The sequence below is a fragment of the Canis lupus genome, chromosome X (genome assembly GCF_048164855.1).
Source record: "Canis lupus baileyi chromosome X, mCanLup2.hap1, whole genome shotgun sequence".
Classification (NCBI taxonomy): Eukaryota; Metazoa; Chordata; class Mammalia; order Carnivora; family Canidae; genus Canis; species Canis lupus.
Genome location: NC_132876.1, coordinates 93,643,832 through 94,797,264, shown reverse-complemented (window position 1 = coordinate 94,797,264; position 1,153,433 = coordinate 93,643,832). Strand labels below are relative to the sequence as shown.

At 36.7% G+C, this 1,153,433-nt stretch overlaps 2 protein-coding genes, 3 long non-coding RNA genes, 1 other non-coding gene and 4 pseudogenes across 10 annotated transcripts; 5 read left to right on the top strand and 5 right to left on the bottom strand.

The window, feature by feature from the left end:
- Positions 1 to 119,357: 119,357 nt before the first annotated feature.
- LOC140627665 (uncharacterized) lies at positions 119,358 to 147,943 on the bottom strand. The gene is made up of 3 exons (XR_012026316.1): positions 147,878 to 147,943; positions 146,200 to 146,277; positions 119,358 to 119,558 (listed from the first exon to the last, which is right to left on the bottom strand). It is a non-coding gene; the product is annotated as an uncharacterized lncRNA (long non-coding RNA).
- A 42,699-nt stretch (positions 147,944 to 190,642) lies between these two features.
- LOC140627173 (uncharacterized) lies at positions 190,643 to 340,839 on the bottom strand. Its single transcript, XR_012026050.1, has 4 exons — positions 340,396 to 340,839; positions 209,019 to 209,203; positions 191,923 to 192,038; positions 190,643 to 190,757 (listed from the first exon to the last, which is right to left on the bottom strand). It is a non-coding gene; the product is annotated as an uncharacterized lncRNA (long non-coding RNA).
- LOC140628910 (U6 spliceosomal RNA) lies at positions 243,974 to 244,076 on the bottom strand. Its single transcript, XR_012026834.1, has one exon. It is a non-coding gene; the product is annotated as a U6 spliceosomal RNA (small nuclear RNA).
- LOC140627171 (malate dehydrogenase, mitochondrial-like) lies at positions 263,238 to 264,364 on the top strand (annotated as a pseudogene).
- On the bottom strand, positions 294,718 to 295,474 carry LOC140628076 (eukaryotic translation initiation factor 4E type 2 pseudogene; annotated as a pseudogene).
- On the top strand, positions 340,403 to 425,600 carry LOC140627172 (uncharacterized). Its single transcript, XR_012026049.1, has 3 exons — positions 340,403 to 340,578; positions 422,750 to 422,814; positions 425,263 to 425,600. It is a non-coding gene; the product is annotated as an uncharacterized lncRNA (long non-coding RNA).
- A 65,169-nt stretch (positions 425,601 to 490,769) lies between these two features.
- MAGEB16 (MAGE family member B16) lies at positions 490,770 to 493,036 on the top strand. Its single transcript, XM_072816459.1, is given in 1 exon segment — positions 490,770 to 493,036. A coding segment is annotated over 1 exon segment (999 nt). The 5' UTR covers positions 490,770 to 491,405; the 3' UTR covers positions 492,405 to 493,036.
- Positions 493,037 to 620,764: 127,728 nt separating this feature from the next.
- On the top strand, positions 620,765 to 1,123,294 carry CFAP47 (cilia and flagella associated protein 47). Of its 5 annotated transcripts, XM_072815365.1 has the most exons (64): positions 620,776 to 621,052; positions 625,404 to 625,555; positions 632,125 to 632,240; positions 639,062 to 639,200; positions 641,440 to 641,668; positions 642,164 to 642,324; positions 643,912 to 644,039; positions 646,993 to 647,228; positions 655,211 to 655,400; positions 656,150 to 656,363; positions 663,375 to 663,527; positions 664,193 to 664,376; positions 664,474 to 664,570; positions 678,663 to 678,879; positions 679,176 to 679,417; positions 683,723 to 683,853; positions 686,588 to 686,710; positions 688,286 to 688,417; positions 691,158 to 691,235; positions 694,320 to 694,464; positions 698,799 to 698,893; positions 721,056 to 721,197; positions 729,317 to 729,411; positions 734,695 to 734,854; positions 742,903 to 743,098; positions 751,637 to 751,846; positions 777,540 to 777,640; positions 781,469 to 781,594; positions 782,733 to 782,964; positions 792,278 to 792,499; positions 807,639 to 807,720; positions 809,505 to 809,591; positions 818,952 to 819,144; positions 836,444 to 836,541; positions 837,521 to 837,637; positions 845,519 to 845,653; positions 850,395 to 850,510; positions 859,733 to 859,883; positions 861,605 to 861,693; positions 873,750 to 873,836; positions 883,016 to 883,071; positions 884,413 to 884,558; positions 895,135 to 895,246; positions 895,999 to 896,225; positions 902,983 to 903,157; positions 929,598 to 929,794; positions 930,705 to 930,848; positions 931,454 to 931,627; positions 936,804 to 936,915; positions 962,122 to 962,256; positions 971,959 to 972,056; positions 986,209 to 986,384; positions 987,002 to 987,109; positions 994,306 to 994,414; positions 997,305 to 997,409; positions 1,000,977 to 1,001,133; positions 1,013,196 to 1,013,294; positions 1,058,029 to 1,058,188; positions 1,059,846 to 1,059,940; positions 1,063,743 to 1,063,895; positions 1,074,581 to 1,074,752; positions 1,077,679 to 1,077,840; positions 1,117,321 to 1,117,489; positions 1,123,064 to 1,123,294. In XM_072815365.1, the coding sequence occupies exons 1-64, from the start codon at positions 620,858 to 620,860 to the stop codon at positions 1,123,274 to 1,123,276; spliced, it is 9,450 nt and encodes a 3,149-aa protein (XP_072671466.1). In that variant the 5' UTR covers positions 620,776 to 620,857; the 3' UTR covers positions 1,123,277 to 1,123,294. The 5 variants fall into 5 exon arrangements, 3 of the variants coding, with proteins under 3 accessions (XP_072671466.1, XP_072671467.1, XP_072671468.1); XM_072815366.1 differs by lacking the exon at positions 845,519 to 845,653; XM_072815367.1 differs by lacking the exons at positions 895,135 to 895,246; positions 895,999 to 896,225.
- Positions 716,935 to 718,614, bottom strand: LOC140627558 (procathepsin L-like; annotated as a pseudogene).
- On the top strand, positions 815,674 to 816,517 carry LOC140627194 (cytochrome c pseudogene; annotated as a pseudogene).
- Positions 1,123,295 to 1,153,433: the final 30,139 nt, after the last annotated feature.

The following is a 1,153,433-nucleotide window of genomic DNA, read 5'->3' as shown; positions in this document are numbered from 1 at the left end:
CAGTGCACTTGTAAAAGAGAAAAATGATCTTTGTCTTGATGAAATACTTCTAGGGTGGTGGTTCCAGAGTTCTACACGGGTCATAAAATGACGGAATTACACACAAATATTTTACCGATGTCAATTTCCTGTCTTTGATATTGTACTCTAGTTCTGAAATATATAACAATTTGGAAAAACTGATTGAAGTGTACATTGGACCTCTCTCTGCTCTTTTGTTACTTTCTGTGAATCTATAATTGTTTCAAAAATGTTTAAAATGGAAATAATACAGATAGTCTAAATACTTAGATTAAAAACCAAAAATTGTCAGTTTGGATTAAAAAGCAAGATACAAGTATATGCTGCCAATCAGAAATGCGATTCAGCTCCAAAGATAGATACAAATTGATAAAAAGTAAAAGACAAGAAAAGTTATATGATGGTAACACTAGTCAAAAGGAAGTTTGAGGGGCACCTGAGTGGCTCCATTAATTAAATTTCAGACTCTTGATTTCAGCTCAGGTCATGATCTTAGGGTTGTGAGATTGAGTCCAGTATTGGGCTTTGCACACAGTAAGGAGTCTGCCTAGGATTCTCTCTCTCCCTCTGCCCCTCCTCCTGTTCATGCACTCTCACTCACATTCTCACTCTCTCTCAAATAAATAAATAAAATCTTTAAATAAAAGGAAGTTTGAGTAGTGATATAATATCACACAAGATATCAGAGCAAAGATATTACCAGGAAGAAAGAAGGTGCTTTCACAACAATAAAGGGTTCAATTTATCAAAATGACAACAATCTTAATGTGTTCATGCATCCATCTAATAACAGAGCTTCAAAATACGTGGTACAAGAACTGAATAGGGCTACAAAGAGAATTAGATAATCCAAAATAATAGCAATTCCAGTTCCCCCTTTTCAATAGCTGATAGAGCAAATCTGGCAGAAAACCAGTAAAAATATAGAAAAAAAAATAGTACTATCAACAAATTTTATTTCACTGACATTTATAGCATATTCTACTCAACAACAGCAGAATACATTCTTTTCAAATGTATGGTGAGCATTTACACAGATTGGTAATATTCCAGGCCATAAAACAAATCTTGATATATTTGCAAGTATTCAGGTAATAGAAAGTATGTTCTCTGACCACACCACCTGAATTCAAGATTTATAGCAAGCTACAGTAATCAACCTAGAGTGAGACTGGCAATGAATGGAGCTTCTAGAAATATACTCACATGTATTTCAAAAGATGATTTATACTACAGGTGCAAAGGAAATGTAGTAGAGGAAAAAAACCTATTCAATACATGGTGTTAGCACAAATGGATATCCATATGCCCTTCTCCCCCCAAAATGGAATTTGATCCATAGTTTGTGCCCCACACATGCGTGAGCGCACTCACACACACACACACACACACACACGCACACACAACCTCAAAATGTGTCCTAGGCTTAAATATAAAACCTACAAAACTTCTACATGAAAATCATTGTGAACCTGGGTTCAGGAAAGGTTTTTTTTTAGATATCACTCCAGAGACATGATCCACAAAACAACAAATTGACAAATTGTGTATCATCAAAATGAAAATCTTGTGCTCTGTGAAATATTCCATCAAAGGGACGAAAAGGAAACTACAGACTAGGAGAAATTATTTGCAAATCACCCATCTGACAAAGGACTTGTGTCTATAGTATATACATAACTCTTGAAAGTAATTGATAGCAAATTAAACAATCCAGTAACAAATGGGCACAGATTTGCACAGATACCTAACTAAGGAAGATGCAGAAGGCAAATAAGCACAGGAAAACATTTTTGTCTTCAGTAGTTATTCTAGAAATGCAAAGTCAAGCCATGGCAGAGTAACATTACACATCTATCAGAATAGCTAAAACATTTATTTCAGAAATGATAATGCCAAATGTCAGTAAGTATGTGCAAGAAGCACAACTGTAACATACTACAATCACTTCAGAGAACAGACTGGCAATTAAAAGTTAAATAAATATCTATCCTATCTGTTCCATTCCTAGGTATTCACACCAAAGGAACAAAAGCGTACTCCATATTAATACTGGTACATGAGTGTTTATAGTTGCTTTATTTATAAAAGCTCCAAAATTGAAACATTTGTGGGGTCCATCAATAGGTGAAAGAATAAACAAATTGCTGTGTCTTTTATTGATACAATGGAGTAGTTCTTGACAATAAAATGGATTATCTTTAAATTTTACAATAGTTTTAGATTTCTTTTCATTTTATTTTTTAAGATTTTATTTATTTACTTATTCATGAGACAGGGAGAAACATAGGCAGAGGGAGAAGTAGGCTTCCTACAAGGGAGCCTGATGTGGAAGTCGATCCCAAGACCCCAGGATCATGCCTGAGCCAAAGGCAGATGCTCAACCACTGAGTCACCCAGGTGCCCTAGATTTATTTTTAAAAGTTGCAAAGATAGTTCCCATATAGCCCACACCCAGTCTCCTCTAATGTTTTTTTAAACATATCTACTGAGATATAATTGGCGTTTCAAAAAGTGGACATATTTAATACATAAAATTAGGTTTAGAGATATGAACACACCCATGAAAACATCACCACTGCCATCAAGATAAAGGACATACCCATCACCTCCATCCATAGGTAAAGAGGCATAAACAAATTGCCATAGATCTATACAATGGAATACTACATGATCATAAAATGAATAAATTATTGATACATTCTTCAACATGGATGAATCTCAAAATAATAATGATGAGTGAAATAAGCCAGGCAAAAACGACTGCATACTGTATGATTCCATTTACATAATATGGTAGAAATTGCAAACTAATACATAATGACAGAAAGGTCAGTGGTTACCTGGCAACAGGAGTGGGGTAGGGAAAGGAATGAGGGAAGGATTACAAAAGGGAATGAGGAAACTTTTAGGGGTGGGTGATGGATATGTTCTTTATCTGGATTGTGTTTGATGTTTTCAGAGATGTATGTCAAAATTTATCAAAATGTACAGTTTAAATATATGCAGTCTATGGTATGCCAATTACATTTTAATGAAGCTGCTTAAAAATTCATATTAAAAAGTTAAACCAATACCACAATTTGGATGGGCTTGGCCAGCAAAAATTGGCAATGCAGAGATTTCTGAAAATGCAACAGTGACTAAACAGAAACTGTGAATCTAGGGGCTAACTCTACTTTTCTGCCCCCAGGAAACAGAAATGATAATTAGCCCAATTAGCCTTAGCAGGTAATTAGACATACAGACTCCTCATTGCCAATTAATTTCATTTGAGAAGTAAACTACAAAGACACCCTTATGATTTTAAACTTGCAGTATATAAAATGTTAATTTACTGAAAACATGGATTTTAGCAAGAGCAAAGTAATGCTTATATTTGGAATAATCACGGAATCTAAAAAGATGAGACCATGCCAAAAACAGAGACGCTGCATATTAAAGTTGTCATATTCATTCACAAAACAGTGTTTCCTAAATGGAAATTCTCTGGGCAGAAGAGTGTGAAATAAGAAAAAAAGAAGGCGTTTATATAAGTGTAAGAGATTGGGGAAAAAGAGGAGAAAGAAAAATATATGCAAAAGCTAGCATTCTGGGTTTTAGAAAATGTATTTGCTTTTTAATTCTGGTATAGTTAACATGCAGTGTTATATAGTTTCAGGTGTAGGATATAGTGATTCAACAGTTCTATACATTACTCAATGCTCATCATGATAAGTGAACTCTTAATTCTCATCACCTATTTCGTCCATCCCCCCACCCACCTCCCTGCTGGTAACCACCAGTTCTCTATATTTAAGAGTTTTTTTTTTTTTTTTTTGCTTGTCTTTTTTTGTTTCTTTCTTTTGTCTCATAAATTCCACATGAGTGAAATCTTATGGTATTTCTCTTTCTTTGACTTATTTCTACTTAGCATTATATCTTCTACTTCCATTCATGTTTTTGCAAATGGCAAGATTTCATTCTTTTTATGGCTGAATACTATTCCATTGTGTATATATATATACCACTTCTTTATCCTTTCATCTATTAATAAACAATTGGGTTGCCCCCATACTTTGGCTATCGTAAATAATGTTGCAATAAACAACAGTAGTGCATTTATCTTTTTAAATTAGTGTTTTCATATTCTTTGGGTAAGTATCCAGTAGGGGAATTACTGAATTATATGGTAATTCTATTTTTAATTTTTTGAGGAATCTTCATACTGGTTTCCAGAGTGGCTGCACCAGTTTGCATTCCCACCAACAGTGCATGAGGGTTTCTTTTTCTCCACATCCCTGCCAACATTTCTTGTTTCCCGTGTTTTAAGTTTTAGCCATTTTGAACAGTGTAAGATGATATCTTATTATGGTTCTGATTTATCTATCTCTGATGATCAGTGATGTTGAGCATCTTTTCATGTGTCTGTTGACTACTCATATCTCTTCTTTGAAGAAACATCTGTCCATGTCTTCTGTCCAGTTTTTAATTGGGTTATTTGTGGGTTGTTATTTGTGGGCTGTTGAGTTGTATAAGTTCTTTATGTATTTTAGAAACAAATCCTTTATTGAATATGTCATTTGCAAATTTCTTCTTTCATTCAGTAGGTTATCTTTTTGTTTTGTTCATGATGTCCTTTGCTGTGCAAAAGCTTTTAATATTGATGTACTCACAAAAGTTTACTTTTTTTTTTTCTGTTCCTTCAGGAGACACATCTAGAAAAATGTTATGGCCGATGTCCGAAAAATTACTGCCTGTACTCTCCCCTAGGATTTTTATGTTTTCAGGTCTCACATTTAGGTCTTTCATCCATTTTGAGCTTATTTTTGTGTATGATGTAAGAAAAAGGTCAAGTTTCCTTCTTTGGCATATAGCTGTCCAGTTTTGCCAACACCATTTGTTGAAAAGACTTTCCCATTGCATATTCTTGCCTTCTTGTCATAGATTAATTGACTATATAGTTGTGGGTTTGTCTCTAGGCTCTCTACTCTATTCTACTGATCTATGTGTGTATTTTTTTTGCCAGTACCACACTATTTTGATTACTAAAGCTTTGTAGTATATCTTGAAATCTGAGATTGTCATACCTCAGTATTCTTTTCAAAGAGGCTATTCAGGGTCTTTTGTGGTTCCATACAAATTTTAGGATTATTCTAGTTCTGTGAAAAATGCTGTTAGTATGTTGATAGGGATTCCATTAAATCTATAGATTGCTTTGGGTAGTGTGGACTTTATAAAATTATTTGCTCTCCCAATTCATGAGTGTGGAATATCTTCCCATTTGTGTCATCTTTAATTTCTTTCATCAATGTTTTATATTTAATTTTATTTTTTTAATTTTAATTTTAATCCAGGTCTTTCAAAATCTCCTTGGTGAAGTTAATTCCTAGGGATTTTATTATTTTTGGTGCAATAAGAAATGATATTCTTAATTTCTCTTTCTGCCATTTCATCATTCATGTACAGAAATGCAATGGATTTCTGTGTATTGATTTTGTATCCTGCCACTCTACTGACTTCATTTATCAGTTCTAGATAAATATGTCAAAATTTACATTTAATTTACATTTAATTTTTCCATAATATTCTCTTAAAATCCTTTGTGTTTCCGAGATGTTGGTTGTTATTTATCTTTTTTTTATTTTTTATTTTGTTTGAGTCCCATCCATCTCTCTTTTTTTTTAAGTCTAGCCAACAGTTTATCGATTTTATTGATCCTTTCAAAGAACCAACTCCTAGTTTCATTGATCTGTTTTATTGTTGTTGTTTTTTTTTTTTTTTTTAGTTTCTATTTCATTTACTTCTACTCTAATCTTTACTATTTTCTTCCTTCTGGCTTTGTGTTTTGTTTATTGCTCATTTAGGTATAAGGTTAAGTGTTTATTTGAGATTTTTTTTTCTTGCTTCTAAGCCTGTATTGCTATAAACTGCCATCTTATAACAGGTTTTACTGTATCCTAAAAATTTTGGCCCATTGTGCTTTCATTTTTAATTGTCTCCATGTATTTTTTGACTTCCTCTTTGATTTCTTGGTTGACATACTCATTGTTCAGTAGTATGTTACTTAACTTCCATGTATTTATGTTCTTTCCAGATTTTTTCTTGTGATTGATTTCTAGTTTCATAGTGTTGTGATTAGAAAAGATGCTGGTATGATTTCAGTCTTTTTTTTAAATATTTTTTTCTTTATTTATTTATGATAGTCACACAGAGAGAGAGAGAGAGGCAGAGACACAGGCAGAGGGAGAAGCAGGCTCCATGCACCGGGAGCCCGACGTGGGATTCGATCCCGGGTCTCCAGGATCCCGCCCTGGGCCAAAGGCAGGCGCCAAACCACTGCGCCACCCAGGGATCCCTGATTTCAGTCTTTTTGAATTTGTTGAGACTTGTTTTGTGACCTAACATGTGATATATACTGGAGAATGTTCTGTGTGCATTTGAAAAGAATGTGTGTTCAACTGTCTTGGGGTAGAGTGTTCTAAATATATCTGTTAGATCCATCTGGTTCAATATGTCATTCAAAGCCACTGTTTCCTTCCTACTTGTCTACTTGAAAGGTCTATCCATTAATGTAAGTGGGGTGCTAAAGTCCCTTACTATTAATGTATTACTACCAATTAACTTTCTTTATGTTTATTAGCTACTTTATGTATTTGGGTGCTCCAATGTTGGATGCATAAATATTTACAATTGTTATATCTTCTTGTTGGGTTTTTCCTCTTATGATTATTTAGTGTCCTTCTTTGTCTCTTGTTACCATCTTCACTTAAGTGTCTCTTTTGTCTAAGTACTGCTTCCCTGGTTTTCTTTCCACTCCTATTTGTATGATAAATGCTTTTCCATGCCTTCACTTTCAATCTTAGGTGGAATGAGTCTGTAGTAGGCAGCATATAGATAGGTCTTGTTTTTATACCCATTCCATCACCCTGTGTCTTTTGATTGGAGCATTTAGTCTACTTATATTCAAAGTAATTATTGATAGATATGTACTTATTGCCATTTTGTTACTTGCCTTATGGTTGTTTTGGTAGTTCTGCTCTGTTCCTTTCTTCTCTTGTTCTCTTACAGTTTTCTGGCTTGCTTAGATTCCTTTCTCTTTAATTTTTGCATATCTATTACTGGTTTTTGATTTGTCATGACCATTAGGTTTATATATAACACCTTATGCATAGTAATCTATATTAAGTTCATGGTCACTTAAGTTTGAACTCATTCTTTACTCCTCTCCCCCCTCCCAATGTTTTAGGTAGATGATGCTATACTTTACTTTTATTTTGGGTAGCCCTTGACTGATTTTTATAGTTATACCTAATTTTACTGCTTTTGTGCTTCCTGCTTTTCTTATTCCTGTTTATGGTCTTTCCTTTCCACTCAAAGAGTTCCCTTTAGCACTTCTTACAAGAAGCACTTCTTACAAGGCTGGTTTAGTGATGGTAAGTTCCTTAACTTTTGTTTATCTGGGAAATGCTTTATCTTTCCTTCTATTCTGAATAATAACCTTGCTGGATAGAGTGTTCTTGGTTGTAGGTTTTTTTTTTTTTTTCTTTCAGTGCTTTGATTGCATCATGCCACTTTCTTCTGGCCTGAAAAGTTTCTGCTGAAAAACCTGCTGATATGCTTATGGGGATTCTTTTGTATATCACCATTTTTTTTTCTCTTGCTGCTTTCTTAAAAAGGTTTTTATTTATTTGAGAGAGAGAGAGAGAGCACAAGCAGGGAGAGAGAGGGCGAAGCAGGATCCCAACATGGGGCTCAATCTCAGGACCCTGGGATCATGATCTGAGCCAAAGGCAAGGCTTAATGGACTGAGCCACATAGGCGCTCTTCTCTTGCTGCTTTTAAAGTTCTCTCCTTATCATTACTTTCTGCCATTTTGATTACTGTGTGTCTTCATGTGGACCTCTTTGGGTTGATTTTGTTGGGGGTTCTTTGTGTCTCCTAGATCTGGATTTCTGTTTCCTTTCCCAGGTTAGAGAAGTTTTTGGCTATTATTTCTTCACATATATTTTCTGCCCCCTTTTCTCTCTCTTCTCTTTCTGGAAACCCTATAATTGTTAGGACTGAGATGTTACTCAGTTCCCTTAAACTATTCTCATTTTTTATTAGTCTTTTTTCTTTTTCCTCTTCGGCTTGACTGCTTTACATTATTCTGTCCTCCAGGTCACTGATCAGTTCTTCTGGTTCTTCTATTCTACTATTTATTCCCTCTAGTGTGTTTTTAATTTCAGTTTTTGAGGTCTTCATCTATGATTAGTTCCTTTTAATGTTTTCTATTTTTTTATTGAGGATCTCAGTGAGGTTCTCCACTTTTTATTGAGGATCTCAGTGAGATTCTCCACTCCACTCCATTCTCAAATCCAGTGAGTATCTTTATGACCATTACTTTAAATTCTCTATCAGGCATATTACTTATCTCTGTTACATTTGTCTCTCTTCATGTGATTTTGTCCCCTTCTTTCACATGGGGCATATTCCTCTGTCTTCTAATTTTATCTGACCCTCTCTGTCTGTGTCTGTGTTATGAAAGGCAGCTATGTCTCCTGCTCTTGAAAGTAGTAGTCTTATGAAGAAGTCCTCGAGTGTCCTGTAGTGCTATGTCCTCTGCTCAGTAGGACCGGGCACCTTAGCAGTGTCTCTTTGTGTGTTGCATGTGCCCTACGGTTGTGGCTGAGCTGCACTGGCCTTCAGTCTAGTTTTTTGCAATGGCTCTCTTTGCCTGTTGTGGGCAGAGTTTGGTCTCCCTATGTTGTTAATGGGCCAGTCTGAGGCCACCTTGGGTTTGAGTTGAGTCAGATCAGGTGTTTGCCTGAGCTGCTGTCTCACTGAACTATAGACTCTTCTCCCTGTGTTGTCCTCTTGGTGGCTTTTGTTGGTGGGCAGGGTCCACAGTCAGACTAGATGTCTGCCCCAGGCCTGCTGCTGGGGCCACAGATGAACTGGTGTCTGTGGTTATCTTCCACTTTCCTCAGGGCAGGTGTCACATTGGAGTGGGGTTGGCCCTTGCCAAAGCTGCTTGCCCAATGCCACACTTATGACATCACTTTGGATGTACACCCCAGTTGGAAAGGGTGAGTCTGCAGAAGAGCAGGGCATGCTTTTAGCAAGCTAAGTAGAGAATGCTCATGCTACACTCATTCCTACAGGTGTCTGTATATCTAGGCTGGGGGGTAAGGTAGGGAAATGGTGCCTATCACCTCTTTTATTGGAGAAGTCTCCCAAACATCCCTGTCCCTCCAGCACATGTTCTGATATTAGTAAACAAATCTTCTAATTTGTTTAGAATTATATATTCTATATACCTGTATACCCCAGGCATTTTTCAAACTACTGCTTCTCTGATGCATCTAAACAGAGCTGTTTGTCATGCTGACTCTTTAAGGGTGGGGACTCAGTTTCAACTCACCCTGTGGCTCTCTCAGAGCCAAGCTGCTGATTTGTAAAGTTCTAGCTGTTAAGCCCCACTGATTGTAAAAACTTGAGAAGCTAAGCCCCTCTGGTTTTCAAAGCCAAATATTATGCAAATTCATCTTCCCAGTGCAGGCCCCCCTTGTCTGGGGTGTGGTGTGTACTCCTCTCCCTTACATTTGTTTGTGGTGGCCCTCCCTCCTGTGGACAGTCTTATAGGTAGCTTGGTTCCTGACCACATCTCTGCCCTCCCTATGGTTTTTGATGTGACCTCTTCTCTATGTTTAGCTATGGAGAATGTGTTCTGCCAGTGATAGGGTCATTTTCTGGATTATCTGCCCTGATGTGGTTGTTCTTTAGTTGGATCTGTGGGACAAAGTGAGTTGAGGATCCTCCTAGTCCACCATCTTCCCCAGAAGTCCTGCATTTTAGATTTTTTAATACCAGAGTTACCCAGAATAAATGCATTGTTTGAGGTGTTGACAAAGATAAATATACTTGTACCAAGCTAAAGATTTGTATAACCTAAAAGTAGTCCATTGAAAAGTTTTTTATGCATAACCATAATATCAAGTCCTAAAGATATATTAACCTAATAAAAAAAACTAGTTAAAGTTTCATATTGCTTCATGAGGTTGGCTAAATGTACCTTATGATATTTCAATGCTATTAATATTTAAAGGTTATACTAAATATCCTTTCTTTGCATATTCAGATGCTTACTGAAAGTGGACATTCTATCATAAGGAGTGAATATGTTTCTCTTTCAATTATGATCACAGAGGAATTATTCCAGTTAGCTGAACTGACCACAAATTGATATCCCCAAATTAATTTGGGCACAAACAAGAACTTATCTATAAGTTTGTCAGGCATTTTATAGGAATTCTTGCAGCATATAATCTATAATTGATACAAGAGACAGAATTGAAACACAAAAGTGTGCAAAATCTCCACAAATTAGAGATAAAAGTGGTGTACCTTTCCCCTTTTCACAGATGAGAGGCTCTTAAACCATTTGAACTGTGTTTCCCATAGTACTTATAAACCATATCCCTGTCAAAATCATCAGTATTCCATCTTCATATAAAGAAAGGCCAACAATGAACAGAAGGAATAGAACAAAGCAAAGAGATGTGAAGTTCAGGGAAGGCTATAGGCTAATGTTCAAACCAATATTCATTGTTTTATCCAAATAAAAGAATCTTCCTATGTGTCTTTCAAAAAGGCATATTGCTTTCATATATATATATATATATATATATATATACACATATATACATATGTCTGCTTTGTCTGACACATATGCTCACTTCTCAGTTCTCCTTTATGTATTTCCCTTCTAGACATTGAGTCATTATTTAGTTTTAAAAAACCCGGATCATTTAAGAAAAGGTGAAAAGGTAAGCAACCAATGGAACTTAATAAGAACAGTAAGACTACCGAATTCTTGGCTGGTCAGATTCCATTGATCACAGGAAGTCACACTGTGCAAATGACCCCTCAAAGAAACCAAAAATATAACCTCAGAATTCACTCTTTAATGTTGCTTTCCTTCAACTGTCCTTTAGTGGCATAATTTCCTCTGCCTGCTTATTATCCCTGAAGGCAGCACCTACTGCACAAATATAAAAGGTGGATCTGTTACTACCACATTCCTCCTTCGTTTGATTTTTCAATCATGCACACAACTTAACAGTCATGTACTGCATGTCTATTATGAACCAGGCCCCAGCGTCATGTTAAGTAATGGGGATATAAAGATGAAAGAAATACAGATCCACGTCCCATCCCTCTGAGAGTGCACAGTCTATCAGAAATGATAATTGTGGGTCACAAAATCGGGTCAGTAAGTGAATAATAAACAAAGCTAACTTTTATTGAGCACTTCAAATGTACTGCTTACCATGTTAAATGATTTCTGCACTCGGTTAATACAGCCAATAGACCTTGCAGTAGGTACTATCTGTGGTCTCATATTATAAGTTAAAAAAAATTGAGATGTAAAGAAAGGAATTTGTTCAAAGAGCAGATAAACTGTGGCACTCGCACCACAACCTGGGCACTCTGGCTCCAGAACCCATGTTCCCAGCCCCTGGTCTGGAGGACAGAACATTTGACGTGTGAAATCCTAGTGTTTCCTAGAACTTTACTAGGAGAATCCTTCAAGTCGGGTCTAGAAGAAAGAAGAGACATTTATAAGGGGGTCAGAGGGCCACAAAGGTGGCTGAAAGTGTCTTCCTTGGCAAAGGGAGAAATTGAGGTAAAACAAATGGAAGTGGTACTGGGATGGGGAGTGGTGTTGCCTGGGGAAAATGCAAAAGGAAGGGGAGATTTGACAGCCAACAGGGTCCTAGGCCACTGAACTATCATCCTGTCCTTACCTGTCCTCCCGTGAGGCCCCTTCAGAGGCTGGGGTGGGCACTGCTGCTGTGTAATTCCTGCTTCCATGACTTGGCACTTTTGCCCCTCTTCTGGGCACCATGAATGAATAGGAGTCCATCCTGCTAAATCTCTATGAAAAATGTAGGGAGAAGTTCCCTTCCCTTCTGGGTTATATATACACTGTTAGGTAGGGTAGGAACACTTCCAGTTAGGTAATGCAAAGACCCACTGCATTCTGCTTTTTTTCATAAAAAGGTTTTAGTGTAATTAGCTCTTTGAGAGTTTACTTACATTTTTTCCCTCAAACTTAGTCTTAAATTCATAAAGGGCTGCTCTTCAGACACATCTGAATATCATCCTGCATTGGAATTAGAATTATTCCTCTGCTAACAAATTCGGAGTTAGTTTATCCACTTGGTGAAAGCTTCCTTTAAAAAGAACAATCTCTTCTTATAATCAGAACACTGGTGGCCTACATGGCTAGTTCATTAGACTGCCTGGATAGGTACAAATTTTGTAATACACAAAGCATAGGCTTAAGCCTTTCCGGCCACTCCTGCAATCCACACATTGAATGTGAAACAGCCCAGTTAAGTGGCCCATCCCCATAGGTCTCATCTCCCACTATTCCTCCATCAAATATCCCCAATTTCCCAGCACTTTCTGCTCAGCACTGAAAATACAAAAATACAGTCTTTGAGAGCAAAGACCGTACAAATACAAGAGGACCAAAACCAACTGTAATAAAATATGAAGCCCTAGGTATGCACTCAGTAAAGCATTAGCACCGAGGAAGGAATAATCAACTATCTGGAGAGAGGGGCATGAGTGGGTAGGAAAAGTAAAGGTAGTATCTAACCAAATTCTTGAAGGATGAGTTGGAGATAATCAGGGCACAGAGGTGGGAGTGGTTGGTGTAGGTTGGATCAGGGAGGGAAGAGGGTTTGTCAGTGACCTGAGAAACAAAAAGAAAGGTCCAGAGGCAGAAAGTGGATGCTTAATAAATACTGAATGGGTGAGGAATGAATAAATGGGTAATAATAAAGCGTATTTTTATAACATTTTACTGCTTCTAAAGTGTGTTTGCATAATTACTCCATTTACTCTTCACAATACTCATGTAAAAAGGCAGGGCTTTTAGGTCATATTTACACGTGATGAATTTGAGGCCCTAAGTGGTGTAAATGATTTATTCAATGTCACAGGAGTGACACAACTAAAATGCTACCAAGGTCCCATAACACACCATTGCCCCATCAATTATCATAGAAAATCAGTAATGGCATCTGTCAGAAGCAGCAATGAGGGGCACAAGTGCTCTCCTGACTCCTCTATCTCTGGATATTAGTGCTTTGGCTTCCATTTTAGCTTTTAGTTTAGATACAAAATGGCAAAAGCTTTGCTCGGAATGTCCTTTGCTGTTAAGATTCCTGACATCACACTCAGCCACCTGAGAGGCCAAAACTTGTCTCTAGCTTTGAGAGAATCCTTACAGCCACATCAGAGTTCCGAAATGTTTCTATGAAGCCAACAAGCTATAATCTTTTTTAAAAAGATTTTATTTATTTATTCATGAGACACAGAGAAAGAGGCAGAGACATAAGCAGAGGGAGAAGTAGGTTCTTCACAGAGGCCGGATGCAGGACTCCATCCCCGGACCGGGATCATACCTGAGCCGAAGGCACTCAACCACTGAGCCACCCAGGCACCCCAACAAACTGTAATCTTAAACCAATTTCCAAAACTGAAATGTGACATGATGAAACAGATTACTACCCTCTTCATAAATTGATAATGTGGAACACCGATTATTCTATTGGGAGGTAGTAACATTAAGGTCTGCCCTCTGAGTGAGAACAATCCCTTCTGTTCTCTAATAGGTACCACTTTCTTCCCACTGGATATTGGCATTGCCACCCATTGTTAAATTAAATCTTGCAGAAATCACCAAGGATTATCATGAATGTCAGCATTAATGTCAGCCTCCGTTAGCAACAAAGCCAACATCTGGGAGTTTGTTTGCAGAAAAGGAGCAGCCCACTCAGGAAAATCTGGCAGAGTAGTTTGATGTGCCTGTCAAACTTCACATCAAAACTGATGCAATACAATATGAAATGAATGAAACCTGGGCGGGGCGGGGGGAACATCTTTAATCAGAAGAGTTAACAGATTGCCTCTCCAAACCCTCATTGTCAGCTTTGCCAGAAAAAATACACATATCATAGAGGAAACACTGATAAAAACATTGCATGGCCCTTGTTTCAATACGCTTAGGATATTTCATGAGGCCAGAAAATGTGAAAAGTTTACCAAAAAGTCAGTGCAGGGAAAATACTCAGACTACTAAGTAGAATGGCAAAATGATCTATGTGACAATGAAACAGAAAGGACCAACCTTAGGGGAGAAGATTGATGACAGGATTACTTTGAAATATGTCTATCTCTCTTATACAAATCAATGGCTGCAGTTTTATAAAGTGTTTTACTTATCCTGAGTATATGAATTACAAAATTGTATTCTTCTTTTTAGTTTTTCTGATGTTACCATAATAGCATTTATCCCATATCAATCAAAAAGAACAGGTTACCAGCCTTCTAGAACTGAACATATTTCCAGACCCATACAAAGCAATCTTAAAGGAAGCCTCACTTTTTAAAAAATATTTTATTTATTCACTTAAGAAAGAGAGAGAGCATGAGTTGAGGGGAGAGGCAGAAGGAGAGGGAGAAGCAGACTCCTCGCTGAGCCAGGAACCTGAAATCTCACCTTTTAAATTAGCTAACATAGGGGCACCTGGGTGGCTCTGTCAACTAAGCACCTGCATTCCACTCAGGTCATGATCTCAGGGTACTGGGATAAAGCCCCATGTGGGGGGTGGTCCCTGCTCATCAGGAAGTCTACTTCTCCCTCTGCTGCTCCCCATACTTGTACACTTTCTCTCTCCCTCTCTCTTCCACGCTCTTGCTCTGTCAAATAAGTAAATAAAATCTTAAAAAAATAAATTGGCTAACATAGAATCAAGGAATTACTTTTGATAGATAGCGCTTTCACGATGCTCTTCAAATTTCACTACGTCAGCAACCACAATCATTTATCTACAGAAGACTATATCTAATTAATTTGAAGTTGATGATGACGACAATAGCAATGGCAATGAAGTGATGAGTCAGGCTAGTCTTTCAAATGAGGAATTTAAGACAATGGCAATTCATTTACTCAAGAAGCATTCACCCAACATTTTACCTTTCCCAGGTCCTGGGGAAAAAAAGAAATAAAGCACATCTCACTCTAGCAAGAACTGAGTGGGACTGAGAAAAATGGGTACCCTGTAGTCTTCAAATATTAGCATCATTTCACTGGAAGTGGGTAAAGCCAATTTTTTGGCTATAAGCTTTTATTCTCCTATCTTTATATTTAAAATGAGAGATTTAATATTGCATGCATACATTTTTATTTATTTGGGATTATCTTCTATTCCTAATACTTATAACTGGATAGTATTATTTTCACTGAGGAGAAAATTACCTTACATGGATATAGTTGCAAAATCTTGATCAAAGTGGCTTAAAATTTTTTCACCCTGATTTTCAATCTGGCAATATATTTCAGAGTTTTACATAGGCTTTCCAACCTCTGATTCTCTGATTCTATTTTCCAATTTTATGTTTCAATTTTCTGAACTAGACCTCTTAACAATACATTAAAATATTTTTAAAGAATGAAAGAAAATAAATCACTCATTCCCAGAAAAAAAAAAAAAACTTTTTATTACTTGATTCCAGAATTTCAGTGGTTGCAGCTGTTGACTGCACTCAACTACTAACTGATCAATATCACAGGCAGTAAAAGGTCATGCAGCTACAGCATGAAATCACATGTGAATGACTGACACTAAAGAATTACAAACTGACACAGGGTTTCTCTTTCCCTCTCTCTTCACTTCTTCCTTCCCTCCCTGTCTTCCTTACTTTCTTCCCTCCCTCCTTGCCTTCTCCCACCTCCCTCCTTTCATTTCTTCCTTTCATCCTTCATTTGTAATCTCCACTCTGGAAGTATAGGCTCTACTGGTTTATGTCCTATCATTTGTGCAAGTGGTTTGGGGCAAGTATGAATGAACTTGCAAGCCATTTCTAATTTTTTTACAGTGATATTTTATCATGCCCTCATAGCTTGACAAAAATGTGCTTGGATTGCCCACCCCTTGATCAAATTCTGAGAAGTGAGATGCACATAAATAAATATAAGACTATAAGGAAGAATGTGAGTGCTCTAAAGGAGCTGTATGCAACATGCTATGAAGTGATAGAGGGGCACCTGGGTGGCTCAGTTCGTTAAGCACCTGACTCTTGATTTCAGCTCAGGTCATGATCTCAAGGTCGTGATATCAAGCCTCATATCAGGCTCATGCACTAGGCATCAAGCCTGCTTAAGATTCTCTTCCTCTCTCTTTCTTTCTAATAAAAGGAGGGGGGGGGAGAGAGAGAGAAGCAACAAATAGGAAATGATAGGAAAAAAGGCAACTGATCCTGAGGAAATTTGGGAGACCTCCAGTAAGAGGTAACATTCGATTTTGTATGGAATAGTGAAGAAGAATTTGCCAGACAGACAAAATAGGGAGGTAGGGTATTCCATTCAGAAGAAGATAAGGAGAAATGTGGTTAATTCAATCAATATCAACAAAACAAATTAGCTGAATAAGTGAATATTTTGTGAGATCTTATTTTTAATCATGTATTTCTATAGCCAAAGTCTAGTCCTACTTAGTCCCTGATAGAGCGAAGTGAGACATATAAAAGTTCATGTTGAGACCACATTGAAAGGATGCCATACTTAGTCTGAAAGGAAAAGAAAGTGCTGTTGACAATCTCATAATGTTGCCAGAGTGGCCTGGATTACTTTCAAGGTGAACAAAGGAGATCCTGGAAATGCCAGTAGGTCAGAATGGCAAGATGTTGAGAAAGCATTCTGAAAATTGGCATTCACAGATATGTGTACTCAGATTTGTGAGATTTCTCAGAAATCTGAAACTGCTTTATCTCTATTGTAATATCAAATGGCTTGTGTTGGCTATTATTTGAGACATTCAAATATTTTGTTATGCCTCACATAATATTGATGAAAACCCTCAACTGTATGTGGTATTTTCTTTTAGTAGTACAGAAAGAGTATTCTTCATGTTTATATCAGATGCTTTCTTTTCCAGACTCTTGGTATCCATATCTAAATATTTAACATATCTTCTAGTTTTCATACATTATGAGTTAATTTTTTTGTATAAGTTCAGTTTTATATACTATTTGTTACCTACTTTTTATATTTCTATAAATACAGACTGAAACTCTACTCATAGAACAGGTGTGTAGGTACATAAAATTGTGAAAAAATGGTTATTTATTGCTATATTTCCTTTATGTTATTGACATGGAAATTGAAAATCATAAAGAGGAGTACAGTGATCCAAAACCATCTGAATGCAATGAGATCCAAATGTGTTCAAGTTGTAGAATTTTATAGCTGAATGTCTTCTTAGAAATGCATTACCCCAGCCCCCTAATATTGAAACTAAGTAAGTGAGGTTAAGTGACACTATAAAACATCCTCCAGATTCTTCAGTTATTATAAAAATCCTGGGATTAGAATATTAGTTTCCCAACTCCGAGCTTCATATATATCTTCACCAGATCTATTTTTTTTAAAGATTTTATTTATTTATTCATGAGAGACTCACACAGAGAGAGGCAGAGGGAGAAGCAGGCTCTATGCAGGGAGCGCGATGTGGGACTCCATCCTAGGTCTCCAGGATCATGCTCTGGGCTGAACCCGGAGCTAAACTGCTGAGCTACCCAGGCTGCCCCAGATCTATTGTTGATACTGATATATAACTTCTTTCTTTGAATATCATTACAGAATAGACTTTTTAAAATATTTTACTTATTTATTAGAGATTGAGAGAGAGAGAAAGCAAGCACAAGGAGGTGCAGAGGAAGAAGGCGAAGCAGACTCCCAGCTGAGCAGGGAGCCCTATGTGGAGCTCGATCCCAGGACTCTGGGATCATGACCTGAGCTGAAGCAGATGCTTAACTGACCGGGCCACTCAGGCACCCTCAAAATAGAAATTTAGAAGGGCCTTCAAAAATCACTTAGTACTCTCGTTTTTCCAATGGGTAGAACTCTTATTTTCTGTACAAAGTTCAAGCTATTAACTTCTAAAAACATGCATATATTATAAATTAATTGTCATCTAATTGTCGTAAACTGTCATAAATTAATTGTCAATTAATTAAATGACATTAATTGTCATTGTAATTCAAATTGTCAGCTTTCCCGTTAAATAAATGAGAGAGGTTCAGGGGCACCTAGGTGACATAGTTGGTTGAGCATCCCACTCTTGGTTTCAGCTCAGGTCGTGACCTTAGGGTTGTGGGATTGAGCCCCACTACTGGCTCCACTCCTACTACTGGCTCCATGCACAGTGCAGAGTCTGCTGGGGTTTCTCTCTCCCTCTGCCCCTTTTCCCTGTGAGCTCTCTCTCTCTAAAATAATAAATAAATAAATCTTCAAAAAAAAAAAAAAGAGGTTCATGAGTGTTAGTCTGATATCGTATTAAAATTCAATTTAAAAATGGGGTATAATGTACAGAAATGATACAGGGCAGTCTGTCAGCAACATAATCATTCTAAACTAAATTCATTTATTACTCATTGCTATCCTGGAAAGAGTAGTATCATTAAAGGATGCATATAAATTGTCTCAATTGCCAAGGATTATCTAATCCAAATGAATATGTAGAAGCTTTTTTCTAGATATGTTTCTGCAAAAAAAAAAAAAAAAAAAATGTGGTGCCATCAGTTCCTTACAGTTTGTAAGTCAACTCACAGAATCACCAGGCATAATTTCACCTATAAAATCAGACATTCTCCAAACAACCTAAAAGTCTGCTAGAATAGAACTGGTTCAATGCATATAGCTAACATTGCTACATTATTCAATAAGTATCTAATGAGACCTCCTACAAAAGTGCAATGATTGCACTTTTACACATTGGGCTTCAGTCCCTATTGGGTTTCATGCTGTCTTGCTTGAGCCACTCCCCCCTCCACATCTTAAAGGGAGAACTTGGGAGACAGGATATATGGGTTCCAGTCCCTGCTCTGGCACATGCTGGCTGAATAACTCCTCTGTAATCCTCAGGGTCTTTATCTGTCAAAGAGAAATAAGTTTATCTCATACGGTTAGGAAGGGTAAAATAAGGTAACCCTTGTAAAATACCTAACCATAGTAACTACAAGGTAATGTGGAATTGGAAATAATAGGGACGCCTGGGTGGCTCAGTGATTGAGCATCTGCCTTTTTGGCTCAGGTTGTGACCCCGGGGTTCTGGGATTGAGTCCTGGGAGCCTGCTTCTCCCTCTGCCTGTGTCTCTGCCTCTCTCTTTCTATTGTCTCTCATGAATAAATGAATTTTTAAAAATATTTTTAAAAGGAAATATTAAAGCACCAAACACTGTGATTCACTTTGGTTAAAATAAAACCAAAAGTCAAATATTTTAATAGTACTTAATGAGAAAACTTTAAGAGGGATAACTTTTTTTGACACAGTGCTTTTGAATATCCAGGATACAGAGCTCTTAATTAATCCTTATTGGAAAGATAGTAGAGAAAGTTGGAAAATATTTAGGCATTGATTATCATGGAGGCACAAAGTATAAAGAACATAGTATAAACTGATAACTAAATCTATACCTACTCTTTATTTTGTCGTCATAAAATTGATTTTTGGGCAAGTCTGCTGCAAATGAAAAAAATTCTTCTGTAACGCTCTGTTTGCATTTTCAGAGTTTTATTTTTCTTTTCAGTGCAATGTATTCCATAACCTCAAGACTATAATTACTAAGAACTTGTTGTATGTGCTTTGTTATAGACGATGTTATTTGTTAGAATATTTATTACAAGAAATTGAATTTACTCACCAAAATTGTAAAATGCACACTAGCCCTCTGATGTTTCTTTCGCTCAATATCTATGTCTGTACTTACTAAATGTTGTAATGCATCTACTATAATGTGGAATTGATTTACTTGTCCATCAGAAAGCTTTCTAATTTAAAATTTTCCTTTGGAACTCTTTGCAAAGATAAATTTTTGACACATGAATTAATACATTCATCTCTAAACAAAACAGAGATTCTTCTACAATGAATGGTAAGTACAAAACCAATATTGACTTTAACTAGTGAGATTAATATTTTCATTACTTATGCTCTGTTCCACCATTTGACAACTACTCTAAGACTATTAGAATAACAGAAGTAAAGTCATTTTGCCTTCTCTTAGGGGAAAACAAAATTTAACACGCCAGGGCTCAGAAGCAAGTTAACTGTCCTGCGGCCCCCTGGGCTTATCTTAATCCTTGCCTCTACCTAACTGTAACAACTGCCTAGGAATACTGAGGCCCCTCCTGGAATTTGGAGCTCTTGCTAGTTCCCTTACTAAATACTGGTGTCCTGGCCAGAAACCCAGGCTTAGGGCCACCTGCTGAGAGTTTTCCCTCAAGTCCCATGGCCTGTTGGTCTGCCTGAAACTCTTTTCTTTTTTAAAAAGATTTTATGTCTTTATTCATGAGAGACAGAGAGAGAGAGGCAGAGATACAGGCAGAGGGAGAAAAGCAGGCTCCATGCAGGGAGAAATAAAGAAATAAAAAGCATTCAAATTGGCAAAGAAGAAGTCAAACTCTCCCTCTTCGCAGATGACATGATACTATACATAGAAAACCCAAAAGACTCCACTCCAAGATTGTTAGAACTCATACAGCAATTTGGCACTGTGGCAGGATACAAAATCAATGCCCGGAAGTCAGTGGCATTTCTATACACTAACAATGAGACTGAAGAAAGAGAAATGAAGGAGTCAATCCCATTTACAATTGCACCCAAAAGCATAAGATACCTAGGAATAAACCTAACCAAAGAGGTAAAGTACCTATACTCTGAAAACTATAGAACACTTCAGAAAGAAATTGAGGAAGACACAAAGAGATGGAAAAATATTCCATGCTCATGGATTGGAAGAATTAATATTGTGAAAATGTCAATGCTACCCAGGGCAATTTACACATTTAATGCAATCCCTATCAAAATACCATGGACTTTCTTCAGAGAGTTGGAACAAATCATCTTAAGATTTGTGTGGAATCAGAAAAGACCCCGAATAGCCAGGGGAATTTTAAAAAAGAAAACCAGAGCTGGGGGCATCACAATGCCAGAATTCAGGTTGTACTACAAAGCTGTGGTCATCAAGACAGTGTGGTACTGGCACAAAAACAGACACATAGATCAATGGAATAGAATAGAGAATCCAGAAGTGGACCCTCAGCTTTATGGTCAACTAATATTCGACAAAGGAGGAAAGACTATCCACTGGAAAAAAGACAGTCTCTTCAATAAATGGTGCTGGGAAAATTGGACAGCCACGTGCAGAAGAATGAAACTAGACCATTCTCTTACACCATACGCAAAGGTAAACTCAAAATGGATGAAAGATTTAAATGTGAGCCAAGAATCCATCAAAATCCTAGAGGAGAACACAGGCAACACCCTTTTTGAACTTGGCCACAGCAACTTCTGCAAGATACATCTATGAAGGCAAGAGAAACAAAAGCAAAAATGAACTACTGGGACTTCATCAAGATAAGAAGCTTCTGCACAGCAAAGGAAACAGTCAACAAAACTCAAAGACAACCTACAGAATGGGAGAAGATATTTGCAAATGACCTATCAGATCAGATGTCCAAGATCTATAAAGAACTTATTAAGCACTTTCTTTTGCTTGTGGTTTTGGCACTCTTGGACTTTATGGGAACCCTTGCTCCTGGAAAATAGCGATGGTTAAACAAACGCCTCCCCACCCCTATTCAGAGAATGGCTTGTTACAAAGAAACGTCCTTCCCCATATGAGTTAGATGAGCCTCAAAGATGCTTCCATTATCAACCTAAGACAAAATAAGACGCATACCCTCCAAATCCCCATTCTTCATCTCATAAATAATTAGCTCACCTGCTTGTTCCTACTGACCCATAGGAGTAAAGTGCTTGCCAGTCAAACTTAGGTTAGGCTTCTTTCCTTTCCCTGGGCTCCTGATATTTGACCCTCCTCAACCTATACAGCAGTCCTCTCCCATATGCTAGTAGACTTTTTCTTCCCTCTTGCGATAACTCTTTGAATAAAGAAAACTTCTCTTTATCTAAGTCTTTTTTATTCAGCAATTTATTGGTTTGCTTTTTGGAAAGGGAATTGGGCATGAAGGGTAGATGGGGAGTGGTTGGAAAACTATCAGTAGATAGAAGCAGTGAAGAAAATCTGTAGCTATTGTGTGTTTGTTTTCATAGACAATCTTCTCCTGATGGAAATAGGAGGCGGAGTGGGTGCAGAGTTGGGAAGGCATTCCCAGAAGGCTGTGAGGTAGAAGCAGGCTCTGGATCTCTGAGTCTCAAATTGGGTTTTGCACTCAGATCTGTAAGTGCAGCAATCTGCCTCCTGGAAGTAAGGGATGCCTGCTAACACTGCCCCTCCTTACCCTTTATCCCCTGGGAGCCTGAGTACAAATCTCTTTATCTTTCCCGATTGTTGTCTATGCTGCATCCCCCTAACCTGTGCTGTCCTAGAGCTGGGGACATGCTCTGTATTTAATATGCCTCTACAACAAACAGATCCTTTTGCTACTGTTGATCTGACTGACTTTCCTCGAATTTCCATTTTCCTGGGGGATCTCCTTGGAAAAACAAAGGAGAAAAATGAGGAGGATTAAAGAAAAGTGTTTGTTTGTTTGTTTGTTTAAAAGAACATTTGAAATATAAATCCTCATTTCTTCCAGACTTGGTTAACCCTATGTTTTAGTCCCTTCAGGCAGCTATAACAAAATGCCAGGGACTGGATGGCTTATAAGCGACAGAAATTTATTGCTCACAGTTCTAGCAGCTGGCAGTACAAGATCAGAGTGCCAGGATGGTCTGGTGAGCACCCTTTCCTGAGGCTGCTGATTCTCCTTGTATCCTCACATTGTAGAAGGAGCATTCAAGCTCTCTGGGGCATCTTTTATAAAAACACTAATCCTATTAAGGAGGGCTTTGCCCTTATTACCTAATCATCTCCCAAAGGCCCCACCTTGAAGATTAGATTTCAACATATGAAATTTTGGGGAGGGGGACAAACATTCAGATAGCACCCTGGAGTTGCTGAATCAAACTCTGCATTTCACAAAATCCCTACAGGAATCATATGTGCATTCAGGTTTTATAAGCACTGACTTATAGCATTAGCATATTAATATTATGTTCTTTACGACTGAACCGTGTATAAAAGTTCAACATTTCATGGAAATAGGGAAGCTGAAAGATGGTAGCTTGCACTCACTCAAGGCCAGCATGTGAATTCAAGACCACAGGGTCCCCGTATGATCCCTTCTTCAGTCACTACAGGACATCAGCCTCTTGTGTTGCCACAGGACGGTCTTGTGTATGGGAATGAAAGGAAGGCCTTGGATCTTGCTGGTAGTGAAACCAGAAAGGTGGTAGTCTATTCCCTGCATTCTTACTGTGGAGAAGAAGCTGAATCCTTGGGCAAGAGTGTTTCCTGTCAAGTCAGAAAGAGCTGGCGTGACCAGAGGAAATAAACTGCAGACCAAGCTGATTAGCCAAATTTCAGAATATGCCAGAGGTATGCCTCAGGGAGCGTTAAAAAAAAAAAAAATGCCCAAGGACCCCCAGGGGGTTTACAGCTGTATTCTTTTGAAATTTAGTCTTATCAGTTCCTTCTCACATCAAGGGCAGAATCCCATCTGAAAAGATCATTTTTTAAGCTTTTATTTATTTATTCATGAGAGAGAGAGAGGCAGAGACATAGGCAGAGGGAGAAGCAGGCTCCCTCTGGGGAGCCCGATGCAGGACTCGATCCCAGGACTGCGGGATCATGACCTGAGCCAAAGGCAGACCCTCAACCACTGAGCCACCCAGGTGTCCCTGAAGAGACCATTTTCTATGAACACCATCATCAGATGCTCTTCTCAGCATTCTTTGTACTGAATGTGCACTGTAGAGACTAACACAGAAGGCTCACTTACCACTCCCCAGGCGCTACAGACAAAATGTCCCATTTGATCTTCACAGTACCTGAGGCATCAATAAAACATCATTACTGCATTTTACAGATGAGGAAACAGAGACTCAGAAAAGTTGACCTGCAAAAGATTCTAGAGCTAGCAGGCAGTGGAGCAGAAACGTTAATTATTACAATTATATCTGACCCTCCCCCCCAAAAAAAATCCTATTGTTTTTATTATGCCATAATGCTTTACCCCATATCTAAATATGGCCTCATGTTCAGTTTACACAAAATATTTACTGTTCATTTTCTTCTCCGTATCTACATAAATAATACTAGTTTAAAGTCATATGTTATTTAATCAGTTTACAAAGCCTATATGAATAGGCTATGTGATAGGCCTATATGATTTTGGCTTCATTAGTACTTCTCAACATTTCTATGAAATGGGCAAAAATGGTACTAAGTCCTCCATTATATTTTTTAAAAGATTTCATTTATTTGAGAGAGAGCATTTGGGGGGAGGAACGAAGGGGCAGAGGGAGAGGGAGAAGCAGACTCCCCGCTGAGCAGGGATCCTGATGCCAGGCTCATTCCCAGGACCCTGAGGTCATGACCTGAGCCGAAGGCAGACACTTAACGGTCTGAACCACCCAGGTGCCCTGACATCCCTCATTTTAAAGATGAATTATTGGGAATTTTAGATAAGGAATTTTTGTAAATTAAGACAGCTGCAAAAAAGGCTATATCCAGATCTGAACCTTAAACTTTCATATTCCAAATCCATGACCCTCCAAAAATATCACATTAACTTGATCAATTCTGCATGTCTCTTTGGATTTTGTGGTTTCTAAGGAAAGCATCACTATTTATTTTATAAATGTATTATTGTTAGACGACATACGGGGGGGGGAGGGGAGACAACAGTGAAATATGTGCTATATGTAGTGTTTAAATGTGGTGTCTCTCCCGATCGGATGGGGACCCCTACATTGTGGGGTGATGGTCAGGTGGAAGCCGGCTGCACAGGCAGTGACAAGAATGCACCAGAGACAGAACAAAGGAGATGGAAGTTTACTAAATACACCGCAAGGGGGCTGTGGGAAGGACAGCAGAGAAGAGGCGGTCTTCAAGGAGGCAGTGGGTGGGAGCTGTTTTTAAAGATGGAAGGTGAGGAGGTATGGGAGGTTTGGAGTTTCCCCCTTTGTTGGTAACTGTGCCAGGTTGTAAGTAGCCCATTAGTCAGTTGGGGCCTATGAATATCTTGAGGTGGGGCACCCAATGGGCCTGTATTCAGACCAGGAGGTGGCTGTGGGCCCTCCCTACATTCCACTGCTGCCTAAAAGTGGCCTCCACATATATTTAGCCAACAGTGGGATGAGAATAAGCTAGTATATCCGAAACATATTTAAAATAAAATCTAAGGGGATCCCTGGGTGGCTCAGCGGCTTAGTGCCTGCCTTTGGCCTGGGGCGTGATCCTGGAGTCCTGGAATCAAGTCCTGCGTTGTGCTCCCTGAATGGAGCCTGCTTCTCCCTCCACCTGTGTCTCTGCCTCTCTCTCTCTCTGTGTGTCTCTCATGAATAAATAAATAAAATCCTTAAAAAAAGGAAAATAAAATCTAAGGTTATTATTTTTTTTACCTTCTCTGAATTTATTGCTATATTCCATATAGTAATGTAGATAAAACATACATGTATTGTGTAATAAATGATCACAATGTAAACATCTAGTCAAGAACTAGAAATTGTGAGAACATTCAAACTATAGATACACCTCTTTAGAAGAAAAAAAAAAAAGATTCCAGATGGAAGGTCCCAGATAAAGGAAAGGAATAAGAACAAAACCCAGTAAATACATAGGTAGATGCACATTGACTGCAATAAAATATTAATAATGTGTCGTGGATTTATATGTAGCATTAAATGCATGGTAATGATAATTCGTTAAACTGACGTGGGATAAATTAAAGTGCATTAAGTTCTTTGCGTTATCTGAGAAGAAAATAAAGCATTGATTATTCTTTTTTTAATCAACTTTATTGTGAAATGTAATGCACATCTAGAGAGTCCATAAAACATAAATGCATAGTTTAACTGAAAAGTGAATACCTGTGTATTCCTTCCATTTCCTTATCCAGCACAACCTCCTGCCCCTCCCATACCAGAGTAAAGCCTATTCTGGGTAGTGTAAATGCCTAACAATTAGCTTTCTTGATTGTAATGTAAGTACCTGACATTAAGCTTTTGATTGCTGAGGCATCCGCTTCAAAGACATTCATCTCAGGTAAACACACTACCAGCTCTGCAACTAGGCAACTAGTTGAAGAGCCAAGCAAACCCTACTCATGAAATTCCCCTTTTAGAAAGCTTGATAGAAAGGGACAATAAAGGAAGTGGGAAATTGAGTGGTGAAAAATTAGAGAGGGAGACGCACCCTGAGAGACTCCTGACTCAGGAAAACAAACAAAGGGTTTCACAAGGGCAGGGGGGGGGGGGATGGGGTAACTGGGTGATGGGCACTATGATGAGATGAGCACTGGGTGTTATTTTTTTTTTTTAGATTTTATTTATTTATTCATGAGAGACACAGAAGGAGAGAGGCAGAGACACAGGCAGAGGGAGAAGCAGGCTCCCTGCAGGGAGCCTGATGTGGGACTTGATCTCCAGGATCACGCCCTGAGCCTTAGGCAGTGGCTCAACCACTGCGCCACCCAGGTGTCCCAGCACTGGGTGTTATACTATATGTTAGCAAATTGAACTTAAATATAATAAAAATAAAAAAATAAAAAGTCCTGGATAACTAACCTTTTGAGTGACTCTGCTTTTCCGTTCCCACTTTTTAATTCCCACTGTTATGTTTTAAAGAGTGTACCAATAAAGAGTGTACCTGTAGAAACCTAGGCATCCCCTTCTCAACCCAGTTCATGCAGAAGCTCAGGCCTGCGCTCTCCCCCTCCTCATCTGCCCTGCAACCTCGCAGTATGGCTCGCCTCGCTGTGCACGCTCCGGGACATGTGAGTAATAAACTGTATTTTTGCAAAGTTTCCCTGATGACTGTTGCTGAGATGCATCTTGCAATCAGAGTAAGATCCACAAGTACTGGTCCAGCTACAACACCGGGGAAATGTCTTCTGGGACTCACAGGCGGTATATGCCCAGATGAGAGCCCCCAGGCATTCCTAGCTTATGGCATCACTATTGAGACCAGCACAAAACATCCTATTTGATAATCGCTTCCTTTTTTTTGTTACAACAATGAAGTACATCAACTTTATGATCAATATTTATGAATATTCTATGTTAATGAAAATAATGTGTACTGTACAGTTGTTGGGTGAAGTGATTTACAAACACACAAGCACACACACATCCATTAGGCCATATTTGCTCATGGTGTTCAAATCTTTATCCTGACTGGGTTTTTTATGTGATTGTTACCCAAATAAGGACTATGTTAAAATCTCCCATGATGACTCTGGGGCTTATCCCTTGCCCATTGTAGTTTTGAATATTTTGCCTGTGTGTGTGTGTGTGTGTGTGTGTGTGTGTTGAGGCTATGACATTATTAAATCTTCCTGACGGAATGAATCTTCTATCTTTACGAACTAACTATCTCTCATAATGCTTTTTTGCCTTAGCAAATCTACAGTAGGGCTGTTTATGGCCATGTGTAACTGTTTTTCTTTTTCTTTTTTCTCCCAGTCTGCTCAGCACCATAATGATTCTCCTGCATCCTCTGGGGATGAGTTTAGTTCTGGTTTTCTCCAAAACAAAGAGTGTAGCCTTTTTGAATCACAGACTACTCCCCTCCCTAGGCTGACCTTGAGTCCTGACTTTTGTACTCTGCACTTTCCTCTTTCCCTCAACTTAAACCAGAGAATCTAATTCTCCAAATGAAAGGAGCACAAAATCTCTCAGGGTTGAGAAGGCAGTGAGGCAGGACTAAGCTCCCCAGGTTCTCACTTTACAGTAAAACCTTGGCCTGGAATTTTTCCATCATCTTACTTACTCTTTAGTGTTTTTAAAGTGGTGTTTTATAAATTTTATCTGTGTGGCACCTGGGCGGCTCAGTGGTTGAGCATCTGCCTTGGGCTCAGGTTGTGGTCCTGGGGTCCCCTCAGGGAGCCTGCTTCTCCCTCTGTCTATGCCTCTGCCTCTCTCTCTGTGTGTCTCTCATGAATAAATAAATACAATCTTTATAAATAAATAAATAAATAAATAAATAAATAAATAAATAAAATCTTACGTTTTGAGTTATTTTGAGTGGGAGAGTGCATCTAAATAATTTAGCCCACCTTAACCTGAAATCAAAATTCGACAAATCAGCATTTTAGCACAAAACAAAAAAGTTAATTGCATGTCCAAAGACTTCAGACCTCTAATGTCCTATTCTTGATATCCAAAGCTTTTGACTGTAAGAGTTGAGCTGCTTGAAAAATATTTATTGAGTCCCAGAAGCTCTGCTTTGAACACTAAGAGGTGAGACCTAAAGCAATGAGTCATAGGTTTGAAGAAACCATAATAATGAAAGGTCTTTCCTGTTCCTAGGAATGCAGCTCCGCAGAAAAGGAGAACTGGGAGAGCAGAGAAATAGTAATTGATGTAGGTCATGGAGAAAAGGATGCTGCTAAGCAGAGCCAAAGAGTTCCCAATTTATGATAAGACAGGATCATAGGCATGATTTACTCCCCACTTTCCATCTGGAACTCTAAGAGCCCAACATGCCAACATCTGTAGCCTCATGGTAGAAATGGCCACAGAGAAGGTATAATTGTAAAGAAATTCTGACTGACCCAGGTTGCTTGCATCTCCAAATTTCTTGCATTACAGTTGGCTGTCTGAGAATCAGGCAGATTTTGAACATCCAGTGATTCCTAGAGTCCAAGAAAGGCATAGTTTGAGGAAGGCTCAGTGGATTTGAAGGGATTCAGTGTTTTAGATGAGGAGGATGACATATATCTCTTGCAATTCTGGCATCAGAGATCAGGTCAGAGAGCGGACATCAGCAGATGGGATTGATGACAAAGTCAGAGGCAGCTCAGCAGAGGCAGAAAGTGGCTGTGGACCAAACACCAACCCAAACGTGACAATATAAAATACCCCACCATCCACAATATATGTCACCCAAGAAAACAGATGGTGAAGGTGATAATCCAGAATTTCCTCCCCCCAAATACTGAGAAAAATCTGGAAGTTGCTGAGTTTTCTGGAAATGTTCACATTTATGTGTCTTTGCTCTGCAGTTTTGAAAAGAGACAGTAAGATCTGGTACTTTAACTGGTAGCACAAGTTCCATCTCTGCACATCAAGTATTATGATTGTGTTAGTTGTAGCACCCTAAGTGAGGGCTGGCCTGAGATTGTAAGGATTTTTCATTTTCATTGAGGTGAGATTTACATGCCCTACAATTAATCATTTAAAATGAACAATTAAGTGATACTTAATATATTCACAGTGTTGTACAACTGCATCAAGTTTCAAGACCTTTTAATCATCCCAAAAGAAACTCTGTAGCAAGCACTTAACATTTCCTTCACTCACCAGTTCCTGGCAAACACCAATCTGCTTTCTATGTCTATGAATATGCCTATACTGAATTTTTCATGTAAATAGAATCACACAATATATGTGACCTTTTCATTTAACACAATGTTTTTGAGGTTCATCTGTGTTGCGGCAGGTATTGTACCAATACTTTTTTATGGCTGAATAAGTTTCCATTGTAGGTACATATGTTACTCCATTCACCCACTGATACATATTTGGGCTGTCCATACATTTGGTTATTGTGACTAGCGCTGCTATGATCATGTAAATACATCTATTTGTTTGAGTACTTGCTTTCAATTCTTTTGAGTATATAAATACTTCAGAGTGGACTTGTTAGATATGTGGCAATCCTACATTTAACTTTTTGAAGGACTGTTTTCCACAGTTACAGAACTATTTTACATTCTCACCCAGTGGTATATGAAAGGGTTCCAATTTCTCCACATATATGTCAACACTTGTTATTTTCCTTTTTGTTGATTATAGCTGTCCTAGTGCATGTGAAGTGGTACCTCACTGTCATGTAGTTTGCATTGCTCTAGTGACTAATAATGTTGAACATCTTTCCATGTGTTTTTTGCCCATTTGTATACCTTTGGAGAAATGTCTACTCAGCCTCAGCTACTTTTTAACTAGATTGTTTGAGTTTTTGTTATTGAGTTTTAAGAACTCCAATTTTTTTAAGTAGGCTCCGTGCCCATTGTGGAGCCCAGTGCAAGGCCTGAACTCACAACCCTGAGATCAAGACCTGGGCTGAGTTCAAGAGTGCAGTGCTTAACCAACTGAGCCACCCAAGCACCCTAAGAATTCTTGGTATATGCTGAATACTAGACTCTTATCAGAGTTGACCCTTGAACAACACAAACTGTTTGCATCCAGTTATATGAAGATATTTTTTGATAAATGCAGTACAGCACTATAAATGTATTTTTTCCTCCTTATGATTTTCTTAATAACATTTGCTTTTCTCTAGCTTACTTTATTGTAGTAATACATTATATAATGCATATAACACGCAAAGTATGTGTTAATCGACTGTTTATGTCATTGGTAAAGCTTCCAGTTAACCGTAAGCTAATAGTAATTAAGCTTGGGGGGTCAAATGTTTATAGCAGCAGTATCCACAATAGCCAAACTGTGGAAGGAGCCTCAGTGTCCATCGAAAGATGAATGGATAAAGAAGATGTGGTCTATGTATACAATGGAATATTACTCAGCCATTAGAAAGAACAAATAGCCACCATTTGCTTTGATGTGGATGGAACTGGAGGGTATTATGCTGAGTGAAATAAGTCAATCGGAGAAGGACAAACATTATATGGTCTCATTCATTTGGAGAATATAAAAAATAGTGAAAGGGAATAAAGGGGAAAGGAGAGAAAATGAATGGGAAACATCAGTGAGGGTGACAACACATGAGAGACTCCTAACCCTGGGAAATGAACAAGGGGTAGTGGAAAGGGAGGTGGGTGGGGAGTTGGGGTGACTGGGTGATGGTCACTGAGGGGGGCACTTGATGGGATGATCACTGGGTGTTATGCTATATGTTGGCAAACTGAACTCCAATAAAAAATATACAAAAAAAGTTTGGGGGGTCAAAGGTTATACACAGATTTTTTGACTGCATGGGGGTTAGTGCTCCTAAACCCTGTGCTATTCAAGGGTCAATTGTATAATCTGCAACTATTCTCTTCCATTCTGTAGATGTCTTTTCACCTTCTTGATAATGTAAGTTTTACTCTTTGATAAAGTCCAGTTTATTTTTTATTGTATTGGTCATTCTTTTGCTATCTTATCTAAGAGTCCACCAGCAAATTCCAGGTTATGAAATTTAGTCCTTTGTAATGACTTCATAGTTCTAGCGGTTTCATTCACATTCAATCAAAATTTTTTATTAATTTTTGTACCTGGGGTGAGGTAAGGGTCCAATTTCACTTGATATTGATATCCAGTTATCCCAGCAGCATTTGTTAAAGAGAATCATCTACTTTGGATGGTGTTATGGACTGAATGGTATTCCTCTCAAATTTATATGTTGAAGTCCTAACCCCACTTTAACTGCATTTGAAGATAGGGCTTTAAAGAAGGTAACTAAGGATAAATAAGGTCATAAATGTGAGGCCCTAATCCAATATGTCTGGTGTCATATTCCTTTATAAGAAAATGAAGAGACATTAAAGATTCATGCAAACAAAGACAAGGCCACATTAGGACACAGGGAGAAGACAGCCATCTGCAAGCCAAAGAGAATGGCCTAAGAAGAAATCAACCCTCTGGTACATTGCTCATGGACACCCTTCCTCTAGAACTAAGAGAAAAAAATTTGTTTTTTAAGCACCTAGTATATAATATTTTGTTTTGGTGTCCCTAACAGAGAGATGGTCTTGGCATTATTGTCAAAAATCAATTGACCTTAGATGTATAGGTATATTTCTGGACTCTGAGTTGTATTTCATTGATTTATATGCTGCTTTTTGGGCCAGTGGTACACCATTTGAGTTGCTGTATCTTTTTAACAAGTTTTGAAATCAGGAAGTATGAGTCTTCCAACTTTGTTCTTTTTTTTCAAGATTGTTTTCCCCCATTGTTTGGAGCCCCATGAAATTTTATATGAGTTTGAGGATTGGCTTCTTCATTTCTGCAAAAAAAAAAAGCCATTGGAATTTTTTTGGTAAGTACATTAAATTTGGAGATTGCTTTGGGTAATATTATCATTTAAACAATATAAAATTTTCCAAACCATGAACATAGGATATTTTTCTAGTTCTTTAGATCTTTATTAATTTCTTCAGCTCTTCTTGATGAATCAACCCATTTGTCACAATATAAAATCCTTCTTTGTCACCTGTAACAATTTTTTTTTTTAATTTTCATTCTATTTTGTCTGATATTAGTGCATCTACTCCAACTCCCTTTTGGTTACTATTTGCATGTAATATCTTTTGCCATCCATTCAAAAGATTTTATGTACTTATTTGGGAAAGAGAGAGACAGCATGCATGAGCAGGGGAGGAGGAAGAATCAGACTCCCTGCTGAGCAGGGAGCCTGATGCAGGGATAGATTCCAAGACCCTGAGGTCATGACCTGAGCCAAAGGCAGCCATTTAGCCAACTGAGCCACTTAGGCACCCCTCCATCCTTTCAATTTCAATCTTTTGTATCTTTGGACTTAAAATCACATGCAGAGAGCAGATACATGGATTATGGTGTGCTTTTCTTTAATTCATTGTACAAATCTCTGTTTATTGCTTGTGGAGTTTAACTCACTCACATGTAAAGTAATTACTGATGAGGAAGAATTTACTAGTGCCATTTTGTTAACTTTTATGGATTTCTTATTCCATTTCCCCCCGATTTCCTTCATTTCTGCCTTGTTTTGTATTTAAGTTTTGAAGCATATCACGTTGGTTTTTCTCTCATTTCTTTTTGTATATATTTATAAAATATTTTCTTAGTGGTTACCGTGAAAACTACAATTAGCATACTAAATTTATAGCCATCTATTTTGAATTAATACCAATTTAGCTTCAGTGGCATCCACAGACTCTTCTATTATACAAATCTTCCCATTGTTATGTTATTGTCACAAATTATACCTTTAAAAATTATGTATGCATTAATATAGATGTATAGTTATTATTTTATAAATATGCATTTTAAATCATGTAGGAAACAAAAAGAGGAGTTACAAACAAATAATTTATACTGAATGAGCTATCTTGCATAAAATAGACACTATTTGGGTATACTAAATTCTGGACAGAATTAACATATTAATTAAATTCTGGACAAATTAACATATTCATTAAAGGGTAGAGACATCAGATAAAAAGTAAATAATATTTCTTTAATCAGGAAAGCAAAATTGTCCTGAGAGAAATATTTATTGAATATAGTCACCAACCACAAAAGGGCAAATATGTCCCTATCTTCTTGCGTCTATAACTGAACTTAAATTAGATATTGAACTTTCACTTCAGCTCAGTATTGAAAAATTTAATTGTTCAAATAGAAGGTGAATTCTAGTTTGAAACTCAACCTCTTGGGATACCTGGGTGGCACAGCGGTTTGGTGCCTGCCTTTGGCCCAGGGCACGATCCTGGAGACCCGGGATCAGATCCCACGTCAGACTCCCGGTGCATGGAGCCTGCTTCTCCCTCTGCCTGTGTCTCTGCCTCTCTCTCTCTGTGTGTGACTATCATAAATAAATAAAAATTAAAAAAAAAAAAAAAAGAAACTCAACCTCTTTTAGGGTAGTACTCTCTGGCACTCTCCTTAGTTCAGGAATTTCTTGTCTCCCCTTTCCTTCTATTTGCCCTGGAGATGATGTATATTCCAGGGGGATTTATAAATAAGCCAGTACTTGGTGATATATGCAACTTATTGTATATAACTTAACACTGGAGCCTACTAAAAACTGCTTTGGCTGAAATGAATAATTTTATTTATTTATTTATTTATTTTTTAATAAAATAATTTTTATTGGTGTTCAATTTACCAACATACAGAACAACACCCAGTGCTCATCCCGTCAAGTGTCCCCCTCAGTGCCCGTCACCAACTCACCCTCACCCCCCGCCCTCCTCCCCTTCCACCACCCCCAGTTCGTTTCCCAGAGTTAGGAGTCTTTATGTTCTGTCTCCCTATCTGATATTTCCCACACATTTCTTCTCCCTTCCCCTATATTCCCTTTCACTATTATTTATATTCCCCAAATGAATGAGAACATATAATGTTTGTCCTTCTCCGATTGACTTACTTCACTCAGCATAATACCCTCCAGTTCCATCCACGTCGAAGCAAATGGTGGGTATTTGTCATTTCTAATAGCTGAGTAATATTCCATTGTATACATAAACCACATCTTTTTTATCCATTCATCTTTCGATGGACACTGAGGCTCCTTCCACAGTTTGGCTATTGTGGACATTGCTGCTAGAAACATCGCAGTGCAGGTGTCCCGGCGTTTCATTGCACCTGAATCTTTGGGGTAAATCCCCAGCAGTGCAATTGCTGGGTCGTAGGGCAGGTCTATTTTTAACTCTTTGAGGAACCTCCACACAGTTTTCCAGAGTGGCTGCACCAGTTCACATTCCCACCAACAGTGTAAGAGGGTTCCCCTTTCTCCACATCCTCTCCAACATTTGTTGTTTCCTGACTTGTTAATTTTCCCCATTCTCACTGGTGTGAGGTGGTATCTCATTGTGGTTTTGATTTGTATTTCCCTGATGGCAAGTGATGCAGAGCATTTTCTCATGTGCATGTTGGCCATGTCTATGTCTTCCTCTGTGAGATTTCTCTTCATGTCTTTTGCCCATTTCATGATTGGATTGTTTGTTTCTTTGGTGTTGAGTTTAAGAAGTTCTTTATAGATCTTGGAAACTAGCCCTTTATCTGATATGTCATTTGCAAATATCTTCTCCCATTCTGTAGGTGAAATGAATAATTTTAAAAGGTATTGTTGGCTGACATCTATCCACTGCCCTTAGGACTTAAACATTCATGCCCCTCTGCTCTGCAGTGCTGAGTTTATTGCAAATCAATATATATCCCCATTTCTCCTCATTTTGAGGTTCTCTTAGTCTTCAGCACACTTTTAGCCATTTTTTTGTCTTTTTGAAGGATGTAAGCCACTTTCAGATTCACCATCCCTCCCCAACAACTTATCATACTGAGGAGTATACTTACTCACAACTTGCTACTCTAAACTCAGACACAAAAGTCGCCTTGGGACTTCTCCAGGGACCTTTCACCCCTCTTTGTGTTTGGGTCCCAATAAAGCTATCTGAATTTCTATCAAACAACAAACCCTAGGAAATAGGGCAGGGATATTTAATCCACAGTTTAACTTCCTTGATCACTTCTGCCAATTATTTTTCTTTCCCTACAGCAAATGCATGGATTCTGTATCAGGATTGGGGCAGGAAATGCTTCTCACATCCGTGTAGAACCTTTTGAGTAGAATGCATATAGCATAAATTCTAGGTCTGTTTCTTTCAATGCTGAGTTTAGTGAAATTTCAGGTTTCATAACTCATTTGTGTTCTATATAAAAAATTACTCAGAAACTCACTTGACTTCTTTATTGTCAGTTGGATTAGCCCTCCTCTGACTTAAATAACACCAATGATCCAATGAGTGAAGGATTCCAGATTATAAAAAAAAAATGGGAAAAAGAAAAGCCTTCATTATTATCAAAATGTTGTCTCCCACCACACCTATAACAAAGACTTGCAACTAATTGGATAACCGGTGTTGGGATAACATTTTATGAGCATATCTGTATTGGCTTATGTTTAAAGTGACTTCTTATGAGAAAACTGAAGTTGTGATATATTAAATGACTTGCCTGAGAAACCAGTGCTAATTAACAACTCTAGGTAGAGAGATGCACAATATTTTTCTGTTGCTGGAAGCTCTAGAACTGGAGCAGGAGAAACAGAAAGTGGCATTTGGCTAGCTCAGTATCTGTGATTCACAAACATGACTGTGCATTGGAACTGAACATAGAGCTTTTGAAAAACATATGACTCTCCCATAGCAAGCATGAAGATTCAGTATGTTTGGGGTAGGTCCCATACCTATGTATTTAAGAATAATCTCCCCAGGTAATGTTTATGCTTTATTAAAAAACACTTAATAAAATGTGTAATGCATATCCAATCTGCCTCAAATGTTATCTTTCCTGGGCATCCTTCCATCAGTTCTTTCTTGATCTCTTCCAGTCCTTAAAGACCAAATGGGAGGCAGCTAAAGCAGTCATCAACTCTGATATATGCTTGTGGTCATAGTTTTAACAGTTTTGTATGCTTCAGGATCATCTTGTTTAAAAATGTAATTATCAGGTGTCAATTCCAAGTTGCATGAACTACTTATGGACCCTTGATAATGGGTAATCGGTAAATAGAGACATGTTAGAATTTGATCTGAAGCTGGCATGTTTAATAACCTGAAAGTGAGGCTTTGGACCCTATTCAACCCTTATCCATGTCGAACTTCTTGGCAGCTCTTGCTGAGTATGCACAAAAAGAACTCGATAGATGTGGGTGCCCAAGTTGGTTTAGGTCATAGGGCTTATTTACCCCAGCATTTGTCTCTAGTAGTTGAATCTTCCTTCCTTTGGAGGCTGGAAACAGTCTGTCTCCTGGTCCTGGGTTTGGAACATAGCCTGGCAGTGAGTAGGAAATGAGCATACTTGTCTACTGGGGGATTTGGCAGGACAGCATGTAAAAACATTTCCCAAAGTATTTCTGAGTCGGCTCCTGGAAATGTGAACTGTCTTCCAAGCCTGCCAAATGAGCCGTGATGTTTGCTCAGTGGAGAATTTGAAATCACTGAATTTGCTGATTGATAAATGCCTGTTTGGAGAATGAAGAATGCTTTCCAAGCACAATCTGCTTCTCAGTAATTCTCAGAGTATACAGATGGCAAGAAAGTTTGGGTCTCAAAAGCTCTGGTATACCAGGATTTTGTATAGAGTTTAATTACTTTGCAGGTAAAACAGGGGACAGATGTATAACACCAGGTCCAACAGTAGGGTGAACCTTGCTATCAGCCCAGACCATTATTTCTTGGCTTCTTGTATGAATCTCTGTGAATACAGAGACAGGAGGCCAAAAATCTGTGTGGTGAGTTCCACTGCTTTTACTGCCAGATGAGGCAGGTGAGAATCATTAGAAAAAATACCCTGTCAGGAAAATCACTAGGCAGCCTCCTGAGATCCAGCAATCTATATGTGTGTGTGTATGTGTGTGTGTGTGCGTGTGTGTTCAGGAATCTTAGGAACTATTTTTATTTAAGTTTGGAAGTAAGAATTTTTTATTTTTTATTTTTTAAAAATATTTTATTTATGTATTCATGAAAGACACAGAGAGAGGCAGAGACAGAGGCAGAGGAAAAAGCAGGCTCCATGCCGGGAGCCTGATACGGGACTCGATCCCTGGACCGCAGGATCATGACCCGAGCTGAAGGCAGATGCTCAACCACTAAGCCACCCAGGCATCCCAAGAATTTTTTAAGTAAAATCTTATTATGGAACAATTTTAGATTTACTACAAAGAGTTTCTATGCATCCCACTACCTAGTTTCTCCTGTTGTTAACATCTTAAAAACCATGGTACATTTGTCAAAACTAAGAAACCAACACTGGCCAAGCTTCTCCAGTGAAAAGTTACTCTACCTCTCATCCATACCCTTTTCTTTGGAATCAATTCATTAAGACTAGTCCATATTCAAGGAAAGTGGGGGTGAATTTAGATCCACTTCCTGGGAAGTTTTTACATGAATTACTTGGAACTATTCTATAAGGAAAATTTGTCTTCTTCTCCATATTTACTTATTCATTCATTCACTCATTCAATCACTTGTTTCTTGTATCAGTATATATTACATAACAGTATAATCACATTTTATGTTTACATATATGATTCCTTTTGACTTAAACTTTCGATAAGTATGAGATATATTTCAAAGTTTGTGTTTTCAAGCATATGGACGCTAATTGTGCATGCACCATTGGTTGAAAAGATTTGCCTTTTTCTACTGGATTGTCTTTACACTTTTGTCAAAAATCTATTGACTTAAAAAAAATCTATTGACTTGTATTTGTGTGAGTCTATTTCTTTTTTTTTTTAAAGATTTATTTATTTATTCATTCAGAGAGAGCGAAGAGAGAGGCAGAGACAGGCAGAGGGAGAAGCAGGCTCCATGCAGGAAGCCTGATGTGGGACTCGATCCTGGGTCTCTAGGATCACACCCCAGGATGCAGGCAGCGCTAAACCGCTGCGCCACCGGGGCTGCCCTTGTGTGAGTCTATTTCTAAGCTCTCTTTTGTCTTCTGTTAGTCTACATATCTATTATTTCACCAATATTACACTGTCTTGTTTACTATAGCATTATAGTAAATTCCTAAAATTGGGTATTGTGACTCATCTGACTGTTCTTTTTTCAGAATTGTTGGGGTTATTCTAGTACCTTTTTCTTATGGTATATATTTTAGAATCAGTTTGTCAATATCTAGAAACAATCTTGCAGTGATTTGGTTAGAATTCTGTTGATTTTACATATCAAACTAAGGATAATTGACTTAACAGTATTAAGTCTTCCAATACATAAACACAATGTAGCTTTCAATTTGCTTAGAATTTCTTTGATTCTTTTGTCAGTGTTTTATAGTTTTACACATAGAGATAGAGATCCAGCATGTATTTTGTTAGAACCAGCAGTCATGGGGATGCCTGGGTGGCTCAGCGGTTGGGTGTCTGCCTTCGGCTCAGGGTGTGATCCTGGAGTTCTGGGATCAAGTCCCATGTCAGGTTCCCTGCATGGAGCCTGCTTCTCCCTCTGCCTATGTCTCTGCCTCTCTCTGTGTGTCTCTCATGAATAAATAAATAAAATCTAAAAAAAAAAAAAAAAAGAACCAGCAATCATTTTGGATGTGTAATTGTAAATGATATTACCTTTTTTAAAATTTTAAATTCCAATAATTCTTTGCTGTCATATAGAAATACAATTTACTTTTGTATATCAACCCTGTATAATGCAGTCTTGCTAAACTCACTTATTAGTTGTAGGAGTTTTGTAGTAGTTTTTTTTTTTTATTTTCTACATAGAAAATCATGTTATTTGAGAAAAAGAAAGGTTTTTATTACTTCCTTCTCAATCTATATGTCTTGTATTTCTTTTTCTTGCCTTATTAATGTAGATAGTACTTCTAATAAAATGTTGAATAGTAGTGGTCAGAGAAGGCAACCTTACATTATTCCTAACCTTTAGGTAAAGACATTCAATCTTATACCTTTTAGTATAATGTAAGTTGCAGGGTTTTTTTTTTGTTTGTTTTTGTACATAGCTTCATTTAGGCTAAAGAAGGTTCTTTCTGTTAGTAGATTTTGAGTGTATCTTAATCATGAATGGGTGCAAAAATTTGTCAAATGATTTTCTGCATCTATTCATATATTTTTACTTAGCGTGCTAACATGCTGAGTTATATTAATTGGGTTTTGTACATTGAAACGGCCTTGGATTCATATGATGAACTCCATTGGTTGTGATGTATTTTTATTTTATATGTTGTTGGGTTTGACTTGCTATTATCTCCTTACAGATTTTTGCATCTATGTCAATTAGGGAAATTACCATATAGTTGCACTTAATTTTAATGCCTGTGTTTGGTATGAGTATTAAGGTAATGGTGGCTTTATAAAATGAGTTAAGAAGTGTCCTCTTCTCTTCTGTTTTCTGGAAAAGGTTGCATATAAATGTCTTATTTCTTCCTTAAACTTTGGTAATAATTCTACAATTAAACCAGTTGGGACTGCAGTTTTCTTTTTTGGAAGGATTTTAACTATATGTTCATATTTTAAAATATATTTGGGGGTATTCAGGCTACCTCTTTCTCCTTGAGTTGTTTTGGTATCTTGTGTCTTCCAGGGAATTGGTCTATTTCATCTAATTTATTGAATTTATAGACGTAGAGTTAATAGCATTCTCTTATTATCACTTTAATGCCAGTGGAATCAGTAGTGTTAATATTGTTGATTTTCATTTTTGATACTGTTGATTTGTGTTTTATCTCTTTTATTCTTATTATTCTGGCTAAGTGGTTATTAATTTTGTTGATCTTTTCAAAGAATCAAGTTTTGGTTTTATCAATTTTCTCCATTTTCTATTGATTTCTGCTTATTACTTTCTTTCCTCTTGTTACTTTAGATTTACTGCACTTTTTTTCACTAGTTGCCTAGGACAGAGCTTGCATTCTGTATTGAAACAAGCTCTGACACATGCTGAAATGTTAGAATGGCTGGTTAGTGTGATCGCATTCCTGTTTTCCTGCTGGGATATCCTGTGAAGATTGATCTTCCTCTAAAATTTGATTCCATATTAATGTTATTTAAGCAATCATAGATGAGACAAACTCTTCTACTTGTACATAATACCACTTTACTCACTTGCCTTAAACCTCATATGCACAAGATAGTCTAATGAAAAGCAATCCATTACTGAATTATTGAGTTAGTTGCTACAGACTCTAGTTTTTTCTAAGAGAATATCTGGGTGCTTCCTCCTTCCTTAATTTTCTCCCTTTCTTTGTCTATTTCTCATAGCTCTATCCTTCAAAAAATGTTTTTCTATTCATCTTCCTAATTCTTTGCCCCTTACCCTGAATGCCTCACTCTTGCAACAGAAGAAAATCTCAGTGCCTATTTCCCCCATTCCTCCAAGTCATGCCATGGGTGTTGGAAAGGTTATGACCTCAGGGGACCTGGGTAGCTCAGTAAGTTAAAGTGTTCAACTCTTGATTTCTGCTCAGGTCATGATCTCAGGGTAGTGGGATCCAGCCCTGCTCAGCGGGGACTCTGCTTTCTTTTTCCCTCTGCTCCCTGCCCTCCGCTTACACACTCTCTCTTTAAAATAAAATAAAATCATTAAAAAAAAGATTCTCTCTCTCTCCTACTCCCTAGCCCCACTCGAGCATTCTCTCTTTCTCTCTCTCTAAAATAAGAAAGGTTATCTCACATAGCTGCTGAGTTTCGGTGATACTCTCCTTGTTATAATTACTCCTAGCTTTGCAAGAAGAGGACTTCATACTTCTTAGTATCCGTGCTCCTTGACTAGAGGATGGGAATACTGCAGGGGTGGAAGATAAGCTCTGGGGTCTTCAAAGTCACTGGTGTTAAGGGGGGAAGGGTAAAGATGGAGACTTACACTTTTAGTCTGCACCTAGCCTTCTTAGGTATTCGAAATCAAATGCACAAATGCATTCCTCATAGAAATATGTATCCCTTCTACAAATGTAATTTTATTCTACACCTTTTTGAATAATAATAAACGTAGTACGTAGCAGCTAGTGCTGCTTTATGGAAACTTGTCTCCTGCTCCAGGTTATACCACACATTTCCTCCACATTAATCAACAAGGAATGGCCCCACATTCCTTTCTACTCCCCAGGCTCCTTGGTCATAGAAGGCATCAGAGTTTTCCCTTATCTTACCACAATCTATTTTTCTCTTACTGCATTGCATCTGTGAACTTTCCCTCTCCTACTGATTCTTCTGTTATAATCAATAACAGTTCTTAACTGTTACCTACTAAACTATGAGATAAAATTTGAAAATGATAAGAAAACACCATCTACATTTGTCTGTATGTGTGGGTATACATATATAGTGATTTATTTACCTACTCCACTTTCGAAGGACATCTAGCTTCTCTTTTCTTTTTCTTTTTTTGCCATTACAAATAATCCAGCAATGATCATCATAGTACTTATATCGCTGTATATATGTGTATTTTTAGAGAAATTAGGATAATTGCTGGGACAAAACTATGTGTATTTAACATTTTGATACATATTGCAAAAATTGCCCTTTAAAAATTCTCCAATCACACACTTATAGCAGTGTGCAAGAGTGCCTTTTTCCTTTCAGCTTCAAAAATAGATGGATGATAACATGATATTACATTATTGCTTTATTTTGAATCTCCCTGATTATCAATGAGGTTGAATATATTTCATTTGGAAATCTATCATTTATATTTGCTTTTTTTGAATTTCATGTATATAACCTTTGTCACTTTTTTATTGGATTGTTTGGCTTTTCCACTTGATTTGTAATTAGTTATTGTGTATTCTGGATATCCATTCCTGTACACTGAATATAATAAAAATATTGTTTCCCAGTCTTCTATCTTCAAAATTCATAAATTATTTTGTCATAAAAATGTTTATTTTAATAAGGCAAAGTCTGTCAATCTTTTTTATAGATTTTAGATACTGCTTTAAAAATACGTAGGTGCTTAATGCATATATTCACATGAAGGTACGATAAACAAAACAGAAGGTTATGCATCAACTTGTTGACAATGGCTGCATGTGAGGAGGGAAATATACACAGATACACAAAAAGACTTTTAAGTTTGCTTTGTATATAATTGTGATTCAACACATATATATTTTATAAAATATGATCTATAGATTAGTTGAAGTTTTAAAAACTTTTTTAAAGATTTATTTATTTGTTTATTTATTTGAGAGAGACTATGTATGAGTGGGGAGAGGGGCAGAAGGAGAGGAAGAGAGAGAATTTTAAGCAGGCTCCACATACAACATGGAGTTCGATGCAGAGCTTGATCTCCTGATCCTGAGATACTCATCCAAGCTAAAATCAAGAGTCAGATGCTTAATGAAGCCACCCAGGTGCCCCCTGAAGATTAGCTGTACGATAAAAACCTTTAAAAGCTAGGTGTAAAAATGAATCTTTCATCTTCCCATTTTCTTTATTCTCACTGTAATTATTTTTCCCTTCATCCCTCCATTGATACTACTCTTGTCAATATTATCAATGATCTCCTAATTCTCAATGCAGTGGACACTGTCATCATATTTCCTCACCTTACTCTGTATTTGACACTAGAATACACTCCCTTCTCCAATGTTAGTGAACTTGACTTTTTGTAGTACCATTTTATTCCAGTTCTTTTCCAGCTTTTGTAATCACCGTTGATTTTTCACTGTTTTTTTTTTTTAGGATTAGATTTATTTATTTGCGAGAGAGAGAGAGAGAGAGAGCATGAGTGGGGCCAGGTGGAGTGGGGGAGAAGCAGGCTCCCCACTGAGCAGGGACCCCGATGCAAAGCTTGATCCCAGGACCCCGAGATCATGACCTGGGCCGAAGGCAGACACTTAGCTGACTGAGCCACCCAGGTGTCCCGATTTTTCACTGTTTATAACTGAAGAGTTGATTTCCACAGAATTCATGGGATAACCCTCTACTCATTCTTACAGTATAACTTCTCATTCAGTGACTTTGTCTACAATGATGTTATTAGTAGCCAGTTATAACTTGATATATCTAAATCTAAATCTCTACTACAGATAGGGCTCCTGGCTCCTTGACCCATCACTCCCATTGCCAGGGCAAAGATGTCTACCTGGTTACACTATAAGTGCCTTAAACACATGTCTAAGCCTGAGTTCATTTGTGCCATCAATAATCCACTATAAAACAATATCCTTTATTCTAGTTTAGGGTATTCTGTATACCTCCTTCTTTCTATTATGTATCCGATTCTAAATTTAGTCCGTTTTCTTTCTTTCTACCCTTTATATCCCTACTCTTCCCTCAGTCATGCTGATCTTGCCCTAACGCAGGCCCCATTTCTCCTTTGGCCTCTATACTTTCTTACTGTGTCCACCTTTTTTCATTTCTTCTCTGTACTATTTCATCCTCCATACTTTCTTGCTAAGATAAAAATCTAATCATAGCATTTCTTTGGTCAATATTTTTACTTTTCCATCATTGCCTGGAAGAAAATTCAAATTTCTAGGATGGCAAAACAGCCTATTTATGAGTAGATTTCCACCTCATCTCATTACATGCTTTCTTTTGAATACAAGGATCTGCCTTCTATTGAACTACCTAAAATTCTATATATTCCTCTCTTCTATATTTTGTACATGTTCTTTCTCAGAGGATCACCATTTCCTCAGCTCCTTTGTGGGTGAAATTTTACTACCCTTACTGATCCAATTCAATAATTCTCTTATCAATAGTGTTTATTCCCTGTCTCCAAACTTCAAACACAATTGATTTCTCTTCTTTCTAAGCTACAACTGTACTTAGAGCATAACACTTTACAGTAATGATCATTTTACCTATCACTCTACCTATACTCTGAAAACTTTGAGAGGAAGTGCGATTTCACATTTATTATGTTATTCCCAGCAGAAAGCATGCCTCTTGATATATAATAGGGGTTTAACACTTGCTGAACCAATGAAGAGATCGAACATATCTTGTTTTTGTTTCAGGGAAGATATTGAGTAAAGCAGAAAATAATATATAGCTTTTACATGTTGTTATGGGATCAACTGTGTCCTGCCAAATTTATATGCAGAAGCCCTAACCTTTAGTACCTCAGAACATGACTATATTTGATGATAGGCCTTTTTAAGAGACGATTAAGTTGAAATAAGGTGGTTAGTGTGGGCCCTAATCCAACATGACTGGTACCCTTATAAGAAGAGGAAATTTGGACACAAAGAAACGCCAGGGATTTGCCATGCACACCAAGGAGTGATCATGTGAGGGCACGGGGAGAAGGCAGCCATTTGCAAGCCAAGGAGAAGAGCCTCAGGAGAAATCAAGTCTATTCACACCTTGATCTTGGACTTCTGGCCTCCAGAACTATGAGAAAATAAATGTTTGTTGTTTAAGCCAAGCAGACAATAGTATTTTGTTATGGTAGCCCTAGCAAACTAATAATACATAACAATACTAATATTTGTATTTTTGCTCAGCTTCTCGTATTAGCTTTCTATGGCTATTGTAATAAATTAGCACAAATTCTATAGCTTAAATCAATAGAAATTTATCTCCTCACTCTTCTGGAGGCTGCAAGTCCAAAATCAGCATCCCTGGGCCAAAATCAAGGTGTCCACAGAGTTATAAACTTTTCAAAGGCTCTAGAGGAAAAAACTGCTTCTTGTTTCTTCTAGTTTCTGGTAGCTGCTGGAATTCCTTGGCCATTACTCCAATCTCTGCCTTCGTGGTCACACTGCTTACTCTTCTGTGTAAAATGTCCCTCTGCCTCTGTCAATAAGGTCACTTGGCACTGCATTTAGGCCTGTCTGCATAATCCAAAATAATCTGCCCATATCAAGATTCTAAATTGAATCCCACCTCCAAAGTCTATTCTGTCATATAAAATAACATATACAGGCTTGGGGGATTTGATATTGATATCTTTGGGGGCCATTATTCAGCTAACTACACTTATTTCTTCTTTTTTCTTTCCTCCCTTTTGTATTTTATTATTTCCTCCCCTTCCCTTTGAATTTTTCCTCCCTTCCCTCCCTTCCTTTCTTTTTGAGCTTCTTTTCCAAGAGGCTGAAAGGGGCTAAATGATTCTTTGTCACATTCCTCCACTAAGATGATAACACAGCTGTGACAAGACCTCCCAAGCCAGGTTTCTTTTTCACTGCATTATATACAATGTCTCCAGTGTAGAGTTATGTAAAACCAAAGAGAGCCATGCTGTCACCATGACACCAAATGAAGATCCTCAGTACTCTCTGTGCATTGCTGCAAGTGTTACATCTTAAGAAATTAGTGCATTTCACACTGTGCTGTATCTCAGGCAGAGGAAATGCTTGATTGTGATGATCATTAAAAGTACAGCCAAGAATGAGAGGAAACAGGTTTTGTTAATAAGTGTGTGTCCAAAAGTACAATATGTATGGATTACCAACATAATGAGTGTTTTTCAAAATTGGCTACTCTCAATTTTTTTTAAGGATTTTATTTATTTATTCTCAAGAGAGAGAGTGCATGTGCACAGGATGGGGGAGGGAAGAGTAGAGGGAGAAGGAGAAGCAGACTCCATGCTGACTGCAGAGCCCGATATAGGCTCTATCTTGGGACCCTGAGATCATCACCTGAGCTGAAACCAAGAGTCAGACGCTTAACCAACTGAGCCACCCAGGCAACCCTACTCTGAATTTCAATTATTAACTTAGTCTTTGTCATATTTCAGCTATAATCTCACAGCATACAAATGAAAATGAAAAAATTAGAAAAATGTCAGTTTATACATTCGACTATACAGTGCCATAAATGTGCATATGCTTTTTCCCCAGCTGAATCAATCTGCCACTTTGACATAACGTAGACACATCTATAGTTAAAATTTTATCTTTGTATTGTCAAGTAAATATTTTGAGAGGCAGAAGACTTGAATACCCTTAGGACTTTGGCAGACTATAACCTGGAGACAGTTACTTAGCTATAGCTCTAACTCACTAACAATAAGATTAATAAGAGACATCCTTACATTCAATAAATAGAGGAAATTTTCCGAGAAAGTCACGTATTAATTTTCCTTTTTTTTTTTTTTTAATTTTCCTTTTTAAGTGAATTAAATTGTAACAACTGCCGAGGGAACAGAAAACAATGTAAGCAACTGACCAACTTGATTCTCCCTCATGCATATTCTTGTTTTTCATCTAATAATGTCTGACTCTGCTCAGACATTGTGATTGAATATTCACAAGTAGACTCTCTGCTGAGTGGAGCCCACCGTGGGGCTCAGTCTCACAACCCTGAGATCATGGCCTGAACCAAAACCAAGAGTCAGATGCTTAACCGACTGAGCCACTCAGGCACCCTAAGTCTGAGAACTAAGATGGGGTGTTTAGAACAAGAGTTATATCTAATGAAGATGCCCGCCCAGTGTCTATCAACTTTCTCCTCCATTTTATAGGAAGTCCGAGACTGCAACGACAAAAAGTGAGACTATAAAATGAATAATAAAAAAGTAGGTGATTGAAGAGAATTTTCCAACATAATCTGCCTTAGAAATTGTTCCCACAACTTGAAATAATTAGAGAATATAGCAAAGTTGAGTTGAGTCTGGGAAGATAGAACTCCTCAAGTCATTGGGAACCATTAGAAAGTTGAATGCGCTTCAAGTTGAGTGCAGAGGTGATAGAACCACTCACAGTGTTTCGCTGGTTTGGAGGGATCCAACATGAAGTTATCCTGGAAGGAGCTCATGTGCCATACCACTCTACATCTGATCGGGTTGGAAAATTATCTCTGAGTATGCACAGAGGTTTCCATTGGCTAAGCAGATATACAGCTTGCTAATAACACTTTAATCAAGCCTTTCCTAATGTGCATTCATGATTACTGTAGGAGACAAACTATGATCGTATGCAGAAATTAGTACAAATCCATTTCTTTTTTTTCATTTCTTTTTGAATTGTACACCTACCAGATTTAAGTCAACTTTAAGTTAAACAGCTTTCCTTCCCCATAGTTTAAGAACTTCTGAAAATGACATTTAATATGTATTATAATATTGTGTTATTTGATGATTCATTATTTGTTACTTGATGTTAAAGTAATAAAATTCACATTGACCTCACTTAACTAAATCGCCTTCTAGTTTTTGTTTTTGCTTGTTTTTTTTTTGTTTGTTTGTTTTTTGTTTTGGCTTTTATCTAACCCTATAGCTTCTAATACCATAGACTTTGAAGCAATTTGTAAAATCCTGTAAGCTGGGCAGCCCCCGTGGTGCAGCGGTTTAGCACCACCTGCAGCCTGGGGTGTGATCCTGGAGGCCCGGGATCGAGTCCCACGTCAGGTTCCCTGCGTGGAGCCTGCTTCTCCCTCTGCCTGTGTCTCTGCCTCTCTCTCTCTCTCTCTCTCTCTCTCTCTCTCTCTCTCGGTGTCTCTATGAATAAGTAAATAAAATATTAAAAAACATAAAATCCACAAGCCATGGACTTTGATCTTTTTTTTTTTTAATTTATTTATGATAGTCACAGAGAGAGAGAGAGAGAGAGAGGCAGAGACACAGGCAGAGGGAGAAGCAGGCCCCACGCACCGGGAGCCCGACGTGGGATTCGATCCTGGGTCTCCAGATCGCACCCTGGGCCAAAGGCAGGCGCCAAACCGCTGCGCCACCCAGGGATCCCTGGACTTTGATTACTATATGGTAACCCATTCCCACCACTGACTAGAAAGGCACCCTTATGCTACCTTGTTAAATGTTCTCTTTCAGTTTTCTTGTTTGTTGTACCAGGGGGAAGAAATTACTATTTAGAATCCTGATTAATAGGACTGTGAAAAATGTCATTATATACCTTGTGTTGTGTTATATACAGTAAGCATTCAGAAAAGGTTAGCTGTTACAATATTCGATATATAAAACTTATTTCTCTTCTCCTAGTGACTTGATTCTTATCATAAAACAGAATGTCCACATCCTGACACAAGTTCTCTGTCTGGATTTGTTTTATTTTTTTTAACCAATTGCCTCCTCTGCCTCTTTGAAACCTATCTTGAAGACTTCCTTCATCATATACAAAAGCTTGCAGAGAGAGGAAAGAATGTAGCCTGACTTTCCTTTATAAAGTAAAATTTCTCCATTTCCATTTCGAAGTAATTGTTTTCCTCAGATTATTAGTGTATTTAGCATATTAATTTATCTTGAATATTCATTCAAGAAAAAGGAAGCTAGGGTCAGTTAGTATTCTAGGCTACATTTTCTTTTTTATGTTTTTATTTTGAGTTTCTACTCCATGGAAACACCATATAGAAGACTAAAACAAGAACAAAAATAAACTAAAATCCACAGTTGTTCCCTTTAAAGATCCCAGTTAGGGACTATACTAGAAGCTCAACTTGGCCAAATCTGGGCACAAGGAGGACTTTATCAGTTCCATCAGCCAAAGAGAAAGTGAGCAGTGTTGCAGCCAGGCCTCAGAGATGCTGGGAACAGTGGCACTCTTTTTGCCAGTCCCTGTTACTCGGGGTGGGGGGTGGCTCTCCGTTTTCTCCTGTAAGCCAGCTTCTTCCACAGGCTCTTCATTCTGGCTCCGATGGATGGCTCTTGTCCTCACAGCTTCACTGCAGAGGGGCTGAGCAGAGCTGAAGTCCCAGAGAAGCACTTCGGCTGTCTGGTATAGCAGGGTCAACACCCATCACTGTGTCTAGGAAGGTGACCACTGTGATTGGCAGCCACCACTAGAATCACTTTGTTCTAGTGAAAGAGGAAAGATGATTGTACCAGAAAATTAGAGGTGATGCTTCCAGATAATGGGAGCAGGGATGAGGGCTGCTGGGGAAAATACATAACATCTGTGTGGAAGTAGCTTTGGTGTTTGCCTGCCTGAATTTTTGTACTGAATTTCCAGTTTTCAGTCCATGTGACCTTGGAGGAGCAACACGTCTTCCCTAAGCCTGTCTCTTTATCTGAAAAATAGAGATATATAGTAAGTGTCTCATGTTCATTGTCTGGCATTCTGTAATCATCCAGTAAGTGAATTTTCTTTTTCTTTTTTTTTAAGTGAATAGATTCTTTTGGGAGTTAGTCGGGAAATTTTATTTATTTTATTTTTTCTAAGTAAGCTCTATGCCCAATGTGGGCCTTGAACTCATGACCCCAAGATCAAGAGCCACATGTTCTACTGACTGAGCCAGACAGGCACCCCAATAAGTAAATTTTCTTATTCTAATTATCACATCCTCTGCATTGGCTAAATGATCTTAATCTCTCTTTTAAATGAAGCTAATATAACTTTTCATTCTGAAACAGAGAGCTAGATCAAATTCCCATTGGGGTTCCTGCTACCAACCTGATGACAGGAGCTGAAATAAGATCTATGATTGGTGGCCTTGTTTCCCAGAAGTTACGTTACCTCCAGAGGGAGGATGCCATTTCCAGATTCCTGTCAGGAGTTGTCACCATGAACACAGTCTGTTGAACTCAAATTGGAAAAACTTGTAGAGTTATCCAGTTTTATCATAAACCCTTAGACCATATGATATGGTAGGGTCTGGGGACATGAGAAAGCTTTTAAGCTATTCTCATGTTGACTTTTTCCTGATGACGGTCTTGAATGGCTGCTTAGGGCAAGGGCTTGGGGGCAACATAAGTCTTCTCCAGAGAAGTTCTCTTACTTGGGAATGGGAAGCTAGTGAGCTAGGAAGAGTAGGATTTTGCCACTGCACACATCCCATGCAAGATAACCAAAAAAAGGTATATTTTCAAAGTCCTTAAACACTTTAAGTGCTCCTGAATTCTTAGGAATAGCTTTAGATATTTCTAGGCTTGTGAAGACTAGCAGGTTCATTCATGTTCCGCAGAATGCATCCTGTGCTGCCATACACACCTTTTCTAATGCCTGGGATACTCAGAAGCATGGGCACCTCACTCTATTGATAAGTGCAGCATACCTTCACTACTTGCATCATCTTGAAGGGAAAGGGTGTTTTCTTTATTCTAAATGCAACAGACTGACTGTGTCTTATGCTTTGAATGTTGATAACAAGTATTTTGTAAAATAAAAATAGATTTGGAGGCAAATCCCCAAGTCCACTGGCCATATGTTTACTTGAAGCAGAAAGGTATGGATAGATTGTATTGTTATCCAGTGGAGGCAGTTCTCAAAATCATTTTTTACCCATATATTATTCCACTTCAAGGAGAAAGTTTAAAACAGACTCATTTTGAGTTAAATATGTAGTTTTCTATCTGGACATAATCATTTTTTCTTTGAGTGATCATTCACCTGTAAGTCCTTGGTTTAAAATTACTGCTTGGATCCTGTAGTTTTCTCCTCCTATCTTCCATCCAATACATGGCTGAATATTGCCTGTGATGTTTTCCATTTAGGCATCTATTCAGGTCATTTTGGTCAAGTTATTCCTCACAAGAAAGACAAAACCATTTTCTAGAATGTTGTATGCAGCATTCATTCTAATTTCCCTTCCTATGATTGATTGCATATTTTTCTTATGTAACATCAGTTTGGTGCTAAAGTGAAACGTGGAGATTTACATATCTCTTTCCAAAAAAATATATATTATCCATGAATCTAAAGCAATTAAAAACAACAGCAACAACACTGGAGAGTGTAGCAGAATGTGGGAGAAATCTTGATTTCCTCCTCCCCCTCCCCTAAATCTCAGACACAGCATGTTCGTTTGTTAGACCAGAGGGGTACCATCTGAAATGGTGAGCAGCACAGTGTGCAGAGGGATTTGCATGACAACACTGCACTCAGAAGTAAACCTCCGCATGACAGGTGTTTGACCCAGGTCATAAAGGGCTGATGTAACGTGAGATACTGATTTCTGCCTCCTGGAAACATCCTCAAGGAGCTTGTGCTGAGAAACCATGCCATACTGGCTGAATCTGCAAATCCCTTAAGATTCCCAACTCTACCCTCTCGAAGTATAATCTCCTGCAGCCAAGGGACCTCCTTCTTCTCCCTGGTTACCCTAAGTGGCTTTACCAGTGAGGTTGTTACTTTACCCTTGATTTGCTACACTGGGTTGTGAGTTGATGAGTCATTTGTGAATGCCGCGAGGGTATAAAGCTCAAGACTTCAGTGCCTGGTTTACTGATCACCACACACCAGGTACAGCAGCCCCGGTGGGCAGCAAACGTCCAGGCGGCCTTACTGGGAAACAGAGAAAGCCCATTTCCTTCTCAGACTTGTAGATGTGACCCTACAACCACCAGGCTGTTGATGCCTGGTCAGGGTGGGAATTGCTTGCTCATAAGAAGCAACTGATAAATGATAAATCATAAGAACATCTCTGCAAAAACCTACCATAAATATGACCAGCAGATAAGGCTCCCCACTGCTTTTCTCACAAAGAAATTTAACACTCTATTCCTGGGGAATAAAATGGGATGTGGGCCCATCAATTCTAGCAATTTATGCTTTTGAGTAATCAAGCCCCCTTTTTTTTTTTTTCCTGAAAACTGTGTGGAAATTTAGTGGACTATCCCAAGCACATTTATTAGTTTCCTGCTGGCTTTTTTCTTCTTTACTTTCTGTGCCTCATTCCAGGAGCACTTTGAAAATTTTTCTTACCCTTCAACCATAGCCTCTCCTGCTTCAGCATCACCAGGTCACATGCTCATTTAGTAAATAGGAAAGACCAGGCACCAAGCAGCTCTGACCTTCAAGATGCCCAGCAGAGGGAAGAGGACATGTGGAAGAAAACCAGAATTGCAGCGCTCTACCATGGGATGAAAACTGAGCAGCTCTGAGTCAGCCTGAGGATGATGAGGATGCCTATGAGGAAGGGTTAGCATCAAGCTAGCTGATTCTTGAGTAACAGATAAGGGTTTGCCAGAAAGATCGGCCTATGGGAGGAAAAGAAATCCTAACAGGTGAAAGGGCATGGTCAAATACTCAGAAGATTGAGGGATCTTAGCACACAGAAAGAACTGAATATAGATGGTGGATATGAAGCAAGTGATGTGTGTGTATGTGTGTGTGTGTGCATGTGTGCACTCATGTGCACGTTCACACACATGCGGTAGAGGTGGTGAGGATGACACAGTGGAAGGTAAGCCTGTGACTTTATAGGTCACCTGGCTTAATACAGCGTTCAAATGTTTTTTAGGGCATAGGGGATAATTTCACTACAAACAAAGAACATTAAATCATTTCTTTCTCTCATGAATATGAGCATCGAACATAAAAAAGCAAAACTGAAACAAACATGTGATGGCCTTTATATAGGCATAAATCCAGAAAGAGATGAAGAGATTGAAAGAAGGTAAGGACTGAGGTAGAGGGGCAGTTTCTTTTTTTTTTACTTTTTTTTTTTTTTTTTTTTTGGAGGGTCAGTTTCTAAGCTCCTCTTGTTCAGAATCTTTGCAGTGTGATTTTATTACTATTATTATTTGAAGTGCTGCACATATATACTGCTTTCAATGTCGACCCTAACAGTTGACTAAAGATTCAAATGTTGACTGACTCCAATTTATGCATTATGTCCCCAAATCCCATTTGTAAGTCTGTGGTTTGCTCATAATGTGTTCGCCCATAGAAACAGCATAACAAAACCCACACCCACATCCCAAGCCCATTTTCCTACTGTATACTTGGGGAACAGAGCTCCTGAGTCCCTACTACTATGTATGTCTAGTTGGAACTAAGCTATCTCACCTCCTGCATGACCCAAAGTCACCTCAGTCAATATACATATGACTACGTCATCATCTCCCCTTAGGCTCCTGACCTCACACTTGCTCTTCCCTCTCTGCCTCTACCCTGACTCACTGCACCTCCATCATCTAGATACCTGGGTTGGAATACTTGCAGTCATTCCTCCTTTATATTCCACATTCCATCAGTCACTAAATCCACTAATCTAAGGGCCACTCTGACCTATTCCTTCCCAGCACCCAACTGCGCTAACCGAGGCCGTCATCTTTCTCCCCGGATCAGTGACTACAATAGCCAAGCTTTCTTGAATTAGGCCTAGAGTGACCTCACTAAGCTGTACTATCTTCACATCCTAAATCCTTCCAGTGGCTCCATATTACCTTCCAGATGGGGTCCAATACTAACACCATGCACAAGGCATCTTAGTGCACACCAACTTGTGTCCTACATTCCAGTCCCGTGAAACAATTGGTTGCCTCTCAGATAGGCCGGATATGCTATACCTCCTCTATGCCTTTCAGTATTCCTCTCACCTTATCTCCTATCATTTCCTTGTCCTCTTTCAGAAATCAGGCCAGATATTACATCTCAAAGTCTTCATTATCTATTTAACAATTATTAAACACCTAGGTATTAAACACATGATGTCTGGCACTGTGAGAGAACTCAGAGATACAACAATAAACAAGAAAACAGTCTCTGCCCTCAGGAGCTTTGATGGGATAGAATTGAGCAAATAGATACTTATATACAGGTAATTAGATCAGGGAAAGAGAGACTGTATTGGAGCACTTGAGAGTATTTAATCAAAACTAGAGAGAAAGATGCTGAGAAGAAGTGACTTCTAAGCCAAGACCTGAAGAATAAATAGAAGTGACCACCAGGCAAATGTGGAAGGAAGTAGGAGGAAAAGTGTTAGCCAAGGTCTAAAGACAGACACAGTAACATAATTTACAGGGCCTGGTACAAAATGAAAATGTGGGGCCTTTCAGTCAAAAGAGAAGGGGAAAAAAGTGCTCTTAATGGTATGAAAATATAAAATTGTTTCCTTCCATGGTCTCTCTCAACCCATCATGATGCTGCTGTTGCCTCCTTTTTTTCTTTTTTCTTTCTTTCTTTTTTTTTTTTTTTTCTATGTCACATTTCCTTCTGTAAGGGAATACTGGCAGTACAAATACAAACTCTCATAGGTTCCTGGGAGCCTGGCCTGAGACTGGGGGCACATGTGGCCCACTGGCAGCATGTTCCATCTCCCACAAGCAGCCAAACGAATGAGACTTCTGAAAGTAGGGAAGCTACGTTAGGCACTTCATTTCCCATGGATCACAGATGAGCAACTCCAAAGAGATTTCAACCTTCATGCTGAGAGAGTCAGTTCTTATTTGAATCGAGGTGACTGAAAGGCTTGGCCTTTCCAAGTTGACTCTGAATACACTGTGGCACTGATAGCCTGGAGCATGGACAGGCATTGCCATATCCTGTCCTAGAATGCCATGGGCACAGTCACCTGACTCCAACTTTGTGCCTCTCCAAGCTCCACAGGGTGGAAGGCAGCACTGGTTGCTGAATGGGTAAGAAGAGGGAGAGGCTTTATAGAGCAAAGAGCACCAGGGGTAGAGATTTGGTTCTCCCAGGGAGGCCAGGAAGTGACAAAAGGTGGGGATGTCTGAGTGAAGGCTTCAAGCCCTATCGCATCCTCCATTGACCCACGAGTCTTCAAATAAAAACACAAATTCAAACATAAGTTTATTAAGAATTTCAAGATGACTTATGGAAAATTGGCATAAGGAGATGAGTTTTGTGGATCATTTCTCCACTAAAACAACCATAACTGGTGAAAATTATATATACATACATACACACAGCATGTTTGTTTGTGGCAAACATTTAAAGTCCCCAGAAACTGTTGTAAGGACATGTATCAAATTATATATATTTTTTTTTCAGGAAAACTACCAAATCTCAATCAGTAGAGTGAGAGTCTATGGCATTTGAACCACAGCTTCTTCCCTATATCTCCCTCCCCAGTTCAGTGTGATGGAAGCTCCACTCTGATAGGATGTAGTCAAAAACACAGAGCTTTCACTCCTCCCAAGCCCTAGTTCAGGACGATGTTATCACCCCAAAAGAGAGAGGATAGCAGCATTTCTCAATCTCAATAGGTTGCAGTTGCAGAGACTCTATTCCATGAAAGACCTGACTGAGATCTGGGGGATCTCCTTCTCCATCCAGCTCCCACTTATAGGGCAGAGCCTCACTCTAGCCTTGGCAGGCTACAATATTGGGGCTCTAATCACCATCACCCCAGCTCACTCATTGGGTGGAGGTTCTATGCTGGAAGGAGTAATCAAGAAGACCAGAAGATGGTGTCTTAGCCTAGTACTCTGCTCGTTAAGCAGAGGTGTCACTCTGAGAGAACTGGGCCACATTTTATACCCTTAGCTCTGGATCAGTAATGGTTTTGCTCAGGGTAAGAGAAAGGCTGTAAGAAGAGAGAGCTCTAAAGCTCTCCCCAAAGGAAACTGTTTCATTTTGAATGGAATGTGGATAGTTCAAGGCTAAGGGTGCTACCCAAGCCATAGTGGTAATCAATTATTATTATTATTTTTAAAGCTTTTATTTATTCATGAGAGACACACAGAGAGAGGCAGAGACACAGGCAGAGGGAGAAGCAGGCTCCCTGCAAGGAGCCCAGTGAAGGACTCAATCCCAGATCCCAGGATCATGCCCTGAGCCGAAGGCAGATGCTCAGCTGATGAGCCACCCAGGCATCCCAGTGGTAATCAATTACAAAGAAGCTGGTTGCTGAAAGAGAATAGCAAGCTAAACTCTAAATCAGCTAGATATATATCAGACAATCAAGGAAGGAGATGGCTAAGAAGAGACTGATCATAGGGTTGGAACAAATTTCAAAAGCTAGCCTCAAAGATTACCTCTGCAGGGGTGCCTGGGTGATCAGTCAGTTAAGCACGGGACTCACTCTTGATTTCAACTCAGCTCATGATCTCAAGGTTGTGAGATCCAGCCCCATGTTGGACTCCTCACTAGGTGTGGGGCCTGCTTAAGATTTTCTCTTTCCCTCTTCCTCTGTCCTTCTCCCCCACCTTTGGCACACACATGCTCTCCCTCTCTCTTAAAACAACCAAAACAAAAAAGAAAAGAAAGATCACCTCTGCAGAAGAGACAGACTGTAATGGGATCAGACTGTGGAGCAATTTATGCCTCAGGGCAATACTGAAACCAACAGCAAAATCAGCCAGTAATTAATGAAGCCTAACAGCTGCATGTGAATCCAACTGAAGCAGAGAGCTTAGAGAGACCAGGAAAAGAAACAAGAGTCCTGCTGAAGCCACTATCATCCCACGGTGAATGTGTGCATGCCGAAGGCTGTGCCCTCTGAAGAATTACATCACAAGGTACATCCTGCTGGGGAAACAGACTTCACTAAAATAGTCCTGCCAAGCCACTAAACAAATTAGCAAACAACAATGAGCCCAAGAGGAGCGTATTAGTATGCGGAATTGCTACATTATCTAAAATGCTAAGTATCCAAGAAAAAAAAAACAAGAAAATATGACCCATGCATAAAAAACTCACATCAAATGTTGCAACTAATGATAAATCACTAAATGTATTTGCCCTACGGATGTTCACTCTCACCACTTCTATTTAACATTGCATTGCTCCTATCTAGGACAATTAAGCAAGAAAACTAAATAAAAGATATCCAGATTGGAAAGGAAGAAGTAAAGCTATGTTTCTTTGTAGATAACATGACATCTTATACAGGAACTTATAAGGAATCCATTCATAAAAAACAACTAAAGCTAATATATGATCGATTTTAGCCAAGTTGTGGGATACAAGATCAATATACGAAATCTATTTGATTCCTATACACTAGCAACAAAAAAATCTGAAAATTAAATTAAGAACACAATTCCATTTATAAGAGCATGTTAAAAAGGATGACACTTAGAATAAACTTCACAAGAGAATTATAAAACTGATATTCTGAAAACTGCAAATATTGTTTTAAAAGAAATTAAAGAAGGTCTAAATGAATGGAAAGACAGCCCATGTTCATGAAGCAAAAAACTCAATATTCTTAAAGTGGTAATTTTCCATAATTTGATTTATAGAGTAAATCCAATCTTTGTTAAAATCTCAGTTGGATTTTTTGCAAAAATTGACAAGTTGATAATAAAATTAATATGGAAATTCAAGGAGCACAGAATGGCTAAAATGATCTTGAAAAAGAAAAAAGCAAAGTTGGAGGATTCACACTTCTCAACTGCAAAACTTACTATAAAGCTCAAGTAACAGATCTTGGCATAGTCAGAAATACAGAACAGTGAAACAGAATTGATAATCCTGAATAAACTTTTACATTTATGGTGACAATTATGCTAAGACAATTCAATAGGAAAAGAACAGTCTTTTCAACAAACGGTACTTGAGCAACTGGATATCTGCATGCAAAGCAATGAAATTATATCTCTTTTCTTACACCATTCACAAAATTAACTCAAAATAGGTCATAAACCAAATGTAAGAACAAAAATTCTAATCTTAGAAGAAAAAATAAGAGTAAATCTTTATGACCTTGGATTAAGCAAAGCCTTTTTAGACATGACACTAAAAGCACAAGGAACAAAAGAAAAAAATAGATAAATCAGACTTCATCAAAATTAAAACATTTGTACTTCAAAAGGCACCATAATGAAAGTGAAAAGAAACCCAAGAATGGGAGAAAATATTTGCAATTCATAATTCTGATAAAGTGCTTACATCCATAATATATGAAGAACTCTTACAAATCAACCATAAATGAGAGATAATCTAGTTAGATTACTGCAAGGACTTTCCTTTTATTGTCGATTAGAACAAATGTCCAAAATTAGAACATTTTGAAAAATGATTGATGTGATTTGTTTTATGTTCTTGAAGATCACCTTGTCTGTAGTATGGATAATTAACTGTATAGCAGCAAAAGTGGATGTAGTGAGGCCATTCAGGGAGCTAGTGCAGAAAACTAAGGGGGAGATGGTGGTAGCTTAGACTTACCATGAGAGCTGTGGAGGTGCTGAGAAGTGGTCAGATTGAAGATGCATTTGAATATGCTGCTACACAGTTAAGACCGAAATTTGCTTATTACATGTTTTAGTGTTAGTCGCCTACATAATTGCTCTATGTTAATGTGAGTGAGTGGGTGTATTTATAAAACTTTTTTTGTAATTGTATGTTGCCGGATCTTGCTAACTAAGTCCAGGGTGCTATCTGTATAAAACATTTCACAATGCCCCAGAATGTTGGATAGACTACTCGAGAAAGGAGAAATTATTTCTAAAACAGCATCTTGCATCGTTGTAATACAACTGAGGATTGATTACCTAGGGAACTAGCTTTCTAAGAAGTGGCTCAGGGGATTGGATTTTGGAACCAAATCTGAGCTTTATCCCTTGCTTGCTGTGTTATCATGGCTAAGTTATTAATATTTCAAAACTTAAAGGTATCTTGTATAGAATGGATAAAATTACAACTTTTTGCAGGTTTGCTGAGAAAATCATATGTTTTGGTATATTTAAAAAGCCCGGGGGGTGAGTTGAGCATCTGACTCTTGATCTCAGCTTAGCTTTTGATCTCAGGATCATGAGTTCAAGCCCCACATTGGACTCCATGCTGGGCATAGAAGCTACTTTAGATAGATAGATGATAGATAGATAGATAGATAGATAGATAGATAGATAATAAATAGCCTGATATAGAACAGAAAGTTCATAAGCAATAACCAATATAAGTCATTCTAATACAATTCTATATCAAGGATCTTTGGGTTTTCAATAATTCTCTTTGTAAACAAACAAATCTGTAGATATTGTGACATGATATTACTATTCAGGTCAGAGACCTTTGTTTTAAAATTTTTCACTTTAGCGGTCCTTTTGTTTTATTTCGTTCTGATCTTTCTTTTCAACTTCTGGTCTCTGACCTCAGCAGAATCATCTAGGGTGAAATTTACTTAGGTGGTGGTTGATATTCTTGACACAGCCTGCTCATACAGCCACTCTGCACTGAGCAAAATGACTAGAAGGAAGAACTCACGGCAAGAGAAAGAATCATAAACAGTACTCTCTCCCACAGAGCTACAGAATTTGGATTACAATTTGATGTCAGAAAGCCAATTCAGAAGCACAACTATAAAGTTACTGGTGGCTCTGGAAAAAAGCTTAAAGTATTCAAGAGACTTCATGACTGCAGAATTTAGATCTAATCAGGGCAAAATTAAAAATCAATTAAATGAGTTGCAATCCAAATGGGAGGTCCTAATGACAAGGGTTAATAAGGTAGAAGAAAGAGTGAGTGACAGAAGACAAGTTGATGGCAAAGAAGGAAGCTGAGGAAAAAAAGAGAAAAACAAAAGACCATGAGGAAAGGTTAAGGGAAATAATTGACAGCCTCAGAAGGAAAAATCTGTGTAGAATTGGGGTTCCAGAGGGTGCTGAAAGGGACAGAGGACCAGAAAGTGTATTTGAACAAATCATAGCTGAGAACTTCCCTAACCTGGGGAAGGAAACAGGCATAAAGATCCAGGAGATAGAGAGATCCCCCCCTAAAATCAATAAAAACTGTTCAACACCTCGACATTTAATAGTGAAACTTGCAAATTCCAAAGATAAAGAGAAGATCCTTAAAGCACTGAGAGACAAGAGATCCCTAACTTATATGGAGAGAAATATCAGATTAACAGCAGACCTCTCCACAGAGACCTGGCAGGCCAGAAAAGGCTGGCAGGATATATTCAGGGTCCTAAATGAGAAGAACATGCAGCCAAGAATACTTTATCCAACAAGGCTGTCATTCAGAATAGGAGAGATAAAGAGCTTCCAAGATAGGTAGAAACTGAAAGAATATGTGACCACCAAACCAGCTTTGCAAGAAATATTAACGGGGACTCTTGTAAAAGAAAGAGGAAGCCCAAAGAAATAAGCCACAAAAACAGGGACTGAATAGTTATTATGATGACACTAAATTCATAATTTTCAATAGTAACTCTGAACGTGAATAGGCTTAATGATCTCATTAAAGACGCAGGGTTTCAGACTAGATAAAAAAGCAAGACCCACCTATTTGCTGTCTACAAGACACTCTTTTTAGACCTAAGGACACCTACAGCCTGAAAATGAAAGATTGGAGAACGATTTACCATTCAAATGATCCTCAAAAGAAAGCAGGGGTAGCAATCCTCATATCAGATAAATTAAAGTTTATGCCAAACACTGTAGTAAAAGATGAAGAGGAACACTGTATCATAGTTAAAGGATCTATCCAACAAGAAGATCTAGCAATCATGAATATTTATGCCCCTAATTTGGGAGCTGCCAAGTATATCAATCAATTAATAACCAAAGTAAAGACATACTTAGATAATAATACACTAATACTAGGAGACTTCAACATGGTGCTTTCTGCAAATGACAGATATTCTAAGCACAACATCTCCAAAGAAACAAAAGCTTTAAATGATACACTGGACCAGATGGATTTCACAGATATATACAGAACTTTGCATCCAAACGCAACTGAATACACATTCTTCTCAAGTGCACATGGAACTTTCTCCAGAATAGATCACATACTGGGTCACAAATCAGGTCTCAACCAATACCAAAGGATTGGGATTATCCCCTGCCTATTTTCAGACCATAATGCTTTGAAACTTGAACTCAATCACAAGAAGAAATTTGGAAGAAACTCAGACACATGGAGGTTAAAGAGCATCTTGCTAAAAGATGAAAGGGTCAACCAGGAAATTAGAGAAGAATTAAAAAGATTCATGGAAATTAATGAAAATGAAGATACAACTGTTCAAAATCTTTGGGATACAGCAAAAGCAGTCCTGAGAGGGAAATACATCGCAACACAAGCATCCCTCAAAAAATTGTAAAAAACTCAAATACACAAGCTAACCTCGCACCTAAAGGAACTGGAGAAAGAACAGCAAATAAAACCTACAACAAGCAGAAGAGAGTTAATAAAGACTCGAGCAGAACTGAAAGAAATAGAGACCAGAAGGACTGTAGAACAGATCAACAAAACCAGGAGTAGGTTCTTTGAAAGAATTAATAAAATAGATAAACCATTAGCCAGCCTTATTAAAAACAAAAGAGAGGGGATCCCTGGGTGACTCAGCGGTTTAGCGCCTGCCTTCGACCCAGGGCATGATCTTGGAGTCCCAGGATCGAGTCCCGCGTCGGGCTCCTTGCATGGAGCCTGCTTCTCCCTCTTCCTGTGTCTATGCCTCTCTCTCTCTGTGTCTTTCATGAATAAATAAATAAAATCTTAAAAAAAAAACAAAAAAAGAGAAAAGACTCAAATTAATAAAATCATGAATGAAAAAGGAGAGATCACAACCAAATACCAAAGAAATACAAATGATTTAAAAAACATATTATGAGCAGCTATCTGCTAATAAATTAAGCAATCTAGAAGAAATGGACGCATTTCTGGAAAACCACGAACTACCAAAACTGGAACAGGAAGAAATAGAAAACCTGGACAGGCCAATAACCAGGGAGGAAATTGAAGCAGTCATCAAAATCCTCCCAAGACACAAAAGTCCAGGGCCAGGTGGCTTCCCAGGGGAATGCTATCAAACGTCTAAAGAAGAAACAATACCCAGTCTACTAAATCCATTCCAAAAGATAGAAAGGGATGGAATACTTTCAAACTCATTCTATAAGGCCAGCATCACCTTAATTCCAAAACCATACAAAGACCCCACCAAAAAGGAGAATTATAGACCAATATCCCTGATGAACACAGATGCAAAAATTCTCAACAAGATACTAGCCAATAGGATCCAACAGTACATTAAGAAGATGATTCTCCATAACCAAGTGGGATTTATCCCTGGGTTGCAAGGCTGGTTCAACACTCATAAAACAATCAATATGATAGATCCTATCAACAAGAGAAAAAACAAGAACCATATGATCCTCTCAATAGATGCAGAGAAAGCATTTGACAAAATACAGCATCCATTCCTGATCAAAACTCTTCAGAATGTAGGGATAGAGGGAATATTCCTCAGCATCTTAAAGCCATCTACAAAAAGCCCACAGCAAATATCATTCTCAATGGGGAAGCACTGGGAGCCTTTCCCCTAAGATCAGGAACACGACAGGGATATTCACTCTCACCACTGCTACTCAATATAGTACTAGAAGTCCTTGCCTCAGCTATCAGACAACAAAAGGAAATAAAAGGCATTCAAACTGGCAAAGAAGAAGTCAAACTCTCCATCTTCACAGATGACATGATACTGTACATAGAAAACCCAAAAGACTCCATCCACCCCAAGATTGCTAGAACTCAGCAATTCGGCAGTGTGGCAGGATAGAAAATCAATGCCCAGAAATCAGTGACATTTCTATATACCAACAATGAGACTGAAGAAGGAGAAATTAAGGAATCAATCCCATTTACAATTACACCCAAAAGCATAAAATACCTAGGAAAAAAACTAACCAAGGAGGTAAAGGATCTAAACCCTAAAAACTACAGAACACTTCTGAAAGAAATGGAGGAAGACACAAAGAGATGGAAAAATATTCCATGCTCATGGATTGGAAGAGCTAATATTGTGAAAATGTCTATGCTACCCAGGGCAATTTACATGTTCAATGCAATTTCTATCAAAATACCATGGACTTTATTCAGAGAGTTGGAAAAATCATCTTAAGATTTGTGTGGAATCAGAAAAGACCCTGAATAGCCAGGGGAATATTAAAAAATAAAACCAGAGCTGGGGGCATCACAATGCCAGATTTCAGGTTGTACTACAAAGCTGTGGTCATCAAGACAGTGTGGTACTGGCACAAAAACAGACACATAGATCAATGGAACAGAATAGAGAACCCAGAAATGGGCCCTCAACTCTATGGTCAACTAATATTTGACAAAGCAGGAAAGACTATCCCCTGGAAAAAAGACAGTCTCTTCAATAAATGGTGCTGGGAAAATTGGACATCCACATGCAGAAGAATTAAACTAGACCATTCTCTTACAGTGTACACAAAGATAAACTCAAAATGGATGAAAGATCTAAATGTGAGACAAGAATCCATCAAAATTCTAGAGAAGAACACAGGCAACACCCTTTTTGAACTTGGCCACAGCAACTTTTTACAATATACATCTATAAAGGCAAGGGAAGCAAAAGCAAAAATGAATTATTGGGACTTCATCAAGATAAAAAGCTTCTGCACAGCAAAAGAAACAGTCAACAAAACTAAAAGACAACCTATACAATGGGAGAAGATATTTGCAAATGACATATCAGATAAAGGGCTAGTATCCAAGACCTATAAAGAACTTATTAAACTCAACAGCAAAGAAACAAACAATCCAATCAGGAAATGAGCAAAAGACATGAAGAGAAATCTCACAGAGGAAGACATACACATGGCCAACAAACACATGAGAAAATGCTCCACATCCCTTGCCATCAGGGAAATACAAATCAAAACCACAATGAGATCCCACCTCACACCAGTGAGAATGGTGAAAATTAACAAGAGAGGAAACAACAAATGTTGGAGAGGATGTAGAGAAAGGGGGACCCTCTTGCACTGTTGGTGGGAATGTGAACTGGTGCAGCCACTCTGGAAAACTGTGTGGAGGTTCCTCAAAGAGTTAAAAATAGACCTGCCCTACGACCCAGCAATTGCACTGCTGGGGATTTACCCCAAAGATGCAGATGCAGTGAAACGGCGGGACACCTGCACCCCGATGTTTCTAGCAGCAATGTCCACAATAGCCAAACTGTGGAAGGAGCCTCGGTGTCCATCGAAAGATGAATGGATAAAGAAGATGTGGTTTATGTATACAATGGAATATTACTCAGCCATTAGAAACGACAAATACCCACCTTTTGCTTCGACGTGGATGGAACTGGAAGGTATTATGCTGAGTGAAGTCAGTCAATCGGAGAAGGACAAACATTGTATGTTCTCATTCATTTGGGGAATATAAATAATAGTGAAAGGGAATATAAAGGAAGGGAGAAGAAATGTGTGGGAAATATCAGAAAGGGAGACAGAACATAAAGACTCCTAACTCTGGGAAACGAACTAGTGGTGATGGAAGGGGAGGAGGGTGAGGGGTGGGGGTGAATGGGTGACGGGCACTGAGGGGGGCACTTGACGGGATGAGCACTGGGTGTTATTCTGTATGTTGGTAAATTGAACACCAATAAAAATAAATTTATTATTAAAAAAAAAAGAAACGACAAATACCCACCATTTGCTTCAACGTGGATAGAACTGGAGGTATTATACTGAGTAAAGTAAGTCAATCGGAGAAGGACAAACATTACATGGTCTCATTCATTTGGGGAATATAAAAAATAGTGAAAGGGAATAAAAGGGAAAGGAGAAAATGAGTGGGAAATATCAGTGAGGGTGACAGAACATGAGAGACTCCTAACTCTGGGAAACGAGCAAGGGGCAGTAGAAAGGGAGGTGGGCAGGGGCTTGGGGTGACTGGGTGATGGACGCTGAGGGGGGCACTTGACGGGATGAGCACTGGGTGGGTGTTATATGTTGGCAAATCGAACTCCAATAAAACATAAACAAAAAAATATACAAAATAAATAAATAAATTTCTGTTTACTGAAAAAGAAAAAATAAGAAATGCGGGATATTGCTAAAATAGTATGTATACATGTTCACATACACACCAAAATGGAAACCTAAGAAGTCTAATATGTCTTCTATTCTAAAACATTTGGTGATTAATCAGAGGCCATGCAACACCAAATCTAGTATTGGGGAATCAACAAATCTAAACTGGGGAATTAATTTGGGTCACTTATCCTTTCAGTGATCTTAAGACCCAGTGAAAGAGGACTAAGAAGTTCCATCAGTTTACTTATTAAGCTGCCTTGAGGATTCATTCAGATAATCATATGACTCTCGCCAAATACTTAATAACTAACTGATACTTTTACTTACAATGATGTTTTCTAAATTTTGTTCTTGGATTTGTAATTAATATTAGTTTGAAGGCTCTGAGATGCAGCAAATAAATATATTCAATGTAAAATAAAATAAGACAAAAAAAATATATATTCAATGTGTTCTAAAAAAATAAAAATAAAAAAATAAAAAGAGGGAGACAAGAAGACACAAAGACACACATGAAAAAAGCTATGTGAAGACAGAGGCAAAGATTGTCATTATGCTGCCACAAGTCAAGGAACATGAGTAGCCACCAGAAGCTAAAAGAAGCAAGGAAAATTCTCCCCTGGAGCCTTTGTAAGGAGTGTAGGTAGCCCTGCTGACATCTTGATTTCAGACCTGGCTTCCAGAAGTATGAGAGAACAGATTTCTGTTGTTTCAAGCCATCTAATTTCTGGTAATTTGCTATTGAAGCCCTAGGAAACCAACTTACCAGGCGAACATATCTCCAGAAACAAAAGCTCAGAGAATATTATTTTCACAAACCCTTCCTGAAGAATCAAATGAAGAAATAAGTCCACACAATTAAAATGACTAGAACAGTGTTAACATAAATATTAATTACATTTTAACCTATAAACATAAATCAAAATGATGGTTATAAGGAAAAGATGATAGTAATGATGATACTTTCTGACACTACAGGTAGAGAGTATAAATATACAAAATAGTAGAGAAATGAGGAAAATGTAAATAAAATAGAGTAAGTTCCTAGGTTGCCTTATGGCTATGAACAGTGAATAAAAATATATTACTTCATATTAGATGATGGGGAGCAGATAATTTTAGGTAATCTCAATATTGCTCATAATGCAAAGTCAAAGACAATAACTAAAAATTAGATGGAATAAACATAATAAAAAATAGTAGTTTAATGATACCAATTAGAGCAAAAGATGTTAACTTTTTTATACATCAAAATACAAAATGTGTGTGTGAGACAGAGACACAGAAAGAAACAGAGAATGAAACAAATGGCAACTTGCAAAACCATATATATGCATGTGCATATAAATAAACAATTTTAAGAATGTCAAATAGGTTTAACATCCTACTTAAAGGAGAAAAATAAGATTTGTTTACAAAATAAAACATAACACTGTGATGTATAATGAAAAGACAGCTAATATATTTTTTTTTAATGTAGGCATGGATAAACATGTAAATGCAAATAAAAAGAAAGTAAAGGTCCTAAACCTAATAACTGAAAAAGTAGATGTCAAACAAAACATTAAAACAGACAGATAAGAGTACTTTATAATGCTAAAGGTGACATTCTCAATGAATATAAAACAGGCATTAATATTTATGCACCTAATAATTTAACAAAGCTAAATTTATTGTAAAAACCTGAAAATATGAGGAGAAATAGAGTGAAACTGAGTATTGCTAGGAGATTTTCAAAAAGTTGATCAAGTAAACCAAAAAATGTTATGCCTATAGAAGACTTCAACAACATAATAAATCAGGTATATCTTATTGATATAAATATTAAACTCTGAGAATCACAAACTCATATTTTCAATTGCACACAGAAAGTTTATGAAAATTAACCATGGTTTGCTTAAGACACACAGATACATATACACACGCACTCCATTCTTGTAAGTCATGAATAGCTTTCAGAATCCATAATATGATAAAACCAGAAAATTTCACCAGCATACCTACCCTAAAATAGTATGCAAAACAAGTTTTCTAAAAAGAAGAAACTGATCAAAGAAGAAACCCTGGAGTATCAGGAAGTTTGAAAGTACGTGATAAGCAAAAATGTGAGTAAAAACAATAAATCTTCCTTCACCTCTTGCATTTTCTAATTTATGAATGACAATGGAATCAAAAGTTGTTAACACAATGGAGCATGTAGGTGTCTCAGTCAGTTAAGCCTCTGGCTCTTGATTTCAGTTTAGGTCATGATCTCAGGGACATGAGATCAAGCCCCATGTCAGGCCCCATGCTCAGTGGGAAGTCTGTTGGAGATTTTCTCTCTCCCTCTCCATCTGCCCCTCTCCCCACTCATGCTATCTCCCTCAAATAAATAACTAAATCTTTTTTTTTAAAGTTATAACACTGTTTCATGTGGTTCTTGAGTGCATGTAGGGGAAATACTTGATAATCATATTATAAATGGGGAAGCATAAAGGGCAGAAAAGTGAGGTAAGATTTCTATATTACATTCAAACTGGTAAAACAACACCACCAGTAGACTGTGATAAGTAATACATATATAATATGATTCTTAGGACAACAACTAAAGAAACCAAAGATAAACACTCAGAACTCAAAGTGGAAATCTAATAAATAATCAAGTAACCCACAGGAATGCAGGAAAACAGAGAAATGGAAAATGAAATGAACAAAGACAAATTTTAAAAATAAAATGGTACATTTAAACGCTCACATAGAAATAATTGCATTAAATGTAAATGATCTAAATATGCCAATTGAAGGAAGTAAATTGATATGGTAGATTAAAAAATATGACCCAACTATAGACTACAAGAAACTCACTCCAAATATAAAACAGATTGATACAGTCAGGTTGAAACTAAAAGGGTGGGAAAAGGTATATCATGCAAACATAACTAAAAGAAGCAAGGAATGATTTTATTAATATTAGGTAAATGAAATGTCAGAGATAAGAAAATTACCAGAAAGAGATGTACATTAAATAATGATAAAGGAATCAGTCCACTAAGAGAAAAAAAATCTTACATGTGTATGTACCAAACAATGGAGCTTCAAAAATGTGTAGTAAACGGGGTGCCTGGGTGGCTCAGTTGGTTAGGCATCTGCCTTTAGCTTAGGTCATGATCTCTGGGTCTTGGGATCGAGCCCCACATCAGGCTCCCTGATCAGTGAGGAGTCTGCTTCTCCCTCTGTCTCTCCCCCTGCTCATGCTCTCTTTGTGTGTGTCTCAAATGAATAAATAAAATAATTAAACTTTTTAAAAACTGTGTAGTAAACACTGATAAACCTGAAGGCAGAAATAAACAAATACACAATTACAGTTTAAGATTTCAACATCCCTCTCTTAATCACTGATGAACAATTAGGCAGAACATCATCAAATCGATAGAACTCAACAATGCTATCAAACAAGAGAAAGTTATCAACATTTATAGAACACATCAGCTAACTAGAAGAGAATACAGATTTAAGTGCCCATGAAACATATATCAATATAGGCTGCATCATAGGTCATAAAGTGAAAGTCAACAATTTTAAAAGAATTGAAGTCATACAGAAAGTGTTCTCTAGCCTGAATGGAATTAAAGTAGAAATAACTAATAAATAACAGGAAAATATCCAAATACTGGGACACTAAATAGCATGCTTCCAAATAATCAAAGGTCAAAGAAGAAAATCCAAAAAAAAGAAGAAGAAGAAGAAGAAGAAGAAGAAGAAGAAGAAGAAGAAGAAGAAATTCCAAAAGAAAGTTAAGAAATAAAGAATGATGGTTACCAGAGGGGAAGGTGGTGAGGGAATGGATGAAATAGGTGATGGGGATTAAGGAGGGCACTTGTCATGATGAGCATATGGTGATGTATGGAAGTGCTGAATTACTATACTGTATACATGAAACTAATAGATTTTTTAAAGATTTTATTTATTTATTCATGAGACACAGAGAGAGAGAGGCAGAGACACAGGCAGAGGGAGAAGCAGACTCCCTGTGCTCAACCACTGAGCCACCCAGATGTCCCTGTCTGAAACTAATATTACACTGTATGTGTTAACTAGCTGGAATTAAAATAAAAACTTAAAAAAATAAAAAGAAATAAAAATGAAAATGCAACATATCAAAGCTTGTAAGACACAACTAAAGCAGGGATGAGACAAAAATTGATAGTACAAAATGCATACATTACAGCCCAGAACAATAATCTCCAATTCCCACTTAAAAGAATGTAGAAAAGGGAGAATAAAATAAGCCCGAAGCAAGCATAAGTTAGTAAATAATTAAGAGAAGAAATCAATGAAGTTGAAAACAGAAAAATGATAGAGAATATGAGTGAAATGAAGTACTGGTTCTTTGAAAAAATTAATACAATTGATGAATCTCTAGCAAAAATGATACAAAAAACAGAAGACACAAATTAGCAATATCAAGAATGAAACAGGGGCTATCACTAAAGACCTGCAGGCATCTGAAAGATAAGGGGATATGTGAACAATCTCACACACATAATTTTTATGACTTAGACAAAATTAACCAATTCCTCAATATAGGGCTTGTCCCCTGGAGACCATGGGACTTTGGAAAATGCCAGGGACATATGTTAGGAGGAATTCTGCACATAAATCGCATCGGCAGCAGTATTAATCCCCATTTCCCTAATCAGCTTACTGAAAATTATCTCTGATATCATATCTACATTTACTCTATCTTCTTTTCAAGGGACCTTTCTGGCCAGTTATGACAGTAATACATATATTTAAATCAAAAGAAAGGTACATTAAATTTGAGGTAGTATAGCCTTAAATGGTAGAGAAAGAAAGAAAGAAAGAAAGAAAGAAAGAAAGAAAGAAAGAAAGAAAGAAGGAAGGAAGGAAGGAAGGAAGGAAGGAAGGAAGGAAGGAAGAAAGAAAGAAAGAAAGAGAAAGAAATAGTAATATTATGTGTGTATCTTTGAACAACAAAATGCAACACATAGTTTCAGAAAACAGAAAGGCACTCTGCAAAGAATTAGTCACCTGACGAGCATCAGGACATGCATTGCTTAGCAACCTTCTGTGATTTGCATTAAACCAGCAGGCTCTTTGATACCAAGGCACAAACAGGTATCTGTAGTATTCCTTAAACCAACTATTTGTTTGTTTGGCTTCCAAACCTTGTACTCAATTCTTTTAACCTTCATGTTGCCCTCCTGACTGCCCAGAATGATATGCCATTTTGACAAAACATATATACCATCTATTTTCAACAAATATTACAAATTTGAGCTTTCTCTGAGGACATTGAATGTTACTATTTCCATTACTATTCCCATGCCTCTATTTTAATTTTCCTTTTCTCACAGCTTCACCTTCCCAAATAATATTTGCCTCACTTATAAACCACACCAGGTACTGATTTTCCTTGCTAACCAATACTGGTGCCTCTTGTTTTTGTTTTTGTTTTTGTTGTTTTTTGTTTTTTACTAAGAGGTCATTCATCTATAGATCTATAAACCATTTGCTAAGGAAGACTCCAGCTTGAAAGAAAACACTCAAGTGCTTTCATCACCGAAAGTGAAGGCACATCTTCTTACTTCCTTTTTAGAGAACCAGCATTTGTTCTTCTTAGTTGGGTCAAAATACAAGACAGTCAGATATATCCCTAAGTGGACAATTTAGCAAAATCCTCTTCAGAGAACAGCAGTGATATCCCCACCTTAGCACGCATGTTAAAGCCTGTGGCCGATTTAGCAATGTCCCTTTCCAGCTCCTTTCATACTGCTGTCTCATGAAGGCTGTGGCAAGATTCTTAGAATTCCTAGCACACTCTGTGCTACTCTCTCCAGATGTTTGTTGTCTTAAATCACCTTTAAATTCTAAATTCTGCAGCATGGGGCAGCCCGGGTGACTCAGAGGTTTAGTGCAACCTTCAGCACAGGGCGAGATCCTAGAGACCCAGGATCGAATCCCACATCAGGCACCCTGCATGGAGCCTGCTTCTCCTGCCTGTGTCTCTGCCTGTCTCTCTGTGTTTCGCATGAATAAATAAATAAAATCTTTAAAACAAAAATAAATTCTGCAGCATGAAAGCCATTGGGATTTCATCGTGAAGGTACTGGCCGGCCAGCCAGTGTAGTTAGAACAGGGCTCAGTGCTGGCCTTGGTGACACGCAGTGTTCAAGGCTATCAAGCCTCAGCTCAGTCTCTCCCTCCACCCACACTGGACACACTAAAGGATTAGAAAGTAATTCTTCACTTGTCAAGTTCAGTAGAAGGATAGTTCTCAGTTATCTAGTTTCAGATACAAGTTTCTTGTGTATCTAGTAGAAGTTTTTTAAAGCTGTGAAATTCAGTCTTTTAGTCATAAACACATCTTATTTTACTAGAAGCTTGGCAGAAATCCAAGCTATAGATGAGCAAATCAGAGCCATAAAGAAGAGAGCACATTTAGTAGAAAGGGATGCTTATATGTTTATGTGAAACTAAAGAAGTTCTCTTTATTTTTTATAAATATTTAAATAATTTTAATAGCTTATTAAATTTCTTCTTACTTAGGTCATTGATAATGGTAAGAAGAAAATGCCTCAAACAAGGACAAATGAGACCTCTTTCTTACTACATCCTTTTTTCACTTCAATTATTTAGAAAATTGAAGGCATACCAGCATTCAAGCATATTAGGATTTACTACCTGAATGCAGTGGACAATTGCCACTCTTTCACTACAGTCTGAGTTACAAAGATCCGGCATAAGACAGAATGAAATACAACTTGACAACTCTCTAGTGAAAATGGGGCCTGTCTTAACATCCAACTGCTTTGGTTTGAGCTCCCTTGCAGAATTCACATCCTTAAAAAGCACAGCTGTCAGCAGTCTATGTATCATTTTTTAAATTCATCTTTCCTGGTCCTGGATTTGCTGATCTTTGACCGCAAACTGCATTGCTTTCAGGGCCTCTTCATCTAATCCCTAAAGTTGAAGAATGTGCCCAGAAGAGCACAAAAACAAAACAAACAGGAAAAAACAAAATAAGAGAAAAACCCAAGATAAAGAAATGCCATCTGTCTTCCCAGTCTTACTTATCTATGTGTCTCCATCATTTTTTGATAGCACATAGTTTGTCCCATATTCTGAACTCTAAAATCTGGTGCTACTTTTTAAAAGTATCAGCCTTTGGCCTGCCCATTTTATCAACAGTCAGGTTAACCAGTTTGTTTCCCAAGTCTTAGGAATCACAGTCCCTCTTGGCCTGATCTGATATTCAATACCTTAACAAATTTGTTTCATATATTTTAACCATCTTTTTTTAGAGAGGGAGAGAGAGAATCTTAAGCAGGCTCCATGCCCAATAGAGCCCCATGCAGGGCTCCATCTCATGACCCTGAGATTATGACCTGAGCCAAAAATCAAGAATTGGACCCTTAACTGATTGAGCCACCCAGGATACCCCTGGCCAGTGTTTTTAGTTCATTTATGTAGGAGGGTAAATCCAGTCCATTTATAGATGTTAGAGGTGGAAGTCTTTTGCCCTTTTTAAAAATTATTATCATCCTATACCCATCTCATCAAGAGTAAGATGCACCTAACCAGTTCTCTTCAGTGTTCTTCAGTGATCATCCCTCCTTTCTGCAGCCCTTTAGCTCTGTCTTGGATTTGCCAGAAGAGTAACTAGATTCCTTTGACTTGCTCTCACACCTTTGACCTTATGCCTTTATTCCATGAGATGTGACATTAACACTCCCAATGGAAAACATAGAAAACATTAATAAATGAGAACTTGCCCTTTAAAATGTTCATTGTTTTATGAGTTTCCCATCTGACAATAAGATCCAGGGCTGCACTGTTACTAGCTATGAAATATATTTGGATTTTCAACTTTACCTCAATTCACACTGTCAACCATCATAGATAATTTGGCTCTGCTTCTGAAAATGTTGCCTACAGAATATTAATTCTTGGATGACTTAGCTTAAAGATTAATTATACAAGAGCCTCAGGCAATATCCCCATTCTCCTAAAACACATTATAATAAATACAAACGTATGTCCTATGTTCCCAAGCTTCAAGAATTACACTAGACCTCAAAAAAGGTTGGTAATGGAGAAAATAATATTGTGGCTTCATATAGTTTCACTGCTAGAATTACAAATTATCATCTTATAGCCCTAAGATTAACCATCATATTTCTATCTCCTGATATTTATCATTAATTTTAAGCTGCTTAATTATAGAATTCATGATCACTGTAGAGAATTTGGAAAATCCAGAAAATTACAGAGAAGAAATAAAATACCTAAATAGTTTCATACTTTAAAGTTAACTTCAGTTATTATTGGTGGGTTTTCTGGAAATATTTTGTATCTTTGTTTTTACTATAATATCATGGCCATCTTTTCAATCCTTAAAAATTTCTAGAAAAAAATTTGGAGACAAATGTATAATGTTTCAATGTATGCACACAATAATTTATTCAACTTTACCACTAACTTAGGCATATGTTTTTTGTTTTTATTTTTCTACCATTTTTAGTATTATATTGTAACACATCCCCTTGAACATAATCCTCTAACTCACAGTAGACATACGATTTTTCATGCATTTGTTTTTAAACTTCAGGCATTCTTGTCTTGGCTTACCAATATTTCATCCAACTTTCTCCTGGAAACTCCCCTTGATAGTCAAAAGGAGTTCTCAAGATTTAAGTAGGTCAACCCAATACCTTTTGTGGTCTCAGAGATGCTAATAGGGAAAAAAAGACTATTTTACCTCTGGAGTTGCTGCTAAAGCAGAGAGGATGGGAATCTGTAGCTGTTGGGGACCATATTTTCTCCCTCAAGAGGAAACCCACTTGAAGAAAGAAGTCAAGTAAAACCAGCAGAGAGGAAAGATAGATGGTAGGTAGTCCTAGACAGTTCTGGAAGATACTGCTGCTTACTGCCTGATATTGGGTCCTTAGTGCTGCAACTCTTCCCTCAACGTTGTGACCTTCTCCGGTACTCTTTCAAACCCTAGCAACAGCCCGTTTCCACTTTTTAACATTGTTTTGGCTTAGTATCTATCACTTACAACTGGAAAAAATTCTTCTAAACATCTTTGATTCCCTTTTGGTAACTGATCTCTAGAAGTAAATTTTCTGGCTCGAAGAATAAGAATGTTTTAAGATTCCTGATGCATATTTTCAAACTGCATTCCATAACACTATTAATTTGTTCTCCATTGGTAATGAATTAGGGTTTGCTACAAATAGGTTTCTGAAAAATCTCCAAATGATGATCCATATTTGGGTTTGAGATTTTTATAATTCTGTGTCTTTATTTCTCATATTTATGGAGCAGCTACAAATTGTTGGAAATTGTCTGCAACCTAGAGTACAAAGATGAAGGAGATACTGGGCCTATCTTAATGGAGGTCATATCCAGTAGAGGAAGCAAATGGAAGCCCATATAAATATATTAGGATGAGATTAGTGATGTGATGATATTATGAATAAAAGACCCTGGAAATATGGAAGAATTATCAATAGTCTCAGATTAGGAGGAAAGGCTATGAAAAGGTTAAAATTGACCTTAAGTAAAATTTCAACCACTATAGGGGCACCTGGGTGGCTCAGTCAGTTAAGCGTCTTCCTTTGGCTCAGGCCATGATCTCAGGGTCCTGAGATGGAGCCCCACATTGGGCTCCCTGCTCAGCGGGGAATCTGATTCTCTCTCTCCCTCTGCCCCTCCCCCTGCACTCACTCACGAGTGTGCTCTCTCTCTTTCTCAAATAAATAAAATCTTAAAAATAAATTTCAACCACCATAGAAGTGAGAAATGTAGAAGAACTGCAGGTAATATATTATAGAGGCATGAAAAGGACTAGTCTATTATGGATGAATAATTTAGTGGATAAGGAATGATGTCAGGAGATCACACTCAGGTTGGAGTCCAGCATCAAGGGTCAAGAGAAAGTGAGGCTCTAAGATTGGTTCCTTATGCTATAGATATGGGATCTATGAATGATGGCTGGAAGTTAAAGGTTTTAAGTACAAATGCAACAATATCATATTTGTATTTTAGCAAACATAATCTAGCAACCATATGGAGAAGATATTGAAGATGACAAGATCACACACATGAAGATCATTGCAATTGCTTAGGGGACTAAGGATAAAGGTCTAAAATATTTTTTTAACTGTTAGGGGAAAATGGAGTAATATGTTCAGTATTACATCTGCATTGATTTGTTATTTATTTATGATTAATTTATTTGAACATTCATCTAAACACCTTTTTTTCTAGACTATGTCCTGTTTGGATAGGCTGGAATATCATAACATCAAGCTAGGGCAAAGGGGGAAGAAATCAAAGCAGTCTTAACGGTAGACCATGATGGGCTGGCTGGATGTCCAGCTGGAAGTATGGCTTATAGTAGTTTTCTGGTACTTCAGAACAGTCAGGGGTGGGTATAAAAAACAGACTTGGAAGGAGGGATGGAAAGAGCACAATAATACCCTGGGTTCTCCTAGCCTTCCGTTGGTATTAAGTTAAGGGATATGAGGCATGGTTATCAGGAAAAATTACATAAAAGATACTTAAGCCCGTGTCCAGTCGTAAGCAAAGAGAAATGTGGGCATCAAGGGGAAAGAGTATAAGACCTCATACTGGGGATCAACGTGGATACTCAGGCTCACCCTGCCTTACAAAGTCCTGGGCATGTGCAGCTGTCCTGCTCTGAGGGAACCTAGCCATCATAGCTTTTATGCATGTTTGAGCCCATCAAGTGATGGAGATACACAGGGGATGGGACTCCTGAATGCATCCAATCTAGAGGCCTCAAGAAGTGGAAACCAGGCGAATACTGAGCATATGCTTAATTTATTGCCCCGTCTTGGGTATGAGATAAAGTGCCCAGATTAAAGGCAGATTTCTCTAAGAGATTATAATTAGAACCTATGGGCAAGAGCCTTCAAAGCCAGCGCACCTCAGGAACACTAAACATAAACATGAAACATAAACATTCCTAAATTATTTTGCATTTCCTCAGTGTACTTGACCACGACTCTCCACTCGAGATAAAAATCAAAAATCACACTTCCCATGTTCCCACACACAGAGGTACATGCTATTCTTTGCTAAAATCACTGCTACAAGGTTATAGTTTCCCAAACTATTAGGGTTAAATATGCAGCTGAATCCCTGAAGGCCAATGATGAGTTGAAAATAAACTGTTTCTTAACCTTCCTGTCTTCTGTGCAGTAACTCGGTGTTCAAGGATCTGACTTTCCACTTATATTCCTTTTCCTTGAGAGTGTCACAAAAGAATTAGTCATGGTCACTTTGTGCAATTACTTATGAAGGCAGTGTTTCACTCAAATAATAGAAAATAAGTATAAAAATGATGTGTGTGGAACTGCAAGAAAGGGAGATGGAAAATGTACTCCTTAGTTAGATGTGCTTGGGAAGTAGGCTTGCTGCTTTGTCCCTGACCCATATGGCCAGGAAAGAAGAGAACTGAAGATAGAGAGCTGCAGTGTGAAGAGAGTGTGCAGTTGTAAGTTCACCTGCACTCTCAACATCAGTTGTAGTGAGCATATATGAGGCTCTACTGGGCTCAGTGAACACTATGGGTGGTAGGTGATCTTTCATCATCTTGTTCACATATCTTACCTCAGAGAAAACCCATAGCAAGAGAAGACCCCAATCGCAAAAAACTGCTGGTATGGGAGCTTATGGGTGGTGAATTGATGTGGAGATGAGTTTGTGTCAGATCTTTCATATCTCAGAGATTTGTGCATTGGGGAACCCCCGCAGATCCCTTCCAATAATTCCCCCGCCCCGAACAAACAAATAACTCAAAAAAGGACCACAAAGAGGTCACTGAGGTCCAGTTGGACTCAGCAAAACAAAACAAAAACAAAAACAAGACAGCAAATAAAGTAAACTACAAATGTAGACAAGTTGGAGATGGAACCCCTTGCCCTACTCTACCACTGTCCACCTTGACCCCGACAACTACAAGAGCTAGAATCTGGAAGACCAGGCTGTCAGGGGAAAATTTAATGGAGTACAAGATTGGTGGTTTTGTGCTGCATTAGTCTTCTTTAATAAATAATAGTGACCACAAATGATGGGAACGTCCCAAGATAACATTAAAGAAGAGAAAAGGGAATGCAAGAGATTATGTTTAGGAGCAGAGATTAAAAAGGTAATTTAAAAAGAACAAAAGCCTTTTTTCTATGTACAATTCCAATATGTTGAGCCTCCTCAATAAACCAGCTACATATTCCAGTCACAGGATACAATTGTATAATCAACATGTTTTCATATCCACTAACTGGTTTATCCCCTCATCACATCTATGACTTATTTAGGAATGATGTTGTGACATCCAGTTTTCAGATGAAATGACAAGCTTATAGGTGCTAAGTGAGTTGACTAAAGACACAGAGCTGTAAAGGATGGCACTCGGACCCAAATTAACTCCAAGTCTATGGCTAATTTGACAGTATCAATATGACCAGATACCCAAAAGTTCCTATAGTTTTAAATCAAAAGGAACCTTCATTAGCCCTCCCCTGAGCAATCTCAACAGAACAGATGAAGGCAGGGTCTCTCCTTGGCCCATCTATCCCACTACAGCTGATGCTCATAGTATAAAGCTGATGCTTGGTATCTAGGACAGATAATTCTCTTCTCAGAGTAGAACCAAACCACAGAGATTTACTTTGCACTCAACCTAGAAACCTGGCCATGCACTTCATAAAACTGGCTGGTGACTTCGAATAGAAAGGAAAAAGGGTAAGAAAACATTCTTAAATTGTCATCTAAATAGAGACACTCCATAGGGCCTTTTCCAGAGTTGTTTTCAGGTAGTCAGAGAGTGCACTAGTGATTCTGTGGAGGACACTGCAGAGTTTCTGAGACAGACAGAAATCACAGATCTATCTGACCTCTATTTTTCAAAGTTATTTTACATGACTTTAAGAGTTGCTTCTCCCTCCAAAAGAGATGCTTTTTCCCCATGAATCCTGGTTTCTGGATTTGTGAAACAAATGCAATAATATATCCCTTGCCTGTCACACAACATAGTTGTTGTAGAAAGAAAAAAAAATTTCTTTTTTATTCTATTAATTGACATAGAATATATCTGTATATTTTGTGAATTGCAAAAATTCATATAATTTCCATAGATCTTTCTGCTGTATCCAGCCTTTTTCAGTAGTCTCTTTTAAACAGTGCTATTTGGGAGAATGGGCATATGCTTATTGTCCCATTTCCTTTTCCTTGGCACACTGGGAAACTACATTTCCCAGCCTCCTTTGCACTTAGGTTATGGTCAGAAAAATATGTTCTGGATAATAACATGTGGGTAGAAGTGCTGTGCTCCACATCCAGACTCAGACATGAGAAAAATCTCATTCTTTATCTAGTTGGAGGCACTAGATGCATCAGAATATGCTGAGGAACTCTAGGAGACACTGGCATTATAAGATGGAAATCGTCATGGTCCTGGTCCTTAAATATTATAATCAGCCTACAAATTGAGCTTAAAATAAATCTTCAATTTGGCTAAGCTACTGATATTTTTGCAACACCTAGTGCTAATTTGATAAGCTCACTACTCATTTTTCATCACCCATTATTTGGTAGTATTAATGCATCAAATCAACTACTAAAATATCATAGTAGTCTAGCACCCAAGAATAAAGTTCCTGCCTTCTCCACAGGATTCCATTGTTGGGTATATCTGCTAGTGTGTGGTACAAGCTTAGATTAAAATTCAGAAGTTTAGAAATATTGCATCATCAAAACTAAAATGTGCTGCTCTCACTACTAATTTCCTAGGATTTGCTAAAATGATTGTAATTGATTATATATTCTTTTTTATCTTTTAAAGTAACACAATATGCACAAAGCTCCATGTCCTGTTAATTTCTATTTAACTTCCCTTAACCACACTCTCTGGCTAAGTATGTTAATCTAAGTGTATGATAATATGAGGTATCATGAGCACAGTGGAATATCAATATCAATTGTTTTCATTTGCTTAAGGGAAGGAATAACTTAAATATGTTTACTGAAATGCTAGAAAGTTAAGCTACAGGACCCCTGACATTTTTGCTTGATATGTTTTCTTGGGAAAAGCATGTTCTAGTAAAGCTGTTGGCAAGCCCCTCTTGAAATATATCATTTGATGTCAGAAATATCTACCTCATATGTTGTTCTCAGTTTAAATAACACTTAATTAGAAAATGAAAAAAAATACACGCTTATTTAAAAAAAGAAGTTTTGGGGGTACCTGTGTAGTTCAGTCAGTTAAGTGTCTGCCTTCAGCTCAGGCCATGAGTCCTAGTATCAAGCCCTGTGTCAGGCTCCTTGCTCAGCAGGAGAGTCTGCTTCTCCCTGCCCCGCCCCCTGCTGGTGCTCTCTCCTGCTCACACAGTCTCTCAAATAAATAAATAAAATCTTTAAAAAATAAATAAAAATAAAAAAGAGTTTTTTGGGGGAAAAATTTAATTTTGCTGACCTAGTTATTACTTTTATTCTCCACTTCATTTACTCCTACACTGAATACCTCATCATCTCATTGCATACTTCATCATAAACTATAATTTTCAGTCATTCTCTGGGTAATAGGTCTCACTCTTCATTTCATTTCATTTTTTTAAAAGATTTTATTTATTTATTCATGAGAGACATGGAGAGAGAGAGAGGCAGAGGCACAGGCAGAGGGAGAAGCAGGCTCCATGTAGGGAGCCTGATGTGGGACTCAATCCTAGGACCCCAGGATCACACCCTAGGCTGAAGGCAGGCGCTAAACCACTGAGCCAGCCAGGCGTCCCTTTTGATTTCATTTCAAATCTCTTAATTTATATTTAATTTTACTGAAGTTTTTTGAATTTCCAAAAGAATTCCATTTCATAATTACCTATGTCTATACATTGTTTTTCAAGGTGATGGAATAAAGGATAATTTACATATACTTTTATTTTTCAACAATTTTGTGCTGCTTGACCTCAATAAAGAATGGGACAGGGCAGCCCCGGGTGGCTCAGTGGTTTAGCGCCGCCTTCAGCCCAGGGTGTGATCCTGGAGACCCGGGATTGAGTCCCATGTTGGGCTCCCTGCATGGAGCCTGCTTCTCCCTCTGCCTGTGTCTCTGCCTCTCTCTCTCTCTCTCTCTCTCTCTCTCTTTCTCTCTCTCTCTCTCTCTCTCTTTCTCTTTCTCTCTCTTTGTCTCAGGAATAAATAAATAAAATCTTAAAAAAAAAAGAATGGGACATTCTTTGAAAGATAAAAGAGGAGGTCACCAATAAAGTAGAGTGACCTACATCAACCACATTCCTGGGCAAGGATCCAAAAATTCTAGGGGCATTCCATCTAATGAAACAATACTAGCCTGATCAAACAGATCCATCTATGAAAAGGAAATACTATTTAGTACCTAGTTAACAGATATTCAATTAATCCCATCAATTTTCAGTGTGAGAACAAATAACTTGGCAGGAGAAGAGCTGAGTTAGGGGGACAGACTAGATATGTACAGAGGTCACCTTGCAACAAGGCCATCTTTACTCTGATCTGTCTGCATTCAAGAGCAATGAGGAGAAGGCAGAGACAGGTACAGAATATTCTGATACATATAGTGAACATTCACTATAAACCAGCTCAGGAGCAGGCTATAAATTGTCAACAGGAAAAACAACTGAAAAAAAAATGAATTGTTTCATCCATCTTCTCTAAGCAGAGATTTTCAGTATAGAAAATACTTAAGTCAAATTGATTGTGTGATTTCTTACCAAATGACAAAAATATCAGTTATAAATTTTGGTTTATATAGTTTTCAAATACGGGGGCATAGTTCTCCAAAATAAAAGCATTCCATTTATAAAACATTTTTAGTCTTGAGAGTAAAAGTTGGAGAAGTATGATAGTTTCCATGGTCAGGGACCACCATGAATAACTTCTAAAACCAAATGCCATTTCTTATCCTGGTGATTTACCTAGGGACAGCTGTGGGAAAAACCTGTCTACAGCACTAAGAGGATATATCACCTGTGAAGATTTTACAAACAATAGAAAAATTAACTAAAAGTCAGTTGGCTTTGTATTATATATGATGGGCAACTGTAAATTTTATCTGGGATAAAATACTCCTATCTTAAGAAATCTTCTGTTGGTTGATGTGAGTCCTAAACTCTGTGGTCATTGCTGGGTTTTAATACTCTGGATGGAATCTTCAAATAAGCATATTTTTTATTATTTGCCCTATATAAACCTTGTAAGTTAATTTGGAAGCCCCATTATATAAGAAATACTAACACGCACAGTACCCAGCTACATGTGTTTTTAAAGAAAGTTCCTAATGTCTTCAGTAATGTTAAAATTTAAAGAGTAGATTCAAATTAAACAATGCTATAAGTGATTAATCAAGCAAAAAAAAAGTTACATTAATCCTGAGATTTTTTTGACTAATTAAATTTTTCATTTGTGTTTAAAATTTAATATAGTGAAAGAGTGTTCATAGTAGCATTATTCATAATAGCCAAAAGGGAGAAACAACCCAAATGTCTATTGATGGATGAATGGATAAACAAAATGTGGTTTATATATACAATGGAATATTATCCATCTTTAAAAAGGAAGAAGGAAACTGTTACATGTGCTACAACATGGACGAGCCTAGAACACGTTATACTAAGTGAACCGAGTCACTCACAAAAAGACAAATATTGTATGATTCCACTTAGATGAAGCATGTAAAGTAGTCAAATTCATGGAAATAGAAATTAAAGTGGTAGTTGCCAGAGGCTGGCAGGAGGGAGAAATGGGGAGTTCTTGTTTAATGGGTACAGAGTTTCCATTTGGGAAGATGGAAAAGCTATAGAAAGACATGAAGGCTATGGTTACATTACAATGTAAATGTACTTAATGGGGCTTGTTCACAACCTGGCCCCAATACACAGAGCATAAGGAGAGCTAGATGACAGGTACACCACTCTGGCTTGGTAAGTGGAAGATTTAATCAGCGAGGTAACTTACACATAATGCTTGTTTTGCAGCACATGAGTAGATCTCTGCACCCACCAGAATCTTCTACAGAGGCCTTAAACAGCTGAGTTATGTACACAATCCAGGTGGTCTCAACAACATCTTACTCCCTCCAGGCTATGTCCTTGAAACAGCTCCAAGAGCAGAAATGGTGGGCAGGATGGACTTTCCAAAGACAGGGGAGGGAGTAAGGAACCTCTGATTGCGCCTGGGTCCGGTTCACGGGCCAACCAGTGGTCACGTGCTCCTCTAACAATGTTAATGAACTATGCACTAAAAAATGTTTAAAAGGGTACATTTTATGTGGTGTATACATTATCACAATAAAATAAAGACTTCAGATCTTTTACATGCTGACAAAATACACATTATGTTTAAAATTTATCATAGCATGATTCTGGGGGGTCAACATGATTAGTATTCCCTGCCAATCTTAAGTATCAAATAATAAATGGATCACCTGAAATAATACAGGAATAAAACTTGTCCATTTTCTTGTAATATAAACTCCCTCCACAACTTGTCCTAATAGTCACTTATGACTGACCACTTGCTCATTCTTAAAGGCAGATTCGGTTACTCCAGGAGACATGACCACAGCTGCCCCCACAATCTGCCTTCTGCTCCTTTGCCTTTCCTCATAACAAGCTGAGTCAGCACAGCATCATTTCAATGTCCTTCCAGGTTACATATAGCCATTTTGCTCATTTCCCCACTCCTTGGTAATTTTTTTCTCCTTTAGTGAAGTGAAAAGTAAGTTTTCTTTTGGAAAAAAAAAAATCTTGGTGACACTGGTTTTATATAAGTTTGATGGTTCTTACAAATAACTTTTATTTAGAAAAAATGGCTCCCTAAACATGTTGTGCACAATACATATATTTAGGAGTATTAATCTCTTTAATTTCTACTTTTTCCAGCCCTTCTCTAACAAAACCATGTTTTCCTTTGGGAAGCCATACCCGCCATCTATGTGCATGAGGCACACAAGGGTTCTAAGACTATCTTTTGCGGGGAGGATGGGGGGATAGATGAAATAGGCAAAGGTGATTAAGAGGTACAAACTTCCAGTTATAAAATAAATAGATCACAGGGATAAAAAGTACAGCATAGGGAATATTGTCAATAATACTTTAATAACTTGGCATGGTGACAGATGGTAATTACACTTAGTGTTGGTAAGCATTGAGCAATGCATAGAATTTTTTAATCAGGGGCACCTCAGTGGCTCAGTCAGTGAAGCATCCAGACTCTTGATTTCAGCTCAGGTCATGATTTCCAGGTCTTGATATCTGGGCTCCGTGCTCAGTGGGGAGTCTGATTCTTTCCCTCTCCCTCTGCCCCTCCTCTGGCCCACATACACTCTCTTTCTTTCACTCTAAAATCAATCAGCCAATCAAACAATCAATCTTCAAAAAAATTGTTGAGTCACTATGTTGTACACCTGAAACTAACATAATATTATATGTCAGCTATACTTCAATAAAAAAATAAGAGATGAAAAATAAATAAATAAATAAATAAATAAATAAATAAATAAATAAATAAATAAGGGATGCCTGGGTGACTCACTGGTTGAATGTCTGCCTTCAGCTCAGGGTGTGATCCCAGGATCCGGGATCAAGTTCCATACTGGGCTCCCTGCGAGGAGCCTGCTTCTGCCTCTACCTATGTCTCTGCCTCTCTCTCTCCGTGTCTCTCATGAATAAATAAATTGAAACTTTAAAAATAAATAAAAAATAAATAAATAAATTTCCAATAAAAAATAGGTGGATGGATGGATAGATGGAAAGATATGTGATAAAGCAAATACAGCAAAATGTCAATGGTAGAATCTAGGTGGTGAATATATAGGAGTTCATCATCCACTCCTTTCAGCTTCTCTGTGTGTCTGATATTTTCATAATAAAATTCTGGGAAAAAAATTTTAAACCCCCCCCAAAAAAATTTAAAAAACCCAATACCTCCTGCGGCTCCATTTATGCTTCCTGGCATTGGGCACCACAAATCAGGATCCTAATTAGTGAACAAATCTCTTATCTGACTGCCAAGCTGGTTATGCGATCTCAGAGCAATCCAAGTAATAGGAACACTCCTGAGGACCTGGTCCCTGACTGATGGCTTCTTCCTTCTAAGCCTGAGTCCCCAGTCAATTGCTTCTTGGCTTTTCCTCGAAGGTAACTACTACACTGAGAAATGCTTCCTCTCTCCCTTCATTGTCACTCTCTTCTTGTAGGAATTTCTGGGAATCTACACACTAAATCATCCTACAAGGATGTAAGACCCTTTCTTTTTATGGTATTTTGTATATTGTGACATTTAAAAATAAAGACTGGAACTAGTCCTAGTAGTTGGGACCACCATAAAAGAGCAGATAGCCTGTGTTTACTAAAATGATGGACTTACTGAAGAGGTTTTACACCAATTTGCAAAGGACAAAAAGATGCTTTTATTTTGATTTGCGTTTTTGTTCTTGCTAAGTAAAATGAGAAATGACTCACAAAATATTCATGGTCATTGCACTTAAGAAAAGGGTAGTGTGTGAGCAATATTTCCATGGATATATGAATAAGCAAAGAGAATTTATAAAGAAAAGTATGTAGTATTGTAATAATAATTACTGTTATTCCCATTGCCCTGTCACATAACTCTCAATTGTAGTGTTTATGTACATTTTCAGATAAATTTTTAAACTCCTCAATGGGATGAGCACTGGTGTTATACTGTATGTTAACAAATTGAATTTAAATTAAAAAATGAAAAAAAATAAAAAAAATTAAACTCCTCTAACAAAGATAATCTTCATTCTGTGTTTTATTTTTATCCAAGACACCTAGCAGAGGTGTGTGTATATTTACATACAAGTAGATCTATATATGATATATATGTCATAAATATACATATATCTTATATACGTTCCATGTATATATACTTTGTATAGTTTATAAGATATGTATGCATACATCTCATATATATAATTAATATTTTCTTTTTTTTAATTAAAAAAATAATTTATGATAGTCACACAGAGAGAATGAGAGAGAGAGAGGCAGAGACATAGGCAGAGGGAGAAGCAGGCTCCATGCACCGGGAGCCCGATGTGGGATTCGATCCCTGGTCTCCAGGATCACACCCTGGGCCAAAGGCAGGGGCCAAGACCACTGTGCCACCCAGGGATCCCTATAATTAATATTTTCATACTTGATGTGATTCTCATTTTAACAGATTAAATTATTATTTTAATTAATTTAGCATGGGTTTTCTTTTTAAGTAGTCTCCACACCCAGCATCAAGCCCAATAAGTGGCTTGAACTCATGACCCTGAGATCAATACCTAAGCTGAGATCAAGGGTTGAACACTTAACTGACTGAGCCACCCAGGCACCCCAATTTAGTATGATAACCACTAAACTAATATACTAATATACAAATATATTATAATACAATAATATATATAGTTCAACTGATATACTAGATTAATATTTTCATAATTGTGATACCTCTGTGTGCTTTCATAAATGCATATATACTAAATATATCACCTATATCAACTATATATCTACTGTATATCATGTATACATACAATATATCACATTTATATATCACTAATCTTATAGTAGATACCTTACATGTATGCATATGTTGTATAGCTTAGATTATATGATACATATGCATGTTGTATCTCACATATTTTATAATTTATATTTTCATACTTGTGATTCTTACTTTAATAGTTTTGTTTCACTAGGGAGAGGAAGCCAAAGAAAAAGATTTAGAATCTTAAAGAGAGAGAAAAAAAAAAGAATCTTAAAGAGAGCCACGTTAGACCTTGAAAGGTTAACGCTCTGGGGGCTCCTGAGCTGTGCGCTAACCGGGACCGCTGAATGGGTGAGGGCGAAACAGGGTGGCGTCGGCGGGAGCGCCCCCCCCGCCCCCCGCCCCCCGCCCCCCTCCCTCTCCCCCTCCCCCCCACCCCTCCCCCCCGCCCCCGAGTCCCTGCGCCGCGGCCCGCGGAGACCTGCCTGGGCGCCCGCCTGTCCGTGCGCGCTCGCACCTCTCGGCTGGGCCTGTCCGCGCGTCACCCCCGGCGGTCGGTCGGTCCTCACCGCTCTTCCAGCTCTTTCTCTGGTCCGCAGCTCAGGCCGTGGCAATCGGCTTCCTCGGGCGCGCCCTCCACTGACCTCTCGCTGACCCCGGGACCCGGGACCCGGGGCGCTAGGCACCCTTAGAGCGCGCCACTTCGTTCTCGAGGCTTCCGAAGCGGGTTCTCCTCGTTGCCTCTCCCTTCCCGCCTCCCTTCTCACTTCGGGGGCTTCATCCATGCAAGTAGGGTCCGCCTGAGACCCGAAACTGCATTGCACCGGACACATTCTGGCCCCTTCAGCATCAAAAGTGAATTATTTTTGCCTTAATTTCCCTCCCCTCACCCTCTGGTAATAAGAGGTAGGATGATTAGCAGAATCAAATCTTGCCATTCGCAATGACACGGATGGAGCCAGAGAGTGTAATGCTAACTGAAATAAGTCAGAGAAAGACAAATGCCATATGATCTCACTCATATGTGGAATTTAAGAAACAACAACAAAAAAAATGAGCAAAGGAAACAAAAGAGAGAGAGAGAGAGAGAGAAAGAAACCAAGAAAAATAGACTCAACTATAGAGAACAAACAGATGGTTACCAGAGAGGAAGTGGGTGCTGGAATGGGTGAAATAGGACCTGTCCTGATGAGCTCTGGGTGATATACGGAATTGTTGGATCACTATATCATACACCTGAAATTGATATAATACTGGATGTTAACTATATTGGAATTAAAATAAAAACTTAGCAGAAAAAGAATATTAGGGAAAAAAACAGATAGGATTATTACAGGGAAGCCAGACTGAACAATAAACCAAACTCCTCCACATTCCACATTTTCCTAAACAGATTACTAAGTGCATATTGCTAATCACATCATTTTGTGTACCTAAAACAAACACTGAAAGTAAGAGAGAGAATCGAGATGTTGTTATCCACTGCTAATTACAGATTAGAGGATTAAGTTGGAAAGAATCTCACTGCAGAGAAATGGCAAAGGAAAAAAATCAAGAAGCCTAATATTCTTATTATTCAACAGAGACAACAAATATAGAAAACAGAGTTTAAAACTTTCTTCAAAGGATTGTAGAAGCAATTTGTTGGATTTTTACAATCCAATTAGCTGGTCTTTTTTTTTTTTTTTAAACTATCAAAAGTTTAAACTCTACCATCAGTACATTTCTAAAACAAAAGAACTCAGGGAATGGAGAATCCCCCCGGCACAGACAGAAAAGGGGCTCACTAATTTCATAGCAATGGGTTCCCTACCATGGAATTCCCCATTTCGGTCCCAGTTGTGCCACCTTCTGCAGACTATCCTCTCTTCCCTCGTAATATTATCAGCTTTATATCCACACCATCTAGGCAGGTGCACTTTCCCAATATGACTTTGAAACCTTATTGGTCATGCTAAATTAATCTTAGCCTACAAAATAGAATACATGTTCTTGTGCCTCAGAAATGTATTTGTTCACTTTTAGGTGTTTTGAGGAATAAATTACAACCCTGCGTAATGCAACATAACAATTCCATGCCTCATTGTGCTCGTTATACTGATTGAACTTGTCTGCTAAGAGAGAGGTTTTGAAAAGTTAATCGCTTCAAATCTCTAAACCCAGTGAATTGGTATTATCAAACAAACATGTTGTGGCCTGGAGAAGTGACAGGAAAAAACAGGTTTTTTTTTGTTTTGTTTTGTTTTTTTAAACAGGGGCTTTTTGCTGAAAATAAGTAGCATTTAAATTTCTGTAAGTCTCCATCATTAAGGAATAAAATGATTCTTCTTTTAATTTAAACTAACAGATTTAAGTAGGATAGTAGAAAATAAAATTTTCTGACCATTTTTGAAATTACATTGGCATACCTCATGATTTCCTTGATTCGTGTCCTATAACATCTAATGTAGCTAGACTGTCTAAAATTTCCACTCTCTCAATAAATATAGAAATATAGCTAAGTATGATTATTTACAAAAATGAGAATAACACTTCTTTAGAAAACTGATGATGCGGGTGCCTGGGTGACTCAGTTGGTAAAGCATCTGCCTTTGGCTTGGGTCACAATCCTGGGGTCTTGGGATCAAGCCCCACATCAGGTTCCCTGCTGAGCAGGGAGTCTGCTTCTCCCTCTCCCTCTGCCTGCCACTCCCCAGTTTGTGCTCTCTGTCAAATAAATAAATAAAATCTATATTAAAAAAAGAAAACTTATGATTAACTGAGTTTTGTGGGAAAACAAGCAGAGTAAACTAAAAGCTTAATGTGATGTTTTTTTGTCTGCATCAACAGACAAAATGCCCCTAAAAAGAGCTAGAGTTTTATCGCTAAATGCAGTTACAGAAAAAAAAAAGTTGATTATAATATAAACGATATAATTTTAGCTCAGAATGGAAGCACAGGTAATTGAAATCTTTAGATCACCTCCATACTTTATTTTACATACTCATCTCTCCCCTTTTCCAAAATAAATGTTGTATCACATCAATGGTGTTGTAAGTTTTGACATAAATTTAATAGTAAAAGAGCCACGTGGGTTTAATTTTTAGAATTGGCAAGTCATTCAATCATCTGTTTGAAAACTAATCATGGAGAATCTTCTATATGCCGCCTGGGGTTGGAAGTGTAAGACTAGAGCCCTAACAAAGGTTACAGCTTAGCAGTTTTGAGTTTGCACTATTCCTCTATTTTTCCAAGTCCGACAGCCTCCCCACTCTCCTTTGACTAACATACTAAAGGTGTGACCTGTGGCTGTGGCACAGGATTTTTTCCCTTTGACAGGAGACCTCATGGAGTGGCAGGGAGAACCTGCCAGTGCTGCCAGCATCTCTACCCCCAAAGGGTGTGCCAACGGTACCCATGTCACCACCTGAAGGGAGTCGAACTTTTTATCAACAGCTGACATCACAGGATAGAGATTCGCAAAATTTGGTGGGCAAAGAAAACACAATCCGACAGAATGCAAAGTGGAGGGGGATACGTAACACCCAAGAGGAAGCTATGTTTACCTGAGTTGACTTCTGGAAAGACAGTTTACACATTTTGCTTTTCTGGTAAAGCATCTCTTCTGATTGTAAAGAAAAGGCACATGAGCATGTCCCGTGGCAGTCACGCTCATTCACAGCTGTATGCCTGCCCTTGCATTACTTTTTGCAGTTCTTGAAAGGATATCTGCTCATGTTTGGTTTTTCTAGACTTTTTAAAGGTACTGTTGTTGACCTCGATTTCTATTTCCATTGAGTGACATGTCCTATTTATGGCGTTATCAGGAAGCTAGAGTTGTCCAGGAAGCTTGTTAAATGCAGATTGCTGGGCCCTGTCCCAGACGTACTAGGACTGGGAACAAGGACTTGCTACTTTTAACAAACTCACTGAGTAAATACTATACACGTAAATGTTGAGACTATGTTATATTCCTTTTAAATGTTTTCCTAAATTAAAGTTTATAGCTATTCAATGTGGTACATTTAAAAGTAATCTTAAGAGGAGAAACTAAAATTCAGCAAGATTGAGGAATTCAGCAAAATCAGACAGCTACAAAGTGCAGACTGGTTCCCAAATAATTTATCCACCATGTTTCAGTGTGTCTGGATTTTGTGAAAGGTTGAGCTCTTTGCATGCCTATTAGTTTTCACCCTCATGTAAGCTATCCTACATTAGTCAAATCGAAGGGCAGTAGCTCTGGTTTATATATTCTTTTTTTTCTTTTCTTTTTTTCTTTTTTAGAGAGAGAGAGAGAGAGGAGGCACACAGGAGCAAGGTGAAAGGGAGAGGGACAAAGAGAATTTTTTGAAAGATTTTATTGATTTATTTGAGAGAGACAGCGCATGCATGAGTGGGGGGAGGGGCAGAGGGAGAAGCAGATTCCCCGCTGAGCAGGGAGCCTAATGTGGGGCTCCATCCCAAGACCCTGAGATCATGACCTGAGCCGAAGGCAGATGCTTAACCAACTGAGCCACCCAGGCGCCCCTCTGCTTTATGTATTAAAGCTGAGAAAAACATTGGCTGCCTGATAAGAACAGCTGTGACCTGGGTAAGCAGATGTGGTTGGTCATTCTAAGGATGGGGCAAAAGGACTATAGTCAGAAGTCATCCAAAAGAACATAAAGAGAGCCATTTGGACAATCTTCTTCACTTTGGTACTTTGTTAGGCATCCACTGATGTTAGGACAACTGTAAGTCCTCTGTTACTGAAGGCTGAACACCTGAAGGCTGAAACCTGAATACAGGTTTACTGATACATGATTTAGTGGACTCGAATTTTATAAGGAAGCATTTGCTTCTGTAAGTCGGAGAGCCATGAGAGTCCGTTGCCCTTCCTCGGAGGCCATGGCACTGCTACCCACATCACTGATTCACATGAGAAACATCATGCCATGGTTCCCCCAGTGACACCAGCTGCTGCTCTGGGAACAGCAAGGCTTCTGCTGCAGCTACTGAACTGGAAAATCCTTGTTGTCCTTGTTGAATTGCACCTAAGTGAAGGCTCATTTTCCCCTCAGGATCTTGAATACCATCGTGGGAGAGAGCTCTTGTTTAAGATGTATGTCCTCATTGATGACACTCAGCTGCTGCGGGGGAAAACCTCCAAGATCCAGCATGCCGAGAAATAAGCAGCACATCAGACAAAACTGACTTGGCAATGATGAAAACCCTCAGGGAGAATGTATGTCTGCTGTGAAGTAGTCCCACCAGATATCATTAAATTGCACAACACAAAACCTCATTTTATGAGTTTGGCAATCGGAAATCTACTCTAACATTGCATTAGATTACAATATTTTTTGAATGTTGAATATAGCTTGGAACAACCAGGATACAGGCATTTAACGTAGAGAGGGGACAGGGGCAGGGCTTCAAGAGAAAAAATAGATATCAGAGAGAATGTTTTAAATTTTGAAGGTTTAAACTGTGGTTACTGTATTGATGCCCACACCTCTGCTTTGTGGCTGTGATACAACTTCATCTTATTTCACTGCAGACTTTGAACAATGATTTATAGATCACAAATGTTGTCTTGCAAACACCCAGTGTCGGTTTTACCAATCACTGCCCAACTTCAGTAAGTCATTCGATCTCTTTGAACCTTATCTTCTGTGGTATATTGCATTTGCAACAGCGTCCCATATCCACGTGCCCTTCTAGAACACTGCCACACCCTTTTCAATATGTGGACTCTAATCATCCTCCTATTTAATCTGGGTGGGCTTGTGACTCACTTGTAATGAACAGAATGGGTCAGGAGTGATGCTGCTTGACTTTTAAGGCTCAATCATGAAAGGCAATGCTCCTTCTGCCTTTTCACTAGGACACTAGCTCTTGAATCCTTGGGCCAGCATGTAAATGTCCAATTACCCTGAGGCTCTCATGCTGTAAGGATGCCAAGTCGTGCGGGAGGCCATGTATAGATGCATTTTTTTTTTCCTGTTGGCAGCCTTAGTTTTCAAGTCCTGCCAGCCCAGATGAATGAGCCTCACATAATAATAGCCCCTGCCATCACTTCACCCTCAGCCTCCAAGTCTCCCAGTTGAGTGTCTAAATGTTATGGAAAATAAACAAGTATTCCCCATTGTGCTTTTTCCAAGTTTCTGACCCACATAATCTGTGGGCATAATAAAATGACTCTTTTACAACACTAAACTTGTAGTATTTGTTGTGTTATGTTTATAACTGGATACAATTATAAATGGGACAGTCTTCATGTAATATTAAGGGAGTCAAATGAGTTTATGCATGGAAAAACTTCCTAGGGTTGTAAAGTGCATCTGTCATATATGAAGGTCATTTTCTCTTTCCTGCCTTGCAACTCAAAGCCTACAGGTATCACAGGTACCTACTCCAAAATAATTCCCACATTCAAAGACAACTTTTTTGGGCACCTGAGTAGCTCAGTGGTTGAGTGTCTGTCTTCGGCTCAGATGGTGACCTGGGGTCCTGGGACTCCCCACAAGGAGCCTGCCTCTCTCTCTCTGCCTATGTCTGCCTCTCTCTGTGTCTCTCATGAATAAATAAATAAAACCTTTAAAAGAAAAAAAAAAGACCATATTTTCCTTCATCCTATAGAAACCTTAGCTCCTTGGAAGAGCTTGTCATCAATCTAAAATAGCAATTTCTGCATAAATATCAAGTCATATATAAATACATTCTTATGTACATACATAATGTATATATAATATACATATAGACACATACATATACACAGACACCTGTACACACATGAAATATTGTCATTTTTTACTGACTAATTAGGAAATATAATGACTAGAGAAACATTTTTGCACATAGAGGTAGTAATAATCTAATATATATATTTAGATAGATTGATTGAACATTAAAAAATTAGGCATTTTCGTTTGGATAGCTTCCAAAGAAAAAGAACTTAGATTGATTTCATTTTTTTTTAAAGATTTTATTTATTTATTTATTTGAGAGAGAGTGAGAAAGAGAGAAATCTTGAGCAGGGTGGAAGGGCAGAGGGAGAAGCAGACTCCCCACTGAGCAAGGAGCCCAATGTGGGACTCAATCCCAGGACCCTGGGATTATGACCTGAAGCAAAGGCAGACACTTATCAACTGAGTCGCCCAGATGCCCCAATTTCAGTTCTGCTAAGATTTTTTTTTTCACTAAAACCACCAAACATGTTTATAATTTTATTAAAAATTATATTCCCCCTAAGATATATCCTAAATGAATAACCCTCCTTTTTTTCATTGCTTCTCTGGCCTTGTTTAAGCCCCTAAAGCATGTAAGACCTCAGAAATAACTAGAATACAAGTTCTTTTTTTTTTCTTTAAAGATTTTATTTATTTATTCATGAGAGAGACACAGGCAGAGGGAGAAGCAGGCTCCATGCAGGGAGCCGATATGGGACTCAATCCTGGGTCTCCAGGATCCCACACTGGGCTGAAGGCGGCACTAAACTGCTGAGCCACCCAGGCTGCCCTGGAGTATAAGTTCTTGAACAGCTTCAGGATCCTTCTTCTGTTTTTGTCTGTGATTTAATTTTCTTTCTGAGTTAGTCTCATTCTTTCCTCTCCCTAAAGATGAAACTTTTCCACATACAGAAACCTGAGTCATAAGTATACCCAAGAAGTATGTCTTATAGCTCTAGTCATTACATGTCCAAAAGTCCTGGGGAAGTTTGTGATAGTGATGGTGGATGGCTGAGCAAGCATAATATGGGGCCAACAAACAAGATATTAAAATGGTATAGAGGAAGAGGAAACAATTTATAACAACTAAAACCAGAACTTGATATTTTACATAATGAAAACTAGTCTTCCTCTGTGCATTATTTTTAAAATATGAATATTTTTCTTATTTTAATGCATTTTTACTTATTACATAAGAAAATTAAGAGCCTTAAAAAATATCCAAGGAAGGGGTGCCTGCGTGGCTCAGTTGGTTAAATGCCCAACTGTTGATTTTGGCTCAGGTCATGATCTCAGGGTCATGAGATTGAACCCCATGTCAGGCTTCAGCGTGGAGCCTGCTTAAGATTCTCTCTCTCTCTCTCCCCTTCTCTCTCTCTCTCTCTCTTTCGGCCCCTTCCCCCTCCATGCACGTGCAGTCTCTCAAAAAAAATTTAAATTTAAAAAATTAAAAAAATATATCTAAGGCATTCAGAATTTGGTGTTTTATAAGGCTATCCCTGGAAAGACTTGCTGTAATCATTTAAGCGACCCAAGGGGAGGTATTTTTCTCACTGTACATCAAGTTGATGAGAAAATATTTAAACATCTAAACAGTCATTTTCTACCACTTCAAGGGTATGAAATTTAGCCCAAGCTCTGAGTAGGTTAAAAATAATAGTTACAGGAAAAGAAAGAATAGTTTTTTCCCATATGTAGAATTACCATTTTCTTAAAGGCACCCATACTTTTCCTTGCATTTTAAGTTACTTGGGTTCAGAATGGTACAAGCATGTCACCTGTCATATACCTACATGAAGGTTATTTGCAAATAACACGTATTTGATTGCTAAACCTCTACAGGCATACTGTTAGAAACAGTCTTCCATATATTCTTTTTTTTTAATTTTTATTTATTTATGATAGTCACAGAGAGAGAGAGAGAGAGAGAGGCAGAGACATAGGCAGAGAGAGAATCAGGCTCCATGCACCGGAAGCCTGACGTGGGATTCGATCCCGGGTCTCCAGGATCGCGCCCTGGGCGAAAGGCAGGCGCCAAACCACTGCGCCACCCAGGGATCCCCCATATATTCTTTGAGTTTATTTTTCTGTGTTATTCAGCTCTTCCAATTCTGCCAGTGGGCTCCGCTCCATGTGCATTTTTAACTGCATCCCGTCTTAGTGCTCATCTATACGATATCATGTCTCCTCTATAAAGCCTACGCACAAACCTTGGCCTCATTATTAACTAATAGATCAAGATTCTCTGTACTTTTAGTTTAAGTTGAAATGCGAGGCATTTAGCATAATAATATCAAAGACAGCTCAATCAGTTGTAGGTTATTTTTGCCATAGGTTGCAAAGTACAGCATTTTTAACAACATTTGCATGTTAGATATGCCTTGACAATAGGTAAGCAGTTGTTCTCCCAGGCCCACAGCAAACTTGTCACAATTTTTACTTCATGGTTTTATGATATGCAGTAAAAGGGTTGGTCTGATTAGTGAAATACAAAGGAGAGATGGGGAATAGGATCCAAAAAAGGAAAAGGAGGCAGAGCTAAATATTATCTTAAGCTCTTTGGGTAGACATCACATTTTCACCTAAAGTCTTTCCACCCAAATTTGCAAGAACACCTGATTGCCCAAAGCAATAGTTTTAGATAGATTTAACTTGAAGATTTAAAATAGAAACATCCTGTAGGCCCCCTTTCTTCTGCTTATTTTATTGCTTGCAGTCATTATTCTGCATCTCTTATAACCATTTCACAGATGCTATAGAAACCTAATTATTAGTGTATTTCCATTTCTCCCTTTATGGCCATTGTGCTATTGTTTGTATGCATTTTATTCTTACACACATAATAAAACCTACAATACATTATTATTCTTGTTTAGAAAGTGAGATTCTATAGACAAACTTGGTGGAAACACAGAATAGCCCTTAATCTCAAGACTTCATCTTTATTCCATTAATGTACCACTTTTGGGTATTCCAAGTTTTCATAAGAAATATTCTCAGAAAAAAGAAAGAAATGTTCTCATATTCCAAATGTCATTGAAGGGGAGGAAGAGGAGGAGAAGGACTGCTAGATTTAGGGATTTGTGCTCTTGCATTCAGGAATTAGGCAGGGAGAACACATGGGTGTGTTCAGATTGTGAAATTCTTGGCACTATGCATTTATAATTTGTGGACATTTCTGTATGTGTTTGATAGTTCTACAAAGAGTTTCAAATTTTCAAAAGCTATATTTGGAAAAAGTTCAAAGAGAAAAGAAAGAAGAGAATTTTGTTTTTATCAACTGAGGTGTCAGACTTAGCAATTTATGATGTATGTTAACAACTTGTAAATTAACTTGTTGCATGGATTTGTGTAATGGAAAATTCATTTCACAAAAAGAAAAAAGAGTTTCATATCAGATCTCAACACGAAATTGGTTATAGGTGTTCACATTCTGACTGAATGATCACATGATGAAGCAAATGGGAATTTGGGAATCAGATACTAAGATAACCTAAATTAACTGGGACAGAGAGAAAATATGAAGACACAATATAGTGAGAACCAAAGTCAATGAGACTTAGTAGAAGGAAAGTTTAAAAAAAAGAAAGCAGATAGCTTCTTTCAATATAAAATTCAAGGCCCTTGGCATCCTTCATAGTTGTTGTGTGTGGGAAAGTGAAAGACTTCAGTGGTGGGAAACGTGTCTATATCCACTGACTTAGAAGGCAGAATGTAATCTAGATGAGTTGCAGAGAGAAGATACTTGCATTTTAATCACTTCGGACCTGGTAGTCATTTGAGTAGATAATCTGTCATAATACCTCTAACTTATTGAGCTTATTATATACAAAGTGTTGGGCTGCACATCATCTCATTTAATCTTGCCAATGCTTCTTCAAGAAAAGAAATAGTATTCCATACTGCAGAAGCAGAACGAGCAGAAGTGGACTAGAGGCAGCCCAGTGAAGAAAGCAATGGGTCCTAGTGCTGAAATGAGAAAAAGGACAGAGGAAGGAATAGAAGCCAGAGATCAGAAACTGAGAGTCAAGAACTGAGAGCAAAAAGACAATATCCACTGCAGACCACAGTTGGTGTTGGCCCAATAACTCTCTGGACCATGTTAATGCATGCACACTCCCCATGGTCTGCCTTGTGGGATAAGATGAAGGAGATAAAAGTCTGAGGTACAGCGAGAAGAGTTGTCACAACCATAGGACAAAATCATGGTGTGAAACACACTTCTTCCTTCTACCTTCTTATTTCACTTCTAAAAAGTCCCAGGCTCAGGGGAGCCACATATGTAAATGGCCCCCAATTTGATAGTATTTTTATTATCACCAGTCACCACAAGTGCTGAGTGTACATGTTTAAATTATTGTTAAAAATATCATATCAAAATAGTCACAAAATCAGTTGATTATAAGTGCTTTCTACTATTTAATTTTAAAAAACACAGCAAATTGGTTTAAAGGAGATCATTTGAAAAATGATCTTCCTTAAAGCTTTTAAATGGCTTTTTCATTTCTGTAAGAGAATGGTTATGACAAGGTTTTCTATTATTTCTATTATGGGACACTGGGAAATATAATGAAGGCATATATTCAAAACAATAAATTATATGCCATTTTTTATAGTTCTCACTTTTGGATATTTAAAACTAGATAAGCATTTCCAAGTTAAATTCTGCATTGGTCAATTAAAAGTGAAATCTTTCTCTACTTTTCTTTAAGGCATAGTCAAGGCCTGTGGCATCCTTTTGGTTGTCATGTGTGAGAAAGTGAAAGACATTAGTTGTGAGAAACTCATGTCTATGTTTGCTGACTAGAAAAGCAGAATGCAATCTGGATAAGTTGCAGAGAGAAGATAAGACGAGGCCATAGACATGTTAGCTCTCTGCACCGCATTCTTGGCAGTTTTGTTTTGATTTGATGGTTTTGAAATTCAGAAGCTAAACATTATAGAACCACAGCCAGACTAAGTAATGTTACAGATAAAACTAATGTTAATGGATTTTCAAAGAAGTTATTGATCTTTCATTTAACAAAAGCTAAACCCTAAAATCCCAATAATGCTTTATATGTAGTTCTACGTATTTTTTTAAATGGCACTACATATATTATCCTGTTTCATTGTTCCAGCGTCTGCATAATGTTGGCATTGTTCAGCCTGGTGTAACAGAGGAGGGAATTCAAGTTCTAAAGTATATTGTGATTTACCAGCATCTCCATGGTTAATCTCCAAAGAACTAGAACAAGAACTGAGGGCTGCCTCCTGCAGAATTCTGTGCTAGTTTTTCTACCCTTTTGCCTCCCTTGAAACAGTGTTGGAGGCATCAAAACAATCTGAAATGAAAAACGTTTGGTAATTGTTTTAAGTATAGAATTACTATGATGTAAATGGCCATGGTGAGATATTATTGCAGACCAGCCTCTGGCTGGGCACTCTGCGTGCTTTGCTTCATATCTTCTTCACTATCTCTCAAGAAAGGACTCTGCTTATCATCTCTAATTTATGGTTAGGAGGATGTTTTAGGCAGTTGATGAGTGGACCCACTGTGAATGTCTCTGGCTTCAGTCATATCTGAGGAAACGGTGAGCATGAAATATTGATCACATGTAAATAAATTCATCATTTTCCAGGCTGACTTGTCTACAGACTAATCTTGGAGGTTCTTGTGGGAGAACACATGACCTAAATCTACTGTCATCCTTCACTTTGGGAAGAAAGTGTCAAGGTGCTATTTTCAAATGTGGACAATCGTGGCCTACCACAATGAAGGTAGGTACCTATGTGTGACCGGTTAGGAACCTTCTTCAGCTTTGAGGGAAATAGAGCCTGACATTTGCATACTCACAAATCCCTGCACATCCCTGGGTTAACACTCCCAAGGAAATAGGTAGATAGAAAGTTAATAGAGGTTAACTGGCAAGGAAAAACTATAAAAGTCTGAACAAATCTCTTAGTCTCAGGACAGCATCCCCCAAGAGTTGAAAACAAGACTAATTTATTATAGTCTTATCACACAGACATGGTAGGTGGCCCTTGAGCATCAATTAGAAGAAAGTGTTATTAGTTTTATTTACCCAGAGTGATTTTATCCTATTAACAATGGAGTTTATGGAATGAACATTCCATTTATGTGGGGTTCACCGTTATCAGAAAAGCTCCTGGTTCATCAATTCTTGCATGAGGATGGAAGCTGGGCTAGAATCTTTAATGTATGGTGGCTTTTAGAACCCCAAATGGCAACAGAATTAGTCTAGCCTGCAGTGCTACATGCCACCATTGTTATGCAGGGGAGACATTTCCAAGATGGATACCTGACTAGTAACAAGTTAGTATCTTAAGTTAATACCTCAAGCAGGATTAATAATCCCACTGGCAACAACTCCCCTTGGTTGTACACTTGACATAAATTTTACTTTTAGAAAATACCATTCGAATGTTTTGGATTTCCTGTTTGCTTTGGAATGGCATGACCCATTTTGACTTTAGAAATTATCATTTCATTGGCTTCCTCTGACTGTCAATGATCACAGTTATCACTTATGTCCACTAAAAACACGGCATTAGGGGCTGTCAAATTCAGCGTGGAATAGAGTAATGCCTATTAATAAGGCTTAAAAATGATTTTTAAAAGTTACCTCCTGGGATCCCTAGGTGGCTCAGTGGTTTAGCGCCTGCCTTTGGCCCAGGGCGTGATCGTGGAGTCCTGGGATCGAGTCCCGCGTCAGGCTCCCTGCGTGGAGCCTGCTTCTCCCTCCTCCTGTGTCTCTGCCTCTCTCTCTCTCTCTCTCTCTATCATGAAAAAATAAATCTTTTTTAAAAAATAAAAAATAAAAGTTACCTCCTGAAGATTTATTTTCCCAGCCTGCCTTAATTTTTCAACTGATATCCTTTGGGTTAAAGTACTACTTTCTAGAAGACTTTGTGAGAATGAATATATGGTAGAGAAGATAGCATAGAGCCTGGCATACAGCAGGACCCCAATGGACATTTGCTGAATAAAATGTTCATTAAATGGCATCACTCTAAAGCATATCAGTTTGGATTAAGTCCAGAGTTCAAAATCATATACATACACTCCTATGTTTATGGCAGCATTATTTACCATAGCCAAGATATATGGAAGCAGCCCAAGTGTCCATTGATCTACGAATGGATAAAGAAGATGTGGGGGGGGGGGTGTGCGCGCACACACACGCATGTGTACTAGACTATTATTTAGCCATAAAAAAGAATGAAATCTTGCCATTTCCAATGACATGGGTGAAGCTACAGAGTATAATGCTAAGTGAAATAAGTCAGTCGGAGAAAGACAATACCATATGATCTCACTTAAATATATGGAATTTAAGAAACAAAACAAATGAGCAAAGGGGCAGGGAAAGAGAGGGAAGCAAACCAAGAAACAGACTCTTCACTATAGAGAACAAACTGATGATTACCAGAGGGGAAGGGATGGAAGGATAGGTTAAATAGGTGAGTGGGATTAAGGAGGGGACTTTTTGTGATGAGCATCGGGCATTGTATGGAAGTGTTGAATTGCTATATTGCACACCTGAAACCGATATTACACTGTACGTTAACTACACTGGAATTTAAAAAAAGATCATAAAGAAAAATCCAATGAGAATGGGACACAAGGCAGAGAGACGTCAGTACACTGGGGCAAGATAGAAAGCAGGAAGTAGGTGAGCACTCAGGGCTGCAAGCATCTACTAGAATTAATCTTGAAAAAATGGAGGAATCTTGACTGATTTTCTCCTCAAAGATATGTGGTGCCAGGAACAGTGTGTGGCAATCTATAAGGTGTTTAGTAAATATTTTTGGAGTAACAGAAGGCAAAATTCATGCACTTCAAAGTTTTGCACGTGTGCGCGCAGTGGTACTGATGTTGCAATAGGGGGGATTATTGCAGAGAATGAGAATTAAAAAACAAGCCAAAACTCAACAGGATAGAAGGTTCTTTCTGTAAAGAAAAACTAGGAAGGACAGAAATGGGTCAAATCATTTCTAAGTGAAAACGAAAATACGAGGTGAGTAGTGGGAAAAGGCTACTAAGATCTTCTTTCTCCTGAGGCTTCAGGTGTTCCTCCTGTGGGAAGTATTTGCCAGCCATGATGTGGAGCACCTTCAAGCATTATCTCATTTAGTCCTAGCAACAATTATGAATTTATGTCTATTCTCCTCTGCATTTCAGAGATGAAAAAAACAAGCACTGAAGTCACACAGCTAATAAGGAACAGAACTGGGATGCTAGCTTTTAGAGGCTGAACACAGAGCAGGGGGCAATCAATACTTCAATACTTGTGTGTCTAAATAAGTTTTGGGCATGGTGATTCTGAGTCCAGTGCAAGTATGCTATATAGACCCTTGAGCTTCAGGTGATGTTTTGGCTCTGAGGCATGGAGACACTCTATGTAATTAGCACTGACAATGCAGGGAGGCAAAGGGCTTTGAAAAGATGGTCATTTGGAGAAGCCAAGATCACGGGGAGAGTTTTAGCTTTCATATATTAATACTGTCTTCCCACTGGTTATATAATTTCTGATAATTAAACATTTCAAGTGTACCTCTAAAATGCACATTGGGGGTGGTGGTATCTAGTGGATGGCAAAGCCAGAATTTGCCTACTGAGAAGTAAACACCAGAATAGACAACAAGGAGTTTGTGTTGGGTTGGGTGATTATGAATTTTCTTTTTGTTTTCCTTTGTAAGTTTTCTATAATGTGGTTAACTTTCAAAATGAGAAGGAGAAAAGTGTCAGATATAGGTCTAAATAGAACCATCAGCACTGGCGACAGCCGCATCATAACAAGTTACCAGATTTGTTCCCAGCTAAAACTAGGGAGAAGGGATTATCACTCCACAGGAAATGAGTTTGTGAGCAGCTGCTCTCTGTTACTATGGCAACCCATAGAGCCTGACTTCCCTGAAATGCAGCACCAAATCAAATCTACCAAATCCATGCTAGAGAAAACATCTTCTATCTCTCAAATGTCCTTGTAACAGAATCACAGTCCACAGCCTGTTCTCCCTGGAAGACAAGGCTTCACTCCTCTGATAAAGCCGAGGACAATGAGAAGCTTGAGGTGAGACATGCTTTTGATTGAATGAGCTGGATCATTGCGGCGCTGGGGACCCTTGAACATTATCTTGGCCCAGCACTGACCAGCTGTGTGACCTTGAGCAAGTTACCTGACTTCTCTGAACCTTAGTGTCCTTCCTTGTTACCCCTGGCTCAGTTGTCATGAGGACTCAGGGCCTCTGTAGTATATGCAAAGTGCTTAGCTCTGTGCCAAGCTCCTAAGGAGTGCTTACTAAATGGAGCTGGTTAATAATTATGGACTTTTAGCAAAAAAAAAAAAAAAAATTATGGACTTTTATCATTTCTTCCATTCCTTTGATAAACATGCATGGATCGCCAACTCTGTGCCGGGCACTGTTCTAAACACTGGGAACACAGCAGGAAACAAAACAGATAAAAATTATGTTGCTTACATGCTGGTGGGGATGTACACAGATAGGATTTTAGAATACTACCTGTGGTATATTAAGGACCGCCTGGGTGGCTCGGTTGGTTGAGCATCTGACTTGATCTCAGCTCAGGTCTTGACCTCAGGGTTGAGAGTTCAACCCCTGCATTGGAGTCAGGGAGCCTACTTAAGAAAAAAGAAAAAAAAATATATGTAGTATGTTAAGTAGTGATAAATACTAAAGAGAAAAAATTAAAGGGAGGATATTAAGTGTCAGTATGGAGAGCTGAGTGGCCAGGGGAGGCTTCACGGAGATGGGCCTTTTGGTCGCGACATGGAGGAAGCGATGCCGGAGCCAGGCGGGTTTCCGGCGGACACTTGAGGTGAAGTCAACAGCAGAAGCGAAGGCCCCGAGTTGGGAGTCTGCTCGGCCTGCGCGCGGAATGGCCAGGAAGCTGCCTTGTTGAAATCCGACTGAAGGGCACGAGGAGGAAGCGGAGAGCTCTGCTCGGGACAGGAATCCAGACCAGAGATGAGCTCGAGCAGCTGCCGAGGGTGCACGTGCTGAGCAGCGCTCAGATGCTGGCTATCTCCCCAAGGGGACACTGCGGGGGGGGGGGGGGGGCACTGGCGGGATGGCTAAGGGCCAAGGCCCTATGCAGGTTTGACTCCACTACAAGGCTGGAAACAATGACCCACTCTTGGAAGGCACTTCAGAAATACTTAACATTCTCAGAGTAAGAAGATATGTTAAAGCTCGGTAATTAAGACATATTATTAGTTCTTGATTTTTCTTCTGACCGCTCTGTGGCTTTAACTAAATTACACTCCGACAAATGCCAGAGGAAAACACTATTTCTCAGGACAATCGATTCTATACTTCAATAGTTTTTATCATGCCTGTAAGCCATCTCTCTGTAGCATTAAAAATAAATAAATACAAATATGATGTGGTCCATTTCACCTTTTCAACTTCCAAGGTTTTTGAATTTCTAGTCTGATACTGAACATAGTCTATGTCACACCAATTACTGTGATCTACCTACAGAAGGAACCTTTAAAGCTTCATTCAAAGCACTGATATAAATAGAAGGGAGCACAGAGGACAGAGGCATATGGAAATGCCTCCATGGTGGATTTTTATCACAATGCCAACTCATTTGTCAGCACTGATTTAGTCAAGATTAATCAACCTGGTAGAAAATCCCCTACATTTAACCAATAGTTTTCCTATTTTCCCCCACTAGGAGGATAAGGACTTTTAATAGTTTTCAGAAATCCAGACATATTTTGTAGTCTTCATTTCATTAGTTATTCTTAAAAAAAAAAACAAATAAATTTGACTTTTCATATTTTTTTGTGAAATATTCTGGCATTGGAGTAATAAGAAAGCAATTTTTTCCAACTTCCACAAAGTTATAATTTATACACACTGAAATGAAGTGTAGAGTTCTGCAGGTTTTGATAAACATACAGTTGTGTAACCAAAACCAGAGGAAGGTATAGATCAGTTTCTATCAACCCCCAAATTCTCTCAAATTATTTTATATTCAAACTTACACACCCTACATTTCTTTGGAATTAATCAATTTTTTTAATGATCCCATTTTATCTCCATTACTGGTTCATTGCTTATATTCTTATTTTTTAGTGATTATCTTAGAGTTTATAATATACACCTGTTATTAGAATCTACCTTCAAACAACAGTGTATGGCTTCAAGTACACTATAAATGTCTTATTAACAATATATTTTCAACTATATTCTTCTTTTTAAAAAGATTTTATTTATTTATTTGACAGAGAGAGAGAGGGAGCAGAGGGAGGGGTCGACAGAGGCAGAGGGAGAAGCAGGTTCCTCCCTGAGCAGAGAGCCCGATGCAGGGCTCAATCCTAGGGTCCTGGGATCATGACCTGATCAAAGGCAGATGCCTGTTTGAGTCACCCAGGCACCTCTCAACTATATTCTTTATGCTATAGTTGTCATTCAACACTCACATATGCTTTAAACAGAATTCATTGCAGCTATTTTTGCTTTAGAAATTCATTTATCTGTTAGAGAAATAGAAATAATAAATTAATTTATATTTAACTTTCACTTATTCTATTGGCAGCACTCATTTCTTTGTTTCTCTTCATATCCAAGTTTCTGTCTGCATCATATTCCTTCTTCCTGAAGAGCTTCTGTTAACATACTGTTTGTAGTTCATGTCTGAAGGCAACAATTTCTTTCAGTTTTCCTTTTTCTGAACAAGTCTTGTCTCTCATTCTTTTTGAAAGATATTTTGCTTGATTATGGAAACCGAGGTTGATTTTTCTTTTTAGCGATTTAAAGATAACTCTATTATCTTCTGGCTTGGTAAGTCTCAGATGAGAAGTCTAACATTTTCTTATCTTTACTCTTCTATAAGTAATATATCTTTATTTTTTCTCCTCCGCTGGCCTTTTTGATTGTCTTTTTGGGTTTTGCTCTTCAATAGTTTGAATATGAAATAACAAGGTATGTATGTGTGTGTGCACATAGCTACCTTTGCTTGATATTAAAGTTTTTTATTGAAATGTATTTGATATATAACATTGTACAAATTTAAGATGTACAACATGTTAATTTAATACATTGATATATTATAATATGATTGCCATTGTAGCAACAATTAGGAACTCAATCAATTACATAAGGACCCTTCCTTTTTAGTGTTTGAAATCATTAAGTTCTAGTTTTGTAGCAAATTTGATGATTATAATACAACATTGTTGTTTATAGTCACTATACTGTACATTAGATTCCTAGGGCTTATTTACTACTTGTTGCAAGTTCGTACCCTTAGAACATCTCTGCCATCCCACCATCCCCATCCCCAAGTAGATATCACTTTAATATCTGTTTTATAAGTTTGGTTTTTTTTAGATTCTACATATAATTGATATCCCACATATTTGTCATTTGCTGTCTGACTTATCTTAGTATAATATGCTCAAGGTCCTGTTTTTATTACAATAGCTTTGTAGTATAGTTTGAAATTAGGGAGTTGTGATCCCTCCAGCTTTGTTCTTTTTTCTCAGAATTTCTTTGGCTATTTGGGATTTTTTTTGGTTCCATATGAACTTTAGGGTTGTTTTTGTCTATTTCTGTAAAGAATGTCATTAATATTTTGATGAGGACTGCATTGAATTTATATATGGCTTTGGGTAGTATGGACACTTGAACAATATTCTGATCCATGAATATGGGATGTCTATTTGTGTCTTCTTTGAGTTTTTTTTTTCAGCAAAGTCCTGAAGTTTTCATTGTACAGATCTTTCACTTTCTTGTTCAATTTATTCCCGAGTGTTTTATTATGTTTGATGTTACTGTGAATGGGATAGTTTTATTTCTTTTCATACGTTTCATTATTAGTATATAGAAATGTGACTGATTTATGCATGTTGATTTTATATCCTGCAACTTTACTGAAATCGTTGGTTAGTTACAACAGTTTTTTTGGTTGAGTCTTTGGGATTTTCTATATACAAAATCGTATCATCTTCAAATAGTGACAATTTTACTCCTTCCTTTCTGATTTTGATGCCTTTTATTTCTTTGTCTGGCCTAATTGCTCTGGTTGGGGTTTCCAGTACTATCTTGAATAAAAGTGGTGAGAGTGGTCACTCTTGTATTTTTCCTGATCTTAGAGGAAAAACTTTCAGTTTTTCTCCATTGAGTATAATGTTAGCTGTGGGTTTGTCATATGTGGCCTTTATTATGCTGAGGTACATTCCTTCTTTACCCAATTTGTCAAGGATTTTTATCATAAAGAGACACTGTTTTGTCAACTGCTTTTTCTGCATCTATTGCAATGACCATTTGACTTTTATCTTTCATTCTATTAATATGATGTATTATATTTATTGATTTGTGTATGTTGAACCAGCCTTGTATACCAGGGATAAATCCCTTTATCATGGTGTATAATCATTTTAATGTGTTTTTTAAATTTATTTATTTGAGAGAGTATGAGAGTGCAGAGGGAGGGAACAGAGACAAGCCAACTCTGCACTGAGCCTGGACCCTGATGTGGGACTTGATCTTACAACCCTGAGATCATGACCTGAGCTGAAATCAAGAGTCAGATACTTAACCAACTAAGCCAGTCAGGCACCCCCATTTTAATGTGTTCTTGAATGAAGTTTGCTAATATTGTGTTGAGAATTTTTGCATCTATATTCATCAGGGATATTGGTCTATAGTTTTCTTGTAGTGTCCTTATCAGCTTTGGTATCATGATAATGCTGGCCTTGTAGAATACATTTGAATGTGTTCTTTTCCTCAATTTTTTGGAATATTTTGAGAAGGATTGGTGTTTTTCTTTAAATGTTTGATAGAATTCACCACTGAAGCCATCTGGTCCTGGTCTTTTCTGTGTTGGGAGGTTTTTGATTACTGATTCAATCTCTTTGCTTGTCATTGGTATGTTCAGCTTTTCTTTCTTCCTGATTCAGTCTTGGTGGAGTAGATGTTTTTAAGAATTTAAATTTAAGAATTTAATTTAATTTTAAGAATTTAAGAATTTAATTTTTAAGAATTTATCCATATCTTCTAGGTTATCCAATTTGCTGACATATAATTGTTTATAATGGTCTCCTATTATCCTTTGTATTTGAGCAGTATCTCATATCTCCTCTTTCATTTCTGATTTTATTTACTTGAAAGTTCTTTTTTCTTATTTAGTCTAGTTAAAGGTTTATCAGTTGTATCTTTTCAAAAAGCCATCTTTAAGTTTTGTTGATCTTTTCTATTATTTTTCTGGTGTCTATTTCATTTCTTTCCATTCTGATCTTTGTCACTTCTGATAACTTTGGGCTTAGTTTACTCCTCTTTTTTCTACTTCTTTGAAGTATAAGGTTAAGTTGCTTATTTGAGTTCTTTCTGTTTTTCTGAATATACACGTTTATCACTATAAACTTCCCTCACAGAACTGCCTTTGCAGCATCCAATAGGTTTTGGTGTGTTGTGTTTCCCATTTGTATTTGTTTTGAGATATTTTTAAATTCCCATTTTATTTTCTTCTTTGACCCACTGATTGTTCAGGAGTATGCTGTTTCATTTCCATATACTTGTAAATTTTCTAGCTTTCCTCTTGCTTTTGATTTCTAGTTCCACAGTATTTTGGTCAGAAAAAAATATCTGGTATGATTTCTATCTTCTTAAATTTTCTAAGATTGTTTTTGGGGGCCTATCATATAATCTATCTCAGAGAATGTTTCATGTTCACTTGAGAAGAATGTGTGTTCTGCTGCTCTTAGATGGAGTATTCTAGAAAGTTTGTTAGGTCCAGTTGGTCTAATGCATGGTTCAAGTCCAACATTACCTTGTTGATTTTCTGTCTGGATGATCTATCTATTGATAAAAGGGGTATTGATGTCCCCTATAATTATTGTATTGTTATCTATTTCTCTCTTTAGATATATTAGTATTTGCTTAACGTATTTAGATGCATATATATATATAGTATATTGTATAATATAATAAAATAAATTGTATTTATATGTCTTATAATAATTCCCATCTTCTTGACTGTGGTTGGGACCTATGAATATGATGGGATATGACTCCTATTATTAAGTTACATTATATGGAGAGAATGAAGATATTTTACAAATGTAATCAAGTCCTTAGCAAGTTGATTTTAAATTAATAAATAAGGAGATTACCCTGAGTTGGCTTCACTTAATCATGTAAGACCTTTTAATTAGGATCTATAGATCAGATACAGAACAAGTTAGAGAAATTAAAGTAGCATATAGGCTGCTCTGTTGGTTTTGAAGAAGCAAAATTCCATTTTGTGGAAAGGAGCACAGGGCAGGGAATGGTAGCTGGCCTCTGAGAGCTGAGAATCTCAGTCCAACAACCACACAGAACTGAATTATTCCTACAATTGTTGAGCTTGGAAGAGGACTCTGAGCCTCAGATGAAATCATAACTCAGGATGGTATATTGATTTCAGCCTGGTGAGGCCCTGATCAGGGAACACAATTAACCTGACCCATAGGAAACTACAATATAATGTATTTATGTTGTTTTCAGACTCTAGGTTTGTGGTAATTCATTATGCAGCAAATATAAAACCAATGTACACTCCCAGAGTGATTTAATTAATATGGAATGAAGCATGGGAATCATGTTTATTAAAAGTTCCCATGTTATTCTAGTATGCAGCCAAGGTCAAGATCACTGGCCTAAAATTTCTTTTACATACATCTTTTTGAATCATGGGAAGGAAGAGTTATTTTTCTTATATCATGCCCCTTGCAGCTTGAATTTTAAAATAAACTCTACCTGATGGTACAACTGCTATCACCATGGTTAATCATTTGAGACAGCAACTTTTCAATGTCTCTTCAATTTCTGACGGATAGAGTGATACTTAAGGGCATCAGTCTTATTGTAAGAAAAAATGTAATAGGTATATTCATGTGTCAGTAATTCTTTTCCAGTATTGAAAGGGAGAGAGAGAGAGAGAGAGAGAGAGAATGTCAAAAGGGATCTCAGCAAAGTCACCCAGATGGTTTTCCATAAAGATTTTCTTCATGCCTATATAATAGAAAAAAAATTTCATAGGACTCTTTTATAAGCAGAATGGCAATAGCGATGCTAGCTGTTTATGGCCTTCTTTAAAACTTCTTTCCAACACTCAAATAAACTAAGTGTGAATAGATTTTTTGCATTAAAATGTAAAACTCTATAGGACATGATTTATCCTAAATTTCAAATTTGTTCTTTTGTCAGCCTCCATGGAGATTTTTTTTTTTTTAAGATTTTTTTTTATTCACAAGAGACTCAGAGAGAGAGGCAGAAACATAGGCAGAGAGGAGAAGCAGGCTCCATGCAGGGAGCCTGATGTGGGACTCGATCCCAGGACTCTAGGATCACACCCTGAGCCGAAGGCAGGAGCTTAACTGCTGTGCCACCCAGATGTCCCCCCTCCATGAAGATTTAGCAACAGAATGTGTTACTTCTGTATAATCATCAGAGTCTTAACATTACATCTTGACTAGGCTATAACATCACTCCTCCAAGTAACATAGAACAGTGGTCCTCAAATTTTGTTCCTGTGATCAGCAACATCTGTATCACCGAGGAACTTGGTAGATATGCAAAATCTGCAAGTCTAGCTTTGACCTTGTGAATCAGAAGCTCGGGTTCGGGGAGGCCACAGTGTGTTATAATAAAGCCTCCACCTGATTCTGATTCATATAAAAGCTTGAGAAAAAAATAGCATAGAAGACAAAGACATTGACTTATGTATTTACACTCTCACCACAGAAAATTTTTGGCTTGATTAGGTTACAAATACAATTTTGGAAATTGGTCTCTCTATTGCTGTCCCTAAACCAGAACTCAACCGACTTGTAAAGAAAACCGCTAAAGGAGTAAGGACCATAAAACCATTGCATGATGCTTTTAATATTCTTTGACTTTCGTTATTTTCTTTGCTTCTTGTTCATTTCACAAGTAACTAGCCAAGGTCACACACCATGCTTTTTCTTTATCTCAACTTATAATAATGTCAGCCTTGATATAAAAATCTGCATGAAATTCTAAAGAAATCTGTCAAGGTAAAAAAGAAGACAGATTCCCGACAGCCTGCTGTCTTCTGGGAGTTCATTTGTTCTCTTTCTGTCAACAACACTCTTGATTTCATATTCCAAATTTGTTACTCTTCCTTGTCCCTGAAAAAAATTTCAAGGGAAGCCTAATGCTTAAATCTGGTGAGTAATTTCCCATCTTCATGCTACTCAGGTTTCTGTTTTTTTTCTTCTTCTGTTTCATGCATCTCACATCACCTCATTTCTCTTTGTGATTTTCCTTACAATTGACCTCCTGTTCCTTTTCATGACAAGAAGTCTCCCTCATCTTCCCAGGATTCCCTCTTATAGACAGTCTACTGAATACATGTACAGAATCATTAAATGTCCTTATTTCAGCCTAAGTTTCTTAGAAAACAGAGCCTGTAGCAAAGATTAATACTACCATTTTATTCGTGTGGGGTGAGTGTTTCAGAAAATGTGAAATTTCAGGGAGAAATAAGTAAAAAAAAAAAAAAGAACTAAAGCAAGAAAAAAATACAATATAGAACAGTATCAAACTGGCCACAGCTTCATAAGAAAGTGTAGCCATTTAGGGCACTCGGGTGGCTCAGTCAGTTGAGGGTCTGATTCTTGGTTTTGGCTCAGGGTCATGAGATCAAGCCCAACGTTGGGCTCTGCACTCAGAGGGGAGTCCATTTGAATATTCTTACCCTCTTCCCCTGCTCCTTCCCCACCTCATACATGCACACATACATCTTTCTCTCTAAAAGAAATATTTTTTTAAGAAAAGAAAGAAAGAAAGCAGAGCCATTTGATCAGTCACATTGACCATCTTCTGAGGGGCTATATGGAACCATTGTACCTCAGAAAATATGTGGGAAGAAGAAAAGGAGTAGGATTTGCCTAAGAAAATCTTCCTGCTTACTATATCACACTAGTTACTGAGCTTCTCCAGGAGACTACTAGGTCAGTTAAATTCCCCATTCATGATGCAAGATATCATTTAAAGCCAGAAGGGATAGAAGTAGCAATAGCTTTTATGGATTGTAGGACTGGGGTGTCTGAGCTGTGGCAGCTTCTTCTCTGAGACATGTGGAAGCCTTTTGTTACCCTGGAGGCTAAGACAGACAGCAGTGTGAGGAGATGTGTTCATGACAGTGATGGATGGGAATTTCCATTAGTAGGTGGTCAAGTCTTCAGGTGGTGTGAGTAAGAGGGTGGCCTATGCCAAGAGGATCTGAGGAGATGCATAAACTGGATCAACCAATTTAACACCTCCAGTATACACCCTGAGAGTGGAAGTGAAAATCCAATCTTTGTCACCTGTAGTCTCCTAAAAAGTTAAAAATACTTTTATGACTGTATCTGATCCTGAGGCCATAATAGACATCTTCTTCACCGGCATTCTGGATTACTGTCACCCTCTGCAAGTACTCAGTCTAATTTGGGTTGCTTGCATGGTGGGGTGAGCCAAAATTCATCCCCAAGGGTCAAACCCTTAGGAGTCCTGCCCTTGCTGAGCTGGTGTTGTTCAAATTTCCAATTTATATTAACCTCTTTATGCCCTCAGGACACTACTGAATGTGAGATATACTTCTCTCGGTTCCCATTGTTCAGTAGCACCCTTTCTTTTCATAGTGTTTCCTCCTCTGGAAACCATGGCCTCAATCTAATCAGAGCCTAAAATTGTGAGTCAGGACTCATAAGCTGCACAACTGGGTCAGTTAGATGTTGAGACAGACTTATCCTGTATTCCGTTTTTATTTCTAAACTGCTGTGTTCTAGCTACTAGGGATACAATACCATATACTGCTGTGTTCTAGCTACTAGGGATACAATACCATATACTGATATGTATGTGCTGCCCTTCATGGTACTGCTATCCACCTGTCTGGTGACTCAGAAGCCTGTCAATTTTGAGTGACATCCAATGCAAGAGAAGGCTCTGACTAGGTGCAGAGTACAATACAAGCTATCCTACCATTTTGGAAATATGACTCAGCATATTCATTTGTGCTGAAGGTTCCAGTATGTCAAGCATACTCTAGAGGCTCTGGAAGGCCTTGAAAGGAGAATCACGCAGTGAACTCCCAATTCTAGGGAAAAGCCATCCTCTATACGCTGTGCTATCTAATATGGAAACCATAGGTCACCCACGGATACTTAAATTTAAACAAATTAAAATTAAATAAAACTAAAAATTCAATTCCTCAGTTTCACTACCCATAGTTTGAATACTCAATAGCCACATGTGACTAATGGCTACCATATTGAGTGGTGTAGACTGAGAGTATCTCCCTTATTACAGAAAGTTCTATTGGACAGCCCTGCTCTACACAATAAAAAATTATTCTCCTTTAAGAAAGATGTTACTGTCTGGGAAACGAACTAGGGGTGGTGGAAGGGGAGGTGGGCGGGTGGTGGGGTGACTGGGTGACGGACACTGAGGGGAGCACTTGATGGGATGAGCACTGGGTGTTATTCTATATGTTTGCAAATTGAGCACCAATAAAAAATAAATTTATAAAAAAAAAAAGATAGATGTTACTGGTATGCTGAAAAATTGACCACAGACATCAACTCACCATGCAATGAGAGCTGCTTACCATGAACTTGGTGTTATCAAATCCACTGAATTGTAAATTGGGGCTGGATAAAAACAGTGGGAGGCTTATCAGTAGGTTCAGGAGAAAAATGTTGAAGAGACAAAAAGCTTACAGATATAAAAATATAGAAAACTAACAATGGAAAGGATCTTGAGAACTCCTCAGTTAATTTTATATGTAACTTGCAAAGCTCTTCAAAATCTGCAAAAATTAAGAGGAAAAGAAAATCCATGAAATCCCAAAGCTAGCTAATATTTTAATGTGGCTAACTCAAGGTCATCCCCTCCTTCTATTAAAGCACATGGCTGCATTTAAAAGTACAGAATGTGAATCAGAATCTAGAAAGCTCCATTTCACAAAACTGGCTACTGGGAGGATAGCATTCATGATTCAATTTAACAAACTCTCCAATCTCCCTTAGAATGTTACCGAGAAAGTTTCTAATGAGGTCACAAAGGATAAATTTTATATCAAAACCATGTTTTCAACTTTATTTTCTTGAGACTGTACAAAGTAGTTTCTTTTAGTTATTTTTACTTTTTTTGTATCAAAATTATTTCTTTTCTTTTTTTTTATTTATTTATGATAGGCACACAGTGAGAGAGAGAGAGAGAGGCAGAGACACAGGCAGAGGGAGAAGCAGGCTCCATGCACCGGGAGCCCGACGTGGGATTCGATCCCGGGTCTCCAGGATCGCTCCCTGAGCCAAAGGCAGGCGCCAAACCGCTGCGCCACCCAGGGATCTCAATTATTTCTATTCACATATAGTTCGTGCTTTCTTCTTCTTTCCTGTTTAAATTAGCTCATAGATTATTTTTCCCCAAATCACTAAACTTTACAAAGTACCAAAGTTTTGATTTAGTAATTTCATCTCTTTTTTCTGTTCTCATTAATTTCGCTCTTATGTTAATTCTCTACTGGCGCTTTCTTGTGATTTACCATGTTATACCTTATCTAGCCTTTCGATTTGGCAATTTAATTAATTTATTTTATTCTTTTATTTTTATTGATGTAAATGGTTAGGGTTTTGGAACTTCCTCTGATCACTGCTTTTTTTTAATTGAGATATAACATTTTGTAAGTTTAAGGTATACAACATGTTGATTTGATACACTGATACATTACAAAATGATTAACACTGTAGAATCAGCTAACACCTCCATCACCTCACATAATTATTATTTTTATTTTGTGTTGAAAGAATTTAAGATCTACTTTCTTAGCAACTTGCAGGTATAGAATACAGTACTATTAACTATAATTATCAGGCTGTATGTTAGATCTCCAAGATGTATTCATCTTATAACTGGAATTTCATATTCTTTGACCAGCATCTCCCCATTTCCCCTACTCCTCAGCCCCTTGTAACCATCATTCGACTATTTCTTCAAACAGCATTTTTAGATTTCACATATAAGTGATATCATACAGTATCTGTCTCTCTTTATCTTACTTATTTAGCATAACGTCCTCAAGGTCCACCCACACTGTTACAAACGCAGGATTTCCATCTTTCTCATGGTTGAATTTCATATATATATATATATATGAAATCTATTCACATTTTCTTTATCCATTTATATGTGGATGGACATGTAAGTCATTTACAGGTCTTAGCTATTGTATATAATGCTACAATAAAAATAAGAATGCAGATATCTCTTCGAGATAGTGATTTCAATTCCGTTGGATATGTACCCAAAAGCAACATTGCTGGATCATGATAGTTCTATTTTTAACTTGTTAACATCTATGATGTTTTCCATTGTGGCAGCACCAATTTGCATTACCACCAACAATGTATGAGAGAGGGGTCCCTTTTTTCCACGTGTGTGACAACACTTGTTATCTTTTGTGTTTTTGATGATAGCCATTCTAACAGATGTGAAGTGATATCTTGTTGCAGTTTTGATTTGCACTTCCCTGATGATGAGTGATGTTGAGCATCCTTTCATGTACCTGCTAGACATCTGAATATTTTCTTTAGAAAAATATCTATTCAATTCCTCTGCCCATTTTTTTATTGATTTGCTTGGTTTTTTTCCTCTCTCTCTCTCTCTCTCTCTCTCCCCTATTAAGTTGTATGAGTCCTTTAAATATTTTGGATATTAACACCTTGTCAGGAATATGACTTGCAAATATTTTATTTTACTCCATGGGTTGCCTTTTCATTTTGTTGACTGTTTCTTTTATTATGTAGAAGCTTTTCAGTATGATATTTTTGTTTTTGTTTTTTTTCAGTATGATATTTTTGAATATGACACTAAAAGCAAAAGCAACAAAAGCAAAAGTTAGTATGTAGAACTACTCTGTACTTTTGATATGTAACTATCATTACTGATGACTGTATCTATCTTTTTTTTTTAGAAATTCTGTAATTTCTCTTTGTATATTCCCTTTAATCCAAAAGCTTTACAATAGCATTTTTTTCCAACTGAGGTAAGCCTTTCTTATTCTGTTTTTTTTTAATTCATTTTCCTTTACGGTTTCTATTTTGATTTCTGTTTGTTGGCATTGGAATCAGAGAATGTTGTTTTAATAGTTTTACTTTATATGGGTAGCCTGGGTGGCTCACTGGTTTAGCGCTGCCTTCGGCCAGGGCATGATCCTGGAGTCCCGGGATCAAGTCCCACGTCGGGCTCCCTGCATGGAGCCTGCTTCTCCCTCGGTCTGTGTCTCTGCCTCTCTCTCTCTGTCTCTGTCTCTCTCTCTCTCCCTATGTCTCTCATGAATAAATAAGTAAAATCTTTAAAAAAATAGTTTTACTTTCTAGAATTCATTGTTTTCCTGTGCTATACTAGCCATTCTGTTTTTGTGAATGTAATGTGTACTTAAAATGGTATAGTGTTTATTGTTAGGGTGTAGAGCTCAATATATAACCAAAATATCTAACTTATCATGTTGTTTATGTGTTTATATGCTTACTTTTTCTCCTAGTTCACATTTTTATATGAATAATGGTATAATAAGATCTTCTGTTAATATGGTATTTATATCCATTTTTCTGTGCATCACCTGTACATCTGTTTTACACGTTTACCGTGTTATTTAGTGCATAGATATTCATAATTATTATAGCTTTATTATTAAATAAAACTTTTAGCATTATAGAGTGTCCCTTTTTCTTGAAAATTAATTCATTTTTTTACTTAAATTCTGCTATGTCTGTTACCAAGGTAACAATTTCTGCTTTTATTTTTTTTTTAAGATTTTATTTATTTATTTGAGACAGAGTGAGTGAGCACAAGTAGGGAAAGAGGCAGAAAAAGAGGGAGAAGCAGACTCCCCACCAAGCAGGGTGCCTAATGCAGAACTCGATCCCAGAACCCTGAGATCATGACCCGACCCGAAGGCAGATGCTTAATCAACTGAGCCACCCAGGCACCCTGAATTTCTGCTTTTTATTATCTCTATTTACCTAGTAAATATTGGTTCATCTCTTTATTTTTAGTGTTTCTGAGTCACTGCGTTTTAGGTGTGTCACTCTTTTTGTCTCTTGGATTTTTAAGAACTTACTTGAAAATATTTTTCTTTTTAATCAATTAAACTCATTACATGTATTGATAGGCATATGGTTGGTCTGAATTCTGTCTTATGTTTTCTTTTCATTACGTGTTTTATTTTATATACTGCTTCTTACTATTTGGTATTTCTTACTGGCTTATTTCAAATAACATTGCTTTTGCTTTTGTTTTTTTAAGTGTCTATTTCTTTTGGTATTAAGGAAGGATGTTTTACAAAAAAAAAAAAAAAAGTAAATACCATTGTATTAATACATTTTTAAATGCCCTTAATCCGGGATCCCTGGGTGGCTCAGTGGTTTAGCGCCTGCCTTGGGCCCAGGGCATGATCCTGGAGTCCCGGGATCAAGTCCCACATCGGGCTCCCTGCATGGAGCCTGCTTCTCCCTCTGCCTGTATCTCTGCCCCTGTCTTTATGTCTCTCATGAATAAATAAATAAAATCTTGGGCAGCCCCGGTGGCTCATCAGTTTAGCGCCACCTTCAGCCCAGGGCGTGATCCTGGAGACCCGGGATCCAGTCCCACGTCGGGCTCCTTGCATGGAGCCTGCTTCTCCCTCTGCCTGTGTCTCTGCCTCTCTCTCTCTCTCTCTCTCTCTGTCTCTCATGAATAAATAAATAAAAATCTTAAAAACATAAATAAAAAATAAATAAATAAAATCTTTAAAAAAATAAAATAAATGCCCTTAATCTCTCTTTTCTTATTAAATGTTTATTAACCAATATTTCAGTTTTAAATTGTTTGACTCCCGCCTTTAACCTGCACAACAATCGATGATCTTATTCTGTTTTCCCTTTTTCTATCCTGTCTACTTCCATATTTCAGTTGAATTTCTTTTCTATTTTTAAGAACACAAGTTTAAATACTATCCTTCTACGCAGCTACTAACCTTTTAGTCTTAGAGCTACAATTAAATATATGTGATTCTCACCATATGTCTTTTGCGAAAGTTTCCTCAGTCATGTCTTGGTTGGCTGAATCTTATCCTTTAGTACATTCTCCAATTTTGAGTACAAAATTCTCTGTGTTCCTATATATTCGGAATCAACTTCTTACAGGATTTTTACTTAACAAGAAGCTTGACTCCATGTTAAATTCTTAGTCTGTATTTTCATTACTTAAATTTTTGAAATGTCATTTCACTCTTGCCTTCATTTGTATGTTGTGAGAATTTTGACACCAAGCTAATTGTCTTTTCCTTGAAACTTTCTTCATTTTCTGCCTGAAGGCCCAGGGAATTTTTATTTATCTTTAAAATTGAATAGTGGTACTAGGATATTTTTCTTGATGTGATCATTCCAGCTCAATTTTACACACTTCACTACACTCCAAATTTTTTCTTTTTTTCTTTTTTTCTTTTTTTTTTTTTTTGGTGAAGGTGGGGGTAGGGAGGAGTTTGGGTAGTTCCATTCTATCATATTTGATTTCTTTTTTTGTTGTTGTTTAAAGATTTTATTTATTATTCATGAGAGACACAGAAAGAAAGAGGCAGAGACATAGGCAGAAGGAGAAGCAGGCTCCTCACAGGGAGCCTGATGTGGGACTTGATCCCGGAACCCCGAAATCACGCCCCAAGCCGAAGGCAGACACTCAGCCACTGAGCCACCTAGGTGTCTCCCATATTGGATTTCTTCTTGGGAACCCAATTATAATATTTTAGAGCTTCTATTTCTGTATTCGATTTCTATCACCTTCTCTCTGTTACTTTTTCCTTGTTTCTTCCTCCTAATTTATTTTATTGGATTTTTTTTCTTGGTTTACTTCAATGACTTTTATTAAATTTTCATTCAAACCTATTATTCCTTGGGTAATTTAATCATCCCATCTAATGTAATTTTATCTTTTACTTCTATATCTTTCCTTTGTTCAAAGAACTTTTGTTTTATCCTTGTTTTGTTTTATTTTTTTCTGTAACTAGATTTTGTATTTCTGGCTCAAGACCTCTCGATGTTTGCATGAGGATATTTAATTCAATTTAGAGGGCAGGGCTACAGTTTTCTTAAGCTTCGTGAGCTTCTATTTTGGGAGGCAGGGGTTGTTATCAGTGGAGATGTCTTGCATTGAATTTTCTGTTTCTTACTATATTTTTGCTGTGTGATTTTTTTTCCCATTTCATGGACACAATTAGTGATTTTAGACTCCTTTTTGTTCAGTTATTGTTTTTTATGAATGACGTTAGGTCAGTTGACATGTCTTATCTCCCTTTTTTTCTGCAGGATTTTAAATATTCTGCTCTTACTACCTACTTGCCCTTCATGAAGACATCTTCAAGGGATAGCACTTTCTCTATATATCTATTCTTCTCCTGAAGCAATGTTTCTCAAAGCTTCTACTTCTAATTCTACTTAAATTCAAACACCTTCCATGTAGCCAATTCTATAGAGCACCAAATCCTTATTCATGCTTAGTATTTCATCATTTGGTATTAAATTTTTTTCTTTTGGGGGGTGATTTTAACTATGCTTTGTCTAAATCCTGTGGGTCTTACTATTTTTCTATAGAGTTCCTTAAATATCCCTCTCCCTAATCTCCATACCACAGCCTTTAGTGACTAGTAATGGAAACTCTACTGGAAGTTGTTTTATTATTCCACCTAGAGATAATTCATAATGTATGGTATCTTCTGTCTTCTAATAATGATGAAGGTATGCATTATGTGAAGTATTATTTGTTCTCCCTGATGATGTTTTATATATATATTTGGGGTTTATTTTTTGTGTGGAGAATCTGTGGAGAGAATAAACACCATACAACTGTCATTAAACTCTGGACCCATATACCACATCAGAATATTTTCCTATTGACTCACTGAATTCAACCTGAATTTAAAACCAAACTCTCTATACTCCAGATCTGCTTCTTATACAATATACACCATCTCCATAAATGGGTCTCTATTTTTCGAGTTATTCAGGCCAAAAGAATATGGAGAAGCCTTTGACCACTTTTCTCTAAAAATTAACCCATAAAATCAAACTCACAGAATATATACCAAACCCAACCACATTATTATTATTATTATTATTATTATTATTATTATTATTGTCAAATCCACTATACTGCCTCAATCCAAGCCACCAACATGTCTTATCCAAATGTCAGCAGTAGCTTATGACTCCCATTTTCTGCTCTTGTTCCCCCCAGGTATGGTTACCAAATAGTTGTCAAATAAGGCCTTATTAAATGTTCATTAGAACTTAGAATAAATTACTCAAAATAAAATTTAAATCACCTGCTGTGCTCAATACAGATCCATTTCCTATTAATCTCCCATAGTTTTTGCCCACCCTCTCACTTGCCCATGTGCTCCAGCCACACAGGTCTTAGTACTATACATATAATGGAATGTTTTCCAGCCTTTAAAAAGAAGGAAGCTCTGTAATATGCAACAGCATGATGGACCTTGAGGACATTATGCTAAGTGAAAAAGGCCTGACACAGAAAGATAATACTGCATAACTATACTTACATGAGTTATCTAAAATAGTCAAATTCATAAAATCAAAAATAGGAATGGTGGTTATCAGGGACTGGGGGCAGGAGGAAATGGAGAGTTATTAATCAACAAGCATAAAGTTTAAGTTAAATAAGATGAATTAGCTCTAGAGATCTGCTGTACGACATCGTATCTATACTCAACAATAATGTGTTTATACCCTTAAGCTTTGTTAGGAGGATAGATCTCATGTTAAGTGTTCTTACAGGGCAGCCCGAGTAGTTCAGCCGTTTATCGCCACCTTCAGCTGAGGGCGTGATCCTGGAGACCCCGGATCCAGTCCGGCTTTGGGCTCCCTGCGTGGGGCCCGCTTCTCCCTCTGCCTGTGTCTCTGCCTCTCTCTCTGTGTCTCTCATGAATAAATAAATAACATCTTCAAAAAAAAATGTTCTTACAACAATAAAATAAAAAGTAATAAGAAAGATAAGATGCATATTACTAAAATCAAGAATGAAACAAGGAAAATTACTATGAACCCTGCTAACACCAAAAGAGAATAATAGAATACCATGAACAACACTACACGCATAAATTTGGCAATTTAGATGATGGAGACCAATTACTCAAAATGTACAAACTATAATACCACACTGAGTCTAAAACAGGTAATTTGAATAGTTGTATAACTACTACAGAAATTCAATTTTTAATTTTAAAAACTCCCTCAAAAAAAAAAACCACAAAAAAACAAAACAAAAAAACCTTCATATTCGGGTGGTTGAACTTGACCAAATGTTGAAAGAAGAATTAATAACAATTATACCCTATCTCTACCAGGAAAAAAAAAAGGTGTTAACACTTTAAACTCATTTTTTAAAAGATTTTATTTATTTATTCATGAGACACACACACACACACACACACACACACACACACACACACACAGAAGCAGAGACATAGGCAGAGGGAGAAGCAGGCTCCATGAAGGGAACCTGATGTGAGACTCCATCCGGGGACTCCAGGATCACGCCCGGAGCCGAAGGCAGACGCTCAATCGCTGAGCCACCCAGGTGTCCCTTTAAACTCATTTTTAAGCCAGTATTCCCTAATATAAAAAAACAAATGAAGAACAAAAAAGGAAAAATATAGAGCAGTATTCATCATAAATATAGACAAAAAAGATTACTAACAAAATATTAGCAAATAGAATTTGGCAATATATAAAAATAATTTTAGAGCATGGCCAATTTGTGTTTATTCCAGGAATGCAAGGTTATATTAATATTCAAAATTCAATCAATATAGTACATCATATTAATAGGGAAAGAAGAAAAATTACACGATTTTTGTAATACAGAGAAAAACATAATATTCAACACCCATTCAGATTAAAAATTCTAGAAAACTAGAAATAGAGGGGAACTTCCTCAACTTGATAGAGTATCTGCAAAATCAATTACAGCTAACATATCTATTGTCTTCACTTAGGGCAGGGGGTAATCAAGACAATTTGTGAAGAGGTTTGAGAACTGTATACCCTAGCACGGTGATTCTAGAAAATATAGAATTTTTTATGGGATAGAAACTATTTGGGGATTATTAAATCTGATTCATTTTCACAGGCTATCCTGAAAGATACAATTCAAAAATTTCAAAATTAATATAGCTCAGCAAAATTATCTCCAGTGTCACTCCCCAATCCCTTAAAAGTGTTTCCCAGGATTAACTTCCATAAGATATATAAATAATAAGAGAGAGGCGCCTGGGTGGCTCAGCAGCCTAAGCCTCTGACTCTTGATTTGACTCAGGTGGTGATCTCAGGGTTGTGGGTTTGAGCCCTATGTTGGGCTCTGCACTGAGTGTGGAGCCTGTTTAAGATTGTCTCTCTTCCCCTACTAAAAAAAAAAAAAAATTTCTCTCTCTCCCTCTCTTAAAAAAAAAAAAAAAATATATATATATATAAAATAAGAATAAGAAAGGTAGTATTCTTTTCATAACACACTTAACTGTTCTCTGTTTATAATGCAATGCTACAATAAAACTCATGTTTCTAGTAGCCAAATTATAGTGAAACTGTTGCAAAAATGTGAGTTTTTTTTGAAGTCCTCAAATTGCAGAGAAATTTTATTTATACATTTCTTAGGTACCAAATTTCCATCAATAAGAATAAAAATAAGTATTTGGTCTGAGCTGAGCTTTCTAATATCACTACTAAGATTCACTTCTTGGAGGAAAAAAAACCCCTATTTTTCTTAAAGTTGTAACCTTGATGGAAAATCAACTTACAAAGACAATAATGATAATATTAGAAAAGTTTCTCATCTGGGAGACCTAGTAGGGGAGAAAACTATCCTACTAGCTATTGGCAGATTGAGTTAAGCAGTGGACCATGATACAGAATAATAATCTTCTACTATGCACTAAGCATATGGCTGAATAATTGCCACACACTGGAAATTTCCAGTGACTCTGAGATGTCAGGGATAAACTTAACAAGCAACATATTTCCTAAATGGATATGTATCTGTTGTACAGTAGAGAAATGCCAATATATTTTGCACAAATTGTAACTGACTTCCATCTTCATTCTGTGTGATATTGGCCACAGAGAAATCCACTTGGCAAATATAATGGTCTTAAAATCTTTTTTTAAAAAAGATTTTGTTTATTTGAGAGACAGTGTGTGTGTGCAAGTGAGAGACAAGCAGGGGAAGTAGCAGAGGGAGAGGAAGAAGCAGACTCCCTACTGAGCAGGGAACCCAATGCAGGGCTCAATCCCAGGACCCTGGGATCATGACCTGAGCTGAAGGCAGCTGCTTAACCAACTGAGCCACTCAGGTACCCCAGTAAATAAAATCTAAAAAAAAAAAAAAAAAAAAAAAAAAAAGATGTGATATATATGACGGAATATTACTCAGCCATCAAAAAGAATGAAATCTTGCCATTTGAAACGACATGGATAGAACAAGAGGTTTTTATGCTAAGTGAAATAAGTCAGTCAGAAAAAGACAAATACTATATGATCTCATTCATATGTGGAATTTAAGAAACAAAACAGATGAACAAAGGCAGAAGGGAAGGAAAAATAAAATAAGATGAAAACTGAGAGGGAGGCAAACCATAAGACATGCTGAACTCTAAGAAACAAACTGATGGTTGCTGGAGGGGAGGTGGGTAGGGGGATGGGGTAACTGAGTGATGGGCATTAAGGAGGGCACTTGATGTAATGAGCACAGGGTGTTATATGCAGCAGAGGAATCACTAAATTCTACCTCTGAAACTAATTTTTTTAAAAATCTTAGGCTTTGGGATCCCTGGGTGGCGCAGCGGTTTGGCGCCTGCCTTCGCCCCAGGGTGTGATCCTGGAGACCCGGGATCGAATCCCACATCGGGCTCCCGGTGCATGGAGCCTGCTTCTCCCTCTGCCTGTGTCTCTGCCTCTCTCTCTCTCTCTGTATCTGTCATAAATAAATAAAATATTAAAAAAAAATCTTAGGCCTTGATTTTAAGGTTTGTTAAAGATGGAGCAGATGAGTGTTTAGTCGATGGCTAATTTTTAACCACAACTAGGGTAAGACACTTTGCAATACTCTATTCTATGTCCCCTGAGTTATAAGGTTTTCCACTCTAGCTGGTGGAAATGGAAATTCTTGCTCATCATTTGTGAGCCCCATGATCGCTACCTCTAATAACTTTAGGTATTTCTCTCTCTAGTCTTAAGGAGTTAACTCACATGCTAATCAATAACTGCTAATCAATATTCACCTGATTATTTAATGAGGACTCTCAGCAGATCTCCAGAAATCTCTCTGTACAACACCCTCCTCTCTAGTACTCTATCCTGTGAACTCCAGCTGTTTGGGCCTCCTTTGTCTTCCAGCTATGTCTCTTTAATTCAGAGTTATGATAGGCTCCACATTGCTTCCTGAGTATGTCTTTCCCCAAAATTGTAGCATGATCTTGCACTTATTTGGTTAAATTATTGCCCCAAGGGTTTGCAAGCCTACCATTCCTTCTCTCTAATGTTGGTTTAGAGAACAGATTAAATGGAAAACCAACTACATAATATGTCCAAACAAAGCGAGCCACCATTATTACCCAACGACAAGAAAAACGATACGAAAGTATAGGGCCCTGCCATTGCTACTCTTCAATTTAATTCCCTTCATGATTACCCATCCAAAGTTGGAAAGTTATAGGATTTTATTCTGTACATTCTAGAATGGAAACAAATGATGTTCTCTGGCTAGTTTAGGATCTGGTTAAGAGTATAGAAGATCAAAAAGTGATAGCAAAGCCATATGGTTAATGGACATTAGAAACCTACTGGGATTTTCCATTCAGTAAGTGGGATTTACTCAACATCCTTCATCAATGCACTAACTGCTGAGGTTCACAAGAACCCTGTGGAGAACATTCTGTCAAAGCTGACACTTTGGAGAGTGTGACTTCAAACAGATGGGATTGGTGCTGGGCTCATATGTTGGTTATTACATTTCCTGGTTTTAACTATATCACTGAACATATTAGGTGAAAGGGGTAAAGCTATACAAAGACTAGAGAAAACAAACAGAGAACTACTTTAGCAAGTTCCTGGCAACATATTTAACTGTTGACTGGGATTTCAGTAAGATCCTTAAGCCAGTTTCTATTTACAGGTATGCAAGCTTTGGCACTAGGTAATTTGAATAGCTGTATAACTTCATCACTGCTGACAAGAACAAGACATCTTCATTGCATGTGATCTTATTTTATGTGGCACAGCACTTGTAGGCACTTGTAGGCACGAGAGCAGCACTGCCCAGAGAGAGGGTGGTGGTTGTTAGTTCAGGCCAGGTCCCAACACAAAAACTCATGATAGAAGAAAACACACTTGGAACTACACAGTGTGGGACAGAACATTGCTTATATTTGTTTCAGCAAAATTCTGAATTCTACAAGTGAGCAGATTATGAAAGATTAATAAAGTTATTTTTATTTTTTTATAAATTTATTTTTTATTGATGTTCAATTTGCCAACATATAGAATAACACCCAGTGCTCATCCCATCAAGTGCCCTCCTCAGTGCCCATCATATAGTTATTTTTAAACTTGTATTCTTAAGTAGAATGGGATGTTTAGCTAAGTGAGATGATCCATCAGAATAACTCCTAAACTTATCAAAAAAATTTTTTTAACTCAACTTGGCTTCTCTGTTCATTTCATGTACTGCTGCTTTGATATTTTTGGAGACAGTTCTTTTAGGAGCTAGCAAAATATTTTGGTATAATACTCTAGAGTTTAAAAACAAACAAACAAAAAACCTCTGTTTAAATTTTGGCTCTAGGGGCACCTGGATGTCTCAGTGGTTGAGGGTCTGCCTTTGGCTCAGGGCATGATCCCAGAGTTCTGGGATGGAGTCCTGCATTGGGCTCCCCACAGGGAGCCTGCTTCTCCCTCTGCCTATCTCTACTGCCTCTCTTGGTGTGTGTCTCATGAATAAATAAATAAAATCTTAAGATTCAGTAAGTATGTGGCTTTGGGTCTCAGTTCCTTTATCTGCAATATGGGAATAAAAGTAATACTTCCCTTATGAGCTTCTCCTAAGGGTTAAATGGTGGCTATAAACTGCTATTTTAACTCTGATTGATATATTCATCACTCCCTCTCATTGAATTGCGTTGCATACAAAATTACTCAAGTTATTTTACTTTTCTTGAGCTTTTGAATTACTAGTGTATTCCATATATTTCTCATACATTATATAATTCCTACATCATAAGTATTTGTATCACAAATTTTCCAGTCTTCCAAACAGATACATTTGACATTTAATCAATGGAAATTCTTTAAAAATATATCTTTGAGCATTGAGAGATTAAAAACAAAGGAGGTAAGGATAGACAAATGAGATGTTATGTGTCAGCCCAATGATCTTAGAATGTACTGGGAAAGATGGGATTATATGAGATTGAGGCGCAGAGAGGGAAGGCTAACTCCCTTGGGATAAGGACATTTAGATAAGCTTTCACAGAGATGATGATGTTTAATCTGAGTGCAGATGTCCCAGGTCATTAGGAAGATAAAAGTAAGAAATACTTCTGTCAGAGGGGTGAGAATTTAGAACATCATGGCATTGTATAAAGGCATGGAGGTTTGAAAGAACTAAAAGTAGAGTAGGACTTATAGAGCAGAAGATATGTGAAGGCGTGTGAGGGAGCTGAGGCAAGAAAAGTGGTGATAAATCACAATATTTTGGGGTGCCCAGGTGGTTTAGTCAGTTAAGTATCTGCCTTTGGCTCACATCATGATCTCAGGGGCCTGGGATTGGGTCCTGGGATCGAGCCCTGCATCGGGCTCCCTGCTCAGTGGGAAGTCTGCTTCTCCTTCTCCCTCTGCCTCTCTCCTGGCTTGTGCTCTCTCACTCTCTCTCTAGCTCTCTCTCAAATAAATAAATAAAATCTTTAAAATATATATATAAATAAAAATAAGTATTTTACCACCATTTGCTTTGACGTGGATGGAACTGGAGGGTATTATGCTGAGTGAAATAAGTCAATCGGAGAAGGACAAACATTATATGTTCTCATTCATTTGGGGAATATAAATAACAGTGAAAGGGAATATAAGGGAAGGGAGAAGAAATGTGTGGGAAATATCAGAAAGGGAGACAGAACATAAAGACTCCTAACTCTGGGAAATGAACTAGGGGTGGTGGAAGGGGAGGAGGGTGGGGGGTGGGGGTGAATGGGTGACGGGCACTGAGGGGGGCACTTGACGGGATGAGCACTGGGTGTTATTCTGTATGTTGGTAAATTGAACACCAATAAAAAATATATTTATTATAAAAAAAATTTAAAAAAAAGAAAGGGAGACAGAACATGAAAGACTCCTAACTCTGGGAGACGAACAAGGGGTGGTGGAAAGGGAGGTGGACGAGGGGTGGGGGTGACTGGGTGATGGGCACTGAGGGGGGCACTTGATGGGATGAGCACTGGGTGTTATGCTATATGTTGGCAAATTGAACTCCAATAAAAAAATAAGTATTTTAAAAATCACAATATTTTAAGCACAAATGAAAAACATTCACCTTTATCAATCATCCTCAGTATAAACAAAAATGATTCATGACATTAGGCTGAGTATTCAATGGCAAAAATCTGAAAGTACATAAGGAACACATACCAAGCACTTATTATGTCAATCTCAGGACTAAGGAGTTTTAACATATAATCATATTTAAGTCATAGAATTTTTGAATAATTCCATTCTCATCCATACTGCCACAGGTCAAATTCCATGCAAAGGTTCTGGGAGAAACACTGGAAATGGAGAGCTGTGCCCATTGGCTGGTGTTCCTTTGTCACCGATGCTGGGTGAGCTGTTTAAGAATATCAGTTCTCCTGGGACACTTGGCTGGCTCAGTTGGTTAAGTGTCCGACTCTTGATTTTGGCTGAGGTCATGATCTCAGGATCATGAGACGGAGCCCACACTCAGCGTGGAGACTGCTTAAGAGTCTCTCTCTCTCTCTCTCCCTCTCCCTCTGCCCCTCCCCCTTGCCCCACTTGCCATGCACACACTTCAACATGCCTTCATTTCCTACCTTCACCTGAAAGTAGATGACTCCCCAATGTTGTCTCTAATGTACATGCCTTTTCAGAGTTAAAAGCCTAAATATCTAGTTGTTGAGTGTCACCTCCCTCTTAATGCCACCACAGGAACCTCATATTCCCCATGTTCAATACTAAAATTATATGAGCACACATGCACGTGCACACAATCCACACCCACATGCACCACGATATATTCTGTAAGGGCATCACAATAGCAGGAATGGCCACAGAATAGAAGATAATGAAATCGTGGGTGCCTGAGCGTCTCAGTCAGTTAAGTGTTCAATTCTAGGTTTCAGCTCAGATCATGATCTCAGGGTTGTGAGACGGAGCACCGAGTTGGGCTGTACACTCAGCTCAGAGTCTGCTCGATATTCTCTCTCCCTCCCCTCTGCCCTCCCTGCCCTAAATTAATTAATTAATTAATTAAATTTTTAAAAAGAAGATAATGAATTTGAAAATGGGAGGAAAAGGAAGATTATAATTAAATTTATAGGAAAGATGCCTTTCACAGATAGGGGAGGTCAATGCATTTAAGCTGAGGAGTTTAATAAACTCTTTGTGCCTGAGATTTTACCCAGTGAAAATAGCTATCAAATAATCTCCATAAAATGGTCAAATGTCCATTGTTGCTTAAGAAAACATGAATATCAACAAGGCTACGTTATGGGTCCAGAACTGGCACAGCCAGACTCATGATAAGATAAAGTGATACAAGAATCCTAATGTTTGACTCAGTAACTGCTAGGCACTCCCATGTATCCTCTTAGTCCCTGGGGAATCAAATCCAAGACAAATGTATATATTTATACTATTAAACTTATATGTATATTTATAAAAATATATTTATACTATCATATATATTATAGTAATATAAATCCTCTTTTCCATAGAAATTGTTGATAGAATTTTACAATTATCATGTAATTAAAATAAAATCAACCGCATTACCAAGTCAGTGTTTTCATGGCAAATTTAAGAGTGACAAGAATATGCAGGGGCTGGGATTACGTGTTCACTGTTTGGTGAACACAGTGTCCATGCTGTCTGTCTTCTTCCAGCTCAGGACGTGCCTAAATAAACCTTGAACTTTCAGGAATCTTTGTCTCTCTTACCCTGGCTGTTCTCAGTTTTGTTGGGGAAAATGATTTTATTAGATCCTGTTACACAAAAATCCATTTAAAGGGTTTTCTGAATATTAAAGAGATATACCTTTTTTTCCATTGTAAATCATTTTTCCTTCTTTTCTCTTCCTTAGTTTTTTTTTCATAGTTCAAAATGGAAATGGAAATGTCTAAAATACATGTAGGATGAAAAATGGGCATTGTTCTGCTCAGTGACTTTTAACGTTTATTGAGGTTTTCTGTCTTGGTTTCTGCTTTCCTGACAAACTCAAGTATAGTCTCTTTGTCTTAGGGAGAAAAAATATTATGAATAAAATATCGCTGGTCTAAATAGATTTTTAAGGAATTTGATGACTCATTCTTTACATAGTATTCATTTTTAAAGCAGCAAACCAATCATGCAAACTTTCATCAATGTTCTGTGTGAAATCAACGTGTCTGTCTATTATGTTTCTAATACATAGAGAAAACTGTAGGACTTTCTTTCAAACAATGGTAAAAAGAGTCCTAATAATAAAGGCTATTTCTACATGATAGAAGAGCTTCCAACTGTCATCTAAAGAAGGTTCAGCGAGGGCAGCCCAGGTGGCTCAGCAGTTTAGTGCCACCTTCGGCTCAGGGTGTGATCCTGGAGTCCCAGGATCGAGTCCTGGGATCGAGTCCCACATCGGGCTTCCTGCATGGAGCCTGCTTCTCCCCCTGCCTGTGTCTCTGCCTCTCTCTCTCTCTCTCATGAATAAATAAATAAAATCTTTAAAAAAATAAAGGAAGAAGGTTTAGCAACCTATGGCACATGGACCAAATCCAGTACACTGCCTATTTTTGTAAATTAAGTTTTATTGGCACACATCCATGCCTGTTTGTTTGCATGCTACTAGAGTATACATGAGGAGTTGCAAGAGAGACCGTCATATGGCTTACAAAGCTTAAAATATCACTATTTTTATCATTGTGTACTTTTAAATCTATCCTACATATAGAATTATACTTAAGGAAAATCATCAGTATGTATGTAGCTAGTATCCTTAATTATAACTTAGAATATGATTTATAATAAGTAATATTCCAGTTTATGGATCTACCGTGAGTTTAAAAGTCTCAATTTTTTTCCAATGATTTTGTTATTGAAAGTGATGAGATGAATATTCTTGAACATAAATATGTGTTCTCTTCTTCAATTACATTCCTTAGCATTCTTTAAGTTCAGAAACATTCTTTACATTAACTTTATTGAAGTATAATTTACTCAGAATAGGGATGCCTGATTGGCTCAGCGGTTGAGCACCTGCCTTCAGCCCAGGGCATGATCTTGGAGTCACAGGATCGAGTCCCACATCAGGCTCCCTGCATGGATCCTGCTTCTCTCTCTCTGCCTATGTCTCTGCCTCTCTCTCTCTCTCTGTGTGTGTCTCTCATGAATAAATAAATAAAATCTTTAAAAAATAATAATAATTTACTCAGATTAAAATGCCCCCATTAACTTTCTACGATTCCATCAATTCAACGAGTTTAACTAATCTTTATTGAGGTATAATTTACATTTAAAAATGTGCCTATTTTAAAGGTATAGTTTGATGAGTTCTGCCAAATACATTTATGTGTATTTGGTTACTTATGTACCCATGATTCCAAACAAGATATTGGACATTTCTCCAGAAAATTGTCTCATGTCCCCTTTGTTATCAATCCTCCAACTCATACTCCTCCCTGAGCAACTGCTCATCTAATTATAATGCCATAAATTATTTTTATCCATTCTAAAACTAAATATAGACTATAGTCTATTGTGTCCTTCTTCTTTTACTTGACACAATGGTTTTGAGATTTATGTATTTTGTTGCTTATATTAGTTCATTCTTTTTGTTGCTGTGTAGTATTCCATTGGATAAATACACCACAGGTTGTTGAACTACTGCCCTGTTGAGGAACATTGGGGTGTTTCCTGTCGTTAACTTTCATGAATGAAAGTACTAAGAATAGGAATGGACAAGTCTTTTTGTGGACATATGTTTTCATTTCTCATGGGTAAATACCTATGAGTGAAATTGCTTGTTCATATGGTAGGTATAGATTTAACTTGATAGGAAACTTCCAAACTGATCACAAAGGTCACTGCATCACTATGCATTACAACCAGCAGTGTATGGAAATTTCACTTGTCATACATTCTGAACAAAATGTGGTATTGTTAGGGATTTTTTTTTTTTACATTTTTTACTTTTTAATTATTTTAAAGATTTTATTTATTTATTCATGAGAGACACAGAGAAAGGCAAAGACATAGGCAGAGGGAGAAGCAGGATCCCTGCAGGGAGCCTGATGCAGAACTCTATCCCAGGACCTGGGGATCACGACCGGGGCCAGATGCTCAACCACTGAGCCACCCACGTGCCCATCAGGTTTTTGGGTTTTTTGTTTTGTTTTGTTTTTTAAGATTTTATTTATTTATCCATGAGAGACACAGAGAGAGGCAGAGACATAGGCAGAAGGAGAAACAGGCTTCAAGCAGGGAGCCCGATGTGGGACTTGACCCCAGGACTCCAAGATCATGCCCTGGGCTGAAGGCAAACGTTTAAACCACTGAGCCACCCAGGAGTCCCTGTTTTTTGTTTTTGGGGGGGGTGGGAGGGGGTGTTTTTTTTTTTACTTCAGCAATTCTAGAGGGTAGAATTTTGTTTTGATTTTATTTTGTATTTCCCTGACAGTTCAAGATATCAAGGACATTTTAATGTGTATTTTGGCCATTCTGTTTTGAGTGAGTGACTTTTCATATCTTTTGCCCACTTTTTGTTAGATTGTTGTCCTATTATTGAATTGTAAGAGTTTTACTATATCCTAAAAATCAATCCTTTGTCAAACATATGTATTACATATATTATCTCCCATCTATAGTTTGCCCAATAACTTAATTTTGCTAAAGATTTGTTTACCTTTTTTTTAATTTTGTGTTTTCTATGTTCTTTAAAACATATTTTCCTAAACCAAGATCATGAATGTTTTATTCTCTGTTTTCTCTTACAGGTTTTATAATTTTGACTTTTACTTTTTATTGTTTGTTCATGAGCCTTCAGGAATTAATTTTTGTGTAAGGTATGAATTTGGAGTTAAGGTTCATTTATTTCCCCATGGAGATATCCAGTTATTCCAAAACCATTTATGTGAAGGACTTTCTTCCCCCATTGAGTTATATTAGCAACACTGGAAAGTCAGTTGATTGTATGTGTAGGTTTATTTCTAAATATTCTGTTACGTTCCATTTATCTATATGCCTATCCTCACATCGGTACAACGCTGCATGGAATATTGTAACTTGCTAGTAAATTTTGAATCAAGTGGTATAAGTACTCCAACTTTGTTCTTTTTTCAAAATGTCATAGATATTCTGTGCCCTTTGCAATTTCATATAAATTTTAAGATCAGCTTGTCAATTTCTGCTCCCAACAATGATTCCCTCCTGAGCTTTTGATTGGGATTATATTAAGTCTATAGATAAAATTGGGGAAAAAACAGACCTCTTCAATTTATTACCTCTTCTACTCATGAAAATGTTGTGATTCTCCATTAGTTTTGATTTCTTAATTTTTTCAGCGTTGTTTAGTATTCTGCATAAAGTAGGCTTGCCACTAAGGCAATTAAAAATATTTTGTAGAAATCAAACTGTGGGCTTGAAAAGTGAAGTTACAAGTCTTGGTTAATCAATGGAAGGGACATAACAATCACTGCATTTTTTTTTTTTTTTAATTAAGGGTATGGGACACCTGGGTGGCTCAGTGGTTAAGTGTCTGCCTTTGGCTCAGGGTGTGATCCTGATCTGGGGATCAAGTTCCGCATCAGGCTCCCTGTGAAGAGCATGCTTCTCTCTCTGCCTATGTCTCTGCCTCTCTCTCTGTGTCTCTCATGAATAAATAAATACAATCTTTTTAAAAAATTAAGTGTAGAAATGATGGCCTAATTGAGGTTAGAGAGCATGGCTTTGGTTTGGAACTAATTCCCTTTTGTGACATTTTTCATCAATAAATGGTGTCTTGGAAGTAAAAAGTAGATAAAATATATTACGGAGGTAAGCTAGAATTAGAAATTTATCAGCAGAAATTCTAGAGGGTAAGGAATTCCTAGTGGCTACCACACTAAAATGGGTGAAGTCAGGGTCCACAATTCTTTTTGTGGTCATATATCAGAAGATTTAGAAAACAAAGTGGGGAGACACAATAATTTTACAGACTAACTTTATAGACTAAGAGCAGAAAGGAGAGATGAGAAAGGAAATAAGCAAAATGAGGGGAAAAAGTTGTGTTTCATTTATGTAGATGAAAGATGCAACCTACGTCAAATAAATAGCTCAGTGAATATTTATCACTGGGTTCTTCATCAGACTTTGACACCAATGACATTTGTCTTTTAAGGATTTCTTTTGGCTACAGGGATGATAGTCTTCTCTTTTATTATTGAAATATAGTTTCAGGTGTACAACATAGTAATATATTTTCACACATTACAAAACGATCCCCCACAATAAGTCTAGTTACCATCTGTCACCACACAAAGTTATTACAATATTATTGCCTATATTCCCTATGCTGTACATTATGTCCCCATGATACATTTGTTTTATAACTGGAAGTTTATACCTATCCATCCTTTTCACCTATTTGCCCACCCATGCAACCCCTACCCCTTCTGGTAACCAACAGTTTATTTCCTGTATGAGTCAGTTTCTGTTTTGTCTTGTTTGTTCATTTGTTTCATTTTTTTAGATTCCACATATAACTGAAATCATGTATTTGTCTTTGTCTGACTTATTTCACTTAAGCCCTGTAGGTTCATCTTTGTTGCAGAGAGCAAAATTTCATTCTTTTTTTATGATTAATATTCCATTACAGAGAGAGAGAAAGAGAGAGAGAGAGAGAGAGAGAGAGAGAAATCATACCACATCGTCTTTATCCATTTATCTATCAGTGGGTACTTAGATTGCTTCCAAATTTTAGCTATTGTAAAGAATGCTGCAATAGAACATAGGGATGCTTATATCTCTTCAAATTATTATTTTTGTTTTCTTCCGATAGATACATAGAAGTAGGGGTACCTGTGTGGCTCAGTCAGTTGAGCCTCCTACTCTAGATTTCAGCTCAGTTCATGATCTCAGGGTCATGAGATCAAATCCCATGTTGGGCTCCCCACTCAGCGGGAAGTCTCATTGGCATTTTATCTCCCTCTGCCTCTGCTCCTTCTCCCACTTGTGTGTGCACATGTGCATGTGCACTCTCTCTCTCTCTCAAGATAAATAAATAAAATCTAAAAAAAAAAAAAAATACCCAAAGGTAGAATAGCTGGATCCTGTGGCAGTTCTATTTTTAATTTTTTTGAGGAAACACCATTGTGTTTTCTATAGTGACTGCACCAATTTACATCCCCCTCAACAGTGTATGAGGGTTCCCTTTTCTTCACATCCTTGCCAACACCTGTTATTTTTGTCTTTTTGACAATAGCCATTCTGACAGGTATGAGGTGATATCTCATTGTGGTTTTGATCTGTACTTCCCTGATGAATAGTGATGTTGAGTATCTTTTCATATGCAGGGGATGTTATTCTTTGTTCCTTTTATACATCACCCATAATTCCCTTTTATAGCAATGATAAGAATTTTTATGTCATTGTCAAATGTGACTGTTTCCCAGATTAAATGCCAATATTCTTCCTTTGAAAATAATGTGTTTATAGATAGCTTGTTGAGTGTGACTGTTTTATTAGTATTCAAAGAGCTAGTACGGTTTTTTTAAAACCAAAAAAGGGGGTGCAGCTTGTTGCTTGCCTTACAAAGGAAAGGGAGACTTGATCTGTGCTTATGGATTTGCCAAAGCACCTGAGGGTAATTCAAGCACATGCATTGTGGAAGTATCATTTAGATTTTGCTCTTCAAATATAGATGCTGCTACACTGACAATGCTGTTCTCCCCCAGGCCATCCACTGTTGCAGGATGCTATAGGCAATTTGAGACTAACGTTCCCAATTAATATTTCTGGCATGGTCTTTACATTGTTTACAAATGTCCTTAGGCAGAAATGGAATGTACCACTAAATGTGGCAACATATTTCTCGGGACTTTCTGCTTCTCTCATCCTCCTGAGAATTCAGTGGAAAGACTAAACAACTCTAAAACAGCAATCAGGAAGACAAAAAAAGCCATCTGATATATTTGGTAAACATCCTTTTGGTTCCCGCTCCTATCAGTTATTCTCCTAATTCAATATTCCAACTTCAACCTATTTTCAACACCAAAACTCAACAAACCAGTGCTCGCTTATGAAATCAGTGATGTGGAAAAGCCTTTATTTCATTTTCATCAGTTTAATTATCACAAACCTGCTCAGATACGCAGGCTCAGAGATTGGTAAAGAATGTGTAGTAGAATCTTCAATATGCCATTAAACTAGTACAATGCTTAATTCTTTCGGTGGAGAAATGAATCACCATAAATCAGAGGCCTTGGGCATATAATTAACAACTCTATTTGAGACTATGTCTGATTAACTGATTAATAAGGAACTTGAGTACTGCCAAAATAAAATCAGAGTTTTTCTTGCAAGCTATGGCAATGATCAAAACAATAAGATCACAATATCTAAAGTAAAAAAAAATTGTTTCAAGATAAAAAATAAAATACGACTTAGTTCAAACTCTTCTAAAAATGCCAGTGTTCAGACTATGTATTGAATTTTCTTCTAGAGAGATTCAACAGCAAACTAGGAGGCACATTAATTATGAAAGTTCAAAATGAGGTCACCAAAAATGTGCCAGCGTGGGCTGAGTGTGAGACATATAACTTAGAGGATAGAAGCATGCACTTTGAAATCAAAATGCCTGGGTTTTAATCTGACTCCATCAGAATGTAGCTGCGTGACCTCTGATAACTGACTTAACCACTATGCCTTAGTTTCCCTGTGTGTAAAATGAGGGTAACTTAGTACCTACCTCCTCAGGGTGTTATGAGGATGAAATGAATCCATGTGTGTAAATAATTCACAGTAGTTTAAATGCCATGGAATTGCTGGATACTAATATTCTTAAAAACATTTTTGGCAATATCAATATCATACTGATTAAAATGTGTCTATTTTGAGACAAGTTTCTGAATTTCAATATGAGGAAGCCAGAAAACACTATGTGATCCAGGCATTTGAACTGGGATAGAATGATCTGCCTATACAATCACAGGGGGGATTTTTTTTCTTTTTTTAATAATAAATTTATTTTTTATTGGTGTTCAATTTGCCAACATACAGAATAACATCCAGTGCTCATCCCGTCAAGTGCCCCCCTCACAGAGGGGATTTTGTCTGCTGCTTATTTCTTGGGAACTGGTGAGGTATAAATGGAAAAGAATATGCAAATATTTTTCACAGCTTTTTATATCTGATAGAGACAGAGCTTTATAGAAATAATATGAACAATAACATAGGTTTGAGGAGACCCAAGCATGAAGAAAAGGCTTTTCCTGACTAACTCTCCATTTACCTTCCGTAAGTCATAATTTCTCAGTTTTTCTACTGATTACTCCCACTTCTGAGTATCCAACCTGCCAACAGCAGAGACAAATGCCAAGAATCCAACATAGCACCACTGTGAGGAAGAGGGTAACAACCTAGTAGGTAGCAAGTTGATGGTAATTAATTCCTTACGTCACTAGACAGAAGTAATTTGTCCTACCATTACCACCATCTTGCAGAACCCCTCATTCATTTACATGGTAAGCACATGCACACTGTAAAATTGATTTCACAAAAAAATAAAGGAATTTTGTCCTGCTCATTCACTGATTTTACCATGTGTCACAACACACAGGAATAGGCTAAATGCTGGAAGAGCCTATTGAAGGCTTAACCCTTTGGATGACAACACATTATGAGTTTTGTATCTGTATTTACAGGTTCAGTATGTGCCCTGAACTAATGATCAATATACGATATGTCATTTGTTTCATAGCCTTCTCCCTTCCCCTCTATTCCCTTTCACTATTATTTATATTCCGTACTGGCTTCTCTTAAAGAGAGGCTCATCTCTATTCAGAAAGAATGAGAACCTTCAGCACAGAGACTCAAAGTCTTGAATTATTTTACTTCTTAGTTTGCATTTCCACCAACAGTGTAAGAGGGTTCTCCTCTCTCTGCATCCTCACCAACATCTATTGTTGCCTGAGTTGTTAATTTTAGCCATTCAGACTGGTGTGAGATGGTGTCTCATTGTGGTTTTGACTTGTACTTCCCTGATGTCAAGTGATGTTGAGCATTTTTATAGCCAGAACACAAGCAATATATTAAGGGGTACAAACGGACGTGCCCCTCTAACTATTACCAATGATAACACATAAATAAAAATCTGGGTTCCAGTTCCAGTTACTCTGTGCTTTCCTAGTTGAGAGTGTTAGTTCACCCCTCAAAAAGGAATACTTCTACTATGCACACAAGAATTCTTCCAATTCTTCAGGTGAAAGCTGAAATTACCAGCTGTCCGATTCAGGATTCAACATTCTAGTTAATGGAAAGACAAAAAGATTGCTCTATTGGTTGTGTTCATTGATCCTGATTATTAAGAGAAAACAGGGTGGCTTCTTTACAGTTGGATCAAGGTGGATATGTATTAAATATGGAATTCAAGCAATTCGCTGAAGAACTTCTTTGTAATTCTGAATCTAGTGGTAAAAGATGATGGAAGGTGGGGCAACACAATGCAGACAGAACTCTTCAGAAATAAAGGTTCTGGTCACATCTCTAGTTAAACAACTGTGATCAACTGTGATTTTGCTGTGAGAGCAAAAGAAATACTAAGTAGGGAAGAATAAAGTTACAAATGCCAGCTATGACATTGTGACCAATTATAGAAATCAAGACTTTAGAATCTAAGCAAGTTTCATTATGCTTACTTTGTTAAGTATATATACATTAACCAATTTATAGTCATTACCTGTTGGTGGCCTATTTTCTTTTCGATTTAATTTAATTTTATTTTAATTCCAGTATAGTTAACATATAGTGTTATATTAGTTTCAGGTATATGATATAGTAATTCAACAATTCTATACATTACTCAGGGCTCATCATGATAAGTGTACTCTTAATCCCCTTCACCTATTCCATCCATCCCCATGCCCACGTCTCCATGGTTAACCATCAGTTTGATCTCTATGTTAAGAGGCTGTTTTTTGGTATGATGTTTTTCTCTTTGTTAATTTGTTTTGTTTCTCAAATTCTACATATGAGTGAAACCACATGGTATTTGTCTTTCTCTGCTTGACTTATTCCACTTAGCATTATATCCTCTAGATCCATCCATGTTGTTGCAGATAGCAAGATTACATTCTTTTATATGGCTGAATAATATTCCATTATATACATGTACCACTCCTTTCTTTCATCATCTATCAATGGACACCTGAATTGCTTCCATAATTTGGCTATTGTAAATAATACTGTCATACACATAGGGGTGCATATATCTGTTCAAATAGTGCTTTCGTGTTCTTTGGGTAAATAGTAGTGGAATTACTGAACCAAATGGTAGTTCCATTTTTAATTTTTTTAAAAACCTCCATGCTGTTTTCCACAGTGGCTATACCAGTTTGCATTCCCAACAATAGTGCATGCACATTTCTCTTTCTCCACATCCTCATTAAAACTTGTAGTTTCTTGTGTAACTGATTTTAGCCATGCTGACAGGTGTGAGGTAGTATCTCAGTGTGGTTTTGATTTGCATTTTCCTAATGATGAGTGCTGTTGAGCATCTTTTCATGTGTCTGTTGGCCATCTGGATGTCTTCTTTGGAGAAATGTCTGTTCAGGACTTTTGCCCATTTTCTAATTGGATTATTTGGGGGATTTTTTTGGTGCTGAGTTGTATAAATTCTTTATATATTTTGGATACTAACCCTTAATTGGATATGTCATTTGCAAATATCTTCTCCCATTCAGTAGGTTGTCTTTTAATTTTGTTGATGGTGTCCTTTGCTGCGCAGAAGCTTTTTTTTTTTTTTAAAGATTTATTTATTCATGCTAGACATAGAGAGAGAGGCAGAGACACAGGAGGAGAGGTAAGCAGGCCCATGCCGGGAGCCTGACGTGGGACTCGATCCCGGGACTCCAGGATCACGCCCTGGGCCAAAGGCAGACGCGAAACCGCTGAGCCACCCAGGGATCCCCAATTAGCTTATTTTTTGTTTTGGTTCCCTTGTCTTAAGAGACATATTTAGAAAAATGTTGCTGTAGCCAATGTGAGAGAAATTACTACTTGTACTCTCTTCTAGGATTTTTATGGTTTTAGGTATCACATTTAGGTCTTTAATTTTGCATTTAGTTTTGTATATGATGTATGAGCGAAGTCCAATTTCATTCTTTTGCATGTAGCTGGCCAGTTTTTCCAACACTCTTTGTTGAAGAGACTGTCTTTTATCAATTGCATATTCTTGCATTCTTTGCCAAAGATTAATTGACCATATAATCATGGTTTTATCTCTGGAATCTCTATTTTGTTACATTTATCTATGTGTCTATTTTTGTGCCAGTACAATACTGTTTTGATTACTACAGCTTTGCAATATATCTTGAAATCTGAGATTGTGATACGTCCATTTTTGTTCTTCTTTTTCAAGATTTCTTTGGGTATTTGAGATCCTTTGTGGTTCCATACAATTGTTAGGATTGTTTGTTCTAGTTCTGTGAAAATGCTGTTGGTATTTTGACAGAGATTGCATTAAATCTGTAGGCTGCTTTGGGTAGTATGGACATTTTAGCAATATTTACTCTTCCAATCCATGAGGATGAAATATTTTTCCATTTTTTGTTGTGTGTTGTCTTCAAGTTCTTTCATCAATGTTTTATAGTTTTCAGAATGCATTACTTTTTTGTAGGTAGACTTATAATTTCACTTAAAATTAAAAATATCAAAAGGAATTTGTGACTGAGGTAGAAGAGGAAAAAACATCGTCTAGTAACGGATAAAGTCTACAGGGAATTATTATTTCATTTTGAGGGTAGAGGAAGGCGTTTTCTTGACATTGGTGATAGTCATTTCACATTAAGTGAAAGCCAGATCTATTGCTATTTTTGTCATTTGAAAGTCAAATACGGGCAAAAGGGTCTTTATGGATATTGAACTGTCGAAGGGGTAGCCTATGTCAGACTGCCTGTGTTGAATCCAACAAGATCCACACCCTGATTTACACTTGCTTCTGCACCACAGGAGGAAGCTTTAAAACTATTATTTCTGAGACTCCACTGACAACAGAGTTCAGGATTAAATTTTTCCAGTAAGAAGGATCCACATGTTATTTGAAAGGCAAAAGAGAAGTAGAAGCTGTCATTATCCAGAAGCATTGAAAAGAGACTCTTGGGAAATTGCTAACATGAGTTTGCATTTGATTTAGAGTGAGCTCCTGTGAATCACTTGCTTTAGTCCTACTGGAAGCTGAGATCATCAGTGGCTTCCACATGATTCCTGAATTTCCAGGCTACCCAAAAGCCAAGAGAGTCAAACACATGATTTTCCCAACACATGGGAGTAGAGTGCTACTTCTTTAATTTAGCACCAGATGAAATAAATGGCTTGCTTTTAAAAGATACATCATATGAAAAACACATCTTTACACGTTAGAATCTCACTCAACACAGATAGATGCTCACATTATGGGAGGCATGCTGTAACTGGGACCAGCCAAAGTAACAGCAAGAGCCAAAGTAGGTTTCTCTCACCTTATATTCTCTGTAGGCTATGTTTACTGATTTGAATGGTGGACTGAATTGCTCATATTATTTGAACTTTTTTTCCCATGTTCATTCTCTCTTTCTTTCCCCCTCTCTCTCATCCTCACTATCCCTCTTATTATCACTCTCTCCTAAAAACATAAAATTGAACTTACCTAAGTGAAATGTATATATTATTTATGTTCACTGAATTTCCTTTTGTTAATTGCCTTTCTATGTATGCTCTTGAATCATTCATTTCTAGATATCAATATGAATATATTATAACCTAGATATTGAATAATTCAAGTTTTCCTAGAAAATTTTTTGCTCAAATTACAACTTATCCTTTATTTTCAGCTTAATAATTTGAATGAGGTAATTCCATTCAACACTGTCATACATAAACTGTTAACAGCATTACATATTAGACATAGATTTCTGAGATTTTGGGTAGTAATAAAAATCTCTTAGTACCACAGGAGGAGTGCCCAAGATGAAAGTGATTTAGAATGACAAATATGCTGAGATATGAGATTTGGACTATATTTCCCCCCTGCAGCTGTGTCAATAACTGCAAAGGGTCTCAGATTTACCTTGTGAGTAAGCTAATAAGCTAGCCTATTACTGTTTCATAGATACTGGCATAAAACCTAAGACACCTGGTCAGAGATAAAGCTCTTTATTACTCCTAGCACAAGCCCCAAGTTCCACAAGGACGACACAGATTAGCTCAGATAGTTCTCTGAACATACAGTGGGCTGAATTTCAGAAGAGCAACCTTGAGCTTACTTACTGAATCTGAATCTCTTTTTTTTTTAAGATTTTATTTATTTATTCATGAGAGATACAGAGAGAGAGGCAAAGACACAGGCAGAGAGAATCAGGCTTCTCGCAGGGAAACTGACCTGGGACTTGATCCTGGGACCAGGATCATGCCTTGAGCCAAAGGCAAACGCTCAACCACTGAGCCACCCAGGCATCCCATGAAGCCCTTTATAATGAGCATTAGGCATGCTTTCTTTCCCTTTGATACAGATGAGGACATTGTCATTATTATAGTGGAAAGTAAGTGAACCTCCCCTTTAATCCAATGAAAGACACTATACCTATTTTCCAAGGCCAGTCTTTGTACAGCATCCTTGAAGAAATAATTTTAATAAACATATAATGCCTTTCTTCATAAGATGTCCAGACACATAAGAGTGCCAGGGAAAATTGTCTCCTAACAGAATGACTTAACAGCTTACGGTTGATCTGTGACTTGCTTCCCACGACTTGGGAAATGAATTATCAATTCATTGTCTCCTGGAATATTTTTGACTTGAAGTCTTTATGCTTAATCAAAGGACTAGAACAAAATGTGTCCCATGATTTTAAATAATATGAATTCTCAGAAGTCAAGTCAATAAAGAACCAATAGCTCTGATATTCACTTCCTCAATGCAAAAAGCAAAATGGAGGAAACAAAAGAGCTCAGCCAAGATTCGCTTGATCCTGAGAGGAAAAATATTCTATTCAACAATAACTAGATATACAAAATGCCCTTCTCCCAGAACCAAGGGCTTTCTTTTTCTTCCAGAACATCAAATTATATAGTGTACAACAGTCGAATCTTAGAGCAAATCTCTATTTCTTGGTCAAAAAAAAAAAAAAAAAAAAAAAGATGAGTTGGGAAGGGAGAATACACTACTCTCTTTTCTTTGGAAATTAAATAAAAGAGGTAAATTTTCATTTTGTCCCAAAACTAAGAGAGAAAGAGAGACAGAAAGAGAGACAGCAGAGAGGCAGAGAAAGAGACAGAAAGAGATAGAAACAGAGACAGAGACCAAAGAGTATGAAATCTTGAGAAAAAAAAAAAACATGCAAGGGCTTTATACAAAGATATACCTGGGTTTCAGTCATAGTTCTGTCCTTTACTAGTCATGTGCCTTTTATAAACAGCTTATCTGAGCCTCAGTTTTCTTACTGTTTATATACAGTTCAGTCAATAAATTAGAAATAGTTTATATGAAATACATAGCCCATATTTGGTATTCAATCAGAGTTAGCTACCCATTACAGAGTTGATAATATATCACTGGGTAAGAAGTCTGGTGAAAGAACAGAGATTTATCCCCATGAGGGATAGATAAGTCATGGAAATGAATGAACTATCCAAAGAAGAGAATATAAATGAGTCAGCTATGCCCAATGCCAGAGATTAAATAAGGACCTAAGACGTAGTCCGTGATATTAGCTGCCCCCAGTGAATTCCCATCCATGCTAGTTCTCTTCCTTTGAATCAGGGATAGATCAGTTTCTTCCTTCCAACAGTAGAATGTAGCAAAAGTGATGCTATTCTAGTTCCAGGCCTGACCTGAAAGCTACCGGAAGCTTCTGCTTTTGTGGTTGTGGATATACTGGGCAGGAGTCCTGCTGGAGAGATCACATGAAGAGAGACTAAGGAGAAGACATATGGAGAGGGAGATGTCCTGGAATGAGAGACAGAAAGACAGACAGAGACAGAGAGATACCTAGTCATCCTGTACTTCAGGTGAGCCCAGCCTTCCAGGAGTAGACCTATGAGCAAAACATTTTGGATGTTCCACAATCTTGCTGAAATGATATGAAAGGTTTCAAGTGAGGCTAGCAAAAGAACTGTCTGGCTAAGTTCTAGTCATCCACAAAATGGTGAGAAATATTAAAGTATTTGGTTTTTAAGCCACTAAGTTTTGGAGTGGTTGGTTACACAGCAACAAATATCAAAGCAGACATTAAAATGTTACATTAAATTTGTCTGTAGGGCAGCCCAGGTGGCTCAGCGGTTTAGCGCTGCCTTCAGCCAGGGGCGAGATCCTGGAGACCCGGGATCAAGTCCCACGTTGGGATCCCCCCATGGAGCCGGCTTCTCCCTCTGCCTGTGTCTCTGCCTCTCTCTCTCTTTAATGAATAAATAAATAAAATCTTTTTTAAAAAATTTGTCTGTAGTTCATCTGGCCTCAGTGTTTCTCTGCAGCAAGGGACATTTTTTTTAGGAGTATGATATCCCTGTCCGTATTATTGTCAAAATAAATGATAGAGTAGCATCCTTAATTTCCTCACCATGGATCTGTGATTTGCAATTCATCTAAACCATGTTTGAATGTATAATCTTTCATATGCATAACTTTGGGTTATAAACGTGACATACATTTATAATCATGTCAATTGTCCATTCTACCAATTGTTCTCAAAGAAATTATTTTAAATGTCAAGCAATAATTCCATTTTGCCTTTTAAGCCAACATTCTCCAAAGAAAAAACAAAGGAGAGAGATTGAAGGAAAATTAGATAATGTATCTGTAACATTTCACTAAAATAGCTCATGATTTATACATCTGAATTTAACTTGATTCCTTATTGACCTTCCGGAAGTCACATAATAATATTCAGGATGAACGGGGTTTGCCTTGTCTTTGATGAACTGCTCAATGTGTTTATTTAGCATGCTGTTATTGGTAAATCCCATCTAAAATTATTTTAAGATATACACATTTAATCAGTTCTTAATCCTTTTGCCCTAACTTCAGGGAAGGGAAGCCTCTCCCCATTTATAGGCATCCATGGTATTGCAGGGATGTGGGTTGTCATTCTGTGATTTCTTTGTCTCTCTTTAAAAAAAAAAAAAAAAAAAAAAAAAACCTCTATAAATATGTGGTGGGAGATTGGGAGGACCAATGTAGAACGAGGGAAGAAAAGGTTAGAAAAGACAAGGATATTAAGGGCCGTTAATTTTGTCCTGAGCATTACTGAAAATGGCCTAGGCTGAGAAGTTAGGGCAGTGTGGGGCAGTGAAACACAAAAGCTGGAACTTCCATGATCCAGACACACATGTGGACCAAACAGAGGATGGAGGAAGAGGCCAGAAGTCTTGTGGAGAGTCACACAGTGGGTGCATATCTGATGTCAAGGAAGAAGGCAGGCAGCAAGGCAAAGCCCAAATTCACTTGTTCAGATGTCAATGGGCAAGTGTACCAAAGAATGAGAAAGACATTGGGTCATTGCTGGAGACAGGAGATTCTTGGAAACTGATATGAAGAAGGAAGGCAAAAGGAAACGTAGATAAAATTAAACTTCCTTATACCTTGCTGCCCATTGACAAATATTTGAGGCAGGCAGAGTATGACATTCCTCCAGAAATTCCCAACTGTCTTAATGTTAGTGCCTTGCTCGAGTTAAAAACAACCTTAGCTTGACAATAGCTAGGTCTCCAGGATCCCCTAAATCTTCTTTAGCATATGAAAAAATCCTTTTGGAAAATTCCTTTGTCTTTACATCCCCCAATTCCAAAATATATCATCGACTGCACCTCACAACCCATGGGCAGAAAGAGCTGCTGTGCTTTAATAAAACCACCCCTTTGGCACCAAAAACATCTCAAGAATTCTTAACTGGTCGCTCCAGACACACATCAAGTTACATCAGAGACCAAAAGAGTTAATAAAATAAAATGAAATGAAGTTAACTAGGGAAGATCAAGCAAGAAGAAAAGGCTCCCCTCCTACACTTTCCGACTCTCACTCTGATCTCTTTTGTTAGTTGTGGACCCAAGAGCAATTCGCATTTTTAACAGACTTAATTTTATAAAGGGAGTGAGGCAGGACTCAGATTTTCACATACTTTGTTCAGCTTTCATTGTAATAGACACTGAGAATTGGAATGCCCTGCCAAATACCTATTTTTACAGGCACTAGAGAGCACTGCTGGTGGACAAAGCCGTGTCATGGAGGCACCTGCTCTCCCTGCTCAGCCTCAGCATAAGAAATTATCTTTTGTTCTTTGCAAAACCAGGATGGATAGTTTGTTGTAGTGGAGAGAATTTTTTTAAAAAAAATCATACTTTATATTCTATCCAAAGAGGAAGTTAAATCACAACAGAAAGGTATCGCACTATCAGCTAGAGGTGCAATCTAAAATTAGGTCTCAAGACTTGCTCCTTTTAATAAGTGAGAAAAACTACATTTTCACCAGCTATTACAGTCCCAGTGACCCAAGCATGACAAATGTCGGGGAGAAAGTCATTTCTCAGTCTTTAACACATGGCTTGGCCAAAAGGCTGGCCTCCTTCAAGAAGCTGCACATATGGAAGAAGCGACTGTGCATATCACGTGTCGTATGTTGAAGTGTGCTTGGACTCAATTTAGATGATCACCATGACAACTGTCAGCCAAGGAGAATTTTTGGTAGTGGGGGTACAGAAATCGTTAAAAACCATGAGAATGGGGTCCTGTTGTTCATATGGCCAAGTGGACCGAAAGCAACTCAACTTCATTTATTCCCACCGTGAAGCTTTTTTTAAATCTCCATCTAACAATAAATGTCAAAAGCAAAGAGTTCAATGGCAGTTACTACGCAAATATCTTTGCAGATAATCTTGCTTCTATTCTTTTCCCAGCTTCAGACAAACATGTCAAGCGCAGCTTTGCAGAAGTCAGCATAATTAAGAAAAACACATAACTCATTAGTGCAAAACTGTTTTGCAGTTCTGCCTTCAAGTCTTTTTGTCCACCACTCTGTCATCTACTACTTGTTAGGTATGCTTTGAGTATAATGTTTAAGAGTGGCTGGCTTGCTTGACAAAAGATAGATGCTAAGAGAGTTTAGGCACTTGCTGATCAAGCTGCAGGAGAGAGAGAAACAGACAGAAGAGGATGGGTGATATTGAGACTCCTAACAATTTCATTAAAAGCTCTTGCACTCATCTTCCGAAGTAAAAATCCATATAGAAAATTCGCCTGATAGGATTTAATTCTGAATGCTATATGTCTAATTCCCAAACACTGGAGAATCATTATCATCTTCCTCCAAGAATGATACTGATTGATATAGGATTCCCAAAGCTCTAAATGCCATGCTACTATAAGTTGCATATATACCACATGCACTTCTGTAATTTTTCCATAAAGGATACTCCACAAGCTCCTCTAAGTTATTCTTGGTTAACCCCCAGTCTTTACTGAGTGGAACAATAACTAGGCATGCCGTTTGATGAATGGATTCCGCACATGATTCCAGCCATCTCCATGTCCCGTTCCTCCTGCACCAGCCCCTGATCTCTGCTATGGAATGGACTATGGAAAATACATGAAAAAATAAAAAAACAATAAAAAATAAATTTAAAAAGAGGAATGGACTATGGAATTACATATTCTCAGATGTCTATAATGACCCTACATTACTGTCTTATGTTTATGCCAGAAAAGAAGCTTTGTACTGTAAGTATTGAAGGAGGGATCGCAATCAGGGTCATGTCCCAAATGAGATGCTGAGAATCTCCAGATGGGAGACTGGATGGGAGGCTAGTATTGAGGCTTAGAATAGGAATAGGGGCCAAAACGGAGCCTTTATGGACTCTATAATCAGTTGACTACAGGGGGAGTGATGAAGTTAGTCAGAAGGATATTTGCGCATGGAGGCTGGATCCGACTGAGGACTCACATGCCCAGACAGAAGGACAGGACCGTTCAGAAGCCTATCATCTGGGTCTAGTAGTCAAAATCCCTTTTAGTAAAAGTCAAAATCAAATGGTTACAGCCCACACAGGAAGTACCTGTATTTTCCAGTGACTACAAAGGCTGAAGAACACCTCTCTGTATTAGACTGACTGGTTATTATAAAGATAGGACCATCCTCATTAAAGGACTGGATTATTGGCAGGGTGCTGCCCCTTCAGATGAGAAGTCCTGGAAAGATAGGGTATTCTCTTAAATTAGTTATTTGAATAATATGAGACAACTACAGTTACGTACCCATTCTGTGAATTGCAAAATTCTTAGTGTTCTTTGCTGTTATGAATTACACATTTTAAGTGGCTCTCTGTGATGAATTGTAATGGCAATTACAAGGAGGGAGATTCACTGACAATCAGTTGATTATGAAAGCATGAAGCCCCACTGTTGCTTCAGTGTTACTTCTATTATTATATTATCTATATTACTGACAGCATCCATGGCACTCATTGGCCAGGCCATGATTCATCTTTCTCATTTCCCATTGTTGCTCATGGTGCTATCTTCTCCTGGACTTGAAATATCAAAGTGACTTTATGTGTTTCTGTCTCCAATATCTAACTGCACATTATATCTAGATAAAACCTATTAGTCTGAACTCCCTGGCCCTTCTTGATGTGACATCAGCTTCCCCTCACAGTAATTATCATCATTATCATCATCATTGCTAACGGTTATTTAGCATTTATTATGCACCAGACTCCTTTACATATCTTTATTCATCATAACAATGCTATAAGGTAGGCTACGTTATTGTTCTTAGCTTACCAATAGGAGCTTGGTGACATTAAAAACCTTTCCCCAGGCTGCACAGACAGCGTATAGTGGAGCTGTCGGCTTTGAAACCTAGAGAAATGCATTAAAAACATAAGAATAACCTTTATAATACACTTATGTACCCAGCCAATTTCTAAAACAACAGCAACTAAGGAAGGTTATAGAAAATTAATCTTAAAAATTATAAACAAAGATATGCATAAATCAGAATATTCTAATATAGAATAATGCACAAAGATGGAAGAAGACAGACAAGGAAAGACTTGTTGTCAGGGACTATGTCAGCAAAAAAATTGTTTTACGGTGTAGGTAGTTCCAACTAAAATTCTAGGAATCTCAACTGTTTCCAACCTGCAAACTAGTTTTTGAAATAAATAGATTTATTTTGGACCTCATTTCCCTATGGTATCTAGACAAATTCTCTTCATCAGTTAATAGTAGATATGCCTGAGAGCTCCTACCCTCACATCCTCTCCTCTTCCACCCTTTCCTTTTAGGAACCCAGCCGAGATCTTTCACTTGAACTTCTCTTGGGGCTGATTCCCTGAGTGCACACACGCAGGGCGCCCCTCATCCTTACTTCTTAGGAATGTAGGTTATGATCCCCTTCATTTGGCCTTTTTTGATCTTTCTTCCTAAGAGAACACATGTAGGCACCTTCTTACCCTCAAATCTTAGGAATCCTGCAGAAGATGTCCTTCCTCCATCCCTTTTCTTGTCTGTGATTCCTTGAGTGCAGATGAGCTGGCCCTTCCTATACACTCACTCCTCCTAGGGAATCAGCACAAGATTTCCTTTCATTTGGTCTTTTCTGGGGCCAATCCCCTAAAGCGTACACATGCAGGCCCATTCAATCACTTTTCTCTTATGAATCCTGCATAAGACTCCCTTTTACTTGGCCCTCACTTGGGGTGACTGAATTATTCCGCCCCATCTCCATGGCACAGAGAAGAAAGAACTTGGAATACAATCAGTGCTTTCTCGTTTTATAGTAAACTAAAATTGTTTACATAGTAAATCTTGGCGGCTTTTTCCATAGAAAGGAGCTCCAAGACTTGTTTGGATTTGTGATAGAATTTATGTTCCTTATTAAAAACAACTTTTCTACCCTTGGGGACTTGGAACTCAGACAGTAGAGAGCAATTAATTCTCTGTTATTATAATGTAGCACCCATTGACATCTCATTCGGAAAATTTGAGATCTGGCTCTCCCTTGCTTGCCTAAGAATCCACCTCGTTCCTTTCCTTGCATTAGGAACACTTCCAAAATTCAGTGCAGGATGTCCAGATCTCAAATTATAGACCTCCATTTCCAGTTCTCCATGATATACCATGTCAACTAATGTCAACAAGTCTCAGAGGTCAGAGACAAGGAATGATTCATTATAATAAACAGAGCCATCTTTTGAACATCTATCAAGTTACAAGTAGTTTAGTGAGTTATGAGAGGTTTGATTCCATGGAAATAGAGTTCCTTATCTCCCGAGGTCAAGGATTTACAACATGGTCTATATGACAAAATTTGCAACATGAGGCATGTGCATCAGAGTTGAAGGACCTCCTGTGAATCAAGCTCATATTTAGTCACACTGAGCATAAATAGAATATCCTAGAATTGCTGTGGAAGCTCTGAGAAAAGCAAAAGTAGGATATACAAATAAAAACTGACCTTGGTCAAGTTTATTCCAGAAGACCACTGGCTCACCATCCTTCTGCCATGTGGTCCTGAAAGCCTGTGAGACAAAACAAGAAGGCTTGGCATGAAACAGGGCCTCTAACGAACGTGCAAGGTATAAACCATGCCATTTTAAACTCAAGCCTTCTTGATTCAGGGCCTCTTTACCTTTTGTTCTCCTCTTCTTCAAATGACATTTTTCAAGCAAATGGATAGTTTGTTTCAACAAGAAATGGGATCATTATTTTGCTAGCTGGTGACAATGTGCAAGGTCAGTTTCTCTCTGAGTAGAAGAAAGTCAGCTCTGCAGACATCTATGCGCTGCTTCAGAGGACTTGGAAGTTATGAGGAAATCACGACCCTGCCAAGCAGACATGCAAACTGTGGAAGCGCACTGCTTTATCAGTCTGGGGAGAAAACTGTGATATATTCTGTGATGATCAATTTCCTTCTCTACATAACAAGCAGCATCTTTTTTTTTTCTAATTTTAACTATAACAGAAAAATTCCTCTTCACATGGTAGAGATGCAAAGAAAGTCGCAATAGTTTTAATAATCAATCCAACATTTCTGCGAGGTTCCATATAAGCACTGCAAGACTGTCCGCCTTTCCTCCCACAGGTTCATCACCAGAGATCACTTTCTGGAATATTGTATTCTGTAGGAACTACCTCATGTCTGGAGTTGAAACCTAGCTAGAAGTTAAGCAATTCTGCATCCACCACTGGCAGCAGGTGACAGGTGACAGCTCACAGTGAAGCCAGAGACTAATCCTCAAGCACAGAAATCCAGAGAGACTCTTCTCTTCCAAGGTGACCCACCATAAGCATAACCCAGAGAGCTGAATTTGACTCCACCCAACCCCTACCTCACAGTGTCACTGTTAAAAACCAGCTAGTTTCAATAGTCCATGTCATTCCTGAGCACTGATACAGTAATATCTTTGCAGGTACAGATTTTCTTTTGGTTCCTGTTGTCATCTAGGGGTTGAGAGGTGAGGAGGGTTATGAGAAAGTAGAAACAAAATGCTCTCTCTGCTCCCATCGTCACAGTCAGTTGTGGCTGCCACATACCACCATAGATCATTGTAGACTATAACTACATTACAACCTGTTCTTCTACCATTCATATGCAATCATTAATCTCAAAGCCATACAATAGTGTTTGAGCTATTTAGTCCTGGGAAGTTTTCAGGTTCAGCCTGTGATGCTTATAACCCCATGCATCATGAGCCCTGGATTGTTGTTTACCAAACTCATTTTCTTTTATTCATACATACCCCGTCTGACCTGCATTGCAGCAGAATGGGGCCATGTGAATGGAAGTGATGGCAATATGGACACCACTTCCATGTCCACCCTAACAAAATATCTCTTAAACTACCCTCCACTTTCTTATGGCAGACAGAAGGAAAATATCCAGCAGGAGAACCTGTAGTCTTATGGGGTAGTAGTACTATAAGGAGGAGGCTGGTCTCAACATCTTTCCATGGAAGGCCACCCACCAAACAACTGAACAAGCCAGCACTAGATTTGTATTACATCAGGCCATTAAGATATAGGGATTGGTCACTATAGTGGTTAATCTTCCTGGTCTAATACATCATCCTGGTAGTTGAAGGCCTGATTTAGGCTTTAGTTGCACCCTGAATTCCTTCCTACTGCTCTCTGACCAGTTCATTTATAAGAGGTTTTCTAAGAATGTAGGACCCCAAATGGGAAAGAAGCCAGATACTATACAGACCTTCTCTCAGAAGAATATTTGGTTCCTTTGAAAATCTGTCTGCTAATAGGTCTTCCCTGACAAACTGCCTCTTTCTTCAAAAAAATATGGGAATTGGAATCCACACAACTTCTCTTACTGAATCAATTGCTTAGCAGAAATAAAGGAAACTATATCTTAAAGACTACACTTTAAAGTCCAAAAATCATACCAGTTAAATCTACACAGTGTATAAAACCACAATAATACACACATACACACACACACACTCAGAGAAAGCACCATACCATAAATGGTGATAAAAACATTAAACTAGGGCAGCCCGGGTGGCTCAGCAGTTTAGTGCCACCTTCAGTCCAGGGCGTGATCCTGGAGATTGGGATCGAGTCCCACATCAGGCTCCCTGCATGGAACCTGCTTCTCCCTCCTCCCTCTGCCTGTCTCTGCCTGTCTCTCTCTCTCTCTCTCTCTCTCTCTCTCTGTGTGTGTCTCTAATGAATAAGTAAATAAAATCTTAAAAAAAAACATTAAACTATGGTATCAGATCCACAAGGACTGCAGATATTATAATTAGCAGGTGCTTGCTTATTCAATATGATTACAGAAATAACATGAGTATGACTATGACATATTATTTATCAAATATTAATACTACATTATTGCTTAGCAAATATTTATCTCCCACTCCTATATGCGAATGTATATGTGGATGTTTGTTGTATCTGAGCTAGGCAACTGTAATATGACTGCCTACTGAGTCCTCCTTGAGAAGAATACTTTTACATCCCCACCCCATGAATGCTGGAGTTGGTCATCCAGCTTGCTTTGGCTGATAGAAAATAGGTAGAAGTGACAATATGCCAATTTTAAACTTATTTCAGACAAGGTATTGTGTGTTTCCATCCAACCTTTGGGGAAGTTACATTTCTACCATGAGAAGTGTATGTACTAGGTAGTCATTGTTCTTTCTACCTGTGTCTAAAAATGAAGCACATGGAAAGAGCTAAATTTGGCACACAGCTTGAAGCAGAGATTTTTCTAATCACGCAAAAGCATTATATTGACTGGCAATTTATTATACACTTCATTATTCTTTAAATGTGCTTATGTAATTTTATATGTATAAGGTATGATGATGATGCCAGAAGCGAACATCCTTATATATTTCTATTATTTTTTAAGATTTTATTTATTTATTCATGAGAGACACACACACACAGAGAGAGAGAGAGAGAGAGAGAGAGGCAGAGACACAGGCAGAGGGAGAAGCAGGCTCCATGCAGGGAGCCCGATGTGGGACTCAATTCCAGGACCCCAGGATCACGCCCTGGGCCGAAGGCAGGCGCTAAACCGCTGAGCCACCCAGGGATCCCCTCCTTATATGTTTCAACTGCAAAGTAATTCATATTCTTTCATTGATGCAAAGAATTTGAGGCATTTTAGGCTGACCAGCCTGAGAAATCAGTCAATCAGTGTACAGAGGAAAACTCTATTTCTGTGCTGGTCTTCTTCAAGGAAAGGATGAAAGTGACTTATCACCATGTCAGCACAAACCTCTGACTTTACGAATGAAAGTCATCTATCCCATTGGCAAGACTATTTTAGCCAGCTATGGTTTTAGAATGTACACTTCAAAAACAATGTAAATAAAGTGTCTGTGAAACTGTTGGATTAGGGTTCTAAGAATGAAAATACATAAGTATATTTCCAATACTTGCCTAAAATAAATAGAAAGTATGTGTATGTATGTGTTCCTATGTGCATGCGAATGCACATGCGCATTGTCTCTGAACTAGGCTTCTGGAATATGGCTGACACTGCTGACTGGCTCCTCCCTGAAACAGTTTCAACTGAGTCTGGTTAGAAGCTGAAAAGTCAGGTTACACTCTGAAAATAAATAGTCTTCTGGAACACTTTCAGGAAAAGGAGGAAATCTGATGACCCAATATTTGCCTACACAGCATTGCTGGGTAGTGACTGTTCCCTGAAAGTGCAAGTCAGCCAAACCCTAATTGCACTGCACTGTTCACACTGGGGGTCCTTGGGTCGCTGGTTCTCATTTCTTCTCATACCAGTCCTTATACCAGATTCCAAATTAGAAAAATTTATCTTTTTCTACTTAAAAGTTGATTTCCTTAACTTGACACAGCAACAGTCATGGCTATAAGACTGATTTGAAAAATCTAGGTTACAAGTAAGTGACAAACTGCATTTATTGTCCAGGTCTCTGACCACACAATGTATATATTTACCTTTGTACTTGGCAACAACGTGTTTGCCTTTACCGCCATCTGTCTTCTGAGTGTACAGAAAAGTTAGCTTTGCAACTGCTAATGGGTTTTTATAATCACAAGTACAAATTGCAGAAAGAAACCTAACTCTTCAAGATCAAAACTTAATGAGAATTGTGTAATTAAAATCAGTTTATGGGGGGGCACCTGGATGGCTCAGTCGGGTGAACATCTGACTCCCAGTTTTGGCTCAGGTCATGATCTCAGGATGGTGGGATGGAGCCCACATCCAACTCCACACTCAGTCAGGAGTCTGCTTCAGAGATTGTCTCTCTCCCTTTCCTTCCTCTCCAGCCCTTCCCTCAACTCATGCATGCTCTCGCTCTCTCGTTCTCTCTCTCTCTTAAATAAATAAATAAATAAATAAATAAATAAATAAATAAATAAATAATTTTTTTTAAAGAACCGATTTATAGGATAATCCTGAAATAAACAAAAAAAGCTATAATTGATACATACATGGTATGACCTTGGAGAGCTAGATCACTTGTGATTTGTCTCTTTAAGCATCAATTTGAACATAATTCAGTTTTTGTAATGTAACTTTTTATTGTAAAATAAACCCAATGAAATTTATCATTTTAATCATTTTTAAGTGTACACTTCAAAGGCATTCACACTGTTGTACAACCACTACTGCATTTTCATATTTCTAAACTGAAACTTTGTATCCACAATGAGTCCTCCCCACAGACTTTGGCAACTGTAGTTCTACCTTCTATCTCTGAATTCCATGACTTTAGGTATCTTATGTAAGTGCAATCATACAATATTTGCCTTTTTGTGACATGTCTTTAAGATTCTCCTAAGTTATAGCATGTGTCAGAATTTAATTGCTTTTTGAGGCCAAGTGATATTCCATTGTATGTCTAGAACACATTTCATCCATCCATTCATCTGCTGACATGAACATAGGTATACAAATACTGTTTGAGTCACTGCTTTCAATTCTTTTGGGTATTTACCCAGAAGTGAAGCTACTGGATCATATAGTAATTTTATGTTTAATTTTTCCAGGGACTGCCAAACTGTTTTCCACAATGGCTGCACAATTTTTATATTTTATATAATCCATCAATGCATCAGGATTCCAATTTCTCTATATCTTCACCAATATTTGTTTTTTTCTTTCATTGTCAAATCCATTGTCTTGAAGCTTTCCTCTTATTTTTTTCCTACAAAAATATTATAGTTTCAGCTCATGTTTAGGTCTCTTATACATTCTGAGTTAATTTTTGTATATGGTATAAAGTAAGGCTCCAACTTCATTCTTTGCATGTGAGTGTCCAGTTTTTCCAACACTCTTTGTTGAAGACTCTCCTTTTCCTGTTGAATGGTCTTGAATCCTTGAGGAAAATCATTTGAGCATAGATGCAAAAGTTTATTTCTAGGCTCTCTGTTCAATTTCACTGGTCTATATGCCTGTCTTTATGGCAGTACCACATGGTTTTAATTACACTAGCTTTGCAGTAAGTTTAGAAAAACGGCACATCTGAGTCCTCCAACTTTGTTATTTTTAAAAGTTGTTTTGGCTATTATGCAACCCTGAGGTTCCATATCAATTTTAGAATGGATTTTTCTATTTCTTCACAAAAATGTCATTGCAATTTTGACAGAGATTACATTGAATCTATAGATCACTTTGATTGTATCAACATCTTAACAATACTAATTCTTCCAATCCATAAATACAAGCTACCTTTCCATTTATTTATGTCCTCATTTTTTTTTTTTTTAGTGTGTAAGTCTTTTGCCTCCTCAGTTAAATTTATTCCTAGGCATTTTAATCTTCTTAATGCTATTATAAACGGATTTTTTCTTAATTTCCTCTTTATATTGTTCATTATAAGTGTAGAGAAACACAATTAATTCTTTTGTGTTGATTTTGTACCCTGAAACTGCTAAATTCATTTATTAGTCTTACTAATCATGCACACACGTGTGTGTGTGTGTAGCCATAGAGTTTTCTATATATAAGATCATATCATCTATGAACAGAGATAATCTTACCTCTCTCTATCCAATTTTAATGTCTTTTATTTCTTTTTCTTCCCTAATGGCTCTGTCTAGAATTTTCAATATTATTTTGAATAAAAGTGACAAAAAACAGGCCATAATATAGTTTTTAACACAGACCAAGATCTATTTTCACTAAAGATTAAATCTATAGTTCCAGTTTACATCAATTCTCACTGATGGATGAAAAAGAAAATAATTTGGGAACATTTACCTTACTTCCAGTAATTAGAAGTTGGGAGACCAACAGAAATTAAGTTGGATGGATGGGATAGAGAAAGGGTCAGAAAACAAATAGTAGAAATCAGAACAAAAGCTAAGAGGTTAGTAGCAATGGCAGCTCCAAATTTCGTGGGATCTAAAGTTTTAACAATTTAGGGGTGTTCCTTTAAGGAAACAATACAAAATTTTGAATACAAAGTTATGCAAGACATTGAATATTTATTTAATATTAGATAAGAAATTACAACAAATATATGTAGTCTTAGAAATTCTGGTCCCCTTCTCTGAGAAACTTAATGAAATTTGTCAGCAATGATTATTTAGACAGGTTTCCTGATTGCAATCTGGCTTCCTCTCCTGATCAAGCACATTCCACAACTCCCAGAAATCCCTAGCATTCCCAGGAGCCCATGCAATTGAGAAGCCCTGGTGATGCTGAAGCATTACTTGATTCCCAAGGAGTCCACCATCTGATCAGTAGAAAGACTAAAAGTATACCTGTTTCACAAGCATTAGCCCTGAGGACTAGGACTTAAAAAGTTACATTGCATCATTTTGTATGGTTGATAAACATTTACCAATATTTCAAGTTCTTGAAAATTTGAATTAACTGTATTGCATCTGTATTGGATTTTTTAGTTGAAGTGGACATAATTTGTAGTCTTATTATAACATCAGGCAATAAAAATCATGATTTCTTCAACCAATATGTCTTGAAAATTCATATCAAGGACACTTGATTACTGAAAATTCTAGAAGGATTTGCTGACCACTCTGACACATCCATAATGTAATCTCCAGAATCATATAACTCAAGATTATCTGTGACAAATTTTTACTGTTCTTAAAATCTGTGTGTGTGTCAGTGTGTGTATGAACTCTTGCTAAAGACTCTGAGTTTTAGTTTCTTAAAAGTATCAGAAATTCTTCACTAGTGTTTTCACAACCTCAAGGATGTGATGTATTCAGTAATAATAAGGACAGAAAACACTGATATTGTGGTAATTGAGTACCAAGTCATATTCTTTTATTTACCTATTTGATTCTCACAATGACCCCGTGGAGAAAATTCTATTATTGCCATTTTATATATGAGAAAGCTAAGGCACAGAGAGGATTATTAACTTTCCCCAGGTAACAAATCTAATAAGATGTGTGTTAACTCTGGAGACTGTGTGCCTAACAGCAACATTTTACTACCTCACCAAGCTTCAACAACTACTGATGAATAGGTGGTACTGATTTGTGATGTGGGGATCCTTGGCTATAAATGGCTATTCTGTCACCCCTAGCGGAAGACCAATTATTTCATATCTATCGTGATAGTCATAAGAGCATGTGGCTGGAAGGGTATTTGCTTTTTGACCTCTTGCTAATCTGTTTTTGGGAAATCTTCTCCAGCTTGTGTATTAGCACTCAACTCTGTCTTTTTTAGTTTGATTTTGCTTTCCCAGTTAGAGTTTGTGCTTCATGAGGTCAGGAACAGTGTTTTGTACTTCTGAATCTCCCAGAATCATGGCATGATGTTAGACTCATAGGAAGGTAAGGACGAACACTGATGTATTCACTGATATTTTTCTAACAACTAGCCACTGCTAAAAGTCAGTTATCTGTAATTTGCATTTAAAAATCATATGAACCAGGATGCCCGGGTGGCCCAGCAATTTAGCGCCGCCTTCAGCCCAGGGCGTGATCCTGGAGACCCAGGATCGAGTCCCGCGTCAGGCTCCCTGCATGGAGCCTGCTTCTCTCTCTCCCTGTGTCTCTGCCCCTCTCCCTGTGTCTCTGATGAACAAATAAAATCTTAAAAAAAAAAAAACATATGAACCATGCATTTCTTCAAACAAGATTTATGCAGGGTACATATGTGATAGGACTACAACAAGAACAAAATACAGTCTGCTGCCATTGAGGGCCTGGTGGTATAATGGAAAGACACAAATCTAAACAAATACTGTGGTGATGTGTTATAGAGACATTGTTAAGATTCAATAAATATGAGTGAATCAGCTTCAGTGAGGATGGAGTAATCTAATTCCACTCTTGGTAAGAGATATCTGATCCATATACTATTAGAACTGAAATAAACTTTGGGAGATCATTTTTGTCTAAGCCCTCATTTTTTCAAAGATTTATTTAGGGCAGCCTGGGTGACTCAGCTGTTTGGCACTGCCCTCAGCCTGGGGCGTGATCCTGGAGACCCGGGATAGAGTCCCATGTCGGGCTCCCTGCATGGAGCCTGCTTCTCCTTCTGCCTGTGTCTCTGCCTCTCTCTCTCTCTCTCTCTCTCTCTGCATCTCATGGATAAATAAATTTAAAAATATGTTTTTAAAAGATTTATTTATTTATTTTAGCAGGGGGCAATGACAGAGGGAGAGAAAGAGAGAGAATCTCAAGCAGACTCCCCACTAAGCAGCGAGTCCCACAACTCAGGGTTGGATCTCACAACCCTGAGATCATGACCGGAGCTGAAATCAAGAGTTGGATGCTCGGGACACCTGGGTGGCTCAGTTGGTTAAGCATCTGACTCTTGATTTCGGCTCAGGTCATGATCTCAGGGTCATGGGATCAAGCTCCAAGTCGGGCCCCCAGCTCAGTGCAGGGTCTGCTTGTCCTTCTCCCTATGCTTCCCCCATTACCACCACTCAGTCTCTTTCTTGCTTTCTCTCAAATGAATAAATAAATAAATAAAATCTTTAAAAAAAAAAAAAAAAGAAGAGTTTGACAATCCACTGACTGAGCCACCCAGGCTTCCCTCCTTCATTTTTTAAAAGGTTTTATTTTTAAGTAATCTCTATACCCAACATGAGGCTCAAACTCACAACCCCAAGGTGAAGAGTTGCATGTTCTACTGACTGAGTCAACCAGGTGCTCCTAATCCCCCATTTTATAGGTAAGAAACCGGAGTGATAAGATGTTAAGTGGGATTTTCCCTGTTAGTCTAGGCTTGGCTATTAGGAAAAACAACTCGTAATGAAAGGCCCTACAAATCCACTTAATCTAAAGAGGGCTTTGTATGAATACCATCTTCTTAGGAACTTACAGGCAAGAGAATGAGCTACAGTACCATCATAAACCCTCTCATCCCAGAACTGGCAGAAACCCAGAGACAAGAAGAAGAGTTATGCTTGACAGCTTTTAAGTATGCAGGGTGCTCAAAGAAAGGCTCCTTCCTTCCCGTTACAATTTGTTTCTCCTAAATCCAAATGTTGACAGTGATAGGTTTAAGAGAATCAATCATATATTTTGGCTGAGTCTGTAGGAAGAGGAAAATGAGATCTTATTCCCTATTTCTTCATCTGGATATCCTGTTTCAACAACCCAAGGGAAATCATTAAGAAAGCTTTGAGAATAGTTTGTTAGGTGTTCTTTGGAGGCTGGAGGCCTAGAGAGTAGGAAACTGATGTCAATTTGTGATCTAGAGATTTTGAAGAACAGTGTTCCACAGCAGCAGTCGAAGCCAGCAAGATTTCAAAAAGCACAGTGTCATAAGGCTGGAAAAAATATGGAAACAACTTTAGACTATCCCAGTTTTCTATAGTCCTTGCAGTAGAGAACAACAGTAGTTCCCATGGCTCCAAGAGGAGCTCTTGAGGTTTCTCAAGCCACTGACTGGCCAAATATTGGAACACTCAACCGAGAGAAGAGATTAGGGTATGGAGTATCAGAAAGTCAGAGGATATACTACATTCCTTCTGTGTAGGGGGTCCTCAGTGATGGAGTGATCCTGGGTAAAGGTGATCCTTCCCTGAGTGTCATCCACATCACCTACCTGCCAGTAATGAACAAAATTAGACCCAATCAAAGTGAGATATGGGGCTCCAAATGGCAGTGGTTATATACAAGCATTGCTATATCCTTGACTCTCATCCCTGTTTCTAAACCTAGAAGACTTTCATCTGTAAGAGAGAGAATATCCCAAACTCTGACACCACCACCAACACATACACACACACACACAAAGTGCTATACTGATGGGGAAAAGGTATGAGGAGTTCTCTTTAGACACAAACTCAGCATTAACTGTAAGAGCTATAATAAATAAATGTGATGTTAGAGTTTTAAACAGGACTAGACAAAATTGTAATATCCATAAATAAAGGATTTGCCCAATATCTTACTAAAGGATCAGAAAAGGGAGACTTTGAAATTTCATGGTTGAAAACAGTTAAAATACAGACCATTTCATATTTAAAATTTAAACAGTTCACAAGTACATATCGAGGTCGAAGTGGGGGGTAGGGGAACATTTCACCTTGACACGGAAAACTATTTTATTACTGACATTTTTTAAAATTACTGGGTCCATTCTACTAATTAAAAAAATATATATACAAACTTTTAGTTGATTTCGTTGTTTTTTTTTTTTTTAACTTCTCCAGAGACCATGCTTTTTGACTGCTTGCATTGGAGGCACTCTACTAAGTCTCCCTTGTTACAGGATGCTAGTTGAGACTCCCTCCAAAGACATTTACACTGGCTGAGTGACCTGCCCAAAGAAACAAAACTTCTCCCAGGGAAGGAAAATTTATTAGGGGTAGAGAATTTTGCAGCCGTTCTACAATCCCTGGCTTTGATTTAAAATCATTTCTATTTTCCTTGAAATTAGTTACAGGTGTAGGCAGATACAATGGGTTACTGGGGTCCTCTGGCAAGCCGATACAGAGACAGAGTCATGAGCACAAGAAGATTACTGTGGAATAATGCTGGAGAAAGGTGGGGCGCCTGGGTGGCTCAGCGGTTGGGCATACGCCTTTGGCTCAAGGCGTGGTCATGCAGTCCCGGGATCGAGTCCCACATCAGGGTCTCCTCGAGGAGCCCACTTCTCCATCTGCCTATGTCTCTGCCTCTCTCCCTGTGTCTCTCATGAATAAATAAATAGAATCTTAAAAAAAAAAAAAAAAGAATGCTGGAGAAAGGTAAATGGGGAAGGAGGAAGACTGGGCACAGAGAACCTCTGTCCATGATGCAGATCTGACAAAGTCTCAGCCAGCTCAGTAGGGAGCTGGGAACAAGGATTGCTTGTTAGATTTTCCTTGTTTTGGTCAGGAGTGGCCGGGCCTTAGTAATCCCACTCCACACAGCCACTGACTGGGGGCTGCCAGGAGGAGCATGGTATCAACTAACAAGCTGAGGTGGATCCTGCCAGTGATGCAGCTGGAGGCTGTCAGGCAACTGCACCTCTTGCAGCTAACAGCGCATTCTTTCTTGACAGATCTAAGCCTCACACGTCCCTGGCTCCCACACCTGATCACACACTACCTTTCTGTATCCCCAGCTTTTCTATTAATTTTAAAAGCGTAATAAGTGTTTTTGTGATGCTTCATTAGATACCCACCAACCACTTCTGTACAGCCAAATAATGTTTAGCTACCCAGGAAGTTCAGCTGTTAGGAAGAGTCAATTTAGTAAACATGGAGCTGGAGTCATTGTGTGACTTGACTCAATTCTGTATCACACTTCAGCTTCTTTTTGATCAAATAAAGTGGAGATTCTCTGACAAAGAGGAATATCTTTTATTCATATTTATATCTTCTCAGCCACGACAGACACAAAAAGCACAGAACCTGGCAGGGCATCTGCTGTCTTGGGAGGGTCAGAGTAAATGTTGTGTTTAATAGAATGACCGATTAGAGAATGTCTTACCGTCTTCTCTTCACTTCATATCCACATAAACAGCCTTTGTGCCACTTGCTATTGCTGGCGGTTGTGAAATCAATATATTTTGTCTATTTTCTTCTTTATGAAAGAAGCAATAAAATCCCCAGCGGTAAGAGATAATACAAATAAAACAGTGCTAAGAAGAAATGCTATATTTTAAAAAGTTGACTGAAGAAAATTTTCTGGTACCCGCCATTCCAATGATATCTCCAGGAAGGTAGCTTTCTTTCCAGCACACCTGTTAACAAGGATGGGAGCAAGATGTATTCTATAATGAGGGAGCCAAGCATTCATATGTCGACACAAATTTAGGAAGGAGGGAAGAGGGTTATGGAAAATATGACCGCTAGGAGGCTCCTCTGTGTAAATTTAATAACAACTTTCATTTTGTCAGTGGACTGAGGATAATTTTATGATTGTGGGAGGTTTACTTCCAGGATCAGGACATGTACATACAATACTGAAGCCCAGCTGGTAGCTGGGATGAAACATAAATGTCAAGAACTCTTAGTAGCTGCCAAAGGAGGACCTGTCCTTTGTGAGCTTTGGAAAAGGGAGTCAATGGTCACTGTCAGTCTGTAGCATCCCCTGGTGGCCATCCAACAGGGTAAGTCTGGCAAGCCATGAGGCTGACATTAAACCTAAGTAAGAACCCTGACTTCCAAAGGATGAGGCCTCATTTGCAAAGTCACCTTCTGAAGGATACTTTTCAGTGCTAGGAAACAGCCATGGACTCCTGACTTCCCGAAGGTACCTGGGGAGAGCTGCAAATGGGGAAGCTAAAACAAAGCCACATGAGGGCTTCCTGAAGGCTCTTTGATGCAACTGATTATGATGTTCTGCTGGATAATTTGCTTGTTTCAAGTGCATGATTAATGGAATTATTATTCATAATTAGGAAATGCCCAGAGAGCAAAGAACACAAACTGTTCTGACTAGCTGTCAGTAATTGCCAGGCTCACACTAATAATGCCCAGGAAATGAAAAGGCTCTAGCACTTTCCTTTAATTTTATTTAGGAATGTGATGTCCTAACAGCAATCAAGTGCTGTAGGAAATGTTTATCCTTCAGATTATGTCACCTCGAAGTGCCATTCCTCATGACATCCCTTGCAGGGTACAGAGGAAGCCTGTGAGATAGTATTGCTTAATGAATTAGGGCCTTTCTAATAAGAGTCTGTGTAGACAATACCCTCTCTTTTCTCTTCCGCCTCCTATTTCTTCCTGAAATCACATGTGCTGCTGGTTCCTTAAGGAGACATGATCCTGAAAGAACAGAATCTGTCAGGTACCAGCTTGACCTTTAACGAAAAGCTTTGTACGGCTAATCAACTCTGTCTTTAATGAAATGTCCTTTCTTCTTATAGTGGTGGGAAAAACATCTTAGCAGCTTTCCTACTATAGGAATTGTTCCAGTATTTATTTTGTTTGTTTGAAGGGGGCTGGATTTGGTCTTCTTTTCTATAACTAACTGAAATACTGCCATGCTCAACAGCGCAGAGTACTGCAAGCTGCAATGAGCTATAGAAAGACCCTGGTCAGAGTGAAGGACCATTTGTAGAGGCAGTTGCCAATTTCTCCTGTGGAATATTTTTTGTATGGTCAAAAAAGCGTGGGCTCCCCTGGGCAAAGGTTCAAAGAAATTAAACATAGATGAAAAGAAGGCAGACAACAGGGCTCAACTACATTTTGCAGTTTGCATCTCCCTTTGCATGTGCTCTACAGGATTTTCAACAGAATGTAGGGCTGCCATGTTGGATGCAGGTGTCAGGGTTCTTTGCTGGACCGAGAGCAAGAGAGGGAGGAGGCTAAAAGAGCACTGGTGTGGATCAACTGAAAGCAAATTAAAAGCAAAAAGCTAAATGTGGCAATTTAGGCTGGAGGAAAAAAATAGCCAAAACTCTCTGCAAAGTTCACAGGCATGCGCACATGCACGTGTGTATACACACACACACACACACACACACACAGATTATCTTTGGTTCCACCTCAGACTAACTAAAGCCATAGTTGACCTCCACAAGTTTATCACAAAGTGGGTCACTCTGTGCTCATGCCAAGCTAAAACACAAAATGGAAAGGGATAAGGGTTCAGGTCATTTACTCCTACCAGGGCTTTGGGCAGAATAAATTTGTCACTTCAGTGTGTCTAATCCGTCACTACTCAAAGCATGGTGCGTGGTCCAGCATCAGCCGGGAGCTTGTTAGAGATGCAGAATCTCAGGCTCCACCCCAGACACACTGAATAGGGGTCTGCATGTTACCAAGATAGCCAGGGGATTTCTACACACATTGCAGTTTGGAAAGCCCTGGTCTAGAGCACTTGCTGAAGTGCTCTGCAGTTTAGAAGGGATGAAGGTGATACTGGGTTTCATGAAAAGAACAGAACAAACTTATTTAATATCTTATTCAACTTTCATTTTATAGGAACTCGATTCCCTTTTTAAAACAACTCAATTCCCAACTTTTACAAAGATAAGTTAATATGTTGTACTGTGGGAATGACACAGTAGAGTTCTGGAGGGAAGAGGTATCTGGAAGTTCTTGCTAGAGGGGATGAAAATGACCAACCCTACCACAGCAAATATTAATATGTATTTCCATAGCTGCCTTCCCTATTAGATGGCAATCTTCTCAAAGTGCATACTTAAATCTGTGTCCCCATACCTTGCACAGTCTATAACGTGTAGCCAATACTAAAAATGTTAAATTAAAAAGGTTTAATAAATATGAATGTCTCTTTCTCTCAGGGACGCCTTTTCTTGTCACTAAAAACAGAGACCCTTCTCTGGACCTGGGAAATGTGAGAAGGAGCATGAGAACTGTGGAAAGGATATATTCATTCATTCATTCATTCATCCATTCATTCATCCATTCATTCATAAATGACTTATTGAGTATCTGCAATGTGCCAAGCACTCTATTAGGCAAAAATTAGAGTAATGCAGAACACAGATGGTGCCTATACTCAAAGAGTACCCACAGACTTGGAGCTGTGCTTTTAACTCTTGTTACAAAGTCTGGAACAATGCCTCTCAAATCTGAATGTGCATCCTGACTACCCAGGAATTTAACAAATTCTCATTCAGCAGGCCTGGGGTGGGGCCAAAGAGTCTACATTTCTCAAAGCTCACAAGTGTTGCTGATTATGCTGGTTCCAGTTTCACCCTTTGAGTAATAAGGACCAAGATTATAGAATTTTATTCTCTTGAAATATTACCTTGTATTATCTCCCCACAAAGATTCCCCAATGTTATTTGTCCTCATTTGTGTATGCATTTAGTTCTATGCAGTTCCGTGCCATATGTACATTTGTATATCCAACATCACATAAAGATACAAAGAAGTTCCATTACTCCTAATCCCTGTCCCCACAACACTGCTACCTTCTGATAACCACGAATCTGTTATCCATCCCTATAATTTTGTTATTTCAAGAATGTTATATAATATGTAACCTTTTGATATTGGTGCTATTACTTCATATAATGATCTAGAGAGTCATCCAGGTTTTTGCCTGTATCAATAGATTATCCCTTGTAATTGGAGAGTATTCTATGGTATGAAAAGTACCAGTATGTTTAACCATTCACCAGTTGAAGAAAATTGGGTTGTTTCTATTTTCAATTATTACAAATATAGCTGCTATTAATTTTTGTCTGCAGATTTTTTTGTGCGAACATAAGTTTTCAGTTCTTTGTGATGAATAACCAAGATTGCAGTCGCACGACAATATGGTAGTTTCATGTTTACTCTTATAAGAAACTGCCAAATTGTTGCCCAGAGTGGCTGTACAATCTTACATTCCCACTAGCAAAGTTTGAGTGTTCCAGTTTCTCTGCATTTGGTGTTGTCACTTTTTTTTTTTTTTAATTTTAGGAATTCTAACAGTTATGTAGTGATAACTCAATATGATTTTAATCTGCACTTCCGTAATGGCTAATGATGTCAAACATCCTTTTTGTGCTTCTTTGCTACCTGAATATCTCTTTGGTGAAATGTATGTTTATGTTTCTACCTTATTTCTACTTTTTTTTTTTTAAGATTTTATTTATTTGAGAGAGACAGAGAGTACAAGCTGGGGTGGCTGGGGGGATAGGCAGAGGGAGAGGGAGAAGCAGACTCCTCACTGAGCAGGGAGCCTGATGTGGAGCCCCATCCCAGGACCCTGCAATCATGACCTGAGCCCAAGGCAGACACTTAACTGACTGACCAACCCAGGCATCCTCAACCTAATTTCTAATTGGATTTTTTCTTTGTCATTTCTGCTGAATTTTAAGAGCTCTTCATATATACTAGATACTGCTTTGTTATATATGTTCTTTAAAAAAAAAAAAAAAATACCGTCTCCCCATCTTAAGCTTACCTTTAATCTATTTCACAGGGTCTCTTGCAGAGGCAAAGTTTTTAATTTTTGTGAAGTCCAATTTATCATTTTTTCCTTTTATGAATTATGTTTTGGCTATCAAGTTTAAAAACTGCTCACCTAGACCTGATCCTGAAGATTTACTCCTCTTTGTTTTCTTTTCTCATAAAGATTTTATAGTTGTAAGTTTTACATTTAAATCTGTCATTGGGGCACCTGGGTGGCTCAGGTGGTTAAACGTCTGCCTTCAGCTTGGGCCATGGTCCCAGGGTCCTGGGATCCAGCCCCATGTCCGGCTCCTTGCTCAGTGGGAAGCCTGCTTCTTCCTCTCCAGCTGCCTGCTGCTCCCCCTGCTTGTGCTCTCTCTCTGCATCAAATAAATAAAGTCTTTAAATTAAATAAATCTGTGACCATTTCCAGGGTGTCTGGCTGGCTCAGTTGGTGGAACATGCAACTCTTGTTCTTGGGGTTGTGAGTTTGAGCCTTACATTGGGTGTTGAAATTACTTAAAAATAAAATATTTTTTAAAATAAAAAATAAATCCATGACCATTTTCAACTATTTTTTGTATAGCATGTGACCTTTAGATTGGAATTTATTACACCTGCTGAGGTGTAGCATGAGGTCCAGGTGGGTGTTGTGTTCAGTTTCCCCCTAGAACCCAGTGACATCACCCCTCCAAAGTGGAGCAGAGCACTCACACCTCTTCATTGCATTTAAGGTGGAACTTCAGCTAGCCTTTCCCTCTGCTGATGTCTTCTCAACAAACGTGAACTTTACTTTCACTGCCTGGTTGATGCTGAGTGAATATGTAAGCTCTTCACTGGGCCCCTCTGCCACCAGGAAAGAAGAAAGTAGAGGGCTGACCTACCAGATTTCGTTACTACAGGGTGAGTGGCAGGGAAGCTCAGCCCCCTGATGCTATAGGAGAAGGAAGCAGAGTACCAACATGCTCCACGCCTCACCATCTCATTCTACCTCATTGCTAGTGGGTGGAGGTTGGAGCTCTGCTCCCCACTATGCCGCAGGGAAACGAGGAGAGGTCTGTGAAGCCTAGGGGAGACTAGCTCTGCCTTGTACCACCTCATTAAGAGTTATTTCTTCCAGGAAGATGTAGAGAGTCTGTTCACTGCTCATCTCACTAATACTATCCTGGGTGAGAGAGAGAATGGTGATACCACCTGCTTCTGGCTGGTGGGGAAATGAAAGATAAGATCTCCACTCAGGGTTGCCAGTACTATTGCTGCAGGGGAATCACCACACGGCCTGCATATGCAGGGCAGGGGCATTGAGATGACTAGCTCCCGGTTTAACCCTGCCAACAACACTGGACAGGGGGATCAGAGGGTTACCACCTGTTTCCATGGTGTGCTAGGGAGTGGGAGAGTGGAAAATTAGCCTGCACTGGGCCCCACTGGAGCTGTGGGGAAGGGGTACAATTTTTCCACTGTTTCTTTTGTTTTGGGCTGGAGTAAAGTACCTATAGCCAAAAACAGTTTCTGCTGTTAAGCTACCCATTTTTCTAGGCCTTTACCTAGGGGAAACAGGCTCTTTTTTGTCTATGCTTGTTAGTGGTTCTGGGTTGGAGGCTTTTGTAGCATTCTACATGGGATACATGGAGGCGATAAGAAAACCCAGGGAACTCACTGCCAAGTTGTTTCTCAAACCCCATGCATTTTTGTTCTTGTTGTTGAAAACTTATGTCCACAGAAAAACCTGCACACTGATGTTTGTAGCAGTTTTTTTTTTCATTTAAATTCTATTAATTGACATATAATACATTATTGGTTTTAGAGATAGAGATCAGTGATTCATCAAGCCTTATATAACAGTGCTCATTACATCACGTGCCTTTCTTAATGACCATCACCCAGTTACCCCATCCCCTACCCCCTCCCCTCCAGTGACCCTTAGTTTGTTTCCTGATTGAGAGTCTCTTATGGTTTGACTCCCTGATTTCGTGTTGTCTTATTTTTTCCTCTCTTCCCCATCACTCTGTTTTGTTTCTTAAATTCCACATATGAGTGAGTTATTTGTCTTTCTATAATTGACTTATTTCGATAAGCATAAAATATTCTAATCCCCTACACGTTGTTGCAAATGGCAAGATTTCTTTTCTTTCTCTCTTTCTTTCTTTTTTTTTTTTTTTTTTTGATGGCTGAGTAGTAGTCCAAGGCCCCATGCAATTTAAACCTGCAAATAATAGAGCACTATAGGATGACATTGGCTTCCTGGGAATTGTTACTGAGGACAGACCCTTTTCCTCAGTCCTAGATATTGCAGTCTCTTAACACTGAGGGCCCAGCAGCATGACGCTTTCCTTGCTGTCCATTAAATTGCTCTTTAATAATGATGGAAAGGAGTAAGCTTTACCTCTGAGAGGCACCCTGATGGCGTCTAGGCTCAAGAAGTACTATCAGCACCTTGGGGATGGGGGGGGTAGTCACATGGAATGATGGCAAAGGAAGCTCTGGCCTATGTCCTTATAGCTTAATCACATCTGAGAAGCTAATGAGCTCCTGGCTTCTCCTTCTGCTTCCAAATGTCGCCTTTCTTTACACTCTTCAGAGTCCAACATGCCTTATGTTTCTTAGCTAGTATTTTCAAATGCTCGGCTCCAGAAACATCCTGGCAATTGATGGTGCAGCTTCATAGAAATTATTCTTAACCTCTACCTCTCAGTGGTTTACCAGCTTCCATATTACAATGTAGGAAATGGAGGCTCAAATAGTTATTAAGTGATTCACCCAGGATGCACACTGAAGCCTGACTCCAGAACTCACTTTGTCAATCACTATCATTCAATTGCTTCAGTTAAAGCCAAATTCATCTGATTTAAGGCAAAAGCACTCTCTTACTCTGCTTGGGCTTTGAGAACAGAATATCATACACAGGGTGGCTTAAACAACATTTATTTCTCACAGTTCTGGAGACTGGTAAGTCCAAGATCCAGGATCTAGCAGATTCAGTATCTGGTAAGAACTCACTTCTTGGCTCCTAGACAGCCATCTTCGGGCTATGTTCTCAGATGAAAGGAGGATGAGGAATCCTTCTGCAATCTCTTTCATAAAGGCACGAATCCCACTCATGGGGGTTCTCCTCTCATGACCTAATCACCTCCCAAAGGCCCCATCTCCAAATACCATCACATTGGGGATTAAGATTTCAACAAGTGAATTTTGGGGAGACACAAGCATTTGGTCTATAGCAAGCACATTACTGGCTACACTTACTTCTATAAATGTAGCCAGTGATAGTGACACAATCTTAGCACTTACAGGCAAATAAAGGGTTAGTGGCCCGGGAAGATTCAGACCTCCTGGTGGAGAGGAAGTGGCTGCATCTTCAGTCAAACTCCCAGTGTGATTACTTACTACCAGGATTTAAACACCACCACCTCACTCAGTGTTCATTCCAGAATACGAAGTTCATCCCTCATTTAGAACTTGAGTTTCACTGAAACTGTCTCTTGCTTTCAGAACTCTGAATAGCTTTTGCCATTTATGTGCCTACAACAAATTTTGAAGCTTAATGAACTATCAAGATCTTTTAGATGATTGTTCATTTATAGTAGCGTGTGTCTCTAAATAGTTCTCTGTATTACACATACATATTCATATACATTATAAGTACTTCATATGCAGTTATGATCCAATACTCAGAAATATAGAAGTACAAAGTACCTGTGTATGTCAAATAAAATGCCCCTCAACATGTCTTACGAAATCTTACCCTAAACTCCTAACCCTAACATTGCTTTAACAGGTTATCATTTTTGAGACACAATTGATTTACTTGGTGAGATAATGTGTCTCTCTCATTATTTGTGACAGACAATATACTCTGGACTTTCTATGATTAGCACAGAATAAAAAGCAAAAAGTCAAGAAGAACTACCTGAGGTAAAACTGAGCAGTTACGGTACTATCTTTACCACTGACTTTTGGCTTTTTAAAATGTGAACCTGATTTACCTTCTTCAAGTTTATTAGTTTGGGATAATTATGAATGGTTTTAGGAAATTTTGTGAGCTGACAGCTGTTTTTAATCTAAAATATATGAGGAAAAATAGAAATACCTACTTTATGATGCTTTTTATGTTAAAAAATTACATCCAACCGGACTGTTAGTGTATGAAAAGGTGCTCAACATTACTGGTCATAAGATTCTAGGTACAAGCTTCAATGAGATATCACTAGACTGCCACCAGAATAGTTAAAATTAAAAGGATTGGCAAAACCAAGTATGGGCAAGGATGTAGAGTAACTGGAACTCTTGTACATTGTTGGTTGGAGTAAATTGGTAAAACCACTCTGGAAAACTGTTTAACAGCAGTAACTGGTAAAGCTAAAATACAAATGCCCTAGGACCTGGTAATTCCAAACCTGGCTACATACACAACAGAAATGTGTACACATGTATACCAAAATGCATGGACAAAAATGACTTTCCCAGCCCAAACCTGAGAACAACACAAATGTCCATCCACAGGTAAGTGGACAGATGCATGTGACATATTCATACGATGGGATATAACTCAGCAATGGAAAGAATAAATATATGATGTATGCAAATATATGCATGAAACACACATACATAATATTGAGCAAAAGAAAGCCAAACACAAGGATTACAAACTATATAATTCCTTTTATATCAAGCTTTAAAAAGGTCAAAATTTGGGGAATTTTTAACTAGGAGAGGGCATAAGGGAGCTTCCTGGAGTACTGAATATGTTCTATATCTCAATGTCAGTGCCAAGCATCACGAGTATAAAAATTCATGTTGCTTTACACTTATGATCTGTTTACTTACTAAAATAGATTTTGTTAAGAGAAAGAAAAAGACATATCCAAAACTGTCAAAATGCCCTGTCGAACTGACACTTTTGGACAGGCTGATTTCAATGTGCAAACTTGATCCCAGCAAATGAAAGCTTTGCTAAGTTACCAGGTCATATTTCTGGAGGTTCTACATGGGCAATGTATTTTTTATGTTGCATTCAGGAGCAAGTATGCTTAAATGTAGATTGAGTATCATCTCTTTTTATTATAAAATGCCATTTGGGATGGCAACATCTCATGACCCACATTTTGGGTTCAACAGTCATACAACTCATAATTTTCTATTCTTAAACACACAGGTTAACAACTTAAAAACAGCAGCCTAATATATCTATTGTTGCCATCATAACTTACACAACTCCTTAAAAGCAATCATTTAAGTAACTACTAGATTTTTTCATTATTAGAAAAATTTGGCTTAATAAAATAGTCATTTTTTTCCTGAGATTTAGGAAAATAAATGTCTATACATGTCTTATTTCATATTTTTTTTCAGACAATTGTCTTTTTTTTCACACATACTCTATCACTGTGTCAAAGAATTATATGCAGACTCAGAAAAAAGAGGTACAGCCTCCATTTCCAAGCCATACCCTGGATGGGACTATTTCCTACCTGGAATGGACTATCCTACAAAGGCACACAAGATAGGAGGGTGCTCTAGACTCCCAAGAGAGTCCAACCAGGGAGATAACGCTCAGACGTCATATTTTGCTTTTGCTAAAGTTTTGCACTGTCCTCTGTTGTCCCAAATGCAAAACGACACAGAGAAATAATTGCCAGGAATGAAACTTAAGCCAAGGGTTTTGTTTTTCTTTGGAAATCTAAGAATGCTTTTTTCAGCACTGCCTTTCTGATTTTTGAAAAGGAGCAAACCCTTGTTTCCTGGAGATAATTTTTACACCAGAAGACATTCTTAAGTATCATTTTTCTTTTGAGAAGTGTCTGCCCTTCACATTGCATCCCTGACATATTATTAAATGTGTCATCTCTCCCATTAAAAGGTACTATTACAAACCAGATGCCACTCTCAGCATTGCAATGGCTGCAACAAGGTAGAACACAGAAGATGTTTCATGTCCATAGAAATGGTAGAGGCAGAAAATGAATTAGATTCCTTTAAAGAAGAATCTTTTATGGACCAACAGATTTATTCAGAGTTATTTATAAAGGAGTTATCATTTCATTAGCAACTAACTTTGATCTGTGTGAGCAATCAGACATTCTTCAGTCATTTATTTCAGTACAAGAAGCAGAAGAAATTGTTATTGACTAAGAGGGAAATAAATATTGGGTCAAAACTAAAGACTTTTAAAAATAGAATTACAGATATTACACTTGATTCTAAGCTTTATTTAATCAAAGCATTTGGGTACTTTGGTGAGTAAATATGATCACGAAAGGTGAAATAATTATTTCTTAAGGAGAACTGAATATAACATATTTTTGCAAACTTTTTAGCAACAATCTAAGTACAATTGGTGGGAGCTGTTGTACAAAGAAGTATGAGAGACGCTGGTTGCTTAGCTAATGTTTGACAAAGAAGCAAAAGCAATAAAACAGAGAAAAAATTAGCTTTTCAACAAATGATGCTGAAGCAATTAGACATCCAGAGGCAAAGATAAAAAATGAACTTCAGCCTCAGTCTCATACCATATATAAAAAATCAACTCAAAATCGATCACAGATTTAAATGTAAAATTTTAAACAATAAAACTTTTAGAAGAAACAAAGGAGGGGGCATATGGGTGGCTCAGTCAGTTAAGCATCTGCCTTCAGCTTAGGTCATGATCCCGGGGTCCTGGGATTGAGCACCTCTTCGGGCTCCCTGCTCAGTGGGGAATCTGCTTCTCCTTCTCCCTCTGCCTGCTGCTGCCCCTACTTGTGCTCTCTCTCTCTCTCTCTGCCAAATAAATAAATAAAATCTTTTAAAAAGAAAAGATAAAGGAGAAAATCTTTGGGATTTAGGGCTAGACAAAGAATTCCTAGACTTGACATGGTCAAGCACAATTGATTAAAAGTACAAACTATTAAAGAAATCCACTAAAGAAAATACCTGTAACTCAGACTTCAATTCAGAAACTTTTGTTTTGTGAAGTACTGTGTTAAGTGGATGAAAACACAAGCTTTGACTGAAAGAACATAATTGCAATCAAACCATTCATCTGCCCAGAGGACTACTATCTGCAATGTATTAAAACTCTCAAAACTCAATAATAAAAAAAAAAAAAACGAAAAGAAAAAAGTCAATCTGATTAGAAAATGTTAAAAGACATGAAGAGACACTTCAATGAAGAGGATACACAGAGAGAAAACAACCATATGAAAAGATGTTCATCATTAGACATTATGGAAATGCAAATTACAACCACAATGAGATACCACTCTACCCCTATCAGAATGGTACAACTAAAAATAGTGTCTATTAAAATGCTGATGAAGATGTGGAGAAACTGGATCACACATACATTGCTGGTCGAAATGTAAAATGGCATAGTGTCTGGAAACAATTTGGCAGTTCCTCGTAAAATTAAACCTACAACTATCATACAACCCAGTATTTGAACTTTTGGACATTCACTCTAGAGAAATGAAAATTTTTGTTCCCACAAAAACCTGTACAGGAAAGTTCACAGTAGCTTTATCTGTAATAGTCAAAACTGGAAACAAATCAGATGTCCTTCGACGGGAGAATGGATACACAAACTATGGCATTCCCATACCATGGAATACCACTCAGCAATAAAAAGGTACAAACTACTGATATAGGAGCCAGGATGAATCTTCAGAGAATTGATCTGAGTGAAAAAAGCTAATCCCCAAAGGTCACATACTATGATTCCTTTGATATAACATTTTTGAGATGATATAATTATAGAGATGGAGAATAAACTAGTGGTTGTCAGAGTTTAAAAATAGGCTAAGAATGGGAATAAAGTAAGCTTGGCCATTAAAGGGCAAAGTGTGATATTTTGTGGCAATCGAAATGTTCTGTATTTTTACTGTATCAATGTCAATATCCTGGTTGTGATGTTGTACTATAATTTTTTAAAGAATTTATTTATTTATTTATTTATTTATTTATTTATTTATTGACACACAGAGAGAGCACAAGCAGGGGGAATGGTAGGCAGAGGGAGAGGTAGAAGCAGGCTTCTTGCCAAGTGGGGAGCCTGACACAGGGCTCAATCCCAGGACCCTGGGATCACCCTGAGCTGAAGGCAGACGCCTAACTGACTGACCCACTCAGGCACCCCTGTTGTACTATAATTTTGCAAGATGTTAGTGGTGTGGAGAACATATGCAAAAGAAATGTAGAAAAAAAATTAAATTTCCTTTGCTGCCCATTGACTAGTACTTAAGACAAGCAGGGTGACCTTCCTCCAGGAACTCAACTGCCTCGATGTTAATACTTTGCTACAGGCAAAAGGCAATGTTAGCTTGACATTAGCCTGACCTCTAGGACCCTGTAAGTCTTCTTTAACATATAAAAATTGCTTTGGAAATTCCCTTTATCTCTAACCACCACCCCCTCAGATACGTGAGCAGTCATCCTCCAAGCACATGGCCCACTGATATACATCTAAAGGGTCTCAGGTTTTACTAGACAGCAGCAAATGAGCTTATCTTAATAGCAGCTAGCCCAAGGTCCTGGAATTCTTGCTTCAAAATTCCTTAGAGACTTCTTCCCTCCTAACTTGAAAGTTTATAATCAATCACTCCTCACAACCCCAGTGCAGCTTTTCCTGTCCACAGGCCCTATCCTCGGGCTTTAGTAAAACCACCTTTTCTGCACTGAGAATATCTCAATAATTCTTTCTTGGCTGTTCACTCCTGGACCCCAATATTTCACATCAATTACACTGGCAAAACTGGGCAAAGGGTATAAGGACTCTATTTTTCATTTTCACCACTGCATGTGAATCTACAGTTGCCTTAAAACGTTTTTTACGTTTATTTAAAAAAATAATCGTCACAATGTATTTATAATTATAATACAAACTGTGGACAGAAATATTATAAACGGGTGATATTGAGATCCTCTTGGCTGAAAATACCATAAATCTCTACTAAATAGCACTTCTCTCAGATATGTATAAAGGACACCACATAGGTATCTGTTCTCTCTATATCTAGTTACATCTTTCAACATCTCAACCTGACTTAGTCTGACCTTGAGGCTATGAACCGTTTATATCCCTTACCCATATACCAGTATTCTTGTGCTTCCTCTTTAAACAGATCCACAAGAAAATCTGTCCGGTAAATTCATTCAGAGTAAAGAATAAGTGCCTGAAGTTTAACTGTCAAGCAGAAATCTGCCAGAAGGATCCAGATATAATACATGAAACCCACAGATAAGCAATATGGACAGACCTCTCCACAATAAGAACAAGCCACTGGAATGATATTAGTAAGCGAGACACACCATAGCATCTCCAGTTTGTTTCTTTCGTACATTTGCCTTATTTCCCTCTCTGAAGTAGGGCCTTATTAGTGTTTTTCATCATTCATTGATGCCTACATTGCCATCTCACAGCCCCAAATTTAAGTAACTTAATAGTTGATACCAAAATAGATTCTCCTGTCCTGATGCCCAACTCCTAGAGAAAGAATATGTTTTTTCGCAAAGTCAGTTCCCTGCTCTTTATCCAATTGAATGTTGGGCTATGCAGGAGGATGAACATCCATATTGAGGACTCCGATCTAGAGCTCAGTGATATTTACCCTTTGAAAACTATGATGCACTACCTAAACAAATTGGCAAGGAGAGAATTATAAGCATGAATGAGGCAGATGACTTTAGATGGATCCTCTCTTAGTGTCTGAAAAATACCACTGCCTACATAGCTTACACAAGGAGTGAGGATGGCCTTATCGCTTTGTTATACAGATGTCAAGTTTCTCTATTGGTAATAGGGGATGAGAGTGTTTCACCAGTTCTGTTAGTATCTCTCCCATATTCCTTTCAACACTCAATCTCCTGTCCCTGACAACGATGCCCACTGCAAATTCTGTAGTGGAAAAGAATCTTTAGAGGAGAGAGGTTAAGGTCCTCAGCTAGATCATGGAGTAAGATCAATAAACAGACAAGCTGAGTAAGACTCATTCCCTTGAAATCTTAGCAGATGGGAAGACAAAGGGAATAGGGCCCTGCAGCTGCCTAGAGACATGGGATTCCCAACCTACAGTCAGTGACCTGAGGTTTATTAGGGGAACTTCTTAGCTGAGGTTCAGAGGTTAATTGATCCATCAATACAGTCTTAATTCATTTGACTAATTGCTCACCTATGTAAACATATGGATGTAGCCTTACTCTCAACTTAGATCATTTGTTGTTTTGCCTTAGATTAAAGAAGTGCTTCTTTTGTAGAAATATCTCCTTGTAGATACAATTTTAAAATAAGGCCCCAGTTTAAAAGCTTTATAAAACACAATATATTAAGTCTTCACAACAGAATTTTACTCTGGAACATGTTAATTTAAAAGCAAAGATATAAAGACCAACAATTTAATATTCAGTGAGAATAGGTTAGCTCTGGCAAAAAAGAACATAGCAAATTACTTAACTAATTCTAAAATGGAGACCAAGGCTCTTCTCAGTGATAGCTGATGGGAAACAGTTTCCATATCCTTAACTAGTTGACTAGTTGACTGAATTGGAATTCTGTAAAGGACTCTTTAAAAAAAAAAAAAGATTTTATTTATTTATTCATGAGAGACAGAGAGAGAGAGAGAGAGAGAGGCAGAGACACAGGCAGAGGGAGAAGTAGGCTCCACCCAGGGAGCCCAACGTGGCACTGGATCCCAGGTCTCCAGGACCAGGCCCTGGACTGAAGGTGAAGCTAAACTGCTGAGCCACCCGGACTGCCCTATATATGACTCTTTAAATGCTAAGTGCAGAGGCTGCTTTTAGACAACAGGTTTGAGCAATGGAAACCTGACCAAGGCAGAAAGGCCTAAAGTGACCCCAAACCCCTAGCGAAATACAGACAGGCCCATCAGGCGACCCACTTCAAAATATCCATAAGCCCTAACTAACCAATGGGCTACTTAGAACCAGGCATAGTTACTCAAAAGGAGAAAATCCTCTAAGTCCCCATACCTCCTCACTTCCCTTCTTTGAATACAGCTCCAACTACCTGATGGTAGACTCTCTCCTCTGTTGTCTTGCCCCCAGTTCCCTTGCAGTGTATTCAAGAAACTTCTATCTCCTTTGTTCTGCCTCTGGTGAAGTCTTTTCCCCACTCGCCTGGGCCATGGCTTCCACCCCATTGATCAACTGGTGCCCCACATTTTGGGGTCCTCATCCAATCAGGAGAGACACCATATTCAGACACCACATTAAACATCTCCTACACAGAACAAAAATAAATTTAGCAACTGATTATCATTTATATGCCAATCTCTGGAAACTCTATAGCCATTTCCACTTGAAAGTGGTTGGATTTCCTTTATTAATTAATTTGGCAACACTTTAATGGGATATGTAGTTAAAAATTTACCCAGAGACACCTGTAAAAATGGCACACTATGTTCCTTCTTTGATGTACCCTCTTCTGAACAACAAACTTGGCAATGATGGATATATTATAAAAAGAAAGAATCCAAAAAACTTAGATGAGATAAACAGAGACAAAACAGAAAGCTAGAATTATAAATGGGGTTGAAGACGCATAATCCAAAGCTGGCAGTGGGAGATATAAATTCAACTCCTTTGGGAAAAGAAGGACAAGAGGCTTCGTCGATGTGAAATGGAAAAATGGAGTCGGCCACAGTGATTAATTCCAGGGGCTATGAGTCATAAAAGTAGGGTGGAAAACACTGACAACTGCTGCCTAGGGCTACAACTTCTATGGAGCTGCCAGGTGATGTAAGCCTGAGGATATGGACTTGGCCTCAGGACAGAGCTGCCTGAGGCTCACTAAGCAATTCTGTATATCCTTCATATCTCCACCAGAGAGGAGGCCCACGCCTTCATTAGGAGAGCAGCTTCTCAACTGAGGGCCCTAGGACATCCACAGAAGTAGCCTCAAGAATTCTTGTTAGGGAGGAAGGAAACCTGGCCAGTGGAAAAAGAGAAAACAATGTAAAGCAAAAACTAGGTTCGCCTTAGATAAGCTTGTGATCTGCAATTCTAAAATGCAGGGAGAAATCTGATGCTAAGGAGAAGCCAAAAAATTCACATCAGGAAAGAAGTTACTTTCTAATGATATAAATGTTATGGAATAATTAGACAGACCTATTAAAATAAGCATGGCTGGGATACTCAAAGGCATGAGAGCATAACATTTGTAAAAAAAAAAATAGCAATAAGATACTGAACAAGAAATTATGTACATAAAACAAGGTACATATAATAAAAGAATCAAATTGAAATATGGAAAGCAAAAATATAATTAAAAGTAAAATTAAAACACTAGATATGTTCCAAACAGAACCTCACTGAATAGATTCTTACTGATAGCACTGAATTCTTCACCTTCCACAGCAAAATGATAAAAAGAAACAAAATACATGTAGGAGCAGTTAAGATTCCCACAAGATCTATTGAGATACTTTACACTTAAACTTCAGTAATCTCTTTGAAAACATGTTCTAGTATATAGAGAATAGAGGCAGTGGCAGGGAAACAATATATGATCAGGTATTAGCTAAGAGTTCTCTCATTTTAAAGAGAGATCTAAGTATTCAAATTAATAGTGCACTTTGAGTAACAAGCAGAACACTAATGATAAAATAATAATAACATAACAGATCCATAACTAGATACCTAATAGACAAATCTCAGGAAATCGAGGAGAAAAGGAAACAGTTTATTTTTGTTTTTAGAGGTGGGGAGGGAGGGGCAGAAAGAGAGGGGAGAGAGAGAATCCTAAGCTCCTAAGCAGGCTCTACAACCAGCATGAAGCCAAATGTGGGGATGGATCCCAGGACCCTGAGATCATACCTGAGGCAAAATCAAGAGTCAGACGCTTAACCAACTGAGCCACCCAGGCAGTCCTTAAAGAAAACAATTTTTTTTTTTTTAAGAAAACAATTTTAAACCTAGAATAAAGTCAGTTTATCTAAATGGTTTTTTAAAAGATTTTATTTATTTATTTTAGAGAGAGACATAGTGTAAGAGGGGATGGGGAGGGAGGGAGGCACAGAGGGAGAGAGAAAATCCTAAGTGGGCTCCCCACTGAGCAGGGAGCCTGATGCAGTGTGATTCACAACCCTTAGATCATGACTTGAGCCAAAATCAACCTGCAGAAGCTTAACTGACTGAGCTACCAGGCACCTCAGTTTATCTAAATGTAAATGGCAATTTGATAAATATTTATTTCTCATTGTCAACAAGAAAGGGCAGAGAAAATGGGATAATACCTTCAAAGTACCAAGAGGAAAAACAATTATGAACCCAGAATTCTATACCCAGCAAAATGTAATTCAGAAGGGCAAAATGAAGACATGTTTAGAAATAAAAAGAGTAACAAAGTTACCTCAAACCTTATAATATTGACTTGTTAAAAGAAAGACCCTAAATAAATGTCAGGTTTTTCTTACTGCAAGTAAATGTCAATAAAGTGTTTATAGGGGAATTAGAAGAGTCTCAGAACCTTCCTCAGACTCCTTACAGTCTCCCCTTAACCATTTCCTTCCCACAGGTGAGTACTCCACCAGGTCCAGTATGTTCAGCACCTATGCCTTGCTGTGGTTGGCTCAGTAGAGGCAGCACTCCTGACTGGTACACCATTACCTCAGGAGCAGGATCTAGATATTTCTCATTCTCACCAGTTTCTTCTCAGTTTATACCACTGCCTCTCCTCTCTGCTCACTGCTCTTTATATGCTTCTGTTTTTCAGAGCTATATCGATGCCCTTCTCTTATTCAATATTTTGTCTTAACATGTGAATCTCTGAGTCACCTGGAACACTTGTTAAAATGTAGACTCTTACATCCAACCCCAAATACTTTTGACTCAAAAAAACTCACCAATAAGTCACGGAATTTATATCAGAGTCAAACTCATATTCTACATTCCATATGAATGTATCTGTCTCTGAGTTAAGAATGTCAACTACCTTAAGCTCCTCTCTTCCCACCTATATTTGTTTCCATTTTTTCAGTCACTCTTCAATCCAATGAGCTCTACCCATTGCTTCCTGGTTGCTGGGCATGCTGATCTAAGAGGTCATTCTTTCCTTCCATACCTGGAAGATTCTAACTCCATTAATATCCTGGTCAAATGTAATGGCTTCCTTGAAGCTTTTCCTTGCTCCCCAGCCAGGTCCCTACCTCTGTGTTTCCACATTAAGGTCTCAGTCATAGCATCTTCCAGGTGGTCTGAAAAAACCTGTTTACACTTGTCTTCCCTACCAGGCAGGATGCACTTGCAGGAAAGATCTGACCAGGGATCATTTGTCTTTATATCTCAAGGTTGGGTACAGTAGCTATCTCAGAGCAGTACTTAACACCTATTTATTAAGTAAAAGGCATAAACATGTGAGTAAAACAATAAATACTTGACCACTGTTCAAAGGATCTACAAATTCCAAATCATCGCAAAAAGAAAAAAGTTCAAAGCAGCATGTGTATTTTTTTTTTAAAGGATAGTGTAAGTTTCATGTGAAATTTCCAGATTTCCAGAAAACTTTTATCTTCCATTCTGAGGGAAGCTCACATGCTAATGAGCAAATTGTGGTCCTCAAATAAGAAACTCCAAGTAAATTTTTTATTGCTTTTTCAGATTCCTTTCAGATACAAAGCTACAAACATCAACACAATATACCTGGTTCTTTGTCCTCTAGAGATAAGGAAGAAGTTTGTGGACATTGTTAGACCTCTTTCTGGTTACCCCCCACCTCCTCACATAACTGCTCTAGTCTCTGAAGTGATTTCATGCCCTTTGGTTTTATAAGCCACTAATATTCACAAGTGCTAGACTAAGAAAACAGTGGAACGTATACAATGCAGTAGCTTCCTCTCCCTGAATCCTTTTCCAACACTGTTGGATTCTTTAAGTAAAACAAAATAAAACAGAGACTGGTTGTGTTTGGAGAATCTTCAAGGATTTGTTGCTGTTTTTCCACAGGTTAAGAACCAGGAGCATAGCTATATAAGATAGACATTCTGAACAATGTTTCTATAAGAAATTGAAAAAAAAAAAAAAGGAACTGTCAAAGGAAAATTTAAAACTCTGGATCAAATTTCAAATCCCCTCTCCCATTAAAATAATCCACAAATGATGGGGGAAGCAGAGAGCATTTGACACTATGACCCTGCCCCTATGTCTTCTTGATACCTTTGGTACCTTGTGTCATAAGTCTGTAAGTGTTGAGGATTCAGATATTTCTTGATATCTGGCTACACTGGGGACCATTTAGACAGATTAATATCAAATTTATAAACTGGGGACATATAAAGCCCAAATATTCTAAAACAAATAAACATTGAAAGTTATTTACAAATGGTTCTAATAATGAATAGAGCTTTGGGAGAGCATTTGAGAATAAATATTAATTAGAATAGCTTGTACTTCAAATACCTGGCAGTGGAGAGAGGAATCTAGAATCATCCTCAAAGTGAAACAGAGTTCCCACTTTTTAAAAATTATTATATTGATTTATGTCTCTCCCTTACTGTCAGCTGCTATTTACATTGAAGTTGGCCAAATTTCCCCATATCTGTCATCTCAGTGGACTGTTCTGGAATCCAAGAATGACCTTTGCATATTACCTTTAGAAAACAGCAAAGAAGTTTTAAAATATTGTATATTGAATCTGTAGCAACAATGTGTACTGTTTATTCATCTTCTTGATGAATATCTTACAAATCTCATGTACACATATTATGAAATCACTTTTACAAGATATACATCACAACCAATTAACCTATCCTACTGTCCTGTGTTCTCAATACAACATGACTGAAAATTGATTGATCATCTCTTGTCTATATAATAATCACTCCCTAGTGTATGCATAGAAAGGCTCATTAGTGTCAGATCAAAATGCAAAGACCACCAGTGCTAATAAAAATAAGCAGAATTTATCGCTCTGCAGACCTGTGTCTGGAGACCCAGGAATATCACTCAAGAGATAAGGTCACAAGGTCTCATCAAGTTAAAAGCAAGAATGGATATGGTATAGAAAGAGAAAAATTTTCCCAAACTAAGTTTCTGAAGGTCATAATTTGGATGAATAGGGAGAGAATTGTAAAGTCTCTTTAGGATTGGTTACTGCACAGGTTAACATCACAGAAGTGTGGGCAAAGAGATCATACATTTACATTAGCAAAGATAATCATTTTCCACTTGCAGAGCAGAAGGCAAGTTCATGAGCCAGAACTTTGCTTCAATTGGCTCAGTATACCAACACCATACACCTTGTGTCATGCTGGGTACATAAAGATTGAAAAATAATTTTTGAGTAAACGAATGCACACAGGCTATGCAGAATAATAAAACAGCCAGAACATTGCATGATCCTCAGAAATCTTTGCTTCTGTGAATGATTATTTCTCTGTTCAGCATAGTGCTGTGCTTTTCCATGTCAACGCTTTATCTCCAGGAGATTTTCTACTTTGCTATGGGTCTTTGCATGGTTTATAGCTGATTCTTTGTCTTCAATTTATTTTCACACTCTGTTCTCTCTGGACCCATATATAAATCCAGTACAAAAAGGCCTTTTAAATGAAAATGATGTCAAATGCCGACAAATGTCCCTGGAGGACATACCTTCTAGTCCACTGGATTAAGGCTAGAATTTCACTTTGTTTCCATCCTTTTGTCTCAATCCCCAACTTTGTTTCTGTTTTAGTCAAGGATGTTAAGGTTTCTTCATCTTTCTCTCACATGTTCATACATAAAATTAAATACCCACTGTTCAACCTTTTGTCTCAGCAGTTTATCAAAAAGTTGCTACTGACAAATACTTTTAGGGTACAGGGACTAAGTACAGGTATAACTGATGCTGTTTGGCTTAATAAGCATCTCTGATCCATCAATAATTCTTAACTAGGTCTCTAATAATCAAATCATCCCTGTGTGCATGATAAGAAGTTTAGATGCCTCCCTCTTCCTAATGTGTCATCGATCCTCTTAAAGGAGTATGGATGTGCTGGGAGTAAACTAGTGTAGTATAAAGGAACAATGAAAACTGGGGGATGATATCAAAAGGAGAAATAAAATCAAGAGCCAGGCGGATTATCAAGGTGTCAGTTGGAAGAGGCTATTTAGAGCACAGAAAGAGAGAGGACTGACAGCAACAAAGGCATCAGAGAATCCAGACAAGAGTGCCTATTTGAATTCCTTGCACGCATGAGTGTGGGAGTGGCTGGCAGTTGGATAAAAGAGGTCATTCTCAGAGAATTGCCTGAACCACTGAGGCAGAACTGGGACGAGGGAGCTTACTTCATACTGTGATCGTAGCCCAACTGAGGAAAAGTGGGGTATGACGAAGAATCAAAATAGGCCGGGCACTGTTCTTAGCTGTATTATGAGTGGTACTTGTGATAAACATATTTAAATCTGTGGTAATGTCCTGGAAACTGCTTTTACTAGTCCCAACTGTATGGTAGGTAGAAAGAGCATTGAACTACTAATAAGGAGACATATTCCAGGACTGCCTCTCCTACTCCCCTAGGGCTTTTGACGCAAATGTTAAATGCACTTCAAATAAAAAGACACTTACTGAACAGTAGGCATAAGGAACAACACTAGGGGATGTGGTGGATGCAAAGGTGATTAAGTTCCTGCTTTCTAAGGGCTCAGAAATGAAGTGAGGGAAACATTCATTCCCAAGTGATAATGAGCCATAGTGTGACAAGAACTACAATGGTATGAAGTGCAAAGAACTGGGAAAGAAGAAGTTAATTCAGATGTAAAATATCCGACATCTAAAACACTTTCAGCTGGAAGCAGACTTTGAGCAGAGTTTTGAAAGATGGAATGTCTGTGGCTAGACAGGTGTGAGACACAAACTGTGTCCTTGAGGCAAACTCAACCGCACAAGTGAAGGTACTGGGCAGGACATTCACTCTGACCTAAGCTCTGGTTTTGAGGCTGACCAGGACGAAAACTGTGGAGACAAGATGGTGCCTGGAAGGGATGGAGACTGTTGAATGATTTGGATTTCAAGCTGAGGAAGTGATGACCTCCACTGCAAGTGAGGAGAGAACCCTCACAAGTCTGTGAATCTGATAGGAAGAAAAACTGTGAATGCCCTGGCAGGTAACAAGGCACAGCAATCTAGGCATGCTGTGTCTGACCAGGGCAGGTGCAATGGGCCTAAAAAGGAAGGGGTGGTTGCACCTAACTCTACAGAGGATGAATCAGCAAGATTTGGGGGGTTAAAAAATCAGAAGGGAGAAATAAGTACTTTGGGGACGACTTCTTAAGTCTGTGGCCCTTACATCCACTCTCACCACTGCTATTCAACATAGTACTAGAAGTCCTAGTCTAAGCAATCAGACAACAAAAAGAATTAAAAAGCATTCAAATTGGCAAAGAAGAAGTCAAACTCTCTCTCTTTGCAGATGACATGATACTCTACATAGAAAACCCAAAAGACTCCACCACAAGATTGCTAGAACTCAGACAGCAATTCACAGTGTGGCAGGACACAAAATCAATGTCCAGAAATCAGTGGCATTTCTATACACTAACAATGAGCCTGAAGAAAGAGAAATTAAGGAGTCAATCCCATTTACAATTGCACCCAAAAGCATAAGATACCTACGAATAAACCTCACCAAAGAGGTAAAGGATGTATACCCTAAAAACTACAGAACACTTCTGAAAGAAATTGAGGAAGACACAAAGAGATGGAAAAACATTCCATGCTCATGGATTCAAAGAATTAATATTGTGAAAATGTCTCTGCTACCCAGAGCAATTTAGACAAACCATGGGAGACTCCTAACTCTGGGAAACAAAGGGTTGCGGAGGTGGGTGGGGGGAGAGGTAACGAGGTGACAGGTATTAAGCAGAGCACAGGAGGAGATGAGCACTGGTTGGTATGCTCTATGCTGGCAAATTGAATTACATAAAATATTAAAAAAATAAATTCAAACACTAAAAAAAAAAAAGTCTGTGGCCCTTAAACTCTGCGTTGGGCTTGGTTCCATCACGTGTCTCAGGAAGCACGTGGGACTGAAGAAGGGGCTCATGGCGGGCAGCAGGACCCGCGTGCCCTTCATGCTCTGATACTTTTCACCTGCCACTCTGGGCGCCGCAGGAGGGAAACAGGTTTCTCCAGCAGCTCCACCCGCAGCTGGGGAGGCTGGGCACCCCTCCCCACCAGGAATGCCCCCCCCCCCAGGGCCAGGACGCCCAGCCACCTTGCGGGAGGGGCAGCGCTGGCAAAGTGCCTCTTAGGCCCTCGGTGCATCCCAAGGCCTTCTTGCCCTGCCCAACGGAGTGGGGTATCTCTCTCCTCAGGAGACCAGGGTAAGTAGGGTGAAAGGATTTGTATCTACAATGGTGGTGGGGGGGCTATGAAACAAGTGAATTGCCTGATTTTTAGAAGGCCCTGACTTAGCTCCTGACCAATGAACATCCATATAGACCCAATTTCTGGCAATTAGAGCTCACCTCAGTTTAGCTCTTTTATTTAGGTTGACAGTACCTTACATTCCCTTGATCAAGGTTCTTTATTAAGCAGTGGGCATCTGTTTAAAGTTTAAAAAAAAAATGGAGTTAATTTTAAGATTTTTGTAGGAAATGCTAGGGAAAAAATGTTCTCTTTGTGTGTTACTCATGGTTTGTTGTTGTTGTAAAGTGTTTTCTACTTTCTGTATTTTATCATGTTTTGACATCTTCAGAATCTTACTGGCCGGAGAGTGACTCCTCCTCCCAGTGCTAAATAAACCCTTTCTCAGGGGTAGCAAAGCACTTCAGCCAGAAGCATGTCTTCCGTGTACAAATCAAATAATCCTGGCCTATAGCCTCAACCACCTCCTTATCTGACTCTCACACACAAGCCAGTGTTTTTTCTGCCCTAAATCATCCCAGAGCCACATACCAGATAACTAGAGATCACCCTTATAGCCCAAACCCTCCCAGAGTTATTCAAACTAGCCAGTCCTAAACTATTTTCCATGCCTTGCCTTGCTTTTCCTGCAGAAACCCCGATAAAGGATCTAACCTTTACTTTTCTCGTGTTCCTGTCTTTTGCCACCTGATCCAAAACGTGGAGCTTCAGGGGGATAATCCCTGAAAAAAAAAAAAAAAAAAAAAAAAACCCTGGAGATTCCTCTCTGGCCCTGCATGGCATGTGGTGACATCCTCTCTAGGATCTGTGAATATAGTAAGCTTTCTCTTTTTGAGCCTCAAAGTCTCCTGTGGCCACATTCACTTTATCACACCGTATCCAACATTTACATTCTTTCTTTTTTTTTTTTAAGATTTTATTTATTTATTCATGAGAGACAGAGAGAGAGAGAGAGAGAGAGAGAGGCAGTGACACAGGCAGAGGGAGAAGCAGGCTCCATGCAGGGAGCCCGACGTGGGACTCCAGGATCACATCCTGGGCTGAAGGCGGCGCTATACCACTGAGCCACCCGGGCTGCCCACATTCTTTCTTTTTAAAAATATTTATTTATTTCAGGGGAGGCAGAGGCAGAGGCAGAGGGAGAAGGAGAGAGAATCTCAAGCAGACTCCCCACTGAGTGTGGAGCTGGCCAGGGATGGATCCCAGGACCCTGAGATCATGACCTGAGCCAAAATCAAGAGCCAGCAGCTTAACAGACTGAACCACCCAGGGCCCCACCAACATTAAAACATTAAAACATTTTACTTGTCTACTTGAAACTCAAGGATGGAATAGGTATAGCAATATGCCCTAGGAAGGAATTGGAGCTGCTGGGCAAAGGTGAGTAACATTCAAATGGAGCTTACACACAGCAAGCAAGGGATGAAAAGAAATTCAGGCTTGATGACTTTGTTTTTATTCTAAATCTAACCATAGCTTAAACTGCTTCTTGTGTTTACAGTAACAGGAGCTAAAAATATACTTTTTTACTTATTCCAGTCTGATTTGGGTCTGTTGCCAATTGCAACAGAAACTAACTTACCTCATTCCAAAATTAATATCAATATATGAATGTGATGATTCTAAATTATTCAGTTATCTGAGTAGAAATTAGAAATTAAGTGGAAACCATGAGGAACTGATATTTTGGCCTTAGGATTGGGTAAAGTTTTTTAGAATAGTAGTAAAACCATAGATTAACATGTTGCCTGCACCTTGAAAAATGTTGTCTTTTTTTAAAATCAGTTTTACCTACCATGTACAATAGAGATTCAAGCTATGACATCTAGGTGTGTGTATATATATATATGTTTACCCCAATGTAAATCTTTAGTTGTCACCTGTAGACTGAGCCCAAGCTACCAGATCTATTCTTCTGAATGTCTCACCAGAAATAAAGTGAGCATACTCTAGATAAACAAAAATAAAATCATTACCTGCTTCTCTGTTTCTGATCTTTATTAATGGCACCAACATTTACAACTCATGTGGCTCAAAAATGTGGAGACAGGTTTGATTGTACTTCCATCAGTCTGCATGTATACATGGTGTCTCTTATCACTGCAGCCTCTTCATTCCCAAAGCTCTCCTCTGGTTAATGCCTCATTATTGATTGCTTCTAATAATCTAGAAGATGAAATCTCTATCTTTCTTACCTTGATAACATCCTCACATCATAGCCATGTTAAACTTCCCTAATACACAAGTTGCTGAGCACAGTGCCTGACGCGAGGCTTGATCTCACAACCCTGAGATCATGTTGGTTTTTTTTGTTGTTGCTAGTGAAATAAGAAAGTAATGCTCTCCCATTCAAACATCTTTAATATCTCCCCACAGCCAACAACACCAAAAAAAATCACACATACATTACAGTCTGCCAGTTGAGCTTATGCATAATATGCCTGCAACTGAACTAGATTGTCTCCTACTGCTTTCAAATACAAATTCCCAAAGAGAAATATTCACATTTTGACACAGTCACCGCATAATTTTCCTGCCTCTGTGTATGCTGTTTCTGACTCATGTGTCTGTTTTTATCAATCTCTTATCCTTCGATGTCTAATTTGTGTTTTATCTCCTCGAGGAAGCCTATTCCATTTCTATCCCCACTATCAATGGCAATTTGTACCTCTGTCAATGTTGGTTATCATATTCTCATTTGTAATTAATGTTATTTTTTATTACCCCTCAAACTATAAATATCTGTAGCATAGGAACTGTAAGAACTATGCCTTTAGGGGCAGCCTGGGTGGCTTAGCGGTTTAGTGCCACCTTCAGCCCAGGGCCTGATCTTGGAGTCCTGGGATCGAGTCCCACGTTGGGCTCCCTGCATGGAGCCTGCTTCTCCCTCTGCCTGTGTCTCTGCCTCTCTCTCTCTCTGTGTCTCTCATGAATAAATACATAAAATCTTAAAAAAAAAAAGAACTTGTCTTTAGATCTGCTTCCCAACTGCAAATTAATGCTTTATAAAAATTTTAATAAGTTGTTTTCATATTTTATAGATGTATTTAAGTAAAGTAGACTCTTGGTAATTTCAAAAATAAGTTAGGACTATAAAATAATCTGTCTCATTTGTGTGTGTATGTTCACCTATGCATGTGTGTCATAAACTGATTCTGAATGTCAGTTCCAAAAGTGAAGTTACATATACTGCTTTGAACAATAGAAATATTACTATATATATTACTGAGTATATAGCAAATGCAACGTCAGAGAAGATAATGATTTCCATTAAAGCTTCAGAATGAGAGTGTTCAACAGAGTCTTCATTATGGAGACAAGCCTTGAAAAATGAGTAGACTTTGGATAGGCAGAGAGGAAACCAGAGAAAAAGGGAGGTAAAAAAGAGAGACATGAGCAAAAATGCAAGAATGAAAATAAGTGAGTATAGGGGTGCCTGGGTGGTTCAGTTAGTTGAGCATCCGACTCTTTGATTTTGGCTCAGGTCATGATCTCAAGGTTGTGAGATGGAGCCCAGCTTGGGCTCTGTGCTCAGCAGGGAGTCTGCTTGAAATTCTCCCTCTCCCTCTGTCCCTCCTCTCCTCTCTCTCTCTCTTTCTCAAAAATAAATAAATCTTAAAAAGAAGAAGAAGAAGAAGAAGAAGAAGAAGAAGAAGAAGAAGAAGAAGAAGAAGAAGAAGAAGAAGGTGATCCCTGGTTGGCTCAGCAATTTAGTGCCTGCCTTCAGCCCAGGGCGTGATTCTGGAGTCCCAGGATCGAGTCCCACATCAGGCTCCCTGCATGGAGCCTGCTTCTCCCTCTGCCTGTGTCTCTGCCTCTCTCTCTCTTTGTGTCTTTCATGAATAAATAAATAAAACCTTTAAAAAAAATAAAAAGGAAACAAATGACTACGGTGATTTCGTAAAGGAATAGGAATAACTGTCAGCTGACAACAGAAACTGTATGAAGGAGGAGGAGGAAGAGTCAATTATGCCAGATAATTAGTGTGAGGTCAAATTTTCGAAGGCTCTGAAAAACCGTAGAGAGGTTTGGACTTGCTGTGAACAATGGGAGGGAACACAAGGATATTAGAGGTTGCATGAATAAGATTTTTGTGGGAAGTGTCATTGGGAAATAGGAAACTGTCTCTTACACTGGCTGCTTTAATGATGATAAGAAAACAACATTCCTCTGCATTTCATAGTTGGAAAGTGTAACTACATTTTTTTCTAGAATAGTAATTAACATCAAAAGATTATACCCTAATCAGTTACGAAAGCAGGTATTAGCACCTAGGAGAGGAAGGCATTACAGAAAAACCCTAAAGACAGATTTCAGTATGGATCCAATATATCATTGATTTAAAAAATAAAATAAAATAAAACAGAATCTTCCCAAAAAAGTTTGCAAGACATTTGCTGGGGTAAAATGTGTTTCTCTATTTTGGAAAAGACAAATTAAGTCTTCTGGAAAACACTGAATCAAATGTGGGTAATGAGCAGATGGAATATGAAGAGAGGACAAAAAGGGGACAGGGTGCTCTAGCAATCACAGATGAGTAAACTGTTGCACAGCAATAATATTGCTATCACTGACAATAAACAGAATGCAACAGGGGACTGAAATGCCAGCCCTATAATAACAGTCCTTGTTAGACAGTTACAAAATGGGCTAAATAAACAAAACTAAACAAGACAAAAAGATATTTTAGTGCCTCAAGAATCACTGAGTGAGTTTGTTTATTTTTGCTTGGTTAATTTGAGTTTTTCTTTTTTTACTTAGTGGTTTTTATGTACATATTTTTTATGTACATATTTTTAATGAAAATATACATCTAAAGAATAAAACCAGTAAATATTAAGATCATTATAGGAACAGGGGATTCAAAGTTACTATTATAAGCCAATTTTTAAAGGACAAAGAACATAATAATGTTCACTGTGTGCTTGTATTCAGACCAGTAATTTTATTTTCTAATTTCTTATTTAAAAGATGGGAATGACATAAAATGCCAGTAGTTAAAACCTTCTGAGGCTATTTTCTAAAGTGACACCAGTACTAAAGTTACTTCTGATACATTTTAATAGACAGAAGAAAAATCACAGTTTGAAAAACTGTCAGTGAATTCTGAGATCCTGCTCTTTAAAGTGTAAACATTGACATGAAATTCTGCAGATTATCTACTTTTCAACTGCTATGCACCAAGTTGCTATGCATGTAAAGCATATTGCACAATCAATTTCTCTGAAAATCAGATTTCTCAATAGCCTTGCTTACTTGATTATTTTGACTAAAAATGAATAGAAGCAGTGATAATATGAAGAAAGATAAGTTTGGACATTTGAAATAAATGTCAAAAGGCATGAATAGCAACAGACTTTCAGTTCACGTACTTTTTTTCCTTTCTAGATCCTGAAGTGCAAGTTAAGATAATCAGTTCTCTAATTACATTTTTTTTTATCCTAGATACTAGACATTGGCAATTTAGAAAGGGCAGACCTAAAAGTGTTGAATCAATGATCTTTGACATGGCGTTTTATTTGTCTCAAGATACATACTATCTCTAAATAGGGCTACTAAATTTTGTTATTATGAGGAATATCTCTGATATGCATTTCAGAAGTCAGTATCAGCATGTAAGAATAAAGGTAGGATACAGTTCCTAACCTAACATCTTATAAAGTAGTTTTCCGGGATGCCCGGGTGACTTAGAGGTTAAGCACCTGCCCTCGGCCCAGGGCGTGATCCTGGAGTCCCAGGATTGAGTCCCACGTCAGGCTCCCTGCATGGAGCCTGCTTCTTCCTCTGCCTGTGTCTCCACTTCTCTTTTCTCATGAATAAATAAATAAAATCTTTAAATAAAATAAAGTAGTTTTTCTTTTTTTAATATTTTATTCATTTATTCATGAGAGACACACACACAGAGAGAGGCAGAGACACAGGCAGAGGGAGAAGCAGGCTCCATGCAGGGAGCCCATCGTGGGACTGGATCCCGGGTCTCCAGGATCATGCCCGGGCAGAAGGCGGCGCTAAACCGCTGAGCCACCTGGGCTGCCCAAAAGTAGTTTTTGATAAATTACGTTGGGGCGGGGGCGGGGGGGGGAATGGATGCATTCAGAAACAATTACATAAAAACTAGTAGAAGCTTATATCTGAGTAAAGACTTACCTCCTCTAAGATTGCATCCCTTTCCAGAAGGATCTACACATCAAATATCAGGTCAATATAGATGTGTAAATTCCTGGCCATATCAGCCCTACTCTAGGCAACTCTAAAGATACTTAGTAGTACATATTCTAGCAATATATGTACTCGTGGCTTGGTCAGAGCTGTCTTTGGGGGCCGCCTGGGTGGCTTGAGCCTCTGATTCTTGGTTTCGGCTCAGGTGATGATCCTGGGGTCCTGGGATCCAGCTGCTCTCCAGTTCTGCTCGGCAGGAGTCTGCTTGTCCCTCTCCCTCTGCTCTGCCCCCTGCTCGTGCTCAGTCTTGTGTGTGCGAGTGCACACTCCCTCTCTCTCTAAAGTGAATAAATAAAATCTCAAAAAAAAAAAAAAAAAAAGGCTGTCTTTGGGACTGCCTTGCAGCCTCACTTCCATCTCTCCAATCCTGCCTCCTTCCCTTTCCTTCTACATGTGTTGGTCTAAAGGTAGCCCTCACTAAACTCCTACCTGGTAAACATCATCTCAGGGTCTGCTTTCCACAGAACTCAACTCAGAGCAGTTGTCATTAAAAAAAATAAATAAATCTTATCTTCCTCGGGAGTTACCTCATAACTCAAGCACAAACTGAAATATGTTTTTCTTTCTTCTATATGTGAGAATAAAATTATTTGGTTAAAAGTTTAAGCCCAGGGTTAAATTTAGAATATGATTCATTGAAGACATCAAAATGAAAGAATCATCTGATGCTCTGGATGACTCATAATTTTAACAGATATTTGAAAATGCTAAGAAATCGCTTGTTGGAATGTATTTATTTTGTTATGTGTTGAGATATACCACCCTGGTGTACTTACAAAAGTATTGGCTTTATGGAGAAGACACCAGCCTTAAAATTTATTAGCTTGTATATTAGTTTTCTATTGCTGTGTAACAACTCACCACAAATTTACCGGTTAAAACATTATATATTTTTTTCTTTTTTTTCCCCCCCAGTTTTATGTAGGTCAGACGTACAGATCTACTTTACCTGGTCCTCTGCTCAGGGTTTCACAAGACTGAAATCAAGGTGTTGTCTGGAATGCAGTCTTATCTGGAAACATGACGAAGGATGAATCCATTTCCAAACTTTACTCAAGCTGTTGGCAGAATTTGGTTCCATGTGGTTAGAGGACAGAGTCTCCATTTTCTTGCTGTCAGCCAGGGGCCATGCTCAGTTGCTGGAGATTGCCCTCAACTCTTTGCCCTATGGCCATCTCCATAGTCAGCTCACAATATGGCATTTGCTTCTTTAAGACCAGCAGAAGACTCTCATTTGAATCTCTCTTGCTCTAAATTCCTCTCTTCAGGAAAGACCTGAATCCTCTTTGAAAGGACTTTCTTGATTAAGTCAAGCTCAGTCAGGATAATCTCACTTTTGATTAAATCAAAGACAGTGTATTCAGAACCTTGATTACATATGCAAAATCTCTTCACCTTTGTGATACCAGGTAATCAAGGAGAGAAATCTCATCATATTTACAAATCCTACACATATTTAAAGGGAAGGGATAAAACAGAGCATGTACACATATGGGGAGGAGGGGAATTGCAGAGTCCGTATTAGAATTCCGCCTACCACATATTGGTTTTGTGTTTATAAAAACCACATTTTCATATAAATTAAATAACTTCACATTTCTACTTATTTCGATTTGCGCTTTAAAGCTTTGCAAAATACTTGGCATACCTCTTATCTGGGGTTTGTGTGTGTATTATCCAATATTAGAGAAAAATAAATGGAAGGGGTGGTTAATGTCCTTCCAGTATCATAGAGTCACAGGTCCACCTAAAGGCTATTTAGGAGAGTAAACTGTATTTGACTTACTGTTTACTATTGATTAATGTTCCCAGACATGATGTTACATGTTAAATTATGGATTTTCATTTAGTATAGGTGCCAATAATTGGCAGAAAGGATAACCCAGATGTTATAGATTATATGACCTTGTAAGTCAATAACCAATTGTCTATATACTCTAGGAATTGTATCCATTCCTTTTAATATGACTTCTGCGTAGCTCCTCAATTTTACTTTTAAATTAATCTCAACATTGTACTGGCTCCCTTCATAATAAATTATTTAGATAAATATTTGACCTCACATATTTGCATGAAGTTCATCCCAATTACATGAGTTATTTATATGGGTGACAGGCACTGAGGGGGGCACTTGACGGGATGAGCTCTGGGTGTTATTCTGTATGTTGGCAAATTGAACACCAATAAAAAATAAATTTATTATTAAAAAAACGCAATACTTACCTGACATGTTTTGTACACTCTTGCTGCCAAAGCCAACCTAAGTTTGAACATTAGCAGTGGCAAAATCTCTATATCCCCAGGCATCCTTTCAATTTTAAGTTGACAAAAGGTCTTTCCTATAATAAGAGATAAATAAGATAATAAAACATACCACGTTTTCCAAGCTATATATATCATATATGTAATATAAGATCACATTAATTCTGGCAGGAAGTACTCAGTGAATACTTTTGAATCAATGACAAAATTAATGAAATGAGAGCAAGAATAGTTAATTGAGGTGAAGATTGTTAAAGAATATTTCATAGTAGTCTTATGAAAGTTTTATAAAAAGATAATTTCAAAGGTTAAAACTCAATTAGAAGTCTAGTTCAGTGGGCTTACTTAGCAGTAAGCCATCTCTGAAACCAGGTGTTCTATATGAAAATGTCAACACAGGGGCTCATGGGTGGCTTAGTCAGTTAAGCATCTGCCTTTGGCTCAGGTCATGATCTCAGTGGGGAATCTGCTTCTCCTACTCGCCCCCCTACATACCCTTTGGGTGCTTGCTCTCTCAAATAAATAAATAAGATCTTAAAAAAAATAAAAAGAAAATGTCAGCACAAACACATTCACAATTATTTTATTGTTCCACAGATCCTTGAGTTGTTTTTTCCCGTTGTTTTTCTATCCTTCAGGTTATATGATTTCTACTGTTGTCTTTACATTCACACTTTCCTCTGTCATCTTTATCTTTAATATATTATTGAGCACATTTAATGATTTCTTTTTAATTTCACATGTTTTTCAGTTCTGGAATTGCCATCAAAGTCTTTTTTAGAGTTCTAAGCTTTCTACCAATAATGTATATCTTTATTTTCATTTCAAGTATGTTCACCACTACCTCATGGAACATTGAACGTGGTTATGATAATCTGTTTTAAATCTTTGATAATCCCAGTGTCTGTGTCATCGCACAGCTGGCATCTGTCAATGGTCTTTCCCCTTAAATTTAATCAGATTTTTCTAGTTCTTTGCATGCCAAGTGTAAGAGTGCTGACAACACTGACTCCATCTTTGGCTCTGCATCTTGTTCATGCCCCAGCAATGACCTCCCTCAGAGCTATTTGTTTTAGGTCCCATGGAGGTTAGGGTGTGCTCTGCCTGGAATGTGGTAAGGCTTGTTCTAATTTTCCCCTAAAGTGGCACACAGAAGGCTCCATGTTACACAGCTAGTAGAGATAACTGGCACACAGACAGTGTCACTTTAGATAGCTACCCCATGACCTCCCCACCATGCCCCTCACTCTATAAAAGCTGGAGATTAAGAGCTGCACTTGGCAGAGAATAGGGGCGGAGATTACCTGTGTTTTGGCTAAACGGTCTGCAAAGTTCTCCTTGTCAGAAAGTTACCCTGGGTTAAATTGTGTACATGGTATGTAGTGGCTTGCTGAGTAGCTTGCTTCGTTTTGGGTCACAAAGGGCCTTCTCAGTCTGGAGTGATGTAGGAAACAAAGGCAAAAAGAAAGTAGATGAAATTAAATGTCTATATAACCTGCAGCCCATTGACAAATACTTGAGGCAGGCACAATATAATATTCCTGAGGAAGCTCCTAAGTGTCTTAATGTTACTGCTTTGCTAGGGAGAAAGACAGCCTTGGATTGACAATAACAAGGCTTCTGGTATTCCTGTGTCTTTTTTAGCATATGAAGATCCTCTTGGAACTTCCCTTATCTTTACTTCCCCCCAGCCCCAATGTATATAATCATTTGCTCCTAATAATGCCAGGGCAGCAGGAGCAGCAGCCAGCAGCAGTGCTTTCTGCCCATGGGTCCTGTTCCCTGTGCTTTAATAAAACCACCATTTTGCACTGAAGACATCTCAAGAATTCTTTCTTGGTCATTGGCTCTAAAACCCAACCAAACCTCACTGATATATTCAAAAAACAACATTATGGAGGACACTTTACTGACCCTGCTCTACCTTCTAACAATTGGTGAGGCAACCCAGAAACTAAAAATGAACCGAGCATGGGTAAAGGAACCCTCCTGGGGTAAGGCTCATTGTCCCCGGAGGGGGAAGGGAAGCTAGCTGTTGGGGAAATCCCAAGTTGGCCAGCCACATGGGGAGTTGGTCATGTTTTTTGAGTGTTTCAGGCCAGTGTGCAAGTACAGGGACAACCTGAAAACCCGCAAGGTATTGTTAGATATTTCATGTGAAACTAGGGGATGGAGAAGGGAAAGTGAACCAACTCTTGCAATGATGCTTAGCCATTGATTTCTGTGCTGCACCGTTACTGGAAGGGGGTTGTGAGTAGGGAGAGCATTGGAGCACACTCCAGAAGCACTGGATTGGGAGAGGGGATTGAGGGAGTGTAATGCTCCTCTAATGCAAACATTGTGTCTGGGAGAATCCAACAGCAGGAGGAAAACTTACAGACTGGGATGTGGGATGGCAAAGATGCATGGGTGCAGACTGCCATCTCCTAGGGTGAGAGCTGTTCTGTTCCAAGGGAGATGGGACCCTGGGGCATGGGATCCCTGGGATGGTGACTCTGATGGAGAAGATGTTGTCCTGGAGGAGGAGAATGATTTACTTACAGGCATGCCCTTTAATTCAGACAGAGACCCAGATCACATGTGAATCTGTCGATGTTAGAGAAGAGGTTCTCACTGGTCAGAAAATGATTATGAGGACGTAGTCTGCCACCGAATTGGTGGAACTAACCAGCCACTTTGAGCAAAGGGGCCTAGAAGGGGTGGCAGCTTGGGTATTGTGACTGTGGGATTGTGGAAGAGATGGCATTATGTTAAATGAGTTTGAGATGTCGAAGATGGCCTCAGACACTGCTTGATGTGCCTTGCGGCAGGAGTTCTGTGCCACAGGCATTGGTGAGAATCACAAGTACTTGGCTATTTTGAATGGATAAATGTTAGTTAGCATCGGGCTAATCTGGTCTGGCAGGGGGACGTTTCCTCCCTTCCATTGCACTGGACCTCTATGCAAGAACTCTAGGAAATTACACGTGAACTGGGAATGAGGGCCATTTGCAGACAGCATTTAGGAAGCCCAAACTAAGAATTATCTTTCTCTGGTATGAAAGACTATATCTTACAGTGAGCTCCAGGGGCATGGTTGAGGTTTTAGTGTTTGCCCTTGCTCCTAATGGTTAATTGGCCCACTGCTACAGTAGCAGCTATGGTGGCTGACTCAAGTGAAACCGAATCTGTCATAAAGGAAATAGATGGGTAGAAAAACAAAGGATCCTGCTGACAGTAAAATGGCAGAAAGGGGGCCTGTTAAGGTCTGTCATAAACAATTGTGGCAAGATCTAATATTAACTGGGACCTGAGAGAAAATAAGAGACAAACAACCCAATTTGACTCTCCCTCTCTGTGTGTCTCTCATTAACAAATAAATAAAATCTTAAAAAAAAAAGGAAAAAAAGTTACAGGGAACAAATTACCAAAGTCAGACAAACTATAGATCAGCAGGCTCCCTCCCTGCATATTTCCTCCATACCTGAGTGTATTTTGGGCCTCTATATTTTATTTTATTTATTTATTTGTTTAAAAGATCATTTATGTATTTATTCATGACAGACACAGAGAGAGAGAGAGAGAGGCAGAGACACAGGCAGAGGGAGAAGCAGGCTCCACGCAGGGAGCCCGACGACATGGGACTCAATCCCAGGTCTCCAGGATCACACCACCGGCTGAAGGCGGTGCTAAACCGCTGAGACACCGGGGCTGCCCGGGCCTCTATATTTTATAGGACCTGGATCTAAGTACAACAACAGGTAAATTCAGGTTGCATACCCAAGTAGTGAAACCCATCATTGTGAGTCATGCAAAGTGGGAACCTATACAGCCACTGGTTCCCCGAGAGTAATAAACCTCAAACAAGGTAAGCTACCTGTGGGACATAATGAGATTATTGCCACCTTTGGAGAATTAGAAAAGATAGGAGTAACCATGCCTGCTCAGAGCTCCAATAGTCCAGTTTTGCCTATAAAGAAATGTAATGGAACCTGGCCAATGACAATAGAGTATAGGGAACTCTATAAAGTTACTCTGTCCATCTGTGCCATGGTGCTCAGTATAGTTTTATTGTTAGAAAAAAACATGGCATCTATTAAGACATCATTATATACTGGACCTTCTAACACTTTTTTCAGCATTTTATTAGGATGTGCATCCCAAGACCAATTCACCTTCACATGGAGTTGAAGACTGTGGGTCTTCCAGAAGTTACCCCAAGGGTACTTTCATGGTCCTACCATTGGTCATGGAATGGTAGCTAGAGAGGATCCTTGGGTGGCTCAGGGGTCCAGTGCCTGCCTTCGGCCCAGGTTGTGATCCTAGAGTCCCAGGATCAAGTCCCACATTGGGCTCCCTGCATGGAGCCTGCTTCTCCCTCTGCCTGTGTCTCTGCCTCTCTCTCTCTCTCTCTATGTCTATCATGAATAAATAAATAAAATCTTAAAAAAAAAAAAAAAGGAATGGTAGCTAGAGATTTGGAAAAATGGGTATTACCAGAGGAGATGGTGCTTCATCATTGTTTAGATGACGTTATGTTAACTTGTGATAATTTATCCTCCTTATCTGTAGCAGTCACATTATTACAGGCATATTTAAAGTCATGAGGATGGGAGGTAAATACGAGAAGATTCAAGGGCCGGCTCAATAATGATAGCTCCTAGGCATCATCTGATTGGGTAAGACAAATGTGATGCTGGAGGCAGTCACATAAACTACAAGCTTTGCCAATCCGTAAAATGGTGAAGGAATTACAGGCTTTTGTTTATTGGGCTACAGGAGACCTTTTATATTCCCCATCTTACGAAGACATTAAGCCCTTTATATGCCTTGGTTAAAAAGAGAAGCCAGTGGGATTAGGGTTCTTACCAACCAGACTTTTGTTTAAAAAAGAAAAAAGATTGTATTTATTTGACAGTGATAGAGCGAGCATGAGCAGGGGAGAAAGGCAGAGGGAGCGAGAGGAGCAGACTCCCCTGCTTGAGCAAGGAGCCCAACATGGGGCTTGATCCCAGGACCCTAGGATCATGACCTGAGCCGAAGGCAGACATTTAGCCAACTGAGCCACCCAGGGTCCTCAACCAGAGACTTTCTTAAAGGCTCCAGTGCTATGGTTGCAGGTCTTGTCAGGTTTGAGGCTTATCATTTGGGAGGGATTTGTTTTGCAGTTGCCACAAAACCTCCCACCTGGTAAGACTTGAGTTCATTGGAAATTAGCTTGGAGAACCGCCCCTTCCCCCCCCCCCCCCCCCCCCCGCCAAGTAGCTTGATATTCTTATCCCTTGGAGCCAAGGTCTCACCTCCAGTATTATTCTAAACCCCTATTTCTACATGGGTCAGTGCCCAACACACGCAAATATCTGCTTCTGAACCTCTGACACTTGGTACTGAGGTAGGACTGTTAGTTTGGGTGCCAACTGAGATGCCTGTGTACAATATAGACATACCTAAGGTATAGGTATAGAAAATACCTAAGCTGGGATGGGTATTGGCTCACTGGGACTTCCTGTGAAACATTTATCACCCCTAGCCTTACACTGTTGTTCTTCCCCACTGTTGTATCAGAAAACTTCTTAACGTCAAGGGCTACCACTCATGTTGTAGTTCACAATCACTGAGGAACAATACAGTTCTAAGCATTTTCTTTGGTCTTATATTATTGCAGCTGTGGCATGGGGATGCTTTTGCTGATAGCTGGCTCTAGGGTTATAGTGGAAGAATGGCATGTAAGGGTGGTACAGGCCACAGAGGTCAGGGGCAGAGTGTAGGAGGCTGACAGCACTGACTCCATCTTTGACCTTACATCTTGTTCATGCCCACACAGTGACTTCCCTTGGGGCCACATGTTCCAGGCCCCATGGGGGCTAATACATACCATGACCAGAACATGGGAATGTTTGTCCTCATCTTCCCTAAAGTGGCATGCAGAAGGCATCACTTGGGGTGATCAGTAGAGATCCTCCAGTGTACAGAAGGCACCACTTTAGAAAACTACTTCGTGACCTCACCATCATGCACATCACTCTACAAAAGCTGGAGATGGAGGTCCAGACTTGAGAATAAAGATAGCAAATAGCTACATATCACCTGGAACATCAGTCTGCCCCGAATCCCATCATTAAGTTACCCTCAATGAAACTCCATAAATGGTATGGAGTGGCTTGCTTCATTTTTCAGTCTTTTTTTTAAAAAAATATTCATTTATTCATGAGAGACATAGAGAGGCAGAGACATAGGCAGAGGGAGAAGCAAGCTCCCCATGGGGAGCCCCACACGAGACACCATTCCAGGACCCCAGGATCATGACCCAAGCCAAAGGCAGATGCTCAACCACTGAGCCACCCAGGTGGCCCCATTTTTCAGTCTTAAAGTGCTTTGTCAGTCTGGAGGATATTATTTACTGGCACTTCTACAACTTATAACACCATGCAAACTTGGACCATGTCTTGGATATTGTTAACACTATGCTATGAAATTCTCTTTGAAGAATGTTGCTTTTCTGTGTTTTTAGTTGGAAGTCAACCCAGTTAGTTTTAGAGCGCAAGTTCTGTGTCACCTTCTGTATGAGGTGGTCCTCATATCCATGAAGTTTTCCAACTTCTTTTCAAGTGTTTCTTGGGTCTGCCACATTTGCTACTCAGAGGCTAGTCAAGTACTTAGGCAGTTGTTGATACGGTAAACTTCTTGAAGCCTTTGCTACACTTCTCTGGGTCTGTTCTGCTTATTAACAGCTTAAGACTCAGCCTGGAATTTATGTTGTTTCAATCTGTTGATTTAGGAGCTTCTCTTTTCCAGGTTCTTCTCTGGAACATTTCCCACATACCCCAACTTTAAGCACCCTCCCACCTCGTTTTTGGATTTGCCTGGCTGGAAAATGAAGTTCTTTTAGAGTTCTAACCTTTTACACTGTTGTACAATTCCATGTGACTGAAATCTCCTTTAGGGCAGAGTGGTGAGAAAAAATTAATTTCCATTCAGGTTTTCATTTTCATCCTCAATCTACCTGCTCTACTTGACACTTGAGATTCCTTAAGTGCTTTTTCTGTCCAGTTTTTAGTTGTAATCAGTGACATATACAGACCAATTTGGTTGGCCTCCAATTACTTTATTTCTTTAGGCCTCCAGTTATTTTATTTATTCATTTATTTGGCCTCCTGTTAGTTTAAATGGGCAAAATAGAAAACATTTCACATCTAACCCAAACTCAGTTTTAGAAAATGTAATGAGGGATGCCTGGGTAGCTCAGCAGTTGAGCATCTATGTGCCTTTGGCTCAGGGCGTGATCCCGGGTCTGGGGATTGAGTCCCACATCAAGCTCCCTGTGAGGAGCCTGCTTCTCCCTCTGTCTGTGTCTCTGCCTCTCTCTCTCTGTGTCTCATATGAATAAATAAATAGAATCTTTAAAAAAAAAAAAGTAAGAAAGAAAATGTAATGAAACCATACCAAGCTGGACATATAATTATATTGGTATGTCAAATCCTCCATTTTTTTTGTAATCATCAACTAATACAGTTAATGTGGTGAACAGTTAACATATATATAGTATTTTCTTCTCTTCCTTTGTAATGCCTCTCTCCCTTTCCTTCCTTACTTACAGTTTTGTTCAGTTAAGCAAAAACATCTAAATATGACAGGTTCTGTGGAAATTCTGTCATAGCAAATGAATAATAGAGAGTGGGTCACACTGAGTTTGAGACTATGATTCCACTCTTAATACCATGAATATCTGAGTTTGAGACTATGATTCCACTCTTAATACCATGAATATCTAAGGGACAGATCCTCTTCACTGCAATCTTTTTTAAAGATTTTTTTGGGGGGGGGGATCCCTGGGTGGCGCAGCGGTTTGGCACCTGCCTTTGGCCGGGGGCGCAATCCTGGAGACCCGGGATCGAATCCCACGTCGGGCTCCCTGCATGGAGCCTGCTTCTCCCTCTGCCTGTGTCTCTGCCTCTCTGTTTCTCTCTGTGTGACTATCATGAATAAATAAATAAAATCTTTAAAAAGAAAAGATTTTTTTTTTTAATTTGAGAGAGAAAGAACATGTGGAGTGAAGAGGGGCAGAGTGAGAGGCAGAAGCAAACTCCCCACTGAACAGGGAGCCAGACTGGGTGGGGCTTGATCCCAGGTCCCTGGTATCATGACTTGGGCTGAAGGCAGACACTTAACCAACTAAACTACCCAGGCACCCATCTTCATTGCAATTTAGAATACCTTTTACTTATTATTCAAGATTTAAGCACCTCCTTTTTACTAAATGTATTAAATCTTAGGGATAGAAATATAAAAATTTGCCGAAAAATGTTACATTGAGAGTTCTACAAATTTGATATTAAGCACTAAGAGGTATTCTGGAAACATGTTAATTGAGAGAGATGATTTGTAAGTAGGCTTATATAACAATTCTGACTTTTCCCCCATAATTGCACAATAGTTAATATGGTGAGAGTTATAGAACACTTTATTGTGCATAGGTCAGAATTCTAGTATTAAATTGAGAGAAACTGCAGATGTGGCTATGAAGAATGTCCTTGCTTGTAAAAAATATAAACTGACCTCAAGTTTCAGAGAATATTTTGATTAAATTTGAATTTCAGTTTGAATGCCAGGATCCATGTTGAATTAACTCCAGGATAAGCAACTCTACCAATAAACATGAAATGGAGCAAGGGAAGTTCAAAGACTCACTAATGGGAAGAGCAAGAGGAAGAAATACAGGAAAGGTGAACCGAAAAAAAAAAAAATTAGAGAGTTACAGTCTCAGATCAATACATCCATTCTATGTTTTGAACATGAGGAAACCTAAGTTCTAATTTGGTAAAAAAAAAAAAAAAAAAATTAGCTATAGTCCACAGGGGCACTGAGAGATAGAGTTCAGCAAGAAGAGGGGTCAGCAAACTTGATAAAAGGGCCAGATAATATTTTAGGCTTTGTGGGCTGCATGGACTCTGCTACAACTCTATCCCTGAAGTGCAAGAGCAGCTATAAACAATAGGTCAATAGGTAAATGGGGGTGGCTAAATTCCTTTTTTTAGAAAAAGATTTTATTTATTTATTCATGAAAGACACACAGAGAGAGGCAGAGGGAGGAGCAGGCTCTCTGGGAGGAGCCTGATGCGGGAGTCAATCCCAGGACCCAGGGATCATGACCTGAGCCAGAGGCAGATACTCAACCACTGAGCCACCCAGGTGCCCCGGGCGGGGGGGATTAATTCCAATAGAAATTTAGTAACACAGATAGTGATCCAGATTTAGCACATGGGTTGTGGTTTGCTGAACCCTAGCCTACAGCACAAACTGCTTGATTCCCCATTGAATATCAACTGCCTATCCCTGTGCAGGCGATCGGGACTTTACTTTTATAGAAGAGTACAAGGGACTAAAATTTAACATTAGGGGTGAGTTTTTCTGATCTCTGCAACTTAAAGTACATTTAAAAATAAGATGGATTAATGGGAAAAGGATGGATTAATGGATAGATGAATGTGATAAGCAACTATGGTAAATGTTAATTATGGAATCTAGATAACAGGTATATGTGTATTCCCTGTGTAATTATTTGAATTTGTTTGCACTTGAAAATGTTAATATAGAATATTTTAATATGGGATCAAATTCAAATTTCTTAAAATATGTAAGGTTACCTATAAAAATTCTTACTAAAATTAAATACAATAGTCTTATGACACATTAGAAATAACCAGTTTAAAATGAAATATTTTCAAATAATTATATATGCATCACTTCTACCTAAATTAGTTGTAGAATTTGTACACTTTCTCCATTCAACTTTTTATAACAGAGCTTAAAGCTGTTTGCTGGAAAAACCAACAAATGGTTAAGTTAAATGACATAAATTTCATTACCGATCCAGTTTTTAGGGTTTGCTTTATTTAGACAGTCATATAAATATTCATTTATTTTATTTTTTTTATTTTATTTATTTTTTTTTAATTTTTATTTATTTATGATAGAGAGAGAGAGAGAGAGAGGCAGAGACACAGGCAGAGGGAGAAGCAGGCTCCATGCACGGCAGCCCGACATGGGATTCGATCCCGGGTCTCCAGGATCGCGCCCTGGGCCAAAGGCAGGTGCCAAACCGCTGCGCCACCCAGGGATCCCTAAATATTCATTTTTGTCTAGGGTTTAAAGGCAAATCATATTGTGATTTTTACTCAAAGTTCTGTTAAGATTATTGGAAAAGGGAGGATCCCTGGGTGGCTCAGCGGTTTAGTGCCTGCCTTTGGCCCGGGGCATGATCCTGGAGTCCCAGGATTGAGTCCCATGTCGGGCTCCCTGCATGGAGACTGCTTCTCCCTCTTCTTGTCTCTGCCTCTCTCTCTCTCTCTCTGTCTCTCATGAATAAATAAATAAAATCTTCAAAAAAAAATTACTGGAAAAGGTGACATGACCCAGTACATATATAATGAGAAGTCAAGACAGGCTGGCCTGTGAGTGGTTAACTATAGTGCACATTTTTTTCCCCCTGAACTGTATATAACTTTTTTCTCAGCAGAGAAAGCTAAATGAAAATAGAAAATGCCCTCTTGCCACTCTGTTGTAATAGTATGCCTAATTTGAAAGTTATTATTGTTGTTCAGGTCTAATCCCATTAGAGGCAAATGTACATTATTTACCATTTTCAATAAAACATTATCTTTAATGATACCAACCATTAGAATCTATAAGATTTTTATAGCATTTGCCTTTAAGTATATGAATCCTAAAGAAGTTGTAATCAATGGATTATGTTAAATATTTTGATCAGCCTGTCAAATATGAAAACAGTTTACTAATGGTTCTGATTTTTGTATTGTGCCATCTCAGTCATTAAGGAAGACAGCCATGGAGTAGCAAAATGTATTAACCAATCATGAAGATAAACCTTCCATCTCTACTCTTTTTTTTTTTTTTTTAAGATTTCATTTATTTATTCATGAGAGACTCACAGAGAGAGGCAGAGACATAGGCAGAGGGAGAAGCGGGCTCCCTGAAGGGACTCCATCCCATAATCCTGGGATCACGACCAGAGCCAAATGCAGATGCTCAACTGCTGAGCCACCCAGGTGCCCTCTACTTCTTGATATAATGTTGACATTATTATTGACTGGTGTACTCTGATGCAAGTATTGTGGAGGCCAAGAAAAATTAAGGCCATTCCACCTAAAGTTTAGCATTAGCACAAGTACAGCCATCTTAGGCCCCTGTGAATAAGAGCTGAACTTTACAGGAAAAACTGCAGAATGTCCTCAGCAGGGAATCCCATATCAGAAAGACAACAGAGCTCAGAATTGCCCTCGGCAGAGAATCCCATATCAGAAAGACAAGCGAGCCCACCCCCGTGGTAGAAAGTCCCATATTAGAATGAGAACAGAGCTCAATGCCCTTGAAAGCCCCATATCAGAATGTAAACAGAACTTGAGAAATTCCTCTGCCCCTTCTGAAAATCCCCTAAACCAGCCTATAAAAAACCCAGCTGTAACCCACTTCGGGTTCCAAGTCCCTGCTCCACTGTGTCGGGTATACTTGGACCCAAGCTCCAGCTTGCTAATAAACCCTCGTGCGCTTGCATCGGTGTCGGCTCCTTGATGGTTTCTCGGATTCGAAATCTTGGGCACAACAGTATGAGAAAGTAGTTCCAAAGCTATGTACACACATAGAAATCACCCTAAGTCACAAGCTGCATAAATACGAAGAGTAGCAATCAATCACAAAATTCCTAATTCCACCAAAATCAGGCCAAAAGCATCTTCATTTTGCCTTGGATGGGCAAATAGTTTCAGGGAGGAAGAACTTCCCCTGCCCTATGCTTCTTCTGCCTGGACTTAGAATCAAATGGACATCAGACAGATTAACAGGAGAAAATCAAATTTAATAGGCATACATACAGGGAATTGACACAGACAGAAGTTCCAAAGACAGTGAGGCAATGTCAAGCTCATATGGGCTAAGGAGAGAGGTAGGGGACTGAGGACACAAAAGGAAGAAAGACAAGGAGGCCAAAGGAAATGTTTTCAAAAACAAAGCAGATAAGGTGAAGGGGAGTCTGTTAATAGCTCTCTTTCCTGGAACAGTCTGTCCTTTCCAATGCAAATATAGGCATTGGAGGGGGAGGCAGAGGGCTTTTCTACAACTGCTGGGTTTTGATTACTTTTAACTCGAAATATTCTTTATGCAAAATGGCCCACCTTGAGGCATCCTGGCATGGGCCCCTACAGTTGTCAACACTTCACATTTAAATTAATAGCTCAGGGTTTTCAGCCTTCTTTTTTTCCTTCTTCTTCTTCTTCTTTTTTTTTTCTCTCTCTCTCTCTCTTAATGACAAGATAACAAGTACAAAGAACAAATCAGCTGAAATTGTGTTCAGTCATAAACAGTTCAAGGAAATAAAAAATGAACAAACTAACGGACAGGCCACTTTTAAACCATTGAGTTAATAGAGACCAGAGCTGCATTTGATCAAAACCTAGCACAAATCAGTAGTGCATGTTAAAATCAGATTTCCACTGTTGGGTATTCTCTAAATAGTTACTTAGCCACTTCATAATGAATAATAAGACAAGTATAGTTCAAGTATACTTGTAAAAGTATGCTCAATGACACTGTCAGACCAAAGCTTTTAAATAACCCACAAGCAAAAAATCTGATTGCACATATGCTACCATAAGCCCAGAACTATGCAGTTGGAAGGCGTGCAAAAGAAGTTTAAAGACTAGGCCTGATTTTTGCATCCTAGTTAAGAGAAATTAAAAGTGACAGCATAAACATGACACTGTTTAATATTGATACAACTGTGGTAGAATTTGTGTTTAATATAGCCCCCCAGTTAAATGGGCTCTTAAACACATGATACAAGTGATAGAGTTTCTGTTTAAAATTCTTTTAAAATTTTATTTTCTATTTGAATCAATTTATAGTTCTAGTTGGTTCTCTCATGTAGTAGTTGACTGTAACAAGCAGATGACAGAATAAGGAGGCAGGAGAGCACCAAAACGGACTTTAAAAAAATCACATCCATGCTCCTTGCATGGTGTTTGTGAAGCAGTAGCGGTTTTGGATCTACTACACCTTCTGGCCTTTGAGCTTAGGTTGATGAATGCTCCATATGTTGTAATAAACTGACTCAGCCGTCTGCCACTCACAGCTGTGTGATGGTGGAAAACCTACTACTTTGACTCCACTCTTTCCCTCAGGGCAAATCCCATCTACTTTCCCAGTAAATAAATGAGGACACATGTATGTCCTAGAACAATTCAAGTACTCTTTCAATGGAAGTTCTTTTCCTTACGCTGGCTTCATCAGAATTAGATTTAAAATACACTTAATGTTTTTCCTAGGGGGAAAAAATTGTATCTAAGCATCTGGCAATACTTGGTTAAAAAAAGATAACAAATACAGAGATGAACATGTTTAATGGAGTGATAAACTCCTAGGGAATGAAAGAAATAAAAAGAAAAATGGAAGTTGGGGGCAGTTAGAGGTAAGCTACGTCATTTTATTTATTTATTTGAGAGAGAGAGTGAGAGATCATGAGCAGGGTGGAAGGGTGGAGGGAGAAGCAGACTCCCAGCTGAACAGGGATCCTGGTGCAGGGGATCTAATCCGGGACCTTGGGATCATGACCTGAGCCAAAGGTAGATGCCTAACTTTAATAGACTGAGCCACCCAGGTGCTCCGAGGCTGTAATTTAAAGCCACGTGCCTTAAAGGCACCACCTTCAATGAAGGGGTTAAACTAAATAAAACTTGAGGTCAAAAAATAAGATTAGGAAAATCGAAAATTTATAACCATACACAATCTTCACCTTGGGCTGGTGTTTGAACGTATAGTATCAAAATGATTTGAGAAATCCCCAAAGAAAGATAGTTCTGTAAATTTGACTCAGGTGGACAGTGCCAAAAGCAAATCCCTTCTAACAGGATACCTCTTCAAACCAAGGTCATGCAGTATCCCTACACGTACAGCCCTACTAAACAGGAGATTTTCACAAATTATAAATACATGAGAAAACAAGCTATGTGAGAAAAAGAAAAACTTTAAATAGAAATAGAATTTCAAGAGCCACAATTAATGGAATCAGTTGATTGAAAGCTGGAATAATTTTTGTGTTTTTCATAAGCAAAGAATGAGCAAAGCTCAAAGTAGATAAACAGGATGTTCAGTTTTGCTAGAAATAAAAGGTATGCCATGGGTTAATTATCATCAACCCACCCTGATAGTGTTATACAAGACTCTACACGTTGGGACTGTGCATGGAGTCCTGGCTCTGGCAAGAACTAACTCTATGGCCCTAGGAAAGCTACTTTTACTATCTGTGTCAGTTTTCTCACTTATAAAATGAGGATAATATCTGAGTTTAGTGTTTTTATTAGGATAAGATAAGATTATAAAAGCCCGTAGTTAAATACATACCAATAGATATTCAATAGGAATAGTTAAATGTATTCATATTAAAGTGCGCATTCAAAACATTTTACTATCTAATGAATAAAGTGTTAAGCATTGGTAAACAAAGCTGGTTAAAACAAAAGAAATGGTCAGGTGGTGAAAGACTTATAAATAAGCAATTATAATACAATGGGGGTTTTTTTGGTCTTAATGTTGATGCATATAGATTGAAACTGAAATCTGTAAGGGTGAGTGGTTCAAATTTCATCATGATGTAGTTATTGAATGCTTTACACGAAAGGAAGTATTCAATCTGGGGCACCTGGGTGGCTCAGTGGTTGAGCATCTGCCCTTGGCTTGGGTCATGATCCCAGGGTTCTGGGATCGAGTCCCACATCGGGCTCCCCATGGGGAGCCTGCTTCTCCTTCTGCCTATGTCTCTGCCTCTCTGTGTGTGTCTCATAAATAAATAAATAAAATCTTTAAAAAAGAAGTATTCAATCTCAATAAAAAATGGTTAATAAGAATTTCTTGGCAGAAAAGGGAAGTGGAAAGAACCCTATGGCAAAGTCAAAGAGGCACAAGATTATATCCCAAAAATGACAAGTAGTGCATTGCAGATTAAGTTTACTATATTAAAGGCTATATGGAAGAAAGCAATGTTGACTGTAACAAAATTGACATGGCCTTGTACGTGAAGTTTAAGAGACTGGAACCAATATTAAGTGTTAGAGAATTCCACTTTTTTAATTATTTTTCATAGGGAATTTAATTTTTAGAGTTCAAAGTCATATGGAAGATAGTTTCCATAAATAATGCATTTCATATTTTCTTCAATCATACGTGGATGGACACTTAAGGTGTTTCCATGTCCTAGATATTGTAAATAATAATGCAATAAGCACCAGAATACAGATAGCTCTTGAACATAGTGATTATAATTTGTTCAGATATATAGCCAAAATTGGGATTGATGGATCATATGAGTGTTTTACTTCTAAATTTTTTTTTTGAGAAACCTCAGTTTATCGCAGTGGCTGTTTGCACTCCCACCAACAGTGCACAGGCCTTCCCCTTTCTCCACATCTTCACCAACTCTTATCTCTTGTCTTTTTGATGATAGCCATTCTGATTAATGTGAGGTGATATTTCACTGTGGTTTTGTTTTGAAATTCCCTGATGATGAGTGAAGTTGAACATTTTCTTTTGTACCTGTTGGCCATCTATATGCCTTCCTTGAAAAAAAAAATGCCCATTCAAGACTTCTGCACATTTTGTTGTTGTTGTTTTAGAGAGAAAGAGCTAGCACACACTAATGGGGTAGCAGGAATACAGAGGGAGAGGGAGACAGAGAATCTTAAGCAGGCTCCAAGCCCAGCATGAAGCCCTACATGAGGCTCTATCTCACAACCCTGAGATCATGACCTGAGCAGAAATTAAGAGTCAAATGCTTAACCTACTGAGACACCCAGGAAACCCTTCTGCTTGTGTTTTTTAATTGGATTGTTTTTGCTTTGTTTTGTTTTGTTTTTGGCTTTTTTGTTTTTTTGGTTTTTTTTTTTTGCTATGTGTTGTAGGAGTTTCTTACCTGCTTTGGATTCACTCCCTATCAGGTATAGTGTTTGCAAATATTTTTTTCCCAGTCTGTAGATATCCTTTTTATTTTATTGATTTTTTATTTTGCTGTGCAGAAGTATTTTAGTTTAACATAAACCCTCTCATAGGTTTTTTTTCTTTTTGTTGCTTACGCTTTGGATGTCATATTCAAAAAAATTATTACCAAGACCAGTATCCAGAAACTTTTTCCTTATATTTTCTGTTAGGAATTTATAGTTTCAGGTTTAATGTTAAAGTCCTTAATCCAGTTAAATTTTTTTATTAGAATTAATTTTTGTAAGTGTTATAAGATAGAGATCCAATGTCATTCTTTTATATGTGATTATCCAGTTTTCCCAACACCATTTATTTAAGAGACTATCCTTTACCCACAGAGTATTCTTGGCTCTCTTGTCCTATGTTGGTTAATCAAATATGCTCAGTATATTTTTGCATTCTCAATTCTGTTCCATTGGTCTACATGTGTGTTTGCTAATTCTTTTGTTTGAAGTTTCAAATTTGCTCCTGAATGCCTATAACAAATTTTTTATTTACTGTTTTTTTCAACTCTCCAATTTATTTACCTTATCTCTTTCTTTCCTCTATTTGTTGAAACATAGTCATCATAACTTCCTTTACTTCTATAATCACGATTTTCTTTAACATATAATTGTTCCTTTCAAGTCTTTATTAAATACAACACCTAGTTGCTCTCTTGGTTTATATTGCATACTTTTTTCCCCCAGTGAGTGAGTTACACTTTCCATTTTCTTTGCATGGTCTTATGTTTTTTTTGAAACTTAACATTTCTGATAATATGGCCTTTGTTCAATGAGTGGAGTGTGGCAGAAGGGAGCCCCCACCTCTTAGTCACACATGCTGCAATCCTAGCCTCAGCTATAGGCGCCAGTGACCTGGAGGACAAATGTTGATACCCTGCTCCTTTTGGGAAGAAAACCTTTTGATGTGGAACTGGGAAGAGAGGAAACTGTTTTCTTTCCCTTCATGGACTAGAGTGTCCATCTCATTGAACTTGACCAGGGGAGGGAGGATATGGATGTTGGTTCACATACAAAGACTCTTATAATTCTTACCTTGTTTTAATAGATTTTCTTGAATAAAGGATCTTCATTTGAAGTATTCCTTGAGGTCGATTTTCAGAGAATTAAATGTTTGTCTTTTTAAGTAATTTTTACCACTTACAATAATGGCAGGTAGGTCTGTGGAGCTCCTCACACTGTCAGTCCAGATGTAGAACCTCAGCTTTTTTTAACATGACCTAATTTAAGAATATATTTTACATCATGACCCGGTAAGTACATGCATGTCTGTACACTCTTAATAGTAACCAGATTTTACAGAATGATACTTTTCCTTACTAAGTGTGACTCATTCCACTATCTTCCTATTCTATTTTGCCTAATTAAAAAAAGTACTAGTTGGCAATATCTGTATTGATTTTTCTATCCACTAATAGATTGTGACTAACAAATTGAAAAACACTGTTCAAGTTGATTTGCAATCTTGGTTTATTTGCCCACTCATTTATTCTTTTATTAATTGAATCTGTAATTATTTAGCACATTAGTTCAATTTTCATTTTTGAAAGTACACATATGAGCGAAATATAATTGTTACTCATAGGAGCTTAAAATCTACTTGGGGAACATATTAAATATGGAAATGCTATTGACAATAGACCTAATCTTGGATCATGTTAAGCAGAGGAGTAATGCAATCATATCTGTGTTTCAGGAAGTCAAATTCGGATGTGGTATAGAGGTTGGATGAGTGATGGGGAGAAGCCAAAGTCTGGTATATCAATTCAGAAGCTTTTGCATTAAGTCAGCAATGTGGTGTGAATTCTAATTTAAATGTAGTAGAATCAGATACAAGAGTTGACAAATGGGAATCTAAAAGACATGTAGCAGATCGGGTCAGTAAAATACAATGATAGGTGAATTTTAAGATGAAGACTTTTTTTGTGCAGTGGAGGATGCCTGTGGCATTATTTACTTGAGGGAGAATAGGAGGAAGAAGGGATAGGTTTAGGGAAAAAATTGGCAAGAAAATGTCTCTTTTTGTGAGTGTTGATGATTTGTTCTTAATTGAAAAAATATGAACTTTGAGAAAAGCATTAATTTAAAAGTGTGGTAGAAATTGGAGGAATTGAACAGAAAGTGATACACCATTGAGTGAAAATAAAAAGTATTCAGCAACTCTGTTATTTGTGAAATTATATTTGACTTAATATGTATTATGTAAATGTTTGGTACTATTACTTTTGTGTTTTTAAGTGTAATGCATATAGTCACTTCCATTTTAGTGAAAAGTCGTAGTTACAAAAGAAAGCAATTTAAAGAGTTAAGGTATAATAAAGTACAACAATTATATCTGAAATCAATTATGAACTAAAACATTTGCAAGAGACCATGTTATTTTGACTGTAGAGTAACAGTGAACTATTTGAAAGTAAATGACTGAGTTTAGACTTTTGTGAGTGATTTTGATGCTTCCAGGTTTTAAAAGCAGCAAAAAATAATATTTATTTGCACTTGCATACTGTAGCTGAAATACCATCCGCTCCTGTTGATCACAAACATAAGAACCAGTTTTAAATTCCAACACAACCACTTATTAACTATGTAAAAATGAAGTAATTTTTGTCTTTAAACCTTGTTTCTTCATCACAAAGTATGAAGTAACACCAATTCCTTCCCAGAGTTGTCAGGATTCAACACAGAAGCTAAATGAAGGGATGAGCATCCATACTTGGCATGTAGTGGATACAAATGAATGAGATATAGGAAAAGACCTGCATCTACACATTAAATAGTAAAAATGAGTGAGCTGCTCAATCTGACATTCATAGTATTGCTGGAAGGAATACAGGCAAGCATTCTTCTTCTACTTTAGTAGCCATGTTATCATGGAGCAGAGTGACTGTAATCTTTGTTGTAAAGAATATTATTGCTCAAGTCATGTCATTTTTAGTCAATAGTAAAGGCCGTAATCCCCCAAATTTGAGGATAAAGATAAATACATTAGAAACTACTGCCTAGGGGCACCTGGGTAGCTCTGATGGTTAAACATCTGACTCTTGGTTTTGGCTCAGGTCATGATCTTGGGTTGTGAGATTGAACCTCAGTCAGTCTCCACACTGAACACAGTCAGCTTGAGATTCTCTCCCTTTCTCTCTCCCTCCCCCACTGCTCCTATCCCCTCTTGACCTTTAAATGCTCTCTCTTTCTCTAAAACAAATAAAATCTTAAAAAAAAAAAAAGAAACTACTGCCCAATTGAATGTTTCCCTATTAAAGTGGTTTATATTCTCCCATAATTTCAGTGATTCTAACCATTCCCAAGGTCATATCACTAGGAAGTGTTTTGTAATTAGCAATTACCAAAAGTCAATTTTTATGATAATTTGTGATGGCACTAATATCTATAGAACAAATTCTCAAATGCAAATTTCTATTATGTTTATATAGTTTTAAAATGAGACTATAGGTGCCTTTCAGCTAGTTGTCAGAGAGGTTCACCTTCCCCAACACTTAACCTATAGGGATTTTATTATTTTTTTAAGATTTTATTTATTTATTCATGAGATACACAGAAAGAGAGAGGCAGAGACACAGGCAGAGAAAGAAGCAGGCTCCATGCAGAGAGTCCGACGTGGGACTCGATCCCAGAACTCCAGGATCATCCCCTGAGCTGAAGGCAGATGATCAACCGCTGAGCCACCCAGGCATCCCAATCTATAGGGGTTTTAAGTGTAATCACATTTACTCATAAATGCTTCTCCAAGCCCTCTGAAATCTCAGCTGGATAGCCAAATGCTGGTAGTGATGGTCAGGCAGCCTGTTGCCAGAGGAGCAGGGGCAGAATGATATTCCAGCTCTAAGGGTTCTTGATTTAGTGTCCTTGGAGCAGTATCAACATGTAATTTCCATTTGCATTACCCCTAGTCCTAGAGTTTAAGGACTATGGGAGAAGGAAGGGGCCAAGGAATATATAAATAAATGTATCATAGGGAAGTGTGGTAAACAAACACATTTACTTCTTTTGTCTCCATTAGCCCTCTTTTTGTCTCTGCTTTTGGAGGAGGGAGCTGTGGGACAGAAGATAACAATGTATCACTTGGGATTTTCAGACATGCCTGTGGCAGGCAGCAGAAATTTAGCAGAGTTTCAGGCCCTCCGGCCTGCCACTACTCTGGGGCCTACTCAATCACACTGTGATCAATCTCTCACACATACACATGCACACATGTGTGTAAAAAACAAAGAAAATGTTATAAGGCTGTACTCTAGTTAACAATATTTTAACAATGTAAACTTACTTCTTTTGCTATTCAATTATATGTCACCATTGGGGAAAACATTAGAGTAAGAGTTCATTGGACTCTATTTTTACCAATTCCTAGGAGTCTATATTTTATTTTAAAGATTTTATTTATTTATTCATGAGAGACATAGAGAAAGAGAGCGGCAGAGACACAGGCAGAGGGAGAAGCAGGCTCCATGCAGGAAGCCTGATGCGGGACTCGATGGGACCCCAGGATCACGCCCTGAGCCAAAGGCAGAAGCTCAACCACTGAGCCACCCAGGTGTCCCAGGAGTCTATATTTTAAAATAAAAATTAAGAGCATGATAATTATGAAACTATCAGAAATTTGAACACTAAATGGTTGATATTTGCTGATATTAAGGAATTGTTCATTTTTAGATGTGACAGTGGTACCCTGGTTGTTTTTCACTCTTAGAGATTAACTGTAAATATTTGCAGATGATAGAATGTCTGGGATTTTCTTTTTTTTCAACACAATATGGGAGGTGAGGAAAGAAGTGGGCATATATCTGAAGTAGAATGGGCCATGGTTTTCTAAATATTCATACTGGATAATAAGTGCATGGAGATTAATTTTATTTCTGTGTATATTTGAAGTTGTCCATAATAAAAATAGAATCAACAAAACAGTGATTTCCCATGTAAGCTTTTTCAAACTGTACCACTTGAGACTAACTGTAAATGTCAGGTTCTCAGTCAATACCATAGACCACCTTATTCTCTCACATAAAACCTTTAATTCTGCTGCCGGTGATTTGATTGTCAAATCAATATGGGGAAACCAGGCACAGACTCTATTAATAAAGTCTCCTAAGTAGTTAATTTTAGAAACTTCCACTGTAAGATAGATAAAATGAACACCATTTAAATTTGCAAATCTATTTTTAAAGAGGTCATTTAAGCCCTTTAGAACAAAAGTATATCCTCATTCCTTAACAGGCAAGTTCAACAACATGATCACTTTAAAAGAATAACAACACATTTTTCTGCCCATGGCGCTAATTAGTCTCTGATTTAAAAAGCTAGAAATCACTTTGGCAGCAAGAAGTGTGTCTTGAAACTTGTCCTTTGTGCCTGTACTACTGAAACTAGACACTGGCAATCTTTTTCAGAGATAATTTGAAAGTTGTCTTTAACCTAAAAATCATTAGTAAGATATGTGTGAAATTTTATTTTTTTAATTTAGAAAACTTTATTTATTCATAAGAGACAGAGAGAGAGAGAGGCAGAGACACATACTAAGGGAGAAGCAGGCTCCTAGCAGGGAACCCAATGTGGGACTCCATCCCTGGACGGGGATCATGCCCTGAGCCAAAGGCAGACACTCAACCGCTCAGCCACCCAGGCGTCCCTGTATGAAATTGTATGGAGAAATTTTGCCAACCTATGAAATTTGCAAATTGTATTTACCTTTGCTATTAGTAAAATGATGGTTTTAACCAGCTCTTAATGCTTTACTTTACATTTTATTATAATTCAAAACGATTTTAATGTATTTAATTGTCAACATTTCAGACTTAGTTTTTTGTTTATGATAGCCTATGCATTAATAAAAGTTTAAAAAATTTCTATTAAATCACCTATACTTAATAAAGTCCTTAAAGGTATATTAGAGAAAATATTTTATTTATTTATTTTTAAAGATTTTATTTATTCATTCATGAGAGACAGAGAGAGAGAGAGGCAGAGACACAGGCAGACGGAGAAGCAGGCTCCATGCAGGGAGCCCGACGCAGGACTCGATCCGGGGACTGCAGGATCACACCCTGGGCTGCAGGCGGCGCTAAACCGGGGCTGCCCGAGAAAATATTTTAATATCAAAATCACCTTATGGTCATTATTTGTGCCATATTAACTTAACATGGGAGAAAAGTAATTTCTTACTTTTCACTGGTGTTGACACCTTTTTCATTACATTCTATAATTATAATTTCTTTGCTGATGTTGGGGAGGAAGACTTTCCTCTGCCCTAAACTCCTTCTAGCTGGATTTAGAATCAAATCGACATGAGACAGATTAACAGGAGAAAATCAAATTTAATACTGTACTTGTGGGGAATCCACAAAGACATGGAAATTCCAAAGACAATGAGTCAACAGGAAGCTCAGATGCACTAAAGAGAGGCTAGAGTCTGAGGATACAAAGGGAAGAAAGACCACTCAACAATAACACCAAAGGAGATGTTTTCAAAAACAAAAGTAGCCCTCTTAGGCAAATAAGTTTCTTAGGTGCAGGGGTGTCTCTGTAAATAGCTCTCTTCCTGCTACAGGCTCTCCTTTCCAATGTAAATTTAGGTAGTTGATGGGGAGACAGAGAGTTTTTCCTGCATCTGCCAAGTTTTGATTACTTTTAATTCAAAATAATCTTTATGCCAAAGTGGCCCATCGAGGGCCCTTGGCCCCTACACTGAATAAAAGTAAAACAGAAGATAAAAGAAATGAAATAAGTTGACTTGTGCAAGGTAATATTGTTATTATTTATCTGTGATCACTGGGTGAAACCTTTTCTCTCTAATTCATTTAATGCTTTTAGTGATGAGAAACATCAACTATTGCCTTTAAGTACTTCAACTGGATTAATGTTGCTTTATATTTCTTGCCGTATAGTTTAAATTGCAGAGTGATGAGAGTTTCATTAGGCTCAAATGGAAGAAGTTCTACAACCTCAGTTTTTTTTTTTTTAATTTTTTTTTAAATATTTTTTTATTTATTTATGATAGTCATAGTCACAGAGAGACAGAGAGAGAGGCAGAGACACAGGCAGAGGGAGAAGCAGGCTCCATGCACCGGGAGCCCGACGTGGGATTCGATCCCGGGTCTCCAGGATCGCGCCCTGGGCCAAAGGCAGGCGCCAAACCGCTGCGCCACCCAGGGATCCCTACAACCTCAGTTTTTACCAAAAATTCACAATCATTGCCAGGTAGGAAGTTCGTGGTGAATGGTTCAACATTTCTGATTAAATTTGAGTATTACCCCACTCTCTCATGACTAGAGATGTATCTGGCTGCACTAACGCTGCAGTTAAGCATTCATACTGCCACGCAGCTGTCAGCTTGATACTTGTGACTTTATGGAATCCTTACAGAATAAGAATCAGGAGGCATCTTTAAAATTTACTGAAAAGTGTCACTCTTCCCAGGATGACAAAATGGAATCCTAAGGATTTTTTCAGTGAATTTTGTTTTTATGGTATACTAAGAAATAATGCAGTCACTACAAAAATGGGAAGAGCTCAACAGCCCAAATGAAAATTCAGTCATTTGTTTTTTTGTTTTTTTGTTTTTTTTTTAATTCAGTCATTTGTAAATTCATATGTAAAATAACTGACCACAACAGCTACCACAAAGTCTTTTGTTTCAACATCTATTCCATTGTGACATTTACTCCCCTTAGCTTTCCACTTACTGAGATGAAAGTGCTTTACAGGCTTTTTGAGTATTCTTGGGCCTGAAGATGGGTTGCTATGATCTGAAGTTAACTGAGTGACATTTAAGACTCAAGTGGCTGTCTTCCTGCCAAGGTTGATTACATTTGAGATGAAGACTGTGAAAGAAGTTGAGGAACTCGTCGGTATAATAAAGCAGGGAAGGAGAACACTGAGTGGGATATTGTACATGAGGAATTTAAAATCCAAACCGATAGGAGATGCAGGTAGAAGGTAAAGTGCCAACTCCAAAAACAGGTCCAGTGGTGAAACAGAAAACGAGACAGGGTACATTTAGATGGGGGCTCATTGATCTGTTCAGCCAATGTATACCAAGTCTGGTGATAGAGGATTTGAAAGTGGACTGTGGATGTGGACAGCCTGGATTAGGATGGCGGTTCTATACAGGTGCATGACTTCAGACAATTTACTTAGCCTTTCCATACCTTAGTTTTCTGATCTGTTGAATGAAATTAATCCCTGTCAAGCCATCAGATCAGTGCTTTATAGTGGAAAGTGCCCACGACCAATACTACTACGGTCATTATCTTTGCTGTTATCGTTTTAACATTTTATTACCAGTGTTAGGCAGTGATGCATAATCAAACAGATGAAAGCTGAATAAGACAGAGTGTCCATTCTGAAGAAGCTGAGCCTGGTGCAGTGTTTTTTTTTAAATTATGGATTTAAAGGCACTTGATCATTAAAATTAGCTTACATATGGGGTGCCTGGGTGGCTCTGTCAGTTAAGTGTCTGCCTTTGGCTCACGTCTTGATCCCAGGGTCCTGGAATCAAGCCCTGCATCGGGTTTCCTGCTCAGCAAGAAGTGTGCTTCTCTCTCTCCCTCTATGTGCTCACTCTCTCTCCTAAATAAATAAAATAAAATTGTAATAGGAAGCCAATCAGGATACATTGTGCTGTTGTAAAGTTTATTATTTGGTTTCTAATTATCTAGTCATGAGGAAATGAGTTTGTGTCTTCCTTCAGGTAACCCAGTGCCTCTTAGTATTTTGCTGGGATGTTTTCATAATTAGCGTAGAAGGTTTTCTGTCTCTGAACCAACTTCATATCTGTGATTTCCAATCTTTTTTACAATCTAACAGAAAAATGTACAAGATATCCAAGAAACTTAAGAAAATAAAATTGTAACTACAAAAAAACAGGAACTGAAAAATCCCATAGATCTAGAATGTAAGTACTGGTGCCATCAGAATTACAGCTATCGGAACTTTATCCAGCTACCCATGGGCTATGTATAGTACAACTCTATAATGAGTTCATGAATAATAAGACTTCTTTATTACAAATTTTAAAAATTAACATGTTAATAAGGAAGCTTTGCGTTACTTATAGAAAAAGTTTCAAATTTGGTATAATTCTGAAGAGCAATTGTTTTTAGAAAACTATAACCTGCTCTTGTATATTTCTTAAAGTTGAGACATGGAAACCAAGTCTGGGATCCTCATGACTAGATAATTAGAAACCAAATAATAAGCATTATAACAGCACAATATATCCTGATTGGCTTCCTATTACAATGTTTATGGATATCCATGAGCTATGTGCCTTGTTCTTTTTTATTACATTCTGCTTTTTTTTTTTTTTTTTTTTTTTTAAACAAAGCTAAGCAGAACATTAGGGCTTATGCCTGAAACGGAGAAAAAAAAAATTATCATTGATGAATGGCTTTATGCATGGATAATAAAAGTAATAGCCATAATTTATTAAACTTCTGTCACATCAGATTTCAGTCAAATCTCCTAAATGAACTTGGGAGAAAACTTTAACTAGAAACAGGGAGGATTTAGACTAGTTTCCAGGAGGGAGGAGGTCAGACAGGAGTCTGGCGTGTAGAACTGTATTTCCTGGGAAAGAAAACAGAGAAGAGGCATCTTCTGAGGAGGAAGAAGCTGCAAACACTGCTCTCTTGATGGGAGCGAGAGGAAGGCTGATGAGGGACTTGGTCCCAGGTCAGACATGGCTGTTGTCTACCCTTGACACACGACAACACCTGCTGGCTGTGAAAGCAGTAATCACTACCTAACAACAGTAAGTGTCCCACTGCTGTCTCCTTTGTGACTTTGCACATACACAAGCTTCTCTAGCCTGTGCGGCAATCCTTGGCCCCTGTCAAATGAGGAGAAAGCCTGAAGATGGAAACATGAGGAGACAAAGGACTCCTCAGGAAGCTAATGGAGACAAGGGTAGAGCCATGTCAGTCAGGCAAAGACAGCATGGCAAAGGGAAGAGGATGGCAAATATCAGACACCTCAGAAATCCTTCTCTTTAGAGCTACAGTGAAGAAACAGGAGCCCAGACTCATGTCTTATAAATGTATATCCAACCTATTATCTTAAATTCAGGTTTTGCAGATCCCTGTCAAGCAGACAGCTACCAGTTCACTAGTTATTATAGTTTTGCCATTAAATGATGTTCAGACACAATTACTTAATGTTAAGATCTAGATTTCCTTTGTGAAGTAAAGCGTTTTAAAGCCTGATTTTATTCATTTTTCATTTTTAAAAAATTTTTAATGGAAGTATAGTTGACATATTAGTTACAGGTGTACAACATAGTGATTCAATTATATACATTACGAAGTGCTCATTGTAAGTGTACTTACCATCTGTCACCATACAAAGTTATTAGAATAATGATTATACTCCCTATGCTGTCATTTTATCCCCGTGACAACTTTATTTTATTAACTGGAAATTTGTAACTCTTAATTCCCTTCACTTATTTCACCTACCACCCCATCTACCTCCCCTCTGACAAGCACTACTTTGTTCTCTATATTTGAGTCTGTTTCTCTTTTATTGTTTGTTTTTTGAAATTCCACATGTAGGGGCATGTGAGTGGCTCAGTTGGTTAAGCATCCGCCTTCGGCTCAGGTCATGATCTCAGGGTCCTGGGAAGGAGCCCTGCATCTGGTTCCTGCTTAGTGGGGAATCTGCTTCTCCCTCTGACCCTCCCCTTGCTCATGCTCTCTTTCTCAACTTCTCTCTCAAATAAATAATTAAAATAATAATAATTAATAATAATAAAATTCCACATGTAAATGAAATCACATGGTATTTGTCTTTCTCTGCTTCCTCACTTAGCAATAGTATCCTCTAGGTCCATGCATGTTGTCACAAATGGCAAGATTTCATTCTTTTTATGGCTGAGTAGTATTCTTTTTCATATACATGTACCAAATCTTTATCCACTAACCTATTGATGGACACCTACATTGCTTCTGTATCGTGGCTATTGTAAATAATGCTGCAATAAACACAGGGGAGAGTATACCTTTTCAAATTTCTCTTTTCATTTTCCTGAAGTAATATCCAAAAGTGGAAGTACTGAATTTCATGGTACTTCTATATTTAGTTTTTTGAGGAACTTCCATACTGTCTTCCATATAGGTTGCACCAATTTACATTCCCACCAACAGGGCCTGAGATTTCCCTTTTCTTTACATCCTCACCAACATTTGTTATTTCTTGTGCTTTTGATATCTGTCATTCTGACTGATGGGAGTGGTATCTCATTGTGGTTTTGATTTGCCTTTCCCTGATCGTAAGTGATGGTGAGCATCTTTGAATGTGTGTTACTAAATTCCTGCTTTTAAACTGACACCCAATTATACACCTTTGTTCCCCGATGCTGACAGATGTAGCTTGAGTAGTCTCCAGCATTCTTTAGAAGCATAGACTAGCAGAGTGATTTGTAATTGCCAGTGGCACAAAATTACACCAACTGGGGGAGAAGTATCGAGTCACTGAGCCTGGCCTATCCTTGAGCATCCTTAGCAAAACATTGTTCTGTCTTAGTCATCACTATGCAATTGTAAATCAGTGTTTTATTTTGAAAACTAGATCAAAAATTAAAGATGTCAGCTATTGCTGATGATGACAGAGGATAAAAATTGAAGCAATCAGTAAGATTTAGGACTTTTAGAAGAAAAACAAAATTGCTGGTTACATTAGAGGATGCAGTGTTGAAGTGATAGTTTCAACTCGTGATTTATGATGTGAATGGGCCTCCTATATGTTATATGAGGAAACAAGAAAAAGGGTTTTCAGAAATGACTTCCATGGATGCTCTGATCTACAAGATGTGCTTATCCAACTTAAACAAATTAGAGAAAATTGGAGTCATTTTAAAGATGATTCAAGAAATGTGTAACTTCCAAGAGAAACACAATTAAAGGGACATTCAGCAGGTATTCCTTCATCATCATTACTTCCACTTTGTTGGAATCAGCTCAGCTCAGCTTTAGCCCTACTAGAGTTACATGCGGTAAGATTGGATATGGTGGTGGTAGAATTAATTTCCATAGATTTACAGAAAATGTATTCTGTATTTATAGGATCATTGAGAGATTTTAAGAATAGATCTTATTTTTTCTTATATGTTACTATCCTTTATGGGAGAAATGATATGCTAGAGCTATATTTACAATATTGGAAATCCAGGAGCTTAAGACATGTTCATATAGGGGAGCCTGGGTGGTTCAGTCAATAAGGATCTGCCTTCAGCTCAAATCATGACCTCAGGTCCCTGGCATAGAGCCCCATGTCGGGTGGCTCCATGCTCAATGAGGAGTCTGCTTCTCCCTCTGCCTCTCTCCCTCTTCCTCCCCCTACTAGTGTGCATGCACTCGCTCTCTCTCTTTCTCTCTCTCTCTCTCAAATAAACAGTCTTTTCCAAAAAAAATGACATGTCCATCCAGAATATCAAGGGCATATTTGAACTTCAGTTATTTCACTTAATTGGCAAATACACAGGCTCCCTACATTTTGTTACATAACCCTAATAGAGGACACAAGTGTAACAAGTGGTTCCTGCTTTCAGGTAGCATGTAATCTACTTGGGAAAATGAACCACCTAGACTAATACCTGTAAAAACAAATCCACTTAAAATTTGAAAAATAGCTGTCAACAACTAAATAAATGGTACAGAAAAGAAAGGGAGCTCACAGAGGGAAGGAACTCAAGCTGGACTGGTCAAATAAATGGTAGAATCTTCCCCTTTATGAGAATCACTCTGGTTATTCTGAGTATAGACTGTAGATAGACTAGAGACCAGTAAAGAGACTTGGCAGCAATCCAGGAGAAAGATGTTGGTTGCTTAGATCAAGATTGCAGTAGCAGTAATGGTGAAAAGTATTTGGATTTTTGTTTATGTTTTGTATATTGCATTGATACATCTGCTAATGGATTGGATGGCAAATGGAACAGAAACAGAAATCCGAGTTTGCTTGAAGCTTCTCGGCCTGAAAGAATGCAAGAACAAAATCACCTTTTACTGAGATGGGAGGACTTTAAAAAGAACTAGCTTGGGGAAAATTCAAGAATCTGATTTTGGACATGCTATGATAAAGATGAATATTGGCATGCAAATAGTGATGTTAAATACATAATTGGTTATATGAGTCTGACATTCAAAGAAGAAGCCTAGACTAGAAATAACAATGTTTAATTTCTTCAGAGCACAGATGGTAAAGTCAGTAGACTGGTAAAAGCACCTAGAAAGGGAGTGTGGATAGAAGAAAAAAATCTCAGTTTAAGCCCTGAGCATAGGATATTTAAAGATTAGGGAGATGAGAAAGGATAAGTGAAGGAATCAGAGAAAGAGCAGTCAGTAACAGAAGAGAAAAATCCAAGAAAGTGTGATGCTTTCAGGTTGGTAAGTGCAATGGTTCAAGAGTGGTGAACTGTGCCAGATGATGGACTCACATTCGCTGAGATAGATGAGTAAGAATTGACCTTTTATTAAAAGTATGGATAGAATACAACCCAAGAGGCGATGCTTACTGGATGCTTCATCTTAAGGGATGTTGAAGTCATGGAGAACCATGTCAGCATGGGTAAGGTATAGGGAAGAGTGATGTTGAACTAGTAGCTAAGGGGAAGTTACTACAGAGTCTATAAAATGACTGTATTAAGGAAGAGTAGAGGCGGGAGATTCTGATGACATGAACTTCAAAGCTAGCATTCGGCAATGAGCAATGTAGAATGCCAATAGTGAAGAAGTAACTGTCCAACACCAGGCCCAGTGATGTCCTGGGGAAGTCAGGAGGGTGAGTATCCCTTCTCTAAGGCTTTCAATGTCTGTAATACTCAACAAACAATCCTCCACAAATTTTTACATACTTCCTAAAAGAAGTATTATGGTCCATGGTTGAAAACCACTGGACCTACCTCCAAAGCTCATTTTCTTGTTTTTTGTTGGTACTGCCTCAGCACCGTGACCTATTCAAACTTATAAAGCTCTATACACATCTACATAGGATTGTTTTGACAGAACCCCAGCGGTCCATTTTAATTGGAGTTGGCATGGCTTCCAGGAGATTTTCTTCATTTCATGATTTGCAAGACGTCTATTTTATTGATTTACTTTTTTGTCCATGGACTCCTTTGTTCAAACAAGTTATATAGAAACACAAATGAATAATACAGATGAAATAGTATTTCTTTTTAAATACTAAGGGTTTGTATGTATTTTGGATCAGAGGATGGTTGGGGGAGAGAATAGAGAAGCAGATTTCTTAAAATAACCTTAATATAAAAGGATGTCACTCTGATAGAATTCCAGACCCCAGTGTGTGGTGACAGGTATATATAGAAAGTACGCCTTCCTCTATGTGGTATATCTTAAATTATATGCCCAGTGGGATACCCATTCTGCCAACATCTACCCAATCTAATGTTGGAGATAAACCTAATGGAACAGGGATATTTAATAGCTTCCTCAATGCTTTTAGTTTTGAGAATATAGCCAGCAGATGTCCTGTGTTCTTTAGTCTATGACAGATCAGACTGGCCTGGATCTGAAATTCATAGAACACCAAGCCAAGGTAAGAATATGAACAGGGGTGTATCTGTTGAAATGGAGTCGAGGGAAGAATCTCTCCTTGATGAAACTTCATTCACATCTCTTTGCTGAGTCCATTCCTAATAAGAATCCTGCTGCTTTGATCTAGAGAGAGTCCCCTACCCTTGATATCTGATCACATTGGCATGCCTTCAGTAAGAATCCTATTAAGTCAATTTAGCAAGAATCCCCCTACCCTTGATGCCTCCTCTTAGTAATTTTCCATCCGCTGACCTCTCCCCCTTGCTCTTTGTCTATAAATTCCCACTTGTCCTTATATTTGGAATTGCACTCAATTCGATAACTGAAGTCTCTTTATCTCTGTTACAATGGTTTCTGAATAAAAGCTTTCTTTACCACTTTAACTAGTGTCTAGCTCTGGTTCTCTTTAACAAATTTCCTGGTATTGTGACTCAGATCTGAATTAAAACCACCATCAGTCCTTCAGACATGACAGCTAGACCTCTCAGCATGCACCAAGACCTTTTGTCTTCAGGCTGCTTGCTTATTTGGGTATCCAGTGGTGAGTCTGATTTCAAATTCCAATGTTCTATATAAATATCCATTTGAAGCATGGTGAGAATAGATTTTGATTCTTAAAAAATCAAATATACTCTAGAAGTTGAGTGAGAGTCACAGGCAAACAGAAGCTAAATTAGAGTCCCAGGCCTATCCATTCATATGTGTAAAGATTATCATTAGACAAGAACAAGAGATCTTGATTGAAAACTACTGTCTTCCTCAAACTCCTGCTGAGTCTGTGGTTAACCACTATAGCCTTAATACTATCTGCTTTCTTTCTCCTTGGCAAAAGTTTACTATACTCTCCTGAGCTGTAATGACCGTTCTGCAATTCCTAGGATATCCTCAAATTAGTCCACCTAAAAGGAGCCTTAGAATAAAAGAACAAAAATCTTGTACACAAAATAGTCTGCTTATTTTGCTTGATTCAAAGGTGAAAAATGACTAAATAATTCAAGCCTCTCTCAAACTATTGAGGCTCTTAAACAGTGTTTTCAGAAAACAATTCTTTTTTTTTTTTTAAAAAAAAGATTTTATTCATTTATTCATGAGAGACACATATGCACACACAGAGGCAGAGACATAGGCAGAGGGAAAAGTAGGCTCCTCAAGGGGAGCCCAATGTGGGACACTATACTGGGACCCCGGGATTAACCCCTGAGCCAAAGGCAGATACCTAACCAGTGAACCACCCACATGTCCCTCAGAAAAAAATTTTCTGACCCAGTAAGCTATGCAGAGCCTCTCACCCACATTCACATATTCCCCTCCTAGCTCTCTCTAGCCTTCCCCCCCAGAATATCCTTCATCAGTTGTGCTCCTAGCCCATAAACTCCCCTTAATCATAACCAGGACCCCATCTTTTGCAGATGAAACTTAGGGTACAGCCCCTACCCATTCCAAGTGAGGCTGACAGAAGAGATATTTAAACCTTGGTATTGGTCCAAATTACATGCCATCACTAGTGACTTTTCTGACCTCCAGAAGGAAAGGTGAAGGTTTAATGAACAAGTTTAGAATTGTTCTAGGAGCATATTCTCTAGGATTCCTGAATTTATATCAATTTATCCACCTATTGGTTGAGCTTTGAGATGCTTCCCTTTGCCTTACAAAGTCAAATGAATAGCATTTTTTTGAAGGCCTTCAAGAGCCTCAGACTACTTGATTCCCACTAAAAACTAAAAGAATTAAGAGAAAATTAATTAGGGGACATCCCTCAGGTCTATCCCATAAAAATTGGTCATATATTAAAAATTGTAATCAACAAAGAGTTGAAACTGTAGCTATCACCGCTAATTGGAGATAACATAGAAGGACATTCAGAGCCAGAACTGACTTCCCAGTCTCTGCTCTGACCATAAGCTTTGTAAATGGTCTCAGACCAGAGCTCCATGATAAGACATGGAGGAATAAGACAATATTAACTGGCAAAACACAATCATGTCTGTGGTCCAAATATTAGCCTAGCATTATAAAGATAGTATTTCCAAAAACTTGGAAAATACACAATGCAATCTTAGGGCATTGCAATTAAAACAAAAATCTGAAAATTTTAATCTATGGCAAGCTCCAGAATTAGAGGTTCTCCTTGATAAAAAAAAAAAAAAAAACTTGCCAGAATTGTAAGGGAAAAGGAAAATAAAGGAAAATGGATCTAGAATTGTCTGGACCTCAAGAGGAGGGAAAAAGCCCAAGTGCCTTCCACATCAGAACATTATTGACTCCCATCCATCCTACTGCCCTCAACTGCCACTAAACTCAGAAGAAAAAATAACCATCTAAATTAAAGGGCACCTTACTAAATTTCTCAGTCATGCAGAGGCAACACATTTCACTTTTAGCCTCTTAATTTCTTGTCACCCTTCCTTGGGGTCACCAAAGTTTAACGTTGGAGGGTTTTGATAATTTGCCTCATGATTTCTTCTGCCTCAACCTCTTAACATTTCTGTGGGACCTCTAAAAGCTCAAAAGAACTTCCTATTCAATTCTACCACCCAAATAAATCTGTTGGGGGGAATCTTATTATGAATTAAGATATCAAAATTTACTGTGCCATTTAAGGACTACTTCTACAGGTCTCCAAATCCTCCCCTTTATGTATATGTCCCCTAGGGCTTTGTCCAACTTGCCTGAGTTCGTCTCCCCCTTCAACTTACCATTCTTTTAACTGAAGATCTATATCAACCATTTGATAAAATTTCTTATTTGGGGGCAAATATTTCCATCAATAGTGGGTACATACAGGTACATACAGGGTACAGAACCCTTCAAAGTAGAAATAGATTCTTTCATGCCCCTCCCCAGGATTCTTTAATAGTCTCTAAAACCAGAAAGACTTGAGAGGTTCTGCCCAATATTCCAAAGTTTATTAGACAAAAAAAACATAGCCCATGCAATACTCTCATTTGGGCCACTAAGAAAACAAATGGGAGGCACCTGGGTGGCTCCGTGGTTGAACATCTGCCTTTGGCTCAGGTCATGATCCTGGGGTCCTGCCATCGAGTCCTGCATGGGGCCCCCCGTGGGGAGTCTACTTTTCCCTCTGCCTATGTCTCTGCCTCTTTCTGTGTGTCTCTCATGAATAAATAGATGAAATATTTTTTAAAAAAGACAACAAATGGGAAAGGATATTGGTTAGTTCAAGATTTCTCAATAAAATTGTCAAATCTAGACTTTCTTTGATGTGAAATCCTGACAGTATCTTATCTGCTATCCTTCCAACACTCAGTATTTCACAGTCATCAATATATGTTGAGCTTTTTTAGTATTCCCCTTCATAAGGAATCCTGACATTTGTTTGCTTTCACCTGAGAAAATAAACAATATACCTGCACTTTTATGCCCCAAGAATTTACTGAGGTCCCTACTTATTCTTCTGTACCCTAATTGCCAAGTCGAAAAACATTGAAAATCCCAGGAAGCTCCACTATAATCCTATACGTAGATGATCTCCTTATATGTTCCAACAATTATGACAGCTCCCTACTGGACACTCAAAAACCTTAAAACATTAGCAAGAAAGGGGCAGAAGGTGGATAGAGACAAAATTCATTTATGCTATATGTGTCTAAGATCTTGGTGATGACGTCTCAACCACGGGAAAAACTATCTTTGCAAACCAAAAATCTAGTATCCAACAATGTTCTTTCCCTGAAAAAGAGTTGCAAAAGAGAAGTTTTTGGGGTCTTGTGGGATACTATGAGATGTAGACATCTATTTTTTTATGATTGCTTTATTTCTCTATGCTATGACTAGGGGGGCATCGCCAGACCTAGTAATCTAGAACCCCTATCTAAAGATGCTTTGGAGAATCTTAAGGGCTCTCTGCTTTCACCTCCCACCCATGGACTTCTCAACTATTCTGCCATTTTCCTTATTTATGCATGAATGAGAGAACCATGCCCTTGGAGTATTACCCCAATAGCATGATGGATACCAGAGAGACCTGCACAGTCTTCTAGCCTGGCCTTAGACCCAGTAGCTAAGGCATACCCCCTTTGCCTGGGAGCTGTGGCTGCAACTGCCAAAATTGTCTGCACTGCCTCTGATTAGGATCAGGGCATCTGCTTGACATAAATGCTCCTCGTGTTCTCTAGACCCAATTGCATAATGAATACGCACAGCACTTTTAAGCATCTTGACTTATGCAATTTTACCACTCTTGTATCACCCTACACTGCTGTCAGAAACTTAATCCTGCTACCCTGCTTCGTTTACCCACTGACAGGATTCCCCCATGATTGCTTCACTAACACTCGATCATTATTTTGTCCTAGGTTAGATTTATCAGAAAACTCGCTCCCCCAAGTTGATCTCATCATTTATGTTGATGGCTTCCACCTCCAGAGGGAGTATGGGACCTGCCAGGTTGGATATGCCATCACTGATCAACACAAACCTCTTGAATATCAAGCCGAGCTAAATGTTAAATCAGCTCGGATGGCTGAATTAATTGCTCTCACTCAAGCTTGCACAAGAGCAGAGAATGAGGGTTAACATTTATACCGACAGCCGCTGTGCCTTTGGGGTAGCACATGATTTTGGTATGTTATGGAAACAGAAGATTCATGACACCAGCTGGTATTCCCATTAAAAACGGCCCCAAAATACCAACTTTTACAGGCATTGTTATCATCCCCAGCAGATTGCTATAGTTAAAATGGAGGGGAATGGAATAAAAAACAAAACAAAACCCAAACAGTGACCACAAAAATAAGTTGGTTGAGAAATATGTTAAATTAGCAGCTTCTTCCCAAATCATCAAATCATGCAAGAAATCCAAGGGGTCCACAAGCCTTAGGACTGTGCCCCCCATCATGTGGCTTCAAGGACCCAGACTCCTGATGGAATTATTCACTCTCCCTTGAGGGAAACAACTTCTTTAGAATGATTCCCAGGGAAATAATAGAAGATGTCTATATGGCCCATATAATAACTTCAGATTCAGAAGGCACTGGATGGGGAACTGGTTGTCCAATCCACTTAGACTTCAGATACACCAAGATGGCCACTCAATGGCTCTTATGTCTATTACTCATGTCATTGTGTATAGTTTAAATGATGTGACTCATCATGGAAGGGATAAAATGCCAGATATATCAGACAAACAATAGTTTGTACCTTTTAGCTTTTATTTGGACTCAGCAGTTGCCACTTGCTTCATATGCTAAAAACATAATCCTAGGAAAACTGTGGCCACTTTGTGGGGCAAGAAAAAGAAGTGGATACTAACTCCCAACACTGAACCTTCCTTCACTCACAAATATATTTTATCAAACTACCAAAATCACATGGTTCCCCATATATACTCACCGTAATCTGCAAGTTTTCTAAATGATTAGAGGTTTTCCGTTGCCAAAATGCCTCAGCAACATGAGTTGCCAAAGATTTCCTAGAATGAATCATCCCCACTCAAGGTATCCCCTCTATTGTATCTAGTGTCAGAAGATCACATTTCATTGGGAGAATTATACAAGAAATTGAAAAGTCAACACATTAGTCAAAGTCTTCACTGCTCTTACCATTCTCTTTCATCAGATACCACAGAAAGAGCCAACATTACCTTCAAGAACAAATTATCTCTATTTTGAAGAATTAAACTTACCATGGCCATGAGAGCACCCCATTGCTCTAACAACTCAGAATTTTCACTGTTATTTCCACATTTTGAAATTCTCATGGGTGGCCCATGAGGATGCCTTATTCATCTTGGCTTGCAGAAGATTCTAACTTGACACAATCTGACATCCTTAGATATACTCAAGGGTTGTAAAACATACTCAGTCCTATAATCAGTAAAACAAAGCCTTCCCTTTAGAACTTCCTGATCATTCTTTATGTGACTTACAAGTACATAATTGCTATAGTGGAAATGCCACCCCAGATGGAGGGGACCTTATGCCAATTTGCTCTGCTAAACCTCCTGTCAAGTTATAAATTGTTGGGTTCATGTTTCACAACTAGAGAAGTACAAGAGCTACTCTGATTGGAGAATTATTCTAACCAGAGACCTCAAATTAAGACTGTGTCAACATTTCCAGAACCAAACAATAGCCAGAAGCAGACAGCCATCCCAAGAACCTCTAAATAAGTAAAGGACATCACTAGGTAGTCAGCTCCTGCCCAAGATCAGATAATATGACTCACTTGGATTCCCCTGCTTCTTTATCCCCTGCTTCTTTATTCTAGCCATTTGCCTAGACACTCTTGCTCTTTCCAACCATTTTATCTAGATGTTTTTCTATTCACAAGTCCCTACTTTCCACATGACCTTTCTTCACCTAACATTAGTCTTCAATTCCATTTTCATGCACCTAAATTTAGGATTTCCTGCTTCTCCATCTATGTCCTTCCCATCTTCCTGCCTCTCAGCAAGACCTTTTCATCCCCAGAAACTTTGGCAATCCTGGGGCTCTACATTACTCAAGTAAGCTTAGTCCATTGTAGCATGCCTACTCCTTACTTAACACTTTTCTTGTTGAAAGATGGGCCTTATATTCCCTTTCTTAATTGTAACCAATAGAATGTGGCTGAAGTGATGCTGCTTATTTCTAAATCAGAAAATGTCTTGCATCTTGTGCCTGGTTCTCTTGGGATACATGTTCTATGTGAAACCAGTTGTCAGGTAGAAAGTCCAACTACCTGGGAAATACATAATAGACTACATGTAGGCACTTCTGATGATGGCTTAGTTAAGGTGCCAGTCAACAACCAGCATAAACTGCCAGTTGTGAGAGTCACCCTTCTTTGAAATTAAAAATAGGGGGTGGGAGAGGGGGTGGGGGAGGTGATGTACAAAGGAAGAGGGAGAGAGAGAATCTTAAGAATCTGAAGAGATGGGCACCCAGATGGCTCAGTGGTTGAGCATCAGCCTTTAGCTCAGGTCATGATCCTGGGTTCCTGGGATCAAGTCCTGCATCAGGCTCCTCACAGGGAACCTGCTTGTCCCTCTGCCTATCTCTACCTCTCTTTGTGTCTGTCATTAATAAATAAATAAAATATTTTTTAAAAAGGAATCTTAAGAGAGACGAGGCTCGATCTCAGAACCTTAAGATAATGACCTGAGCCAAAATTAAGAATTGGACACTTAGCTGACTGAGCCACTCCCGTACCCTGAAAGTTAGCCATTTTGGTCATCCAGTTCAGTCAGACAAACTGTGGACATGACCAATATGTGGTTGCAACTGTATGAGAACCTGAATCATTAAAATATATCAAAAATGCACTCCAAACTTATACATCAAATGTAATTATTGAGGAAAATTTAAAAAAAAAATTTAAAAAAATTATTGAGGAAAATTCCATTTGCTTTTGAATATATTTTATAAAATCTACCAGTATCAATGTAAGGCTTACAATATTTTGCATTTTCAGAGGCAAATTATATAAAATCAAAGTCTTAAGAGATACTCTGTTGCATTTTTGGATTACATAGTAATTCTAAGTAACTCAGTCAGTATAAGAGGATCATAAGAGTTCAAGGGAGAAGAGCCAAATTTTATTTCATATTTTGAATTCATTTGACATATGATATATAATTTTCTTTTTTTTTAAAGATTTTATTTATTTATTCATGAGAGACACACACACAGAGGCAGAGACACAGGTAGAGGGAGAAGTAGGCTCCATGCAGAGAGTCTGACGTGGGACTGATCCCAGGTCTCCAGGATCATGCCCTGGGCTGAAGGCAGCGCTAAACCACTGAGCCACCCTGGCTGTCCATATATCATATAATTTTCGATAAATACATTCATTCTCTAGGAAAATATTTATTGAAAATTAATGGAGCAGGTCTATTTTATATTTCCTTTGACACTTTTTAAAATTAACACAGAAACACTAGAATAAATGATAAAAGCTGCTTTTAATTTCAAACACCTAATAGTCCATTAGTGGTATTAATTTTTTTTAAGACTTTTTTTATTTATTCATGAGAGAAAGAGAGAGAGAGAGAGAGAGAAGCAGAGACATAAGCAGAGGGAGAAGCAGGTTCCTCACAAGGAACCCAATGTGGGACTCTATCCTGGATCCCAGGATCACCCCTTGAGTGAAGGCAGATGCTCAACTGCTGAGCCACCCAGGTATCCCTAGGGGTATTAATTAAAAATGAACTTAGCCATTATGTATGAAAACAAAATTATTGCTTCCTTTTTGTTTTTCCATACAAATATTTTGCCATACTTGCCTCTTTTATTTTTTTTTTGAAGAGGCATGAGGAAGCAGACCATGTTAAATTTAGAAACTGAATGTTGTATCATATTTTCCAGTAGTATCCAAATTACCACAAAGATACTAAAAACATCAAGATGCTCCATTAAAATACAAAATTAAACTAAATATCAATTCGAAGTGCTTAGTGTTCTCTAAAGGCCTAGAGAATGTAGAAAGATAGTCTGGAAGTCAACTTGTAATTGGACAGAGAAGCCAAAATCAAGAATCAGATGCTTAACTGACTGAGCCACCTAGGCACCCCAGTATTGTTAAGTTTTATTGTAAGAGATATATTGAGTATATCTATAAAATATTAACTTAAGTATTACTACTACTACTACTACAGTAGAATCTACTGAAATTAAGATGATACTCCCCCTCAAACTGAAGGAATGTCTTATATCTGAATTAAATCGCATGCTCGGTAGGCTGGGACATACCCCTCTTCTTTCTTACCCTTTCTGACTCTACATATGGCCTGTGTTCTTCATCTCCAATTAACAAACTGCATGGAGAGTTTCCAATCCGATTGAAAGACAAATTAGAGTAATGAATTTTTTCAACTGCAACAGAAATAATCATGACAGCATCTTGCAGAAAACTCATATATTTCATTTTAAATCTTTATTGGGTGTTTTCCTTTGTAAGTGTCATCCGGAATTTTGAGACTTTTGTGTTGATTGTAATCTCTTATAACTCATGATTGAATTACTTAATTGTATCTGTCAAAAGGAATCATAAGGAGGCAATAGAAGATAGAACTTGTGTTATTTTAATAGAAATTATTTGGTTGCTCTATTTTCATCAAATTATATGCAGGATAATATTACAGGATGATTAACAAGGACACAATGTTATAGCTTGATTACTCTGAACTCAGTAAGTTATTTTCTACAACCAGGAAAGAATAAAGAAAGTTTTGTTAAAGGCCTAGAGAAGTTACGAAATCAGTTTTAGGTGGAATATATCTGGCATGTTTCGTTCATTTTCACCTATACTAGAAACTGTGATGATGAACATCTAAAATAAAATCCTAGTAGCAAAGGCTCTGGGCAATCCCCAAGTGTTATGTAGGCCAGATGAACATACAGAACTGAATGAAGGAAAATCGATATTCTACCCCAGAGGCAAATTTCTCAGAGTAAACAACTAGGATAGCACAATGTAATGCCTACCAAATAGGTAGAAATTCATTTTTATACTCCTGATTTCAAAGGGAATATTTTCAAGCTGACCAAACTGGGTAAGTTGTGCAAAACACTTCATCAATTAGTGGAAGAGCAGAGCTCTCATTCATGCCCATAACTCTGTTTCTTGGGAGCTGATTAACCCATTAAAAAAATATCCATTTCTTCACAATAAACAGTTTACCTTGAAAATACTCCATATAAAGAGAGGTAATGGCTTTATCGATTAAAGAGGGTGAAGGGATTGCCACATTAACCTAAGACTGCTCTTTTTAAGATTTTTCTTAAATAACTTTTGCAAAACCTGTGATTAAAAATAGTAATTCATTATATGTACCAGTATTCCCCCAGAAGCCCAAGAAATATACCAAGGTTTTTTTTCCAAGTGTACTTCAAAGCACATTTATATTCAGCGATAAGTGAGGCCATCACCAACTTGTTACTTATTGTGGAAACTGAAGTGCTTGGGGATTTTCATTCTTTCTCAGTATACTTATTAAGCATCTCTTTAATGCATGGCATCATGCTGGTTGTTGGGATTCAGTGATTGAACTAGATGACCATAGTTCCTACCTCACTGAACTCAGGCCCATGGTGATAGCGGACACTGCGCAACTAAGGTCGACATGGATCACTACTAAAGTGAGTGATGACATGGCATTACAGGAACATATTTCTAGCTTTCTAGTATGCTTCCGGAAAGAAATGACATTTAGGTTAGGACCTGAAGAATCAGTGAAAATCAATAGGTGCAGATGCACTGGGATGTTCTGCCCAGATCACCTTTCATGAATGAAGGACTTACTCCCCCAGCTGGTGAGAGTGCAGCTGGCTGACAGCACTGGGCTCCCTGTCAGGCCACTGCAGGAATTGCCCTTACCTATAAAGAGCCTCTTTACCCAAAGATGCCCTTGCTTCCCTGCATTCCATGACTCGGCAATGCAGAGAGAGAAGTTGTAGGTTTTCTTACTCCAAATAGGGATAAATCAGATGAGTTAAGAGCTTGGATGAATCTGCTGGATCTGCATCACCGATCAGTTTCTTTCTGCTAAACTCTGTATGTTTCTATATGTATATACACTTTCCTAAATTCAAATATGTCATTTACTCTGCCAGATGTTGGGTCTTCTGCCCTAGGAGCTCATATTCTTCTCAATGAGTGAAATAAATATGATAAGCAAATATTTTCTGTAAATGTAATTGAGCTTTTATGGGAACAGAGGACTGGAACAAGGAATTGGCATAGTAATTCTTTATTGAATAAATGAATGATGAATATTGCCAAAATCAGTTGTCTTAACTGGGCCAAAGTGAGCTAAATCATAGACTCTAGGGATCCATATAGTCTTCTTATTAAGGACTTGTCATTGAAAACCATCCAGCTTCATAAGCTCCCAGTTTTATTGTGGCCCAATACCTTTCAATAATTATAACTCTTCGTGGTTCTTCAAATAGTACATACTGTTTCATGTATACTATGCCATTATACAGTTTTCTCATCCTGGAATTCCTTTATCCTCCTCCTTATATCCCTTTCAAACAACTGTTTAGCCTTCAAAACTGAGTTTAAAATATCTGTTATTGAAATATTCTGTCCATATTGAAATATTGAAAATATAGGTGATGAGTTTGGAAATATAAATGATACATAAATCCTGTGGTCCTTACATTCTCTGGAGTTGTGGCAGATTATTTTTCCCAAAGATGGCTGTAAAAATCTCTCAAAATGTGGATGCTCTTGCACAATATGATCTTGGAATTTCATCCTTTGAGAGGAAGACTTAAGTCTCTACCCCTTGAATCTGAGCAAGCTTTTGACCATTTTAACAAATAAGTAGGGCAAAATGATCCTCCATGATTTTTGAGGCTGAGTAATAAGAGGAAATTCAGTTCAGAGACTCCTTGAATTCTGACACACTATGTAAGAAGTTTACTTCAACCACCAAATATGTCAGTAAACAAACATTCAGATAGACTTCAACCTCAATCTTCAAGTTACTGGCAGCCTTTCAGTCTTCCCAATTGAAACCCTAGACATGGAGGATGAGAGACAAACCATTTGCCAAACATTCAATTCTTGATGGACAGAATAAATAAACATAATAAAGTAATTGTTTTAAGGTACAATGTTTTGGAGTGGTTTTGTTATGTGACAATGGTAACAACATAAAGAATGAAATATAAAGATTATTCTCCCTTCTTGTCCAATTTTCACAAAGCTCCATTTTCTTTGTATTTGCTTTTAGGAGCTAGCATAGTGCCTCAACTTAATAAATATCTATTGATTACCACCATAAGTCAATAAATAACAGAATTAAAAATTGTATAGCTCTTTAAACCCATGACCATATCATTGTTTTGATTTTCTTTTTACTTTTTTATATAAAAGGTGACTGTCATCTTCTGTCTCTTGTTCATAAATACAGAAATTTTTTCAAAGATTAAATTACATCTTGCTTGACTAACTAGAAAATTTATCTTGGACAATTTTGTTATATAGACAAAAGAACTGAGTTATTTCTAAATTATTCTTCAAATATTGATTTCAGGTACTAGATGATCTGAGATTCCACAAGACACTGATTAAATTACAAAGAGAAATCATGTCTGTTGCCTAAGAAACGTGTCTCTAACTGTCTGGGTATCGAAGTTATATTCATTAAAAGTGAAGAAAACATCTTGGTTTCAGTATTAAGTACACTCAAACCTGTCCTTCAACTGCATGCAACTAAAAACCCTGAGTTCATGAAGAAGTTATTGAAATGCTTTATAAAGTAATTGTAGCAGGTAGATTGGGGTAAGTAATATGATTTAGTGGTACTTATCCTCTTTGTTTTTTTTCCTCCGTTAGGCCCAGGCTTGGAATCAGAGCCAACCACAAACCCAGAACTGAATGCCGCTTCTCAATAGAAATCGCATCAAAGGAATCTCTTTTTCTTGTTTGAGAAATGAGCAAGAGTACCATTAATGGTTAGAGAACATAGAAAAGATGTTAAGTTTTATTTAGTTTTTCTTCCAACTCTTTCCTACCACCCATGCAATCCCAAGGCAGCAAAGGAAGTGGCAATGATGAAATTAGCGGCACTAGACAGGCCTTAAAACTTAGAAGAAAGGAAACTTTCTTTGTCCCCAGAGAAAATATGGTACCAAAATTGTGGGGAATATCACCATTGCTTTTTCCTCACTCTACTCTCCCATTTCATGGAAACTGAGGTATACACAACCATCAGAAATGTATGAGAGAGGGATCCCTGGGTGGCGCAGCGGTTTGGCGCCTGCCTTTGGCCCAGGGCGCAATCCTGGAGACCCGGGATCGAATCCCACATCAGGCTCCGGGTGCATGGAGCCTGCTTCTCCCTCTGCCTGTGTCTCTGCCTCTCTCTCTCTCTCTGTGACTATCATAAATAAAAAAAAAAAAAAAAAATTAAAAAAAAAAAAAAAAAAAGAAATGTATGAGAGAGCCCCAGTTTCTAACAAGACAGCCAAAGATGGTGGACACTTTGAGCTGTGAAATGACAGTGAGGAGCAAGCTCAACAAAGCAATCACATGAAGTTTGGTATGAACTCAAGGATTTGGTTACAGTCCAGTGCCCCTAAACATGTGATTTATATAAAAATAAAAGCATGGAAGAAGAGGAATGGAGCTATAAGAAGAAATGTTTTTGTATGACATTGAAATTAAAGTGGTATTGGGGCAGCCCCAATAGCTTAGCGATTTGGTGCTGCCTTCAGCCCAGGGTGTGAACCTGGAGACCCAGAATCGAGTCCCATGTCGGCTCCCTGAATGGAGACTGCTTCTCCCTCTGCCTGTGTCTCTGCCTCTCTCTCTCTCTCTCTCTCTGTTTCTAATAAATAAATAAAATCTTTAAAAAAAAAAAAAAAGAAATTAAAGAGGTATTAATTCTTGGAGCACCTGGGTAGCTTAGTTGGTTAAACATCTGCCTTAAGCTCAGGTCATATTCCCACATTGGGCTCTCTGCTTAGCAGGCAGTGGGGAGTCTACTTCTCTCTCTGCCCCTAACCCCACTTGTTTTCATTCTCTCTCTGTCTCTCAAATAAATAAACAAAATCTTTAAAATAAGTAAATAAATAAATTGTATTAATCTAAAATAGATTGATAAAGGTTGTTAATAGGTTTATAATATGTTGATAATAATCCCTAGGGCAACCAATAAGAAAAGAGCTCAAAAATATGTAGAGAAACACAAGTATATTTAAGTGATAAACTAGAAAATACATATTTAACTGAAAAGAAAGCAGTATGGAATAATGGAGGATAAAAAGATAATCTACAAAAAACAAATAGCAAAATGACACATGAAGTCCAACTTAAGAAGAATTAAAATAAATATGAAAGGATTAAACAAACCAATTAAAAGGAAAAGATTGGAAGAATTCATTTTTAAGAAAGATTTTCTTTATTTGACAGAGAGAGAGCACAAGCATGGGGGGCAGCAGGCAGAGGGAGAGAGAGAAGCAGGCTCCCCGCAGAGCAGGGAGCCCAATGTGGGGCTGGACCCCAGGACCTTGGGTCATGACCTGAGCTGAAGGCAGACACTTAACAGACTGAGACACCCAGGTATCCCAGAATTGATTTTTAAAAACATGATCCAAAAGAACAGAATAGAGGACCCTAAAATAAATACACTGATGTGCAGTCAACTGATCTTCAACAAGGATGCTAAGAACACAGTTGGTAAAGAATATTCTCTTCAGGGACGCCTGGGTGGCTCCAGTAATTGAGTGTCTGCCTTCAGCTCAGGGCAGATTCCAGGGTCCTGGGATTAAGTCCCACATCAGGCTCCCCACAGGGAGCCTGCTTCTCCCTCTGCCTATGTCTCTGCCTCTCTCTCTGTCTCTCGTGAATAAATAAATAAAATCTTAAAAAAAAAAAAAAGGATACTCTTCAATAAATGGTACTGGGAAAATTAGATGTCCACATTCAAAAGAATAAAATTGAACCCTTTATCTATTACAGCCATTACATTTGTACTTAAAAACAATTCTTCCAAAAAAGAACATTCTGGGCCAGATAGTTTTACTAGTGAATTTGTCAGTCAAAAAGGAAATAACACCAATTCTATAGTTTCTTCCAGAAAACAGAAGAGAAAGGAACACTTCATCGCTCATTTTATGAACCCATAATTATCTTGATACTAAAACCAGACAAAAACATTATAAGTAAAATTCCAGTATCATTTATGAACACACAGAAATCATCAGAAATACACTACCAATGAAGGTATATGGATGATAAGCAGTCAACTGAAGTTCAATATCATTAGCAATTAGGGAAAATACAAATTAAAACCACAAAGAAAAACCCCTACATACTATTAAGCTGTCTAAAACCACCATTGTCCTCATCCTAATCAACATCATCAACATATCAATACCTGACAATACCAAGTATTAGGAATGCTGTAGAGCCACTGGAATTCTCACACATTAATGGTGAGAATACGGAATGGTAAAGCCACTCTGGATAACAACAGTTTCACATACAGTTAAACATAAACTTACCCTGAAATAGGGTCAAAACTGGAGTGAAGCAAGAAAATATGTATTTAACAGAAAAGAAAGCACTATGAAAGAATGGAGGATACAAAGATAATCACACAAAAAACAAATAGCAAAAAGACACATAAAGTCCAACTTATGTGTCACCTCAAGAACAAAATTTAAGGTCATGTCAAAAAACAATCAAATTATACTTTCAACGTAATATTTTAAAACACCAAAATTAATGCAAAAATCCATGAAATATAAAATATCAAAAGTTGGATTAGAGACTCAATGTTACTGATTTTTCCTTGTGCCTCTGGCTCTGGTATATCTCATCATAGTCCTACCTAGCAGTTTCACTTCTGGTTACCTATCCCCCCAAAATGGGAACATGTTTACACATAACCCTGTATACAAATGTTTACACCAAAAGTTTTTTAAGGAGTGAATTGATAAAGCATACTAAATCCCTGTAATGAGATAGTATTTATAATTAAAAATCAACAAACCACTGATGAACACAATAACGTAGATGAATCCTTAAGGCATCATGGTGACTGAAAGAAAATAGTCTCAAAAAGTTACATGCTACATAATTCCATTATAGGACATTCTAAACAAAGCAAAACTATAGGCAATGAGAACAAATCCATGACTACCAAGGATTAAGGGTGAGAAGAATGTTTACTACAAAATTGCAATGAGAAGGAGTTTTTAACAGGGTTGGGATTTTACTGTATCTTTATTGTTGTGGTGGTTACAGGAATCTATAGCTGTATTAAAACTCAGAACTAAAAAACAAAACAAAACCTCAGAACTATCCACCGAATAGTAAGAAAGTAAGTTATTCAATAATTAATTGGCACAAGTCAATACTATGCAGGCATCATAAAATAGATGTGAAAGTTGAAAACAGAATTTAAGTAGATGGAGAGGAGCTAAGAAGGGTATTTTAGGAGCCTAGAGGAAATGAAAGCAGCTGAGAGGGAGGGATCATAAGAAAGGCTCTGGAAATAGTCACTCTTTGCATAGACTGAGGCAGTGGATGTGTTCTACTTTTTATTTTATTTTATTTTTAAGATTTTATTTATCTGAGAGAGATAAATGAGCAGGGGATAGAGGGAGAAGCAGGGTCCCTGCTGATTAGGGAACCCAGTGTGGGGCTGGATCCCAGGACCATCATGACCTGAGCTGAAGGCAAGGGTTCAACCCACTGAACCACCAGGTACCCCAGAGGATGTGTTTTAAACATAGAGGAATCCTGGAAAGTCTGAGTAGGCTAGTCCTATGGACAGCATTTATAATTGAAACACTGCCCTGCATAAGCAACATGAAAACTTTGGATGCTTTTCATAAGAGAAGTGACATGTTATAACAAAGTATAAGGGAGATTAGTTTTATGGCACTTTGCAAGGTGGTTTGGAAATGAGACTAATGAAGAGCTAATTGGATTAGCTCAAACATGAAGAGAAAGGCAGCCAAGCTAAAGTGATAGGAGTGTGATTGAAATATTTCTTTAAAAAGGAAGAAGAAAGGTTTCAACACTGGATAAAGTAAAATATATATATTTTATATATATTATATAATATATATATAATATATAATTATATATTATATATTATACATATATATGTATAATTTCTTGTGACCGATTTTTGACTGTTCTGTGTTAATATTTCAAAGTGAGCAAAGCGTTTCTAGCATTTGTTCTGAGGATCGTATTGATTATTGGTGAAACCATTTGAAAACATTACCCTAAACCTGAAGTACTGATTTGACGGCATTAAATGTATTTAGATTTGTTAAAAGAATCTAATAACTCACAATATTTGCAGTTAATTGGCAGAAAATAGTTTAATGATAGTATTATAACATAATCAAAATGATCAGTTGAGAGCCTGTGCTAGCAAAGGTGAGAAGTCCAATTGCAATACGTAATCAGACATCTTAATGTTCATGAATTTTGACCTAAGTCCATAGAATGCATTCAGGTACTGTACGCAGTACTTTTGTACAGTCCATTTCTATGGTAAGTATATGGACCACTTTGAGCCACCACAAAGCTCAGACAGGCAAATCATGATGAAACATTCTTCTGGCAGTTGTAAAATGAGGAAAATCTGTAAGATTTGCCTTTCCAAATTTGTACTTCTCACATCTTGTCTAGCACCAGTGGGAGAAGTATTTATATGACCTCAGGACGTGAACCTCTCTCATTTCTCCACTCAGCAAAGTTTAGCAGTCTTGTTGAGTAGACAATTAAGTCTCATTATGGAAGAATCTGGTCTAGTCAAATAAAAATGTATCATTTTTCTAGCATATGACAAAGAAAAAAATAATACTAGTTTCTAGTTAGCATTTAAAGTATGAAATAACAGAGAGCATTTGTATTTGAGTAGAGTGTACTCACAGAATATTGCACATGTGCAAATAAGAGGCTAAAATGTCATCGTGTCGCATCTCATATCACAAGTGCAATAAAGACAGTTATGGTAGAGTAGGAAAATAAGACAGGAATTGGAAGTAATGTGTCACCCAGTTGTCTCTACTTAACATTTTCATAAGAAAGAACCTTTAAATCTTAATGAGGAAAACAAATCCCACATGTTAAAAAATAAAATGCATTGGGATGCCCATTGAAAATCAATAGAAACAGTTTCCTAAACAATACTGAGTTATTTCTGCTTGCATCCAACTTTCTTTGGTTTTCACTTTGCAGGCACTATATTTTAATGAATATTAAATGCATGAAGTTTGAGCATAACACCAGTGCAGCTCAGGCTTAAGGAGCAAATGAGGACCTAATAGGATTTTCCATCTTAAATTTCGTGTCACAGTTGAACATAAATTGCATTAGCAAAACTGAGCCACGTACTTTTGCTTGATATATTACCTTCTCTGACGTGTCAGCCTAAAGCCAAGTAATAGATGACTTAAAGAAACTGGGCCTCTTTCAATGTCAATGACACCTTCCACTTCAAGCTCAGTAATGGCCAGCATTATGGGAAACTTCCAGATTCTGTCAGGCACTCTATTATTAATGCGACTTGAGACACTGAATAAAATGAGAGATGTTTAAAAATACTCATTAGGAAAACAAAAAGAACTCAAACATGCTAAAAACATCCAAAGTGAAAATGAAAGCCTTAACATTTTGGCAAAATCATTGCGTGTTTTCTTTAAAAAGTGCAGATGGTTATAGGGGTGTCTGGGTGGCTCAGTCAGTGAGGTGGCTGACTGTTGGTTTTGGCACAGGTCAAGAACTCGGGGTCCTGGAATCCCACTCAGAGGTAAGTCCACTTGAGGATTTCTCTCCCTTTCCTCTGCCCCTCCCCCACTATTGGCAGGTGGGTGGGCTTTCTCCCTCTCTCAAATAAATAAATCTTTGGTCTCCTGTGTGCCTCAGTGGTTGGCTCAGGTTGTGATCCTAGGGTCCTCGGATGGAGTCCTGCATCAGGCTCCCTGCATGGAGCCTGATTCTCTCTCTGCCTAGGTCTCTGCCTCTCTCTGTGTCGCTCATGAATAAGTAAGTAAATAAATAAATACATACATCTTTTTTAAAAATTAAAAATGCAGGTGGCTATAAATTATATTACAGAATACGTTTTATGCTAAAGTTTGCATATTCCTTTTGGGGTAATCATTTTTTTAAAAGATTTTATTTATTTATTCATTAGATAAGTGTGTGTGTGTGTGTGTGTTTCACACAGCAGGAAATGTTTGAGATTCATTCATGTTGATCTACATATCACTAGGTTGTTGCTTTTAATTGGAGAGTGGTACTCAATTGTATAAATATATTTGAGTTTATTTATCCATTCCTCTCCATTTTTGCATTTTTGTTAGTGTTTCAGTTTGGAATGTACTAGTGATCATGTTGAACAGATAAAAAGTTAAAGGAATCATTAAGATAATTAGTATTTGAGAATATACTCCAAGATAAATAATATGTATGGGTCAGTTCCAGGCCACCATCTGATTTTGTAAATAAAGTTTTACTGGATGACAGTAAGCCCATTCACTTCTAAATTGTTTATACCTGCTTTCATGCTATCATGGCAGAGTTGAGTAGTTGCGACAAAGAACATATGACCCACAAAGTCTAAAATATTTTGATGCGATTCTTTGTAGAGAAAGCTTGCTAATTCCTATTCTAAAATGATTATCAGACTGATTAATGCTGGATGAGCTCTGCACCCAGTCAAAACGTCTTCACTGGATTAAGTTGTAATATTAGGACTTTGATTTTTCTTTAAATAAATACAAAATGGCGAAAGGCCATGGAAATAATATTTCTCCATCTTTTATTTAAAAAACACAATTTTAGGTCATTGACCATTATTATGTAATACAATGTATCTTAAAATATTAAAAATGAAAAATTACCTGAAATTTCTCAAAAGGATATGGTGTTACAAAGCAATGTGCATTTTCCTTTACTAAACCACAAAACTATGTAATGCATAGTATTTCCCTTTCTACCCTGGTATCCGGAAGAGTTGAATTTAATATTCTGTGCTAAAGTTTTGTTGTAATTATTTTTATTTTTTCATAATTTTGAACAATTGCCTTTATATTTACTGGCATTATTTATAAATGTCTCCTCCAGCGAAGCAAATCAAATATATCTGGAACAAGGAATGACTGAAGACAATTAATATGCACATATAGGCAGAGAGTAGAATTGTTAAAATACTTAAGACCATCACACAACACGCATAGAAATTTATGATTCTCATGCCTACCAACTGTCCTAAACTGGTTTTCAGCTACTTAGCAAAAAGTTCTAAATCCACAAAACTTTGAGTGTAAATGTGGGGATTGGCTCTGCCCACATTTAAGAATATTATCTCTTCCCCTTCTAGTTGTTCCTGATATTTTTCATTATCATTAAATTAACACAATAAAAAGTTAAATGTGAACGGATACTAAAACTTAAAGCCAGAAACATATGACGATCAAAGAAAAGATAAAAGGGGGTGATATTGATGCTCTTACAACAATGTAAACATCAATAGCTTGAAGCTTTATTACTGCTTCCTAAATATTATTCCAGTATCCTTTATTAATTAGGCATAAATATCCAAGGCCATTTTAAATACAGTCATGACCACGTTAATAGATACTTTATAGTAATAGTCAAAATAGAGTCACAATTGAAAAACACAATTGGTAATTTTGATTATTTGATGGGAAAGGAAAACTCTTGGCCACCAGTACTGTCACTTCTTGAAAGAAAGATTCAAATACAATTGCACAGGTGAGAATGAGTTCCCCTCTAAAGAGCAGATGGCCAGGAGGGGTTACACATCCCTGGGGCCGGGGGACAAGGCTTCCAGAAATGCTTCTACAAGGGGAGGAAGGGGGTTCTGAGAAGAAAGGATGTATACATAAATGTTAATTTTGTACTAAAAAAGAAGGCCACATGCTTCTCTGGATCTTTTCATGAGGCCTAAGGTGATAGAGTAGCTTAGCAATGGAGGGCAGATTGCCACATGCTGCGGCACTCAGTAGGAAAGGCAAAGGAAAACTGGTTAAGTATCATCCTTAACAAGCAGTTCCATAGTCATATTGTCTGCGGTGATTAAATGTTCACGGTATATCAATGGCCACATTAAATTAGCATTGTTAATTTAAACATTTTAGTTTGATTGTTCTGTTATTATTTAATTTATACACTGATTACTTCATTTTTTATAGCTGCATAGAAGATGTTAGCTACAGATATGCTTTTTAAAATATATTCGTTTGAATCTATTTTAAGTAACTGCCTAGTAAAATTAATCAAAACCCACAGAGGGAGACCAAAATAACTTTTGTCCTTTCCTTAAATTGTCTAAACAATTACCAAGTTCGAGAAGCAGGACTTTAAAGAAGTAACAAATGCTGTTAAAGCAGTCCCCTTGACAACAGAATAAGTAAAAAATTGTCCTGTCAAAATAAGTTTGAATCTACAAAACAAATCAACACAGAGGCATTTTCCCCCACCTATCAATTTGGCAGAAAAAATCAGGGTTTGACCATTCACCTTTCTGTGTCACTATGAAGCATCATCAGGCACTGTTCTACATCCCCTTGATCTAGCAATCCTTCTCCTCAAAAATCTGCCAAATACACCTGTATATGCACAAATTGCCAAGCTTTTAGCTACATCAATGATTCCCAAACAGTGAGAGGGAATGATTTTGCCTTCTTCCCCTCAGGGATATTTGGCAAAGAGTGGAGACATTTTTGGTTGTCACAAACTGGGGAGGATGTGTAGTACTGGTATCTAGTGGTTAGAGGCCAGGGATTCTGCAAAACACCCCACAATGCACAAGATTGTCACCCAACAAAAAATGAGTTGTTCAAATAGCGCAGGAGTTGAGAAACTTGGATGGAGATAAATTCTTTTATTTTTGTGATAAGCTATGCTACTTTCGATAGTTCCTATCTTCTGTTTTGCTTTCAGATTTTAGGGATATCTTTTTGTGATTCTCGTCAGCATTTATGGTTTTAGGTCCACGTTGCTTTTTGTGTCATCCTTGTTCAGGGGCTATGTAATCTCTGTATCGTTCCAATTTTAGTAAATGTGCTGCCGAATCTAGGACAGGTCTGTTTGCTTTGATTCCTATGTGATATATGAACTGAGAAATACCTATTAAGTTAAAATATCTTAATGATTAGATAACCTCAAGGAAAAAGGTCTAAGTACCAGAACAAAAGAAATTGTAAGCATTTATTTGCTGTCCTTAACTTAGATTTTGTGTATCCTGGCACCGAAAATCTAACTTAGAGCTTTGAAACAAGCAAAAGACAATTAGATTTTCACCAGATACACCAAAACACTAAAGGGTACTTTGTTTTATCGTTTCCTTCTGTGAATATTCTGTTTCTAGAGGGTTCTTTGACACAAATGCTGCCTAAACAAAGTGACCACTGCTTAAGTCCAAGAGGTTGTGCAACCTCAATGCAAATTGTGAGCCATTGACTCATCCTTTACCCACATGTATGATCACTGCACATGAAGTCCCCAAATTTTTCAAATGTTGATTAAAGAGAGCTAACATATAGGTCAGAAAAATACAGCTACCTTATGAAAAGTATTGTACTGTGATACCACAAAGTTTACACCTACTTAGCAAAGAAGGTATATATATTTTGTACTTGAAAACAACTTTTAAGATCTTTTATCTTCCTGATTCTCCAAAACTTGATTGTATAAAAGCCTATTTTTAGGAGCTGACTTTCCCTCTCTCTCTTTCCATATAAAAAAAATACTGTGAAGGGACGCCTGGGTGGCTCAGCGGTTGAACGCCTTCAGCTCAGGGTGCCGGGATCAAGTCCCACATCGGGCTCCCTGCATGGAGCCTGCTTCTCCTTCTGCCTGTGTCTCTGCCTCTCTCTGTGTGTCTCTCATGAATAAATAAATAAAATCTTAAAAAAAAAATACTGTGAAAATGAGGAAAGCCTCCACCAAAAAAATTTTTTTTAAAAAGAATCAACCATTCCCTCATGTTCTTCCTCCCTCCCACTTTCATTGTATATACTAATTGACCTCCATAGATGCAAATATTGTATGTAGTTGATATCCAAAAGTATTTCCATTTAATTACTGAAGCCTTTATGGGAATGGCAGAATCAAAATGAAGCTAAGAAATGAGAAACTAAAAAAAAAAAAAAAAAAAAAGAAAGAAAGAAATGAGAAACTAATTTTAGCTTCTGAAGCATTGAAACTCCTGTGCGGATATGTCTCTATAGTTGTAATAATTCTGATTATAAGAATCTCCATCAGTAAAAATAGAGATGTAATTATCAGCTGGGGACAGAAGGTGAGGCAAGTAATAATGATGTGACCATATTTTTTTCATGCTACGTATATATATCCCCCTTGTCAAGAACCTAAATACATTGGATATAAGCCCCTAAGGGAGAGGGAAAGAATTATCATTGACAAAAATCCTGATTAAAGTAATCATGATTCTACATTATGTTTTAAAGCTGGTCTGTTAGAGTGTCAGTATTTTATTAGAAAAGTCATATTCTCAATTAAGAAATGGCCTTTTGCCATGTTCCCAATTTGGACAGGATCCGTAGTCATTTTATGTGGATTGAGTTGTTAACAACTAAGTCAATGAATTATTTGGTTGTTGGATAAAATCAGTTTCATGACAAAAATAGCTGGTAATTTTAAAAGGATAAATGCAGGCTTCTAAAATAACTATTTTAAAAATTCAAAATTGCAAGTCAACAGTCCTTAGTACTACTGTAATAATCTTTTTTTAATATTGGGAAATTTTCTACACTTTTTAAACTTCAAAAAGACACTTCATGAAAACAGTATTCAGAACAAGTATCTATTTAACTTCAATTATATTTGAACAAATATGTAACTCCTCCCTTCTGTTGTTTTTACTATCTTACAATATATAATGGTTAGCACAGGCTCTCCTTCTAGAAAACCTCCCATTGTCAGTCGTGCCCCCTGCTGAGAAAATATTCATGAAACTAAGACCTATAGAGTCCCAGTCAGTTAAACTTTCTAGCTATGGCTAAATTCATGAATATGGGACAGATAATATTGTCTCTGAGGCCAATGCTTAACCATACTTTAAAAAGAACCTTTTTCTTTTTTTTTTCTTTTTTTAAATTTTTTTATTGGAGTTCAATTTGCCAACATTTAGCATAACACCCAGTGCTCATCCTGCCAAGTGCCCCCCTCAGTGCCATCACCCAGTCACCCCAACCCCCCACCCACCTCCCTTTCCACTACCTCTTGAAGAAACTTTTTCTGGGGCACCTGGGTGGCTGAGTCAGTTAAGCATCCCACTCTTGATTTCTGTTCAGGTCATGATTGCAGGGTTGTGAGATTGAGCCCCCAGCTGGGCTCTAAACTCAGCAAGGAATCTGCTGGACCATCTTCCTCAAATAAATAAAGTCTTTATTTTTGAAGATTTTATTTATTTATTCATGAGGGACACACAGAGAGAGACAGAGACATAGGCAGAGGGAGAAGCAGGGTCCTTATGGGGAGCCTGATGCGGAACTCGATCCCGGGACCCTGGGATCACGAACTGAGTCAAAGGCTCAACCACTGAGCCATCCAGGTGCCCCATAAATAAAGTCTTTAAAAAGAACCTTTTTCTTATGGTTTATATTTTCATTCCTTTATTCATTCAGCAAATAATAATTGAGGGCTTTCACTGAAATGAAAAGTATATATATTTTTTCCCTCATTGAGCTTGTGATCAATAGAATATAACTGACAATAAACTGCCAAAGACACAACTAGTTTTAAAATTATTACAAGGATAACTGCTACCATGAAAAAGTAAAGGAGGCTAGGAGAGCTCAGGTGCTGGGACTCTGACTGAAGGATTCGCTAAAAGGAGATCAATACATCAGGGTGAGTAAGAGTTAGCTGGATATAGAGGGACAAATGGCCTTCAGTGTGTATCAGAGCAGCATGTAGGAATTCTCCATGGCAGAAACCATCTTGGCCCATGTAAGGAAGAACTTTTGTCTATGGGACACAGGGGGTGGGAGAAACTTCTCAAGAGATGAAGAGGGCAGGGATGCTTGGGTGGCTCAGTGGTTGAGCATCTGCCCTCAACTCAGATCATGATCCCAGGGTTCTGGGATCGAGTCCTGCATCCGGCTCCCCGCAGGAAGCCTGCTTCTCCCTCTGCCTATGTCTCTGCCTCTCCTTCTGTGTCTCTCATGAATAAATAAATAAAATCTTCAAAAGAGAGAGAGAGAGAGAGAGAAAGAGAGAGAGATGAAGAGAGCAAAATAGGCAAGATCATGCAGGGTATGGTGAATATTTGGGATAAGAATAATTGGAGGCCACTGAATGTTTCTATGTGCTAACAGAAGTAATGTGCTCTTTTAATGGTAAAGTGAGCAAAAGGGGATTAGGAGAGAAGTCAATGAAAGTTTCCCAGTAGTTCAAGGCAAGTAGTAGCTTGCAATAGGGTGAGAGGAAGATATAGATTAAGATCAAGAAATGCCCTGCTATGTATAAATTGAGAAAAGGGACGCGTGGGTGGCTCAGCCGTTGAGTGTCTACCTTTGGCTCAGGGTGTGATCCTGGGGTCCAGGATTGAGTCTCACATCAGGCTCCTTGCGGGGAGCCTGCCTCTCCCTTTTCCTGGGTCTCTGCCTCTCTCTGTGTGTCTCTCATGAATAAATAAAATCTTAAAACAAATGTATAAAGTGAGAGAAACATGAGCACTGACAACTAGAATCACAAGCTTATCATTTCTATCCTATATTTATCCTATATTTATACTCTTAACATTTATCCAAAATATTTAATCCAAAAGATCACAGAGCATTGCACAATATTATATATGTATATCGTGTCATAATACAATAATGATAATAATTGGTTGTGCCAGCAGTCATTATATTGAATAAAAAGCAGCAAGTCTCCCATCCCGATAGTATCCCTGTGTAATTACTATCCAATCTAATACCTGTCCGATAGTTCCAAAAGATCACATAGCGGGAGGTATGCTATGCTAAGGGTGCCAGTTATTTGGGTGAATTTTCTCAGGACAATGATTGAGTTTTAATCAACGCGGTAGAACCTGAATTTTTTAAAAACAGAATACTTGATTAAATGTGATGAATAATTTAAAACTATTGAATTGTAACACATTTATTTACAAAATCAATAACCATTTTAATCTTACCTTAAATGAATTTTATGGCAAACTCAACAAAAGTATCTCCATGATGGAGAAATGAATATCAAAGTATAATGGAAATTGTTCACCATGTTACTTCCCTTATTTTCTGTAGTTTCCTGTGCTTTAATAATAAGCATGTATATTTGTTTCACAAAAGGACAAAACAAGCATATAAGAAATGAAGGTAATTACTGAAGGCAAATTTGAAATAGCCTAGATTACAAGGTATTCAAAGAAAATAGAGGATGATGGATAAATTACCAGGAACTACTTTCTTTGAACATATAATTAAGAAATGCCATCCACATACTCTTATTATTTTTATAAAATTGCATCTTTTTGAAGGGGTATTTCATTTACATGTTTTTACTTCACTTTCCTAAGGTCATTTCAAAGACCAGACATTTTGATTATCTTAAAATGACTGCATTTTCCTCTGTTATGGCAGAGGAAACATTTTCCTCTGTTACTGAAGCAACGAAATGAAAATTGGCCACACATCTGATTCTCTTCTTACATGTTTTGTTCCGAAAAACAGATATCAGAAATGAAAGACAAAGGGACTTCCTGAAACACAAATATTTTATCTGAGCTTTTAGCAATTACATCCAATTTCAGACGCTATCCACAATTTAGGGATCATATTTTTTTACTTGCTTTTCATATTCTTTTGTGTGATTCTGAAAAAATTCACTTGAAGATGGAAGGTGGACACATTAGTATAGTGCTTTCACAGAATACCCAGCTCGAGCTTTATATAATAATAAAGGTAAGATCTAACACTTACAGAACACTCACTGATAACCATGCACTTTCTAAGGATTCCATGTGTATTTGTACACTGAATTATCCAAAATAACTTGTGTAAGTTACTATTATCATCTCCGCATTGCAGTTGAAGAATCTGAGTTTAGAGTGAGAAAATTTTTGCAAGGTCCCACAGAGACCAAATGGAAGAAGGAATGAACACTGTCCGTCCGACTTCACACTTCACAGCCTAGGATATCAGAACTGTCATGTGGCACAATTGCTGAGAACATGCTATCGTATCATAATCTAGAAGTGTGCAGGGCATAACCAAAAAATTGTACAAGAGACTGTGCTGGCCCTTAGGGTCAGAGATCAGAGGAAGACAAGGCAGCAAGAGAGATGGAGAATGGACAGTCAGGGAGATCATAAATTAAGAATGCTGGTCATAAGAACCAGAAAGAGCAGAAAGAACTTCAACTGGTCAAATGGTAAATTCTGCTGATGGGTTAAGTTCAGAGCACATATCTGACTACTGGATTAAAGGCATGAAAGACAAAGTTAGCGATCTAGTCAAGGACAATGCTACTAAAATGAGAAGGACAGAAGCCTTAATGAAATGAACTGACCAGAGAAAATAAAGTGAGGAGAAGCAAAACAAAGGGTCAAGATAAAGCCAATGTGAGGTCATGCGAGAACCAATGATAGGCTTTTCAGGGCTGTTTGTAATTACAAACCAAAACTCATAAGAGAGTGTACATACAACATACAAACCAAACACAGCACCCTGACTGGCCTTGGATGAAAGGAGACCAGCCAGACACATAAATCAAAAAATATGACACAGAAAAGACAAGGTAGCCAAAGAACAATGCCCCTGAGCTACAAAGCACCTGGCAAATAGAAGAGCCATGAATCTGATGTACAGCTAAACAGTTAAACCACTCCCTACAGAGAACATCCCACAGAGAAAAGTCACTGACCCAATCTCCAGAGAAGTACAAAGAACAGCTAGACCAAGAGTTACTTAGCAAGAAGAAATACAAGTATAGGGGAGCTTCTGCCTGCAGAGTATGATTTGTAATCTTCTAAAAGTGACATGGTGAAACAAGTCTAAATATTTAAGAATAGTATCCCAGTAGGACAACACCAAGTGACTTAAATAGAAAGATTCATAAATAAAATATGTTGGATGAATGTTCATTGAACCTCTTGACAACAGAGTCTGTGTTTTGTTCATTTTGGCATCTGAGATGAAACATAGTATCTGACAGCAAAACTGCTCACTTGACTATTGTTCAATGATAAAAGTATTAAAGTGATCACAATCCTGGTGATCAGGATTTTTTGCCTGGTGATGCAGGCAAATGGTGCATATGAGGAATGGGGTTGGAGAGAGAGCAGAGGGCTTCTGGCATTTTCACTTAATGAGGCTCGATAGTTTTGCTGGACAGGTGGAAAGAAAATGAAAATAAATGGAGGCTGATAGGAAGGGAATGGTGGGGATTCTTACCTCCTACTTATTAAGTTTACATAAAGGGGCCTATTCATTCACAAGATAAAGTATGGGGGAAAAAATTCCATCTTCAACCTGCCTTCTCTATCATGACTTGTCACCAGAGGAAAAGCAACATACTGAATCGGTGAATGTGGGTGAACAGACCATAAGCAGATAAGCAGACCCTTCTCTTTCTGTCTCAGTAATTTGAATCTAGGAATCCATTCTCTCTCCTCCTCCTTCATGTGTAAGTTCCTTATCCTCAACAGGAAATCTCCTACTGGCCAATTTGATGTGCATACATTCAATTTTGGAAAGTCGTAATAAACCCAATGTGTCCAAAATTCCAAGCCACGTTCCAGTACATCTTTACAAATGTATATCTTTAAAACTGATATTTTCATCTTTGTCTGCCTTATTTCTACAGCCACTTCACAGTTGGTTATAAACTCGCTTGAGGGTATAATTAATATTCTCTCCTAAAACCCCTTCACAGTTCAAGCCACAAAGTGAAGTACTTTAATTTCCACCATAAGGAATCTAAGAGACCACAGGAAATACAAAATGGCAGGGACAGCATGTGTCTTTGGACACTAAATGTTCTGGGTAAACTGTATTTAAATTACATTTGAGGGGAAAGTAGCTGGTTTCCCTCTGCATATACTGAAGAGTCAAATCATATTTAGAGTTGTGGCCAGATTTGTCCCTTAATAAAGAAATGGGGGGACGCCTGGGTGGCTCAGTGGTTGAGTGTCTGCCTTTGGCTCAGGGTGTGATCCTGGGATCGAGTTCTTCATCAGGCTTCCTGCATGGAGCCTCCTTCTCTCTCTGCCTATGTCTCTGCCTCTCTCTGTGTCTCTCATGAATAAATAAATAAAATCTTTTTAAAATTAAATCAATAAAAATAAAGAAATAAGGGAGAAGGTAAGAGCAAGCAGGGACACTTAGAGAGAGTGCGGGCAAGTTAGTCACACTCTTGAAATAATGACAGGAGAAGGAATCAAATTATTACCAGGTATCATTAAAAAGACCAGACAAGAGAGAAGTCAGCGTAAAGGCAGAGAAAATATTAAAATTGAGAGGGAACTGATCAAATCTGCTTCCATATAGAAAGACTGTCTTGGGGCACTTGGGTGGGTCAGATGGTTAAAGTGTCTGCGTTCTGCTCAGGTCATGATCTCAGGGTCATGGGATAGAGCCTGCATCAGGCTCCCTGCTCAGTGAGGAGCCTGCTTTTCCCTCTCCCTCTGTCCCTCAGTCCACTCTCCAACCACTGCTTGTGCTCTCATGCTTGCTCTCTCTCTCTCAAACAAATAAATAAAAATCCTAAAAAAAAAAACAAAGAAAAAAAAAGACATGCTTCAGAGTGCCTGCGTGGTACAGTGGGTTGGGCCTCTGACTCTTGGTTTTGGCTTGGGTCCTGATCTCAGGGTCCTGAGATTCAGCCCCATGGGAGCTTCATGATGAGTTCAGAGCCAGTTGAAGGTTCTCTCTCTCTCTACCACTCCCTCCTCTCTAAAATAAATAAATAAATAATTTTTAAAAAAGCAAAGACATGCTCCAAGAGAACAAAAAGAACATTCACAGATTAAAGTGTCTTTAGCCAAAAAATAAGCTAGTTAAATTTGGTAGCACTAAGCAGAGAAAAAAAGTATTTCAGAGGGAATATGGCTGAAGATAATAAACCTGCAATCTTTCCATATAGTTATTTTCAACATCAAATATTATTTTTCATTATGAAAAGTAATGAAGCAATTAAATTAGAATCATATCAAATATTATATTTTCAAGAACTTTTTGAGAGGGATTATTATCCTAACATGCCTTTCAAATTTCCCAAAATGTGTTGGCAGCTTTCTTAGAAATCTTGCTCATCTAGGAGAAAGTATGCAGTTTTTAGGTAGTAACTTTAATTTTTTTTTCAGTTTTATAGATATATAATTGACATACGGTATTGTATAAACTTGAAGTGTATAGCATAATACCTTTATTTACATATGTTGGGAAATGATTACCACAGTAAGTTTTGTTAACATCTATCACCTCATGTAGTTCCAAAAAACACATGTTTTCTTTCCTGTGGTAAAAACTTTTAGGACCTACCTTGTTAGTAAATTTCAGATATTTTAGGTAGTAACATTTGATCAGTTCCTATTATCAGATTTATAATTTCTTTAGTTAAATTTTTAAAAAATATTTTATTTATGTATTTGACAGGGAGAGAGCACAAGCAGGGAGAATGGCAGGCAGAGGGAGAGGGAGAAGCAGACTACCCACCCAGCAGGGAGCCTGATGCAGGGGTTCAATCTCAGGACCCTGGGATCATGACCTCCAACTGAGCCACTCAAGTGCCCCCAGTTTCTACAATGAAACTTATCAGCCACTAGATTTCACTTAAGTGTAGCAGAATGACACAATCTTTTCACATCTGAATGGCCATTCCTAAAGTACTATAAATATCATTTGCCTGGTGCACCTGGGTGGCTCAGTGGTTGAGCATCTGTCTTTGGCTCAGGGCATGATCCTGGGATTGAATCCTGCATCAGGCTCCCTGTCTGCCTATGTCTCTGACTCTCTTTCTGTGTCTTTCATGAGTAAATAGATAAAATCTTTAGAAAAAAAATATCATTTGCTTGTTTTAAAATTTTTGTTCCAGGGGCACCTGGGTGGCTCAGTCAGTTAAACATCTGCTTTGGGCTCAGGTCATGATTCCAGGATCCTGAGACTGAGCCCCATATCAGTCTCTGTGCTCAGTGGGGAGTCGGCTTCTCCCTCTCCCTCTGCCACTTCTCCCTGCTTGTGCTCTCTTTGTCAAATAAATAAAATCTTTTAAAAATAAAATTTTGTTCCATTTTAATCATGAAATACTTAAAAATTTATTTGAGCCCTGAAACTTGGCAGTTAAGTGTTACACATTTGAACTCTTAGGCTAATCCACTCTAATATCTGCTTCTCATGGGACACCTGGGTGGCTCAGCAGTTGGTGTTTGCCTTCGGCCCAGGGCATGATCCTGGAGTCCCAGGATCAAGTCCCACATCAGGCTCCCTGCATGGAGCCTGCTTCTCCCTCTGCCTGTGTGTCTGCCTCTCTGTGTGTGTGTCTCTCATGAATAAACAAATAAAGTCTTTTAAAAAAATCTGCTTCCCTTATTTGCTTGTTAGTCAGTTTTTACTATTATTTGAAGAAAGGAAAGCTTATAGGGTTTCATATATTAAAAATTGAATTTCCAAGGATGCCTGGGTGGCTCAGTCTATTAAGAATCCAACTTTTGATGTTGGCTCAGTCATGATCTCAGGATCCTAGGCTCAAGCCCTATGTTGGGCTTGGCACTCAGTGAGGAGTCTGCTTGAAATTCTTCCCTCTCCCTCTGCCCCTCCCCTGGCTCTCTCTCTCTCAAACAAATAAACAAATAAAAATCTTTAAAAAATATTAAATTTCCAAAATTCCTCTAAGTATTTTACTGAGGGAAATTCTGGTTCCAGGTTATAATAATATTTCCAAGATAAATGGGATTGGTTTCCATCTGTCCAATTTTAATTTGAAGAAATAATTCCATAAAAAATAATTGGGAATGTTGCCAATAGAATAGTCTGTACTTTCCTTGTGGTTATATTCCAGTGTTGTTTATAAATTTATGACTTCTGTGATTAATTTGAACTCATTTGCAATTACAAAATTAAAATTTACTCAGATTAAAGAAAATAGCAACTATTAAAAATAGCATTATTAAAATTTAATGGTATGACTTAATAATACTGTCTCCTTTATTTTGCAAAATGAGTATTCCTTATATCTAGCTGGTAAATAAAAAGAATGCAATTCTCTGAGATATCACTTTTTCTGTAATTCCTAAGAACCTATGGGATATAGTCGGGTATGTGGGAAGAAAATTTTTCTGGGAATGTTTTTTTGTGTGTTTGTTTGTTAAGAAACATTTAGGGAGGAGAAGTTAAGATGGCAGAGTAGAGGAGGACCCTCTGCCTTAAGGTAAGATGGCGGAGTAGCAGGAGGACCATTTGATAATCATATTATCAAATGATTTTGAACACCCAGGAAATCAATATGAGGACCGAGAGAACAAACTACACATAACTATAGAGAGAAAAGAGGCCATAACATGGAAGGTAGGAGGTGCAAAGATGTGATTTGGGGGAGAAAAGAATCATGGGTGCTGCTGAGTGGAGGGAGCCCTAATTAGGGAGAGAGGAGAAAGAAAAAGTGAGAACAAGAGATAAAAGCAGCAGGCAGTGGGTTGCACAAGAAAAACACTTCCCCAAAACCACTGACTGGGAAAATCTGGGGCAGATTACTGCAGGAAATATTTAATAGTCCCTGTACTCTTCCATGTATATTGTCAAGACTACACTTTGGAAGTAGCACTAAGGAACAGCACTCACTGAAAGTTCTGTGTCCTGGGAAATGTTTTAGTCACAGGGAACAGGGATTGTTAGTCCTAGTCCAGTGTAGTGGAGCTCAGAGAAGATTTTTCTAGTCTGAGTAAGGGATTTGACATACTGCCGAGAAACTGCCCACGACTCTATCCTAAAGCCTGGAGACAGCACTCCTTGCTGTAAGAGATGGTGTATATGAGGGCAAGCTTCTCACACCATGGTGTTTCCAGGCACAGAAAAGTATTTCATGTATTGCAGGTGCTCAATGAGTACTTTTCGATGGATAGATGAATAGATGAATAGATTTCATAAATCCAAAGTAAATAAAATATGGCAGAGACTGCCAATTGTCTCCCCAATATTTATTTCCTTCTTTTTCCTTTGTTAGTAATAAAAAGTCACCCAATTTTATCTTGATCTGTCAAGAGACAACACTTCCCAGCCTCAACTGCAGCTAGTCGTGTCCATATGACTGACTTCTGACCAATGGCATACAAATATAAATATTGTGTGCATCTTTGGGTCATGGCTTTCAAGGAAACCAGCTTGCTCTCCACTGCAGATGTGACAGCACAATTGACATGCAGAGGAGGACAACACAGGGGATGGTGAAGCAACAACAGAAAAGGAACTTGGGTCCCTGGATGATCTAAAAGGCATAGACACCAACTCCCTGGACCTCCTATAAGTCCAGGCTTTCCTGTGAAACAGAAATAAAAAAATTGTCATCGTCATTTGGTCACTGTTAAAACAACTGAAGTATATTCCGCATTAATATGTAGAATGACTCGGGGCACCTGGGTGGCTCAGTCGATTAAGCGTCTGACTCTTGATCTGAGCTCAGGTCATGATCTCAGGGTAAGTTCAGGCCTACGTTGAGCTCCACAACGGACGTGGGAATGTACTTAAAAAAATAAAGAAAAATGTAAAGATGACTCATTGGTTTTCTATTTAAAAAATTGTTTGTCCCCAAGTATGTATAGAAGCATGGAAGATCGTATGTCTGATAACGGTATAACGTCATCTAAGTGGGATTGGATTAAATGGCCAGGGGCTATCCATATTACCTCAGGAATTTCATGAATTGTTAATAATGAATGTTTTTTAGTTAAGTAATAGAAACAGCCATTATTATATAATATTAAAACTACAGTTGACCCTGAACAACATGGGTTTGAACTGTGTGAATCCACTCATACATGGCTCTTTAAAGAAAAATACAGTACTGTAAATATCTTATGATTTTTTATTTTATTTTATTTATGGGGATCCTGGAAGGCTCAGTTGGTTGAGCACTGGACTCTTGATTTCAGCTCAGGTCATGATCTCTGGGTCATGGGAACAAGCCCCATGCTTTGGGCTCAGTGCTCAGCATGGAGTCAGTTTGAGATTCTCTGTCTCCCTTTCTCTCTGTCCCTCCCCCTGCTCATGTGCACACATTCTCTCTCTCTCTAAAATAAATAATCTTTTAAAAAAAAATCTTTTGAGAGAGAGAGAGATGCCTAACCAACTGTCCCACCCAGGCACCCCAGTCTCTTATGACTTTCTTTCTTTTTTAAAGATTGTATTTATTTATTCACCAGAGACACAGAAAAGGGCAGAGACATAGGCAGAGGGAGAAGCAGGCTCCCTGTGAGGAGTCTGATGCGGGCCTCAATTTCAGGACCCTGGGATCACGACCTGAGCTCAACCACTGAGCCACCCGGGTGCCCCTCTTATGATTTTCTTAAATAAAATCTTCCCTATCTTCCCTGTCTTAGTTTCCTGTAAGAATACAGTATATAATACATATAACAATCAAAATATCTGTTTATCGCCTGTGTATTTTGTTGATAAGGCTTCTGGTAAACAGTAAGTTATCAGTAGTTAAGATTGTGGGCAATCAAAAGTTATGTGCAGATTTTCTATGCAAAAGGTTAGGGCTCTTATCCCCTGCATTGTTCAAGAATCAACTGTTCTTTACCCTCTCTAACTCCTTCAGTTATATTTCATTTATATTCTTTTATCATTGAAATAATTAGATCAGAGACACAGCAGATAAAACTGGAATCAAAGTAAAACAAATAGATTTGTATGAAGCAAACTAGGTGTGTTGGAGGGCCTGTCACTGGTTTAAGTTAAAATTATTCAGATTATGACGTGCTTAATGAGGAGGCCCAGAGCCACCTATAAGGGATTGGCAGGCAGCTCCTTCAGCATCCCAGCTCCCACTCTGGAGAAATGAAAACCCCAGGATCATTTGGATTGAAAATGCACTCTCATTATACCCACACAAAGGAAGTAAAGATTTACTACTTACAAGCCCCGGAAACAAGAGTAGGGTGGGGACACAGTGAGGATGGGGAAGGGCATTTCCTCCTCCTGAGTCACCAGTCATCAGGAAGGAGATAGAGGGCAGAGGAGCAAGCACCTATTAAATAGGTGGTTGGGGCAGAGGTCATTAACTTTTCGTGGGTTTAACTCCAAGTAGTTACTTTAAAAGGTGCCCTGATAAAAGCAAAGCAGAAGCACGTGGTAAGAATTCTAAGCTCCAGTCCTTATCTCAAGGTCCAGACCAGGGGTGGTGAGCAGGGTTGTGATATTGTCAATGCCTAGGCAGCAACTCATAATAGCTATGTTCTCATCACACTAGGGAAGATATTTTTGTTCCTGCAAGGAACTGAATGTTCAATTTTGTGGTCAACTTGCTTTCTGAATAATACATAAACATAGATTTCTTTTACCCTTGAATTTAATGATACAGTGCTACAGGAATTTCCCTTTCCATAAGGATTAGACTCGTTCCCAATTAGTTCATCTGGAATTCAATTAAAAAATAAAGATTGCATCATTGGTATTTGATTTTGCCGGATCATCATATTGACTTTTTGAGAAATTGTAAGACTAAATGTCAGAAGGATTACAAGGGCCCAAGTTCACTGTCAGAAATTCAAGTCAGGATGACTTTGTCCTTCTGTACCTGTGGGCACTTTTCACTCCTTACTAAACTCAGGTTCAGACAACTTTGACCAAAATACTTGAATCCTAAAGCTGAACTTATTTAAAACAGATCTTCCTCTAATTATTATAATCATCTATTTGCAGCTAAACAACAAATACTGCTTGAGGAACACTACAGATCTCAGAAGAATCATCACTTTAGGGAAGAGGGCGAAGGAGATTGCCTTGCCATTGTGGAAGCACTTGACAGATTATTTCCCTTTTTACCAGTATTATACAAAACACAAACATTATAGCAGTAAACTTGACTTCCTAGCAGGCATCGGATAGATCTAAAAATAATGACTGGCCCAAAAATAAATCATTATACTACCGGGGTTAAAACATTTCATTACCAAAATGCTTGCCTTAAGAGATGAACTGCTCCAAATCAGTATCTTCATATATATTCAAAAGTACAAAACTTTTAAGAGCAATCCACAGCTTGCTCAAAATGTACTTTTCATTTTGCTGGTGGCGTATTTATTTATTACAAGTGGAAAAAATGTTAGGGCATTAAAGCTAATTTATGTGAATCCTTCCATTTCTTTAAAAAGGAGGCATTTTATCTAAGCTTGTATTTCTAAAATTAAGGCTGTAACACATGGTCTCAGTCATAGTCCTTAAAATGAAAAGGAAATTGTAAAAAGAAAGGAAAAATTAAATTAGGTCGGCTGGCTGGAAGTGGAAAATTCAGTTATTACAGATTTTTCTGTTTACTGTTGACAGAATCATAATCTCTGTCTTGTTAATCTATTACTAATTTTAATTATTGCCATTTGGGGGTATGACAACTAAGTGAAGACAACAAATGTAAGAACTGAGCACTCTGCAAGCACTGCTCAAATGATGTATAAGTAAACGGATGTTATGTCTTACAAAATCTTTCCCCAGGGTGCCTGGGTGGCTCAGCCATTAAGTGTCTGCCTTCAGCTCAGGTCATGATCCCAGGGTCCTGGGATAGAGCCCAGGATCAGGCTTCCTGCTCAGCCGGAAATCTGCTTCTCCCTCTCCCTCTGCTCTTTCCCTGAGCTCGTGCTCTCTCTCTCTCTCACATTCTCTCTCTCTCAAATAAATAAATGAAATTCTTAAAAAACAAATTTCTCCATTATACTTCAAAGTGGCTATCTGAAACACCACTGAATCTTGTTAGTTAAAGCAATCAAGAAGTATGCATATTACCATATCAAAAGTTTAATATTTTGATAACTGTTTTCCAATATAAGTAGCTCCCTTTAAAATCCTGGGACTTTTATTTTCTGTATTGAGAAAATTTGGGGGGGGGGTTGGGGGATGGGTCCATAGACTTCACCAGACTACTAAAGGTGAAGAACCCCTGCTTTAAAATGCTCTAGCCTGGCACCGGGGTGGCTCAGTCAGTTAAGCATCTGCCTTTAGCTCAAGCATCTGCCTTCAGCTTGGATCGTAATCCTGTGGTCCTAGGATAGAGTCCCACAGTGGGCTCCCTGTTCAGCAGGGAGTCTGCTTCTGCCTCTCCCCTCTGCTCACTCTCTCTTGTGCTCTCTCTTTGTCAAATAAATAAAATCTTTAAAAAAATAAAATGCTCTAGCTTATGGATTAACTTTATTATGGTGATAAATTCACAATCTAAACATATATCAATCCATTATGCTGTATACCTTAAATTTACACAAAAGTTATATATCAATTATAGCTCAATGAAGCAAAGAAAAAAACAAGGAAGTGGACAATCAGCACTCTTCGACTCAAGCACACTGTAATGTTTTTAAAAATATGCATGATTGTGGTTCTCTTACCTTGACATCTTTCTTACTATTATCTGAACTTCTTTTTAAAATCACTGCACTGAAAAACTGAGACACCTGCATCCCAATGCTTATAGCAGCAACGTCCACAGTAGCCAAACTGTGGAAGGAGCCTTGGCGTCCATCGAAAGATGAATGGATAAAGAAGCTGTGGTTTATGTATACAATGGAATATTCCTCAGCCATTAGATACGACGAATACCCACCATTTGCTTCAATGTGGATGGAATCGGAAGGTATTATGCTGAGTGAAGTTAAGTCAATCGAAGAAGGACAAACATTATATGGTTTCACTCATACAGGGAATATAAAAAATAGTGAAAGGGATTATAGGTAAAGGAGAGAAAATAAGTGGGAAAAATCAGAGAGGGTGACAAAACATGAGAGACTCCTAACTCTGGGAAATGAACAAGGGGTAGTGGAAGGGGAGGTGGGCGGGGGGATAGGGTGACTAGGTGGCGGGCAATGAGGGTGGCACTTGATGGGATGAGCACTGGGTGTTATACTATATGTTGGCAAATGGAACTCCAATAAAAAAATATACAAAAAAAATAAAAACACTGCACAATTAATCAGTTCTGAGGTAGGGGTGTTCCAACAATTCACCAGTCAGTATGACAAATATGTTATTCTCTACCTGATTGCCACAGAGAAATATCTGCAGGTACTTTGACTCTTAATTTATATGATCATACTTGAGATAGCAGAAAATAAACTATGTCAGACTATGTCAGCTATGAAATATAAAACTTCCTTGGTATGCATTATCCTGTCATTTTTCTGGTATTTATACATAAACAAACAAATAACTGATATAAAATGAGTATCGATAAATACATGGATGCACACACACATACCTCTTCTCCCCAAAACAGATGACTGCTAACGGGCAAAAAACATACAAGATGACAGTAATGACTACTAAATACACAAAGAGATACTACTACACAAACTGTAGCTAAAAGATACAGACTATATTAAAGAAGACTAGGTTACTAGGTTAGTACACAGGGAATCTGTTCCATGAATAGAACTATATGACTAATTCAGCTGGTCACCATGGACCAATGAATTTGCCCATTGGGACAATAACAATCTCTATAATTTTGCAAAAATTAGTGTGACACTATAACAAATGTTCTGTTTGTTTTTATGCTTTAAATATTTTTCCTATTCAAACAATTCCTTACTCAAACTACTTATTCAAATACCCCTTACTAATGTATATTTAAACTAACAATTAAATATTTTAAATTTTCATTTTCTGAATTCCTTGTCCATTTATAAACTAAACAGGTTAGTAAGTCTTTAATTGTGGAAGATAAATATAATTGTAACTATCTCAAAAATAAGCTTAAGTATTAAATTAAGCATTTATAGAATATATGTATATTTTTCTATGTAGATGAAGGAAAAGCTATCAGTGATCTTGCAAAAATAAAATATAATTTATCCATACAGAAAGTAATTACACTAAACCATAGTATTAATATTTTTCCTCATGAGCTCTAGAATATTCTAGGGCCATGTGCACTAGAGTCCAAATAAATAGGAAAATTTATATTCCTCATAAATATGCCAAAGATTATACTTTTTTAAGTCAGATACACAGAAAATATAAATCGATTTCTGTGGGGAAAGAGAACTTATAATATAGATAAGAGCTCTTGAAATTTATTATGCTGTTTTTATGATATGAATAATTGTATATTCACCTAAACTGCAAAATTGTAAGCATGCTGAAATCTATGTGTATTTGCAATATGTAGCACATTTGTAATATAATATCAAATAAATTTATTTTTATTTCTAAAATTTACAGGTGGATATTGAACACTCTGGACCAACAAAAGTATGTGAAATAAAAAACATACAGTTAGATGTAATTTCAGAGGGTTAGAGTGGCTGAGGAAAATATATAAGCTCTTCTCATTATACTTAACTTTAGTGTCTTAAAGTATTAAATTGGAAATTAGTTCGATAAAAGTGATAACATCATGTCACTGATCTTGTCCTATCAGTCCTTAAGAAATTAATGCCCTGACATCGCATGCATCACTCCATCACATTGAATTCACATTCCATTGTATTTCCAGTATAACGGGTAATGGAGTCCTTTTCTAATTATCTGTCGCAGTGGATAGGAGAAAACAGAATGTACAAAGAGAAAAAGTGGCTCACAGGACAACAACGATAAAGGGACCCTTGGTTTGAATGGAACGTTGATGAGGTACAGAAAAATAAAAATATGTAAGTAAAATTAAAATATCAACAGATGATTCCACTTGAAAGGGAAAATCCTACAGATAATCTCCAGTGATCTACTAAGTAAATAATGGCCACTAAGCTATATAAAATTTATGTAATACATAGCTGTACAGTTATATCAATTTTCTTAAGGACATTTGTAGATAAAAATTTCTCACTGTGTTTGAATTCTTCATAAAATGATTCAATTCCTACTACACAATCTCTTTCAGAACATCGCCATTACTGTTTCTAGTACTATAATCCAACATAGTCTAGATAAAGACTTCACATTTAACTAAATAAGTAATCATGAAGCTAAATGAATAAAGGGTGTAGAACATGTCTACCATCATCTACAACATCCTAGACCTTGTGCCAAAACATTTGTGAAAAAAAGGTGTGCAAGAAATTTATACATTTTTGTTCTCAATGGCCTCATTTTAGACTGAAATTCTTTGCTTTACATTTTTAATTTGGAAAAAAGAGGAGTACAGAAAATAAAAGCAACATTACTGTTCAGACTCCAACAGAGCAATATCTAGGCTTTATTATATCACTTTGATCAGATGACTGGGTATTATAAATTTTAAATTTCATCTCTATGGAAACTATACAATCACTTATCTTCTAGAAATAAAAAGAAAACATTTTGAAATGTTTCTGAAACATCCTGAAAATAATTTAGTAGTTATGAAATATTTATACAAGCTGTATTTTTTAACCCAAGTAAGAATACTGTAAGTATAAAAACAAGTGACATCATTGTCAAAGGCACTGTTAGAAATGTAGATTTTTCACTCCACTTGCTAAAATAATTAAAACTATATAAATAATGGTTTTGGCTTCCATCTGTCCTGGGTTTTAGTGTGTTGAAAGGAGTGCTGCTTTCCCCCCAACAATAAAAAAAAAAAAAAAAAAAGAGTTACACCAAGTTTAAATTATATGGCTTTTCTTGAACTACCAGAGTTGAGGTCAATGGCCCCAAATCTAAAGGAAGATCATGACACTGCAGGGAGAATGAAAGAACATGCACTCGCCTGGGTTAGACATAGACACTGCTAAGAAGAATTGAGGTGGAATCAATGGCAATTGGTGAAGATCAAACATGGCCTGGTGAGACAATGCAAAACCCCTGAAACTGACATCGGAAATTGGAGGAGTCCGTATACTCTTACATGTCCTTTTCCAACAAAACCCAAAAGGCTCTCACGGAAAGACTGGACAGACCCTAGAGAAATATCCACTGTGATGCAGGCCTGTGGGAGGGAAGCCACAGCCACAAGGGGAGGACAAGAAAGTCTACCAACATACTCCTCTAGATCCAGCACAGAACAATAGCCTCAATCTGTAGGGAGAAGGTTGGTGTCACCTGCCTGCCGCTGGCTCCTGCGCCTGCTCTTCGGTTCCCGCGGGCTCCAACCAACCATGCCCTCCGCGCTCGCCCGCCCCACCGGCGCCGCTCGCCGCCGCAGCTTCAGCACCTCGGCCCAGAGCAATGCTAAAGCAGCTGTGCTTGGGGCTTCCAGAGGAATTGGGCGGCCCCTGGCTTCTTCTCAGGTACAGCCCCTTAGTGAGCCGCCTGACCCTCTGCGATGTTGCTCATACACCCGAGTGGCCGCAGATCTGAGCCACGCCGAGACCAGAGCAACCGTGAAAGGCCACCTCGGACCTGAGCAGCTGCCGGGGTGCCTCAAAGGCTGCCATGTGGTGGTTACTCCAGCCGGAGTCCCGAGAGAACCAGGCATGACCCGGGATGACCTGTTCAACCCCACTGCCTCATTGGGGCCACCCTGACGGCTGCCTGCGCCCAGCATTGCCCCGAGGCCATGATCTGTGTCATTTCAAATCCGGTCAACTCCACCATCCCAACTGCAACGGAGGTTTTCAAGAAACACGGAGCTTAGGACCCCAATAAAATCTTCGGGGTCACGACCCTGGACATTGTCAGGGCCAACACTTTCATTGCAGAACTAAAGGGTTTGGATCCCGCACGAGTCAGTGTTCCTGTCATTGGCGGTCATGCCGGGAAGACCACCATCCCCCTGATCCCTCAGTGCGCTCCCAAGGCGGACCTTCCCCAGGACCAGCTGACAGCCGTCACTGGGCAGATCCCGGAGGCCCGCACGGAGGTGGTGAAGGCCAAAGCTGGAGCAGGCTCTGCCACCCTGTCCACGGCGTCCGCTGGAGCCCTGTTTGTCTTCTCCCTTGTGGATGCAATGAACGGCAAGGAAGGGGCTGTCGAATATTCCTTTGTTAAATCCCAGGAAGCAGACTGTGCCTATTTCTCCACACCGTTACTGCTGGGGAAAAAGGGCATCGAGAAGAATCTAGGCATTGGCAAGATCTCCCCTTTTGAAGAGATGATAGCAGAAGCCATCCCCGAGCTGAAGGCCTTCATCAAAAAGAGAGAGGAGATTGTGAAGAACATGAAATGAAAGGGCAGCCAGCAAGCAGTCCGTTTCCCTAACCTATGAAGGCATCGTGTCCCTGCAAAGCCATCTCCTGCCCTCATGTTTCCGTTGCGTTAACCACGAGTGTCATGTTAACGTCACCGCCCTTTCCAATCGCAGGTCCAACGATGCATGCATCAATAAAAGCAGGCTTCCATTTTCTTAAAAAAAAAAATCTGTAGGGAGAAGAAAACAGCCATTGTGGATCTTAGCGAATGGTGAACAGTCACTGCATTTGGGATGATAAATATAAAAACTCCTCCTAGAGAAGAGGAATGATTATGCATGGAGGCTACAACTACAATTTGGAGAAGCAAGATAACTAACAAGCCACATCCGTACTGCTCAGGTCAATGGTACATGCCGTGCTGTGCTCACTGTGAAGGTAAGAAGTTTTGAATAAGGTGCCCCTAAATGCTGCCTTTTTATACAGCAGATTAGAACTGGAACAGAATAGGAGAGTTATAAAAGTGTACAAAGAAACATTCTGAGTCACATTAAAAGTGACACAGTATCACCCAGTCATGGCATTGTTTCATTAGGATTTCCATCACTTGGTAAATGCCAGCATCTTAAGTCCTATACTTTTCCCAGACCCACCTGTTTGAGGTTGCCCTCTGGATACTAATTGTCTTAGTAGTCATTAACATCTCAATTTAAAAGGAGTCTCCTTGCGTGTCTGTGACTATGATTTATTATTAATGATACTGATGATTAAACTTGTTTATCTCTTTGAACTTCAAATTAGCAATCATATATACTCTACTCATATAAGACATATATTTTTCCCCGTCTGAGAATATAAATTCCATCATTTAAGACATCATGAAATAAATTCATCGCCACAAAAACATCATGAATCTTATATTGTATGTGCATAGCATGCAAAAGTAACCAAATCAGTTAGTCAAAGCAATTTCCCTGGAGCGCCTGGGTGGCTCAGTCTACTAAGCATCTGCCTTCAGCTCAGGTCATGATCTAAGGGTTCTGGGATCAAGTCCTGCATTAGGCTGCTCGCTCAGTGGGGAGTCCCCTTCTTCCTCTCCCTCTGCCCCTCCCCTCCGCTTGTGTTCTTTCACTCTCTCAAATAAATAAATAAATAAAATCTTAAAAAACACAATTTCCCTTCAATGTTCTTATTGAAATGTTGCCTTTTTTGAGAGAGAGAGCAAGAGAGGGAGGGTGGGGGGTGGGGGGCAGAGAGAGAATCTTAAGCAGGCTCCATGACCAACAAGGAGCATGACCTGGGGCTTGATGTCACAACCCTAAGATCATGACCTGGGCCCAAATCAAGAGTCTCCCACTTAACTGACTGAGCTGCCAAGGTGCCCCTAAATGCTGCCTTTTTATATCCAATTCATCAAAATTGCCATTTGCACTATCATCTGAATAACCACCAGTATTGTGTAAATTTCATAAAGTTGGAGCTAAATCACAATAGAATATATGTATTTTCTTCTGGAGATAATATGATATCTGTAAAACAAAAATTAATATGATAAATATTTGTGGAACACCAATATAGCAGCATTAATAAATAATCCAAATCCTTTAGTGATATCAATTTATCAACATCTCTTCTAAATCAAGTGATTTCACTTGTGGATATTTATCCAAAAGAATAAAAATCAGAATTTTAAAGAGATGTGTACACTCCTATGTTCATTGCGGCACTATTCACTATTAAGTTGGAAACAACTTAAATGCCCATTGATGATGCATGGATAAAAATGATGTAGTATATACAACAATGGACTATAATAAAGCCTTTTAAAAGAAGGAAATTCCATAATATGTGACAACGTGGATGAACCTGAAAAATATATGCTAAATGAAATCAGCCAGTCATAGGAAGACAAATATTGCATAATTCTACTTATATGAGGTCTCTAAAATATATTCATAGAATCAGAGAGGAATGTCCCAGGGGCTGGAGAAAGGGGGAAATGAGAAGTTACTAATAAATGGACATAAAATTTCAGTTAAGTAAGATGAAAAAGCTCTAGAGATCTGCTGTACCACATTGTACCTATATATATATATTTTTAAGATTTTATTTATTTATTCATGAGAGACACAGAGAGAGAGGCAGCGACATAGGCAGGGGGAGAAGCAGGGTCCTCACAGGGAGCCCAATGTGGGACTCGATTCCTGGACCCCGGGATCATGCCCTGAGCCAAAGGCAGACACTCAACTGCTGAGCCACCCAGGGATCCCCATTGTACCTATATTCAGTGATAATAATGTATTGTACATTTAAAACTTTGTTTAAAAGGTGGATTATGTTAAATATTCTTACAACAATAACATTTTTTAATCACTTTTTTTGCAAAAATTATAGTATGATGGTTTACAAGTGCATGATTACCATTTTATCTCAAAAAATATCAATCAGCCACGGGGCACCTGGGTGGCTGAGGCAGTTAAGTGCCTAACTTAGGCTCAAAGGTGACCTCAGGTTCCTGGGATCGAGCCCCACCTCAGGTCCCCTTCGCCCTCTGTCCCTCCCTGCTTGTGCTCTCTCTCTCTCTCTCTCAGATAAGTAAATAAAATATTTAAGAAAAAAAAGAAGGTATCAGCCCTATTAAAAATCAATCTGGAAGAGCCTGACTGAGTCCATAGAACATGCAACTCTTGATCTCGGGTTGTGAGTTCCAGCCCCACATTGGCATGGAGCCTACTTAAAAAAAATATCAGTGTCCCACGGTTTCTTTGGAAATGTCATAAGGGATAATGGTGTTTCTTAGATAAGGAACCATAAAACCCATGAAGTCTATCACACTTTACAAAGAGAAATTACATCAAAACCCTTTAGTTTTATTTTAAAAAGAAAGAGAAACTTTGATTTCTGGTATTTATTTCCAGTCTACAACAGGTCTGGATCTCCATTTGAAGCTTCAAAATTGCTGCCAGTAATCACTGTTCATTTTCTTCACTGATCCAAGTTGGAAATCAAAAACTATTTGTAAAATAAAGAATAAAAATCCTCATTCTTGTGAAAGCCAAGAGGCAAAATGATTGATAGCAGTTCCTTATGTTGTACTAGATTAGAATTTCTCAAACTTTACTATGTGTAAAGATCACCTATGGAGCTAGCTAAAAAGAGAGTCTGGTTAGATCTACCTCCTGAGAGTCGGATTCATTCAATTTGGCTGGTGTTCAGGAAGCTATTTTAACCAGAAGCTTTAATTAGCAGCTAAGGGATTCGGAATCAAATGATCATGGGGCCATACTTTGAAAAACAATGTATTTATGACAGCTACTTAGAGATTGCAGAAGTTATGAGTTTTTACTCTCTGTAACTGTGGCAAATTCAAAAAGAATGACATCTGCCTTTTGATACCAAGTGTTGTTGTCCATATTCTTTTCTTATTCTTTGCAATGAGACATACAGTATTCAAAGACATTTCATGAAAAAAAAAACCCAGACATTTTACGAAAGCTGAGACTTGTGAAACCATTAATAAAGTAAAAGAAAGAAAAAGAAAAATTCCCTTTCTTCAATATGCTCCAGTAGTATAAGATTCTTATAATTCCACAAAATGTTAACTTTATTCCTTAATAAATGCAAATTTATCAAGCTTGCTATTACTAAATGTACCACACATAGTAATTAATAGTAACTAACTATTGAGTACTTAATATATACTAGTCTCTGTTGTGGGTATTAGGCTTGTATCATCTCATTTAATGATCAGAAAAATCCCTATGAGTTAAGTGCTATAATTTTCCAATCTTATAATTAGGGCAATTGAAATACCAGGATAAAAAAATTGCACAAGGCCACAAACCTTGTCAGTTATAGTAACAACATATTTTTTCAGAAATATCCATAAAAGAATGCGGTTAACTAGGGTAAGGTTTTTTATCTTCAAATTTGTCTTTGTAAGCTCTACAGTTTTCATTAATCATTGTTTTGTGATATACCATACAGTTAGCCAAAGAAATGTATTTCTAAAAAATAAATACAATATAAAATATTAGGTATGTGATTAAATTATACATACACTAAAATCTTCATATATACTTGAAAGAATCATTTGACTCTAAAACTCCCTTTTTTCTTTTTTTGAAAATAAGCTATAGGCCCAATGTGGGGCTTGAACTTACCCAAGATCAAGAGTCACATGCTCTATGGACTGAGCCAGCCAGGCACCCATTTTCCATATTTCTCCACATTTTTTTTTTAAGATTTAATTTATTTATTCATGAGACACACACACACACACACACACACACACAGAGGCAGAGACATAGGCAGAGGGAGAAGCAGGCTCCCTGTGGGGACCCCGATGTAGGACTTGATCCCAGGATCCCAGCTCACAACCTGAGCCAAAGGCAGACAGACACTCAACCACTGAGCCACCCAGGTGCCCTGTAATTCACTTTTTAAAATGCAAAATAACTAAAATAATCATGGATATACACTTAGATATAGCTAGAAGGATACTTACTGCAAAGTTGCTTAAAATAGTAAAACTGGAAATAAAACCTGTCCCGAAACAGGGGACTGGTTCAGTTGGGATGCAGCCATGTAATAGAAAATATAAAAGCTGCTGTATAAGAGTATTTTAGTGATAAAGATATCCATATTTGGATGAAAAAACAAGTTAGAAAACTGTGTAGGGAACAAAGTCAGTTCCCACTTTCCATTTTTATTAACATTTTACTTATGATTCTTGATCATTCATAGCAAAATTAAAAAGACCTCATATTACAAATTTAACCTCTATGAATTTCCTTGCAAAGTTTTGAAAGAGTAATGTAGTTGACTTCATATTTTTAAGGTCACAAGTACAAATCTGATTAAGTATATATAGTTCATGAAAATTCACCTCTTTTTTTATTATGCTACAATAAAAGATTGGTTCATTGCAAACAATTTTGGAACACAAAACAGTAAGAATTGATTCAAGTATACCATGCATCTTTAAATAATCAAGTTTAGAAGATACCATTTAAACTTACAAAAGCGATTTTATTACTAAAAACACATTTTGACATTTATGCAATCTAAGGAGACAAGATAGAGGTAAGGTTATCTATACTTTATACCATGTTTGCTTATAATATTTGAATATAAAAGGATCTTGCCAAGACAACTAGACCCAAAATTTACCATAGGATTTCATTACTTTTAGTTATACTTTTGAATAGTAAGAATCAATGTTCTTGGTGATGCGTGAAATTTTAGTTCAATATTCATAACTTCCAAGAAATAATGAAATCTTGAAATTGAAAATAACTGAGATTTTATCAAGTTTACTTAATGTCTCACTAATAACAATAAATATTACATAACATTTCTGTGTTGTTTTTTTTTTAATTCTTCTTGGCAACATTCTGAGCAGAAAGTGGAGATGGATATTAAATATTGTAAACCAATGAGGTTATACACCTTAAGAAAGAATTAAATAATCTAAGAGGTGTTTTAATTTTTTTAAAGTAACACATGCTTTTTCTTTTTTTTTTTTCACATGCTTTTTCAAAGGAAAGCATGTCCTTGTAGCTATTTTAAAGTCCTCTGTCCATTCATTACATAGTATGCCCTAATGAATAAATGTAGGAACGAAATCATGAGACCTCTGCCTGTGAGCTCAATCTGATATTGGCAGAGTTTGGAGAAAAAAAAAATTGGGATACTATTTGGAAATTTCCAAATGTTTTGGGATGTTTCAGTTGTCATCTTCATCATTATGAACATCATTCAGTATTGTGTTTTTAAGCAGACAGATGTCATAAAAACCAATTAAGAGCTGATAAATAGCCAACAAACTTTCTGAACTTATGTATATAAGCAGGTCTATGAGTTTATTCTTATAGTGTGGCTAGGAATGGAGAATGGAGACAACCACACAATAATACAAAATTTCTCATAATAAGCAATGTTTACATTCAACCTGGCTTGGAATTCACCCTCAAAGAAATGAAGACACTCACTGTCAAGTATGGTTATCTCCAGAAAACCAGAGTCACAATGGGCATCATAGAAGTGAATGAAGATCCACTTTTTCATAATATCATTCTCTTAGTTTCTTTTTTTTTTTTAAGATTTTATTTATTTATTCGTGAGAGACGGGGAGAGAGAGAAAGAGAGGCAGAGACAGAGGAGAAGCAGGCTCCATGCAGGGAGCCTGACATGGGACTCGATCCTCGGTCTCCAGGATCATGCCCTGGACTGAAGGTGGCGCTAAACCGCTGAGCCACCGGGGCTGCCCTCCTAGTTTATTTCTTTTCCATGGTTTCTTTTACCTCAGATATGTTTAAGAAGAGCTGATTCAAAGCTTTGTCTAGTCAGTCCATTGTCTGTGCTTTTCAGGGACCATTTCTGTTTATTTACTTTTTTCTATGGATGGACCACAATGTCTTGTTTCTTTGCATGACCTTTAACAAAACAGTTTTTAATATTACAGTGATGTACTATGAAAATCAGATTCTTCCTCCTCCTTGGGATTTGTTGTCGTTTAATATGGGTTCTGGTTGCTTAGGTAATGACTCTTCAAAACTATGTTTTAAATATTTTATTCTTGTAATGCCTGGGTGGTTCAGTTGGTCAAGCTTCGGCCTTCAGCTTAGCTCATGGTCCCAGGGTTCTGGGATCGAGCCGCATGTCAGGCTCTGGCTTGGCAAAGAGTCTGCTTCTCCCTCTCCCCCTGCTTGTGCTTCTCTCTCTCTCTCTCTCTTTTCTCTCAAATAAATAAATAAATAAAATCTTTAAAAAAAGATGATTTTATTCATTTCATGTGTGACCTCTGTTCTTTTAGTGTTTGGTCAGCCAGTGGTTTTACAGAGAAATTCCTAAAGGCCTGGACAACCCTCCCCCCTAAATTCTCCCAGTCTTTGCAGATTGACCACATTGGGGCAATTCTTTAGCATTCAGCCAGGCCATTCATAACACTTAGGGTTCATCCTTTTTGTCCTAAGTGTGAAGATCAGCCTAGGTGAAAGCTTATATCATCTTAATTTTTCTGATTGTGAAACTTGACCTGGGCATCAAGATGTCTTTCTAGATTCCACCATTATACATGGGAGCTTTCTTAAAGCGCTTATTAAGCATAGTAATTCTCTCTCCAGTTTTTCTGTTTAGGCTTTCAGCATGTTTATTGTTTAACTAAACTTTAATTTTTTTTCCTAGCAGGCAACAGAGTGTTCCTTTACTTTTCAAGGTTTCCAAAGAACAGATTTTCTGCTCTAATGATGTTCCCAATTAGGTGAAGCAAAGGTGAGCAGTGCATCCATCCTTCAGGGAACCTCAAGATAGGTCAAAACAGACATATAAAAATTCCCTGGTAACAAAGTCCCCTCTCTTTCCCCCAAGAACCAGATAATCACACTTTGAGCATGAGGGGCCATCTTTAAGACAGCTACCATCCCAGGAAGGGGAGATGTGGCAGGGTTACATTAAAACACCACAAAGCTCTCCTATCATATTTGAATTGGCTTTTTCTTCAGCATTTCCTTGGTTGCTCTAAATCTTTGACTGTTTTTCCAGAGTTCTGGCAATACTGATTTTTATAATTTTTGCTTGTTCTTTCCATGTTTCTGTGGAAGAATGAGCTCCATTTTCTGCCATTTTTGCTAATGTCACTGATGAAAGTCTATATACTGATTTTATTCTATACTTTGTTATTATTTTACCCATTCAGCAAATATTTATCAAGTACTTACCATGTGCTATTCACTATAAAAAGCACTAGGGATAAAATAAGGATGAAATAAGGATGAAAACAAATCCCCTGCTTTACTGGAGCAGATTGTGTTGGTGAGGCAGGGCAGGTTTAAGTCAAACAAGAAATAAAGTGTTTATGGTTATGGCATTGTTAAATAAAACAATGAGTTAGAAAAAAATGTGGGTATTATTTAATACAAGGTAGCCTAGGAAGATTTATCCAATAGTGTCAGTTGAGCAGATCACCAAAGGAAGTTTGAAAAGCCTTGTAGTCATCCATGGGAGGAATACTGAGATAAGCAGGTGCCTCTATGAGTCTGGTTTTATGGAGAGGTCAAGGCTGGGGCTATCAATTTAGAATTCACTGGTATTTGTGTGACTCTATGGGACTGTATCAGGAATGAGGGTGGATTTAAAAAAAAAAAAGTGAGGACAGAAGAATGAGCCCTTAGAAATCAGGAGGACAAAAAAAAAAAAAAAAGAAATCAGGAGGACAGGAACTGGGAGAAAAACATGCAAAAAAGAATGAGGAGGGCTTACTAGAGAGATAAGAGAAGAATCAAAGGAAAATTGACTTCTAGATGCCAAGGCTTTCAGAAGCAGTGACAGATTCACTTTGTCAAATGGAGCTCACGGGTTGAGCAAAATGAGAACTGAGTATAGATGTTTCGATCTGACAGTGTTGGGAGCCTGGGTGGCTCAGCGGTTGAGTGTCTGCCTTCGGCTCAGGGCGTGATCCTGGAGTCCCAGGATTGAGTCCCACATCGGGCTCCTTGCAAGGAGCCTGCTTCTCCCTCTGCCTGTGTCTCTGTCTCTCTCTCTCTGTCTCTCTCTGTCTCTCTCTCTCTCTCTCTCTCTCTGTCTCTCATGAATAAATAAATAAAATTAAAAAAAATATATCTGACAGTGTTAGGCGTTGTTGAACGTAAAGAACAGTCTCAATAGACTGAAGAAGAATAAAATTGGATAAGCCAGGGTTAAAAAAAAAATGGTACAAGTGAGCCAGTATGTATACGTGACTTTTCAAGTTGCTAGGCTATGAAGAGTGCTCAGAGAAATGTGATGATAGCTGGCAGGAATAAAAGGTAAAGGGAGGCATGCCCTTTGACATGGCGAGCAATTAGAACATGTATATGTTGATAGAAATAATCCCAGAAGGAGGAAGTAATTTATTATATAGAAAACAAAGAGAACTCCTGGAAGGCTCTATGTCAATGAGAAAGTGTGAGATTCAGTGAATTAGTGAGGGCCTAGCTATAAGAGCAAAGAGAACTGCTTATTTGTTTTCATAGAAATGGAGGAAAGGCAAAGCACATAAATACAGATAAAATTAGGATGGTGGATGTAATGAAAGGACCAGACAATCTGACTCATTTCCCACTACATTCTTAGTGAAATAAGGTACCATGTCTGCTCAGATTGAGAAGTAAATGGGGTGATGGGTTTCACTAGTAGTGATCTCAATTTACTGTAAGAAATTTTACTATAGCAACTTTTACTAAAGGAAAACCATCTGCCCTAAAAGGTCATCAAGCACTCACAATTGGGCTATGTATATATATTTCCCTTTCTCTCACCCTAGTCTACTCATCTATGCATGCATCTATCAATCTACCTCTTGTAAACCTGAGAATTCTATAATCTCCTAAGCAAGTATTAGTCCACTGTTACAGTATATTTACCTGCATTTCTGAAGCTAAGCAAAGTGCATGAAATAATATAAAGGAGAAACTATACTGTGGCTTAGGATGCATTTCATAAACGTAGATGTTACTTATAAACTTTTAAAAGTCTCAATTCCTGTACTCTTCATAAAAAATATTCTACTGATATAAGTAGATCTAAATTTCAGAGTATAGGTTTTTCTGAAGGGCAGGCATACATCTCTGCATAACAAACGCTATAGCTTTGTGCTTTACAATAAAATCAGCAGCTTCACTTATTAGCTAGGAAACACAACTGCTTTATGCTGTAAATCATAATTAGAAATCTGTATGATTGGAACCTGAACTCAGTTGGGTGGAAAATTGTTCATTAGATATAATGGGAAGGAAAATTTTATAAAACATCCGAAATCCACGCTCAGATGCCAACAGTGTTTAATAAACTTTCATGGCAATTATCCGAAAGACCTTCCTGTGCTTTATATCAGGCCAGTAACACACAATATTAAATGACCACTGGGTTAATGGTGTAGGAATTTGGAGGTCATTTTGGGGTGTACTCAAGAATGAGATGGGAAGTCATGAGAGGGCATAAGGCACAGAAGAGATCTGATTTGATCTGAGTTTCTTATATTTCCCTCTGATTGCAGTTGGTAGAATATAGTTTGGAAGAAAAGCAGAAGGAGCAGTTGGGAAGCTATTGGTGAGCCATGAAATGGTAGCTCACATGAGGGTGGTTGGTAGGAGGAGATGTGGTGGTATGAAAAGGGTGATTTTGGATCTATTTTGAAAATATGAGTCATCAGGATTTGTTGACAGATTAGTCAAGGGAAAGGAAAAGAGTTGCCACTAATAAGCTAGGGAAGAATATAGGAGGAGGAGGCAGTTTATAGACAGAGCAGGAGTTTGGTTTGGTACAAGTTACCTTTTTAGATTCTTATTAGATATACAAAGAGATCATGTGTAGGCGATTTTTTTTTAATTCCAAATTTAAAAAATGTGTGTAGGCTGAGAAAAAATAATTTGAGAATCACTAGTATATGGGTGATATAAGCCTCAAGTCTTGATGAGATCACCAAAGACAGGGCCTAGTGTAAAGTAGAAAACTTCAGGTTTTTCCTACTGTGTGTGTTTCTTTCCTGTGAGTCTTTCTTTGCTCTCACACAGGACACTTCACTTCTGACAGATCTGGAAGTGCCACAGATGTAGGACCTTTCTGTCCCTGTAGAGTTGGGGTACACCACCTTCCCTGTGTGGATGTGTTCACCCACCTGGGAGTTCCCCAAGCCTCCTATATCTGGATTTTAAGGAGGCTTCCCCATGTAGGCATGATCAATTATTAACTCTGTTTCCATCATCTCTGGAAGATTGGGGAGCATGAGGCTGAAAATTCTAAGCTTCTAATCATGGCTTGTTTGGTCTTTCAGGTGACCAGCCCCCATCCAGGAGCCCACCCAGAGTCACCACATTAGAAAGAGTTATGCCCTGGGTGCTCTAATCACTTAGGAAATCACAAGGGATTTGGGACCCCTGCGTCAGAGATGGAGTCAAAGACAAATATTACAAGAGATGTTCCTAGTGTTCTTATCACTTAGGAATTTACAAGGTTTAGGGGCTCTGTTCCAGGAACGTAGGCAGAGACCACTACATATATTTCTTATTATTTCACACCAAGTATATTCCAACATTTAGAGGATGTAAGAAGAGGAGGAATAAGAAAAACAAAACAAAACAAAACAAAACAGCACCTTGTGGGACACAGGCTGCAATACAACCAGGACAATATTGTCTTGGAAAGCCAGTGACAAACTGCTTCAGAGAGGGAGAGGTAATCATCTGTTAAGTGAGGAAAGATGAGAAATGGGATTTAATCATTGAAATTGGCAACATAGGGATCATAGTGACCTTGATGATGATGGTTGCTTTGGTGAAATGCAATGATAAATCTGACTAAACGGGCTAAAAGGAAATGAGAAATTAGAAATCGGAGCTCTGAACTCTTTGAGGTCTCAACTCTTTTTGAGGAGCTTTGTTATAAATGAGGGGGCTTGGAAATGGGGAGGTATCTTGAAATGATATAGGTGTAATAGTTTCTCTTAAAGATTGGAGAATGTATAGCATTTTCTATGCAAATGAGAATGATTTAGAAGGGGTAAAATTGTTGAGGATAGCTATAAAGAATTGCTTAAGCCAGTAGGAATGGTATCTAGTGGCCAGCCAGAGAGAATGACCTGAACGAGAATTCTGAAAATTTCTCCACAATAAAAGGAAGGAAGTCATACCATATGGTTGAACGAACATGTTTCTGGCTCACTGAGATAGTGAAAGCTTTTGGAAGTTCTCATTTGATTGTCTTCTTGGTAAATCAGAACTATCCATTATTAGTTGAGACTGAAGATGTAGGAGAAAGTTTTGGCTGTATGAGAAGAGAAAAAGGTGTGAAACTGTTAGGATGAGAAAGCTCAGGAAATGTGATATGATTGCAAGGTGTCATGTGGGACCCATTTGAGATTAATGGTCATAGATTTAAAATGAGACCTTCCAGCATGATTGCATGATTTTTTTTTTCCCCAGCCACATTCATCAGAACAGAGGCAGGCTTGAATTAGTTTACCATTAGTAAGTACATTAAGCAAGTCAGGGAGGCAAGCAGTGAAGATGAGAGTATATGCAAGAAAGTTATTGTAATTATGGACCATGAAATTCGTTATATGATGTAAGGTCATCAGGAGGGAAGAGATTTAAAGAATTTCTGGAACTGGGGTAATAGAGGGTACTAGTAAGAGAATGAGACACTTGAAATTGACATCATCATGGAGGGATTGCAGTTATTGAGAATGATTCACTCTAGGATATGAACTCAGGAGTGAGTGGCTGTGATTGGATGGAGAGCAAGATGATTGGGGACAGTTATAGACAGGATGTTGAAATCCCCAGGGATTATAAGAGCAATATTTGAGCTGGAATTTAAAAACCATTGAAAAATGAAAGACTGATATAGAGTTAATAGTTAATTTTAAAATGTGATTTTGTTTTATGGCCTAAGATTCAAAGCAGGGGAATTTTAGGAGAAGGAAGGTATAGGAGAAAAAAGAGTCATCATATGAAATGGCTGGGCTGGGGGAAGCACTGTCCTCACAGGGGTTTCAGGTAGATCAAGAAGGTACAGAGAACATTACAGAAGTTGATCCAAGGGGATAAGTGATTTTCCTGATGAGGGACTAAAATTTCCAGAAGACAGTGTGGCACAGTTTTAAGATTTGGGAATGGAGGAGAATTATAATCAGAAAAGAAATGTACACTGACCTTGGTGATTAGAGTTCAGAGAATGAGGGATGTCATGGAAGAACTGCCCTTTGTGGTGATAGATACAACAGAGATAAATCTACAATGAGACATTTTCTGATGGAAAAACAATAAATGGTGGAAGTAAGATCTCACACCCCCACTGTTTTAGGGGATGAGTCATTGGAAATGGGAAAGAATGGAGAGCTCTGTAAACATATATCTCATATAAGAAATTCAATGGGGGATCCCTGGGTGGCGCAGCGGTTTAGCGCCTGCCTTTGGCCCAGGGCGCGATCCTGGAGACCCGGGATCGAATCCCACATCGGGCTCCCGGTGCATGGAGCCTGCTTCTCCCTCTGCCTATGTCTTTGCCTCTCTCTCTCACTGTGTGCCTATCATAAATAAATAAAAATAAAAAAATAAAGGAAAAAAAGAAATTCAATGGTTAGAAAGTAATCTACCAATTATTCAACACTCTTTACCCAAATGTGTCTATGTCCATATATACATATATAACATATACATATTGTATTATATATAAATATATACAGCATAGAATTCTTTATTATACATAAATTCTATATTCTCTATATAATTTATGTGTATTATAATTTTATATACTACATGTCATATAATTATTAATATGTAGAATTTTTTATATATGAGCATATTTGCATGCTCAAAATCCCATTCTCATAAATAAACCAGTATCATATATGGAATTTGCTAACGTACCCAGGAATTGTATGCTTGGATACAAGATGAATATGCCATTTGCTCTTTTCCTCCTATCACTTTTCCTCATGTTAGAATTTATGGTTAATATTGGAGCAGCATTTACATGTGATAAAAAGATAAATATAACTCAGTAAAGCTCTGTCTACTTCTGTCAAGGAGGAAGAGTTCCCAGTACCTCAGCTGCTATACCCAGTTGCTATAGGAAAGGACATCCATTTTAGGTACCACAATTCAGGAAGAATAAACAAGTTAAGTCTTGAGTGGTTGCATCTGGCCCAAAAAGGGAAATCTTAGGACAGAATTTTTTTTTAGTTTCATAAAATGCATTCATTACTTCCCTTACATGAAATAACTAGAAAAGTATGAAACATCCATTCTGTAATATTAAATGTTGACTTGAGTTTTTTATTTCTATGGATTCTCAGGACACAAAAAGCCAAACCTTGGGCAACCCGGGTGGCTCAGCGGTTTGGTGCCTGCCTTTGGCCCAGCATGTGATCCTGGAGACCCGGGATCGAGTCCCACGTCGGACTCCCTGCACGGAGCCTGCTTCTCCCTCTGCCTGTGTCTCTGCCTCTCTCTCTCTCTCTCTCTGTGTATCTCTCATGAATAAATAAAATCTTTGAAAAAAAAAAAAAAAGCCAAACCTTGATCATCGAAAGCCCAGGTAACCTACACATGTTAGGTTATGTAATGTGGGTTAGTGTACTCTTGTTTCAAATCACAGTTTTAGGTGGTTTTGCAGCATATTTGTAGCAATAGCTGGTTATGACCTTACTATTGAGATGCTTACAATTTCCCACACACAGTGCTCTTCATAGAGGTCTAATGACTAACTGAATGATCAAAAAGTAAAACTTTGCTTTCCCATTTAATTAATACTAATTATGATTCCATGAATCACATCTCTAAAAAAAATGATGCCCTTGAATTGCACCCCAGATATTCCTTAATTAAATATGATCCAGGTCATTTACATAAATGTCTGAATTATAAAATGTCACTCCTTTGTATCTAATAATTTCATACACAACGTTGCTGGCTAACTTTATTTTTGCTTGCTTGTTAAATAAACATATATATTGCATTTAAGTGTTACTCTTCTAAGCATCATAAATATATTGATTCCATCCTCACAGAACTGTCTGCAGTAGGTATTATTATTTTTAAAGACAGTGAAACTGAGACTCATAAGTTTAAGCAGTTTGTCTTAAGTAATCAGGTAGTAAGTAGTGAAGCTGGACTTGAATGCATTGTCTGGCCTCAGGATCTGGGCCCTTACCCAATAAACAATACTGTCATAAATAAAATATAGCTGTAAAACACTGATAAATAACTAATAAAATAAATTTTAGACAAATACCATATGATTTTACTTATGTGTGGTATTTAAAAAACAAAACATGTGAATAAACAAAAAACAGAAATAGACATGTAAATAGAGAAATGATGGCTTGCAGAGGGGAGGGGAAGGGGGGATGGGCAAAATGGGTGAAGGGGAGTGGGATGTCCAGGCTTCCAGTTAGGGAATGAATAAGTCATAGGAATAAAAGGTAATAGCAGAGGGAATATAGTCAATATTTTAAGAGCCCTGTATGGTGACAGTTTGTAGCTACACTTGTGGTGAGCACAGCATAACATAGAGTTGCTGAATCAATATTCTGTACACCTGAACTAATATAACATTGTCAACAAATCCCTTCCCCCCAAAAAATGAAAAATAATAAAAATATTTTTCTCTGCCACTCAGAATTAGTTTAACCAACACTGCTAAATGTCAGGGAGCATATATTGAAAAGGAGATTAATTCCCAGGAAGTTTATTAAGGAGTACTTTCAGGAGCAACACCTGTGGGGAAAAAGAATGAAGCAAGATTAAGCAGAGGATGGGCTGTGATTCAATCACAAAAAAAAAAAAAAAAAGTCTTAGTGGACCTCATATGATGGTCTGAAACAAGAAAGGCTCTTCAAAGTAGTCCTAAATTCAAGTGTTGTAATCAAGACTTTATATCCCTGCATCAACCAGACAGTGGATACGGTCTGCCTATGGAAAAAACGTCCCAGCCTTGAGCAAGCGTGCTCTCTTTGCTTGGGCCAAGGATAATTCTCCAAAAGGGCAGACAGCTGTGAGCTCTCATGAGGCAGTACTTCCACTAGCTGGGATTCAGTTTTGAAGGGTTATTTGGGAGGTGCCTAAGTGCCTCCACAGAACTTCAGAGCTCCTGGAAAGGAAAGACAACCATGGGTAGCATTAGCCTAAGTCATGACTTTTAGAATACTTTCTATGGCACCAGATCAGGAGCAACCCGTATGTAATAACCACCCTGTTTACACCTTGCAGTGAGCTTGAAGGATTTCAAGGCTCATCAAGGAGACAGATATGATCACTAGGGGGCATAGCGACCAGTGGGGTTTATTTGGGCAGAAATGGGATAGGTTGCATTGAAGGAGAAAGTCTCTCACAGCAAGAAAACCACCTGAAGCAACAGAACAGAGCTACCTTCAGGAGGAAAGAACTCCCAGGGGAAGAGAGGAATCAGGTTTGTGTGTCTGGGTGATACTGCTCAGTAGCACAGTAGGAGGGTCTCTCAGAGAACTCTGAAAGGCAGCAATGACTTGGAGTCTTTAATGGCCACAATTTATCTCCTCTCTATATAGCAGATGTTGGGTGTGGTTTTGTGGAGGTATGTAAAATAGGAAAGCTCTAAGTAGCTAAAAATCTGCTATTTGTGCTATATTTAAACAGCTAGATGCATAAACATTTAAGTTTGGTGCTTATGGGCTTTTGAGCTAATGATCTTTGCCTGCTGTGAAGAAGTGAACAACATACAGCCAAGGTTTGTGGGCCATCTTTGGCTTGTTTATGTATCACCTGCTATAGAGGCCTTCTCCAAGTCCTAAAGCCTATATGCCAAGACCAACCGTATTTACAGTGTCCATTTTAATGGCATACAAACCCCATATTTTAAATTTAATATGAAAATATGACTAGTGTAGTGATATCATGAGCATATTTTTTAAAACCTTCAAATGCTGCCAAACTAAAAAGTAAATATTCCATGACTTAAGAAGTCAATATTCTTTACTTTGGCATGTCAAGTTTGCTATACATCAATATGTGTTTCATCTACTACATCCTTAGTGAAGTATTGAAGTAGTCTAATATTACTGTATTTTTATCTATTATATTCTCTTGCATTTCCTGTAATTGCAATGTTTTTTAATTCATACTTTTTACTATATATGCATATATAGTAATTCTGACTTTAGCACTTTTATACCTTCCCATGTATAATGCTTATAGGCTCAAGTTCTATATTATTTGATAACAGGTATTAAATTCTTGATTTCTTATTGTTTCCTTTTGCCTGATCCACCTTGACCTGTCCCTTTATTTTAGCCTTTATGAATCAAAATGTTTAATACAGATTATGCTTGTATCTTGAATTATAAGCCAAATTGGATATTATATGTAATAGACGTGTTAAGCCTATTTTGTTTGTGACAGAGCTAAAATTTGAACAAAATGCTGTTGACTCCTAGTCAAGTGCTTCTTGTACTAGAAGCTTCCATCCCTGGAAACTCAGAACCCTAGATCCCTAGGGATAGTTGAAGGAAGCAAAAAGGGCATTATATTTAAAGCTCAAATAAAAATCAATCACCCATTTCCCCGTAAAAAGGCCATGCAAGTAAATGAGAAGGTGAAGTGTATTAGCTGAAATTACAGGAGCTCAGTGAGGAAATTGACTGTTCCCTTACCTCTACAGAAACTGTGTTGAGCAATTTTAAAGCTTAATTAGAAAATGGGAGGGGGGGGGAAATGTGAGTGATTAATCATTACTTAATAAACCCAACTTGTTTGAAAGCCAGCTCTGGGATCCCTGGGTGGCTCAGCGTTTTAGCCCCTGCCTTCAGCCCAGGGCGTGATCCTGGAGTCCTGGGATCGAGTCCCACATTGGGCTCCCTGCATGGAGCCTGCTTCTCCTTCTGCCTGTGTCTCTGCTTCTCTCTTTCTCATGAATAAATAAATAAAATCTTTAGGGGAAAAAAAAAAGCCAGCTCTTTCAGAACACCAAGCTGGTGGGAGGAAAATTCAAAATGAAGGTAGACTCCATGGGAAGGTGATTGTGCACTGTTACATTAATGTGTGCAGATTTTATACAGTTTGGTTTTTTTTTATCATTATGTTTATATAACATAAAATTTGAAATTTTACCCATTATTTAAGGTACAATTCAGTGGTATTGATAACATTCAGTGTTGCAGATCTATCATTTCTTGTCACTACCTCCAAATGTTTTTCTTTACCTCAAACATAAACCATGTAGCCGTTCCTCAATAATTCTGATGCCCACCTCTCCACCTAACCCCTGGTAACCTCTATCTACATTAAAGTTATATGTTTTTTCTTTTCCTGTTATTTCACATAAGTAGAATCATATATATCGTTTTGAGTCTGGCTTATTTGACTTAGCATATTGTCAATATTTATCCATGTAATAGTATCAACATGTCATTTCTTTTAGAGCTGAATAATATTCCATTCTATGTATGTACATTTGTGTATCCTGTAATCGGTGGACAGACACTTCGTTTTCTTTTTCTACCTTTGGCTATTTTGAGTAATGATGAAATGAATAATGGTGCACAGTGTCTGCATTTTTTTAGTTATTTTGTGTATATACCTAAAAGTGTAATTTATGGATCATAGTAGTAATACTATGTTTAACTTTTAAGTATTCAAATCCTTTGTACATTTGAGTTCTTTGTCAGTTTGTTATGGAATTGTACCATTTTATATGTATATATACACACACAAACACTATATGCATATATATATATATATATATATTCTAGATATTAAAACTTTATCCAGAGACTCCTGGATAGCTCAGTGGTTGAGTGTCTGCTTTGGCTCAGGGCATGGTCCTAGGGTCCCAGGATCAAGTCCCACATCGGGCTTCCCTTGAGGAGCCTGCTTCTCCCTCTGCCTATGTCTCCTCTCTTTCTGTGTCTTTCATGAATAAATAAATTAAATATTTAAAAATAAATAAATAAAACTTTATCCAATACATGATTTACGAAAATTTTCTCTAATTTTGTAGGTGATATTTTCACTTCCTTGATAATGTCTTTTGAGGGACAAAGCTTTTAATTTTAATGAAGTCCAATTATCACTTTTTCTCCTGTGCCTCATGCAAATTTCAAAAATAATTCAGCAGATGCAATAACAGAACTTTAGTTACCAATGCTATTGGAATTCTGAAGTTGCACAGAACCAATAATGCTATCTTATGCTTTTAATTGATGTTCAAATCATGACTTTTTCAGTGCCAGATTATTTCTTTGGGCCCTAAGGGCCTATGTCACTGTGAATCAGCATGATTGGCATACCATAATTAAGCACAAAATATGACAAATAACTGTCATTCAGCATTGCAAGAAATTATTTTCCTGTATACTCCTGACCTGGAGATACAATTAAAAAAAAAAAAGGTAAGGCAATTACAGAGAAAAGTTATGTTGAAAGTATTAGCCTAGTTCAAAAGTAATATCCTGTACTCTGATTGGCATCCTGTGCATTACATCTGCTAAAACCAGACTAGCAGTCAGAATTGAAGAAAATGGGTGTGACAGCACAGCCAAATGAGTCATCTCTTACACAGATGACTCAATGCGTAACTTCCTGGCATTTTGTTGATTGTTGAGGTTAATAAAGCACGTCAATGATCACCAGAAATAACATAAGTAGAAGAAATGCATTTTGAGGACTTACTGCTAGATTGTTGAAAATTATTGTACTTCCTATGAACAAAATTCTATGCTGTCTATGCAGTCTCTATCCTGGCCCACAATAAGTACACACTTATAATTTAATGAATCCACTTGCCCCCACTAATAACATACTTGAATAACCTAAGATAAAATGGGTTTCATGCACTTAAGTGATTACAGCTACTAATCTTCCAAGAACGAGAAATTTTGAGTGCATTCTGTTATGCTTCACTGCTAAACCCAGCATGGAAGTGAAATTCCCCAAATGAATAATCAGGGAAGTATGCATTTGGTTATGGCTTTGTTGATGCATCCTTGAGTCTCCATCCAACCATTCCATCCCATCCGCCTTTAGAAGTTCATAGGCAATAAGAGATATATGGACCCCTGAAACATAATCTTTACTATACATTGCCTTACATAATACTCAACTGAAAGTCTATGTTCCTATTGTTATACTTTCTACATATCCTTGCCTAGTCTTCTGTTCCTAAACTGGGTTCCTATGCTGGGTAAGGCATGAGAAATCTAAATGAAGATGAGAGCTACAGTTTAGTCCAATTCATGTATCATGTCATGAGTAGGTAATTTCTGAAGCAATCAAAAGCTTTAAAATAAACTATGGTGCTCGTGGCTCATTAAGGGCATTTATTTATGCCCTCATTTGTTATGAAAACTTTTAGAGGTTGTCACAAAGATATTAAACACAAGAAAAGATGAATTACAAGTAAATTTTTTAGGAAGTTGAAACAACATTAGGGACATCACCTGCCATCAGGGAGGAGATATAGTCCTGTCATTTGCTCTGGATAAGTCAAAATATTTTTCTAGTTACTAGTGTATGGAGGAAAAATGAAGAGTGGCACAGTCATGCTCCATAGGTCAAAAACCAACCAATTGTTTGTGTTATCCACTATTCCTGCTGCTAACATCTGAAAGCCATTTCTCCCAAATATTTCATTTAAAAAAAAAGAGATTGGAATGGATCGAGGAAACCTTTGATAATATTACTACCCACACATTACAATGAATCCCTTAGAATATTTCTATGTCATCTGATGTTGTTGATAGATGACATTGCAACACGAAAACTCATTGAATGCAGTCTTTGCATGGTTGTGGGGAGATATGATAGATTTCAGGTACAGGGCTTTGGGATTATTCAGTTTAATCACAGAGTAGATTTTAGAGCCCCTAAAGGAATAGACAGATTGCAAGACTTTCCTCTAATCATATACTAGTATTCTTTATTCAGTAGAGATTTTAGGTCTTGGGAGCAGTTAGTAAGATACTGTTCTGCCTGTTTTTCCTAAGAGGCCATTTGCAAAATGATGGAGAGATCCAGCTTTTCAGTCTTGGATTTTTATCGTAGCAACATCACTTCCTAGCTCTGTCACCTTGAGCAAATTGCTAAGCCTCTGTACACCCCAGTTTTTCTCATCTTTAAAAATGGAAATGATGCCTATTTCAGAGGATTCCTGTCTTTGTCAGAGTTCTCTCAGAAGCCACTGTTGGGAAGTAATCTCAAGAACCAGGTAGGGCAGTGGAGAAGTGAGACAGACTATGGAAGGGATCCAATAAAGCAATACCTGCATTATCAGCTAAGTTACTACCATGGTTGATGAGGCTACAGGCTGCTCAAGAACTGTGGAACCACTGCAGAACACACACCTTAGAGGGCATGGGAAGTATGGTATTTATCTACCAATTCCTGCCCTGCCTTGGTTGAGGTTAATTTAGTGGTACCTCCAGGCTAACCCCAGTGGACTGAGCAAGCTCTGGCATCCAAAGAAGGACTCTAGGAAAAAGAGTTGTGGCTACTGCTGATTGGAAGGTGGACCAGATAAATTCCATATGGGAAACCTACAATGTCCTGGGATAAAAATGAAGTGCTCTGTAAAGTACAAGTCATAAGTCAACCTTAAATAGTAAGTATTGTATACCATGTAAATCCATTTAGTTGCAAGTTAAACAATAAGCCACAACTATCAGTTGAGTTAAAGACTGGGTTCACATCTTCATGTGGAAATTGAGAAGCATAACAAGGATTTTTGCCTGAGTTGAAGGCAACCCACCCAACTTGGGATGTTCCTGTGAATGGGGCCAACATTCTCCTTAAGAAATAATTGTGAGTTTGCTTTAGTAAACAGGCCAGTGTGTGACCAAGGCCTCCAATTTCTGCTCCAATTAGCACAGCCATGAAGATTTTTAGCTTGGGATTTTTTTTTCTTAGTTGAGCAGCAATCAAGATAATATAAAATGAGTGATTTTTAATGTGTACATTTGGCTGGTACCTAGTACATTCACAGTGTTGTGCAGTCAGCATCTCTCTATCTCCAAAACCATATTTCTGCAAAAGAAAACCTTGTACACATGAAGCAATCACTCCCCAAGGCCCATTCTTCCAGCCTCCGGCAAGCACAAATATGCTTTCTATATTGTGGATTTACCCATACTGGATACTTCATATAAATGAAATCATACAATATATCTGACCTTTTATGTGTGGCTCCTTTCACTTACTGTTTTCAAAGTTTGTTTACATTGTAGCAAGTCTTAGTCCATTCCTTTTATGGCTGTAGAGTAACCACATGCTTTGTTGATCCATTAAGGGCATTTGGGCTGTTTCTACCTTTTGACTATTGTAAACTGTGCTATAATGAACATTTGTGTCAAGTATTTGAGTATCCTTTTTCAATTCTTTTGTATTTAAACCTAGAAGGGAGATTGCTGGGTCATATGGTTTTTCTGTGTTTATCTTTATGTAAGAGGAACAGCTGAAAGATTCTCCCAAGTGACCGCTCCATTTTACACTTCCACCATCTATTTAACAAGAGATCCAGTCTTTCCACATCCTCACCAATACTTATGTTTTTCCTTTTTAATTATGTGAAGTGGTTTCTCATTGTGGTATCTCACTGCCCCAATGACAGTTGATACCAATCGTCCTTTCATGTACTTGTTGGCCATTGTGTGTCTTATCAGATACAGGATTTGCAAGTAATTTCTTCCATTCTGTATTTGGCCTTTTTTACTCTCTTGATAATATTCTGTGATACACAATTTTAAATTTTGTTGAAGTCCAATTTACCTATTATTTTCTTTTACTGTTCATGCTTTTGATATTATATCTAAGACTCTATTACCAAATCTGTAGTCAGGTTTTCATCTAAGAGTTATACTTTTAGCTCCAATAGGTAGGTTATTTGGTCCATTTTGAGTTATTTTTTGTATATGCTAAGAGCTAGGGTTCCAAACTCATTCTCTTGCATGAAAATAACCTTTTATCCCAGCACCATTTATTGCAAAAACTATCCATTTCCCAGAGAATGGCAAATTTTCATGCTCTCTTTTTCCCACATGACATGTGCATCATTCTCCTATATGTACTCATCATCTCCTTCTGCCTTCATTGCTTTTCCCCACATTTTCTATCTGCCAAACTTTAGTCATGGTACCAGCACAAATGCCATCTCTCTCCAGATCTTTTCTGCATCTGCTAAGCCTGGAATGATTACTTCCCATACTAGAATTGTGTGGCTGCTTGTTCACACCTTTATTGCAGTATTTCCCCCACTTACTCTAGTTACTGTTGTCTTTCCCCCTGCATTGTGACATCTTTGCAGGCAGGGTTGGTGTATTAGGCACTTATATGCAAAGAGAACACAGCAGTTCTTCAATGTTTGTCTGTTGGAAAACTAGACAATGAATAAAATATTGTAAATATCTAGACCTTTAATTAACAAAATAGAAATAAAGTGGAAAAGAGTCCTTGAATTTTAAATAGCAATATTTCTGGGACACATGAAAAAAGTGCAAATAGCCAAGATGTCAGGAGGAAAAAAGATGTTAGGAAACAAACAACCTGCGTATTTGATAACAATTTTGCCAATCCAAAAATTTTGTCTTCTTGGAAAAATAGTAGTATAGTGTGTCATGTCTGTCTATTTGTGTATAGAGGGGAACAGAAGGGCAAGATGCAGGATCTGAAATGCTGTGAGCTCATACACACCCAATGTCCCTCTTGGTAATATATTATGAATCTTGAATCTCCCAGTAACAGATTCTGTGAATTCTGTAGCATCGTAAGGTACATTCACATGGTGCATTGAATGATAGACAGAACATGGTCTTATCATGAAATAATAGCAAGACATTTTCAGATATTTAAATGAGAAATTATTAATTTAGTACCTTTTCTAATGAGTACCTTTGGCATATACATTTTTACCGTTCGAGTCAATCATGTTTCCCTGTAGCCCTTCAACAAATGCAGGCCAAATTATGAGATTTTGTTACCAAGGAAAATGAGTACAAGAATATAAATAGAAAAAACAAGAGAGAAAGAGAAAGTTATTACAGAGAGGGAGATTTCCTCACAAAGAAAAGGGAGGAGGATCCTTTGCATTCAAGAGAGGGAGACAGAGAAAGAGAGAGGAGACACCAGAGGTTGGTGTCTGATCCTTATATTGAATTTCAGAGGGGAAGGGGGATGAGCAAATTAGTAAAACAAGATAATTGTTCCCAAACAAACCAACCTCAAAGACAATCTTGTGCCGCACTGAGTTTGGGAATCTGAGTGAGAAGCACCTCACAGTGAGCATTGTGTAAACACATCACAGCCAAATCAGAGTATAAAATTAGAAGCATGAAGAGTAGAAGTTCAGGCAGAAGGAATTAGAACCACAGGGTCCCCTATGGCAGCTGTGTGAGATTGATCCACGATTTCCTAACTACCACATATTGAGGTCATATAAAATAGCAGATGGTATAGGTTGTAGATATTGCAAGGGGAACAACAAAGTGGGTCAAAGAGCCCATCTGGTTGAATACTACTGGGCCAGGTTATCTCTGTTCTGTGATTCCAATGGAGTTATAGTCAACTTCATGGGAATCTTCATGCTGAAGTAAAGCCTTACCAATACTTATAGCTCATCTATGACAAGAGAACAAGCCATGCCTTTCATCAGACTTGATTTAAATAAAGAAGACTACCAAGGACCAAGAGGATAGCAACAAAATTCACCTATTGATCTAAAGACACCTTTCCCATCCCTGGAAAACACTCCAGCTGTCTACTGTTCATTCCCACCCACACCATTCTCTGAAGGAAAAGAGGGAAGAAACTCTGAGGGTTGAATTATTTATCTAAGAAAGAGCGAGTTTACTTAAAAAAAAAAAAAAAAAACTATTAGAACTAGAAAGAGACCGGTATACCTTTGATTGACAAGTTTATAGTTTTTTCTAGATACGTATTAGAAGATTTCAACCACTTGTAGCAAATAGTTGGAAGACATAAATTATTTCATGATGTCTTCTTAATGTTAAAATATTGATCCAACTGTATTTTATAACACTTTCATATCTAAGGCTTTATTATTTGATCTCTGTTAAAAGTTTCACAAGAACATCTAAAACATTTAATATAGTAAGTCATTTTTGTTTACTATCAGCTTATGTGTAAATGGGCTAAGCACACATTTATAGAGTAATATATAAAAATGAAAGGTCTACCATCAAAAGGATAAGGAAGGAGTTGGCATGCTAGTGCCCATAGGTTGAATCTGGCCCACTGCTTGTTTTTTATGAATAGAATCTTATTGGAATGCAGTTGCGATCATTTACTTAAATATTGTCTATGACTTATTTTGCACTACAACGATGAAGTTGAGGAGTTGCAGCAGAGACCATATGGGCTGCAAAGCTCAGAATATTTGCTATCTGCCCCTTTACAGATAAAGTTTGTTGAGCCCCGGCATGAGGAGTCAGTCATTGCAGATATTTGGCATATTTTTACTTTTTTGCAATTGCAACAATCTGTCTCTGAAGCCTCTATCTGTTAAGGGACTTAAATTACAAATATGTTAAGATATTTTTAGAAGAGCACCGAGTATCTCCATAATTATGTAAAGGCTTAGGTTTAATTAGCTAACGAATGATTGTTTACTTTTTGGCTATTTTATAAAATAAATCCTGGATGACAGAAATCAGGTAACTTGAAACCATTGCAATAAGACAAGCTATAGAAAGAAGAAAATCATGTTTTCTTGTTTCCCCAAGTGTCCTAAAATAATGAAGTTCTTCTGTGCTTCTCTCCTAAGATGCATTCTGCTATTATTGAATACAGTAAGCAGTAGAACACTAATATCTACTAATACCCTAGATATTGCTTAAATTATCCACTTGGGTACATAGAGGAAAATTAAAAAGTAACCCAGTGAGCTTGTACATTTTTAAAATACAAGTAATATATTTAGTCCATCTTAATTGCAGAGTTATTCTAAAGGAGAGGCAGTAAAATCTTTAAAGTTCCAATTCCAATGTTTCTAAAAGATTAAAAAAAAAAAAAAGTAAAGGGAGAAAGAGCAAATCTAGTTTGCACACTGAGCAGAGCTCCAGATATCAAAACTTACTGAAAATCAACAGAGCTTTCCATAGACACAGGCTGCAAGGATCTTAGAATCATGCTGGATTATTAAAACATTCTGATTTTATATCTTTCTTCATTTTTTCCAATTCTGACCTTTAGGTAAAGGGAGTCAAACAATCAGAACCAAATAAATAAGGCCAAGTCTTTCAAAATTAAAAATAGAGAACCCGAAAACCAGAAAAGAAAATATCAGAATATAATGTTTGAGACCAAAGGGAGCCACTAATTCCCACATTTGCTGTTTACTACTGTTCTTTTAATTCTCTTATGCAACAGCAAGGCAATCTCATTTAGAACCTCTGGTAGCATAATAGGAGTTCATGATATTTGCACTTGTGAGGTCTTAACCAAATTAATTTCAAGGTTCAAAATCTGCACAAAAAAAAAAAACTCTAGCCTGAAGATTTTTGCAATGCAGGGCTCTTGAGATGAAAGTAAACTACAAACAAGTAAAGCAGATAATCCACAGCCATTTCCCACAGTTCAGGAAAGAGACATGATCGGAAGTAGTTAAAGTTTATGCTATTGCACTGCCATTAGATGATTTTCTGTTCTTTAGTGACTCAGTTGTGTGTGTCAGTCCAGATACATTTAAGCAGTGAAATGAAGAGAAGAAATAAAATCTTGAGTTTTTTTTTATAATGGTTAAAAATTATTTCAAACTCTTAGACCTAGAAAAATAAGCCCTAAAGTTTTATTTTAAAAAACTCCTTGAGATGCCTGCACTTACAAGATATATTCACAAGTTCATTCAATTAACACTGCAAGAACTATTTTTTTTTTTTGTTCAAAAAGGATGCCAACTGTATGAATTTAATAAATGAAGAAGACCCAAATGATTCAAGTATGAAAAGGGCAGGAAAAATTGCAAAGGTTAGAGCAATATATTGAAAAGGTTGAAAGAGTCTGGAGCCAGCAGCTGAAAGGATGAGTTATTGATTCAAGTCCAGCTTCAGATGAATCCTTGGAGATTTGTTACAACGTGGAAGAAGATGCTCAGAATGAAATCAAGCACCAGTACTCAAGTGGCCCACAAAAGATTGGAGTTAATTATTTACTTGTTTCATTTCTCTTTTGTTTGGGAAAGAATTCCACTTTCAACTTTCAGACTAGGATTTTTGAAGGTTATTAAGATTCAGAACTGATTATCACCATGCTGATCTATTTATATAAAAGAAACAAATCTCTATATTTTCCCTTCTGTACAAGGATTACTGGGGTTCTGTTTTTGTTTTTTTAATTTTTGGACAATCAAGAATATTTCCAAAATATTTGGTTCAGGCCATATGTAAGCCAGAGATCTGTTACTCTCAGAACAATTCTTCTAAAAATAAATTATTTATTTTTGGAAAAGAATACACTTCAGTCACCCACAAGCCCTGAACTGATTTCAGGACTCCTGTGTTACATTTGATTCCGCTGCCTCTAGGATGGCAACTTTTAGAGCTCTTTGGTGTTCTCCAAGATACAAGTATATTTCTCCACTGAATTTCTTCCTAATCAAGACTTAAAGGTGAAAATGAATAACAGTAACATTAAAATGCGATCCAAAATTTTCATTGGCATTATCAGTGTTACAATCGCTTGGCGAACTATAGATACTTGTAAAAATTATCATGAAGACAAGTTGAAGTCCCATATCCTGGTTTAGTTGTCAACTCAAACTCTTACTAGCTACCTCATATCGATTTCTCTGTCTCAGTTTCCTAACCCACAAAATGGGATTGAAAGCAACACTTCCACGATAGGATTGTGGTGAGAACACATGGAGATGATGCTCAGGCTGGCATGCGGCACATTTAGCGATGCTCAGGAAATGATTAACCATTGCTGTTTTTCAAAATATATTACTCAGGAGTACCGTGCAGATGCAATGGGAGTGAAAAATAACACAGTATGTGCAAAAATCACACGTTCTACATTTTTATAATTACGTTCGTGAAAAGAGTAGTAAAACCCAAGCCAGAAAATTAATATAAATGCCAGTAAGTTGACATTTATATTATAATACCTATGTTTGGCATCTGGGTATAGGTTCTACTTGATTCAAGCAATCTTTTCATTCAAATATTTATTGGTTTTGAAATTTAATTAAGTTGACTTGTTCTAAGACTATACTATCATATCTTAGCACAGTGGAAGTTGACTGAAGTTTGATGAACAACCTTCGTAAGTGCCCAAGGATGATAGTGAAAAAAATACCCCAGGGATCCCTGGTGGCGCAGCGGTTTGGCGCCTGCCTTTGGCCCAGGGGCGATCCTGGAGACCCGGGATCGAATCCCACATCGGGTTCCCGGTGCATGGAGCCTGCTTCTCCCTCTGCCTGTGTCTCTGCCTTTCTTTCTCTCTGTGTGTGACTATCATAAAAAAAAAAAAAAAAAAAAAAAAATACCCCAGTGGTGAAGTGAAGAGATAGGATCAGTTGTGCAAATATGGAAAGAAGCAAAAGAGAAGCAACAATCAGTACTTTTGTTTCAGTCAGCATCTTTGTGTACTGGGTATAGGTAAGGTTGATGTTCATGAGCTGGATGTCTTGCCCTGTATATATCCTTCATTCTCAGCATATGCCTACTTGATGAATACTGATAAAGCAGCCCCTGGTAAACAGTGTTTAGTGGTGTTCACAGCACACTAAGCACATAGAACCACTGGATGTATATAGGGGAAACAGGATGAATGTTTTAAGATGATTTACAACCTCTCCTGCTAATAATGTGCCTTTTATTTTAAAGTTCATAATGTATTGTCCGTCCCATGATACCTATCAAAGTATTAGGCGCCAAATGTGGATTTGATGGAGTCATAAGAAATGAAGGAATTCAAAAAAAAAAAGAAGAAGAAAAAAAATGAAATGAAGGAATTCTAAGCATAGATGCAATGAAGTTTTTCCTTATCCTTCTATCACATACCATGCAGGGTGCTAATATGATCAGCTGGAATAATTTGACACTCATTTCAATATTTCAATATTGATTTCACCAATATTGATTTCCACCAATATTTCAATATTGATTTCAATAATTTGAAACTTACTAGGTTAAGTTTCCACTTTAGGAATTGTGAAAGGAGCCAGCAACTCCATCACAACATAAGGAGAGCTAGAATATCTCTTTTAATCAAACTGCAGTGGGATTAATACAATATTAAATATCAACATTTACAGAATGAGTGATATATATTTGAAAAGTCAATTATTTTCACTAATGTATTTTTCCAGATAACTTTTCAAAAAATAAAATTACAAGTTATCAGTATAATTTGATCTTTATAGCACTTGATACCAAAGAAACTTTGATAATTATCATGAAATACAAAGAAAACTAGATTTTACATTAATAGCAGGGTCACCTTCCTTGTTATATGAATAGTTGATCTACAGCAAATATTTTCATTACACACAGGTTCCCCCTCTGACACCTCAAAGCTATAGTATACTTTACTTGGGTGTAAATGAACTTCACTGTCAGCTTTAGCAAAAAAAAAAAAAAAAAATTTTAAACATAAATAAGAAAAATTGCATTCTATATATTCTTGTAATTTAGTAAATATGAAAATAATTCTTGGTGTGTGTGTGTATTTCTCTTTTATCTCTGACTCTATCTCTCTTAGTCTCTCTATGTTGTAAATATAGAGACCCATCTACTTCATTGGAAAGAAGATAAATCACTACATAAACTCATATTTTATTCTAGTTCCACCACTTACCAACCATCTGGTTTAAGTATTTTGGCCTCCTGGCCTCAATTTCCTCTTCTATAGCTATATGAATGGTCTATGTTGACAATTAACTAAAGTAGCATATATATAACCAATCCGTAATTCAATCTAAAATCCCTCATTTTTGCCAAAAGTTCATTGAAATTCACTGAAAATATGTCTTCCACGGTTCCAAAGGAAAACAAATATCATTGGCAAGAATTTAAATGCAGCAACCTACTAGATTAGAGAAATGCGATATATTTAAGATGTTGAATTTAGGCAGCATCTGAACCTTTAAAAACATTTCAATAAAAACAAGTATCTGTTCATGTCTTCTGCCCATTTCTTACTAGATTGTTGGTTTTTGGGGTGTTGATTTTGATCAGATATTTCCCCAAAGAAGACCTACACATGGCCAACAGGTACATGAAAAAATGCTCCACATCACTTGTCATCAGGGAAATACAAATCAAAACCACAATGAGATACCACTTTACACCAGTGAGAACAGCTGACATTAAAAAGACAGGAAACAACAAATGTTGGAGAGGATGTAGAGAAAGGGGGACCATATGATAATTGGAATATTAGCCATCAGAAGAGGTGAATACCTACCATGATATTGATATGGATAGAACTGGAGGGTATCATACTGAGTGAAATAAGCCAGAGAAAGACAATTATCACATAATTTCACTCATACGTGGAGTATAAGAAATAGTGAAGGGACCATAAGGGAAGGAGGGGAAACTTGAGTGGGGAAAAATTAGAGAGGAAGACAAACTATGAGAGATTCCCGACTCTGGAAAGCAAACAAAGGGTTGCAGAAGCGGAGGTGGGTGGGGGGATGGGGTAACTGGTGATGGGCATTCAGGAGGGCATATGATGTGATGAACCCTGACTGAGTGTTATACTATATGTTGGTAAATTGAATTTAAATTTAAAAAAATAAGGAAAAAAAACCTCAACAACAAAACTTTTTTTTTTTTTTTTTTTTTTTTTTTAGTTTAGCACTATTTATTAAGTGATCTCAGCTGTTGTAGCTGCTGTGTGTCAGCCTGTTCTTAAAACATAAAATGCTCTTCTAACTCCTCTTGTCCAGGACAGAAGGATCTTACAGGTAGCACACCAACAGAACAAACGACTCTGATGATGCCAGCTTCAATGATGGTCCCATCCAGAGAAGGAGAAGGTCATGGCATATCCAACCATGGCTTCCAGAGGTTTTGAAAAAGGAGCCTTTGGGGGCCCAGCCTGGCTGGCATTTTGATGCTGTTGGTGTGGGGTTTGTACTCCATAATGGTGTTGGGAAGGAGGTTAAGCACTTGCCGAAGCATATCCTGGATGTGGGCTATGGTTGCTTGGTCACTGGCAGTCTTATTCCATATTGAAATAATGTCCTCCTGAAACCAGACCACAGCCCCACAGATCTCCTCCCCAACCATGAACTGTTCCCCTAACATGGCCAGGATAAGATTCTCCCAGCAACGGGATGCCAAGCCCTTCCGCAGTTGAATAATCCACTTGCCACCATTTTTATTTGCATCATCCTCCCACATGGGCTTAATTCCTTTGAAGAGATGGAAGTCACTGTGGCCTGTCAGGTCCCGGGGATGTACCATGTGGCTATAAAACCTCCAGAACTGCTCCACAGAGGCAAAGGTGCCGATCTGTTTGATATTCTGTTCATAGCTCTGTGAGCTGGTGGGATGGCCGGGATTCTTCTGGAGTTCCAGAAAGTATAGTTGTTCTGCATGGGATGCTCTGCTGGGACAACACCCTTCCTCTTACTGCTGCCCTGACTTTTGTCTCATTCTGTTTTTTCCTTCTCACCATCTTTCTGTGTGCTATTTTCTTCATTCTGATCATGGTCCCCACTGTCATCATCTTTCAATGCATCGAACTTGTTGTTCATCCTCTCACCACCGCCGTCGCCACTGCCTCACAGAGTGACTTAATAACAAAACATTCTTGATCACACTCTGGTCTCCTGAACTCTTGCTTTCTCTCTACAGTAATTTTTTTTAATTGTCTAAACTTGTCTCCTCTCACCTTTTTTCCAAATCTCTTTTGTAGTAATGTACTTTTTCAAACGATATATAGACTGGAACAAAAATCAAAATAATAAAAACAATAAAACTTCCAAATATGTGGGGAAATAGTGAAATAAAATTGGCAAAATATTGATATTGTTGAAGCTGCATAACAAGTCCCTGCAAGCTTATTATACTATTCTTTTTATTTTTATATATGTTTGAAAATTTTCCATAACAAAATGTTCAAGGAGAAAAAGTGTCAAGAGGTGATGTCAATTAGATGGTAGAGTAGTAAGTCCTAGACCCTCCTTCGTGCCATAAACACACCAGTTCCACAGCAATTCATGGGAATATTTCCTTTCCGAGAAATTCAGAAGCTATTTGAAATGCTCCTGCATCCCAGGTGAATGTAAAACCAGAATCTCAAAAGCAGGTAGGAAGATTCTGGACAGCCACTTGCTAGAGTCCCTTCTCCAGGTGCAGCACCAATCAGGGAGAGACTCCCTATCTCCCAGCTCCACCCAGGGGAAGAAAGTGGTTGGCTTACAAGTCCAACACCCCAATCTTTGCCAGAAGACTCCACACAGGACTGGCTTCTGTCTTGCCACTCTTGGAGCTCTCATGGATCCAGCTGTTTAGCCAACTGAGGTGGCTGGGGCTGGTAGATGCCATAGATTATCCCTTCTGCTCAGTAAAGAGTGAGTGGATTAAAAAAATCCCAATCAGCTTCCTCTAGGAGAGAAAGAGTTGTTGCGGGTGTCTTGTGACCCAGTATCTTCAGGGCTGTGCAAAGAACTGGCATCAGATTTGCATCTTAGATATGGCATCTGAACTGGCATCTACAAAGCTGTTAGGCATGGCCTAGTCTAGCCATGTGGGAAGAACACAGGTGTTAGGCATGGCCTAGTCTAGCCATGTGGGAAGAACACAGGTGGGATTTTAGGGACAACATAAATGGGTGTTTTAGACAGGTAGATGCCATAGGATCCCAACCTATGGATGAGCACAAGTGAACAGATGAAACCACAGCTCCTGCTTCTTCCTTGGGAAGGAAAGAGCTCAGAGAAACCCTTAGAATCTTAGATTCTTAGAAACCCTTAGAATCTGTCAGAGCTGATTGGTGGAGATCTTCTGTACAGGCCAGACCATAATTGCTGACAGAGATGCCTGCTTGGTCTAAGGTACAGACACCAACACAGAAAGTCAAGGAAATTGAAGAGTCAGGTAAAGATGTTACAAATCAAGGAACAGAATCTGCAGAAACCAACCCTAATGAAACAGAGTTACATGATTAACCTGACAGGAATCTTGGCATTTTCCCAAAGAAGACATAGAGATGGCCAACGGACACCTGTGAGGTGTTCAACATCACTTACCATCAGGAAAAGGCAAATCCAAATCACAGTGAGAGATCACCTCACACCAGTTCTAGTCCAAGAAGGCAAGATAAGAGTATTCTAAAATCACCTTCTGACATGAACATACAGAATCTAGTCACAGAGCAATTCCCTCTGAAAGAAATCCAGAAACTACCTGAAGCAACAATTACACATCTGACAAATGAGGAAATACCCACCCACATCGAAATGGGTAGGAAAAACCGAGACGCTCACCAATAAACCTCACTGCCAGCACATGCCATATAATTGAAAGTGAACTCCCAACTCCAAGCTTCTCCCTGAGGAGTTTGGATCCCACATCTAGTGCCCCAAGTTTTAAAAAAAACCATCTGAGGAACAGGACCCCAAAACACCTAGCTCTGAATGTCAGCTGGTCTTGCATCTGGGAGACCCATAATATTACAGCAAACAAATTAACAGTTCTTAAAGGGCTCTCTGTGGCTGTAGCCCCAAAGCTCAGAGGTAGCAGGCAAAAAACACCCATTCCCCAGTGCTTTCCTGAACAGAATTTATTTGCATCCCTTAAAAAGTGCTGCCTGACTGGCAGGCTTCTCATATAGCAGACACTGAGAGGCTGGGTGTGATACTCCCCAGACACCAGGGAAGCCTGTGAACACCTTCCCTGCCCTCTTCATCTAGCCCATTCCAAGTCACCAGTATCTCCACAGAATGAGCTTATACACACACCTGATGCCTTAGCTTTTTTTTTTTTTTTTAAGTTTTTATTTGTTTATTCATGAGAGAGAGAGGCAGAGACACAAGCAGAGGGAGAAGCAGGCCCCCTGCGGGGAGCCGGATGTGGAACTGGATCCTGGCACTCTGAGGTCTCAACCTGAGCCAAATGATGCCCCAGCTTTGTGGATATATACCCAGAAGCAGGATTGTTGAATCATTATGCTCAACGAAATAGGTCAATGACAGACAAATACTGAGGGATTCCATTTATATGAGGTATCTAAAATAATCAAATTTGTAGAACCTGAGAGGGGAATGGTGTCTGCTCAGGGCTGAGAGGAGGGGGAAATAGGAAGTTGCTGTTCAAAGTATATAAAGTTTCAGTTACATGAGTAAATTCTAGAACTCTGTGTACAACGTTGTAACTATACTTAGCAATAATGTATGTGCACTTAAAATTTTGCCAAAGGGGGACCCCTGGGTGGCTCAGTACATTGAGCGACTGACTTGACTGACTTTTGGTTTCGACTCAGTACAAGATATCATGGGTTTTGAGGTAGAGCCCGGCATCCCACTTGGTGCCCAGCAGGGAGTATGCCTGAAGATTCTCTCCCTCTGCCCTTCTCCCTACTCATGTGGGGGACACACACAGGCTCTCGCTCAATAAATAAATCTTTTTTAAAAAATTTCTAAAAGGATAGGGGCAGCTGGCTGGCTCAGTCAGAAGAGCATGCAACTCTTGAACCCGGTGTCATGAGTTCGAGCCCTACATTGGGTGTAGAGATTATTTAAAAACTTAAAAAAAAAAAAAGGAAAAGAAATGTGACTAAAGAAATAACAGCCAATTATTTAAGACATTTTTTCGTTCAGGTTTTTATTTATCCTGCAAGTACCATCTGGGGGGCTAACGTTCAGTGTGACTTATAGTCTGGAGAAGAGAGGGGGCATGGGAATGGATTTCAGGGTCAATCATGGAGGATGAGTCCTGGAAAAGACCCTAGACTTTCCACTGGAACCATGAAGTAACCTACTCTGAGATTAAGTGTATAAACCTCAAAGCTTCTCAATTCCTGATTGGATTAATGTGATTTGAACTGCTGGCTCACTTCACTTAACTGACTGCTCTAATGCATTATTTTTTTCCTGGCATAAAAACAAACTATTTCCAAGTCACAACTTATTTCTGGTATTGTGGTTGGTTGTGTATTTCAATAGCCAATCTCAGGAAATATCTCAAATTTTAACATGTTAGACTATAAACAAAAACTAAAGGAGACATATGTGTACAATCTTGTGATTACATTTAGTTTTCATAGTAAACTTGATAGAAAAATGTACAAAACTGTTAGAATTCCAATATTTAAAGTGCACTCTTGATAACTACACTGTGATATTCAGTGCTCATGGTGGTGTATTTTGTTTTGACATTTTTTATTTTGGTGAGATTATTTCATCTTTCTTGTTCAAGGCAAATTTAGCATTAACACTTATTCAACTTAATGAATTTATTTTTGCGTGTTTTAATTAATTTATTTGAGAGAGAGAGAAAGTGGAGCAGGGAAGGGGCACAGGGAGAGGGAGAGAGAGAATCTCCAGCAGATTCCCCACTGAGCCAGGAGCCTGCCGTGAGTCTCCATCCCACAACCTTGAGCCAAAATCAAGACTTGGATGCTCATCCAACTCAGACACCCAGGTGCCCCTCAACTTATTTTAAATCTATTGCCTGAACTGACACAGGAAATGTAATCAAGTCAAATTTGGTTTGTTGAATTGAATGCATGTGTACTTTCACATAAATGTTATCAAGTGACATGCATCTCTGGAGGGCTCCATTTATAATCAACATGTGTTCAGCTCCAATGGAGAAAGCTGATGGCACTCTAAAAGCATAACTGTACTAGTTTCCTGGCTCTGTCACCATTCATTTGTGCAAATTTGAACAAGTAAATTAAGATCTACAAGCCTCAGGCAGCACCTGGGTGGCTAGTCGGTTGAGCATCAGACTTATTTCAGCTTAGATCATGATCTCAGGGTTGTGGGATGGAGAGCAATCTCAAGCTCCGCACTCAGTGCCAGGTCTGATTATCTTTTTCCCCCTGCCCTTCTCCCACCTGGCACATGCTCTCTCTCTAAAATAAGTAAATAAATAAATAAACAAACAAACAAACAAAATCTTTTAAAAAATATCTGTAAGCCTCAGTTCCATCTTCTATAAAATGATAAGATGCATTCCTACCTATTATAAGTGTTGTGGGAACTTTGTGTGTGTATATGTGTAAATATCTGCCACAATAAAGATAATGGACTAGACAAGAAGTGTTAGCCAAGATTAATGTACACTGATGAAGAAAACACAAGATTTGGTCTCTGCTCACAAAGTTCAAACAATCATACAGGGAAGGTACAGTGGGCTGAAAGATGGCCCTCCAAATGATATATCCATGTCAAATTCCTGGAACCTGTGCATTTTACCTTATTTCGAAAAAGAATAATTTGTAGATGCAATTAGTTTAAGGCCTGGAGATAAGGAGATCATCCTGAATTATTCCTGTGGGCCTTTAATACTATGAGAGTCTTTATAAACACAGCAGAGGGATATTTGAGGTAGAGAAGAAAACACAGAAGTGGCAGAGGCAGGATGACCACGAGACAACCAATGGGGCGCAATGGAGACACGAGCCAAGAAATGCCTGCAGCTAACAGAAGCTTGAATTGGCAAGAAATTCTTCCACAGAGCCTCCGGAGGGGCTATGACCCAGCTGATACCTTGAATTAAGACAGCTGGCCTCTAGAATGGTAAGACAATAAATTTCAGTTGTTTTGAGCCACCCAGTTTGTGGTAATTTGTTATGGCAGCTCTAGGAAACTAATACAGGAGATGAGAGAAGGCTACATTTCTAGTGGCAATTTATCAAAGAATACCCATTATAGTAAGTTATATCCTTATTTTCTTGCTTCAAATTGCAAAATAGTTTCACCCTTTAAAATTTCACAAATTAAGTCATTTATTCATGCATTTAGATGGTAATTACTTGGTTCTGATTATATGACAGATCAGTTCTAGGGGAACAGATATGAATTATTATGATCCTGAAAGAGCTTATAAAATAGCAAAGGGCATTTTCATGGAATAAAATTAAATGCAATACACAAACCATACCTAGGCCACTTGTAGACTTTGAAGTAGCAATAAATAATTGGGAAGTTAATTTCAAACACATAAAGTTGATTATTTTACTACAGTAATTGAATTCCTCATGTGTATATACAGACATACACATACATATGTCTGTGTCTTTTCAATAATAAATTTTTCAAAAATAAATGCTAAAAGTGCACCTGTCAGCATTTTTAAAAAGATTTTATTTATTTGTTCATGAGAGAGCAGAGATAGGCAGAGACACAGGCAGAGAGAGAAGCCGGTTTCATGCAGGGAGTCCGATGTGGAACTCAATCCCAGGACTCCAGGATCACACCCTAGGCCAAAGGCAGGCACTCAACCGCTGAGCCACCCAGGCATCCACTTGTCAGCATTTCTTTCTTTTTTTTTTTTTTTTTTTTAATTTTTACTTATTTATGATAGTCAGAGAGAGAGTGAGAGAGGCAGAGACACAGGCAGATGGAGAAGCAGGCTCCATGCACCGGAAGCCCAACGTGGGATTCGATCCCAGGTCTCCAGGATCGTGCCCTGGGCCAAAGGCAGGCGCCAAACTGCTGCGCCACCCAGGGATCCCAGCATTTCTAATTTAAATTCCTTCTTGCTCTAGCACAAATGGGTGCTATGTGATTTTTGGAGAATTTAAGTGAAAATTAATTTTCATTAAGGGAATTGGGAAGTTCAATCCTCTTGGTATAAATCTCATTTGGTTCTATTTTTTATTCTCAGAAAGTGAAATGAAAAAAAGGTGAGAGCAAAAACAAAAATTAAGAATTATTTAGTTCAATATTCAATAAGGTGATTATTAGGCAGGATTCATTTTAATTTTTAACAAGGACCAGTTGCAAATAACATTAACAATAAATGAAGAATGGCCGTTTCAGGTATAAATCGGAAGTGGTAATGGATGCAATTTCAAGCAAGAAGCTATTTGGACAATTATCAAGTCACATTACAGAGGTAATAATACAACTTTCACACTAAGGTGGTGACAAGAGAGATGTTCAGAAAACATATCTTTAAAATGGCCATTACAGCTTGGTCTGTGTCCAGAAAATATGATTATTCTTGCACATAAATGAACAAATGGTCCATTTTCAAATAGAGACAACATTTAGGGCAATGAATAGCATCTGGGCAGAAAAGATGGAAGTGAAGGATTATATACACACATTTACAATTCAACATGAGCAAACATAATTTATTATAATGAAGTTTTACTTGAAAAAATAATCAAAAATGACTGCAATAGTTGCAGGAGATATTAGAAGCATGGATTCATAAGACAAATGGACATTTAAAAAACTATAGTAAAATATTCAATGCTCTGATTATAAATAAAGAAAATTCAAAATGTAAGATGTGAAATACTGAACAATGGCTAATTTCCTACCCAGTCTAGTGTACTTTATAAAAACTAGTGTGGGACTCAGCCTCCAAGGAAGTTGCCAATGATCACACAAATCAACAACCAAAAAACAAAGGATTATGCCAGGATGACAATTTATTGCCCTAGCCATTAGTTCTAATCTAATACTTTTACCACAAATCAGAGTAATTTATTCTATATCATGATCCAGTCCATATACACACACCTTTGAGAAAGTATCACTAAACAATTCCTAACCTTACTACATGTGATGTTCTCTGATATTTTTTATTCAGGCGCCCCCACCTCTTTAGCATTCTTGCCACATACATGGGAAATATCACTAACTGATCACTTCACTCTTATCAGTAGGACTGGGCATCCCTTCAAAATCCTTCATGGGATAGCCCTTCAGACAGCAAGGGTTATTAAGAGCCACCAGCACAGCAATCACTTGGAAGTCCCTGAAATTTAATTCTTTGGGAGGTCTCTAAAATAAGACATTCATTAGAATCCTAGAGAGGTATTTTCATTACAGTTAAAAGTTTAAGCTTCTAATCAGAGTGGTCTGCATGGTAGTGAAATAGGAAGCCCCAGACTATTTTTCCCCCACAGAAACAACTTAACAATAACAATTGCCTTCATGAGAAACCCAGAAACCCATTAGGAAGTTCTTATACCTCAGATGAGACATCAACAAGAGGAACAATATTGAGTCCAGTACGAAAATGTGTGGCCTTTACTCTCCATAGACCCTCTCCACAGGGCAGCACTATAACATTGGGAAAAACTTCAGTTCCCAGCTTCTGACTGGGGAGGAAAAGAAAAGAGTGAAACATATAGCCAACATTCACTCTTCTGACTTCCCCAGAGGCTGCCTAAAAGACTAGTTTGTCTTGCCTGGATCTAAATGTGACAGGAATGTGAAACAGGTTGGGGACCTCTGAGAAAGAAGAGAGACCAGATGAAACAGTGCAAAAAAAAAAAAAAAAAAAAAAAAAAAAAAAAAAAATAGAAGAAGAAGAAGAAGAAGAAGAAGAAGATCGAAGCCTCACACTTCCGGCTTTCAAAACATATGACAAAGTTAACAGGCACCAAGATGGTGTGCTACTGGCATAAAGACAGACATACAACCACTGGAACAGAATTGAGTTCAGAATAGTTTGAGATACTATTTTACTTGGGGCACCTGGGTGGCTTAGTTAAGTGTCTGCCTTCAGCTCAGGTCATAATCCCAGGATCCTGGCATCAAGCCCCACATTCAGCTCCCTGTTCAGTGGGAAGTCTCCTACTCCCTCTTACTCTGACCCCACACGTGCTCTCTCTCACTCACTCTCTCTGTATCTCTCAAATAAATTAATAAAATATTAACAACAACAAACCCATAATGAGCTATCACTCCATTCTCATTAAGATGCTCACTATCGAAAGAGACAATAACAAAAGTTGGCAAAGATGTAGAAAAATTGGGACTCTTGTGCACTAATACTGACAATGTAAAATGGTGCAGCCACTATGAAAAAAGTTGAGGCTCCTCAGAAAATTAAAACTAGAATTACCATATAAACCAATAACCCTGGGGCACCTGGGTGGCTCAGCGGTTGAGCATCTGCCTTTGGCTCAGGTCATGATCGCAGGGTCCTGGAATCAAATCCCAAATCAGGCTCCCCAGAGGAAGCCTGCTTCTCCCTCTGCCTATGTCTCTTCCTCTCTCTCTCTCTCTCTTTCATGAGTAAATAAAATCTTAAAAAAAAATAAACCAACAATCCTATTTCTGGACATATATCCAAAAGAATTTGAAAGAGGATCTCAAAGGGATAGTTGCACACCCATTTCATTCTACCATTATTCACAATGGCAAAGAGGTGGAAGCAGCCATATGTCCATCCAGAGATGGATGAATGAATAATGTGGTATATGCAGACAATGGAATTTTATGCAGCCTTGAAAAAGATGAAAATCCTGTCCTATGCTACATGAGTAAGCCACAAGGACATTATTACTGAGTGAAATAAGCCAGTCACAAAAGGATATATACCGTTATGACTCCACTCATAGAAGTACCTAAAGTAGTCAAAATCATGGAAACTAAATAGAAAGGTACATTGCCAAGGGCTAGAGGAAGAGAATATTTAATAAATGTAGAGTTTCAGTTTCATAAGATGAAAAATTCTAGAGTTGTGTTGCACAACAATGTAAATATACTTAACACTACTGAACTGTGTACTTGAAAATGGTTAAGATAGTTGTTAGGAATTTGTCAAACTAACAATTATGTGGAGCACAGGGTGCCAGATGGTGAGCTTGTGGTTCAACAACGGACTACAAGAATTGAAAGAGATCTTTATTACTCACAGGTCCTGCAGGAACTAACTGGCACACTCAAAAGGCTACACAAGGTAGTCCAGGCAGACTGCCAACAGAGATAACACTGGAAGTGAATGGGGCACAGGCCTGAAATATGGGTTCATGGGTGTAGAGCTTTGAGGTTTCCCAACTAAGCCTGAATTGGCCAACTCAAACCAAAGAATGGTGTTTTGGTAAGCCCCACGGGAATCTTATACATGGGGCACATAAGAGGAAGACACTTGATCACAAGGACTGTTGGGAAAGTCTTATTAAGAACCTCCATTTCCTCAAACTCTGCCAGCAGTTATCTAGGGCATGCACTTGCACGAGGGGCTATTGGCTATTGGCAGTTCGGCCAAAGAGAATGGACGCTGCTTGGCCAAAGAGAATGGACGCTGAGAAAGCAAAGGCATGGAGTAACTTAGCTAACTGCTCAACAATGGCAATTATAATGTTGTGTTGTTTATCACACACACACACACACACACACACACACACACACAAACCAAAACCCACTTTGAACTTTTAATTAAGTAAAATGAATCTCTACAAAGTTAAAGAAATGTCAGACAGGGGCACCTAGCTGGCTCAGTCGAAAAGCATGTGAAACTTGATCTTGGGGTTGTGAGTTCAAGCCCCACATTGGGATTACTTAAATAAAACTTTTTTAAAAAACCTTATTTAAAAAAAAACAAAAAACAAAAAACAAAAAAAAGGGATCCCTGGGTGGTGCAGCGGTTTGGCGCCTGCCTTTGGCCCAGGGCGTGATCCTGGAGACCCGGGATCGAATCCCACATCGGGCTTCCGGTGCATGGAGCCTGCTTCTCCCCCTGCCTATGTCTCTGCCTCTCTCTCTTTCTCTCTCTGTGACTATCATAAATAAATAAAAATTAAAAAAAAATAAAAATAAAAATAAAAAACCTTGCAAAGTAAATAACTCAAACATACTTGTAAGAATAATTTCTAAATTATATAGTTTCAATATAATCTTCTTCCAAGTTTAAATATGAGTATCTAAATCATCTCTCTCTCTCTCTTTTTTTTTTTTTTTTTTTTGCAGAGCCCAACACAGGGCTTGATCTCATAGCCCTGAGATATCGACCTGAGCCTAAATCAAGAGTCGGACACTTAACTGACTAAGCCACCCAGAGGCCCCTCAAAATCATATATTTAGACTGTTTTTATATGAATAACTTCTATAATAAATATCCATCTGCCAAAATATTGTTACTTCAAAACTAATTACAATATTAGTTTCTTAACAGTATTTTTAATGCTAGCAAAATAATCCTTTTTAAAAAAAATATTAAATTCAGGGCACCTGGTGGCTCAGTGATTGAGTATTTGCCTTCCACTCAGGGTGGAGCCTGCTCCTCCCACTGCCTATGTCTCTGCCTTTCTCTGTGTGTCTCACATGAATAAATAAACAAAAATCTTTTAAAAAATTAGACTCATTAAGTAAATAAACATTTTGTTATTGTTTTATGAGATGGCCAAAAATCGGTAAATTCATTCTCAGACCATCTCCCTTATGTTAACTATATCATTCCAGAAATGCCTAAGTATTTTGAGCAAACAACGTGCAAGATAAAATTTACAAACAAAAATCGTGTGTGAAAAGTTTATCTTGTCTAAGGTATCCTTCCCCAATTCTATTTTATGACAAATGGCTCTAATACAGGAAATACAAATATGAAACCTTTTGAATTTCTGTGACTAGTTTATATATAGTATGTTTGAGTATTTGGCTAGTATATGGCTCACCTATGGATCATTCCTCCACTTTTGTGGATGGACTTTTTAATTCATGTTTATTGTTATTTATGTCAACTTTTTCCCGAAACACAAGTAAAATAATGACTGCACACAGTGACACCACAAAGTGTCTTTCATTTTCACATGGAGTCTTTTTGGTTCAATGAGAGAGAACATTCCTTTATAAGCTGTCCAACATGTTCCTCTTGCTTATAACAAAGAATAGCTTAACCAGCAAAGTATTCCAACAGTCTATGTGGAAGAATTTCTGCCTATTTAAAGAAATTGCTTCCATCTCTCATAATATTTTGTGAAAAGACTGTACCATGTATATTTAATCTTGTGGAATAGGAGTACAGATTTTAAAATAAGGATATTTTTAAAATAAGGACATTGAAAAAATGCTGAAATTTAGAAAACTGAAAAAAATTAAGTTTGAGATACTATTTTAAAATATGAACAAACAGGGGCTCCTGGGTGGGTAAGTGCTTGAGCATCTGCCTTTGGCTTGGGTCATGATCCCAGGGCTCTGGGATGGAGTCCCGTATCAGCCTCCCCACAGGAAGCCTGCTTCTCCCTCTGCCTATGTCTCCACCTCTCTCAGTGTCTCTCATGAATGGATGAATAAAATCTTAAAAAAAAAAATACATAAACAAACAGATATATTGAATTTTACAAGCTACAGAAGAAATTTTAAGACCTATACATTTTCAAACAAATGTAAGGTATTTGTGACAAATATAAAATTTTTATGTTCATCACCTTCTTATAATAGGAGAAAGATTTGTGAGGTAGCAGACTCCAGACACATATTAAATTACTCAGCTGCAATTCCAGGGAACGGTTTAGGAATTTGTGTGTTAGTATACTTTTTAGAAAAAAGAAAATTCATTTTCATGCAGAGAACTTTCGAGAAAATGATGTAATTTTAGTTCTTTCATATTGGGATTATGACACACACAACTCCAACTAGTTAATGATTTTATGTTTTCCAAATACCAGAAACACTGGTTTCTGGGCTCGCAGGGCTAGATGTAGGTACTATGTGGAGTTTTATTCCTCCTTTTTCTAGAACAAGTTTTACCAATTAGAAGTAAAATTTTACTTCCCGTTGGAACAGTAGAATTAGGACATGTTTTAACTGAGCTTCATGTTGCCTCTGTTCAGATAATGAAGTCTTCCTTTTAACTTTTTTAAAAAGATTTATTTATTTTAGAGAGTGAGCGCGCGCAAGCACAGGGTGGAGGTGCAGATGGAGAACATGTCTCAAGCAGGCTCTGTGTTGAGTGCAGAGCCCAACATGGCTTGATTCCACAACCCGAGATCACGGCCTGAGCCAAAACCAAGAGTCAAAACCAAGACTCGGTTGCTCAGTTGACTGTGACACCGGGGAGCCCCTGAAGTCTTCCTTTTAAAAGTTGGCCAAGAGTATATATCATATAAATCAGGAATGATACAGAAAATGAATCATCAGTAACACAAAATAAAGGAAGTTCTAAAAACTAAAGCAAAAGTTTGGAGACAAATGAAAGAATTAACCTGCACAGGAATCTCTTCATATACTAGACATGGACGTTAATCAGATATATTTGAAATAAGTCTCTTTAGCCTTCATTTAGAGATCTGATAGAAAGATATGATATAGACTTTCATATAATAACCACATAATTTAACTTCTTAAACTACCCCTCTCTCCAATTTTTACATAGCATATGTGCAATTTAACCAATCTTCCATTCACCAAGTTCATTCTCCAGGGGAAAATATCCTTTAAGTCCTTTAAGACACTGATCATGACAATCTATAGTGTGAAATTTGGTGAATTCTTTTCGAGCTCTACTTGACTGTAGACATTCTAAGTCCTTTAGTTAACCTTAAGTATTCATGACTTTTTTAATGAATTTGCTTATGGTGATTTATATATGGGTAACCATGGTTTCATATATTATTCATTTGTTGAGTACATTCAAACATTCACACTTGACATCCCTAAGATCATATCATACACATTTTTGTCATGGAAACCCAATTTATTTTTTGCTTGTTTTTAGTTATTAATCTTCTCCATACCAAAAATAAAAATTCATACCTTAACAGAGTACTCTTATTTTTTAAAAGATTTTATTTATTTATTCATGAGAGACACAGAGAGAGAGGCAGAGACATAGGCAGAGAGAGAAGCAGACTCCCTGCAGGGACTCGATCCCAGGACCTGAGATCACAACCTGAGCCAAAGGCAGATGCTCAATCTCTGAGCCACCCAGGTGCCCCAACAGAGTACTCTTAATTCTCTTTTTTACAGAGTGTTTTTAGTTCCATACCATAAGCAATGATAAAACCTAATATATACTTCCTGTCTTTTTTCTCTCCTTCACTACACAATTTGTCAACACTAGAATACTTTCTAATTAAACTTTTGAGAAATTGTAGATTGGCATGAAGTTATAGAAACAGATCTAGATAATCTTTTACCAGTTTTTCCTCAATAGTAACATCTTGCAAAACTATAATGCATTTTTATAACCAGGCATTTACACTAATATAATATTCAATAAGCTTATTATTCAGATTTCCTTTTTGCTTGCAGGTGTGTGTGTTGCCATTTCAAAAAGAAACCCACATCCTTCCCGCCCCCAACCTCACCATCCTTGACCCCTGGCAGCTTAATCAGTTCTTTATTTCTAAAATTCTTTATTTTCAAAAATGTTAGATAAGTGTAATTATGTAGTATGTAACCTGTTGGAATTGGCTTTATATACTCAGCATAAGTCCCTTGATATTCATCCATTTTGTTGCTTGTATAAATAGCTCATTATTTTATTCCTGAGTAGTAATAAAATGGTATGGATTTATCATAATTTGTTTACCCATTCACCAGCCAAGGACACTGGATTGTTTCCACCTTTAGGCAATTACAAATAAAGCTGCTATGAACATTCATGTACAAGTATTTGTGTGTTTATACATTTCAGCTATTAAAGATAAGTGCCAAAGGGTACAATTACTAGACTCTGTGATAATTGCATTTTTAGTTTTTAAGAAATTACCAAACTTTTTCAGAAAGGTTTAATAATATTTTGCATTCCTACCAGCAATGTATGAGTGGTCTGGTTTTTTCACATCATCACCAGCATCAGGTGCTGACACAATTTATCTTTTAATTTAGTGATTTTAGTTCTTGTAGATGTAGAGTGAGATCTCATTATGGCTTTAATTTGCACGTCCCTAATGGATAACAGGTTAAATATATTTCCATGTGCTTATTTACCATTTGTAGATCTCATTCAGTGAAATATCTGTTCAAATTTTTCAGATTTTTGACTGTTTTCTAATTGTATTGTCTGCTTTTTCACTGTTAACTTTCAAGAGTTATTTATATATTCCAGATATGTGGTTTATTATTATTTTCTCCAAGTCTTTTTTTTTTTTTTAAGATTTTATTTACTTATTCATGAGAGACAGAGAGAGAGAAGGGCAGGCTCCATGCAGGGAGCTTGATGTGGGACTCGATCCCGGGACTCCAGGATCACGTCCTGGCCCGAAGCAGACACTTAACTGCTGAGCCACCCAGGTATCCCTTCTCCCAGTCTTTTTATACACTCAACAGGGTCTTTCTCAGAACAACTTTTAAAATTTTGATGAGGTGCAATTTATCAAATCATGCTTTTTGTGTCAGATCTAGAACTCTGTCTACACACAGGTCCTGAAGATTTTATTCCTTTTTTTTTTCTGTTTTGTTTTGTTTTTTATTTTATTTTTTATTTTTTTTTATTTTTTATTATTTTTTTTTGTGTTTTGTTTTTTAATCAAGAATTTTATCATTTGGGGTTTAACATTAAAGTTGGTGATCTGTTGATTTAATTTTTGTGGAAATTGTAACACCTAGGTAGAGATACTCTTCTTTTTGTTTATGAATTTCCAATTGCCCCAAGCATCATTTTTTTTAAAAAGTAGCTTTCTTCCATTAAATTGGTTTCGCGCCTTTGTCAAAAATCATTTGAGCACATTTGTACAATCATTTATTAATGTTTATATTTGTCTTATAATCCAATCCGTGACAAGATCTATAGTAAACTCATCATGGAACTTTAAGTCCCCAGATGTTAGAGCATCTTGGTAAACACCTTGGGCTTTCCAAAGATGCACTGTAAGTAAAGTATAAAACTATGTGCACACAGGTTCATAGAGAGCAGCCTACCAGAGTGCCTACTGGAACAAGAGCTAGTATGTTTCCCATGAAGACAAGGGAATGAGTTCCCTATTAGATATTATTCAATCAGGGGCACCTGGGTGGCTCAGTGGTTGAGCATCTGCCTTTGGCTCAGGTGGTGATCCCAGGGTCCTGGGATCAAGTTCCACATCAGGCTCCCCCTCTCGCAAGCCTGCTTCTCCCTCTGCCTGTGTCTCTGCCTTTCTCTGTGTGTCTCTCATGAATAAACAAATAAAATCTTAAAAATAAACAACAACAGGAACTCCTGGGTGGCTCACTGGTTGAGCATCTGCCTTTGGCTCAGGTAGTGATCCCAGGGTCTTGGGATCAAGTCCCACATTGGGCTCCCCGCAGGGACCCTGCTTCTCTCTCTGCCTGTGTCTCTGCCTCTCAATTTGTGTCTCTCATAAATAAATAAATAAATAAAATCTTAAAAAAAAAGAAAGAAAACTGTTCTCTACAATTAAGATGAAAACAGTAAGCAGCAGTATCTACACCCCAAATGGTGCCGATGTTAGAACTTGAAGGAAAAGTATTTTTGGAAATATTCTCAATGAACTAATAAGACAGAAAGTTTGTAAAGGTTGGGACAGGCAAAGGAAATGACACTTATATAAGGTTATTAAATTTAAGAAGTAATTTGTCCAATGACAATTGTTAAGTGGGGATTGGTAAGAGATGCAATAATGACTAAATAGTGAAAAATTGAAAATGCTCCCTAAGATTAGAAATAAAATAAGAATACCCAAACCCAACATTTCTATTCAGTTTTATAGCTGAGGTCCTACTCAATACAATAGGACAAAAAAGAATGATAGAGGTACGCCTGCGTGGCTCAATTGGTTAAGCATCTGGTCAGGTCATCATATCATGGGTGGTGAGATCAAGCCTGTAGTCCCGCTCCATGCTCTGCAGGGAGCCAGCTTCAGAATTCTCTCTCTCTCTCTCAGAAAAATAAATCTTAGAATAAAAGAAAGAGACAGAGAGGGAGGGAGGGAGGAAAGAAGGAAGGGAGGAAGAAAAGCCTTAAAGATTGAAAAAAGAACAAAAACTTTTCTTACATATTAATGCCATGATTGCCTTAAAGATCCTAAGAAATCTATAAGAGAAATGCTAGAAAATATAAGTGAATTTAGCAACATCACTAGCTAAGTAGAAGGTCAATGTATAAAAATCCATTCCCCCCCCCAAAAAAAATACATTCCATTCCTGTATTTTAGCAACAAAGAGCTTAAAATGAAATTAAAAATGCTCTTCATGGGCAGCCTGGTTGGCTCAGTGGTTTGGCACCTGCCTTCGGCCCAGGGCGTGATCCTGGAGACCCGGGATTGAGGCCCACATCGGGCTCCCTGCATGGAGCCTGCTTCTCTGCCTGTGGCTCTGCCTCTCTCTCTCTCTCTCTCTCTCTGTCCCATGAATAAATAAATAAAATATTTTTTAAAATGCTCTTCATAATGGTCTCTAAAATTCTAAAACACTTGTAAAGAATTATAAAAAATATGCAATGTCTCTAAACTCAAAATTGCTGAGAGATTGCTGAGAGAAATCTAAGATGTATGGAGATTGAAAAATACACCATGTTCTGAGAGTGGGAGATAATATTCTTAAGATGCTTATTCTCCCCATTTGATGTATATATTCGAAGTATCCCAGTTACATTATCAACAAATATTATTTTGTGGAAATTGATAAGCTGAAACTAAAACTTATATTAAAATGAAAAATATCCAAACAATTTTAAAACAACTAAGTAGCTGGAGAAGTTACACTATCTGACTGTGGTATATTAATTGAGAAAATGCAGTTACATGTACAAATTAATGGCATACCAGAAGCTATAGAATTAGACATATTTACAGCCAATTGATTTTTGACAAAGATCAAACATAATTTAACTGAGAAAAGGCAGTCCTTCTGGACACATATTAGAATAGCTGTGATAGAGAAAGACATAGCCATGGCCAACATGCATATGAGAAAGTGCTCTGCATCACTTGCCATCAGGGAAATACAAATCAAAACCACAATGAGATACCACCTCACACCAGTGAGAATGGGGAAAATTAACAAGGCAGGAAACCACAAATGTTGGAGAGGATGCGGAGAAAAGGGAACCCTCTTGCACTGTTGGTGGGAATGTGAACTGGTGCAGCCACTCTGGAAAACTGTGCGGAGGTTCCTCAAAGAGTTAAAAATAGACCTGCCCTACGACCCAGGAATTGCACTGTTGGGGATTTACCCCAAAGATACAGATGCAATGAAACGCAGGGACACCTGCACCCCGATGTTTCTAGCAGCAATGTCCACAATAGCCAAGCTGTGGAAGGAGCCTCGGTGTCCATTGAAAGATGAATGGATAAAGAAGATGTGGTTTATGTATACAATGGAATATTACTCAGCTATTAGAAATGACAAATACCCACCATTTGCTTCGACGTGGATGGAACTGGAGGGTATTATGCTGAGTGAAGTAAGTCAATCGGAGAAGGACAAACATTATATGTTCTCATTCATTTGGGGAATATAAATAATAGTGAAAGGGAATGGAAGGGAAGGGAGAAGAAATGTGTGGGAAATATCAGAAAGGGAGACAGAACGTAAAGACTGCTAACTCTGGGAAACGAACTAGGGGTGGTAGAAGGGGAGGAGGGTGGGGGGTGGGAGTGAATGGGTGACGGGCACTGGGGGTTATTCTGTATGTTGGTAAATTGAACACCAATAAAAATAAATTAAAAAAAAAAAGAATAGCTGTGATATAAATAAGCATGCAAAACCAACAACACAAAAACCTCAATAACTAACTTAAACCACACACACAAAGCCAACATGGATTATAGACAAATGAAAAAGCTAAAATTATAGAATACCTAAATGAAATCAGGAGAATACTTTCCTGGCCCTCCAGGTGGCAAAGATTTCTTTGAAAGGACCCCAAAAGCATTAACAATAAAATAATTATATCAAAAATTGGCCTTCATCAAAATTGATAAAGTGGACTTTTACTAACCTTAAAAACATTTACTCTTTGAGAAGCATAATTAAGAAAACAAAAGTACATGCATAACATGTGAGAAAGCATTCACAATTTATGCAGTTTACAACGATAAACATACATGCAGATTACAAAAAGGATGTGTAGCTGTCATTTCTCACTTGATATTCACAAGGGAAATTTTTGTCTTTGTTAGGATCAAGATAAGAAAGTGTCTGGGCCCAACATTTCCACTGCAATGTGTATACTTAGAAAAACTCTTGAAGAACATATAAGAGCCAGAAAGTGGAAACAATCCAAATGTGCAGCAACAGTAGAGTGGATAAACAAACATCATATTCTTAAAAGTGATTATTATACTGCACTGAAAATCAAAAAACTACAGCTGCGTATAATAACATGGTTGAGTCTTGACAACATAGTGCTGATATAAAGATTCCAATTAAATGAATTAAGAAAACATACACTAGTAAACTATACTACTTAGATATATATCATTTGGTTCTAAAATTATCTGAAAAGTAGGTATCTGGTTAACATAAAAGGCAGAATCAAGGTGATAGGGGTTTATGCATGAGAAAGACACCTGGGTAATGTTCTACTTCTTAGGGTCATGGTTAAATTACACATTTCTGTTTCAGGTATGTTTTTTGTTTTTTTCAGGTATGTTCTGTTTCAGGTAAAGTTTATCTTTAACTATTTTGAAAAAAATTAAGAGTCTAGGATTTTCCTAGCCAGACAAATTTGACTCTTCCTCTTTAACACTCCCATTGCACTCCAGTTGTACAAGTAATACATGTAGCTTTTGCTATGATTTAGTCTTGTCATTATTTTGCATTTCTGTTTTCCTCCATGTATTTTGAGCACTAGTGAAAAGGGCTGAGGTCTCTTGTTTCTCTGCATTGTAAAGAGTTAAATACAAGAATTTTTTATTGAAGTGAGCCAAATCAATAAAAGTAAGAAAAATAGATGAAGCTGTACCTGTGCTGTTTTCTCATTTTGCAGATTAGAAGACCTAATTCCAGAAGTCCTAAGTGCCATGTTAAAGTTAGAGTCAAGGGTGCCTGGGTGGCTCAGTGGGGTAAGCATCTGTCTTTGACTCAGGTCAGGTCATAATCCCGGGGTCCTGGGATCAAGCTCCCTGCCGGGCTCCCTGCTCATGTTTGCACTTTCTCTGAAATAAATAAAATCTTCAAAAACAACAACAAAGTTAGAGTCACGTAGTAACACATTCACCTCAGGACAGGATGCCAGGCCTTGGGGGTCTGTTTCTCCCTTTCCACTACTTCATGTCAACTGGAAACAGGGCAATACCCACTTGGGCACGCTCTGATCAGTCATAATCTTAAAACTGCTATGTATGGGGCAGCTCTGGTGGCTCAGCAGTTTAGTGCTGCCTGCAGCCTGGGGTGGGATCCCGGAGTCCTGGGATCGAGTCCTGTGTCAGGCTTCCTGCATGGAGCCTGCTTCTCCCTCTGCCTGTGTCTCTGCCTCTCTCTCTCTCTATGTCTCTCATGAATAAATAAATAAAATCTTTAAAAAAAAAAAAACTGTTATGTATGAAAATCATTTAAGTGATAAACTACCAGCTAGAAGGTCCAAATTGGCCCTCAAATGGATTTTAATTATGTTGCCCCCCCCCCCCCCCCCCGCCAGGGGGGTTATTTTGAATGACACTGGACCAGCCTGGTCCTCTAGAGGTCCGGGAAGTCACCACCACTGCTTGGTTTACTCTCAGCTAGAAGGCACATTTACACTGCCTGCCTTAACACTTGCACCCTCCTTTAATCCCTTTCTTGGTTAAATGAGGTAAATCCCAGCCAATTAGTGTGACTTAATGTTCACACAGGTTGTTTGTGCCCCTGCCAGATTAAAACCCAAGTCCCTTTATTCCCAGGCTAGAAATCTTTATGCTACTCCACCTTGTTTAAAACTTTTTAACAAAGAATTCTAAATCGCTAGAAAAGCAGATTGGAATTTTCACCTATGACAAAACTGCTTTTGGTGTTTCACATTTATTTCCTGCTAGTTTACCACTTTGCTAATTACATGTAAATTGCACTCTGATAGGATGATAAATGTTACATAACCATGCTGTGGACATGTAATAAATTATAATTAAGTATTATTTTAAATATATTTCACTTATTTGTTTCTTCAGTAAATATTTACTGAATGTGTAACCGTGTAAGGTGTTGCAATAGACATTCAGAATAGGGCAAATCGAATGGATAGGCATGATCTTCCCTACATTAGTGAAGTTTGCATATTACCAAAAGAAACACAATGATTAACTTAACTATAATTGTAATTATTTAACCATAGCAGTAGTAAATTACAACAAAGAGCCCGCTGGCATGAGAGCATACAACAGGGAACATTTGACATAAGAAGCTGGGAATTAGTTAGAAATGGCCTACACTTGGGGAATGGACTTCTGAAAAATAGTAGACAAAAAAATAGCAGGGAGCAGGGAAAGGTAGAGCAGAGAGAGAAAGAACATTCGTTCCTAAGAGGAACTCAAAAATGGCCCTTGTGGCTGGAGTGTAGACACTAAAGATTTTATGTTCAGGACCTTCTAGGGTATATGAAAGAGTTTGATGATTACCCCAAAAGCGATGCAAAACCACTGCAATATTTTAAGAGACCCTCATCATCAGATGGATTATTTTGAAAGAATATAATGAATGCTGAATGGAAGAGGGGTCGAGTACAAGACCCTGACTATGAGAATGTGAAATTAGGTAATGGCAGCATAGACAAAAGTAGATGAATTCCAGAGACAGTGTTTCAATTGGATACAGATGGTCAGGACACGAGCTGTATTCAGAATAATGACAGGTCGGTGGACACTGACACAGAAACCTGTTGCCACTGATAAACAACAATAATAATTAATAGCAGTTATCAGCATGGACCACCTGAATATCACACCTAGGTGGCAAATGTCAGAGAGAGTGCCACCTCTCATTGGGATATGTAATAGTGAGAACAATTTTGGGAAAACAGGTAAAGGCTTTAAAATAATGACTGTTTTAAAAGCAAGCTACAGAGACAAATTAAAGATATAACTGATTTCCCTTTATTCATTTGCTATGAAAATTCCAATCAAGGAGCATATTGTAAGGCTGAATAAACTATATTCCATAATAATCTTATTTTTGAAAAGAGAATCTTTCTTTGAAATTTTCTGCTTGCTTAATATTCACTTCAACTAATTAAACTAAGGGGGGATTTTTTTTTCTAAAGAAGAACCTAATCATTTTTGCACTAAAAATATTATGTCTATTATTGTTATGAAATTAAACAAAGCTATATGAAACCCTGTTACCCTCTGATAATTTAACAATGACTTTAGAGGTCACTAGAAAAGTCATTTCTAATTAAAAATTACATGTTTAAAAAATTATGGCATATAACACAAAGGAAAATTACAATAACTTTTCAAAATATTTTGGTTTAAAAAAGGAATATCCCAATATTTTATCACTTAGAGTTCCATAAAGATTTTCTTCCCTTTCTAAACCTTTATTTTCCTTAAAATTCTAGTGTATATTCAGAAAAATGTATCTTATCCCTAAAATAGCCAGAAAGTGCCCTATGAATATTGGATAAATAAATCAAATGTGTTTTTATACTTAGCTTTTTCTCCTAATAAAACAACAATATAGAACTCAGTCAGAAAGCCTGAATAAACCAGTTTCCTGATTTGAACAGAATACCTATCTTTCAGGGATATTAAAATATACAGATCTTGGGGCACCTGGGTGGCTCAGTTGGTTAAGCGTCTGCCTTCGGCTCAGGTCATGATCCCAGGGCTCGCCCCATCGAGCCCTGGCTTTGAGCCCTGATGGCATCATTGATCCCCCTGCTCACCAGGGAGTCTGCTTCTCCCTCTGCCCTTCCCTCTGCTCTCTCTCAATGAATAAATAAAATCTCTAAAAAAAAAAAAAAGTACAGATCTTTACAAAACATTCAATTGTATTATCCATCCAGATGATTGAAAGGAATTGAACTCACTTGACTGGCATTAGTACTAAATGATCAAAGAGCCATTATTTGCATTCTAAATTATTATCAGCAACTTGCATAGCCATCAAGAAAAGTAATTATAGGTTCAAGTTGAGCAAGGCAGGAGAATCCCTTTGAATTTTGCATGTGGGCCTTAGTACAGAAACTGGAAACAATACGCTGACTCTAAAAAACTAAACGGGTCCCCTGGGTGGCTCAGTGGTTGAGCGGCTGCCTTTGGCTCAGGTCATGATCCCAGAGTCCCTGGATCGAGTCCCACATTAGGCTCTCTCTGCTTCTCCTTCTGCCTATGTCTCTGCCTCTCTCTCTGTCTCCCATGAATAAATAAATAAAATCTTTGAATAAAATAAAATTAAAATTAAAAAATAAACAGAAGACTTACATTTAGGAACTCTTTTGTCTTTGTAATTGATAAAGATCAATAGTAAGGACATGGTATCCAACACTGTAGCCATGTGCTCTGCTGAAAACAAGACAAGAGGCCCACTGCAATCCTTATATGAAAACCCCACGTCCCCGAAGCGAAACTCATTTATGGTTTTGGCTCTTACAGAAATGGAATCTTAGACCAGTCAATCATGAACTGCCTGATGGGACTAGTTAGGTAACCTGCCTGATAGGCCCCTGCCATCCCCTAAAGGAAAGAAAGTAACCTCACAGTAACTCACCTGACTTTTTTCCCTGCTGTAACTTCTTTGGTTCCCTTCTGCCTGTAAGTCTCGTTTTGTACAACTCCTCGGAGCTTCTTTCTATCTGCTAGATTGGCTGCTGCCTGATTCAAATCAATTTTTGCTCAAATAAACTTAGAAATTTTAATATGCCTGTTTATTTCATAGCAGTTCTTAGCACTTGAAATATTTACAGTCTAAATTGAGGTGTAAGTCTAAATACACACTGAATTACAGACATAATATGAAATAGGAATGCAAAACATCTCAAGAATAATTTTTTAGAATTGGTTACACACGGAAATAATATCTTTTTATGGCGGGTTAAATAAAATATTCTTGAATTCAATTTCACTGGTTAATTTTTACTTCTAAATGTAGCTACTAGAAAATTTGAACTTACAGATATGACTGCCATTATATTTTTCCTGAATACTGTTCTAGAGGACACCAAGAACAACAAAATGAGGCCCATACTTTACTTCAAGTCTGTGTCTTATACATTGTGCCCAATTCAGTGTTTGCCCTAACACTCTTGGGGAGTTTATATTCATATATTCTAACACTCTTAGAAGCACAATAGATGCTTATGTGAATTATGTTAATACCTAGAGATCTTTTTTATGAAAATGTTCTCTTCAACTTTATGTTTTAATCCTGATAACAATCCCAACAGTTCAACATTTTATCTTTAAATATCCCCTTGATAGGAGATGGGAAGAAATGTCAAACCTACTTTTTTTTTTTTTTTTTTTTTTTAAGATTTACTTTGAGAAGAGGAGGGACAAAGGGAGGGACAGAGACTGACAGAAACTCAAACTGACTCTCTGCTGAGTCTGGGGCTTGATCTCGTGACTCTGAGATCATGACCTGAGCTGAAACCAAACCAAAAGTGGGATGATTAACCAACTGAGCCACGCAGGGGACCCAAGCCTACTTTCTATTTACCTATCAAAGTCTTACATATTAACAATTCAAGATAACCAGAAAGAATAGGACCAAATAAGAATTTTGGAATATGAAGAAGACAAAGAGTTTAGTTAATAAATTGCTTGCATGAATATTCTAAATTAGGAGCCTTTATTATAGCTTTTCCAGTGCTGAAGACTTTATTTACTTTAATTTCTGACTGTAGGGTAAATAAATACTTGAACAAAAAATGTGATAGTAGAAACCTATCTGAAATCTTATTTGTATTTATTTTATAACAGACATTCATATTTTGAAAAAGATAAAAATCCATACTGGTTTTGTTAACTAGAATATCCACAGGGACTAGCACTGTATTAACTGACTAATTACATGTTATTTTCTCCTAGCAAGCTGCTCACTAAAGGAGTGGGATGTTACTAAAGGATATTATTGAGGGGTAGAGTCCACCCACTGGCATCACCTCCATAAAAATCATTGCTCCAATTTCCCATGACTTCATGTCTCTCTGAAGTTACTGTTTTAACCATTGGATCTTGATACTGTCCTCTTCTCTTTGTTGCTGCCCTAACAGCCCAGTCAAAACCACTATCAGCTCTCATCCTGGTGACTGTCTCTACTGGGTCACCATTTTTCTATTCATGCCTCCTATAATTTATTCTCCACACAACAGCCAGAAGCATGTTTTAAAAATATAAACTAGATCAAGTCATTACCCTCTTTCCACTCTCTAGTGGCTTCTAGTTGCACATGGAATAAAATCTCTTATCTTGCCCTCTGAGGTCCTGCAAGATGTGGCCCTACCAATGCATCTGATTGAAAGTATCCCCCACTTGCCACCATTCCTGTCCAAGTTCCAGCCTCACAAACATCTTTTCTGTTCCTGGAATGGGTTCCTTCCTACTACACCTCCCTTCACACCAAGCTTATTTTGACCCAAGGGCTAGTACATTTGTTAGTTGCACTACCTGGGTGCATTTCCCCAGTCCTCATGCCTCTCTCAACAAAACTCTGGACTACCTTTATTTGCAAAATTGTCAATTTATCTCAGCGATTTATTGTCATAGTAATGAATACAGTGCATGGACTAAACTTGGTGGACAATAGTCTGAAAACATTTTCTCTCTCCTACTACTGCTCTCCCAACCAGGCAGCACAATTTCCAGCGATGTGATTCTAGTGATGGAACAAGATGAGCAAGATGGAAAGAGCCTGATGCTCTGGATCCCAACATGAAGGACACTATCCATCGACCAGAAACAAATGCACTAGACTGCTAAAATTATCACAAACTTTTATTGTGTTAAGCCATTGAAAATCTTCTGCTATAGCAGCTATAAATATCCTAAATAATATATTTGATGAGTCCTAAATAAGTGGCATAGCAATGCCTTTCATAACAGAGAGAATTATTTATACTGGTCAGGTTTGTGACTTTATGGGGGAAATCCAGGACACCAGAACAAGTTTCCATGAAATAGCTCATTTCAATCATTTGTTTTAGAGCTCTGCTAGAATGTTACCTCCACACAAAGAGGGTTTATTACTGTTCCTCAGCATCCAGAACACTGTGAGGACTATCAGAGATCCTCAATAATATTTGTTAAAAGAATAATATGTGCAATTTATGAGGCTTTAGTGTTTGTATACAAATCTAACTATTGAAGGGCATGAGGGCTCAGTAAGAATCACACTTGATTTCGGCTCAGGTCTTGAGATCTAGCCCCATGTAGGGCTCTGTGTTCAGCAAGGTGTCTTCTTGAAATTCTCTCTCTCTCTCTCTCCCTCCTTCTATCGCTCCCCTCACTTGTGTTCTCTCTAAAATAAATAAGTCCTTTTAAAAAAATTTAAAAAATAAAATCTAATTATTGATAGACCTGATATTCTGGATAGCTGTTTAATTAAATAATAAAAGAAGTATTTTGATAGAAATTTGACTCAGGAGAAATTTAAAAATCTCAACCCAGGTTCCCTCCTGCTTGAAATTTTTTGGGTAAGGATAGCTTCTTCAGGCAAAGCAAGACAGTGGGTTAACTTTATCACTTGGTTGCCAGTTCACACCTTCTGCAAGCAGTAACAATTTAATTCATTAAATATTTGAGCTGAAAAACTTACCACTTCCTGCTCTCCCAGGATCAGAGTAAATAAAGATTATGTTTTTATCTATACAGAGCTTAATTTAGTCAATGGCAATTCAATATACACTAGCAGGAAATATTTTTCACTGTATCATCTCTCAGAAGATCATCGTGAGTTCACTCCAAAAGGATTATTTCTGAGATCCAAAACACACAATAATATTAGTTTAAGTAAGACCCGTAATTGTGAAAATCTTCTATTTTAATTTTATTCAGTTTGAAAACATTATCAAGTCAATAAAACAAACTGTACCAAAGGGTATTTTGTAAAGTATCATGTAATTTGGAAGAAATAACTATAATCTGTCTCAATGTCAGTGCCAGCAGTTCAGATCTCAGAAGAATCAGGTTTATAATTGTAAATTAGAAACACCATTGTCATTTCTCTCCTACTGCCACCTGCATGTCACTGTCATCTACACCTACAGAAGTCGTGCCTCACACGATCCCTGTCTCCAATCCTGTGCCATCCAACCTGAGACATACAGAGTGCAGTGATGCAATCAAGGTGGGTTGCTAACACCAGACTGGGGGGATGTGGGGAGAGATGATGTGTTGATAGGCAATGAAGAGTTGTGAAAGAGCTAGAAACTCCTGCAGGGTCACTAGGTTTGTTATGTGTATTCAGCCCTTTGCCATAACCTTGGGGGCAGGGGGTGGTGGGTTGGCTGTAATAAAAAGCAGTGACAAATCCAAACAGATCTAATGGGAGGGATTTATCCCTAGGAAATGCCTTCCTGCTTTAGCTGTTTCTGGCAAGGAGCTGTTGAGACAGAAAAGCTCAAAATAGTCCTAACTCCTCCCTTAAAAAATTCACATAGCAGAGTGTGGATTTTTAAAAGTTTCCTTTAAAAAAATTAAAACATAAATAAAAATAAAAAGCCTCCTTTATTCACTGTGTAAATAGTGATGTCCAGTTTCCTTCAAGTATGAAAGCATAATAATTTGTCATATTAAACCAGGGCTCCCGGGATCCCTGGGTAGCTCAGTCGTTAAGCATCTGCCTTCAGCTCAGGTCAGGATGCCAGGGTCCTGGGATCAAACCCTGTGTGGGGCTCCCTGCTCAGAGGGCAGTCTGCTTCTCCCTCTCCTTCTGCCCCTGCTCCTACTCTCTTGCTCTCAAATAAGTAAATGGAATCTTCCTAAATAAATAAATAATAATAATAAACCAGAACTCCCTCTTCCTATTGCCTAGTGCCCTCTGCTACCATCCCAAACTCTCCCTCTCCTCCTTATTGTCACACCACACACACACACACACACCACTAATTTCAAATTGCAGCCAAAGTTTTCTAAGCCCATTGTCCTGGGCGGTTTTGCTACAGCCTAAATTGAAGAGAACTGTTCCAAAATACTTTTTGTTGATATGTTGTTTTACTTTGCATCAATTCTAATATTCTGAGATAAACTTTGGTTTTTGAAGGACTTTACTGGGCAGCCCAGGTGGCTCTGCGGTTTACAGCCGCCTTTGGACCAGGGCATGATCCTGGAGACCCAGGACCAAGTCCCACATCAGGCTCCCTGCATGGAGCCTGCTTCTCTTCTCCCTCTGCCTGTGTCTCTGTACCTCTCTCTCTGTCTTTCATGAATAAACAAATAAATACTTAAAAAAAAAAAAGACTTATACTTAATACAAAAGAAATTAAGTTCCCTTCAGCTGAGGATAGTAAAAAGAGAAGACAAACTTTTTCTGAGACTTCAACTGCCTCATGAAGAAAAGATCCCTCTCAGCTACTTCAGTGACTTTTTTCAGAGGCATTTGAGAAGCTTTGTGGATCCCCGGAGCCTCTGTAGAATATAGGAAATCAATGGGAAGAGTCCAGGCTATTCTCTAATAGAAGAAAGGGTTGAATAACTATGCTAAGGGAAGTACAGTGTGTCATTTGGACTCCAGGAACACTTGGGATCAGAGAATCAAAGGCCAATAGGACGCTGTCTCATAGTTTTGTTCCTTTATATCTGTTTTCCTCCATATATTCCTCCTCCCTCTAATTCTCCTTCAACTTTATTCTTTCTAAAATCAGCTCAGCTTTGGGGTACCTGGGTAGCTTAGGGGGTTAAGCAGCTCACTCTGGATCATAGCGGCTCAAGCTATGATCTCAGGGTTGTGGGATCGAGCCCTCCATCAGGCTCCACACTGGACATGGAGCCTAAGATTCTCTCTCCCTCTATCTCTCCCTCTCTAAAACAAAAAAAATTCAGTCCACCTTCCATCATAGGGTAGAGAACATGGTAGTCAACAAATTCAACATTTTACATCCATGGTCAATGAAGAACCAATTTTCTTTCTCAATATTCAGTATTGCAAATGCCAGAAATGATGCTTATTGACTTAACTTTGGTCCCATATCTACCACTAAAACTAAATCAATAGAGAGGGATGAGGACATGTTAGGAAAAAAACATGATAGACACATTGCACTGACAAAGTAAAATTAGCCATGATACAAAGGGAATCATACATATGTTAGAAATTTAGGGACTGTATAATTATGTGAAGCAGAATTGCAGATGATCTACTACTCAAATACTGTTAAGAATTAACAATATCAAGGCACCTGGGTGGCTCAGTGTTGAGCATCTGCTTTCAGCTCAGGTCGTGATCCCGGGGTCTTAGGATGAGTCCCGCATGGGGCTCCCTGCTCAGCGGGGAGCCTGCTTCTCCCTCTGCCTGTCTCTGCCTCTCTCTCTATGTCTTTCATGAATAAATAAAATCTTAAAAAAAAAAAAAAAGAATTGACATCATCAAAGACATGTTCTTTCCAATTTTCTGTCCTTATATCCTCAGCGCGTTGGCAACTTCCTGTGGCCTCAATAGGGCTGTAGCAGCTCCAGACACCAGGGACTCACATATCATCCACAGGCCAGAAGACAGTGATCTTTGTCTTACACCACATGCTCGTTACTAGAATCATCAGTTGCAAGGGGAATAAAATTGTCATTTGGTGTTATAATAATCTAAATTCACCCGAGTCTGCCTGAAGCACAAGTTTCTGTTAGCAGGAAAAGATGGCTGAGATTGAGATTGGCTGTGGAAAGGGGGGGAGAGGAAGGAGTGGAAGGGTAGAATCATGGGGATTAGGAGACTGATGACCAGAGCATATGCATGTGCCCAATAGTAGTAGCCTGATAAAAAGTTTTTTTCGACTTTGAGAACCGAATAGTTTTTGTAGTAACCTTAGTGAGTAGCTCTACTATGGAAAGCAATAAAAAAAGCAAGGAAAGCTGTGGGGATGGGGATCATCTGGACAATCTGCAGACAATGGTGGCTAGAGGCGGAGAGACGTCTCATCAGGAAACACATCTTACTTGTTTTCTCCAAATACATCTCTCCACAAAAAGATATTAACTGTGGATCATTTAAAGAAGTGTCCCCCACCAGGATTACCAGCTTTCAAGTCAACTCTGTCAACTTCTAGATATTCCTCCAGTAAATTCTTGTGGTCTTAATTTAACCAATTAGTTTCCATTATTCTCAACCAATAACCCTGATTGAGATGTTTGTCCTTTGTGGTGGTGGTTGTTTTTAAAAAGGCCGATCTGCACCACGAATTCAGTTGCAACTATATTCAAATATCAGACATGCTGAAAAGGGGGAAAGGAGGGTCTCTTCAGTAAATGGTGTTGGGAAAGCTGCCAGCCAAATGCAAAAGAGTGAAATTGGACAAAAACCAACTCAAAATGGATTAAAGACTTGGAACGTTAGACCTGACACAATAACATTTCTAGAAGAAGATACAGGTGGTAAACTCCTTGACATGGTCTTAACGATGATTTTTTTAATCTGATTTTTTTTTAATCTAACACCAAAAGCAAAAGCAGCAAAAGTAAAAACAAACAAGTTGGATGACATCAAACTAAAGCTACAGAGCAAAGAAAATCATCAACAAAATGAATAGGCAGTCTACGGAATGGAAGGAAAAATTGGCAAACTATATATAGATGAGGGGTTAATATCCAAAATGCAGAGGGAACTCATGAAACTCAGTAGCAACAAAACAATTTGATTAAAAATGGGCAAATGACTTAAACAGACATTTTCCCAAAGACCTATAAATGTCCAACAGATATATGAAATAATACTTGACATCACTGATCATTATAAAAATGCAAATCAAAAGCACAAGATTATCGGGAAGCCTGAGTGGCTCAGCAGTTGAGCATCTGCCTTAGGCTCAGAGCATGATCTCAGGGTCCGGGATGCAGGGAGCCTGCTTCTCCCTCTTCCTGTGTCTCTGCCTTTCTCTCTGTGTCTCTCATGAATAAATGAATGAAATCTTAAAAAAAAAAAAAAAAGTCAAAAATAAGTATTGACCAGGCTATGCAGAAAAGGGAATCCTTGTGCACTACCGGTGGTACAATAAATTGGTACAGTCATGGAAAACAGTATGAGGTTTGCTCAAAAAATTAAAAATGGTTGTACCATATGATTCAGCAACCTCAGCTCTGGGTACATATTCAAAGGAAATGAAGTCACTATCCTGAAATGCTATCTGCACCCCATGTTCATTACGGCATTATTCACAGTAGACAGAATATGGAAACAACCTTAGTGTCTGTCAACAGATAAATGAATTTTAAAAATGTGATACACACACACACATACACACAAGTAGTATTAAGCCTTTATAAAGAGAGAGACCTTACCATTCATTACAACATGGATGAATCTAGAGGGCATCATGCTAAGTGAAATAAGCCAGACACAGAACAGCAAATACATGAATCTCCCTTACATGCAAAATCTTAAAAAAAAAAAAAAAAAAAAAGTCAAACTCATAGAAACAGAGAGTAGTTCCAATATTTCAACAAAAATCTATGTTATAGGGATCCCTGGGTGGCACAGCGGTTTGGCGCCTGCCTTTGGCCCAGGGCGCGATCCTGGAGACCCGGGATCGAATCCCACGTCGGGCTCCCGGTGCATGGAGCCTGCTTCTCCCTCTGCCTGTGTCTCTGCCTCTCTCTCTCTCTCTCTGTGTGACTATCATAAATAAATTTAAAAAAAAAATCTATGTTATAGGTTACATAGTAAGGAACTGCTTTACAGAACAATCTGTGCACCTTTCTGATTATTTTCTCCCCCAAAATGCCATAGAGTAAAATGGGTTCAAAGGGACTTAGGAATTTTAAGAACTTGAAACTTGCTGGAAGCCAATAACTAACATTTTAAACAAAAGAGAAATGGCAAATTGTTATTAATACTATACACACGTATGTAAATCACATGCATATGATTATATGCTTGTGAACTTATTCCGGGTATAGATCTTTTTTATATAAATATCTTATATCTTTATCAATGTTGCTGCGACGATAAAGAAGAGAGTCTGACCCTAGAGTCAGAACTTTGAGATAAGTACAACTCTACCACATATTAATTATATGATCTAGGTCAATTTATTTGACCTACTGGACACATGTTTCTGTTACTGAACGGAGTTACTGTCTTTACCTTTGAGTGTATGTGGCCCACTCCCATGGAGAAATCAAGGAGTGTTTCATGTAGGTAATGTTATCTGGGGGTCTCAATTTTCATCATGGAATGTCCACTGTACATCTGGCATAAAAATCTTCAAAAAGCAAGTCCCTATCAGGAAGTACAATCTCAAATTCTGTATTCAGCTTCCATTGAAAGCTTGATGAAAGGTAAAACTTTGAGAACTTTATCTAAATAAGCACTATTTTTCAACTGCATATATGAAGAGAAATGATCATTCACTGATAATAACATGCTTCGATATTATTGCTATCTGTTGCTAGAATTATTAAACAAAAAATGCATGTTGTTCCCAGGGAAGTTTTTAACAGAATCCAGAGCCTGTAGTTTTACTTTTATCTACTACAGAAGGTTATTGCTAATATGCCAAAATGCATCATGGTAGGAAAGACCAGCAGGAATTAGAATATTGTTTCTTTCTAACAATGCTGAACTTTTTTCTAATAATGAAGAATTTGGTGATTCATTATTTTCTTTTTTTTTTTTTAATTTCATCCATTTATTCATGAGAGACACAGAGAGAGAGAGAGTGAGAGAAAGAGAGAGAGGCAGAGACACAGGCAGAGGGAGAAGCAGGCTCCATGCAAGGAGCCCGATGTGGGACTCAATCCCAAGAATCCAGGATCACGGCCTGAGCCAAAGGCAAAGGCCCAACCGCTGAGCCACCTAGGCTTCTTGGTGATTCATTATTTCTAATAACTATAGAATTGATTATGATTCTGTTTGCTTTGTCAGAAACACCAACACGAATTTGAAATTTATAACTAAGTTTACTCTTAGGTTTGGTGTATGTTCTAAGTACTTCTTCCTGCAAAACAAAGCACCCAAATACTTAGTGGCTTAAATATTATTTTTCAATACTCTGTGAGTTAATTTAGGATTGTACATGCACTTGCAGTCAAAAGGCTGGGCTGGAGCACTCAGAAGGTACCATATGGCTGGATATCAAAGATGGCTTGACACATCTGGCAGCTGAGCTGGGATGGCTAGACCAACTTTGAGCAAGGCAAGTACAGCTCTTTCCCCTCTCTTACTTCCAGCCACCAAGCCCCTGCCCCTTGCAGCCTCTCCACATGGCTTCCTCTCAGTATGATGGAACTTCTTACAGGACTGCTGGCTTCAGCTAGAGCAAATATCCCACAGAAACATGGGCAGCCACAAGGTGTTTTCTGACTTAGCCTCACAACTTAGGCTGTATCAATTCCACTGCACTTTATTGGTTCAAAGCAATTTGCTGATTCAGTACCAATTCCGGGAATGGGGAAGACGAAAGCACATGTATACTAGAAGGTGTGGTTTATTGTGGACTACCTTTAGGGATTATTATCACAGTATAATTAGATTTTCCTTTATTGGGTGCACCGGGGTGGCTCGGGAGGTTAAGCGTCTGCCTTTGCTCAGGTCATGGTCTTGTGATCCCAGAATAGGGCTTTCTGCTCAGTGGGGAGTCAACTTCTCTCTCTTCCTCTGCCTCTCAAATAATTTTTTTTTAATTTTCCTTTTTATTATAGTAGGTTCTCTGTTTTATTACTTTCTTATACATATTTTTGATTAGAAGGTGCTTTTGATTTTTATTAAGGTTTGTACAAATGGAATAATACTATAGAATACTGGATATGTTATGAGAATTGCTTGAGTTAAAAAATGTGTGAACAATTTAGTTAGTAAGATCATACTATAGTAATGGTTAAGTATAATTTGTCATGGAAATTCCTGTTTTTGTTGGAATTCTAAGGATTTGTGTTTGAAAAAATGCTTTCAAGTCAGTCAAATGCTCCATAAATGAGGCAAGAGAGAGACTCGGTGAACTGAACGCAGGTAAAGGGAATTATGTCACAGTAAAATTTCTGAAAACTCTACATAGTTCTATAAAATCTCAATCTGCTAAACCTATATATTAACATGTTGTTAGAAATATCTCCTAATTAATACAACATGTGTGTATTTCATTTGCACAGTTACAATTTGATGAAGAGTGAGAGTGAACTAAATAATCAACAAGTTGTCTTTTATGACTGATTCTAAGATTGTTCTCTCAAGATTTGATTCTTCATTCCCACTGGAACCCAATGCACAAAACTGTCACCAAAGAATTAACAGAGGTCTTTTCCTCTGTATTTCTATGTCTCCCTCTATCATCCAAGTTTTGCCACATGATGTAGTAAGGACTTTACTGTGGTGTCCTTTTGATCATTTCCCTTAAAATTATTTTAGCTGTATCTATTGCCAGAAACCCTTCCCTTAACCAAAGAGCCTTTAATTCTACTTGATTTTGGACTATCCAGCCCTTGGCTATATCTGGCAAGCCACGATGCAACCCTCACATAAATTGTGCTCTCTCTGGCCTTTATATCATTAAATATACCATTGAATCTGCCCAGAATGTCATCCACACTTTGCAATGTCAAACTCTGCCTCACTCATTAAAAACCTTTCCAAGGTCAACGATCCTAATTACACGATGCAACCTCTTTATCTAGCCTTTTTACCAGTCTAAACACTTAGGCGCTTATTGGGAACATCTATAATTGGCTTTATAAATGCATTCTACATATGAATAATTTTCTTTAGTTCTTTTTTTCGCTCATTAAATCAAACAACAGACTTCAGGAAACTTGTCTTTCATTCCCTTCAAAACTCATTCACTGCACCCAGCAAAGGGATCAGCATTTAGTAGATCTCCAACAAATATGTTGACTAAGAAAATCAGCACCAGACCTTGGTAAACTGTTGCTTCCTATGCTTCAATTTTTTTGCAGTTTACAGAAAGGAATATTGTGAAGGTAATTTACCATTAGAGAAGTGTTTTGAAATCCTTGAACAGAGAATACTCCAACAATTGCATGAAATACTGCCACAATTACAATGATTTCTGGATGCCACTCTGCTACAAATCTGCCATCTAGAAACAAAAGAAATTGCCACTTGAAGAAAACTGGTTAACAAAGTGCTGTGCAAGGCAAAGGTGCCACCTATTCCACCCGACATCAAATGGTGGACTTTGCTTTAATCTCCTGAAACTAGAAAAAATACTTTTACGGTGATTTCAGCTAAGGAAAACTGAGAAAACAAAGATGCTCTCCAAAGAGCAGCTAGCATGCCCATTTGCTTTCCAGCCTAGTGGGCCCATTTGCTTTTTTTCTGGTTAACCTGATAGAATTAGGTTCTAGGAGATGGACCTCTGCTATAAATCCCTTTAAATAAATGATCATTTAACACTATAAAATTATGTTAAATCTTTTGAACTCCTAGCTAGGAAAACATTCCAATCTAATGACATGGATATAATTAGATGATTTCAATATTAAATGCTCATAACTCAAAACTGAACAAATGATACAAAGAATCCATTTGAATAAGAAAGGCTGAATCTTGAAAGATTTTATGAAGAATACTTCAGAAAATTAGTGGGATGGTTTAATAATCAAATTTGACATCTCTTGGAAAAACTCTTGATTTGCATTATTTAAAACAATTTTAATGACCTAAAATGCAAAATATGTCTGGGTAATACCAATGAATTGCTCCTATTATCAAATTGCTGGTTTGTTTTTTTGTTTGTTTGTTTGTTTGTTTTCCTTTTTGGACTGCTCCATACCTTTCAATCTTCCCCTGATCAACCCTTTCTCATCTTTCAGATCTGAGCCTCATTGACACTTCCTCAAAATGGCATTTTTCTGAACCCCCAAATAGGACTATTTTCTCACTGATATTCTCTCTCATTGAATATTTGTATATTCTTTCAAAGTACTTATCACAATTTGTAACTGTTTTATTTTATAGATTTGTATTTATTTCCTTAATGACTCCTCCTCCCTCTGCAACTCAACTTTAACGTCTGTGAAAGTAAGGCATCTGTTCCCTTTTTAATTTTCTATATCTAGCATCTGGCACAGTGCCCAGTGCTTAGTATGTGATCAATAAATAATTGTTAAATAAACAAAAGAATAAAAAAGTGATAAAGCCTCATCACGTTATTAGCTATGACCAGAACACTAATTCATCTTGACAGGCAAAAATGCATAATGTGAAGGTTTGTTTCTGACTCAGATAGAATTATTTGGTTTCAAGACACTTTCCAGTGACTGGTATGCATTAGATGGGCTGCTTTTTTCCCTTTTCATTCTGTTGAAACCTACCATAAATGGTTTGTAGGAGGACACTTTTACTATGGATTTCTGAATATAACACCTTTAGGCATTGGAGTTTATCATAAAAACTCTTTCTCTGGGACCAGATAATGCAATATTCTTACTATTTTTTCCACCTTCCTCCTAAGCATAGAGGCTGCTTTTAGGCAAATAAGCTTGAGAAATGGAATGGGGAAATGGCCCACAGAGACCCCCTGGCTGCATTCAGACAGGCCCATCGGGTGACCCACTTCAGAATAGCCATAGGCCCTAAATAACCAATGGGCTACTTACAACCAGACACAGCTACCAAAAAAAAGGGAAAATACCCTATGTCCCCATACCTCCTTACCTGTACAAACCTGTGGAAACAAAACACTTGAGAAAATGGCTGGGATTTACCCTCTATAAATGCACACATTGTTGTTTAACATGCAGAAGGCAAGATTGTTTTGTTTTGTCTTGTTTTAAGATTTGTTCACTTGAAGGAGAAAGCATGAATGAGGGTGGGAGACAGAGGGAGAGGGAGAAGTAGACTCCTCATTGAGCAGGGAGCCCAATGTGGGACTCGATCCCAGGACTCTAGGATCATGACTCATGCCAAAGACAGATGCTTAACCAACTGAGCCACCCAGGAACCCCAACAATTCTTTAAAATCATCAGAATTGGGACACATGGCTGGCTTAGTTGAGTTGGTAAAGCATGTGACTAAATCTGGGGTCATGAATTAGAGCCCCATATTGGATGTAGAGCTTACTTAAAATGATAAATAAATAATCATCATAATTATACCATATATATAGTATAATAGAGAGATTGTTCCTTATTAAGTTATGTTGGACATCTGGAATCCCTTTCACTTAATATAACTATTAATAATTGTAAGGGCCAAGGGTAGGCAGGCTGCCCCAAGACGAGCCCCTTTGGCATATTACTTTAAATAAATTACTTAAGAGAGTCTGTACAAGGACACTCAGACCCTTCTCTGTTCCCCTGAAAGCAGGAAATAAATCTCCCTTGGGAAAGGTACCCTCCCTATACTAAGAAGACATCCTTCTCACCAGAGAGAGGAACATGAAATCTGTAGAAACACCTTGTTATTTTTCTAATCTACTAACTCATTAGCCAGATTCTGTTTAGAATTCCTTACTAAATGAAGTTCCCAAAGTTAAGTATCTTTGTCCTGGTGGTCTCTCACAGATTACGTCTTTGTTTAAAAAAGTATAAAAACTCTCCCTTGGTCATTTCTTCGGGTCTCCGTTTCATAATTGGGCCTCTGTGCACTTGTAGTAAAACATTATTTTTTTCTCCTGTTAATGTTTTATGTAAATTTAATTCTTGGTCCATCTGGGAGAACTTGAAAGGTAGAAAAGAATTTTTCCTTCCTTTCAATATTAGCTTTTCAAAATAAAAGAACAAAAAAGTAAGGTATTTACAATATTCAACTCTAAGATAGTTTCAATCAATTTAAAAAGCATAAGGTTTGACAGGATTTCACTCAGTTGTTTACAAATGTGTTAGTTCTAATTTGCTCATATTTTTACCTTAAAATTAATCAGTGCATTTATAAGAAAAAACTGTAAGCTCTCTCTACTACTATAGACCTGTGCTAATACAGTAGCCCCTAGACACCTAGGACTATTTAAATTTACTTCTGATACAAGGTACCAGGAGATAGTATCAGATTCTACAGTTTAAGGGTTCAGTTCTCCAAACCCCAACCCCCAGGGCCCCTTCAGATGCAACTTACAAGTTCAAATTGTTACTTGTACCTCTGACAAACTGGTTTTAAGTCAGAGGTACCCAAAACTCGCTCCTTGCTTTGATTAATTTGCTACAGTGGTTTATAGAACTCAGATAAGCATTTTATTAACTAGATCACCAGATTATTATAAAAGGATAGAACTCAGGAACAGCCAGATGGAAGTGATGGCATAAGGCGAGGTAGGGGAAAAGACTGAGGAGCTTCCAAGCCATCTCCAGGTGCGCCATGATCCACAAACCTCCATGTGTCCACCAACCCAGAAGCTCTCCAAGCCCTACCCTTTGGAGTTTTTATGGAGGCTGCATTAAAGTGGCACAATCGATTAAATGATTGGCCATTGGTGGTTGATTCAACATCCAGTCCATCTCCCCTCACCTGAGGTCTGGGGGTGAGACTGAAAATTCTAACCTTCAATTCTTGGTGGGTTCTTTTGGCAACCAGCCCCCATCACAGTCACCCAATTAACATAAACCCACTTGTGGTGGAAAGGGGTTTGTTGCCAATACTAAGACATCAATTTCACCTTTATGACTCTGCAGTGATTCAGGAAATGAGGACAAGAGACCAAATATAATGACAAAAGATACTCCCATTGCTCTTACTGTTCAGGAGATTCCAGGGTTTTGAGAGCTGTGAGCCAGGAACCAAACTGGACAAAGACCAAATATGTATTTCTTATAAGTGACAATATCGCAATGGCAAAGTAAAACATGCACAAATTTCCATTACTTAGGAAGTATAATTTAATTTTATAAGTAAAGTTTTACACAAGCCCCTAATTAGTCATTAGATTTTATTATAAATACTCTGGGAGTCTGGAAAAAATATATTCATTCTTATGAATGTATTAATTCCGTCTGACCTCTCTAAGATGTTTAGGAAATGAGTTGTGCTCTCTCAAAAAAGTTATATCCATTTTTAGAACCTGTATCTACATTCCAAGGACAACAACATCTCAGTTAAGCAGAACCTTCAAGATACTAGTAAATCTCAAATCTTGAATTTTGCAAAAGCTTTACTACAGTACAACAGTCCAAAGCTTCAACTAAAAGTAACCTAGTGTCATACATTAATTTGGATGATTTTACAGAATTACAGCCGTAAAACTGATGAGGGAGCAGAAGGCAAGCTAAGGACAGAGCACAATCTGTCATGCTACAAACCGCTCCCCTTCCACTCCCAGGGTGAGATCTGTGTGACATTCCTCAGGCACTCCCGGCTGCCCTAAAACGAAGAGAAGGAAAAACAAACGTAGAGATCTAGAGTCTTGTAAGATCTTAGTCTCCTTCAGTTTTTAAATGTTTTAGTGATTTACAAGAAAAAAGCATTCTTATCAATAACCTAACTTCCAGAAGGAAACTCCCTATTTAATGTTAATGTAAGTTTAATGTTAATGCTTTACTAGAGGGAAAAACAACCTTAACTTGACAACGGCAAGGCCTCCAGTATCTCTTAGATCCTCTTTAGCATATGAAAGTTCTTTTGAAAACCTCCTTTTTTCCTTAACCCCAACTCCCCAGTATATAATCAGCCTCCCCTCACAATCCTGGGGCAGCCACTCTTCCTGCTTGCAGGTCCTAACCTCATGCCTTAATAAAACCACCATTTTGCACCCAAGATGTCTCAAGAATTCTTTCTTGGACGTCACCAACCTCACCTACATTCCAAAAACTACATCAAAATCATAGTGATAAATATACTGGTGGTGTACTTGTGAATTAGTTATGTGGATCTGGAAAACAACAACAACAAAAATAGAATAAATATTTATTTCAGAAGCCTCAAAGCAAAATAGTTGGAAAGATTCCATCCTCAAAGCACAAAGCTAGATGGCCAGTTTCCAAAATGTCTCATGAAATGTCTTCAACTTGGTGAACTAACCACAATATGATCTATACCTCTTGGTTTTACAGCATATAAATGTTTAGATTCATTATAGATACATTTAAAATCATGAAGACTATAAAAAAAAAAAAAAAAGAACAACAGGCCCAAAATAATCCCTAGCTCCCACAACAGCATACAAAAGACTTAATTGCAGTTTTAGCCACTCCCAGGAATGTGACTTAACCTGTGGATCAGGACTAGCCTGATCAGCAACAGGGAGGTAAACTGCAGATAGATCCCCGCCTCTCCCCCAAAGAAGGTTATCTTGCCCAATATAATCCTTGCTTTGGTTTATGACTGCCTTATCCCACCTCCTTTCTGTCTTTAAAAACCTTCCATTTTGTTAAAAAACAAACAAACAAAAAACACCAAAAAACCCTTCCATTTTGTACAGCTCCTCAAGACCCCGTCATATTTGTTAGATGGGATGCTGCCCAATTCATGAATCATTGCAGAAAGCTAGTTAGATATTTAAATGTACTCAGCTGAATTTTGTTTTTTAACAAAACTAAATTTGCTAAGTCCACTCGCAAGAGAATGATAACATATTATGAGAGAGAAAAAAATTATCTAGTGAAACAGAATGGCACTAAACAATCAAATCAAGGACGCCTGAGTGGCTCAGAGGTTTAGCCCCTGCCTTTGGCCCAGGATGTGATCCTGCAGTCCTGGGATGGAGTCCCACATCGGGCTCCCTGCATGGAGCCTGCTTCTCCCTCTGCCTGTGCCTCTCTCTCTCTCTCTCTCTCTGTGTGTTTCTCATGAATTAAAAAAAAATAAAATAAAATCTTTAAAACACACACACACACACACACACAGTGTCAAATCAGCACATTCCCTTTCTGTAGATGGAAAAGAGAGTTGTGATCAGACAGGATCAAGTTCAAGAGAAGATAGTGGCTTGACACAGACATTTAATTACATCAGACTCATAGATTAATACACACACATTTTTTTTTTAAGATTTTATTTATTTACTCATGAGAGACACAGAGAAAGAGGCAGAGACATAGGCAAAGGGAGAAGCAGGCTCCCTGTGGGGAGCCAGATGTGGGGCTCAATCCCAGGACTCCAGGATCACGACCTGAGCAAAGGCAGATGCTCAACCACTGAGCCACCCAGGTGCCCCAATACATATATCTTAAGCCAGACCACTTGGGATTCTGTATCCACTCACTGGTGAGGGCACCTTCTCCCTGTGCCTTGATGAACACTTAAACTTGGACCATCTGACTCATGTCAGACTTCTCTGCCTTTTGAATGGCAAGTCTTTTCTGAATGCATATGAGCACTTTCTGTTATCTTGGTTTTCACTAGAAACACCTTTTCTTTCTTTTGCAGAACTTTTTCTGTCTCTAATTTGCTTTAATTATATGTTGACTTGATGCTACCTTTCAGAATAAACAAACATGCGGTTGCTTATAAAACCTCACTTGTGCTCTGCGTACACATACATCTAAATAAATTCTACAAAGAAGATTATAATAAAGAAGTATAAATCCTACTCAAAAGAGAGTTGTATATATAGAATCAATATCAAATTATAAAATAGACACTTCCAAAAAACTTCCTTGAGATCTAGTAAACTAAACTGAACAACCAGTGTTTTCTTAATAAGTCAAATATAAAAGTACATTACTGACGTTTACTCTATCACCATCATGATTAATTAACATTTGTGAATATTTTACTTAAGCATATATTTTTAAAACATCACATTTCATTTAACCAATGAGCTTATGTTTGCAGAGAAACAACATATCAAGATCAACGAGAGAAGATGTTTATTGGACAGAGTACTGGATTTTTTTTCTTTTAAGATCTTATTTATTCATGAGAGACACAGAGAGAGAGAGAGGCAGAGCCACAGGCAGAGAGAGAGCGGGGTCCATGCAGGGAGCCGGATGTGGAACTTGATCCCGGGTCTCCAGGATCAGGCCCTGGGCTGAAGCCACTCGGGCTGCCCCAGAGTACTGTATTGGAAGCAAGGAAACACAATAACTTAAACTCTAGGAGCTTCTTTTTTGTTAGATGTAAAATGAGAAAGTCGGGATTTATTATTTTTGTCACAGCTTCCAACATTATGATGTTATAACCCTAATAAGAAAATGAGGCAACCACAAAACACAGGGTTAGAAAATCAAATCAAAGTCAAATCAATAAAATAAGTGTTATTTTGTACCATTAAATAATGTTCCATCTTGGGGATTTTAGTCTTTGTAGTATCTTCCAAGTAAATCCCAATAAGTAAATAATATGACTTCCTTACAAGCTAAGTGTTCTTTCTGTTCAGTATGTTAATCTTTTTTCAGAACTTGAGAGAATCATTTATTAAGGAAAATAATGTTCTAGGAGGACAAATGCTATTCTAGTGGCCTTAATTACAATCAAATTTCTTTAATCTAGCCTAAATGTGGAGAAGTGTCATTGAGGCTTAGGAAAACAATTAGAGAAAGAATATCTAAGGGGGAAAGCAATTTTTTTTTTCTTAAAAGAATATATAGAAAAGCTGTTGATAGAACAATAAAATAGCTGGATAGTTTGTTTTAGAAAATCTAAGTGCTTTGATAAGAATTTTGTGCAAATAAGAACGATTATATGTGAAGAGGAGCAGAATATGCCACCTCACAATATGTCAGTTTGGCATAAGGATTGTTTTGAGCTGAAAGCAATTAAGACCCAGCCGACTCTGGAAAAGCTTTTTCCCTCTCCCTAACTGCCTGAAAGAATTTCGATGGAGAGCCTGACCAGCAAGAGAGCTATTACCAGAGAAAACTTTTTTCTGTCAGAAAGACTTGGCGTGGCATAGCAAATGCTGGTTTAGCAAACATCTGCTCTTCTTATCTTCCTGTGAATTGTCTTTCTCCCCTTTGAAGCCCAGACCCCTAGGTAGGCCCCTTCTCCTTACCTCAGGATTTTATATAAGCCTAAACTGTCTGACTGCCTGGGATTCTTGTGTTTGCAAGGCTCCTTATGTTTGGAATTAAGTTTTTTTTTTTTTCTCCTGTTAATCTGTTTTATGTCAATTTAATTAGACCAGCCAAAGAACCTTGAAGCTTCGAAGGGAAAATTTTTCCTCCTCAACACACGTTATAAAAATCCTCAAAATCATTTTGGGGCAAGGGGAGTTAGTCTGGAAAATAATTCCCTTTCACAGTTGGACAATTAGTCTGGTTCAGCACTAGAAACAATTGCAAGATTGTACTCGATCTGTCCTGAGTCTGGTGGAGAATGTGGCTAAACTATGAATTGGCCTAATATTTACGCATTCTTTGGATGGGCAAATGACTAATAGTCATTGTGGTGTCTCTCCGATCAGATGGGGCCCCCCAAATGTGGGGTGATATGAGGTGGAAGAGGGTGGCACAGGTGGTCAGAAAATTCACCAGAGGCAGAACAAAGGAGACAGAAAAGTTTACTGTCTGCCACCAGGCAGTGGGTGGGGGCTGTTCTTAAAGAGGAAAGGTGAGGAGTTATGGGGGCGTATGGGATTTTCCTGGTTCTGGTAACTGCCTGGTTGTAAGTAGCCCTCTGGTCAGTGAGGCCCTATGGCTCTTTTGGGGGTGGGAGGGGCACCGGATGAGCCTGTCTGTGTGCAGCCCCGGCTGGCTCTGGGCCCTTTCCACTTGTCAACGCTCAAGCCCACTGCCTAAAAGCCTTCTCTACAATTATTATCTGCTGCCTTTCCCTTCCTTTGTGATTGAACTTTCAGATGAAGAGCACGTACTCCAAAACCTCTTATTTCTCATCGGTTCTCTTTGTTGTTTACAAAAGCCCTTCTCGGTCACAATGTCTCCTCCTGAAAGGACTGTGACAGGGGCTTAAAAAGACTTAAAAGGTTCATGAAAGCATTTAGAGGCAACTGGGACCTAACTACTTAAGTATTCGTGGAGAATTAGGAATGAAAGACAACCCTGAAAAGCATATTTTGCAACCCTCATCTTCAGTCTTTATTCCTTTTGTTTTAAATTTATTTTTTTATTGGTGTTCAATTTGCCAACATACAGAATAACACCCAGTGCTCATCCCGTCAAGTGCCCCCCTCAGTGCCCATCACCCAGTCACCCCCACCCCCCGCCCTCCTCCCCTTCCACCACCCCTAGTTCGTTTCCCAGAGTTAAGAGTCTTCCATGTTCTGTCTCCCTTTCTGATATTTCCCACTCATTTTTCCCCCTTTCCCCTTTATTCCCTTTCACTATTATTTATATTCCCCAAATGAATGAGACCATACACTGTTTGTCCTTCTCCGACTGACTTACTTCACTCAGCATAATACCCTCCAGTTCCATCCACGTCTAAGCAAATGGTGGGTATTTGTCGTTTCTAATCAGCCTTTATTCCTAATGACTTTCCCAGTTGTTCAGGGCATTATTAGCAGATAAGAACGCTAACTTCTGACTTCAGAGCCAAGTTTCCAAGTTCAAATCCAGGCTTAGCCCTTTCCCAGCTGTGTTACACTGATCAAATCACTCATCTCCCTATACCTCAGTTTTCTCATCTGTAAAATCAGGCTAACAGTATTACCTCAGAGGAATACTGCGAGAATTCAATGAAATACTATTGGTGAAACATTTAGAATAGAGTTTGGTGTACAGTTAGCCCTGTATAGGTGCCTATTAAATAAAAATGGAAAAAGTACATGAATATTTCCTTCTCCAAATATAACTTGAAGTGCGGCAGAGCTTGATTTCATGATGCCAAAAGTCATTGTGAGAACCAGAAAGTATCCTAAAATTGAGTGTGCCTAATGTTCTTTGCCTTTTATTGGATACTATAGAACATTAAAGGATAATGGCTGGAGAAAACCTAAGGTGGGGATTGAGGAAATGATTTGGTCTCATTAAAAATGTATATTTGAGATTAGATAATATTTTTACAGAGAAAATAAATTTCATTCCTACATTTACAAGTTATCACAAAGCATATATTGAGTCCAAATTAATGAGGTTTAGCTGAAAGGTTTAAGCCAGCAAGATCTGACACATTAAATTGAAATTATACATGGAATTAAAGCACACAGAACTCATTTGGGAAATGATTCATTCTTTTTTTGTGTGTTGCCAAGGTTCTATTTAGCACATCAAAGAAGACTTTGCCACTTATTAGCTGTGTGACTTTGGGAGAATCACTCAGATTATCTAAAGACTTTTCCTCATTAGTAAAATGGAGTTGACAACAACTCCAGAACCTGTCCCCCATTCCCCACAGCATCCCACTTTCCTCTGGGCCAACTGGGAATATAAAATGGTTTCGTATTCAGTAGAGCTATCTGGATAAAACTGAGTGTGTATTTTAGTTTGGGTTTTCCTAACAGCAGAGTGCATGGCAAGTGTTTGGAAATGGGTTCTTTATTTGACAGATTATCCATGGAAGGATAAAGGAGAGAGGGGGGATGTCCGATGACACTGAGAATGAAAAGCTGGTTTTCCTTCTGAGCAAATAGGCTCAGCCTCTATGAACCCTATGAGGAATTGTATAGAATTCCCCGTCAAATTGGCCTCCCCCACCAAAGGACAGGAGGCTGGAGCATTTCACTACAGACCTCCATCCTCCACCGGTTGATGTTTTTCTTTTGTACATGAAAACCCTGATTGGACAGAGCAGCAGGCAGGAGAAAGCCTTGAGACAGAAAAGCTTATAGTACCCTTAAGCTATAGTGTGCCATGGGAGTGTGCAAGGTACGGCCCACTTGTACAGTGAGGTGAGGTCAGAGGTGAGCAGAGGAGGTGCGGGATAGACAGTAATGCTCTCTGCTACAATGTGGCTTCCTCTGTCCTTGTGAGTAGAATTAAATTTGAGATATTGTATAAGGAGTAATAATTCACTCTGGTCCTTCAGTGCCCTTTTGTTTGCTGAGTTGTGCTACAAAAAAGTACTTACTCACTCCATTCTGCAGAGCAAAGCCAGGCTTCTCTCATCAGCTGTCTGTAATCCTTTAATTCTCCTGTTTTCCCAACACAGATTCTCCCACCTTCACTGTAGGAGGCAGAACTGAACAAGTCCGTGTTGTCCACCATCTGGCTCGCCCTGGCCACCATCATTAAAATTGGCAGTCTGCATTAGGTATGTATCTGGCTTCCCTCCCTTTTCATATTTATCATATTCTGCTGTAGAGATTTGAATTTCTACCTTTTCTCTTCCTACCACGATTTATATCACACTGTGAACTACAAGAAAGTAGTACCAATTAATTTTAAATGCAAATGATTTAATTTTCTACCACCTTCAGAATATTTTAAAAGTCTACGTGGTGGTTAATTGTAACTGTCGACTAACTGTCAAGTGCCCAGATATTGAGTTAAACATTATTTATTTGTGTGTGTTTTGGGGAGGTGTGCAGTGTTTCTGGATGGGATTATCATTTAGATCCGTAGACTGAGCAACACAGTGTGCCTTCCCCAATGTGGATAAGCTTTATCCAATCCACTGAAGGCCTGAAGAAAATAAAAAGCTGAGTCAAAAAGAATTCTCTCTCTCTGCCTGACTGTTTTTGAGCTGGGACATGGATCTTCTCCTGCCTTGGGAATCAGATGGGAAGTTACACCATCAGATCTCCAGGGGCCGGACTTCTCAGCCTCCATAATCAAGTTAGCCAGTTCCTTAAAAAAAAAAAAAAAAAAAGAAAAAGAATGCAGACATACACACACACAAACACATACACAGTTGGTTCTGTTTCTCTGGAGAATATGACAAATACAGTCTATTTTAATTTCCAATGAGATTTAATGAATTCCTCATTGACCTATAATCTTCTACAGTTCTGGTTTCATTTGTTGAAAAAAAAAAAAAAAACAAATCCAAGGGGACTCTAAGTAACTCTGCTTACATCAAAAGAAAAAAAAAAAAAGAGACTATCCTTTGATTTTGTATTCTTTTTTCCCCCCTAAAAATAGCCAATTCAAAATAAATAGAGTATTATGGTTGCTCTTATACATTGCCTTAAACTCCCAGCTCACAACTTCACTTCTTTAAATAAATAAATACCTGTGGGACCTTTAGTAGGAAGATGTAGAATGTGTTCCTTCTTTTAATATTTTCTTTTTTTTTTTTTAAGATTTTATTTATTGGGGATCCCTGGGTGGCTCAGCGGTTTCGCGCCTGCTTTGTGACTGTGTAATTCCAAGATCACATTCACCTTTGTGAAGCCTAAGAATTTTTTTTTAAGATTTTATTTATTTATTCATGAGAGAGACATAGAGAGAGAGAGAGTGAGAGAGAGAGGCAGAGATATAGGCAGAGGGAGGAGCAGGCACCATGCTGGGAGCCCGATGCGGGACTAGATCCCGAGACTCCAGGATCGCGCCCTGGGCCAAAGGCAGGCGCGAAACCGCTGAGCCACCCAGGGATCCCCTTTCTTTTAATATTTTCCTATCCCAACAATTTATTTAAAAGGCATGATAAACAAATACTCAAATATTTGGAAGTTTTAAAACTCATGATATAAGTATAGATAGAATTAAAATTTGGAGAATTACTAAATAAAATACAGTTATTAGTTGAAACTATTAATGGACATCTAAGTAAAGTAGGGGTACTATTTCATATATTCATAAATACAAGAAATTCCTGGATGGTGACTAAAGTGAACTGAAGGAGAATTATGGATGATCAATGTCTTCTTTGTCTAATTTCAATATTCATATTACACATTTCAAAGTATTACAGAGGAGGGTAAGACATTAGGACCAAAACTGTAAATATTTTCCTGGAAATTAAATATCAATTTCTCTTAAACAACAAATGTCATATTTTAAAAGTATCTTCAAGACATATGTTAATGATGAAGATCACAATGTTAGCTGCACCCAGTTAGTAATTTTTCCTTTGAAAAATTGTCAGATATTTTATAAAGATTCATCATCAAAATATAAAAAAATTCATCATCAAAATATACTTAAACGTAGAACACCTATCTTTCTAAGATCTTTTTTTAACAGCCAACAGTTATGTAAAATTTATAAACACTATAAAGTTTAAACTTATTACTCTTACCTTACCATAAACTCTGAAAATTTTAATAATTTTAAGCATACAAACATGACTGAAGAGATAGATTATAAAATCATTAAAATACTATTATCATGGATGGTGAGGCAAGTAGAATAATCTCTGCAAAGACGTCTATGGCCTAATTCCCAAAACCTATGAATACGCTCCTTTACTTGGCAACCAGACTCTTCAGGTATGATTAAGGAAAAGATCTTGAGATTATCTAACTGGCCCCAATGTTATCATAAGTGTCCTTAAAAGAGAGAAGTAGACAGGACGCCTGGGTGGCTCAGTGGTTGAGCGTCTGCCTTTGGCTCAGGTTGTGATCTCGGGGTCCTGAGATTGAGTCCCCAAACAGGCTCCCCACAGGAAGCCTGCTTCTCCTTCTGCCTATGTCTTGGCCTGTCTCTCTGTCTCTCATGAATAAATAAATAAAATTAAAAAAAAAAAAAAAAGAGGGAAGTGGAGGGTACCTGGTTGGCTCAGTCAGTAGAACATGCCACTCTTTCGTTGATCTCAGAGTTGTGAGTCCAAGGCCCATGCTGGGCATAGAGCCTGTTTTTAAAAAAAAAAAGAAGGAAGGGGAAAAGTCAGAGTTTGAGAAGGGGATGTAATGATGGAAGGAGAGATTGAAATGATGTTGCCAAGGCCCAAGAATTGGAGGCAGTCTTAAAGTTAGGAGAGGCAAGGGAAGGGATTCTCCCATAGGGTCTTCACAATCAATGCTACCCTGCTGCCACCCTAATCTTAGCCCCGTGAGACCCATTTTGAATTCTGACCTCGAGTAGAATAATATATTTCTATTGTTTTAAGTAACAAAATGTGTGACCATTTGTTACAGCAGCAACATGAAACTGATACAGATGGATAAATTAGACCTCTCATGCTATTGTAGCACTTTTGCATATTTCTACAGTTGTCTTGCTTAGCTTCATTCAGACTCTGTGCAGATATGAAATATATAACTGGTATAATTCTAAGAAACAATCACATGGTATAAGAAACAGAGACTCACTCAAACTAGTTCAACTAAGTAAAGAATTTATTTTACTCTCTAGTAGGAGGAGAATCTGACAGGGCCCAGCATTTGGAAGTATAGCTGAATCTTACAGAAACTAGAAAACTATCAGGCATATGGTCTCTCAATCTCAATCTTTCTGGCTCTTGTTCTGCTCTCATGCCCTCCTTATCTTCCCTCTCTCATTCACAGGGTTTACTACATTTGTTTTTATTCTGCAAGCCTACCCCAGTTTCCTTTCTGAATACTAACTTCCTCTGAAGATACTTAGGAGTTACTACCCCATAATTTTGGTTTGTATAGAGCTTTAAACTTCTAGAGTGTCAAGTCTAGCATTGATACATCAGATTTCAGGTCAGCTATCTACAAATACAGCTTAACATGTTCTTATTCCAAATTCTTGAGAGAAGGATTCTGGTGGTCAAGTGTCCACTCCTGGTCCAATCAGCCATAGCCATAGGAATAAAATCTCTGCCCCAAAGATGGCTACCTAGGCCCAAAGCAGAATCTCTTATACTAAAGAATGAAAGCTGAGCCAATGGCAGAAATTTGACCTACAGACATTTTATAAATATATTTACAAGGTGACTATATTTTTATATGTCAGTGTGTACTGTGTTACTCAGCAACAGCTAATTCAGTGAATCTTAATTATGTGAATTGATGCTAAGGTGTTGTGAAGAGCACCATGCACTGGCCTGCCAAAAATAAGAGAGTAATGCTATAAATCTTTTACCACAGAAGCTAAACACAAAAACAATGGAGGAATTTTAATTGCTTATCACAGTACAAGCCATTCTAATTAGATGATCTTGTCAAAATGTCTTCAGTAGTATGACATAAAACTATTTTCTAGGATAGAGTTAAAAGAATTATTTGATAGATTACAAAAAGCAGTCTTTGCGTCTACCTAGAAGTAGAGACATTCTGCTCGACAGATATGGAGTTATCGTAAAATGACCCAATAATTCTCCTCCTCAATGGAAAGGATCTCTGATAATAATAACACACAGAATGCACCACTTCACTGACCATAATGGCTCAGAGCCAAATATTGGAATCACCTATAAAATCTCTCTTAAAATTTTCCATCATTCTTCAAGATAACTATTTTTAATCCTTATTTTATAGAGAAGAAAACAAAGGCTCAGGGGTAAAACAATTTGCTCAGAGTCAAATAAGGAAGAAGAATCAGAGTTTGAACCAGATCTGCCTGATACAATGTTAATAATATTCTATCCTCTATATTAAACTACACCATGTTTGTCACTGTAGTGATGACAGCATACTAGATTTTTCTTGTCAGTTATAAACAATATACACAGCTTAAAATGTATACATTGTCATTCAATGCTACTATAAACATATTACAAAATGGATGAAAAGAAAAAGTAAGAGCAAGGTCAATATTTTTACAAGCTGTACTACAGTATATTCACATTCTTCATAAGTCACTTACTTGAATCAGAAATTTAACTACACCATCTCTCATTGCTTTCAGCCTAGGTCCATCCTCATACCGGCAGGGTTGATGAAATAGGTACTGAATGAAAAGCACTGTATATATCTGGATAAACTGTCAGTTCTGTTTAAAAGGATTAAGTAGCAGATGTTTCAACAAAGGCAAGAATGTTCTCCCACTTGTGATATGGTGAGCTTGCTCCGGAGTGTGTGTGTGGGGGGGGCTTGAAGGTTGCTTGATTCATGCAGCCTCTTTAAGAGAAGAGAATATTAAATTAAAATTAAAAAATTAAAGGAGTGCCTGTGTGGCTCAGTCAGTTGAGCATCTGACTCTTTATTTTGGCTAGGTCATGATCTCTGGGTCCCCACTCAGCGGGGAGTCTGCTTGTCTCTCCCTCTGCCCCTCTCTCTGCTCTTGCACACATGCACACTCTTTCTTTCAAATAAATAAAGAAGAGTCTTTAAAATAAATACATAAATAATACAATTTTAAAATTAGGTTTGAAAAGGACTATTTATTGGGGGTGCCGGGCTGGCTCAGTTGGTGGGACATGCAACTTTTGAGTTCAGGGTCATGAGTTTGAGCCCCACATTGGGTGTAGAGCCTGTTTAAGAAAAAGATTAAATGAAAGAAAAAGACTATTGAAATGGGAAAAGAGGGATCCCTGGGTGGCGCAGGGGTTTGGCACCTGCCTTTGGCCCAGGGCGCGATCCTGGAGACCCGGGATCGAATCCCACATCGGGCTTCCGGTGCATGGAGCCTGCTTCTCCCTCTGCCTGTGTCTCTGCCTCTCTCTCTTTCTCTCTCTGTGACTATCATAAATAAATAAACATTTAAAAAAAAAAGAAAATGGGAAAAGAATAACAAATTATAAATTTTGAAAGCTGATATATACTGTAAGCACCAAAAAAAAAAAAAACACAGAAAAAATATATATAACTTAATTAATTGCTTGAGACATCTGTGAAACATTTTTATCCCTGGTTTTTCTTGTCTACATACTTTTTGATTCCCTTTACATGTTGTAGGAATTTTATAATATCATTTTCTATACATAATCCACTTATGATGATTAATTTTATGTGTCAACTTGATTGGACTAAGGGGTGCCCAGATAGCTAGTAAAACATTATTTCTGGATATATCTGTAAGGCGTTTCCAGAAGAGATGAGTATTTGAATCAGTAAACTGAATGAAGGAAATCTCTTTCACCAGTCTGAGTGGGCATGATCACCACTGAGGGCCTGAAGAAACTAAAAAGTGGAGGAAGAAATGGCCCCTGGGTAGCTCAGTTGGTTAAGCATCTGACTTGATTTCCACTCAGGTCATGATCTCAGGGTCATGATCTCAGGTATTACAAGATCAAGCCTGCTTAATATTCTCCTTCCTTCTCCATCTGCTTCCTCCACTTCTTTCTCAAAAAAAAAAAAAAAAAAAAAAAAAAAAAAAGTGGAGGAAAAATGGATTTGCTCTGTGCTTGAGCTGGGATGTTTATCTCTCCTGCTGTCCAATATCAGTGTGCCTGGGTTTCTGGCCTCCTCGAACTAAGACTTGCACCTTTGTTTCCTCTGGTTCTCAGGCATTCAGGTTTGGACTGAAACTCATCACCAGCTTTCCTGAGTCTCCATCCTGCAAATGGCATGAGCAATTGTGTTCATCTACTTGGATCCACTGCACTGTGGTAGTGGGTTTCTAAGCTTCTATGGAAAGCCTTCAGTTTTAAAGTTTCAGAATTGCTCAAGAATCTTCTCATCCTACTAATTCTGATAGGCTATGTTTAATTACTCACACAGTAGGAAAGAATTTTTGAAGGGTGCTTTGAATTTGAAAGAGTTTCTTAAAAATGCAATGATGTATAAATAAAGTAGCTTAATAAACTCCTATATCTGAGTTTCTTTTTTTTATTTTTTTAAATTTTATTTAAATTCAATTTGCCAACATATAGTATAACATTCAGTGCTCATCTCATCATGTGCCTTCCTTAATGCCCGTCACCTAGCTATCCCATCACCCCACCCACCTCTCCTTCTGAAACCCTTTGTTTGTTTCCCAGAGTCAGGAGTCTCTCATGGTTTGTCTTCTTTAATTTTTTCCCACTCAATTTCCCTCTTTTCCCTTATGGTCCCTTTCACTATTTCTTATATCCCATTTATTAGTGAAACCATATGATAATTGTCTTTCTCCAATTGACTTATTTCACTCAGCATAATACTGTCCAGTTCCATCCATGTCAATGCAAATGGTAGGTATTCATCCTTCCTAATGGCTAAGTAATATATATATAATATATTATATATATTAAGCACAGGGAGATGCTCAACCTCTGAGCCATCCGGTGCCCCCATGTGTAGGTCTTCTTTGGAGAAATGTTTGTTCGTGTCTTCTGCCCATTTCATGACTAGATTGTTTGTCTCTTGGGTGTTGATTTTGATACGTTCTTTATAGATCTTGGATACTAGCCGTTTATCTAATACATCATTTGCAAATTTCTTCTCCCATTCTGTAGGTTGTCTTTGAGTTTTGTTGATTATTTCCTTTCCTGTGCAGAAGCTTTTTATCTTGGGACACCTGGGTGGCTCAGTGGTTGAGCATTTGCCTTTGGCTCAAGGCATGATCCTAGGGTCCTGGGATTGAGTCCTACATCGGGCTCCCTGCAGAGAGCCTGCTTCTCCCTCTGCCTATGTCTCTCATGAATAAATAAAATATTTTTTAAAAAAGAAACTTTTTATCTTGATGAAGTCCCAATAGTTCATTTTTGCTTTTGTTTCCCTTGCCTTCATAGATGTGTCTCTCAAGAAGTTGTGACTAAGTTCAAAAAGGTTGTTGCCTGTGTTCTCCTCTAGGATTTTGATGGATTCTTGTCTCACATTTAGATCTTTCAAGCATTTTGGGTTTATCTTTACGTATGGTATAAGAGAATGGTCCAGTTTCATTCTTCTGCATATGGCTGTCCAATTTTCCCAGCACCATTTATTAAAGAAACTGTCTTTTTTCCATTGGATATTCTTCCTGCTTTGTCAAAGATGAGTTGACCATAGAGTTGAGGGTCCATTTCTGGATTCTTTATTCTGTTCCAATGATCTATGTGTCTATTTTTGTGCCAGTACCATGCTGCCTTGATGATCACAGCTTTATAATAAAACTTGAAGTCAGGCATTGTGATACCCCCCATTTTGGTTTTCTTTTTCAACATTCCCTTGGCTATTCGGGGTTTTTTCTGGTTCCTGAGCTTCTCATATAAATGCCTTACATGAGAAAAGCTTGCCAAATCACCTTTTCATTTGACTATAAATAACCAATCACAACATATACAAATTCTTTTTGATTGGCCAAATGGGACACACACATGCCCGCACACATGCATGCACATACACAAAGAATTTTATCTTCTCCGTATAAGTGCAAAATGCATCCTGGTTGTTCAAAATTCAGATATAAAGACTTTAAACAAAATATCAAGAGTGGATTAATCAGCCACTAGAGCCTTCTTCCTAAAGCAATCTCAATTTATATTCAATAGAGCATCTACAGCCTGTCTTGCACTCCTAGGAAGAACTGTGTCTCTAGCACATAATCGAGAATGTAAATTAATGTTGTGCCAATTTAATGAGGGCTTCATGGTAAACAGTGGAGTTACAAGAGTGTCTTTCTTTCAGCCTGACAAGGTAGATACAGTTGTCAAATTCATACTTTTCTTCAGTTTGTATATCTTCCTTGATAGTGTTCTTGTATTTAATTGTGCTCCTATTATTGCAATAGAATACAATTTTAGTTTTGAAATGTCTTTCTTCTTCCACTCACTGTTGACAGGATTCCTGCTGCCAAATGCCAGGTATTCATCTGGAGGTCAATGCTGCCCTGGTAGGTAAAGGACAGATCATCTCATGTAAAAACAGAAAGTGCAGAATATGTCATCACTCACTGATTTATTAACATGAATGAATTTATCCCTAAGCCAATCATCTGGACCTACAATTAAAACATTTCCTGATTTGAAGGATGGGAACAGAAAGAATAAGTCAAGTGCTCACTAGCACTGGAACATGACACCATGAAGGTGGTTGAAGCTATCATGAAACATCAGAGCCACCTGGGGAAGGAGAGATAGAAAAATAAAAGCAAAAAGGAGAGTCCAAAGGACCATGATGGGATCTAAGCAAATCTACTCTTCTTTCTCTGAAGTATCCCAAGGCACTGATTCTGATTTTGCAATTCATTCCTGTCCTCTAAAACAACAATAAAATGGTTTGTAGCAACCAACACTTGAAAAACCAGAGGCACCTTATTGGTTTTTATGCTTCTACATCTATGCGACAGACCACACTGATCATGGGAACAAGACAGCAAAATACAAATGCGATCTCAGCCAAACTTTGACATTATGCTTCCTGGCTTTCTCAGTGAGACAAACTAGTAGAAGGTAGAAGCCAAATGGAGTCCAAAATCCACCATATACATGTATCATGTTAGAGAGTTTTCAAAAAAGAGATGTATAACTATCTGGCCATAGCTTTTTAGGCATTTTCCTGTAAGAGAATAGTGAGAGGAAAGAGAAGACAGAAAAAGCAAAAGCTTACACTAGATAATATCTTAGCATTTTCTGTCGTGTTATAGTCCCTAAATTTAGTTTCTTTCTTTCTTTCTTTTCTTCTTTCTTTTTTCCTTCTTTCTTTCCTTCCTTCCTTCCTTCCTTCCTTCCTTTCTTTTGTTTGTTTGTTTGTTTGTTTGTTTTCCTTTTTTAATGATAGCACTAGGATTTATTAAGTTGTGTCTTAGTACAGACTCTGGGGCTTGCCCATGATGCTCTTGATGTATAAAGCTCCGCCATTCTTCCAATTCTTCTTGAACAATGACACGAGGAAATTGACAGTTAAGTGGATGCTTACACAAGCTCATCATCTGTCATTTTTATGTGGCCAATAGCTAGTGCCAGACACTGCACCTTCTTCATCTGGAATTTGATATGGGCTTTACTTCATCTACTTTGGCCACCATGTTCTCATTGTGGGTCAGCAAGGAAGGGAAATTCCCAGCTTTATGTAGGTCTGGGTCCTAGGATTCGTAGGATCTCCTTGATTAGTGATTCTTTTTTTTTTTCCCCTTTTTAAATTTCATTTATTTATTCATGAGAGACACAGGGAGAAAGCAGAGACATAGGCAGAGGGAGAAGCAGGCTCCCTGCAGGGAGTCCAATGGAGCACTCAGCCAAAGGCAGATGCTCAACCACTGAGGCACCCAGGTGCCCCTTGATCAGAGATTCTGAAGCCAAAAAGGCATCATAGCTCTTGTATTATTTTTTTCAATTCTTGTTGAGTGTCTGCAGCGCTTCAATGTCCATGTGGGGAATATCCACAGCCTTGGACTCATCATAGTGTTGCTAGTTCCCCACAATACATATGGAGAACTTGAGGTGAGGACTGGATGTAAGCCTGATTGTGCCCAAGGAGAAGCATCTGTCTTTCTGAGGGTCAGAGTTCTTCAAGTCAATCTGCTGCTCCACCATCTCCAAAAGCTTCCAGCACTTGCACTGGTTCCTGTGCAGGACTTCCCACACAGCCTCCTACAGGGTGTCAGGGGAAACTTTGCTGCTCAGCGTGCTCTGCTGCAATAACCGGAAAAGAGCCTCACTATGTTTCTTTCAACATTAAAGAGAGATAGTATGGCACAGAAATACTAAGCAAAGATTCTAGAAACAAATTGCCATAATTCAAATCTCTGCTTTGCCACTGACAAGTTATGTGAATGTCAACAACTTACTTAAACTCTTTTGTGCCTCAGTTTCTTCCTTTGTAGAATAGTAGAAATAATTGTACCTTTACCAAATGTTCTTAGGGATTAGAAAAGAATATATATACATATACATACATAAATATATACATACATACAGGCATATATACATATACATATATACGTTGTTAGTATTTACTTTAAAAAAAAGATTTTATTTATTTATTTGAGAGACAGAAAAACAGCTAGAGTTAGGAGATGGGGAGAGGGAAGGGAGAGGGATAAGCAGACTCCCCACTGAGCATGGAGGCCAATGGCAGGACTCCATCCCAAGACACTGAGATCATGACCTGAGCCTAAGTCAGACACTTAAGTGGCTGAAGCATCCAGGCACCCCAGTGTTAGTACTTTTTAAAAAGGAGTGCTGGGTTGTTCAGCAGTTATTAGATGATATAGAAAAATGAAACTGATTACCATTTTACATTTGTGCCTTGCATCTTCTAGGCCAGCTGTATAACAGATTTTCTCTGGGGCATGTTTTATTTGAAGATTAAAAGGTAAATGTCAGGGGTGTCTGGCTGGCTCATTCCGTTAAGTGTCTGCCTTCAGCTCAAGTCATGATCCCAGGATCCTGTGTCAGGCTCCCTGCTCTGCACAGAATCTTCTTCTCCTCTCCCTCTGCCCCTCCTCCTGCTTGTGCATTCTCTCTATCTCTCAAATAAATATTTTTTAAATCTTTTTTAAAAAAAGGTAAATTTCTATTAACACAGTGCTAACATGCAAAATATGCCCCCTACATTACTTTTCCTATGTTGAAAACTCTGTTTTACAAAATGTGAGGGTCAGGGATAAGGTAGAGATGAAAATTACCATATTAAATAAGAGTGATAAACATTAATTGAGCCCCTACTAGATTAGCACATTTCATTTATTCTCATTTACTGCCTATAACCATCCTGAAAGGTTAAATATTATCTGTCTTTTCCAAATAAGAAACCTGACATTCAGTGAGGTTAAGTCAATAACTCAATGTGACACAACCAGAGAATAACATAATTGGGAGTTGAAGTCATGTTTATCCAATTGCATAAAATGATGGGGAGACCTAACATTTATTGAGTGCCTTCTGCATGTTCTATGCTAGGGGCTTCACAGCACCATCACCCATTGATGGCCTAACAGTTCATTATGTAAGGAGTATTTATATTATCATTCCATGGATGAGGAAATTGAGGATCAGAGTTGAATAACCTGGCTCAGGTCTCGGAGACAATAAGTGATAGGTAGATTCAGAGTCTGTTTTCCATGTAACATGGGAATATAAAAAGCAATCATATTTTGATGATGAACTTTGATTTTTAAAAAATCATTTTTGAAAAAATATTACATATTCTTAGGATACATAAAATAAATCGAAACCAGATTTTATGTAAGGTGATTCTTAGTTATTAAAATATTGTTGGAAGCCCTGAAATAGCTGCACATCATTTAAATGACAAAAATTAAAGGATGGCTTACTCAGGATATAAGAAGTAGTTTGGCTTATATTCAAGAAGGAAGAGAAATCTCAAAGATCTCTCAATTAAAAGAAAGAAAAGGGAGTGTTTTGGGGCTTAGTCAGTTAACAGCCAACTCTTGATTTTGGCTCTAGTCATGATCTCAGAGTCCTGGGATGAAGCCCAGCCTCACCTCTGCTCTTGACACAGAGTCTGCTTGTTCCTTTCCTTCTGCTTCTCCCTCCCCGTCTGCTTCTCCTCCCTCTCACGCTCTCTCTCCTTTCTCTCTCAAATAAATTAATAAATAAAATCTGTAAAAATAGATGTTTTTTTCAGGTCAACTGTTATGATTATGGGATATTGTCTTAAGAACAAGAATAATGCTAAAAATCAATTGAAATATAACCTTCACTTTACCTTGAAACGTTTTCAAAGGGATATTTTAAGAAAGCATTGAAAACCAAATTGTTTGGCTTCTGAATATGTTCTTTTCGCAATAATAGTTAAATAGGAAATTGCAAAGTATGAGACATGCCATTTTGCCATTACAATGTGGTAGATAACATAAATATTCTTCCCAAAGTTAAATGAAAATACAAAAATAAATGGTAATACTTGTGTTTGGCATCACTTTTTAAAAATGCACAGGGCAAGTGGTGCTTCTCATTACACATAATATTAGAAATCAAATTTTGAATTGAATTTGTCACTTTAAAGATGGCAGCTGGTAATAAATATCTTTCTGGAAAGTGTATCATTTCAGAGAGTGGCAGAATGTTGACTATAAAAACTATTTCTATCTTGCTTTAATGTAGGCCTAACATAAGAACAACTTTATTGTGCTCACATTAAACATTTTATTTAGACATTAAACAGAAGTTTTCTGATGTCAAGTCTTTACCAAAGCTGAATAAAAACTTGTTTGCAATTGTTTGGATGAGGCTTTCTTGTGCCAATGTCATAATAGATCTCTTTCCAGTGTTCTAACTTCTGAATTGCAAATTTTTAGAAATGTGTTTTAGCTATAATTCACACTTTTGAGAACTAAATGAATACAATCACTTTTCAAGCAAGTAAAAAAACACTTTTACAGCTCCTATTGAACAAAAATATAAGGTATTTGTTAATTATGTTAAAATTGATCATTGTTACTTATCTTCTGGAGCTACAAACTTAACTGACTATTTGTTACTATTAAAGGTCATGAGTAATAGGACTGAATTTCAGACTACTATATTATGAATGTTCAGTGTAGGGGCACCTGGGTGGCTCAGTGGTTGAGCCTCTCTGTCTTTAGCTCGGGTCGTGATCTTGAGGTCCTGGAATTAAGTCTCGCATCAGGCTCACTGCATGGATCCTGCTTCTCCCTCTGCCTATGTTTCTGGCTCTCTCTGTCTGTGTTTCTCATGAATAAATAAAATCCTTAAAATAAAAAAAAAAAGAATGTTCAGGATAGAGATTAAACTTACTAAATATAACTGGAAATCACCTTAATTATGAGTTCTCAGGATTTAATTCTCTAACATAAACAGAGTTAAAGCAGCTTGTGGACAGCTTGAACTGTGTCCATGTAGTGTGCTAGAACATTTAAAGACTTGGTACTGTAAGTAAATGCTATATGAAAATATTCTTGTTGTTTAATGTTTGGAAATATTTTGGTCTATCAGTCAAGGTCAACATACTAAATTTTTAACAGCAAAATCTTTCCAAATAATGTACAGATTCAGTACAATCCCAATCAAACCCAATCAAGTTTTTTTTGTAGTTATTGATTAACTTATTCTAAAGTTTATACAGAAGAGCAAAAGAGGGATGCATGCATGGATGGCTCAGTGGGTAGAGCACACAACTCTTGATCTCAGAGTCATGAGTTCAAGTTCCAGTTGGGCCTAGTGCTTACTTAAAAAAAGAAAAAAAAGTGAAAGATACAGAATAGCCAACACACTATTGAAGGAGAAGAACAAATCTGAAAGACCAACACTACCCAACTTCAAGTCTTACTATCAAGCTATAGTAATTAAGACAGTGTGGTTTTGGTGAAAGAAAAGACAAATAAGTGGATAGGACAGAATGTAAAGATCAGAAATAGACTCACACGAGTATCAACTGATATCTGACAAAGGAGCAAAAGAAATACAAAGCAGCAAAAGTAATTTTTTCAAAAAATGGTGTGGGAACAACTGGACATCCATATGGGAAAAAATAATCTAGACACAGAACTTAACACTCTTTACAAAACTGAACTCAAAATGAATCACAGACCAAAATATAAAATCCAAAACTATAAATCTCTTAGAAAATAACACAGAAGAAAGCCTAGATGATCTTGGTTACAGCAGTGACTTTTTTGACATAACATCAAAGGCCTGATCCATGAAAGAAATCATTGATAAACTGGATTTCATTAAGATGAGAAACTCTGGCTTGTGGAAGACATTGTCAAGAGAATGAGAAGACAAGCCAAAGGCTGGGAGAAAATATTTGCAAAATCACATCAGATAAAGAACTATTGTATAAAAATAACTCTTAAAACTCAACAATAACAAAACAAACAACTACATTAAAAAATGAACCAAAGACCATAATAGACACCTGACTAGAGAAAATATTTTGATGGCAAATAAACATATGAAAAGATGCCCCACATCAAATGCCATCAGGGAAATGAATATTAAAACATCAGTGAGAGGGACTCCTGGGTGGCCCAGTGGTTGAAAATCTGCCTTTGGTTTTGGAGTCCTGGGGTTGAGTCCTGCATCAGGCTCCCCAGAGGGAGTCTGCTTCTTTTTCTGCCTATGTTTTTTGCCTCTCTCTGTGAATAAATAAATAAAATCTTTTAAAAACTAGAAAACATCAGTGAGATATCATTACACACCTATTAGAATGGCCCAAATTCAGAACACTAACAACACCAAAATACTGGCAAGCATGTGGAGCAAGGGAAGCTCTCATGCATAGGTGGTGGGACAGCAGAGTGTTATGGTCACTTCAGAAGACAGTTTGGCAAATTCTTTCTCTTTTTTCCCAGCTTTATTGGGATAAAATTGATATATAACATTGTATATATTAGAGGGTACAATGTGATGATTTGATATATGTGTGTGTTGCAAAATGATCACCACAGCAAGGTCAGTTAACACATCAGTCACCTCCCATAGTTATCATTATTTATTTTTGTGGTAAGAATCTTTGAGATTTACTCTCTAGTAACTTTCACATATATAGTACAGTGTGGTTAACTATAGTCGCCATGCTGTACCTTTGGCCCCAGAATCTGTTCACCTTATAACTGCTTACCTTATGCAATACTGTTCTATTACTTTGTCTTCTGTGTCTGAGGGTCTTCTTTCACAAATTCTCCACTTCCCCTTCATGTAGCATCCCCCAAAGTTTTGTTTTACCCCTCTGCTCTTCTCTTGTCCTGTACCTCGTTCCTCAGATATCTTACCATACTCACAAATCCATATAGCATCTTTTTTTAAAAGATCTTTATTTTTTTCTTAATGAGAGACATAGAGTGGCAGAGACATAAGCAGAGGGAGAAGCAGGCTTCCTGCAGGGAGCCTGATGTAGGACTCAATCCCAGGACCCCAGGATCACGACTTGAGCCAAAGACAGATGCTCAACCATTGAATCACCCAGCACCCATCCATACAGCATCTTGTTCCATATGACTCCCAAACTAGATCTTAGATCAGTCTCCCCCAGAACTTCAGTTCAAGATTAACAAATGCCCATTGGACATTTCCTCAGCCATTAAATGATACAAATAACCTTGCTTCCCCAGACATATTTTAACTTCTCATTTCTCTGCTTTTGTATTGTAACAACTTTCCTATTTACTTGGCCAGGAAATACTATCAGTGAGAGCTTTGCCACTTTATTACAATTCCACATTCATCAGGTCCTAATAATTCATCACCCTGCCTACTAATTCATTCTTCATTCTTAAGATCAGGATAGAGCCGATGATAGATCAACTCAACTCCTATTTCCTCTTTATGCTTTGCTCAACACTGGCCTCTGTTGCAAGCCATTTTGTTCACCACTAACAGAGTTACAAGGATAAATCCCTGCTTGCATCACACCGGTGTACTATCAGAAGAGTATCAAAGGCTGAAAAATGTCTATGAATTAAAGTTTAAACCTCTTGTTCAGGAATGTACATTCCTTCACCATCTGGCATCATTTACATCAAAGGAATGCCCTCAGAAGAGGATTTCATTGAAGTAGATGGTGCAGAGGGACCACTGGACTGACTTGTCAATACTCAATTCACCATAAATGTGGCCCTGGCAGAGGGCAATAGAGCAGGACCTATCATGGGTTTCCAACCTAGCATCCATGGAGTCTGTCCCCCCAAGATGCCCAAGTATAGGATTCAGAGGATTGAAAAGTGTTGAAGAATCAGAGGAAAAAATAACATTTATGTTTTCACTAACATCTCACTGAAATGTATCGTTTCCTTCAAGTATGAATGTGGACAACCTAATGAGGAAGAAGTACCTATGACTAGGTCACCAGTAAAACTCCCAGGTATTTGGAAATCATGTAATGGTTGTGATATACATCTTGGAATTATAAAAATTATGGGACCACTCCCTATATTGTGTTGTTCACTATGCTAAGGAGCACATATCCTACATCACAAATGCATTTCATTTTTATTTTGACAGCACTATTTCCAAATTATTGCTTTCCTTTGCTATACATATATTTTTATTTATATACAAGTAGTATTCTGGGTATATATTTTTTAGACTGCCAAAGGAATCTGTGTCAAAAAATGGGCTCAAAACAGCTATACTGTACATAGTAGGTTCTGGAAGTAGGGAACTGGTAGCACAGAAAAGTGGTCCTGAAGGTGGCCCTGTAAGTTTAAGCACTTACCTGTTTATTGTTATGGAAGTTTTCCTTTTAAACGTATATTATTGTCCTGATATTCATAAGCTGGCGAGCATCAAGCTGATAAGGGTAACATCCTCATAAGAAATTCAGACCTGTCATGCCTGAGACACACACCTCAGAAGTATGAGTTCTATGTAGATTATTAAAGAGCAACTGGAGAAAATTATCAGAAAAACGATGTGCAGGTTATACCACATTATACAACCTCTAATTGTGCAAGTTAATTTTCATAATACCGCATTAGAAGTGAGATCTCTCTATCTTATGAACATGCATCTTTTATAACCATCTTTAAATTACGTTTGTGAATCATATTATGTCATTGCAATCAAAATAAATTTAAGGATGCTGTTACTAAAGCACAAGTTAACCACTTAGGCCCAATCATATTCACTTAAATTTGTCTTGTGCAAAACAAACTTCTTCCTGACAAAAATGGAAATCTACTTGCATATTTCACTACTTCAAGTAAATAACAGGCCATACTACTACATTTCTACAACTTGTTCTGTAGCAATTCTGCAATAATAGACAGTAAAATTGGCTTTTCTAATTATAATTTATATCCACACCAGAGAGGTCATTTTATTGTTATTCAAAAAAGAATCTTAACTTTCATCATGTCTTAAAGTGTGATATCATTAATATTATTTCTGCCACGGTCTTAAGAAAAATGAACTTCACACATAGTGTGTTTGCTTGCTTGCTTTGTTTTGCTTCTTTTTCTCTCACTGAGATGATGTGGTATTTGTGAAACTAGCTTTCATATTTTCACGTGTAGGACAACTTGTTTAATATATTTTCATTTCCTGATAATCTGTTGGCAAAAAAAGGTAATTTTGACCTCAAAATTTAACTGGGATTTTATCCGCTGAATTTTCCCCTCTCTTTAAATTACTGGCATCACCTGCTCTAGGGTCTCTCAGTGCCATTACCATATTTGCCTATTTTTTTCTCCCTAGTCTCTCTCTATCCAATCATCATCAAATGTACCTGTGGTGGAAATTATCAAGCGCCAACCAGGAATTACTCCCTCAGTTGTTGGGGTCCCGTAGGGTCCTTTTGGCTACTAGCCTTCTGTCAGGTTTTCCTCAGCTGAAGAAAACGGCTTCATCCAAGATCATGCTTCTTTCCAAAGCAAACCAACTTCCAATGACTGACCAACACAGGGCTATAAAGACCTGGCCCATTTGCCCTGACTGGTGGCAATTCTGGAGGGTGAGCTCAGTTGTTGCATGCCCCATGAGGCTGACAGAGGCCTCCATTGGGACTGCATCCCAGCTCAACATGTACCTACCTTTCTCCATTTCTGTTTTATACTCTCTCCGCCCCCACCAACACACACACACACACACACACGATGGCATCAGCAGTTCCTAATAAACATCTTGCATCTTCAAAACTGCTTCCTTTGGAACCCAACCTGTGACAGACTCTTTTACTGTTTATTTCTCTTAAAACTATCTTCCTGTTCCTCATGGACCTATATCCATTTACCATTAACTTTGATTTCAAGTGGCCATTCTACTTTTAGTCCACATCATGTTGGCTTTTTTTAAATTATTTTTAAAAGATTTTATTTATTTATTCATGATAGACATAGAGAGAGAGAGAGAGGCAGAGACACAGGCAGAGGGAGAAGCAGGCTCCATGCAAGGAGCCGGATGTGGGACTCCATCCCCAGTCTCCAGGATCACACCCTGGGCTGCAGGTGGCGCTAAACTGCTGCGCCACCAGGGCTGCCTTCATGTTGGCTTTAAAATAAATGTTCCTCCCACAGACTTGTGGGTCTTGATTGGAGGTCAGTAAAGGGACACATTTCAACTTCACCTTCTCTTAAAAATGTTTCCTATTCACCTATATGCCGTGATGCCCATTGAAGCACATACTGTTCCTAGCTCACCTACTCTCCACAATGGTTCTCATATCCACTAATGTTTTCCTGCATCTCTCTGCCTGAAGGCATTCTTTGTCATGGGAGCATATGTAGCCTGTTTATGTCAGAAATATTTAGGGGATAATATCTCAAGGGTGTCCCTCAAATAATGGGATATGATGAATACATATCCAGCTTCTTCATTGCATATTGTGCAATTCTGAGGGGTATTCCACATTGTCTCTAATAAGGTCCCCAGTGAGGTACTCCAGATTTTGGTAGTAATCTGTTTCTAATTCTACCTATTATTGGCTTTCACTCTTTGGGCTCCTACTTTCCCACTTCAGGTGTTTCCTAAGATAACAGGTGTTTCCAAATAAATTATGTGCATTCAAATCCCTGTTTCAGAGTTTGCTTTGTGAGAAACTCAAAATAAGGTACTTAACGCTAATAACTGATGATCTAGAAAAGGAATGAACAGGCCTGTGTGCCAAAACTGGCTTGCCATCTGTTTTCGTAAGTAAAGTTTTATTGGAACACAGTCACTCACATTCATTTAGATATTGTCTAAGGCTGCTTTCATGCTGTAACAGTGGATTCCAGTAGTTACAACAGAGACCAGATGACCTGCAAGCATAAAACCTTTACTCTCTGAACATTTACAGAAAAGATTATTGTTACATGATCTAAATTATTACCAAAAGCTTCTAGACGATCTCCCAGATTTAGGTGCTCTATCTCTCCCTCACCATTTGTTTAATATAGTACCTCCAGATTTCTAAATTTATTGACTCATGCCTCTTGACTCCTCCTGAATCTTCAATGGCTCCCACTTCAATAAGAAGTAAAACAAAAACTCCACCCTACAAATTCTGCCCATATGTCATTCTGCATTCAAATCACACACACCTTCCAAACATACCTCTTTATTCACTATTTATAGAAATTGCCTCCTCTGTGTTTAAATTAAGGTTGTTTCATCTGCTGAAATGCCCTCCTGCATCCATATTGGCTGATAAATCCCAGTTCATCCTTCAAGATTCAGGTAAATCCCTATATCTCCTAAGAAGACTTCTCACATCCTCACTGTTGTGATTAATCTCTTTCCACCATGCTCCCCAGCACTTTGTTTAAATTTTCGATATATCAGAGTATACCTTGTACTGAGATGATTTATGACTATCTATTTCTACCACCAGATATAAATTCCTGGGAGGCAGAAGCCATATCATATCCATCTTTCTATCCAGTACTAATATTAAATATAATTAAAAAGCATAGATTAGAGTCTTTACCAATCTGAAAGGACACCTGAGCAAGATTCTGAGGCCCCCTAATACACTATGTATTAACTCCTTAGTTGTTACCAGATTACTGGGAGATCCAGAGGGTTCTGAGGGAGGGCCTGTGGTGGTTAGAATGGCAAGGGTTACACTATAATAAAAGCAACTATTGCAATATTTTAACAAGCAGAACATAACTGGTTGAAGGTCAGCCTTGTTCAGAACTACTGTGCTTATCAAGGGTTTCTTAATTATAGATCCTTGGTGAATAATTGCTTTATACTTAAGAACAATTGAAAATGAATGCAACTTTTTTTTAAAGACTGCTGCATGCACACACACACACACACACACACACGTTAATACACATCTTTGGCCAGAACAAATAGGGAGATTTTCATATATGTGTGAAAATTTATAGTCTACTTTTCTTATGTTATTTCATATTAGTTAACAGCTGTTCAAAAAACAATTGTACTTAGTGTTTAAAAGCATGTACAAGTCTTCCAATAGTAATATCAATAAAAATGAAATTAGCCTTTCCTTGACTGCTCAATTTTTTTCAGAGCATAATGGCAACATTAATTCAACTGTAAGGGAAAACTCTGAGCAGAGCTATCATAATCATGTTTCACAAATATTTTTCAAAATAATAAGACCTGCAAATCTCTTATGTAACCAGCAACATTTACAGTAATCCACCCTCACTTTGCATTTTACACCCTGACTTGCCTTTACTTCCCTAAATTCCTTCTGAAATTTTCTATGCAAATATGTCAGAAGAGCACATATTTGTTAAGCATGTCTTGAAATGTACAGCCTTACAAATGATAATTAGACCAATACAAAAAAGCTTATATAAAGGAAAAGCATATCAAGTGTAATTATTTAATTATTCTGTTCATTTCAATAACTACTGGCCCAGAAGCTTCTTTCACTGTTGTCACAAATATTCTTAATTCAACAATGCACAGTTCATGATCCCTCACGTGTTCCTTCTCATAAGTAGCAGACTTTGCTGCCTTATATACAACAGGACACTGAGGTTCATTATGTTTTGTCTAAAAATAATCATGCCAATTCTGAGGGAGTTGTTGCTCTTCACAAAAAGAATAGTTCAATTGTAGAGCTGTCATTTGATGATTAAAAGTGAAATTCATTAAGTCAGTTTACATCCCTGGATTACATGCAAAAAAATGATAAAAGATACTACTTCACTGAAAGTTTTAAAATAGATTTATACTACTCTCTTGTGAAATTTTCCCCCTAATGTTATAAAGGAAAAGAAACGTAAAGCAATAGACTGGAAGTAGAACAAGTGAGCCAGAATTCCAGACGAGGACACATTAAAGTGAAACTCAGGTAGTGTTCATAAAACAATCCTACCAGCCACTGTTGTTACTTTATCTCATAGAAGCCATATACGAATTTTTTGAGATGAATATTTCTATTGTCATGACCCTGAGATCATGACCTGAGCCAAAATAAACAGTTGGACATTTATGGACTATGCCACCCCTTTTTCATGAATTCTTAATGGACTTTGTAAAACAAAATTCTTGAAAGTTATGAGAAGATTTCAGAAGATGTTAAGGACTACTGTGGTGGTGACATTTGATGTGAAGTACACCCAAAGTTGAGGAGTGAGCCAGTGGACGCCTCCATTACAGTATGTTCTGTTACAGTGGCAAAGGATGATGGAGTGAAACAGAACTAAAAGTTTATGCCATGTTTATGCCTTTTAAAAATTTCCCTCCTGCTCACTAATAGCATTTGAATTCAGTCTACTATTTATCCAATATCTTCTTTGCTCCAGTTCTCTACACCTTCTGTGTTAGGTATGGACCCTCCCATCAAACAATCTTTGATTCTACCTTTCTTACCTGGTTCAGTTCCTTAGTTTTCTGTGATCTTTCTGCCCATCCTACCCACTCTACCCCTAACTGGGTTCAAATTTATCCATATCTTCCTACCTAAGCTTGAACTGCTATTTCCTTAAATATTTGCTTAGTCATCTCCAAATCTATTCCCCCAGACTCAAAAGAAGGCAAATGGAACACGGATAGAACATCATAGATAAATTCAGACCATTATTCTTCAACAGTCATTCATCATAAGTTTATAACCTAAACTGGTCTCTCTGCATCATTTACTTACTTCTCTACTATCATTTTTGAAAAAGATTTTATCTATTTATTTGAGACAGAGGAGAGAGAGCATGTACAAGTGGGTGGAGGGGTGGAGGAAGAGGGAAGGGTAGAGGGAGAGGGAGAGGGAAGGGCAGACTACCCTCTGAGAAGGGAACCTGATGTGGGGCTTGATTCCAGGACCATGGGATCATGAGATGAGCTGAAGTCAGACACTAAACTGACTGAGCCACCCAGAGGACCCTACTTTCATTTTTTAAAATATGCTATCTAATCCCAGAATCAAGGTTTTCCTTTATTTGTCTCTTGCCATTATCTTTGGAAATGTAAGGTGATGTCATAAAAATGTCTGACAGCATCTTGGTAATTAGCATAGAGCTCATGGTCAGTTATTTCAAATGTGCCCTTGAATCTCTTACTTATTTGATGTTTCTCGATGTTACAGAAGTTTATCTATCGTAGATTAACCTTACCCCTACTATTATGCGAATTCCTGCAAAATGGTAAGGAAAGCACAAATATGGGTTATTCCTAAAATTTTGTGCACTCTCACTGTCTTTTCCACCCCTGCTTTGCCATATTTTCATCAATTTTATGTTTTCCTAACATGGTAGTTTCCAAAGGACTCTTCAGATCTTTCCCTGAGCACTTTAATTACCAAGACTCATCTCTTCTCATGTTGAGTAGACGGTCTCATTTCCTAGTCTCTGTGGTAATCACAGATACATAAGATTTTGTATGTGAATGTTTACCTGGCCCCAGCTCTGTATGATTAACTTAAAGAGCAGAACATACACATACACAAACTTTTCCACAGGCTACACCTGATCTCACTCAGTATGGGTTGCATTGATCTCTAAGCTGGAGAAACTATGGAAATCCTGAGAACTTTTTGCATTCATATTTATATCCTCAGTCCAGTCAAAGTCATTTGAACTATTTAACCTATGTGAAAGCAAAACAAACTTGGTTTGACTAACCATTTTGAGAATCTTTGTAATTGGAGTAGTAGTAGTGTTTGTAGGCTGGCTTGGCATACAAGTCCTACAAAACATACTTTGATTTTTCTTTTGCCTCTGCCCTTATTTGTCCATATCCATTCTTACCACTTTAGTTCATGACTTTGTGACTTAACGGCTAGATTACTGCAAATATCTACCAAATTGATTTCATAAACCTAAAATATTTTCTCTAATCTTAGACTGCCATAGTAATTTTCCAAAGAACTATTTTATGTTATACTTCCACATAAAAATTTCTCATGACTCCCCAGTACTCAGTGAGTGCTGCAAACAATCACTGACATGAATATACCTTTGCAGCCTCAAGTCCCCAAATTTCCCAAAGGTGCAGTGTCTCAGTCAATTTGGAAAATTCCATATTCTGAGAATTTATTCTTGTCATCCACTTTCCCTGGATTTACAACCACCTCTAAGTTTACATATAAATGTGCTAGTCATTCTCCAAGCCTCAATTACAGTGCTAGCTCCTATAGATTGCCTTTCCTTAATACCTTAGCTTAAAGGGATCCATCATTTTATGGATTCTTTTTTTTAACGATTTTATTTATTTATTTGAGAGAAAGATCACAAGCAGGGGAGAGTGGCGGAGGGAGAAGCAGACTCCCCACTGAGAAAAGAGCCTGATGTGGGGCTCAATCCCAGGACCGTAGGACCAAGACCTGAGCTGAAGGCAGATGCCCAACTGACTGAGCCACCCAGGTGCCCCATTTTATGGATTCTTAACGTTTATCAGTCATATGGCACTCACTTTCCTCTAGGGAGGAGATTTCTGAGCTTGAAGAGTATTCTTGATGACCATTTATTCTGGTGCATAAAAACAATATTTGGATCTTAACAGATGTTCAGGCAAGTGGGAATAAAGAGAGAGAGCACTCATCAGGATCCTGGAATTGCTGCTAGCTGTGTGCTTCTCACATGACAAGTTTGACTCTATTAACTTGTACCAGCCTTTGATCACAATTCCTAAGGCTCTTTCTAGATTATATGTTTGTTCATTGCATTACTCAGATCAGCTAACCAACTTGCTTTCCTCTGAAGCCATCATTGCTTTAGATCCAAAGGAAAGATGGACCTTTTAAAGTCTATTGAAGCCTGGTGAAAAAATAGATTTGTACAAAGACATTTTGGCACCACTGATGTCACACCATCTAAGCAGATACCTACTTAAAGTCAGCTGTACAGAGGTTGATGGGCAGGAAAAAACTCAGGAAAGTTTGGCACTTGAACTTTCTGTTTAGAAATTTAGTGATAACTGTTTTCTGGAGCATTAGCATCCCTGAGAGACATGTTACATTTCTTCATTTAACATAAGATAAAAATCTGCACCTACTATTGAAATATTCTGAGTCACCTCAACCACTGAAGCCTGTGGAAAAAGGAACCTGTGAAACTGAGGCTGAGAGAGGTTAAGTAGAGGTGTCATAATTTCATGGTTCCTGAGACCCAGCCCTGTGCGGAACTCTATGCTCAGTGAGGAGTCTGCTTGAGTTTCTCTCTCCCTCTCCCTCTGCTCCTGACCCCCCCCCCCCACACTGTCTCTCTTTTTCTAAGTAAATAAATCCTTAAAAAAATATGTTTTTATTTTTAAGTAATCTCTACACCCAACATGGGGCTCAAATTCACAACTGGGAGATCATGAGTCTTATGCTCCACCGACTGAGCCAGTCAAGTGCCCCTAGATCATTTCTGTTTACCTGATGAATTAATAATAACAACAAAAACAATTAATAACATTTAATTAGTATCTATCATGTTCTACACATTGGCTTAAGTGAATTAAATATAGCATCATATGTTCTTCATTGAACCATCTCTGTCCCAAAATGAGACAGAGCAGTTATAGAGCAGTTCAGTGACTTGTCCTGAGGATAGTAAGAGCTGATTCTAGGGTTTTAAACTTTGCCTATTTATGCTGTACTTTACTGTCTGTCGAGGAAAGGGAAACTTCTTGCTGTTTGTTTTCATGAAGTTAATATTCTCCTTGTTTGCTCTCTCATTACATTATAAACTTGACCCAAATTTAAAATGAGAACAATTACATTACTAATATCACAACTTTATTAGGTTTCACATATTAGGTTCAATTATTTTTGAAACAAATTACTTTGTTCTTTCATAAGGTCAAGATTAATGACCTGTTAATTTGAGAATTATTATTTTCTCTGGTTTTTGTCGAGCAAAATGTTATACCTACTGGGGGATAGTATTTTAAGTATGTCATTTCTTTTGCATATAATTAATCTTAATTAAACAATTTACCTTTAAACAAAATTCATGAGTATATTTTCAGTATACTTGCCTATAGTCAATTTCATCCAGTTAGAGAAATATAGGAAACACTGTACATGAGCACTATACTTGCATTCTTTTTTTTTTAAGATTTTATTTATTTATTTGAAAAAGAGAGGGAGGACAGATGAGCAGAGGAGAGGGGCAGAGGGAGAGGGAGAAGCAGACTCCCCACTGAGCAGGGAGCCCAACATGGAGCTTGATCCTAGGACCCTGAAATCATGACTTGAGCAGAAGGCAGACACTTAACTGACCGAGACACCAGGCATCCCTGTGCTCAAATTCTACTTTAATATGTGCATTTTATCTTAAAGAAAAAATTTATGACATTATGAGTTTCACCATGCTATATTGCCCTGTGTTTAAAAATAAGCATAAAGTTAAATGTAGACAAATATGATAAAGAAAACATTTTTCTGTAAAAAAGGAAAAATAAAAAGTATTATTAAGTAGGTACACTGAAAGAGGTTTTTGAAAACTCCAAATGACATTCCTCCCTCCCCAAATATGATCTTTCCTTTTCATAGTCACACTCTTGAGTTTCTTTGTATTTTACCTAGATTGCAGGAGGCCCATCTCTCACCTGGCTCTCCTCAGTCTTCAGTATTTCTTCTCATATTATTGAGAATCACTTCTGACTTTTACTGCTCCTGGATTAAGCTCAAAATTACGTAATTTAGTTTCTTGAAAACACTTGAATTTCAATATGCCTAATTTTTTAAAAAGATTTATTTATTTGAGAGAGAGAGAGAGAGAACAGGGGCAAAAGGAGAAAGAGAGAGAGAATCTCCAGCATAGTCTCCACTGACTCAAAGCCAAGGCAGGGCTCCATCTCACAACCCTGAGATCATGATTTGAGCCGAAATCAAGTTCACTTAACCGACTGAACCCCTTAGGAACCTCAGGTCTCTATTTTTTTAGTCTCCCATCTGGTGAACATTTTTTTCTCAAACACAATTTCTAACTCTCATTATTTGTTTTCATTGTTCAGACCGTCATATCTACTACTAAACACAGATTCTGTCACATATAAGAGCCCACCAGCATTACCTGAATGAATGAATAAATAATTGATTTTCAGTATTTTAGCATGACATTCAGAGATTTCCGCCTGCTGGTCTGAACTTCATTATATAATTTTCTTTCTTTCTTTCTTTCTTTCTTTCTTTCTTTCTTTCTTTCCTTTCTTTTTTTTCATCAGCACCTACAAGATAAAACTTTTCTGTAATTCCCTAGTAACTTCAGCATTGTTTCCTCCCTTAATTGTCCTGTTTTATCCTCACCATAATATCTTAGGAGATTTTACTTTTCCTTCACTCCAGACTCTTGTTTTCCTTCTTAAATCTGTGCAAATTATATTATTGAGGATAGCAGGTAAATAATTTAAGATGCTTGATTTATCCAACAGAGAGAAAGAGGCAAGAACAATTTAATGATCTTTTATTTTTTAAATGAAAATGTGGTATTAATTGGGGCGCCTGGGTGGCTCAGTTGGTTAAGCATCGGATTCTTGATTTCTACTTAGGTCATGATCTCAGGACTGTGGAATTGAGCCCCATGTCAAGGTCTATGCTGGGCATGGAGCCTGCTTAAGATTCTCTCTCTCTCTCTATCTCTCTCTCTCTCTCCTTCTGCCCCTCCCCTCAGCTCTCTCCAAATAAACAAAGAAATGATAAGGTATGCTATTAATTTTTTAAGAAGAAACTGTATCTTCAAATCTCACTTCTAGACCTTCACAGGATATTCAGTCTACTACTCAAATACCATTAAGAATTGACAACATCAAGGCACCTGGATGGCTCAGTGGTTGAGTGTCTGCTTTTGGTTCAGGGCATGACCCGGAGTCCCGAGATGGAGTCCCACATTGGGCTCCCCACGGGGAGCTTGCTCCCCTTTCTGCCTATGTCTCTGCCTCTCTCTCTCTCTGTCTCTCATGAGTCATAAATGAAATCTTTAAGAAAAAGAAAAAGTAAAAAGAAGGTAGAAGGCAGACAGCTGGACAACATAAGCATAATAATTACTCTTACTTTGTTGAAGACATTCTCATTACCTTGCTGTTTAGCCAGGGAAAGCTTTGCTATTTCTTCAAGGCCTCACACTGGCTAGGCAGGCTATCCTTTGTTTCACTTATCTATGCTGATTTTCCCTTTGAGCAATGTCACTTTGTCTCTAAGGTTACCATTTTTGTAATCCTAGTGAGATCCTAACATCATTCGGAGTATCTTTTCAACCCTAAGGTAGGACACAGTATAAAAAACATAATACAAATGTATGAATTCGTTGAATCACATGTTGTACACCTGAAACATGGGATATCAACTATAACTCAATAATAAATTTGAAAAATAATAATAAAAATTTAACCATTTTACTTTTATTTCCATTTACTGCCAATATATGTAAGTAATCGATAAACAACAAGTGATAAAAACTGTCCTGAGGCCTAACTCCATATGAGGAAATTCTCTGGAAAACTAGAAAGAAAGTCAAGCACATCAATCAGACAAGTATCCATGACAATGAGACTGATTGGCTAGAATTTTAATTCACTATGAGAAACATTTAACACATCAAATGTTAAAGATGGAAACTTTATTTTCAAATGCACTGAAATCTATATGTCAAGAAAATCAGTTCCTCTTGCAAGAATATTAACTACTTCAAATCCTTTGTAAAACAAATCTAGCTATTGTATGTGTTTATGTTATATGTATGAACTATATTTTATATCACAAATTAATTATACATATTAACTGTAAATTATACAGCACATATTATATGCTGCTATGTGCATATACCATATTATAATTTAATATTATACAGTAACACACATTGGCAATGAACCACTGTTGGAATCCATACTATGTCTAACAGAAGCCCCAGCATTCTCAGCTGGTCTATGGGGGAAACAGGTAGTCTCAAAGATTGTCAAAATATTGCTATTTTAATTCCATCCTACTCAAACACAAATATATAATTTTAGAATGTAATTTTCTCTTGGCAAAAAAGGACTCCAGGCACATTTTATCACCTTTGTTCATTGATTACTTTCATTCTGAGAGAAGTATTTGGGTTGTGGCAATCTCATTAAAGCAAATCAGGAGAAAGAATTGTTTGATCAAAGTGTGTTGTTTTATTAACAGAAATCGCCCAAAAATATGCCTGATTTTGCTCACACAGAAACAGATTGAGATGAAAACCTTTAGAATAGGAAATTTAAGTAAAAAGAAATGTTTAGAATAGGAAATTTAAACATCTCAATAGTATTATAATGTCATCAAAGATAAAGAATCACTAGCTATTTTATAGTCTACAAAAGTGGAAATGCACAAGTTAAAGTATGAAGCTTGTGTCAAAAGCTTTATGTTATACACCATTCGTTTTTCCTAAAAATATTTACTTTTTAATGATACTGAGCCTGAAAGTGGAAGCCAAGGACATTCTTAAGTGTACATTTTGCAATTCATGAAATGTTCATGAGTAAAGACCCGAAGGAATGCATAGGGCCAGTCTCTCTCCTTCCAAAAAGGAATTCATCGTAACAGTGAAGCTCATGGTAACATAGTTCTGTTTTTGAAGATGTACTGTTAAAATAATATGTATCTTTTCTTAAACATGCAAAGTAATTTGATTTGTGTAATAAACATAAATAGAAGTATTATCAAATATTATAAATAAGAAGCCACTCTGGATCAAGAGATTCATCCTTCTGTATTCATGCCCCTTCAGATGTAAAATAGCAGAGGTAGAAACCATTTTGCTCTTTAGAAATTTGGAAATTTTACCGGCCACATTATGCCATCATACCATCATTCTCTTTAAGGGACATGTTTTCACAAAGACTCGTCCAATTCTGCACTGTAGCAGATGCCATCCATGCTCTGCCAGGTCCTCTGGGCATTTAAATCGTCCCTGTAGGTCAATGGCTTGAATGGAAAGCTTCTTTCTTCTTGAGGGCTTTCTCTGGCTATAGGGGAGTGCTCTGCCCTTGGAGCACTCCTGATCCATGGATCAGGCCAGAAGTGGCAGTGAATGCCCGCAGGAGCAGTTCTCAACGGATGATGGATGGGGATTAGCAGAGAAATAACCCAGCTTCCTCACCCTTTGGTTAGAATAACCCTGAGCTGAATTCTTCCAGAGGTCCTCAACAGGATTAAGCCCCAATTGCCCACAGTGGTACCCTGCTCATTTAAAAAAAATGTTTCTTTAAAGGTTTAAAATTTTTAATTGAAGTATAGTTTGACATAAATATTAAATTAGTTTCAGGCATACAATATAGTGATTCAACAATAATACATGTTACAAAATGCTCACCATAAGGGTATTACAGTATTTTTGACTGTATTCCCTGTGCTGTTCTTTTTAAACCTGGTGGCATTTATTTTATAAGTGGAAGTTTGTACTTTTTAATTCCCTGTATTAAAATCACCTGAATTGATCTCCTCTCTTCACTGTCTCCCACTCCTCTATCTATGCTTCTTGAGATCACCTATTAAATAAACTATTTGTAGGGGTGCCTGGGTGGCTTAGTTGGTTAAGCATCTGCCTTCAGCTTAGGTCATGATCTCAGGGTTCTGGGATGGAGCCCTGCTCCATCTGCTCAGTGCTCTGTTCAGTGGGGAGTCTGCTTCTCCTCCTCCCTTTGCTCCCCTCCATCCCCCACCCCCAACCCCGCTTATTCTTTCTTTCTCTTAAATAAATAAATAAATAAAATCTTAAAAAAAAAAAAAAACCTATTTGTTCTCAATGTGTAGTCTCAATATCTGCTTCTGGGAGTATACAACCTAAAACCTCCTTTCACACCAATCAACTGAGGTCCATGCCCTAGGCCTCATGCTTGTCAGAGCCTCACTTTACCCTTTTTCTGTCTTTGCCACTCCTCACAGGGCAAGGAGGGGCTGAGGATCCAATGGAACGTGTCCATCCCCCCTCACATTCCAGGCACCTGTAAAGCCAAGATTCCTTACTAGTTAGCCTGACTCTACTTCTAGCACTTGCACAGGACTTCTCTCTGAATCAGTCCTCCTGAAGGTAGACTCTTAGGCCCAAGAGCAAATGAAGTGGTGCCTGTTAGAGGAAAGGTGTGAACTGAGTTAGAGCATGCTGGCTAAGGCATCTATATAATTCAAAACGAGGTCCCCCACAATATGGGTTAGAGTCCATAGTATCCTTCATGTGTCAGAATGTCTCTTGTAGTTTTCACTTATGTCTTCCTATGCAGAATTCTGGATTCTGAATTAGTTTACTCAAAACTTTGTTGCAGTTCTCTATTTCTGTCATCATCTGCAAATATTTGCAACTTAGTACACCAATTGAATATATATATATTTTTAAAAAGTCAGTGCCTATATTTTTCACTCAGAAATTTCCAGTTCTTTTCTGTTATTTTTTTAAAAGTCTCATTGTTCTAAAGATTTTATTTATTTATTTTATTTTTAGAGAGAGAGAGAGCGCGCCCAGGTATGCATGCAAGCAGGGGAGGGACAGAGAAGGAGAGAGAGGGATAGAGAACACTGAGCCTGGAGTCCTACACAGGGCTCCATCCCATGACCTTGAGGTCATGACCTGAGCTGAAACCAAGAGTCAGACACTTAACCAACTGATCCACCCAGCCAGCCCCTTCCTGTTATTTTTAAAAGGATCATTTTTCATTACTATTTCTTTCTTTTGTTAAATTACTATTTGAATTTCATTTTTTTATGTCTTCGCCATTTAAAAAATGCTTATATTTTATCTCACATTTGTGCAGTATTTGCTTATGTTATTTGGGCTCTACTCTTTCTGACCATTGGACTCTCATGATTCTTTCTTTTGATAGACTGCTTCTTTATGTGCTTTTGTGTTCATCCCCACACACCCCTTTGCCCCTCTGTGCAGCCTGAATTGTATGAATTCCTTTCTTGAATTACTTTATGTTTGCTTTTACCAGTAATCCTAGGGGATATAACAGTCCCTAGACTAATTTCTATGTAAAGTTCTTGGTTTGGGGTTCCTGATCCATTCAAGTGGAATAATACAAACCAAGAGTGCACTGGATGAACAGACTGCCCATGTTACCTCTTGGGAAATGCTTTTTCTCATCTAGCAGTCAGACAAAGACATACAAAATAGAGTGTTTGTAAACTTTTGCTGGATTTGATCTAATCACTTATTTCAACAAAGGTACACCTATTTTAAAGTTCCCATTTTATGCAGAGTTTTCAGTTACAACTTTAATTTTCACATGAAACCCAAAACCTTATCTCATGTTCTCTCTTGTCACAATATAAGCCATTTTGACTGAAAAAACAACCACCACTTTTTCCTGAATCTCTGCCCTGCCTTTCACATGCTTTTCTTGTTTCTATCATCTCTATTTTATAAATTTTGTTTCAAATCCAATCAAATATCCATAATGACAGTTTTAATTATTTCATGTGAATAATGTCTTATCCTTATAACAATACATGTTATATTTATTGAGTGCTACAGTGCCTCAAGTATTCCAAGAATGTTAGTAACTCATCATTATTGTGGAGCAACTTTCTAGCATTATTTTCTTCACAATAGCCTGTAATATAGTTAACATAATTATTTTCTCTATTTTATAAATAGAGAATATAAGGTCTGCATATATCTTGTTTCAATTTTCAGATCAATAAAGCACATTAGGATATATTGTTAAAGATGGTTACTCCATTAAGTTTGCAGTCCACGCTGAAAGTAGAGACCACAATTCTGTTCTCATGTCTTTGTTCCTCTCACCACAGGAGCACATGTCATGTCAAAGGGAGGAGAGTAGAGCTCTGGGCTTGAGGTCCCTTTCTCTCCCAGGTAAAGAGTATATATAGAACAGATGAGCTCTCTGATCAAATTGGACTTAACTTCTGCCAAAACATGAAGCAGAGCTTGTTTGCATATCATTTCATAAGTGCTGTTTAAATAAAGCATATGTTTCAATTAGTGACGAACATTTTGGGATCAATAAAACTATTCAAAGCATTAGCACACAAGATTAGAAGATGATACATTTGTTAATGAATGTATGGGTGACCCCAGCTCAACCTTGATATTAAAAAATGCATAATTGCTACCCTCTATTAAAGAATTTCACTACAAAGGGAACTCCAGTACTGTTAAAAATTAACCTGTATATACATAGCAAAGGAGTCACCCCTGAATCTTCAATTTTTTTTATAGTCTATGTAACAGTTCACAACACAAGGTGTGAGGGAAATTTTGAACTGGGAAGTAAAGGACTGTTTTATTTACTCCATAAACTCCTCTTTCTGGTGGCTTGAAAATATGGCCACAAATTGTTTGACACTGCCTGGAATGTGGTGATACAGTGGGCCCGGTTTAGTGACTTCATTCTAGCCTAGTATGCTAAAATGCAGAAGAAATGAAGTGATGTAATTTCTGACACTAGATCAGGAAATTTTATGAAACTTCTTGCCTAATTCTCTGTCTTTTTGACTCACTCTCCATTAGAACCAAACTACCATCCTGTGAATTAGACTGAGTTGCACGCACAGGCATGTACAGGCCAACAACCCCTGCTAAAGTCTTGGCCAAAAGGCAGCATTGACCAACAGACATGTGAGTGAGAAAAACCTTTGGATGATTCAAGCTCCAACCTCCGTCTGACTGGAACTACAGGAGAGACTCTGATCAAGAGGCACCAAGCTTAGCTTAGTCACCCCAGAAGTGTGAGAGAAAATAATCATAATTGATTTTCTTTGTTTAAGCTGCTACATTTGGGGCGGTTTCTTTTGTAGCTAGAGATAACCAGAACATTCCTATATCCATTGTCCTATCTATCATTCTATCCATCTTTTCTAAAGCTTCAGTTATTTCATAAAACAAAAAAAAAATCTGTGTTCTCCTTATAATTTTAAACATGGTGATATCCATCACCTAAATAGGTTTAAACCATTCAGAAAAGCCAAAAGAAACATAAAAGTCATTGATCTAAATACATTCATTGTATGGGTAAGGAAACTAGGATTTGCAGTTATCAACATAATAGTAGGATATTTTAGCATTTATAAGAAAGATCATACAGAAAGTGGACAGAACATAAAAAAGAATAGAGATATTTTCATATACGTACCCAAGTGGCTATCTAAAGGGTAGTAAAAATGGGATGTTTGCTACATTTCATACCCCTTTGCATCTGGGAAATTGAGTTATCTGAAGCAGCTCTAACCTGGGGCCCAAGAACAGTCGATATGCAAAATCCCATCTTTATTTTCACTGACTTTTTAACTGCAATACAGCATTCCCAAACCACAACAATATTAGTCGTATCTATAACTTGGTCATCACAGAACTACAGACATGTTTATATTACATTTCAGTTGTTAAAGATATCTTGAAATATTATTTATATTTATCTCTACTTTTAAAGTATGACAGTTATAATAGCCCCACCATTAGATCTTATTATGCATTGTGTTAATGAAGAAGTACACATTTTAATGTATTATAATATTTTTTACTTTTTGATAACCTATTGGGATGTTATTATTTTTTTCTATAATCATTGTAACTTTTTTTTTTTTTTTAAGTAGGCTCCTCTCCCACCATGGAGCCCATTGTGGGGCTTTAGCTCACAACCCTGAGTTCAAGAACTGAGCTGAGATCAAGAGTCAGATGCTTAACTAACTGAGCCATCCAGGCAGCTCTGTAATTCTTGCATCATATTTTATGTATTTATGTATGAACTCCTTGTTCTGTGAAGAGGCATAGGCTTCACCAAACTGCCAAAGAGGCTGATGGCATAAAAAAAGGTTAAGAAACTCTGAACTAGAACAAGAGGGTCAAAACACATTATTACAATCTCCTCTTAAAAAAAAAAAAAAGATTTTATTTATTTATTTGAGAGAGAGAGATGGCAAGCACAGGGAGGAACATAGCAAGAAGGACAAGCAGACTTCGCACTGAGTGCGGGGCCGGAGGAGAAGGAGCTGGCCCACAACCTTGAGATCAGGACCTGAGCTGAAACCAAGAGTAGGAGGTTCAATCAACTGAGCTACCCAGGTGCCCCTCCAATCCCCTCTTATTCAGTTTCACTTTATGCAGTTTCGGGTCTGCAGTTTTGTGTCTGTGGTTTCAGTTATACCTGCAGTCAACCTGGAAGCCGATGATCGTTTCTGACGAATTATCAGAAGTCAATAGTAGCCTACGCTACATCCCCATGCCTGTGTCATTCACCTCACTTTAGCTCATCACATAGGCATCTTGTCAGATCATTACAAGAAGGCTGAGTACATATAATAAGATATTTTGAGAGAGAAAGACCACATTCACATTACTTTTATTATGGCGTTTTGTTAAAATTGTTTGATTTTATTATTGTTGTTGTTAATCTCTTACTGTGCCTAATTTATAAATTAAACTTTATCACAGGCATATTTGTATAGGAAAAAATATAGTAAAGGGGATGGTGGGATAGGTGAAATAGATGAAGGGATTGGAAGAGGTAAAACTTACAGCTATAAAATAATTAAGTCTCAGGGCACCTGGGTGGCTCAGTGGTTGAGTGTCTGCGTTCACCTCAGGTTGTGATCCCGGGGTCCTGGGATCGAGTCCTACATTTGGCTCCCAGTAGGGAGCCTGCTTCTCCCTCTGCCTGTGTCTCTGCCTCTCTCTCTGTGTCTCTCATGAATAAATAAATAAAAATCTTTTAAAAATAAAATAAAATAATTAAGTCTTTGGAATGAAAAGTACAGCATAGGAAATATAATTAATAATATTGTTAATAACCTTATATGGTGACAGATGTTAACTACACTAGCTGTGGTGAGCATTTTGTAGTGTATATAATTGTAAAACCACTATGTGTTATACCTGAAACTAATATAATTTTGTATGTCAACTATTCTTCAATTTAAAAAAAACATAAAAAAGTAAGAAAAAAAAACATATAGTTTTGGTACTATCCGTGGTTTCAGGCATCCATGGGGTATCTTGGGATTTATCCCTGGTGGTTAGGGGGAGACTCCTGTACTTAGTATGTACACTTGGCTTGTGATCTGCTCTGTTTCTTTAGAGACATGCCTAATTCTAATCGCTAATTCAGTGCAGTAGAATGAAATATTTTAAAATCATGGCTCTCTAGAATCCAGCTTTTGGTGAGCTTTTAGTAAGATCAGGACACACATAGAAATCTCCACTCCAGCATTCTTTCACTTGGCTGACTATTGTGGGTCAAGCTACTCTGGGACATAGGATGAGTGATGAAGCCCCTAAGCTCATGTACCATTTCTTCCACAAAACACAGACCTATAAGAAATAATTACAATGCAGAACAGTAAACAGTTCAGCATCTTTTCAGCCTTTATTCACACTCTTCTATGCCAACCTTGTGGTCCATAGGCACAAGCATATGGCTTGTGCTATCCCTTTGTTGTTCCCCCATTACATCTGTTATTCTTTCTTTGACTCCTTTTTTTTTTTTTTTTTTAGGGAGGGACCCTCATTTTTTTTTTGAGATTTATTTATTTATTTATGATAGAGAGAGAGAGAGAGAGAGAGAGAGAGGCAGAGACACAGGAGGAGGGAGAAGCAGGCTCCATACTGGGAGCCCGACGCGGGACTCGATCCCGGGACTCCAGGATTGTGCCCTGGGCCAAAGGCAGGCGCTAAACCGCTGAGCCACCCAGGGATCCCCTCTTTGTCTCCTTTTCTTGAAGGGAACATCTTCCCCTTCTTTCGACTCTGGCCATCAAGATCTTATTCATTTTTCAAGGTCTCATTTGTACATGATAAATAAAAGCACCAGAGTACAGTATATACATGACTATAATATCTAGTGATATTCTTCTTTTATCAACTCATATATCATTTTTTTCATATATATAATACTGGAAGCATCCTGCCTTGAGCAACTGCAAACATTTGTGTAGTTTTTGTACTTGATGATGGGCTCCTCGAGGACCAGAAATAACTGACTCATCATTGTATTCTTTAGTACTAAAGAGTACTTGAGATACCACCCAGTATGTATTGTTGAATGAGTACATAAGTCAATATTGCTGGAAAGAAAAGCAAATCATATTAGAGTAGAATATTATTTTCAAAGGGGTCATTTTTGAGCATAGAAGATCTATCGATCAATTTTAAATTGTGTCTAAAACTGGTCCTTGCCAGCCTATTCTTTTGGGATTGATTAGAATAAGAATTTGTAAACTGTTCTTGCTTATGTTAACACCTCATATTTTCATAAAATAAAATGTGTGATGTTTATAAAGTCTACCTCCCACACCATTTAAATGTTTTAGGGTTTATTTTTTAGTAATCTCTACACCCACCACGGGGCTTGAACTCACAACCCGAGACTAAGAGTTGCATACTCTTTCAATTGAACCAGACAGGTGGCTCTAAATTTTTTAAATATTTATCTATTGCTTATAAAGAACAGTTTGTAAAAATATTTTTTTTAAAGATTTTATTTATTTATTCATGAGAGACACACAGAGATAGAGGCAGAGACACAGTCAGAGGGAGAAGCAGGCCCCCTGCAGGGAGCCCGATGCGGGGACTCGATCCCAGGACTCCAGGATCATGCCCTGGGCCAAAGGCAGGCGCCAAACCGCTGAGCCACACTGGTGTCCCTGTTTTAATTTTTTAAATAACATTTTCTATTATATTTTTAACACCTGAAAGATAATTTCAGTACCATAAAGCTCATTTGAGAAGAGAAAATACATCCTTTTGGACACATCATACAAAATCAGTGGATTTACATAATAGTTTAATTCTTGCTCATAATACGTGTTCATCATAGATGGAAAGGATATACTCAGAGGTACACTGAGAAGGTACACCCATGCTGAGTGAGGATCAGTTTCTACATGTGGCAGGGAAGGGGAGCTTGAAAAATCATCCAATGACATTCAATTTGGAAATAACATACAGCACTTTTTCTCACACATTTTTGGCCAAAGAAGTTATACGTTTATATTTAACCTCAATATTTGTAAGGAAGTGTAGTACTACCATGTGCCTCAAAAGAGAAGAAACATGAATTTTTTTAAAAAGTTCAATAGCAATTCAGTCAGTTTATGGGAATTTTTTTTGAACCTTTTCTTATTTCCCAGTGTTACCTTTCTGATTAAAACTAGAGACCAGACTAAGGGTTTTTTAGACAATGTAATGTTGTTACATTTTAGATTACATAAAAAAGTTAACCGTAGAGATACTCTACAGGATTTCTAGTTCTAGCTATGATCTTAAATGTCCATTCTTTTTATTTTTTAAGATTTTATTAATGTATTCATGATACACATAAAGAGAGAGAGAGAAAGAGAGGCAGAGACACAGGCAGAGGGAGAAGCAGGCTCCATGCCAGGAGCCCGATGCAGGACTTGATTCCGGGACTCCAGGATCACGCCCTGGGCTGAAGGCAGGCGCTAAACCACTGAGCCACCCAGGGATCCCCTTAAATGTCCATTCTTACATTTTATTTGTGTCTGGAATTTTTTTCAAAGTCAAATAATAATAACTTTAAGAAAAATGTTATCTTGCAACATTACTACACATTATTTATTAAGAAATATTTAAACATCAAAAGGCCTCATTATGCCAATGAAAGCAGATTGATGAGATATTATTATTATTTATTTTTTTAAAACATTTTATTTATTTGGGATGCCTGAGTGGCTCAGCAGTTGAGCGTCTGCCTCGCCTTGGGGCATGATCCTGGAGTCCTGGGATTGAGTCCCACACTGGGCTCCCTGAATGGAGCCTGATTCTCCCTCTGCCTGTGTTTCTGCCTCTCTCTCTGTGTGTCTCTCATGAATGAATAAATAAAATCTTTAAAAAAAGAGATTTTATTTACTTATTTGAGAGAAAGAGAGAGTGAGCATGAATGGGGGGGCAAGGGGTACAGGCAGAGGGAGAAGGAGACCCCCTGCTGAGCAGGGAGCCCAACACGGGACTGGATCCCAGGACTCTGAGATCATGACCTGAGCCAAAGGTAGAGGCTTAACCAACTGAGCCACCCAAGTGCCCCAGATCAATGACATATTAGATAACTTTGTGCTATTTGTGATTAAAAAAACTCTTTTTGTGAGCTTTTGTGGAGGAGACTGTTGATTGTTTACCCCAATAACCATTTGTCTTTTCCTCCTCACTGATAAGACTTTGATTTTATTTAGTCATGTAAGGAGGAGAGAGAGGATTCTCAGTCTTCATTCTAGCTAGTTTCAGTAATCTGGTTAAGATTTGGCCAGTGGGCTATAAGCAGAAGTGCTGTGTTGAATTTTTAGGAAGCTTTTCAAAATGGAGAGGTCATACTCTTTCCATCGTCCTTCCTCTTTTTCTGCTCCTGTCTAGAATGTGGATATGATAGTTGGAGTTCATACTGACTTGGTAATTATTTTAGATGAGTACTTCTAAGGTTTCCTTTCCTGCCAAAATTACATTATAAATATTTTTATACTCGTGGATTCCATTTTATTTTTGGCTTGGCAAATATACCATAACAAGGAAAATACCTTTACCTATAACTTTAGTGTCTATGGCTTCAATAACTTTGGAACTTTGGATCTAGGAATGTGTTTGGGCATTCCAGAACATTATATAAAGAAAGTAGGGACGCCTGGGTGGCTCAGCGATTGAGCATCTGCCTTCAGCCCAGGGCATGATCCTGGAGTCCCCGGATCAAGTCCCACGTCGGGCTCCCTGCATGGAGCCTGCTTCTCCCTCTGCCTGTGTCTCTGCCTCTCTCTCTCTTTGTGTGTCTCTCATGAATAAATAAATAAAATCTTAAAAAAAAAAAAGAAACAAACATGGTAAAGTTTATAAGACAGAAAGAATTCTTATATTGCATCCCAAATTGTGAAAGTAGACTTAAATTTGCTGTTCATTAAACCGAGTCAATTTTTTGTTACGTATGCTCAGAGATACCTACTCCACTGCTTTGAAGTTTGACCGTAGTTTAATATGTGATACTGTAAATTATTCAAAATTACAAGTAAAGAAAATTTATTGAGACTACTTAGGTGAAATCTACATCACAAAGGAAGCATTTAGTTAAGAAGATGCAAGGGACTGAAATTTAGATTTCTAGACGAATTGTTTACTAAAGTGTTTGGCAATGATAATATTTGCTATCTACAAATAAGTTAACATAAGATATCTAAAATTTCCTGGTATGATATGTTATAGCATGATATGTAGCATGGTATGGTACGGTATAGTATTAAAGCTCAACTTATTAATTCATGTTGTATTGTTTATGGAAGCCAAATGAGAAAGCAAATGGTATCTTAACATCTTTTCTCGCAGAACAATCAATAGAGAAATCATACATCCTATAGAACCTTTAGTAATTCTTAAAATTATTGGCTTAAGTACAATTCACTTTTGAAAATTAAAATACACTAATTTTAACCTTGGTGAGCTTACACTAAGCATTGTAATAATTTCAGATGACTTTAACATTAGGAAGTCCCTTTAACCAAAACTACCCCAGCTTTTACCTGTTGAACCATTTTTACATCTAAGAGGATCACACAGACAGAGACAAAGGTATAAAATACGTTAATGGCATAGCAGTAAAGGCTAATATATCAATCCATTTCATTAGTAAAAATCTACATTATTTTCCTTTGCCTTGACATTCTATAATTATCATAACAATACTTCTTAATCGATTTTGCCCTTGAGAGTTTTCTGTAGTTTAAAAGATATTAGAATTATAAAGCAATTTAAGTTTTAAAAACTACTTCTATATTCAGAATTCAGACTCTTTTTAAACTGTAAACACTGACTTCACAAACCTGATGGAGGAAGCTTAAATAGTAATGCTATCAGGTGCATATTTATTCAGTTACCATGCACATAAACCTAGTAACACATAACCAGATATATTTGAATAAAAGTGTGAATAATATAAATTGTTTGATTGAATTAAAATCAATATGTAAATTTATTTTTTCTGGGGATTCAATATGTAAATTTAGATAAATGATAAAATGAGATGATACTGAATTCCCTTTGATAATTAACGGTTATAAAATAAAAATATCAGTGGTTCAAGTAGTTAGCTAATTGTCCAGATTTAGTTCATTGTTATGGTAAAGATACAATTAGTCAGGAGTCCACCAAAATGGCACTGGAATAAATGAAACAAGAATTATTTAGAAATCTACTGCACCAAAATCCACATGATCACAAAGAATTCTTCCCCTTTTCCCACCATTCAAGAAAAATCATTATAATTAGAATGAAAAAATTTGAAAAGTCTAAGTCTTCTTACTCTGCCATTCAAAATATGTATGCTTGAAGAGAAAACAGATTCCCAGGTCCTTGGAGAATCTGATTCAGTTGATGTGGAAGGGGGACCAGAAATCTATGTATTAAAGTAAATATCCCAGAGTAGCCTTATCAGAGAAATTGAGAGGAAATGAACTAGCCTAAGGAGATTTTGGGAAAGCCCATAATCTACCAAAGGCCACTTCTGTGCCTCTGTCAATCACTCTTCATATTGCCCTGCCCATTCCTATCAGCAGAAAGATCTTAGGGTAAGTGAAGAAGGTTTATTCTTCTAGCCAACTTTTTCATAATCATTTTGGCGTTCCTCAAACCAATATTCAAAGAAAAAGAAAAAAAGGAGGAGGAGGAAGAAGCCATAACATGTATACACATGATGCTGTCCTGTACATATCTTCTGTTTATCATCTTTATGCCAAATCTTAATTTAAATACTTTATTCCTTATATCAACATTTGGGTACTCTTCTTTAATAGCTGTACTAGCAAAAATTTAGAATAAGTAATATAGGACAACTTCTGAATGCAGAAAAATTGAATCAATAAAAAACAGGCCAGCAATAAGATTAATGAAAGTTTGTTTACATTTTTGCATACATAGGTGCACACCTACCCACACACACCCACAGTCACACAACTGTAATATTTTTGACATTTGAAAACTAACATCAAATTCTCTCCTCTTTTTTTTTAAGTATGTATGTAGGTAGGTATATATGTATGTATGTATGTATTTATTTATTTATTAGAGAGAGGAAGTGGGAGGAAAGGACAGAAGGAGAGGGAGAGAGAGAATCTTAAGCAGGCTCCACACCTAGTGCAGAGCCCAACATGGGGCATGATCTCACAACCCTGAGATCATGACCTCAGCTGAAATCAAGAGTCACCCACTTAAGTTTTTATTTTAATCACCTACTTCTCATAATGATGAATGTACTCTTTATTCACTGTTACCCATTTCACCCATCCCCCCACCACCTCCCCTCTGGTAACCATCAGTTTGTTCTCTATAGTTAAGAGTCTGTTTCTTGGCTTGTCTCTCTTTCTTTTTTTCCCTCTGCTCATTTGTTTTGTTTTGTAAATACCACATATAAATGAAATGGTATCTGTCATTCTGTCCTTTCATGTTCTGCACATTTTTTATTTTTATTTTTCTGCCCATTTTATAATTGGATTATTTGTTTTTTGAGTGTTGAGTTGTATAAGTTCTTTATATATTTTGGATACTAACATTTTATTGGCTATGTCATTTGCAAATATCTTTTCCCGTTCCATAGGTTGCCCTTTAGTTTTTTTTATTGTTTCTTTAGCTGTGCAGAAGCTTTTTATTTTGGTGAAGTCCCTATAGTTTATTTTTTGCTTTTGTTTCCCTTGCCTCAGGGGACCTATATATAGAAAAAAAATGCTATAGCCTATGTTGGAGAATTCATTGCCTGTGTTCTCTTCCAGGATTTTTATGTTTTCAGGTCTCACATTTAGGTCTTTAATCCATTTTGAATTTACTTTTGTGCATAGTGTAAAAAACTGGTCCAGTTTCAATCTTTTGTGTGTTGTGTGTTGCTGTCCAGTTTTCCCAACACCTTTGTTGAAGAGATCTCCTTTTGTTCTAACCTGAAATATATCTATCTATATAGATATAGATAGATATAGATATAGATATAGATATAGATATAGATATGGATATAGATATAGATATAGATTTTTTTTTAAGTAGACTCCACATCCAGCATGGAGCCAAATTTATGGCTTGAACTCATAACCCTGAGATCAAGACCTGAACTGAGATCAAGAGCACTTAATTATGCTAATTAAGTGCTTAACTAAACTAAGCCACCCAGGCACCCCTTTAACCTGATATTTCTAATGCTTTCCTATTTTTTTAAAAGATTTTGTTTATTTATTTGAGAGAGAGAAATCAGAAACAGGAGGGGCAAAAAAAAAAAAAAAAAAAAAAAAGAAAGAAAGAAACAGGAGGGGCAACAGGCAGAGGCAGAGGGAAAGGAGACTCCCTGCTGAGCAGGGATTCCAATGCAAGGCTCAATCCTGGGACCATGGGATTATGACCTGAGCTGAAGACAGATGCTTAACTGACTGAGCCACCCAATTGCTCCTAGTGCTTTCCTATTTGAGTTGCAAGGTATACCATTATTATTTACTACAAAATTTTCACTCTATAAAATTAATTATAGTAAAGGCAGTGTATGAATTATGCAAGACATATGACAGACTTTCAGATGTACCTATATCACTATGAAGTTATAGTTAGACAAATATGTAAGGAAGTGTTCCTCTCCAGATAGTAATTTAAATTTAAAATCAGGCACCGCATTCTCATTTAAATTTCATAAAATTATGAAGCCAAAAAAAAATAAAAAACCCAAACAAACCTCCAATGCTTCTTAATATTTCTGTGAATCTAAGGTGAATCATTGGTGCAATTTATTTGGGTAATAATCTATTGTGGCTATTACACAGGCACAATGATAAGACATTTTGACACACAGATCAAAAGATTAAGCCAATATAATAAATATTTAATCTTGTATATGCTGTAATGTACTATTTAGAGATAAAATAGCATTCCTGTTGCTTCTGTTTGATTAGCCTTAATTATGGTAAACACATTGTCCTTAAAATAAATGGAAAAATTAATTGTAAAAGTGAGATACAAATTGCTTGATAAAAAATGTACTTGATGATTGCAATTTTTAAAGTAGTAGTTCTCACATTTCAGTGTACATTATAATCACTTGGGGTGCTTGTTTAAAATTCAGATTCCCAAGGTTTTACCGGCTGAGACTCTGATTAGGTGAATCTGACATGGATCCCAGGACCTTTCATTTAAAGCTGTATTTATTTGAGGGGGAGGGAGAGGGGTCCAGGAGAAGGGTACAGGGAGAGGGAGAGAGTCTTAAGCAGACTCCATGCTGAGTGTGAGCTGGACACAGGGCTAGATCTCACGACCCGGAGATCACGACCTGAGCCAAAACCAAGCATTGGACACTTAAGAGACTATGCCACCAAGCTCTGCCCAGGACCCTGCATTTAAAACAAACTCTCCAGGTGCTTTTGATGTAGGTTGTCCATGGATTTACCTCTGATAAATCCTGTCCTAGACCTACCCTTCTCTAACTTTATTCTGTATAGGAATCCCTTGGGGATTGTGTTAAAATTCAAATTCTGATTCAATAGTTCTAGGGGAGGGTTCTGAAGATTCTAGCTTGTTTCTGTAGTGAGATCAATGCTTATTATCCATGGACCACACTTTTTTGAGAGTCAAGTTTCTAAAACCTAATCATTTGATAAACTTACACCTAGATCCTCAGAGATAAAATAACTTACGACAAAGTCAATACTTACCAGTAAGTTAACTGAGTAGAGATGGGAAATGAGGGGTAGGATTCAGGGATTTTTAGCTAGGGGGTTATTTAGTGATCATGCTAATTAAGGATTGAAAATGATCAATTTAGAGAGTTTCTGAATAGCCCATTGGTCTGTATCTATTGGGTAAAAAATTAGTGCTACTGTTCATTGGACAAAAGAGCCTTTAGTCAGGTCCAGTGAGATTCATTCAAAGATAATAGCACTTTTTCAGCTTTAAGTGTTGGTTATAGCAGTTATGATGGAGTTTTATGCCACCTAGACAAATGCTGCTACAGATGGGAAGTTTTCCCCTTTACTGCAGAGAATTTGCCCAGCAAAACAGGACAGATGATTATTAAGTCATAAAAGCTTGGTTAGCAGAGTTTTTTCCTTAAGTTTTCTTAAGTACCTTTTTTCCGACTTTATTATATTTTTTCATTTTATGTTAAGAAATGAATTCAACAATTAGGAGAACTCAGTCTCCTGATTTATGTATTTATTTTTAAAATATTGTATTTATTTATTCATGAGACACACACACACACACACAGAGGCAGGGACATAGGCAGAGGGAGAAGCAGACTCCCTGTGAGGAGCCCAATGTGGGACTAGATCCCAGGATCCCAGGATCACGACCTGAGCCAAAGGCAGATGCTCAACCACTGAGCCACCCACCCAGGTACCCCACTCCCCTGATTTAAACAACAAACAGATTTAATGCTTCCTATATTATGTGTAGAGTGGAGAAGGAACTCCCAGCTTATGGTCTATTTCTTTGAGTTGCCTCAGGTAGACTTAAGGATCTCAAATATGTTCAGGTGGCTGGGTATAAAAAAAATCTGTGATTTTCTTTGGCAATACATGAAATACAGATGCTAAGTTTAGCTAATGACATAATTTTATGCAATACTAAATACTTTGGCAAATGTTAGTATACATAAGTTTTATGAACAGTCATAATTTATAAGAAAAATGTTCTTGCTAACTCCTTCAGGCAACATCAAACCTGCAAAAGCTGTAAGGTGAGAAGCAACTTACACAACAACCACAATGAACCTGGAGAGAGGGAAGGTTGTTTAGGACTGTTTGGGGACTGAGGATCATGTGAACAGCTGAAGGAGACAAGAAGGAAGCCATGAGAGGAGATACTGGACAAGCATGTGAGGTTCTTTTCCCTGGGCTATCTAGGTACAACCACCACCCTCCCTACATTACAGAAAAAAGTGTCAACAAGCTAGACCTCTGGATGCCTGAGTCCAAAGTTGGAGTGAGGAAGTAATGCAAAGCCGGGCACATGGACTTTTCAGATAGTCCCTCATCACCCACTCCTTCCAGGTCCCCAAGGGTTAGTGAACTGGTGGATTATACCTTTAGATATAATTAGCACTACTGCTAATCTCTGAGGAGTTCAAGAAAAGCTCTGAAAAGAGGAGTTGCCTGGGAAGTGGGTAGAAACTGGAGTGACTGACAGCCATTCATGTCATGCCTAGGGGTTTGCATTTAAATTTCCTGGGATTGACACAGACCATGCCTCAGCTTGGGTGCTTTTCCAGTGCAGCAGGCCAGACAAGATGGCTGACCTCCCTTATCTATACTCACATGAGTTCACAAACCACAATAACTAGCCATCTGAGAGGTATAACCACGTTAAGGAAGTCTCCCAAAAAGCATCATGCAAGCATCATGCAAGGAACTCTCCCAAAAAACATCATACAGATCAAACAATATTTCAAGGAGAATTGATTTACTGTTATTATTTATTTATTTTTATCTGATGATGCTTATACATTTATAGGATTATAAATACATATAATTTCTTTTCAAAACAGTTCTTGTTGAAAAGATGCAGACAATTATGTATTTTTCCTGAGTGGAAAATGCTAATTGCAGTGAATACATACAAAGACAATAACTTATGTAAGTCCTCAGTTCTTTGGAAGGAGTTTGACATTCATGGTGATTTCTTTCTATTGTGGGGTTTTGTAGTTTATGACTTTCCAAGATAAAAAACAAATAAATTATAATATCTGATAATAACAAAAAATGTATCTTAGATTAGAAACTATAAACTTAAAAATATGCAAAGATTTTCATTATAAATATTACATTGAAATTAATCTATGTAATTCTCCTTTTCCTAGACATAGTCTGCTCTAAAGTCTGGGTGTAAAAAGTATTGTCTCTAACATCTTATTTATATTCTTTAAGTCCAAGCATTATTTCTAGTAATGGGCTAAATAAATCAAGAAAGTATGTTTTCAGTTAAATGTTTTAATTTTATTTTTACATCATAATTAAATTTGTGTTTAAATATTAACTAACATAACTTCTTATGCTTCTGAAACTTTATCCTGAAGTAAAAAATACTGCAATGTAATTACAGCACTTGGCCTGTTAGCCTCTATAGCCCTTGCACGTCATTGCAGTTGGTGATACATCTTAGTAAATACTGCTGAAGAGATTTTCTTATAAGGTTTGAATCTCTTCTTTGGACAAAAACAGAAAGAAATAAAGCCAAAAGAAAAGAACACATCTCAATATTTTTTAGCAGAAAATGGCAAAGGAGATGCTTTTCTTTCTTTAATCTGGGCCCTGTACACTTTGAGACAAGAATTTTTTTTAAGTTTTTATTTTAATTATAGTACAGTGTTATCTTAGTTTCAGATGTACAATATAGTGATTCAATAATTCCATACAATACCTAGTGCTCACAACAAGTGCCCTCCTTAATCCTCTTCACCTGTTTCACCCATCCCCCTACCACCTCCCCTCTGGTAACCATCAGTTTGTTCTCTATAGTTGAAAGTCTGTTTCTTGGTTTGTCTCTCTCTCTCTCTTTTCTCCTCTGCTCATTTGTTTTGTTTCTTAAATACCACATATGAGTGAAATGGTATTTGTCTTTCTGTGATGGACTTATTTCGCTTAGTATCATACTCCCTAGCTCCATTCATGTCCTTGTGAACAGCAAGACATCGTTCCTTTTCATGGCTGGATAATATTCCGTTGTATACTTATACCACCTCTTTATCTGTTCATCAATTGATGGACACTTGGGCTGTTTCCATATCTTGGCTATTTTAAATAATGCTGCTCTAAACATAAGAGTGCATGCATCCCTTTGCATTAGTGATTTTGTATTCTTTGGTTAAATACCTAATACATACCCAATTGCTGGATCACAGCGTAGTACTATTTTAAACTTTTTGAGGAACCTCCATACTGTTTTCCACAGTAGCTGCACCAGTTTCCATTCCTACCCACAGTGCAAGAGGGTCCCCCTTTCTCCACATCCTTGCCAACACGTGTTGTTTCTTGTGTTGTTGATTTTAGCCATTCTGACAAGTGTTAGGTGATATCTCACTGTGTTTTGACTTGCATTTCCCTGATGATGAGTGATGGTGAGCATCTTTTCATGTGTCTCTTGGCCATCTGGATGTCTTCTTTGGAGAAATGTCTGGTCATGTTCTGCACATTTTGTTTCCCTTGCCTCAGGGGACCTATATAGAAAAAAGTTACTATAGATGATGTCAGAGAAGTTACTGCCTGTGTTCTCTTCTAGGATTTTTATGATTTCAGGTCTCACATTTAGATAAGACAAGAATTTGGTTTTTTTTCCCAATTTATAACTGAATCTTTATAAAGCATCACTCACACTCTTTTGCAGGCTGCACCATTATTTTCTCAAGGAGATTACAGTTATAAATTAAAGATCACCAGAACACACTTTTGAAGATCAATATGGATAAGTTTTCAACATAAGAATATTTTTATCCTAATAAAAGTTTGAATAAGAATACATAGAACAGTTTAAAGAAAAAGAATTGAAAAAAAGAAAAAGAATAAACATGAATCAGATCAAAGCTGTAAAATATTTATACAAAATAAGGTTATATCAGTCCATTATGTGCTGAGAAAAAAAGCATGGGGAAACAGATAAATCTGGTTAATGATTTTATGAAAACTAGTAGTAGGGAAAATCTTAGATAAATATAAACAATTTAAAATTGTATGCTAGACAATATTTCCAAAGTGGTAATACAGAACAAATAATTCGAAGAAAAATGGGTTTAATGTAGCCTGACAAGATATAGACAAGAATAGAGAAGTATTTCCACCACAAAGATGACAGTTGCAAACACTGATGTAATTCTATATAAATGTTATCAGCACCAGACTCAAGTTTCATTTTCAATTTCTTCTGCAAATTGATAAATATATAATTACACTTTCAGCAATTCTAGTGTATATAGAACCAATTACTGGGAATAAGATGATCCTGTTCAGGAGAATTTTCATCTTTGCTCCTCTTTTTGTGTCCACATTTGAAAAAAAACTTAACTGTAAATGACTAAAGAAAAGTTGAACATATTCAGATCACTAGATTCCCCTTAAAGTGTCAGTCCTTTCATGCATGAAATGAGTCTCAAGTAGCCTGAAGGGGTAGGATTTTTAAAAGTAGTTAACTTTCATTTTCCACCTCCTCAAGCTCAATTAATTTCATAAATAAGAAAGGACTCTGATTCATTGAAAGTGGTTATTATTAAGTATAAAATATCTCTTTTAGTCATAAATCCTGGGCCTAAAAGGGGCACATTTGCTAAGTCATTCAATTTTAATAAAATTATATAGAAAATTGCTGTTATTTGGGGCTTATAAAAGAAATATAAAAACCTCAAGATAGGTGCTTAACTAACATTTATTTTGATACCAAAGATATCCATGTCTGTCTCAGCATAGTGTCATATACAGTACAGTGAAAAGATATCACCTTCTTGGAGACATGCATTAGGAATAATTCATACATGTAGTCAGAAAGTATGAACATTGGGGTTGGATTTGGGTCACAAATGTCAGTGACCCACTTTCAAAGAAGAAATATATAAATTAGAAGATATACAGATTATTACAATACATAAAATGAGTTAAAACGGTACAGCAATCATTGCATTATTTTTTAAGAAGTTACTGATTGCCAATAGCACTGACATGTAGAAACAGCAAACAGGAAAATGAAAGCAAATCAGAAGAGCTTGCCCTATGTGCTGAAAGATTAATTAGAATTGCTAAAAGATAAATGAATCGTGTTCTAAGTAGAACATTGACCTCATGGCTTCAAAGACTCTATAATAACCATTCAGAGCCCAGGAGAATTACTATAGTCTAGAAATGACTGAAATGGCTAAAATATTATCACTCTGTTACAGAACCATATAATGCAGGAAAATTCAAACAGCAAGTAGACATGAAAAAAGGATGGCAAAAGATTCTGAGTGAAAAACCCATTGGGGGAGGTTGCATTTGAGATGGGCCTTAAAGAGTATATGATATTGAATAGGTTGTGTTTGAGGCAAGGATAATGGTGTATTCTATTGGAAGGGAAAAGCTGTATAAGACACGATATAAAGATATATGAGTCTGTATAAGCTATATAAAGCACTTTATGGAAGGGGAGAAGTAACATAGTGCCATTCAAGAAAGAAAAAGAAGTACAACTTGGATCATGCCTAAGATAAGAGCAGACAAGTAGTGAGTGAAAAGATTGTCTTGTCAGGGCCGCATTGTGGAGATATTAGATATCAGAGTACAGGACTTGGTATATGAACAAGAAATGATGCAACAGTCAGGTAGATCAAACAGAAATGGTTAGGAAAAATACTTTTCCCAGGAAAGACATATTATAATAAAGCAGAAATGATAATTGTGTTGATTAACAAGATAACTTAAGGATGGAGTTTGGAATAAATTTGAGAAATCCTAAACTATAGAGGAATAACAAGCAGCAGGGCCAATAAATATAACCAAAATGTAAGTAGGAATCAAAAATAGGCTCCAACTTATTGGAGGACCAGGATGAGGAAAAGGAAGGGTTCTTTCTGTCAGTGTATATAGTGCCTAAGATCTAGAAAAGGATGGAGGTAGTGGGGAAGAATTATTCAGAGCAAAAGAGTGTTGAGGTTGGTGTGAGGCAGAGATTAAAAGACGCACTGACACCAAGTGAGCTGTAATCTTTCTGCACTTCCATGAAATGAAAATTTCCTGTGTTTTAATGGCACATATTCAAGTTAGCAACTTAAAGTGATCTGGGCCTGCCCTAGAAACACAAGTGGTTAAATGTTACAAGGGACTTAAAGTGTCATGTGGAAGTAGGAAGATGATATTTGGTAGCAGTTATTGGAGAATAACACTGTCCTCTGTAATAATCCAAAGTCAAGGAAAGGGTTTTTTGTTGTGGTGGTTGTTTCGGATTTTTTTTGTCAACAAGCAGTAAGATTTACCAATAAAGGTGCCTTGGAAAAGGATTGTTAATAAAAAGAATAAGACAGCTGGTTTGCCTCCATAGGAAATTTGCCTGTGATTATTATTCGAGGAAGATTAAGAAATATATCAGGACCCCAAAGTTTCTCATCAGTATGTGAGATGTGATCTCACATTTCTTCAGTAGAGAAAACATTAGACAATAGACATAGGGAAATGATTTCAGAGATTAATAGAATAAAAACAAAATTAAAGAATTTGATTTTCAGGTTCACTTTTGTAGCCTGAGGAGGTAAATTTCAAAATGAAAAATATGTCCCTTCACGGCCTTATGTGTGAAGGACCAGCTTATGGGTGTGATGCAAAAAGCGCTGTTGAGGGTGATGGGAAATGTGTTTTTTGGGAAATCGGGGAAACTGGTAGCAGAACACTCAAGGTTAAAATCTGGGGTTAATATAATTTTTTGAACCCTTTCTTAGTATACATGACTTAAAATAGCAATATAAAATTTATTTCAAAAACTAATCTTTGAAAAAATATATTATGAGCATGTAATAATTTATTTGGTAAATGAAAATAATGTTTATCTTAAAGGAAAATATACTTGATAATTAAGACAGTACAGTGGGGAACCAGATAAGACTCTAAATGAAAGAACTTTCATAACTTTCCTTGTGATATATTTCAATGAGAAAAGCAAGAGAAATTACACTTTGCCATTCTTGTATTTAAAAAGTGTTCAAATAAATATCAAGTTTTTTTAAAACAAGATTCACATATGAAATATATTTCTTTTTTTTTTTAAAGATTTTAGCTACTTATCTATTTGACAGAAAGAGCACAAGTAGGGGGAGCAGCAGAGGGAGAGGGAGAAGCAGGCTCTCTGAAGAGCAGAGAGCCGATATAGGCTCAATCCCAGGACTGCTGGATCATGACCTGAGCCGAAGGCAGACAAGTAACCAACTGAGCCACCCAGGCACTCTGAAATATATTTCAAAACATAGCAATTTCTTTGTATTTATCTAACCAAAAAGAATTTCAATTGTTTAGATCTTTGATATCTCTCTTCTGAGGATCATGTTACACTACTTGACTCGCAAAAACCAGAGAATTAAACCAACAAATTGGGGGGAATCTTATCATAGAAAAGATACTGGAGCGGAAATCAGGTAAACTAGGTGCAAGTCCTGCTACTACATAGAACTATGACCTCGGATTGGATGGTGTTGAATTGGATTACCTGGGTCTCCCTTTCCTTGACAGTAACTAGAAGAGGAAAGATGATCCGGAGCTTAATGGTGGAGTTAATATGCTATAATTTCATGATTTCCCCAGTTTTCACGCTAGACTCCAACTATAAGTAGCAGTACCATTGATATACTGTAACCCTAGAGAACACTGTTGCTTGCCTTCCTAGCAGTTATTTTTCCTTTCTTCTTCACTAATTATCCCAATTTTTGTGAATATACCATGCCTTTTACCAAAGACTAGTTTATCCACAAGCATGGTATACATTTCTCAAAATGAAATGCAAGGGGAACTCTGCTGTGTGGGACTGGAAAAGTTTTGCCTCCTGGAAAAATAGAAGTGCAAAGAGAATTGACATTTGTCTTCCACCAGGAATAGCTGAATGAAAGTGTTATATAAGATCTTCTGTAGCTTTTTTGGGTTTATTAGTGTATATACCTAAAATGAAGCCAGCAGGGTAGCTGAGCAAATGATAGAATCTTCAGCACACTCCCCACTGAGTATAGAGCCTGACGTAGGGTTTGAGCTCACAAATCTGAGATCATGACCTGAGCTGAAATCAAGAGTCAGATGCTTAATGAACTGAGCCACCCAAGTGCCCCTGAATTTTCTTATCTTTAAACCACTTGGACTCATGTGTTCAGTTATTTGTGGCTGAAAAACCCTAAGTGACAAAAACAAAAATAAAAAATTATTTAAGGGGATCCCTGCCTTTGGCCCAGGGCATGATCCTGGAGTCCCAGGATCAAGTCCCACATTGGGCTCCCTGCATGGAGCCTGCTTCTCCCTCTGCCTGTGTCTCTGCCTCTCTCTCTCTCTGTGTCTTTCATGAATAAATAAATAAAAATCCTTAAAAAAAATTATTTAAGAACAAAGTAAGAGTATTTATTCACCTTTAAGTCCCCTCACTGCTCAGTATATACTGCATAGTAAAATCTACATAAATGTTTATTAATTTCATTTTATTTTATTTATTTTGGGGGGGGATGCCTGGGTGGCTCCGTCGGTTAAGCATCTGGGTCTTGGTTCATCATTTCAGGTATGTGAGATAAGTCCCACATGGGCTCTGTGTTCAGCATGGAGTCTGCTTGAGAAATTCTCTCTCTCCCTCACCCTCCCTCCCGTCCTTCTTTCTGCTCATGCTCTCTCTCTAAAATAAATAAATAAAATAAAATCTTATTTTAAAAAATAAGATTTATAAATAAATCTAACAAAATCTTAAAATTTCTAAATCTAACAAAAGAAATACCTGAAGAAAATGCTAAATTCTAACAAAAGAAATGCCTGAGGAAAATTCTAAAACTCATCAAAGAAAGAAGTGGAGAGATGTTCCATGTTTATGGATAAGAAAACTTAATATTGTCATGATGTCACTTCTCAACTTACTCTGTAGAGTCATTGCAATCCCAATCAAAATCCCAGCAATTTATTTTTTGACATCAACAAACTCATTCTAAAATTTATATGGAGAAGCAAAAGATACCGAATAGCTAACACAATATTGAAGGAGAAGGACAAAGTCAGAGGACTGACACTACCTGACCTCAAGACTTACTATGAGGCTACAGTAATCAAGACATTGTGGTACTCATCAAAGAATAGACAGGCCAATGGAAGAAAATAGAAATTCTAGAAATAAATACACATAAGTTTAGCCAACTGATCTTTAACAGAGGACTAAAGGTAGTACAATGGAGCAAAGATAGTCTTCTCAATAAATGGTTCTGAAGAAAACTAGACATCCAGGGCACCTGGGTAGCTCAGTGGGTTAAGTGTCTGCCTTTAGCTCAGGTTGTGATCCAGGGGTCCTGGGATGGAGCCCGGTCTTGGGTTCCCTGCTCTGAGGGGAGTCTGCTTCTCCCTCTACCACTCCCCCTGCTTGTGCTCTCTCTGTCAAATAAATACATAAAATCTTAAAAAAAAAAAAAAAGAAAACTGAACATCCACATGCAAAAAAAAAAAAAATAAATAACCTAGATGCAGACCTTATACTCTTCACAAAACTTACCTTGTAATGAATAAATATAAAATACAAAACTATAAAACTCTGAAAAGATAATATAAAATAAAAATCTAGATGATCTTGAGTAGGGCAAAAAAATAGATACAACAGCAAAGGCATGATCCATGAAAAAAATAAATGATAAGCAGAACTTGTTAAAATATTAAAAATATTTGCAAAAGATAAATGTGATAAAAGACTATAATCAAAATATACAAAGAACTTTTAAAGCTCAATAAGTAAACAAAAACTCCACTAAAAAATGGACCAAAGATCTGAAGAGACACCTCACGAGAAATGATAGTCAGAAAATAAGGATATGAAAAAATGCTCCATATCCTATGTCATCAGAGAAATGCAAATTAAAACAACAGTGAGATCCCACCACACATCTATCTGAATGGCCAAAATCCCCCACACTGACATCAAATGCTGACGAGGATGTGGAATGTGTAACTTCCATACATTGCTAATGGGAATGCAGAATGTTATAACCACTTTGGAAGACAGTTTGTCAGATTCTTACAAAACTAAACACACTATACTATATGATATAGCAGTCACGCTTTTTGCTATTTTCTCAAGTGAGTTGAAAATTTATCTTTTCTTTAAGGTTTTTGTTTGTTTGTTTGCTTTTTGCTTTTTAAGTAAGCTCTACACCCAATATGGGACTTGAACTCACAACCTTGACATCAAGAGTCACATACTCTGCTGACTGAGCCAGCCAGATACCCTGAAAACTTATTTTAACAAAAAAACCTGCACACAAATGTTTATAGCAACTTTATTTGCAATTGCCAAAACTTGAAGGACACCAAAATATAAATGCATATAACTAAGTGAAAGAATCAATATGAAAAAAAAAAAAAAAAGAATCAATATGAAAAGGCCTCATACCATATGATTCCAACTATATTACATTCTGGAAAAGGAAAAATCATGGAGATAGTAGAAAGATTAGTGATTGCTAGGGGTTGGGTGGGATAAGGAAGGAATAGGGAGAGCACAGAGGATTTTTTAGGTCAGTGACACTGTCCTGTATGATACTATAATGGTGGATTACATGTCATTACACATTTGTCCAAACCCAGAGAATACTTGACACTAAGAGTGGACCCTAATGTAAACTATCTACTTTGGGTGATAATGATGTGTCAATTTAGGTTCATCATTTGTAATAAACATATCAGTTTAGCATAGGGTGCTGAGAGTGGGGAGGCTGTGCATGTGTTGGGGCAGAGCGTACACAAGAACCCTGTGCTTTCTGCTCAGCTTTGCTGTGAATCTGAAACCATTTTAAGAATTTTTTTTTTATTAATTTTTTTTATTTATTTATGATAGTCACAGAGAGAGAGGGAGAGAGAGGCAGAGACACAGGCAGAGGGAGAAGCAGGCTCCATGCACCAGGAGCCCGATGTGGGATTCGATCCCGGGTCTCCAGGATCACGCCCTGGGCCAAAGGCAGGTGCCAAACCACTGCGCCACCCAGGGATCCCCCCCATTTTAAGAATTAAAGTATATTTTACTGGGGAAAAATGACAGGAAAAGAAGAATATATAATGACGATATATTCCTACTGGCAGTATTCTACAACGGGACATATCATTGGCGCAGCAACTCATCCAGCTGCCCTTCCATTTGCCCAACAGGACATAAGAAAAAAATTAAACATTAATAAACAAGCACAATGCTGAATCACACAGTATTTTGTTGTGGTACAGTGCTAAACATTAGTAATAATTACCAGTGGAGACATCAATTTAATATTGACATTTTAAAATTTAACTCTCTCTACCATGTAATGTGGTCAATAAATTTGACTGATAAAAAATTAGTGTATTGGGACTGACTGGTGGAAGCTGGATTATTATTTGCTAAGTTAACTGACTGTTTCTCCATTCAGCAAATCTTAGACATCTGTATGCTTTTGCTGAAAATATGCTCAAACTTGCAAATTTAAATTTTTGGCTATGCAATAAAACAAACATGTCTTGAGTCAACATATCTGTGGAAATTTTATAAAAAAGCAAAACACTGGATCACAATATATGGTACTTACAATGAGTTTTATATTCCTCCAAGCTTATATCACTGCATTCAACCAAACTTTAAAAAAGGTTTAAAATACAGTAAGTATGCAAAATATTTTAGATAGTTGCAATTATGGACTGGATGTGAAAGCCCAAATAGAATTACAACTCAGGGGATCCCTGGGTGGCGCAGCGGTTTGGCGCCTGCCTTTGGCCCAGGGCGCGGTCCTGGAGACCCGGGATCGAATCCCACGTCGGGCTCCCGGTGCATGGAGCCTGCTTCTGCCTCTGCCTGTGTCTCTGCCTCTCTGTCTCTCTCTGTGTGACTATCATGAATAAATAAATAAAATCTTTAAAAAAAAAAAAAAAAAAAAAAAAAGAATTACAACTCAGAGGTCCAAATAAAATGAAATACAGTATTACTATAGAGTTCTTCACACATATAACTTACTTAAAAATAAAAGTGAGAAAAATGATATTTTAATATTTGCTACCAAATTAGAAAATGATAAAAACGGGACACCTAGGTGGCTCAGTGGTTGAGCACCTGCCTTCAGCTCAGGGAGTGATCTTGGAGTCCCGGGATCGAGTCCCACATTGGGCTCCCTACAGGGAGCCTGCTTCTCCCTCTGCCTATGTCTCTGCCTCTCTCTGTGTGTGTCTCTCATGAATAAAGAAATAAAATCTTTAAAACAAAAGAAAATGATTTAAAAAAAAACCCACCTCTATGCATATAATTCTACTCCTTAAATTCATTCATGAGTTCTGGTAATGTGTTTTGTTGTTGTCGTTTTTTTAACAAGAGGAAAAACCCAAGTTTTATTACATGTACTCTGAGGACTAATGATGAAATTGAGATGCAAAGAACGACTGAGGCAGGAAGCTTTTATACATTTCGTGGACAAAGAAGCATAAATCTGTGAAGAATGTGCAGGACAATTATCTTCTTTTGTTTTGGAGCTATAATTAGTAAGGGATTCTAAACAGGATTTGGACTGGGTAGTAAATTAGTGAAAGTAACAAGATTTGTTTATGCAGGATTCTTGGCCCTGAGTTCCATATCACTGACGATGAGGTTGTCTCTCTACTTCCTGGCGTGTGAGGGAATAGCATTCACATGCAGAATTTATTTCCTCCTTTCTGGAGACAAAGGAAAGTCTTAGGTGTTCTTGCATTGGCCATTTCTTAAGTAGCTTTATTATTATTATTTTTTAAGATTTTATTTCTTTATTCATGAGAGACACAAAAAGAGAGGCAGAGACATAGGCAGAGGGAGAAGCAGGTTCCCTGTGGGGAGCCCAGTATGGGACTCAATCCAAGGCCCTCCGGACCATGACCTGAGCTGAAGGCAGATGCTCAACCATTGAGCCATCCAGGTGTCCCTCTTAAGTAACTTTATTTCAAAATAAGCAGCACATTACTGTGGAACATTTTGTGGTTGGACAGCCCTAGGTCCCTAGGGTTCTGTCCCCTGAAACTTCCCTGGAAGCTTCACATACTAAGACCTGAAGTGGTAGCTTGTTCTAATGAATGGCCAATGATTCAATCAATCATGCCAATGTAATGAAGCCCCCATAAAACCCCAAAAGAACAGGGTTTAAGAGCTTCCAGATTGGAGAACCAGAATGCTTTCATAGACAACCATGCTGGGTCCCAAACTCCATGAGGACAAAATTCCTTCATCCAGGACCTCACTCAGCTCTTTAATCTGGCTGTTGATTTGTATCCTTTAATATCTTTTGTAACAAATTGATAATCCACTGGGTAAATGGGTTTCTCTGAGTTCTCTGAGCCCCTCTAGCAAATTAATCAAACCTGAGTAGGGGATGGTGGGACATTCCAGTTTGTAGCCAGTGGGTCAGAAGCACAGGTAACAACCCGCACTTGCCATTTCATCTGAAGTGGAGGGCAATCTTTGGGACTGAGCCTATAGGATCTGACACTATCTTCAGGTAGGCAGTGTCAAATTGAGTTGAATTTTAGGACATCCAGCTGGTGTGTCTGAGAATTGTTGGTACGGGGAAATATCTCCCACACATTGGAAATTGGGTGATCAGAGCCCTTACATGTGTAATCACTTCACAAACCAGGATTGTTTTACACCTGAAATTTGAAGACTTAGATTTCTCTGGAACCACAAATGTCTCAGATGCTTCATAGTAATAGTGCCTGGTACTTTTTCATCTGAGGTGCCATACCCTTGAGTATTTTCATAACATGCCATTGCAAAATCAGTCTATCAAAATATCACTAGAAGTTTGTAGCTAATATAAAATTAGTTGAAACTCTACAATTTTTGGATTTTTAAAATATTTTCCCTACTAGAAACCTATTAATATTTTTAAGTGTCAAATGCAATTCAACCCAGTAGATGGATTTTAACATCATTATTTCTTCCTGGCCTAATGTCTATAAACGAAGTATGTTTCTTTTAATGTGCGATCAACATCCATAGCTTTTAATAATAATTAAGATTCTCACTGTGTACCCATCATTCATTTTCTCTCTATGGAAAACAAAGATGCCTTTCGATTTGAAAATAGTTTACTAGCTTTTTAAGCCCTTTACATAGTACACTCTTCTTTCAAAGGAGTAATAGCAAATCAGTCAGTTAACAGTGAATATATAATGTGTCCCCCAAACATATATAATGTGCCCAAAAAATATACCAATCCCGGAGCTCTTGAGTGGCTCAGCGGTTCAGCACCTGCCTTTGGCTCAGGTAGTGATTCTGGAGTCCTGGGATCAAATCTTGCATCAGGCTCCCCGTGAGGGGCCTGCTTCTCCCTCTGCCTATGTCTCTGCCTCTCTCTCTCTCTTATGAATAAATAAATAAAATCTTATTAAAAAATATACCATCCCTGCTTGCTGTCATCATTGTGTGAATCTAAGTAATACTGAACCCACTTCTGTTAAGGTGAGATGTAAGTCAGTAGGTATTAAGCAATCTGTCCTCTCTCTCTCTTTATCTCTGTGTTTCTTTTCTGAAAAATTGTTCTGTAGTCCCATGCAGTTGTTCTCACCTCACAGTTTATTGTGAAGATCTATATATTTATTTGCCTCCACTCTTCTCACCTCAGGGGAATACTGGAAACTTGATTATAAAGCAATGAATCTAGTTTTCAGTTGTGATTAAATGGTTACTCATTGTTTCGACGTCACATGTAGCATATTAACGACATGACAACATGTCATGTTTTGACATGTTTTGACGTCACATGTAGCATATTAACGACATGACGACAACATGTAGCATGTTGGGTTTTTTTCAACCTGTGAAGTCCGAATTTCAAAGATAGCACCTGGTGATCTAACCACTCTTTCAAGAACCAAATTTTATCCCTTTTGCAGAGTTTTTCCTAACATCTTCCTATCACTTCACTGTCATGATGGCCTCATTAATATTCCTAATTTACCCCACCATAGTGATTAATATTTGACAATAAACATTTTTTGAGTGCCTACTATGTGTCAGTCACTGTATGGGTCTCTAGAATTATATATAACAATCTCAGTCCTTAAATTGCATATAGACTAGGGAGGAAGGCAGATGAGCGAAGAGTTTTGAATAAATTCTAAATGATTACGTAGAATGTCCCATGGAAGCAAAGTGGAGACATGCCTGATCTTACCTTGAACTTATCTGTGTTAGTTATCTATAGCTGTGTAAGAAATTAACACAAATTTAGGAGCTTAAAACAATACACTTTTATTATCTCACAGTTTCCTTGGGTTAGGAGTCCAGACAAGACTTAGATCAGTCATGTGCTTAGGGGCTCATACATGTTCAGTTAAAGCATCGGCCAGACTTACCTTACACAGAATCACTTACATATGAATAAAAATAGAGCATATTAAACATGTAAAATACAGTTTAATTTTACACATAAAATTACACGTATAATGATGTTGTATGGTAATAGTAAATTTTGTTTCTCTTTTTCAATAAGGGAGCTTCTGATTTAACCAAATTCTCCTATATAAAAAATTGTGAAAAATATGAACTGCAATATGATCAGTGATTTAATGAAAGGCTCTAAGTCCCCGTGTACTAATTCATAATATAGCCTTAGAAAACTGCTAATGTTAATTTATAATAGCATAGTAACAAAGTCAATTTTATTCTTTGAATTAGACAATGGGAATATTAATATTTTACTCCATAATTTTATATTAGTTAATCAAAATATAATTGCTCTTAATTTGGCATCTCAGCTTACTAAAACATCACTTTTGATTGCATGTAGTTTGTCTTCTTACAGAAAATATCAGGAAAAAACAACAATCATGAAATTATATTGCTGTCAAATGAATACTGCTCTCAATATAATAGATTATATTGAATTACAAACACTTATGTAGAAATGGATCTATTAATTCATACATTCAATTATATTGGTAAGTATATTGAAAAATGGAAGTATACGCTTAAATATGTAATCAATCTCTAAGCCCAACTAGTTGGCTCTTGTTCTAATTAAATGTGCATTAACTTCTGTGCCATTAAGAACCACATGTTGAAACCTATGAAGTAATTAGGCCTCTGTTTGATGGCTTTATCCATGTACAATAAAAACATTTCTACAAACACTGCTATCAAGGAAAAGCCATTTGTTTCTTTTTATTCAACTTGAACTTCCAAATAAAAATGAAATGATTTATGTAAAAGCTCTGTGAAAGTAGAAAGAGTTCTACAAAACTCCCACTGAGATTTGTAAAGATTCTAAGATTAGGGTCAATCCTACAAAAGCCCTGAAAATTCATGCTGTCAAATATTAGAAATCCAAAGAAATTTCTCTTTTTGTGTAGACAGGGCAGATTAAGTCATAACCCAGTACATCAGAACACGTACCTTCTGGGAAGAGCAGTTGACAGACCCCTACACAAAGCACACAAACAATGCAAAGTACAAAACAATGTCTTGACATAACCCTTGGGCTCTGTTTTTACTGTGGTGCCCTGCAGGTGAGCACCTGCTCTGCATAGTCCTGGATTCCCAGGTAGGAAACCACCAGGCATTGCCGGGCTTATCTGTATGAGAGAGGGTCAAATCCATGTGGGCATCAATTATTAGGGTATTAGGGTGCGGGGGAAGCAGGGAATCCTTGAGCTTCGGGCTGGGTTAAAAGAAGGTTCCAATTTCAGCCACTTGCTTGGTCAGAATCGTCCCTCTCAACCAAACCTTATGCCATTTTTTGAGATTCCTCCTTCCCCCAAATAGATTTACTTCCAAGCCTTTTTTGGTCCTTTGTAAAAAAAATTGTTTATTTATTTATTTATTATTTATTTATTTATTTATTTGAGAGTGCATATGCATGTGAGGTAAGGGAGAGGCATAGGGAGAGAGAGGGAGAAAGAGAGAGAGAGAGAGAATCTCAAGCAGACACCCCATTGAGCATGGAGCCTACCCAGGGCTATATCTCATGACCCTGAGATTATGACCTGAGTCAAAATCAGGAGTTGGGGGATCCCTGGGTGGCTCAGTGGTTTAGCGCCTGCCTTTGGAGGCATGATCCTGGAGTCCCAGGATCGAGTCCCATGTTGGGCTCTTGGCATGGAGCCTGCTTCTCCCTCTGCCTGTGTTTCTGCTCCTCTCTCTCCCTCCATTTCTATCATGAATGAATAAATAAAATCTTTAAAAAAAAATCAGGAATTGGATGCTTAAGTGACTGAGCCACCCAGGCACCCCTTTTTTGTCCTTTTCTGTCTACACATCTTGGTCAGAAACAATAGAGACCAAAATCTAGGTATTGCTGTGTTAAGGAAGCTGGGAAGGGAGTCTGAATTCCTGACAGTTTATGTAAATTATTTCAGGCCCACACTAGTGCTCCACATACCAAGGAGTTTCAACTTTGGCACTGCAAACAAAAGGTTGACAGGGCATGGCTCCTCATTTCCAGGTAGAAGACCCTGTGAGGCCTTTTTGATGATTTGTGTTCTACAACAATTTGATGTAGGCTGTACCATACAGGTTGTTAAATAGAGTGAATGTCACCCTGGCCTCTCTTATGTTCATCCATGTTATAGCATGTATCAGTACTTCATTTCTTTTTATGGCTGAATAATATTCAATTTTATGAATATACCCCATTTTGCTATCCATTCATCAATTGATGATCACATGAGCTATTTCTAACTTTTTGTGATTAGCGCTGCTATAAACAATTGTGTACAAGATTCTAATATTTGTTTTTAGTTTCTTTGAGAATATAACTAGGAGTAAATTGATAGGTCAATGATAAATCTATGTTTTGGCTACTCAAGCTCCCTTGTATTTTTTTTAAAGATTTATTTATTTATTTATTTATGATAGACAGAGAGAGAGAGAGAGAGGCAGAGACACAAGCAGAGGGAGAAGCAGACTCCATGCAGGGAGCCCGACGTGGGACTCGATCCCAGGACTCCAGGATCACGCCCTGGGCCGAAGGCAGGTGCTAAACCGCTGAGCCACCCAGGGATCCCCCTGTATTTTTTTTTTTAAGATTTAATTTATTCACAAGAGACACAGAGAGCAAGGCAGAGATATAGACGAGGGAGAAGCAGGCTCCCTGCAGAGGGCCTGATGCAGGACTCGATCCCAGGACTGCAGAATCACAACCTGAGCTGAAAGCAGATGCTCAACCACTGACCCACCCAGGTGTCCCCTCCCTTGAAATTTTATATGAATTTTAGGATCAGCTTTTCCATTTCTGCATAATAGGGATTCTGCATATTGGGATTTTGATAAAGATTGCCTTGAATATATGGATTGTTTTGAGTAGTATTGTCATCTTAAGAATATTAAGTGTTCCAATTAATGATCACAGAATGTCTTTCTTTTATTGGACCTTATTTAATTCCTTCAGCAATGTTTGCAGTTTTTAGTGTACCACTTTTGTTAAATTTATTCCTATTTTGTTCTTTTTCATGTAATTGTAAATGGAATTGTTTTCTTAATTTCCTTCTTAATTGTTCATTATTAATTGATAGAATATAACTGATATTTGAGTTGATTTTGTCTCCTGCAACTTTGCTGAATTCATCATTCACTCTAGATTTCCGTATGAATTCTTTAGGATTTTCTATACATTACATGATGTTATCTAAGCTTATAATTAGTTTTACTTCTTCCTTTCAAATTCGGGTATTTTTAATTTATTTTTCTTGCCTACTTGCTCTAATGCTCTAAATCCAATGTTGAATAGAAGTGGCAGAAGTCACTGATCTTATGGGGAAAGCTTTCACTCTTTCATTATTGACTCAAACGTTAGATACAGCTTTTTCTTAAATGCCCTTTATGAGGTTCAGAATGTTTCATTCCATTTCTAGTAGTTTGAATGTTTTTATTAAAGGCTGGTGGATTTTTTCACATGCATTTTTTTTTCACTAATTGAGATGATCATGTAGTTTTTCCTTCATTCTGTTAATATAGTAGATTACATTGATTTTCTGATGTTGAACAACTCATGAGTTCCTGAGATAAATTCCAGTTGGTCATGATACATAATTCTTTTAATCTGCTGCTGGATTTGGTTTGCTAGTATTTTGTTTAGGAGTTGTGCATCCAGGGACACCTGGGTGGCTCAGTGGTTTAAGTACCTGCCTTGGGCCCAGGGCATGATCCTGGAGTCTGGGATCGAGTCCCACATTGGGCTCCCTGCATGGAGCCTGCTTCTCCCTCTGCCTGTGTCTCTGCCTCTCTCTGTGTCTCTTGTGAATAAATAAATAAAATATTTTTTAAAAAAAGGAGTTGTGCATCCATTTGTAGTTTTATTTTCATATGATGTCTTGGGTTTTGGTATTAGAGTAATAATACTGGTCTCATAGAAAGAGTTAGGAAATGTTCCCACCTTTTCTGTTTTTTAAAAATCTGTTTTTTTTTTAAGATTTATTTATTTATTTTAGAAGGAGATAGAGAATGTGTGAGTGTGCGAAGGGGCAGAAGGAGAGAGAGAGAGAGAAGCAGACTCCCCACTGAGCAGTGAGCCTGAAGCAGGGCTCAATCCGAGAACCTGAGATCATGACTGGAGCTGAAATCAAAAGTTGGTTGCCTATTTGACTGAGCCACCCAGCACCCCAACTTTTTTGTTTTTAGAAGAGTTTGAGAATCACTGATGTAAATTTTGTAAAATCTATATTCTTTGTCATGTGTGGTTACTAATTATTTATTCCTCTATTCCTCTAGTTTAGAGGTCAGCTATTTTTCTGAAACAGCAGTAGCAAAAAAAAAAAAAAAGAAAGAAAGAAAGAAAAAGAAAAAAAGCAAACACCCCTCTATCTATCCATCCATCCTCTTATCTATTATCTATACCTTCCATTCTTTGCAGGTTGGGTCTGTCTTGGAACACTCATTCAGAGTTTAACCATGTTTTTTACAACTCTACCATAGCATTCAATTTCTTCCTGCATGGAACTAAAATATCAGCCAGTAGTGGAAGATCATGATCTTCTTAGGCATTTTCTGAGTATGCCTCTGGCCCTGGACATATACATAGCCTTCTAGATTTCCCAGTACATGTAGGAACTTTTCAAAGTGTTCTTTTTTTAAAAAGATTTTATTTATTTATTCATGAGGGACACAGAGACGGAGAGAGAGGCAGAGACACAGGCAGAGGGAGAAGCAGGCTCCATGCAGGGAGCCTGATGCGGTACTCGATCCTGGGTCTCCAGGATCATGCCCTGGTCTGAAGGCAGCACTAAACCGCTGAGCCACCAGGGCTGCCCTTTTAAAAGTTTTAATTTCTCCAAACATCTTCTTCACTAGCTTCTTCCTTATCATTCAGTATATTGTTTGTACAGATTTTTTGTCCTTTACCCAGGTGACTTATTATTATTATTATTATTATTATTATTATTATTATTACATTTGCACTTGATTGGTTTTCAACAATGCTCAGAAAGCAAAATAAGCCCTGGGAATACTGTATGCAGGTGAAACAAATGCAAGTGCTTCAGTTGAACCTTCAGGGATCTACCACAGTTCAAAACACACAACCACTTTTCTTTGAGAATGAGGTTTGTATTAGTCTCTCCGGTGCCAGAAACTTTTACCAGAAATATGGGCTTTTGTTTTCATGGCTGCTGCCAAGCTGGGGAGTAGGTTATGGTAAACAGTTAAAACATCAGAGCTTTTTTTTTTAACCAAAACTCAGCAGCTTCTTTTTCCATTGAGTTTCCCTGGGTTTTGTTTTGTTTTAGTTTTTTTTTATTAGATTCTAGAATTTTAAAGAACTTGATTTTGGAAGTTCAGATCAGCCTATCCATTCCTTTTGTGAGGGGGCAAAATTTTGAAGTGTCCTATTCTGCCCTTTTTGATTATTTATGAGTTATTTTTATTTTTTATTTTATTTATTTTTTAAGATGTATTTATTTACTTTTGAGAGAGAGAGAGAGAGCAGGGGAAGGGACTGAGGGAGAGGGAATCTCAAGCAGATTCCCCACTGAATACAAAGCCAGACATGGGGCTCAATCTCACAACCCTGAGATCATGACCCAAACCAAAATCAAGAGTCACTTGACACTTAACTGACTGTGCCACCCAGGTGCCCCTATAGACATTATTTTTATATCTAAAAGAACTAAGTATTATTTGAGGGTGGTTTCTCTTTTTTCCATAATTTGATGACAAGTTCCAAATCTGTATGCTCTTTGATATTGATTCAATTTATGATCATTGCTCCTTTTTTTTTTGTAGCTATACTCCTCTCCCCATATCCAAATCAGTGAATTATGAATTATCTGGGTAAAAGAGAGATGAAATCTCATCTATCAAACATCTGAAAGCAATTGTTGATTTCATTGTGACTGTTGGAATTTGGGAGGAGGCTACATGAAAGCTAAAGTCTTAATCAAAGCAGTAAATATTCATAAAATTACACATAATACAAATCCCCTCTCCATGTGGTAGCCTCTCCCACTTCAGCCATCCTCCTTTCCCTTTTACCATAACTTGTCATCCCACAGTAAGCTACTGCATGCTTTTTAAAGAACAATGTGAGGAGAAAATCTGGAAATGAGAAACTTGTACTCAATTGGTATTTAATTATTATTGGAGATTGCATCTGAGTTCCTATCAATGGCACTATTATTTTCTCTGTAAGATGCCACATGTTTTGAGGGTACTAATATTATAGTACAAAGGGACATCTCCTCAAGTGCCTTTTGCCAGATGAAGAAAGTGTTGATGATGTTAAAAAACAAACAAAATCAAACCACAGGCCCAAAATGGAGTTATTTATGCTAGGCCATGTCACTAAACATTGCCTTACTACCTAACTTAATTGCAGGTTTTTTCTTTTAACTTTTTTTTTTTTTTTAAAGTAGGCTCCATTCCCAACACAATGCTTGAACCCGTAACCCTGAGATCAAGACCTGACCTGCAATCAAGAGTCAGATGCTTAACTGACTGAGCCACCCTGGTGCCCCTAACCTAATTGCAGTTTTTGACCTCTCCCAGAAATGGAGCTCTGTCCGGTCAGGAATTTTCTAATCAGCACCAATTAGGGAATCTGTCACACGGACCCTCTCCATCCTTTAAAGGAAGATGAGGTAATCCACTTAATAAGATCCTTTTGACCCCAAAAGAAGGGGACCTCACCCTAAACAATCCTTTTTTTTTTTCTTATTTATGATTTGTTGTCCTGCCTTTAGAAATCTTTCCCTTTCTGTAACCCATTGGAGCATCTTTCTACTTGCTAGATGGGATGATGCCCAACTCATGAATTAATTGATACAGTCAATTAGATCTTTAAAATTAACACAGTTGAATTATTGTTTTTTAACAATGTTAATTGTATGGATCTACTTACTATTTCTTTTGAACTCACTTATTCTCAAAGTAAACTGTAGGATATGGAGAAAGACTATAACAAATTTTAATGTTTGCCACTTTCAAGCCTGAATGAGTGGATGAGAATAGCTTGCTGAGCATATGTCACATTCATAAGAATTAGAGAATACATTTCTTGCTTCAGTGAATGCAGCCAGCCTTGTGGTAGAACAACTTTGCCCTCAATAAGATGCCCCTTGCAAAGCATAATTTTTGCTAGTGTACATGGTGTCCTAGAGCATAGTCACTAATTTCCATAATACAGTTAGACACACACTAACAATTTCTAGAGTAAAGAATACATTTTTATATGATGATAGAGACAGGAATAATTGGTTAACAAAAAAGCTTGATCAAAGAAGATGAGTAGAAACTTGCCAGTAAAATAATGAGATGGCAAGGGACAGATGTGCTTCGGAGAAGACTGCAAAAAGAGCAGCTAAGCATGAAATTTCATGGATACTTGAGTGGCCAATTTTGAGAATGGTTTGTAAGAAATGGCAATAAATTAGTTGCATGGATAAGACAAAATGATATTGAGGAGGCCAGTAAATTTTATGCTGAATGACTTAGGTTTTATTTTATTGAAAGCAGGAACTCAATGGAAGATATCGATCACTGGTAAAATCTGATTTCATCTTTGTTTTAGAAAGAGTCTCTGGAGAGTGCATTAAGAGTTGGAGATAGACACCAGAGTCAGGCACACTGGCTAATTAGCTCTGGCAATTTATCTCTACTGCTTTCTGGTTTTCCTTACATGATTCTGGCAAGGAATACCCTAGGGCAAATATTTGATTACTAGTATAGAAACAGAAAGAAGGATGTGAGAAGTAATAGTGAAAAAAGAGGTGACAATATTGCACTTGAGGGAAGGAATAGGAAGGAGGGGAGGGGAAGGGGAAAACAGTTAAGATGAATCTGCTTGTAAAGATCAATTTTGATGATGGTTTTGGTGATAATCACACTTGAAGGAAAGCAAATTTCAATTTACTTGCAGAGCAAAGCGATGGCAAAGTTTTGAACAGAAACTCTTTTCCAAGAAACATAGTAATAGTGGGGAGGAAAAGTGTTAATTTCGTTGCCACAGTTCTAGAGTTTAGGCACAGCTTCCTGGTATTTGCTGAGATAATGTCATATAGCACACTATGTTGGTTAAGCAATCCACTTATATGTTATTCTATTTAAATATGTATTACCTTTTTAAAATGTCTATGGAATAATCTCTCAAGCATACAGATAAGATTATGTTAAAATGACTGAAATTTTCAGTGCAGGCATACAAATCTTTGAGTTTTTAACCCTCATTGAGTCTACCGGAGTATCTCTCTGACTTATTACCAGTTATTCAACTGAAAATTATTTTTTTTCAAAATAACAGCAATTAATCTGCCCTGGTCAGGTTATCGTATAATTTTAAAAGTCAAGTAATCATCTTGAATGATTAATGACTTCTTTCTAGGCTATACTATTTAACATTTTATAATTTCAGTTTAGCTCTCATTTGGCCTATCTAGCCTTCAAACTCATATAATTTGTCTATACAGTTCAAGCAAATAACTTACAAAACCCAACATGATCTAGACTCAAGATAAGAAAATAAGTTGAATTTAGGATCTAAAAGACAATACAGATATTATCTAGGTCAAAATCTTTTTAAAAGATTGAGGTTATTTGTATCTGGAGGGCATCCGTGACATGTCCAAGGTTTCTCAGCTAATTAGTCACAGAGCTGGGATTAGACCTTTTCTGCCAATTCAGTTTTGTGTCCTTCCTTTCTGGGTCATTTGTAGTTGGTCTTTTTGCAAAGTTGCATGCAACTGTGCTATTTGAGGAATACAATTATCCAGATAGACAGAATGAAGAAAATATTTTTTGTGACTGTTCTTAGCTTTTCCCAGGAAAGTATAATTACAATTAATCATGTGTACTGAAAATCTGGAATTAAAACCAGGAAGGAACTGGTTCAGGTGACTATAAGAACAGCTTGCAATGACCAGCATCTGTTATCTTTCAGAGAATTTCATTTCTCTGGTCACAACCTCTCGACTTCAAAATTAAGAATTTCTCTTTTTTTTCCAGCTTTACTGGTGTATAATTGGCATAACATTAAAGTATACAATATAATGATTTGCTATACGTATATGTTGCAAAATGATTACACTGAGGATAACACCTCTATCATCTTACATTATAATTACATGTATGTGTGTGTAGAGAGCTTTTAAGGTCTATTCTCTTAGCAATTTTTAGAGGTACAACACGGTATAAACTATAGTCACAATGCTGTACATTACTTTTCCAGGACTTATTCATCTCATAATCTACAACATTCCTTATTGTATTTGCACTCTTTTATTGGTCTGATTTTATTTCAAGAAAAGTAGAGAAAAATTATTACATTAGACTGTATTATACTCAGATTATAGTCTCCTGAATAAATTCTCTGACATAAGCAAAATAATAATTATTTTAAATAATTATTTAATTATTAATAATTATTGTTACGTAATAAATAAGAGAACATATTCAAAGTGAACAAGTTGGATAAAATAATTTTTAGGCAAATGGTAATACACTGTTAGGGAGGAATAATTTCCTCTGTCCTTCAAGGTCCTTCTAGTTGGACTAAAAATTAAATTGATATGAGACAGATTAAAAAGAGAAAATCAAACTTAATAGCGTACATACTGATGGGACTCCACACAGACATGGAAATTGCAAAGACTGCAAGGCAACATGAAGCTCACAGGAGGTAAGGGTCTGAGGATAGTGAGGAGAAAGACCTGTAGCAAGAAAGTGAGAGGAGACCATTGGAAAACAAAGTTTGCCCTGCATAATGCAGACAGGGTTCTTAGATAAAAAAGAATCTCTGTTAATAGCTCTCTTCCTGGTAAAAGAAGGCAGTTGAGGGGAGGTAAATCTCCTTGGTTTGGATTGTTTTTAACTCAAAATAACATTCTTGCCAAACTGGCCCATCTTGGGGCAGTCTGTCCTTGGTCACTACAACACCATCTGTGTAAGATGTAGAAATAAATGGAATTGAATGGGGAGTGATTTCTTGACATCTTAATAAAAATTGGCTAATCAATAGATGGGACACTGTAATTTATTTTAGAGAAAGATATCTGGGCAAACAGTTTTCTCTTTTTAAATAGACTCTCATGGCTTAATACTCAAACTTCAGCTCAGGTTTCCTTCAGCCACACACAAAAACATTGAAAATTGTGACAATGTTATAATCACTCAGTCTAATTGCTTATGAATACTATATTTGGGAGTGAAGATAACAGAATTTTAAATTAAAATAAGGATGCCAAGACAATTTGGATAAAACTAAGAAACTGATTTCTTGTTTTCTCAAGCCTCTGCTTTGTTGAGTTGATGCATTTTTGTCCTCTAATTACTACTGAAAATTTTCCATCGTTGGCATTGATCACTCAGCTGAATTAGTACTAAAAAATTGTTTTTTGTTCCCTCAAAATGCATGGCTGCTTAGAAAATATACTGTATGCTTATTCTATAAAATATTATTTATTTCCTGGAGTAAGTGAACTGCAGACAATTGTATATCTTAATTAATGATATTCTAAGAGGCTTTATCCTATGGAAGCAGACTATCAAATGAATTATATTATAAACAAATATCAATTTGAGAAGAAGGTAATGAAGCTAAGAACAGCATGACCTTGCAAACAAATGATTTATTTCTACATTGTTTTCCTATTTAATTTTCTCTTTCCACCATTTCACTTCTTATCTGAGATATTTATATTCTTTGGAACATTTTACACATGATCCATTTAAAAATTGGTTGCCTATTTAAATATATCTGTCTTAATAATCTCTCAGGCATGCAGTTAATATTGTTTTAAAGTTGTGGGGCACTTAAACACCTTACATTTCTTCTTCAAAGCTAAATCTGATACCCTTTGGTTTTCTAGTAGTTATCTGCATGCCTGTTACAAACCCACTCAGTTGCAAGATTCTCCACTGTGGAGCCAAACCCACGTTTTCTAGCTTTGGTTTTCATTGGTTCTCTCAAGTCTTGATCTCTCTAGATCTTTTGTGTCAGAAGTTGAGTCACAAGATCCTCGGATAATGTGTATGCTCATGATAATTTGAGAAGCCCTGCTCTCAAAGAATGGTCCCACTGCATTTAGATGGATCTGGTGTCAAGGAGCAAGAATTCCTGTCTCCTCAAAGGTCCCTCTAGCCAGAATAAGATTTTTTTTTAAATATTTTATTTATTCATGAGAGACACACAGAGAGAGGCAGAGGGAGAAGTAGGATCCCTGCGGTGAGCCTGATGTGGGACTCTATCCCCCAGGACCCCAGGATCATGACCTGAGTCAAAGGCAGATGCTCAACCACTGAGCCACCAAGGTGCTCCTCAGAATAAGAATTAAATTGACATGAGACAGAATAATAGGAGAAAAACAGATTTAATAGCATAGCTACCAAGAGAGAATCTGTTACAAACTTAAACTTGTCTGTACACTTGATGCACAGTAAGCCAATGTCTGAGACATCACTTTTATTTATTTGTTTTAAAAATATTTATTTATTTATTTTAGAGAGAGAGAAAGAGAGAGAGTGCTTGCACATGCACGCACATGGTGGGAAGAGAGGCAGAGGGAGAAGGAGAGAGAGTCTTTAGCAGAGTCGGTGCTGAGCACACAGAGCCTGATGCAGGACTCAATCTCAGGATCATGATCGGAGCCGAAACCAAGAATCGGTCGCTCAACTGACTGCAGCACCCTGAGACACCACTTATAAAGCAAAGAAAACTTCATTATCAGAAATGCAGCCTAACAAAAAGGCAGAGGATCATTCTCAAAACTCTCTTGCTCTGTTGAGCCTAGAGACAGCTTATTTCAAGAAATACTTAGTAAAGTATTTCTTGAAAACTTGAAGCAGGGGTGGGGGCCAGGGGGTGGAGGGCTTGGGACTCTCTGGAGGTTAACATTCTTTCAGATGTTGAAGCACTGTTTGGGACCTGGTATGATCAGATACCTTGAGACAAAAGTTACCATCCAGTCTGCATTAGGTTTTTATAATCAATGAGTAAACAGAGCATAGAGGTAAAAAGGCAAAGTTAATGACTGATCATGCACGAGGTTAGGAGGTGCATAAAACATAATTAAGTAAGGAACAAACTTTAAAACAGGTCCAGGGGATGCTTGGGTGGCTTAGTCAGTTGAGCATCTGCCTTGGGCTCTCAGGTCATGATCTCTGGGTCCTGGGATCAAGCCTTTTGGGCTCCCTGTTCCTCCCCTCCCCTGCTCCTGCTCTCTCTCTCTCTCTCTTAAATAAATAAATAAAATCTTAAAAAAAAAAAAAAAACATAGATCCAGGAACCAAGCATCTGACCTCAAATCCACATAGACATGGAAATTCCAAAGATGGTCAGGCAGAATGAGATATATATGTTATCTTGAACTAAGGAGAAAGATGTAGGGGTCTGGGACATTAGAGGAAAAAAATATACTTCACAGGGTGATAGGAGGAGCAGATGTTTGCTAATTAGATGTTTACCCTATTGCCCAGATAAAATTTAACTCTGCTAATAACACTTATTCTGGGAAAGACTCCCAATTTAGATTCTTCTGTGTAGTTAAGGGAGGGGCAGAAGTTTCTCTTCAGCCCACAGGGTCTGGATTGCCTTAAGTAGCTCAAAATAATCCACATGCTAGAGTGGTACATTCTGGGGAGTCCTTAACCCCTTCACTGGTAACTGCTAGGCAAAGGGTTAGGTTTTTGATATGTGTTGCCTCATGTAGTCTACACCACATCCTTTCCATCCTTCTGCTTCTTAAGATATAGGAATTAAAAACATTTTTTTATTAAGGAAAATATAAAATATATATGATTACAGAGATAAAACTAAAAATAAATCCCTCTATCTTCTTCTCCCAGGTTCACTAGTACATGGCCAAACATTTTCATGATTATTTCAAATCAAATCCCAATCATCACATCATTTTATCCTTAAATAGTTCAGTTTTTCTAAAACAAGCAGACTCTCTCTCTTTTTTTTGACACAGCCATTACTAATAATATTTTTAAAATTTTTCCTTAATATCATCAAACATCCAGGCAGTGTTCATATTTCCCTAATTGTCTCCTAACTGTGTTTGTGTGTTTGCTGCCATTTCCAAGTACCTATGTTTCAATTAGCATATAAATAAGGTTCATCCATTATTATTGTATGATATATCTTTTGACTATCTCTCTGTGTAATATTGTGATTTATAAGTGTTAAAAAACAAAATTTAACTGAGTAAATGTAAAGATCTAATTGGCATTATTCAATGATTTATGACTCGGACGGCATCCCAATAGTAAATAGGCACCTAGAGTAGCTGTACAAAATGGAGGGATTTTATAGACAGAAACAAGATGGAACAAGGAGCTTATTAGCAAAAGAAAAGATAGAATTATTTCAGTTAAGTTTACCTTCCCAAAAGGGAAGGCAGGGGGTTTTATCAGGCAGATTACCTCAGTAGTGTTGACCAGGGCTGACTGGTTTAAAATTGCACTGAGAGAGACTAAAACTGCACTTATTTTTTGGTTTGCTGTCCTAGGCGGCAAGCGACTCCATCTTCAGTCTGTTATTTCTTTTTTTCTTAACGTAAGAAATATATATATTTGGTCATTGGGATGATCAAAATGTATTTCTCATATATATTTGGTCTTTGCCCACCATTTCTGAATCACAGCTCCCAATACCTTTGGAACTTTTGGATCTGTAAGAGCAGCAAAAGCATCTTTTGTCAATAATATTTGGTCCTTTGTCTTTAGTTCTGGAAATTACTTCAGAGCCGTAAAGGTGAATAGGTGTCTTCTTATTCATGACAAGCCCTTTTCCACCACAACTGGGTTTATGTTAATGAGGTGGTTTTAGAAAAGCACCTAAGGATGGAGTCTTTTTGCCAAGAGAATCAACCACTTATTAAAGGTTTGAAACTTTTGGTCCCCTCCTCGACCCTTGACCTCAGGGGAAGGGAGAGGGACTGGAAGTTGAAAGATCTTGCCTATGTACTGTAACCTCCATAAAAAAAAAAAAAAAAGAATGGGGTTTGGAGAACTGGATTGGTGGACACATAGAGATTTTGGGAGCGTGTTATGGAAGCTCCCCACCCTTTCCCCCTACCTCGCCCTATACAACTCTTCCATCTGGCTGTTCCTGAGGTCTATCCTTTTATAATAAACAGTGATCTAGTAAGCAAACTGTTCCTCTGAGTTCTGTGAGCTGCTCTCATATGGAGTATGGAAACAATTTTGTTTTATGACAACACAATTTTTATGAACTTAAGTTTTTGTCACTATGTTATATATTGCAGAATTAATATACATTGTGTGAAGAACAAGTATGATTCCCTTACCTTCCATCTTCCTTCCAATAAATTCTTTAAATCTACTTAACTAATCAGTATTCCAGAAGAAGTTAGAAATATATATATGTTACATTTCATTTATAATGCTATTCTTCAGATAGTCACCTAACTATCCTCACAGTAAACTATTACAGTAAACAATTGGATTTTGGAAAGCACACTTTCCACTTTATTATATCAGCATGTATGTAATAGAGCAACATATTACCAACTAAAAATGTTGATTATGGTGCTCTTTTAAAAGTTTAATTTTCAATCTTGAAATTAATATCAAAATTTGATATGTAAAACATTTACTCAGCAGAACATTCTATTTCTCAAATGATTTGGAAACCACTATACTTTCATAATCTATGTATTACAATATGACCTGGAAGTCTGTGTTCTATTTTCTTCATCAATAATCACTAAAGAATCAAGTATTAAGTGGTAAAGTTGTGACCAAGTATTCACTATTGCCCACTATATACACTTCCCTTAGCTCAACTAACCTTTAGTCAGGATTTTCTCTGCCCCACAGACTCCTTAATTTTGGCTTGCCCTCAAGTTTGATTAAACATTAAAATGCAGAACATCCTCCCACAACTTAGCATGTCATCCTGACAGTTAGCTGACCACACTGAGAAACAGCTCTGATCTTGTAGTCTGCTCACTCTCTCATTTGCCCAATTTCCCTTCAAGAGTTCCTACTAGCCCTGCTTATCTCTTCATTTAAAAGAAAAGTGTTTTTATTTATTTATTTATTTATTTATTTATTTATTTATTTATTTATTTTTAAAGATTTTATTTATTCATGAGAGACACATAAAGAGAGGCAGAGATTCAACCACTGAGCCACCCAGATGCCCAAGAAAAGTGCTTTTAAATTTGATTTTGAGATATGTTCAAATCCTAAGATCAGAGCATTCTCCCTATTTCAATACTGGTTTTTGGTTTGTTTGTTTTTTAATTTATTTGTGAGAGATCCAGAGACAGAGGAAGACACATAGGCAGAGGGGGAAGCAGGCTCCCTGTGGGGAGCCTGATACGGGATCATGGCTTGAGCTGAAGGCAGATGCTCAACCACTGAGCCATCCAGGTGCCCTTAATACTGTTTTTTTTTTTTTCCTTAATACTGTTTTGAATAAAGTTTCTCCTTACCTTCTTTTTTTTTTTTTAAGATTGTATTTATTTATTCATGAGAGACACAGAGAGAGAGGCAGAGACACAAGCAGAGGGAGAAGCAGGCTCCCTGAGGGGAGGCCAATGCAGGACTCAATCCCAGGACTCTGGGATCATGCCCTGAGCAGAAAGCAGACACGCAACCACTGAGCCACCCAGGTGCCCCAAGTCTCTCCTTATCTAAGTCCAGATTTGTTTTTATTGACTTGTTAGTTTCTTTGACATGGTACGTTTCAGTTCATTTGTTTCTATTTCCTGTGCCTTCTAATGCATAAGCATAATGGTCACTAATGTTTTGAGCGTGTTAATGTTTCTTTGAGAGAACCATTTGATCAGAAGACATATTTGATATTATCAGTAAAATGCCTTTTCTTTAATTCTTCTTCAATCACTGAATTAGAGCAAACAGATATGTTACCCATTTATTTTACCCTGCTTAATGAAGTTTATAACTGCAGTTTCATGTTGCATATCTCCCAGGGCCATCCTGGATAACAAGGACAAGAACATAAATGATCATCACAGTCATGAATGTTTTTGCTTCCCCTAGTGTTTAGTAAGGAAAACCCAGTTCTGTATTTGGAATGCAAGTTCCTTTAAATACTGAATGTGGAGCTCAAATTGCCACTGACTAATGGAGCCAAGGAGAAGACTTTGGCTTTTGCAGCAAGGCAACAGATGTCTGATATGAAGTATGAGCAAAGGTCGGTGACAGGCCCGCGGAGAGCAGTAGTGTTAGAATAGTCGTTGCCTTTCTGAGGGTGACCAAGGTCCTGGTGGGAATGGAGGACAGATGATGTGCTTAAATTGCTTTCTTTTGAAATGTGTACACAGCTGTCACTACTTACTCAGTATCAATATTTGTCATAGAAAAAGTTGAGGTTTGCACTGAAGGCTTTTTTTCCCCCTGGAAAGATAGATCAGGTGTTTTTTGTCTTTGTTTTTTTTTTCTTACTAAATAATATATTTGAAACAAAGTATTCTGCTGTGTAATCTTAGGCATTGCATGTAGCCGTTATTGCACAGTAACCCTCAATTGTGGCTGCAAGTTAGAGTGCCCTGGAGAACTTAAAATAATGTATCCAGGCCCTAGCCCCAAACAATTAAATATGAATCTCTGCAAAGGGGTAGGTGGGGACATGTTTTGAAAGTTGCCCAGGAGGGGCTCCACGGTGGCTCAGGTGGTTAAGCATCTGCCCTTGGCTTAGGTCATGACCTCAGGGTCCTGGGATCCTGCTCAGTGGGGAGCCTGCTTCTCCTTCCCCCTCCCCCAGCTCATGCTCTCTCTCTCTCTCAAATAAATAAATGAAATCTTTATTTATTTATTTATTTATTTATTTATTTATTTATTTATTATTTTTAAAGAGATTTTATTTATTTATTCATGAGAGGCAAAGAGAGAGAGAGGCAGAGACACAGGCAGAAGGAGAAGCAGGCTCCGCAGGGAGCCTGATGTGGGACTGGATCCTGGGTGTCTAGGATCACACCCTGGGCTGAAGGTGGCGCTAAACCGCTGAGCCACCAGGGCTGCCCATGAAATATTTATTTATTTATTTATTTATTTATTTATTTATTTATTTTTTTATTTATTTTAAATTTATTTATGATAGTCACACACACACAGAGAGAGAGAGAGGCAGAGACATAGGCAGAAGGAGAAGCAGGCTCCATGCACCGGGAGCCCGACGTGGGATTCGATTCCCGGTCTCCAGGATCGCTCCCTGGGCCAAAGGCAGGCGCCAAACCGCTGCGCCACCCAGGGATCCCGAAATCTTTTTTTAAAAATAAAAGTTGCCCAAGATGTTCTGTGCATCCAGAGAGAATTGTCTCTGGGATCAGGTCACCAGTCTGAAAATCCAGACTCTAATAAGCTGGCTGACTGTAGCTGGTTACCTAAAACACCTGAAGCCTCAATTTGTTTTATAAGATACATAGCATTAATGAAAACTAAGTGAAATAATTATGTAAAATGTTAGCATATGAGCTGGTATATACTAAGTGCTCTCTATATGTATGGCATCATTATTGTTATTACTATTACTATAGACTCTATTATAGCTTGAACTCTATTTTATAATTTAAATAAGGCCAATCTACTTTCCAAAGCTGCCAAAGTGATTCTTCTAAAATGTAAACCTACTCATGTTGCACTTCTACTGGCAAAATAAAAAATAACATTCTCAGGATGGTCTTCATGACTTTCCTGGTCAGTTTTGTCCCCTTCCCTGGTTTGCAACATCTCCACTGAAGCCCATTCACTCATGTCTCTCCTTTAGCACAGGCCTCTTTGCTCTTTTGCAAATATGGCAGACATACACCCCAATGGCCTATGTGCTTTCTTTGTTGCTTTTCTTTAGATATTAGAGGCTGCCTCCCTTAATTACTTCAGGTCTGCTAGACTGGTACCAAGGAGGTTCTGCTTTATCAACTTAATTTTTTTATTATTTTTTATTTTTTTACCTCTCATACTTCTATCAGTCATGCTCCAAATCTTAAGTTTTCTTCAACTTTCTTGGTAGATAGCATTTACCTCCTGAAAGTAATATATTTCTTTGTTTACTCTTTGTCTCCAACAGGGCGATTTGTGAGAAGATATTTGTTTAGTGAACTGTTGTATACCACAACTGCCCAGAAAAGTGTGCTATGTCACTGGCAGTCACTAAATTTGTGTTCTGTAGAGGAATAAAAAACATTTTTTTTCATCCTGCTTGTTTAATTTTAACTTTAATTTACATATATTACAACAAAACCCTTGGCATTGTGGGGATAATTTCTTTTGTATTTGTGGGAATGCTAGAATCGATATAGAAGGAAAAACAAAAGGCTTCTCAACAATTAGTGATGGCTTTTTAAGGATGTCCTGAAGTTTTAAGTTTGTTTTGGCACCAAAACATCAAGATCTGAGGTTTTGATGCCCTCTTGATCCATCCATACTGTACTAAGACGTTGGTGGCTCTTTGCAGCTCATCTCAAAAGGTCTATTTCTACTACAGAACAGTGAATTTGGGAAGGTTTGTGTCAACTTTTGGTACACCTTTAAAATAAAAATGTTCATTGATGGGCCATTTCAAACTTTAAACCTATCTTAAGGTGGTGTTCTCTTTCATTTTAAATTCATTTTCTTCATTCTTATGTATTTCAAGAGATTTTCTTGACATGAAAAATGGTTGTAGAAGGTAGATTCTGTAGAAGAACCAACTTTCTATGATGAAAGCACTTAGTGCAAATTTTTCTTCTTTTCCCTTTGGCTCTTTCCTTGGAATCTGGTACATGTACTGTGTTAATTAGTACATTTATTACATTTACAAAATTATATTTTGTATTTATTTACTTTTACATTTACCTGTATTTCCCACTAGATTGTAAATTCTTAGAAATCTGAAGTTTTTTTTTGTCTGTCTCCCAATGTTTTATGCATGATATGTGCTCTGTCATTGTTTAATTGAATTGAACAAACAACTGAACAAAAAATAGCACTTTTAACCTCCCCAACTCACACTTGGAGGGATGAATTTATCTCCAGCGTGCCATTTTTGATAGAACTGCTTTGTACTAGATTATGTCTAGAGAAGCATATGCATGGAGGTATAATATGAGTAATGACTAAAGAAAATGAAAATGTCTAACCTACATAAGAAAGATTTTGGACAGCTGTGGAGAGGTGAGAACTAGTTGTTTTTATATATTCACAAAATTGTCATTAGTAAAAGAAAGGGAACTCACTCTGTACTGCTAATAAGAAAATATCTGATGGGTAGATGTTAAGGAGTATAAGTTTCAAATCAAGGAAGGAATCCTTTAATCAAAGGTGTTCATCAGTACAATGATTTCCTCCAAGGCAATGATTATATACTTCAACATTGAAAACATTAGAGCAGGGGACATTAAGCATCTCTCATGTCGATAAAGGTGATTCCACTGGTTATATGAACAGCTTTGTGTTATCCTTGACTAATTAAGTAAAAATTTGACTAAAGAAAAAATCAAACTCAATCTCTTGGTGGATCTTTCCCCAAATATAAAGTCTAAATACATGATGTTCTCTTTCACATTTTGGAACTCAAAATTAAGATAATTACCTTTTATTTTACTCTATTTATTTGCAGTCTTTTATGCTCTTTAATATCTCAGAATTGAAGAAGATTAGGGCACCTGGCTGGCTCAGTCAGTAGAACATGTGACTCTTGATCTCAGGGCTGTGAGCTTAAGCCCCACCTTGGGTGCAGAGATTACTTAAAAATAAAATCTTAAAAAAAAAAGTTGAAGAAGCCTACGTTTATTTTATACATAACAGAACTGAGCCTTCTAGGATATTTTGATATCTGCAAGAAAATCTACACTCCTCAGATTCTGGAAATTCAAGATACATTGACTCAATCTCAGGAAGATAAACTTAAAAAAAAAAAAGATTATCAGTAATACGTGTACTGCACTATCTAACACTGTCCCAAGTACTGCAAAGTACTAAAAGGAGAGTATCCTTACTAATAAGGTATTTATAATACAATTGAGGAGAGGTTCAGCTACATGTATATCAATTATTGGATGATATTTTACACTGTAAATAAGCAACGTATTACATCACATTAATCTAAATTGTGTACTGAATTTGGGTGCTAAACACTGGTACTGAAATTTGCAGACCTGTCTTTTTTTTTTTTTTTTTTCTTTTTAAAGACTTTTATTTATTTATTCGTGAGAGACACACAGAGAGACGCAGAGGCAGAGGGAGAAGCAGGCTCCATTCAGGGAGCCTGACTTGGGGCTTGATCCGGAGTCTCCAGGATAATGCTCTGGGCTGAAGGCGGTGCTAAACCACTGAGCCACCAGGGCTGCCCAAGACCTGTCTTTGTTAAAGAGTATATATCATAAAGACAATAAGTGTACTTTGAGAAAGGTGAGCTCTTGCTTTGACAGTGAACTTGGTTATAGAATTTGTGCTAGACTTAAGGCTCAGGGTGGCTGTAAAGGAAAGGAGGAATATTGATGGCAAAAACATATCAGAGGAGAACAATATATAATTTATGAGTAATTTATTTATGATCTAGACCAAGCCTGTATTTTTTGAGTACTTACTCAAGAGACTCCTGGTGCTTTGTTGTTTTATTTTTGTGATCAAGAAGAAATAAGCCAGATTTAATATAAATATTGATACACTAATATTATTACATACAAGTGATAACATATAAACAATGTGACTAATGATTTTGAACTATTCAAAATTACCTTTCTTTATTCTTATAGTTCCTTCCAAATTGCTGCATAATAATAAGAATGTAATGTCTTCTCTAGGGCTATTCCTAGAATGTACACTATAGCCAGTATATATGGATTCTAAGGGTTTTTTTGTGCTAAATTTGCTTTTGTTAAATTTTCATTGATGATTTATGTTAACCATAATATAATTTTTAAGTATGAAAGAGTGAGGGCTACAAATTTTAAGTTACAGGGTACTCTGTTCACATGATTTTCCTAGAGTCGTGGGATCACAGATTCAAATGCTAAGTGGCCAAATAGACAAGAAAGATGTTAGAATTAGATCTAGCATAAGCAAAAGAGGTGATTTATGGGGAAATGGCAAATTAGAAAGTAGATGCTCTGACTGAATACTCAAATTAAATGAAAATTTCAATGTTTGAGCCAGCCAAACAAATATGAGCCAAACTCAGCTTACCAGCTGCCAATTTGGGATTCCTCATCTTCAGGTGGTTTTTGCTTGTTTTGTTTTTATTTTTGTCTTGATCCTTGTTACCTGAAGCTTTTTAAATGTGCTTTTAACATTTTTTTCTTTTTTAAGTTTTTATTAAAATTCTAGTTAGTTAACATACTATGTTATATTGATTTTAGGTATGTAATATAGTGATTCAATGATTACATATATCAGTCAGTGCTCATCACAAGTTCACTCCTTAATTCCCATCACTTGTTTCACCTGTCACTCCACCCACCTCCCCTCTGGAAAGCATCAATTTGTTCTCTATAGTTAACAAGTCTGTTTCTTGGTTTGCTTCTCTCTCTCTCCCTCTCTTTTTTTTTCCTTTTGCTCATTTGTTTTGTTTCTTAAGTTCCACATATGAATGAATCATATGGTGTTTTTTTCTCTGACAGACTTATTTCACTTAGCATAATACTCTCTAGCTCCATCCATGTCCTTGCAAATGGCAAGATTTCATTCTTTGTTATGACTGAGTAATATTCCATTATCTATCTATCTATCTATCTATCTATCATCTATCTATAATCTATATCTTCTTTATCTATTCAATCAACATGATACATCACATTAACAAAAGACAGGATAAGAACTATATGATTATTTCAATAGATGCAGAAAAAGCATTTGACAAAGCACAACATCCATGCATAATAAAAACCCTCAACAAAGTAGATGTAGAGGGAATATACCTCAACGTAATAAAGGCCATATATGAAAAACCCACAGCTAGTATCATCCTCAATGGGGAAATACTAAGAGCTTGTCCATGGTCAGGAATAAGACAGAGATGTCCACCCTCAGCACTTTTATTCAACATAATACTAGAATTACTAACCACAGTAATCAGACAACAAAAAGAAATAAAAGGCATCCAAATGAGTAAGAAGGAAGAAGTAAAACTTTCACTATTTGCAGATGACATGATACTATATATAGAAATCCCTAAAGACTACCAAAAACCTGCTAGAACTGGTAAACAAATTCAAAAGTCCTACGACACAAAATCAATGTACAGAAATCTGTTGCATTTTTATATACCAATAATGAAGCAGCAGAAAAAGAAATTAAGGAAGCAATCTCATTTACAATTGCACCAAAAACAATAAGATACCTAAGAATAAACTTAATCAAAGAGGTGAAAGACCTGTACTCTGAAAATATCAAACACTAATGAAAGAAATTGAAGATGACACAAACAAAGGGAAAGATATTCCATGCTCATGGATTGGAAGAACAAATATTGTTAAAATTGTCTATACTGCCCAAAGCAATCTATATATTTAATGTAATCCTTATCAAAATACCACCAGCATTTTTCACAGAGCTAGAACAGACAATCCTAACATTTTTATGGAACACCAAAAGACTCAGAATAGCCAAAGCAATCTTAAAAAGGCAAAGCAAAACTGGAGCCATCACAACTGCAGGCTTCATGTTATATTACAAGGCTATAGTAATCAAAAACAGTCTGATACTGACACAAAAATAGATACATAGATCAATGGAATAGAACAGAAAACCCAGAAATGTACTCACAATTATATGCTCAACTAATCTTCAACAAAGCAGGAAAGAATATCCAGTGGGGGGAGGGGGAGGAATACCAGTCTCTACAACTGAACAGCAAATGCAAAAGAAAGAAACTGAACCATTCCCTCACCATATACAAAAATAAACATAAAATGGGTTAAGGACCTGAAGGTGAGACCCGAAACTATAAATGTGTTATTAAAATTTTAAGTGAATTTTTTGGGACTTTATTTCTCTATTTTTTTAAGACTATTTGAGAGCGAATGAGAGAGCACAAACAGGAAGAGCAGCAGAATGAGAAGCAGTCTCCCCGGTGAGTAGAAAGCCTGATGATACAGGGCTCAATCTGAGGACACTGGAACCATGACCTGAGTGAAAGGCGGATGCTTAACCTACGGAGCCACCCAAGCAACTTTGTAATCCCATTTGAAGTAAATGGAGAAAGATTTGTATGTTTTAAACTCAGAGAATTAATTGACAGTCCAAGCCATTCACTTATTCAGCCATTCATTTAACAACATTATTGAAGATCAATTCCCTTGGCCAAAAGATGAAATGGCAATAGTTTTCTTTTTGGAGGTCTCACAGATAAGTATTATGGAATATATGCTGTTAAGAGAGAGTCATTTATATAGAATTGTTTATAAATAAAACTAAGAATTAATATAGCTGACTATATAGAACAACTCAAATTTTAATGAACTGTTATTTTGAGAAGTTAAAATATTTCTAAAGGGGCATCTGGGTTGCCAGTTGAGGATCTGACTCTTGATTTTGGCTAGGGTCATGATCTCAGAGTCCTGGGATCAAGCCCCATGTGGGGCTCCCAGCTCAGCGAGGAGTCTGCTTGTCTCCCTCTCCGTCTGGCCCCCACACTGCTCATATGCACGCACACACTATTTCAATCTCTCTTTCTCTCTAAAATAAATAAATAAAACTTTAAAAAGATATTACTAAAGATAGATATAATTGACTTGACATGAAACTTAAAGTATAAACTTGCTAAACACTAATGAAATCTGTGACATATTAAGATAGTTTTGAATTTTAAATTAAGGTGAAATTATTATATTGTTGTCTAAGGAAAAGTAGAATTGATTTATAAATACAAAAAGAAAGAAACTATTTATTATTGTGATAATGAGTTTTAGGTCACTCTGTTCCATAATGGTAGGCAAAATCCCTTCTTCTGTATAGCTATGAGACGACAATGAGACTTGCCCTTAAAAGACTGCCATGTATATCTTCTATTCAGAACACACTAAGAAATCTAGTAAAGCTTATGCTCAACTCTGCCTATAGATGATCTATGTCTCATTTGAAGGAAACTCTTTTGAATACCATGAATTTTTTGCCTGAGAATGATCCACACCTGACAACTGCCTGCCCCTTCCTGTTCTACTGGGATTCTGTGGAACTGGCACATGCTTAGGGTTCTAGTTTTTACTTTTTTTTTTTTTTTTAAGATTTTATTTATTGTTCATGAGAGACACAGAGAGAGAGGCAGAGACACAGGCCGAGGGAGAAGTAGGCTCCCTGCGGGCAGCCTGATGTGGGACTTGATCCCAGGACCCCAGGATCACACCCTGAGCTGAAAGCAGACACTCAACCACTGAGCCACCCAGGCATCCCTGTAGACCCTTTTAATGTCAGGGATGCTGACTGAGTATATTTGGTGATGTCCCCTTTGCCCCCCTTGTCCCAATGCTGCCACCATAGAAAGCATTTTGCACCTGCTGGCAGCCCCCATCTGTGAGATAGTGTTTGACATTTCCACTATGTTTCTGTGAAAAAAACTGAGCTTGGACAGGTTAGGTTAAGAAATGGGCCTGGATCTCCCAACCAGGAAATACTGACTCTAGGCTGAATCCCAGCATGCCCGCAGGATTCTTGGCCAATAGTCCTACAATTCATTCATTCACCCAGTATTTTCCAAGTGCCTGCTCTATTCTAGGCACTGAGGATGCTGTGGGAAACTGGGAAGGCTCCTGCTCTCCTGCAAGTTACTGTCAGGAAGCACAGCCATCATTGAAAACATGGACCTTGAATGTTGACCTGTCCTGGTGTCCCCTCTTCAATAAGCCAGGCCCTGTGTGAGTCACATAGCTGAAATTGCTTGGGTTAATACAATTTGGAAGCTCATTTTGAGCCCTCTGTCTCTTTTTTAAAAGATTTATTTATTTAGTTAGTTAGTTATTTAGTTATTTATTTTAGAGAGAGAAAAAAAGAGTAGGGGGAGGGGCAGAGGGAGACGGATAATTCAAGAAGACTCCCTGCCAAGTGCAGAGTCCAATATGGGGCTCAATCCCACAACCCTGAGATCATGATATGAGCCAAAATCAGGAGTCAGACATTCAACCAACTGAGCCACTCAGCTGCCCCTCATTCTGGGTCTCTGAGACATCATTCAAACACTGTTCACCCTTGTTATAATCCCTGTTGTCACATTTGCAAGTGTCTGGCACCTTTAGGACCGTTCCAGGGAACTTAAAGTAGATTAAGCAGGGAAGCTCACAGTTGAGAAGGTTGAGGATACATTAAGAGTTTAGAGGTCTTATTCTTCTCAGCCCACTAATTTGGATTTATTCCATAGTCTTATCATCATTGTGGTATATTAAAACCATACTCACTGTATACTGTGATATGGGGAGAACTGCAACTATAGGTTGCAGGACATCTTAGTTCCTGCATGCATGACTTTTGGTGCAAGTCTATGTGTAATCTCATATGGCTGAAGCAAAGCACATATTCATCCTTACAGAGCTCTGAAGAACAAAGGGCATCAAAAGATTACAGTGCTAAATGTCCACAATAGCCAAAATGTGGAAGGAGCCTCGGTGTCCATCGAAAGACGAATAAATAAAGAAGATATGGTCTATGTATACAATGGAATATTACTCAGCCATTAGAAATGACAAATACCCACCATTTGCTTCAACGTGGATGGAACTGGAGGGTATTATGCTGAGTGAAATAAGTCAATTGGAGAAGGACAAACATTGTATGGTCTCATTTATTTGGGGAATATAAAGGATAGTGAAAGAGAATAAAGGGTAAAGGAGAAAAGATGAGTGGGAAATATCAGAAAGTGAGACAGAACATGAGAGACTCCTAACTCTGGGAAACGAACTAGGGGGTGGTGGAAGGGGAGGTGGGCGGGGGGTGGGGGTGACTGGGTGACGGGCTCTGAGGGGGGCACTTGATGGGATGAGCACTGGGTGTTATTCTATATGTTGGCAAATTGAACACCAATAAAAAATAAATTTAAAAAAAGATTATAGTGCTAAGAATCTAACTGAGGAGCAACTGGAATGTACTAGGCTTAGAGATTGCTCATCTTCATGGATGCTCAACAAGGAGAACCCAGAACAGGCAACACAGTGGTTTATTTTGAACATTGCCATCCATTGTACATTTCCTGGAACCATAGTTTCGTTGAACTTTCTGTGAGAAATTTTACTTCTATGGATTTCATAACAAAAGATCAGGCATTTCACTGCTATAGACAGGTTGAAGAACTCAATGAGTAGGCAGCCTTTTATTTCTGGGAGCTTGATGTCAAAGCCCCCTTCTACTCTCTGAAAGGAAGAATATGAAAAAAAAAAAATGGAGCATAGTCCCAGCAACCCAACTATTCCAATAACAGAAGCACTTTAATTTTCTCTTTGGGAACAAGTTCAATATGGTACACTCTCTCACAAATAGTAGCTTAATGATCACATCATAGGTAATCTCTATTAAATATAGTCTTTATAAACCAACTGCAATCTTAGATGATTTTTGATAATGACTGTCGGAATTACTTTAGTAAAAGGTAATATATTGTCATAGGCTTTTTGTAGAATATGCACAATTTTATTTTTCAGTCTATTTTTATGTAGGATAGATTGAAGTTTTTCTAGAACCCTAGCCAATTTCCTCTTTGCTTTCTCATTTTCTGTTAGAGTGGATAGGGAACTGGTCTTTAAGTTGTACCTAAGACAGAAACTGCCATCCTGAATATACAAGGAATAGCTCTGAGCACATATAACAACTAAAGGTAGGACAGAGCTCATCAAAAAATCTTTATCTCTAAGGTATAAGATTGGTTCACAACAAAGTCAGGCTGGGTAGATTTGCCTTCGGGCAAATAATACAAAAATCGTGTACCAATACATGAGCATTTGCCATTCTCTCTCCACTGGTATGTTCTGGACCTTGATGTGTACTTTGTAGAATGTTCTTATAACTTTCTGTATGTCTACTTCAAGAGGTGTCTGGGAATGCATATGGTGCAGGAGAGCTTGGTTCTTTACTCATGGAGTCAAAGAATGAATCTTGCAGACGAAGGAGAATGAGTAAAGCAATAGAAGTTTATTAAGCAGAGATACAGAGAAAGTTCTCAGAAGTGAGAGGGGTCCCAGCAGGGTTGCCACTGAGGGCTTTTTTGGCTGGCCTTTTATAGAAAACCTGAGTAGGGAGTTGATGGACTTGAGATTTTTTGTGCCATCTTGAGTGAATGATATATGACTGTTTTGAGTCTCAGTGATTACTTGATAGCCATCAAAGGAAGATACTCCCTAGCATTTTGGAGCCAGATTTACTTCCTTATCTCTGTTTTTGTTGCATCTCAGTGTCCTTGGGATTTATGGGAGCCTGACCTTGGGGCCTCTCAGGGTCCTCGAGTTTTATGGGAGCCTGGAGATTTGTGGGAGCCTGACTCTGGGCCTTTTCCTTATCTCTCCCTGCCTAGCCCTATGTGTCCCTAACTCACAGAGGTTGGACAGACCTTGGGAGCACTCTCTTTGCAGAATGCATGGCATGTGAATGAGCAAATCTCCAAGCCATAGCCTTGTTGCATTAGTCCAACCATAGTGAGGTGCAATGACCATAGTGGGTAAGATTGGAAAATGACGGGATGTTAAATCAATGAGCTTTTGACTTTGATCCAGCTAGCAAGAGAACCTGTGTGGTGTCAATGGCACAGCAGTTGGTCTTTGCTGCAGCTGAGACCTGCCTTGTTCTTCTCAGAACACTTCTGGATTTGGAGTTTATGTTTCTTACAAGCTGAACTAGTTCTATACTTGGAAAATCTTGAAAATCTAGAATTTTGAGCTCTGCATGTATTTTAAATTCTTCTCCAAGTCAGCTAATCTCTATTTCTTGTTTCAAAATCCCTTAGCTTATTTCCATAAAAGAGATTTGTATCTTTGACTTTTCTCAGTTAATTTTGCACAAGTTGCCTGGCCTGGTAGCCTGCCACAAGAGCAGATGGCATGGCAAACCCTGCAGACATGCCCAGCTTCTAACTATCCTAACCTTTACAAAGCGGATCCAGCAGCGTTCTTGATCTCAGACTAGAACTTTCCTGTCTTGCACTTTTTGATCATCTTAGAAACAAGAGCTTGAAAATACTCCTGGACATTTCTTATTGTTGATCCAATGCATGATTCTGCAATCTAAGCTTGCCTCCAGGCAACCTTCTCTTATGCCAAATCCTTAAGCTCACTTTCACATGGTTTATTTTGAGCTGTTAGATTATCCACAATAGATCAAAGCCTTTCATTTTCACCCATTAATTTCTTGTTTTCTTCACACCTCATTGCACTTTCTTTTTCAAATATGTACCTTTTACCATGTCTTCTGCCTTTTCCATTTTATCATGATAGTCTTGTTTTGACTTTTATAATTTCTCTTCTAACTTTAATATTTCTTTCTGCAGGATAAGCTGTTGAATCACACACCTCATATTTTGCATTTTTCTTTTTTGCTTCTAAGACACTGGAGGCTTCACATCCAACATATTGCTCTTCATAAAACAAGACTTTCTTTTCAAGTTCAGATTTTATTTTTAAAATCTCTTGCTGATGTTCTAAAGTGACACCTGGATCTTAACCTCCTTGCTTCATCATGAGGACTTCAAGCTCACTTCCTATTTGTCTTGAAGAAGTTCTGTCTGCATTGATAAGGCCTCTGTTCCTTTCAAGCCTTGGCAAAAGTATCTGTGCACTAAATGAGTTCTTTCCTGAACATCTTGGAGTCAGAGATTTCCTGTTTCATGGAGTCACTTTTTTGCAAGTCTATTTCCACCTCTTCTTCTTACGGAAAGTAGCTTCTATAAGCCAGGTATTTATTCTTTTATTTCTGAGAATTCCTGCAGGGCCAGCTTTTACTACTGAGAGGTATCTTTGTGGTTTTTATTTTTTATTTTTTTTGCTGGGATTTGGGGCTATCTGAAGGTTCAACCAGTTGTTTATGAAAATCTTACTTTTCCTGGCTCGTGATTCAGTTCTGTTTTTTTTTTTTTAAAGATTTTTATTATTATTACTACTACTACTACTACTACTACTACTACTACTACTATTACTATTTTAAGTAATCTCCACATCAAACATAAGGCTTGAACTCAACGACCGAGAGGTCAAAAGTTGGATGCTCTCTGTACTGAGTCAGCTAGGCACTCCACAGTCCTGGTTTTCTAGTCCTTTCAATATAAGTGTGGATCTTCACGTTCTTGGTAAATTGTCACTGTATTCTCAAGTTTCTTGAGACTATTTGAATCAGCTATTTATTCTTCAAATATACACATTTTTTCATTTAATTTTTTAATTTCTTTTTCTGGTTTTGAGTTTCTATAGCATTAAGTGAACAATGAAAGGAATGTAGAGTCTGTACATTCTGGTAACTTCCTACTCAGTTCCAGTTTCTCTTGTTCTAATCTACATATTCTTTCAAAAGCTTCAGTTTGCAAGCTTTTTTTTCTAAATTTTGCTGCACATCCTCATATGTGGTTAATGTATTTATTGGATTGCATCGTGCAGTTCGGAGATCCTATGCTATTGTTATTTATAGTATGACACGCACACACACACACATATTTGATCTACATCCAGTTTCTGGCCCAGAGCTCCCAAAACCCTTGGAATTTCCTAAGTGATAAGAATGACAATGGTATCTTTTATTGTTAATGTATTTATTGGATTGCATCGTGGTTAATGTATTTATTGGATTGCATTGTGCAGTTCGGAGATCCTATGCTATTGTTATTTATAGTATGACACGCACACACACACACATATTTGATCTACATCCAGTTTCTGGCCCAGAGCTCCCAAAACCCTTGGAATTTCCTAAGTGATAAGAATGACAATGGTATCTTTTGTTATGTTAATAGTGACTTTGAGATTGCATCTTTGGCTGGTTGCCAGTGGAACCAATCACAGAGAGTTGGATTTTTTATTTCTACATATTGACTTTAGAGAAGGGGAGAGGGACTGGAGGTTGAATTCATGAGCAATGGCCAATGATTTATTCAATTGTGCCTATGCCATGAAGCCTTCATAAAAAAACTAAAAGGACAGGATTCAGAGAGCTTTCAGATTGGTTGAACACATGGCCATTTGGGAGGAGTGGAGCACCTGGAGACGGCATAAGAAGTGCCTTGTCCTCTCTAGAGCTGTTGTTTTCAACTTTGGGCACTGGAATCACCTGGAGAGTTTTAGAAACTGCACATGTGTTCTTGCCACCCCAAAATTGATATTATCTATTTGAAGGGTGATGGGGCCTTTGAAAGTATTAAATGCTCCCCAGGCAATTCTAATGGGATGCCAAAGTTGAGAACCCTTGCTCTAGAACACTGATTTTCAAACTTTACCCTGCATATGACTCACCTGGAAGACTTATTAAAATAGATTCTGAGCCAGAGCTCCTGGTTAAGTAAGTCTTTGGTGGGACCTGAAAATTTCCATGCTAAGGTTGATAGTAGAGGACAGACTTAGAGCTTGTTTTTAAGGCAGAATTTTAGGTCCCACTCCAGATCTAAAGAATCAGCAGCATTTGTATTTTTAAAATATTCCCAGGTGACTCAGGTGCTCAGGAAAGTTTGTGGAGCATGGGATCTAGAAAGACTGAATAAGGGGGAAAAATGCCATCAAGAACGATTATATTAAACACTGGTAAACGCTTTGGCAGGAAATAACATTAGTGCTAGCAATGATGTGGGAATTTTTAGGGTAGAAACATATCTTTCTGACATTAGAGCAGATTTGGTTTCTCCTACTAATAATTCTCTTTATATATAACCTAATGAAGTACAAAAACAAATATTAACTTTATCTTACTAATAGCTCCACATCATACAGTATGTAGTCTCCAAATGACAGCAGAGAAACAGAAACATTACTAGGCTACTTAGTTTTTGTATTTTCAACCAGTTCTTAGATGAAAGAAGCTAGATTTGAGATCAAGTGTTATTATACCTAGTGTAATATTTTGCCTTCTTCTAACTTAACATTTTTTTTTAATAACAGTTTTAGATTTACAGAAAAGCTTTGGAAATAGTACAGTTTCTATATCACTCACACCTAGTTTCCCTTCTTGTTAGCATTTTACCTTAGTATGGCACCTTTGTCACAACTAATAAATGTATATTGATACATTATTATTAAAGTTTACACTTTTATCACATTTCCTTAGATTTGCCCTAATGGTTTACTCATCGAGGAGCCTATCTAGCACAACACATCACATCTAGTTATCCTGTCTTCTTAGGTTCCACTTGGCTGTGACAGTTTCTCAGACTCAACTTGTGTTTGAGTATTTGTCAGGTATTTTATACAGTGTTCCTCATTTTGGTTTTGTCTGAGGTGTTTCTCACGATTAGACTTGACTTAGATAGGCTTGGAGGCAAAAAAAAAAAAAAAAAAAAAACAGTGAGGTAAAATACCACTCTCATCACCTCATGTCTAGGGAACTTGCTATCAGCAGGATTTATCACCATTAATGTTAACCTTGGTCACCTACCTGAGGTTAACCGTCAGATTTCTCCACGTAAGTTACACTTTCTTCCTCCTAACTATACTGCACCCTTTGGAATGAAATCATTATGCTGTTTCTCCATTTAAGGAGTTGGAAGTTACATTCCACCTCTTTGAGGAGCCTGAGTATTCACATACATGAATTACTTGGAATTGTTCTTCAAAGGAGATTTGTCTGCTTTCTTCCATTTATTTTTATTTATTCAATCATTTATTTATATTATTATGGATTCTTAGATAATAATTTTAAACACTAGATTATAATCTTATCCTATTTTATGTATCTTGTTGCTCAAATTGTTCTAGTTTTGGCTATTGAGAACTTGTTCTGTTGGCTTCTTTGTCCCTTTGACACTTCCTTATCTTTGTGGTTATTTTTGAGACTACTCATACTTTTGGGGCACCTGGGTGGTTAAATGTCTTCCTTCAGCTGAAGTCATGATCCTGAGGTCCTGGGATCTAGCCCTGGATTGGGCTTTCTGCTCAGCGGAGAGCTTGCTTCTCCCTCTCCCTTTGCCCTGCCCCCTTGTTCATGCTCTCTCAAATAAATAATTAATTAATTTTTTAAAAAAGAAAGAGAGAGAATATTCATACTCTCAGTCTGAGATGCTTCACAGCCATTATGTATATTCCTGTCCCAACCTTGGAATTGGCCATTTCTTTCATTCTGGTTCCTTTTATTGGAATATGGTATTATGTATTGGAGAATGGGTGCCAAGTGTCAATACTTCTAGGCCATCTCAGCTGACAGAGGAAGGAAATACATGTGGGTGTACTAACTCCAACCCATACACATACGTACAAATATTTCTCTTTTTTTAAAGATTTTATTTATTTATTCATGAGAGACACAGAGAGAGGGGCAGAGACATAGGCAGAGGGAGAAGCAGGCTCCCTGTGGGGAGCCCAATGCAGGACTTGATTCTGCGACCCTGGGATCACACCCTGAGCCAAAGAGATGCTCAATCACTGAGCCACCCAGGCATCCCCCTATAAATATTTCTATATGTATTCATCCATATCTATATTAAACTAAAACATGAGTTCTTTCTGCTATCTCCAATTCTAATTCAATACCACATGGATCATTTTAACTTTTCCCCATTATTTTTCTGTAACTTCCCAATCCAATAGTGAGGGACCTGTATCCATCATCCTCCATGTATTTAATTGTTAAATTTGGTTTACATGTGTAGTGCTTTTGGTATTGTGACCTGCAACACCATGGGAACCAGCTTTATCAACCATGTTTTTAATGCTAATACATCATCAGCTTACTAAGAAACTTGTATAAAATTATTTTCAAGTTGCACAAATCCATTACTTATATAGCAAAACTTTGATTTAGTGAATGTTAATCTACATATTATGTCCTAAATGAGAGGCCAATTCAAGATGCACAGTAAGAATACTACAGAGTATATTTGGTAGATGAGTTTGAACTAAACTCAAGGCTGTTTGGTGTTCCACTGGCACACAGTTGGCATATGTTTGTGATTGGATAAAGTCTTGAGCTACTTCTTCGCTAGATGATAACTGGCCACTGTCTTCACTGCCCATGCCTGATGTCTGGGCAGTCTACCCATGCTCTCTAGACCTCATAACCTATTCAAGAACTAGTAAACAAAAGGTTAATGCCTGACAGAGTTGGGATTCTCCAGGATCCTGTGCTATTTATCTGTAGTTCCCCTTTTACTTGTAGGATTCATTATGGAAGCTAATTCTTCTGAATATTGCCTTTTCTCCATATAAAACATGATGGTGTTTCCAAAAAACATTGTTATTATATTTTAATAGCATCAGGAGCAGTGGTCCTGCACATTTGGGACTGGCTGGTGTTCAAAAGCTTCAATGACATTTACAGCAAAGCTGTCACTGAAATGTCTCCTCTATGAATTTATTGGCACACAAACTCCCTCATCGTGTCTGATTTATTTACCCACTCTAAACTAATATTAATTAGTGCTTTTCTAGTTATGAGCAAGATATATTTTAGCAGAATTCTTGAGCTTTTCTTAAAAACAATTGGACATAATCTTGTTTATTTTGATATATGCTAGGTTTAAAGTACTAGATTATATAATTTTTTCAGACTTTAAAACACATATAAATGGGTTCTTGCACACACATTTAAATATGTTAAGTTAATAAGGAGGTTGAATGATAATTAAATTATAATTTATACCTCATTTGTTAATATGATAATTAAGCATTCTACTCTAAATTTATTTTAATTTTTAAAAAAGATATTATTTTAAAAAATTAATTTAATTTGTTGATTCATTTTTTTAAATTTAAGTTCAATTAACATATAGAGTATTATTGGTTTCAGAAGTAGAGTTCAGTGATTCATCAATCTTATATAACATCCAGTGCTCATTATATCATAAGCCCTCCTTAATGTCTATCACCTAGTTACCCCATCCCCCAAAGATTTCATTTATTTCATTGAGAGAGAGGGGGAGAGAGAGAGCATGTGTACTAGCAGGTGGGGAAGAGCAGAGAGAGAGGAAGAAGCAGACTCACCACTGAGCAGGAAGCCGGACACCTGACTCTATTCTAGGACCCTGAGACAAATGACCTGAGCCTAAGGTAGACGCTCAACCAACTTAGCCACCCAGGTCCCCCTCTACTCTAACTTTAAAGCTAAAATAATGCTGAATCTTTATCATAAAAAAATGAAATATTATGCTGATGGGCAATATATTTTAAAATGTGTACATCCAATATTAAAACTGAGCATGTAAAACTCTTAATTATATTTACTGTTTTCTTATATGGCAGTAACATATTGTCAGCCTTGTTATGGGATCCTAAAACTTTGATATGAATAATAAACCTTCTTATGCTCATTTCATTAACAAGACATTGCCATTCAAATGAAAATTATGCTTTTAAAATCTTTCAATGCATATTATGGTATTTGGGAAGGGTGCATCTGGGCATGTTTGTTCAGATTCTAGTGTTTATTAAAGTATTTTAAGCATGCCTCTTCTAAATATCTTTGTTTTTGAAAGAGATAGGAACCCACATGACATAGAGGAGACCAGCAGAAAAATGAATCAGATCCAGAGTAAAACCATTTGGAATGCACTCAAGTTGGCAACAGCATAGTAACTGTAATGTAGATAAATCTGATCCTTATGTGGTTTTCTAGGATGAATGCTATATATATATTTTTTTTTCCCACAACAAGGAAAATGTGATTTAATTCTACAAATTTACAAGCCAAGATAAAATAAAAATGAAACGTGGAAAAGCAAACAGAACAGGCAGTCTGAGACGTGAGGTGGAGATCCAGAGCCGTCCTGGCCTGTGGCAGCTGAGTACACACAAAGCAGGGCTTGGGTCTGGACCTGCATGCTGCCTCCAGCACCGACCCCCGCCGAGTGATCCTGAGCGGCCCCCCGTGGGGCTGCGGTGGGCTCCGTGCAGAACCTCAGAACTTGAGGCCGAAGCCAGGGCCTACAGCTGAGGCCCCCTGGTTTGTGGTTGTGAGGTGGAAATCCGTCTCCTTCTGGTCGTCGTCGCCCAGCTGGCTGTAGCCCAGACCTCCTTCCAGCGGCCACGGGCTCGTGCCACGCTTCACCCTTTGCTGCTCACTCTTGGCAGGCCACGTGGGGAAGACCGACGGGTCGATGGGGAGGGGCGTCTCTTGGAAGTACTCATGCTTGAGGCCACTCTCTGCACTGACTCTCCGCCCAGGGAAGTAGGTCAGGAACTTGTTCATGAGGTCAAAACCCTGGTCTGAGAGCAGTATTTTATATATATATATATATATATATATATATATATATATATATATATATATATATATAATTAGTTAAGTACATCTAAGGACCAATACCATATAGCTAGAAGCAACTTTTGAGGTACTCAAAGCTCCCTTAAGGATTAAGAAGAGTAGTACTCTAGGATATTTTCATCTTTTGGAAACCTCATACTTAGTGTGAACTAAGAATGTGCTGAATGTTTATATTTGCTTTTAAACATACACTAGCTTCTATGTTTGTCTACTCTGAATTTCAAATTCCTCCAGACACATTATCTGATATTGTTGTTCTATTATTTAAAAAAAAGAGTTTTGTTCAGATACATTAGGTAGAGTATGTTGGGTTTTTTCCCACTGACTAGTAAGATTAGCTTCATGTTGTCTATGGCTTTTGATTATAATCTTGGTTTGGGGACAATGTAGGGGTATATTTTAAAATGTCCAAATTCTGAACCCCCAGCAACAATTTCATATTTGCAGAGAAATTTCCAATCACTTCAAAATTGCAGTCAGTGGAAACCATACCAAATTTAATTTTCTGTAACAGGGGAGTGTGAATTAAGGGCATTTTGATTTATTGTTAGTTTATTAAATAATTTTTTGCTTATTTTTAAAAGTTTTTTTCCTTGAAACAACAAAGAGGAAATGACTTAAAACTTATTTTGTATATTTAAAAATTAAGTAAATGCTCCTGTATCTATAACTCTTGTCAAGAAATAAAACACTACTGGGACACCTGGCTGGTTCAGTCGGTCAAGTGTCTGCCTTTGGCTCAGGTCATGATCTCAGGGTCCTGGGATCAAGCCTCATGTTGGGCTCCCTGCTCAGCAGGGAGTCTGCATCTCCCTCTCCCTCTGCTCTCCCCCTCACCTCCACTTGTGCTTGCTCTCTCTCTCTCACTCTCTCTTTCTCCCTCAAGTAAATACATAGAATCATTTTAAAAATACATTTTTTAAAAAACAGAACAATATTGGGACTGTGGAGGTTTAATGTATAGATATCCTTTCCCAATAAAAGCATGTTATAAATTCTGTAGTTATTGGTTATTTTCAACTATTGCTTTCTATAATTTTGGGCATTTTGTGTAACAGAGGTGATGTATTAATCAGGGTTTTCCAGAAACACAGAATCAGTAGGATGTGTGTATACAAAATAGGATGTGGTTATATATCTATATATGTATCTATACACACACATAAAGAAATTGGCTTACACAATTATGGAGTATTTGGAGTTCCAGGGTACTATAATGATGGATACATAGCAAATATTTGTCTAAACTCATACAATATATAACACCAAGAGTGAATCCCAAGATAAACTATGGACTTTGGGTAACTATATAGTCAATATAGGTTTATCAAGTGCAATAAATGTACTTTCTGGTGTGAGATATTGATAATGGGGGAGGTGATACATGTGAAGAGGCAGTGGATATATGGGAGATCTCTGTACTTTCCTTTTAATTTTTTTTTTTTTTTTAGTTTCTACTAAAAAGTAGAAAAGTGCATGGAGCCTGACACAGGGCTAGATTTCATAACCCTGAGATCATGACCTGAGCCAAAACCAAGAGTTGGTTAATTGACTGTGCCACCCAGACACCCCACCCCCCAAAAAAGAGAGGTTTTGATGTGGATGTAGAGAAACTGGAATCCTCGTGCACTGTTGGTAGGATTGTAAAATGGTGTAGCCACTATGGAAAACAATATGTAGTTTCCTCAAAAAATAAAACTACTGTATAATTCAGTAATCTCACTTGTGGCTATATATCCAAAAAACCAAAAACAGGATCCTGAAGAGGTATTTGCACAATAGTATTCATTCATTATTCACAACAGACAAGATGTGGAAACAACTCAAAAGTCCATTAATAGGTATGCTGGGTGCCACTGCACCCAGCCATTGTCACATACCATGCCCAACCTTTGGCAGCCCTGGCACACAGCCCCCAGCTGCCAGAGTAATTCAGGTGATCTAACATAGTATGAGTGGCCCAGCACAAAGTTCACTAATACTCCTGCCCTGTGACCAAGTTCCCCAGTGGGCACAGACCCTCAGAGTTAGCCTGCCTGGGTCCCACTAACACCGCAGAGAACAAGCATAGCTCACAACAGGCAGAGTCAGTAGCAGATATCTGAACCAAAAAGAAGTGACTCACACATAACACCAGGGAGTAAGTAACACAGATAGGATACTTTCCTGAAGTGCTAGGTTCTGGTGAACAGGGGACGTTGCACTCTAGGGCACCCCAGGACTTCTTCATAAAATCACTACTTTCAAGAGCAGAAGACACAGCTGACTTTCTTAACACATAGAAACAGACACAGAGAGGCAGACAAAATGAGACAGATAATTTTTTTAAAAAGAGTCTATTTATTTATTCATGAGAGACACACAGAGAGAGGCAGAGATATAGGCAGAGGAGAGAAGCAGGTTTCGTGCAGGGAACCTGATGCAGGACTCAATCTCAGGATCTCAGGATCACGACCTGAGCCAAAGGCAGATGGTCAACCATTGAGACACTCAGGTGCCCTGAGACAGAGAAATTTATCCCAAATGAAAGAACAGGCCACAAGGCCACAGCCAGAGATCTAAGCAAAACAGATGCAAGTAACATGCTTAATAGAGAATTTAAAGCAATGATCATAAGGATGCTCACTGGACTTGAGAAAAGAGTAGAAGACATGAGTGAGACCCTTAATATAGAGATAAGAAATAACATAGCAGACACAAAGGGCTCAATAAATAAATTGAGAAACACGTTGATGGAAATAAACAGCAGGATGGGAGAAACAAAGGAACAAATTAGTGACCTAGAATACAGAGTAAAGGTAAGTAATCAAGTGAAACAAAAGAGACAGAAAAGAATTATATAAAATGAGAATAGACTTAGGGAACTCAATGACTCCACCAAATGTAATAAATAACATTTATATTCTAGGAGTTTGAGAAGAAAAGAAAGAAAAGTTGGCAGAAAATTTAGCCAAAAACTTCCTTAATCCAGGGAAGGAAACAGAGAACACACACAGAGAACTCTCACCAAAATCAACAAAAACAGACCCACCAAGAAATATTATAATTAAATTAGCAAAATATAGTGATAAAGAAAAAATCTTAAAAGCAGCAAGACAAACATGTCAGTAACTTACAAGAGGATACCTATAAGACTAGCAGGAGATTTTTCAACAGAAATTTTGCAAACTAGAGAGAGTGGCATGATATATTTAATATGCTGAATGGGAAAAATCTGCAACCAAGAAAACTCTATCCAGCAGGCTATCATTCAGAATAGAAGGAGAGGTAAAAAGTTTCCCAAACAAAAATGAAAGGAGTTCATGAGCATTATACTAGCTGTGTAAGAAATATGAAAAATGACACTGAATAGAAAGGAGAGACCAAAAGTGACAGTATAGGAGTAGGAAACACAAAAGCAGTAAAAAATGAATATTAATATAAAAATTATTCAAGGAACTCAAACACAAAAAAAGGATATAAAATATAATAACATGTGGAGAGGAGGAGAAAAGAATAGGTTCTAACTTAAATGACCATCAGCTTAATAGAGACTGCTATATACAGAAGAGATTATATATAAAACTGATGGTAACCATATATCAAAAGCCAGTAATAAATATGCAAATAATAAAGAGAAAGAAATCCAAATATAGCACTAAAGAAAATCACAAAACATGAAAGACTAAAAAAATCAGAATCAGAAATGATCACAAAATAAATAATAAAATGGTAATAAATACATATCTTTTGATAGTTACTTTTTTATTTATTCATGAGAGACACAGAGAGAGAGGCAGAGGGATCCCTGGGTGGCACAGCTGTTTAGCGCCTGCCTTGGGCCCAGGGCGCGATCCTGGAGACCCGGGATCGAATCCCATGTCGGGCTCCCGGTGCATGGAGCCTGCTTCTCCCTCTGCCTGTGTCTCTGCCTCTCTCTCTCTCTCTCTCTCTGTGACTATCATAAATAAATAAAAATTAAAAAAAAAAAAAAAGAGAGAGGCAGAGACATAGGTAGAGGGAGAAGCAGGCTACCTACGGGGAGCCCAATGAGGGACTTGATCCTAGGACCCTGGGATCACGACCTGAGCCAAAAGCAGACACTCAACCACGGATCCACCCAGACATCCCTCAATAGTTACTTTGAATGTAAATAAATGGTCTAAATGCTTCAATCAAAACACATAGAGTGACAGAATGAACTTTAAAAATTATCTATCTTTATGTTGCTTACAAGAGACCCATTTTAAACTTAAAGAAATATGCATTTTGGAAGTGAGGGGATGGTGAAACATCTCTCAAGCAAATGGATGTCAAAAGAAAGCCATATTAGCAGAATTCATATTGAACAAACTAGACTTTAAAACAAAGACTGTAACAGAAGACAAAGAAGGGCACTATATAATCATAAAGGGAAAATCCAACTAGGAGATATAGTAATTGTAAATAATTATGGACCCAACATGGCAATACACCAGTATTTAAAACAATTAATTAGAAACATAAAGGAACTAATTGATAATACAATAGTAGTAGGGAACTTTAACAGCCCACTTACATCAGTGGACCGATTACCTAAACAGAACATCAACAAGGAGATAATGCCTTTGAATGACACACTGGAATGGATGGATTTAACAGATATATTCAGAACATTGCATCCTAAAACAGCAGAATGCATATTCTTTTCAAGTGCACATGGAACATTATCCAGAATGGGTCACATATTAGCCTACAAAGCAAACCTCAACAAATTCAAGATCAAAATCATACCATAGATATTTTCTGACCACAATTCTATGAAACTAGAAGTCATCCACAAGAAAAAAGTCTGGAAAGACCACAAATACATGCAGGTTAAATAATGTGATACTAAACAATGAGTAGGTCAACCAGGAAATCAAAGAAGAAATAAAAAATTACATGGAAATAAATGAATATGGAAACGCAATTGTCCAAAACCTCTGAGATGCAGCAAAAGTGGTTCTAAGAAGAGAGTATATAACAATGCAGACCTATTTTAGGAAGTAAGAAAAATCTAGAATAAACAACTTAATCTTGCACCTAAAAGAATAAGAAAAAGAAAAACAAACAAAACCTAAAACCAGCAGAGGAAAGGAAATAATAAAGATCATAGCAAAAATAAATGATAAAGAAACTAAAAAACAATGAAAACTGAAAAACCCAACCATAGCACAGATCAATGAAACCAGAAGCTGGTTCTTTGAAAAAAAAAATCAATAAAATTGATAAATGTCTAGCCAGATTTCTGAAGAAAAAAAGAGAAAAGACTGAAATAAAATCACAAATGAGAGAAGTAACCACCACTGCAGAAATACAATCATGAGAAAATATGAAAAACTATATGCCAACAAAATTGGACAACCTAGAAGAAATGGATAAATTCCCAGAAACCCCAAACTACCAAAACTAAGGGCACCTATGTGGCTTAGTTAAGTGTCTTCCTTCAGCTCAGATAATGACCCCAGGGTGCTGGGATCATGCCCTGCATCAGGCTCTCTGCTCAGCAGGGAGTCTGCTTCTACTTCTCCTTCTGCTACTTCCCCAACTTATGGGCTTTCTCTCCCAAATAAATAAATAAAATCTTTTTAAAAAACTACCAAAACTGGAACATAAATAAACAGAAAATTTGAGCATACCAATAACCAGCAAAGAAATTGAGTCAGTAATCAAAAAACTCCCCAAAAATAAAAGTCCAGGACCAGATGGCTTTAGAGGCAAATTCCACCAAACACTTAAAGAAAAAAATTAATACCTATTCATCTTAAACTATTCCAAAAAATAGGAAAGGCAGGAAAAGTTCCAAATTCATTCTATAAGGTCAGCATGACCCTGATACCAAAGCCAGATAAAGATATAACTAAAAAAAGAGAGACATTGGCCAATATTCCTGATGAACATAGATGCAAAAATCTCAACAAAATACTAGCAATATGTTAAAAAAAATCATTCGCCACAGACAAGTGGGATTTATTCCTAGGTTGCAAGTGTAGTTTAATATTCAGAAATCAATAAATGTGATATATCACATCAATAAGATAAAGGATAAGAACCATATAATTTCAATAGATGCAGAAAAAGCACTTGACAAAGCACAATATTGATTCATGATGAAAACCCTCAAAAAGTAGAACTAGAGGGAACATATTTCAACATAATAAAGACCATATATGAAAAATCCACAGCTAATATCATCTCCTATGGGGAAAATGTAAGGGCTTTTCCTATATGGTCAGGAATAAGACAAGATGTCCACTCTCATTACTTTTTTTTTTTTTTTTTCACTCTCATTACTTTTATTCAACATAGTACTGCAAGTCCTAGGAACAGCAATCAGACAACAAAAAGAATTAAAATGCATTCAAGTCAGTAATGAAAAAGTAAAACTTTCACTATTTGCAGATGACATAATACTATACATAGAAAACCTGTAAGTCTTCACCAAAAAACTGCTAAGTGAACAAATAAATTCAGTAAAGTGTAAGATACAAAATCAATGTACAGAAATCTGTTTCATGTCTATACACTAATAATGAAGCAGCAGAAACAGAAATTAAGAAAGCAATCCCATTTACAATTGCACCCAAAATAATAATATACCTAAGAATAAATCTAACCAAAGAGGTGAAAGAACTGTACTCTGAAAACTATCAAACATTGATGAAAGAAATTGAAAATGATGCAAAGAAATGGAAAGACATTCCACGTTCATGGACTGGAAGAACAAACATTGTTAAAATGTCTATACTACCTAAAGCAATCTACATATTTAGTGCAACCCCTGTCAAAATATCAACACCTTTTTCTAGAGCTAGAAAAAATAATCCAAAAATTTGTATGGAACCATGAAAGACTCTGAATAGCTAAAGCAATCTTTTTTTTTTGAATCTTATTTATTTGTTCATGAGAGACACAGAGAAGCAGAGACATAGGCAGAGAGAGAAGCAGGCTCTTCACAGGGAACCCGATGTGGGACTCCATCCCCTGAGCTGAAGGCAGACTGTCAACTGTTGAGCCACCCAGGCATCCTACCAAAGCAATCTTGAAAAAGAAAAGCAAAGCTGGAGACATCAGAATTCCAGACTTCAACTGACATTACAAAGCTAGTAATCAAAACAGTCTGGTACTGGCACAAAAATAGATCAATGGAACAAAATAGAAAACCCACAATTATATAGTCAATTAATCTTTAACCAGGCAGGAAAAAATGCCCAATGGAAAAAGACAGTCTTTTCAACGGTGTTGGGAAAACCGGACAGCTATAGGTAAAAGAAAGAAACTGGACCACTTTCTTATTTCATACACAAAAACAAATTCAAAATGGATTAAAGACCTAAATGTGAGACTTGACAGCATAAAAATCCTAGAAGAGAACACAGGCAGTAACTTCCTGAAATCAGCCATAACAATGCCTTTCTTGATATGTTTTCTGAGGCAAGGGAAACAAAAGAAAAATTAACTATTGGGATTACATCAAAATAAAAATCTTCTGCACAGTGAAGGAAATAATCAACAAAACTAAAAGACAACCTACAGAATGGGAGAAGGTACTTGTTAATGACATATCTGATAAAGGGTTAGTATGCAAAATATATAAAGAACTTATAAAAATATCTAAAAAACAAATAACCCCATTAAATAATGGGCAGAAGACGTGAACTGACATTTCTCCAAAGAGAACATACAGATGGCTAACAGACAAACAAAAAGATGCTCAACATAACATCACTGATCATCAGAGAAATGCAAATCAAAAGTACAGTGAGCTATCACGTGACCCTTCTCAATGGCTAAAATTGACAGTACAAGAAGTAACAGGTGTTGGTGGGGATGTGGAGAAAAAGGAACACTGATACACTGTTTATGGGAATGCAAACTGATGGAGCCACTGTGGAAAACAGTATGGAGGTACCTTAAAAAGTTAAAAATAGGACTACCCTGTCATCTAGCAATTGTACTCTTGGGTATTTACCCAAAAATACAAAAACACTAATTCAAAGGGATACATACAGCATTATTTACAATTACCAAGATATAGAAGCAGCTCAAATGTCATTTAATTGATGAATGGTCAAAGAAGATGTGGTATATACATGATGGAATATTATTCATCCATAAAAAAGAATGAAATCTTGCCATTTGCAATGATATGGTTGGAGCCAGGGCAACATAAATACTATACGAATATGCTCATGTGGAATTTAAGAAATAAAACAAACAAGCAAAGGGAAAAAATAAGAGAGAGAGAGATAAAAGAGAGATTAATTATAGAGAGCAAACTGATGGTTACCAGAGGGGAGGTGGGTGAAGGGATGGGTGGAATAGTGTGGATGGGGATTGAGGAGTGCATGTGTGATGAGCACTGGGTGATATATGGAAGTGTTGAATCACTATATTGTACACTTGAAACTAATATAACACTGTATATATATATTTATTTTAAAAGATTTTATTTATTTATTCATGAGAGACAGAGAGAGAGAGAGAGAGAGGGAGGCACAGGCAGAGGGAGAAGCAGGCTCCATGCAGGGAACCCGATGTGGGACTTGATCCCAGGTTTCCAGGATCATGCCCTGGGCCAAAGGCAGATGCTAAACCACTGAGCCACCCGGGCTGCCCCATAACACTGTATATTAAGTAACTGAAATTCAAATGAGAACTTTTTTTAAAAGTCCATTGATAGATGAATGTATAAAGAAAATGAAGTATATACATATAATAGAATATTATTCAGCCTTAAAAAAGAAGAAATTCTATATCATGAGTGAATCTTGAGGACATTATGCTAAAGAAAATAAACCAATTACAAAAAAGACAAATACTGCATGAATCCGCTTCTGTGAGATATCGAAAATAATTACACTTGTAGTAACAGAAAATAGAATAGTGATTGCCACGGAATGGTGGTGAGGGATTCAGGGAGTTGTTCAAATGGGTATATAATTTAAGTCATGTGAGATACAAATATTCTAGGGATCTATTGTGCGATATTGTGCACAAAGTTAAAAACACTGTAGTGTATATGTGAAAATTGTTGGGGGGTAAATTGAAAGTATGTGCTTTTATCACAATATTTAAAAAGTGGATTGATGAGTACACCTCTTAGTGCTTCTTCAAGGTGTGGGACATGCTGCCCAGTCATATGGAGTGTCATCAGCTGACTGCCTCTATTTATCACCTCCTACAACATCTTGGCCGCCTGGCTTGAGGTTAATCCTACTCACGCAACCTCTTGTCACAATTAGGGATTGAATGTGGCACTTTTGGAATTCATGCTGATGACTGCAAAGCAGTCTTTTCTGGTAGTTCAAATATGTCTTGAATTGGGGATATCACCCTTTCTCCATCCACCCATCTATCCATCTAATTTCATATATACAGTCAAAACTTCAAAGTATCTTTTACATACTGTGTGCTGGTCTTTTCCTTTAAGGCACTTCTAACCAGATGAAAGTGGCAAGATATTTATGTGCAAGTGGCTGTGGAAAGAGAAAGGGCAAAAGTTCAGAGCAGTAAATAAACTCCCAGACAGATGTGTGGAGGTGAGATCTACAGTGGCGGGAGTTGGAAAGAGTAAAAAGGAGTAATTTTTGATAGAATAAACAACAGGATATGCAGACTGATGGCAATGTGTGGGGCCTCTAAAATCTTTTGAAAGGAGGGGCGCCTAGGTGGCTCAGTCTGTTGAGCATCTGACTCTTGGTTTCTGCTCAGGTTGTGATCTTGGGGTCATGGGATGGAGTCAGGTTCCCTCCTTAGCAAGGAGTCTGCTTCTCTCCCTCTTGCTCTTCCACTTGCACATGCTCTCTCTCTCTCTCTCTAAAATAAATAAATAAATCTTTAAAAAACTAAAATCTTTTGGAAGGAAATAGTACTGAAAGGCACCATGTATACATGTGAATAGGGCCCTGTGCAATCATAGACCAATCTCTGTAGCTTGCTCTAAACACCTAGAAAACTTAGTCATTAAAACAAAGTTTAAGCCTTGATAACAGAAGTCATGTTCTGATTGTAACTAGTACACGGTTTCAAAATGGCTGGATTTTTTTCTTGTTTGTTTGTTGTGATTAATAAAGTATTTTTAAAATTTTATTTGTCAATAACATGCCCTCTATGCTACTCAACTCCCAGATAGAACTGTTACAGTAGCTAGTAAAACCTCAAATCTAATCACTCGATTTATTGATACGAAATGCAAATTGATTTGGTTTTATATCCTTTTTGATGCCTCTCATTTCTTCCCCCTACACTCTGCTTTTTTTTTTTTTTTGATAACTGCTAAATTCAATGTCTATTGTATTTTAAGGGATTATTTTCCAGTTTCCCAGTCCAGCAGTAAATTTTAGCTCCACAAGTTTAATAATCTAGTCCCTAACCATGAGAGTCAGTCTCCAACTGGATTTTGTAGCCATAACATAGGTGTTAGTAAACGCTCAGATGTGACCTTTTCCAGTGAATTGTTAGCCATACTGCTTTCTTATTACTATGGGGAAAGTCTACATAAAGAAGCATTAACATCAGGAAGTTAAATTCATTTCTCCCCTGCTGAAGTACAAAAAGTAGTTCAGAATTCTACTTTTAGGCTTAAAGCTACACCTGTTTTCAATGCACTTTAAATGATCTTCATTTCAGTCTTGCATAAACTAATGGGATCCTGGTGTGCTCTATTCTAGACTACTTTCAAGCTGAAGGGCAGTGGTTTCATAGTTTTCTAGTACTGCAAACTCTTTTAACAGCAAACCAATTACTAGATCCTCTACTTGAGCATATTTTACTGGTTTGTGTGTGTGTGTGTGTGTGTGTGTGTGTGTGTGTGTGTGTGAAAATCTGACCAGAGTTTACTCTAAATTCAGCAACTCTTTGAAGTAGAAACTTCATTAACTATTAGAGCATTCATTGATACCCATAAGATCATGTTTAAAAACATATGTTAGGCAAATTATTTGCCAAACTATTTCATGTACATAAGACAATAGAAAACCTAAGCTGTTTCCCAGGTTTCTGCTGCCCCTTAGCTCTCTGTAGCCCAGAGATTAGGAACTATTTTCAAAGATGACAGAAATCTGCTGGTAATATTGTCATCACAAGTCTTTAACTGAGATTCAACACAGATGTTTTGGATGCATTTCACTGACCTTGTATTAGAAAGGAACAAAACAATGCAGTACAAACATAGTTTGTCTGTTTTCCTATCACTGGACATACATCCAATGGGAATATTCTGAAAAATCTCATCTATCTTCAAAAAATTACATGAGGAGACTGTCTTATGCTATATTTTGTACACTATAGTTCCTGGTTAATTTTATTGTTTGCTTCCCTTCTGAGCCACTCCTAGAATGTCAGGAGTCCCCAGGTGATACCACCCTCTACAACCATATTTCTTCTGAAAGTGATGTGACTACCTGCTGGCTTCCCAAGCTGCTGTACTGATTTCATAATAGCCTAGTTCATCTCTAATATATGTTCTCTTACTTAGGCATCAATATTTTACCTTTAAGTTACAAATTTATAATCAATTTTTCTCCTTCAGCATCTCTGATCAATGACAGCACACATTTCATGGTGGGATTTCAGGCATTGGATTGCATTGTTAGGGAAATACATTTTAATAAGAGTTTCTATCAGAGATTTCTATCATGATACAGAATTGATGACCTTTATTTATTTATTATTTTTTAAATTTATTTATGATAGTCACAGAGAGAGAGAGAGAGAGAGAGAGAGGAAGAGACATAGGCAGAGGGAGAAGCAGACTCCATGCACCGGGAGCCCGACATGGGATTCGATTCCGGGTCTCCAGGATCGTGCCCTGGGCCAAAGGCAGGCGCCAAACCACTGTGCCACCCAGGGATCCCCGATGACCTTTAATAACTCAGCTCTGACCTTAGTTTCTGTCTGTTTATAAAAGCCTCTTCAATGGAAGTTCAATGGACTAGTTTAGGTCCAAGTATTTCAAGCAGAACTATACCTTCTTTTTGTTATGCTCGTCGAAAAAAATTCCTAAAATTTTCCAAGAGATAAAATGGGAATAACCTATAAATATTACCTACTCTATGTTTTAGCTAGATTGTGGCTGCCTTAAAATAAAATGCATTAACAAATTTGAAGGAACAATTTAATGAAAATGAGCTTACTGTGCTCATATGAGTTTATGTCATCACAGTGGGAGTTTTAGCTTTTGGTTACCAGCAGGATGCAGATGTTGATTCACATAATATATTTAATGGCTTTTGCCTCTTCTCAAAATTCATTGAAATTAACTATTAAAGATATAAGGATGAAAAGAGAAGAAAAGCTATTGTATCATAGAGTTTACAAATAATTTTTAGATTCAGCTTTATTAGGCATTTTAAGGCTGATCACATTACCAGAGCAATCTACCATATATCACATTCCTACTTCTTGGGCATTAAGACAATGTTATTTAGTACTGCGTTAAAGTACTATATATATCTTTCTGAATACTTAAAGTTTAAATTTTACCTTTGTGTCTCTTTGTATTGATAGTTATTTACATATGTCTTTTGTAAAGACAAAAATTTGTAAGATTTATAAATTTAGAGTATACATATTTATATAATTTTGCTGAAACAGAAATATGTTTAGGGATTGACAATTTTTCTTTTTTGTCACAATTCATTCCTAAAAGGACATTTCGGAATTTGTTAACAATAGACTATAGTGTTTTCCTCTAGGAATACTCTTGAAAATTTATATTGGTAGATACTAATCAGAGGTAATATTTTAAAATACTGAAGATACCCCCATGAGAGATATTCAGATTTCTCAAATGTTTTATAGAAAATGCAGTTTCTGCTTATTTTACCAGATTATTTGGTATCTAGCAAGTAAGATGATTCATGTGAAAATAATATAAATTTAAGTTGTTGCTAAAGGGACATATGTTTCTATACTTGTTGAATATCTACAAATCTCTTATGTGACCTAAAGAATTATCTGCCCTTATTCTTCTGTTGATGTCAATCAATGGAAAACATTCACCCATGCAATGTATTCCCATGGATTTAGGAAATTTTAGATTAAACCAAAAAATCTCTTTTAGGGCACTAAATTAGTTATAGTTGCTAGAATTATTAATTTTCCTATATAACAGTGACTTGATGAACTGCAGATAACATAATTTCTGAGTTATTATAATACCTAAAAGAGTAGCTGTAACATTCTATTTCCTCTTCTAAAGAAAGGATTTTTTTTTTTTTTTAAAGAAAGGATATTGAAAGACAAATAAGTGGGGCTCCTGGGTGAAATAGTCAGTTAGGGGACCGAGTCTTGATTTCAGCTCAGATCATGATCTCTGGATCCTGGGATTGAGCCCTGGGTCCAGCTCCACAATCAGTGGGGAGTCAGCTTCAGGATTCTCTCTCTTCCTGTGTCCCTTCCCCTGCTTTCTCTCTTTCTGAAATAAATAAATAAATCTTAAAAAAAAAAAGACGAATAAATGAGAGTCACATTCTTACCAGGAATATTTGAGTCTGCTTTGTATTTGAAAATAAATGAAAACAAGAACTTTATTCCTCATTAACAAAAAGATAGAAATATTCTTATGTTCTACAACACCATGGATGAACTCTATCATTACAAATATATTACTGCATACGAATTAAAATTTACTTATCCTGTCAATTGTCCTAACATAAATAGGCTATTCATAGTTCATATTACATATTTAAATAAACATTCATTAACCCTTTTGTGCATAAGTGAATTTATATGTGAATATTTTTGTTACCATTATTTAATTGATAAATATATATATTTTAAAGATTTTATTTAGTTTTTTGAGAGAGAGAAAGAGTGGAAAGAAGAGGAGGAGGGAGAGGGACAAAGCAGGCTCCATGCTGAGGGTGAAGCCCAACATGGGGCTCAATCTCAGGACCCTGAGATCATGATCTGAGCTGAAGCCAAGAGTTGGTGGCTTAACTGACTGAACTACCCAGGCACCCTGAAAAATATTTTGAATAGATAGATACTAGTAGTTAAAATTAGCTTTAGAAACCTTGCTGAATGAAGTTTGCTGTCTGTAATAACGTTCTCTGCAGCAAGCACAGGCATTCAAAATCAATTTTATTGATTTTGTTTTCACTTAACTAATAGATGGATAGTAATAAGCATTTCTTTTGGATGGCAGTAGTGGTAGTAGTGGGTTTTATAATATAAAGCACTTTCAAAGGGTTGACCCAGCATGGGTTTTTCTGAGTTTATTTAGCCCTATTAAAAGACTTGTGGTGTGTCAGTCTAAAGCAGTGTTAGCAGTAAACTCTTCATTAATTGTAGGCACTGCCCATTTTGTCAACATGTAATTTTCAGCTTAGCTGCCTTGTGGAGAAAGTTTAGATAACACAACCATATTAAGACTAGAGAGACCTGCTCCTAAAAACCACATACTGGAGTCTTGTTGCCTCCTCTTGCTCCGACCCTATTTCTATGAATTAAAGCTGTATTTAATTAAATTCCTTTGTGGACCCAAGGTCTGTCTTTCATCAGTACAAATAGGAATGGAACCTTAGCTAAGAGCAGAAAGATATAAATAATTTCGCAATTTTATAGTACATAGCATATTTTCAATACGCCTTCACTGTAGTTCATATGCTATTGGAAAGCAATAAAATACTGTAATTACAGAGCCCTTTATCACAGATATTTACAATGAGGACTCAAAGTTTCAACTCCACCATAATTTGGAAAGAGAAGGATAAGGGTTGTTTATCTTCACTAATGATGGGGAAAGTCAGATATGTGATTTGAGTGTTTCGATTACCCAGTTAATGACCAAGGTGATGAATGGCGAGACTTTGCACACCTTCTCTAATGTGTTATACATACTCATCATGTCATTCAACCTCAAAATCATGGTGCTCAAAACCATCATTTGCATTGTATTGGTTATTCTTGACTGTGAATTTAAAACTTTTTGAGTGAGTTACACTGATGTTTTTGTTTATTAAAAGATATTTTTGTTTGTTTGCTTTCCCCTTTGATAGGAGAGTGACTTTTCCCTACAATTTGGCAATGGGGAGAAATGGAAAATTTAATTAAGATAGTAATGCGTACCTAGACATGGGGAGAGGGATATGGTATTTATAGGTGCGTGCAAATCTGTGTGCGTGTGTGTATGCGTGTGTGTGTGTGTACAACATATTTGGGAGATAGATATATTAAATGAATCAAATCAGATTGTCATTTTTATACTTGGCAGTTTCATATGGTTCAACCCAATATTTAAAAATTCTTCTGATGCAACCAGCTTTAGTAATGACTTAATAATAAGTGCCACTACAGCTTCAGGCATATACCATAATTATACTCACACTATCCATAAGTTATCTTTTTTTTTAACTAAGAGGAAATAGAAGCCCAAAATAACATCATGAAGGTATCAATATACGAGTGAGAGTTACATCATTATCAGGAAACCTTTGAGTCTACTTTAATTCAATAAAAGTCAATATATATCTCAAAAACTCTGTTTTATTAACAACTAAAAATATGATGCTGTCATAAGAGATTGAGACATGCTTGAGTGTTCCAGCATCAAAAACTACTTATCGCTCTTCCTTGGCACTGCCTGCGGAGGTGGCGGCCATCAATTGCTGGGCATCATGGCTGCCCTCAACCTCTGGTGAAGCCTCAGATTGTTAAAAAGAGGACCAAGAAGTTCATCCGGCACCAGTCAGACCAATATGTCAAAATTAAGCACAATTGGCGGAAACCCAGAGGCTTTGACAATAGGGTACGCAGAAGATTCAAGGGTCAGATCTTGATGCCCAACATTGGTTATGGGAGCAACAAGAAAACAAAGCACATTGCTGCCCAGTGGCTTCTGGAAGTTCCTAGTCCACAATATCAAGGAGCTTGAAGTGCAGATGTGCTACAAATCTTACTGTGCAGAGATTGCTCACAATGTATGCTCCAAGAACCACAAAGCCATTGTGGAAAGAGCAGCCCAGCTGGCCATCAGAGTCACCAATCCCAATGCCAGGCTGCATAGTGAAGAAAATGAATAGACAGCTTATGTGCATGCCATATTTGTGTTAATAAAACCATAAAACTACAAAAACAAAAACAAAAAAACACTGTCTAGGATGAAACTATAAACTCACTGAAAGAAAATATTAGTATCTCTATATTAGGTTTGTTTAAAATCTACAGACATTAGAATGATACATTAAATAAACAAATGAAATTTGTACAAATAAAATTGAAGTAAATACATTCTCATTTCCATAATAATAGTTTTAAATAATTTACTAATTTACATAGCTCTTAAATTTGATTCAGAAACTGTGTTAATGAAGTTTTCTGATCTGAAACAAATCTGAATTATCATTCTTTAATTACTTCTCTGATTATTTATATAAAAGAAACAATGGAATCTTCTAAGATACATGGAAATTGTAAAGGCAGTGTCCATTATCCTAGTTTTCTGTATTTAATAAGCTATTATTGAAAGCATCCATGCTGTGAAAACATAGTCATTATAAATGTTCATTTTGATAATCATGGTATTAGAACTAACATTCCAACTGTGAATCTGTGATATCTATTGTATAGTGATTTATACCAGAGATCAACAGATTTTTGTCATAGAATCTTTAGCTAAACTTAGACAAATTATTTTATTGAATAAGCTAACTTAAATCCTACAAAATGTGGACCAAGATTAATCCACTGTGTTTAGAAATTAAGTTATACAAAAAGTGTACATCATATTAAAAGTATTATCATAAGAATAATTGATTTGTAATGAATTAGATCAACTATCTTCCTAATTCTTAGTTTCTTGTGGCTCTGAAAGACTTGCTATTATTAATTCCTTGGAGGAATGCCAAAAAGTTTATTTCCTATAGATCTCAATTGGAGAACTGCATGCATGGCCCGAAGTTTGTACAGAGGGACAATAATTTCTGACTGTGTTACTTGAAAGGAGATGCACTGATTCTATAAATTTGTACCTATAGGATATAAAACAAATTTATGTACTTATTTCCTCATACTGTTACAAGAGGCATCTGGTTTCTTTCTCATTTTCTGTTGCTGCTGTCCTGTGCTGCACTTTTCAGTTTGGGAATCTGGCTCAGTAGTTTTTAGTCCTGAGAACTACTGACCTAACTGCTTGGAGTGAGCCCTTCCAGAAGGCTTTACACAGCCCACATGCAGGACCACTGAGGGCAAGGTTGATAAAGAAATGGGTGTTGGGACGCCTGGATGGCTCAGCGGTTGAGCACCTGCCTTCAGCCCAGGGCATGATCCTGGAGTCCCAGGATTGAGTCCAACATCGGGCTCCCTGCATGGAGCCTGCTTCTCCCTCTGCCTATGTCTCTGCCTCTCTGTATCTCTCATGAATAAATAAATAAAAACCTTAAAAAAAAAAGAAATGGGTGTTTACATGGTCTCAAAGTCTCATCTATGGTTTACTTATTAATTACCAGAGGAGAAGGATAGAGTTAACATGAGAACATTTGATGCATACCACAATAAGCAAATGAGCAAACTCAGCATTACTAATGACTTGGCACTCTTGGCCTTCTGTGCTTTTTTTTTTTAAGATTTTATTTATTTTAAAAAAAGATTTTATTTATTTATTCATAAGAGACACATTGAGAGATAGAGAGAGGCACAGACACAGGGAGAAACAGGCTCCATGCAAAAAGCCTGATGTGGGACTTGATCCCGGGTCTCCAGGATCACACCCTAGGCTGAAAGCAGCGCTAAACCACTGAGCCACCCGGGCTGCCCCCTTTTGTGCTTCTTGATGGTTCTTTTCCTGAGAACTATACTTCAGTACATAGAAATTTTTCTTGCAGAAAAAATGTAAACTCCTCCAGTCGTGAAAGGACAGCCAGAGATTTCAGATAGCTGGCCTTGACCCTTAAAATATGTCAACACCATGAAGGACCAAAGAAGGCTGTCCTAGATTAAAGGAGACTATATTCAATGGGTGGTCCCAGTTCGGACTCTGACACTACTGGGATTCTTGAGTATCTAATTTCTACAAACTAGATAATGTTGTTATAGAATTGTTAAATTTCTTGGCTGTAGTGATGGAATTGCTGTTATATAGGAGAATTTTTTCTTAGAAGATGCATGCTAGACATTTAGAGGTGTGCATGTGTGTGCATGTGTATTCGCACACAAGCATATACCTTAAGAAAGTACATTGTAAATAAAAGAGGAAGGTATTATTGTAGGGGCCAAGGGCAGGCTGCCCCAAGATGGGCCACTTTGCATGAAGAATATTCTGAGATAAAGGCAATCAAGATCCTAGGGGCTCAAGAGAAACTATTGTCCCTGCCTTTACTACATAAAAGAATCTATGGTGGAGGGAGGGTTAATTGAGAGGTCATTTCCAGAATAAAGGCTATTAGCAGAGGCAAATTTTATCTGAGTAGCCCAATTGTATGGCAGGGCAAACATCTAATTACCAAACATCTGCTTTTCTTCTTATTGCCCTGTGAGGTACATTCCTCTTTTCTGAAGTCCCAAACCCTTACCCCCTTCCTTCTCCTTAATTCAAGATGACATATATACCTCATTATGCCTGTGTTTGGAATTTCCATGCCAGTGTGGATTCCCTATATGTACACTATTTAATCTTCTCTTGTTAATCTTGACCTTGAAAGACCTCAAAGGGAACAAGGCATTCTTTTTCCCCAACAGTAGAAAGCAGCTATGTCACAATGTTAATTGGTGAACTAATGTGCGATGCTTATGTGTTTATTGTCCTAGTCTTCAATCCTTGTGCAAGTTTAGAATATTTTAAAGTAGAGAGTTAGGGGTGCCTTGGTAGCTCAGTTGGTTAAGCATCTACCTTCAACTCAGGTCACGGTCCCAGGGTCCTGGGATCGAGCCTGGAGTGAGGCTCTCTGCTTCAGCGGGGAGTCTACTTCTCCATCTCCCTCTGCCCCCTGTTCATGTTCTCTCTCTCTCTTGCTCTCAAAAAAAAAAAAAAAAAGAAAGGATAAAAACTAAACTGTATATTCCAGATTTGTCTTTCAATGCATTACTGTATTTTTTGTTTGATTTATTGCACTGATAGATCAAGAGTTTGTACATGAGAATGACATGTGAATCAGCATTAGACAGAAATTGCCTAGAATTTCTTTTCTATCGTTTCACTTTATGGTGTTCCTTAGAATTCAAGAGTACCTTTTTTCTGTACAAAACTTCAAACTTTCTGCCATTGTAAGAACTTCTGTGCTCCATAAAAGTATTCGGTCAAGTCAATTTTGTAAGTAGGGTTTGCTGTTTCCCCTGGAGAGTATTTAAATCAAATGGTTTCTTCCTGAGAACCAGGAGAATATTTATAGCTTCTAAAAAGACTACTATTTAAACTACTTTTTACTATGAATATATGCAATTGCACATTTGTAGAACAGCTAGAAATGACCAAAGTGTGTGTTAATTATATAAGTGAGAAAATAAGCTAGTGGAAAAAGGTTCTAAGTGCCTACACTTATCATTGTCTATATGGTTTTACCCAGATTTCCTAAATTTAAGCATTTGTGCAGCAATATAGATCTGGAAACTGTTTTCATTCAGTGACTAAGAATATAGCTTTGTTTCAGTCAAGTTGAACTTGGCCCCACTCTTTTCTAATTGTGTGACTCTAAACAATTAATGACTATTCCAGGGCCTTGTTATAAACAAAGTCTGAGAAAGATAATAACATCTACCCTATAAGAATATTGAGAGGATTTATAAAAATGAGATAATGTACATTAAGTATTCACCAGAGTACCTGACACAAATAGAGAAGCCCATTACCATCACTTTCATCAAAATCCACACCAGATCATCCTCCCTGTTGTCACTAAGAATGTCCATCCTCATTTATGCCCAGTAGAAACATTCTAAATCACTAATGTCAGAAGACTATAATTTAAATCCCAGAATGGAGTTGAAATTCATGGTTTCCTGTGCCTTTTCATTTTGCTGCCACTCTAATATTGACTATTTTTAGAATAAAATCCTTACCACTAACTATTCATCTCTGTAGATTGCCATAGGGAATCCATAAATATTACCATTGTTTCCTGATAAAGTATCACAAATTGTCCTATATTTCAGGAAATATTTTTACCAAAATAAACTATTTTACTTAAATTTAATTTTAAAAACTTTAATAGTATTTATTATCATTTATAATATATTAATATATTATGGTATTATATACAAAATCACTATAAATGTATTAATATCAGGGGCACCTGGGTGGTTCAATCAGTTAAGTGTCTGACTCTTGATTTCAGCTCAGGTCATGATCTTGGGTTTATGAGAAGGAGCCCTGAGTTGTACTCCATGCTGGGTGTGGAGCCTGCTTGAGATTCTCTCTCCCTCTGCCCCTCCTGCTCCCTGCTTGCACACACTCTCTCTCTCTCAAAAAAAAAAAAAGAAGAAGAAGAAGAAGAAGTAGTAATATCAAATTATACTTTATTTAAAATTAAAATATTGTCAGGGAGCAAGAATTTACTGTCCCTTACAAAAGTCCTAACTGGACTAAGAATCAAATTAACATGATACAGATTAATAAGAGAAAATAAAATTTAATTTCATATGTATGGAGAATCCACACAGACATCGAAATTCCAAAGACAGTCCCGTAAACTGAGGTGTATATGTCATCTTGAACTAAGGAGAAGGAGGAGGGTAAAGTTTTGGAACTTGAGAGGAAAAGAATGCAATTGACAGGGCACTAAGAAGAGCAGATGATTGGTAATTAGCTGTTTGCCCTGCCATACAGATGGACCACTCAGATAAAACTTATCTGTGATAATAGCCATTATTTTGGAAAAGACCCCTCCCTCAGGTGGACCCCCTCATAGATTCTTTTATGTAATTAGGGAGGAGCAAAGGGCTTCTTTTGAGCCCACAGGGTCTCAGTTGCCTTCAGCTCAAAGTAATCTTCATGCCAGCATAGCCATCTTTTTTTTTTTTTTAAGATTTTATTTATTTATTCATGAGAGACACAGAAAGAGAGAGAGGCAGAGACACAGGCAGAGGGAGAAGCAGGCCCCATGCAGGGAGCCCGACATGGGACTCGATCCCGGGACTCCAGGATCACACCCTCGGCCGAAGGCAGGTGCTAAACCCCTGAGCCACCCAGGGATCCCCCCAGCATAGCCATCTTAGGGTAGCCTGCCCTCAGCTCCTCTAGTTCCCTCTTCTGAAACTTTCCTAAAGTTTTACACATTAAAAGTTGAGCTGGTAGGTTGTTTATCTTGTTGTACCAGTCTCTTAGTCCTGAGAATAGGTCAGTTTAGCCAAACTCATTTCCGGAGACAATGATGCAGGTGTAATCTCAAAGTCAGACCTATTACCGAATCCCAAATTCGACTTCCTGTTGCTTGAAAGAGACAAGTGTTGGTGGGAAAAGGAAGGAATATGAACTTTATTCAGGAGGCCAGCCACCTGGGGGGAACGTAGACTCTTTTCCAAAAGCTACCTCTGAGGTTTCTGCCTAGCCAAGAGGATTTTAAAGAGACAGGGGGTCTTTAATCCAATGGGGCGGGGGGTGCTGTGGCCTCTAACATTTCCTGACTGCATGTAAATTTAATGGTGTCTGTTTATAGCTTTTAGATGTTATTTCAGTGCTTGAAGGTCATGCAAGAGATCTAATTCCTGTTCTGTGACATGTGAGGGCTTTCTGTTCTCTTTCTAGAAAAGAATATAAGATTTATAGATCCACAGGGAAGGTTAGTAAATCAATCATATGAACTTAAGAACATCTTTGAAGATCACCATGCTGGTTATGAAGATCAAGGTGGCCTCAGTTCTCCACTGTTAATTTTACCATTCCATATCTGTGGGATTAAGGATGAAGGCCAATCCTCTATAGCTTCTTCATGCTGAAATAATGCATAGTCAGGACCTTGGAATGGAATATGTTAACCTGGGTTTGGAGCATTTCTTTAGGCACAACGATGTGGCTTGCTTGCACAGTTTTGTTATATACCTTGTAATGAGCTTAATTCCTATGTAAACACATAGTGCCCCTAGCATGAGGATGAATCCTAATTTTAGAATGCCTTCTAATATGGACCCAAGTCCTGATGGTATCCAGGATCATAAGTTCGTAAACCAATCCCATACTCCCTGGAACATGGGGTATGATGATCTAGGGTTTGCTGTTTGGTTTTATCAATACTGGTTTCCACCACCAAGGAGGTATTTATAAAAATGCAGCAAGATGAATTAGCAACTTGCAACAAACTCCCCCTTGCTCTAGGGGCATACGCTTATCTAGGACAACTTTAGGAAGGGAATCTAATGGTTTTTGTAAGTTAGGCAAAGATTTGGCAGTTTCATTAGTCAGGATGGTTAAAGTTTGGGACAAGTTGCAAAGCATATGCTGGTGGACAGCAAGCCCTCACCATGGCAATAAAGTATAACCAAAGAAATATTTATCCGCATCAGGGATATTGCTCGAAAGGTCACAAGTTGGCAAATAATTTCAGGGAGCTAGCCCAATGTTTCTAATTGGGGAATATATGTCTGAGTATATGTCCTTTGAAAATAGCCTCTTTAGTACAGTAATTAGAGGGACTATTAGATATAGAGGTGCCTAATGATCATTTTGAGAGAACCTAGCTGTTCTAACGCTATACATTAACATTTGGGCCTCAGAAACCAATTGCCTTTGGGGATTTCTGAGGTATTATAAACTGAATGAATCAAGGGATCGCTATGGTCCAGTACTGATTGGGCTTTTGGATGACATGTCCAACAACCGACAGCACATGTAGCTGTAGCCGTAGTCTGTTACCTGTACTAGTGCATTGTCTTTCTGACCTAGGGAGAGAGAAGACATGGTTAATATGGATCATAGAATGAATATTATTGTCATGGGTTTCTTTCCTAAATAGGTATTTTAAATCCAGAATAGGATAGCTTTCCCAGCGGTGGGTTTTATTGGCTTCTTTGTCATCAGTAGGTTGAGCCCTCGTCTCTCTGGTGTGGTGTAGCCATGGCTTTATGCCCGTTAGTTTTAGAGAGGTACGAGTGGTTAATAAGATGTCATAAAGCCCCAGCCATTTCTCAGCCAACTGATGATTGGGTCCTTGATTTTTCCAGATCTTTAACAATACTGTCTCCCAGCCTGAAAAGATGAAGTGGCTCATCTGAACACTGCATAGACCTGGAGAGAACAAACCTGTGCTACACAGTTAATATTTGACTCAAATGTTGTATATACTGTCTAATCCTGTTATCATTTTCTAAGTCTAAAGGTGGTATCCCTAGAGCCAAGGCCAGAAAGGGTCTCCCGTATATAATCTTAAAAGGGCTTAATTTTAGCTCACTTTTGGGAGCAACCCTAATGTGGAATAGGGCAATAGGTAGATCCTTACCTCGTTTGGGGTTTGATTTTGGTCAAAGTCTTTTTCAATATGGCATTCATTTTTTTTTTTTTTGTCTTTCCTATTGATTGAGATCTCCATGAAGCATGTAATTTCCAGTTGATATGTAAAGCAGAGCTTACTTTTACCCTACACCTGATACAAAACCTGGTCTGTTATCACTCTGAATGATGTTGGATAAACCAACCCTAGGAGTAATTTCCTTTAGCAAGAGTCTTACAATGGCTGAAGTTTTTTCTATTTGGGTGGGGAAAGCTTCAACCCATTCCCAAAAGATGTATATAAACACTTGTAAATATTTAAAATTCCCAGTAGTTCTAGGCCTTTGGGGAAAGTCTATCTGCCAGCCTCAAAAGGACATTCTCCTTTATATTGTATCCTTTGGCCTGTGGGTGTCTCTCATTTGTGTGTGTGTATGTGTATATGTGTGTGTGTTATTCTTTCCACATATCAGACATCTCTGGAGGACTTTATGGACCATTTTCTTTTTTTTTTAATTTATAAATTTATTTTTTATTGGTGTTCAATTTGCCAACATATAGAATAACACCCAGTGCTCATCCCATCAAGTACCCCCTTCAGTGCCCATCACCCAGTCATCCCCACCCCCCGCCCACCTCCCCTTCCACCACTCCTTGTTCGTTTCCCAGAGTTAGGAGTCTCTCACGTTCTGTCTCCCTCCCTGATATTTCCCACTCATTTTTTCTCCTTTCCCCTTTATTCCCTTTCACTACTATTTATATTCCCCAAATGAATGAGACCATATAATGTTTGTCCTTCTCCAATTGACTTATTTCACTCAGCATAATACCCTCCAGTTCCATCCACGTCGAAGCAAGTGGTGGGTATTTGTCGTTTCTAATGACTGAGGAATATTCCATTGTATACATAAACCACATCTTCTTTATCCATTCATCTTTCTATGGACACCGAGGCTCCTTCCACAGTTTGGCTATTGTGGACATTGCTGCTATAAACATCGGGGTGCAGGTGTATGGACCATTTTCTGTGGCTCCTTTGTTGTGTTTCACCCCAACTATAGAGACTACCTTCTGGGCATTCCATGTCAATTTTAGTATTCAAGACACTGTATGTAGCCCCTAAGTCTACTAAAAAGTCTATCAGTTGAATCCCCACTCTCAGCTGTACCCAGGGCTCCTGTGGGGAAATGGTCAGTGAGGTGGTAGGGAGTCCCAGGGTCTCCTCATTCATTTTTATTGTTTCTTTCTACTTTTGGACCTTTGTCCTTATATCAGGGGTGCTCTGTCCAATGAATGTCATGTTTATCATGTGAATTTTTTCTGGAACCTCTGGGTTTATATCTGTATATTTCCAATAGGCTTGATAAATTCTTTCTAACCAGGTTGCTGGGTTTTCCATTGTTTCTTGCCTCAACTCCTGAATTTGTTGAAACTATATTGCTTAGGTACCCCCTTATTCAACCTGCCAAGACATACCACTGCTAATGCTCAAACCTGGGTAAACCTCCTTGGTGTAGGTCCCAGTTGGGTTCAAACAATGGGATGGCAGTAGCTGGGTCCACGGTCTCATGATGCAGGTGCTGGGCTTCTTCATATGCTTTGGCCAATATTTGCCATCTTTCATTGGTGGCTAACATCATATTCATTAAAGCTTGTATGTCCACCCAAGTCAGTTGATGGATCACAAAAATGCTCAAAAAGAGTTCCATCATTTCTTGGGGGTTGTCTCAATAAGAGGAATTGGCATTTTTCTATTTCATCAAGTCTGAAGTTGAAATAGGAGTGCGTATAGATCCAATAATCCAATAATATCCAAGAAACTGTCCTTGAGCACCAATGCCCCCTACCCTACTAGGTATTATCTTAAAGGACGTTGCCCAGCACCTGCAGTGGGTACTCCTTGTCCAAATTGGGAGCCCTGTCAGGTTTTGAAGGGAGAGACCATTCCAGGATTGCTTGGAAACATATCCCATGGGATGATGAGGCCAAAACCCCAAAAGAGGGATGAGGTGGTAGAGGTCAAAGCCCTGGAGGAGGGAATGGTAGAGCTAGATTTACCATATATCTTTCTCCTCCTTCTCTCTTTGTTTTTCATTTGCATCATCAGGACAAATTTTTGGTTTTTCTCCTTGTCTCTGCACCATTAACTTTCTGTTTTCCCCGGCAGCATCATCTTTGTGTAAGGACATGTAGGCCTGAATATAAGGTATTTCATCATTCTTTCCTGCCATTTGACAAAACAACTCAAATTACAAAATGGTGTAATAGTTTAAAGATCCATCAAGGAAAAAAAAAAAAAAAAAGATCCATCAAGGACTATCTCATCTGATTCTAGATGGTACATTAGGCAGACAGTATTGCAATAGAAAATCATCTTTTTCTTAGTTAGAGGTTCCTGGCTATATTCTTTACATATATTCAAAATTTGAACCAATGAGTTAGTTGGTCGGTGGGATAGAGATAGAACCTCCCATTATACTAAAGATGATAAACACAAACACATACACCAGAGACAGATCTGCCCTTGACTTAGTTTCTCCCAAATGTGCCTCTTCCAGAAGGGAAAAGCACAGACAACAAAAACAAAAACACCTAACACTTCACAAAAGAGAAACTGTCAATGTGCACTTCTGACAAACATCTGTACCCAGTACAGACACTCTTGCCCCAAATGCTCTTTTCCTTTCCATTCAAGTCAAAAGGTGAAACTGGCAGTGTCAGTAGGGAATCAACAAGGAATTTCCTCTAGACAAAAGAAACCTCAGCCGCTGAAGAGACAGATCCCTCAGATTCCCTCCTCAAGACCAACTAGCCCTGAGGAGCTAACCTTCATCCAAGTTAATAGCCTGGGAAGCAAATTTATACTGCCAAGGCTAACTACTTCCTCTGCCCAAATATGGGTGAGCCCTAGTGAGCAGCCATAGCCAACTGCTCCACTTTGCAATTCCCAGGGTAATCAGACCCCACAGGGGCATTGGTTTCTGGCTAGCTGGCCAAAATTTGTTACCAAATTCCAAGTTTGGCTGCCCTTCACTCAAAGGTCAATACTCAAGAGACAAGTGCTCATTGGAAAGGATTTTGAGTTTTATTTAGAAGGCAGGCCACCCGGAGAGAGGGCAGGATCTTTTCCAAAGCCAACTCTGACATTTCTGCCTAGCCAAGAGGGTTTTAAAGGAACAAGGGGTCATTAATCAGTGAGGGGGTGCAGTGGCCTGTAACATTTCCTGACTCCATGTAGATTTAATGATACCTATTTACAGCTTTTAGATGTTATCTCAGTGTTTGAGGGTTGTACAAGAGACCTAATTCCTGTTCTGTGACTTGCAGGGACTTTCTGTTCTTCTAGAAAGAAGTGTGAGATTTATACATCTACAAGAAGGGTTAGTAAATCAATCATATGAATTTAAGAACATCTTTAAAGATCACCAGGCTAGTTATGAAGATGATGGCAGACTCGGGATTGTGGTTTAAGTACTCAGGTATTCAATAAGAAGTATTTCTATCAAAACAAAAGAAAAAACAGTGGGTTAATGATTGGTTCAAATGTTAAGCCATTTTCTGAGTTCTGGGGGTAACCAGCTGAGAAGACTTCTAGATGTTAGACTCAAAGCATCTTCAGATAGAGTGAGGGCAGGTAGTGGCAATCTCAAGATCTTCCTGGTTTGTAGTTCAAATGTCTCTGGTGATATCTGAGTGGCCTACAGAGCAATAGGCATGAAGATTGTCTATTTATGAGCTATTGTGGGGATTTCTCTGAAGTTTACATCAAGTCATTTATATTTAGTTTGCTGGGCTTCAGGAAAAAAGGAAGTTTTAGTTCTCAAATGATTCCAGGTTAGAATGGTGGTGGAAAAATCAGAGTGTTACTTTGGAGAGTTGTAGCCAGATATTGGAGGACACTAGAAGGAATCAGGATCTAGTCCAGTTTATAATGAATACTATTACAATTGAATATCTACAAAAACATATTATTGAAATGTATTTTCTCTCTATAAATCACCCTCTATCTTACTAAAGATAGCCAAATTAATATTGTTTGCAAAATAAGATGAGTTAAAAAAAAAAAAAAAACTTGGCCTGATTATTTACACAAGTGCAGCAAGAATATAGTCTTTTTAAAAGACTATATGGAACTTTTTCAAGAAAAAGTTTTGCTGGAACTTTTTATAAGCAATCTCTAGATTGAACTTTTAACAGCTTCTCGAGGCCAAAAGCCAAGCCAAATACTTGCCATCAGACTTTGTTTGCAATATACTTACAGACTTAGGTCAGTTCCTCTCTTCTTGATGTCCTGAAAATATCCTGAGATTCCTGCACCTGCCTGGAAGTGAGCTTCTTTACTCACCTGGTAAGGCTGCTGGGAACTCTGTAAGCAAGGTATCAGGCTAAGAGATGCTTTATTGGCTCCATAAAGTCAACCTTAGTTCCTTAAAGCTGTCTGGTCATATTTGAGCCTATACATGTTTTTCCCAGATAAGATATTCCAGTCAAACCCTTGGTAATATAACCAGTTTCCAACTGTGGTCTGTCCTAAGGAGAACAGAGTCTTATAGAATTTATACAAATAAATATATTGCCACAAAAATATAAGAATAGTCACTGAGAGTTTCTGAATTCTGGAAGGTTCAAGTAGGGAGCAAAGATAAATGTTTCAATTTGTTCATAAAAGTATATTTTATCAAACTGCTGTAAGCCAATTAGCTTAAGAGAAACAATGTTATTGAATTTGGAAAAAAATAAAACATTTTTTAAAAGTCAGCAATGTTTTAAGCAAAAAGTCATAAACAGTATAATTATCTTCCTCAGTTCATTCAATGCCATGCTATTAATTCTCGTTCTGCTTGAATCTGATTTTTCCATTAGTTCTGGAAATTTTATGTAGTTCAGTTTTATGATCTAAAGTTATCAGAAACCTGTACTCAAGAGTTTTTTCCATGAGTCTCATTGAAGATGAAGCAAACTTGCAGGGAGTTTTTATGAAGGCATCTGAGTAGAAGTATAACTGTAAATAATAAAAGACTTAAAAATGGACATGGTTACAGATCTGATTAGAATGCAGTTGACAAGGAAATTTGTTATTTCTGTGACACACAAAACTGCAAGATAATAACATAGTAGGTAGGACATCAGATTTCTAGGAGTTCCATTTAATTTTTAGAACACTTACTTGAATAACATACCTACTAATCTACGAGGGTTTAATATCATTTATTTGACAGGGCTTTTGTAGGGCCTTAGGGCGGGTTGCCCCATGATCAGCCACTTTGGCATGAATATTATTTTGAGTTAAAAGCAATTCAAAGCCAACAGATTCAGGAAAAGCTCTTTGTCTTACCCTCAATTGCCTTCTTATACCAGGAAGAGAGCTATTAACATTTTCTTCTTTATCTAAGAAACTTATCCAAATAATACAGAAATTGTTTTCCAAACATCATTCACCTTCCTGCTAATGGTCTTTCTCCCCTTTATATCCTCAGACCCCTACACCTCTCCTTAGCTCATATAAGCAACATGTTACGTCCCTGTCTTTGGAATTTCCATGTCTGTGTGAATTCCCTGTAAGTACATGCACTATTAAATTTGATTTTCTTCTGGTAATCCATCTCATGTCAACTTGATTCTTAGTCCAACTAGAAGGACTTTGAAGGACAGAGGAAATTCTTCTTCCACAACACTGTCATACAAAATTAACAGAAACTCAATGTCTTAAAATAATACCACTTACTTCAGTTCTGTACATCAAATTTCAACCTGATATGGCAGGGCTCTCTGCTCAGGTCCCACAGGCTGAAATCGAGGTATCATCTAGACTACAGTGCTCATCTAAGTCTTGGTTAGCTCCTTTTCCAAATAGAATGATTCTTACAAGAATTTGTGTCCTTTTGGTTTTAAGACTAAGGCCCTATTTTCTTGCTGGTTGTCAAGCAGGGGTGGCTGTCAGTTTGTAAAGGCCTCACACTCAGAAGTCATCCCACAATATGGTGCAACCAAACTTAAGTGAGTTTGCTCTTTGGTGAGTTATAGATACAACCTACACCATGTGGAGTTGTCACACAAAGGAAACTTTATCTCCACAAATAAGGAGATCATGGGGATTAATTTTCAAAACTGTGACTCCTGAAGCAGAGGTGAGCAGTTTGTATGAATGTATGTATGTATGTATGTATGTATTTATATTTAGGATTAGGGTGGAATATCCAGAAAGGAAAGCTTTTCATTGCATGTATAGGTAGGTATAAGGTCACACGTGCCTACTTAGGAAACATGCTTGCACATGCATTATATATTCCATTAATGAGATGTATGCTTCCCTGGGCAGAGATTTTAACTTTATAATAAGGTAGAGGTAGCTGGCACTCCATGGTTCATCTGTGCAGGAGTGAGGAGGGGGCCAAGCTCAAACTGGTCTAGGCCAGCCAGAACTCTTCTTGATGTTTACCTATAAAAGATAAGGTTAGAAGTGCCTGGATGGTGAAGCTGGTTAATTATCCAACTCTTGGTTTTAACTCAGATCTTGATCTCAGATCAGGTCTTGATTTCAGAGTCCTGAGATCAAGCCCCGAGTCGGACTCCACTCTCCATGGAGTCTGCTTGGAATTCTCCTCCCTCTCCCTCTGTAATTCCCTTCTCTCTCTCTCTCAATCTCAAATAAATAAATCTTTAAAACCCCCAAAAGATAAGGTTAACCTTCCTGTGAAGAACAAAGCGGTCAGTGAGGGTCTTGCTGGTGACATTTTTAACCTCATTACGTGTATGGGGCATTGTTTCAATGGTACTTCATTCCTTCTTCCTTTAGGCCAGCAGGAGCAGATGCCTCTGATTTCTGCATATCTGGAGAAACAACTGTTTAGCTTCTCACCTGATTGAGTCAGGCCCACCATAATTTAAGGTAAACTGATTTGGAACTTTTGATTACATCTGTAAAACTTCTTAGCAGGACATAGATCAGTGTTTGAGTGAACAACTTGGGGGCTGGAATCTTGGGGAACTATTTATAGAATTCTGCCTATGAGAGCATATAAATGCAAATTAACACTCAACAAGGAAATCCAATATATGTGTGTAGGCTACAGTTAATAGAATGATTGGTTTAGAAAAATGCTTTGAAAAGAACACCTAGTATGTGTATTTTGCATAAAATTTTGAAGATTTTTTAAGTGTTTAATATGAATGAATAATGTACTCTGCAAGGAAAAAATAACATATGTAGGACCATGAAATAAATAACAATTTAGATACATAGAGAAGATATGTGGGCTTAATGTTGTTGAGAACTTCTTATATTTGAACTGAAATATTTTTCTTGATTCTGTGATAAGTGAGTTAGCGTAGAGGTCAGAAACAAGTGAGATGAATTTAGTCTTAAGATTAATTAATAAAATAAGTTTACATCATTTTCCTTCTGCATTATGTGTGCTGACTTCCTTCCTCTTTTCTGCAACAAACATACACCATTCATATGTACATGTGCACACATGCATACATACACATGCACTAAGTAGAACACAAAAGAAGCTTCTTAATCCATCAATTACACAGCTATAGCATGGCATCCAGTTGTAAGGTCATTCAGTGAACTATTTCAATAAATATAGTTGCTTCTCTGCTCAGTTACAAAATCCATCAACCAGTGCTTGGCATAATCCAGGCCTGGAAAAATAGACTATGCTCATGTAAGGAAAAAGAGGAATAATAGAAATCAAAGAAATGTTCTGGAGGAGCAATGTGAACAGAATTTGAAATTTTTTGTCATGGCAACAACAACGTTGAAAATGGTTGAAAGTCCAATGATGCTTTTGAAGGGGAGCAGAATATGCCACTCCAAAATATGCCTCTTTGGCATAAGGATTAATCTGAGCTGATGGCTTTGAGAAACAGCAGATGTAGGAGAAGCTCTAAACAGAGAAGTTACCTCTTTGTAGGAAAACCTGCATTTATAAAGGAAATTTATATTGGAAAGGGGTCCTTACCAAACAGACAGACAGCTATTACCAGAGATAACTTTTTTCATGTGAGAGATTGATCTGCAAGGCAACCTTTGTGTAGCAAATATTTCCATAATTTACCCACACCCCCAGCATCTCTTTTGTCTTAGGCTGAAGATGGTATTTAAGGTGGTGACTAGGGTCATTTTGGGAAGTTACTCAATTTTTCTGGGTCTCTGTGTATGGGAGGTATACATGTTACTAAACTTTTGTTTTTTTACTCCTGTTACTTCGTCTTTCATGGGAGGGGGGCTCTCACCCAAGAACCTAGAAAGATAGAAAATTATTCAGCAGATACTTCATTCACCAAAGAACTTATCAGCTTTGTAAGGGAGGGATAAATTATCCCTCCTACCCCTCTTGAGTTATTTTGGTTCTTCTAATAATTAAACTTACACAAAACAAATTAATAGGAGAAAAAAAACTTTAATTAGTATGTATGGAGGTCTTATAGATATGGGATCTAAGAAAGGACCAAAGCAGGCAGCTTTTATAACTTTTAGACAAATAAATGATAAATTTTTGAGGAATTAATAAAACAAAGAAAGGTAGATTTGGTTATTCATTCGTGAAGAATCTAAGCAGGAATCGTTTATATAGTTTTCTCAGCCCTGAATTCCCTATCTCAGATGATAAGGATGTCTCTCTACCTCCTGGTGCAGAGAGGGGTACCTTTCACATTGGGGATTTATTTCCTGCTATCAGGCAGACAAAAAGAAAGGTCAGAATATTCTTTTTGCATGGGCTGTTCCTCAGGTAATTTTAATTCAAAATAATCAACAAGCCAGAGTGGCATATTCTTCGGCAGCCTGCCCTAAACCCCATTATCTATCATGCAAAGAGTATGAAGACTGGAACAGAATCTCACTCCAAATCAAGGACAAATAAATGACAGGGGAAGTAGCCATCAGTTAATTGGAGGAGGGCAATGATAATCGCTAAAATTTTAGTGAAATGTTGTGATCACATAATTACAATGGTAAGAAATCGACTAATCTATCTGTTTCATAATGTAAATTAGCTAATAGACTACTGTAAAATTTGATGAACTGGTAGTAGTTAGACGGGGAGACTAGAGGACAACTAGTAAATCAAGGATCCGAGAAAAACTTCTAAAATTCAGGAAAGCAATGGAAGAGAGTTGGAATTGGTTTGCTAAAGAAAGAGAAGGCCCTAGAAAAGAAATGACTGGTTTGATCTGCTGTGGTAAGTCTCTGTTTCCATGATCCATCATATTAATTACATTTTCCTAACCAAATTATATTATCTCATAAAATAAAATTTAAAGTTCTCATACATTATAGCTTCCTTAAGCAATCTAAAGGAAAGGTAAAGCAAGGGTGGGTTGGATAAATTTAGTTGACACAAAAACAAAAAATTAGATGTCATACATGAAAAAGAAATAGACACTTTGTGATATAATAGTATCCAGATATTATGATAGCAAAGGTCAGGAATAATAAGTTTTCAATTTCTGCAGGAATAATAAGTTTTAATCCTGAAATAAGCAATGTTGATGAGTACTCAATATCCTGCAGGCAATTAAACCACCGAGACTGAGTGCAAATGAATGGGTTTCAATGATTAGAGCGTCTCGATATTCATCCCAATGATCATTAAGAAAGAAAAATGCTTTTATGAAGTGCATGAGGTTGACTGGTCATGTTTGTTATCTGATGGATGACTTAGACTATTTAAATCATCAGGATCTTTGGAAATTAGAAGTATGCAAAGAAAAATCAATTAGGTTAACCAAATGATGCAAATAATTTATGATTTATTTTGTAATTAGAAATACAAAATATAATTAATTCTCTGTGTAATTTAAAAGCTCATATAGACTTTTTCCATTTAGATGGGATTTATCATAAATCTCCATGTAGTTAACATTTGTTAAGTTCATGGATTCCCATTGTTGCAAGTCTCCATTGCATGTTCCCAGTTCATGGCTTCATTCTCAGTTCCGGATACCCTTCCCTCTACGTCCGTGGCACACTTGGTGGGAATCAGTCTGTTGGATTCACATAACTGATCTGTTCTTACAAACTAGCTCTGCAAAAAATATGATTAAGGTTTTTTTCCCATAAATTACATATCAAAGACCATGGACCTTCACAACTTCCTACAGATAGTTAAGTCAATAATTCTGTTAAATTAATGCCAAGTTTTCTGGGATATATTCAGATGTATGTCTGTATATGTGTGTATTTATGATGGTTACATGTCTACTGTATGACAGATAGGCTAATGGTAGTGCCATTCTGAAACTGTACTGCAACACTTAGTAACTTAATGTGGATACTGGAAATTTTTAAAAAATCTTTCTTTGTTTCAGGTTTTTTAAACATGTGAAGGCAAATAAGTTTATAATGAGAATTAAATATGAAAATGTACATAAAGTACCTGTTCTTAACACATGGTATGTAGCAAACATTAAGGAATAGTTATTAATGTGTATATGTAGCTTCTCATATATATATACACACATGTATAATAAACACAGACATGTACATATTAAAAGATGAGAGAGAAATTGACCAATTGTTAATTAAACACTGGTCATTGTAAACTGCAATTGTAAATGGGATTGACTCCTTCATTTCTCTTTCTTCAGTCTCATTGTTAGTGTATAGAAATGCCACTGATTTCTGGGCATTGATTTTGTATCCTGCCACACTGCTGAATTGCTGTATGAGTTCTAGCAATCTTGGGGTGGAGTCTTTTGGATTTTCTATGTACAGTATCATGCCATCTGCAAAGAGGGACAGTTTGACTTGTTCTCTGCCAATTTGAATGCCTTTTATTTCTTTTTGTTGCCTGATTGCTGAGGCTAGGACTTCTAGTACTATGTTGAATAGCAGTGGTGAGAGTGGACATCCCTGTCATGTTCCTGATCTTCGGGGAAAGGCTCCCAGTGTTTCCCCACTGAGAATGATATTTACTGTGGGGTTTTCATAGATGGCTTTTAAGATGCTGAGGAATGTTCCCTTTATCCCTACACTCTGAGGAGTTTGATCAGGAATGGATGCTGTATTTTGTCAAATGCTTTCTCTGCATCTATTGAGAGGATCATATGGTTCTTGGTTTTTCTCTTGCTGATATGATCAATCACATTGATTGTTTTACGAGTGTTGAACCAGCCTTGCATCCCGGGCATAAATCCCACTTGGTCATGGTGAATAATCTTTTAATGTATTGCTGGATCCTATTGGCTAGTATCTTGTTGAGAATTTTTGCATCCAAGTTCATTAGGGATATCGGTCTATAATTCTCCTTTTTGGTGGTATCTTTGTCTGGTTTTGGAATCAAGGTAATGCTGGCCTCATAAAATGAGTTTGGAAGTAATCCCTCCCTTTCTATCCTTTGAAACAGCTTTAGTAGAATAGGTATCATTTCTTCTTTAAACGTTTGATTGAATTCCTCTGAGAAGCCATCTGGCCCTGGACTTCTGTGTCTGAGGAGGTTTTTGATGACTGCTTCAATTTCCTTGGTGGTTATTAGCCTGTTTAGATTTTCTATTTCTTCCTGTTCCAGTTTTGGTAATTTGTGGTTTTCCAGAAATGCATCCATTTCTTCTAGATTACCTAATTTATTGGTGTATTGCTCATAATACATTTTAAAAATCATTTGTATTTCCTTGGTATTGGTTGTGATCTCTCCTCTTTCATTCGTGATTTTATTAATTTGAGTCTTTTCTCTTTTCTTTTTAATAAGGCTGGCTAGGAGTTTATCTATCTTATTAATTCTTTCAAAGAAACATCTCCTGGTTTTGTTTATCTGTTCTACAGCTCTTCTGGTCTCTATTTCATTGAGTTCTGCTCGAATCTTTTTTTTTTTTTAAGATTTATTTATTTATTTATTTATTTATTTATTTATTTATTTATTTATGAGAGACACAGACTGAGAGAGAGAGAGGCAGAGACATAGGCAGAGTGAGAAACAGGCTCCCTGCAGAGAGCCTGATGCGAGACTCAATCCTGGATTCCAGAATCACAACCTGAGCTGAAGGCAGGTGCCCAACTGCTGAGCCACCCAGGTATCCCTCAAATCTCTATTATCTCTTTCTTCTGCATGGTGTAGGTTTTATTTGCTTTTCTGACTTCAGTTCCCTGAGGTGTGAGGTTAGCTTGCATATTTGAGGTTTTCCAATTTTTTGAGGGATGGTTGTTTTGCGGTGTATTTGTCTCTTAGGACTGCTTTTGCTGTATCTCAAAGATTTTGAATGGTTGTATCCTCATTTTCATTAGTTTCCATGAATATTTTTAGCTCTTCTTGAATTTCCTGCTTGACCCTTTCATCTTTTAATTGGCTGCTCTTTAACTTCCATGTGTTTGAGTTTCTTCCAAATTTCTCCTTGTGATTGAGTTCTAATTTCAAAGCATTATGGTCTGAAAATATGCAGGGGACAATCCCAATCTTTTAGTATCGGTTAAGACCTGATCTGTGACCCAGTATATGGTCTATTTTGAAAAAAGCTCCATGTGTACTTGAGAAGAATGTGTATTCAGTTGCATTCAAGGGGAATGCAGGATCCCCGGCCTGTCCCAGGGGGATGCAGGATCCCCGGCTTTGTCTGCTTCGGTGCCCTGGGATCTGGGGCCCTGTGCCGCTGGATCTCATGAAGGGAACTGGGTACAGCCACCTCCATCCGGAGTCGGCTCGCCTAACGGATTGGCTTCTCCTAAATGCCCTAGAGGGCTGCGGCGCTCCAGCCCTTTACCAGTATGGGACCACGGTTTGCAGTGAGCTTTCGCCCTGCATCTTCTGAGCTTTTGCCCGGAGCCTTATAGTGACTCTGGGAAACTGGAGGCTTCACTGCCCCTCCTGCAATTTGGCCTGATTTCCCTGCTAAGCATCAGGGAAAACTCTGGCACAGATTTTTAAAGTTCTCACTTCTCCAGGCCTGGGCTTTCCTGCCCCAGAGACTTTCACTGCTCTGCTTTAGCCTGGCTTCTCACGGTTCCCCTCTCCCAACTTGTTCTTTTTTATTTTATTTTTTCCACCTTCCTACCTTGTTAGAAGTGAAGACTTTTCTCTCTGTACATTCCAGCTGTTCTCTCTTTAAATCTCAGGTCAAATTCACAGGTGTTAAGGATGTTTTGAAAGTTATCTAGATAAGTTTGTGGGGCCAGGTGAGTTGAGGACCCCTACTCTTCCCCCATCTTGCCCCTCCCCACTCTGTATTTTTCTTTATACTTAGCTGCACATTTCAAATTTTCAGTTTCAAATTTGCAGTTATCACATTTACAGTGTGCAAAAAATATATATATATATATATATATATATATATATATATATATATATATTTACTTTGGAAAAGGTGATCCTAAGCTGACACATCAGAGAGTATGGTTACCAGGAATAATTTTTTCATAATCAGAGTTTTTAAATAATGCAATAGGCTACCGTGAACAATTATGTATAGGCTTTCTTTGTGGACATAAGATTTCATTTTCTGGGATAAATACTCAGTTGTGCAATTTCTAGTTTATATGGCGAATATATATTTAGTGTTTTGTTTTGTTTGTTTGTTTGTTTTTACTTTTCACCTATATTCAGAGTTGCTGTACCATTTTACATTCTCACCAGCAATGTATGTGTGATCCAGTTTCTCTGCATCATTACCAATATTTGATATTGTTACCTTTTTTAAAAATTTTTTAGCTGTTCTGATAAATATATAGAGGTATCTCAACATGATCCTTATTTTACATTTTCCTGAAGTGTAGTGAAGTTGAATTTCTTTTCATGTGCTTATTTGCTATCTGTATATCCTCTTCAGGGAAATGTCCCTTCATGTCTGTATAGGAAAAAAGTCCATTTTCCACCTTCCTCTGTAAGGAAAAATCCAGTTCTTCTCTACTGTGTATTTCTGTCCTGTGTGTCTCGTTTACTAGATACACAGAATACTCATACATCTTACAGTTCTGGTCACCAAATATATGGAGATTTTTTTTTTCTCCATAACAAGTAATTCTCTGTGACACCAGCTGGGTATCCTACAATTTAATTCAATTCTGACACTATCTACTGAAAGATAGTGTCTGGCCCCACAGGTTAAAGGCTCAAGCCTCCAAGACTATCACTGTCTCCCCCCTTACCCCCTGACAGCACACACAAAGTTCAGACACCAGTTTAGGCCCAGGTTGTCATCTATGCTTCTGGCCAACTTCAGAGGTGCCAAAGACCCCCTCCTTGGCTTTGATTAATTTGCTAGAACATTTCACAGACTTTATTAAAGGATATGATGAATGACACAGTTGAACAGCCAATGAAGAGGTACTTAGGGTGAGGTCTGGTGTTTTCCCACCTGGAAGTTCCCCAAGTCCACTAATGGGATTTTATGGGGGCTCCCTCATGTAGGCATGATCAATTATTAACTCCTTTTCTAGCCCCCCTCCCCTCTCTGGAGGGATGAGACTGAAATTTCCAAGCTTCTAATCATGGCTTGCTTGGTCTTTCTAGTGACCAGCCCCCATCTAGAAGCCATCTAGGAGCCCACCTAGAGTCATCTCATTAGAAAAATTATGCAACTAGTACCCTCATCACTTAGGAAATCACAAGGGTTTTAGGATCCTTATGTCAGGAATGAGGTTAAAGACAAATATTACAACAAGAGATGTAAAACGTTCCTAGTGTTCTTATCATTTAGGAAATTATAAAGATTTTAGGAGCTCTGTTCTAGGAATGGGAGAAGAGACCACTATATGTATTTTTTAAATTTCACAATGTCTTATCCATTTTCTTTTTTTTTGTTGTTGTTTGAAGGTTTACTTATTTTTCTTTTAGAGAGAGAAAGAGCAAGCATGAGCAGGGGTAGGGACAGAGGAAGAAGAAAAAGGAGAATCCTGAAGCAGACTCCCCATTGAGCACAGAGCCTGATGTGGGACTCAATCTCATAACCCTGAGATCATGAACTGACCCAAAATAAAGAGTCAGACGCTTAACCAACTGAGCCACCCAGGCACCTATTTTCTAATTAAATTATTTCCTTTTTAAAATATGCTTTCAGAGGTCTTTAGATATTCCATTTATGAATTTTTTTTACATAGATGGATGCTCAGCCAACTGAGCCACCCAGGCACCCCGCTCCAACATCTCTTCAAAAATTTTATAGCTTGGGAACCCTGGGCGGCACAGCGGTTTAGCACCTGCCTTTGGCCCAGGGCACGATCCTGGAGACCCGGGATCGAGTCCCACGTTGGGCTCCCGGTGCATGGAGCCTGCTTCTCCCTCTGCCTGTGTCTCTGCCTCTCTCTCTCTCTCTGTGTGACTGTCATAAATTAAAAAAAAATTAAAAAAAAATTTTATAGCTTTACATTTTACATTTAAATATGTTATGTTAGGATGCCTGGGTGGCTCAATGGATGAGCATCTGCCTTTGGCTCAGGGCATGATCCCAGGGTCTAGGGATCAAGTCCCACATTGGGCTATTTGTAGGGAGCCTGCTTCTCCCTCTGCCTATGTCTCTGCTTCTGTGTGTGTGTCTCTCATGAATAAATAAATAAAATCTTAAAAAATAAAATAAATCTGTTATATTTGAATTTATTTTCATGTAAGATGTGAGGTTTATGTCAAAATTTATTTTTTCCTAATGGATATTCAATCGCTCCAGCATCAGTTTTTATAAAATCTATCCATCCTCCATCTAGTTGCTTTTGCAACTTTGTTGAAAATCAGTTGTACATATTTAATGTGGTGTTATTCCTATGCTCTATATTCTGATCCAGTCATCTATATGTCCATCCAGCCATCACTATCAAAAAATCATTACTACAGTGAAAGAATAAGTCTTGAAATCTGGTAAAGCAGTTCTTCCCATTTCATTTTTCTTTTAAAAAATTGTTTTAGCTATTCTAGTTCCTTTGTCCTTCCATAGAAATTTTTAGATAAGATTAGCTATATATAGAAAAATATTGCTGAAATTTTGATAGAAATTGTGTTAAAACCTGTTTATTAATTTGATAAGAATTGGTATCATTATTATGTTGATTCTTTTAATCTGTTAACACACTATATCACTCATTTATTTAGATATTATTTGATCTTTGGGTTTTGCTCTTTTCAACAAATAAGGCCTGTACATGTTTTGTTAGATTTATACCTTTGCATCTGTAGTTTCTATGTGTTTGTTGGTAGTGTATTGAAATACAACAGATGTTTGCATGTTGATCTTATAGCCATGCTGCACTCACTTATTAGACCTAGGAGATGTCCTATAGATTTCTAGGAATTTTTTTTTTATATGACATATCATCTTCAAAGTCATGACATCTTCAAAGAGGCATGGGATTATCTACTCATACATGATCTTTATGACTTTTATTTCCTTTCTTGCCTTAATGGGTTGTCTAGACATTTTAACACTATCGCAGTGATAAGACTGGATATTCTTGACCTTATTCCTCATCTTAAGGGAAAGTCATTCAGTCTTTCACCATTAAGTATAATGTCATAATGGGGATTTTTATAGATGTTCATTATTAAGTTAAGGGAACCCCCCTTGATTATTTCCTAAGACTTTTGTCACCAACAGGTGCTGAATTATGTCAATGATAAGAACTATTATTATTATTATTATTATTATTATTATTATTATTATTTTCTGTCAGTATGATGTTCTTTTTTTGTTTGTTTTGTTTTGTTTTGTTTTTGTTTTGGGATACATTAAGTTGTTTAATTCTTATAACAATTTAAGACCGGTCCTAATATCATCCCATGTTACCAATGAAGAAACAGAGGCACAGAATGTTGAATAACTTGCCAAGCTCATAGGTCTAATGACTTGAGAAGCTTGCATTCAAACCAGGTCGTCTGTCTCCAAAAGCCTGTAGCTTTAACCATATGTTGGTTTGCACGTGGCAGCCCTCTTGAGAGCTTCCCTGGATATAATCTGGAACCAGCTCCCATATGCAAGAGGTCAGGGAGCAACCGAAGAAAGAGGCAGGCCACTCAGTTCCTTCCAGACTTTGGTAACTTTTTTCTTTTTTAATTCTTTCTCTGTCAGTCTTCCTAGAGGTTTATCAATGTTATTGATTCTTCCTTAAACACACACACACACACACACACACACACACACACACAAAAACCCACCAGCTTTTTGTTTCATTAGTTGTCCCCATCTTTTTGTTGCTTGCTTACAATTTCATTAAGTTCTGCTCTTTACCATTTTTTCCTTTCCCATGCTCTTGTGTTTATTTTGCTCTTCCTTGTCCAGGTTCTTGTGGTATGAGTTTACTGATTTGAGTATTTTCCACCTTTTCCCCCTTACTTTTTAAATGTACTATCTTAGTACTATAAATTTCACTCAACGCTGGTTTAGCTGTGCCCCCACAAATTCTGAAATATTATATATTTTATTTTTACTCAGTTTATGGATTTTTAAATTTCTTTATAGACTTCCTCTTTGACCTATGGCTTATTTAAAAGTATGTTTTTTAGTTTCCAAATATTTGGTGTCTTCTTGTTCTTCTGTTAATTGATTTTAATATTGATTACATTTTGATCAGAGAGCACACACTGTATAATTGTAGTTATTTTCAATTGGTTGAGGTTTCTTTTATTAATTAGGGTATGGTCTATCTTGGTATATGTTGCATAGGGTCTTGAAAAGAATGTGCACTCTCCTTTTTTTTGTGTAGAATGTTCTATAAATGTTTATTAGATTCAACTGGCTGATAGTTCTTTTATATCCATGTTGATTTGTATCTTGTATCTGGTGTTCAATCATTTGTTGAGAAACGAGTATTGAACACTCCTGTTATGTCTTTATTAAATGAACATTTATTAAGTGGAGCAAAAGGTAGTAGATGTTGAGCTGCACAGTTCTACAATAGACCACAAGAGAAATTGAAATCGAATTTATTACTTACACATCTTGGAGGAAGTACATAGCATGCCTTGAGGAGCCAAATGGGGAAATCAAAGCAGAATGCAGAAGGAGGCAGGACATGGAGAACATGTCTTTATTAGGGTTCCTGGGTGAATCCTAGGCTAAGGCTGGGTTGGTCAATTCAAAACAAAGGAGCAGAATTTTGGTAAGTTACACAGGGATATTATTTAAGGGGTGCATCAAAGAGAGGAAACTGGGAGGCAGGGGAGAGACTTGATCAAAGAGCCATTGGGGGATGCCTGGGTGGCTCCACGTTTGAGCAATGGCTTTGGGCTCAGGGCATGATCCTGGAGTGAGGGGATCGAGTCCCACACCGGGCTCCCTGCATGGAGTCTGCTTCTCCCTCTGCCTATGTCTCTGCCTCTCTCTCTGCGTATCTCTCATGAATAAATAAAATCTTAGAAAAAAAAGGGGCCATTGGCGAAGTCATAACAGGAACTTATATTTGCTTGTGAGTCTGCAGGATGCTACCTAGGGCATGTACTTGCATGAGAGGTTACTGTCAGTTTAAGGTCCCTGCAGGCTGCTTGTCCAAACAAAATGGATGTCAAAGCAACAATACCATGGAGTAGCTTAGCTAAACTCTTAGCGCCTCTAAACATAATTAGAGATTTATCTGTATTTCTTTTCAATTCTATCAGTTTTTGTTTTACATATTTTTCAGCTCTGTTGTTTGATGAATCTACAGTAAACATTGCATTATTTTCTTGGTAGAGTGACCCTAGAACTTGTAGAAAGTAGTACAGTCCTGTCAACACAGTGATTGTTGCCTGATGAGACTCATGTCAGACTTTGGACATATGGAACTGTAAAACAATACATTTGTGTTGTTTTAAGCTGCTATGTATGTGGTAATTTGTTAAGGCAGGAAGAGAAAACTAATATGCTAGTATAAGCAATTCGTGCTATAAATTCTTTTTTTTTTTTGAAGAAAAAGATTTTTATTTATTTATTCACGAGAGACACACAGAGAAGCAGAGACACAGGCAGAGGGAGAAGCAGGCTCCATGCAGGGAGCCTGATGTGGGACTAGATCCCGGGACTCCGGAATCACACCCTGAGCGGAAGTCAAACACTCAACCACTGAGCCGCCTGGGCATCCCTTGAACACAATTTTAAATTGACCTTGAGAAATCCTCTTTGCCTCATATATTTTTTAGAGGTATGCTGTTTAATTTCCAATGGTTTATAGATTTCCCTGTAATATCTCTGTTTTTGATTTCTAGTTTTATTCCATTATGTTCACAAAACATACTGTATGATTTCATTCTTTTACATTTGTTAAGGTTTTTTTGTTTTTTTTTGTTTTTTTTGTTTTTTTTGTTTTTTTTTACTACTCAAGATATGGTCTAACTTGTTGAATATTCTATGTGTTCTGTTGTTAGGTTGTGTTCTATAAACATTAATTGTATCCCGTTGGATTGTGCACTATTCAGTTCTATACCTTTATCTTGTATTTATATCCTATAAATCCTTGATGAGTTCCTTTATATTACTACTGTTGATCCCTTAGAGAGAGGCATTTAAATCTCCAACTATAAATATGGATTTGTCTATGAGTCCATTCAGTTCTCTCAGATTTTATTTTATTTTTTTAAATTTTATTTATTTATTATAGAGACACACACAGAGAGAGGGGCAGAGGAACAGGCAGAGGGAGAAGCAGGCTCCATGCAGGGAGCCCGACGTGGGACTTGATCCAGGGTCCCCAGGATCACACCCCAGGCTGCAGGCGGCGCTAAACCGCTGCGCCACCAGGGCTGCCCAAGTTCTCTCAGATTTTAGATTATGTTTTTGAAACTCTTCTATTTGAACATATATATTAAGGTTGTTTTGTTTTCTTGGTGGATCAACCTTTTTATCATATAATAGTCTCCTTTGTCACTAATAATTTTATTTGTTCTGAACACTTAGTTTGCCTGATTTTTTTAATTTATCAAAATAAATTTGCCTGATATTATATGCTTAACCCAGTTTTTTTATTAGAATAATAGTTTTTTTTATTGCTGCAATAACAAGTTACCACAAATTTAGTAGCTTAAAACAACACACAATTATTATCTTACAATTTCTTTGATCAGCCCTTGAAGACCCTGAGCCAGACTGTCAGTCTGAGGGTCCTATTCACTTCTTTATATCAGGTCTAAAGGGCATAAGATCCTTGGTTTAAAGATGTAGCCACTGGTTACCAAAGGGAGCAAGTATTTCCAGATCCCATCTGGAGAAAAGGTGAGAACCCTCCTTGATTTCTGACCATAAGTATCCCAGAATGGAGAGGACTTCATAGAACAACCAACACTAGGTACCCCATGGTAAGGGTGGTAGCTGAGGCACCAGGGAAGTAAGTGCCTTTGTTTAAAGTGTCAAATTTGGAGCAGTAGAGGAGAGGGGACCCAACCCAGCTAAGAGTTGATATGATAATCCTGAATGTGAACTGAGAGGACAACCCACTCCAGAATAGGGAGGGTTCCACTGCCAATGCCTGCTGCCACCCCAGCACGCCTCAGGCAAAGATGGAAAACCTCACCCTAAGGCTCACTGTAAATTCCTTCTCTGGTGTATTAGCTTCTAGGACTACCATAACAAACTACCACAATTTGTTGGCTAAAATAATCAGAAATTTATTTAATCACAGTTCTTTAGCTAGAGATTTGAAATCAAGTTATCGGCAGTGTTGGTTCCTTCTGCAGGCTCTGAGAGAAAACCTGTTCCATGCTTCTCTCCTCACCGTTGATGGTTTGGCAACATTTTTGGCATTCCTGGCTTGTGGATACACCACTCCAACCTCTACCACTGCTATCACATGGCCTTCTTACCTTTGTCTCTTTTCTGTGTCTCTTGCATATATCCAAATTTCTCTCTCTTTTCTCTTATAAAGATACCGATCACTAAATTTAAGGTCCATCCTATTGCAGTATGACCTCATCTTAATTTCATTACATTTGCAAAGATCCTATTTCCAGATATAGTCACATTTATAGGTACTGGAGGATAGGGCTTGAACACCTTTTGGGGGCACACACAATTCAATCCACTATATCAGAGTTCTCAGGGGATAGGTTGATCAGAACAGAAAATTCTTGTGGGTTCCTAGGAAAGCAACTTCAAAGAAACCTTCAGAGGAGGAACTTATTATAGCCAGGGAAGTATTTCCCTTTTGAAGATGAGCACATCTTCTCATCCTCATTCCTCCAGTGGGCTGGCATTACCTGTTCTCCTGCCCACAGTTCTGCCTGAAGCCCTTACCAGTGTTACCATGCCTTGAGGTCAAGAAGTAAGCAATGTGCTTGTGAGAAACATAAGATCCAAAGTGAAACACCCCCTCCCTATCCTGAGACTTTTAATTTGGGGAATATTCTCCAGAGCTTCCCTGCTGCTAGTATTCCCCTGGAACTTCAGAAAGCCACATCTACTACCACTGCTCTTGCAAGTGTTTCATGTATGATATCAGATGAAGGTGCCAAGAGCCAAGATGAAGAAAGACCAAACACTGTAAGGCCCCACTCTTTTTTTTATTTAAGGCCCCACTCTCAATTAAGAACTCACACTAAGGCCTTCTAACAAGAAAGAATAATGCAGTTGGTGGTGCACTTCCTGCTGTACAAGTATAAAATGAAAGATCCATTACAAAAGCAGACATGCTAAAAATTGTCAAAACAAAGTACAAGGACCAGTACCCTGAGATCTTCATGAAAACTTCTAAGTACGTGGAGCTATCTTTGGCATTAATGTGAAAGAAATTGACTCCAGAAGTCACTCCTGTGCCCTTGTCAGCAAGGTGGGCATTGTCAGCAGAGGGAGTTTGAGTGTTGGCAGGGGGTTGCATGAGATTGGGCTCATGATCCCTCTCCTGGGTGTGATCTCCGTGAATGGCAATTATACCACTGAGGAAGAGATCTTGGAATTCCTGAACATTGTTGGGATAAATGCTGGGAGGAAGTCGTTCATTTGGAAGGAGCCCATAGAAGTCATCACCAGAGATTTGATGTAGGCAAAGTACCTGGAGTAGGGGCAGGTGCCTAACAGTGATCCTCCATGCTAGGATTTTCTGTGGGATCCAAGAACCCAGGCTGAAACCTGCAAGAGGAAAATCAAGGAAATTTGGGCCAAAGTCAACAATACTGTCCCAGTGTCTTCCCGTCCTGGTATGAAGAGGCTTTGAGAGATGAGGAAGAGAGAACCTGAACCAGAGTTGCAGCCAGTGCTCACACTATTTCCATTGTCAGGGAAAATTACAAAGTGATGTCCAGTTGCTTTTCCTGCCCCTAGTGAAGTCTGAGACAGATTATTCACATTGTGGATGAAGGGAGCAGTAATATTCCAAGTAGTGAAGTCGAAGTAGGGCTGGAGGGGATACAGTGTATATAGTCTTTGTGTTCCTGTTCTATATGAATAATCTTTTTTGTATTTTGCAAATGTCCATTATACAGAAGGTTTATGTAGCATCAGAATCAATGTTTATGAATGACATGTATCACACATCTATTGCTGTTTATCAGGTTTAAGAATAATAGTTTTGGTATTTTCTTGGAAATAGGAAAGAATCACACAGTAAAATAGGATCACAAAATAGAAGAAATGTTTAACTATTGGTTCCCTTTATATTTTAGTCTTTCTTTCAGTAAAATTAAAGACATGTAGATTTGTTTAACAAGGATGTAGGAAAAATAAAACTGTCGTAAATTAACCCTAGCCCTTTCATTATTCAAACATTGAGAATCTGCTCTTCAGAAGGTTCCTTCTTAGACTGGGTATGCTAAAATAAAGAAGATTCAGCCCTTGCCCACAGAATTTGAGCGTCTAGGAACAGCAATCCTATAAGGAAGACAGTGAGATACTCTGTAAGACCTAAAGAATAAGGGATCCCTGGGTGGTGCAGCGGTTTGGCTCCTGCCTTTGGCCCAGGGTGCGATCCTGGAGACCCGGGATCGAGTCCCACGTCGGGCTCCTGGTGCATGGAGCCTGCTTCTCCCTCTGCCTGTGTCTCTGCCTCTCTCTCTCTCTCTCTCTCTGTGTGTGACTATCATAAATAAATAAAAATTAAAAAAAAAAGACCTAAAGAATAAATAGGTTAGGGGAGATGGGTTTCAGATGAGAACAGTTAAGTGTAAATATGAAACAAGGAAATTTGAGGTTTTGGACACTGCCATTTCTTCATTGGGAGGTAATTTTAAGTTAAGTTGGGTGACAAGCCATCTTAGGCGGTCAGAGTGGTAAGCCAAGGCCAAACACTCAGATGATGTATCTTAGACTTAAGAGGGTAGGCCTGAAATGAAAAACTGCTCACTGCAGTTACTTTGGTATCTTAGGTAAACCAGAAAGAATCTCCCGCTGCAGCAGTAACGAGGCAGTCGTGTGCTCTTGTCCCAGGCAGTGGAGCTCAATACACAAACTAGGTGTTTTATGAATTTTGTGTCCAAGAGTTTCTGAGGAATAAGTTTGATACTCCATTGAGGAGGATGTGAAGAAGACCCTGGGCTGGCACTCTTTGTCCTGCACTGAGAGAGCCAGAGCCTGCTCCATTAAAAAGGTCACTTGAATTAGGTTATCTTGAATGTAATTGTGTAAATCTACACACAAGGGATAGAGTTCTGTTTGCAGCAGAATGAGTGAGAACAGAGGTGGTTTGGATGGAAAGGCAGCTGGGAGGGACAGAAGAACATGGCCCTTAACAAAAAATTTTAGGAGTTTGGAGTTGCATCCATTTATAGAAGACTCCCCAAAGCTCAAATGATATATCTTCGAATGGAGAAGATTGGTGGACTTTGACTCACAAAGCAGCATTTTGATGGATCTGTTATTCCATGTCCTACAGCATGTCAGGTTCTCTGAGATATGCATCCATAAACTAAATATTCATTAATGATCTAAGATATGCCAGGCCCTAATATGTTCTTTGTGTATGTTACATATATTCTGACAGTCCTAGAGGACAGAGCTTCTCAAACCTATTTAATAGATGAAGAGCCTGAGGAATATAAAGTTTGGTTATATGTCCAAATTCATAAGGCTACACTATGACAAATGTGGGATTATACCCCGATCTGAATTCTTCTACAGCCAACTGTTCCACTGTCGTTTCTTCATAAAAATGCTGCTCTTTCTCCACTTACTTTTATTTTTATTTTTCAAGAGAATATTAGGTATTTGGGGCCCTTTGTGAATCAATTTAAATTTTATAATTAGCTCATCAAGTCTCAAACACACCTACACATAGACACAGACATTCACACACAAACTTTTGGGGTTTTATTTATAGAGAAGGATGACAGTCATCTGTAGATTAAATTGGGGGAGACATAGTATGGTCATAGTATTGACTTTTTTATCTACAAACATATTTCTCTCTTTAGTTAGGCCTTCATTAATTTCTCTAGATAATATCAGTGTATTTTTTCACTGAGTTGATTGGAGTTATATTTACTTGTAAGTACTAGGTATTTTGTTATGGTAATTTACAAGTTGTATTTAATTTATTTTTTATTAAAAAGTTATTTTTATGTAATCTCTACCCACAATGTGGGACTTGAACTCACAGCCATGAGTTCAAGAGTGGTGTGCTCCACAGGCTGAGCCAGCCAGGTGCCCCTATTTTGTTTAATTTTATTTTCATACCTTTTGTTGCCACAGATACAAGCATATTTTTGCATACTAATATTATAAGCCGGCAGTCTTTATAAGTACTTTTGTTGATTTGATAATTTATCATTAGATTTTCTTCATCTACATTCTAATCACCTGTTCATGATACTAGCTTTGTTTCTTATTTTCCAATCCAAATCTCGTTGATTTATTATATTTCCATTACTTCCCTATGTAGTATCTTCATTAAAATATTGAACAGAAATGGTGATAGAAGGCATCTTCATCTTCCCAGTTTTAAAGTAAAAGCTCTCAGTGATTTGATATGTAATATATTTATTATGGGTTTTTTCTAGATATCCTTTATCTAGTGCGATAACAAATCTTTTCATTATGAATGAATACTGATTTTTTTATAAACCAGTCTAGCGATTTAGGTATTATTTTTTTCATTTAATCTGTTTTAATGTGGTGTTCCCTTCACTTATGTGAGTTTGAAAACTTTCAGAATAAAAAGTTTTAAAGTAGGTTCTTAATCTGCTTGGAACTAGAATTCCTATTAAATGTAAGGGAGGATTTTAGTTACATTTGTTTTTAATATGAATATCAAAATGTACCAATGTATTTTCTTATTAAAAAACAATGTTTTTTCCGCTACTTCTCTGAGTAGCTAACTTTTTTTTTTTTTTTAGTAGCTAACTTTTAATAAATCAGGACAAGATATAGTGGGTCTGTTTTGGAACATGCTATTCAGTTCTCTTAGTCTATTTGTCTACACCTGCATCTATACCACAAACTCTTATTACTATAGTATTTTTGTAATCCTTAATATTACATCTTTCTTTGTCAAAAGTATATTAGCTATTCATAACCATTTGCAAGTAGATTTAAATTTTAGAATCATCTTGTCAACATTCACACAGAATGCACATGTATATAAATATTTACATGTAAAAATCATGTGGCCTTATTAAGGATGAGAGATTACAGTCATTAATAGATTAAATTTGAGGAGAATTAACACGTTTACGTAATTAAATCTCCATCTAAAAGCATATTTCGCCATTAAGTCTTTAGTAATTTCAATAAATAATAGCTATGTAATTTTCCCATAGAGTTCTTATACTTTTTATTATATAAATATATATACACATATATGTATATTTAGGAATCAGGTATTTATTATAGTAATTTACAAGATATACTTTGTTTAATTTTGTCTTTATACTGTGTTGCTACAAAAAATGTGTCTTTGTTTATTGATGTCATACCCAGCAATTTTATTTAAAAACATTTTTATTTATTTAATAGTTTTTCTTTAGTATATTTTCTTTATATATACTTTATCATATTTAATTATACTGGCATTGTTTCTTATTTTCTGGTTTCTGTCTCTATGATTACTGTGGAGGCCGAGAAAAATCAAGGCCATTCCACCTCAAGTTTAGCATTAGCACAAGTACAGCCATCTTAGGCCCCTGTGAATAAGAGCTGAACTTTACAGGAAAAACTGCAGAATGTCCTCAGCAGAGAATCCCGTATCAGAAAGACAACAGAGCCCAAGCCAGTGGCAGAAAGTCCCATATTAGAATGAGAACAGAGCTCAATGCCCTTGAAAGCCCCATATCAGAATGTAAACAGAACTTGAGAAATTCCTCCCCCCCTTCTGAAAATCCCCTAGACCAGCCCATAAAAAACCCAGCTGTAATCCACTTCGGGGTCCAAGTCCCTGCTCTGCTGTGTCGGGTATACTTGGACCCAAGTATGAGCTTGCTAATAAACCCTCGTGTGTTTGCATCGGTGTCGGCTCCTTGGTGGTTTCTCGGATTTGCAATCTTGGGCACAACAATTACTTCTGTTTCCCATTACTTTCTTATGTAGTGTCTTTATTAAAATGTAGAATAGAAATGGTGATAGCAGGCATTTTTGTCTTCTCAATATTAAAATAAAAGATTTCAAGTTTTCCACATGAGGTAAGATTTTTACTCTAGGGATTTTTTTTGTAGATACCCTTTATCTACTTTGAGAACACATGTTTCATCATGAATTAATAGTGATTATTTTTATGCAACGCTTTTCTCTATGAATTTAAATATGATTTTTTGAATTGACCTGTTGATGTGGTATGCCAGTCTTTGACCTATTTGTCTTCATTCTTCACTTTTGCTCTGTTCTATACACAATTTTTAGGCGTTCCAACATTAAGATGCCAATTCAGTTGAGCCAACAGGAGAACCCAGAGGAGATTAGAGCCCAAGATGAAGGGAATGCCTCCAAACTTTTCTTTTCCCTTTGCATCAGGTAGCTTCTGCTTTAATTGCTACATCTCGATTTCAACCTTTATCATGTTAGCCCACCAAGGTCGCAGATCCTGTTGATTCTAACCATCTATGCTCCAATAATAGTATCTTCTATATTTGTACCTCCAAGCTAAATATGAGAGTGACTTCCACAAGTTACTAAGCATTGGTCTCCTTGACTACCCTGTTTGACTTCTACATCATTTATATAACCATTTTTCTGCATTAAATGCCCCCTGATTTATATATTTAGACTCACTGGAGTTGATTGTTAGAGTTAGCTGATTTTATTTATTTTTTTAGCTTTTCAATCTTTAATTTTGGGGACGGTTTTCTTCCGAAGCTATTAAATCTAATCACATTTAGATTTGAATGGCGCTGCTACACAAGCAGAAATCCAAAATTCCCTAAAATGCGCCCGTTCCTATGTAACCATTGTAAGAATCTGGTCAAACCCCAAAACATGCCCTCCATTCTCCGTGAAAGGGTGATCCATGCGGAGGCCGGGGCGGAGGCCTGGGCGGAGGCCCGGGTGGAGGCCGGGGCAGAGGCCGGGGCAGAGGGACAACCGGAGGCCGTGGGCACCGCCAGCGGGCTGCCCCTCCTCCTGCCTGGGGCACACCCAGCGTTCCCGGCCGCTCCCTCCGTGAGGGGCCTGCGGCCCATCCCCTCCCAGAGCTCAGCAGAAGCAAGAACCCGATCGCTCGATCGCTTGGTGACCTGCCCGACCCTCCACCTGGCCAGCGTCCAAAAGAGGTCTCTTCCAGGCGCTCCAGCCACTCCTGTTAACTGCTTTTTTATTTTATTTTATTATTTTATTTTATTTTTAATTTTTTTATTTATTTATGATAGTCACAGAGAGAGAAAGAGAGAGAGGCAGAGACATAGGCAGAGGGAGAAGCAGGCTCCATGCACCGGGAGCCCCACGTGGGATTCGATCCCGGGTCTCCAGGATCGCGCCCTGGGCCAAAGGCAGGTGCCAAACCGCTGCGCCACCCAGGGATCCCTATTAACTGCTTTTAAATCAAGTTGTCCTTAAATTTCTCAAGAAAATTCAACTCTGTCCTAGCATTCCTTTTTACAAGTTTTAATGGCTCCTCTATTATTAATACACAAAACAAAATAAAGATGAGATGAAATTTCATCTAAATCCAGCGCTGTCTTTCCCATCCTCTTACAGCTTTCTCAAGAAAATTTTCTCCACTCACTAGTGTTTACATGCAATGTAAAAATTTTCGGATTGTAAGTTATATGTTCCATTGGACCGATTACCTGAGGCAGATTGCATGGTATTAAGGTATATTTATAGACTAAAACAGGTTTTTTTTTTTTTTTTTTTAAGGCACATATTATATATCTAAATAGTTTGGGGTACCTCGATGAGGCAGTTGGCTGAGTAACCAACTTTTTTTTTTTTAAGATTTTATTTATTTACTTGAGAGAAAAGCAAGCAAGAGAGAGAGAGAGAGAGAGAGAGCACAAGCAGGGGGAGGGGTAGAGGGAGAAGCACACTCTCCATTGAGAGGGAGCCTGCCCAGTGCAGGGCTCAATTCCAGGACCCCACGATCATGACCTGAGCCAAAGGCAGTTGCTTAACCAACTGAGCCATCCAGGCACCCTGAATGTCTGACTCCTGATTTCAGCTTAGGTCATGATCTTAGGGCCATGAGATCGAGCCCTGCTCCAGCTCCACACTTAACAGAGTCTGCTTAAGATTCTCTCCCTCTCCTGCCACTCCTCATCCTCCCCATTCAGGCATGGGTGTGTTCTTTCTCTAAAAATATTAAAACAAACAAACATATATTTCAAAATGCTAGAGGAAAAAACTAAACTTAAAGTTTAAAGAAGAAGGTGGGGCACCTGGGTGGCTCAGTTGGTTGAGTGACTGACTCTTGATTTTGACTCATGTCATAATCTCAGTGTCATGGGATCAAGCTCATGTTGAGCTCCATGCCAAGCTCAGAGTCGGCTTGTTCCTCTCCCTCTGCTCCTCCACACCTCCCCGTTCTCTCTCTCAAATAAATAAAATCTTCAAAGAAGATTAAAGAACAATGAAGATAAATATAAAACCAATAAACCAATAATTTAGAAGATAGTAGAGCCAACTGACAGATGATTTTTTTAAAAGATTTTTTTATTTACTTGAGAAAGAGAGAGAGCATGAGTGGACAGAGGGGCAGAGGGAGAGAGAGAGAAGCAGACACCTGCTGAGCATGGAGCCCAGCATGGGGCTGGATCTCACACCGCAAAACCACAACCTGATCTGAAATCACAAGCTGTATGTTTAACCCACTGAGCCATCCAGGCACCCCAACAAATGTCATTCTTAAAAGAAAGATCTTTATGACAGATAATTTTATAAGTATTATCAGTTATAAAAGAAAGAAATAGAAATAAGTGGTATTTGTTAAATAATATTATGTAAAATATAGGTGCAGAGGTGACTTAAATATTATAAGTGAACACTAGAAATATGCTATAAGAATATCTCAGGATAAACAAAGGGCAGACAAGGAAAGATTTCTACCTGAAGAATTTCAAGCAATAAATTTTTTTTAAAAAATGAGAGAATGAGAGAATTATCATTCTATAGTCCATAATGGGGAACAGGTAACCATGGTAAGTAGCAGAGTGTCAGGATACAAAAAGGAAGATACACATACATTACATATCTCCTAATGGAAGTCTAAAGCATCACCTCTGGAGTGGTCTTGCCAAACAACAAACATTTTGATCAAAAAAACCACAAATCTGGGGCAGCCCAGGTGGCTCAGTGGTTTAGCACTGCCTTCAGCCCAGGCCGTGATCCTGGAGACCCGGGATCGAGTCCCATGTCAGGCTCCCTGCATGGAGCCTGCTTTTCCCTCTACTTGTGTCTCTGCCTCTCTCTCTCTCTCTCTCTCTCTGTCTTTCATGAATAAATAAAATCTTAAAAAAAAAAAACCCACAAATCTGATCAAGCTTCTAATTGAAATTATTGATGATTGCTATGCTGCCAGGTAAACAGGGTACATTGTACTGTTTTGTGCACTATACTATATCCTTGAGAATTTCTGTGAAAAATGATTTATTTTCAATGTCATACTTTAAAAATCAAATACTCGGGGGCACCTGGGTGGCTCAGTCGGTTAAGCATTTGCCTTCAGCTCAGGTCATGATCCCAGGGTTCTGGGATCAAGCCCCACACTGGGCCCCTTGCTCAATGAGAAGCCTGCTTCTCTCTCTTCCTGTGCCTGCCACTCCTCCTGTGCTCTCTCTCTCTGTTAATAAATAAATAAAGTATTAAAAAAATAAAAATCAAATACTCAAGTGAAAATGCTACCTTTTAGCAAAATGTAAATTACAAAATAGTTCAATAGAAATTGAACATTTTATCAACAAATACAGATTGGAACTATTCCAAAGACACCCTCAAAATGAAAGGAATAGAAAAATAGACAAGAAGTAGGAAAAATGTGAAGAGAAATAATATTCAGTGAAAATATGATCATCTGCAAATGCAATTTCTCATGACGTCAGAAAATCAGGGGCTTTCAAAATCATTCATCGCAATCCTTTCCATGCAGAAAGTAAATTTTTAGAACAGAATTTATGTAAAAGGCCAAGTCTGACTGGTGAAGAAAAAGAACAGATAGTGTGATTTTTCTGAAACAGCCCACCACCGGTCCTGGTCCCTGCTTGTCTTATGCTGCATCTTTCCCATTTCACATTAAGTCTGGGGCATGACCAAATCCAAACTGTGTAAGGGTTTCAGTAAGTACACTCAAAGAGTTTGCTGGGATGTGACATTTCTCATGAAGCCTTAAATGAAAGAGAAAGAAGCCAAGAAGAGAATTCCATGAATGAAGACAGATAAATATGGAAACAACCGAAATGCACATTAAGAGATGAATGCGGGTGCCTGGGTGGCTCATTCGGTTAAGTGTTTACCTTTGGCTCAGGTCATGATCCCGAGGTCCTGGGATGGAGCCCCATCTCCCTCTCCCTCTATTGCTCCCTTTGCTTGTGCTAACTTGCTCTCTCTCTCTGTCAAATAAATGAATAAAATCTTTAAAATTAAAAAAAAATGAATGAATAAAAAAGATGTGGTATATATACACAATAGAATATTATTCATCCATGAGAAATGATATCCTGCCATTAGCAACAACATGGATGGACCGTGAGCACATTAAGCAAAGTAAGATAAGTCAGAATGAGAAAGAATAAAACAATATGACAACACTTGTATGCAGAATCTAAAAAAGTCAAACCTGTAAAACACAGAGTAAAATGATGTTTATCAAGGGATGGAGGCAGAGGGAAAAAAGATTAAGGGTATAAAGTTGCAGCCAGGAATAAATAAGCCATAGAGCTCTAATGCACAGTATAATGGAGATACTAATACTGTACCATGACTATGCTGGGTAATAAGTAAAACACAGCAATCGTTTTACAACATATAAAACAGCAATCATATTACAACATATAAATATATCAAAGTAATATATTGCACACCAGAAATTTCCACAATGTTATGTATTTTGAATTTATTCAATAAAAATATTTTTTAAAGTTTTTAAGTGAGGCCGGAGGAGACAAACAACAAAGATAAAGGGAGATCACACAGATGGGCCAGTGCCTACTTTCAGCTCTAAATATCTTCTGAGAGATTTCCTCAGTTCCTCTTCAGGGTTCTAGGGGCATGAGGACATTGGCATGAGAGGCATGACCTGGATTCAACATAAGAATTAATTCCAGGACTGACAAAAGTCAATAGGAGGACGATGAAGAAGGACCGGGAGCAACCTCTACTTCCAAACGCCCTAGTGCCCACAGCCCTGCACCTGCTGTTGACCCGGAAGAACCTAGGCTGGGGTAACCGGATATCGCGCTCCCTGACTTCCTCCTCAAGACTGTGGGCCTAGGCCGGATTCCGGCCAAGGCCTGCAGGATTCGATTTGAGGGGCACAACCAAGTCAGCAGAGGGAGGGGTCCCGGGTACTGCTTGGAATCAAGTAAGATAAGGGCTGAGAGGCAGCCCCACTGGCGCAAGGGTTTAGCACCACTTGCAGCCAGGGGTGTGATCCTGAAGACCCGGGATAGAGTCCCATGTTGGGCTCCCTGCATGGAGCCTGCTTCTCCCTCTGCCACTCTCTCTGCCTCTCTCTCTGTGTCTTTCATGAATAAATAAATAAAATCTTTAAAAAAAAAAGAGATAAGGACTGAGGAGACTTCCTACCACAGAAATGAGAGGACTCATTAGACGAGAGCCCCAGTCCAGCTCAGGGAGTCCCCAGACCAGTATGTCAAGCTGACCTGCTATGCACTTCCTCTTTGGCATCTGATTGAGGCAACAGTATTTCTGTGGGAGGCTAAGAGTACCCTGACCATAAACGGCCGCGAGTGAGTCCTGAGGGGACCATTCACCCCAAACAGTGGTGTACTCACTGAGCCTTGGCCAGTCTGGCAGCTCTGGGAGGTCTTGGGCAGGGGCAGCGGGAAGTGGTGCTGATGGACTTCTGCCTTCAGAGTCTGAGGGAGATGAGAGCTTAGTCTGCAGTAGGCAGTGTCCTGTCGACAAAGAAAAGAGTCTCAGACCCTGCGGGAGACTCCCACAGGAATCCCTGCAAGGACCCCTAGTGAGTTCTCATGTTTCCACTGACCCTGGACAGAGGTTGTGGCACAGCATCAAGCACCTGTGGTCAGCTCTCAATGTCTAGCAGATGAGGTGTCTCCTCACTTCCTTTCTGGGTGTCTCAAACACATGGTACCTTGACTGGAAGGTGGAAAGTCAGATAATAGATGACTGCAGGCACATCAACCAGTATTTGATTAGCACTTGTGAGGAGTGTGGGACTGACCACTTGATGGCAGAGGGGGTCCACAGACCCTTTCCCCTGTTGTCAGCCCTTGGTGCCCCATCAGCCCTTCTGGATGGCAGGCAGAGGCAACATTTCCTATCCTTTGAGGCTCAGGAAGTTAAAGGATTTATTAAGTCAACAGGAGTCCCAGGACCTGGTAGTTGTCATTGTGTTATGTCTGAAGGACAAAGTCACTGCATACAAGTGTAGTCCCACAGCTCACAGGGAACCCTTGGGAGTTCAGCAGCTGAGGCCACTCACATCTTCTTCCTCTTAGGTCGTGATTCCCCGTTGCCCCCTTTCCTATCCTCACTCCTATCTATAGCCACTCATAAAAGTCATCATGCCTCAGTGCCAAAAGAATCCACAATGCTTATGAGATCAGCGCTTTCAGACCTGTAGTGAGATCCAGGATATGGAAGTTGTACAGGTCTCCAAGGCTCTGGAAGAGACTGGTCTCTCCTCTCATCCTCTGATGCCTGGCAATTCAAAGGAGGCTTCTGATGCTGGTGTACCCAGTACCACTGAGAGTCCTCAGAGTGTCTGCTCATCTCCCATTGCCGTCACAACCACTTCATCAAATGAATTAAATGAGGGCTCCAGTAGCCAAGAAGAGGAGGATACCACCTCGTGGGCTGGGCCAGACCCCAAGAATGTGCCCATAGATGCTCTAGATAAGAAAGTGAATTCATTGGTCAATTTTATGCTATTCGAGTATCAAATAAAAGAGCCAATGACAAAGGCAGATATGAAGATTGTCATCAAAGAGCAGGAGGACCACTTCACTGAGATCTTCCTGAGAGCCTCTGAGCATATGGAGATGGTCTTTGGCCTTGATGTGAAGAGAGTGGATACCACCAACCACTGCTATAGCCTCTTCATCAAATTGGGCCTCACCTATGATGGGGTGATGAAAGGTGAAGAGGGCATGCCCAAGACCAGCATCCTGATACTTATCCTGGGTGTGATCTTCATGAAGGGCAACATTGCCACTGAAGAGGAAGTCTAGGAAGTTCTGAACTTGACGGGGATATTGTCTGGGAGGAAGCACATCATCTTTGGGGAGCCCAAGAAACTCATGACCATAGAGTTGGTGAAGGAAAAGTACCTGGAGTACCGGCAGTTGGCCAACAGTGATCCTGTACAGTTTGAATTCCTGTGGGGTCCGAGAGCCCACGCTGAAACCACCAAGATGAAAGTCCTGGAGTTTCTGGCCAAGGTTCATAGGACTGACCCGAGTTCTTTCCCATCTCAGTATGAGGAGGCTTTACAAGATGAAGAAGAAAGAAAGAGCCCAGGTCAGGATTTCTGCATGATCTGTCTCTACTTCAGTGGCCACTGAAATTCTAGTGCCAAATCCAGCGATTTCTCTTGCTCCTAGTGAAGACTGAGGCAGGTTCTTCACTTTGTGTTTGAAAAAGGTCAGTTAGTGTTCATAGAATTTAGGTCTGAGGTTGGGCTGAAAGGAATACAGTATATATGTCTATGTGTTCCTATGTTCTACGTGTAACTTGAAAATTTATTCTTTTTTAATATATGTATTTGTCGAAATATTGTTTCTTTTGATATAGATTCAGTTAGCTTCAAAATCTCCAAGTTTATTAAAGATAATAGTCATACATTTAATGTTATAATGAGATTTAATAGTAAGAGCTTTTTTTATTTTGTTAAAATGTGAAACCATCTTATTTTGTCATCTGAAATAACATAACATGGAATTCCTATAGATATTTACTGGAAATGTGAGAGTGGTCAGCTTTAAGGTGGTTGGGTTCAGGATGCCTGGGTGGCTCAGTGGTTGAGCGTCTGCTTTTGGCTCAGGGTGTGATCCTGGGATCTGGGATGAGTTCCGCATTGGGCTCCCTGCAGGGGGGCCTGCTTCTCCCTCTGCCTCTGTCTCTGTCTCTCTCTCTCTGTGTCTCTCATGAATAAATAAATAAATATTTAAAAGAAAAAAAGATGGTTGGATTCAAGAAATACAGAACAAAAGATTGTCAATCTTATGGCTATCTTATACCTTTTACATATTTGTTTTATAAAATTCAATTATATATGCTTAACTTGCTTATGGATATATTAAAAATAAACCTCAATAAAATTAGACCCCATCCTCATTGTTCCTTTTATTCCCCACACCTTCATTGAACATTTGCTCTTTAGTAATTACCGCATTAGTCTTGGAGATTATAGCATTAACAATACCTACAAACTGCACTTATAATTTTTACTTCTAGGATCAGGAATCCTATAATTATAGTGGGATACCTTCTAATATCTAACAGGCAAGTAAAAGAAGGAGTTAGCAGATATGTGGAGGTGTTCCATATGAGACTGTCAAACCTAAATGCCCTGGGACAATGAGGTTTGGGGTTGAGGAAGCTGGAATTCCTGTAGTGAGTGTTAATCTTTAACTTAATTTTAGATTTAGGGCAAGCTGAGCCTGAGGGGGTGGTGATCAGCCATCAGACCTTCAGATAGTGTGTCTCAGAGTTCAGACCCAAAAACTTGGAGTGGAAAACTGTTCTTTGTAGTAACTTAGGGGGCATGGTCTAAAAAGAGAGAAATCTCCATTGGAACAGGAATGGAAATTGTTTTGTGACATTATCCCTGTGCCATTGAACATAATTCATAAATAAATTCTTATACACATAGTCTTTAAAGAGTTTTCAGAGATAACAGTGATACTTTATTGAGAAGAGATGCCAAGAAGCCATTGGTTTGACTTTTGCTGCCTTGGCCTGGGAAAGCCAGAGACTACTCCACTTGAGGCATATTTTAAATAAGCTACTTTCAATGTAATTTGGCATAGTCTAAGAAATACTTATATTTTTATGAGTGTGGAAATTAATGAGAGTAGCGGTGATTTGAATGGAACAGAAGCTAAGGAGGCAAGTAATGGTCCTTGTCACAAATTCTAAAAATTTTGAATTGCATCCAGGTGGAGAAGAAATTCCCTATTTCTTTTTAAGACTTTATTTATTTATTTATTTATTTATTTATTTATTTATTTATTTAAGGGGGAGGGGAGGAGCAGGAGGGAAGGGAAGAAGGGAAAGAATCCCAAGCAGACTCCATGCTGAGCAAAGAGCCTGACCTGGAGCTCAACCCTACGACCTGTGCCAAAACCAAGAGTTGGACACTCAACTGACTGAGCCATGCAGGTGCCCCAGAAATTCCCTCTTATTAAAGAACACAACCTCAGAGGGGATATATTTACTGAGATTTACTTGCTAAGCAGCATTTTGGTTGATCTGATATTCCATGGCCGTTGTACTTTGTCTTCTTTGAGACATACTGTATTTTTAGATATCATGTAGGTGAGGTTGGTTGGGTCAGTGGTCAAAATAATGACAGTAACAACTGTCATTCATTAAAGACGTAAGTTATGCCAGGCACTGTAACAGGTGCCTTACATTTATTATACTTTTTTTCTTTTAGAAATATCCTGTTGGTACTTTATTTATTTAAGTCATCTCTACACCCAATGTGGGGCTCAAACTCATAACTCTGAGATCAAGTCACACGCACCACCGATTGAGCCAGCTAGGCGCCCCTATTGCACTTTTTTAAACAGTCCAATATGACAAGGCTTATCAGACTCACCCTTTAGATGAAGAGCCTAAGACTCACAAATCTTGACAATGTGTCCAAGTCCACAGGTCTGGTACATGACAGAGCTGAGGCTAAACTTGTGGTCTGAATTCTTTTAGAGCCTATGTTGTTTCATTCCTCCAGCCGGAGGCCCATATTTTGTCTCTAGATTCATTTCTTTTCTCACTACTCCATGTTGCCTGTTAGGATAAAAAGACCTTGAATCCAAAGTACTAAAAACATATATAAAGAAGAAAGATGAAAATGATAATCAAATACAATTTGGGAATTGTCTGTGGGCTTCATTTACCTAGGGTCCGGTCCTGCTGCCTTTGATCCCAGGGTTCCTTAAGAGCTGACTGCCCAGGGGCTAGACTTTTTGTCCAGTTTCATCTCTTTTGTGTATGGGGCTTCAAGATACACCACCCCAGAATATACCACTTGGGCATACTGGTTATTTTGAATTAAAAGTACTTGAGAAACAGCTGGTGCAGGAGGTACACTCCAACCTTCCTTCATTTCCTTAAAAATAAGAGATAACTATCCCACGTGAAAGATGCCCTCACTGTACCAGGAGGGTAGAAGGCATCTTTATCACCAGAGACAGGAAATTTGGGGCCAAGAAGGCTGTATAAATAAACCTTGTTAATTCTTTACCATTTACTATCCTTAGCCCAAACCCCTTTGCCCTGTCAATTCTTCACAGAGTTAGTATTTGTCTAAAAGGTATAAAAGCTTTCTGCTTTGGTCACCTCTTTGAGTCTCACATCTTTATGGGGCTCCCATATATGTATATGTATGTAATTATATTTTTCTCCTTTTAATATGTCTTTTTATTACAGGGGGGTTCTCAGACAAGCACCTGAGGTGTAGAAGATAAATTATTTTTCCTTCCATACTTGTGCATTATAGTACCATTCCCTGGGTGTTCTCCAGGGTATTGTCTTGGCCAAATTGGAACCTGAATCTGTTGACCAGCTCTTTACTGGATCCTCCTCTGATGTCTGCAGCCCACTTCCAGTTGCATAGCCCAGAATCATTTGCCCTTTCCCTGGCCTAGAGTATTTGAGCTTCCTGGCAATCTCATCTCTCACCATGGAACCCAGCAATATTCCATTCTATGTAAAGGGTCATTTTAACAATGAAATTGTCATCATCATTTCACATTCTCAAAATGATTTCCAAATGATCTGATGAGCATAGTCTGATTTGGCAAAGAATCTACTAGTTGGGGTGCTGTATGTGCAAGAAATGGGATTTTGATATTTGTAGTAGAATTTTAATGGGATTTATTATTTGAGAATAAGGAAAAAAACTCCCATTTCTTCAATGATAGTTTTCAATTAAATTTGGATGTAGGGCAAGATGGGGCTAAAGGGTGATGGTAAGGGGGTTGAAAGGGCTCCTTGATTCATAAACCAAAGAGTGAGCTTAACTTGGTTGTTAAAAACCAAAGTGTTCAGCAGCCCCAATGGTGCAGCGGTTCAGCGCCGCCTGCAGCCCAGGGTGTGATCCTGGGGACCCTGCATCGAGTCCCGCATCAGGCTTCCGCCATGGAGCCTCCTTCTCCCCCTCTGCCTCTCTCTCTCTGAATAAATAAATTTTAAAAATCTTAAAAAAAAACAAACAACCAAAGTGTTTTCTATAAGTGATAGGAGGAGGAAAGACTATTGAAATAACTAAGTAAGCAAACACCTACAGTGTCTCAGTTTCTGTAAATTCTGGAGAACTTCTAGGAGGTAGAATATAGGTTCCTTGGAATTACCTTTAGATAATAGATAATAGAGATAAATAGATGATAGATAAATAGATAGATCATAGGGATAGATAGCTAAGAGATAGAAACTTTGGTTTTCAGTGTACACAATTGCATTTGTGCTGATGTCTAGACATACTCATTCAGGCGATAAATAGCAGAGAATCATAAGGTAAAGTTTTGGCAACGCACCAAGAATGAGAAAACTCAGTGTACTGTGATCATATTTGTTATTGAAAAGGACAGTGTGTAATAGTTATTTTGCAAAAGTGAAAGATGGCAAACACTTCCTGCAAAGATTGACAAGGTCCTTTTGAAAAATATATGTGACTCTGTATTGGGAAGCACCTGTTACTTAGTAAGATCTCACAAAGTTGGAGAAATGCCAGGAACACTTGGCCTCCTAAGAAACTCTATTAGGAAATGAAGAGGGTAGTTGATGTAACAAATTCTAATGGTTGCTCTTTGCTAGGCCCCTACTATGTAAGAGTTTATGGTCGAGACTACAAATGCTCATCTGCAACTTGTCTTCTTTCCTGGGTACACGGGAAGACTACATTGTTCAGTTCACTTATAGTTAGAAAGGATCTTATGACCAGCCCTTGCAACTGAAATATGAAGGGAAATGATGTTTGTCACAGGCCAAGGCATTTGAGAGCCAGGATGCCACCATAATGTCTTTTCTTCCATTCAGCAGCAAACATGGGGACCCTATGTTGAGTTATGGAAGCAGGATGGAAGCAGCTTAGATCTCTGTGTGACCTGGTAGCAAACATTTCCTGCCAAGTCAATCAGATTTTATGTGCACAAGAAATATACTTTTGTTATGGTAAGCCATTCGGATTCCAGGTATTGTCTCTTCCATCAGCTAGCATAAACTTTAATCCATACACAGCTGCTATTTCTCTTGCTATGTTTAGTTAAATGTTTCAATGACAAAGCTGAGAGTGAGCATATTCTTGGTGCAAAAATGTTAACAATACCGACAAATCACAATCTCCATATTTATAATAGTCTTCATAATTCAGCCACATTCTCAGAGATAGCCATGATTAATGTAGTATATTATTTTGAAGTTAATTGTAGGCTTTCTCATACATAGCTGTGTTATAAAATTATCTATGATTTTAAAATATAATGGGTTGTGATATACATATTATTCTACCATACGTCTTTCACTCTTAACATGAAGGCAAGATCTTTCCATGACAACACATATAGATCAACTTTACTTTTATAACTGCCCCCATAGCATGTATGTGCCATGACTAATTTAACCATGTCTTTCTTTTTAAAAAATATTCACTTATTTGAGAGAGAGACAAAGAGAACACAAGCAGGAGGAAGGGTAGAGAGAGTGAGAAAAGCAGACTTGCTGCTGAGCAGGAAGCCTGATGATGGCTCAACCCAAGACTATGATCTAAGCCAAAATCAGAGGCTTAACTGACTGAACCACCCAGGTGCTCCCAACCATGTCCTTCCAATGGGCACATAATTTGTTTCCCATTTCTTGCTACGACTTTTAGAACTGAGATACTTTGAACATGATTTATTGGGCTAAAGTTTATTGGTGTGGTAGAAGGTGGAAATTAGGTTAAAGTGGAGAGTACCAGGAGATTGTAAATTTTTATAAATATTGCCAAAATTTCATCCCAAAATACTCTGCCAATTCATATTCTCACAAATCAATGTATGTTAATAAACATACATGTATTATTTTATATGTCAAAAGTACTTAATTTGAAAAGCAAAGATTGAAAATGACCAGTTGACAGGAAATGGAGCCAGACAAGATACTTACCTTTAATGAGGGATGAAGATCCAGAGAAAGAGCAATGTCCAGGGTTCATGAGAGAGACTACATGGAAATCCAAGTCCAGAGATCCCAGAGCAGGCTGGTAGTCAAAATTCTGAATCAAGAGTTCAGTGTAGGATGGATAAAAGACCAGAAGAAGAGATAATGGGAAATCTGCATGGAGAATCCAGGACAATATGCATGGATAGGCTTGGGAAATCTCTGAATCACCACTAACAGCTAGAAATTATATGGTTATCTGAGTGGGGAGGTTACTGGTTTAAAGGAGCAAAAACACCCACCCTTCTGTAGAATTCATGCACGTACTGTTGTTAGAGCAGATATAGCTAGCTGTCTCTCCTGCATCCTCCAATAATGTTACTAGTGGATCCTGGGAAAACTACATGTCTTGACTACTCTGGTGATCCACTGAACTTTTGCCTGTGTATCAGGGCTGGGATCTGTCTTGATTCCTGCTGGCAATAGATATTTCATCCTCTGATACAGGCCATCCTCTCTATTGAGGTCTAGGCTACACAAATGTTAATGAATTATGATAGAACAGCTGAGACAGGCCAGAAGTACCAATAAGCAGTGGAAGGCAGCATGCAAGAACAACAAGGAAACTACCCTAGTACTAATTTCCTCAGTTGCTCTTTAGATAAAGGATTAGCTGTGGACGTGTCTCCTAAAATCATCTAGATGGTATCCCCAACACAGACATGTTTCTCATGTTTTCTTAGTTTGTGGCATCCACCAGAGAGTGACTGTGATCACTAGCCTACATTGCCAACAGATACTGGCTGACAGAGAGGGTTAGCCTATGGTACAGAGATTTGTGGATTAGATTCAGAACCTAAGGAGATTGTACCATTCTTTTTTTTTTTTTTTAAGATTTTATTTATTTATTCATGAGAGACACAGAAAGAGAGGCAGAGACACAGGCAGAGGGAGGAGAAGCAGGCTCCATGCAAGGAGGCCGATGTGAGATTCCATCCCAGGAATCCAGGATCACGGCCTGAGCCAAAGGCAGATGCTCAACCACTGAGCCACCCAGTCATCCTTGTACTCTTCCTTTTTGAACTGACTTGGTGATGGGGATGTGAGCACCCCAATGCAGGAAGTATCACATACCACCCTGTTGTGACTGTTCCAACTTCAAGACAGTGTTTGAGCTTGCAACCACCACAGGTTGCTCAAATACCTATAAATATCACTTATAGTGGGGGCAGGACTTTTCCTTTTAGTTAATTAATTAATTTCTAATATTCATTATGATATCAGATCATTTTGATTTGCATATTTATCAGTAATAACAAGACTTAGTTGCTGATTTCCATTTTTAGGAGGGAAATTAAAAAAATCATAGTAGACTCAACATGAATTATTAGTTGATAGCCCTGGAACTTCCCTAACCAGGACCTTAAGGAAGCCACCGGTCTGATTATGTGTAATGACACAAAGACATTGAACATACCTGTTCCACCAAAGTTCAGTATTTCATGGAGTGGGTGGGGGGTAGATAGGGAGAAGGGAAACTGTTCAAGAGAAGGAGGTAAAAAAAAAGTAGTCTCCATTCCTATTTTGCAGTGAAAGATATTTTTATTTTATTTTTTAAGATTTTATTTATGTATTCATGAGAGACATAGAGAGAGGCAGAGACACAGGCAGAGGAAGAAGCAGGGTCCATGCAGGAAGCCCGATGTGGCACTCGATCCCGGGATTCCAGAATCACGCCCTGGGCCGAAGGCAGGTGCTAAACCACTGAGCCACACAGGGATTCCCCGACATTTTTATTTTAATGACCGGGCTTCTGTGTAAATTTTGTTTTAAAAAGAAAAAAATACATATATAAAGTTCAGTTTTTAGAAAACCAGTATCAAAAGCACTGAACAACATGATCACTATATTTTTTCTGGGGCCAATATTTTATATTTCCTTTAGTAATACATGTGTACAGAAATACTTTTGTCAATTATAATAGCTACTTTTTGAGATTATTCTATATGTTAGAGGGTTGAAACATTTGGTAATAATGACATTCTATGACTTAGGCACTGTCATTTCATTGTGCTGGTTCACAGGGGCAAACTGCATCTAACACTTCAGTTAGCAATTTCCAAAAAGGCTATTTTTTTAAATGGAATTTAAAGTTAAAAGGTGCTATAATTGATTTACTTATAGTACATTTATTTTTATAAATTTTATACTACATTTATTTTTAATTTTTAAATTTTTTCAAAGAAACCTACTCTACATTTGTAAAAAATAAAAGCCGTATCTGTATAATCTCATCTATAATCTTTATTTCTTTTTAAAAATGTTTTAATTTTTAAAAATATTTTATTTATTTATTCATGAGAGACACACAGAGTGAGTCAGAGACATAGGCAGAGGGAGAAGCAGGCTCCCTGTAGGGAGCCTGATGTGGGATTCGATCCCAAGAGCCCCAGATCACAACCTGAGCAGAAGGCAGATGCTCAACCACTGAGCCACCCAGGTGCTCCCTGAAGTTTTTATTTTAATTCCAGTTAGTTAACATACAGTGTTATGTCAGTTTCAGGAGTACAATATAGTGATTCAACAATTCGTACATCACCCAGTGCTGTCACAGATAGTCTTGAAGCCTAAACATTATTTCTAGTAAAAAGGTAAATGGGAAAAGAAAGCATGTTTCCATTTAAATGTGTTTTAATTTGATTTTTAACATCACAGTTAAACATTAGCTAGCATTAGTGTTAAATACTTTAATGATAAAAAGAAATGCAAATATGCAGATAGCTATAGAGAACTTGTAATAAATTAACTGTAATAACAATTTCTTAATCTGATCAGTCTCTCCAGTCATTCCTACATTTAAGAATACTTCTAATTCTTCTGACTCATTTGCTTCAAGTCGAAAGCCCTCTGCAATGTAATTGCAGCTCTAGGTCAGTTAGCCTGAGGACCCAAAGCCTTTAAATAGCACATCATTTGAAGAATTATCCTAAGAAATGCAGCTGAAAAAAAAAATTTGTTTAATTTTTTTTTATTGGAGTTCAATTTGCCAACATACAGCATAACACCCAGTGCTCATCCCGCCAAGTGCCCCCCTCAGTGCCCATCACCCCATCACCCCACCCCCCCGCCCACCTCCCCTGCCACTACCCCTTGTTCATTTCCCAGAGTTAGGTGTCTCTCATGTTTTATCACCCTCACTGATATTTTCACTCATTTTCTGAAAAAAAAAAATTCTAGTGAATATTATATCTTTCCTTCTAACCAAAGTGGGAAAAAATTCAATAAAATAAAATATATTTTAATGTTTGCTAGCAGAAAATCAGAAGGTGGTTGCTTTCTTTTCCTAAACCAAGCCCTTTTGAGACAATGTCTTTTTTTCCAAGTTATAACTTAAAACTTATAAACCCTCACTCCCCACCCCACAGAGGCTGCATAATTATTTTTGAAGAAGATGACAAATCCAAATCAAAGATCATCAGAAAAAATACTGACAAGTTTTGCAAGAAAGGTGGGAAATTATTTTCTTCACTAGAAAATATAAGAATACACAACACAGCCTGAAGGAAAGGAATAAACATGGATTGCACTAATGTGGTTAATTAATTATTACACAGAATAAGGCTATTCTGTCATAAGAAAGCAGTACGAAGAGACTTATACATCTGGTCGATGATTTTATGAAAACTAGTGAAGAGACATAGATAAACAACTTAAAAATTATGCTAGGAAATATTTCATAAGTATTAATAAGATACAAATGGTTGGGAAAAAATTGAGATCAGTGTTCCTTGACAAAATATTTTCTGACCCGAGAGGACATCTATAATCATGAGTATATTTATGTAGAAATGTTATTACCACTGGGCTCACAAATTGTACTTTCAATTTCTTCTGTGAATTGAAAAGTATATTTCTACACAGTTAGCAGCTCCAGCACATATAAAAATCTTTAGTGGTTAATTAGCCCAGTTTAGGAGCACTTCCATTATTATTCCCCTTTTATAGCCTCAGTTGAATCAATCCAATTGGATGTATAAACTGCTCCCCAAAGGAAAGTTCAGATCACATGTTTCTACTTACAATGTCAGCCCTCTAGTGCATGAAATGGATCTTGAGTGGTCTTGAAGGACGGAACTTTCAAAACTGCTGAACTTTGATCCTCCGTTTCCCCAAACCCATCCATTTCATGCAGGTGGTGATTCTTATTAAGTGAGACATTTTCTTTTAGTGCCCCTTTATTTTGTAGTAAGAACACTTAACATGCGATCTACCATATTGTTATTTATAGGTACTGTGCTGGACAGCAGATCTTTAGAAGTTACTCATCTAACACAACTGAAACTTTATATCCACTGGATGTTGGATATGTCCGTTATCTTGAATACAGTGATAGTATCACAGGTATTTGCATATGTCAAAACTCCTCAAATAATACACACTATGTACAGTTCTTTGTATATCAATTATACCTCAATAAAGCTTTTTAAAAGAAAAAAGAAAAAAGTTTCTTTCACACTTCTAAACCTTTCATCTAGAGGAAGCATCATTTGGTCCTTACAGTGAATTGGGCTTATTAAAAAAAAAAACTAAAACAGCATGTGTCCTTAGGGCCATACAGGTATACCTGTATCAACACAAAGGTGAAAAAGTAAAAGAAAAAGGATTTCCCTTCTTGGGAAGGTGTATAGGGAAACTTTCAAAAATGGAGACAAAAAGCATGAGCATCAGAATTCGATTTGGGTCACAGGTATCAGTGGCATAGTTTCAAAAAAGAAAAATATAAACTAAGAAGCTATACAGATTAATTAAAATATATTGAAAGAGTTGAAATGGGGGCACTTGACTGGCTCAGTAAGTTAAACATTCAACTCTTAATTTTGGCGCAGGTCATGATCTCAGGATCATGGGATGGAGCCTTGCCATGGGGTCTGCACTCAGCGAGAAGTCTGCTTGTCTCCTCCCTCTGCCCCACCCTCTGCTCATGCTCTCTTTCTCTCTCTAAAGTAAATAAATAAATCTTAAAAAAAAAATAAGAGTTGAAACATTGCATTACTTTAAAAAGTCACTAACTGGCAATGATGGTGAAATGTAGACACAGCAAACAGTATAGTTAGATCAGTCACAAGACCTTAGCCTCAGTTTTAAAAGCTAAATCAGAGGAGTTAAAACATGAATTAAGGGGGTCCTAAAAATAACACTGATCTCAAAGTCTCAAAGACCCCATAAAAGCCAGTCGGATGTCAGAAAGAATACTGTGCACTATAAATAATGATTAAAGTGACTAAGACATCATTTCTGCTTTGAAGAAATATGTAATTAAATAAAAGGACACTGACAAGTAGACAAACTACTGTGTTATTAGGTAAAAGACGACAAGGTCATTTAAGCAAAAGCCCAAGGGAGGAGGTGGCCTTTGAGATGGGCACTGAAGAATGCTAGAATTTTGAGTAATCTTTATGCCCAACCTGGGGTTTGAACTCATGACTCCAAGATCAAGAGTTGCATGCTCTACCAACTGAACCAGGTGCCCAGAATACGAATGCCAGAAGTTTGAAATGGTTGTGCTTGGGGCAAGGGAAAAGGTGTATTCTATCAGAAAGGGAATGCAGTATAAGGCAAAGAGATAGTGTTTGTTCAGGGAAGAAGTACCCTTTGACTCATGCAGAAGAAACTAGGAGACAAGCGGGGGATGAGACTGAGGTCACTTTGTGGATGGCTCAGATGCCAGCACAAAGGGACTTTGTTTCTGAACAAGGGATAATATGACAAGAGCAACAATTCAGGCAGATTAGACAGGAGTGTTTGGGGAGGTATTTTTCCCAGGAGAGATATTATAATAAGGCAGAAAAGGTAATTATACTGATAAGCAAGATAAATTATGAAGGGGATTGGATTTGAGATAAAATTCAAAAAACGCAGAGGAATAACATCAGGCACAATAAATAGCCAGAATGTAAGTTGCAGTTTAAAAGAGAGCCAGCTTCAGAAAAAGGAGGTGTTCTTTCCATCTGTTTATAAAGTGACTAGGATCTCCTAAGAAAGGGTGGAACCGGTAGAGAGTAATTATTTATAGCAAAGAGGCTTTGGGATTGATGTGAAGCACTGATTCAAAGACATGCACTTCATCAACCCTGTCATTGTCAACATACAGGTAGCTCTCTGCACTTCCATGAAACGAAGATCTGTTATGTCTTAATGACACATAGTCAAGTTACCAACTGAAAATAATCTAGGCCTAGCTTTGGAAACACAAATGGTACAAGAGCTGAGGAGGTCTAAAGTGTCATGTCATGTGTAATTTTCTTTTTTTTTTTTTTTTAAGATTTTATTTATTCATTCATGAGAGACACAGAGAGAGACAGAAGCAGAGACACAGGCAGAGGGAGAAGCAAACTCCACGCAGGGAACACGACGCGGGACTCGATCCCAGGTCTCCAGGATCACGCCCTGGGCTGAAGGCCACTCCAAACTGCTCAGCCACCCGGGCTGCCCATACGTAATTTTCTAATCCCAAACTTTAACTACAACAACCTATCCACACAATTTCTTAAATGCATATCATTTGTGCACTCTCTATATTCTGGCTACACCATTCCCTCCTAGCAAACATCTTCTCTCTCTACTTCTTTTAGGTTTTTTGTTTTGTTTTTAAATTTTTTCTTTCTTTTTTTTTTTTTTTCAATCCAAACAAAGTCCTCTTGCCTGCTAACACATGTGAATCATTATTGGAAAACTTGCCTCCTACATTTTAGAAAGCAGCTAGATCTCGGATGAACTAAATACATTATTTTTTTTCATGTTGTATACTAGGCACTGAAAGGGAAAAACCTATCATAATTTATAAATATTGCTTTTTAAAAAGCATTTTAAAATTATTTTTACACAGAGTCAGTAAAAAAAATTAAGTGAGTGGATGGTGGTCCAAGAGATAAGAAATTCAGCCTTTCTCATGCCTACATTTGTAACAACTACCACAGAGGATTGAATGAGTTAACATTCATAAAGTACCGATAACAGTCTTTTGCCATAGTAAGTGTATAGATGACAGACATAGCAATAGTTTGATTTGTGTTGGTAGAAATGTGCCCAGGGGGAAATAGATAAAAGAAAAAAGAAAACAAAACACAACAAAACACTACATGTTCCAGCGTGGTTTATGTCAATATAGTCTCCAATATCACTCTTCCTATCTAATTATTTTATTTTATTTTATTTTATTTTAATATTATTTTTAGAGAGAGTATGAGGAGAGGGGCAGGGTTGCTGGTTGTGCAGAGAGAGATGGAGAAAGAGAACTTTCAGCAGGCTCCATGCCCAGCATGGAGACCAGTGCAAAGCTGGATCTCACAACCTTGAGATCATGACTTGAGCTGAATTCAAGAGTCTGACACTTAACTGACTGAACCACTCAGGTGGCCCCTGATCTAAGGATTTTGAAGTTGCTCCATTACATTCAGTCTCATGGCTCAGATTCAGGCTTACAAGAGTTGCATCAGAACAATATACAGAACATTGTTTATGCAGCTACAAGTCACTTAGTTGTTTCTTTCAGTTTATCTTCTTATTCCAATAATGACATTTTGCCTCTGAGGTCTTTCATAAGTCTAGCGTTAGGTGGCAGATGTCAACCATGTGCTGCTATTTGTTTTGGTTTGGTTTTCAAAACATTCTATTTCTGCTCCAGTGTCTGACTTCAAGGAGGTAATCTGAGTTACAAACAAGGATTTTTTAAGGAAACTTATATTTAAGAAAAACTTTTAAAAGTTTATGTTTTCACAGCAGTTGCTCCAGTTTACAATTCCACAAGCTACGCAAGAGATTTCCAGTTGATCTGCATTTTCTATATGGACAATTTAATTTCATATTTTTAATTTTTGATTTTCTTTTAATCACACAATTATATAGTTCCGATCATTGTTGAGAGTTTTCAGCAGATGTGGAAACTCACATTTTAATTTGAGCAAAAGACAAGTTTATAAATGCAGGTTGAAAAGAGTTACTTTTATGTTGAATGATATTTTACTAATAAACTATACAATTTCTTTCTCTCTCTACTTCTGATCCAAATCTAATACATTCTTTAAGAACCTAAATAATTCCTGCCTCATCAAAAAGTCTTTGTTGATAAATTTAGGTTATATTGATCTTTTCCCTTATCTTAATTCTCCTCTTTCTTCTGCATGTCTCCCAATCAGTCTGTATATACTTCGAACCATTTTTATAACATCAAATTTTCCCCAAAGAGCAAAGGGCTCAAAATAGCATAAAAAAACATTTTTGATAATTGCTCTTAACAACTTGACGTGAAAGATCAAGTAGAATTATAACAAGGAGGCCCCAATACAAGGATATATTCTATTACTATAAAGACTAACACACATATACTTAATTAAAAACTGACAAAAATGAAAAACTTTCTTTTACTACTAAAATAGGAAATGATAATACAGCATCTATATGAATGCCATTGTGCTTTTTAAATTTATTCTTACAGCATGAGTTATATTAATAAAGTGTTCAACCTTCATTCTCTTGGCTTATGAAACCTGGACCTCTCACTAAGACTACTTTCTAATTATGCATACTTGGGTGTATATACTTCTACATATTTTTAGAAATGCAGTAGATTTATATGGAGTCATATTTTAGTTTCTGCTCTGTAATAATATCCCATGAAAATTCTTTTTCAATTCAGACATTAAAAATGTATGAACAAAGCAATAATACAAAGAAGTAAAGGAACAAAGATTATTCATCAGATGGTTATAGAATGCATGTTATAAAGGCACTCAATGGTATATGGCCATGCCACGTACAATTTCATGGAGAACTTTCATAATAGCTTGTCAATTATGCAGAATTGTTCAGGATTGTTCAGTCATGTACACACACACACACAGAAAATGAGAATAAAACTTGCTATTTTGCTTTTAATAATCATCTTTATTAATTTCATCCTGAATGCTCACATGATATATTCTGGATCAAACACAGACTTATCATTCATTTAAAATACAAATTCACTTAAAGGCAAATAATAATCATGTTGCTTGTCATGCCCTGATTCTTACTCCTCAGATGACCTGCTGAAAGCCAAATGAAATGTCTTATACTCATAAATTCGAAGTTATTATAAACTGTGAGGAATGGAGAAAGATTGACTTTTTTTTCCTGCTTATATACAGGAGCAAGAGGCAGCTACCTTCTTTTCCCCTCTTGACATTATGGAGAACAACCTTTGCTCTCTGGAGATGGGATAGAAACAAAACCAAATTCCCAAGTCCTCACTCTAATTTTTGAATATAAATAAATCTTTCCCAGGGCCCACAAGCCCTGATGCCCCAAGAGTCTACAACCTAGAGATGTCTACAAGGTCTCATTTTCTGTTGAAATGCAAGTACATAGCTCTGAATTTAGCTAAATCTTTCTGGAGTTCTAACTTCCCAAGGCTTGCTCTTATGCTAGGATTCCAAAAGCAAGTGATTTTTTTTTCTTCTTAAGTATCCAACTCTAGCAGAAACACATCTTTTTTTTACATACTATACTTACAGTATATAGTATTAAAAGTAGTCAGTACTCATGGGATACACAAACTTAAAAAAGAATAATATAGCATAGACTATTTGGATAAAAATGGTGTGTCTTAAAAGGAGACATGTAAATACTGAAACTGCAGCCAACATTTCTGGGGGTCAAACATGAACAATTCTCTGCACAAAGTGGCAGTTGGGAAGTAAAGTGGGCTCTAATGCTTTGACCCTGGGATAATATTTTCACAATGGCCACTTCACCTTTACTTCCACCAAAGATGTTACTGTCCTCTCTGGAGAGGGGATGAGAAACACAAACACACAAACAAACATGTAAATAAAAACTTTGAAGGTAAGAACTTGAATTACTAAAATTCAAGTTTCATGGAGACCTATCATACTGAAACCCAGGAAATATTTTTTAGCAATGATACTTAACTGAAATCTGGCTTTTTGCCAGAGATACCATTTTCCCCACACCTCTCCTGAGTATGGAGAGAGACAAATACTGTATAATCTCACTTATATGTGAAATCTAAAACAGAAAGTCAAACTCATAGAAACAGGGCAGAATGGCAGTTTCCAGGGGCTGGGAGGTTGGGGAAATGGGAAGATGTTGGTCAAAGGGTACAAACTTCCAGTTATAAGATGAAGAAATCCTGCAGATCTAATATACAGCATGGTGACTAGAGTTAAGAATGCCGTGTTATATTCTTAACAATTGCTAAGAGATTAGATCTCAAATGGTCTCACCACATACACACACGTACACATAATTGTACTTATGTGGTGATAGATGGGTTAACTGACCTCATTATGGCGATCATTTCACAATATATATGTGTAACAAATCATCATGCTCTACACTTTAAACTTACATAATGTTATATATCAATTCTTTCTCAGTAAAGCTAGAAAAAGGAAAATAAAAGAAAAAAATTCTAGGTTTCCATCCATCCACTCATCCATTTGTATGTAAGCAGAGGAAAAGCCTGTAAGGTTGTTCACTCAATATTAAAAGTTGACGAATCATGCATGGTGAGATTTTTTTTTTTTACTTTTATGCCATCATTGAATTGCAAATATTGAGTATACATTATATGTTCAAAGTTATTCTTCCAACTTTTAAAATTACCCCCCAAATTTTGTTCCAAGTGGAAACAGAAGAATTGTTGTAGGACCTTACATAAATAGCTGGTGAATAGTGAAGACTATTCAACTTCAAAGGGAAGAGGAGATTGTTTTGGGCTGCCTTGATGGATATATAATTTAACCCAAATTAAAACAAATACTTAGGCCTGTGTACATCATAGGAAATTAATTGCAAGATAAATGATAAGAAGTATATCACAAGTATAAAAGATATAAACTATGTAATTTATTGCACGCATAATTTTATAAGGCAACCAGAGAATTACTATTTAATTTATCTCTAATTCTATATTCACACAAGTCAGTGGTTTGCAACCCTCACTGTGCATTAGAATCACCTGGACAGCTGTTACAAACTAGAATGCTAAGGATACACCCTACCAAGCTCAGTTGCTTTGGAATGGGTCCCAGGCACCTGTAATTATTTAATCTCTCCGGGTGATTTTTATATGCATCCAGGTTTGACAAAACATTTCAGTAGCTGCAACAGGAAGAGACTTTGTGAGAACTTTAGAGGTCTAAGTAAAAGAAGTCTAATGTTGATTATTACAAAGAAGCAGTAGCCCACAATGAAGAAAATCATGGGCTCTGGAGTTGAACTCACTGAATTTAAACCCAGGTATACTTTTTACTAATTAATATGTTTCCAGGAAAGTAACAAACTATTTGTGCTTCATTTTCTCCATATGTTTTATAACAGTAGTGATAATATTTAATCATGTTGTTCGTTGAGAGGAGTAAAGGTTAAATTCAATTTGCCAACATACAGTTAACACCCAGTGCTCATCTCATCATGCGCCCTCCTTAGTGCCCGTCACCCAGTTACTCCATCCCCTCACCCACCTCCCCTTCCACAACCCTTTGTTTCCCAGAGTTAGGAGTCTCTAATGGTTTGTCTTCCTCTCTAATTTCTTCCTACTCAGTTCCCCTCCTTAAAAAGGAAAGGTTTTTAAAGGTATCCAGGAGTGGGGTGAAAAAAAGAAAATTATTAGCAAGGAATTCATTATTTTAGGCAAGGTTGTCATCCTAAGGGGAACACAAGAGGTTTATTCATAAATTTCCTAGTGCTGACCAGGAAATCTCATGTTGACTGGTAAATATTACATTCTTGGAAGAGGGGGTTGAAACTGCAATCAGGCTCCCTGCATGGAGCCTGCTTCTCCCTCTTCCCGTGTCTCTGCCTCTCTCTCTCTGTCTCTCATGAATAAATAAATAAAATCTTAAGGAAAAAAAATTTCTCTTATATCAACATGGAAGTTATTTTGTTTTCTTAAGGTAGTATTGGTCGATATCTATTAAGCTTGTTCTGGTTATTTTTCTATGTTTTTTCTATTGAAGTAATAATTTTTATTAAATTGTTTATTGCTGGCATATAGGAGAGCTATTGATTTTTGCCATTTTGTTTAACAAATGGCAATTTCACTAATCTCTAAGTTCTTACAGGTTTTCAATGAATAATTCTGAGTTTCCCAGGTAGGCAAGCAAATAATATGCAAACCATTATAATTTTGACTTATATTTTCCATTATTTATGCACTTTAGTTCTTAAATTTTAAAATATTTTTATATCTTAACATTATTAAATGTGTTAAAGAAGGCTTTTGAAGACTTCATTATATAACCAAACATAAATTTGATATTGAGGTCATTGTACTTAAAATTATGGATGAAAGGGAAACATAAAATCTATAATTTCCATATATGTTTTATTATAATCAATATCAATTTCCAATAATATATTAGGCACACTGCAGGTCCTAAATAAATATTAATGGAATTGAATTATATGGCTATTATTTCTGAAGTAAACAGAGGGCTTTTTTTCTATTGATGACTAAAAGACTTGCTTACAGCATAATGACCGGTGCTGCTACTTAAAATAGTGTGTTGTATCATTTGTAAATAAGTTCTTAGAATTTAAAAACCAGAAAATTCAGAAAGGGTCAGAATTCACCTGAGACAAAAATGAGCTAGGCAATATTAGTCACTGATGTCTCCACTAATCTTTCTTCATCGTCACGGTCACATCATCATGAGTTATATTGAATGGGTTATACTTCCCAGAGTAAAAATCAGAAAATATTTTTTTTCACTGCCCTTTCAAACCCACTCTGTGTACTGGTTATTTCTCTGTCTTTTGATAAAACTTCTGAAAGTCGCCTAAAAGTTATTGGTAATTCCTAAATAATAGAATGTCCTTCAAGCACTCTCAGTTCCTGGAAAATCCCACTTTAGTAATTAAATGTCCATGCTAACATGATAAACACACAAACCATAATTATCTAATGGAAATATTTCTGTTTTAATAGAAATATTTCTCCTCCCCCAGCGCAGTTCTGCTTTGATTCTTAAAGCCTGCAATGTAGCAGGATGTCCCCTTGATCTTTCATGACTCTTTTATTTCCCCATTCACCCCACCCCATCTCAATACCACCTCCTACTAGAGCGACTTATTCTAGCTCTCCAGAGTCAGAATAAAGAGGAGAGACCAAAACCAAAACAGAAACAAAAACCAAAAGTCATTTCTTGAGTAGTCTAGAGAGAATCTCAGGGTTATCCACAACGGCTATTTAACACTGTTAGGTTTGCTTTCCTATGAGAGTTCTGTGGATTCCTCAGATACACCCATTAGAGACTTCCAGTTATATTTTTCAAAGTATGGGCAATGCCTCTTCTCCACTTGATCTTATAGCCCTTCAAGGCGTAGCCCCTGCACATTTCGTGGTCTATGGTATACTGTCTTTGCATTGGGGACCCCTTGCTTCTCCAGGCAGTTCTCTTGGGAGGGATCCACACAGCATTACACCAGTTTTCTCCAACATTTTCCCACATCTGCAAACCCACTCAGGAATCCTGGCCCTACCATCACTGGAATGTTGCTGCCTCTCAAAGCAGCCCTCCCTTCTCTCCCTTTACTAAATCCTTTCAGACCTTCTACCCATTTTTTTCTAATACCAATATCCAGGTTCTGGGGACTATCACAGGTAAAATTCCCTATATGGTCTCTCAAAGCCTCTTCTCTCATTTGGCTTAAGGTAAGATGAATGCACCCTCTCCCTCCCTCCATGAGAGATGGGCACAAACGACAGCACATGGATAATTCTCCAAGCAAATAGTCAGCCCCGCTCATTAGCTACAACCTTTATATACCTTTGGAATATATGGCACAATTGCTTGGTTCTTGACCTTTGGATACTCAGACAAAACTTAGAAAGCATACCATTTCAGTAATTTGGTTACATTATCATTATATTATTATGCCTTTCCCCTACTCTGTCCTTGGGGAAAGAGTTAAGATGCAAACTGCAATTAGTGACAAAATTTAATGTTGGTCATTTAATCTTAATAAATAATTCTGATAATGTTTTTAATAATAGTAGAAGCTCTCACCTATTTTAAAACTTTATTTCTTTCAAGCAATTTTAGATTTCTAGTAAAATTAAGGGGAAGGTACAGAATTTTCCCATTTATCTCCTGTCCTCTCATTTATTTAAAAATTTTTAGTGTTAATGCCAGATTTCAGATTGTACTACAAAGCTGTGGTCATCAAGACAGTGTGGTACTGGCACAAAAACAGACACATAGATCAATGGAACAGAATAGAGAATCCAGAAGTGGACCCTCAACTTTATGGTCAACTAATATTCGACAAAGGAGAAAAGACTATCCACTGGAAGAAAGACAGTCTCTTCTTTTTTTTTTTTTTTTTTTTTTAAATTTTTATTTATTTATGATAGTTACAGAGAGAGAGAGAGGCAGAGACACAGGCAGAGAGAGAAGCAGGCTCCATGCACCAGGAGCCCGACGTGGGATTCGATCCCGGGTCTCCAGGATCGCGCCCTGGGCCAAAGGCAGGCGCCAAACCGCTGCGCCACCCAGGGATCCCGACAGTCTCTTCAATAAATGGTGCTGGGAAAATTGGACATCCACATGCAGAAGAATGAAACTAGACCACTCTCTTTCACCATACACAAAGATAAACTCAAAATGGATGAAGGATCTAAATGTGAGACAAGATTCCATCAAAATCCTAGAGGAGAACACAAGCAACACCCTTTTTGAACTTGGCCACAGTAACTTCTTGCAAGATACATCCATGAAGGCAAGAGAAACAAAAGCAAAAATGAACTATTGGGACTTCATCAAGATAAGAAGCTTCTGCCCAGCCAAAGAAACAGTCAACAAAACTAAAAGACAACCTACAGAATGGGAGAAGATATTTGCAAATGACATATTAGATAAAGGGCTAGTATCCAAGATCTATAAAGAACTTATTAAACTCAACAGCAAAGAAACAAACAATCCAATCATGAAATGGGCAAAAGACATGAAGAGAAATCTCACAGAGGAAGACATAGACATGGCCAACATGCATATGAGAAAATGCTCTGCATCACTTGCCCTCAGGGAAATACAAATCAAAACCACAATGAGATACCACCTCACACCAGTGAGAATGGGGAAAATTAACAAGGCAGGAAACCACAAATGTTGGAGAGGATGTGGAGAAAGGGGGACCCTCTTGCACTGTTGGTGGGAATGTGAACTGGTGCAGTCACTCTGGAAAACTGTGTGGAGGTTCCTCAAAGAGTTAAAAATAGAGCTGCCCTATGACCCAGCAATTGCACTGCTGGGGATTTACCCCCAAGATACAGATGCAGTGAAACACTGGGACACCTGCACCCCGATGTTTCTAGCAGCAATGTCCACAATAGCCAAACTGTTGAAGGAGCCTCGGTGTCCATCGAAACATGAATGGATAAAGAAGCTGTGGTCTATGTATACAATGGAATATTCCTCAGCCATTAGAAATGACAAATACCCACCATTTGCTTCGACGTGAATGGAACTGGAGGGTATTATGCTGAGTGAAGTAAGTCAATCGGAGAAGGACAAACATTTTATGGTCTCATTCATTTGGGGAATATAAAAAATAGTGAAAGGGAATAAAGGGGAAAGGAGAAAAAATGAGTGGGAAATATCAGAAAGGGAGACAGGACATGAGAGACTCCTAACTCTGGGAAACGAACAAGGGGTGGTGGAAAGGGAGGTGGGCGGGGGGTGGGGATGACTGGGTGACGGGCACTGAGGGGGGCACTTGATGGGATGAGCACTGGGTATTATTCTATATGTTGGCAAATTGAACACCAATAAAAAATAAAAAATAAAACATAAAATGTTTAGTGTTTATTAATTCAGGCAGATGGAGTCCTAGTTAGAGTCCTTGATTCATTCTACTTGGTAATAACAGGTAGGTATGAATATAAGAGATTGATGTCTGGCAGTTGGTCTATTTTACACCCTACATTTTCCAGGACATATGATTACTGCCTTGTTCATCAGGGCTTATGGCACCAAGTTGCTAGTCCACAGGAGATGGTTTGCCTTTCTATTTTGACATTCATTTTGTTTCCTTGGCACTTCACTGAATGTAGTGCTGAGCTTCACATGAATCACAGCATCCATCTATTGACAGATGGTCACACTACTGAAATACAAATGTAAACAAATATCAGATTACCCTATTTCTATTGTCCATGTGAATTTCATTTTTTAAAAAAAAAGATTTTATTTATTTATTCATGAGAGTCAGAGAGAGAGAAAGAGAGGCAGAGACACAGGCAGAGGGAGAAGCAGGCTCCATGCAGGGAGCCTGATGTGGGACTCAATCCCGGGACTCCAGGATCACGCCCTGGGCCAAAGGCAGGTGCCAAACCACTGAGCCCATGTGAATTTCAATCTTGCAACATCGATGATAAATATTTAATGCTGAAATTTAAAGAAATGATTTGTGGCATCTGAAAGAAACACACACTTCTTTGTAAATAATGATTCCTTGCTGATTCGATGAAATTGAAAATCAGAGACACTGAAGAACTCAGTGCATACAGATTTAAGACTTGAGCACCACATTAATTTTAAGAATACATAAAATTACTAAGAGGCCAACACAATGTCCCAAACACTTATTGAATATTCTTTACCGTAGCAAACTATTACAAAATCAGCAGTTAAATTTCATTCAAAAATGAAGGGCATCTTTAGATGGTATGTAAAATTAAGCATAAATGTTACCGAATATACTGAAAGCTGTGCTCCTCTAAAAAAATATCAAAACAGCAGCATCTTGCATGAATAAGAACTGAAGTTATTATTTCATCGTAAACATCTAAATAAGCATAAGGTAAATGGTAATACTTCATTCTGTAGAACAGTAGTTCTTTGAACAGACAGTTCAAAATACCCCAGTTGCCAGATTTTGCTAAAAGTGTAGCCAAGTGGAAATATTTAGTTCTGTTCGAAATTCCACTTAATGTTACAAAATGATCTTGTGTTGCTCTCAGAACCACTAGGTGATTACATGATGACAAAATTTCCATTAGCAGTCCAATATAGCAATTGAAGCAAAGGGTCCCAAGAAATCACGTAGAAGACACTTTCACAGCCATGATCTGTTGAAAAAGATACTGTCACTAATATGTGAGAAAATGTTAACCAGTGAAAAATGTTAACTATAGAGCTAATGCTAAAAAGGTTTAAGCATACACAATACAACAAGATACTGGGAACAGAAGGATGAGTATTTAAGAGCAAGCACTGGCAAGGATTACAAAGGCCCCTTAGTCACATGAGCAGGTGTCTATTTATTAAATGGATTTTTTTTTTTTTACTTTCACCACATTTAAAACAAATCATCACCTGTTATGAATTTTCAAATACAGACTACAGTTTTTGCTTTTTTGTTTTGTTTTGTTTTGTTTTGTTTTTTTTTAACATGGCTCTCTGCAACCCATCTGTGGTTAGGAAAAGAAATTTCTCCAAACTGTGATGGACTGTCTAGTACCTTGTGTTCTTGGATGAGTTCACAGAAAGCTCAGGGCAAAGACATTTCAGTCATTTCTCAGTTCTGCTGCCAGATAAAACATTGATGTTATGCAGTCCCCACCTCATCCATCTCTCATGACTATTTGAGGCTGACATTTTAACAATTGGTTTTCCTTATATGCAAGTAAACAGTGTGCTTAAAATAACTGTAGGTCTAGGAGTTACTGTTTGACATTCCAAACTATCTTTCATTCTTTCTTTTTTTTTGGAACCACTCCCCAACCCTTTTGTTTAAGAGACATCCTCTGAGCTTTCTCATCCCCCATGGACCATCTCCATTCTCTAGATTTTTCTAGTGTTTTCCATTTCTGCCACTTGCTTTAAAGACTTAGCAAATCTATAGCCCTAAATGATCACTTAGCTGTTTACAGTGTATAGTTACGTCCCTGACCAGATTGCAGACAGCAGACTATAAATTAAGGCATTTTGTATCCATCTCCACAATTTGCAATATTATTCAAAATAAATCTGAGGTCAGGATTTTTGATGCAGTTGTTTTTAATAGTCACCTTCCTCAGCCTGTATTCTTCTTCTTCTTCTTCTTTGACATATTATGTCTTTATTTATAGTCTGTAAGACTACTTTCTCATTTCCTCCCTAGTTTTACCACTTCATCTTTTCTTGTTTATTTATGGAATTTTCCTTTCCAAGTTCTCACTCTGTATATTCATACAAGAGTCTTTCGTCAGCCTTCATCAAATGACTCCCAAACCCATCTCAGTAACTTCAACCTCATTCCCACTTTTCAAAATGTCACTACATGAGTCACTTGGGTAGCTCAGTGGGTTAAGTATCTGCCTTTGGCTCAGGCTATGGTCTCAGGGTCTTGGGATCAAGCCCCATGTCGGGCTCCCTGCTCAGTGGGGAGCCTGTTTCTCCCTCTGCCTCTGTCTGCTGCTCCCCCTACTTGTGTGCAGTCTCTTTCTCTCTCTCTCTGTCAAATAAATAAAAAAATAATAAATAAATAAATAAATAAATAAATAAATAAATAAAATCTTAAAAAAAAAAAACCCACAAAATGTCACTGGATGGTTCCACCTCCAATTTAACATGATCAAAATGGAGTTCATCATCTTCACTCCCAAGTCAATTCCTTTCTTTCGCTATTTACAGGGACTCAATTCAGATACCTTAAACATATCTTTGTCCTTCATAGTCTGCATCCAATCAGTGGTGATGCTTCAAGGTCTGGACTTAAAACCGCACCCAAATTTGTTCTCTGTTATCCATCTCCAATGCCACCATGAGCCCCACATCAGTCTATGTTCACTTATTCGATAATTTCTCCTTCATAAAGCCAATGGACTAGTTATTCTAAAATGTGACTGATCCTGTGCCTTCCTAAATAAATAGTTGAAAAAAAATACTTTTCAGTGATTTCTATAACATTTAAAATCTTATCTTTCACTATTTCCCATATTGTGAAATATCCTCATCTGTTTTCCAAGCTGCCACTTAATATACATTGCAAGTTTACTCACCTTCTGCTCTTTGATTATATTGATTTCTCTATCTCACATGATTTCTGTGCAATCTGCTCATGTCAAAATCCCACCAAGGCTCCTTCCAGGCAGCTCTCCTTTGATTCTCTAGTTCTTTGTCCCCTCCCTTTCAGCATTCATTATATTTTCTCTATATTAGATTTTTCAGGTAAATATTTTGTCCTGGGTTTTACTTTTTCTGATAGAGATGCTTGGGGACAGGGACAGACTTACTTATTTTTCTAGACCCTGAAGGACCTTGCATAGTTCCTCATATTGGAAAATTTTATTATGTTGAAATAGAGGATCCTGAAAATATACTAGAAAGATGGATGATAAATATCCTGTACTTCAAAAGGGAAAAATGAAAGTCTTTTTCTCAGAAGGAAGAGTTGGAGGGGAAAACCAGAAGGCATAGGGGCATCACTTGGCCTGCCAAACCGGAAGTGCAGCTAAAATAGTTATACCACTGTGTGTGTGTAAGGCAAGTGAGACACCGTGAGAGATGATGTAGCAACAATAGGTTTGCTAGATGTGGATAATGCTTGGCTCTTGAGAACCCACTTGTGAGCAAGAGTCCCTGAGTTTTTAATCATTACAACTAGTCCTTCTAAGCAATCACATCTTGCTTGGCACACAGCTCTCATCCTGGCTGTTTCTCAGCAAAAATAGATTCCAGTCTAAAAAGTTTCTGCTGAAAAGTGTACCTCTGTAGTGTTTTGTCCCCTATGACCTTTAGAGAATTACAATAATGCCTTCAAGCATCCATTCTTCTTCTTCTTGAGAACTGCATTAAACTTCATTTAATAAGAGTATCAATGAACACCTTATTTCAAAGGAACAATTAAACTCTTTCTTCTACATTATGCTGATAAGGAAAAGTTATAATATTTCCCCTCCTGCTATGATTTTTTCCCTCCAGATATTACCATGCATTTTGAAACATGACCACAGGTTAAGATAGATTATCAGCAGCAAAACCACTGGTAATATTTTAGTGGCTGACTGAGAACAAGGAGGAAGTGCTGGGAGACACACAGAGAGGTAGAGGGGAGAGAGAAAGAGAACAAATGCTGCCACATCTAAGCAAATACGGTTCTCAATGTGCAAAGTAGGGGCACCTGATGGTGCAGTTGGTTAAGTGTCTGACTCTTGATTTCAGCTGGGGCCGTGATCTCAGGGTTGCAAAATTGAGCCCCACATTGGGCTCTATGCTCAGCTTGCCATCTGCTTGAGTCTTTCCCTTCCCTCCCCCTGCTCATCTTCTCTCTCTCTAAAATAAATAAGTGTATAAAATCTTTAAAAATGTGCAAAGTAATGCACTGGTAAGTTTGTTAAAGAGGAGATTACCAGGTAATAAGTAAGCCCAGGAATTCTAATTTAGGTCATTGTGGGCAAAGCCTCAAATTCCATTTTAATAGGCATTCTTAGGTGATTCTATGCCTAAGGTTTGGGTTCATATTTTTTTAAAGATATTTATTCTATCATCTATCTATCTATCTATCTATCTATTATCTATCTATCTATCTATCTATCCATCTATCTATCCATCTATTAATGAGTGGGATAGGGAGAGCACAAGCATGGGAAGGGACAGAGAGAAAGGGGGAGAGAGAGAGAGAGAGAGAATCTTAAGCAGGCTCCATGTCTAGCACAGAGCCTGATGTGAGGCATTTTGCCACTCTGAGATTATGACCTGAGCCAAAATCAAGAGTCAGATGCTTAATGGACTGAGCCATCTAGGTACCCCTAGGTTTATATTTTGAGTTAAATTACGGCTTCTGGCCTTGCACTAATCTCATGTCAGCACCTAATAAGGCCAATGAAACATATGTATATAACAGAAATGATTCTATTTACATGAAGATACATCTTAGGTTTAATTTTTTAAGCTGGACTCCACTGAATATGCTGATATTAAAAATTCCCAAACTTCTAGGTTGGTAAACATATACAAAACTGGGGAGAGTGGAAGCCTCAAAAATAGTGCAGAAACTGTGCCCTGTCCCATATATCTCTCCCTGTGCTTTTCTTCATCTGGCTGCTCCTGAGTTATATCCTTTTATAATAAACTGGTGATCTAGTAAAAAATTTCCCTTCATTTGTGTATGCCCAAACACCATCAGTGATTTTTCTAAAAGTTCTATGTAGTTACACTCTAAAACAAGCAACAGATATAGCTGGTATTGGCCACAGACCTGATTTGGGGTCTTTTACTTTGTCATTAGGATTATATTTGGCTTTTGGTTATGGAGAAATATTTATAAAGAACCAATATGAATGTCATTCCACAACATTTTTAAGTGTCCACTGAACAAAAATTTTGAGCTATCTAATAATTTTATTTTGTAATGTGAGTGAGAGTGTCTCCAGCTGACATCTTGCCAACATACCTGGGGTCTTTAATTAGTACATAGGTAAATATATTTTAATGATGCATGTATTGAAATTAATATTACAAAATGTAACTGTGACAATTTGGGCCATGAACAAATTTTATCTAATAGATACTACATGACCTTTGTCAAAATAAAGCATTTGACAACAGAGAGATTAGAAAGAAATGAAGAGAAATAGAGACAGAGAGATTAAGATTTGTTCAAACTCTAAATGAAAGGCCAGAGAATTATTTTATTTCTATCTCTAGATGGCAATGTATAGGTTTATCTCTTATTACATGTACTTACTTTCCTTCAAAATCTGTAATGAATCCATTTTCGTGAGGACAGTCATATTGTAAATATATAGAGAGATGCTATCAATGGCTCCGGTAAAGATTATAATCTTTTATGTTATGTTAGCTCTTTTTATATATAAATCCACATTTTTAATACCAACAAGCTAAGCTTGTTTGCAATATTATCTTGTATTTCCTGCCATTTATAGATATTTTTAACAGTGATGAACCATAATTTCATCATGGTGATGCCACCTTCCAAATTTACCTAATGGAATTGCACTAATCTGTATTCACTCTCTATGAATTTGCCTCTTATGGCCATTTCATATAAATGAAATCATAAACATCCTTTGATGTTATAGATTCTTTCATTCAGCATAAGATTTCCAAGGTTGACCCATGCTGTAGCACGTATCAGTACTTCATTCCTTTTTTTACAGTTAAATAATATTCTGCTATATGAATATGTCATGTCTTATTTATCCATTTAGCAGTTGTCTCTTTCTACTATTTGGCTATCATGAATAATGCTGCTCTGAACATTCATGTACAACTTTTTGGCTGAACTCTTGTTTTCAATTCTCTTAGGTATATACCTAAGAGTGACATTTCTCAGTCCTCTGGTAATTCTATGGTTAACTTTTTGAGGAAATCCCAAAATTTACAGAGTACTTCACCATGTTACATTCACACTAGCAATGTATGAGGGTTCCAACTTTTCTATACCCTCACCAATACTTGTTCCTTTTCGTTTTCAATCATTGGAGCCATTTTAATGGGTGTGAAGTAGGATCTCATTGTGGTTTTGATTATTTGCTTTTCCCCAATGACAAGTGCTGCTGAGCATCTTTTTTTATGTAGGCTTTTTTTTTTCTTTTTGGCAATTTGTATATTTTCTTTGGAGAAATGTCTATTCAAGTCCTTTCCTCATTTTTAATTAGTATTTTTGTCTTTAAAAACAGATTTATTGGGATCCCTGGGTGGCGCAGCGGTTTGGCGCCTGCCTTTGGCCCAGGGTGCGATCTCGGAGACCCGGGATTGAATCCCATGTCGGGCTCCCGGTGCATGGAGCCTGCTTCTCCCTCTGCCTGTGTCTCTGCCTCTCTCTCTCTCTCTCTCTCTCTCTGTGACTATCATAAATAAAAAAAAATTAAAAAAAAAACAGCTTTATTGAGGTATAACTGGTATATGAAACCCATACTATTTAATGTATACAATTTAATGAATTTCAGCATATGCATATGCCCATGACACCATCACCACAATCAAGGAAATAGACACATCCATTACATCCAAAAGTGTTCCTTTGTTTTTGGGGGGGCTTTGGGGGGAAGTTTTGTCATAAGAATACTTAACATGACATCCACCCTCTTAATAAAATTTTAAGTGCACAGTACAGTATTGTTGACTGTAGGACTGTGCTGTACAGATACCTAGAACTAATTTATCTTGCATAACTGAAACCTTTCACAGGCATACTTTGGAGATATTGTGGATTTGGTTTCAGACCCCTGCAATAAAGTAAATATCAAAATAAAGTGAGTCAAATGAATCTTTTTGGTTTTTCAGGGTATATAAAAGTTATGTTCATACTGTGCTATGTAATCTGTTAAGTGTACAATAGCTTTATGTTTAAAAAGATATTGTACATATCTTAATTAAAAACTACTTTAGGGACACCTGGATGGCACTCAAAGTGGTTGAGTGTCTGCCTTTGGCTCAGAGTGTGATCCCGGAGTCTTGGGATCGAGCCCCACATCAGGCTCCCTGCATGGAACCTGCTTCTCCTTCTGCTTGTGTCTCTACCTCTCTGTGTTGTCTCTCATGAATAAATAAATAAGATCCTTTTAAAAAAAATTACCTTATTGCTAAAAATGCTATCATCTGAGCTTTCAGTGAATTGTAATCATGGATCGCAGATCACCACAACAAATATAAAAATAAGTAAGAAGTTTGAAATATTGTGAGAACTATCAAGTATGATATGGAGGCACAAAGTTAGCAAATCTGTTGGAAAATGAAAATGATAGACTTGCTCTATGCACGGTTGCCACAAACCGTCAATTTGTAAAAGCACAGTATCTACAAAGTACAATAAAACAAAGTATTCCCGTACAAATCAAAGAATAGTCATCTATTTCTCCCTCAATTCTTCTCTACCCCAGCCCCTGATAATCACTATTCTAATTTCTACTTGGATAGATTTGACTATTTTAGGAACTTCATATAAGTGGATTCATGTAGTATTTGTCCCTCTGTGACTGGCCTGTATTGTTGAATTGGAAATGTTCTTTATATATTCTGAATACTAGATCATTATCAAATATAATACTTGCAAATATTTTCTGCCATTCTGTAGATTGTCTTTTCATTATCTTAATAACATCTTTTAATACATAAAAATGTTTGATTTTGATGGAATTCATTTTATCTATTTTTCTTTAGTTGTGCTTTTTAAATTTTTTAAAAGATTTTGTTTATTTATTTCTGAGAGAGAGAGAGCACAAGCAGGAGGTAGAGAGAGGGAGAAGCAGAAACTATTAGTAAAGAATATATTGTTTTAGACAAAGTTGTCTTCCTATGGGAAATAAAAAGGGGTCCATCATTAAATTTTACCTAGTGCTGACCAAGAAGGGAGTCCAATATGGGGCTCAATCCCAGGACCCTAGGATCATGGCCCAAGCCAAAGGCAGATGTTTAACTGACTAGGCACCCAGGGGTCCTTAGCCCCTAGTTGACTGTGCTTTTAGTATGATACCTAAGTTATCATGAATGTTAACTTCTGTTCTTTAAGAGTTTAATAAGAGTTTTAGCTATTACATTTAGATCTTTATTTTTCTATATGGTGTGAGGTAAAGATCGAACTTCATTTTTCTCCATGTGAATATAAGTTGTCTCAGCAATGCTTATTAAAAAGATTATTCTCTCCTCAATGAATTTTCTTGTCACTCTTGTTGAAAGTTTTGATTATTGCAGCTTTGTGGTAGGTTTTCAAATTAAGAAGTATGTGTCCTCCAACATTGTTCTTCTTTTTAAAGATGTTGGCTATTCGGAATCCCTGGTATTTCCATTCAAATTTTAGGATCAGCTTGTCCATTTCTGATAAAAAAGCAGTTGGAATTTTGGTAGAGATTGCATTGAATCTGCAAATCAGTTTTGGAGTATATTACAATTTTAACAATATTGTCTTCTAATCCATGAAGATCTATGGGATGTCTTTCCATTTATTTAATTCATATCTTTCAACAATATTTAGTGCTTTTCAGTATATTAATCTTACATCTTCATTATAAACTTATTCCTAAGCATTGTATTCTTTTTGATGTTATTTTAAATGGAGCATTTTTCTTAATTTCATTTTCAGATTGTTAATTATTAATGTATAGAAATAAAACTGACTATTGTATGTTGGTTTTATATATGTCAGCTATGTGTGTTTATTCATTATCTTGAATAATTTTTTATTATCTCTAATTTCCTTTTAGTGGACTCTTTCATGATTTTCTCCTTTTTAAAAGATTTTATTTACTTGAGAGAGAGAGTAAGCAAGTGAGAGAGAGAGAGAGAGCATAAGTGGGAGAGGGGTGGAGGAAGAGGGAGGAAACAGGAAGAGAAAGAGGAAACAGATGCCCCACTAATCAGGGAGCCCAACATAGGGTTCCTTTCCAGGATCTGAGATCATGACCTGAGCCAAGGGGAAATGCTTAATGGATTGAACCACCCAGCTGCCCCAGATTTTCTTTATATAAGATCATGTCATTTGCAAATAGAGATAATTTCACTTTTTACTTTCCAATTTGTATGCCTTTTATTTCTTTTTCCTGGCTCATTTTCCTGCTGAGAACTTTTAGTACAACGCTGAATAGAAATGGCAAGAATGGGTGTCATTGTCTTGATTCTAATATTACAGGGAAAACTTTCCATTTTCACCATTTAATATGTTGTTAGCTTTGGAGTTTTTATAGATACCTTTTATCCAGTTGAGAATGTTCCCTTTGTTAAACAACAAAATTCATCCAAGTAAATTTGAAGATTTAATTGGCTTTATTAAATGATTCATGAATTGGGCAGCATCCCATCTAGCAAATAGAAAGCAGCTCCATCAAACTGCAGAAAAGGAAAGGTTTTGAAAGTAGAGAGGGGAGAGAAACGCAGAAACTATTAGTAAAGAATATATTGTTTTAGGCAAAGTCGCCTTCCTATGGGAAATTAAAAGGGGTCCATCATTAAATTTCCTAGTGCTGACCAAGAAATTCCAAGTTGACTGGTTAAGGGTTACATTTGGAGGTAGGGGTTTAAAACTGCAGTTATGTTTGATGTTAAGTCTTGGTTTGCTGAGATGGAGTTCTTTTTTTTTTTTTTTTAAGATTTTATTTATTATTTATTCATGAGCGACACAGAGAGAGAGAGAGAGAGAGAGAGAGAGAGAGGGGCAAAGACACAGACAGAGGGAGAAGCAGGCTCCATGCCCGGAGCCCGATGTAGGGCTCGATCCCGAGTCTTCAGGATCACGCCCTGGGCTGAAGGCGGCGCTAGACCACTGAGCCCCCCGCCGCCCCCCCCCCCCGGGGGGGGGACTGCCTGAGATGGAGTTCTTAACAGGAGTGACTCCGTTTTGGACCTGTGGTTTTCTTTTTAATGTCTTCTATCCCAATTGTTTTGTTTTCTTATCAGTGAAGCATGTTGAATTTTGTCAAATGTGTCTTCTACATCAATTGAAATAATATCTTTTCCTTTATTGTAGCAATAAAGAATATTAAATTAATTGATTTTGTTCTGTCGGCTCATCTTTATGTTATAGGAACAAATCTTGCTTTGTCCTGGCATATAATCCTCTTAATATTCTGCCACATTCAATCCACTGGTATTATGTGGAGGAGGTTTGCATCTATATTCTTAAGGGATTTGGAGTTGTTTTTTTAATGATTCTTTGGCTTTTGTAACAGGGTATTACTAGCCTCTTAGGTTAATGAAGTAAATATTTCACTATTTTTTGGAAGAATTTGAAAAGGATTACTGTTAATTATTCTTTAAATTCTTGATAGAATTGACTAGTAAAACCACCTATCTGGTCCTGGGCTTTTTTTAGATGGAAATTATTTGAATGCTGATTTAATCTCTTTGCTTGTTAAAGGTTTATTTATATTCAGTTAGTTCTGGTGATAGATCTTCTGAGAGGAGAAATAGATACTTGATCTTCCTACTCCTCCATATTTGGTGACATAATTCAATTGCAAGTCTTTAAAGTTACTTTAAAAATCCATTTTGGGGCACCTGAGTGGCTCAGTGGTTGAGTGCCTGCCTTCAGCTCAGGTCATGATCCCGGAGTTCTGGGATCAAGTCCCACATTGGGCTCCCTGCAGGAGCCTGCTTCTCCCTCTGCCTGTGTCTCTGCCTCTCTCTCTCTCTGTGTCTCTCATGAATAAATCAATAAAATCTTTAAAAAATAATAAAATAAAATAAAATAAATAAAAATCCGTTTTGTAAATAGGCAAAGGAAAAAGATTATTTTAATCTTTGTATCATCAGTAAAAAGCTCCATCTTTATTTAGACTATTTAGATATGTTGAAGAACAAAAGTTCAACTGGGTGAATTTGAATATCTAATTGGCTTTATCTAATAATTCATGAATTAGGCCATACCTTCTAGTAAATAGACAGGCATTCTGAGAAGCTATGCAAAATGGAAGGTCTTTCTAGGCAAAAGGAGGATGGGGCAAAGAAGTTATTACCAAAAGAAAAGAAAGGATTATGAAACTGGCCAAATCACCTTCTTTTGGGGGGAAGCAAACAATAGGGGTCTTACTATGCAAATTACCTCACTAGTGCTGATTAGGAAATTTCAAATAGGCTGTTTGAAGGTCACATTTCTGAGATTGAAACTAAAATGAGTCTTGGCTTGCTGTCACGGGAGCTAATGACTCCATTTTAGGTCCATCGTTTCTTTTCTAACAAATATTTGGCTTGATTCTGTGGTGTTATCTTGAATAGTCTTACTTTGAGCAGAAGAAAATGATTAATAGTTTGTGACCTTTCTTTCAGACTTAGGGATGCCTGAGGGCTTGACATTTGGTTGGAATCTCTTTACACCATTAACTCAAGGAATTTATGGTAGTATGCCAAATCCAAGTTAATTGAGAATCCAATTGAGGATTACATGCTGGACCAAAGTACCCATACCTCATTGTCAAGATTGCTTACTAAGTAATGGATAATTACTCATTACTATGAGAGTGATGCTTGACTTTATAAGAATAAAAACTGAAAAGATCTAAGACTTGGAGGCTTTCCTAAGTTGAAATGATCCCTGCCCACTCAGTCCCATCTCTTATGATCTTTTCTGACTTAAGTGTGGAATGAGTGAGACAATGGAAATTATGCCTTGAGTTGTATACTTTCCATTTTTCATTTGTGCATTCTGCATGGTTTCCTATTCCAAATTTGAGCACCATAGGTCACTTAATATGCATTCAATAGCCACAAAGATTGTTCATTTTCGTAATTAAAACAAGAGTCAGTATCATTTTAAATAGTAAGAAAAAGCACTTTTATATAAACAGTGATGACAATAATAATGGATTCATATCAACGGGAGGAATACCATTAGTCTTTAAATAATATATATTTATTTCTAAATATATAGTGAATACATTGAGTTTATAGAGCACTCTACATTTTCTTTTCTTTTAAAAGATTTATTTATTTATCTGATTTAGAGAGGAGGTGGGGAGGGGCAGAGGGAGAGGGAGTCTTAAGCAGACTCCACACTGAGTGCAGAGCCTTATGCAGGGCTCAATCACATGACCCTGAGATCATGACCTGCGCTGAAATCAAGAGTTGGACACTTAACTAGATGAGCCACCCAAGTGACCCAGGCACTCTACATTTTCAATTCTTAATTTTTACATACTCTGTTTCTACTTATCATGAAAAAATACAATTTCACAATTATGGGTCAACAAGAATGGTGATTCTATAAGCTAGTTCTAGATATTCAAATGAAAGATGAAGTGAGACATTCTATTGAGGTTTCTCATGGAAATCTATTGTCGAAACTCTCAGATGCTAAGCTGTCCTGACAAACTTATTACACTTAATAGCAGAAGGTAAAATGGCTTAACTTGAGATAGAGTGGCAAAGATAAGAAAAATTTGCAGTGTTATGAAAAGTTTCTTCAGATTCTATTACAAGAACTTCACTAACCTGTACCAAGCCTTTGTATTAATTAAAAAAATACGTCTTCCTCTCATCAGAAAGGACATAGGTCTAGATGTATATGGTTTTAGCTGATGGAATCTGTGCAAAGAAAATTCCATCCGTTCCTCTAGGCAGGTACAGTTTTGAATATGTTTATTGACTTAGCAAGTAGTATGTAGGCTACATATCAACATTTATAATCTTACTTGTGACTGCATGACATACTAATAAATAATAGTTATTTCATTCAACGTTTGGAACTTAGAGCTTCTATCTTCACAGAGAAAATAAAAATAGGTAAATCAGTGGCCATCACTTAATAGTATTTGCAATTTTATTATTTCCTTAACATTGAATGGAGAGATAGAACTGTCCATATTTCCTTGTTAATAATGTTTCATTTGCAACTTCCCTTATTCACAAATCCCCTCTTCCTTACTATCCCCATGGCTAATGCTCTATCATATTTACCCCAAAGTCTTGTTTGTATCATGAATTAATTCTTAACTTAATGACAAAATTTATTCCTTTCTGTCATGGGCATTTGGTAATAAACAGAATGAAATGTCAGTAGATAACTCCCTCACATATATGTACCACACACAGGTAAAGTTATTGATTCATTCCCATTTTGATGTTTTATCCAGTGAAATGATTGAGTAATTACTCTTCCACATCATGGGTCATCCTAGAGAGACATTCAAGAAAATGCTTTCACCAATTTTGCTTCTATACAATCATATTTTGGAAATACTATTGTAAGCTCTTCTCCAATATGAAATCCATGTATTAATATTATTTTGTTTCATTTTATTTTTGCTGCATTTTCATATACCTCTCAATATGCTTCTGTAGTTTTGGTCTCATTCCCCTATGTTTAGCAACAAAAAGCATCAATTTAATTTTATAAAGCATAATTTAATACTACTCTGAGGAAACCTCATTGGTTTACCAGAGGGATCCCTGTTTTTGAAAATGTCAAACTTTGTGATGGAATTGTGACAATATTTGACAAAACTTTATAACAGACAATACTTGGAAGAAATTGATTACCAATCCAATTAAACCTATTTTTCAGATATTTATTACTATATTCCTTGTCACATTTTTCTTTTCTAGCTTCTTCTGTAAAATCATTATAAACAAAAATCTTCTTGTTTAATCAGACACAAATTTATCCTTTCAATTCATGTGATAGCTCTATTTATATTAACAGTCTGAGTTGGAGTGTTTATGTTATCCTTTTTTTTTTAATCTCTCTTGTGTTTCAAAAAACAATTTTTCAGCCATCAATATATTTTGTGTGTGAATTTTGGAATATAATGCAAGACGATAGCTACAACTGAACAACCAAATTTAACAAGCAAAAATAACCAAATAACACAAAATCAAATTGGGTGAGATAAGCTATATCCTGTTATCTAAACTATTAGCCAAGAACAGACTAAAGCAGTCCTGGAGTGCATGCATGATCTCTGGGAATGAGGCAATTAGAACCTAAAAGGATTTGTATGAAACACCATTCTATTTCATTTTCTTAAAACCACTTTATTGAGGTATGATTGCTATGCAAAAAAACTGACATATTTAATGTATACAACTTGATGATTTTGAAGATAGGTATACATCCATGAAATCATCACTGCAATCTACGCCATATATGTCTCCATCACCTCCAAAAGTTTCTTCCTGTCCTCATTATTATTTTTGTGTGATAAAAACATTTAACATAAATCTTACACTCTAGCAAACCTGTAACTATGCAATACAATATTATTAATGATAAGCACTATATTGTACACAGAATAAGTACTCTAGGACTTTTTCATCTTGCATTACAAACTTTGTATCCTTTGCTTCTCCCCATTTTCCCCTCCTCCAGGCCCTGGCAACCACCATTCTACTCTCCGCTTCTATGAGTTTACTATTTTAGATTCCTTGTATAAATTATTCATGGTGGGATGCCCGGGTGGCTCAGGGGTTGAGCGTCTGCCTTTGGCTCAGAGTGTGATCCTGGAATCTGGAATCTGGGATTGAGTCCCTCATTGGGCTCCTCCCAGGGAGCCTGCCTCTCCCTCTGCCTATGTCTCTGCCGATCTCTCTGTGTCTCTCATGAATAAATAAATAAAATCTTTAAAAACAAACAAAAGGCTAACTTTAAAAAAAAAATTCTTAATGGAGTATCTGTCTTTCTTTATCTGGCTTATTTCACTTAGCATAATGTCCTCAAGATTCATCCAAGTTGTCATGAATGTCAGGATTTCCCTTTCTTTGGGTGAATAGTATTCCATTGTGTGTATATACACCACATTTCTTTATCCATTCATCTGTCAATGGACACTTGGGCTGCTCTCATGTTGGTTGGCTATTGTAAATTATACTGCAATGAACATGAGGATGCAGCTGTATTTTCGAGTTAGTGATTTTGCTTCCCTCAGATAGGTACCCAGAAGTGGAATTTCTGGATCATATGCTAGTTCTATCTTTAATTTTTCGAGGACTTCATATTGTTTTCCATAGTGGCTGCACCAACTTATATTCTCACTAACAGTGCACAAAGGTTCTCTTTTCTCTGCATCCTTACTGACACTTGTTATGTCTTGTCTTTTTGATAATAACCATTCTAACAAGTGTGAGGTAACCTTTTATGGTTTCAGTTAAGCATTTTATTTAAAAACTTTTTTTAAAAAGATTCATTCATTTATTTAGAAAGTGAGCAGAGCAGAGGGACAGAGGGAGAGGGAGAGAGAGAATCTCAAATAGACTCCCTGCTGAGCATAGAGTTCAACACAAGGCTGGATCCCAGGACCCTGAGATAATGACCTGAGCTAAAACCAAAAGTCAGACATTCAACTGACTGAACTACCCTGGTGCCCCTTAATTAAGCATTTTTTAAAAAAGATTTTATTTATTTATTCATGAGAGACACAGAGGGAGAGAGAGAGGCAGAGACACAAGGCAGAGGGAGAAGCAGGCTCCATGCAGGGTGCCTGATGTGGGACTCAATCCTGGAGCGTCTCCAGGATCAGGCCCTGGGTGGAAGGCGGTGCTAAACCTCTGAGCCACCCGGGCTGCCCTTAATTAAGAATTTTATATGATTGCTTTTTCTCTCCTTTCTTAGCACATCAATTATATTTATTGTGTTTTTTTTTTACTTTTTAAAGTGGTTGTCCTAGAGTTTATAATACACATTTACAACTAACCTAAGTCCACTTTCAAATAACACTATACTGCTTCATAGTTAGTACAAGTACATTATAATAATAAAATATTTCTAATTCCTCCCTGTCATTCCCTGTATTAGATTTAAAAAAAAAACATAACTGCACAAAGAATAATTTTTAAAATGAGACACTAAGTCACAACTGTTGAATAATGAATTTTGAATGCCCAATGAATTATTTCTCCCCAAATAAAAGAAATTCATTAACATTTACTTAAAATAGGTAAAATTTTTGATAAATCAAACATAAAATTGAAGTTAGAATTAATTGTTGAAAAATTATCAGGCTAAGGTAATTTTATAATGAAGTCTTTAAATTTTTAAGATATCTTCTATATTAAATTTCTCACTATATAGAAATCTCAAATATTAACTAATGAATTCTATGGAATTAGGTTTGGCTTATTAAAAAACTGAAAAGATTAATAGGAAACATAAAATCAGCTCAGTATAGCTTGCTCCTAAACATAGATGTAGAAATTCTGAATATAGCTTTTCCATTTACAGTGATCAAGACTCACCTCTGTTGTGCCAGGAAATTACCCTAGAGGTGAAGATGATGGTAGAAAATTTCTGACAAAATACCATACCTGCTATGTTGTAACTATCAATGCACCTAAATTCCTAGTTGAATTAACAACAAATATACATGACTTGATAAGACCAATGCAATTTAATTATTTTTGACATGCTGAGTAATAAAACAACATCCGAATGAAGGTAGGTGAATGTGTCATGACAGAGGAGACAGTGTCAAAAAAAAGCAAAGTCTCCCTGTTCATTAATACTATGTGTCTACTTGACACATATGCACATATCTAAGATTGATATTTTATTAATATAGAAATGCATAGCTTCTAAATTTTACATATATAAATGGACTTTTAGCTATAGTTCAACTTTTTCATTTCACAAGTGAGGAAACTGAAGCTTAGAGTTTTTCAGTGCTTACCTAAATCATCAGATGTTCAGAAAAAATAAAAAGTGCTTGTACTCAACAATTTATATTTGCAGATTTTTGCTCTTATTAACAACCCTCTCATAATTTATAGTTTAGAATAAAATATTTAATGTATTTCTTTTAATTCTAAAGAATGCATTATATTTTATTATGACACAGGGCAAGTGATTTGGTGAAAGATCTAATATTCACCTTCTTATTGTCTCTGGAATACAAAGAGAATGAAATCTATGGGGCCAAAGTGACTAAAGCAGGACTGAGCTGCATTTAAAAGCTTCTGAAAGAAACTGTATACCTTTTTTTTTTTTCTTCACCCATTCCATGGATCCAAGAACTTCTTGCTTTGATGATATATTTTCCTTCAAATTCATATTTTCATTTAATATATCCACACCAAGTATTCATAAATGTAGGTCACATAAAGCTCCTTGAATATTGTAAAACATTCTTGTGTTAAGGCAAGTAGATCCCATTCTACCTCTTCTGTTCGCTAAGAAGAAATTCTGGGTCAATTAACTGTATTTTGAGAGAAATATATTTCTTTTCAAAGCTATTATAGAAATGCCCAGAAAGCAGGTGAATCTCCACAAACAAAGCAGCTTAATTTTTCTTATCATCTGAATAGTATGTAGAAGCATTCCCTTTGAAATACGTTTTTATTTACAACTACATTTAAAACATCTTGAAAATTCTTAGCATTCCTAAATAGCCTCAATAAAACTTTAGCTGCAGACATGACAGAAGCAAAAACGGCTTCAGATTCAAAATAATTTTATATCCAAATTAAGCACTTCAGTTGAAACAGAGCATTTCTCAGTTAACAATATTTTCAAGACCAAAGTATGATTTCATCCCAAAGTATACACACCCATGCAGAGCCATCTCTTCACAAGACAGGCAATCTTGTATCCATCCAGATCATGGTAGCTGTAAGTATAACCTTCTCGATCTTTCTAGAATACGTTTTCTTAATCTGTAAGGTGGGCTTAGTGAGGTTATCCAATTCAGAGTTATTGGGAGGATGAAGTGAAACAATGGGTGTAAGTCACATAGCATAGCACCATTACCAGGAAAACACTAAATATATATTAGTGATTACTCTTACACATATTTCTAAAGATATCTCGAAGTATTTAAAAGTCATGATGTACATCTTTAGAAATAGTTCCCAAATGGATGTTATTTTTAACCCATAGGCTTCTTGCCCAATAATCCAAGAAAAACACAGATTTTATTCATATTTTAATGCTATTTATTGTATTGCAATTCTTCATTTGCTTTTGTAGAAAGATCTTATGAAAAAGGGAAAATAGTAAAAAAGCAATAACATTTATAATAGCAATAATAATGAGAATAATAATAACATCTTCCAGGTGTTTATAGTCTACATGTTCTCACAAAATAAATAAAGCAGACATTATTAATATCCTCTTGTCCTCCCTACCAATGCACACATATTTTTTTAATGGCAGATAAGAAATTTGAGGCTCTGAGAGATAAAGATAAAGTTATGTTGCAAATTTGTGAGGTTAACACATGAAATAGAATTTTTATCCAGATTCTGTAACTTTTCATCTGCTCTGCCACTATATTATACTATCTGAACTCTTCCTTCCTAGTATATTAGAATATATTAGGGTTTTTTAGGAAATCCTTTTAATTTTGATAATGTTTGTAAAATTGTGATATATATAGATATAGGTATATAGACATAGGTATACTATATACTATATATATATATATAACTTCATCTCATCCTGAAGAAATAGAAAATTTGAACACGCTGATTGCCGTTAATAAAATTGAATCAGTAATCAAAAAACTCCCAACAAACAAAACCCCAGGACTAGATGGCTTCATAGGTGAATTCTATAAAACATTTAAAGAAGAGTTAATACCTATTCTTCTCAAACTATCCAAAAAATAGGAGAGGAAGGAAAGCTTCCAAATTTGTTCTATGAAGTCAGAATCACTCTGATAACAAAACCAGTTAAAGACACTAAAAAAAAAAAAAAAAAAAAAAAAAAAAAAGAACTACAGGTCAATATCTCTGATGAACATAGATGCAAAAGTCCTCAAGAAAATATTAGCAAACCAAATCCAACAATACTTAAAAAAAAAACATTCACAATAATCAAGTGGGATTTACTCCTGGGATATAAAGTAGTTCAGTAGTCACAAATCAATCAACATGATTCATGATATCAACCAGAGAAAGGATAAGAACCATATGATCATTTCAATAGATGTAGAAAAAGCATTTGACAGAATATAATATCCAGTCATGATAAAAACTCTCAACAAAGTAGCTTTAGAGAGATCATACTTCAATATAATAAAGGCCATCTATGAAAAACACAGCTAACATCAACCTTAATGGTGAAACACAGGGCTTTTCCTGAAATATTAGGAATAAGACAAGGATGACCACTCTCATCACTTTATTCAACATAGTACTAGAAGTTGTAGCCACAGTAATCAGACAACAGAAAGAAATAAAATGCATCCACATTGGCAAGGAAGAAGTAAAACTTTCAATTTGCAGATGACTTGATACTATATATAGAAAACCCAAAAGACTCCAACAAAAAACTGCTAGAACTGATAAATACATTTAGTAAGGTCACAGGATACAAAGTTGATATGCAGAAATCTGTTGCATTTCTATACACTAAAAATGAAGTTGCAGAAAGAGAATTCAAAAAAGAATAACATTTACAATTGCACCAAAATTAACAAAATACCCAGGAATAAACCTATCCAAAAAGGTGAAAGACCTGTACTCTGAAAACTGTAAAACATCAATGAAAGGAATTGAAGCTGACACAAAGAAATGGAAAGACATTCCATGCATGGATTGGGAGAACAAATATTGTTAAAATGTCCATATTACCCAAAGCAATCTATGGATTTAATGCAATGCTTATCAAAGTACCAATATCATTGTTGACAAAACTAAAACAAATAATCCTAAAATTTGTATGGAATAAGAAAAGACCCCAAATAGCCAAAGCAATCTTGAAAAGGAAGAACGAAAGTGTAGATATCACAATCCAAGATTTTAAGATATACTACAAAGCTATAGTAATCAAAAGAGTATGGTACTGGCACAAAAAATAGACACATAGATCAATGGAACAGAATAGCACCCAGAAATAAACCCACAATTATATGGTTAATTTATCTTCTACAAAGGAGGCAAGAATATATGATGGGAAAAAGGGAAAACTGGACAGCAACATGCAAAAGAATGAAACTGGACCAATTTCTTGTATCATACACAAAAAATAAACTCAAAATGGCTTAAGGACTTAAATGTGAGACCTAAAATCAAAATATCCTAGAATAAAGCAGAGACAGTAATTTCTCTGGCTATAATTGGTTATAGGAATATTTTTCTTGATTTGCCTCCTAAAGCAAAGGGAACAAAAATAAAAATAAACTACTGGGAATACATCAAAATAAAAAGCTTCTGCACAGCAAAAGAAACCATCCACAAAACAAAAAAACTACCTACTGAATGGCAGAAGGTATTGGCAAATGTTATATTTGATAAGGGGTTAGTATTCAAAATATATCAAGAATTTATACAACCCACAGCCAAAAAACCCAAATAATCCAATTTTAAATGGACAGAAGATATGAACAGAAAATTTCCCCAGAGAAGACCTACAGATTGTCAATAGACACATGAAAAGATGCTCAAAATCACTCTTCATCAGGAAAATGCAAATCAAAACTATAATGAGATATCAACTCACATCTCTCAGTATGGCTAAAATCGACAACACAAGAAATAACAAATGTTGGTAAAGATGTGGAGAAAAAGGAACCCTTGTGCACTGTTGGTGGGAATACAAACTGGTACAGCTACTGTAGAAAAGAGTATGGAGACTCCTCAAAAAATTAAAAATAGAATTACCATAGGATCCAATAATTCCACTACTGGAAATTTTCCCAAGGAATGCAAAAGCACTGTTTTGAAAAGATATATCCACTCCTATGTTTACTACAACTTTATTTACAATAGCCAAATTATGGAAGCAATCCAGTGTCTATTGACAGACAAATGGATAAAGAAAAAAATATATATATAGGAATGTGACTCAGCCATAAAAAAGAATGAGATCTTGCCATTTGCAACAATATAGATGGGCCTAGAGAACATACTGCTAAGAAAAATGAGTCACGGAAAGACAAATACCATATGATTTCACTCATATGTGGAATTTAAGAAATAAACAAAGGAGAAAAGTGTCCAAAACAAGACTCTTTACTATAAAGAACAAACTGTTGGTTTCCAGAGAAGAGGTGGGTGGGGGGATGCATGAAATAGATGAAGCAGATTAATAGTACACTTATTGTGATGAACACTAAGAAATACAAAGAATTGTTGAATCACTATATTATGCATCTGAAACACATACATCACTATACATTAATTATACTGAAATGTTTAAAAGCAAAAATGGAAATAAATTAACCTCTTATCTTAAAAAATAAAAATAGACTTCCTATCCTGTCAACAGGATTTTTCAATAAATTACTTTAAAATCAACTTTTCATCGCTCAAAATACACTATTCTACATAAAATCTACTCCCTTATAAATTGTATTTCTCTAATATACCTTCCTGATGGTTCATAATTCAGACTATCCATTCTATAGTATTGATTGAGAACCTTTTATATGCCAGGCACTGTGCTAAGCACTGTGGATTCAAGGGCATAGAGGATAGATATGATTCCTGTTCTCACTGACCTTATAAATATTAATAGTTAAAATTGATATGGATAATAGGAAAGCTAAATCACAGTGTGGCTAAGGGCCATGACAGCGGAATTGCAGAACTATGAGGGTACACCGGAGAAACATAAAACCCCTACATGAGGGACGCCTGGGTGGCTCAGCGGTTGGGCGCCTGTCTGGTTCAGGTTGTGATCCTGGGATCTCAGGATCTGGGATCGAGTCCCACATTGGGCTCCCCGCATGGAGCCTGCTTCTCCCTCTCCCTATGTGTCTGCCTCTGTCTCTCACTCTGTGTCTTTCATGAATAAATAAATAAAACTTTAAAAATCAATCAATCAATCAATCAATCAATCCCCTACATGCAAAGGAATGGATCTCCTATGTGAGTGTGGGTTGTGGTTGGTGAAAATGCCCCAGTTATAAGAAAGACCATTAGCAAAAATATAAATGCTAGAAGAATTCAAGGAAGTGTAATGTGGCATTGATATAGAGTGAAAGATATCCAAAAATGAGAATGAAGCCATTGGCTGGGACCATGACACTGGATATTGGGGCCTCTTAGACTTCCTCTTAATGTCAGTGGAGTTCTATGGATGCATTTTAGGCTTGTAAAGGACAAGACTAGATTTTCAATTTAAAAAGACCACTATGGCCAGTGTGAAGGATCGTTTGGGAAAGGGAGGAACGTTGTAGATGACAAAATAATAGTTTAGAGACCTTTGTGATAATCCTGGGAAGTTATTAGGGTTGTCTGAATGTGGGAAGTTGCAGTAGAGAGGGAGGGAAGTTAATGGATTTGACAGATATTTAGGAGACAAAAGGGATGAGACTTGGGCGACTGGAAGTGGAATGGAGAAGAGACAATTTTGTTCAGGATGGAACTTAGTTTTCTTGTTGGATACCAGGATAGATAGTATCTATCTGACAGAGCATTTGGAGGGAGAGGATGATTTCAGAAACAGGAGTTCAGTTTGTGCCATGTTGCTGTTGAAGTACCTGTGGGAGTCCAATGAAAGATATACAGAAAGCAGTTGAATATAGTTTCTGAAACTCTGGATAGGGTCTAGGTTGGAGATATAGCCCACAGATTATAGTTGAAACTATGAAAGGGAGAAGAGAAAAGGAGCTAGAAGAGAATTCACTTTGACATAAAGAATTTTAGAGGACAGGTAGGGGGAGTGAATCTCATGAAGGATGCTCAGAAGGAACAGTCAGAGATGAGACCTAGGGTATGTGGAAGAGACCTATAGTATGTGGAAGCCCAGAGAGAGCCTGAAGAGAGAATAGTCACACTATCAAATGCTGCTCAGCAGTCAAGTTACAAAAATATAATGAAGAAATGCTTCTTTCTCACTTCTGACATTTCTTTCCAGTTAGAGGGAGCTAATGTACTCTGTCTAGTTCCTTCTGCTAGTTTTGTTTTTTTTTTTCTCTCTTCTTTGGAAGTGGAGTGATTTATCTTATCTGATTGATAAATTTGGAGAGTAGATTGGGCATGTATAGCCTGAATCATCCCATTTTCCTGACTGGGAATGAGCCCGTCCACTGACAGAATAAGGTCACCTCTTTCCTGTCTACTGCCATATCTGGATACTCTCCCAAAGAAGCCTAAAGGGAAGCAGAAGTTGAAAATCAAGGGTAAGAAAGGATATTTGAAATGAGTTCCTTGGATAAAGGTATTCATTCCATTAGGGGAAGGAGTACCCTGAGGTAACAGTCTCCTACTTTGTGACAGGTACCAAAGGACAGATCATGGGTTCCAGTTCAAGTTTGGTACTTGGAAGTTGAGAGTCTTCCTGCCCCATGGTCTCTATTTGTTCTAAAATTTGGAGAAAAGGACATCTCCCCTGAGATTGTGGCAGAGGGTGGAAAATATTTAATAAGAGTGGTAAAATTTGAAGAAGCAAGTGTAAGACAATCAAAGAAACCTGGATAAGAATACGGAGACCTTCCATCAACACTGAACATTAAGATCTTGACAATCTAGGGACGCCTAGGTGGTTCAGCGGTTGAACATCAGCCTTTGGCTCAGGTCCTGAGATCAAGTCCCACATTGGACTCCCTGAGAGGAGCCTGCTTCTCCCTCTGGCTATGTCTCTGCCTCTCTCTGTGTGTCTCTCATGAATAGATACAATCTTTATTTAAGAAAAAAAAAAAGACCTTGACAATCTATACATAGGGAATTTTCCCTCATTCTCAGCAGCTGGGGAAAGGTCTAGATTTGCAAAAATCCATGGGTGGGGCTTTTCCGGACAATTAATGAATAAAAACTGTGAAGCAAGGGGTCTCAGGTACTATCTATCAAGAGAGACAGTGACAGATAACTGTGTCTAACTTGGAAAGAAATGAAGTTAGAAGCAAAAGACTCATAGGTCAAAGGGTAGGTAAAATGGGAATTCTCCAGTGTGAGAGAGAGGACAAGTGTTTGGGGTCATGGCATAGAAGTATGAATGTGTGATGTCAGAAGTAGAGCAGTTTGGGTGGAGACAGAGCTTATGATACAGCCATGGAATTAGTGGTTAAGTAGAACATAGATAAGAGACATTTACACTTAAGAGTTTGAAGAAATGTGTTTATTTAATGTCCTGAAGGGACACCTGGGTGGCTCACTGGTTGAGCGTCTGCCTTCAGCCCAGGGCATGATCCTGGAGTCCCAGGATGGGGTCCCACATCGGGCTCCCTGCAAGGAGCCTGCTTCTCCCTCTGCCTGTGTCTCTGCCTCTGTGTGTGTGTGTCTCTCATGAATAAATAAATAAAATCTTTAAAAAAAAATAAAGTCCTGAAAATTGTAGCCATTTAGGGTATGGTAGGAATCAGCATGAACATAACAAAAGTGAATATGGAGCTAGGCATTCAATGAATGGAACAAAGAGATGAAGTTGGTTGATTCCAGGAATGAAGTTTGTAGAGAGCAATGGAACCAGATGACTTGAGAGCAAATGCAACAGGAGAATTTAGATAAAAATGGAGGTGGGATAGTGGAATTTTTTAAAAAGCTTACTTCACCTCTTGACCTAAGGTATCTGGGGTGTAGGAGACAAAATACCTCCTTAGAGAGTGGCATATATTCTTGTAGAGGATCCTGGGGGGAATGAGAATGAGTGGAAGGAACTTTCCATAAAAATTTGAAGAGCAAATTGGCTTACATACACATATATATTTTTATATTCAATATCTGCATGTACCCACAGGCACCATACAGATAGATAAGCATGTACAGAGGATAAATACTAAAATATTAAAATATTAATAGTAGATATCTCAGAAAAGCAGCATTATGATGAACTAATCCTCTTTCATTTTTCGGAATCTTCAAATTGTCTACAATGATTATATACTACTTTTAAAACCAGAAAAGTAATGCCAGTTTTTTTTAAGTTTATATTTGAGTGTCTATAACAATACTTGAACTTTGTTTTAACTAAATCAAAAGTAATTGATTTGCATGTAAACCACATAAGGGTATATGATAAGTACTGTCCAAATAGAACATATTTGTATGTGCTTGTAAGTTACTCAGGGAATGTATTACATTTAGTATTTATAATTGCAAAATAACTAAAATTATTAGCATTTTTTGGTTAACCTATTCTTTTTCTTTGCATACTTCTAGTTTCCAGAACCCTTGATTATTTGAATATGTTAAGCCATCCTTCAGATAATAAACATGACCAGTCTGCTTTAGGTGCTTTGTCAAAACATTCTTCATTTTTAATAACCATCAAGATGGAGATGGGGATGCTCTCTAATTAGTGAAACCCATTCATTTAAACTCAATCTAGATTAAGTGTCTGCTGAGTATTAAGTGCTAATGAACATAGCTTATTACAGAATTAACCCAGAAATGGAAAACTTGTTATTCCTGACCTTTGCTATCATGGCATCTGGATCCTAGCTATTGTATCACAAATTCCCTATTCTCTTTTTCATGTATGACATCTATTTTTTTTTTTTCTTTTTGGATCAACTGAATTATATCACCCAGGGTTTACTTTTCCATTAAAGTTTTTTTTTAAGGAAGCCATATGCATTAAAATTTTAGTTTATATTTTATAGTATAATATCCCTTAGTAAGAAAAATATAATTAATAGTTCACAGACACAGGGGCTTAATCACAACAGATCAAAATAGTCAATTATTTTCTAAGGCTTCCTCTTATCAACCAAATTCTGAATTTTAACCCTTGCACTTGTATCCTTGATTCAATATTGTCCTCGAATCCTCTCCAATTACTACCAGTCCATTGAATTTTACAAGAATTATTCTATTAACTAATTGACATTAAGATATAGAATTGTACATTAGCCAGGTTTTACACCATCATAATTATTTGAAGGATGCAGTGCACTGAGATTTTAGTGATTTCATGGCCCTCCTCTTATTAATTGAAGATTACTTTCTCTGCCATTTGATTGTCCTTTATTTGGAGGCAGGTTCTATTCCATTCCTCATATTTCTTTGGATGACAGCTAATAAAAGTTTTTCTTGTTGAAGAAAGCATCATTAAACTTTCAAATATTTTAGGAGACATAGATGCTGTCATGATGAAAAATGTTAAATTCTGTTCACATCTAGAACATATTATTAAGGACTTAATTTCCTCTTTCTCCTCATATAAGCATAATCTATTTTGCCAGTTTGGGAGTATATCAAACACTGGCTGATGGATATTGTAATTAAACAGAGAAATGATGTATTTATTAAAATGATTCACTGAGTGATTTCACAACTAGATGAATGGTGTAGCTGTATAATTGATGGGCTAGGAAATTTTTTTGTGTTCCAGTTAGTGTAGCATATGTATGTGCAGATGTATGCATGTGTCTACCTATAGGTGTACATGCACACACAAATGGTTTATGTCTGTGAAAACAAGAGAAAAAGTGAGATCAATATATATAATACAGAAGGAAAGTTATTTAAATGTATTTTATCCAGGCACCTGGGTGTTTCAGTGGTTAAGCATCTGCCTTTGGCTCAGGTCATGATCCAAAGGTCCTGGGATCGAGTCCTGCATCAGGCTCCCCGCAGGAAGCCTGCTTCTCCCTCTGCCTATGTCTCTGCCTCTTTCTCTGTGTCTCTCATGAATAAATAAATAAAATCTTTTAAAAAAATAAATACATGTATTTTATCAATTAATTTTAAGACTAAATTAATCTCACGAACTTCCTACCGTTACACTAATTCACCTATCACAGAATTAAGAAAAATATTTTAGCTCAAATATAAATAGTTCTCAAAGATATTAAAAATGCATATGTCCCATATAATTGCATTGTTATTTCTTCCTTGCCCTTGCATAAATTCCTTCCTTGTAGAATTCATTATCCATTTTTTTCAGCCTTTCAAATTCTTCAGACTCTTTGCAAAATCCACATACTTGGTTTTCTTTTTTAGCCATCTCTCCAAACCAGTCATTCTATTCGCTGCAGCCTAAACACATGCATCAGATTGCCTCACTGAGTGTTAATTTGCATTTGTATGCTGTCTTAGGCAGAATTCTAAAGATGGTGCCTCAGGATTCCAGCCGCCTAGTTGTTCAAACCCTGGAAAAAGATTTTACAAATGTAAAGTCACAAGTCAGCTTAATTTAAAGTAAGATTATCTGGGTGGACCTGCCTCACTCAGGTGAGAAGCTAATCAGTTGAGTTTCTCTGGATGTCCAGAAGTCAGAAGGATAGGCTCCTGCTGGCCTGAAGGAAGAAAGAATAAAATACCATGTTGTGAGGGTGGTTTATGAGTGTGAAGCCTGTAACAGCTGACAGCCTCCCCTGCCTGACAGCTAGCAAGACAATGGGCCTCAGTCCTATACCCAAGAGAAAACAAATTCTGTGGTGGTTCTGGCAACAATCTCTGTGTTTGGAAAAAGACCCAAGCCTCAGATGAGCACTGTACAGACTAATGCCTTGATTTCAGCCTGTTGGAACAGAGCAGAGAACATTGCCTACCACATTGGACTTCTGATATACAGAACTGTGAGACAATATGTGGTATTGTTTTAAGATATTGAATTTGAGCTAATTGCTATGGCAGCAAAAGAAAAATAACACATATGTACAATAATTTAATGTTCTCTCTTATTTACAAATGAAACTTACAATACCTAGAGAGCAGGAATTATTAACTAAATTTATGTACATGTTAAGCAGAATAATAGATCAAAAATACTATTAACTGACCAACTGTGTTTAAACAATAATTGCCTTGATTATATGCAACATTTTATTCACAGACACCATCATCATTGCTATCATAGAATCAAAAGTGTTATTTTGGTTTTAACAATGCTTCCAGGAGGAGGGGAAGAAAAGAAAAAAAAATAAGAAAGACTATTTTAACAAATTTTTTGATGCTCTCCTCTTAGACCCTCATTTCCTAGCATTTTGTTTATTTGTGGTGGGCTCCCATTTCTGGGTCAGCATGTGGGATACATGTAACTTTCTTTAGAGACTTACAGTTAGGGCACTGGGGCTGCTCAAAACCAGAAGAGGTGGGAACTATTGTCCCCTGGGTCAGGCCCAGAGTCAACTGCTGTGTTGGGTGGGACTTTAAAAGCTCAGCCCTATTGCCTCAGAAAAAATAAACAAACAAAAACAAATGAAAAACATTGGTGTCATTTCAGCTCCAGAGAATACAATGGAATCAGGCTGAGGTCAATAACATTTCCTAAAATGCCACACTTATTTAGGGTGATTGGTCCCTTCTTCTGCTTTCACTACTCCTTTACTTATTTTTCCTGGAAGCATTTCTTCAGTTAATCACATATCATTGAATCCTCACCTAAAAGATCAGCTTATGGACTATCCCACTCAAGAAAAATACAAAATAAGGAAACAAAACAAGCCTCATCCATTCAATTACTTATAAATAGGTAAGGGATTGATGATAATAAAGATAAAAATAAAATTTTATTTCACAGGATCAGATGGAAATAAATATACTAAAATGTCGGGATTTTGTTTTGCTTTTTATGAAATCATTTTTTGACTGATCACATTTGATTTCAGATTCTTCTCAGAGTAAAGAATAATTGACATAGACAAAATCGCTCACATTCTTCTATGAAGCACATGATATAGGAATCATAAATTATACAGCATGGCTATATGGGCACTTCATATATTGATGTCATTAGCATTAAAAATATTTTTTTAAAAAGAGACAAATATCATATGATTTCACTTTAATGTGAAATGTAAAAAACAAAACAAATAAACAAAAAGTTGAACTAGGCCTATAAATACAGAGCACATACTGATAGTTGCCAGAGGGGAGGGAGGTAGGCCAATGGGAAAAATGGTTGAAGGGGAGTGGGAGATACAGGCTTCTAGTTATGGAATGAGTAAGTAGTAGGAATAAAAGGTACAGCGTAAGGAATATAGTCAATGGTATTGCAATAGTGCTGCATGGTGACAGATGGCAGTTATACTTGTGGTGAGCATAGCATGACTATAAGGTTATTGAAACACTATGTGTATACCTGAAACTAATATAACACCATATGTCAACTCTACTAAAAGACAGAAGATAGATAGATAGATAGATAGATAGATAGATAGATAGATAGATGATAGATAGATATAGAAAAGAGAGAGAGAGAGAGAGAGAGAGAGAGAGATGGATATAGATAAACAGAAAGATAGCCAGTAATTGATAATACTAATACTCTGTATTTTCATAAAAAGATTTCCTGGAAAATATGATACCTATTTCAGAAAACAGTGGTAATATTAATGGATTCTCTATGCTAATCCAAACAGAATAGGACATTTGCAGTAGGATCTTTAGTCAATTTAGAGCAACAGTTAAATAAGAACACATTCTAATATGGATTTCAATGTCATTCTGGAATTTAAATCTCAATCTCAAGCATTAATGATTTAGAATGATTTCACTGGCATAAAGCAAAATGGACATTCCTGATGACAAGAGGGTTAATGATATGACACAGATGTTAATGAAATTGATAGAAATGGGCTTGTGTGATTCATGCCAGATTCTGTGCTGGTTCTTAGGGTGGCTGGTTCTTAGGGTCAAGAAATGCAGAATCAAGCTCTAAAACTGAAAAGCATAATGTGGAACAGTTGCATAACAAGATGAAAAATAATCCAAATATCTTCTGCAGTATTAGGATGAAGTACATGTGTGAACTTGTAAAACAGTCAGAAATTATTATTGCTTTTTTTCACAAACTTGAGGCCATGCAGGCAGACCTCTGCAACTTCTCTATCTTCCTTCAAGGAATTGTCTAAGAATAGCAGACTTTTAGAACCATATAAGGCTAAGAATTGTAATAATTGATCTATTTCTATGCAAATCAATTATTCTTATGTTAATACCTTTACTGTGATGCATCCTTTCTGTATAACTTCACGTCCTAATATATTAATCTTTTGCTGGTTTGTATTTTGTAGGATTCAAGGTAGTTCATCCAACCAAATCACTTAGCTAATAGTCGGCTAAGACTCTAATGAAAGAATCTGTTGGTTTCTGGTGTAAATCAGTATACAATAAATGCCATTGATGCACAGCTGGGATGATAGTTCTAATATCATGATTCCAAAAAATTTACTTTTATAAAGTCTATGTTTTCACAGCATAGATGCTCTCAATATCCTATGAAATTTGGAAAGCTATAATTAAAGGATGCTGCCTTTAGAGCTCCCATGCCTTAGATTTTTTTAATGTAAATAATGTAAGAAGAAATTAAAGTATAAAAATCCAAATATATTTCAAATTACATCAGTAACACATGGTTTCTGAATGAAATTCAAGAGCTATGTAAATCAGTAACTCATTTTACACTGCTATTTGAAATTCTGATTTGTTTGTTTTATTTTTATCTTATAGAACTTATCATTTTTAACATATGGTTCTAACGTCTATGTAAATCTTAACCAAAAATTTTGCATTGGTAAAAACAAGACAACAATCTTTAGAAAACCCTGAAGACTCCATCAAAAACTTAAAACTAGGGACGCCTAGGTGGCTCAGTTGGTTAAGTGTCTGCCTTCAGCAAAGGTCATGATCCCAAGGTCCTGGGATGGAGCCCCATATCCAGCTCCCTGCTCAGCAGGGAGCCTATTTATCCCTCTCCTGCTCCCCCTGCTTGTGCTCTCTTGCGCGAGCTCTCTCTCTCTCTCTGTCAAATTAATAAATAAAACCTTTTAAAAAAACTAGAATAAATTAATTTAGTAAAGTTGCAGGATACAAAATTAATATACAGAAATATAGCACATTTCTGTGCACTAATGAACTATCAGAAAGAGAACTTAGGAAAAAAATTCCATTTACAATTGGATCAAGAAGAGTAAAATGCCTAGGAATAAATTTAATTAAGGAGCTGAAAAACCTATACTCTGAAAACTATATAAGACTGATGAAAAGAAATTGACAATGACACAAATAAATGGAAAGATATACTGTGCTCATGGATTGGAAGAATTAATATTGTTAAAAGTCCATACTACTCAAAGCAATCTACACATTCAGTGCAGTCCCTTTTAAAATATCAATGCATTTTTCATGGAATTGGAACAAATAATCTTAAAATTTGTATGGAATCAAAAAGACTCCAAATAGCCAAAGCGATCTTGAGAAAGAATGAAGCTGAAGTCATCATGATCCTGTCAGTGGTATGTCCCATCCTTGTCCCCCGCCCCCAGCTCAGTTCTTCAGTTCAGCCAGGAGAGAATTCAGAGTCAAACTCTCAAGAAAGCAAGAGTTGAATAGCAGTTAAAGCAAAAGTACACTCTCAGGATGGGAGAGTGAGCAGGAACAGAGATGACAACCGCACAGGTGCAGTGAGGGGTGGGAGAGGTTCCAGAGTGGTCTTTCCTTTTTATGCTTGCAAGGTCTATGGATCATAGCTAGGGTGGTCTCTGACCGGGATTGCCTGAAATCATCTAAGAATCTCCTCTTACAGGTTAGGAGGGAAAGTTTATGGCCCTATATGGTTCTTATTGGAACTATCATGGCAGCCACTCCCCACAAAGGGGTGTCAAAACTGCAATGTAAATGTATTATAATGAACCTATAAGTTACTGTAGGTTGGAGGTTATAGGGAAGAGACCATGTGTGTTCCCTGGGGTTTTTCCCAGCTGTTTGAAACTTGGTTTCCACTCTTCTTAACAGTCAGAAAACAAATGTTCCCTGCTCATGTCTGGCTGTCTATTCTATCAATTCCTGATTTTAAGCTATACTCCAAGTTGTAGCAATCAAAACAGTATGACAGTGGCACAAAAATAAACACATAGATGAATAGAATAGAATGAAATAGAATGGAATGGAATAGAAGAATAGAATAGAGAATAGAATAAATAGAGAGTCCAAAAATATACCCACACTTGTACAGTCAATTAGTCTTTGGCAAAGAAGCAAGTACATCAATGGAGGAAAGGCTATCTTTTCAATAAATGGTATTGGAAAAACTGTACCACTTCTTACACCATACACAAAAATAAACTCTACGTGGATTAAAGACTTAGATGTAAAACTGGAAAACATAAAATTCCTGAAAGAAAACGTAAGTATTAAACTTTTGGACATTGGTCTTAACAATATATTTTGGGATTTGTCTTCTTAAGCAAGGACAACAAAAGCAAAAATGAACTAATGGGACTACATCAAACTAAAAAGCTTCTGCACAATGAAGGAAACTGCAAAACAAAAAGTCAATCTACTGAGTGGGAGAAGATATTTGTAAATGATATGTGCAATAAAGGGTCAAAATCCAATATATACAAAGAATTTATGCAACTCAACACCAAAACCCATAAATAATATCATTAAAATGGGCAGAAGACCTAAATAGACATTTCTCCAAAGAAGACATACAAAAGGCCAACAGACATATGAAAAGATACTCAACAGCACTAATCATCAGTAAAATACAAATCAAAACTATGCTGAAATACATCTCACACCTGTCAGAATGGCTATTATCAAGATAACGAGTGTTGGTGAAGATGTGGAAAAAGGGAACTCTTGCTCATTCTTTGTTGGTAAGAATGCAAAATTGCACAGCCACTGCAGAAATCAGTATGGAGATTCCTCAAAAAATTAAAAATAGAACTATCATATGGTCCACTGATTCCTTCTAGGTATTTATCTGAGGAAAATGAAAACACTAATTTGAAAAGATATATGAACCCCTATGTTCATTGCAGCATTATTTATAATAGCCAAGATAAGGAAGCAACCCAAAAGCGCATGTGTAGATGAACGGATAAAGAAGTGGTATGTGTGTATATGTATATATACATATATATGAATATTACTCAGCCATAAAGAAAGAATGAAATCTTGCTATTCACAATAACATGGATGGACCTAGGTGATATCATGGTAATTGAAATAATTTAGAGAATGACATATACTGTATGATTTCACTTATATGTGGAATCTGAAAAATAAAACCATCAAACAAACAAAACAGAAACACATACAATGATATAGAGAACAATTTGATGGTGGCCAGAAAGAAGAATGAGATGATGGGCAAAATAGAGGAAGGGGATTAAGAAGGTACAAACAGTAACAGCAAAAAGAAAACAAACCCCAAGTGGAATTGCTTGGGCTAAACTCTACACCACCAAACTGATACTTAATTACAATTTTGGCTTTCCCAGAAATTAAATATTAGACCTGTCAATCAGAAATCACTTGATCTGCACTAGTTAGATAATCTGCCTATTAGACTCCTGCCATCCCCTAAAGTAAAGTAACCTTGCGATAACCAATCTACCTTTTTGCCTAGTGCAAATCTCTTGTTCCTTCTCCCTGCTGCCTATAAAAATCTTTCATTTTGTACAGCATCTTAGAGCTCCTTTCCATCTGCTAGATTAGATGTTGCCTGATGCATGAATCATTGAATAAAGCCAATAATATCTTTAAAATTTATTCACTTGAATTTTGTTCTTTAACAGTATAGAGATATTAATATTGACTTTCAATGACCGTATTGGGCAATTAATAGGTAATTGGTGGATAAAACATTGTGAATGTGTGAACATCTCTTTCCTCATTAACCTTTCACTAAATGGCAATGAACATTGTTTATCCTTTACATCCATTACTTTCTCAATTCTATATTCCGTTTTCCTCACTGCTGGATTGTAGAGAAGTCACTGTCTACTATAGAAGGGAAAGCAAACAAAAATATCTAAGTATTTTGGTATTACCTTACCAAAATAAGGTAATTTGATTAAGAACTTTTAACTACACCATAGAGGATAACCAACAAAATACAAGTGATAGTTTTAATAACCACAACTTTCAAACTGAGTGACATGATGACTATTGAAGAGCAGCAGAGTATGCTACCCCAAAATATGCCTCTTTGGCCTAAGGGTTATTTTGAGATGATTATTTTTGAGAAAAATCAGACACAGTAGAATTTCTAAAAACAGAATAAAATTTACTGTCTTGTAAGAGACATTTACACTTACAAAGGAAATCTCCATTTGTAAAGGTATCTCCCTCTCTGTAGCAGGAAGAAAAGGATGACTCTAATAAATACCTTGCAACTCATTATTTGAAAAAGCACAGCCTCATATCTGCATTTTAAATCCTATTCTTGTTTATTGTGCTTTGCCTGAAAACCTCCCATAACTGCTATACCAAATATCTGTCATTTGTCTTTAGGCTGGAAATGGTATTTAAGGTGGTGGCTCAGGCCATTTAGGGAGATACTCATTTTTCCTGTGTACTCCTACCGTAGACTGGTGGTTTAAATATTATTATACTTCTATTTGTGTTAATCTGTCATTTATTCCAGGGGATCTCAGTCAAGAACAATGAAAAGTAGAAGGAAAATTGTTTTTCTTCCTGTATACTGTATCTAAAACACTACAGAAAGCATCGAAAGTCTCCTTATTCATCACTCCATTCATTACCAGAGGAATGTGACACTCAAATTTCAAATGTTTGGGCCTTTTGGGGTGCCTGAATGGCTCAGTTGGTTAAGCATCTGACTCTTGATTTCAGCTCAGGTCATGATCTCAGGGTCTTGAGATTGAGCTCCATGTCAGGCTCCATGCTAAGTGTGAAGCTGCTTGAGATCATCTGTCTCCCTCTCCTTCTGCCCCGCCCCCCAACCTATAAATAAATAAATACATACATACATACATACATACATACATAAATAAATAAATAAATAAATAAATAAATAAATAAATAGTCTAGGTCCTTCTCCATCATTATTGAAAATAAAAGACATTTATCCTTGTCTTCACAAATTATTTTAGGGATGGAATTTTGAAGACTTACACTAAATTTCTTCAATAAATGGCATTTTCAATGCCATATGAAATACTGTGATGTCATGTTACCAATATGCCTAGTACCATAATATTATTTTGTTATGTATCTTTTTCTGATTGTAACCAAGTTCATGTGCCTACATATGTTATTGGAAAACAGACTTTGTGTTCAGAACGCAGTTCTGTTGAAAATGGCTCTAATTCATAGAAACTGACATAGTGGGGGAGAGGGGCAGGGTGTTATGGTGTGGATTCTAGGAGCAAATTCCTCTGGTCTTAATACAGTTACCTACCTTAACCTTCCTCTTAAACTCGGCTAAACCAAAATTTACATATTGGCAGAACTGGCTGTGTTTGAAGGGTTAAAGAAAGAGTTCACTGCTAACACTGCTTTGGATTAAAGATCTATAGCTCTATTTGTAGAGCTGAATAAAATGAAAAATAGGAGAAAAAGAAGAAAAGATGCGGGTCAGTCCTTTGAAATTGCTCCTCATTGTGAAACCTAGTACTGTCAGCATAACCATTTAAAACAAGTGCTTTTTACTCTACATCTAGTTTTAAGTAAAGACTTATAATCAATGTAATGATTTTGAATGACTTGTACTTGCTTCAGAGAAAGCTATTACAGAAAACAAACTTCATTCAGCAAACTTTCTAAAGCAGCTTGCCCTATTTATACCTATCCATATTTCTTAATTTAATAACTGGCAACAAGATAATTTGTATCTAGCCTTATTGACACAAAAGATTTCATTATTGTGTTTATTTAATATCTAATGTTTACTATACCTAGTATATTTTTGTTGATTAGGTCAATCTATGGGACAAGTGAATTTTAAAGCTGTTACTGTATATATTTATGACAATACAACTTGTCAGGAAACAAGAATTCCCATCCCCTTCAAAGGGGACTATCTGGACTAAGAATCAAATTGACATGAGATAGAGTAACAGGAGAAAATCACATTTAATATTATGTGTATGTATAGGGAATCCCTACAAACATGGAAATTCCAAAGATAGTCAGGCAAAATGAGGTCTATATGTCATCCTGAACTAAGGAGAAAAGGTAAGGGTCTAGAACTTCAGAGGAAAGGAATGCAATTCACCAGACAATAGGAAGAATAGATGTTTGGTAATTAGATGTTTGCCCTGCCATACAAATGGGTCACTCAGATAAAATTTATCTCTGCTAGTAACTGTTATCCTGGGAAACACCTCCAATTTAGATTCTTCTATGTAGTTAAGGGAGAGGCAAAAGTTTGTCTTGTGCTGATGGGACCTGGATTGCCTTGAGCTCAGAATGATCTTCAGTTCAAAGTGGTCCATCTTGGAGCAGCCCTTGACCAGGCTCATCCATCATGTTGCTACATGCAACATGAAGTCTCAATCACATGTGAAGACATCAAAAGTTTCTGTTTTTAATCAGTGATAAAATTCTAGAGCTTTCATTTATTATTTATTTATTTATTTATTTATTTATTTATTTATTTATTCATTCATTCATTTATTCATTTATTTCTAATGCATTAAAGATCCAAGGTTTCCTATCATAATGTACTGTTGCTCATTGTGTTCCAATCATTGAGAGAGGGGAAAGGAGTGTAGTTGCAGCTACTCTTCTGGGCACTGCAATAACCCAGATTATGTGTTATCTCAAGCCCAAAATGTCACTGTATTTATGAATGTGAACTAGACTAAATGTTGTTATTGAATTAATTTAGTACCTAAAATGGTTTTTAAGTTTGAATAGTATGCCTAAGTCCATGCAAATGAATATCTTCCAGTGATTTTATTTTTTTTCATGATCAAAATATTTATTTTTTTAATAATAAATTTATTTTTTATTGGTGTTCAATTTGCCAACATACAGAATAACACCCAGTGCTCATCCCGTCAAGTGCCCCCCTCAGTGCCTGTCACCCATTCACCCCCACCCCCCACCCTCCTCCCCTTCCACCACCCCTAGTTCGTTTCCCAGAGTTAGGAGTCTTTATGTTCTGTCTCCCTTTCTGACATTTACCACCCATTTCCTCTCCCTTCTCTTCTATTCCCTTTCACTATTATTTATATTCCCCAAATGAATGAGAACATATCATGTTTGTCCTTCTCCGATTGACTTACTTCACTCAGCATAATACCCTCCAGTTCCATCCACGTTGAAGCAAATGGTGGGTATTTGTCATTTCTGATGGCTGAGTAATATTCCATTGTATATATAGACCACATCTTCTTTATCCACTCATCTTTCGATGGACACCGAGGCTCCTTCAACAGTTTGGATATTGTGGACATTGCTGCTAGAAACATCGGGGTGCAGGCGTTTCATTGCATCTGTATCTTTGGGGTAAATCCCCAACAGTGCAATTGCTGGGTTGTAGGGCAGGTATATTTTTAATTCTTTGAGGAACCTCCACACAGTTTTCCAGAGTGGCTGCACCAGTTCACATTCCCACCAACAGTGTAGGAGGGTTCCCTTTTCTCCCCATCCTCTCCAACATTTGTGGTTTCCTGCCTTGTTAATTTTCCCCATTCTCACTGGTGTGAGGTGGTATCTTATTGTGGTTTTGATTTGTATTTCCCTGATGAACAGGGATGTGGAGCATTTTCTCATGTGAGTGTTGGCCATGTCTATGTCTTCCTCTGTGAGATTTCTGTTCATGTCTTTTGCCCATTTCATGATTGGATTATTTGTTTCCTTGCTGTTGAGTTTAATAAGTTCTTTATAGATCTTGGACACTAGCCCTTTATCTGATAGGTCATTTGCAAATATCTTCTCCCATTCTGTAGGTTGTCTTTTAGTTTTGTTGACTGTTTCCTTTGCTGTGCAGAAGCTTTTTATCTTGATGAAGTCCCAATAGTTCTTTTTTTTTATTTTATTTATTTATTCATAGATACACACAGAGAGAGGGAGAGACACAGGCAGAGAGAGAAGCAGGCTCCACGCCGGCAGCCCGACGCGGGACTCGATCCCACGTCTCTAGGATCAGACCCCGGACTGCAGGCGGCGCTAAACCGCTGCACCACCGGGGCTGCCAACCAATAGTTCATTTTTGCTTTTGTTTCCCTTGCCTTCATAGATGTATCTTGCAAGAAGTTGCTGTGGCCAAGTTCAAAAAGGGTGTTGTCTGTGTTCTCCTCTAGGATTTTGATGGATTCTTGGCTCACATTTAGATCTTTCATCCATTTTGAGTTTATCTTTGTGTATGATGTAAGAGAATGGTCCAGTTTCATTCTTCTGCATGTGGCTGTCCAATTTTCCCAGCACCATTTATTGAAGAGATTGTCTTTTTTCCAGTGGATAGTCTTTCCTGCTTTGTCAAATATTAGTTGACCATAGAGTTGATGGCCCATTTCTGGATTCTCTATTCTGTTCCATTGATCTATGTGTCTGTTTTTGTGCCAGTACCACACTGTCTTGATGACCACAGCTTTGTAGTACAACCTGAAATCTGGCATTGTGATGCCCCCAGCTCTGGTTTTCTTTTCTAATATTCCCCTGGCTATTCAGGGTCTTTTCTGATTCCATACAAATCTTAAGATGATTTGTTCCAACTCTCTGAAGAAAGTCTATGGTATTTTGATAGGGATTGCATTAAATGTGTAAATTGCCCTGGGTAGCATTGACATTTTCACAATATTAATTCTTCCAATCCATGAGCATGAAATATTTATTTTTCCATCTCTTTGTGTCTTCCTCCATTTCTTTCAGAAGCGTTCTGTAGTTTTTAGGGTATAGATCCTTTACCTCTTTGGTTAGGTTGATTCCTAGGTATCTTATGCTTTTGGGTTACTGTCATAATTTTAAATCATACCTTTGAGGGACACCTGGATGACTCAGTCATTTAAAAGTCTGACTCTTGATTTTGGCTCAGGTCATGATCTCAGGGATGTGAGATCGAGCCCCTTATAGGGCTCTGTGTTCAGCGCAGAGTCTGGTTGAGATTCTTTCTCTTCCTCTCTCTCAGCCCCTCTCCCTCTTTGTGTTGTCTCTAAATAAATAAAATCTTTAAAAAAATAAATCATTAAATTTTATTAATATCTATTAATGTATATTTTCTTTTCAGGAAAGTATACCTATAGAAAAAATATGTAATCTATTAAGCACAGTTTTTAAAATACTGTTTCTAGAAATGAATTGTGGCAAAAACTGAAAAATAAGCATTCCCTAAATATACTTAAGTTTGGTCAATATCCCATACATAAATGTATGTGTATGGGGAATCCCTGGGTGGCTCAGCGGTTTAGCGCCTGCCTTTGGCCCAGGGAGTGATCCTGGAGTCCCGGGATCAAGTACCACGTCGGGCTCCCTGCATGGAGCCTGCTTCTCCCTCTGCCTGTGTCTCTGCCTCTCTCTCTGTGTCTCTCATGAATAAATAATCAAAATCTTTAATAAATAAATAAATAAATGTATGTGTATGTATGTACAACTTAAATTTATAAACTTTTTGTTTAATGAATGTATATATATATATATATAACTATGATTACAAAAATATACAAATACAAAACATGAATATTCAGAAAGGTATACAGATTACAAAATAGTAAATTACAAAATAGTAAAAAGCACCACTAACAACCAAAGGATAAAACTTTTATATATGGCAAATTACTCTGGTAATGCGATTAGCCTTATCATGCCTAATAAAACCGAGTCAAAAAATTATTTGTAAACCATAGGAACCATTAGCTGTTCTGCTGTTTACCTCTTTAGTGGTTAATTCCAAAGAATCCTGAGCAGAAGCAATAGTCATTAAATATATTATGTGAATCAACATCCGCAACCTGCTGATAACCAAAAACTAAAACTCCCACAGTGATGGCATGAACTCATATAAACACAGCAAGTTCATTCTCATTAAACCATTCTTTAGAAATATGTAATGTACTTATTTTAGAAGATATCTACAAACTAGCTAAAACATAGACTAGGTAATTTTCTTAGGTTGTTTTCATTTTATCTCTTAGAAGATTTCAGGTTGTTTTTAATGAGCATAAAAAACGAAGAGATAGATCAGTTTTTAAATACCTGGCATCAATCTATTGTATTCAGGGATTCTTATAAACAGTAACATGGAATAAGGTCAAAGCTGGTCATACAAGTTATTAAAGGAAGCAATTGATACCGTGTAAAGATGAAATTGCCCCTGATGGAATTCCTTGTTAAAATATATTTATTTAATCATCTGGTCAAATTGTCACAAACTGTGCATTTTCAGTGATTAGAGCAATGCTAAAGAAAAAATTCTGATGGACTATAAATTATTAGATTGAAGGTTAGATATCGATGCCTAAGCAAGGAAACGACTAAGCCATGATGAAATGACCACAGAGGTTTGGGAAACCAGAACGTAGTCTGGCCTCACTTTCACACAAAACATGGTTGCAGAGGGTGGGGTCATCTGGGGACCCCTGATGAGAGAGGAATGACTCAGAAGGCAAGGGAAAAAGTAAATTAGCCAGAAACTATGATATACCAAGTACAGCATAAGACAGCCTTAACTTATGTAATACTTCAAAGTTACATGCTCTCTTTCAAAATATTCCCATTGTATGTAAGTCCAATGATAGGAAAATAGACAAATTTTATTTGTATTACATTGTTTTGCACATTTTAAATATGATGTCAGTGAAATCTCTCCAAAACATTCCTGCTCAATATCAATAATAGACTTGTAATGGTAAAATTACTCACAGGTTTCCATAATTTATAAATACAGATCCTTAATTCTAGGCTGAGAGGACACAGGAGGGACAGCAGAAACAAGCAGTTGAGGCTCTATGTCCTTATTCAAAACAAACAGAAAAACAATTTGCCAAATACATGTTTTATTTTTTTAAAGATTTTATTTATTTATTCATGAGAGACACACACACAGAAGCAGAGACATAGGCAGAGGGAGAAGCAGGCTCCCTGCCGGGAGCCCAATGCGGGACTTGATCCTGGGACCCCAGGAACATGACCTGAGCCAAAGGCAGATGCCCAACCACTGAGCCACCCAGATGCCCCCAAATACATATTTTAAAACATGATCTTACAAATGTCAGTGCCTGCTCTAATAGTTAATAAAGTGAAATTTTATTTTGAAGCATTGATGAATTTAGAGTAACATTTGGTCATGTTTTCTCAAGCAACAAAGAGTAAAGCAAAGGTACTCTCATGCAGAAGATCTAGTAAATGGTTTGAGGTTAAAAACTCTTGCAGATTTTGAAAAACATGGAACCATTGCTCTTTAGCTTCAATACAACCTAAAATAGAGCACAGTAGGATTCCACTAGTTTGTGGAATATTGAAAAAAGACCATTTAGAACGGAATACAGACAGGTATCATTGGAAGCATTGCAGTAGAATTCTGAACTACTTTTTGCATTTTAGTAGGGGAGAAAGGAATTCAACTTCCTTTTGTTAGTACTTATTTCTTTTTTTTTTATTTATTTTTTATTGGTGTTCAATTTACCAACATACAGAATAACCCCCAGTGCCCGTCACCCATTCACTCCCACCCCCCGCCCTCCTCCCCTTCCACCACCCCTAGTTCGTTTCCCAGAGTTAGCAGTCTTTACGTTCTGTCTCCCTTTCTGATATTTCCCACACATTTCTTCTCCCTTCCCTTATATTCCCTTTCACTATTATTTATATTCCCCAAATGAATGAGAACATATAATGTTTGTCCTTCTCCAACTGACTTACTTCACTCAGCATAATACCCTCCAGTTCCATCCACGTTGAAGCAAATGGTGGGTATTTGTCATTTCTAATGGCTGAGTAATGTTCCATTGTATACATAAACCACATCTTTTTTATCCATTCATCTGTCAATGGACACCGAGGCTCCTTCCACAGTTTGGCTATTGTGGACATTGCTGCTATAAACATTGGGGTGCAGGTGTCCCTGCGTTTCAATGCATCTGTATCTTGGGGGTAAATCCCCAACAGTGCAATTGCTGGGTCGTAGGGCAGGTCTATTTTTAACTATTTGAGGAACCTCCACACAGTTTTCCAGAGTGGCTGCACCAGTTCACATTCCCACCAACAGTGTAGGAGGGTTCCCTTTTCTCTGTACCCTCTCCAACATTTGTGGTTTCCTGCCTTGTTAATTTTCCCCATTCTCACTAGTGTGAGGTGGTATCTCATTGTGGTTTTGATTTGTATTTCCCTGATGGCAAGTGATGCAGAGCATTTTCTCATGTGCAAGTTGGCCATGGCTATGTCTTCCTCTGTGAGATTTCTCTTCATGTCTTTTGCCCATTTCATGATTGGATTGTTTGTTTCTTTGGTGTTGAGTTTAATAAGTTCTTTATAGATCTTGGAAACTAGCCCTTTATCTGATATGTCATTTGCAAATATCTTCTCCCATTCTGTAGGTTGTCTTTGAGTCTTGTTGACTGTATCCTTTGCTGTGCAAGAACTTCTTATCTTGATGAAGTCCCAATAGTTCATTTTTGCTTTTGTTTCTTTTGCTTTCGTGGATGTATCTTGCAAGAAGTTACTGTGGCTGAGTTCAAAAAGGGTGTTGCCTGTATTCTTCTCTAGGATTTTGATGGAATCTTGTCTCACATTTAGATCTTTCATCCATTTTGAGTTTATCTTTGTGTATGGTGAAAGAGAGTGGTCTAGTTTCATTCTTCTGCATGTGGATGTCCAATTTTCCCAGCACCATTTATTGAAAGACTGACTGTCTTTCTTCCAATGGATAGTCTTTCCTCCTTTATCAAATATTAGTTGACCATAAAATTCAGGGTCCACTTCTGGGTTCTCTATTCTGTTCCATTGATCTATGTGTCTGTTTTTGTGCCAGTACCACACTGTCTTGATGACCACAGCTTTGTAGTACAACCTGAAATCTGGCATTGTGATGCCCCCAGATATGGTTTTCTTTTTTAAAATTCCCCTGGCTATTCGGGGTCTTTTCTGATTTCACACAAATCTTAAAATAATTTGTTCTAACTCTCTGAAGAAAGTTCATGGTATTTTGATAGGGATTGCATTAAACGTGTATATTGCCCTGGGTAACATTGACATTTTCACAATATTAATTCTTCCAATCCATGAGCATGGATTATTTTTCCATCTCTTTGTGTCTTCCTCAATTTCTTTCAGAAGTATTCTATAGTTTTGAGGGTATAGATCCTTTACATCTTTGGTGAGGTTTATTCCTAGGTATCTTATGCTTTTGGGTGCAATTGTAAATGGGATTGACTCCTTAATTTCTCTTTCTTCAGTCTCATTGTTAGTGTATAGAAATGCCACTGATTTTGTATGGCATTGATTTTGTATCATGCCACACTGCTGAATTGCTGTATGAGTTCTAGCAATCTTGGGGTGGAGACTTTTGGGTTTTCTATGTAGAGTATCATGTCATCGGCGAAGAGGGAGAGTTTGACTTCTTCTTTGCCAATTTGAATGCCTTTAATGTCTTTTTGTTGTCTGATTGCTGAGGCTAGGACTTCCAGTACTATGTTGAATAGCAGTGGTGAGAGTGGACATCTCTGTCTTGTTCCTGATCTTAGGGGAAAGGCTCCCAGTGCTTCCCCATTGAGAATGATATTTGCTGTGGGCTTTTCATAGATGGCTTTTAAGATGTTGAGGAATGTTCCCTCTATCCCTACACTCTGAAGAGTTTTGATCAGAAATGGATGCTGTATTTTGTCAAATGCTTTCTCTGCATCTAATGAGAGGATCATATGGTTCTTGGTTTTTCTCTTGCTGATATGATGAATCACATTGATTGTTTTACGAATGTTGAACCAGCCTTGTGTCCCGGGAATAAATCTTACTTGGTCGTGGTGAATACTTATTTCTGTAGACATATCTAGTAGTGGGAAAGCAGTATGTCTAGCAAAGCACTGAAAAAGGTCAGATTCCAATATCTATAAACAGCCACGTGCTGGCTCTAAAATGCAGTTGAAGACTGTCACAGTTATAGGGGATATGTTTTTAAGATCATGGAGCTAACATTTGCTGCATAACTTAAATATTAGAAGATAAATCCCTTAAAATATAATTAAACCTGCGGTAAACCACTACCACTATAGTTCTATATCTCCTTACAGTATCAATTTGGTTTATTTGCCATCATTCTGGTCTATTTATTTACAGATCTTTCTACTACTGCTGTTTCCCCTTTTAGAGTCAACTTGCATGTTAGTATCTTATCTCCTCCATCAGACTGGAAGCTCCTTAAAATCAAAGACCAGCACACAAGACATAAAAGATACTTAACACTTTTGAATGCATACGTGGATCAAAGATGGATGGATGGAAGGATGGATGGATGGATGGAGTCTGACACCATCATTCAAGATAAATTTGAACCACCAGAAAAGCTTACTTTTTGCATGCTTACTTATTGTAACTATCAATAGGGACCCCAAAAGTATAATATCCAATCCCTAATTGTCACAAATTGAGTTTGCTACAAGCAGATATTGTGAGGTATAGGAGATTTATTAGAGATCAATTTCTGTGTAAGGAATGGAGAGGAAACAGATTTGGACAGAGTAAGAAGTAAAACAGCTACACAGGCCCTATGGGGCCTTGGTCAACATGACAAGGAGCTTTGAATTGCCCTTCAGAATTTTTGGCATCAGTCTAGAATGTCTGAGCCTCTGACACTCAATGAGGGTCAGAGCCTCAGTAAGTCAGAGGATGCAGGTTTGCCTGGTGAGGTGCAACTCAGGGCCAGGTTGCTGAAAAAGACACCATGTAGGAGTTGACAAATGAAAGCAGTCACTTGACCATACACCACTGGTCGGACAGTGGCAGGGCAGTATCTTCTGACTCAAAGGGGTACTGGAAAATACAGTTTCATGTCTTCTACACTAATCAACACATTTGTATCTTGATTTGCAAATCAGAAAAATCTAACAAGTGAGAATGGTTATCCACTACTGTGTTAGGGAGGAAGAATTTCTTCTGCCCTTCAAGATCCCTCTAGCTGGACTAAGAATCAAATTGACATGAGATACATTAACAGGAGAAAATAAAATTTAATCGTATGCCTATGGGGAATCCTGATAGACATGGAAATTCCAAAGACAGTGAGGCAACATGATGTTTGTATGAGGTAAGGAGAGGGTTAGGAGTCTGAGGGTAGGAGTCTGAGACTTGGTCAAATAGTCTCCTGTTTAGCTCTTACTTATAAGTTAACCTCACTGCGTATGTCACATATTACTCAGCTATTACAGTAAGTATTATTTGGATACCTAATGACTGACATGATCTAGTATGGTATTTAAAATTATGATTTTGGGATGCCTGGGTGGCTCAGCGGTTAAGTGTCTGCCTTTGGCTCAGGTTGTGATCCTGGAGTCCTAGGATCAAGTCCCACATGGGGCTCCCTGCAGGGAGCCTGCTTCTCCCTCTGTCTGTGTCTCTGCCATTCTCTCTGTGTCTCTCATGAATAAATAAATAAAATCTTTAAAAAATAAAATAAGATTATGATTTTATTAAATGGGAAAAAACAATGCAAATAGATAATAATTCTATTTTGAAGAGAAGGGTATATAAGTCCTCAAAGATTCTTTAAAATGACATCTATAAGTAAAATCTGAGCATTTAAACAATGAATTTTAAGTAGTCTATTGAAATTCTAAAACTCTTTTTAAAGATGTTATTTATTTGTTTGAGAGAGAGAGAGCATGAGCAGGAGAGGCAGAGGGAGAGGGAGAGAATCTCAAGCAGACTCCATGATGAGTGCAGAGCCCAATGGGGGGTCCCTGAGATCATAGATGTTTGCCTTGCCATATAGAGGGTCACTTAGATAAAATTTATCTCTGCTAATAATGCTTATTCTGAAAAAGACCACCAATTTAGGTTCTTCTATGTAGTTAAGAGAGAGGCAAGAGTTTGTTTTGTGCTGGTAGGGCCTTGATTGCCTTCAGCCCAGAATGATCTTCAGGCCAAAGTGGTCCATCTTTGGACAAACTGCCCTTCACCCCTACAGCATCTATTTGATTCAAATATTGAAAATATTCAGGCTATAAGTAAAGATGAAACGAAATTAAATATTGTTTTAAAATAAAATGAAAGATATTAAGATAGTTCAATATATTTAATAAAAGTAATTGAAAGAAGAATGGAAAAATACACTTAGTTTTATATTGAATAGAAATTTATAAATAGAGCAAAATATTTCCTTTAGTTGTGTCATATTTTACCTATATTTTTAACTTGAGGGAAGTAAATGCATTTTGATCTCCTTTTACACCCTTAATAAGCATAAAAGTGTAGGGATGAGAGGAAAAATAATTTTCCCACTACTCTTTTATGTTCTTGGTTAATACTCACTTTATTAAAAGACAGCCTAGCAGGAGAAAAACAAACAGAAGTTTGGTAACATATGTACCTCCTGTGTACATGGGAAAGACTAAGGAAAATTGAATAATTCTCCCCAAATGGCCCAAACCACCACCTTAAATATTTCCAGCTAAAGACAAAAGAAGATGCTGAGTGAAGTAAAGCAGACAAACCAGGGTAAGCTTTGTTCGCAGATCCAAGTTGGTGCCTTCTCCATTGATAAAATTCTCTTTGATTTAGAGCCTTCTCTTCCTGGTACAGAGAAGTAAACACCCTTACAGTCAGAAATTTCCTTTGTAAATGTAAATATCCCTTATGAAAAGTTAACTTTTCCTTGGTTTGCAGAACTTCTGCTGTGTCTTCTGTTTCTCAAAATAATCAGCTCAAAATAATCCTTGTGCCAAAGAAGGATATTTGGGGGTGGCATGTTCTACTACTCTTCAAATGTAAAAGACCAACAATGGAAATTTGATGGGCTCAACGAGCATATGAAAGAGATAGCAATCCATATTTCTCTTCATAAGTAAGCCTAACTATGAAGAATAACAAACAAGTTATTATACCACTCCTTTAATTAGAGGAAATAGTTTGAAAATGGCAGTTAATTTGCTTATTTCTAGTATGGGCTATAACCTATTAAAGAACTTAGGCAAATGCTTTAAATCAATGACCCATACCAGTATATATGTTCTCAAAAAGAGAAAAAAAAATCCTCCTAGATGTTTTTCCCAGCTCCTTCCTATTACTTCGTCTCTCTGGTTTGCTTAAAGAAGCTAGCTGTCAATGTCTTCATTGCCTGAAGTCCATTACAAGGAAAATTCTCTATCTTTATGTAGCAGGGGTTCTCAGCTTGAGAATTTTCAAAGCTTATGCACCATGGTTGTTTGGCTTGCCAAACATTGGGGCTATTTACATTAGAATTATGAAGTTCTTTTTTTTTTTAGATCAAATTTCCTTTATTTTATTTTTTTAAGACTTTATTCATGAGAGACACGGAAAGAGAGGCAAAGACATGGGCAAAGGGAGAAGCAGACTCCCTGTGGGGAGCCCGATGCAGGACTCGATCCCAGGACCCCAGGATCACGACCTAAGCTAAAGGCAGACACTCAACCACTGAGCCACCTGGGTGTCACAGAACTAAGAAGTTCTGAGAAAAGCTTTCCAAGGAGAGAAAGTGAAAGTCTAGCCACAGAAATGTAATTCAAGAACAATAGTTCAGAGTCAGGAGTGCAGATTTGAATAGAACTCAATGTGCATCACATATACTATCCCAGACCCAGTGTTCTAATCCCTGTGGGAATCCAGTGAAGGGACAAGAAAGGGGGAGTGAAAAGTAAAGCTCACCTCACTTAAACCCTGAAAGCCCCAACAATATAAGCAGCCTGCTCAGTGGCCAGTATAAAGGTCAAGCCATACTGGAGATAAATTATATCTACCCTATTTAGGGTAATGTTAATTGCAAGGGTTGAATCTACATAGCAAAGGAAATGGAAAGGAACATCAAAGCCCTGATCATTGTAACAAAATAGAACAAAAGTTTGTCTTCCTAATGTGTAGTAAGCCAATAAAAAAAATTGATATCAAGCTTTTGCAGTAAAGAAAGATAGACCATTTATAAGTGTGGTACCACCCTGGAGAATAGGGAGCTAATGCTCAAAAGTCTCAAATTCCTCAATGGCTTGCAAGTGAGGGATTTTAAAAAATTAATTGATTTATTTTAGAGAGAGAGAGAGAGAGGGTGTGCACACGTGAGTGGGGGGAAGGACAGAGGGAGAGAATCTTAAAACAGATTTCCCACTGAATTCATACCCAAGGGGCTTGATCCCAGGACCCATGAGATCATGACCTGAGTGGAAACCAAGAGTTGGATGCTTAACCAACTGAGTCACTTAGGCACTTCCAAGTGAGGATTTTAAGGGCAAAATTTAGGGCATGGATCTCTTAAGAAGTTAGGCACTGTTGATTGGGGGCCCATGAGGTCATGTTAGCAGATGTTACTTAATAATTTTACTTAATAATTTCTGATGCTGTTTTGTCTGGATTCTCAGAGGTCTATTTCATCTCAAGAGACTGTAATCTGAAAAACTGTCTTTATTCTTTATTTTAGATATTTCATTAGGTACATCTGGTGATTATATCTTTAGGGTAGTGCTGATGAACAACTTTTAAGCTAGTGGGATTGCCTTACTACATGTTCCTATGAATGATAAGCAAGCATTCCTATATCTTGAGCCTAGGCCCATGTGTTCCCTGGTTGGTCTGGCCATGCCTGTAGATAAAATGAACTATCAGACGGATGGTGGCTTCATCATGGGTGGAACAGGAAATTCACATCACAGCCAGATTACAAGAAGAAAAAATGGCAGAACAGAAGTGTAGTTATCAGTACTTGTCAGAAGAAAATAGCAGATACTATGGGGAAAGCCCAAAGTAAAAGGGTAAGACCCCACCAAATATAAATGGAAGGAATTTTAAGTCAAGAAACCCACACTCTTGGATTACAACAGAAAGGGAGAAAGTAAACAAGCTATTTTCTGTGTTATTTATGATGCTATTTTTACCACCCTTATTTCTTGTGACCTGGAGGTAAAAAAGCAAAGTTATAATATTTGTGGTATCATGATTGGAATATAAGTGGGATGTCATATAAAGGGGCTGAGGATGAATAGGATTTAAAGGAACTAGAAAACCAGATTTTTATTTTAAAAAGCAAAATGGTACCGTTGAAGGTTGTTAAGTAGAGAACTAGTTTGGTCTAAGAGCTTTGATTCAACTGAAGTGTACAGAGGCAAAGAAATATTTCTGGTTGCTATACTTTTTGTTTGTTTGTTTCTGTAGTGTAAAAAAGTATCTTAGAAGGAAATGATTCCTGGGCTTCTGGGTGGCTAAGTCATTTGAGCACCTGCCTCTTGATTGCTGCTTGGGTCATGACCTCAGGGTCATGGGATCTAGCCCTGCAATGCACTCTGCACTGAGCAAGGAGCCTGCTTGGGATTTTCTCTCTCATCCTCTTCCTCTGCCCCTCACCCACCCCTGCTCACAGGTGCTCTCTCTCTCTGAAAAAAAAAAAAAAAAAGGAAATGATTGGTGTGTTCTTTTTTCAAAGATTTTATTTATTTATTCATGAGAAACAGAGAGAGGGACAGAGACAGAGAGAGGAGGCAGAGACACAGATAGAGGGAGAAGCAGGCTCCATGCAGGGAGCCTGATGTGGGACTTGATGCAGGGACTCTGGGATCACACCCTGAGCTGAAGGCAGGCACTCAACTGCTGAGCCACCCAGGTGTCCCTGATTGGTGTGGTTTTTAATGTGAAAGGTGATGGATCCATTTTTCAAAATCCTGAAGTGACTATAAGTATATACTAAAAATAAAATTAATGTCCAGATTGTTCATCTATGGCAATACTACTGTGATTGTCAAGGAAGGGGCTCACACAGGTCACCCCATCCTGACTCTAGAATGTATTCTTGCACTGCCATCACTATGGTAACCAGTATGAGAGCCAAGACAGGCTACCCCAAGATGGGCTACTTTGCCATGAAGATTATTTTGAGTTAAAAACAAGCAAAACCCAGCATTCAGAAAAAACTCTTTACCTCTTCCCCTCAACTGCCTAAATTTACATCGGAAAGGAGAGTCTATACCAAGAAGAGCTAATAACAGAGATTCCTCTTTACCTAAAAAATATATCTGCATAACAGAGAAACCTTTGTTTTCCAAGCATCTCCTCTCATGTTCCTGGTAAGGCTCTTCCTCCACTTTGTATCCTGTACCCCTCTTCTTAGTTCAGGATATCATATAAGCCTCATGTTGCCTCGCTACTATCTTTGGAATTTCCACGTTTGTGTGCATTTCCCATATATATGAGAACAAATTTTATTTTCTCCTGTCAATTTTTCTCATGTCAGTTTGATTATTAGCCCAACTAGAAGGATCTTGGAGAGCAGAGATTTTTTTCCTCCCCAACACCAACATAGTTTATTATAACAGCTTCCACCAGTGCCCCCGCCATCTTGTTCTCTTCTGTCCTATTTCTCCAGCATTTTACTACCAGATTAATTTCCTGTAAACATACCATAAATCATTCAGTCTTTTTCTCAAGATTTTGAAATGACTCCCTAGTGCTTACTAATCAATTATGGCAATTAAATGGCTCAATAATTCCTAATTAAATTTATTTCCCATTTCCCAGACCATAATATTTATTACCACAAGTCCATTGCCAAGTTGCTTCTACCTATTCCATTTTTAGGACTTCTTAAAAACTTCCCTGACTTATTTTCTCCATCTTCCACATCCTGCACAAACTCCAAACTTTTTGGTAGGTTATCTCTGATAAACTGCACTCTTTCTTCCCTGCATTCCCTCTGTTGTTATGAGAAAATGCCACACCCATAGCAACTAAGTATGCTGCATGTTTCAAGTTATTTAGTTATAACCAATTTATTTAAAAACAATTGAAGTGGGGCACTTGAGTGACTCAGTGGTTTAGCATCTGCCTTTGGCTCAGGTGGTGATCCGAGGGTTCTAGGATGGAGTCCTGCATTGGGCTCCCCTTGGGGAGCCTGCTTCTCCCTCTGCCTATGTCTCTGCCTCTCTCTGTGTCTCTCATGAATAAATAAATAAAATCTTAAAAAAAAAATAATTGAGATGCCCGGGTGGCTCAGTGGTTGAGTGTCTGCCTTCGGCCCAGGGTGTGATCTTGGAGCCCCGGGATCGAGTCCCACGTCGGGCTACCTGCATGGAGCCTGCTTCTCCCTCTGCCTGTGTCTCTGCCTCTCTCTGTCTCTCATGAATAAATAAATAAAATATTTTTAAAAATAATTGAAGGAAAAGGGCAAGAACTGTATCTTATACATTTGTGGCAATCTATAGAAAATCCAATACAGTGCAAACTCTAATAGATTGAAGGGGAACAGAATATGTTACCCAAATATGTCTCTTTGGCATAAGGAGTATCATGACCTGATTATTTTTATGAAACAGATGACATAGGAGTAGCTCAGAAAACTGAGAAGATATCCTCCTGAAGGATACATTTACATTTATAAGGGAAATCTCCATCTGTAAGAGTGTCTTCCTCTGTGTACCAGGAAGAAAAGGATGACTAAATCTTTAGAGACTCTTTATCAATAGAGAAAGCATGGACTTAAATCTGCAAATCCACCACACCTTGTTTACTGTGCTTTCCTGGTAACCTCCCTTAACTGGTCTTCATCCACCCCCTGCCCTGAACCTCACTTCCCCCCAACATCTTGCTTTGTTTTTAGGTGGAAATGGTTTTTAAGGTGCTAGATTTGGTCCTGTGCGGATGTGGGGAGTTACTCTGTTTCTCTGTCTCTCCCATGCATATAAGATGTGTAGTGTACATGTTATTAAACTTTTGTTTGTTTTCTCCTGTTAATCTGTATATTATTCTAGGGGGGGGGTGGGGAGGTCTCAGCCAAAAATGTAGAAGGATATAAGAGAAATTGTTTTTTCCTCCCCTACACACAGGAAATAGTCATTTTTCTGGGCTGACAGACCTGGCACTGAATCTTAGCTTCTTTCCTTTTAGTTGTGTTATGTCTCTAAGTTACAGCTTCCTCATGATTAAAAATGGGCAGAAGAACTATTCTCATCTGAGGTTATAATGTGACACTGTAAGCCTGACAAATGGTGAGCAATCAATAAATATGCTGTTATTGGTCTATAAAAACACAACCAAAAGCATTTTTTAAAAAAACGTTTGGTTCAATAGGAGGCAAGAAGAGACTTTTACCGTATCCTATCAACAACATGCAATATATGCCAACTGAATTGCTGGAAGATACTATAGGGAAAGAATTTGATAGATGTAAGAAGAATGAAGGTGATCTTATGGATATAATCAGGTAACAGTCAACCCACTCCACTGAAAAATTTTGGTTCTCACACCCAACCCCAGCTTGCCTTCCAAAGTTAGAGTCACTAATTAATAGTAACTGGGGAAAAGATTTAGAAGGAATTTGCCCTGGTTTAGGTCAAAGTTGTCAAGAACTGAAACTGCATACAGGAGGTAACATTAGGAATACACAAAGGAATGGAACCAAGAATGTCAATGACGGAAGTAAGGACAGGATTTTCTATTCCAGAAATACTGGTTAGCATAGCTAACAGATTAGTACTAAGCAAATGGAAATATTTCTTCTCTTGATTAGAAAATTCAAAAAGTTTCCCAGAATATTGTGACTTTCAAGTATTCTGGAAATAAACAACAGGGTTTACAGCAGTCACATAATGGTAATAAAAATAAGTATTGTTGAGCTATTGCTCTGTTGCAATTTAAAAAAAAATCACTGTAAAGTGTCTCTGAGTCCTTGCAACAGCTCTAATATGGGGTCACTACTATTACTCTATTACAAATGAAGAAACAAGGCACAATTTAGAGAGATTTCTGACTTCTTAAAGTCACATAGCTGGTAAATATCAGTCAGGACTTGATTCTGAGTCAGTCCTACTCCAAAGCCCATGCAATTATTACACTTCCCACATTGCATCAGGTGATTGGCTCAAATGGATATGGTAATGCCCCACCCCTTATGGTTTCGAGGACAGATGCTTGGTTGCTGCATCTGTTTTGAAAGCATAAGCAGCCCTAGAGTTGCATTAGCAACTTAGTTCCACGTTCTGATTTGTTCTCTACTCAATTATGTTTTATGCACCTCTTAACTTCATGCACAATCAATCATTAACTTTGCCTTTTTTACTCCTACACCCTGTTTACCTACACACTGTAAAAACTTAATGAGCATCGGATGGTAACATTTGTCTTGAAATGATCTGATGCACCTGATTGTACCAGGTCCCAAACAGTATCTTGTTGTCCAAAAGAATGCGTACCACCGATTGTTTCAAGCTCCTCACCTCAAGGTTTCAAGAAACCCCTCACCCTCTTCTCATGCATTCACCTCCTTCCCTAAACATACATAAGCGGTCACTAGACTCACCAGGGCAAGGCAGCTTTGGAAACAATCCTCTGCCTTCTTGTTGGGCTGTCCTTCTGATAATAACCTTTCTTTACTTCAAAACCAGTGTCTCAGACATTGGCTTACTGTACTTTAGGGGCCAGACAAGCCTGAGTTCAGTAATAGTTTCTTCATTTCTTTCAACTTTATCTGTATGTGACTTTAAAGGCTTTACTTTTATGCAAACTTTTCACACAGTGAAAACAACAAAGAATATTTATCGAGAATGATTGTGTGCTAGAGAGAGTGATAGGTGCTTTTTCAGGGTTAGTTTGTTTCATCTTCACAATCATCCTCCAATGTAGGCACTGTCAAACATGGCCATGGTCATTAGCATTCACGCTTAATGTATGAGGAAATTGATGCACAGAGAGGTAAGTGTCATTGCCAAGGACTCACTTATTGGTAGCACTAGGACTCTAACCCTGGCAGGCCAATCACGAAGCCTGTACTGGAACACAGAAGGCAAAGATTATCTTCCCAGGATTTAGTCTGGTTTTCTGTAGTGTTTTTTTGTTTTGTTTTTTTAATTAAATTTTGCCTTGTTAGTTTCAGTCCATTATTACTGTCAGAAGATTTGAATTTTGATTCTCTCATCCATCCATTCTATTAGGTAGCCTGACCAGGTTTCTGGGATCTGAGGTTTGTAGTGGCAAACAGCCGGCAGCCCCAAGACAGGCCACATTGGCATGAACAGTATTTTGAGTTAAAAACAATCCAAACCACCGAGATTCAGAAAAAAGCTCTTTACCTCCCTCTCAACTGCCTGCTTGTATCAGGAAGAGAACTATTAACAGAGATTTCTCTTTACCCGAGAAACTTATCTGTGTCATAGGGCAACTTTTGTTTTCCAAATATCTCCAGTCACCTTTCTGCTAATGATCGTTCTCCCCTTTTTATCTTCACACCCCATCCCTCTCCTTAGCTCATGTCAGCATCATACTGCCTGACTGATTTTGAAATTTTCATGTTTGTGTGGATTCCCTGTATATATGCTGTTAAATTTTATTTTCTCCTGTTAATCTGTCTCATGCCAATTTGATTCAGAATCTAGCTAAAAGGATGTTGAAAGATACAGTAAATTCTTCCTCTCCAACAGATTAAAATTATATTTCATTTTTTTCTGGATTTATTGAGGTATAATTGGCAGTTTAAAATTGTATATATTTGAGATGCCTGGGTGGCTCAGTGGTTGAGCGTCTGCTTTTGACTCAGGGCATGATCCCAGAGTTCTGAGATCGAGTCCCATATCAGGCTCCTTGCATGGAGCCTGCTTCTCCTATCTCTGCCTCTCTCTGTGTCTCTCATGAATAAATAAATAAAATCTTTAAAAATAAAATAAAATAAAATAAAATTGTATATATTTAAGGTGTATAGTGTGATAATTTCAAATACATATGTAACCTGACTGGCTGGCTGGCTCCTTTGGTAGAGCATACTATATTTGATCTTGGGTGCTTGAGTTCAAGCCCCGTACTGGGGGTAGAGGTTACTTAAAAAAAAATAAAGACCACTTCCAAGTAAAATGCTCCATATATATATATACATATATATATAATATTTATTTATAATAATATATATTGATATACTATATATTCTATAATATGTATTATATAATTATTACATATATTATATTTATAATATAAATATATTACATTTATTTATATATATTCTATATATATATATATTTTTTTTAAATGTATGTGACGGGCACCTGGGTGGCTCAGTCAGTTAAGCATCTGCCTTCAGCTCAAATCATGGTTCTAGGGTCCTGGGATTGAGCCCCACATCAGGCTCCCTACTCAGTGGGAAGTCTGCTTCTGCCTCTCTCCTCTGCTTCTGTTTTCGCTCTCTCTTTTTAAAGATTTTATTTATTTATTCATGAGAGACAGAGACATAGGCAGATGGAGAAGTAGGCTCCCAGCCCAATGTGGGACTCGATCCCAGGACCCCCAGATTACAACCTGGGCTGAAAGCAGATGCTCAACCACTGAGCCACACAGGTGCCCTCTGTCTCTCTCTCTCTCTCTCTCTCTCTCTCTCTCAAATAGATAATTAAAATATTTTTTAAAAATAAAATAAAAAAAATATGTAATTTGAGCTTTTTACTAAATAAATAAATAAATAAATAAATAAATAAAATACATATGTGGTATAAAGCAACTACCACAATTAAGTTAATACATCCTTCACCTCACATAATTAACATTTTGTATGTGTGTGTGATAAGAACACTTAAGATTTACTGTCCAAGGAAATTTCAAGCATATAACACAATATTACTAATTATGGTCATCATAAGCCCTCCTGCCCAGGCCATTTCCCTTTCCCCGTAGTCCCCAGCAACCACTGTTCTACTCTTTCTTTCTATGAGTTTGACATTTTTAGATAAAATAATATTTGTCTTTCTCTGACTGGCTTATTTCACTTAGTGTAATGTCCCCCAGGTTTATCCATGCTGTCACATGTGGCAGGATTTTTTATGGCTTAATAATATTCCACTGTGTATATATAATACATACCAATGTTTTCTTTATTTATTCATCCATAGATGAACCCCTAGGTTGAGTTGTATTTTCTATGCCTTGTGACAGAAATGATTTATGAACATTGTTAAAGCCAAGATAAAAATTCTCTCTTTCTTCCCTCTTTCTCTACAGACCCACCCCCTATACACACACACACACACACACACACACACACACACACACACCACTCAGACACTTATAGGAATGTATACATAAACTAAACAAGTTACTGGGACACTATATGATAAAAATGATTAAGATATTGGATGATTTATCATTAACAATAATCACAAATTATTTTTACTCTATATTTATATCTGAAAAAATATGTATTGGAATCTAACAAACTAATTTGCTAATAGGTTCCAAAATTACTCAAGTATCAAGCTACTATGACATCTTATTTTCTGAAGCTAAAAACATATATCATATTTGACTTTTCCAGACCAAAACACCTTCATTGCATCTCCACATATGTCATTAGGTTATTTCTAGTATCTCTATGATTTGGGTATTTGCTAGAGTATCTTAAAATAGATAGAATCAAAATTGGTAATGGTTAGTGTTGAACATATAATGATGTTCAAGTGGGAATTGCTATGACCTGAATATGTGAACAAGCAGTATGTTTTTATTTTTAAAATCTTTATTTTGAAATAATTATAGATACAAAGGAAGTTGCAAAAATAATACAAAGATCGGTGTACCCTTCCTCCAGCTCTACACAACAATATCTTACATAATTAAAACACAACATCAGAACCAAAAAGTTGACATTGGTAAAATGCAATTAACAACACTACAGATTTATTAAGATTCCACCAGTATTTACATGCATTCCTTTGTGGTGTGTGTGTGTGTGTGTGTGTGTGTGTGTATGTGTAGTCCCATGCATTTTTCCAAATATATGGATTCATGTAATCACCTTAACAATCAAGACACACAACAGCTCCATCATCACAAAGATGCTACCCCTTCATAGTCCTATTCCTGCATATGCCCCCAACCCTTGGCAACCATTAACAAATCCTTCATCTTGGGATGCCTGGGTGGCTCAGCGGTTGAGTGTCTGTCTTTGGCTCAGAGCATGATCCAGGGGTTTTGGGATCGAGTCCCCCATCGGGCTCCCCGCAGTGAGCCTGCATCTCCCTCTGCCTATGTCTGTGCCTCTCTCTCTGACTCTCATGAATAAATAAATAAGATTTTTTTTAAAAGTCCTTCATCTGCAAAACTATGTCATTTCAAGAATGTTATATAACATAGTCACACAGTATTTAACATTTCTCTGTGCCTGTTGGCATTTCTGAGCTGTGAACTTCTTTAGCATCCAATTTGGGATACATAGGAATGAAAAGAAAACCTAAACCCAAAGAACTCACTGCCATGCTATTAGTCAAGTCCCAGGGACCCTAGCAAATTTACCTCATTCTCAACATTTTGGAAGGTCTTTGCTTTATGTATTTTATTTGGGGTTTTAGCTGTATTTAGTAGGAATAATGGAGTGAAATCCATCCATTTTAACTTTTCCAGAATTGGAAGTCCAAATATGTTTTTATAGAACAAAATTATATTTGCCCTTTGCTGACAGCTCACACACATCCACAGATGCACACAGGGAGAGCTTTTAACAGAGCTTGTGTTAGAGTGGTAAGAAAATTCTCTTATTTTATCAGTATGCAGCCATGGCATTTATATTACTCTTTGAAGATGCAATTAAGTTTCTTTTTTAACTACTTTATTGAAGTACAATTGATGTACAGAAAATTGCACATATTTTACTGTATGCATTGTCATGAGTTTGGACATATGCGTAATGTGCTTTAAAAGTGTGTTTTACATGAGAGACTCCTAACTGGGAAACGAACAAGGGATAGTGGAAGGGGAGGTGGGTGGGGGGATAGGGTGACTGGGTGATAGGCACTGAGGGGGGCGTTTGACCGGATGAGCACTGTGTGTTATACTATATGTTGGCAAATCAACCTCCAATTAAAAAATATACATAAAAAATAAAATAAAAAATAAAAGTGTGTTTTATTGTTTTTATTTATCTAAATAATCTTTTGCTAGACACAGATTTATTTACTTTCCTACCACTGTAAGTGACAACTTCTCTATTTAGTACATTACACCTGACTTTTCTTTTGAGAAGGTAGATATTTTATTTATTTTATTTTTAAAAAGATTTTTAGTTATTTATTTGAGAGAGAGCAAAAGAGAGCATGAGTGGGGTGGGTAGGGGCAGAGGGAGAGGGAGACACAGACTCCCCGCTGAGCAGGGAGCCAGATGCCGACTCAATCCCAGGACTCTGAGATCATGACCAGAGCTGAAGGCAGATGCTCAACCAACTGAGCCATCCAGACACCCCGAGAAGGTAGATATTTTTAAAGAAGTAAAACACTCTATCTTTTGCTGGGTGTATCAGTCAAGGTCTGATTAGGAAGGCAGAACCAGTAGGAGTTAATGTTAAGAGATTTATTGCTTTCCTGATTATAGGAGCTGGCTACACAAGTTCAAAATCAATACGGCTGGCCTTTGGGAAGGGCGGATTGGAACTTTGGAAATGAACTGAATCTGCTGCACACAGTCAGGATCTATTTTTTGTTTTAAAGATTTATTTATTTATAGTAGAGAGAGAGTGTGTGCATGAGTAGGGGGAGGGCAAGAGGAAGAGAGTATCTCCAGCAGACTCTCTGATGAGTGAGGAGCCCAATGTGGGGCTGGATTTCACCACTCTGAGATCATGCCCTGAGCTGAAACCAAGAGTTGGAGGCTTAACTGACTGAGCCACCTAGGTGCCCAGTGGATCTCTTTTTCAAGGAAGCTGCAGCTATGCTTTTATGGGCATTGAGTTGATTGAATCAGGCCCATCTCAGTTGTCTTTGATAATCTACTTTATTTAAAGCCAACTGATTGTGGACTTAAATCACATCTACAAAATACCTTTATAATGATACCCAGATTAGTGTTTAAATAATGGGGGACATAACCCTAGACAAGCTGACATATCCAAAAGACAACACACTGAGTAATCCAATATAAAAATTTAAGCTATGGCTAATAATATATTTCAAAGCAAAATATCAACATTATATCAGAGAATAGATTATGCCCAAACTGTTAGTGGATAATTATGTTATTTAATCATTTTAGAGTATATGATAGGACAAGAATCTATTAGAATTCTGGGGTAACATATTATCTTACAGTTTTAAGCTATCTCTCTCGCTTTTTTTTTTTAAAGATTTTATTTATTTATTCATGAGAGACACAGAGAGAGAGAGAGAGAGGCAGAGACACAGGTGGAGGAAGAAGCAGGCTCCATGCAGGGAGCCCAATGTAGGACTTGATCCGGGGACTCCAGGATCATGCCCTGAGCCAAAGGCATGTGCCAAACCTCTGAGCCACCAGGAGTCCCTTGAGCTATCTCTTAAAAACAAAAATGATATTTCCTTAGCTATCTTTTTATCAAAATTAATTTAGATATATCAGGTAATCTATGAAAATCAAAATACCTTTTAAAAGTTAATTTTAAAAGCTAAATGAAACAATTACATTGAGGAAACATTTTTATAATAAGGTGATTTTGAGTGAAAAATACAAGATGCAAAATTATGTCATTATGTTATAAAGTCAATGATGATAATGTTAACAATTGCTATAATACAATATAATCAGTAGTATATACTAGACCCCTAATATGTACCAAATATTCTAATAAGTGTTTTAGATAAAATATACCTAATTCTGATAACAATCCTCTTAGGTAAGTATTATCATTCCACTATTACAGATGAGGAAATTGAAACTCCAAGAGTTTAGATAGCTTGCCGGGGCTAAATCTAATATGTGTAGGATAACAAATATCACTACAGTTAGGTTTAAAATACAGAGAAAGGAGTTTGGAGAATAATTATGTAATCTTTAGATAAGATAATCCTTTTTTAAACATTAAAACTTCCATAAATCATAAAGAAAAAGCACATAATCCTGACAGTCTACAAATTTAACTTTTTCAAGGTGAAATCCTCTAAACAATGTTGTAGAACATGAAACACACTGGAGGAAATGCTTTGCATGTTAATATATTCGGATACTGATTAACACTTTATTGCCTCACAGTTCCAAATGCACCATTTTAGGCTGCTCTATGAAAATAAATCTAGGCTCTTCAAATAGTATTCCTTTGCTCCCTGACACAGAGTCTTTGGTCAATAGAGGGCATGGAGATATATTGCAGGTGGAAGCGTTTTGCTTCCTGGTTCAAGTGTGCTTCCTGGACTGACTCCTACAGTTCTCATGGCTCTCTCCAACATCAGGCTTGGAAGCGAGGCAGTTTCTTCAGTTCCCAGCTCTTATAGTATGTGGTGGCCAACAGCAGCCAGCAATAAGTAACTTCCCCTGTCACCCATTCTCAAGCAGTTTTGTAGCAGAGTGTCTCTGATGAGACCCTTCCCATGAGTTATTTTTCTCCCCCCCACTCCAGAGGGGAAGATTTCCAGCAAGTTCTGCTGGTGTGGTATCACATGTAGATACTCTGCCATCAATTGAACAGTGCACCTGTCCTCTCTAAGAAGTCTGGGTTACAGCCCTTTGGGTAGAGGGAGCTAACTGGTGTGCTCTACATTAGCATCAGCATAGTGGCTACTCCTTGTATCAGTTATTTCTACATTCCTTATTTAGTTAGCTTTCCTTCTTCCTAGCCAATCCATCATCATGCCCATCTCATTATTGTTAATGATTCTTTATATTAATCTTTCCCTGTTCAAATTACCATATTGTTTCTCTCTCTTGGTTGGACCAAGACTGGTATACAATTGGTACTAGTAGTGATACCAGAAAATAGACTCTCAAAGATAGAATTTTGGTCTGGGCATGACTGTGGGCTTGGGAACAGTGCTGAGCTCCTTGCCAGTGGGAAATGGGGTGCTAGTAAAACAGCATATGATGACCTCATAATTAATCAATTTGATTCTGATGAAGGGCCAAATGAAACTTGTGTTTTGGGAGCCTAGGTGACTGTTGCACTTGATTATTATGGCAGTAATGACAACTGAAAGGACCATGATAATGGACAGATTTTTCCCAGTTCAATTGAATGCTTACAAAGAGACAATGACAAGCTGAAGATTGTTAAATTCCAGCTCAAGTTATTTTCCAAGAATCAAAGTTTCCCTGTCAGTCATAAAAGAAATTATTTCTTGTAGTCAGAGGGCTGATGCTGCTGTAAATCAAATGCAAAATTTAAATGTGTGGGTTATGAATTCCAATGATAGTTAAAGTCACAGCCTTGCCCAGTTTCTCATGTTAAAGTTTGAGCACTAATTAGGAAAGCATGAGATCTTGAAACTTGGAATGAAACCAATTGGTTGGATCCATTTAAAACAGACCATTTCAAACCCTATTCTTGGGCTTTCTAAAGCATTCATCATCAAAGCTTTGGACAAGAGCCAAGAGGCCAGACTTGGAGATACCTATGATGAAAGGGACCATGAGCTGTAGACTTTATTTACCTGTAGTGCTCTTAAACACATTCAGAGATGTAAACGATCACCTTCTAGGGTCAGTTCTAGAAACCTGTCAATGGAAAAGAAAACTCAGAGAGAATATCTCTTGTGAAGAGAAAGGAGGCCTGTCTCTTCTGTAGGATGAATGGAGGAAAAGCCTTGAGGAGAATGGAGAAATGGGAGAAAGGAATATTGGGGGACCCCAGGTAGGAGGGTATTTATAAATCACTGAAAGGATCAGTGGTGTCAAATAATGCAGTAAATTCCATTAGCAAAAAAGACTGAAAAGTATCTGCTGGATTTGCCCTTGGTGACTTTGCAAGAGTGGTTTGAGTAGAGTGGAGTAAAGGGTGGAATGGGAGATGAGGAAGTAAGAATAGACTGTAGTAAATTAACTCAGCTGTAATAAATTACTCCCTATGTGTCTGCAAAGTATTTCCTCAATTGCCAAGTAAACACAATAAGCATTTACTTACAGGCAGGAACAAGGTCAGGATGCCTAACATTAGCATAAAGATTCAACATAATTCTGATGTTCTAACCATAAAAAAGGAGATGATGATGATGATGATGATGAGTAAATGCTTGACATAAGGTAAACATTTATCAGTTACCATTATATGAGACTGATAAACTAGTTATTTAGAAAACCTTGAAGAACAAATGAAAATACACAAGAACCAATCAGAGAAGTTGAGTAAGAGAACCAAATGCAAGACAACGTGGAAATAAATAATATTAGGCTTTTATACTAGTAATAACAATTTTTTAAAAATTTATTTGAGAGAGACAGAAAGAGCAAGGGGAGGAAAAGAGGGAGAGGGAAAAGTAGACTCTGAGCATGAAGCCTGATGTGGAGCTCCATCCCACAACTGAGACTATGACCTGAGCCAAAATCAAGAGTTGAATGCCTAAACAACCAAGTCATCTGGGTGCCCCTTAAAAGAATAATGGAAAAATATTCCCACAGTACATATGCATAAGGTAAACTTAAACAAATGGGAAAACATCATATTTCTTGAATCAAAAAGCTCAATATCTTAAATATATCAGTTTCTCCAAAATTATATATATATAAGGTCATCCTAGTTTAAAATCATAGACTTTTTCTTTTTTTTTTTTAAGATTTTATTTTATTTATTCATGAGAGACACAGAGAGAGAGAGGCAGAGACACAGGCAGAGGGAGAAGCAGGCTCCATAAGGGAGCCTGATGTGGGACTCGATCCCAGGACTCCAGGATCACGACCTGAGCCAAAGCCGGATGCTTAACCACTGAGCCACCCAGGCATCCCTATAGACTTTTTCTTGACGCAGGAAAAATTATTCTATAGTTTATCTATTTCACCTAGATGAGTAAGTGGGTTGAGAAGAGTCAAGAGATCTGTGTAATGGATGTCTTTGAAGTAAGACTTTTTGTACCAAATAGCAAAGAGTATTATAAAGCTGTTGTAATTCGAAATGAAAAAATTGAAACTCCAGTATTTAAGTGGAGTGATAGATCAAAAGCTCATAATTAATTCAGATAAAGGAGTCATTTTAAATCACTGCAGACAATGAATGTTTTTCAATAAATAGTGTTGGAGTATCAGGGAAAATTGAAGAAGCAAATGTTGCTAGGTCCCCACCCCACAGCCTCCATGAGAATAGATTTAAATATTTCTCACCAGTATAAATGTACATGCATATGATTTCCTCTAAGCACTAAGAATTAATCATAAAAAACACATAGACAAGTATGAAAATAAATGTCAGTAAAAAGCTACTGGGGGAGGGCGCCTGGGGGGGATTAATTAGTAAGTGTATGTCTTGGCTCAGGTTGTGGTCTCAGGGTCCTGGGACCAAGTCCTATATCAGGCTCCCTGCTAAGTGGAGGTCTGCTTCTCTTTCTCCCTCTGTGCTTGTTCTCTGTCTCTCTCTTTCAAGTAAATAAATAAAATCCCTAAGGAGAATTTTTTTTTAATTAAAAAAATATATAAAAAGCTACTGACTATGGTACTAGTATAATACTAAATAGGTGGAAACAATCTAAATGTGCAAAGAGAGAACTGATAAAATATACTAAGGTTTATCTATAAAACTGGATAATACAGAGCCATCAAACATGATGATTTAGACATATATGTATAGTCCAAAGATGACCATTATGTATTGTTAAGGAAAAATAATTTAAAACAGTATTAGAGTATGTTCACATTTTTATAAAAACGTGCATACTAATGTATCTTTACAAAAAGTTCAGAATGATGATAGTGATTATATTCAGGTCTGATGTATAATGTCTGTGATATTTGTTTGCTTTCTCCCTTATATTTTTTTGACATAACTTTGCACCCAGATGAAGTTACATCTATTTTATAGGAGACAGTAATATATTGTCTAGAAATGATTTTGGGGGCAGCCCGGGTGGCTCAGCGGTCTAGCGCCACCTTCAGCCCAGGGTGTGATCCTGGAGACCGAGGATCGAGTCCCACATCGGGCACCCTGCATGGAGCCTGCTTCTCCCTCTGCCTGTGTCTCTGCCTCTTCGTCTCTCTCTCTCTCTCTCTCTCTGTGCCTCTCATGAATAAATAAATAAAATCTTAAAAAAAAAAAAGAAACTATTTTTGTCCATGAACCAAAGTGGCACTTCAGATGATTTATAATTGAAATAATCATATAAGGTATTGCTGCATAACAAATTATCCCAGAACTTAATAGCTTAAAAAACAATCAATTACTAACTAACTATCACAGTTATTACAGGTCAAATACTTGGGAGTGATCCAAATGGTTGCTTCTGGCTTTGGGTCTCCTTTAAGGTCTCATTCAGGACTCCAACTGCAGAGCTGCAGCCATCTGAAGGCTTGACCTGGACTGAAAGATCAGATTCTAAAGTGATTCACCCACATGGCTGGGCAGATAGTGCTCGGTCCTGGAAAAAGACTGAAGTTCCTCTCCTCATGGGGATCTTCACAGGGTCACGTGCATGTTTTCAGTTTGTGCCTGCTAGCCTGTCCCACAATGAGCAATCCAAGAGCACAAGGAAGATGCTGCCGTGCTTTTTGTTACGTAGCTTTGAAAGCCACCCACTATCGTATCTACAGTGTTCCATGGGTCACAGGTTTGCCCTGGTCACTTGGCGAGGACTACACAAGGGTATAAATATTGGGAGGTAAGGATTATTGGAGGCCATCTTAGAAGCTAACAATTATTTTAAGAAAAAGTAAAAGAAAAAATGTATAAAAATCATAAGATGTAGAATATTTAGGTTATATTAGCATAGCAGACTGATGGACTTTATGCATAAAGTGATAGAGAAGATATTTTAAAACATATTAGGTAAACAAAGATGTATATAAACGTGTATGTATTTTTAAAAATAAAAAAAATAAAATGATCAGTGGCTAAAGATTGAGGTAATTTGAAGAAATCCAAATAATTATAATAAGGGATAGAATTATGGGGCTATTAAACATTTTGCCTTTTTTTAAAGATTTTATTTATTTATTCATGAAAGACACAGAGAGAGAGAGGCAGAGACACAGGCAGAGGGAGAAGCAGGCTCCATGCAGGGAGCCCGATGTGGGACTTGATCCCTGGTCTCCAGGATCATGCCCTGGGCTGAAGGCGGCGCTAAACCACTGAATCACCCGGGCTGCCTTTTTTTTTTTTTTTAACATTTTGCTTTTTAAATTTCCTTTAATGTTTTCCTTTTTTTAGCAAGACATATTTAAAACAGAGAAAATTAATATGCATTACACTATGTCACTGGATAGTAATTGTGTTACTCTATAATTGAAATAATGGATGAATTTTAAAAATAAAAAAATCTTAAAAATACAAAATCTTAAAAATTAATGACATCTAATTTATAATAAACATCTAAGAGCAATCATAACCCAATGATGCATGTGAAAGGAATATTGAAATATGGTTCTGTGAAATTTAAGGATTCATTTCTAAATGACAAATAGTATATTTAAAATATGAGGTTCTCTAAATCCACAGATGCAACTAGAAATTTCCTCCCTCACTCCAGGATCCTTACAAGGATCAATAAAGAATTGAAAAATTGGGCAGTCAGAGTTTAAAAAAAAAACAAAAAACAAAAAAAAAACAACCTACTACTCTGCCTTGACACTGGGGACGAAGATGAAGATAAATGTCCTTTCCCCTTCTCTGACTCCTATGTGATGACACCATAGGACACCATAGTCCTAGTCCCAAATTTCAACTTTGGAAAGTAAATATTTACTACACCCAGGGTTCTAATGACCCTCTTAATTATGTACGTTCTAATTTTATTTAAATGTAACAGTGTTAAAGCATTTTAAAAATAAGTTTAAAAAAATCAACTCTGTAACTTTTCCTCAGTGGTTTGGTCAGTGTCTAAAAGTAAGAGGAGAACAATAAGAAAAGATGACAAATATTTCAAGAGTGGGAAAAGGAAGAATAATAGTACCACTGACACACTTAAGCCTCCAAGATTATGATAAGCATTGATGGTTTCGAAGATATGTACCTAGTGTTATGCTATACTCATAAATTCCATACTAACAGTCTGAAAGTTTTTAAAATAAGATGAAGAGTTAAATAATAAAAAGAGAATACTTTCAGCTCCAGTTATATATATCGCCTTACTGAGCAAAGCATTTGAATTTTCAATTTGTTTTTTATTTTACATAAACTATATACCACTGTCAGTTTCTTCTCTTGTCATAGAATCTTCTGGAAATAGCTTATTCTTATAACAATTATAGAAGCAAAAAATATCAGAGCATTTATTACTGGTTATGTAGACCTTAAAATATGGCTACTGTGATGGCAGGACTACATTTTTTTAATTTCACTTAATTGTAATTAATTTAAGTTTTAATTTAAATAGTCACATGCTGCTGGTGGCTACCATACAGGGAAGCACAGTTGCATACAGTGGCCTAGAAGACATGTGAGTGGCCCACAAGGGAAGGAGGGGTCTGAATGACTTAGTGTAAACAAACCAGTCCAGCCATGATACCAAATATAACTGCAGTTGCCCACAAGCACTTTTGATTGTGCCCAAACCTGATACAGCATTGGAATGGAAGGGTTACAACTAGAAATAAATCAAGCCCTTTATTGCTGATTTCACATTTTCCTGCTACACAGGTCAACCGAAAGAGCACCCACTGGCTATTTACATTTCCACAAAAAAACAACAGACAACTTGCAGCTAGCTATAAATATAGTGGAGGACATTTGAAATGACTAGAAAGCAGATAATCAATCTGCCTCGCTGGCACAAATTTAGTGAGCAAATTCTCACAGGGTGCGCTGTCTCTGCAGGATTTTATATGTTCTTTTCAGTGTCTGACTGAATTACTCTCCTATACACGAAGTAAATCTCACTTTAAGTGCACAACAAAAATGGAATGATTTAGGATTTTGAATAAAAGTGTGACGCGCGCCATACAGAGTATGGTAAACAAATACAATGAGGTTTTTGTGGGTTTATTACTATTTTTTTAATTTTTATTCTTAGATCTCGTGTATACTTTGTCCTGGTATCATAATGGTAACACTTTGGGGAGTAGGAAATCTCATAAAAATTGTATTTACTTGAGTTTTTAGTAATTTCATTTTGTTTAAAATTTAAATTTTGTATTAAGATCATTGTAGGTTTACATGCGATTGTAAGAAACAATACAGAGCTGTCTCATGTAATATTCTCCCTGTTCCTCAAAGGTAACATTTTGCAAAACTATAGTATCATAATCAGCCTGTTGACATTGATATAATGCACCGATATTATTCAGACTGCCACTTTCACTGATACTCCTGTGTCATATTTGTATGTGTGTGTGTGTTCAGCTCTGTATTATTCTATCATCTGTGCAGGCTCATGTGTCTATCACTACAGCCAAGATCTTGAACAGTTCCTGGGGCTCCTGGGTGGCTCTGTTGGTAAGTGTGTGACTTTGGCTCAGGTCATGATCTCAGGGTCCTGGGATCAAGCCCCGCACTGGGCTCCACACTCAGCAGGGAATCTGCTTCTCCCTCTCCCTCTACCCCTCCCCAACTCATGCTCTCTCTCTCTCTCTCTCTATCTCTCAAATAAATAAATAAAATCTTTAAAAAATCTTCAACAATTCCAGAACCATAAAGATCCCTCCTCATGCCCTTTTAGAACCACACTCAACTTTCTTCTGCCTCACTCTGTACTTAACCATTGATATGCCCTCCATTTCTAAAATGTTATCACTTTAAACCGGTTATATAAAGGAATCATACACTATGTAACCTTTTGGGATAAGCTTATTTCACACACCATTATCCTCTGGATATTTGCCCAAGTTGTGTGCATCAGGAGTTTGTTCCTTTCATTACTGAGGGGTATTCCAGGGTATGGATGTATCACAGTTTAACTGCCTGTTGAAAGGCATCTGGAGTGTTTCCAGTTTTTGGCTATTATGAACAAAGCTGTTTTGAATATTTATTTTTTGTGTAAACATAAGTTTGCATTTCTCTAGGATGAATGTCTGTGAGTGTAATTGTTTAGTCATATTTGTTAGTTATGCATTTAGTTAAATAAGGAAGAGCCGGGTGCCTAGGGGACTCAGTTTAGTGGCTGACTTGGTTTCAGCTCAGGGAATGACCTCAGGGTCATGAAATTGAACTCTATGTAAAGCTCTGTAGTCACCATGGAGTCTGCTTGTCCCTCTCCCTCCCCCTCAGCCCTTCTCCCTTCTCTCTCACTCTCTCTCTAAAATAAGTGAATAAAATCTTCAAAAAGAAAAGAAAATGCCAAACTGTTTTCCAGAGTGGCTGTACTATTTTACACTCCCACCAGAAATTTATGAATTTCCAGTTTTTCCACATCTTCATCAGCATTTTGTATTGTCATTGCTTATTTTAGAAGATGATGCTTTAATGATCTCTCACCAACAGCTCACCACCAAATAACATACATCATCTTCCTGATACAGTTATAACATAATTTGGGATCAATATTCTGCTTTTATATTATTATATCTTAATAAATGGTATCCACCTTTAATCCAAGTAATAATTTATATTTTCATGCATAGGTTGTCATTTTTTTAAGTTAATATTTTTTATGCTTTTAATTTTTTATGTTTTTACCTTGCTTCTGTGTATTTATCACTAATATATTCTTCCTAAAACTCCTCCAATTTTCTAAATCATTTCTCAACATATTCAAACTCATCAAGCACTCAATCCACTTAATCTTCTTGGAGACCTCTCTCCTAACCTGTTCCAGGCTTCACTCGTTGTTTGTCAAGTCGGTTACATATCTGTTATCCCTTCACCATCATCCTGGGGTTTTCCATCACCACTCTTGAGTTGGGTATCCTACTATTTTTCTTTCTCTTGGCCTCATTTAAGTAGAACACATTCTCTCAGGTATTTTCCTGGGAAAGGGCCTGTGAGTTAAAGGTTGAGGACTTGATTATCAGAAAATGCCATTAATTTACCCACACAAAACAAACAAAAAACAATAGTTTAACTTGACATAGGTTAAATAATTTTCTCTTAAATCTTGAAGCCATAGCTTCAACGTTTTCTACCATCCAATATTCTGCTGAGGAAGACCAAAGCCATCTTGATTTCTTGTGTTCTGCATGTGTTCTTTTCTTTTCTTTTCTTTTCTTTTTTTCTTTTCTTTTCTTTTCTTTTCTTTTCTTTTCTTTTCTTTTCTTTTCTTTTCTTCTTTTCTTTCTTTTCTTTCTTTTCTTTTCTTTCTTTCTTTTCTTTTCTTTTCTCTTCTTTTCTTTTTTCTTTTCTTTTCTTTTCCTCTTTGGAAGCTCTTCGAATTTTCTCTTTACCCCTTCTCTTTGATATTTCCATATTTTTACCTTAACATAGATGTATTTGGATCCTTGATATTGAGAAGTAAGGCGACCTTTAAATCAGGAAAATCATATCCTTAAATTATATAAAATTATCTTTAATATTTATTTCCTTTTTATTCTGTTTTTCTCTTTCTGGAACACTTATTATTTGGCAATTGGACACCTGGATATCTTCTAATCGTTTTATGTTTTTCTGCCTGTTTTTCTATCCCCTAAACATATTTTTTCATCCCCTAAACTTTTTTTTAAGATTTTATTTATTTATTAATGAGAGACACACAGAGAGAGGCAGAGGCATAGGCCAGAGGGAGAAGCAGGCTTCCTGCAGGGAGCCTGATGGGGACTTGATCCTAGGACACTGGGATCACAACCCAAGCCAAAGGCAGACACTCAACCACTGAGCCACCCAGTGCCCCTCATCCCCTAAACTTTTAAGGGTATCTTCTAGGTTGGGGATTAGCACACTATGGCCCATGGGATAGCCACCCATTTTTCTAAATAAAGCTTAATGGGAACATAGCTATATCCATTCAGTTATAACTGGAGTTTAGTAGTTGTAACAAAGACCGTATGCCCTGTGGGCCTAAAACATTTAATATCTGGTAATTTAATCACAGGTTTGTGGACATTTCTTCTAAGAGGTTTTTTCTTTTTCAATTTTTTCTTCTAAATTCTCTATTGAATTTCTCATATCTGTGTTCATAGTTTGTTCATAGTTTCAACTTCCATTAATTCCATTTACAATATCCTGTTCTTAATTTGTGGCCATAAAATTGCTGTTATTTTTCTGAATGTAATTTTTACACAGTGGCATAATGGGGTAGAAGGAAATGTATATGTGGGAATAATAATATTCACTTCACTTCTCATCTTTCTCTGAATCAACAATTATAGATGGACATTTTTATGCTTCTTTGCCAATAATTGATAAAACAGGTAGGCAGAAAACTAGTAAGGATATAGAAGACTTGGAGAATGTTATCAAATAGCTTGTACTAATTGACATTTATAGAGCACTGCACCCAGCAGACTGCTCAGTTTTTTTCACATGCACATGGAATATTTACCAAGATAGGCCATGCTATGGATCATAAAACACATCTAATTTAGTTTAAAGTATTCCACTCAAATAAAGTATGTCTTCTGACCATGATGAAATTCAACTAGGAATCAATAACAAAAAAGTCTTGAAAAATCTCCAAATATTTGAAAACTAGGTAATATACTTCTACATAAATGTCTCAAAATTAGATCCTCATGCAAAAATTGTATTATACTTGTGTAATGCAGTTAAAGTAGAATTTAGTGAGAAATTTATTGTGTCAAATTCCTGTATCAGAAAAGATAAAATGTTTCAAATCAAAGTCTTCAGGTTCCACTTTAAGAAGCCAGAAAAATAAAAACCAATCAATCACAAAATAAGCAGAAGAAAAGAAATAATGACTATCAGAACAAAAATAAATGAAATTTAAAAGAAAAAAATAGAGAAAATGAGTGAAACTAAAAGCTGATTATTTGAGATACTCAATAAAATGGATAAATTTTTATCCGGGCTGATCAGAAAAACAATGACACAAATTTCCAATGTCAAGAATGGGAAAGGTGGCAAATCTACAGATATTACAGATATCAAAATAAAGGGTTATTATAATCAACTTCATGCTAGTAAATTCAATAACTTACATGATTGTGTAAATTTCTGAAAGATAGATACTTACAAAGCTCATGCAAGAGAAATGTAACCTGGATAATTATCTATTTTAAAAATGGAATTTGTAGTTTAAAAACTTCCCACAATGAAAATCCCAAGTTAATGTGCCGTCCCTGGCAAATTCAAACAAACACTTAAAGAAGAAATAAGACTAATATCAATAATACCAATTATACAAAATTTATTTTGGCAAATTGAAAAAGAAGGAATATTTCTCAACTAATTGTTTGAGGTCAGTATTAATCTGATACCAAACACCAGACAAAGGCACTATAAGAAAAGAACACTATAGACCAATATCTCTTAGGAAGTTATTCATTCTTTAGCTTTCAGAAAAACATGAGTCACCTCTTCAGAATAGCCTTTGCTGACTTCTTTGACTAGTTAAATCTTAATTTATACTCTTGTAGCAACACATACCTCTTCTTCATTAGACTTATATCAAATGCATTTGTCATATGTTTATGTAATTAGTACCTTCTTCCACACAAGATTATAAATTCTGTTAAGATGAGAATGTTCCTAGCCTACTTCTGAACATTTTCCCCACAACTATTTAGCAGAGTATCAGGCATGTAGAAAAGGGTCAATAATAATCCATATATATTTTTGAGTTAATAAATGACATGTTGCTGATGGGATACTATATAGCCTGGTATTATGCATGTTGGTGATCTTGGGACGTGGCTAGAATGAGATGAATGTGGTGAGTAAGCTAGGGACATAGCTGATTGGTTAACATTTTACTAGTTGAATAATTAAAATCAGTATTTGAGTGCCTGGGATTTCTTTGGTGTCATTGATTGGATATGTTTTCTGATACAAGTAACAGAAATCCAAACTAACAGGGGCTTAACCAAGTAAGTGTTTTCTCACATTGTGTGAACTCTGAAGGTAGGCCATGTTCACATGGATTGATTGATTGATTGATTGATTGATTTTTAATTGACTTATTCATGAGAGACACAGAAAGAGTAGTAGAGACACAGGCACAGGCAGAGGGAGAAGCAGGCTCCACGGAGGGACCCCGACGTGGGACTCGATCCCAGGTCTCCAGGATCACACCCTGGGCCCAAGGCGGCGCTAAACCTCTGGGCCACCCGGGCTGCCCTGTTCACATGGATTTAGATGCTAAATGATACCATCAATGATTCATGTAATTTCTGTCTTTCTACTCCCCCATACTTAGGGTGTTCATCCATTGTCCTCGTGCTTGTGGAATCATGGCTGAAAGATGGCTATGGTATCTTTAGCCATTGCATCTCATCTCAAGGCAGGAAGGATAAAGAAGGGTGGTGCCATTCAAATTTGGCCTTTTCATAAGCAAAACCTTCCCAGAGGCCTCTTTACTTCTTCCAGACTTAGATGGTATTGACCCAAATACTTATTTAATAGGTCAAGCTTAGATGCAAGGTATTTTGGAAAATTGGTGATCTAAAGAACAAATTTGTCATATCTTCATACCCCACGAAAAATCATTAGTCATTCCATAGGTCTGGGAACTTTATCCCCAAGCAACTCTTCATCTGATTCTTTAAAAAAAAAAAAAAAAGCAAATAAAAAATTAGCAAGGAAGAAGTTTATTATCAACTAATTACTATTGAGTAAGCAAATAATAATGTTGGCTACTTTTGCTCAGGTATTACGTGGGGTAAATTCCAAGGGCTTGCATAACTTTCACTTTGGTTGAGTCATGGTACCTGGCAGACAAATATTTTATTCAAAAGTGGTTAGGGAAGGGAAGAAACATTCTTAGCCTGGATTTCTGTGTATACAATAAAAAACGGCTTAGGTTACTCATGCTAATAAGTCATTTTGTAAGTATATGGTATATGTCTACCTTTATTACAATACGATCTTAAGCATCAAGTAAGCCTGATGTGTATCATAAATAGTGGTCAAAAATTACATGCAATACATTTTATGACCTCTGCCCAACACAAGAAGACATGACATACATAACATGTAATGGAAGATAAGGATATGTAAAAAAATATCAGTAATATTTGAACACTACAAGCCCATGTTTGGTAGGCTTGAGCTTTAATATATTACAACCTTAAAATACCTGAGTAGGAATAAGGCGCTTATATTTTATTTTTATTTTTTTAAAAGATTTTATTTATTCATGAGAGACACACAGAGAGAGGCAGAGACATAGACAGAGGGAGAAGTAGGCTCCTCACAGGGAGCCTGATGTGGGACTCAATTCCCAGACCTGGGATCATGCCCTGAGCCAAAGGCAGACACTCAACCACTGAGCTACCCAGGTGTCCCGGTAGTATATATTTTAATGCATAAAAATATATATTAAGAATATATATTGATACATGCATTAAGAATATATTTAAGAGGGCAGCCCTGGTGGCGCAGCGGTTTAGTGCTGCCTGCAGCCCAGGGTATGATCCTGGAGACCTGGGATCGAGTCCCACGTCAGGCTCCCTGCATGGAGCCTGCCTCTCCCTCTGCCTATGTCTCTGCCTCTCTCTCTCTCTCTCTCTCTCTGAATAAATAAATTAAAAAATCTTTAAAAAAAAAGAATATACTTAAGAACGTATATATGAATGCATATTACACTGTGTATATATACATGTGTGTGTGTATTTATAATGTATTAGACCATACTGACCTATCCAACTGGTTTCCTTCATATGCTAAAGAGTTAGCCACCTACATAGCATGATTATGAGATTCTAATAGAATGCTTTTTCTCTGCTCTGGCATAGTGGTTATCCTATTGTAAGTAGCATAATGCGGTGATTATAGAGGACAAACTCTGGAGCCATATCATTGAGCTACAAATCCTGGCTTTGCTACTTATTAGCAGTGTAACCGAAGCAATGTATTTAGCCTTTTTGTGCTTCAGTTTCCTCTTCTATAATATAAGTATAATAACAGTACCTCTATAGGGGTTTATGGAAGATTAAAAGGATTATTTTTCATAAAGCACTTAAATAAGCACCTTACTGTGTAGTAAGCACCATATAAATATTTGTTAAATGAGAAGAAAATTTAAAAGATCTTTAACTGGTAACTATTATTAAGGTATACAGTCAGTAATTGGGACCTCTCAGTTGAGTGCTTTTTCCATTACTTACCTGCAATTTGGGATCAAATTCCAAATGAGAAAGCTAGCTTTTACAGGGTCCTAGCCTTAGTAAGATATAGTATATATTTCCCATTTATGTAGATTGCTTTTAGAATATATTTCTAATTGAATTGCCAAAAGCACTGATTTCATCAACTGATTGCTTCCATCTGCAACATCTCATTAAAGAAGAACCAAAAGAATATAGTGAACTCTTTTCTATGTCCTTCTAATACAGTGCATTTAAGTGGAATAAGAACTATTTTAGTCCCTTGGAATCACACTTAGTAAACTGTTGTGGATAATCACCGAACTTATTACCAAGATGTGAATTTGGGGTCCCAGAAGATCCTTTTAAATTTATTTTGGGGGCTGAAAAATTCCATAAGGGAATAGAGTGGGTGAGGGAAGAGAGATCTGGGAATCTCAGCAGAATCATTAGCCAAAGACATTTGGCGTGACATATATATTCTTCTTAAAGAATAATGGAACCAATGGAAATTTATATTAAAATTATTATAGCACACATGCATTCATGTGTACACACACACACACACACATACACACAAAAGAACCCAATTCTCAAAACATAGCCACATGTTGGACATAAAGTGAGAACCTAACCTAAAACGATCTCCTGTAAAAACACCACCTCTTCAGATGTTTGGCAATACTGTCAAGTATAATACCACCTATGCTCCAAAACATGCTCTTAGTTTTTTCTCCTAAAGTCTTGTTTGCATTCTTCCTGTCAAGGTTGAGGACAGTCTTCAAGAGAAAATAGCGCGCCTCTGCCGTCCTGCTCTGAAGACCTTAAGGAAGAATACTGCCATAGGTGATATTTGGAATATTTAACTTTTGGTGCAGCAAGGGAGCCGACCAATCAGAATGCATGCCAGTTAGAATGAAACCCCTATGGGTACAGGAAGGCTTAAGTTCAGCTCCAGATGAATTAATTCTCAGCAGCACAAAGGAGATCTAGGCTTTGGTTTTTAACTAGACTCTATTGAAGACTCACTGTTATAGGAGATTGCTTTCTGTTTTCTGGACAAAAATAAACAAAACACTTTTAGGGCCCAAAGACACGGTTAGGGGGCGAGGACTCTTGTCCCCTTTAAGGGTCATTCTAGCTGGACTAAGAATCTAATTGCCACGAGACAGATCAACAAGAGAAAAAACAATTTAAAAGCATATGTATGGGGAATCCATATAGATGTGGAAGTTCCAAAGACAATCAGGCAAAGTGAAGTGTATACATCATCCAGAACTAAGGAGAAGGGGATAGGAATCTGGGATTTCTCAGGAAAAGAATTCAATTCTCAGGACAATAAGAAAAGCCAATGTTTGATAATTAGATGTTTGTCCTGCCATGGGATAAAGTTTCTCTCTCCTAATAATACTTATTTTGGGAAAGATCCCCAATTTAGATTCTTCTAGGAGAAGAATTAAAGGAGGAGTAAAACCTTCTCTTGAGCCCACAGAATCTCCATTGCCTTCAGCTCAGAATAATCATACCATAGTAGTGCATTTTAGAGTGGCCTTTCCCTGGCCTTCCCCTGGCCCCTTTCTCCTATGACACTTCCCTGAAGTTTCACACATTAAAAGTTGATCTGGGGGCCACCTGGCTGGCTCAGTCAGTTAAGCAGCTGCCTTCAGCTCAGATCATGATACCAGGGTCCTGAGATCAAGTCCCAAGCCGGGTTCCCTCCTCAATAGGGAGCCTGCTTCTCTCTCTCCCCACTGTTCATGCTTTCTCTCTCACTATCTCTCTCTCTTTCTCTCAAATAAATAAATAAAATCTTTAAAAATAAAAGTTGAACTAGTAGGTTGTTTCATCTCACTGAACCATCTCTTTACTTTTAAGATTTCTCTATCCATTCTGGGGGGGGGGGGTGGGCAGAGGACAAGGGAGAGAGAGAATCTCAAGCAGACTCCCCACTCAGAACAAAGCCAAAGCAGGGCTTGATTTCATGACCCCGAGATCACCACCATAGCTGAAATCAAGAGTCAGATGCTTAACCAACTGAGCCACCTAGGCACCCCTCACTGTATCATCTCTTAGTCCTGATAATGGGTCAATTTACTCAGACTCATTTCAGGGGGGCAGTGATGCAGTTGTATTTTCAAAGGCTTATGGTTCAAGTAGTCAGGTATTCAATAAGAGGCATTTCTGTGTAAATACAAGAAAAACAATGCTTAATGATTGGATCAAATATTAAGCAAGTTTCTTGGTTTTGAGGATAGCCTGTTGAGAAGACTTCTAGATATCAGACTCAAAGTATCTTCAGGTAAAGTTAGGGCAGGTAGTGGCAATCTCACAGATCTTCCTGGTTTGTAGTTCAGATCTTTCTGATGATCTTTGAGTGGCCCCCTGAGCAACAGGCATGAAGATTGTCTATGTATGAGGTATTGCGGCAATTTCTTTACATTAAGTCACTTATATTTAGTTTGTAGGGCTTCAGAAAAAAAGGGAAACTTTAGTTCTCAAATGATTCCAAGTCAGAAAGGTGGGATAAAAAAAATCAAAATGTTAGTCTGGAGAGTTCTAGGCATTAGAGAGCACACTAGAAGAAATCAAGATCTGGTCCAGGTCATGGGACACCTGGGTGGCTCAGTGGTTTAGCGTCTGTCTTTGGCTCAGGTCATGATCCCGGAGTCCCGGAATCAAGTCCCACATCGGGCTTCCTGCATGGAGCCTGCTTCTCCCTCTGCCTGTGTCTCTGCCTCTCTCTCTCTGTATCCCTCATGAATAAATAAATAAAATCTTTAAAAATTAAAAATTAAAAAAAAAGATCTGGTAGTATTAAAATCTAATTATCTACAAGGTGTGTTATTGAAACACATTTTCTCTCTATAATCACCCTCAGTTTTACCAAAGATAGCCAAATCAACAGTAATTTGTTTGTAAAATAAGTCTAGTTTCAAAAAACTTGGCTTATTTTCATAAGTGCAGTAAGAATAGCAGTTGACCATATAGACTCTTTAAAACCTGCTTTGCTGGAACTTTTCATAAGGAATCTCTAGATTGAAATTTTAACAGCCTCTTAAGGCCAGAGGCCATGCCAAATACTTGCATTAAGACTTTGCCTGCAATACTGATAGATTTGGATGAATTCCTCTCTTCTCAAGATACCCAAAATATTCTGAGCCTCTTTCATCTGCCAGGAAGTGACCTTCTTTATTCACCTGGGAAAGCTGCTGGGAGCTCTGTAAGCAAGGTATCAATCAGGCTCAGATTTCCAAAGGGATTTATTGGCTTCATAAAGTCAACCTTAGTTCTTTGAAGCAGTCTGGTCATATCTGAGTCTGTACATATCTTTCTTAGATATGACATTCTAGTCAAAGCCTTGGGAAATAACCTGTGTTTCCAATTGTGTCCTGTCATAAGGAGAACAGATTCTTATTGAACTTATGCAAATAAATATATTGCCATAAAAATATGAGAGTACTCTCTGAGAGTTTCTGAATTCTGGAGGGTTCAGGTAGGAAGAAAAGGTAAATGTTCCAATTTGTTCACAAAGATATGTTTCAACAAATTACTGTAAGTCAATTAGCTTAAGAGGAAAAGTTTTATTAAATCTGGAAAAAATGGGGCACCTGGGTGGCTCAGTGGTTGAGCGTCTGCCTTTGGCTCAGGTCGTGATCCTGGGGTCCTGGGATTGAGTTCCACATCAGGCTCCCTGCAGGAAGCCTGCTTCTCCCTCTGCCTGTGTCTCTGCCTCTTTCTGTGTGTCTCTCATGAATAAATTTTTAAAAATTTAAAAATCTGGAAAAAATAAAACATTTTTTTAAAAGTCAGCCATGTTTCAAACAAGAGGTCATAAAAAGTACAATTATCTTCATTTCACTCAATCCCATGTTTTTAATTCTTGTTCTGCTTGAATCTGTTGTTTTTTCACTAGTTCCAGAAATTTTTATATAGTTGTTTTATGATCTTAAGATTATCAGAAACTGTATTCAGAGTTTTTTTCCTTGAGTCTCACTGAAGATGAAGCACATTTGCAGGAAACTTTTATAGAGGCATCTGGGTAAAAGTCTGTCTATAAATGATAAAAGACTTAAAAATGGCCATGGTTACAGATTTGATTAGAGTTCATTGTAATGTAACTGACAAGGAAATTTGGTCATGTTGTTACACACAACACGTCAAGATAATAACATACCAGACATGCTAGGAATTTCATATGATCCTAGAACACTTATTTTAGTAAAATATCTACACAAACATAATCTATGTAAGGAATTTAACATCACTTATTAGACAGTGTTTCTTATGTAATTTAACATACTCTAATAAGCCTAATTAGGTTAATTTCTCACAAAATGTTTTTCTTGAAATGTTCCAGGGGCCACTGGAAAATTTCTGGTAGATTGTGGTCAGAAGGCTTAATGTTAGAATTTGACTTCGGGAAGTACATGAAAAAATATCAGTAAGTTTGAACATTTAATTGAATAGGATCACAAATCATTATGGAACAGTATTTAATTATCCATTTAATCACAATGACAAAAAAAAATAATTATCACAGGCAAATATAGGAGGTTTGATTAAATTTGGTAGAGTATTCTTTGGTTACTGATCCATTTCTTCCCAGAGGTAGACTTTGTTTTCCTTTGTCTGTTTTTTTACATTGTCATCGGTTGCTAACGGACATCTTGGAACCCAAAGCTGCAAAATTGGTGGGCACGAGTCAAGCATTTAAAAGCTATTAGAGTGCTCACCACCTCAAGAAGATGCTTGTGATAGGATAAGTTGGTCAGCAAGTGGATTAGAATGAGACTAGGTTACCCACTAGAATATTCTGTGCAGCAAGGTGCACTGTAAAACAACACAGTCTCCAGCACCATGGCACATACCTCTTTAGTATTAGCTCCAAGAGACCCAAGGCTTATACTTAATGGAGTGCACCTTGGTGGCCAATTTAACAGACTGGGGATCTGACTCTGACTCTCTCAGTCTTTCCCCTGCTTCCCCTATCCCCGTTGTGCCAACTCTCTGGGGTATTTAGCATAAGGTTCCAGCCCATGGGAACCTTTGTCATCTCAACCTTCATTGCCTGATTAGTATTGGAAAGTCTCATTCTAATACTGCCTACCCAGCCACAGATTAGCATGTTTATGACTGGAGGTGTCTCACATTTTTGTGGAAGACTGGAAACACCATTTTTACTACACCATCCTTACCGCCTATGCAACCAAGTTTTTTGCTTTCTTAGACTAATTTTGGATCGAGGGGCTACATCATTTTTGCCCCCTTTGGATGCCTCTTGTGTTTTTGGTTAAGCCGTTAAAGTTTAGATCCTACTTGTCAATGGCCTTTAAATTGCCATTTGGTCCTGTTTAAAGGATGGATCCTTTAAATTGCCTGTAAGTAAAAGAAAAATTTTCTTTAAAAAAAAAAGATTTTATTTATTTGAGAGAGAGCACACTAGAGAGAGAGAATGCAGGTGAGCTTGAGCAGGGGGAGAGGCAGAGGCAGAAGGAGAAGCAAACTCCTCACTGAGCAGGGAAACTGACAACATGGGACTCGATCCCAGGACTCTGGGATTACGACCCGAGCTGAAGGCAGATGCTCAACTGGCTGAGCCCCCCAGGCACCCCCAAAATATTCTTTATAGAGAGTTCTTGATTGTCTTAGTGTAATGGCTAGCCTTAGGGAGTCCCTTCACAAGATAAAATCACAGAAATTAGACTTAAAAAATAAATATCCCAGATTCAATGAAAATTCCCCTTAAAATCTGCTTTATTTGATTGTTTTTTTTTTAAGGCACTTTTTAAAAAAAGATTTACTTATTTATTTTAGGAGGAGTAGAGCAGGAGTGGAGAGGGGCAGAAGAAGAGAGAGAATCCTGAAGCAGCCTCCTCAGTAAGCAGGGAGCCTGACTCTGGGCTTGATGCGGGGCTCAACCCTAGGACCCTGAGACCCTTAACCAACTGAGATGAGGTGCCCCTCATCTAACTGTTTTAAATTACCTTTCCCTACAAGATTTACAGGGAGCACTCAGACCTATTCTGTAGTTCTCTACCTTCATAGTATACTGATTGCTCATGTAAATGCTGATAAAAAAAAGCACTTGAGACTGGCATAAGGCTTGCTTTGCTCATATCTTGCAGGGATCTATAGTCAGGCTCTGCCAGCTTCAGACATTCTTATATGATGTCCTTTGCAGGTGTATCCTAGACACCAGTTCCCCACTGCAAAAGAATTTGGAGACTCCTGGATATTAACTTTTTTTTTTTTTTTTAATTACAAAGCCCCTTTACTTTCACTCTGAAAACATCCTAACAAATTTAGAGAGAAATTTGAAATGTTAATGACTACTCACTAACTCATCTTCACAGAGGAAACAGGACCAAAATTTCTTCTAGGTCTTCCTATAGAAGATCTGCAAAAGGCCAATATTCAGGGCTTAATAGAAGCCAAGGTTCAATTGTGTATCTAGAAAGAAGGCTTTTGTTAAAATGCTTTATACAGACTTCACAAAGATAAAAATCTTTTGATTCCCATTTTAGTTAAAAATATCCCTAATATAAAGTAGTACAGTTTATTTATTTATTTTTTTTTAGTACAGTTAGTTTAAAAGGCAGGCCAGTCCCTTGATATTTAGACTATAATCTAGTTCTTTGGGGAATCAGAAATAACCCTTTGTTTTACAAATCTCGACAAAACCAGAAATGCAACTCTAGAAACAAGTCGAGGCCACCTATCTTTTCCAATCCCACAAGCATGCCTATTCCTCTTAAATAATGTTTGTGTATATTATGAAAAATCAAAATATTGGAACAAAATTTTCCATACTTATGGAAACATGGTAAACTTTTAAAATTTAATTTGCTTATTTGACAGAAAGAGAGAGCAAGCACAAGCAGGGGGCAGGCAGAGGGAAAGGGTGAAGCAGGCTCCCCACTAAGCAGGGATCCTGACATGGGGATCAATCTTAGGACCCTAGGACCATGACCTGAGCCAAAGGCAGAAGCTTAACCTACTGAGGCACCCGGGTGCCCCAAGAATGTAGATAATTTTAAATTGTAATTACCCTGAAACTCTAAGAAAAAAAATTATACTTTGTTCCTTAAAATTATAAATTTAATATCTTTGAAATATAAACATACTCCACCATTGTCTGAGACTGAAAAAAAAAAAGAGGGGAGAAGAGGCCTTTTAGAAACATAAACTGCTAAAAGGGCTTTTATGCCCAGACAGGTAATTAACACCTCTCATAAGAGACAGATATGCACCAAATCTCCACCTTAGAGAAAGCATGGATATTTGTGAAATTGTGATGTAAATCTCCTACCCCCATCTTCTCTGGGACCTAAGAGCCATTCTTTGAAATACCAAGAATTAGGGAGAACTTAAAGATTTTCAGAATTAAAAAAAAAAAACAAAACAGAGGTGTTGGAATTTGGGCCTTTCCTGTCTTTCCCACAAATATTATAAGAACAAAAGCTATAAAATTGCTTGTGTCTTGTCTGTGTATGTATCCATATATATTATAAATGTGAGATATTTTCTCTGCCTCTAGATGGTATTACTAAAATTCATTTGTAAAAGAGCCCTATTTAGTTGGTTTGAAGACAAATGCTTTTAAGGGTATTCTAAAACTCAGAAAGATAGAAACTAACCCAAATGTTTTTTCAAGTTTGCATGATCTGGGAAAATATTTGGTACTAGTGCTACCTTAAGGTTGTTAGTTTAAGTTAGTTAGTTTAAGTTTGTTAGTTTAAGTTAGTTAGTTAGTAGTTAGTTAGTAGTTAGTTTAAGGTTGTTAGTAGTTAGTTCAAGGTTGTTAGTTTAAGTTAGTTTAAGTTTAAATAAAAGTTAGTTAGTTTAAGTTAGTTAGTTAGTAGTTAGTTAGTAGTTAGTTTAAGGTTGTTAGTTAGTAGTTAGTTTAAGGTTGTTAGTTTAAGTTAGTTAGTTTAAGTTTAAATAAAAGTGTCCCTAGAATTATGCATTAAATGCAAGACCTTCATTCTACTTATGTCTAATGAGAAGTCACATAAGTTCATGGTATCTCTGTTGCAAATTTGTCAAAAAAAAAAAGATTAATACTTGATTTTGTCTAATGCTTCATGAAGTTTTGTGGGTAATCTAAACATAATTATAAACAAGTTTATAAATGTAAATAAGATTAAAAAAAAAAGGTTTGTTAGGTAAACATTTAAATAGCTACCAAAATCTTTGGCATCTTGAAATTTTAAGTTTTGCTAAATTAACTGATGAATTAACTTAAATTTATTGAATATCTAGATCATTCCAAAGAAGATAACATAATGAAACACTAAATACTAAACTTAGGTTTATCTACTTTTGTCTTATTACAAAGACACTAAATCTAAATATGTCTCTATTAATAAACTTGGCTTGTGCTTTGTTTATAAAATTGTACTATGGGGGCATCTGGGTGGCTTGGTGGTTGAGCATCTGCCTTTGGCTCAGGTTGTCATCCCATGGTCCTGGGATTGAGTCCCGCATCGGGCTTCCCACAGGGAGCCTGCTTCTCCCTCTGCCTGTGTCTCTGCCTCTCTCTCCGTGTCTCATGAATAAATAAAAAAATCTTTAAAAAAATTGTACTATGAAAAAACATGTTTCTAGAAAGTATGATATGTATTCATAAATTTACTAAGCTAAAGAATACTGGTGTAAGGAAAGAGTTCACAACAGCTTACTACTTAGTTTTCAGTAGAAACCAAGATTTCTAAGAGTTAAGAACTGTAATAAATATAATTAAGACTATTAGAAATATTAAGGGAAACAACTCTGTATACAAGACAAGTAAGATGCAGTTGTTGCAGAAAAAAAAGATGAGGAATGAGAATACCTTTTTGTTGAGAGAAAAGAATGATTTTGTCCTAAAGTGCGGCTGGTTATTTAAGGAGAGAAATCTTAGGACAAAACCTGAATGTAAAAAGGCAAAGTTGCAGAAGGCTCATGAAGAGAATCTTTAGAAGGGAATTTTGTGTGTGGTCAGTACTGACTAGGATTAGAATAACTTTAAGTAAGTAAATGAGTTTTAATATCAAAAGCAGACTGGGTAAAAATTAAATCTTTTCTTTTTGTTAAAAAGACAAAGATATTTTAAATGATCGATCTTCTTTCAATAAGAAATTATAAATGTTTTTAACTTTAAAGTTATTGTCTTAGCAAACAATGATTCCATGTTTTGCCAAAGTAGTTTTCTATGTTTATCCGGTCTTTGTTTTACTGTAGAAAAACAACTAGTCTTAATATTTTTTAAAAAGCTAAATTTGGAGGCACCAATGTGACACAGTTTGTTAAGCATCCAACTCTTAGTTTTGGCTCAGGTCATGATCTCAGGGTCATGAGACTGAGCCTTGAGTCTGGCTCTGCACTCAGTTTGGAGTATGCTTAAGCTTCTCTTTCCCTCTTCCTCTGTCCCTCTCCCCCATCTAAAATAAAATTTAAAAAAATAAATTAAAAAAGGTAAATTTTGCTTATAGCTATGTAACTTTCTATATTTGCCTTTGATAGTTTTTTTTTTTAATTAATTTACTTATTCATGAGAGACACAGAGGGAGAGGCAGAGACACAGGAAGAGGGAGAGGGAACCCGATGCAGGACTTGATCCCGGGACTCTGGGATCACATCTGAGCCAAAGGCAGAGGCTCAACCACTGAGTCACCCAGGCATCCTGATAAATATTATTTTATAATGATCTGTGATTCTATTTAGTGAAATGTTCAAACTTTTTGATATTTTTCTATGTATTTCCCCAAATCAAATTCTAAAATGAGATCTTTGACCACAATCTGAGGTGTTTCATAGAGCTTTTGGTATATTTCAAAAATTTTGTTAGAAATTAAACTAATTAGGAGTTCCTGGGTGGCTCGATTGGTTAAGTGTCTGCCTTTGGCTCAGGTCATGATCCCAGGGTCCTGGGATCAAACCCTGCATCAGGCTCCTTGCTCATCAGGGAGCATGCTTCTCCTTCTCCCTCTGCCACTCCCTCTGCTTGTGTTCTCTTGCTCGCTTTCTCTCTCTCTCAAATAAATTTTTTAAAAAAGAAATCAAACTAATTAGACTTATTTGGTATGTTAAATTAATGGGAAGCAGTCAAATGATACTAAACCCTGTTAGATTGTATTTTAAATAAAATTTGAGGTTACCTGGGTGGCTTAGTTGGTTAAGCATCTGCCTTCTGCTCAGGTCATGATCTCAGTGTCCTGGGATAGAGCCCCACATCAGGCTCCCTGCTCAGTGGGCAGTCTGCTTCTCCCTGTCCCTCTTTCCCTCTGCCCTGCTTGTGCTCAATTGCTCTCAAATAAATAAATAAAATCTTAAAAAACAGATAAATAAATAAAAACTTGAAACAAAATAAGCAGAATCATATCTTAAAAAAGGTTATATTTGGGGCATCCAGGTGGCTCAGTCAGTTGATCGTCTGACTTAATTTCAGCTGAAGTCATGATTTCAGGGTCACGAGATTGAGCCCCATATTGGGCTTACACTGGGACTGGAGCCTACTTAAGATTTTCTCTCTCCCCCTGCCCCTCCCCCACCATGCCTGCATGTGTGTGCTCTCTGTCTCTCAAAAAAAGATATTTTTGTAGATATATCATTAAAATAACTGTCCTAGAAATTGTATGACATTCCTAGAAATATATGTCCTGATATAATCTTGAAGTGTTGTATGTCACATAAATAACCAAATATCCTTGCCAATTGCATCATAATGAACTCTAATCAGCTCTTTAAATTTTATTTATTTATTTATTTATTTATTTATTTATTTATTTATTTGAGAGAAAGAGAGAGAGAAAGCACAAGCGAGGAGAGTGGCAGATGGAGAGGGAGAGAGAGAGAATCTCAAGCAGACTCCGGCAGATGGAGAGGGAGAGAGAGAGAATCTCAAGCAGACTCCATGCTGAGTGCAGAGCCCAACAGGGGGCCCAATCTCAAGACCGTGAGACCATAACCTGAGCCAAAATCAAAAATCAGTTGCTTAACCAACTGAGCTACACAGGTGCCCCTAAATGAGTTTCTTGACATAACTTTGGAATGGTCTTTTTTGAAGTATGTTCAGTTTCTGTTCTTCCCATTGACTGTGGTCTCCTGAAGCATAGAGTCTCCATTTTATCTGTACTATTTTACTCACTTCTTGAGTGACTTCAGAAACGTATAAGAGAGGGTCAGCTGGGTGGTTGAACAGTGGTTGAACATCTGCCTTTGGCTTGGGTCGTGGTGCTAAGATTCTGGGATCGAGTCCCGTATCAGGATCCCTGCAGGGAGCCTGCTTCTCTCTCTGCCTCTCTTGAATAAATAATCTTTAAAAAATGTGGGGACACCCGGGTGGCTCAGTGGTTGGGTGCCTACCTTCAGCCCAGAGTGTGATCCTGGAGTCCTGGGATTGAGTCCCACATCGGGCTCCCTGCATGGAGCCTGCTTCTCCCTCTGCCTGTGTCTCTGCCTTTCTCTGTGTGTCTCTCATGAATAAATGAGTAAAATCTTTAAAAAAAATGTATAAGACAATTATCACTCCGAATAGAGGTTGGTAGGACATAGGTGGATATCAAATCCTTCAAGAGAACTAGGGCTACTTCAGATGCTCTTTGCATTTGTGTGGGGAAAGCCTCAACCCTCCTGGGGAAAGTATCCACAAACACAAGTAAGTACTTAAAATTTCTTGGGACTCTAGGCATCTGCCAGTCTTCAAAAGGATATTCACCTGAATAGTGTCTTAGGGATTGTTCCTGACATACAAGGGCCAATTCAAAGTTATTTACTGCTTCATCTTTGGAGACATGGTCCACTATATCCAGTAGGGCATCTTGTCCATAGTGGATGCTCTTATGCAAATGTTTAAGGACTCGTAAAAGAACACTTCTGGTAAGAGAATCAGAACATGTATATTGAGTCTCCAAGTAGAAGTGTCATTCCATTTAGTAAAACCCCCACTGGGGGCATGCTTTTCATCAGCCTCACTGTAGCAGGGTTTAAATTCACCTAAGTTGGGCAGACTGGGTGGCTCAGCGGTTTAGCGCCGCCTTCAGCCCAGGGCCTGATCCTGGAGACCCAGGATCAAGTCCCACATCAGGCTCCCTGCATGGAGCCTGCTTCTTCCTCTGCCTGCATCTCTGCCTCTCTCTCTCTCTCTCTCTCTCTCTCTCATGAATGAATAAATAAATAAAATCTTTAAAAAAAAATAAATTCACCCAAGTCAAAACTAGGAATCAATGCTGCAAAGAATGGTCAAGTTCTGATGCTGCTGTCTTGACTGCTTTATCTGCAGCTTGGTTCCCTTTTGCTTCATAAGAATTAGTCTGTTGATGGCCTGGGCAATGCATAATAGCCACCTCAGATGGTAATGCCACTGCTTCTAACAAAGCCAAGATTTCCAGGGAATACTTAAAATCCTTGTTCCTTTAAGTAAGGAGGCTCCTTTTTTTTTTTTTTTTTTTTTTCCAGTTAGTGTCATGGACTTGAACTATTATAAAGGTATATTTCGAAACTATATAAACATTCACCTTTTTTTCCCTGAAGATAGCTACAAGGCCTGGGTCAGTGCAATCCAGCTTGGCCTTTGGGACACAAGTCCCCAGGGAGAGGGCCTTAGCTTCTATTACTTGTTCCATGGTGGCTATGGCATATCTGGCTTTTCATTGGCCATTTTCCATGAAGGTAGTACTATCAGTGAACAGGTTCCAATCCATATCCTGTAGAGGCTGATCTGTTAAATCCATCCTGCCTGAGAAAACAGCCTTGAGAATTTTCAGTCATGTTCTGCCTTTGAGTCCTCTACTACTGGAAGCAAAGTGGCAGGATTACATTGGAATTATTCAATAGAATCACGTGATATTTGCCTAGGTGCCCTGCAATAATCCAATAACTGCTCTTTTGCTCCGATAATGTTAAAACTTGATATAGTACAAACACAGTAACAGGCTGTCTCCAAGTAAACTTCTCAGCTTGGGTATGTCACAGGTAGCAGTCACTGCTTGAAGACATGGGGGTCAACCTTTTTTTTTTTTTTTAAGATTTTATCTATTTATTTATTTAGGTGGGAGGTGGAGGAGCAGAGGGAGAGAGAATCCCTGATGCAGGGCTTAATCTCACATCCCAACTTCATGACTCCAGCTGAAATTAAGAGTCAGATGCTCAACTGACTGAGCCACCTATGGGGAGCAGTCACTAATCTTTTGTAGGTGCATCCGATTACTCAGAAAAATAGGCAATGAGTTCAGAGTATTCCCCAACATCTAAAACAACATGCCTAGTCCTAGACTCTGTCTTTCATGAACATATAGCTTAAAAGGTTTATTTGGATTTGGCGGGCCCAGGGCAGGTGCTGTCATCAGTTTTTCTATTAATGAATTTAAAAATTTTTGGCACCCAGATATCCAAATCGAGGGTCTGAGTCTGTTTCTTTAAGAGATTTATAAAGGGGCCTAAATATTAAGCCAAAATTAGGTATCTAAATATGACAAAAACCTACCATTACTGAAAATCCACAGAGTTGCCTCCAATCTGGGGGCATTTTGATGTTCACAATGGCTTGTTTCTGATCCATCATTCAGCTTTGAATCCCTTGACTTATCTGGAAGCCCAAGTAGGACACCTGTTGTTTAAGTGTCTGGGCCTTTTGAAGAGATACTTTATACCCACATATATAACATCTGGATTGTATTTGAGAGACATTATTCAAAATCTGGGTTGATGATCATCAAATCATCTGTGTACTGGAGGAGTAAACTTGATCTACTTGTGTTCTTAAATCTTTGGCTAGTACCTTGCCAAATAAAGTGCATGAATTCTTCAACCCTTGAGGTAATATAGTCCAACAGTATTGGAAAATTGTTTTAGATTCTGGATCCTATTATTCAAAGGCAAACAATAGCTGAGATTCAGAATCCAATGGAACCCCAAAAAAGGCATTCTTTAAGTCTATAACAGAAAACTAGCCATAATTTTCCAGTATGATGGTCAAGAGGGTATATGGATTTAGTACAGTAGGGTGAATATCCTGCACAATGTCATCAATTGTCCTAAGGTCCTGAACAAAAACACGTTTGGTGGTATGAGACTTTTAAACCGGAAGTATGTGTATATTAATGGGTACCAGCAGGGTCCGATGAGTCCATGTTTTAAAAATTTAGTTAAAACAGGCTGGATACTCTCAGTGCTTCCTTCTTTTTTTTTTTTTTTTAAGATTTTATTTATTTATTCATGAGCGACACAGATAGAGAGAGAGGCAGAGACACAGGCAGAGGGAGAAGCAGGCTCCACGCAGGGAGCCCGATGTGGGATTCGCTCTCGGGTCTCCAGGATCATGCCTTGGGCCAAAGGCAGGCACCAAACCGCTGAGCCACCCAGGGATCCCCAGTGCTTCCTTTTTTAAAGTATATTGTCTCTTATGGACTGTTTTTGCATGTTGTTTTAATTGTACATGGATAGGGATAGCATTCTTTGCTTTTCCTGGGATTCCATTGGCCCATGTGGCATTACTTACACTTTCATGGATTTTAGGTGGAAATGACTCTTCTTCATTTCTGTCCTGTTGAGTGAGAAGCAACTGGAAATGAAGAGCTTGCTCAGGAGGCACCTATAAATGGAACTGCTGCTGTTTGGGCAAGAATATTATCTGGGCATTTAATTTGCATAGCAGGCTTCTCCCCAACAGTGGGATGGGTCAATCAGGTGTATACAAGAAACTATGTTTTAATGTCTTTCCCCCACTTTGACATTCTAAGGATTGCAACAACAGATGACACTGGGGCTGCCTGGTTATAACTACAACAGGTACAGAACTGCCACTTTCCTTTGTCACCTTTCAATTTAAAACTGAATTGGTGATGCCTATATTGACTAGGAAGTCAACCCACTGATTCTCCATGTCAATTGTACCCAGGGCTCCTGTGGGAAAATGGAGATCAGAACTGTTCTAGCCAGCGGAGGCTCTGCGTGACCTCAGTCCTCATCCTTGTCCAGGATTTTCTTCTGAGGTCAGCTTTTATCTGTCTTTACCTCCTTAAGTTTGGGATACTCTTTTTAAAAAATTTTATGTATTTATTTGAGAGAGAGTGTGTGCACAAGCAGGGGAACTGGCGGAGGGAGAAGGAGAGGGAGAAGCTGACTCCCTACTGAGCAGGGAGCCCTGATGTGGGGCTCGATCCCAGGACACTGGGACCAGGGCCCCAACCATAGGCAGACACTCAACTGACTGAGCCAACCAGATGCCCCTGGGATCCTTTTCCAGTACGTTTCCTTGTTCCCTGCAGTAGGCACACTGATCAACAGGTGGGGGTTTTCTTCTATTCCTCTGGGCTTGGCCCTTCTGGGGTGGTAGGTCTGTGAGAAACAGAGTAGCTTGTTTCATATGATTTTTATTCCTATAATTAAATACTTTTTTAAAAAAGTAAGCTCCAAGCACATTGTGGAGCCCAATACTGGTCTTGAACTCATCACCCTGAGATCAAGACCTGAGCTGAGATCAAGAGTCAAATGCTTCACTGACCGAGCCACTCAGGTGCCCCTAATTGGGTAATTTAAAAGCAATGTCTACCAACTGAGAAGAGTTCATACCTACTGCTCCCTTGACCTTCTGCACCTTCTTTCTTGTATCAGGGGCCTTTTGTCCAAGAAAGGTCATATTAACCATCCTCAGATTTTTGGGAGCCTCAGGATCCTCATCAGTATATTTTCAATAGGCTTGATATATCTTCTTCAGACACTCAGAGGGAACGTCATTTAATTTTTGTTGAACTTTCAGAACTTCATTAGGCTTTTTTGCTTTGGGATCCTTTGCCTCAATCCCACTAACATATACCTTTGATAATGATTCAAATGAACCAGTCCTTCAGCAACATTTGGATCCCAACCAGGTTTGACCACTGGAATTGCCCCTGTCAATAATGGAGTATTACCTGGATTTTTCCCATACAGATGCTGACCTCCTCACATGCTTTATCAATCACCAGGCATTGATCATGTACTACAAGGAGAAAGCAGTCTACACATCTGCCCAAGTAAGCTTATGAGTGGCAACAGTAATTGTGAACAATTCAGACATTTTCTGAAGATCCCTCTGTAAGTAGGGTTTGAATTTTTCCAATTTAAAAGGTCTCAGTTAGAGAAAGGACTGTATGTCCAATAATATCTGGCCTGGTATCCCTGGGGATTCCTCCCTAAAGGATACTGTTGCAAAGGAAATTGCCCTGTTCTAAATCAGGTGTCTGCTGCCCAAATTGGGTGCTCTGGTGGGTCTCAGAAAGGGAGACCATTCCTGTCTCTAGGGTATAATTAGGTGGGGGAGAAACTGGGGCAGATGGGGCTCTATGATCATCTGTGGTTGGGACCAGTAGATTTCACAGGGCAGGGTGGTTCAAAGATTGTAACAAGCTGAGTTCCTCATTTCATTTTTCCTCAGTAGGCCTACTATCCTCACACATTTTAACCTCGGGCTTTCTTTGTATTATGAGCTTAAAGACTTTATGTGCCAAATCTTTATTATGTGACATCACAAAAGTCTGAATATATGGAATTTTATCCCATTTACCAGATATTTGACAGAATAATTCTAATTGGAGGGTAGGATGGCAATTTACAGACCCATTCAAAGACCATTTTTCTTCTGATTCTAGTACAGCCATGGGCCATGCTGTGTTGCAGTAAAAAATCGTTTTCTTAGGCATAGGCTTATAGCTATATGTAGACCATGCTGCCAAAATGTGCCCCAAGGGGCTGTTGGAGGGTATAGAAGTAGAGTTTCCATCCTAGAAAGAGAAGAACAGAATGAGGAGGAAATAAAAGAAACCAAACCAGAGTACTCTTCCAAATTTTGGGAAAGAGAAGCCAAATGCCTCAGTCTTATATCATTATTTCACCTTGCTTGGTACCAAGAGTTATAAAGTAGCCCCAAAGGGGAGATCAGAGGGTTCTGGCAAGCACACTAATACTACTTCCCCTGAAGAAGGAAGCTGGATGCTTCCCAAATCTGTTTCTCTTTTCAAATAGTATGTGAAGTGGCAGCTGCATCAGCAAGTGTTACGGATTTCTTTTCCTACGGTGCCCATGGTTCTTGGTCATGCTATTTCAAAGAATGAAGCGGTAGACCAGACAAAACGTGGTGGGCAGCAAAGAAAGTTTATCAAGTGATAGTAAAGTTTATTGAGCAATAGTACAAAGCTCCCAAAGAGGGAGGAGACCCAAGAGGGTTGCCAACAGTTTCTAAGTCTAGGGGTTTTTATGGGCTTGTAGGTGGGCTGTTTTAATATGATTAACCCTCCCTGCACTTGTCACCCAATCGGGTGTCATCTACGTATCACACAGGAAAGGATGGAGGGGTCTTTTCAGGGACACATAAAATCCTTTTAAGAGTGGTTTCCTCTTGGGGCAGGGCCCCTTGTCCCTGCCTGCCTTTCTTCCAACTATCCTTCATTACAAGTGAAGGATAGGGAGCTTCCCTGAGGAAAATGGTCCCTGCTGCTGCCAGGACTACCTCCCAGCCACCCCGGTGAGGCAATTGCTGGGAGGTGTTGAGGCACTTACCTGATCATGGTGACTTTTAAGATATCCTTTCTGGCTGGCTTGCCAAAAACTATTACCAATCAATCTGTCATAGTCACTAACTCAGGATATGAATGGGTCATATAATATGGCCACTGCCATGGCCAACTGCTCCAATCTGGGAAATTCTGAGGGGGTTGAACAAATCAAAAGCATGGCTTCTGGCTGAGTTTCCCAAGTCTGTTGCCGAACAAACTCAGTTAAAACTCACTGGGAGACAAGCCAGTAATTCAAGAGATGGAGGTTTGGAAAAGAAAAAGGGAGAAATTTATTTTGGGTGCCAATAGCCAGAAGAAGTTGCAGGCTGAAGCCTTAACAATGGAACTCTCCACCAGCCGGATGGACACCTAGAGTTTTATAAGAAGAGGTGGGTGGTGGGGTATGTGCAAGAGAGCACATGATCACACATGAAGTCGTATATCTTCAGTGTTGATCATAAGCAGGGGAGAGGACATATGGGGTGTGGTCTTCTAGCCATTCTGATGCCATCAGGGCATTTCTGATAGCAGTCTGAATATTCTGGTCATTGCAAAACATCTTCAATGCCTCAAGGAAGTGCAATAAGAAATAATAACAATGGATTTTAGTGAGAGCATGAGTTAAGTGGTCTCATCCATTTCTGGTTTTAATTGTTGGTGTCTACAGCTGAGCAAGAGGACCCACTGACAAACTGACCTATAGCAATTTGATAAATTACATTGTAAGCAGAACTGAAACATTGATCTGTCTTGCTACCAGAACCCTCCAGAATTAAAAAATTCTCAGTGAGTATTCTCATACTTTTTATGGCAATATATTTATTTGCATAAATTAAATAAGAATCAGTTCTTGTAACAGGATACAATTGGAAACACTGGTTATATTATCAAGGCTTTGACTGGAATATCATATCTGGGAAAGACATGTATAGACTCAGATATGACCAGACAGCTTTGAAGAACTAAGGTTGATTTGATGGAGCCAATAGAGCCCCTTAATATTCTCAGCCTGATACCTTGCTTGCAAAGCTTTCAGCAGCCTTACCAGATAAATAAAGAAGGTCACTTCTTGCCAGATGCAAGAAGCTTGGAGTATTTTGGAGACCTCGAGAAGAGTGGAATTCATTCAAATCTATCAATATTGCAGGCAAAATCTTAATGCAAGTATTTGGGTTGGCCTCTGACCTCAGGAGGCTGTTAAAATTTCAGTCTAGAGATTTCTTATGAAATGTTCCAGCAAAGCAGGTTTTATTTATTTTTTTTGAAGATTTTATTTATTTATTTGAGAGAGAGAAAGAGAGAGAACATGGGTGGGTGGAAGGGTAGAGGAGGAGAGAAAGAGAGAAGCAGACTCCCCACTGAGCAGGAAGCCTGATGCAGGGCTGGTCCCAGGACTCTAAGATCAAGACCTGAACCAAAGTCAGAAGCTCAATGGATAAGCCACTCAGGTGCCCCAAAAAGCAGGTTTTAAAGAGCCTGGTGAACCACTATTCTTGCTGCACTTGTGTAAATAAGCAGGCTGAGTTTTTTTTTTTTTTTAACTAGACACGTTTTGCAAACAAATTAGTAATAATTTGGCAATCTTTGGTAGAAAGGAGGGTGATTATAGAGAGAGAAAAATGTTTTAGTAACTCACCTGTGTAAATATTAGATTTGAATAGTGTTTATTACAAACTGGACTAGATCTTGATTTCTTCTAGTGTCCTCCAATGTCTGACTACAACTCTGCAAACATTTTAATTTTTCTCTTACCTTTCTGAGGTGGATACATTTGAGAACTACAACTGCCCTTTTTCCTGAAGCCCTGAAAACTAAATATGAACAATTTGATATCAACTTCAGGGCAATTACTACAATAGCTCATATATAAGACAATCTTCAGGCCTGCTGCTCTGTGGGCCACTCTGAGATCACCAGATGCTTTTGAACTGGAAACCAGGAAGAGCTGTCAGATTCCATTGCCTGCTCTCACTCTATCTGAATATGCTTCGAATTTGACATCTAGAAGTCTCCACTGGCTATACTCAGAACTCAGAAATTGATTTATGTTTTGATTCGATCATCATCCACTGTTTTTCTTTTGTTTCCATAGAAATGTCTTTTCAATACCTGATTTCTCGAATCATAGACCTCACTTTGAGAACACACCTGCATCACTGCCTCCTGACATGAGTTAAACTGAACTTATGTAGAAGAAGTGGGAGCTGGAATGCTGGAGATGAGGAGGAAGAGACAAAATAAGAAATCTTTCAAAGCCTCCTACAAGGAGGCAGGCATAGAAGAGAGTTCCTGCTATATTCTTAGAGGGTTCAAAAAGGCATTTTATGCAATATTGACTTATATAATGGAATTGGATATACAACCAATTATATTTTCTCCAACAATTAAAGAGGAACAGAGCTTTTACTTTTCCCACCCCCCACTTCCCCAGGCTTGCCCTGAAAGCAGGAATTGCTGGAAATCCTGGCACTTTAGTTTCAAAAAGTCATTGTCCTTTTAAAGACTTGCTCTTTATAATGAAAAATCAGCTACTTACAAACTTATAGATAAGGAAAGCCTATGGAAAATGAATATATCAAATTGTATATACATAGGTATATATTTCTTTTAGAATCTGTAATTGGAAAGATTTTTTTCATTACCTGTTTTACAGGTTTTTCCTCCCCTTTGGTTACAGAATGGGTTTTTTAATTGTCTCATTTATTTTGCAGTCTCAGAAGTCCTTTGGAAACAGATTTTTTATTCTATTTCAAATAAGTAATACAAAAGAGTTTCCGGGATTCACTGGGGTCAAACACGAAATAGAGTACAGATAGCAAGATAAATGAATTGAGGATTGAAAGAGTCTTGAATCATTTGATGAACAATAGCTTTCATAATCACCGCTTTGGGACTTTCTTTCACATTGATTTCAGCCATCAACTAGTCACATTTATCAGGTCCCGATTTGATGGTGGTTGCATTTTATAACTCAATAGACATCAATATCTTATAGCCTCATAAAATTTGATACAGAGCCTTTACTATGAAACTAGCCCTGTCTAAAACACTGGTGTTTGCGGTTCACCAATCAAATACTGAACGCTTAAATAAATGCTAGAAAGAAATGGCATTTTTTACTTCGGCCAAAGCATAAATTTAAAGAGACAAACGAGGAGGATAGAATTGAAAGGTAGGACAAAGGCAAAGAGCAAAAACGCAGGGCATGTTGAAACAGAAGAACCAGAGTAAAAAATAATATAATAAAAATTTGGAGCGATCCCCAATATATTAATCATTAACAGAAAAATGCGATTATGGATACAAATGGAAGACTGAACTCTGTGAAGGCCTCTATATACACTAAGATTCTGGAGGGCAATTGCTGAGATCTACTCATCTTGTAGCTGCCCAAGACAAACCTCAGAAGTCTTCCTTTCTTGTTAAACCTGCCCCCTACTGGTCTGGAGTAGCCTGCCTCTTCGTTCCCTCTCTCCTTGCCCTTTCTGTGAGGGGTGGCAGGGGAGCAATTTCAAATTTCAGGCAGCAAACCAACACCATTCCTCACTGACTGTTCATCCAGGACGTCTCTCTGAGCCCCATAAGGCCTTCCATTCCTCCTCGTGTAGACCCTTCCATCTTCAAAACAGCCAGAGTGCTTTGAATTCTTCTTGTTCCTTAAATTCATTGTTTCACTCAGGAAACTAATTACTCAACAACCCGAGGTATTACTTGCCACTGAGTATTTGTGTCCAGTGAGCAGGAGGGGCAAAACCAGAGTGGCCACAGCAGTTTGAGGGGGTGGGAAGGGTTGGCAGGAGTTTCAGATGGCTGAAACAAGGTTTTGCAGGGACACCTGGGTGGCTCAGTAGTTGAGCATCTGCCTTTGGCTCAGGTTGTGATCACAGGGTCCTGGGATGTAGTCCTGCATCAGGCTTCCTGCAGGGATCCTGCTTCTCCCTCTGCCTATGTCTTTGCCTCTCCCTGTGTGTCTCTTATCTCCCTGTGTGTCTCCCATAAATAAATAAATAAATAAATAAATAAATAAATAAATAAATAAATAAATCTCTAAACAGAATTAAAAAAATAAAATAAAACAAGGTTTTGCAAAAGTTACGATGCTCAGGCTATTGAAGTGGTGTTATTGCAGCTTGTCCCTTTCATGGGAACATGCTCATCTCAGTTCCTGGCCTGTGTTGTTGTCTATATTGACCAGGTTCGGCTTTTCTAGAGGGACTCAAACCAACAGTGGATTAAATAAGATTTAGTTTTAAGTCTCAAAAATCCCAGCAGGGCTGGTGGCTTTACTATGCAGTTTTGCCAGGGCTCAGTCTTCTTCTACATTCTTATTTGATCTTTAAGTGATCACATGGCCCACTACAATATTTGCAGTGAGCCAGAAAAGTAGGATAAGAGGGAGGAGGAGCTATCTTTCATCATCTTAAGACACCACTTCAAGGGTACAATTCAGAAGTGGCACACATCATTTCCATTAATAGAACTTATTTACATGGCCATGTCCAGCAGCAAAGGAGGCAGTAAAATGTAAAAAATGTATAGCCATATGCATATTGAAAATTTCTACCATGATAGAAGGGGAAAATGGATTCCAGAGCACTATTAGCAATCTCTGAATAGATGTCTGCATGTAGTAAGACACACTTGTTACTAACAATTGAGAAGCTTGTATCCTTTGGCCAGGGTCAGTGGTGGCTTTCTGTCATTCACTATATGCGTGTGAAAATAATGGATTGTTTTTCTCTTAGTTCATGTTATTGCTGTTGGGGAACAAGAATTCCTGTCCCTTCCAAGGGTCCTTCCGGCTGGACTAAGAATCAAATTGACGTTGAGACAGATTCATAGGAGAAAAACAAATGTAATAGCATACATATGGGGAATCCACACAGGCATGGAAATTCCCAGTACATACACTATTAAATTTGATTTTCTGCTGTTAACTCTGTCTCATGTCAATTTAATTCTTAGTCCAGCTGGAAGGAGCCTTGCAGAGGACAGAAATTCTTGCTCTCCAACAGTTGGCACAGGTGGTAAGATACTTTAACTCACTGAACACTGCTCACCTGGGACACTGCTGCAGCTGAGAGATCCTTCAGACACCTGACACACAATAGGCAGAAAGTGAGATTTCTTACTGTATCAGCCTCCCGGAATTGGTATCTGGGTATCTGCAGAGTCTGATATAGCTACATGGTAGGCGTCTTTTTTCTCTCTTTCTAAATTTAGATTAGCAGGAGAAAATACTTGTGGAACTAGTTCCTTGGGCTAAGCAACTCTTTGGCTAAAATTTGGTAGAATACTCTGGTTATTGACCCATTTCCTACTGGAGATAGATTTTGTTTTCCTTTGTGTCTTTTCTGTTGTTTGTCACCTGTTGCTGCAGGACATCTTGGCACCCAAAGCCACAGAATTGGTGCGCATGAGTCGAACACTTCATTAGAGTACTGGCCAGCTCAAGAAGATGTCTGTGATAAGATAAATTGGTTTCAGAACAAGTTGGATTGACACTCGGTCACCTACCAGCTGTTTCTAAACTTAAACTTGTCTATGCACCTGATGTGCAGTAAGCCAGTGTCTGAGATACCTGTTTTGAAGCAAAGAAAGCTTTATTATCAGAAAGACAGCCCAGCAAGAAGTCAGGGCATCATTCCCAAAGCTGCCTTGCCCTCATGAGCCTAGGGACAGCTTATATATGCTTGGGGAAGGAGGTGAATATATGAGAGGAAGCATCTTTTGAAACCTTTGGAGAGGGAGCCCTTGAAACAATTAGAGCCCGGATCCCTGGGTGGCTCAGTGGTTTGGCGCCTGCCTTTGGCCCAGGGTGCGATCCTGGAGTCCTGGGATTGAGTCCCGCGACGGGCTCCCAGCGTGGAGCCTGCTTCTCCCTCCTCCTATGTCTCTGCCTCTCTCTCTCTCTCTCTACATCTATCATAAATAAATAAATCTTAAAAAAAAAAAAGAAACAACTAGAACTGTGTGTGCTTCTGAACAATGAGGTGACTTTTGGAACTTGGTATAATCAGGTATATCAGATAATTTTAAGAGAAATGTTACTGTCCAGTCCCCATTAAGTTTCTACAATCAGTGGGTAAACAGGGAGTAGGGCTAAAAAAGGCAAAGTTAATGATAGATGGTGCATGAGGTTAAGAGGTGCATAAAACTTAAATAGGGAATAAGACAACATGGAGCTAAATTAATAATTCAACTAATACAACTATAGTTCTGCTTATGCTTTCCAAATAGGCCCAGACACCAAGCATCCAGCCTCACCAACCTCAAGAAAACCTCTGTATAATGAGGTACATCGTAAAACAACAGAGTCCCCAGCCTGGCAGCACATCCCTCCTAGGTATTAGTGTGGCTTCACGAGACCTAAGGCTTAGATAAAGATGCTAGATTTTTCCTTTTGCTTTGGTCTGTGTCCAGAGTTTGGCTATGTGACCAGTGAGGATATTCTCTTTGGTCTCCACCATCCATAGGGTGCACTTACTGGAGTGCACATCGGTGGCCAGTCAAATAGACTAGGGATCCAACTGTCTCCTCTCTGTCTGGCTGTGCCAGCTCTCAGAGGTATTTGTCATGAGAGGTTCCAGCCCATAGGAAGCTTTGTTATTTCAACATTTGTTGCTTGTTAGTGTTTGAATGTCCCATTCCAGAAGTGTCTGCCTTGTGTCACAGATTAGCAGGTCTGAGACTGGAGGCATCTCATGTTTTCGTGGGAGAACGAGAGGTGCCAATTTCACTATACCATCCTTACCACCTTTGCAACAAAGGCTTTTGCTTTCTTAGACTAATTTTGGGAGTAAACTATTGGATCAGGGTGACTGCATCATCTATGCCCATGGGCATCTCTAGCATTTTGGGTTAAGCCATTAAAAGGCTTATTGGTTTGAGCCACTATTAATAGACCCTACTCATCAATGACCAGATGATGAATACTTTATATTGGCCATATATATATAAAATATAGAACTCTCAATTGCCTTACTAGTATAATGGTTGGCCTTAGGGACTCCCTTGACAAGATAAAAGAACAATATAAACATAAGACACAAAGAAATGTCCCCATCCAATATAAATTCCCCTTCTTAAAATCTGGCCACATAGGCCTATTTTAACTTCCTTTTCCTTACAATACTGAGAGATCACTTTAACCAAATCTCTAGGTTCAAAGTATACAGGTTGCTCATGTAAATGCTGAAAGCCAGAAAATGAATTTAATAAAAGCACCCAAGACTGGCCATAAGGTTCACTGTGCTTCTATTTTCCAGGACTCTGTAATCAAGCTCAGTCAGACACAGGTTTTCCTTTGCAGGAATATCCTAGAACCCTCCCACTGCAAAAAAAAAAAAAAAAAAAAATTCTTGTCCTCTGGATAGCAGCAGAGCTTTTAAATTATAAAGACTTTTTACCTCTCCTTTCAGAAGATCCTACTGAATTTAGAGAGTAATTAGATTATTTGACTATATTTACAATCTTCCCTTCACAGAGGATATAGATGATCAGAATTTTTCCTGAGCCTTCCTACACGTGATTTGCAAAAGGCCAATATTCAGAGGCTAACAGAAGTCAAGGTTAAGTTATGTACTCAGGAAAAAGGCTTTTGTTAAAATGATTTACAGACTTTACAAAAGCATAAAGCTTTCAGTTCCCCCTTTTAGTTAAAAATTTTCCCTATATAAAGAAGCAAATTTCATTAAAAAGATGAGCCAGTCTCTTGATATTCATGTTGCAACCCAGATCTTTGGGGAATTAGGAACAACTTCTTTACCTCACAAATCTCTACAAAACCAGAACTACATCTCTAAAAACAAGTTAAAGCCCATCTACCTTGACCAATAGCCAAACTTTACCTATTCCAGTCCAAATGTTTGTGAATATTATAAAAGATCAGGATATTGGAACAAAATTGTTCTGTACTTTTAAAAATAAAGAGGGGAGAAACACGAAGATGGCAGTGGAATAGGAGGACCCTAGGCTCCCTTCATCCTACGAATATAACTATCAAGTCATCCTAAATACCCTAGAAATAGACCTGACAACTGACAGAACAAACTCTACAACTAAAGGGAGACAAGACGCCACATTGAAGAAGGTAGGAAGTGCCAAGATGTGGTTGAAGGGAGAAACAGATTCTGGTTGCTGCAGAGGGGAGGAAGCCCTGGTCACAGAGAAGGGAGAAAGAGGAGCCCAAGAACATTTCCCTAGAGCCACTGGCTTGGAAAATAAGATGGACTGAATTTCATGAGTTCTTGCAACCAGCAGGGCTTAAAGCCTGGAGTTTGTTTTATTTTTAAAGTTTTTATTTATTTATTTGAGAGACAGAGAGAGAGAGAGAGACCATGGGGACAGGGAGGGGCAGAGGGAGAAGCAGACTGCCCGCTGAGCAGGGAGTCAGATGTTGGGCTTGATCCCAGGACCCCAGGATCATGACCTAAGTCACAGGCAGACACGTAACTCACTGAGCTACCCAGGTGCTCCTAAAAAGTAGAGTTTTAAAGGTCAACAGACTTGGCTAGGATAGAGGCTGGAGGGCAATGCCAAATTATGGAAATAGCCCAAGTGTCCACCCACTGATGAATGGATAAAGAAACACACACACACACACACACACACACACACACCCTGGAATATTACCCAGCCATTAAAAAGGATGAAATCTTGCCATTTGCAACAACATGGATGGAGTTAGTATTATGCCGAGCAAAATATGTCAGTCAGAGAAAGACAAATACCACATGATTTCACTCATAGGTGAAATTTAAGAAACAAATGAGAAAAAGTGAAAAAAGAGAGAGGGAGAGAAAGAATGATAAGATAAATTTAAATAAGTAAATGTGGGGACACCTGGGTGGTTCAGTGGTTAAGTGTCTGCCTTCGGCTCCGGGCATGATCCCGGGGTCCTGGGATTGAGTCTTGCATCTGGCTCCCTGCAAGGAGTCTGCTTCTCCCTCTGCCTATGTCTCTGCATCCCTCTGTGTGTCTCAAGAATACATAAATAAAACTTAAAGAAAAAATAATAAATAAATGTGTTTTAATTTCAAAAGTACATTGATTCAAAGTTTTTGTTTTCTTGTTCTTAAAAGTATGAAGTTCTTTGAAATATTGATCTGCTCTTACTAGGGGCCAAGGATAGGCAGCCTCAAGATCGGCCACTTTGGCATGAACATTATTTTAGATTAAAAGTAATGAAAACCTAGCCGATTCAGGAAAAGCTCTTTACCTTCCCCTCAACTGCTTGTATCAGGAAGGGAGCTATTAACAGAGATTCTTATTTACCTAAGAAATGTATTTGCATAATAGGGGAAACTTTGTTTTCCATGTGTCTTCTTTCACCTTCTTGCTACTGGTCTCTCCATTTGTATCCTCAGACCCCTATCCCACTCCTTCGTTTATATAAGCATTATGTTGCCTGTTTTTTTTTTTTTTTTTTTGCATTTCCATGTTTATGTGGATTCCCTGTACATATGTACACAGTATTAAATTTGGTTTTCTCCTGCTCATCTGTCTCATGACAATTTGATTTTTAGTCCAACTAGAGGGACCTTAAAAGGCAGAGTAAATTCTTCCTCCCTAACACCTTCATAAGAAATTATAAATAAAAGTTTTTCTTTAATTTTTAAGTTATCTGCCTAAAACACAATGATTCTGTTTGTTAAAATAATTTCCTATATTTTTCAGGTCTTCGTTTAACAAAACTGAGTCTGAATGTTAAAAGAGCAAAATTTTGCTCACAACTATGTAACCTCTCTTTGCCTTTGATATATTTTATTGTGTCTTTGATTAAATGGATAATTAAATACTGTTTCATAATGATTTGTGATCCTATTCAATCAAATGTTCAAAACTTTTTATATTTTTTCACATACTTCCGAAAATCAGATTTTAACATGAAGTCTTTTGAGCACAATCTAGCCAAAAATGTCCAGCGGACTACTGGAACATAAAAAAAAAAAAATGTGAGAGACGCCTGGGTGGTTAAGTGGCTGAGTGTCTGCCTTTGGCTTAGGGCATGATCCCTGAGATCTGGGATTGAGTCCTGCATCGGGCTTTCTGCATGGAGCCTTTCTCCCTCTGCCTGTGTCTGCACCTCTCTCTCTGTGTGTCTCTCATGAATAAATAAATAAAATCTAAAAAAAATTAAAAATTTAAAAAATGTGAGAAATTAAATAGGCTTATTGGGTATGTTAAATTACAAGGCAACATTGTTCAAGAAGTTATAGTAAACCCTCTTATATTTATGAAGATATATTAAAATAAATCTTCTAAGAATTATATGAAACTCCTAGCAATCTGATATCTTGGGATATCATTATCTTGAAGTGATATGTCAGAAAAATAGCCAAATTTGTCAATTTCATTGTAATGATCTCTAATCATATATGTAACCATGGCTTTATTTAAGTCTTTTATCATTTACAGACAGTTATACTTTTACTCAAGTGCCTTTACAAAAACTCCCTGCAGTTTGCTTCACCTTCAATGAAACTCATGGAAAAAAACTCGGAGTACAGGTTTCTGATAATCTTAAGATCATAAACTGAACTAAGTAAAAATTTCTGAAGCTCATAGATAGAGTGAAGCAGAACAATAATTAATAACACGGATTGAATGAACTGAAGAAGATAACTAAACTTTTTAAGACCTCTTGTTTGAAACATTGCTGACTTTTAAAAAATGTTTTATTTTTTCCAGATTTAAGTAAACTTTTTCTCTTAAGCAGACTTACAGCAATTTGATAAAATATACCTTTGTGAACAAATTGGAACATTTACTTTTTCTCCCTACGTGAACCCTACAGAGTTCAGAAATTCTCAGAGAGAACTCTCATATTTTTATGGCAATATATTTATTTGCATAAGTTCAATAAGAATCTGTTCTCCTTATGACAGGACACAATCGGAAACACCAGGTTATTTCACCAAGGCTTTGACTGGTGAATGACATGTACAATCTCAGATATGACCGGACAGCTTTAAAGAACTAAGGTTGACTTTATGGAGCCAATAAAGACCCTTGGAAATCTCAGCCTGATACCTTGCTTACAGAGGTCCCAGCAGCCTTACCAGGTGAGCAAAGAAGGTCTTTTCCTGGGGCAGCTGGGTGGCTCAGTGGTTGAGTGGTGCTTTTGGCTCAGGTCGTGATCTGGGGGTCTTGGGATAGAGTCCCACATCAGGCTCCCTACAGGGAGCCTGTTCCTCCCTCTGCCTATGTCTCTGTTTCTCTCTGTGTGTCTCTCATGAATAAATAAATAAAACCTTAAAAAAAATAGAAGTCCACTTCCTGGCAGGTGCAGGAACCTCAGGATATTTTGGGGACCTCCAAAAAGAGGAATTCATCCAAATCTAAATGTATTACAGGCAAAGTCTGATGGCAAATATTTGGCTTGGCTTTTGGTGTTGAGAGGCTATTAAAATCTCAATCTAGCGATTCTTTATGAAAAATTCCAGCAAAGCAGGTTTTTAAAAGCTTATATAATGAACCACTGTTTTTGTTGCACTTATGCAAATAATCAGGCCATGGGATTTTTTTGAGTGTGTGTTTTTATCTATTTTTTAAATTTTTAAAAAGATTATATTTACTTGAGAGAGAAAGGCTACGGTTTTTTGAAATGACTTATTTTGCAAACAAATTTGTGTTAATTTGGCTGTCTTTGTTAAAAATGAGGGTAATTTATAGAGAGAATGTATATTTCAATAATATATCTTTGGGGGGGATATTAGATTTTAATATTATTCATTCTAAACTGGACTAGATTCTGATTTCTTCTACTGTGCCCCAATGACTGGCCAGAACTCTTCAAACTAACATTCTGATTTTTCTCCCATTTTTCTGACTTGGAATCATTTGAGAATTAAAACTGCCTTTTCCCCTGAAGTCCTGCAAACTAAATACATATGACTTGGTGTTAACTTCAGAGAAATCCCCACAATAGCTCATAAATAATCTTCATGCCTATTGCTCAATAGACCACTCAGAGATCGCCAGACATTTGAACTACAAACCAGGAAGATCTGTGGGATTGCCACTACTTGCCCTCACTCTATCTGGAGGCTTTAAGTCAAGACATCTAGAAGTCTTCTCAATTGGCTACCCTCAGAACTCAGAAACTGACTTAATGTTTGAAGCAATCAATAACCATTATTTTTCTTTTGTCTCCATAGACCTATCTTTTATTTAATCCCTGATTACTTGAACCATAGGCCTACCTTTAGGAATACACCTGCATCACTGCCTCCTGAAATAAGTTTGACTGAATTGACCTACTGTGAGGACTAAGAGATGGTTCAATGAAATAATACAACCTACTAGCTCAACTTTCAGTATGTGAAACTTCCGGAAAGTTTCAGAAGAAGGAACGGTAGGGGCTGAAGGTCGGCTGCCCCTATGATGGCTATTTTGACATGAAGATTATTCTGGGCTGAAGGCAATTGAGACCAGTGGACTCAAGAGAAGCTTTTGCCCCTCCCTTAGCCACATAGAGGAATCTAAATGAGAGTTTTTCACAGAATAATGGTTATTAGCAGAGATAAATTTTATTTGGGTGATCCATCTGTATGGCAGGAGAAACATCTAATTTCCAAACATCTGCTCTTCTTACCACCCTGTGAGGTACATTCCTTCCCTTTGAAGTCTCAGAGCCCTACCCCTACTCCTCAGTTCAGGATGACATATATACCTCATTTTGCCTGACTGTCTTTGGAATTTCCATGTCCAGTGGGTTCCCTGTATGTATGCTTTAAATTTGATTGTCTCATGTTAATCTGTCTCTTGTCAATTTGATTCTTAATCCAGCTAGGTGTACCTTGAATGGGACAAGAATTCTTGGTCCTTGTCACTGTTATCCAAGTCATGCTATTCTACTCTATCTGGGCATTAGTGTCATCAGTTTATTCTCATTGGCATGGCTTTTCATTATCTGGATGAAACTTTAATCATATGTAACCTTAGTGAATTTCATTATGACTATCCACCATCAAATTATTTTTTAAACACATCAATTACCAAATTTTTAATAGTCTTGTGTTCAAGGAAGATCTGTTTATCTTCTCTCAATAGCTCTTGTTTCTCAGTCACTACTCTAACCACTATAATAGATTTTCCTGGATTGTATTCAGACTCCTCTTTCAAAAAAACTTTCAAAGTCTTTCCCATAAGGGTTTTCCAAGATTCCCACAGTACCAATAGGATAAATAAGTTACCCCTTATTATAATGAATGATGAACTATACAGTTATGGAGACTTGGAAGTTCAGGAGAGACCTTCTAAATGCCCACTGCAGACTTGACCATTCTTCTAATCTGAATTTAAGAGAAAATGTAACTGCTATCTATGGAGTCTACATTTTGCCATGTGAACTAGAAATCAGACATTTTACTTCATATTTAGCTAGTGGAAACTCTCATGGTGGATAGAGTTTCTAAATACCAAGGAAAGGATAACAATGAGGAAATAAGCAGAATGATCCCTAGTAGAATTTTTCAGTATCTACTTTGAGAGCTGTTTAAAGGGCTGCAACAGTTGGTGAGAAAAGGAAAACGGTGGTTTTGAGGGATAAATAACTGGCCAGCAGATGAAAGGCCAGTCCTCTCAGAATGAAAATTATGTACAATAGCAAGGAGGAAATGAAAACAGCAAATATATATATATACATATATATATGTGTATATATATATATTTATATGTACAAATACATTTATATATCTATATATTTTGTAAATATAAATATATGTGTAATTACACAGTATATAAATATATCTGCAGAGCTTGACTCCAAATTAGTAAAGGTTCATAGAAGCAGCATGTTGTAATGTCATGATAAGAGGGAGATTTAAAGCAGGGAAATACCACTCATGTAATGTTTTAAAACCCTAAAGCCGGGATCCCTGGGTGGCGCAGCGGTTTGGCGCCTGCCTTTGGCCCAGGGCGCGATCCTGGAGACCCGGGATCGAATCCCACGTCGGGCTCCCGGTGCATGGAGCCTGCTTCTCCCTCTGCCTGTGTTTCTGCCTCTCTCTCTCTCTGTGACTATCATAAATAGATAAAAATTAAAAAAAAAAAACCCTAAAACCATCACAGCAGATAAAGAATGAAGAAAGAGTAGGTACTGGGCAGTGTGAATCTGGACTTGCTGGAAAGGTGCTCATCTAACTAGAGATGAAGAGTTTTGATCTCTGTCTTCTGAGCAGCATCTTGGTTTCACAAATGAAGAAATTTAAAACCTAGAGTGGTTAGAGACGCCTAACCTGAGTTAGGCCTGAGTGGCTCAGCGGCTGAGCCTCTCTGCCTTTGACTCAGGGCCTGATTCTGGGGTTCTGGGATCCAGCCCCGCTTGGGGCTCCCCACAGGGAGCCTGCTTCTCCCTCTGCCAATGTCTCGGCCTCTCTGCGTGGGTCTCTCATGAATGAATAAATAAAATCTTTTAAAAGTCCCCCCAAACCTAGAGTGGTTAACAAAACTTGTAAAGCTTCTGTACTCAGTATGTGTTCCCTGGACCTGCCGCGTTGGAATCACCTGGAACCTTGTTACAAATAGAGATTCTTAGGTCCTGCCCCAGATCTGCTGAAACAAAATCTGCATTTTAACAAAACACCCAGAGGACTGCTCTTAGAGTTTGAGTTACGATAGCCTAAAGGCCGAGGAGCGGGACACCCAGGGGGCCTGACTCTGCTTCCATTGAATTCCTCTGTTCCTGTTACATTTTGCCGCTTTAAGAGACTCGGTGGGCACATCACTTCCACTGCTCTTCAAGCGTTGTCCTGAGAGAGGTCCAGGAAAACGCCCACCCCCAGGGCCGTCTTAAAATCCTGTCAGGCCCTGAGAAAGTGAGATGGCTCTGGGATTTGGGCTGTCCTAGAACGTTTCCAGCTTCTCTGGTGACAGCTGCATCCCCGCGTTCTCTCCCCGACGCCCGCGTTCTCCTTTCGCGAAAGCGACTCGCAAAGTTGAGGCGGCACCGGGGGTGGGGGTGGAGCTGGGCGAGCGCGCGGCGTCCGTCGGTTGCCTAGCGACGGCGTCCGCGCGGGCCCTCGGTAGGTCGAGTCAGCTGCCGTTTGCGGGTCACCCAGGGGGCCACCATGGAGGCCGAGAGGGGCTCCCTGGTCCCCCAGGACGGGGAGGCTCTAAAGAAGGAGGTGCAGCTGCGGGTGACCCCCTCGGAGGTGAAGTTCCTGGACGCGCTGGCCGGGAGGGTGTACCGCCTCCCAGTTACTGTGCACAATCTCGGCGGTTCCAACCAGAAAATCCGGTTTCAGGAGCCCCTCAAGCCGCAGGTAACACACTGGGGGGTGCTGGAGCAGGACCTCAGGAGAGTGGGGGCTCCGAGAACGCCTCCCCACCTGGGCCGGGGGGGCGCCGCTTTGTCCGAGAGAGGCCGTCCGGCTGCTGCGGGAGTGGGGGCAGGATTGACCTTCCCCGGAGCGAGCGGCGATCTAGGTCTCGGTGCTGACGTGTGCTATAGCCTTTTTGTTTTGCTTTGCCTTGTTTTGTGAGTGTTGTGGTTTGGGGAGACAGGGCGAGGAAAAGTCGACCTGGAACCTCCCAAGTTCATCCTTCTGGGTTTGGAAAGAAGGGAGGGGGGTCCCGTGTCTGGGTCCCAACAGCGCAGAATTCATGCTTACACACTGCAGAGTCACATCCACAAAATGCTCTATTAACCACCCTTTGAACCATGAAGCGCCTGAGATACTCTAGGAGAGTGGAAAGGTTTATTATTCCGTAGTCTAACAAACATTTGTTGAACACCTACTATGTAATAGGCAGTAGGTGTGAGGAATATAACATGAACACAGCCCTACCCTCAGAGGACTTAGAAACTGGGGGAGGGGGGTGTCAGTACAGGTCATCAGCAAAATTAATGTTCTGAGACGCTGTCCCCATCTTCTGATTTCATAGTGGACAGAATTCCATCTTGGGGCGCCTGCGTGGCCGAGTCAGTTAAGGTTCTGCCTTCGGCTCGAGTTAGGATCCCGGGATCCTGGGATAGAGCCCCCTCTGCCCTCCTTCCCCCACCCCCCACGCTCTTTCCCTCTCTATCTCAAATAAATAAATAAAATCTTAAATCATTAAATCAGTACAGTGGTCACTCCCATGGTGTGATTATTCCAGGTACTTAAGGGAACATTCTAGAGTGGTGGAAATATTCTACGATTTGACACAAATGGTGGCTACATGGGTGTGTTTATATAAAAATTCATCAAACTTTACCTTCGAGATTTGTGTATTAGGTAAATCGTACGTCAAATTTTTTAAGTGTAGAAAGTAGAACATGAAAGGCCTTTTTCTTGCTGTTCTAATCACTACTATACATTTTCCTATGTGTATACAAACAAATATGTCATTTTAACCAAAAAATCATAGATACCTTTCTATTTCTGTACCTATAAGTCCAGCTGCATTCAATACTATTTATCATTAGGAATGTTCCACTAAAAAATCAACATATTTATCACTTACATGTCAAAAATTCTTATCCTTTCCTATATCAAGTCTCCTGATAACAGGTGATCATAGTAAACATTCACTCATATACATGATCTAAAATAAGAGTGAGATTGAGATACGATTTTTTTTTATTATTATCTATTTGAGAAAGCACACGCAGGGAGGAGAGGTAGAAGCTGGCTCCCCGCAGAGCAGGGAGCCCCACGCTGATCAGGGAGCTACACTGCAGAATTGGGTCTCGGATCCCACAATCATGATCTGAACTGAAGGCAGATGCTTAACTGACTGAACCCCCCAGGCGCCCCTAGACTCCTTTTTCTTTTGACCCATGTTTTCATTCCCACCTCCTGCAAGAATCACCCTTTTCCAAAGCTCACCCATCTTTGAGGGTCTAAGTGAGTTCTCTTTTACTCTCTAAATCTTATCATATTATCTCCAAATTATTTCTTCTTTACTGGATACCAGTTGAATTAATAAACATTTATTATAGTTTGGACTTGGGTCCCCATGACGTCTAGTAATGTTAGTTTTACCTCAGTGGTGCCTCCTACCATTAGCTCCTAGGTAGGGATGGTGCCTTATACACCTTTGTGTTCAGCTCAGAGGACTCAGCAACTTGTAGTTTGACCAGGAGCACATGCTGCTGAAGCCCTGGTTTTCCCTTTTTTTTTTTTTTTAATTTTTAAAAATTATTTATTTGAAACGATTTTATTTTAGAGTGAGCATGAGCAGGGGAGGGGCAGAGGGCAAAGAAGAAGCAGACTCCCCACTGAGCAGGAAGCCCCACATGGGGCTCCATCCCAGCACCCCAGGATCATGACCCAAGCTGAAAGCAGACAGTTAATGGGCCTAGCAACCCAGGCTCCCCGTCCTGGTTTTTCTTCTTGAAGATACAGCTTCTTTAAAGATAGTCACACCCGATTTGTGTACTTCTAACACTCCAAGGCTTATGCAGGGAATAATTGATCGCTTGTCTTCTTGCTGTTATGTAATTGCAGGGGGTTTGAGAGTTGGACTGTGATGGTTTTAAGGTATCAGAAGTTTGCTGGAAATATGAAGCTTTCAGACTGTTCAACAAAATCACTCCACTGCCCTATGTCCTTCATTGCTGGAAAGTACTCCTTAGACTCAGCCTGGCATTTTGAAAAGCTCTGAATAATTAATTTCAACAGACCTCCCTTGTTACTGATTGAAGCTCTTTGCCCAGCAAGGGTAGCTTATTAGTTGCCTGCTGGGAGACTATTTTGCTTGTTCTTTTTTTTTTTTTTTTTAAGATTCTATTTATTTGAGAGAGAGAAAGCATGAGCAGGGGAATGGGCAGAGTGAGAGGGAAAGCAGACTCCCCGCTGAGCAGGGAGCCTTACTGAGCCAGCCAGGTGCCCCTATTTTGCTTATTTTTTTCTCTGTTTGCATCTGAGATATTCTTGCCCCCATAGGGAGCACCTTACTTGCTCATCTTTCACAACCATTCTCTAAACCTAGGCCAAGTACACTCCTTTCTGGCCCATAATAATCATGTTTTTTTCATGGATTTCCATTACTTATGTCTCATTTACCCATAAGACACTTAATTAGTCCTTGGCTTGTATTATTTAACTTTCTAGGGGTATATAGTCTACTTCCTTAAGGAGATTATATATTCAGGAGAGGGACTCTTTCTAGTTGTGGGGAAAGAGCTTACACTTTAGAGTCAGATAGATGTGTGATTTGAATCTTCACTATCAGAGTGACATTAGACATTAATTAACTTCTACAAGTCCCAGTTTCCTCCTCTATATTCTGGGACCCTTAACATCAGCCTTATAGGACTGCAGAACTATATGGTGTGAGATATGAGATGGAGAATGCTTGACCTTGGGCAGCCCTGGTGGCTCAGCGGTTTAGCGTCGCCTTCAGTCAGGGCCTGATCCTGGAGACCGGGGATCGAGTCCCACGTCAGGCTCCCTGCATGGAGCCTGCTTCTCCCTCTGCCTGTGCCTCTGCCTCTCTGTCTCTCATGAATAAGTAAATAAATTTAAAAAAAAAATGCTTGACTTATTGAGAGTCCAACACATAGTAGTTCTTCTCTTTCTCCCTTCATATTTTTCCTAGAGTCTAGCAAATGGTTTACAAGAATGAAAGTGTTGGAGAAAATAAGGAATAAAACCTTCTTATTCTATTCAGTTTTTGTTTTTGTTTTTGTTTTTGTTTTTAATGCATGAGAGACACAGAGAGAGGCAGAGACATAGGCAGAGAGAGAAGCAAGACCCTGGGATCATGACCTGAGCCAAAGGCATATGCTCAACCACTGAGCCACCTAGGTGCCCTATTCATTTTTTATATTTCCTCCAGATTATGGATTCTAAATCCCCATGGAAAAACTATATAAAATGCTATATGGGGGTGTCTGGGAGGCTCAGTTGGTTAACTGTCTGCCTTCAGCTCAGGTCGTGATCCTGGAGTTGCAGGACTGAGCACTCCCCATGGGACTCCCTGCTCAGCAGGGAGTCTGCTTCTCCCTCCCCCTCTGCCTTTACCCCTAGTCCTGCTCTCTCTCTCAAATAAATAAAATCTTTAAAAATGCTATATGTATATGTGTATACATACATATGTATATATGTAAGCATGTGTGTGTTATGTATATATAGATGTTTGAGCAACATTTTTGTTAGATTGCTCTCCCTTTTTTCTCTATTTAAGTACCTCAGACTTCGAAAGGAGTCTATATGAGCATTTACATGATTCTCATCTGACTGCATTGTCAGTTTCAGTCCATGTACTGCTTTTTTTTTTTTTTAAGAGTTTTTATTTATTTATTCATGAGACAGAGAGAGAGGCAGAGAAATAGGCAGAGGGAGAAGCAGGCTTCTTGCAGGGAGCCCAATACGGGACTAGATTCCCGGACTGGGATCATGCCTTGAGCCAAAGGCAGACACTCAACCGCTGAGCCACCCAGGTGTCCCTCAGTCCATGTTCTGTTAAAAGCATATCTGCAGGATCTAGAATCTGACACATTCATATATGGTAATTAAGTCTTTGCCTTTAGGGAAGGAATATTGTCTATGTATTGACCTAACTCTTGACCTAACTTATTGACCTAACTCTTGAAATAATGTATACTTCTAACTGCTGTTGCTCACATTATTTCCGTATTAGGAGTTAAGATGTTTCATTTGATTTTTTTTTTTCCTTCCACTAAAGTTCAAATTGATGTTGACCAATCTGGATAAAGCACTTGCTTCTGGACTTCAGATGACAGCGATGGTGGAATACCATCCAGATAAAGATGAAGACACTTTTGACCAGCTACTTATTTCAATAGGAAATAAAACAATAGAGATCCCTCTAATTGGGTAGGTATTCTCCATATTTTATGCTGACGTTTTCAGCATTCTTCAAATGAAAATAAGGGTCAAAGTAATATTTTGTATTTTCTCTGGACAATAGGGCTTGTTGTGTCCATAGTTTCCTTACAGCCAAACTTAAAGGACAAATTTTTAAGAAACTGTGGTGTTTAAAACAAATGGAGGACTGGTTTTCTGGTATTTTTAATTTTTAAAAAATTTTTATTTAAAGATTTATTTATTTTACAGAGAGAGAGAGTGAGTGAGCGAGCACGGGGGTGGAGAAAGGCATAGGGAGAAGGAGAGAGAGAATCTCCAGCAGACTCTCTGCTGAGCCCACAACTGGGCTCAATACCATGACTCTGATATAACCTGAGCCAAAATCAAGAGCCACTCAACCAATTGAGCCACCCAGGCACCTCTATTTACTTATTTAGTTTAGAGAGCTATTTACTTATTTAGTTTAGAGAGAGAGAGCTAGGGCACATGAAAGCAGGGTAGGGGCAGAGGGAGAGAGAGGGAGAGAATATCCAGCAGACTTCCTGCTGAGCATGGAGCCTTTCCTGCGAGGCTCAATACCATGACCCTGAGATCATGACCTGAGCCTAAATCAAGATTCCAACAACACATGGAGACACCCAGGTACCCCAAGCTTTCTGGTATTTTTAAATAAAAACATTCAATAATTGCATGTATTCTGTTTTTTCCCCTTGGCTCACATCCTATTTTATTTCTACCATGTTTTTTGGTACCTTTGATGGCAAAACTTATTAAATAAAGCTCTATTACTGTCTTTACAGTCTCACATTCTACTCTCACTTCAAAACCCCAGACAGGTTGTCTTCCTGAGCTTTCCAGTGAATTACCTCTTGCGTGTTGCCAATCTGTTGGTAATTCCTGTCTTTACCTTACTCCATTTCTCAGCAGCATTTGACACTATTAACCATTATTGCCTTCTTGTGCCACTTTATTCTCTTGACTTCCCTGATACTATACTTTTTCAATGGCTGCTCCTTCTCATCTTACTTTTCTTTGTTTTATTGAAATGCAATTGACACAAAGCATTGTACAAGTTTAAGTTAGCATGTTGGTGTGATATATTTATATATTGCAATATGATTACCAATCTAAGGAGAGCTAATACCCCTATCACATTACATAGTCACCATTTCTTTTTTGTGGTGGGAGCAATTAAGATCTAATCTCCTTGTAACATTGAAGTTTATAATACGATGTTGTTGACTATAATCACTATGTTGCACATTAGCTCTCCAGGACTTATTTATCTACTAGTTCCCTATTTGTATCCTTGCCCAACATCTCCCCAATTTCCCCACGCCCTAGGCTCTGGTAACCACCATTCTACTCTCTATTTTTATGATGACTATATTCTTAAATGGATTGTGAACTTGTATCCATAATTTAATTTAATTATTGCCATGATTACTTCACTAAATTTTAAATAATGCAGATGTTTGACTTAAAAAAATCTAAATTGTGCTCTTTTGAGATTGGTTGAAAAATGTGGACTGATATAATGAATATAACACAGAAGTAAGTACAGTTGACCCTTAAGCAATGTAGGAGTTAGATCTGCCAACCCTCGTGCAGTTGAAAATCCGTGTATTAACATTTGACTCTCCCTACTAATATCCTACTGTTGACTAGAAGTCTTATTGATAACAGTCAGTTAACACATATTGTGTATGTTATATGTCTTATATACTGTAATTTTACAATAAAATAAGCTAGAGAAAAGAAAATTTTAAGAAAATCATAAGGAAGAGAAAATGCATTTATAGTACTGTATTATAAAAAAAATCTGCATGTAAGTGCACTGAGTTCAAACCTGTGTTGTCTGAGGATCAACTGTAACTGATTTGGAGATTAACTTTGATACAAATTATTTATTTGACCAGGAAATTGCCATTTTCATTTTACGTTGAAAAAAGTGTACTTTTGTTCATCATAAAATTACCTGTTAAGACTAGTGTGAAAAATTGTATTTTTTATTCATATTCATACACATATGAAGCCACCTCTCCCTTAGCAAAATGTGATTCCATAGATATTCTTCTTTTGTGTCTATTTGTCTAACACCAGCAGAATTAATATTGGAATATTAGTATTAATATTTCTATTAGACATGCCTTTTTATCATTTCCCTTGCATTTTAAAAATTTTTATAAAGTAAATTTAGACCTGCAGTTATGTGGTTCTCCATGTTTTTGAGAAGTTCTGATTAAGCACAGCACTGCATTCTATAAAGAAATCAAACAGTTGACACATGATAGTAAATGGATAAGCTATTAGCCTATTACAAATACTCAATTTACTTTATAAAAAAAGATTTTATTAGAGAGAGATACAGAGATAGTGACAGAGATAGCAAGAGAGACCACAAGCGGCTTGATCCCAGGACCCTGGGAACATGTCCTGAGCCGAAGGCAGACACTTAACTGACTGAGCCATCCAGGCACCCCCTTAATTTACCTTTTACAATTTATTTTAACTATTGCCATTTTTGGTTCATTCTGCACATTGATATAACTATGAGTTGCACTTAGATTTGTTTTTGTACTGTATATAGAGAGAAGAGTTGAAGATACTTCTTCCTTTGAAAACAGGAATTTTGTCTTATCCCCATAATGTATGCCCTCTCTTATCAGAGGTCAGCTGCTTATCACATTTGCAAAATAAAGACAACGCTGCTCTCTTAAAGTATGATGGAAGGGGCTGAAGGAAGATGTGTATGTGTGTATGTATCTGTGCGTGTTAACTTTTTAAGTTCTGTACAATTCTATTACGTGTTTAGGGTTTTGTATCCACCACCATAGTCAAGATATTCAGCTGTTCCAATACCATAAAGATCTCTCCTGTTAACTTTTTAATAACCACATCCACCTCCATTCTGCTTCACACCTATCCCCACACTGTGGAAACCACTGTTCTGTCTTCCATCTCTAAAATTTTGTCATGCAAAATTGTTATTTATTTTTTTAGAAGATGTTATTTATTTATTCATGAGAGACACAGGGAGAGAGGCAGAGACATAAGCAGAAGGAAAAGCAGGCTCCCTGCGGGGAGTCCGATGTGGGGCTCCATCCCACAGGACCGTGGGATCATGACCTGAGCCAAAGGCAGATGCTTAACCACTGAGCCACCCAGATGCCCCACGAAATATGTTATATAGCCTTTTGAGATTGATTTTTTTTCACTCAGCAAAATTCCCTGGAGATTCAACAAAGTTTTTGTTTATATCAATAGTTTGCTTCTTTTTATTGTTGAGTATTATTCCATGGTATGTGTATACCACAGTTTGTTGAACCATTGACCTGTTAAAGAATGTCAGGCTGATTCCAGTTTCTGGCTATTATAAATAAGGCTGATATGAACATTCTTTGCTTGCCTCTTGCACCATTTCTAGAGTTTATAGTTCTGTACAACTCAGTACAAGGAAACCAGAAGTTTGTATTATCTGTACTTTAGCAGAAATGATGTAATCAATGATTTTGAGCACTTTTTTAGAATGTATCCCTAAAAACTACATCCCTCTTGCATATTTAAAAATGTCTAAAGCTTTCTGGTATGAGCTTGAATAGTTGCAAAGATGTAATTGCTTGTACATAATAAATGTTACTATAAGATAATTATATGCTTTTTTCAAATATATCCAGTAAAGTGGAAATACCATAATAATTTGTTAACAGTTGAAAAATTTACCTCATTTTCCCCCTCAGTTTTGTACTTCCATTGCATCTCTACCATAGCATCATATCCTAATGTGTTACATTTTTATACTTAAAAGATTTTTGCTGATCACCAATAAACTATGTTTTAAATTTGTATATAATATATGCATATGTATATTTGTATATGTACATATGAATATGTGTAGCCAGTATGTATACAGATATGTATATAAATAGATTTACTGTAATCATAAATCTATACTTTTTTGTAAAAAATTCTTATGAATTATATTAATGTAAATTTATTTTTTATTTATTTTATAAAGATTTATTTATTTATTTGAGAGTGTAAGAGAGGGAGGGGGAACACAAGCCAGGGGGAGAGGAAGAGGGAGAGGGAGAAGCAGACTCGCTGCTGAGCAGGGAGCCTGACATGGGACTATCCCAGGACCCTGGGATCATGACTTGAACTGAAAGCAGATGCTTAACCTACTGAGCTATCCAGACATGCAATATAAATTTAACTTACCAAGTTTGATACTTAATTTTTTTCCTTTTTTAAAATTGAGATATAATTGATATATAACATTGTATAAGTTTAAGCTGTATCTACTGTTGATTTCATACATTTATATGTTGCAATGTCATTACTAGTGTGGAGTTAGCTAACACCTCCACCACATCACATATTTATCATTTCATTTTGTAGTGAGAATGTTTAAGATCTCGTCTCTTAGCAACTTTCAAATACATAATGCAGTGTTGTTAACTGTAACCACAAAGCTGGGCATTGGATCCTCAAAACCAATTCATCTTCTAGTTTGTATTTTTTGACCAACATCTCACCAATTTTCTCACCCCCAGGCCCTAGTAACTACTATTCTCCTGTCTCTTAACATAAATTCTCTGTTAACATAAGAAGAAAATATTATTGAAAATACTTTTTTTTAATCAAATCGAAGAGAAACCAAGAGGAAAGCCAGAATAACTGTTACATATTACAATCTCTGACTAGTGTGTGTGTGTTTGTGTGTGTGTATATGTATACATATGTATATATATGTATATGCGTGTGTGTGTGTGTGTGTGAGAGTAGACTCTTAAGAAAATATTCTTAAGGGTGCCTGGGTGGCTCAGTTGGTTAAGCATCTGCCTTCCGCTCAGGTTATGATCCCAGGGTCCTAGGACTGATCCCCACATCTGGCTCCCTGCTCTGTGGGGAGTCTGCTTCTCTCCTTCTGCCTCTTCCCGGGCTTGTGCCCTCACTTGCTCTCTCTCTCTCTTTCTCTCTCTCTCTCTGTCTCAAATAACTAAATAAAATCTTAAAAAGAACTGTTCTTTTTTTAAAAGATTTTATTTATTTATTCATGAGAGACAGAGAGAGAGAGAGAGAAAGAGAGAGGAAAGGAGAGAGAGAGAGAGAGAGGCAGAGGGGCAGAGGGAGAAGCAGGCTCCAGGCAGGGAGCCTGACGTGGGACTCGATCCCAGGTCTCCAGGATCAGGCCCTGGGCTGAAGGCGGCCCTAAACCGCTGAGCCACCCGGGCAGCCCCCCAGAATTATTTTTAAGACACTTCTCTGTATCCAACTAGAGAAATAGTTTGAAAAAATGTTCAGCTTCATATATTGTTTGTGTAATGAGTTCCTCCTTTAGATCCTGTAAACTCTTTATTAATGCAATTAAGTACACTAGGGTCATTGATCTTTCCTTTTCCTATTACAAAATTACAATGTCTTTATGAGAAGAACATGGTATCCCTTAAAGAAGCAGCATATGCAGGACAGTCCTGGCTGATCTCTGGAATGTCTGTACATATTTAATAATACACAAGCACTCACATATAAACATATATGCCAGAAGGAAGACCCAGTGCATAAAGCAGCATTTGTAAATATTTTGTTCAGGTATTTTCATTTATATATTGTGTGTGTATGTGTGTCTGTATTTATATCTTGGAGGTTGTATCCTATGTGGAGTAAATTACTTAAATCATGTGTCTGGTATGTAAGGACTCAGTAAAGATCAGTTATTACTCTATTAATTATTGGTGCTGTTATCCTTAGGTTTGTAAGGGTAATGCATTCCAAATCTAATAGAATAGATTCATGGCTAAGGTCACCAATATTATATCTAAATAATTTCTTGGGTAAGTCATTGAGACTTTTGAAGTCTTTGGCTTTTCATCTGTAACATAGCCATAATAATATTTACTACCCTTTCACAAAACTTTTAGTATCAAACAGGATAATATATTTAATGATGTTTATAAATTATGAATTAGCCATATACAAAAAATATATATCCTTATGAGACATGCATATAGGATTATAATGGATTTTTAAAAGGTGTATGAAATATATGGTATAGATGTGCTACAGTGAGCCCTTTAAGTTAGAGACACAGGTGAATAATCAATCGTATCTCTTTGTGCTTAAACCTTGCTTTAGTCTCCAAATGGCATTTTATAGCATAGTGCCTTCTTTTATTTCATCAGATTTGGCATCATCCAAACTGCTTTGTTAAGATCAATTCCATCCTTTTTGAGGAGGGCCTAAAGAGTGTATTATAGGTTTAGGTGGAGATTCCAAGAATGCTTGGAGCAACAAAACTACTGAGATATGTGGGTAGCCTATCAAGGTGAGTACTTAAGAGGGTAACCATGTTCTTAGATGCATAAAGTCTGATTTCTTTGTTAAAATGCATCTCATTATCTTGTTTTCATGTCTATTTACAGTTCTCTTTACTGATAAATATGCCATCAACAGACGTGTAAGGAAACATAAGTGTCTTACAAGGAATTAATAAAGGTGTCTATGTATGTCCCCCTGTGGATTTAAGTATGAGGGTATAATTGTTAATTATAGTGTCCACTTTTCTCTTCCTCTAGGTTGATTCCATCCTGTCAATTGGAAATCGAGTCAGAAGTTAATTTTGGCACATTGGTTGCTGATAGTAAAGTATATTGTAAAGAGATTAATATCGTTAACCATGGCAGAGTTCCAGGTATATCTTTCTGTTATATAAATTAACTTCCACTTTTGGAAGAAAGTTGGTATTATTTAAAATGTATACTTTGTATAATTAATGGGCTCTCTGATTCATTCCTCACTCCCCACCAAAAGTTGTCTGTCATTTGAAATAGCTCAAAACTGAAGGCCCTTAAATAGAATGGCTGTAAAAGACTGATAGATAATAATGCAGGAAAGATGAATCTGTCTCCTTATGATTCTGATTAATAGCCTGACTCCCAGGTGACTGGTGATTTCCCTGCAGACAGAAGGCAGGATATGTGTTATGGAATGACATAGTTCTCAGAGTGAGCCATCAGAGATAGAATCAGGGCACAGTGCCTTACTAGCTGTGTGATCTGGGGCAAGTTATCTTTTAGGATGTTGAACTTGATATTTCTCATTTATATACTGTGGTTAATAAAATTAACTCTTTTTAATTATGTATGAACTTATGGTTGTAATATGGTACTTGACTCATCAGCACTCAATAAATATTTGTTCTTTTTCTCTATCATATTCAACTTTGAATTTACATGATGGTCTCTAGAAAGATCTTGCTAACTTTTTGTTGAAAGAGTAAATGCTTTTTTCCAGACTGGATTGTTTCTAGAGATTTTTACTGTGACCTAAGAGTTTCCATAAAGGTGTGTATGTCTGTATGTGTGTGTGTTCATGCATACTCTTCATTGATGATATACAGTATATAATAAAATTGCTTATACCTTCATTGACCTAATTGGATGGTCAGCATCTGGGCTGGCAAGGCTTCCATTTCTGCTGAGCTGACATGAGGACTAGATCCACATAGGGAGGGCATTTTTTTCTGAGACTGTTTCTCAGATACATAAAACTGGTCTTAATTCTAAGCCTGTTACACTAAGTGGGGATATTCTTTGGGGCTGTTTGATTGAGCAGTGGGAATTATTAAGACAAAGACAGTTTGTCACTGTATTGATTTCTTCCTGAGGTTAAACAAATAAAACTGATAATTGTTCTTCCCTGAATGTTGCTCATTTCAACTTTCCATGCTTTGTTTTTTAAATGATTAAATTTCTGATGCCTGTGGAATTGTAGAATATTAGACTCGTTTGTGGTCTGACTCCAGTGTTAAGGATGGGATGTCTCATGTTTAGTAATTATGGACTGTATGGTCCTTTAGACTCTCTGTTTTTAGAGCAGTGGTATGTAATTGAGAGAATTTTATTTTTATTATTTATTTTCCAAAAAACTCTCTTAACTGTTGTGCATTCTAAACCCTTCAAAGTTTTGATCATATCCTCTCCTTATTGTAAAATGTCACCAAACTGTACAGCTTTATTACATATAAAAGCTCTCTGTAAGTAACAAGTATATGTGATTTTAATTTTAAATGAATATTCAGTATTATTGTACTTAATAAAATAAAGTAAATAAAATTAAGCCTCAGATCTAGACCCATACATTTTAGGAAAAGTAACCACACTGGCTTTTAGTGTTATATTAATATTTTGTGTGTTCACAGGATTTGTAGTAAATACTACAGTTTGTAAATTGTAATTGAGTACCAAGAAATGTTAATTATTACCTTACAAAGTAAACCAAATTATTATCAATGGAATATATTTTCTTAGTGTTGACTTTGTTTCTCCTTCTTTGAATTGAACAATATTATTTTTTTCCACCATAAGCAAAATTGATATTATGTTTTATATTCACAGTAGCAAGTGTCTGTAAGGTGTCATAAAGTCCTTATTATCTACAAGCACAGTATATAAATATTCATGAGAATAATAATGTATTTTCATGAGGAAAAACACTTATGCAGAAAATAGATTTAGCACCCAAAGATGATTTTAATAAAAATTTTTAAAAAGATTTTATGTGACAAATATTTTATAGTTTTAGAGTCAAAGATCAAATGTTTATAAATTTATATGCATGCTTAAGAGGACATTAAAAAGCCACACTCAGCAGATTCATGGTATGTATAGCTTTGTTTTTCTCTCTGGTGGTGACAGAAGGGTTGTTAGTTGATCTATGTAACAGCTTCATGATTTTTTATTTTAATAGCCCATTATGGAGTAATTATCCATGGATTTAGCCAAATATTGTTGAATACATTTTGCTTTCTCACCCTCTATGTTTCCTGAATTTACTCCTTACTGTGCAAAGTAGTGCTTGTCTTTTCATTTTGAAGACATGGTTTTGTCTTTAAGATAAGTCTCTACTCTTAGTACCTTCTGAGCTGGTGAACTCCATGTTCTGTTTTATGATTTTATTGTTTCTCAGTTTTTATCTTTTAAAGAACATCACGGAAAAAGCATTATTATTTTAGCATGCCTGGAACTGCAATCATTTCCCTTTTTCCCTCGGTAACCTTGAATATCTGAGACGACTTTTTCTACTACAGCGTTATAATGTAGAACAGTCTTTAAAGTCTCTCGTGAGATCTTCACACACCATTTCTGTGTTTGAACAGCTACCTTAGAACTCATCAACCTTTAGGTTTTCTTGGGTTATTTTGTCCAAGATAATATGTCCTTTCTCTTGCTCTTAATGCCTACTCTCCCCCTTTCCCTGATCATCAGCATCATCTCACTACTTCACAGTCTAGAAAAGCCTATCATCATCTATAAACCAGGAAGTTTGCTAAATTGGACCAAGTCCTGGGACTGGTGCTTGGGATCCTCCTTAACTACTCAGAGAAACACTCATTACTTATTCTCAATGTGTATTTTTTGTTTTCTTAGAAACTGATGTCATGGAATCTCAATACACATTTCTTGCATAATACAATCCTGGGCAACAGTAGACATTCAATAAACCTTTGTGTAATTGATTTGGTTCAGTGATCTCTCAGAGTTTCAGTAAAGAATCATTAGTTGAATAAAAAAAATTCTAAAAATAATTTGACCAGGATATTACAAAATAAAAAAAATGATTTGTCATTTTAGTACATAACAATAAAAGCATTAAGCTTTCAATGAAAGCTGATTGAACTTAGAAGTAACCTGTTTAATCCCATATGGACATTCTGAAGAGTCTCCAAAGCAGTTGTCTGGAGACATATGAAGACTGGTATATCCTCAGAATGCTTAGACCCAAGGAAACTTGAAAAAAAAATAACCTTGGGTTTGTGACTCTTGATTTTTCAGTAGCAGCTTATAAAACTACAGACTGTTTGCCTTGGCTTGGTATTACAAATGCTTTTATTTGTTGTTTTGTTCTGTTTTATTTTTGTTTTTAGTTTCAGAGGTAGAGTTTAGTGATTCATCAGTTGCAAAGAACACTCAGTGCTCATTACATCAAGTGCCCTCCTTAATGCCCATCACCCAATTACCCCTTCCCCCCACCTCCCCTCGAGCGAACCTCAGTTTGTTTCCTAAAGTTCGGCGTCCATTATGGTCTGCATGGAATTTAAGAAACAAAACAGATGAACATAGGGGAAGGGAAGGACAAAATAAAATATTACAAATACTTTTACATGAATACTTCATAGTTTCTAAAAGAATTTTGGAAGAATAAAGACAAGGTAACAATGTATATACTTCATCACCCAATGCCTGAGCTGCTTCTCTAGGGAAAGTAGAGCAACTCAGACACAAAAAACATAGAGGTTTGTGTAGAGGACCTATCATCCCATCCACAACTATGTGTAGACTCACATACCATGTGCTCTCCTAAGTCTCATTAGTGAACAAGACTAAGCATTTATTTTACATGACTTAATGAGCAACATTTGACACAGGTGGTCACTGGTGTTGTCTTGAAAAAAAAAAAAAAAAAAGCCAAAAGTTCGACTTCTTTGACTCCTCAATGGCTTATATAAAATAGTGGCTCAGGTTCCAGAGTGAGGTCTTCCAGGACTCAAATCCTTATATTTACTGGCTGGGAAGCCCCAGGCAAGGAATTTACACTTCTCGAACATCTATTGTAGAGATAAACATAGTGCCTGCCTCTTCTAATTGTAATGATGATTAATAAGATGCTTAGCACACTCTCTGATACATATTAAGTGTTCAGTAAATATTTAGTATTGATGTGAGAATTATTCATTTCTACCACCTTCCTCCTCTTCAATTCTCTTTTGTGGATTGTTATCCCTTTTTGAGGGGTTGCTTAAATGTGAGCATTTCTTAGAATCTGCATGGATGTGCATGGACACAAACACACACATGCACGTTTCCTGAGTCAGCACATTCCCCCTAGGTAATCACTGCCATTCCTGTTCCTTCACTGAGGTCTATACAATCCTCTTCATTTCCTTCAGGTTTCTCAAACTTCACATGTCTAAAACTAAGCTCCTCACCTTTTCCCCAAAACTTTTCCTTTTCTCTTTTTCATTAAACATCACTACCATGTATTTGGGCAAGTCAGAAACTGGGCAAAATCCTTGACCTCTTCCTTTTTTACACCTCCTACCCCCTTAGTCAGTTATTAAATCCTGTCTATTCAATTTCCTAATTATGTCAGTAATCCTCTTTCCTCTGTCCTGTTGCCACTTTTCTACAACGGGCCAACATCTTCTTTTGCTTAGTAAGTATACTAACTGAAATTATTTCTCTGAAGTCCCTTATCTCCTAGTTCATTCTCCAAACATCAGCCAGTGTCATATCTAAAAAGAAATGAAAATTTGATGACAAAAATTCCTTCTGTAACATCCTTCCTTCAATGACACTCTTCCCTTAGTATGATGTCCTTGCTTCTGTTGTTAGTGATTTAAAAATAAAAGTCAAATATTTCACTATTACTAGTGGCAATAAAGTTGTATAAGACACAGTAATATTTGTTTAGCCACTGTTTTAATATATTTGGAAGATTGAACTATGTTCTTTTGGTTTGAGGGTTGTTCCTAAATAAATTTTTGAAATATTCCCTTAAATTCTTTTGTCAAATTATATCAAAATGATTACAATATAGGAACTATCTCACTGACTCAGCCTTAACTGTGACTCACATAATTTTCCTTTTCTGAAGAACTGAGTCAGTAACATTTATTTGAATTTTTGTTTTATAACAGGAAAAAAACTTTTTTTTTTTTTTAGGAAAAAACTCTTAAATATGTTCTTAGTACTTCCCTAAAATGATCAGAAGAACGAATTTCGTTACTGTTTGACTTTTCCATCAGATCATCTCTGTACTTTAAAAAGTTTTTTGCCTTTTTATACTTTCAACACTTTTATTATGCTAATATTTTATTTTCCAGAATGAAATTCGTAATTTTGGAAAATTTCATCAAATGTGATTTAGAATTGGTGAGCTAGAATTTGCAAAGTTTATGTTGGCAGGATGCTCATTTGTATTTATTTCGCATAATGATATTAAGGAAATTTGTGGCTGGCTACTTCCATTTGTTGGACACATCTTGAGCACCACATGGTGCTAGGCACTGTGTAGGGTGCTAGGACCACAGAGATGAGGAAGACATAATGTGTGAGCTCAAGGATTTCATGCAGTGACTAAACATGACCATAAATTGTGAACCATATCTGCTTTCAGAATAAGACATTTTCTAAGGCTCCTTCTCATATGCTCTTTGATTCTATTTTTTAAAAAAAGACTAATTTAGAGATCTAGAGAGAGAGAGAGAGAGCAAATATGGAGGAAGGGGTAGAGGGAGAGGGGAAGATAGTCTTTAGGCAGACTTTATGCTGACTGAGGAGTCTAGTGCGGGGTTCAATCTCAAGATCTGAGCTGAAATCAAGAGTCAAACACTTAACTGACTGTGGCACCCATGTGCCCCATGCTATTTGATTCTAGAAACCCATTCCTTTTGCCCTTTCCCTATGTGAACTGCATTAATTCATTTATCAGTAAGTGACAGGGCTCCTGACTGGCTCAGTTGGTAGAGCAGGTGACTCTTGATCTTGAGGTTGAGTTCTAGCCCTACATTGGATGTAGAGATTACTTAAATAAATAAATAAATAAATAAATAAATAAATAAATCTTTTAAAAAGTGGCAATGTCCATAAGTGTGAGCTCTTTGGTCAGAAACATCCAAGTGAAAGTCCTAGCTCTATTAATTTCTAACTGTGGCAGTCAGCTATTGCTATGTAACAAACCACCCCACAATTTTGTGTCTTAGAAAGGCAATTGTATTTTGATTGTTCATTTGTATGCAGATTGGCTGGAACTTGACTGATCTAAACTGGGGTCAGCTGGGTATCTCTGCTTCAAATTTAGGCAGCTGAGGATTTTCTGTTACTCACTGCAGGTCTTGTGACTCAGGTGGAGGCTGTGTTCTACATGTGCTCATTCTGAACCACAGGCCAAAGGGGCATCAGTTATTCAAGCACCTTACATGATAGTAGTGTCAGAGAACATCTGGGATTGGAGCTGGCATGTTTTCAGTTCTACCCATATGCTATTGGTCAAAGCAAATCACATGTTCAGGCCCGAAGTCATGGAGTAGGAAAAGATACTTTGCCCACAGTAGCATAATGGTAAGATGCAGAGAAGGGTGAAGAATTGAAGTCAACTGTGTAATCTACCACAAATCACTCTACCATTGTAAGCTTCTTTTCCTTATTTATGAAATGGAGGTAATGATTGAACCTATATCAGAGAATCACTCTGAGGATTACATAGATTAACATATACAAAGCTCTTAGCATACGTGTCTGAACATTGTAAGCAGATAGTATATTTTAATGATCAATGAAGCTTGAGTCCTAACAATCAGCTCACATTTGTTGGGTAACCCCAGAGGCTAAACTTATAATCAAAGCTGTGATTCTTGGTCCACAATTGACTATATACTCTGTCTCCTATTAAGAGTGTGAATATAACACTGTAAGGATCCAGATGTAAACCATCTGTTCTTGTTCTCCTTAGGTACATTTAAAACAGAATACCAGGGCCAATTACCCATTGTCATTTTTCCGAGTAATGGTATTGTGGAGCCCAAGTCATCCATGATTGTTAAAGTGGATTTCTGTGCTGATGAGCCCAGAATTGTAAATGAAGTGGCAATGTAAGTATATACTATGGTTCTTAATTCTAATGTAGTACTTAATATGTTCCAGTTTTACTTTTCAGATATGCTTATTGTCTTGAATGTATATTAGCTTCTTTATTCTTTCATTCAGAATTCATTCACCGAGTTTCTACTATTTGCCAAGCACCAGAGACTCAAAAATGGGAAGAACTAGAGGATGGCCTATAGGTACATATAACAGGAGTTCCTAGTTTGGATTTTGTGGGGGTGAGGGAGTGGATCAGGAAAGGGCTCCAGTAAGGAGGTGATAGTGTACTCAAATATTTATTGGTTAGTAGGAAGTAGCCAGACAAAGAGCAGTGGTGTGATTTGAGCTGAGTGCATGTGTGTGTGTGTATGTGTGTGTGTGTGCACATGTGCACAGGAGAGGTGGGTGTTGGTGAGGGTAAATTAGAAGAACAATTTCAGGCAGAGCACATAGAAGACTTGAAATCTTGGAGGTAAATAGACAATGTTAACACACCGAGAGAGCTGAGGCAATGTAGAGGCAAAGAGATGGAGGTGTGGAGTGACAGGAGATGAGACCAGAAACCCAGAATGGCGCAGGGGCCAGTAAAGGACTTCATAGGACAGTGTTTTTTTAATGTTGTATGTCTCAGTCCATTAGTGGAATGTGCATTCACTATAATAGATCACCACCAGCATCAAAATAGTGAAATAGATAATATCAGAATGTATCTCACATAGTAAGGGCAAATATTTTTGCAAAACTTGTTTCATGAATGTGTATGTGTGCATGCATGTGTGCCTGTGTATTTCTCTATGCATGTGTGTGCATGTGTGTGTGTTTGCAATGTAAATACATTTCTTACTGAAGGTCAGAGCCAGAAAAATGTTTGATAAACAGTTGTGAGCCCTGATAGAAGCTTAGGTTTTATTGTGAAGTCTGTGGAATCTCGGGAAGGTTTTAAGATGGGAGTGTCTTGATTAGTTTGCAATTTAGAAAGGTCGTGCTGATAACAGTGGGCACAACAAATCAGGGAGTACATATGTGGAGAGATAGCCTGACTACTAACTATAATAGTAAAATAGAAAAGAAATGATGAAGGTTTCAGCTAAGGTACAGATTGGAAAGTATAGAGAGAAGTGTGCTGATTGAAGAAATGTTATGGAGGCAGATTTAACTAGATGTAGGGACTGGTTATAGAGAGGGAAGGTAAGAAGAAGGACAGGTCTGTGGGAGAGGATCTTGAGTTCAGTTTTAAACTGCTGGAATTGATTTGCTTTGCAGAATCCTGTGGAGCCTATTAGATTTACTTATCTTGAGGCACAGAAAAAGAATTTGGTCGAGGTGTATTGGCTTGAGGAGTGTCAGTGGATAAGTTGTATTGAAGCATGAAGTGTTGAAAATAACTTTGACAAGGAGGGCTGAGTATAAAAGAGTAGGAGAGAGACATTATTATTCATGCAGTTTATAAAATATCCAAGCCTTAGAAGAACGAGAAGGTAACGTCTGAATAAGTTAGAAGGAAACCATCAAAGTATGGCATCAAGAAAGCTAAAGGAGGAGAGATATGCTTAGATGGTGCCAGACTTGCCCACTGTGACACAGATGTAGTGTAAGATAAGGACTTACGTGATTTTTGTGGAGTGGTGAGTTATTTGTGGTATTTGATGGGGTGAGAGTCAAAAGGATTGCATTTATGCCACAGAGGGAGGCATGTGCATATATGGGCAGTTGCAAAAGGGATTTGAAATTAGTCTAGGAAGTGAAGCTTTATGGGGAGATCTTCATTTCAACAAACAAGTGGAATTTTGCTGAGATTTTACTTCATAGGGAATAGGGTTATTAGGATTGAGATGAGATTGGCTATTGGACTTGGGGGAGTGGGATGAGTTAGAAAAGAATCTCAGAATTCTAGAACTACAGGCGACCATCTAAATCATCCTATCCAGTTCTAATGTTTACAAAATAGTTGGTGAGATGGACCTAGCAATAAGTCCTTTTTGAAGTCAATTCATGTGATTGTTTTCCAACTTTGTTGTTTCTTGGGGACAATGAATTAGGTTGTACATATGCCATTCCACTGTGCAGATTCAGACAGTCAGAAGGTCATGGCATTCTCTGGCATGTATGAAAAAGGAATTGCTCTCAGGCCTTTGAATTTTAATTATAATGAGATTTTATAAAATTTCTGCTTATCCAAATATTTAGGAGAAAACTTAAGTATATAGAATTCTAATTTAAAAATATATATAATTTATTATCTTGTAGGGTGAGTTTGCAAGGTCGTCCAGATATACTCTTGAGTGTCAAAGCTCATGTGGTTGAGCAGATTATTGAATTGTTAAACATGAGTAATGACAAAAAGTTGGAATGCATACACTTTGGTTCTGTTTTCTTCGGAACTTCAAAAATTGAACGTGCTCTTCTATACAATAACAGCCCAGAACCTATAAATTGGGTGGCCATAATGCAAAGTGACTCAGTTGGAGAAGAACTGGTAAGTAAATAATGCAACAGGGGAAGATCAGGTATTATGTTTTGAAACAGATTGTTTTGAACTTGCATATAACCAAAAAAAGCTGTTAAATTATTCTAAGTATGTTTATTTTATTTATTTAATTTAATTTAATTTAATTTTTTTCTAAGTATGTTTTAACATGCGGACGGATTTGATTCCCTTTCATTTGTCTTCAACCTCAAAAAATTCTGTAAATTAAATTAACACTGATAGGGATCTGTATCTGAAATAAACCAGACAAGTGCTTCTTATGGATTAGTAGCTAGTTGTGGGGATTTCTGTTCTCATCAATTTTTCAACAGTTCCTTTAGTTTTATGATGTCCCTTGGTCAAATTTATGTATGTTACTTTAAAGACATTCATATTCTCTATCTTCTAGACTAAAATTTCAACAATCATGTTATGATCTCCTCTTAAAATATTTTATTTGCATTCTGCCATAATATTCTTTTTATTTCTGATTTTATATTACAGGGCACAAATATACACCAAAAAACAGATGTTGCTTTAAATAATCTCACCTACTTAAGAAAATCAAAGAACATAGATATTACCACTTTTATCTCATGTGTTCCTAATGAAGGGAGGTTACTGCCTTATCAAAAGACTACAATTACATTTTGTTTCAGCCCAAAGTAAGCAAAAATTCAATTATTGTGTTTTTTATTCATTGAAAGCATATCAATCATACATTCATCAAATTGACTTTAATAGTAAAACTTGTCAGAAGGTACCAATCAGCTTTTTCTTATTATGGCTCTTAAAGTTTCCAACATGGTTAACATTATTTCGAATACTGAAAAATTTTGTTCTAAATATTTCATGTCAGATTACAGATCTCTTTAGACCTGGTAGAAGTGGAAGTTCTGTGTTGTTTTGGATTGTGGTCTCAGATGACTCTGTGCAGCAAGACCCCGTTGTCCCTGCAGAAATAGGTGATGGCCAGTGGCATGCAGTATGTTTAGGTGCCTCCAGAGAGGATGCAGTGCTCTTGCCACAGCAAAATACTTGCTAAGTAGCATGAATATGAAGCCTATAGCAGCTGCTGGGATCAACCACCTCTGCTTGCTGAAATTGACACAGACTTTTAGGACCTTTGCCAATGTATATTTTTCCTAATTCTGTGTACTTGGTTTGGTTATTTAGTTTGAAAATATATTTGGAAATGCTGTTTTAAATATATAGTAGCAATTTCAGCTCTACTGGAGAGGTGGCCATGTGGGGGCGGCAACAATTGATCCAATTGGATGTTTACCTTTGCGAGGAGGCAGTGTTCAAGGTACTTCTCTCTGGGGCAACTGGGTGTCACTTGATGATGATACCAATTGTTGGAGACCGAATTGTATTTTAATTTAAGGAGGGTAATAAATCAAGTAATTGTTCTATTTGTACATTTTGTAATTGCCTCATGAATCATATTTTCCTGCAGGAAATTTCCTTGGCCAATGTATAAGATTCTGTTTAACACAGAATCTTTGAATTCTAAATATTCTTTTTCATGGCAGCATGTTACCTTTATTTGAGAGTCTAGCATAAACTCATAGGTCTGATTATGACTGGAAGTCTTAGTTAAATATGTTTTTAACATGCGACTTGCATTCCTATGTAGTATTTCACATCTATCTGTGTGTGTGTGTGTGTGTGTGTGTGTGTGTGTGTGATGAGAGGTAACTCATCTCTGGCTTTGGTCTTTCTTCCCCTCTTTCCTCTCCTTTTCTCCTCTGGTAAGATTTGACTGTTATCAAATCTTGTTCTCCAAATTGCTTGTTCTGCTAAGAATATGGAGTATGTGGCTAGCAATATGTGCTTAGTCCACAGGAGGAGACAGATATGGAATGGAGGTTTGCAGTTTCATCCAGAGGTAACAAAGACTATTGTAGGAATTGAACAGAGCCCTTAGCTAGCCATGAACTCGGCCTGGAAAGAAAAACCTTTGCATAGAAAGTGACATTGAAGCTGGACCTTAACAATTTAGTATATTTAAATTACTTTTGGCTTGCAGATGTTGTCATGAGCTCGTTTTTGGAATCTTTACGTTTTGTGGCCTTCTTTTGGCAAGTCTCTACATCTGGGCAGTAATTTTAGAGAATGGATCACAATTTTATTTTTATTCCTGAACTTTCATCTGTTTGCATAGATTTAAGGATTGAGTTGATCCTTATTGAGATGTAGTAGAGTGTATCATCTTTGCTTTAAAAATAATTGATTGTAATTTTTTATAGGCTAATGATTGATGGTAAAAAGAATAATGATCCTTCGCACAGGCAGGACTATGCTGTCTTTTTGAGATTTGACTCTGTGGGAAGTAAAGATGGATTTTTGAGGGACGATAACAGTAAAACCATCAAAAGTAAGTATGAAATGAGTATACGCATCAAATATATAGCAGTTTAAATTATTCAGAAGTGTGGATATCATATTTTAGAGGCAATTTAATAAAAATGTATACTTATTGAATAGAACAAAAATGCAGACATGCGAGAGACCTTAAAAAGTCTTTTGTGGCATGTTAAGAAAGAAGTCAACCACAGAATCATTTACATAATAATTTTTCAAGTTAGAATTTAGACGACTTCATTATTTTTAAATGACATTAGATAAACATGATGATCTAGAGTTAAGGAATGAAAAAAGAAAATGCATGAACCAACCTGGCTTCTTTTTCCATTTAAGCCTATGTTTTCTCTTAGAGATTAATATAGAACAAACAACCCATTCCCATCTCTACCAGAACTTCAGCTCTTAGAATCTACATATGGTAACAGTCAAAGGATAAGACCTAGAACCAGAGCTCTAGGAATAGGGTACAATATCTTATTATAGGGTATTGATAAGTACATTTACCTTGCAGGCCACATGTCAAGATGCACTGCCCTTTTTAATATTCTCAGGTAGTATTAGATGGGCTATAGTGAGAAAAAATGTAATCAGACTTGGAATTCAGCTTAGCCAGACAGATCAAAGAGAAAATAAAGATAGAGACAGGTGAGGGATTGGATCTAGAAAGATGAGCCATGGCAAGTCAGGAGTTGAGAAGAATTGTGTGTCAGGATGAGTAATACCATTGAGCAGGGTTGAACTGTTTTCCGAGGACAGAAATTGAGTGCTTTGCTATGATTTGTGTCATGGTTTGTGATTTGAGCTCTGCCTGTCTATCATAGAAGATTTGTTTGAGTCTTGCAAGTTAACCTAGTTTGGAACGGTGAGTGATGGAGATGGTAAGTTTGCCTTAAAGGTAATTTAGAGTCTAGAGATGGCTAGTAAGAGCTTCAGTGAAGAAAAATTCACAGTCGTCTTTTAGATTCTAGTTACAGTGCTCTCCGTGCAAAGCTGTTCATTCACTTAATTAAACCCTATGGTTTATAGTTATTGCCTTCTCTCCTGTGTCTCCAAAACTTCATGCTTATGTTATTGCCCAGCTTATATTCCTCTGTTCATTATTTTAATCACTCTTTTCCATGTACAGTTAAGTTTCTTGGCCCATATCCCATAGCGACTGAGTGGCAAATTTCTAATCTGATTAAATTCCAATCTTAGCCTACCCTGGGTCTGCACCTGGGAAGCTAATTGTGTTGGGAAAAACCCCCAAACCATGCTGTGATGGTTCACTTTTTAATCTATAATCACTAACCCCAAGTGGATCCTTTAAGATGGTTAACATTCCTGCTGCATTCCTCCTTTCATTTGCTTGCTCACGATAGATCAGATAGATCAGTATCACACACCTTCTCTTCTCATCTCAAACATCCAAGACTTCTTCCTTTGTCTTTACTCTGAACTTCTAAATACATTAAGTGACTTAGCAGACATTTCCACTTGGATATCTGTTAGGCATCTCAAACTTAACATGTCCAAAAAACCCTCTTGGTTTCTCCATAACCTGTCTTTTCTACAGTCTTTCCTGTCTCAAGAAATGGCAATTCTATCACTTCAGTTGCTCAGGCTCAAGACCTTAGCATCCTCGTTCATCCTGTGTTCAATTTTCTATTTTATTTTATTTTATTTTATTTTATTTTATTTTATTTTATTTTATTTTATTTTATTTTATTTTATTTATTTTTTATTTATTTATGATAGAGAGAGAAGGAGAGAGGCAGAGACATAGGCAGAGGGAGAAGCAGGCTCCATGCACCGGGAGCCCGACGTGGGATTCGATCCCGGGTCTCCAGGATCGCGCCCTGGGCCAAAGGCAGGCGCTAAACCGCTGCACCACCCAGGGACCCCCTCAATTTTCTATTTTATATCCAGTCCATCAGCAAATTTTGTTAACTCTCCCCTTAAAACTGTATGTTAAATATGACCATGTCTCACCCTTCTTCTGCTACTCTTACCCAGCCATATTTGGTTCTTTAACGGTTTTGGAATGTGCCAAGGAAATTCCTATCTCAGAGTCTTTGTATTTGCTCTTCTGTCTGTCTGGAATGTACTTTTCCTGGATTTTCTTCCTGAGTTCCTTTATATTTTTTTGCTTAAATGTCTCCCTATTAAGAGATGCCTTTTTGGACTTTCTCATATAAAGGAGCAGCCCTCAGACATTGTGTTCTGTCTTACCCTTGTAGGAGAAGGAAAATAATTTTCCCGGTACCTCTCTAGGTTCTTGACTGAGGCCTCCCTTAATAAAAGACAGATTAAGAGGGGGGAAAAAAACAAACAAATAGAAGTTTAATGACAAGTATGCCTCCTCTATAGGTGGGAAAGACCTGAGTAATTCTCCAAAATGACCCAAGCCATTACTTTAAATACTATCTCCAGCTAAAGACAAAAGTTGTTGTAGTGGGTCAGGCAGTTATGGGAGGTTTTCAGGCAAATCACAGTAAAGGAGGGTATAGTTGTTATGCAGATTTAAGTGTCTGCATTCTTTGATAAGAGTTTCTTCTTTGTAGTTTTCAGAGCTTTTCTTGTGTCTGCTGTTACATAACAATAATCAGCTTAAAATAATCCTTATGCCAAAGAGGCATATTTTTGGGTGACAAATGGTGCACCCCTTCACCCTACATTACTTTTCCCCATAGCACTTATCCTCTCTGAAATGCTACATATTTCCTTATTTTATTGCCAGTGTCACCTCACTAGATTATAAAGTCCACCAGAGCAGGAACAGTGTCTGTTTCATTCACTGCTGTATCCCCACAGCCTAGAAGAGTCTTTGGCATAGAGAACGCACTTAATAATTTTGTTGAATGAAAGATTGAATGAACTACCCATGTATCCTCAGGTCTTTCAGATGACACCTTTTGGACCAAGCAAATATATTCTGGATTCCCAACACTTTTTATGTTAAAAAGCTATTATTGCTTTTCCAGGTGATCGATTTCAGAAAGTGGAATTAGCACTGACAGGCTCAGGATTTCCTGTCTTATTACACTTTGATCCAGGAAAGGTCCTTAATTTTGCACCATGTTTCATGGGTGAACATTCAGAGACTCTGTGTATCATGCAAAATCGATCCAACTCACTTCCTGTGATGTACCGCTTTCAAAAGACTGCACATTTTAAAATTGATCCTGAGAAGGGCAGGATTGATGAAGGATGTGTCCAGGTAAGCTAATTATTCGAGGCTTTCACATGCTTCAGATATTTTAAGATTTGCTAAAATGACATGCAAGAATTAAAAATTTCATTTTGTTCCAGTATTATAAATTGTATCTCTTTGTGGCCTAGTTATGAATACTTTTGTGTTGGCACTTATACCGTATCCATAATTATTTGTTAAGTCCCTTTCATGTGGCAGGAAAAGCATTTGACACCGTAGGGAATGCTTAGAAGTAGAAAACATAGTTATTGCTTCTCAGGATTTTTTTTTTTTTTTTCTGAGAGAGTATTTATTTATCAATGTCTCAGGAGGCAAGCCCCTAAACTTAAATATTCATCATGGAGCCTTAGTCCCCCCTTCCTTTGGTGGGTACAGAAACAAGTCCTGAAGCCTTTGTCTAGGACAGTGGAACCCAGTGACCAGAAGGATGATGCCCCTGAGCTAGTAGCTGCCAATAGCTGCAAAAAGTGAAAAGGAGGTAGGAACCAGGCACTTGTCCCAATCTCAGAGATGCTGAAAGGGGGTGCAAGATACTTTGGGCCTCACCTCTAGACTGAAGGTTGCCCCAGCTGGTATGCACACATGTGGGACAAATGGAAGTCTAGTGCCTCAAGGGCAGGGGCTATAGCCTCATGCTATAGTTATAACCCACCACAGGAGGGAGGGGGTTGGCAGTTTTGCCTCTGAGGGCTCCCAGCCTTGCCAAGCTGAGGTGGTTTGGGGGAAACTAGCCACTATATATAGTCCTACGACTTGCTGAGGGGTGAGTTTCTCAACCTTTTGCATGAGTGCATGCTCCTTGTCCCCCCCAGCTAGCTCTTCAGCAGCTGATGTGAAAGGCATCCTGCCGCCACTGGTCATGGGCATTCTGTGTCACCAGCACAGTGAGGGGTAGTGGGTGTGGGGTAGGCTCACATCAGGAGGCTTGTCATCATTAGGCCAGCATCAGGTGAGTTATGAGCTATCTGAGCGTAGGGAGTCAACAGATCCTGGCACAGGCTTGGGTCTTGGCACAGGTGCTTGTAATCTTGGAGTGACTCGTACTATCTCACAGCTGGTATAGCAGAGAAATAGCCTGCCACCGCAACCCCACCATCCCCTTGCACAATCAGTATGGGGGTTCCACATGGGCGGTGCTGGGGGCATAGCAGGGCCACCCAGGGACACAGGTGGCACAGCTCAGCTCCTTATGGCTGTGGCTGCACCTGTGGTAGACTCACTTCCGTGCCCTCCTAGAGCCCCACTGATGATCCTTAACTGGCCTAGGTGTGGAGCAACTGCTGGTGTGGAGCAGACAAGCTTAACTCTGAGGAACACCTGTGAGTACCAGGCCAGCTTCTTTCTCGCTACTCAGAGAACTCTTGCCTTTGTCCTCTAAACCAGGAGGTTTAGACTATCAAATCTGGCCTGCCACCTGTCTTTTTAAGTAAACTGTTGTTGGAACATAGCTGCTCTTATTGTCTGTTGCCTATGGCTGCTTTCACACTACAAAGGCAAAGTTGAATAGGTGTGAGAGAGTTGTGTTGACTTTAAAAATATGATAGTTATTTTGCCAGCAAACTGGATTTACTTGGGAATAGCAAAGAACTGTAATTTGGGCAAACAAGCTATGACAAAAACCACAGGCTAGTCCAACAACCAAAGAGAGGAACGTTGTTTTATGGAGGAGGAGGAAGTTGGCAGTGGTTATTTTGAAGGAAAGTCCATGGAAGAAAAGCAGTTCAGGGTGACAACAGTTTTCTGTTGGCTGAGTTGCTGGGGTAGTTGATTTCTTATAGGAGAAGCAATGTACATCTTTTTCGGTTGGGACCAGTAGCTCATGATTCTTTCCAATCCATGATTCTTCCTGTAATTGAAGTCTAGTGGCAGGGCATGAGAGCTCCTCCTTCTGGCCTCCTGATTCCATTTTAGTGAAGTTTACCTTTATTAATTTTTACAGTTCTATGGCCCATAAAGCCTACAATATTTACTGTCTGGCCATTTACAGAAAAAGTTTGGAGCCTTGCTCTAAACAGTAGCAAGCATGAATGCTACCAGTTTCACCTCGGATTCTTGTGTTACCATCTTTTCTCCACCGCTTTGTGATACGGCTCATAAAATTATTGATGGAAGCTTTCTCCCAGTTGCAATCAGGAACTATTGTATACATGTTTAAATGCATGCAGATTATATTTATAACTCTTCCTACTTCATTAGAATGACTCACTTCCGTCCCCCCCAAAGTTGGATAGATTTAATCCGTCTTTATAGAATAATAACTGATGTTAACCACTATGTAAAACGTTTGCTTTTTAACTGCTTCTTAGCCTTTCTTTAGGTCAGTTTGCTTAAATCTACCAACTCTATTTTCTCCAGGACACGCACATCTTTCAAAACGTGTCTGATAGCCAAGTTCCTAATACAATTTTTAACTCTCTGCGTTTCTGGGTTTCTCAAGCACTAATAACTTTCAAATTAATAAAAAGTTAATCTAGGAAACGGAATTGCTGGATGACTGTGGTGTGCACAGGTTGGTCACGGTCAGATAGTCTTTGATTATTTAGAAGTGACCTAAATTATTCTTTTTAATACTAGCTTATTGAAATATAATTGACATACCATGAAATTCATACATTTAAAGTGTATAATTCAGATGTGCCTGGGTGGCTCATTTGGTTAAGCAAATGCCTTTGGCTCAGGTCATAATCTTGCGGTCCTGGGATGGAGTCCCTCAACAGGCTCCCTGCTTATATTTATAACTCTTCCTGCTTCATTAGAATGACTTCCATCCCTCCAAAGTTGGATAGATTTAATCTGTCTTTATAGAATAACAAATTTGCAGATTTCTAAGAATTTGTCCATATCATCTAGGTTATCTAATTTGTTGGCATACACTTGTTCATCATATTACCTCATACTGTTTTTGTGTCTGTGTGTGTCAAGTTTTGGTTTTCTATTTATTGAAATCAACTACTTTGTTCAAATGAACTTATTTTATTTAAATACGTTTTATAAATTGTTTTTTAATTCCAGTATAATTAACATTCATTGTTATATTAGTTTCAGGTGTACAATATAGTGATTCAGCACTTCCATACATCCATTACTCGGTGCTTATCATGATAAGTGCACTCCTTACTCCCATTCCTCCCACTACCTCCCCTCTGGTAACCATCAGTTTGTTCTCTCAGTTAAATGTTTCTTTGGGGGTGCTTGGCTAGCTCAGTAGTTGAGGCATTTGCCTTTGGCTTGGGTCGTGATCTCAGGGTCCTGGGTCAAGTCCCATGTGCTTGTGCTCTGTCTACTTGTGCTCTCTCTGTCAAACAAATCTTAGAAAAAATGTGTTTCTTCATTTGTGTCTCTCTTTTTTTCCTTTGTTCATTTGTTTCTTAAATTCCACATATGAGTGAAATCATATGGTATTTGTCTTTCTCTGACTGACTTTGCTAAGCATTATATTTTCTAGCTCTATCCATGTTGCTGCAAATGGTGAGATTTCATTCTTTATATGCCCGAATAATATTCTAATATATGTATATGTATACATATGCATATACATATATTAGAATATATATTTAAAAATATATATTTGTGCCACATCTTTATCCATTCACATATTGATGGACACTTATGCTACTTCCATAATTTGGCTATTATAAATAATACTGCAATAAACATAGGCATGTATATATACTTTTGAGTTAGTGTTTTTGTATTCTTTGGGTAAATACCTAGTAGTGCAATTGCTGGATCACTGGGTAGTTCTCTTTCTAACTTTTTGAGGAACCTCTATACTGTTTTCCATAGTGGCTGCACCAGTTTGCGTTCCCACCAACAGTGCAAGAGGGTTCCTTTTCCTTTACATCCTCACCAATACTTGTTGTTTCTTGTGTTGTTGATTTTAGACATTCTGACAGATGTGAGGTGATGTCTCATTGTGGTTTTGGTTTATATTTCCCTGATGATGAGTGATTTTGCATATCTTTTCATATATCTGTTGGCCATCTGTATGTTTTCTTTGGAGAAAGAATGTCTTCTCGTTTTTAATTGGATTTTTTTTTTTTTTGAGTGTTGAATTGTATAAGTTTTTTATATATTTTAGATACTAACCCTTTATCAGGTATGTCATTTGTACATAGCTTCACTCATTTAGTAGGTTGCCTTTTAGTTTTGTTAATTGTTTCCTTCACTGTGCAGAAGCTTTTTACTTTGATGTTCCCTCACTTTTTATTGATGTAAAGTTGATAGTGGTATTCTCTCTTTCATTTTCAATTGTAGCAAATTGAGTTTTTGTCTTTTATTGTTTTTGCTTGGTGAGTCTAGCTAATGATTTTTCATTGTTGGTCATTTCAAAGTTATAGTTTCAGATTTGTTGATTGTCTCTATTGCTTTTAGTTCTTTATTTCATGTATTACTGCTTTTTTCTTTACCATTCCTTTTCTTCTCTTCACTTTGGCTTACTTTGTTGTTCATTTTTCTATTTCCTAAAGTGGAAATTTAGGTTATTGATTAAAGGCTTTTTAAAAGCCTTTTTAAAGATCTTATCCATTTATTTGAAAGAGAGAGAGAGTGAGAGAGAAGACAGAGATAGTGAGAGAGAGCACAAGCAGGGAGGAGAGGGAGAAGCAGGCTCCCCACTGAGCAGGCAGCCCAATGCGGGGCTTGGTCCAGGACCCTGGAATCACAAACCAAGCAGAAGGCAGATGCCCAATGGACTGAGCAATCTAGGTACCCTGATTGAAGGCTATTTATTTATTTATTTATTTATTTAGATTTCATTTATTTATTCATGAGAGACACACACAGAAAGAGAGAAAGAGAGAGAGAGAGAGAGGGAGAGACAGGCAGAGGGAGAAGCAGGCTCCATGCCGGGAGCCTGATGTGGGACTTGATTCCGGGTCTCCAGGATCTCGCCCTGGGCCAAAGGCAGGCGCTAAACCACTGCGCCACTCAGGGATCCCCTAGGCCTTTTAAATTTACTTCTGATCACTGCTTTTACTGCATTTCATAAGTTTTGGTATGTTGTGTTACAGTTTTCCTTTATCTCAAGGTATTCTCTAATTTCCCCTGAGATTTCTTTGACCCATTGGTTTTGTAGGAGTGTACCATTTAATTTTAACATATTTGTGAGTTTTCCATATATCCTTCTCATTATTTTTTTTTAACAATTTCTCTACTTTATTGATAGTCTCTATTTTGTGGGATGTTTTCATACCTTTTCTAATTCTTTTTTTAATCAGGAAATATTTGACATGTAACATTAGTTTCAGGTGTACAGTGTAATGATATTTGTATATATTGGAAAATGATCACCATAATAAGTCTATTTAATATCTATCTCTATACATAATTATATTTTTTCAATTGTGATAATAACTCTTAAGATTTATTCTTGTCAAAACTTTCAAATATGTGATACAGTATTATGAACTGTAGTCACTATGCTGTATGTTATATTCTCATGACTTATTTATTTTATAGCTGGAAATTTGTACCTTTTGACTCCCTTCATCTATTTTGCCCATCTACCTCCCCTTGCCCCGACTACCACCAGTCTCTACTGTGTATCTATGAGCTTGTTTTTTTTGTTTGTGTTTTGGTTTTAGATCCCACATTGAAGTGAGTTCATATGGTATTTCTATTTCTGTGTCTGACTTATTTCACTTAGCATAATGCCCTCAAAGTACATCTAGGTTGTCAAAAAATGGCAATGTTTTGTTCTTATTTTATTGCTAAACACTTAGTATTTATTGTGTTTTTTGATAATAGCCGCTCTGACAGGTGTTCCATGATACCACATTGTGGTTTTGATTTGCATCTATGATGACTAGTGATGTTGATGTGATGATAATTAATGAGTGATATTTTTTTCCCATCTCATTGGTTACCTTTTCATTTTGTTAATGGTTTCCTTTGCTGTGCAGAAGCTTTTAAGTTTGATGAAGCCCCACTTTATTTATTGTTTATTTTTATTTTTGTTGCCTTTGCTTTTGGTGTCTTCCTTTAATTCTTTAGACATATTTTCCATTAGTCTTTTGAGGGTATTTATAATAGTCAACTTATCATCTTTGTCTAGTAAGTTCAACATCTGAGTTTCTTCAAGCACAGTTTCTATTTATTGCATTTTTTTCTGTGTATTGGCCACATTTTTCTCTTTCTTTTCATGTCCCATGATTTTTTGTTGAAAACTGGGCATGTTAAATGATATAATTTGGCAATTCTGAAATCCGATAGTTCCCAAGATTTATTGTTATCACTATTTGTTTTTGTTGTTCTTTTTCTTTAGTGACTTTCTACACGAGTCTGTAAAGGTTGTTATCTTTGTTATGTGTAGCCAAACAAGAATCTGCTCAGTTAATTTATGGGTTAGCTAATGATTGGGCAGAGCTTCTCTTAAATTCCTTGAATTAATAAGTCTCAAAGCCGTTGCCAAGAACCTTTGTGTAGGTGTATTGGGTAAAGCATATCTTCATTGTTCTGTCAGGTAGTTTATAGCTCTTTTTGGTCTTTAATTTCACCTTGTACAGAGTCTCAAAGTCAGCCAGAAGTCAGAAATCAGAGCTTTCTCAAATATTTCCTGGGCATATACGTTGTTCTACACATGTGTATGGTGATCTAGGTTCCCAAGAATATGTCAGAGCTTTTCAAATATCATCTGAATGTTTTGGGTTCCTTTCTTTTTCCTTTTTCCTTTTTTTTTTTTTTTTTTGTTTTGTTTTGGTTTGTTTTGCCTCTTATTGGCCTTAAGTAGTAATGCGACCTCAAGTAGCTGTGATGTTTAACAATTGCTGCTGAATTTTTGATGGGGCAAGGGTAGGGGAAGAGGGCATAAAACTAGGGGGAGAGAGAGTTGTTTACAAAGAATGATCCCTGAACCAGGCCAATTAAATATGAGTAGGCTTTTTAGCTAGCTTCTAGACAGGACAAATAGGGACAATCTCTGGGGATAGGATTTTTGGAGACCTGCAAACCCAATCTTTGCCTTCCCTGAGTTAGGCTAATAGTTTTTACAGCTGCCACAGTTACAAGGCTGTTGTTTTTTAAGGAGATCTCAAAACAGGGACTAGGAGGATGGGATTACAGTGTACAAAAGTGCCACAAAACCTGTTATTCTTTCAGGGATTCAGCTGTTTTATTCTTAAATAGTCTTTGGATTTTTATAAGCTTTTGGGTAATTTTTAAATACGTGTAAAGTTGATTTTGACGATTATTCCAGTGGTCTCTTTCTCTTTGTGGAGGAGTAGATATTTGGATATCCTTGATTTGCTGTTCTGGACATGCTTCGATACCATTGTTTTTAATTTTTTTCTTAAATACTTTTCCAATAATATATATCTTAAGGGTTTGTCAATACTGTGTATGGTATTTCTAAGCCACTTTTATATTACAGTGATGGACTAGCTCTCCTTAAATATTTTATAAACAGTATTTTATTTGCTTTTTATTTTTTCCAACAATATAATATTATTTTTGTAATTCATTTGGACTGCTATAACAAAATACCATAGATTGCATGGTTCATAAACAACAGAAATTTATTCCTTATAGTACTGTAGGCTAGAAGTCCTAGATTAAGGTGCCAGCATGGTCAGGGAAGGGCCCTCTTCCTGGTTGTAGTCTTCTCTCTCTTTTTTTTTTTTTTTAAGATTTTATTTATTTGTTTATTCATGAGACACAGAGAGAGAGAGAGAGAGAGAGAGAGGCAGAGACACAGGCAGAGGGAGAAGCAGGCTCCACGCAGGGAGCCCGCCATGGGACTCGATCCTGGGTTGAAGGAGGCGCTAAACCACCGAGCCATGCGGGCTACCCCTGGTTGTAGTCTTCTCATGCTAGACGAGTCTAGGGAGCTCTGTGAGGCCTCTTTTATAAGACCACTAATCCCATGATCTAACCACATCCCAAAGGCCCTTTCTCCTAATTCCATCACATTGGGCATTAGGTTTAAACATGAGTTTTTGGGGTTTGCAAACATTCAGCCTATAGCAATTGGTTACTTTTTCTTTTTTTAGAATGTGACATGTTCATTCATTCCACATCAAGTAGGAGTCTTTAAAGTAAAGCAGTTGATAGAGGTTATTGGCACAGTGGCAGATGAAAATTTGCAGTCTTCATCTCTGAAACCTTTTCATCAAATATATTTATATTTCAAAAGCACCTGTAAACCTTCCACCAAGAAAGTTGTGATGAAGATTAATCCTGGTAAGCTAATGTGGATACCTTTTTTAAAAAAATTAAGGTTATATAGGATTATTTTAACACACCAATTGCTTAGCTATGTATATCAAATGTGGTCTGATCTTGTGGTTCTTACCTTTTGAATGCATCAAAATCACCTAGAAGGCTAGTTAAAATAAATCTCACTGGTCTATATCCCATAATTGATTGTTAATTAGGTCTTTGTTAGAACCTAAAGATTTGAATTTCTAGCTTGTCCCTGATAGTTGCTGATGCTGCCATTTTGAGGATTATAATTTAAAAGCACTGGTTTAGTGATCTATAAAATTTATTCAATATTTTAATGGTTTTTATACTTTGTTCTTCTACATTTTGTTTGAGTCTATAATATAAACTAGTTTTGACCATTCCATGGGTTTTCTTATTGCTGCTATTTCATTTAATACTCAATTATTTAAAAAAAACCTCAATTATTTTTTATACATGGAGCCACATGAAATTGCTGATATTCTTTGATCGATAAAAAATTGTGTCATATAGGCTAACCCATTCCTTCAAGTTAGTATGTTTTATTTTTTATGCATGCAGTATTTTGCTAAACTGTTTTGTGTAGGTCCATTTATTAGATAAATTACTTATATTTTCTGAATATGTTTGGTTAGGGATTTAGTTTTGGGTTAGAACCAATGGTGTAGTATATTAATACACGGATATTATTTGGAAAGCTGAAATTCTAAAAACTGTATTTAACTTAATATTCAATTCTATAAAAGGTATATCCCCTTTGGTTACTAATCCTGCGGGACAGTTTGTGGTCAGAGACTTGCCAAAATACAAAGACCGCGCACCTGTTGCAATGCTTCAATCAACCATGACACGCCTTCACAATCATCGCTTATGTAAAGAGTCAATGAAGGATGCATTGATAGCCTTTCCCAATGACCGAGCTACAAGTATCAGGTCTGAAGACCAGGATAAAATTTTCAGGTAACATGTTATATTAAAAACCAGAAAATTTGAAAGGCACACTTACCAACATGATATGAGCAGGTCCTGCTGTAACAAATTAATGATGATGATAATAATAATAGTAATAACATTTTATTTTCTCTCTCTTAATTTGTTTTACATTGGAGGTGATGGTTATTTAATTCTACTGTATTTGCTTTGTCTGACCTCTCATCACCTGTACTGTGTACTTGAGAGGAAATGGTTTATCAGATGATTATTAAAATATGCTGTTGAAAAGTATGGAATGATAGAAATATATCAAGTTCTCAGAATAGTCATGTTCATTAGGTATGGCTGATAGTTTTAATTTATTTAAGATAAAAATAAACATTAGCAATTGTGAAAAACCAGTCATTGTCATCATCATCATCATTATGTTTGTCATCATTGTTCTCCTCAAAGTCACATTTCTTATGACCTTTTCCAAACTGAACTAAAACCTTACCAATTAGGATCAAAAGTGATGTTAGACCTCAATTTAAATCGATGTAAACCTCAAAGAAATTGCTACCTTACAAGTGCTTAGTGAGAAGAAACCTAGACATCCTGATTTTTACACATTTGAGATGGAAATGAGTTTCTTTTCTGCCTGCTTATGCACTGCTTTAGACATTATACTATCTAAACTTGATGATGTCTCTGGATTTTCTCTACTTCTCTCTTTACCTTTGGTGAGTTATTGAGCTCACTTAATTTTACAGACATGTTTTTGCACTATTATTTGATTTTAGGCTGTAATTATTTCATTATCCACAATTGGAAAATTCTGGGTTTTTGAATAGTCAGTCTTATTATTTTATTTTACAAATTTTATTCATACCAGCCTTTCTATCTCTCTTCGTTTGACAAGTACCATGAAACATAGGAGTGCAAAAATCACTCAGACTCCATTTTAAATAGTTTTAGAGTATAAAGAAAGAAAACTCATCTCTCCCTCTGACTCATTGCACTCCCTCCCATACAGAAGTATCTATTGGAAGCAATTTTTAAATGTATCCTTTTCTGTTCTTTCCTTTTTTAAAAAAGATTTTTAAAAATCTATTTGAGAAAGAGAAAGAGTGAGAGAGAGAGAAAGAGATCACAAGCAGGGGGGAGGGGCAGGGAGAGAAGCAGACTCCCCACTGAGCAGGGAGCCCAATGCAGGACTTGATCCCAGGACCCCCGGGGTTCATGACCTGAGCTGAAGGCAGATGCTTATCTGACTGAGCCACCCAGGTGCCCTTTAGTTCTTTCCTATGCTTATATAAATATGCTTGTATAGACATATGTTAATTTGATATTAATATTTTTCTGTCTAAATCAGTCTTAATTATATGATCTAAAAATGCCAGATTTTAAAAAAAATCATTTAAATTCAATTTAGGTAACTTATATTGTATTACTAGTTCCACTAGATTTTTTTAAAATTTTATTTTATTTAAATTCAATTAATTAACATATAGTACATTATTAATTTCAGAGGTAGAGTTCAGTGATTCATCAGTTTCATATACCCAGTGCTCATTATATCTCATGCACTCCTTAATGCCTATCACCCAGTTATCCCATCCCCCCATCCACTTCCCCTCCAGCAACCTTCAGATTGTTTCCTATAGTTATGAGTCTCTTAAAGTTTGTCTCTCTTTCTGATTTCATCTTATTTTATTTTTCCCTCCCTTCTCCTATGACCCTGTTTTGTTTCTTAAATTCCTCCTATGAGTGAAATCATATAATTGTCTTTCTCTGATTGACTTATTTCACTTAGCATAATATCCTCTAGTTCCATCCATATCGTTACAAATGGTACGATTTTATTTTTTATCGTTAAGTAGTATTCCAGTGTGTGTGTGTGTGTGTGTGTGTGTGTGTGTGTATACACATATATGTACCATATCTTCTTTATCCATTCATCTGTTGATGGAAATCTGGGCTCTTTCCATAGTTTGGCTATTTTGAACATTGCTGCTATACACATTGGAGTGCAAGTGCCCTTTTGGATCACTATGTTTGTATCTTTTGAGTAAATACTTAGTAGTGCCATTGCTAGGTCATAGGGTAGCTCTATTGTTAACTTTTTTGGGAACCTCCATACTGTTTTCCAGAGTGGCTATACCAGCTTGCATTCCCACCAGCAGTGTAAGAGGGTTCCCTTTTCTCTACATCCTCATCAACATTTGTTTCCTGACTTATTAATTTTAGCTATTCTGACTGGTATGGGGGGTATCTCATTGCAGTTTTGATTTGTATTTTCCTGATACAGAGTGATGTTGAACATTTTTTCATGTATCTATTAGACATTTGTATGTCTTCCTTGGAGAAATGTCTGTTCATGTTTTCTGCCCATTTCTTGACTGGATTATTTGTTTTTGGTTGTTGAATTTGATAAGTTTTTTATGATTTTTTTTGAAGAAAACTGAACATTTTCTATTTACCACATGGCCAAAACTATTTTTCTCAATTTACTTTTTTCCATATTAATAGACTAAATTAATAAAATTTAGGTACTTTCTGGTTAGTATTAGTTAGTAATGAAATTTTATGATGTAGTAAATCGTTAACCATAATTGCTTTTTTATTTCCTAATGTATTTCATTAATTATTTTGACAAAAAATAAAACAAGTTAGGAATTTTTGTCTAATTTTTGTTTACTACAGTATGTCCTGTGTTTTCAAGTGTCAGGCATACAATAGGTACTAAGTAAATATTTTTTAACAAATAAATAAGGAAAAATGTTTTAGTAGCATAATAAACTTTGTCCTCTGTATTTTGCACATTACAAAAAGCACCTACTCAAAGCTGAAGAGGTGTTTCATGAAGTTTATTCTTTTTCTAAAATTTTTAATTCCAGTTAGTTAATATACAATGTAATATTAGTTTCAGGTGTACAATATAGTGATTCAATACTTCCATAGATCACCTGGTGCTCATCACACCAAGTATACTCTTAATCCCCATCACCTGTTGTACTCTGTCCCCCCACCAACCTCCCCTCTGGTAACCATCAATTTGTTCTCTATAATGAAGAGTCTGTTTCTTGATTTGTCTATCTTTTTTCCCTTTGCTCATTTGTTTCTTAAATTCCACATATGTAAAATGATGTGATATTTGTCTTTCTTTGACTGATTTACTTCCCTTAGCATTATACTCTCTAGCTCTATCTGTGTTGTTGCAAATGGCAAGATTTCATTCTTTTTTATGACTGAGTAATATTCCATACTACATATATACCACATCTTCTTTATCTGTTCATCAGTTGATGGACTATTGGGCTGCTTCCATATCTTCACTGTAAATAATGCTGCAGTAAACATAGGGGTACATGTATCCCTTTGAATTCGTGTTTTTATGTTCTTTGAGTAAATACCCAGTAGAACAATTGCTAGATCTTAGGGTAGTTCTATTTTTAATTTTTTAAGGAACCTCCATACTGTTCTCCAGAGTGGTTGCACCAGTTTGCATTCCCACTAAGTGCAATAGGATTCCCCTTTCTCCACATCCCCACCAATACCTGTTGTTTCTTGTGTTATTGATTCTAGCCATTCTGACAGATGTGGGTTGATCTTTTATTGTAGTGTTAATTCACATTTCCCTGATAGTGATGATGAATGTTTTTTCATGTATCTGTTGGCCACCTGGATGTCTTCTTTGGAATAATGTCTGTTTATGTCTTCTGCACATTTTTTAATTGAATTATTTATTTTTTGGGTGTTGAGTTGTATAAGTTCTTTATATATTTTGGATATTAACCCTTGTTGGGGTTTCAGATATCTTCTACCATTCCGTAGGTTGCCTTTTAGTTTTGTTGATTGTTTCTTTTGCTGAACAGAAGCTTTTTATTTTGAAGTAGTCCCAATAGTTTTTTTCCCCCCTTTTGTTTCCCTTGCCTCTGGACACATATCTAGAAAAAAGTTGCTATGGCCAATGTCAATGAGCTTACTTGCCTGTATTCTCTTCTAGGATTTTTTAAAAATATTTTATTTATTTATTCATGAGAGACACAGAGAAAGAGAAAGAGAGGCAGAGACACAGAGGAAGAAACAGGCTCCATTCAGGGAGCCCGATGCGGGACTTGATTCTGGGACTCCAGGATCATGCCCTGGGCCAAAAGCAGGTGCTAAACCACGGAGCCACCCAGGGATCCCCTCTTGTAGGATTTTTATGGGGGTTTCAAGTTTCACATTTAGGTCTTTATTCCATTTTTAATTTATTTTTGTGTATGATGTAAGAAAATGGTCCACTTTTCATTCGTTTGCATATCGCTGTCTACTTTTTCCAGCACCATTTTTTTAAAAAGACATTCTTTTTCCTATTGTATATTTTTTTCTACTTTGTTGAAGATTAATATACCATGTAATTGTGGGTTTATTTCTGGGTTTTCACTTCTGCTCTGTTGATCTATATGTCTGTCTTTGTTCCAATACCATACTCTTGATCACCACAGCTTTGTAATATAGCTTCAAGTCAAGAATTGTGATACTTCCAGCTTTGCTTTTCTTTTTCAAGATTGCTTTGGCTATTCAGGGTCTTTTTTTGGTTCCATACAAAGTTTAGAATTATTTGTTCTAGTTCTGTGAAAAATGCTCTTGGTATTTTGCTAGGGATTGCATTAAATGTGTTGATTGCTTTGGGTAGTATAAGCATTTTAACAATATTTGTTCTCCCAATCCTTGAGCATAGAATGTCTTTACATTTCTTAGTGTCATCTTCAATTTCTTTCATCAGTGTTTTATAGTTTTCAGACTACAAGTCTTTCACCTCTTTGATTAGACTTATTCCTAGGTATCTTATTATTTTGGGTATAATTGCAAATGGAATTGTTTTCTTATTTCTCTTTCTGCTGCTTCATTATTGGTTTATAAAAATGCAACAGATTTCCGTACATTGATTTTGTGTCCTGTGATTTTGCTCAATATATGTATCAATTCTAGCAATTTTTTGGTGAAGTCTTTCAGGTTTTCTATATTTAATATCGTGTCACCTACAAGTAGTGAAAGTTTTACTTCTTCCTTACCGATTTGAATGTTTTTTTATTTCTTCTTATTGTCTGTCTGCTGTGTGTATTTCTGTTTTTAATTTGTTAAGGAACTTCCATACCATTTTCCACAGTGGTTGTACTAATCTACATTCACACCAACACTGAAGGACTGTTCCCTTTTTTCCACATCCTCATTAACACTTGTTATTTCTTGTCTTTTTAATACTAGTATCCCGAAATATCTAAGATGACACCTCATTGTGGTTTTGACTTTTATTTCCCTCATGATTAGTGATGTTGAACACATTTTTCATGAGTCTGTTGGCCATCTCTATGTCTTTTTCTGGAAAAATGTCTATTCCAGTCATCTGCCCATTTTTAAATTGGATTATTATTATTTTTTTGTGTGTTGAGTTGTTTAAGTTCTTTATATATTTTGGATATTAACCTTTCATTGGAAATACCATTTGCAAATATCTTCTCCCATTCAATAGGTTGCCTTTTCATTTTGTTGATGGTTTCCTTCACTGTGCAAAAGCTTTTTAGTTTGGTGCAATCAAATAGTTTATTTTTACTTTTCTTTCCCTTACCTGAGGAGATATATCTTGAAAAATATTGCTAAGACTGATGTCAAAGAGATTATTGCCTATGTTTTCGTTTAGGAGTTTTATGGTTTCAAGTGTCACGTTTAAATTTTAAATCCATTTTGAGTTTTTTTTTTGTGTATGGTCTAAGAAAGTGGTCCAATTTCATTCTTTTGCATGTAGCTGTCCTGTTTTCCCAGTACCATTTATTGAAGAGACTATCTTTTCCTCATCGAATGTTCTTGCCTCCTTTGAGGAAGATTAATTGACTGTATGAGCATGGATTTATTTCTCGGCCCTCTATTTTTTTTTTGCCAGTACCATATTGTCTTGATTATTGTAGCTTTGTAGTATATCTTGAAATCTGAAATTGTGATACCTCCAGGTTTGTTCTTCTCAAGATTTGCTTTGGTTCTTGGGGGTCTTTTCAACAACTCTCTTTGAATAGCAAATCATTTATTTCTTTTATTGCCTAACTCTCTCTCTTTTTAAAAAGATTTTATTATTTATTCATGAGAGATACACAGAGAGAGGTAGAGACGTAGGCAGAGGGAGAAACAGGTTCCCTTCAGGGAGCCTGATGTGGGACTCCATCCCAGGATCCCAGGATCATGCCCTGAGCCAAAGGCAGACCACTGAGTCACCCAGGTGCCTCATTGCCTAACTCTCTTAAAGACTGTTGTTCAGTTAAAATTATGTTACTGTTATCATTGAGGGCTTGTTAAGAACAGGGGGAAATATATTTCATTTGACTGTGTGACTAATAGGTTTATACTTGAGTTAATTATTGAGGGTGAGAATCTTAATGATTGATAACATTTGATGAGAATTGAGACAGACCATGGTCAGGAGATGTGAATAATTATTATACATTTTGTTTTTATGGAAAATATATGGTGAGTGAAAGGAAGAGTATGAATTTAGATGAGTGAACATGAGATATAAAGCAGTTGTAATTCATTTATGGATTGATTTCTCTCTATGGATTTACCATTGATGGTTAATTGCATAAGCTCTGAGATATTAAAAAATTAATATGCTTAATAAAAGGATTTATGATTATATACATTTTCCTAATTTTGATCACAATAATCTAAAAGTAATTAACTCTTAGGAAACACTAATCAGATTCAGATCTAGTCCCACATGTAAATCTAGAACTCTCCAAATTGCTTACTTGACTCATTCCTCAAGAGTAGTTTTAGGGTAGGCACCATTGAAGTCCTGTGACCTTAAGAATTTTCTCTAATTAGGTTAAGAAGAAAATTAGGTATTATTCTAGTTCTATATGTAATGATGTTTCACTATGTAAGAGAATTTGAGGGTAAGGACTATGACCTGCCCTATTCACCATTCTGTGCTTAGCCCCTTGCATAGGAGACACTCAATAGAGACTGATTGAATAAATGCAAATATATAAATATTAATGTAACTTGCTCATCTTGTAGGACGATTTTCACAAAGATTCCAAGATATAACTATGTGGATCCTGATTTTGCGTATACTAAATTTGAAAGAATTAAAAAGCAAAGTCATGGAAACTATTACGCAGGATACATTAAGCATCTAAGAAGTGTGCGCCTGCAGAAACAAGCAGAGAGGTAAAGTTCACTTCCTCAAACAGTATGAAACAGATCATGGTGCCTGGAGAGCAATATTTTTTTCTTTACTCCTTAGTTTCTTTTTAGTGGTTTAAATGACCTTTTCATATAGGAAAATGGCAAAACCTTGTACTATTTTAACTGCAGTTATTTCCTCCTTACTTTTGGTTTGGGAATGTCTTATACTGGGTTTCCCCAGAAGCAATTATTGAGACAGGGATTCTAGCACAGTGTTCTTTTAGGAGAACCAAGAGGAGGAAAGCAGGATAGGGCAGGGGAGGGAACTGAGAAATGACGTGTTTCAGATAAGGCTTACACTCAGCCTGATGCTTAGGGTCTCTTGAAGCATAAATTATCCCACATAGATGTTCCTGCATTGAGCCAAAGGGGCTTGTCCTTTTTTTTTTTTTTTTAAAGGGGCTTGTCTTTTGTGTTCTCTATCAGCCATTGATTGTGAACTGTCCTTGGGTGTGGTGGGGCGGGAATGACTTCCTTGGTGAGGTCTTTGAGAATGAGGTCTTCTCAGCAGAAGGCAGTTTTATGCAGATTAGTGCATCATTCTTGTAAGTGGTAGCACAGCATCACGTGCTATGAGCAATGTTGGGATTTGCCTGTGTATTTTCTAAAACTCTTGGCCTCAATTCGTTATTATTATGATTTCATAGGGAATGCATGTATTCATATAATGATACAGACATAGGATTACAGCCAGCATCAGGTCTAAAGTCACCCTCACTCTCACAAACGGAAATAGAAGAGGAATTACCTTCACAGTGTCGGATCAAACCTAACCAGTTGCTAAATACCAGAAATATAGAATCCAAGGAGTCAAAGGCTCTGAGAAGAAAGGCATGTGCAATATTTTACATTTCATTAAGCTATAAGAATTCTTAAAATATCTTTTGCTAATATTAAAAATTAATTTTGGAGTAATATTTTCCCACAGGTTCTCAAAGGACTTAAATCAGATCCATTCACACCCCATGAAAAACATGATTGCAGCTTGATTCTGACACCAAAGCAAATTCATCAAGTAATTGTTGGTAAGCATCTATAAAAAGCTATTAAAGCCTTTGTTTTTTAACGGATTTATTGAAGTATAGTTTCTATTCCATAAAATTGACCTGTTTAAAGTATAGAAGTCACTGAACTTTAGTAAACTTAAGGGATTATGCAACCATAATCATAATTCAATTTTAGAATGTTGCCATCACCCTCAGGACCATATGCATTTACTCTCAAATCCCACCCTTAGCCCCAGGCAACCATTAATGAATGTTCTCTCACTTTGGATTTGCCTCTTCTGAATAAAAGGAATCATATAATATGTAGTCTTTCTTATATTGAGGCTTTTACTTAGCATAATGTTTTTGAGGTTTATCCAATAGGTATAAATATTTTGTTCCTTTTTATGTCTAAATAGCACTTCATTTTATGGGAATACCACATTTTGTTTATCCATTTACCAGTTGATGGACATGAGCTGTTTTCAGTTTGAGGCTATTGTGAATAATGTTGCTATAAATGTTCATATACAATTCTTTGAGTGAACATATGTTTTCATTTCTTTTGGTTAGATTGCTAGGAGTGGAATTGCTGAGTTGTATGTTAGATTTCTAACATTTAAAGAAGGTGCCAAAAACTTTCCAAAGTGCACCAAGTTACAATCCCACCAATAGTGCACCAGGGTTAAAGTTACTCCACATTCTCACCAACAGATGTTATTTTCTCTCTTTTTTGATCATAGCCATCTTGGTGGTGTGAAATGTTCTCACTGTGGTTTTTATTTGCATTTTCCTTGTGACTAGGATGTAGAATATATTTTCATGCATTTTAAAAAAGATTTTATTTATTTATTTGAGAGAGAGAGAGAGAAGGGGAGAGAGAGAACACAAGCAGGGGGAGGAGCAGAGGGAGAAGCATACTCCCTGCTGAGCAGGGGAGTCCTGACATGGGGCTCTATCCTAGGACCCTGGGGTCACAACCTGAGCAGATGCTTAACTGACTGAGACATCCAGGCACCCCTATTTTCATTCATTTAAATAGATGTACATCTCCTTTGGAGAAGTGTTTTTCAAATTCTTAGCCCAATTTTTAATTTGAATATTTGCCTTCTTATTGTAGAGTTGTAAGTATTGTTTATATATCTTGGATACAAGTCTTTCTATCAGATATATGATTTCCAAAGCCTGTGGCTTTTTTTTTTTTTTTTAGTTTTTAAATAGTGTTGTTTAAAGCACAGAAGTTTTTACTTTAAGCAAAATTTAATTTGGGCTACCTGGTTGGCTCAGTCGGTTAAGCATCTACCTTTGGCTCAGGTCATGATCTCAGGTCCTGGGATCAAGCCCCACATTGGGCTCTCTGCTCCATGGAGTCTGCTTCTCCCTTTCCTTCTGCTGCTACCCACCGCTTATGCTTTTTCTCTCTCCCTTTTTCTCCCTCTTTCAGATAAATAAATGAAATCTTTAAAAGAAATAAATTGAATTTATCAATTAAAAATTTTTTATTATAATTTTTTTCTTTTATAGATCATGCTTTTGATTTCATACCCAAGAAATCTGTAGCTAACTCAATGTCACAAATATTTTCTCTTGTTTTCTTCTAAAATGTTTATAATTTTATATTTAGGACTACAACTCCTTTTGGGTTAATTTTTATATTGTGAGTTAAGAGCCTAAATTCATATTGTTTTATGGGGATATTCAATTGTTCTAGCACCATTTGTTGAAAATACTATCATTCCTCATTGAATTGTCTTAGCACCCTTGCTGAAAATCAATCAACTATATGTAGCAGCATTTATTTCTAGAGTCTCACTTCTGTTCCATTGATCTGTATGTCTATCCTTATGACAGGTCTGTAACTGTCTTTGATACTGTACCTTTAGAGTAAGTTTTGAAATTGGTTAAGTGTAAATCCTCCAAATTTGCCTTTTTCAAGATTGCTTTGGCTATTATGGATATGAATCAGATCTTTTTTTTTAAGATTTTATTTATTTACTCATGAGACACAGAGAGAGAGAGAGGCAGAGACACAGGCAGAGAGAGAGAGAGAGAGAAGCAGGCTCCATGCAGGGACCCCAATGTGGGACTTGATCCTGGGACTCCAGGATCATGCCATGGGTGGAAGGCAGATGCCAAACCACTGAGCCACCCAGGCATCCCTGAATCAGATCTTATTAAGACCCACTTTGTGTGTTTTGCTTCTGGAGCTCTTGCTTGCCCTAATCAGTATTGAAAGCTCAGGTCATGATGTTGACCTTCTCTAAATGTTTGCCATCGAAGTAATTATTATTTTGACAACATCCCTAGGCAAGAGTTAAGAAACAAGTGACAATTCCCTTTGGAGAGGTTTTGAACAGTGTCCCTTCCTAGGTCATTTTCACCAAGCCTATTTAAAGAATGATTATGGTTAAATAATAGTCTATAATAGTCTGAAGAAGAAGTTTGCATTTCATTGTAGGTAGGGTTAGAGTGGCCCTGAGGGAGATCTGGGTAGACCAAGATTAATTGGTATGAATGTGCTGATTCTCCATCTAGGAAGAACCCAGTACACAAAACATCAAATACCATTTCTTTTATTATCCAGGCTAAAGGTGATAGCCAAAGAGGTGCAAGGTCAGAGGCAACAAATAAGAAGTACTTAAATTTCTGGTTGGTGATGGCTTATTATGACCGGTTAGTGGTCAAATTTCAGATCAGTGAGTTCCGTGGGAAATGCCCAAAACAAGATCTGACCCTGAGAAAAGCAGGTGACATGGACTGGTAAAAAGAGTTGGAATTTCCTATAATTCACAGAGGGTTCTGAATGGGAAATAGAACTCAGTGCTGTAAGAGCACTGGAGCCAAACCTCCCTGCTACATAGTGACAGTGAGGCCCTTGGGCGTGCCAGACTGGGAACTCATTAGTTCCTTGCCTGTCTGGGGTTGTGTATGCAGTTCATTTCATGTTAAACATGATTTACTGTGCCTTTCTTTAGTGCCAGGCACATGACAGGTATTGGACTTTATAGACCCAGGGACTTACCCTTCATTATTGGGTGGTAAATGCTTTGTGTCTTCCAAAGTGGTAACTGATTAACCAGATAAGCAAATCTATAGACATTCAAAAGGAACAAAGTTAGAAGACAGTGTGTCCAGTGTCTCCTCTGCAACTCCTCCACCAGCTTCTCTCTCTTCTTCACCTGGTGTCCTGATTTTGTTAATAACGACCCTTTCTCTGGGAAAAGGGCCCTTGGGTGAGTTTACAAAGTCAGCAACTCTGATGGTGGGAATTTTGTAACACTCTTATTTTTATACCTTGAAAGTGTTTTTTGAGCCTCTGCACGGAGCAGGGACTGGTACTGTCAAGATTTCAGTTTCAGAAAATTTTGCTCTGTATTTATATTTTAAAAAATTAAGGTGGGTCCCTCTGGGTGGCTCAGTTGGTTCAGCATCCAACTCTTGATTTGGGCTCAGGTCATGATCTCAGGGTTGTGAGATTGAGCACCATATTAGGCTCCACGCTGGGCTTGGAGCCTCCTTCAGATTCTTTCTCTCCTTTTCTCTCTGCCCTTCCCCCCACTCCCTCTCTTTCTTTCTCTCTCTCTCTCTCAAAAAAAAAGGTAATTGTCAAGAGACACAATAGAGGAATTGAATCAATTTGTGAAAACTGTTAGAGTCTAGGTTACATTGGAGGTTGTGCAAAGAGTATTGTTTGCTTCATCAGCAAATACCCAATCACTTTGGTTTTAGTTACCACTTATAAGCCAAGCATTATGTTGAACAATGTATAAACATGATCTTATTTAATCATGATGTAAGCAACTTCAAATGATGTAAGCAACTTATAAGGAAATTGCTATTATTGTCATTTTAGAGATGAGTAAAAAGAAGCCTAGAGAAGTGATAAGCCTTGATCACATTGCTCAATATTTCGTGGAAAGGAGTAGATTTGAAATTAGATTTGAATCTAATCATACTTTTTAAAAAAGATTTTATTTATTTATTTATTCATTCGTTCGTTCATTCGTTCATTTGGAGAGTATGGGCAGGAGGAGGGGCACAGGGAGAGAGAGAGAGGGAATCTCAAACAGATTCCACACTGAGCACGGAGCCTAACTTGGGGCTCCATCTCATGACCCTGAGATCAACACCTGAGCTGAAAGCAGGAGTCAGATGCTTGACCTACTGAGCCACCCAGGCGCCCCCTACCTACAATTTCTATCTCAATTTCTCTTTCTATTACTCTTTTACAACCTGTATTTTTCCCTACAGTATTTGTCTCAGCTTTTTGCCCAACTTCCTTTATGTCAACCTCACAGTATTATTGTTAAATCAGAATCTGGAATTATATATCAGTTTTCATAAAACATACTAGTCTGCATTTTTGCTTTTTTAAAGTTTGTTTTTACTATATTTGTTTTGGCTTTAGAGTAATGTTGGCCTTATAAACTGAGTTCAGAGACTTAGGAAGTTTTCATTCCTTTACTATATTCTGAAAGAAATTATGTAGAATTATATTGTTTTTGAATTGTTAAGAGTTCTTTGGAGAAAACATCTGGGAAAGGAGAGTTCATTTTTTAGAGGATTTTTATTATTTTTATTTTATCGTTTTTTAAAAAAGATTTTATTTATTTATTCATGAGAAACACAGAGGGAGAGAGAGAGAAATGCAGAGACACAGGCAGAGGGAGAAGCAGGCTCCATGCAGGGAGCCCGATGTGGGACTCGATCCCGGGTCTCCAGGATGAGGCCCTGGGCTGAAGGTGGCGCTAAACCGCTGAGCCACTGGGGCTGCCCTCAGAGGATTTTTTAAAAAGATTTTATTTATTTATTTGAGAGAGAGAGAGAGAGAGAGAGCATAAACAGGGGGGTGGCAGAGGAAGAGGGAGAAGCAGGTTCCCCGCTGAGCAGGGAGCCCTACACCGGGGTTGATCCTAGGACCCTGGGATAATGACCTGAGTTGGAGGCAGATGGTTAACTGATGGAGCCACCCAGGTGCCCCTCAGAGGATATTTACTTACAAATTCAAATTCTTTAATAATTTTAGAACTATTCAAATGATCTACACCATTTTGGTAGAATTTTGGTAGTTTGTGGTTTTTCTGGAATTCATCACCTCCATAAGGACATCCCATTTATGTGTATAGAATTGTTTGCAGAATTCTCAAATTATCCCTTAAATGTCTGGATCAGAAACATCTTTAGTGATAGAGCCTCTTTTTTTTTCAATATTGAGAATTTTTATTTTTCTTGTTATTTTCCTTTCTCAGTCTCAGTAGAGGTTTATCAATTTTGTTGGTCATTTCAAAGAACCAGCATTTGGTTTAATTTATTTTTCTCCATAGTTTTTCTATTTTTAATTTTAATCACTTCTTATATTTGTCATTTCCTTCTATTTGCTTTGGATTTTTATTGGGATTTATCTTTTTTCTACTTTCTTGAGATAGAAGCTTAAATTATTGATTTATACCCTTCTTTTTTTCTAATATAATCATTTAGAGCTATATATTTCTCACTAAACAGTACCTTAGCTATATCTCATATATTCTTATATATTTTCATTTTCTTTTAGCTCAATATACAGTTGACTCTTGAATAACATGGAGATTAGTGGTACCAACACTCTTCACCATGTGGATGAAAATCTGTGTATAACTTTTGACTCCCTCAGAAGTTAACTACTAATAGCCTACTGTTAACCAGAAGACTTACTGATAATATAAATAATGGGTTAACATATAGTTTGTATGTTATATGTACTATATACTGTATTCTTAAATAAAGTAAGCTAGAGAAAAGAAAACATTATTAAGAAAATCATGGGGTACTGGGGCACCTGGGTGGCTCAGTAGTTGAGCATCTGCCTTTGGCTCAGGTTGTGATCCTGGGGTCCTGGGATTGAGTCCCACATCAGGCTCCCTCTTCTGCCTATGTCTCTGCCTCTTTCTGTGTCTCTCATGAATAAATAAATAATCTTTAAAAAATCAGGGGCAGCCTGGGTGGCTCAGTGGTTTAGCTCCACCTTTGGCCCAGAGTGTGATCCTGGAGTCCCCGGATCGAGTCCCACATTAGGCTCCCTGCATGGAGCCTGCTTCTCCCTCTGCCTGTGTCTCTGCCTCTCTCTCTCTCTCTCTCTCTCTCTCTGCCTCTCATGAATAAATAAAATCTTTTTAAAAAGTCAGGGGGTACCTGGGTGGCTCAGTTGGTTGAGCATCTGTCCTCAACTCAGGTCATGATCCCAGGGTCCTGGGATCGAGCCCTGCATCAGGTTCCTTGCTCAGCAGAGAGTTTGCTTCTCCCTTTCTCTCTTTCTCCTTGACTCTTGCTCTCTCTTGAATAAATAAATAAAATCTTAAAAAAACAGAAAAATCACAAGAAAGGGAAAATACATTTACTGTACAAGACAGTAGTAGAATGAGGCACTCCACATCTCCTTGTCCCCACTTGAAGTTAGCAAAGCTGCATCCTGGAGTGACACCTGCTTCTTACTCCTCTACTCAGGAATGTGGGAAGCCTTCTTCCAAGTGGAGTCTGGGGGAATGCAGTGAACCAGGGAAGGCAGAGCACTTTTATCCATTTCTGCAGGTCACTTACTCTTCCTGACCCCTTTTATGGGGTTCTAACACAGTTTCTGCTTTCAGGAAATGCTGGCAAATGTTGAGGGGCCAGTTACCTGATAGTATTAACTTCTTACCTAGAAGAACTTTCAGCACCATGTACAGTGCCGCCTCTATTATACACTTTGGACTTCACCCTGGTGCTATCCTGACCTGCCGCCATCCCCCCTGCCAACACACGTCCATGTTCCCCCAGACCCCTTGATCCAGGGGAAGGGATGGGTTATCATTCAGTCCTTGATCAACTACTGCTAGTGAAGGGCCCTGCTGCTTTGGTGAGAATCCCTCCTCGGAGCCAGTTCCTTTGTGCTCCTCATTTCAAGACCTCAATGAACAGGTAGTGGGGTGAGGAATGTCTCGATCAGGCAAGAGACTTGCTATTCTATCTTACTTTTAAATCACAATATAAAATACATGTTTATTGGTGGGGTTGGGGGGAGGTGCGTATAAGTGTATCCATGCATCTCAAACTCCTATTGTCTAAGGGTCAAGGGTTACTATTTCCTTGAAACATTCTCCTTGGCTCATGAGTTATTTAGAAGTGTGTTACTTAAATTCCAGGATTTTTCTGTTTTCTTTCTTCTATTGTTTTCTAGTTTGATTCCATTTGGTCAGAGCACACACATGTATGTATTCAAGTCTTTATAAAAATTTTAAAGATTTGTTAAGTGTGATTTTGGATGTGGTCTCTTTCGTTGAAGGTTCATATGACTTGAGAAGATGTATTCTGCTATTGTTGGATGGAGTGTTCTTTAAATGTTAATTATATTCCAATTAGTTAATGGTATTTATTTCCACTAAATCCTTACTGCTTTTTTTTCTTTCTTTTTTTTTTTTTTTGTCTAGACAGTCTGTCAGTTATTGACAAAGGTGATTGAATTCCCAAAGTGTAATTGTAGATTTTTTTATTTCTCCTTTTAATTTTGTCAGTTTTGCTTCATGTATTTTGAAGCTCCCTTGTTTGGTACATACACATTAAAGACTGTTATGTCTTTTTGGTCTCTTTTATCATTATATAATATCCCTCTTTGTCCCATGTAATTTTATTTGCTCTGAAATGTAGTTTGATTGATCTAGCTATCAAACCTTTCTTTTGTTTAGTCTTTGCACATTATATCTTTTTACTTGTTTCTACTTTTGACTTCTCTATGTCATTGCATTTGAAGTAAGTTTCCTGTGGGCAGCATATAGTACTTTTTCATCCATTCTTACAATCTCTGTTTTTAATTGGTACATTTGTATCATTTACATTTGATAATAATGTTATTACACCAAGACTATGGAATGTTATTTTACATTCTTTATTTTTACTTTCAAAAGTTTATGTTTAGTTCTCAAAAGTTTTCAAAAATCTGGGCATGGTTTTCTTTGGATTTGTTCTGTTTGAGTTTCACTGAGCTTCTAGAATGTGAAAGTTTACTCTTTTTTTTTTGCTACATTTGGGCATATTTTAGCTATTATTTATTTCCAAATATTTTTCCAGTCCCCACCACATACACCTGTGTACACACACACACACACTCACACACTTTCTTATGCTGGAGCTCCATTTACATGAATTTTAGACAGTTTGTTTTTGTTCCATGGGTCTCTGAGACTTTTAATTTTTTTAATCTGTTTTATTTTTGTTTTTCAGATTGGATAAATTCTATTGATATTTCTTCAGGTTCACCAGCTTTTTCTTCTGTCCTTTCATTCTGTTAATGAGCATACCCAAGAGGTTTCTATTTTGTTTACTATATTTTTTAATCTTAGAGTTTCTATTTAGTTCTCCATTGGATATTCTCTTTCTTTGCTGAAACACTTTTTCTACTTATTTCAAGAGTATTCATAATTGCTTATTTGGTTGTTTTTATAATAGCTTCTTTAAAACCCTGTCAAGCAATTTCAGCATCTCTGTCATCTCAGTCTTGGTATGATGAGTAATTTTGGTTTATGGGCATTTTGAGTACTATGTTTTAAGGCTTTTGTTTGTTTGTTTTAAGGCTTTGTTTACTATTTAAATAATCTATTTTAGGATGCAGATGATCCATTTGGCTCTGGAACATACATTGTAGTCCACATTTGTGTGCTGTGTAACAAATGTCAGTTTAATTTTCAAAGCATTTATGGTACTATTCTGGTTTTCCCTTTTTGTGTGCTATCCAGAAGACTATATGAAACCCAGGCATTATTTCATACTATATTTCTGTTTTTTAAGCCATTTGATGTGTTGGTTCCGATAGATTTCACACATGGACTGTTCAATAGATGATCATAACTTCATTCACATTTTTTTTTCATATTTTTAAAATATATCCTTCTCTAACTCCCACCTCTCTGTATTAGTCCCCCTATTCTTTAGGTGGGAGGAGGAGTGGTGTCAATTATTTGCCTGCTTTAGTTTAGTGAAGTGTGTGTGGAGTGGTTACTGTGATAGTAAGAAGATAGGGGCAGCATCTCTTTGCTTATATTTGTTTAATACAGGGCAGCTTTGGGCAGCAGTTATTTATTTCACAGACCATGCAGTGCCAAGTGAGGAGGGGAGGGATGTTACTACTGCTTCTCTTAGTGAGAGTGGTTGTAGTCAATGGGACTCTATCCTCCAGTCTCTTGGGAGCATGGTCAAGAGGGAGAGGAGCACTGCCTCTGTCAGCCTTATTGAAAGGCAGACATGGTTTGACAGGCCCCAACTCCAGCAACTTCACAGAGACTCCCGCTTTAGTGGAGAAGGGAAGGAATGATGTCTCTCTTTGTCCTAGAGCATAGCAGGGATGGTTGACAGGGGTCGACTGCAGTCTTCTTAGAACCTAGTGTTGTGCAGATCAACTTCTTTCATGATGTTTGCCTGAAATAGGGCAGGTATAGTTAAAAGGGTATGGCCCTACAGGGCCACCCTCTTCTCAGTTCTTTGGGTAGTGAGAATGGGCTTTAGGCTACTCTAGCACTCAGGCCAAGATAATAACTGAGGAAAATTCACTACAGATTTATCTTTCTATTCATAAAATCCCTAGATAATCCTTTTCTCATTACTTTTCAAAAGTTTCTGATAGTTATTTCATAGATTTTGTCAACATTTTAATCTATAATTAGCAGAGGAATACAGTGGATTGTATTTACTTAATTTTGTCTAGAAATAAATTCTTGAAATATGAAGGGGAAGTATTGCTCTAAAATATGCTATACTTATTGAACATATTGCTATTTCTCTTTTGTGAGGGACTGGAAAACATTAGCACAGAGAATGGCAGTTTAATAGCCTTACCATGATTAAAAAAGCATAAAATTAAAATCCAGTGGATAAGATTTCATCATGGATAATGGTCAGAGCCATTGGAGCAGGCAGGAAAAGAATGCCAGGAGCTCTGAGAACTGTTATTATTTAAACCACATTGTCTGCTCTTCAGATCCTATCCTTCTTATTGAGGTTACCAACATCTTTAGGCAGCCCTTTGGCCGGGGATACAGAATGTCAGGACATCTTATTATGCTTTGAGTTTCCTCATACATTGTTCCCGCTTTATTGCCCTATGTCTGTCTGAATTTACCCTCTGGAGACCCAGAATGCATGTTTGAGCCTGACACGGACTTTTTCCCTTAACACTGGTTTTTGAGTCATCATGCTGTGTAACATGTTCATCAATCACATCCTATTGTCATGTCTGGCCCTATATCCAGATCCTCAATCTGAAGTCTCCATTTTTCAGATAGGGATAAAAGACCCTTTTTAAATATGCAGAAATTAATATTCATTAAAACAGATCCTAACATATTTATAAAGTTTAACTTATCAATTCAGTTTTAGAAGGAAGGGAAACTTCACCTTCTATCCACATTGGAATGACAGGAACTACATTTACTCATCTGTCTGAAACAACCAAAACAACAGACAAAAAAAATATAAAGCAAGAATTTTTAAGACACTGGATATGAGGCACTGAAAGTGAGTGATGTCTGGCAGGAAAAAATATATGTGAGTCCTACCCAAGCTTACCACTGTGGGAGAATTTCCAGTCCATTGCCCAGAGAGAAGGAACCCAGAAGAGCCTGATGGAATCCTTGAGATGAGGAAACCTGGCTATGAGACTAGAGTCACCAAAGCCAGAACTCACAGGACAGAATACAAGGCAGGAGAGAACTGCACAAAATGAGGGCCTCAATATTCTGCTGTGGGTTCCCCTCAATTATTCTAAAAAATACCAGTCAGCTCATAGGTATGAGGCAAACTATCTAAAACTAGGGAAAAAACCCACTAGAAATGATTATGGAATTATCCACTACTCATAGAGTCCAGGGAATAGTAACTGAAATTTCCCACCTGGTAGACCAGGAAAAAAAAACAAACAACTTCATGATATATGGACATTGGGCCAGAGCTCAGGAAGTTCTTGCCTCAGTAGTGGAGAATAATTATTATTATTCAGAGCACTATACTGGATCCAGGTAACTTTCATAAAAGCAAGACTTGGAAGGATCAATCTGTTTGAAAGTAACAAAATCAATCTGTCCTCCCAGAACAAAACTCAAGAAAATTTATAGGAATTTATAGAATTTATAGGAATACAAAAAATACCTAGTGAAGTACATCTGTGCAAAAATTACTAGGCATGAAAAGCAGCAGCAAAACACAACCCATAATGAGGAGAATAATCAATTAAACCTACCCAATAAGGATACATATGGTAGAATTATCAGACAAAGATATGAAAAGGGAATATAACCATATCCCATATATTTAAAAAGTTATGCAGAGACATAGAAGATTTGAAAAATTATCCATGTGATCCGTGGATTCAATAGGATTCCAGTCAAAATTCCATCTAGATCTTTTGTAGAAATTGACAAGCTCATTTTAAAATTCAGGTAGAAATGAAAGTAGTTAGAATAATCAAATCAATTTTGAGGAAAAAAAACAAGTTGGAGATAAATAACTGATTTCAAGATTTAGAAAGCTATAGTAATTAAAACAGCATAGTATTGGTGTAAACATAGACCCAGATCAATGAATCGTAAGTGAGAGTTCAGACATAGATCTACACATATTGGACAAGTAAACTTTGACACGAAGACAATGCAAAAAGGATAATCTTTTCAAGAAGTAGTTCTGTGACACATGAGCCACTCATTTAAAAAAAAAGAGTTTATATCCTTGTATCATATACCAAACCTAAGTCAAACTAGATTTTAAACCTTTTGCTTCCTTATAGAAGGAAGCATAGGAGGGGCACCTGGGTGCCTCAGTTGGTTAGGCATCTGACTCTTGATTTTGGCTCAGATCATTATCTCAGGGTCATGAGATGGAGCCCCACCATTGGGCTCCTTAGCAGGGAGTTTGATGGAGATTCTCTCTCCCTCTGTCCCTCCCCCTCTCCGCATGCACGCATGTGCACTCTTTCTTTCTAAATAAATCTTTTAAAAGAAGCATAGGAAAAAAAAAATCTGTGATGATGAAGAGAGAAAAAAATCTCTTAGATATGATATTTAGAAAACCCCACAATCCATAAAAGAACAAATGGACAAAAAAAGAAAAGAATGAATGGATAATTTGGAATTGATCACATTTAAATACTTCTCCTCAAAGCAACTGATGAGAGGATAAAAACAAGACATAGACTGAGAGAAAATATTTGCAAATTATGTATGTCATGAAAGAACTGCAACCAGAATGCTTATACAATTTTTGAGACTCAATATTAGGAAAACAAATAACCCAATTAAAAATGGGCAAAGGGATTTGAACAGATATTTCATCAACAAAGATATACAAATGAGAAATAAGTACATGAAAAGATACACAGCATTGTTAGCTGTTAGGGAAACCCAATAAAACCACAATGAGATACTACTATAAATCTATTAGAATGGCTAAAGTTAAAACAAACAAACCCAAACTCACCATTTCAATTGTTGCTAAAGACGTGAAGGAGCTGGAACTCTTATACATTGCTAGTAGAATGGGAAATCACACAACCACTTGAACACAGGAAGTTTCTTTTACATTTATACATACATTTACCATATGACCCATGCATTCCACTCCTAGATATTTATCCAAAAGAAATGAAATGATGTATTCAAACAAATACTTGTGCACAAATATTTTAGTAGCTTTATTTGTAATACCCAGTACCTAGAAACAATCCAACTGTCATTCAACAGGTGAAGAGACAAACATTCACCTGTAATGGACTAGCACTTTGTAATATAAAAGAATGGACTGACACATGAAAGAACTTGAATTAATCTCCAGGGAATTTGTAGAGTGAAAGAGATCAGAGAAAAACTGCACATGATACATTATTCTACTCATAAAAATCTCTAGAATGTGTAAACTGATCTACAGTGACATAAAGCATTTGAGTGGGTGTCTGGAAAGGAGAAGTAGTGAGGATGATGGGAAGGAGAGAATATAAAGGGGGATGAGAGAACTTTGGAGTGAGGAATGTTCACTCTCTTCATTGTGGTGATGGTTCCATAGGTGTTACATATGCCAACACAGGAAATTCTACACTTTATGTAAAAAAAAAAAAATTAAAGATTTTATTTATGTATTTGGAAGAGAGGGAGAGAGAGAGAAAGAGAGTACAAGCAAGAGGAGGGGCAGAGGGAGAGGGACAAGAAGACTCCCCACTGAGCACGGAGCCCCAGGTGGGACTCCATCCCAGAACCCTGAGATCATGACCTGAGCTGAAGGCAGATGCTTAACCAACTGATCCACCCAGGCAGTGCTTGCTTCGGCAGCACATATACTAAAATTGATCCACCCAGGCACCCCAGAAATTCTACACTTTAACACAGCTTATTGTATATCAGTTACCATTAAATCAAGCTGTTAAGAAATGTAGAAGACTTATAATTATTAAAATTATATGATATAGGGTCAACTGGGTAGCTCAGTGATTGAGTGTCTGTCTGCCTTCGGCTCAAGTCATGATCCTGGGGTCCTGGGATCGAGTCCTGCATCAGGCTTCCCGCAGGGAGTCTGCTTCTCCCTCTGCCTCTGTCTCTGCCTCTCTTTCTGTATCTCTCATGAATAAATAAATAAAATTTAAAAAAATTATATGATATAAAAACTTTTGTCATTTAAAAGGGAAAACTCGCCCCACTCACACTCACACTTGTACTCTCTGTCTCTCTCTCTAAATAAATAAATCTTAAAAAAAATAAAAGGGAAAAATTAAGTCCTGAGCAATGGGAAAAATCACCAATTTCTGTAAATTCTGGTTAAATGAACATAAATGTATTGATGGAAGTGGAGAAGATATTGGAGTATGCAAATTTGTATACTAAAACGAGTTATAATGAGGGCTAATAATTTTTCAATGTAATTTTCCATATAATTAAGATATATTTATGTTGAATTTTAGCCAATAATCTCTAAATACCACATTATGGGAATTTAGATAAAAATTTTGGTTAATAACTTCTGATACTATAAGAAATATTTCTCTAAGTGCCGTTTTTTATAAATTAATTTGTGAAAATATAGTATGGAAACTTAAAATTACTGAATACATTTGCCGACATAAAACTTAATTATTTTTCTTTTTTTTCAGGGCCCTCTATCCTTAACTTTGGTGATGTTTGTGTGAACTCCACAAATACTCGTCTACTGCATGTTGTTAATATGCTATCCATGCATATTTTGATCCAGTTACATATTAATTTGGAAGAACTTCAAAAAACCAAGCAATTTTCATATGTGATTCCGCCTACATCTAGTACTTATATTTCGATGATATTTGAATCTCCCACCATTGGAAAATTTTGGAAGTAGGATTTATTTTTGAACTTCTATATGTTGGAATCAAAGTATCCTTTTGTAGAATATGTATTTATTTAACTCAATAATTGTAGAATATATTTGGTCCTCAAACATAGAAACTATATGTGCATCAATTTGTAGATTTATATTTCAGTGTGGTCTGTCATAAATATTTTGATGTATTGCTTATAAAGGATTAATTGTGGGTATTAATCAGTAATACATGCATTTTTACATGTAACTGAATTCTGTAATTGCAAAAAGCTATTGTCAATTAAGTTTGACTGCTTTTGCTGTATTACAGGTCTTTCACCTTCACAGTGAACAATGTACCTGGTGGCCATATCCTAGTGATGGCAGTTGTCATGCCAGTAAATCTCGAGCTGTCTTCTAGTGAGCTAGTATTGAGACCACAAGGCTTCTCGGTGAAAACATGTTTTATGGGGACAGTTGGGTTGTATAATCATCAGAATTACTTTGCAAAATTTGAATGGCAACCTGTAAACACAGAAAGAGGAATGGCGTTTTCCATGCGTCCAGCTAAAGGTAATAGTTTATTCTATTTGTTTGATTTAGACACTGATTTATACATGTATTCAGGCAGTATTTCTTGAGTATGAACTGCATAGTGGTGCTAAAAATAGAAACAAATCAGCTATGGTCATTGGGACATTTATATTTCATTTTTTAAAAAGATTTTATTTATTTATTTGAGAGAGAGAGAGCATAGGGAGGGGGAAGGGCAGAGGGAAAAGCAGACTCCTGCTAAATAGGGAGCCCAGTTGGGACTTGATCCCAGGACCCTGGGATCATGACCTGAGCTGAAGGCAGATGCTTAAATGACTGAGCCACCCAGGTGCCCGGGGGCATTTATTTTTACATACATAAATATGTAAATTTGATTTGAAAATACAGATCCTGTATTAGAGTTCTCCAGAGAAATAGAAGCAAAAGGAAATATATAGAGAGAGAGGGAGGGAGGAGATTGATTTTAAGGAATTGGCTCATACAATTGTGTGGGTACTCCAGTAGGCTTGGCAGGCTGGAAACCCAGGAAGAAATTAATTTTGCAGTCTTGAATCCAAAGGGACTTCAGTTTTTTTCTCTTCAGGACTTCAGTTTATTGGATGAGACCCTTTCACATTGTGGAAGATAATCTTTACTCAAAGTGTACTGATTTAAATGTTCAGCACATCTGAAAAATACCTTTACAGCAATAGCTAGACTGACCAGACAACTGGGCACAATAGCTTGGCCAAGTATGGCCAAGTTGACAAAATAAATCATCATAAATTCTTTATAATCCATAAATTCTTTATAATCAATATTTAATACAGGTAATAAAATCAGAAACTTAAAATTGACATTTAAGCAAGTAATTTTTTAAATAATAGAAAATAATCTCCAATTTACTGTTTTGGGTGGTTCTATATATTTGTTAAGTGTCTTGTTAACCTTGTTTCTGCCATTCCCCAGAATCTGTAATTCCATATAATGTGCCCGTTACAAAACTAAGCCCTTGTAACTGTTAAAGTGTTATCTAAGTAGCCTGTCAAATTCAGCAGACATCACTGTGATATACTATGAGGACCTCATGAAGATACAAGCTATCATTTAAAGAAATAAGATGGCAAGTTAGAAGTTAAATGATGAAGGGGCGCCTGGGTGGCACAGTGGGTTAGGCAACCTGCAATTGATTTTTGGCTTGGGTCATGATCTCAGAGTCATGAGATTGAGCCCCACATCATTCTCCATGCTGAGCATGGAGCCTGCTTGAGATGGTCTCTCTCTGCCTCTGCCCCTACTCCACCCCTCCACCCCTCCACCCCTGCTTGTATGCATGTTTGTTCTCTCCCTAAAAAAAAAAAAAAAATTGAATGATTGATACAGCATCTTCATTGTATGTACATGTTATGCCTTTTCAGCTAGCTGGAAGGATCTGGATTTTTGTACTTGCAGTGACTCATGTGGTGTTTTATAACTAGCTGAAGTCTGTTTCTGCATGAATGGGAAATAAAACAAACTTTGGGGTTAGATAAACCTGATTTCAAAACTAGTCTTAGCTTCTTGCTATGTTTGTGATTGTTGAGGAGTACTCTATAAGCACTAGTTTTCTTATTTGTAAAATGGAGAGACTAACATATCTCATAAAGATTAAATATATGGAAAACTCCTTCTGTAAAGACTGGCAAAGTGTGGTTGTCAAGGAAATATAGTTATTTGATTATGAAAATTTGCTAATTCTTTTTTTACTTCTTTTTTCCCTGAAAATATCCTCAGAATAGTAATAGTTGATCATGCATCTAGCCAGCCATCCTCATTACCAATTACTTGTTCCCTGCTTACTTCCCTCTCTTTTTCCTTCCCTACACCCTTCCCTTCTTCCTTGTAATCCTTCCTTATTTTTAATTTAGGAATATTCATCATTTGGGATCTAAGTAGACTATATTTTAGATCATAGAGAAGTACTGGTTTGTAGAAATCTTGCCATAGGTGTATATTCTTGTGAGTGTCCGTCATTTCCAAATCATGGTTTTTATATTAGTTTACCAGTGTTTGTAACAGTGAGTGTTATAAACAAGCTTCAGTATTAATTTCAATTTGCCTAATTTTAGTATGGATATATTTATGGATCTATGCATTGGAAAAGTAGTACTGTACCTTCAGTAAGGTTGGAAATCATTGATATAGCCATATTTAATCTTTTTATTAACATGTATTGATTTAATAAATCCCAGATTATATGTATTAAGCATTCAAGTTATACTTCCATCATTACTTGGCAGATTCATTTGACCAAGCTCTTTTTTTAAATTATTAATACTGGTAAGCCTGAGTCCTGCCTCAGTACTAGAGAAAAGCTGAGTGAATAATCAGAGAAGAGAGAGAAAATACTTCTGCACATTTCAGAGATTCTGGATAAACCTTCTCTAGTTGTTTTGAACAGGCATCACATTGCAGTAGTTATAGGTTCGATTAAGCACATTTGAAGGCACTGAGTGTGTACAGAAAGCACAGTGCGTGGCACTTTTCCTTGTATTTCAGGTGTCTTTATAGACCATGTCCAATCTGCTTTGTCAAAGTTACTTCTTATCAGTCTTCTTGACACACAGCTCTCTTCCAGTGTGGTCACTTGACTTTTATACTTCCCCAGGCTTTGTCCTGCAGAGTTCCTGCTCATTTTTCACAATTCAAATGCCATCTTCTTATTATGAAGTTTCGTCTATATCCTTGGGCTAATTTAAGCTCCCTCTACCTGCTCCCACTCTGTATTTGTTATGTCATCTATAATTATTTATTCCCATCTATATTCTATTGTAATAAATATTGCTATGCTCATATCTGATATCCATTCCCCTTTCTAGGAGGAACCTCATTTTGTTGGAGGAAGCAATGTTCATATCTAGAAATTTCTTTTCCTCAGCCTTTCTTGGGTCCCCAGTCTTTCTTGCCAATGAGATATAGATAGAAGTTTCTTTTAGCTCCATCTTCCTTCTTCATGCCAGGCACCATTTGAAGCACTTTTACATATACTTGCTTCTTTAATCCCTACAACAATTCTCTGAGTTACCTACAACTGTGATCCCCATTTATGTCTGAGGAGGCTGTGTGATATATATGTTAAGTAAATTGTCCCAAGTTTTCAACTAGAAAATGGCAGAGCTGAAATTGGAACCAGGGATTCCAACCCTAGAATTTGTGCTTTTTAAACCACTATGCTATGACACTTTTCTACACTGAGAAGACCTCATGTTAAGGAATGGTAGTATAGCAAGCTAGAGGAATCATTGCTACCTGAAGACATTGTCAGCCTGCTAAGGTACCCCTGAAATACCTATCGATGGACTTCTGATTGCATAAAATAAGTAAACTCCTATCTACCTAACCCACTGTAGCGGGACTTTTTGTTACTTACAAACAAATATAATCCTGATGGACCACCACTAGACCGTTAGCTTTTCCATGAGCAGTTTCTTTTCTTTTTATAAATTACTGTGCCTACCATAGTACTGGCATTCCAGAGTATTAATAATAAAATTTGACACTGGGTGGATTCTGGGCATCACACACTATGTTGATTGCTTTACGTGTATTATATCCTTACATGGCCACTGCAAATTTAAGAGGTAGGTACTGTGTCTTCTTTTTTAAGATTACAGAAACTGCCATCACATGCAAGTCAACCTAACCTTAAGGCAAAGTATATTTGTGATGGTCACTCATCTTTCTGTTCAATGCCCTGTGCATTTGAATCTTCGATGATCCTCTCTTTGAAGAAAGAACTTCTAAGTCATTCTTTCTATCAAGTATTATTTTCTTACTCCAAAGGAAATGATGAATTAAAACAGATAAAGCAGCTCATACCAAATGTGCTTGCTACCTCCTAGGTTCTCAGTACATTTGAATTATAGAAATGTGTTAATTACTCTATAGCTACATCAGAAGTTATACCTCTAGGGATGTGGACATTTAAAAACAAAAAGCCTCTGGTAATTGTAATTCCTTCCTCTGAAAACTGAATGAGTGTCTGATGTTAATAACTATTTCAGAGTGTTGGGAAACATGTGAAGGGGATGTTTTGCTAAATATTGGCATACTTTTATCAAATATTTTGATCTGCCTAATAAAATTGGAAAATAAAGTATGCATTTTAGATTTGAATCAAACCTGTAAGTCTGTACTCATTTGATAATCTCTCATGTAGCATTTCTATATATTTTGAGTTTACTTTAAATAATTTGTTATATAATGTCAATATGTTATATATTTTTATGCCAGCTCTTATTTTGTATATTAAAATGAATATAATTAAAATGTGGTAAATGTCTGTTCTTTCTAAATTCTCTGTAGGCACAGTTGAACCACACTCTTCATTGGAATGTGAAGTAACATGGCAGCCAGGTTTCAGTTCTCCGGAAAGAGGAGAATTTGTTCTTCATGTCAATGAAGGAAACACGCTGACACTAAAATGTGTTGCACGTGTAATGATTTCCTTTGGATATGATTTTTATTTGGGGGACTCTAAATTGGTTGGATATATATATGTTTATACAATTGGGTATATATATACTATGTTCACAAAACTGATTTTGCTTGCAATATTTAGTTAACTGAATTACCATCTCCTTGGCGCCACTTCTCTACCATAAATGAAGACTTTGCTAAAAAAAAAAAATGTGTTGTGTTACCTAGAATCAATTTACAAATCCAATACCTTTGTGCCATAATACTAGATTGCCGTTAGTGCCTCTATAAACATACAATACCATGAGGGCCACTTGAAATTAAATTATTTCATTGACAGAAACCAAAGAAAAATAGAGGAAATTGTATTTTTGTCCTGCTATATTGCATTTTTAGAATTCTGGTAGTAATTAATAATTCAGTTTGAAATGGATCACATAATTTACATAACAAGGAGATATGGAAAATTCTAATTTTACACAATATACTCTTATAATAAAAATGAGTTAAGTTAAAGCTTCAATATGTAATTTTGACTTTCTTTTTGTGGTAGAGCCCAGAAGACCTCAACTTCATGTCTCATAATCACCAAGAATCCACTTTACTTGTGTACCAAATTTTTTCCCCAATATTCTCAGTAATTTAACTCAAGCCAGTGCTCTCTTACTGATTCTCATCTCTCTCTCCAGGCCATGATCATGGTTTTAAATATTTCAGCTATGAAGAAACTCATAGCCTTAAGAGATGAGACATTCATTCACTTTAATGATGACAAGTGACCGTCAGAAATCAGTAGGGTCTTTCCTCTGTTCTAGCCTTGAAATAAGCTGGACCCTACTGCTTTACCTATGTTTAAATTACTTGCTATTCTTTTTAAAAGTTTCTATTGAAGTACAGGATATATACAGAAAAGTATACATATTATGACTTCTGTATCATTCAGTCTTTATAAACTGATAGCACCTTTGTAACTCACACCCAGATCAACCAGATCAAGAAGCAGACTATGACTAGCATTGCAAAAGAACCATCTTCCCCATCCACGTTTCTAGTCCCTCTGTGTCCCTCCCAGAGTTATCACTATCCTTACTTCTAAGGGTATGGATTAATTTTGGTTTCAAATGTTATATAAATGTAATCAAAACATTTGTACTCTTTTACATCTAGCTTCTTTTGTTCATCATTAGGTTTGGGGGCTTTGTTGTATTCTGATACATTTGGTGACAGAGTATTCATTCTCATTCCTGAATAGTATTCCATTGTGTGACTATACCATCATTTTTCCATTACACAGCTGGTGGGGATGTGTATTGTTTCAGATTATTCGCTACTATAATAGTGCTTCTCTTAACATTCTTATAGCTGTATTTTGGTGAACATATGCACACAATTCTTTAGCTATTACTTACAAAACTGTGTTTGATAAAGTTAGCAATATAAATTTGCCCACATACTCACCTCATGTGTACTTTTTCTAACAATTAGAAGATGAGCAATTTAGTAATTTAAACTTTGTATTAATAATAGATATCATTTATTAATTACTATGTGACAAGCAGGATGTTAAATACTTTTCATGTATTACCTAATTTAAGCCTTCTAACAACTATACCGATAACTCAGTTAGTTGATGGATGAGAAAATGGAGGATTAGAGTGGGTGTTTAATACAAATTCACACATGCAGTAAATGCCCTAGGTGGAATTCATATCCAGATCTGTTTGCCTCCACCGTCTTTGCTATTACCCTTTGATTAAATTTACTTTCTGCTTTCCCTACACTAGGATTGGTTAAGAATTAAAGTCTGAGATATGAGAATAATGAATTCGATGATTTTATGGTAAATTTTTGAGATCCTTTAAGTTAAATGAACTATGAAGTGTTTCTCTTAAGAAAAGTACAAATGGAGAAACGTTAAGTGACTGAATAAAATGTTCATTTAATGTTTGTCATTAATTTATGAAGAACTTACTTGACCATTTTCTCATGTGTTAGCTTTGTTCAGAAATTTATTGTTCAAATTACCCAAGTCATTTTCCTCAAATAATTATAAGAATGTATTAAAACCTCCCAAAACAATAATTTATCATAGATAAACAGAGTTGGGTGTAAAGAGCACTGTATAAGCAAGTGGAAAACTTGGGTTAGTTCCCCTTGGCTATTGTTTGCTTTCCTGTGAAATGGGAAAGGTGGATAACGTCAGCATTTTCAAAAACTGTACTATGATACAGTAGTTCTGTGAAGTGATTTGTGCAGGGAGTAAGGAGAAGTGTTGCACCTAAGTAACTCTGTGAATCACAGTGAACTACCTCCCCATTCTCAGATAAGCAAAGTGTGCATTATCAGCATATAAAGCTCTAGAAGAAGACTAATAGTTAAAACACGTCTAGATGATTTCATTTGGCACATTTTACCATGCTAGGGCACTCTTGAACTCTTTCCTTTTGCACAGCACACAGTAACACCCTGTACATAGTTGGATAGATATCTCTATGATTTCCAACATGACTTTCAGTCCTGGATTTACTTCCTTCATTGTGTTGTCTAATTCCCCCTGCCTTCCTCAGTTTAGGAGTGTACTTTAGATATTCCATTCTATTTTCCTTTCCTTTAAGTACATCATAACATCTGATAACAGTTTATGTTTTAGAAATTTCCATGAAGCTGAAATAATTTGAGTCATTTGGAAGGGGCAAAAAAAAATTTACTACTATTTTTATTGCATCTTCTCTCTTCTCCTTTTGTTACTAGCTTGGTCATACCAAGGTCATGCTTTTGGAGCCACGAATCTTCTTCAGTAATAGTCCTCAAGGTTTAACAACTTGGAGGAAAGCCATTCTTCACAATGTAGGACAAAACCATGCTTATTTCAAGGTAATGTAGAATCTTGGAATCTTATTTGGATCAGATCACATTATAATTTGAATTAATTTTTTCCATGAACACTGTGGTGTTAATACTGTAGTCTTTATAAATTGACTAATGCTAATATTTCGATATTTTATGTGAGACTTATCTGAGTACATTTCAGCTACTTTGTCCTTTTAATTTCCCACAAAAATAATTTCTCCTTTCTTCCGCCATTAGGCTCTCCTCTTCTTAGGCCTTTTTTCCCTTCCTGTCATTTTGTCTTGTTGAGAAAAAGATAATTTGGAAAAAAAAGAGCACTTTAAAAAATATCCATTGTTGGGCACCTGGGTGGGTGGCTCAGTGGTTGAGCATCTGCCTTCAGCTCAGGGCATGATCCCGGGGTCCTGGGATCGAGTCTCCTATCAGGCTCCTCGCAGGGAGCCTGCTTCTCCCTCTGCCTCTCATGAATAAATAAATAAAATCTTTTAAAAAATTATCTATTGTTGCTATTACAACTTCATATTTAATTACATACTTTTCTTCTTCTCCTCATTTTCACTCTCATCAAGACTGTTATGGTAGAAACTGGAACCTAAAGCAAGTTCCTTCTAAAGATACTGTATTTATAGTTGTTGCTCCTGATTTAAATTACAGGGTGAGGGGTGTTTAAAGTGGTGATAGAATATTTTTTTGCTGAAAAACATATTAATATTTTCCAATAGTGACAGTAGATAGAGGTCAGTGTTTGAGATATTTCTTTTTTTAAATTTTTTAACATATAGCATAACACTCAGTGCTCATCCTGCCAAGTGCCTCAGTGCTCATCACCCAGTCACCCCAACTCCCCACCCACCTCCCTTTCCACTACCACTTGTTCGTTTCTCAGAGTTAGGTGTCTGTTTGAGATATTTCATTCAAGCTTTATATCTACATGTCATCTGCCCAAACAAATGCAGATACCTTTTTCTACTCTTGCTTCAAAATTAGTTCTGAAGTCTGTTTGTTCCCTCATCCCCAAAATACCTTAACCAATTTTCCTTTAAATTATTCTGGCTTATAGCATGGTAGATGGTCCTAAATTAGCCCCTGAGAAACCATACCATAAATGCTTTGGTAAGCTACTTATAACTTTTTTGAAGGTCAAAATTATATCTTAGATATTAGGCTATTAAGGAAATAATAAAAAACAGGAAGAGGTTACTTTATCATCTGCCTCCCCACTAACTTTGCTTTCAGTGTTTACTGTCAGGGTAAAAGCAAACTATCAAAGTACTATCCAGAATTTTATCATCTTCTCTAACAGATATATCTCTTCCTGTAAGTTTTGCAAAATTTTAATAATGCTCAGACAGTAAACTTCATCATCCTATTTGAACTGGATGCCACCACTACTAAAAGTTCCATTTGCTGGGTTAGGGGTACAAATCCTTGTTGAAGTTTATTTGTACGTCTGGTATTGGAAAACTTATTACAAAATCATCTCATGTCCTGTGCCCAGGAGTTCTCTCTCTGGGTAGTAGTTTGGAAGCTTTCCTATGAAAGCTTCAGAACAGCAACTCTAAAGGATAATGTAGCAGTTCTGCAAATTTTCAATTACAGGTTTGTGACCAGAGTCTTTTGTCTACCATTAATATTGTTCCATCACAAGGAATCATTCCATTTGGAGGTATAACTGTTCTCAATATCTCCTGTACACCTACTGTAGCAGAAAAATTTGATACAAGAGCAAAGGTATGTGAGTGTGTGAGTGTGTGTGTGTATATATTCATACTTTTTATGTATATACATATATATTCATATGTTATATATGTCTATGTGGATTTGTTTCAGAGATTTATAATAGTAAGTATAATGCTATAAAATGTTGTGTGTGTTTATTCTTAGAAAACTTGTTTTAAGGATTTCTTCTAATGGGAATAGGTTTGAATGTTATGATACTAATGAGTAATTTTTAAAATTTCGGTTACTTTGTTAGCAATTTAGTTATTTCTAAAGAAATGCAGTTTTTAGACATCTATAGGATAAGCAACCTTACCTATACAATCTTGTAGAAATAGCAGAACCTGGCAAGAGGTTTTGTAGAAAATTTTTGGTAAAAATTAGTAATGGAAATTTCTGCTAAGTTGAAATGGATACTTTTCATTAACATGAGGCATTTTTCACATGAAATTAGAATGATATTTGGCATCTCTGAGTTGTGATAAGTCCTCACTAGTCACAGAGGGAAGGATAACTTTTTTCATGGTATTAGTTAGATATTTGATTTAATTAGATACCTTAGGAAAAATTAATCAATTTTGGGATGTTAATTCTAAATAGCTTCAAAGACTATATGAATTATGTGCAAATTATATATGGTGTTAACATCTATATTTTATAGCATACATAAAATATTTTACTAATTTATATTCTGGGAATTATGTAATTGAAAAGATATTACTTTGATTTTAGGGGCTTCTCTAATTGTTTATTAAATAGAGTAAATAAAACATAGAAGACTAGTCTCTGATAAAATTTATTATAAACACAAGGAATGAAATACTCTTAATTTTTTTTAAAGATTTTATTTATTTATTCATGATAGACATAGAGGGAGAAAGAGGCAGAGACACAGGCAGAGGGAGAAGCAGGCTCCATGCAGGGAGCCTGATGTGGGACTTGATCCCGGGACTCCAGGATCGCGACCTGGGCCAAAGGCAGGCGCTAAACTGCTGAGCCACCCAGGGATCCCCCTACTCTTGATTTTTTAATCTGATGATCAACTATGTACATTTACTCATATTAAAAATAATATGTATACTGTTATCAAGTCAAAATGAATAGTTTCAGATATATCCCCATTTTATCCTTAATTTCCCATAACAACCCTTTTTTTCATAACAATCTTTAAATAATATGTAGTTTAACTTGATAAATACCAATTTGCCCTAAATAAGCAACCTACTGATTATATCTTTTATGAAGAAATATGTATTGAAAGATGATTGTAAATGATATATTATGGTACATGGTCTGAGATTTGGGCAGTATTTTTTTATCTAATATTCTGGAAAAAATAAAAAATATGGCCACTAAAAATAGATTTCACTAGAAGATTAATTTCTACTATATTTTAGATGAGTATGCTGTTTTTACAAAGCTTACCTTTTTAACATTATATAATAAGATTAGTTTATTCTTCCATTCAACACATATTTACTGAGCACACATTTTATGTTAGTTTCTGTTGTAGAGTCAGTATAATGAATAATGGGGAGGTGGGTAAAGCCAGCTATGGGGTGTTGAGACTTAATTATGGGGTTCATCAATGAAGAGCATGTCGATTTGTAATTTCCTCTGAATCATAAATTATCCTTTTTATGATTTTAGTCAAGTATTTTGTTTATGCACTATATATTCTTTATCTTTTTTAAATAAAAAATTAAATTCAATTAGCCAACATATACTATATGTTTTTTAAATAAGATGTGGAAATCATATAATATTATGAATATAGTGATTTAGTTAATAAAATTAAATGACATGTCACTCTCCCCAATAATTTAGAAAATATGACAGTTTGGAGGTTTTTTTGCCTATGAATGGTGTCAGTGTCTTTCTATGGAAAGAGTAAGATATAGTCCTATCTCTTTCTCAGATATATATTTAGATTTAAATCCAGAATTGATGCTCCCTGTTCTTATACAGGTAGGGCTTTCAGTGAATGCTGTTTTTGTGCTTCTGAGACTTTGCTTAGACATTTACATGTTCAGATAATCTACAGTTCTAATTTTATAGGAATTATACAACTAGATTCTTAGTTCACTCTGTTAATTTTCTCAGAGGCAATGGAGTGTTTAGGCAGTCGTTGGTTGAAATTTAGCCACTGCTGTTTTGAAACATCAAGAAAAAGACAAAATACTCTGCCTCTCTGACCCTTAGTTTTCCTCACTCAGAAATTAGGATATTAATATTACTGACCTCACAGGATACTGAGAATTAAAAAGGAGACAATGTATTTAGCACTATACTTGGCTCATTTACTTAGCAATATTTTAGCTACTTTCATTATTATTATTATGGTCATTGTGGGTATTAGTATCTCTCTATAGGAAGAAGTATGTTTGTACTCAGTTCCCTATCTGTTTTAATTTTGAATAATCCATTGAAATTAGGTAAGTACAAAAGGCATACAGAGAGTGGCAATAATGTATAGTTAAATGGGTAGAACTCTGCAGTTAAATTCACAAGCTATGAACTGGTCCCATTTGTGGTGGAGGTTTTTAAGAGCTGAACACTCATTCCTCTTAGGAATATCAATTCTGCATAACAAGAAATGTGATGACAACCACCAGAATAAATCTTGTAATATTTATAATATGTTGTGGTTATTTACATTTTTAAAAATTGCCAGATGCCAGGTAATACTATAGTAGTATATGAGTAGATTTTAATGTGGTTTCTACAAGGCTTTGTATTTCTCTCAAATAAGGTTGCTATTCACCATGCAAATGTCATAGACCTTAGTATTGGTGGATCTGTTGAGATTGCTGACGTGGAAATTAATCCGGTGAGTATGTTAGTATGTTAACCATTTGTGTAATCATTTTCTGAGTGTGGTGACTCTTATTATGTATCCCTAGTCAGCCTATTTATGTTTAAAAATATCTCATTATATAGTACTTTGACATGTAGAAATTAATATATGTAGTATAAATATGTGATGAAGCTGAATATTAAATGGAGGTTTCAGAATTCATCACTGAACTTAACTTTCAGAATACTATTAACACCATTAAAGTCATCTGTAGGCTTCATCATGATTCTACCCCTCTTTAAGAGATAACCACTCTAAAAAAAAAAAAAAGAGAGAGAGAGAGAGATAACCGCTTTACTGAATTTTCTGATTATTCTCCCTTTACTTTTTCTAATTGACTCACCACATATGTATGAATTCCTTAACAATTCATTAGTTTAGTTTGTTCACTTTTGAGCTTGATGATAAAGATGTGCTGTGTGTAGTCTTTGGTGAGTTACTTTTAACTGTATATTGCATTTCCAAAATGCATCTAAGTTGCGTGTAGCTGTATTTTCTCACTACTGCTTAATAGTCCATTATATAGGCCTGTTTTAATTTGTAGACTCATTCTGTTGTCCATTCAATTAGATGTTTCTTTTTTTGTTATTGCAAACACTACAGCTGGAAATATTCATGTATATATCTTGTGAGGTACAGATGCCAGAGTTTCCCTAGGAGTGGAGTTGCTAAGTCATAGAATGTGTGCATTTTTGGCTTCACAAGATAGTTTCCATATTTTCTTCTCAAGTTTCCATTGCTCCACATGCCATTGCTCCATAAGTTGTATTTTAAGACTTAATGTTTACCAGTCTACTAGGTATAAAATGATATCTCACTGTGGTCTTGATTTGTATTTTCTGAACTATAGTTATATTTATTTTTTTAAATTATTGTTGTGTACCCTGATAAAATTTTGTTCTACAATTGTTAGAGTATACACGCATACTTTTTTTTTTTTCTGGCAAGTCTTTCAGGAATTAAATCTGGTCTTGTCTATCTAAAAACTTTACCCTGGTCCTTCAAAGCAGGCCCATGTGCCCCTCCATTGTGACATTCTTAAGGTGTTACAAACATCTTAAACTCTAGAAACATCTTCATCAAGGCAATTGCCATATTATTTTCAGGTTATCTGCACTTTTGTCCTTCTTTCCTACTAGTACTACAGCACCTTGCACCATTCTGGTACTGAATTAAACTGAGCAAAAATGGATGAGGCTGCCAGTGCCTCAGGTAGGGCCTCGTTACTAGTCTGTACTTTAATGGCATCACCACAATTCTAGTGTCTGACTTTGAGTTATAATTTTCTAACCTATATTTTATTTGATACTGAAGGCGTGATAGGTATAGATAGATTGAGAGACACTAGGCTAGCTTGTCCAAGACTATGGTGATTCTTGGAGGTTAAACCCTGTGGTATCCAGAGTGCTTTCTCCATTGCCATGGTGTTTCTCCTTGAACATTATTAGAAGTGTATTGAGACTTTGACTACTTTATTTCCATATTCTGAAGGCATTTGTGGCATGCTTTGCATGTTATGGTACAATTGAGTAATTTTTGAGACTTTATATTAAGATATATCAATATTCTCTGATTATGTTAAGTTTTAAACATGGCTGCCTAGCTGCCTTTTAAAAAATAATATTCTGGCATCATCAGTAAGACATTTAATAATTGTATGGCATTGACTATGTATCTTAATAACAATTAGGACATTTTATCCAAATGAGCATATGTACAAGGCCAGAATAGTGTAAGAGAAGTAATTTTTTTTTTTTTTGCATATACAAAGCATCAAGCTTTTATTACCTGTATTGGATTTTACAGATTTTACCTCTAGAACCGGGTTGATATTTTAGGTGAAACAAATAGTGGCCGGTTGACCTTAATGCAATAATTTCCTTAACATTAGGATACTGTTGCCACTTTCTCTTTAATGTTGTATGTAATTATTTTACTAAGTAACTAAGGCTATATATATATATATATATATATATATATATATATATATATATATAGCCATATCTGCCATAAGAAGAGTTCTACAGAGCTTTGTGATGTAGGCACATACCTGGAAGGTAAGCTAAAGTTAAGATACATTCAATAAGCATTCCTTACCTATATTAAAGCTAGGCATTAGGTGCTAGGAATACAAAAATGAATCAGGCCTATGGTCCACTAGGAGAGACAGATTGGTAAACAAATAAACATGTTTTCTGATGTTGTAATGGTGAGGGAAAAGAAGGAACAGAAGTAGTTCCAAGCACAGTATAATAAAATATAATTTATCTAACTGGGATTTGAAGGATACATAATATTTTATCAGGCAATTCTGAGTTAGAGAAAAGCCTTCCTAACAGAAGGGACACACTGATAAAGACACAGAACGGTGAAACATCAGGTATTGATTGGAAATGGCAGTGCATATAGCTTGCTGAAGTATGAATGACAGGATAGGAGTGGAGAAAGGTGAGGCAGAGGAAGGTCAAGGTGAACTTTAGAGCCTGCTGAGGCACTTGGACATTGTCTGGTAGTTGGAGGAGAATCATCACATTTTAAGATAGGAAGTGCACATTTTTGATTAATTTAATTGTGACTTATCTGTGGAGAGGAGAATCGGAGAAAGTACAAATCTAGAAATGAAATGGTAAGTGATGAATTATTAATTTCATACAATTACGTTAAGGATAAGAGGTGAAGGAGGCAGGATAAATGGGATTTGGTAGCTGATTACATAGAGGAGGTAGGGGAGAGGAAGGAAAATGTGACCAGTTTTGCTAGAGAACAGGAGTTTTAATATCCTTGATGAAAAATAACAGTATACATTTTTCATTGAGGTATAATTGACCTATAACATTATGTTAGTTTTATGTGTACCACATAGTGATTCAATATTTGTATGTATTGCAAAATGATCACCATAATGAGTCTATTTAACATCTATCACCAAATATAGTTACATTCTTTCTCTTGTGATAAGAACTTTAAGGTCTACTCTCAAAGTGTAATTTTTGATTTACATTATTTTCATAAAATATTATTCTGCTTTCTAATTATTTCTCTCTTTTTAAATTTTAGGATGTATTCAACTTCAGTGGTACCTATGTTGGTACTACTCAGATTATCCCATTTATAATAAAAAACAAAGGCATAACACGTGCCAGAGTGGAATTTAATCTACAAGACTTTGAATATTTTTCTTTGGATTTTAAAGATAAATCAAGTATGGCTTCTATACTATAATGATACTCTTATAAGATAGTTTTAAGTTGCTTTACGGTATAATGCTAAAAATACTGTAAGTCAAGGGCAATTGTTCTTAAATATTTTTAATTACTTAATGCATGCTTTTCTTATTTCTGTAACCCACCATGGTTTTATTTCTAGAAATATATCAATGTTAATATCAGAATGCTTTGGTGATTTATAACATATAACTATGCTTAGTTGATTTAATATAGTTAGTTAAGAATGTTACATATAAGTAAAAGAAAATAAGGTTAAGCATATACTGTAAATGAAAATGAAATAATTAATTGCTAATTTTAATTGCCCAAGAATTTCAGGTAAATGTCTTTAGAGAGTTCTTTATATATGTTTACTCATGTATTAAGTAACTTTATGTCACATTAAGTTTAAAAGATAGGCACTTCTACAAAGACATTTCATTTGTTTGCTCCAAGGGTTGGCACAGTAAGGCTTGTGGGCTAATCTGGCATGATACATGTTTTTATAAATAAAATTTTATTAGAGTACAGACACATTTGTTTGTGTACTGTTTATGGCTGCTTGCATACTATTATGGCAGAGTTTAATAGTTGAGAAAGAAACCATATGGCTTGCAGAGCCTACAGTACTTCATATCTGGACCCTTATAGAAAGTTTGCCAACCATTAGTTTGGTCATTTCTTCTTCAATAAATGTTTGTTGCATACCAATCATATGCTAGATACTAGACTTTGAGTGTGTAAAGATAATAAGATATTTTACATGTTCTCAAGAAGTATACAGCAAGTGTATCAGTCAGGATTTTAGTAGTTAACAGATGACTCACTCAAAGGGTTTAACTGAAGAGAGTTTAATGAAGGAATTATCTATGGAGGTGGTTGCTGGATTAAAAGAAATCAACCAGGAATGGATGCTGCTACTACCTCTGCACCTGAAGGACTAACAGGAGGCAAGGTATTACTGCAACCCCGTGACCGGTGAAACTATGAAAGAGGAGCCAATTGATAAGAGCTTTAGCTGTAAGGGAATTGCAGCTATGCCAGAACCGTAGACAAGGCAGTGAAGACATGAAGGCATAAATACCTCCTACCTTCTGATAGCCTACTGGTGTGTCTGTGAGGTTGAACCAAGTCAGAGGCAGAAGAGCAAGAGGGCCTAGATGAGTTGACCTATAGAAGTCAGGACAGAGCAGAACAGAGAAAGGTGGCTATTGAATCTAAGTGACAAATGAAGAACATCTGTAACAGTAGGTGAAGTGGTCAAAGGATCAGCTTATTACCATCAAGCATGGCAGGTTCTGTGAGACAAGTAGATTCATGGTACTAAGGGACCGTATGTTAGGGAAGACCAGCAATCAGCCTAAGGAAAGATTTCTTGGAGAAGTTCATGCCTAATCCTAGTCTTGCAGATACACAAGAAAAGGGGGAATATGTAAAAGAATGCAAGCAAGGGTCTAGAAATGAGTCAATATGGTAAGTAGTTCAAGATGTCCAGAGTGTGTGGGAACCCTGGGTGGCGCAGCGGTTTGGCACCTGCCTTTGGCCCAGGGCGCGATCCTGGAGACCCGGGATCGAATCCCACGTCGGGCTCCCGGTGCATGGAGCCTGCTTCTCCCTCTGCCTGTGTCTCTGCCTCTCCCTCTCTCTCTCTCTCTCTCTCTCTCTCTGTGACTATCATAAATAAATTTTAAAAATTTAAATTAAAAAAAAAAAAAGATGTCCAGAGTGTGGAAGAACAGGACTGGAAGGGCAAGTGAGATCCAGGTCATGAAGGATCTTTTCTGGACTTTTCTTCTGGAGAATAGGCAGCACCATCAGAGGACATATATCTAGGCAGTGATATGATCAGAACTCACATTTTGCTAATTTTTCTTTTGGAGCAAAGTTGAAAATGGGCTGGAGGAACATGTGGAAATGGGAAAAGGTAAGACCAGAGAGAAGGAGGTCAGCTAGGGGTTGTGGCCATCTAGGTGAGAAGTGATGAAAGCCCGAACACAGGGAGTGGTGCTAGAGATGGGAAGCAAGGGAGTATGAAGGTGTCGAGACAGAAGTGCTCTGACTTGGTTACCAAGAGGACATGGGTATTAGGGAGGAGGAGCCAGGCTCAAATCTCTCTCAGGTTTTGATTATAAGAGGTAAATGACTGGAGGTAAAATTCATGGTTGATGTAATACAGGAGGAGGATCAGGTTTAGGTGAGCGTGGTATATAATAAGACTGTGCGCTAGCCCAGGAATGATAGCAGCAGGCAACTGGAAATACATATGAAGTCCATATTCTTCTTCTTCTTCTTTTTTTATTCTGGATGCTGAAACTTTAGTTGCTTAATACTTTACTCTCACTGACTGCCTCATATACAGTCATGCACCTTGTTCATTGGATCACAGACTCTTGTTAATCTGCAAAACTAGTCTGCAAAGTACATTCGTTTCCACAATTTTGCCTTATCCCTCACTTAAGCCTCCTTTGAGGCCACTGCATCATCTTTTCAAATGCTTCCCCTGCCTCTAAGCTTTTCTCCTCAGACCTCTTCTGGGAGTGAGCTCCCTAAAGCAAGAATCTTATCACATCTATCCTCTACTCAAAAACTTTTGCTGGTTTCTTATTACCAATAGCAGGGTTCTTAGCAGCAGGCTACTCACACAGTCTAGGAGATACTTCCCTTGATCTTAATAATTATTAACAATTTGCAGTAAAGTTTATACTTAAAATGTTCTGAAAATGTGTTTCATTATTACAAGTATTTTAACACATAAATACCCTCCTGTGACAAATTAGACTTGGTTTTCCTCATGATCATTTCAAGATTATTGGATAGAGGAGTTATGGGAGAGGAAATGTTGAGGACCATTTGGGTATGACTCCACCTTGTCTTTCCTGTCACCTTTCCCATTGCAGGCTCCTCTGTCTGTCTCTGCTGCAGCCAGATTGTGTTCCATGTTTCCTTCCAATGGCACTGGGCTCCCCTTCTCCTAGCATGATTCTTCCTCTTTTGTTCCTGATGTCTGCGATCCCACCCTCTTTTATAAAATAGCTTAAAACTCATGAGTTCCTATGAGTATTTAGCCCCATACCCATGCCTGTCCAGTTGGTTGAAATTATTTTTTTTAATCTTTACTCCCCTAGGACATTGTGTAAGTCTCATTTTAGCACTAACAATGTCTGCCTTATATCAAAGAGAGTTGTGTACCTGTTTGACTGCCCAACTACACTGTGAGATCCACGAGGTCAAGGACTATGTTTATAATTGTTGTTTTCTGCTAGACTTGTCCAATATAGTGCTGTGTGCATTATAGGCACTCAAGAAATATTTACTGAAGCTGTCTTGGATTATTGCATGTCACCAACTATATGTTTATATATATTCCAAATATATTTGAGTATTTATCCATCTGTTTTTATTATATTTTCTATGTTCCAGATACATACCCATTCTAGGTGGGCATTCTTTGCTGTATAATATGTGTATCTTTTCCCACACTACAAACTGTGCTGGTGTTAATATACACTGTATGAATTTTTTGGTCATGTAATAGTTTTTTCATCATAGTGAGTGAAATTGAGTAAGTTAAAGGCGGGTGCAATGAGTTATTGAAGTTCATTTCCACCTAGGGGTGATTGAAATGATCATCATTCCTTGGATTAATCAGAAAACTTGAGGGAGAAAATAAGAGTTTTTAGAATTGTTTAGATGAGGACAGAGGTTCTACTATAACAAACATTTGATCTTTCAGGAACTGGTAGAAGTTTCTGTAAGTGGTTATAATTTTTTACCCTGAAGTTTGCATTATTTTTTGACAATTGTTTCTGTATCTCCATCTAATGCTTTTATGTCTGGACTGATTCTATTTTGTCAAAAAGTGACCTTGGATAAAATTGTCTTTATCTTCACTGTAGCCTCTTGGAGGCATCAGAGAAGATCTGGGTCTTCCCTGCTATCTTTGCTGGAGAGGGAGTCTCTCACTTTCTTGGGCCTAAGATTCAGTCCCTTACTTGACTTTGACCTTCATTCCTTTCTATATCCTTGTGAATATGGCTGTGATATGCTCCTTGACCTTTGGAGATTTTAAAAGATGGGTTTACTGTTTGCTTTGCTAATTGAATCTATGTTTGATGCATGTTTGAATATCAGTTTTGCTGATTGGAACCTTGGTATTGAGTCATTCTTTAACCAACAGCAACCATATGCAGTCCTGCACAGTAACTGGTTTTTTACTATTATAAACATGTTAATGAGGTTTCTCAAAATTTCATTTCTACATTTAATAGTGGTATTATAGATATGTATCTGGCTTTTAAAATATATATGTTCTTTTTTTTATGTCTTATAGAGGAATTCAAAGACCGTGCATTTCCTGACATATATTCTTTGGAGTTAGAGGAAGGCACATCCCTGGAATGTGGCATAGCATTTTCTCCCAAAGAGGTATGTTCAGCTTTCTATTACTCATATGACTGGAGAGTAGAGGAGTTAAGATAATCCTAACTCAGAAGCTATCAAAGATCACCTAAGCTCCTTTTGCTCTGGGTCTTTTTCTAACTTGTACGCATGGCTGAGTATATCTTTTAATTCAGTAAGATGGTTGCTAGAAGTGCCTGGCTCATGCTTGCAGAGTATCTCAGGAGGTACAGAGAGCATAAACAAGGAAACTATGGTCTCAGTTCTGCTCTCTAGAGAACTCAAGATATGACATGTTATGAAGGACACTCGAGGCTAACTCAAAATCACTTATATTTGAGCCAGCATGTACTTTGTACTTATATTTAATGCTCTTGGAATCATGACCTGAAATTACCAGAGGATTTAAGAGGGGTTGCTGTGATACTGTTTTTTTTTTTAAATAGTGTCCCTCGATGTTTAATAATTTAAAAACAACAAACAAAAGAAAAGAAAACACCTTTCCTGGAATATGCCCAAGAGTGAGACGTACCATTGGCAAAGTTTCAGGGGCCATTTCTCATATGTTTTTCCTTCAGAGATTTTGCTACAAAAGTGCCAAGGAGAAAGCTTCTTGCTACCCATGATGTGGAAAGTCATGTTGCTGCATCCTCCTAAATAGGAATCAAATTTCTCCTTGACAATTAGAGTATAACATTCTTTTTAAAAACTTTTTTAAAGATTTTATTTATTTATTCATGAGAGACACAGAGAGAGAGAGAGAGGGAGAGAGAGAAGGGCAGAGACACAGGCAGAGGGAGAAGCAGGCTCCATACAGGGAGCCCAATGTGGGACTTGATCCCAGGACCCCAGGATCATGACCTGAGCCAAAGGTAGATGCTCAACCACTGAGCTACCCAGGCATCCCTAGAGTATAATATTCTTACACCAAAACACTTTATATATTCCAACATAACTAGCATGAAGCCTTGTACCCAATAGGTAGAATAGAAAGAACTAAGTGAAAATAATAACACAGTAAGAGAGCTTATTGAATGCAAGGTACTGTCTATCCATTCTTAGTTATGTCACTGAAATACAGTTTCCTGAGATTTAAATCTTATTTTAGGAACAACGATAGCTGTTACTTACCTTTCAGGAGGAAAAGGTAAAAGAAATGTGAGGACATCTTTAGATTTAAGAAAATGCTTAAGAGCATTTTGCTTTTTTAAGTACATTGGTTGGGGTATGTTTTATGGATATTGTGCACATGTGATTCACATGGAACGATATCGTCTACAGAGTTCACTGGTGTCTCTTCTAGCTGTAGGCAAACGTAGTGCATGAGGTAGCAAAAGCTACTTTTCTGACATTAGAGAACATGAAAATTCTCATCTTATACACAATATTAAGTATACACAGTTGTATACTATATTATATTTGATTTCCATAGGTTTCATCTACATTAATGAACAATCATATTTAGATACTTTTAATTTTATTTATTTTGGAAAAAAATCTATTTTTTTTAATTGAAGTACAATTAGCATACAGTGTTATATTAGTCTCAGGTGTACAAAATAATGATTCAGTAATTCTTTACATTACTCAGTGTTCATCACTGTAAGTGTACTCTTAATCCCCATCACCTGTTTCATCCATCCACCCACTCACTTCCCCTCTGGTAACCATCTCTTCTCTAGATAAATACTTTTTACCAAGGTTATCAAGAAGAGAGAGAAAATTATTTCTTTTTTTTTTTGAAAATTATCTTGCAAATATTTTACTTTGGCCTAATTTAGGCTATCAGATAATATCAGAGTACAAATATTATTTAGGTCTTCCTTTTATCTTTTCAGCAAAGGACTTTGAAGTGCATGAAATATTGTCAGAATATTTTTAATTTGTCTTTCTAATTCAGACAAAAAGCATAATCAACAAGTTACTTGAAGAGATTCAGGAGATGTTTTTCTTTTTACTTTTTACAGTAGTTTTTTCCAATTTTTATTTATTTATTTGACAGAGAGAGAGAGCAAGCATAAGCAGGGGGAGTGGCAGGCAGAGGGAAAGGGAGAAGCAGGCTCCCCAGCAAGCAGGGAGCCCAATGTGGGGCTGGATCCCAGGACCCTGGGATCATGACCCAAGCCAGAAGAAGACACTCAACTGACTGAGCCACCCAGATGCCCCTAATTTTTACAGTATTCTAAAGTCTTCTCAACTCTCACATACCCTGACCATTTGCAAGTTTCGTCAGCATCAACTTATATTTTAATCGAACATGTCACTGATACTCTCTTCCTGCTTCTTAAAATGGGAGTTTAGAAGAGCAGAAAGAAAAAAATAAGTAGTAATAATCCCAATACTTAACAATGACCCCTGGTTATATTTAGGACTCTCTGCTTTTCTCCCTCTCCCTCTGTCTCTCTCCATACTTATATTTCTATAATTGCAATGAGATAATACTTTATGAATTATCTTTAACCAGCATTTTATTACTCAATGTATCAATTAAAATGTTATGGTTAACTTTTTGTGTCATTAAGTATTCTAAATACAATCTAACTTTTTAGGGATGATCTATCCTATTATTTAGTGGCTATATCATGTTATACTCCCTTCACTAATCCTTCTTACTATACACTTAAGATATTTCCATTTTGGGGGCTTTATAAATGATACTGTGGGAAACATCCTTGTAGGTAAATGTTTGATTTTGTATTATTTATTTTCATTATATCTTTCTAGAAGGAGAATAGTTGGGTCAAACTCTATGTACATATTTTAGGCTGTTGGTATGTTTTGCCAAATTGCTCTCCAAAAAAGTTATACTAGTTATACTAAATGCCAGTAACAGTGTAAAATGTTGCTCATTGTCTTTGTATAACTAGGCTGAATCAATTATATATGCATGCATGTATAATATTCTGACAATCTTATAGGTGAAAGATCATTTTAAATTGCATATCTTGAATTCCTCTTGCATAACAAACTACCCTACAACAGTAGTGATTTATTTGCTAACAATTTGGCCAGGTTGGTACTGTTAAAATTCTTTGAATTCTCTGGTAGGATAAGTGGCCTCTATTATTTTCTTTTTACACTATTATTGGCCAGTTTTCTGTTTTATTTTTCCTGATAAACTTTGGAAACATTTTCTCAAGTTTATAGCTAGCTATAAGTTCTATGGGGATTTTGATTTGCATTGCATTAAACTAATAAAATTACAAGGAAGTGATTTCTGTATAAAACTGAGCTTCCTATTCAGAAATAAGATAAGCCTTTTATTTTATTTATTATTTTTTAAAGATAAGTTTTTTTTTGAGAGAGAAAGAAAGAAGGAGCATGAGCTAGAGAAGGAGCAGAGGGAGAGCATCTTCAAGCAGACTCCCCACTGAGCACGGAGGCTGAGGAGGGGCTGAATCTCATGACCCATGAGATCATGACCTGAGCTGAAGGAAACCAAGAGTCAGATGCTCAAAGAACTGAGCCACCCAGGGACCCCAAGCCTTTTATTTTATTAAAATGTTTTATACTACTCAGCAAATTTTGAAACATTTTGAAGTAATTTTTCTGTTTTGTGCTGTGTAAATGGTTTGGGTTTTATGTATTTTATGCTCTTAAATTTCAAAAATAATGTTCGTGAGGTACATATAGTACTGTCTCTCTTGGGGTGCTTGGGTGGTTCAGTCAGTTAAGTGTCCAACTCTTGATCTCAGCCCAGGTCTTGACCTCAGGAATCGTGAGTTCCAGCCCCACATCAGGCTCCACACCAGGTATGGGGTCTGCTTAAAAAAACAACAAAAAACTCCAACTGTCCTTCCTACTTTAAACTTCAATTATTTTATTATTTATTTTTAAAAAAGATTTTATTTATTTATTCATGAGAGACATAGAGAGAGAGAGAGGCAGAGACATAGGCAGAGGGAGAAGCAGGCTCTATGCAAGGAGCCTGATATGGGACTTGATCCCAGGACTCTGGGATCACACCCTGAGCTGAAGACAGATGCTCAACTGCTGAGCCACCCAGGTGTCCCAACTTCAATTAGTTTAAATTATCCTTCAATTTATTTTAGATTTTTCAGGAATACCGTAATAGACTGCAAATATTGTTGTCTCTTCCATAAATAATTATAATTTTTACCTGTTTTTCTTATATTATGTTGTTTAGAACTTCCAGAACAAAGTCACATTATTTTCTTGGCTTATCTTATTCCTACTTTTCTGTGAAGCAACATGTTTTAAGCTCATGTTCAAAATATTTTTCTAGTACTAATTTAATACAAATTTAATCAAAATAGATACAGATTTTTTTACTTAGTTAAATATTTTTATGCCATCAATCAAATTATTATTCAAGGAGGAAAGCAGTTTGATATAGTTCTACATTATATTTGTAGCATTAGTATATTTTTTTGGTACCCATCAAATAATCACTAAGTATCTATTCTATAAGTAAATTAAAATGTAGTGCATAAATCTGCACATTCACTTTTGAGAACTTGTTCTGTTTTTTCTTTTGGATACTTAGAATTGAAATTAATGAGGAAAGGGTATGTGTATTTTAATTATTGTCACATATATCCACATTGCCACCATAAAACTTATATCAATTTATATTTCCATTGATAATTATCATTCAACAAATATTTATTGAGCACCTACTAGCAACCCAGCAGTCTTCTGGACCTTGGGGTTATAGTAGAAAGCTTACATCCTAGTGTGGTACCATGCTGTCTTTTCTTCATATCTTCTTCTTTACACTGGGTATTATCATTTACCATTGTAAAGGACACATGCGACAGAAGTCCAATGTAACTGTTTTGTTTTGTTTTTTGTCACTTGTGCTTTCTGGTGTCATATCTAAGAAGCTATTTCCTAGCTCAAATCATAAAGATTTCTGTTTGCTTTTAAGAGTTTTATAGCATTACCTCTTATGTTTAGATCTATGATCCATTTTGAATTATTGCATGCTATAAGAATCTAATTTCATTCTTTTGCATGCAATGTCCATTTGTTCCAGGAGAATTTATTGAAAATATTATTTTACCACATTAAACTGCCTTGGCACCCTTGTCTATAGTCAGTTAAACATAAATATATGTGTTTATCTCTGGAGTTTCAATTCTGTTCCATTGACCTAGATGTCTTCACTCATTCCAATAACACAATGTCTTGATTAGTATAGTAAATTTTGTAGTAATTTTTGAAATTGGAAAATGTGAGTACATCAATTTTGTTCTTCTTCAGTAATATTTTTGGCTAATTTGTGGTCCAGGCACTTCCATATGAATTTTAGGATTACCTTGCCAATTACTGCAAAAAAAAAAAAAAAAATCCAGCTGGGATTTTTTTTAAACAAAGATTTTATGTATTTATTTGAGTGAGAGAGAGAGAGAGCATGACAGAGAGAGCATAAATGAAGAGGAGGGACAGAGGGAGTGGGAGAAGCAGACTCTGAACTGAGCAGGGAGCCTGATGCAGGGTGATCCCAGAACCCTGGCATCATGAGCTGAGCTGAAGGCAGGTGCTTAACCAACTGAGCCACCCAGATCCCCCCCCCCCCCCACAGCTGGGATTTTGATAAGGATTGTGAAGAATCTATAGATCAATTTGAGGGGGTATTACCATCTTAACAATATTAAGTCTTCTAAGCCATGAACATGTGATGTTTTTGCATTGATTTAGGTTTTTAATTTCTTTCAACAATGTTTTGTAGTCTTCAGTGTACAAAGTTCCTACTTCTTTATTAATTTTATTTATAACATTTTAATGCTATTGTAAATGAGATTGTTTTCTTAATTTCATTTGCAAATTATTCATGTTAAGTGTATAGAAAAAATTGATTTTAAACATTGATCTAGTATTTTGTAACCTTATTGAACTTATTCATTAGTTCTAGTAGTTTGTTAGTAAATTCCTTAGAATTTTCTATAAGAATATGCCTTCTGCAAATAGAGAAAATTTTACTTCCAATCTGAAAAATTGTTTTACTCTCTGAGTTTTCAATCTGAAAAGTTTTTTGTCCAATCTGGAAAAATTTCCCCCGGATTTCCAGAACAATGTGGTTTAGAAGTGGTGGAGCAAATGTATTAACTTGTTCCTGTTATTAGAAGGAAAGCATCAATCTTTCATCTTTAAATATGATGTTAACAATTTTTTTTTTGTAGATTCCTTTCTTCAGGTTAAGGAAGTTCTCTTCTATTCCTGGATATTTTGATCATGGAAGAAATTTGGATTTTGTCAAACATTTTTGGCATCTATTTTAATGATCTTGATTTGTCCTCTATTGATATGCATTATTTTGATTGATTTCTATGTGTTAAACCAACTTTACATTTCTGGGATAAATCCTACTTGATCATTATACTTGGAGTATAATCTTTTTTACATATTACTGCATCCAATTTCCTTTGTATTTTCTTTTTTTTTTTTTAATTTTTATTTATTTATGATAGTCACAGAGAGAGAGAGAGAGAGAGAGAGAGGCAGAGACACAGGCAGAGGGAGAAGCAGGCTCCATGCACCGGGAGCCCGATGTGGGACTCGATCCTGGGTCTCCAGGATCGCGCCCTGGGCCAAAGGCAGGCGCCAAACCACTGCGCCACCCAGGGATCCCTCCTTTGTATTTTCTTGAGGGGTTTTGCATCTATGCTCATAAGGAATATTGATCTGTAGTTTCCTTCCTTCAAATGTCTTTGTTTGGTTTTGGTATCAGGGTAATATTGACTTAGAATGAGGTGATAAGTGTCCTCTCTTCTATTTTTGAAAGAATTTATGAAGGATTGTATTGTAAATCTTTTTAAATTTTGTGCTATATTTCACCATTGAAATCATCTGGTCTTTGGCTTTCTTTTGTCATATTTATTTTAAACTACTAAGTCAATCTATTTGCTTGTTATGGATCTATTCAAATTTTTTTCTTTTAAAAATTATAATCCTTTAATTGATAATTATATAGTACTTAGACTTTATAAAGTACTCATATATCTAATATCACTTTAGTTCCATGTGAATCCAATAAGACCAGCATTAATACCTTAGATTTTTCTCCCCTTTTCTTTCTTTCTTTTTGTTTTTTTTTTTTTTAAGATTTTATTTATTTATTCATGACAGACACAAAGAAGCAGAGAGAAGCAGAAACATGGACAGAGGGAGAAGCAGGCTTCTTGTAGGGAGTCCCGCTGCAGGACTCAATCCCATGACCCCAGGATCATGCCCTAAGCCGAGGCAGATGCTCAACCACTGAGCCACCCAGGCGCCTCCTCCCCCTTTTTCCAGTCATAGAAGTCGATGCACAATGAAGCTAACTGACTTGTCAAGGCTACCTGCTGGTGAATTGTACAGCTTGAATAATACAATGTTACGTCCTCAACCTCCTGAACCACTGGACCCTAATGATACCATGTTAGGAATCCATACATGATGAAGAATAGTACATATTCCTTTAGCCAATAGACACAAAACTTTTGTATCTATTCTTTAGGTTTATTAACTTTTTTCCTAGTCATAAGCACTCAAAATCTTCAATTTCATAAAGTTACACTCATCTGAATTTCAATTACCACTTTACATGGTCTCTCTTCTGTTCCATTTTCCATATTCATAGGAAGAAATTACTTCCTTCTGGGATTAAATTTATTTGGAAGATAATTTCTAGATGCTTAACTCATTATATCTACAAGGGTATCTATAGAAGCAAATAAAGTAAGAACCCATAATACAATGGAAAAAAAGAAAAGAAATTGACGTTTGTCAGGAATTTGTAGAATGTTGGGAAATGCTATCTTAAATATACATGTGTACAAGACAACTCAAAAAATTAATATCATGTCATTAGAGGTGGCATTATTTGATACAAAATATCTGTCATCCCAGTTGTTAAGCATGAGTAGCAATTCTGTGTCAGATCAAATCATGGACAGACTTTAAAAAGTTTTTTGCATATATTCCTCTTCCTAAAAATATATAGCATCCAGAGCAAAAGGAGAGTTTCTCTTGTTTCTCATTCTTAAATTCTTTATTAGTATTACCTCTTAGACTTCATTTACAGATTTCATGAGTTTCCTCTGACTTATGTTCCACTTTGGATGGAGCCCATTTAATGTTGTTTCATTTCCTATTGTTCATTCTAAAATGACATGATGTTTCTTTAGTATTTATGTTTTCTCTCGGGAACTTTCTGTTTTGCTGTAATCAGTTCTCTGGCTTCCCTTAGAAAACTAAGGTCAATGGGTCTCTCCTACTTTCCCTGCTCCCTTTTATCTATATCTTAATAGTGGTTTCTAATACTTCTTCCAGGCAAGCTTCCCTGTTTTTTTTTTTAAATTGAGATATAATTGACATATAACTTATATTAGTTTCAGGTGTACAACATAATGATTTAATATGTGTGTATATTGTGAAATGATTACCACAATAGGTTTAGTTAACATCTGTGACCTCATGTAGTTGTTTTTTTCTTGTGATAAGATCTACTATCTTAAAAAAAAAAAAAGATCTATCTTAGCAACTTTGAAGGATAACAATATAGTATTATTAACTATAGTCACCATCTGTACATTGTATCCCCAGGACTTATAACTGGAAGTTTGTATTTTTTGAACAATTTCACTCATTTAATGGTTGAAAGTGGTCAAATTTTCTGTTTCTTCTTTAGAAATTTTATCAAAGTTATCTAATTTGTTGGCATACAGTTATTCATGGTGTTCTTTTATTATTTTTATTTCTGAAGGATAGGAAATAATGTTCTTTCTTTCTGACTTTATTTTATTTTAAAATTGAGTCATCTCTCTTTTCATCTTGGTCAGCCTATCTAACTGTTTTGCCGTTTTATTGATATTTTTAAGATTTAATTTTTGGTATAGTTGATTTTCTATACTGTTTTTGATTATTTCATATATTTCCCCTTTGTTGTTTATTGTTTACTTCCTTCTGCTTACTTTGAGTTTAGTTTGCTTTGCTTTTTATTTTACCTTGTCTTTTTTTAAGGTGGAAGGTAAGGCTATTGAATTGAGATCTTATTTTTTTATATAGGTTTTAAAGCTATACTTTTCCCTTTAAGCATTGTTTTACCTGTATTCAAAAGTTTTGGTCTGTTGTGTTTAATTTCTGTTCAGCAAAGAGTTTTGCAATTTCTTTTTTTTTTTTAATTTTATATATTTATTCATGAGAGACACAGAGAGAGGCAGAGACACAGGCCAAGGGAGAAGAAGGCTCCCTGCAAGGAGCCCAACACGGGACTTGATCCTGGATCCCAGGATCACGCCCTGGGCCAAAGGCAGATGCTCAACCACTGAGCCACCCAGGCATCCCAAGTTTTGCAATTTCTTACATAAGTTTTTTCTTTGATCCATTTGTTATTTAGGATGTGTTGTTTAATTGCTACCTATTTGTGAATTTGCCAAATTTCCTTCTTTTATTGATTTCTAATATAATCCCATTGCAATTGGAGGCTATATTTTATATTATTTAAATAAATTTAAATTTATTGAAGCTTGTTTTATTACAATCTATATAGATTATTTAGCTATGTTGAGGTAAATCTAAAACTACTACTGAGTTGAAAATGATTGCATCTGGATTTGTATGTGTGTTTGTGCATGTATGTGTATTTGTATGTGTGTAAGTATATGATAGTGGAGGGAACAGAATGCTAATTTCTAAAATAAGCTATGTGGGATTATTTTGGTTTTATTTTTGCAAATCTGTACTCTTGTCATTTTGATAAAGACAATAACTCACAATAAAAAATAATCCTTTTGTGACAGGTTAATATTTTGAAGGATTATGTCTTTCTCCTAGTCAATGCCTGCAATTTGTATGTACATAGAAGCAAACACACACATACACACACAGAGATATTCTTCAATAAGAAACTAAGGGAAAGAAGAGAAAGAAGCAAATAATTTTGTATAGTAATTCAATCTATACATTTTCAAGTATGTTAAGATTAGTTTGTAAGCTTTCTTAATTAGTCTATGTTGTGATTTTATATTTTTATATAGTGGAAATATATAATTTGGTTTTTCTAAATCTTTTTAAAATTTTATTTATTTATTTATTTATTTATTTATTTATTTATTTATTTATGATAGACATAGAGAGAGAGAGAGGCAGAGACACAGGAGGAGGGAGAGAAGCAGGCTCCATGCCGGGATCCCGACTGGGACTCGATCCCGGGACTCCAGGATCGTGCCCTGGGCCAAAGGCAGGCGCCAAACTGCCGAGCCATCCAGGGATCCCCTATAATTTGGTTTTTATGTTATCATTCATCCACAGAATTTTAACTTGAGGGTCACTAAAAATTAGAAAAAGTACGTAATCCAATTTAAATTTGTTATATGACTTTTTTAAGAGGATTCATATGTAATTTGGTATTTTCATCTTTTGAGTTCAATTCCTGTTTAACATTGTCAACAATTAAAAACTTCTTAATCTCTTTTTTAATGTTTAGATTGTGGCTCTCCTAGGATTCTAAAAATTTGTTATAAAATTAAAATAAGTTGTTATATATTTAGTTCTCTAGAGTGCCACAAATTCTTAAGATTCTGAGTTGTTCTGCATTTACTAGATATTTTAAAGGGAGATTTACTTAGAATATTGGAATATAATTTAGTCCAACAATGAGATGAACATTTTAAAAAACCTTCAGCGATACTATACCCTGTGAGGCTTTGTTCTATAAATTTGTGCCTATGAGGCAGATTTTTTATTTGGTTTCTAGTCATTTCACATATCCTCCACTATGTTTATAACTAGCTGTAAATTATCTTTCTGTGTGTGTGTGTGTGTGTGTGTGTGTGTAGATAGATGTAAATAGTCAGTGGATACTCTCTTGATTGACCCATATAGCAGGCAAATGTATAATCAGCAATAAAGAGCATGATTTTTTTTAAAGATTTTATTTATTTATTCATGAGAGACACACACACAGAGAGAGAGAGGCAGAGACACAGGCAGAGGGAGAAGCAGGCTCCATGCAGGGAGCCCGATGTGGGACTCCATCCCCAGACTCCAGGATCATGCCCTGGGCCGAAGGTGGCGCTAAACCACTGAGCCACCCGGGCTGCCCTGATTTTTTTTTTAATTTAAATTTAGTTTGCCAACATATAGTATAACACCCAGTGCTCATCATATCACGTGCCCTCCTTACTGCCCATTACCCAGTTACCCCATCACCCCCTTCTCTCCCACACCTCTTTGTTTCTCAGAGTCCAGAGTCTCTCATGGTTTGTCTTCCTCTCTAATTTTTCCCCATTCAGTTTTCCCCCACTTCCCTTATGGTCCCTTTCACTATTTTTTATATTCCACATATGAATGAAACCATATGATAATTGTCTTTCTTTGATTGATTTATTTCACTCAGCATAATACCCTCCAGTTCCATCCACGTCGATATAAATGGAAGATATTCATCCTTTCTAATGGCTGAGTAAAATATACTGTAGTGTGTGTGTGTGTGTGTGTGTGTGTGTGTGTGTGTGTGTGTATTCTTTATCCATTTCTCTGTTGAAGGACATCATAGCTCCTTCCACAATTTGGCTATTGTGAACATTACTGCTAAGAACATTGGGGTGCTGGTGTCCTGTCATTTCACTACATCTGTATCTCTGGGGTAAATAACCCAGTACTGAATTGCTGGGTCATAGGGTAGCTCTATTTTTAACTTCTTGAGGAATCTTCACATGTTTTCCAGAGTGGCTGTACCAGAATGTATTCCCACCAATGGTGCGAGAGGTTTCCCCTTTCTCTACATCCTCGCCAGCATTTGTTGTTTCCTGTCTTATTAATTTTAGCCATTCTCACTGGTGTAAAGTAGTATTTCATTGTGGTTTTGATTTGTATTTCCCTGATGACAAGTGATGTGGAACATTTTTTCATATGCTTGTTGACCATGTGTAGGTCTTCTTTGGAGAAATGTCTGTTCATGTCTTCTGCCCATTTCTTGACTAGATTGTTTTTTGGGTGTTGATTTTGATAAGTTCTTTACAGATCTTGGATACTAGCCCTTTATCTGTTATATCATTTATAAATATCTTCTCCCATTCTGCAGGTTGTCTTTTAGTTTTGTCGACTGTTTCCTTTGCTGTGTAGAGCTTTTTATTTTGATGAAGTCCTAATAGTTCATTTTTGCTTTTGTTTCCCTTGCCTTTCTAGATGTGTTTTACAAGAGTTAAAAAAGGTTGCTTCCTGTGTTCTACTCTAGGATTTTCATGGATTCTTGTCTTACATTTAGATCTTCCAACCATTTTGAGGTTATGTTTGTGTATGGTGTAAGAGAATGGTCCAGTTTCATTCTTCTGCATGTGGCTGTCCAATTTTCCTAACACCATTTATTGAAGAGACTTTTTTCCAGTGGATATTCTTCCCTGATTTGTCGGAGATGAGTTGACCATAGAGTTGAGGGTCCATTTCTGGGTTCTCTATTCTGTTCTATTGATCTATGTGTCTATTTTTGTGCCAGTACCATGGTGTCTTGATGATCACAGCTTTGTAATATAGCTTGAAATCAGGCATTGTGATGCCCCTAGTTTTGGTTTTCTTTTTCAACATTCTTCTGGTTATTTGAGGTCTTTTCTGGTTCCATACAAATCTTAGGATTATTTGTTCCAAGTCTGTGAAGAAAGTCCATGGTATTTTGATAGAGATTCCATTGAATGTGTAAATTGCTCTGGATTGTACAAGGTTTGGATGCAATTAAAAATGCTAGTGGGCAATTATAGTTGTGTTTGGCATCCCTGACTAGAATGGTTTGTATACACTGTCATTCAAGTTTCTCCTTTCCTTGTGGTCTACTCATAATGTCTTTTGTCTTCTGAGTCAGTATATAGAGTTGTACTTCCTTATATGATAGCCACTAGCTATGTTTGGATATTTAAACTTTAAAGTTAAACAAAATAAAAAATGCATTTCCTTTGTCAAAATAGCCACATTTCAAGTTCTCAGGATCCACACATGGCTGTTGGAAAGTGTAGAACATTTTGTCATCACGGAAGGTTGTATATGACAGAAGGTTGTATATGATATAAGTATTTCCTGGTTTTTACCCTTAGTTTTCCTGCCTCTATGGCCCAGATTCGGCTCTGTGGCACAGGCTAATCTACAGTGGGTTGGTTGCTTTGAGGTTCTCATCTATCCTCCTCTATATTTGCCCTAAAGCTCTTAAAAATGAGGGAGAATTGTTAAATTTTTTCACTTTTTTCCTTTTTCTATCAACCTTTATCTTTTAAGGATATGCCACCTCTGAGTAAACTTTTTGCTGTGGTTATTCTGGATTTATAATCATTCTTACAGGAAGCTAGTATGATCCTTGAAGGACTAAAAGAGAGGACATTTGAGTGACACCTGCACCATAAAAATTTTTGTCTATCAGTACTGGCTGGGGGACTGAAATCTTCATCAGAATATAATTTTTCAATTTGAGGTATTCCTCTGTTTGAATGACACCAACTAGGAAAGTAATTAGTGTAGCACATATCACAAAACTTTCCAAGATTTCCCTCTTCATTAGATAGCTCAGGGTTTCACAGTGATAGTCCTCATTTCCTTTTCTCTCTCTGTGTCACTGAGTTTCTGTATAAGTGTTAAATCTTATATTCTTTCAGTTCTGTTGAGAGGATAAGATGTGGGTGGAGAAATCATGAACCTCTGAATTTTGCATTCTGAATAATTACAGGGCTACTTTAGGTACAAACTCATTTTATGTAAATTGTCTGTGAAGATGTGAGTTATGAGAAAGCAAGTCTAGTATAATTTCCCACATACACGCAATTGGCAATTAGAGAAGGCAGAGAATGAATCTCTGCTCTGTGAATTCAGCACACAGTTTTAGAAAATATATATGTTTTTAGAGGAAAGAAGGTCTCACACTTAAAATCAAAGAGATAGTTAAGGGCTGAGATAAGTATATCAAATTATCTTGAGAATTACCAACGTTATCATCTACAACATCAGACATTCTCAAATGAAGCCCACAGTCATGCTTTGTGTTAAGCCTCTCTCACCACTCCCATCTTCTGCTCCTATCATCCCTGACTTTGGGACCAAGTGCTAGATCCAGTGGCAGTCAAGATTCAGTACTCAGTGACTGTCAGAATTTTAACCCATCATGAACACACTTTACCTCAATCATCCCTCCAAGTGGATCTCTCTGTGAATAGATTCTCACCCCCACTAGCTCTGAGCTCCCTCACATTTGGCTTTTTTCCCCTTCCTATTTGCCCTCTAGGATCCCTATATTTACATGTCTTCAGTGGTTTTTCGAGCTTCCTTTCCCTTCATAGTTTCTTCATATGATGAACATGGCTCTCTTTAGGGCACTGCTTCTTATGTAGCCTTTCCTTTGGATCTGGGTGTGGCTCTAGAGGTGATGTTTTCTGGAAGTCTTGCTCCCTGGGTGGATTTTTCTAGATGGTCTTTATCTGTTAAAAATGGCTGCTTCTTTGAACTTCATATTATAGGAGTTTACCATTTTCCCTTACTCAGAGTAGTAATCTCTGGACATTGCTACCAGCCAGTCTCATTGTATAGTCTATACTCTACTCCTCTAATTTTCTGAGTGATTTCAGTATTCATATGGAGATCCATCCAGAACCCTGGCCTCCCATTTCCTTGTCTTCAGGTTTCCATTGGTCCCTTCTTCCATTCCCCTCAGCTTCTTCCATTGGGAATCCACTTCCATCCATTCCAGTCAGATGAGGATGATGGTTTGGGAAATATATTTGACTTTAAAATATATATTTATATTATATGAAAAAAACCTAGAACTTAAAGAATAAGATAGTAACCTAAAGATAATATAAATACCATTAAAATACATATGATAGTAAGTATTGATTTATATTAATATTCAAAGAAAAAAAACATAAACCAGAAGAGGAAACAAAGAAATGGGACAAAAATATAACTAGTTACTGATGATTAATAATGACAAATTCTAGGGGAAATAAAGTCAAGCAAAATTGTTTTAAGGACTGATATATGAAACCAGGTAGTATTTATACACGAAATATATCTTTATTCAATTTACTCCTTGACATCTGTGTATTGGTGTCATTGCAGAAATAGAATATCATGGGAATGAGTTGCTTGCTCTGATTTGTCAAAATAAATGAAACATTCATGAAAATAAAACAGGCTATAGTATTTTCTTGCTTCTATAATTCTGTTAGGAGAACAGTCTATTTTAAAAAGATTCTGTGACCAGAGATGGAATTCTCAGTGGTATGGCCAGTGTCTCAGTCTATTCAGGTGCTATAACAAGGTACCACAGACTGAGTAGTTTGTAAACAACAAAAATTTATTTATCACAGTTTTGGAGTCTGGAAGTCCAGGATCATGGCACCAGCATGGTAGAGGAAGGTCCTCTTCTGGATTATAGAATCTTTGACATGTGCTCACATGGTGGAAGGAGTTAGGGATTTCCAGCGGTCTCTTTTATAAGGCACTAATCCCAATCATGCGGGCTCCGCACTCATGGCTAAGGACCTCGTGAAGGCCCTACCTCCCAATACTATTATCTTTGGGGGTTAGGATTTTTACCTTTGATTGACTTCTCCCTCCTTTATTTTTAAGAAATAATTTATTGAGAGGAAATTTATATAACAAAATTAACCATTTTTAAATAAACAATTCAGTGGCATTTAGTGCCTTTACAGTATGGTATAACCATTCCTTCTGTCCCATTTCAAAACATTTCAAACACTACAAAGCACAACCCTTAACTTATTAAAGCAGTTTCTCCTCACCTCTCTTTCCACTAGCCACTGACAGCCACCAATCTGTATTCAATCTCTCTGGATCTATCTCTTCTGGATTATTTCATATGAAAGGAATTATACAATATGTGGCCATTTGCATGTGGGTTTTTTCACTTAGCACAATGTTTTGGGTTTTCATTTTTATTGTGGTAGAAAAAAACATGTAACATAAAATTTGACGACTATCTTAAGTGCTAAATTGTATCCATGTTGTGAAAGATCTCTAGAACTTTTTCATCTTGCAGATCTGAAACTCTATACCCATTTAAAAATACCTCCCTTTTGCCGTTTTCCTCCAAACCTGGGCAACCACCATTCTACTTTATGTTTCTATAAAATTGACTACTTTAGATGCCTCATATATGTGAGAGAGTAGTATTCGTCTTTTGGTGACTGAATTATTTCACTTAGCATAATGTCCTCAAAAGATCAGGGGCAGCCCGGGTGGCTCAGCGGTTTAGCGCCACCTTCAGCCCAGGGCCTGATCCTGGAGACCCAGGATCGAGTCCCGCGTCGGGCTTCCTGCATGGAGCCTGCTTTTCCCTCTGCCTGTGCCTCTGCCTCTCTCTCTCTCTCTCTCTCCCTCTCTGTGTCTCTCATGAATAAATAAATAAGACCTTAAAAGAAAAACAAGATCATTCACATAGCATATGACAGGATTTCCTTTATTCTTAAGCCAAAGCAATATTTATACTAGATTTTGTTTATCCATTCATCTGTCTATGGACATTTGTTTTGCATCTACCTCTCAGCTATTTTAAATAGTGCTATTATGGAAATGGATCTACAAATATCTCTTCAAGACCCTGCTTTCAGATCTTTTAAATATATACCTACAAGTGAGATTGATAGATTAAATGGTAACTCTATTTTTAATTTCTTAAAGAACCTCCATACTGTTTTCCATATGGCTAGCACTGTTTTACTCTCCCACCAATACTGTACAGTTGTTCCAGTTTCTCCACATTTACACCAACACTTACTATTTTCTGGATTTTTGATCACAGCCATGATAATGGGTGTGAGGTGATATCTTATTGTGATTTTGATTTGCATTCCTCTGATAATTAGTGTTATAAAGTATCTTTTCATATACTTGTTGGCCATCTGTATATCATCTTTGGGGAAATACCCACTCAAGTCCTTTGCCCTTTTTAAAATCAAATGATTATTTTCTTGTTGTTGAGCTATAGTTCTTTATATATTCTGGTCATCAGTCCTTTATCAAATGTATGGTTCGCAAATACTTTCATTTCACAGGTTGCCTTTTCACTCTGTTGATTGTTTACTTTGATGAACAGATATTTTGTGTTGGATATAGTCTCTTTCGTCTATTTTTCTTTTGTTGCCTGTACTTTCATGTCATATATAAGAAATAATTGCCAATTCTAATGTTATAAATTTTTCCCCTAGGTTTTCTTCTTCAAGTTTTATAGTTTTAGGTCTATGTTTAGGTTTTTAATCCATTTTGAGTCAATTTGGTGTGTGGAATGAGATAAGGGCCTGGTGCCCTTATAAAAAATTAATTGCCTGTAGATGTATGTCTTGTTTCTGGACACTCTATTCCAGTTGTCTACATGTTTACTCTTATGCCAGTATCATACTGTTTTGATTACTGTAGCTTTATAATAAGTTTTGAAATTGAGAAGTATGAGTTTTCCACCTTCATCCTTTTTCCAGGTTGTTTCGGCTATTTGGAGCCTTACTATTATGAATTAAATGGTTAGCCTAGAAAAGAAAAAAAAAAAAAATAAATGGTTAGCCTATCCAGTTTTGCAAAAATGGCCATCGGAATTCTGATAGGGATTGCTATGAATTGTAGATTGTTTAGTACTGACATCTGAACAATACTAAATTTTTCAATCAATGAACATTGGATGTCTTTCCATTTTTGTAGAACTTCTTTTCTTTCAACAATATTTTGCAGTTTTCATTGTACAAGTTTGTCAGAACTTGGACACATTTCTAGAAATTTTCTTCTTTTGGATTTTATTTTTAAAATTAATTTATTAGAGAGAAAATGAGAGAGAGAGTGAGCAAACATGTATGAACAGGGGGAGGGGCAGAGGGAAAAGGGGAGAAGTAGGCTTATGTGTTGAGTGTGGAGCCCCAGATGGGACTTGATCTGATGACTCTGAGATCATGACCTAAGCCAAAATCCAAAATCAGATGCCTAACTGACTGAGCCACCAAGGCACCTCTTGCATCTTATTTTATTTTATTTTATTTCTTTACATATTGAATTAAAATTTATTTCAAAAGGTAAAGTTTTATATATCCTTTGAAAAAATGAGAAGTCCAAAGTCTTAGAATTAAGTAATGAGCCTTCAACATTATAAAGCCATATATAACAGTAACTAAAGTAGTGGTAATGTTTTACCCTGATAAAAATGTCACAGAATTCGAATCACAACTTGGATCCTCAATGATTCAAGTGTCTTATCCTACACAATAAGGGTTTGGTCAGTTTTAAGATAAAATTCCTCCCGATATGCTGTCCTCAAGTCCTCTAATCTTGTGGTCCATCAGCTCACACAGTGGGATAGCTGGCTGCTGTGGCAATTCCACAGTGGTTGTTCTGGCCTTTGGCCGTTTTTACGTAGCCATTCCAGCCCCATTCTGTACCCCAACTGTTCTTGACAATCCAAAGTTTATTATTTGAATCTGTTCCTTCAAAGCCATAGCCAACCACACCATAACACCATGATCTAGATCTTTGCTGCTGCAGTCTGAATCAAAATAAATGCCTGATTTGTAGAACTGGAAAGACTGATGGCCTGCATCAATAACAATGGAGATGGGCCCTAGAGTTGCCACTGCCTTCATTAGGACCTTCTCCCGTTTAGGGATGTCCAAGAAGCCAGTGTCATTGCAGCAGAACACTCAGGCTTGTAGTTATAGGTATCTGTGTCCCTTCCAAGATACAGATAACATTCCTCTGAGTCCAGGCCTCCGTTGTCCTTAACATACTGGAAGGCGTTATCCATGAGGCCACCATTGCAGCCCTTGTTGCCTTGAGCCTGATAGCAGTCCACCAGGTTCTGCTCACTCAGTGGCACAAGTTTTTTTTTTTTTTTTAATTCTTTTTTTTTAATTTATTTTTTATTGGTGTTCAATTTGCCAACATATAGAATAACACCCAGTGCTCATCCCATCAAGTGCCCCCCTCAGTGCCCGTCACCCAGTCACCCCCACCCCCCGCCCACCTCCCTTTCTACCACCCATTGTTCGTTTCCCAGAGTTAGGAGTCTCTCATGTTCTGTCTCCCTTTCTGATATTTCCCACTCATTTTTTCTCCTTTCCCCTTTATTCCCTTTCACTATTTTTAATATTCCCCAAATGAATGAGACCATATAATGTTTGTCCTTCTCCGATTGACTTACTTCACTCAGCATAATATCCTCTGAGTCCATCCACATCAAAGTAAATGGTGGGTATTTGTCATTTCTAATGGCTGAGTAATATTCCATTGTATACATAGACCACATCTTCTTTATCCATTCATCTTTCAATGGACACCGAGGTTCCTTCTCAGTGGCACAAGTTTGCCTGTTTTCTGGAACATCTGTCCTTTGAGGTCACCAGTTGCACTAAAAGCCCAACAAGAACCACAGTGACCTTGATTCTTCACAGGAGTTACGTAGCCTTTCTCTCTCCAGTCCACAGATTTGGGGATCTCAGCAAAGAGAGGTTCTTGGAACACTTTCCCTTTCTTGTGCTTCTGGTTTTGAAAGCCATTCATCACCTGCCTGAATTCTTCATTGGTCATGTAACCAAAGGCATTCATTGCCATTGTGAAGCCATGTTTCCCTTGGCTATATTCCCGATTATGCAGTTCAATCATTTTCATATTCTTCTCCCACACTGCTCTCCTCCATCCTTCTTCATTCATGGCATATAATCTGTGCATTGCCTTCCACTGGTACCATTGTGCATTTAAGCTTTGATCAAGTTTTGGAGCTGCTGAGACTATTCCCTGCAAAGGGCAGTCAAGAAGAGTGAAGGATTCATGTTTCAAAAACGTGCGGCGTCCACAACTGTACAGGCGCACCCCACCAATCGCCGAGGCCCAGAAGTCTGTTGCATCTTATTTTAAATGAAACTGTCTACTTATTTTATTTTTCAGAATTAATTGATGGTGTGTAGGAACATTTGATTTTTGTTTGTTGACCTTGTATGTTGCAATTTTCCTAAATTCATTTATTAGCTCTAGCACTTTCTTTGGGATTCTTTGTGAATTTCTCTATGCAGGATCATTTCATTTATAAATAGATACAGTCCTAATGCCTTTTCCAGTCCAAATGCCTTGTATCCTACCCAAAGGTAAGGAATTAGCATTAACTTCTTTTCATTTCATTTGTTTTAAAAATTATAGAGAACACATATCACCTTCCCTAAATTTTTATTTTACCAGTTTGCAGTCAGCCTTTACCCCAGTTCCAGTTCATGACAAACACTGATCTCATTTTGTTTGTATAACTTTGCCTTTTCACTCATACATCATATTAAATGAAGTATTAAGATAGGTTGCCTTTTCAGCCTGGCTTCTCTTACTTAGAATAATGCATTTGATATTCATCCATATTATTATGTGGAACACTGGTACATTACATTTCATTGTTGAAAAGTATTCTTTTGTGTGGATTTACCAAAGTCTGTTGTCCATTCACTGTTTGGAGGGAATTTGAGTTGTTTTCAGGTTTTTGTAATTATGCATAAGACCACTATAAATATTTACATGCAAGTGTTTATTTCTCTTTGGTAACCTAGAATTAGGAATTGTGGGCCTTATGTTCAGTCCATATCTAATTTTCTAAGAAAGTGGAAAACTATTTTCCATAATTACTATGAAATTGTGCATCCTATCAACAATGTATAAATGGTTGAGGTGCTCACATCTTTATCACATCTTGGTAATGCCATTTTCGTTTAAGCCATTGTGATAGGTATAAAGTATTCTCTCCTGTGAATCAATTTACATATCCCTAATGTGTGATGATATTAAACATTTTTTTCTTGTGGTAATGTGTCATATGTATATTTTCTCAGTTGTTTTTTCATATCTTTTACTTAGTTTTTCATTAGAAACTTTGCTTTTTACTGATCCCTGTGTGTTCTTTTAAATATTTTGGATATAAGTTGGATTTTTTTTATCAAAAATGTCTTTTTGGCTTCTATTTATTAAGCATTATATTTAACAGAAAAGATATTTTTAACTTTGACAAAATATAATTTAATCATTTTTTCTTTTGTGGATGATTTAGTAGTGTATTTAAGAAATCTTTGCCAGGATCCCTGGGTGGCGCAGCGGTTTAGCGCCTGCCCTTGGCCCAGGGCGCGATCCTGGAGACCCGGGATCGAATCCCACATCGGGCTCCCGGTGCATGGAGCTTGCTTCTCCCTCTGCCTATGTCTCTGCCTCTCTCTCTCTCTCTCTGTGACTATCATAAAAAAAAATAAAAAAAATAAAAATTTTAAAAGAAATCTTTGCCTAACCAATGATTACAAAGATTTTTCACCTAAATGGTTTATAGTTTTAGGTTTTATATTTAGGTCTTTGGACCATTTTGAATCAATAGGAACTATTTTAAAATTTGTTTTTATTTTTAAGAATTATTTTTAAACTCATGAAAAATAAAACAGGTCTTGGTTTTTTTGAAAAAAAAAAAGTACTTTAACCATCACAAGATAATTTTCTTTTTGAAAATGTCTTTTTTTAAACTGCTGTTTTGCTAGATCCATAGTATTTCATTAGATCTCCAGAACTTATTCATCTTGTATAATTGAAACTTTGTACCTCTTGACCAACATCTCCCCAATCTCCCTCTCTAGTCCCTAGTAACCACCATTCTGTTTTCTGCTTCTATGAGTTGACAATTTTAGATTCTACAAAGAGATCATATATCATTTGACTTTCTGTGTCAGATTTAATTCACTTAGCATAATGTCCTGCAGGCTCATCCATATTGTTGCAAATGGCAAAATTTCCTTCTATTTGTAAAGCTGAAAGATACTCCATTGTATGCATATACCACATTTTCTTTAACCATTTATCCTTTGATGGACTTTTAGGTTATTTCCATGTCTTGACTATTGTAAATAATGCTGCAGTGAACATAGGAGTGAAGGAATATCTTCAAAATCCTGATTTCAGTTCCTTTGGGTAAATACCCAGGGGTGAGATTGCTGGGTCATATAGTAATTCTGGTAACAATACTACATTTTACACTTGAAATTTATTAAGAGGGTAGATTCTATGTGTTCTCACAATGAGGTGAGGGGTAACTATGCGAGATGATGGATATGTTAATTAGCTTGATTATGGTGTTACTTCATTTGATATGTGTACCGAATCTTCATGTTGTACATTTTATATTCAATAAAAATAGTATCACAAATTTCTTATAGCAAAAACAATCACAGGTGTAATGTATTTCTTTTTTGTCTGTCAGGTGGCAACATATGACTTTAGCATTCAAGTTCAAATTAATTTCTTCAAGGCTTCAGAACTTTACACTCAGTATTGTTCGTCAAATTCTCCTATGATTCCAAAGAAAACACCACTTATTCGACCGTGTTATGTTCAAGCTACTGGTATGTAATGTGAAGCATTCACTTGGTGTGCATATGCCAAATATTTATCCTTAAGCAGCTAAAAGTTTAAAAATTCAGAATATGATTATTTACTTTTTAAAAATAGAAGTATTAGAAAGTAAAACTCTGATATGATTCCTGTGTGTGTGACTTAAATAGTACCTGTGAGAATGAATTTTGAGAAATAGTGTAACCAAATCCATGTGAAGTTCACTCCTTATTGAGTTACAGAAAGTGCACCAGGTGAAGTTGTTGCACAAGAAAACTTTATTAAGGAGATCATGGGCAAAACTTTATTAAGGAGATCACTTCCAAAGCTGTGACTCCCTAACATCAGATGAAGGGATACCTTTTGCTTAGAGTTAGATGAATATTTATGTATTTATGTATGTATGTATTTATTTATTTATGTGCATTTTTTTGAGAGAGTGTGAATAGTGGGGGAGGCCAGAGGGAGAATCTTAAACAGGTTCCTTGCTCAGCAGGGAGCCCAATGCAGGGCTCGGTATCATGACCTTGAGTTCATGATCTGAGCCAGGGTTAAGAGTTAGTCACTTAACTGACTGAGCCACCCAGGTGCCCCTAGGATGAATATTTATATAGGGAAACATTCTCATAGTATGTAGAGGTGGCCATAAAGTCACAGATGAGCCTTAAGGAAACATATCTATAAATGAACTGTATGTTATATAAATGAGGCTGAAGCTCCTCCTTAGGTGGAGATTTTAGTATTATAATGAGGCAAAGGTAATGGTATATCATTCCAGAGGTTACTCCATGGTCTCTCTGCACAGGTGTGAGTTGGGGGTTTAGCTCAAAATGTCGGGGTAGCCTGGGATGGGTGGGAGGTCTTGTCAGGTGGTCACCATCACCTGCAGGGTGGTTTCCAGTTTCATTTGCCTGAGTTAAGAGGTAAGCTGTAAAGAAGAGCTTAAGGAAGAATGTAAGACAAAATTTAATGAGTTCAAGCAGGTGGGCAGTAAAGGTCAGGTCTTGGAGTCTATCTAACTGGTGACAGTACCCTGTATATAATCTCAGATCAATGACTCTTGCTTAAAAACATAGGTTATAATTAAAAACAAAGGTCAGTTTAGTTATTTATTGTGTGGGTAGCTTTAAATGATTAAATCAAAATATAAATTATTAAAATAAAGTACATTAAATATATAATGAAATGATGAAAATTTTGTTTAAAAAAATTTCTCCCCAAAGGAATGGGTTACTAAAGAACTAAGTACACGTAAAGAAGGGTAAGTAAAAACAGACAAAAGAAGGGTAAATATATTAAATTTTTGAGTGTTTTTTACTCATTTTCTCCAGATATTCAAATCTAAAACCAATGCAATCTGTGAACCCTACTTTTGATAATCTTTGGTTTTGTGTTTTATTATGTTTAAGTATTTTTCATGAAAAGTTTATGCTATATTATGCGGTATTTTGTTTTTATAATTCTGACATTAAGTTGTTCTTAGTAATAAAAGAGTGCTCAGTTGATAACTGCACTTGGCACCTAGTAAGAGAGGCTTCATTAATATAGCATATACAATATACAGACTTATTTCCCTCCTGTTTAAAATATAGAATTAAGAATTCTGAAGCTTATAGGGAGGCTCCATGGAGTTTTCTCCCTTGTTTTAAGATATCTGTTTAGGGAAAAAAATCATTGTCTAATTTTGTTTTCTGAATGAGGCAAATTACTTACATGAAAAATAAAATTTACCTACTTGACAAATAAAAATTAATGTATTGTCATTATGAAAAATTGGAAAATGTTAGAAACACAGATATGACATCTGGAATGTAAATATGTAGAACATACTATTAATATCTTGGTACCGTATTATTTTGTTCTATGCCATTATTTATTTTTAGCATAGTTTTGATCTTATTGCCTGTGTTCAGTTGAAATCTCTTCACTCTAAAAAATAAAAAAGAAATCTCTTCACTCTATAGAAACTTTTACTTGGATGTTATAGACTCTTAATTGTATAAATTAACACTGATAACTATTATAGAATATTTCATCCAGTGTCTCTTATAGATTATTTACGCATTTAGGTTGTTTCTTTTATTTTCTTATTCATATAGATCTTGTGCTAGTGAACATTTTTGTGTATAATACTTTTTACCTGTTTAGATTTCTTTTCAAAGTGAGATTCTCTGAATTGGCTGCTTTCCTTCTGAAGCATATATATGTCAGCAACACTTAGGTGGCTCAGCCATTAAGCATCCAACTCTTGATTTCTGCTCAGGTTATGATCTCAGGATCATGGAGCCTGCTTAAGGTTCTCTCTCTTTCCCTCTGCCTCTCCACCCTTCCTCCAGTGAGCACACACTCAGGCTTTCTCTCTCTCAAAAAAGAAAAAGTAGATACATGTTAAAGCTCTAGATATGTTTTGCAAAATGGCTTTTGTAAAGATTTATGCTGTTTTACCTCTCCTTCAGTATAAACTCTAACCAGCATTGAATTAAAGAAATTGGATCTCTTTCTATGTGATTAAAAGTACATCATTTCAATTTTCATTTAAATTTCTTTAATTACTTATGAGGATTAAAATTTTCTATCTTTGCTATTAATAATATATTTCATATGTAAATTATTCATGAACTTTACCTTTATCATTGTGGTGATGTATTTGTGTGATAGATGTCAGTGATTTCCTCATCTATATTAATTTTTTTCATTTTTACTGTGAATTTTTTCTAAGATTCATTGTTTGCCTTTTGTTGTGTTTTTCAATAGATTCTTTTAGCAATTTTATAGTGAAATTTAGCTATCATTTCCTCTGTGATTTCTAACATTGTTTAAAGATTAGAACATCTACCCATCTTCAGATTTGGTATATATGTAATTCTGTTTTTTTTTTCTATTTTTAATGTTTTAAAATTCATTTAACAATTTCTATACTTAATTTGTAAAACATATATATATATATTGCTGTATTTCCAAAAAGGATTGGAATGTCAAAGCAAATTGGTTATATTATATAACTTGTGAACCCCAAAGGTTACTACTGATTCAAATGATATGATACAAATATAATCAGGCAGAGATGTAACATTTCTTCCTATAGAAGTTGGTATCTATCAGATGCAGCTTCCAGATTGTCCTTTTCTCCCTCCTTAAGATGCTTTTTGCTTTTGAATTAACATATGACTTTTGAATATCATTTGTAGAAACCTTGTTCCCAAAGGAAGCTGGGTTGGTTTTTTTTTTTTTTTTTAGCTTCCTGTTTTTGTACTCTTGATAGAGGAAATGTCTACATGAGCAATTCTCATTCTCCTACCCTCAATGTCTCATAAATCCATAAATTCCAGATATTTTTGATTGGCCATTGGACAGGTAATATATGTTGAGGTGGTTTTTATTCATTTTATTATTATTTTTTTGAATAGTCCACTAGTCAATTCCATTTTTATGTCTGCAAGGAAGCTTAGTCAATAGTCTATTATCCCCTGAGCTACCCCCTCAATAGAAGGATGATTACTATAGGAGGGTCACAAACTTGCTGTTATCTCTTTACTCTCAAATTACATGTATTCATTTTAAAATCAAAATAGTGCTAAACCAGAATTGCAATCCATTATCTTCTTCTCAAGGCTTATCCTGCACCCCAGAGACAGTAACTTTTTTTTCATTAATTATCTAATGAAAACACTTATTTAATGACAAGCATCTTCACTCACTTGAAACACTAACTCCTGTTACCATTTTGTAATGTAATTATAGTCTAAATTTCAATTAAAATTTTTATCAGAAATGTAATTGTTATGATGATATGTTGTTGTTAAGCCAAGTAGTGTAACTGCATAATTATTTTATTTACTTTCTTTCAACTTTTTGTTTATCCCTACAGTTACTAAGTGCTCAATTGTCCTTAGATATTTGACTAAATCCTCTCATGCCAAGAGCTCTATATTATGTTTGTCTGGACAATGTTCCATATAGTCTAGTCTGTCACATAATATGTCATGTCTACTTATTCTCTTGAAGCAACCTTCCTAGAACACAACAACCTCCTGCTTCAACATGGACTAGATACTTTCCCTGTGGCAGAACTTTTGTCTAAGATTTCCTTTCACTATAATTGTGGGGATTTAAAATAAAAAAAAAGGGGGGGGGGGCAGCCCAGGTAGCTCAGCGGTTTAGCGCCGCCTTCTGCCCAGGGCCTGATCCTGGAGACCAGAGATCAAGTTCCACATCGAGCTCCCTGCATGGGGCCTGCTTCTCCCTCTGCCTGTGTCTCTGCCTCTCTCTCTCTCTCTCTCTCTTTCTCTCTCTCTCTAATGAATAAAGAAATAAAATCTTTAAAAATAAATAAATAAAATAAAATCTTTTTTAAAAATTAAAAAAATTAAAGAAAAACCCTTATCTGTCTTGAATCTCCTGTTTTTTCAATCCCTTGCCTTCCTATTTCTTGGTTTACTTCACTGTTTAGATAGATTACATCTTCCAGGAGCTTATAAAGAAAGAGTGTAAGGGAGCTAATTTTTGAGAATTTCCATGTCTGAAAATATCTTTGCTTTTCCTTCTACATTTAAATGATAATTTGATTTCATATAAAATACTAGTTTGAAAATAATTTTTCCTCAAAATTATCATTATCTTCTAATTTCCACTATGGCATTTAAAGTCTGATGCCATTCTTCTTCTTCTCTATCCATTATATGACCTAGTGTTTCCCCTTGAGAAGCTTTTAGAAGCTACTTTTTATCCCTGGTATTCCATTATTTCACACTGATAACCTTAGTATGAATCTTTGGTCTTATGTTCTTGTGGACCTTTTGCAATCTGGATATTCATGTCCTCCAGTTCTATAAAGGTTTCATAGATTATTTCATTGAAAAGTTGTTCCCACCATTTTCTATATTTCTTTCTTTAAGACTTTATTGGCTATATTTTGTACTTCTTAGATTATGTTATATATTTTAATTATCTTATATCTTCTCTCTTATTGTCCTTTTTCTTATCTTTTTTGTTGTACTTAGGATATTTTTCTGACTTCATTATGTCTTAAGAAATTATTTTGGCAATTTTAAACTAATGGGAGTTAACTTTTTTCTGATTATTTCTTTACTTACAGAATTCTGAAAAATAAAAACAACATTCTTTATCTCTACTTTTATTATGATGATTTCTTTGAAATTTTCTGCTGTTGACTACATTGTCTCAATTTTTGCTAAGTTATTTCTCCTTCATGTTGCAGAGTTCCTTAAATGTCTGTTGATTTTTGCCTATTCTCTCATGATTATTAGTGCGTCCCACAATGCTGGCTTCATTACCAACAATTATATCACTTTCTGACAATCTGGATCTCAGTGAATATTTAAGGAGATCAAAGGCTATAAGACTTTAATCTTGAGCAGTTCAGTTTTTCCAGAAAATACTTCTTCAAATTAAAAGGATGATAGGATCATATATCAACAACAATATGCATGCACATTTGATGACCTAGACAAAATGGAGCAATTTCTTGAAAGGCACAATCTGCCAAAACTCACACAAGAAGAAATAGACAGTCTGGATAGGCCTCAATCTATTAAACAAATTGAATTAATACTTAGTAACCTTCAAAAACAGAAAGCACCAGGCCCAGATGGGTGGACTCTTGATAGATAATAGATGATAGATAGATAAATGCTTGATAGCATTTAGAGAAGAAATCTTACCAGTTCTCTATTATCAATTCTCTACAATCTCTTTCAGAAGATAGAAACACAAAGAATGCTTTCTAACTCATTTTGAGGTCAATATTACCCTAGTACCAAACCAGACAAAGGCATTACAAGAATAGAAGACAGCAAACCAATATCCCTTATCAGCATAGATACAAAAGTCCTTAACAGGGGATCCCTGGGTGGCTCAGCAGTTTAGCCCCTGCCTTCAGCCCAGGGTGTGATCCTGGAGTCCCAGGATCAAGCCCCACATCTGGCTCCCAGCATGGAACCTGCTTCTACCTCTGCCTGTGTCTCTGCCTCTCTCTCTCTATGTCTCTCATGAACAAATAAATAAAATCTTTTTTTTAAAAAAAGTCCTTAACAAAATATTAGCAAATTAAATCCAACAATGTATAACAAGAATTATGCACCATGACCAAGTGAGATTTATCTCATGTATGCAAGGTTGGTTCACATTCAGAAATCAGTTAGTGTATTTCATTATATGACTAGGATAGAGAAAAAATATCACATAATTATATCAATAGATTCAGGAGGAAAAAACATTTTATAAAATCTAATACCCATTCATGAAAACAACTTAGTAAATGAGGGCTGGTTAGAACTTTCTCAGCTTGATAAAAAAAAATATCTGCAAACACCCACAGCTATCATAATTCTTAATGATGAGAAACTCAAAGCTTTCTCATTAAAATCAGGAACCAGACTAGGTTGTCCCTTCTCACCACGTTTCAACATTGTACTAGAAGTCCTAGCTAATGCAGTAGGACATGAAAAGGAATCAAAAGACACGCAGCTTGGGAAGGAAGAACTACAACTCTGCATTCATTGATGACATGATTGTTTATGTAGAAAATCTGAAAGAATCAGTTAAAAACAATTCTGGAACAAATAAGTTAATATAACAAGGTTGCAGGATACAAACAATGTACAAAAGTCAATTGCTTTCCTATATACAAGCAATCAACAAATGGGATTTGAAATTAAATACAAAATAGCATTTATATTAGCACCCAACAAAAATGAAATACTTAGGCATAAATAACACAAGGTATTTACAAGGTTTATACAAGAAAAATTATCAAATGATGACATTTATCTGATGAAAGTTATAAAAGAATGAAATAAATGGGAGTGATATTCCATGTTTATGCATAGAAAGTCTCAATATTGTTAAGATGGCACTTCCTCCCAACTTGATCCAGAGATTCAGTGCAATCTCAAAGTCCCAGCAAGTTATTTTGTGGGTATTACCAGATTTATTAAAACTTTATATGGAGGGCAGCCCGCCGTGGCACAGCGGTTTTAGCGCTGCCAGCAGCCTGGGGCGTGATCCTGGAGACCCTGGATCAAGTCCCATGTCAGGCTCTCTGTATGATGCCTGCTTCTCCCTCTGCCTGTGTCTCTGCCTCTCTCTCTCTCTCTCTCTCTCTCTGTCTCTATGAATAAATAAGTAAAATCTTTAAAAAATAACTTTATATGGAAAGGAAAAAGACCCACAATAGCCAACACACTACTGAAGAAGAATAAAATTGGAGGACTGACACTATTCAACTTTAAGACTTTCTACGAAGGTGCAGTGATCACAAGACTTTGGTATTGGCAAAAATATTGACCAGTAGGTTAGTGGAATAGAAAGGAGAGCCCAGAAATAGACTAACAAAAATGTAGTCAACTGATCTTTGACATACAAGTAGAGGCAAATACAGCTCAGAAAAGATAGTCTTTCTAAAAAAAATAGTGCTGAACAACTGTACATCACAAGCAAACAAAACAAAACAAAACAAAACAAAACAAAAAACAAAAAGAATCTAGATACAGGCTTTACACCCTTCACAAAAATTAACTTAAAATGTATCACAGACCTAAATGTAAAATGCAAAATTACAAAACTTTTAGGAGATAATAAAACAAAAAATCTACATGACCTTAAGTTTGGCAATGACATTTTAGATACAGCAACAGAGGCAAGATCTGTGAAGGAAGAATTGAAAGCTGGAGTTCACTAAAATTAAAAATTTCTGCTCTGCAAAAACACTGCCAAAAGGCCAAAAAGACAAACCACTGACTGGGACAAAATATTTGCAAAAGACATGTTTCTTTTCACTTCTGTACTTCTTTATTGGTCAAACTCTATTATAGTGATCATTTTAACTATGTTTACTTTATTCTCAGCTCAATATTTAGTATATTTATACTCTTACTATCACGAGTGATCTTTATATTGTACTTGTAATTAATTACCGTTAATATACAAAATTAGAATTTTATAGATGTGATAAACCATCATATTCTATAAATGTCTTAAAGTATGACTTTGTTTTCTCTCTGGGTACATAAAAATAAAAAAAATTCTTTATTGTTTTGTGTTGAAAAGTATAATTGTCTATAACCTAATATCTCTTAATATTTTACCAGTATATTTACTTTCTTCTCATAGTATTGCAAGCACCATTGAGATTATCCAGCACTGATTTTATATTTGAAATCCCATTGCATGCTTTGGATCCTAATAATAAGGTCACAAAAACTGAGGTATGTATAGAGAATTATTGCAGCTTACAACTTTTTTTCATATGGCTTGTGGTTTATTGAATTGATTATTATGAAGCATGTGTTATAAGAATACTTTCATTTTTAGAAAACTTGCATATATATCCTATTTCTCAGAAGTAATTATCAAGTATACAAATACATATAAAACCATATATATATATATATATATATATATATATTTAATAGGACTATTCAAAATATTTTAAATAGAATTAAGTTACTAGTCTCTCCTTATATAAATGGAAGCCAGGATTAAATTAATGTGAAACATGTTCCATACAAGTAAGGAAATGTGGTGAAAGGTAATAATAAAAATTGGAAAAGTCCAGGTATATAATAAAGTGACTTCTATGACAATCTACTTTTTTCTTACTATATATCTCTGTGTGTCTCCTAATAATGAATCCATCTAGAACGAAAAAAAAGAGACATGCATAAGAAGGAAGCTCATGCATATATAGTAGAAATTTGTATTTGTAGTACTCCTTTATTATATATATTGCCTTTCCAACAATTAATTTTGAACTCTGTAGCTTTGAAGAAAAATTATATGGAGAAAATATTTAACATTGCATGTGTCAAATAATAGCACAGTACTATATGAAATTAGAGAAGAATAAAGGATCTCTTCTGAAATTAAAATGTGACTGTTGCAAGTATTAATTATCAGTAAGATTTCTAATTCTACCATAACTTCAAGGATGCAAAAGACTTTGTATGTGGGGCTAGAAAGGAAGCTTTAGTGAACTGAATTGGATTGAATTCCAAAGGAAAAGCAATCCCTTTATAAATGTGAGCTTATTTTATATAATTAAAATTTTGTTCAATTGGCATGATAAAAGAGGATCTAGACAAGAGCCTTCTCTCTTGAGTGGCAAAAGAGTCACATTGGCCCCATGGAGAAAGAAATGTGACTCTAATGAACTGCTTGAATTTGCCATGAATGTTATTTACATAGTCATAATCAAATATATAATACAGAGAAGTCTTAATATGTTATGGAGCAGAATTAAAACTTGATCATAAATAGTGTATTGCATGTAAAATGGCAAGTGTGTGATATGTGCAACGTGTATATGAAGATTAAATTGATAGAACAGTTGGGAATGGAAGAAGAAAGAGGAGTGAAACTCATTTTACATAGTGGGTAAGTAAAGGGAATTGTTTAGACTTGACAGAAGAACTCGAATTTTAAATATATCGCTTATTGTTACCAGGTAACTAATGAAAGAATTAATATAAATATCCAAAATTGGGAGATTGAAGGAGGAGTGAAGATTTATATGAACTAAATCCTCATCTTTACTAGTGGGCACTGAGACAATATCTGGGTCTGATAAATCACAAAATAGCTGTGTGATAGGGGAGTGGCCCTCAAAGTTATCCAATTCCAATCCCTAGAATGTGCGAGTATCTTTTCTCTTATATTGCAGAAGATCCTTTACTGATGTGTAATGTGATGGAGATGAAAGACTCTGAGCAAGGGAGATTATGCTGGGTTATCTGGGTGATCCCAGTTGAATCACATGAGTGGTTAAAATCAGAGAAGTTTTCCTGGCTGTACTCAGAGGGAAATGTGATGACAGACGAAGGGTAGAGAAATTAATGTTACTGGATTTGAAGATAGTGGAAGGAGGCCATCTGCCAAAGAATTTGTTTGCCCTCTAGAAACTGGGAATGGCGAGGAAACAGTCTTCCTTAGAGCCCTCCAAAAGTATCATAGTTCCTTCTAACACCTTGATCTTAGCCTAGCAACATGCCTGTTGAACTTCTAGCCTACAATACTGTAATTTAATAAATTTGTATTGATTTAAACCACTAAGTTGGTGGTAATTTGTTATAGCAGCAATACAAAAAACCCTAAAGTATACACATTGATACACATTGATACAATTGATGCATATCAATACACATTGATATGTTGTATTTAGAATAAGGCTAAAAAAATAGAATAAGGCTGTAACTATTAGAGAAAATCCAAAATTTAGCTGAAATTTGTTGCTTCTTAAAAGCAGAACTATTGATAAGGAGGAGTTGAGTGGGACAACTGTTTTTTCTTTTCTTTTTTTTTTTTAATTTTTTTATTTATTTATGATAGTCACAGAGAGAGAGAGAGAGAGGCAGAGACACAGGCAGAGGGAGAAGCAGGCTCCATGCACCGGGAGCCCGACGTGGGATTCGATCCCGGGTCTCCAGGATCACGCCCTGGGCCAAAGGCAGGCGCCAAACCGCTGTGCCACCCAGGGATCCCTGTTTTTTTCTTTTTAATTTGTTTGGGACAACTGTTTTTTATAAGCATTTTTGAATTATTTGTGTAAATGGACATGTATCATTTTGATAAAATTATTCATAAAAAATAACACAATACTACACATACTAAACAATGTTTCTTTATGGATGACTGTATTAGTTCCATTCTTGGGATAGGATTGTAAAGTGGATAGTATTTTGATTTACCTACCATTCCCTCATTTCAGAATGAGAAAAATGAAGCATTCAAATGACTAGTACAATTTCATGTCTGCCTTGTGTTTTAAAAGATGTTGTTTTCTTTATAACGTGCAAATATTAGACCTAAATAGATGTTTAAGTACTGAGAGGCATTGGAAATAAAATTGCCTAATTTTTAAATCCTGGATATTTTAAATCAACCATACTTTAGAAAAAGATGAAGTACATCATTTTGTTGTGGTGCCAATTGTATGAATCATTCTATTCTTTTCAAATCTTGAAGAGTAAAGTTGAAAGAATACCTAATTGATATTTTTATTTTGATAGTATGTTGCACTGGAAAGACAAGTCTACACATAAGTCCTGCATACAGCTCCCAGATTTACCAGAACATTACAAAGAGAGTGCAAAGAGTTTATGTATACTCTTCACACATCATTATTATTAACACCTTATACAACCATAGAACATTTTTCAAATCTAAGAAATTAACATTAGTACAAGTTATTAATTAAACAACAGATTCTATTTGGGTTTCACCAGTTTTTCGGTAATGTCCTTTTACTGTCTCAGGGTCCAGTCCAGGGTACCATATTTCATTTCGTTTCCTCTGATATGGGGCAGGCTCTCAATCTTGCTAATTTTTTTATGACTTTGTCAATTTTTAAGAGTACTGGTTTGGTATTGTTTCAGCATGCTCTTTAATTTTGGTTTGTCTGATTTTTTCCATCTGACTCAGCTGCATTATTATTTTTCATGGGTTTTAGGGAAAAATGTAACAGTGGTGAAATGTCTTTTTTGTCACATCATGTGAAGGGAGTTCATGATATCAGCATGACTTATCACTGGTGATATATGTCAGGAGAATTGAAAAAAAGTTGGACAAACTATTTTTCTTTTTTCATACTCTACATTTTGGAAGTGAATCATCGATTTCAGCGCACCACTCAAAATTTTGGGAATCGAGCTGTACCTGGAGGGGGATATTTACATATATTATTTGGAATTGTTTTGTAAGAAAAAATATTTTAGTAGTTATTTTATTACTTAACATATCAGTGCAACCTCACAAATATTTATGCTTTTAGTTATAATCCAATATTACATTATTTATTTTGTTATTGAAATTGTTCCAGCTCTGGCCATTTAGAGTTCTTTTAAGCTGGCTCTTTGACATGCTTTCATCATCATTAAGCATTCTCATACTTTCTGGCACTACAAAATGGTCCAGGCTTATATTTCATTTTACCTTTTCCATCTTTAGAATCATTATTTTCTCCAACAAACCCCAGTACCGTTTATGGAAGAATGATATTTAGAAACCAAGATCTGTACACTAGGTATCCTAGCTGCTACTAGGGTATCACATGTTCTAAGCCCTTTTGGCAAATAGAATCTGGAAATACTTTTACGTATAGTAACTTGAAATATACATATATCTAAAAAAATAAATATACATATATCTATAATTTATATGTTTATCATTCTATCTCTATCATCTATCTGTCTATCTATCTAAAGATGAGTTCAAACTGCTATCTCTGACTCTAATCTAGCACTACAAGATTTATTCCAGTCTTTCTTCCTTGCTCATTTTTAACTACTTTTTCTGACAATGAGAAATCTGGCTCTCTTATTTGTAATTTATTTGCTTGTTTTTTTTTAACTGTACTGTACTAGTAAAGAAGTTTCAGAATCTTTAAAGTGTAGGTAGAATTGCTAACACATTTACCAACTAGACCACAGTGTTTATTTTTTTGTCTTTAGCTTTATAGTTTCCAGTCAAAACACAGTTTTTCAGTTACTTAGGCCATTCCTCCTTGCCCCCATTAACTTCAGTGAGATTATTTCATACATTTGTAATATAGCATGTTGTAATCTACAATCCATCCTGGTATCCTCAACATCTTGATTGGTTGTTTTAAATTTACATACATATAAGTTGACTCTTAGTAGTATACAGTTCTTTGGGTTTTGAAAAATATGTTGAATAATTTGTCTACCACTTCAATACATTACAGAACAGTTCACGATACTAAAAATTCTCAGTGTAACCCGTTTGCAGTCAACTACTCCTTTCACCAACACTTCGCAACCACTGATTCCATCTACATAATTTTGCATTTCCAGATTGATAGGTAATTTAATTATATAAAATGTAGCCATTTGGGTCTGGCATCTTTCACTTAGCAAAATATATTAATATTCATTTTTGATTTTGTATGAATTAATACTTCACTTATTTTATCACTGAATTTTATTCCATTGTATGGAATGTTTATCCAGTCATTATTTGAAGGAAATCTCTTTTTTTCTTCCATTGTTTGGTAATGAACAAAGCTATTATAAACATTAACATACACATTTTTATGTGAACATAAATTTTCACTTCACTTACATAAATACTTAGGAGTGGGATTACTGGGTTATATGGTAGTTGTATGTTTAACAAAAGAAACTGCCAAGCTGTCTTCCAAAGTGACTGTATCATTTTACAGTCTCACAATCGTGAATGAAGGTTGTAGCTATTCTGCATCCTTGCTAGCTAGGTAGCTATTTTGACATTTTTATTTTACCCAGTCTTTATCTTTTGTGTATTTTTCATAATTGTTAATAGGCTATGAACATACTTGCATACCTTCTTTTTTTAATCTAAAATCACTTTTAAAATAATCTGCCCGTGAATTCCACTTTTAATCATTTGACTTTGTACATAAGTTCTTCAAGTCGGCATGGTAAAACAGTTATATTTTATATTGTATATTTTAATTTTTATAAATGTCTTCTTTTATTTATTTTGTGTGTGAATAGAATCTTGTCTTATACAATACTTCAAAACAAGATGTGGAATGGACTTTGGATATTGGTGACTCTAGGAAACTCTTCAAAGATGGCACATTCAAGATTAGTGTGTTGAGTGGGATTCTGCAATCACATGAAGAATGTAATATTTCCATAAGTTTCTGTCCAAGTAAGTACCTTTTTCTTATATTTGTTATTTATATTTCAATTCATCCCTCAATATTATTTAATTTTATCACATACACAAAAGTTTAGGTTACTTTTTATGTGTTCTTAAAACAGTTTTAAGGAGTTTTGTATTAGAATCTTGTGGTCACTGTCCCCAAAAATGATCTGCAATGATCCTTACCTCTTGGTATTCATGCCCTTGTAGAGTCCTCTCCCTTATCAGATAGGACTGATATATCACCCATGGGATATTATGGATGTGATGGTGTGTGATTTCCAAGGTTAGATCAGAAAAGGCATTGCTACATCTAGCTTGTACTCTTGGATTACTTGCTTTAGGGGAAGCTGGCAAGCATGTCTATTTATCTCTATGTCCACTTCTTTATTGGTATTTTTTATTACAACACCTTTATTGTACCTTTTTATAATTGGTGTGACAAATTTTCCATCATTACAAATCTATTACAAAAATTCTTGGCAGTTCTTACCCATTTATTTTTATAAGTGAACTTTAGATTATTTTTTTCCTGTTTTTAGAAAAAGGCATGTCATTGAGTTTTTCCCTTCAAAGAATAGCATGTTTTTTTTTGTAATTAAAGTTTAGTTTATATGCATTATTATTGTGAATGAGATTTTTAAATTATTCCTTTAAAAAAAAAGATTTTATTTATTTATTTATTTGAGGGAGAGAGAAAGCACACAGAGAAAGAGAGAGAGCACACGGAGAAAGAGAGAGAGAGAAGCAGGTTCCCCTCTGAGCAGGGAGCCTGATGGTGGACTTGATCCCAGAACCTAAGCCAAAGGCAGACGCTTAACTGACTGAGCCACCCAGGTGCCCCTCAATTATTCTTTTTAATTAGCTATCACTTTATAAAAAAGAATATATTTATAGTTTATTTGGCACTTGGCTCCTATACTGAACTTCTCTGGTTAGATCTGGAGATTTTTCAAAGATTATTCTGCATTGTTTTCTAAATAAATAGTTTTATAATCTAAATCATTGTAACTAATGATTTTGTTTCTTCATTTATAATATATCTTCCTCTGCCTTATTCTTCTCCTGAATCTGTTAATACAATGTTACTACATTACAATTACATTATATTACAATTGCATTACAAATATTATTATAATCTGTCTGAATTGTTACTATATCAGCAGTTTGTTAAAACTTTTTTGATTCCAATAGTTTTGCTTTGTATATTTGAATGTTATAAAAAGTTTATATCTTATACATCTTTTATAAATAAGTATACGCATCTAAGATAATGTTTTTTTTTTTCTACTAAATGCTGTTTGCTTGAATGCTGTTTATGTGATACATTGCCACTTTGTCTTCCTTTTGACAGCCTTTGGTTGGTATATCATTTTATTTTCAGTCTGTTTCTTAAATTTAATACAAGTATTGTAAAGCAAAGGACCTTGCTTTTCTTCCTGAGTAAGACCGAAATGTGATTTTTAGGAGGGGATTTTAACTTATTCATATTTTGTGTTATAATATATATTCATTTTCAGGCAGTTTCATTTTATATTTCCATTGTATTCCTTATTAATTTTCATAAATTTTATGCATTGATCAAATTTTTGTTTTATTTATTTTCTATCTGTCATCACTAAACCTTTGAAAACACCTTTTTTGGGCATATATTTTCCAATCAGTTATACAATGGAACAGTATCAGTGAACTTACCCACAGACAAAATTATAGTATGGGTTTATTTCTTACTCAAGAAGTTGTTGAAATACTTTGGAATTTTATTTCCAGTAACTGCATCATTCCATTCCTCCCATTGCTTGATCAGTGGGCTAGAGTCTTCTCCATCTTTAAGGCATTGAGGTAGCAGGAGGCAAGACTCTAGTAGATCAAAAGCAACAGGTTGGATGAGAGTTCTGGGTTCTTCAATTCAAACAGCTGGATGGAGAATGGAATTTTCAAGGAATTGGAATTGAGTTACAGGGGCCTTTTGATTTGGAACCAGGATGCATCTCCTTGATCTTTTGGTCACCTTCATCTATTTTCTTCTAGTGCAGATCATATTTACTTTTCCTGGCTCATATGGCACTGACTACAGCCCTCACAATTTTTCCTTAGTAGTTCTTTCCATATCAAGAATGCCTTTATTTTCTGGTTTTCTAAGTTGTTTTTATTGTTCATTAAAGTGTAGATACTACTAGAAGAAGAAGATGCCTTCTATTTTGCTTAAAAGCTTATATTTTAAAATTAGATACCATAAAGATAAAATTCATACTCAGATGTGATTATTTTTGAGTATGGTTTCTTTTTTTAAGATTTTTAAATTTATTTATTTGAGAGAGAGAGAGACAGAGATAGCAACAGAGAGCATGAGTGGGGAGAAGAAGGAGAAGCAGACTCCCTGCTGAGCAGGGAGGCTGCTACGGGGCTCGATTCCAGGACCCTGAGATCATGACCTGAGCCGAAGGCAGACACTTAACCAACTGAGACACCCAGGTGCCCTTTGAGTATGATTTCTTAATTACAACTTTGTTAAAATTTGATTCATACACCATAAAATACATTTTTTTAAAGTGTACAATGTACTGGTTTTTAGGATAGTCACACCATCACCACAACCTAAATTTAGAACATATTCATTGCCTGCGAAGAAAAGCCCATGCCCACTAGTAGTCACTCCCCATCTCCCCCTCCATTCAGCCACTGCTCACCACTATTTGCTATCTCTAGGAAAAGGTTACTGTGGACATTTCATATGAATAGAATCATACAATGAGTGTCGTCTTGTGATTGGCTTCTTTCACATTGCATAATAATGTCAAGGGTCTTCCATGTTGTAGCATCAATCAGTATTTAATTCCTTTCTATTACCAGTAATTGTAAGGATATATCACATGTTGTCTGTGCATAGACATTCATTGTCTATTCAGTTGACAGACATTTGGATCATTTTTACTTTTTGACTGTTAGGAATAAAATAGCTATGAACATTCATGTATAGTTCTGTGAGGACACATGTTTTCATTTATTTGGTTATATTTCTTGGAATGGAATTGTTGGGTCATAGGATAATTGAATGTTTAACATTTTAAGAACCTACCAAACTTAGAAAGCAACTGTAACAATTTAAAATCTTACCAGCAAGAAAGAGGGTTCCAGTTTCTTCACATCCCTGCTAACTCTTCTTGTGATCTTTTTTATTACTACTATCCTATTGAGTGTAATATGTCATTTTAGTTATTATTTGTATTTCCCTGGTGACTAATGATATTGAGTACCTTTACATATACTTGTCAGTTTGTATATCATCTTTAGAGAAAGGTCTGTTCATATCCTTTGTTGATATTAAAATTTGGCTGTCTTTAATTTTTGAATTTTCACTGTTCTTTATATATTCTGAATAAAATGATTTTATTAGATATGCAATTTGAAAATATTGTATTTCATTCTGAGATTTCTCTTTCAGTTTCTGATGATAACTAATGGAAAATAGCTCTTAATTTTGATGAAGTCTAATTTATCCAAATTTTCCTTCGTCACTTTGGCTTTTCAGTGTCGTATCTATGAAGACATTACATAACCCGAGGTTATGCTGACTTATTCTTATGTTTTCTCCTAAAGCCACATAATTTTACCTTTTATATTTAAGTCTATGGCTTATTTTGAGTTATTTTCATAATATGGTATAAGGTAGGGCTCCAATCCTCATTCATTTTCATGGCATATTCACTTGTCCCAGCACCATTTGTTGAAAGGAATATTGTTTTCACATTGAATTGTCTTGGTACCCTAGTTCAAAATCAATTGACCATGAACAGAAGTGTTCATTTCTGTTACCATGGTCTTAGAGAATGGCTTGGGACATACTCATATACATATACATTAATATATATATTAATATAAAGATATTTATATAGAGATAGATATTAATTCCTCATGAAATGTTTAGTAGATTTCACCAATGAATGCATTTGGGTTTTGACTGTTCCATGTGAGAAGTTTTTTGATTGCTCCTTCAGTTTACTGAAATTCTTACGTTTAGATTAATATTTTCTTAATTAAAATTTTTTAAACTAAATTTTGGATGTTTTGGGCCATTCTTTCTTTTTTTTCCACATTATTTCTTCCAACAATGTTTCTCCCTCTCCGTCTCCTTTCCATCCCAGGGATTCTTATTTTGCATATATTGGTGTTCCTGATGGTACCCGGTAGATCTCTGGGGCTCTATTCATTTTTCATTCTTTCTTCTTTTTTGGAAAAAAAACCCAAGTTTATTAACATGTATTTTCATGTATACATAGGAGATAACTCAGGGGAAAATGAGTAAGTCTCAGAGGTAGCTTAGAATTCAGGCTTAAATATCATTTTCAGCTAAAGACCAAAAAAAGCGCCTTTTTTCTTTCTGTTCCTCAGAATCAATAAATTCAACTGACCTTTTTTCATGTTGGCTGATTCTCCATTTAGCTAGTTCAAATCTACTGTTGAATTTCTCTAGTGAATTTTTCATTTCAGACATTGTATTTTTCAATTCCACAACTTATATATATATTTATGTATATTCATATGTATATATGTCCAATGCTTGAAGTTTCTCAGGGAGTTTCTGTTGACAGCCTTTGTGTGTGTGTGTATATGGATCATTCATTATTGATTTAGGATTTTTCGGTTCTACCTGGTGAGATCTCAGCCTTGTTCTTTGGGCTATCCTGTAACATCTGCCATTTTCTTCTAGCAGGCATTGGGAATGGATTATACTTTGCTTCTGCCATTTTCTTTTCTTATAATCTGACTGGGATAAGCTTCTTATCCTGAGCCATGGTCAGGGCCTTTATGTCTCATTCTGTTTCCATTGCCTTTTAAATGCATTCTTTGTGGTCAATATCACCTAAAGTGGAGTAGATCTACCTAACTCCACTTTGGCTAGACCTGTCTTACTGGCCACCAAGCAGGACTGCCTTATACTGTCAGGGCTTTCAAAAGTTTTAGCGAGGTGGTTTTTACTTTTCACTCCCCCTTTCTTATCTCTTCCTTGGACTGCCACAGGGACAGAGACTGGGGCTGTGATAGAATATGTGACCCATACTGGTCTCTAAGCAGATCTCCAATCCCTTCTGAAACCAAACCATTGTTCTTGAATCTAATTTGGGTGGTTAGATAACATTGTTCTGAGTTCTCATGTAAATAGCCTCAATGTTTCACAACCCAGGAGCACATAATTTAGAAAATGCCCAACAGGAGAATCCCTATTGCATAAAAATACAGAATTCTTTCCGGTAATGAGCTTCAGGAAATGAGGGTATTGATAACTAGATTCTTTAAGCAGGCCGAAGCAAAGAAACAGCAGTATGATGCTTGAAAAGACATCTATGAATATTTTTTTTTTCCCTTTTTGAAGAACTCTATACTGGTATTTGTCTTTAATTTAAAGCATCTGCTTCAATACCCTTATAGTTTATATGCCATAACTAAATAAGCACACTAAATGCCATTTCAGATGATTTTTCTATTTAAAAGGGTGTTGTAGTAATTCACCTGTTATTCTCAATTATTCTTACTTGTAAAGCAGCATTAGGTCTGCAGTCTCTGGTATATGCTGTTTGGGCCCATCCAGATTCCCATTACTGGGTTTTCCCATCCATCTCTCAGTTGTGGTATTGGCTCCTGACAGGTTATATCTGTCCCTTTCTCTAGAAGGTTGCCCTTGGCTGAAGGAAGATGCTACATGCAGAGATGCCTAGGAGGGTAAGCCTCACCACTAGCCCAACTAACTCTCCCTCAGGTAGAACAACATCTCTGGTGAATTCACATCCCATAGCTGCCTATGGGATCAGTTTGAATCTGGATTATAAAATCACAAGTTTCATAACTGCTTGACATCCTCGGTTTTGCTTCTCTCTCTTTACCTGTCACAGGTTCCTTCTGAGAGCATACCCTCAGTAAATCACTTGCATCAGAATCCTTGGGACAGTACAGTTTTATACGTTTAAAAAAATGTAGCAATCTAAATAAAATACCAAGAACTAGCTATGTTATCAACAGAAAAGGCAGGATAAGAACCTCTTATAGCTTTTAAGCTTTTTGTAGTTCATTTAGCTGTGTGTTTTCTCATAGTATGCTATTAGCACTGTGTTGCCTTGACTCAGTGTCCTGGTACATCTACTAGCATGACATTTTGTTGTTTGTTTGTTTTCTTCTGTGTGGCATTTTATAATCACTTTAGTTTCATGTGTGGGAAACAGTACATGGAGTACTGTGATTAATAAGTTTGAAAAATGTTTCATCTTTTATTATCTCTGTTTAGAACTATGAAAATATAATAAAGAACATTACACACTCTCCCCATTCTGAAGTTTATTTTCTAAAAGTAATTACTTTTTCATTATGTATTTCTTCTCAGTTTCTACTATGCCTGATCCTGAAAGAAATTACAGTAAAGCCAATCCAGCTAAAGCCACCATCTGTATTTCTGTATAGAGCTTCTCCTTTATGTCTGTGTCAACATTTTTATCCAGATGAAATGAAATACACAATCTAGAAGGAAATAAGAGACATTTCAATTTGACTTTTCCTTTAGTATGAGGCTAAGCCTAAGCAGTCAAATCTATGAGTTGCCTTCTTAGGATTTCAACCTCACTCTTAAGAAAATTAAACATGCCTCTAACACATTTATATAACTTACATCTCAGATGAGAGAGAAGGCCCGCCTGAGTTTAGAAAAATGTGTTACTGAATATCCAGTAATTTTAGGTTACACAGGGAACCCACTTTTTCTATGACCTCAGAAACATTTAACAGGTATGAAACCCAGAAATAATCTCAAAACAACCCATTTGAAATTCGGAATTCAGTAAGTCTTAATTAAAACCTTGCTTAACTCTGGAAGTAATGAAATTGATTTTCTTTCTCCCCAAAATAATTTTTACAATATCAGATTTGTTAAAAGAAACCACCATTTCTCTATAGATTTACAATGCTTTAAATACATAAATTCTATTATAATTCATTCTCCAGCTCAAGGTATAGATATAGTTTCTCATGTTTTCACATAGTCTTTCCTGTGCTCATCTGTCATTATTAGTAGGAAGTCACTAATTCACTTCCCTCTCCAGCCATATCTTATTTTCCAAGGTTCTCAGACTATATGAACAAGTAAAAGACTGATTTGACCAAGTGAAGGCACCCAGTACAAAGAGATCTAGTGGGTATGATCAGTTCAATGATTCCATTTTTTGTGTGTATGGTTCACAGTGTGTCACCTTTGGACATGCATCATCTGGAACACTCATCATTTGCTCTGGTAATACTCTTGATGGCCCTGATCTATGCCAGGCCATTTCAGTGTTCTGTTTTTGAATTCTAAGATAATACCTTGAATTCATGCTCACCAGATCACTTTTTTCTCTCTCTGAGACACTGTGTTAGGGCATTTGGGTCTAAAAGGGAATTAGCAGCTTGCTGAGATGGATCCTGTTGTCTGGGACTAGCCTGCAGCCTCAGATGCTGAGCTCTTTTCTCCAACACAAAATGCCTCCTCATAGTGAGTTGCCATATGGGAATTTCCTATCTTTTCCTACAAAGTGAAATTGGCCAGTCAACCCTGGCAGCTTTCCGTAAACTTAGAAATCTGGGAGGAACAATATTCCTTTCTTTGCAGCATACCCATTTCTCAATACTGGTCCCCTTTGACCTTTATAGCAACTATCTGACCTCATCTTCATACTGCAAATGCTAAAGGGATGGGCAACTCCTGTTAAGGCACGGAAAACAAACCCAAAAAGAAGTCCCGTTGCACTGTTTCCTTCAGGTATAGGTATTTTCCAATAATAATGATAATCTGCTTTAAGGAGACCTGCTCTATTTCTAGACATAGTGCACTTCAGAATACTTTTGAGTCAATGACCTTTCATTACATGTTTCAAGTTCCTTGGCAGGGTAATTCCAGTTTCTGGGTAATCTTTTTCCCATTGAGCTATAACCTCATAGTACATTTTAATATTCTATAAGGTTTAAACTATATAAATTTTTTTATGTATATGAACAAATCTAAGATACTTTTAAAAATTGTTCTTCATTAGATCATCCTAGAAAATACACAGCTGATATTCCCATTCGTCTAAATGATAATCCGGTTTGCTATCAAATGCTATGCTTGGTTGGAGAGGTGAAGTCACCCAAGTTATTATTTGACCCTCCATTCATATTTTTCACTCCCGTTCCTCTGGATATTACAACTGTGATGGATATCAAAATTTTACCTCAAAACTATTTCAGGTAAATGCTTAATGTGAATCAACCACATTTTCATAATGTGCTTTTTTTGTTTGTGTCTGTGTTATGTGAGTCATGAGCAATGTCTGACTTGTTTCTACAGTTATAATGAAGCATTAAAATATTTAGCTTCATTTAACTTAAAAAATTTAAAAAGCCCACTTAATTAGTTCATAATCTGTCATTTGATTTTCTTGTAAAAATGTTTGATATGAAAAAAAGTGTTTGATACGTTTCTCTTCATGGTCTGGGAAGCAACCTATCTATTGCTATGTGACAATTACCACAAACTTAGTGCCTTAAAACATGAATTTATTATCTCACAGTTTCTTTGCGTTAGGAGTCCAGCTTAGTTTAGCTACATCCACTGCTTATAATCTCAGTAGGCAGAAATCAAGGTGCAAACTATAGCAGCTGTCTTATCTGAGGCTCAGTCCTCCTCCAAGCTTTCTGGTTGTAGGCAGAATTGATCCATTTCATTGTAGAACTAAGATATCATTTTCTTGCTGGCTGTTGGCTGGGACCTACTCTCAGCAATTAGAGGTTACCCTCAAATCCCAGCCATGTGGTTCCTCCCCCAATCATGGTACTTTACTCACTGAAAGTCAGAAGTAGACCATCTCTCTGACTTCTCAGTCCCTGACTTCCCAACCTTCTTTTAAGATCTCACCTAATTAGCTCTGATCCACCCATGATAATCTCCCTTTTGCTTTATTTGAATTCATTTAACTAGGGATGTCAATTACATATGGAAAGTCCCTTTACCACTGCTGTATAACACAACTTAATCATCAAAGTGATACTGTATTTACAGATTCTGGCACCCAAGGGTGGGAATTATGTAGAGTTTGTATGTACACTAAGAGACAGGACTCTTGGCAGGCATCTCAAAATTCTGCCTATCACATGTACATACTATAGCAGAGTGCGATCTGTTTTCATTTTTTTTTAATTTGTCAGCAACCCAAACCCTAATACTGTATTGCCCTAGATACATTTTGTACCCTTGCTCTACAAAACAAGTGGATTCTGTTTTTTATGTTTTTTATGTTTTTTAAATTGATTAATTAATTAATTGCTGGCTTCTGAAAAATGCGAGAGGTCTCCAAAGGGCTCCAATCAAACCAAACCAAACTAATACATACTTATAAGCTGAAACCAGAGTAGAAGTGGTGAGCTGTAATAATCTGCCAAATGCAGGCTTATTCTTAAAACTTGAGACAACTTCTTCAAGGTAGGAAAACAATCTCAAATTCCTGGGTTAATCCAGGGACACTGGAAGAGACTAAAATAGGTCACATGAGTAAATCCTTCTACCTTTCAGTGGAAGCCAGCAAATCTTCCCTAGATCAGTCGTTCTTAAATGTTGGTGTCTATTAGCATCTCCTGAGACACTTTTTAAAACAGAGATTTTTGCTTCCCATCCCCAGAACTTATGACTTAGGAAGCCTGGAATGGTATGTAACAATTTGTATTTTTAGTAAGTTTTCAAATGAAACTGATGCTGCTGATACATGGACCACACTTTGTGAACCGCTGTTCTACATGAAGGCACCCTCAGTTTTGGCTCATATTTCAGTTTCCATAATTGCTATCAACCAGACATGAGTGCATTAGCCAGTATCGCAAAACTTACAGGAAGGGAAGATGCCATCATTTAGAGTCAGCACAACCAACCATCTTGAAACTTAGACTCTTTAGCCATTCAGGTATTGGAATTATCAGACACAGAATATAGATAAATTTTATAAAGAGATAGCATTACAAAAATTAGTAATTAACATGGAATTATACTATATAGACTTAAAAATGAACCAAATATAACTTTTAGGAATTTCATTTTATTTCATTATTATTTTTAAAGATTTTATTTATTTACTCATGAGAGACACAAAGAGAGGCAGAGACATAGGCAGAGGGAGAAGCAGGCTCCCTGTGGGGAGCCCAATGCGGGACTCAATCCCAGGATGCCAGGATCATGAGCTGAGCCAAAAGCAGTTGCTCAACCACTGAGCTACCCGGGTGCCCCCACTTTTAGGAATTTCAAAACAAAGTGTGTAGGATAAATTTTTAAGGGCATCCACTAAATCTAAGATTGTATATACCTATACAAACAGTATAGAAATCAACAAAATCTTAAATGTAATTAAGTTTCTCTTATTAAAGAGAAAGTTAAAGTAATTTTAAAAATCCAACTATCTATTTAAAAAGGTATATGTGAAACATAAGGACAACAAAGATTAAAGTAAAGCAGAATTTCTCAACTTCAGGAACTGTTGACATTTTGAGGAAGATGCTTCCCCCCCCCCCCCCCCACTGGAGGCTATTTTGTATATAGTAGGATATTTAGCAGCCTCCTTGGTCTTTAACCAGTGGCATCCTTCTATAGTTATGATAGAAAAAAATTGTCTCCACACATTGCTACATGTCCCCTGGGATGCATAACCACTCCCAGTTAAGAATCAACAAACCAAAATCTTAGGAAAAGGTATAACAGAATCACCATAAGAAAGCTGGATAGCAGTATTAATTTTACATGTGATAACCTTATTTAAGAGGTAAAGATAAAGTTTTAATATTAAAAATGCATTAATTATAAAAGATGCAGCTCACTTGGAATTCTAAAATTGCATGCACAACTAAAATACTCTTAAAATATATAAACCCCAGATTAAAATAATAGGGAGAGGGCAGCCCGGGTGGCTCAGCGGTTTAGTGCCGCCTTCAGCCCAGGGCGATCCGGAGACCCCGCATCGAGTCGCACGCACATCAGGCTCCCTACATGGAGCCTGCTTCTCCCTCTGCCTGTGTCTCTGCCTCTTTCTGTCTCTGTCTCTCATGAATAAATAAATAAAATCTTAAAAAAATAATAGGGAGAAAGTGTCTAGTCCTTCATCACTGTAGGGTGTTTTAACACATATCTCAATTATTGGTGAGTCCAAAAGACAAAAACACTTGCATAGATAAAGAAAATTTGAAAAGGTATTTTAAAAGCCTCATTAATTTAATACTAACATTATTAAAAATACTAAAAGTAGTATTAAAACTAATACTATAAAATACTGCATCCTACAGTTAGAGAATACACATTTTTCACAATCATATAGAAGATATTAAAAAAAAAACAAAGTACATCATTCTATAGTTCAATTTAACAGTTAAAAAAAAGATTTATTTGTTTTAGAGAGAGAGAGAGAGAGAGAGACAGTGAGAGCATGAGCTCTCATGAGGAAGGAAGGGACAGAGGGAAAGGGAAAGAGAGAATCCCAAGCAGACCCCACTGAGTGCAGAGCCTGACTCTGGGCTCAATCTCACAATCCTGAGATCATGAGCTGAACCAAAACTAAGAGTCAAATGCTTAACCAACTGTGCCACCCAAGCACCCTTTCAAATTTAATACATTTTAGAGAGTTAACATTATATACACTGTAGTTTCTGATAATAATCATAATGTTGAAATCATTAAAGAAAAATTAACAGGTTTGTCCTAGATTTGGAACTATTTTTTTTAAAAAAAAAATCTTGTTTTTTTAAAAAATTTATTTTAGAGAGAAAGTGAGCATATGTGAGCAGGAGGAGGGGCAGAGAGAGGGAGAGGGAAAAATCTCATGAGGGGCTTGATCTCATGACTCTGAGATCATGACCTGAGCCAAAATTAAGACTTGGACGCTCAATTCAATTGAGCCATCCAGGGGCCCCTAAAAATATCTTCTGCAGAGAGTCAAAGAAGATATATTGAATTCTGAAATAAATAGTAATTAAAATATCATGTATCAAAACATGAAAACAACATTCACTGATATAAACAGTGTTTGAGTATTAAAGTTGAAGACTAAACTTGAAATATGTACTGTCACATCTATTGCTTTCTTTAGACAATTAGACTTGCATCTGTGTTAACTGCATCTGTTATATTCCAATGGTTAAGCAATAAACAAATACATACACTTAAGGAATGCAGCAAAAATGATACTTAGATGGAAATGTGTGATCTTAAATGCTGATAGTAGATAAAAAAATGATTAAAAGCATGATGATTCAAGCATTCAACTTAATAAATAAGAATAATAGATTAAACCTAAGGAATACAGAATGTAAAATGAAAAAGAGTAGAAATTATAGGAATAGAAAGCAAATATATAGAAGATAGGCTCAGTGAGCCCACAAGTTGATTCTTTGAAAATACAATGGATACTGATACAGTGACACTCATGAGGAACAAAAAAGAGAAAAGGTACAACTAAATAATATTAAGAATAATGGAGCATTTTACATCTCCAATGGAGAAAAATGAGATAATTAAAACACTATGAAGAAATTTTTTCCAACAGATTTGAAAACTTAAATGAAATGAGAAGTTTGTAGAAAAAAATAGAATTTACTAAAACCATACTGGGAATATATAGATAGTCTTTGAATATTGATTCAAAGATTTAAAATCTTAAAAGGAAAATACCATCTTCTGATGTTTTTACAGGCAAGTTTTACTAAACTTGCAAGAAACTAGTATCTCAAACTTTATAGAAATTCTTCCAGACAGTAGAAAAAGAGACAATGTGCTCTAATTTGTTTTATGAAATCAAAAATTTTTATTATAAAATCAAACAATGACAGTATGAGAAAGATAAATTATAGGCCAGTCTCTCTTATGACTATAGATGTAATGATCCTTAATTAAATTGTATATACATATTAATGTAATACATATTAATTATATAATATAAATACATTAATAAATCATGACCAACTTGGTTGTATCCCAGGATTTTAAGATTTGCCTAATGTTAGAAAATCTAAAATACCTTTGTGTTTCATCTCCCAGATTTACAAATTAAAGAGAATAATGATATGATCATTTCCATAGAAGCAGTAGAAAAGCATTTGATAAAATTCCAAAACCAATCATGATAAAACTCTTAAACAGGAATAAATGAGATACCCTTTAAATTGTTAAAATTTTCTATCATGAATCTAAAAAAGACATTATCATGGATACTGGAACATAAATTAATTCCCTTTAAATAAAAAAGAAAAGGCAAGGATGCCTATTATCACTGCCTTTCTAAAACATTTTCCTGAAAAACGGTCCATACATGAAGTTAAGAAAAATAAAATAAGTAAGGATAGGAAAATAAACACTGTCATCTGTAGATTACAGATGACTTTTATATAGGAAATTAAAAGAATCTGGTAAATTTTTTAAGCTATGAAGGTCATTTATCAAAATAGGCAAATATAAGTTCACTATTTAAAATACATAGCATTGAGGTGCCTGGGTGACTGTCTGTTAAACGGCCTACTCTTGATCTTAGCTCAAGTCTTCATCTCAGTTCCAGCCTCATGTTGGGCTCTGCACTCAATGCAGAGTCTGCTGAGGACTTACTTTCCCTCTGCTCCCCTTCCACTCTCCCTCTCTTTCTCCCTCTCTCTCTCTGTCTCTTTCAAATAAATAAATAAATCTTTGAGAAAGAAAAAAAAAGAAAAAGAATAGCCAAGTCATTCTTGAAGAAGAGTAAGATAAGAAGGGCTTGCCTTACCAAATATCAAAACTAAACCAATATGGTAGTGGTATAGTGGTAGATAAAATGACCAAAGGAATAGAATAAAGAGACAACCCATATATGAATGGATAGTGAATATTTGACAAAAAAAATATATGAATGGATAGTGAATATTTGACAAAAAATGGTGTTGTAGATCTTTGGAGAAGACAGGTTACTAGCCAATAAATGGCACTGGAACAATTGATTATCTGTGGGGAATATTTCAAACTGGATTCCTGTCTCATAATACACAAAGATCCATTACAAATGGCTTAAAGTTTTAAATGTGAAAGGAAAATTTTTTAAAAAATATTTTGGGAAACAATTTTAACGTCTGTGGGTAGAGAATTTCTTAAGACTTAAAATCATGCTAACAAGAAAATAAATGATAAAAATTAGAAAAATATCAATCACTCAACAGAAACGTTGACAAAGAACTTGGATAAGTACTTCACAGAATAGGATTCATAAGTGAATAATGAACATTTGAAAACATGTAATTGACCTTTTTGTAAATTTGGAAATGAAAATTAGAGACTACAATAAGATAAGCATTTTGCCTGTTATAGGCAGGTAAACGTTAAGAAGTCAGGTCCTAGTTACAATGTCAATGAGTTAGGACCACATTGAATAATAAAATGCAAAGTGTAATATTTGTATATCTCACAGCCCAGTAATTCCACTTCGCAGGATATGCAAGAAAAACCCTTGCATGTGTGTACTATAAGATATGTTTGAAATTATTTCATAGTACCATTATTCAGAACAGCAAAACCTGGGAACTGCACAAATATTCTATGACGATGAAAGGATAATAATTTGTGATATGTGTACACAAATATAGCTGTGATGTAGATGAACTAATGAGACAACTCTGTTAGAAATCTTAGAAACAAAGTAATGAGATAAAATTTATTTTGAAAATAAAGCAAGACTATGTATATTGATATCCTTATATAAAACAAAAAAGAAAAGCCAAACAAATTTTTTTTATTTAGAAATATACACATATCTATAAAGAAATATATATAAAGAGTGGCTAGTTGACATGTTAAAATTATACAATTTGGGCAGCCCCGGTGGCGCAGCGGTTAAGCGCCGCCTGCAGCCCAGGGCGTGATCCTGGAGACCTGGGATCGAGTCCCACGTCAGGCTCCCTGCATGGAGCCTGCTTCTCCCTCTAACTGTGTCTCTGCCTCTCTCTCTCTAGCTTTGTCTCTATGAATAAATAAATAAAATCTTTTAAAAAAATTCTAAAATTATACAATTTGTGAGGATTTGTGCACCATTGTGAATTGCCTGTACGCATTATTTTCACAAACTTCCAGATCTTGTAGCTACCTCAGAGCCTCTCTATCTCTAGTTCAATCTCTTATTTTACAGTTCAGCATTTTGAGATCCAGATAAAAGAGTTCCATATGTGTTGTGATGGTTGAAAATAAATGGGTATTATTCAAGCTGTAGAGCCCAGAGCAACCTTTAGTTTCTAACCTTTGGCCTGCAAGATACAATGAGTGCTTTCTTACACCATATAGCTTTCTCTGAATACCATTTGGTGACAAGAGTGTAGGTGTTCAACATTAACTGGACAACTTTGGGATTCCTGGTTCTTTTAAGACCCTTTCTTTTAACTAGACATTAGTCTCTGTAGGTTAAACAGAAAATATAAGTGGCTTGAATTATATTGTGCTAAAGTTTTTTTTTAATCAAGAAACATAGTCTAATATATGGATTAATGTTTTACTCTTTCAACTTTTGAATTAATGTATCAAGGTATCAACTTAAAGATGATCTCAAGTCAAAAGTTGAATTTTGAAAAATACAGTATAATGAAATGAACATGTAACAGGGACTGTAGACATGATATAACATGGTCTCCTATTGTATGTACAATAAGATCGTCAGCATTAATGACTTATCCAATGACACTTACCTAATTAATGACAGAATTGGATTCAAACCTAATTTATAAATTATCTTTTTAATTTTTTATGCAATGAACCATATAAGTTAAAGTAATTCAAGTTGAGATCCTCTTTACTTTCTTTAGTGAATTAGCTGAATGATCTTCATTCTAATTAACATACTAGGGAAATATGATTCCCATTTGATAACACTTCTTATTTGCTATAAGAACCTACATATATAATACAATTTTAAAGTACTATGGCTAAATATTTACTGACCACTAAAAGTTATCAAGTGTTAGATTTAAAAGTGAATACTAAGTACCGTGTTATTAGAAATCATAAACATTTTAGATTGGTTAAATAAACTATAGGTATGTAATGAAATACGTGAACATTAAGTGTAATTTTTTAGTAGTAATGATTAGAAACTCTTCACGATATGTATACAAGTGCTTAATAGTATCCATGGTAAAAATTTTTTGTGTGTATATGCATCTGTTAGTGTCATATTTAGTTTATATGCATTAAAGCTTTAGCTATCAATTGGAAAGTTTTGGTAATTTTTTATAAGGATACGTTTAAGGACCGTACTATTTATAATATGGCTATCCATAAAAACATGTATTTAATCAGGGATTTTAATATCTTATTTTTATTTTTTAATTTAATTTTTTTAAAGATTTTATTTATCCGTTAGAGACACAGAGAAATAGGCAGAGACACAGGCAGAGGGAGAAGAAGGCTCCCTGCAGGGAGCCCCAATGTAGAACTCAATCCTAGGATTCTGGGATCATGCCCTGAGCCAAAGGCAGATGCTCAACCACTAAGCCACCCAGGCATCCCTAATCTCCTTTTTTAATTCATAGAAGACAGAAGGAACTTTGGATTATCTTATGTGGTCAAATTAATAATTATCAATCTTATATTGTGAACAGAAAATAATAGATGATGTAAAAATATATTTAATAATTGAGCACATTATTGTAAATATCTAAGTTTTTCTAATGATTCAAAAATCAGAGGAAGACATATTTAAATCTGATTACTTGCATGTATTTTGAACCTTTTTTGTTTTTAATTTTAAACAGAGATTCAAAGATAAATGTCCAGATTCCCACAGCAAGACTTCTTGATGATGAAGAGGCTCACCCTCTTGGTGTGACGTTTCCAAAAGGCATAGTCATCAAAGGCTCTCCCAGTGGAATAAATGCAGAGCTCAGTTGCCACCTCAGCTTCAGATCATCTAAACCTGTGTCATTTCTCACCAATATTCTTTTCTGTGATAACAGAGATAACTGGTAAGATATTCTTTGTATCTGATAGCAGAGAATAATAAGTTTATGTTTTACACTATTGTAGAATGTTAAAAGGAAAGACATCTATAATAATGACTTTGGACATAAAGATCTATTTTAAAGTTCCAAATGTAGCATTGCTCCCATGAGCAATAGCTTGATAGTGGTTACCAGTGTATTCTGCAGCTAGGCTGTGTGGGTTTGAATCCTGACTCTGCTAACTGTGGTGAAGTGATTTAACCTTCAGAGAGCCTCTCCGTTTTCTCGTCCATAAAAATGGGGTAATAGCAGAACCTATCTCCTCTGGAATCATGAGAAATTCCCTGAGTTAGTAGTTATTGAGTAATTGGACAGGAACTGGCACAAAGGAAATGCTAAATGAGTAGTAAATGAAAATGAGAAATATCAACATAACAATTTTCTGAACGATATGATCTTGCTACATAATGCTTTAGCAGACTCAGGGAAATTCAGATACACCTTGGTGAAAACGTGTTTCTGGATTTCTTACCTTGTAGGGCCAGAAATTCTACTTTTACGTTACACCCTGGGATGATTTGATTCACCAAGTTATAGGAGGCTATTGGGTAGAGCAGTATAGTTTGTTAAAAATGTTTAGAGTAAGAAGTAGCCTTGGAGGGAATTGTACACTAAAGATTTAGTGTCAGTATATGTACTCAGTGTGATCATTGATTAACTTGTAGCGGAGTTATTGCTGTTTGGTATATTCATAGTCAAAGGATTGATTTCTGTGTTAGGAATTGAAAGGGAGAGAGACAGATGGTATTGGGATTTTGGATCCAGAGCAAAGTGTGGCCGTATCCAGGACACAGTTCATAGAGTTCTGAACTCCACCTTCCATGTCTCTTGCATATGTTGATGGATAAAATCATCTAAGTCACACTACTCAGATTCCTGTTTTTCTATTTTGATGCTAACAGTTTGTCTTTTGTTGATATTTAAAAACAAATTTTAGTGGTTTTGCTTTAGGCTCCTATCAAGCACTGAAGTCTGTGCTTCTGTCCTGGGAGACCTTCTTTCTTTTTGTACATTACCGACCTTGTTTGTAAAAGATTACTTCACTCCAGTCCACAAGTTCACAGTTTGCCCAAAGCACTATGTAAAGTAGACCTGTGAACTCACAAATAAAAATAATGAATAATTTATCCGTGTCTTAAAGCTAACAAAGTTTCAGACCATATTAACAGGGCGAGGAACGACATAGTTTCACTAAATAGTGGGTGGACCAAGTTTCTGTGACAATGGTACAAGCGCCTCTAACAGGGGCATGGACAGACTCCATTGTGCCAGTGTGCTGACTTCTGGTCAGAAAATAGGACAGTAAGGAGTCCTGAAAACAGTCTCTAGAAGGGGGTGGGGGGTGCTATATTTGATGATGTTTTCTTTTCTTTTCTTGCCGTGTTTCCTCTTGGCCTTGAGACTTGTTTGCTCTTCCTGGATTTCCCCACACTTCTTACCTTACATTCCACTAAACTCCATTTCAACCTTCAGCAACTTTGGGGTAAAGTAGAGCTTTTAGAAGTAATTTAGAAATTTTCAAAATCATAGATGGGCTACAAAAGACTTTCCCATGCAACCAGATGAACAAGAATCATAAGCACTCTGTGGAACCTTAATGCTGGCAAATCCTTCTACTGCTGCATTCATTGTTAACTCCTTATCTAGTTTCCCATAGTGCATATGGCCAGTCTTCTGTCTCTTCTCAATTCCAAAGCTGTCTTTGCCTTTCTCTCTGTAGACTTTCTACCTTTGATCTCATTAAGATAAATGAGGTCTTCCACCAGAAATTCCTCAAGAGTTTCCTTCTCACCACAGAACTTCTCTCTGGAATAAATTCTATTCTTTTATTTATTTTCATCTATTCTATTTATTGTGGTAATTCAAGTGTGCCCTGCCCAATCTCTTGGGTAAGAAAAGATTAATTAGAAAGGGGCCCTTCCTTGATAGAGGTCAGTGTAGTAAAGGTAGACTTTAAATAAGTGTTTTTTATATACTCTTTGGTGCCAAGAGGTGAATACAAAAGACAGTACAATAGGAGCTACTAATAAATGTCTTGTGGCAGTGGTGAAATCAAGGATGGCTACCTAGGTTTCTGAGTAAAATCTCAAAGGACAAATTATACTTGCTGCTGTTTGTCCTAAATTGAAACTTTTTTTTTTTTTTTTGCATCCAATTTGTCCATATTGGAACACATGGGTTCAATACAAAATAAAACACTCATTCCTTCGTACTTTGCTTTCTTTTACTCACATAAGACCATTTCATACTGTGGTTCCCTTTGTGGTCTAACATGAATGGGTTCTTATTTGCTTCCTTTTTTAGACTTTGTCACAGTTGGATTAGCTCAGCTGGTCCAAGAGCTATAAATTATAGCCACTATTATTCTTTCTAACAGACCTGCTGCCACTAATTATGGTCCCCTCCACACTCGTATACCTTCAGTTCAGAGGTTGCATACCCTACTTGCCTTTTCTCCAAATTCCCCCAAAAATTTGGGAACAGAGATTGTATATCTATGGGAAGAAAGGATGGCGATGTGGTCAAAGAGTATTATAAGTGTCTAAAAAAATGCACTAGGTATAGAAGCTGAAGCAGTATTGTATGTGGGGGGATATTTTTGGTGTTTTGGGTTTGATGGATATTGGCAAGGCAGAACTAAGAGATAAAGCTGAAAGAGCAGCAGGAGCAGATTGTGGGAGTCTTGCGAGCTCTGTTTTGGTATCAATGAGTAAGACATAGGAGAGCTAGGAGAGGTCATGTTCTAGAAATCAAAGCCTGGCTACATAAGGAAGCATGAGGTCAACAGCTATTAATTAACACAGCTCAGGTCCTGGTTCATAGGCTAGATATCATAGAATTCACACAACAGCCCTGGGAAATGGATGTTTTTAGATTTTCATTTCTACTTTACATAAGATATATCTAAGGACCATAGCATGATAAAAGCTATTCAAGCTCACTCAGATGTTAAGTGGAAGTGCCAGGAATTTGAACCAAATTTCTGTTTCCAAAGATTATGCACCTAGTCACCTTGTTTGAACACTACTTAGATTGTATAGAGTCATACAAAAATCTTTATTATAGTTACACTTTTTTATATGCACTGTGATGTATTTTTTACAAACATAAAGAAATGGTGTAATTTCTTTCTTTCCTGTTGTTTTGCATCTCTCTCTCACACAAAAACACACATTAATGAAGATTTCGTGTTTGACATGTAGTAATGATAGTAATTAAAGTTTACTCAATAAGCACTGAGATATTCAGTTATTTTTATTGATACATTAATTTATTGATGAGGCAAAAACTCATAGTGTCCATGGTTATAGCATAAAGTAAATGTTTATACTTTCACCGAAAAAGTCTGGGTTACAACTATCATTAGTAAACTACAGAAGATGATTTTTACTTACAGTTAAGCTTATGGAGAGCCTGGATGACTCAGTAGGTAAAGCATGCAACTCTTGATCTTGGGCTTTTGAATTCAAGCCCAAAGTTGGGTATAGAAATTACTTAAAAATAAAGTCTTAAAAATAAGCTTATTATATATGAGTACTTATGAAATACACTATAACTTTTTCAGATATTTTAAAATTTATAGTGTTTATAAGTCTTTGAATAAATGTATAAAACTGAAATCCAGTATCAAAGTGACTGCTAAAATGCTCTTTTGAAACTATTTCACATCAATAAAATCTCAAAATGGAAAACATATATTCCTTGTAAAAATTAAAATATTTTCTTTTCCTACAAAATAATAAAAGAAGCATGTTTATTGAAACAAAATTCATTGTATTTTAGAAGTATATGTTTTATGAGTAATTTTTGCATCTGTTTATAAAATAGTTTAAATGGTATTATGAATGGTTTTTGAGGGAGTCAAGGAATGTGATAGTAACAGATTTTATTGCTGCTTTACGAATCAACTTCTATTCTAGGTTAACTTATTATCTTCCTTATATACTAATCAATTCAATCTTTTTCTTCTTGTTTCCTTACTTTTACTTTTGGCATATGAGGTCCCAATGCAGGGGTATATGGAGGGGAGAGGAAGAGAAAGAGGGAAGGAATAAATGTGTATGTGTATTTATGTGTGTATATTAGTTTTTATATTGCCTTTATGCACCAAGGAGTATAGTTTATAATTATATTAAGTACATTTATAGGTCTTAAATAAGTTATACTCTTTAGAATTAGGGAATGGATCAAGAAATATTCCCTGAATAGAATAACATGAATTCCCTTACATAGGTAAAGATTTATGGAAAGCATCCTAAGAAGTAATCTACCTTGAAGAAAAAGTGTTAACTGATTATTGATAAAAATTAGTGAATCTAAAATGTCTGCAGGTGGTCCCTAATCAACAAATCATCAATACAAAATAATTAAGGAGAAGATACATTTTGAAGTTTATAATAGGTACATAAATATCTCTGCTTTAGTTGAGTGATAAACATTCACGTTGGAGCTGGGAAATAAGAATGTTCAGGTGTGGGTGCCTGGGTGGCTCAGTTGGTTAAGCATCTGCCTTTGGCTGGGGTCATGATCCTGGGGTCCTGAGATTGAGTCCCGTATTGGGCTCCTTGCTCAGTGTGGAGCCCACTTCTCCCTCTCCCTCTGCTTGCAGCTCCCCCTGCTTGTTCTCTCTCTCTCTCTCTCTCTCTCTCTCTCAAATAGATAAATAAAATCTAAAAAAAAAAAAAAAAAAAAAAAAGAATGTCCAGGTGTTCAATTCAGTGCAGCTCACAGTCAAGGGTAACCTTGAATAACCAAAGCAAGGTTCTGATTCAGTCACCCAAATACTTTTTTTTTTTTTTTAGATTTCATTTATTTATTCATGAAAGACACAGAGAGAGAGGCAGAGACACAGGCAGAGGGAGAAGCAGGCTCCATGCAGGGAGCCTGATGTGGGACTCGATCCCAGGTCTCCAGGATCATGCCCTGGGCTGAAGGCAACGCTAAACCGCTGAGCCACCGGGCTGCCCCACCCAAATACTTTTAACACTATTATCAGTTAGCAATCTGACATTGTGAGTAACAATTGAGGCATTTATTCATTCATTCCATTATTCAACAGATATTTATTGAATGTTCTCCATGTACCAGACACCATTCTCAGCACTAGGGGTAACCTCCAAGATCACAACATGAGCCCTGCCCAGTAGAGCTTAGAGTCTAGCAGAGGGGAAAGAGACAATAAACAGTACACATAATAAGGTGTAAGTCTGGTATGTGATTATTGATGAAGGCTATAAGGACAAAGTAAAAGAGCAGGGTCAGGTCCTGGGGAGTACCAGAATGGAAATGACTAGGTCTCAGTGGAATATAGGATGATAAGGAGTGTTTCTCTTAAGAGGATAGGATCTGAGTGATGTGAAACAGACGGTCGAGTTAGAAAGATATCTGGGAATATTCTTTCAGACCAAGGGAATAGCTGATGCAAGGTCATCAGGGGATGCTTACAGAGAGGCCTGTGCAACCTAAATGAAATGAGCCAATGGAGGAATTTAGGAGAAAGGATTGGAGACATCACAGTAGCACTGTGGACCCAGTGGGGCCTTTGAGGTTATTGTAAGGATTTGGACTTTTACCTTGAATGATTTGAGAAGCCATTGCTTGATTCTGAACCAGTAAGAAAATGTAGTAGCCATGGCTTTTGTGTGATAATGAGGTCAGCCAGGGATTCCCCACCACAAAAATCTTGTGCTTCCAAAATTATCCCTTTTGTTCATGAAAAGGCTTCTTGGTTCTCAAATAGATTTTTTCTCATTCATTCATTCATTCAATATTTACAAAGTGGCAATAATAAACCTGTTTTTTTTTCTTTTTTTTTTTTTTTTTCTGACTCTGAGGTCAGAATGAACTCCTGGCCTCATGGAGCTTCCATTATAATGGAGGAGACAAAAACTGTTAAATAATATTATGTCACAAGTTAACAAGGAAATTATATGAGTTTAATGAGATAGAAAGTAAGGGATATCTCCATCTACCAGACAGATAAAGCATTTCTGAGGATGTGATATTTGAGCAGATGGTGATTATGAGGATTTAACAAGAAAATACATATAAAGTGCTTAGAACGGTCCCTGTGCTGGTATGTTGCAGTAACTGAGTAAATATTCTAGAATTGGCATTAGTTTTAAAATTAGTATTCTAGATTTCCAGAATGATCTCAGTGGCTACTATAGATATAGGGGCTTTCTTCTATTAAGAACAATTAGATACACCCTGGGGTAGGGGGAAGAAGGGACAGGGGCAGGACAGTTGTCATAGGGTTAAGGATTGCTCCGGAGAATCTCCCAATTATTTCTATTGTGTTTCAATATTGATGTTTATTTTTATGTTTGAAAATGTATCTGATCTGGGAATTCACACAGTGAACAAGTTGATTAAGAGTTGCCAGAATGGGGAATCCCTGGGTGGCTCAGCAGTTTAGCACCTGCCTTTGGCCCAGGGTGTGATCCTGGAGTCCTGGAATCAAGTCCCACATCAGGCTCCCTGCATGGAGCCTGCTTCTCCCTCTGCCTGTGTCTCTGCCTCTCTCTCTGTGTCTTTCATGAATAAATAAATAAATAAATAAATAAATAAAATCCTTAAAAAAAAAAAAAAAAAGAGTTGCCAGAATGTTGTAATCCCTTATTTTGCACAACAGATTGAGGAGAAGGGAACATTACATCCTGCAGGAGCTGGCTCCATGCGGGGAGCCTGACGTGGGTCTTAATCCCAGGTCTCCAGGATCAGGCCCTGGGCTGAAGGCGGTGCTAAACCGCTGAGCCACCGGGGCTGCTTGAATAGGAAGATTTTGATGTTGTTAGGCAAATTGAACCACATGTTATGTTCTGAATAAGACGCTGATTAGAAATGTACAGGAAGAATAATAATGCCAAGCAGGTTGTTTGGTGCATGTGGTTAAACTAAAATCAAGGCTGCTGAGTAGCTAGCACACAGTGGTAGATTTTTGCCAGTGAAATAAGTGCCAAAGAAACATTTCTCTGCTGGTTGGTAACCAGCCACTGTCCTAGGTCCTTACACTGGTGCCTGGCTTGCCTCAAACACTCCTTTTGAGCCTTGAACCCACTCAAGACTTAGTATTTTTTTTTCAAGATTTATTGGTTTAAGAGAGAAAGAGAAAGAGAGAGCATGAGACTAAGCAGGGAGAGTAGCAGAGGGAGAGGGAGAAGCAGACTCTCAACTGAATAGGGAGCCCACCCACTGAGCAGGACGCCTGCCAGGGCTCAGTCCTAGGACCCTGAGATCATGACCTGAGCCGAAGGCAGTCACTTAACCAACTGAACCACCCAGGTGCCCCAAGACTTAGTGATTAAAGGCCTAATGCCTGTCATAGCCAGAGGTCAGAGGATTCTATACTATTTTCTTTTGGGTCAGTCTACATTATCAAGAGTGACTATTGGCTAGGAATGCTGGAAGCACTCCCGCGCTCCTGTGCTATTTGTGGCGAGTCCCCACAGACATTTCCTCTTTCACAGCCAGTGCTGGGGCTGGACCAAGACCTTTGCGATTGTTAACTATCATTGCAAGATGCGCCCCAGTAGCAACCATCAGGGAACTTTGAAAAAACAAGGCTTATTATGTGTTTTTAAGGGTAGAAGTCACGCTCAGGGCCACACAGGTTTCCAGTAGAAAGAGAGAGAGTGTACAAGCCTGGACTTGAGGGCAGGGCAGCTAGGATTTCAGGAGTTCACTCTTTATTAGTGAATTTAAAATATAAGAGCAGAGATTAAAGTGAGGGAAGGGAAAAGCAAGCAGTTAGATGGTCAGTTATCTAGGTCAACAGAGATATCTGGAAAGGGGAACTTCATGGGTGAGGTCGCTTGGCTTTTTATCTAGTTGTTTAGCTGACAGTGTGTTTATTTGAGATGGATGTCTTTGAAGTGGATGCCTCTGCAATCAAAAGCCTAATGTCAGGCACTTAACATTACAATCAGAAAAACTAATTGTCAGGTGCTTATACTACATATTCATATGCACCTCCTTTTAGATTGTAGAATTCATTGATATTCACAGATAAATATTTTAATATCACCCTTTTACAATTATGAAACATGATTTTGTATCCAAAAAACACAGTTAATATAGTTCTAATGACATCAGGAGAAGTGGTCCCACACATTTGAGATTGGCTGGTATTTAGAAGCTTCGGTGTCATTAGCAGCAAAGCTGCCACTGAAGTGTCTGCTCTGAGTTTCTTGGCACACAAACTTCTGGGTGGTGCCTCATTTAGTTGCTCACTCTAAAACAATATAAATTTGTAGTTTTCCTAATCATGAGCAAGATATGGTTTAGCAAAATTCTTGATCATTTCTGAAAAATAACTAGTCACAATCTTCTTTTGTTTGCAAGTTGCTGATTTTAAGGTACTGGGTTCTGTCTTCTGACATTAAAACAAGTAACATAAGGACTTGACATATGTAGGCAAATTAATACATGAATAGGAAGTTTAAATGATAAATTGTATTTTCTACCTTCTTCCTTTGATATGTGTTAGTTATTCATTCTAAATTTAGAGATAAAGCCCATGGTCTTAATTATAAATATGCTGAACATTTCACTAGTGGGGAAATGTATTTTAAAATGTGCAGATCTTTTGTATAAAACTGAGAATGTAGAGCTCTTAATTATATCTTTTTCTACATAGAATTGCATTTTATCAACCTTGTTATGGATTCAAAAACATTTTTGATGCATAATAAAACTTGTTATGCTTACTCTTATTAAAATAATAGGGCATCAACAATCACAAATTGAAATTTTATTATTTTTTAAGCATTCAATACAATAAAAAGGAAATGAATGATGAAAGATGATTCTAATTATTGTTTTACTCAGCACATAATTTAGTATTTGTATAGTATGCACTGGGCAATTTAGTTTCTGTTTCTAGTATTTCTTCATGTGCCTCTTCCAGACACCTTACTGTTTTTGATGGGGTGGGAAACTGCAGCACATAAAGGAGATTACCAGAGAATGAATGAGACCCAGAATCAAACACATAGAGCATTAATGCATTCAAGTTGGTAATGTGACCTTAGTAAATCTAGTGTAAATTAGTATCTGCTTTATATGTGACTTTCTGGGATATTCAGATATTTAAAATAAACCTCGAAATATATATTTAAATGGATATTTAAATATTTAAAATAAGTATATAAAGTGAGTCAAGAACCTTTCTAGATACTACCAGATAGCTAGAAGCAACTTTTGAGGTATTCAAAACTCCCCTTATGTATTAAGAAGAGCAGTTACTTAGGATATGTTCATCTTTAGGAGTCTCCATTCTTTACACAAACCTGATGCCCATTAACAATGAGCCATTTAGAATTTTAGCAACATGGCTGCTAAAATGTAGGCAATGGGAAATCCCAAGAATATTTCAATAACCACCTAATAGATCATAACTGAAGACAGTGTTGGAATACTGCCCTGAAACACTATCTGTCATGTTTTGGGGGGCTGGGTCATACATAACACTACGTATTTGTCCACCTTTCTTGGTGTTGTGTTTATAGAAAGAATATGCAGTGAGGGGTGAGTAGAGTTTATAAGGGGCTGTGCTTTGTTCTGATACAATCATCTGTTCCTTATTCCTTGACCTAGCCCTGTGGAAAGCTGTTTGCAATGGCACCTTCATTCTTTGAAGAGCATTATTTTCATGGTGGATCTGTTAAACTAGAGCATTGGACTGTAGCACAGTCTCAATTATAGATTGAGTTTAAAATGTTTAAAATAAAATGTTATTTTAAACATTTAAAATAAAATGTTTATTTGTATTTAACCAAAACATAGGATACCAATGTATTATAATAAACTATCAACAGAAAAATTCATAATTATGATTTGGTCATCATTCACTTATAGTAAACTGGTGGTGCTTAAAATTTATATAGAAATTTCAAAAGCCCAGAAACTTCCAACGTAATATTTGCTATGTCTTCTCAGATTACAAAAATCATGGTACTTTTAACACAGGTCGCAGCAAGGAAAGTTAACCATGGTCCTTTTTCCTTCTTTTTACCCCCATTCTCTTTGGAGCCAGTGACGGTTGGAGAGTCTCTGCCCTGCTTAGAGACTTTTCATTTTAGGGAGAATTCCAATGTCTTGTCCTTTGTCTCTCCCTTACTGGTTATAAGCACCTGCCTGATTGCTAGTCTTCACAAGGTCTTAGAAGTTGAATCCCCATGGAGTTGATTGCCACCTTGGGACCTATTAGTAGGGTCCTCTACATCTCTTCTTCCTCAGACCCTGTCTGGCTACTCAATCCTTCACCTATTTGGAAATATGAATAGATTAATCAAGAAAATACCTTAACAGGATTATAATATTTGATTGCTGTTATAATACTTGATTGCTTTATGCATAGAAAATCAGGCATTTAAATAACAAAAGGAAAGTATACTTATAACAATTCAAACAATACAAAGTTGAAAATACCATTAAGAGTTCGTTTCTCCACTTTTGATTCCACATACATGATCACATGTTGTATTAAAAATGTAGTATCTTGGGGCACCTGGGTTGAGCATCTGCCTTTGGCTTGGGTCATGATCCTGGGGTCCTGGGATCAAGTCCCACATCAGGCTCCTTACAGGAAGCCTGTTTCTCCCTCTGCCTGTGTCTCTGCCTTTTTCTCTGTGTCTCTCATGAATAAATAAATAAAATCTTTTAAAAAAATTGTAATGTGGTATCTTTTCATATATTAACTATTTTTTAAATATTTTATTTATTTATTCATGAGAGACACAGAGAGGCAGAGAGATATAGGTAGAGGGAGAAACAGGCTCGCTGAAGGGAGCCCCATGTGGGACTCCATCCCAGGACCACACCCCAAGCTGGAGGCAGACACTCAACCACTGAGCCACCCAGGTGCCCCTATATATTTAGTTATACAAATATATGCAGCCCTACGTGTGTATGTATGGATAAATATATGTACATTGATATAGACATAGATAAAGGTTGTTTTTAAGATAATATTCTGGCTAATTTGTCTGTGGGTTTTTTCCTGCATATGTCACACAACAGAATGAAGATGTAAGGTAGTCTGGGGCTTGTGGGCTTGCTCCATTATCTTTAATGTACAGCTTCTGAAGTCTGCTACTCTTATCTCTAGTCTAATAGAGTAGAATGCAGGGAGTTCAGGCCAAAAAATTTTAAGGAGATGAACTAGAACATGTACCCATCACTTTTGCCAATATGTCACTGACCCAAGCTTAGCCCTGTGGGCTTTGCCTAGGTCAAGTTTGTGTATCTGTATGACTGTGTGTCCTGTCGAGGTTTGGGAGAGGAATTCTGTTTCTATGAGCAAGAAGATAGATTTTGGGCAACAGCAGACTGCAACCCAAGTAGGACTAGGTTTTTCTCCTCTTCCGTACTTTAAGAATTTTATTAAATTTTACATTCCATAAATCCTTCTTGGTGTTCTAATTGTATTTCATATAGTCAAGCCTTTCAGGCAACTGCAAACTTGGCCTTCTTCACTGAAAGTGCTGCAAGACCTGAAAGGCCCTGACACTGATGCCCAGTTTCCACCAGCAAGCTTGGTAGTTGTCATTTCAGTAGGAACTGTGTGGAAGGTGACATGATTCTGCATCCTAGCCCCGACTTTCCAAAATTTTCCTTTTGGTGCAGAGATACGTTTATCCTTTTGTGTTCGTATTAAATCCTTGGATTTGCTTTTATTTTATTTTATTTTATTTCATTTTTTAAAGATTTATTTATTTATTTGAGAGAAAGCGCGTGTGTGCTGGGGTGGGGGAGGTGCAGAGGAGGAGAGAAAGAGAGAGAATGTGTAGCAGATTCACCACTGATCGCGGAGCTTGTCACAGACTCAATCCCAGGACCCTGACATCATGACCCGAGCCAATATCAACAGTGGGCCACTTAACCGACTGAGCCACCCAGGTGCCCCCTTGGATTTGTTTTTAAACATATCCTTACTTTTATGTTTGTCCGTTCTGCATTTAGATTCCTCCAAACAAGTGTATTGGTGTTGCTGACTTATTATTAATAAGAAGAGGTTTGTTCAGATACTTCATGGTATGGCGTATTGGGTTTTTCTCCATTGACTACTAAAAGTTGCTTCCTGCTGTCATTGCTGATTATAATCTTGATTTGGAGATAATGTGGGGAGCTGTTTGTGCTAACGTTCCCAATTTCTAAATGCCACCATCGATTTCACATTTACAAAGAAACTTCCAATCACTTCTAAATTTGTCCTTAGTGCAAATGATATTTCCATGGTGATAATTTTCAACTACCACAGCAGTATAAATTTGAGGGCATTTGGTTTACAAGTTGCTTTTTTTGAGTAATTGTTTGGAAAGGTTTTTTCTTCTTGAAACAACATAGATAAAAACTATGTGAAATAAATTTGCACATCTTAACAAATCATTGTAAAGTAAACACTCTTTTATCTACCACTCTGGTCCAGAAATAGAATATCACTGATGCCCCAAAGATCTCTTGTGTATTTCTTTCCCAACACAACCTGGGTTAATTTCTGTGGCCATTAGTTCTCTAATAATAATTTTACTGTCTCTAATTTTGATCATTTCACATTAGGTGATATTCAAACATATGCTCTATGCTTACAGAGGAGGGTGTTATTAGAAATCAAAATTCACTTACTTCCCTTGAGTTAAAAGAACGACAGAACATGATTCAACTAATTGAGTTTTTCTGTTTATAAATTTGCATTCACCTTAAAACTAACAATATTACTAGCATTTCTTATTTTAATATGTTTATTAAGTATATTGGGCTATCTTATTTTAATATTTTTAATTTTATGTAACTTTACTATTTAAAATTCCTTGATCTCTACCTATAGCCTTAACACTTTCAGTATTACAACCAAATAGAAACTGATATAGTAAAGTGCCTTAATAATATAGTTTCAGAATTTCAGCAGATTGCTTAAAGTTAATCATTTAAATGCTTGGAATTTAAAGAGGAATATCATTATAATGAATCTTAGAGGACTCGGTCATACCCTTACTTTCAAAATAAAAGTATTATCTCCTTGCATTCAGTTGGTTTCCACGTGATGAAACCATAGTTTTAAACACCATGCTGCATTACCTTGCTCATTAGGTATTCAGATGATACTTTTTACAAAAGATAAATGATATGTGATATACTGTGAGTTCATACTAATGAAAAAGAGCTGGGCATGAGGAAAATTGACTAAGAAAGGTGTTTCACATATACAGTCAGTAGAATTCTAACATGTGCCTCGAAGATTCTATGTTCTCGAAAGGGCTACACAGATTTAGGGGGAATATGAAGCTCTCGGCTGGTCACCCAGCCTCTCCTTACTTACTTAGTCAGAGTTGCTTAAATTGACCAACATGTACCTCCTCTGTTGTAAAATACACCAAGAGTTTTGGCAGTTTGTACCCTTTGCTCTACTAGATGATCATCTCACCTGCTAGATTTTTCTGATTTAGAAATCAAAATAAAAGTGGTTTGGTTAGTATGGAACACATGGAACTGTACTTACTGGTGCCCCTTCAAGGTGGGATTTGCTGTCCAACCATGCAGAATGAAGTCAGCTGATGACTTCCATTTGTCAGTGCCTATAGAATCTCTCTCAGCTGCACTTGGCCTAAGGTTACACCCCCTCCGTCAAGCAGCCTGTATTCCCTGACTGATTCAGGCAAATTTGAATAAGTGAGTGAGGGAAGACATTTTAGCCTGATGCCAGAAGCTCTGAAGGGCAATTCAAAGTTTCCTGCCCAGTTGACCAAGGCCTTATATGGCTATTCTACATCATCCTGTTTCCACACCATGCAGCCCATTTTCATCCTCTTTTTCTCCCATCTGCTTCCACTCTCTTTCCTACACATTTATTGATTTTAATAAATCTCTTAAAAATAAATAATAAACCTCTTGTGCCAGTTAACCCAAACTATGATAATTTGAGGTTATTTTACTTGTGTCCCTGATGATGGCTATGAAGTAGTCTTTTCTGTTATGTATCCCGAATGAGGATGCCAGTCACTCTATCCATCTATCCATCCATCCATGTATGTAGTCACAACTTCCAAGTATCTTTTATGTGCTGTGTACTGGTCCTTGTCTATAAGGAACTAGATGAAAGAGAGAAGATATTTATGTGTTAGGTGATGATGAAAATACAAAAACTGGAAGTGGAGAGACAAATAAATAAGCTATCCCAGACTGATGCTGTGAAGAGATACAGAACTACAGTGACAGTAATAAAGGGGTGAATGGAAAAGAGTGATTTTGATTGAATAGCTATAAGGACATGGTGACGGGGCGGGGGGAGGACATGGTGACTGATGGCAATGTCTGACATCAACAGACCTTTGAAATGAAAGAGAATTTAAAAGCAGCAAATATGAATATGAATTAGGTGCAAATCAAATCAATTTTGTAGCTTGCTGTAGTTTTTGTGTAACTAAATGTTTCCTTACTTTTTAAAGAGATTTTATTTATTTATTTGAGAGAGTGAGTGAGACAGTGCATGAGTTAGGGGGAGGGGCAGAAGAAGAAGGAGAAGCAGACTCCTCCCTGAGCAAGGAGCCAGATGTGGGGCTCAATCCCAGGACTCTGAGATCATGACCTAAGCCAAAGGCAGACGCTTCACCAACTGAGCCACCCAGGCACCCTTTTGTTACTTTTACTTGTTAACAAAATATCCTGTATGCTACTAATCTCTCAAATATAGCTGTTGTAGTTGTTAGTAAAACTCCCAAATTTATCAGTCAATTTACTGAAACGACCATGCAAATTTATTATGTTTTATACTTTTTTGGTTTACTTGTTTTATACTTTCTTTGATGCCTACCTTTCCCCTACTCTCATATTCTGTTGTTCTCTTGACAGCTGTTTACCTCAGAGTTATTGTATTTTAAGGGTTTTTCTTTTCTAATTTCCAAATCCAGCAGCAAATGTTTGCACTATGATCTTAACAACATATTCCCTGTAACTGTGAGAATCAGTCCCCAAGTGTATTTTGTAGCCAGCACATTGGTGTTTGTAGGTGATGGAATCTGATCTCTTCTGGGGTCTTGCTAGACATAGTGTTTTCCTATTACAATTAGGTAAGTCTACATAAAGAAGCATCAGTGATAGGAATTTGAATTCATTTTTTCCCATGCTAAAATGAAAAGATAGTTCAGGATTCTACTTTAGGGTTTGATAATACTTGTCTTTCATGTACTCCAAATGACCTTTATCTCAGTCTTGCATAAACTAATGGTGTACTAGTGTGCCCTATTTTAGAATATATTAGCTGAAGAGCAGTGGTTTTATACTTTTCAAGTACTGCATTTACTAGACCCTCTACAGGAGAGTACTTACATTTTACTCTGTTTTTTGTTTTTGAGAAAACATGTTACCAAGTTACTCTAAACTCAGTAACATTTTAAAGTAAAATTTATTTTTATTAACTATTAAAGCATATACTGAAATCTGTTAAATTCATTTTTTAAAACATATGTTAGGCCAATTACTTTTTAAAAAAGATTTAGTTATTTATTCATGAGAGACACACAGAGAGAGAGGCAGAGACACAGGCTGAGTGAGAAGCAGGCTCCCTGTAGGGAGCCTGGTGCAGGACTCAATCCTGGATCCCGGGATCACGCCCTGAGCCAAAGGCAGCCACTCAGCCTCTGAGCCACACAGGCATCCCAAGGCCAATTACTTTTCAGTGAATGCATGCCCTATGCTGCTTTATAAGAGTCTGTGTCCTAAAAATCGGGAACTATTCTCATAAATTATGAAACCTGTTGGTAGATTTACTGTGCTACATCTGTTATTGATATGGAGGAGATAACTTTGTATGAATTTCATTTATTTCTTTTTGGAAATGAATAAAACAACACAATTCAAATGAACCTTTTCTCTTTTCCTATCACTGGACTTAAATGCAATGGGAATATTCTGAAAGATATAATCTAACTTTGGGATATTAATGAGGTAAGAGTGTTTTATGCTGTGCAGATCTTCCTCGAGTTATGATGAGGTTATGCCCCAATAAACCCACAGTAAATTGAAAATATCATAAGTTGAAAATGCATTTAATACACCTAACCTACCAGACATCATAGCTCAGCCTAGCCTACCTTAAACGTGCTTAGAACACTTACATTAGCCTACAGTTAGGCAAAGCCATCTAACACAAAACCTATTATAAAGTATTGAATATCTCATGTAATTTATTGAATGCTGTACTAAAAGTGGAAAACATCATGGTTCTAAGTGTGTCTGTTGTTTACCCTTGTGATGGGGTGGCTGACTGGGAGCTGTGGCTCACTGCCCCTGCCAGCACCAAGGTGGGAGGATCATCCCACATGTCACTAGCCTGAGAAAAGATCAAATTTCAAAATTTGAAGTATGTTTTCTACTGAAAGCATATAGCTTTTGCAGCATCGCAAAATCTAAAAATCGTAAGTTGAACCATCTAAGTCAAGGACCAGCTGTACTTCTTACATTGTAATTCTTGGTTAATTTACTTTTTCCTTCCTTTTGGAACCACTTCTCTGTCACCAGGAATCCACAGCTGACCGCTCCTTCTGCAACCATATTTCCTCTGAAAGTGATGCCAGATCATCACTAGGTTTCCCAAGCCCTTGTGGTCATTTCATCATATCCTAGTTGATCTCTAATAAGTGTTCCCTTGCTTAGGTGTTAATATTTAACGTTTAAGATACTAATTTATAATCTACAAATATTCTGGATTGCTTTGCTCTAACCACTAACAATACATATTTTATAGTTGAATTTCAGGCCTTTGGCCAGATAGTTAGGGAAATGATTTTTCACAAGAAATTCTATTATAGGAAGTTCCATCATGACACAGAGTTGATGACTCCAATTCTGACCAATTCTGATCTTAGTGTTACTGTTTATTAAAACAACAACAACAATAAAACTCTTCCTTAGAATTGATTCCAGATGTTTCAAATCATGAATCTTATTTTTTGTTATTTTCATTAAAAATACATATGTATCCTGAAATCTAAAAGATAAAATGAAACTAACCTGTAAAAACTACCTGGTTTGTGTTTTAGCTAGGTCACGATTGTCTTCTAAAGTAAAATGCACTACAGCATTCTAGAAATAATTTAATGAGAGATGCTTGGGTGGCTCAGTCAGTTAAACATCCAACTCTTGATTCCAGCTTACTTTGTGATCTCAGGGTTGTGGGATGTCCCCCACGACAGGCTCTGCATTCAGATTCTTTCCTTCTGCCCACCCTTCCTCTCTCTCTCTCTCTCTCTCTCTCTCTCTCAATCTTTAAAAAAAAAAAGAAAAATATATTTTTAAAAGATTTATTTATTTATTTATTTATTTATTTATTTATGAGAGAGAGAGAGAGAGAGCGAGAAAGAGAGAGAGAGGCAGAGACACAGGCAGAGGGAGAAGCAGGCTCCATGCTGGGAGCCCAATGCGGGACTCCATCCCGGGACCCCAGGATCGCACCCTGGGCCAAAGGCAGGCGCTAAACCGCTGAGCCACCCAGGGATCCCCAAGAAAAATAATTTAATGAAAATAAGCTTTTTGCTTTGTATGAGTTCTTGTTACCATGGAGAGAATGTTAGTGTTTGGTTTCATCAAGTTGCACATGCTAGTCCATATTATTGTATCTAATAGCTAGAGCTTTGGCTCTATGTTTTTTGGAATTAGCCATTAGGTATATAATGATCCAAGCAGCAGAACAACTAATGATTCACCCCACTTAGAAATAATTTTTCAACTCATTTTTATTAGGCATTAGTGTATTAATCACATTATAAAGCATGCCACCATACTTAGCAGTTTTACTTTTGGGGGTGAAGGTAGTGCCCTTTACTGTGTTAAAGCAATTTGTATTTCTGATTAAAGTTTACAATTTTCCTGGGTATTTTTGGAATATAATAAATTTATATACCTTCATGAAAACAAACATTGTCTATACATTAATGGTATACATATTTATGCATAGACAAAAATGGTAAATTTTGCTTTTTGTCACAATTCTTTCCTGGAAACCCCATAAACTGTATTAGCCACTATATATTTTCCCGTAAGAACGCTGAATTAAGAATAAAATGTATTGAATACTGTATTCATCAAAGTTAATGATTTAAAATTGTGAGAATAGACCTAAAGAGAGGTTTTTAGATATCAAAAATGGTTTACATCAATTATGGGATTATTTACAGGTTGTTGGGTAGACGAAAAATGAGATGATTCTTGTAAAAAGAATTGATATATACTTAAAATATTGCTAAATGGACATATATTTCTAGACTTGATGAATTATCAATGGGTCTCTCATGTATCTAAAGAAGAGTTCTCTACCTTACTTTGCTGTGATACAAATCAGTGGAATACATTCACATATGAAGCACACTTCCACGGATTTATGCACATTAAGATAAAACCTAAAATCTTTTTAAGGTCATTAAATTGGTTAAGAGCATATATTTCCTAGAATTATTTATGTTCATAAATAACAATGCCTTGTTGGACTGCATATAACATATATTGTGGATTATTGCAATTTCCAGAAGAGCAGCTATAATTTTATTTCTTTTCCCTCCACTCAAGGAAGAATATTGAAAAGTAATTAAGTGAGAATCATATTATCATCAAGAATCTTTTCATTCTGTTTGGATCTATTAAAAATGAATAAATAAAAACTGCAACTTTATTAATGATTAACAAAATAATGCTTGATCTCCTTGTAATAGAGAAATTCTTCTCTCTGCTAACATCATAAATGATCTACTGTTATAAATATACATTTTGGTACCAGATTAAGTCCAATTGATTGGCCTAACTAATATAAAAGTACTAACTATGGTATGCATTAAACATTTAAATAAACATATCCACCCTTTTTGTGTGTAAGTAAAGTAACATGTGAATGATTTTGCCACGGGCAGTAGAAGTGAAGCTATACTGGAGTAAGGAAATAACACTTTATAATAAATTGAATCCACAGGAAGAGAAGATGAGAACCAGCAATGGTAATGAAATCTGATGTAAAAAACTAAATAGATTTTTTTCTTTCTTAACATCTTTAAAAGCCGTAAGATTGTGTAAAACAATTACAACACTAAATTATTGGGTTTGTAACACATATAAGTATAATTATATGTGACAATAAAAGAAAGGAATGGAGATCTATTGGAGCAACATTTTATAGCGTATTGGAATCAAGTTAGTATAAATCTGGAATAGATGCTAAATTGAGGTGCATATTTGTAATCCTGAGCCACCAAGAAGTTTTAACTAAAAAATAACAGTTAAAAATTATTAAGGAATTAGCACTATACAATAGAAAGAATCCACTTAATACAGAAGAAGGTAATAAAGAAGAGATTAAAAAAAGAGACATGAAACACACAGAAGACAAAATGGAAGATATAAATTAAAAAAAACCTAATCCTATATGTGAATAGATTAAACAATCCAATCAAAAGGCAGAAATTGTCTGACTTGGTGAAAAAAAAAAAAACTTGTGCAGTTTACAAAAAAACACTCTTTAGATTAAAAAATATGAATAAGTTGAAATTGAAAGGATGGAAAAATTTATACCATGCAGTTAACAACTGAGAGAAGTGGAATAGTAATGCTAATATTAGTGAAACTAGACTTTAAAACAAAAAAGTGTTGCTAAAGAATAAGATGGACATTTTTTTTAAGATGGACATTTTGTAATGATAAAATTGTCTATACATCAGGACTATATAACAATTAAAAACATATGCACCTAACTATGAAGGAAAAGCTACAGATTTGAAAGGAGAAATAGATAATACAAAAATAATAGTTGGAGACTTCAACACCACAGTGTTGATGATGGAGAGAATATTTAGACAGAAAATCTACAAGGATATGAAATGCTTGAAAAACAGTCAACCAAGCATCTTAATAGTAGCTATAGAACATACCACTTAATAGGAACAGAAAACATTTTATTTCAAGTGCACAAGAAGCATTCTCTAGGATAATTATATACTAGGCTATGAGAAAAGTCTCTATGTTTTAAATATTGAAATATGCAAAATGTGATCTCCAACATAATGAAATTAAATTAAAAATTAACAAAAGGAAATTTGGGAATTTCACAAAAGTGTGAAAATTACACTACACATTCTTATAGAACTAATGGATCAAAGAAGAAATCTTAAGTTAGAAAATATTTTGAGATAAAGGAAAATGAAAACACACTATATCAAAATTTAAAGGATGCAGCTAAAGCAGTGTTTAGAGGGAAGTTTATAGATTTAAGTGCCTAGATTAAACAAGATGAAAGATTTCATGTCAGTGGCCTAACCTTCCCCTAAAAAGTTGGAAAAGGGCATCATATTAAATGCAACTAAAGCAGAAAGAACGGAATATGTATGTCAACAGAGTTGATGATTTAGATGAAACTAATAATTTCCTAGAAAGACACAGAGTACCAAAAATGACTGGAGAAGAAATAAATAATATAAACATTCTTATAACAAGTAAAAATATCAAATAATTATTTTAAAAATCTTCCCACAAAGAAAAGTCCAGTCCTGGAGGATTTCATTGGTGAATTCCACTAAACATTTAAGGAATCAAAGCCAATCCTTCATAAACTCTCACAGCATATTTTTCAGTTTGGGGACCCTGCTTGGTAGTTGTCAGCCTTGAGAGCCACTGACATAACTGTGTTTTGCACAACTGAAATACATAGTATATACTTTCTATGCACTGGGTGAAAGGTTAATGAAGAAGAGATGTTTGTTTACATGGTCTCAACGTTTTATCCACACATTACTTATTACCTGCCCTTAATTGCGATCTAATGACTAATCAATTATTAGATATCCAGAATAGACAAATCTGTAGAGACAGAAAGTAGATGAGCGATTTGTAGAGTCTGAGGAGAGAGGCAAATGGAGAGTGACTGCATATGTATATGGAGTTTCATTTATAGGCAATGAAAATATTCTAAAATTAGTGCTGATGGTTATGCAACTTTGTAAAATATTGAGAACTACTGAATTGTACATCTTAAAAAAGATGGATTTCATGATATATAAATTATATATTTTAAATGTTGGTATAAAAAAGGAGGGCATCTGATGCATACTATCATAACCAAATGACCAGATTCAGTGTCACTAATAAAGAGGAACACTAACCTGCTGTGTATCCTAGTGGGATGAAATGAGAACCATGCCACAGCACATCTGAAAAAAAAAAAATTTAAATCAGAAATAAAACATTATCCAGTCATGAGAGGACAATTAAAATATTTCAGATAATTAGCCTTGACTCTTAAATATAACGTCAATGCCATGAAGCACCACATGAGACTGGGAGATTGTCCTGGTTCAAAGGAAAGTAAATTCAATCATTGATCTCAGTTTGGACTTTGACATTACTGGGACTCTTTAATATGGACTGTAAACTAGATAATATTCTTGAACTAATGTTAAATTTCATGATAGTGGTGATATTATTATGATTATATAGAAAAATGTTCTTAGGGCATACAGGCTGAATCTTTAGGAGTAAATTTATGTACACACACATTTTAAGAAAATACATTTTTAATAGAAGAGAGAGAAATGAATCTGGCAAAATAGTGATTGCTGAACCGGGTGAAGGGTACATATATGATTATTTTAGTAGTCTTTCAATTCTTCTGTGAATTTGGGAAAATGTACAATGTTGAGGTGGAGGGGAAAAAAATCATTAATGAGAAATTTCAGGTGAACCTGAAATGACAAAGAATAAAAATGAATTACACACTCCATGTTTGACTTTCTGTACGTTATGGTATTTACTGATTGATTTATCATACTAAAATATTCATAGTTTGTGCATGACAATCATATCTAAAATGGTGGGAGGTAGAGAGCAGTCAGAGTTGTCCTTATCTTCTCATTTTGCATTGTCCCCTAGGGTACAGCAGTACCTTTTGTTTCCATACATACTGCAGACTTTCTACCTCTAAGAATTCTCATGTGTCCAACAAGAGAATTTGTTTATGTTAATTTTGTAAATGCTTTTCCCTTAGAATCCAGGAGAATATCTATAGCTTCCAAAAAAGGCTTTTATTTAACCAGCTTCTAATAGGAACTTACATAATTTAACATTATTAGAACAGCCAGAAGTATTAAAGTATTACAATTAAAAATTAAAGTATTAAAATGCATGTTGTTAAATGAGATGATTGCTAGAAGAAGGTAGTGAAAAATGTTTTGTTTGTAAGTGCTTACATCCATCATCATATATATGACTCTATCCTAACCCGGTAACTTTGAGTATATGTGCAGCAAGGCACATCTGGAAGTTAACCATTCTCATGCAGTGGCCAAGAGCATAGCATTGTTTCAGGTATGTTGAACTTGAACTTGTCTCTCTTTTTCCTGATTGTGTGACTTTAAACAATTGTTGACTTTTTCTGGATCTTGCTATTGTAACCAAAGTCTGAGAAAGTTAATAATATACACCCTCAAAGAATGTTGAAAAGATTAATGTAAATAAAATAATGCATTTTAGATGCCCAGCACAGTAGCTGCCACAAATAGTTCAAGTCTATTTCCATCACCACCAACATCTGCATCATATCAACTCCGTTGCCAGAAATGTCCATCCTGATTTTTGAGCATTGGGACAGTCCATCCTGATTCTTGCACATTGGAACTCTTCTAAATCACTTGTGCCTCAAGGTTGCTATTTAAATCTCCAAATGGAATTGAAACGGATAGTGTCAGTGTCACTTCACTATTACTGTACAATGTTATAGTCATTTTACTATTACTGTAATTTCGAGTATTTTTAGAGCAAATTGTCTACCAATAATGGTTCCTGGCTATATGGATTGATATAGAGAATATCTATATATAAATAATACCATCTATAAATAATACCATTATTCTCTGATAAGGTACCCTGTTTTACAAAAAAATATTTTGTTAAAATGTAGAGTATTAATATTATTGACTGCAAGTCTCTTTTCTGTTTTAATGTATTTTTAATAATAGTGATATTAACGTATAAAGTGCCCACATTCCCATGCTGTGTAAGTTGTATAATTTCTATATCATGATGCTCCATAGAAGAATGTAGTCAAATGAATTTTGTATATGCCGGTTATTCTTTACTCCGAGGAGTATCTGAAATCAATGTTATATCTGCAACAAACTAGTTTTATAAGAGAAAAATTAGAATATTTATTCCCATTTCATTCCCTAAATGAATTTTATTTCAACCTTATTTTCTTTGGTTCTGTACCATTTTATAATTGTTTCTAGTGGGACACCTGGGTGGCTCAGCGGTTGAGCATCTGCCTTTGGCCCAGGGCATGATCCCAGGATCTGGGATTGAGTCCCACATCAGGTTCCTAGCAGGGAGCCTGCTTCTCCCTCAGCCTGTCTCTGCCTCTCTCTCTCTCTCTGTGCCTCTCATGAATAAATAAACAAAATCTTATATATATATATATATATATATTAAATTGTTTCTAGTGATACTTCATCTTTCATGTGTTCATGTGGTTGTTGCATTGGGGAAAGCTGTCCGCAAGCTAACTTTTAGATGAAGATTCAGGGATATGTGGTTTTCTTAAGGAAGAACTGCCAGGAAAAAACAAGGTAGCAGAACACGGAATCAGTCATCCCAAATAAAATGAAACTTAAATCAGATTCAGGATCCCATGGGATCCTCTGGAGATGAAGTTATACCACAGAATTTTTGTCCTATTTGAAGCAAAAAGCCTGGGATTTTAAACTCCTGCACCACACAGGGATTGGCTCTAGCATTCCCCCCGGGATCATAAACTCCCAAGGCAATTGAAGCTTTCAGCAGCTCTGGCAATCCAACATTGGTTCTTGAAGGTGACAGTTACCCCACCATGTCCACCCAGAGGATGCGAGCCCGGCACAAAGATATTACATTCTTGGGGATAAGGACCAACCAGCATTTGCCAGGATTTACTGGAGTAGTCTTTTTTCCCTTTCTATTTTTTCTCTTCCTTTAATCACGGTTAAAGCAAAAAAGCATATTTGCTTCTAAGATAACAATGATGATGGTATCTATAGATAAGCTATGTTATTTAATCTGAAAAATATTAAACAGAGTTGGTCAGTTAATGGAATCTTGATAACATAGCATAAATACATAATATGTAGAAATAATGATTCATACTATCAAGGAATTTTAAATTTCATTTTAAAAAGGACATCCTATAGAAAAAATAATTACAGTATAGAAATATAATTTAATCCTGACTAGGGCAATCTAACATGTGTTTAAACGTTTTAGGATGATGGAATAGATGATTAGGGTTGGTCAAACAAGACAATGTTGAATATGTATAGTTTGCATAGTATTTTAATGCACGTTAGTTGGTAAAGAAAAACAGAATGCATTCCTTGTGAGAAACTATGCAGAACTGAGGTGAAAATCAATTCATTTACATATAACGTGTTTATTTTAATGTCCCTGACAGCTCAATGTATTTTAGCTACAAAGTTTTTCTTAGTCTCATCCTACCCTGTATTTTATTTGTATCAACTTAGATTATAACACAGATTTTATCATTTCACCTTTTCAGTGACCATAAGCTACAGAGAAGGGCTAATATGATATATAGCTGATTCATGAGTAGAATTATCTTGATAAATACTATATGCAAAAGTCAAACCAATAATCCAGTATTACAGTGGTATAGATATAAAATATAGTACTTCTATTAAAAGATCAGTTGGGGGCGTCTGACTGGCTCCATCAATAGAGTGTATGACTTGTAATCTCAGGGTTTTGAGTTCAATCCCCATGTTGGGCGTGGAGACTACTTTAAAAAAAAAAGTTGGACTAGGACAGAATTGTCACATAAATTGGCCAGGCCCAATATAACCTTAGAATGTTTTATGGCTCTTATTAGTAAGAAAGTTTACAATACTCTTATAAGATAGTTTAATAGTATGCCGGTTGTGGAATGTATTAATACTTTACTGGCTGAATAACTTCTGTAGTATTGCATTCAGTTCTCAGATGAATTTAAAGGACAAACACAAAAGATCATCTCAAGAAGGTAGATGATAAATGAAATTTTTGGAGTCCTTGCAGTTGAAAGAAACCTTGAATGTTCTAAATGTTTTCAATTTAAAGAAGAGAAAGCCTAGAAAAGATACAATGATTGTTTTTAAGTATTTGAAGGAATGTAATGGGGTCCAATGATAGATTTTGTTTTCTGTTGCCCTGAAACCAAATGTCTGAGGGTATAGCTCTCCAGATATGAAATAGGTTGTCTGAGTGTCACTATGGTAGTGTCTCCCTAGTAGTGCCATCTGAGGCTAGATAGCATTTTTCAGGGATTCTAGAAAAGAAGGTGAGTAAATTAACTCTGAAGTTCCTTCAATTCTAAAATTTCCTGAATCTGTTTGAGAACCTGTTTAATTACAAGCTGTGTTCTAGAGCATACCTGACAGTGAAATTTACCATCTCTGTTAAAAGCTTTAAAAGTAAATATTCCTAAACCATTAAAGTAGATACAGTAGGTGGTTAAGAAAAACAAAGTAGGTAGACAATTCGAAAATGATGAATAATTCATGTCTTAATCATTTAAGCCATCCAGGGTACTTAGAAAATATTTCATTGTATTTACTGCATCTGACAATTTTATTTTATTGAAATGCAATGTTTTCACTTTTAGGTTTTCGCTTCCAGTTACTGCAACAGCAGAAAACTGTCTTCTTACTATTTACCCATATATGGCAACTCATCTTGATAAGCAAACAATTATTTTAAAGGATGGTAAGTTAGATATAGCTATTGTCTCCTAGTCTTACTGTATATGTTCTTGTTATCCACAGTTGACACCTAGAAGTAAAGTGACTTTAAAATTAACTAATATTTATCAAACTCCTGCCATTTCTAAGAGCTGCAGTTATCATTGAGAGTAGAATATGGCAGTGTCTCTTAATTGCAAAAGTTGAAAATCTAGTAAAAGATACAAATAAATAAATACAAAGGTGTTTGAAGTAAGAGCCAATTGTAGTGTTGGAAATGTGGGTGTGGTATAGAGGCTAACATTGATGTTTGGGGTCTGGGATAACTTTAGAGAAGAGAGGACATCTGTGTAGAGTTTGACAAATGGTCCTAAACAGCACAATCTCGGCAAAGGATAATGGAGCAAAAGCATGGCGGGTCTTATGGGTGACATAAGGCAGGCAATCAAGGGGCCAGGGCACCCTTTATTCTGTAATGATGGGAACCTTCTGTGATTTCTGAGTATCACTGATTTAGAAAGGGAACGCTTGTTGGGATGAGAGCTGAATTAAAATGGGCAAGAGAATGGTTACTAGGCCAGTGGGAGTTGCTACCAGGGAAATGGTGAGGGACTGAGAACAATAGAAGTGAAGCTGCTAAGCTGAGAAATTTGAAATGCAAGACACAGAGACAAATGATTGATGGAGTAAATCTCAGGGGAGGAGGAAAGATGAGGAGTGATAAAACATTCCATCTGTGTAGATTGTCAAGGCCTTATGTTTCAGGGCTGAATTGGAGATCTTTTCTGTGTTTGTAACTAGTTTTCTCCTATTTTCCACTTGCTTCTTCAAATGTTTACCACTGCTGTGAAACCTGTTCAGCCCTGTTCTGCCTCAGTCTCAGGGCATGACCTTTTCTCTGACTTTGCAGAAGAAATAGAGACAATCAGGCAAGAACACTCCAAACTTTCAAATGCCAAGCAGGCATCGGAAACCATTGTCTGTCACAATTGTCTGTCACAAAGCCAAGGGAGGCAAGACTGACTCCTGATTTAGGCCATTCCTTTATCTGGGTCCCTTTATCCAGGGACCTTGCTCACTCTTGCCCTTTGAATTATGCCTCCCTCTTAGCTGCTTTGGGGGCCCGGCTAGGATAACAACAGGGAAGAGAGAGGGGACTATATCCTTTCAGTGGATAGGCTAGTTCCCAAAGAGAAAAAAAAGGTGAATCCAGGCCTTGCATTCCCGATTTAATCTTTGCAAATTTAGCAATCAGATAAACCATTTGGTTTCCCAGACGGAGAAAAATCGCAAGGGAAACTAAATATTTAGAACACCTTAGGTTCAGGGATGCCTGGGTGGCTCAGGGGTTGGGCAGCTGCCTTAGGCTCAGGTCATGATCCCAGGATCTGGGATCAAGTCCCACATGGGGCTCCCCATGGGGAACCTGCTTCTCCCTCTGTCTATGTCTCTGCCTCTCTCTCTCTCTCTCTCTCATGAATAAATAAATAATTTTTTTTTAAAAAAAAGAATAACTTAGGTTCCTTTAACAGGAAGGACATGTCAGGCGTGAGGCAGAGCATTCTTCCATTACACTACTGTTACTTGACTACTGACCAGCAGTTTACACTGTTGACCACTCCCACCCCCAACCCCGCTTCAAACTCTCTCTGGACTTCCACATACCATACTTCCCTGGGGTTCTTCTCGCCTCTCTGACTGTTCCTTCTGAGCACATATATATTACAAAATTTAAGCACATTCTCAAAATTTTAAAGATTTTCTGATCAATTCTGATGTAATGTTTTTATATTCTTCTAATACCGGGGGCCAGATTTCAGATAATGCAACATAATGGAAAGAGCAATGGATGAAGTATTACAGAACATGGGTGGAAATTCTATTTTGTGTTTTAATCTTACCATTTTGCTATAGGCTTTTATTGTTAACTCTTAGATCCGCAAACATCTGTTATTTAACAAAATGTGCATGGTAGGAGAATAATAGGATACTAACAATATTTCAAAGACTTTTGTGAGGACTCCTGGAGTAAATACTTGGAAATTATTACTATTACTACTATCATCATTTCATTATTATTGTTATCATAACTGCTGTTATTATTGGTTTAACACTCATATTTTTCATAATATACTCCAAAAAGTAATGAGGAGGTACTGTATAAAATATTGCTATTTCTTTAAAAGGAAAAAATGAATAGAGTCTTAGTGTTTATATGATGACTGGGTATGAAATCTGTGGATTAAAAATAATGCATCCATTTCAGTAAATGTTATTATAGAAAGACATGATTTTTAAATATTCTAAAATATCTTTTAAAATATGTACAGTAATAATTTATAATATATATTTAATGCTTCCCAGGCATATGGTGCTCTGTTGAGTGGCTTATATTTGTTATTTCATTTAATCCTTCCAACAACTGAGTTCGATACTCTTACTAATTTCACTTTACAGATTAAGAAACTGAGTCATATAGAGTTTGAGCAGTTTGCCCCAGGGGATTCTAACCAAAGAACGGCCTGGGAACCTACACATTTAGCTACCATGCTCTAGATTATGATATGTTCAGTAAAGGTGAAATCTTAAAACACATTAAATATATCAAAAAGTAAAGCAGTATGATTTACTTATTACAGCTAATATGCTGAATAAGAACTATTATATGAATAATTAACTTCTGAAGAGTACAGATGTGGGTTTGTCTCCCACTAGGAACTTTTTATCATTTGGTGGTAAGTTGAAAAGATAATGCCTAATACATCCATGATGAATTATTCTATCATTGAATTTCCTAAGGCTCATTTTTATGAAGTCTGTAGTGGCATAGCATTGCAGAGATATGCAGACCTGTTTGGTACAGATTCCCTGGAAAATTCTGATTGTTTTTGTATTGAAAAAAAAATGAAAGCAACTTAGTATAACCCAGCTTACCTCTCTGTGTTATTGCCTGTAAAGTAACCCTCACAACAAATTTATGAGCTCAGAAGCTTTGGTTTCTATTTTATGGATAAAAACATGTTTCAGAGAACTTGTATAACATACCCATAGTTTAATAGCTCAGGAGTTGTAGTGCCAAGATTTAAAATCAGAAATTTATGAATGCAAAGGCTATGCTTTTCTGACAGAATTACATTATGCATATATATGTATAAATTTATATATACATATATGAATACATAGATGATAGGTAGATAGATAGATAGATAGATAGATAGATAGATAGATAGATAGATAATCTGGCCTTACTTCACATATAATGCCTTTTCTTAACATTGCCTTTGATTGAGTTCAGATTACCATGGTGGCAAATTCTAGTGTATATACAGCAACTCTAATTGGAATAAATATTGAAAGCTATGCAAAATGGTGGCAACTGATAATCATAAACAGTGATTTCATTTCAGAAAATTAACCAGGAAGAAACTACTTTCATTAGTGATGCTCTTCTTGTATTTAATTTTGAGCACCATATAGAATAATTCCAAAAATTTTGGTGTAAAAACATTTAATGGTTTCCATATATTTATTTATCTTAAATGTGAGCATTGTTCATTCTCTGAAAACTTTGATATACCACAATAATTGCCTTATTAAATAAAATTAATTCAATTCAGAAAACCATATCAGCTTTTATGGTCTTTTCCTTGACATTTTATTTGAAGTATAATGGACATTTAGACTTTAAAAAAATTTTTACTCTATGTATGTATATGTGTGTGTGTATATATATACATATTTATTATATATAATATGCATATTATATATAAACCTATGAAATTCAGGTTCAATAATTTGAGAGTGAATTCACAATGCTTGTTGACTTACTATGTTCCAACGTATCATTTTGTAGATAAGGATGACAGTTCTGTGAAGAGTAGAGACGGTGTTTTGCTTCCCTACCAAGAAGTTGGTTTATCCTCTCCTGCTCCTACTAAATTTAATGATGCTAAGCCTGCAGAGAGAAGATTATCTGTTGGTATGTGGCAAATATATAATGTACTGAGCAAACCCAGTTCATAACATGATCTGTTTAATATTACTGAACTGAAAACTTAGGCTTTTTCAGGTAAGAAGAAATCCATGAAAAAAGTGGGTCATCTGCTTTGGGAGCTCTCTCCAATGATGTGGAGCAGTGATTCTCTAATGTGTTTTGTTCACAGTATACTGTTCTCAGTACCTTTCCCTGAGGTCAAAAGATGTGCCAAGCAATTCCCTTTATTAAATGGTTTGGTTGAAAAACCTAAGAGTAGTAATTCATGTGATATCCAATATATGCAGTAGTGATATTTAACTATAATGTTAAATAATACCCTGTAGAGCCCCTCTAAATTTGCTGACATCCCAGGTCCCTCTGTACAGTTTGGGAACTGCCAGACTATGGGTTTGTCTGCCAATTATTTAGCTAGAGACAGTATTACCTAACTTAGAAAGAGATTGAGCACAGATAAATAGATAAAGATACAAATTTGATATTATCAATTGAAATTAACTCTTCAAATATTCCTTTCTCTGGATATGGGTAATATTGAAAATTTTCCTGTTTATTGAATGGACCAAACCAAATTAAATATTGTGAGGTTTTTAAATGACTGTGTGCTTGTGCCATCACATAGATATTTGTGAAAAGAATATAAAATCATTTTATATTCTTGAAAAATCTCTCTACCTTGAAACGTTTTGTTTTATTAAAGTGCTTCACTTGGATAAAGAGTCATTTTGAATATGACACCAATATTTTGTTTCTATAAGTTTTCCATCTAAGGTTTAATTCTGTCTATTGGGTAGAATTGAAGAATGGTGAAAATATTTTACATGTGAAATTGAAAATGAAACATTCCATTTTGGGGAATGTTTTCACATACCATTATGGCGAGAGAAAATTTAATGGTTTTCTTTATTGAAATTCATCTATTTTTAAAGTATTTCTGTTAGGTATTGAAAATAAATCTATTTTCTTGTTTTCAAGATACAGTAAATTGACTCAGAATTTCTTTGAGAGCATAGCATAATTTTTAAAATGAGCTTTATTTGTCTGCATATGAATAGCAATAGCTGACAGGATATTTTACTCTATGGTGATGTAACCCTTTTTTACAAACAAATGTGAATTTTAGGAATTGAAATAATACATGAAAGGTTGAACTCAGGCAAAAGTAAAACGTCAAAGAAAGACAATGATAGATCTATGGAAAAGGAGGAGAAAAATGAGCAATGCTTTTCTCCTGAAGAAGGAACAAAGGCATATGACTTCTTTGAGAAGGTTGTAAATGCTGCTCAGACCTGGTTCAGTCTCTTCGGCTGGCCTGAAGGACCCCATTGTCTTTCTATTCCAGAAACAATAAGAAGGTAACAGCTATGTGTTTCTCTAAAACTTGCTTTGTATCATATAACAAAATATAATCTATTTTGGGGTTGTTTTACATGAAACACAACGTTAAATGATTTATTATACACTGGTAAATTAGGAGGAGGCTACTAAGAAAAGCAAAAGGACACAAATATAAATTCTTTGGTGTAGGTATACTTAAAAAAAAAGATTTATTTATTTGAGAGAGATTGTGGGTGCGGGCATGTGCACATGACAGGAGGAACAGAGGGAGAGGATCTCAAGCAGACTGCCTGCTGAGATGGGAGCCCCATGCAGGGCTCCACACAAAGCTCAACATGAGACTCCACACGGGGCTTGACCTGAGGACTCTGAGATCATGACCTGCGCCAACACCAGGAGTTTACCTGACTGAGCCACCCAGGCTCCCCTGGTATGGGTATACTCTTTTAATTTCTTCTAAACCTCTTAAGATTTGAGGTAAGTACTGAAAGTCACTAAACCTCACTTTCCTCATCTGTCAAATGACAAGGGGGTAAACTATGGGTAAGTTTTAAATTTGAAACTTTTAGAAACCCCACATGTATATATAAAGGAAATATCAGCCCTGGATCTAGAGTATAGTCAAGTAGACAGTACATTTACTTCCCTCTTTCATGGGCTTTTATTACTCAGCATATCTAAAGTAGATAAACTGCTTTGGTTTAGATCAAGTCACTTAATTCTGTTGTTAATTTAAATTGATATTTAGGCACTTCCCTTGTGTAGTGGTTCTCACAGTTTTTCTACCTCCTTTCTCAGAGCTTGGGGTGACTTGCAGGCACCATAGGGTCAAGTACTTCATCTCTGTAGCTACAAGAGCTATAGTAGCATTTTTGCATCTATGTTCAGGAGCGATTAAGTTACGCTAAATCTATACTTTTCCTATAAAAGCCATCTTTTTCAGTTTTTTTAAATTAATGGGACTGTATCAGTTTCATCGAATGAATTAGCTAATATTTCATCTTTACTTATGCTGAGGGAAAATTAATACAACAGATACACTGAAAATTTACAGGCTTGATCATAAAATCATCTGACTTCAGGGAATTTTTTAGAGAAGTTATTTGGTTAATAACTTTTCAGTTTTCTGCTTTGCTGCTTGTTCTACTGAAAATTATATATATTTTTAGTAAATTTTAATGATTTTTTATTTTGGGGAAATCATTGATCAGACATTTAAAATTCATTATCTGACAGTAATGACTATGAGTATTGTTTATATGCTCATAGACTCTTACTTATAATTTTTATTATACATATTACACTTTTAAAAAATATTTTATTTATTTATTTGAGAGAGAGAGAGAGCACAAGCAGGGTAAGGAGCAGAAGGAGAAGCAGACTCCCTGCTGAGCAAGGAACCCAATGCAGGGCTTGATCCTGGGACCTCAGGATCGTGACATGACCTGAGCCAAAGACAGGTGCTTAACCAACTGACCCATGCAGGTGCTCCTATTATGCATGTTATACTTTTAGGTCTCATGAGATGAATAAATTTTTGAATTAATTTATCCATTTCCATGTTTTCTAAATCATTTAATGCTGATTTTTTTTTATTATTCACTTCTTTAAATTTGACTTGTATGCTTAATTATTTTCAGGTCTATACATTTATGTCTTTATTCCATGTTAGATGCATCCTACAATTTTTGCTATTAAGCATTCTGATTTTGGTTGTTTTTTTTATAGAGCTTGTGATCTTAATTTTTATTTTCTACATATTTTTACTGTAACTATAGCTTATGTTAAATCCAATATGTTATTGGATTTATGCATCTTTATATACTTGCCCATTCACATTAATATGGGGGTATTTACTTATGTTATTATGTTATGTTATTTTGTTCTATATTTTTCTAATGTAAACAATGCCAAGATTCATTGTATCTGTTTGTAAGTAGTAGCAAATATTCCTGGATGTTACATAGGAAGGATTTCAGAGTGGGATCACTGAATCAACTAATATAAGCTTTTAAAAATCTATTTTATTTTTGAATGACTTTCTAGTAAGTTTTCTATTTTATATCCCTACTAATGAGTTACAATGCTGGTCTGGTTGTTAACTGACAGAGTTGAGTACCTTGCTATTTTGATAAGTGGGTAACAGCTCATGTCATTGGGTACGTCTTGGGGAAAGACAGTTTTAAAGGAATATGGGGAAAAAATAAAATAAATAAAATAAAATAAAATAAAATAAAATAAAATAAAATAAAGGAATATGGGGACCTTTCTAGCCCAGAAATCTTTGAATATTAAAAACTGTCCAAGTAACAATGTTGTTCACTGCTAATACTTTATTTGGAATCTTTGGATCATGGACTCTCAGGCTAAGAGAATACTTTCAAGGTAATATAATGTTGCCAATCTTTGAACCCCTTACCTCAATGTTTCCTACATTACCCCATCATCCGGACTCTCAGTTTTTCTCATGAGAAGTCTAATGTCAAAAAAAAAAAAAAAAGAAGAAGAAGTCTAATGTCATATTTTGTGACTACCATGTTCATTCTCTCAGAATTATTTTATGGCTCCCATTTCTTTGCTAATTTGAAATTTATGAAATAAAATCTGACTGTGAGAATATTTTATATCATTCAATCTACTTGGTATTCATTAGACCCTTTTACTAGGAAAACTCATCATTCAACTAGTCTTCCCTCTCTCCTCTTTCCTGCCTTTGCTTTTCTCAATTTTTCTTTATTCTCTCACTGTCTTTTTATCTCCTTTAAGAATGATAGTGGACCTGCATGACTGATCCTTTATACCACTTTCAGTTATGTCCTATGATTTTTTTCTGTCTTTGCTTTCTTATGTTTATAGATCTTCATTTGCTCTCTCAGTCTTCTATAAAATTTTTAATTGGTGTTTATAGTTTTGTTTTACAAGAACTCTGTTGTTCTTTATGCCTTCCTTCCTTCCTTCCTTCCTTCCATCCTTCTTCCTTCCTTCTTCCATCTATTTCTTTCATAATAGCATCCTATTTTTGTGTTACGGATGCATCTTCTCAAATATCTCTTCCAAATATAGTACTTGAATTAATCATCATTATTACTGTACTGAAGGTCACTTCCTTCCTCTCTATCTGCCAGCCATAATCTTGGTGACTTATGTTCCTTTAGGAAAAATGGTGTCCTTTTTTTCTGCAGCCTACTGCTATGCAGTCCATCGTTTTAATTTATTCCTTAATACGATTCCATTCATTCTGTTTTACAGATATTCTTCAGAGTCGTTGCTATACTAATGGTTCTTTCCCCAACTTTAGTGTTGTTATAGTTCTCCAGTCTTTCTGACATTTCAGGAATATTTTGAGAAGGAGAGAAGATAAGCACATATGTTCATTTTATCATCTTGAACAGAAAATTGATATTCCTTCTCATAGTTTTCTACAGTTTTACTCTTTCATTTTATCCCAGCTTAATGATCTGTAATTTCTGTTAGTGCTTTCATTATTGTGGTCTAGTAATCCATGCCCTATTGAACTTGCTTGGCAATGTGTCTGTTACCTTGTTCCTTTAAAAAAAATTGTGTGTTGGTATTTTATTAATGATAATAGTTCATATATATATTGGGCTCCTACTATGAACAAAACATATGTGTTTTGTGGGTATTAATTCATGTATTCTTTATAAAATCCTATGAGGTAAATACTATTATTATCCCCATTTTACTGTGGGAAACTGAGACAAAGAGAGAATTAGTAAGTTTCTCAAAGTTACTCAGCTGATAAATAGCAGAGCCAGGATTTGAAGCCAAGCATTCTATCCTAGAGCTAGTGCTTTTAAGCTTCATTCCACTTGCTAATTATTGTAGGATCAGATTAAGATTTAGGGAGCTTTGACACTTGAAAGACATGAGCTCCACTATTTGGCATTTTGTCTTTGGCTTTAGACTGGGCACTATAAGTACCTATGGTTAGGTATATCAGTTCAAGAAGATTAAGAATATGGTAGTCTAGAACTGAGGAGAGTTATATAATCCTAATGTTTATAGGCTAAGTCTAGGATTTCAGATCCAGTGAAGCTCAAAGTCCTGGGCAAGCCTTCAATTCTAGCAAAGTCAGCCGTATTAACAGGGAAAGTGGAATTGCTTGGCCTTATATGCAATAACCCCCCACTGAAGAGTCATCCACTACAGGATGTATAACCTGGAAGACTAGAATTCATTGTGAATTACGGTGTGGACATCAAAAACTTTTTGTTTTCCTTTTAACACTATTGAACATTTTTTGACTTGAACATTTTTTGACATATTTATGCATCAGCTTTCTTGAACCTGAGGATACAGATTGTCAGAAATGCTGCTTTATTGGTATATTAGCTCAGATAATTTCACTCTTTACAAACACCAATTTGTGGCAGACAGGCCATATGGTCCATTTCATTTGTTAATTTGAGAGATATTCAGGTGGAATAGCAGAAACCAATTATTTGAAGAGATTACCTTTATTGATTAGTAGTCTGTTTACAATTCTTAGAGGCCCCTAGATATTATTTATTTTCTGCCCTTCCTGAAATCACCAAAAGATGGAAATAGCTATTGAAAAAAATAAGAGAACACAATTTATGTTTCCAAAATCATCAGAGGAAATGTACTAAATATAATAGCCCACTCACTTCAGGTTGGATGAATTGTGGGAATTAACATTTTTTCTAAACACTACTGGGAAGATCTGTAAGCAACTGATCACAGAAACATTTACATCATAATGAAAATTCCACTGCATCTGGCAGAAGTGATTGCAGTACATGTCATTGCTAGTCCAAACTTCTATTCCAATATGTACCTCCTTCCAGCTGCCACACACCAAGAGCGCATCTGGGAATGCCAGTCAGGAAGCTTAGGGGAAAGGGTTCAAATTGTTTTAGAGCTACATTCTATACCAGAAATGTGCATTTAGTGTAAATATATAGAATCTCACAGGAAATCAAAGTAATCAGTAGAATAGTCTACCATTCATAATGACAGCATGCAAAATGAAATATTTTCTCACTGCCTCTGCTTCCTCATTTATAAAAAGAGGTAATAATAATACCTACCTTATATAATTGTTGTGATATTTAAAAAAGGTAATAACCTTTATGAGAACAGAGTATGAGACCTAATAAGCATTCAATAAATGTTATTAAATTTAGTTAGTATTATGTTAGCAGCATTATATATTTCTGATCTCATTCACTGTATTCACCAACTCTTCTATTTGACAGTGGAAGGTAAATTTAAAACCGATCTTTTCCAAGCAGTTACCAAATGATATTTCATTAATATTTTTCCTTACCTTGCACAAGATTTTTTCCCAGTTTGATAAGAAACTTCTGACATTTTCTAAACTCTGTGTGTGTGTGTGTGTGTGTGTGTGTGTGTGTGTGTGTGTGTGGTATGCTTTTCTCTTTGCCACTTTGAGCTGCTGGCAAGATCACTGATAAATTTAGCAATATAAACATAAAGTTTCTCCTCCATTTCTGGGCAGGCTGCCTATTCTTTTTGCCAGCCATGTCCAACAAAATCACAAAAATGTGTCTTTAGAGTGAAAGTGTTAAAATAAAAGTGTTAAATAACTGATTAGAGTTGGCTTCCTTGAATTTTTTTTTTCATTTTTCCACATTACAGTAAGAATAGTGAATCATTTTATAATTCTTCTCAAGGCAGTTTCCTTCTTTAACCATTTTACTACTTGTTTGCTGGGAATAGTGGTAAGTGGTAGGTGGTTTCTTTACCTGGAAAGATAGATCATGATGTAAGTACATGAGCCTTTTGCTTGTGCATATTTTCAATCTCCAAAGTAGAAGGACTCTCATAATTGAAAAGAGACTTTAAATAATCTAATATCTTAATATATAAACAAGAAGAGAAGGAATATTGTTAACAGTTATCAAAATTTTAGTTAAAGTCCACACTTGTGAGATATGCGTACATATAGATATTAAAGAAAAGACTGTAGTTTATACATCAGAATTTGTACTCCCAGTGGGAAATCCAGTTATAATCCAGTTAATCCACTAACAATGTCACCTTTTCCTTTAACAGTCCTCTAGATAGTAATTTTAACTACCCAATTTCAGTCAGCCTTTAAGGGGTTGGGGAACTTTGAAGACCCAAGCTGTTCCCTCTTGACTTTTCAAATCATGAAATAAAATACACATAGAGAAAGATTCACAAACCAAGTACAACCCCTCATTTACTCCTAGAGCAAATCCCTGTGCAGGCTTCCCTTTAACAGCACTCCAGAAGCCTCTTTGACACTCACAATCTACAAGATCTCTATAACTGAAAGGAAATCACCAGCTTGCCTTTTATGGTAATCATTTCCTTACCTTTTTTTAAAAAAAAAATTTTATCATGCAAGCATAGATCTGTGAACTCCAGAGTTTAAGGTTTCTGTTTTTGAATTTCAATCATGCTTGTCACCACATAACATATAGACAGAATTATACTACGTGAACATGTGTGTAGCTCTCACTTAGACCAAGATATAGAGCATAGTGGAAGGTCTGTGTGGCTCAGAGGTTGAACATCTGCCTTTGGCTCAAGGTGTGATCCAGAGGTCCAGGGATTGAGCTCCCTGTGGGGAGCCTGCTTCTCCCTCTACCTATGTCTCTGACTTCTCTCTGTGTCTCTCATGAATAAATAAATAAAATCATTAAAAAAAAAAAAAAGAAAGAAATAGAGCATAGCTAACATCTCCAAATCCCTGCCACTTCTATTTCCCTTCCCTTCCCCTGGAGAGGTCACCATTATCCTGAATTCTAACACCAAAGATTAGTTTTTTCTAGTTTTGAACATGATGTAGGAAAAATCATACAATTTGCATTTTTTTGTAGCATCTGGATTTTTTTAATCAATATTATGTTCATGTGATTCATTATTGCATTTCAAAGTGGATTACTAGTAATGCTGTACACTAGGCCATTATATGAATATTCTATTGAATCATTCTGTCCATAGATGTTTCACTGGCTTCTAGATTTTTCTATTATGAAAAATGCAACTATGGAAATTTTAACATATGTCTTTTGATACATATTTCTGAAAGGCTTATATGTTGAGTAAAATTGCTAGATCATAAGATAAAAATATGATCACCTTTAGAAGTTACTTCCAAGTAGCTTTCCAAAGTGGTTATACCTATTTCCACTCCCACAGGTCATATATGAAAGTTCTATTTGCTCTATATTCCAAGAAACAGTTAATATATTCAGTCTTTTCAATATTAGCTCTGAGTGAGGTTTGAACTGACATTTTACTACTCTTGATATTAAGAAAAAATTATATTTTCTTGGTCATTTGGAAATGTTGTATCATGAAGAGCCTGTTCTTTGTAGTTATTCTTATTGTGGTTCATAGTGATTCTCTCATCTGTGGTCTGATTTTTTTTTTTTTTTGTCAGTTTTGGAACTCTCTCAGTCAATATGCTTTCCATTATGTGACTACCTCATTCTTTTGGGCTCCTCTCCTTTGCTCACTCTTCTGTTTCCATCCTTTTATCCCTCTCTGTTATAGTACAGATACTTTCCTATGACCTATATTCCATTGCATTACTTTTTTCTTCACTTGATTTAGTTTGCTGTTAACTTCATCCATTGCTCTCTTCATTTTACTTACTAGATTTGTTTGTTTCTAAATTTTCCATTTAGTTATATACATATATTTTAAATATTTATTTATTTGAGAGAGAGAGAGAAGAGAGCACAAGCAGGGGAAGTGTCAGAGGGAGAAGAAGAAGCAGGGAGCCCAATGTGGAACTCCATTCCAGGCCCCTGGGATCATGACCTGAACTGAAGGCAGGTGCTTAACTGACTGAGCCACCAAGGTACCCCTAAAGATTTGATTTATTGAGAGAGAAGAAGAGAGAGAGCAAGGGGGGGGAGGGACTGAATCAGAATGAGAGAGAATCTCAAGCAGACTCCACTCTGAGCGCAAAGCCAGACACAGGGCTTGAGATAATGATCTGAGGTGAAATCAAGAATCAAATGCTTAACAGACTGAGCCACCCAGAAGCCTCTCCATTTAGTTATATTTTTATATAACTTATAGTTCAATGACAAAATTCTCAATCTTAATCATAGTACATACAATTACTTTAAAATCTGTGTCTTAAAACTATAATATGTGGGCCCTGTGTGTCCATTCATATTGTTTATTGTTTCTTACTATTTATATTCAACTTGTTTTTTCTTCTTCTTTTTTTAGTTATTGTCTGGTTATGTCTTAATTCTGTTTAGATCATTTATCTTCTTCATAATTTTTTATAGAAATATTTTCAGGTATTAATTATTTTCCATGAAATATTTGCTTTGTTGGTACCTTCAGGATATACTAGCTCTATTATATACATTACTAATGAGGAACTTGAGAAACAGACAAGTCAAGTAGCTTCCATAAAGTCACACAGTAAGAGGCAGAGCCAGAGTTTGAGCAATGGTACTCAAACCCTTACCTAAGTCAATGTACTTTGTCCTATAATATGCAATATAGACCTACTAGCTACCAAACTGGAGAATGGCCACTCAAAATGACTCCTTGGGCACTTTTTATTTGTCAGTCTAAATTAGTGATACATTTTGACTTTGATTGCTAGCAAACAAGTAGACAGTATACTGTAGTATTAGATAATTGATAAACTATAGAGAGCAAGAATTGTTTGAATTTTTTTTAATCCATTTAATAATTAGCATCCATTGTAACTCAGTGTGAGAAGTATCAGAAATAGAGATTGTACTGTCTTATTTAAAGGACAGAGAAATATATAAGAGCATTAGCTCTCTGGGTTTATCTTTAAAATGTGAATCTCTGCTTATGAGGCCAATGTGCAGGATAAGCCCTTCTAATTATTAGAATACAATATTGAGAAAATATGTATAAATTTGTTTTTGTCTATACATGTGTTATGAATATTTGACATCTATCTTGAAAACTATTATAGGCATTATTACCTCCAGTTTAAATGGTATAAAATTTGAATTCAATGAGTTTGGATAACTTCTCAACCAGCTAGCAGTTAATGGGTCCAGGGCTTAACTCCTGTACTGTTTATCCAAAGCAGTTACATTTTCTATTCACAATCCAATCTTCCAGACCTGACAATTGCAACATCAGATTATGATGTGTGTTTAAAATGAGATAATAGAAAGTTCCAGGGTTATCAAAACATCTAATTTGTACTAACAAATGATAGCTGAGTAAGGTGAATTTTATAATTTCTTATTTGATTTTAAATAGAACTTTATTTAGTCATTGAAAATTTTTTTCATAACATAACATACTGTTTTTTTTTATTTTAAAATTGTTTTCTCATAGGGAAGTGTATAAAATAAAATTCTACTCATCAACCTCATCATCCAAAAAAATTTCCAGACAGAACGACTTTTCAAAATATAATAAGACCATTTATGATGTGATGCTCCATTTGAGTGGAAAAATGCCACCTGGAATTAATTCAAGTCAGTCCTTACCTGAGGATTACACTGAAAGGGTGATTCAACTTCATTCTCAACATTCTTCACTTCTTGACTTTCTCATGTAAGAGCATGAATGTGCTAATTTAAGCATGTAATTTTGGCTTGGATAGATACATAAGTAAATGGGTAGATAGGTAGATTTTGATATTATTTGTCTTTTTTATAATATATTTACCATGTTTCCAGTATATGCATAATCCTGTAATATATACTCTGGAAAGATAATGGAAAATAAACATTTCATAGACTGTTGAATTGGCAACTTAAGGCATTCATTCCCAAGCTTTATCATCAATCCATATCATTGTGAGAGCATGTTAAACAGGTTTCTGGCCCTTACCCACAGATTTATGATGTTAATTTGCATTTATAAGGAGTTTTAGGTGATATTGATTTCTTCTGGTCCATGACCTCATTTTGAGTTTTCTTACCTAGACAAATATATAAGTTCATAGAACTAAAAAGGGATGATACCAATAAGTTTATTTCTCAGAATATTGTTAGTATAATCTCAAGTTATACTATGAATTTTTAGTCCACATAGTTGTCTTTTAATATTAAAATAATCAGCAGGTGAAAATTTCCATAACTGGTTGACAGAAAATATAGGAAAAATATTTGTCATTATAATGTCTGTGTTCCTCTGCAGAGATTATAAATGGTGAGTGGCCAAGAAATAGAAAAGCAGTGTTCATTAAAAGTCTGAGGAGAGTACTGGTGAATTTATATTAATTCTTTTGCTTATATTTGCAGTATCCTTATCCACTGGAACATCCATAACCATGCTTCTATATCACTAAAATAACATTTGTTACTTGTAATTATTATGCAATAGGGTTCATATTTTTGAAATATATTGCTGTGTCTTTATATCATTGCTTCTTTGTGTATGGAATCTATTCCATAGTTGGCCAGAAATGTTCACCTACCTTAGCAGGGGTGGGGATGGAGGGTAACAAAAGGAATCTCAAAGCAGGAATGCAAATGAAAAATTTGGTGTTCAAAAATTTTTTTTTAATTTCCAAATCAGAATTTTTGAGTCTCTAGCAATATTATGGTCTTAAAAATTAGACATGATATACAGAGAAACAGGAATATGACAGCAGAGTAGGAGTACTCTAGACTTGTCTCCTTCCATGAACATAACCAGGTAACTATCAAATCATCCTAAATACCCCAGAAATTGACCTGAAGACTGATAGAACAAGGAAAGGGAGGAAGAGGCCACATTGAAGAAGGTAGGAAGTATGGAGATACGGTTTAGGAGAGAAATCAATCTTGGGTGCTACTGAGGGGAGGGAGCCAGGGTCACTGAGAATGGTGAGAGAGGAAGACACAGGGAACACAAAAAGAGAATGTTTCCCCATAGCCATTGGCTTGGAAAATGAAAGGTACAGATTTTCATGAGTTTTTGCAACCAGGGGGCCTTAAACACTGGAGTTTTAAATATCAGTGGGCTTGGCTGTGATACAGCCTGGAAAGCACTGTGCTACTTTGGAGAGAAGGCAGGCAAACAACCCAAGGGCATACAGTGTGGAAAGAACAAGGTAAAGAACGACTGGGGCACACATTGGGGAGATCATTTGCCCCTCTCTGTGTGTCCCTGAGAAAGCAGCATTCACAGAGACACCTGTCCAGGAACAAAGGAGCTTGCTGGTGCCATTTCCCTCCCCTGCCCCTCACCATAAATACAGAACCATCAGTGGGAAGCAGCCCAGAATGACACTGGCTGTCTAACTTGCTTATACTAAGCCTCCTCCTCTTCACTCCAGTGAGATTGCTCTTCTCAGTCATGTTTGCATCAGTTCCAAGCCAGCAGATTCCTCTTCCAGAAGACTGGTACAAATCCCAGTCTACACCACATCTCCCAAACAGAGAGTTTTGCAGTACCTTAGTTCCAGTGGAGGTAGTGACAGGTCTCATTTCACAAGCAAACCAAAGCATACCTAGTTAAAACTCACCATGTTCAGGCCAGGGACCAAACACTGCCCACATCAGGCAAGGAAAGCTTTTGCAGATGACTGACCTAAAGATAAAGTGACCAGGACACAGCAGCAGCACACATGCAGCACACAGCAGAGATATTCCCTAAAGAGCCAAGGCCTGAGCACTACATGATTTTTCTTCATAAGGCTAGGAGTAGGAGAAATAATTGCCTTTTCTAATTAAAAAAAAAAAAAAAAAAAAAAAAAAGCAGGCAGGGACTTAGACAGAATGAGAAGACAGAAGAATTTATCCCAAATGAAAGAAAAAGATAAGATCACAGACAGAGATCTAAGTGAAACAGAGATGACTAACATGCTGATGGAGAATTTAAAGTAATGATCATAAGGATAATCACTGGACTTGAGGAAAGAATAGAAAACATTGGTAAGACCCTTACCACAGAGATAGAAGAATTAAAAAAGAGTCAGTCAGAGATGAAGAGATGAAGAGTGCAATAAATGAGATTAGAAACACATTTGACTCAATGAACAGCAGGCTGGAAGAAGCAGAGGAATTAAATAATGACCTAGAATACAAAGAAATGGAAAACAATAAAGCTGAACAAAAGAGAGAAAGAATTATGCAAACATAGGGAATGCAGTGCCTCCATCCAACATAATAACATTCGTATAGGATTCCCAGAAGAAGAAGAGAGAAAAAGGGGAAGAAAATTTGTTTGAGGAAATAATAGCTAAAACCTTCCATGATCTGGAAAAGGAAACAGACATCCCAATCCAGGAGGCACAGAGAACCCCCAACAAAATCAACAAAAGCAGGCCAACACCAAGACATATTATACTTAAATGTGCTGAATATAATGATAAAGAAAATTCTTAAAAGCATTAAGACAAAAGAAGTCATTAACTTACAAGAGGAAGCCCATAAGGCTAGCTGGGGATTCTTCAACAAAATCTTGGCAAGCCAGAAGAGAGTGGCATGATATATTCAAAGTGCTGAAAGGGAAAATCTGAAGCCAAGAACACTCTATCCAGCAAGGCTGTCATTCAGAATAGGAGAGATAAGCATTTCCCCAGACAAAAACTAACGGAGTTTGTGACCACTAAGCTAGCCTTGCAAGAAATATTAAAGAATACTTTTTGAGTGGAAAGGAGAGGCCAAAAGTGACAGTACAGGGCAGCCCGGGTGGCTCAGCAGTTTAGTGCCACTTTCAGCCCAGGGCGTGATCCTGGAGACCCGGGATCAAGTCCCTCGTCAGGCTCCCTACAGGGAGCCTGCTTCTCCCTTGGCCTGTGTCTCTGCCTCTCTCTCTCTCTGTTGCTCATGAATAAATAAATAAAATATTTTTTTAAAGTATTCAAAAGTGACAGTACAAATGCAGGAAACATGAAAGCAGTAAAAATGAATACTTCTGCAAAAAAATCAGTCAAAGAACTCACCAAAAAAAGGGTATAAAATATACTAACATATGCCTAAGACATGGAGAGGAGAGAATAATAGGTTCAAACTTAAATGACCATCAACTTAATGTAGACTGCTATATGCAGGAGAGGTTAGATACAAACCAAATGGTAACTATATATAACTATATAACTATATAACAACTATATAACTATATATATATATATATAAACATGTAAAGAATAAAGAGAAAGAAATACAAATATATCACTGAAGAAAATAAGCAAAAAAATAAAGACAAAAGGTCAGAGAAAATTTTCAGAAACAACCACAAAACAAGTACTAAAATGGTAATACATACTTATCAGTAATTACTTTGAATGTAAATGGACTAAAAGCTCTAATCAGAAGGCATAGGGTGTCAGAATGGATAAAAAAAAAATATAAGACTCATCTATATGCTGCTTATAAGAGACTCATTTTAGATCTAAGGACATTTGCAGATTGAAAGTCAAGGGATGGAGAAATATTTATCATGCAAATAGATGTCAAAAGAAAGGCAGAGTAGCAATATCTACATTGGAAAAACTGGACTTTAAAACAAAGACTGTAACAAAAGACAAAGAAGGTCACTACATCGTAAGAAAGGGGACAACCCAACAAGAAGATATAACAATTGAAAATATTTATGCACCCAAGATGGGAGCACAGAAATACAGAAAGTAGTTAATAACAAACATAAAGGAACTAACCAATAATAATACAATAATAGTCAAAGACTTTTAACACCCCACTTACATCAATGGACGGATCAGCTAAATAGAAAGTCAATAAGAAAACAATGACTTTGAATGACACACTGGACCAGATGGACTTAGCAGATGTATTCAGAACATTTCAACCTAAAACAGCACAATATACATTTTTTCAAGTGCACATGGAACATTCTCGAGAATACATCACATAGTAGGCCACAAAACAAACCTCAACAAATACAAGAAGAAAGAAGTCATACCATGCACCTTTTCTGACCACCACACTGTGAAACTAGAAGGCAACCACAAGAAAAATCTGGAAAGATAACAAATACGTGGAAGTTAAATAACATGCTACTAAATAATGAATGAGTCAACTAGGAAATCAAAGAAGAAATGAAAAGATACATGGAAACAAATGAAAATGGAAACACAGTGGTCTAAACCCTTTGGGATGCAATAAAAGAGGTCCTAAGAGAGAATATATAGCAATACAAGCCTACCTCAAGAAGCAAGAAAAATCTCAAACAACCTAACTTTATACCTAAATGAGCTAGGAAAAAAAAAAAAAAAAACAGCCTAAAGCCAGAAGGAAGGAAATAATAATTAGAGCAGAAATAGATGATAAAGAAACTAAAAGAACAGTAGAACACATGAATGAAACCAGAAGCTGATTCTTTGAAAAAATTAATAAAATTGATAAACTTGTAGCCAGATTTAGCAAAAGGAAAACAGAAAGGACCCAAATAAATAAAATTATAAATGAGAGAGAAGAAATAATGACTGACAGCACAGAAATGCAAATAATCATAAGAGAATATTATGAAAAACTATATGCCAATAAACTGGACAAGCTAGAAGAGAAGGATAAATTCCTAGAAACAGATGAATCACCAAAACTGAATCAGGAACAGATAGGAAATTTGAACAGACTGATAAACAGTAAAGAAATGGAATCAGTAACCAAAAAACCCCCAACAAACAAAAGTCCAGGACCACAGGGCTTCACAAGTGAATTCTATCAAACATTTAAAGAAAAGTTAATACCAATTCTTCTCAAACTATTCCCAAAAAATAGAGATGGAGGAAAAATTTCCAAATTCGTTCCTTGAGACCAGCATTACCCAGATAGCAAAACCTGATAAAGACACCACAAAAAAAAAAAAAAAGAACTACAAGCCAATATCTCTGATGAACAGATATGCAAAAATCCTCAATAAAATAAGCCAAATTCAACAAAAAATTTAAATATCATTCACCACAATCAAGTGGGATTTATGCTTGGGCTACAAGGGTGGTTTAGTATCTCCAAATCAATCAGTGTAGTACATCACATCAATAAGAGAAAGTAAAAGAACTATATGATCTTTTCAACAGATGCAGAAAAAGTATTTGACAAAGTACAACATCCATTCATGATAAAGAAAAAAAAAAAAGAAAAGAAACCAAAACACCTCACCAAAGTAGATTTAGAGGGAATGTACCTCAACATAAAAAGGCCATATATGAAAAACCCACAGCTAATATCATGCTAAATAGGGAAAAACAGAGCTTTTCCTCTACAGTCAGGAACAAGACAGGAATATCCACTGTCACTACTTCTATTCAACATAGTACTGGAAGTCCTAGCCACAGTAATCAGAAAACAAAAAGAAATAAAGAGCATCCATATTGGCAAGGAAGAAGTAAAACTTTCACTATTTGCAGATGACATGATACTATATATTGAAAACACAGAAGACTCCACCAAAAAAAACTGCTAGAACTGGTACACAAATTCAGTAAAATTGCAGGATATAAAATCGACCAAAATCTGTTGCATATCTATATACTAATAATGAAGCAGCAAAAAAAAAGGGGGGGGGGATCAATCCTTTTTACAATTGCACCAAAAACATTAAGATACCTAGGGGAAAAAAACCTGACCAAAGAGGTGAAAGACTTGTACTTGGAAACTACAAAACTTCAGTGAAAGAAATTGAAGACAACTCAAATAAATGGAAAGACATTCATGCTCATGGATTGGAAGAAAAATTTTTTTTAATGTCTATACTACTCAAAGCAATCTACACATTTAATGCAATCCCTATCAAAACACCAATAGCATTTTTCACAGAGCTAGAACAAACAATCCTGAAATTTGTATGGAACCACAAAAGAACCTGAATAGCCAAGGCAATCTTGAAAAAGAAAAGCAAAGCTGAAGGCATCACAATTCTGGAGTTCAAGTTATATTACAAAGTTGTGGTTATCAAAACAGTATGGTACTGTCATAAAAATGAACATATAGATCAATGGAACAGAATAGAAAACTCAGAAATAAACCAACAATTATTTGGTCAATTAATCTTTGACAAAGCAGAAAAGAATATGCCATGGGAAAAAGACTGTCTCCTCAACAAATGGTGTTGAGGAAACTGGACAGCAACAGGCAGAAGAATGAAACTGGACCACTTTCTTACACAAGTTAGAAAACTGAATTCAAAGTGAATTAAAGATCCAAATGTGTGAACTGAAACCATAAAAATCCTAGAGAAGAACACAGAAGAACACCTCTTTGACATCAGCTGTAGCAACTTCTTTCTAGATATGTCTCCTGAGGCAAGGGAAACAAAAGCAAAAATCAACTATTGTACTACATCAAAATAAAAAGCTTCTGTACAGCAAAGGAATCAATCAACAAAGCTAAAGGGCAACCTACTTAGGTTGCCCTTCTTCTTCCTACTGCAAGGGAGAAGATACTTTCAAATGACATATCTGATAAAGGTTAATATCCAAAATTTATAAAGAATTTAATACTCAGAACATAAATAATTCAATGAAAAAATGGGCAGAAGACATGAATAGATATTTTTCCAAAGAAGACATATAGATGGTCAACAAACACATGAAAAGGTCTTCAAAATCACTGATCATAAGGGACTACAAATCAAAACTACAATGACGTATCACCTCACACCAGTCAGAATGGCCAACATCAACAACAGAAGAAACAACAAGTATTGCTGAGGGTGTGGAGAACGGGAACCCTCTTGCACTGTTGGTGGGAATGCAAACTGGTGCAGCCACTGTGGAAAACATGAAGCTTCTTTAAAAAGTGAAAAATAGAACTAACTACCCTACAATTCAGCAATCACACTACAAGGTATTTTCCCAAAGAATATTAAAAAAAGGTATTTTTCAAAAGAAGATAAAATACTAATTCAGAGGGATACATACACCCCAATGTTTATAGCTGCATTATTTATAATAGCCAAATTATAAAAATAGCCCAAGTGTCCATCAACTGATGAGTTGATAAATAAGTGGTATATACATATACAAACACACTGGATTATTACTCAGCCATAAAGAGGAAATCTTGCCATTTGCAGTGACGTGGATGGAGCTAGGGAGTATAATGCCAAGTGAAATTAGTAATAAAAAGACAAATACTATATATGATTTCACTCATATGTAGAATTTAAGAAACAAAACAAATGAGCAGAGGGGAAAAAGAGGCAAACCAAGAAACAAACTCTTAACTATAGAAAAGAAACTAATGGTTACCAGATGGGTTTGGTTGGGGAATGGGTAAAATAGGTGATGGGAATTAAGGAGTGCACTTGTTGTGATGAGCATCAGATATTGTATGCAAGTGTTGAATCACTATATTGTACCCCTGAAGCTATTATTACACTGTATTTTTAACTAACTGGAATTTAAATAAAAACTTTTAAAAATTTAGAGATGGAGCTGAACAAATTATTTTCTTCATTTCTTAGGTGCTGCCATGTGAATAGTCAAAACTGGCTTGAGTTTCTTGTGACTTGTAAGGGACCTAGAAGTTTCTAATTCACTGAAGGGAACTGAGTTAAGACCCAGGCAGCCTGTTATGGAGGCTGACTAAATGAGAGGGACTCCACTAAAGAGACAGGAGGGTAGGAGTTGAAGCCATGGTATGAATGACAAATATATGAGAACTGGAGTGTGGCTGAGTCAGTTTTGAGAGACCTCTTGGTCCTCAATTGAGGAGGAGGAGAAATGCAAGATCCTCATCTCAGGCCTCAGCAGCAATTACCCACATGGCAACTGGTTCCAGGCAGTGATAGGGGGTATCGCCAAAGAGACTGGAGATCCAGAAAAGTAATCACAGACTTGCTTGTAGAAAGGTATAAGTGTCCCTCTCACCTACTTCATGTAAGCATAAATGTAGGACTGATCCATGTTCTGAGAGGCCTTACACAATTTGGAGATCCCTCCTTTATAAATTAACATCAAATTAAAAATACAAACTTTAGCAACATGGCTTTAGAAGAAACTCATGAATGTGATGAAAACTAAAGTTGAAGCTTTATTTACTACACAATAAATCTCTCTTTGTTGTTGCCATTGTGTGTGTGGGTGGGGGGAGGTCTGAAATTTTGATTGCTTGTCCCATAGAACAGAATTACTATAAGGAGACTGTTCAAGTTAGAAGACTCTAAAATATATGAACATTTAAGTCTAGGTTTTCTTCCTAATCCTATATATCTAATCTGGTTGAGAAAATGATAAAGATTTTATCAGCTAACGAAAATAGCACAGCTGTGTGTAACTTTGTCAATTATTTTCAATACCACTGACTTATTCATAGGTGAGTATACCTCCCTAATTTGTGTGCAAGCTGGGGGGCAGGAAGCACATCTCATTCATCTGGCATCTCTAATACCCAGGGTCCTTAATAACAAAGAATGGGGCCAATGTTCATTAAATATTTATTTATTAAGATTGTCTTTCACAGAGCTTGCTTTTTGAGCTTGTGTGGTGAAAGGAATAAAACTTTGAAATTGGGTCTCAGGATAGTCATATAGGAATGGAGAAAATGTTGTGAAATATGAAAAATTAGGGATAAGAGAAGATAAGGTAAAGCACTTGAATTCCAGGAGAAAAGGTGTAACCAGTGAGAGAGGATTGAATTGGGAAAAGATGGAGTATATACTATGAAAGTTATACATTGAACTTTATTGATAATATTAAACTGTAAATTCTTAAAAATAACTAATTATTAAGGCATTTATTCCCCTGTATCCATATCAGTTTGCCCTGGCTGCCAATAACAGACTGGAAGGCTTAAACAACAGAAATTTGTTTTCTTACAGTTCTGGGGGCTGGAAATGCAAGATCAAGGTGTTGGCAGATTGGTTCTCTCCTGAGGCCTCTGGCTTGCAGACTTTCTCTCTGTCCTCACATGGTCTTTCCTCTGTGTGCACATACCCCTAAATGTCTCTCGGTGTGTCCAAATTTCATGGTCATATGTGGACACCAGGAAGTTTGGATTAGGGCTTATCCTAATACCTCATTTTATCTTAATTGCCTCTTTAAAGGCCTTGACTCCAAATATAGTCACATTCTGAAGTACCCGTGTAAGGATTTCAACATGTGACTTTTGAGGGGGGAAACAATTCAGCCCATAAAAATGTCATATGTGTTGTAATAACTATTTTGAAAGCAGTTATTATATTTTGTAATACATTTTTATCCTTATATTTGAAAGAATATACTTAATGTTTCTTGTCATTTGTGCATGTTATGGAATGAATTGGGTCTCCCTCTAATTCACATGTTGAAGCCCTAACCCCCAATGCAACTGTATTTGGAAACAGGACCTTTAAGAATGTAATCATGGTTCATGATATAAAGATGGGACTCTAAGCTGTCTGCAAGCCAGGAAGAGAATGTTCACAAGCAACCAAATTTTCCAACATCTTGTTCTTGGACTTCTTGTCTCCACAACTGTGAGAAAATAAATTTCTATTGTATATGCAGCCTGCTGTATTCTGTTATGACAGACCAAGCTAACACAATGCCTAATATCCTTTGATATAATTTAATTTATTTATATGCAACAATAATTTTATGATATAATTAACTTTCACTGAAAAAACAAACTATTTTGTTCATAATTTCCATAATATAAAACTATAAAACAGAAGCAGAACAAAACCACTATTTATCCTGCATTGAAACTGTAATGTAGGATATCACATAATATAAAACTATTATAACTCTTTCTAATACCATTGATTTTTAAATAAATTTTTCATTCACAAAAATAAATACACTTAGGAAACCAACTCACCGCCCTTTATAATTAAATTTAATTCCATTTGTCATTTCATTTCTTTTATCTTTAAAAAAATTATATCCTTCTTACTTATACATGACCACTATGGTATCTTATTTAATGGAATTGCATCTAAGAATGAAAATATTTTAAAGCAGCAGTCTAAGAGTGATTCTGGGAGAATTCACTGAAGTTGGGTAAAAAAGCATGGCTTTTGAACTAGGTAGACGCAGGCTTAAATTCTAGGTCTTTTGTACTCCTGTGACTTTCCACAAGTTAATCTGTTTAAGCTTCAATTTCAATATCTGTAAAGTTGAAGATGATAATTCGAAACTTGGTAAACAATAGAGTTAGAAATAATAGAGTAAGTATTATATGACACACTGTAGATGATGATGATGAGGAGGAGGAGGAGGATGAATTTAAGTACAATAAACTGTGATCTATGGCTTTCATATGCTAAAATGTTTCCTTAAGTTTCTTCAATATGATAGCCATTAGCAACATAAACTGAAAACTGATTCTTGTGATACCATTATCACTGAAATAGAATATTTTAAAAATCTGTTGCTGTATTAGAGAGAAACATTTTATTGACATAAAATGTCCAGAAAACCAATATTTATCAAGCATGTCTTTATTAGATAAAATAGGTACATTTTAAAAGGTTTTGTAATTTTAAAATTGAAAGTACATAACTTTTGTTTTAATTTTACCATGTCCTACTCTTGGTCTTTGATGATTGATTTATTAAAGTAAATGCTTTAATTCAATAAGGCAAACATTCTAATGCTATTTTTATTTTAGAAGGTTGTGTTTAGAAGACTTTTCTTTTAGAAGGTTTTAATTATAATTATTATTTACCAAAAGAAAGAAAGTAGTGTTCTAATATCTAATGAAGTATTAACTGTGAATTGAAGGAAAACGTCAGACACTTAAATAAATCTTTATTGTTTGTGCACTATAGAAATGAAACAGTTTTCTGATAGTGTCATTAAATTCTGTGGTACTTGGAATTGTCATGTTATTCTTGCAGCACTTTTGTTGGTTAGCTCCCAGTGAGTGGTCTTGACATTTACATGGTAGTTTCTGTTTTGACATTTTATGGTGTGAGGACACAATTATGGAAGAATGATTTTGGACTTAATGCCAAGCCATTCAAATTTATTGTTCTTTTATCAGCAAATAGATGCTTATCAGGATATGTCGACCGTGATAAAATTCCTCAATATTTAAGTATAGCAATATGGTTCTTAAAATTGAGTCATTGATCTAAGATTCATGCATATGTTTCATCATGCAAATAAATGTACTAAATTCAAAGTAATCATAAATGTTATTAGCTTTCACATTTGAATTTGATGACAGTGGGTAAGGACTTTTATACAAGTGAAATTATATTGATTTTGTACAATAAATGAGAAATTCAAAAATCTTTAGAGATCAAATTGAGAATTTAATAACTCATTACATCTAATTTTATTATGTTCTACTTAGTGTAAACCTGGAAGAAATATTCAAATGGAAAACCTAGATTTTAAAAGTGTGATTAAATCAATTAGGCAACTCAACACTCTAAAACTACTGAGCAGACATAATAAAATCTATTGATAAAGACAATCGTAAATACTGCCTTAGGGACTGATGAAGTTAGGTCTTGAGATATATTCAAAATGAAAAGAAGACAAGTCTCATGTAGGAGAGGAAAAGTAATTTCCCCTGTACCCTTCTAGGTTCTTGGATGAGACCAACCTCCCCCCCCCCCCGCCATAATAAAAGGACAGGAGGAAAAGAATTTGATTATGTATGTATGTAAGTACAGTGGCACCACAAAGATTTGAGACTCAAAAGTCAGCCAAAAGATGAGGCTTCTATACCATTCTGAGCTATGGAAAAGGGTAGGAGCTTAGGGCTTTAAAGAGAGAAGGGGGCCAAGAGGGGGAGGAGGTAATTCAGGAATGGTGAGAGGAGGAAATATTTGTTACACAAAGGTTACCCTGTCACACAGATAAATCTCTAAGGTGAAAAAGTTATCTCCTCACAATAGATCTCTTCCTGGTGGGGCCCCTTTTCTAATGTAAATTTTTAAAATAAATGTGTGTTTTCCCTTACAAAAGGGTGACTTCTACCCTGTATTTAGAGCTTCTCCCTTTCTGCAGATTCTCCAAATAATTGGCATGCCAAAGAGGTATATTTTGGGATGGAATATTCTGCTACCCTTCACTTCATAATAGTGTCGGTAAAATGCTGTGAAAGAACAAAATACACCTGAGTAAATTTTAAAGCTCTTATCAGTCTTATTTTGGAATTCATGAACTGGGCAGCATCCAATCTAGCAGACAGAAGGAAGCTGAAGAGCTGTACAAGGCAAGAGATTTTATAGGCAGAAAGAAGCAAGAACAAGGAAGTCGTACTTACAATATGGGGAAGCAGCATATGCTGTCCCAAAATGTGCCACTTTGGCATGGGGATTATTTTGAGCTGAAGGCCACTGAGTCCCAGCAGACTCAGGAAAAGCTTTTTACCTCTCCCTTAATTGCCTACAAGCATTTACAGAGGGCCTGTACCAGGAAGAGAACGATTACCAGAGATAACTTTTTATATCAGACTTTACTACCTGGCATGGCAAATGATTGTTTACCAAACATTTGCTCTTCTAGTATTCCTGTGAATTGTCTTCCTCCCCTTTGAAGACCCAGGCCCCTACCCCCTTCTCCTTACCTTCAACTGTCTGACTGCCTCTCAGTCTTCACGTCTTTGTGGGGCTCTCCTAGGTATGTAATTAAATCTAAGGGTTTTTTTTCCCCTCTTAATGTATCTTATGTCAATTTGATTATTGGACTAGCAAAAAAACATAGAAGGTAAAGAGGGAAAAGTTTTCTATTCCTACAGCACAAAAGCAGATTGGTTATTGCAAAGTTACTTTCTCTAGGAGGGATGGTAGGGGTCTGTCAGGCAGACTACCTAACTAATGCTGCTCAGGGGATTCCTGATTGACTGGTTTAAGATTCCATTTCTGGGAGAGCCAAAATCATAATGAAGTAATCACTTTGGTGACATGGAGCTTAGCATAAGTGACTCCATTTGGGGCCTATTGTCTTTAATAACGCAAACAATTCATTCTCCATTCTCAACATTTTACTGAGGGCCTATCCTCTGCTGGCCACTATGGAATACTCAAATGAATATCACACGGTCACCTTCTTCAAGAAGCTTTCAGTTTAATGCTTCCCTGATAATTTTTCTTAGGCTTTCAGTAGCATTTAATAGAAGTGATTATTTCCTTCTGAAATCCCTTATTTGCTTTGGATGCAAGGAAGTATTCCAGCTGCTATATATGTCTCTGAGCTGTCTTTGTTTTACCTCTAAGATTTCAACCTAATGGACCATCATATCATTTGAGTTCTTAAATATGCTTTAGGTCAGCTACTCCCGCTAAGGAATAGTGTTCCATTAAAATTAGATATTATTTAAATCTATAATCATTCCAGTGTAGTGAAGATTCATAGGAGTAATATAGATGCAGATGGGAAATGCTTGAAAATCAAAGAGAAGGGATGATGTTTGACCTTCAAACAAAGGAGCTTTATGTATGCAGCATAATTTCTTCTACCAGCTTCCACTGGCCCATGGCCAACTCAAACTTAACAATTCTAGAACTCTGGTCTCTCCTTTTACCCTTTCTTCTCATTCATTATGCTACCTTCCAGGTTTGAGCTTTCAGAATTATCTAGAGGCTTTTTTCTGCCTTTCCTTTTCCCCATTTTTTCAGTAGTGATAGGACTGCAAAATGTCTACAGAGTTGAGTACTAGATATGGCATTCTCTGATAAGTGCTTATGGTGGGTGGCATTCTATGCTCACCAAATGAGTTAGAACTAAATGTTTAAATCCCTGCTAGGAAACACTCCTGCCAAAACTGGGTTAAACTCTGTGAAAGTAGCTCTAGTGGTGATAGGTGTGCATATAAAGACTTTGAATAAAAATATTTCTCAATATTGGCTCAATTGTTTGAGCAATCAATTCTTGATTTCAACTCAGGTCATGAACTCAGAGTCATGAGATGGAGTTCTGTGTCAGGCTCTGCACTCAGTGTGGAGCCTGCTTAAGATTCTCTCTTTCTGTCTCTCTCCCTTACCTCTCACCCCCCACTCACGCTTTTTCTCTCTCAAATCAATAAATCTTTAAAAAATATTTCAAGAAATATGCCAACTAAAAAACTATAATCTTAAATGTGATAAATTATATATATTCATATATGCTTTTAAATGTATAAAATAATATAAATATATATGTGCTGCAACAGATATACTACTACAAATTTGTATAATCAAAGAAAATAGGTGATGGATTATGTTATATTGGGGGTTTTCTGTATTCAGGTATGTGTTGTGGCATTCACTGAGCATTGGGTGACTAATGGTCTGTTAGATGCTTTATTGTATTCAAACTTTTTCCAGATATTTTCCAATTTTATAATGTTATGCAACAATAAAATGGTTAGCCAAGTCCTATAACTCTCTATTCCATTATCATATAAGGATAGATGTGGCTGGTTGTAGGCACTTAGTAAGTTCTTTCTTATTATTAATTCTCTAAAGGAAACATCATATGCACATTTCATTGTTAAGGGAAGGGTTAAAGCTAATTGTATAAATTTTAAATTTAAAAATTAAAATTCAGGGATCCCTGGGTGGCGCAGCGGTTTGGCGCCTGCCTTTGGCCCGGGGCACGATCCTGGAGACCCGGGATCGAATCCCACGTCGGGCTCCCGGTGCATGGAGCCTGCTTCTCCCTCTGCCTGTGTCTCTGCCTCTCTCTCTCTCTCTCTCTCTGTGACTATCATAAATAAATAAAAGTTAAAAAAAAAATTTAAAAAAAAATAAAAAAAATAAAAAAATAAAAATTAAAATTCAATACACATATAAACTATGATATTGAAATAAAGTTCAAATGCAGGTGGTATGCAAACTGTATTATACTATGATAATTTGGATTTTTCTTTTTTGATTTTAGCACTCAAGGAGCATGTATTTCTCATGTACTGCCAGAATTTCTGCTTGAACCAGAAGATTATAAAAAGTGGATTGAAATTACAGTAAGGCAATTCAATTTCTAGGGAATAATCTGCACAGTTATTAAATTGACTGTTCTTTGGTCTTTGTTAGAAGATTTCATTTTAAAATACTGGTATTTTTATTTATGAAATGTCTTATGGATTATGCCTCTCTGGACAGCTTATTTATGTGTGTGTATAAATATTTAAATGTGTATATATGTATATATATACATATATGTATATATACACACAGACATATACACACATTTTTATATCTGTCTAAAAATCTTTGTGGAGTTCCTATTGTTGAGGAGCAAGGATATCCTGTTCCCTTCAAGGTTCTTCTAGCTAGACAAAGAATAAAATTGACATGAAACAGATTAGCAGGAGAAAATCAAATTTAATAGCAAATGTAAGGGGAATCCACACAGACATGGAAATTCCAAAGACAAAATGAGGTATATATGTGTCATTCTGAACTAAGGAGAAGGGGTAGGGCTCTGGGATTTCAAAGGGAAGGAATGCACCTCACCAGGTGCTAAGAAGAGTAGATGTTTGGTAATTAGATGTTTGCCCTGCCATACAGATGGGTCACTCAGGTAAAATCTATCTCTGCTAACAACCCTTATTCTGGGAAAGACCCTACCACCACCACCACCAATTTAAATTCTTCTGTGAGTTAAGGGAGAGGCAAAAGTTTCTCTTGAGCCCAGAGTGTCTCAGTTGCCTTCAGCTGAAAATAGCCGATATGCCAAAGTGGTATGTTTTGAGGGTACCTGTCCTAAATTCCTTCAAATTCAATATTTGTGCCAAAGTGACCCACCTAGCCTGCCCTTGGCCCCTATGCTATGCAGAAATTAATATATGGCTTTCTTAAATATATAAGTAATTGCTTCTTTTAGGGGATCTAGAAATGAATTGTGTGTGCTTATGTAAATGTTTTCTTAAATTTTTAGAATATGTATCTTCCAAGGAAAATACAAATTTAATTTCCCCACCACTTGCCACTTCCCTTCCTTAGTTAAAGGAGAGAATAGGCAGAAATTGAGCAAGACATGTCTAGTTATTGTCAAAGTATACAGTTCATTTTATGGAAACCTATTGAAAAGGGGAATTTCTTGGAGGAGCCTGCAGGCTTTGAAGCAACTCTACTTTAGTTGTGGCTCTGTTACTATACTCAACACATGATGCAAGCAGGAGAACCAGGGCTTGTCTTTTTTTTTTTTTTTTTAAGATGTATTTATTTATTTGGTGGGGTGGAGGGGGAAGAAGAAAAGGGAGAGGGAGAAAGAGACTCTCAAGCAACTCCCTGCTGAGTACGGAGCTTGATGTGGGGCTTCACCCCATGACCTGAGCCAAAATCAAGAGTCAGATGGTCAACCAACTGAGCCACCCAGGTGCCACCAGGGACCTGTCCTTTGACACTCTGCTGAGTTACAGTGGCTTATCCAAAGGATGTGTTTCTTTTTCAGGCTCAGAGTTCAGAATAACTTTGCATCTCATTCTGCCACTTCTGTCACCAAATAAGCTAGTAGATACATTGAGTGGATAAATCTATAACCTCAGTAAGGGGCTATGCATTCCAGAAAGTTACCTCTGTTGATAGTTTCTGTTACCGGTGCATGAGGAATTAGAGATCTTGATGAATGTATAGATAGGGCATGCAAAACTTTGTAAAAAGAAAGAAAGAAAAAAAAAAACCTTATATGCTAAGTAGTTAAAATTTTGAACTTATATTTGCATTGCATTTTAATTAACATTGTAATATTTTTTCCTTAAATTCTTCCACTAATACCTTGCCTGCATGTTCCTGTATACCTAAGGAAAAGCATTATATTGTTATAGATATGAGTCAGTTTGAAGCCTGGAGTAAACGGTCATGGACAGATGTATTCCTTCAGATATACAAGGTAACATCTCCACTCTTATTCACTGCTGGTTGTTTTGGTTGATGTACCTGAATAGTGTATCGGTTAAGGTATAGGTGATACTTCCAATTAAAGAATTCAGAAACATAGTGGCTCAAATAAGATAGAGTTTTTATTTTTCTTTCTCATGAAACTGTTGAGAAAAAGGTGGTTTAGAGACAGCAGGGTGTGTCTTCCAGCCTCAGTACTGGGCTTTCATCTCTAGGACAGTTTCTCAGAACAAGAAAGAACACATCAAGGAGTAGTGGAGGAAAAGTAAATACCATTTAAGGATGTCACCTAAAAGATGAATCATTTCCTTTGGGTAGAGTTTAGTCGTATGATTGTACCTAGCTGCAGGGGATGTTGAGAAATGTAGTTCCTAAAATAGATAGCAATGGTCATATTCTGGTACTAAAAGGAAGGGTTAAAGAATGGATAATAGTGAAAATTATGGTTTCTACCTCTACTACACACTAGACTCTTGCTATAAATATTATTCTGGAGAGATATTTACTAGGAATCATCCACCAGTAGACGAGACCAGGTTTTTTTTTTGTTTTTTTTTTTTTTGTTTGTTTGTTTTTTTGTTTTTTTTTGAGACCAGGTTTTGATGAAACTCTCCAGTTTACTTCATGCCAAGTTGCATGTGTAGGTAGATTAACATAGCATAAATTATTCCTTCGCCATCATGAGCCTTTTTTTGCATAAAAAAAGTGCTGACTTCAGTCCCGAGAATTATTTTCTAGGCTTCTAACTGTGGCACCGCAGAGCTTCCCCACTAAGACCAGTGGAGGCTCTTGCTCTGTCTTTGCAAGTTGAAACCACAGGTAAGGTGAGCTGTGGGACAAGGGTGTTAAAATGAGGGAGAAATTAAAGAGAAGTAGCAATTAGTCACTGAAAGGAAAGGACAAAACTAATAACTAAATACTATATAGTTTATGTCAGACTCTTTGTCACGAGAAGCTTTTTAAATGTGAGCCTGTTTACTCTTCACAAGCAATAATCTTGTTTTTTTTTTTTTTTTAAGATTTTATTTTTTCATGAGAGATACAGAGAGAGTCAGAGACATAGGCAGAGGGAGAAACAGGCTCCCTATAGGGAGCCAAATTGATGTGGGACTCCATCCTGGAGCCCCTGGATCACACCTTGAGCTGAAGGCAGACACTTAACCATTGAGTCACCGAGGCATCCTAATCTCCAGTTTTGAGATGAGGAAACAAAGGTCCACAGGCATACATACTGTCTTCCCAGATCATCTGATTTTAGTCATATCAAAACATGTCATGTAGATAAAGTTTATCTCTTCTTTGTTCTCTGCTGGGGCACAGAAACCCAAGGCTCTCTTGCTGCTGTCTGGTAGCCAAAAGCCTCTACTGCAGTCAGCTACCCAGCCTACCCTGTAGAGAGTTCCTTCTGCTGCATGATTCTTACTCCTTTCCTCTTCTTCTTCCATCAGCCTGCCCTGCCTTTTTTGCAAGATGTCAAGGGGAGAAATCATGTTTTTTCTTGAGTAATTCCCTGAAGGATGTATGAGGGTATTTGTGATTCTCAGCCAAACTTAGATTTGGGAAAAGAAGTTTTCTTTTCTGCTTTCTTAACTCCAGTCTGTATCATCTGTAATGTTGCCTGCTGAGAAAAAGGAGCAACTCTAAAACAGAAGGGCAGAAAATGCCCTACTTTATGGACAAACTAGTCCTAATTTCAGTTTGTGAGATTTATTCACTTATTCATTCATTTATCAATGCATGCATTGATAGATATGTTTAGGGATAATAAATAATAATAATAATTTATATAATTATTAAATAATAATAATAATTTATCTTTCCCAACCTATAAGTCTATGAATTTAAAAACCAAATGTTACTTGTAAACTCAGAATTTGATAGTGTGTCAGCTACATAGTACTTGCTTAACAAATACTTGTTGAATAAATCAGTTAACAACTATTATGGTGCAGGCACTGTACTAAGCTCTAGGGGTACACTTGATATAGTCTGTCTCTTCTAGGATTTTGTGTCCTGAAGTATATAAGTAACTATTCATATATAATTACAAGGAATGATGAAACTGCTATGATGAGGTAAGCCCAAATAACTAAGGGTCAGTGCACATAGAGAGGAACCTACCTTTCCTGTGCCTTGGGGAAGGTTCCTAGGGAAAAAAAAAAAAAAAAAACAATTTAACAATTTAACCTGACCCTGAAAAATGACTAGGAGTTTTCCAGGCAGGGTGAAGGGTTGGAGCATAGGTGAGAGAGGGAGTGTGTGTGTACAATTTGTAAGGAGGTTGTAGATGAATTTTGTTGGGGAGCAAGACAGTAACATTTGTCAAGGCAAAGGGAATTAAATGTGGAAATGCCTGAGGTTAGATATGTTTGATTCTGAGGAAGAAGCACACTATGGCTGGGGGTAGGAGGGATAGACTGTGATCCCAGTCACAAATTAGATCATAATTGACTTCATAAGCCAAACCAAGGAATCTGAACTTCATGGACTTTAGCCCAGGGTCAGAGTACTGAGCTCCTAAAAGATTTTAAACAGAGGCTGACATAATCAGCTTTGCATTCTAGAGAGATCACTCTGGTACAGTGTGGAAACTGTTTGGGGGTGTAATTAAGTGCCTGGTACTGGGAATACTGTTGGTAGTGGGAGAAATGAGAAAGGAGCAGCTTTTGTAAATATTAGGAATAGAACTCAGTCTCAGTAGGACTTGGTGAATCATTAGATCTTGATGGGTGAAGAAAACAGAGAGGTAAAAGACGACAGTGGGTCTTACTGGAGTGACTGAATGGAATTTGATCCCAGTCACTGAAATGGTAAGACAAGGGATAATAACAGGATTTTGTTGAGAATAGAGGATGAGATAGGGCAAGAAAGCATAAAAAAATAATTTTGGTTATGCTGTTTTATGCTACCCTGTTTCATTACCATGTGGGTATATCCTTCAGTCAGGAAAGAGATCTGGGTGGCAGCACAGATCTGGGATTCTTCATTGATTCCATATAAAGTCATAGGAATAGATAAAAGTGCCCAGTTAGATCATTTGCAGAGCTGTGTTTCTCCATGTCTTGTGTCCAAAGCCTAGGTAGCTCTAGAATCTCTATTAAATCAGAAGCAGATTGGCAATTTCTCTTGCAAAAGCAAACAATGTTGTTGAGATGAGTTTCACAGGTTGGATAAATAGATGGTGATTTTCACACAAATTCCTTTAAATTTTCATTTTCTCATTCCTAGAGGTCATGCATGTACTCCAGGATTGCCTTTGTCAGTTCTTCTTGGCTAAAAGTTTGAATAATAGTATACAACTTGTCTCACCCAATTTGATTTTGTGTCATTTGGTTACCTTTGCTTGTTAAATGTTCATGTTTAATTGTTGCTGTTTTCTTGCATTATATTCCCAATTCACAAAAAATGTATTGATGGCTAAAAAATGGGTCATTGAAGCACAAGAGAATTTGAAAACAATAACAGAAACACTCAAATTCTCAATGCTGTTTTAAGTGTATAAATAGGGCTCTCATGTGGATATAAAGGATGAATCTGTGCTGAAAGAAGTGAATGTGATATTTTTACTGAAGAATCTAGACAAGAAAAAGATGATCAATAATAAATATCTGAATAATAAGTTTAGGTAAACTGTTTATTCATTTGTTCCCTGTGTATTGTCTGCCATAAAGTTGTTGTGTGTGTGTTTTTTTTTTAATAGTGGCACAATTGGGTCAAATATTTTGATATTTCTAAACAAAGAATAGTGATCTTTATGGTTAATTTAAACACATTTTCCCCAAACCAATTCAAAATACTATAAAATTAGAGTATTTGTTGCTAAAGGTAGATAAGATACCAGTTATACTCAGGCATTATTTAGAATTTCATGTCCCTATAGAAGACAAGCAAAAATAGTACAAGGGATCATATTTGTGAGGAATATTTATTTATTTTTAAAGGTTTATTTATTTATTTTAGAAAGAAAGTGTGGGGGAGAGGGGCAGAGGGAGAGGGAGAGAGAGAATCTCCAGCAGACTGCACACTGAGTGCAGGACCTGATGGGGGCTCAATTTAACGACCCTGAGATCATGACCTGAACCAAAACTAAGAGTCAGACACTTAACTAACTATGCCACTGAAGTGCCCCTGTGTGGAATATTTAAAATGAGCTTCAATAAAACATGGTTGGAAAGTAAAAATGATGAAATTCTTTTATTAAATGGCTCTGTAGGATGTGCCACAATATCAGTGGCATGCAACATGGAAACACAATTATTCTCACATGTAATAGCAAATATTGCGTACTTTGGTTGAATATAAGGCAATGTATGAACACATTTGCATGTGTGATAAATATATGCAAAAGAAAGAAATATATGATGATGTTTTATTCTCTATCAGCGAAAGCCCATGCTCTTGGAGGAATGATTCTTTGTCATTAATTTAAGATTAATTTATAATGTAACTGGGAGAAAATCAGTTGGTGGTACATATTAATAGACGATTAGCCATTGGTCACAAGAAAGGGTGTTGCAAATGAACCCTTATTCATAGGGAAATGTAAGTCATTAAAATATGTTTCTGTTGTGAATTCATTGTTAAAGGAAATAGAAAATTTTTAAGTACTGTCAATCTAAGGCTACTGAGTTACCTAATTGCTTCGTGATCTCTGTAAATTCAAGGTCTTTATTTCCAATTTTGAGATGTCCAGATTATAAAAAGAAGGTCACTCTCACATGCATTTTTCCAACAATAGTGAGATGAAATACAGTATCTTCCTAGCACTGATGTTTTTCTGCATTTATCATTTTCATTATTTTAAGTGGCTAGTTCAAATGATGCATCACATGATGCTTTCATGTCTTGGACATATACCTATAAGATTTGAATATCATTATTTTTAAGGTGGTACAAATCACTAAAGCATCAAAAGTTTGGCTTTTTCCCAAGATTAGTTGGAGAAAAAATGTATTGAACTGTTGAATTGACAGATAATCTGAATATGATCATGTAGTTTCTGCACAGCTGAGTTGATAATTGGGAGCTGAAATCCAGCCTACATGCTGCTCATTAAGGCTATGGACACTATTGGAAGCTGCGTCTCAACAATTAAGGGGGGGGGTGCTTTTACTTTAAATAAGGATACCATCAGGACAACAATTTCTCAGAGAGTGTGCCACTTTCTAATTTCCACAAAGATACTGTATAAGTTATTTAGCTCCTGACAATGGAAGCTGAAGAAACTTTTCCCAAAGATGAATGCCACTGAAAAGTAGAGTGCTATTATCTTTAATGCAATTTCCCGAGTTGAGTGTTTTTACTTTTGGCTTTTCAGTGTGATTTGATCATGAACCAGCTTAGCATTTAGTTGGTATTTGAAAGAAGATGAAGTAGACTTTAATAAAAAGATATCTCCGTAATTTCTGGCTTCATGTTGGGCCTCACTATCCATAACAATCAAACTGAGCATCTATTCTGTTAACCTGTAATTATGAGGTAGGATTTTCTCATTTGGTGGACATGGTAAGAAAAGAGATTACTGAATATATAAAGTGATATAGCTCAATACATTAATCATCTAGGTAGATATAAATACCTTGATAGAGATAGTAACAATATCATTCATCTCACTGATATGAAGCTATAATTATTCTCATTTTACTACTAACATAATGTTCTAAATATCCTGTTGAATCTTCATTTTTTAATTACAACAATTGGTGGTCTTTGTGGTTTCTTAATGCATATTTAGTGGTCTCTGGGAGATAAAATTGGGAGAAACAGACCTATAAAGTTTAAAGAAAAGATATCATTGGTTAGGAACCCAATATCTATTTTAAAACCCAGTATTTAAATAGGTAAGGAAAGAGAATCCTGCAAAATGAGCTTGAAATAGGCAAAAAGATAGCAGTAATACTTTATGGTATCATGAACAAGGAGGGAAGAAAATCTTTGAGGAAGGACGTGTTATCAGATGAAATTGAGAGGTTGCTTAAGATATTGATTTAAAATTGTCTGTTGGTTAGAGAGCAGGACGTCCAGCTTGCAAATGGGCTTCTTCGTTTCATGCGTGACAGAAAAGCTACTCAAAAATGGGTGATGTTGAGAAGGGCAAGAAGATTTTTGTTCAGAAGTGTGCCCCCAGTGCCATACTGTGGAAGGGAGGCAAGCACAAGACTGGGCCAAACCTCCATGGTTTATTTGGATGAAAGATTGGTCAGGCCCCTGGATTTTCTTACACGGGTGCCAACAAGAACAAAGGCATCACCTGGGGAAAGGAGACCCTGATGGAGTATTTGGAGAATCCCAAGAAATACATCCCTGGAACAAAAATGATCTTCGCTGGCATTAAGAAGACAGGGGAAAGAACAGACTTAATAGCTTATCTCAAAAAAAAAAAAGCTACTAAGGAGTAATAGTTGGCCATCACCTTATTTATTACAAAACAAAAATGTGTCATGACTTTTTTTATGTGTACCATATCTAAATTGATCTCATTGACCAGAATTCAGATCATGAGTGGCTGATAGAATGTTTCTCTTGGACAGTCCTGATTTAAATAAGATTGGCTTGTGGTTAAATGAATATGATCAGTTTTTTGAACTTTGATAGTAATTCTGGTTTAGCAAGTGCTGTCACTGTTTTCCCCTTCTAAAAAATATGATTGGAATTGATTAGGGATGTGTAGCTTTTCAGAGAGATGGTAAAAGCCACCTCCAAATGTATAGATTGGTTTTATATTTAGATTTATATAACGGTCATATTAATATATTTAAATACTGAGGAAATCCCTTCACTGTCTCAGAACAGCAAGACTCAGCTGTGTTTCAAGCTGTATTCCCTAGCCTATTAAAGGCAATGGCTGAAGATAAGCTGGCAGTGTCCACTTTATCTTTTTAGTCTTAACTATGCTAATTTAATTAAAATTCTTTGCATCTAAAAATAAATAAATAGATACATAGATAGATAAAATTGTCTGTTGTATTGGACAACAAAGATGCCAAAAGCACTTTCAGGGTGAATGCCTGAAATGATTAATTAGGGGAAGGTTATTAGATGGACTTTGGTTTGATGAGCAAAAGGAATAAATGTGGAGACAGTAGGGTAGAAAACTCTTTCATGAGTTATAACTGGTAGAGGGAACAGATAAAAGAATCAGGGAGAAGCCAAGTTTGGGAGAGCTCTCTAAAAGCTGAGTGTAAGTAGGCATGTTTTGATATTACTAAAAAGGAACTGGTAAGAAGGGAGGAGTTAAGGATCCAAAAGCTAAAAAAAGACAACTGATGCAGAACTATGCCAAAGATGATGAGTAGATTTGGTATCTAATGCAAGAGAAGGGATAGCTCATCCTTTGTGGTTATAGAGAAGGAAGAAAAGTGAGTGTTGATGCAAGAACTTTTGGACAAGTGGTAGGACACTGCAGTGTTTTCATTTAAGATGTCATCCATTTGCTCTTTAAGTAGTGATGATGGATCTTCTGAGAAAAACTAGCATATAGGCTGAGAGGGAAGGAGATCTGATAAAGAGATGATTAAGGAGCCGGGAGCCGCTATGGGTAATGGGAGTGAGAAGACAAGGGGAAACAGATCTCTGGACCTGCAGGGCTTTATCTTTAAATCAGGAACAGGTGCATCCTGGGTTTCCTGGAACCCCTGTAGTGATTGATCCCTGTGGATGGCGTGTGCTGTGCCTTAGAGCTGAGGTCAGATTGCTGCTGTGCCTTCCACCACCAGGAAACTCCCCGGTAGATTCAGTCTTCTCTTGGTGCTTTTCCTCTATTTCCTGTCTTAACTGAAGCTTATGTATTCACCCCCATATCACATCCAGGTTGTCCTCTTTGGTAGGGGCTATTGATGAGCAAACATGAATACTGCTTTTTAAATTTTCTTTCTCTATTTGCCTTTTAAAATTATTGTTGTTTTTGTAATTCTTACTCTGTGGACTTAAATTATATTCCCTTTACAACAAATTTGTGATCTTGATAATATTTAGACTTAAGTGACTGCAATAAATTTTGTTGGTGTGATAAACATTTATGGTATGTTTGAGCAATGTTTCTTATATTCTTCTATTAGATCAAAGAAAAGGTAAACTTCTACAAATTAAATCTGGTCTGACATTTTCTAATTCCCCTACTTAAATTAATTGTGCCTTTTTGGGCTACATTTTGAGTTAAGATTTACTAGAATAATTTATACACAGTTTAGAACATTCTGTGAAATTGTAACAGATTAGCAAAATTAAAGTTTCACCTCATGTCTTTATCTATTTGGTATTCAGTTTTTTGATGGGGAAGTACTTGACATTTTCTCATTACTATTCCATTTATTCATTATGAGACCAATCATTACTTCTAAAATATTATTTTCTTTAAACATAGTCCAAAAATATAAGAGTCATTTCCTGGTAGAAAAACAGCTTGAATTTTAGATGAGGCAGAAACACTGACAAATGGAGACATGGTATGACCTTGTTCTTGGGAACTCTGGAAAAGGAATTAGCTTTAATAGCATGTTTTAAATTGTTGTTCTACCTCTTACGCTTTACCTTTTAAAATATTTTGAAAATCCACCATTTCGGATTAAGTATATTTCTAAATATACTTGAGCTAGGGATTGCATTGTTTCACTGTCATGTTCCTATTTCCAAGCACAGTAAATGGCTTCATATCATGCACTCAGTACGTCATAATTGAACGAAAGAATAGAAGTAGACCTTCTGACCTCTTAGCTAGAATGCAATTTATGTTTGAAACATTCGTATTGCCTCAGTATCCTGTGCAGTAGTTACCACAGGACTCTCTACAGGCCTATTTCTTCTCTAAATGGGGCTCGGACAATTGAATTATTTTTTAGCTTTTAATAGTTTGTGTCTTTATTCTCTTGTCATATGTCTATTCTCTTTCGCTTTTCATCACTGTCCTATTTTTTTCCTATTGTCATTTGTTGTAGCCTAAAAGACTAGATATCCAACTTACAAAACTTTTCTATAAAAAAAAAACAAATAGGCACTGACTTAAAGTGCACAAACAGGTTTTTATGAACTAAGTGGGAGAAAGTAAGCTTACAGACTCTGAGACTTCACAGATTGTAGCTCAGATTGTTTACATATGCATTATGTACTTGCTGGCCCACCTCCACGAGGATTTCAAACATAGCTGAGATTTGGATAGGTGAGTTGTTATTGCATGTGTCCTGACTTTCATCTTTTTTATAGGGGGTCTTCTGATTTCTTTTGCTTTTATATTGGATTAATTAACCAGAAAATATTGATGACTTGCTTTATTTAGTCTTTATTTAATTAGTCAAATACTAATTTTTAATTTTGCCATTCAGTTCTAGTAACGGTTCTCCCTTTTTCTCAATTTCAGGTTCTGGTACTATCCCGGGTTGTACCACACTGCAGCAATAATCTGCCCCCAATACCTGTGCAAAATTCTCCAAAAGTCAATCCTTGTTTTTCATCCAGCAACATATATTCTAATCCTGAAAGGATTCTACTTAATTGGATGAACACAAATTATGAGAATGCCCGACATATTATATGGAAAAACTGTCACAAAGGTGAGAATTTTTTTCTTTAAATAAATTATTACCAATTTTAGTGTGACAATGTAGAATTGGACTCAGAACCCATGGATTCTAGGCCTTACTTTTTTCTGCAAACGGGATCTCTTAACATCTTCAAGATCAGTTTCCTTACATGTAGATGGAAATAATAAAAGATGCTTCTTTAATATATTTTGAAGAATAAATGATAAAAATTATGTAGAGATGCTCTACAAAAGATAGCCTTCATATCATTGTTGGCATTTTCAGCTCTATAAAGTATTAAATTTAGGTGACAGTGCTCAAACCTTGTATGTCCTTAGTTGATATCAAGTGAAATTTGACCAGAAAACGTCTTACATGTCATTGTGACAGTCATGTTGGAAATCACTGAGTGCAATAATGCTTCATGAATCTGGGGGGAGGTTGGTCATATTAGGTCCAAATATTGAGATAAGTGGGTGTTCCTAGAGAGACCCATTCAGTGTTTGGGTGGCCACTGCCTCGTTCTTTCCTTGTGGAATGAGGCTCTATAAATTTCCACCCTAAGATCTTTCAGGATTTTTTTTTTCTTTTTTAAGTTCCAATTTTCTGTGTAGTGTATTTTTTCCCTCCATCATAACCACTGATTATAGTGAGGTGGATGACAGTGTGCATATTGGTTGTTTCTATGGCTTAAATTCAGTCCCCCTCTTCCAAGTACATACAAACCTCTTATGTTTAGAAGGGGTTGTGTTTAAGTCATTAAATTTATTTTTTATACTAAACCCTCAGAGTTTAAACTTTAGAAGTAAGAGGATTTAAGAGTGTGATTTAAAATGAGACTTTCAATTACAATTGCTCTCAACTTGAAGGCATTACTTCAGCAAACATAGTGACATCAAAATTGAAACAGATATGTTGATATATTGGTATTAGGCAATAATAAACATAGAATATTTTAGTACCTTCAAATTGATGTGCTGATAATATACAAATAATACAACTTGAATCTCTGAATAACATTCATATTTTATAAAACTGTATTTGGCTTTTTTAAAAATATAAAAAACAAAGTTCAAATCATTAGTTAGATTACTATGGTGTAAAACTTAACCAAAGTACTATAAAATATGTATATATACCAGAAATTAGTATATTCATTTGTTGTAATATGGTTCTATTTTTACCAACAAAATGGTCTATGCAAGTTAGTTTCAAATAGTTTGCTGCATTTTTAGAATAATACATTATAGGCACTAGCCCTCTTTTATTTTTTAAAAGAAATACTGGATTTTCCAGCAGCCCAGGTAGCTCAGCGGTTTAGCGCCGTCTTCAGCCCAGGGGGTGATCCTGGAGACCCGGGATGGAGCCTGCTTCTCCCTCTGCTTGTGTGTCTCTGCCTCTGTGTGTGTGTGTGTCTTATGAGTAAATAAACAAAATCTTTAAAAAATATACTGAATTTTATGCCTTTACAAAGCCTTTGCATTTTTCTCTGCTTCCTTCTGCTTGGACTATTATTTTCCTGTTTGTCTTCATGATTCCGTTTCTCACTTCATTCAAGTCCCTGCTCAAATATCACTTTATCTGAGAAGCTTTCCCATTACCCTCTCTAAAATAGCATAGACTTCCATCTTTCTCTTTCTTGCTCTGTTCTTCTCAATAGCATTTTCCCAAAATTATATATACAAAATGAAGAGTCTGTTTTCTCCAGTAGAATGTGAACTTCTTAACAGGAACAGTTTTGTCTATTTTGTTGTTCACTGGTATGTGAACATGTGGAGGGTAGGGCTGCACCTGGAACCTTTAGATTGAGAAACTCTTGAGAGAGACGCTTGGGTGGCTCAGCGGTTGAGCATCTGTCTTTGGCTCAGGGCGTAATCCTGGCGTTCCAGGATCAAGTCCTGCCTCGGGCTCCCTGTGAAGAGCCTGCTTCTGTCTCTGTCTCTCTCTGTGTCTCACATGAATAAATAAATAAAATCTTAACAAAAAAAAAAAAAAAAGAGAGAGAGAAACTCTTGAGAAAGAGGCCCAGCAATCTGTGTTTTATTAGTGTGATTCTGGTGCACACTAAAGTATGAAACAGTTAAGCTATAGTGTCACAAAAAGTGGTTTCCTTAGTGCTTTTAAATAGTTCACAGGATGGTATTTATTTACAATTGTATTTCTTAAAAACCTTTCCTTTAAATAATAATTTCTGTAACATAATAGTAACTGAAAATTTCCCCAAATTAATCAAGCCACAGATCCAGAAAGATCAGGAAATAATGAAGCAGGATAGATGCTAAAAAAAAAACAAAACAAACAAAAAACAAAACAAAACAAAACAAAAAACCCTTTATAGCTAGGAATACTACATTCAAATTGCAGAAAATCAAATATAAAGAAAGAATCTTGAAAGAAAACAGATGGGGAACAACGCCTTATGTATAGAGGAACTGAGATAAGAATTACATTGAACTCAGAAATCATGCAGTCAGGAAGAGAGTAGAGTATTTAAAGTGTTAAGAGGAAAAAAATTCTAACCTAGAATGCTGTACCCTGTAAAATTCTCTTTTGATAATGAAGGAGAAAACATTGCAAAAAATAGACCAGTGGACCTTGCTTATAAATTTTGGGGGTAAACTGATCAGTTGGCAGCTTTCAGAGTCATCTTTATGGATAGTCTGTCCTTGATCAGCATGATGGGGCAACAAATAAATAATTTTTTAGTTGTTTATGGCTTTCCCAGAAACTCTTGAGAGTTGGGCAGTGGCTTCCATGTTACATATCTGCAGAGGTCTTTATCAGCACCTCCACCTCAGTCAAGACAAGTCTGACATATATTTCTCATTAGAATTTCTTTGTAATGATGTAGGAACAAGGAAGGATGTGATAAGTGAGGGAGTTTCCTTGTCAAGGAGAGTATGGAGTGGTAAAGTTGGAATCAGTTGGTTCAGAAGACTGGCCATCCAGGGCTTTGAATATCAGGACAATGTCTTAGGACTTCATTCTGTTGGCCTTGGAGAGTCATGGGAGATGGCCAAGGCAGTGACTGCTATGATAAAATGGGTATTTGGTCTGGTGGCCACAGCAAGCCCATGGATCAAAGTACACTGAGGTCACATGCTTTTGTTCAGCACACGCTGAATTTAGTGCTGAGAGGACACTGAGATTTCTTAACCCTGGACTTTCTATAAATTTGTTCAAGAGTATGTGGTGCCTGGAAGTCCAAGTTTGGGAGTTTCCTTTCATAGCTATAGATAGTTGCTCAGAGGCGCTGTTAAAAAGCAAACAAACCAAAACACGAATAAAAAGAGTTACCCATCCTATGTCTGAAAATTCATAACATGGTGATTTGTTCTAAGAGTTGTGAAAGTCCAACAGCATTTTCCATGTAATAAGTGAACACTTGTTTTGTATAAGTAGGGGACCTTTTTAGGGCTTGCCAGGGAGTATATTTGCCCTTATACCACTTATCCTCTTGTTCCCGCTAGCTCTTTGTATTATATGTACTTAAGCTCTTTATCATTAACACAATAGTGTTTTTCACTGATGAACCTTCTTTTTTCAACTTTGTGACAACTTCTTCTTCAGTAGATCATGCCTGTGATAAAATATCCTGTTTGTTATTCTTTTGGACCCTTTTCTTTAATTGCTATATTTGATTGCTAATGGAAATTTTATCATCCTATAATTACCTGGTGATTTTGAGAACCGCAACAGACCATTTTTGTAATACAGAGTTTAATTTCAGAGAGGACTAAGTACTTTCATTTGACTGTGCTTTTAACAAAAATCCCAAAATTGGAGCATTTTGAACTGTCTGTTCAAAGGAGCTTTATTCTACAAAATACTTATAATATTTAACTGATGCTTATTTTAACATTTTTTTATGAAGTAACAATTGTAGTTCTTATGAATGGAAAATAGTTTTTATTCTATTTTTTCTTGTGAAGCAGTCATAAATATATTTTATCTTTTCTTTTATATACTATCTAAAGGTATCCTTGATTTCATTTATCATGGGCTAGTTTGTTAAAGTAAACAATATTCAGTACAGGGGCACCTGGGTGGCTCAGCGGTTAAGTGTCTGCCTTTGGCTCAGGTCATGATCCCAGAGTCCTGGGATTGAGTCCTACATCAGGCTTCCTGCGCGGAGCCTGCTTCTGCCTTTGCCTATGTCTCCGCCCCTGTCTCTCTGGGTCTCTCATGAATAAATAAATAAAATCTTTAAAAAAAACAATATTCAAAAAAAAAAAACAATATTCAGTACACATTTGGGAAACTGTACTGGCCTTTTAATGGTATCTATTCTTAAAACTAATGTAGTATTGAGGTCTTAAATATGTATATGTTGGTTGTTTCAAATGTGTCTAATTTTCAACTTTATTAAACCAGAAAATAGTCATTATTTACAAAGAGTTTTATATTTTTTCAGAAGTTCCAAATTATCCCTTTAATGCTTAGCATTAAATATTTATTGTCAATGATGCAAGATTAAAATGCACATAGATGATAGAAATGGTATAATTTGATATTTTAATGTTACATTTAGAATGTTTTATATTGGGAATGTGACTGTCAGTCAATATGTAGAAGTCATGATTAGTGTGAAACTCAACACTAAATTCAGAGAAATGCCAAGCAGTCAAACAAATATGAGAACAGAAAGTTAAGCCATTTCCAGTGGATTAGCAGTGTGGTTTAATAAATCAAGGCAAACCAAGTCAATATCCATGTGTCCTGGAAAATGAAGGATGTAAAAATTCATCCACAACCAGACCACATTCTGTCTTTCATGTTCATACCTACTCAATGTCAATGCTCTGAGCCAGAGACCACTGGGAACACATGGATAGTTGAAGGAATTCTTTTCAATGCTCATTGCAATGAGGCAGACCATACATTATGAAGAATCATGGAGTGTCTCACAGTAAAAGATAATATGGAAGACAGGATTTGTGCATTGCCTAGGTAAATTGGGGACAGGTTCAAGGAAAAAAGGATTTACCTTAATTGTATGCTATCAGGGGCAGTGGTAATTCTATCGGTAACTTAATAAATCTTATCTCGAGGAAAGAAGACTATAATTGAGGTCAATTCTTTAATTGGTAGAAAAGCAATGACCACTTTTATTAGTCAGGAGAGAGGGATGTTTGGTATTGTCAACCTTAAAAATAATAATTTTATTAAGGCAATGAATTTATTTGAGAATAGCAGAGGAATGGCAATTCTGGACAAGCAGACTATGGCAAACCATAGGAAGTATGAAGAGACAAGGGGAAAAGGGGAAGATCAACTTTTATTAGGTTTAGGAGGAAATTGAGGAGGGTTGTTTTGAACAGAAGTTCATTGGAGAGGAACAAGAGTTTGAGGATGTGGTGGTTTTTCATTGGTTACAGATGCATTATTGCTGGGGCAGGGAAGGGTCTTCCTTCTTTTCCTTAAGAGCAAGAGATAAAATACTTCCTTTTTCCTGCTTGTTATGCAGGCTGCGGTGACTGGTACTACTTTGATTCCCCCTTCAGGGCTTCCCTAACTCAATTTTAAATGAGATTTCCATTACTCATTTTCACAGTATTTTGTAGTATGCTGATTAAAGAACTAAGAATTTTACATATAATGGTTTATTTAATCCTCAGAATAAGCAACACGATCAAGTAACTATTGCTATTATTAACAGGAAAACTAAGGCAGAGAGGTTAATTTATTTTCCTAGGAAAGTGTGTGACTGGGCTTTGAATCCAAGCAGTTTGACCTCCAAGGCTCATGTTAAGTATCATTGTGTGATGCTACTCCTTCAAAATGTTAATTCTTCTTTAGCTTAGATCTGTGCAATTCTTGCAAATTCTTTCCTAATGTCCAGAGAGATATCTCATTTCCCTTTTCATCCACCAAGAGTGAGTTTTCAAATCTGGATGCCCTTTTGCAATCACCTGGGAAATTAAAAAAATGAAAATGGATGCCCCACTCCAGGCCAACTGAAACTGAATCTGTGGGGGTGTTGCCTGCACATCTGCAGCTTTTAAAAGCTTTCTAGGTGGCTCTGGTGTACAGTGAAGGTTAAAAACTCTAATATGTGCAAATTTAAAAATAGAGAATAAGATTAAATAGTGCAGAGGTACCTAATAACATAAATCTTCGTTCACCACAAGAAATATATTTTCCAAAATATGTCTCAAATTTAAAAGAAGAAACTTATAAATAACATTATGAATTCTGAGGGTTTTTTGGTTCTGTTTCGTTGCTAGCCATTATGATTTTACATAGCAACGGTAACCATTGCTGTGACAGGTAAGTTAATTCTTGCTCTCATTTCTTCTCACCTTTCTGCCCAAGTGTATCATCTCGTTACATTCGTTATGCCTATATTGTCAGTATTTATAACCACTTCTATTCTATTCTGTCGATAGTCCATTAGGTGTCATTTTACCTGGATTCTCCATTTTTATTTATTTTTTGGATTCAGTTATTGGGTGGCTGGCTTTCATAATTGTTTTGCTTTTCTTTTTCTTTTTCTTTTTTTTTTAAGATTTTATGTATTTATTCATGAGAGACACAGAGAGAGAGAGAGAGAGAGAGAGAGAGAGGCAGAGACACAGGCAGAGGGAGAAGCAGGCTCCATGCAGGGAGCCCGACGTCGGACTCAGTCATGGGTCTCCGGGATCAGGCGGAAGGTGGCGCTAAACCGCTGAGCCACCCGGGCTGCCCTTGTTTTGTTTTTCTAAGAAAACCCTTTCCAGGGGTCTCTGAGTTCTGTTTGTAAATATCTTCTTTAAAAAAAAAAAAAAAAAAAAAAAAAGTATGATTGCATCTTGACTAGGAATAATATTTGAGTCACCCTTTATTTTTCTCCAGACTCTATGTAGGGCGTCCTATTGTGTTATGTCTATAAAATAGCTTGGCAGATTGGAGATCAGGCTGATGATTTCTCCCCTATAAGTGATTTGCTTTGTTTGACTCTAAACTTATTTATATTCACAAAGTGGGTGGTGTGTACAAGAGTATGAAACCTGTTCTAAACATTTATTTTGTAAATTTGGCATAGGAAGTATTTACTGTATTCCTGTTGAGGTGAAAGATATTGGTTGAAACTGAGTCATGAAGAGGATTTTTCTTTCTTCTTTTTAAAGAAAAGGGTGGACTTTATATTTGTAAGACACTACAGGATATGAGTTGTTTTGTTTTGTTTTTAAAGAAAAGGGTGGAAAAAATAAAGGGTGAAATGAGGCTTTTTCTAACCTTTTATTAACACGGATGATCTTATACCTGACCTTTTTCATGCTTAAGCAAAATACATTCAACATTTCATCATTAATTGTGATATTTACTGTACAATTACTTTGTAGATTGTGTTCTAGAATTTATATCCTTTCAATTTTCCAGGAATTTTTATAATGAATACTATTTAATTATATATATTATATACAGTTGACCCTTGAACAACATGGTTTTGAACTGTGCAAGTCCACTCATGTGTGGATTTTTTTTTAATGATACAGGACTGTAAGTATATTTTCTCTTCCTTGTGATTTCTTTTTTTAAAAAGAGGATTTTATTTATTTATTTCATTTTATTTGTTTGCTTGTTTATTTATTTATTTATTTATTTAACAGAGACAGAGCATGCACACAAGCAGGGGGAGTGGCAAGCAGAGGGAGAGGGAGAAGCAGGCAGAACAGAGCCTGATGTGGGACTTGATCCCAAGACCTTGGGATCATGATCTGAGCCGAAGGCAGATGTTTACCCAGCTGAGCTACCCAGGTGTCCCCTTCCTTGTGATTTTCTTAATAACATTTTATTTTCTCTAGCTTACTTTACTGTAAAAATATAATATAGAATACATAGACAAAATATGTGTTAATTGACTTGCTTATGTTTTCAGTAAGGCTTCTAGTCAACAGTAGGCTATTAGTAAAGTTTTGGAGGAGTCAAAAGTTATATACAATTTTTTCACTGTGCAGGAGATGGTACCCCAAACCCCACATTGTTCAAAGGTCAACTGTATATGCATGTATCTCTCTTTCTATTTATCTCTATCTCTCTCCATCTGTCATACTTACAATATGTTAAAGTGATTTTTAAATGTAAACTAACCTTTCATTCCTGGCACAAATTTAATTTTGCCGTGGTAGCTGATCTTTTTTCTAATATCTTTCTAGAATAGTTTACTAATATTTTAGTTTTTTGCTTTAGTTTACATGAGTGATGATTTGTAATTATTCTCTGTACTTTTTAGGGTTTTGTTTTGTTTTGTTTTTGTTTTTGTTTTTGTTTTTTTGCAAATCTCAACAATTGTAGTATATTCCCTCTTTGTAGGCTTTGAGAGAATTTCTAGAAAAGTGAAATTGCTTGTTTCTTAAATTCTGTAGAATTTACTGGTAAGATTATTTGGACCTATTATTTCTTTATACTTCTTGTTTTTTTAATCAATCTTTGTCCATAGTAATTATCATCTTAGTACACAAGATGACAAGATTCTTTATTTTTTTCTAGTTTAATGATGCACTTAATGTGGAAGTTCTACCAAATATTATATACATTACCTCAATCTCATGTGGCTGATCTTCTAATTATTATATTTGGCAGGTCTTATAATTATTTAGAGCTCACATATCTTCATGATTCAATTACCTTTAGAAACAAGATGGTTTCTGCATTAAAGTATATATTACTTTGCATTTCTAAAGTGCTTTAAAATAATTAAAAATGTACTATGTTATCTTCTGAATGTAGGCACAAAAATCCTCAAAAATACTAGCAAACAGAATCCAGAAACATTTTATTTATTTATTTTTTTTAATTTTTATTTATTTATGATAGTCACACAGAGAGAGAGAGAGAGAGAGAGAGACAGAGATGCAGGCAGAGGGAGAAGCAGGCCCCATGCTCTGGGAGCCGGACGTGGGATTCGATCCCAGGTCTCCAGGATCGCGCCCTGGGCCAAAGGCAGGCGCCAAACTGCTGCGCCACCCAGGGATCCCCCAGAAACATTTTAAAAGGATTAAACAAAATTACTACATGAGATTTATCCCCAGAGTGCAAGATTGATTTACATAGGAATTCTGAGGTGCCTGGGTGGCTCACTCTGTTAAGCCTCCAACTCTTGGCTTTGTCTCAGGTCATGATCTCGGGTTTGTGAGATTAAGCCCTGCGTTGGGCTCCCTGTTCAGTGGGGAGTCTGCTGGAGATTCTCTCCCTCTCCCTCTGCCCATTACCCTGCTCTCTCTCCCTCTCTCTCTAAAATAAATACATCTCTAAAAAGGAATAGAATTCTAATCAATGCAAAACTCCATATTAATAGAATATTAAGGGAAGTAAAAGAGACCATTCCAAAGGACACAACAACAATGAAAACACATATCTAGCAAGAGACTTATACCAAGAATATATAAAAACACAGCACAATAATAAAACAACAAATAACCAAATTAAAAAGAAAAAACAGGGGGCATCCCAGGTGGCTCAGCGGTTTAGCACCCCCTTCAGCCCAGGGCATGATCCTGGAGACCCAGGATGGAGTCCCACATCGGGCTCCCTGCATGGAGCCTGCTTCTCCCTCTCCTGGTCTCTGCCTCTCTGTCTCTCTGTGTCTCTCTGTCTCTCATGGGTAAATAAATAAAATCTTAAAAAAAAAGAAGAAGAAGAAAAGGAGATAAGCAAATGGTCAATGAGCACATGAAGAGACTCAGTATAATACTAGTCATTAGGGAAATGCAAACCAAAAGCACAGTGTCCTAGCACTTGACACCAACTTGGATGACTAAAATTTTAAAAAAAGGGAAAAGAAAAACTATGACAAGAATTGGGGAAGATTTATGGAAATTGGAACCTTGCACATTCCTAGAGAAATTGTAAATGATGCAACCACTTTGGAAAACAGTTTAATGTTAAAGAGTTTAACATTTCTCAAAATGGTAAAAAAAAAAAAATAGATTATTTGTCTATGAGAACAGAGAATACTATGATTCAGCAATTCCATTCATTTGTTTATACTCAAAATGTTTGAAAATACATATATTCTCACAAAAATTCTTAAATAAATGTTAATAGCCAAAGTGTGGAAGCAGCCCAAATGCCAATAAACTGATGAAAGGATAAACAAAATGTGGTGTATATATATAGTCATAAAATGGAATGTTATTAAGCTATGAAAAGAAACAAAGCACTGATACATGCTAAGGCATGGATGAACCTTGAAAACATTATGCTGGGATCCCTGGGTGGCGCAGCGGTTTGGCGCCTGCCTTTGGCCCAGGGCGCGATCCTGGAGACCTGGGATCGAATCCCACGTCCGGCTCCCGGTGCATGGAGCCTGCTTCTCCCTCTGCCTATGTCTCTGCCTCTCTCTCTCTCTGTGTGACTATCATAAATAAATAAATAAATAAATAAATAAATAAATAAATAAATAAATAAAAAGAAAACATTATGCTAAGTAAAAGAAGCCATAACACAAAAGGACACATATCTTGATTCCATTTCTCTGACGTGTTTAGAATAAGCAAATCCATAGTGATTGAAAGTAGGTTTGTTTTTTTCCAGTGAGTGAGGGAAGAGGGAAATGGGGAATGATAGCTAATGAGTATGAGGCTTCTTTATGTGTTGATAAAATTATGCTAAAATTAAATAGTGGTGATGATCTCACAGCTCTATAAATATATTAAATAATTTAATGAATTGGACAGTTGAATTGGATAAAATTTATGTTATATGAGTTATATATCAATAAAGCTGTTCTAAAAATGTACTGTTTTAATCACCTAAAATGTAACTTAAATAATTTTTTTATAAAAGATTTTATTTATTTGTTTGAGAGAGAGAGCTCATAAGCAGGGAAAAAGAGCAGTGGGAGAAGCAAACTTCCTGCTGAGCAGGGAGCCTGATGCAGGATTTGATCTAAGGACTCTAGGATCATGACCTTAACTGAAGGCAGATTATTAACTAACTGAGCCACCCAAGTGCCCAATTTAAATAATTATTATGCTATTCATAAACATAATATGTGCACTTATTGCTTTAATGCATAAAATGATTCAGTTTTATGTTTAGCAGTTATATCTCTAATTCATAACACTAGGAGTATTTTAATATTTCTGAATATTTGAAGTAATGTAATGTATAAACAGGTTAAATACAACTTCTAAATTAAAATTTAAAATAAAAAAATGATTTTGCTAAACTTTTTATATTTCAGTAGGTTTTAAGTGGGACCTGAAATCCTGTATTCATAACAAACTTCTAGTTGATAAAGGTGCTGCTGATTCACATAGCACACTTTGGGTAGCAAAATCTTGGAGTATACAAAAGAGAGTAGCCTAGATCAAAGGAATTAACAAAAAAGCAGAGAAAATCCTTGATATACCTAAGGTTGTGGTAAACTGGTGGAGGCTTGTAAGCAGCCTTCTTGTGAATGATAGGCTATAGGTGTGGGATCAGATCAGAGAAGTGTGGTTTTTACTTCTCAACACTGTTTTGGAGGATTATTGCCATTCTCTTTGCACAGAGAGCCATGTTTGAACAGCAACAATTCATGCCAACTGCTGTTTAAGAAATAACACAGCAGCTCCAAAGTTGTAGTGGACTGAACACCAATAGGTGCCACTGGTTTTGCACTCAGGGAGATAAAGGACTGGAAAGACCTTTAGCTACCACCCTTAAAATTACAACAAAAACATATACAAAACAACAGCAAATACCATTTAAATAGCAAATCCCCAAATGCATTAAGCTCTCCTGGGAAGCTAAGGCTGTAGGACAACAAAGTACCCTGAAGTCCAAGAAGGACGAGGTGTTTACAGGAAGAAATTAGATGATAGTAATTATCTACTTGTGGTATAGACAGCTGGAGACTGATAAGAAGAGTTGAGTTAGGTGGCTGGTGAATTGGTAGAGACCAAGTATACACTAGTGAGAGAGCATGAAGTCCTAGGGGCCTCAGCAATAGAGAAAGTTTGCATGTCTTACAGAGTTTTACCCCACAAACGTCTCTGGTTGCTCACAGACATGACTGAGGAGTGAGTCTGGAGAATGTGTTCCTCATAGTGTAGACCTGGGGGGAGGGGCAAGCAACTTGCCCAACTTCTCTATTCCCTATAGAACAAAAAACGTTAATAAATAGGAAGAAGGACCACACATACAGTCATCTTCAGGGCCGTGATGAAAACACATTGCAGCTATAAAAAGAAACTGAATAATAATAATTAGCAACAACAAATCACCTCTAACCTTGAAAAAGGGGCTGGAATTCAATATGACAGTCAAGTAGAAAATCCCAAAGCATCTACAAAAAACATCCTAGAATTAGTATAGGGTTTGTTATGGTTGTAGTTTGATAAATAATCAGTATATAAAAATACTGTTTCCATATAGTGGCAGTAAACAATTGGAATTTGCAATAATAAAATATATATATGTATTATTATATATATATAATTATACATGTTATTTACCATAGCAATATAGAATAAAATGCTTAAGTATGAACCCAACAAAATATGCACAGGATATATGTACTAAGCATTATGAAACAAGAAAGAAATCAAAGAGAACTAAATAAATAGAGAAATATACCATGCACATGGGGGTAGAAGACAAATAGTAAGATATTTTATTGTCAAATTGATCTATAGATTCAATATAACCCTAGTGAAAAATCCTACTTCCCTTTTTTTTTGTAGATATCAATTAGTTGACTCTACAGTGCAAATGGAAATGTTGGGGGTGATGAAACTTTTCTGTAATGGAAATATGATAAATACATGACAATATGTCTCTCAAAATCCTAGAAATTTACAACACAAAGAAAGAATGCTAGTACATGTGTTTTTTTTTTTTAATCAGCCAAAACATGGAAGTAATTCAGGATGAAATGTAGACTATAACAAGTGAATCTAACTGCATTGCAAATGTTTGACAACCTCACTGAATATAATGGACAAGAAAGGTTCTGACTAAATTATCTTGTGAAAACAATCATGACTGAATACTGTAGAACTAAAGACTAAAGGAATGGTGCATGCACATGTTACTTTAGTTTCTTGTAGGGGTATGGGGTTGCAATTTTGAAATTGCTTTATATGTATACTAGGGTTGAACAAATAAGTAAATATGTTGTTGGTAATGAGAGCCAGGCTTTTCAGTATTGAAGAACCGAGTTAGAAATAAGGAAAGGGGGAAGGTTATAATGAGTCCTGTGGTGCTGTATTGCAGTTGGTGGAGTTGGAAGTAACAGCGTAACAGTTATTGTTATATTGTAATCTATCTATTAGCTTTCAGTTAGGAGATTTTTCATTACTTGTTTTCTTGTTACAGATGTGACCTATCCTCAACAAGATGTTGAACATTTTTAGGGGAATTTCTGTCTCTTTAATGATACAAGATGATATTGGGATGTTTAGAGATCTTTGTCTATATCAAATACTGTCCGGTTCACAATCAACTTGAAAGACTAGTAAATTGCCTTTTTCAGATTAAAGTTAGATTTGCTTACAGTTCTTAGAAAAATGTGAGACCCTTTGCTTTTATTAAAAGCCATAGGTGGCACATAAACGTTAAGAGAAGCACTTTTAGGTTATAAACATCCAGCCTGCCAGAAATGTGCATTTTGAACTCATTACTTTGATTGCATCACATTATATATCAGATATAGTTATTTATAAGTCTTTGTCAGCAAAAAAATATATACTTTGAAATATATAGTTCTTTGCTGTGCATTAGCTGAAAATTTCTAGTGATCTTTGTTTGCTAGACTGTTTCTGCAATATCGTGCTATAGAAATCCTACAGAATTGTTCAATGTTGTAGTATCTCAGATGAAAAAATAGCAGGTACTATTTTTGTGAAGTATCAAGAACATCAGTGGTTCCAGAGAAATTAGTCTTCCAGTACCAGATGTAAAGCAATCTTTTTTTTTCTTGTTTTAGAGAGAGAGAGCATGTGAGTGCATGCAAGAGGGAGGTGGAGGGTGGGGGGTAGGGGTAAGGGCAGAGGGAGATGGAGAGAAAATCTCTCAAGCAGGCTCCACACCCAGCATGGAGCCTGACACGGGTCTCAATCTCACAACCCTGAGCCTAAATCAAGAGTTGCATGCTTAATCAACTGAGTCAGCCAGACACCCCAGATGTACAGTAATCTTGATTTGTGAAGTTAATATACATATCATGAAGATATCCTGTCATAGTTTCTTATTCACAGAAAATGAGAAACAAAGAATTTGCAAGGACTTAGGAAGATAGCCAATTTTTCCCCTTGTTTTCAGACAAGACATCATCTCAAACCTATAAGAATCTAGGTCCTTTTGGAAACTTTTTTGTTTGTTTTTTGGTTTTGGCTTTGATTTCTTTTTAAGTTTTTATTTTAATTCCAGTTGCTTAACGTACAGTGTTATGCTAGTTTTAAGTGTACAACATAGAAATTCAATAACTCCGTGTATCACCCAGTGCTCATCACAAGCGTACTACTTTTTAATCCTCATCATATGTATCTCCCTAACCCCTGCCATCCCCCTGCCACCACCAGTTTGTTTTCTATGATCAAGGATCTGCCTATTGGTTTGTCTCTCTCTTTTCTCCCTTTGCTCATTTTTTTTTTTGTTTCTCATATACCACACAATAGTGAAATTATAAGGCACCTATCCCTCTTTAACCGACCTATTTCTCTCAGCATTATACTCTCCAGCTCCATCCACATTGTTGCAAATGACAAGATTTCATTCTTTTTCATGGCTGAATAAAATTCCATTGTATGTATATACCACATCGTCTTCATCCATTCACCAATTGATGGACACTTGGGCTGCTTCCACATTTTGGATATTGCAAATAATGCTGCTATTTACATGGAAAGATGTCTATTTATGTCTTCTGCCCATCTTTCCATTGAATTATTTGTGTTTTGGGTATTGAGTTATATAAGTTCTTTATACATTTTGAATACTAACCCTATATCAGATATGTAATTTGATAGTATCTTCTCCCATGCAGTAGGTTACCCTTTAGTTTTGTTGATTGTTTCCTTTGCTGTGTAGAAGACTTTTATTTTGATGTAGTCCCAATAGTTTATTTTTGCTTTGTTTCTCTTGCCTCAGGAGACATATCTAGAAAGAAATTTCTATGGCCAATTTCAAAGAGGTTGCTGCCTGTGTTCTAGGATTTTTGTGGTTTTAGGTTTCACATATAGATCTTCAGTTCATTTTGAATTTATATTTATGTATAGTGTAAGAAAGTGGTCCAGTTTCCTTTGCATGTTGCTGTCCAGTTTTCCAACACCATTTGTTGAAGACACTGTCCTTTTCCCATTGGATATTCTTCCCTTCCTTGTCAAAGATTAACTGGCCAAGTAGTTTTGGGTTCATTTCTGAGTTTTCTATTCTGTTCCGTTGATCTATGTCTATTTTTGTGCCAGTACCATGCTGTGTGCCACTACTAGCTTTGTAATAAAACTTGAAGTTCAGAATTGTGATGCCTCCAGCTTTGCTTTTCTTTTTCGAGCTTACTTTAGCTTTTTGAGGTCTTTTGTGGTTCTACACAGATTTTAGGATTGCTTGTTCTAGCTCTGTGAAAAATGCTATTGGTATTTTGATAAGGATTGCATTAAATGTGTAGATTGCTTTGGGTAGTATAGATGTTTTAACAATATTTGTTCTTTTAATCCATGAGCATGGAATGTCTTTCCATTTCTTTGCATCATCCTCAATTTCTTTCATCAGTGTTTTATAATTTTTAGAGCACAAGCATTTTACCACTTTGGATATGTTTATTCCTGGGTATCTTATTACTTTTGGTGCAATTGTAAATGAGACTGATTCCTTAATTTTTCTTTCTGCTACTTCATTATTAGTTTATAGAAATGCAACTGCTTTCTGTAGATTGATTATGTATCCTGCAACTTTACTGAATTTATTTATCAGTTCTAGCAGATTTTTGGTAGAGTCTTTTGGGTTTTCTATATATAGTATCATGTCATATGCAAATAGGGAAAGTTTTACTTTTTCTTTATTGATTTCGATGCTTTTTATTTCTTTTTGTTGTTTGATTGCTGTGGCTAGGACTTCCAGCACTATGTTAAATAGAAGCAGTGAGAGTGGATATCCTTATCTTATTCCTCATGTTGATGGAAAAGGTTTTTTTTCCCCCATTGAGGATCATGTTAGCTGCTGTAGGTTTCTTACATATGGCCTTAATTATGTTGAAGTATGTTCCCTCTAACCTACTTTGTTGAGGATTTTTATCATGAATGGGTATTGTACTCTGTCAAATACTATGTCTGCATCTATGGAAAGAATCATATGGTTCTTATCCTGTCAGATATTAATGGGATATATCACATTGATTGATTTAAGAATATTGAACCACCCTTGTAACCCAGGAATAAATCCCACTTGATTGTGGTGAATGATTTCTGTAATGTATTATTGGATTTCATTTGCTAGTATTTTATTGAGGATTTTTGCATCTGTGTTCATCAGAGGTATTGGCCTGTAGTTCTCTTTTTTCACGGTGTCATTTTCTGGTTTTAATATTAGAGTAATGATGGCTTCATAGAATGAATTTGGAAGTTTTCCTTCCTTTTCTATTGCATGGGATAATTTGAGAAGAATACATATTAACTCTTCTTTAAATATTTGGTAGAATTCACCTGTGAGGCCATCTGGTCCTGGACTTTAGTTTGTTGGGAGTATTCAAAAATTCTTTGCAGCAATTTCTTTGCTGATGATCAGTCTGTTCAAATTTCTATTAATTCCTATTAATTTTAATTAATGATTTGATTAAAATCATCAGTTTTGGTGATTTATATGTTTCTAGGAATTTATCCATTTCTTCTAGGTTGTCCAATTTGTTGGCATATAGTTTTTCATTTTCTCTTATTATTGTTTGGAGGTTTAAATTTTTTTTTCCCCAAAATACTACACTTTTTCTTTTCTAAGCAAAGACAAAATTTTTTAAACTATTACTCAAATTCCATAAGACATCCTTTTTCCTTTTTTTTTTTTTTAATTTTCCCCATTGTCCTTTATTCATCGATCCATTTTCCTTTTGAAGGAATAGAAAATTCCAGATCATTTATTTATTCTTTTGTATGTCACTTTGGGAGAAAACCTATTAAGGATCAATGATTCCTTGAAAACCAGTGAAATAAAGATAGACATATGTTGTTTTCCTTTGTGTTTGAACTAGGCACTAAAGGTCTCCACAATGGGAATGATTTTGAAAGCATTTTTTTCTATAATGTTTGTCAATTTTAAATACCTTCTGTATCATATAGTGATAAGATCAGAATATATTCAGACAGATACTGTAAAGGATCTTTTTAGAAAAGTAAAACTAATGTTATATTTACTCTCTTTTTTGGAACAGGAGTTATTCCATCTGAGAGATGGATAGTAAATTTTGACAGAGACCTTTTAGATGGCCTTGTTTTTGCGACACAGTTGGGAGCCTATTGTCCATTTTTGGTAAGTGTCGGTTTAATGAAGAATGGTCTTCTATTATTTGAAAGAAGAACTTGGGACGCCTGGGTAGCTCAGCAAATGAGCGCCTGCCTCTGGCTCAGGGCGTGATCCTGGGGTCCCGGGATCAGGTCCCACATCGGGCTTCCTGCCTGGAGCCTGCTTCTCCCTCTGCCTATGTCTCTGCCTCTCTCTCTCTCTCTCTCTCTCTCTATCTCTGTGTGTGTGTGTGTGTGTGTGTTTCTCTCATGAATAAATAAATAAAATCTTTAAAAAAAAAAGAACTTGGATTTCTCCATGAATCTCTTCTGAGAAAGAAATCTAGAGGACAAAGTGAAAGAAGAAGAAATGGCCAGTTCTCAGGGACTGCTGACATTCAGGGATGTGGCCATAGAATTCTCTCAGAAGGAGTGGGGATGCCTGAACCACACTCAGCGGGAACTGTACAGGGATGTGATGTTAGAGAACTACGGACACCTCCTCTTCTGGGTCTTGTTGTTTGGAAGCCAGATCTGGTCATCTTTTTGGAACAAGAGAAGGAGCTCTGGGATGTGAAGAGAAAGGAGACCGTAGACTTCCACCCAGGAATGTGAACAGAAGTATATTTGGGGTGATCCCAGGAAGCTCAAGGAAGGTATTGAGAGAAGGGAGACAGAAGAGAAGGAAGCCAAGATAGACTCTGTTAGAGTCTGATTCATTTATGAATAAAGAAAATGTGTGTTGTAAAAAAAAAAAAAAAAAGAACTTAGTAATTAAAACTCAAAGTATTTTTTATAAACTGATTCTTTATATTTTAATTTAAGTTACACTTGAATCTGAATGGCCAGCATTCCCTTTTTGTTTATTCTGGTATTTTGATTAAAATAATTTACTACTGACAGATGTTAATATTTAAATGATTCTTTGCTGAACTAAAAAAGAACAATTAAAAAGCAGTAATTTTTATTCTTTTATCACTAAAAGATTTGATTGTTGTCTTTTCCAGATTGAGTCTCATTTAGTAAAAATGTACACACAACCAAAAAGTTCTGAACAATATCTGCACAATTGCCTGATTATTGTGAATGTACTTCATGAAATTGGCTTTGACATGGACATACAGGTGAGTGCCTATGTATCACATATTCCATACATGTAAATTTCTTTTCATATTTTTCCAGCTTTATTAGGTATGATTGGAAAATAAAAATAATGTATATTTAGTTTGTACAATGTGATTTTGTATGTATACAATATGATGATTTATACATTTATATGTGTGTGTGTATACACACAATGTGAAATGATTACCACAATCGAGTTAATTAACACATCCATCACCTCATATAGTTACCATTTTGTGTGTGTGAGTATGTGTATGTGTTTGTGATGAGAACACTTAAGATCCAACATTTCCTCATTTCCTCCATCCCCCTCCTGTGGCAACTTTCTTTCTACTCTCAGATTACATGGGTTTGACTTTTTTAGATTTCACATACAATTGAAATCATAAAATAATTGTCTTAGTGTGCCTGGCTTATTTTGTTTAGCATAATGTCCTTTGGTTTCTTCCATGTTATCACAAGCAACAAGATTTCATTCTTTTTTATGACTAAATATCCCATTGTGAGTATATACCACATTTTCTTTACTCATTTATCCACTGATGGAGAGGTTATTCCATATCTTTGATATTGTGAATAATGTTGCAGTTGGACATGGAAGTGTAGATATCTCCGAGATGCTGATTTCATTTCCTTTGGATATATACCCAGAAATACGGTAACTGGACTGTATAGTAGTTCTGTTTTTAATATTTTAGAAGAATCCCATACTGTTCCCCATAATGACTATAACAAGGCACATTTCCACCAACAGCATACAAAAATTCCCCTTACTTTACATCCTTGCCAACACTTTATCTCTCCTCTTTTTGATAGTAGTTATTCTAACAGGTGTGCGGTAATATTGAATTGTGATTTTGATTTACATTTCCTTCATGCTTAATGATGCTGAACAACTTTTCATGTACCTATTGGTTATTTGTATGTCTTCTTTGGAAAAATGGAAAAATGTTAGTTGACTCCTTTTAACATTCCTTTGTTCATATATTTTAAATCTAAATTGAGCAGTGTTTTTGTAGGATGTAGCTAAAATGTGGAATTTGAAATATGACTACATAGAAATCTGGATATTTCTAAATATATATAATTATGTATATCTAACTGTGCATGATAAGAAAATAGTTCTAGTGATTTGTCCAGTTTTCTTAAACCCCGAGAATGAAGCTTGAGTGATTTAGTAGCACTACCCAAGCTCTAAAATTGAATTAAAGGAGCAGACTTCTTTGAATATAGATGTATTATCATTTTTTTAATTTAGTAGCTAAAAAGACAACTTTTCATTTTGGTTTTAAAATAAATATTCATGTTGAGATCAGAATGGCAATATACATTATTATATTTGGATCTTCACATTATAATTCCACCTGGCCTTTCACATCAAGTCCTCAATAGCAATAATCATTATATGCTTACAATTTTGAGCCCTTTGTTAGAGTAATGAAATAGTATAACAAATTATTTCTTGGGGCGCCTGTGTGGTGCAGTTGCTTGAGCACCCCACTGGGTTTGGCTCATCCTGATCTCAGTGTGGTGAGATTGAGCCCCATGTCAGGGTCTCTGCTCAGCACGGAGTCTACTTAAGTTTCTTTCTCCCTCTTCCTCTGTCCAACCCCTCAAGGTCATTCTTTCTATCTCTCAAGTAAATAATTTTTTAAAAATAAATAAATGATTTCTTACTTTGAAGAATATACAAAACCATTGAATTATCAAGATATGTGCATAGTCAATGATAAAAAAAAACATTCTACTCATGTAATTGTCGGTGTATGCAAAAAAACAAAGTATAAAATTCAGATAAGGGAAGAGATCAATATGATCTAGATGGATCCACCAAAGATTTTATAGAGAAGGCAGGACTTATTTGGGGTCTTGAAGGTAGATTGGAGTTGGATTGGTAGTGGTAAGAGACGAAGTTGTTTACTCAGAGGATATGGAGTAAACAGCATGTCAAATGTAATACATGACATACATTAAGGAAATTCTGTGAAGAGAGTGCCTTAGTTGAATTTCGAGATTAGAAAAATCAATATAGATATATATTGGGATATTGGATATCAGCATAAAAAGTCAGAATTATGTGGTATAATGGGAATAAAGGTATTTGTTCTTACAACTATGATTGGAAAGGACTCATAGGAGAGGGCCTGGAGACAGGGATCATAGACCAAACAAAATATAATTTCAGTTGGTCAAAGAGGAAGATATTTTCTCTACTCATGTCATTTGGGAACTTAAAATAATAAGTTGATATAGGAAACATTTGAGGTTTGCTAGACCTTGTGAACAGTCACAAAAGAAGGACACGGGAGAAAGACCATTACAGCTAACTGAGTTTTCTGTTCCATGACACAAGAGACATTGATGATGCCAATGCCCACATATGGCTTGGTATAAAGCTGTTCCTCACACCTGCTGGAAAAATGACATTTCATAATGATTTGCTTTTTCCTTGTATGAAAGTCACTTGCATGTTAAAGTCACTTTGTTTCAGGTCTGACATTTACCTTCTTTTATATTGATGTAGGTGTAAAGAGAAACTGTATTTTAGGATTTTGGCTAGAGATTTCTTTTATAAGAGAGTTTTAGAGATAAACTTCAATGAAAGACTTTGGTTTGAAAGAGTAAAAATACTGTAGTTCTCATGAATTCAACAAATTGAGTATCCTCCAGAAAAGACACTGGATAGACCCTGTAAGTGGTACAGATATGATTAAACCACAATCATGCCTTCAAAGATGTTATTAATAGTGACCAGTACACAAAAAAGATCTGATGCAAAGAAGATAGTGAATGCCATAGTATACATAGAAGCAATGTGCTATAGGAATCAAAAGGGACAGAAATCATTCTGGTAAGGGAACCAAGAAGAGTTACAGGAGACATTTGGTGTTCAAGGTGGCCCTTGAGAATTTGATCAGACTCAAAAGAAACTTAAATATTTTTGTTTGGACAATGTAAATCATTATATGTTGTGATTCTCTCCTTTGCTTTTTTTTCTTAGATTTTATTTATTTATTCATGAGAGTTAGGGAAAGAGAGAGGGAAACAGAGGGAGAGGCAGGCTCCTCGCAGAGCAGGGAGCCCAATGTGGGACTTGATCCCAGGACCCTGGATCCTAGGACCCTGGGATCATGACCGGAACCAAAAGCAGACACTCAACTGACTGAGCCACTCAGGTGCCCTCTCCTTTACTTTATTATTTCCTCAGATATGTTGACTCAAAATTTTTATTTTATTGTATAATCAAACGATATTTTAAAATGTGAATAATACATAAAAATGCAGTGAAAGATTTGATGAATGGAGAAACTGGCAGTTAACTGATAATTATCAAGCTTTTAATAACCAGTTTCAATTCCTTAACTTTTTTTTTTATCAACTTAAATTTACCAACCACATTAAATCACAAAATTCAAAAATATTAAATTAAGCGATAGTGAATTAATGCCAATGCATAGCACTGGTTCACATTTAAAACCAAAGAAATTCAAAATATTTATTAATGTTTAAGTTTCTCCTTTATTATATTCTTTGCAGCTGTGGAATCAGCTAGATAAGTTTCTGTACCTGTGTTATGTCCTGTTGTGGAATCTTGCCATTTGAAATATAACAGTTGTTTACATATCTTCTCTTTCATGACATACATTATATTTAAAGCAAAAATATAGTGGGAATTATTTGGACTCAGTATAGAATGTATTTTTATTCCCTCATGTAAAGAAATGGATATGAAAATAAATATAACATTTATAGAGATTGTACTACACCTAATTCACTGAGTAGTGATGGGAGCTAAAGTTGAATAGATAATTTGACTTTTCTCTTAAAATTTTCATTTGCTTTTGGGGCTCCTGGGTGGATCAGTCTGTTTCGCATCTGACTCTTGATTTTGGCTCATGTCATCATTTCAGGGTTGTGGGAATCAAGCCACAAGCACTGGGCTTGGAGCCTGCTTGAGCTTCTCTTTCTCCCTGCCCCCTCCCCTTCTCTCTCTCTTCTTCTCTCCTTCTCTAAAAAAAAAAAAAAACACTTGTTTTTAGCAAGTTTGATGCTTTTAGCATTAAAAAACAATTCAGGAGTGAAAACACTTTAAAAATAAACAAATTCTTGGACACCTGGGTGGCTCAGTGGTCAAGTGTCTGCCTTCCGCTCAGAGTGTGATCCTGGAGTGCCAAGATCGAGTCCCACATCAGGCCCTTCATGGAGCCTGCTTCTCCCTCTGCCTGTGTCTCTGCCTCTCTCTGTGCGTGTCTCATGAATAAATAAATAAAATCTTTAAAAAATAAATTCAATATTTTATGTTAGATTAAGTCAGGCATTAGGAGATTATAGGAATAGTCAGTCAGTTACTCAATAAAGTTATTAGAGATTCATTTTTGCTCAGCCCTTCTCAGCCTCTGGTTTTGTTTTAGGTGTGTGCACTAATAACCACCAAATTTCTATTGAAATTCTCATGTAACACTGCTATACAGTTACTCTTGGGGCTAGTTGAATAGCACCTCATCTTTCACTTCTCTTTTTCCATAAGGTAAACCTTTTCTAATGGTTAACTGCATATTTCCTGTTACGTGTCATTAGCCATAATTACATTCCATGCTTGTAGCCAAACCAGTGTTTGATAAAAGTAATGAAACAGCCACAAAAATTGGGATTCTTAGGGAAGAAGAAAGGAAAAAATTGCTTTGCAGAAGGTAATCAAGTGTTCTCTGTAGAATTAAAGTATGTCAGTGGGTACTGCTAGTTATATTTGGTGTCCAGTACAAAAGCTGGTAATATCTTGAAGTCATAGAAAATTAAATCCTCCACAAAGGTCGACATTATTTCACCTCTTCTTGTTACTGATGAAAAAACTGAGGCCTTGGGAAACCAATTGATTTAGTCAAGATCATGGCACTGTGTAGTAGCAGGGCTGGAATTTGGTTTACCAGATTTCTACTCCAGCATTTTTCTCTATTATGACCTATTTTGTTTAATTCTTTGGTGGGAAATGGACCAATACAGTTGAAGTTCTTCTAGGTTAGACCTGTATAGAGAAAGCAATGATTATATCTTTGAAAGATATTTCACAAGGAAATCTTCTTTTAAACAAACCTAACTTAAAATAATAATAATAAACCTATTTTAACATTTGGATTTTTGAGCCTAGGATCGACTAAAGTGTAATTGCTTTAGGTCATTTTCATCGAAACTTATAAGGAAAGTTAGGATGCTCTTTTCTCTTTTTTTTTCAGTCTAATATCTTAATAATCAAATATATTTTCCCATTAAGATAAACATATTTTTTTTTAATTTCTAAAGTATTGCATTTTCATCCCATTATATATTTTCCAAAGATGAGTTTTAGGTATAATTCTATATTGTTACCTATATTTTAGATAATATTGTTACCTATATGAGGTAATATTGTTATCTAGGTAATATTATTACCTATATTTTATGCTGTAGTCACTAAAAAAGTGTTCAAAAGGCTTTTTATTGACCTCAGACTTGAGCCTACAGTGTTCTGCCACTAGTCTTACCCTTCCCCCAACAAACACATTTCTCATCACCTTAGACAGCCCTCTTTTTTAAAAAAATATTTATTTATTTATTTATTTGAGAGAGAAAGAGAGACCATGGGGTTGGGGCAGAGAGAGAGAATCTCCAGCAGACTCCCAATATGGAGTCCCATTTGGGGCTCTGTCTCACTACCCTGAGATCATGACCTGAGCTGAAATCAAGAGGCAAACACTTAACTGACAGCTACCCAGGTGCCCCACAGCCCTCTTTGATCCCACTCATAGGTAGGCCCATCCTAAAGAGCCCAGCAGAGCCATAGTCTTCACTTTGTGAGAATTAAACTCTGTATTTAGTTTTTAGTTTTTTAGTTTGTTCTTATCTTTAATATTTTTCCTTCACATGTTGACTAACATTGTATTTCATGAAGAAATGTGCTACCACAGAATACTGATGAGTAACTTTGGAGTCTTGGTGTGTTTCTCCGTTTTCCTCAAATCATACTCACTAGCAGCTTTCTACCCTGCCGAGGAAGGCCAGCTCCTTTATTTTTTACTAAAAATCTCCTACCCAGGCACCTTTATTGGTTAGCCTTACTGCTTATTGACAAAACAAGAAACAACAGGGACACCTGGGTGGCTCAGTGATTGAGAGTCTGTCTGCCTTTGGCTCAGGTCGTGATCCCGGAGTCCTAGGATCAAGTCCTGCATCAGGCTCCCCACAGGGAGCCTGCTTCTCCCTCTGCCTATGTCTCTGCCTCTTTCTCGGTGTCTCTCATAAATAAATAAATAAAATCTTAAGAAAAAAAACACAAGAAACAACAAACTCTTCTATTCTTTCAAATAAGTAAAAGAATATATTTAGGAATATGAACCAGCAGATGATCAGAGGAGCTGTTTTTTATTTGCTGGGAACTGCTGCTATACTTCAGAGTTAAGTGTATTAGTTCCACATAATGGCTTAGGTCTCCTTGGCTCACACACTATTTGCATTTCCAAGCCAGACCTGGATCATTTTCAGTTACTGACTTGAATATGAGCCATTAACTAGATCTTCATTTTATAGAAGTGTACTGACAATGACAGAGTTGTTAGTCCATCAGCGGTGTTTTATGTCTTCTAATCCATGCCTTAGACCATTCTCAATACTTCTTTGCTATGAGTAATTCTCTACGACCTTCACATTTTTCTAGGACATCATAGATACTACATGAGCTGATACAAAGAATCTTTCCTCCTACTCCTGACTCTACTTTTTTTTTTAAGGTTTTAAGATTTTATTTATTTATTTGACTGAGGAGAGAGCACAAGCCGGGTGGGGAGAAGGGGCACAGGGAGAGGGAGAAGCAAACTCCCCACTGAGCAGGAAACCTGATGCGGGACTTGATCCCAGGACTCCATCCCTGGACCTTGGGATCATGACCTAAGTCAGCTTAACTTACTGAGCCACCCAGGTGCTCCTGACTCTACTTTTTATATTCAGTGTACATTCAGGCTATGTTGATTGTCCCTGCTATTATTCCTTTGCAATTCTGGCTTTTATCTCAAATCTTTTCCAGCAACCATCACTAATTTACCTTGGTTATCAGTATGATTACATTTTCTGACCTATTACAATTTGTTCTAGAAAAAGTACTCCCTATCCACCCCCACCCCCACCTGATCTGCCTGCATTGTTGCTCTTGTGTTATTCCTCATTCAGAAATCAAGTCCCTCACCTTGGCATCGATGACACCCTCCACAGTGTGGCCTTGGCGCTCCTTAGTCTTTTCACGCAGTGCTTCGCCTTTCTTGCCTTACACATGATTCGAATTGTACTTCTTTAACAAATAAACACTATACTTCCCTATATCCTTGCACTGTAGTTCTGTGCCTTTCTGATGGAAAACATCCTTTTCTGCACCCCAGGCACAACCTATTTAAGATCCAAGCACTCTTCAAGGCCATCTCTTGTGCTGCCTTCTGCCTTGAGCTTTTGCTTGAAGTTCTTGCCTTCTTTTACCTCAGTAATTTGTCTACTTCTCTGTTCTTTTTTATTGCTGTTTATGGTACTTTGCATCAGGAGCAGTGTCTTAGTCACATCGGTCAGTATTTCTAGTGCCTAATATTTTTATGATCTCTGACAAGCTTTTGTGAAGACTTTGAGGCCGTGAGGTCAGTGTTATACTGAGAACACATCTAATTCATCTTTTAACACCTGAGTCAAGCTTTTCTGATTCACAGCAATATTCTGTTTACTGTGTTTACAGTTCAGTGTCAATGTCAATTAGTAATATTTTAAAATATGTTAAAGTAATTCAATAATTGCTGTATTATGCCTTAGCCCTTTTTATATATTTCATCGACATATCCTCTCTGATGTATATTTCTTTTCTTTGAAACTAGGCCACGGACATCTGTGACCCTAATCCAATCCTGATGCTCATGCTTTGTGTCTATATGTATGAAAGGCTCCCGACATATCTCCCCAAGAAGGTGGTGCCCTTTCATTGTACTCTACATGACACTGTGCTGAGACAGGTATGGAATATTTGGGGCCAAAATATGTGAAGTTAAACACTTCACAGGGGTTTTAGTTAGTTCTTTTCCAACCCCAAATTAACGAAAGTATCAATATGATATAGTAAGCCTTAGCAAATATTGCTTTTTCTAAAGAAGGTTTAGCAGAGTGAGACAATTTTTGCATAATAGTAACCACCTGCAATGAAATGATGATTCCTAGATGATTCATTTGATGAATGCGGCTTGGGGAAGTAGAAAATGGAAAGTCAGGCACTTCAAAGGGCAAATTTTCTCAAAGTACTTGACACGCATTTCACGTGCAAGGGGACTGACCCCAGGAGTGTAAACTTGTGTTCTGAATGTACTCAGCTTTCCACAAGGGAGCAGTTTACACATCTAGTTGAATTTATTCAGATGAGGATATAGAAATGGAAATAAAAATCAAAGTTTTCAGGAAAAACTTCAGGAAAAAACCAGGACCATCTAATTCCCACTAAAGGATATTATATGTGCAGGAGCTGCTAAATGTATAACAGTGAAGTTTTTAATATGCAGAAAAAAATCAAAAATGAAAATAAAATTTGAAATCCCATGACAATAACAAATCTGTATAAATATGTCTATATTTATGAAGTGTTCTCTTTGATTGAAAAATATCTTGTCAGGCATCTGGATGGCTATGTCGGTTAAGCATCTGCCTTAGACTCAGGTCATGATCCTGGGGTCCTGAGATTGAGCCCCACTTCTGGCTCCCTGCTCAGTAGGAAGCCTACTTCTCCCTCTCCCTCTGCCTGCTATTCACCCTGCTTGTGCTTGTTCTCTCCCTCTCTCTCTCAAATAAGTAAGTAAGTAAGTAAATAAATAAATAAATAAATAAATAAATAAATAATAAATAAATAAAATCTTTTAAAAAAAAAAAGGAGAAATATCTTGTTAAGGACCATTGGCCTCAATTTGTTTTTCAAGCTGTTTGTTTCATATTTACACTTTGAAATATCTTCTAGCACACAATTTTTATTTTTAAAATTCTTTCCAATTTTTTTAAAAGATTTTATTTATTTGAGAGAGAAAGAGCATGCACATGAAGAAGGGAGATGGAAAGAGAAAAGGGTGAGGGGCAGAGGGGGAAGGAGAGGGACAAGCAGACTCTGCACTAAGCATAGAGCCTGGCTCAGGTCTAAACCCCAGGACCCTGAGATCATGACCTGAGCTGTAACCAAGAGTATGATGCCTAACCGACTGAGCGACCCAGGCACTCCTAGCATACAGCTTCAAATTGCTTATGTTTATGTCAGATTGTTCCTTCTACAAATTTTCATAAAATCTTCAACTAGATTTATAGGTCTCTCATTGTTTCTTTGAGGACACTAGTGGCTGATAGAATCTTATTTCATACAAAAGTTACTTTACCTCTTTGGTCAGATCATATCTATTCCTTTTCTTTGGCTATTCTATGTATTCCTCCTCATATTTAGTTGAGAGGATGTGATTTTATACTTTTGATGCAGAACTTGTCCATATTTGGTCTTCAAAAGATATGTCTTGGTGATCTTTGATTTGTAATTGTGCCTCTGAATAAATATGTAGCCTCTGTGACAAGATGATTGATGGTTGGTAAGGATTCAGTTAAAAATCAGGGAAAATCAGGTACTTGTCTCAGCATGTAAAGGGTTCAGTTTAGGGTGAGGAAAACCTCTCCTTATTTTTTCTTAGTATATGTTGAGATATGATTCCTTTTAAGGATTTTTTTTTTCTTTTTTTGTCAGAAAAAAAGACATAAAACTCTTTGGAAGTTTTTTCAACAGTATTTACTCTGATAATTCCCTAACTGCAATGATTCTCAAAGCCTGGAGCTGTAATTATGTTGGAGAGATCTTTTGACTTCAAAATAAAATTTCTAAAGAGTTAGAAATGTTTTGATTAAGCCTGCAGAAACTAGGAGGAGTCTGGATTAGATTAAGCAGTGATTTATTATAGTAAGGTTTAATTCCAGTTCTTTAATTCTGTCCATGTGTTTGTATTTCTTTATGCCATTTAATTGCCATTATTTTTTAAAAGTACTTAACAGAAACTGTTTCAACATAAATTTTAATTGTGATGTTAAAAATCAAATTAAAGGGATCCCTGGGTGGCGCAGCGGTTTGGCGCCTGCCTTTGGCCCAGGGCGCAATCCTGGAGACCCGGGATCGAATCCCACGTCGGGCTCCCTGCATGGAGCCTGCTTCTCCCTCTGCCTGTGTCTCTGCCTCTCTCTCTCTCTCTCTGTGACTATCATAAATTAAAAAAAAAAAAATTTAAAAAAAAATCAAATTAAAGCAATTAAAATGGAAACAGTTCTTTCCACATTTAGCTCTTTACTAGAAATAATGTTCATATCTTAAGATTATAGATGACAGGCACCTGGTTGGCTCAGTAGGTAGAGCATCCAACTCTTGATCTCCAGGTCTTGAGTTAAAGCTCCACATTGGGCATGGAGCCTACTTTAAAAAAAAAAAAAAGATTATAGATGAAATTATACAGATACAGCTTTTATTTTCCACAAATGTAGAGTATGTCTTTTGAAGGCAACAAAAATTAAATATGAATGCAAAAAACTGTCAGTTACAATAAGCTTTAATTTTAAATTTAATTTAAGAAAATCACTGATTTGGAAATTGCTGAGAACGTTTGGCATAATTTGCCCCTATGCATCAACACCATAAATGGCAGTGCTTAAGTTGTTGAGTATTTTATTTTATTTTATTTTTTAACAAATTTATTTTTTATTGGTGTTCAATTTGTCAACATACAGAATAACACCCAGTGCTCATCCCGTCAAGTGCCCACCTCAGTGCCCACCACCCAGTCACCCTCACCCCCTGCCAGTTGTTGAGTATTTTAATCAACATTTTCATTACTCTAGAAAAAAGAAGAATCTCAAGAAATGGCTACTAGAATTGAAAAAGTATTTGTGTAACTATATGTCACTAATAGAAACATAGAATCCTAGAACCAGTAAAAAAAAAAAATAGTGATCAGTGAAAAAAAAAATGTAGATTGTGTGGTTTTCTGAGGTATTTTTAAAATGCAATTGAACTTTTCTTCTTACTTTTTTGAAGCAGAATTTACACAGAAGCACAGTAGTTAAAGATAACTATTAAATAGTGAAAGATAAGCTATTGTTACAAAAGATGCACAAGGGGAATTGAGGCTCCAAAGCTTTTTTTCCTTTCCTTGAACAGATTTCCTTTGTCCCCATTTGCCACTTACTACCCCAATGTGAAATCCTGAGTGGAATAATCTGACCACAGGTGAGCCCAATGCCTTTGTGTCATATATAGGATATGACATAATGAGAATGAGTGGCTTTTTTCAGATTTCAGAGCTGGTTATGGAAGTTCCAGGACTATAAAACAAAAACATTTCACAGAGAATCCTCATGATTTTCTACATTTCCTTTCAGAAAACAGAAACTAGTTCTCTGGAACTTAAAATCATTTACTAGTACTTCAAATTCATACATAAATACATACATACATACATAAAAAATAACACACTGGGTTTGTCTTGCCCCCAGTATAAATGATATGCACAAGTAGGCAAACAACATGAGAGCCCCAATTCCTCGGTGTAACCAAAGATAGAAGAAACTCTTTGGCAACAATGTACTTGTCCTGGTAGTTACCAAAAATTCTCATTGAAATATAAAACTAGTTAATTTAATCTTTTATTTTTTTTAAGATTTTTTTTTTTTTTTAATTTTAGAGAGAGGTAGAGAGAGAAAGAGCAGGAGGAGGGACAGATAGAGAGGGAGAGGCAGAGAATCTCAAGCACTCTCTGCACTGAGTATGGAGCCTGATGCAGGGCGCAATCGCACCACCCTGAGATCACAACCTGAGCAGAAACCAAGAGCCAGACACTTAACTAACAGAGCCACCCAGGCGCCCCTAGTTAATCTTTAACAAATCTACCAAATTCTGTATAAGTCACCATTATCACTGTAAGTCACTATAATCATGCATGGTGCTAATTGTTGACTCTTCCGATCTCTGTGACTATACTTCTTGGGCTATGTAAGTTGCACTCACCTGTTGTCACTCTAATTTGGCCAATCATGCATTTTTCCCCATGTCATCTTCCTCCTCTGAGTCAGTACTTTCCATGATAACCTGGAATCTTTCCACTGTGTCTGTTTTTTTTTAAATCTCCATTATATTCTACATAAACACTTGGATATTCACAGTTTTCATGAGATATTCTCTCTAACTTGTCCTCAAGTACCCTCCCTATCTTGGCATCAGAAAGAAAGGAACACCCAACCCAATGTTATACTATTGCTTCAAGTCAAGGCCACCATCATTTTCAGCCTGGGCCTCTGTTTTTAAATGTACATTCCTTATAATACTTTCTACACTGAGCAGCCTGAGTAGTATTTTTGTAAATTGGATTATCTAAGTTCTCTGTTTAAAATTCTCCAAAGATTTCCCTTCGCAGTAAGAACAAAATCCAAGTTGCTAACTTTGGATTTCAAACCTTTGATGGTCAGGTGTTTCTACATCTGTCATTTCCTTACTTGAAAGCTTGAAAGCTCTTTCTCCTTGCCTATTCTGGTAAACTATCTATATATGTGTTATTTTTAAATACGAAGTCTGCTTTCCTCCAGTTAGTGCACATTAGGAATATTTTCATGATTGAAGTGTATAACTTGCTTTGATGAAAATAAGTGCTAAATTATATATTTTTAAAATTCATGATCTTATGTATACTCTCTTCAATATAGATTCTACTGAAAAATCCAAGCTTGAAACACTTAGTGTATAATGCTACAATTATTGGAAAAGATGCCTCTGACTTCTCCCTTTCCCAGGCAAGGAACACTGTGACAATATCTCCAAAGTAAGTGTTTTTTTTTTTTCTTTTTAAATTTTGCTTCACTAAAAATAACCTTAGAGTTTTAATGTGTATTATAATTATAAAAGAGTGGCCTGGATTTGTTTTTAACTAGTATATGTATAATGAAAAGATTATCACTCAGGTATAGATAAATTATGTGTATGTTGCTGAGATTCCTCACCAATTTTGTTAAAACAATTTTAACAACATAAAACAGTTGCTTGTTATGTATGCTTTTAATTTTAGTTTATTTTACATGCATATGGGCCATAGAGATTAGATTATAAGTTGTTTGTTTATGTACTGTGCTTCAGTTTCCTGTAGGAAATTCAAATCAGTGTGTGCTAAATTTAGATGTATATATATCTGTTATATAGTTATATTACTTACTTATATATATTTTATAGATATTATATATAACATTATTATATATCATTCTGTTTATATGTTATATATAGTTGTTGCTGAGCAATGTGCTCATTGTAGAAAATTTAGAAACTATGAAAGTACAAAGAACAAAGAAAGTGAAAGACTGATAATCTTACCTCAAAGCCACCTTCACTGTTGCCATTTTTCTCCATCCCTTCACTGTCATTGTGTTTGTATGTGTGACTAGATGCATATATATATATGTTATATATATAATATATATATGCACTAGGTGTACATGTGTGTGTATATATATAGGTGTATACCTAGTGTGTACACACTCACAAATTGTAGTGATTTTCTTTAAAGTCTCATTTCTGATTCTTTTCTCATGATGCTTTTGTTTAATGTTTCTTATACTATCCTACTTTCAAAAATAAAGCACAAATGAAACCCCCAAAGAATAGTTAGTTAGTGCACATTAGGAATATTTTGAGAAATTAAATATAAGCATAATGTATGAAATTAAATATAAGCATAATGTATGACTCTTCCCAGATCAACAAATCCTATTAGATATGTCAACGGTTTTAATGTTGGCAAATATTCTTATTTCAAAATACAAGGATGATAAGAGAATAGCCATGCTAGTATCACAATGGTTCACAGACTAATAACCAGTAATTGATTTCAGCCAGCTAGAATTTTAGTCATTGCCTTTGCATTCAATTATTTTTTTTGCAGTACAGAGTGACAGGTTATAACTACTAAAGTTACTTCACCTGGTTATCTTTTTGGTTTTTAATTATACATTAACCTGAGTTACTTTTCACATTGTAATTATTATTACTTCTAGTATATGAAATACAGAAATAATTGGAAATAAGGGCCATTTTAATTACATTTAAAATACCAAGAAACCCAGTTCTAACAGTGCCCTTGGCTTGTGTCATTAGCCTGTGTTTGTTTTCTTCAGTTACTGCTCCATGCTAAGGAGTATATAATTTATAAATTCTGAATATTCATGGTTGGTATATATCCAGATTGAACTGAATGTGGGGGAAACAATTCTCCACTCACCTGTTTCTATATTATAAATTGAATGATTAGAATAAGACTCCTTGTAAAAATAACCCACTCATTTTTTTTAAGTTATTACGTGTCTGTTATAAAATACAACTTTAGTAATACTAGTTCATTTAAACATTGTCACAGTACCGTTTTTCTTCCCACAGGACTTGGATAATTGAGATCTGTTCTCTGCCTTTCAAATAGGTTGATACAAGTGAAAAGGTTTCAGGTTTCTCTCCACTTTTTTTAACTCATAAACCCAATAGCGTCTTTCAGATTTCACAGCTTTCATTAGGTGGAAATTCTTCCTAACAACCACATAAAACCTCTGATATTTTAACCTAAAAATCACATTTCAGTTAACAAAATTAACATTTATAGTCTTTACTATAAATGTAAAATCTGCGCCTTGTTGAAAATTTGTTACGGAAAAGTATAAAGAAGAAACAAAATCACCTAGAACTCCATCAGATAAACAATTCATCAGTTCATTTCCTTCTAGTCTTTTTATATGCACAAGTATATGTTTATTATAGCATATGTATAGTTAAATATTTACAAAATAAATGCATTATATATGTAAATATTAAAACAATGCTTATTAAACACTTGCTATGTACAAAATCTATATAACATGCACTTTGTGTACCTTTTCATATTTAAACATCCTAACAGCCATATTAGTGTCCTTATTTTCCAAAAGAAGACATTGAGCAGAGACATTAAATCATTTGCCCAATTTTCCCTGCTATTAAATGATCAAGTGGAGATTTAAAACCAGGCAATCTAAATCCAGAGATGGCACTCTTATTCAATAGATACCTGTATATATCATGTGTGTGTGTATCACATGCATGCAAAGCCCTTGACATTCAATAAAACGTGTCTTTGACTATTTGTAAGTAATCCTGAAGATTCATGACGTATCATTTTCTGTTTCTCCAGGAGCTGGTTTGTGAGAATATTTCACTTGGGTGAACCCAACAGGCTACTTCCTATTAACTTCTCAGTAGTGGCCTTGTTTTCTCTTTATTCACCATTGCACCACTTATTGTCTATATAAATATAGACATATTTGTAAATATTAGCTTCTTGAGATTTTAATACATGCCACGTGAACATTAACTGACCATATATTCATGTATACCTACTCACACATGTAATCATGAGTACATATATTCATGTTTTGACTATATTACACACATGCCTATATTCTTGTTATCAACTTATATATTTTAATCAAAATTTAACTTATACATGCTTAACAAGTAAAAAATGCAGAGTAATTTATTTTTTTAAGATTTTATTTATTTGAGAGAGAGAGTGTGTGAGAGAGAGCATGAGCTGAGGGAGAGGCAGGTGGAAAGAGAGAGGTAGATTCCTGCTGAGCAGGAAGCCTGACGTGGGACTCCATCCCAGGACCCTGGGATCATGACCTGAGCCAAATGTAGATGCTTAACTGGCTGAGCCATCTGGGTGCCCCTGCAGAGGAGTTTAGAATGAAAAGCAAGTCCCTCTCCCCTCAAATCTGTCTCTAGAAATCCACTTCTTGAGCCACCTACTTTTCACTCCTTCATTTAGGTCTCATTTTAGCTCTTCCAGTAGTTACCTCCATAAATTGAAATAATCTATATTATATTTGCTAGTATTTTTGTTATGTCAACTTCAGAAATAATCTGTTGATGTACAGCTATAATATTTAATGATCTAGTTTATTTACTTCACCAGATTTATTGCCATCCCTCCAAACATCACTAGTCTGTCCTCTATTTATTACTTTTCCAAGAGTGAAAATCTATTTTAATATGTTTCTTATACCATCAGTATAAAAAGTATCTTTTGACTCCTCCTTCTTTAAGTTGAGAAAATCAATAAATTCTAAAGAAGTTCATATAATCCTTGTAGTCTCTTTCTTTCAAGTATACCATTTCTAGAGCACTTTGCCTTTTCCTCTGATTTGGACTGATTGCTTTCCAGACCTACTGAAGAGATGTCAATATTGGACATTTTTTATTTCTCTTTGGATAGAAACTAATATCTTTCTTAATCTACTTATATATTTACTTTTTAAAAAAGCCTTATGAAGCCTAATAAAAAATATGAGAGGCGCACCTGGGTGGCGCATCGGTTGAGCGTATGCCTCCGGCTCAAGATGTGATCCTGGGGTCCTGGGATCGGGTCCTACATCAGGCTGCGTACAGGGAGCCTGCTTCTCCCTCTGTCTGTGTCTCTCATGAATAAATAAATAAAATCTTTAAAAAAATATATATGAGAGACAAATTTTCCAAGATTTTGCATTTTTAAGCATGTCTTTTGACTACCCTTACCTTTGATTTATATTTTGCTTGGTTTATTTTGCTAAGTTGGAAAGATTTTTCCTCATTACTCTTAAAATAATTGTTCTGCTGCCTTATAGTATTCATTATTTGTGATGAGAAAGTCTACTATAATTCTTTTTCCAACACCTCTAGAAGGTTTTAGGATTTTCCATTGTGTTCTGAGACTGCTCTAGAATGCCTCAAGGAGGGTCTTTTTTTATTCACTGTCTGGGTACATAATGAGTCCTTTAAATATGAAGTTTTTCATAAGCCCTGGCAAATTCTCTTAAATAATTTCATAATTCTCTCTCCTCTACTTTTTCATTTCTCATTTTCCAACCTTTAGTTGTTGGATATTGAACCTGTTCATTGTATTCTTTATGTATCCTGTCTTATCACTAGTATTTTTCATGTCACTGCTTTTTCCCCTTTTTTTCAACAAGCTTTCTTTTCTAAGTGTTTCTTTAGAGGAGAGAAGCAAAGAAAGGGAGAGAAAATGAGAATCCCCTCTACATGTATATTTGCAAGAGTATTTTCATTTTTACTGAGTATCTCTTGCATGGCATCCTGTTCTTAAATTGGGGTTATCTTCATCAATGTCTCTGACTCTGATGTACTCATCTCTTATGTAAATATTTTTATTTTCTTTTAGGTCATTTGTTAATGTTTATTTTGTTTTCAGTGTATTATGTTTAAGGATTTATTCTAATGCCTTGTGGTAGTTGTTTATCCATTCATATTTAATAACACGGCAATAGAAAAGTATAGTTGTTCTGTGTATACACACAAATCTTTATCTTAGGATGAAAAACATTAATGCCCAATTGCCCAACATACTGTACTGGCCTTGAGGACAGTGAAGTTGTCTGAACCCCATCTTGAGCTCCATGCAAGTGGGCATTTCTGGAAATGGCCTCTCCAGGAGTCTGTGGGGCGGCTTTGTTTCCTTTATTAACCTCTGTTCAGATGCTCATCAATAGCCTCTTCTAATTAGCAGCTTTAAAAAAATCTCTTTCTTATAATTTTATTTTTTTTCTTTCTTATAATTTTAATGAGATTTCTCTTAGGCAATAAATCTGAGCTTCAGAAGCCATTGTGGTCTAGAACTCTACTGTCATGTCATTTAACAATTAAATGCTGGGCTTTGATACTGCTATGCACAGGCTCTATGATCCAGCCTCATTTTTCTTATTTAGAAAACGAGGATCAGGCGACTGGGTGGTGCATTTGGTTAAAGGACCGACTCTTGGTTTCGGCTCAGATCTGATCTCAGTCATGAAATTAAGCTCCATGTCAGGCTTTCTGCTCAGTGTGGTGTCTGCTTCTCCCTCTCCCTTTGCTCTTCTTCTCTCTGTCTGTCTGTCTCTCTCTCTCTCATAAATAAAAAATGAAAAAAAAAAAACAAAGAAAAAGAAAACAAGGATCATTATATTTACCCACAGTTTTGTCAGGAATAAATGTAATTAAATAGGCAAAGCACCTAGTACTGTAGCTGGAACATATTAGGAAGCAATAAGTATTTGCCCCCACTCCCAATTTGAAGTGCTGGTGATTCATAGATGAAAATATATTAACACTACTCACAGTGTTTGCAATCTAGCACAATAAGCCAATTCACAATGAGGATATAATTTGATAATTGCTTTATCTATATTGTGTGTATAGAACTAGAGGAAAATAGAAAGAAGCACCTAAGTATTCTTGGAATAACCATGGAAGTGTTTCCAGAAAAGATTCTCAATATATATAAAACTTAATTCTCAATATATTTAAAAAATAATAATTTTTTTAAAGATTTTATTTATTTATTCATGAGAGACAGAGAGAGGGAGAGAGGCAGAGACACAGGCAGAGGGAGAAGCAGGCTCCATTCAGGGAGCCCACGTGGGACTCGATCCCGTGTCTCTAGGATCACGCCCTGGGCTGAAGGCAGCACTAAACCGCTAAGCCACCCAGGCTGCCCATACAAAATAATTATTTCCTTTTCTAGATGCATTTTATTTTGTAGGGTTGAGTACTATTATTAGGTGGTTCTTTAAGCATCTTTATTAGCTAGGCTAAGTAATTTCCTAGTCTTTTGTTTTTTTACAAATAGGGTTCAGAAAATATTTTGTTTTCATAAAAAAGAAATGGCAGCATTATTATTATTAGGTATTATATAATTATCTATGTGTACCACATCCTTAGAGTCTGTCTAAATCATGATTAATAATGGCTCTTTCTGGCAGCTGTGGATTTAAATTCCCAGAGATAATCATTTACATAGAATAGATTAAACAGCTACAGCAACATATAAACAAACATGTTTACTTTTGCATCTAATTTGATGATTAAATTTAGCTTTAACCATAGAGTTACTGCATAAAAGTAAAAGTATACTTTTGGAAAAGCAGTCTGCTTCTTTTTTTCCACGTTATTCTCACTGAACCTTTTGGGCACTGATACTGAATGATACGTTATAAATTATTTTCCATCTTTTCCAAAAGCCAAGTTGAAGTACCCTACAAGAGACGTGTAATATCAAGATTTTTTTTTTAATGAGAGGAAGGCAATTGGAACAAAAAGAAAATAAAAGGAAGAAAATTAATATGAAGCCTATGATTATACACATTTTTAGAGACCTAAGACATTTACCCAAGTAGACCACCCATTTGATTCTGAACTTTCTAACACATTCAGGAAGGAATCCTTGTCATTTACATGCCTCCATCTGACTACAAAATTTCAAAAGAAACATCTATACTCAAGAGAGGCTCAAATCTTCATGGTCCTAAAACCAGACATTGATTTTATAAAAAGGATATTATATTTTAAAATGTGTTTCATAGGATTTAAGTATAGATCCATAAATTCATTTATCAAATGCATGTTATTTAGATTATGGCCATTTTCAAATACCTTTTTTTTTTTTTTTATGATAGTCACACAGAGAGAGAGAGAGAGAGAGAGAAAGGCAGAGACATAGGCAGAGGGAGAAGCAGGCTCCATACACCGGGAGCCCGACGTGGGATTCGATCCCGGGTCTCCAGGATCGCGCCCTGGGCCAAAGGCAGGCGCCAAACCACTGCGCCACCCAGGGATCCCCAAATACCTTTTTTAAATCAACTTCCATGGAGATCCAATCTGTTAGCAAGTCTTCTTGATTTTACCAAATATATCTTAAATTTGACATCTTTTCTTCTTAGTCACCTATTCCACATTTAGTTTAATGTACCATTATCTTTAAACTGCACTGCCACAATAGACTACTAAAAGGTTTCTCTGCAATCCATCCTCTATCTTAGAATGGAAACATTTTTTAAATGCAAATTTGCTTATCACTCCTCTGCTTAAAATATTCCCATAGCTTCCTATTACCATTAAGATATAGGCTGAATATCTCAACGTGATTTTCATCACTGGCTCTTGGATATATCTGTATTGCTAACACTCTTGCTCTCTAAGCTGCATCACCACTGGCCTTTGGTAAGTTCTTCAAACACATAATTCCTCAAACCAGAGGCCTTGGATGCCTTCTTTCTTCCCCTGTTCGTTCTGGCTAACTCATTCTCATCCTTCATATCCCACCTAGCAGATCCCTTCCTCAGATTTTTCAAACTATACCACACTTCCTGTTATATGCTATCATACCACTTCCTAGCACATACGTAATTTATAATTTTCACACTTATTTCGTGATGGCATAATTAATGTCTGAATGCCCTATAGAATGTAAGATCCAGGAGATCAAGAATACTGAGGGATTTTTCTAATTACTATATCCCCAAATCTAAAGCAGTACCTGGAACATTATAAATTCTCTAAATATCAATTGAGTGAATGAATGAATGAATGACTTGATCTAATGATGAATTTTAGGATATCTATAAAAATCCTAAGTCATTCACAGGTATCCTAACACAGAGTTTGAGCCTATACATCCTGAAAAAGATCTCAAGGTCAAATATTCTTTGTTCTTAATTAAATTCAAATCCATGAGCTTTTTAATGACCAACAAAATATCCCTTTGCACAAGTTGAGATTAGTGATGACATATTTGAGTAAAGACCAGCCCCACTCCCACTACATGTGAGTTGTAATTTTCCCTAAAAAGCAGGTTTGTATTTCTATTGATTTTGAAAGTCCTTAATTCACTTTACTTTTTGCTGCTCCATAGACTTACCTATTTAACATTAATTCCACAAGGATCTGAGGGAAGCTAAGCCAAAGCTGGACACTGAATCTATTCCCATCTTCATTTCCAAATATGAGTATCCTAAGAGAAGGCAGTAGGTGATAGTTTGTACAAAGGAATAACTGTGATAACTATGCTAGAAGCCAGAGCAAAAGCAAATATAAAATTTCCCACAGCTGTGCCAAGGCAAGGCAAGGCTGAAAGAGTTAGCCAGTTAAGAAACACTGAGCCCATTTTTTTTTTTTTTAATTCAAGGACTTCATTACTTACATTAAAGTTCTCAAAAGGGCCAGATCCCATGTCCCTTGTGCAGGTTAATGCCACAGCAAAAGGGCTTTTGTTGATGAATACATCATGCATGGTAGGGCACCCTGTTGCTGACAGCCAATCTCATGCTGCAACTAAGCAGTTTTATAGCCTGTAACTCTCCCCTGAAGGGAGCTAGGTAGCAACCCTCCTACTGTATCACAATCTAGGAGGCAATGAGAAACTGAGGATACCCTCTCGGGGAAGGTAGAGAGGCAAGTGAGAAAGGTTCTTGTAGCAGCTCTTCATGTGTCTCTATGCTCTTATGTTATGGGTGGATCTTGGCTTTCTGCCAAGACTTTTAACCACTGTAGTTAAGCCTTGTATATGTGGCCTGTGTGTTGGCATGCCAGATTGTCAGGGTGCTATGTGTAGTCATTCCCCTACAAACTGGTAAGTGAAATCTCCTCCAAATCCATAGGCTCCTCACCATTTTACTGTGTTTTTAGACTAGGAAGTTGAGGTTAAAGGGAGATGGACATGACTTTCTGTTTTCCTTCTTTTATTTATGTTTGTCTCAAATAAAAATCCTGCTACGTATATGCTATTACTTTGGTTCCAGATTTAAATTTTATTTTCAACCATGGCTTTAAGTATTTTTTGAATTCTTAATCTTTCTCATTTTTTGTCTATGTGATAAAGAAAAAAAAAACAGTGATATGATTAAGAGTTCACCTAAACAGCACAGAAAGTCCATGAATTTCACCTCAAAAATACCTACATCATTTCCTGCAGCTAATTGGAAATCCAGTACTTGGTAAATTCTATGTACATTTGAAGGTAACTGTAGATTTTACAGATAGGATCAAGATGTTTTAACTGATGACAAAAACTGGATTGTAGACTTGCTGAGATGTGTAGCAGTCTTCAATTTTATTGTAGAAGTGAGTATATCGCAGAGTGTAGGCACTGGGCACATGATCTATGCTGAAAAGATACTTGTGTTTTTTCAGTAAAATATTTCCTCTTTTATCTTTTACTAAATAGAAACCAAATTAGTGTCACTCTGAAATTCACCAGTCGCTTTCTTCGTCCCGCTGAAGCTTCACTACTATTAATTTCAAAACGTAGGCATGCAATAGGAGGCGCTACAATGACTTTTGCTCTTAAGGGTGAAGTCCTCAATTTTAAAGCCATTGTAAGTAAATTTTACCTATTTTGTATGTTTGCTTCCCTTCTCAGTGCCCCAAGCACAGCTGTTCTTCCAAGTTTTATCTCTATACAGCTTCTGTTCTTTGAAGTCATGTTTGTACAGACACATGTGCACATAATTACATTTGCACAATTCTTGCCTTCTGTGTCTCTGATATTCTTGCTTTGATATTCTTTCTGTGGAAATAATTCTTTTTTATTTTTTATTTATTTTTTTAAGAGTGTGGAAATAATTCTTCAGTTTTATAAGATAATTGAAAGGACTTGTGTTGAGTGTTCCTTTAAGGTCAGATTTTTAGGATTATATTTGTTCTTTCCATAATGGAATCATTTACTATATACAATGTAGCAACTTACATTCCCTTCTGCTGTGGAGACTTGTGATTTAAGGTAAAGCAGTCCCTGGGCTTCTGTCTGTTTTTGTTTGAATTAAGGGTTGGTGTTTTATGTGGCAGAGAAAATGTTTCTCTTCTCTGATAGGGACATTCATCAATTTATCTTGAGTGTCCTGTGGCTCAAATCCATTCGAAAGATAATGCTAAGACTGGCATTTATTGAGAGGCAATAATGTTCCAGACAGAATTCTGTTTATATCTCAAAGAATGAGAGAGAAAGATTTTTAAATCTCTATAAAATGGTCGTGATATTGCTATCATTGACTTCTTGTAGCTGTTTTGTCTAAATATTATTTTATACCATGGCTGTATAGTAAAGAAGTAAACTTGTTATGTTGCCAGATTTCCATATGGGTTATAAAGGATTTGGGGTGAATAGGAAATAAAGAGATTGACTCCAGTAATGGCCAGTTGTGTAAGGAGAGCATTAAGTTGCTCACATGGACAGGCTGGTTGACAAGGTACAGACGCTCAGAACAGGAAGCGGACATTTGATTATCACTGAGATGTGCGTCCTGATCTTCAGATTTCCTCCTAAATGATAAATTCTTAGACTTCCCAACCCTCCCACACAAATTCTCCGAAACGAAACATTGCCCTGCCATATGTATCTATGAGACTTGGATGATTTTAGCTTGTCATTTACATGGTTCTGGGGCAGAAAAGCTGACACCTGAAGCTCATGTGGTCTGTTAGTTTCTCCATCTGGCTACTCATGGTTTTAGTAAGCCAGGGAGGGGCCTGGATAATAATGGAGAAATAAAATAATAACATGATCAGTCTAAAAATGTAGAATTACTAGCATCTTATTTTCCATGAAAGTCCTTCAGGTAATTTGAAGTTTTAATTTTACATTTGTGCTTTTATTACAGTACAAATATGTCAGTGTAGCCACCACATCATAAACACAGGCATATCACACTCACAAAGAGATATTCATGCACTCACATGAGCTATGAGCGTGCACATACACACACCCTGCCTCTTCCTTATGTCAAGTATATTAGGTATATATATGATTGATTAATTTTCAAATGTGGAATCATGCTCAGTCATTAACAAAAGCAATTTCAAGGAAATCAATTTAGGAGACACTATTGTGACAAATAATTCAGTAATGTGGTAAGATCTATTTCTATTTGTTCCTGCACAGATTTTAGCAGTACAATATTTGTGGGATAAGGGGAATTACATAAACTAATATCAGTGTAATGTTTAAATGTACTATTTTTTAGATACTTTAAGTTTATATGTTACAATTCAGGTTATTCTTTATTATTTTCATATAGAATTAATTTTTTTTTTACTTTAGGAAATTATACATTGCAAATCTCCATGTTATAAATGGAAAGAAATCACTGTGAATGTTAAAAATCCCTTCCACACTGCTGGGGACTTCAGGTGTGTTAATATAACATTTTTGTATAATTTCTTTGCAATTAGTCATATCCAATCTTAAAGGGAATAAGTGACTTTTTTCAATGTGAGCCATTTTGAGAAATTTTATATGTTTGCACTATAGTAAATTTATGGACATCATCAGATAAAACAACAAATGATGATAAATCAATTTTTCTGGAAATACTATTTGATCTATTTAAAGCTAAGATTGGTCATATCAAATTTATGATTTTTGTCTAAGAGCTTTATGTTTGTTGAGATGTACTAATCCTTTAATTTTTAAAAATGTTTAATTAATAGACATTTTTACTTCTAATTTTATTCCATCTGTTAATTTCTGAAAGCGAAATATTGATTCAAGCAGAACATGCATTTTAGCTTAAGGCATCATGATTAATTTAAACTGTGCATTAACCATGCATTCGTGCATCTTGAGATTTAACAAAAACAATAACAGCAACACAGATTTGAGATGAAAAGAATATAAAATGCTTAAGTACTATTTAAGGTCGCAATAGACAAATCTCTTTGTAAACTTACATACTGAAAGAGAAGTTGGTCAGTGATACCCATGTATTGCTTCAATTATGCACTGTTGCCATCAGCTTTAGAAATCAGATCCTCACAACAGTACTTGTGTTGAGACTAGAAGTTGTAAGTATGCTTATTATTTTAGTATTTGATAATTTCCAGTTTTTAAAATCATTGTATTCCTAGGCTGTTGGTAGTTTCTTATTAATCATCATTTATTGTTGACAAAACAGTTTGTTTTTGTTAAAACAGTTACTGGTGAATTTATGGTTCTTTTGTTTACGTGGGGAGAGTTTTATTTACTGTAATTTTATTAAAGTTTTAGAATGCAAAGAACAAAAAAAATGTCAGAATATGTAGCATTAATCCAGTATTAAAATATGCCCTTAAATGAACCAAATGACTGACTGCAGTTCTTCAGAGGAAATCAAGATCAAACATAGTTAGTCTTACATTCTAGTGGTAGTGCTGAAAGGAAATCTCAAAGTTCCAGGAATTGGTAGACTATTATAATTGTATGTTTTTCAAAAATTATATTATTTTATTGTTACTTTATGATTTATCTCAGATTAAATTAAAATTCAACGAGAGGTGGTGCATGATTTGTTTGGTAGAGCACAAGACTCTTTCTTCTTTGTATGAATGTGGCCCTCAAATTTAGTCAATGGGCATATAAACTCAAAATTTTAAAACCACTTACAAAATGTGTAAAATCAGCATTTTACAACAGGCATGTATTTTAAAATATAAAAATAATACACTAGAAAAGAAAGGAGATTTAATTGCCAATTAACTCTTATAGAGACATTTTTTAATGTTACAAACACCATAACAATAAGTGAACTAGCTTTTAATGTTACACTTTAAAAACTACCAGAATTTAATTATTAACAATCTAATATGAAACATACTTTATTTTTTTTTTATTTTTTATTTATTTATTTATTTATGATAGTCACACAGAGAGAGAGAGAGAGAGAGAGAGAGAGAGGCAGAGACACAGGCAGAGGGAGAAGCAGGCTCCATGCACTGAGAGCCCGACGTGGGATTCAATTCCGGGTCTCCAGGATCGCGCCCTAGGCCAAAGGCAGGCGCCAAACCGCTGCGCCACCCAGGGATCCCACATACTTTAAAATAAAACAAAAATGTCCATATATTTTCCCCAAAATTATATGCAGTGCAGTGACCAGATTTGATCACTTTTTAATCAAAATCTAACAGTACTTTCAACAAAAATGGCAACCCAAACTAGATTTAACAGACAGGATTCGCCCACATGCCTCTCTCTACCAGATTAGTGGTTCTCAAATTCCTCTTTTGCAGAATGCAACTATTTCTTGCTATATAATACTTTTTTATACACTATAATATTTGATTTCCTAATATTTTGTTGAAGATTTTACATTTATAATCATAGAGTTTAATGGTTTAATTCCCTTTTCTACTGATGACTATCAGTTTTTTGTGTCATTAATACTAGCTTCTAAGAGTGATTTGGGAAATGGTCCCTTTTATTATATTTTTTCTGAAAAGTTTGTAAAGGATTGGTATTAATTCTGTTAATCTTCAGTAGAATTCACAACTAAAGCCATCAGGACTGAGCTTTGCTTTTTGGGTAATTTATTTCATTACCAGTTCTATCTCTTTATTTGTTATGGGCCTAATCAGATATTCTATTTCTTCTTAAATCAGTTTTGATAGTTTGTACCATTCTAGGAATTTGTGCATTTCCTCCAAATTATGTAATTTGTTGGCACATAAATTTTCATAATATTCTCTTACAATCCTTTTTTTTCCCCCTGGAAAGTCAATAGTGATGGCCCTTCTTCCATCCCGAATTTTAATAATTTGATCTTTTTTCCTTCATTCTTGATCAGTCTAGGTAAACATTTGTCAATGATATCAATCTTTTCAAAGAACATTTTTTCTGGTTTCCTTGATATTCTCTATTGTTTATTGAGGTAGGATTGACCTACAAAAAAACCCGCACATTTAATGTATACAATTTGATGAGTTTGGACATATGTATGCAACCATAATACTATCACCACAATTAAGGTAATAAACATATCCATCACTTCCAAAAGTTTCCTCTGTTACTTTTTTTGCTGTGGTGGTGGTAAGAATGCTTAAGATGAGACTTATCCTCTTAACAGATGTTTAAGTGCTCCGTACTGTGTTGTTAATTAACTCCGTTGTATATCACATCCCTAGGAATTATTCATCTTGCAAAACTGAAACTTTATATATAACAACTCTCCATTTCATCCTAGTATGAATTCCTAGCAACCATCATTCTATCCTCTGCTTTTTGAATTTGGCTATTTTAGATACCTTATATAAATGGAATCATACAGTATTTGTCCTTCTGAGACTGGTTTATTTTACTTAGCATAATGTCCCCATGTTTCAAACATGTTGTCACATATTGTAGGATTTCCTTCTTTTTTAAGGCTGAATAGTCTTCCACTGTAATATATATACACACCATGTTTTCTTTACTCATTTGTCTATCGATGGACATTTGGGTTTTTTAGATTGTTTTCATATCTTGGCTATTGTGAATAATGCTGCAATAAGCATGAGAGTAAAGATACCTTTTTGAGATCTTGATTTCAGCTCCATTGGATAAATACCCAGAAGTGGAAGTGCTGAACTACATGGTACTTCTACTTTTAATTTTTTGAGGAATTTCCATACTTTCCCATAGTGGCTGTACCATTTTGTATTCCCACCAATAGCATGCCAGTGTTTCCTTTCTCTAGATATTCACCAATATTGTAATATCTTTTTTGTTTGTATGTTTTGGTGTTTCTTTGTTTATAATAGCCTTTCCGATAGGGATGAGATGATATCTCACTGTGGTTTTGAAATGCATTTCCTGGATGAGTATGGATGTTCAAAATGTTTTCATATACATGTTGGCCATCTGTATGTCCTCTTTAGAAAAATGTCTATTGATATCCTCTGCCCAATTTTTAATTAGCTTGTTTGTTTTTTGGTTAGCTTTTTGCTTCTGAGCTCTATGAGTTCTTAATAGATTTTGGAAAATAATCCTTTATCAGGTATATGATTTGCAAATATTTTTCTCACATTTCATAGGTTGCCTTTTCATTTTTACATTACTCTTGTATAACTCTATTGCATTTACCCCCCTTTTCATGGTATTTTTGTCAGACATATTGTATCAAAGGTGTCACAATAATCAGTAATGTTACTAACATTCTGAGGTATTTATTTAATTTTGTGTAATTTTTATGTCTTAAGAAAGCTGAGAGAAGAAAAGACACTGTATTAGTTTGCTAGGGCTCCCATAACAAAATACCACGGACTGGTTGGCTTAAGCAACAGAAACTTATTTTCTCACACTTCTGGAGGATATAAGTCCAAGGTCAAGGTATTGGCAGATTGGGTTTCTTTGAGGCCTCTCTGTCTTGCAGATAGATGGCCACCTTCTTGCTGTGCCCTCACATGGTCTCTTCTCTGTATGTGCACATCCCTGGAGTTTCTGTGTGTCCACATTTTCTCTTGTAAGAACACCAGTTGGAATGAATTAGGGCCCACTCTAATGGCCCCATTATAACTTAGTCCCCTTTTTAAAGGCCCTGTTTCCAAATAACTGTCACATTGTGAGAGTACTACAAGTTACGGCTTTAACATGAAATTTGAGGAAGGAAACAATTTAGCCCATAAAAGAAAGTATACACATTTATAATTTTCATTACATTAGCCTTCTTATTTATCATTTCTGGTTTATTTGTTTCTATGGATTCACGTTACCTTCTGGAATAACTTCTATGGCTAAATCCAGCTTCACTCTCACCCACCTCATTTTTAAAGTTTTTCTTTTATTTTCTCTCTGCTCCTTCCAGTAATTGTATTACATCATGTGTTGGTACACCATTATGTGTATGAGATTGTTTATTTTTCTTTATTCTATTTTCTGTCCTTCAGATTGCATAATCTCTTCCAATCTTCAATTTGTTAGCTCTTTTTTTTCTGCCAGTTCAGATCTATGATTGAACCCCTCTAGTGATTTTTTAAAATACTTGTTTTTGTAGTTTCCAACTCCAGAAATTTTTTGTTCTTTTTTAAATTTCAGTCTCTTTTTTGATATTCTCTACTTGATGTTACATTGTATCATACCTCCCTTTGCTTCTTTAGTCATACTTTCCTTACTTTTTGAAGACATTTATAATGGCAATTTTGAATCAGTTTTCTGTTAAATCTTTTTTTTTTTTTTTTTTTTTTTTAAGATTTCATTTGGGCAGCCTGGGTGGCAAAGTGGTTTAGCGCCACCTTCAGCCCAGGGTGTGACCCTGGCGTCCCAGAATCGAGTCTCACATCGGGCTCCCTGCATGGAGCCTGCTCCTCCCTCTGCCTGTGTCTCTGCCTCTCTCTCTGTCTCTCATGAATAAATAAATGATTTTTTTTTAAAGATTTTATTTATTCATTCATGAGAGACAGAGAGAGAGAAGCAGAGGCACAGGCAGAGGGAGAAGCAGGGTTCATGCAGGGAGCCCGATGTGGGACTAGATCCCAGGACCCTGGGATCATCCCCTGAGCGGAAGGCAGACGCTCAACCACTGACACACCCAGACGTCCCAGTGTTCTGTTAAATCTGATAACTGGTCATTTTAACATGCAGTTTCTGTTGCCCATTTCTTTTCGTGTTTCATCATTTTTAAGGTTGAAAACTATGCATTTTAGAATATATGTATATTGTAGCAGCTGAGTACTGGTCCCATCTCCCACAGGATCATTAATGGTATTGGTTAACTTTTTTAAAAGGTTTTATTTATTTATTAGAGAGAGGGAGAGAGAAACATAACAAGAGCAAGCATGAGCAGTGGGTGGGGAGAGGGAGAAGCAGACTCCCCTCTCCAAACTAGTTTATTACCAAACTAGCAGGCCTACAGTTTAGTCTGTATCTCCAGTGAATCTACCAATCTACTCCCAATTGCCTTTCACCACAACCTGCACTGTTTTTCATTGATCCTTTGGCCTGGTCCTCTTCATACTTTGTTGAAAATGAAACCGATTCCTTTGGGGAGAGATTAAGAGCTGTTTTAATTTTTTGTTATTTTTTTTAAGATTTTATTTATTTATTCATGAGCCAGAGAGAGAGAGAGAGGCCGAGACACAGGCAGAGGGAGAAGCAGGCTCCACGCAGGGAGCCCAACGTGGGACTCGACTCCGGGTCTCCAGGATCAGGCCCTACGCTGAAGGCGGCGCTAAACCGCTGAGCCCCTGGGGCTGCCCTAAGAGCTGTTTTAAACCCAGCTTCTCCCTCCAGGCAAAATCTCGGAACCCTGGCTCTGTAGCTGGAGGTGGGGATAGTGTTGCGCTTACTTTTCTCAGAGTACCACCCGTTCATTAGGATCTAAGTATGAGGTGAGAGAGGGGACGATAGCTTTAGGTATTCTTGGCTTGCTTCTGCCATGAACAACCATTTTAAAGCTAAGTCAAGGACAATTTCCCACCCATGTAGAGCCTCCATCCTGCGAGTGGTTGCTGGGCAGAAGTGGGATTCCCCCCTACTACTCTCAGCTTCACTTGCCCAAAACTTAGCTTCAGCAGCATGTACTGGGGGCAGGATGAGAAATGTTGATGTCCTACGCCTCCCAGAAAAGTAGCTCTCCAACTGGGAGCTGGGGAAGTTGTGACCCTGTATTCTTAGCTGTGCCAGTGAGGACTAGGGTTTCTGTCTTACTGAGTAGGGAAGGAAGGTGGAGTGAGGGGTCTTGGTGCAGATGCCACACATTACAGCCTTTCTTACTGAATTTAGTTAATATTACTGAATAGATTTTTCTTTATTTCCTCTATACCCTTAGAATAATCTCCAGACAATTAAAATAGTTGATTCTTACATCTTTTCCTCATTTTCCTGGGGAGCGGGTGGATGGAGCTCTCATGTTGTCATGCTGGAACAATGCTTGCTTTAAATTCTATTTTGCCCATTACTACTATAGACACTCCAGGTCTCTGTTATATCATTTGCATGGTATGTCTTTATTGACCTTTTGCTCCTAATCTGTTTGTCTTTGAACTAATGTTTATATTTTTTTCTAATCTGTTTGTATCCCTTTTGTCAACCTCTGCCTTTTGATTGGAGTGTTCCATCCATTTAAAGTTCATTTAATCTCTGATACATAATTTAAGATTGCCATTTGAGTACCTGTTTTCTATCTTATGTCTTTGTTCCTCTATTTCTCCATTACTTCTTGGTTTTGTATTGTGTATTTATTTTTAGTGTAAATTTTTGGTTCTTTTTTGTCTTCTACTGTATTTTTCTTATTTTCTTAGTTACCCTGAAGATTATAATCGTCCTAATTGCATAATGTAGCTCAAATTAATACCAACTTAATTTCAATAAAATTCAGAAACTTGGCTGCAATGTATCAGCTTTACATAGCTACTTGTTAGTGCTATTACTGTTACACCTATTGCATCTTTATACATTATAAGCCCCTAGAACAGTTTTATATTTATTGTCTTGCATTCTTTTCATTTAAATCAGAAAGCAGAATTTAAAAGTTTGCACAGAAAATACTAATGATGTATTATATGTTGGATAATTGAATTTAAATTAAAAAAAAAGTTACACTTATAATTTTTGTTTTGATTTATATATATAGCTATATAGTCACCTATGTTGGTAACTTTTTATTTCATGTGATTTTGAGTTAATTTCTAATGTCCTCTTATTTCAGCCTGAAGGACTCCCATTAGTATTTCTTGTAGGGCAGGTCTGCTAGCAATGAATTTTTTTTCAGTTTTTGCTTATTTGTTAGTATTTCCTTCATTTTTGAAGGACAGTTTTGCTGTAAACAGTATTCTTTATTGACAGTCTTCTTTCAGCACACTGACTGTATCATCCCATTGCCTTCTGTAGTCTAAGGTTTCAGATGGAAATTCAACTGTTAATTTTACAAAGGAATGATTTAAGTGTTAAGTCAATTTTGTCTTGCTGCTTACCACGTCTTGGCTTACTAATATACTTTGACTATTATTTTCTAGTTTGGGATTGCCTTGGGTTTGTCCTGAATCAAATTTTTTAGACTTCTTAGGTGTGTAAATTAATGTTTCTCATAAAATTTGGGAATTTTTCGGGACGCCTGGGTGGCTCAGTGGTTGAGCATCTGCCTTCAGCCCAGGGCATAATCTTGGAGTCCTGGGATCCAGTCCCACATCGGGCTCCCTGCGTGGAGCCAGCTCTCTCTGCCTGTGTCTCTGCCTCTCTCTCTGTGTGTCTCTCATGAATAAATAAATAAAATCTTTTAAAAAAATTGGGAGTTTTTCATCACTTATTTCTTTGCATTTTCTTTCTGCTTTTCTTTCCTGTCTCTTCAGGATTCTGTTAAGGCTTGTGTTTGTATGCTTAATGGTGTCTCTCAGTTTTCTGAAGCTGTATTAATTTTTTGTCATTATTTTCTCTTTCTGTTCTTTAGAAATAATCATTTTATCTGGCCTATTTTCAGGTACACTGGTTCTTTCTTTTGCCACTGCAAACCTCCTGTTGAGTCCCTTTAGTGATCTTTTATTTCAGGTATCATACTTTTAAAGTCCAAAATTTATAATTGGTTCTTTTGAATAATTTCTCTCTTTATTAGTATTCTTTATTTGGTGGAACATCAATGTCATTCATAAACAAGGTTGAAGACCTTTTACATAGTTTGGGGATCCAGCAAGCTCCTTCAACCCCTCACATAATCATCTTGTTCCCCAGATCTTCCTTTGATGTTTTGGCAAGCTCTTATTTGATGCAACTGCTATAGGAAACTCAGGTGCATTTGCTACTGATTGTTTTCAGCAAACATCCTGGGTATTGCTGTTTTCCTTTGAGCCAGGTCAGTAAAGACAACACCTTGCAAACTGAATTTTTCTAGGGAGCTGTGAGACAGAGAAAAAGTAACAATGTTCAGGGATGGGACTTTTTTTTGAAGAGCTGCAATCTCAGTCTGTGCCCTCATGTGGCTATAAGCCTGCCCGTTTTTACAACTACCTTAGTTGCAAGACTGCTTATTTTCTTTTTTTTTTTTTTTTTTTAATTTATTTATGATAGGCACACAGTGAGAGAGAGAGAGGCAGAGACACAGGCAGAGGGAGATGCAGGCTCCATGCACCGGGAGCCTGACGTGGGATTCGATCCCGGATCTCCAGGATCGCGCCCTGGGCCAAAGGCAGGCGCTAAACCGCTGCGCCACCCAGGGATCCCCAAGACTGCTTATTTTCAAGGTTACTACAGAGCAGTGGAAAGATGGGAGTTACAACACTAAAGCTACAAGGCCACAAACTCTGCTGTTCTTATCAAGGTGTGGTGGTTCTCCTTGAATAAATATGACTCAAATTGCTGCAAGCTTTTCATTAATTAACCAGAGTTCTGAAAAAAGTTAATTTTTACAATCTTTTCCAGTGTTTTTATTGCTTTTATAGGGGAGGGAATGTGTGGTGCTTCTAACTCTGCCATTTCTTGCCTTTCTTTTTCTGGTAGCCAGAAAAAAACTATTGAAAAATAGTTTTTGTTTTAGATTAGACTGTTCCCAAAGTATCATCCTTGAATCAGCAAACTCAATATCACCTGGGAGCTTGTTACACAAACAGAATCTTAGGCCCACCTCAATCCATTTGAGTCAGACTCTGCATTTAACATCTCCTGAGGATTTGTTTGTACATTAATGTTAGAGCAATGCTGGTCTAAGTTAAGATTGTTCAAAGTTTAATCCATATATAAGCTGTTTAAAAAGCATCTGGAGAGCTTGTTTTAAATGGAGGCTCCTGGAAGCCATACCAGACTTAACTAAGTCAGAATTCATACAAATAGAGCTTGGGAATATGCATTTGGACCAAGCACTGCAGATGTTTATAATAAACACTGAAATGTGAAAACCACCAATTTAGAAACTACAGTAATCAAATAGGATTTTTCTCCATTTTAATGGCAGTTTGTATTTTATTTTTACAGTTAATATTTCTATTTTAAGGAGGACATCTTCAATGTAATTATGCAGGGACTTTTCAAATGCTATTTTATCTCAAAATGGTATATGCACAGTATGCAAAAAACCTAATATTTACTTTATTGGTTTACTCTTTTTATTTGTGTATAAAATTGTATTATCCTTGTGACTGTTTTTTAGCCAGAACAAATTATGACCTAAATAAATTGCCCTGATGATTCACCTTGGATTTATAGAAATATAAAGAAACATTGTAAATTTTTTCTGCCTCATAATTTTATGAGATTTGAATGAGAGTTCAACACCTTAATTTAAATTAAAATTATTCTCTCAAGAGGAACTCTTCCTACATTTGCTTAACTATAACTTTAAAATGATAAAAGCAAATCTGGTAGTCTGATACATGTCTTACGTAGTTCATAGTTTACATTTTCCTATAGTAAATTTTGTCTGTTTAAAAATTTTTAGTGTTTGATATTAATATAATTCCTTACAATCCTTATATATGAAACTATCAGAACTACCAACTTAAAAGGAAAGAAAGTGACATTAACATTGTTGGTGAGCAAGAATTCCTGTCCCCTTTAAGGGTCCTAGTTAGACTAAGAATCACATTGACATGAGACAGATTAATAGGAGAAAATCAAATTTAATAATGTAAGTATGGGGAATCCATGCAGACAAAAAAATTCCAAAGACAGGCAAAATGAGATATATATGTCATCCTGAACTAAAGAGAAGGAAGTAGGGTCTGAGATTTTAGAGGAAAGGAATGCACCTCACAAGGAGAGAAGAAAAGCAGATGTTTGGTAATTAGACATTTGCCCTGCCATACAGATGGATAAAATTTATTATTCACTTGGATAAAATTTATTTCTGCTAATAACCCTTATTCTGGGAAAAACTCCCAATTTTGATTCTTCTTTATAATTAAGGGAGAAGCAAAAAGCTTTTTTGAGCCCACAGGGTCTTGATTGCCTTCGGCTTCAAATAATCTGCATGCCAAAGTGGTACATTTGGGGAGCAGAGGCTGCCTTGAACCCCTTCAACATTGAAACATTAAGATGTATGAATGTGCTACATTTTAGTTTTGTATGCAGTTGTATGTGTGTTTGTGTTTCAATACTAAAACATTTGATTAATTTTATTATTGATCTATTTTTATTGTAAAGCTTGTATTATGAGATTAATAACTGTTACATAATAAAGATTTATTTTAACGAATTGTTGAGAAGGAAGAAATTTTCTCTGCTCTTCAAGATCCTTTTAGCTAAACTAAGAATCCAATTGACATGAGACAGATTGACAGGAGAAAATGAAATTTAGTTTCTTACATAAGGGGAATTCACACACACATGAAACTCCAAATACAGTGAGACAATATGAGACTTATATGAGCTAAACAGAGAGATAGAGGTGTGAGGATACAAAGGGGAGGAAGACCATTAGCAAGAAAGTGAGAGGAGATGTCTGGAAAACAGGGGTTGTCCTATTATGCAGATACATTTCTTAGCTAAAGAAGAATCTCTGTTAATAGCTCTTTTCCTGCTACAGGAAGGATATCTTTTTTCCAATGAAAATTTAGTAAGTCGAGAGGAAGTTGAAGAGCTTGACCCGAACCTGCTAGTTTTTTATTTCTTTTAACTCAAAATAATCTTCACACTGAAGTGCCCCATCTTGGTGTAGCCTGCATTTAGTTCTTACAGAATTAAGTTTTAATAAATCTGTTCTTAATATCATACAGATTCTCTTCAACTCTGCAGATAGAATTAGGCATTCCTGACATCTTTGACCCACATCCAGAGGATCATTTCCAAACTAACCTCCACTATAATGTGGGCAACCTAAGGCAGAGACGATAACAGATTCATCCTTGTATTTCCAGTAGCTAGTCCACATCTAACATATAATGGATTCCCCATAACTGTTTCTTGAATGAATGAGCATTATCTTGTAAGTAGGACAGCATTGCTATGTAATTCCTGTAGATGGCATAATTACTAATGGACTGATTAAGTAGGTATCCACATCTCATGTCCAGTCCTGAAGGAAACATTTCTCTCTTTTTTTTTTTGGAAATAAGATTACAAGTTATGAAATGTTTACAGCTCTGACAATACACTGAGACCAGTATATGATTCCATTTTGTTTCTGGAATATAATTTTGGCAGTCATTTATATTCTAAATTTCCTTGCTATTAAAATTTAGCATTGCCTTTCCATATAATAGAATATTATTCTTTACATATTTCAATTCCAGATCTCCCCCCCACCCCGCCTTTTAAAGTACTTTCTACACCCAACATGTGCCCTGAACTCACAACCCTGAGATTTAGAGTTGCATGCTCTACCAACTGAACCAGCCAGGCACCCTGACCTTTCCTTTTTTGAAAACATATATGCTTTGAGATGCAGAATGAGGGCATGTGGATTTTTTAACTGTAATTTATTCTGATTCTAATTATATTTTATGAATGATGGAAAAAAATCTAAAAGTATGTTTTGTGGTCATTTTAATTTTGTTATAGTAGAATTCAAAATAATCCTTTTTTCCATTTGTTTTAGTGTAAGGTTGGTGGAATCCTCGACATTTCTCTCTTTACCATCTCAATTAACAGAATCTGGAAAAGTCACTCACCACATGAACGATAGGTAAATGTGAACATATTTTATGCTCATAATTGTCTAAGGAAAACTTCTAAGAAATTAGCATTCAACTAAACTTTTTATTAATTATATAGTATTCATTTATTTGAAATATTTAATTTATAATATATATAAAATTTATATTATTCCCACTTATTCTATTCTCTTATATTTTACTAGGCTATGTGCATGAAAATTGAATAAATATGCACTTGATTAAATACGGTGGATTCTCATTATTTGTAATAGTCATATTCCATAAAATTATGGCACTCAGCAAGTGAATACTGAACCATTATTCCTAGAAGAAATATATGTAATCACATAGGTTATAATTGTAAATCCCCAAAACAATCCATCCTGGTAGATTTTTTTCTTCTTCACATAGAGAAAATAAAGTTCAGTAGTATTAAATGACTTGCATGAGGCTAACCCACTAAAAGGTGCTGGCAAATTGTTTCAAACCGTGTCTATTTGGCGCCAGAGGTGGAGGTTCTTGAGCGTTTGTACTTCTGTACTGCTTCCTACTATCTCCCTCCTCTAGTCTTCTACATATGAGAACTGAAACAGAAAGGCCCAGTGTCACTTTGTTTGACCTTCACTGGGAACTTGTGTGACCACTGACTAGAACTTTTTGCCACATTGCACATGTCCAAAAATAACAGAGGGAACTCTGTGAGTATGGATTTGGGGGATACAAATCAATTTTAGTGAGGAGACAAATTTGCAAATAACCAGAATTTGTGGATAATGAGGATCAACTGTATTTAAATTTATTCCACCTACATTATGAGGTCTGTATTTGGTTTAGAAAGAAACTTTGACTTCGGAAGAAAGAAGCAGAATTTTTAAAAGTTAGATTGTTTTATATTTCTTATCTATTTTAAATTTATAGTATAACTATTTAATGTGAAATACAATAAAAACAACATTGCCAAGGTTAAAGAAAGTCAGGCAGAAAGAAAATAATGCAAGTATGTATTAGTGAAATGCATGCATATGTTGACCATTACTATAACATAATTGCAGGATAGCTACTATGTTGTTAGTATATTTTATACCTTTGTCTCGGTGTAATGTTTAACAATGATAGTATCATCCTTTTAGATGCAAAAATGTATCAGGAGTCAAGGATTTGGCAAATGATTTGTGCAGATCTTGCTAAGATTTAAACGAATATAGCTTATTTTCCAAAAGCAAATTGAATTTAAGGCAATAGTATTATGAGATTATAAGGATTATATTTATTATGTTTAATTTCTTCTTGGTTGTTCTGTGAAAAAAATTGTTAAAGGGGAAACCATTTTTGTCTCACAACATTTGTTTTATTGAATGCTAATTACATGCTTAACTAAGGCATTCAAAATCTTCCTTTTACGTTTTGCTTTAATGAACAATAAAATATGAATTAATACCTTCAGCGATAAAGCATCAGTACAGATACCATAAGAATAGAGTATTGTAGGTATTTTATGTTAATTTCTTTGTAGTATGAAGTGCTGGTGTTTCTAAAAACTCTTCAGTAAATACTTCTCCTAAGTTTTTATCTCTTTAGTCCCTTGTTTCTTTTTTTTTTAATTTTTTTTTAATTTTTATTTATTTATGATAGTCACACAGAGAGAGAGAGAGAGAGGCAGAGACATAGGCAGAGGGAGAAGCAGGCTCCATGCACCGGGAGCCCGACGTGGGATTCGATCCCGGGTCTCCAGGATCGTGCCCTGGGCCAAAGGCAGGCGCTAAACCGCTGCGCCACCCAAGGATCCCCAAGTCCCTTGTTTCTTGATTAAGCAGCTGTGTGGCATGGTAGATTTTACCTGAATGGCCTTGAAATAATTTCTCCACATTAATTACAAATAATTTATAGTATCACATATTAAACTGGAATCAAATCTCAAAGGAATGCTATCAGTATCTGTGAGCTTAAGTAACTCAAAGTTGGATCAGTTTAATGAACAGCAAAATTGAATCAGCTTTCTCTTATTTTTTAAATTTTATTTTATTTTTAGCTTTCTCTTATTTTAAAATATGTATTTATATATTTTAGAGCGAGAGAACATATGTGAATGGAGGGGGAGAGGCAGAGGGAGAGGGAGAGAGAGAATCCCAAGCAGACTCCCCTGCTGAGCATGTAGCCTGACATGGGGCTCCATTTCACAACCCTGAGACCATGACCTGAGCCAAAATCAAGAGTCGGATGTTTAACCTACTGAGCCACTCAGGTGCTCCAAGTCTTTCTTAATTTGGAATGCAGTATAGGAATTCTGTATCCCTATTTATTTATTTATTTATTTATTTATTTATTTATGTATTTATTTATATATTCATGAGAGACAGAGACACAGGCAGAGGGAGAAGCAGGCTCCATGCGGGGAGCCTGATGTGGGACTCAACCCCGGGACTCCAGGATCATGCCCCAGGCCAAAGGCAGTGGCTTAACCACTGCATCACTCAGGCGTCCCAGTATCCCAAATTTTAACATGTTTTTTTTTTTCATACAATATTCTGGAATGATTTTGATTAGATCCAAAGTTTCATAATTACTGAAACTATAGATAAAGGTATATTTTCTATGTTATAGTTCTCAAATCTAAAATATGATGGAATAAACAATTATTAAGACATTTATAATTTAATTTTGGCTAGAAAGGACACTTTGCAAGTACTCATCCAAAATAATTACCAACTCAGCATGAAGTACAGCTTAAGAAATGTGCCTATCATGGTCTCAAACATTATGGATCATTCCTTCTCATATAGTCTCTTTCATATCTATAATACTTTACTTTCTTAGTTCCTTGCTCAAGGCTTCCTGTGATAAAATTAACATAAAGATATAGTGATATTGAGTACTGGTCAGGGAGGACACAATCCAACATAGATTAATCAGGCTTCTTAGATTAAGTCTCAGGGCCGTTTGTTTAAAGGATTGAGGATTTACTCCTATGCACCTCTGTGAAGACTGTCTATCAGATCAAAGGTAAGGGGGGATTTAAAAAGTCAAAGGCTACAGTTTTTCAAGGAAAAGGGAAGGTACCTGGGTTATCGTGTCAGTACTGGTCTGGGCTGAATGCTGAGCCCCAAATTTATATGTTGGATTTAAACAGAATAGTCTTAAATTGACCCCAAAGGCTGTTTTTCTGACAGTTCTTAAGAGATTTATTAGAAACACTTATTATGGCTTCTTCTTTTGGAGTCCTGACTGCTTGCTATACAACACCTCCAGGCTCCTTCATATAGCAGGCAAATCTTTATTCACTTTCTCAAGGATCAGCTAAAGTATCCAGAACTCCAACAATCAAATCCACTTTACAGGCAGCAGAAAGGATGAAGCACAATAGAAGTGTGCCCTCTTTCTTTGTTAGAGCAACTTCCCAGAAATAGCACACAGCACTTCTACTTGTAGCCACTTGGCCAAATCTAGCTGGAAGGAAGACTGAGAAACCACCCTTCTCTGCATACACATCAAAGCAAAATGAGGGTTTTGTCAGTGAGGAGGAAGGGCCTATGGTTATTGGGATAGGCAATCAACAGGTTCCACCATGAGGGGACACCAAAGAGAGTTCTATTCCAAATAGCACAAAGTTTTCTAGTGTTTCATCAGTCTGGCTTCATTGGCATAATGAGGCCTTTTGATCTTTAAATGTCTTAATAAAATAATACTTAGTAATGTTACACATCGTTTTTCTTAAAGCTCTCCTTAATGTTTGTCTTGAATAGATTTCCAGTTAGAAATAAAATTTAAGAACATGCATTTTGAATTATGACCAGAATGGAAGTCTGGTGTAGTACCTCTATGATTAATAACATTTGCAGGTAATATATACCATACAATAAGCATTACATTGTCTCAATAACACCCACTCTGATCTCTAGGTCTAATCAACAAGGTAACAATATAAGAGATCAAGAAAAGGTTAAAAAAATACTCCATAAACTATCAGTAATCTTTTTTAGAGCTCTTAACAAAAATCCCTGTTTTATTCTTTTTAGGCATGTGATAATATTGCATTCCCCCAGTTGATGTGTGAATATATAACTTAATTGGCCAATAGCATATGAGAAAAAGTACTGAATGTTTTCTCCAAAGGATAGCTTTAAGATCCAGTGGAAAATTTTTCTTGTTCCCTTTTCCTGATACAATGACTAAAGAAGCATATATAGAAATGGAGTTCCCTTCACCAGAGATCTTTGAGGACATACCCTTCACCTAAGATGGACATGTAATGTGCGCACAAAGTAAACTATTGTGCTAATCCACTGAGATATGGGGTGTCACAGCAGCACAATCTAGCAGATGCTGATACTCTTCCTCAGATCACTTCACTCAATATCTCCCCAAATAATAAATATTCTCTTCTCAAATGAGCAGTAAAGTGCTGAAATTATCTTCCAGGTGGCATAAAAAAGGTAAAGTCTCCTATTAAAAAGTTGTAAAATACCTCTATCTATAGGCTACTCTTCTTAAGCAACAGATACATATAAAACAGCACATTTGAAACCACATGGATGATAAAACTTTATATTCATCACACCTTTTACTTTATGGGAAAATGATCCAATGAGCATAAGCAAGAGCAGTTAAGAACTTTTTATTCTAATTAAATCCTAAGGATTGCCAGCAAGGATCAGGACAAGACATTGATTTTAGCCACACTTTAAAATAAAATTAAATGGTGGGTCAGCGGTGCTCAGAAATGAGCACTATATAAATAATTTCCTATAGTAATATGACTTGCTATTTTTTCCAGCAACATTGAATTATTTATCATTTAATAAATTCTTACTAAGTGGCCCCTCAAGCAGTGCTCATAGTATCAGAGGACTATCAGATAAATAAGTCATAGATCTGATTCTCAAGGAGCCAACCATCAAGTAGAGAAGAAAAAAATATCTACACAAGTGGAGACAATTGTACAGGGCAGAATGCATTCAGTAATATATGTTGTACCAAAAAAAAAAAAAAAAGTTCTTGGAGCTCATTGACAAGGAATATCACTATCTAGATATAGAGATTTTCCTGAGCTTCATCTCCTTTATCTTCTCTTTCCATATTTCCTTGGAAAATAGCTAATGAAAGTATCTTTTGAATAAATTAGAGTTGCCTTTTCCTCAAAAAGACCCTCAAACCCAGAAAAATTGAGTTAACTATATTATTTATGGCAAAGACTAGTAGAAAAAAATTGCAGACCTAGAAAGAGAAGGGATTTAAGGAAAATAATGAGGTACGAAGCACTTTTTTCTCATGCATATGCTATACTCTGCTGTTCTTCTTCATCATATACAAATTGGGATTGAAATGTGAGTAAGATTTTGGTGGCCCGAATCTAGAGCAGAGGAGGACTTTCCTACAAGTAGAAAAGGATCATAGGAAGAAAGAATTGCTGAAGGAGAGAAGGGACAGGCAAGGGGACATACAAGACATATGCTCATGCATATGGATTATAGGAGAGTGTGAATGGAAGTTGAAAAGGTGTTGAAGTGTTTATCTTTCTGCTTTGTAATTATTTCTTGCAGATTTACTTTGTATGACAGACTATACGCCATGAGCTTAGGGGCTTTGTCATTTATCCTTGTCTCTCAGAGTAACTTGGCCCAGAGTAGTCACCCAAATAAAAGAAGGCCCTGGTAGAGATATTTTTCTGGGTCTTGATTCTTGCTAAAAACCCAGAAAAGATGGATTCTGCATGGCCATTGTTTTAAAATAGTTTATTTTACTACACTGAATAATTGGTGACAATTAGAATTAGGCAAATCTCCAATGGAAGTACAGTGAATCAAAAGCCAAATGTATGTACTAAGAGTCACAATTTGCCATGATCGTCTTGCTCTACATGAGGATTTCATATCTGTTTTTAATATCACCACAGTCTGTGCCAGTCTGATGAAGCCTATTCTACTTCACAGAATAAAGTTTTATAAATACTTAAAATAAGATGCAAGGATTACAGAGTGTTGTAATTTCCCTCAGGCTGCAATAACAAAATAATATAGAAAGGGTGGCCTAAACAATAGAAGTTTATCTCCCATAGCTCTGGAGGTTGGAAGTCCAAGATCAAGGTACAGGCAAGATAATTTTCATTTGGAGGCCTCTTCTCTTGACATGTAGGTGGCAGCCTTCTTGCTGTGGGTTTACATGACCTCTTTGTACATAGATAGAGTAAGCTCACGGTTGTCTTTTCTTATAGGGACACTAATTCTGTTGCATCAGGCCCTACCCTTTAACCTTAATTACCCTCTTATAGATCCTATCTCCAAATATAGTCATTTGGAGAATTCGGGCTTTAACATAAGAATTTAAGGATGACACAATTCAGTCTATGGCATAGAGGAAACTAATACTCCAGCAGATAATATACATATTTAAAAATTTTAATATGTGAAGATATGTGCTTCTTCATTAACATAAAACACAATAAAATGTGGATGAAATGTGATATAAACATATCCATGATTATTTGGTGACCAAGTCATATTACAGCTAATGCTACTTTGGTTTGGTTTAAATTACCATTAAGAGTTAGTGGAGGGGGACCTGGGTGGCTCAGCATTTGAGCGTCTGCCTTTGGCTCAGGTCGTGGTCCTGGGGTCCTGGGATAGGGTCCCTGAGGGGAGCCTGCTTCTCTCTCTGCCTATGTCTCTGCCTCTCTCTCTGTGTCTCTCATGAGTAAATAAATGAAAAAAAAAAATCTTAAAAAAAATAGAGTGGAAGTCAAGATGGAATTTTTTCTCCATTTGAATTCATAGATACACTCTGTCCTTGCACCTCAGGTTGGTACACCTTGCTTTACAGACTTACTCAATTGGCTCAGGGGCAAAGTGGTACAAAAAACTCCAGCAAATATCCCATTTGGGGGACGCCTGGATGGCTCAGCATTTGAGCGTCTGCCTTTGGCTCAGGTCGTGGTCCTGGAGTCCCGGAGTCCCGGGATTGGGTCCCACATCAGGCTCTTTGCGTGGAGCCTGCTTCTCCCTTTGCCTGTGTCTCTGCCTCTGTGTGTGTCTCTCATGAATAAATAAAATATTTTTTTAAAATCCCATTTTTATTGCCCTTCAGATGGCCACTAGGTCCTTTTCTAAAGAAGCCCTGGACATATGGAGGATAGAGTGAAGATAGAGAATTATCAAAATCGATCCTCTTGCATTTCCTTCCCATGATGCCTGAAGACTAGTCTTTAACCAGAAAATTTGCTATTTGATTTGAGCATGGCCGTGAATGCTAGCCCAAGAGTAGCTTCATGAAGGCTTATAAAAAAAAGATCTTCCCTCCCCACTGGAAAAGGGTTGAATAGGAAGTCATTCTTGGGGTTGATTCATTCATACTCTGAATAGAACCAGTTCAATGTCATTTTGATTATTTTAGTTTGAAAGCAGCTGTGTACTACTACTGCAGAGAAAAAAAAAAAAAAATGCTATCCCTTCACACCTCCTAAGTAGGTTTCACTCACTTTAGCCCACTGCTAAATGAGTAGAAAATATTCCCTTCCTTGATCAACTGTATTTTGTATAATTTTAACCTCTTTTGATGCTATTTCTTCTTTAAAACCAAGGGTTTAAAAATACTCCTTCTTCCATAGCTTCAACAATAATTGATAAGCATTTAGGAAAATGATAGCATAGACTGAGGCACAGGGAGTAACCAAAAGGCAGAGTTGATTTCCTGTTCTGTCTTTTGACCTGCAAGATAATGGTTTTGTAAACAAGGTGGGTTTATCACTGAATTTCTAGACTCAAGAATGTTGATCAGGTAAAATAGAATTTTCCTAAACCAAATTATTTTATTTAATTATTTTCTGATGTCTCCAAATTAATCATTATAATCAATTTATATGAGCAAGGTAATAACATTTCTATGTCTGCATTTTTTTTTCATCCATCTTTGCCGTAAGTAGTACAGGTAACTCAATTTTTCTGGGCTTGAAAATCTCCTTTGAGGATAAGACAACTCTGATTTATTCAAAAGGCTATTCTCTAAGAAAATACTTAAAGAAAAGAAAAGGGAGATGAAGCCCAAATTGCTCTGCTTTTCTATTCATTATGAGAAAGAAAATGACTAAAGGGCTAGAGATTGCAAGTATTAAGCAAAATGAAGTTCTGAAATTATCTGAGGATTTTAATCAGGCATTCTACCCAGAGCTCCATTATTGAGATGGAGGTGGAGCCATACATCGAGAAATAAGCATTCTTTGTTGTTTTTTCCATTCTCTGTATAATCTCCCTTATAAATGCTAAAAATATCTAATATATCTCTGATAGCCTTAAAGTGTCTATCAAATGTTCAAGTTACATAAAATATTAAAACAGCTAATCAGAATGTCTGTGAGTTGAAATAAAGCAGAGAAAAAATTACAAGATCTGTAAACCTTATTAAGAATGTTGTATCAAGAAAAGGCAGTGGAGAAATGAATCAATATGGCTAGAACTTTACTTGGAAAGAGCCCATATATTTTTACAGCATCAAATTCAGGCAAACGCAGATGACAAGGTGAGAAAATATGGAGTTTTGTATTCTCAGAAAAAAATCAGGCAAACAATATCTGAGAGCCCAGATGCTAATTGCCAGCTTGTTGAGCAAAGTAATCATGAATATTAAGAGAAGAGCAGTTTGGGGGAAAATTGATGGGTTCTGGAAGATACGGAAACTTTCAAGGGAGGCAGTTGCTTCAGGCTGTGATCTGCTAATTAATTTTCAGAAATGCAACCAGAGCTTAAGCAGCTGTCCATATCTCCTCTCTTTATGAGAAAAAAGAAATGTGGAAACAATAAGCTGAAAGAAGAGAATCTTCCAAGAAATCAAGTTCTAGAACCACTTTTAGAGAAAATACCTATGTAATCCTAAGTTGAGACCACTACTTTTGGGCCTCAGGATTTGTTTTTGTTGTTTTTTTATTATTATTATCAAATGTTTATTTCTCCATATTCAAAAGTAAAAAGGAATTGTTTTTACCAAATTGTATGAAACAGTGGTGGAAATATGGATGATTATTAGTTTCCTTTTTGCATTTTTCTTTTCAAATTTCTGAAACAATATAAACATAAGGCTGATATATGAAATACATCTGTGGTCTTTGCATATCATGTAGGTAGCCATAATTTTTAAGATTCTATAAGATTTAATGAAAATAGAGAATTATTTTTTTTCTTTTCTTTTGTGTTGTTGATATTGTTCTCCTGTTTACTTATGACAGTAATGCTGAGAATAGCCCTGAGAGTGATTGCCATTCCCCAAATGCCTTAAGAACTTGTGAGTACCTCAAATGAAAGCTTTCATTTGTCTTCATGTCTGACTTTTGTGTGCATGGCATACCAGTAAATGAAATGCCCAACAAAGGATGGTTATGACAATAGCCAGAAAGGCAAGCCCTGGGGATTACTGGCAGAGTGGGAGGCCCAAGTGCTGATCCTCAGCCTTTCCTGTTCATGACCCTTTGGAGGACTCTGTCCCTGCTTTCTTTTCACTACAAGTCCTGGTTTCCTTACCCGTATGATGAATGTATTTAAATAAATGACTTTTATGTTTCTTTTGGCTTATTCTGAACTGTTTAAACCTATTTAGGTGACAGGTCTCACCATGTTTAAAATTACAAAGAGAACACAGATCTACTTTGTTTTATGAAATAACTATAGATGTAGAAAAGATGAATAGAATGTGAATAGGACAATGGATATAGGAGTCATGTGGCTGTCTAGCTACAGAACAAACCACCCCAAATGTAGTGGCCTTAAACAATAAAAATGTGTTAGCATTATTATTTCTCACACTTCTGGAGTAACTGGCCTCAACTAGACTCTTCTTGCTCAGCATCCTCATGCAGTTATAGTCAGATGGAGGCTGCAGCTGGAGTCATTCCAAAGGCTTCCTTACTCACATGTCTGATGGTTAATACCTATTGGCTAGGACCTCAGGTAGGGCTGTTGGCCTAGATACTTACATGTGGCTTTTCATGTAGCCTAGGCTTCTTCACAGGATGACAAGTTGGTTCTAAAAGCAAGTGGGCCAAGAAAGGGATGATTGGGAAGAAATTGTATTACATTGTTTGCTCTAGTGTCAGAAGTCACATTGCTATCTCCCAGCATACTATTCGTTAGGATCAAGTCACTGAGACTGCCCCACCATATCACCACACTCACAGCAGTGTTGAAGAACTTGTAGACATGTTTTAAAGTCAACAAAAACGATAGGAAAAAATATGTATATAACATTCCTCTATTTCCAGTTCAAGTTTTCTGTTACACCATGTTATATGAACTCTTACATAGTCCACAAAAAAAGTTGAAGTTACCTGGATAACCACTTTGCTATTTATATATGTATATCTAGGCTAATTTTAAATACTAATAAAGTTTCCTTTTTGAGGAATCTTTAATAGAGGGTCATAATTTTACATTTTTATGATATCAGGCTTGTGCTGGTGTCACCTGTACTTTCATTAACAAATGCATGTGTCATCTAATTTGGTGTGCTAATGCTATGAACATTTTTTTTATTCATTTCAAAACTTGAAGCACTAATTGAAACAGCTGCTTTATTTGAACAGCACTTATGAAATGATATGTAAACAAGCTCTACTTCATGTTTTGGTAGCAATTAAGTCCAATTTCATCAGAGAGTTCTTCTGCTCCACACACACTCTTCACCTGGAAGTAAAAGGGACCTCAAGCCTGGAGCTCGTGTTTCTTCCCTTTGACATGCACACGCGCTACTGTGTCATCATCCTCAGCAGCAAAGAGGTGAGAACAGAATTGTGGCACATTTCATCACAGGCTGGCAATTGAATGGACTAGCCGGTACACGTGACTGGAAGGTAGCTGAAGACTCTAGTAATGTAGACAACAATTTCAGCCTCCTGGTTGCTAAACGAAGAGCTTATCCTCACAAATAAGCGAAGAGTTACACTAGTTGTGAGTAAGCTTTATAATGACTGCCTTAGGAAGTCCCACGGGAGCAGATTGGTGGCATGCCTAACCTTGCTGCAGCTCTGTCTGTATTAGCTTTATGCAACTGCATAACAAATTACCAAACACTGAGGGGCTTAAAACAATACGCAGGTGTTATGTCACGTTTTCCATGGATCAGAGGTCTGGGCATGATCTAAGTGGGTCCTCTGCTTAAGGTCTAGTAAGTCTTCAGTCAAGGGACCTGCTACTACTGGATCATCCTCAAAGGCTCTACTGAGGAAGGAGCTGCTTCTCAGATCTCTCAAGTTGTTGACAGAATTAATTTTCTAGTGGCTCTGGCATCCATGTAACTTGCTGCTTTAAAGCCAGCAAATGGAGCGCCTGGGTGGCTCAGGGGGCAGCTGGGTGGCTCAGTCAGTTAAGCATCTGCCTTCAGCTCAGGTCATGATCCCGGGGTCCTGTGATTGAGCCCCGCATCTGGCTCCCAGCTCAGTGGGGAGCCTGCTTCTCCCTCTCCCTCTGCCTCTCCCCTGGCTTGTGATCTCTCTCTCTCTCTTTCTCTCAAATAAATAAATAAAATCTTAAAAAGAAATAAATCCAGCAAAGGAGAGAGAGAGAAAGAAAGGAGGGATGGAAGAACAGAGAAGGAGGCAGAGAGACAGAAAGAGAAGACAGGCTGTAGAAGAAACATTTTATGGTATTAGCCCCTTCCAGAAAGAAACTGCCATGTGTTGACCTGAGGAGGGAATTTATAATGCCCAGTAGATAGCCCCAACTATATCAATTATGTATCAATTATGTGCTATAGTAAATTCATACTCAATGAAATAATGGTAATTGGAAAGAAGTATTATATTGACCTGGTGCCTGTAGGGCCCTTCACACATGAAAAAATAATATAGCCCACTAAATATGTAAAGAATAGTTTAACTTTACTTAAAATTACCATTTAGGAGGAAAAAATGCTGTTTTATAGTAATGCTAAATCTTGTTTTTTATTTCCCCTAAAAGAGTTCAGGATTTAACTGAATTCCTCTACATGAAAATGTGTGAAAATAGTAACAATAGTGTGACTAGTAGTTTAATCAAATATTTCACAATCCCTTTTTTATATTAATTTATAATATAGAACTAGAAAATCCTAGGGTTAATTCTCAATAGCATAGTAAGGAGTCTGGTTTTATTATTTGAATTAAACTATTGGAATATTATTTACTTCCGTAAATTTTGTCTAAATTAATCAAAATAATTATACTTAATTTGGTATCTCAACTTATTAAAATATGTCTTTTGATTATGTATATTTTGTTGCTGTCAGAAAAAATATTAAGAAAAACAATAATCATGAAATTATATTGCTATCAACTGAGAAATAATGCCCTAGGTCTAAAGTATTGTGTTGAATTACAATGACTTATGTGGGCAAACACATCTATTAATTTACACATTCAATTTATTGCTAATTATATTGAAAATGCAATTACACGCTCAAATAGATAATCAAACATCCAAGTCCACCTAGTTAGTTCCTGTTCTTATTAAATGTGTGATAACTGCTTTGCCATTAAGAACCACCTGTTGAAAACTGTAAAGTAATTAGGCCTCAATTTGATAGCTTTCCATGTGTAAAACAGGAACATTTCTACTAATATTGCTATCAAGGAAAGGCCATTTGTTTCATTTTGGCTGTTCCATTTGAACTTTCAAATAAAAAAAATGAGATGACTTATGTAATAGCTGTTTGAAAGTACAAACTGTTTACAAAACTTCCATCAACGTTCATAGAAATTCTTAGCTTAGGGGAAAACCTACAAAATCCCAAAACATTTATGCTATCAAATGCCAAGACTCCAAAAGCATTTTTGCCCATGTGTGGATGGGGCAGATTGAATGGAGGAACCTGGAGTAGAAATATGACCCAGTCCCTGAGGAACTGCACTTTCTGGAAGGAGGGCTTGACAGACCCCTATGCAAACATTGCAAAGTACAAAGCAATATATTGACACAACCCCAGGGGCTCTGTCTTTCCTTTCATGCCTGTGTGAACATAGTACATAGAGCAGATGCTCTACATCATTCTCAGTTCCCAAATAGGAAGCCACCTATCACTGTTGGGACCATCCAAGCAAGAACAGGAATCCTTGACATGGGGCCTGCATTAATACTGGGTTCCACACAGTTGCAACAATTTTCTGTGTCCTAACCAGCCCTCTGGTGCCAACCCATGAGCCTTTTTATGAAACCAAACCAGACTTCTTTATCTTGCAGTCCTATGTCCTCCCTTTCTGTCAACAGAATTTGGTCTGAACAAATAGAAACCAAAGTCCAGGTATTGTTGACTCGAGAAAGCCAGGATGGGAGTCAGCATCCCTGAGCAACTTATAAGAATCAGTCCAGTCCCACACCAGGGCCCTAATACAGCAGAGAGAGTTTCAGCCTTACCAAGTCAAATAAACAGTTGACAGGACAAGGGTGCCCACTCCCACGTAGAAGAGCAGGCAAGATCTTCTTCTTGATTTATGATCTCCAACAATTTAGTCTAAGACTACATCTTACCAGTTGTTATATTATGTGTCAGTCTTTCCATCTCTCTCATGTTTGCATGAGTAGGTGGAACTACTCATCTGACTTTTTGCCCTATCCCTCATTTCATTCCCCCTCAGCCTTTTGTGTCTTTCTGTCTCTGCTGGTACAGAGATTAAGCTGGCAGTCTCTATTGTGTCTATTTTTTAAAGATTCTATGATCAAAGTACAACTTTTTTCAATCATAGTTAACGTGCAGACTTCAGTAATTCTGGCTTTGGTTTAATTTTATTCAACATGAAGGTAAAAACATTAAATTATGCTAAAATCTTACATAATTTTATATTTAGACAGAGTAATTTCAGTTTTGTGAAAGTTTTTAAAGATTTTATTTATTTATTCATGAGACACAGAGAGAGAGAGAGGCAGAGACATAGGCAGAAGGAAAAGCAGGCTCCATGCGGGGAGCCCAATGGAGGACTCGATCCTGGGACTCTAGGATCATGCCCTGGGCTGAAAGTAGGCGCTCAACCACTGAACCACCCAGGCGTCCCATGAAAGTTATTTTTATAACTGGAGGGACTGAGTATCATTTGAGGGTGTGTGTGTTTTTTTTTTTTTAATTTTCCATGATTTTTAATGGCAAGCCACATTTCATTCACCTTTTGATTTCTTCCATTCGATTTGTTACACTGCATATTTGTTGCTGTTGTTTTGGTAAGTACACTCCTTCCCATACCCCTGAGTTATTCCCAGGGAAACAGAAGATTTAATCCCATCTAGCCCATACACATTTTGAAAGCATTTATTAACCTTATGATGCCTGCTGACAATATGGAAACAGGATAAGTGAACTTTAAACTCTAGGTCAGTGTGGTAAAGGTTCACCAAGTTACACATAGTTTGAGCCCCCTCACTGCAGAGCCTTTTCCCCCTTCACCTACTCTCCTTTTTGTGAAACTATCATCCTGCAATAAGCCCTGCAGCCTTTGTAAAGAAAAAGCATGAGAAGAAAATCTGTTAAAGAGAATTTTGTACCTAATGGTAGTTATTTATTCTTGGAATTATCCTCTGGGTTTCTAATCAATGATCCTACCAGTTAGTCTGTAAAGATTCCGCATGCCTCTGGGATACCAATATTTTAGCCCCAGGGGATATCCTTTCAAATGACATTTAGAATACAAGGGAACAATACCTATTTTCCCAAATCCATGTTAATTTTATGAACCTTTTTTTAAATTGAGATATAACTGACAGATAACATTGTATAACTTTGAACTATGCAACATGTTGGTTTGATACATTCATATATTGCAATGTGATTACTACAATAGTGTTAGCTAACACCTTTGTCACATCACACAATTATTGTTTCTTTGTTGTGTGGAGAACAATTAAGATCTAGTCCCTTAGAAAGTTCAACATTTTTAACATAGTATTATTGACTATAATCACTAAGCTGTGAATTTGATGTCCATAAATTATTTATCTGATAGCTGCTAGTCTGGAACTCCGTCATTCATGAAGGAAACTATAGAATATGGAGTATGACTCTTGCAAGTTTTAAAATTTAACAGCCTCAAGCCATATTCTCAATAATTTCATTGTATTATTGTGTTCACTTCTCCCAGTACAATTTGATTCACCAAGAGTATAAAGCCAATTTTGTAGGCATATAGAGAGTGAACACAGAAAGGAAATGAAGCTTGAACTCAGGGGAATCACATTTCATGGAGAAGGCATGCTTGCATACATGAAACATATCCACCAATTCTATAACAGAGCCAGATTGTGACCATTTCTAGAATAGAGGGAAGAATGCATTTCTATATGATAGCAAAGGCAAGGATAATTGACTCAGAGAGGAATTTAGTTAAGAGGATGAGTGGAAATTTGCTAGTAAAGCAGAGTTTGGGCAGGGGAGAAGTGTGCTCAGGAGAAGATTCTGAGAACATGAGGCAAGCAGCTGAGCATGAAATTTCACACTTGAATTGCCTATTCTGAGAGAAGTTTGTTGGAAGTGACAGAAAATTGATTGGATGGATAAGGCAGACTGATAATGAGGAGGGCAGTGAAATTTTTAGCTGAATAACAATTATATTATTATAATTATTGTTATCAAAAGCAGGAAGGGATTGAGCATAGACATGACCTGATTTCATCTTTGTTTGAGAAAGTGTCTCTGAAGCCAAAACAGAGAATAGATTAAGAGTTGGAGAAAGAGACTGGAGACCAAGAGATGGGCTCAGAGACTCTTGTAGTCTATGATACTACTCCACACACCTCCATTCTCTACTGCCTTCTGGTTTTTGCATACCAGCAGTAAAGACAGACAGAAGGATGTGAAAAGCAACGGTGAAAGAAGAGGTAATGAAAAAAAAAAAAAAAAAAAGAAGAGGTGATGATGTTGGATTTGGGGGAAGGAGCAAGAGAACAAGAGAGAACCACAAAGATGAATGTTGATACAAAGATCAATCTTAATGACAGTTTGCATGATGTTCACACTTGAAGCAAAGTTTCATTTATGTGCAGAACAAACTGATGGCAAAAAAATCGAATAGAAACTGTTCTGAGAAATATGGTGAAAAAGACAAAGAGAGATTGCTAGTCTCATTGCCACAGTAACTTCTGGATCCTAAGCCCAGCTTTCTGTTATTTGATGAGATGTTTTCCGACAGTATGCCATACATTTTAATAAATGATTCATGTTTTATGGCATTTAAGTATATGTTGCTTTCTCAAAATGTCTGTGGAATAATCTCTCGGGCAATTAAGACTGAGTTAGGGGCACCCGTGTGGCTCAGTCACTTAAGCATCTGACTCTTTTTTTTATATATATATAATAAATTTATTTTTTATTGGTGTTCAATTTACCAACATACAGAATAACACCCAGTGCTCATCCCGTCAAGTGCCCCCCCTCAGTGCCCGTCACCCATTCACCCCCACCCCCCGCCCTCCTCCCCTTCCACCACCCCTAGTTCATTTCCCAGAGTTAGGAGTCTTTATGTTCTGTCTCCCTTTCTGATATTTCCCACACATTTCTTCTCCCTTCCCTTATATTCCCTTTCACTATTATTTATATTCCCCAAATGAATGAGAACATACAATGTTTGTCCTTCTCCGATTGACTGACTTCACTCAGCATAATACCCTCCAGTTCCATCCACGTCGAAGCAAATGGTGGGTATTTGTCGTTTCTAATGGCTGAGGAATATTCCTTTGTATACATAAACCACATCTTCTTTATCCATTCATCTTTCGATGGACACCGAGGCTCCTTCCACAGTTTGGCTATTGTGGACATTGCTGCTATAAACATCAGGGTGCAGGTCTCCCGGCAGCATCTGACTCTTGATTTTGGCTCAGGTCATGATCTCAGGGTCCTAGGATTGATCCCCAGCCTCTGGCTCCCTGTTCAGCAGAGTCTGCTTAAGGATTTTCTTTCTCTCTCTCTCTCTCAAATAAATAACTAAGTCTTTAAAAAATAAATTGTGTTAAGAAAGTTGAACATTTTAGTGCAAGCTTACAAATCTCTTTATATATTTTCTGTTCACCCTGAGTCTCCTAGAACACTCATTCTATGAAAGATCATATTTTAAAAGAACAGCAATTATTCTTACTGGTCAGTTTCACATCATAATTATGCCAATGCCAAATAGCCACCTACAGTGATTAATGATCTCTCTCTAGTGTATGGAATTTAACATTTTAGAATTTTAGCTTAGCTCTCACATGCCTGTTTAGCCATCAAAATAATATAATATTGCTCAGCTAGTTTAAACAAATAAATCACAAAACAGCAAAGTCTAGGCCCAAGATTAAAAAATAAGTAGAATTTGAAGACCTATGAAACAACATGGGGATTTTCTATCTAAAATGCCTTTTTTTTTTTTTTTTTTTTTTTTTAAGATTAAGGTTATTTGTGTCTGGAGGGTACCCATGACATGTCCAAGGTTACCCAGCTAATTAGTAACAGAGCTGGGATTAAAATTTTTCTGCCGATTCATTGTTTGTGTTCCTCATTTCTAGGTCGTTAACAGCTGGTCTTGTAAATTTGTGTGCAACTGTCTTATCTGAGGACTACACTTAACTAGATACACAGGAAGAACAAAATATCTTTTGTGAGAGTTTCTTACAATGGACAATGGGCTTTGGCATCTTTCTGGAAAATATAATCAAAATCCAAGTAAACATCCTGGCTGTAAAATATGAAATTAAGGGCAGAAAGGAAATTTAATAGCCTATTAGAATAGCTCACATTGACAAGTATCTGTTATGTGTCAGATAATTTCATTTCTCTTGTCATAGCTTCCAGACTTGGAATGTAAGGGACTTCTCTGCTTTAAGGGAGTTCTTTATTGCTTTTTTATTCCTTTCCTGGTCTGATTTTATTGCAAGAAAAGTAGAGGGAAATAATTAGATGATACCACAGTTGATTTTCCTGAACAATTTTCTGACACAGGCATTATTTTCAATTAAGTTTCTTTTTAATGAAAAAGAACACTGAAAATGAACAAGTTAGACAAAATAATTTTTTGAGAAATGATAATATATCGTCTGTGTAAGAGGTGGAATTAAATGGAATTGAGTGGAGTTTTAGTTACTGATATTTTAGTTGACTAATCCATGGCTAGGAGGCTTTTTTATAATGTATATTTAAGGGAAATACCCTGGCAAATAGCAGTTTGCTTTTGTATCAACTCCCATGAGTTGGTATTCATTTTGATTGAGAAGACAAGCTATAGATCAGGTTTCATTCAGGCACACTTTTAAGAAAAAGTGTAATTTTGGCAACTCTACACTCACCAAGTCTGATTTCTTATGAATATTATGTTTTGGGTAAAACAACTGATTTTTCTTTAGATAAAAATAAAAATGAGAAAAAAGTAAAATAAAAGTAAAAACTTAATATATTTTCCCTGGTCTTTGTTGAGTACTTCAATTATCATCGAAAATTCCATGTCATTAGTATTGATCACTCAATGCTACAAATACAAATACCCGTTGTATTTGTAGTAAAACATGCACACACAGAAAACACATTTCAGATGGCTAGCTTGGATTTATGTTTGCAGAGTACAAGGTTGCTTAGGAAAAAGTACTATATGAAAATTTTATGTAATGTACTGTTTATTACCCAGACTGTATGGATTTAAATGCTAAATATTTTTTTTAAGATTTTATTTATTTATTCATGAGAGACACACAGAGAGAGAGAGAGACAGAGAGACAGAGAGAGAGAGGCAGAGACAGGCAGAGGGAGAAGCAGGCTCCATGCAGGGAGCCTGACGTGGGACTCAATCCCAGGTCTCCAGGATCACGCCCAGGGCCAAAGGCAGCGCTAAAACGCTGAGCCACCCAGGCTGCCCTTTGCTAAACAATTTAAAATATTCAAAGTTTTCCATACTTCTTTTTTCAGCATAAACTGAAGATAATTGTGGGTTATAATTAATAAAATTCTGTGGAACATGATCATATGAGAGTAGATGACCATTAACCTTATTGTAAACAAATCTCAATCAGTGTTTTTATTTATAGGGTAGCTATAAATAAATTGACTTCGTGATCAGAAATTGTTTATTCTTATAACTTCTAGATTAATTTTCAGTTTTTGCCATTTCATATGTTATCTAGGATATTTACAATATCTTAGGTTATGTATTTTTGTTATGTGATTAATTTCCTTTTATATAATTTATGTGTTCTGTCTCTGGAATAGTCTCTCAAGCATACAGTTAACATTGTTTTAAGATGGTGGGGCAGTTCAAACTAGTTACCATCCCAGCTTGGAAGCTAAGTTTGTTTCCTTTTGCTTTCCCAGTAGTTAGTTACATGCCTTTCACAAGGTCATTCTGGCAGAAGATTCTCCATTGCATGGCTTAGCACTAGATTTGCCAGTGCTCTTTTGCATTAATCCTCCAAGTCTTGGCCCTAATCTAGATCTCTTCAGTCAGACCTGTATTTAAACCATATCTTCAAATGATTTATATGTCATGAAAGTTTGGGAAGCCTTGCTCTCAAAAAATGATTCCTCTCCATTTAAATGGATCTCTCTTATGTGCCTACTAAGTGCCAGGCAAAGGGTTGGGTTCCTCATATGTGTTACCTTGTTTAGTCTTTGCTACAGCTTTACTATGATTCTACTTCTTAAGATATAAATAAGCATTTTTAAGACTTTCTTATGGAAAATATAAAATACCATTCTGTAAACAAAAACTGCAATTAATCTCCCCTGTACTCTCTTCCCAGCTTCAACAGTGCATGGCCTAACTTGTTACATCATTATAATGAAGCAAATCCCAATCATCACATAATTTTTTCCACAGATCATTTAGTAAGAATCTCTACAACAAGAAGACTTTGGTTTTTTGACATAACATTGATACTGATATTACTAAAAATATTGTAAAGTTTTTTTTCTTAACATCAAACAACCAGGCATTGTTTGTATTTCCTGATTATCTCATGATTGTTTGTACATTTTTTCTGTCATTTCTTTTTAAGTGTCTTTGTTCAAATTGTAGGGGAGGAAAAATTATTTTTCCTCTACCCTTCTGAATTATTGGTTGAGTCTCCTGTAATAAAAGACAGATTAACAAGAAAAAAATACACATTTATTAACATGTATACTTCCTATAGACATGAGAGGTACCCAAGGGAAAATGAGGAATTCCTCAAGGTAGCTTAGAATTCAGGCTCAATACCATCTTAAGAGAGAAAAGGGAAAAAGGGACATTGGCCACTTAGAGGAGAGTAAATGATTTTTAGGAAAGATGAATGGGCCCTTAGAAGAATAGACAGGACACCTGATACTTTGTGATAAAGTTTGGTGTACAGTATCAACTTTCAGGCTCCTTCTGATAAGAGTCAGTCCTTGGTTTGTGAAATCCACAAGGAGGGAATTTATGATATTTGAGTTTCTTTTGGAGGATCTGTCTTTAGGCAGATAAGGCAAGTTCAAGAAAGCCTCTCCTTGCATTTGCTGTCTTTTAAGTGCCTACATTTCAAAATTATTAATATAGCAAAGCGGCATATTCTGGGGTGACATTTTCTCCTTCCCTTCAGAATCAAGATTTAAATAATATTCATCCAATTGGATCATATGTCTTTAGAGACTCCCTCTGTCCCCTTCCTTTTCATTTAATCTCTAGATTTCTAAAAGGAACTGGGTTTTGGTTTGGTTTTTTTTTTTTTTTTTTTTTTGATCATCCCATTTTACAGAGGCCAAAACTGAAAGTCAGAGATTTACTAAATTTACCGGAGGCTTAGTAGCTAGTAAATGGCAGTACTAGAATTGAAACCGAGCATGTTGACCTCTACTGATCTTTCCCCATATTGTGTTGCTGCCCTTGCATTGACCCCACTTTTATTTTTACTCTTTCTGTTTACTCTTTTGTATTTCTTGCCTAATTACTTATTCTAAAAGATCTACAGATTCTCATATGCTCACTTAAAAAAAAAAAAAACTACACTTTAAAATATCAACACTTGAGAACTCAGACATGCAAAAGTGATGTTACTTCTCTCCAACAATAAATTACAGAACGAAGGAAAAAATATTTTCTTCCTTGATTGTTTATGTGATTTAAGCTAGCAGTCTACCAAGGATATTTACAGCTGCAAAGATCAATTGCTGTCAGTGCCATCCTGGGGCCTTCTTAATAGGCCTCCCTGCTCTGGATGCATACAAAGTTTCCTCCACACTGTGGGAGGGCTATATTTAAGCCTTACCTTTCACTCCTCATTTAGGGCTTACAGTTGCTTAGCAATGCACAATGCATGGATGTTTTTATAGCATACAGATTGTTCTCAAAGCAGAAAGATTTATCCTGATTTTTTCTGGGCTTTTGAAATTTAATATCATTGTGTGGTTGTGTTTTAGATTGGAGAATTAATTTACATTGTGGAAGGAAAAGGCATGATCCCCTTGCCTTCCTCCTTTCTCCCAAAGGATTCTTCAGCTCCACTTGACTACAGCAGTTCTCCAGAGGAAGGTAGAGTAAACATATGTTTTATTTCATTTAAAATGTTAAGGACGGTGCTGTTCCTCATGGAGTCGTCCAAGCGTACTCACAGCAAATTTTTCCCAGTAAAAACTGGGAAGTCTTTTGGAAGGCTCCCTTTAACTTTATTATGTCAACATTCATGGAGTAGAGCACCAGTTTAACAATGAAAACAATGTCAGTGGTGCTTTTCTTTAAATCCTTATTTTTCATTCTTCTGTTAAATATTAAAATGTGGCATTCAAAATATTTACTCAGCAAATTTTCAGTTTCCCAAATAATTGAGAAATGGCTATGCTCTCAAATTCTATATATTGTAATATATTACCTGAACTTTACCCTACATTCTGAAGTGTTAGGTTGTTAGTGAAAGAAAATGCCAGTTCTTGCCGGTCCCCAACAGATGTCTTCACATTTATTTCTACTTCCCTTACCTTCTAATCACTGATAGCACAATGATCACTTAATGTTTGAACTTAAAAACTTAATATTTCTACAAAAGAATCCTTTGAGTTCTTTTGAGCATTCTTTTTAGAGAATGCTGGCAAAATACCTTTAATTCCAGAAGACTTACTCTTCTTGAATTACTGAATCAGAACTACTCTAAATGAGTTACCCATGTTACTCTGGTTGATAAAGACCACAGCTACAGTTCTGTATTTCAAACCTTCCAAGTCCATTCTGGATAGCTTGTCAAGGGCATAAATGATCATTGCAGTCATGAATGCTTTTGCTTCCCCTAGCGCTTAGTAAGGAAAATCCAGTTCTGTATTTGAAATGTGAGCTCCGTCAAATCTTGGATGTGGACCTTAAGTTGCCACTGACGAATGAAGCCAAGGAAAAAGCTTTGGCGTTTGCAGCACAGCAGCAGATGTCAGATATAGAGTATGAGCGACGGTTGATCACAGGTACTCTGGAAAGCAGTAGTGTTCGTGTGGCCGTCGCGCTCCTGGGGCTGACCAAGATTGAGGTGAGAATGCAGGGCAGGTGATGCACATAAACTATTCTCTTTTTAAAATGATGCAGAGGGGCACCTAGATGGCTCAGTAGTTGTGTGTCCGCCTTTAGCTCAGTTCATGATCCCTGGGTCCTGGGATTGAGTCCCACATTGGGCTTCCCACAGGGAGCCTGCTTCTCCCTCTGCCTAGGTCTCTGCCTCTCTTGTCTGTATATCTCATGAATAAATAAATAAAATCTTAAAATAAAATAAATAAAATGATGCAGAGTTGTTACTTAGTTGTAACATTTTTACATGGGAAAATGATGAATGCTGGTTTTCTCAAAAAAGCTCAGTAACTTTTTTCTTTCTACCTCATTAAATAATAAGTCTGAAACAAAGTGTTCTACGAATGTTAGCATGACTGCTAATTTTAGTAGTGATAACTAAATTAGTGGTGACTTAGGATACTAGTACATTTAGGCATTACAGTGTGGCCACTGAATCCCCAGTTGCCTCCAGTTCTGACTGTACATTAGAATGCCCTGGAGAACTTAAAGTAATAGTAGTGTCCGGCCCTGCTCTAGAACAATTAAATATAAATCTCTGGAAGGGAGTGAAGAGGGATAGGTTCTAAAAGTTGTCTAAGATAGTCTGTGCATCCAGAAAGGCTCATCCCTGGGGTCAGACTACCAGGTTAAGAATCCAGACTCTGACACTGTCTACCTGTGTGAATGTGGGCTGGTTACTTCAAAATCATCAATCTTCATTTTTTAAAATTTTTAATCCAAAGATACTGGTAATTGATGGAAGCTAAGTGAGATAATTATGTAAAATGCTTACCACATTACCTAGTATATAAATAAGTGTTCTCTATATATGCAGCATTGTTGTTCTTGTTACTACTATTACTATTGATTCTATTATTATATCTTGAACTCCATTGTATAAATGAAGTAAGGTACAGTCTAATCTCACAGAGCCACCAAAGTGATTCTTTTAAAATGTAAACCTGGTCAGGTTGCTCCCCTGCACAGATTCCTCTCTTGGCTTTCCAGCTCATTCAGAATAAACCCCAACATCCTTGGGACGGTCCTCATGACCCTCCCAGTCAGTCCCATCCCTTCCCTGATCTCACCTTCTCCACTGGAGCCCATTCATTCATGTCACTTCCTCAGCACAGGCCTCCTTCCTCATCTAAAAATCCCAAGGCATGCTCCCCATGCCCTGTGCACTTCTGTGGTGAGTTTTCCCTAGATATTAGAGATTACTTCCCTCAATTACTTCAGGCCTGCTAGAATGCTACCAATGAGGTATGCTTGTACTTTTTGTATTTTTTTTTAAAAGAATTACTCACTTCTACCAGGTGCTTTCCAAATGCTAAATATCCTTCCACTTTCTCTGTAGATAGCATTTACCACCTGAGAGTAATATATTTGTTTGTTTACTCATTATCTATCTCCAGCAAGGGAATTTGTGAGAAGATATTTGTTCAGTTAACTCTCATGTCACCAGTGCCTAGAAAAGTATGCTATGCCAAAGGTAGTCAATAAATCTTTGATCAGTGTAGGAACAAACGGTAAATGTTTTCATCCTTGTTTGAGATTTACCTTCATATATTACCTTATATATATTACAACAAAATACTCAGCATCATAGGGATGATTTCTTTTTTTGTTAGAATGCTAGAATCAGTACAGTCTAAGCACAAATATCTAACATTTAATGATGATATCTTATGGATGACCTGGACTTTTAAGTTCTGATTAGCTCAAAAATATCAAGGCCCAAGTCTCTGATGCCCCCTGGAATGACCCATCTGCACTATGCATTCAAGAAGCTGATGGCTCTCTTCAGTTCATACCAACATGGTTACTTCTATTACAGAGCAGTGAATTTGGGAAGGTTTTTATCCAACTTTCAGTATAGAATTACAATAGAAATATTTGATATGTGACCTTTTCAAACCTTAACCCTATCATAGTACACTCTCTTGCTGTCTCTCTTTCCATTTTTTTTTTTAAGATTTTATTTATTCATGAGAGACACAGAGAGAGGCAGAGACCTAGGCAGAGGGAGGAGAAGCAGGCTTCATGCAGGGAGCCCGATGTGGGACTCGATCCCTGGACTCCGTGATCATGCCCTGAGCTGAAGGCAGATGTTTAACTGCTGAGACACCCAGGCATCCCATCTCTCTTTCCTTTTAAATTTGTTTTCCTTAGGGGTGCTGGGTGGCTCAGTCGGTTAAGTGTCCCGACCCTTGATTTTGGCTCAGGTCATGATCTCAGGGTCATGGGATCAAGCCCCCTTCTTGGGCTCTGTGCTCAGCAGGAAGTCTACTTGAGATTCTCTCTCTCCGTCTCTTTTTGCACCTCCCCCTGCTGTCTCTCTCTCTCTCTCAAATAAGTAAACCTTAAAAAAAGAAAAAATTGAGCTTCTTCATTCTTACCTCTTATCAAAACATTTTATTTAAATGAGAAATGCTAGAAGGAGATGGATTTTTTCAGTGGATTCCCTTTCTATTATTTATGCATGTATATAGTTTGTTTTTCTCCTTCTTTTAGCTTTCTCTGGAATCCAGCACACTCTGTGTTTATTATTGTATTTATCAAACTATGTTTTGTATAATATTTATTTTTATATTTCCCTGCTTCTCTAGGATTACAAGTGCCATGAAATTAAAAATCTTTGTTATGTGTTTTTTGTTTAGCCCTTATTGTCTTGTGTGTGACAGGTGCTCTGTCACTGTTTAATTGAATTGAACATGTGCCCACACAGACAAATAACATTGTAAGCCTGAGGTCTTTGTGTCTATCCAGCTTGCCTCATAGCCTGATTTTTCAGTCACAGTCATCTTGTTTACTTATCCTTGTTTATCTCCCACATTTGCAGGATGGGTATCTGTATGTGTATACTTCTGACTGGTTGGTGGAAATAACAGCAACCATCATCATCATCATCATCATCATCATTTATGAAAAAAATGTTGACTTCTTTAAAATTAAAATTGAAATGTTTTAAATAGTCCCTAAATTTAAAAATTCCAAGTTTTTTTTACCTGAAGATTACTACTTCTTTGAATTCTGTGAATATCACACATTTTTCGATTTCAGCAAAAACTTTCCAAATCTACAAAGTAGCTAGAGAAGAGTTGAATGTGCCAGTTTAAGAAAACCAGCTGCAGCAAATCAGAACTCATAAATGCACCTTATTGTGCTCATATACATCTAATCATAAAGCGTTCTTTTCAAGTGCAATTATCAATGCACTCTTGAAATACAACAATGCTGATAATTTTTGCAGGGGAACAGTAAACAAGATTAACTTCAAAAATACTCTCTCCTTATATAGTATTTTATACCATTTTTTCCAACATGTTTTTATGTGCACATTTCCAAATTATTTCAATGACCCCATGGAGAAATGTAGAAAAGGTAGAATGATACCTGTAATATAAAAAAATAAAATGACTGAGGCATAAAAAGACTTCTGTTGCCCTTAATGACAGGTGGCAGTTACACCCATATCATGGTAGAGACATCATTGTATTTTAAAGCTGAAAAAGAGGAGTGCCTGGGTGGCTCAGTTGGTTATCTGCCTTTGGCTTGGGTCATGGTCCCAGGGTCGTGAGATGGAGCCCCGTGCCAGGCTCCCTGCTCAGCAAGGAAGCCTGCTTCTCCCTCTCCCTCTGCCTGCTGCTCCTCCTGCTTGTGCTCCCTCTCTCTCTTTGTCAAATAAATGATTATAATCTTTTTAAAAAAATAAAGCTGAAAAAAAAAAATCAAAGACACAGAGAGACACATAGTCCAACTTCTTATTCTTACAGACTGCAAACCAAGACCCCAAAATAGTAGGATGGCAGCCTAAGGTCACACCACTGATTTGTGACAGAATAAGAATAGACCCAGGTTTTTGCCCCTTCATCCATTACTCTTTTCCTTCTCCTGCATAGTCTTCAGGTCGTATGTTCACTTCTTAGTCTACTACCAGGAAATTGTATAATGGAATGAATGAAAGTCTAGAATACTCAGTTATAGCATAAAATAACTACATAACAAAACCTAAAATAATCCTTGAAATAAGTCTGTTTAGAACTAAATCTAATCAAATATATGTGATCACTTTTCTACCAAAGAAAAGCGACACATTTGACTAAATTTTTTTGGTAGACAACCATGTGAAGTTTTAATTTTTGAAATATTTATAGAGTAATAGCCGTATGATGTATCTACTTTATACTGTGAGAGACAGGATCTTTTGTCAGGAGCATGAGTTTCTGACACTTTACCACTTAGCACTCATTTATTGAATTCACATTCTTCTGGCCATTAATAAATCAACTCTAACGATATACTCAGTGTTATTGGAAAGATTCAGAACTTACAGGGTAGTTTCCTTCTATTTTCTGTTAACTTTTTCAAGTTTATGTTTTAAAAGCCATGCTATATATACTCTGGGATAAATGGTAGGAAAAATCATTGAAATTTTGAAATTTAATATGTTTTAAAAAGGAAGCCTAAAAGATCTCTTTGTGAGGATTCAGAAGGGTAAAGAAAATGGTTTTTGTATTTGTACGATTTAAATGTACTCTGAATCCTGAATCTATTGATACTGTCAAAGATAAAGAAATGAGGATAGACTCTATTCAGTAACTGTTGCAATAGGGAGAAGGATCCAGCATGAACTAAACTGAAATTTATGCAGAAGGAGCTGGGAGTATTAAAGGGAGGATGAGAAAGTGAAGAGGGATAATGAGCTGGGAACTTAATAATAATGGGCAGAATCAGGGAAGTGGACATTTATAAGTGGGAGAGGGTTGGTCAGTGTGATCTGGATTTGTTAATTGATGCTTATCAGCAGAAGACAAACTTGGAATCTTTATGACTGGAGATAGTGATACAAGTTAGAACAAGGTACCTACCTGGCTGGGATCATTATCTCCTTGAATGTTTGCATTCTGAGGTCCTTAAGAAAATAGCTCTGGGTGGCAGAAAACTTACATCTCAGAAAGGAGAGAGAAAGGGATGGATGGGAGTGGAAGAAAAAAAGGGAGGTAGAGAAAGGACTTACAATAGTAAGCTTTCTAAAGTAACTGCTCTAATAAGAGGGGGTTTAGGGGCCTATCTACCTGTCATTGGGTCTTGGCTGGAACAGTATATTCTCATGGCAGTATTAAGCTCTCTCAGGTAGGCACTTTAAGGGGAAGTGGGATCATCCTAGGGATATGGCCTTAAGCTGTTAGAAATTATGTCAGTGCTTGTTTAATTAAGTCTCTTAGTCGGGGCGGGGGGAAAGGGGTAGACAAAATTTTTTGTGCTGAAAATCTGTAGTTATTGTAGGCCAAGGTTGAGGGCTACTTGAGAAGAGGAGTTGGAGGAGCCTGACTAGAGTTTTGCCAAGAAGAGGGTCTATGTCAATATATCATGACTTAATGACTTGAAGATATAAAAGGCAGATGATACACATTTAGGTTAAAGAGCCGGTTGCTAATGTGAATATATAATTTGTTTACAGTGACTAGAAAAATGAACCAAACACAAGTGATGATGAATGTAAATGAATTAAGTTTTTTGATTTACATGATTTTAATTACCAAACTAAAGTAGTTGAAAAATGTTACTTTATGGGGAAAAAAAAAAATCCCTGTGGATTTTGTAGATAACAAACCCAGTGAATGAGGAAAATTGCTGATGGCACCAACATTTATTTTTGTTGAGTAAAGATACCATGACCATGATCAAGATGACGATGATGACAATAATGATACTAATAGCCAGCATTTATTGAGTATGCAAAATATGCTTCAAGGACCTGGATTTTTGTTTTCACTTTAAATGTTCATACCAGGGATATAGGCAGGGTGTACTATTGTTGCCCATATTTTACAAATGAAAACTTTGTGGCTTTGGTTAATAGGCTGGCCACACTTACTTAAAGTTGGGTTATAAATGCAGCCAGTCTGTCTTCAAGAGTGCTTGGACTAACCATTGGGCTGTACTATATGGTTAGCAATAGAGCATCCAGATAAATATAAATGAATGCCTACCTTTGGGCTTTGCATTGCTTGATTCACACTTAGAGAACTGGCTTTCCCTTCAGTGTTACATTTTAAGAAGGAGAATGTTGACTAGATTGTGTCTTGAGGAGCATATGCATGTTGCTGAGTTATTGTGACCCACATTTATAAGCAGTGGTTGAAGGGACTAAACATATCAAACCTATTTAAAAGGTATGTTTGGGATGGGGGAGGGAGGAAGAAAAAAGTGAAAAAATAAAAAATGTATTTGGTTGTCTGTGGAGAGGCAGGCCTTAATTTTCTACACATATATGTGTACATACACACATATACACACATATATTCACAAAATTGTTATTAGGAAAAGAGAGAGGACTAACTGTGCTTCTGCTAAGAACTCGAACTCAAGGGTTAGATATCAGGGAACACAGGGACCAACTGAAGGAGGGAAGCACTTTCTCAATGCTGCTATTCAGCAGTAGAATTGGTTTTTCCCTGAAGCAATGAATTCCTCAACACTGAAAGGATTAGAGCTTGGGACATTGAGCATCTGTTAATAAAGGATGATTCCATTGGTTCTAAAAAACATGTTAGTGTTATCTTCCACCAATTAAAATAATAACGTGTCTAAAGATTGAACAGATTCCATCCCTTGGTGAATTTTTCCCCAAATGTGGACTTTAAATGCATATAATGCTCTTTTTTTCCTTGGTGTGTTTTGGAGGTAAAGGCTAACAGAATTACATTCCAATTTTACTCTCTGTTTATTTGCAGACTTGTATGCTCTTTAATACCTCAAAGCTCAAGAAGCCTAAATCCATTTTATACACAGCAGAACTGAGCCTTCCAGAACATTTTGATATCCCCAAGAAAATCTACATTCCTCAGATTTCAGAAACTCAAGCTAAATTGACCCACTCTCGAGGAATTAAACCTGCAAATAAAACAGGTAATCAGTAACATGTGGACTGCAATATCTAGCTCTGTCCCAGGCTCTATGATATACTAAAATTTAAAGAGCTTATCTCTACTAATAGGCTATATTTATAATGTTATTAAAGAGATAGTTCAGTGTACATAAATATCAATTATTGACTACTTTGTATTATAAATAACCAACATACTGTAGCACAATAATCTAAATTATGTACTGTGTTTAAATGCTAAACTGCTGGCACTGAAATTTGCAGACCTGTTATTACTCCTTCTTAAAAAGTAGTTGTCTGATAAAGACAGTAAGTGCTCTTTGAGAAACATTAAGGTCGTGCTGTGACAGTGAAATTGGTTACAGGAGTTGTGCTGGAGTTGAGGCTCTGGCTAGCTTTAAAGTGTAGGAGGGATGTTGGTGGCAAGAGCATATCAAAGGAGACAATGTGTTATTTATGAGTAATTTATCTTTGATCTGAACTAGGGCCTTTAATGACTGAATATTTACTCTTGGTCTCCTGGTTCCCCTTTATTCTGTTATTGTAATTAGGAAAGACTAACCCAGATTTCATAGAATATTAGTACATTTACATTATCAAATATAAACAATAAAATTTAAACAATGTGACTAAATAATTTAAAGTATCCAAAATTGGGACACCTGGGTGGTTCAGCAGTTAAGCGTCTGCTTTTGGCTCAGGGCATGATCCCAGAGTCCTGGGATCGAGTCCCACATCAGGCTCCCTGCATGGAGCCTGCTCCTACCTCTGCCTATGTCTCTGCCTCTCTCTGTGTGTTTCTCATGAATAAATAAATAAAATCTTAAAAAAAAAAAAAGTGTCCAAAATTAATTTGTTTTCATTGCACTCCTTTCCAAGCTGGTGGATGATAATAGGATTGTAATTTCTTTACTAGGGATGTTCCCACAATGTATCATAACTCCAATAACTCTATATTGTTGCTAACTTAGGTTTTGTTTATATTTTCTTTTGTTCTTTTCCTGTGGCTTTGTGTTAACTATAAAATGTTTCTAAATCTGAAAAGGTGGTTACAAAAAACAAGTATACAGGGTAATCTGTCCATTTTTACCTTCCTGGGAGATCTGAGATCCCAGATTCAAATGCTAAGTGGCCAAGCAGGTAACAAGGATTTATGAATTAGGTCTGGTCTAAGGCAAGAAGGATGATGGAGCCTGAGACAAGCTGGAGAGTAGGCACCCGGTCTAAACATTCAAAATCAAAACAATAAACAGAAAAGCTTAAATCCTCCTGACCACGGTGAGGGTATATTTAACTCATCAGCTGTCAGGCTGGTGACAGCTCTTAAGTGAAATTGTTGTCTTTTTTTTTTTTTTAATCTTTATTACCTCCAGCTTTTCAATGTACTATTAAATTTTTAAATGAAGATTTTATAATGATAATTTTTTAACCCCTTTGAGATAACTGGATAAAATTGTGTGTGTATAAGCCCAGCTAGGATTCCGGGTCCAAACAATTCACTTATTCAGCCATTCACTCAATACTCTTGAGCATCAAATCCTTTGGACAAGATGATGAAAATTGGCATATTAAGATGCTGTTTAATTATAAATAAGCATGAAGTTATCTATATTGAAAGGCCTTTCATTCAGATAATTTTCAAAAGTTAATATTTTTCTTTCATATCAATTGTGAACTATCCATTTTAGTGAGAAGATTATTGTGAGAATTAAGAAAAATAGAGCTGTGAATTTTAAAAGATCATGCACAAAAGTTTTAAAATATGATTTGCATATTGCGGTTCCTGTCCAACTTGATTTTCTATGCAGTTGACTTTATAGAGGAAGCCTGAAGCCCAAGTTTCTGTTTCCACTTCCTTCAGCATACATTTAAATAAATTAAGTTTACAAAAACAGAATATTCTAACTCAAGATAGTAACAGGTCAAATAAAATACATAGCCTAAACAGTGCAGTGTACATTCTGTTGTTAAGCAGTGGACTTGATTAATGAAAAAGAAAAGAACGTATTTTTTTAAGTTTAATAAATAACATTCTATTAGAATTTGAGACAAAGAATAGTGGAGTTAAGCATTTAAGAGGCTTATCTTTGTAGGGGAAAAAAAGCTTATCTTTGTGATGTAAGCCACTTTGAAGAGAACCAGCAAATTCCTAGCAATGAATATACTAATATAGAAACAAATCTTGTTTTATTAAAAAAAATATTTTATTTTTTTAAATGACCCCTACACCTAGTGTGGGGCTCAAACTCATACCCCAAGATCACAAGTCACATGCTCTACCAACTGAGCCAGCCGGACACCTCTAATTTTTCTTTTTTTTAAATGGGTGGCATGAAGAAAGAAAGAAATGATAAGTGTTTATCTGGAGAAGTCAAGATCCCAGTGTTCCTGCTAATTGCAGGAAAGGGGTAGAAGTGGATCATTTTCATAATCTCTTGAAGTTCTAATGTCATCAGAAGGAACTAGTTTTGAGGTATTGAAAAGTGGCTGTCTTCTGTCCATTCATATTAATGTTGCCTATTAGTCTTTACCTTTCTGAAATTCCTAATGAAAATTCTACATTTCTGGTTAACAATAGCTACTACTGTAATTATTTAAAATAATCTACTTAAATTCATATTTCTTTTAGCTCCATCATTTAGGAAGGTATTATTTTTCCCATCCCACCCTTTAACATTCTCATGCTTTCAACTGAAGGAGATGAAGCTGTAGAGAAAGAGTGTATGCACACAAGTAGGTGCATCCATCTCTACAGATGCATCAGATGTACCTACATGACAACATTTTCCCATGGAAGAGGTATTACTTGTTCCACTTCATAGGTCTCAAAGATCCTGTGACTCCTTTTTGTTAGTGGACCAGAGTGGGTCTAATATTTGTTGAGCACCAACAATATGCAAAACGCTGTGACAGGTGGTTTTATAGTTCTTCTCATTTAGTTCTCCCAGTAGATATTCTGTCTCAGATCGCATCTAGGCATCGATCCTTCTACTTGCTTCTCCATGGACCCTTGCATGGCTCATAACAATCTTTCCAAGCAGTTTTGAGTCTTTTCAAACATCCTCTTTACACCAGTTTTTCCCCATCTCCCAACGTCCACTGGACAAATGACTGTGTCATCTCTGTCATAGAGGAGAGGGGACTACATGAGCATACACTCTTCCTTACCCCCTTACCACCTCCCCTTCAGTCTCCAAATAATAGGAATCTACTCTATCAACCTTTATCTTATCCCAGATAGCCTGCTCTTGAGTTCTGTTCTGCCATTTATCACGGCTCCGTCTCTGAGAGTAATTCCTTCACTTTTGGCTCCCCAACTTTCTCAAGCTTCAATACCTAAAGACATTCATACCTTTCCCAAGACAAACATACTTCTGAGTAGCGCTATCTTCATTTGTAGTTTCTATTCTTGCATAACTAGTTTGCAACCTCTCACATCTGGGTTCTGCTTTACTGCTGTAGTAAAATGGTTAGCTGCTTTCTACTTACTAAATCCAGTGGATCATTCTCAGTCTTCATCTTCTTGGACCTCTGTTGCATTTGACCTGGATGATTAGGCGTCTGGTCAGAATTCTAGACATTTGATATTAAGGCTTTATCCTTGTTCCCTGCATTGCTTCTCCATCCCCTTGCCAAGATTTCTTCTTAGTCTTTTTGTGAGTTCTTCTGTTTACTACATCAATATGGGAATCTTCAAGGTTATACTTGTCCTAGTGGGGCTATTATTACTTTTAATGTATCCCATCGGGGATTTTGTATGCTCCCATAGTTAAAATTACCCTTAACATCACTAACATTTATATTTATTCCTACCCTTTTTCTTCTCTTTTCAACTTATTCAGAGGCATATGATATGCCTACCTAGATACATATCTGCAAATAGATACACAAATAGAGAGATTTACCCCTCAGATTCAAAATGAATGTATTATTATTCTCCATTGATTTGTTTCTTATCATATAATCTTCGTCTTTTCATATGGTGGAACATATATCCATCCTGTCTCTTATATTAGAAATCTGGGCATACTGCTTGAAGCTTCTCTCTTTTGAACTCCTACCTACAATTCATCTTGTAGTTCTAAATTTTCTGTAATTTATTTCTTTCTCTTCTCTATTCCCACTGTTAATGATTCAGGTCTTCATCAGTACTTCACAAATGGAAAAAGTAATCACATCTATTTCTTCTCAATGAAGTGCAGATTTAATGGGATAACATATGTTAAGAATTTAAACGCTATATGATATACCTATTAATTCTATTCTAGTCTCATCACCTTTAAAGTACTTCAACTCTAGGCACAAGAACTATTAAATCTGACCGTGAAATATTACTGAAACATTTAGTGATTTCAGAGGCAGATTTACTATACTACCAAAGACACATAAATTTTATGATTCTTCACTTTTTTGACCCCCACTTCTTAGTTCCTGTACCTAGTTTTATATTTGCAATTTTATATTCTTTCTCTTCAAGAACGTCCCTAAATTTTAAGTCTCAGGCCTCATAAAACCTAGACTTTTACCTGGTTGTAGATCTTGACCTCAAGTCTCATCTACTTGTGGTTCTGGGGATGTTGAAATTTATAACATGAAGAGTTTTATGGACCTTAAATGGATACAGGTAAACAGGAAATCTCCAGTGGGTCCAGGAACACTTATTACTTCCCCAGTATAGAGGGTCCTGTGTATTTTATGCCATCCATGAAAAATATGTGCAAGAACACTCAAAGTGCTCTAGGCTGGTTTTGCTGATCACTTACACAGAGCTCAAAACCCTCATTTCTAGGTTGTCTCTTCAGTTTCTAGTATTTCACATTGACCCAATTTCTTGTTCTCTCTCAAGGGCTCTATGGCAGACATATTAGAAATACATTTTGTAAGAACACTGTTCTGTATCTTCTCCCGTTTGGTTGCAATTTTCTTAATTTTCTAACATTTACTAATAATCAGCAGCCTAATAGGTGACAAATATTCACTCATTTTTTCCATGGCAGCTATTTAATATGTAATGTGATTATAAACTATACTGAAAATTTATTATTAGTAACAAACACTATATATGGTTCTATCCATTTTATAAGAATTCTATATATTATTGTAATGGCTAAATTATCCTTCAGTATGAAAATAAGACTGCAAAATTATTGCAATAAAAAAGAATTTAAATTCCCACTTAAAATTTATTAACTGTTTTGACAAATAAACCCTACATCTCTAAGTTATATCAAATAATCACAAATGCATTTCAAATAAAATAAAAGTAAATTTCATTTAACAGAGTACCATTTAAAATGTTAGTTTTAATGATTAAACTGAGTTAAAGCGATCCACTATACTTTATTGTCCATATCACCAAATCACCTAATCTTAAAAGTGTGCTATAGTTCATTTTTCTCAAAATAGCTATAGTTAAACTTGTGGTGATAAATTTGTTACAGGTTTGGTTTTGGTTTTTGGTTTTTGTTTTAGTAAAAACTCTTTAAATTTACAAAAGCTTTTTGAAATGGAATTTCTTTAATTCACTTAGAAATATAATTCAAATGAATTTTTCATATAGGATTGCCACAATTGTAAACCATCAAGTCCAATGACAGTGTATAAAAGAATGTTATTAAATTACAGAAGGAAATCAGCAATCCATATACTACATTTAAATCTCATCAGATCAAAAAGAATAAAAACCAGGAAAAGAAAAGAATGTAATTCTCTATCTGTGATCTTTAAATTTATATTTAATTATAAATGTAATAGTTTCTGTTATAGTCTACCTTCCAAGACTTGTAATCATAATCATTAAAGACAATACCTGTCTTATAAATACCTGATATAAATTTTAATTTACATCAAGAGAAAAATAAAAGGGTATTTATCTGTACTCATGCTTAAAACTTTACTCTTCTACTTATGTATTTCATGTTTAATAACTTTATAAAGTATTCACATGCCATACACTTCAATTTATTTAAAGTGTACAATTCAATAGTTTTCAATACATTGCATAGATACGTGTAACCATTAGCACAGTTGATTTTAAAGCATTTATATCACCTCAAAAAGAAACTCAGAACCCTGTAGCTATCAACTTCCTATTATCCACCCCTCCCCCAAGCCTTAAACAATCATTAATTTTTCTCTCTACATAGATTTGCCTACTCTGGAGATTTCACATAAAAGAAATCATGTCACATGTAGTATTTTATGACTGGCTTCTTTCACTTAGCATAGTGTTTTCACAGTTCATCCATGTTGTATCATGTATCCATATTTCATGCCTTCTAATGGCCAAATAATATTACATTGTTTGGCTAACACATTTGGTTTATCCATTCATCATTTGATGAACATTTGGGTTGCTCCTACCTTTTGCTTACCATGAATAATACTGCTATAAACATTTCTGTACAAGTTTTTAGGTGAACATATGTTTTCATTTTTCTTGGGTGTGTATATACAGCTGTAAGTAGAACTGTTGGGTCACCTGGCAACTATGTTCAAACATTTGAGGAACTGCCAGACTGTTTTCCAAAGTCACCATACCATTTTACATTTCAACAGTAGTACGCGAGGGTTCCGGTATCGCCGCAATACTTATTATCTAACTTTTTAATTTTAGTGATCCTAGTGGGTAGAAATGGTATCTTATGTGCTTTGATTTGTATTTACCTGGTGCCTCAGCATGTTGAGCTTCTTTTCATATCTTTATTGGCTATTTATATATCATTTGCATAAACGTCTATTCAGATTTTTCACTCATTGTTTAGGTTGAGTTGTCTTTTTTCTTACTGATTTGCAAGCGTCCAATCTATATTCTAGATACCTTATCAGATATACGATTTGCATATATTTTCTTACATTCCATGGGTTGTCTTTTCACTCTCTTGAGACTGTCCTTTGAAGCGCAGTACTTGATTTTAATGAAATCTAACTGATCTATTTTTGTTACTGATTGTATTTCTTGCTTTTGATATCATATTTCAGAATCCATTGCCAAATTTGAGGGCATGAAGATTTAATTTTATTTTCTTTTAAGAATTTTATGGCCTTAGTCCTTACATTTAGGTCTTTGACCCATTTTGAGCTAATATTTTTATATTGTTTGAGGTAAGGGTCTAACTTCATTCTTTTGAATGTGGCTGTCCCAGTGGTCTTGGAACCACTTGTTGAAAATACTGTTCTTTTGGGGTACCTGGGTGGCTCGGTCGGTTGAGCATCCAACTCTTGGTTTTGGCTCAGGTTGTGAGAGTTTGGCTCAGGTTGTGATCTCAGGGTAGTGAGATACAGTCTTGTGTCCCATCCCCCATCCAGCTCAGCACTCAGTGGGGAGTCTACTTGGAGATTCTCTCTCTCTCTGCCCTTCTCCACACTTGCTTGTGCTCTCTCTCTCTCTCACTCTCTCTAAAATAAATAAATAAATAAATAAATGGGTTTTAAAAAAAGAAAATACTGTTCTTTCTGCATTAAATTATCTTGACACCTTTGTTGAAAACCAGTTGACCATAAATATGTGGTTTGTTTCTGGGTTCTCTATTTTATCCCATAGATCTATATGTCTTTCCTTAGGCTAATACCATACTTTTCTGATTACTATTGCTCTGTAGTAAGTTATGAAATCAGAAAGTGTTATTCCAACTATATTGCTCTTTTTTAACCAGATTATTTGGCTATTCTGATATTCTCACTATTCTATATGGACTTTAGAATCAGCTTGTCAGTTTCTGCAAGCAAGCCAACAGGCCACCCAATAGACGTTGCATTGAATCTATAAATCAATTTGGAGAGGATAGTATCTTAAAAATATTAAGTCTTGTGATTCATGACCATACAATATTTTTCCATTTTATTAGATATTCCTTCATTTCTTTCAGCAGTGTTTTGTAGTTTTAAGAGTATAAGTTTTACGCTTCTTTTGTTAAATATATTCCTAAATATTTTATTCTTTTTCATAATATTATAAATGAAATTGTTTTCTTTGTTTCATTTTTGGATTATTCATTGCAAATGTATAGAAATGCAATTTATTGTTGTATATTAAAATTATATCATGTAGCTTTAATGGATTGATTTCTAAATTCTAATATGTTTTACTGGATTCCTTAGGATTTTCCATATACAATATAATTTTGTATGCATACAGAGATGGTCTTACATCTTCCCTTCTGAAATGGATTGTTTATATTTCTTTTTTTTACCTAATTGATCTGGTTAATACCTCCAGTGGAATGTTAGAAGTGATAAAAGGGCACATTCTTATCTTATTCCTTAATTTGTGGAGAAATAATCCAGTCTTTAATCATTAAATAGCATGGTAGCTATAGGTATTTTATAGGTGCCCTGTATGAGTTGAGGAAGTTCCCATCTCTTCCTAGTTTGTTGGGTGTCTTTCTCATGAAAGAGTATTGTATTTTTTCAAATTATTTTTCTGCATAATTGGGATGAACATGTAGATTTTGTTTTTTTATTCTCTTGTTATAGCATATTCATTAATTTTTGGATGTTAAACCAAACTTGCATCCCTGTGATAAATACCATTTGGTAATTGCTATGGTTTGAATGTTTTTATCCCTTCAGAATTCATATGTTGAAAACCTAATGGCCAAGGTGATTGTATATTAGAAGGTATGGTCTTTGGGAGGTGATTAGATCAGGAGGACACAGCTCTCATGAGTGGGATTAGTATCCTTGTGAAAGATGCCCCAGAGAGCTAGTTCACCCTGTCTATTATGTGAGGATACAAAGAAAAATTTGAAACCCAGAAGAGGATTCTCACCTGACTCTTCTGGCACCCCATCCTTAGACTTTCAGTCTCCAGAATTGTGATAAATGAATGTGTTGTTTATAAGACATTTTTTATAGTATCCCAAGCACCTTAAGACAATAATGCTGATAATTCTTCTATATGTTGCTGAATTCTATTTGCTAGAATTTCATTGATTTTTGTTTTTATAATCATAAGAAACTTTGGTCTACAGTTCTTCTTATGATGTCTGTGTGGTAATGCTGGCCTTATAGAATGAGTTAGGAAATATTCCTTCCTTTTTTATTTTTGTAGAAGCATTTCAGAGGGATTAGTGTTGATTCTTTTTTAAGTGTTTGGTATAATTCACCAATGTAGCCATCTGGTCATGGGCTTCTCTTTTTTGGGAAATTTTTAGTTACTGATTCAATATCTTTACTTGTTATGTAGATCTATTTAGATGGTCTCTTTTTTTTTGAGTCAGTTTCAGTGGTTTGTTTCACTTAAATTGTGTAATTTTTGGCATACAATTGTTTATACCATTCTCTTAAATTCCATTTTGTTTCTGTAAGGCAAAAGTAATGCCTCTACTTCCTTTTTTTAAGATTTATTTATTTATTCATGAGAGAGAGAGAGAGAGGCAGAGACATAGGCAGAGAGAGAAGCAGACTCCCTGCAGGGAGCCCGATATGGAACTCAAGCCTCAGACCAGGATCACACTCTGAGCCAAAGGCAGATGTTCAACCGCTGAGCCACCCAGGCATCCCTACTTTCATTTCTGATTCTAATAATTTGAATATTTTCTTTTTTTCTAGTTTCATTTAGCTAAATGTTTGTCAATTCTGTTGATCTTTTCAAAGAACTAGCTTTAGGTTTCAGTGATTTCTCCCTGTTTTCTCTATTTCATTAATTTCTCTTTCAATCTTTATTTTTTTTCATTCTACTTTATTTCAGTTTAGGCTGCTCTTCTTTTTCCAGTGTCTTAAAGTGAACATTTAGGTTATTAATTTCAGATCTCTTTTCTTCTTTGTTATATGAATTTATAGATATAAAATTCCTTATAGGCATTTACAGCTATAAATTACTGCTTGAGCTGAATTTATACATTTCTGTATGCTTTATCTTTATTTTCATTAATTATAAAGTATTTTCTAATTTCCCCAGATTTTTTTCTTGACCCATTGATTATTTGAGAGTGTATCAACAATAACAATAGTTGTTTTGGAAGGGAGATTTAAATATTATGAAACTCCCAATATATAAATCAGGTAAATGAGAAGCTTCTCTGTTCAAAACCAGAGAAGATGCTTCAGAACTGTCTGCTTATCCTCCTCTGACCTGTTATTTTATCCCCAGCAATGGTCCATGAAACACATTCTCATAAACCTGGGGTTCTGATTAATATAATTTGAAAGCTGCTGATTTAGCCCAGCTTCCACATTTTATAAAATGAGGAAATTGAAACACAGAGAGGGTAAGCAATTTAACTAGAATCAAGTAGATAGTGGCATATTTCACTCTAGAACTTATTATCTTCAGCCTTTTTGAACAAAGATGCTAGATTATGGGATACTTTATTCAACAAATATTTATTGAGAGCTTACTGTGTATAAATAAGCAATGTTAAGACCCCCAAGACATAGCAGTGACCACAATAGAGAAGATCCTTGTCTTTTAGAATTTCATGTGGAAAATTGTTCCTAGTGTTTGCATCCTTGGGGCATATTCGCTGAGTATGACATTTTCATTATTGGTTGTCGCTCTTCTGTGGCTCATTCTTTCATTCTATCTTGTGACCTAGGGTATTACTTCTTTGGATAACTAGCTGGTTGGATATGCTGACAGTGGTTGTGGCATCAAAAAATATGACTAGCCGAATGAGAACTTAACCCAAACTTTGACTTCACTGTTTTAATAAAAAAGACCCAGCCTCTGATTTTCAGTTTCAAATGGTCTACAAGTTGTTAGTGACTAGAATGGCATATTAGGGGGCAGCCCAGGTGGCTCAGCAGTTTAACGCCGCCTTCAGCCCAGGGCCTAATCCTGGGGACCCGGGATTGAATCCATGTTGGGCTTCCTGCATGGAGCCTGCTTCTCCCTCTACCTGTGTCTCTGCCTCTCTCTCTCTCTCTCTCTCTCTCTGTGTCTCTCATGAATAAATAAATAAATAAAATCTTAAAAAAAAAAGAATGACATATTAGGTATGTATAATTGTTAGCTCTGATTATAATTTTCAGCCATTTCTACCTTAAATCAGTTGTATCTATCCACATAGTATCTGATTGAAAATAATTACATGGTCTTATCTCCCTGTTTGATCAGTTTTTATTCTAATATATCATTTTGTGTGTGTGTGAACAGAAAAAACTAAAAAAAAAAAAAAAGCCAGTGGAAAAATAATGTCTGAAATAGAATTTTGTTCTTTTAAGCTTAGGGGCAATGGTAGTACTCATTTGAATGCAATGAATGCTAACTAGTGGCACATTGCATTGTAATATCACACATAGGTGTAATTAAAACATAATGAAGTATTTGAAGTCAGCTTCTTTTCAGTATTATGTCTATAATTATTTACCATTCCTATGTTTACTAAGTTTCTTTATTTTACCGTTAAAGATAGAATCTTAGAGAATTTTCTTGTCCTTTATGCTTAAAATATTTGGATCATTGTCTTTTGTGTTTTTTTTTCTTTTGTGTTTTAATAAGTATCATGACAGCAGGTGTGATCACAATTCTTGTGGAAGGAAATAATCGTCTTTTCTCAGAGAGGTGCCTCCTAACCACTTCTGGGATGTGGAGGGCTGCCCCAGGTGCACCTAATTCTCTGATTTCGTGTAAATGCATAGTGGGGAATCTAACATTAGGAAACGGGGTTCTGGTGATGGAGTGAAAGAAGAAATGATGTAGTTTCAGTGGTCAGCAGGTGAGTGGGCACTTAAAAGATGAACCTATTAACACTTTATGTACAAATTTCAAGGTCTGACCATTGATATTTATATTTTATTGATTATCCTGCTTTCCTGTAACACCTTTTATCCTATTCTGGGTCACTGATATGCATCACCTTTAGAGAATGTATTCATGGGCAGTAACTGAAACTTTTGAGCCTCTTCCCTAATCATGCTACTGGGTACAGGGATCAGTCCTGTTGATCAAACTATTGTTAAGACCATATCACTACTCAGGGATTCCTCAGCTGAGTCTGAAAATTGGGTCATGTGTTCTGGCATTCTGGCCTCAGCCCAAGCCCCCTCTAGGGTGGGCAAATGACTGAGCTGCTGAGAACGTTCACTACTGTATCTTTCTATTTCAGGGTATCTCTTCTTCAGTTCTTTTCTTTGTCTGACCTGTGGCAGTTTATAACCTGATTGGAACCTTGAGTGTCTCCCCTTTGTATAAACTCCCTTTTAGAAAGGTCATGGTTTTTAAAATTTTGTTTCTAGCCAACAACCTTGTTTTTTCTTTTTCCAGAAAAAGATATTTTATATTTATTGATTGAATGACTGAAGTATATCTAATGTACAATAATACATTATTTTCAGGTATATAACATAGTGATTGGAGACGTCTATATCTTATGCTACATGTATGTGCTCACCACAAGTGTATTGACGTCTGTCACCATACAATGCCAGTACAATATCATTGACTATATTCCCTATGCTGTACCTTTCATCTCCATGACTTATTCATCCCATAACTGGAAGCCTCTATCTTCCACTCCTCTCCACCCATTTTGCCCATCCCCCCACTCCCTCCCCTCTGGCAACTATTGCTTTGTTCTGTGTATTTGTGGTTCTTTTTCTAGATTTTTTTGATTATTCATTCTTTTTTGTTTTTTAGATTCCACATATAAGTGAGATCATATAATATTTGTCTTTCTCTGACTTAAGACAGATTTTAGACTTGCAGTTAACATTGTGATTTTTGAGATGGAAACTATATAGTAATATATAAATTGTTATCAGAATATTTGGTCTGTAATTGTGTGATTCCAATCTTAATATGGAGAGAAAGAACTAGAAATGCTTACTAGAAAAGTTAGGAAAGAATTTTTATGGAGAAAAAAATTTTAAAAATAAAGAATTTTGTGGAGGATTGATTGTGTGGATTGATTTTCTGGACATAGTATATGTTTTCTCACGTATAAAAATGATTTTAAACAAATAAAAATGATTTAGTTGTATTTTATTTAATTATTTGTCCTAAAAATGCATTGTTTAATTGTATATTTGTACCTCTTACATTCTTCATATGTTTCGTTACTTTTTAAAATCTATTTTTGTTAGAAACTTCATGAAATTTAATGAAGATTTAAGAGTTTAACTCATTCATTTGGATTTGTTTTAAAGGGATTCAAATGATGAAGAAATAATACTAAGTTCTTATCCTCAGGAAGCTTATAGATCAGTAAAAATGACAGCAATTGGGTGCACAATAACCCTGATACATGATTCAAACTGATAAGTGCTTGTTTCTATAGCTTTCTGGTCATTCAAGTGTTTATTCACCTGGTTACAGAAATTGTTTCAGGGCTTCAGCTGTCCACAGTTGATTCGGGGACAGTCAGACTTGGGAACTTGCCTGGAATTTTAGAAAAGGGATTCTCCTCTGCAGCCTCCGCAGGTCAGCTAAGCTGGTAGGATGGAAGTCTAGAGTAAGTGGGTGGAGCCTCCAAGAATGAGGTCAGTAGAGAAAAAAGGATGAAGTCTTATGATTTTAGGTGTATTTCTGGATGCTGTCATTGTAAAGGTGGTCATTCCTGGTGTACCTGCCAGTTTGCAGGTCAACAAATTACCTCTGTGGTTCCTACTAGTTTTAGTTGAGTTTCTGACACAAATGGAAATAACTTGAGAACTGCAGTATCCAAAGCCTGTGCTCTTTACACGTTGCTGTTAGTTGCCAACCCTGGTTATCCATCAGTGACACCTGGATACCTTTTACAAAAAACAGTTTCCAGGCCCAACTCTAGACCTATTGAATCACTCCTAGGTTGGAAGATGTCTAGGAACCTGTATTTTATTTTATCTTATCCTATTATTTTATTTTATTTTATAGATTTTATTATTTGAGAGAGAGAGAGCAGAGAAGAGGGAGAAAGAGAGAGCATGAGCAGAGGAGAGGGGCAGAGGGAGAAGCAGACTCACCCCTGAGCAGAGAGCCCTATGTGAGACTCGATTCCAGGATCCTGGGATTATGACCTAAACCAAAGGCAGACACTTAACCAACTGAGCCACGCAGGTACTCTAGGAACCTGTATTTTAAAAGTTTCCAGAGTCATTGGGAGGCTGAGTAGGTCAAGTGTCCAACTCCTGATCTTACCTAAGGACTTGATCTCAGGGCCTTGAGTTCAAGCCTTGTGATGGGCTCCACACTGGGTATGGAGCCTACTTTAAAAAAAAAAAAATATATATATATATATATATATATATATATATATATATATATATATATATATATATTGGAAGTGGGGCACCTCAGTGGTATAGTCAGTTGAGCATTGGACTCTTGGTTTCAGCTCAGGTTATGATCTTAGGGTTGTGAGATTGAGCCCCACCTCAGGATCCATGCTCAGTGTGGAGTCTGCTTAAGATTCTCTCTCCCTCAGGCAGCCCCAGTGGTGCAGCGGTTTAGCCCCGCCTGCAGCCCAAGGTGTGGTCCCAGAGACCCGGGATCGAGTCCCACATCGGGGTCCCTGTGTGGAGCTTGCTTCTCCCTCTGCCTGTGTCTCTGCCTCTCTCTCTCTCTCTCTCTCTCTCTCTGTCTGTCACTCATGAATAAATAAATAAAATATTTAAAAAAAAAAAGATTCTCTCTCCCTCTTGTCCCTTTTCTCTTCTCTCTAAAATAATTGAATGAATGTTTAAAACAAATAAAAGTTTCCTTCCAAATCACTGTCTTAGTTAATCCACGTATTAGAGTTAGGGACCATTGCTGTGCAGTGGAGTGCCTCCATGTTACATCTCCATTTTACAAATGGAGAAAATAAGGCCCAGAAAATTAAAATCCCTTTAGGAGGTTATGTAAGAGGTCACATCCAGTCTCCTGAGTAAGCACCCAAGTCTAAGTCTTTGTCTATTGCCTTTTCCATTATGCAATACTGCATTAAAAAATCATATGGCTCTTTATTCTTAGGTTAGTGATTATCTTAGTTTGAGTCCCCTAGACAGTGAAGCCTGATGCAAGAATTAAATACTGATGCTTTACTTGGGAGATGCAAACTCAGGGCAATGAGAGTGAGAAGAGAAACAAGGAAGGGAAGAATGGGATGCAAAACAATGAATGATGCTTGAGCTGCTATCTCAATGTCCACGATTTACCTCCATGAATAGATACAACAGATTGCTGAGCAGGTGTCACTTTGAAAAACTACATGAAAAGTGCTCCCAAGCAATCATTGCAAGAGAGGATGGAAAGGAAATTTGTCCCCATATTTACCTCCTGTCTCCTGTACCTGTACCTAAAACCTGCCAGACTTTACTCCATGGGAGTTAATGGTCATAGGCTTTGAAGTAGCCTTCCCTGGCCCCCACAGAATGCCAGGTTCTATGCCCTACCGGGGAAGAGGAGCCAGAAATTCTGAACATGGGACCGATCTACCTGTCCATCAAGCAGCAACCAAGTGGTTGGCTCCACTAGTTCTGAAGGAATTTGCAGGTCATCCTCAGGCAGAAGAGCATATTGGTGAGACAAGTAGCTGAGGTTGCTGGAGGTGGCAGGACCCAGGGAATCTCAGGAAGCAATGTTGTCTCACTGTTGATATTTTAAAGAATCATCACACTGTCAGCAGCTTTCATAGGCAATATCCAATGTCTTTCCCTTTCCCCTACCATTGCTGCTCACATACTTCATCCCAGGTCCTGAGCCAACTGTCATCTGGGACCTGGGGTCTACGCACCCATCTGTGCTGTCCACGAGTCTCTCGTCATGCCTGAAGTCTCATGAGTACTACTGGAATACTAACCTACAGCCCTGGTACCTTCTTTGTTTGCTCCTATCCTTGCGATGCATCTTCCTTTATCCCTTGTATTTCAGTATCCAGGTATAAGTTTCTAGTCTATTTCTTAAAATCCAAGCTAGTTGTTTTTACACTCCCTCCCCAAGAGCTGATAGACTCTTCCTGCCATCCACTCTTGTCCTGGACAGCCCAAGCTTCCCTCAAAGAAGAATCTGGCCTCTGAACTTGGGATCCTGGGTCTTTCTTGAGTGTACGACTGGTCTCTGACTTCCATTGGACCTAGTTTTTCTTATCTCTGGTCCACATACTTGATGATACTTTCACTTCTGTTTTTGAAAATCCCAGCTACAGATGTTTGACTAATCTGCCTTTCTCGGCTGGCTGGCCTCCCATACTTGTCCTCCTCCCAGAGGCAGACCTTCCAGCTTTGTTCAGTTGTTAATCTGTGTCTTGTCCCAACACGTCAGGGTTCTAGCAGCCTCAGGTCTCTCTCCTTTGATCCACACATTAATGAAACAAGATTGTGTCCTATATTATCAAAGAAAACATACTGTAAGTCAAAGCATTTGCTATAACCAAATCAACATAATTGTAATATCCAAGACTGTGTATATATTATTTATTCTTAGTTTTATTATAAGATACCTTGAGTTTGGTCAATGTCAACTCTTGACCACTTTGCCTTTTATTGTTTTATATCTATGGACATAGAGCCTGCAAGCAAAAACAAATGTGAACTTTACACAGCATCTTAATCTTTCTATTAGATCTTCAATAGTGAACATATGCTATGCAATAATACATTTAGGAAGACATTTAATCAAAAATTGCATAAGCTTTTTCCCCTAGTTTAAGTCCTAGAAAATGTGTTGTTTATTGGCTTGCTAACAGCTTAAACTAATTTGCACTCTTGGTAAATGAATCTACGAGAACTTAAAAATCAAATCTGTTTAAAACAGATTTCATTTTTAACACATGACAATTAGAGAAAGTTTATGGTATTCAGAATTGAAAATGCAAAAGGCAGTTAATTTGCTGTCAGTAATCCCTTGCTTCCTTCCTCATGGAGGGGTTAATTAGAAATTTTATTTCAGTTCTTTTCTTTTGGAAATTTTGTCTTAAAAAATTATGTAGAAAGAAAAGACAACTTCCTAGTTAAAATATTGGCAAGCTGCAACTCCATAATAAGCTCTCTTCTAATTTTCCATTAAATGATCCATGAATACACACAGAAACTCAAAAATTCGGTAGCAATGGAAAGGGAAGATAACAGCCACCCATTTACATAAGTCCTATGAGGAATTCCCAGTAATTACTGAGCTGATGTGGCCTGATTGAAAAACACGTTTAATAGCCTCCACAGCTCATGCCTAATTAAAAGAAAATTTAGGTATAAAAAGGAAACAGTCTAGTCCCAAGATCTGTCTTTTCCTCAGAAATTTATTATCTGCACCTACTAGAAAACCAGGAAGCTGCCTCCTCGTTGCATCCCTCCTGGCACGTAGTAGGTGTTTTAAAACTTTTTTCTAATGAGTGAATGAATCTATGTGAAATACTTTCAAAGGAAGCCCTCTATTGACATTTCTTTTTCTGCATCCCTCTTGAAAATCCAACCCACCTGGACGTAAAATGACTGTAATGGTAGGGAAAAATGTGGAGGAACATCATTTATCTAGGATGTATAGAATCTAGCATGTAGATCTGGTGGTGGTAGCGTGATGCGAAGAGTCCAAGCGATTTGTGGTGCATGTTACTGGTGACATTAGAGTTTATCCACTAATAGGAAGATAATGCAATTTTCTAAAATGTCAATCTTCCCTAGATTATTTGCAAACTGCCAATGGATGTAAGAAAATATCCTCCCTACATCTAATGGATGCTTGTTTGCTACAGGAAATTGGCCCATAGGAATGCATTGAGCTACCTCCACAAGCAGATCTAAGATATCACTGTAGAATAAGAGGAGGCTGAGACCCTGTACAAGTGACCACCTAGAAAAGATACCCCTTTCCTTTTTATAGGAGCAAACGAGAAAAGGCAGAAATGATATCTTTTAGTGCTAGAAGATAAAAGAGTGACACCTAAATTCCCACTTAGTTGGCTTATAGTCAAACAACAGAAGGGCAAAGACAGGAGAAATTCTGAAAAGCAACAAGACACATGATTTTCAAAGGAACAAAAATTATACCAAAGGTAGAATCCCCAACAGTAAGAATAGAAGCCAGAAGACAGTGGAATTATAGTGCGGAAGCAAATTGTCAGCCTAGAATTCTAAATCCCAGTAAACTATCACTCAAGAGTAAGGATGAAATAAAAATATTTTCAATCCAACAATGAGATTGAGACAATTTAAAACTCACAGATACTTGCTTAAAGAACAAATGGAAAAAAAAAAAAGAACAAATGGAGGACCTACTTAGGAATGAGGGAAATTGAATTCAGAAAAAAAGAATTAGGATCCAGTAACAGTGGTTATTAAAATCATCAATAAATGTGTGTAAATCTCAATGAGCATTGACTATGGAAATAATAATGAATAATTCAGATGCTCTAAAAGCAAAGTGAACTCAATTATTAGATAACTTTATCAGGGGGATGGGTATTGCCATGGACGTGTAAGGTTCTTGTATTTGGGAGGAAGAGGTTTGAAGTATTTTAATACATTTTTTATAAAGTGTAAATGTTGTAAACTTGGGACAAGCAAAAAATATAGAAATAGAATATATAATTAATTATTTTAAGATTTATTTATTTATTTATTTGAGGATGGAAGATGTAGAGGGAGACAAAGTCATTTTCTGAAGGAGACTCCACGCTGAACACAGAGTCTGACTAGGGTCTCCATCCCACGCTCCGGAGAGACAATGAGGTCTCAACCTGAGCTGAAACCAAGTCAGACACTGAACTGACTGCAGCACCCAGGCACCCATTTTTAAAGTAGGCTTCATGCCCAACATAGATCCCAATACTGGGCTTGAACTCAAGACTCTGAGATTAGTACCTGATCAGCAAAGTTGGACATTTAACTGACTGAGCCACCCAGGCACCCCAGAATATATAATTTCTGAACTAGTGGAGGCGTAAAAGGAAATAAGGAAAACTTTCATGAGTCCAATAGAATGCAAGAACAGAGAAGAATTGAGGGAAGGATATAGTACAAAAAGGTACCATATGAAATGTTCAACACAAATATATTGTTAATCATGATAAATATAAACAGACTAAACTGAAAATTGATATTTTCAAAATAGAAAGTGAAATGCAGCTTTATGCTGTTGACAAAATTACTGGTAAGATGTCTAGAAATGTATATATCTAGAAAGGTATATACTAATCAAAAATTAACTGGCATATATATATTAGACTAAGTAGACTTTAAAGCAAATAAATATATTAATTCAAAAAGAATCATCCAATGTAAAGAACAATTCCAAACTTATTTCCCCCAACCACATAATCTCAAAATGTGTAAAGCAAAATTTGACAAATATGGAAGGAGAGATGAACAAATCCACAGAGTAGGAGATTTTATTATGTTTCTTTCAATAATTGAAAGATCAAGCTGACATGGATGTTAGTCAAGCCCTACTAGACTTGACCAGCACAATTAATGAGATTAGGCTTTCCCCTACCTATTAAGCCTACCATGGCTTTGCTGCAAATAATTGTCAATTTTTGCCTTTTAGTTATTATTGCACTTTGATCTCTCTCTTTCTCTGGACTTCTTTCTATGCTTTAGGACACCTGTGAGGTGTGCAAGTATTGCCTTTCAGCAAAATCTGACAGGGAACTCCATACCAGTCTTTCTTGGTTATAGATATAAACTTCATGAGGAGAAAAGTCCAGTATTCTCAGCCATTTAGAATTGGTTAGGTGAAAAAAAGGTCACATGCCATTTTCTTAGCATTCCCCAAACTTTCTTTTCCCTTCATTGATTCCTACTTCCCTCTATTCTCTATTTTTATCCTCCTTTCTTCCTTTTTTTCCTTTTTCTATCTCTTTCTTTAGCTCTCTTTTCACTCTTAAATGTTATATTCCTTGAGATCTTTCTGGAAGAGAAAAGCAAAAGTAGTTGGCCTCTTTTGAAGTGATAAAATCCATTTTAACCAATATCAAAAATTGAATTTGTCAATAAATAATATGGGTCCTTATCATTTTAAATTGCTGTTACTCTATTGAATAGTATAATAAATTTAACAATTTAAGCAGCAAGTCATTTCAGAAAACAGTTTTTCCTGAGTGGATGATACTAAACTACACTTGTGCTAAAGAAAACATTTGGGGCGCCTGGGTGACTCAGTTGGTTAAGTGTCTGCCTTTGGCTCAGGTCATGATATGAAGGTCCTGGCATCAAGGAACCCCCATTAAGACCCCTCCTCCATGGCTGTCAGGTTCTCTACTCAGCAGGGACTCTGCTTCTCCCTCTCCCTCTGCGTCCTCCTGTCTCCCCTCCACTCATGCTCATGCTATCTCTCTCTCTCTCAAATAAAAAAATAAAATCTTTAATAAAAAAAAAATTTCACAAAACAAATCAAACATACTCTACAATTTGTAATTGCTGAATCCTTTTCTTGTCTGTATGAAGTCTATGGCATACTTCATGTTTTTGAAATTATTTTTTTAATTTATTAAAATTTATTATTATTAACTTTATTATTCATGGGAGACACGGAGAGAGAGAGAGGCAAAGACTTAGGCGGAAGGAGAAGCAGGCTTCCCGCATGTGGGACCCGATCCTGGGACTCCTGGGATCACGCCCTAGGCCGAAGGCAGCTGAGCCACCCAAGCATCCCAATGTTTTTTATAGTAAATGAGGAAGCTCAGTAATGAGCAATCATTAGCACACAAAGAATCTATCACTTACTTTACCAAAGTATTTGTGAGGCAGATGCTCTTGTGCTGATAAGAGCATAATAAAGTAACTTAAAATGAGTAAAATTTCAGCTAGCATGTGATTTGGTCTTTTTATTTGTACAATGGAAAAAAAAATCTACACTGAAACTTTCCTGTAGTAGTGGAAGTGGGATTAGCAAATAGGCCAAAATATTCTCTGAAAATATAATTACTCGTGCATTAATTTAGAACAAATAAGTACTTTTATTATATAAATACATTTATACAAATGAATTTGTATCATAAATATAGTAATTCTCTTGGTACCTCATTTTCTGAATTAAGATATGCTTGCTAATAATATATCTAAATAATTAATTATAGAAGATTATAACCATTTTGCTGCATTACTCAGTCTCTTCCAAATTTCTGATGTACTTTCATCTAATCATGAAATATTAAGGTGGAAATAAACCTAGTAGATGTCAGTTAATCAAATTATAGTCTATAGAGCCCTGGCATTCTTTTAAGGTGCTTTTGTTTGTCTATAGGGGGGCTGTGGAAATCAATGGAAGCTTCTAGCTTCTTATCTTCAACCAGATCAACTCTAGGGTACTTTGCTTTATATTTGTATGTTGAAGATTCTGTCTTAAGTATTTTTCAGACACAGTACCCCCCAAGCCAAAACATAAGATGTTTAAAAGCCACTGAATAAATCTTATTCCTTTAAGAATTTAAAGATTAAGAATTTATGTGCTAAAAAAAAAAAAAAAAACAAACCCTCTTTAAATTATCTGCCCAAAGGTCACACAATATAGGAATGGGAGCTAAAACTAAAAAACAGGATTTTTAACTCTCACCTTACCAGTTTTATACATATGTCTTTCTTTGCAATTAAGACATGGTAGAGGGGATCCCTGGGTGGCTCAGCGGTTGAGCATCTGCCTTCGGCCCAGGGTGTGATCCTGGAAACCCGGGCTCGAGTCCCACATCGGGCTCCCTGCATGGAGCCTGCTTCTCCCTCTGCCTCTCTCTCTCTCTCTCTCTCTCTCTCATGAATAAATTTTTAAAAAATCTTTTTAAAAAAAGAGACATGGTAGATTGTTTCAGTAAAGCTCAAATGGATCACATCTACCTGTACACAGCTTTTATGTAGTCTCCTCTCCCTTGTTCACTCTGATCTTGGCCACATGACTTAGTTTGGCCAATGGTTTACTAAGGAATGTGAAAGTAGCAGACTTCCGATAACTATTTATACATTCGGATTCTCTTTTGCAGCTGGTAATTTTCATGTACTATATGAAACATATGTGGCTCATCTTATAGATTAGAGAGCTCCAGGACAAAATTCCTAATCGAGGTCCCAAACCAAGAGTGAGCCCAGCTAAGACCACAGAAAGTCGATAAGCTTTTCCAAATTAGGTCAGACCACAGAATCATAAGCAAATAGATGGTTGTTTCTTTAAATAACATTAGTTTTGCTGTAGTTTGTTTTTGCAGTGATGGCTGACACAAAGAGCAGTATTGACTTATTGTGCCAACCATGACCTTTCCTAGGATCTGAGTGCAGCATATTTTTATGGGTCATTTCAAAAAGTGTAGATCACACTGACTTCTTCTAGTAGCTGATGTTATCTAAAATTATGTATTCTTTCACTAGAGAGAGTCTGTCTTTATTTCCTTCCATAACTGTGATCTGGTGGATGAAATATATTTGGTTATCTTGAATCATAGAACCCTGGGAACTGCCACAGTTACCAGAATCATCTGTGAAGGAAAGGTAGTAGGGGAGCTACATCTGAGTAGAGTAGGGAAGGACAGGTCCAAATTGTCCCTAACATATGTGATATCAGGTCAAAAGTACAAATGGAAACCCGTATACCATATGTCTGAATTTTTTAGGTGGTAAATCAAACTAATAAATTTTTAAATAGAATGTATTCTGTTATTCCACTTTGACAAATATAACTTTATACCAACTTGTAAGACCAAGTTTGAATTTAGAATTTTTTTGACCACCTCAGAGTTTTGCACTAGAATATGATAGCACAGAATAGCTGGGCCCTCTCCAAGGACCCACTCTATTTTCTCCCTTCCTTCAGCTTCAACAGTGTATGCCATAAGGGATCTCATGTACAAATTTGTGGATGCCTCAGCCCATAACTAATCTTGGTCTACATCTTCCCCTTGATAGCCACATCCTAGGTTTCAATTCTAGGAGCATTCCAACAGGAGGACTGTCAAAGAGAAAAGTCCTATGCAAGCCCTGGAAATGGGATCCAATGCTTTGGATTGTGAATTATGGCAACACATGAACTGGGAGCATGGATGGAGCTGGGTTCCATGTGGGCCTGTCCCAATGGGCCCATGTACTCCTTGGATGTGCAAGGAGACAATGACTGAGGAGACTCAGAGGCCCTAGAAAGCCTGAGGCTCTGGACTGGAAGGTCTCCTTCCTGGGCTTAAAGGTGTGTGTTTGGTTGGGGATCCCCAGCAGCAAACTCTGAAACCAGGTCTCGAGAGCAAGTAGTTTGAGAGGCTATCTCAAGAACCATAGGTAGAAGTGTGAGAAAGTGAGAGACAGCAAGGAGAAGCCAATTCAGGGAGTGTTAACGAGCAGCTGCCACTGTTAAGATCTTGGGCTCAGGTGCACTGGAAATCCCTAGGAGTTCATGTAGAATTCACCTCACAATTATTCCTACCAAAGGTCAAAGACCCTGGGTTATTTTTCTACTGATTTAATATGTTATTTGTTGAGGACTACAAATGCAACCATTAACTGTCACTTCTGGCCTGGTACATATGAGGACTGAATATTCTCCTATGCTCAGAGAAAGTCCTCAGAGAGAAAGTTGGTTTTCCATAAAGCCATTTGCCTGCATGGAGGATTTAAACGCCAAGGGGACCAGGCAGGACATGAATGGCATCTGCTACAATGCAGAATTGGATGGGACTTTGAGAAAACATGTCCCTGCAGGAGAATGATAGTTTGATAGCATAATGTGGCCAGTAATATTTCTAAATTTTTAAAAATCAAAATCATTTCTACTTCTGCCCATTTTATATTTAAGGGAATGTGGATACTGACTGTTGAATGCCTTAATCCAAGGACGCCTGGGTGGCTCAGTGGTTGAGCATCTGCCTTCAGCTCAGGGTGCGATCCCAGAGTCCTAGGATCAAGTCCTGCATCAGGCTCCCACATGGAGCCTGCTTCTCCCTCTGCCTATGTTTCTGTCTCTCTCTCTGTCTCTCATGAATAAATAAATAAAATTTTTTAAAAATTTTTTTAAAAAATGAATGGCTTAATACAGAAGCGACTTCTTGTTGATAATTTATGATAATATTCCTACTTATGTTTCTGGCACAAATCAATTAAATTACTTCAGATGTTTAAGAAAAGAAACAAATATTGTTTTACCAATGTACCTTCAGAAATAAAGCGATCATTTCTGTGAATTCCGTTATGATGGATTCCTGTTTGGACTGGTAAAGGAGAGAGGCTGGCACTGTGCAATCCTTAGGGTCTTTACTCATAAACATTTCATGAGTTGGAAAATGTACACTTAAGAACGTCCTTGGCTTTCACTTTCAGACTCATATCATTAGGAAGTGGATATTTTTAGGGAAAGGGAAATAGAGTATAACCTAAAGCTTTTGATAGAAGCTTTATACTGGGACTTGTGCATTTCAATCATTGTTTACTATTAAATGGCTAGTTATTCTTTATCTTTGATGAGAATAGTAATTACTCTTGAGTTGCTTAAATTTCCTGTTCTAAGCAGTTTAACTTTATTTAAATTACCTAATCTAAATATTTTCATTCCAGTCTGTTTGTGAAAGAGAACAATGAGGTTTCTTTATTTCTGTTAATAAAGCAACAAATTTGGATCGAATGTTTATCTCACCTGTTTTGTTCTCATGATGTTGCCACAACTCAAATAATTGTCTCAGAATGAAAACAATCAATGAATAACAGATGATAAAATGTGCCTGGAGTCCTTTTCGACAGGAAAAAAATTTATTCTAAAATTAAATCTGTACTTGAATAGGATGGAATAAAAATAACAACATTCTGACAGCCTTTGTTTTCTCTTTAGACTAGCTGATAATCTTGAACTTCAGTTAGATGTAGCATAGATTTCAAAAGTGGTCCATTGTCAGTGTGTTTTTATATGATGTATAACACTACCATCATATGTAGTGTATATGACATATAGCAGTATACAACATGCACCATGCTATATAATATGTAACTAATATGTCTTTATAACATATAACACCTAACATGTAACACATATATACACACATCCTCCATTTAATTTTAAATTGATTTAAAGCAATTAATGTTCTTGCAAAGTGACTGGTTTTCTTGGCATAAACCTCAGTGTATTTGACAACAGGTTTAGCATTTTTAACATTTGAGGTGTTAAATGTGAATGAATTAAAATTATAGCTAATTAATGTCAAATACTTGTCTGGTCTATTGGTTGATAAGCTTGATTTGTTTTCTTGGTTTCAGAGAACTTCCTCATATAGAATTAGACTTTGAACATTTTTTTAATCATTTGTTTTTTATCTATTGCTTAAACACTTTGCCATTAGCAGTGAAATTTGCATTATACTCTTATACTGCATTCTATTTTAGCATTGAGAGATTTTTATAACTATTTTCTCATTTCATGGACAATAAGAAAATGGTGACCTTCAGAAAAAAATTAGTGTTGCTTGGAAAGAAAAGACCAACATAGATAGCTGCCTACTGTAAGAATTGATATTAGCTATTGATTTAAGGTAAATGGTATAACAAGGTGATATGAGAAGTATTAATTGGGCATTCCTCTAACTGCTTCCCTTGGTTATTAACTAGGAAAAATTATTCCATCTGCTTGTCAAGCTGCAAATTATTTTGATTACTGTGGCAAGCAATAATGCTCACCAAATATATGTACCTGTCTCATTCTCAGCCCCCATTCAGTTAGATAGAGCCATGTGGTTGGTTCTGGCCAACTAAATGCACAGTTGGCCCTTGGACAATATAGGTGTTAGGAGCACCTATCCCTTACACAGTCAGAAATCCCTGTGTAACTTTTGACTCCTCCAAAATTTAACTAATAGCCTACTATTGACCAGAAGCTTTAACCAATAGCATTAACAGTTGACTAACACACATCTTGTATGCTATATGTATTATGTACTGTATTCTTACAATAAAGTAAGCTAGAGGAAAGAAAATATTAAGAAAATCCTAAGGAATGGGGATTCCTGGGTGGCTCAGTGGTTTAGCACTTGCCTTCAGCCCAGGGCGTGATCCTGGAGTCCCACATCGGGCTCCCTGTGTGGAGCCTGCCTCTCCCTCTGCCTGTCTCTCTCTCTCTCTCTCTCTCTCTCTCTCTCTGTGTGTGTGTCTTTCATGAATAAATAAATAAAATCTTAAAAAAAAACCCTAAGGAAGAGAAAATGCATTTCTAGCACTGTACTGTGTTTATTGAAAAAAGTCCATGTATAAGTAGACTTGCGTGGTTCAAACCTGTGTTGTGCAAAGGTCATCAGTAATGTGTATTACTTTTAAGTTGAGCACTGAAAAGCCCTTGAGCAAACTTCTAGCCACTTTTCTTTCCCTGATCTGTCAACAAAGGAAGAGAGGTATCCTACTACCACCTGCAAGATAGTGGTATCTTTCACAACATGGATCCCTGAGTGACTTTATGGAGTAGACCTTCCCGTGACCTATGCAGGATATATTCTGTCATTGATAAACTTGCTGGTTATGCCCTAGTGATTTACTGGTAATGTGTAATTTCAGGATAAGCTAATCTTTTCTGGATTATATAATATAATTAAATGCATTAGTATTAAATATTGTTTTACTCCAAAATAAATTTTGGGATTTGTGCCATCATAAATGACCAAGATATTTTTTAAAATTTTTTAATAGTTGCAGATGGATCTGTTCTAGTTCCTCTACAATTTGTTCCTGTCAGTCCTGGACGGTACCCTTGTAAAATTTTGCTGACATCACAATATGATGTGCGTCTCTATTGCATTGAAGGTGTGGTAAATGAAGAACATCCAGAGGCCAGATTTGAATTTGAAACACCAGCATTTGAAGCCCTTACCCAGCATATTCCACTAGTAAGTGCAAACATTTTTTTGGTATTTTTCTTCATTCCCATCGCCACTGTCTCAATTAAAGTCCTCCAAACCTCTCGTCTTGAATGATTGCTATTTCTAATTGCATTATCTGCTGCCATTTGTTTCTCCACATTGAGGACAGAGCTTTATTCTTCAATATAAATGTTATCATGTTATGTACCTCACTAATCACTTCTACTGGATCTCTTTCCTTCAAAAATAAACTTCAACTTCCTTAACTTATCATCACATTCCTACTCAAAAGGAATTCTGGCTCTCACCAGGCAGCGTTATGATCTCTCCAATATCTGCTCCAAATTCAGGTGTGATCTTCACAATTAAGATGAGTTCATGGTTACTGAGAACAATTATTGACTGTAGCTTGGCTCTCAAAGTGACATACAGCATAGAAGAAGGTAATATGTTTGTAAGGAATGTTGGACTTTCTAGACTAGAAATTGGTTTTGTTTCTTTAATTATTAAGGATACAAAAAAAAATCTGCTCAAAGAACAAAAATTTGTAATGATGAAATGTGTAAGCTTTGCTATCTGAACAATCTACCAGATAGATTGCCCATAATTAGAAGTAGAATGTGTAATTCTAAGACCATTTTATAATTTTTACAATAATTGATAAATCAAACAAATATCTCTTTAAATATTAAATAACCCATGGAACAACCTATTAGACAATGCTCCTATATGACAGTGAAAGCATAGTCATCCTTATGCTGTATGTTCACATTGTTGATAGTTGTTCTTAACAACCATAACTTTCAAAAGGTGATTCTTATGAAATGTAATTTAAAATACAATATATAATTTTATTAAAAATACCAAGAATTAATACATAATTCGGCTTCATCAATATCACCCTTCTGATATTTCTCTATATTTTTTCATGCTTTAGAATAATAAAACAAAGAATGAATGGAAATGTCAAGTTACTATAGAAGGAGAATGGTTTTATGGACCTCCTGTTTTATATGTTGGACCAGGTGAAACTGTGCAATATCCTCTTACATTCAAACCCATTTTTGAATGTGAGATTATGGTATGAACTCATTATTTTTTTCCTACTATTAATTTGTCAATAAACTGATGTATGATATTAACATTTATAATTTATAAGCCTTTTTGCATAAAAGTTATATACTATATGCTTTGATCTTTAATATTTACTCTGCTTCAAACTTTAATAAATCTTTTAACTTAAGGGATAAAATTTCTGAAATTCACAATGCCATTGGCTGCCAGTACCTATGTCTAGATTATCTTTACATAACACATTTAACAAAGTAAAATCATTGTTCCTTTGTTTTTATTCATTAAGGTAGTTGGTACTTCAGAGAATATTTCCTTAAGACATATTTCTTTGACAAGGACATAAAAATGCATATAATTGCTATGTATGAGAATGCCTATATAAACTCTCATTCTCTCATTTATAGAATATAAAGAGAAATATAGAGCTTTTTACAGGATATTCATCTTTATTCTTTCAGTAGAAGTATTTATACATAAACTAGAAAAGTCAGTGATTGACACCTCCTTGAAAGCTCATTTCATTAATCAGATTCAAAGTTAATAGGATAGCAGAGATTGTTTGACATCCAACTGTGACTCCTATAGAGCTGAAATTTGGCTGATTTTTCATAGGGCAGACTTATTCTACAAAATGAAGTAGATGGTATGGAGCATGTCTTTGACATAAAAGGGATTGGAAAAAGACCCCTGGCCTTGGAACACATCACTATAAACTGTCAAGTAGGGAACATAACAAATAAGTCCATAATGGTGCCCAATTATACAAAGACCATCCAAACATTTAAGGTAAGATTGTTTTCTTTTTTAAGGATGAAAGTGTTTTCAGAAGGGCTATTGAATTATACGGAATTTTAAAAACATTTAATTTTACATAACTGGGTGAAGTGTCACATAAGGAAATGTTTAAAACTCTATTTTTTGTTAGGCCAACAGCTATTAGATTTCATTTCAATTGTAAAGAAGAAATAGCACCAAACAAGTTTTTTTTTTTTAATTTTTTATTATTCATGATAGTCACACAGAGAGAGAGAGAGAGAGAGAGAGGCAGAGACATAGGCAGAGGGAGAAGCAGGCTCCATGCACCGGGAGCCTGACGTGGGATTCGATCCCGGGTTTCCAGGATCGCACCCTGGGCCAGAGGCAGGTGCTAAACCGCTGCGCCACCCAGGGATCCCCAAACAAGTTTTGTACCTAAGTATTACTACATAATCATAAAGCACATTGAAATCTACTTATTCGAATCATGTATTTTTACCTGGAGAAATTATATATGATAATAAAAGGTATTTTCCAAAATATTTTTGACAGATCTTAAAATTTTTTAATTTATTTATTCATGAGAGACTCAGAAAAAGAGGCAGAAACAGAAGCAGGCTCCCTGTGGGGAACCGGATGTGGGACTCGATCCCAGGACACTGGGGATCTCACCCTGAGCCTGCTCAACCGCTGAGCCACCCAGGCATCCCAGCTCTTAAAATTTTAATGTGAAATCTGTAGATCCAAGTTTTAAAAGTGTATCTTGTCATTTATCAGGGTGAATAATAGTTGGAATGTGAACAAGTGCATAATTATTTACATCCTTTTTTTTTTTTTTTGAAGTTTTACATTTGGCTTCCCTCACCTGATTCAAACCAATCCCAAAATAATTTTTCCCACTCCCTGCTCCCACATTTATCAATAAATTGTTGTTTGTCTAATAGAATCCTTGAAAGAAGCTTCACATATCTATTCATCATAGGTGCCTGGGTTTCAGAGGGTACTGCAGAAGTTTGGAAATTTTCCAAGTTTGCGCTCTGATTTTTGTTTGTAATCCTGAAAAAAAATATGTGCTTTGGTTTTCTTCTCTCCTTACTGGATGGCAAATGGAGTGAATATTAAGAATGAAAATCTCATCTTGTCACTCCTCTGCTGAAATTTGTCAGTATCGCTTCTTGCCGAGGGGATCGAATCCATACTCCCTGAATGGGCTTTCACTGTCCTTTAAAAGCTCATCTGCTCATTTTCATCTGTTGCCACTCTTGGCTCCAGCAGCACTCAGCCCTTTGTAAACAGTATTTCCTTTTGTTCCCATCAAGAAATCTCTACCCAACTCCCTTTCTACCATTTATCTGGGATTATTTTACTCCTTTTAATTCTTTAGGGTAAGTCTTAGATGCCACTTTTCCAAGAATGATAGTCAGCAGTATTTTCAAAAAAATTTTTGAACAGCTTTTAACATTTATGGATTATAGAATTAGGGAGTATGCCTTTCATATGCTTACACAACATTTTTTTTACCTGTTCCACCATCAAACATACTATATCATATTGCTATTACCTTTTTATTGTTCTCCACCAGATTATAAACTGAGAAAAGGGGCATGCCTCTCCTATCTACATTTTAAACATAAATTATAGTATCGATCACATAATAGTTTTTCCAGGAAGATTTTCCATACTTTTTATATTTAAAGAGCTCCAACAATTATGAAAGAACACACATGTATTTAAGAAACATTTGTTCCTAGAGATACTGTCAAAAGACACAGTAGCGCCTTTCTCAGTTTAAAATTTACCATTGTTTTTAATCAACACAGAATAATGAGCATTACAAATTTGCCCTCTCATTTCATTCATAATTTTTTAAATATTTTATTTATTTACTTATGAGAGACACAGAGAGAGAGAGAGAGAGAGAGAGAGAGAGAGGCAAAGACACAGGCAGAAGAAGCAGGCTCCATGCAGGGAGCCCGAAGCGGGACTCAATTCCAGGTCTCCAGGATCATGCCCTGGACTGAAGGCGGCGCTAAACCGCTGAGCCACCCAGGCTGCCCCATAATTTAGTACATAATACAAGTTTATTGCTTGTATTTCAATAGAAATTCTCTTGAGGAACAACTGAGGTAGCAACAAGGAGAAAGGCTGGGCTGAGAATCATTGCTTTATACTTCCAGCTTTCATCATACTCTTTGGTACCACTAAAGTGCTTTTGATTCTCCATCTTCATTCCTTCAGTGAAATGAAGTTGACCTCAGTGCACTCAAGACTGATTCACAGGGACGCCTGGGTGGCTCAGGGGTTGAGCATCTGCCTTCAGCCCAGAGTGTGATCCTGGAGTCCCAGAATCGAGTCCCACATTGGGCTCCCTGCATGGAGCCTGCTTCTCCCTCTGCCTGTGTCTCTGCCTCTCTCTCTCTGTGTCTCTCATGAATAAATAAATAAAATATTTTAAAAGACTGATTCACATTCTTATCCTCTGCTCTTTCTGTCTCTTTCAGTATCTTCCTCTTTGTGGGATTATTTCCCTTACTATGAATATTCTCAAATGTTTCCATTATCAGAGAAAACATGTCTGTATGTTACTTATCCTTCAACTATTATCATCTTTATTGTCCACGATTGCTAAACTTTTTAAAAAAGTGGTGATTACATGATCACTTCTTAATTTGTGGTGGATAATTTATAGCTCTATTGTTTTTCACAGCTGTGCTATGAAACTGCTGCCACAGGAAAAAAAAAAAAAAAGAAAGAAACTGCTGCCACAGAAATCGCTCTGGACTTTGGGTCAAGAAAAATCAGTTATGGACACCTGGGTGGCTCACTTGGTTAAGCGTCTACCTTTGGCTCAGGTCATGATCTCAAGGTCCTGGGATCGAGCCCCACATCGGGCTCCCTGCTCTGTGGGGAGCCTGCTTCTCCCTTTCCCTCTGCTTGTGTTCTCTTTTGCTCTCTCTCAAGTAAATAAATAAAATCTTAAAAAAAAAAGAAGAAAATAAAAATCACTTTTTCTGCCAACAGATCTGCCTCAAAACTCATGTAGTGTTTGACAGTGTCAATCTGCCTTCTTAATACTCTCCACCTTTTATTTTATATCATTCTGTATTCTTCATTTCCCTGCCATTTCTTGATTATTACTTATCTGGTTCCTTTATTCCTCTAACCTTCTGATGTCTTTTCAAGTTTCCATCTTCCAAAGTATTCTTATGTTTTTACATCTCACCTGGCAATTTCTTGGCTCTAAACTGTCATCAAAGTACAAATACCAAATCTACACTTTTACTCAAGACATATGTGTTATCTCTGTCCCTCATTCTCAACTGCTTGCTGTGCACCTGCACTTTGACAGTCTGCTAACAACGCAAACTCAGTATATTCTTTTCATATCTTTATTCTATTTTTCATTGCTGTAGGGTTTTGGTTTTGGGTTTTTTTTTTTTGTTTGGTTGGTTTTTTTAGAGAGAAAGAGAAAGTGTGAGAGAATAGGAAGAGAGAGAGAATCTTAAGAAGGCTGCACGCCCAGCACAGAGCCCAACACGGAGGTTGATCTCATGACCCCAAGATCATGACTGAGCTGAAATCAAGTGTCCAATACTTAACCGGCTGAGCTACCCAGGCGCCCCAGCTAGTAGTCATTTTTATACCTTTTTAAATAGCCTTTTAAGTTATATTTCATCTTACTGCTGCAAGAATAGTTTTCAGTAGCAGGTTGAGACTTCCTTAATATGAAAGAGAAAATAAAAAATCAGAGAACACAATTGAGACACAGGTAAAATGCTGTGGCATTTTATCCAAGTGATCAAGTAGTAGAAAATAGTTATGCAATATGGAAAACAGCAGATATGGGACTTCCAGAATGGTAGAGCAAGGAGTTGCATACATCTGTTCCTCCTCAAAAGCAATAAAACCCTGGCAAAAAACTGTCAATGTGAACATTTTCAGACCTTGAATTAAACAAAAACTTAGAACAATCTGAAGAGTGTTTACTCAAGAAAAACTTGGGGGACCAAAATCAAGAGTCAGATGCTTAACCCACCGAGCTATCAGGCACCCCCAAAACGTACAGACTTTGAGTAGTCAGTTCCCCAGCAAGGATATGCACGTGATCAATAAGCACGTGAAAAGATACTCAGCATATTAGCCATTAGAAAAATGCAAATCAGAATCACAATCAGATACCACTTCACACTTAACTAGGATGGCTATAAGCAAAATGACAGTAAAAACTTGGAGGGAAGATGTAGAGAAATAGGAGCCATTATGCCTTGTTGGTAGAAAAGAAAATAGTACAGTCACTTTGAAACACAGATTTGGAAAGCAGTAACTTTAAAGGTTAAACATTGAGTTACCATCTGCTCCAGTAGTTCCACTCCTAGATACATACACATCCATAAGAAATGAACATCTATGTCCACTTCAAAGCTCACACATGTTTTTATAGCAATATTTTTCATAATAGACCAAAGTGGAAACAACCCAAATTACCATCAGCTTATACATGGATACACAAAATGTGGCATATCGTGACAATTTAGTATCATGAAAAGAAATGATGTACTGATATATACCACAATACAGATGAACCTTGAAAACATGATGCTAAGTGAAAAAAAAAGCTAGTCACAAATGACCACATGTTATGATTTCTTTCCTACAAATTGTTCAGAAGAGGCAAGTCTGTAGACCCAAAGTAGATTAGTGTTTTCCTAGACAGTGGGGGGTAGTAAAATGTACCATTCAGTGACCTGAAAGTTGGATTCAATCAGAGTTATGGTCGAATGCTGCTTAAATATACTTTATTTGCTGTATTAATATTGATGTAGAATGCATTGAAATGGTTCATCTTTTGTACATCGAAATGCATAAAGAAAATTATGCATGGCCTATAAAAGATATTCAGGATATCTAAGCATCAGTGATCTTGTTACAAGTAGCAACAGAAAATAAGCATTGTTCTTTTCATAAGAATCATTTTTTGTCCTATTTTTTCAGAAGTTTCTCCTCTGATCTTTCTTTTACTGTATATAGTGTTTTTCTGGTTTGCTTTTCATTTAAAGGTGAACAGTTTTATTATTTTTTTTATTTTTTTAAGGTGAACAGTTTTAATGGAAGTATTTACATTTTCATTTTTTTCTATGCTTTAACTTGTTACATAAATTTCATGTAAATATTGGCATTATGTAATTCTTTGAAATCTCTTTTCTAGGTAACTTCAGATCTTCCAATAGTGTGGGGAAATCCAAACATCACCATAGACCCTGATAATGCAGTTCCATATATTCTCCATGTATCCCCTTGGAAACGTGGTGTATTCACAGGTAACAAAACCATTAGTGAAATATTATTCTAGGATAGATACACAATGAGAAGGAATTTAAAAATATAGCTTACATTTTCCCTTTCTAATAAATGACTCAGAGGGACATTTAGTTTTCTACTTTGGTCATTAGCTTTCTGAATAATCTGAACTTTGGGACATACATTTTATGTCTAGTGCTATACATTCTTGGCCATTTATTTGAACGGATGTGTTGGACAAATTTCTAGAAGTAGAAATATCTAGTTAAGGGTATTTACACTTAAAATTGTGGTAAATACTTTAAAATACTTATACCAATTTATGAGCCAGACAACATCTCATGAGAATGTCTGTTGATGGGAATAGGTAGTGTAAAAACAAGCATATGCACTGAATTGATACATGAAAAAATAGGTTACAGTCTTTAGTGTGTGAAGTTTCCTTCCTTGTCTCTAATAAAGTATTCATTTATAAAAATTGCCCTGATGGTCCCAGAACTGAATTGCCTGCATGGGAATAGTGCTGAGGGGTGTTTCTATAAACTTTTGAAGGGAAGGTACTTGAGAAGTGTAGAAGAGTAATAGAGAAGAACTAAGGGACTATGATTTATCAAAGGAATAAGTTGTCTTCTTCGGGAGAGAATCAAATGCCCTGTTGGATCCTTCTGAGGAAATCATTATAATGTAGGTAAATGGATATAATTTAGAAGTGTGAGGCAGCCCGGGTGGCTCAGTGGTTTAGCCCCGCCTTCAGCTCAGTGGAGACCCAGGATCGAGTCCCACGTCAGGCTCCCTGCGTGGAACCTGCTTCTCCCTCTGCCTGTGTTTCTGCCCCCCACCTCTATCTATCTATCTCTCATTAATAAATAAATAAAATCTTAAAAAAAAAGAAGCAGTGTGGTTAGTATACACCTAGTAGCAATCTTGTGCTACATGGAAAACTAGTGTCTCAACCCTGTTTGCCTCAACAAAGAATGTTTTAGGAGAGGGTTCATACTTAGCGTAGAAGGGTCTATACACAAGCATATTAATAGCCAATGCTATTAATAAGCAGAAGGGAAACTTCAGAATGGCAAACATAGTGATCCATTCAATACCTCAGTAACAATGTACTGTACAGCAAGAGCCAACTTGCCCACCCCCACTGTCTCCTAGCAGGCTTGAACTCACATATCACCAGTCATAGTTACTAGCATCTTCCAAAATCTTCTCATCATTTTTCAGACATTTGGCTTTTCAAAACCAATTAATAATTCGTGTGATAGGCAGATTTTGAGCTACAGTGAACCTATTCCTAGCATTTCAATAAAGTAGCACATTATGTCATTTTTTATGTAATTCAGAAGATTTTTTGAAAATGTTTTATTTATTCATGAGAAACACAGAGAAAGAGGCAGAGACAAAGAGGGAGAAGCAGGATCCTCACAGGGAGCCTGATGTGGGACTTGATCCCCTGACCCGGGATCTCACCCTGAGCCTCAGGCAGATGCCCAACTGCTGAGCCACCCAAGTGTCCCAATTCAGAAGATGTGAATTGATTTTAAGAAATATAAATTTCACTTCTCATTTTAATAAACAAATGACAGTGAAATATAAATTTCACTTCTCATTTTAATAATCAAATGACAAATCTGGTGGATTTCCCTTAGTTTTGGCATGGTAACTAGTCTTTTGTAAAGGACAGTAAATCATTCAGATTTGCCATTATTTTTGATAAACATATGAAATCTCAGTTTCCTGTTCTACAAAAGGCAAAGAGTTCTGCTATGTATGAGAAGGAATTTGAGGAACCTCACTGCACAACATTGTTGTATTAGAAATATTTATGACTCCCTTACAGAAACAAAACCCCTTACCTGTGAATCAGACTCTCAAAGTTATGGAAATGGAGCTAAGAATAGTTAAGTAATCATATTTAACATGTATTTCCTTTGTATAGTCATTTTTGTTAGTTTTGGCAGCCTTTCTGAGACCATAAAATTTCAGTACATATTTTCACTGAACAGATATGGACTCATTTCATATGCTGGTTTGAAGGACTTTAGAAGGAATTTAGCAGAGTTAAAGGCAACTCCAGGTATACTGTTGAGGATGAATTAGTAAATGTTGCTGGCTACACAAGAGGCTTTGCTGGCTTCATAATTTTGAAAAATATTTGCAAGACACTATCATGATTGCTCTTTCCAGGGCAGTCCCTTAGAGGGGAATTAATGTTGATATGATTTGGAGAAGGTGAGCCTGGAAAGAAGGGCAAGTCTATTTTTATTGATATTATTGTTAGAAAACGTCTACAATATTTGAAGCAGTGTAAATGTAGTTGTTTCTGAACAGCTGTTAATCTAACATGATTAAAAAACCAGACTATAAAATTTTCATATGTATATGAGAATATTCCTATTTGTACTGGTTAAAGAAATGTATCCATGTGCATGTATGTATCAGCAGTCTTTTAAAAAAATTTGTGTTCCTTTTCAGTTTGTTCTTAATGATATAACAATTATTTACAAAAGGCCTATAACTTGGGAAGCCTCTATAAGTATAGTAGTTGTGAACAAAGCTGACATCCAACCAATTATGATCTGTTTGTTAAAATATTATAACAGATGCTTTTCCTTATGTATTGGCAAATACTCCATTAATTCAGCTCCACTATAAGAAAACCCTTGCCATGATAGCCACCACAGCCCCTCCCTCAGGCGCCTCAAGACTTCCCAGCAAGCCAGCAGCAACTAAAGGGTTAAAATATGACTCATTGAGGTGCCCCAGGACTTTGATTTGGTGTCCTTTCTCATTGGCCAGACTAGAATATAAGTTTGTTAATTATATCAAATATTAGCCATGGGTACAAAGATGAGTAGCATGGCTCCTGCCTCCTAGGAATTCATATCTGTTGGTGGAAATATATATCCATAAATCATCTCAGTACGAGGTACACTCTGATATACCAAAAGCTTAAAACATGGGACTGGAGAGCATAGTAGCAGGAAATATTAACCCTAACACTGGGGATATGAGAAGTCTTTTTAGGGGATAATGGGTTTGATTTGGACTTCAAAGGATAAGCTGGAAAAAAAAAGGATAAGCTGGGATTTCTTAGCCAATATGGTGGAGAGGGCATTACAGCAGAGGAAACAACCTTATTGAAAACACAGAGAAGATACTTCATGTCAGTAATGAGTAGAAAAGTGTGTCTGTAGTGTGTGTGGTAGGAAAATGCCAGCTTACATGCAGTTACAAATACAGACAGACTTTGGCGGACAGAATTTTGTTTTACTTCTTACTACAGTGGGAGCCATTGAGGATGTCTGAGGGGCATAAGTCAACAGAGTTTTAGAAAGAAAAATCTAAAGGTAAACTACAAAACAGATAGGAGGGACAAGAGAGGGCAGTTGGATCTGAGAGATCCTTTAAAAGCCTTTGGTAATGTTCTAGTTTATCAGTTCTCAATATTTGTGCTTCTTGTCTTAAAAGCAGACCTTGAGAAAAGAGTTTAATTGCAAGTGGCTTAGATGAGAGTTGATCACAGGAAGCACTCTGAGGGAATGGGAAGGTAAGATGCTATAAGGACAACGTCAACACAAAGTAGGCTAGATATCACACTACTGGTGAGACATGGGGAAGCTCACTGGGAACCTTCAGGGAATGTTGTCATGCCAAAGGACAAGCAAATTGTGGTAATCATCCACTAACTCCAATCCCTCATTGGCTAAGGTTTGCTCTTAGGGCAGATTCCCATGGCAATACATCAATCCCTACTCAAAAAGTTATAGGAAACCAATGCTGTGTTTGGAAACTGTCTGCAGAGGGGACTTTTGTGGGACACCAAGAGCACATACTACAGTGGGTATCATGTCATACTGATTGGTAGGTAGCAATTTTGAAAAATGGATGGATTTGGAATTTTTGGAGCAACCTGCAGTGAGCTACGATCATGTTTCAAGTGTGTGCTATGGAGGCTTGAATTTGAATGCCTCTTTGGCCATGGAACAAAGAATGAAGATTGATCATTTTAAATGAAAGTTAAGGGTAGGGGCACCTGGGTGGCTCAGGCAGTTGAGTGTCCAACTCTTGATTTCAGCTCAGGTCATGATCTCAGTGTCGCTAGACTGAGCCCCCTGTGGGGCTCCATGCTCAGTGAGGAGTGTGCTTGAGATTCTCTTTCTCCTTTCCCTCTGCAGCGACCCCAACCCCCCACTCCCTGCCCCCGGCTTGCGCATCAGTGCATGGGCTCTCTCTCGCTCTCTCTCTCTCTCTCAAATAAATGAATCTTTAAAACAAAAGAAAGAAAAAAGTTAATGGCAGACTGAACTAGACCAGTGATAGTGGATTAAACAACAGAGGAAGAGTTTTCAAAGAAATAAAAATGGGAAATGATGTGCTAACAACTTGGGTTTTCAGCAATTCAAACTCTGAGATGGGAGATTAGCTGGACATTTATTAGGGGATGTATTATGATAAACACTTGTGAAAGGAAAGGTAAGAAGGTATGTTGACCAGGAAGACAAAGAAATTAGGCTTCTAGACAGGTCCAGTGAAGGCTTTTAGTCAATTCATTGGGGTCTCTTAAGCTAGGATGGCCTTTGGAATTGTCCGAAGTTAGGAGAAGGGGACTGGACCTTTATGCTGCTGTGTTAATAAGTAATTGAAAGTGGACTACATGCGGAAGTGGGTTTGACCCTGGATAAGGCATTTTTTTCAAGCTAAGGCAATGCCCAAAGAAGGCTGGCATCATTTGTGTCTTCCAGTGTCATACCCTGCAGCTACAGGAATAAGTCCTTCATTCCTGATGAGGAATGTGATTGATGCTGGGCTGTATAGGGTCCACCACAGTTCCATCTGATGAAAATTGGATATGGAGAGATAAGGGAGAAAGGAGAGTCAAATGTATTTCTGATAGTAAGCAACACTAAGGAAGGTGATATAATTAACTGAGAAGTCTGTCAACTATACTTCCTTTAAAAATTTTTTTATTAAAAATTTCAAACATTCACCATGTTCAAGTGGGATTTATTCCCAGTATACAAGTGTGGTTCAGTTTTCACAAATCTATCAACTTGATACTTCACATTAGTAAGAGAAAGGATAAAAACCAATTATCATTTCAATAGATGCAGAAAAAGCATTTGACAAAGTACAACATCCATTCATGATAAAAACCCTCAACAAAGTAGGTTTAGAGAGAACATACCTCAACATAATAAAGGCCTTATATGAAAAACCCACAGCTAACATCATACTTAATTGGGAAAAACAGAGCTTTTCCACTAAGGTCAGGAATAAGACAAGGATGTCTACTCACCCCTTTTATTCAACATAGTGCTGAAACTCCAAGCCACAGCAATCAGACAACAAAAAGAAATAAAAGGCATCCAATCACTAAGGAAGAAATAAAACTCTACTATTCACAGATGACATGATATTCAATGTAGGAAACCTGAAATACTTCACCAAAAAAAACTACTAGAACTGATAAACGAATTCATTAAAGTTGCAGAATACAGGATCAACATATAGAAATTTGTTGGATTTCTATATATCAATAATGAAGCAGCAGAAAGAGAAATTAAGAAAACAATCCAATTTACAATTGCACCAAAAATAGTAAAGTATCTAAGAATAAACTTAACCAAAGAGGTGCAAAAACTGTACTCTGAAAACTATCAAACACTGATGAAAGAAATTGAAAATGACACGAGGAAATGAAAAGACATTTCATGCTCATGAATCGGAAGAACAAATATTGTTAAAATGTCTATTCTACCCAAAGCAATCCACACGCTTAATGCAATTCCTATCAAAATACCAGCAGCATTTTTCATAGAACTGAAAACAGACCCCGAATAGCTAAAGCATTCTTGAAAAAGAAAAACAAAACTGAAGAGCATCTGCGTGGCTCAGTGGTTGAGTGTCCGCCTTCGGCTCAGGTTGTGATCCCAGGGTCCTGGGATGGAGTCCCACATCAGGCTCCTCGTGAGGAGCCTGCTTCTCTCCCTCTGCCTATGTCTCTGCCTCTCTCTGTCTTTCATGAATACATAAATAAAATATTAGAAAAAAAAAAACTGGGGGCAGCCCGGTGGCTCAGTGGTGTAGCACCACCTTCAGCCCAGGGTGTGATCCTGGAGACCCGGGATCGAGTCCCACGTCAGGCTCCCTGCATGGAGCCTGCTTCTCCCTCTGCCTGTGTCTCTACCTCTCTCTCTCCTTCTCTCTCTCTTTCTCTCTCTCTCGTCTCTCATGAATAAACAAATAAAATCTTAAAAAAAACTGGAGGTATCACAATACCAGACTTCAAGTTATACTACAAAGCTGTAGTAATTTTTTTTCTTAAGTAGTCCTTACACCCAACATGGAGCCCAGTGCAGCACTTGAACTCACAACCCAGAGATCAAGACCTGAGCTGAGATCGAGAGTCAGATGCTTAACCAACTGAACCACCCAGACACCCCATAAGCTGTAGTAATTAAAACAGGATGGTACTGGAACAAAGATAGACACATAGATCAGTAGAACAGAATAGAAAATCCATAAATAAACCCCCAATTCTATGGTTAATTAATCTTCAACAAAGGAGGCAAGAATATATAATGGGAAAAAGTCTCCTCAAAAAATGGTGCCAAGAAGACTAGACAGCTACATGCAAATGAATGAAACTGGACCACGTCCTTATGCCATTAACAAAAATAAATTCAAAGTGGATTAAATACTTAAAAGACCCAAAACCACAAAAATTCTAGAAGAGAGCACAGGCAGTAATTTCTCTAATATCAGCCATAACAACATTTTCCTAGATATGTCTCCTGAAGCAAGAGAAATAGCAAAAGTAAAATATTAGTACTACATCAAAATTAGAAGTTTCTGCATAGCAAAGAAAACAATCAACAGGACTATCAAAACTATACTGGAATTAAACTAGAACGGATGTCACCTCATACCTGTCAAAATGCCTAAAATAAAAAACACAAGAAACAACAAGTGTTGGCGAGGATGTGGGAATGCAAACTGTTGCAGCCACTGTGGAAAACAGTATGGAGTTTCCTCAAAAAGTTAAAAATAGAGCTACCCTATGATCCAGTAATGGCACTACTGGGTGTTTACCCAAGCAATAGAAAAACATTAATTCAAAGGGACACATGCACCTTTATGTTTATAGCAGCATTATTTATAATAGCCAAATCATGGACACAGTCCAAGTGTCCATCGACAAAGGAATGGAGAAGTGAGATAGATAGATATATAACAGAATATTATTCAGGCATAAAGATAGAGTGAAATCTTACCATTTGCAATGACATGGATGGAGCTAGAGATTATAATGCTAAGTTAAATAAATCAGAAAAAGACAAATACCATATGATTTCACTCGTATGTGGAATTTGAAAAACAAACCAAATGAGCAAAGGGGGGATAAAAGAGAGAGAGAAAGAAGTCAAACCAAGAAATAGACTCTTAACTATAGTGGACAAATTGATGGTTACAAGAAGGGAGGTTGGTGCGGGAGAATGAGTGATACAGATGAAGGGAATTAAAAAGTACAATTATGATGAGTAGTGAGTAATGTATAGAATTGTTGAAACACCATATTGTACCTAAAACTAATAGAACACTGCTTGTTAACTGCACTGGAATTAAAATAAAACCTTAATATAAAAAACTGACAAAAGCTAAAAAAATTATTAAAAATTAAATTTAGAAATTGAAGCGAGCAGGAAGGGAGGCCTGTAGGTGCTGGGGTGGCTCAATTGGTTAACTGACTCTTGATTTTGGCTCAGTTCATAATCTCAGGGTTATGGAATCGAGCCTCAAGTCAGACTCCCCTCTCAGCAGGGAGTCTGCTTGACCCTTTCCTTCTGCTCTTCCCCTGCTTGCATGCTCTCTTTCTCTCAAATAAATAAATATTTTTTTTAAAAAAAAAAAAAAGAGGGAAAGCCTAGTTTTATCTTGATTTGAAAATTATCTTTTTATGCCAACTAATTTCAAAAAAAATTGGAAAAATACTGAATCGGTCAACCTAGAAATGAAAGCATGTGATCTTAGAGGAAAACAGACAGACACAGACAAAACCCAGCAAACAAAACTACTGTGTAAGAAGGCGTGACAGAAATCCTGTGTTAATGACTGAATGCATGAAAACATGATGACTTAACTCTCTCCCTAATGCCCAGATAGTGACCTCATTGGTCTGGATCAATATTAGAATGCAAAAAGCTAATATTACTGTCCCATTATTACAGGATTACTATGTAGCAAAATATAGAGATATAGTAATAAGTTGTTTCTATTTGTAGTTGTGAAATAGATAACTAAATTTCCATTTGTCTCAGGTAGAGGCTTGAGTTTTTATACAAGACTAATGTTGAGGTGAAGATGATTAGGCTTTAGTGGTTGGGATATATGTTAGTAACAATAATCCTTAAATTTATTTTGATGGTGATAACATGGTTCATGAATATGATTTAGGGATAACTATAATCATATATGTTTACAACATAGAGCAACTCACTCCTATATAGCATAAGAAAATGAACTTGTACATGTAAGAATTAAGTTTGTACAATTTTATATAACATACATATCACTCTTTTCTAATAATTCACTCCAGTTGCTCTTTAATAGTCTACATAGGAATGCCTGTGTCTCTGGTATAACTGTTCTGAGCTCCTTATGAGGATATCACACTGATCTGCTCAGTACCCTCCAGCTTGTGAATATCAGGGTTGTAATATAACTTTAAAAAGCAAATCTAATAACAACAAACAGGAGACTATCTAAACTTGTAGGAATACCTCTTCATTTCCTTTGTATGATGAAAGATGAAGAGCTGAGAAGCTAAATAATTAGTTTGGGGCCTGGTGGTCCAAAAATATAATGTGAAACCTGGACTCCAAGCCATGTAAGTGTCGGCTCTTTAGCTGACAGTTTTGTTCCCTGATTCCCATTTATGGCCCCAAGATCTAACACTCCAGGCCATCACAAAGTAGCCCATTTCTCAGAACAAATGTCATCTCCAGTGATGACTCAATACAATGGATCCCTGCTTTCTTAGCTTCTATGTGTGTTTAACCTAAAATTTTCAGTTGAGAGAGGATTTTCTGAGCATCTCTTCCAACATATTATAGAAAAGACAATCCCTAAATATATTTTTAAAGATTTATTTATTTATTTATTTATTTATTTATTTATTTATTCATTCATTCATTCATTCATTTGAGACAGATGGTGGGAGAGAGAGCACAAATGGAGAGATGGATAGAGGAAGAGGGATAGAGAAAATACAAGCAGACTCCCTGCTGAGTGCAGAGCCTGACTCAGGGCTTGATCTCACAACCCTGAGATTATGACCTGAGCCAAAATCAAGAGTTGGATGCTTAACTGACTGAGCTACCCAGGTGCTCCCCTGAATATTTTTAAACAACTTTTATCTAATTGTTAATTAGTACATTTGACTTTATTAACCTAAGTATAAGATCTGATAATTATCTCCTCCGAACTCTTACTTTTGAGAAACAGACTTTCATCTCCTAGGAAAAAGTCTTTAGAAATTCTTACAATCATTAATAGCATTTATTTGTGACCAAAGAAAGGAGTAACGTGAACTCGAGTAGTTGAATATCTTACCTTTGTCCACAGAGTTGACAGAAGTACAAAAGAGAAAGGCAGTGACAAGGATAATTTATTGAATTGCACGTCATTTAAATGTATGAGCAAAACTCAGGCTGAAACAATTTAGTATGTTGATCATGGCATGTTAGCCTAAAATGATCTCTAAATATTAAACAACAGGGATCCCTGGGTGGCACAGCGGTTTGGCGCCTGCCTTTGGCCCAGGGCGCGATCCTGGAGACCCGGGATCAAATCCCACGTCGGGCTCCCGGTGCATGGAGCCTGCTTCTCCCTCTGCCTGTGTCTCTGCCTCATTCTCTCTCTCTCTCTCTGTGACTATCACAAATAAATAAAAATTAAAAAAATAAAAATAAAAAAAATATTAAACAACAAGAATACTTTTACACCTAAAACTAATGCAATGTTATATGTTCATTGTATCTCAGGTAAAAAATTAAAAATGAAAAAAATTAAAGAATATTTTCACATAGCATTTACTTACACTATCAAGGCTTTAGATGGTACAATGCCCTTTTCAGGGTGTTTTAACTCTTTGTTCCACATTACAAAACCAAATATTGAGAATCCATGTTTAAGGTGGTTTCCAGTCATTTTAGTAAATTTAGTCTCTGCCCTGAACATTCACGATAGAGTAGTCTGAGATTCTCTCCTGTTATCCATGACCCTTGATAATATGGTAGCTCCAGAAAATAGGTAGCAATGATCATTTTTGATGTAGCCAGCAATTACCTTGTATTTTTTCAATAGCAGCTAAAAGTGGTCTTTTACTTGCTGGAAAGTGATTGTATTCATTCAGTTCAATACAATTGTAAATTATAGCTAAGATTCATTTCTGCAAATTTGCAGTTCGGAAGTTCTTACACTGGAATGAAATCTGTTATGACATTGGCACAAGAAAGCCTCGTCCAAACAATTGCAAACAAAGCTTTTAGTCAGCTTTGCTAAAGACTTTAAAAAAAAATTCCCATAAACTTCTGTTTAGTGTCAAAACAAAATTTTTCTGTGTGCACAATAAAGTTCTTATGTTAGGCCTATGTTTAAACAAGATAGAAATCGTTTTTATATTTAGCATTCTGCTACTCTCTGAAATTATACACTCTCCAGAAAGATGTATATTACCAGTTGCCATCTTTAAAATACAAATTAAGTTCAAAATTTGATTTCTAATATTGTATGTGATGAGAGGCACTGCCTATCACATGTATTTTCAGAGCGTGATGCTGAGCAAAAGTAGTGCTATTTAAATTTGCATTTTTCATTTAAAGCTTGGGTACTATATTCATGTGAACCACCACACTGCACTGGTAAAATTGCATATCTTTAACTTTGCTGTTTCCTATTTTACTGTTATTGTGTTGCAAAGGAATATATTCAGAAGTCAAACGTGACTTCGGCATCCAATTATATCATTCTCCGGTTCTGTGACCTTGACCTCACCTCACTGACCTCAGGTTTCTTACATGTAAAATATTGATAGTGTTTAATCTTTCAGGGTGGTCATGGGCATTAAAATGGGAGTTTATAAAAACTGCTCATCTAGTAGGTGCTCAAATTATGTTTAGCACGCTTACTTAATATGTTATCTCCCATTTTTTAAAAATCCCCTAATACAATATGAATTTCCAGTGGGCTTTGCAGCTTCTTTAATCCCCACTCTATCCGAGTTTGTCTCAGTGAAAATGACAGAAACTTGGCTGAAACTGAACTTGGATCTTACTGGCTTCTTCCCATCGCCATTGTGGACTGGGGCATAGTTGTGGAGGCATGAAAACCAGTCATATTCCACTAGTCTTCAAAACAAATGTTGGTTGCTATAAAGCATTTTTCTTGCTTGTTTAGGTGAAGGAAATATTTTGCAAAAGCAGGGCCTTGAGGTATTGTGGAGAGAATGAATTGGGTTTGCTTGGATCCTCTCGTGCTCCTTTGGGCTCTCCTCTTTGCTTTTACTATGTCTGCTTTCCCCTGCCACCTGTGCTCTGATGTTTCATGACAGCTTTGGCCATCTGTGTGGCATTACCCTTCAGGGTTTGTGAGCACTAAGCTTTTTCTTCCAGCACCTGTTCCCAAAATCAAAATAAATATTCTAGTCTCAAGGACCACTCAGATGATTGGTTACAGATAAATTCATCCATATTACTAGATCAGTAAGTGATGGCATATACTGTTTTTTTATGCCTTTATGTTAAATAATTTGTCCTTTGACTGCCAGGCCAAGCACTGGCCTCCAGACCAACATCTGGCATATAGCTGCAGGTATCTGGTCAATGCTGAATAGAAGAATCAATACATTTCAAAAATAGAATTGCTTCTAAAATATTTCAGAAATTACTTGGTAGTACAATAATAGGAGTGCAGCAACAATCTGAGAACAAAGGTTTATAAACTTGGAGAAAAACATAAATTTGATAACTGGATTGACTTCATTAAACTGAAGGAAGATACTCTTGCATCTCCAGTGTTTGCCATGAGGCTCACATTTAATTGACACAACACTCACTTGTAATTCTTGATTATGTGTCAGAAACATAGTTCTTCCTGGGAGGGCAAGGCAGGCTATGGATGCTCTATTGAATATAAATTTAGGTTGCTCTTTATATTCAAATTTTAAACTGCTAAGGTATATGTAGCATTGTTACGGAAAGGACATCTTTCTTTTAATCTGGGTATGTGTATATGTGTGAGTATGTATGTGTGTGTGTGTGTCCTACTTTAACAGTCAAAAGAATTGTGTATTTTGTGAGGAGTTATTTACAGTAAAAGAAAAATATGATTTGGCAGATCATTGGCTTTTCTCATGTAAGACTTTTGCTTAAGAATCTCAGATACATGGATTTATTATAATTTATTCATACATTTTTATGAAAATTTTAAAATTCTAATCACCCTTCAAAGATAATTTCCTAATATGTGGGGAACTAAGCATAACTGGTTGAGATTAGTAGACTTATAAGATCATTCAGAAATCCTGAAACTAGGGATGCCTGGACGGCTCAGTTGATAAAGCATCTGATTCTTGATTTCAGTTCAGGTCATGATCTCAGGGTATTGAGACGTTACGTTGGGCTCTGTTCTGTGCATGAAGCCTGCTTAAGATTCTCTCTGTCTCCTTCTCCCTTGGCCTCATCCCCGCCCTTAAATTAATAAAAAGAAAAAAAGAAATACTGAAACTAATACTTTTTTTAGCATTTTTTTTAACACGGAACTTCAAAATATTTTACAAATACTTGTCAACATTTGCCTCTCACCACACAGCATTTTTATGAAAAAGCAATCTCCCCCATTTTATTGTTCAGATAGAGCCTAAGGATGCTTTTTAATATTTAAATGCATTTTTTCATGAAGAAATTACTCATAGAAATAAGTCTAAAGTAAAATTAACAAAACAAATGAAGGCTTTACACGGAAGCTTGAGAAGACACCTCGAATGGTGATTCCAAACAAATGAGCAAACAGTTGCATTTGATATCAGTGAAACATACATGAATTTATGGAACTGAGAGATGTAAATGAATAGAAGTGATAGATAAATGAGAGATAAAAAAAATAATAAATGAGAGATAGATTTATAATGAAGACTTTAATATGATGCTGCATTAATTATCCTGCATTAATTATCTCATACACGATACTATATACTGCTGGAAAGATACTCATAATTGGCTGTGAACTTCACTTACACATCCTGCTTAAACATTACATTCAATTTGGGGTGACAGTTCTCAAATCCTGTTGTTATCCTGCTCAGTAGCAATGAGTAAAATATCTGAAATACAAAGTATGCTTTTTACAGTTTTATTGTGGTATATTTAACATACAATAAACCATGCATATTTAAAGGATACAATTTGAGAAGTTTAACACATGCATACAACTATGAATCCAAGGTTACAAATCAAATAATGAATATGTCATCCCCCAAAATTTCCTTGTGTCCATTTTTAATCCTTTCAGCCTCCCCTTCCCTCCCCTCATGCCACAAACCACTCTTGCCCTAGGCAATAATTTATCTGGGGTTTTTTTTGTCACTTTATGTGCATTTGGTAGCAATGTATAAAAATGAAATCATACAATGTATACCCTTTTGAGAGGTTGTTTTCTTTTATGCAACATAACTCTTTTAAGATCTATCCACACAGTGCCTGTATCAATAGTATTCCTTTATTCCTGAGGAGTAGTCTGTTGAATGGATATACCACAATTTGTTCATCTACCTGTTGATGGGCATGTGGGATTTTCCATTTTTTGGTAATAACAAATAAGTTGATATGAGCACATTTAAAAATCTTTGCATGAGCATATACTTTCATTCATCTCGAGTAAATCACTTATATGTGGGATGGCTGCGTAATATGGTAGTTGAATTTATAATGTTTAAAGAAATACCTGCCAACAGTTTCTCAAGGAGATTGTTCCTTTTTTCCATTCCCACCTGCACTGCATAAAAGTTCCAGTTTCTCGGGCAGCCCTGGTGGCACAGCAGTTTAGCGCCACCTGCAGCCTGGGGTGTGATCCTGGAGACCCAGGATCGAGTCCCGCATCGGGCTCCCTGCATGGGGCCTGCTTCTCCTTCTGCCCGTGTCTCTGCCTCTCTCTCGCTCTCTCTGAATGAATAAATAAATCTTTAAAAAAAAAAGTTCCAGTTTCTCTATATCTTAGACCATACGTAGTAGGGTTTGCCATTTCAATTTTATCCACTTTAACCTATGTGTAGTACAATTACAGTGTGGTTTTAACCTACATTTCTATAATGAATAATAATGTTAAGCATCTTTTCCCGTGCTTCTTTGTCATCATGTGTCTTCTTCTGAAATGCTTTTTCAAATCTTTTGCCCATCCCTCTCCCTACATTGAGTTGTTTGTTTTTTGGTTGCTGAATTTTCAGAGTTTTAAAAATTGATTCTGGATGCATGTTTTTTATCAGATACATTCTTTAAAATTTTCTCTCCTGAAGTGTGGTTTTTGCTTTGATTTTCTTAATGGTGTCTATTGAGTAGCAGAATTTTTTTTCCCAGCATTGACAAATAAAAATTGTGTATATTTAAGATGCACAGTATGATGATTTGATATATGTATACACTGTGAAAGATTATACAAGTTTTTGATATTGATGAAATGCAATTTATCACTTTTTCTTTCATGAATCTAGAAGAAACGTGGTTTTAATGACAACCTAGATTACTACTGCTTTCACATTTTGCCCCAGTAATGAAAGCATAGCTTCTTGCTAAAGCTAAAATATAATGAACCATCCTCTACAACAGAAATCTGAATCCTGTAGATTTTATTAATCTTTCTCTATTATCTATTGTGTCTTCTGTTATACACACTTCAAAAATGTGTTATAGAAAGAACAAACAGTATAATACCACAAAAAAAAATGGATTCCTAAACAACTACAATTGGATGCTAGACTACTATATATTTTATCTTAAAAATTAAGAGCTTAAAAGGAATAGAAGACAAGAGCTGTTATTATACACAAAATAAAAGCAGATATGGCCACAGCACTGGGTTTCTTAGCCATCAAATTTTGTTTTTCCAGCTTGCCTTTTGGTCCTCTAGAGAGGGAAAATAAAACAAAAGAAAATGAGTTAGAAATGTGGTTAAAAGGAAGTAAGAAAAAGAGAGAGAAAGGAAGGAAAAGGGTTAACAGAGATATCCTTTGGCTTTCATTTTTAGTCTTGCTTCAGATATTTTCAGGTAGTGTATTAGAGAAACAAAACAATTAAAATTCATTTTATCATGTGTAGTATAATGTGCATAGAGCAGATATTTATGAAAACCCTTCTCAACAGAATTAACATACCTCCAAGAAATTCACAAGGTGATAAAGGCCCAGCCATTCAGAAATTTTCCTTAACCATAATATTCCTCATTAGTGATAGGTAGTGGTGAAGCATGAAGCCAGAGAGAAAGCAGGATGGGTGTGGGGGAACGAAGTGCAAAGAGGTCAAAGACCTTGCCAGGTTCAGCTGTTGCCATGGAAACTTGCTTTGGGAAGTTTTCTAAAGGGTGAAATAGTTTAGATAATCAGTGAGCAGTATCTGAAACCTATTACTTTAGGTCAAAATAAGTGTTTTGTAAGTATGTGAGCTATTTTGCTATTTTTCCAGCAAAAAGCCCATTTCTTCTGTGGTATATTTGGTGATAGTTAGACATAATGTGCCATTTTCCACGTTCTATGTCAGGTAAACGTATGCCTTTGTCACTTACTAACTATAGGACCTGGAGTGAGTTACTGAACTTCTGTACAGCCCAGGTTGCTCAGCTTTAAAATGAGTCTAACGAGGAATTAATGTCTATGCTCATTAAAGGGGTTCAATAGATAATGAATGGGAGGCATTCAGCATATGCCCAAATTCAATAAACAGTATTTTACATTATTTTCAAAAGATTAACCATTGATATAAAACTGCATTGCTCAGGCTTTAAACTTGAGCCTGATATTGACATTTTACAAGATAGTATGACATTAGAGAAAAACAATTCCTAATGAAAAACAAGCTATATACTAGGAAATGTTTGTTTTGACCGTTACAAATGCATTTTGAAAAAATCAAATACGTAGACTGTTTAGTAGAGAAAAAAATCCACTTGTCAAAATAAAAGCTTGAGCTATTGAAAATATAACAGCTGTAATTACAATCCCTATTAGATTTTTTTAGTAACACTCATTTCAGACAAACTGAAAGCCTCCATTAAGTCAGTGATGCTCTATCTTAGAGAGCTGCTTTATACACTACTATTATTTCTGTTATACCCAGAGTTTTTCCAAAATAGTCTTATAGTTTTTTTATCACTCTGATAAACTGAGGCACCAACAAACAACCTTTTATTTACTATTGTTCCCCTTTGGATTGGTTGGCTTTAGCCCGAACAGAGGAATATAGGAAGTCAAATAACCACACATGCTTAGTGTGGAAAAATATTATCACCTTTTGAAACACGTATCTTCATAATCATTATTTCCAGCATTTGGATCAAGGGTTCATTGCTGATAGTTACTGAGTCTAATGTTACTCTTTGTAATAAGTTTAGAAGAATTTGATGCTTGTCTCTTCTACCATAGCAATTCATAACCAAAAATTAAGATGCAATTTAAAAATGTAATTGTGGGGCAGCCCCGGTGGTGCAGCGGTTTAGCACCGCCTTCGGCCCAGGGCCTGATCCTGGAGTCCCGGGATTGAGTCCCACGTCGGGCTCCCTGCATGGAGCCTGCTTCTCCCTCTGCCTGTGGCTCTGCCTCTCTCTCTCTCTGAATAAATAAATAAATCTTTAAAAAAAAATAAAAAATAAAAATGTAATTGTATAGAAATAAAATTAAATTGTCAAGAGAAAGGTTTTTTTTTTACTGGAAAGAAATTGTGTATAAATTCACGGCATAATTCTAAGATACATTGTTTTAAAGTGTTCTTTCAGTTAAAACATTAGCTACTATATAGACCTATAATTCCATAGTTCTCTTCATTTATTTCTAATTTTTGAGATAAATACTTAATTTCTCATGCTGGCATATAATATACAGTCTTGTTATACTCATGTAAGGCTTTTGAATTGTTTTACAAATTATTGTTCAATTTCTTTTCGTTAAGGGACAATGAAACTGTAATGTTTAGATGGGTATGTTGGAGGAAGAAAAATATGCTGAGTATATAAATAGGCTGAAATGAGAAAGAATGGAGAATGTGTGCTTTTAATTCTTGAGAGTATTTCATAGTATTTGAAATATTGATTAGGTTCCCTTATTATTCAGTGCAAACATATTTTTTAACATTATGTAGGCTTATCTAAATAAGCTTTATCTAACTGAGTTGTTTTTCTTAAAAGTTTCCTTTTCAAATTGTTCATTACAATTGTATAGAAATTCAACTACTTTTGTTTATTGATTTTGTATCCTGCATATTTACTGAATGCATTTATTAGGTCTAACATTTTTTTGTATGTAATCATTAAGGTTTTCTCTATATGAAATTGTGTCATCTGCAAATATAATTATACTTCTTCCTGTCCAATTTGGATACCTTTATTACTTTTTCTTGCATAATTGCTCTGGCAAGAAATTCCAGTATTATGTTGAATAGAAGTGGCTAAACCAGACATCCTTCTCTTGTTTCTGATCTTAGAGGAAAAGATTTTAGCCTCTTACCACTCATTTGATAATAGCTGCGAATTTTCATATGTGGCTTTTTGAGGAAGTTCTATCCCTAATTTATTTTTATCATGAAATGATGTTGAATTTTGCCAAATACTTTTTATCCATCAGTTGAGGTGATCATGTTTGTTTTCATTCTGTTAATGTGGTTTATTATGTTGATTGATTTGTGTATGTTGAACCACTCTTCCTTCCTTCCTTCATTCATTCATTGATTCTTGGAATGAATCCCATTTGACCATACTATATAATCTTTATAATGTGCTGCTGAATTCAACTTGCTAGTATTTTGTTGAAAAGTTTTATATTAATGTTTATCAGGGATATTGGATTTTAGTTTTCTTTTCTTGTCCTATCTTTGTTTTTCTATCAGGACATTGCTGGCCTCCTAGAATGAGTTAGGATGTTTTCCCTTCTCTTCAATTTTTAAGTGTTTGAGAAAAAAAATAATATTAAGTCTTCTTTAAATATTTGATAGAATTCAACAATGAAGCCATCTCGTCCTGGGCTTTTCTTTGTAGGAAGAGTTTTGATTACGCATTCAATCCCTTTACTAGTTTTATGTCTATTCAGGTTATCTCTTATTCATGAGCAGTTTTAATAGATTCTGTACTTCTAGGAAATAGGTCATTTCATCTAAGTTACCCAATGTGGGGGGTATATAGTTGTTCATAGTATTCTCTTATAATGCTTTTTATTTTGGTGAAAACAACATAATGTCCCCACTTTATTTCTGATTTTATTAATTTGACTCTCCATTTCTCTTTTCTTAATTACTTTAAAGGTCTGCCAATTATGTTGACCTTTCCAAAGAGCCAATATTTTTGTTTATTGTTTTTCTCTGTTTTATTTACCTCCACTCTGATCTTTATTATCTCCTTCCTTTTGTTAGTTTTGGGTTTAGTTTGCTCTTCTTTTTCTAGTTCCATAACAATGTGCGATTAGTTGTTTTTTATTTTATTTTATTTTATTTTATTTTATTTTATTTTATTTTATTTGGTGGGTTTGAACTTATGACCCTGAGATCAAGACCTGAACTGAAATCAAGAATCAGATGCTTAACCTACTGAGCCACCCAGGCACCACAGGTTGTTGATTTTAGATTAATCTTTTTAAAGTATGCTTTTGCTACTATGAATTGCCCTCTTAGTGCTGCTCTCATTGCACCACATGAGTTTTGTATACTGTGTTTTCATTTTCAATCGTCAGATATTTTCTAATTTCCATTGTAGCTTCTTCTTTAAAATATAGATTAAGAGTTTATTGTTTCATCTCCAAATTGAATTTCCACATTTTCTCCCATTATTGGTTTGTACTTTCATTCCATTGTGATAAGAAAAGATGCTTTGTATGATTTACATTTTTTTAAATGTATTAAGATATGCTTTGGGGCCTCACATCTGATCTGTCCTGGACAGTGTTCCATGTTGATTTAAGAAGAATGTGTATTCATTCTACTATTGTTGTGTGAAATGTTCTATATAATCCAATTGAGTCTACTGGTTTTATAGTGCTGTTCACATCCTCTATTTCTTTATTGGCCTTCTGTCTAGTTGTTCTGTCCATTGATGAAAGTGAGGTACTGAAGGTTCCAGCTCTTACTGTAGAATTGTCTATTTCTCCTTCCAGTTCTGTCAATTTTCGTTTCAAATATTGTTGGCCTTGGTTTTTAGGTTTGTATAGATCTATAATGTTATAATCTTGCCAAGTTGAATTTTTTATTTGATATCTATATATATTGCAAAATAATCATCATAGTAAATCTAGTTAACATCTGTCACTATGCATAGTCACAAAATTCTTTTTTCTTATGATGAAAACTTAAGGTCTACTCTTTTAGCAACTTTTAAATATGTAATACAGGATTATTAACTGTAATTACCTGCTATACATTACACCCCTGACTTATTTATTTTATAACTGGAATTTTGTACCTTGTGACCTTCTTCACCCATTTCACCCACCCTCCACCCACAATCTATTCTCTGTATATATGAGCTCAAGTGTTTTTGTTTTTGTTTTAGTGAATTGAATCTTTATCAATTTATAGTGTCCTTACCTATCTCTTACAAACTTTTTGGACATCTAATACATGAATGGTATCTTAAATATATTTTTAAAATCTTAAAATACTGTTTCAAAGGGATACATGCACCCTGATATTTATAGCAGCATTATCTACAATAGTCAAATTATGGAAACAGCCCAAGTGTCCATCAACTGATGAATGGACAAGGATATATATATATATATATATATATATATATATATATATGAAGAATATTAGAATGAATGAAATCTTCCCATTTGCAATGACATAGATGGGACTAGAGAGTATTATGCTAAGTGAAATAAATCAGTTAGAAAAAGAAAAATACCATATGATTTCACTCATATGTGGAATTTAAGAAATAAAACAAATGAACAAAGGAAAAAAGAGAATGAGACAAACCAAGAAACAGACTATTAACTGTAGAGAACACACAAGGGGCTACCAGAAGGAGAGTGGGCAGGGGGACAGATTAAATATGTGATGGGATTAAGGAGGGCACTTGTGATGAACACAGAGTGATGTATGGAAGTATTGAATCACTATATTGTACACCTGAAACTAATATTACACTGTATGTTAACTAAGTGGAATTTAAATAAAAGCCTTAAAAAAAGAGAAAATCTTAAAACTCAACAATAGGAAAACAAACAACCCAATTCTAAAAATTGGCAAAAGATCTGAAGATACCTCACCAGAGAAAATATTGTGATACCAAATAAATGTATAAAAAGATGTTCAACATCATATCTCTAGGGAACTGCAAATTAAAACAAGATACCACTACCTGCCAATTAGGATAAGTAAATTCAAAAGCCCTGACAACACCAGGGGCTGATAAAGATGGGGGACAACAGGAACTTAGATTCATTGATGGTGGGAATGCAAAATGATAGAATGCCACAGCCACTTTGGAAGATAGTTTGGCAGTATCTGACAAAACTAAACATACTCATAACATGATACAGCAATCATAAATATTCATATTTACCCAAATGAGTTAAAAATTTATGTCCATCCCAAAAATCTGCTCATGAATATTTTGTTTTGTTTTTTTAAACGATTTTATTTATTTATTCATGAGAGACACACAGAGAAAGGCAGAGACATAGGCAGAGGGAGAAGCAGGCTTCCTGCAGGGAGCCCAATGCAGGACTCGATCCCAGGACCCCAAGATCATGCCCTGAGCTAAAGGCAGACAGTCAGCCATGGAGCCACCAAGACATACCCTCATGAATGTTTATAACAGCTTTATTCATAGTTGCCAAAACATGGAGGCAACTGTGGTGTTCTATATGGTGAATGGATAAACAGTGGTGGTATATCTGTACAATAGGATATTTTTCAGTGATAAAAACAAATGGCCTAGAATATCTGAATGGCACATTTGGTTAAGTGTCTGACTCTTGATTTCAGCTCAGGTCATGATCTCAAGATTGTGGGATCGAGCCCTGTATCAGGCTCTATGCTCAGCATGGAGTCTGCTTGAGATTCTCTCTCCCTCTCCCTCTGCCCCCACCTCTCTCTATCTCTGAAATAAATAAAAAATCTTTTTTAAAAATAGCCAATCAAGCCACACACACACAAAAAAAACATAAGCTTAAATATATATTGCTAAGTGATAGAAGTCAATCTGAGAAGGCCACATGCTGTATGATTCCAACTATATGACATTCCGGAGAGGTAAAAGATTAGTGGTTGCCAGTTCTATAGAGTGGAGTACAGGGGATTTTTAGAGCAGTGAAACTATTCCACATGATAGTGTAATGGTAGATACATGATATCACATATTTGCCAAAGCCATAGAATGTACAGCACAAAAAGTTAGCCAGAATGTAAGCTATGGAATTTAGTTAATAATGGTGTATCATTATTGGCTCATCAATTGCAAGTAATATATTACACTAATGCAAGATGTTTCTAATATGTGAAACAAGAGGGGATATATAGGAACTCTGTACTTTACACCCATTTTTTAAAAAAAGATTTCTATTTATTTATTCATGAGACAGAGAGAGAGAGAGAGAGAGAGAGAGAGAGGCAGGGCCACAGGCAAAGGGAGAAGCAGGCTCCATGCAGGGAGCCTGACGCGGGACCCAATCGCGGGTCTCTAGGATCATGCCCCAGGCTGAAGACTGCGCTAAACCGCTGAGCCACCCGTGCTGCCCTACACCCATTTCTTAAATAAACCTTAAACTGTGCAAAAAATTAAATCTATTAATTAAGTAAAAAATAGTATGAACTTTGAAGCAGAATACATGTTTTCAAATTCCAGCTGTATTATTATGAGCTAATTGACTTTGGGCAAGCAACTAAACTTTCTTGTGTCAGTTTCTCTTCTTTAAAATGGAAATAATATATCATACTCAATGGTGAAAAACTGAGAGCTTTTTTGCTAAGGTCAGAAACAGCACAAGGATATCCACTCTCACTACTTTTATTCAAAATAGTATTAGAAGTCCTAGCTATAGCAGTCAGACAACATAAAGAAATAAAAGGCATCCAAATTGGTAAAGAAGAAGTAAAACTCTCACTATTTGCAGATGACATGATACTCTATATAGAAAACTCTAAAGACTGCCAAAAAACTACTAGAACTGATAAATGAAATCAGTAAAGTCACAAGATACAAAATCAACATACAGAAATGTGTTACATTTCTATATACTAATAATGAAGCAGCAGAAAGAGAAATGAAGAAACAACCCAATTTACAATTGCACCAAAAATAATAATGACATAGCCAATAAAGGGTTAGTATACAAAATACATTAAAGAACTAATGATATTAAATACCCAAAAAATAATTCAATTGAAAAATGGGCAGAAGACATGAACAGATATTTTTCCAAAGAAGACATCCAGATAGTCAACAGTGAAAAGATACTTGCTCTCACCCATCATCAGTGAAATGCAAATCAAAACTACCATTGATATCACCTCATACCTGTCAGAATGCTTAAAATCAAAACACAAGAAACAGCAAGTGTTGATGAAGATGTAGAGAAAAAGGAACACTCATGCACTGTTGGTGGGAATGCAAACTGGTGCAGCCACTGTGGAAAAGAGTATGGAGTTTCCTCAAAAAGTTAAAAATAGAACTACTCTATTCTCCAGTAATGGCACTACTGGGTGTTTACCCAAGCAACAGAAAATTAATTCAGAGGGACACATGTACCCCTACGTTTATAGCAGCATTATTTACAATAGCCAAATTATGGAAGCAGCTCAAGTGTCCATCAATAGATGAATGGATAAAGAGGAAGTAGTGTATATACGTACATATATATGTATATGAATAAAATATATAATGGAATATTATTCAGTCACAGAAAAGAATCAAATTTTGCCATTTGCAACAACATGGATAGAGCTAGAAAGTATAATGGCAAGCAAAATAAGCCAGTCAGAGAAAAACAAATACCATATAATTTCACTCATATGTGGAATTTAAGAAACAAACCAAACTAGTAAAGGAAAAAAAGAGAGAAAAAAAACAAGAAACAGACTCTTAACTATAGAGAACAAACTGATGATTACCTGAGGGGAGGTCGGTGGGGGGATGAGGGAAATAGGGGATGGGTATCAAAGAGTACACTTATGATGAAAAAAAATAAAATGGAGAAGATATTAGGACCTACCTCATATTGTTTGGAAAAACTTGTTAATATATGTTAAATCACCTAGAACAATGTATTATATAGTAAGTCCTACATAAGCATAAACTTCAGTTATTTAATCTTCAAAACAGCTAGCACCATTTTACAGATGAGGTAAATAGCATGTTCAAGGCTAAATTAATAGTGGCAGGACAAGTGTTTGAATCCAGGTTCTCTCCAAAGCCTGTGTTCTTTCCACTATGTACCCTGTCTTTTTATAATGTGTTTGTAAGCTCCTATGTAAAATAAGAAAGTGTTTATAATAGGATATGAAATTTAACCTGAAATTTAAGTGACTTTATGATAGTTCAAAATCAAGAAATTGAAAATGCTAAGATAGGAGTGACATCAGCAGGATGGCAACCTAGGAGAGCTATCACTTGTATCCCTATTCAGTAATAATAATTTGAAAGCCATCCATGGCAAAAGTGCCTTTGTGGGAGCTGTGGGATCCAGGTGGGAAATTATGAAACCCCAGTGGAATCCAAGACTGAGGAGGGCCATTTTGAAAAGGCAGGCTTGGGCAGCCCCAGTGGCACAGCGGTTTGGCGCCGCCTGCAGCCTGGAGTGTGATCCTGGAGACCTGGGATCGAGTCCTGCGTCGGGCTCCCTGCATGGAGCCTGCTTCTCCCTCTGCCTGTGTCTCTGCCTCTCTATGTGTGTGTGTCTCTCATGAATAAATAAATAAAATCTTAAAAAAAAAAAAGAAAGAAAGAGAAGAAAGAAAGAAGAAAGAAAGAAAGAAAGAAAGAAAGAAAGAAAGAAAGAAAGAAGAAAGAAAGAAAGAAAGAAAAGGCAGGCTTGTGCCCGTGTGGTAGACTTGCCAACCATGGTTCTGGCTACAGATCAAGAAACAGTCCCGTTTCCGTGTTGACTCAGTTATAGTCCCATTGGGTTCTCGTTCTGCCGCCAGCACTTTCTGAGGAGGAATTGACAGGAGTCCTTGCCTATCCATATCCTGTGTAAGAACCCCATGGAATTTGGTCCCGCCTGTGGGCCCTGAAGTGGCTCATGACCCAGCTTCAACCCCTCTCAGCCACGATTCCCGCCCACGTAGGACCTTGGGGAAGATACACCTGCCTGTGCACCTGAAGCAGGGCCTCCAATTTGGTGGAACTGTAGATCCTTAAATGGCCCTGTAACTTGGCCAGCCACTCTCAGCCATGGTCTGAGAACAATCTTTGAGACATATGCTTGTCCATGCCCTAGAAGTAGGCCCATTGACCATGATCTGTTTGCACGTGGCCAAGCCTGCCAACCTCAATCCGACTACAGATCCTGAAGCAGTCTGATCTGGTTCCAGACCCTCTCAGCCACAGTCTGGGGCCAATCCTGCCCACTCAGAAGTTGGTACACTGTTGGAAGCACTCCCAGAGACCCAGAGGGAGCCAGTGTAACACCAGAGACACTTAGTAATATCCACTGTCAACCTCTGTTTCATATTTGGGTGAACTGAGGCACATAGCTGGTAACAGACGTCCCGGGGTGTGAACCTAGGTATCACATTGCTGGTTTTAATTAAAAACTGATTATCTCTTATACTTAAAAAATAAATCTTAATGAATTTTCTATTAAATTGTTCTGTACCACCATCAGGTTTAAGTCTAATACTAACTCCTAGAATTTATGTTTGGCTTTATATTCAGTAGTTTCAAGCTGAAGCATCTTTAGTACCTAAAATTGACCTTTCATTTTAGAAAATTAATCCCTGGTTAATCTGGCATCTTGTACTTATGTGTTGTAGGTGCAATTTCGTTTTCTGTTAAAAGCAGACAAGTCAATGACTCTCCGGAAGAGTCAGATCAAGATCAATATCAAGTACCTTCCTTTGAGAACTCATTATCAGAACTATTCCACAAGTCTGTTGAGGAAGACTCAGGTAAATTTATGATGAAGGAGTTTCATGATCACTTCTCAATCATTCACTTTTAAAATGAATACATGCTTTGCATTCATAATGTATATACAGCTGTGTGTTGCATATATCTATAAAACTGTTATTGTATTATTTCAGGATTAACTTTATGTAGTTTACTTTCTGGATTTGTACAGCTACTAACATTAATAGATTAAAATACTTCAGCTTGAAGGCTGTCTACTCTTCCATAAGTGAAAAGCTTTACATATACTTGTTATTAAACAGAAAAATTACAGTACATTTCTGATAAAATGTTAATGAGTATATAATTTTAACAATGTAATATGCTTTTCTTCAGCGTAGGAGATGATAACAATCTTCCTCATATGCAGAAGAAAATCAGTGCTATTTTTTTCCTTCCTGTGTTATAAAGATTTGAGTATTGTTAAACATCCTATCTTTTTAGTAGAAATTCAAAGGAAATTGAGGTAATGGAGAATTGGAAGGCACAGGGCAGATTTCCTGGAGAATGGGTGACTGAATTCTCTTATGGGTGAGTAGCAGGGACATAAGAGGACGATAGAGAAGAGTGGGTCATCAGGAGCACAGCTGTGGAGACAATGAGGTATATCAAAGAAGAAATCTTTATTGAATGACTTTGCGTTTAGTCAAGATTCTTCAATAAAACAGACACTACCATAATATAATGTAATGTAAATAGGTGCATATTTATATATAGACAGACAGGTGTTGAAATTTTTAAAAATTGGCTGACATGATTATGGGGACTGGCAAATCCAAAATCTGTAGGGCAAGCAAGCAGGGCAGATAATTACAAAAGAGTTGCTAATGCAATCTTGGGTTCAAATGCCTGAAGCAGGCCAGGTAGGCTATAACTCAGACAGGGTTTCTCTTTCAGTCTTGAGTAAGAATGGCTTCTTCAGGTAACCTCAGTATTTGCTTTTAAGGCTTCCAACTGATTGGAGGAGGTACACCCATATTATGCAGGGTAATCTGCTTTACTCAAACTCCACTGTGGAGGGCGACCCTTCACAGCAAGATCTAAGACTGGTGTTTAAACAAACAACTAGGCATCAGAGCCCAGCCAAGTTGACACATGAAATTAACCATCACAGGATACATGGATTAAGAGTGATATTTAGGCACTATTCAAAATGATTTGGAAAGGGAACAGCAGTTGAGGCCAGCTAGACAGGCCACTGGGACAGCAAACTGGCTTTGAAATGAAGAGAACAATGTATTTTATGGTGGCAATGAGGATAGAGACATACCATTAAGGATGGAAAGCATTAGAGACTAGCATTAGATGACTCTTTTTTTTTTTTAAAGATTTTATTTATTTATTTATTTATTTATTTATTTATTTATTTGAAAGAGAGAGAGAGCACAAGCAGGATTGGGGACAGGGAGGGCGAGAAGCAGACTCCCTGCTCAGCAGGGAGCCCGATGTGGGGCTCAATCCCAGGACTCTGGAATCATGACCCAAGCCAAAGCAGACGCTTAACCGACTGAGCCACCCAGGTGCCACTAGATGACTCTCTTAGGAGATGGAAAGAGAGGATTGATCTCAAACATGAACAAGGTTTGTTTGTATCTTGGTGAATAGAAAAATATCAAACTATTCATTTAGAAATGTTGGGACTTGGTTAAAATAACATTTGTTAAGTAGACCCCTGGGATGTCAGATGGTGTGTTATAGTTCAACAAAAGGCCACAAGGAAAAGTGAAATAGAGCTCATTACTCACAGATCTTGGAGAATGCATACTTCACTCCTCGACAGGCCACATAGGGAGGTTGAGGCAGGGTGCAGACAAAGAGAGAAGAAAGACCTGGACATTAGGGTTCTCAGGCAGAATGCTTCGGGGTTCCAGGCTGAGGCCAGATTTGGTTAATTCAAACCAAAAAGAGTAGGATTCTGGTAAGCATCATGGAGGTCTCATCCAAGCGCTGCACAAAGGGAAGGCCCTGAGAGGCAGAGAAGGGTGCTTATCACAAGGGTGGTTAGGGAGCCATATCAGAAATTTATATTTACTTGTAACCATGTAGGCTGGTATCTGATGTGTGCACTCTCCAGAGAGGCTACTGTCAGTTTAAATCCCATTCAATAAATAAATAAATATATATATAAATATATAAATAAATCCCATGCAGCCCATGTGGCCACACAAAATGGATGCTGAGACAGCCATATTATGGAGTAATTTAGTTGAACTATCAATAAGAAGAAATAAAAAGGCTGGGAGATTATAATGCTTGGCACAGTTTTGTACTTCCTGATTTTGATGTGACAGCTAGACATTTATGTGGCAATAGTCATCATTCGAATATTTGGAGCTGAGACAAAAAAATAGGTTGTAAAGATTTAAGATCAAAGAATAGAGGACTGTTGTAGATGGATTATGCTAGGAGTGAAACCCTCATCGAAATCTAATGCAAAAAAAAAGAAAGAAGAAAGAAAGAAAGGAAGGAAGGAAGGAAGGAAGGAAGGAAGGAAGGAAGGAAGGAAGGAAGAAAGAAAGAAAGAAAGAAAGAAAGAAAGAAAGAAAGAAAGAAAGAAAGAAAGAAAGAAAGAAAGAAAGAAAGAAAGAAATCTAATGCAAAGAACTATGAAGGAAAGCCAGGTAAAAGTGTTTGAAAGAAAATCAGAATATTATGGCATCATGTTAATGGAATAAAAAGGAGTGATATCTAATTTTAAAATCTTCATGATGACAGGTTGCAAGGTAGATTAAGAGCTAGGAAAAATGCATCTAATAATATTCCAAGTATCCCCAGTTTTTCAAAGTGGTCTGCTGATATCAGACAGTATTAACCTTTCCATCTCCTGTAATAACACAGGACTTTTTCTTACCAATTGCTCAGCAGTGAATCTCTTTTCAATTAGGGAAGTTTCAGTTAGGTAAAATGAATAAGTTCTGGAGAACTAATTAATGTACAGCAACATGATTACAGTTAACACTACAGTGGGTGGGTATACTTGAGATTTGCTTAGAAGGTAGGCCTTAAGTGTCTTCACCACCCCCACCAAAAATCAGTAATTATGTGAGATGAGATGATGGATGTGTTAATTAGCTTGACTGTAGTGATTATTTTATAATGCATACCATATCAAACCAAAGTGCACCTTAAATATAATTTTTAATAGTTATACCTCAATAAAGCTAGGACAAAAAAAAAAGAAATGAAAACAACTAAATAAGAATTTTTTAACCTTCCAAATAGAAAAACTTGAAAAATATTAGTGACAGTTTTGAGGAGGGTCACATATTTTTTTTTTTTTTTTTTTTTTTTGGAGGAGCGTCACGTTTAAAGAGACAATCTTATGCATTATAATGGGAATTTGAGAGCATTTACAATGTTTAAAACTTTTTTTTTTAATTTTAAGTAATCTCAGTGCCCAACATGGGACTCAAACTTACACCCCCAAGATTAAGGGTCACATACTCTACTGACTGAGCCAGCCCGACACCCCTAAAACTTTTAAGATTTTTTTTTATACACTTGATCCAATTATTTCAGTCTAAGAAATTAGTTGGAATAAAATAATCAGAGATATGCACATTTATTTTTCTATAAGAACATTCCTTATGTGATCTATTATGTTGAATAATTAAAACTTAAGGTTTTTACTTTTACAATTATATTTATATAATTTTGTAATTATGTAATTTTTATTTATATAATTTTGAATACATATTACTCCCACATAATTTTTTCCCACTTTTATTGAAAAATAATTGACATGCTATATTATATATATATTGTATATATAATATATATACTTATATATCACTATATAAGTTTAGGGTATGCAGCATGCTGGTTTGCTTTACATATTGTGAAAAGCTTACAATAGATCCTGCTAATATCTCTCTTCTCATATAGATACAATAAAAAGAGAAGAAAGAAAAAGAAGGAAAAAATTCTCCTTGTGATAAGAACTCAGGATTTATACTCTTAACAGCTGTCCTATATATCATACAGCACTGTTAGCTATACTCATCATGTTGTAATTACATTGTAGTCCTTATTTCTCTTATAACTGAAAGTTTGTATCTTTTGACCACCTTTCCTCCTCTCCGCCCCATGCTCTACCTGTGATAACCGCAAGTCTGATCTCGTTTTCTGAGTTGGTTTTTTTTTTTTTAAGATTCCACATAGAAGTGAGGTCATACAGTTTTTTCTTTCTCTTTCGGATTTATTTCACTTTATCATAATGTCTCCAAGGTCTGTCCATGTTGTTGTAAATGGTAGGATTTCCTTGTTTTTTTTTTTTTTTTTAATGGCCGAATAATATTGCATTATATGTATATCTCACAACTTCTTTATCCCATCATCCCTCAATGGACACTTAAGCTGTTTCCATATTTTGGCTATTGTAAGTAATGCTGCAAAACATGGGGGTTCATACATCTTTTCCAAGTAACTATTTTGGTTTTCTTCAGATAAATACCCAAATGTGGGTATGGAAGTTTTATTTTTAATTTTTTGAGGATTGTCCATACTGTTTTCCATAGTGGTATAACTGATTTTTTTAAATTTATTTATTCATGAGAGACAGAAAGAGAGAGAGAGGCAGAGACACAGGCAGGGAAGAGGGAAAAGCAGGCTCCATGCAGGGAGCCTGATGTTGGACTCGATCCCGGGTCTCCAGGATCATGCCCTGAGCCGAAGGCAGATGCTCAACTGCTGAGCCACCCAGGCATCCCATTATCTTTCTTTTTTAAAGTTTATTTATTTAAGTAATCTCTACACCTGTCATGAGGCTTGAACTCACAACTCTGAGATCAAGAGTCTCATGTTCCTCTGACTAAGCCAGCCAGGTGCCCCTACATTTTCATTATCTTAAGCAAAGCATATTCTAAGTTCCTTCCTGGTGTTTTTCTCAATTATCTTTAACCATGGGCTATATGCCTTTCTGCAGACTTAAATCTCTTGGCAGTTTCAGTGGCTGCACCAATCTGTATTTGCCAACAAAAGAGCACAAGGGTTACCTTTTTTGTGTATCCCACCAACACTTGCTATTTTCTGTTCTTTTGATAGTAGCCATCCTAATGAGTGTGAGATGATAGCTAATTGTTGTTTTTGATTTGCATTTCCCTAATGATTAGGGATAAAACTTAAATTGTAATAGCAAATATTGTCTGAACGATAAAAATGTTTGCACACAAATACATGGATATGGACATATCAAATTTATATTATTTGTATACCCCAGTGTATTTATATATGTGTGTGTGTTTGTGTATCTATACATCTATGTCCTTTTTTATTTTTTTTAAGATTTATTTATTTATTCATAAGAGACACAGAGAGAGAGGCAGACACATAAGCAGAGGGAGAAGCAGGCTCCATGCAGGCAGCCCGATGTGGAACTCGATCCTGGGACCGCGGGATCACACCCTGAGCCAAAGGCAGACTCTCAACCACTGAGTCACCCAGGCGTCCCTACATCTATGTCTTTATTGATATATCAAGCCTGGCATTTTATACAAGAAAAAATAAATATTTACTCTTAGTCATGAGATCATGAATAATTTTCATCTTTAAGCTTTTCAGGAATTTCTAAGATCACTATAGTGAATGTTATTGATTTTATAATTAGCAAAAAGTTTTAATATGTTTAAGGCCTTTAGCTAAACAATGCTTAATAATTATTATTTTGTTCTCATTGATATATCATCTTTAATCTTAGTCTAACCAACAAACTCATATTCAGTGTACATTTTTAGCACTGTAGGAATTAAATCAGCTACATTACAACACTGCCTTATGTGATAGTCACAGCAATCACAAATATTAAGTGTTATTGTTTCTGTGATAGCTAATTTTATGTGTCAACCTAGCTAGGTTATAGTGTCCAGATAATAGATGAAATATTATTCTGGATGTTTCTTTGAAGGTGATTTTGGGTGAGAATTATATTTAAATCTCTGAACTTTGAATAAAAATGGCCCTCCATATTGTGGGTAGGTCTCATCCAATCAGTTGAAGGTCTTAATAGAACCAAGAATGACGTCCCCAGAACAAAAAAGAATTCTACCCATAGGCCAACTTTGGATTTGTACCGCAATTCTTTCCTGGATCTATAGCGTACTGACCTAACCTGAAGATTTTGGACCTACCAAGTCAATTATGTGAGCCATTTCCTTAAAATCAATCTCTCTCTGCTTCTGTTTCTCTGTCTCTGTCTCTATATATGCACACACATATCCTCTTGGTTCTCTTCCTCTGGAGAACTTTGACCAAGACCATCCCTGTTCCATAGATGGGCAGACTGTTTGACTATTCTTTGTGCCAACCCAGAATCATGGGGCATTCAGGCTTTATAGTCACAAAGCCCTTTCTCTCCAGAATTACTGTCCCTGTAAGTTCAATGTGGATTAAGGCATTAGAAAAGCCAGTAAAATATACATGAGCAACCTAGAAGGGGAAACATTTTTCTTTTTTTTTTTTTTTTTTAAATTTTATTTATTTATTCATAGAGACACAGAGAGAGAGAGAGAGGCAGAGACACAGGCAGAGGGAGAAGCAGGCTCCATGCAGGGAGCCCAATGTGGGACTCGATCCTGGGTCTCCAGGATCACACCCCGGGCTGCAGGCGGCGCTAAACCGCTGCACCACCGGGGCTGCCCTGGAAACATTTTTCATTTCAACAACTTTGGTTTATTTTGAGATTTCACATTTAAACATCGTAAAAGCATGTAAAGCACAGTCATAGAATTGAAGGAGCAGCCATTTCAAACATGAGCAGAGGTTTTCTCAGTAGCCTAATATCAATATAAAGTTGGTAACTTATTCTCTGTTCATTAATGGTTTCAAGGTAACCATTTAGTTGGTGTCTGTAAAACAAATAAACACAGAAGGCAATCAAAATGCAGAAGTAAGTTCACCCTCAAGAACTTCTCACAAGTATTTGGAATAAGAATTCACATGGACCTTCTCTGTCTCCCTCTCACTAGCTAATTGTTCTGAATGTCTGGATTGTTCTGAGATCCACTAACTTGATAAGTATTTCTTGATAGCTAAAGTATTAGAATAGAATGGAATATAATATAATATAATATAATTAATATAATATAATATAATATAATATAATATAATATGGTATGAAGTAGTGTATTGCAGTACAATAAGATACAATGCTCTTGGTAGGGGGGAATAATTTTCCCTCTACCTTTCTAAATTCTTGGCCAAGACCCCCCCTGTAATAACAAAAAAAAAAAAAAAAAGATAAGCAGAAGAAAAATAAACAGAAGTTCAGTAAAGTGGGGTGCCGGGGTGGCTCAGTCAGTTAAGCATCTGACTTTTGATTTCGGCTCAGGTCATGATCTCAGGGTGGTGAGACTGAGCACCGTGTGTGGTTCTGTGATGAGTGTGAAGCCTGCTTGCTATTCTCTCCCCCTCCCCAACATGTGCATGCACGCACACACTCTCTCTCTCTCCTTGTATACATGGGAGAGACCCAGGGAAAAAAAAATGAGTAACTCCTTGAAATGGTCCAAGCCCTTATCTTAAAATACCATCTCCTACTAAAGACAAAGATGTTGGGGGAAGGAGAGCCAAAAATGCAAAGTTAGCAGAAAAGTACAGTAAACAAGAGTAAGGTTGTTTGATAGATTTAGGCCACTGTCTTCTCCATTGATATGAGCTTCTAAAGATGTAATCATTCCAGCTTCCTAGTACAGAGAGGGAGACCCTTACAAATGCAGATTTCCTTTATAAATGTAAATGTCTCTTACTAAAGGGTAACTTTACTCAATTTTCAGAGCTTCTGTATCTGTAGCTTCTTAAAAATAGTCAGTGCAAAATATATACCAAATTTATACCAAAGATGTATTGTAGGGTAGCAAATTCTACTCCACTTCACCATGCAGTACAATTTCATACAACACAATGTCGTTGGGTGCCTTACAGTACAACACAGTGCCATGCTATGTACTGAAATACACAACACTGTCTTTCAGAAGGGAGTGAGAATTCCATGAGTCTGGGCCCCTTATTTCAGATGAGGAAAATGAGGCCCAAAGAGGCTAATGATTTACCTAAGTAAGTCAGCAGTACCTGGAATCGTTAAAATATGACAATACTGATATGAATATGCATATGAATAATGGAAATTGGAGGGCATCTAAAACCATATACTAGCTCAACACTGGAGAATAAAGAATATCAAAGTATGGGATCCCTGGGTGGCACAGCGGTTTGGCACCTGCCTTTGGCTCAGGGCGTGATCCTGGAGACCCGGGATCGAATCCCATGTCGGGCTCCTGGTGCATGGAGCCTGCTTCTCCCTCTGCCTGTGTCTCTGCCTCTCTCTCTCTCTCTGTGTGTGACTATCATAAATAATAAATAAAAATTAAAAAAAAAAAAGAATATCAAAGTAGAAACCGAACAGATCAGGCTAACCAAATGGAAAGCTTAAGTTTGATGCAAGTACAAACCCTGCTACACAATACTGTTGCAGTAGACCAGGATTCCAGTAACAGGATTTGGAAGTATGACTTTAGATATCACCAGTGACAGAAATGCTTGCTTTAAAAAAAAATTTTTTCAGGAACCCAGATGTAAACATTACTTTGTCACCACTTAGTTCATTCCCAATCCAGCTTCCTTTAGGCTAAATTGCTAGGATCCTTTTTCACACTTTCAAGAAAAGAAAAATCTCATCAATTATTCCTGATTTTGTCCTTAGACTGGATTCTTATGGTACTGGAAATGTACCACTGTGAAATATAACACAATACTTAGATAGTTCTATGTATAATATGTGAATGTTTTGGCAATTAGGGGGAAATGATTAGTTATTTCTTTTGAAATATTCTTTTTTAAAAAAGAGTTTATTTATTTGATAGAGAGAGAGCATAAGGGATCCCTGGGTGGCGCAGCGGTTTGGCGCCTGCCTTTGGCCCAGGGCGCCATCCTGGAGACCCGGGATCGAATCCCACGTCGGGCTCCCAGTGCATGAAGCCTGCTTCTCCCTCTGCCTGTGTCTCTGCCTCTCTCTCTCTCTCTGTGTGACTATCATAAATAAAAAAAAAAAAAAAGAGAGAGAGAGAGAGAGAGCATAAGCAGGGGGAGTGGCAGGCAGAGGGAGAGGAAGAAGTAGACTCCCTATGGAGCAGGGAGCTGGATGCAGGGCTCCATCTGAGGCCCCTGGGATCATGACTTGAGCAGAAGGCAGATGCTTAACCAACTGAGCCACCCAGGCGCCCCTAATAATTTCTTAAAAGATTTTATTCATCTATTTACAAAAGAGCAACGAAAATAGTGGCAGAGGTAAGGAAAGAGAGTGTGAGGGGGGAGAGAGGGAGAAGCAGACTCCCCACTGAGCAGGGAGCCCAACACGCAGGGCTAGATCTCAGGGACCCAGGAACATGACCTGAACCACCCAGGCACCCCTGAAATATTAATTCTTAACTTAGAAGTAAAATATTCTTATTTTAGTGGGGACTATAATGAATTCCAGGGGCAGGTAGAGGATGGGGAGCTTTTATGGGGCATGCTCATGGCCATGCAAGATGATGCTTCTCTTCACACTCAAAAATGTAATGCAGCCAGCTTTTCACCCTCTCCTTGGCTCTCTTGACAAATGAGTTTATCAAAAAGAGTTTGGACATGATATCTATTGATGTTTCTCAAATTTTTATGTTAAGTATGGTATTCTGAAGCCACATTAAGAGATTTTTTTTTTTTCCCAGATGATGATGTTAGCAACTTCCAAGTCTGGTATTCTCTTGAGATCCATAGCTCTCCAGGACCACCAGTAAAAGTTATTGAAATGAGATGCATTTCTCTGGTAAGAACCCATTAAATGTTCATAGACTCTGTCTTTTTATAAACAGAGTTTTTGTTGTACATTTAAATTGCGATTCCCTAAAAAAATCCAGATTAAATGAGCATATTAGGTTAAATTATTCAAATTATAGCAGTTTTATTCTAAATCCAGTAATATGGACCTTAAGTGCTTATGGAAAACCTATTTTAGCTCTATGGTATCTTTTTTTTTTTTTAAGATTTTATTTATTTATTCATGAAAGACACAGAGAGAATGGCAGAGACACAGGCAGAGGGAGAAGCAGGCTCCATACAGGGAGCCCGATGTGAGACTCGATCCTGGGACTCAGAGATCACGGCCTGAGCGGAAGGCAGACGCTCAACCGCTGAACCACCCAGACATTCCAGCTCTATGGTATCTTATAGTAGCTTTACTGATTAATATGCTACATGAATGTTTCAAGAGTTACCAAGAGCAAACTTAACCTTAGCCTACATGCATACCCTCACACATACGATAAAAGCAGAATTATGTTTTTGTCAGGGATCTGGAATATCCTGTCCCCTCAAGGTTTTTCTAGCTGAACTAAGAACCAATTGACATGAGACAGATTAACAGGAGAAAAATCAAAGTTAATAGTGTATGTATGCGGAATGCACATAGACATGGGAATCCCAAACACAGGCAAAATGAGGTACATATGTCATTCTGAATTAAGGAGAAGAGGGTAGGGGTCTGAGACTTCAAAGGGAAGGAATGCAATTTACATAAAGATGAAAAAGAGTAAATATTTGGTATGCAAATGTTTGCTGGGCCTCTTAGAAAGAAGGTGATACAGAGAACTTTGATCAAACAGGCCTTGCTCGGTTCCTCCCTGCCTCCACACCCAGTTCATTGTATAATGTAGTTATCTGTGGTGATAGCTATCTTCCTGGAGAAGGTCTTCTGTTTGAATTCTTTTTATGCAATTGAGGAAAGAGGTAAAGAGATTTTCCTGAATCAGCTTGGTTTTGGTTGCTTTTTAACTCAAAGTAATCTTTGTACCAAAGTGGTTCATTTTGAGGAGACCTGCCTTTGGTTCCTATAGTCTATTGACTCTTACAGTACTGTTTCTTTCGGGTTTCTACATCAGGCCTTTCACTTTGAAACACATTTGAAGTAACAGACATAGATTTGGCATTTTAAATAATAGTGACTAAGAATAGGATTGTCTTATATGAATTATTAAAGTGTTACTAAATCTATGTCCATTATTGTTCTGATTACTTAATAAAGTAAATAAATATTGGATCTTGGTAGGTTATTTTTTAAAAAAAGATTTTATTTATTTCAAGAGGGGGAGACAAGATGAGCAGAGGGGAGGGGCAAAGGGAGAGGGAGAAGCAGACTCCCCACTGAACATGGAGCCTCAATCCCAAGACCCCAAGATCATGGAGCTGAAGTCAGATGCTTAACCGACTGAGCCATCCAGGTGCCCCATACTGAGTCTTGGTTTAAATGAAACATGAGGACAGTATTAATTGCTCTTAACCATGTTTTAATTTGACTTAATTTTCTTATTGTTAGTACTCAAATATTTAAAATGATGATAAAAGTTATTTTCATTTTTAAAAATTGCAGATAGATTTTTCATAAAATTGAATATTTAGAATCTTGAACTTTTTTTTTCAAGATTTAATTTATTTATTCATGAGAGACACAGAGAGAGAGGCAGAGACATAGGCAGAGAGAGAAGCAGGCTCCACCAAAGAGCCAGATGTGGGACTCGATCCCAGGACCCCAGGATCACACCCTGGGCCAAAGGCTCATGCTCAACCACTGAGCCACTCAGACGTCCCTAGAATCTTGAACTTTTGCTCCAACAAATAAAAAACTTTAAAAAGACAAAAATACTTTGTCTGTAAATCAATTACTTGCCCACTTGATTTCTGGGTAAATCTCCACTGAGACATAGAAAATGGGTGGTTAAACTACCGAGATGCACTCAAGTGTAGCTTGCAAAAGCATTCTCTTCTAAGTGGAAAATGATTTAATATGATGATGATAGGGTCATTTCACTCAATGAAAATGTCCCATTTCTGTGACCCTGTTATCACTGGAGAATAAAATATTTCTTAAATATTATTTTTAAATGACAAAACTTTATAAAACTACTTGCAGTGGAAAATGATCACTGGAATAACAGAAATCTCTTTGTCAGGACACAGGAGGGAAAAAAAAAAAAAACATTTTAAATGGGTCCAGGAGAAATTGGGACCATGAGGTGGCACCTCAAAAAAAGATAGACATTGAGTCCCTTATTAACTGTATGTTTAAAATATAGAGGTGAGTATAGCTATGCAATCCAAAATAACAAAAAAGGATGTGATTCTAAAATACTAATAGACAAACAACTCCATATATTCTCACAAAATGGTATATAATGTGCCCCCCTTTTGGGAAGAGATGTTAACCTTTCAAGCAAAACTGATAGAACTTAAGAGTTTTTAACTCTCAACTTTGAATGGTAAAGATTATCACACAAACTGAGAAACATACACCATCAGGGTACTTTATGTGGATAAGTAAGACTGAGCAAGAAGAAAACAGTTTCTTTTAATGTACTTCAAATATGTTTTCATTTTTAAATTTAATATATGCATATACAGTTTCAGGAGCACATTGTTTTCATAAATAATTTTCAAATAATAGCCCTTGTCCATTTTCCATAAAAGACTTGCCCCTCCCTATGTAATAAATTTCATTATTATTGTGTTTAAAAAATATATAATCAAGTGGGGTGCCATGGTGGTGCATTCAATTTTGCATCCAACTCTTGGTTTCAGCTCAGTTCATGATCTCAGGGTCCTCAGGTCCACATTGGGCTCCACACTCAGCACAGAGTCTGCTTGAGATTCTCTCTCTCCCTCTGCCTTTGCCCCTCCTGCTCATGCTCTCTCTCTCTCTCTCTCTCTAAAGCAAATAAATTATTTTTAACAAGAAATTCAACCAAGTATATCTGAAGATCTAATTGGCTTTATTCAACAATTCTGGAATTCGGAGCATCCCATCTAGGCAGTAGAGGGGAACTCTAAGGAGTTGTACAAAAGGGAAGGTTATTATAGATGGAAGGTAGGGCAAGAAATTTATTAGCAAAAGAAAAAGATTGTTTCAGCCAAGGTAGCTCTTTTCCTTAAGGGAAAAGAGTGAGGGATTTTATCATGCTGATTAGCTCATCTTCCTTTAAGGGATGGAAAGTATGTATGACAGATTCATTGACACCCATCAAAAAATTCCTAACTGACCAGTTAAGACTACATTTCTGGGGGAGTTGAAACTGCAATTAGATTATGTATTAAGCCTCTGCTTTGGAGACTTGGCCTAGGTGACACCATTTGGAACCTATGGTTCCTTTTAATTTTGTTTGGCTTGGTTTGATTTTTTTAAGTTTATTATTATTTTTTAATAATCTCTCCCCCCTATGTGGGGCTCAAATCTACAACCCCGAGATCAAGAGTTGCATGCTCTTCCAACTGAACCAGCCAGGCCGCCCTGTTTCTGTTTTTGTTTTTGTTTTTTAAAAAACACATGTAATTCTCATTCAGTTTGTGTTGATTTCCCGTTATTTTTTACTTTAAAACTTTCTGATTTCGGTACCACAGTGTGATACCTATAACTCATCCTGTTTGCATATGTTCTTCTGATTATTACCAATTTCAATATTGCTTTTATTTTTCATTATGAATAGTTAAATAGTTATTTCATAAAAATATTTAATAATTTACTTCCAAGATCTACATAAATGAAAATGCAATTCCTGAGCCTCCGTTCCATTTAGTAGTTTTACATTGCAATGCAGGAGCAGAATTTAGTGCATGAATTGTCAGATTGCTTTGTTTGTCACTACTGGTAGGTGTGCTGTACTAAGCGATCACTTTCAGCTAAGGTTGGCGGCAAAGGGGAATCTTCTTTGACTACCTCAGTCCAGTTAGGCTACTAATGACAGTGATGTTGCCAAATTATTACATTTTCCCACCTCTCTAATAGTAACTGCCTAAGGTGAAAACATATGCACTCTTTAACTCTCAGACAAGATGATTTAGTTGGTGGAGATGCTATGGATTCTTATTCATGAGAGACACAGAGAGAGAGGGAGAGGCAGAGACAGAAGAAGAAGCAGGCTCCATGCTGGGAACCCGACGTGGGACTCATCCTGGGTCTCCAGGATCACACCCTGGGCTGAAGGCAGTGCTAAACCGCTGAGCCACTCAGGCTGCCCTATGGATTCTTTTAAATAATCCCATCACATAAATCTTTGTGCACTTCTTGAAGAAGTTTTCCAAATACTTTCAAAAGTATGCTAAAATTATTGTCCTTACCTATATACTCTTTCCTAATATTTTTTTTACTGCATTTGCTGTTTTGCCAAACTTTTGAGAAATATTTTATTTAAACCTTAGATCATCAGATGTAGCAATGGAGTTTTCAAGATACTAAGCCAGCTGATTTTCCATCTGTATCTCAGCTTTTGCTACATTCAACCCAATTTTCACATCTTCCTTAGAAATGAATGGTCAGAATCTCTATAAAATAGGGTTCATGTAAGAAATATTTATACCCTCGAGGCACATAAATTTGGTTACTTCTTAGAGTAGGTTCCAAAAATCAGATTATATTCACAGTAAACAATAATTGGTTGTTAGCAGTCCATTATCTCTTGGTGTAAATTATTTAGTATTCTCTTGGAAATTTTAGCATGATATCTGCTATTCCATCTTGTTTAACCTTAAAAAATTTATCGTATGTCATATAGTTTGGCTATGTGAGGATGATGAGAGCAATCCACTATCTTCCTACTGACAATAATTTCAATGTACAGCAGTGTTATAAATGTGTTCTGAAAACAAAACCTTAGTGTCTGAATAAAACGTATGCTTTAAGCTTTAGATCAGTCATAGCCTTTATAATATCTGTTCTGCTGTCAGTGACAATTGAATGACTAATTTATTCATCTTATAATCAACTTTTAGTTAAATTCACTGTATTGTTAATGGTGAAACTCAGAAGTCTTTCTACAAGTTAGTAAGAGAAGAGTGTCAGGGAGGAAAACATTTATTATACCTTTGAAGGTTTTTTGGTTGGTCTAAGAATTAAATTGATATGAGACAAATTAACAGGAGAAGATCAAACAGAAGTTTAATAACATGTATACATCCTTCCTGTGTACGTGGGAGAGACCCTAGACACTGAATAACACTCCAAAATGGCCAAAGCCTTCATCTTAAGTCCCATCTTCAGCTAAAGATACAGTAAAATGTTGGGAGTGGGAAGTCAGTTTTATGGGGGGTGAATAGGAAAAGCATAGTAAATAAGAGGAATATTGTTATACAGATTTAAGTTTTGCCTTTTCCATTGATTAAGAGTCTCTAGAGATTCAGTCATCCCTCACCGCTTCCTAGTGTAGTGTGGGAGACACTCTTACAAATGCAGATTTTCTGTATAAATGTAAATGTCTCTTACAATAGGGTAACTCCTACTTGGTTTTCCGAGGAGCTTCTAGTGTGTTTGTTGTTTGTTAAAAATAACCAGTTTAAAATAATCAATATGCCAAAGAGGCATATCTTGGGATGGCAAAATTTTCTCCCCTTCAGGAGCATAGTTAAAAACACTACTAATGCCCTTGGCGTCAAATGTAAAAACGTTCATACAAAACATTTGTGAGTTGCCAACCATTTTCAACTAATTTTTAGTTTAAAATTTTACCCTTCGGGGGCACCAGGGTTGCTCAGCAATTGAGCGTCTACCTTCAGGTCGTGATCCTGGGGTCCCGGGATCAAGTCCCACATCCAGCTCCCTATGGGGAGCCTGCTTCCCCCTCTGCCTATGTCTCTGCCTCTCTCTCTGTCTCTCTCATGTATAAATAAATAAAATCTGAAAAAAAAATTTTACCCTTCATAATAAAAATGTATATATTTTGATTTACTCATTTTGCTGTGTTTTTCTTCTTTTCTTTGTGTTTTTATATTCTTTATTTTTTCCAGGTGAAAGATCATATATAATTGGTGTTGTACATGATATTAAAATTTTTCTTCCTCATGAAACATTGATGTAAAAAAATTAAAATTCTGCTTTGAATTTATCTTGAGAAGATAAAATGTAGACCCTATGTGTACATGTACATGTATGTATCTACATATACAGTCCTGAGCATGCCATGAAGGCACACACACGAGTTGTGCCTTTCCACAATGTCAGCTTTAATCAGTCATAAAGCAAAGTTAATCATAATTATAAAGCAGGTTCAGGATTCCAAACTCAATGATATTTCACCATGTGATGAAACTTGGCTTCTCACATGGCACACAGAACAGAACATAAGACAAGCCACACAACAAACGAGATAACAGAAGGGTATAGGAAGTTAATGAACCAACCGCAAAGTCAGTCTGTGGACGCAGTTGAGGTAAGGTCTGGTCTGAGTCAGCTCTCAGCACTAACTGCCTATTGTGTTCAAGCAGTGAAGGATCTCAGTTCTGTTCAGAGATCAATCAGGCAGGGCCTTCAACAGCAGCTGCCTTTTTCAAGTGGTCAGACATAGAGAAGTCATGTCTGAAGAGTCTGAGAGTTTGCTGCAAAAATCCTCCCCTTTTTAAAGGGATTTCATCAGTCTTGGGCCCCTGCAGACCTGCCCTGCTTCTGCTTGTTCTCATTTCTGGGGTGTCAGCCAGCTGATGCTAGTCCTGGTGGTATCTTGTAGCTGCAGTATCTTTAAATGCTTGCGTCACTGCTTGACACAGGCTCCTTCTTGACAGGAGAGATCCGTTTTGCTTTCTATGTGTATACATATGTGTGTGTATAGAGAGAAAGCAGAGGGAGAGGGAGAGAGACCCTGTCTTAAAAGTTAAGCTAGAGGCTACTTCCTAGGGAGCATTCCCTGCAATCAATTATATTTCTATTTGTCGCTGCTTTTAATAGTTCCTGCACCCCCATCCCTGCCCCCAAGGTTATGATAAATGTCTGAATACATGTGAACGAGCCTATAGACTCTGCAGGAGTTTCTGACTTTTTCCACAGCTCCTCAGTGCTTGTCAAGTACATCCTCACTCCCACATCATCCCCCAGTCTGACACTGGCAGCCCTTCTTGATTGCACCTCTGCGTTCTGTATGTCCACGTTGGATGTAGAGGTGTGAAGCATCACTTCCTTAGGTATAGGGACATGCAGGTGGCAGTAGCAGAAGAATGACAAGGGTGTTTCTAGTTTACGGCTATCTGCCTGTTTCCTCTGAGTTCTGAACTGCTGGCACTGACTTTTCAATTTTGGAAAATTACTGAAATAGGCTATAGTTATCACTTCCTCTGAATTACATGGTACATTTTTAAATACCCTTTAATATAGTTTGTTTATTGACTTGGTGATGTTTTTAAATAGAATAAAATTAAAATTGAAAATTTCCTTAATATAAGTTGTGCCTAACTTAAATTAATATTGTACGTTTGGACCTCAGAAATAATCACTTTAAGTTTTTTTAAATTAAATAGGCTCCATGCCCAACATGGGGTTTGAACTCACAATCCTGAGATCAAGAGTTGCATGCTCTACCATCTGAACCAGCCAGCCACCTCAGAAATAGTCCATTTTAAATGAACTCATAATTATCTCCTGGGAGAGGATATGGTGGGAAATACTTCCTGCTGGTACATATTGAATTGTCATTGACTCCATTAGGCTTTAATGGGCAAAAATCATAATGTTGACTTACTCTGACCCAGTTAGAGTGGGAAGTGATGAGGTTTTCAGTGCAAAAGTCAGTGAATTGAATTTTCCCTGTTCGGAGAAGGTGTGAACTGGCAACCAAATGATAAAATTAACCCACTGTCTTTCTCACAGCTGTCCTTACCCGTAATTTTCATGAAAGGAGGTGGCCTAGGTTAACTTAAGATTTTTAAACTCCTTCTGAGTAAGATTTTATCAATGGAAGCTGTGTTATTCAGTTTGAAGTATCTAGAATATCAGACACATTAACCATTAGATTTATATACAAACACTAAGGTCTCTTATAAATTGCACATTTATTTAATGAATATTTATTGTGTCTGGTATCCCTCACACTGTTCTAGGTGCTGAGGAACGGTGATGAATATTACAAACAAGGCCCCTATTTGCATGGAGCTAACATTCTAGTTGAGTCAGACAGAAAACAAAAATAACCTTGGAATAACATATTTCATGGGAAGGTTTTCTGTTATCTTACATTTTCAAGTGAAGACACAACCTGAGAACCATAGATAATTCTGTCTCCATGTTATGAAAGGTGCTGCTCTGCCATTTATTAAGGAGTCACTAAATGTTCTAGTTATGATGTTTTTAGTTGACATGACAAAGTCCAAAATTTCAATGGCCTAACACAATAGCTGCATATAGATGGAAAAAGAAAAAGGAAACAGAAAAGAATTTCCACTGGTTTCTGAATCATCTTGTCACAGAGGCAGCACACTTCACTTCCACTCACCTACTAGAGAGAACTAATCACATGGCTATGCCTGAGTGCAAGAGAGTTTGGGAAATGTAACCTCTGGTTGGGCAGCTCCTGCCCAATGATGTCTTCATATCATGAAGGAGAGCACAGAATTTTGCTGGAGGGATGATATTTCTGCCATGCCAAGAGATAAGAACCCTTTAGCCTATCACCCTTGTCCAGCTTCTGTATGCATTGGCCAGATCACAAAGAGAGGGGGAGTGGCTTCTTTAAAGAATGGAAACTGATACTTTAATGCCCATTGGATTTTGGTGAGTTCTCGCTAAAAGTCTGGACCATGGAATGGAGGGAAAATGGCTAGAGTGACAGCAGCTGCACTTTTATTTATTTTATTTTTTAAAAGATTTTATTTATTTATTCATGAGAGAGATAGAGGCAGAGGGAGAAGCAGGCTCCGTGCAGGGAGCCCGACGTAGGACCCCATCCCAGGACTCTAGGATAAGGCCCTGGGCCAAAGGCAGGCGCTAAACTGCTGAGCCACCCAGGGATCCCCAGCAGCTGCACTTTTAATGGCACATGACAAAACCTTGTAGATCAAAGTGGATTCTCCTCAGTGTCTGGGGACTGGGTTGGGCTATTTTAAAAGGATCTGCTCAATATACATTTGGCTAGAGTAAGAAGAACCCAAGAGAAAAAGTCTACATGGCGTAATGCTAGAAAGAGGAGAAAGAGAAGGACCTAGAAAGTCAACTGGAAAAGATCAGTCAGTATCAATTAAGTAAATGGTCTTTGTTCTTTTACTTCTTGCACCATATTCATTCTGTAACCTGTAGGAGCCATATTAACGCAGTGACTGCAGGAGAGGTAGAGCAGGAGCTTGAAAAGAGCAGGTCATGTCTACTTTCTTCCTCACAAACAGTCTGAAAAATTACTACATGTCCTGAGGGTAAGAAGGGAGTGCCAGGAGGAAAGATCACCAAAAATATTCATTGGATTTCAAATGAAAGTGTTGATTGTTATTGTACCTCTTTCAAGATCTGATAACGAGACTCCTCTAGCATTAGGAACTACCCTGAGAAAACAAGGAGATGGAGAAAGGGAGATCCTGCCAGATTGGAAGATCAGTAGTGGAAGAGAAACCATTTTCAGATGGTACTCTACCAAGTTAGTCCATCCAGTTTATCTGTTACCATGACAATAAATGCCTAATCTAAATTTAGTGATGATTGTACCAACAAAAATAGTCCAGAGTTTCATTGACTGTGGCATGAAGACTGGGGAAATGTACCCAGGTAGAGCAACTAACAGATGTTCAGAACAAAACGAGCTTGGTGGGAAGGGAGGTAATAGGTAAGAGCCCAGGCACTCCAGGAACAGAAAAGATGCTTGTGAGGCTGGAGCTTGGACAGAAATAGCAGTGGGGAGTAAGTACTTTGAATCAGAGGAGCTGGCAGGGCCAAGTCTTTCAGGACCTCAGAAAGTGAGATAAGAGATTTTATTCCATGTGCAATTAGAAGCTACTAGAGAGTGGAAAAATGGGAATGACCTGATCTAAAATTTCTGTCTTTAAATTTCTCAAAAATGTTTCTCCTATTTTAAGAAAATAAGAAACATATAAGTTATATTTAGATACTGAAATATTTTTAAAGATTTTATTTATTTATTTATTTATATTTAGATACTGAAATATTTTTAAAGATTTTATTTATTATTTATTCTTTTATTTGTTTATTTATGAGAAAGAGAGAGAGAGAGAGCACAAGCATGAGTGAGCAGAGAGGGAGAGAGACGAGTAGACTCCTCGTTGAGCAGGGAGCCCCATGTGGGGTCTGATCCAGGACCTGGAGATCATGACCTGAGCCAAAGTCAGACATTTAACTAACTGAGCCACCCAGGCGCCCCTGAAAATATTTTATATTTGTTTTAAAATGAATATAGAGGGGCGCCTGGGTGGCTCAGTCAATTAAGCATTTGACTCTTGATTTCAGCTCAGCTCATGATCTAAGGGTTGTGAGATTGAGCCCTGGGAGTGGAGCCTGCTTAAGTTTCTCTCTCTGACCCTCCCCAACCACTCTTTCCCTCTCTCTTTCAAATAAATAAATAATTTGTTTAAAAAAAAATAGATGTAAGTATTCAAACTACCTCTGAAAAAGTTTATAATTTGCAAAATTCAATACATCTGTTTGTACACATTTTAAACATATTCCAATCTTAGCTGCATGTTTGAATTTTTTCGGCATTCTGAATTTCAACATTTTATGAACGTCTTCATGCTTTAAAATCTTTATATTCCATGGGATTAAATATACATAATTTATTCCTTTTATAAAAGGATTATGAAAAATGGAAGCAATTTCTTTCAACAGTCATTATGTTAGTTAAAATATTCCTTCAGTACAATCCAGAGAAAAGTACTGGACACCTTATAAAAGAATACTGTGTCATTGCACCCAAAGGAGGCCATGTAAAGAAAAAAGACAATTTTTGAAGTCACTGTGTATAATCACTGTTTCACTTGAATTTCCAAAACCAAAATCAGTCCAAATAGATGTACATTTGATTCTAAAAAACCTTATAAAATCACCCATCAAAGTGGAAGAATACCAAAAAAAAAAAAAAAAAACAAACTGGAAGAATATACCATTGGCAAGACACACACACTAGCCAAATATTTCACACCTTTTATATGGAGAAAATAGTCACAGAAATTCAGCAGGCTTTATACTTCTTATTGAGTGAGAGTTATTTGTCATAAAATGGAATGGGGGGTACAGAATGCCTTAGACAACAAGACTATTGGCCATCTTTGCAGATGACTTTATACATTCTGCTTCATGTGTTGAAAATAGTTCTGTATTTTTGGAGAATATAGCTAACACAAAGGAGGTATTTTAAGAATAAACTTACAAATTTGGATCATCTCATCAAATCATGAATGACAAAAATCTCTTCTCTTATTGAATACATGAAATATTTAAAGAAATATCTAATTTTTATGGCCTTAAGAAATATAGTTAGAAAATTAATCTTGTCTAAATTAATTTTGACAGTATTTTGGCAGATGTATATTTAAAAGAGATTATTCATACAATACTATATTTTAAAGGTGTAATTTAGGAGTTTTTAATCTATTTAAACTTGAAAAAATATTCAAATTATTTTTTTAAATATTCAAATTATAATGAAAGTTAGAAATTGTTTTTTATAATATTGTAACTAAAATTGACATATATTTTACCAGACTAGAAATACCACACTCTTAATTAATTGGAAATTTAAAGCTTTTTACTGTAATGAATCATTCATTTCTATTGAGTCTATTGCTGGTTTTGAGACCCCAGAGAATTTGATTGCAGGCTTTCTTTAGAGATTGCAGTACTGCTTAGTGCAAGTAGTTGGAAGCAATTAACGATTGCTCTCTGGAAGGCTGCTCAATTTTGAGGGAGTGTCCAGACATACTGGGTAAGAGTGAAGTGATCAAGTAGTGATATTTGCCACGGATGTGTCAAACAGGAGCTGTTACACAAGTGCCCCAGAGCTGCCATCCCCATTTTCATCTCTTAAGATTCGGCCAACCGTAGAATGCCCTAACACATTTGTAACACTAGGGCATGCTTCTGTTAAATGACTTGTAGTTCACAGAGATAGCAGTAGATTGAAAGTGGTTTTGTTTTACCTTTTGTTCAAAGTCTATATGTGATAAGACATAAAGCAATTCGATATTCCAGTACTTCATTCCTCTTTAGATGAGAGTTTTTCAAAGTATAGGTTTCAAAAACGTGAGTGGGTCAAAACGAGCATTATTTTTTTTTTTAAGAAATAGAATAGAATAAAAGAGAATAGAAAGTATCAGAGAATGTCACATGTGAGAAGAGTAGGAATTGTTTTGTGAATCTTTTTTTTTTTTTCCAGTGTGTATGTGAGCCAGGTCATGATGTAAAATGAATTACTCTAGGTTGTGATGAAAACATTTTGAAAATCACTGGTTCAGATCCTAGTATTTTTTTTACTTCTGTGAAGAATAAGCCACAGCATTGTTTTAAACTGACACTGACCTTCTCTGAGAAATATCCAAGTAATATAGACTAGGACAAATGTCTAGTCCAAAGATATCTCATTTTGGTTTTCTGTCTAAAGACCTGGGCAAAGTTTCTAGACCAATATATGGTTGTTGGTATTTGTTATCCTGGCATATGGTTTAGTTGTTGATCTGTTAGACCCTTAGAAACTTCCTAGGAGGCTAAATTCTCTAACAGTCTCATGAAATACTTCAGATTGCCTAGGAAGTGATAAATTCTGTGACATAATGTAATTATTGGGTTTTTTAAATTTTATATTTTTATTTTCCTTCTTTATAATTATGAGCATTGGTTATTTTACTATTGCAATTTAAATGCCCATATATTTTAGAAATCCATGATTCTAGTATCTCCTGAAACTATTGTAGATGGCCATTTTCCAATGCATTTATAATTAAATCTGATTTATAACATATGATATCCCAGTTTAATTGTAAATTTGTATATATTCTTGATTTTCATCTTTCCTTACCAGATGTTGTTCACCACACTCAATGCTGTTTCCATTCCCCTGAAATGTAACATTTATCCACTCAATTATTTATATATCTGTAATCAAGCAAACATTCATTCCGTGGATGAAGCTGTATCTTGAAGATATGTATTGTGAATAACTCTTTCTTCATCACCGCCTGTCCCTACCAGCTCAGTAGCAAGGTTGTTTTTGTCATTCCTCTAAAGTGTTAAGTTTCAAAATACCTCCAAGTCCTGAAGTACATTCATTACCAAGCTTTGAAATATGATTGAAATGTCCAATATTTTCTATTTTGTTAGGTTAAGGCATTATAGACAACTCATCTTTGTTCAAGATTGAGATATGTCCTATCAATCACCTTCAACACTTTTGTTTTAACTAATGACTTTTACTATAGTGGAGATCATGACTGTAATGGGATGAAACATAAGCCATTAGCCAGAATAGGTCAGAATGGGGATCAAGAAATGTCTTGGAACTTGAAGAGTGTCTTCCAGGGCTGAGTGGATGTACCTAGGGAGGCAGGACAGGAGAAACCAGTATGGAAAGAAGGAATCTAAACAAGAAGGTAGTTGAATTATCAACATAATTTGTCTTCTTAGTTTAGATTTTCCCTGGTATTTGTTGCTGATGTACAGAGATACTTGAAGTATGTCCTCTGCATCGGCAGAACTTTTTAGAAATATGTATTTTCAGGCCCCATCTCAGAGCTACTGAATCAGAATCTTTGGGGCAGGGGGCCAGTAATCTATGTTTTAGCAACCTCTGCAAATGATTCCTATGCCATGCTAAAGTTTGAGTACCACAGCTAGAGAAAACATTGATAAATGGCAATAGTACTGAAGAAAACTATATTTTAAATGTAATTTTACACTTTCCTTACCATTTAGCTAGATGAATGTCTTGGGGTATTTGTTGTTGAAAAAAAAATAACATTATCATTTACCAAGATTAGTCAAGGAAAACATGTAAGAGATTAAAAGTGAGTGAGATATATTCAATAGCGGATCAAGGAGAAAAATAAAACAAATGGCCTTATGTTGCATAAAAGTTTTCTTTGCATTTCCTTTAAAGAACAATGATTCAAAAAAAAAAAAAAGAACAATGATTCACTCTATGCTGACACTAAGAGCTGATTATATATTTGTTCTGTAATTCTAGGAGACCATTTGCATTGAAATACCTCTCTCGAATCCCAAAGAGACAATGATTCACTTAGACGTGCAATTATCCAATGCTGCCCTTAATGGACTCAAGCAATTTATACTGTATCCGCTAGAATGTATCAGCTATGTGGTACGGTATACTCCAGCAACTACAGGCTGTAGAGATGAAAGGTATGGTTTTAGTGTGGCATTATATTTTATTGTTGATACTTTGAAATAAAGCCTTCTAAATTATTTTAAGTGACTTGTTCAAGTCTACTTAAATAAAAGATGACAGAGCTGAGATACTAGCCCGGCTGTACTTTCATTTGTTTATTTTTTCCAGTTACACTTTTAGACTGTCACAGGTTCTGTCTCTATTTCCCCCAAAGGCAAGCACATGCTGATAATAAAGCTCTCCAGAGTTGCCTGTCACTTGATAGCCTTCACATGAAAATATACATGTGTCTAATTCAACAAACTGAGTTGGATTTAATCACAGAAAGCAGGAATTTTCTTGTTCTTGCTCCTGCAATACATTTGAATTCATTAACGTTTAAATATTTTTAATTCATTCAACAGGCATTTATTAAACAGATATTAAAGATGACAGTTTTTCTGAATAATGAAGTGATCTTCTCAACAAAAATGAAAAAATTTTAAATATATCTCCAGTAAGAATAGAATGGATCACAGAGCAGTTTTCAAATATTGCATTTGAAACTATCTATTTAGGATTTTTTTTTTCTGCCAACTTTATTACACAAACTAAAACCACTGACAGGATTTTGTATATTTCTCTCCACCAGCGTTATTTTCCAGCCTGATATGGCTCTAGAGTTCTGGTATTTACTGAGATTAACTACTGAATTACCAAAACCAACCACAGTACCAGAAATGCAATGTGACATTGGAAAGTAAGTATGGATAAAGTTATTTTGTGGAAGGAAAAAACATTATCTAAAAGAATATTGTTATAATCCCCTTAATCTTTCTTGGGAAGACATAAATATATTTTGAGCAATTAATTTTCTTTTCCAGGGAAGTTTTGACATTTAAACTACCCCATGGAAAACTTATGTGAAAGGAAAACAAATTAGGACTTAGTAAGGAGAGGCTTTTCTTCAAAATGATTGTTAACAAGGGAGAGAAAGGGACTATTGAAATAGTTGGAGAACGCTGATCTCAGCAATCTGCAAGCATCTCAAAATCAAACAGAAGTTAAAGGTGGGACAAGAAGAGATAAGCAGACTGTTTGGAGAGAAAGCCAGACAAGGAAAGGAAAATGACTGGTGGGCACTGATGGGGAAAGCCTTGCCCTATGCTAAGCCGATTCCCAGAGGAAGCCAAAGGAAGGAGGCCTGTTATGCTTTATGCTTGCTTAGGCTTGGGGACAAGCAGAGCTCAGGGGCCCATAGGAAACATAGGAGACTGACTAAAGTTTGGTCAAGGCAAAGCAGGGGGTCAGCAATGGACAGTGGAGAATACTTGGTCACTTGACTAATACCATGTGCCCTGGAGTTATGACCATTTATATTTGCATCATTGAGCTGTTATTAGATGTCTGGTACCAGGTTTGATGCTGATACATAGTGGTACTGAGTCACAATTCCCACTTTTATCTTTATTCTCGAGACTCCATCTCAAGACCCTGAGACCATGACCTAAGCTGAAACCAAGAGTTGTACGCTAAACCAACTGAATCACCCAGGCGTCCCCACAATCCCTACTTTTAAAGAGCACGTGCACCAGTGGGCAAATCAGTACCTCTTTGTTAATCTCTCTCCCTTGGCTCTCCAGAAGAATGTTGAATTCTCCCAGGGCCAGATCTGTAGCCAAATAAATCTGTAGCAAGTAATTTATTAAGGAAGTGGTCCCATTAAGAACAATCAGTAAGAGATAGGGGAAGCAGGATGAGAAAAGAGAAGAAACCAAGCAAGGATGTGATTGCAGGGACAGCCCCAGACTACCTGATCCTGCAGAGAGCTCTAGCATAAATCACATCTCAGAGTTTGCCCTGTCTTGGTGCAACGATGTTCAGCTTTTGAATTCTCATACTGGTCACTATAAGCTTCCTTGGGAAGAGGTATAAACTTCTACTGTTTGTACAGTTGAGGAGGCAGCAGGACTCAAGGGTGACCATCTGAAAGTCTCAGATGGAAGATGAACAGCAAGCATGTAGACGTTGGGGTCTGATGGTAGAGAACTGGTAAAAATCTTCTAGGGGAACTGGGAAGGGTGCTAGCAGTGTCTGCTTTACCTTATTAACAAACTTATTTCTAGTTTTATATTTTTTCTTGTTTTAAAAATTCATTAATGTATGAAAATTATGTACATATAAAATTATTAACAAATGTGATACACTTATGTGAACATACTTAGCACAACCGGTTTTATAACGATGGTTTGTTTTCACTCCACTAAAAGGTGCTTTTCTCTTTCTTTTTAAGTTCTTGTTACTTTTGGTCAGGTTGTTCTAAAGCATAATTTCTTTTTATCTAAGTCATACTGTATATAATTAAAAGTTGCATAATATTAATAGATGTTTCATAGTAACTACATTTTTAACCAGTTGTATTCTGGATCCTTATCCTCTTTGGAAGTTTGCACAGCCATTAATTGTATCCAGTGTCTTTAAAATTTTTAAGGAATTGGTGTGTTTCTATTTTCATACATTTTTCTAGGTAGTTGGGGTCTCTTTCAATATGGAAACACATGACTTTCAGTTTCTGGAAGTCTCAAAATATGCTCTCCCTCTGTTTTCTCTCTTCCTACAACATCCATGTTTTAGTTTTAGAATGTGGGGGCTATTTTAGTTTTCTTATTCTTTGGCCTTTATTACCAACATTTGTGCTTTTGCATTCAGATACATTTACCTGAATTTATTTTCCATGCTTTCTGTTGAATTTTCATGTCTGCTATCAACGTCCAAGACCATTTTTGTTGTTGTTGTTTGGGTGTTTCTTTTACATGTTTTTGTTTTTGTTTTTAAATCATAACAATCTGTTCTTATCCCATGTTGATAATATTTTTACTGATATGCTTAAGATATAATTTCATTTTAAATGGTCATGGTCTTTGTCTTTAATCATAAATTTTGTTCTTCTGGGACTCCTGGGTGGCTCAGTAGTTGAGCATTTGCCTTCGACTTAGGTGGTGATCCTGGGGTCCTGAGATCAAGTCTTGCATCAGGCTCCCCATGAGGACCCTGCTGCTCCCTCTGCCTATGTCTCTGCCTCTCTCTGTGTCTCCCATGAATAAATAAATAAAATCTTAAAAATAAATAAATAAAAATAAATAAATTTTGTTCTCCTTTTTTGCCCATTCAAAACTTTCCTGATACTTGTTTTGCTCATATTTAAAGATTTATTTATTTGATATATATATAGAGAGAGTGTATGAGGGAGCATGAAGGAGGGGCAGAGGGAGAGAGAAACTCAAGAAGACTCCCTGCTGAGTATGGAACCCAATGTGGGGCTTGGTCTCATCCCCCTGAGATTGTAACCTGAGCCAAAATCAAGAGTTGGATGCTTAAACCATCAAGCCACCCAGACACCCCTCACTCATATTTAAATGGGAGGCTCTAAAATGATAGTCAGGACTTACCGACCCATTCATGTACCATTCTTCATTTTTTTTTCATTACTGCAAAAAAAATTCCTTTTTTTTAATTGATGGGCTTGGGGTTTTTTCCCCCAGTTTGTTATATAATGAAACATGTTGTTTATAACATTGTACATGCTTTTGTTGCACATTTAATGCTTGTTTCTATTGGGTACAAACATAAGAATGCAATCACTTTAATTTAGTGGATAACAACAAAGAGTTCAAAATAGGTTGTACTTATGTACATTCCACTGGCCATATATGAATTGCAGTTGCTTCACATCCTCAAGAACATGGTATTTTAAGACTAACTCTAACCATTGTGATGTGTGTAAAGTAGTACGTCAATGTACTTTTATTTTTAAGATGTTTTAAAATATCTATTTATTTATTTATTTATGAGAGAGAGAGAGAGAATAGGGGAGAGGCAGAGGGAGACCAAGAGAGAGAATCTCAGCAGACTCTACATTGAGCCCAGAACCCGAGCCCAGAGCTTGATCTCCCAACCCTGAGACTGTGACCTGAACTTAAATCAAGAGTCAGACACCTAACTGACTGAGCCACCCAGGCACACCTTCAGATTTTGTTTTTGAGTAATCTCTACACTCAACATGGGGTTCAAACTCACAATCCTGAGATCAAGAGTTGCACACTTCTCTGACTGAACCAGCCAGGCACACCCACATCAGTGTACTTTTAATTTACATTTCCCTCATGACTAATAAGGTTGAGCACCTGCCATGTGTTTAGCATCCATTTTTATATAGGCTTTTTTGAAGTTCTTGTTCATGTCCCTTGACCATTTTACTATTAGTTTGTCTATATTTTCCTTTATATCTTGTAGTTCTTTGTATATATTAGATACAAACCTTTATGGGTTATATATGTTGCAAATACCTTATCTTGTGAATTACCTTTTCAGTCTCTTAATAGAGTCTTTTAATGACATTAAATTCTTAAGAATTAAATTCTTAATGTAATGTAGTTTATCAACTTTTTTGTTTTCTCCAGTTCCTCCGTACACCAACATCATTAAGAACTTCTTTTCATTTCTCAAAAAATGTACTGTCTATACATCTCATATTTAGGCCCACAGTGTACCTGGAATTGGTATCTGTATGTGATGTGAGAGAAACATCTGTTAGGAGGTCCTTACGCTAACTCAGGACCAAGATGATAGCAGCCTGGACCAGAGGTTTGCCAGTGACTGTGGAGAGAAGTGTTCAGTTATGGTTTATTTTTGAAAGGAGAGCTAATGAGTTTTGCTGACTGCTAATATTTAAGGCATAAGGAAAACAGCAGGGCATGGATGACACTGAAGTTTTTTACCTGAACACTTGGAACTCAAGATGTGACATTAACTGAGACAGAGAAGACTAAGAAAAGCTGGTTTGAGGGTAGGGATCAAGAGCTCAGCTTGGGACTTGTAAATTTGAAGTTTCTATTAAACATTTGAATGATGTGTAGGAAATTCGAGACAAAGCCTGGAGAACAGTGGAAATATTCATGTTGGAGATACATTATTTAGTTGTTCCTAGGTTTATGTCAAGTGTAAGTGGAGTAAATAGTAGGACTCTGCACTTTTGAATCAGCCTTAATTATAATCTATGATTTGCCTTACAGATTATTAATGAATTTCAGAATTAAAATAGTCACTTACTAAATAATTTGCAAAATGAAATTAATTGAATTCAGTCACCCCAGGAACCTTTACATATTGGAGGCATTTTTTTGTTTTACCATTTTATGGTAACTGCATTCTTCTCACTGGTTCATGATATTTTCTCATAACAAGCATTTGACACTTTTTTTTTTCAAGATTTTATTTATCTATTTAGAGAGAGAGCACAAGTGAGAGGAGGGTCAGAGAGAGAGGGAGATAGAATCTCAAGCAGACTCTCGACTCAGCACAGACCTGGATGTGGGGCTCAATCCCACAATCCTGAGATCATGACCTGAGCCAAAATCAAGAGTCAGACGCTTGACTCACTGAGCCACCCAGATACCTTGGCACTGGATTTTTTTTTTTTTTTTTTTTTTTTTTTTTTTTTTTTAGTGTCATTTTATTTTGTAATAGAGTTCACACATACACTTCATCCTGGAAATGGTTTTTAAGGTGCTACCACTTGGTTCACATTAAAATTACCTTCTTGGTGCATCTAGGGGCCTCAGTTGGTTAAACATCTGACTCTTGATTTTGGGTCAAGTCATGATCTCAGAATCCTGGGATGAAGCCCCAGATGGGGCTCTGTGCCTCTCAGGGAGTCTGCTTCAGGATACTTCTCTCTCTCTCTACCCCTCCTTCCACTTGTACACACACACTCTCTCTCTCTTTCTCTCTCTCTCTCTATATATATTTTAATTACCTTCTTGGTTTTCATTGATTTGACAGGTAATATTATTTCATTTTCCTTTGATACTCTATATTAACAAGTTGAAACAGTCTTGATGAAAAAAATATTTTATTGTGACTCTTTAGAAATAAGGAACCCAAGAAAAAAGTATAACAACATTTTAAACTCAAGAAATTTAATTTTGTCCCTAAGTAATAAATATATGCATCAACAATCCTCAGGATACACATCTGTAAATACAAACTTCATTTCTCATTATTAGGAAAACTAGCAAAAAAAGAGAAGGTTTATTAGATTTGATTCAATTGAAAAACTTCTGGATAAACAATGAATCAAGTACCTCTTTAGTTTATATATTTTGCTTCTTGGTCCACTGGCAATCACAGTCTACATACACCTCTTACTTTTTATATCTTTGCCCATTTCAAATGTCGTCAACTTATACTAAACTTTGCAATGAAATTGATTTTAATTCCCATAGAACTTACACTATTTTTCACTTTTTTAGATTCCATATATAAATGAGATCACACAGTATTTGTCTTTCTTTGTCTGACTTATTTCCTTTAACATAATGTCCTCTAGGTTCATCCATATTGTTGCAAATGTCAGGATTTCCTTCTTTTTTGAGTTTGAGTAATATTCTATTGTATATTTCACATTTTATTTATCCATTCATCTGTGGAAGAATATTTAGATTATTTCCATATCTTGGCAATTGTGAATAATGCTGCAATTAACATGGGAGCACACTTATCTCTTCAAGATACTGATTTCATTTATTTTGGATATATATTCAATAGTGGAATTGTTGGATCGTATGGTAGTTTTATTTTTTTAATTTTTTGCGGAACTCCTGTTGTTTGCCATAGTCACTGTACCAATTTACATTCCCATCAGTGGTATACCAGTGTTCCATTTTCTGCATGTCCTTGCCAACACTTATTATTTTTTTAAATGACAGCCATCCTAACAGGTGTGAGTTGGTATCTCAGTGTGGTTTTGTTTTGCATTTCTGCAGAATGACCGTTTTCATGCTATACATCAAAAGGTGTTAGAAATGGTGGTTGAGTGAGAATCAAATATAAAATTGATTATCCTTTGCTTTGAGCAAAAATACCAGCCACATTTTTTTCAGTATTTACTCATCATTGATTTGGATCTTTTCAATGTAAAGAACAGAACTTTGTGAATTTATTACTCATTGTTATTATTTTTAAACTATGTTAACTTTTTTGCCTAAATTTAACAGTTATAAAATAATGATGAGTAAATATTGCTCCTAAAACTGGGATATAGGGATCCCTGGGTGGCGCAGCGGTTTGGCGCCTGCCTTTGGCCCAGGGCGCGATCCTGGAGACCCGGGATCGAATCCCACGTCGGGCTCCCGGTGCATGGAGCCTGCTTCTCCCTCTGCCTATGTCTCTGCCTCTCTCTCTCTCTCTCTCTCTGTGTGACTATCATAAAAAATAAAATAAAATAAATAAATAAATAAATAAATAAAACTGGGATATATTCCATTGCCCAGTGTAGAATAACATTTGGTCTCAGAAATAGAAAATCAAGGACAAATTTAGCAAAATGTCATTAGTTCATCCACGATTATTCTTATTTTGAAACTCATACAAGTCATTGTATTAGTTTCCTAGACCTGTCATAACAAATACCACACACTGGGTGGATTAAAACAACATAAATGTATTGTCTCACAGTCCTGGAGGCTAGAAATTTGAAGTCAAGTTTTCAGCAGGACCATATTCCCTCTGAAACCAATAAAGGAAAATCCTTCCTTTCCTCCTGTGGCTTCTAGTGCTTGCCAGCAATCCTTGGTATTTCTTAACTTGGAAGTGCATCATTCCAGTCTCCACCTCCATTACTATATGGCTATCTTCTCATGTGTCTTCACATCATTTTCTTATAAGGACCCCAGTCATAATGGATTAATGGATCCTACTCCAGTAGGATCACATTTTAACTAATTACATCTGCAGTGACCCTATTTCCAAATAAGGTCACATTCTGAGGTATTGGGAGTTAGAACTTAAATCTATCTTTTTTGGGTATGCAGCTCAACCCATAATAGTCATCAAGTTTATAAAATTATCACTGAACAAGTTTATGAACAAGTTTACTAACTTCATTTTTCCTTCCAGGTATGTCACTCAGATCATTCCTTTAGTTAATCCTACACATGAGACTTTAGAATTGCAAGCAACAAACACTAATCCTGAAAATTTTGTCTTTGATATGAGCAAATCACCAGTAAGTATATTTGGAAAGCCGAGTAACCTACCACTACTAGAAGCATTTTCCAGTACTGATTTTGGGACACTATTAAGTATCATTTGATTTATTAATAAGGTTTCAAATGCTTAAAATTTAAAAATAGAATTTATATACTATATATCTCCCTCCCACAATTTTAATTGATCAAAAAACCCAAATCATGTCCATCTAAATTTTTAGAATTCTATATGCTAGTGTCATACTCATTATCACTAAACTCTAAATAAACTAGTTGTGCTGTATTTCTGACCATTTTCGTAATCAGATTTGAATGTGATATTGACTCAGGAATCTTCTATGTTTTCAGGGTCCCAAGAGGCCAGTTCCTTCCAGCCCTTCATGAGTTCCTGCCCATCACCCGTCCCCTACTTCCAAACAATGAACAGCTCTGACCCTCTTTCCGTTCTCTACCCCATTTCTCATTCCTTGAACCCTAGCAGACACTAGAACCAGTCAGTGGGCCCCAATCACTTTTCTCCTCCCACAAGTAACTAAACAAGATCTGAAGGTTTAACATCAATATCTTTGTTTCCAAGCAAATGATACCAAATATGTACAGTGAATACCAAAACCATGGTTTTGGATAAGCTTCAAAATAATTGTGATAGATTATTTTCTTCAGAGGATCTCACAGTAAATCATGAAGCCCTAGTAAATAGATATAGTATTTAAACAAAAGCTTTTATTATTTGCTGTTTAAAGATTGTTTAAGAAATCTACAATGTGATTTCATTTGTATCTTAATACGTATGATACTGGTTACCAATTAATAATAGCTTGATATGAAATTAGTTCTTAACTTCCATAATGTGTCAAATTAGATATCACTAAATATTATATAGCTAAAATTGTATATATAGTTTAATCTTAGAATAACTATACTAAAATGTGCACACATGCATGTTATTAACACTGTATTTTCCATAGATTAAACAGAATATGGTGGTCAGGATATAGTTTACAAATAACTGAAATTCCTCATTAGAAACTGGTGTTTTTATGTCCTTTATATCACCACTTTTATAGAAGAATATAAACTGTGGTCTAAGGGAAAACAAATGTAGTATATTGCAGGTGTCACTTTATATTACATAATGAAGAATATAGACTCTACTTCAACATTTTAACTGTGGTTTCTAATCCAGCCATTGTTTTATACATTTATCACATATTTTTGAGCCCTGAATATGCACTTAACTTGAATATTGGGAAACAGCTCAAAAATAAATTTATAGATGAGAAAAATACTATTATAGAACAAATAGGAGCACACATTAATGGTAATGATAATAAATAGAAAGATTATATATATACACACACATACATATATAATTTTATTCTTGGTTTTGTTGCATAGAATTCGTGTTTATGCAAGTAAGGATTTTAAAATATTGATGATTACTCATAAATGCTACAATAAGTAAGCATAAACATTATCCAGGCAACTGATATAAAAAACTTGCTTCCCCTCAACTATATACTATGAAAAATTTCAAACAGATGCAGAAATTGAAAGAATAATACAATGCACAAACCTTCTACCTTCTACCTTGGTTCTTACGTTAATGATTTGCTAAATTATTCTCTTTCTTCTTTCTCTTACATTTCTTACTGTTCAGTCTGAAGGTAAGTTGTGGGCATCATGCGACTTCAACACTAAATACTTCAGATTATATTTCTTAATAGCATAATTAATCTCCCACATCATCTAGTATCCTGTCCAAATTTAAGTTTACTCAGCTATCCCAATAATCTTTCTCTCTTCAACTAAGATCCAGTGTAAAATCACATATTGGAATTGGTTATTATGATAACATTTGTTTGTAATTAAATGTTTGTAAGTTTCAAAACGATCCTATATTTAGCATATTATCTATATCCCGTTACACTAAACCAGTACATTTGCTGCAGATATATTCCAGCCAGTAGCGTTTACCTTTCTTTCCCTGAAGCCATGGTATTTTTCAGTGAATTTTAGGTGAAAATAAAGGATTTTTTTTTAGTTACTATTTGGTTATACACACTACCTCAGTCTGCACCACATGCTTCTGACATATATTTATGGAAGAGGAATTTGAGGTCAGAGAAGCTAAAATTATTTAAACCATGTAGTTAGTAAGTGGTGGAACTAAAATTAAATCCAAGTTTATGTAGTAGTATTTGGTTTTTCTAATGTAATACATGATTTCCTTTTACATATATATATATATATATATATAAAACTTGTTTCATATTTGCTTAATTGAAAGAATATATGAAATACAACTTTTCTTCTCTTTTTGGTAAGGTAGATATTGAAATTAATGTATATTCCTTATGTGTGCATAAACTTAAGTGATTAACTATCAGAGGGAGAGCCAGCTTAAGATAAAAATATTTGCTGTAGATAAGCCACACATATATATAGTAAGGGAGTGACTATTCTAAATATAACATTAAGTTGTATTTGTATTTCATGGTCATTGTCAAAGCATAATTATTAAGCACTAAGTGCTATATTCTACAAGGATTTGAACAGCACTGCTATATTGCAATTTTATATTTTCAAAGGTTATTTGGAAAAATAAAGGAGTGAAAAAAATAAACTTACTTTCAGACATATGCCTTTTTATTTTATCATTCTACAACTGTTGATGTTAACCCCATGTGGTCATTGTCTGGGGAAAGAACATGGAGTAAACACTACTAAATACTGTTTACCATGGCCATTACACCAATATTTGCCAAACAGGCCTACTAAGAACGGATAACACGTACAAGGCAACACACTACTCACACGAAAATCAACCTGGCATTTACCTAGCATGCAAAGATCCTGACTCAAACAAAAGCATTGATTATTTTTTTCCTCTCTGAATTTATGCAGCTGACCTTACCTCCTCACTCGAGCAAAAAAGTATCTGTTCACTTTTTTCCTTCAGCTCTTGGAAGAACTGGTCATCAAGCTTCTATCATCTTCCACTGTGCTCAGGTATGATAGACTATTCTTGGACCAAGTCAAGTTCATTAAATTTCATAATCAATGAATAAGTAAAATTAATTCATTCACTTAATGTACTTTGCCAGCAAAATAAGTTCATTGTAAATTATTAATTAAATGAACTTTTGGAAATACAGTATATTTTGTGCACCTGGAGGCATCTAAAGAAGGCATTTTTAAATTCTTAGATTACTTGGATGAAGGAGAAATGTACTACGAGATTTGAAATACAGGTATTTTAATGGAAATGCCATTTTGTTGGCATTTATGTTAATATTCTGTCATATTTGCATGAACTTAAATATAAAACTATACAAATTGTAATCTTGCAAATATTGTATTATTTTTTCATTCTATTTCATCTACACAGTTTTACTGATTAATAATAAAGTTTGAGAAGCAACAAGACTTAAGGGGCACCTGGGTGACTCAGTCAGTTAAGTGTCCAACTCTTTTTTCTTTAAGATTTTATTTATTTATTCATAAGAGGCACACAGAGAGAGGCAGAGACATAGGCAGAGGGTGAGGCAGGCTCCATGCAGGAAGCCCGACTTGAACCCTAGACCCCGGGATCACACCCTGAGCTGAAGGCAGATGCTCAACCACTGTGCCATCCATGGGTCCCAAGCATCTGGTTCTTAATTTCAGCTCAGGTCAAGTTCTCAGGGTCGTGAGATCAAACCCCATGTTGGGCTACGTGCTCATTGCAGAGTCTGCTTGAGATTCTCTCCCTTTGCCCCTTATCCCATTCGCTCTCTCTCTCTCTCTCAAATAAATAAAATCTTTTAAAAAAAATAAATAATAAAACAATAATAATTTTGCTTAATAATTTTTAAGCATCTCTCAACTTGCTACATGCCATTCAGAGAATTATATCAACTCATTTTCACCACAGTCCTATGGTAGAAGTATTATCAATCTTGTTTTATGCATTAGGAAACAAAGAAATTAAAGTCAGGCAGCTAGTAAGATGTTTAACTCAGACCTGAACTCAGAACATGTGACTTCAACCTGTCTTCTTGACTGTTTTTGGAGCTACCTGCAGATTGCTAAGTGATTATAACTCTCTTACTGCTAATACGTTTTTACATGACTTTTGACAGTTATTATTATTTTTTATTTCTTTAAGTGTTAATGATGAGGGAAGTAAGTGGAGAAATGTTCTTTAAATCCTATGGGACACCAAGGAGCTTACAAAACCTTTAAAATGTGCTTTAAATCCTTTGGGACACCAAGGAACTTACAAAAATTTCCTGAGAGGCAGGGGAATCAAATATAATCCATGTCGGTGCAAGACCTGTGGGTGACTGGAATATCCTCTTTTCTAAAACGTGTAATTTACCTTCAGAAGAAGAAATTTAGGCTATTAAATTTCCTACATGATGACTAACTTTTATGTAAACTGAAGCAATGCTCTGGAAGTATGCTTGATTCTCAAAAATACTAAAGAATGAAAAATAATTATCCTTTTCATACAGAAGAGGGAAAGTATAGTGGAGATTATTTCCTTCTACAAAAATAATTTTAACAAGGCAGATCTTTTTTTTCTAAAGATTTATTTATTTAGTTAGTTAGTTGAGAGAGAGAGAGGGAGGGAGGGAGGGAGAGGGAGAGGGAGAGGAAAGTATGCAGGAGGGAGCAGAAGGAGAAGGAAAGAATCTCAAGCAGACTCCCTGCTGAGTGTGGAGCCTCATGACCTGAGCCAAAATCAAGAGTCAGATGCTTAACCAACTGAGCCATTCAGGCACCCCTAGAATTGGGTCTCTAAGGTGGTGCTGTGTCTTTTTTCAAAAAAGTTTGAGATAAAGATAAGCTAAAAATGTGACTTTTTTTTTTAATGGCCATGTTCATTTGGATACTTTTTAATTTCCCTCTCTGAACCTAATGGCATAATTTAAGCAATGCCAGGGCAGTTGTTGGATACTAGTGTTCAATGATGGTGGGATGTAGCTTAGTTTAGAAGCTCCACTATTCTAGGCCACTTGGTGAGATGTGAAAACATGACCTTCTCGTTTTTGTAGTTTGGCTCATTCTCAGTGGTTTAAAATAACTTCATTTCTGTTATCCAGGATTGATTTTTATTAAGTAGCCAAAAAAGCGAGTAACTTGTGTAGAACAGTTGTTAATATAATCGAGCTCTGATGCTTGATTCCAGTCATTCAATTGTGCGGAATCAGGTTAGGACATTGCAAGTGAAAATATAGTGTACTTGTATTCTTCTAGTAGAATCTCTAACTAAAAGTAATGCAATCATTTGAAGATCTATGCAGATAAAACTTACCTTTAATCCTTCCTATACCGAGACAGCATTTTATGGATTTACTGTCACCATCTGTCCTAGTTTGAAATGATCTTAAAAATTTTCCTCTTTTGTTGGAGTTTCAGCCTGGACACATTGATGTAGTTTAAGAGATTATAGGCTAGGTTATTGTTTGTTGGTTTTCATTTTGTGACCTCTTTATTCATCTGTAACATTAGCAGTGTTCAGTGCAGAACTGAGTCACAGTCAGTTGTACTCTTGGGACTTTTATTCTAAATGAACACAAAGGAACATTTTCAAACAGTGCTTTGCAGGTTTGTGAAACTCAAATAAGAACAATGGCTACATGCAATCTCCTTCACATCATTTTTGAGTCATTTTTTCCTTTCCTGTCATAGCGGAACATACACTGTACTAGACAGTAGGGATAAACAGAATGGCATGCAGTTGTGCACTTCCTTTTAGTGGGACTTCAATCTGTGCCTCACCATCTTTTCCTTCATATGATAACTACCTGAATTTCATTTGAAATTCACCCTAAAATTTTGGGAACTTCATGTAGTGTTTAGTATCCGGTTCACTAGGCAAACTGATTTTTTAAAAAACCTTGAGCAGAAATGCAAGGTTTTCATAAAGATTTCTCTTTTATGTTGCTATAAATAACCTTTTAAGCATAGAAATATGTTTAATATTTGAGTATTCTCTCTTTTTTTTTAAGATTTTATTTATTTATTCATGAGGGACAGAGAGAGAGAAGCAGAGACACAGGCGGAGGGAGAAGCAGGCTCCATGCAGGGAGCCCGATGTGGGACTCGATCCCGGGTCTCCAGGATCAGGCCCTAGGCTGACAGCGGCGCTAAACCACTGAGCCACCCGGGCTGCCCGAGTATTGTTTTTTTGCCCCTTTTTGTAGTGTAGAAATACATTGACTATTCAATAAAATCAAAAGGAATTCAGAAAAGAAAAATATATAAAACAATGCATATTAAATATTAACAACAAATTGTTTTTTTAATAAAGATCCATTTATTTATTTTAGAGAGACCAAGGAGGAAAGGCAAAGGGAGAGAGGGAGAGAAGCAGACTCCCCACTGAATGGAGCCCAACATGGGGCTTGATCTCATGACCCTGAGATCACAACCTGAGCCGAAATCAAGAATTAACTCCCTGAGCCACCCAGGCACCCCGAAATGTTTCTTATCTACCAAGATTTTTATGCATATCACATTTATTAAGGGTTGCGAAGAAAATGTATGTGATTAGGATATATATCTCACGAATATTTTATCTTTAAACAGTTTAAAGAATGGATGTTTTGCCTCTCTGGAGTAGGACTATTCCCTCAGCCTATAGACACAGAGAGAATAACCACATACCTCCATCTTCAATCGATTCTTGTTATACCTTTCCAAAATCCCACCAAGGAAGAGGTTTTGGTCAATATTGTACTAACAAGTAAGTGTTTTTTTTTATATTTTGCATATGTTATTTTGTAATCATTAGTCGAACTGATTGTATCACAGAATCAGACCATGATAGAGATAATTTACAATTTAGAGATCCATTAGCTATTTCAACAGCATCATATTATAAAAGAGAAAACAAGATATGAGAGACGAAATATCTTGGCTGAAATCACAGCTTATAAATGGTGGAGCCAGATTAAGAAATTAAGAATCTATGTACCAAGTCAAGTTCTTCCAATTTTATCTGTAAAGCCAAATATGTAAAGTAATAGATTTATGAAATAATTGTGATATGACTCAAATATGCCAGTGCTGATTCCTTAACAGTTTTTAGAAATTCTAGTGTTTTTGTTTTTGGTTTGTGTTTTGGTCTTGTTTCATTTCTCCCTTTTCTTTTTTAAAAATTTTAATTCTCATATAGTTAACATACAGTGTTATATTTGTTTCAGGTGTACAACATAGAAATTTAATAATTTCACATATCACCCATTATCGTCATCATTTAAACATAGGGGTGCATGTATCCCTTGGAATTAGTGTTTTTGTATTTTTTTGGTAAATACCCAGTTGTGTGATTCCTAGATCGTAGGGTACTTCTATTTTAGCTTTTGAAGGAAACTTCATACTGTTTTCACCCAGTTTTTTTTATAAATAGCATATTTGGATTAAATTTTGGTTCTAACAAAACTTGTGTTTTTTTTCATGTCATATTGAAGATACATGTTTTTAAATAAGATCATGTGGAGTTTGTTTACTTTTTATTAAAAGATCAAATAATGAAGGTCTGAAAACCAACTCATTATGAGTTTTCTGAAACACATTTTAAATCTAGTATTAGACATCACTAATTTATCTTTTCAAATATTACTACATCTACTAAAACTACTACTACTACCACAATTCATTGTATATAGCTCAAACATTGGGCCAAAAGGAATGCATATATGTTAAGGTTTTTGAGATAAATAACCAACTTGCTCTCCAGAATAGTTATACTGTTGCAATTCATGCTGCTCTCAGGAATGTATTACAGACACACTTCACTTTTCCTGAACCTTGTAAACCCTGACCAGTAGTATTCTCCTTAATCTCCATCAATCTGATTGAGGCAAAGCTGTATTTTATCATGATTGCAAATGACTATTTTTTTTATTAAAGTTGAAGCTGAACACTATCATTTACCTGTTGAAGTTTTCATCTTTCCTGATCATTTCCTGATCATTTACTCCTGGTATGAAATAATTAAGTAAAAACTAAGAACATAATGTCATCTAATGTACAATTCCCTTATGAAGACTTGGGCTGTGCTGAGGAGAGACACGGCAGTATTTACTAAAAGTTGATTAGAAACTCAAGGAAGTCAGCATTTTAATATGAAAGAGATGTGAACCTATGTATAGGCAGAAAGAAGAAGCCAGGGTGGAGCAGAACTTACAACTGTAAAAGGGTTAGGGTTTTACTGATGGGTAAGGCTCTAGGAGGACTAAGATCCGACCTGAAGGAAGAGCCATGAACAGGAGCAGCATTTATGCCTTTGAACAGGTGGAAATAGGATAAAACAAATGTGACTGTGGATAAATTGTTAGATCGCAGAGGGACTTGGGAATTAAGTGCAGTTATGTTAATATTTTTATCTGCTGAGGAAAGGCGATAGAATAAGAGATTTGAAGAGTGGCCCAGTGGTTTGAAATCATTGCTGGAAGGAATTGAGGATGGAGCTGACACAATTAAAATATAAAAGTTATTGTATTTGGCTGGGATTAGAAATCACAAATTTAGATAGGCACCAAGAAAATACATGTTTGTGAAGTTTGTACCACTTCTGGTGCTCAAAATTCCTGGTATGGGAACAACACACAAGGCTGATAAATGGATCTGTCCAAGGGATGGAATTTTCAAGGGAATTGCAGCCAAATCACCTCATAACTATGAGAATGTTATAAAAACATATTGGATCAAGATTGTTAACATTAAAAATAGAATATGAAGTAATTTGTGGCTTCTTGGTTTTCTTTAATTGGTCTAAAATGGTTTTGCTATATAACAGAAAAAAACAGTAAGTTTGACAATGAAAGATTTCTTAGTCTTTTGTATTTAAAACAGTCTCGACAAACATTATATGTTCTCATTCATTTGGGGAATATAAATAATAGTGAAAGGGAATATAAGGGAAGGGGGAAGAAATGTGAGGGAAATATCAGAAAGGGAGACAGAACGTAAAGACTGCTAACTCTGGGAAACGAACTAGGGGTGGTGGAAGGGGAGGAGGGCGGGGGGTGGGAGTGAATGGGTGACGGGCACTGGGGGTTATTCTGTATGTTAGTAAATTGAACACCAATAAAAAATAAATTAAAATAAATAAATAAATAAATAAATAAATAAATAAATAAAACAGTCTCTTTTAAGCAAACTCCCTCTCTCTTTTTTTAAAATTTTTTTAAGATTATATTTATTTTTTTGAAAGAGAGCAAACACAAGCAGGCAGAGGGGCAACTGAAGAGGGAGAGGGAGAAACAGACTCACGCTGAACAGGGAGCCAACATGGGGCTCAATGCCAGGACCCTGAGCTCCTGACCTGAGCCAAAGCAGACGCTTAACCAACTGAGCCACCCAGGCGCCCCAAACTCCCTCTCTCTTGAGTAAATGTTCAGACTCTGGTTCTCCTCCTTGCTTCAACCTGAGGAGACCAGGGACAAAAAAAAAAAAAGACAAAACCTCTGAAATCTTCCTTTCTTTCACTTTCTCCTTTTCCTTTATGAAAATATTTCTCCTTTCCTTTTCGTGGTAATGAAATCTCTCTCTCTCTCTCTCACCTCTTCCTTCTTTCTTTGTGGGTTCTATTTTTTCTAGCCACCATGTTCATGACTTCTCGCATTCATATTCCTTAGCAACTAAGCCTCATAAGCTGGCCTGAATTGTTGAAGGGCCACAAGGAAACATGACTGACAAGGATAAAAATATTTAACATGTATGCCTAATATACTCATTTCAAAAGGTAATAAATTAATACCTACTGATTTAAATATTTACAAATGTCTTAAAATTACTTCATGAGGGCAGCCCGGGGGGCTCAGCGGTTTAGCGCCACCTTTAGCCCAGGGCCTGATCCTGGAGACCTGGGATCAAGTCCCATGTCGGGCTCCCTGCATGGAGCCTGCTTCTCCCTCTGCCTGTGTCTCTGCCTCTCTCTCTCTCTCTCTCTCTCTCTCTGTGTGTGTGTATCTCTCATGAATAAATAAATTAAATCTTTTTAAAAAATTACCTCATGATAGGACTATGTATTCCCTTGCTATCTTTCGAAAGAAGATGTCAGTATTTCTGCAGATGCTACAGAATTCACAGAATCCCCTAAGGGAAGTTGATAGCATCAAGTTGGTGGCTGCTGAGAGAGAGAGATCTCACAGTATTTCAGATCCTGCATTCCTGATTTTTCTTTTGATAGACAGACAGATAAGATAGATAAGATATATAGGAAAAGATATCTTTCAAAACACATCATTTTCCAAGAAGGCAATGTTTTTAGAATTGCAAACTCATTCTCAAACTTTTATATTGCCAATTCTCTAATGTCTTTTCTTCTGCTGATATTTTAGCTATTTCCATTTTAATCACTTATCTCAGAAATACTGCCTTTTGACATTCAAAAATCTTTTAATTCTATTTAATTAAATTCTATTTAATTCTTTAATTCTATTGTACGTTGTCTCTAAGTTCTTTCAGTTGAACATTACACAAGGCAAGGTGTTGAAAAGCTTATATTTCAAGGATCTATTCATATCTTAATTCATGCCACCTTTAAATGGTGAATGAGGTAGGGTGGCTAGAGAGGAAATGGCCTAAACACTCAGAGAATAGTGGAGACTTCTCCAAAGGGGACCATTATGAGTCCCATGAGGAGCAGGATGGTACACAAAAGCTTCAAATAACCTACGAAACTCACTTTGTTATACATTCACTTGGTACCACATTTGAGCTCTGTAAATGTGACTATACCTTATCTTTAAAAACACTCTGAGAGGTTTCTCAGATGTAGAATCTGAAGCTTAGAAATCTCCCAAAGCCATACAATGAGTAAGTGATTGAACAGTGTCTTGAACTCATCACATCTAGCTGTCTTCTCCAGGACCACCTAACTGGGATTCTAAGTTGTCTGCTTACAGATGGTACTTATAAATCCCCATCCCAATAAGGCTCTAAAGAATGGCACTTGCTTCCTCCCCTAAGATCTCAAGGAAAACAAGCCTCCCCCTGCCCAATCAAAGGACCTCAGGAAATACCTCTGACTGCCACTCCTTTTGCATTTTCTCAGCTCTTCAGATCTTTCCTTTCTCTTTTTAACTCTGCCATCAGACTCTGGCTCTGTCTCATCAACACATGTTTGGATTTCCTATCTTGGCCTACTTGTTCAGCCTGGACATGTATCCTTGCTCTGACTGCTTTCAGTAGACTCAGTTCCCACAATCCTCTCCGATCAGTAATTATGCCCTCCACCCCTATCCCTGCTTTCAAGTTGCTACCCCACTTAGCCAGAAATAAAGGTGGAAAAAGGAAAGGTAGCCATGAATGGGTCTGAGTCAAAACATTAGAAAATAGGACCTGATGAATTTAGGAACTTAAGGACACATCTCCATTATATGTATGTATGTGCCCTTGTTCGTGTAACCACATTCCAAACCTGCTAATCTGTGCTCATTAATGGCAGGGGTTACATTAACTCATAGCTTTATTTTTACCTAAATGAGTATTTCAGTGTTGTCATTGTTGATAGAGCAGGAATTGAATCTTCAGTCACTGGTTATTTACTGAGCATCTATTTTCTGCTGAAAACATATGCAAATTTCAAAATAACTATATCGGCAATATACATATATACACCAGATTTTGATCTCATGTGGCAATCTATTTGTGAAATATCACTATGGGTTATATACCTCAAAGTTACATAAGTGAATGAAGCAGTAACTGATGCATGTAAAGTAGCAGTTTTGATTTCTACTAAAATAGCTATAGTCTTGAGATTATTCACTCTTCCTACTGAATTCAAATTTAAATGCAGTATTAGTGATTTGATTCAAATGTTTAAGTGGATACTTTTCTAGACATCAATAGTTTTACTGAAGAGCAAAAACAAAGTAACATAGGGATAGAGGTATACCTACCAATTATCATATTAGTTTTTCAAATATCAACTTCCATTTTGAGAGTTGATTGATGTAAACAAAATACTATGTTGACTTCTTGTTGACTCAGGGTTCTTTATGACCATGGTGTTCACCAGCAGTAAAGTAATAAAGCACACAGTGTAGCGTAGTTATGACATATTAATGATACAGGACAGAGAGACAACGTCTAGTGCATTTGATTTGACATGTTAGAATTAGTTTATGAAAATCTTGTCCCTGGAGACCCCCTGAATCTTATCTAAAATATTTATGTTAAATATGTAGTAATCATTTTATATTGCCAATCAAGGGGTGCATAGCTTTATGTATACATAAAAAGAGAGAGAAATAGGTGTAAGAAAAAGTACCACACTCTCAAAGTCTCTCCCAAATTGAGATAATCAACTTTTTAAGTATTTCAATAAATAAATAAATACATAAATAAATAAATACATAAATAAATAAATACATAAATAAATAAATAGTACTAGGAGTTTTGAGATTGGCAGGCAGGGATGTTGGAGTATCAAATATAAAGCAGTCCCTTTATACCCTAATTTAATTAGATTGTTTGTCTTAGTTTGCTTTGCTTACAGCAAATAGCTAATGTTTTTGTAGTGTGGAAAATTAAATATAAAATTACTGTTATAGCCGCTTTTTCGAAAAGTAATCTGAGATTCAACTTGCTTATAATCTTTGTTTTGTTTTGTTTTACTCTAGATACTTTTTAGGAGACTTAATATTTGGAACTCCTCTTTTTCTTGTTTAGTAGCTATTAAAAGTCAACAACCAATAATTGAGAACTTATCAAAATTTAGATTCCCAGGTCCACATTCAGTTATTCTGATTCATTATGTCTATGATAAGACTCTACCAACATAATTTTTTCTAGTGTAGGCTGTCAGAAGACTACACTTTCAGAAGCACTGGTCTTTACACAGAGGTCTCAAAATATATTTAAAAATCATATACCTCAACTAGTAACTATTTCTCAGCATTCAGTTTTATGTGTATATATTGATTTGTGAAATATATACATGTAACATTATCATCTCATATACTTAATGTCAATCAATAGAGCTTATTTCCTATTTATTTATTTGAGAGAGAGAGCATGCACACAAGTGATGGGGAGGGGCAGAGAGAGAGGGAGAAGCAAACTCCACACTGAGCAGGGAGCTGGATTCGGGGCTCGATCCCAGGACCCTGAGCCAAAGGCAGGTGGTCAACTGACTGAACCACCCAGGCACCCCAAGACACTTTTATTTTGAAAATTTTCATACCTACAGAAGAGTACAGTACAATGAATAGTCCTATACTTTTGGTATAGACTTATCTGCTTCATCAGTTGTTAATTTGGGGGAATTTGCTTTATATCCCATCTCTATAGACATAATTTCATCTCTAAAGCATCTATAGCCTTAGAGAAGGAACTTTCTACAACATAGCTGCAATGCCATATCATACACAAAGATTTAATATACATATGTTAATATTTAACATATACTCCACAGTAAAACTTTGCCAGTTGTCCCCAAAACATTGCTTATAACTTAAAAATTTTATCTTTTTTCCAATCTGGGATCCAATTAAGGACTGTGCATTGCATTTGGTCATCAGATCTCTTAAGTCCCATAAATCTAAAAATTCCCTCCCACCTTGTTTAGTCTCTTACAATACTGGAATTTCAAAGAGTCCAGGCCAGTTGTTTTATATAATATTGCACATTATGGATTTCTCTCTTTTTTTTGTACAAAAAGTTCCAGTTCATAAATTCATGTTACATATCTTGGAGATTATTTTATGTTAGAAAATATAGAACTACCTAAATATATTAACAGCTCTATAATAACTACATTGCATTGACGTACTTTGATTTATTTTATCTTTGTGTCTTTATTATTCAATTATGACTAAGATTTTGGGAAGAATATCACATACTGTGTACTTATTGCAACACATCAGGAGACACCAAGGCCCATTATTGGGGATGCTGAGCTTAATCACTTGGTTAAGGTTGTGTCCACCAGATCTTTATGTCATAAGGTCATCTTTCCCCCTTATAACTAATAAATAATTTGTGCATGAGGGGGGTGATAATTTGAAACAATGTGAATAACCTCTTCCCTTACAACATTTCACTTGATGAAAAGTTTTAGTATCCCTACTAGTATCAGTTTCTATGTCTATCACTCTCGCTGTTTTTTATTAGCTAGAGGTAACATATATTTTTTAAGATTTTATTTATTTGAGAGAGAGAGAGAGAGAGGCAGTGAGAGAAAGAGAGAACAAGCATTAGCCAATTGGAAGGGAGAGGCCGACTGTCCACTCAGCAAGGAGCCCAATGCAGGGCTTGATCCCAGGACTCTCAGACCATGACCCTTAACAGAAGGCAGATGCTTAACCACCTGAGTCACCCAGGTGCCCCTGGATATTCTTATATTAGGGGGAAAAAAAGCTTTTTCCTCTGCTTTTCCTCTTCCCCCCACTTTTCCTATCTTTAAGTATGAGTACAGCTTCATGGATTTTTTTCTTTTTGGTCTTTTACATCTCAACTTTTATTATTTTCAAATGATCACATCATCACATTTATTCACAGAATATTTAATGTATAAAAGCATGTGGGGATGTAAATTCAGAAGACACAAGCTGTGTGACCTTAGGCAAGGAATTTATTTATTTTTTATTTTTTATTATTATTTTTTATGTTTTGGCTTCTTCATCTCCTAACACACTGTAGGATGCACCACGTAATCACTAAGGTTGCTTGTAGCTAGTGATTCTGATGATTCTTTGACCACCAAACATGTATTGTCTGATGGCCCACACTTTATTCAGGGGTGGCTACTTGATCTCTTTGTTTAAGAGTGTCATTACCATTTTATTTCTGAGTAATGTCCCTGAGTCTGGGAAAACAAGAACATAACAAAATGTTAATAGAATTGATTTTGACACCTATCTCTTTCTTCTCTGGATTTCTCTGTATCCAAATCTCCAGGAGGACCTTATGACTTTTAAGAGCAATTTAAAAAAAAAAAAAAAAAAAACAAATTAGGGGCACCAGTCAGTTAAATGTCTGACTCTTGGTTTTGGCTCAGGTCATGATCTCAGGCTCTTGAGATTGAGCCCTGTGTCCGGCTCCGTGCTCAGCACAGTATCTGCTTGGATTCTCTCTCTCTCTCTGCCCCTCCCCCCTCATTCTCTCTCTCTCTCTCTCACAAACACACACACACACACATAAACATTTTTTTAAAAACCCTAAAGCTAATATTTGTAAAAATCCATAACTCTTACACCAACAGAAAAAGAAATCTCTTACTTTTTCATTTTTCCTCTTGCACTGAGGACTGTTGAGCTTGTTTGTGGAGTTTTTGAATTACAACAAATTTTTATTGGTTTTGAGAAGACATTCAAAGAATGGCGCCAGGACAGACTGGAAAAGGCTGTGTTAAGACCCTCTTTTTTTTCCCTTTTTCTTTCCATTATTGATTTCCTATGGTCAAAAGAACATGATCTGTATAACTTAGTTTATTTTCAATTTGTTGAGGTTTGTTTTATGACCTAGGATATGGTTTGTCTTAGTGAACGTCCCACAGGCACTTGAAACAAATACGTATTCTTCTGTTGTTTTGTAGAATGTTCTACACATGTCATTTAAATTCTGTCAGTTAATTTTGTTATTTCAGTCCTCCATATCCTTGCTGATTTTCTGACTAGTGATTCTATCAGTTGCTGAAAGAGGGATGACACAACTATAATGGTGTATTTGTTTATTTCTTTTTTCAGCTCCATCGATTTTTGCTTTATGTAAGCTGAGGCTCCATTATCTATTATAGATATGTTAGGATTGTATGTCTCCCTCGTGTATCAATATCTTATATTATGTAATGCCTCTCTGTGTCTCTAGTAATTTAATTTTCTCTGAAATTTATTTTATATGGTATTAATGTAACCATTCCTGTTTCTTATAATTAACATTTGCATGGTACATCTTTTTCCATCCTTTTTCTTTCAAACTACCAATGTTACTAAATTTGAAAAAGTTTCTTGTGGACAGAATATTGTCGGACCATTTTTATTCATTCATTCATTCATTCATTCATTCATTCATTCATTTAGATACACTCTACCCTTGTTACCGTTTCTCTCAACCTGCTGCCGAGCAGAGAATCAGAGTGCTGCCTGTGTCTACCAGCAGGATCTAAAAGATCAGCTTCTTCCCTCCTCTTTTTTTTTTTTTTTTTTTTTTGTCTACCCCTCTTTGCTGATCTGGGTTTGAGGCTTCTGCGATGCCTTGTCCAGTATATAGAAAAGGCAGTATAGAAACCAGGAATTTGGGGCACCTGGGTGGCTCAGTCGGTTAAGCATCCAACTCTTGATCTCAGCTCAGGTCTTGATCTCAAGATTGTGAGTTCAAGCCCTGCATAGGGCTCTATGCCCAGCATAGTGCCTCCTAAAAAAAAAAAAAAAAAAAAAAAAAAAAAAACAAAAAAGAAATCAGGACCTCACTACCATGTTGTTCCTCAAATTACCTTCTTCCCATGCTTTTAAAGCCTCCCCAGGGTCGTCTGTTATGTTTGACAAGTTTTAGTTATAAGAGGGAGAGCCTAGGAGGATTGGAGTTACTTTGTCTTTATGTTTTTGTTTTTTTATTCATTATTATTCTTTTGGATATTTTCTAGTTTGGCCAGCAGGATCCTTTGCAAGCCAGGTGTCCCAAGTGTCTGACTCTTGATATCAGTTCAGGTCTTGATCTTAGAGCTATGAGTTCAAGCCCTATGTTGGGTTCATTGCTGGGCATGAGGCTACTTTAAAAAATATGTTGTTTCAGGGACACCTGGGTAGCTCAGCAATTGAGCGTCTGCCTTTGGGTCAGGTCATGATCCCAGGATCCTGAGATCAAGTCCCACATGAGGCTTCCCACAGGGAGCCTACTTCTCCCTCTGCCTATGTCTCTGCCTCTCTTTCTCTGTGTCTCTCATGAATAAATAAAAATCTTTTTTAAAAATGTTGTTTCATACTGATAGTTCCCTTTCAATCCTACACCACAGAGTTCTTGTTTAATTTACATCACTCTCTCTCCCTTCTCCCACATGAGAAACCTGGTTCTCAACACAACAGTATAGTTTATTTGCTCTATCATAGTCACTATTTTAGCTAATGCTGTCAAAATTACTATATTCTTACAACTACAAAAAAAAAAAAAAAAAAGAAAAGGGAAGAAAAGAAGAAAGAACTGAAAACTACTAAATAAAATTAAAACTATCTTTACAATACTTTTTCTGCCTAAAGTATATTGTACTGTAGTACAGCAGTCAGGGAACTATGGCCAAAATATTCTTTGATTAATTCTTTATTCTGTGTAGTTTTGTTGTCAACTTACACAAAAAATGGATTTACTATTTTTTAAATTTAAATCCAGTTTTAAAGTTTGCTTTTTGAGACTTTTTAAATTCAATTATATTTTTGAATTTGTGAAACATATTGTTCACAACTCTAAACTATATAAAAAGTTCTACTGAAAGAAATTTCATTCCTAGGCCTATACCCTCTACCACATTCTCAACCAACTGTGTGGGTAGCCATCTTCATTTTTATTTGATTCTTATTTATCCATACTGTGTTTGGTTTTGCAAAAATGAGCATATATGAATAAATGCATATATACATATCTAGTCCTGTGCTGTGTCATCCTCTTTCTCATGCAAACGTGAAGTACCATATCATTTTTTTTTGCGCCTTGCCAACTTCACCTAACATTATGTATATATCTGAAATCCCAGTAAAATAGTTAATGAACACCTTTCTCATTGATTTCTATAACTTATTAGTACCTCAGTTTTTGCTGCATTATAGTCTAGTCTCCAATAGATGGAACTTCTCATTATTTCTAATAATTTGCTATATAAATAATGCCCCAGTGCATATTACTATTCAAATAATCCCCTTACGAAAGGAGAAAAAATGAGTGGGAAATATCAGAAAGGGAGACAGAACATGAAAGACTCCTAACTCTGGGAAACGAACAAGGGGTGGTAGAAAGGGAGTTGGGCGGAGGGTGGGGGTGACTGGGTGACAGGCACAGAGGGGGGCACTTGATGGGATGAGCACTGGGTGTTATGCTATATGTTGGCAAATTGAACTCCAATAAAAAATAAATAAATAAATAAATAAATAAATAAATAAATAAACAAACAAATAAAACAAATAATCCCCTTACATGTATATTGTTTCATGTTTCAGATGTATATTGAAGGTGTATTTCTACAAACAGTAGATAGATATGATACAATTTTATCATATGTTACAAAAATCTCCTTCATAGGGGTTGTAATATGCACTCCCATTCCTTTCCAAGGCCAGTGTCAGCTAATATCTAGTTCAGTGTACCTAATATCATAAATGTCTGTGTTGACAAGAGGTTTTTATCTTTCATAAAGCAGCACTAAAAGCAAGTACTTGTTATACAGCCAGGACATTTTGGGTAATTGATTGATTTTGTATTTATTGGTTTAAATTATTGTCAATGCATATACATTTATGCATATGTAAATATAAACTACTAGAATCCATTTTTTTTTACAATCCATTTTTAGGTGGTAGACTCAAACAGGCTGTCAGTAATATCTGTTATTTGAGTAGAATACATTAAATTCTAAGAATGTATGAATTGTTTTTTTAATATTTTGTAATATTAGAGAGAAAAACTTTCATAATGTTGAATATGTTCTTCAAAAATGACATTTAAATCTCATCTTAAAATATACTTTGAAAAATAATCATCTGAAAAATTTCCCATTAGAGGAGAGTTTGGATTCTATTTCAATCTCCGCTGCTATTTTTCCTTTTGAATGTGACATTGGAGAATATCTCTTTATATTTTTATTAGGTTGGGAAAAACTCAAGTATCATGGCATTAACTGTTACTGGGATTGCTTCTTCCATGAGACTTCTGCCTTCAAGTTTAGTGGTTTGAGTCACACACAAGGTATGGATCTCTACTTTATAGTCTGTCATTCTGTATGCTTTTGTATTTCAGAGATGATGAAATTATGTCTGTTGTCTTAGTATATTTTAATAACAATTACACAATTAAAAATTTGGACATGAATTTTAGTAAGTTGATAGAAAAACATGGGTAGTATAATCTTTATATATATTCATTATATCTTTGCTGTTTTTTCCATAATATATAAGTACAACTTGTAAAATATTTTATCTTTGAGATTTTGACTAGTTGAAAAGTCATACCACTTAATACTTAAGCATGTGAGGGGCATCTAGCTGGCTCAGTCAGTAGAGCATGTGACTCTTGATCTCTGGGTTGTGAGTTTGAGCCCTATGTTGGGTGTAGAGATTACTTTAAAATAAAATTAAAAAAAAATACTTGTGTGTGAATCAAAGATTATTTTGGGAAATTAAACATAAATAATATGCTAAAGCTATTCATAATCATGAAAAATAATTGCATCTTTACAAACCTAATGATTCCCTGAAAAATTATTAGGGAGTGTACATCTATTTGTACTATGTATTAATCATCCCACTTGCACATTGATGAATAGGAAAAAACCTAAGACATAAATAATGAAGTTGCTTAAAATCTAAAGCTCAAAAAATACTAATTTGCTTAAAATAATATTTTTATTGGGAACCTAAGTGGCTCAGTGGTTGAGCATCTGCCTTCAGCTCAGGGCGTGATCCCAGGGTCCAGGATTAAGTCATGCTCAGGCTCCCTGTGGGGAGCCTGCTTCTCCCTCTGCCTGTCTCTGCCTCTCTCTGTTTGTCTCTCATGAATAAATAAATAAAATCTTTGAAAAATAATAATATTTTATTTACATAATTTAATCATAATAGTTATGGTAAACATGATAAAATATGAATTAGCATAATACTAAAATACTAACTGCAATACTATGGTAAACATGATAAAATATGAATTAGCATAATACTAAAATACTAACTGCATAATACTAAAATACTAACTGCTAGTAGTAGTAGTGACTACTACTAGCATCCCAATACAAATGGGTTCATGACTTTTTTCTATTTATTGTACTATTTATATCAGCATCCTCAATCTCATTATTTTATTTCATTTGATACAACTCCATATGTAAGTGGTATTATTACTCTTGTCAAATCAAGGAGATTGCGATTCAGAAAGTTGCTTAATGGCAAAGCAAAATCTCCTTGTGGACGACTTCAAAGTGTTTGTTTTCAATTTTCTTGTAACACATTAAAAAGAGTGTGAACAGCAGTTCACAAAAGAGTGAGTGCAGATGGCCAAGGAATGATTGAAAATATTTTCATAGTCATTGATATTCAAATAGATGTTGATTTAAATGATAGCCATGTAGGTTTTCTTTTTCCTTTTTGATATTTACTTTTGTATTTCCTCGAAACCATGGTGAAATCTGAACACGTAATGGTTGGGGAATACAAATCACAGCATAGCTTCTGTAAAGCACTTTGTGTAAATGTATATAAAGAAACTTAGAAATTGTCACCCTTTTGACCCAGCAGTTGCAATTCTACTGAGATCATTTTTTTAAAGATTTGTTTATATATTTTAGAGGGGAAGGAGCAGAGGGAGAGGGAGAGAGAGTCTTAAGCAGACTTCACGTGAGTGTGGAGCCTAACATGGGGCTCAATCTCAGGACCCTGAGATCACGATCTGAGCCTAAATCAAGAGTCTGACACTTAACTGACTGCACCACACAGACACCCCTCTGCTGAGAACACTTACAGAAAGAATCAAAATATTGCATTGTTATTAATAGCAAAAAGTTGGAAAACCCGTGAATGCCAAATAACAACTTTATTATATTTGTATTAATTATTTACATTTCTTCTTATATTTTAATTTTACTTACCCATTGAGTATATGAGACATTTTCTTCTTTAAAATTTTTTCCATTGTTTCTACACTTTCAGGCTTCCTACATCCTGAAATCCATCAAAAATTCACCTACATTTTCTTTTTCTTCTATTTTGTAATGGGGAAGGAGTTATACATAAAAGGGCAGCTTTTAAATTTTCTCTTAAATCATCCAGGTTTTGCTTTTTTGCTATGTAATTATAATCTAATTTGATTCCCCTACTTAACTAGCAAGCTTCCCATCTTTTCATCTGATAATAATCATCATTCTGAAGCTATTTATTTTTGCAACCTATATTCAGATCATATATATTCTATTATATGGATCTATATTTCAGGCCTTGCTCAAGTGCCATACAGTTTAAATGTTACAATTTTATGTTTCTTTTTTTGTGTTTCCTTATTCCATTTCTTTCTTTTCATGATCTCTTAAAGAATTTATTTCACCCAGAGACGCCTGGGTGGTTCAGTCAGTTAAGCATCCGACTCTTGGTTTCAGCTCAGGTCATGATCTCATGGGAGCTCTGTTTCTAATACTGCTATTGACATTTTTAGAGACTTTGAGATTCATTGATCATACTATAAAAATTACCTGTAGGTATAATCTCTTACACCATATAAAGCATTTATAACTTTAAAACTCTTTCCACTTTTACATGGAACATTTCCTTGGTGAGTCCTTGAGAACTATAGAGATTATCTTATTCTTGACCAGTGTTTACCTAAGTGTGTAGAGTGAAATACTAATTTCAAGAGATAGAAATAGGTGTGATATGAGATTTAAAAAAAAAAAAAAAAAACACTAAGTTCTATGCTTTGATAAATTTGGGAAATACCAGCTTAAACAAAATTTCCTTTATAGCAGGATTTCCTAGGACCTTTTTTCTTCTAATGCTGTCTATATTTCCATATAGAGGAGATAACATGCTTTTGGAATATATATCTGTCTAAGAAACATACTTTTGTAAATACTGTTCTCCGATGAACTAATTCAGCAAAGAAGTTCTAAACTCCTACCCTCCAGTGTGCCATATCCTGTGACAGTGCATTCAATTCAATTCAGCGAAGGGCTCAGCATTAAAGGGAGACCAAGTGACAGCTGTGAAGACTAGTATATGTTTCTCAAATGTGAATGCTGCTGCATCATTTCATGCTAAGCTTTTCTAGGCATCATCCCAGTCTCAATCTAACTTCTGAAATATTTTGATCAATATGTGACAAAAGGACATAGGTACAAATAATTTCTGCAAACCTTCTCATATTAACTTCTTTCTGAAATTTAAGTTCCTTTGTATTTATAAAATCCTCTCATAAAATCACATCTCTATATATGAAGATATCGACCAAGACTAGAATTCTAGCCGTTGACACTGGTTTTGATTTTTTGTTTTTTGTTTTTTTGTTTTTTTGTTTGTTTTGACATTGGAAAAAAAAAAAAAAGTTTCATGTCCTCTACAGAAACTTTTTCTTCCTAGAATTTTTCTTCTTTAGGATGAGTTCCATGCTATGTTGTAATAGCTCAATATTTCATTTTGTTTTTAATAAGTTCACTGTCCTTTTTGTTATCTTTCTCTCAAAATTGGTGACAGGAACTAGACAGGAGGGGGAGAAAAAAGGGTCTTCCTGTCAGTGAAGAATGTTAACCTGCCAGGCTTTCACTTTGAAGCTCATTCTTGTCTACACATCTAATTAGGTTGAGTAACCAAGAATGAGATAAGAGTAGAGGTGAATTGTGATCTCAGAAGACATCCTGCTACAAAGCTCATACATTTATAAGACTTGAAGTGTTCTTTTTCTCCTTCACCAGGAAGTAATCAAATGTCACTGAAGCAAAATCAAGATTAAACCCTTGAGAAAAAAATTTTAGCTGTAACATTTTCCTGGGTCCTCTGACTGTGACATTTAAAAAATCAGGGCCAGGGGAGGGGAAGGGGTTAGTTGAATTAGATATCATACTGTAGATCTAGAGAATAAGGTGCTACTTCTAGGACCCTAGGAGGAGATCCAAGCTACAGGGACTGGCATTAGATGTGTAGTCTGAAAGTCTGTTGTGTTTTGGTTTTGACTGTAACCTAGAAAAGTTGTTAGCTTGAGCTAGTTTCTGTATTTTCTAGGTCCTAACCTGGACATCATAAAAAGTGAAAATTAGTTTTACCAAACAGGATATTTTTTGAAGAACAATTGCAATTGTGTATATGAAGACATTTCTTTTTTAAGATTTTATTTATTTATTCATGAGAGGCACAGAGAGAGAGGCAGAGACATAGTCAGAGGGAGAAGCAGGCTCCCCTCGGGGAGCCTGATGTGGGACTCCATCCCAGGACAACAGGATCACGACCTGAGCCAAAGGTAGATGCTCAACTGTTGAGCCACTCAGGTGCCCCTGTGAAGACATTTCTAAACACTAAAATTATGTACTGGTCATGAGTATTATTTGTATAGGTGAAAATAAGTCAACACAAAGATGAATTCCTGGCTTTCTTCAGTTTTTTTTTTTTAATTTATTCATGAGAGACACACAGAGAGAGGCAGAGACATAGGCAGAGGGAGAAGCAGGCTCCCCACAGGGAGCCCGATGTGGGACTCAATCCCTGGACCCCGGGATCATGACCTGAGAGAAAGGCAGACGTTCAACCACTGAGCCACCCAGGCGCCCCATTTCTTCAGGGTTTTTTTTTTTTTTTTTCATTTCTTCAGTTTTTATTAGAAACAAGACTAGAATTCTGCCAATACATGCCAGGAAGTATATTTCTGAAAAATGAATAAAGAAATAAATACTAGGCTTTTTTCTTCTGAAATCCATTTGTTTTCTAGGTGAAACAATTGGTAAACAGATGCTTTTAACTTTCATCAGTTACTCATTGAGAAGAGTCTTGTTGCCTTAGGTGAATACTAGTTTTCTAGAAAAGAATTTCTTACAGAATAGTAGATATCCATTTCTATATTTGTATCTATACTTTTAAAATTATCCAGCTTTGTTCTTCCTTTTGATATTTCTAATTCTTTATGTATTCTACTTTTACTCAACATTTTCACTAAAAATATCACCAAATTTCAGTTGTTCATATACCATCTTCACGTATTTTGGCATGTCACCTATATAATAATTTACTTAATAGTATTTTAGTGGAAAACAGTGTCACTTGCTGTGAGCAATAGCAATGTACTCTGTGCAAGGAACTGTTTGAAACACTTTACTTTTTTTTTTTTAAGATTTTATTTGTTTATTCATGAGAGACACAGAGAGAGAGAGAGAGAGGCAGAGACACAGGCAGAGGGAGAAGCAGGCTCAATGCAGGCAGCCTGACATGGGACTCGATCCCAGGTCCCCAGGATCACATCCTGGGCCAAAGGTGGCACTAAACTGCTGAGCCACCCAAGCTGCCCACACTTTACATATTTTAATGGATTTAGTCCTCACAATAACCCTATGAGATAGATTGTATTCATACCATTATGCTAGGTGAGTATGCTGAGATATGTAGGAGTAATGTCCAAGATCACACCCACAGTCTATGCTGGAGCTTGGGTTTGGGCTCTTACCCAACCACATAATACTGCTACTACAAATAGAAGAGAGCTGTAAAACATCTATCAACAGATAATGAAACAAAAATGTTAAATATCTGTCCAAGTTTCACTCAGAACTACCTCAAGTAGCATTGTTGCAAAACAGTTTTCCTAGGAAGCAGTCTCTGAGAAGGGGGTTAGTAAGCAGAAGTCTATTAGGGAGTGCTTTCAGGATCAACAGCCCTGGGGAAGAAGAGAACAAAGTAAGACCGGACAGAGGGAAAGGTGGAGACAGAAGTGTTGGCCCACACCATGGCAAGCATAGAAACTAGGCTACCTCTTCAGAGTTGCCCAATTTGGGATGAGGATGCCCCGATCTTATACCTCCATCTCCTTGACCCCTCTGGGCCTACATAGATCTATCATGAAATATGGTCTGCCCCAGGAAAGGAGCTTGGCTTTAGTCAGGTGACTCTACAGCTGAAGGCACTTCTCCCAGAGAGCTGATATCTAGGTACTAAGTACTGGCCATTGTCTTGGTAGCTTGGGGCATAAAGTCATGAAGATCTATTTCTCTTTTTTACCAGAAGCATTATTGTTTACTTTTCCTGATACATATCTCAATAACTTTAAATATGGTGAGGTGGAAGTTAAGATTCATTTTATTCATTATGTATACCAAATTGCCCTAGCACCACTTATAGAAAAGGCCATCCTTTCCTTCATTGTATAGCAGGGACGCTTTTCTCCCAAATCCAATGTCAGTATGTATGTGAGTCTGTTTCTGGACTTTCTTTTCAGTTCCAGTTGTCTACTCATTCATTCATCCTTTTACCAATGCCATACTTCCTTAATTGCTGTAGCTATATGGCAAGTCTTGATATGTGGTAACATAAATCCTTCAAGTTTTCCCTGCTCTTCAAGATTTCCTTAGTTATTCTAAATCCTTTGTACTTTTATAAGAATTTTAGAATCAGCTAGTTAACTTTCAAACACACACAGCTATACAGATACATAGACACACACACATGTCCCTGCTAGGATTTGTATTTGAATTATATTGAAATTACGTATCAACTTGGGGGTAACTGGCATCTTAGAAATATTGAATGATGAATTTTTTAAATCTAAGAATATGGTTTTCCCCTCCATCTGTTTATCCAAATAAATCTTCAAGATTTATTTAAAAGCCCATTTTATCTGTACTGATTCAATATACCAGCATTATGCTAGACTATGCTGCCATGTGTACTTGGTTTCTTTCTGGGTTATCACTACTATTCCACTGATCTTTCTTTGAGAGCCAAAACTACATTATTTTAATTAGAGAGGCTTTATAATGTGTTTTAATATGTGTTGAGGTTAGTTCTCTCATATTACTCTTCCTTTTCAGAGTTATACTGGCTATATGACCGTTATAATGAACTCAATTACCTCCAGAGAAAACCTAATAGAATGTTTATTGGAATTATTTTAAATTTGTCATTTAAATTTTAACTTTGTACATGTAGGAAAAATGACATTTCTGTGATTCTGAATCTTTGTATCAATGTCATTTTATGTATTTTCACTAGTTAATCAACTTTATGTCTTCGGAAATGTTTAAATTTTATTTTTTTATATATTTTTTATATATTTTGCATTTGCCTAATGGACAAATTATACTCAAGATGATTTTAGATCACCCTTTAAAAATAGCAAGACTATTAACATAATATCTCATTTTTTGTGATATTAGAGCAACAGTAAATACACAATTTGTTGTCACATACTATAAGCTACTTCTATGTTTATTTATACTTAATATTTTATTACTAATTTTAAATACAACAGCTCACTATTTCTTTTCTCCTATTGCTTCTTAGAAAACATAAAGGCTTTACTTAAAACAATGAGAGTATTCTTTGCTCAAGAATAGAAAATCTTAAAAAAAAAAAAAAAAGAATAGAAAATCTTTAATCATTTTCATGAGAAAGATTAATATAATTAAAAAATATTATTATATAATGACTATTATATCACTTTTGTTTTCTTGATATTCAAAACATTTTATAGAATGTTGAATAATATCTGTATGGGCTAATTAAATTTTATACTTAACTTAAAGAAAAGATTTCGAGCCTCAGTTTAGGTGGTTGTCATTGGAGTAATAACAGTATTAGGAGATCCTACTTCTGGTTACATAAATATTCCTGGCAGAAAAATACATAGGGAAAATACCTTTACCATGTTGCTCTATTCCACTTAAATCTATTTTTTTCTCTAAAACATCAGGCCATTATTTTCTCACATAATTTTCTACATATAAATAAAACTAACCAGATATAATTTTAGTTAGTGTCATTTCCATGTAACTTTAAAATTTTTCAATATTCTATTTTAGCTTTATATAAGCATAAATACATAGGCAGACAGATAAATTTTAGGTAACATCCCTCTTTCTTCTTTGAGAATAAATGCCTCTGTTGTCAACATGAAGCCATTCAGTTGGCAAATACAAGTTCTTTGGGTTCCAGGAAGCAGAACTTGCACATCTAATATTGCTCTTTGCATTTGGCTTTTTGTAAATTCTATTTGCATAACTTTTGCTCATTTTAAATGATACTAGGTTGTTTTTACGTCTGCCATGAATTTGTAAAACTTTTTCATGTTATCCATTGAAAAACATTTTTGATATCTCCCTGAGACATATTTCTTCCAATCTATTATTTATTGTCTTCAATTATAGAATTTTTCCCATAATTTTTGTAATTTTATGGTAAAATGCTGTCTTTATATCCTCTGGGTCACCTGTCTTGGTTAGAAAGATTTTTCTTCTTCAAACAATGTGAAAATAGATCATTAAACTTTTTTAAGACTTAAAAGTTTTAAAAATATTTACATATGCAATTTATCTGAAATTGATCTTTGTATTTGGTGTGCAAAGTTTTCCATTTGTTTTTCCACAAGCCAGTTAGCAAATTGTAATTGTATCATTTGTGAAATAAACCAGATCTTTCACTGAATGGAAGCATCATTAATGTAATTAATATATAAATAATACATTGTTAATTATTACATTTAATGTAATCAATAATTTATAACTTGATTTATATGGAATATATTATCATTATATAATATAATGATGCATAATTGCATATATGAACTGTTTAGTACCTTTAGTATTATTGATATATTAATTAATTGATGGGTATGTTTAATAAGATAGTATCTTCATATGCACATACTCTACAACTGATTTATGGTCATTTTCTAGATTGTTTCATCAATTAACTAGTCTATAACTAGCGAGTGTCTTTTTCAAAATTGTGAATTAAAAAAATTTTTGATTCCAATATAGTTAACATACAGCATTATATTAGTTTCAGGTATATAATATAGTGATTCAAAACTCCATACATTATTCAGTGCTCATCATGATAAATATACTTTTAATCCCCTTCACCTATTTCACCCATACCCCCATCAACCTCTCTTCTGGTAACCATCAGTCTGGTCTCTATCATTAAGAGCCTGATTTTTATTTGACTCATTTTTAATTTGTTCATTTGCTTTGTTTCTTAAATTCTACATATAAGTGAAATCATATGGCATTGTCTTTCTCTGACTGACTTATTTCACTTAGCATTATGCTCTCTAGATCCATTCATGTCACTGCAAATGGTAAGATTTCATTCTTTTTTGTGGCCTATGTATTCCATTGTATATATAGGACCACATCTTTACCCATTCATCTATGGATGGGCCCTGGGCTGCTTCCATAATGTGGCTCTTATAAATAATGCTGCAATAAACACAGGGGTACATATATCCTTTAGAATTAGTATTTTTGTATTCTTTGGGCAAATACCCAGTAATTGAATTACTGGATCATATGGTAATGCAACTTTTAATTTTTTGAGGAACTTCCATACTGTTTTCCTCAGTGGCTGCAGCAGTTTACATTCCCACCAACAGTACACTAGGGTTCCTTTTTAACCACATCCTCGCCAACACTTGTTTCCTCTGTTTTGGATTATAGCCATTCTGACAGATGTGAGGTGATATTTCATTGTGCTTTTCATTTACATTTCTTTTTTTTTTTTTTTAATTTTTTTTTTTTAATTTTTACTTATTTATGATAGTCACAGAGAGAGAGAGAGAGGTAGAGACATAGGCAGAGGGAGAAGCAGGCTCCATGCACCGGGAGCCTGATGTGGGATTCGATCCCGGGTCTCCAGGATCGTGCCCTGGGCCAAAGGCAGGCGCCAAACCGCTGCGCCACCCAGAGATCCCTGATTTACATTTCTTGATGATTAGTGATGTTGAGCATCTTTCATGTGTCTGTTGACCATCTGTATGTCTTCTTCGGAGAAGTCTCTGTTTACTTTCTTCTGCCTGTATTAAATGGGATGATTACTTTCTTTGGAGTTGATTTGTTTTGTTTTGTTTTTTTAATTTTTTATTGGTGTTCAATTTACCAACATACAGAATAACCCCCAGTGCCCGTCACCCATTCACTCCCACCCCCCGCCCTCCTCCCCTTCTACCACCCCTAGTTCGTTTCCCAGAGTTAGCAGTCTTTACGTTCTGTCTCCCTTTCTGATATTTCCCACACATTTCTTCTCCCTTCCCTTATTTTCCCTTTCACTATTATTTATATTCCCCAAATGAATGAGAACATATAATGTTTGTCCTTCTCCGATTGACTTACTTCACTCAGCATAATACCCTCCAGTTCCATCCACGTTGAAGCAAATGGTGGGTTTTTGTCGTTTCTAATGGCTGAGTAATATTCCATTGTATACATAAACCACATCTTCTTTATCCATTCATCTTTCGATGGACACCGAGGCTCCTTCCACAGTTTGGCTATTGTGGCCATTGCTGCTAGAAACATCGGGGTGCAGGTGTCCCTGCGTTTCATTGCATCTGTATCTTTGGGGTAAATCCCCAACAGTGCAATTGCTGGGTCGTAAGGCAGCTCTATTTTTAACTCTTTGAGGAACCTCCACACAGTTTTCCAGAGTGGCTGCACCAGTTCACATTCCCACCAACAGTGTAAGAGGGTTCCCTTTTCTCCGCATCCTCTCCAACATTTGTGGTTTCCTGCCTTGTTAATTTTCCCCATTCTCACTGGTGTGAGGTGGTATCTCATTGTGGTTTTGATTTGTATTTCCCTGATGGCAAGTGATGCAGGGCATTTTCTCATGTGCATGTTGGCCATGTCTATGTCTTCCTCTGTGAGATTTCTGTTCATGTCTTTTGCCCATTTCATGATTGGATTTTTTGTTTCTTTGGTGTTGAGTTTAATAAGTTCTTTATAGATCCTGGAAACTAGCCCTTTATCTGATAGGTCATTTGCAAATATCTTCTCCCATTCTGTAGGTTGTCTTTTGGATTCGTTGACTGTATCCTTTGCTGTGCAAAAGCTTCTTACCTTGATGAAGTCCCAATAGTTCATTTTTGCTTTTGTTTCTTTTGCCTTCGTGGATGTATCTTGCAAGAAGTTACTGTGGCCGAGTTCAAAAAGGGTGTTGCCTGTGTTCTTCTCTAGGATTTTGATGGAACCTTGTCTCACATTTAGATCTTTCATCCATTTTGAGTTTATCTTTGTGTATGGTGAAAGAGAGTGGTCTAGTTTCATTCTTCTGCATGTGGATGTCCAATTTTCCCAGCACCATTTATTGAAGAGACTGTCTTTCTTCCAATGGATAGTCTTTCCTCCTTTATCGAATATTAGTTGACCATAAAGTTCAGGGTCCACTTCTGGGTTCTCTATTCTGTTCCATTTATCTATGTGTCTGTTTTTGTGCCAGTACCACACTGTCTTGATGACCACAGCTTTGTAGTATAACCTGAAATCTGGCATCGTGATGCCCCCAGCTATGGTTTTCTTTTTTAAAATTCCTCTGGCTATTCGGGGTCTTTTCTGATTCCACACAAATCTTAAAATAATTTGTTCTAACTCTCTGAAGAAAGTCCATGGTATTTTGATAAGGATTGCATTAAACGTGTATATTGCCCTGGGTAACATTGACATTTTCACAATATTAATTCTGCCAATCCATGAGCATGGAATATTTTTCCATCTCTTTGTGTCTTCCTCAATTTCTTTCAGAAGTGTTCTGTAGTTTTTAGGGTATAGATCCTTTACATCTTTGGTTAGGTTTATTCCTAGGTATCTTATGCTTTTGGGTGCAATTGTAAATGGGATTGACTCCTTCATTTCTCTTTCTTCAGTCTCATTGTTAGTGTATAGAAATGCCACTGATTTCTGGGCATTGATTTTGTATCCTGCCACGCTACCAAATTGTTGTATGAGTTCTAGCAATCTTGGGGTGGAGACTTTTGGGTTTTCTATGTAGAGTATCATGTCATCGGCGAAGAGGGAGAGTTTGACTTCTTCTTTGCCAATTTGAATGCCTTTAATGTCTTTTTGTTGTCTGATTGCTGAGGCTAGGACTTCCAGTACTATGTTGAACAGCAGTGGTGAGAGTGGACATCCCTGTCTTGTTCCTGATCTTAGGGGAAAGGCTCCCAGTGTTTCCCCATTGAGAATGATATTTGCTGTGGGCTTTTCGTAGATGGCTTTTAAGATGTTGAGGAATGTTCCCTCTATCCCTACACTCTGAAGAGTTTTGATCAGGAAAGGATGCTGTATTTTGTCAAATGCTTTCTCTGCATCTAATGAGAGGATCATATGGTTCTTTGTTTTTCTCTTGCTGATATGATAAATCACATTGATTGTTTTACGGGTGTTGAACCAGCCTTGTGTCCCAGGGATAAATCCTACTTGGCCATAGTGAATAATTTTCTTAATGTGCTGTTGGATCCTATTGGCTAGTATCTTGTTGAGAATTTTTGCATCCATGTTCATCAGGGATATTGGTCTGTAATTCTCCTTTTTGGTGGGGTCTTTGTCTGGTTTTGGAATTAAGGTGATGCTGGCCTCATAGAACGAATTTGGAAGTACTCCATCTCTTTCTATCTTTCCAAACAGCTTTAGGAGAATAGGTATGGTTTCTTCTTTAAACATTTGATAGAATTCCCCTGGGAAGCCATCTGGCCCTGGACTCTTGTGTCTTGGGAGGTTTTTGATGACTGCTTCAATTTCCTCCCTGGTTATTGGCCTGTTCAGGTTTTCTATTTCTTCCTGTTCCAGTTTTGGTAGTTTGTGGCTTTCCAGGAATGTGTCCATTTCTTCTAGATTGCCTAATTTACTGGCGTATAGCTGTTCATAACATGTTTTTAAAATCGTTTGTATTTCCTTGGTGTTGGTAGTGATCTCTCCTTTCTCATTCATGATTTTATTAATTTGAGTCTCCTCTCTCTTCTTTTTAATAAGGCTGGCTAATGGTTTATCTATCTTATTAATTCTTTCCAAGAACCAACTCCTGGTTCTGTTGATCTGTTCCACAGTTCTTCTGGTCTCGATTTCGTTGAGTTCTGCTCGAATCTTTATTAACTCCCGTCTTCTCCTGGGTGTAGGATCTATCTGCTCTTTTTCTCTAGCTCCTTTATGTGTAAGGTTAGCTTTTGTATTTGAGTTCTTTCCAGTTTTTGAATGGATGCTTGTATTGCGATGTATTTCCCCCTGAGGACTGCTTTTGCTGCATCCCAAAGATTTTGAACGGTTGTATCTTCATTCTCATTAGTTTCCATGAATCTTTTTAATTCTTCCTTAATTTCCTGGTTGACCCTTTCATCTTTTAGCAGGATGGTCCTTAACCTCCACGTGTTTGAGGTCCTTCCAAACTTCTTGTTGTGATTTAGTTCTAATTTCAAGGCATTATGGTCTGAGAATATGCAGGGGACACTCCCAATCTTTTGGTATCGGTTCAGACCCGATTTGTGACCCAGTATGTGGTCTATTCTGGAGAAAGTTCCATGTGCACTTGAGAAGAATGTGTATTCAGTTGAGTTTGGATGTAAAGTTCTGTAGATATCTGTGAAATCCATCTGGTCCAGTGTATCATTTAAAGCTCTCGTTTCTTTAGAGATGTTGTGCTTAGAAGACCTATCGGGGGTAGAAAGAGCTAGATTGAAGTCACCAAGTATAAGTGTATTATTATCTAACTATTTCTTCACTTTGGTTATTACTTGATTTATATATTTGGCAGCTCCCACATTCGGGGCATATACTGAGGATTGTTAAGTTCTCTTGTTGGATAGATCCTTTAAGTATGAGATAGTGTCCCTCTTCATCTCTCACTGCAGTCTTCGGGTAAATTTTAGTTTATCTGATATAAGGATGGCTACCCCTGCTTTCTTTTGAGGACCATTCGAATGGTAAATGGTTCTCCAACCTTTTATTTTCAGGTTGTAGGTGTTCTTCTGTCTAAAATGAGTCTCTTGTAGACAGCAAATAGATGGGTCCTGCTTTTTTATCCAGTCTGAAACCCTGCGCCTTTTGATGGGGTCATTAAGCCCATTCACGTTCAGAGTTACTATTGACAGATATGAGTTTAGTGTCATCATATCTATTCAGTCCTTGTTTTTGTGGATTGTTCCACTGAACTTCTTCTTAAAGGGGAATTTTAAGAGTCCCCCTTAAAATTTCTTGCAGAGCTGGTTTGGAGGTCACATATTCTTTCAGTTCCTGCCTGTCTTGGAAACTCTTTATCTCTCCTTCCATTTTGAATGAGAGCCTTGCTGGATAAAGGATTCTTGGTTGCATGTTCTTCTCATTTAGGACCCTGAATATATCCTGCCAGCCCTTTCTGGCCTGCCAGGTCTCTGTGGATAGGTCTGCTGTTACCCTAATATTCCTCCCCATAAAAGTCAGGGCTTTCTTGTCTCTTGCTGCTTTAAGGATCTTCTCTTTATCTTTGGAATTTGCAAGCTTCACTATTAAATGTCGAGGTGTTGAACGGTTTTCATTGATTTTAGGGGGGGATCTCTCTATTTCCTGGATCTGAATGCCTGTTTCCCTTCCCAGATTAGGAAAGTTTTCAGCTAGAATTTGTTCAAATACATATTCTGGCCCTCTGTCCCTTTCGGTGCCCTCGGGAACACCAATTAAACGTAAGTTTTTCTTCCTCAGGCTGTCGTTTATTTCCCTTAATCTATCTTCATGGTCTTTTAATTGTTTGTCTCTTTTTTCCTCAGTTTCCCTCTTTGCCATCAACTTGTCTTCTATGTCACTCACTCATTCTTCCACCTCGTTAACCCTCGTCGTTAGGACTTCTAGTTTGGATTGCATCTCATTCAATTGATTTTTAATTTCTGCCTGATTAGCTCTAAATTCTGCAGTCATGAAGTCTCTTGAGTCCTTTATGCTTTTTTCTAGAGCCACCGATAGCTGTATAATAGTGCTTCTGAATTGGCTTTCTGACATTGAATTGTAATCCAGATTTTGTAGCTCTGTGGGAGAGAGGACTGTTTCTGGTTCTTTCTTTTGTTTTGTTTTGTTTTTTAAGATTTTATTTATTTATTCATGAGAGACAGAGAGATAGAGAGAGAGAGAGACAGAGGCAGAGACAGAGGCAGAGGGAGAAGCAGGCTCCATGCCGGAAGCCTGATGTGGGACCCGATCCCAGGACTCCAGGATCACGCCCTGGGCCGAAGGCAGGCACCAAACCTCTGAGCCACCCAGGGATCCCCTGGTTCTTTCTTTTGAGGTGAGGTTTTCCTTCTAGTCATTTTGCTCAGTGCAGAGTGGCCAAAAGCGAGTTGTATTGGGAAAAGGAGCAAAAGAGAGGAGAGAAAGAAGGAAAGAAAAGAGAAAGAGAAAAAAGAAAAAAGGAAGAAAGAAAAAAAGAAGAAAACGAGAAAAAAAAGGGTGGGAGAAGGAAACAAATCAAAAAGCAAAACAAAACAAAACAAAACAAAACAAAACAAAAAAAAACATGGGGGAGTATCTTCTGATTCTGTGTACTTTAAGTCCCTTGACTTCCCCTGGAACTTGTCCTTCTAGCTGATCTTCTGGGGAAGGGGCCTGTTGTGCTGATTTTCAGGTGTTAGCACCTGGGGGAGCTGCTCTGCCCCCTGCCTGGTGCAGGGCTCAGTGGGGGTTGTTTACCCCGTGAGGCCCCAGGAGGAACAGCCCTAGTGGCGGGGCCAGCTCTGGAAACCTGGATTCAGCCCCAACAGGAACTACTCCGTCTGCAGGGCCTGGAGGCTCCGGGGCGGGGCCGCTGATCTGCTCAGCTGGGGCAGGAGCGTCCTTGCGGTCCTGGGCCCTCCCGGCCTCTGCCTGTCCCCGGGGGAGGCCGGATACTGGGCTGTGTCCCGGCGCCCTGTGCTCCCAGTTTGCGCTGTTGGATTCGGGCTCCCGGCCGCAGCCCCTTCCGCGGAGCCGCCCCCGAGCCCCCCGAGCTGCTCCGGTCCCGCCGTGCGCGCTGCAGCCCTTAGGGAGCTCGGCGCACTCTCCCGGGGCGCAGGTGTCTGTTAGTGTCCCCGGGAGCCCGAGGGCACCCCCGCCCTCCTGGGTCCTGCTCCAACTCCCCGCGAGCCCCTTTCCGCCCGGGAAGGTTGGTGTAGCTCCTGCTTCTCCGGGACGGGGCTCTCCTGTCCTGCAGACACTCGCCCCGGCCTCAGCTCGGCTCCTTGCGGGGCCCCGTCCCCCTTGGAGGCCTTTTGTTTCTTTATTTCTTTTTTCCCCGTCTTCCTACCTTGATAGAAGCGCGAACTCTTCTCACTGTAGCGTTCCAGCTGGTCTCTCTTTAAATCTCAGGCCAAATTGGTAGGTTTTCAGGATGATTTGAAGGTTATCTAGGGAATTTGGTGGGGACAGGTGACTTGGGGACCCTACTCTTCCGCCATCTTGCCCCTCCTCCTTTGGAGTTGATTTGTGTAAGATTTTTTTTTGTAAGTTCTTTATATATTTTGGATACTAATGCTTTATCAGATATGTCATTTGCAAATATTTTCTCCCATTCTGTAGGTTGTCTTTTAGTAAAAATTGTGATTTTTTTTTTACTTTATGTGTTAGTATCCAATAAGGCTAGTCCCCTTCTCTGTTCTCAGTACAACATCAAAAACCACAGGTATAGGGCAGCCCCGCGTGGCTCAGCAGTTTATAGCCGCCATCAGTCCAGGGTGTGGTCCTGGAGACCGGGATGGAGTCCCGCGTTGGGCTCCCTGCATGGAGCCTGCTTCTCCCTCTGCCTGTGTCTCTGCCTCTCTCTCACTCTCTCTCTTTCTCTCTCTCTCTGTCTCTCATGAATAAATAAATAAGATTTTTTTTTAAAAAAAAGTATAAAAAACCCCCACAGCTATAAATTATTAATTTTGATGTTTAAAAATAGCTCATTATCAGCATAGGATATTTAAGAAATAAGAACAAGGATCCCTGGGTGGCGCAGCGGTTTGGCGCCTGCCTTTGGCCCAGGGCACGATCCTGAAGACCCGGGATCGAATCCCACATCGGGCTCCCAGTGCATGGAGCCTGCTTCTCCCTCTGCCTATGTCTCTGCCTCTCTCTCTCTCTCTGTGACTATCATAAATAAATAAAAAATTTTTTAAAAAAAGATGTTGTTTTAGAAATAAGAACAAAATTCTATCAGTGACTATATTAAGGGGTGCCTGGCTGGCTCAGTCAGTAGAGCATGCACCTCTTGATCTCAGGGTCATGAGTTCAAGCCTCATGTTGAGTATAGAATTCACTTTAAAAAAATGAACAGAGGGATGCCCCGGTGGCCCAGCGATTTAGCACCTCCATTCCGCCCGGGCTGTGACCCTGGAGACCCGGGATCCAGTCCCACATCCGGCTTCCTGCGTGGAGCCTCCTTCTCCCTCTGCTTGCGTCTCTGCCTCTCTCTCTGTGTCTCTCATGAATAAATGAATAAAATATTTTTTTAAAAAATAATAAAAATAATAAGAATTTAAAAATGATCAGTGACTGTATTATTCCATCTTAAAACAGTAATTCATAGTTTTATGTGTGTTTTTTGATAAATCATTTAATTTCTCTTCTACTTACATTACCTGCCTATAATGTTTAATTGGTGACATGTATCACTCAACTTAAATGCTTATTTTCCCAAAATGATTTCATAAACTCTCAAAAGTGAATTTCATAGCTACAACTCAGTTATATTATTGCCAGTGAATGAAAGCTAAAATATTTCTCCAAAATAAAATAATATAATTTTCCTTACTTTTTGTTGCTATATTATTTTATAAAATATCATTCATTATCCTCCAAATGAAGGCATATTTTTAAGTGATATGAGTTATACTAATAATGATTCACCAAGATAACATATTCTAATTCAGCATTAATCCAGATAATAAACATGAAGCCAGAACTCTGTGTCTTAAAGAATTTATAGGATAATAATTTTGCTTTTATTATTGTTGCTATCACATTCATTGTTACTATGGATGTTATTCTAATTTTTGAATTTTTGCTATAATGAATAAAAATTATATACTTAAAGAATATGTCGTTTAGAAGTCAATAGCTTTAAAGGCAACAACCATGTTTTCTCAGCTATTACTATTTGGTAAAGTATAAAATACAAAGATTTTAAAAAGATATATAAATAATTCCTTACCAGTGAAAATCCATTTCATCCAGAAATAAAAGCTGCTACACTTAAAACAGATTGTTACTAATACGACTTCAAAATATAAAATAAATAACTCCAGAAGAGAAACAAGCCAAAGGAGATTAAAAATTAGTATGTCTTTAGGTATTACTGTATAAACAAAATTCCATGATCATAAATACCATTTAAGAGAAATATATTTCAGAGAAAGTTTCTTTGTAATAAAAGGTTTTAATGGCCCAGTAAATGGTTCATAGGAATAGTGTTTTGCAGATATTGGTTACAGTTAACTCTACGCTGACGCCAGTTAACATAACTTAAGGCAAGAAACCTAGCCTCTAGACTTTTTATGTTTTTATCACTTAAAACATTTCCAGGTTCTGCCCAGCAATATTTAAATGTTTAGCAATGGAAGAAGCATTATAACAATAATGAAAAGATGGAAAAACTGAAAGTTCATATTTTTTTTAAAAAATCAAGAGAGTTGAAGTCATAGACAAATCAAATGGTCCAAAATCTAGGCAACAACTGGCACCCACAGAAAGATACTAGATGCAAGTACGGTTTTATCTGTGGAGAAAACTGCATTCGCACACTTGGAAGAAGGCATCAACTGGGGAGTTTGGAGAATTGAGACACTGAATATGCACTCCTGAAAGAGAAGAAAGATCTCAAGGGCTAAATTTATAAGAGTAGAAAAATCTCAGGGGGCACCCTCTTGGAAGCCCCTGTTGGTGCTCATCAAGAAGATTAGAGAAACTTCTGAAAAATTATCCCTTGTGCTACAGACTTGGAGGGGAAACCTACAGCTTCTCTGTGAAAGTCGTGAAAATCTCCTAGACTCATCTCACTTATAGTCCTTAGGGAGCAAAAGCCTTAACCTACATAGGGAAGAACAACAAATATTGTAGTCATCAGGGCACTGGAAAAAAAAACATTTCAGCTGGAAGGACAGAGTAAAAAACTTCGAATCCTGGAGAGGAGCAGGAATTCATGTAAGACCCAGAACTACAACCAGCAGAGGGTCAGTAAAACTGAGAAGGCCACATCCCTAAGACCAAGAAACATGATGCCTGTGTAAGAATCAGACTTCAGGGGCAGCCCGGGTGGCTCAGTGGTTTAGCGCTGCCTTCAGTCCAGGGCCTGATCCTGGAGACCTGGGATCGAGTCCCATGTCAGGCTCCCTGCATGGAGCCTGCTTCTCCCTCTGCCTGTGTCTCTGCCTCTCTCTCTGTGTCTCTCGTGAATAAATTAAAAAAAAAAAAAATAATCAGACTTCATCAGAATAACAGAGAACCCTGCCTTCACTAACTCCACTGCAGGATTAACAAGCATTAAATCACAAATAACACTGAATAAGTTGCAAGAGGCAGACCCCATATGACCTACCCTACAAAAGGAACACCTACAGCTGAGAGAAAAGCTACAGCTTAGCTACAGCTAAGAAAAGCCCTTTGGCTAACTAGCCCCCACGCTAAACAAAATGGTACCACTCCCAACTATAAAATTATGAGACATACAAATAACAAGGGGGAAATAACATTCTCTCAAGAGAGAAGTGAATTATTAGAACCAAAGTGGGACATAGCACAGATGCTCAAACTATCTGATAGGGCATTCAAATTACTCTAAGCTTCGAATGGAAAAGCTGGATGAAGTGACTGATTGGATTAGTTTAAGCAATGAGATGGAAATTATTTTAAAAAGAATCAAATGCTCAAAATGATAACATAAAAAAATATAAATAATATCTTTGATGGACTTATCAACAGATTTGACACAGCCAAGGAAAGAAAATTCATGGTCTTTAATTAGGTTAGTAGAAATTACACTGATGTAAAGATAAGAAGAAAATAAAGCAGAAAAAGAGAGCATTGAAGAGTTATAGAAGAGTATCAAACAGCCTCACATATTTATAATGACAGTTCCAGAAGGCAGAGAGATAGAACACCACAGATGAAAAGAAGAAATATTTGAAAAGATAATAACTGAGGTTTTGTTTTTGTTTTTGTTTAGAAAGCCTAGGCAAATGATATTTAAACTGTAGAAAGCGAGCAACAAAAAGAAACTCATGAAGCTAGCCAGTTTATTGTTTTATTTTATTTATTTTAATTTATTTTTAAAAGTAGACTCTATACCCAGCATGGGCCCAACATGGAGCTTAAATTCACAACCCCAAGATCAAGATCTGAGCTGAGATCGAGTCAGACGCTCAATGGCTGAGCCACCCAGACACCCCAAGTAGCCAGATTTTTTTAAAAGACACATTACATACAAAAGAATAAAGACTTCTCTTTATAAACCGTGCAAACTAGGTGGTAACGGAGTGACATCTATAGAGATGCAAGGAAAAAAGTACTGTCGATCATAACTCTATAACCCAAAAATACTCTTTACAGTGTAGAATTAAAGACTTCTTCTCTCTCTCTCTCTCTCTCTCTCTCTCTGTGACTATCATAAATAAATAAATAAATAAATAAATAAATAAATAAATAAATAAAAATTTAAAAAAAAAGACTTCTTCAAGTCAGTGTACAAAACCCAGTTGCATTTCTGTATACTAGCAACAGACAATTCAAGTGTGATGTTAAAAATGTCATTTACAACAAGGATAAAAAAAACCTACAGTTCGTAGGTAAATATCTAACAAAATATGTACAGTATCTGTGTATCAAATAATAGAAAAACACTGATGGAAGAAATCAAATAAACCTAAATAAATAGAGATGCATCATGTTCATCGACCGAAGACATAATATTGTTAAAATGTCAATGCTCTCCAATTTGATATATAGATCCAGTGCATTTCCAATCCATTTCTCATTAGGCAATTTTTGTAGATATTGATAAGCTGATTCTAAAATATATACGAAAAGACAAAAAAGTAGAATTTTCAAAACAAATAAGAAAGAATGAAATTGGAAGGCTTTTACTAACAGATTTTAAGATGTACAGGAGATACTTTGGAGATACTGCGGGTTCAGCTCCAAACCCCTGCAGTAAAGTGAATATTGCAGTAAAATGAGTCAAATGAATTTTTTGGTTTCCTAGTACATATAGAAGTTATGTTTATACTATACTGTGGTCTATTAAGTATATGATAGCATTATCTCTAAAAAACAATGTGCATACGTTAATTAAAAATACTTTATCACTAAAAAATGCTAACCATCATTTGAACTTTGAGTCAGAATCACTGATCAAACATCACCATAACAAAAATAACAATACTGAAAAGGTTTGAAATGTACAATTGCCAAACTGTGACACAGAGACACAAAGTAAGCAAATGCTGTTAGAAGAATGGTGCCAATAGACTTGCTTGATGCAGGGTTGCCACAAACCTTCAACTTAAAAAAAAAAAAAAGTTACCTGAGAAACTTAATAAAGTGAAGCACAATAAAATGAGGTATGCTTGTACCTAAAATGTACATTATTTTGTACTGATTAAACAGACATACAATTTGTCCTGACTAAAGATGAGCATGAAGATCAAATGAACAGGAGGGAAAACCTAGATTTAGACCCAAACAAAAAGTCAACTGAATGTTTTGGGGTCTGAAGAAATACTAAACACATCATTGATACAAGCAAGTTCTGCTGATAGGTCATCAAATTAGATGATGCAAGTTCAAAGAGAAGGAATATTTGCATAATCTCAAAGTATTTCCACAAGGTGTATATTAAATACTAAGAGAAAATACTAACTTACATTGGAGCACCCGGCAGACACCACCTTAACCAAATAAAGATTAACATGGCCAATACTAAAATATATCATTATATATCCCCTGATAATTAAACACAGAGAAAAAGAAATCATCTCTCTGATATCATTCCCCAAAATGTATATCCTCAATCTAATAAGAAAACATCAGACAAATTCAAACTGAAGGGCATTCTATAAAAAACCTTACCAGTACACTTTATTTTTTTAAGATTTTATTCATTTATTCATGAGAAACACAGAGAGAGAGGCAGAGACATAGACAGAGGGAGAAACAGACTTGCTGCGGGGACCCCAATGCAGGACTTGATCCCAGAACCCTGGGATCAGGATCTGAGCTAAAGGCAGATGTTCAACCATTGAGCCACCCAGGCGTCCCGACCAGTGCACTTTAAAAGTATCATAAAAGAGCATAAAAGACAAGGAAAAGCTATGTCACAGATTGAAGGATATTCAAGGGACATGCCATCTAGATACAATGCAGAATCTTGGCTTGGATCAAATGATATAAAATGACATAATAGAATAGTTAATATCTGAATAAAGTATATAGGTTAGTTCATCATATTGTACCAATGTTACTTTCTTAGTTTTGATAATTCTACATTTTCATATAAAAGGTTATTTTTAAAGCCTGTTAGAAAATATTATCTCTGGAATTATTCCAAACACCAACTATTTTTTAATTTTATTATTAAAAATCCATAGCATGTTTTATAATTTCTGTAAGACTGTGTGAGTCTTTCTTTGTGTAAGGTAAATTTAGGATGGTAATGTGAAGATAAACTGAGTTTTGATTGCTACTGTACAAAAAGTAGAACAAGGAGGATTCCAATGCTAGCCAGTTAGTTTATGTTAAGAGCAAGTTCTAACACTTTAACCTAGTCTTACAGATCTTCCTTGATGTACGATGGGATTATGTCCCAATAGAGCCATTGTAAGTTGAAAATATCATAAGTTGAAAATGCATTTGCTACACCTAGTCTACCAAACATCAAAGCACAGCCTAGTCTACATTAACCTGCTCAGAACATTTACAGTTGGACAAAATCATCTAAGACAAAGCCTATTTTATAATAAGTTGTAGAATATCTCATGGAATTTGTTGAATACTGTAGTGAAACTGAAAAAACAGAATAGTTGTGAGTGTATTGGTTGTCTACCCTCATGGTTGACTCACTGCCACTGCCCAGCATGATAAGAGAGTATCATACAGCATATTACTACCCTAGGAAAATATCAAAATTCAAAGTACAATTTCCACTGTACTTTTGCACTATCATAAGAGACTGTCTATATTTTGCTAAACTCTCAAATCTCAGAAAAGATGTAATAATTATGTTCTTCATTTTCTACAAGGCATTGGACAAATTCCATCATGAGATCTTTGGGATACAAACATATGTGTTCTAGTATTTTGAACATTTATATCCAAGACTTCTGATAAATAGTCATTTACTCTGTCACTATAGTCACTCCCTTCCTTATGCTTTCATCTCCCTTGTTTATCTTCCTTCTTCTATTCACCAAGTAAACGCACAACTATGGTGAATTAGTCAGTGATTGCTTCATTAATACTGCATAACAACCTCATAATCTCAATGTTTTATAACCAGAAATGTTCATTTTTCTTGCCTGTGGATCTTTTGATTAGCTGGGTAGCTCTTATTTAGATTTTGTTATCAGTTTCAGGACTGCTCTACATGTTTATTTATTAAGGGACATAACCTAGAATATGTTCTTCTTATTGTGTCTGGAAGAAGAACAAGAGCACAAGTGAGTTCTAAGACCTCAACTTGGATACTATCACCTACATCCACATTCTGTTGGTCAAATCAAGTCATGCTTAGGATCAATGAAGGTGGAATATATATATATATATATATATATATACCAGGATAATATCAATATATATTAACACCTTGATCTGATGGCCCCAGTAGCCCCCAACCCACTTCTCTCTTTTTCTTTGAAGAAAAATTCTTAGAGGGACACCTGGGTGGCTCAGCGGCTAAGTGTGTCTTCAGCGTGATCCTGGGGTCCGGGGATCAAGTCCCACATCGGGCTCCCTGTATGGAGCCTGCTTCTCCCTCCGCCTGTATCTCTGCCTCTGTGTGTGTGTGTGTGTGTCTCTCATAAATAAATGGATAAAATCTTTTTTAAAAAAATTCTTTGAAAAAGTTGTCTATCCTCACTATCTCTATTATCAATTCTCCTATTCACTTCAGTGAGAATTTAATCTTGACAACTCAACTGAAATTACTTTTGTCAGGGAGATCATAACTTTCATGTTGCAGAATCTACCATTCAATGCTATGTCCTTATCTTTATCTCTCAGTAGCATTTTGACATAGTTGACTTTTTTCTTCTTGAAATGCTATATTAACTTGACTTTTGGTTTTCCTCCTATGTCATTGTTTAGCCCTTGTGAGTCATCTTTTCTGTCTTTTATCTGCTCTCAGGACTCAAAATATTGGCTTGACTTGAGGTTCAGTCCTGTCTCTTTTCCAGGTTTATTATCTTCCTGGCCATTTATTTCAGGCTTGTGGATCCTGTCTATTCATCACGAACTCCTCATTTATATCTCTTGAGTTTCTCTTGAGTTTCAACTGCTTATTTCCTTTTTCACGTGGGTATCTAGTAGGTATCTCTTACTAAATATTACTCTTGATATACCTGTCCCCTCCCTCACTCTCATGCTAATTTATTCCTCAAAGGTCTCTCCATCTCACTTAAAGGCACCATTATTTATCTAGTTCATCTTGCCAAACACCTAGAAGTCATACTGGATTTCTTTTTTGTTCTCAGTGGAAATTCCCAGCCCATCAGTGAACACTGATCAGAAAGCCATAAATGTATATCTTATTTCTTGGCCCCTTTTTACAACCTCTGCCACTTTTACCCTAGTCTACACCACCTGAACTGCTATAATTGCTTCCTTTATTTCCCTCTTGCACCCTAAATTCTGATCTCCATGCAGAAGACAGAGTGATCTGTTGTAAAACATAAACTGGATCATATCAATATGCTTTTTAAAAACCTCCCTGTGTTATACATTCAGTTTTAGGAGGTGAGGTCAGAAAGGCACCACATCATTTGTCCATCATTTGCTTTTTTTTTTTTTTTCCCCTGATCTCACATTCTCTAATCTCCCCCACCCCCTTCACTGACCTGCTGCGGACTCATCCTGAGTCAATTCCTTTCTTTTTTTTTTTTTTTTCGATTTTGTATTTATTCATTCATGAGAGACACAGAAAAAGAGGCAGAGCCATAGGCAGAGGGAGAAGTAGGCTCCCTGCGGCGAGCCCAATGTGGGACTCAATCCCAGGACCCTGGGATCATGACCTGAGCTGAAGGCAGACACTCAACCACTGAGCCACCCAGGTGCCCCCTGAGTCAATTCCTATTTAAGCGTTTAGGTTGCTTCCCCTTCTGGAAATACCGTTACCCTAACTTCTTGTTTACCTTTAAATGCCTCTACTCAGTGTCACCTCTTTAGAGAAATTTTCCCTGAAAACAACCACAACCAATTCTCTCTTCCTAAATAACTAACTTAAAACCTATTGTGTAGTTATCTACTTATTTATTCCTCTTCTTTTCCCCCACTTTCTATTAAGTTCCACAGCACAAATGATATTTTCTCTAATTTCATGTGGTATTTCCAGCAACTAAAACAGTTCCTTGCTCAACTCATTCACACACTAATATTTATTGAGAACTACAATATGCTAAGATCCTGTTCTAAAGTCTGTAGATGCAGCAGGGAGCTAAGCAGGCAAATATCTCTGTCTTAGTGGCTTTACATGCTAGTAGGAAAAGATAAACAATAATCATAGGATGGGGAATGAAAATTGGTAGGGGAGGAGGATAAGGTAAGTCATGGTGTTGAAGGTGCAATTTTGAAGAGAGTGGTTAGAAAAGCCCTTAGTGAAGGGACAACATGAATGAATTAGCCTGCAGAGATGGCTATAATAAATAGCTAATGGAGTCTTATCTGAGTTCATACCATCAATGATTTATGTAAAACCAGAGAATATTCAGCAAATTGATGTATCACAAAAAGCAGGAAGAGAAAGCCAATATGCTAGAATGCTTAAATGGATATTTAATCTCTGTATTCTGTAATATTTGGCTTAAGTCTTCAAGACAGAGTTTTAAGGAAATGATAGAATGTTTGACACGGGGGTACAAAGCATCAGTAACATAAACTGAATATGGTGGTGTGCAGCTTGGGAGCACATTTTTGGTTTTGTCTTATTTAATTTTTGACAACATAGTTTGTAGTCAGATTATCTAAAAATTTAAAGTAAATTTGAGCCATAATAGCAAAATAGCTTTTTGCAGGTGTAAGAACATATGTAATTGGTCCAAATTGCTTTGCACTAATTATATCACACCTGGATAATTTGGGTCAATTAAACATGCTAAATATTAAGATACTGGAAAATAAAATACTTCTTTTTGTGGATATTGAGTATGAAGGGTCTTTTGTCATATCTTAAGAAATGGCTGGTAAATATCTGATAAATGACTAGACAACTCCACTTATAACCAAAATGTCCAATGAGACATACTGATTGGATTTCCATTGATGCTGAAGAAACCACACATAGTTATATTAGGAAAGAGTGAAATCAGAAATTTGGAAGATCTTACATTATGAGTAAGGCAATGGTCAACATGTTGTAATTTAGGTAGAAATGGTGGTGTCCCAATGGGCTGGTAGCCTATGGAGATAGGAATTCAAGGACAGTATTTGGAGTTCCAGGAAATCATTCATCATAGGTGGAAATGTAACACATAGCTGACCTTATTGGTTTGGGTTTGGGGAAGGAGCAGAGAGCGAATCCCCAAGCCGACTCCCCACTGAGCACAGAACCCAATGTGGGGCTCCATCTCATGATCCATGAGACCATGACCTAGGCCAAAGCCTAGAGTCCCCTTGGATTTGCCTCTTGAAGGACTTAGCGAAGACAGTCAGACAGTCAAATCTTAAATCCTTAGATTTAAATAACTAGCAAGACATGACAAATATATAGAACTATGTCTAGTGCTTGAGGTAATAAATTATAGTGAGCATGGAAAAGTGGCTTCTCTAAATGTGGAAGATGGAGTTTAATTTTCTGTATGGCTGCTAATAGCAGAACTTCAAACAGACACTAGTAGCTGTAAGCAGTGAAACCAGGGCCTAGAACAATGAAAACCTTCCAATTTTGTTTCATAAAGGAGCTGAGTACCTTAAGATATAGGAATTCCTCATCAGATGATGAGTTTAAGTGGTTGTTGTGGGGCCATCCTCTGAATACTTCTTAGAATATATTCCTACATTCACTGGGAGGTTATAAATGAAGACCATTAAATTAGAACTCAAAGATTCTGTCATTCTATGTTAATGACATTAACAAAAACAGATCTATACAGGTTTGTTTCCTTTTAGAATAGTTATTTTAATTTTGATGCTAAGTTTACAATGTTTTCTCTTTCTTAAAAAAATGGAATGCTTTTTTTCTTAGGTGCTAGAAAAGACATAAGAAAGAAAAATTTGGAATAAAAGTGCTCAGATACAAATTATATACTTTTTGAGTACTTTGGAATCAAATAAGATGTGAGTTTGAGAGTAAAATTGCGTTTTGTAAAATGGAATATACTCTTTCAAGTTTTATTGGTCTAATAATGTTTTTATTATGTTGGGATCAAGGCTCAAGTGCCTGTCTTGGGAGAAACATAATAAAACATGCTTAAAATTGAGTATTTATCCACTTGTATACAAGAGAGAAGAAATCAGGGCAAAAATACTGAAGGTCACTGGCACAGAATCCGGTATGAAAAAACATAAAAGGCATTAGCTTCTGTACAAGAGCCTCAAGAGATGGAAGCTGTAAAGAAAGTGTTGAGAGATAGTAAAAGTGGTGACAGCTTTAGCACATTTGGGTCACTTTTGAGAAGCTTAATGCAATTGTATAAACTTTTTACTTTTTTAATTCTTAGATTCTGATTAGTGAGAACATATTCTAAGCTATGTCTTATGACCTGTTTGATACATTCGAAAAAACAAAATTTTTGCTTTATGCTATACAAATATTATATGTTTTTATTGTTTTTATATGTAAAATATATACTATCAGACTCCAATTCCAGGATAAGTATTACATCCAGTCAGTGAGGTTAATTAAAATTTTCAATCACTTCAAACCTTTATTTAATTTCAAGGAAAAAAAATCCAGAAATATGTATGTATGTTGGATCAGAAGAGTTTAAAATGAAAATCAATATGCATCTGTCAAATGGAATCAGAGCTCTATCTGATATGTCAAAAATCCAATTACACCTGAACTGAAGTTGTTATCATTTTTTTCTTCTTCTTCATTTAGCTGACAATCCTATGTATATTTAAGTCTAAAAGTAAGATCAAATGCATATAAGTTGTCGTGGGCTCCATGAGTGGGAAATAAATACACAATTGAAACTCTCTACTGTCACCAGTTCTGTGGGCAGGTCAAAATTTAATCTTACAGAAAGGATTAGATTTATATATTTTTTAGTTATCTCATAAAAAAGAATATGATAAATGCATTTTATGAAAACATTCATTCTAGGATTTCTCTATTTTGACTAGGCACAAGCACTCATTACCTTTTGCCACTTTTATTCTTCCTGACTTCTGGTAGCTATAATAGATTTTTTTTCCTGTGCAACTGGGCATATATTGGAATCCCTGAGTCCTTGATAGAAACAGAAGTCATCATTACATGTTATTCATTTTATTATCTTATGTAAATGGTACTGTGATCTTATCACAACTTCTATCAGGAAGAAAACTGATGAGATAAAAGGTAAATGGTAAGACACTTATCTTGCAGATAAGCACTCAATTCCTGAGTACATTAGCCAACTCTCCATATTTAATATTACAGCTGTCCCTTGAGCAACATGGATTTGAACTGCTCAGGTCCACTTATACACGGGATTTTTTTTACAGTACAATATTTTAAATGTATTTTGTCTTCTTTATGATTTCCTTAATAACACTTTCTTTTCTCCAGCTTCTTTATTGTAAGAATACAGTATATAATACATATAACATAAAAATGTGTGTTCATCAACTGTTTATGTTATCAATAAGGCTTCCAGTCAACAGTAGGCTCTTAGTAGTTAAGTCTTTATGCAGATTTTTGGCTTTGCAGGGGAATTAGCACTCCTAACCCCCACATTGCTCAAGGGTTCAATTGTGTTTGTTACTTGTGAGGGCTGAGTTTTGAGACCGCTAAGCTCATATATAGCAAAATATATGCATATATTTAGGAGTCAGAGAGTGTTGAATAATTGGTGGATTATTTTCAAACCATTGGCAAATCCTTATATATAATGTATATTTACTAAGTTATCAATCTTTCCCACCTCCAAAGTCTCATCCCCAAAAGTAGTGGGAGTGTGAGATCTTACCATCACTATTTATCTTTCTTCCATGTTAAAGTATGTAATTATACAGTTATCCCTCTTTATATCTGTTACCAAATGAATACCAGTTCCTCTGTGTCACCCCTCATTCTCAGCATTCATATCCTCAAGGGCAATGCATCCACTTCTTTTAAACTTTTATTTAAATTCCCATTAGTCAACGTATAGTCTTTTCTTATCAGATGTATAATATGGTGATTCAGCACTTCTACACATCACCCAATGCTCATCAGTACATCCACTCTTTTATCACAACTTTCTCTCCTTTCCAAACTCTAAGACTTTACCACACAATTCTCTAGAATCCACGATTTGCCATAGGGAAGATAGCCTCTATCTCCAAGTCAACTAATAGGAATGTTTCCTGTACCTTCTTGAAACCTGACTCTCCCCTGAGAAGATACTGTTTCCCTGTAATTAGAAAAATCCTCATCACCATTTTGAAATATATTTATATTTTGAATAACTATTGTTATTGATAGTTGCATTAAATATTTCTAATTTTTTATGTTCCTTGATTTTTACATTTTAATGTTTAACAACATTTTTTTCATTCCAAAAGAAATTATAGAACTAAGAGAATCATAATATAGAAATGAAAGATCTGTCTTGGGTTGTCTATAAATATTGGAAACAATTCATATTTGCCAAAATATTTTTAAATACTCCTATTTATTGGATTTCTGGCTTTGCCAAGACAGCATAGTCCTTTTCTTCCTACCCTACTCTAGCCAAACATCAATGGAAAAATCACATGTCCCCCATCTCGATAGCCTCAGTAGGGCCAAACAGGTAATTGATTTTGCACCCTCTCACCCTCATGCCTTACAAGCAGCACACTCTGATTCCCTTCCCCTGGCCTGTCTGTGGTGTTGATGAGGCCAAGCAGGAAAACTCATCTATCATTCTGCCAGCTGAAGTAGGCAGTGCTCCAGGTCCCTTGCCACAATAGTGTTGGTGGAGCCAAGAGGGGAGCTTATCTTCTATTTCTTCCCTGGCAGAAGCAGGTGGAGCTCAAAGTACCCCACCAAGAAGGTGTCAACAGTGTTGTTGTAAGCTGAGAGCTTGTCCTCACCCAGGCATAATGAGACTTAAAGAGCTGGTGTCTGGACGATCTAGTCACTTCTATGCATGTCGTCAATGGGACTAAGCAAATTGGTGCAAGTTGGGCTAGTAAGCAGTTCACTTTTCTTCCCTTTACTGGTGTCAGTAAGATCCAGTAGGGTATAAAGCAGGGCCAGTAGCCGCTCCTATTCCATCCCATTCTCTGGAGTCAGTGAGATCTAGTGGGGACCACGGTCTACACCCCTAACAAGCATCAACAAGGTAAAATAAAGTGATGTGAGGCAAGGTAGTTGGCATTCTCTTTTCCTTCTCTCAACATGTGAGCCAGGAACAGTGGAGAACTGAGCCTCCAACTGCACCTAGCATCAATGAAGTGGAATGAAGTGGTGACAGGTAAAATTAGTTGGCACTCTGCTTCTTCCCATCTCTTCTCTTGGTCATTTCTCTTAAGCTCATCAGGGAAAAGACCCCCCCACCCCACCCCACCCTTCTGCAATGAGACAATGTAAGTCAATGCCCCACATTCTACTTAAACAAATAATTTTGAATTCTCATTAAACAAATGAAGACACAGAGAAGCTGAAGGGAAAAAAGTAAATTAAAGAATCAAATTGAAGTCCTGGTACTGATAAAATACATTAAGTTAAATAGATATTTCACTGGATGTGATCAAAAAAAGACTGGAGATGATGGAGAATAGAATCAGTGAGTGTGAGGACAAATCAATAGAATCATCACAGACTAAACAACAGAGAAAAGACAAACTGAAAAAAAATGCAGTTCAGGGACCTGTAGGAAAATAATTAAAGAAATAATAGTCATATCAGAGCCCCCAAGGGAGAGGAGAGTCTGTGACTAAAACATAATTCAAAGATATAAATATCTGAAAACTTGTGATGAAATACATAAACCTAGAGATTCAAGAAGCTAGTAAATTCCAAATAGTTTAAAGCAAATGGAATCCATGGTAAGACACAATAATTAAACTTCAGTAAACTGGGCAGCCCCGGTGGCTCAGCAGTTTAGAGGCGCCTTCAGCCCAGGGTGTGATCCTGGAGACCCAGGATGGAGTCCCACGTCGGGCTCCCTGCATGGAGCCTGCTTCTCCCTTTGCCTGTGTCTCTGCCTCTCTCTCTCTCTGTGTGTCTCTCATGAATGAATAAATAAATAAATAAAATATTTAAAAATAAATAAATAAAATAAACTTCAGTAAACAAAAGACAAAGAAACAAACCTTGAAAGCAGCCAAAGGGAAAGTGCATTACTTACAGGGAAAGAGCAATTCAAATGACAAAAGATTTCTCATCTAAAACCATAGAGGCAAGAAGAAAGTAATACTTAAATTCTAAGTACTGAAAAGGAAGAACTGTGAACTGTAAATTTTATATCCTGAGAATATATCCTTCATGAATAAAGGAAAAATAAACATTCTTAGATGAGGGAAAAGAAAGACAATTTGTTACAAGCAAACCAGCCCTTAAAAAATGACTGAAGAATATTCTCTAAACACATAGGAAATGGTTAACATAAGGAGAATTAGAACTTCAGAAAGTGAAGAATATCAAAATGAGTAAAATATTAGTAAACTCTCTTACTTCTATTGAATTCCTTAAATTATATTTGCTGATTGAAACAAAAATTACAACACTTTGTGCTATGGAGTCTATTTATCTATATATCACTATGTATCTATCTAGAAGGAGAGAAAAATCTTAAGATAATTATATATGAAATATGGAGTACATAAACTGATCTAAATAGAAATAAGATATATTGATTATATTTTCCTATTTTCTATATTTTTGATGCTCTGGTATCTGGAATCTTGTTGGGAACTGCCTCTCCCAGGGTTAGCTAATTCCTAGAGATAGTAAATGACTCATTTGTGATCACCTTTTATATGCAAACTAACAAATTTAGAGCCCCCGCCTCCCACACCTTTCTGTAAGGCTTTTACATTCTAGACCAATGTTCTACCTCTATCACCCCCAGGCTGGGAACCCTTTCATTCCAAAACCTACTGAAATTATTCAAACTAGCCAATCTTAAACCTGCTTAGCCTGTTTACCATATCTTGCTCATTCCTTCTTATGAAAACCACAATAAAGACTCTTGCCTGTTCCTCCACCTCATGACTGACTCTGGTACTTCTCCATATAGCCCTGCATGGCATGGCATGCCTTCTGTTTCTAGGTAGAGGCGAGTACAAAAACTTCTTCATGACAGTCATTTCTATGTCTGCATGTGTTACCAGATGTGATTAAAACAAATCCTGGGTGCATTTTAAAATGTAAAGTATATACGCTTCATTCAAAGTAGCTAAATATTGATGCCTGTGGACAACAATAGGTTGTATATGTATATTGAATTACCATTTAAAACAACTAAGAAAATTATGTGAATATACCCCAAAACACTATAAATCAGTTTGAATCCTAAAATATGTTCAAGTAACTCATGACAATATCACTACAGATAACCCTAAGATATTAAAGAAATAAAGCAGTATTGCAGGCAACTCTAAACACGTAAATCCAACAACTTAGGAAAAAATGATCCATTTCTAGGAAATTCCAAACTACCAGAATTCAGCAACGATGAAACAGATAATATGAATAGTCCTGTAACTATTAAAGAAATTGAATTCATAATTGAGAAAGTTCCAAAAAGAAATTTTCAGGCCCAGTTGGCCTCAATGGCAAATTCTATCAGATATTTAAAGAATTAACATTAATCCTTCTCAAACTCTTCCAAAAAAAGAAGAGGAAGGAACACTGTTTAACCTATTCTGTGGCCAACATTACCATGACACAAAACCCAGAAAACCACAATAAAGACAAACTACAGACTAATACTGTTAAACAAAATGTCAGTAAATTGAATCCATCACTATATAAAAAAAAAAATACATCCACAACCAAATGGGGTTTATTCCAGAAGTAAAGGCTGGTTTGGTATTTGAAATTCCATTATGTAATCCACCTTGTTAAAAAGATTAAGGGGAAAAAATTCACATGTCAGTTAATATAAAAAAAAGCATTAGAATAAGTCCAATATCCATTTCTTAGAAAACTCTTTACAACCCAGGAATAAAAGGAATTTCCTCAACCTGATAAAGAGCTGACTTGATAAAACTACAGCTAATGTGGGATTCGATTATGAAACATTGAGTACTTTCTTTCTAAAATAGGCAGTAACCCAAGGATGCCATTCTCATCACTTATTTAATATACTGTTGAAAGTCCTAGCCAGTACAAAATGGCAAGCAAAGGAAGCAAAAGGCAAATAGAATGCAACGGGAGAAATCAACTGTTCCTATTTTCATATCATTAATGATCTATCAGAAAATCCCAAGGGATCTTTTTTTTTTTTTTTTTTTTTTTTTTTTTTTTTTTTTTTAATCCCAAGGGATCTTAAAAAAAAAAAGTTGGTAGAAGTATTGAGTTCAGCAAGCCTACAGTAACACAAATCATATTTATATCTTTATATATACTACCTGTGAAAATGTAGAGACTGAGATTAGAAACATAATACCATTTATAGTCTCTCCAAATAAATGAAATACTTAGAAATAAATCTAACAAAATGTGTATAGGACTTATATACTGATATGACAAAATCAAATCACAAATAAATGAATGGAGAGATATGCTGTATTCATGGTTGTAAAACTCAATATAGTAAAGATAACAGTTCTATCCAAATCAATCCATAGGTTTGATGCAATTCCTGTCAAGATGCTCACACCTTGGGGTGGCTGAGCAGCTCAATGAGTTAAACATCTGACTCTTGGTTTCAGCTCAGGTCATGATCTCAGGGTCCTGGGATGGAGCCCCAAGTTGGGCTCTGCACTCAGCACAGGGTCTGCTTGGGATTCTCTCTCTTCCTCTCCCTCTGCCCCTCCCCCTGGCACTTGCACACTATCTCTCTCTAAAATAAATAAATAAAATCATTTTTAAAAAAGGTACTCACACCTTATGCAAATTTAACTCAGCACACTGCTAAGCAAATAGTTCTTATGTTTCACTAATAGCAAATTCTGTAAGAGGAAAAATTAATAAATTGCACATCATCAAACTAAAATATTTTTCTCTGTAAAAGCCCATGAGAAGATGATGAAATGGGAAAGTACAGAGTGGGAGAAGATATTTGCAAAACATGAGATAAAGAGTTAGTATCTAGAACACATAAAAAGTACTAAAAACTCACAAAAATACAGTTAAAGTAGAATATGATCAAAGAACATAAGCAAGTATTTCACCAAAGAGAATATACTGAGGGCTAATAAGCACATGAAAAGGTGTTCAGGATCATTAGTCTTTAGGGAAATGCAAAATAAAACCACAATGAGATTTTACTACAAACACATTGGAATGGTTAAACTAAAAAATCCTAACTACATGAAGTGTTGGGAAAGATGTAGAGAAACTGGATTGCTCATATACTGCTGGTGGACATGTTAAGGGGTACAACCATCCTGGGAAACTGGGAGTTTTTTTGTAAAAGCAGACATGTGGCTACCTTATCACCCAACAGTTGCACTCCTGAGAATTTATCACAGAGAAATGAAAATTTATTTCTGCATAAAAACATGTGCATGAATGTTCATGGCAGATTTATTCATCATAGCCTAAATCTGCAAACAACCCAGTTGCCCTTCAGTGGGTGAATGGTTAAACAAACTGGCCCATTGATAACATGAAGGACAGCAATATAAAGGAATGAAGCATTGATAAACACAACTTGATCAAGTGTCCAGGGATTTAAAGCTGAGTGAAAAGGCCAGTTTCAAAAATTTACTTATGATATGATTCCATTTATTTAATATTCTTGATTTGACAAATTTACAGAAATGGAGAATGGATTAGTGGTTATAATGATTCAGGGTTGGAACAGGGGATCGAGTAGGGGTGTCTTTAAAAGGTCAACAGAGAAAAAAAAAAAGGTCAACAGAGGGATCCTTGTGGTGATGAGGCTTTTCTGTATCTTGACTATATCAATATAAATATTGTGGGGTTTATTTCCTATTTTTCTCCTTTATAAAAAGATTTATTTATTTATTTTAGAGAGCGAGAGAGAGCTCAAGTGAACATGCAGTGGGAAGGGGCAGAGGGAGAGGGAGAGAGAATCTCAAGCACACTCCCTGCTGAATCCAATGCAAGGCTTGATGCCACAACCTTGATGTCATGACCTGAGCTGAAATCAAGAGTCAGATGCTTAACCAACTGAGCCACCCAGGAGCCCTGAAATATTCTGGTTTTTATATTGTTTTATAGTTTTACAAGATGTTACTGTGGGATATAACTGGGTAAAGGATACATGGGATCTCTCTTTTATATCCTAAAACTGTATATTTATAATTATTTTAAATATTTTTGTATTGTATATGAGTGATATAAGAGAATAATCCAAAGGATATAGATCTACACTGCTTGGTATCCAAGTATCTATTGTTTAAAAGATAAACCATTCATCTTTTATGTTTATATGACTGCTAATAATCAGAGCTAAATAAGCAGAGTTCTAGCATTAGCATTTTTTTTTAAGATTTTATTTATTTATTCATGAGAGACACCGAGAGAGAGAGGCAGAGACATAGGCGGAGGGAGAAGCAGGCTCCACACAGGGAGCCCGATGTGGGACTCGATCCCAGGACTCGATCCCGGGACTCCAGGATCACGCCCTGGGCTGAAGGCAGCGCTAAACCACTGAGCCACCTGGGCTGCCCTAGCATTACCATTTATTAAGAGTATATTGGGGGATCCCTGGGTGGTGCAGCGGTTTAGCGCCTGCCTTTGGCCCAGGGCGCGATCCTGGAGACCCGGGATTGAATCCCACCTCGGGCTTCCGGTGCATGGAGCCTGCTTCTCCCTCTGCCTGTGTCTCTGCCTCTCTCTGTCTCTCTCTGTGACTATCATACATTAAAAAAAAAAAAAAAAAAAAAAGAGTATATTGGCTTACTCTTTATGAGAGATAATTGCTGTGTCTCATGTTGATTTAGTTAACATATATCATGTAGTTTGACAATCAACAATAAAATGTTATTTGAAAAGTAATATGTTTTTGAAACTAAATGTTGCTATTTATGAATTGGAGAATGTCCTTAAGAGCTCAGTGTTTAGGGGCTCCTGGTGGCTCAGCCAGTTAGGCATCTGACTCTTGATTTGGGCTAGTTCATGATTTTGGGGTGGTGGGATTGAGCCCCACATCCAGCTCTGCACTCAGCATGGATCCTGCTCGAGATTTTCTCTCCCTTTCCCTCTGCCCCTCCTCCCAATCGCATGTCCTCCCTTTCTGTAAAAATAAAATAAATAAAATCTTTAAAAAAAAAAAAGAGCTCAGTGTTTAGTGACATTTACTGTGCATGCTGCTGCCTAACGTAAAGCATGCCCAGATCTCCAGATAATTGTCATGAATGTTTATTAAATTATGTCTGCAGCTGAGCATGACTTCACATTTTTAATAAAATTTCTCTTCCTATTATGTCAAATGACCAATTTTCCACACAAATAAGCACAGGTTCCAATCACATAGATTTGTAATTACGATTTATAGCATAAAGCAGGTGGATTTCTTAGCTAGTCAGTGAAGCTACTGATTTTATTGTAAAAGACAAAGCTACAGCTTTGCTTATGCAAAGATGTCTGGATGCCTGCCCTTTAGAAAAGTCTGTAAACCTGAAATTTAGACCACTAACATCACTAGAATATTTCTACTCAGAAAACAGAAATTGAACTTATTTAAATAGTTTATGTAAGGTCTAGGCTTGTAAAATGGAGCCCAAGGTGCAGTGCCATTTTGGGGGGGGGGGCATTTCATGCAATTTTCTTAGTTGCAGAAATATAGGTGAATATTCTGACAGAGAGAAGAGAGAAGACTAATATCTGCTCAGGCATTATAGGCCTTTAAAGCAGGTAGAATGGTTGATACTTGGATGGATGGAGAGAAAGGAAAGTAGAGAAATTTTAAATGATGAACTTTTGGTGAGACATGGTTTTCCTGTAGTAAAATATGCTTATAATAAAATTTCCTACAGTGAATTGAAACTTGGTAACTACTACTGACATGCAGCATTTCCTCTTCTCACATCTGATATACTTCCTGTTTCATTGAAAATATAGGGTGAAATCAGAGTCTAATTGTTCTTCCATTATACCAACCAGCCTAATTTTATTTTCATCCCTGTGTCTTGCATTCCCTCCCATTATATCAGAAAAGTTCTCTTTTGGAGTCCTGGTTTCCAGGACTTAATTCTCTCTTGATTCTCCTTCTCTCTCTCTAGTAAGTCCTCTTCATTCTCTTTTGCACGTTTGCCCCCTGTTCCCGTCCTGTGACTTCCTAGAGGCCCAAGGCTCAGTCTTCTCTTCATTTCTAGCCACACTCATTCCTGATAAGGTCTCCCCATTCAGTCACACATGAAGTTCTAAGAACTTCTAAACTGATAACTCCAGCTTCAACCTCTCCTTTTTTTTTTTTTTTTTTTTTAAGATTTTAGTTATTTATTCATGAGACACACAGAGAGAGAGAGGCAGAGATATAGGTAGAGGGAGAAGCAGGCTCCTTGCAGGGAGCCCGATGTGGAACTCGATCCCGGATGGGATCATGCCCTGAGCTGAAAGCAGACACTCAACCACTGAAGCACCCAGATGTCCCCCTTCAATCTCTCCTTAAATACAGTTCATATAGCCACTTGCTATCTCCATAGTCCCCACCATGGATGTCTACAAGGCTTCTCAAACTTCCTTAGTTGCTCTAGGCAAATGCCACCTCATCAGAGAGGCCTTCCTGGACCACTCTATCTTTACATCCACATAACTCTCTAACCCTTTATTGTTTTATTTATACCATACATACAAATACATTTTATTATTGTTTGACTCCTACCCTCACCCCCTGACACATTCTGGAATGCATGACTCAGGAAAGCGGGGGATACATTTTTTTCCACCATTTTATCCCCAGCGCTTATTATAGTGCATGACATATAATATTTTCTGAATGAATAAATGAAAGTATAAAACAGTGTAGAAATAATGTATACTGTACAAAATGGGATTATATGAATGGAATTGGAATAGTACCTTTCCATAGCAAAACACTGATATGTATATTACATTAGCTTTTTTCATAGGAGGAAAATCTCACTTAGAAATTTAAATAACTTTCCCAATGCTAGCAAATAACAGAGCAAACATTGAAACTTCTAAAGCTCATGCTCTACACTATATCATAGAGTATTCCTGTAGTAAAGAGAGAGATCTTACATGCACATACATACACATACACTTGCATGCGCACATGCACACACACACACAGTATGATGCAGGAGCAGGGAGGACATGGTAATTGATCAGTAAAGTATATTAGTTGTAGTAGTAGACATTTATTTTATCTTAGAATTTTCTGTGGATAGTTTTAATTGAAAATAAAATTAGCTACTTTTCCAAGAAAATATTCAATTCCCTGAAATTAATTTTTCAATCTTATTTATCTTTTCTATTTATGAGGAAAAATGTTATCATAGAATATTAGGACTGGAAGGAACATGAAAATATCCTATTCCAGCACTCAAAGTCCAAAACCCTTCTCTCATCACTGTCAGTGCTTATGCAGCATGTATTTGATGGCCTTTAATCATGGAAAACTCTCTCATTCATTGTGCATCTGGTCAGGAGGCTTTTTCACTCATTTTGAGTCAACAATGAAGTGTTTACATTAAAATCAATATTTTAAGTGTTACTTTGTTTTTATTTTTGCTAATGAATTCTTAGACTTAAAAAGCGAACACAAAACTTCACCTTACAGTTGCTTAGCTCCTGGTGTAAAATTTACCTCAGCAATCATATTTGTGTTGAATAACTCCAAAATCTACTTTTAAAGCATTATATATCCCAAACTGAACATTTTTTTTCTAAGAAGCATGGATATGTGTCTTTGCCCCAATTACCTGTTTTAGTAAATATGACCTTCCACTTACTGCTTACTTTTTCTACACTAGTCCCCTTGGTAGTGTCTTCCTTGAACAACTTCTTCGTTAAATCTCAAGCATTAGCTAGCTCTTCAAAAGATAGACAACGCAAAGCAGCAACAGTCTCTAATCCTTGACGAAGAAAACACAATCTCTGATATGTCCTTTTTGCTATTCATTAGATGCCTCTATTCAGTTGATGAGATACAAGTAGAAAGGGAAAAATGCTTCATCCCTAGTTTTTCCATGATCATAGCAGCCAAACAGCAATCCGAGTCAACTTTCTTTATCTGCTCTATGTTATGAGAATCTGGAAGTAGAATTTCTGTAAGCAAATTCAATGGCATCCCATACTTCAGCCTCTAACATAAGAAAATATAATTTCATGGATTAGTTTGCTAGGGCTGTAATAACTAAACACTAGACTGGCTATTAAAAATTACTTAAACAAAATGAATTTATTTTATCACAGTTCTACAAGCTGGAAGTCCAAGATCAAGGAATTGGGGGGTTTGTTTTCTTCCAAGGCATTACTCCTTGGGTTTTAAATGGTTGCCTTTTCACTGTATCTTCATATGGTCTTTCCTTCGGGGTTTGCACATTCCAGGTGTGTGTCTGTGTGTCTGAATTTCTTCTTTTTATAAGGACACCCATCATATTGGACAAAGGCCCACCCTGACAGTCTTATTTTAACTTAACCACTTCTATAAAGGCCCTAACTCCAAATATAGTCACATTTTGGGATACAGGAGATCAGGGCTTCATCCTGTCAGTGGCTGGAGACCAATGGCACACATAATTCAGCCCATAGCATCTCCACAGGAACCAATGAAAGGACTCTTCTCCAAACTACCACATTAACAATTCTGTTCCATTTTTTAGTTATAACTTAAAGACTTTTGAAATAGGTTATTGAAACTATAAAGCATCCAAGTAGAAAGTGCATAGATTTCATGTTTGAAATGGTTGATGACAAGTCATGTTCATCTTATACTCTTATTTAAAATTAAAATTTAGGGCAGCCCGGGTGGCTCAGCGGTTTAGCACTGCCTTCAGCCCCGGGCATGATCCTGGAGACCCGGAATCGAGTCCCATGTCAGGCTCCCTGCATGGAGCCTGCTTCTCCCCCTGCCTGTGTCTCTGCCTCTCTCTCTCTCTCTTTCTGTGTGTGTGTCTCTCATGAATAAATCAATAAAATGTTTAAAAAAAAAAAGATTTCTCCAAAAACCCTTTAAAAAATTAAATTAAATTAAAATTTAAACTTGTACTCTTGGGACGCCTGGGTAGCTCAGTGGTTGAGCGTCTGCCTTTGGCTCAGGGGGTGATCCCAGGATCTGGGATCAAGTCCCACATCGGGCTCCCTGCATGGAGCCTGCTTCTTCCTCTGCCTGTGTCTCTACTTCTCTCTGTGTGTGTCTCTCATGAATAAATAAATAAATAAAATCTTTTAAAAAATAAAAAAATAAAACTTGTACTCTTATTTAAAATAAACCGTGATAACCAAAATAATAGCATGACTTAGGGTGCTAATATGTTTCTTAGTATCTCTTTGATTACCTGACATGGGTCATTCCTACTGCCATGCTAAATATTAGAACTTATGCTGTGGAAAGCAGTAATGTCATATCACTAAAGTGATTAAAAATGAATCTCCTAGAATGAAATACTTTCATTTCTAAAATGAGGATTATGCTACTCTCTTGAGAAGATTTTCTTCTAAGAAGGAAGGAAACCTCATAGCCATTAAAGCATTGTACAATTTCTGTATTTCAAATGAGAGATCAGTCCATAAATATTTCTAACACCTTTAATCAAAAGAGCAATCAAAGTAGCAGTTTTAAAATATACTGAATAAAATTTGAATGCTAAGTGCAACAAGGCCATAGGATATTTCAAAGGCAAAACAGTAATATCACACTTTGTAACATTTCTCAGATACTAAGCATGAAGTATTATCAAGGTTTCAAAAATTCTGTAAATAATATATACCTCTCATAAAATATATAAATCCACAAAATTAATTATGTAAAATAAAATGTGCATATCCCCCCATGCTTATTAGGGTTTTGAACCTGAAGAATGATAACTGTAATAGAAAAAAGTAAGTTTGTTTGTGTGGTTACCATATGGAAATGGGAGAAAACAGAAAGAAGCAAGCTCAGAAAATGTTTGAGTTTAGAATATGTTTATCAACCTAAGAAGTATAGTAATCATCATACTAACTGGATTTCCTTGTCAGAAGAAAGAAAAAATTGATGTGGTTCCTCTCAGCTTCCTGCTAAATACATGTGAAGATGCTGAAACAAACCTCTAGCAAGACTGAAAACTGAAACTGGCAGAAAAGCAACTCCAAGAACCTAGAAGCACCTAATACAATGCCCAGATGAAAAATATAAAATAAAGGCCAATGCTTGCTCTTGGATAGATCATGAATAGACAAAAATGTCAGTTACCCCAAAAGTATAAATGTAGGGTGATTCCATTAAAAGTACTATTTAAAAATAAATAAAATAATAAAATAAAATAAAATAAAATAAAATAAAATAAAATAAAATAAAATAACTATTTGCCACCCCTGGAGCTAAAGAACCCTTCATTCCATACGTGGAAAAATTCTTTTTAAAAATGAGCTGGAGGAGGAGGCAGTTAGTCCCACTAGAAAATAACACATGTGTAATTACAACAATGTGGCATGTACAAGTGAAAAGAAAGAAAGACCAAAGAAATCTAGGGAATTCAGAAAAAAAAGTAAAATATGTATAGACATGCCATGAAGGCAGCATTTCAAGTCAGGGAACTTTTAAATAAGTGGTTTTGTATAATTAGTCCCATATAGAAAATCAGCAACATTGGATACATTTCTTCCTCATTTCATATGTATGGTTAAGTTACAAATGGATCAAATAACTATAAAAACCAAAGCATTTAGGTATTAGAAGAAAACACTCGGGACCCCTGGGTGGCTCAGCGGTTTGGCGCCTGCCTTTGGCCCAGGGCACGATCCTGGAGTCCCGGGATTGAGTCCCGCATCGGGCTCCCTGCGTGGAGCCTGCTTGTGTCTCTGCCTTTCTCTCTCTATGTCTATCATGAATAAATAAATAAAATCTTTAAAATAAAAAAAAGAAGGAAACACTAATAGTGTTTTACAGGATAATGGGAAAACCACAGAAAATAAAACTCATTTGTGAGACACAAAATGAACTTGATAAATTCTCCAAGTTCTTTTTGTTAAATTTTATTGATTTCATGTAAGTTAATAATAGCACAGTGATTCTTACTATTCAAACATGACAATTAAGGAAACTTAAGATCACTTCAGCAGGGAGCTATTTCTACTTGTAGACTGGTAAGACATTACAGTCACAAATAGGCTACTGGATTTGTAATTAAATGGGCTTATTTATCATAGCATTGTCTTTCTATACTTTCAATTCAAATATTATAAGAAACATGGTGTTGGTAATGAATTACCCCTTCGTATCTTTCTCTTGGCTCCTTACACCATCTAAATGTCTAGGTTTTATTTTTAGCCATAGTGAAATCTATTTTTAGTGGTAACATAGAATTTTGTAAGGGTAAATGATCATTCCTGAACTTGATTTCCTTGGGGATGTGTAAATCATTTATTTGACTCAGTTCTTGTTCTTCTTATCCTATTCCAACTCTTTACCCTATCCTATTCCAGCTCTTGCTGCTTTTATCCACTGAATGCAATGATTCATTAAACATCTAGAGTTCATAAAGACAAAGCTGAAGACGGCAGACATTGCTTAGGTATCTTAGTTAGCAACACAAACTTTCACTGGGACTTTGGCAAGTTTTTTAACCAAACTGTCTCAGTTTCTCCACCTCTAAAATGAGAAACATAGTAGCGTGTAATTTACAGTGATTTTCTGAACATGAAGTGAGGTATTGTGTGAAAAATACTTAGCACAGAGCCTGGCATATAGTAAGTACTTAATAAATATTAAGTAGTAATCATATTAATTATTAACTACTATTAACTATGCTATGAGATAGAACAGTTTCATTTCCTGAAGGAGTGATGTTTAAAAATTTATAAGAATTTTGAGACAGGACATTTTGCAGAGGGGCCCTTTTCTTTTCTTTTTTAAGATTTTATTTATTTATTTTTAAAAACCCAGAATTTCATGTATATGAATATTTATCTGATATTTACTTTTTATTATTTTTATTTTTTAAAAAAGATTTTATTTATTTATTCATGATAGAGAGAGAGAGAGAAAGAGAGAGGCAGAGACATAGGTAGAGGGAGAGGCAGGGCTCCCCGCGGGGAGCTCGAGACTCAATCCCAGGACCCTGAGATCATACCCTGAGCCAAAGGCAGTTGCTCAACCACTGAGCCACCCAGATGCCCCAGAGGGCCATTTTCTAAGTCTTTTCTTGATGTTCTTAATAGTTTAGTACAGTGTTCTCATCTGAGACAAAATGGCTTTGAAAATCATTGATTTTATAACAAAGAATATAAAAACCAGAATACAATCAAAAATCTCTTCTGTTCTTATAAAGAAATAGTGTTACTCTCCAAAATAAAAGAAGACATCTATCCCTTGGAAATCCTCACTGCTTTAAATACCCAGAAGCTCACCATGCTTCCAACCTCCCCATCTCCCCATACTTGTCCAGTAAGTAGGATGCGTGTTTTCTTTCAAAGTGTGGCCGCATGACTATCTGCTTCTGGAATGCATAAGGAGCTGTACTTAAACATGCAGCTTTTGGGCCCCAGCCCAGACTGAATAAACCAGAATCTATAGGTGGAGCTGAGCAGGCTCACGTCTAACAAATTTTGTACGCAGTTCTTATGAAAAGTGAAGGTTGAAAAATTTGAATTTTATTAGAACACAAGAAAATGCCGTCAGTTTTTCTGTCAGTTTTTCTGTCCTCTGGTGTTTACAGCCTGGAGCAAATCCCCCTTTCTTTCACAAATAAGCTTTGACTTCCCTGGTGGATCAATTAAATAAATGAACAGTTTACTGGTAACAACTTTAGTACTCCAAACAGAAACCTGGAGCTGTTATGGTCTAGGAAAAAGAAATACACAAAATAATTAAAGAGTCAAAAATTGCTGTGCTTTGGCTTTTGCAAAGTGTAGTAAGACTTGGGGGGCGCCTGGGTGGCTCAGTCGGTTGAGCGTCTTCCTTCAGCTCAGGTCATGATCCCAGTGTCCTGGGATGGAGCTTTGCTCAGCAGCGAGGATCCTGCTTCTCCTTTTTCTGCTGCCCCTCCCCAATCTCATGCTCGCACACTCTCTCCAGTAAATACATAAAATCCTTAAAAAAACTGTGGTAAGACTTGGAAAGACTCGTGGGTTTTATGGTTCTTTTACCACTCTGGGAAACCCAAGCCTTCACTTTTGACATTTCCTCATCCCTTCCAGACTCTTCAGGAGAAGCTTCTTGCCTCAGGATAAAATATGTTTTTTTAATAGGGTTGATGGCATGTGAGGAAAATTGGTGAAGCCAGTGCAGGGTACTTATAATGTAGCATAAAGCATTTTCTTGCTCCGAAGTGGTTTTGAAAAGCTGATAGTCAATACAGGAATTAGGAGATTATTTTCAGCTGTCTATATTCTAAAAATGTTTACCACATTAAAAATTATTTTTGTGGTTTTTATAGGAATCGTATTGCCTCCTAAGGGGAATATAGATATCCCAGTGTTATTCATGCCCAACTTTATGAAATTACATAAAACAGCGGTCATTGTTCAAATGATGAGGGCAAACAGAGAAAACTGGCCAATTGACAATTTTGACGAATTGAGCCCAGAGATGAAAAGGTAACTTTTAAGTAAGGACAATTGAAGAAAAATGGTTTTATTTTGACTGGCGCTGACGTGATCACTTTCTGTTCTGTGTTATGTAATGTAAAGCTCATGATTTTATATTCTCTGAGGTGTTGAAATTTATATGTTCCGAAGAGGAAAATACATTTGTTATGTGGGTAGAATATATATCATTTGACGTTCAGAGGGATTTGAAGTTCAGAGTGATGAGCAAGTCAACCTTAAGTATCATGTCAATGAATCAGAGTCAGAGACATGCAAAGGGATTCTTTTTGACTGGGAAAATACTTATTGCTGAGACAACAAATAATAAATATCTAGAGAACAACCTGAAGCAGCTTGTCTTGGCAAAGTATTGGGACTTGGGATGCTGACATTCACCAAGTGATGGCCCTGTGCCAGGTGTGTATGACACCCTGAGGCAACACCACTATGACTACTGCTGTACTGTGTTATTGCCAGGATACAGATTGCTTGGATTCTCTTTGCTTCACTGAAGTTTAAGCCAACTCCAATAATGATCCAAAATATATGTTTTCTCTGCTTTTATAATTTAATTAAATAATGATCTAGAAATCTTAATTAAAAGGAAATTCTGTCTTTGCCTTACGTGTATATATTTCTTCTCCACATTAAAAAAAAAAAAATTCTTTTCTGTGAGCCCATTAGTGTCCATTCTGCCACGATTTTCACCATTCCTATAGTCAAGACACCCTATGAATTTGTGGGCCCCAGTGTAAAATGAAAATGAGAGGGCCCTTGTTCAAAAGTGGTTGAGAATTTCAGGACGGTTACAGTGGTGTGTTAAACAATCATGGAACAATTCTAGGTGTGGGGTCCACGTGCTGTGTGTTGCTCAAGTCATGTGCTCGTGAAGCTGGTCCTGCCTGCTGTGTCTTCTGTTTCATTTTTAACAAGAAAAGCCAATTGTCAACAATGATCAGAACCATTTTGTACAATTACTGTTGTCTTGATGGTGTATGACAGACTTAACAATATTTTGACAAATGGCCTTTTTTAACCAATATCCCCAAAAAGTAGGTTCTTTGTCACTTTCTTTTATTATTATTATTATTATTATTATTATTATTATTTATTCATGAGAGACACAGAAAGAGAGAGAGGCAGAGACACAGGCAGAGGGAGAAGCAGGTTCCACGCAGGGAGCCCGACATGGGACTCGATCCCCGGACCCCAGGATCAGGCCCTGGGCCGAAGGCAGGCGCTAAACTGCTAAGCCACCCGGGCGTCCCTCTTTATCACTTTCTGATGTCTTGTACTTAATGGCATTTTTTGTGTTTTGTGTTTTGCCTATCCAATTTAGAATACAACCCATAGGAACTGTATTACCTCTGATTAATCACATTTTAGTCACATCAATAAATACCAACTTTTAAAAGCAGGGGAAAAGCTCTTCAGTTTTAAGTTCCATCTCACAATCTTTGCATTACATTTTTCTTTGTGATAATTCCCCAGGGTTTGCTTTGAAGTGTTCATAACACTTGCAGAAAATGTGGTGTATTTCATAGTTTCTCTCTATCAGAGTTTAAATTCATGAGCTTTGCTAAAATACCATTAAGTTAATAATGAATATTCTCTTTTATGCTAATATTGAAAGTGTTCATATTTTTTGTTCACTCTTCCTAACTAGAACCCTGGGAATAGAAAGTGGAGAAATCCAAGCAATACACTGGATATACCCTATTCTTGGACTTCCTCAGGCACTACATTCTAAATGCCCTCAAGGTAGGTATGCTGTAGAGTCACAAAACACTAAGATTCCAAGTGATCTTAGAGGCTCCTTTAATCCTGTCTCTTCTGGTACAAGCAAGAGAACTGAGGTCCAGAGAAAGTAAATCGTGAAGTGAATAGCCCTACTGGTAGGAGCGCCAGGACTGAATCTGGTCTCCTAACCGTAAGTCCAATGATGTTTCCACCAAACCACACCATTTCCTGTTGTTCTTCCTGTTGCTGAAACCCTGGGATCAGCTAAGATAGAAAATAACATTAACTTCAGGCCCCTTTATCCCACATTCTGTGAGGGACTCAGAGACCTGCCCTGGATCTATAAGATTCCCAGGTATTTTGGTTCTTGCGTCACATTTATTTGCCAGATTCCAGCTTCTGTGTAACTCTAAGTCTCATCCAAGAACTGTCCTATGGGGACACTGATCCCTCTATTCTCTGTTGTCCCAGACACTAAACTTGTATGATGTCCTCCAAAAACCAGTCGGAATGTACTGAAGTTTTCAGGGAGGTTCACTTCACTACCATATACACAACATAAAAATTCCTACTCTTAAAATGCCTTTCTTTTTCTCAGCGACCGCTCTTTTTCTTTCCCATACTCCAAACTTCTCTGAAGTTTCTGTGTGTTCTCTTTCCTCAATACTCTTCTCACTTTTTCCACATTGCTTGCTTTTCTCATCTTCTTTCCAGAGTAAGCCTAAGAAACACAAATCCTTTTAGATATCTGTAAAGCAACCTCTTACCAGGCCTTACACATAGTTCTTCCTAACTAAGGAATACTGAATTGCTCATCTCCGCAAAGAGATACCTATTTTGGAGCCTCTCACTTGAGCAATACATATGAGCCAAAAGGAGTCCTGAAATTTTGAATTTTTCTTCTCCTTCCAGTATCAATCTTTGGTAGTGAAACAGAGTTAGTCTTCTACTGGCATATATTATTTCACCACCCTTCAAAAGAAGAGAAAATAGTAAATTTTGCTTGTGGATAATGACATTTCCCCAGATACACTGAAGGCCAAGGTTACATAATGCCTTATGTCATTTAATTTTAACTGAAGGAAAAATCCACATATCTAGCAGTACCTTTGACAGTAAATGTCATTTATTTTACTTGAAGTATTTTTTGTCTTAAGTGAAAAAATTATCAACACATAAATGTTTCAAATATACTAAATTATCTTCTGAATGCTCCAGAAAAATGCCAAAGCGTTTCTTTTATCTCCTTCTGGAATATAATTGTTTGTATATTTTCCATAGAGCTGAATGGTTCAAAATTTATAATACAGTCATCTGATCAAAGTGATATAATAAAGCCTAGACATTACTCTGTTGAAATACTAGCAGCAACGTTGCTCATGTTGACTGCAGACACAGTTTTGTTTTTCCCAGATTAAAGATTTAAAGCAGATTTTTTTCAGTCTGAAACAACGCCTGCGAAAACATAAAATCATAAATTTCTTGCAGTTTTCTTCAAAGAAAGTTAAACATGCTGCAGAAACAAAAAGGCATTTTCCATCAAGTCACTTCTGTTGGTAATTACTCAATTTTTAAATCAAGTGTGAGTTCTATAAATAGCCTGTGTTGCTTTAGCACAACCCAGTAGTAACATCAGTGTTCTGAAACAGATTGTGTATTAGTTATTAAATCATTTTAGCAGAAGTCTAAAGCCTATTCTGGTAATTATTTTTGTCTACAAATGCCCTTGAGAAAAAAATAAGTACAATTACATAAATACATATTGCTTACTTTCTGTACAGTCCATCCTTCATTCTTCTGAACACATCAGACATAACCTATTGCTTTCCCTGCTCAACTGCATCATCATCGATGTTTACTGTTTCTTTTCTGTTTTTGTGTGTCTGTCACTCAGGTTATTCTTAAACCCAGGATACTTTTGTTGTACTGTGAGCCACCCCTTCTTTTTGTGTATTCCTATCTGCTCCTATCCATTGGGGCAGATAATTGGAAAGGACTCTACTACTGTCACAGTGTGAAGACAATGGAATGCGAATCCATTGTGATTGAGTAATCCGTGCATTGCCAGGGCACTAATTTCCGAAGGACTTAGAGGACAAGACCAGTGACATGATACTAATTGTAACTTTGATCACACTAATTTCCAATTTAATGCTTTAAGACTGAAGCTAATTAAAACCAGAGAAGCCTGTACATTTTCCTCAGTCATTTCAACCCTCTTAATTTACATCTTGCATTTCACTACTTATTCTAAGTTCAAAATGTTCCATATCAACCTGTAAATTTGAGAATTAAAAATGAATTTATATTAGATATTTATAAATGTGGTATGTATTGTGAAAAAACATAAATTTGAGGACATTATTTGATTGTGCAGTTTAGATGAATATATTATTACTGATGCCACAACAGTATGATATAATACATTTTTAAAGCTTTTTTATATTATGATTCCCATTTATCCCTTATATTAATGTTTTATGTGCATCTGAATTGACAAAAATATAGCATCTAACATATGTATTTTAAAGATTTATTTATCATTTTTTAGAAGGGAAGAGGGGCAGAAGAGGAAGGAAAGAGAGAATCTCAAGCAGACTCCCCACTCCATCCCCCCCCACCCTGCCTTAGCACAGAGCCTAACATGGGGTTCAATCTCAAGACCCTGAGATCATGGTCTGAGCCAAAATCAAGAGTCAGACATTTAACCAACTGAGTCACCCAAGTGCCCCAAGCATTTAATATATTTTTGAGAAATAATATCTTTATTTATGTGGACTCTAATATACTTGGCCCCATGATATTATAGAACTAATGCCAGGGGAATGCATTATTACTCCTTTGTGCAATTAGTAGTTGTATTTAGAAATTATATTTTGGTTTCTCACAAGATCACTGACAACCTCTGTACTTGATATAAGAAAACACTGAAATTTAATATATATAAAAAAAATATAAAAAGTTTCAGGGGCACCTGGGTGGCTCAGTCGATTGAGCATCCAACTCTTGGTTTCAGCTCAGGTCATGATCTCATGGGTCATAGGGATGGAGCCCTGCATCCAGCTTCCTGCTCAGCAGGGAGTCTGCTTGAAGATTCTCACCCTCTGCCCCTTCCCGTTTGTGATCTCTCTCTTTTTCTCTCTATCTCAAATAAATAAATAAATCTTTAAAAATATATGGATAAAAAAAATATATATATATGGATAAAGTTTTAATATTGTATATTAAATTAAAATTATAATCACATTTTAACATGAATTTTAAATCATTATCATTTTTTTCAATTTTATTTTTAACTGTTAGTGTACTTTGTAAATTTAAAAGCAATTCACAAGAGAAAATCAAAATATTTTACTGAAATAATTTAAATATGAATTTTAAGGTACATGTGAATAAAGAATAGGAAATATTTTTAAAGTATTATTACAAAATAAATGTTATAGAACTTATTTTTAAAAATTATTTGAAGGTATTTGCTATAGTATTACTATGTAAGTAGAGCTGGGTATTTGCCACAATGAACATACAGATAGCTGAAAAATTCACATGTTCATGACCACCAGTTGAATTATTGATATAACTAGGTGAGTTCCTGAATCAAATTTTACATCTTAATATAATCTTCTGTAATCTAGTGTATATCTTCCAGGTTAATCTTTGTCATGCTATTTTTACATATTATTTAATATTCTTATTTGCTTCCAAAATGTTAGTGTGTGTGTGTGTTAATGCCAGACACAGTAAGTCAAAGTATGCTAAAGGATATTTTTCATGACATAATTCATTTTCTTCCATCTCAACTGGAAATGTTTCTCTCCTATAGTTGTCGTAGAATGTCAGTCCAGGAAGAGGATAGAACAGGAGGTGGAAGTCACACTGACTGGTGATTTTTTTGGAGAAAGTCCTATCTTAGATTCGACAGATTTTATAGTGATTCCAAAAAGAAATTCACGTGGTTCTTATGAAGATATTGATGGTAAGAGAATCACAGTCATGGATATAAAAAATGATAATAAATAAAAACTCAATTTCCTTAAATTGCAGTTTGCTGGAGCACCTGGGTGGCTCAGCTGGTTAAACACCTGCCTTGGGTTCAGGTCATGATCTCAGGGTCCTGGGATCCAGCCCCATGTTGGACTCCCTGCTCAGTGGGGAGCTTGCTTCTCCTCCCCACTCCTGCTCTCTCTCTCTCTCTCTCTTTCACTATCTCTGTCTCTCTTTCAAATAAATATTTAAAATCTTAAAAAAAAAAAAGAAGATAACTCATTCTATTTAAAAAAATAGTTGCAAAAAAAAATAAAAAAAAAAAATAAAAATAAAAATAAAAAAATAGTTGCGATTTGCTGATTCCTCAGTTACATGAAAATCCACACCCAATATGTTTCAGTTACAATATATCCTTAAAATACTGTTTAGCAAGTGTTCAGTGATGTTTGTTCTCTTCATATAGTGGTCATTTCCAAAAGGAAAATAATTATAGTTGTTAATGTATTTATAAGAATAGATTATTATTCTGTCATCAGTGAGAAGAGAAAAAACTGTAGTAACTAAAATCCACATCCCTTCACTTTTAAACTCTTCCTTTATTTAAGGAATATGATTGAAGCCACGTTTACAGTTTTAAATTCAGAAACACGACCTTGCAAAAAGTGTTCTGTATTTAAAGAAATTGAAAAATTGACATAAATTAGATGCAATCCCCAAATAAATTTTGTATAATAATCCCTCTGGCATTTAAAATTTTAAAGAAAACTTTTCAACAAGTTAATATGAAGATCTGGCAAAATCAAATCCCAGTGATACAAGGTTTATTTTTCAGCTGTCTTCCAGATGAACTGAGGTAGAATGTTCCTATTTCTCATTGAAAGGGAAATCTCCTATGGCTGTATTTTATTAAAATCAGGGGGGAAAATCAGTGTTTAAGTGTTATTTAAAAAACAAATTGACCACAAAATTAAGTATAAAATTCCTGCAGAAATAATATATCTTCTCTGGTTTTCTCATTCATATCTATAGTTTTTTTTACATTGAATTTAGTATTATTATCTTTGTGTCTGATTTAATTATTTCTGTGATCAAAGAATATAAATGAGATATAAGTGAAGAGAGATAGAATATATGAGTATAGAGAGAGTATATAAGAGTAAAATAGTTTTTAATTTTTTATTTTTTATAATGTTGGCTGTTTCTATTAAATAAGAGATGTTCAGGACGCCTGGGTAGCTCCCCAGTTGAGCATCTGTCTTTGGCTCAGGGCGTGATCCTGGGGTGCGGGATGGAGTCCCCCATCGGGCTCACCACAGGAAGCCTGCTTCTCCCTCTACCTATGTCTCTGCCTCTCTCTCTGTGTCTCTCATGAATAAATAAATATAATCATTTAAAATAAATATATAAATAAATAAGAAATGTTCATTTTTAAATAATTCCAGAAACTTCTAAAGTGATACGAATAGTCATCCCCAGCTCAAGTCAGTCCTAGTTGGGTGGTTGTTACACCTTAATAAATTTGATATATACCCTCTTGAGCTTCCAGCCACACCCAAGGGGTGGAAACGTGCTAGGAATTTAACCAGCTATTTTAACCAAGACCAAATGACAATGACAAATAAGACAGGCTTATTTCTCTTTCACAAGAAAGCCTGGACTTCTAGGAGGTCCCAGGGAATGTGGTCCCTTAGATCATCCAGGGACCAAGATTCCTTTTCTCTTGTTGCTATCCCCTGTGTTGTCCCCTTCTGCAGGTCAATTGTGCTGTCACATCTGCAGTGGAGAGCAATCTGGTTCCCTTGAAAGCCATGGCCTAAAAAAACAGAAAAAAAAAAAAAAAAGCCATGGCCTGGGGTTGCATACGTCATTTATATTTGCATCTCTTGTATTTGTATGCCATTGGTCAGAACTCAGTCATATGGACATGTCTAGCTGTGGTGAAAACTGGGAAATGTAATCTCTTTATCCAGGCCCAGATAAAATTTGAGTACTTTCTATTACTAAAAAAGAAGAAAGGAAAAAATAAATATTGAAAAGACAGTGAGCAGTCTCTGCCCTACTTTATTTACCATGGACTGATAAAATCTATCTGTGGTCAATCTATCCAAAGGTACTTATTAAAAACTTATTACACATTAAATGTTTATCTGGGCCTAGAAACTCCTACCTCTCATACCTCTCATAGCTCTCCTTCCGTGAAACTCATGTCCCCACTCTTTAGGACAGAGTTTCAGTCACTTTCTGGGCAGCATGTCAAATCCCTTACTGTTTATCTGTATTTGTTGAAGCTGTAATATGTAAAGATGAGAAGTATTTTTATTTTTTTATTTTTTGCTTTCTTTTCTCTGCATGTCTGCTTTTCTCCTCTCTAATCAGGCCTACTTTCTCTGTCTACTCATCAACTTATACACATGGCTCAGTCATGAAGAGTCAACTACCTTTCACTTTTCTGGATACTCCTTGGTGTCTTCCAAAATAGATCATTCAAACTAGAGTTTTGTTGTTTGCAAACAAGTATTCTGAGAGTAAATATGGGAGAGGATCTGGAAATAATAAATATTCTTAAATGAATTATGAAAATGTTAAAACAATCTCCCCCATACTCTTTCCTTATATGGTTTGGAAGGTAATAATTTAAAGACTGGAGATGGAATTATGAAATGAGTACCTATGTTACAAGTACCCAATGTACTTCATAAAATCTTTGGAGTTACAAAAAAAATGGTTTACACTAATTATTGTCTTATTTATTTACTAGCTAGGTATTGATAGTATGTATTGTGTGAGTTAAGAAAATATTAAGTTGCACAGACATTTAATTTGTAATTATGTTAATTTATTAGTTATTTGTTTTTTTCTCTTTGAATTTTAGTTTTGTAATTGCAGAAATGCCAACGGAATCCTAGACTGTTTAAATTTATAAAAAATGAAATAAACATGTCAGGAGAGGGGAATTTTCTATTGGAAGTCTGTTCAATTACTCTATTTTAAAGAGTATCTATTCAAAATGAAATCAGACTGATGGAAACCATTTCCATTTATCTCAGAAATGTTGTAAGTTTAATACAGATTTTGCTTTAGTGAATAATGTAGAAGCATTAAAGAAATGTAGGAATTATAATTTTTAAGTAAGTGAAACCCTGCCGACTTCCTTTTCTTCAACCAGTAGATAAAACTAAAGGGAATTCTGCTTGTTTATGCAGATCATGGATAAAAAATATCAGTGTAGATTAACCTCAGAGTTCAAATGTGTAACACAACTGTCAATATCCAGTGAGAAATAAAATAAGCACTTTTTATTGAAATGGAACATATTTTAATAAGCAGCCAACGTTTAGTAAATGTACCCCAGTAAATGTCCAGTATATTTCTAAAGTAATTGTTTTGTGTGTCATTCTGCTGTGCTTAAGTGAGTTTTAATAATTGAGTGTTCAAACTTTGATTTCTATTTGAAATCTATCCTGTTGAAGGCAAAATATTGATGTTTCTGTGACATTGTGAAGGAAGGTAAAAAAAATGCTTATACATAGTATCCATTTTAATATGTTCTTGCTACATGAAATTACTTATACCTTTTTTTAGGTTGCAAGCTAAAGAAATTATAATTCTGAAAAATAGAAATTGATTAAATGTTATTACTAAAAAAAAAAGTCTACTTCCTTCTATATAAGCAGGGTCTCTAAGGAAGCTGCCAGTATCATTTTGGGACATTTGAAAGGCAAATTAAGAAAATAGCTCTTGAAAGTACAGCTTTTGATATGGCTCTTATTTTATTGCTTCATTACGTCTCATGATGAAAAATAATACTTAATATTGAAAATAACAATTTGGAAGGTTCGCAGGCTTATATCTTCCAGTGATTCCCTCTAAAATAGCTTTTTCTGTGCTCAATACCACCAAACTTAAGAAGTTTATCTATTTTTTGACTAAAGACATTTTAATTTGTGAATGTTTCTGTTCTGAAGCATGTCCTATATAGAAGTAGATTTGTTCAGTCCCCTCCCAAACTTAATGTTTTTCTCTGTCTTTATGGTACCTGAATATTTGATAAATCCATTAACCTCTCCTTTGTCTGGGTTCCTTAAAGGCATCTGGTAATAACTTGATTCCTTTTCTGCCCATATTCGAAAGAGGTAATCAACTTGCCTGCACTCTGTAAGTCTACCTGCTTGCCTTTCCCTTCTTACCTATTTCTTTAAGGACAAGTCTGACCATGAAGACTGAATACTATTTTAGTCTTCAGTATATGCAAAGACAAACCAGCTCTTTTCTCCCTGTGTGTGTAATTTAATTATAGTATACCCAACACATTAAATAGTGTTCAAAAGAGTCATGTTGTTCATGCCAGTTTGTACTTCCTTTGGTCCCTTAAATCCATTATGGTGGAAATTAAAGTCTCTTAAATCCATTATGGTGGAAATTTTAAAACTCTCTGGCTTGGACTATGATGCAGTTTTAGGCATGATCACTAATTAAACCCTTATATTCCTGCACACAGGTTTGTGACCAAATGAGAAGTAGATTCAAAATAGGTCAGATGGAGATCAAAATGTTACCTCTATTCATTATAAAGTGACTTGGCACTATGGATTCATTTGGGTTTATTAATACCTTCCACCAAAATGAAGTGAAGTGCATTTACCCGAGACTAGCCAGTTGTAGATTCCTGGCAGGAGCAAACAACCTACACATGAAGGAGGAAAAGAAAGTGCACATTCTGGATTCAAGACATTAGGAAAGAAAGAGGTCTGCTCATCTACTCATGTTCCATTCCTTCACCCATATTCACTGATCAGATATGTTGCTTTTCCCCCAATGGCAAGTCATGATGGAGGAGGCAGATTGATGCTGAGACTTTTTTCCTCCTATACTTTTCCTTTCTTGTGAGTGAATAGGCCCCTCTATATAGACATGATAAGCAGGAGATCAGAATCCCCAACACTCCTTCCCATCAGTTGCCCTTTATCTTCATCATCTTTCCCTAAGAGTCCAAAGAACCTTACCAAGCCTCATTAAATGAAAATGCCAGGACCTCTCTGCTCTCCTTCCACCCTGATTCCTCATATACACCATTGAGTTAACCAGGATTGATCACTTTTATATTTCTTTCATTCAACAACAATCTTGTGAGCATCTTTGCTGCCAGATACTTTGCTGAGCCCCAGAGATACCAAAATTAATAAGACACACAGACTGTTGTCAAGGAATTCAAAGAACATCTGTCCAACGTGTTGGATTTATGCAGCTGCAGTATTTAAATCAATTGGTATTGCCCTACTGGAATATTATTATATGTGGATATTTAGACTGTATTTTGCAATGTCACTTCTTTAAAATTACAAATTACAAATTATTCTGTGTGGGCATAATCTCCCCCATAATTGTATTTGTTCTTCCTAAGTAATTCTTGGTCTATGCCTTCTTTGTGCCTCCCTGAGGATTAGTTCAGTAACTATCTCTATGAGATTTTTTCTGTGAGGGTGGTTTTATTGTTTAACTGCATATCAGATTCATGCCTCTTCCTTTTATTTTCCAGATGTTCTATAACTTGAGGCCATTGTTCTTTGATTAATCTGTTATCCTTTTTGTGTGTCTGATTTGCTAATTTATGTGTCACACTGGTCTCATTTCCATCATCTTGCTGTATGTTGTTTGCACGTCATATGTAAACTCTCATGCCCTGTTTGGTCTGTAATCACTCACAGCTCCTGGGAAACCTGTCATTGGCCCTTCCAAGACCCTACCTTGGCCTCTAGATTTGATCTTTTCCCCTGCTTTTGTTCATTTTACTTTCTTTGCTCAACTCATTCTGTTAAGGTTTCTGTCCTAACTGTCCTAACGAGACTGCCCTTCACAAGATGGTCACCTTTATCCAGTATAAACCTATGGTCAGATTTCTGTCCTGAGCTCACTCAGCCTTTCAACATTTGACCCAGTTGAAGGACTTCCTGCTCTTAGTTTTCATGACTAGTCTTATTATTTATTATCTCACTGGTTGCCTCTCCTCCATTTTTCTGGTTAGCACCTCTTCTTCTGACCAGGATCTAAATGTTTGAGAGACCAAGGGCTCTGCCCTGAGGGACACCACATTCCATTGCGCCAGTTATGTCCAGCATATTTCCAGAAGCTGCTGCTAACGGTATCTTTTCAGCAATTGTGCCACTTGACTGGCCTCATATCCCAGGTTATGAAGTATAAAGCCAGACACCTTGGGTTCTTCTATTTCATCTCTTTAGGGCCTTGGGAAAATTACTTTTATCTCTCTATAAACTCAGTTTCTTCAACTGTGACATGGAGATAATAATGGCATCTACTTCATAGGCTGTTTCTGAGGATTAAATATGTAAATGCATGGAATCCTTAGAAAGCCTATTGTTCTCCGTATGTGTTCCATAAGTGTTAGATCTTACCATTATTGTCATTCAAAGCTCTAGTGGGGGCATTTTGTGACAGTTATATACTAGAGTGACCATCTTCAGTTACTGACAAATGATGTTTTATAATGGAAACGTAGTCCTCTCATTGTCATTCAGTGAGTATTCTCATTAGTACACAGAAGAATATCCCTGGAAAAAGAAAATACAAAAATATGGTGCCTACATATTAGATAGAGACTGAAATTGGATGCTAATTGCTGAAAGCTCAGATCAAATATTTATGTTGCAAGAAGTTCCCTTATCTTTTTTTTTTTTGGTATCTTGTTTCAAATAAAATGTGTAAGAAGAGCATCAGATGTGAGGCCACCTTCTTTAATTTTTCATTTTGTAGTTTACTGTACTTGTAGTCAGAGCAGAGGAACATGCAGTTATATTAAATTAATCAAAATGTCTGGTCTGTTAAATGGCCTTATGAAAGTGAAGTAAAAACATGTCAATGAAATCTTCCTTCAGAAAGATTTGCAATTTTATTTAAAAAAAAGTAAGAGTTGTTTGTTCTTCATTACTTGTTCAAAGAAAATAGCTTTAGTGAGTTTATCCAGCCTTCTCTGTTTTCTTTGAATACTTTGCCGTCTTCATCTGTTTCAAATTTGTCCCTAGCATTCCATTCATTCCTTATGTGATTATGATGTTCTAACAAATGGGCATGCCCATTATTAGTGAAGCGAGAACAGACATTTAGGGGAAAAACATGAAATACAATGTTCATTATTCTTTGATAGTCATTTCTCCATAATTGAAATCTTTTTGTTGGGTTTATTTTGACATGTATTTCTTACAGATTAAAATGTATATGTTATAATAATACATAATTTCAAAGCATATTTTATAATGAATTTGTTATAATTCTATAGTTTCTGATTATATTTAGTCAGGTGTTCTTTTAAAAAAAAATGACTGATGTTCCTCCACATTGAATAAAATTCAGTCATTGTCCTGAGAAAATTCACCTTAGTAAATTTAATAACAGGAACCGTTGGCCAACTGCATGATTTATTGGCACTATGATACAGGCATTAGGTTGAATGATAATTATGCAGGGATATTATCCGGATGGGAGACATGCCCCTTTTGTTCAATATAATGACTCTGCTGACATACCCAAATGATTATAGGCATTATTATTTTGTGACACAATAGATAGATATGGATATGGATACAGATAAGATACAGGTATCATACTCTGAAATTCTCTGAAACCTGTTTGATTAAATATTTTGTATATATGTAAAGGATATGGATACAGGACAGAAGCAATAAGCTGGTGATTCTGTTGCCAGTCATGCTTACTCATGTCTCTCCCACTTTATACAGAGCAGGGCATTATCTGATCTTAATCTACATCTTCCTCTCACCCTGGTGCAAGCCATCACCTGGCCTGAACTACTGTGGAAACTTCCTTAAGTTCTCTCCCAATCCCCTGTTGCTCAATTTGCTATTAAAAGAGCACGTTACTGACATATTTAAAACATTCAGTGGGCTCCTGTTATTCATAGAAGTCCCAAATTCTCACCGTCCCCTGTATAGTCTTGCCTATTTTGTCCACTTTATCTTTTGACAAATTCTTGCCACTTCCTCTGCTCCATCCATGAGTTCTTTCTCAAATGGGCTAAGGTCGTTTCCATTCTGGCAAAATACCCCACGCTGCTCCAATGCTTAGGAGGCATTTTTTAAATTTCTTCATCCAGGTAACCTTTATCACCTTTCAATTTTGGTATATTGGTTTCTGCCTCAGTACCTTAGCAGCCAGGATCCCAGAACAGATGCTCTCATAACCTCCTTTACTTCTCCATAATAGCAATTATCACAGTAATTAAAAACTAGTGGTATTACTGTTAGTTTATTGCCAGTTCTTGCCTCTCAGTCTTCAGCTCCATGAGGGAAAAACCATACTTGTCATTTCAAGGAAAGCTTTTTACATACTGTTAAAACACAATTAAAGGGCAGCCCGGGTGGCTCGGCGGTTTAGCACTGCCTTCAGCCCAGGGCCTGATCCTGAGGACCCGGGATCGAGTCCCATGTCGGGCTCCCTGCATGGATCCTGCTTCTCCCTCTGCCTGTGTCTCTGCCTCTCTCTCTCTCTCTCTCTCTTTCTCTGTCTCTCATGAATAAACAAAATCTTTAAAACACAATTAAAGATAAATATATATTTATCCTATTAGGTTCATGAATTTAAGTGCCTTTTTAAGGGTTTGCTAAAAAACAGTAGAATTTTCCCTCCATGTTGAAAACTTTGTTACAGTAGTCCCAAACGCTGTTGGGTTGTAATTTTGAAATTGTAAAGTGTATTATGGGAAACTACATTTATTTAAATTTTGTTTTAGAAATGTGCTGGTATTCTCTTAGAGTTATGAGCTATGTTTGCCATGAGAGATTAATTTTATCCAACAATCAAGATAATTATTTTAAACTGGCCTCACTGACTTCACTCTTATCCACCCAGTCCACATAAAAATACTGTATAGTTTCTCTCCAAATTAGGAGCATAACAAAAACCATATTTCTCACTTGGTAATATGACTTTCCAAATAAAATGTAGAGACTAACAGATTGCTTTTAAGATACAATACAGAATGTCAGTTTATTGTGACTTTCTCCTTCTTCTTTCCCCCTCCTTTATGGGCTCAGAACAATATATTCCAGTTACAGACGAGGGGAATATGTGTAGTTTGAAAAATATATTCACATTGTTTCTACTTGTTTCACCTCCTATCTCTTAGCTGATAATCGTGTCTCTATTTTGTAGCAATGGATCTTCTTATGATTACAATTATAACATCCATAGGACAGATTCTCCACAGGGAGTTCAGTGCTTCTGAAACTAAATTTAGCTTCTCATTTCTTGTCTTCATTCTGACATAAACATTCCCATAAAGATTTTAGTAATTAAGTAGAAACAGATGCAGAGCTCAACTACATACAGTATTTGCTTTAAAAATATTATGTTATTTGAATGCAATGGAAATTTCATCTCCCATTAACCAATCTAAAATTCTTAAATGCTCTTTCTTTGTATGGATTATGGCTTCCTATGGAACATTTCCATATCTCCCTAGAACAAATAGACACATTATATGTAGACACATTGATTTTGCTATTGCAAAGACAGGTTATTGATAGGAACAATAATTGCTGATTTTGTCACCAGGATAAAAAATCAGCAATTCCAGAGATGAAAAATATACTTTTACATGTGGAAAAAGTAAGAAAAAAGAGAGAGAGAGAGAGAGATCTTATAAGAGTGTGGGTCAGCCAGTTATTTTACATTAATCCAGATATTGCTGGATAATCATTAAATGTGACTTGGGCTTGTTACAGCCATACTATTTTTCAGAGTTCTACAGCAGATATTATAATCAACTACGTCTTAAAGGTGGTCAGTTTTCTGCTTGGATTGCTTAAAGAAAGGTGGCCATCAGTTCTATGAACCCAAAGATCATGTTGACCTTTATATACTGGAGACAGACTGCAGAAATTACCTCAGCTGTGGACCAGGTCAAGTTATGGGTTCCTGAGCTCTCTTCCATGACCCATATGCAACAAACTTCTCAATTTGGCATTTGGGCTCTTTTTGCGTATGTGGAGAGTTAATATAATAGATATTTGTTCTTCTCTTATACATGCTAGTACTGGATTTAAGATATTTTTCACATGTACCCAACAAAACCCTGCTAGTACTTTCTTCTGGTAAGCTACTGGTTAAGAAAATATGGTTAACTAGGTGGTCTGTAATACCCCAAGACTAAAACATGAAAAATTCTCTCTTTTATTAAAATATATCAGAACTTGAAAATTCTGCCCTAATAGATTAGGATGCCGTTTTAATATTTTTTAAACTTAATTCAAATATTTCTTTATAAGTTACAAATCTATAAACTTTTAATAAATTTATTATATAGACCATGCCATATTATTTATATTTTATGGTAAGTATTGATTATTAATTTCCATCTAGCTATTTCTTATTTCATAAATCTAAATTTTAAAGATTTAAGGTAGTGGGAGTTGTCTTCTGCATTTATGTTTTTATTCAATAATTTATTTATTAACCTTTTAACAAAAACATTACTGAGTATTATTATACATCTGGTAATGCACTAGGTATTATGAATGCAATTTAAATAACATAAATCTTCTCCCTCCGTCTGAATATCTGTGCATGATTAGTGTTGACAGGTGATTGCTTTTCAATCTATATATACTTAAGTTGAAATCATTTTAATCTTGATTTTCTTAGGTATACCTCTAAAACGTGAATTTGAATATGAAATTCAATTTGAATCTGAAGCTATGAAGTCTAAGTTGGGATCCTGTGTAGCTTTATATATGATCAAAAAAATTTATCACATCAAAGATGAAATGATAACATTGGTCTTCAATGTGGTGTTTGCACCAAAGAAACCATTGAGGTAAACTTTTTTCTTTAAATAATATTATGACTCTTTGAAACTACATATTATTACTCTTTTAAACAATGTTGATTTTTCTTTCCATTTTTTATATTTAGATTGTATTACTACTTTGATGCTACTGAGGTAAATATTTTGGGCTAGATTCTCTCTAGCTATCAAGCTCTGAAAAGTATTCTGACAAAGAAAAAAAATAGTTAAAATGATTAGAAATCTAAGAAATCCTTCACAAACTGTGAACTCCCAAAGGTCATTAGGGTAGAATATTCACAAAAGAGTGGTGCACTCTGTAAATTTTTTTCAAAAACCACTGCCTTGGTGCTGTCCATTGGCAACATGATGTTTCTCTCTCTCTCTCTTAGATTTTTATTTATTTATTTTTAAAGATTTTATTTATTTATTCATGAGAGACACACAGAGAGAGGCAGAGACACAGGCAGAGGAAGAAGCAGGCTCCATGCAGAAGCCGGAAGTGGGACTCAATCCTGGGTCTCCAGGATCACACCCTGGGCTGAAGGCGGCGCTAAACCGCTGAGCCCCACCCCCCACCCCCACCCCCGCCCCGGGCTGCCCTCTCTTAGATTTTTAAATTTGAGAGAGAGAGAGAGAGAGAGAGAATGGGGGGAGGGCAGAGGGACAGAATTTTCAAGCAGGCTCCCTGCTGAGCACAGAGCCCAGTGAGGGGCTTAATCTCAGGATCCATGAGATCATGACCTGAACCAAAATCACCAGTCAGACACTTACCCTGCTGAGCCACCCAGGCACCCCAACATGATGTTTCTGGATACTACTTCTCAGAACCAGTTCGAATGATTAAAAATGCCTCAGCTGTGTTCTACTTCGTAGTTGCTTTTATCACCAAAACTATAACATTGCACATCCTGTAGTAAGATTTAAGAGGATCATATTGGAATCTCTGAGAATAGTGACCTTTGAATGTCTTTCTTCTGGGAAACCGCATCCAGTGTCTTTATATTTACTTGTTGGGCAACTGGTACTTAGCACATGCAAATGCTGCATCTGAAACAGGGATTTCTTTATGTCTTAATGCAGACACTGATCAGTACCACAATACACACAAAGTACAAAATACGGGGGTGCCTGGGTGGCTCAGTTGGTTAAGTGTTTGCCTCCTCAGGTATTGATCCCAGGATCCAGAAGCTCTGAGTCTGGCTCCCGGCTCAGAAGGGAGTCTGCTTCTCCCTCTGCCTTTCCCTGCTACTCATGATTTCATTCTCTCTCCCTCTCTCTCAAATAAATAAATGTATAAAACCTTTTTTAAAAAAAGTACAAAATACAATCTAGTAATGAAAAGACAGCTAAAGGGAATCCCTGGGTGGCGCAGCGGTTTAGCGCCTGCCTTTGGCCCAGGGCGCGATCCTGGAGACCCGGGATCGAATCCCACATCGGGCTCCCGGTGCATGGAGCCTACTTCTTCCTCTGCCTGTGTCTCTGCCTCTCTCTCTCTCTCTGTGTGTGACTATCGTAAATAAATAAAATTAAAAAAAAAAAAAGAAAGAAAAGACAGCTAAAGTATTAGCTGTGTTTTTAATTATTTCTGTAATTTAACTATGTATTTTATGGAGCCAGGCAAGTATTTAAAGTGGTTTTGAATATGTAGTTCAATCACTAAAACATATGAGGGTCATCTTCAGAAAACAGTAATAAAAACCAAGCTACAAGAAGATAGTATGCTGTAAACATTTATCTTTTTCATTATGATAGTTTTCTGTGTTTATTGCATAAGTATTTTTTTTTCACATTTAGATTTGTATTTTGTTGACTTAGTGATATAGAAATTACCAGCAACAACCAGAAAGAGAGTATGTTTTCCTTGGTGAATATGAGCACTACCATGTGAATTTATACCTATTCAACATTTTGTGGATTTAGAGTTTCTTGGTGAATGTTTGCAAACCTGATTTAGGACAACTTGTATGCATGATTCATAAATTTTTGTGTGTTGTGTGATATTCTGATGTAGTTTAAGAATTCCGTTTAAATATGTATATATTCGTTTACTTTTGTCATTCCTTCTTCCTTATTTATTTGAGGTGATTTGCTGGAAGATATACAGTTAAATGAGAAAAAACAAAATAAAACCAACAGCTCTAAATTATGAAAAACAACAAGAAAATAATTATACCTAAGCTATGTTTTACCTAGATAAGTGAAGAAAGTAAAATAATTTAAAATAATCAAATAAGGGCAGCCCCGGTGGCACAGCGGTTTAGCGCCGCCTGCAGCCCAGGGTGTGATCCTGGAGACCCTGGATCGAGTCCCACATCGGGCTCCCTGCATGGAGCCTGCTTCTCCCTCTGCCTCTCTCTCTCTCTGCATCTCTATGAATAAATAAATAAAAATTTTAAAAAATAAAAATAAAATAATCAAATAATTTAAATAATTTAAATTAAAATTGCAATTTAATTTTTAAAAATCTTTAAGTTAATTTTATGAGCTTTGTAAGTATTCACAGAAAATATAATTTTTCTACATGAAGCAAGAATTGAAAAAAACCTCCTCACAATGTTTCCTTTTGAACAAAATTTCCATACCGACCTATTTGTATAACACCTGGTTCCCTTCACTGACCTCACCTTGGATTCTTAAATATTATCATATTCTGTGCTGGTTACAGAAAATTTGCAGTCAATTCTGCATATTCTACTGGTTCTTAGTAAATAACTAGAGAGTAGATAAGATGTGCTACAATATATTTATCTCACAAGGAGATTGATAATATAACGAAAGACCTAAAAATTATTCCTAAAATGTAATTAACGGTCACCTGCATTTAAGTCCCAGCCTTTTTACCAACATCACAAGGTTTGCTAACGTTTTCTGCATGGATGTTGATCTGCTATATTGTATTCTCTTTTTGCTTGTTTTCCTTTAGTATCCTCTGTAATCTCTTTTTATATTTAAGGACACAAATTACACTGAAAATTGAGTGCATAACAGATGGGATTTGGAAGTTTCCCATAATGTTGGTTGCAACTGAGCCTGATGTGGATGATGTCATTGATATTGAAGGCATTGGTTTATTTAAGGAAGCAGTTGTTGACTTCAGAATGACAAGTCAGACAAGGTAATATATCTAGCAAAAGTATGTAACAGGTTTTGTAAATGTAATTTATGCTGAATTGAGAAACAAAATTTAAGATGGAAAATTCTATTATGTCCTCTTTTGCTGTGAAGCCAGAGGAATATTGCTTCTATGAATGAAAGCTTTATATATTTCATAATTTTTCAATAAAAATTAGAAAAATAGAGTCTACAAAGTGAGGACCAAGAAAACAGGTAACAAAAGTTAGTAGATGCTGAAATTTAGGATAATAGTTCTATTTTTTTAAGGTTTTATTTATTTATTTATTTAATTTATTTGAGAGAGAGAAAGAGAGCACATGAGTATTGGGAGGGGCAGACGGAGAGAGAGAGAGAGAGAGAGAGAGAGAATTTTAAGCAGACTCTGTACTGAGTGCAGAGTCCAATGAAGGACTTGATCTCAGGACGCTGAGATCATGACCTGAGCTGACACCAAGAGTCAGATGCTTAACTGACTGAGCCCCCCAGGCACTCCTCTGTTTTTCAAAGGATGTTATTAATGTATTTTTATAGCCCACTCACCTTAAGTTTTTATTTTCAATTCCAGTATAGTTAACATACAGTGTTATATTAATTTTGGGCGTGCAATATAATGATCAACAATTCTATACATCATTCGGTGCTAATCATAATAAGTGTACTCTTGATCCCTTTCACCTATTTCACCCATCCCCCCACCTCCCCTCTGGTAATCATCAGTTTGTTATCTATAATTAAGAGTCTGTTTCTTCGTTCATCTCTCTTTATTTTTTTCCCTTTTCATTTGTTTTGTTTCTTAAATCCCACCTGGGAGTAAAATCATATGGTGTTTGTCTTTCTCTGACTTATTTCATTTAGCATTGTACTCTCTCCCTCCATCCTTGCTACTGCAAATGGCAAAATTTTGTGCTTTTTTTTTTTTTTTTTTTTTTTTTATTTATTTATGATAGTCACAGAGAGAGAGAGAGAGAGGCAGAGACACAGGCAGAGGGAGAAGCAGGCTCCATGCACCGGGAGCCTGACGTGGGATTCGATCCCGGGTCTCCAGGATCGCGCCCTGGGCCAAAGGCAGGCGCTAAACCACTGCGCCACCCAGGGATCCCAATTTTGTGCTTTTTTATGGCTGAATAATATTCTATTGTGTGTATGTGTGTGTGTGTATTTTTACCACTTCTTTATCCATTTATCTATCAATAGATACTTGGTCTGCTTCCATAATTTGGCTATTGTAAAAAAATGCTGCAAGAAAAAATAAATGTATATTTGGGCTACATATATCTTTTCAGATTAGTGTTTTTGTATTCTTGGGTAAATACTCAATAATGAGATTAGTTGATCATAGGGTAGTTCTATTTTTAATTTTTTGAGGAAGCTCTATGCTCTCTTCCACAGTGGCTACACCAGTTTACATTCCCACCAACTGTACACAAGGGTTCCTTTTCCTCCACACTCTCACCAGCACTTGTTGTTTTTTGTGCTTTTGATTTTAGCTATTCTGACAAGTGTGAGGTGATATCTCATTGTGTTTTTTTCTTCAAGTTTTTGTTAAATTCCAGTTAGTCAACATACAGTGTAATATTAGTTTCAGGTGTGTAATACAGTGGTTCATTATCTCCATACAGTAGCTGATGCTCATCACAAGTGCCCTCCTTAATCCCCATCACCTATTTCATTCATCCCCCCACCCATCTCCCCTCCAGTGACCCTCTGTTTTTTCTGTATAGTTAAGAGTCTGTTTCCTGGTTTGCCTCTCTTTTCCCCCCATGTTCATCTGTTTTGTTTCTTAAATTCCACATGGAAGTGAGATCGTATGATATTTGGCCTTCTCTGACTTATTTCACTTAGCATAATTCTCTCGAGCTCTATCCACATCGTTACAGATGGCAAGATTTCATTCTTTTTGATGGCTGAGTAATATTCCTTTGTATACTTTTACCACCTCTTCTTTATCCATTCATTAGTAAATGGATATTTGGGCTCTTTCCATTGCTGATAATGCTGCTATAAACATGCAGGTGCATGTATCTCTTTGAATCAGTATTTTTGTCTCTTTTCAGTAAATACTTAGTACTGCAATTGCTGGATCATAGGGTAGTTTTATTTCTAAATTTTTTTTAAAAGGCTTTATTTATTTATGTTAGAGAGAGAGAGCCTCCATGCATATAAGTGGGAAGAGGGGCAAAGAGGGAGAAAGCAGGAAAGGGAGATAATCTCCAGCAGACTCCACACTGAATGCAGAACCTGCCAGGGGGCTTCATTTTATAACCCTGAGATCATGACCTGAGCTGAAACCAAGAGTTAGATGATTAACCAACTGAGCCACCCAGGCATGCCTTATTTTTAGCTTTTTGAGGGACCTCTGTAGTGTTTTCCAGTGTGGCTAAACCAGCTTGCATTCCCACCAACAGCACAAGAGGTTTCTCCTTTCTCCACATCCTCATCAATACCCATTGTTTCCTGTGTTGTTAATTTTAGCCATTCTCACAACCAAGAATTAGTATCTCATTGTGGCTTTGATTTGCATTCCACTGATGACAGTGATGTCGAACATCTTCTCATGTGTCTTTTGGCCATCTGTATGTCTTCTTTGGAGATATGTATGCTCATGACTTCTGTCCATTTTCTAATTGGATTATCTGTTTCTTGAGTGTTGAGTTGTATCAGTTCTTTATACATTTTGGATACGAACCCTTTATTAGATATGTCATTTGTAAATACCGTCTCCCATTCAGTGGGTTGTCTTTTAGTTTTGTTGATTGTTTCTTTTTTGGGCAGAAGCTGTTTATTTTGATGTAATCCCAATAGTTTATTTGCTTTTATTTCCCTTGCCAAAGAAGACATATCTAGAAAAAAATTTAAAGATAGATGGAATATTTTTCAGTAAACTTTAATGGTTTGGAGTTATGAAGTGGTTTAACTAGTTAGAGATGACTGGGTAACCTATATTGATTCTATTTTCTTTGTTATTATTTGTTCCACCATAGCTACCCTAGTTATACTTGTGATAACATAGGCAGCATGACCACAATACTTTTACTAATCTCACATGTAAAACACATTTTACACCTGTTTTTGAGATATAATGAACATGCCGTAAAATTTCATTGTAAGTATACATCTTAATAATTTCTTTGAAAAATTATAGAATTTGCAATCATAACCACATTCTAGGTTTAGAACTCTTCCATTTCCTTCCAAATATCTCTCAACCCCCTTTGCACTCAACCCCTGCTCCCACCCCCAGTCTCAGGCAACCAGTGATTTGCTTTATGTCTCTATAATCTTGCATTTTCTGGATATTTCATATAAATAAAATTGCCCAATATGTAGTATTTTTTAAACTATTTTTAAACAGTGTTAGGTTTATGACAGAATTGAGAAGAAGGTGCAGAGATTTCTCATATACCTCCTGCCCCAACTCTATGCATAGCCTTTCTGATAGTCAACTTCACTTCACTCACTGGAATGGTACATTTTTTACCAAGGATGGGGCTACATTTATCATCATAATCACCCAAAGTCCATAGTTCCCTTAGGTTAGTGTTATACATTCTATTAATTTGGAAAGAACAATGGCATATATACATCATTATAATATACAGAGTATTTTCACTGCACTAAAAAATTCCTCAGTGCTCTCCCTATTTAACTCTCTCCCACCCCGGGAAACCTAGTCTACTAGTTTTGCCTTTTTCAGAATGTTCAATAATTGGAATCATATAGTATGTAGGCTTTTCAGACTGGCTTCTTTTGCTTAGACATATGCATGTAAGGTTTATCCATGTTTTTTCATGGCTTGGTAGCTCATTTTTTTAGCATTGAGTAATCCACTGTCTGGATGTACCACAGCTTATTTACCCATTCACCTGATGAAGGATGTCTTGGTTGCTTCAACGTTTTGGCAATTGTGAACGAAACTGCTGCAAACATCTGGGTACAGGTTTTACTGTGGATATAAGTTTTCAAGTCTTTGGGGTAAACACCCAGGAGCATGATGCCAGATCTTATGATGAGGGTATGTTTAGTTTTATAAGAAATTGCCAAACTATCTTCTTCCTTTCTTTTTGCAATTTATTTATTTTTTTAATTATTTTTTATTGGAGTTCAATTTGCCAACATATAGCATATCGCCCAGTGCTCATCCCATCAAGTGCCCCCCTGGGTGCCCATCATCCAGTCACCCCAAACCCCCGCCCACCTCCCTTTCCACTACCCCATGTTCGTTTCCCAGAGTTAGGTGTCTCTCATGTTCTGTTACCCTCTTTAATATTTCCCATTCATTTTATCTCCTTTCCCCTTTATTCCCTTTCACTATTTTTTATATTCCCCAAATGAATGAGACCATATGTTTGTCCTTCTCTGATTCACTTACTTCACTCAGCATAATACCCTCCGGTTCCATCCACATGGAAGCAAATGGTGGGTATTTGTCATTTCTAATGGCTGAGGAATACTCCATTGTATACATAGACCACAGCTTCTTTATCCATTCATCTTTCGATGGACACCAAGGCTCCTTCCACAGTTTGGCTATTGTGGACATTGCTGCTAGAAATATCGGGGTGCAGTTGTCCTGTGGTTTCACTGCATCTGTATCTTTGGGGTAAATCCCCAGTAGTGCAATTACTGGGTCATAGGACAGTTCTATTTTTAACTCTTTGAGGAACCTCCACACAGTTTTCCAGAGTGGCTGCACCAGTTCACATTCCCACCAACAGTGTAGGAGGGTTCCCTTTTCTCCCCATCCTCTCCAACATTTGTTGTTTCCTGTCTTGTTAATTTTCCCCATTCTCACTGGTGTGAGGTGGGATCTCATTGTGGTTTTGATTTGTATTTCCCTGATGGCAAGTGATGCGGAGCATTTTCTCATGTGCTTGTTGGCCATGTCTATGTCTTCCTCTGTGAGATTTCTGTTCATGTCTTTTGCTCATTTCATGATTGGATTGTTTGCTTCTTTGCTGTTGAGTTTAATAAGTTCTTTATAAGATCTTGGACACTAGCCCTTTATCGGATACGTCTTTTGCAAATATCTTCTCCCATTCTGTAGGTTGTCTTTTAGTTTTGTTGACTGTTTCTTTTGCTGTGCAGAAGCTTTTTATCTTGATGAAGTCCCAATAGTGCATTTTTGCTTTCATAGATGTATCTTGCAAGAAGTTGCTGTGGCCGAGTTCAAAAAGGGTGTTGCCTGTGTTCTCCTCTAGGATTTTGATGGATTCTTGGCTCACATTTAGACCTTTCATCCATTTTGAGTTTATCTTTGTCTGCTGTAAGAGAATGGTCTAGTTTCATTCTTTTGCATGTGGCAGTCCAACTTTCCCAGCACCATTGATTGAAGAGACTGTCTTTTTTCCAATGGATAGTCTTTCTTGCTTTGTTGAATATTAGTTGACCATAGAGTTGAGGGTCCACTTCTGGGTTCTCTATTCTGTTCCATTGATCTATGTGTCTGTTTTTGTGCCAGTACCACACTGTCTTGATGACCACAGCTTTGTAGTACAACCTGAAATCTGGCATTGTGATGCCCCCAGCTATGGTTTTCTTTTTTAATATTCCCCTGGCTATTCGGGGTCTTTTCTGATTCCACACAAATCTTAAAATAATTTGTTCCAACTCTCTGAAGAAAGTCCATGGTATTTTGTTAGGGATTGCATTAAATGTGTAAATTGCCCTGGGTAACATTGACATTTTCACAATATTAATTCCGCCAATCCATGAGCATGGAATATTTTTCCATCTCTTTGTGTCTTCCTCCATTTCCTTCAGAAGTGTTCTGTAGTTTTTAGGGTATAGATCCGATACCTCTTTGGTTAGGTTTATTCCTAGGTATCTTATGCTTTTGGGTGCAATTGTAAATGGGATTGACTCCTTAATTTCTCTCTCTTCGGTCTCATTGTTAATGTATAGAAATGCCACTGGTTTCTGGGCATTGATTTTGTATCCTGCCACACTGCTGAATTGCTGTATGAGTTTAGCAATCTTGGGGTGGAGTCTTTGGGTTTTCTATGTACAGTATTATGTCATCTGCAAAGAGAGAGAGTTTAACTTCTTCTTTGCCAGTTTGAATGCCTTTTATTTCTTTTTGTTGCCTGATTGCTGAGGCTAGGACTTCTAGTACTATGTTGAATAGCAGTGGTAAGAGTGGACATCCCTGTCGTGTTCCTGATCTTAGTAGAAAGGCTCCCAGTGTTTCCCCATTGAGAATGATATTTGCTGTGGGCTTTTTGTAGATGGCTTTTAAGATGCTGAGGAATGTTCCCTCTATCCCTACACTCTGAAGAGTTTTGATCAGGAATGGATGCTGTAAAAAAAAAAAAAAAAAAAAAAAAAGGAATGGATGCTGTATTTTGTCAAATGCTTTCTCTGCATCTATTGAGAGGATAATATGGTTCTGTTTATTCTCTTGTTGATATGATCTATCATACTGATTGCTTTATGAGTGTTGAGCCAGCCTTGCCTCCCAGGGATAAATCCCACTTGGTCATGGTGAATAATCTTTGTAATGTACTGTTGGATTCTATTGGCCAGTATCTTGTTGAGAATTTTTGCATCTGTGTTCATCAGGGATATTGGTCTATAATTCTCATTTTTGGTGGGGTCTTTGTCTGGTTTTGGAATTAAGGTGATGCTGGCCTCATAGAACGAATTTGGAAGTACTCCATCTCTTTCTATCTTTTGGAACAGCTTTAGTAGAATAGGTATGGTTTCTTCTTTAAACGTTTGATAGAATTCCCCTGGGGGGAAAAAAAAAAGAATTCCCCTGGGAAGTCATCTGGCCCTGGACTTTTGTGTCTTGGGAGGTTTTTGATGACTGCTTCAATTTCTTCCCTGATTATTGGCCTGTTCAGGTTTTCTATTTCTTCCTGTTCCAGTTTTGGTAGTTTGTGGTTTTCCAGAAATGCGTCCATTTCTTCTAGATTGCCTAATTTACTGGCGTATAGCTGCTCATAATATGTTTTTAAAATCGTTTGTATTTCCTTGGTATTGGTGGTGATCTCTCCTTTTTCATTCGTGATTTTATTAATTTGAGTCTTTTCTCTTTTGTTTTTAATAAGGCTGGCTAGAAGTTGATCTGTCTTACTAATTCTTTCAAAGAACCAACTCCTGTTTTTGTTGATCTACAGTTCTTCTGATCTCTATTTCATTGAGTTCTGCTTAAATCTTTATTAACTCTCTTCTTCTGCTGGGTGTAGGTTTTATTTGCTGTTCTTTCTCCAGTTCCTTTAGGTGCAAGGTTAGCTTGAATATTTGAGTTTTTTTCCAGTTCTTTGAGTAATGCTCGTATTGCAATATATTTCCCTCTCAAGACTGCTTTTGCTGTATCCCAAAGATTTTGAATGGTTGTATCTTCATTCTCATTAGTTTCCATGAATCTTTTTAATTCTTCTCTAGTTTCCTAGTTGACCCTTTCGTCTTTTAGCAGGATGGTCTTTTACCTCCACGTGTTTGAATATCTTCCAAATTTCTTCTTGTGATTTAGTTCTAGTTACAAAACATTATGGTCTGAAAATATGCAGGGGACAATCCCAATCTTTTGGTATCTGTTAAGACCTGATTTGTGACCCAGTATATGGTCTATTCTGGAGAAAGTTCCATGTGCACTTGAGAAGAATGTGTATTCAGTTGTGTTTGGATGTAAAGTTCTGTAAATATCTGTGAAATCCATCTGGTCCAGTGTATCATTTAAAGCTCTTATTTCTTTGGAGATGTTGTGCTTAGAAGATCTGTCATTTACAGAAAGTGCCATGTGGAAGTCTCCCAGTAGTCTCCCATATCTAAGTATGTCATAACTTTTGTTATTAATTGATTGATATACTTGGCAGCTCCCACTTTAGGGGCATAAATATTCATGATTGTTAGGTCCTCTTGTTGGATAGATCCTTTAAGTATGATATAGTGTCCCTCTTCATCTCTTACTACAGTCTTTGGGGTAAACTTTAATTTATCTGATATGAGGATGGCTACCACTGCTTTCTTTTGAGGACCATTTGAGTGGTAAATGGTTCTCCAACCTTTCATTTTCAGGCAGTAGGTGTCCTTAGGTCTATAAAGAGTCTCTTGTAAACAGAAAATTGATGGGTCTTGCTTTTTTATCCAGTCTGAAACCCTGCATCTTTTGATGGGATCGTTAAGCCCATTCACGTTCAGAGTTACTATTGAAAGATATGAATTTAGTGTCATCATGATACCTATTCAGTCCCTGTTTCTGTGGATTGTTTCCTTGGACTTCCTGTTTCTTTTACAGAGTGCCCCTTAATATTTCTTGCAGAGCTGGCTTGGTGGTCACATATTCTTTCAGTTTGTGCCTATGTTGGAAACTCTTTATCTCTCCTTCTATTCTGAATGAGAGCCTTGCTGGATAGAGTATTCTTGGCTGCAGGTTCTTCTCATTTAGGACCCTGAATATATCCTGCCAGCCCTTTCTGGCCTGCCAGGTCTCTGTGGAGAGGTCTGCTGTTAATCTAATACTTCTCCCCATATAAGTTAGGGATCTCTTGTCTCTTTCTGCATTAAAGATCTTCCCTTTATCTTTGGAATTTGCAAGTTTCACGATTAAATGTCAAGATGTTGAACGGTTTTTATTGATTTTAGAGGGGGGATTTCTATCTCCTTGATCTGAATGGGTGTTTCCCTCCCCAAGTTAGGGAAGTTCTCAGCTATGATTCATTCAAATATACTTTCTGGTCCTCTGTCCCTTTTGGCACCCTCTGGAACCCCAATTAAATGTAGAATTTTTTCCTTCTGAGGCTGTCATTTATTTCCCTTAACATTTCCTCATGGTCTTTTAATTGTTTTTCTATTTTTTCCTCAGCTTCATTGCTTGCCATCAAATTGTCTTCTATGTCAACTCACTCATTCTTCTACCTCATTAATCCTCATTGTTAGGACCTCCAGTTTGGATTGCATCTCATTTAATTGATTTTTAATTTCAGCCTGATTAGGTCTAAATTCTGCAGTCATGAAGTCTCTTGAATCTTTTATGCTCTTTTCCAGGACCACCAGTAGCTTTATAATTGTGCTTCTGAATTGGCTTTCTGACATTGAATTGTAATCGAACAGACAAAAAAAAAAAAAAAAAGGAACAGAAAACAAAAACAAAAACAAAAAAAACAAGAGGGGTATCCTCTGGTTCTATATACTGTAAATCCCTCGACTTCCCCTGGAGCTTTCCAGCGCTGCTTGGTCAAAAACTTGCTCTTCCCCTGTCCTTGCAGCTGGTCTTCTGGGGGAGAGGGTGCTGTGCTGATTCTCAGGTGTGTGCACCTGGGGGAGCTGCCCCGCCCCCTGCCAGGTACATGGCTCAGTGGGAGCTGTTGACCCAGTGAGGACTCTGTTCCCTGGGGCCCTACTCGGTCCAAGGCAGGAGGTGACACCAGGAGGAACAACCACACAGGCGGTGGCCAGCTCCCCAGCCCTAGAGTCAGCTCCCACAGTAACTACCGCAGTCTCCCAGTCGGCACTGGCCTGGGCGCTCCGGAGGCAGGAGGCGCTGATCTGCACAGCTTGGGGCCTTCGGAGGCAGGAGCGTCCTCGCTGTCCTGGGCCCTCCCCGCCTCAGCCTGTCTGAGGGGAACGTCGGATCCCGGGCTGTGTCCCCGGCGCCCTGGGATCCGGGGCCTGCGCTGCTGGAATCACGCTCCCGGGGCCGCACAGCCCCCTCCGCGCTGAGCTGCTGCCTGACCCACTGGCTTCTCCCCGACACCACGCCGGGCGGCTCGAAGCCTTTACCGTGCTCTGCCCGCGGGGAGTGGGGCGCTCTCCCCTGGGCGCACCTCCTGTTAGTGACCCCGGGAACCTGGGGGCTCCACTGCCCCTCTTGGGGTCCTGCCCGAGTTCCCTGAGCGCCTTTCCTTCCCGGAAGGTTGGTAAAGTTTCTGCTCCTCCCGGACTGGGCTCTCCTGTCCTGGAGGCTCTCACCGCCCCCCTTAGCCCGGCTCCTCGTGGGGCCCCTCCCCCACTGGATATTTATTTATTTATTTATTTATTTATTTATTTATTTATTTATTATTTTTCTGTCTTCCTACCTTGTTAAAAGCGCAAACTCTTCTCTCTGTAGCATTCCAGCTGTTCTCTCTTTAAATCTTAGCCAAATTCATAGGTTTTCAGAATGATTTGAAAGTTATCCGTGTAAGTTGGTGGGGACAGGTGAGGTGAAGACCCTACTCCTCCGCCATCTTGTTCCGCCCCCCCCCCCCAACTGTCTTCCTAAGTGGCTGTGCCATTTTGTATTCTCACCAATTGTGAATGACAGTTTCTGTTGCTCTATATCCTCATCAGCATGTGATTCTGTTAGTGTTCTGGATTTTGGCCATTTTAAAATAAGTGTAGCAGTATCTCATTGTAGTTTTAGTTTGCATTGCCTAATAACATACGGTACACAATACATCTTTTCAAATGCTTACTTGACATCTGCATATCTCCTTTGGTGAGGAATGTGATAAGGTCTTCAGCTCACTTAAATTGGGCTGCTTGGGGTTTTTTATTGTTGAATTTTAAGAGTTCTCTCCATATAATGCATAATAGTCCATTATCAATGTGTCTTTTACAAATACTTTCTCCCAGTCTGTAGCTTGTGTTCTAATTCTCTTGATACTGTTCATCACAGAGAAGTTTTTACTGTTAACAGCGTCCAACTAACCGATTTTTCTTTCATGAATTGTGTCTTTGCTGTTATATCTAAGGCATCACCATACCAAAAGTCATCTAGGTTTTCTCTTATGCTATCTTCTACTACATAGTTTTGTGTTTTGCATTTAGGTTTATAATCCATTTTGAGTTAACTTTTGTATGAGTATAAAGTATGTGTCTAGATTCTTTTTTGTTTCCTTGCATGCAGATGTGCAGTTGTTCCAGCACCATTTGTTGAAGAGACTCTTTGCTTCATTGTATTGCTTCTGCTCTTTTGTCAAAGATCGGTTGACTGATCGATATATGTATGTGTATTTCTAGGCCCTCTGTTCTATTCCACTGATCTATTTGCGTGTTCTTTGGCCAATACCACACTGTCTTGATTACTGTAGCTTTATAGTAAGTCTTGAAGTTGGGTAGTCTTATTCTACAACTTCCAAAGATATTTCAAATTATTAGATATTTTTGTTTACATGTAGATATATTAAGTGCACTCAGAAAGTTTTTCAGGACTAGTGAAATAGTTTCAACTGATTTTATCATAACCAATATTTTCTCAAATGCAATATTGGCAAAAAAAAAAAAAAAACAGTTGGAAATAAGCTCCCCAAATTGTATTTTTTGATTATACTCAATGTTGTTTCCCTTTGCTTATATATATTTTAGCTCAGTAATAGTTCAGATGGTTTTTCCTTTATGTTTGAGCAATTGAAATTGTCTCATTAGATTCTCTGTCTGTAGGCCTTTCATTCCAACTTACTTTATATATTGCAGTAAAACCAATCTCCTTAAAACAATGCTATTGGGCAGCCCCGGTGGCGCAGCAGTTTAGTGCCACCTGCAGCCCAGGGTGTGATCCTTGGGGACCCAGGATCAAGTCCCACATCAGGCTCTTTGCATGGAGCCTGCTTCTCCCTCTGCCTGTGTCTCAGCTTCTCTGTGTCTCTCATGAATAAATAAATAAAATCTTTAAAAAAAACAAAAACAATGTTATTAACATGTAACTCCCCTTGTCAAAAGCATTTGATAGTTTCCTGTTGCTTACCCAAAGTTGCATCTAAATTATGCATGTTCTTCATGGTCCTAGCTCATTCTGACCTTTCCTATTTCTTCTTTCCACTGCCTAAAACAGATCTTCTGCCTCAGTCTTAAGGAAAAAAATATCACAATTCTCAGAGTGTCTTATCCGTTACTCCTCACCTTTCTTCAGTTTCTGTCTGCTTCTAAAATGCCCTTCATATCCTCTCCACATTTCTAAATTCTACTCATTGTTCTTCTCATCACAAAATAATCTTACTTGACAATTTATATATACTTATATATATGTGTACATATGTAAATACACCATATATATACATATAATATATGTAATTATATGTATTTCTTAAGCATAATATATAGAATTTTTTTGCAATTTCTTCTGTGTCTTTTGTATTTGCAATACTAGGCTTTGTTCAAAATTAGTTTCTATTAGATATCTAGTAATGAATCAAACTTAGAAAAATAATTTAGAATTACTTATTTTATTCATTCAACAAAATTTCCAAAGATAAATATTCCAGTTAGGCCAGTATAATACGGTATTCTCTTAGAAAAATTACTGTTATTGTGTGCAAGAGAACAAAATGACATTCTACTTTAATATGAAAATATAAACCCATAATGAAACTCATAGTTTGAGTTTCATTTATTTTCGAAGGTTCTAAGACTCTAAATTGTGTTTTTCTTCTGTAAATGCTTGAATCAAAGTTAGTATTCAATAAATGTTAAGTTAATTGTGAAACCAACTAAAAGGCACCGAGCTGATTTCTGCAGGCAAATTCAAAGAATATAGAGCTTTGTAATTATTGCATATCAATAGACAATAAGCATTGGATAAGGTGGTGTTTTATTCCAATTATAGTTTACTCTATAGAAAGCAAGATCCCCATGGGACCATGTTTTATTCATCTTTGTAAACTCTCTACCTAGGTATGCAATAAACTATTTCAATCAACAGATACTTTAAACTAAGTCTTGAAACTTAAGTTGTCACTTGAAATGCAGATTAGGGAAGGAATTGAAAGAGTTCCAGGAGGAGGGTATTATATGTACAAAGTTCTAGAGGGATGAGACAGTGAGTTCTATTGAAAGTACTGAAAGTAGTTAGAATAGCTGCAGTTAGGAGCACCATGGAGACACTGGGAGCAGGTAACAGAATTGGCATTATGGTTCTCAACTAGAGAACCATAAGGCTCCTGGATTCTATTATTCTATTCATTCATCATGCCTGAGGGAAAGAGTAGAATAATGTAGTGACCATTTCAAATTCATTAATTCAATAGTTATTGCACATCTCCTTGTTCCATGTAGTGACCATTTCAAATTCATTAATTCAATAATTATTGCACACCTCCCTTGTTCCATTTGTCTGTGCTCATACGTCTGTTGTGTGGTCAACAATTAGAGTAAATATTTGGCATCTTCTTTATCTCTCATTCTTCAGAACATGAGATTCTAGAGCACAAAATCATCATTTAGTAAGTGCTTTATACATCCTAGGGCTTCAGTAAATATTGATAGTGAGTAAATGAATAAATTCATGAAATCAGAATAAAGAGAAACATCTCGAGGATCCACCTAGTCAGTTATTCAGAATCACAAAAGTTAGAAAATAAAGTACTGAATAAATATATATGGATTATATACTATTGTGTCATTATTTTAATTTCCTGTTCCATATCTTGATGTCTATATTAGTATTTATCGATAAATATGTATGTCATATCTCTATATAATACCTTATTTTCCTTAACTGAAAATTAACATGGCCATTTAAAACTTTGTCAATGCACGTAACATCAAGATGTTACAAATCTTGATAGCAAAATTCATAAGTGATCAACTTAAAAAATATATGCTTTGGGTGAATAATAAAAAAAGAAACACTTTTATCTGGAAGAAATGTAATTTGCTGATTGAAATTTGATAGGTATACAGAGCTCTAATGTTCCCTCATAAAATGTAATCATTGAGATTAGTTAAGAGGAAAAAAAAGGAAGGGGAGGGAACCATGATGTAAAATTCTCAAATCTTGAGTCAAAAAATATCCTTTACCATTCTATAACAATCCAAAGGTATTACTGTTTATCTTCATTAAACAGGGGTTATAAATATTGCTTTATGTTAAAGCATCAGCTTTATTAATAGTTTAAAACACACTTTGAGTAGGTTTATAGTATATGTGGCAAATAAGACCTTAAATCACAAGATGGTACTTTAAAAAATAGTACTATTTAGAGAGGATTTAATCAATAAATATTAATAATTTTTGTGGTCATAGAACTAAACTCATTTGGATCAGGAAATGAGTAAAGCAATTATATTTTTCAGTTCTTCTATAAAATTATCATGTTAAGTAATTTAATCTTTAGGAGTAAAGAATAAAGATCTCTTTCTTCACAGCATGCAGTAAGGAATTGCTGAGGGTTTTATACATACAGTACTGCAAACTGGCTGGTTATTAAGAGCAGCCCCTGTAATACAAGGGTGACAGAGGGGCACCTGGGGGGCTTAGTGGTTGAGCATCTGCCTGTGGCTCACGTCATGATCCCAGGGTCCTAGGATCAAGTGCCATATTAGGCTTCCCATAGGGAGCCTGCTTCCCCCTCTGCTAATGTCTCTCTCTCTCTCATCTGCTAATGCCTCTCTCTGTATATCTCTCATGAATAAATAAATAAAATCTTTAAAAAAAAAAAAAAAAAGAAAGGGTGACAGACTGTAGTCTGTGCCAGGAAATTCATGGCAAGTATAGTGACTGGCTCATAAACAGGTATCCCATAAGTATTAATTGAAGGAGAGGTGCCTGGGTGGCTCAGTTGATTTAGCATCCGACTCTTGATTTCAGCTAAGGTCGTGATCTCAGGGTCCTGGATTGAGCCCCATGTTGGGCTCCATGCTCAGTGGGGAGTCTGCTTCAGGATTTTCTCTCTCCCTCTGCGCCTCCCCCACTCACATGATCTCTCTCTCAAATAAATAAATAAATAAATATTTTTTTTAAAAGAAGAGGAGGAAAAAAGCCTTAGTTTAGAAAAGAGAGAAAATATTAATTGAAGGAATAGGATTAAGAAGGAAAATTATTAGAAACAATATTCATGTTTTCAGCTGCTTAGCATAGCCGTATATACCACAAATGGAGAACAAGCAAAGTATTATCTTGACTGTGAAGCAGAAATTTATTGTATAATACCATTGAGATTTGGTGGGAATAGATAATATTGAAACATACATTTTTAATAAGACTTTATTTCTAGAGCCATTTTTTTAAGTATACAGAAAAATTGCACATAAAGCACAGAGACTTCCTGTATTCCTCCTCCCCAAACCCCAGCACAGTTTCCTCTCTTAATAATACCTTGCATCAATGTGTCACATTTGTGACAATTGACAAACCCATATTGATATATTATTATTAACTAAAGACCATAGTTTACATTAGGATTTACTTTTTGTGTTATACACTTTTATGGATTTTGACAAATGTATGTTCAACGTTATAGTATCATACAGAATAGTTTTCACTGCTCTAAAAATCCCCCCATCTTTCACCTATTTATTCTCCCTACTTTCTGAACCCTTGGCAGCCACTGATCTTTTTACTGACTCTGTAGTTTTATCTTTTCTAGAATGTCATATGGCTAGAATTATATATTATGTAGCCTTTTCAGACTGGCTTCTTTCACTAGCAATATGCATTAAAGGTTGGTCTTTTTGTAGCTTCATACTTCACTTCTTTACATAGCTGAATAATGGACATCTTGATAGATTATAGTTTGGGGCAAGTATGAAAAAAGTTGCTGTAAACATTTGCTCAGGTTTTTGCATAGATGTATGTTTTTAAATCATCTGGATAAACACCTAGTATTATAAATGCTGGATTGTATAGTGAGCATATCCTTAGATATGTAAGAAGCTGCCAAATTATCCTCTAAAGTGACTGCACCATCTTGCATCTCCAGGAGCAGTGAATGAGATTTCCCGTTGTTCTACATCTTCACCAGCATTTGGTGGTGTTAGGTTTTTTGGGTTGTAACCATTCTTTTTTTTTTTTTTTCTAAGATTATGTTTATTCATGAGAGACACAGAGAGAGAACGGGAGAGAGAGATAGAGAGGCAGAGACAGGCAGAGGGAGAAGCAGGCTCCATGCACCGGGAGCCCGATGTGGGACTCGATCCCCGGACTCCAGGATCACACCCTGGGCCGAAAGCAGGTGCTAAACCGCTGAGCCACCCAGGTGTCCTGGTTGTAGCCATTCTAATAGTGGTATCTCATTGTTATAACTTGCTGTTTCCTAATGTTAATGACACTGAGCATGTTATATGCTTATTTGCCACTTGTATATCTTCGTTTGTGAGTAGTTTATTAAGATCTTTTTAAAATATCATTAACATATTTTATTTTTCATTAAGATATTTTAATTGGATTTTTGGTTTTGTTCTTGTTGAGCTTTTAGAATCATTTATAAATTTTGGATATAAATCCTTTACAGGTACTTGTTCTGAAAAGTCATTCTCCCAGTGTGTAGCTTGTGTTTTCATACACTTACCAGTGCCTTTCATAGAGAAAAGCTTTTTAATTTTAATAAAGCCTAACTAGTCAGTTTTTTCTTTCCTGTGTTATGCTTTTGGTTTTGTATCTAAAAACTCATCACCAGGGGCACCTGGGTGGCTTAGTTGGTTAAGCATCTGCCTTCAGCTCAGGTCATGATCCCGAGGTTCTGGGACCAAGCCCCATGTTGGGTTCCATGTTTAGCAGGAGCCTGGTTCTCCCATTACTGGTCCCCTCCCCATGCACGCGCTCTCTCTCTCTCTCCCTCTCCCTCTCAGATAAAAAATAAATAAAATAAAAAATAAAAACTCATTACCAAATGCAAAGTTGCTTTTATTTTTTTGTATGTTCTCTTCTAGATAGCTTATAGTTTTCCCATTTACATTTAGGCCTATCATCCACATTGACTTAATTTTTCTGAAAGGTGTAAGGTTTGAATGTAGGTTCTTGATTGATTGATTTTTGGTTAATTACATATTGGTTTCCAATTTGTATAGCACCATTTGTTGAAAGACTCCTTTCTCCATTAAATTACCTTTACTTCTTTGTCAAAGAAGAGTTGCCTGTATTTATGCAAGCTTATACCTGGTTTATTTACTCTGTTCCATTGCTATCTGTGTCAATTTTTTCACCTCTTCTATACCATTTTCATAGTAAGATCTGAAATCAGGTAGTGTGAGTCCTAGAACTTTCTTTTTCACTACTGTGTTAACTATTTTAGGTATTTTACTTTTTTGTGTAACTTTATATTCAGTTTATACATGTCTCAAAGTAGCTTTCTTATATTTTTATTGAGATTGAATTAAATATACAGATAAAGTTTGGAGGAATTGATATCTTAATAATATTGAGACTTCCTAGTCATGGACATGGAATATCCATTTATTTAGTTCTTCATTTCTTTATCAGAATTTTGTAGTTTTCATGGTGTATATTGTTCTTACGGGACTATTTCAGTGGTGTAAATAATAAACACTTTTTCTTAAAAAAAAAAGACTTTTGTAGTTTTCCTCATCTAGATCTTGTAAATATATTGTTAGATTTATACCTATTAACTTCGCTTTTTGGTGCTCATGTAAATAGTGTTGTGTGTTCTATTTCAAATTCCAGTTGTTCCTTGCTGGTACATAGGAAAATGGTTGATTTTTGTAATTAACTTTGTATCCTGTAACTTTACCGTAATTGCTTATTAGTTCCAGGCAATTTTTTGGTCAATTCTTTGGGATTTGTTATATAGACAATCATGTCATTTACAACCAAGGACAGTTTTAATTTCTTACTTTTTGATCTGGATATCTTTTACGTCCTTTTCATGTTTTATTATACTATCTAGGACTTCCAGTATGAAGTTGCATAGGAGTGGTGAGAGGAAACATCTTCGTCTTGTTTTCAATGTTAGGAAGGAAACGTCTGTTTTCTCGTCATTAAGTTTGATTGTAGCTGTAGGTTTTTTATAGATGTTTTTAATAACATTGAAGAAGTTCTCTTTTATTCCTACTTTGCTAATAGTTTTTATCATGAATGAGTACTGGATTTTGTCTAATGCTTTATCTATATCTGTTGAAACGGTCATTTGATTTCTCTTCCTAGACTGTTGATGTGATAAATTAAATTAATTGATTTTCAAGCATTGAGGCCCCATTGTATACCCCGAATAAATCCCACTTGTTTATGGCATATAATTCTTTTTACAAATTGTTGGATTTGATCTGCTGATATTTTGTTGAGGAATGTTGCATCTGTGTTCACGAGAGATATTGGTCTTTAATTTTATTTTCTTGTAAAACCAAATTTACTGCTTTGGTATTAGGATGATGCTAGCCTCACAAATGAATTAGGAAATGTTTCCTCTGCTTCTATTTCTAGAAGAGATTATAGAAAGTTGATAATACTTCTTATTTAAATATTTGGTAGAATTTGCCAGTAAGATGCATATAGTTGTTGTTGTTTTTTTTAAGAAGTATCTAAGGCAAAGTGCAAAGACTTCTGTTATGTATCTGTCTGCCATATATTCCCCTGTAAAAATCTAAGAATATAAGGGTTGAAACATCATGTTGAACTTTGGATTGAGGTTTAAAGAAGAGAAAATGGAAAGAAGATTATAGGTCATATAGAAGGATACTAGCCATGTGGGATAACCTTCTTATGCTGATGATAAAAATGGCAAAGAAATAAGACAGAGAAGAGTCAACTACTATCCATATATCTTCTTTTGGTATATTTGATAAGAATATTTAAATAACCCATCTTACTGATGGGTCTACTATCAGAAGGCATACTATGCTCTGTAATTAGTTTTAACTTTATGGTGATAACTCCTTGATTATGTAGCAATTATGGGTATGAGAAATTATCATAATAATAAGGAAGGGAAATCTGGACATTTTGAGGTATAATGCTGTGGTACAGTTGGTTAGAGAAACATGAATAACTTATCTATTCTGAATTTTGGATTATAAGAGAGTCACTAAGTCTCAAGGGTATCTAGAAGTATGAGAAAAACAGAAGGAGGAGCTCTCCTAAAATCTTTCACCAAGGTTCTAGAAAACAAAAGATAACAAATAAACTTACCCTATGGGAACTGAAGAGAAATGATGCCCATATCTAAAAAAAAAAAAAAAAAAATAGTTTCATCACTCAAACCAATAATAGGACATCGTACTTTCAATCATTCATTCCTTTATTTTTATTATTCATTTATTCAGTGGATATGTTTATCACACAAACATTTAGACAAATATAAAAGTTTGTTGTGACAAGAATGAAGGATGTTCTGAATGCATATAATGAGGAGATTTGGCTAAGTCACAGAGGCCAGGGCAACTTCTCTGGGGAACGGTTTGAAAGTTTATAGGAGATAAGAGAATGAGGAGGAAGGCAAGAGCATTGTGAACATAAAAAAAACATATGGGCAAAGATTCTTTAGTGAGAGAGTGCTAGATATGAACAGATGACCAAGGAATACCAGAGTGGATGAGAAATGGGTATAAAGGGATATGGAGGAGATGGGAAGATGCTGGAGAGGTCATTTGAAGCCAGAAAATACAAGGCTTTTTAGGTAAAATGGCCATGAAATTCACTATCCAAACTGGAATTAAAGACTCAATTAATAATCAGGCTTGGCAACGAAGTAAGCCAGGCAGATCTGAGCAAACCAACACTTCTGGCTATGGTAAGAAGTTTGCTCTTTATCTAAAGAATAATGGAAAGTCATTAAAGTATTATAATCAGAGAAGCAGGGGCGCCTGGGTGGCTCACTGGCTGAGTGTCTGCCTTCTGCTTGGGTTGTGATCCCAGGGTCTTGGGATTGAGCCCCACATCAGGCTCCCTGTGGGAAGTCTGCTTCTCCCTCTGCCTCTCTCTCTGTGTATCTCATGAATAAATAAATACAATCTTTTTTAAAAATCACAGAAGTGGTGTATTTGGAAAAAGAATACCTTAGCTAAAATGTATAGGAAGGATAAATATAAATGGAGGTAGACCATTTAGTTAGTTGGCTAATGCTATTGTCTAGGCAATAAGGAATTAGTTGAATATTTGGGAGCAGAAGTAGAAAAGGAATGTGTATAAATTAGAGAGAAGCTTCACAGAGATAAAATCTACGAATTTAGCAATGGATTTAGAAATCAGGATGTTACACCTTGTTAGAGATTATTCAATCATGAACCCTAGGATTACCTATAAGGTAGAAGGTATCATAATACTGGGTGGATGTTGGATATAGGACCTGTGATTTTGGGGTGATTATAAAAGGTACATTGTTTTTAATTTGTCTCCAAATGTTTATTGCAGAAGTACAATTGTTATTATGTATTTATCTCACATCCTCTGATTTTGCTGAAAGGTTTCTACAAGCTTTGTTTTTGATTCCTTGGCATTTTCTACATAGACAATCGTGTTTTTTATAAGTAAGGCAGTTATTTCTTCATTTCCAATCGGTATGACTTTATTTTATTTTATGCCTTATTTCACTGGCTAGGACTTCCAGTACTATACTGAATGAGAATGATGAGAGTGGACATAGTTGCCTTTTTTCCAAACTTAAAGGGAAATGATTTAGTCATTTGTCATTACATATGATATAAGCTGTGGGATTTTTACAGAGAACGCTCATCAAGTTGAGAAATTTGTTTCCCCTCAGCTGTAGTTTCCTAGAGCTGCTGTAACAAATTATCATAATCTGGGTGGCTTTAAACAATAGAAATTTATTCTGTCACAGTTCTGGAGAATAGAAATCTGAAATCAAGGTGTTGGCAGGTCTCTACACTCTTGGGAAGAATTGGATCCATCCCTTTTTCTTTGCTTCTGGGGTTGATTGTAAACCTTAAGCTTCCTTGGTTTGTGGACACAGTCCAATCTCTGCTGCGATGTCACATGGCATTCTCTTTGTGTGTCTTTCTCTGTATCTCGTTTCATAATGATATCTGTCATATTGGATTAGAGCCCACCCTAATTCAGAATGTCCTCATCTTGAATTGATTACATATGAAATGACCCTACTTTTAAATAAGGTCATATTGAAGGCACTGGGGATGAAGACTTCAACATACATTTTGTGGAAGACAATTCCTAATTTCCTTACTCTGATTTTCTAAGAGCCTTTATCATGAATGGGTGTTGAATTTTGTCAAATGATTTTTTTGCACCAATTGATATTATCAGGCCATCTTTCTTCTTTTGGTTGTTGTCATGGTGGATTACATTGGTCAAATTTCAAATACTGAACTAAATTTACATTTCTGGAATAAAGCCAACGTGGTCTTGGTATATATTTCTTTTTATGCATTGCTAGGTTAAGTTTGCTAAAATTTGGTCAGGATTTTTGTGCCCAAGTTTATGAGAAATATCGGATTATAGTTTACTTATAAATTGTTATTATTATCATTACTATTATTATGATTAGGGTGCTGTCTCTCGTTTTACTAAATGAGTAATGCTGTACTCAAAAAAATGAGTTTCAGAAATGCTCAAATCTGTATGATCTTAATTATATGTGAAATCTAAAAAAGCTGAACTCAGAGAGTAGAATGGTGGTTGTGAGGAATTGGGAGATGGAGGAAACGGGGAGATGTTGGTCAACAACATCTTCTATTTTTTGCAAGAAATTTTGTTGACTGTTTATTTGCTGTGCAGAACCTTTGTAGCTTGAGTTAGTCCCACTTGTTTGTTTTCACTTTCATTGTTTGGGCTCTTGGTGTCATTGAAAAAAATCATTGCCAGGACCAATCCCAAGGAGCTTTTCCCTATGCTTTCTTTAAGGAATTTTATAGTTTTAGGTCTTAAATTAATTCTCTAATCCTTTTTTAAAATTTTTCATGAATGATGAAAGTGTCCAATTGCATTCTTTTGCATGTAATTATCCAGTTTTCCCAGAATATTGATTAAAGAGACTGTCCTCTTTCCCCATGGAGTTATTTCTGTGCCTTTACCATATATTAGTTGACTGCATATGTGAGAGTTTATTTCTAGGCTCTCAATTCTGTTCTACTGTTGTGTCTGTTTTTATGCCAGGGCCATACTATTTTAATTACTACAGCTTTGTAATATGGTTTGAAATCAAAAAGTGTTATCCCTCCAGCTTTGTTCTACTCAAGATTGCTTTGTTTTTTCAGGGTTTCTTGTGGTTCCATATAAATTTTAGGATTCATTTTTTCTATATATAAAAAATGACATTGGGATTTTGATGGAGATCACATGGACTCTATCGATGGCTTTGGTTGTATGGATATTTTAATAATATTAATTCTTCTGACCCCTGAACACAGTATATCTTCCTATTTGTCTCCAATTTCTTTCATCAAAATCTTCGAGTTTCCAGTGTACAGATCTTTAACCTCCTTGGTTAAATTTATTACTAAGTATTTTATTCATTTAAATGCAATTGAAAAATGGGACCATTGTCTTTATTTATTTTCCAGATAATGTGTTGTTAGCATATGGAAACTGATTAGTTATATATGGCAACTGATTTTTGTATGTTGGTTTTGTGTCCTATAACCTAAAATTTTGTTTATTGATTCTAAATTTTTTGGTGTAGTTCTCAGGATTTTCTATATCTTAGATCATATCATGCATAAGAAAAGAGACAATTTTACTTCTTTTCTGATATGGATACCTTTCATTTCTTTTTCTTATATGCTTACTCTGGCATGGACTTTCAGTACTGTGTTGAGTAGAAATAGTGAGAGTGGGCACTTTTGTCTTGTTTGTGATCTTAGAGGAAAAGCTATCAACCTTTCATCATTGATTATGATGTTGGCTGTGGGCTTGTCATATATGGCCTTTATTATGTTGAGCTGTGTTCATTCTAAATACAATTTGTTGAGAGTTATTATCGTGAAAGGATGTTGAATTTTGTCAAATGCTTTTTCGTACTTGTCTAAATGATAATGTAAATTTTATCTTTAACACTGCTAATGTGGTATGTCATATTTATTAATTGGTTTATTCAACCCATCTTTGCATCTGATAAATCCTACTTGATTGTGGCATATGAAACTTTTAATGCACTGTTGAATTCAGTTTGCTAGTCTTTTGTTGAGAATTTTTATACCTGTATTTATCAGGGATATTTTCTTTACTTGTAGTGCTCTTATTTGGTTTTGCCAACAGGGCAATGCTGATCTCATAAAATGAGTTGGTGAATGTTCCTTTCTGTTCGATATTTGGCAAGAATTTTAAAAAGGATTGGTATTAATTCTTTTTTAAATATTTGGTAGAATTCACCAGTGAAACCATCTGGTCCTGGGATTTTCTATGTTGGCTGGCTTTTAATCATTGATTCAATCTCCTGACTCATGTTACTGTCTTCACCTTTAAAGTAGCAATCAGGGCAGCCTGGGTGGCTCAGAGATTTAGCGCCGCCTTCAGCCCAGGGCGTGATCCTGGAGACCCAGGATCAAGTCCCACGTCAGGCTCCCTGAATGGAGCTTGCTTCTCCCTCTGCCTGCGTCTCTGCCTCTCTGTGTGTCTCTTGTGAATAAATAAATAAAATCTTTTAAAAAAATAAAGTAGCAATCACTTCTACCAGTCTTTGCTGACTAATTTCACTTTCACTAATTTCACTTTCAGTCCTTCTTGGGATTCTGAGTCTTTCTCAGTGCTTTTCTATGTCTATACCTGCTTCACACCTCTTACTCTAATCTCATGGTCAAATTCTGTCCATTTTATCAAGCTACTCTGAGAGCTGACAGGCTTCTTTTTGCTTTCCATAAGGCGATTCTCAATGCTCCACTTTCTGGTTTCTAGTGGGGAGCACACACAAGGAACTAGCCATGGGGTGAGAATGTCTGGGTGTGAGGCACCCAGAGTGCTCAGGGTTCTTCTGGGCCAGCTGGGGCATCTGCAGGTGAGGCGTCCCTGTTGGCTTTTGTGTGGGCTTCTTGATAGAATCTGTGACATAAGAACATCTATGTCCCTTTAATGTCCTCTGAGAGTCCTATGCTCAGCTCTTCCAGCTGGTCCCCTGACAGGAGGAGTCTGCAGGGATAGGAAGCTATTTTCTTGCCTGTGGCCGTGACCATAGGAAGCAAGTCAGTCATCAGGATATGGAACTGCATTCTCAAAATGGTCTTAGACTACACTAGAGTTTCATTCACAATTTATGCCTGGATTCCAAAGCTCCCATAAAGGTACTTTTGTCTATAGATGGATACCCAAATTATTGTTGTTATGGAATATATATGAGCGAGGGACATCTTATTCAGAGATCTTGATGACGTTGCTTCTATTCTGATCAGTTTTTAGTTTCCTGAAGTGGGAGCTTAGATTATTGACTTCAGGGATGCCTGGGTGGCTCAGTGGTTAAGCCTCTGCCTTTGGCCCATGGTGTGGTCCCAGGATCCAGGATCAAGTCCCACATCGGGCCCCTGGCAGGGAACCTGCTTCTCCCTCGGCCTATGTCTCTGCCTCTCTCTCTATGTCTCTCATGAATAAATAAATAAAATCTTTAAAAAAAAAGATTATTGACTTGAAATCTTCCTTTGTTCTCTTTTAAGCATCTATTGTGATAAATTTCCCTCTAGGTACTGCTTTAGCTGCATTTCACAAATTTTGACATGTTGTGTTTTCATATTTACTCGGTTCTTTTTCTTTCTTTTTTTTTTTATTTACTCAGTTCTAAATGTATTTTTGGTTTCTTTTGGACTTTCCCTCTTATTTAGAAAAGTATTTAATTTACAAATATTTTAGATTTCTGTTACCGATTTGCAGTTTGATTCTACTATGGTCAGAGAACATACTCTGATCTAAATCATTTTATATTTATTGAAAAGAATGAATATATTTTTCTCTTGTTGGGTGGAGTATTCTGTAAATATCTATTGGAGCTAATAGGTTGATCATATTGTTCTTTTGTTTCCTTGATGATTTTCAGCCCCATAGTTCTAAACATTGATGAGGGGGCAGTGTTGAAATCTCTAGACATAATTGTAGATTTATCTATTTCTTTTTTAGAAAGATTTTATCTATTTATTTGAGGGAGAGTGCAAACGGGGAGGAGCAGAGGGAGAGGGACAAGCAGACTGCACTGAGCACAGATCCATGACCCTGAGATCATGACCTGAGGCCAAATCCAGTCAGACACTCAACTGACTTAACCACCCAGGCACCCAGGCACCAGAAACATTATCTGTTTCTTTTTTAAACTCTGTTTTGGCTACATGTATTTTTAAAGTTCTGATATTTGGTGCATGCAAATATAGGATTTCTGTGTCATTTTGGCATATTTACTCTTTATTGTTACATATATCTCTTTGGTAAATGTATTGCTTTGAGGTCTATTTTATCTGATATTAATATAGTCACTACAGCTTCACTCCTGCTTTTTATTTTTTTATTTTTTTTAAGATTTTATTTCTTTATTCATGAAAGACACACGGAGAGAGAGGCAGAGACATAGGCAGAGGGAGAAGCAGGCTCCTTGCAAGGAGCCTGATGTGGGACTTGATCCTGGATCCCAGGATCATGCTCTGAGCCGAAGGCAGACACTCAACCACTGAGCCACTCAGGCGCCCCCACTCCTGCTTTTTAAAAAATAAATATTTGCATGGTATAATGTTTTTTCATCCTTTTATTTTTATTTATTTTTAATCTACCTATGTCATTAATTTGAAGTATATTTCTTGTAGACAGCATGTAATTTGATCATCTATTTTTGATTCACCTTGCCAATTTCTTATCTTCCATTGGTGTAAATTTACATTACTAATATCTAAAGTAATGATTAATATATTAGATTTATTTATGCCATTTTATTATTCATTGTTCATTTTATTTATTTCCTGTGTTTCCCTTTCCTTGCTTTTCTTTGGTAATCTGAACTGTTTTTAGAATCCACTGTTATTTACCCACAGTTTTTTTAAAAATGTATCATTGTATAGTTTGTTTTTAGTAGTTGATGTCAATATTGCCATATTCATGTACAACAGATCAGTCTACTGTTTAACATTTTGCCACCTCAAGATAAATGTATAAGCTCACTTCTATTGGTTCCTTTACCCTCCTCACTTTTTAAATGTAAGTATCATAAATGTTTTCACTGAATATACTGAGTACCATGTCTGATGATGCTGTAATTTTTGCTTCAATTGTAAAATATAATTGTAAAAACTTATGAGGGGCACCTGGGCAGCTCAGTAGTTTAAGTGTCTGCCTTCGGCTCAGGTCATGATCTCAGGATCCTTGGATCAAGCCCCACATCCAGCTCCCTGCTCAGCATGGAGTCTGCTTCTCCTTCTCCCTCTGCCCTCCCCCCACTCATTCTCTCTCTCTGTCAAATAAGTAAATAAAATCTTAAAAAAAAATACTCATGAGAAGGATGATCCATTATACTTACCCTTATTTTTACCCATTCCATTGTTTTCCTTTCCCCATAAAGTACCAACTTCCTTCAATTTTCATTTCTTTTTGTTAAGAGAACTTCTTTTACCTATTCTATAAGGTTAGCTCTGCTAGTGACACATTCTCTTAACTTTCCTTAATCTGATATTGTCTTTATTCCACCTTCATTATTGAACAATATTTTTGCTTGATATACAATGCATGGTTCAGAGTTCTTTCTCTCATCAGTGGAAAAATATCGTGCCACTCTCTTCAGGCTTGCATGGTTTCTGAGGATAAATGAGGTGTCATTAGTACTGTTCCCCTATAGGTAACATTTCATTTTCTCTAGTCTCCTTCAAGATGTTTTCTTTGATTTTAGTTTTCAGAAGTTTGACTATTAGTCTTGTCATGCAGTGTCTGCTATCTCCATTAGCTTGAGTTCAATGAAGACAGGGACTGGGACTGTTTTAGTCAGTGCCAAATATATAAGAGATGCTTAATAAGTATACTCCAAAAGAAAGAAAATCCCAAGTACCTTGATTTCCATGACAATAAGTAATAGTGATTATTTAATATAAATTTGCCTTAAAATGTATTTATGGACAAAACAAAAGCTTACTGTATTTCTTAGATTTCTGATGAATACTAGCACATATGATTATTTGCAATTTCTATTGAGAAATCTTGTAAAACTCTTTTAAAATATTTTTAAATTTCATAGCTCTTTAAAAGAAGTATCCTTATTTGTATCCTTATTTATTGCATAAAACCATTACATCAATATATTTGGAGTCTTTTCAAAATATATTGTTTATTGCAATCAACAGAATTTTCTAATGGATTAATCAGTTACAAATAAACACAGTTATGGGCATGATTAGAACTCTGCTCGTCTAATAACTTATTTAATATTCTTTACTGATTGGCCTGTATAACCTTCTCCTTTGCCATCAAGAAGAAAAAATGACTTTCTGTTTATTGGCAGGTGTAAATTTTAATATCATACTTGTTACTCTGAGAAAACTGCCTCTTGAGTAGGACATCAATGCTCCTTCATCCAGTTTTATATGTACATCTGGCCTACACAACCCTTGGGCTTTGCCCACAGCCTGTTATTGCAGGTCTATTTTAGATCATCTACAACATGTTTCTCTTCTAGGTGAAAATTAACTAAAGAGAGATGCAAGAGTTGCTACCTAAAATATAAGTGAACTGATTTTCTAACCTGTATAAGCCTTTAATGAGTGAAATTATCTATATTCTTTCCAGGTTGCAGCAAATAAATAATTCATAGAGTTCAGAGTATCTGAGCCATTGTATTCTGTCCTTGTTAATTAATTACTGTGTAATATTATCCTGTATTTAATTTAATGAAAACATAGGAGCTAAAGCATTTGAATTCAAAATAACACAAATTCCATCCTTCATTTCCTCATTTGAGACTGTTTTTGACAGATACAATTATATAATTCAATCATCAGATTACAATTTTAAAAGTAAAAATTTTGAATGTATTCATGAAGGAAAATACTCAATAAAGATATAAAATGAAATGTGTGAGTTTTAGAGAAGAATATCATCATAATTATTTCTGTCTAAATTGAAAAATTACTTTTATTGGTCTACTTTCTCTCCAAATCTATTCAGAAATCCCCTGCATTTATTTAGTTAATTGGAGACATCAACCAAGGCCCATGTTTACTGCCAGAAGGAAGAAAGAACATGCATGTTACATCCTACTGAATATCTATTTTAATTCAGATTCCAATATGATTCATTCCCCCAATGTCTTGAGTAATATCCTAACTTGTATAGGTTCTGACCATAATAATGCTAATGTTAATATTTTACAGATATACTGAATCTGATATTGTTTATGATAAAAGGTCAAGATTGCATCTATGTTTTATTCAGCCTTCTCAAAGTAATAAGTTAGGAGCTCAGTTCTCATTTTCTTGATTTCTTTACATTTATTAATTTTTTTCTCAATTCAGTCCCAGCTGATTTTGAACATACCTTCATATTTTCAGTAGGCGTTTGGAAAAAAATAAGACAGTTACAAAATCAATTTCTTCAAAATGCCATTCAATTTATTTTTGTGTTTTCACTGGGTATCATGATTTTTTTTAATATCTTGAGGGGTTTTTTTATGACTACAACCAGAAAATATATGGCATACAATTCAGTTTCCAAAATAATTAGATCTGCTTCCTTATGCCCTTGTATAATTTTTAAATAAAAAAAGGCAATTATAGCAATATATTTGTGTAAAAGGAGCAAAAGGGAAATAGTCGTTCTGCTTCATTACAACCATAATTTCCTGAGTTCACTTTTAATTAATATTACAAATATTCTTTCAGATGTATTTAAAATCAGAAGCATCTAATATCTTTTATTTTGATGCATTTATGCAAGCATTAAGTTCAAAGAGAATCTCAACAGAAATCTTAAATATAACTACACTTCTATAGATTTCAATGAACATTTTCCTAATGGATGATTGCATTTAACAGAAATTTTAGAATATATAGTCATATATGTCAAATGCACTCAAAGTATGAAATAAAATTTGATTCATATGTCCTGAACTCTGATAGCCCTCTTATATTGAGAAAGTGAATGAAAATTACTGAAATATAAAAAATACCAACAGAATATTTTCTAAAGTATAGATTTTAACTTTGTTCAGTTTTGTTTCTGAGGATGTAATAATGCACCCCATATATTATTGACACAGGAGGATCTTTTTTAAGATTTAACAGGAAATATGGGCAGCCCCAGTGGCTCAGTGGTTTAGCACCACCTTCAGCCCAGGGCATGAACCTGGGGACACGGGATCAAGTCCCACGTCAGGCTCCCTGCATGGAGCTTGCTTCTCCCTCTGCCTGTGTCTCTGCCTCTCTCTCTCTCTCTCTCTCTCATAAATAAATAAAATCTTTTTTAAAAAATTTAACAGGAAATAGAATTATCCTCATTAAGCACATTTAATGTGCAGGTTAGGGGTGCAGTTTTGGTACATTTTAATGATTGAGGCTACCTCATGGGGAGGCAATTACATGTTGACCATGTCTGCAGTCATCTGAAGGCATGATTGAGCCAGCTGATCAAAACAGTTAACTCTTACAATTAGCAGTTAATGCTAGTTGTTGGCTAATAGAGCAGCTATTATTGGCAATTAGTGCCTACATGTTTTCTCCATTTCATGTGTCTCAAGTAGTTGGATTTTGTACATGGTGACTTGTTCCTAACAATGTGTATTCAAAAGAACTGCGTGGCATTTTCTGATGTAGATCTAAAAGTTATGCAGCATCCCTTCAGCCACATTCTAATGGTTACAAGAGTCACTGTGTTGGCTTGGATTTATGAAAGGAACAGAGGCACCACATTTCATGGCAAAAGTGTTAAAGAATGTGTAAGCATGCTACAGTGGAATCTACTTACTTGAGTATTATGAGCCTTTGCTAAATCAATAAACTCTCTCCAGATTCCTCCTGGATATTATCACTAGCAGGAATACTTTTTGAGTGGCAAGGTTCAGTTCATGGTGGGCAACGTACCAAGCAGCAAAAGGGAGTGCACTTATTTTCTCTTCCTGGATCAGTTTTCTAAAATACTTGAAAACTACCCCATACCAAGTCTGTCTTTTTTTTTTTAAGATTTATTTATTTATTTTATGGTGAAGGAGAGAGGGAAAGGGAAAGAGTCCTCAGGCAGAATCCCCACTAAGCATGGACTCTCCCAACATGGGGTTTGGATTCCAGGACCCCGAGATCACGACCTGAGCCGAAGTCAAGAGTCATGTGCTTAAAAAAAAAAAAAAAAAAAAGAGTCATGTGCTTAACTGACTACACCACCCAGGCACCCCCCATACAAAGTCTTTAAATTTATTATAGGGGCACCTGGGTGGCACAGTCAGTTGAAGGTCTGACTCTTGGTTGTGATCTTGGGGTCATGATCTGGGGGTTATGATCTTTCGGTTGTGAGATAGAGCCCCGTGTCAGGCTCTGTGCTCAGTGCAGAGTCTACTAAGTTTCTCTGTCCCTCTGCCCCTCCCCTTCTAATGCTCTATCTCTCTATCTCTATCTCTCTATCTCTATCTCTATCTCTATCTCTCTCAAATAAATAGATAAATCTTTAAAAAGAAAAAAATATATTTTAGATGACTCAATGATGTAAATAAGCTACTGAATATATCCAGTTTACTTTCTACCTCTGGGGAGGCTATACCCAATTAGTATTAGAAATCTCAAGTCATTCAGAAGATCTATGAAACTAGTGGGAAACATATGGAAGACACAAAATGGGTCAGGAAGACAGATGGACCTAATCACATTCAGCATTTGACCAGATTCCCCACAAACCAACTCAGCATCTCCTTTTTCTTTTTTCAATGACCAAGAGTAAAATAAGTTCTGAAGGTAAATGACTCTATGTCCTAATGCTACCCATTTTTTCTTGTCTGCTGAGCATTCAGGGAGGGGAAAGGAGGAAAAAAAAAAAACTGCATGGGAAGCTATGAAGTGGTAGCTCTTCTGTCTCCTAAATTAAATTATCTCTAAAGGGGATCCCTGGGTGGTGCAGCGGTTTGGCGCCTGCCTTTGGCCCAGGGCGCGATCCTGGAGACCCGGGATCGAATCCCACATCGGGCTCCTGGTGTATGGAGCCTGCTTCTCCCTCTGCCTATGTCTCTGCCTCTCTCTCTCTCTCTCTGTGTGTGACTATCATAAATAAAAAATTAAAAAAAATAAGTAAATAAATTATCTCTAAAATGTAAGAGTCTCTAGGAGAGGAGGAAAGAGAAGGAGCCAAGAAACTGTTTTAAGAAATACATTTCATGGGGCGCCTGGATGTCTCAGTCAGTTAAGTATCTGCCTTCAGCTCAGGTTGTGATCCTAGAGTCCTGGGATTGAGCCCCGCATCAGGCTCCCTGCTCGGGGCGGCGGGGGGCGGGGGGGGGAATCTGCCCCCACCTGCCAGCTCGTGCTCTCTCTCTCTGAAATAAATAAAATCTTTTAAAAAAGGACCACAGTCCATATTTTGTTGAGGGATTTTAGGTATGATGATTTATGGATGCAAAGTGTTCTGAAGAGTTAGGAGAAACACATGATAGAATTCAAAATATCAAAACAGCTTATCTATTGTTCTTGGTGATATTGTTATAAAAAACTGAAAAGAGGGCAGCCCAGGTGGCTCAGCAGCTTAGCGCCGCCTTCGGCCCAGGGCATGATCCTGGAGACCCGGGATCGAGTCCCACATCCGGCTCCCTGCGAGGAGCCTGCTTCTCCCTCTGCCTGTGTCTCTGCCTCTTTCTCTCTCTCCATGTCTCTCATGAATGAATAAAAATTTAAAAAACTGAAAAGAATGTGTTTCCAATAAAGATCAGAGCTGTCTCAAATATAGGACAATATAAGCCCACTTGAGCAATTATTCATTATCATCTCATTTTTCTTATTCCTTTGTCTGCCTTACCTAAGAACAACATAATAAACAAAATAGTAAATATCTGTTTCATTCCTACTAAATATTTAGCATATGTAGAATTATTTAATTTTAAGATACTACTAAATAGATATCCAGTTTACCTAAACACACACACACGTACAAACTTACCAGGTCTGATAGTGTTTAGTGGACAAGGTGTCCACTTAGATAAGATACCTCACCTCCTGTCTCCTCTCCTCCAATCCCATCTCAACAGAAAAACCTTTGTTCACATCCTTATCCCAGCTTGGTATCCTGTGAACCTCAGATCGGACCATTCTGGATTGTGGTAGGCTAGAGAACATGTCCAACCTCTGAGCTGTATTTTCAGTATCAATAGCCCTGGGAACGCTGATAAACATTTCTCTTCCTTTAGAGGATTATATCCAGCAGTAACTTTGGCAGATATAAGCAGAATAGGTACCCTACCAGGCAGTATAATATAAGAAATGCCACATACATGAAGGGATAGTTTCTATGACTGTCGTAACTGGGATTTGAAATTCTTCTCTCAGAAGCTTATCTTTTTCCATTAAGTTTATTTTTTAATTTTATTTTTTTTAACTTTTTCCAGCCTCACTTAGGTATGATTCACAAACAAACATTGTATATATTTAAGGTGTACAACTCAACAATTTGATATACATATGTATTGTGAAATGATTCTCCCAATCATGGTAATTAGCATACCCAACACCTCACATAGCTACCTTTTTTGTGTCTGGTAGGAACACTGATTCACTCTCAGCAAATTTCAGGTATTACGATACATTATTACTAACTATAGTCTCCATGCTGTACATTAGAACTCTAGAACTTATTTATCTTAAAGTGAAAGTTTGTACCTTTTGACCAAAATCTTCCCATTTCCTCTAATCCCCAGCCTGTGGCCATCATTGTTCTACTCTCTGTTTTTATGTGTTCTGCATTTTTTTTAGATTCCACTTAAAAGTAAGATCATGTAAAATTTGTTTTTCTGTGTCTGGCTTATTTTAACTAGCATAATGTCCTTCAAGTTCATCTATGTTGTTGCAGTTATTTTTTATGGCTTCATAATATTCTATTTTGTATATATACCACTTTTTCTTTATCTATTCATCTATTGATGGACACTTAGCTTATTTCTGTATCTTGGCTATTATGACTAGTGCTGTAATAAACATGGGGATACAGATATATCTTTGAGATACTGATTTCATTTCCTTTGGATATATACCCAGAAGAGAGATTGCTGGATCATATGGTAATTCAATTTTACTTTTTTGAGGAAACTTCTTATTCTTTTCCATAATGGTTGTACCAATATTAAATTCCACCAACAGTATTCAAGAGTTCCCTTTTCTCCACATGCATGCCACTCTTATTTTTTTACTTCTTGATAATAGCCATTTTAACAGAAATGAAGTGATATCCCATTGTGGTTTTGATTTCCCATTTTCCTGATGATTAGTGATGCTGAGCATCTTTTCATATACTTGTTGGCCATTTTTATGTCTTCTTTGCAAAAACATCTATTTAGGCCCTATGCCTATTTTTTATAGTGTTATTTGAGTATTTTTGCTATTGACTTGCATTAGTTCCTTATATATTTTGGATATTAACCCCCTATCAGATTTACAGTCTATAAATATTTTCTTCAATTCCATAGGTTGCTTTCATTTTGTTGATTTTTTTCCTCTGCTGTGCAGAAATTTTTTCTTTTGTTTATAGTCCCACTTCTTTATTTTTGTTTTTGTTGCCAATGCTTTTGATGTCATGTCCAAAAACTCATTTCCAAGACAAGGAGCTTTTTCCCTCTGTTTTCTTCTGGGGTTTTTACAGTTTGTTTTTATGGGATTAGGTCTTATATTAATGTCTTTAATCATTTTGAGTTGATTCTTGTGTGGGTGTAAGATAGAGATCCCGTTTCATTCTTCTTCTGCATGTGACTATCCAGTTTTCCCAGCCACATTTATTGAAAAGAATATTCTTTTTTTTAAGTCATCCAAGATCCTTTGACAATTTGACAATAAATATGAATTTTAAAATATTTTTCCTATTTTTTTTAAAAAAAGGCCATTGGGATTTTGATGGGGATTGCATTGACTCTGTTGATTGCTTTGGGTACTATGGACATTTTAACAATATTAATTGTTCCTGCCCATGAACATGGGGATATCTTTCTATTCGTTATCTTCTTCAAATTCTTTCATCATTGTCTTATAGTTTTCAGTGTACAGATCTTTAACCTTCTTGCTTAAATTTATTTCTAAGTATTTTATTCTTTTTCATGCTATTTTAAATGAAATGGTTTTTAAATTTATTTTTCAAATAATTCATTGCTATTGTGTAAAAATGCAACTGATTTTTTCATGTTGACTTTATATCCTGAAACTTTACTGAGTTCATTTATTAGTCCTAACAGTCTTTTTGTGTAATAATTCTACATATAAGGTCATGCCATCTGCTAACAGAGATAGTGGTCTTAGAGAAAAGCTTCAGCTTTTTAATGTTGAGTAAGATGTTAGCTGTGGGCTTTTAATATGTGGTCTTTATTATGTTGAAGTAATTTCTTTCTGCTCCTAGATTTTATCATAGAAGGGTGTTGAATTTTGTCAAATGCATAGATTTTGCATTTTTTGTGCATAGATTGAGATTATTATGTATTTTTTAGCCTTCATTTTGTGAAAGTGGCTTATCATATTGACTTTCTCATGTTGAGCCTTCCTTACATCCTAAGGATAAATCCTATTTGAACATGGTATATGATCCTATTAATGTGCAGATGAATTCCATTTGGTAGTATTTGTTGAGGATTTTTGCATCTATATTCATCAGGAATATTTGCCAGTAGTTTTCTTTTCTTGTGTCTTTTCTGGCTTTAGTATCAGGATAATATTGATATAAATAAATTAACTTTGGAAGTATTCCCTGCTCTACAATATTTTGGAAGAGTTTGAGATAGGTTGGTGCTAATTCTTCTGTAAATATTTGGTTGAATTCACCATCTGGTCCTGGTTTTTTCTTTGTTGGGAGGATTTTGATTACTGATTCAATCTCCTTAATATTTATACGTCCATTCAGATTTTTTATTTCTTCATGATTCAGTCTTGGTAGATTGCATTTTTCTAGGAATTTATTCATTTTTTTCTAGGTTGTACAATTTTTTTGGTGTATAATTGTTCATAGCAGTTTTTATGATTGTTTTTATTTCTGAAGCATCTGGAGCATTGTTCACAGCAGTCTCTTATGATTGTTTTTATTTCTGGAGTTAACATCTCCTTTTTCATTTATGATTTTACTTATTTGAGTCTCCTCTCTTCTTTTCTTAGTCTAGCTCAATGTCAATTTTGTTGATCTTTTCAGAAACCCAATCTTAGTTTGACTCTTAGTTGATTTCTTAAAATTCTGTATTTGATTTATTTCTGTTCCCATCTTTATTATTTCCTTCTTTCTGCTAACTTTGGGTTGAGTTTGTTCTTTATTTCTACTTCCTTGAGATGTAGAATTAAGTTGCTTATTTGAGATCTTTCTTTTTTAATGTAGGCTCTTATCACTGTAAACCTCTCTTTAAGTACTACTTTTGCTGCATTCTATAAGCTTCGGGATGTTGTGTTTTCATTTTTGTTTGTCTCAAGATATTTCCTAATATCTCTCTGATTTCTTCTTTGACTTAGTGGTTGTTCAAGAGTTTATTGTTTAATTTCCACATATTTATTTATTTTCCAGTTTTCTTTCTGCTGTTGATACCGAGTTTTATTCTATTGTGGTGGGAAAAGACAACTGGTATGATTTCAGTCTTCTTAAGTGAATTCAGACTTGATTTCTGACCTAACCTGCAATCCATCCTAGAGATTGTTCAATATGCACCTGAGAAGAATGTAAATGCTTTTGCTGTCGAGTGGAATTTCTATATATAGCTGTGAGATCCATTTGGTCTGTAGTGTTGTTCCAGTCTTCTTTTTTCGTGCTGATCTTCTGTTGGAGTTTTCTATCCATTGTTGAAAACAAAGTATTAAAATTTCCTACTATTTATTATTCTATTGCTGTCTATTTCTTCCTTAATTCTGTCCATCTTTGGTACATAAATTTAGGTGCTCTGCTGCTGCTGCTGTGTGTGTGTGTGTGTGTTAAATTAATCTTTTGTCATTATATAATGGCCTTCTTTGTCTCCTGCTACAGATTGTTATTAAGTTTACTTTGTCTAATATAAGTAAGGCTACCCATGCTCTCTCATTTACCATTTGCATGGAATATCTCTTTCCTTCCTTTAACTGTCAGCCTATGCGTATCTTTAAATCTAGTCTTTTGTAGACAGCATATACTTGGATCTTGTTTTTTTTTTATCCAGTCAGCTATTGTGTCTTGTGACTGAGAGTCTGACTGTTTTGTATTTAAAGTAATTATTGATAGGAAAGGATTTACTGTTGCCATTTTGTTTTTTGTATGTCTTATAGCTCTTTTGTACATCTTTTCTTGCTGTCTTCCTTTGTGCATATTTATGTTTTTTGTAGTGACATGCTTTGATTCCCTTCTCATTTTCTTTTTGGTATCTTCTGTAGGTGTTTGTGGCTAATATGGGGCCTACATAAAATAACTTATAGGCTTAACAATCTATTTTAATTGCATGCAAAATCTGATAACTTTAATCGCATACAAAATCTCTATACTTTGCTAGTGATATATAGATAACATTTTAATATTGTGTATCCATTAATACATTTTATAATTTTAGTTATTTTTATACTTTTGTCTTTTAACTTTTATGCCACAAATAAAAATAATTTATGTACCCCCATTACAGCATTCAACGTTGTGTATTTTTCTGTATATTTACCTTGAGCAGTGAATTTTTACTTTCAAATACTTTTGTGTTGCTGTTCAACATCTTTTCATTTCAATTCAAAGGACTCCCTCTTCTATGTCTTGTAGGATAAGTCTAATGGTGATTAACTCCCTCAGCTTTTGTTAATCACGGGAAAGTCTTTATCTTATTCATTTTTGAAGGACAATTTTGCTAGATATAGTATTTTTGGTTGACAGTTTGTTTTCAGCACTTTGAATATATCACCCCACTCACTTCAAGCTTACAAGGTTTCTGCTAAGGAATCTGCTAATGGTCTTCCAAGAGTGGCATTGTATATGAGGAGTCATTTTTTTCTTGCTTCAAAACTCTTTTTGTCTTTAACTGTTGACATTTTGATTCTGTGTCTCATTGTGGAGTTCTTTAGTTTCATCCCATTTGGAATATGTTGGACTTCACAAATCTGCACGTCCCTTTCCTTCCTCAGATTTGGGAATTTTCTGACTGTTATTTCTTTATGTAAGCTTTCTGCCCCTATTTCTCTCTTCTTTTGAGACTCATTATATGTATATTGGACACTTGATGTTGCTGTTTAACTCCTTTAGATTTTCTTTACTCTGTTTCATTTTTTTTTTTGCTCCTATAACTGGATAATTTCAAATGACTTATCTTTGGATTCCCCAATTACTTCTACTTGATCAAATCCTTTGTTGAACCCCTCTAGTGAGTTTTTCAGTTCAATTATTCCCTTCTTCAGCTCTAAAATTTGTTTGGCCTTTTTCTATATTTTCTGTCTCTTCATTTTGTTCATGCATTACTTTCCTGATAGTATTGAGCATCTTCATGATAGTTATTTCGAATAAATTGGTCAATAATTCCTATACTTCCATTTCTTTATAGCGTATTTCTAGAGAGATTTCTTTTGTTCCTTTAATTGGGTAATTTTTTCCTGTTTCTTCATGGTCTTTGTAACTTTGTGTTGATATCCTCACATATTTGAAAAAAACAGCCGCCTCTCTTGGTCTTTATAGACTAGTTTCATGCAGGGAAAGACCTTCACCACTCAGACCAACTAGAGATCCTGGGAACACCTCAGATCTCTTTTGTGAGTAGATATAGATATAGATATATAGATATAGATATATGTGAAGATTACTGTGTGTGAAGATTACTAATTAGAGGGGTTTGCTAGTTTCTAATTGTTCAGAAATTCCTAACTTCTTGCTGTCTTTGCGGTCTTCTGTACCCTGGCACTCTGAAGCAGCAGTACACCAACCAGATCTTTTTTTTTTTTTCCTCAGCAGCCTTTAGGCATCAAGATTTCACCAAGTTCTGTCAGTTCACTAAGATAGGATAGACAGATACCAGAACCCTCAGCAGCCCACTGAAAAGCCAGAAATCTGGACACATGTTCCACCCTTCTTTTTTTTTTTTTTTTTTAGATTTTATTTATTTATTCATGAGAGACACAAAGAGAGAGAGAGGCAGAGACATAGGTAGAGGGAGAAGCAGGCTCCCCAAGGGGAGCCTGATGTGGGACCCGATCCCCAGACCCGGGATCATGCCCTGAGCTGAAGGCAGACACCCAACCGCTGAGCCACCCAAGCTTCCCTCCACCCTTCTTTTTACACACTTAGGGAGAGGCTTCTGAACTATATCAGTTTCTGTCTGCTCCACCAGGGGACCTCTGGAGCACCAGCACCCTGTCCAGTTTGTTCTTACAAACCCTCATGCATCTACCGTATGTCAGGTCCCATCAGTACTTCAAGACAAGCAGGACAGAAGCCAGTCCTTCAGGCAGCACACCCTCACATTCCATCCAAGAGTCCAATTTTTGGATATTTGATCCATTCCTCTCTTTCATTCCCCAGGGAAAAAAAATGGAAGCTGATACTTTCTTTACAATTGTGTACTGCTGCACTGGTGTGGAGGGGAGACTGGGGAGAGCGTGCCACAAAATTTCCTACTAACTTCAAAACAGCTGATTTTGTGCTCATGTGGAAGGCACAAGTCTCTTAACTGGTTTCTCAATTTTTCACAATGGGAATTGGTCCTTGTATTGTGGTTCCTTGGGAGTAAAAAGGGTCTGAGTCTCCTATTGCACCAGAACACCTGGGTATTCTGTTTTATACATTTTTAAAATTTATTGCATCATGCATCATTGCCTGGTAATAAGATATTTTAAAACAACAATAATCATAATAATTATTATATTAATATTGATGAATCCTTATAGAGCACATCCCATATTTCAGGTACTGATCTAATGACTTTGTAGGGGTTTCTAAGTTCATTTAACAGATATGAAAATTGAGGTACAAAACAGTAAATTGTCTAAAGTTATGCACCTACATGGAGCTGGGGTTCCAATCTAGGCCATCCATAACCATAGTCCACTTTCTCAAACCCTCTGAGATGATACTCAATACATTTGCTGAATCACTGAGTCCCAACCTGAATCACCCATCTTCTTTTTTATGAGTCATTGCTGGATCTTTTCTAGGAAACTGTTCTTTACCTTCTACTTGCACCTCCTCAGAAAGTTTGGGTTTAAAACCCTTCATGTACAACCTTCCATGCAGTGTGCTCCTCCCCTGTTTTATTCTACCAAGGAGTTCCTCAGCTTCTCTCACTGTCTTCATCTCAAATGTAATCAACCTTGACTGAAAATGGTCACTTGAATCCTAAATGCCACTCAGTTCACTTCTAATCATAGCAAGTCATCTTGAGGCTCAAGAATCTTTAATGAACCTGCAAAGTACTTTCATCTCACTTCACAAGTGGAAAGATAAAGGAGAGTGAGCAATCACATTGGAATCATGATAAAAACAAAGGCTTCATGATAGCCGTTCTAGCCATGCATTTTGGATATGAATTTATTTACAAATGATTGCATTTTAATTTGGGACATTGAGTTCTTCAAATTTTTATATGGACAACATTTTATTCTTTGTGCACTAAAAATGTAAGACATAATTTAAAAATCTTTAAGATTCCATTTTGTCACCCTGGGAAGAATGACACTGTTCAGTAATTTTTAAAAGACCTCCTCACTATTATAAAGCAACAAGCATGAGGTTCACAGCTGCATGGCAGCATTAATGTTTAACTGTAGTCCAATGCATCAAGTTCTCACAAACAGTAATGATAAAATTTAAAGGTTAATATTTATATTTTTGTTCTAGAGATCCTGAGCCATTCACCGCATACTTTCTACCTGGCAGTGATCCTGAGTTTTTTGTAAAACCTCAGGTTGGAGAACTTCCTCCTTTTGATACTGAAGGAACTGTCATCATGGTGGGTTTTAAACCCCAAATGTACAGTAGGAAATACAAAGCAACATTAGTAATACAGGTGAGTTCTCTGAAGGTAATAGTCGAGCAGCCCGGATGGCTCAGCGGTTTAGTGCCACCTTCGGTCCAGGACCTGATCCTGGAGTCCCAGGATCAAGTCCCACGTCAGGCTCCCTGCATGGAGCCTGCCCCTCCCTTTGCCTGGGTCTCTGCCTCTCTCTCTCTCTCTCTCTCTCTCTCTCTGTCTCTCATGAATAAATAAATAAAATCTTTAAAAAATAATAAAAAAATAAAGCTAATAGTCAAGGATGTTTGATGTCCCTGAAGGCATTAAAGGAGAAAAGGTTTCACCCAGGTAAAGAATAGCAACATTACCTTTCAAAAGCCAACCTATTTCAACTACTCTATCTAGTTTTAATTTCCTTTTGCCCTGTAAAGAACTTGTAAATATGTAATATAACAAAAAAGTTATCATCACCAGTGGGACGTAAGAAATTCTTTCCCAGGGCACCTGGGTGTCTCAGTCGATTAAGCATCTACCTTCAGCTCAGGTCATGATCCCAGGGACCTGGGTTCAAGCCCCTTGTCATCAGGCTCCTTGCTCAATGGAGAGCCTTATTCTCCCTCTCCCTCTGCCTGCTGCTCCCCCTGCTTGTGCTCTCTCTGTCAAATAAATAAACAAAATCTTTTAAAAAAGAATTCTTCCCCCTCCATATTAAGAAAATGTAGAAGAGATAAATATTGACTGTAAAGTGATTTGTATATTCACACATTGTTATCTGTAATATCTTGTTTAAGCTGTTGATTTTAAGCATTAATTCGATTAATACTTATATATGAAACATATGACTTTCATTGTAATAATCTATTCAAGGACTTCAGGTGATTTGAGAGAGATATTTTGGAATCTTTAATTAAAGCATAAAGTATTGCCAAAATGTTAAGGTCTAAAATGAAGGAGATTAAATAGAAGATAAAACTTATTTTGAATTGAGAAAGACACAATGTGAAGTGGGCCATTAATATGAAAGTCTGCTTGAGTGATCATCTTATTAAAAGTTAAGGTAAACATAGTTTTGAAAATTTATGCAGTAAGCAAAATTTCTCCATCAGATTTCACAGTATTTTACTAATAGCTTTTAGGCTAAAGACAACTTTGAAATTATTTATGAAAAGATCATGAATGCCAGTGCCTATTTTCAGTAGCACAGGCACAAAGGATGTGTATTTATGTTTCAAGACACAACTACTGGTGCCAAAGTGATTACTAGACTTCTAAATCAGACACTAATTAGGCAGTGCCATGGGCAGAAGAATGTGTTGTTACTGTTTTAATGAATAGAGAAAAGAATAATGTTGAATATTTCTCAAGAAAATTATTTATATTTTTCATCTTTCTGGGAATTCTTACACCTCAAGTAATAAAAATATAAAGCCTCTGGAGCCTTGCTACACATCGCCCTTTGCTATATTGATGCTTAATTTAAAATGATCATGTTGTACCTGCCTCTTAAGAAGCGAGGACATACTCTTACTCTAAGGAGATTAAATGACATATTTAAAAACAGATTTGCAAGTGAAAATGATGTTTATTTTACCTACTGCACAGTGAACATTTCTGAAATGAACTATGTTGGAGGTTTTCCCAACAAAATCTGTGCCCAGTTTCCCTATGTTGATTTGACAATTAAATCACTGGCAGCACAATTGAAAGGTTTCTGTGAGAGAATAAGTTGACATATGGGATCAAATGGAAATGTGAAATTTTCATTTAGTCTGAAGTGGTACAGTTTGATAAAGCTTATGTAGGGAAAATTGAGATGGAAATGTGTTTAAGAAATCACTATTTTGTTGATTCTATTATTATTTGGAAAATTCCAAATGTTAGTAGAAATAGAATAATTAATCTACATATACTTATCATCCAGTATGAACACTTATCTGAGCCAATTCAAATACATTCTCATCCCCTTCCCCATATTCCATATTATTTTGAAGAAAATCCCAGACATCCTATTCTCTTCAACTATTTCCCATTCTCTAAAAAACAAAAATCATAACCATGATACCCTTATCACATCTAAAAATTAACAATAATTCCTTAGTATCATGACATATCAAATACCATTTGGTGTTCAAATTTTCTATGGACTCATAAATCTCATATTTTTTAACTTAAAGTAAGGACTCACAAGGAGTCACAAAAATAGTACATAGAGTCCTGTGAATCCTCCCAGCTTCTCCCAATGGTGAGATTTTACATAGTTGTAATAATATATCAGAAGAAGGAAATTGACATTGACAAAATACTGTGAACTAAGCTAGAGACCTATTTCATTTTCAGCATTTTTCACGTGTGTGTGTGTGTGTGTGTGTGTGTGTGTGTGTGTGTGGTTCTAGGCAATTTGAACCCATGCAGAGATCTGTATAACTACAGTAACAACAGATACAGATACAGAACTGTTCCAACACAACTGTGGGAACCAGTAACAGTATGGAAACCGTGTCCTGCTAACTCTTTATGGTAACATCCAAAAAAGGCTAACTCCTTCTTTACCCCGGCAACCACTAATCTTTTCTCCATCTCTATGATTTTCTAATTTCTAGAATATTACATAAATGAAATAATACTCCATGTAACTTTTTTGAGATTGGCTTTTTATGCTGAGTATAATGCCCTTGAGATTCATAAAAGTTATTGCATACATCAAATCAATGATTTTTAAATCATGGTTCAAACACTGATTCTAAAACCTTGCTCTTAAAAAAAATAAATAAGTAAAACCTTGCTCTTAATGACAATATCATGATGTCCCACATGATAATATGTGAAGAATTTTAAAGATTATTTCATTATCTAAATAAAAATTACTGTTCACTGTATTATCTTTTTTTAAACTGTTGATTTTAAGCATTAATTCAATTAATACTTATATATGAAACATATGACTTTCATTGTGCTTTACTTAGAAATAAAAATGAGGATGTTTAAGAACAGTTTAGTTAAATATTAGCCTGTGGAAACTTCAACTTCCTTAGCAAACATCATAGAAAGTTCCCTTTCAATGAAACCATATTTAGAATGATTAAAAACTGCCTTTTCCCTATTATTAAACAAGGCATATAGCACTAGCTTAGAGAGACTTATGTTAACTTGATCGATACAAAAAACAATGCTACCCAAAGAGGATAAATAGTCCACTCAGCTTTCCATGGTGGACATGAGAAATCTTAGTTTATACAAAAATATGAAAGCTATTAGAATTATCCAAGATAAAACATATAATGCTTGTACAAAAGTAATATCGTTGGACCTGTTATAACTAGAGATATAACGAGACATAAGTAATAGGTATGTAAATGCATTGCTTTTGAAGGAATAAATCATTGTTGTGAAACTGTAAGAAATAGCATTTCATTTATATATATAAATCTTGGTTTGTATTTTCTCTTAAGCAAACTTGAAATACGGATTCAAATCCAAGTAGCATATTTCCTATGTGATCTCAAGAAACAGATGCAGGGAAGCCAGGATATGAGACAGAAAAGGAATGGAAACCAATAAAGGGTGCTTTATCAAAGCAGCTACCACCAACTGGAATTTAATCCCATGGGATTTCTATGGAAAATAGTATGGAACACACACTGTAGAATATTTACATCTGATGGGGCTAGAGAGTTGGGGGGTTGTTTGTTTTTGTTTTGTTTTCTGAAAAACTCTTTGAGTCGAGAGGTATGGATATTGGCAATTGGAAGTTGGATCAGGAAATGAAATGGAAGTACCATTTCTACTAATGTGCTGTTTCCATTCCTAAGAATGTGTCCTTCTTTTTTTGTATTTTTTTTATTGGAGTTCGATTTGCCAACATATAGCATAACACCCAGTGCTCCTCCCATCAAGTGCCCCCCTCAGTGACCGTCACCCAGTCACCCCATCCCCCTGCCCACCTCCCTTTCCACTACCCCTTGTCTCTCATGAGTAAATAAATAAAATCTTTAAAAAAATAAAAATAAAAGATTTTATTTATTCATTCATGAGAGAGAGACAGAGACACAGGCAGAGAGAGAAGCAGGCTCCATTCAGGGAGCTGGATGTGGGACTCGATCCTGGGTCTCTAGGATCACGTCCTGGGCTGAAGGCGGTGCTAAACCGCTGAGCCACCCGGGCTGCCCAATAAAATCTTAAAAAAAAAAAAAATCAGCACAGTGATTCTCTGAGGCACTAGTGACTTGGAGATACTGATTTATTCTTATATTATTTTAACTTAAGCTTTTTAATTTATATTTTCAAAGGGAGATTCTGAGTGGAAGGTATAGAGCTATATCTTTAAAGTGTTCTCAAAAACATGAGTCATTGTATTTATTTACAACTTGAAGAAAGTTGACTGTAGATATGAGAACTGTAATATTTAATCTTTATAAAATAAACATATTCTTATGACCATATAGAGTGTTGGAATAAAGGACATGAATGACTTCTTCCAAATATACTTTATACTTGGGTTATATATCTTATGTATACATATATATATATATATATATATATACACACACACACACACATACCCACTCAGCATCACTTATGGAAAATTTATTTGAATCTTAATTGAAATGCATATAATAATATTTAGGATTTTAAAAATACTGTCTTTATAGATAATTATTTTCAAAGGGTCTTGGAGATGGGTCGGGTGAAGGTACAAATCCATATATGTCATTCCTATTGGTACCCACTACATTTCATATAGTGTACATCCCTTCATGTGCCTCGCTCCTGCACATGAGTGTTGGGCATGGATGCAAGTCCCTTCAAGTACCTCATGCATCTGTAGTCATGAAGTAGGTCACCTGTAATGCAAAAATTTACCATGACATATGCACAATCACCAGAACGTAGCTTGGTTTTTCAAACTGAACATCCTTATGTGAAGTAAAATGTTATTCAATCCAGTTATACTATAGTCCTTGGTTTGTTCTGCTTTTGACTCCTGATTCAGAATACACAGTTACTATGAACACTGATAGGAGGGCCAGTTCTAGTTAAAATAGGGTCATTCCAGATGTGTATTGCCATCCATGCATAAGCAGAAAAAAATGATGAATTTTTAAATAAATCCCTAAGTTGTACTAACTTGGACTTAGATTGTGACTGTCATTAATGATTTTACACAATTCTCAGTAATTTCAAATGGTTCTATTAATTACAGACTTTCATAATCTAAAAAAACAGAAGCTCAACATATTTTACCAGTCAGTTCTATAGCCACACTTAAATTGTCATGGATAAGTTCTTGCAAAATATGGTTTCAGTTAGTTATATCGTTCATGCTGGGCAACAGTTTCGTGCAAAGAAAATAGACTGCTTCTGCTCAGATCAGATGGATGCTTATTTCACCCACAGGGCAGACCTCTAACTCTGAGAGACCTTTTAGTGAGTGGTTCTTAATTCATAAAGCTAAGTGCTTTCTTGACTTTATTTCCCGTGGTCATTATTTATTACTGGCACACTTCCAGTTTTGTACCTCTCCCATACCTTGCATGGAGAAGAGAGACCATATTAACTTGGTAAATTTTTTCCTATAGTTTTCTCAGTCCCTGATTTTTCATGTAAAATCTCTCCTCTCTTTGTTTCCAGACACCGGACATGTACTGGTTGTATGATGTCAATGGGTTACCTCAAGTTACCATGCCACCAATGAATGTAAAAGCCAAAATTGACTCAACTAATAAGAGGTTTCATAGCAAGCCAGTTCATCAGCGCAATTTTATTCATGAAAATGCTAAACTCCTGAGGACAGGGGTGTCCTCTCCCATCAAGGGTGCGCCTTTGATGTTGAAGAATAAATAAATACTTTTTTCCAAAATATTTCTTGGCCTTAAGTAGATTTGAACATATTTTCATGATTGTTCTTTCATCTTTTGGAATATTTCTGATGAATAATGTTTTAATGATAATAGGCCCTCTCTATTTTATTTTTAAAAGTCTGACTAAAGGGGATCCCTGGGTGGCGCAGTGGTTTGGCGCCTGCCTTTGGCCCAGGGCGCGATCCTGGAGACCCGGGATCGAATCCCACATCGGGCTCCCGGTGCATGGAGCCTGCTTCTCCCTCTGCCTCTCTCTCTCTCTCTCTCTCTCTCTGACTATCATAAATAAATAAAAATTAAAAAAATTTTAAAAATAAAATAAAATAAAAATAAAAGTCTGACTAAATCTATTCTCTGAATATGTTGTACCTGATTTCTGCTATGTGTGTCTTTTAAAATGGACTGATTGCAATTATTGGGATTGGTTCACTTTTAACGTACAGGGATACATTTGTAGTAAAAAAAAAAAATCCATGCATGTAAGTATACGTAGTCCATCCACTTCTATATTGAATCTTTAAATATAGATATACTTCAAAATGATCCTGGGGAAAATTCATTTTCTCAAAGGAGAGTATTTTCCTCGGTACTTACCATTCAGGAAAAATATAATAATAAACAGCAAATATGGATCATCTTTAAGAGAATTTGACATGAAGTGACTGACTTTGCTACAAATTATTCACTCATATCATTTTAAAGAATTCACTTATCCTTTTTGGGTTCTGTTTTCTTATGTGCAAAACAAAAGAACTATACTGGGACAAAAATTTGCAAACTATAGATCTACTCTACTACCTATTTTTATATACTTACGAAAAGATAAAGATTTTTACATAATTGAAAAAATTAATAGAAGAATATTGAGTAACAAGAAAATTGCATAATATTCAAATTTCAAGGGCGCCTCGGTGGCTCAGTCAGTTAAGTGTCCCACTCTTGATTTCGGCTCAAGTCATGATCTCAGGGGCATGGGATCGAGTCCTGGGTCGGGTTCTATGCTCAGAAGGGAGTCTGCTTGGGATTCTCTCTCCCTCTCTACCCCCTCCCTGCCGTGTGCTGGCACTCTCTCTCTCTCTCTCTCAAATAATAAATAAATCTTTTTTTTTAATTCAAATGTCATTGTCTATAAATAAAGTTTTATGAAAGCATAGCCACAGTCATATGTTTGTGTATTACCTGTGGTTGCTTTTGTGCTGTAACCACAAGGTCCCATGGTCAGAAACCATATAACTACAAAGTTTTAAATATTTACTTTCTGGTACTTTACAGAAAAAAAAAATGGCAACTTTATGCTACAGCAGGAATGGCCTTTAGGAACCACTATAGATTGATTATAATTTCTTCCCATGGTGTTAAATGGAATTCTAGGGATGCCTCTATGCAATTAATTAGTCTTGTCTGTAGGTACTGCAGTAGAGGAGAAGCCCATATACCCCAGATTTGTCATCCTCAGAAAGGATAAAAGCCAAAATTCTGTAAATTTCCAAAAGCCTTTCTTATTCTCTGGCTCTCTAAAGATAATTCTTTGAGTAGAGTCATAGATTATTTGTCCTTTCTTTTTCTGTATCGCGTTTGTGAGAAGGGGTTTGGTCAGTCTCTGAGTATATTTCTCACAAAGCCTTTATAAAACTTCTCCAAATCCTTAGGAAAGGAAAATCATATTTGCTATGAACATACAATGTTTATAGTGGTGTTTTTGTATTTTGGTGTATATGGTAATACATAATAGTTAAATAATCTTAAACCTCTTATATTGAGCCTTCTAAGAGTCATAATTGCTCTCCTATCTGAAATTCTCCAATAATTTGAAACTATTGCACTGTATACTTTCCACTATTTCTTAGTACAACATTTGTGAATATCAGTGGCTTGAAGACCAAAAGGCATCAAATAAATTCAGAGACTACAGCAGTTACATGGGGAGTAGGGCACGTAACCAGAAAGAAGTCTAACAATATCCACAAACTTCTTCCTTATCTCTAGAGGACAAAGAACATGCTATAGTGTGCTAATGTTTATATCTCTCTATTGAAAAAGGAGTCTGAAAAAGCAGTCAGAGGTTTTACTTGAAGTTTCTTATTTGAGGACCACAATTTGCTCATTAGCAAGTGAATTTCCTATAGAATGAAAGATAAGATTTTTCTGGGAATCTAAAAGTTCCATGTGCTACCACTATACATTTTTAAATATACATATGCTGATTTGGAGTTTGATTGTAGATTATCTGTAGCTTGTTTAAATATCTATTAATTCACTCATATGTTTATGCCCTTACTTAATAAACCGGTTTTAAGTACTGCTCCAAGCTACTCAACCTTGATATAAAAACAAATGAGCCCTGATCAGACCTTTCCTGCAAGTGCCCCCTGACTGATGGAGAAAACGGGTGTGAGCAGGGAGTTTCCATACCATATGGAAGGCATTGTGATTGAGACCTTGGTGTAAAAACACAGGGGTGAGGACCTGGCTAAGGAGTGAGAAAAGGCCTCAAGGAAGACATGATATTAATGGAGTTGGAGTCTTCCAGGTGAAGTATGACCTCTCAGACTGGGAGGAGGAACATGTGCCAAAGCATACAAATGTGACAGATCATAGCATGTCCAGAGACAAGCAGTGGTTATAGCTCAGAATAAATGATTAGGGGAGTGATAGAAAATATGGGAACAAATGTAGGTGGGAACAGAAGAGCTTAAACTAGCATTCTTAGCTCAGGGACTACATGAAATGATGGGATAAGAAAATGCGTTCAAATTTGGATGCACCACTTTAGGTAACTATAAGCTATGTATATTGAAATGGCCAGTTAGTAAGTAGATATAGTCATATGGAACTTAGAATATGGGTTTGATTCTGATAAAAGTTTTATGATTTATTGGTGAGTTGGTATGCGTCAAAAGCAAAGCTATACATGATAATGCTTATAGAAAGCTTACAAAGCAGTGGTTCTCAAACTAGTATGCATTAGAACTATCTGAGTTGACTGCTAAAAATGCAAAGTGTGAACAGAAACATTTGAAAGGGGGTGCCTGGGTTGGATCAGTCACTTCAGCCTCTGCTTTAGGCTCAGGTCAAGATCCCAGGGTCCCGGCGTGGAGCCCCACACCCAGCAGGGCGATTCTCCTTCTCCCTCTCCCACTGCCTCTCCCCCAACCCTGCTCATGTGTGTTTTCTCTCTCCCTCTCTCTCTCTCTCTCTCTCTCTCTTTCTCAAATAAATTTTAAAAAATTTTTAAAGAAACATTTGAAAGAACATAGGAAGGTCAAGGGGCCCTAAAATGTTGCTGGGAGGCCCCTGGGAAAGTTGGTCTTCTGCATGTCCACATTTTTTTTTTTTTAAGATTTTATTTATTTATTCATGAGAGACACAGAGAGAGAGAGGCAGAGGCACAGGCAGAGGAAGAAGCAGGCTCCGTGCAAGGAGCCCAACGCGGGACTCGATCCCAGGTCTCCAGGATCACGCCCTGGGCCGAAGGTAGGTGCTAAACTGCTGAGCCACCCAGGGATCCCTGCATGTCCACATTGGAGTGAAACATGAGCTTTTAGACTCTGCCAACCACAAACTGCCACAGCCTGTAGTAATTCTCAGAATGAGGCTTTTTTTTTACTACGACCAAGCAACTAGCAAAGTAACCTCTCGTATATATACCAATGCTAACTATTTTTGCCTACGCCAGTCATAATTCTTTCAAAACAATTTATACAAATGTGCCATTTTTGCCTCTATAAACTTTGTCTTTCTCTCTCCTCCTCAGAGCACATTTCAGGTTTCTCCTAAATCTGTGCTCCTGTATTTGAATTCTAAAGACCCCAAATAAAATTTGGTTCGCTTTGTGGCCTTAGTTCTTTCTTGTTTGGCAAGAGTTATAAGGGCCACTCTTCTTCATTCTGATTCAGTATATTTGGAGCTAGATGCAAGACTCTACATTTTAATATGTGTTTAGGTGCCTCTAAGGTTTGCACGTTAAGATGCAATATTGAAGAAGAAAAGAGGGGCATGGATAAAACTCTGAAAAACATTTAAAGAGTAGCGAGCAGAGAAAACAGGCAGTCGTGTCAACTGAGAAGACACTGGCTAAAAAGAGAAGAAACACCTAGATCCCACTCCTGACTTTGGAGTACACCAGTCAGGGGTCTTGTGCCCACTGAGCCAACTAACTACATAGCATAGTTCCTAGAGAACAGGCAGGACAATGTGGGGTATTCACCACTGGGAAGGAAAGTGTTAAAGGGAGGTCATAAGAAGCCTGGGGAAGTTTTGAGTCCTTTCCAACCTCCTTATAAACAGATTGTTGAAACATACTTGCAGGAAGAAAAAAGTGTTATTCATTTAGGGTCTTTTTTTCTTTTTTTTTTTTTTTTTTATTGGAGTTCAATTTGCCAACATATAGCATATCACCCAATGCTTATCCCGTCAAGTGCCCCCCTCAGTGCCCGTCACCCAGTCACCTCCACCACCACCCCCCGCCCACTTCTCCTTCCTACCCCTTGTTCGTTTCCCAAAGTTAGGTGTCTCTCATGTTCTGTCATAGGGTCTTTTTTTCTAACCAAAATCAATATTGTAAGGTTTTGTTTGTAGCAATTGTTGACTCAGACAAGAGGCAGAGCTGGAGTGAAAGCATTTATTTGGTGTCTTAGAATTGCAATTCACAGGGCGCAGATTTGGGCAGCAACTCTAGTCGTGTCCCCTCAGGGAACAGAAGTGAAAGGTTTTTAAAGACCAAAGGGAATGCTTGTATATGTTGTTTACAAAGAATTTTGATGGGTGTTGGTGACAGGAAACTAATCTTGGACTGAATATAATTGGTGGCTAAGGCTATCATGAAGCAAATGTGCATTACTGTAGCAAAGTTGGAGGAGTACGGCCTGAGTCCGTGGAGTATTTCCTATTCGGCCCCGTTCAAAAGTTGACGGTTCTACCCAGTGAGGACATGCATTAGACCCGCCACCTTAATGGCCTCCTGGCTCCATTTTAGAACCCCTGGACATAAGTGACCCCATTTCATTTCACCTTTCACACAACTTCTTTCAGTCTTTTTATTTCTAAAAAGTCTTCATTTTGTCCTTACTTTTGAATTATACTTTTTCTTTGTATAGAACTCTGAATTCATAATTATTTTTCTCCCCAGAGCTTTGAAGCTATTACCTCAGCACTTTGAAGCTATTTTCTTTTCCTTTTTAAGTTTATCTATTTTTTAGTAAGCTCTACACCCAACATGAGGCTCAAATTCACAATTCCAGGATCAAGAGTCTCATGCTCTTCCCACTGAGTCAGCCAGGTGCCCCTGAAGCTACTTTCTATGGCCTTCCTAGTTTATAATGAGAAGTCTATCGTATGTCAAGTTGTTAACTTTTAGGTAAACTAATATTTCTTTTTAGCTTTAAGATTTCTTTCTTTCATGCTTGATTTCCTAAAAATGTCTCTATGTTATATCTAGCAATAGATTTATCATGTCACTATTTTGATGATGATGATGATGATGATTATTATTATTATTATAATACTTCTTACTCAAAGTATACTACCAATTTGAGTACTTTGATCTCTCTTCAATGGCAGAAAATTCTCAGTTAATATCTTATCACATATTCCTTATCTGCCATTGCCTGTATTCTGTTTATTCTGGAAAGACATCCCAAGATATCAGGGCCTAAAGCTTAAGTATAAAGGACCTCACTAGGTCTTGTAGCTTGTGCATATATTTTACCTCTTTTATCTCTTCTCTGTGTGGTAGGTGAAGTATTCAGTGCTATCTTCCAAGTCAGTAATCATTTCTTCAGCAGTGTTACTATAAGACATTTCACAAGTATGAAAGAAAACCTTCAGCAGAAATTTGCCATGGAACAGGGTTGTCAGGTACTGGACAATGAGTGTTAAGAGTGTGAGGGAGGCACAACAGGAACTGATGAATCACTCTCACCTCCTAATAACTGATACAGGAACTTTTGACATCTATATAACAGAGAGATAAGACCATCCTCACTACATGCTCAGGTGAGCAGAATTTGTGAGACCCCAAGATAGTGCTCATCCAAAGTTATCTGCTCCATTCATGCCTATAATTCTCTATTAAACAATAGTTTCCTGTTGCACATCATCTCTTTCCAAAGGCTATATCACTGAACTCTAGATCCGAGTCCTCAATAACTATATTCATCCTCCCACATGATCCCACAGTCAATTGGATAAAGAGCAAGGAACTGACCTGGGGAAAGCCACCAGATTCCCTCTCTAGGAATTTGGCATCGGGACAAGAGGCTCTTTTGGTCTCAGTTATTTAGTTAGGAAGACCTGGGAGCTGAGGAGTGGCAATGTATGCAGCAGGCAAAACACCAGTAAGACCTGACTTCAGAGAGAGAATAAGCTATGATGTGGCTTGCTTACTAATACCATTCCAGTGGTTTGTTCATATCCCTGAGGAGGCCTGTTTGTATTTGCTTATCTTTGAATTACACCTGAATCCTGACAGATTTCTCCTTTATGCTTAAAATTCAGGCACTAATTCTTTACTCTAAATGAGTTTACCAAAAGATTTCCTTCTGGATCTGTTTAAAGAGGAAGCACAAGAATACTAATATATGGAATAAGGGATATATGATGTTGATGGCCTCCACATTTTACTGGAGCCAGATCAAGCTGGGGTGAGGGAGATAAGTGTATAACCAGATACATAAATAAATGCCATGAGGTATCATATTTATATATCTGAGTGAAGTACTTTTGTTTCATTTTTAACATTTTTGTGTGTGTGTGGGATAAAATACACATAAAATTTACCATTTTAAGCATTAAGTTTACCATTTTAAGCATTAAGTATAGTCCTACAGTTCAGCAGCATTAAGTACATTCACATTGTTGTTTAACCATGACAAACACCTATCCCAGGACACTTTCCATCTTTCCCAACCAAAACTGCATACCCATTAAACAATGACTCTCATTGTCCCCTCCTTCCAGTTCTGGCAACCACCATTCTACTTCTGTCTCTATGAAGTTGACTACTCTTGATTCTTGACATAAATAGAGTCATATAGCATTTATTGTTTTATGACTGGCTTATTTCACTTAACATAATGTCCCAGGTTCATTCGTGTTGTAGCATACAACAGAATTTCCTTCTTTTTAAAGCTGAATAATCTTCCATTGTATGTATAGACCACATTTTGTTTATCCATTACACGTCAATGGGCACTTGGGTTGCCTCCACATTTTGGTGTTGTGAATAGTACTATGTTGTGCTATGAACCTGGGTGCACAGGTATTAATGTACAAATTCGTGTATTTGTGTATGAATATTTGGGTACTTGCTCTCAGTTATTGGGTATGTATCCAGAAGTGGAATTGTTGGAATATATGGTGATTCTATTTCTAATTTTGTGAGAAACCACCGTACTCTTCTCCATAGTGCCTGTACCATTTTACATTGGCAACAGCACCGCACAAGGGTTTTGATTTATGCACATCCTTGCCGACTGAGTTGTTACATGTGTATGTGTAGGCATTTTTTGCATTATGCCCTTATTAACCTGATGTCTGCAGGGTCTGTAATGATACAACTTGTCTCTTTCCTACTGTGGAAAAAAATACTAGTTTTCTCCCTATTTTCCCTCTTTTTTTATTTTAAAATTTTTCAGTGTTCATTCCACTTTATGTTTCTCTACTCTCCTGTTCTACTATGGGTTGCCGTTAGAGTACCTCTTTGCATAACTTTGTTATGATAATTTTCTTATTAAGTATTCATAACTTATCACAGTTTGCTTGTATCATCATTTTATCAGCTTGAATAAAGTGTAGTATCGTCATCTCCCTTTATATAATTTAAAAAATATTTACATGTATTTGGAACCATATCAGATAGTGTTATAATTTGTTCTTCCTACATCAACTATAATTTAGAAAACTCAATAGAAGGAAAGTTTATAGTATTTACCTATACGTTTGTGCACTGTATTATTTCTTCCCTCTTATGTTCCAGTATTCCTTCTTTTAGGACATCCTTTCTGCTTAGAGAAATTTCTTTCACCTTTATTTTAGAGTAGGTCTCTTGGTAACAAATTCCACTAATTTTCCCTTGCTAAGAATATCTTGGCTTCTTCTGCCTTTCTGAACAAAATTTTCACTGGATAAATGGATTCTAGGTTGGCAGTTCTTTCCTTTCAGAGCTTAAAAATGTGCCACTTCCTTTGTGCCTACATGGTTTCTAATGAGAAATTCATTATCATGATCATGGTTTTCTCCCCTCTAGGTAAGGTGTCATTTCCCTGTAGATACTTGCAAGACTTTTTCTTTGTTTTCATTTTTCAGAAGTTTGATTCTGATGTGTGTTGGTATGGATTGCTTTGGATTTATCCTGTTTAGAATTTTATCAGCTTCTTTAATCTGCAGTTGTAAGTCTTTTGCCAAATTTTAGGAGTTTTCTCCATTATTTCTTCAAGTACATTTTCAGCCCTTTTTTCTCCTCTCATTCTGATGACATGAGTATTAGATTTCTGTCCCTGAGGCTCTGTTATTTTTTTTTATTATTCTCCTATTCTCTGGTAGTATTCAGATTAGAGTCAGAATTGTTCTGTCTTTCTATTCAGTAGCCTTTTTATCTGTCCCCTGCTTTATATTTTTGGGCTCAAACACTGGGTTTTTAAAAATTCATTTTTGGGTTTTGCACTTCTAAAATTTGATTCTTCCGATATATTTCTTTGTTGAGATTTTCTTTTCTGATACTCTCTATTGTTTCAGAGATGCTCATATTGCTTGTTCAAGCTTTTGTTTTATTTTTTGTTGAAGATGGCTGCTTTAAAATCTTTGTCAAATCATTCTATCAACCCTGCCACCTCAGTGTTGGCATCTATTGATTGTCTTTTTTCATACAAATAAAAATCTTCCTGGTCATTTTTATGAAGAAAGATTTTCATCTGAAACTTGTACTTTTGGGATATTATGTTATGAGATCCTGAATCTTATTTAAACCTTCTGTTTTAGTTGGTTTCATATGAGAGCGTTCCAGCAGGAGAATGAATGTAGGATACCAACTTGTTACTGCACAAGTGCAGATTTCCCACTCAGCCTCCATTGACACTCAAGGGGTAGATGACTTATTTACTGCTGGGTGGGGGGGAGTTCCTCCTTTCTACCTGGCTTCCCCTGACATCTCTATGACAAGAAGGGCTAGGAGTATCTTGTTCCTGCTCCTCAAATGGCCTCCAGTGACACCACAGGGAGGGTTTTCTTCATCATGAGAGAGAGTGGTGAAAGTCCTGCCTCTCCATCACTCCAGTTGGAGGGGCAGGAGAATCTTGTTACCCTAGAGTATAGGTAGATGTACAGGCCTTCCACGTGGCTTTTTCTGACAGCATTGGGGGCAGAATCTTATTACCACGTAGCAGGGTTAAATATGAAAGCACTGTCCCCTACTCGACCTTCTCTGACACCACTCTAGTGGGGAGTTGTGGCACTTTATTACAGTCTGGCAAGTGTGGCTGTGAAAGTCCAGCCTCCATTTGACTTTTATTGGCAAGAGTAAGTGTGGGGCCATAGCTTTGTCCATGGTGTTTGACTAGAGTAAAGAAGTTAATGGGGCACCTGGGTGGCTTAGTCAGGGAAGCATCTGTCTTCAGTTCAGGTCATGATCCTCAGGTCCTGGGATTGAACCCCACTTTGGGGTTCCTTGCTCAGTGGGGAATCTGCTTCTCTCTCTCCTTCTGCAGCTCCTCCTGCCTGTGCTCTGTCTCTGTCAAATAAATAAATAAAAGATTTTTTTAAAGATTTTTAAATTTATTCATGAGAGATACAGAGAGAGGCAGAGACACAGGCAGAGAGAGAAGCAGGCTCCCTACAAGGAGCCGGATATGGGACCCGATCCTAGAACTCCAGGATCACGACCTGAGCCAAAGGCAGATGCTCAACCACTGAGCCACCCAGGGGCCCCAATAAAATATTTTTAAAAAGAAGTTATTGTCTAATTTTTCTGTCTGCTAGGCTGACCTTGTCCTAGCCCTTTCCTGAGTTCCAAGGTTGTCCTTAGCCAGTTTGCCTTCTTCTCTTCATCTTTCAGAGTTAGATACCTAATATTATACATACTGAAGTTGTGCTTATTGGGAAGACAAGGGATTGCATACATTTACTCCATCTTCCCAGAAGAGGAGTTCTAGCTTCATATTCATCAAATTAATTCAGAGGAAAATATAACATGGATGCTTTCAGTTTCCTCCAGCATGATTGTCATCCGTTTTTCTCAAAAGTCAAAAGAAGCTTGGTGCCAATTAACTTCTCTACTCGGTGGGAAGCTGACCTTCAGCATGACTCCGAAAGCCCTTTGGGATTTTCCTACTATCTGCTTCCATCTTGTCAAGACCAAGAGAAATTCTAAAGTGTAGGGCCTTGAGGTTAAACCCAATGCAGTCAAGGTAAAGGGCACTCTGCATTGGTGAGCCTCTGAACTCTGGCTTCTGCAAGATTCCCCAGCATTTGAGACCACGCCTCACTTTATGTCTAGAAGTGCCCTGTCCCACAACACAGGCTTGGGGAACCCCAATGAGTGTCTCCTATCCACTTAGTACAGTAGCTCCAAGCACTTGCTACTGAAGTCATTGCTGTGAACTTTGTGAAATGTGTTAGCTTTACTGTTCTTTTAAAATCATTTCATCTTTCCTGATCATAAACTTACTGACAAAAATAAAACAGCCGAATGCTTTGACTAAATGAAGCAAAGAATCAAGCATAAAGTCCATAATTCTATAAGAAAAATGACCTAATTTTGCCTCTGTATTTATTTGCCCCTTAGATATTAAATATTTGCATTTTTTCTAAAGTGACTTCTTGCACTAAAATAAATGACTGAGGAATGTCTTATTGCTGACACAGATCACAGTTTGTTGCTAATGGAATGTTAACTGCTTTTTAAGTAACTCTGAATAAACCTGCTGATCCATAAAAGATTCATCTAAAAGGAATCCAATTCATTTTCTGGCTCTACCACTTCCACTGATGTGAAAAATCTTCTTCCATATTCTTCGTTTCAGCCATTGCAATGCTGAGAGTGGCACCTGGCTTACAAAAGGATATTTTAATTGGGAGAGGTGACACATTTAATAATATGTCAAGGTTACAATTTAAGAAACAGACACTCCCCAAAAGAAAAATGATATGCAAGCATATTCTCTGGTGTGAAAAATCGTCTCCAGAGTATGAGGCTTTGCTCCATTTCGAAGATCAGAAAGGGAGTGCTAAAAAAGAATTCTGAAATTCCCAAAGACAAACAAAACCTGTGACTTCGGCTTCATCCCTGAGTGATTTTGTATCTGGGACAACCACTCACAGAGGACCATATAAAACTTTAGCAAAAGCAAAAGTCAACACCTCAGCAGAAGTCTTAGTGGCTTCAATTTTCTCAGTGTCGAGAGCACCTTCCTGCCTGTTTGCCTTTGTAGGATAGTCCAGTACAGGTGGAAAATTGTCCTATCCAGAATGTGGTTTAGAGATATAGGCTGATGATTGCTTCGGCAGCACATATACAAAATTGGACATGTGAGCTGTACCTTTCTTCCAGGTCTGCATGTTGTTTATCATTCTTTGAAACAGTGATATATTATGTCTGAAAATAAAGTATGTATATGAAAATATAGGAAATAAGATGTTTATAAGACATTTCTTTTTTATGAACCTTAAAAAAGATAAATATTTTTATTAAACAAAGCTTAGACTTCTACCACAGTCCTCCAAGAATAGATATACCTTGTCCCTACTTAAATAGTAGCTTACAAGGAGTTATGTAAGTTGCGCTGGCTACATAGATGTGTGCAGGCTATAAATTGTTTTAAAGCTGTGAACTTCTGTGTTTAAGAATAGAAAATGATGAGTCATATGACTGAGTGGCATTTTATAATAGAGATGATACTAAATCTATATTTCAGCCTCACTGGCTCCTAAGCACATTTAAATTATATTGCCCATGGAGAATCTCCAGAAATAAGGTCACTCTGGGGCTGGGTGCTTGGAAATCAGCCAGTCCAGACGTGTCACTTCAACAGGGCCTCTCTACAGTTCTGAATATATAATCATATCTATTAAAAACTATTTTAGCAAGTAAACACATCCCAAGTGTAAAGCTCAATGAACTTTTACATGTGTATACACCTATGATACCAGTACCCAGATCAAGATATAGAACATAACCGGTTCTCAGGAAAGCTCTGCTGTACTATCTCCTCTTTACCACTCCCCATCAGGTCATATGACTGTTTTGAACTTCATATAAATGGAATCCGATAGTTCATCCTCATTTCTGTCTGGCTTTCATTCACATAATATGTTGTCTATGAGATTTAGCCACGTTTGCTTCTATCAAGTTTTTTCTTTTTATTGCTGAGTTATATCTCATTGTATGAACATACCACATTAGATGAAGATACCATATGTATTTACATTTTCACCTATGGATGGATAGTTGTGTTGATCCCAGGTTTTGGTCATTATATACAAAGCTGCTAAGAACATTCTTATCCATGTTATTTGGTGCACACATGTATACATTTCAATTGTTTATGTAACCAAGAGTGGAATTGCTGAATCCTAAGGTGTTTGTTTTATAGCTTTACTAGTTGCTATCAAAGAGTTTTCCAATGTGGTTTTACCAATTTACCCTCCTACCAACAATGTGTGAGAGTTTCAGTTACTTTATATCCTTGCCAACAATGCTATTATCTAGTCTTTTAAATTTTAGCTATTCTGGTGGGGAGTCTACTGATATCTCGCTGTGGTTTGAACTTGCAATTCCTGATGGCTAATGACATTGAGCACCTTCTCATATACTAATTAGCAATTTGAATTGGAAGCAAGCTCTTCTAATATAAAAACTATGATAACACCCTGAAGGTCCATCCATGTTGTCTTTTGAGGGCATTATGCTAAGTGAGATAAGTCAGACAAAAACAAATACTGTATATCATTCATTGTGGAACCTAAAAAAACTGAACTTGTGAAAACAGAGTTAGAATTATGGTTATCAGGGGCTGTGTGTGGGGGAACTGGGGACATATTTAAGGGCACAGCCTTGCAGCTAGTAGATGAATAAGGTCTGATGATCTAATGCACAACATAGTGATTATAGTCAATGATATTGTATTATAAACTTCAAAATTGCCAAAAGACTACATCTTAACTATTTACACAAGAAGAAATGTAATTATGTGATGTGATAAAGGTGTTAGCTATTGCTACTGTAGTAATCATGTTGCAATATATAAGTGTGTCAAACCAACAGATACATCTCAAACTTATGCAATGTTATGTCAATTATATCTCAATAATAAGGAATCATAAATTAGATATCTTCATTTTTCTTTGAGATTTTATTTATTTATTTGAGAGAGAGAGAACATGAGCAGAGGAGGAGAGGGAGAAGCAGGCTCCCCATGGAGCAGGTGGCCCAATGTCAGCCTGGATCCCAGAACCCTGGGATCACTACCCAAGCTGAAGGCAGATGCTCAACCAACTGAGCCACCCAGGCACCCCTATTTTTCTTTATAGATCTTAGATTAAAACAGATGTCATTTCACAAATTCCCTAAAATCATTCATTATTATTTCAATTTAATCAAGTTGAAGAAAAGAACCCAGAATCACATAACAAAATCACAGGCCACTGACAAGAAAGGACTGTAACTGCCAAGCTTTATCTCAGAGCTTTTCCAATCTTTCACTTTTTTATCTGTGCTAATCATAAAATGTCCAGAGCACAATGTCCATCACAAATAATCAGAGAGGCATATGATAACGTTGACTAAATCAGTTATGTCTGAAAGGTGATAACTATTAGAGTATTGCAAGGTTAGGAGTTTAAGATAAGATTTCGTAAGACAAAAAAAAAAAAAAAAAGATTTCGTAAGACATGATTAGTGGCATTTTGACACACATAGGTGTTCTATAATTTTCTCTGAGTACTGAGTCATAAATGCATATGTATTGCTCATAATGTTTATGAATATGTGTGTACAACGTACAGAACTATTCAGAGACACATGCCATTATAAACGAGCGTTTGTCTAAAAGGCTCTTAATAGTTCATTAAGACTCACAAGTTGTCCAAGGCACATAAATGACAAAAACTGCACATTTCTTATAGCAAGAAGCAAGAGTCCCAGGGAGACTCAGGTGCTAAATAAAGGAAGATCTCCATACTCTGGCATATAGATTGAGTTGGGTGGTGGTATCTGAATCCTAATAGCAATTAATCACACTGGGAGTTTGAGAGTGAAATAAGTCAGTTGGAGAAGGACAAACATTATACGGTCTCATTCATTTGGGGAATATAAATAATAGTGAAAGGGAATAAAGGGGAAAGGAGAAAAAATGAGTGGGAAATATCAGAAAGGGAGACAGAACATGGAAGACTCCTAACTCTGGGAAACGAACTAGGGGTGGTGGAAGGGGAGGAGGGTGGGGGGTGGGGGTGACTGGGTGGCGGGCACTGAGGTGGGCACTTGACGGGATGAGCACTAGGTGTTATTCTGTATGTTGGCAAATTGAACACTAATAAAAAATAAATTTATTATTAAAAAAAAAAGAAAGAAAGAAAATGCAGCCACCTCCACTCCACCGGGAGGTCTGAATCTTCCCAGGCCACCAACCACAGAATACTTGGCCACAAGAGCTAAGGTGTCACAAGTGCTAAGCCATTACTGGCTACACATATGAATAGAAGTACAGCCAGAATTGTGCTTTTGCCTTAAAAGCAGATGAGTTTGACTTGAATTGAAACAATTGAATAATTATGTCTATCATAATGTGTTCTGAGGTCAGACTTTAGTATGAGTCCTGGGTAAGTTGCTTAATAATCATCTGAGCCTCCGTTTCCCTCATGGTAACATGGAAGCTGGTAAACCATTGTCTCTACCTTTTCTTAGAGTTGCAGAAATAGTATACATTAGTTAACAGTGCAAACTAATAATTAATAGAGTAAGACTAGAAAATACAACTTTCATTAGAATTTTGGAACTCATGAGAGTGCCTAGCTCCCAAAAGAAAAAAAAAGAAATAAAGTGGCTTTTTAAAGTCCTTTAGATTGCCTGTAGTTAGATGGCTGCCAGTGCTCAATAGATTTGTGAGGATCCCCAATATACTTCTGTCCACTTTTGTATACATTCAAAATTCTCCAAAATAAAAAGTTAAAAAATAAATTATTTAAAATTAAAATAACATATAAATATAGGAGGAAACTACTGTGGTGCTGTGGTTCTCAAAGAGCAGTCCCTGAGACCAGCAGCATCAGCAGCTATGTAGGATCTTATTTGAAATACAAATTCCTGAGTTCCCATCTCACGTAAACTGAATCCAAACCTCTGAGGGTGGAACCCAGCAATCTGTTTTAGCATGTCCTCCAAGTGATTCTGATACACTTCTAAAAACGTGAAAATCACTAACATAGTGAAAATAGTATTGGCCAATGTTGAAGGAAGTCACTGGGAGGACAACCGCTGGTTCACCCTCCAGCTGAACCTAAGCAGTCAGAGACTCCTTACGCCCACCCCAGCCCCATCCTAGGAGCCACTTCAAGGACGCAGCCTTGAGAGTGATGTGTTAGTGAAATCATCTGATATTACACAGGCAACTGAATCTTGTTAAGGCCTCTATAGAAACTGTTAAGATTGTGATGGACAGGTGCAGAGATCTACTAGTCTTATGGCAGCTCAACACAAATACATGTAGAGGGGCCAGTTTCAAATTTCAGCAGGGGGAGCTCCTGACATTTCCAAACAACAGTCGGATGCATTTTAGTCCAGGGTCAACTGGCTGTATAACCTTAGACAAGCCACTTGCCTTTTCTGAGTGTTAGTTTTCTCAACTCCAAAGGAAGTCTGAATCTTTTGGCTTCTTGGACCCTTTCCAGTTCGGCCTTCCACAGTGACTCTGATTCAAACAACTTAGATAAGGAAATGCTCTTCAGAGCTCAGAAAATTATGAGGCTTAGTGGGCTGTGCAAACTGCTAGTAAGTAAATAATTGTCTTTAATGGGTTCTTTGTGTATACCTGGAAGAGGGTTCACTTTTATCTCTAAATACAGTCAGAAAATGTAAATATGGTTTCACAAATAGAAAGGATTTCATGGTTTTCATTACAGTAGTCATTGGTGTTCCTTTTAAGCATAGATGATTAGGGGTGATTTACCTGTGTTTTTATAGTCCTGTGTTCTATTTGATGCAGAGTAGGTACTTCTACTTTCTATAACCATTTAAGAAATTAACACTTGGGACACCTGGGTGGCTCAGTGGTTGAGCATTTGCCTTCAGATCAGGGTGTGATCCCGGAGTCCTGGGATCAAGTCCCACATCGGGCTCCCCGCGAGGAGCCAGCTTCTCCCTCTGCCTGTGTCTCTGCCTCTCTGTGTCTCTCATGAATAAATAAATTAAATCTTGAAAAAAAACTAACACTTATGCTTCTAATTGTAACTGATTATAGGTAAAATCTTATTATGTATCAAAAAGGTGTTTTTAAAGGACTTTTAAGCACCAAACTATTTCAGGTGTTTGTGCAAGCCAGCCACACTCCTCTGGTTCACAAAAAGATGTTAAAAATTCAATGGGGTTGGGGCAGCCCAGGTGGCTCAGTGGTTTAGTGCCTTCAGCCCAGGGTGTGATCCTGGAGACCCAGGATAGAGTCCCGCATCGGGCTTCCTGCATGGAGCCTGCTTCTCCCTCTGCCTGTGTCTCTGTGTCTCTCATGAATAAATAAAAATCTTTTAAAAAAAATTCAATGGGGCACCTGGATGGCTCAGTCATGCGTCTGTCTGACTCTTGGTTTTGGCTTGGGTCATGGTCTCAGAGTCCACGGGATTGAGCCCAACATTGGATTCCAGGCTCAGTGTGGAATCTGCTTGAGATTCTCTCTCCCTCTGCCTCTGCCCCTCCCCTCACTCACTCATGCACTCTTTCTCTCTTTCTCAAAATAAAAATAAATAAATAAAATCTTAAGAAAGATGTTAAAGGGGCACCTGGGTGGCTCAGTGGTTGAGTATCTGCCTTGGGCTCAGGTCGCGATCCCGGGGTCCTAGGATCGAGTCCCACATCGGGCTCCCTGCGTGGAGCCTGCTTCTCCCTCTGCCTATGGCTCTGCCTCTCTCTGTGTGTGTCTCTCATGAAAAAATAAATAAAATCTTAAAAAAAAATTTAAAAAAGAAAGAAAGATGTTAAAAATTCAAAGTATCATGAACTGTTGGCCATTCTGAGTCATCCTTAGGGAGGGGATAGGGTACATTAACTGGGGGTCAGGGGCTAAGAATAATATTTATGAAGCTTCACCATTAATTGCCAGGATCTTCCCATGGCTGAGCATTTGAAAATAATAGCCAAGCAAGGAGGACTATAAGGCGTATTGGACCTGGAAGGGTGTGTAACCAAAGGCTGCATTTGGAAGTAGGGAAGCCAAGAAGAGCTCATTTTCTTAGATGTGATTGAGATGCAAGGAAGAAGGCCAGATCTTCCTCTGTTTATCGTGCAGTGCAACCCTCCAGATGCTGATAGTATACTTCAGGGGCCTGGAAGCCACTAGGATGGCTCTAATTGTTGCTGCTCACTCCTTCCAGTCACTGTTAAAGAACAGTGTAATGTGAGACCAGGAGAGTGTCAAGATATGCTGGGACCTCATAGTGGCCTATTATGGATTATAAGTGTCTTACGGATAAAGGAGACACTTAACGTAAAAAATAATAATAATAATAGCTGTAAATATTGACAGTAATAGGCTAGAATTCAACCATACAAGGAGCAGATATGAGGCTGCAAGTATGGGGGTTGGGAGTAAAGGCACAAATAGGCATTTATGTGTGCCTTAAGGTAAATCCCCATGGACGCACAGATGAGCGAAGACAAAACAAGTCTAGGTGTGGAAGCTAGTCAGTCTCTAGGCAGGTATTCTTATTTAGAGTGTAAATTAAAAGAGAAAAGAATAGTCAAGTGGGGACTAAATCTGATGCTTATTCCCATTCATGCTGAGGTTATAGTGATATAAAGAGGAGGGTCACAGAAAAAGTATCTGGTCCTGACACATATCTGAGATAAGCCTATTTCATGTGATCCTTACAAATTGGAAAGGTTTTAAGTATTGCAGTCTTTCCATACTTCTGCCTGGTGGCTCTTCATTGCATTCAAAGAGCAGAGCAGCAGACTTCCAATCCCAGCCAAGATGGTAAAACCTCTTTTTTCCTCTAAGATTTTTTTCTTTAAGTTTTTTTTAAGATTTTTTTTTCTTTTTTTTTTTCTTTAAGATTTTATTTATTCATGAAAGACACACAGAGAGAGGCAGAGACATAGGCAGAGGAAGAAGCAGGTTCCTCACAGGGAGCCTGATGCGGGACTCGATTCCAGGACCCCAGGATCACGACCTGAGCCGAAGGCAAATGCTCAACCACTGAGCCACCAATGAGCCCCTATGTCTTCAGTCTTATAACCAAAAGCCCTGAACCTAACAGACCAAGCTAGGAAAACTTTGAAAAGCAGAAAGACAATGAAATGACTAGTGACTTTGGGACTTGAGGCATAACATGGCAGTGAGTTTACTGGTGTCTTAGTCATCTCAGGCCACCATAACCAAATACTACAGACTGGAGTGCTTAAATAGCAGAAATTTATTTTCTCACAGTTTTGGAGGCTGCAAGTCTAAGATCAAGGTGCTGGCAAGGTTGGTTTCTTTTCATGACTTTACTGAGGTTAAAATGCTTAATGTGTAACATAAGAACTTAAAACCCTTAATCTTATTGTACAATACAGTATTATATTCTGTAGCACAATATTGTGTAGCAGATTTCTACAAATTATTCATCTTGCCTAACTGAAATTTTGTAACTGTTTTCTTCCATGAGTTTGGCTCTTTTGAATATCTCCTGTAAGGGGGATCTTGCAATATTTGCCCTGCTGTAAGTAGCTTATTTCACATATCTTAGGTTTGTCCATGTTGCCTTATACTGCAGAATTTCCTTTTTTATGGTTGAATGATACTCTGTTGTATGTGTACACCACATTTTCCACATTTTCTTTACCCATTAATCCATTGATGGACACTTAGGTTATTTCCACATTTTGGTTATTGTGAGCAGTGCTATACTGGGAGAGCTATTACCTCTTTGAGACCCTAAATGTCATTTTTCATGGATAAATACCCAGAAATGGGATGCCTAGATAATATGATTATTCTATTTTTAATTTTTTGAGGCACTTCTAGACTATTTTCAATAGTCACTGCACCATTTTGCATTCCCATCAACAGTATAAAAGTGTTTTGGCTTAGGGGCACCTGGGTGACTCAGTGGTTGAGCATCTGCTTTTCCCTCAGGTCATGATCCTGGAATCCAGGATTGAGTCCCATATTGGGCTTCCTGTGGGGAGCCTACTTCTCCCTCTGCCTATGTCTCTGCCTCTCTCTCTGTCTCTCTCATGAATAAATAAAATCTTTAACCAAAAGGTTTCAGTTTATCCACAACTTCCCCAACATCTGCTATCTTGTGTTTTTGTTTGATAATAGTTATCCTAACAAGTGTGAGGGGATATGTCTTTGTGGTTCTGGTTTGCATTTCCCTGATGATGAGTAAGGTTGAGCATCTTTTCATATAGGTGTTGGTCATTTGCATATTTTCTTTGGAAAAATGTCTATCTAGGTCTTCAGCCCTTTAAAAAAAGATTTAGAGAGAGAGAGAGCACCCAGGGTGGGGGGAAATGGGGGACAGAGGAGGAGGGAGAGAGAAAGGGAGAGAATCTCATGCAGACACCTGTGCTGGGCTCAGTCTCTCTCTCCACCCTACGATCATAACCTGATCCAAAACCGAGAGTCAGATGCTTAACCAACTGAGCCACTCAGGCATCCCAGGTCTTTAGCCCAATTTTAAATTAAGATTGTTTATTTTGCTAATAAGTTATAGAAGTTTCTTATATATTTTGGGAATAAACCTTTTATCAGATGTGCTTTGCAAATATTTTCTACAATTCCCTAAATTGCCTTTTTATTCTGTTGATTGTTTTGTTTGCTACATAGAAGCTTTTTAGTTTAATGTAGTCCAATTTGTCTTTTTGTTTTTTGCTGCCTGTGCTTAGTGTTTTGTCCATGAAATCACTGAAGACCAATGTCATTAATATTTTCCTTTATGTTTTCTTCTAAGAATCTTACAGTTCCACATCTTACATTTAAATAATCCATTTTGGGTAGATTTTTGTGTATGGCATAAGGATCAAATTTTATTCATTTGCATGTGGAATATCCAATTTTCCTATTGTCATTTGTTGAAGATCAGACTTTGCCCAGTGTGTATTTTTGGCAGTTAATTATATATACATGTGGACTTATTTCTGAGCTCTCTATTCTGTTCCATTGATCTATGTGTCTCTGTGCCTGTACCATACCGGTTTTATTACTGCATCTTTGTAATATATGTAGAAATGAGGAGTATAATGAGTTGAGCTTGATTCATCTTTTTAATGGTTATTTTAGCTCTTTGAGGTCCTTTGTGGTTCCATATGAATTCTAGAATTGTTCTATTTCTGGAAAAAATGCCACCGGGATATTAATAGGTATTACATTGAATCTGTAAATCAAACTGGGGAGTATGGACATTTTAATACTCTTTCAATCCATGAACACAAATGTCTTTCCATTTATGTGTTCTTTAATTGCTTTCATTAATGCATTAATGTTTTTTAATGTTCAGTGTACAAGTCCTTCACTTCTTTAGTTACTTTTATTCCTAATTATTTTATTCTTTGATACTATTGTAAAATGGGACAATTTTCTAATTGCCTTTTCAAATATTGTCATAAGTGTAGGGAAGCGTGATTGATTTTTGCATTTTGACTTTGTATTCTAAAATTTTTCTAAATTCATTTTCAGTTCTGTTTTTGTATTTTTTACAGTCTCTAGAGTTTTCTATATGATTATATCATCCATAAACAGGGACAGTTTGACTTCTTTACTTCCAATTTGGATGCCTTTTATTTTTCTTTCTTGCCTAATTGTTCTGGCTAGGATTTTCAGTACTACATTGAATCAAAGTGACAGGAATAAGCATTCTTGCCTTGTTCCAGATCTTAGAAGAAAAGCTTTCAGTTTTTTACCACTGAGTGCAATGTTGGCCGTGGGCCTTTTGTTAATGGCCTTCATTATGTTAAGAGTAAGATCCTTCTATACCTAATTTGTTGAGATTTTCTTAATCACAAAAAAGTATGAATTTTATCATATGTTTCTTTCCACATCTATTGAGATTATTATGTAAATTGTCCTTTATTCTTTTAATGTGTATACCACATTATTGATTTTTTTTCATACGTTGGACCATCTTTTCATCCAAAGGATAAATCCTAGCTGTTTAAGGTATGTGATCCTTTTAATGTGCTGTTGAGTTCAGTTTGCTAGTATTTTGTTGAGAATTTTTGAAATTATGTTTATCAGGGATATTGGCCTTTAGTTTTCTTGTGGTTTCTTTGTTTGGGTTTGGTATCAGGGTAATGTGGTCTCATAAAATGAGTTTGCAAGTGTTCCTTCCTCTTCAATTTTTTGGAAAGTTTGAAAAGGATTGGCTTTTGTCCTTTTTTCTCAGATTTTTTGAAGTATAATTGACTGAAAAAGCATATTTTTAAGGTGTACAGCATGATTTTGATACATGTGTACTTTGTGAAACAGTTGCCACAACCAAATTCATTAATATATCCATTGCATTGCATAGTGAATTTTTTTTAACGTGGTGAGAACACTTAATATCTACTTTCATAGCAAATTTCAAGTATACAATACAACATTATAACTATAGTTATTAATTCCCATTGAAATGTTAGTATTAGCCAATGAAGCCACCCCGTACTGGGCTTGTTTGGATGGGAGGTTTTTGAATACTGATTCAACATCCATAACAATTATAGGTCAGTTTAGATTTTCCATTTCTTTATGGTTCAGTCTAGGTAGGTTGTATATTGCTGGATCTTATTCATTTCTTCCAGGTTGTCGAATTTGCTGGTGTATAATCCTTCATAGTAGTCTCTGATGAGCCTTTCTATTTCTGTGGCATAGGTGATAGTGTCTCTTCTTTCATTTCTACGTCCATTAATTTGTATCTTCCCTCTTTTTTTAGTCTAGCTAAAATTTCTTTCAGGAAATAATACCAGATACCATCTGATCCATCCCTTCATCTTTTACAGTGGAAATATGTCCAGAGAGGTAGACTTACCCAATGCCAGACACTGCAGGGACATACACTATCATATCCTCATCTGGTCCTTGCTTTCCTACACCAGAACTAATATTCTTAATTTTTTAAATATATTTATTCATGAAAGACACACACAGAGAGAAAGAGAGAGAGAGAGAGGCAGAGACACAAGCAGAGGGAGAAGCAGGCTCCATACAGGGAGCCTGACTCAGGACTCGATCCTGGGACTCCAGGATCACACCCTGGGCCGAAGGCAGGCTCTAAACCACTGAACCACCCAGGGATCCCCCAGAACTAATATTCTTAAACAGCTCATTGGTAGTAGCCAGCAGGCACAGATCTTTCTTCCCAAAGTGTTTCCCTCAGAACTTTTGCATGGAAATTGATCTGTGGCAATATGAGTGGGTATGGAATTCTCCATATATTTTATGTCAGTTAAATATGACCATATGTTAAAGGTCCTTCACTTTGAGATTGGCACATAATTGGTGCTCAGTATATGCTATTCTCTTGCATGTGTGTTCAGGTTTTTGCCACTAACTACTCAGCCTGAGGCTATAGATAATTATTCATACAGTTGATGATTGATAAAGGTGAATGCCTTTAGTTTGTACTCAATATACATTGTGTTTTAGCCCTATTTCTATTGCGTCAACCCCATCCATCATCCACATACCTTTTACTCTACAAGTACCACACTACTTTTAGATTTTTCAAACCTCTATGCCTTCCTATCCCAGTATGATTTTGCAAATGCAATTCCCTCTGCCAGAAATGCCCTTTATCCTTGTCTTCCTAATGCGCTGGAACTTCTAGACTCAGCTCAAACTTCACCTCCTTAATGTAAAATTTTGATTGTCCTTCCCCAGAAGAGTTAGCTTTCTCCCTCTATGCTCTTACTTCCATCTTTATTCTCATCTCCCTCAGTGCATTGTAAGATCATTGAGTTGAGACCTAACATCTCACTCATTCCTTATTGTATGCTGTGACTCTAATAATCTTCAATGCTTAAAAGATATTTATTTTTAAAGAATTTCCTTTTAACTAAATTAACCCCTTTCATTGAAAGTCAAAATATATCTGAGTGGGTAATTGGGAAAATCATGATATGGATACTTAGGTTAGAAAAAAATCTACAATTTATGAAGAATTCAAGGAGTTCACCAGTACCTCAATGACTATAGTCAAAAAAGTTAAATCTGAGTAATTATGAATACAGTGTAGTTCAAAGAAAGGCAAGGAGTTGAATATATCAAAATTAAAATAATACTAGTTTATAGCCGCCTATTATGAGGGAGGTACCATTTTATCTCCATCTTTTAGATAAAAGAACTGAGACCCAAAGTCACACTGCTAGAAAAGGACACAACCAAGATTTTAATTAAGATCTCTTTGACTCCAGAATAATATGCTAAAGTAATACACTGTTTTAGTCCTTTTGGATTTCTACAACCAAAATATCTTAGACTGGATGGCTTAAATAACAAGATACTTCTCACAGTCTGGGAGAAAGTCCAAAAGATGAGGAGTCCAAGATTAAGGCACCAGCATATTTAGAGTCAAGGGCTCCTTTATGGTTCATACGTGGCCATCTTTTTGCTGTGTACTCACATAGTGAATTTTGGGAGTACGCAAACATTCAGTCCACAGTGTATGCTAACTCCTGAAGAACCGTTTCAAAAAGTACTAAAGCAGTATTACATGAAATGTACAGAAAAGCTAAGTTCAGTCAAAAAATCTTAGGTAAGTTGAAAATTATTCTGATGGATCAGATCACTTAGCTAAAGACATGATTCTTCTTAGGATACAAATCTAATGGTAACATGAATCATTCATAATTTCCTCTCTTCTGTCATTCAGAATTTTGCTGAAACAAATATAAGCAATAGTTCGTCCATGAAAACTGTTTAGTTCTAAATTTACTTCCTGCCATGAGTTTCTATGTTAGGATCTGGATTGAACCATGAACCCCACCGAGTCTGGCCTCTCTCTGGGCAGTGCACCTCTCATTCCTACAAACACTACATCATGGCATAATGAGACCAGGAACAATGTGTGGCCAGGAACAGAAGGTGTCTTATTCTTGTCAGCACTGATAAATCTTATAACTATTGTCTAAACTTCCACACTTGAAAATGGAAACTGGCTTGAGGACCCTATTGAAATCCCATTTGCTAGTAAACTGTGTTGCCAGGAACTTGCTAAAGTAGCACTGTTTCTGTAGTCCCTATACAGCTTTAAGCCACTCACCTAATGTGTTTAATGTTATAATTAAAACCAGGAAACGTTATCACCAACATATAGACACCAGCACTACTCTCATTTGCATGAAGTCACACTCTCCAAGGTGTCATATTTATGGAAAGTTCTCCACAGGGTTCTTGTTAACCTCAGCAGCTAGTGCATTGATGCAGAACATTGAGTAAATCCCACTCACTGCTTGGAAATTCCCAACAAGCTCCTAATGCCCATTAACCATATGGCTTTGATGTCACTCTGATCTTTTGTGCTCCGAGCCAAAGACCCCACGCTAGCCAGGGAACATCATTCCTTCCATTCTAAAAAATTCATAGCATAGAAATATACAGTCTTCCTTTACAGATGAGGCTGATATTAATGGAGGAAGTCAAGTTAAAGCATGCCAATGGCATGATCCCATGTTCTCTAGTCTTGCTTTTGCCATCTGACAATAATGGTGAGTCACTTTTGTTTGGACATATTAAGTGGTTTTCCATAAAATCTTTTCTCTAAACCAACATTAAAGTATAGTATAGTACATATTTGCACAACATTGAAGTGTAGTTGTGCAAACTCTTGAAGCAATAGTAGAACCAACTAAGAAAACAAGATCTCAGCTACAACTGCTGGGAAAACATTATCAGAATAGAGGGCTAACTTATTTCATTCATGATATTTACCTCAAATCTTAGGGAAATATCTTCATTGCCCCTTTATAGCTTCTATATCAGAAAAATACTCTTCTGACAATTATTATTACTTATAAAAATGCTACAAAGATAATATTTTTAATAGATTTTGGAAACAATTCCTTACTTGAATATGCTGTAACATATCAAAATTACCATTGCTAGGTCCTTACATAATGCAGTTGAAATCCAAGAAGATGATTTAAACTTGATTGATTGATTCAAGTCATCATTTTAGATTCAAGTATCTGCTTTGGCCTTAAGTTAGCAGATCGTTTCTTCAATTTTATATTTCACTATACATATTTACCTCAGCACAGAGCATCTATAGTATAATTTTAAATGCACCACGTTATTTCATGCATGTGTATCTTCTTTCTCTACACTAGTCCTTTATCTGCTACTGTCACCTGAAAGTTGGTGAGTCCTCAGTGTTACCTGTAACCAAGATCTCTATTCTGAGTTGTGAAACTACAGAACTAGGTATGCAAGTTTCACTCCATCTGGATACCTGCACAGAAACCTCAAATTCGGGCAGCCCAAGCTGCCTGCATGGAGCCTGCTTCTCCCTCTGCCTGTGTCTGTGCTTCTCTCTGTGTCTCTCATGAATAAATAAAATAAAAATCTTTAAAAAAAAGAAACCTCAAATTCCTCATGTCTAAAGTCAAACTCCTAAGTATGCATAAACACATACACACATACACAAATATTCCGAGAAAAGTACACTAATATTTTTTTTATAAGATTCCACACATGTAGGTTAATGTCTAATGTTTTAGAGGAAGCAACTACAGGAGAGAATAAAATGGGAGCACAAATAGGAAGAAGGCAAAAATTAAATGCACAGGAGTGGTGCCTTTCACAGACGGGAAATGTCAGTGCATTTTAACATGAGGAGTCCAGACTACTCAACTTCTCATACCTGAGAGCTGGCCTGGTGAAGTCAGTAAATGCAGTAAAATGGTTAGATGTCTGACATCACCTAGGACAACATGTATATCCCCGGGGCTTTGCCATGGGCCCATAATTGACCTTGAAACTAAACGTGTGACCTCATAAGTTAAGCAAGATAGAGTCTGGTCTTTGACACTGGAACTGTTAAAGGTTCCCAGGTATTCACTTGGTCTCTGTCCAGTCAAACCCAGAACTATGTATATACTGTTCTTCCAGAGAAAGTGTAGATGCAATTTTCAAGTAAGTGGAAATAAAACCTCAGCAACTACCAAGTAGTCTTATTCAGGGTAAACTTAGTGGTGTGGATGCAGGAACTGTGTGCTCACAGATGAACATCATGTCCATGCTGTCTGTCTTCTACCAGCCCAGAAGGGGCCTAAATCAATCTTGAACTTTGAGGAATCTTAGTCTCTCTTAACCTGGACTGTACTCAGTTTTGTTGGGGAAACTGAGGCAGCTTACATGCCCATCCTCCATTTAAAATGCACCCAAGCAGTCTGAGTGCTCAAAAAAGAGATTTTTCTTTACATTGCATGTAATCATACCTTAGAGTTTTCTTTTTCTTAATTTTTTCTTCATTCTTCTTAGTTTCTTAATTCATAATACTAATGTGAAATATCTAAAGTATGTTTAGGATCAAATCATTACTGTTATTATGCTCAGAGTCTTTGTAATGTTTTCTGCCTCACTCACTGCTTTCCTGTCAAACTTGGCTACTCTTTGGTCTGTATGGAAGTAGAATTATGAATAAGCCAGCTAGTTTAAATTGCTTTTCTTAAGGGACTTGGACAACTTGCTTATAGGATCTGAAGTTTTAGACTTAGTGAACTCTTTGTCCATTATTTGCTATACTGTCTGAAATAAAATATTTTTTTTATGTTCCTTACATCTAGAGACATTTGGAGAAATTTCTTTCAAACAATGATGCAATAAGCCTATTGATACAGACTATATCTGCATGATAGAAGAGCTTCCAACTGTCACCTAAAACAATTAGCTTGCATTTCCCTAATGACTAATGATGTTGATCATCACATGTGCTTATTGGCCATTCCTTTATATTCTTTTTTGAAAAATCTCTTCAAATGTTTCCCCAATTTTCATTTGTGTCATTTTGTCTTGTCATTATTTCATGTGAAGTTGAGGTGGATAAGAGGATTCAGAAAGCTAAATAATTTGCTTCCCACTCAAAAAATGTATAATTGTACCACCACAAAATTAACAGAATATTAATGTTGTCATGCCTATATTATGCACAGAATTATAAAAATCATACACATACATGATAAGCATACATAAATATATATATCTATATATAGTGTATGTATATATTAATGTGATTTTACTCATTTAACAACACAACATACTTAGTATTTTATGATATCCTTAATTGGAAATATGATTTATAAAAGCTGAATACTAATTTAATGTATAGATGCAGCAAGCTTTATTTTAAACACATGGATTGAATTGTGTCCAACCCTCCCCCCCCCAAAAAAAAGTCTGTATCTTAAAGTCCTAACCCCTGGTACTGTGGCCTTATTTGGAAGAAGGATTGTTGCAGATGCAGCAAGTTAAGATGATGTCCTATTGGAGTAAGGTGAGCTTCTAATCCAATATGGCAAGTGTCCTTATAAAAAGAAAGCCACATGAAGACAGATATACCTGCACATAGGAAGAATACCACGGGGAGATTGAAGTTCTGTTGGCACAAGCCAAAGAATTACCAAAAGTTAGGAGAAAAGCCAGAACTATGAGGCAATAAATTTCTTTAGTTTGAGCAACTGAGTTTGTGGTACTTTGTTACAGCTAATAGAATACACTTTATTTTCTGACTTCATTGCTTTTGAAAGTCATATTCGGATGAATATTTACCTAAAAGGTTATTCTCCTCTCCAATTATTTTATTTTATGAATTACTTTATTAAAATAAAATTCACATGTATATGCACCCATTTTCTGGATATGGTTTGAGCTCCAAAAAAAATTTACATCCCATTTTGACCAGTATTTTAATAAAAATATAGACTTTTCCATTACCCAAGAAAGCTTACCCATGTTGCCTGCAGTCAACCCTTCCTACATCCTGACCCAGATAATATTGACTGGCTCTTTTTTTTTTCTTTTTTTTTTTATTTTAATTCAAGGTAACATACAATGTTATGTTAGCTTCAAGTGTACAATATAATGATTCAACAATTCCATATATTACCTAATGCTCATAACCTATTTAACCCCCCCACTCACACTGCTCTGGTTACTTTATAAATTAAGGTCGCCCTTTCTAACAACATATACATGAAATTAGAGTCTAGGTTTTTGTTTGTTGTTGGTGTGTGTGTGTGTGTGTATGACTTCTTTCAATAAACCTGTTCCTGAAATCCATCCATGTTGTTGTGTATATTAGTAGTTCATTGTTTTTTATGGCTGAGTAGTTTTTCATTATATGAATATAATATAGTCCTTTTATCCATTTATCAGTTGATTGACATACAGATCACTTCTAGATTTTGGACATTAAGAATAGGGGTCCTAAGAGATATATATTCAAGATTTTATGTGGACATAAAATGCTCATTTCATTTTTCTTGTATAAGTAACTGGGAATGGCTGGGTTATAGTATTTTTTAATGTTCAAAGAAACTGCTAAATTGTTATCCAAAGTGGTTCCCTCTAATAAAGTATGAGAACTCCAATTGCTCCACATCTGCACTAATGATTGGTCCTCTGGAAGATGTGTATCACAGTAGTTTTAACTTGCATTTCCCTGATGACTAATGATGTTGATCATCACATGTGCTTATTGGCCATTCCTTTATGTTCTTTTTTGAAATATCTCTTTTGGACACTGGGGTGGCTCAGCAGCTTAGTGCCTACCTTCAGCCCAGGGCGTGATCCTGGAGTCCCTGGATTGAGTCCTGCATTGGGCTTCCTGCATGGAAACTGCTTCTGTCTCTGCCTCTCTCTCTGTCTCTCATGAATAAATAAATAAAATCCTTTAAAAAAAAAGAAATATCTCTTTAAATGTTTCCCTAATTTTCATTCAAGTCATTTGTCTTGTTATTAATGAATTTTAAAACATCCATTTGTTATATATATTGATGATATATTAAATATATTTATATAATTTATGCTAGTCCTCTGTCAAATGAGTGCTTTGGGAATAATTTTCCCTAGGTTATGGTTTTATTAGTTTTATTAATGAGCCAAGGTTTTCCATTTTGATGAAGTTAATCAATTTATTTATTTATTTATTTTGAGTAAGCTCTATGCCCATGTGGAGCCTGAACTCAGGACCCTGAGATCAAGAGTTGTATGCTCTTCGCACTGAGCTAGCCAGTTTGTGTTTGTGTTTGTGTTTGTGTTTTTTGTATTCTGTATATCTGAAGGCCACAAAAATATTGTAGTATCAGAGTTCCCCCCCCCTTTTTTTTTTGACACATGTTAACAGTTTTAGTTTTTATGTTTAAGTCCAATCTAGGATTTTTTTTTTTTTTTTTGGTATGGCACGATGAGTTAAGATTTATTTTTTCCCTTCTAGATATCTAACTCTTCCAGCACCTTAGGACCATTTGTTAAAAAGATTATTCTTTTCCAATTGGAATAGATCAACACGTCTGTTGAAAATGAATTAAACACATATGTGTGGGTGTCTCTCTGGACTGTGTATTCTGTTGTATTGATCTGTATGTCTATTTTATGCCAATACCACACTGTGATGTTACTCTAGATTTATACCAGCTCTTGGATCAGATAGTATAGCTATTTTGATTTTATCCCCTCGTTTTCCATAATTGTCCTGGCTATTCTAGTCTTTTACAATTCCATATAATTTTAGAACAAGCTTATACACTTCTATAAGTAGACTGCTGGTATTTTTATTACAGTTGTGTTGAATCTGTAAGTGAATTTAGGGAGTTTGGACATCTTAGCAGTAGTGAATCCTCATGTTCTATTTCTTGCCCGTATTTTGTGAAAGTTATTTTATAATTTTTAATGGTCTTTATAATTCAGTTGTTTGCTATTTCATAGTAATATATTGGCCTTTTTATTTACTATATATCTTGTGACTGCTGAATTCATCAA

Bases quoted from the DNA above. Each gene is read 5' to 3' on its own strand.
- CFAP47 (XM_072815365.1), top strand. From the start codon at position 620,858: ATGGAGGCCGAGAGGGGCTCCCTGGTCCCCCAGGACGGGGAGGCTCTA. The intron at 861,694-873,749 runs GTGTGTTAATAT...CATTTGTTTTAG, and splicing joins CACACTGCTGGGGACTTCAG to TGTAAGGTTGGTGGAATCCT. The intron at 884,559-895,134 runs GTGAGAACAGAA...GTTGTGTTTTAG, and splicing joins TCATCCTCAGCAGCAAAGAG to ATTGGAGAATTAATTTACAT.